We start from the raw sequence: 1,026,217 nt of genomic DNA, 5'->3' as shown, positions 1-1,026,217 counted from the left end.
CCCCAGTGCGGGGCTCATCCACATCCCAAATATAGCCCTACCTGAGCCGAACCACCAGCCTCCCTGGTGGTACCAGAGGCCGCACTTGCTGACTTGTCTTTGCACAGAAACCTTGTAGAATGGCATGTTCCTGCCTCCGGTGGTCTTTGCGTTTTCTCTGGACCACCTGGAATGCTGCCCGGAGGATGGCCTCTTCATTTTCGTTTTTTATTATTGCCCTATATTTGAGGGCACCTGGCCAGTTTTGTGCTCCTTACATGACAAGGCAGTAGCCATTTGGTTCCCCCCATGATTGTCTCAGGCAGGCGTATATACCTACAGACCCTATTCCAGAGCCTTTCTCTTGTAAATTTCTGCGTTGAACTTCAGCAGTGGAGACTAACTGATTTCAACCCGGTGCCTGCTGTTCGGTGCGTTGTTAAAGATGTCTCCGTTACAATCATATGAATAATTTAAATGTCTTTGAAATGATGCAGTTATCAAGAGAAGGTGAACAGGAGAGCTCCCATGCTCTTGTCATCTGGTTCATGCTAACCTGTAACACTTCTTCATTATTTCTCAGAAACGTTTGTTCTTTAACTAACCATCGATTTAGAACTATCCCTGTTGCCCTGCCTAAGCAGGTCTCCCGGGAAGCCCCAAACACATGTCTGTGGATTTGAGAAGTTGATTTCTTTCTCCTCCTAATTTTTGACCAGATGTGCACCATCTGGGGCCGATGTGTGGTCCCTTCCAAGTTCACCGAGCCCTCTTAAGGATCTTTTGGCATGAGACACTTAGGTGTGCAGAGACCAGAGATTCAGGAGTGTTGAGTCAGTCTGGAACAGACTGTCAGCCCAGGTTGTAAATTAAGAGCTATTTCTTTATCTGTGTGCCGTTTCCCCATAATGGCTTTCACAGACACTCATGTTCTATGAGCTATAATAGCAAATTTTTAATGGTCTTTCCTTTTTTCTCCTTTGCAGAGCAGTGATTAGGGCTAAACAGCATGCTGACATTTGCTGGTCTTTAAGAATTTCTTACAGAGAGACTGGGAGGGAGGACTGCAATATTGAGACATTCCTTTTTTCCTTAGGTTTGTAGACATTAATTGGACCATAATGCTCAGTTGGGGAGAGAAGTTCTTGCCATCTTTCCTCTGCTTTGGGAAACACTGCCTCTAGGAATTACATGAACGGAACATAGTGTGTGTCTCAGAACGCCCAGGTCTGTATTTCTATGATTGAGAGTGACCTGGTTTTTATCACCACTGAGACAAAATAGATAGTGGCTCGGTGATGCTCTGCATGTTTGTCCTCTCTTGGGCCCTCGGTATTTTGTATTATGGTTACTTGGAAAGTAGTTGTGATAAATGGGAAATAAACTTAGATACACCACAGCCCTGAGAATGTATTTACTTTGGAGGTTGGCTCTCTTGTTTCTCCCCTCCAAAATCCCCAATTTAGGCTGGGTGAAATAATGGAAACCAGGAGCACTACACATTTATAAGTTAACACAGACATCTAACAAACTACTCATGCCAGACCAGTGACAAAACTCATCCACGTGAACTCATTGCCTTGCACTTTCTATTTTTTCTTGGGTAAGGCCACAAAGCAATTTGTGACTTAGCTGCAAAGCCTAGTATACTTACGTAATATATTTATACAACTATATATACATGTATATATATATTACATATGTATGTATACTTGTTATTGAATTTTCTCATCTTTAAACAGTAAATATAAGGTTAGGGTGGGTGGGCGTCTAGCTCAGTGGTAGGGCGCATGCTTAGCATGCACAAGGTCCTGGGTTCAATCCCCAGTCCCTCAAGTAGAAAAAAAAAAAAAGAGGCTGTCTGTAAGGATGTTTACTTTCAACATCATCGTGTTCAGGATGACCCCAGGACATCTGGCTTCCCAGCACAGCCACAGGAAGCTTCCTCTGTTTAAGGTCTCAACTTTGGGCCGCCCTTCTAGCCTGGAGGGTTAGGATTGCCCGATTAAATACAGGATGCCTATTAAGTTTGAATTTCAGATAAAAAATGAATAATTGTTAGGTATATTAATCTTGCATGGGACATACACATATGTAAAAAAAAAAATTCACTGTTTATCTGAAATTCAAATTCACCTGGGCGGCCTATATTTTTTAGGCCCTGCATGTGGCAACCCCAGCTAGAAACCCTACAGTCCTTCCCGTTCCCCTGAGTGATACTCCTGACCAGTGAGAGGAACAGCCTGACCCAGGTCCTCCTATCATTGGGCCGAATCCACAGCCCTTCTCTGTAATTCAGGAGGAAAAAATTACCTGTAGTCTTTCCCTTATTCTCTTGTCACTGGGTCCCGACTGGGACTTAGTATTTGCTGGCCAGCCCTCCAACCCTCCTCATGAGCTCTGTTAACGCTGCTGAGAGGAGTTAGTAGGGGGAAAAATCCTTAGCTGGAGAAAAGAAGGAGCAATCTGCAGGCACTCAAGAACTAAAATTTTTTTTTTTAAAATTGAAATACCGTCAGTTACAATGTGTCAATTTCTGGTGTACAGCACAATTTCCCAGTCATGCGTATACATACATATATTTGTTTCCATATTTTTTCATTAAGGGTTATTACAAGATATTGAATATAGTTCCCTGTGCTATACAGAAGAAATTTGTCTTTAATCTATTTTTGTATGTAGTGGTTAACATTCGCAAATCTTGAACTCCCAAATTTATCCCTTCCCAACACCTTGCACACCCCCTGTAAGATTGTCTACTATGTCTGTGAGTCTGTTTCTGTTTTGTAGATGCGTTCATTTGTGTTCTCTTTTTCCTTTTTTTTTTTAGATTCCGCATATAAGTGATATATGGTATGCTTCTTTTGAGAAGTAAATGTTCTTGGTGTTATCTCTCCCCTTAGCATCTCAGTGACTTGTCATTGTCATCTTTAGCCAAAGTGATAATTGCAGGAGGGTGGAGTCACCAGAGGAAGAGCCACACGTGCTTGAGTGAGATTAGCAGCTGGGAGGCTGAAGAGCCTAACCCCAGGGGCAGCCTCGGTGCGGCGGCCAGAGACGGGTGCAGCAGTGCAGAGACTGGAGGCCTCAGACCTACCAGTTTGAGACTTTGCCCTCCTGTCTAAGTATGCATCTCCAAAATCTCCAATTCAGAGCTTCTGCTTTTGGAAGTCTGCATCCCATCTACGGTGCCATCCATTTGCTGTGCCCTTAGTACTTACCGGTTTTCCCTGCTATTTGCAACTTCAGGTCCTTGGTCCCTATGTGTTAACCTGTCCTAATCCATCAGCTCCCAGCTGGGGTCCTATTCCAACCTGCTTTCTCGGCCATTCAGTGATATCAGAATCCTTTGACCGTTGGCTCTGTCCACCACATCTGTTCCCAGTTCAGTTTCTCTCTCTTATCTGCCTTTCCCCACTCCTCCCAGGCTGTCAGGAGGAGCTGAGGAAAGTGACAGAAGATACAAAGGTGATGTTATCTGACTTCGCCTGGCCCCCAGTGTTACCGGGCAGTCCTATGACACTCACCTCTTATTAACACCCTCACAGTGTCTACGCAGCTTATTGTTAAGTTTGAGACGGTACCTGGAAACGGGCACTGGCCTCTCAGCAATTTGCAAGAGGGAAATGAATTCTGTTCTAGTGGAAATAACGCCCCAATGTGTGTGTGTTGGGGTGGGGAGCAGACAATAAACGAGTTGGTTAATTAAGATCACTTCAGATGCGAAGTACCGTGAGTGAAATGAAACACAGGTCTGTGATGATAGTGGAACATCTCAGAGGGAGGGAGGTCACGTGAAGTGGGTTGGTTATGAAGATCTATCTGGGGAGGTGATTTTGAACTGAATGACAGGAAGGATCTGGCTTTGCAAGACCGAGAGGAAGGACCGCCCAGTGAAAAGCCTCAGAGAGGAGAACAGGTGTGGTGTGCTCCAGGGACAGGTAGGGAGCCTGCAGGTGGGGGCAGGTGGGAGAAGAGATGTTGGAGAAGCTGAGTCAGGGTGGGCTCATGGAGGGCAGTGGTCAAGAATTTAAGCCCTATTTTAACCACAGTGGGGAGCTGTTGAAGGATGTTAAGCAGGAAAAAGACATGGTCTGATTCCCATTGCCAAAAGATCACTCCAGGGAGACCCGGTTTCAGGGGGCTGGAGGAGAAGCACCCCCACCTCCCTTGTTGGAGGTTATTGCAGTGTTCTCGGGAAGAGAGGACAGTGGACTTGAACTTGGAGTAAGCAGTGGGGATGGTCAGGCATGGAAGATGCGCTGAACCGCAGTCAGCAGGATCCACTGTAGGTTGGGCCTGGGGACACAGGAAGGAGAGGAATGAGCAATTATGCCGGCATTTTGGTTTGAGCTACTAGATAGTAAGACCATGTATGGGGCCAAGGAAGACTAGGGAAGAGAAAGGCTTGGGAGGGGAGTAGCCAAGAGTCCTGTCTGGAGAAGAGCCAGGTCTGTTAGGTCTTCATGTGCAGGTGGCACCTGCCACTTCTGCTTCCTTTACCAGTAATTCATTTCGTGCAACCAGGCTTTCGTCTTCTGCAATTCCTTAAACTCCCCTTCTTGAAGTTTCCTGTGACTGCATGAACCCCAAATCCGATGGCCTTTTTTGAATTGCCATCTACCTGGACTCTAGCCAGTATTTTGATGTTACTCACCTTCCTTGTGGTAACCTTTCTGTCCTTGATGGCTTGACTTCTTCTCTCCCTTAACTTCTGTGTTTCTCTGTGTCGACCCCTTTTTCTTCTTCCTTATGCCTAGGACTCAGGATCTTTGTGCTCTGGGTTCACATGTCTTTCAGCCTCGCACCTCCTGACTTTCCTTCATGGATTTGTGGTTCTAGCCAGAAAGAAATACCATTCTCTGAACAGCCCTTGAACGTCTGTGTTCATTGTGCTTTGCTGCACCTCTGAGCTTCCATGTAGAGCCACTGACCCTCAGTCTGAAAAAAGCCCTCTGGGATTGCTCTGAGTGTGGGTCTGCTGTTGAGAACTCTCAGCATTCGTTCACCCGAAAATGTCCCCATCTGCCTTCATTAGTGTTAAAGGCTGTTTTCTCAAGGGCAGAGAAATTTAAGTTAACAGTTACACTCTTTTCCATCACTTTGGCCGTATCACCGCACCTTCTTTACGCTTCTGCTGTTGCTGTTGTGCAGTGATTCTCTTTTCGGTTTTAGGAACCCCCCAGTTAAACATGTCAGACCTTCTCCGTGTTTTCCCTTTTCTGTCTTCCTTTTGTCTCTAGGACTTTTTGTGGATAGTTCCCTCTGACCAATCTTCCACTTCGTTAATTCTCTCATTCTTCTAAATTTTAAAAACTAGTCTATTGAAGTATATTTTATGTCCAATATAGGGCATATATTTAAAGTGAACAAATTTATGAGTTTTGACACATGTATACACCCCTGAATCCATTACTATGATTAAAATAATAAACATTTCCATCACCTCCAAACATTTCCTCATGCCCTTTTATAATCTGTCCCTCTCTTTACTCCTGTCTTCAGGCAACCACAAACCCACTATCAATCATTATAGATTAGTTTGTATTTTCTAGGGTTTTTTGTATGGAGTCATACAGTCTGTCCCAAAGCTATCATTCCTGTATCTTCCCTATTCTGTCACTGCAGGAAGACCTTTTCCCTTGTTTCATGGTTGGCACCCCTGTTTCCTGAAGGAACTGTTTCCTATTTTTTGTTTTATTCCATTGCTTAATGAAGTAACTCTTCCTTGTGGTTTTTTTGAGAGAACTGGATGCCCTTATCCTATCTTTATATTTGATAGCTAGTTTGATAGGTAGATAGTTTGGCTGGGTATAAAAGTGTAGGTTGTAAACATTTTTTCCTCAGAATTTTGAAGGCATTGCTTTACAATCGTCAGTTCCCAGTATTGCTGGTAATAAGGCTGATTCTGCTTTAATCCCTGAGGCTTTGTCACTCTCTTTTTTCCTCCTTTGGAAATAATGTTTTTATTCCTGGTGTTCTGAAGTTCCATGAGGATGTGCCTTGTCTGAGTCATTAAAGATTTATTGTGCCATGCACTCAGTGAGCTCTTTTACCAAGAAACTTCTGTCTATTGCTTCAGAAAAATTTTTATTTGATCATTTGATAACTTAATTCTGTTGATTTTCTTGGTTTGTTCTTACTGAAACTCAGTTTATTGTTGTGCTGGACCTCTTGAGCTGATTCCTTAGTTTTATTTTTCTTTTTTAAAAATCTCCAGTCTTTCCCTTTTTAGTCTTTGTTGGAGATCTCAACTATATCTACCATTCCTTTTGTTGATTTAAAAAAAAACTGTAATAATATTTTTTGATTTTCCAGAATTCTTTCCTGTTCTCTGATTTTTTTTCTTTAAAATAGTTTCATGGATACAATAGTTCTCTCCTCATGTCTCTGAGGATGTACCTAGTTTTATTCCACTCCCTCACTGTTTTTATTTCTTCCTGGTTATTTATTTCTGTCCCCCCTCCCCCCACAGGGCAGGGGATTCCCTCACAGCTCTGATGATCCTTGGCTGCCTATTCATGGCTGCTTCAAATACATGTTCAAGGCTAGACTTCTGGTGGGCCTATTGGAGAGTTGTCAGGTAAGGTCCCTTTTTCTCTTAGGTGGATTCCTTTTCCCAGAGAAGAATCCTTTCTTCTGCCTGGGGTAGCTAAAAACCCTGCAGAGGAGTGGGCCAGGGATAGCATTTCAGTAACTAGACACTCACAAAGTTTCCATTATTCAGTACAACACCTGGTGTCAGGCTATGCTTTAATATCTAGACTCCAAAGCCTTTTCTACCAGATAATAAACCTCCAATATGGGCAAGGAGGGTGTTGTTGCCTGGCTGGGTAGATTGGGGAGGGAGATCTGGGGTTCTTAACTCTTCTTTATATAGACTATCAACACCCTTGCCCAGCCTCCAATTCCTGAACCACTTCTAGACTCTGCAGCACAAACCAGCCCACTTTCCAGTTGTCTTCCCACACCCCACGGGCATTTAGCTGAGTGGAGAAAGCTGTAGCCGAAGTCATTTCCAAAGGCCCTTCCAGTTTAAACTTTCCAAAATTTTGTTGGCATCTTTTGTCTGATCACGTCTCATCTCCCATTCATTTTGCCCACATGCATCTGTACCTGTTTAACTGCTTTATTATCATTTTATTGGGGTTTTTAGAGGGAGCAAAGACAAATTTCTGTATGTGTTCCATACATTTTATTTTATTTTAAAATCTTTATTTATTGGTCTATTTTTCAAATGGAGGTACTAAGGATCGGACAGGACCCCGTGTTTGCTAAGCATGTGCTCTGCTACTGAGCTGCAGCCTCCCCTGCTCTGTCAGTTTTAATCCAAGTCCCTTTGTACAACATGTTATGGTACTTACCCGTTTGTACCACTTATATTCTGCTAACAATTTTCCGTTATTTACACATTTATTTCCTCTGTTAGACTGTAAGCTCCTGGAGGCACATGTATTTTGTGCTTATATCTCCAACAGCATTGTGTGCTTGCATGTTGTAATGCGTGCTTAAGGCACATGCATGTATTTAACGGTTGCTAAAACTAGGAGAAGAGGAGCTGGAAACCAAAGGTGATGGAGGTGGAGAAGCAGAGAGACATTTTCCTCCACTGAGAGGCAGAGTTAACAGCATTCAGGTTGGAGTGCCAAGGACCTCCAGAGCAGTGCCAAGGAAAGCCCCAAGTCCCTCTGAATTGGGGTAGACCAGCCCTCTCCCGAACATCCCTGATCTCAGGAAGTGCACGGCTCTGCCATTTGGTAGCTGTCCATCTCCCTTCCCCATCCAGTGGGAACCCCAAGAACAGACAAACCAGGGTGGCTCTGTCCCAGAGGGTGGCTGAGTGGGCACCTTCCTGGACCACAAAGTCAGGCCAGGCTTGGAGAAATGGCTCCTTTAAAATTAAGTGCCAACTTGAAAAACCTCTGGATTTTTTGTTAGTTGGTTTTTTGTTTAGCCTTGTTTTTTGGGGGGAGGGGAGGGGACAGGGAATTAGGTTTATTTATTTATTTATTTTTTAATGGAGGCACTGGGGATGGAACTCAGACCTTGTGCATGCTAGGTATGCCCTCTATTACTGAGCTATACCCACCCTGCTGTTTTGTCTTGTTTTAATTTGTTTTCACTTTTTTTCCCCAAATGGTAAGAACTGTATTACGCAACGTGACAAGAAGCCCAAAGCCAGGCAGTTCCAGAAGCAGACAGGTCAGCTGCTCGACTTCATCACCAAGGAGGAAGGTTCCTTCCGTGCAGCCTTCTTCCATTCCTGGGAAACATCTTCTGGATGCCCTTGTGGTGCCTAGACGGCTTCTGAAGATCATTAAAAGAAATGAGTATTTTATCTTACAAAAAACCCGAAAGTCCTTGGAAGGAGGGGACTGAGGAGTTGTTTGTTGAGTATAGAGTTTCAGTCTTGCTGGATGGAAAGGGTTCTGGGTTGCACCGCAGTGCGAATGTGCTTAACACTGCAGGTCTCTACACTGAAAAATGGTTTTGATGGTAAATTGTATGTTATCTATATTGTATCACACTTTTGAAAAGTAAAGAAATATGTATGTGCTGGGAGTCTTGACCTCTTGACTTTGGATGGCTGTTGAATCCAGAGGCCTCACTCCTGATTTCACTGTCTTCCAGGAAGCTGAGCGGTGGGTCAGGTATTGAAAGTTCTGGAACTCAGCAGAGGCCATACTGACGCATAGGGATGGCTTGTGACTTGCATCTCTGAATGAGTTTTCAGCTTGAGGGAAGCACAGCCTCAGTGGTAGACCGTGGCTGGCTGAGGGCTTAGTTCTCCAGTGTTAGAGCTAGAGAGACTTCTAGAAAGTTCCAGCCTCAGTGCTAGTAACGTTTGGTGCTGGATAAGCTTTGCTGTGGGTCTGTCCTATGCCCTGTGGACGGCTTAGTGGCATCCTGGCCTCTACCCACTACATGCCAGCGGTACCACTGCCCAGTTGCGACCACCAAAAACATCTCCAGACATTGCCGAAAGTCCCCTGGGAGACATAGTTGCCTGGGTTAGAGGTGGGCTAGAGGGTGACAGTGCTGTTCACACACCACGAGGATCTCAGTGTTCACTTCTCTTCCCAATGCTGGCTTCTTCTAGTGCAGAAAAAAGAAAAATATTTATACTAACATAGATGGAATATTTACTGTGTGCCAGACACTATACCAACCAACTCATTTCCTCACTGAATCTTTTCAAAAACTCTGGTATAAATATTAGTAGCCTCTTTTGTCTTTCTTTTCTTTTCTTTTCTTTTTTCAGATTCCACATATGTATGATATCATATGGTATTTTTCTTTCTCTTTCTGGTTGACTTCACGTAGAATGATGATCTCCAGATCCATCCCTGTTGCTGCAAATGGCATTATCTTATTCTTTTTTATGGCTGAGTAGTATTCCATTGTATAAATATACCACAACTTCTTTTTCCAGTCATGGACATTTAGGTTGCTTCCATGTCTTGGCTATTGTAAATAGTGCTGCTGTGAACATTGAGGTGCAGGTGTCTTTTGAATTAGTGTTTCCTCCAGATATATGCCTTGGAGTGGGATTGTTGGATCATATGGTAAGTCTACTTCTAGGTTTTTGAGGAATCTCCATACTGTTCTCCACAGGGGCTACACCAAACTGCATTCTTACCAACAGTGTAGGAATTTTCTGCACACCCTCTCCAGTAATTATCGTTTGTGGACTTTTTATTGATGGTCATTCTGACTGGTGTGAGGTGATACCTCATTGTGCTTTTGATTTACATTTCTCTAATAATTAGCAATAGTGAGCATTTTTTCATGTGCCTATGGGCAATTTGTATGTCTTTGTTGGAGAATTGCTTGTTTAGGTCTTTGGCCCATTTTTTGATTGGGTTGTTTGGGGTTTTTTTTGTTATTAAGTTGTGTGAGTTGTTTATATATTCTGGAAATTAAACCTTTGTCAGCTGCATCATTTGCAGATACTTTCTCCCATTCTGTAGGTGGTTGTTTTGTTTTGCTTATGGTTTCCTTTGCTGTGCAAAAGTGTATAAGTTTAATTAGGTCCCATTTGTTTATTTTTGCTTTTATTTCTATTGCTTGGGTAGGCTGCCATAGGAGAACATTGCTAATATTTATGTCTGAAAATGTTTTGCCTATTTTTTTTTCTAGGAGGTTTATAGTGTCTTGTCTTATACTTTAAGTCTTTAAGCCATTTTGAGTTTATTTTTGTATATGGTGTGAGAGTGTGTTCTAACTTCATTGATTTATATGCAGCTGTTTAGTTTTCCCAACACCATTTGCTAAAAAAAAAGAAAGAAAAAAGAAGACACTAATGAAATTGTCTGCAAAACAGAAACAGACTCACAGACATAGTAAACAAACCGATGGTTACCAGGGGAAGGGAGTGGGAAAGGATAAATTGGGAGTTCGAGAATCACTAATATTAACTACTATATACAAAATAGATTAAAATTTTTTCTTCTGTATAGTACAGGGAACTATATTCAATACCTTGCAGTAACCTATAATGAGAAAGAATGTGAAAAGGAATACATGTGTATATGTGTGTGGCTGAAACATTATACTGTGCACCAGAGATTGACACATTGTAACTGACTATACTTCAATAAAAAAACATATTAGTAGCCTCACTTTATAGATAAGAATCCTGGGCTTAGAGAAGTTAACTACTTGTCCCAGCTCACAGAGCTGGTAAATAGCGAAATCAGGATTCTGATGAAGATCTGTCTCCTTTTATGACTGCCTGGTCGTTTATTTGTTTTTTCTCTTTCAGACTAATTTATATGATGATGTTCCAGAGGACTTTTAGCCCTATGTGTGACAGCACCACTTTATTTTATAATTCCCTCGGATACATGGTGTGTAAAGATGCTATCAGTGACCCAAAAAGGCGGGGAATGTTCTTTTGCACACCCAACAGCTCTGACTCCCAGATAAAGTCTCTCTGAATTAGGAGGTTAAGTACATTTCTGCATCCACGTGGGGCAGCTGGTGAAGGGGCCCAACAGCGATCCCCTTCCCAGTTGTAATAATGCTGGAATGTTCCTTGGCCAGCAGAGGGCAGACCTGTGGTCCCAATCAACAGAAATGGGCAAAGAAAACTGTTCTTGAAGGTTTGGAGCAGAGAGGGGGAAGGGTTTCAGGACAATGGCAGCTTCAACACTTTGCTTGTTCAGAGGTGGGGCCGTTTTTATAATCTTGTGGACAAGATATTTAATTGTCCTCTTCTTTTAAAAACGCACAACCTCCTTCTATCACAAAGAGAAACTGAAGTTCGAAGACCACCTTAGCTTTGCTTTCCTGTTCCTGACTTTTCTTTTTTGGGGGGGGAGGGGCGAGGTAATTAGATTCTCTATTTATTGATTTATATTGCTTTATTGTTCTAATGGAGGTACTGGGGATTGAACTCAGCACCTCATGCCTGCTAAGGACACACTTTACCACTGAGTTATACCCTCCCCCCAACCTGACTTTTCATTTTTAGGCTGATCTTGGTCTGTATATGTGAGAGAAGCAAAAACTGTTTCTGCTGTGAAATACTGTTAAGAAGGAGGGGTTTCCTCTGCATCCTCCTTTTGGGTAAGTTCTCAGGGGCTCCGTGTCATGACTGCCACGTGGGGCCATGCGTTCAGGACCCAGCATGACACCAAGGCAGGGTGCTGAATCCAGGAGGTGACGGGCGTATTGGAAGAGGGCAGTCACACCTGTCTTTGTTCACGGAGCAGGGAATCACCCACAGAACCATTAGCCAGAATGCTGTCTGGGCTGAAACTCTGATGCATTTATTAAAATCTTCCCTTTTACACGCATACCTGCGTGAAAATCCCAGGCAGGGCGAACACACGCCAGGGTTTCTCCAAGTTTGTCAAGTTTCCTGGAGAAAGAGGCTTCACCTGCTGCCTGGCCCTTCTGCCAGCTCCTTGTAACGCGTTTGGTGCCTGGTGGAGCCACATCCATCACGATAAGCTATTTATGCAGAGGTTTTTCCTTTCCTGTCCATGTCACCACTAGCATTTCTGTAGAGACCAGCATTTAAAAAAATCTTTTCCAAATTAGAGTGGTGGAGGGTAGGAAGTGTTGGATTATGTTTTAGAGTTGTTGCTAAGGCTAGGACAATGGTCCTGTGGGGGAAATCCAAAGAATGTCATAGATTCTGTTTGTTCGATGAAGAGGAAAGTTCCCACACTGAGCAACGATTTTCCTCCAGGAACAGCCCACCTATTTGATTCGTGAGTTTCATGCAATGTTAGAGCAATTAGTTCCTTGCAAACAATACAAAAGGACAAAAGTTTCGAGGCTTGGAATCGCCATGGCAACGGCTCAGATTCCCCGCCGTGCCCAGGTCTCAGAATGATGGGAACTGGTCATGCCATTCCTCTGAAATTGGCCAAAGCCTCAAGACCCACAGGGTCACCCATTTGGTGCCCAGAATGAATTTTTGCAGCCCCCTGGGCAAAGTCTCCTGTGATCTGGGAATAGTGGCTAGAAGACTGGTCCCCAAAACGATATGTCCAAGTCCTAATCTTTAGAACCTGCGAATGTCACCTTATTGGGAAAAGAGTCTTTGCAGATATAATCAAGGATCTCAGGATGTTTTTATCCTGGATTTAGGGTGGACCCTAAGTCCCATGACAGATGTCCATCTAAGAAGAAGGCAGAGGGAGATTTGAGACAGAGGTAAGGAGTCTGTGTGAACACAGTCAGAGACCAGAGTGATGCTGTCATAAGTCAGTGAGTGCCAGGGGCCACCAGAAGTTGGCAGAGGCCAGGAAGGATCCTTCCCTGGACCTTCAGAGGGAGAGTGGCTCTGCTGACATCCAGATTCAGACTTCTGGCTTCCAGAACTGTGAGAGGATAAATCTCTGTTCTTCTTTTTTTTTCAAGCCGTCCAATTTGTAGCACGTTTTTTGGCAGTCACAGCAAACTAATACCATGGGTGACTTCTGTTCCCCCATCCTGTGCCTTTTCAAGCTTGAGTTATAGCAGAGAGTTCTTTGCCATCGACTGAAGAACACACCGTTTTTTCTTAAGAAAAGAAAACAGAAATGTAAAGCGGTTTTGGATGAGCTGCCCAGCCACCTGGGTCATCAGAATCAACTCTGGGGTCAGCAGGCTCGGCCTGGACCACAGATTCTCATCCTGGGTGTCTTGAGAGTATCGTTCTTCCTAACAGTGGCTCTAGGTGCAGCTCCGTGTTTTTTTTTTCCTGTCCTTCCCTTCACCAGAAGCTTGTCTGAAAGCTAGTTTCATTGCTACTACTCCTCTCTCACTCTGGTCAGAATCCTCTTTTTGTAGCATCGTAAATGGTTTCCATGGAAATGAAAGGTTGAGATAGAATGGTGCCAATGTGCATGTAAACTTCGGAATTAAACAAGGGCTATTGTTTTTGCCTGCCGTGGAGTTTCATTCATTCCGAAGATGGCACAGGGGATTTTGGAATGTGTGCCCCTAGCCTCCTGATTTTCTGCCATCTTCCAGCCCACCTGGCTGAGGAAGGATGGAGTGGCGTGGAAACACCCCAGATCTGTAGATACCTTGTTCCTCAGGCTTTCTTTTAGTTTTGGCACGTGCGTCTAAATGTCAACAGGTGAGGTGAGATTTGCTGTCAATAAGCAGATGGTGCCTCCCAGGGTGGGCTGTGGGTGGGATGAAAATTCTAGCAGGAGATATCAGAAGCAAAGCCTTTACCGGTCTGAACTCATCCTTTGTCAGTGCTCGAGGACCAGCCAGCTGAAGAGGGAGGTGACCCAAGGCTATGTCCTTGTCCTCATGGCCCTGAGGACGGGGCCGGACATTCATGCCTGCATTCATGCACAGTACCAAGGGCACAGCTTTCAACGTGCACAGGCTTCTCCAAGATGGCTTAGTCCTAGGGAGGAGCGTACAGTAACCAGTCCTCTGAGTGGCTCCCAGGAATGAGATGAGCACCTGGTGCAGCAACCCAGGTGGGGATTCTGAGTCACTGCGGCTCCGCACCCTTCCTTCACAGGAGATGCCACCTGGCAGTTCTTACTTCAGTAGGTGGGGTGGAGGTGGGGCGACCGTATTTTCACCCATGCCGGAGCACTTTCCAGAGTGAAAGGAGCCATCGTTAATTATACCAGGACCATAAGCACAAGTTGGACTGTCCCTGGGAAAGAGGGTACCCAGCTTTAGGCCAACCTATACTCAGGTCCACCATACATTTCAGTGCCAAAGTGTCCTCGGACTCTGGGACTGGACACCTTCTTCTTCTTTTTCTAGAGAGCTGAATAGATTTAATAAAAAGTTCCCAAAAATTCTAAGTTCCAGATCAATATGAAATTTTAAGCTTTTGTAATTGGAGTTCTTCTCTCTCTCTCTCTCCCTTTTTTTTATTGAAGTTTAATCAGTTTACAATGTTGTGTTAATTTCTGGTATATAGCATCATGTTTCAGTCATACGTACACATACATATATTCCTTTTCATATTCTTTTTCATTCTAAGTTACTAGAAGATATTGGATATAGCTCCCTGTGTTATACAGTACAGACTTGTTGTTTATCTATGTTATATATAGTAGTCTGTGTCTGCAAATCTCGAACTCCTAATTTATCCCTCCCCACCCTGGTAACCGTAAGTTTGTTTTCTATGTCTGAGAGTCTGTTTCTGTTTTGTAAATGAGTTCGTTTGTGTCTTTTTCTTTAGATTCCACACATGAGTGATCTCATATGGTATTTTTCTTTCTCTTTCTGGCTAACTTCACTCAGAAGGACGATCTCCAGGACCTCTTCTTTTCTAAATCCTCCCTATTGCCTGCACCGGTGCCGTCCAGAGGAATTTTCTGTGATGATGGAAATGTTCTATATCCATGTTGTCCAACACAATAACCACTAGTCACATGTGACTATTGAGTACTTGAAATGTGGCTGATGTGGCTAAGGAAGTAAAATTTAGATGCTATTTAACTTTAATTAGTAAAAAACGTAGGTGGCCATGTGTGGCAAGTATTGGACGCCACAGACGTAGATGTTTTCAGCCAGTGTCATGGCTTTAAATACCATCTGTAGGCCCTGATTCCCAAATTGGTCCAGCCAGCCCAACCTCTCTGCTAAAATCCAGACTGAGGATGTGGAGAAACTGGAGAAACTGGAACCCTTGTGCACTGCCTAGAGGAAGGTAAAATGGCACAGCTGCTGTAGAGAATGGGAGGACGGTTCTCCAAAAACTTAAACAGGATTACTATAAGATCCAGTAATTCTAGTCCTAAATATATATCCCAAAGAAAGAAACAGGGACTCACACGGGTATTTATACACCCAAGTTCATAGCAGCATCATTCACAATAACCAAAAAGTCGAAGCAACCCAAGTGTCCACCACTGGATGAATGGATAAACAAAATGTGGTACAAATCCACAATGGAATATTATGCAACCTTAAAAAGGAAGGAAATGTTGACAAACTACGATGTGGCTGAACCTTGAAGACATTCTGCTAAGTGAAATAAGCTAGTCACAAAAGGACAAATATATGATTCCTCTTCTAGTGAGGTTCCTAGACTAGTCAAATTCATAGAGGCAAAGTAGAATGGTGATTTCTAGGGGCTGAGGGGAATGGGAGGGGGGAAATTTAATGGGTAAAGCGTATCGGTTAGGGAAGATATAAAAGTTCTGGAGATGGATGGTGGTGATGGTTGCACAACAATGAATGAATTAAATGCCACAGAACTGTATACTTTAAAATGGTGAAAATGGGCCAAGAGGAACATGAAAAAATGCTCAATATTGCTAATTATCAGAGACATGCAAATCAAAACTATAAGGAGGTATCACCTCACACTGGTCAGAATGGCCATCATTCAAAAGTCCACAAACAAATGCTAGAGAGGGTGTGGGGAAAAGGGAACCCTCCTACACTGTTGGTGGGAATGTAGTTTGATGCAGCCACTATGGAAACCAGTATGGAGATTCCTTAAAAAACCAAAAATAGACTTACCATATGATCCAACAATCCCACACCTGGAGGGGACTCTAATTTGAAAAGATACATGCACCCCAATGTTCATAGCAGCACTATTTGCAATAGCCAAGACATGGACAGATGACTGGAAAAAGAAGTTGTGGTATATTTATACAATGGAATACTACTCAGTCAAAAAAAGAGAATAAAATAATGCCATTTGCAGCAACAGGATGGACCTGGAGATCATCATTCTAAGTAAAGTAAGCCAGAAAGAGAAAGAAAAATATCATATGATATCATACATATGTGAAATCTAAAAAAATGATACAAATGAATTTATTTAGAAAACAGAAACAGAGTCACATAGAAAACAAACTTATGGTTACTAGGGGGAAAGGGGTTGGGGAGGGATAAATTGAGAAATCAAGATTTGCAGATACACACTACTATTATAAAATAGATAAACAATAAGGACCTACTGAACAGCACAGGGAACGATATTCAATACCTTGCAGTAACCTATAATGAAAAGAATATAAAAAGGAATATACATGTGTGTGTGTGTAACTGAATCACTATGCTGTACACCAGAAACTAACGCAACATTGTAAACTGACTATACTTCAACTGAAAAATATATAGGGGGGTGGGGGTATAGCTCAGTGGTAGAGTATGTGCTTAGCATGCGTAAAGTCCTGGGTTCAATTCCCAGTACCTCCATTAAAAAAAATTACAAAGTAAAAATTTAAAAAATGCATAAAATGGTTAAAATGGACAATGTTGTTATGCACATTTACCACATTAACAACTCCTAATCTTCAGATACTCTCTCCAAGCCCGCTCCTCCCGCAGATTTCCCATCTCAATCAACACCACCTCTATTTTTCCACTTGTTGAAGCCAAAGACTGATTCTTTTTCAGCCCATGTTCAGCACATCAGTAAACCTCCTTGTACCTTCAAGTACCTTCTTGTACCTTCAAGTACATGCATTCAGAAGCTCACCGCATCTCACATCACCCAACATGATGGTCCGCAGACCATGCCTCCATCCCCATCTCCACTGGCTTCTCACATCAGAGTGACAGTGTGTCTTTACCATGACCCACAAGCCCTGCATTACCTGTCCTCCACTGTTACCTCCCTGACTTTATCTCCCATGTCTGTCACCTCCTGTTGCTCAGACACCTCGGGAATGTCCCTGTCTCAGGGCCTTTGCACCTGCTGTTCCCTCTGCCTGCAGTGATCTTCCCCCAAATCTGCATGGCTTGCCCCCAACTTCTAAGGTTTGTACCTGTATCTCAGTGAGCACTTCCCAGGCCACTCTGGAAAATTTCATCATCTCCCCAACTTCCCATCCTCCTTGCCAGCTTCAGTTATTTTTGCACTCATGTGTATCTAATGTACTGCAGTTGACCCTTGAACAGTGTAGGGGTTAGGGGCCCCAACCCTCCATGCAGTCAAAATCCACACATGATTTCTGGTTGCCCCTCCGCTATATGTGGTTCCTCTGTGTCCCTGCATCGGCACCTGCAGATTCAACCGACTGGGATTTGCGTAGTCCCGCAGCATTCACTGTTGGAAAAAACCCCGCATGTGTAAGTGGACCCATGCAGTTTGAACCTGTGTAGCCCCAGGGTCCACTGTATATATTTTATTTATCTTGTTTATGTTCAGTTTTCCCCGCTGAGATACATGACACTTAAGGCAAGGTTTTAAAAAAATCTCTTTGGAGGGAACTGTATTTAATATCTTATAGTAACCTATAAAGAAAAAGAATATGGAAATGAATATATGTATGTGTATGTATGACTGAACTATTATGCTGGACACTAGAAATTGACACAACATTGTAAACTGACTAGACTTCAATTAAGAGAAAATCTCTTTGGTTCTCTGCTTTTCTCACAGTGCCCAGATCAGCGCCTGACAGAGAGTTGGCACTAGGAAATTATTTGTTAAATTAATGAAAGAATCAGACGTTTAGGCTGTTGCTCGGGACCCATCTCTTTCAGGAATCCTTCTTTGATGCATAACCAACCAACCAGCCTCTATAGACCTGTTCAGTCTACTCCAAGTGCCTTTGTAAACTTGGCTTCCATTTCATTTAAGCCAGTGATTCTCAACCAGGGGCAATGTTTCCTGCTCAGGGGACATTTGGCAGGATCTGGAGACAGTTTTAATTTTCACAAGGTGGGGGGGGGTGGTTCTGGCATCTCTAGTCCGTAGACGCCAGAGATCTTGCTAAACAGCTCCAGTATGCAGGACAGCTCCCCATAGTGAAGAATTATCTGGAAAAAAATGTCATTTGTGCCAAGGCTGAGAAACCCTGATTTACTAACTGTACTAGGAGTTACCTAGTCTGCATTTAATGAGAAGGAAGTTCCTCGAGGGCTAGTATGGCTTGAATTTTACTCTAAAAAAGATGTGTTAAAAGTCCTTAACCCTAGTATTTCACAATGGGACCTTCAACGGAAATAGAGTCTTTACCAAGTTCATTGGTGGGCCCTAATCCCATGTGATTGGTGGCCTTATAAAAGGGGGCTATTTGGACGCAGACACAGGGAGACAGCAGCTGTGTGACTGAAGTGATGCAGGTACAAGCCAAGGGACACCAGGGATTGCCCGCAGCCCCTGAAGCTGGAAGAGACAAGGGAGGACCCTGCCCTGGAGTCCTCGGGGAGACCACAGCCCTGGTGACACCTTGATTTCCGAGTTCTAACCTTCAGCTGTGGGCGAATACGTTTCTGTTGTTTTCAAACATCCCATTTTTAGTGCTTTGTTAGGGTCATCCTAGGAAACCACTACAAAGGCGACCCAGTGCTAAATCAAAATTGATGCCAGTGGGGTCTACACCTGGTGACAATCAAATTAGTTTCTTGGGAAAATGAGAGTCTTTGGCCCCGGTAGTGGTTAGATCCGCCTATGGGAGGAGGGACAACCATGTTCAGTCTTTTTGGTATTAGAGAAATCCTGACCAAGGGCACGTGTATCAGAGATGCTCAAACCGACCAGTCACCAAATCCTTTCCTGGGAAAATTACCCTGGCACAAAGTGTTTTTTGCTAACGTTAACTTTGGTTCTATTTCAGATCAATGGAGGCAAAAATCAGGAGATCCCATAAATCCTGCTGAGCTTGTCCTAGCTGCCACATTGTGCCCTGATAAAACTTCTGGTGGCTAATGGTACAGCTGTTCACCTGGAGTGGACGTGGTGGGAGGGCGTTTTCTGCAGTGCATCTGGTCTACCGTGGAGACACTTGACATGGAATGCGATCTGAAGGCTCCTTGGCTCTTTGAAGGGTGAAGCTTTGGATCTGATACGATGATTTCTAAAAAAAAAAAAAAAAAAATATATATATATATATATATATATATATATAAAATAATGGGGATAATTTTTAAATAAACAAAGATCTAGATTTAAACGCTACTTATTGTTCCAGGATCCAAGATTAATGGTGAATGGCAAGTTTTCGTGAAGACCTTCTGTAGCCCGATTAGCCGTGCTGGGATTCCAGAGAGATAATGTCTTCTCACATATAAAAGATCCTATTGATTTCCTGTTAGTATTATCCTGAAAATGTGCAGTGTGTATCTGTGGAGCAGAGACAATTCTCCATCACTTGCTTTATGGGAAGAGAATGGTTACTGTATCTCTTCCCATAAAATATAATCTCTTTTTCTCTCCCCACATCTACCCGTCCCTCTGGGAATTACCAGTTGTAATCTGTGGAAGTGAACTGATTTTTCTTTTCTTTTACACGTGCCAGTTTTTTTTTTTTTTTTTTTTTTTTTTTATATTCGGCTTCTCTGCATTTTCCTCATTGTTCTCTGGAGCCTGGCGCTTCTAGATTGTTATTTGAGCTTGTCTAAAAATTCTTTTCTTGAAAAATCAGTCCCATTGAAACCCACACGTGACGGTGGAAGCCAGGTTCTGTGTGACTTGCTCAGACGGGGAGGGCTCCTTCCTGCTCCTCCTTTGGGGGCTGGTTTTAGTGAGTGCCCCGGAGGGATATGGAGGCCCTGAGAGGTTGCCTAGTGTATCCCAACGGGATAAAAATGCAAAAAGAGAAGGAAGTTCTTTTTCGGCATGAACTCTGGGCCTCTTTTTAGGATCAGTTAAGATGCAAAGGCAAAGTCTGCTGTATTGCAAGATCACACTCTGAGCAGCAGCTTCCTAAACTAATGAATTTGGCCCAGAGGCCCCCAGCAATGCAGTCTTGTCCAGGCTTTACAGACGGAGGGCAGCAAACTGTGGTTCCAGCTGCCCAGCCGGTACTGTGGTTCTGCCTTCATTTTTCACACAGACCCTTCCTCCATTTTCCTGTCCACAACCTACACACCCTTCGAAGTGTGAGCCCCCACGTCTCCCTGCCTCCGCACGGATTTCCCCGTCTGCCCTGAACTCCCTTGCAGAGTATGGATTGGACTGTGACATCCCAGCCTGCATTTAATTACAGCTGCCTTTTCCTCTCCGCTTAATGCACGTGCACTGTTTTACAGCCCTGCAGCCGCCCATGTCTTCAGGCTTCGCTCTTTTCTCACTCTCTCCACTTCTGCACTGTGCCTGGGGCCAACCAATTTATTTTGCACTATTGCCAGATGACTTTTAAAAAGCCCTGAGAATATATATATACATATATACATATATATATCTATAGATATAGATATAGATAGATAGATAAATCTCACTGTTATGGGCTGTAAGGTGTCCCTTCCAAATTCATATGGTGAAGTCCTAACCCCGAGTACCTAAGAATGCAACTGTGTTTGAGACAGGAGTCTTTAAAGAAGTAATTAATCTAAAATGGGTCATTGAGGTGGGCCCTAATCCAATATGACAGATGTCCTTAAGAGGAGATTAGGGAACACACATACTCAGAGGGAAGACCCTGGGAAGACATGGAGAAGACGGCCATCTACAAGCCAGCGAGAGAGGCTTCAGGAGACATCAGCCTGGCAACATCTTCGTCTTGGACTTCTAACTTCCAGAAATGTGGCGAAATAAATTTCTGTGGTCGGAGCCACCCAGTCTGTGGTGCTTCGTTCTGGCAGCCCTAGCCAAGTAACACAGCCAGTCACAGCTCCTCGCTTGATGCTCGAGACCCTCTGGGTGCTTGTCCCATCCAATAGTCCAGTCTGTCTTCTTCCTTTTTGTCCTACCCCCATCCTTCTGTCCACCCTGTCTGGTGGACTCCCAGGTTCCCTCCCACCCCTGCCCCTTGACTTAGTACATTCTCTTCCTGGACCACTCTTCCCTCCTCCTCCACCCATGCAGATCCAAACCAAGGCCAATCCAAGTCCAACCCCTGGTGACATTCTGTTAAGTAGGAAAGAGATGTGGAGGTTTATGGTGGATGGTGCAATGGTTTTCAAACTGTGCTCCCTGGGACCCTCTTTCAAGGTCAGGCTCTCCTCATCATCCATTGAACAGAGCTGCCTGACTTTTTTCTGCGTGATTTCTTTGTTTTTCCATATGTTATCCAAAAAGGGTTCTGTGGGGTGGAAGTGATGCCGGAGAGCTCTGCTCAAAAGCCTATCCAGGATGTAATGGCAACAGAATGCCCCAAAAAAGTCATAGGAAGCTAATGGTCCTTGCTCAGGAAACACTTAAACAGACAAAGCCCATAACACTTTTATCTAGATTTCCTAGAACTGTACTCATTGCGAGGGATAAACTCAATTATCAAAACTCATTGACTCTGAAAATGTAACTTCTATATACTACTGCCCAATCCAGTTCACCCAGACAGGCGGCTGTTACACTGTTAACGTGATCACAGCCTGCCGTGTTGTTAGTCTATTTTCTAAGGACGAAAGGAGGGCAGTTTGGAGTCTGACACCGACGTGGACGTTTGCCAGGTCACATGTGGCCGGGGGTTTGTGGCCCAAAGACTTCATGAAGAAGTCAATTGCTGTTCCCTTCGGCTGAGCTTGGGGCTGTCTTCTCAAGCTTGCTTTTCTCTGTTGTAATATACAAATTAAATTTCAGTCTTTATGATTTATGCAGTGCTATTTCTTTCAGAAGTTAATAGCACATCTTATATGTTAGCGAGGTTCCCAATGAGGCAGGGAGAGGATGGCCTATAATTATTTCTCTCTGAGAATTAAGCTAGGTCCTTCTCCAAAGTTTAGAGCAAATTTCCTCAGACCCTTTTATTGTAGAGACCTGGCCCAGAAGATTTCCCACCCATAGGACTTAATGCTTTCTTGAAGCCGTCTTTCAACAGGAACTGTCAATCTGGGAATCTATAGTAGATTTATCAAATGCCCATGGGATAAGCCAACAAAGTGTGGCTAAATCTTCCCCAGAGAAATACACAAGTTTTCCCCTGTTCCCTGCTGCCTCCCAACCCCCCACCCCCACCTGCCAATAAAGACACAGCTTTGGAGTCTCAGATCCCTGGACTTCTTCAGAGAGAAGGACGATTCCCCTGGAATCAAGGTGAAGTTATTTATTCTGACGCAGATGGATGTTATGCTGATATGTGAGCCCCTTTTTTCTCTCTGAAGGTGTAGCTCTTTTTCTCACAAAATCCCCTAACTGGATTCATGTCAGTATCATCTATTCCGATTACTCTGTTTCATCAGCGATTCCTGTCATAGATTTCCTATGTTTCTGATCAGTTACCATGGATATGGCTTTGGTTATTATCACAGTTCCTGGTAACTACAAGCTTCACCCACTGGAAGAAGTAATCTGTGTAAAGCTCTCAGGCTAAACCTTGTTTGTTTGTTGTTGGTAATTCTTTTTCATGGGAGTGGAAGGATTACAGATCCAGGGGAAACAGTGGGGAGGGGAACGGGAACAAATTTGCCATATGCTTGTTTATTATCAAACATTTGCATCTCATCTTCACTTAGAGCATAAATTTCGAATGTGGTTTAAGCTTCTGAGACACTTCCCTCTGAGGTGGCTGAGTTTTGGGGACCCTTTCAATCATTTCCTTCCTTTCAATCATGCTCATCACATCACAGCATAATTACTTGTTTACCTGTCTGTCTGCTTCTCCCTCCTCTCAACCCGACTGTGATGTCCCTGGGAGGGACCATAGTTCATTACCAATGTCCCCAAAGCCTGGTGGAGTAGCTCCAGGCACAGAAGTCTCAGTATGAGTTGAATGAATAAATGAATGAATAGCTATTTTCTTGTATTTCTTGCCACTTACTTAGCTGAAAAATGCAGTTAAATCTAAGCTCCCTGGGGGGAGGTAATAGCTCAGTGGTAGAGTGTATGCTTAGCATGCACAAGGTCCTGGGTTCAGTCCCCTGTACCTCCACCAAGAAAAAAGAAAAGAAACCAACTAAGATCCCTTGTTTGAGACAGGGCTCCTCTGATTGTAAAAAAAAACAAAGACACTCAGAACGGGACTGGGAGAGGAGAGGGCTGTGCCCAGGGAAGGTATCCAGGAAAAGCTGGGCATGCAGACTCAGGAATTAGAGCGGCAAGGGGGCTGGTCTGATTCAGGGCCGCGCCAGGCCCTCCGGAGCAGGAGTCTGTGGGTCTCCCTCTGGAGTCCGTGCGTCAGTCAGGCTCCTCGGCCTCTCTGTTCCCCTCTCCTGCTTCTCACCTTCACATCAACATCGTTTCTTTCCTCGGTGGCTTCTGCTTATCCATGCTCTCTTCTCCCTCATCGCTTTGGCTGCACAAGACCCACAGTCGGCTCTCTGACTTCTTTCTATGTCGTCATGTTTAAACTTCAACTTTGCACATTAACTGCCCTCTTCTCTCAGTCCTATTAGCTTCTACCTTCAAATGTCCAGAGCAACCATCTGGCCCGATTCATCTTTCTCTACAGGGCAATGTATAGCCAATGGATTGGTGGTCCCCAGGTCAGGGTACCCGCGTCCAATCAGATACAGCTAGAGGTCAATGTCGTACGCTAGAAAACATGGCCGTCCATGGTAGCTTTCACCAAGGGATGTGGGCAGGGTCCCTGCAACAGCGTCCCTGTGGAGCAGCGATGTGGTTCAGGAGCTGGACCTCAGCTGGACTGGGCAGAAGCTGCTAAAACCGATTGAGGTAATTTCACTTCCCCAATCCTTGCCAGTTCTTGGTCAAAGGATCCAAAGTTGGGTCAGCACACGACATCCCTCTCTACAGGGCCTGGTCCAGGGGTGTTCTCATAAATCAACCCGATGTTTCCCAGGGGAGATAAGCAGGGCACTACTGGGGTGGAAACGTCCTTGTTCTCAGGGGAGAGCCTTGGCGGAAGGTGGTCTCTCTTCCTTGGGACATTGTGGTGCACAGCGGGTGGGGCCCAGAGCAGCTGCGGCCAGCTCCAGAGTTTCTGCCTCTGTGGACGACGTCACCGCCTGAGAGGGAAGAATTCAGAGCAAGGTCGGGAAACAGCCTGAGTTGTGGATTAGGGAGGTCCTGAAGCCCACCCTTTCTCTTGCCCCCAGTCACATGATCTAATACATTTCCCTACTGTTTAAGCCAGTTTGCATTGTATGTTTGTAATTTGCAGCTGCAAGCACTGAGGTGGAGGGGTGAGAGGGTGAGGAAGCAGAGGCATGGTGAGGGAGGCCCTGGGAGTGGGAGAAATGGGTTTGTACATATGTTTCAAATGATTGATTCTCAGTCTCAGGGGGAGAAGGACCAGTTTCACAGGCGGCCACCTAGGTGGTCACACAGGGCCCTGGGCTTGCTGGACACCCTGTTGTTGCCATCTTGAGATGCTTACAAATTTGGCATGGGTGGCTGCATTTTCGTTTTGCACCGGCCCCACAGCTGACACACCCAGTCCCTGGCAGGTGATACAGCGTGCGGAAAAGGACTCGTAAACTGAAAAGCACTCAACAAAGCATTGTTTGTTACTTAAAAGCCTTTTGTCCCTCCGCAGGGACAAAAAGATACTGTGTGGCTCTTCCACATCTAGTGTCTTCCTGCCAGGAAACCTCCCATTCACACTCTGGCTGTCAGGGAGACACGGGACCCCCAGTAACCTGCACAGACAGCAGGTCCGCTAAACCCTCGGGGCTCCCGTACGCTTAGGGAGAAGCAGGTGTAGAATTCACTGCTCAAGAAATTCCTTTTCCATCTCCAGGAGTTCGGGGAAGTAGGTGGCCAGAGTTAAACTGGTTGTTTTAACTGTTAAACAAACAAGGAAAGCAAACATACCCATGCGCGCGCACACAGACACGTTCTACTATGTTTGCTGGGCCTGATTTAAATTTACCGCCCTGTCTGCCCTTCAGGGACCTATCTTCGCCCCCACGTCCGGGGCCAAATTGTCCTACTTTCATCCTGTCCGTGTGTGTGTGTGTGTGTGTGTGTGTGTGTGTGTGTGTGTGTGTGTGTGTGTGTGTCTGTCTGTCTTTCTGTCTCAGGTGGGAAGACTGGCGTTTGGTTCAGCCTGTCCTTTCATCCTGCTAATGTTACCGTGTGAGTGTTACTTTGGAGATAATTAATGTGCCCATTTTAGTGCAAAAATATACCTTGTCCCAGGTCACATGACGAATGTAACCATAAAAAGTTTAAAATGCTATTATTTAAAATTTATTTTCTCATAAAAAACAGTTCCTGAAATGATCATAATTTGAATAACTTACTCTACCGTTGTAATGCATGACGCCCTGGCCCGGGGCGCGGGGCCCGGGCCGGTGGTCCCGGCGCCGCGCGCGGTCTGCGTCCGCGTCAGGCCTCCAGCCCCGCAGCCTCCGTGCTGTTAGCACGTTCCTCTCGGGCGGCTCAGTTCTGTGTCTGTTCCAGTTGGCATCAACCCGAAACCCAGGCTGCAGATGCTCCATTTTATATTCTTTCCTCCTTGCCCCTAAAATGGCATTTGTTTGCGAAGTTATGGTGGAGGTAGGGTGCTTTTTAAAAAGAGGACTTAGTTTTTCGCCAAAGGGAAGGGCATGATGCAGCCGGAATCCTCAGGCTAATAATGTCCCGTTTGCGTTTCATCAGTGATTCAGAATCTTCGCTTTGGGGACCTCCCCTTCCCCCAAGCTTGTCTGACTGCAGAGTCATCCGAGGCGCTTGGAAGCATTGAGCCCTTGGTCATCATTTAGTGATGAGCACTGGTCCCAAACCTTCAGTGTTCCTAGCTCAGGTGAGGCTGGGGTTGCCACCTGAAGGAGCTGAAACGCTGCTAATGACGGGGGGAAATCATGTGTGTCCCTGCGGTGCACCCCACTCAGGGTTGCAGCCTAGCAGGTGCAGGCTCTGTGCTGGGAGCTGCACCGGGACCTTGTTTCATTCATCTTTCCAGCCATGCAGTGGGAAAGTGTATTTGTTCCCGGTGACCCCCACATACTTGGTGGCCCCCAAACAACACAAATGTATTCTCTCACCATTCTGGAGGAAATGGGTCATCTGGGGTTAAAATCAAGGCGTGGGAAGGCTCGTGTTCCTTCCGCTCCTTCCAAGGCTCCAGGGGAGAATCCATTTCCTCGGTTTTTCTGGTTTCTAGAGGCTGCGAACATTCCTCAGTGTGTGGCCCCTTCTTCCAGTTTCCAAGCCAAGAGCACAGCATTTTCAAGTCTCCCTCGGGGACCTCTGCTTAGTCCCCACATCTCCGTGTCTGGTTCTGACCCCCCGTTTCCCTCTTATAAAGATGCCTGTGATTAGAATGGACCCATCTGGAGAATCCAGGCTACTCACCTGAATGCAAGATCTTTAATCACTCTTGCAAAGACCCTTTTGCCACATAAAGACAGAGTCTCAGGTTCTGGGGATAAAAATATGTCCTTCTTTGGGGGCCATTCTTCTGTCTGTGATTGAAAGTACCGTCATTAGCCTCACTTTTCAAATAAGGAAATTGAGGCTCAGAATGACTCACCCAAGGCCACACACCGATGTGGAACATCTGAGGCTTGAGCCCCATTTGTCAGTGTTTGGTGTCTCAGACTCCCTGGCTTACCTGTTTGGGCCCATGTGTACCCTTTCTGTGATGACTCGCTTTCCCCTAGTGGTGAGTGGGTGCCTGTACTCCCCCAAAACTCGCAGGGAGTCCTGGGCAGTGCCTGCAATGAGTAAAATTCTCCCACGTGGCAGATTCAAAAGGAAGGACTATCAGCTTCCATGCTGACCTGCATGGCAAGGCCAGGATTCAGAAAATGTTCTCCACCCTCCAAACCAGGAGCTGCCAGGAGCCTCACCCCGACCCCCATCCCCGTTTGCTCTGTATGCCTGGTGGGTCTTCGTTTCGTTCCTGGTCCGTGGACCAGCGGCATCGGCCTTCCTGGGCACTGGTTGGAAATGCAGACTCACTGGCCCCACTCAGACCTGCTGACTCGGAAACTGCCTTTAAAGCAGCTGCCTCGGTGATTCACCCACGCATTAAAGTTTGAGAAGCCCTGCCTGGGGGACTGTACTCCATCTGGGGTGCTTTCTCACCACACCTAGGTCTCCTTCCCTTCCACCCCCTCCGCAGGTGACTGAGGCTCTGACTCCGGCAGCATGGGGGAAACATCGGGGAAATACCTGTGTTGCTCTTTCTGTCTTAGCTTCTGTGACTTGGCAGTGGCAGAGGCACCGCCTGGCAGGGCCCGGCGAGCCCTGCAGCTGGGTGGGGGTGGCGAGGCTGTGGCCAGAGTGCCCGGGTGCCCCTCCAGTTCCTCGTGCTGCTGCCCTTCGCCTGGGCAGCGGCTGGACAGCTGCCTGGGGCAGCGCTGGGCGCCTGGTCCCTCCTCCGTGCACCAGCCTCCGGGAGAGGCAAGGGGAGGTATGAAGTGACTTTGACCTTGCTGTTTAGTCCGACTCCTCTGGCTCTGCGAGTGCTTCAACATGTTGCCTGGTACGTTCTGAGCACTGTGGCATTTTGGCAGAGTGGCTGATAAGTATTTTTAGTTCCTTCCTCCTTAATGTTTGCCAGAAAACCACAGTCATTACTCACGAGCAGGGCAAACTTCCTGCCTCCCAGTCTCCAGGAGACTTGGGCTTGCCCTCAGATGCCCACTGCGGGACCCCTGCCCTGGGTTTCCCAGCCGCCTCTGCGATCCACGCAAAGCTAACACTTACAACAAGGCACAACATGGTGTTTTTAAACAGCATAAGCCATCAGCTTAAAAAAATTAATTTATTTAAAAAATTGTAGTAAAATATGTATAACATAAAATTTACCGTTTGGTAAATGGCAAATTAAAATGGTTTAACCATTGTTTAGTTTTTTGTGATTTTTGGAGGGGGAATTAGGTTTATTTATTTGTTTAATTGATTTGAAATGAGGGTACTGGGGACTAAACCCAGGATCTCGTGCATGCTAAGCACGTGCTCTACCACTGAGCTGTACCCTCTCCCACCCATTTAAACCATTTTTAAGTGAACAATTCAATGGCATTAAATACATTCACATTGTTATGCAACTGTCACCACCATCCATCTCCTGAACTTTATCTTCCCAAACTGAAACTCTGCTCCATTAAACACTAACTCCTCCCTCACTGCCCTCTAGCCCCAGCCCTTGGTCCTACTTACTATCTCTATGTATTTGACTCCACTAGGGATCTCATATGAGGGGAATCCAACAATATCTGTCCTTTTGTGATTGGCACAATGTTTTCAAGATTCATGCGTGTTGTAGCGTCCTGAGGTTTGAAAAAAAAAATCGCTCACCTAATTGATAAAAGTAACAACACACTGAAGCACAACTACATTTTTTTGTCTTAGGCAAGTAATTTCTGATTAGTCCTAGCACACGTCTGCTAAGCGAGGGCAGCATCTGCCTTCCAAAAAGGGATGGCAAACTAGGAGCGTGCCAAACGCAGACCACCCCCGAGCTCCTTCATGGGAGTGATCTGGGGAGAGCTGGCTTGGCACCATCAGCCCAGGAGAGTGAAGTCGACAGGATCAGGGCTTAACACATCTCTCCACAAATGCCAGGACGCCAATTACCTCTGCCAAGGGGAAAGTGCCTGCCTCGTCAGCATCTTCAATTTTGGTTCCCTGTGTGGATCTTATTTTTAATGGCAGTACCTTCCAGACCACAAGGGACAAGGCTCCCTCAGAAAAATCTCGCCATTGGCGGAGGGATAATGGCCCTAAGGATCTAGTTCAGTAAACACAGGATTCTTTTGTGATGCACTTTCCAAATGAAGCTCACACTTTGGGATTAATTAAACTCTTTTCTAGCTGCCTGCCAGGGTAACCTTTCCTTTATGCTTCTTAGGGGGGCACACGATGTAAAAAGTCAAATCTATTATGTTCATGACTTGGAGGGAAAGATCTGGGACAAAATTACCTTACACACCGTGTGAGGTTTTATTTTATTTTATTTTTTTAATTTTCTGAGTACTGGATCAAATTTAGAGCTCTCTGAGCTTTATGTTAGCTAAACAACAGATTCAGCCCAGAAGAAGAGTGATTTGGAATCAAAGATATAAAGACCACTGATGACAGTGTGAACCCTCAATCTCTTGGCACGTTTTTTGGGAGGGAAGTTAGAGATGGATATGAAAGTTGAGGGCTGACTATTTAAGATACAGCCCATGTTCTTGTTCTAATCTTGCTATGATTTTTGAGTGCATGACATTTAATTAATTTTACAGTTAATTTTTTCCACTGTTCCTTTTTTTTTTTTTGACAGGGTCACCCTCTGATCTCTAGCTGGTTGGAAAAACTCTATATCAGTCATTATCCTTGCTGGAACCCAGACAGGGTCATCTGGCCCCAGCAGGAGGCCACGAGGAGCAGCAGCAGGCGTGGAGCAGGGACGAGATTTTAGGGCGAGGACAGTTTCCCGGAAGAAGCTTGGTCCATAAGCTCCAGCTCAGTATCCCATGAGTACTTTTTAAAGCTTCCCTTTCCCTGGCCTCAATCTCCAGGAGCTTTAAACAAATGCTTGCACTTTGAAGAGTTTTTATTTATTTCATTTTCATTTATTTTATTAATTTTTTTTATGGAGGTACTGGGGATTGGACTCAGGACCTTATGCATGCTAAGCATACATTTGACCGTGGAGCTATATCCCCAGCCCAATGAATTTTTTTAAACTTTATGTCAAAGTAACACACACACGGAGTAATAAATAAAAAGCAGAAAAGAGATAATGTTGAAAAGCATCATTCCTACTCCAGCCTGTTCCCCAAAAGTGACTTCAACTGTTCCTGGCTTTAATTCTCCTGGAGCTTCCTCTCCTGTTCTATGATTATTCCTCTATTGTTTGATTTTCAATTTGGGGCACTATCTTTCAACTCCAATGTGGAGAGAGAAGGATGGAACTCATCTACCCCATCCTTTCCTTCCTGTCTTCATTTCTCTTTTATTTTTATAACTGCTTTATTGAGCTAGAATTCACATATCATAAAACTCACCCCGTTAAGTTGTACAGTTCAGTGGTTTTTAGTAGATTCACAAAGTTGTGCAATCATGTCTAAACCCAGTGTGTACCAGTCTCTGAATCCGGAACATCTTCCCCACAGGAAGCCCCACCCACCCTCGCCATCAACCCTCGTTCTACCCTCCCCTCCAACCCTTAGCGACTACCAGTTTCTCCACACCCTACCGATGTGGGTGATTTTCCTGCCTTTTTTCTTACAGCCATTCTGGTTTATGTGGAGTGGTTTCTGATTGTGGTTTTGGCTTGCATTTCCCTAGTTGCTAATGATTTTGAGCATCTTTTCATGAGCTTATTGGTCATTTATAGATCTTCTTTGGAGAAATGTCTATTCGAGTCCTCCGTCTGTTTAAAGTGGATTTCTTGTTCATTGTTGAGGCGTAAGAATTCTTTACATATATTCTGGATGCCAGATCCTTATCGGGTATGTGATTTGCAGGTATTTTTCTCCCACTCTGTGGGCTGTGTTTGCACTTTCTTGATGGTGTCCTTTGAATCACAAAAGGTTTACATTTTGATGAAGTCTAATGAATCAATTTTTGGGGGTCACTTACACTTTTGGTATTGTATCTAGGGAACCATTGCCCAATCCAAGGTCACGAAGGTTGGCTCCTGTTTTTCCTCAGACTTGTATAGTCTTGGCTTTGACATTTAGGTCTCTGATGGGGATTATGTTGAATCTGTGGAGCAATTCTGGGGAGTTGTCTCCTAACAATATTGTTTTCCAGTCCATGAACATGGGTTTCATTTACTTAAGTCTTCTTTAATTTCTTTCGTTTTTTTGTTGTTTTCAGTTTCTCATCTTGTTGTTGTACACGGAATTGTTTTCTTAATTTCATTTTCAGATTGGTCATTGCTAGCATGTAGAGGTGCAATTGATTTTTGTGTATTGATTTTGTATCCTGCAGCCTTGCTGAACTGGTTTATTAGTGCTAATAGTTGTGTGTGCGTGCGTGTGCGTGTGTGTATTCCTTAGGGTTCTCTATATACGAGGTCATGTCATCTCTGGTTAGACTGTTTTGCTTCCTCTATTCCAATATAGATGGCCTTTCCCCTCCTTGGAAAGAACTTCCAGTGCAATGTTGAATAGAAGTGATCAGAATGGCTATTTTTGTCTTATTACCAATCTTAGGGGGAGAATATTCAGTCTTTCACCATTTAAGGATGCTGTTAACTGTGGGCTTTCCATAGATGGCCTTTATCAGGTTGAGGAGGTTCCCTTTTAGCCTTAGCTTAACTGCGATTAATGTGAAAGAGTGCTGTATTTTGTCAGAAGCTTCCTTTGCATCTATGAGATGATTGAGTAGTTTTGGTCATTTGGTCTCATAATACAGTGTATTACATTGATTGATTTTCATATGTTAAACCAACATTGCATTCTTAGGATAAATCCCACTTGGTCATATAATCCTTTTTATATGTTGCTGGATTCGATTTGCTAGTATTTTGTTGAGGATTTTTGCATCTACTACATTCAAAAGGGATATTGGTAAGTGATTTTTTTGTGTGTGTGATGTCTTTACCCATTTTTGGTATCAGTTTTAGTCAGTTTTGGGAATACTGGTCTCATAGAATGAGTTGGGAAGTGTTCTCACCTGCTTTATTTTTCAGGAAGAGTTTGTGAGGGATGGGATGGGTATCAACTCTTCTTTAAACATGTGGCAGAATTCACCAGTGAAGCCATGTAGGCTGGGCTTCCTTGTGTATGCGGAGGGAAAGTTTTGATCACTGCTTCTGTCTCTTTACTTATTATAGGTCTTCATATTTTCTATTTCTTCTTTTTTTAAGTTAATTAATTAATTTTGAGGGGGGCAGATAACTAGGTTTATTTATTTCTTGATGAAGGTACTGGGGATTGAACCCAGGACCTCGTGCATGCTAAGCAGGCGCTCTGCCACTGAGCTCTACCCTACCCTGTATTTCTTCTTAAGTCCCTTCTTGAGTTTTCCTTCTTCTCCTAATGTTTGGTATTTACATTATTATTTCGAATTCTTCTATCAGTCATTTATCTAACTTCAAATAATGGGCTTATCTCTTGATTTCTTGTACATCAGCCATTCACAATTTCATTTCACCCTCTACTGTGTCACATGAGGATATTCATACCCCACCTTTCCTCTCCCCCTTCCTTGTTATAGCATCTTTTCACTACACTTTGACGACATCAGAGTTGGTAACATTTGCCTTCTGTCCTGACAACACAAGCAAGTCTTGGGTGCTATGTCCAGAGTTTGAATTAAAAGTTGAAAACCAATGAATGGCTTTACTTTCTACTGACATCCTCAGGAGGGTTTGTTGCCTTCCTCAAGAGTGAACTCTGTGCCATTTTCCCAAAATATAAAAAAAATTGATTGCTTAAAATGATGACGCATTTTGTTTGTTTCACTTTTGGATCTCTATTTCATCTGTAATTTTTATTGTTTTTCCTAGAAGGTCTAATCGCCTTTCTTTCCTTCCTTCCTTTTTTTTTTTTTTGGCATGACTTGCCTTAATCCTATTTTCCCTTCTTTTTCAAGCTCTCAATTTTTCTATCTCTTCTGACCAGAGTCTGTCCTCCTGGAGCTCTCTCCTTTCCTGGTTTACCTGGACGGTTGCTTGCTGGATTCCCAGCCAATTCCCATTGCTCTCTGCTCCATCACTAACCACCTGGCCCTCAAGCTCTCCTTGGCTGAGCCATCTCAGCTCCTCTGAGCACTGGTTCTTCCCCCCTCCCTTGATGTTCTCTTTCTGAATTATTTCTTCTTCTGTGCCTTCTTTCTATCACCATGGAACTTTGCTCTACCTCCGTTTTCTCATTTCTAAAGGGAAAAGTTTAGATCATTCTGGAATATAACTTCAGCAGAATTAGAAGAAGGAATGAGCTCGTATGGAAATCTGCCTCAAAATGCCCAGGAGAAAGAAGTGACACGAAATCAAGGAATTGATTTCATTGTTAATTTCTTGTGACTTTCCCCTGGTTTTGACTAATTATCCATCCTGCAGGCTAGATTAATTTTTGAATTTAATATCATTGTATAGCATTCAATCAGAAAAAGGGATGATCAAGGTTAAAATGGTTATACAATTAAGTCATAGGTTTCCTTTCCTCCTAAAACAGGAATGTTAAGAATTTACTTCTTTAATGCTAAAACGAATCCAAATATTGATAAGTGTATCAGCAAGTTTTTGAGGAAGATAATTTAATGCCTAATCCCTGCTGAGCACTTAGTAAACAGAAGACAGTCTACTTTAGTGGGCAGAATCTGTGTTTGAATCAGGTACTTCACTGGGAATTTTTTGGCTAAATTCAACACTTTTTTTTTTTAAAAGGGAAGAACAATCAAGATGTGCAAATCTTTGTAAGAAGAGGGAAAAATCATTTTATTATGAGCAGTAAATCAGGAAATCAAGCTTTTGCATCTATAAGCTTTATGGGCAGGCTGAGTGGTTCCTCAGATGCTGACAGATCTCATGGCATCCCTCTTCATATTATGGAGAAAATGGCTGTGATTCAAACTGTTTAATTTGCATGAAAAAATTCAGGCCAGAAATACATAAGGGTAAATTGAAGGATGTCAAAAATCATATAAAAATTCAGATGTCTGGCATCACATGTGACTCTTAGGATTTTTAAGAAGTATTTTTGCCTTCATCAACGCAGACCTTTAGGCAAACCTTAGATCACATGTGCAAGGAACTACGAGAAAAACTGCCAGCTTGTAAAGTGTTTTACTTGTCTGTCATTTCCTCCTGCGGTAAAGAAAGAAGAAAACCTTATCTTTTACCACCTTTCCGGCCAAAATAGTAGTTTAGGCAAGTGGGCTAGTCTCTATTTGGGAAGCAGAGTTAAGCAGATGTCATCCCAAGATCATGCGTGTCACTAAGAACTTGAAATTGACACATCATAGGTTTCCCCCCTTAATTTATAGTGCTATAAAAGTGGTAATACATGTAGGCGCACTCCACCCTTGCAAAGAGTTACCGTTCTTACGATTTTGACAAGTTCACACACCTGGTTTTACCCTCACACTGTCCTGGGCTCAAGTATTTAATACTTAACAATCTGTATTCTATAAATAATAGATGTGCCTGTCTTCACCACTGAAGATCAGCAGCGGATTTTATTGTTGACGAGAGTGATAATGTTCTCTCACCTTCTTAACTTTTTATGTTACTGTTAATTTTCCCTTTGTGGCCGAGAGTTGAGGGAGGGGTTTGGGTCATTCCAGAGAGAAATGGGCTGTAATAACCCAATTGGAACCAAGCTCTAGGGGAAGCTTGGATAATTCCAGACCATTTCAGCAGTTTGAGGTCACAGGCTCATGCAAACGCTGGAGCTGGGAAGCACCCTAGCTATCAGCCACTGCCTTCCTGCTACAGTGGGGCAACTGAAAGCCTTCATCCAGCAAACACAGGGCTCATGTCTACTGAGTGCAAAGATGGCCCTGTAGGAGAGTTGCCGGTGAAGGGATCTGGCCAAGGTCATATGACTGCTATTGGTGGAGGGGATGAAAGGCAACTTAATTTCAATTAACGGTTGGAAACCAGAGTCTTGGTGTTCCAAACGTCTAAATCATGTGATTTCCCCTGCTGAATATCCTACAAATGAACTTCTACTACATGTGTAATAAAATCCAAACTTCTTATCTGGGCCAACAAGTCCCCTTGAGTTCTGGCTCTTTCCTTCCCCATCTGGTGGTCATACCAGCTCCACAGACCAAGCTCATTCCATGCCCAGGGCCATTGTACAGGCTGTTCCCTGTGCCTGATACGCATTTCCCCCAGATATTCCCACAAATCCAGCTGAAACAGCATCCCACCCACCAGCCCAGGTGCCCAGCGAGGAAAGCCCTATCCCATTACTCTGCTTTGCTGACTTCAAAGTATGTTTCACGTAGGACGCCAGCCTATTTATTTATATTCCCTCTTGTTGTCTGTCTGCTCTGTAAGGGCATGGTCTTGTCTCTGTCTTTTCTCACCATATTCCCAGGGCCAAGAACAGAGCCTGAGTGGGTACCCAAATACAAGTATTTGTGGGGTCAGTGAATGAATGAAAAGGAAGGCAACTATTTTGCAAGCAATCTCGATGCTATGGGATGGTTATGCCCATCTGGTCTTCAAGGCCCATCTTGGTCAGCCCTCTCCTGTGAAGCTGCCCCAATGTCTCCCCAGCACTTTTATGACATTTCTTGGAATGTCATATAACTGTGCAGTTATAACTGTGTGGTTACTACGATAGTTAATTTTCTGTGTCAACTTCAGTGGCCGTGGGATGCCCAGATTAAACTATTTCTGAGTGTGCCTGTGAGAGTGTTTCTGAGTGAGATTAGCAATCAAGTCAGTGGACCATTATGAACATTGGGGTGCATATATCTTTTCGAATTAGAGTTTTCTTGGGATATATGCTCAGGAGTGGGGTTGGTGGCTCATATGGTAACTCTATTTTTAGTTTTTAAAGGAGTCTCCATACTGTTTTCCGTAGTGGCTGCACCAAATTACATTTCCAGTATAGGAGGGTTCCCTTTTCTCCACACTTTCTCATTTATTTATTGTTTGCTCCTCATAAATCTTGACAGTATCGTTGGCTCTGGTTTGATGTACCCTTTACCCCAAAATTCATATGTATGAAGCCTGCATTTCCTCCTTGCTTTCAGAACCCAGAATGAAGGTGGCCAAGTTCTATTAGTTTAGTATGATGGCTTAAACGAGCTTTGTGAACACAAACAGGAAATAACATAGAACAAACAAACAAACAAGCAAAATATGGTTTGAAAGTCTCCATTTAAGCCTCCAGGGCTTGCTTTCTTAATTCCTACGACCTCAGACAAAGGTACTGCACTGGAAAATGGAAATGACCAGCCAGATGAGAGAGGGCTGCTGCCGACTTGTAAGTGATAAACAGCAAATAGCAATTGTTATGCCTTCCGTTTTAGCACATTTTGCATTTTCAAGAGAACTTTTATAGGTATTCTGCTATACAGAATGGCTTGTGATATGTCACAGTAGGAATTACACACGTTTTCAGGTGAGGCGCTCAGAGCCCACAGAAGCAGGCAATGACTGGCCACCCGGTTGTGACGGACCTGGGTTCTTGGATTCTTTAATCAATAGAAATTGATCAGAGGCCAGAGAGAAATTTAGGCAAGGCTTTACTGGGGCTGGTGCTTCAGCAGGAGGGCGTGGAGACAAGTAGCAGGTTCCTTTGCTCGCTCCTTGAGGGGAGGAGAGCTGGTCCCTTAAATAGGGGAGGGGGTGGGCCAGTGGGTGGGGCCGGAGGGGTGGCTTAGGTGGTCTGCCCACCCCCTTGGTGGCGCTGTGTGCAGGGATCACGCTCAGTACCCTGCTTTTGCTCCCGGCACCTCAGAAGTGATAGTTGGGTTTTGGCCTTTGTGCATCTTACTGTGCATGATTTGCCCCAGTTGCGCGCGCGCGCAGTTATCTGTAGTCCTTCATAGTGTTTCGGTTTTCTGTTGCTGGAGGAGATGTTTGTCCAGGGGCAAGCCCTGCAGGAAAGGGTCCCGGCCCCAGGACCCAGCCTGGTCTCACAGTGACTCCGGCAGAGGCAGGACAGGACACAGGCACGCCCATCGGTCCAGCACTGATGCTCCGGAATCACAGAGGAATAACAGCGAAGGAAGCGCTGACGCCACGATACTCACAGCCAAATAGGGGCTGGGACGTAAACGGATTCCCTCGGATTCCCTCGGATTCCCTCTCCATTTCCTTTTCCATCTTGCGTATTCACTGCTGACTGAGCGATGGTTTGATGAGGATGCCAGGGGCTCGTTAAATCATCCGCTGCGGCGTTTCACGGTGTCTTTGGGGAGCCTGAGTGTGGACTGTAAGGAGGTGCTTGATCCTGGGGTCGTGCACAGGCTGGGTGGGCACCTCTCCTGCCTCCCCCCAACTCCGGCTCTGACGCTGGGTGCCCACCAAGCCTGCTGCTGCGGGGTGGGACTGCTGGGAGGGAGAGTGCTGTGTGAGTTGAGCATCCTGGGCTCTGGGTGGCTCACTGGCGTTGCCCCTCAGTGTGGGCCAAGTCTTTTTTCCTTTTGTGTTCAGGCCATGCTTCCCCGATCCGATGTCTGGGAGCGGACTGGGTTTATCCGCTGATGAGGGACAGCTCCGACAGGCTTTCCCTCCCCCTTCCCAGAGCCTGTCCTGTGACTCAGGACTATCTCCACACAGAAAAAGTGGCTTCTGAGGAATGGCCTAGAAAATGAGGGAATTCACTCCCTGCCCTTGACTCGGAGTCCCTGTGTGCATGGGGGCGGGCAGTTTCTCTTTCTGATTCAGGGTTTGCATCTCTGGAAGGTGGGAAATAGTCTGGTGACATGTCTCCTCAGACTGGTAAGAAAATATAGGCCAAATCAGTGCTGACTCAGCACCCACTGCTCATATGAAATTCCTGGCATAGCTGTTTTCCTTCAAAGCCCAAGAACGTAACAATGACTGCAAGGCAGTCATGTTAGCTGGATGGGCCACCAGACCATGGGGGCTGTAAGAAGGGACAGATAACTCCACATGGTTCTGAACCCAGATCTGGGATGTTTGGCAGTGTCACATTAAGCATACAGCTGGACTGCTGTAAAGAAATCAAACTTTTTTATTGCAAAAAAAAAAAAGCCTGAATTTTCATGCATTTCAAATTGTAAGGCAGGCTAGCTTAGAAGGGTTTCCCCTATACCCTGTTAGGAAGACTGATATATGAAAAGACGCCACGCCAAAAGAACAGTTGGTTTTATCTCGATCACACAAACATTGAAAAAGTGAGCCTCGTGTTTGACGAGTGTTTAAAACAAAAACAACAACACTTGGCATTTTTACCACTGTTTTCCTTGCAGAGAAACTTTGCAACTGGCACAAGAGGAAAAGGGTTTCCATATTGCCATTCTTATCACGAGGGATCGTGTAAGTTGTCTGGCTCCGTCCCGTTTGCCAGAGTCACTGGACATGTGTGTGTCCTTGGTTGGGTGCCCACAGCAAAATGCTTGGATGTGTCACCCTGCCTCACGTGTGTGCATTTTATTTTTTAATTTTCCCCCTTTTCTTTCTTTTTTCATTGAACCATAGTTAATGTATAATATTGTGTTAGTTTCAGGTCTACAGCAAAGTGATTCAGTTTTTTATATATATGTATTTTTCCAGATTCTTTTCCACTATAGATTAACACATGAATTGAATATAGTTCCCTGTGCTATACACTAACTCCTTGTTTAATCTATTTTATTTTATTTTTTAATAATATATTTTAAAAATTTTACTTTCTATTGAACTGTAGTTGATTTACAATGTTAGTTTCAGGTGTACAGCAAAGCAATTCAGTTATACATATACAGACATATATATATATATATATATATACGTATATTTTTCAGATTCTTTTCCATTATAGTTTATTACAAGAAATTGAAGAGAGTTCTCTGTGCTGTACAGTAGGTCCTTGTTGTTTATCTATTTTATCCGTAATAGTGAGTGCCCGTTAGTGTGCCTTTTAATTCAGCAAAGCCAATCTATAAATTAAGCTCCGGACAGAGCGCCTAGGAGATAAAGGCATAAAGAACAATCCCTTCCAACCATACCCTCCAACTTTCTAATATTAACCCCTCCCAAAGGTGAGCATTTAAAGGTGTGGGGGCTGATGATCTGAAACAGTGCTTCTCAAACTGGAGTTCGCGTCAGAACCACCTGGACGATTTGTGAAGACCCAGAGTGTGGGGCTCCTGTTCCGCAGGAGCTGCTGATTCAGTAGGTCTGGAGAGGGACCGCAGGCTCTGCCTTTCTCACAATTTCCTGGAAAATGCCGCTGCAGCTAATCCTGGGACCCCACTTTGAGAACCACTGATCCAGAGGCACATCCCACCAGAAAAGGGTATAGAGGCACACCCCTGCCCCTCCACTTCTGACACATCTGATTCCACAGTATTCTGAAGTTGGATGAGTATTTACAGAACTGTCCACATTTAACAAAGAAAACCTGAGATCAATCCTTCCCTCCCTCCGGGCACCTAAGCCACACGGATGTGAATTCTCATGGTCGAGAAATGATGCGGCTGTGTTTTGGCTGCATTCTAGTTCTCAAAGAAAAGACACTGGCTAGGAAAGTATTAACATTTTACTCTTAACTCTTCTTAATTAGTAACATTTTGTTCTTAAATTATTGACATTGACAACAGGTTTGTTCTTGACCTACAAGTGGCAGCTTAAATGGAAAGTGAACTCTTGATTATGAACTTTGTGACTGCAAGGTCACATCTCCTGAGTGAAGCTGGAGGAAGGGTGCCCAGGGGTTAGCTTGCCTGGGGTGAGAACTGACCCAGAGGACCGTACAGCCGTCTGACGGTGAGCTTAATCCTCCCCCTAAAACACGCTTCCCCTTCGTGGAATCATTCTTTTTTTTTTTTTAATTGAAGTATGGCTGATTCACAATATTGTGTTAATTTTCAGTGTACAGCAAAGTGATTCAGTTATACATGTATTTATATATATTGTTTTTCAGATTCTTTTCTAAGTTATTACAAGATATTGAATATCGTTCCCTGTGCTATACAATAGGCCCTTGTTGTTGACCTATTTTATATGTAGTAGTGTGTATCTGCTAATCCCAAACTCCTAATTTATCCCTCCCCCTGCCTTTCCCCTTTGGTAACCATAAGTTTGTTTTCTGTGTCTGTGAGTCTGTTTCTGTTTGGTCAATAGGTTCATTTGTGTCACTTTTTTAGATTCCATCACTCTTTTTTTTAAATTTATTTAAAAATTTTTTTGCAGGGGGAGGTAATTAGGCTTATTTACTTATTTACTTGTTGATAGAAGTACTGGGGATTGAGCCCAGGATCTCGATCTTTCTAAGCATGTGCTCTACCACTGAGCTATACCCTCCCCCAGAATCCATCACTCTTATTTATTTATTTATTTAACATTTTTTTACTGAGTTAGTCATTTTACAATGTAGTGTCAATTTCCAGTGTAGAGCACAATTTTTCAGTTATACATGAACATACATATATTCACTGTCACATTTTTTCGCTGTGAGCTACCACAAGATCTTGTATATATTTCCCTGTGCTATACAGTATAATTTTGTTTATCTGTTCTACATATGCCTGTCAGTATCTACAAATTTCAAACTCCCAGTCTGTCCTTTCCCACCTCCCCTCCCCCTTGGCAACCACAAGTTTGTATTCTATCTCTATGAATCTGTTTCTGTTTTGTATTTATGTTTTTTTTTTTTTTAGATTCCACATATGAGTGATCTCATGTGATATTTTTCTCTCTCTTTCTGGCTTACTTCACTTAGAATGACATTCTCCAGGGACATCCATGTTGCTGCAAATGGCATTCTGTTGTCATTTTTATGGCTGAATAGTATTCCATTGTATAAATATACCATATCTTCTTTATCCAGTCATCTGTTGATGAACATTTAGGCTGTTTCCATGTCTTGGCTATTGTAAATAGTGCTGCTATGAACATTGGGGTGCAGGTGTCTTTTTGAAGTAAGGTTCCTTCTGGATATACTTCCAGGAGTGGGATTCCTGGGTCATACAGTAAGTCTATTCCTAGTCTTTTGAGAAATCTCCATATTGTTTTCCACAGTGGCTGTGCCAAACTGCATTCCCACCAGCAGTGTAGGAGGGTTCCCTTTTCTCCACAGCCTCTCCAGCATTTGTCATTTGTGGACTTTTGAATGATGGCCATTCTGACTGGTGTGAAGTGATACCTCATTGTAGTTTTGATTTGCATTTCTCTGATAATTAGTGATACTGAGCATTTTTTCATGTGCCTATTGATCATTTGTATGTCTTCCTTGGAGAATTGCTTTCTTTAGGTCTTTGGCCCATTTTTGATTGGGTTGTTTGTTTTTTTCTTATTAAGTCATATGAGCTGCTTATATATTCTGGAGATCAAGCCTTTGTCGGTTTCATCGTTTGCAAAAATTTTCTTCCGTTCCATAGATTGTCATTTTGTTTTACTTACGGTTTCCTTTGCTGTGCAGAAGCTTGTAAGTTTAATTAAGCCCCATTTGTTTATTCTTGCTTTTATTTCTATTGCTTGGGTAGACTGCCCTAGGAGAACATTTTTGAGATGTATGTGAGATAATGTTTTGCCTATATTTTCTTCTAGGAGGTTTATTGTATCTTGTCTTATATTTAAGTCTTTGATCCATTTTGAGTTTATTTTTGTGTATGGTGTTAGGGAGTGTTCTAGCTTCATTGGTTTACATGCTGCTGTCCAGTTTTCCCAACACCATTTGCTGAAAAGACTGTCTTTATTCCATTATATATTCTTGCTTCCTTTGTCGAAGATTAGTTGACCAAAAGTTTGTGGGTTCATTTCTGGGCTCCCTATTCTGTTCCATTGGTCCATATGTCTGTTTTTGTACCAATACCATGCTGTTTTGATTACTATAGCTCTATAGTATTGTCTGAAGTTTGGGAGATTTATTCCTCCAGCCTCTTTCCTTTTCTTCAGTAATGCTTTGGCAATTCTAGGTCTTTTGTGGTTCCATATAAATTTTATTATGATTTGTTCTAGTTCTGTGAAATATGTCCTGGGTAATTTGATAGGGATTGCATTAAATCTGTAGATTGCCTTGGGCAGTGTGCCTTGGTTAGATTTATTCCTAGGTATTTTGTTACTTTGGGTCAGATTCCATCACTCTTGACTTGCCCCCTTTCTCTCTCCACGTGCAATCCGCCAGCAGATCCCAACTGCTCTGCTTTCAGTGTGGAGCCAGAGCCTGACTCCCTCCTGCCACCCCCCTTGCTCTCACTCTGGCTCATCCCACCACCACTTTCCACCGTGACTGTGCAACTACTTTGTAACTGGTCCCCCTGCTTTTCCCATTGCCACATCTCCTGGCCTCTGAGTGTCTATTCTCCACACTGCGGCCAGATTCCAGTTCCTGTGTCAGATCACGGCACTGCCACCCCCTCTGATGGCTTTCCACTGAACTCAGAACGAAAGCCTCACATGGCTAGCAAAGCCCCACCTCTTCAGATTTGCCCGCTCCTCCTTTAAACTCACACCCCCATTGTGTTCTCCTATGCTCACTCCATTACTGTAGTTTAACCTCCCTGCTCCTCCTCTATCCACAAGGGAAGTACTACTTGCCCCAGGGTCTTTGCTCCGGCATCTCCTCTGCCTGGGATGCATTTCCCCGAGACCCACAAAGCTCCTTCTCACCTGCTCCGATCTTTGCTCAGCTGTCACCTGAGGGCTGCCTTCCCTGACTGCCCTTCTTGAAATTGCAATTCCATCCCTCACTCTTGTTCATCCCCTTTTCCGGCCTTAAATTTTTCCCCATAGCACCTACTACTATCCGACATGTGTACTTAACGTTTAAACTTTACCGTCTATCTCCCACTACAAGAATTTTAAAATCCACAAGGGCAGTTTTGTTGCAGGGTCTGCCACATCGTAGGTGCAATAAATACCTGCTGAGTGAGCTCTGATGTCAAGGGTAAGGGTAGCGGGCTACAGAATGAGAGGAGGATGGAAGGGAAGGTCTGGGAAGGTGGTCGGGCGGGGGTGGGGGGTTGGGCACTGATCAAAGCATTCAGCTTGTTCTCAGAGGGCAAGAAATTGCACAGAACCCAGGAAGCATGAGCTCGTGGTACTGTCCTCTGCGAGCCCCTCTGCCCACCATGTATTTTCTCTTTTCCTCCCCCTCCTCCAGGTGGGTAGCTGGCTCTGCGTCCCAGTGCCTCTGACAAGCTCTGGGACTGGCAGATTGCAGGGGCAGCTGCAAGACTCCAGCTCTTGTTTCCGAGAGCCTAAAGCCTTAAGAAAACGGAAGAACGTTCACAGCAGAGGTGAAAGGAAAGGCAGGTGCAGAGTGGCTTAGAAGAAACAAGTGGGTCCCCTGGGAGGGGGCTTGGGGCGCCTCCCCCTCATGCCTGGAACCTGGGCAGGACTATGGGACCAGAAAGGCCCAGGGATGTCTGAGAATGTGCTCCCCCCGCCTCCCGTAGCTGCCACCCCACCTTCCCCTGCCTCCGCACCACCTGGGGCAGAGTTTCCTTCCTGCTTTCCTTCCGTCACTGTAGCTTGGCTCCTGCCCTTGTGCCTGCATAGAAACTGCTCATCAAAATCTCCAGTAACTTCCAGGTTGGATTCACATCCACCCTCTAACTTGATAGATTTTTTCAATTGTGGTAAAATATACAAAACTTGAAATTTACCATTTTGAAGCATCCATGTCAGTGGTATTAAGCACATTCATATTGTTGTGGGACCATCACCACTGTCCATCTCCAGAATGCTCCATTTTCCCTGATTGAAACTCTGCATCCAGTAAACACTCGCTCCCCACCTTCCCCTCTCCCCACCCTCTGGCAAGCACCATTCTATTCTCCCTCTCTGTGAATTTCACTGCCCTCGGGACCTCCTGTAAGTAGAATCCTACAATATTTGTCCTTTTGTTACAGGCTTATTTGTGACTTAGCGTAACGTCCTCCAGTTTCATCCACATTACCGTAGTGTCAGAATTTCATACCTTTTTACAGTGGTCGAATATTCCATTGTGTGGCTACCATGTTTTGTTTATCTATTCATCCATCGTCGGACACTTGCTTGTACCTCTTGTCTGTTGTGAATAGAGCTGCTGTGAATATGGGTGTTACTTGTTTGAGTCCCTGCTTTCAAAACTTTGGGGTCTGTGCCCAGAAGTGGAATTGCTGGACTGTGTGATCGTTCCACGTCTGATTGTTTGAGGACTCCCCACACTATTTTCCACAGCAGCTGCACTACTTTACACTCCCACCGGCAATCTACAAGGGTTCCAGTTCCTCCACATTCTTGCCAATGTCTGTTATTCTGTTTTTCTCTTTTGATGATAGTCATTCCCGTGGATGTGAAGCGGTTTGAACTTGAATTTTCTGTGGCATTTTTCTCTACGGACACTTCCTTCTCAAAACTCCCTTTCCTCCTTTCCTTCATGTTTTCTGGGTTTTCTTTTCTCCTTCTCTGGTTAGTTTTGTCCCTCAGTCTCCAACCACCTCACAATGTTAGTGTTGTCCATAGTACCCTGACTTCACCTCCTGCTTGGATGGTGTAGATTCTCAAATCCAGATTTTCCTGAGCTCCGGACTTGTATGTCCAACCATCTACTAAAAACAGAAGTTAAAAAAAATTTGAAAATCTAGTATTTGTGTCAGGCACAGGGGTGAGTGGGTGATCAGCACTTTGTCCTTTAAACGTTGTTTTTAATCATTTGACACTTACCAACCCTCTCATTAACCCCAAACGGCCATTTAGGAAACTGAGGCGTAGAGAAGTAACTTCAAGTCACTCTATTTCCAAGTCCATATTTTTCACTGTGGCCCCCATTTGACCATTACTGGCTACTCTAGACTCTTTAGAGCAAACATTTCTCACCCTGAGATACAATCGTGTGTTTTCACCTGTTTCTATGACTGGACTAGAATGTGTAAAGACAGGAACAAAACTTCTTATTTAAAAATTTTATATACGTCTGGATTCCCAGGTCCATAGTGCTTGGTGTCAGAGTATGTGCCCGACTGGTGTTTGTTTAGTATATGAATGAATGAGCGGACAGCATGCACCTTATACTGTATTTAATTCATGATCACCTTACACTGATGTCCCTGATACACATACACGTTATGTAGACCTCCAAAGAAATTAAAATGATTCATCGGGGGAGGGTACAGCTCAGTGGTAGAGCATGTGCTTAGCACGCACAAGGTCCTGGGTTCAATCTCCAGTCCGTCCATTAAATGAATGAATGAATGAATAAATAAATAAATAAACAAATCTAATCACCTCCCCTCTTCCCACCAAAAAAAAAAAAATTCAAGTTTTTTTTTGCTGTTTCAAAGCTATGCTTTTATGGGGGGGAGGGAACAGCTCAGTGGTAGGATGCATGCTTAGCATGCATGAGGTCCTGGGTTCAGTCCTCAGTACCTCCACTAAAATAAATAAATAAATAAATAAATAAATAAATAAATAAATAAATAAACCTAATTACCTCCCTTGCACCAAAAAAACCAAACAAAATGAATCAGAGCTCTACTTTTATGATTAAACGTTACTCCTAGGGAGAATCTCACAGGATGTAAGTTTGGACGCAATTTTCTTTTTCTCGGATGAGGGAAGAAACAGTAGAGAAATAATTCACAGATGCTAAGGAGAGAGGGAATTTAAATGTTTAATTTCACTATTAAGTAACTCAATATACTTAATAATTATTGTCCAGTATTTTGTTTTTCTGCAGGACGTAACTATCATTTGAATAACGATAGTGAATTTGTTTTAAAGGCAGAACTGTTGCTTTTCAAAACAATGCGTTTTAAAAATAGGTAGCGTGTATGTGTTTAAAAAAACACATCAGACCTTGTGGAAGGGTTTACGAGGGCGTGTCTCCTCCCGACTTGTGTCTGGACCCCAGGCCTTTATCTCAGAGGTAGCCCCCTGTTACTGGTTTCCTGGGTATCACTCCAAAGGATGCTCGGGATTCAAGAGCATTTATAAATGCCCGCCCCACTCCCCATCTTTCTTTTTTAAACAAATGGTAGCACCTTGTTCTGCACCTCGATTTTTTCACTTCTTAATGTATCTGGACAATTGTTTCATGTCCATGCACGGAGAGCAGCCTCATATATCTTCACGGGCATCACCAGCATTGTTTAAGCTTTTCTTACGAAAGAACCTGGGATGGCAGAAACACATAGGCTAGAGCAAGGACGCAATTTATTTGAAATCTTCAGTTTTGTTTGCCTTTCCCGTCAATTTTCCGTTCTGCTACCTAGTGCATCTGTGCTTATTTTAATATAAAGATTGTATTTCAAAACAGATGCTCTAGAAAGATGGGTTTGTTTATTTCGAGTTTTATACACCTCTGCAGGCCCACATACCCAGTGTGACATGGAAACATGACACTGAGGGACCATCACAGCGGTATTGTAAGGCAGGCAGGGCAGGAATTACTAAGCGTTTTCTGAAGATGTGGTGACTAGGGGTCAGCAAAGTGTCCCAGGGACCTGCCCCAGCCTCTGAGAACACGTCACACTGCCTCTCAGGACGCAGATGAAAGATGATTGAAAACCAGGATCTTAAAAGACAAAGTGCAGCAGGGTTTACATTGAAAGGAAACTTATGGAACATATTTTCCTGAGTGTGGGATGAAAGACCTGGGCAATGTAGCCTTATTCAGTATGGCAGGAAATGAGACCAGTGCTCTTGGTTTTAAGAAGCACTGAAGCGTTGACTTTTAGTGTGAGACCAGTCCATGTAAGTTATGGGCTGAACTGTGTTCCCCCCACATTCGTACGTTGAAGCACTAACCCTGGGTATTTTAGAATGTGATTGTATTTGGAGATGGGGCCTCAAAAGAGGTCATTATGTTAAAATGAGGTCATTAGGGTGGGCCCTGATTCGATATACCTGGTGTCCTTATCAGAAGTGGAAATTTGGACGTGGAGGGAGACACCGCGAAAGCTTGTATGCAGAGGAAAGAGCGTATGAAGACACTGAGCGAAGACGGCTGTCGATAAACCCCGGAGAAAGGCCTTGGGAGAAACCAAACCTGCCGACAGATTGATCTTGACTTGATCTTGGACTTTAGCCCCCAGAGCTGTGAGAACATACATTTCTGTTGTTTGTGCCATCCTGTCCGTGGTACTTTGTTTTGGTGGCCTGAGCAGATTAATACCGCGTCCATCTCAGGGCCATTTTGAATTTTCGTCTATGTGAATTTCCTGCCCCCGCAACAGTTTGGTCCCTTGGGACAGGACTGTGCTGAATGTTTGCTCACTCATTCATTCAGTATTTATTACACTGTCCTGTGCCGGGTCCACAGTGCTGGGTGCACAGTAGTGACTGTGACAGAGTCCCTGTTATCCATCTGACACCCCACCTCCAAAATGACTTGCTCTCCATTGTCCTTCTCGAGTGAGACACTGCACACAGTTACCAGGGAAAACGGGGGCAAGAAGTGACATTAAAAGTAAATTAAATGATGCAAATCATGATTCATAGATGGCTCCAAATGTTTCTGTTGTTTTTGCCTTTAAATGGAAGCTTTGCTTATAGATTGCCTTGCTGAATGTGGATGTGCAAGGAAAAGTGACTGAGGTAGATTATGATCACGCTTCTCCTCATTATGAAAGTGGTTCAAGGCGCCCAGTGCAGCCAATTTGGAGGCTGGCAGCTCTGACACCGCTCAGATCTATCGATTTCCTTGCGTGTGTTTGTGTGTTTCCGGAGATCACCCAGATCAGCGAAGAGCCTGGATGCTCCCAGCGCTGTTTAGGATCGGTTCCCCTCCTGGCAGGGAAGATGAGGGATGAGATGGAATGGCCAGCCTGTGGTCGGTTTCTCTCCCCATCAGCAGCTCCACCTGCTTCCCGGGCCCTTTATGCTACTGGGCGCCAGAAAGAGCTAGAAAATCTGGCCATGACTCATCTGCCTTCCCAACTTTTGCTCTCAAAATGTGATCTCCGGACTTTTTCAGGCAAGCCTGAGTGGCTCCTTGCAGACACTCATCATTAACGTGCCTTTCACGCTTCTTAATTCCCTCCAGAACTTTAACAATCATCGCCAACATGGGCTGGGTATTCTTTGCAGAGGAAGACATTCATCACCACCATACTCAGCCTCTGTCTCCAGTGCAGGAATTACTTCAATTGCCAATGGGAAGAGGGAGCCAACAGGTATTTTTAAAGAGGCTCTACCCACTGGAGGATCGAAAGGAAAATATCCCCTCTGAGCATTTAGTCACACACATCAGAGGAAACAACAGTTTCAATCTTCATTTGCATCGTACAGGCATTAGATGTGGTCCAGTTACACTGAGCTCCGCTTGAAAAGGCAGAAGTGCCAGTACTTTTCAAGGCTTGACAGAGACAGAGAGAAAATGCAGCCAGGCAAATAATATATCACCCTGCCAAGGCATTTTCCATTTTTAAAAGGACAGAACAATTTTACATTATTTCTGGAGCCTCTTTGCAGCAAATATCCCTTGACATTTGTCCTAGCACCCTGTCCAGCCAGCCTAAAAGCGCTGGCTGGTCCCCGCCTCTGGCGCCTGGGTTCCGGGGACCACGTTCTGCCTTTTGGTCTTGAAGCACCAGACGTGAGACAGGCAAGTGGCCCATTTTTTTTTTTTTTTTTTTTTTTTAGCACAAGCAGACCGAGGTTGGCTCTGCAGAAGGGGCCAATTAAGACGCCACCCTGGTGGAAAGAATATTCCAGGCGTTTCAGGTCACTTGAAGATGCCGGATGGAGAATCAACACTCAGGGCTTCGAGCCAAGGGGATGAAAATGCTAGCGGGGCTTGGGGTTTTTCAGTGAAGTCCCCAGAGGGTTGAAGGGGATTCAGAGATAAAAACAGTAAAGTGTGCTTGCATCTGATGGAGAGGCCTCTAGGGAAAGCAGAAAACGGCCGCTAGTTCTGGAGTAATTAGCACAAATAACTTCTAGTTAGGGTGACAAATGAACACATCTTCCCAGATGTGGAGACTCAGGATTGGGCTTTTTGGTAAAATTGCCCAAACTGTCCTTTCTCAGGTGGTCTACGGTCCACTCCTTGCCAAGTGTGAGGTCTTTTGTTAGAGGGCGAACCGTGGTTTTATTGTTTCTAATCCTCAGCCCTGGCTGGCCTGAAAAATCTCAGGGTGCTGAATGATTAATTCCAACCTGCCCTAGAAAACGTTAGTCAGCTGGCAAAAGGAAATAGCCCAACACGAAGGCAAAAAGAGCAAATTGACTTTATCTGTGAGTGATTATGTTTGACAAGATGAAAAAAAAAAGAAATCTTTTGTCACCGAAGAAAATTGTGCTTTGAGAAATCTTTGCACAAGTCTTAAGGCTCTGCTTTACACAGTTTGAATTAAAATGGAAATAATCCCAACCCCTCTTCCTCTCCAAATAAAGAGCAGAGAAACAAAACTTAATTTTCCCACGTTTACTACAGCAGAGCTGGGAAATCAAATCAGAGTTCCAGGTCTACTCCAGAGCAGTACTTTCATTAACTAGCAAATATTCTCTTTCAAGAAACTTATTTTTGAATTGCTATTTACTACTAAATTTTAATTTTCCTTTAAGTGTTGTCACACACGCAGTCTAATTCCTTGTGGGTGGGGTAACAAGGTAGATGGGTCTCTCCTCCAATAAAAAGGAAAAGCCAATTTTTATTCTGAGAGGGGAAAAGATCAAGACTGTTACAACTATTCTTCTGATTTCACATTTATCTTGTACTCCCAAGCATCAGTCTGCTTAGAATTTGAAAGAATGAGTTGTAGGCAGGAAAACAAATGGTTTTGACGCAATCTATGATTCAAATTTTACTGCTTACATTTTTTTCCTTCACTAATTAAAAACAAAATTAACCTTCTTTCAAAAATTCCAAACTCTTTTTTATATTTTAAGCATTTTTCTTGCCAAAAGCCACATGACTAGCTCCCTGACCTCCTTCAAGTCTTGGCCCAAATATCAATTTCTTAATGACATCGACGTTGATCAAAAAATCGCATCTTCCCCACGTGGGTACTCCTGATCCGCTTCGACCTGCTTCACTTTCTATTTTTTCCAAACTACTTACGGCTTCCTCATACACTACAGAATTTCTTTCTTTCTTACGTTTCTCGTCGCCCACAAGAAGGTAAGCACCATGAGATCAGAGATCTGCGTTTGCTCAGTGATGTAATCTTTTTAAAAACATTTTTTATTGAGTTATAGTCATTTTACAATGTTGTGTCAAATTCCAGTGGAGAGCACAAATTTTCAGTTATACATGAAGGATGCTTACCTGTTAATAGATGCTCAATAAATGCCGAATGACAATGTCAGGAAAAATTGCCTGAGATTTGGAAATAAGCAAGTGTTCTTTCTGCAAAGTGTTGGGCATGGCCTGGCGGAGCCTCTGGGGAGGCTCTGATTTTTCAGGAGTGACCATTTTTTACTGTCTTTCTATGGATTCAGTAGAAGTAGAAAACTGAGAGTAATACAAATGATTCTTGCCCATGGATGCAACTAATTTTTGTCCTCTAGAAAAGATAACCCCGAACATGACACTTTATTGCCCTACAATATTGCCTTTATTGGTTGGATGTGAACCAACGTTGCATCTTTTAGCAGGCACACTTCCTCGTCTATAAATCCACCTCTGTTCTTCAAATTTTGAACTGGTTTAATGCCCTGCTAGTTTCCTCGTTAATTAAAGAGCTAAAGGAAATTCTCAATACATATTCACTTTATGTTTTTATGAGAGTCATGATTTAGGACATTTTTTGAAAATTATGATTGAGTAAATTACACTCCCTTCTGTATGAAACACTATCCGGTCTCAGTTGTAGGTTCCACTGAATGCTGATTATTCTTGTATTTCTATCTCTGTCCACAGCCTCTCTGTGTATCAGATGCACATATCCAGTTGCCTTTGTGGTATCTTCACTTGGATCTCTAATAGACATTTAAGAGTTAATGAGTCCCAAGTGGAATTATTGCCCTCAGCTTGCTCTGCCCCAGTCTTTAAGTGGCAACACTGTTAACTCAATTGCTTAGGCAAAATCCTGAGAGTCGAGCCTTGGCTCAAAGTCTTTCTTTCTTATATACTTAACATCCGATCCATCAGCAAAACCTGAGCAATATCTCTACCTTCAATACAGATTACAAATCCGTGTACCTCTTAAGATCTCTACTTTGGTCTAAAACCTGCTGCCTATTTTTATAAAGTTTTCTTTCTTTTTTTTTTTTTTGGAACATATTGTTTGTGGTTGCACTTGCACTGTGATGGCAGTTGTGATAGAGACTACAGGGTCTGCAAAGCTTAAATATTTGCTATCTGGTCCTTTCCTGAAAAAAAAACTGCCAACCCCAGGTATGGTAGACTGAATAACAGCCCCCAAAGATAACTGGTCATAATCTCAGGAACCCTAAATGGTACCTTATTTGGAGCAAGAGTCTTTGCAGATGTGATTAAGCATCTTGAGATGAGAGAGATTGTCCTGGATTTTCTGGGTGGTCTGTAAGTGCCATCACAAGCGAGAAGCAGAGGAAGCTTCGGAACACAGACACACAGGAGCAGGCAACGTGAAGATGGGACAGAGAGGTACGTGAAGATGCTGATCTTGAAGATGCCTGTGGTGGCCACACGCCAAGGAATGCCGGCAGCTACTAGAAGCCGGAAGAGGCAAGGAACAGGTAGTCCTTGGAGCCTCCAGAGAGAGCACAGTCCGGTCAACACATTGATTTTGGCCCGGTGAAACTGATTTCGGACTTCTGGCCTGTAGAATCGTAAGAGAATGAATTTCCGTTGTTTTAAACCATGGAGGTCATTAGTTATCACAGCCACAGGAAGTGAATGCACCTTAAGGCACCATCAGGTCTTGACGACTTCAAGAGTCTTCTGACACGTGTCTCTGCATCCTCTCTTGCTCCCTCACAGCCTATTCCCCTCATCATGGCAGAGAGACCCTTTTAATCCTTTTAGAACATCACTGAGATAATACTCTCAGCTCAGTAACCCCATCAGCTTCTGTGAAGCCTCAGAATAAAATCCAAAGATTTCATCACGGAATTCAAAGTCCCATATGATCTGGCCTTAGGTTCCTCTTTGTATTCCTGTCCCAGAGATCCTTCGGAATGGTTTCACTGCAGTTCCTACTACACCGGGTGTGCATCTGCCTCAGAGCTTTTGCACGTGCTGTTTCCTCTCCGTCTGCCCAGAAGGCTCTTCCACCCACTACAACTGCATGGTTCCCTCCCACCTCCTTCAGGTCTGAGACCTCACCTTACCTAAGAGGGCACCCTCGTCACTCCACCCTCTTCTCCGATGTTATTTTTCTTCAAGCATTTACCCTTTTCTAACCTGCGATCACACATTTGCTTGTGTATCATCTCACACTTCCATGTCAGCTCCCTGCGGGCAGGGATTTTGTTTGTTCTGTTCACTCTTGTATCCTCAGCACCTGAAACCTGTCTCTGGTACACCAGAGGCATCTAACAAACGTTTATTGGAAGAAGGCACATGGCAAAAAAACTAAACCATATCAAATGAAGTGTATGCCTTACTTTTTTCTGCTCCACCCTCAAAGGTAACTACAGGTAATACATTTCTTGCTGTTCATCTAGAAACGTTTTCTGTATATACAAGAATATCTATACACACGATGAATGTTGTATCTATATATGCAGGAGAATAGTATTCATTATGCTCTGTACCTTCCTTTTTTTCAGTTAAACATTTAAGCTGAAGAATCTTCCATAGCATCACATATTCATTAACTCCCATCTTTTTTTTCAGACAGCCTGCTTTTGAAAAAAAATAGTATGCCTTTTATTTTTTTATTCTTGATTGTATTTGTTTGTTTTAATGGAGATGCTGGAGATTGAACCCAGGACCTCACACACGCTAAGCCCACACGCTATCACTGAGCTGTACCCTCCCGTCCAACCCCCATCTTTTTTAATGGCTGTGTGATACAGCATAGCATAATATGCAAAGAAAAATAAATCTCTCACTTTATTTGGAAAATGGAAAAGCTGATGACAATGAAATGCCTCTGAGTCTTCACCCTCTTTATTTTCTCTGGTTGGTCTCATTCTTCTCAGGCACTGACTCCTCGATGACCGTCAAAGACAATAGTGCTGATAGATCAGCAGCTTTTTCCTTCAGGTGTTTTGACAGGTCATTTTACTTTCAACAACTAAACCAAGTTTCCTTGAAGACTGAGAGTCGACATAAATTACATTGGAAAGTGTTGAGGTAAACAGGTAAGGAAACAGACAAAACAAACCTATGAGCCCCCAGGCACTGAAAAGATGCTCAGCATCAATAATTATCAGAGAAATGTGAATCAAAACTACAATGAGGTATCACCTCATACCAGTCAGAATGGCCATCATCAAAAAGTCTACAAATAATACATGCAGGAGAGGCTGTGGAGAGAAGGGAGCCCTCCTACATTGCTGGTGGGAATGTGCATTGGTGCAGCCACTGTGGAGAACAGTATAAAGGTTCCTTAAAAAATTAAAAATAGATTTACCATATGATCCAGCAATTCCACTCCTGGGCATATATCCAGAAAAGACAAAAACTCTAGTTCAAATAGATACATGCACCCCAATGTTCATAGCAGCACTATTTATAATAGCCAAGACATGGAGGCAACCTAAATGTCCATCAACAGATGATTGGATAAAGAAGATGTGGTGTGGTGTATATGTATATATATATGTGTGTGTGTGTGTGTGTGTGTGTGTGTGTGTGTGTGTGTGTGTTTGGAATATGACTCAGCCATAAAAAAGGACAAAACAATGCCATTTGCAGCAACATGGATAGACCTAGAGATGATCATACTAAGACAAAGACAAATATCTTATGATATTACCTATATGTGGAATCTAAAATATGATACAAATGAATTTATTTACAAAATAGAAATAGACTCACAGACACTGAAAACAAACATGGTTACCAAAGGGGAATCGGGAAGGGATAAATTAGGAGTTTGGGATTAACAGATACACACTACTATATATAAAACAGACCAGCAAGCAGGACCTACTGGAGAGCACAGGGAACTGTATTCAGTATCAGTGGCTGGGGGTGACTTGAGCAGCCTTATCATTCCATCAGCTCCTGGAACCACCCTAAATAAACAGACAATGGATGTGCAAGCTGGGCCTTGCTATGTAAATGCTAAATCCCTTGCCCCCTCCCTCCAGTTACACTGCTGCCCATAAGTCCTCGTTCTATGGAGATTTTGGGGGCTCCACTGACATCTCTTTGGGTCCCAGGAAACAGAGGTGGCATCCTGGTCTCCTAAATCTGTTAACTTTGGAAGTGCCCATCTGAATCAACAAAGTCCTATCTCTTCAACCTCTTCTCTCTCTCTCTCTCTCTATATATATATATATACCCCATTTCTTTGGTCCTGAGTTCACTTGAATAAAAGAAACTATCAGGCTGTAATACCAGAAGGCTCATGAGGGAGGGGAGAGCCTCCAGTCTTAAAGGGAAAGTCTAGAAAAAACCAGGTTGACTCTTTAAATAGGGTATGTAGGTGAGATACATGTAGTCAAAAGCATTTAACTGTAACGCCAAGGAAGGTCCCTGGGGAGCAGGTGCAGTCAGGTACGTTTTATGCATTTGTTGGGCGATGTGGAAAGATTTTATGATTGGAAGTATTGTTTAAACAATATCTTTTGAAACCCTTATCCCGAAGGATAGCGTTCAGTTCTGGGTTTTAACACTAAAAGGAAAACAAAACCGCCAGAGGTGGTGTAGTTGGTCCTTGGACTTCCCGTCCATTCCACCTTGGCTCCCCTTTAGCAAATATGGAACAAGTTGGTGGGAGGGTATAGCTCAAGTGGTAGCGCACGTGCTTAGCATGCACAAGGTCCTGGGTTCAATCCCCAGTACCTCGTCTAAAAGTAAATAAATAAATAAACCTAATTACCTTCCCTGAAATAAAAAAAACTAAAAAAAAAAAAAAAAAGAAAAAGTTAAAAAAAAATTGAACGTGAAACCACTTATTCATTTCAAAATTTCAATAGATTCCTGGTCTGCAAAATCAGGCCTTTTATGTTCAATTATATTTCAAGTGTGCTGAAATTCAGGCCTACTAGGCCCAGATATCTCCTTATATTAGGGGGTGTCAGACAAGTCTTTTCTCTTGCATCCTAATGGTAGACATCCCAAGGTTGCCATGGATGATGTAACGGCTGAACAGAGGTGGGAGAGGAGGATAGATGAAGGCTTGCAGGATAGGGAAACAAGGAATATCAGTGAAAGGTTTGTTCTGAGCAGCTCCCAAGTTTTCATTATGTTTTATTTTGAAAAGGCAAGATGTGGGATCTCTCTGTATTATTTCCTATAACTACATGTGAATGTACAATGATCTCAAAATTACAAAAATTAATTAAAGGAAAGGCAAAGGGAGAAACTTTTCGGAAGCAGGACTTTTGGATATCATTATTTTTAACAGTGAAACCCTTTCCAAGCTAAGGAAAGCAGAAGTAGAATAATTCTGTCAAAAAATCTGAAAATGAATATATGTGTGTATGTACATGACTGGGACATTGTGCTTTACACCAGAAATGGACATATTGTAACTGACTGTACTTCAATTAAAATTTTTTTTTAAAAAAGAATAATTCTTTCTTTCTTGCCCTGTTTTGGGTGGAGTTTCCCTTCTGAAAATCTAAGCTTGCAAAAGGGTTCAGATCCGTCGAGACTTTCCTCTCTCAGTCCAGTAACAAGGAGCTTCAGTAACTTGCAGTTCAGGGAAGTAAGTCTACACACTTTTGTTATTATCATCGGCAGTAATAATAAATAGTCACTTTAATTGCTTCTGAAAGCTGACCAGGAAAGAACACTCTTTGATAAGTACTTTTGAAGTAAAAAATGAACAATTTAATATTCCCAGTATTTACCCAGCTTCATCTGGTCCTTGACAGTAACATTCTTTCCTTAAAGAATGTGAAGGCCAAAATGGGCAAGGACCCAGAGGCTGAGGGGTCCGGCACATCTTCTGACTCTTCTGTTTTCTCACTGGGCTCTTTTAGCAACCCAAGCCCCTTCACTTATTGGAAAGACCCACCTCTTTGTTACCCTCCCAAGCAAAGACAAGCACCAGCTGTTATGGACTGAGTGTTTGTGTACCCCTCTATTCCTGTGTTGAAACCTTACCCTCCCATGTGATGGTATTGGGAGGTGGGGCCTTTGGGAGGTGATTAGGATTAATCTGAGTCATGAGACAGGTCACTTCCCCACTCTGCTCTCTGCCTTGTGAGGATGCACCCTGATCTTTGACTTCTAGCCTCCAGAACCGTGGGAAGTAAATTTCTGTTGCCATAAGCCTCCCAGTCCATGGTACTTTGTTATAACAGCCCAAATGGTCTGACACCAGCCCACCAGTCCTCTCAAACCATCTCATCCTCTAGCCTAGAGCCTTTCAAACTTACTGGTCTCCCGCCCTCTTAAAAACACAGGACTCCAAATAGCTTTTGTTTTGTGATTGGTTTATCAACAGTTTATGTGTTGTATAGAAATTGTACTAGTTCATTAAAAAAAACCCATTACATGTTAACATATATATTTTTATGATCAATAACAACATTTTCCAAAATGGAAAAATTGGTGATAAAAGCAGCATTGTTTTACAGTTTTCCAGGCTGCGCTTGAGGCCCAGGTGATATTCATTACCTTCTCCTGTGTCCCACTGCACTTTGACATGCTGTTGTCTATGTTTGTTAATCCTGCGAGGCTGTGAGCCCCTTGGAGGGAGATAACTTTACTCACCTTTACATCCTCAGGCTCTAATAGCGTCTGGTCTCTAGTATGCACTGGATAAAATTATTTTTAAATTTAATACATATATTAATTTTAAAAGCAGTACAGCTATACTATGGCTGTATTATAGAAAATAGAGACAATAAGAAAAACCACTCATAATCCTCCAAATGTCATTTCCTGGATGTATTAATTAAATCAGTCTTTTTACAAAATGCAGTTTTTTATACTGCAAATCACATCATATATAAGAAATGCAGACTATAATTAAAAAAAAACTTTTCCCCCAACTAGCAACTTTTTTTACTAAACTTTTTTGTTTCTAATGTCTGTGACTACTATAATGTTCCATTGTGTAGATATAGCACAATTTACTTTTAAAATATCCAACATTAGCACATTTAGGATGCTTCCAATTTTTTGTTGTAATAAATACAGTGATCCTGTGAAGAATACCTTCACACATACAGCTCTTTCGGCATTTAGTGTTATTTCCTTAGAATAGATTCCCAGAAGTAAGATTACTGGGCCAAAAGATGCAGACTTTTTTTTATGGCTTTTAATACATACTGTAAAATTGCTTTTCAAAAGGGTTACATTAATTTTCAATGCCACTTGCCCTTTTAGGAGTATGTTTCACCACACAAATCGTCAGCATAGGTGCTATTAAGAATGCTAATTGATAAAATATTGTACCCTAGTTGTCAAAATTTTGCATTTTTGGATCCTCATAAAATTAAACTTTGTTGAAGAACGAGAGTATAATACAAAACATTTTTGGGGGGCATTTTTATTTCTGGAAAACTTAAGATTTTTTCACATGTGAAGACCAGAAAAAGAACACATGTTGTTAGGACTGGCACAAAATCCACTCTGACAATCAGTCTTGATGCCAAAATACTGGAGGACCTTTCGCTGATGCTTCTGGTTGTCATCAACGGCAGCAAAGGACAAAATAAAACCTACAGAAATGAAACGTTCTCACTGCAAACCGTACAAGATCCACACAGAGGGGTTGGAGCGCCGCTTTTCATTCAACTTTTCTTCCTTTTTTTAAATAAACTTTGAGATTACAACCCTCTCCTTTGTTTTCGGTATTACCTGCCCACGTGCACAATTCCGGAATTTCTCTGCGAGGGGGCATTTTCAGCTTTGCCATCTCATCTGGCTTTAGGCTCCTCTGTACAGCGTGTGCTGGTCCACGAGGTGTGGACGGCTTTCCAGAAAAGCTGCAGCGGTGTGTCCGTACCCTACAGGATGGATCCTAACCCGCTTCCAGGCTCCCCGACTGACACCCAGCTGGACTCCCCACCTTGCACGGGGCATGAGTTCAGTGGACGCTGTAAGATTTGTTCGCAAAAGACACGAACGTGAGCCCAGGATTGAAGGAAACTCGGTTCGCCTCGCCCTCCGAGCAGGCTCGCCGAGGCTCAGCGTTTCTCTAAGATTTCGTTCAGCGGCCTCATCCTGGGACAGGCATTTATGAGTCATCGGCTCTGTGGGTCACATGGCCAACGTGACCAAAATAAAGTTTCAGTATTTTAAGCCGCTAGAAAAGGGGACAACGGAGCACACCGGGGGCGGGCAACGGCGGGCACGGGCGGGCCGGGCACCCGCGCGAGGGGCCGCGGCGGCGCGGGCCGAGGGGGCGGGGCGCCGGGGGCAGGGGGGGAGGGGAAGGGGCGGGGCTTGGCGGGAGGCTCGCCCCTCCCCCAATGCCGGCAGCGACGCCCGGACTCCCGGGCCGGCCGGCTCCCGAGCGCGGTGTCCGGCGGACACCAGTCCCGAGGCCCCCCTGTCCCCGCTGAGCCCCAGAAGCGGCAGGCTGCGGGATCCCGGAGATCCTGCCGCTTCCTCCACTGCCACCGGGACCCCACTCTCCGGCAGCGGCTTCCCCGGGAACGTCCTTCAGCCCCGGGAGCACGCGGGAAAAGCCCCAGCGCGCCAATGAGCGAGCGCCTTCCTCATGACGGTCACGCTCGGGGGCGGGGCTTCCCTTCGCCGCTCCCGAGTTCCGGGAACCCCCTTTGATTGGTCTGGACGGCCTGGGAAACACTGCAGTAACGCCCAATCAAAACGCCACGTCTCGGCCTCGAGGAAATATTCCGTGCCGGCCCCTTCCTGATTGGGCAGTTCTTTCGGGCTCTGGCCACTGGGAAGCTTTGTTTAGGTCTGGAAGGCGGGCTTTCCTGGGAGTGGGTGGGGAGGGGGCGTTGATTCTTGACCAATCCTTTCATCCCGTTGGGTGGTGACCAGCCAATGGGCCGGATGGATAGGACGCTCCTCCCGGAGAGTAGTGAGACCCCTGGTGCGGGGCGATTGGTGGCGGGAGCGACGAGTGGCAGCCGCACGACCCAACGGGCGCAGTGCGTGGGCCGCGGGGCGGGGCCAGGGCGGGTGCGCGGCGGCGGCGGGGTGGCTGGGCCGGCGGCGGCGGCGGTACGAGGCGCGCGCTCGGGGTCCCGGTCGCGAGGAGGAGGAGGATGTGGCGCGCGGAGGGGAAATGGCTGCCGAAAACAAGCCGGAAGGTAAGAGCCGGAGCGTGAGGGGCCGGGGGCGGCGTGGCGGGCGGCGGGACCCGGCCCCGCCGGACATCCCGGGCATCGGCGGCGCCGGGCGGGAGCGCGGGGGCGCGGCGGCGGCGGGCGGGCGGGCGCCCCGGGCCGGGGAGGGGGCGGCGGGTGGGGGGGCGGAGCGCGGCCGGGTCCTGAGGTGACTCGCGGGGCGGCGGAGCGCGGCGCCGTACACCCCCACCCGGGGGCGGGCTGGGGCCGGAGGGGCGGGGGGCCGGCGGGCGGGGGCCGGGCCCAGCGAGGAGGAGGAGCCGCGGAGGGAGGGCCGGCGCCTCCCCCACCCGGACCGGGCATCCCCGCCGCTCCCGGGCCCGGCGCGGCCCCCGCCCCCCGCCCCTCGCGCGGGCCCCGGTGGGGGCCACGGGGCGGAAAGTTTATCCACCTCAGGCCTCCTCTGGCCCCGCGCCCCGCTGCCCCGGGCCGGTCCCCGTCGGGGCACGGCCGGCGCTCAGCCTCGCCGTCCCTGGCTCTCGGCGGCGGGGCCAGGCGGACTCTGTCCAGCCTCACCCGCGAGCCCCGTGGGCGCCTCCCAGAGCCGGCAGGGGTCCCCGCGCTTCTCCCCACCAGGGGGACCCACTCCTGCTGAGCGTCCCCGGGCAGAGGGCCTCGTGTGACCCCTCCCCCTTCCCTTCCTGGGAGGGGGCCTACGCAGCATCCCCGCCCCTAGCAGTCGCTCCCATCCTACTCTTGCCCTTGCACCCCTCGCAGCCAGGAGGGTGGGGTCTCCTTTTCTATGGCAAGTGAGGATCTCCATACTCCCTTGCCCTTTACCTTCTGTGACCCTGATCTCCTTTGGCAGAGGGGTCCGTCTCATCCTTTCCTGTTCTGTGGAATCTTGTGGAGCCTCTGCACACCATCTATTGACCCTTTCGCCAGGACAAGGGGACTCGGGCCACCCATATTCTTCTTCCCTCACCCAGTGGATAGTGGGGGCCTGTGCAGCTCTGAAGTCATTTCTAAATAGGAAAGCAGATACTTCTTACAGATTAGGCATACTCTCCGCACACTTTCCTGGGTCATAGTGAGCTCATTTCCTGAATACCCTTTGAGTTGTCCTCTGTTTCTTTGGGAGAAACTGGACATTCCAGTGCTCCTTTCCCCGTGTGTCTATCTGCCTTAACACGTCTCTCTCCTTGGAGTTCCTTGCCCGGGTGACGGTTGTTGCCCCATCCAATGTAGGGCAGGGCTTCCATTGTGCTTAGTACTTGAGCAAGAAGGGGACACCGTAATGACTCCTGTGTCTGAGAGAAACAGAGGTCAGTTTTTTGCTTCCAGTTTCCTCCTGCTCTTCGTGGGGGCATCATTCATCAGTTGACACTACCCCACAGAAAGAGGTTCACGTGCCCTTGTTTTTTAGTGTTCCGGTGACTGTCTTCTGTGCAGTAGGAACCAGACTTTGTACATCCTACATTCAGGAGTCTTTGAACCTTCCCTGGAAATAAACTTCCCATTTCTTTTTTAAGAGAACTCATATCCTCCTTATGGCTTCTGTTTCCCAGTCAGCCATATTTAGTGAGCCTGTTACCTTGACTTTTTCTAATTTTCTTAAATTGTATTCATGTTGGCTGGGTAAGCAGAAGCCATATGCCTTTTCATCCAGAAAAGGGAGTGTAGACACCCATGTCGCCCACGTGCCGTTCGGGAAGAGGTTGCTAGTGTGCTCCTTGTGGTCCTAGAACCTTCCTTTGGCCCCGGTGTTGTGTCTCGTGGGATCCAAACACTTCTTTCGATCTTGTAGGTTTCAGGTGAAGGAGAAATTTGGATGCTTTCTAATTTTTTTTGTTGCTCTGGTTCTCTTTTGGCAAAAAAAATGATGCCATGCATTTGTTTAAATATTTATCTCCATACACACATGTATAGTCATATATTTATAGGTGAAATCACAGCCATTACAGTATATACAGGAAGTTGGAAGAGTTAGACGACTATCTATACATTTTGGGTGTATATGGGGACCTTGGTGTGTAAAACCATCTGTGTATATCACCGTTGTTGGGACACCGTTCTTCAGGCTTAGAAGAATCAAAAGACTCACTGATAAATGGCCAATTCTTACCGCTCTTTCCTTTGTCATTTGTACTGTACTGAACAAACAGGAAGACATCCTGAGTGTTCACCAAGTCCCTGATGCACAAAGTGTGGAGTGCCTGCCGCTGTGCACCAAAACTTAGGCATTCTGAATTTAGGGGTGGTAGTCTCTGCTTGATTCCTCGCAGGGTGAAAAGTTCTCATCTTGACTTCTTTATTGCTGTGTAAAGGAGAGAGATTTCATGTATTTTGGGCAAAGGATAGGAGAGGGTGAGAAGAATATGTGTTTCTGTGACAGAACAGAAATGAATGGCCATAAATATGTCGCTGTTTTATTTTGGCCATTTAAATAATTGAGAGAGGTTGTGCACATTAGGAAGAGGTACCTTTGGGAAAGCCGGTGACACTTTGTGAAAGGGTGGGAGCGATGATGCCCCATGGGTTCTCTGAGTGTCACAGTTTGTGTCTTTGGCTGTTTCCCCTCCTCCGGGACCCCTCCCCTACTCCCCTCCTGGTTACTGGCTACTGTCACCCAGCAGGAAAGTCTTACTTTTGGACGGGCTGAGTGTGGGGCCTCATCCTCCCCAACAAGCTCTGTCAGGACTGCGCTTTGGGACCTTTAAGCGCCTTTCTAGCGAGGAGATTCTCCCACCTGGAGGACTGAGTCGGGAGTGGGCTTGCTCAGCCTTAGTCGCTGACTTCAGAATGTTGCCCCTCAGTCAATGTTGAGTTATCTAGTGGGTGTAATACCCATTGTCTGCAAGTTGCACTTTTGACCTCAGTTTCCTTTTTTTTTTTTTTTGAGTTTTTATTCTGTTCCGATTTTGTCTGTATCTACATTCAGCTTGATGGAATTGTGTATTTTTAGGGCATAGTATTAATGACCCTTGGAAGACAAGCGTTGAACTCTGCTGTTGTGTTGGAGTGCTCCCAGCAGTCACCTCACCTCCAGTGGTGGACGTCTCCTGCCCCTCCCTGTGCCTCCGACAGCCTTTTGGAGTTTCCTCTGCCAGCTGGGGTGCTCCCTACAGCAGGCAGTAGAAGGAGAATGGTAAAGGTTAGAGGAACACACGTGAGGTCAGTGTGCTCAGAAGTAAGGCTCCTTTCTGTGTCACCTGTCCCTGTGGGTTTTTGGAGATCAGCTTTTCCTCTTGCTCTTCCATTGCAGTCAGGCTAGATGGCTTCTGTTTTCCTAGAGTTTTCTTTTTCACATCTTTCTGTTAGAGCATCACTGTTTCCTCCCTTCATCTCTTACCCACCCCCCAGCTTTTTGGGCAAGGTTGGGTGACACATGGGACATCTTTGCCCTAGTCTTTTTGAAGACCTGACTTATCCTGCATCTGGGAAATGTTGAGTTTCTCCATCTCATTGTGAAGTGGATTCAGAATGGTGATGTGTATACAGCAACCTCTACTCAAGGTCAGCCTGGGTCAGGTTTTCCTTTCCAGAAGAGTAGAGTTGCTCTGGCTTGCTCTTTGCGACATATTTATACATCCTACTTATCTGCATTTTTCCATTTATTTAGTTTTTAGGTTTTCTCCCTAAAATAACCTATTCTGTAGAGTCAGGTGGCATTATTTTAGTTCTCGGTTACGCTGGGTGTGGCCCCTGTGCCCAGCTAGGTTCTGTTTCTTTCTGGCTGCTTCTCAGGTAGCCCATCTTGTGGCTTGACATTTTTTTCCCTTCTTCCTTCCCCTGGGCCGCCCTCCGTCCCCGTCTCCTGAGGTTTGGGATGGTACCTGTGTGCAGTTGTACTTCTTCCTGATTTCCTCCTGGAAGAGGCGACAGAAGGTGACTCGTGTTTTCTTCCTTTCCCTGCCTGGTTGTGCCTGTGGCCCCCTCTGTGGGACCTTTGAATTTGGCCTTGAGAGAGAGGTTGTTTTGACATCTGTAGCCCCATCGCAGCGCGTCCATCACCGGGACTCTCCCTGAGCCTGTGTTATGTGTGGAATCTGCGGGCTTCTGTGACTCTGCCTGAGACCAAGGGGTCTTGTTAGCCTTTTAGTTGGAGTGACACTTCAGTGTCTCTTGTGCTTGCCTTTTTATATATTCCTGTAAGGAATTCTTTCCTGAACTTTAATTGTTTGGATTATAATCTTACAAAAAGATACTCTAAAAGTATACCCTCCCATTGAGCTTTCCTGCATCACTGCAGGAGTGGGGGTGGTGGAGAGGGTGGAGGGCGTCCTGGGAGAGGCATGTAACGGCTTTCCTTCAGACTGTGTGTGTAAAAAAAAGTAGTTAACCTTCTTTCTAAATGCCTAGGTATAACTTTTAGGCCATTTAGATCTCTGGTTGGTCGGGATGCGTGGCTGATTTGAATAGCATCATATAGGTATTGTGTAAAGCATAAAATCATATACATCCTTTATAGAAGGAAATGGTAGAAAAATAATTTTTTCTTATAAATAACTGGTATATTTCATATTGTCACATAGTAAGGACTATATGAGCTGCTGTTACATTTTCACTGCAGGAAAGTGTTGTATCTAAATTTAATGCTTAGTTGTGGGGACCATTCTTAGGCTAGGTATCTGGTATAATTATCACTGCTTTAGTTTATTATGTGACTTTTAGTTCTTTACACTTTTTAATGGCACTGTTATTTGTGGAGTTTTTTTGGGTAAATAGCCTCAGGTTATTTTTGGATGTAGGTTTGGTATACATAATGATGACAGTAATAATGAAGAATTCACCTCATAAGCACTTTTTCTTTTCCTCTTATACCGAGTCAGATTTCCCCTCCACTGTGTCGGTAGAAACCAGTTTTCTTAGTATTTCACTCTTAAGAACTCTGGTTTAGGATTGTTGTAGTATGGGGTTTGGCATTGTCCTTTATTCATGTGAATATGTGACTGAATATTTTTTGTGGTGACAGGAGATAATGTGTTTCTTTTGTATTTTCGTTATAACAGATCATTTTCTAAAATGTCTGTATCTTCTAGAATCACTTACCATGCCACCCCTTTTTTTCATATCCTAGATGACTTAAATCCTACCTCTCTTTCTTTCACACATAAAGAGGTTTCTTTATTGCCTTTGTCATCATTATTATAAAAAAGTGTTTGTAGATTGACTGTATTTATAGCCTTTCTGTCATTCAGTGAGGAGGGGTGCCCACCATTCTTTTTGTCCTGTAGTACGAGGCAGTGTCACTTCTTGTTTCCCTAAGGATAGGGAGATGGAGTGGGTGGGATGTAAGCCACAAGGCAACGGGTGATGGCAGTGTTTGTAACTGGAGAGCATCCTAGGTGAAACACTGTGTCCTTCGGGCGACTGGGCCTCCCATGTAGGATTTTGGAAATTTTCTTTGCTGCATTAAGCCAACTTCCTTCTGTCTGTTTGGCTTCATAACAATAAATTTCTTTGGGCAGAGCCAACAGGTATACTGCTTCATTTGGGGCCTTCGTTCACAAGGTAGCGTGAGGTCTTCTGGTGTTACTTTGCCCAATATAGTGCGGTCTTCAGTCTTTGGTGTGTCTAAGGGTTAGAGTAAGACGTGTTCTGGCCTCTAGGTCTCGCCATAGAATGTGAAAAAAGAGTGCATGGTCATTTGCCCTGTGTTCCAGATTATAGTGTGTAATCTGTCATTCTTTTCTTTTTATTTGCTTTTTTTGAATGCCTAATCAGGTTCAGGATAGAAATTGATCAGGCACTGTCAGATCCTTGTATTTTGTGCCATGTCTGGATGTAGTGTCCATCAGTCCTGCAATGAAGTTGAGTTCCCATCCTGTCTTTAGAAAGGGGGACTGGTAAACTTGCAGATGGCCTTCCATCCCATGATATTTGTCATGTATTTTTAAGGAAAGTGTTCCTCTGTATATGCTGACAATGGACAGCAGTCCTCAATTTTTCACATAGTGGGACAAAGTAAAGGTTTTTTCCGCCCATCAGTATGCTGGCTGTGTATTTCTAAGTTTCTGTTGCATCTTTTTGCTTTGAATGCCATTGCTTGTAGAAGGTCATGGGCCTCCTTGTGTAAAGATTGGTAATGCTTCCTAAGCATTTGTTAGCTCATTACCCTGGACTAAAAAAGAAATATTATGTACCCCGCTGCAAAGAGAGGCCAAGTGTCAGCCACATTACTTCCCTTTTCACTGTTTTTTAGAGGGTTGTTCATTTACTTTTTACTGATAAACATATAAGATGGAATGACCAGAGATATTTTTCAAATGGTTCTTCTACAATCACCCCAGTGTTTTGCTCATTCTTGATAGAGTTGCGTGTTCTCTTATACACCAGTCCTTTGCTTATTAGTAAAAGTACAGTCACATTTTAATTTTTCAGATTTAGCCAGACCCTTCAAAACATGTAACGTATCCCTTTCTGAGACTGTAGCAGAGGGTGGCTGCGAGGGAGATGTGCTGGTTTGGGGCTGTAGTCCTCACTGTGCACTCTGCAGTATGGTTTTGTAGTTACAAGTGTACAGAGTGACATGCCTTGAAATAAATGTTTGGAATTGAGTTCTTAACAGTTTTAAACATGTTACTACCTGGAGACTAATTAAGTGACATTACTCTCACCACTGATCTCACTTCCTAATGTCATCCAAACTATCTCTCAAAAAAAAAAATCTGAAAACAACAATCATAACAAAATCCCCCCAAAACAAACCTTGAAGGCCAGCTGTAATGCCTCTGCAGTCCAGCTGCTAGTTTTTACACGTTGTTAATTAGCTCCTTTTTGTATAGACAGTCTTCAGCGGGGTTGGCAGGTGGCACAGTGTTCAGTCATTTCACAGACCACGCCCCGTCTCTTCCGTCTTTCCTTAGCAGTTACCGCAAAGTAAGATTATGTCTTCAGTCACTTAAAAACACTGGAAAGTGGATTATTTTTTGTCCTTTATTCCACCTACCCATTGGAATGAATACTGGAATTTGTCTTCTCATGGTAATAGTGAATTCCTGTGTCCCTACTTTTGTGTTCAACATCTGTGAGAAAATGAGGAGCTCACTCCTCAAGGCAGCAGTGCCACCAGTCAGGACTCAGACTTTCCCTCTGTAGCTTGCATATCACTGCGGAGATGATTTATACTTTCAGCTAAATCTGTGTCTGTAACAACTGGTAAACGAGATATTTAAGTTTATTTAATTTTTTTTTATAATATACGTTTCATAAGCTGTGTCTATGATATGCAGATACAGCATTGCAGGAAGTGATCCTGCAGCCAAAAAAAAAAAAAGTTAAAGAAAGAAGAAAACCCACAAAGGCTTTTTTTTTTCTTCTAGTTTTGAAAAACAGGTATTAGGTTTTTTTCCTTCATTGAGGTTGATTTAGATTGCCAGAAAGCATTTCTGAAGGTATAGTGATACAGTCAAGAATTAGTCTTTTTAAAACTTAGTTTTGGTTTTTAATTCTTATCTGAAAAGTTATTCTTGAGGATGTGTGTGCCCCACTGGTTTTCTGGGGCATGTGGATATCAAGCCATTTGGAAAGCAATAAAAAGCTATTGGTACAAAGTGTGAAATTATCAAATGGAAAGAAAATAGATATGACGGTGAAGAAATTACCCATTTATTGTTAAAAATAACCTCAAAGTGAGCTTTGTAAGTATAAATTCAGGTATGCTAAGGAAGCAGTGTTGGTGTGGTTGCCATGTTGAAATTGGCACCTAGACTTACTGTATAAAGAACAGGCCCCCAAATGGGGATGCTGGAAAGATAAAGAAGATGATGGGCTTGATTATTTTACAATGTTGAGTGTTTTTTTCTCTTTTAAAAAGTAATTGAAATAAAATAACCCTTAGTGAAGAAACTGTAAACTTTAATGGAAGTTCAGCAGAATGAAACATTTAAAAAGTGAAGATTGAAGATAAGGATTTTTTATTGTGAATCCACAAGGGGGTAGTGATGTTCTATCAAAGATATTTGTGGTGAAAATGTGAGATGATCTCTTTTTAACATTTTAGATTTACAGATAAAACCAGTATGTTTGCATTTTAACTTAATAAGATCATCTTTTTAAAATGTTTATTGGCACAATTGTTTATTGCTTAAATTAAAAAAAAATCCATTTTGGGTGAATGCCTGTTTTAATCCATGTGAATGGTAAAGAAGAGAGAATGTCCTTGTAGTGTTCTGGAGAGGCTACCAAGGATCTGAGGGTCACTTATTTCCTAAGAATGTAATAATCTTAAATTTCCTGGGAAACATTAGGGATCTAGGAATCAGTTACTTAAGTGTCTTGAATAGAAGCATTTTAGTAAATTGTGTCTAAACTTCACTGAAGTTTTGTATTACTAGTTGTGTTTTCAGTTATGTCAAGAGATGAAAAATGTGAATAGTCCATACCACTAGCTGCTTTTAATGATTCTAAGTAAATCAAATTTTTATAATCTCTTTTTTTATTAGTTTATATTACATCATTAGATAAAAGCATTTTTTTTCCTCTCACATAAAAATTCCAGTAGCTTGCCTGAGGATTCAGAATTGCTTAAAAATTAGGCATGGTGTGGCAGTGCCAGGTAGTTTTAGTGACAAACTAAAATGTGCTTGAATGTGATGGCCCATGGTGGGAGAAGGATTTAAGGTGGGGATGGGACTGTGTTCTGCTTATTTAGAGACACAGCTAACCATCTTTTAAAAATAGTACTCTTCACAATAATGTGAAACACTTTCATGGTTTAGAAGTTATGATTGTCCATGGTGTATACATTGTGTATTTTTCTATGTTTGGTCTAGGGTAAAGTTGTTAACATTGCTTCTCTCTCTCTTTCTCGCCTCTCCCCTTTTCTCTCTCATTCTCTCTCCTGCTCCCCTCTTTTTTTCCTTCCCTTGTTTTGAGCAAGGCCTATTTCCATCTTACATCCTTTTCTCAATGACTAGTAATTTAACATCCCCAAAGATACACTGTTTCTTCACAGACTACCCTGAGCTCTGCTGGGAGCTGAACTATGACGTCAGTGTTTTCATTCATGAATTTGATGCTTCTAAATCTTGTTTCTTGTTCTGTGTTCCTGAGCTGACTTCTGGCACATGCACAGATCAGTTTACCGTCAGCCCGTAAATCAGTGATAAAAGGTAAAACAAAAGATAAGACACTGGAGTTGTTTCAATAGAGCCATAGTTTCTCATGCTGATTTGCATCAGTGTAGTTTGGACAAGGTTTCTGGCGAAACAGATTGAAACCTAAAAACAGTCAGTTTAATTATCTCATGATTTTGTGGATTGAGCTGTGTTGTGAACATATTGACACTACATTTTTGTTCTCCCATGAAGTTCAGAGTGTTACGCTGTAGCTCCTTTGTTACAAAGTAGCATTTCTGTTGTAATGTGATTAAATCGGAGGATTCTACTTTGTTTCAGAGAGGTTAGGCCTGCACATTAAATTATATTCTATTCAGATTACTTTTGGAATGCATTTGAATTTTTCTTTTTTACATTCTGTTGCTATTGAAATATTTAAAATAGCTATTGTTTGATACTTAGATTCTGAATACGTTGTGACTATTATTATGTAACTAGCATGCTGGCCAGTGTGTTGGAGTTAAGTTTCATCTTCCCAAATCACATATTCCTGTACTGTTGCCTCCAGTTTCTCCTCCAGGGAGGTCACTGCTTGTAATTCAGTACTGTGTGAGAGCAGTTCTTGAAGAAATCTTGCTTGGCGTTTTCCTCTGCAGGGCCACGTTTGAGGCTGAGCCTCTGCCGTGTGGCATCTTTTGAACCTCCTGTAGTTGATGAATAGTGAGCTTTAAAAAAAAGTTCATTTTCTCTGCTTTGTTGGGGGTCTGTCGACTTTCTGGTTATTTAATTGCCAAGAAACATCTAGAAATAAAATGTGTTATATTTAGAAATCATTTTAGCTCCTTTACGATTTATGGTTGGAGGTGATTTGAACTGCAGCCATTTTGATTGATGCCCAGTGTTAGTCCTGAGATGACTGTTTAAACCTCATGACAACTCAGAGATGCTGTCTTCTCCCAGCCTGAGTGAGATGAGAGCTTTGTGTTCTTTTAGGCTGAGCCGAGTTCTCTGACGGGGAACAGAGATTTGTGGTCTGTTATTTAGCTCTCTTTGAGTAGTTGCTTAGTAGTCTGATGGAAAAAAAGAAGAGCAAGTGGACATGAATAAGCATTTGAAGATGACTTAAATGACATTTATTATTTTCACTAAGAACTAAATCATTTTAAAATTATATAAATGTAATTTCCAAGGAGGACTCTAATTGTAAATACTTTGAAGAAAGGAATGTTTAATGGTAGAGGGTTTCCGTAAGCACTCCCTGTCAAACCCGTGCACTCCTTACTGTGTACTGCTGTAGGATTTATGAAGAATTACGGGTTTTGATATCAGATTTCAAAATGCTGGGAAGTCTCGCTGTCGGGTCAGCATTACCATTTTTGTCTCACCCTGAACTGAGCAGTGCTGGGTGTGTCCTCTGGCCATGAAGGCTGAGGTTTCCTGTGTGGCTTTTAGAAGGAGCCCACTGTGATTCCAGTGTGTACTTTTCTCTTTCAATAGCTAGGAACACTGGCGAATGGAACCAAGGACCCCAGCTAGACGTGTGTTTTCTGCTGTCTTTGCTGCCACTTCTGTAGGCCAGGTGCTCGAAACCTCTTTCTCTGGCCTCTGCAGCCTTCTCTTCCTTACCAGGTCCTAAGTCATCAGTCTTGAATCTGGAGCAGTGTCCCCTCCAGCTTTTCCCAGACCTCAGCTCTTGTGCAGTGAGTGAGTTGGTAATCACTTTGAGGGTTCATGTGTTGGGTAGAGGGTTGTCCTAGTGATGACCTCCGAAGTTCCTTCCCATTCTGACTTACGATTATAAGGAAATGAAGCTGGATGTGTGGGATTTCACCTTAATGGCTTGCTTTGCTGGTGCGCGGCTGTCCTAGACAGTGTTCCTTTTAAGGTGCTTGCTCCAGGTCAAGAGTTAACATGTTGGCTCAAGCCGTCTGTGTAGGAGGAACCTGAATTATGGTCACTGAGGTGCCCCCTTTCTGGGGTACAGAGAGGGCTGAATATTTTAGGTCTAACATATGGCAAGTTAAAACCTGTGAAAACTCATTGAAGTTGTTAAAGATGCACAGACAGAAATATTCATGCTGCTTCGTTATTCCCTGTGACACATCTCAAGTCTGTATTCTGATGTGGATGAGAGTTTATAGTTTTGGAAAAATAGACTTAAATAATGTATGATTACAGATGCAAAAGTGTCTGCTAACCTCAGACTTTTTATGTTTAAGGTAGTATTATTTATATTCATTTAGTTTTATTTCCTGAAGTTGATGAATATAACTGTTATTAAGATGTATCGATTGCTAGACTCTTCCTACTAAGAAACTCGTATGGATTGGGGAGTTTCGGTGGGTCCGCTGTCATCGATCATGCAGGATCTTCACTCGGGCATACTCCCAGTGCTGCTGCAGGCCTGGCATTTGGAGAGGCTTTGAACGTAATTTATTTTTTGGAAGTTTCTTTCATATTTAAAGATACTGAGGGTTACATTAAAAGTTCCCGGTGTTCTTGTCAGCATCCTCTGCCTCATCCTTTCTGTCTCTGCTGTTGTGAAATGCGCCGGCTGAATCATTTGCTTTGACAGAGCTTCTGATGGAGGTCTCTTCCTCATTTAATTTTATTGATACAGGCTGTTGTGCTTAAGAAGAAAGCCATAACAAGCAGAAGGAGGTGAGTGGGTACTCAACAGTTTTGAAGTACTTGTTTCTCCTCCTGGGGGTCCTCCAGAAATTGATCATAGATTACTTGACCAAATTCAAGGTCCGAAGGTTTATTCCAGGCATTCTGGGAGGCGAGGAACATCAGTCTTTCTCTCCTGAATCTGATTATTCTACAAATGACCCATTACTGCCCTGACGGGTGTCTTCTGATGCAAATCTGGTGATAGTGGCAACCTTTCTAACTGGGCTGAATATCCTTGACAGCTGTTATCTGTCCTCTCCAGGTATTTTTAGTCTCTAGCCTCTGTGGCCACGTCTGGAGGAACCGAGGATGAATTTAGCTGTGCTGGGGCTGCTCCAAGTTGTTGCGGGTGCGCTCTGGCCCCTCCTTCCCCAGACTCCACAGCACTGGCTCTCCGAAGGTTCTTTGGCCTTGTCATTTGATGAAGGAGCTTAGATGGAAATCATTTGTTTAATAAGAATGAAAGAGTCATGATTTTCAGGATGCTTTGAAAAAATACACAATAGTGAGTGGTGATGGTGCACAGCAGAGTGAATGTACTTAATGCTGCTAAGTTGTAAGCATAGAAAGGGTTAAAATGGTAAATTTTAGGTTATGTGTATTTTACCACAATTTAAAAAAACCTTCCAGATGGATTCAAAACCCAGTGAGAAAAGTAGCTGTAGGGAGCCGAAAGTAACTACATGGCAGTATTTTCATTATTCCTAGTTGACAGGTTGTGCCTTAAATAAAGCATCAAAATTTCTCTCTCTTCCTCTCCCTCCTCAGTTGTGCCTTAAATCATCAAAATTTCTCTCTCTATCATACACATACGCACACACAGACACACACACTAAATGAAGGACGGTAACCAGGCTCTGAGGTTTGTCTGCACAGAATGTGGACACTGGGACGCTTGATGTCAGGGAGGGGCAGCAGGCCCCACTTCAGGTAGAGCAGTTTTTATTGCAGGAAACACAAGCCACTCAAGTCAGGTTCAGTGAGGTGGTTTTTGTGTAAGAGGGACAGAAGCAATCTCACCTCCCAGGACAGACACTGAAGTGCGGCTGGACAGTCTGGAAGCCGGACCTGGGAAGCCTGGAGCAGACCCCTCCTCCAGGGACCCCGGGGCTGAGCTGGGATGACTCTGACGGCCCCCATCTCTGCCGTCCCTCTGGTTCTCCTCGCAGACGAGCTTTCTCACCTCCACGCAGCTTCCTTGCCGCCCCGTAGTCTGCGCGTAGCTGTGGGTGGCTCCTGCCTGTCCTGACTAGTTCCAGCGCCCACTGTCAGCCGACTCTGGTCTTTGTGGCTTGTGTTGAAGGTGTTCAAGGCTGAGAGTCGGAGTGACTCCTGTCAGCCGGTTGCTCTGTTCCCATAGGTCGGGTGCCTGCCCTGGTTTGGTGGATGCTGGAGGAGGGTTGGTCAGGATCCGCTGGCCTGCTGATCGCATAGAGGGGCTGAGGTGAAGGAGATCTTAGGAGGAGGAGGATGTAGCAGGGGGTCCTGACACCTCAACCTCTGTGTCCATTGAACAGTGTAAAAGAAAGAAAGTTGACTCCAAAATGGATTTCTTACGTTCACTTGCTAGGGCGAGTACGCTTTTTGTGGAGAAAATATCCACTGTAGCTACAGACATGAGGCTGATGAGCCTCAGCCAGCCAGTCTGGCTGTGAGTGGCCTGAGGCAGCAGTGGGGGCGGTCACTAACCCAGGGCTTGTGCTTGGAACGGTGGGGAAGCGGGCAGGACCCGCTGGAACCTGACGGGCTGTGCAGTCTGTGCCCTGGTGGTTTGGGAGATGCTAGTGTCTTCTGAGGCTTCCCTTGGTTCAGGTACTTGGCTGGGCTTCCTTGTCTTTCCCTTTGTGGACCGCTAAACCTGAAAGGCCGGAGACGTGCATCCTGAGTAACGGAAGGAGATGGTGCCTCTGAAGGCGGGGCGTGGGGAGGAAACAGGAAACAGCCTCTGTTTTAAGCACGTGTGGCCACCTGTATGCACACTTGTTTGACTTTTCCTTTGTATATCCTTCCAGCGTCTAATCTCAGGTTTTTCTTGATTTCTCATCGCAGAAGGAGGAAACAGAATTATAGTAGACAGGTGGAAGGCTGAAAGAGCGGTAGTTTGGAGGTCTGTGTAAAAGGCTGGAAGCCAGCACACCATTGAAGTCTGTGAATATATAGCTGCTTAGTAATTGATGTTTCATAGTGATGACCTTGAGTATGTTCACAAGAGCGGTACTTAGTATGCTTTGCCTAACAAAAGAGGAGAGTGTATATAATGTTTTAAAGAAACATAATCATCAGAGTGGTTTTAGTAGTTAAAAGGATTTGATTCCTTTTTTAATAACAGCTTTATTGAGGTATAATTCATATACCATAGAACTCACCCTTTAAAAATATACAATTAAGTGGTTTTTAGTATATTTACACAGTTGTAAAAGTATCACCACTATCTAATTCCAGAACATCTCCATCACTCCAAAAAGAAGCCTCTCCCCATTAGTAGCCACTCTCCTTTCCTCCCTCCTCTCTGCTCTAGGCAGTTAGTAATTGTTCTCTGTCTTTATAGATTTGCCTATTCTGGACATTTCATGTAGATGGAATCCCTACAGTATGTGGCCTTTTGTGACTGGCTTTTTTCACTTAGCATAATGTTTTCATCCACATTATAGTATATATCAGAACTTCATTCCTTTTATGGTGGAATAATACTCTATTGTATAAATATATTGGATTTTATTTATCTGTTCACCAGTTGATGGACTTCTGAGTTATTTCCACTTTTTTGGCTACTATGAGTAATGCTGCTGTGAGCATTTGGGTACGTGTTTTTGTGTGGACAGACGTTTTCAGTCCTCTTGGGTGTGTACTGAGGAGTAGAATTGCTGGGTCATGTGGTAATTCTGTGTTTAACTTTTGAGGAACTGCCAGACTGTTTTCCAAAGTGGCCGCATCATATTACAGTCCCACCAGCAATGTTTGATGGTTCCAGTGTCTCCATATCCTTCCCAGCACTTGTTATTATCTGTCTTTTTGGTTATGGCCATTCTTGTGGATGTGAAGTGGTATCTTCTTGTGGTTTTGATTTGCATTCCTAAAGGCTGACAATGTTGAGCATCTCATCACATGCTTATTGGCCATTTGTATGTCTGCTGTGAAGAAATGTCTCTTTTAGGCCTCTGCCCATTTTTGAATGGAGTTGTTTGGTTTTTGGCTTTTAAGTTGTAGGCCTTCTTGATATACTCTGGATATCAGTCCCTTATCAGATGTACAGTTTGCACATATTTTCTCCCATTCTGTGGATTGTCTTTTCACTTTCTTGTTGATGTCCTTTGAAGCACAAAGATTTTGAATTTTGATTGAGTTCAGTTTATCTGTTTTTTTTCTTTTGTAGTTTCTGCTTTGGCTGTCATAATTAAACCATTGCCTAATCCAAGGTCATGAAGAGTTACATGTATGTTTTCTTGTCAGGGTTTTATAGTTTTAGCTTTTACATTTAGGTCTCTGATTCATTTTGAGTTAATTTTTGTGTGTTGTGAGGTAGGTACGCTTCCAACTTCATTCTTTTGCATGTGGATATCCAGTTGTCTCAATACCATTTGTTGAAAAGACCATTCTTTCCCCATTGAAGTATCTTGGCACCCTTGTCAAAAGTCAGTTGACCGTAAATGTGTGGGTTTAATTTTGGAATTTCAGTTCTACTCCATTGGTCTATGTGTCTGTCCTTAGGCCAGTACCACACTGTCTTGATTGCTGTAGCTTTGTAGTTAAATTTTGAAATCAGAAAGTTTTGTCCTCCAACTCTTCTTTTTCAAGATTGTTTTGGCTCTTCCGGGTTCCCTGAATTTCTATATGAATATTAGGATCAGCTTGTCAGTTTCTACAAAAAAGGCAGTTTTGATATTGATAAGGATTATATTAAATCTGTGGGTCAATTTGGGGAGTTTAAATCCTTTTTATGGATTTGCCATTTGGGAACTAGTACTGGGTGACTCAAGTACCCAAGCATCTTGCCTTTAAAATAAAAGATGTTGTTTTAATTTATTAATATAGCAGACTGCCTTGTTGAAGAACTGCAATCCACTGTTAGGCTGGGATTGGACTTTTCAGATTCTGAGAGAGCAAAGTTATTCCTGTTGCCTGTATAGGTCGGCTTCTTGTGGTGTGTTCTTTGGATGTGAAAGTTTGCTGATGTCTTGCATGTTTAGGAAAAAATGTGGTATTCTGATTGACACCCATTCTGATTAATAGAGAATAAACAGATTCCACATATGAATATTTAGTTATTAAAGAATTAGAATATGTTCCAATTATATTATGACTTTAAAATTTATGTAATTGTTATTATTATTATTGGAGGTATTGGAAAATATTTTAGGATCTTGTCATCCTGTCTGGGCCCTGTGACTATCGGTTATTGTTTTACTCGTAAGGCATTTCATTTACTCAACAAATACTAATAAAGTGCCAGGCACAGAGAAGGACAGAGATAGTCCATGTCCTCACATAGCTAATGGGGAAACCAACATTAATCAAGGTGCCATGTGCAGTTACAGCTGATATACCTCACTCACCTTCCTAGCACTGTGTCAGGTGATACTCGATATGATGGCGAGGGTAGTGTATCATAAAGGGATGTGGCTAACCTGCGAGGTTGGAGGAGACTTCTTGAGCTGAACTCTGAAGGAAAATGGGAATTAACTGAGGGAAGAGTGAAGGAAGGAAGTTTTAGGTAATCGGGTGACTGGTTAGTGAGATATGTGGGGATACTCTGGTTATATCTGGCTGTTTATAGCTTTTGAGGAATATCTGAAGACTTGACTCTGGTCTTTACTGCTTAAGTGCCGTGTGACTTTGAGCAAGTAACATCACCTTCCTGAGCTTTTTTACTTATTGTTTTTTTAATCTTATGAGGCGTTGTGTAGCCATTTTTATTTAGAGATACTTATTGAAAACATACAGAAATCTAGGCTTTTGACTGATTGTATTTAAAATAATTATTTTTTTGTGACCTTCTTATGGTTGTTTACTTAGGAGTACAATGCTGGTAAATTGACTGTTTTTCAGAACATTCTTCCTAGTCTTTGAAATTAGGGTTCACTTCTATTCATAACACTCCAGAAACGTCCAGTCTGCAGAGGAGCAGATACAGATGCAATGGAGCCCAGGCAGGCCATACTGTAATCAGGCACTGGGAGGAACTGGGAAGGCTTCTTGGAAGAGGCAGATTTTGACCTGGCATCACTGACAGGGAGACATGATGGTTGGAGGAGAAATCCCAAGCAGAGGAAATAGAGCCAAGGCACAGAGCAAGGCATGTGGGGTAGGCTGGGATTCCTGGTGCATGTGGGTAGGTGAGCCTGGAAAACAGGTAGGGGTCAGGTTGTAGGGGCTTGGAAAGTCAGACTGAGGAGTCTGGCTTTTATTCTTCCTGCTCTGGGAGAGGCTTTTGGAGGGTTGTTTCTGGTTTCCAGCAGAGGAGTAAGATTGATTGGATAAAGCCAGTTCTCCTTTAAGGTTCTAAAAAGGGCCCCCTCTTACTGCTCCAGCTTCCTCTCCACTCTCCAGCCATGTTAGATTCTGATGGTCCCCGGCACCATGCTTCCTCCTGGTTTTAAGCTTTGCACACTGCCATTCCCTTGGCTTAGAAGGTGCACCTTCCTCAAAAACAAATGCATGCACACTCACACAGAGGCTCTGTTTTGCTAACTCTGCTTGACCTCTGGGTTTCTGCTTGAATGACTCTTGTTGGAGAAGCCTTCTTGACCTTGCCTCTCTTTCCAGATTGAATTGTGTGCCCTTCCCTGGTGCACCCATAGCACTCTGATTTTCCTGGTCATAGCACATTTTAACTGTGTTGAAATTGCTTGTTACTTCTCTTTCTCCTTCAAATAGATCTGCATGTCTAGTGGTCAGAGGCTTGAGTACCTGGTGCCTGGGATGGACTTAGTAAATGTTTGTTGGATGAATGAATGAATGAATGAGCAAAGAGGAAGGACTAGAGTTGGGAGAAAATAGCTCCTGGCAAGAATGTCTGCACTTGATCTTAGCCAAAAGGCCGAGAAGCGATTGGCAAGAATGTCTGTAGCAGTGGGTGGATAAAGTGGATAAAGGAGCTGGTGTGACTGAGTTGTGTGCGTACGTGTGAGAGAGACACAATTTTGTGACTGACTGACCTTGGGCCTTGAGGGATGAGAAGAGCTGAAGGTGATGCCTGTCTTTTGAACCTCAACAGCTGGAGTTAGGTGAGGCCATTAACTAAGATGGGGACTACAGGAGGGGCATGTTTGGGGAGACTGGGGGCAAATGTATTGATTCTGTTTTAGGTGTAATTGGGGTAGTGTTAGCATGTATGCATACTGTATGGCATTGGAAATGTGGGTCAGCGACTGGGGAGTCATTCCTATCACCTTGTTTTTTCTTCATCATTGAACTTTCAGAGGGCAGGGGAGCCCTGGTGATGGAGACTTAGAGGTCAGCATCTTTGTCACAGGCAGGATGCAGAAGGGTGGTGAGTGGATCTGGAGGGGCAGATGGAGCCTCTGAGAGAGAATGTAAATTTCTTGGAAGTACAGACCTTGTTTGCCTTGCTCATTGTTACATCTCTGTGCCCAGAACAGTGCCTGTTGGTTGAAAGATTGAATCAGTTCAGATGAATCAGGTGTGGAAATCATAGTAATGGGTGAAATTGTCATGGGAGAAGAGAAAGGACTTGAGGGCAGACATGTGGTGAATACTTCCATGTAAGTGTCACCAGACAGGAGGGGCCCAGTGGAGACTGAGAAGGAATGGTCAGAGAGGAAATAGAACAAGAAGAACGTAAAGTCAGGGATGCTTAAGTGCAGATGGTTGTAAGGAGGTTGGTTATCAGTTGCAATGCTGAGGAGAGTTTGAGTACAATGAAGACTGAGAAAAAGGTATTGATTTTTTTGTCAATTTGATAGGGAGTTGAGAGGATGAGAAAGAGGTAGTGAAAGGGTAGATCATTCTTTCAAGGATTTTGGTGGTAAACGCAGAGTGCTGGTAAAATGGCAGTGAAATGATGATCAAGTCCAAGTTGAGAGAAGAAGTCACTGCACCCTGATGGGTGTCTTAGTTATCTTTGCTGCTGTAACAAATTACCACAAAGTTAGAGGTTTAGAAAAGGATATATGTATTATTTGGTCCTGTGGGTTGGGCATTCAGGCAGAGCTTTGCTAGGTCTGCTGCTTCAGGGCCTCACAAGCCTGCAGTCAAGATGTTGGCTGGGGCTGGGGTCTCATTGGATGGCCCGACTGGGGAAGCATTTTCTTCTAAGCTCATATAACAGTTCTTTGCCATGTGGGCCTCTCCAACATGGTAGCTTTCTTCATCAGAGCCAGGAAAGGAGAGTCTGCTAGCAAGACAGAAGGCATGATGCACATTGCCTAATCATGGAGGTGATGTTCCATTGCCATATTCTGTTGTTAGAAGCGAGTCCCTGGGTTCAGTGCATGCTGAAGGGAAAGAAGTTATTATACAGGGTGTGTGTTGACATTAGGAGGTGGGGGTCGTGGGTGGTCTGCCATGGTGTTTGTCCACCACAGTGGGGAGGGGTGATGGCACTGGAAGGCGTAGGACAGTTCTTCAGAGGCCCTGCAGGGTGCAGATGGTGGGATGGGAACTTTTAGAGAGGGCAGTTTTGGAGGTGAAGTTCCAGGTGAAGGTTCAGATACGTGGTGTTCATGACCCTTCTCAGGAAGCCTTCCCCGCCTTCTCTCCTTGTCCCCTGATGAGGGGGATAGGTGCCTCTTGAAGTGCTCGCTCCTGCTAGATAGATTAACAGCTTGTAGTATAACTGCAGTTGATAAACCCTTCTACCTTGCTAAAGTTGAATTATTTATCAGCAGATTCTTGGCCGATGGTTCTCTCTCTCCTGTTTGCCTTAGGTTGTTGCTGAGGGTCAGATGAGGAGACTCAGGTGGAAGCATTTTATGGAGTGTAAAGTGATTGCAAACAAAAGGTGTCAACTGTACTACTTTCCCCCAGATTCAGTAGAACACATGGGCTGTAGCGTACGTTTACTTGGTAACTTGGGTTCATTATGTTGTACCTGAGCTGTGGACCTGGGCTTTCTTTAATGCTGTGGTATTTTAGGACCTTTGGAGTAGACTGTTTGCTTTTATGAAAAATGACCCCAAACTGCTGCGCCTTTCACTTCCTTGTATCCAGTTTTACTGTTTTTTAAAAATCTGTCCTTGCTGTCCCTTGTCACTCTTGCTTCTCCTTATCTGCCAGTCTCTAGCCATCCTTTCCCCTTCTGATTTGTTGCTTCTGATCTCTGGGCTTGGCAACCTGATAACTAAACTCGTTAGAGCTGGGAGTAGTTCAGTAGTAATCAGGCCAGGACTGCGGGTCCGAGAGCCCTCCCCACAGTGACACATGAGAGCTTTTGTGCGTGGACAAATCCCTTTTGGCCCCAGAACACGTCTTGGCTTCCTTCCTGGTCCTGGCTGTGTCCAGATTTGGTGAGTGCCCCCACCGCCTGTTCCATTCAGGGAAGCGCGGCCGCCGTTGTCTTGGTGGGCGCCTCGTTGCTCTGCTGTGAAGAGACAGTGTCTTCCTCTCCTTTGGTTTTGATGAGGTTTTAGTTTTGGGGCAGTGGCAAGTAGATAGGTGATGGGTTGTCCGTGGTTCATGGGCCAAAAAATGTTTGAGAAGCACAGGAAGTCTTCCCACCAGGCCAGCATCCAGGCTTGTGTGCGGCGTCACATTGCGGGCCTTCCCCGGGGGACGCTGAGCTCCCAGCCCGGATCCCCGCGTGCGCTTCGGAGCTGCTCAGTTCTGCGCGTGCTCTGGCTTCTCTCTCAGGGCAGCTTGTGGACTTTTTCCGCATAAACTTCTGTATTGTTTCTTACTGGAGAAACATTATTACGTTATTAGGGAGAGAACCTGTGTTCCTGGGAAATAGCCCAGGAGTCACGTAGGAAGACCTGCTCTGGGCCTCGCTCTGCTCCCTCCTCGCCTGTGGCCCTTGGCAAGCATCTGTGCCTGAGCCTTGGTGTCTCCTTTCCTAGAGCAGACGTAATGTCTGCTCTGCTGCCCGCTGGAGCCAAAATAAGATTTTATATATGAAAAAGCTTGTTCTGTGTACATAATACCAAATAAAATGCCTTGCTTGTTAGGCTGACACCTTACAGCGCTCTGTTAAAAAAGTTGTCATCCTCAGTGCTAGTAATGAGTACTAGTAAGTGCCACTAAAACAGTGTAATTTTAAATTTTATATAGTTTTTCTGAATGTATTCTACTAGAATCTATTTATACAAATGAGGACATTTAATAAGTGCTCTTTGATTATTGTCAGAATATTGCATATACTGGCTTCCTAGCCAAATTGAATTTATGAAAATTCTAATGATACTGTGATTCATATCTAGAAAGAATGTTTTCTTTCTGAAATCACTTTAGATATGCTTTACATGAATCTCTGGTAATAGTGAATCAATTAATGTGATTTCTCAGGTCATAAATCATATACCGTAGTGTTAGTTCCTGTGTAAGCTTCTTAGACCTTCAACTGTTTTGTGGTCTGTTTTAGCACTTGTTTGCTTTTGAACTCAATTCTAGGTGTTGAACTCAATTTGAGAGCCTCAAATGGTTTGCGCCCCAATTACCTTAGAGGTTCCTGCTTCACTTTCTTGTGGCGCCTGCCCCAGCGGTAGGAAGTCAGCCACCTGTCAGACATTTTTCCTTTTAACTTGAGCACATACTTTAATTTTGTCTCTATCCCATAGGAGTGTTGTGAGGGTTATTACGGTAGCACTTAAAATGGTATATTTTAAACTTCTTGAAAAGAGGTGATACGTGAGCACAAAATATTTTTGTACCATACCACATAATTTTTTCCCCAGTAACCTTTGGTGATTTGTGTTCGGGGTACACGTTGGCTCTCTAGTCTCAGAAGTCATTAGCCCGCTTTCCTGGAGGCCCCCGGGCCTGCTCTTGGACCGACTCTGCTCCTCTTCGTCGCGCAGGCCTGTGCTCTTGCCGCAGGCAGCGGCGCTGGCTCTGCTGGTGTCCGCGGACCCTGTGGAATTTTCACCCCCTTAGTTGTTCTTAGTGGATCGAAAGTAGCTTTTGTCTACTGTTTGATTGTTCAGGGACCAGAAGATGGGTGGCAACTCAGGTGGCCTTAGGAGGGGGAGAGGTTTTTAAAAAGGTGAATGGTCTTCTGTAAATCCCACCATCACCAGGGCAAGAGATGGGACCACTCTTTTTCCTTTCCGTGAACCTCTGGAAATGTCGTTTGTCCACGACTTCAGCAAATACTTGCACTCCTGCTATGTGCCACACATTAAGTATTGGGTACTGGAGATTCAGTGGTGAAAAGTCAGACATCCCTTCGAGGATGCCCTTGATATAGTCTTATTTTGAGTGTGTTAGAAAAATACTTATTGGAGAAGAAAAACTGGTAGGTTGGGTTTAGATGCTGAATGGCCTCAGGGATTAAAGGTGGAGGCTGTAGGTTAACAGAAGACATTTCTGAAAGGAATGACTTTTCTGTAATTTAAAACAAAAGAAAACAAAACAGCTACAAATGGCATTGTGGCAGAGACTGCTAGCTGATCACAAAACCTATCTCCTCTTCCTGGGCAGGTAGCCAGATTGCATTTCCCAACCTCCTTTGCAATTAGGTGTGGCTTTGTGGCCATTTTCTAGCCAATGGAGCGAGAGCAGAGAAGTGTGCCACTTCTAGGGCTGGCCCTTAGAGCCCTCCGGGCATGGTTATCCGTGCCCTTTCCCTCTGCTGGCTGATGCCGGCAAGCCCAGGGACCTAGGGAGGCTCCTGCCATGAGATGGAAGGAGATGTGGTGCCAGAGCCGCTGCTTGGAGAAGAGCCGTCTCCTGATCTACTATTTTGGACTTTACACGAGCAAGAAGTAAATATTTATGGTATTTGAGCCATGATACAGTTTATTCTAAGAGTTAGCCTCCCTAACTAGGCACGATGCCTAGAATGCTAGGCAAAACTGGTGAGTTTAGTAGAGGTGCTGAGGATTTCGGACTCTGCCTTAGTTTTGATTGTTTATATGTCACGTTATATGTAATGATCAGTGAATTTCAAGAATCGGTGTGAAACTATGCGACAAAAGTCTTTTTAATATATCACTTCTAATTGGTACAACTAACTGGTTTATTACATTCAGTGTGGCCTCTCTCAGTCTTTGTTTTAATAAGCTGTGTGGGTCCTCAGTTAGCTTTAAAGGGACTCTGTGGAGACTGAAACATTGTCAGTCCTTATGTCAGAGAACTGGAAATACAGTTTTCATCATGCAGCTTCTCTGTTCAAAAGCTGGTAGTCATTTCTCCTTATTTAGCTTTTTATTTCATTTATTCCATCATCCAAAAACTGTGTATATGTGTGTGTATGTGTGTGAAAATGAATGTGGCTATGTGTAACACTGACCTAGGTTCTGAAGGGAGACAAAATGAGTAAAACTCGGTCCGTGTGGACCTGCAGAGAGGCCGTGCTCGGTGCACAGCTACTGAGCCTCCACACCGCTGTCCTCTCCTCACTTCAGCCCAATAAATCATGTAGTATTTCTTCATTACTTTTTTTTTTTTCAGTATTGTCTCCAATTAGATGTGCTGTTTGAAAGCAGGGAATATATTTTGAAGAGCTTCTGCGTCCTCTCTTGGGCATTTATAGCCGGCACTGAACACCGTGCTTAATTGAGTAACCGTCCCTGTAGTTTCCCTTGCTTTCCTTGCTTGGCTATCCTGGCATAGTTCTGTATGATAGTTTGTGTTAACAGACAGAAGTATTTTCTCAGTCTGTTAGGAATTCATGGAATTGTGCAATCAGGAATGTTGGGACTGGAATGATCTTTTTTAAATTGAATTCCTGATCTTTTAGATCATCTAATTCGTGATACCTGATGTGTGGCCACGAGTCATGGCACGGGCATTACCTGGCCCTGAGCTTCTTAGAGGCACAGGCTCGGGCACAATTCAGACCCACCAGATCCTCAGATGACCCACGTGCACATTAAAGTTGGAGGTGCACTGCTCAAGGTCGGCCTCCCATTCTCCTCTAGAGAACACTGGGAAGGTCAGAGTTGCCAGTCACACGACTGTTTATTTCAGTGGTTCCCATCCTTGGATACGTCTTGGGATCACCTAGGAACCTTTAAAAAATGCTGATGCCTATTTCATCCCCATACATTTGCTGAAATGGTCAGGATTGCAGCCTGTGCATTAGACTTTGGAAAATCTCCCTGGATGGCTCAAGTGCAGACATGCTGAGAGCCACTCCACCTAGTTAATGAGAGAATCCAGGTTTCCTGATGCTCTAATCAAGTCGTCCCTATGCTCCACACAGGGGTAGACTTTCAAAAACAGAGGTCTCCTTCCCTGATTTTTCCTCTTAGAGCACCCCTCTGTCTTAGGCCCTTCACAGCATTTATCCCACTCACCCTCTGCCTCCCCACTGACAGGTGCCCCATGAGTGTAGGACCTTTGACTTGTTCATGGCTGAGTCCCAGCTCCTGGGACAGTGTCTGGCACACGTGAGGTGCCCCTATAATATACCTAGAACAAATGGGAGGAGTTTCGATGAAGAGAAAGCGAGATACAGGCATTCAGACGTACCAGGGGCTGCCCACCTCTGTCAGCAGAGGCTCCGGAGAGACTGAGAAGTGTAAGCCAGACCTGAGGGGCAGCCAGGGAGGTTAGCGTGAGGACTTGAACCCCTATCTGATGTTAGAGCGTGTGCTTTTCCCGCTCCGCACCTTGTCCTGTCGCCAGGAGACTTGGCAGCAGGGGGATGGACTGGGTCCAGGACTGCAGCTTCTCGGACCCTCAGACCAGTGCTTCTCCCTCCACTCAAGAGCCACGTCTGGCTTGTAGCAGTGGATATCAAGGGATCCCAGGAAAGACCCCAGCACAGAGTCTGGCTCCTGGGTAGTTAATACAAGATAGCCATTGCTTACGTGAGTTTTCTGGAGTTTTATCATAAGTGCTTTGAGAACCTGGTGTTTGTGAGTGTAGGATGACATTTGATTTCACTCTCAATTTATGTGAATTTCTTGCCCCTTTAAATTAACTATTCAGACTTTGTTTATTATACTTGTGCTATTGACAAGTCATGGTTAGTTGTTCAAGATATTTCTGTCACATGTATTGTTTTTAGAGTTTAATTCTTTCGATTTGTTATTTGGTATATTTTACCACTGATTTTCCTGTCATCAAACTTTGAGGTCAGGTGTAAAAAGTCCTTTTTTATGAAGTCGTTCATTAATGTGCTCCACTGTACATTAGTGATTTTTAAAACTTTTGATGAGACCATTGTTAAGATGTCTTGATGATGTCTTGATAGGAGGTAAATCTATCTTTTTTTTTTTGGTAATAGGAAGCCAGAAAACATTCAGTCTTGAACATAAAACATTCTTTTTAACGTTGTAAAATTTCTAGTTTCAATTTGGAAACCACGTTGAGATGAGATGTTTTGTGTTACTGTGGTGAGAAGGCTGTTGCTGGTGACTCTGGCGGACGTTACCTGAAGTTGAGCACTGCTGACTTCACATCAGCCACTAGAATTCCACACTCGTGGTCAGGGGAAGAAAGTAATGTTGAATTTTACAAAGGAACATGAATTCTGAGGTTAGTCCATAGTTCACAGGGAAAATTTTGGGGCCCAGATTGCCAATCAGTAGTTACACTATTGACTGAGTCAAGTAGGACAGTTATAAGTCCTGGAACAAGAATTTTCTAGACATAGGAAGTAAATAATTAGGGAACTGATGGTTATCCTGGTAGCTAGGGGTCACCCTGTGGATAAAGACTTATTCTGTGCTGGAGCAGTTATCAGGGATATAAGGGAGAGGAAAGTAAAAAATTCGTAGAAGTAGGTTTAGTCAGATTTCAGCACTTTTTGTGGCACCAAAAAACCCAGGCAGTCATCAGTTTGTTCTCAGAAAATGTGAACATTGTTGAAGATTATCCTTATTAACCAAAGTAACAGTAGCATTCCATATCTGAGTGGTACTTCTGAGTACCTTCGTGTGCATCAACCCATCCAGTCTTCCTAGCAACCCTGAGCTAGGAGAGATAAGTATCATCTCTACCTTTTTTGATGAGATAATACAGAGAGGCTAAGTTACTTTGCCAAGGACAGTTAGGAAGGGAGAGAACTGAGCTTTTTATATTTTAAATATAAAATGTTGAGCGTGATTATTGAACTTGTAAGCTATCTTTGGTTTTCTAGGTATATAAATAAATGGTTTATAATGCTGGAGGAGTAATCTAAAGTTTTATTTAATACTGCAACTGAACAAAAAAGGATATTCTTAGGACCAAAAATAATCGTCTGGCAAGACTCAAAGAAATTTTCTGTCCTTTTTAAAATGTTGCCATTGTGTAGGTTTTTATAAGAAAATTTTAATTTTATCTACATGAAGCAGCCTGAGAGCAGAGACCTGGTCTTCTAACTTCTTCCTGACTTACCCCACCCGCCATATTGTTAGTTGGCACTCTGTAGGTTCTTTTGAATGAGTTGGGTTTTGGGCTTACTGTTGGAAATTGGTTAATAATGTCGTTGAATGTTGACTGAGCTGCAAAATGAAATGTCATTGGTTCTTTTTAGGAATAGTTTACTGTGGGTAAAGCACATAGGCTCCCCGTTAAAAAAATTATACAGGTAATATAGGTTCACCAGCATATATCTTTTTTCACACACGTGTATTTTAAATTTTGGAACACTTTTAAGCCTACAGAAGAATTGCAGGTGTAGAGCACAGTACTGTTTTCCCTTGGACTGTATGAGAGCAAGTTGCCGGTGTGTTTCATCACTCTCAGGTACTTGATTATGTGTTTCCTACAAACGAGAACATTCTCTTCCATCACCACGGTACAAGAATCAGGAAATGAACACCCAGACATTTCTGCCATCGAATCCTCGGAGCTACTCCGGTGGTGCCGGTTGACCCAGTGGTGACCTTGTAGAGAAAGGCCTGGCGGGGATCCTGGGTGGCACTCGGTTGTCTCCTCACCTCCCTTTAACCCACAGCAGTTCTCGGTCCTTTCTGACTTTCATGACCTGATGCTCTTGAAGATTACAGGCCAGTCACTCTGTGGTGTGTTCCTCAGGGTGAATTTGTCTGATATGTCCTCATGATTAGATTCAGGTTTTGCACCTTTGGCAGGAATATCACAGAAGAGCCAGTATTTATCTTTTTCAAAGATTAGTTTTACATTTTATTTTCTGTTTCCTTAGAGCGTTTCCCAAAGTGTATTCTGCGGAACTAGCACCTACTGTGTTCTCAACACCGTGCCACCTATAGAAGGTAGGATTCGAAAGCTTTTGACTTACAGGAAGGGGTGGGCTTGGCAGCGAGAGTAATTCCATCATTCAGTGCAGGAAATAGCCTGTGGTCAGCACCAAGAAGACCTGAGTTCTGCCTTAACTTGCTGTGTGATCTTAGATGAGTTACTTAATCCTTCTGGGGTAGCAAAATAATGCTCCCTTTGTAAAGTTTCTGTGAGGATTAAAAAGGCAAAGAGTTTAATCACATGGAAAATTCAAAGCACTCTGCAAATGTTAAGTATACTGATACAATAATTCCGTATTTCTAGTGTCAAATTCCAGGTGACTTAGAGTAAGGGCCTGTGGCATTGTGGGAAAAACCAGAGGTCATGTTTGAATCCCATTTGAGCCACTTACTAGCTGTAAATCTTGGGCAAATTAATCTTAACCTCAGGTCCTTCATCTGTAAATTGGGGGCAATTATGTCCAGATGGGTTTTGTGAGAATTTAATGAGAGAGTGCAATGTAGAATCCTTTCTGGATGCTTGATCTAGAGTCCCACAAATGTCTGCTCCTTCATAAGTAGTAGAAAATAAATGTACTTGATCACATGTAGCTCAAATTGAAATTGAACGGAATGAAGCAAAGAGCGAATGCCCCCAAACCCAAATCGAAGCAACTGATTGATTGCAAGGCTTCTGGGCCTCCCCCCTTTATCTGCCCCGCCTACATGTTTTTAGACTGAAAGTGTAAGTGCCGATAAATAGAAGTTTATTGAATCTGAGTGTGAGTTCATCTAAACTCGGGTGAGAGATTTAGTAATATGATTGACAGGGAGAGGGTAAATCTGGGTCACCTAAAAACAGAAGGGGTAAGATTTGATGATCACACACTCTAAGAGGAGGAAAGGGGTTGTGAAATAGCAAAACTAGTTACATTTTTCTATTAAATTAAAAAAATTTTTTAGCCTTTAAACATCTTTTGGATAATTACAACTGAGTTTAATTCATTTTGGAGGCTTTCCTTGGGAAAGAATGAGAAGAAATCATACCAATGCTTGGCACATAGTTGATGCTTAATTAATATTTATTTTGGATGAATAGCGATTTGGGGTCTTAGGTTAGTAATGACAGTATTTGGTGCTGTGAGCACTCTGCCGACTTGAATATAACAATATGCGCTTATGTTTTCCTGAATCAGTTCCTATCCTACTAATTAAATCTAAGCACATAATAATTAGAGCTAAACAGAAAATTGTAGAACTTCCTTTTAATTTTACCACTCCAAGTTGTTGATCAAATATATTCCCAGTAAGATTTAGCAACTTCATACACTGTTAGACCAACTTATTTTGAAGTTTGTTCTAGAGGTTGAGAGTTTAATGATAATCATCTTGATTGAATAACAGTGTTTGTAATTACTCACAAAACCAAAATCATTTAATTTTTATTAATTATGAATTGAAATAAAATGAATGCATCATTTTCCAGGGTAGAGTTAACATAGTTATGATTTACCTTGCCAAAGTCAACAGTGTGTTCCAAGGAAAAGGTTGTATACACTTCTTTGGATATAAATAGAGGATTTGGTAATGTGAAATCTCAAATTTATAAATAAAACATGAAAATAAGAATTCTGTTTTTTGCCTAGTTAACTAAGTGAATGAGCATTTTTGTACTTTTGGAAAGTTTTAGTTAAGTTATAGTATGTCTCTGAAATTATTATTTGGAAAATATTTGAAGGTTGACTGGAAAGGATGGCTCATTCTCTAGAATTATAGCTGTCAGCCAAACAAATAATCTGTCAATTTCAAGAGCATCTCTAGTTATTTTTATTGTGAAGTAAGTTAGAAAATTATTTTGTAAAGTCATATATCATACACGCATATTTTGCTAGATAATGATAATGAAATGTTTTACTGTGTTTGGTTGGCACTTCCATTTTGCAGTGTCAGAATTTAACTATTTGGATTAAATACTGAGATGTAATTGAAATCAGTGTATACCTTACTTTGAATATTAACTCAAGATACTGTTAGAATCCTTGTACTGAGAAGGATTTAAAAACTGGTACCTGTTTTGTCTAATTATTATGTCATTTGTAGTTACTCCCAAAACATGAGAAAGCAGTGTTTAATTAAAAAACACAGTTTTATACAGTATATCCATGTGAGCAGTTCTTTTCTAGTGTAAAAGCTGAGTTACTCTTTATCACACTTTAACTAGAGAAACTGAAATATGAACATGTACGTTTTATCATTTTGGCTATTTGAGTTCCTGGTATTCTTTTCCCAGTATTAAAATTGCCATCTTCATAATGCACTGTGGGAAAATTTACCTATTGTTACGTTTCTCAAAAAGACCCAATTTATATTCAGAATGAACCGAAAATTCTGGAAATAGCACAGTTTAAAAACTGATTAAGGGGAACCCATTGGCCTGTCATACTTCTCTTCCTTTTGAACCCATGGCTGCACATCCCCATAAAGTGCTAAATTTAGAAACTTGATTGAGACTGTGCTTACACAGCCATTCTCCTTTTCCTCTTTAAAAGCCTTTGGGCCGATTCACCACTGCCTGATGTGGTATCAGAGTGGAAGACAGACGCCTTTCCTGTAGCGGTTAGTTGTGCTGTCGAGAAGAGTTCGCTTTCTCTCTCCCTCTCTACACACAAGCGCGCGCGCGCTTTGTATGCCCCAGGACAGCTGGGTTCTTCAAGGAGGCTAAAAGGACAGATAATTCATGTAAGGTTGTGATCACAAACATAGAAATAGGAGTTGGGGTTTAATATTCTGTTCGTTGTCAAAAATTATACTTAGTTTTTTCAGAGATATGACTAGTCACATACAATTCAAAGTAAGCCAATTGATTGAGCATCTAGCTTAGTACTGTTTTCATAAAAGGTACCCTGTAATTGATAAATATCAGAATTGAGTATAGATTTTAGAATTTCACCTCTACTTTCAGAATTATACACATCACGGGAGATTTTTTAAAAAGCAGAGTAAAATCACTTAAGCGGAAGAGAGAAGGGAGGTAAAGGCTCATGTGACTTGGTCTTCTGTGCTTTAGAATTTTATGGCCCATGGTACCTCCCTCGGGAGGATGAAGTGCAGGGAGCATGCAAAAGCACATAAAATTACAGAGGTTTTATAGTGTGTCATTAATACAGAACTTCCTGTGAACTTTCTTTCTGTTAAATACTTTCTTTTTTGGTTTCATAGCAAGATTTTTTAAAAAGTTTAATTTTATTTTGCTATTAAAAATTTGAATTCTTAAAAGCAGTCAGTTCTTAAGTTTTTCAAGTTTTTATACTGCTTATAGAAAGAGAAGATAGGTATTATAATTCAATTGGTTGTGTAGTTCATGGACCAAAAAAGATTTAGTACGCTGAAACTCTCTTAAGTTCCTCCCTGTAAAATATTTCCATATGATGTAGTAAATTTTTTTAGACTTCATTTCTATGCCCAATATTTTCTTGTTAAGATTTTTTTTCCCTGAGAAGAAATGTGTTAATCAGATGAAAAATGTTTGGGGAGGATTTTATTATGACTGTAGAAAATATTTTTTATTCTTTTATGTTTTTCACATACTCAGAAAATAGACTCTGCTAAACAGAGTTACAGTAAATGACTGGAAAAATACGCTGCTGTATTTCACTTTCAGCATTCTTAACTAATATCTGTATGCCTATATAAGGTTGTTTAATTCTAAGACATTCAAAATTACTGAATGTGACAATAAATTCTCTAGGGATCTATGCCTGGAGGAGAGGTAGAGATTATCTGCTTCTCCTTGATATGGGAAAACTGAAAATATTAAGTAACTTACCCAAGGTCACACAATTAGAAAGTAGCAGAACTGGGCCAGAACCCGGGACTCTTGACTTGGAGTCAGTGTTTCGTTATACCTTACTCATATCAGAATAAGTTATTTCAGCTGTGACTTCCTGGAACAAATTCAGTCTTCAGTATTTTAATGTGTTGCTCCTTAGTACCCAGTTATGCATTGCACCTGTTAGATATTGAGGCTTCCATTTGGCATTAAAAAAAAATTGGAGTGGGTAATTTGAAACTTTGACCTGAATGTGTCAAAACTGCCAAGAAATTTTGAGCCAGGCAAAGGGATTTTGTTATAGGAATGAAACAAGAAATGATATGTAAGTAAATAAGTGAATGAAATATTACATAAAGGAGATGCTCTCTCTTAGAAAGTATCAGGGAGACTGATTATCAGGCAGTCAGACATACCATTCCAGTCCGAGAGTAATGACCTTTTCTCTCACTAATTTAGAGAAGTTACGTTTTGATGAAATAACATTAATCATATAGGTATGTATATGTAAATCAAGTTAATTAAAATGATATGTTTTTAGATTTAGGCTAGAAAGCCACCTCTGTCTTGCCTAGGTAGCTAACTGCAGGTTTAAATTCCTTATATTTAAAAGATTTGTAATTTTCTTTTGGAAGGGTAAGTCTCATTTGTATTCTAGGGGATGAAGTAGTAATAGTTTATTAATAAAGTAAGTGGTCATATTTTATTATAATTCTTCCCTAAAATTAAAACCTTTTCAACTGGTTAATAGAAGATTTCTGGGTTTTGTGAGGTCAAGTCATTTTGTATTTTTGATGTACTTCCTGGAAACCTGGTGAAAGGACCTTTAAAAGCAGTGTTCTGGTTATGGGCAGCTGCTGGGATAGTCCCTGTTCACTTGCTTGCCATGGAGCAAAAAGCTCAATCTTATTTTAAATCCTCTTGGCCAGATTCCTGCTGCCATCTATCTGATAAGTGTAAATGAGTATTGTTAACCAAGAGGAGTGATGCTCTTGGTCTCACAGTGACTAAACTGAGCTGCTGTTTCTGACCTTGCCAGTATACTTAAAAGGAGATTTTCTCTATTATTTTCTCTGAATTTACTGTTTTCTTCTTTATAGATGATCATGGGAACAGCAATAGTAGTCATGTAAAAATCTTTTTACCGAAAAAGCTGCTTGAATGTCTGCCGAAATGTTCAAGTTTACCCAAAGAGAGGCACCGTTGGAACACTAATGAGGTAGATAAATTTCTATTTTTAGGGGTATAATCTTTTTAAGGGCAAACTTGTTAGGTCATTTTGCAGTGTGGTACTTTATATTAGCTTTAAATTCAAAATATTGAACTAGGAAATGGTAAGTGGGAAGAATGCTCAATCTGGATTTGACAGAAACCAACGTGTTTTTTGAACTCTCTCTCACCTGCTTGGCTTGCGTTGAAAAATATAAAATGTGCACGCTGACTTACAAGGTAGCATGAGTTTCTGTCTTTGTCTTTTCTTACATTTTGGTGTCCTGCATTTGGTGGTTAACTCTGCATCTCAGTTAAACCTTAGTTCTTAACGTTGCCATGAATTAATAAAGACACAGCCTCAATGTTGCACAGAATGTGCGGGGTCCTGACAGTGAAGTTCCTGTAGAACTGGGAAGGGCAGGCTTCTTACCAGCAGAGTAGCTCTTGTCCTCGCTGATGAAGGAGGTTTGCGTGGAGAATCAATCGCTTTACCTTAACGATAGGAAGTTGTGTTAGGAGTGAAGTCTGTATAGTAGGTTGCTTATTTGTCATATGGTGAGAAAGAAGATTGATGAAGTCCAGTGAATCCAAGTGTGTCTTCTTGGGTGATGTTTCCTTTTTTGGTAAATCTTAATCTGAGAGTCTTAGTATTAGGGGTGGAATTGCTTCATCTTACTTTTATTTTGAAATCTGAATATTTCAACTTAGGGTGATACCCATTCAGTGTGGTGGTGAGACTTGGGTCTGTGCCCATCAGGCTGGGAACTACAGTCCCTTAATTCAAACGGCTGGGGTTATTGGTATTGCAAAGTCGGTGTAAATCAATTGATGTTGCTGCTTCAACATTTACTTCCAAGTTAGGTTAAATTTTTAACACCTAACCCTGTCTTGGGCACTCAGTTTTGTTAAGACACAAGAAGAAAATAGTGCTGCCTCTTTATTCTTTTTTTAAAAAATTGTTTTGCTCAAACTCTTAGAATGCTTCTGAGTTATAAGAGGTTATATGGATGAAAGTCCCTTTACTTACCTAGTTTACAGATTTAAATACTCACTAAAAGCTCATAGTTTTGTTACCTTGTCTCTACTGATTTAAATTTTTATAAGGTATGTATATTTTGATTATTTGCATAAATTACATTTCCGCTTCAAACAGAATACTTTTGCTTTGACAAACATTAGGTAGTTTAGAGGCCTGTTGTTTTAAATAGTCATTTGTTAACTGTTTCAGATGTTTTAGACCTGAAAACAAAAAATATGCTGAAAATTAGTCTTAATCATAGATTCTTAAATTTGGTACGTCAGAACTAGGTCATGAAATATTAAAACTCAGTACATTTCTTAGTATTTCCTGAAACATAGATTTGATACCACATTATTATACATTAGTTCCAGTTTATTTATAAGTGTAATTTTTTGAATTTTTTAATATTTTACATAAAATTGACAATTTATTTTGATTATGATTTGAAATTATATTTGAAAACAGCAATTGCTTAGTGAATTAAAATTAGAGGTCTTAAGAGTCATATAATGCTGGAAGTTAACAGTGCCAGAAATTTAGCTGGTAGATTATTTAGACCAGTGCTTTCAAAACTTGCAATTTTTAAGTACAGCCCTTCAGCTTACACATATTTATTCACCTCTAAAACATTTATTTACCATTTTATTAATATTTTAGATAAATTATAAAACACCCAATAAGGAATTTTTACGGAGGCCAGGCTTCATAGGGAGAGAAGTTGTTCTGCGTTTTCTGCTACGGCCCAGTACACAAAGCCCTCGGAGACCCCAGGTTTAGGTCCCGGTGTTGCAGAAGCCTGAGGCCCGAGAGGGGAACCGCATCCCTTTCTGATCCATGCAGTGTGAAGCTGGGGTCTGGGAAATGGGGACTGCCCGTGTTTCACAAGCTGTCACTACTGCTGAAAACTTGGGTAGAAGAACATGTTGCTCCTTTGGGGCTGCAGGCAGCAGGGGCCGCTCAGCCGGCAGAGGGGATGGCATCCGCCCTCTTCCCTTGTGTCGGGGCAGTTCTTTCCAACATTTGTCATCTCAGCACCGACAAAAACTTACGACAAAACTGAATTTAAAGATTGGCCCATATTTCTGTGTAGAGGACTTTGGCTTTTTTTCTTGTTTGTTTTTGGCTTTAGGAAAAATAGGGGAATCTTAGAGCGACAGCAGGAGTTGTTAATTCTTTGGGGTGTTACGTGGTGATGGTTCCCTGTCATCTTTTTTTCTTAAACTGGCATGAATAATAGGAATAAAACAGTTAGCACTCCTGCTCATTGCTTTGCCGGGTGTCGGCCTGTCCCTGTGTCCTTCAGCCTGCCCTCCTTCCTGTTGCCACCAAGACCCGAAGGAAACGTGCTTCGGGAGTGCGTCCCTTGCGGGGGCTCTGTGGCCCCGTGTGAGGCGGCTTCACGCCCAGTGAGAACTGCCGGCGAAATCTCTCGAATCGCTCGTAGAGGTTAGTCCCAGCACCGTTATGCGGTGCCCGACTTCCCTCTGGAATTGGGATAGATCGCTGTGTTTTGGGGGAGGACCACACGAAGCAGTCGGCCTGTATTTTGGAGCTGGGCTGGACAAAAACTACATTTCTGTAGATGCCTCGTTCGGGGATGAGTGCTCTTCCTGGGAGAGGCGTGCGGGCTCGAGAGGGTTGAGAGCACAGCCCATGCGTGTATCCATCTCCCTCCGCACAGCGCATGTTCCAGAAGTAGGCCGGCGCCCAGGTTGCCTGGATGAGACGTCAGCTGTCATCTTCTCTGTCGCCAGTGGTCTCTCCCTCTGCTGGGTGTGTACAGTTGAGTTCGGGGCATAGTCTGACTCCTCAGTACTTTTGAGAAATTCCCTTACTCAACGTGTGTTGTAATGTTTCTGATTTCTTGAGAAAACCCAGCTCTTACCCTGTGTGTGCGTTTGAGGGAGAGTGAGACCGTGTCCCCGCTCAGATGCTGCCCTTCAGTGAGCTCCTCTTCCTCGCTGGTGCCTGGTGCTGTATGTAGTTCTTTCTGAGCCCCACAGAAACATGATGAGATGTGTAAATGTTTCCTCTGACGGATGAGTGAGTGGTGGTAAAAAGTAGTGAAATAATTTGGTCAAGATAGCACCCTGCCTAGGACCTGTCTCTGTCTGAGCTTAATTCCTTTTGTGTTACTTACTAATTCTTAGGAACATCTTTCTGCTGTGTGTTGTCTAGGCTTTTAATGAAAGACCCATAGCCCTGAACCACATTAGTGTACTTGGCAAATCTATTCTGTAATTTAGTTTTAGATTAAAAAGAGTTAATACAGGATTAGGATTGTGGTTTCATATGCAAATTTGGTAAAACTGAAAGTCACTGAAAAGACTATTAGAAGAGAAGAGAGACTTCAGGGCCTATTTAAGCTGCTTTTAACCTTTTCTAACTCATCAGAATAGGTAAAATCTGCTGCCGTTCTTGAATGTTATTTGCAATTGCAAAATGAATGCTGTATCTAAAAACAAATCAATTTTAGATGATGCATTCTCAGCCACAAACACCCTTGTCGTAGGTTCTGAGAATGAGGGAAGGATGAGGACAGCAGTGTTACCAGGGCTGCCATTTGTTGAACATCTGCTGTGTGTTAGGCACTGTGGAGTCCTTTACGTGAAAAATCACTTTTACTCCTTGAATTAATCCTGTGAAGTAGGCTGTGTGATATCCACACGTTGTAGACGAGGGAACGTGAGCCACAGAGATGTTAAAGCCCCTGAAAGTGGTGACCTGGGGAGTCCAGGCCCACGATCTGATTTTGGAGTCCATACTTGCTACAGTTCTGTCCCAGAGAAAAATGTCAAATAGACTTTCCCAAGGTCTTGCACTATTTAGTGACTTCTGATCCTTTTGTTTTATTCATTTGCTTCTTTATTTTGCATTTTCAAGTTTTATACATACTTAATGTATTTTTGTCTGAAGATTTTTTTTTTAAGTAAAAACATTCATTTCTTAGGGAAGTAGTTTTGATTCTTAATAATGAATATTAATATGTCGGCTCTGGATGAGGAAGAAAATACATTAAACATAGAAACTTTGTACCTGTGTGTAGCTCAAGGGTTAGGATTGATTTTTATATCGTGGGCAGGAGAGAAAGAATGTATTAAACACAGCATATTTGTTAAAGAACCAACTCTTATTTCATAATCAGTTTGATATTCGCATCTTCATTAGGTGCACTGTTACAAGGTTTCTGCATTTTAAGTTAATATTTTTAAGGCCCAGAGCCAGAAATAATTATGCTAATGCAGCTTTCTGATTGCACAAATGACTACTTCATAATTACACATATTAGTACTCCATATATGTTGTCCAGACTGAAATTTCTTTTGTTTAGTCATTAATTAGCTGTTTGACTTAAAATGTAACTACTGCAGTCCCCGCTTGCTGGATCTGGGTTTAAAATGGCATTCTTCCAGAGCCAGACTAATGCAGCACCATGAACCTTTTATAATGAAAATGTTCTCCTTAAACACGTTCAAGTCATTTTTGTGTGCTGCCATTTTTGAACTATTAATGCTCTTTCATTTGTTTGTTTTCCCTCTAATACAAAGTTTCTCCAGAGTAAGCAAACAAAGTAGAATTCTGGTTTGTATTGGTCTTAAAGAAAGTTGCATCAAAGGTTTGTAGCTGGTAGTAGCTTTGGAGATTTTCATATTAAATGCATTTTTTAATAGTAAAAATGTCTACATAGGGAGCAGCACACATATAGCCTGATACATTCTCAGCCGTGTTAGCCCGCAGAAGAAAAATCCCGGAGAATAATGCTTTTTATAGGGAGAGAATTACCCTTTTAAATCCTGAAGACTCCCCCCCCCAACTTTTTATATTCAGAGAAGGAAAATGAACTTTAAGATTGTGAAAATTATTAAGTTGTATTTTATTTCAGTTATTTTGTTTTAACAACAAGAAGCCACCTTACTTTGAAAAAATTTTAAATTGTTTCTTGTAGAGGCATGTATTCTTGAGTACTTTTGTATTTTTCATTTTTCTCTATATAACTTACAAAGTCATAGATTCAGAGCTGTAATTTTTTCAATGGTTGGTTTTGCTGGTGTATTTATAGATTAGCTTTTTGAAACATAGACCCACATTTTTTTGGAGTCATTTAAGGCTCTTCAAATTTCCAAAAGGTAAGCTAAACTGAATACTCTGATTATAAAGGTGAGTGAGATATTTTGGCAGCATTTGGTCCCAGATCATTCTCTGAGGCCAGGCAGGGCTTTTCTGGTAAAATCACAAACAGGAGAATGCAGATACGACCAGCAGAGAGCCAGGTTTTGAGAGTGACACCATTTAAGTTTTGAATACAGTATATGGTACCGAATTTGAAATTAAATGTGGTAATTTTGTAGCAGTTGGGTTAACTGTAATTCTTCTGTTTAACTTAGTATGAAATGAGGTAAATGGATACTGAGCACTCGAGCGCATGTCTGCTCAGACAGCCCGCATCGCTCGGGCAGCAGCAGCAGAGGTGGACCAGGTGTGCAGAGTGCTGGGGGCGGAGTGTGCGTCCCAGTTAGGGGAGGCTGGGGAGGAGAGATCAGTACAGATGGGCTTGGCTCTGGGACCTGTCAAAGGAGCAGATCTTCCCTGCAGGGAGAAGAGTAATGTTTATAAAATTCAGATACGATCTTAAAGCAGTTTTTCTTTAAAGGAAGAAGATTCCTGTAGACCCAGATCAGTTTGACCTAAACTATTTTTGTTATATTACTTAGTACTTAGATGATAATTTGGCCCATACCCAGTGTTCAGTAAACATTTGTTTGAATGAATGAAATATGTGAAAACACAAAAAACTCAGCATAAATTTCTTAATTCTTAGAGGTCTTCTGTGAATATAAAACTCAAATAGATATATACATTACATAAAAAGAAACCACAAAACTAATAAAACTTATATTCACAACATCAGTTAAATGGGATGGATGATGTTTTGCCAAAACTAAACTGTCTCTTGCAACATGCATATAATACTGACTGTTCTCAGGCAGGTTCTTTTGAATTTGGCAGGTGGCACTACTGTGTGCCCTGCAGGCATCCCACCCCTCTCCCCCATTGAACTACTCTGAAACTGTGTTTTGCTCAGCAAGCATTTCTCTAAGCCTGTCGTTAAGCCTTGGCACAAATGTATCATTTAGTCTTAAGTTCACTTCTGGTTTTTTTCATTAGTCCAGGAACAACTTAAATGACACTACTGGGTACCCATGAAGCTGTAATTACCAATCACAAACTTAAGCAATGAATCTGGGTGTCAGGATATATTTGTTACAGGTTTTACTTTCTCAGATTATAAATTAAATTAAGATGTGAAATTGAAATTTTGTTAGTGAACCCAAGGATCAGGGGTACTGTGGAAAGGATACGGAACTGGCAGTCAGGAACAGGGATAGCCTTGGCTCTGCCACCAGTCAGCGGAGTATTGAAGTAAGACACCTGCTTAGCCTCTTTTGAGTCTGGTGGTTGTGCTAGGTTGTGCTTTAAGACCTTTGAAGATTTATCTCAAGCCCAGTTAGCCAGTTTTTGAGGGTGGATCACTGTTGCTTTCACGGTTGCTTGGGAATGCCAGCTTAGGGGTTTGCTTTTCTCTTTTTAACTCTTAATCATCCTTTCATTAATTTTTACTTTTGAAGCATACAATTCAGGGGCTTTTAGTATGTACACAAAGTTGTGCAGCCATCACTGCCATGTGATTCCAAGACATTCTCATCGCCAGCAGCTTGGAGGGCTTTCTGTCCCTCTGGCCGTGGTGGAGTGGATCCCCTCGGGGGCAGGCAGCCTCTTTTCAGGGGGCCACATGTTCTTCTTTGGTGTCTTCTTCACTTTTTATACCTGTCTAGCAATGGAGTTGAAATTTGAACAGATTGTGCTTTTGCCGAGGTCTTAACACATAGTGCTGTTTCCTGAGATTGGTTTTTTTTTTAAATGTTCGAGTACAAATTAGGAAGCATTTTGGGCCCACATTTTTCTAAGTTGGACAAGGAGGGCTTGATGCATTAAAACTGTGTACTCTGCAGACTCTTCATCGATGGTCCATAAATGTGGCAGACCTTGGTGGTGGTGACTTCCCACAAGGAGGAGCTGAGCCCTGCTGAAAGGTTAGCTGGGACGGAAAGAAGAATACTTGGAAAGACTGGCATTCCTTAGCTTAGTGGCTTTCAAGCTGAGGTGGCATCGGAATTACCTGGAGGGCTTGTTGAAACCCAGGTGGCTGGGCTCCCCACTCCCAGCATTTCTGCTCCAGAAGGTGGAAGATGGGGCACGTCTAACAGGTTCTAGGTAAACCCACCGAGAGGAGGAATCCCAGCCTCCTAGACCTGTGTTGTTATGAACTTCACTTGACTTTGGTCTCACTTTGCCTCCCCTCAACCACTCAGGTGTGCTTTGGTGTGCTTTGGCTGCATAGGATGCAGTCGCACATTCTAGAGTTTCTTTCTCACGTGTGTCTAGAAGTCAGGGGATGCAAAATTGTTTTTTTGGTACTTACATAAAATAATTGTTACTGACTTGTTATATAGGAGGCCTTTTTAAACTACGGGTGGCAATGGTAGGGGTATGTGGAGGCATATTCTAATTTTTGTGGCTTTTGTTTTGAAGAGGTAGCGTGAAGGAGTCTCCACCCCATACCCCACTCCCCCACCCCCTTCCATCTCCATTTGGCCCAATAGCTGAAAACAGCAGCCCCTAAAGCTGACAGTCAGTATCTACCTACTTACCCACTTACCTACCTGCCCACCTACCAGTCTTTTTAATATGCTTACCAAATGTTTCTAATGATAAATTCTGTTATCTCAGTAATTATGAGGTTCTGTCAGAGATTTTAAAAAAGTTCCTGAAGTATAACCTGTTTTCCAGTTTTAATGCTTTTAGAAGGCTGGGGGAAAAAAAGAAAAAAGGCAAAAAAACCTCCTTTCTAGATCGATGAGAAACCAGAGATGGGCTGGGGTGAATGTGAAGAAAGATAAAATATGTGTTTGGGAAAGTGTTATCTCTGTTAGGGAGAATGTCATGGGCAGGGTGTGTGGATTTCATGTAGCTTCCTCATATGCTTCAGTGCTTGTGTGTTTTCTGGTCTGGTGAAGGGTGTAGAGTTGAGATAAATGTAACATTTAAAAAGCTGCAGTTTACTTTTGGGGAGAAATGAGGAAAGTGGGAGAAGCTGCAACTCTGGGGAGTTCAGGAGGATTCAGCGGGTGGGTGTGTGCCCGCGTCCAGGTGGAACTCTGAGGCAAGCTTGGTTGAGCATTGAATTCACTTTACTGTGATTCCAAAGGAGCTTATGGAAAAAAGGGAAAGGTTCCTGTGTCTACGAAACTAGGAAGCTGAAAAGTAGCTTGACCTGGGCTGGAAAGGAGAGCCACCTGAGCCTGAAGTTAGAGGGAGCAGGTGACTGAAGAGTTGGCTCCAGGTACCGTCACAGCCCAAACACTTGAACCAAGGCCACGCCTTCTGTTTTTTGCTGCTGACTTTTTTTTTTAATTATTATTAAGATGTAAGTTTTAGAGCAGTTTAAGGTTCACAGCAAAATTGAGGGGAAGGTACAGAGAGTTCCCATGCCCCCCCCGCCCCCTCACCTGCTCCACATCTCCACTATCAATATCCCCCACCGAGTGGTCCCTTTTTACAGTCACTGAACTTGCCTCCCTCCTTGCAGCCTCATACAGGTGGGTTTCACTGCCCTAACAGTCCTGTGCTCTGCCTGTTTATCCTTGCAGTCCCTGCTGATGCTTTTATTATCTCCATAGTTCTGCCTTTTCCAGAATGCCAGATAGTTGGAATCATACAGCATGGAGCCTTTTCAGATGGGCTTCTTTCATCTAGTCACATGCACTTCTGGCCCCTCCAGTCTTTTTATGGCTTGGTAACTCATTTCTTTTTAGCGCTCAATAATATTCCATTGTCTGTACACACTGCAGTTTATTTATCCATTCACCTACTGAGGGACATCTTGATTACTTCCAGGTTTTGGCAATTATGAGTAAAACTGATATAAACATTCATGTGCAGGATTTTGCATAGACAGAAGTTTTCAACTCCTTTGGGTAACTACCAACGAGTGCAGTTGCTGGATCGTATGGTAAGACTATGTTTAGTTTTGTAAGAAACTGCCAAACTGTCTTCCAAAGTGGCTGTGCTGTTTTGTATTCCCACCAGCGATGAATGAGAGTTCCTTTTGCCCTGCGTCCTCAACAATGTTTGGTGTTGTCTGTGTTCTGGATTTTGACCATTTTGGTGGGTATATAGTTGGTATCTCATTGTTGTCTTAATTTGCATTTTTTAAATGACATACCATATGAAGCATGTTTTCATATAGTTACTTGCCATCTGTATGTCTTCTTTGATGAGGTGTCTGTCAAGGTCTTTGGCCCATTCGTTTTCTTATTGTTGAGCTTTAAGAGTTCTTTGTATATCTTAGCCAACAGCCTTTATCAGAGGTGTGTTTTGCAAATATTTTCTCCCAGTCTGTGGCTTGTCTTCTCATTTCCTTGAGATTACCTTTCACAGGGTGGGACTTTTTAATTTTAATTAAGTCCAGTTTATCAATTATTTCTTTCATGGATTGTGCTTTGGCATTGTAACACTATACCCAAGATTTTTCTCCTGTGTGATCTCATTAGAAGTTTTGTAGTTGGGCATTTTACACTTAGGTCTGAGTTGATTTTTGTGAAGGACTTAAGGTCTGTAGCTAAATTCATTTTTTTGGCATGTGGATATCCAGCCCAGCGCTATCTGGAAGTGTTGAAAAGACTGTTTTTACTCCATTGTGTACCTTTGCTCCTTTGTCAAAGATAAGTTGATCATATTTACGTGGGTCTATATCTGTGCTTTCTAGTCTGTTTCATCGATCTGTTTGTCCATTCTTTCGACAGTACCACACTGTCTTGATTGTTGTAGCTTTGTAGTAAGTTTGAAGTCAGGTGGTGTCAGTGCTCTGATTTTGTTCCTCCATTCAATATTGACTTAGTTATTCTGGGTTTTTTGCCCTTTCCTTGTAACCTTTAGAATTAGTTTGTTGCTGGGATTTTGATTGGAATTGTGTTGAATCTATAGGTCAAGTTGAGAAGAACTGACAGTATTGAGTCTTCTATCCATGAACATTGGAATGTCTCTCCATTATTTAGTTCTTTGATTTAATTCATCAGAGTTTTGTAGTTTTCCTCATACAAATTTTTTTTTTTTTTTTTTTTAGATTTATACCTTTATTGCTGTGTTTTGTTTTTTTGAGGGGAGGTTTGCTAACGTAAGTAGAATTATGTTTGACATTTCAGATTCCACTTGTTCATTACTGGTATACAGGAAAGTGATAGGCTTTGTATATTCATCTTGAATAGTTGCTTATTAGGGCCAGGAACTTTTCAAAAAGCCAGACTCCCCCAAAAAGACACCATCATTGTATGTGCAGCTCATGCCTGAAGTAGTTCTCTTTTAAAGAGGTCAGTGGGTAGCACTGCAGGGTGAGGTGGGGGTCCCAGCACAGATGGCCAAGGACAGAGTGTTGAGAGGTCACACCCTGTGAGTGCTCTGTGTGGGGGACAGGAGCTACTCAGAGATCTGGCCGAAAGGGAGGCTTTCCCATTGGATCTGGGGGTTCTTAATTAGAAAAGGCTGCTTTTTCACAAAGAGAAGGGGAAAAAACCACTTCAATATATTTACCTTTTTAGAAGTTTAGAAAAAACTGAAAGAAAGGAAAAATGCTGTCTGCTTCCCATTTCTGAGAAAGGATACATTAAAATAGCTTGAAATTAAGCAGGATCTATAAAACTGAGGTCAGAGTGTAGTCATTTCCCATTTTTCCTGACATGTCCTTAAACTGTGTCATGACAGGCTCCCCTTTCCCGGCATCAGAAGACAGTTGTTAATGTGCATGTTAAAATTTTATTTTATTTTTGTTCTGTTGAACAAAATTTAGACTTCCTAACTCTAATCGTTTTATTTAAGAATAATTTTTGTTAAATACTTTAATTATTACCAATCAAAATTTTATATTTAAGCATTTTCCAGTAGTTTTTAACAATTCATTTCTCCAGCAATTCAGAGAACCTGCTGTGTGGTGATTATGTATGTTTTATTTCATAAATGAGGATAGTGAGACATAAGTGTTTTGGAATTAGCATTTATCATCATCTGAGATAGTGCAGAATTGGCTTCTTTTTCTTGTGTCTTGTCTGACTGCCCCTGCTAGACTGTAAGCTCCAGGTAGACAGGAATCCTCATCTGTCCTGTTTACTGATGGGTCCTAGAGCTTAGAATTATGTGTGGCACATAGAGAGTGTCCAGTGACTGTTACTGAATGAATGAACACGTGAAGAATCCAACGGCAGGTACAGGTTAGGTCTGCCGCTCGAGTGCTGCATGCTTCTGGTGCGCGGTCCCTGCGTTAGATAACCCGGCTTAGTGCTGGCAGTCGTGGGTGTCGCCAGACAAATCTGTGGGCGCTGCCCTGAAAACCTGGAGACGTGGAAGACAGGAGCAAAACACGTGCTTCCCGTAGGGAGCGGGGTCCCCGCAGCCCGGGAGGCAGGTTTGAGGCAGCACATTCACTCAGACTCAGCAGTCAGGTCAGCCACTCGGTGGGTAGGGAGGACTTTGCCCATCCTCCAGTTCACACCGTGCAGCACCGATGGAAAGGTGGCCAAATCACCCCAGAGCCTGTCAGAAAGAAACCGTTGACTTTTTAATGTGTGTCTCTTCATTTTCCTGTGCTGATGTGGGCATGTATTTTATTTATCTGTGAACTCAGAATAGGTTTACAGGACATGTAGTTTTGTAGCCTGGCTTTCCCCTTAAGATGTTTTGTCTGTCTTAGGCCTTTTTTGACAGTGATCCACAGCATCGTGTTTTTTGACTGCGTATTAGTTTTCCATTGTGTTTCCTGTCTTGATTTATGCATTCAGCAATAGTTTTGAGGGCTAACATGTGCCAGGCCCTGGTTGAGGGTGCTGAGGATACCAGGCAGACAAGGTTCCTGTTATTATGGAGCTTATAGTTTAGCAGGAAAGGCAGTACATAAGCAGGTAAGTAGAGAAGGATGTCAGAGAGTGCTCAGAAGAAAATAGAACAGAATACTGAAGTGTGAGCCCTTCAGGTGGGTTGGTTATGGAAGGCCTTTCTTACGGGCACTTGAGCTGAGATCTGAATTATAAAAGAGGGCTAGCTGCTGGAGGAGGATTGTTTTAGGCAGAGGGAGTAGCAAGTGCAAATGTCCTGAGGCAGGAATGCATTTGGTTTGAGGAATAATATATACAACATTGTTGCTGGAGCTGAGTGAACTTCTGGAAAATGAGGTAGGCAAGGCAGGCAGGGGCTAGACCTCGAGGAGCCTGTAGGCATAGAGACTTGGAATTATAAGAGTAACAGGAAGTCATTGGTGGATGAACTAACTACCAGGAAGTGAGTGGCCTAATATGGACTTTTTGTTTTCAAAGCCATTCACTGGCTGCTCTGTGGCCAACACGGGAAGCAGAGAGACCAATTAGAGGCTGTTGCAGTAATTGGCAATCTTGGTAAGAGATGATGGAAGCAGTGGAGAGGGTGACAGTGGGACATATTTTGGAGGTAGAGGTGTCAGAACTCATGGGGTTGGATGTGGGGTGAGGGAGAGGAGAAATCAAGAATGATTCCAAGTTTGTGGCCCACTGCTGTCCTGGTGCTGGTGCCCATAACCGAGACAAAGACGGCCAGCGGCAGGGAGGGGGGTGGGTCGTGAGTGCACCTCTGGGATATATTGATTTGGAGATGTCTCTTAGACACTGAAGTGGCTGTGTTGAGTAGGCAGCTGTCTAGAAGTCTGAGAGAGGTCCTGTCTGGAGACGTAAATTGGAGAGCTGTGAGACGGGGTGAGATCACTCTGGGGCAGAAGATGGATGAGGAGGGATGAGCTCAGCCTGCCAGGAGCAGAAGGCGGCGGCCCAGGAGGCTGCGGAGAGCCGAGTGAGGGGATGGCAGCCTTGAGAAGCCGTGCTTCATGAAGGCTGTATCAGCTTTCTGTTTGCTGCTGTAACAAATTACCACAAACTTAGTGGCTTAAGACAGCACGCACTTATTGTTAGAGATATTATTTATTATCAGAGTTCTGTAGGTCAGACAGCTGACTTGGGTCTCCCTGGGCCAAAGGCAAGGTGTATGCAGGGCTGCGTTCCGCAGTGGAGGCTCCAGGGGAGGCTGTCGCCTGGACTGTTGCCTTTTAGAAGCCGCTGTCACTCCTTGGCTTGTGGCCCCCGCCTCCCCCTCCAGAGCCGTCAGCCTGGAGCCTCTTACCCTACTTGCATCGTCACACCTCTTTCTCCGACTCTGACCCTTCCTGCCTCCCTCTTCCAGTTTTAAGGACCCTTACGGTTACATCGGGTCCACCCAGATCACCCAGGATCCTTTCCCTGTTTTAAGGTCAGTTGATTAGCAACCTGGATTCTCCCATATTTACAGGTTCTGGCGATTAGAACGTGGCTGTCTTGGGTGGGGGGCGCTGTTCTTTCCACCACAGAGGGTTTAGTTAAAGGTGACTGAGAAGTCGAGTCAAATGTGGATGGAGATGTCACCACCAGATTTGGGCACCTGGAGGCTCTTTGTCGCCCTGGTGAATGGTTTCAGTAGAATGTGGGTTGAAGAGCTAATGAAGTGAGGACTTGGGGACTGCATGTGTTAAGGATTCCTCCAGGAGCTTTCCTGTGAAGGAGAAAATTGTGCCATGAATTACACAGGAAAAGTGCGAAATAGGAGCCCTAACGTAGCGCCGAGGTTTGGGGCAGCCTCTCTAAGGAAGGGCATGAGCATCGTGTCTCTTGGAATAGGTTTCCTGAATGAAGAACCCAGAGTCAAATCAAGAAGTGGTTTCCAGGGATAGTGGTACCAAAGAAATAATTAATATGGCTATTTTGAAATAGGAAGCAGAGCGCACTGATGACTCTGCTTGCCCCGGGCAGTGGACAGAATCCGTATCAGCAGCTGATACCATACGGCCTCACCAGGCAGAGCTCTCATCGTCCCGAGGGTGGCTGGCCGAGTTTTTGACGTCAGTGTAGGGCTTCTGCCTTTTATTCCTTTGGGACCAGATGTGGTCTAAGCTCGGGGCTGCTGTGGGCGTGTGTCCCACGTGCACCGCAGAGCTGCAGTCCTCTCCTATCCTCTGCTTCCTTACTGTGTCATCGCATTCATACTGAACACTAGGCTCCGGGGAAAACGGGCGAACCCAGCAGATCCCTACTCTGTGGAGGTTGCCTTCTAGAGGGCCCGTCTCAGCCTAATAGGGGCATCCAAAGCTGTCGCCTCCCAGGAGGCGGGGCATTACGTGTGTGAGGTCCTCTCTCTTCTGGAGCTCTTGTGGTCAGCCCCAGCAGGTGTTTCCTGCCACTGGCAGAGCTCATGCTCCTTAACCCAGATGCCCCCAGCTCCCCCCAGCTTCACTGGCTTAATTCCCCAGTTGCTACTCATGCCCTTCCTTAGGGAGCATCTCCCTCCCCCCCTCCCAGCGTCCATTCCGGAGATCACAGTACATTATCACTCCCTTCCTCGTACCTCAGCTTTCCTACCCTCCTTTCCTCCTGTCACATCCAGCTGCACAAATCCCGGTCCTGAATGAGCCCTGTCTCCTGGCTTCTCTGTGCCTTCGCCCAAGCAGCTCAGTGTTGCTGGAGAAAAACAAGATCAAAAATCAGACTTTGTCTCTCTAAATTCTTGATCACCCGCCACGGCCCACATTTTTGAAGGATTCTCTCCAGCTCAGCGTGTTCTCAGTCCCCAAGGCCGCATTGCACCCTCTGCTCCTTCACGCTGAACCACGCCTTTGCCGTGACCACCACACCTGCCTCCAGCTGCTGACCTCACTCACGTCTGGAAAACACAAGTCAGCGACTGCTCAGGATCTTCCACCGCCAAACTGTGACTGTCTTCCCTCCTTCCGTCAGAGGCCAGTCTGTTCTCATGAGCTCCCGACCCCAGCCCCTCTCTCCTCCCGGCAGCTCCAGTCTGGTGTTCATTTTGTGTTCTCCTCCATCTTTAGTCCCTCTGTTTTTACCAGCTCATTCAGACTAATGTGCGAGGTTTTTGGGGTATGCCCATCTTGCAGCAAAAAATCAAGAACCTCCCTCTCCATCAATAGCCCCATTTAAAAAAATCCTCAACATCAAAACTCCCCAAGAAAGTAATCCACATATCTCCTCAGCTTTCTCAGTTTCCAGTTACTCTTCACATATTTCTGCCCCTTCTCTCCCCAAAACCGCTCGTCTTTTCTAGCATACAAATTGCCAAACCCAGTGGACACCGTCCTCACCTTATGCAGCCTCTTAACAGCTTTCAACTAGTTGCCCTTTCCTTCCTCCTGAGATACTTCCGGGTGATAATGCCCTCCTTCCTCTCGGGCCACCCCCCTCGGCCCCACAGTCAGACCTCGTTCTCGGTCCAGTCTTTCAAGCATAAGGTTCTTGGGGCTTCCGCCCTCCACGTCTCTGGTCACAGAGCACGCTGTCTTTAATTTCATCTACTCACGTAGCTCAGAGCACTGTTACATGTTTCGGATTCAGCACCGTCTTTTCCTCAAACATTTACTCAGTTGCCTTACTTGCACCTGAGGCATAATCAGCCCACACTGAACTCTGGGTCCTTCCCCAGATCTGCTGCCCCTACTGCTGTCCTTCTGTTTTATTTCTCTCTCACCCCCAGGGTCCAGGGCAGCACCAGACCTTACCGAGTCGCCCTCCTCTCTCTTGTCACAGGATTTCTTGGGCCCTTTTGCATCCGATTGAAGAAGCCTGTGATATCTTTTCAGAATCAGACTTAAAGCAAACCAGTTGTATCGAAACAGTTATAAAAATGTTAATAAAACACAGAATTTGTGGTACGAAGCTATATATACTTCTTAAACGTTCTTAAATAACAGATCTAGTGGTGGTCTGTAAGTACTATAAATGTGAGGTAACAGTAAACACGGTGATCCGTCATAGTAGTGACGTCGGTAATTGGGATAAGACTCTGAGATTCCTACATCGCAGGTGCTGCCCATGTCGCTGAGTAGTTACCTGTATTCACAATTAAACAGAGGACTATGTTTCACTGGAAGGTTAGTGAAGTAAGGATGTAGTACTTTCTCATCCAAGTTCACGGCCCCTGTTCTGTCTTCACTGTTCATTTTCCACTTCCCTGTGGTCACTGTCACCACTGCTCACCTGCATGGCCCCAGGAACCTCCTTTGTGACTTCCTCGCCTCTGCTCTGGTTTGTTCTCCCTTCAGCAGCCAGGGTTATCTTTTTAAAATAGTAAAATAGTAAAATGCGAATCAAGTCCTGCTTTTTCCCAGCTTTGCCCTCTTCAGTTGTTTTCACTGTTCTCTGGATACAAATTCAAACACGCCAGACTCTAGCCGGCAGAGCCTGCCCTCTCTAGTCTCAACCTCAGGCCCTCCCACCTACCCCTGCCGAGCTCCAGCCACCCCTCTTCCAGCTCCGCACTCCTCCCCACCTCAGGGCCCTGGGACGTGCTATTTCCAGCCTTTGTTGCACACCGTGATCTATTGCGTGACGGCATTGCCGTCAGCGTAGCAGCTTTAAACACCATGTGTTTATTATTGCACAGTTTTTATGGGTCTGGTGTCTAGGCGTGGATTAGTGGGGCCGTCAGCCTTAAGGTCTTAACAAGGCTGCAGCCAGGCTGTCCAGCAGGGCAGATTCTTATCTGAAGGCTTGACTGGAGAAGGATCCTCTTTGTAGCTAGGGGGGTTGTTGGCAGCGTCTCTTTCCAGGGGAGCTGTTGGACTGTGCCCTTCAATTTCTCGCTGATTATCAGCTGAAGGCAGCCCTCAGCTCCACCTTCCTCGTGCCTTCCCAGCATGGCTACTTGGCTCCAAGCCAGCAAGGGAGAGAGAGTCCTAGCAAGAAAGATGCTCTTATGTGATGGAATCACCCACATCCCATCACTTGGTTGTGTTCTGATGGTTAGAGTTGACTCACAGCCCCTCCCCCATTATTCAAGGGGAGGGGTTTACCCAGGAGGCCGGGAGCATGGGTGCTGTCTTACAGCCGGTCAGCCCCTCCCATCCCACACCCCTGTACTTATGTGTCTCCTTAAAAGAAGAAACAAATTTCCACATACCTCTCCGGAGAAATGCATCACAGACAGAACGCCCTGTGGTCAGGTCGCCATGTGCCAGACAGTGCACAGTGTTAACAAATTTGCAGTCCTAGAGACATGGATGGGGAGTTTTCCAAGTGGTAGATTGAAACAGGGGAGGAAATGATTTTCACAGGTTTCTTCTCATTCCTCTTTTTCTTCCTCTCCTTCAGCAGCATTTACACGATTACTGCCACGTGCTAAGTGCTGGGGTTAGAAGCAGGGTGAACACGGCAGGAACCTGCAATTTGGACCTCTGTGTTTCTCAGTTGGATACATGTATTTGTGAACTGGAAGTTCTGGTAGTTTTCAAACTTAAAAATTTTTTTATTTTGCATTTTTGAACCATTTTTTTCAAACATAAACTTGTGGATAACTTAAGTCTATGAAACAGACAAAAGTGGAGATGCTTTGGTTGAAGCTGGAGAGTGGGGCCAACTCTGTCTGTTTGGGCCTCGGGCCTCCTCCAGAGGCAACTACCACAGAGAGCCCTTGACCCTGGGTGTGAGGAAGCAAGGTTAGAACCTGACTGCTGTAGTCCACACCAAGCCTGGAACTCAGGAGGCTGCTACCCAGACAGGCAGAAGACCAAGTTAGTGCAGACCAGACCCTTCCATCCTCTGGACCAGTGGCTCTCAAATGGGGCTGATACTGACCCTTTAGAGGGTATTTAGAAACAGATGGGAGCACTTCTGGGGTGTCATAGTGAGAGTGTGTTTGTGAGTGTTGTGTGATTCTGCGCAAAATGGTAAAAATGCCCTGCTTGGGAAGCTTGGAGAAAACAGTGCCTGGGTTTCCTGCTCCAAGTCTAGTGCTCTCTATGTGGGTGGTTCTTAGTCTGGCTGCGTTTTAGAATCACCTGGACAGCTTTTTAAACGTGCCTGGGCCTGAGCCTCACCCCTGAGCAATTAAACTGAAGTCTCTGAGGAGGGGCCCAGGCTTAGGGTTTTAAAGTCTCCCTGGGAGATTCTAAAGTGCAGTCAGGTTGAGAATCACTGCCTTAAATCTTCTCTTGACTGCTTTCAGAAGAAGTCTTCACTGTAATTAAACAAATTGTGGTTGAAAGTAAGCAAAAGGAAGTCTGGAGGGGAACATTTGTAATAGACAAGTGGGCTTTATTAAATGTACAATTACATTATTAGAACGCAGATCATTGGAACGAACTGAAACTTTGGAATTTGAATTAAAACTCTTAAGCCATGAGTAACATTCGGAGTGTGGTGTCGGTGAGGGCAGAGGTTTTCTGTTTCTGTTTTTTCTGTAGCTTTTTTACCCTATTTTTCCTTTCTGAATGTTTCAGCCTGGTATGATGAAGCACCTGTTTGCAGCAAATCATTTTTTTCTTTTCTTCCCATAGTCTGCCTGCATCATTTAGGTGTTCCTCTCTATCCATATATTAAGGTTCTTTCATGTGTGTTCCATCTCCCACCTAGCCCCAAAACACTGTGACAGCGACCATTTCTGGTAGCATGGCCATCCAGTTTGGAAAGACACCATACTTTACAAGATGATCAGTTTCTGAGAAGCTTCAGTTGTTATAAACCTTTATATTGTTGCCTTAGTCAGGGAAAAGCCCAGAAAAATGATCAAGAGGTTAGCTCAGACCTCATGGAGGGAGCTGTCAGGTAGATGTTGATTACTGATGGTCTCTGATAACTCTCCACTGAGGACAGTCTTATTTTAAGCATCTTCATTGTACATTTCCTTACTTCTTCATTGTACCGTTCCTGTCTGACACTGACATAATCTTACATGGCAGCAAATTTAGTGTGGTTTTAAGAATACTTCACAAATATGTGATGAAGGTTAATCTTACTTTGTTTTCTAATTTTTACCAAAGTAGTTGTTTTCCTCCAAGTCCACTCATTAATTTTTGATTTTCTTAGTGTTTAGGTTTTTTTTGCATTATTCATCAGTACTATTGAATTATCTGCTTGTGATTCTCAGTTAATTGATGCCAGTCTTAATGGCTTAGCCCTCTATCTTTTCACTCTTTTATGAGATTGCACTGGAAATACAATTTAATCTTTAGCCAGGTTGACTTCTTAGAGTTTTGAAATGTGGCATGAAAGTACCCTATGTATGTGAGTAAATGTTATGCGCACGTTGTGTGTATGCGAGTCTATGTTCTGTGTCTGTGGGGGAGGCTGAGGTGTGGCTGTGAGAGCACTGTTAGGAGGAGGGTACGCCCCCACCAGTGAACACGCCTCACTGGGCAGCACTGGGGTAGCTGGAGTCTGTTTGCTGGGTCTGGCAGCCTCCCCTTCTCCTGTTCGGTGCACCTGCAGCACTCTGCCTCTGGGACAATCATTCTTACTTCTTTAGGATGGTGGGGAGGAGTCCATGAGTCCTTGTGCACAACACCTAACGTAATACGTAACAAACGTTAGTTCACCTGCCCACATTGGTAGTAAGTAAATAAGACACCAAAAGCACTAACTTTATATAAAGTAAAAGGAGGACATGTTGGATTACATGAAAAGAACTTCTGTTTATCAAAAGATACTATTAAGTGACTGAGAAGTCAAGTCATAGAGTGAGAGATTGGCCAACAGAGGCTTATAATCAGAATATTTTGAGAAGCCCTGCAAGTTAGTAAGAAAAAAACAGACAAGTCCAATCGAAAAATGAGCGAGAGACTTGAACTGGTACTTCACAGATGGTCAGTAAACACAGGAGAGGGTGCTGAACCTCATCAGTCATCAGGGAAGTACAGAGTAAGACCACAGCAAGATGACATCATACACTCAGGGGACTGAGTTAAAAGAGACAGTCAGTGCTGGCAAGAACAGAGCAGTGGGGGCTTTCATGCACCACTGAGGGTCATCTTCATCAGTGTGGGAAATCTAGAATTGTCTGCACCATGTGTCTCAGCAGTTCCAGTCCTTATGTGTGTTCCCAACAGAAGTATGTGCAAGTATGTACCAAAGACATGTGCAAGAATATTCTCAGGAGTGTAATTTCAGATTCCTCAAAACTGGAAACAGCCTATTCATAGCAGCACTGTTTACAGTAGTCAAGACATGGAAAAAACCTAAATGTCCACCAACAGATGACTGGGTAAAGAAGCTGTGGTGTATTTATACAATGGAATACTACTGACCCATAAAAAGGAATAAAATAATGCCACCTGCAGCAACATGGATGGACCTGGAGATGGTCATTCTAAGTGAAGTAAGCCAGAAAGGAAGAAAAAAACCATATGATATCACTTACACATGGAATCTAAAAAAAAAAAAGACAAATGAACTGATTTACGAAACAGAAACAGACTCACAGACATAGAAAACAAACTTATGGTTACCAATGGGGGAAGCAGGTGGGAAGGGATAAATTGGGAGTCTGAGATTTGCAGATACTAACTAATACATATAAAATAGATAAACAACAAGTTCGTACTGTATAGCACAGGGAACTATATTCAGTATCTTGTAGTAACTTATGGTGAAAAAGAATATGAAAACGAATATATGTATGTTCATGTATGGCTGAAACATTGTGCTGTACACCAGAAATTGACACAACATTGTAAACTGACTATACTTCAGTAAAAAAAAAAAAAAAACCTAGATACAGCCCAAATGCTCACCACCAACAAAATGGAAAAATTAATTATGATATATTAATATACTGTGAACTGGACAACCATGAAAATGAATGAACTGATGGTATGTCCAAGGAACGAATAACTCTCGCAAATATAATGTGGTGTGAAAGAAACCAGACTGTCAAATTTATATGTTATATGATCTGGATACAAGTTCAAAATAGTTCAAAAACAGGAAAAATAATTTATGGTCGAAATCAGGAGTAGTTACCTTAGGGGGAATAGGGAGGGTGTATTAGTGGGGCTTCTGGGGTGCCAGTAACGTCCTATTTCTTGATTGTAGGTGTTGTAGACACACAGGTAATGGTTATGATTTTGTTCTACTGGTATATTACATTTCATTAAAAAGCTCATTAAAAGGGTGTATAGCATAACATAGATCATTGAAGTGCAACAAGTAGTGAGCGAAGACAGCTGCATGCAACAGCATGGAGGAATCGCACCAAATGCAGTGTTTGATTCTGTTTTTATAAAGTTCGGAAAGTCAGTGCTGAGCTTTTGTTTAGGGAAATAGAAGTGGCTGGTGTGTATCAGTCACGATTCAGTCAGGGAAGCAGAACCACTGTGAGCATTGTGGAATAAGGGGTTTATTTATTACAGGAATAGGTCTGTGTACAATCATGGGAGAAGCTGGAAAGATAGAGCCCAGAGGAGGAATTAGAAGGTCAGAAAAGGGTTATGAACCGCCTCCTGAAACACTGGCGGGGTTGGCCCCCTCATCAGCCTGCCGGGGTCTGGAAGGAAGTGTCTGGCAGGCTACCCTTTCATAGGTCTTCCACCCCCCGCCCCCCCCAACCCCCATGGCTTCTAGTGCTGGGTGGAGGGCTGAGGTGGGGAATAAAGCTAATGTCCGAAGAGGAAACATGAAGCCATGCTGGAACTCTGTACCTCAGTTTCTGTCTGTCACCACAGGTCTTCAGAGAGTGGAGGCTGTTCCAGACCACCTTTTAAATACTGGGCAGACTCAGGGAAGGGGATTCTGGGGAATTCCAGGTTAACCACATCTATAGAGATAACTGCCACAGTGGTGGTCGCACAGGTCTGTGACTATCTTAGAAGTACTCTTGATGGTTTGTGAATTATATCTGAATAAAGCTGTTATTTAAACAAAACTGCCACAGGTTGAAAACTAAAGAAAAGCAAGGAAATAATTGGTACAAAAGTTAGGATAGTGGTTACCTTTGGGAAAGAGGAGGGGTTGTGAAAGGAGTTTTGGATGTTAAAGAACTTTCCCCCTTGTTATGGGTGGGTGGGTGGGGGTTCCGCAAGTGTTTGTTTTATTATCATGTAATCTTCTGTGAATACATCTTGGAAGACACAGGAAAGGCCAGTGTGATGGGCAGTGATGTCAGTGCGGTTTATAAGTTACAGGGCACAGTGTGCTGCAGTCTTTGTTTTCTAGCTCTTTGATGATTGGAAGATGTTAACATGGCTGATTCAAGTGCTCCTTCTTGAGATCTGGAAGTTCCAGTAGTCATTGCTCCCTATCAGTTTGTCTCTGTGTCTGTGTCTCTCTTAACTGGAGGATAGGACCTGTAGTCCATTTTTTAACCAGTTCTCCTGATGGGTCTGTGAGCAAGTTTTGAAAATAGGTTAATGGGATATTTCTGTCACTTTTCACTTATATATTTGATTTTAAAATTTGAGCTATGATTTCTTTGTGCTTAAAAGTAGATTTTACAGATTGATTAAAACTTTCATGTCAAATCTGTTTTGATAATCTGAGAAATCAAAACATTCTCATCATCTAAAACTTACTGGAAGTGCCCTCACCTACTCTCCTTTTACATGGAGCCACTTTTCATTTGAATGTTTGTTATGGCTCTTTTATTCTCTTTGTAATGAGGAAGCAATTGCCCAAATAAAGAAAGACATGCAGCTTTCCTGCCTGGGGCTGTAGTTGTACCGTCGTTAGGAAGTGGATGTGAAGGTTTTTTACAAAAGTTCAAAAACAAAGACTGTCTGGTACCATTTATATGCAAAGACTGGAAAACTTTTTGCTGTAGTTATGTAGACTTTTAGCTTCTCTGGGTGTAGAACTACAGATACAAGGCATGTTTTTTTGAATGAGATGATTTAACTCCTTGACTGACGGGAGCCCTTGAATAAGTGATTTCTGCATGGATTAAATTTATAACAGCCTCATTAGTATTACTTACAGTGCTTCTAAACTGTTTGTAGGAGTCCAGAGGTGGGTTTGTTACATAATGAGATTACAATTTGAGTCAAATGTCACTCTTTACAGTTTTCTGTTAAGAAATACATTTTTGATAATTTTTATAAACCAGTTTGTTAATTAAGCATAAAGTCTGTTAATCTTTTTGTTCTGTAACCATTTTGAATGCCTACTTTGTACCCAAGCCCTGAGGTAAGCTTGGCCACTTGTAAGTAAATAAAAGGTGGTTACAGTCATGTAGGGAAGACAGACATAAAAATAGTTGCAATGTGGTATGGTAAGGGGTATAATGTAATTGTGATGTACATATGTACAACATAAGTTTAAGGCATGTAAGTAGTGGGTGTTTTATTTAAAAAAAGACACTAAAGCCCTATTGTGAAGATGACTATGAGTTTGCTGGACAAAGAGAATCAGCAAGAATCTCTCCAGGCTGAAGGAATCACAGGTGCAAAGGAATGGAAGAAGGCAGTAATGTGTCTTGCTTGAGTGACGAGGTCTTGCTGGGTTAGGATTTAAGGAGAGAGAGAGATGAGTTAAGGTTAGTGAGGTAGGCAGCAAACTGCTCACAGAAAGCTTCGTATGCCATTTTGGGTTTACGTTTTTACCTCTTAAGTGATAGAGATTAGTTGAAAGATTCTAATCAGAAAAGTGGAATGATCAGATTTTCGCTTTACACAGTCACTCTGGGCAGTTTAGGGAATAGTTTGGAGGGAAGTTGGAAAGTGGGGGGAATGCACCAGAGATAATTAAGAGCTGTTTTTTTTTTTAAAAACCTTTTTTTCATGTGGGGAGGTAATTAGGTTTATTTATTTATTCTTAGAGGAGGTACCGGCACCTCATGCATGCTAATGTAAGCATGTGCTGTACCAGTTGAGCTATACCCTCCCCCCAATTAAGACCTATTTTTACACCAGTGGTGGTAGAAAAGGATCTGACCAGAGAGCTAGAATCAGTGATTTATCATGACCTCTAAGATGTGGTGGTGGAGAAGAGGAGGAGTTACTGAGATTCTGGCTTGAATGATGGTGATATGCAGGCAATGAAATACAGAAAGAAAAGTAGGTTTGAGGAGACATAGAAGTTAGATTTGTATAATTGAGCTTAGAGACTGCCTGTGGAACATTTGGTAGAGATCTTGGAAGACGATTGGATATGGACCTGGGAACTCAGGAGAGCTGGAAGAAACTGACAGTACAGGTGAAATTTCTCAAGGAGATTAAGAGCTCAATAGACATATATAATAGTATATTAACAATAGTAATAAAGTGAAAATAAATAGAATGATAAAATATGGAGAGAAAAATGGATGGGAAATACATAAAAGATTATGAAAGCCTCTGGATTCAGTGAAAATGTTTAACAGATGTGCAGTTGAAATCCCAGTGGGAAAGGAAGGAGGAATGATGCAGAAGCAGATTTGGAAAGAAAATGGCCGAGAATTGTCTATAACAGATAAGCCTGAAATCACAGATTCAAGAATTACTGTAGACTCCACACTAGGTAGATTCAAATGAAATCTCACTGAAACATAAGAATGCTGATGCTTAAAGATAATGAGAAAATCTTAAATGCTTAGAGAAAAATTACACATTATATTCAAAAGAGAAATAAGACTGACAGCTGATTTCACAGCGCAAGCAGAAGTCAAAAGATAATGGAACAGTATTTTCAGAATGTAAACAAGAAGATAAACTGTCAGACTGGAATTCTGTAGCCAGCAAACATCCTTCAAAAGTGGAGGCAAAATATCATCTTTTTAAATCAACAAAATGGAAAGAATTAATCACATGAGACCTGCACTAAAGGGAAGTAATAATAAAGCTTCGTCTTTGGGCAGAAGGAAAATGATCCTGGATGGCAGTTTTAAGATATATTAAAAAGTGAAGACCAAAGAGAGGGTAAATGCAAATGAATATTGATGTATAAAACAGCAGTGATGATAATGTCTTGTGTGGTTTAAAATGTATATGAAATTTAAAAATATTAAAAAAACCCCAAAATATAATAATAGCACATAAGTTGTGGGAATGTAAATGGGATTAGTATCCTGTGGTCTTTGCATTGTCCTGGAAGTAGTAACATTATTAATTTACTTGAGTCTTTGGTAAGTCAAGGGTGCATGTTGTAATCCCTAGGATATTCATTAAAAGAACAGTGAAAAGAATATGTACCTACCAAACTAACAGAAGGGAAATATAGAGGAAAAGGAGGAGGAATAATAGTTGTAGTAATCAAGGAAAACTTAATTCAAAAGAAAGCTGGAAGACAGAAAAAGGAACATACAGCATGTGGGAAAAATAGGAAGCAAACGGTAAGATGAGAGATTTATACCCAGAGTATCAGTAATTATATTAAATGAAAATGAACTAAAATTTCCAATTAAAAGACAAAGATTGGGAGATTAAAAATATGTGGACCACAACTCTACTGCATACAAGTGTGCATAAAAGTGGAAAATAAAATGGTAGAAAAAGATAAATGACTCAAACACTAAGCAAAAGAAAACTGGCATACCTCTATTAATAAAGTGAAATTTAGGGTAGAAAAGCATTATTAGAGATAGAGACATTTCATAATGATAAAATACTCAATTCAGTAGTTCTGTATCTGTATGAGCCTAAAAACATGGCCTCAAAATACGCAAAAAATTGGAAAAACTAAGAAAGAACAGACAGATCCACAATCATAGTGGGAGGTTGTCATATGCTTTATTAACTGATGGAGTAAAGAAGTGAAGAATCACTAAGGATATAGAAGATCTCAGTAACACACGTAACAAACTTGACCTACTTGAGATCATAAGTGATTTACCTGTGGATGAGATACAGTAGGAGAGAGAACTGGGAGATTGAAAATAATAAATATTGAAAATGAAATAGAGAATAAAATGAAATACGAAATAAATAGGACATTGTACCAAGTAACTATAGGTTATACCTGCATGCTTTTTATATGCATGTGGAACATTGATCAAAGTTGCTGATCTATAAAGCAAGCATTGACAGGTTTCAAAGGATTTAAATTAGAGTATCAGACTTATTACGTTAATTAGTAATAGAAATCACTGAGTTAATAGGGTAAAGCAGAAAAAAACGTGATAATGTCAATAGATGCAGAAGTTGCCTTTGGTAAAATTCAGCATCCATTCAAAATGAAATCCCATAACACATTATGAGTAAAAGGTAACTTCCTTAATTTGATAGAGATTACATAGAAAAATCCTATAGCAAACATCGTGTTTAATGGTGAAGTGCTGGAAGCTTTCCTTCTGAGACTGGGAGTAGAAGTAAGTTATTTTGATTGTTATCATTTCTGTTCATTATTTTACTAGAGGCCCCACTTCAATAAGACAAGGAAAATAAAAGGCAGAAGGATCAGAAAGGGAAGAATGAAACTGATTTGTAGATGACCTGACTGTGTATGCAGGAAACTTTAAAAATCTCCTTGTAACTTATTGTAATTAATAAATGAGGTTGCAAGATTCAAAGTAACTCCTGACACAATGGCAACTTTGTATATCAACAGCAAGTAGAAAGTGAAATATAAATAACATAAACAGTCGGATATTTCAGAGTATGTCTAAAGAAATGTTAAGGCATCTATACAGGAAAAAATAAACATTGAGAGAAGTTAAAGATCTAAATTAATAGATGGATATACCATGTTGATGGGTTAGAAGACTCAGTGTTCTCAGATGTTGATTCCAAATTAATCTATGCCTTCAATATGGTACCAGTCAAAATGCCAGCAGATTTTTTTGATGAAATACGACAAACTGACATTAACATGTACTTAGAAATGTAAACAGCAAGGGATAGTCACAATAATTTTGAAAAACAGCAAACTGAGCAACTTACTCTACTGGATAAAACTTATTTTAAAGCTATACTAATTAAAATGACATGGTTTTAGTAAAAGGCTAGACAAGTAGACCAGTAAAGCAAAACAGTTCAGACACGGATCCACTCTTATCTGGACTCTTGGTTTATCACACAGGAAGCTCTGCAGAGTAGTAGAGAAAGAACAGTCTTCTCAATAAATGTATTAATAAAAGTTAATTAGATATTCACTTGGTGGGGGGAAAAGAAACATGACCCCTTACACCACACACATGTGAATTAATTCCAAATCTGTATTAGTCTGGATCCAATCAAGAGAGAAAAACCAAACAGTAAATTGAGAGAAAAAGTTTAATATGAACATTTTTAACTGTAAGAGGGAACTGAAGTAGTAGGTGAAGAGAACTCTAAAGAACATAAGATGTACAGGATAGTGCATCCTCCTGGGCCGAGACAGAGCCCCCAGGGAAGAGCCCCGCTGTGCCCAGGGCCGACACCCAGCCCTGGTCCTGAGGGCAGGCTGTGGCTTCCCGCAGGGTGTTCCACTGGTGGAACTGGATGGGGACCCGCACTCTGGAACTTGCCATAAGCCACTTTGTGGTGTGCTGGAGGAGGGTTCTTCACCGGAAGTGGGGTTGCTGGGGGAAGCTGCTGGGTGTTGCTGGGCTCTGTGCTCCAGTCTGCAGAGGCCCGGGAAGCTGCATGCATCTCAGGAGCCAGACACCGGGGGACTGCATGAGCTGGAGAGGCCACCTGGCTTGTAGGAGGGGTGCTGTAGAATGGCACACTCAAGTAAGACCCTCTGGAAGGCTCAAGATGTCAGGATGGTAGCAGTGATTTTTTTTCCTCCCTGGGAGTAGGATTATGGTGCCTGCCCCTCTTGTACTCATTTAGGATTTTATTAATAAGTGCTGTTGAACATTTTCTCTGTGCCAGACAACGTATTTGTCACCAGATACATAAGAGTGGACGAAATAGGTGCTGAACTTGCCTTTGCAGAGTCTACGGTCCAGTAGGACAGCCACCCGTTCAGCTGGTCAGTTGAGCTCCTTTTTTCAGGCAGTGTTCCAGCCCCCTGGGGATAACAGTGGTGAGCAAAACAGTTTGCCTTTAAAGGGAAATGGCTGTTAAGCAGGTAATAAAGGTTATGAAGGAAAAATACAGCCTGCTGCAGGAGAGGAGGGTATAATATAGATCAGAGACTGGGCAGAGTCTTAGGAAGTGATATTTTTATGACATGAGGGACAGGGAGGAGTTAGATCACTGATCAGAGAGGTGTTACAGGCAGAGGGAGGCTTGTGGGAAGGCCTTCCAGTGGGGAAGAGCTTGGCGCGGCTGAGGACGTGGGAGGAGCAGGGGTGGCAGGAACAGTGCAGACAGCAGGTTCTGCGCCTTCTCCAAAGGAGCTGGAAGGCCGGAGGCTGGGGTCTGAGTGTAGAGCAGGTACTGGGTTTTGTTTTACAGATCAGGTAGAGCGACCTCTGTTAAGAGGGAGACCACAGAGAGAAGAGAAGACTGTCATTAACTCAACAAATATTCAAGTGTCTCTGTGCCAGACACTTTCCTAAACTCTTAGAATACACAAAACATAAATCCCTGTGTACAGGGAGCTTAAAAATCAAATAAGGTGCCCAAATGCATTATTGAAAAAAGAGTCTATTTATGGGAGATATAGGAGGTGAGGGGTGGGCAGTGGGATATAATTTTAAGTGGTGGTTGGCATTGATGGGTTTGATGCCATTAGAATTCAAGATGCACCAGTGCAGGGATTTTTATTTGCTGCTCTATCCCCAGAGTTTGGAATGGTGCCTGGCACTGGTAGGTGCTTGATAAATAATTGTTGTGTAAATGAATTAATGGCACAGGATCCCAGGGATGGGAAGGAGTGAGTTGTGGAATACCAAGGGTGTTGGGAAAACCCAGCTCTCCTCCTGTGTGTCTCCTCTTCTGACACCACTGCCACACTCACAGTGCTTCACAGATGTGTGGGAACTTTCCCCTACCAAGCAATCCTCTGTGACACCAGCTGGGTATCCTACAACTCAACTCAATTCTGTCACTGTATACCAGCAGTAGTGTCAGATCGCACAGGTTAAGGCCCAGTCCCACCCCACTTCTGTTACCAGTTGCAAGTCCAGGTTGTCACCTGTGCTGACTGATTGGCTATAGATTGGAGGTTCTGTGACCTCGTCCCTCAGATTCCATTCATTTGCCAGAGCCGCTCACAGAGCTCAAGGAAATACTTACTTTGACCACTTTATTGAAGGATCTGATAAAGGGTACAGATGAGCACCCTGACGAAGGGAGACATAGGCTGAGGTTTTGGGAGGGTCCAGAGTGCAGGAACTCTCCCCGTGTGGATGTGTTCACTTTCATAGTGTGGAAGCTTTCTGAATCCTGTACTGTTGGGATTTTATGGAGGCTTCTTCATCATCAATTATTAATCCCATTTCCAGCCTCTCTCCATCTCTGAAGAATGGGGCATGGGCCTGAAACTTCCAAGCTTCCATTGGTGGCTTGGTCTTTGTGGTGACCAGCCTCCATCCAGGAGCCATCCAGGAGCCAACCCAGAGTTGCCTCACTAGAACAAAGATGCTCTTAGTGCTTTTATCACTTAGAGTTTACAAGGGATTCAGGAGCCCTGTGTCAGGGATGAGGTCAAAGACCGAATATTGGAACAAAATATGCTCTTACCGCTTGGGCGATTACAAGAGTTTTAGGAGTTCTCTGCCAGGAACTGGGGCCAGAGACCAGTATATATTTTCTTTTGTCTCTTACTGAGAGACCAAAATGAGATTAGTGGTAGATGAAGACTTATTGTAGGGAGGGTCTGGATATTGTAGGGATATTAATACTGATAACCCCAATTCAAATTGCAATTATATTTGCTTTTAAAATTTAATTATTCAATTATATTTTAGATTCTTTGAGTTAGCTTTGTTTCACGGCATTAGTTTTGTCCACTGTATGTTTCTCAGTTGTGTTAATATAATTTACAGATCTATTTATCTTTCTGGGAATTACCCAATTGAGAGGTGACTGTTTTTAGTAATTTTAAAATCCAATTGGAATTATATATTGATTTATATATTGAAATTCTTTTCCAGCCTGTCTTGCTTTAAGCGTTATACTGCCTTAAAGTGGTGGGATGGGTGTGTGTGTGTGTGTGTGTGTGTGTGTGTGTGCATGTGGCAGGGGTATGGTTGTTTTATGCCAGTTGAACTAGTTTAGCTGGAGTTCAACTGCAGTGGTCAGATATTAGGTTCAAAGTTATACTCTTTGCAGTTACTCTTCTGACTTGTTAATTGGGCTGATCCTATAGAGTGTTTTGTATGGCCTTATCCTACGTTTAGATGATCTTCTTGTTGCTTGAAACCATGTTAACCATTAGAAGGCCAATAACTCCTTCTAATTTAGGCATTCATGAAGAAGATTGTCCTTTATTTGCTGAGTCTTACGCTTTTTATTTGAGGATCTGGTGCCATGTATAATTTTGTCATAGCTCAAGAATATCTAACATCTTCTGACTGCTGAGGACTGCATAGGGCATTCCTTTGTTGAAAAGAATTTGATACAGGTGTTTTAAGGCCATTCAGTCATAGCTGGAAGTTGGCTTATATTGATGGACTTTACCTATTAATGAGGAAAAGGAAGCATGGAAAATTACCTACATCTTTTTCTGTCCCAGGGAGTCTATCCCTTCCCATAGCAATTGCTGTACTATATTTTTATTATAAAACTATACAGACATTTAACTTATAAAAGTAATAAATGGTCATTGGAAAAATGCTAACAACATAGGACAGTAGAGGTTAAATTGGAAACTTTTTCTTAAAATTGTACACCTTAGAAGATAATCATCAACAATTTGACTGAGGTCCTCTGGACTTTAAAAATGCATATGTAAATCTGTGTGAGTTTGTGTGTGTGTGTGTTACTACCCCCACCCCCCCAACACACACACAGCATCACGGACACCTCTTCCCTAACCATTGTGCTTGCTGGTGCATAGATGTGGCTGTGGATGTGCATAACTACAGAGCGTAGATTTTCTATACAAATTTAAACCAGTCCCTTATTGATTATCCCAGTATTTTGCACACTTCTCCAGTTATTTTCTAAGGAGAGAGGCCCACCAACATAACTACTCATGAGAGAGTGTAAACACTTGTCATATGCCCTCCGGAAAGATACCGATCTGTACTCTGAATAGCTGAACGTGAGAACGTTCAGTTCTCTAAACCCTGACCAACGCCAAGGGTTACCAATTTTTAAAATCTTTCTTGGTCCAGTAGGTGAAAAATTATGTCCCCTTTTAGTTTGCATTTCTTTATTTCTGAGATGTTTTGGTCACTTGTGTTACTTTTTTGACTATTCATTCCTTTGCCCTTTTTTTCTAGTAGGTTCTTCATCCTTTTTCTTTCTGATTTCTATGTGTTTTTCTTTTAAAAAAAAGTACTATGATTTTTTTCCTGGCTAGACACCTGTATTTCAGCCTTAATTTTCCCTTTTTTGTCCCTCTGGCGGTCCTGTGAGTCACGCACTCAAACTGGGAACCGTCCTGCCCTTGGTAGCATACCACAGAAAGTCTCTTTTACCCCAGGTGCTAGTATTCTCCCTGGACTTTCATCTTTGTTTTGAATTTTTGTTCTTAGACGTTTAATACACATAGACATTTTGTATATACGGGCAGAGTGAGGTAGAGCCTCTTACTTGTTTTTTTTCCTCCCCAAATAGATGCTTATTATCGAGTCATTGGTCCTTTCCTACTGATTTGAAAGGTTGCCTTTATGTTGTGCTGAATTTCGACAGATACATGGTTTTGTACCTGAAGCTCCCTGTTCATTGATCTGTTTATCTTATGCCTGCATCAGCACCACGTAGTTCTTTCTTTCTTCCTTACACACTGATTTAGTTTTCGTCAGTCTGATATGTTGTGAAGAGAAAATTGTTGCTCCTTTTCCATCCTTAAAGATCTATCAAAAATGGACACCAGGGTTGCGTCCACCTTTGGGTATTGTGAGTAATGTTGCTGTGAGCATGGGTGTATTGAGAACCAGACTTTGTGTGAGAGTTGGTTTTTTCCTCATTTTTTCCACCTCTTATTCAACTAGTCCAGTCTGAATTTAGTTTCCATTGTTGTGCTGAAACCTCTTTCTTAGATCACTAGTGATCTCAAAATTGTTAAAATATAAGGAGCATTTTTCAGTGCTTATTTTATTTGGCTTCTCAAATGTATTCAGGCAGGTCTTTCCCTTTGGCTTCTGGGATGGCAACACCCCCGGTTTTTCTCCCACGTGTTGTGTGTCCTGTCTTGATCTCTTCTGTGCACCAGCTTAAAGGTGAAATTTCCTCGGGGCTTGACACTCAGCCTTCTCTGCGTGACTGGTAAAAGTGGGTATTTGGACCGAGGCCCTTCACCTCTTAATAATCCATTTTTACTCTTAGTGACCCTACCCGCTTCCACAGATTCAGCCTGCCGAGGGCTCCTAACTTTGTGGTTTGAACTCTGCTCTGCCGAGTGCCACCTCAGAGCCACCCACCTGGTGTCTCTGCTGGCAAATCTGAGGGGCTGGTTCTGTTCAGCATGTCTGAAATGAGCTCCTGGTCTTCCTCTGTCTCTCCTGTCTCAATGAAGGGCACCTCTCAGGGGCTCAGGTCAGACCTGGGGGTCAGTTTTAAGATAAACTTTTACATTTACAAAGTTTTGGATTTACAGGGAAGTTGCAAGAATATTACAGAGCGTTCCTGTGCACCCCACACCCAGTCTCCCCTCATAGCAGTAATGTGGCGGTTCGTCCCAACTCATAACCAGTACTGAGGCATTAGCATAAGCCACACGCCACGCGTCAGATTGCCTTAGTTTTCCCCTGATGTCCCCTTCTGTTGCAGGACCCCATCCAGGAGGCCACATGACACTTAGTCATCATGTCTCCTTGGGCTCCTCTGGACTGTGACGGTCTCTCCGACTCTCCTTGTTTTTGTTGACCTTGATAGGTCAGATATTGGTGTGATGCCCTTCGATTTGGGTTTGTCTGCCGTTTTGCTGGTGATCAGGCTGGGTTCTGGGTTTTGGGGGGAAGACCACACAGGTGGAGTGCCCCTCATCTCATCTCATCCAGGGCGCCTGCCAGCAACAGGACCGATCACTAATGACGACGTCAACCCTGGTCCCCCGGCTGGGGCAGAGTTTATCAGGTTTCTCCACTCGAAAGTTACTTCTTAGAATTTTTGACACCTCTTTCATCTTTTACGTATTGAATCCAAACCTACCAGCTCTGTTTCCAAATGAATTTCCATTCTGTCTAAATCACTCTTTACAGCCACCCCTCCAGGCCAGGCCACCATTACCTGTGCCCAGACTGCTTCTAGAGATCTCCAGACCCCCGTCCCTGCTTGGGCTCTTGCCCCCTCCCAACCCAGTCTCCACCCAGATGCCAGAGTGGTTTTTCAAAAATGCTAGTTGGATTATGGTGCCGCTTTTCTCAGCCCTTTGAATACTTTTCCGTCATACTGAAAGTGCCATCCCAGCTTCTCAGCGTGGTCCACAAGGCATGTGTAATCTTGTCTGTCACCCCTCCGGCCTCCTACCAGGCCCCTCTCCCCTTGTTCTCTGTTCCAACCACTGTCTTCTTCCCCGAGTGCCTTCTGCACTCCCAGGGCCTTCTTGCCACATTGCCTTTTTTTTGCATGTCATTTCTTCTGCTTAGAAGATGGTCACTCTCCACCGTGTCATCCTTCAGGTCGCAGCTTCATGTTATTTCCCCAGGGAAGATTGCCTGGCCCCTTGCAGAATTGGTACCGTGTATTTCCGTGGTATCCTGCACTTCATGCTGCTTGAAATGACTTGTTCTGTGTGGGATCCTCACCTCGGTGGCTCAGATAGACAAAACTGAGACTTTTCTCTGCTCTTTACCACGCATCCAGGCACTTAGTAGCCGAGCCTGCTCCATAGCTAGGCGTGCAGTAAATATTTGAATCAAGGAGTGTGTCTTTAAATTATTGAGTAGAACTGCAGAATAGAAAGTAATTACTCCTCCTTTGTTTGCATGCAAATAAGTCCTTGAACTTATTCCTGTGATTCCACTGGTGGAAGTCCCACATGTGTCCTTCTGAATGCCTTGTGTGAGGTGCTGCAGTGGGTACAGATGTGGACATTCACCTGCGCTACTTGAGGCCCTAACCATTCATTCATTGCCTTATTCCCCAAACACGTGTTGGGGACCTCAGTGTGCACAGCGTGCTCGTGTGAGACTGTTAAACACCTTTCATACCTGTCAGGGCTAAGCCGTGGAGTAGGACAGCTCTGGACAGATGGAGGTTGAATTCCAGCTCTGCACTTTAACCTTAGCCCTTCTGAGGAACGGGGATAGCAGTATCCCTATTGTAAACCATGGGAAGAATCAGGTGAGAGAGAGACTGGAAGGTGACCAATGTCTTAATCACAGTAATCACAATGGTTATCGCTTTTTAGGTCCTGAGCACCATGCTACTCAGTTTGTATTACTTACTTTCATTAATTCTCCCAGCAACCCTATGAGGTAGGGATGCTGTATCTTCATGCTATAAGTGAAGAAAGTGGAGCTTAGTTTAAAACGTAAATAATTTGTTTGAGTTCAGAGAAGCAATAAGTGGTAGTGCCTTCCCCGTGTCTTATGTAGCCACCCTATCTATCAGTATAGCTTTATTCTTTGGGGTTTTAAAGACTTTCTAGGCATCAATTGGCATTTAAAAACTTAAGCACTGCCCTAAGGTGTTATCAGCTGGAATTTGTGTCTTACTTTACACTTTGGCAGCTTTGACATCTGTGACTGGGTGCCGGCAGGAGGCAGGTGTGTGTGAGGACTGGAGGGTCTGGTGGACCCACCTGGGCACTTTTTATTAAAATGAGGATTGTGGACTGTTCTAGTGGACTCACCTGGGGGTTTTACTGAAAAATGCAGATTGTTAGCTCCCCTTTTGATGTGCTAAATTATAATCTCTTAGGGGAAGGACTTGGGAAACTGTTTTTGCGAATGACTTGGTTTAAATAGGGGATTCTTATTCAGTCTGAAGTTTGAAAATCAGTGACTACAGGAAATGGGAAATTTAAGAGTCTTAATGGTCCTGACTGTCATGTCGGAAGCCAGTAGGGCAGTTAAAATGGGCACTGGTGTGCAGGTTAGTAAACTTAAAAACAACTCACATAGAAATAAAGTCAACAGTGGACGAACCTGTTTCCTTTTGTTTTATTTCTTATAAATTTGTGTTTGGGGGAATTTGGCATGTATTATTCTTTTTCCCTAGTGGGGATAATACCTGAAAGGAATGTGATAAAGTTGACATAATATAAATGCTAAATCTGAGGAAAAAATTTTAAAATATCTGATGAATTTGCATATCTTGGCAAAGCTAAGAGTATGTCTAAAGTTGATTTTTCAAGTGTCTTAGGGAAACTGTAAGACTGTGTGCTGATTTTCAATTTAGAAACTCTGGTAATTTTGATTTGTGGCTAATATGAAAGTTAGTAATCAATATCAAATGTTTTAAATGTACAGTAGTTATTTATTTACTTTAAACAACAAGGATACTTTTACTCTTTCACCCAAGAAGACCTGCAGCAGATGGTTCCAGATTTGGTGGTTCAGGCTTGGAAGGTGGCTCCTACTGGCTCCGCCATGACTCCTGGCTTTCTCTGCATGGTGGCTGCAGCGTGGCTGCGTGGCTCACTGTGTGCAGGGAGAGGGCGAAGTCCCTGCCTTTGCCCACCTGCCCCTCATTCTTTAAAAAAAATTTTTTTTTAACTAAAAATACTTGATTAATCCAAAAGAAGGCAGAAGAGAAGAATAAAGGAACAAAGAACACACGGAATAAATAGAAAACAAATGACAGGATGATTAACTAAGACCCAGCCATATCTATAATTATATTAACTGTAAATGGACTAAATATCCTGATTAAAAGGTGGAAGTTGATAGACTAGATTGAAGAAAGCAGGACCCTCTCATTCTTCTTGAACTTTGTTCTGGGATGCAGCTAAGTCACTTTTAAACAGTTTGATCCTTTCAGGTCTTGCATTTTATGATTTGTTAGGTGGGTCTGCTGCAGTGCTCAGTCTAAGGCTAATTTCCCCCCACTCTGAGGCCTTCTACACAGTGCTTGAGTACTCTGCCCAGTGCCTGGTGAATTTAGAGGTTTTCAGTCTCCACCTCCCATTCTTAAACAGCTTTTTTGAGGCATAATTGGCGTATAATAAATTGCATGCACTTTTGAGAACTGTGCATGTGCACACACCACTTGGCCATCAGCACTCCACCAGGATGAACACATCCCTCACTCTTAAAAGTTCCCTCCTGCTCATGGCTGTCCCTTCCTTCCACTCTCTTACTCCTTTTGAAGCTATTAGGGAAAAATCACATTGTTGAGGGTAAAGTCCTAGGTAGAAAGGTATTCTAACTTATAGTTTTAGCTTTTGTTTTCTTTTTGAGGATTGTGGTGGAAATAATGTGATGGTTGTAGGTGTAGGTTTCTGTATCATTTATAAAAAATTTTGAGAAACAGGCACATGTTTTAGAACAGACTATCTTTGAGAAGCTTGACAGAGGAAATGTATTTTCAGAAAGGTTGAAAAAATGGTAGAAATGTTGAAGCTGGGAGGTGGGTGGGAGTAGGGAGGTGGGAACGCCTCCTGCTGGCAGGGCTGTGCTGGGCCGCACTTGGAGGAGCCACAGACGTGGATACCAAATGCTTTCATTTTCTTGATTTTTCAAGCAGGCAGTATTTCTAACATGCTGAAAAAACTAACATAAATTCTAACATGAAAGGGTAATAGAAATATAATCCCCACTTAACTGAAGGATATACTTAGCTCAAGTGCATTTTATTCTAGTGAATTGTCTGTTTTATTGAGTGACATTTCAGTGATTTATTTATTTATATTTATAGATTATTTTTTAATGCCCCATCAGTGTGATAAACTTTTGGCTGGACCTTGCTCCTTTTAATCTCCGAATATACTTGCTGAGATTAGATTCTGCTGCAGAAAGCATCATAGTGTTGAGTTAATAGCCATTTTGTAAAAGATTAGTAAAATAGGGCTCTATTTTAATGGATTCTTTCAACTGTCTCCTAGCTTCTCTGACTCTGAATTTTCTCAGCTCATTATTTTTCATTTCTCTCTGGTTCTTATTTTTGTTTTGTTTGCGAGTAATATGCTTGAGGTGAAAACGACAGCCCTTTTGTCGTGATTAACCTTACTAGGAATGACATTCTTTGTTCTGTGTGTGTTTAGTTGAGAAATGAACCCATTCTCTGTGCTTAGAACTGCTGGCTAGTCCTTGGCATCACAACACAACACAACACAACACAACACAACACAACACAACAAAACAAAAAACTCCCCAAAACATAGAGTACAATTGAGTGTGTTGGAAAACATATCCTGCAAAAAGTTGTCCAGACAGTGTAAGAGCTTAACAGGGGTGAGAATTTCCCTGGAAAAGTCTTCTTTGCCAGAACTCTCATGATTTGATGGTCCTTGAAAATGAGACTTGGTGTGTTTCTTCAGTAACGTAGCTTACCAGTGTGGTTGTATAGCTTTCCACTTTCAGGCTGAGGATAATGTGTGGGCTAGTTATGCCCATGAAGTTTTAGGAGTTAGTAGGATTTGGGAGTCTTCCCTGTTTATTCAGTTACTGCTCGTCATCCGGAAGAGGATTCTCCTCCTCTGCCCCTGGACATAAAGATGCTTGTTTCCCCACTTAGGGATTTGTTTTGGGTGGAAGAGACCCCCTGAGTCTGCCTGTCCTAGTGTGTATTGGTTCAGTCTGTTCTCAGTCAGCTAACGCCGGGGCCTTACTGAAGAGAAGAGAGGCTTCTGGAGGAGGAAGGAAGGGGATAACTTTGGTCCTCGAGGCACTCTGTCTGGGGCCCAGGAAGGGGACTTGGAGACTGTTTTGTTTCCAAAATTTCAGCTTGGGCCGGTCCTTTGGCAAAAAATAAAAAGCTACTCGGGCCCACAGCTTCTAGAATGTGGAGCAAAACTATCGCTTCAACAGACTTCAGGTTGAGTGGGCAGGTGTCAGGGGGTTTCTATGGGGAAATGGATGTTTCCAGATCCCAGCTTAGCAGAGGGCTCTGGCCTCGGTTCCTTGGTGTTGGGGCTGAATTGGGTGCCCCCTGGCTGTGCTGGCCCCTTGCTCTTTTTACTTATTAAATTTGATTCCAGGACCCTTAACTGTTAGGGATGTGGGAAACTTCTGGCAGCTTTTACCCCAAATAGCAAACACATTTGAAAAACATTAGCTAAAATCCTTCGTAGATTTTCATAAATCACCTAGAATGTTAGCATTACTGGCACAAATTTACTCAAAGCTACTTGTCAGAATTTCTAAGTGCTTAGGTAGGGAGGGTTCTGTCTGTCTGTGTTTGTTTCTTAGATTGTATTCATTTCCATGGAATTTGTGGGAATGTGGTTGGTTGGTTGTAATGCTTTCAAGTCCTCAAAGAGCAGTTCCTTACTGTTGGGGGTTACATCAAGTTGGAGGAGGCTGAGGTGTGCAACTGCTGGCAGGGGTTACGCTGGGGCTAACACATTTTTCAGAGTTGGCGAGTTTTAGAAATGGTTTAGAAGACTTTTAAAAAGCATCTATAACTACTTTATCCTCTTGTCATGAAGAAATTTTTAAATAAATGTATATATTTTGGTAATGGAGGGGAGCTACACATAGATATTTGATCTGAATATACTTTTTCTCATTTTAAATAGGAAATATTGTAATAAAACAAAACTTGGCTAACGGTGTACTGCTGGCTTCTTGCCTTTTCTCAGGAACGTGCTGAAGTGGCCTGAATAACAGCGCCACCGAAACAACGTGCGCTTTGTTTTGATGGGGGATTGATTCCTTCTGTCGTGTGCAGAATTGTTTACATGCCTCCCAGCAACACGTTACATAGGTGACAGACGTTGCAAGAGATGAGCATCCCAGATAAATGAAATGCTAGTTTACTTTTCAGTAGCTGTGGAACTTAAAAAAAATCATGCTTTTAGAAATGTGGCCTTGAGGCACTAACACGCTTGTATCTAGTGCATGAGACTCTGCAAGATATTTTTAACAAAACCTAATCAGGGGAACAAAATCTTTATGGAGTTTGTTTGTTTATTGATTGCTCTAAGCCACCAGAAAGAATATCCTGTTCCTTTTAATAAAATCCTCTGGGCAGTTGTCTATATTTTAATATTAAGTATTTTTGGAATTTGATTTTAACAAGGGAAACTCAAATGTTAGATATTGTAGGACTGAAGCTAAACCAGGAGACTGGAAGAAGGAACAGGACTGAAAGTTCTTTTCTGCTAGTCATGCTCTCATTTTCCCTCAGAGCTGGGGAGGCATCATTTGCATTGCCTGTTTGAACCTGCCGTCCAGCAAGAAGTAGGGAACTTGGATCCTGCGATCTGAGCATGTAGCCTGCTCAAGTTTAGTTGTAGAGTGGAGACTAAAGATCATGAGAAAGAAAACAGTAGTCATTTTATTTACTAGTGAAAGGACTATGGGAATGATTTACTGTCACCGCTAATTGTTATGCTTGCTTTTGCTGCAGAGTTAAGTATGCCATGGGTTACGTGGTAGCTACATGAGGCAAAACAAAACCTTAGCTGTGTCCTTTTATGGTTTACTAATGTCCTTTTTAGTTTGTTAATGAGGAAGACGAGTAAATAATAACGATAAATTGAGGCCTAACCTGTCATATACTTTTTTTCCATTGTCGAGATAGTCTTTCTGTCAAGTTTCTATTAATTCTGTGTAATTCCAGGAGAAAATAGCAAGTTATTTTGCCTAAAATGTCTTTTTCCCCCGGTGCAGTGAGAGTTGAGTGTGAGAACAGATCTTAATAGATATAGTTGCACAGTTTATTTTATCCTGTATCACTTTATTACTGACTTCTAGAACATTGTTATACTAAGTGTTCCAATAATGGAAATTTTATGCAGCTACTTCAAATGAAACAAATTTGCAAAAACTCAATTTTGGAACTCATTCCTTGAGGAAACGGAAAAAAACTCACCACGCTGTGACCAAATTAGATTTCTGATATGTTGCCAGCTTATCAAACACTGTCAATTCTGGAAGACAGGGTGTGGGGTCCGGTGGAAATGTCAGTCCTTCTCAGACACTTATAATTGGAGGTATTTTGGGGTTTTAATATGATTGAACGGTTAAATCTTCACAAAAATTTTGTTGGTAACAGGTAATTGAAATTTGGTTTTGTGCCTAAATAAAAATGGCTTTACATGGAATCAGGAATGACTGTGTTCAATTACAGGGGAGTCTTCTTTTCAAGAACTTGATTTTAAATTTTCGGAGATATCAGTTTTACTTACTGGAGCTCCTTTGTTTTGCAGAGATCATGATGCAGCCGTCCTTTTGGATTTCTTTTTAATAATGTGTGACCCTTCACCTTTGATCCCCTGACCTGCATTACCTTGGTAACCATTTCATTTTTTAATTTAATTTCATTTTTTAATTTTGCTGTACAAGCTGTAACATTTCATCTCTCAAAGTGTAACACGCTGATTTCTTCAAATAGAGATACCCCTTTGAGCGATAAATTTGCAAAATGCTGTCTTCATTTTCTGTATTAAAATTCATTTCAGTTTTAAAAATAAAGTGTAATCTGTGTTTTCATCCTTAAAAAAATTTAAGTTTAATGAGTGCATTTCCCCATACAGTATATCTCCTTTTTGATTCATGTTTTGCAGTAGCTAAATTAACTTGATGTTCACACGTAGCTCTCTCTCTCTTTCTCTCTTCACACGCACACACACACTCACATGCACACCCATCCCAGACACCTGGGGTCCCACCCCACCCCCATGCCACCGCCCCTTCCCTTCTCTCACACCCCCTCACCATCACCACACACCCCTTCCTTTGCAGATTAACTCATCTTTTTTCCAGAAATAGTGGCAACTTGAATTACTCATCTTAGCTGCCACATTCTACAACCTTAGATTACATTTTATATTCTCAAGTATTGGTGGGAGAAAAGGTTTGACCCTTTAATTCCACATATGGGCTGGAAGATAAGAAAGTTGTCTCCTTTCCAAAATTCACCTTTCCCCCTCCTTCAGTATTTTATTCTTTATCTAAGGTATAAGTTAAGAACAAGCAACATTTTAAACCTGATCAGAAGTGCCCTTTTGTCTCTGCTGAAACCTGATCAGTCCACTGTGATGGTCCATATACCAGATTGCTTTATGCGTATGCTATTTCATGACTGTTTTTCAGACAATGCATTTTTTAATTGTTTTCCACTTTTCAGAGTATTCTCCTTCAAAGCAAAAAAAAAAAACCTACAATCTAAAAACAAAAGTCAGATTTGACTTAATTCTTTGAACTGGCAAGATATTCTTGAGAAATCATGTTCTTTAAAAAAAAATGTGAAATCTCTTAGCTTGGCCTGCTCAAGCACAGATTATTTTTTAAGAGTCTCATTATTTTATTCTCCAACATTTAATGCTGATGCTTTAATTGCACACAGCTGAAGCTGCTAAATGAGCACGGAAATGGATTTAAGTCCTCTCTGAGCTTTGTTGATACCTATAAAAGTTTATGTCATTCATTAGAACCACAAATTAAAATTAGTTGTAGCGAGCTGTTGATTGGAGATTGGAACTCTCACGGACACTTCTGCAGGCTTACTGGCTCGTCTTTGTCTGCTACACTTATATGCCTGGGAAACTGCCTTTAGCCTATTGGGCATCTTTTCACAGAATGGCAAACTGTCAGAGCTGAGAAGTACAAGTAGGTAAAACATCCTGTGATTACAAAGCCAGAAAGCACATGGAACGAGTGTTCCAGTACTTGGGAGCCACTACTTTATCCAGCCTTGCATTTTGAGGTGATTTTTTAAATGATGTTTTCAGAGTTGTGTAGGAATGTTTTCCAGATCCCATCCTGTATCGGTCCCTCTGGTGCTGCATCCTTCCAGCACTGAGGGAGTGGTGCGTAGCTGGGAGTTGACTGAGCAGATAGTCACAGGGCTGAGATGGGCCGTGAGTGGTGTCTGCCCACTCTTGCTTAAGCAGCACTGTACCTGCCTGGCCCCCAAGGGCCAGCTGGCTGGTGATCCTAGAGTCACAAGCTCCCTGTTGACAGAACCGGGGCCTCTTAACACCTGCTTGTATACTGCCGTGTCCTTTAGAGGTAGTCAGTTACTTTATTCATAAGTCTGGTCGGAGCTAAAGAGATGTTAATAGGCACCCAAGAGAAATGTTTTTATTGTGATAATGTTACTTTGCAGTTAGGTCAAAGAGAGCTGGTATATGGACACATTTATTACCTATTTTCAATGAGCATTGCTTATTTATTAGTATTTAGGAATTGTAATAAGTTGTAAAGCACATGGATATAATTTTTATAAGCAAGATTTGGTGAGAAAATCCTAGTCTGAGAGTCAGAAAACCTGCTTTTGACCAGCAGCGTCTCTGGATGTGCTCTTGGTATCTTGTAAGGTAGTGACACAAAAAACTAAAAACCTCACATAGAAAGACTTCAAAAGGCTTTCATGTTGGGGTTGAAAACAGTGAAATCAGTTGTTCGGCTTCACGTTCAGGAGTTTGTAAAACATGTCATTGATTCGATTTGAGTTTTATCGGATGTGAAACGTGGGTATTGTGTGTCTCCTGCTCACTTGTCAGGGTTGTTGGGAGGATAAGTGAAACCGCGTGACGGATACCCTGGGAGCCCAGAAGAAAGGGCACACGCAGCAGCTGCGTCTTCCTGCTGAGAGGCCACGGTGCTGTGTCCTCTGGTGAAGGCGGGGGGCGTGGGCTGGGGTCGGGCTGCCTCGCGTCGAATCCCTCCCCCCCAAGACAGTTACCTCGCTTCTCTGTGCCTCAGCTTCCCTCTCTTTAAAATACCAGTGCCTGCTCCGAGGGGCATGGAGAGTCTGGGGTGAGTTGCTGCATAGGAAGTCCGTACTTAGAGCGGCAGCCGGCGTGCAGTGTGGCCGTGTGCTTCAGGCAGGACCCTGCGCACCAGGAGCAACCCAAGCAGAATGGGGCTTTCTGTGAAATGGAATTCTGAGGGGAACCTTGCAGAAAATTAAACTTTAAAGAGTTTCCCTGTTAGCCTTCCAGCATTGTCTTGGAGACCCAGGCAGGCTTGCTTACAGAGGGAGGAGCCGGATAGTTTATGGCAATTAAGTGCCTCTTAAACAATGCGATGCATCCGGGTTCCTAACTTTTTAGGAAGAAAAGTTTGGGTGCTTAAGAGTTAACTTAACCCTTTGCTGATAGGTTCTGTTGTTTTAGCTGTTTTTGGCTATGGAGCCCCAAGAAAGCCCCGTGGGAGAGGCCCCATCTTTTACTTAGTCAGCGCTTAATGAGTCTTTTAGTATCAGTAAGCTGTCCAGCAAGCTTTCAAGGAGTCAGAAAGCGTTGAACTGTTGGGAGATTTTTACCTTGTGTAAAGAGGCTGCAGTGCCTCGTCTTTGGTAGAAGAAGTGGGAGGGAAGTCACTTGTCGTGTGTCGTGTTTCCCCCGGGGCTTTCCATATCATCATCTGGATTTACCTGTGAGGTCGGTGGTGTTTGCTAACCCTGTGTTACAGCTGAGAACACTGACGCTTGGGTAGGTTAAACCCACTCTCACAGGGTCACACCCCGAGTAAACTGCAGAATTGGGGCTTTAACCCCCTGCTGCCTTCTGTTTGCTGGCAAAGTTGGCCGCACCCCGGCAGGAAGTTCTGCCATTTGGTTGCGGGGGCCTCAGCTGCACTCATTCCTATCCCTCAGCCTCCAGCGATGCCCCGCCACCGTCACCAGGAAGGCCCATCCTTCATGTGGCGCTTTGAGGGGCTCATGGCAGCCCTTCCTTGATCTCGGCTGCACATCAGGATCACTTAAAATAACGGGGCACTGGTCCCATCCCAGACTCGGCTGGCTTTTTTAGCATAGAGCCCCTGATTAGTAGGTGCAGAAATACAGGGCATTTATGTTATAAGCAAGAAAAAAGTATAAATAATGCGTGCACATGGGGACCCATGCTTCCAGAACATGGGCCAGTGCTGTTAATTCTATAGTTAGCTTCACTGTAAGTTAAAGTAGGCCTTTGTGGGCCAGCTTGGTAGTTCACCCACAAGTAACCAGCACCCTTTCTATGGGAGGAGTCCAGCTGTCCTCTCTGTAGAATACAGCCTCTGGGAGTGGGCATTTGACCACCACAAACACCAGGTTTGAGAGTGCTTGTGGGGCAAAATGAGGCAGCAGACAGGCAGCCTCTTCTCTGCTTCACTTTTTCACTTCCTTTTCTCTCCCCCTCTTGTATGCGTTTATTTCTCCGTGCCTCCTTCCCTCTCCTCCCCAACCCCTTCTTCCTCTGTTTCTCTTTTTCTCCATCGTCTACCGCGTGCTTTGGGTGTATCTGTCATCAGACTGTAACATACTCGAGATCCTGCAAGGAACCTGGCACCGTGTCGTGGGTGTCCCCAGCAGTTGACGTGTCTTGATTTGTCTCAGAATCTGTCTTTCAGAGGTGGAGGCACTACCCCAAATCACTCTGAAAATTGCCAGATTTTGTGTGGTCCACAACTCTTAAGTGGAGTGGTTTATCTTGAAAATGTAGCTAATTTGGCGTAACAGTTTGAGACGCCGTCACTGACCAGGACGGGATCTGGGCCATGTGATGGGCTTGGCCGTGCTAGAGGCGCTTGCATCCGGCTTTTAGTGTATCTGCTGCGTAGCTTGTGGAGCTGGGAAGTCTGAAGTCATTTTGGTGATGGCGGAGCCGCTCTTGAGAGGGGCAGGCCCTTTCTGGAGGCCCTCAGCCGGTCCAGACCTGCTACCCGGGGAGGGGCGCAGATCCAGCGCTGGAGCACGTGGATGTCATGGGTGCCTGTGGCCTTGGGAAATGACGGAGAAATAGCCAGTCTCCCCCCTTCTGCATTTCTCCCGTCACCTCCCCTCTCAGTGAACGAATGATGGAAGGTTAGTGTGCTTTGAGGCGGCCAGCAGCTGTGTGTGGCCCCCGCCCAGTGGGTCGAGCGGGCTGGTATTGAGCAGGTCCTGTGGAGGCAGTAAGGAGACTGAGACACAGGGTCTGAGTATGGAAAGAAATTTTTGCCCTTCAGTGACAGCCTGCCCTGGCAGCGGGGGCTGTGCTGAGGCAGACGGCGGCTGCGGGCTAGTGCACAGGATGCACCTGCTGTTTGTTCTCATCTGTGCCTTTCCTGTCGCTGGGAGACCGCCACCCTGGTTACCGTGGCTCCAGGCGACACGCCTCAGAGTCATAGGACTTAGACCAGACTTTCCACGTGTGTCTGTGGGCGGGTTCAGGAAGGGACCACGTGCTAGGCCAACAGCACACGTGCCTGCACAGGACTCGGACTAGTCAGCCTGATACCCAGCCCTCGGTGCTCTTCTTGCTGGTCCTTGAGAGCGTTTTACCCCTTAGCCCTTCATGTTCCCGAGGGAGAAGCCCGAAGGCCTTCTGTATTCTTCTGTAGCGATGGGAAGAGGCCAGGCAGGGCGGGTTGCAGCCTGTGGCGGCTGTTTGACACTGGGTTCCGTGACCTCCTCTGGTGTATGTCCGGTGTCTGTCACAGGTGCTGGCATGTAGGAGACACCCAGCAAACATTCCCTCTCCTTTCAGCTCTCATTAGCACAGGTAATTAAGAACAGGAGCTGATAGACTGCACGTATCTGTGCAGAGATATATCTGTAATTAAAGTTTTAATTAAAGAAACACCAGACCAGGCAGATGGTTCTTATCCCTGCATCCTGTAAACCAAACAGCCATGGCTTTTCGATCTTGCAAACAAGCAAAGCAGAGTAGCAGCCCTCCTAGGAGTGCCCAGAGGGGAGAGGTAGTCTTACTGACCAGCCATAATCTAATTTTGGTAGCACCTTCTGTGATGCCAAATCCAGGGATAATCATTGCAGTTTGAAATGGAAATTCAATACATCAAAGTTATGTCCCAACCAAAGCTTTTAAGCCTCAAGTCAAGGGCATTACCGCAGCCCAGCTGGTGTATCACAAGGCATGTGGTTTTGTGCTAGATCACAAAAGCTGACCAAGGGTTATTTAGGATCGTCGGCTAAATACCGTATTAAGTTAGAGCGCTGTCATCCTGACTTTCAGGTTCTGCCCCTGTGTAGCAGCTCAGGACAGAGGTGGGACGTGTGCTATCCAGCTCATGCGTGTCCTCTGTGCTATGTCACCGTGACCTCAGTGACCAACCAACTGCAGAATTAAAAAACAAAGCAGCCGCTGGGCGGGATGACAGGAAAAGACGAATCTCAGGTCTTAGCACTTCTGCGAAAAACCTCCCCTAGTGAGTCCCTGCCACTTGCCCTGTGGTGTCACTGTCAGCAGGAGCGGGCAGGCAGTTCACTTTGACCTCGTGCGGTTCACCTGCTCCTTGACCCCCAGTTTCTTACCCTTCGTCATGATCGTTTACTTACCCAGGCACATGACTTCCTGGCATTTAGTGCAGGTGGGCACTTACACACCCGCATTCTGTGCTGGTTGATAAAGGTGTGTTTTCACCACCTGTGTCTCACTCATTTATTCTCTGTTTGGTCAAACCAACACTGAAGATGGTCGTTTCGTATTTCACAGTGAAACGTCTTAGTCTAGAGGATCAGGAGAGAAGTTGTCTACTTTGCTTAATGGTGGGGGGACCTTATCGTCCCTGTTTCTTTAAAGGAAGAAGGGTTTCTCACTGGAAGGAGAGCCGTTACACCAGGCCATGTATAAGCATCTTCCCATTAAAGACCAATTCACAGAATGGTGGAACTCAGAGGTGCTCTAAGTCATCTTAATACCATTTATAAATCAAAACTCGGTTGCCTTAGGAGAGTTGTCAAGTCCTTGATCCTTGTGATGGTTGTGAGTGATGAGTATGTGTGACGCGTAGATGGAAGTACTTTTACCACCTTTTTTGCCCGGGAAAGACTTTCATTTGAGGAGATGTTCTTTGTTTTTAGAAGTCAGTTAAACGTAAGCTACGTTGAGTGCGCCGTCTTTCACGCGTGTGTCCAGGAGATACTGTCGGGCCCGTGTGGGACTGCGCTGCTGAGGTATTAAGCTGGCATTTTACACGCAGAGTTTGAACCTGACTATGCAGTCTGCTTCTTCTCTGATCCAGTTAGAGACCTGAACATGTGACCTCTGAGTATACAGCACAGGTCTGAATTGTGGGCGGTTTCTCGTGAAGTGACCCTATTGCTGCTCAGAGGGTGGCGGGTGTGCCTCCTTCAGCGTTCTGCACAGAAGCACCAGCAGACCCCCCTAGAACCGCAGGGTTTTTGTGTCTCTTTCTGTGGTGGGTGTCTGGAAAGCTTTGTGCCCTCCCTGTTATCTGTGTAGTGGTGGGGGTGGTGGAGTGTTCTGTCTTCTCCGAGACTGACATATTCAAACATTTATTCATTTGTTCAGTACATACTTACGGAATGCACTGTCCTAGGTGAGGAGAATAAAGTAGTAAACAAAACAAAGCCATTTCTCACAAAGAGCCTGTCTTCTGGTTGGCGAGAAGGGGCAACAAACAATAAACAGAAAGCAAGTAACACGAATTGAGTGTTCTGTGTGCCAGTTACATTCATTAACTCGCCAGGCCTCAGAACACTGAGGACGGAGGTGCTGTTCGTGTCCTCATTTCACAGATGAGGACACTGAGGTACAGAGGTAAAAATAGCTACTCGGTGCGCGCGGCTGGTCCTGGGGGCTGCCGGCGTTCCAGCCCCGGTCGTCTCCCTCCAGGTGTCATGCCCTCGGACGCCATGCTGTTGTTTCCCTGTTGAAAAAGTGCCGAATCAGTTAATCTCTAACTAAATGAAGAAATAAACATCATATGAGAGTAAGTGTGACGAAGAATAGTGAAGCACGGCAGACCGTTTTAAGGGTTCCTGGGTGTCGCTGTGCCCTGGTTTGGCTCGACTAGCAGGTGTCTCTCCTCAGGTGATTTGGAGGAAGTGACACATGATTCATGTAGATATCTGGGGTAAGAGTATTTCAAGCAGAGGCAACAGCAAAAGCCAAGGCCCCGGGGCGGATGTGGGTTTGGCCATAGCAAAAGAAGTGGGCAGGCCACCGTGGTCGCACTGAGGGGTACGGGGCAGGGGAGGAGCATATGAGGTGGTCAGGAGCAAGAGCCCATACCGCCCTGTAGGTCGAGCTAAGTTCTTTGATTTTACTGAATGAGAAGGGGAGCCCTGCAGGAATTTCTGAGCAGGAAAATGACGTGATTAAAAGGATCACTCTGAATGCAGTGCAGAGAGTAGCCTAGGGCAGGGGTTGGCATACTATGGCCCGAGGGCCAGATCCAGCCTGCTGCCTGTTTTTGTACAGCCAGCTAACTAAGAATGCTTTTTACATTTTAAAATGGTTGGAAAAAGGTAAGATGAATAATAATAGTTTGTGGCACATGAAACTTGCATGAAATTCAGATTTCAGTGTCCGTTTAAGTTCCAGTTTACTGGCACAGAGCCATGCTCATTCGTCTGCGTATTGTCTGAGGCTGCTTTCAAGCTGTAACAGCCAAGTTGAGTAGTTGCAACAGAGACCATCTGGCCCACAGAACCTAAAATATTTACTATCTGGCTCTTTAAGATAAAGTTTGCTGGCCACTGGTTTAGGGGGATAGGGATAGAGACAGGGAGACCGGTGAGGAGACTGTTGCAAGGGCTGGTGTGGCTTGGACCAGGGCAGCAAGTGGACAAATGCTGGATGTGTTTCAAAGGAAGAGCTGATTGGTTGTCTGTAAATATGAGGAGTTGGGGATGAAGCCAGTGTTTTTGCGCTGAGCGACTGGAAGGATGAAATTCCCGTTCACTGATCTCAGACCCGGGGAGCAGCAGGTTGGGGAGATGGTTGAGGAGGGAGCTCTTGGATATGTTAACTTTAATATGCCAAGTGAAGGTGTCAAGTAGGCAGTCACAGTTTAGACCCTTTAGCGTTTTCAGCATATTGAAGGTTCTTGAAGCTCTGGGCTAGATGAAATCCTGTAGGAAGAGTGGATGGAGAGAGAAGTTCAAACATGGAGCACAGGATACCCAGTGATAAGAGGAGGGAGGAGAAGAAAGGGCAGAAGATGAGAAGGAACACCAGGGAAGGAAGCCGGGAGAGCAGGGTGTCTGGGAGGAGTGTTTCAAAGCAGAGAGCGTGATCCTCTGTGTCAAATACTGCTGAGAACTGACCTTGGGTCAGGCAGCACGGAGGTCCCTGGTGACTGATAAGAGCTGGACGAGTGAAAGGGTAAGGATGTCACTGATTCTAGCTGGTTCAAGCAAAAATGGGAGGATAGGGCATTGAGCAGGCACTTTCAAGGAGCTGTGTTTTCTGCTGCCCCAGGGCAGTCCAGGAGAGGGCGGGGAGCTGGATCTAACCCGGGATTGGGATCTTGCCAGGGGAGTGCTACGGAGCTCTAAGCCAGGCAGGGAGCACAAGTGAAGCAGGAGGGAGATGAGGGGCAGCAAGAGGCCCTGGGGTCACTAGATTCAAGGGGTAGGGCCAAGAAATTGTTGGAGTTGGCATAGTCAAAGAGTAGGGTGCTTTTAAAAGTGATGTTATGAAGGGGTGCAGTTGTGGTTAACATCAAGTTCTAGGGCGGTTCGTCCAGTAGAAGTGTAATGTGAGCCCCATGTGTAATTTGTAACGTTCCAGTAGCCATATTTTTAAAAAGTATAAACAAATGAAATTAATTTTACTAACATTTTATTAAGCCTGATGTATCTAAAATGTAATGTGCACATGTAATCAGTGTAAACATTATTGAGATATTTTCCCTTTATTTTGTACTCCACCTTTGAAGTCTGACATGGATTTTATACTTCCAGCACATCTTAATTCAGACTTAGGCACATTTTAGGTGCTCAGTAGCCTCCGGTGGCTTGTGGCTCCCACACTGGACAGCGCAGGTCTTGGGAATGAGCATGGAAGTGCAGTCCAGGGCTGGCGGAGGGGAGTGGGTGAAGGAGCAGAGAGACCAGGGTTTCTGAAGGCTTGTCAGTGTGGATCTGAAACCACTTATGACTTCTGATGAGATGAGCAGGGTTGGAGAGGAAGGAGAGGGAGGCCTGGGCTGCTGCAGGGGCCACTGCTCTGACCTTCCCCCCACCCTGGAGCATTTCCTGCCCCGGGTCCTGTCACATTTCTCAAAGCATCTATGAGGTTCTGGGGGATGGCTCTTGCCTCAAGTCAAATCCAAGTGGTAACTCCTTGAAATTAGGGGTTTGAGGTGAGATTTCTGAGTCACAGTAAAACATCAGAACACAAATCCATAATTTTGACAGATCTTCTAAAAAGGGCAACTTCACTTGGGTTTTTACTTTTATCCTTTAGATTCTTACCTTTATTTGTCATATCTTTAGATTCCTGTCCTTATTTTGGCATGATCTCCAAATTCCTCAGATTCTGTTAGTTGTGCTTAACAATCCTGTGTTTGAATCCCTGCGGAAGCCCACGTTCAGTAGCTTTGAGGCAGTCCCAGGTGATACAGCTTACAGAACACACACACACACACACACACACACACACACACACACCACTGCAATAAATTACATAATGCCATAAAGCGAGTCACATGAATATTTTTGGTTTCCCAGTGCATTTAAAAGTTATGTTTACACTATACTGTTATCTGTTGAGTGTGCAATAGCATTATCTAAAATGTATGTAACTTACAAAACTTAATTAAAAACATACTTTATTGCTAAAAAATGTTAACCATCATGGAGCCTTCAGCAAGTCGTAATCTTTTTGCAATAGTAACATCAGAGATCACTGATCACAGATCATCATAACAAGCAGAATAATAATGAAAAGTGCAAAATACTGCGAGAATTACCAAAATGCAACACAGACACTCAGTAAGCAAATGCTGCTGGGAAAATGGCGCCGATAGACTTGCTGGACACGTGGCTGCCACCGACCTGCAGTTTGTAAAAAATGCAGGATCTGTAAAGCTCAGTAAAGCAAAGTGGTGTGTGTGTGTGTGTGTGTGTGTTGCTTTGCTCCACAATGTGTGTTTAAAGATTAGGAAACATGGATGGTGAGGTCAGAGAGCTGTGTTTCAGCCTTGCAGGCCAGGGAAAGTGAACGTTCTGAAAGGGTCGACGGGAACAGCAGTCCGCGTGCTCTCCTACCCCCTGTACCAGTAAGGAACCCCGGGGGGTGGGGAACAGATCCCCCATTCTGTACCTTTATCAAGTTTAAATTACTTTAGTTTTTTCTCTGTGTTTAAGATTAACCCCCAAATACTCAAAAGTCCTGCCAGCCCCCAAATTATGAGGCGCCCACTTGGAGCCAGGCATTTGTGAACCTTCCGTCCTTGGATGACCTCGTGTTGAAGGCATAACTGCTTGTTGGTTTCGTGTAAACTGAAGTCTCGAGAATTCAGGGTCTGCCGCGTGTTTTCAGCGTCCAGAGCTCAGTAATCCCCTGAACATCAGAGAGAGTCCCCTTGGTCCCTGACTCTGCACTTTTATATTTTATGTTTAGCTTTTAAATATAGAGTCCTTCTCACATGTTGTATTCATTCACACGGAAGAAAAAACTCAGTAAACACAACTTAGTAATGAAAGCTTACCCATTTCATAAGTTTTCTTAAACTCTCTTTATTCTAATTAAAATGTTTCCATCTGATGGGAAAGTTTATGAATGGCAAGAACTAGAAATTTAGCAAGAAATTAAAAGAACATTAACGACTTTATTGGTGTTTGTTTTGAGGTTTTTCTCCCCACTACATGGTGTGTTGCTTAGAAAGTCACTCCTGTGCACGTAAGTCTTTATGACAAATGGACTGGAATGTATCCCAGCAAAAGAAGAGCTGTGTTGTGATGCCACTTGTGAATTATAACACATTATGTAAGAGAACCAAGGGATTAACTTTTTAAAAGTGTTAGCGTAATTACTTAATTTGGTACACACACAATTCTAGTTTCTTTGAAAGTGAAGGTCAGTGTGTCTAGGAGACTAGGAAGTGAGCATTTGGATATTTGCTCATTTAAAAAAAATTAGACCTGGATGGCTAGCATGCTCTTGTTTTAATTCTTGCCTCAAAAAATCTAAAGCATAACATTTAAATTTGTAATTTATTTCTTCAGAGATTTAGTGCTAGAATTTAAACTTTAAGTGACGTAGCCTGTGTAACCTTAACCAAGGCAGCTGTTTGGCCTGTAGTAGGCAAACGCTTCCCTGCCCGCATCCTCAGGGTACCTAGAACCCACGCACGTGCAGCTCTCTGGATGGCTCTGTGTATTGTCACCTGGATTTACCTTTACTAATAAGGCGGACGTTAACCCGACAGTTGCATCTCTGGATGCAGGTGTAGGTGCAGGTAGAGAAGTACCAGCCCCCAGCCCTTCATGAGCAAACTTGGCACATCTCCGCCAGCCACATTCACTACCCCAACACATGTGTGCCCTCTCGCACTTCTGTCCGTTCACACATGCTGTTTCCTTCTCTGCGCCAGCCCTTCCCCCCAGTGCTGCCGATTCTGGCAGGTGCTCCCAGGGACCAGCCTGGGTGTCCCTCCTCATGCACCCTTCCTGCATTGCACAGCCAGCCCGGCTGGTTCCCTGTCATCATGGGCACTGCTTTCCGTACCCCTCTAGGGCCCTGGCACATCTTACTGTTGTTTCTCTCTTTACCGATGTCTTTAAGTCAGTAACCTGTGCACTCTTTGGAGCAGGGGCTGGGCCTCACCTGTTTCTGTTTCTGTTGCACCCAGCCCAGTGTCTGCATGCGGTTGTGGGTGAATGAATGTGGGTGGACGAATGGGGAAGTGATGACTGATGGGTGGGGTTGTGTACCATCAAGGCAAAGCGATAAACGTAGTGACTGTTTGGGGGAAAGAGAATAAATACTGTTTTTGTTTATATAGATCCTAAAGTTTGGTAGCAGAAGGCAAATGTGCTAAGAGCAATGGAAACTAAATCAGAAGCTGTTGCCTGATTTCATGGAGACAGTCACATTTTATGTAAAAAAATATGTATATATAATTTACATTTGATCGCCTTGAAACCTTCCATTTGTTGTTCTGATGTCTTAGTTAATAATTTAATTGAATAATGCCTAAGGAAATAGACTGTAAATGTCATGAGAACTTCCCTTGTAAGAAGCTTTTTTCTTCTTGTAATGTGTCCTTTTTAAAAAGGACTGTCTTCAAGACTTGTGAAATTGGCCTCTGAGCCTTGGACACGTGCCTGAATATGACAGTTCTTTTTTACTAACCTTGCTTCACTGAAATTGAATAGTTAAGCTTATTGTCAGTCAGTTTGAGGTTTGGTTGGAAATCAGCTCCAAATTGGAAAAACAAATTAGACAGCATCACCGCCCCCACCTGCAGCACGGCGTGCTCCCTGCGTACCCTTTAAGACTCGTTAGCACAGCGTTCAGTGTTTTACCCCACGTCACGCACTTTATGGCTTCCCCCTCAGATAGTAGCTAAGCAAGGGGGGTACGTGAGAGGTTAGAGAAGATGGGTCTTCTGAGCTTGCGGCAGCGTCCGTGTGAATTTGGTAGTTTTAAGGGCACCGCAGAGGTCACCCACAGCTTACCATTAGGCTCTTACATAATTAGGAACTCTTAGTCCTTTTCCTTATTCAGTAACGCTTTGAAATACCATATTTTTCTAACCTGTGAAACTGGCCTAGGAAGTAATGATTGGAAATGCTGGGAATTCAATTTAAGAAGTTCACCTTTGTCATCCTGTGCTTCAACTAATAGTCTCTAGCAGGGGAGCCTCTCGAAACATTGTGTTCTGTTCTATCAATATGTACTTAGACGCGTTAATCTGAATTAGAGAGCTGATTGTACATAATGACTCCCCTGGGACGCTGTGTTAGAAAAAACAAAACAAAAACTTAAGTGGTTTACTGAATATGCACAGTCAGTAAAAAATTCTCCTGAATTAGTGTTAATTGAATCTGAACCTTGATCATCTTCCAACCTTTAATTTTTAATTTGATCCTTTAAAAAGTTTTGTGGCCTCTGAAAGACACAACCTACAACCCAGTAAAAGTTACGCTGTATTGATTACAAAAAGATCGATTGTAAAAGAACTGATTTTGAGTTCCCGCAGGGAAGTCAGTCAGATGCGTGGGAATATGTTTGTATGTAGTTGTGCATGCAGTACATACGTGCATGTGTATGCACAGACATATGTATGTGTTCAATATGTACTTTAGTTTGCCTTTATCCAGATGTCTTCTCTCTCTGCCTCTGGAAATGGGGCAAATTTTCTTCAGTTAAAAACGGAAATAGAAGCGATGGTCTTGACCCACTTTACGCTTATTTATTTCAGGCTCTCAGCACACACTTGTTCACGGGCGCAGCAAGAAGAGGGACCCACGGAGCTGCAGCCGTGAGGGCTGACACACCGGAGTGGGAGCTGGCAGGACTCGCAGGGAGAGCTCTGCCGTCCCGCCAGCTCCATATCTGGCGTCAAGACAATTCTATTAGTGAATTAATTGTACTCAGAACCCAAAATTAATTTGAACCGAATGTTACTAAAAATGAAATAGATTAAAGTGACCCAGTCTCGCCTCGTCCAGAGTTATTGTGAAGGAGATCTCCAGCCTGACCTAGCTCGGGGAGAGTGGGTCTCTGTCCGCGTGCCACCCGGTCACAGAGGCCTGTGTGACCATCCAGATGCCACTTCTCAATCCCCTTGACAGGCTGCTCTTTTAGTGGGAGCGATGACCTGCTTGTGGGTTACTGTCCAAATCTGGGAGAATGGCAGCTCCCCGAGGGCAGGGCCTCTGTCTCGTCCACCCTGTGTCTCCAGCACGTAGGGCAGTGGCGGGCACAGCATGGAGCCTAAATAAACATGGCGAATGTGTGGATGGGGCACATGACATCGCATCCTTTCTGAACATTTTCCTTTTAATTTGCCTTTTGTGTATGACTTTTAAAAATGATAAAGCAGTGATATTTGGGGATAAATACAAGAATTTTGTTGTGATTGAAATGACCAGCAACTCAGTAGAGAGTGTTTATAAGAGACCAGAGCATATCAGGTCTTTGAAATTACGAATGATGAAACTTTACTGTGTGTCACGGTACCCATGCTCCTGATGAAGAAGTAGAAGAAATAAATGGAGGAGAAACAAGAGTTATGTCTCTGGAATATTTTAGTATCAAGACATCTAGTGAGAGTCTAGAAAGAAACACTGAAGAATAAAAACCGGGAGGTAGAAAATAGGCAGACATTAAGATTGTTTCTGAATGTTTAATAATTTGAAATAATGAAATTTGGCATCAAGTGAACAAGATAAACCAAAGTATTTCCTAGGTCAAATGGGCATTAGCAAGATAGAAAGGGAACTTGGAGGCAATTATGTAGATGTTAGTAGCTAAGTACTTCGTCCCAGGTCCCCTCAGTGAGCGGCCACTCTCTCCATCCGTGTCCTGTGTGTGGGTGTAGGCTGGGGCACCGATACTCTCCGTGAAGATACTGTTCTTTGAGGAGGTTGTGTGTTTTTTTTTTCCTTTTCTTTTTTTAAATACAAAAAGCAAAAACAAAACCAAGGAGACAGTATCCTCTGATGTAGGCTGTTATCTCAAGGTGAGTTTATTTGTAGCACTAACTTGTGACGAATTGTTTAAAGAGCTGAAACTTTTAAGGTATAGTGTATTTTATTTGTCAGATTTTGTTCATTTCAGTGTAAACTTCAGGTATTTATTGCACACTGAAGGAATCAACTAAAACCAGGAGAAGCAGGCCCAACTGAACTTGAATTTTATTGCATATGGAGAAGTAACCCAACATTTCTGATCAAACAGTAAATGTTTCAGTTCCTTTTAAATTAAGTGTGAAAAGCAAAGATTAGATTTTCATGTACCACAAAGCAAAACAAAAACAAAACCCCTTTCAGGGCATAATGCATTTTCCATTAAACTTATCACTGAACTATTTTGATTATGTAATCTAATCCTCCCATGGAAGTATGAGAAGTGTGAATTCTGGAGTGAAGAAATAATTGCAGAAGGTAGCTAATGAGGCAGAACTCACAAATCTGCATTTGTAGTCTTGTGGACAAATAAATCATCAGAGGAAGATACAAACGAAAAGAAAAATTCTTGATTGCCTCCAAGAAATGCAAGGTTGAACTTTTTACTGAAATAGAATTTTACAGCCTCTCGGAGGGATGTTGTGAGTATTAAATAAGTGTAATGTGCTCAGAATAGCAACCTAGGGCATAATGAGCACTAGTAAATGTTCTATTTATCCTTAAAGGGATTTTAGTACAAAAGATTAAATCATGTTTTAATCATGCATAATAAACTGTTCCATAATTTTATTATGGTAAATGTCCACTTGTAATTCAAAAGAGTGGCTTTTTAAAGCAAAGAAGAAACTGAAATGCTTTTCTTTGTGCTCTTTTGTGTGTACGTGTGAAAGGTGCTGGGACATGTGATCCAGATGACAACCTCAGTGACAAAAGATCCTGGGGCAAATGTATAACTCTTAGTTTTGTTTTGAAATACATTATTTTCATAAATCTGAAGATTTGATTAACTTACCGCTTTTAGCATACGCCACCACTTCATGTGTGTACTGCTAAGTTTTATGGAATTACATTGAAATTTATGGCTACCAAGTGCTTAAAGCCCCTGTCAGATTTATTATTTCATTGATTTGAAGTCTAGTTTTCATTCAACATCCCTGCCATTTAAAATGTGTGACCTAAGATTTTCAAGAGCGATTACATGAGTTAGTGCCCTCTGGTGGCGCACAGAGGACTTCAGGCAAGCAGGGACCGACGTGGAGCCTCTGGGCAGCTCCTCTAAAAGGGAGGAGCCACCTTATAATTGGCTCTTCCTGAGCTTTTCCTTTTGGTGGGTTTTGAAAGGTCGCATGGTGGTTGGTTTAAGCTCACCTGTAATTTACTATCTTTCATGTGTTTGGTGCTTGTCAGTCTCTTACTCCGCGGAGCTATGATCCTGAGTTGACTAGTAACTCAGGGCACAGTCTTACAGGGAGTCTTCTTTGGGAGCGTAGACTGTGAGTGGATTTCCGGGTGAAAGAGTTCTCAATGTGAACAGCAGTAAGATTTTCCATGGGGGACCGGGACATCCGTCTTCAGATGCGTCTCTTAACTTGCCTTTTTGGTGGAGGGGACCACATCACCTCCTGGAGTGACGGCCTGTGGGGGACTCCCTGCTACTGCTTGATGAGCTCGCCCTGTGGGTTAGCATTAGGTGGACATCCCTGTCCCATCTCCATCTTCCCTAGAGCACAGCCGTGCCTTTCCCACATAGGTCCTTTGGCCGGACTTAGTTACACTTTGGGCTCTGGGGTCAGGCAGACCAGGAGCTGGATCCCACCTCCACCTCAGAAGCTGTGGGGCCCTGGGGAAAATCATTCTTTGATGAGTTTCTTTAGCTGTGAGTTATGGCACTGCTGATTCTAACCTATGTCAAGAGATGGTTGTTAGGTTAAGTGAGTTGATATGCGAAACAGTTTTAAATGAAACTGCAGAATGTTATTAAAATACATGTTAGTTTCCTTCTCTTCCTCAAAAGCAAGCTGCTCCCCTCTTTTAAATTTAAAAAGGTTGTTTTAGAGAATGAAATTTTTATTTTGCAGTAATTTCATATTTACAGCAAAGTTGCAAAAAAGGTAGATTCATACCTACTCCTCACCTAGTTTTTCCTGTAAGCTTCACTTTTATTTTAAGCGTCACTTTTATACTGTGGAGTTTTCCTGGTAACTTTTCATGTATAATCCCTATGAACTTTGATCAAATTTAGCTTAAATTGCCAATTTAGTGCTTTGCTGAGACTGAAATGATTGCCTTGAATACCTGAATTTTGCTGTAGCTGTGGCATTTGCTTCCACACCATCTTTCTGTTTTTACCTTGGCCCATGCCTATGACCATTTGACATTAGAATAACCTTCTTTGATTTACCAAGATCTTAACACCTAGATTCCCTGTTTATGCGATTAATGAGCTGTGCAACCAAAGGGAAGACGAAACAGGCAGTTTGTGTCATTATTTCCGCTCGGCGTTTTTACAGTCTCATAGCTCCTTCTCATGGCATCACAATTTAAGTCAAGGTAGAAGCACATGTGTTTTCAATCGCCACCCCCCCCCAAAATCCCCAAACATTTCTAATATCCAGAAATACAGAAAGAAGCTTGCGGGGTTTCCCAATTTAAAGTCCACTGACTAATTTTAATTCACCAACAACCTATAATTAATGCTATTATATAAACCAAAAATAGTAGCAACTCACATTTTATGTGCCTTTACAGTTCAAGAAAATGATTTCACAGACACGTCATTTGGGGTCTTAAGAGCCCTGAGAGATGGGCAAGGAGGGCTTTGTCACACAACCCTCCTACCTTGTGAACTTGGATGAAGAAGGGGAGGCCAGGGAGCGACCTGGTTGAGGCCACAGAGCAACAGTTAGAGCTCAAGCCCCCTGGAGGGGACCTGCAGACACAGAATGAGACTCTAGCCCACGCCTGTCCAGCAGTCCTGCAGTGATGTGGCTGCGAAAATGCCTCCTCTCCCCCACTTATAAATTGGCCAACTTCTACCCCAGTGATCATACCTATGCTTTGAATATGCATACAAATATTCAATACTTAATTGACAATTTATGTATTTTGTTTCAGCCCAGACCCTTACTGAATGTTATGAGATCAGCTTTATTAGGCTGGATTTAACAGAATCCTACCAACCTGTGCCTTCAGGGGAAATCACGGTCTGGGCCGACACGGAGCCCTGCAGGCCCCAGTCTCAAATGCAGCCTCTTCTGAGGCGACATCCTGTGTGTGATCTTTGGGAGGATACTGTGCTGGAGAAACACCTTGACATTAGAGACATGAGTGACATCTTTTCTATAAGAGCCACTGAGATACTGGAATGAGAAGATGATGTGGTTTGAAAAAGTGATAAATGGGCCAGGTTCTTGAAAAGCTACAAGAACATCTTACTCATTTAGATCTAAATAGAAAACAAAAATGAGTCTCAGAAAAATTTTTTTGCACATATGGTGGGGTAGATTCTAATACCTGTTTCTGTGGTATAAAAATATAATGTGTCACATTTGTTTGGTTTGGGTTAGGGCTCCGTTTTTAACAGCCGCTTATTTGACCCTTCTGGAATCATGAGTTCAGAGGAGCCCGCCTGCTGGTGGCCGTAATGCCAGCTTTTCCCAGGCTCTTAAGTTCTCATTGACCACTTTGCTGAGTTTGGTGGGTGGCTTTTCTTTAATCAATGACAGACGAATCTACAAAGGCAAAGTCAAGTGTAAGAATTAAGACACATTTTAATCTTTTGAAGTTCTAGCAGTCTCATTAAGGAACATATTTATTTATTTGTTTGTTTATCCATCTGTCTGTCTATTTATTTGTTTGTTTGTTTGTTTGTTTAGCTGCCAGCACATCCAAGTGTTCTCCCGATTCTAGCCTGGCGGCTCAACATTCTGGAGCAGCATCCAGGGTAAACCCCTGGCGGCCCTTCGAATGCCTCCGGCCAGGGGGTGTGCCGCCCCTTACAGCAGTGTCGGGTGTCACTTAAGAAAACACCTTTGCTGTTGTTGGTGTTTTGGTCGCCCTCTTTAGGTCTGATGCCCTTTTAGGAAGTTACGAAACAGTTGGAACTGACTGGCTGGACCGAGAGGTTGGACAACCATTGATCTGAAATCGTCTCTATTGATATGTTTGTAGAATTTAAAGTGAAGACGTCAGCTCCCCGTGCGCATTGCGGGGGAGATGTGTGTTCTCATAGGACTATGGGAGGGGGAATCCCATGGGACTGATCCCAAGAAGGTCAGGCTAGATGGGGCCATTGGCTTCCTGCTAGTAGACTTCGCGGTGAATCACTTGAGAAGTGTGTTACCCCTTCTTGTCTTTGAGAGTTGAGTCCTGTAATCTGGGTCGCCAGTCTGAGAGGGAGGTATTTTGTGTTCACTTGTAGCTCACTGACACTGACTGGAAAAGAGATTTAAGATTTTAGTTACATAACTTATAAGAATGACCCAAAACATCAAGCCCAGTCCCTGCAAATGATCCAGTTACGCAAATCCTTAGTCACGTTATGCGTCTTTCAGCCATGGACGGGCACTTCTTTCCCTGTCTTTTTCCTTTCTGTTTTCTTTACCCACCAGGTAGAGTCACATTAAAACTGAAACAGGCCCCCGAATTTACATATTGAAAATGAAGATCTGTGTCCAGAGGTGCCTGTGGCGAGCACAGTTAGGTGAGCGGAGAACTGAGGCAGTTGTCTCCTTGCAGGCTGGGTGTGACATGTGAATGCCCACCCGTCTGTCTGGGACGGAAATAACGCATTTGAAGCAGGTTTTGCGTTTTAAGTTCAATTTTGAGCACCAGCCATTCACTGTGAGAGCGAACTTGCTGGGAGGTTAGTTTCAAAGATAATACCACCCTCTCTTTCTGTGAACCCAACAAAAACAGCATGGAATAAAACTTAATTACGCTATGCTGAGTATTTCATGTGGAATTAAGGGGCAAGAGTTGCCTTTAAAAAGCATTAGGTTTGGAAAGAATAAAGGCTTTGTAGGTTCTTTGGAAGATACTATAATTAAAGGTTTGCACAAATGTTTCTTTCCCTTTTTGAAGTGTTTAAAGAAACCCATCCCTCCCTCCCTAAATTGATTACCTCGCAAACCTCAGCTCTGCTTGGCGGTAAATATGGTGAGGCTGTTGCTGTGCTGATTTGACGACTTCTTTCTGTTAAATATAAAATAGGTTTTTAATCTTCTGATTTAGATATTTAACAGAAAGTAAATGTTTGACTTGCTTTGGTTTCTGCTGAACCTGTATTTAAATCCGCACAAACAGTTCGAGTTAAGTGAAAACATCACTGGATTAGCTTATTTTAAACATTCCAGGATGTACGAATGCAAAAATGGGGTTTCCTTTTAAAAATAGACATGGCTGCTTGCATTAACATAATTACCGCTAACCAGCACATTTTAAACGGTGACAAACTTAGTGTAGAAAAATGAACTGTTTTAAAAAGCGCGGTTGAAGGAGCTGAAAGTGCTTTGTGAGCAGCAGTCGCTCTGGAGGGCCTTTGGAGGGCAGGGAAACTGAGTCTCCAGTCGGGAGGGCAGTGGTGCGGGTGGAGGCGGGCAGAGGCCAGTGGCATCTCAGGCAGCTTCCTCTTGGGCTGGACCTCTCCCTTGGACTGGACCTGACTCATCTTTCATTCTGAAGCATGACTGTTAGTTCCGAAATCTGCCTTTCCGTTTTGGAGAGGGTGCAGTGTTCTCTGCCCACGGTTAAAAGTTGTCTGGTGAGGGCTGACGTGCACTGTTGCTGAGAAGAGTGTGGAGAGTATTTGGAACAAGGAATTCAAGGGCTGACAGACAAACTCAGCCCTGCAAGCCAGAAGCTCGAGGCGTCTTTGATTCTGCCTTTTTTTCCCAACTCACACATAGACTCCTTCTCTCAGTTCTCTTGTCCACCTTCCAGGATGGACGGGGTCCATGCTGCTCATCTCCTCTGGTCCCTCCCGAGGCCCGGCGGCCCCCGATCTCACCTTTCTTGGGTGGACTCTGTGTCTCCCTGTGCGGGGGCCAGAGCGGGCTGTTCAGAATGTGACTGGGATGAGGTCACTGGCTTGCTTGCACCCTGCAGTGACTTCCATCTGTTTGGCGTCCAGTCGGCCCATGTGGTCGGGTCCTCGCCGCAGCTCACTTCCCACCCCTGGCTCCTCCGGGTGCCCTCCCTCTCCCGCAGCCCAGCACATCCCACACGCTGCTCTCGCGCTGGCTGTTCCTCTATGTGGATGCTCTCCCCCTTCCCCCTGCTCTGCTGGCTTCTCCAGATCCCACCTCAGACTTCTCCAGATCCCACCTCTCCCCAGAGCTCCCCCGGACTGCCCGATCTAGCATAGTCCCTCCTCACTCTGTCACGTGGCTGGTTTTGTTTGTCTGAATAGCAGTTATTACCCTTGGAAATTTTTCCTTGTCTTCCTTTTTCTTATTTCTCCACTCCTCCCCACCCTACAAGAACGCAAACGCTCTTAGGGCGGGAACCTTGTCTCCTCAGCTGTAGTCCCAGCGGCTAGAAGTGCCTGTAAGTGCACAGATCACCAAGAATAAAGTGACTGCTGGAGAGGAGCCTTGGAGATCGCTGACGTCTGGGGAGCGCTGACCTGACACAACGAGAGGGACAGCCCTGCAGTCCGTGTCCCCAGGTGGCTTGGGGAACCGATTAGGAAACTGCTTAAGCCTTGCCTTTAGGCATCAAAAGTTGACATTTGGGGATTCACACAATGGCTCTCCTTAAACAGAATCAGCCCTTGTCCTGCAAAGGATGTGAACTTGGCCACCACCCCCATGAAAAGTTAGGGTCGCTGGCATTCTCGGCTCATGGTGTTCTTGGCTCACAGTGGGAGCCCACCAGTGGTGGTCTGCCTCCCTGGGGGGGCAGTGGGACAGGCCAGCACAGCCTCCCTGCTGGAGACTGGGTTTGAACTCACTCGCACCCAGCCTCATTTCCTGTAACTTCTGTGGCTTCTTTCTTGCGAGCGCGACAGGGATGCTCTCTGTGTTAGGCATTCATCCTGCAGGTGAGGGGACAGATCTGCTAAGATGCTGAGATTTGTGGGAATCTGAACGCTGTGGGGAAGCTTTTAGCTTCCTTGGTTTATCTTCTGGGGACATCTCATATTTTTCAGAGGAAAATGTGGTAAGTCTGCTGATGCCCAGAAAGTTGGTGACAGTGCTTGGGAGTAGTTAATTAAACCCTTCACGTTCAACTTCCTTAGGGAGAAAAGAATCGTATTTCCAACTCACTGAATCTCAAATATACTGTGCCACTCCCCGCTGTCTGTCGAAGCATTTTCTTTGGTCTCAAGTGTGCCAGTTGGGAACTGGGCTGGAGAACTCCGGAGGCCCGTCTGCTGAGCAGAAGCCCCCTGTGCAGCTTCCCACTCTTGTTGCTACCTGTATCAGCACATCACTACAGTGGGTGCGTTGTGTGAATAAAGCAGTAACTTCTCAGTTAATTTATAGTGAGGTGCTGACTCTTTTAGAACTGAGACCGATGGATAAGGCCCTGTAGCAGAGTTGAGTCAAGTTTCTCTGGGCTGAGCATCAGCTCATTAGACTCAATTTAAGACAATCTCTCCCTTCTGTGTGTGACCGGAACCTGATGCCACCCAAGTCAGGGTGATCGACTGCCTGGTCCCCCCGTGCCCGACTGGAGGACAGGTTCAGGCTGGAGGAGACAAACGGGGTGAGGACAGGCAGAGTGGAGAAAGGGCCTGGCCTTGTGCAGGATTGAGGGCTGTGCAATGAAGGTGGGGAGATAGGGTTGAAAAATGGGTTTTGACTAGTTTATGGAGGGTCTCGCATGTCAGAAGTGGACAGCACAAAGGTGGTGATGAGCTGGGGTGAGTCTGGGGTCAGCTGGTAGCTGGGAGAGCCATTGGTTTCTTGGTCATGGAAAACCCCAGAACTGTCTTTACTGGAGCTGTTTTCCTCTTTAACATGGAGAAATCATGTGCTGCCCATCCCTGAAGTGTCTCACTTCGACCCTTTGGTTGATTGCTTTTGAAGTTAATATGCTGGTTTGTCATCAAGTGTTTACACATGATCCTGCACATTCCTGCCTGCTAGTGGTCAGAAATCCCATTAAGTATCTGAAGGGCAGTGACTTTCCCATGTGGTCTATTAGAAATTAGTGTGTACGGACACTTGACACAGTGTGTTTGACACACATTTGGTATATATGGTCCTTGTTGTTCAGTTATTTGAAAATGAAACAGACAGGGCCCTCCCTTCCAGCCTGGAGAAGTGAGGTTGGCCCTTCAGGGCGGACACCTGGCTGTGTTTCACTGGCCGTGAATGTTAGCACAGGGAGAAGAACGCGTTCACCATCTTCCATCTCTCCTTTCTTAGCCTTACAGGAGCCCACATGATTTCCTGCTCACACACGGCCTGGCTGTCTTTTTCCAGGACGTCCTCTCTTGTCTTAGATATTTACAGAAATGTCTGCTAACCACCGGTCCAGAACTTTCCTTTTCATTGCAGATGCTGGTTGTGTTTAGTGGTATACTCTGAAAAGAAAAACCCCCACAAATTCAAATTGTTGCCTCAGGAAAATTGAGATTCCAGTGGTTTAGTTAATAAAATACAGTTTTATGTTCTTTGTCTTGGTACCATGGTTGGCTCATTAAATGTTTCTTAGAGATGACTGAAAAACTTAAATATTTGTTAAATGTTAGAGTGCCCTGATTTAGGGAAAACTAATTATTACATACGCCTTCCAGGATTTATCTGCTGCCCCTTCCTCGGGCGGTAGTGATGGAAGGAGAGGACCTAAGTTCTGTCTTTCCAGCACATAAGCTAAAGCCCAGGGGACGATGAGAGATGGGCTCGTGATTGGGAACAGTTACTCTGGGTGGAGCTGGCTTGTGAGTGGGCCCCTCAGGATGTCCCGGAAGGTTTCCAGTGGGGAGTTCAGAAAGACGCTGGAAAGAGATTTTCCCGAGTCTCACCTCAAATGGCATCTCCTTTGCTTCGGTTGACCAAGCTTAGCTGGCCCAGCTGGCCCAAGCCCGGAGGGACCACTAGCCTCTTATCACACGGAGGCCTCCTGGTTGACGTGAGCCTCTGGTGGTTTTGTTTGAACTGTTGTTTTTAGCGGAGAAGTGGATGACGTAGACCTTGCCCCGAGGTGCTCCTGCCTCGCATCCCCTTTCTGTGTCAGTGCCACCGCGTGCTCCTGTGAGGTCATCTGTGCCAGGGGGCCGTCCTGGCAGCCTGCTTATCCATCTCAGATGCGCCATGGATGATAAAGGGTAATCACTGCCATGTGGTGGCTGAGAGGCAGGCTCCAGCCAGTGTGCGCTGGGCTGTGGTGTGTTCCTGATGGATGGAGCCTATTCTGGGAAGCAGCTTATTGTCTCACGTGAACAGGCTTTCTGAAATAAATGACTGCTTTCTTAATATTTTGAATCATTTTCTTCAGCACATGTTTTGTAGCCGTGGTTTGAAAGCTGGCCAAATATATGCCTTTGCACAACTCCCTGTAGGGCTGGATATACAACCAGACCAAACCGTGTGATTTAAGGTTGAACATAATTGGGAACTCAGCAATCACTTGCCTTGCATTTGATAGAATGGCAGCGGAGTGCTCTAGAGTTATTTCTCTGTTAAAAAATTATATATAGAACACACACGCAAATGCACACACACATATAGTCTCACTGCCTCATAATAAAGAAGGCACGTCTGAAACTATTGGGTAAAAACACTAGTGTGATAAATAATTACTTGACTTTTGTGATGGAGGCAGTAATTAACTTCAGACAGATGTTAGCAGTTGATACCATAGATGTGACTGAGGACTGTAGTCAAATTATATAAGGTTGCAAGATGGAAAAAAATCAGATGGCGGCAGAAATAAGTTTTAAACCCAGTCCCTTGTCAAGTCTTTGGTCAGTTGATCCATTTCCTTGTTTCTGTATACCTCAGTAATTGAGCCATAAACTTGGTAAACTTGATGCTGCCTCCCTATTAAACCGGGGTCTTTGCATTTCAAGCACTGCTGTGTGTTTGTTATTGTTGGACTGTCAGTTACCTGTAATTGAGACCTTATCATGTGCCTCTTGTGCTGGTGGAAGAAATGCTATTAACAGCCCCACTCCCTGGAGCTCTTTGAAAAGTCACACGTGAAATCCAGAATTTCTTTACCAGCCCCAGAAGGGTCATATTACCAGACTTACAGTAAATATCCGGATAGTAGACGGTGGAGATGCCCTGAGACATCCATTCGTTCCCTGGAACGCTGATGTTCTTCATCCTTGTTTCTAGCACTGACACTGCCCAGGAGAAAGAAGTGATTGTGGAAGAAATGACTTTGAAGCTGTGTGTAAGTTAGCACAGCCACCCAAATTCCCTGATGGCGGTGTCCTGTTGTTTTAAGAGGGTGTTTGTCTAACAAGAGAAGGGAGTAAATCTCAGAGGTAAAAATGTTGCCATCTCAACTTGTGCAATTAAACTGAATTTTCTCCAAGTTTTTTTTTTCCTGAAACTTTGTACACATTCTAATTGTTGAAAAGCACCCATCTTTTGTAGTTTCAGACAAAGTAACTCCAGATATATATATATATATCCGCCACATGAAAGAATGAGTGAATTTAACAAGGCTACAAGATACAAGGTCAATCGTATTTCTATATATTAGGGAAAAAAAGAAATTTAAAAATCAGTCCCAATTACTTCAAAACCATCAAATACTTTAGACTAAAACTAAGTAAATCTGTGTAAGACTTCTACACTGAAAACTATAAAATGTTGCTGAGAGAAAGGAGGGTGATACTGTGGATTGAGAGATTCAATATTGTTAAGATGCCTATTTTCCCTAAATTGATTCATGGATTCTGTGCCATCCTAGACAAAATTCAGACAAGCTGATTGTAGAGTTTTATATGGAAATGCCAAGGACCTAGAAAAACCGAATCTATTTTGAAAAAGAACAAAGCTAGAAGATTGCATTGCCTGATTTTGGAGACTTCCTATAAAGCTACAGTAATCAAGACAGGGTGGTATTGCAAAAGGAGAGACATACATAGATCAATGGGACAGAAGGGACCGTCCAGAAATAGACCCAGCCATACATGGTCAATTGACTTCTGACAGAGGTGTGAAGGCAGTTCAATGGAGAAAGGATAGTCTTCTCAACAAATCGTCAGGGAACAGGTAGACATCATATGCAGAGAACGTGAACCTCGACCCATACCTTGGACCATATACAAAAATTAACTCAAAATGGATTATAGGCCAAAGTTTAGATTCTAAAACTATAAAGCTTCCAGAATTAAAAGGAGAAAGTTTTTTGTAACCTTGAAACAAGCAAAGATTTCTTAGATACCAGAAGCACAATCTGCAAGACAAAAAAAAATGGAGCCCAGACTTCACCGACATTTTAGAATTCTCTTCTTCCAAACATACTGTTCAGACAATGATCAGAGAAGCCACAGACTGGGAGGAAACTTTTGCAAAGCGTATGTCTAATCAAGGACTTATATCCAGGATATATGAAGAACTCTTAAAATTCAGTAATATGGAAACAACCCATTTAAAAATGCGCAGGAGATTTGAATAGACACTTTAAGATATACAGATAGCAATAAAGCACATGAAAGATGTTCAGCCTCATTATCAGGGAGATGGAACTAAAAACCACAATGAGATGCTAGTACACACCTGTTAGAATGCCTTCCAAGCAAAAACAAAACCGGGTAATGCCATACTCTCACACCCTGCTGCTGGGAAGGCAGAGTGGTACGGCCATTTTGGGAAGAAGCTTGAGAGTTTCTTATACATCTACACTTAAAATCTTAAATCTGCACTTAAAATACGACCCAGCAACCTCACTTCTAGGTATTTACCTAAGAGAATGAGAAGTTACCTTCATCCAAAAACTTGAGTGTGAGTGTGTACAGTGACTTTATTCATGATTTCAAAAAGCTGAAAACCCAAATGCTATTCACTCAACTAGTGAATGAATCAGCAGCTTCACCGAATACTACTCTGCAATGAAAAGAAACAAACTGATACAACGTGGCCACATCTCACAGGCGCATTATGTGTAGTGTACAGAAGCCAGACTCACAGATTACATACTGTCTGATTCCATTTTTATGACATCCCGGACAAGGTAAAACTCTCTGGAAAGAAAACAGATCAGTGGTTGCGGGGATCGGAGGTGGAGGTGCGCTGACCGAGAAGGGCACAAGGGAACTTTTGGGAGTGGTAGACATTGTCTACATTTTGGCTGTGGTTGTGGTTAGACAACTGTATCGTTGTCAGAATGAATAGACCCGGGCACTTGGAGCAGGTACTTCACAAAGAAGATACCCGAATGGCCAGCAAACACGTGGAAGGGTGCTCGACATCTCACTCGTCAGGGGATACAAATCGAAACCACCGTGAGACTCCACCTGTTAGAATGGCTCAGATAAGAAAGACCGCCATCGTCAACCATCGGTGCGCTTGTGGAGCAGCTGGTAGGTGCATTGAGTGGTGTGACTTCTCTGGAGACCTGTTGGGCACTTCTTACGAAATTGAACATCTACACTCTGATCCAGCAATTCCGCTCTAAGTGTTTAGAGAGAAGAAAGAGCATGTTCATGAAAGGACTTGTACAAGAATGTCTATATAGAGCCTCCAACTGGAAACAGCCCAAATAGCTACCATCTGAAAAGTGAGTAAATAAATTGTTATCACAATAGAATACCACTGAGCAATAGAAAGAATGAATTACTGATACAACCATATGGATGGATCTAGAAAACAAAAGAAGTACGTACTTTGCGAAACTAATCTATGGTGGTCAAAAGTGGTTACTTGAGGGCGGGGAGGGGAAGTGACTGGAAAGAGCAAGGAAGCTTTCTGGGTGATGGAAATACACTGAATCTCGTTTGGGGCTGTGATTACACGGGGATAGATGGCTGTTAAAACTCATCAAACAGATTAAGGTCTGTACCTTTTATTGTATGTTAACTGTACTTTAATGAAAGTGTCCTAAAGACTCACTTGGGAAACACTTTGTTGAATCCTAACTTGTTTAGCCGTTTATTCTGTTCGGTTATCATTACATGCATTTTGCATAACCCACATTTCTACTCGGTATGTGTGTTGATGTTAGCCAGTATTCTACTGGAGCAAGAGGAAAGGCTCAACTTCTGATTGATTGATTTGACGTGGCTCATAGCTTCTGAATATTGAAGGGTCAGGTGAGTAACCTGTGTTTTTGATTCTGGATCCTATAAGCTCTGCCTTTATTTACCAGCTCACCATTCACAGAACCTCAGTGTTACCCAGAACTTGAAGGCCTCATGTGCCTTAATCATATGGGCAACCCCTTCTAGAAGAAAATGTGGCTGGAAATTCCAGGCTTATGGATGGAGTTGGATGTGGGTGGCGGGGACTGGAAGAGAAGCTCTTGCTCCAGCTCCTTTCAAACACCAGGGTCCTTGCTTTAGTCTTTGTTTTTCCTCTGTGCTCTCCATGAGCAGTGGTCTGTGGGCATGGTTTCAACTATTACCATGAAGATACCCAAATTATCTGCTGTTCATGCTTCTCTTCTGAGCTGAGGCTAGTTTATCTCTAGGTACCTGCTCTGAATCGCCCACTCTCCCCTCTGCTCACAGATGTGCTGTTATTCTCATTTTATGTCAAGTTTCTCAAGCCTTTCCTGCTGCCATTTTATCTCTCCACTTCCCTTCCCATCCTCTCCTTGACCCTCTAAGTCGGGCGTCTGCCTCCCCAGACATTCAATAGAACCTTCTCGTTGTAGGATTCACTGAGGACTCTTCATTACTAAATCCCCAGCTAGTTTCAGCCCTTATCCTTTCTGGCTTCTCTGCAGCATGTGTTGATGCTAATTGTCCTTTTTTTCTTGAAGAAAAATCGTTCTCTCCCTTGGTGCTGGGACATCATTCTCTCTCCTGCTCACTGCGCAGACCCTGCCTTTTCCCTGGCTTCCCTTTGTGCTTGTGGGGCCTTGATTGTGTCCTTGGCCCTCTGTTCTCTTCTAAGAGGGCTCTGGCTTAAAAGAAGCTGTTTCTTTCTGATGGTTTAAATTTCCATTTGTACACTCACGACACCACATCTGTATCTTTAGTCCCTACCTCTCTCCTGAGTTCAAGTCTTTATTTCAGTCGTGTATCGAACATTTCAAACTCACTGTCCAAACCCAACCCATTTCTCCCCTGCTGCTCCTTTCTCAGCTTCAGGGAACCCATCATTTCTCCCCTGCTGCTCCTTTCTTGCGTCCAGGGTGTACCCTGAGCCCAGTGGCCCAGGCTCATCCCCCCTGGTGCCTTCGTGCTCTCTGGAGTCAGCAAATGAACGTCTGGAGGTCTTGCCTGTATTTCTTTGTGTCCCTACCTGCTTCCGTCTTCTCCATCTCTCCCGCCACTGCCCCAGAGTGGGCCCCCATGACTCCCTGACCTGTTCTGGGGTTTCCCTGCCTTGTTCCGCCTTTCTCTATAACCCACTTCTGTTTTCAGTGACCCCCACTCCGCAAGATAAAACCTCAGCTCCTTAGAATGACACTGACACCCTTGGTCCATGCAGGGCCTGTCCCTTCTGCACGTGGGTGATGGGCACACTGAAAGTTTCAGTTAAGTTTTCCCTCCTGTGTTGTCCTCGGCCCTCAGCAGAATGAATTGTTCCTTGCTTTGGGTTTGTGTGGCACTTTCCATATTTCTCTATTAGTAACCTGTGAGTGTGTCTGCCTTACACACGTTGGAGGTGGTACCTGGCGCGCGCTCTCATGTATTCTGGGCCTGACACGGCCTCGTATACAGAGGTGCTTGAAGAAGGGTTATCGAAGTGCATCGCTGGCAGCTGGTGCAGCCTGATGGAAGCGCCTGCCCACCCTCCCTGGAAAGGCTCCTGTGCTCCCTAGGACCCTCCCTGCTCCTCCAGATGCCCCGGGGATGCGGAGCTGGCTCTGCATCTTCTGTTCTGAGTGTCTACGCTCTGGCCATGGGAGCATGAGCCCTCCAAGTCGCCCACCATCTCCTCTGACCTCCCAGAGGGACTCTGATCTGGAAGCTTTCCAGCACCGATGCTAAGAAGAGGGATTGCCTGTTTCATGTCATGTCCAAGTGGTCCTGGCAACATGACTCTGCCAGGCTTCTCTTCCCGGGAAAGGGCAGGAGGGATGGGGAGAAACCCACTGCCTAGAGTCTCTCCACAGGAGGTGGGCATGCTGGTCTCCTAACAAAGGAATGCCTCCCAGGCCGATGCAGGTGCTGTGTCTGGGCTACTGGTGCTAATTAGAGCCAGCAGAGCAGGTCCATGTCGTGTTGGTCCCCGTCCTCACTCTGGGCAGGGCTGTGGGTGGCCACGGTCCATCTTCTGGCATTAGATAAGTGGCACATGGACCAGAGAGGAGGCTCTGTTCTAGAGGTGGTTCTACCCGACTGACACAGCATGCAGGGTGCTGGCAGGTGCCGCAGGTGGGCTGGGCCAGGCCTGGGCACGGCAGTGGTGGAGTGGGCTTTTTTCACTGATGCCTTTGATAATTACTGTGTAAGCAACAGAAGGCAAAGTGAGATTGTTTCAAAGGCAAATCAGTACAGTTCGAGTTTGGAAGTTGGCTCAGAAATCTGTGCCTTCCCTCCCGGCTCTGGGGCTGTTATTTCAACGTATTTTTTATTTAATTTTCCCTCCCCCTCATATTTTGAGTGCAGCAATCTTTTCCCTAAAGGGAGCGAGGGAGGAAGGTGCTTTGTGAAATATTTTTGTAAAGTTATTATTTGCCTGGGGCCAGTGCAGGTTTCTTCAGTGCATCAAAATGCATTTTAATGAAGTTTAAAACCTCAGTGCCCGGAACCACTGTGGGTGACTGAGGCAGAGCGAGGTGACCAGCCAAGAGGAGGGAGCTGGTGGCCTCTGTGTGGCGACATGGCCTTGCTGGGCTCCAGCAGCATCCCTTGGGTTTTAAGAGGAAATGGAGACCTGTCTTCCAGATAGACATCAATTTTTGGCCTTCAATATTTAAATATTTGTGATTTATCTGTTCTAATTGCTTTTCAGTTTGTTTGCTTTTTAAAAATCCGGTGTGCGGTTTCCACGGTGTCCTTGAGTTGGTGAAACAGTGAGAGTTATGGGATGTCCTGGAGCCTGAGCAGCAGCGTCAACATTCACTATTTGCTGAGTCGCCAGACATCTGGGCTCTGGGACGGATAAAGGGACACAGTCCCTGACCTCTGGGAACTCTCGCTGTAAGGAGACGTGACAAACTCACTTGCGGCCTCAGCTGCTGCCCTCCCGGCGGCCTGCCTCCGCCGGTTCCCATATTCCTGGGAGGGGGGGCGGAGGTTTTCAAGGACAAGAGTGAATGCAGCTTAATTCAGGAGCTCTTCCTGGGCAAGGCCTGCTGCTGGGTGAGCTTCAAATAAAGGCAAGTGAGGAGTCCTGGGCTTTGTTCAAACTGCCGCTCCATGACCTTCATAAGCCGTGACATGTTCTGGGGCTCATGTGACTCTTGCCAATAGCGAGCTCGCACTGGTGTCTGGGTTGACAGTCCCTTCCCCTGTGAGACACTGAAAACTCTGGGGGTGGATCAGCAGGTACCCAGCCAGCCTGACGGGGAATACGTACAGGCCACCATCCCAGGGGCTGAAGCCACCCAGCCAGAGGTTGTGGCCCTGACCTCTCAGAGAGCCAGCCAGCTCCTCTGCTCTTGGCTTGGGGCAGGAGCCAGCATGGTCCTTCTCAAACCTAGCTCAGAGCCATCACTTGCCCTAAAATCCAGAGCTCTCCCGTGATCTCCAGGCCGCAGGTGGCCGGCTCCCAGCTGCCCTGTTCTCGAGGCCGCTGCACTTGCTGTTCCTTCTGCCTGGCACCCAGACATTTCTCACCACACCTGCTCCCCTCAGCTCGGCTCAGATGCCCCTATCCCACGGCTTCCCTAGTCACCCCAGCTGGAGAGCATCCCTTACCCTGCGTGCCTGCTGGTTCTCCTCCGGGCGCTTCGGCTGCTCGATGTGCACCATCTCCTTGTCTGTGTCTCACCTGTCCCCCTGGGGGCTAAGGCACGGGAAGTGGGGTTACTGCTGAGTCTGGCGCAGAGTGGTACCCAGCGTCCAGGGAGGGCGCCCCGCTGCTCTCTGCGCTCAGCGGGCTGACGGCCAGGGCTTGTCTTGCTTTCAGGGTGTAGCCCCTCTACCCACAGCTTGTCTGTTTCCTGGCACACTGTTCTCTGCTAAGCTAGAATATTCAAGAAGCAGACATAAAGTTCAGCAATCTTCTCCCCAGATTAGGTTTCTGTGCGAATGGGCAACTTGCTCACCTCCCGATTCTCCCCATAAATTCAAGCCTCTTAGGACAGTGGCCCTGTAACCCCTCTGCAGTCTGTCACGGTCTGTCCGAGTTCATAGTCGTGAACCATGGTCTGCATTCACTTTATTTTCTTGGAGTGGACTTGGAAAGATGGACATACAATTTTAAAAAATACCCTTTGACTCAAGTGTGATAAAATACTACTCATGAGGCACTGTGTACGGTGTTGTGAGACCAAAGTCTGCCGATAGCCAGGAATGGCTGAAGTGTTCCTTGCTTCGCCCCCCTCCCAGCACTGCTTAGTGGGACAGGCTTTGCCAGGCTCCTGAATGTGCAATTTTTCACCAGGAGTTGTTATTGACAAGTGAGTGTGCAATATTAATTTAGCCAGATTCTGGCATCTTCAGAATCACACAGGAGTATTGAGAAATCATTGCTGAAACTGCTCGATCAATTTAAATTTAATTAAAAGGCATCGAATCAAAGAATAACATGGTGAAGTACAATAATAACCACAAGCATCCTGGTCATTTTATATCATAATCCTTTTTCTGTTTTTTCAATGGAGGCAGGTGGGATTCAGCAGGCTGGCTTAGCACATTCTCTCTTACTTTCTAGGAAAATGAGGATTTCCTTTCCTTAAAGAAAAAAAATTTCTTTGTCTGCTTTGATCATCTGAAGTGTTGTATACAGAGTGGAGAATCCTTGGGACTTTTAATCATTTAGATGAAAGTGCGCATGAAGTAAAGTCACCTAATATTCTGTATTTGAATAGAGTATTTCTGAATTAATTCAAAATACACGTGAAAAGTCAGTTTTGCCTCCCTGTTCCAGCTGCATTTGGGGAAAAAAACCTGTTCTTTCTAAGCAAAATCGTAGTTGTTTCATTCTTGGGAACTCCTTAAAATGACACAAAGAAATGTTGCTGGGGATGGGTTGGCAACAGGCTGGAAATTCATAGCCTGGAAGAGCCCTTCTCAGGGCTGCTGGGCCTCAGGGCCTCTCCAGCAGGGGGCGCAGTTCCCGGGGGGATTGGGGTCTCCACCCTGGGGCAGGCTCTAGAGCAGACCCTGAGTAGGTTGACAGGGTTTAGGAGTGGAGCGCACCTGGCGGAGGTGCAGCTGTGTGCGAGAGGGAGCCAGCCCAGGAGGTGGAGAAGGCGCTAGTTGTCCAGGTCGCTGGTGCGGCGGTGGGGCTGTCCGTTTGTGCAGCAGGTGGGGTGGCCCATAGGCGGCGGTCCCATGGCAGGTGAGGCCTGGGTGTACTCCCCGGCCGCCTTGGGCCGGACTCTGATCTTGAGTGTGACCCAGGAAGAACTGAAACGTGTGCACAGTCAGACTTGTATAAACCTCCCCTGAGTGGACTTCCCAGGCCTCGTCTTTCAGGCTCAGCCTTAAGAGGGGACGGTGACTGTTGGATTTCCCTGCTCTGGTGCTACCCCAATGCCAAGGAAGACTTCCTGTACCCCCTGAGGGCGGCTCAGCCTGTATGGTGCTCTGAGCAGCCAACCTTTTCCAGCTCACCGGCCCCCATATCAATGGGCCTCTCTCACAAGGTCCCATCGCGGAGTCTGCAGCCATCCTTCGTTGGCTCTTGGCTTTACCCGCGTATCACCCCGCTGCCGTTGTGGAGCGGATGTGCTGGGGCAGTGCTACCTCTTTTGGGCCCAGGTGGCTGCTCAGTGATCAAAGGGGCACTTTGTGTATCTTCCTTCTTCTGGGTCATAATTAAAGTTCACATTCCAGATGATTCCAAAACTGCCATGGGCTTTACCTGGGAGACCTGCTGGGAAAGAAAGAAGACTTGTAATCTCAAGACACCAATATGGCAGCTTTTCTTCTTTCTTCCCCAGTTGTCTTACAGCTTCTGCGTAAGTAGTCATCTGGGTGGACCTGGACCTGTGTGTGTCTCTTTTGAGCCAGGCCGAAGTGGAACTGTACAGGGTTAAGCCTCTCAAAACGTTTCCGCTGCATTTGAGGCTTACAAAATGAAGCCAGCACATTTTGGGGGTTTGGGGTGGGGGGTGCTGGTCTTGCTTCTTGAAGGGAAAATGCTAAAATGACTTGATGTGAGTGTGTGCTGTTGGGAGACAGCTCTCTGCTTATCCTGTGTCCCTCCACGTCGCGATTTGGGAAGGTCACCCCATCCTCCAGTCCATCTCGTGCCTCCTGTGTTGACAGTGCAGAGAGCAGGGTCAGGGACCCACACTGAAGCTTTATCGGGGAAATATTTAAAAGACAGAAGTATGTTCTTCTGTCACCTGACAGGTCTCCGTGGGAACCCGTGGTTGCTGGGACCAGGGTCTACCGGCCTTTCCAGCTCCAGAACCCCGTCGCTGGGCTTTCAGCAGCTCGGAGCCTTCTGCCGGAGTGCTTTGTTTGTAATTGCTCAACAGTGAGGAAGCGGAAACGGTGGGTGAGGCGCAGACCTAAAGAGAGCTGTGTGTCCCTATGGCTGTCCTCCAGGATGTCATCCTAAACTGCGGCACACCTGCTAATGAGGAGACAAGGCGTTACCTTCCGTTTGGAGCAGCTGCATTAATTACATGCTCTCAGACATCCCCTGTGCCTAACCACTCCTGACCAGCTTCCCTTGCCTTAAATTAACAGACCAAATTAGAGGGAATTGGGTAGGGTGTCCCTGGAGGCTGAACGCCCTCTGCTCCTCGGACGTGGATGATGACTTCTGCTTGGGACCGGGATGCATGTCTGTAAGGCGGTCCGGGAGGGAGTTCAGGCGCCCAGGGGGCTGCTTGTATGAAGGTGGCTCATTTGAGCTGAGAGGGCGCGGCCTGTTGTCATTTCCTCTGGCTCCCTGTGCCCTCGTGTGGGACGAGGGGGAGGAACTGAGCAAGCCTCCTGCCTGTGGGCAATTATCGTCCATCCAGAAAACGAGACATTAGTGGCTCATCTGAAAGCCAGGAAACAAGCCCATCTGCCATGTCTTCCTGTGTCTTTTGTCATCTCTGAATACTCTGCCTGGTAGACTGACAGCAGGGTGGCTCCTCCCTGGCCTGAGGGCGGAGCAGGTCCAGAACCCAGAGCCCTTCCCTGTCCCTCCCTTTAGCACGTCCCTGCCTCCGGCAGCAAGGACCGGCAGCTCGGCCCAGTCTGTGACCTGAGGTGCTGAGGGCACTTAACTTCCCTGGGTTGTCTACATCATCTGAAAAATGGGAACACCGAGACTGCCTCTTGGGTCTGTTGTGAAGCGTAAATCCGCAACACCATTGTTCCTCTCGGCTTCCATGCTTGCCGCCCGCATGCTTCCTGCCCTATGCTCGCTCCTGGCGCATGCTAGGTGCCTGGCGCGTGTTTGCGGAGCAGTGAGTGTGACAAGGATTTGCACGATGGTAGCTGAGGACAGCCCTCCCCTAGTCTTCCTGAATCCCTGCCCTCCACTGTAGCTGTAACTGATGGGTAAGTGTTGAAGGCCCAGATTTTTGGATCCCCTAATTGTGGGATTTTAGGATCCCCTAATTGGTGGGTGACTCTACTGCGACAGGCCTGGAGGGGTGAGCAGTACAAGCCTGGCTTGAGAAGGCTTGGCCTCCTTAGTTTTTCAGCTCAATTGCTTGGCTCTCCTCCGGATTAGCAGGTTTTGAGGAGCCTCCCAGGAAGCCTCGCACTGTTGAGTTCATTGGCTTGGGTAGACACAACCCTGAAGGTCAAGTCCTTTCCGATTGGCTGCTTCAGGATGCTTAGCAGGCCAGCGGGGTAAGCAGCAGTGGCGTCCCCATTTGTTTCTGAATGAGACATTATTCCCAAGAAGTCACCAAGTGTGAAAATGTGTGTTATCTTGCTAATGGGACACTAATGAAATATTAAAGTGCATCTCTCTTCCTGTCAGTCTCCTGGGGGCCACTTTATCCTCTTGATTTTAGTCTACCTTTACATAAAGAGCCCCAGGGAATTAACATTACTTAGTGCTTTTCAGAATAACCTTGGTATGCTGCTGCCGTAGTAGACAAGTTCATCACTTGCACTGTGTGACTGGCTGCGGTGAGGCTCTCTCCCTCTGCCGGGGCGGGGGCGGGGACGAACGTGCCTGGGGAGGACCGCTTTGGTCGGTCTGCCCAGCATCTGTCCTCCAGGCTGACACCTTCTCCCAGCCCCCTTATGATCCACCTCTGCCTCCCTCTCAACGGAAGACGACCCCCACTTCACAGGGGGTGCACTGCCGTAGCTGCTTCGGGCTGAGCCAGGCCCACTGCCAGCCACCGTGCCTGTGTCACAGAATCTTCCCAACCACCCCGCTGGGCGGCCAGGGAGGCGTTTCTGCTCCCACTTGCAGGGAAGGAAGCTTGGGCTCAGTGAGTTTGTGTGACCTGCCCAAAGGCACACTGCTGGTAAGTCACAGAGGCAGATTTGAACCCAGCCCTCGCACCATGACGCCAGCACCCCTGTTCGGCCCCAGGCTTGACCTCCCCAGGCTGCTGACAATGTGCTGTGACCTTGAGTGAGTCACATTATCTGTCTTCGGTTCCCCTCTTCTGTGTGGGAACATTCCTGGGGACAAAGGCCGTGGAGGGCTCAGATTTCTGTGGCCAGTTTCTTCCACTGGGCTCTAGATCTATGCCCTCAACTTTGCTCCGGCTGGGATGCTCGGGGAAGTTGAGTTCTTCTCCCACCCTCATACCTGTGAGTCCCACACGGCTGGGCAGCGGCTCCATCAGGTTGCTCAGTGCTCTGCTGGGGAGCCTGTGGGGACCTCCTAGAGCTACTTGCCTTTGGGGTTCCCTGCTCTTCTGGCATTGTTGGGGTGCATCCCAGTGTCATGCTGTCATGGCAGGGGAAGCATTCTGTCCTTGCTGGCCAGCACCCAGCTTGATCCCTGTGAGCTTTTGGCCAGGTCCTGGCCCCTGCCTAGAATACCTAGCTCTTCCCTTCCCCCACTCAGCCTCCCCCAGCAGGGACTCAGGTCAGCTTCTTCCTGGAAGCTTCCACTAACCATTTCCTGCCCTGAATTCTGTTCTTTCTCTTCCTGGGTGTTCTCCAGTTGCTCTGTGGATGAGTACTTCTGTGTGGTCTCCTCAAACTGTGCTCAGCCACACTCTGCACTCCATGCTGGAGACCGTGCAGGGGAGGGAGATGGTGGGGAGAGGACCAGGAGAGGCTCACAGAGGAGGTGGCATGGATTTGGGTTCTGAAGGCAGAGTAGGATGTTTGAGAGGTAAAGACGGAGCCCTTCCTGGTGTAAGGAACACACGAGTGTGGGCATGGGAGCAGGCAAGGACGGATTTGGAGGCAAATGAATAGTCCATCTTGTCTGGAGCACAGGGTTCATGTCAGCATCCTGAGATGGGGCAGAGAGCCTGCTCTAGAGCAGAGGTCCCTGTTCACATGGTCTCAAACTGCCTTTTGAGGTGCTGAGCATAATTATAGCTGATTATTTCTGAGGGTTCTGGTTGCTACCTGCCTCCCCTAGTTGAATGTACATTGCAAAAAGGACTTTTTTACTCTCTTTTTCACTGTTGTATCTCTGGTGTTAGGACAGCACCTGGTATATTTAACAGGTACTGCATAAGTTCTTAAGGGAATGAATGTGCACGTGAATTAAGGCAAAGCAGATCCACACACACACAGAGCTACGGAGTGCCTAGCTAGTAGCCATCCATGGCCATTTATTGTGGCCTCTGACCAGTGGTACCAGTTGTAGACTGCATGGGCGCTGTCTGCCCTTCCTCAGATCATGGTCCCCGGCAGACCCTTGGGGAGGGTGGCACATGTGCATGGTCGGGTCACAGATTTTCCCTCTTTGAGATGCAGCCAGCCTAGGCCTGGCTTGAGAAAGTCGGGGTTTTTAGTTCATCAGGTCTGAGGAAACGGGAAGGTGCCAGGAGCCACAAACGCGGGGGCACTGTTCTACGGCTTTCTCTCCCCTCCCAGGAACACGTTCTTGTCTCCATCTCACCAGCTTTTTATCTTAATTTACAAGCCTGCTGTAGCACCAATGAAGACATACTGTACTGCCTGAAAAAAACACAGCAGAATTTCTAATTCTGTACGATTCAAAGGCAGGCCTTTGGTTGGAGCTGCTTCAGAAATAAGAAAAGCAGGGGACACAGCCCTGCTCTGGCCTCCTGGACTTGTCAGGGAGCCTCGTCCTGGCTGTCTCCTATTGGCCTTGGGCTTAATTAAGCCTTCTGATTTATTTTTCAATTCATTATTTTTTGAAAAAAGAAAAGCTGATTTAATGGAAGCTTTTAAAATCCAGGCACTTTGGATTCCTCTACTTTGTCAGGTCAAAGTGGATTCATTTAAGTAGTTTTATAAAAAAAATGCATATATTTATGAAGGTTTCAGAAATTAGATTTTTCATTCCTTTTACCGCAGGAACCTAAAAACCAAACTTGGAAAATAATTTTTGTAGTGGGGGATGTGCATTCACTCAACCAAGAAATTCAGCCGTTTTAGGTCTCTGCATTTCCGCGTTTTGTGATTTCTTGGTCCTGCCCTCTTGGGCTTTTGGGCTTGCGTTCTCTTCCCGCCCAGCCTCCTGGTTCGGAGGCGTCAGTGCAGGCTGCAGTTTCACAGGGAGGGTGGAGCAGTCCGGTGGGGAGGGGCTTGGTAGAGCCAGGTGAACATTGCTTTTCAAGATGGGGGATCCCAGTGTGGCCTGGAGGGTGAGGGTGGGCTCGAGGGAAGTGGTCTCCACTGAGAGGCTCGCTGGAGGAGGGTCCCTGGGGCAGAGGGCAGAGCCTGGGGGCAGGAGGAGGTGCTGTGCTGTGGCAGGTGTGGGCTGACCTGGTGATTTGAGTGAGAAGCAGCAGCGGGCCTCTGGCCTCCAGCTCCAGCGGCCACAGCCACTGGCATGGTGGAGATGTTGGTTTGGAGAGGAAGATGGAATTGGTGATGTTCATGACTGCTGAGAAAGGGAGCAGGCGGTCCTGTTGCTGACCAAGCCTGTCCCTTAGGTTGGGGCCTGGAGGTGGTGTGGCCCTCCACACGTCCCCCGCCCCCGCCCCAGCCCCAGCCAAGATTTGGTCCCACCTTCAGGCCACTCCCAGTGGGACCACTCCTCATGCTGCTCTGTGTGATCGGGGGCTTTGCAGGTGCCTGGTTGCTCTCTGGTGGGTCCCTCACGCTGAGTGTGGGCAGTGGAGCCCCCAAATCTACAGGGCACACCTCCCATTGCCAGGCCCAGATGCCCTTCCAGGTGACCACACTGCCAGGGAAGGAATCGAAAAGGTTATCCAGGGCACCAGTGCCTCTGTGTTCTTCTCCGTGCTTTCTCCTGCCACCAGGTGGGAATTCCCAGGACAACACAGATCTGCGGGTGTCCCCCGGCTGGGGCTCCCCCACCTGTCAGCGCAGAGCCAGGCCTTCCCCCAGCATCACAGAGTGGAAAGCTCATCCGTTTTCCAAGAAAGGACGCTGAGAGAGATGGCCAAATTGAGTTAGGAGTGCCAGGAATCCAGATCCACGAGTTCCTGTAAGGCCCGCCCTGCCTCTGAATTAGAGCTGCTTTCCGCGTTTCTGCAGGGAAACCAAGCCGCTCGCCCCGTGGCATTTACAACAGCTTGATTTACAGGCCCGCATGTTTGCTGCACACTTCACATCAATTCTCTCTCCTTCTTTAAACTTTTAAGCCTTTGCCTTATGAGTGAGGCCACTGATTTTCTAGGTTCCCTGGGCTTTTATGTGAGGTTTTTTTCCTTTTTGCTCTCCTAGTTTCTCCGGGAACATGTTCTGAACACCTGCTCTGTGCAGGACCTGTGACAGGCTCCCCAGGGGTCTAGAGATGATCTCATCACAGTTCTGGGCTTCAAGGAGTTTGCATTCCAGGGAGAGGTGGGGAGAAACCCAGCAGGCAGAGAAGGTCTTGACTTGGTGTCCCTGCCAAGCAGCCCTGTAAGGGATGTTATTCTGTGCTGACACCATGTGAAGTCCTTAGGCTGCCCGGATGACGACCAGAACGATATGGACCCTGAGCGCACCCTGCGGGGTGGGGGTGGGGTGTCAGGAGGAAGGAGGGCAGAATTACAGGCCGCTCCTGGAGCCTGTATGGTCTGGGTGGGTGGATCAGGGAAGACTTCTCTGAGTCAGTGCTGTTTAAGCTGAGACCTGGAGGGTGAGCTGGAGTTAGCCAGGCGCAGAGGACTTGGGGGAAGAAATGGCTCCAGGCAGGGTGAGTTGTCCTGTGAAGACGAGGCATCCAGAGAGAGGATAGTGTGTCCAAGAAAGTGCAGGAAGTCCAGAGAGCTGCAGCGTGGGAGCGAGGGTGAGGCTCAGGGTGCTGGAGCTGTCTCAGGTACTGGGGGCAGCCCAGACAGCTGCGCTGGGCAGTCTGTAGGGCACGCCGGGAAGGCACCGGAGGGCCCAGGAGAGGGGCGGCTGATGAGATTTCCTTGCTGGAGGAGAAGGCCAGCATGGGAGACTGCCTGTGAGGAAAACTGATTAGAGACCATGAACTTGCTGTCATTAATCTAAATGACAATTGGACCAGAGAGGGGAGAGAAGTGACTGATTCAAGACCTCGTTAAGGAAGGGAGTCTGAAGGACTTGGTCATCATTCGGGCATGGAGGGTGAGAACCAGAGAGGAGCCAGAACAGCTCCAAGGTTTCTGTCTTGGCCTGCTGGGCTGGAGGAGATCTGTTCACTGCCACGCGGGGCTCGGGGCGTCCAGAGCCTGCATTTGGAGGCCCTAGGAGGTACCGGTGTGCAGTCGGGTCCATAAGTATAAAGCTCAGACTCAGGGAGGGCCTGGGAAATACAGACTCGGGAGTCCACAGCCACTCAAGCCTGGGGTAGGCAGAGCTCCCGAGGGGCGAGGTGGAGTGAGAGGGCAGGAGAGCCTTGGAGCCCCGGAGGCACAGCGCAAAGCAGTACCAGCCGGGTCGTAAGGGGGACGTTTGCACGCCCTCTTTGGTGCAGAACAGTGGTGATGTCTAAGCCAGTGGAGACTCTACGGCCCTGGGAGAAGATGTCAGGTCACTGGACCAGCAGGACCGTGGCAGAGAAGGAGGGAGGCTCCGGGTTTGCCTGGGACCGAGGCCGGTGGGTGGGGCTGCATCAGACCCAGCACCGAGGGGCCCTGAACACCTGAGCCCTCGGGCCTTGCTGGCCGGTCTCTAACCTTCCTGCTGTGGTGAAAGGCCTTCGCAGCTCCTGCTGGCGAAGAATTATGCAATTATGCTTAAGTGGAGCGCACGTCAGCAGCCCCAATGCCGAAAAGAGAAAACACGTTTGAGAGGGAGGAACCTTTCCCCTAGTCCTGAACCGGCTGCTTCTGGAGGAGAAGAATATTTTTTAATCTAAAAGAACTTTACGTTTATGCTTGACTGAAGCACAGACCACATTTGTCCGGGGAGCCAATGGGAAGCCGGGGTTTGGGTAATCTACGCAAGGCCCCTCCGCTGCCCGCATCCATCATCCCAAGTGACAGAATTTACATCATTAATCATTGGCGGTAATAGAAAAGTCATTGGAATAGAATGTTGTCACAGGATAAATGTCTCCCAATTGCATATAAATGTCTCGGCTTTACTGAACTGTTTGTGCTCGAGAAATACTGTGGTGGCTTCTGAATGGTATTTATCTGGCCTCAGGAAGCCATCAACACTAGCTTGTCCTGCTCACAGCCTCTCCTGAGGAGGCCAGGACTCCCCTCCAGGGTCCTCAGCCTGGGGCCACAGCACACCCTCCGAGCCCAGTGATACCCTGGGTCGGCATCCTGTGGCCGGAGGGATCCTCACCCTCCCGCTCCACGGCCACAGACCGCTTGATGCAGGGGAGGAAAGGACGTGAACCCGGCTGGGCTGCCGGGTGCAGTAGCTCCGAAGGGGAACAGAGAAGTCGGGAGACGGGGCAAGCCAGGGCCCAAGAGCCAGACACTTCCAGGCCACTTCCCCATTTTAGAAATCAAGTCCACAGCGTTTTTTGGCTGGCGTCTTTCTGTTCGGTGACCTGAAAACACCCTGTTTTTGGAAAGTGCAGATCTGCTGACACTCTTTTCTGGAGGTCTGAGCGTTTCTCCGTGGCGAGCCGTTCTGCCTCGGCCGGGCCAGATGCTGCCGGAGGAGGCACTGGCCTTAGGAAGCAAGGCATTTTTTGCTGGGGTTTGAAGGGATTTGTTCTGCTTGAGCCTCCAGCTCTCCATCCTTTCAGTGTTCCCGGAGCCCAGCAAGGCCCGGCCGGAGGAGTGGGCACCAGCTGCTGGGTGGGCCTGCTGTGGGAGCGCCGCACACCTGCTTAGGAGTGACTCTGCATGACCAACGAGCTGAATTCACCTGGAACCCAGGTGTCTGAGCTGATAAGCCGGGGCAGGGTTTTGTAGAGTATATTTGGTGGGAGAGGAGGTAGCTCCCCTTTCCTGTCGGGCATTTCATAAATCATGGCCTGTTGGATGTGGATGTGGTCTGAGGCCATCTAACCAGCTGGTTCCCCGAATTTGGATGTTGCCGACCGGTCGAATTTAAAAAACTGTGATTTGACCAAGTGAGGCCATTAAAAGTCAGCTGCCAGCTACTACGGCATTGTTTCATAAAGGAAAGAGCATTCTAAGACTGACAGTACGAGAGAGACAATTCAAGATTAAGAATAGTTCTTCAAACGGAATAAATTTAGCTTTGTGAAGAATTTGTTCCTTTGCACCTGTTTTTGCTTTTTCCCCTTTTCCTCTCATTTTTTTTAAAAGGCTGGCTGAAATCTGTTCCTGGTCCCCAGTCCCCTCATTTGCTGTTTCCTCAGTGAGCAAAAGGTGAGAAGCTGTCTGGCCAGGGCCCCACAGCCGGCAAAGCTTGTGTATTGTTCCAGCCCTTCCTGGCTTCATAACAAATCACCCCCGACTTAGCAAAATCACTCATTATCATCACGTCTCCTGGTTCTGGGGGCTGCCTGGGCCGGGCCAGGCGGCTCGCACTCGGGGTCCCAGTGCTGTTGATGACAGTGCTGAGCTGAGTCATCGGAGGGCCCCTCGCTCCATGTCTGGAAAGACGCAAGCCACTGGGGGCAAAGCGGCGAGGGCTCTTGGGCCCCACTCCTTCTACGTGGTCTCCTTGGTGGCTTCAGGACCCCCGGGTATCTCATGTGGGCTCCGGGAGTGCGTGTGCTGACAGAGAACCAGGGGAAGCCATGGTGCCTTTGTGAAGTCACACAGCACTGCTCCTGTGAGCCTGGACTCAAGGAGCGAGGGATTACCCTCCCTTCTCGATGGGAGGGATGCCAGAGGCTTTGCTGACATGCTCTGAAACCACCACGTGGCTCCCAAGCTCCTCGGAGAGCCAGTTTTAATTGGGGAGCTGAGATTTTGGGCTCCCCCATGCCCTTACCTGTTCCAGGAATGAGTCTGGTGGGGGATAAAGCAGGTGGCTCTCTAGTGATGGGTGGCGGTCTCTGCTTGCTGGTCGTTACTTGCACTTTTATGAAGTAATAAATTTCATGAATAAGGTAGATTCCATCAAATAAGTATCAATTAAGCTCTTTTATGATCATCAGCGAGATGATGAATTAAAGTCAATAGAGTAAGAACGGATAAAGAATGGAGGCTTCAGGAATACAGTGTAGACTGGTAGAATTCCAAGCACTCACTCACCCTTTCTATAAGTAGGCAGCCTTCCGCCCTGGTTGAGCACCTGCTGTGTGCAAGGCACTGGGCTAATACCATGCGGGTGGGGCAGTGGTGTGCAGAGGTGAGGGGGTACAAGCTTGAGCTCCCAAACATCCGTGATCAGATTGGGGGCGTCCCCGTGTCTCTCCATCAGGACCAGAGTGTGGGAAGGGGTGACAGCGGGCCCTTGTGAAATCCGTCTGCTTGGTGTGGGCTAGTGGGCTGCTGGCTTTCAGCTCTCGGAGCCGAGGCGCTCTGCAGTTTCCCGTTCAAGGAGGTTGGTGCAGAGTCTCGGAAAGTTGAGGTGCAATAACGGCCAAGCCCACAGCTACCTGGCAAGCCCTATGGGGATGCCCGTGGCCCAGCCCCCAGCACAGGGCTGGCAGCCGGTTCAAGCCCTGTTGTGTGATGTGGAGGTGGGTGGGTGGGTCAGAAAACAGGTTTCTACCAGCCTTGGGAGGGTCTCATATGGTTGCTTTCCATGGTGATGAGCTGGTCAGAGCGGGTGTTTCAGGGTCAGCTGGGGCAGGAAGAAGAGCAGGGGTACATGTCCATCCTGTCCCCTAGCAACAGGAATCCCAGTGCTCTCCCCTGGGTCTGGCCCAGTGTCCTGCCTCCACGGGGACCTTGGCTCCCTTGAGAGCCTCCTGGAGCCTTCCTGGCCTCTGCCCACGGGCTGCGCCCCTCCTGTGTCTCCCTGCTTGGGTGGCAGACAGCCCAGAGACTTCAGTCCTTTGCAGCCCTGGAGGGGAACCTTCCCGTCCCCTAGTGTGACCATCCCCAGGGGGTCCTGCAGAGCTGGTCCCACCATGTACCTGCCCCTCCTCTGTGGCCCCTGCGAATCCCTGGGAAGACAGTGCAGGAGGCTTTTCCATTCTGTCCTGCCTGCAGCCCCTTCTGAGAACACTCTTCAGAGGTGACTCTGTTGCCAGTGCTGGACGGAGCACAGAGGCCGTGTCCGGATCCTCGGGAAGCTGCCCAGATGCCCACCCGTGGGCCCTCGGAGGTGCCCGTCCATGTGTAGTGATTATGTGCCTGCCGGGCGCCAGGCTTGCTTCCAGGCACCAGAGACAGCAGTGGACAGACACACTTCCCTTCCCCACCGAAGGCCCGGAGGCCACCTTTTTTCTGAATCACTGAGAGCTGCTGGGTTGGTGGGTTGTTTTAGACCATAACTCTTGTCAAAAGGAAGAGGGGAAGCAATTCCCCAAGGCATGGAATTCACCAGAAACAAGGGCTCCCCCCAGGCTATCAGGCAGGCTGGTCTGCAGCTTCCCAAGGGAAGGGATGACCTGGGTGTAAAGATGGAAGTTCACCTGGATGAGAAACAGCCCTGGGAGCCAGGCTGACCCGGCCTGGCCACGCTGTCCCCTCCTTGTTCAGTTCACAGTGTTGACTTACCACATGGCGGGCACCAGTCCAGAAATGGGTGTAGACAGTGAACCCCCAGGGCAGAGTCCCGTTCTGGAGCTTTCCTCCTAGATGGGGAGACAGACAATAGGGTGGCAGAGGCTGCTGGGGACGGGCAGGCTGGGGAAAGCCTGGCTGAGCGCTGAGCTCCCTGACTTTGAGCAGGGCCACAGGAGCCAAGAGGTGGGCCTGGGACCTGGGCTCCTTGGGAGCTGCCCGCTCCCGCCCTGGCCCTCGGAAGTGCAGGGAGGCAACTGGGGGCCTGGCCTCTCCCTCCTTCACCTCCTGGGTGTCGGCTCTGCTCTTCTGATCTGGGTGCCTGGGAGGAGAAATATATATTTAGACTCTTCTGTACTTTCCGTGGTAACAGTTGCTTTATTCTTGGTGAAGAATGAGGAAAATGGGTCAACTGTATTTACTAAGAAGCGTGTTCCAGCTCCTTTTCCGAGGCTATTTATAAACTTTTAAAAATGTGAGCTGAGTTTTCACATCTTCCTGGAAGCCAGAGTGCCTATGATACCCTTCCTATTACTATACTGCGGACTCTGGCGCCGCGGATTTGAAGCGAGTCAAGTAGGGCAGATAGAAACCTTGCAAATAGTGATTTTGATGAACTCTGGCAGCCTGAGTTTGCCTCGTGGTCTGATTTCTCTGGGTGATTCCTTCATGAGGCCTAGTCTAGCTTTCCCGGGTGTGCTGGGGGGATTGCGCGACGGCTCATGTACCGACCCTGAACCCACGGGGCCCTCTGCGGGTGCAGGTCCCGGGGAGGCAGGTGCCCAGAGCCTGGGGACTTGGCGAAGCTATTTTGGAATCGTTCATCCATTGCCCAGTGGAATGGGGCAACAGCCCTCTCCATGGCGCGTCCTGATGGCTCGGCCCATGGGTGACCTTCTCCTGCGTCCTGTCTCTGACGCCCTGACCCGTGTGTTGTGGGGTCACCCATTCACTCACACTGTGCCCCGTGTGTGCGGAGAGAATGTAGCTTCGCTTGTTTATTCTGAGTGGCCTGCTTTACAGAGAGGAGGGCTGGGCTCCTGGGTTTAGGTCCACTCTGGCGAGGTTAGTCGAGTGGCTTAAGGTAACTCTGTCTCCGTCTGGCTTTTAGGTCCCTGTTCAGTCTCTCCGATGCCCATCCCCCACTCCCCTGGCCCCTTGGAGTGTGGGGAGGGGGGTGTCCTCATGACCTGGTGATAGCTGAGGTTGAGGGGTAACTGCTTGCAGAGTTGCTGGGCTGTCAGGCTCCGGGAGCCACAGGCCCATCTAGACTTTGGGGGAGGAGTCCCTGTTCTGTTCTCAGCGATCCGAGGTACCTTCCAAAGAGACCCCTCAGTCCTGACCATCAGAAGTCTCAGCCTTTCTGCCTCCTCCCGCCTCTCACCAAGGCCCTGGGGCCCGCAGCTTGTAGGGCAGTAAGCCCCCTCAGGGGATGTCCACGACGGGGCATTGTGGGGCGGGGTGGGTAAGAAGCAGGTGGTAGACGGCTCCTCCCCCACCAGGTGCACAAACGCAGGGGCCTGACTTCCTCTCTGTGTCCCGCCTCTGGGTATCACTTCGATGACAAAGGTAACAATAATAATAGTAACCACCGTCATCTCACACTGATGGCTTATTCTATGCGAGCGGTGTTTGTTCTGTCCCAGGTAGGGTTGTTGGGGGTGAAACACATCGTTCCAGGTCAGTTGCTCAGGCAGTACCAGGTGGTTCTGAGTGTGAGCTCCAGACATGTCCATCAGCCACGGTGGCTCTCGTGCTCGTCTGTCTGCCTGCCCCAAGTTGGCTGTCCTTGGGCCATTTTCCCCAGAGCAGAAGTTCTCAAACTTTCTTGGTTCTTGGCGCCCAGAGTGACTCAGTGATTTTTTATGGTGTCCCTGGGCCCAGAGAATACTTAACAGTTCCATGTATTAAGCAGTTAGATCCAAACACCTTAATAAATATTTATCCTAACAACTTAATGGCCGCTTGAAAATATCATACTCATAATTTTTTATTTCATTCTTAAATTACCAAATTACTTACTAATGGGATATATGTGCCCATCGGGCGCTGGACAACTTTTCACATCCCGGAGTCAGACTGGGTGCTGCTCCCCTCGTTTCCTGTTCAGTACTGATTCTTCCCAGGTACCCGCTTCTTGTCTCAACAACCACTGGAAACCCAGCTTCACAAGGGCATGACGTCCTCAGAAGGGATGTAGGCTGATCGAGCCAACGGTGAGGCTATAAACTACCCCAAGCCTGTTGTCCCAGTGGCATCTAACAGGGGTCTGACAGACACTTAGAATTGCTTGTTTTCCTCAATAACTTAAAACATCCTGTGGTCTCATCACTTTCCTGAGGCTCTCCAGGATGCCTTGGTGTGCAGATTGGGAACCATGTTCCCGGGACCTTGGCTTCTCCCAGTTACCCTGGAAGCGGATAATTGGCCTTCAGGCTCTCAGACTCCTACGTCCGCATCTGGAGGCGGGGGGTGGTGGTGTGGGAGAGTTGACCAGGATCTCGTGTCCCGCCTCCTTCCTCCCTCTGTCCCTCCATGCTCTTCCTCCCTCTGCATTTCATTCTCCTCCTGCCTGGGCGTCAGCCAGCGGGTGGGGTCGTGGAAAGGCATCTTCTCCACACTCGTAGAAGATGATCTGAACCCTCTGGCGTACGGATCCAGAAAAACTTCCTCCCAACAAAATGCTTCCCAATTTGCAGCCACGCTGCTGATGCTAACAAGTCACACTTGCTGTTCCGAGCTGGGAATTCCCTTCGTTGTTCCGGTGGGTAAGTGTCCTCTCCTCTGCCCTAAGTACTGAAATCCTTTGCATCCACAGGCAGGGAGCTCCCCAAACCATTCAGTTTACAAGACAGGGAGTCTGAAAAGATTTCTAAGATGCTGTGCCCGCTATGGAAGTGTCAGAGGGGGAGCCAGGTGTCTGTACCTTCTTGTTCAGCAGGTGCCTACATCTTAGGTGCAGGTGGACGGTAAACCAGGCGGGCAGGGCTGCATCTTGTTAAACAGGTGCTTCGCCCCAGGGCCTTTGCTCGCATTGTTCTTGCTCTTATAGCACCTCCTCTTTACCTTTACTCCCATCTGCCTTACCCGCCCCAGGGGAGAGCTGATTACCTCCATCTCCCTGGGAAGATGCCCCCGGCTGCCTTTTCCCAGATGCCCTTACCTGTGGTTCCACCGCAGCCTGCGTGGGTTCCAGGGGCTCCCTTGGCTCCTGCTCGCTCGGGACCTTTGCTCTTGCCGTTCCCCTCCCCCTGGCCTCTCTGTCTTCAGCCGCTCCCAGGCTCCCCCAGTTCATGTTCCATGTCTCACTTTCAGTGTTGCTTCCCAAAGAGGTCATCTGTGAGCCCCCACCTAAGAAGGCCCCCGGCCCCTCCGTTCACACATGAGCTTTGCCCAGCCAGAGACGAAGTCTGCACCGTCTGTTTTCTTGGCACCTCGCGCTGTGCCTGGCCCCCGTGGGCCCGAGGAGTGAGCGCTTTCACGGAGCAGGGCATTTGTTTTTAATGGAAGGGACTTACAGGGTCGGCAACTTTTAATTTTGCCAACTAAGGCTTCGAAAAATTCCTGCATCCACATATCATCATGGTTTCATAAAAGAAAAGTTGGAAGGACATGATCTCGGAATAAAGGACAGTTCTTTAAATGGAATACATTTCGCTTTATTGAGGATGTTCTGCATGCACCCTTTTCTCATCTCGAGGAGGAGGATGGATGGAAACCCTCATGGAATAACCCGGTCAGTCAGCGAGCACTTGGGAGCCCCACCTTCTCCCTCCCAAGGCCGTCCTTGTTTTGTTCTCTCGATGCTTGCCCCCTTCACTCGGCTGAAACCCCTGGTGGGGGAGCCACATTTTACACTTAACTTGCCTTTGCTGGGCTTCACATGCCCTTGTTGGTCTCTGGAAGCTTCTAGATCTGCCCAGATGCCCTCTCCTGAGGCTGTGAGCTGACCTCACCTCCCTTTGCTCCTTGGTGACTTGTCATCATCCATCCACACGCCTGTCCCCGTGGGGGAGGCCAGCACCCAGGATAGGATCCAGGGCTCCCTCTGTTCTGTGCCTCCTTGGGCCCCTCACTGCCTCAGTTCCCCAAAGAGGAACCGTGGGCTGGTAGCGACTGAGTAGGTAGCAGGGACCAGCCTCAGGCCACAGCTCAGGGCACATGACCCAGAGCTCTCTGTCTCTCTCTCTTTCGATTACTGAATTTAATTTGGATTTCAATCCTTCCTTCCATCAGGCTGCAGAAACAGTCTCACTTAATTCTGGGGCTTCTCAGTCCATTTAAAGCTTCCCCTGGCCCACCGCGGGGTCTGTTGGTGTGTGAGAAGCAGGGCGAGTGAGGGCTCTGGCTCTCAGTTACTGCCTTTTCCCCAGGTCCCTGGCTGTCACCCCACACAGGTCACTGCTGTTCCCCTCCGTCCCCACACAAGGCCTCTCTGGGGCCAAGTTTTTCTCAGCTGCTTCTACACTTCTCTTGGGGTGGAGGGGTGAGGGACCCTTTGGCTGCCCCTGACCTCCAGCATCCGTCTCTGGGCTCTGGGGTGCTGGGTGGATTCTGTGGGGTCCATGGGAGGAACCAGCCCCTGCTTGGGAGCCTGGGCCTCTGCGGTTCTCACATCACCCATCCCGGGGTGGGAGCAGGTGGGACCACGCCCCACAGGGCTCTGGTGCTTCTATTTTCTGCTCATGTACCAGCTGGCCTGGGACTAGGATGCCCTCCGTCTGGTTAGAATAAAGGCTACCAGGAATGGGGGTCAAGAGAAACCTCTGTTCACACCTCTGACATGTTCACCTGCTGCAGGTAAAGGTTCTGACCTCGGCTTTTGCGGGGAGACTTCCAGGCGATCTGAGGAAAGGGGAGGGAAGGTGCAGGCTGACCACCTGCAGGGAGCTTGTCTACACCCACGCCTGCCTCCCAGCGTGTGGGCCAGTTCTTACTGAAGCGGTTAGGAGCCTTAGATTAATTGTTCTTTTGTGTATTCGTATTAAGTTAAAACTTTCAGTTTAGAAGTAATACATGTTTAATGAGGAAAAGCAAGAAATACAGAAAAACAAATAGAATCAAGAGTCATTTATCTCAGCACCTGGATTTACCTTCCCATCTTAGGAACTATCTTGTCTCCAGACAGTTTGTTGATAAAGGCAGTGATCATTCCAGCACCAACTATGGCTCTCTATTTGAGAGCATCATTTGAATCACAGAGATATTAATTGATTAAATCAGAGTCCCTGTGAGGTGGATTCGACGGTCACCCACGTTTTACAGAGAACGACGTCGAGGCACAAAGTGTTGGTGTAATTTGCCATCAGCTGGGCAGCCTGTCTGTGCACTCACCGCACACCTGCATCCAGGCTGCGAGTTTACTGCCAAGATGTATACAACGACACTCCTCCCCGCCCCCCACTCAGGGTTCTTGTCCTCATTTCTTTGAGGAGAGTAACCAGTGATATCTTCCTCTGTGTCCTCAGGGCTCAGAACACCAATTTACTGAATGAAGGAATGAGTGAATGGACGAACGAGAGGGGATGCTTTGAATTCTGATGCAAGCTTTTCCTCCACTAGTCACGGGCAAATTTCTCTTCCTTCTGTTGATTTTTCTTTCCTTTCCCCGCTCTCAGCACCTGCACATCCTGGAGCCTCCTCACACAGCTCCAGGGGCACCCTTCACTCTGTAGTCTTTACCTAAAAACAGCATTGTTGAGGCATAATTGACATATGGTAAACTGCACATATTTAAAACATACACCTTGGTGGGTTTTGGCATCACCAGCACAGGATCAACAGGACGAAGTGTCCAGCACCCCCAAAGTGTCCTGGAGCCCCTTTCCATTCTCGCTGCAGGCCCGCCCCACCTCCCTCCCAGCCCTGCTGTTCTGCTTTCTGTCCCCATAGTTAGTTTGCATTTTCTAGAATTTTATAGAAATGGAATCAGGCAGTCTGCACTCTTTTTTGGGTTTGCCGTCTTTCACTCCACACACTTACTTGCGGATTGTCCACTTTGCTGGTGTCAGTTTGTCTTTTTATCGATGAGCCGTGTTCCACGTGTGGATAGGAGCCACCTTGTCCACTCACTTGCTGGTGGACCTTCGGCTTGTTTCCAGTTTTTGACTGTGTCAAATAAAGCGGCTGTGAACATTTGTGTGTGGGTCTTTGCATGGTCATATGCTTTCTTTTCTCTTAAGTAAATACCTCGGAGTGGAATGTCCAGGTCATATGGAAACTGCCGAGCTGCCTTCCAAAGGGGCCGCACCATCTTATACTCCCAGGAGGAGGGCGTGAGAGTCCCAGGTCCTCCGCGTCCTCGCCAGCCTTTTGTATGGTCATTGCTTTTAGTTTTTGCCATTCTGATAGGTGATTGGTGGCACTGGTTGTGGTTTTAATTTACATTTCCCTAATAACTGATAGTGTTCATGCTCTTAATTGCCATCCCTATGTCTTCTTGGTGAAATATCTGTTCAAATCTTTTGTCCATTTCAAAAAAAATTGGGTTAGCTATGTTCTTAATGAGACCCCCCCCGTATAAATATGTTAATAAGTACAAAAATTTATTTGACAAACTTCAGGATCCATTCATGATTTAAGAAACTTCCCCAAACTTGAAGTAGAGTGCAACTTTTTTAACCTTACAAAGGCTGTATACGGAAAAGCTATAGCTATCATCATACTTAATGCCAAGAGGCAATTCAGATCTTCAGTATCAGACCTAAGCCTTTTCTAAAATTTAAGTATAGTTGGTTCACAACGTTGTGTTGTTTCTGGTGTACAGCATAGTGATTCAGTTATACGTATGTATATAATCTTTTTCATATTCTTTTTTATCTTGCAGTATTGAATATAGTTCTCTGTGTTATACAGTAGGAACTTGTTGTTTATCTATTTTGTATACAATATTTTGTATCTGCTAATCCCAAACTCCTAATTTATGCCCTCCCTTCCCCCTTTGGTAACTATGTTTATTTTCTGTGTCTGTGAGTCTGTTTCTGTTTTGTACGTAAGTTCGTTTGTACCTTTTTTAGATTCCACGTGTAAGTGGTATCATATGTATTTGTCTTTGTCTGACTTACTACACTTAGTATGATAATCTCTAGGTCCATCCATGTTGCTGCACATGGCATTATTTCATTCTTCTTTATGGCTGAGTAGTAGTCCGTGAGATAAACTTCTTTATGTAGTCATCTGTTGATGGACATTTAGGTTGCTTCCATGTCTTGGCTATTGCATATAGTGCTGCTGTGAACACTCGGGTGCATGTATCTTTTCAGATTAGAGTTTTTTCTGGATATATGACCAAGAGTGAGATTGCTAGGTCATATCTTACTGAGTTTTGAGAGTTCTTTATATACAGTCTAGAGAAAGTCTTTTAGCAGATATAGGCTTTACAAAGATTTTCTTTCAGTCTCTAAATTCTCTTCATTCTCTTAACAGTGTCTTTTGAAGAACAGAAATTAATTGTGATGAAGTCCAATTTATTGATTTTTAAATTTTTATAGCCCATGCTTTTGGTGTTGTATCTAAGTAATCTTTGCCTAACCCAAGGTCACAAATATTTTCTCCTGTATTTCCTTCCCAAAGTTTTATAGATTTCAACATAGGTCTCGAATCCATTTTGAGTTCATTTTTGTATATGGTGTGAGGTAGGGGGTGAGGTTCATTTTTCTTTTTTTTTTTTGCATGCGGATGTTCGGTTATTCCAGCACTATTTGTTGAAAAGTCTCCCTCTTCTCCATTGAGTTGCCTTTTGCTGCTTTATAGAAGATCATACGTCCACATGTATGAGGGTCTATTTCTGATCGCTCTGTTTCAGCCATCTGGTTGTCTATCGTTGTGCCATTAACATGCTGTTTTGACTACCGTAGCCTTATAACGAGTCTTGAAACCCTTTGAATCAAAGCCGTCTTAGCTCTCCAGCTCTGTTCTTCTTTTTCAGATCGTTTTGGCAGCTCCGGGTCCTTTGCACTTCCATATGGATTTTAGAATTGGCTTCTGTTTCTAAAACAAAGCCTGCTGGGATTCTGATTGGGATCGTGCCTCACATTGTCTTCTCTGTGGGTCCTCTCCTCCAGAGTTGTCACCTGGTGCCCCCCGTGTGGGACAGCTCTGGGGTCAGATGAGCAGCTGGGCGGGAGGGTGCCTCAGTCAGTAAAAGGAGAGGGTGTCAATATTTTTAAAGCATTTTTGGAGGACACTTTGCATTGACCTTAGGGTGTCAGGATATACTTTTTTTTTTTTTTTTTTTTTTTTTGCTGAATGGGAGTCCCTGCTGAGGGACAAATTCAAACATGCTTGTGGAAGTTTCCATCACTCATGGTCCTGAGTCAAGGCTTGGCAAGGAAACTGCTCTTCCTTTTGCAAAGTGCGTACGGGGCCCTCCTTCTTTAATCTGCCCAGCTCACCTGCCTCAGGCCTTAGCACTGGTGTGAACGTATGCTGACCTGTGTGCGAGTGGGCACCGGGCAGGGTTTTCCTTCTAGAACATTCCTTTGAGGAGGAGGAGGAGAGAGGAGACTCGGTAATTGCAGCCCTGCTGGGCTGGCCGTGTGTCTGTGTGTTCCCGGCCTTAACATGTGCTGTGGAATCCCTCACCTCCTCCCGGGGTGGTGTGTGGCCGGTGGGAGTCGGCGGAGGCCCCACGGCAGGTACCCTGATTCCTCTGCCTCCCCTGGACAAGCCTTTCAGGGAGGGTGTTCTGCAGGGGACATTGTTGGAGAGGAAGGAAGGAAGGAAGCTGTGAGGTGCCATTTCAGTGGGCTTTGCTGAGGACTGTGCACTAGAGGCCGCCCCTGGGGAAAAAGGGCTGTTAAACTGTCAAAATAAAAAGTCAACCAAACTCCTTAGGCCAATCGAAAGCACTTAACTCAGACGACAGGCAGCAAAGGCAGCAGGTTTCCCTGCAACGTGTCGTGGGGGAGAAAAAGGCTGTGGGGGAACTTAAAGAATGGAGGAAAAGTTTTGAAATATTGGAATCTACCTGGTCAATAATACATTAAATTTGGGGATTCATAAAAAGAAATAGTGGTGAAAATCTCCCCAAATAAGTTTTTATTCTAGAACGTGATGACAGACCTGCCGGAGGCCTGGTTATCCTGTAGATGTGGTGTTCTGAAATACAACCCAGGGCATATATATTGTCAAATAATAAAGTATTATGAAACCAATCAGCTGTGAGCTCCCCACTTGGCAGTTTGGAAGTAAAACCCTTTCTCCTTTACAAGGCCAAGTGACTCTTGATTCCTCCCAGGAGATTTCACGTTAAAATGTGTTCACTGCCAGCTGACAAAAGAGGCGAGTCCAGATTTATTACCCTGGCACCTGCAGCAAAAAAAAAAAAAAAAAAAAGACGGATGATGAAAATATATTTAATTATCATTCTATGCCACGTCTCTGTCTGCTCCAGTCACAGGGCTGCAGCTGTTGGCACACACTTTATTTTAAAGTCAAAGTGCTTATCTGGAGCGAAGGCTGCTTGCTCTGAGTAAATTGACTTGTGGGAGGAAAGGAGGGCGATCTCCTCCAGACCCGGCTGAACAAATGCAGATTTGTATTCCGTGGGCCTGCTTTAATTGTCTAAGCCGCCCCACGTCATATCAGCTCTGGGATTTGGCTTTTGTACAGAAAACATTTGCAAGAAGGAAACTTTTCCATGGCCTTTCTCAGCTGACATGAATGATTTTCCTTCCTGGATTGTAGGTTGCCAGCTGACAGTGGATGCTGGAAATGTGGCAGTGACTGTTGGTCGCATCTCAGATGGAAGGAGCCCTGGAGAGCCCCTGGCTGGACCCACTCTTCACCAGATGGGGACAGAGTCCAGAGGGCTGGTGCAGGGGCAGTGGGGGCAGGAGGTCTGGGTTCTTGTGACTTGTATCTGTGAGAGGTCCAGCCATTTGGGGTGGTGAGCCTGAGCCTTGAGGATGACCCACAGAATTGCCCTCCTATTTGTCTTCTGTTCCAGCCTCCTGGACAGTGAAACCCTGGGCCAGGCAGCAGTGCTCCAACTTGGGTGGAATGTCTCAGATTTTGTGGAATGAAGGCCATGGGGACTCTGGCTTGGCTGTTGGGAGTCTGTGCCATTAGCCCGTGCCTAAGATGAGGTAGTTTTCAACAAAAATAGCCCAGATAATAGGCAGCACACAATGTGGCAATATTCCTTCCAGCTGTATCTCTTATCAGGAGAAGCCACTCAATGTTTTGTGTGTGGTGGGATTTAGTACAAAGTGATGGAATTTCCACTGAAAGTAAAACACAGTAACTGGATTAGCAATTGGGATACAGGGAGAGGTGATGCTGAGTGCCTGGTGGTGCCGGTGGCCGGAGGCGGATGCCTGTGGATGGGGGCAGGAGGGGATGAGGTTTCTGTGCCTGTGAGCTGGCACAGGGAGGGGCTTGTTTCAACCATGCTGTCCTCCCAGGTCTCCTAAGTGGCCTCTGCCACCCCTCACGAGCTGCATGGCCCCGTCTCCAGTGTGTGTTTGTCTTGTTGGTGTCACTTGTTTTTGTTAGCAAGTCGGAGCAGGTGGGTCCGGCTGAGTGGCCGGCAGTCTGACCCCCCCATGTTGGCCGCATGGCTTTCAGGAGGCCTGACCTTTGCATTTCTGGCCTCTTGTGATAGCCGGTGGCTCCCGGGGGCTGGCCCACCAGGAACTCTGGGTTTGATGCTTGACTGTAGTGTAGGCAGAGTGGCCACGCCCAGGCCCTCCAGGCCAGCCACCAAGGGCCCCGTCCCCGTCCAGTTCCAGGAGCAAGGCTGAGCTTGCTCCTGGAACAGGATGTGCGACAGGACTGCAGCCACCAGAGACTGAAGGGTGTCCTGCATACTCTTCTGCTGGATCCACACTCACAGCAGGATCTGGGGGTTTATACCTGCTCCCCACGACCACACAGCTGACTGATTCGAGTCTCTCAGGGAACAGCTTTCAGCAAAGACTAGCTGTGTGTCTGCTGTCTGCCAGGTGTGGGGGACCCAAGGCTCGGGAAAACTCAGGGGGTTGTGATAGCCCACAGGACTATCCCCCACACTCACATTGTCGTTACCGGACCCTGGGGCCATCGGGATTTGAGGCTGCGGCCAGAGGAGCAGGCGTCTCCCACATGGGTTGTCAAAGGTCGAGGAGAGAGGACGCGGTGTGACTAGCTCATCAGGGTAACTACGGACAAGACAATACCGATTTTATTTCCAAGTGAGGCTGATGACTCTCCTTTCTGTATTAGCTTTTATTAAGCCTTTTATGTATCGTTCCATACCACAGAGGATCCAGAGGATGCAGAGACCATTCAGAACACATCATGGGTTGTGCGTTTTGTAATTATCACATGGCCTCAGTCCAGAATATAGAAAAGGAAATAAACATGATTGTTTCCTAATAGAAGGGAATCACCATGGTGATGGCGGGGACAGGCCTTGGAGCCACTGACACCACCCAAGGTCTGGGCTCAGGAGCCAGTGCCGCCCGGTGCCCGGGAAAGCGGTGTCCGCCCAGCCTCCTGGGGCGGCCTCCCGGCCCCTCGTCTCTGCTGCAGGGCTTCTGCTCAGCGCTGTTCCCTCCCCCGGTACCCTTTCCTACTCCGTCGCTGGGCACATCACACAGGTCCTTCTTGCTGCTTGGGCGTGCCCTCCAGAAGCCTTCCTCCCTGCTCAAACCAAGTGACTCAGTCACTCTTCATCACAGCACAGGGGCTGTTTTGATCATGGCACTGATTTGCTCTTGGAGGGTTTTTGCTTAGCGTTTGTCTGCTTGCTGCCATCTGGGCTCCAGGAGATCGGGGGGGACCTGATCTGTCCATCCCAGCCTCTCTAGCACCAAGACCAGCGCACAGCACCTAGTGGGCACGTAACAGCTATTTATTGGATGGATGAATGAATGAATGTGCGTCTCTTCCCCTGGACTGTGAGCGCCTCAAGGGCAGCTCCAGGCTCCCAGGGTCTCCGCCTGCATCTCTAGGGAGACTTGAACAGTCCAGGCAGGAGGCTGGGGCGGAGCCTCTGGTGGGGAACCAGTTCTGGGTTAGGGGCTGTGGATTGTTCAGCGTAGAAAAGAGATTTCTGAGCTCTCTGGGCAGCCAAGAGTTCAAAATGAGTAATAATCTGAGGACCCTGGGGATGGCAGAACCAGGGGTGCGGGGGTGTGACCTGGGGCATAGTAGGGAGGACAGAGAAGGCTGGTGTCCACTCTGCAGGTGTCATCATCACCTTTGTCTCCATCGTGGTCACCGTCATCACCCACTTCTTCCCATGCCAGGGCCAGGCCAGCATGAGCCCGACTTGTTTGTGGCATTTTGGGGCATCCTGAAATGTGGGCGTGGTTAGCCTCTTTTTGCCCAGGAGCCCGCACAGCCAGTGTGCGCGGGGCAGGGACCCTCTCCTTCCTGCGTCTGCCACTGCCTCTCTGGGCACACCCGCAGGAGGTATCTCACAACTGCACGTGGGCTCCCAGCAGCGGCTCTTAAGTCAGCTTCAGTTGTTATCCACAGGCACCAGGCACTGATGTCTTGAAGCCACAGGGCACCATGGGGAGACCCCAAGAGAAGGACACCCAACAGCACCCTGCCATCTTAGATCTCACATGTTCCCACCTTTCCAGCAGCTCTTTCCCGATCCCAGTCCCTCAGAGGTCAGATGCTGGTGTTTGCATTCAATAGCCAGGAAGCCTTGACCTGGAGAGTACAGGGCCTTGTGTCTCCCTGAGAAGGTCACCCTGAGGCACAGATCTGGGGGCTAGTGCCTTGTTTTGGAGGTGACCCAGCAGGAATCAATGAACAGTTAGCACTGTGGGCTCAAGAGATAGCTGGAGCACGCTGCGGAGTGGGGATGATGAAGCTGGGGCCTTTGTCCACCAGCTCCTGTCCCCCATGGGCTGAGGATCACTCCTAGTGGCACAGCACTTCTGGGCAGCCCTCCAGGCCGACTGAGTCTAGCCTGAGAGCACTGGTCGGATGCTCAGAGTGGTCTGGGGTGACCCCTGGACAGGTGGAGGCAGTACAGGTGGACTGGACCACTCTGTAACCTTGCCCAGCCAGGCAGTTCCTGGGTCGAGCAGAAACCAGATGTGGCCTCTCTGGGAAAGGCCACTCCAGGTGTGGCCAGGGCTCTTTCCCAGGACTCTAGGAGAAGAGGTGGGAGGCTTGAGTCATGATAAATTCGGCCCCGAAAGAGTCTGAAGAGGAGGGGAGACATGTGAGTGATGGATGTAGAAGCTGGCCTTGTTGGAGCAGCCTGGCCGGGGGTGCATGTGGGGCTGTGCCACTGTCACCGGGGGAGCCCCGTCCACGGGGTTCAGCGTGGGGACCGTGCCCCTAGTGACTACCCGGCTACACACAAGCCTGCCTCAACTCGGTACACTCATTCCCCCCACCTTTTTTTTTTTTTTTCAAAGAACTCTCGTTTTACAAGTGGCTTTCTGCGTATTACAAGAGCTGTTCTCAGCACTTGCACCCGGTTTCATAATTGGCCCATACAATACACCCTGTTCAGAATTTTTAATCGACTATGGCAAGTTGCCCCAGCAATTTAAATAAAAAGTAGATAGATGAATTTAGTATTTTAATATTACAATGACATTAGCCTTATATATGTACTTAGCAATTTCATACAGTATTACAATTTTGTAAAATATTCCTGTTCATTTGGCTGGTGGATCAACCCTGGAGTTAAAACCAGGGGCTTGTGGTGCAACCAGCAGAGGAGGGAGAGAGCTCAGAAGGCAGAGGGCAGCTTGCGGGCCAGGCCGTCCCCAGACACCCAGCGGCCTGGGGCTGCGCTCCTCCCCCGACGAGTCCAGCCTGCACGGCCAGCTCGGGGCTGCGCTGGGCAGGGCTGTGTGTGCCGGCAGGTGGGACTGCAGCCCGGTGGCCTTCAGCACACCCTGACTCAGTGCTGCCATGGCCAGTGCACACCAGGGCAGCCTGCTGGGTGCTGGGAAGGGCACGAGGCGCTGCCTTGGGGCTGAATGAGAATGTTAAGGTAGGAGGCCTGGCCCTCCCAGCTCCCAGTCATTTCTGAGGGCCTCCTCCAGATTGTGCTGGAGACACTGCTGACCACTTGCAGGTGTGACCCCTCATCAGGGTCACAGTGACCTGCCGGTGGCTGATGCAATGGTCAGGTCTCGTGTCACTTGATTGCCAGCAGCGTTTAACAGGGCTCATTCCTCCTCCTCTCTGGGGTGGTCCACCTGGCATCAGGACCCCAGGGTTTCCTGGTTTCCTCCCTCCTCAGTGGTGGCTGCTTTCGGTCTCTTCTAGAGGCCTCAGGGCTCAGCTCTGGTCCTCTTTCCTCCCACTGACTCCCTTGGGGAGTTGCTGCTCCCAAAATGGAGGGAAAGAAATTTAAGGGGTGTCACATGCTGGTAAACCCCGAGGGCCAGGAGGTGTCAGAGACAGGTGGTGGACGCCACTAAGGACTGCCAGCCTCCCAACTCACCCCCTGCTTGTGCCCTCGCCTCCCCTCTCTCAGCCTCTTCTTGACTTGGCAGCCAGAGTTTTTTGTTTTTTTTTCTTTTAAATTATTTATAATGGTGGTAAAATACTCGTACTGTAAAGTTTACTGTTTTAACCATTTTAAGTGTAGAGTTCAGTAGCATTAAGTCCATTCTATTGTACACCCATCACCACCATCCCTCTCCAAAGCTCTTTTCATCTTGCAAAACTGAAACTCTGTCCCCATTAAACACTGACTCCCCGTGTCCGCCTACCCCAGTTCCTGGCCCCAGTGTCTACTTCTTGTCTCTATGATTCTCACTACTCCAGGTTCCTCATCTAAGTGGAATTGTGTTTGTCCTTCTGTGACAGACTTATTTCACTGAGCATATTGTCTCTAAGTTTCATCCATGTGGTAGCAGATGTCAATTTCCTTCCTTTTTAAGACTGAATAACATTCCATTGTATGGATAGACCACGTTTTGTTTATCCAGTCATCTGTGTGTGGACACTTGGGTTGTTTCCACTGTTCAGCTCTTGTGAATGATGTTCTGTGAACGTGGGTGCACAGATACAGAGTGATTCTTTGAAGCACAAGTCAGACTACTGTATGACTCAGCAGTTCCACTCCTGGTGTATATTCAAAAACACAAAAACACAAATTCAAAAAGACACATGTACCCCAATGTTCACAGCAGCAATTGCAAAGATACAGAAGCAACCTAAGTGCCCGTCAACAGATGAATGGATAAAGAGGATGTGGCATATATATACAACAGAATAATACTCAGCTGTAAAAAAGAACAAAATTTTGCAATTTGCAACAACATGGATGGACTTGAAGGGTATTATGTTAAGTGAAGTAACCCAGACAGAGAAAGACAAATACTATATGATATCACTTATATATGAAATCTAAAAAATACAACAAACTAGTAAATATAACAAAAAAGAAACAGACTCACAAATATAGAGGACAAATTAGTGGTTACCAGTGAGGGGGGCAAGAGTTTATACAAGGTGTTATGTATAAAATAGGTTACGGCGATATATTGTACAATGCAGGAAATATAGCCAATATTTTATAATAACTATAAATGGAGTATAACTGTTAAAAAATGTGAATCACTATACTGTATACCTATAACTTAGATAGTATCGTACATCAACTATACTGCAGTTAAAAAAAGCACAAGTCAGACCATGTGGCCTCCCAGTTCTCCCCGTGGAGAAGCCCATGCCTGCATGACGCCTTCCTACCTCATTCACTCCTATCCTCACTACCCCACCCCCCACCACCCTAGCCACGCGGAGCCCCTGTTCCTCCTCAGACACACGGGCTCACTCCTGCTGGCTGGCTCAGGCACAGTCCCTGCCCTCTGTGCCCTCCGCCTCAACACCCCTCCCTGAGGGCTTGGCTTCCTCCTTCATCTCCCTCAAGTCTTCTTTCCAGCGTTACACCTGATCACCCTAGTTAACCTGGTGTCATACCCTGCTCCTCTGCACTTCAAGTCCTCCTGACCTGGTTCTCCTTCTTAAAATAGCATCCATCACTTTCTAGCATATTGTATAACTTACTTTTGTATTATGTTGATTATCTGTCTCCTACTCGTAGAGGGCAGAAATCTTTTCTGTTTTGTTCACTGATGTATCCTGAGCACCTGGGACAGTGCTTGGTATATAATAGGAATTCAACAAATACTCGTTGAATGAATAGTTGATCCTGTTTTTGTAACAGTTGTATTGTGATGTAATTCATACAGCATATGATTCACCCACTAAAGCGTACAATTCAGTGGGCTTAGTATATTCAGAGAGTTGTACTATCCTCAGCACAGCCAATTGTTGAGCATTTTCATTGTCCTCAAAAGAAACCCTTTAGCTGTCACTTCTCAGTTTCTCTAGCCTTAGACAAACTCTAATCTACTTTCTGTCTCTATTGATTATTCTATTCTGGACATTTCATATAAATGGAATCATATAATAGGTGGTCTTTTATGTCTGGCTTCTTTCCTTGAGCACAGTGTTTCCAAGGTTCATCCATGTCTTAGCACATATCAGTACTTCAGTCCTTCCTACTGCTGGGTAATATTCCATCTTATGGATAAATCATATTCGGTTCACCCATTCATTAGTTGATGGACATTTGGGTTGTTTCCACTTTTTGGCTGTTATGAATAATGCTGCTCTGACCATTCATGCATGATCCCTTTTGTGTGGACACACGTTTTCATTTCTCTTGGGTATGTATCTAAGGGTGGAATCGCTGGGTCATATGGAAACTTTATGTTTAGAAGAACTGCCAGATTGTTTTCCAAAGTGGCTGCCCTATTTCACATTCCTACCAGCTGTATATGAGGGTTCCAGTTTCTCCATGTCCTCACCAACAGTATCATTCTTTTTGATTATAGCCATCCTACTGGGTGTGAGGTGGTATCTGATTATGGTTTTGATTTGCATTTCCCTGATGACTAATGATTCTGAGAACTTTCCATTTGTATATTTTGTATATCTTCCATTTGTTTATCTTTTTTGGAGAAATGTCAGTTCACATTCTTTGCCCATTTTAAAATTATCTGTCTTTTTTTATTGTTGTTGTAAGAGTTTTAAAATGTATTTTAGTTACAACTTCCTTATGATTTGAAACATTTTGTCCTATTCTGTAGGTTCTCTTTTCACTTTCTTGATGGTATTCCTTGAAGCATAAAAGTTTTAAAGTTTGATGAAGTTCAATTTATCTGTTTTTTCTTTCATTGCCTGTGCTTTTGATGTAAGAAATATCGTATATAAGAAAGCACCACCAAGTACAAACTCATAAAATTTTATCTTAAGGGTTTTATAGTTTTAGCTCTTGCATTTAGGTCTTTGACCCATTTTGATTTATTTTTGTATATGGTGTGAGGTAGGGGTCCAACTTCATTCTTTTGTGACTCTCTAGTTGTCCCAGCACTATTTGTTAAAAAGATGGTTCTTTCCTCATTGATTGGTTTTGGCATCCTTGTTGAGAATCAATTGACCATCAATGCTCTGAGGGTTTATTTTTGAACTCTGTTCTATTCCATTGAGCTATATGTCAATCTTTATGTTAGCTCCACATTTGGTTATTATAGCTTTGTAGTAAATTTTGAAACTGGGAAATGTGAAGCCTCCAACTTTGTTCTACTAAAGATTGTTCGGCTGTTCTGGGTCCCTTCTATTTCCCATATGAATTTTAGAATCATCTTGTCAATTTCTGCAAAGAAGCCAGCTGAATAGAGACTGTGTTGAATTTGTAGCTCATTTTGGGGGAATCTTGTCACCTTAACACTATTAAGGCTTCTGATCCATGAGCATGGGACGTCTTTCCATTTGTTTAGATCTTAAATTTCTTTTTAACAAAGTTTTGTAGTTTTCGGAATATAGGTTTTTCCCTCCTTTTGTTAAGCTTATTCCTAAATATTTTATCCTTCTGATGCTATTATGAATGGAACTGTTTTCTTAATTTCATTTTTAGACTTGTTCATTGCAAGTGTACACAAATACAACTGCTTTTTGTGTTTTGATCTTGTATCCTGCAACCTTGCTGAATTTATTAGTTCTAATAGTTTTTTTTTGTGTGCATGTATGGATTCTTTAGAATTTTCTATGTATGAGATCATCTCATCTGTGAATAGGGGTAGTTTTATTTCTTCCTTCCCAATCTGGATAACTTCTTTTTGTTTTATTGCCTAATTTCCTTGGCTAGAACCTCAAGCATTGAATGGAAGGAATAAATGAATTTTAATTAATCCTCACATCATCCCAGAGAAGTAATTATAAATTTTATTCCCATTTGGCCAATAGCCAAGGTGAGGCTTAGAGAGGTTAAGTAAGCTGTCTGAGGATACACAGCTGGCAAGTGGTAGAGCGATGGGGCCAGCCCAGAACAACTACCCACAATTTACTTGTTGACATGCCTTCTCCTCCAGCTGTGCCATCTCTATAAATGGTGGGGACCTGGGGAGAGACCAAGGCCAACCTGGTTGATGGCAGTCATTGGGTTTGATGACAAGCTCAGAAAGTCTCACTTGCAGCGCTAAGCTGCTCTCTGTGTGGCTGGATACCTCCCCTATGTACCCGTGTTGGCACCAGAGTGAAATGGAGTCAGTAACACTGTGTTCTACTGAAGGCTTCCTCTTCTGTATCTTGTTTCACCCTCTCACAACCCTGTCAGATCAGAGGGATGAGTCTCATTGTCCCCATTTTACTGATGAGGGACTGATGCTCAGAAAGGTTTGGTGCCTTGCCCAGCTTCTGGGAAGTGTTGCCATGGCAGGGATAGGGTAGGAGGTGATGTGGACTGAACATCTCCCATGTGCCAGACACTCCACTGGACAATTTACATACAATTCCTACTTAATCCCCATTCAACATCACCATTCCCTTGCTACTGCTCAGAAAATTGATGGTTAGAGGGGCCAAGTGAGTGACTCCGTGCATGCCTGAGGCCCAAGATGATTAAGGAAATTCATTAAAGGGAAACAAACACGGAAATAGAACAATCCCCAGAAGGCCAGCCTTGCCAGGTTCTGCCTCCCTGAGATGTGTCCCCTCACTGTGTCACCCCCAGCTTTGGTTTAGCTGCTGTCAAGAGAGGCTGGATAATCTTTCAGGGAAAAGCAGAAACCTGTTCGCATGAACTCCTGCTTTTTCCGAGAGAAGTCTGGCTAATCCAGTCCCTGTGACTAATCCACTCCTCGACTTTATCCTTAGAACTGATGATTAATTGAAATGAGTTAAGTCGGTCCCATTTCAGCCCCCACACCTGGCTGTTCCCTGGGAGAAGCGGGATTAGGGGAGGAGGGCAATCATGGCCTTGGTGCCTGGGGGTCTTTGAACCACTGGGATCTCAAAGTTTCCAGCAGACAGGCCTGGAGCCAGATCCTACGTGGGAATTGCAGCCTCTCCTGCTGACATCACAGGTGATTGCATTTGGATGCTCAGGGCAGCACCAGATGCCAGGGGGACAGACATAGGCAGGGTGGTCCCCTTTTACAGACCACATGGATGATGCTGCGGGTGAGAATTCTGGGAAGACGACACTGGTCTCTTTGTGATTTTCCCTTCCCATCTTATTCCAAGAGCCAGTATTCTGCTCCAAGATTATAAAACTCCTTGAAGTCAGGGACGCAGCTGACAACACTGTGAAGTCCTGTAGAGAGGCCGCTGGCCAGGAATCCACCCATCCAGCCCGCCCTGCAGACCCTTGCCACCTGGAGACCCGGACTGGAGTAGGTTGGACCTGGATGTTGGAGTCAGGCCCCTGGGCAACTCACTCTCTGTGTGGCCCTGAGCACGTAATTTAGTCTTTTTGATCCTCAGTTTTCTCATTTTAGAGCCACTTAGTCCAAGCTCATGTCTAAGTTCATTTTTCAAAGAAAGGCACTGAATTTTGGAATCATCCTCAAAGCCACGCAACAAGTGACAGAAGGGACTGGCAGTGACTTATATTGCTGGCTCCCGGTGTGCAGGCACACCTGGGTCCGTTGTCTCATCCGGTGCTCACACCCAGCCTTGGAAGTGCTGGCGTTACCCCATTGACAAGAAAGGGGAAGGAGGCTCAGACAGGTGGGTTGCTCTGCCAGGGCCACCCAGCAAAAACCGGGCAGAGCCGGACTGCAGTCCACGTGTACCTGACTCCAGGCCCCATGTGGGTCCCACGACGACCAAGGATGGATGAGTCCTCGGACCTTTCTCTTTGCTGCTGGCTCTCAACTCAGCCATCACCACTGCCTCTTGGATGCTGAGCAGGGGCCTCATCTGGCTGGGGCAGGGAACATGTCACCTGGGTGAGCCTGGGGAGGAGGCGATGAGGAAGGGGATGGCCTTCTCCTGCCCCTAAACCACCCCACGCGCTCTCCCTTGGCACATGAGCCTGGTTGCTAAGGGGAGCCTGGGGCCTGTGGGGGCCGTTGGCTCCTGCAGTGCTTGGCAATATCTTGATGGGGTATTGTACATTATATGTTTAAATTACAGACAGTTGGGGTGTTCCCTTGGCATCCAGGGCTGAGAGTTTGGAAAAGGAACCCAGGTGCCTTTGTGCCGTGCTTTCTCCATGCTGCATGTCAGGAAGGACTGGAAACAGCTGCCCCCAAGCCTCGGTGACTTGAAACAGCGGCATATGATTGCTCACTCCTGCCTCATGTCACTGCAGGTGGCAGGGGCCAGGCTCACTGTGGCCACTCAGGGACCTGGCTGATGGGGCAGCCCCTATCGCAGGCACGTCGGTCACTGTGCCAGAGGGAAAGCGAGAGCCCTGGGGTCTTGACTTGGTTGTAAAATGTTCCAGCCAGAAGTGATGTACTACTTCCCAGGTCATTGGCTGGAACTGGTCCCATCCCCCTGACCCCAACCAGGGTGGGACAGAGGGGCAGTCCTGCCAGATGCTGTGAGGGTGCGACTGGGTCACAGCAGTAATGCCCACCACGGGGGAGCAGGAGGGGGGCAAAGGCTCTGCAAGATGTGGGGGTGCCTCCTGCCATGGGCTGTCCAGCAAGCAGGCTGTCCACTGGGTGTCCCTGAGGCCTGTGCTGGCCTCCTGCAGGGGTCTGCATTGTCTGCTCTGGGAGAGACTGCAAACAGGGGCCCGGCTTTTGTCCTGGAGCAGAAGGAGGAGGCTGCAGAATGAACTCCATTTTGTTTCTCCTTGTAGTGTTGAGCTGGGAGTTGCAGACAAACTTTCTGTAGCTGCTCTGGGGTCAGGGATCCCAATGGTGCCTATGGACAAGGTCCCAGAGGAAGGAAACATGTTTGTTCCCACTTTTCTGTGGGGTCAAGCAATGGTGGGGCTCAGGAGACACAATGAAGACAGAAGTGTGATGGCTGCCTGCTGAGGAGGCCGCAGGACTGGGATCTGGATCAGATGGACTTCATTTATCCATCCATCCATCTCCCCCCTTACCCATCCATGCCCCCATCATCCATTCCCCCCCACCCATCCATCCCCCATCCATCCAGGTCTCTACCCACCCACCCACCCATCCATCCCTCCCTCCATTCCTCCATCCATCCCTCCATCTATCCAATAGTTACTGAATGCTACTTCTGCATCTTACTAGCTGTGTGCTCTCTGAGCCTTAGTGTATCTCTAAAACTGGAAAACTATTCCCTTGGAAGTATTGTGAGGATTAGGTGGGATGTATATGGAAAGGCGCTGGTCTGGGCCTGGCACACAATGAATGCATGGTTTCCAGTTGAAGGAGCAAATGTCATAGTTTTCTTGTCTGTAAAATGGGTATTATAAGAAGCATCTTTACCTCACGGGACTATTGGGAAGACCAAAATGCTGTAAAGCCCCAGCCCAGTACAGGCACCTGGGGGACCTTAGTCTCCTGCTGGTGTTTTGGGTTGGGGGCTCTGGAGGGGACCGTCCTCTCTCCTCCTTTCTAGTCTGGCTAAAGCTCACCACAGCCTTCCTGGGCCCTGCCCTTTCATCCCATGGCTGGAGTAGTGAGAGCCTGGCCCTGTGCTAGAAAATGCCCCTTCCACTGCCGTCAGCCTGGGGTGGTCCCGGGTGAGGGTGCCAACTTCGGTCAGTGCTATGTCATTGCCTGTGCCCCCTCCCCGCACTCTTGTGGCCCCTTGCTTCTCTCTTCAGCCACAGCCCAGCCCCCATCTCCCTCCCATTCTGCCTCTGTCCAGAGGATTCCCCCTTGTCGGCCTGCTGTCTGCGCCCTCTGGTGCCTTCTGTCCACGGTGACAATTGTATAGGAAAGAAAACATAACATTAAGTTCTTCAGATATTTCTGGCATCCAATGGGGATAAATGGGGAACAGTTTCCTTTGGGAAGAAATCTTATTTAAATATTAATTCGTTTTCCCACAACCAATTCCCATTATAGAAACAATTATTCATTACAAGGAATTTGGAAAATACAGAAGAGATTTAAGAGGAAAATGGGGCTCACCCAGGACTCACCACCCTGAGGTCACAGCTTGACCTTGTGGTTGATTTCCTTCCAGCCCCCTTCTGTCAATTTAGGCCTGTGTTCGCTTTGTTTCGTTTCATAAAATCGGGATGGTATTTGGGGAGCTTACTTTCTCATTTAACAACATAATGTGAGCACTTGGCCTCGTCATTAAATATTCTTTGCAAATGTGATTTTTAATGTTTGCCTGCTAGCCCAGCCTGTGGCCATCCCATCATTTTCTTTCTGCATTGCTGTTCTAGCTTCGAAGAATTCAGTGTAGATTCCCCTTGTGGAGTCCCTTCCTGTCTGAGATAGGAAGATTCTGGAAATTGTAGAGTCTGTGCACGCCCCGGCCAGTGTGAGCTGTGCACAGACCAGAACAATGCGGAGGGGCCAGGGTCCATCCCTGTGTTCCTGTACTCCGTGCCTGCAGTCCAGACCCTGCTTTGCTCCCCTCCCCTAGGCATGCCCTCTCCGCCCTGGAGGGGCACCCTCAGCATCACACCCACATTCCTGGAGAGGCTGCGTGCCTTTCCTGGCTCAGGGCTGACTTCCTCATTGAGGACGGGCTTAGGACCTAAGCCTGTGCCCGTGGGGAGCTACCCTGCTCGGAATTTCCCATCTCCCTGACCTTGGAACCCACTTTCCTTACCTCCTTGTTACCTCCTTCTGCCCAGAGTCAGCTTTGATTGAGGAACCTCTCTCATGCAAGATGGAAAAAACCCAAGGGTATGAAAGTCACTGCACTTTATAGCCTTTTAAGGGCCTTTAAAAACAATGTTCATTCAATTTTTTTTCTTTTCTTTTTTTTTTTTTACGAGCTTTTTGGTACACACAGCATATAATCCCACATAAAGTGGCTGAGCACCACACTGGCATAAAAACCCAGTGCCGACATGAAAGTTTGTGAGGTTGTGGGTCCGCTTCTGTGGGAGAAGCCGCAGCTTTTCAGTCCTGCGGGGGTTCTGGGTTCAAGGTGAGGCTGGCCCTCGCTGACCCTGAGGGCAGCACTTGGGTGGTCGAGACCTTGGGGATTGACTGATGTGGCTGGAACCTGGGGGTCAAAGGTCTTGTGTTTGTCCATGTTCTCATCATCTGTGAAGTTTGCCATGCTTTTGTGAGCCAGGCTTGGGAAGCCAATCCCTTGTCGTGGCTTTTGTAATGTTGCCCCTGGATGGTGGCTTCATAGGCTGGTAAGGGGTGACAGCTGTCAGCAGAACTGGGGAGACTGGAGCCAGCTTGGCCACAGATCGTAGACCGCTGTTGTGCGAGGACACTTACACCTGAGGCCCCTAGGCTGACGTGGTGCCAGGGCTGGGTAGCACGCACCTCCTGCTCAAGCCCACATTGGGTGCGGGTGGGGGAGGCTCCAGTTTCATGATTCCTCATAGCCTGACTTTTCTGTTTATCCTCATATACCACAGCACTGTCCTCCCGTCCTGTGAGTTCCAGAGTGGACCTTCCAGATCACCTCTCAAACCCTCCAGTTGCACACAATTATTTTGTCAGATCGTGAGGTCTGAATTTTGCTTTGCAGAGCAGGAAGAAGCCTTCCTGTTCATGGCGTGGCCACCCTGCACCTGCCTCGTATCTGGTGCATGGCAGCCCCAGGGGTGGGGACTCTACCATTGAGACCATAAGAGACTTAGAGAGGTTAAGTCGCTTGCCCAAGGCTGCACAGGGGACAGGTCCTGAGCTCAGAGCAGCCTGGTTCCAAGACCAACCCCCAAGGATCATAAGTCCCTTTGAAAGCCCAGCCAGGTCCTCGGGCAACTGGGTGTTGGAACAGCGCCAGTGGGTGCTTGTTTCTGAGCGGATGGGGCTGGCTTCGACTCTGCAGCTCCTGGGATGCTCCCTCCCTCTCCTGGCCCAGGGCAGATGGCCCCCTGGCTAAGGTGGGCAGGGCAGGAAGCCAGGTGGACTGACACCTGCCAGCCTCCGTCTGGGCTGCAGTCGCCCCCTCTCAGGACCACCCTGACCTTTCTCAGTCTGCACCTGCTTCCAGGTCGCTGTTTCGACTCCTCTTCTCGTCACACTCTTTATTCTCCTCCCTTAGAAGGGCTTCGTGTTTATTGATTCTTGTCTCCGGACCTTCAATTTTTCTCTGCAGCTCCTGCAATCTGAAAATGAGTCTTCTAGCCTCGTTAGCCACTGAAGAGCATCCGACCTTTCCCTAATCAGCTCCAACTAGTCATGGCCAGTGGCTTCGAATAAGCTGGGGAGGAGGGTGGGGGCCGCGGTGCCAGGGGCTGCCTGGAGGTCCCCACGCCACCCCCACCAGGCAGGGGCAAAACGCCTGCTGCCTGCTCACCACCTCTCCCATCACCTCCACTCCTCCTCCCCCCAGGGGTCCAAGGCCCTGGCCCTTAATATGTCGGGGTCTGCAGTGGTTCAGAGTCAGACTCACAGTCTAGGAGGGGCTGCTGCTTGTTGAGAGCCTGAAGATCAGATCCGGAGATGGCACATGGGACGGAGCCAGGGCTGCGGGGTCCGTAGATCTGAGGGGAGGAGGCTCTGCCTTATCTCTCTGTACGTGGGGAGGTAAGAGCCCTGGGGCTGGCACTGCTGAAGGTGGGGGCACTGAGGACTATGATATTGTCGTGGTGGTGGAGGAGGGGGACCTGGTTTCCCCTGAGGGCCCTGCCTGGACCACGTGCATCCCCCGCCCCTTGCTCTGCGTCTGGTTTATGGTTCACTGAGCCTGGCTGCACTCTGGCTGGGGCTTGGGGCCCCCCCATTTTGCTGCCTGTTGGGTAGACGGGGTTAGGATTGGGTGGGAGTTGCTGCGAGGACCTGGGATCTGCCGTCCATCCTGCCCTGTGGCCGGGGGTGGAGGAAGACTTAGCAAAGAGAGATTTCCTCCATTGAGTGTTTCTGTGCAAATAAATAATCCTCGGGCAGAGCTGGGAGGGAAGCGCACGCATCAGAGGAAGCGAGTTCAGGGCCGCTTCTGCGGTGCCCTCAGCGCCTTTGCAGCAGTGTTTTCCAGCACTTTCTGCTTGAGCAGGCGCTGCGGCAGGGCTCATTTTGGAGCCACAGTTCATCTTTCCCTCTGGACAGATACATCTGGAGCGTCTATTGTGTTCCAGGCACACTGCCTGGGGCTCCCCACCCCCGGGTGCAGAACCGTCCGGGTCCTGCCACCTTCTGGCTCTGGCAGCCGGAACGGTGCCCCAGCCCCAAGTAGGAATTTGGGAGGCAGACAGTATGCCGCCTCTCACCTCGGCCAGGTTCCTCCTCAGGTGCACGCCATGTGCTTGAAGTTCACGGCCAAGGTGAGGGGCTGCGGGGCTGCATGGGCTTCCTGGAGAGCTCCGCAGGGTCCCCGTGTCCTCCCTCCCACTGCCCTGCCAGATCCGTGATTTGTTCGTGCTCTCGTCGGCTGGTCCGCCTCACTCTCTTGTTTACCATTCTCCGTTAACAACAGTAATTACAGTATAGTTGTGAGATGAAAACATGACTAAATTATGACACTGCTTGTGTAACAATCTCTTAAAACTGACTCAGAAGGCAACAGCTGCACAATTAGGCAATAAATTCTCTTAAATGAACTTGTCGGTGGCAACGGTACCTGTGTGGCAGTGCTGTGCGGGAGATAACTAGGCTTAATGGGCTTGGAGAGGGAGCACCGAGGATGGCCTCGTAAAGAAGGAAACTTTGTTCTTTGTCATAAACCACTTGTTCTCTTATAAAAACAAAGGGCTCAGTGTTGGCCCATTAACTCCCTCTGTCTGTGAGGGACCATGGTGGCAGAGCCTCCGTTTGACAAGCTGACATCAGGGACCCTCTCCTGCCTTGAGGTGTGGCCATCTTTGAGCCTCACACGGAGGCAGGACCAGCAAGAGGCCTGAGTGGAATTCAGTAATTAGTGAGTGGCAGGGAGCAAGCACGGTCTCCGCGGGGGCCCAGGCGAGCTTCTGTGGTCCTCCAGGCAGACCAGCAAGGCCCGCCGCTCTGCAGGTTAACAACGTACTTAAAGACGTGGCCCTGAGGCAGGTGCTGTGGATGTGGGTCTGGGAGCCACAAGTCTGCGGGGTCCAACGGGGGACGATGGAGGCTTGCTTCCAGTCTGTTATTCGGAAGCCAGCGTTGTACAGCTCAAATCCAAGGTGAAGACCGATAGGCTGGTGAGAATGTTTTGCTCCACCCCACTCTGTCTCCATAGAGCCCCCAGCAGTGCATTCACTGCCTATGGAATCGGTGGCTTAAAACAACACAAATTTGTTGTCTAACAGCTCTGAAGTCAGAAGTCTGACATGGGTTTCATGGGGCTAAAATCAAGGTGTGGGCGGGACAGCTTCTAGGGGCCGCAGGCATACTTTGGCTTATGGCCCTTTCCTCTACCTTCAAGGCCAGCAGAGGCGGGTGGAGTCCTTCTCATGTCATCTCTCTCAGACTCTCTCTTCTGCCTTCTTCTCTCCTGTTCTTCAGGATTCATGTGATTACATTGTACATGGGATAATCTTCCCATCTAGGGATCAGCTGATTAGCAAAGTAATTGCATTACAATCTTAATTTCCTTTTGCCACGTAACATGATATATTTACAGGTTTTGAGGATTATGATGTGGCCATCTTTAGGGGGATGGTATTCTCCTGACCAGAGTTAGCAGGAGAGCAGGGCCTTGGCCAGTTTGACTTCTGTGTCCCCTGAGCTCTGTACAGTCAGGGCTTGGATTTGAGGCAGATATAAATGAGCTGGTCTTGCAGGAAATCAGAGAGAAGGAAATGGGGCTGGATTACAGCATGACCTGTCTGTGCAGGGGAACATCTGTGCTGCACATGTGACTTGCGTTTCCCAGGAACTCCTGGTCAAAGATGCAGTGTGAACTTGCATGAACAAAACCCAGGAGCAGGGTAAGCCACCATGTCACAGACTATGCTGGAATCTTCCTGAATGAAAATCACAAAGTGGGGGGCATCAGTGGCAACCCTTCCCTCCGGGACCACCTCTCTGGAGAAGGTGCAAGTCAGGAAGCTGGCTTTGAAAGATGAAGTTCTGTGTTAACAACTTTCAAAATAAATGAACACACAGAAGCCCCAGACGTGGCGTAGACTCACTGGTGGGAGTCATGGCCATGGGCTTGATAACTCACCTTTCTGGGACCACAGAGCTTTTCACCCATAATCTAGAACCAACAGGCTGCCTCCACTCTCTCCCAGCCCAGCCTGGATAGGAGGCAGCTGGGCTCTCCTCTTGGACAGCTTTCATGATGATTTGTAGGCATCTCTCTGGACCTGTCCACACAACAGATTTCCGGAGCATGTCCTCAGGGACCTCCAGCTCTGGGCCTGTTACTGAAGTCTGTCACCCAGAAAATCTGTTGACGGAACCGTTCTCTCTGAACTGCAAGCAAATTGGGAAATTTGAATGTGATGCAATAAGCCTGCAATAAAACAGAGCCTCCAAGAAGTGCACGAGGCGCATCTCCTCGCAGCCCAAGGCCTGAGCTGCTATAGTTTCCCAAGCTGTCATCCATGAGGGTGGCCACATACAATATTTATGTTTTTTAATTAAGCTGCGTTGTGGTGCGGCCCACCCTCCACAGACGCCTTAGAAAGCCCAGCCTTACAAGTGGCTGAAAGTTTTTTTTAAGCGGATAGTAAAATTAAGCAGTTATTAGTATTCACGAAAAACGCTCGTGGCAGGCATCGCACACGTAATGAGAAGCCACCTGCAGTTCAAAGCAGTACTTGATAATGCTGTAATTAGATTTGAGATGCAAAAAAGCTCATTAAAATTAAATAACATATTTGTCACTGTTTTAAGAGGTACAGATTGCCTAGAACCATGCTGGTCTCTTGACCTTGAGTATTTTGGCAGAGTCCTAGCTGCCAACAACTGGAAAATAACATCAGAGTTCTTCAGAGAGTCCTGAGAACACGTTCATCCTCGGTTCAGTTTGTGCTGGAAAAAAATACAGATATCCAGGGGAAATCACAGATTTGTACACAGTGTGAGCTGGGAGAAAGGGTAACCCAAATCTGCTCTGAACAGGCAGTTCAAATAACACGAAGGGAAGACGAGTGTGTGTAGGTGGGGAGGGTCCCCAGAGGATGGATGAGGTTGGATGAAGCCACTTGCTCAGAGCAGGCCCAGGGATACTGACAATCAGACCATCAGCAATGCAAGTGCCAGGGAGCTGTGTCCCAGACTTCCAGAAGGTCACAGTCTCACTGGGGAGACAAGGCACAAAAAAGTCATGTGTCAGGAAAGTATGTATTATTCACAAAAATAGCTAATGGTGACTGAGTGCGTCCTGCCCACCAGGTGTGAAGCGTGTGGCACATGTTATCTTAGTCCCTCTCCCAGGGACAGGGCGTGGCCCTGATCTTCCTTGGGGGAAGGTTAAGGCACTTGACTGAAGTCACAGAATCCATGTGTAGCTGAGCCAGGATTCAAATCCAGGTTGTTTCTCCTCCAGAACCCCTGCACTGGATCACAAAGTAGCTGGGGTGCTACTTGGGATGGGAGAAAGTACACAGGAACCTACCAGAACTCACTGAGTGCCTGCTCTTGGGCTGATACCCTTCTGGAAACTTCATGTCTATGAATCATTTCATCCCCATAGCAACCCAGTGACTCCATTTTACAGATGTGGAAACTGAGGCATCAGTAGTCAAATAACCAGCCCAAGGTCACCAAGTAGCTGGCTGCAGAGCTGGGAGTAAGCTTTGTCCTTGACCAGTATTCTTTATTTCTTCTCTGGAAATCTGTAAAGCATTCTACGGAGGAAGGATGTAATTTAGAATCTATCACGATGGTTTTCATTCTTGGAGGAAGACAGTGTACGTTGCATTCAAGGGGCAGAGACCAGGTGGGCTTGCCTAGAACAGAGAGCCCTTAGCTGGAGATGAGGGGATGGCCGGGTGGTTGGAAAGCATAGCAGGTGTCAACAGAGGCCTGGCTCAGCCTCCTGGGATAGCCAGGCCTCAGCCGTCCTCAGGGCAGGGAGCCCCTGGGAAGCCGGCCTGCAGCCGATCGCCCCTCCGCCTGGCGGCTGAATTGATTTTCCAAGATGACTCTCTTGGCACCGGGTCCAGATTTAGTTCAGTGGAGAGCTCGTCTTTCAAAGTCCAGCTCAAATGTCACCTCCTCTGCAAAGACTCCCCCAACCCCTGAAGCGAAATTAATCACCCCTCCTCTCTGCTCCCACAGCTCTGTTGATACCTGCAGAATAGTCTTATCACATCGGACTCGGATTTATGTGTTTACCAGTCTCCCTCCAGCTCCCAGGGGCTTCCAGAGGGCAGGTCCCCTGTCACTCGGCTCTTGTGTCCTCATGCCTGGAGCAGTGCTGTGCATGCAGTGGGCACTAAATAAACGATGAGTGGGTAAATGACAGACCGAGAGGTGATTGAATTTGACTTAATTCAACAGACACTTATGCGCAGGTCCTGCCCTGAGCTGTTTACATGGATGAACTTACTAGTCTTTGTGCCAGCTCTGTGAGATCAGTTCTCTCATCATCTCCATTTTACAGGTGAGGAGACTGAGGCCCAGAGAGGTTAAGTAACTTCTCCCTATCATACAGCTAGTGAGTGGAAGTACTGGGATTAAACCCCAGGCAGTCTGGGGTGGATGCTTCTGCTTAAAGCCAAGTTGCAGATAAGCCCATTCTGATTGTGATTCTTTACTAGGGAACTCTCTGGAATTAATCCTTATTTTATTTAAAAAAAATGGGGGAGGGTACAGCTCAGTGGTAGAGTGTGCGCTTAGCATGCATGAGGTCCTGGGTTCAGTCCCCAGTACCTCCAGTGAATAAATAAATAACTTAAACTATGCCCCCCCAAAAGAAAAAAAAGCCTGAATTTAGGAGGGTTTAGGCTGTGATACAGTTGAGGTTCCTTTGTTGTAAGCCACAGAAACCATCTCTAGCTAAATTAAGTAAAAGTGGATTTACTGTAAGGGTCTGGGTAGCTCGCAGAGAGGACATACTAGAAGGAAGGGCTCTGGGAAGGCCAGGCAGACCTCCTAGCAGGAACTGAGGACAGACTTGCTGGGGTGCAGCCGCCCCTCTGCAGTCCGAATATCCCCCCTCCCCCATCCTCATCTGGATTCTTGGCCTGGTGACCCGTCACCGTTGTGCCTACATGGTGAAGCGGCGAGGACCTGAAGTGTTAAGGGTTCTGTTAAGACCATGACCATGGATGGGAGCTGCTTCGTCCTACCCGCCCATGTCCACCCGCTGTGGTCCCGGGGCCCAGGGGCCCGAGTGCCAAAGGCTCACAGTCATGTTTCCTTGGGACATAGTTCTGGAGTTGGGGGGTGGGCAGGGTGATTCTCCCTGAATGGACTATTCACTGGCAGTGACCTTTCTTAGGTTTTTAACATTTTGAGGGGATTGATTGAATTGATCCAAGCCCATTCATTCTCAGCCTCCAAAGGACAGGAGCACCACAGGGCCAGCCAGCTTAGGGGGGTTTGGAAACCGGTACAAACCAGGGTTAGATGGAGTCTCTCCCACTGGGATGGCACCAGCCTCTAAGGCAGGGGAAGGTGGGGTCAGGCTGAGTGTCCCAGGGGCCGTGGTTAGACAGAACAGATGTTTCTCAGAGGTTGTTGCAAGTTGTTGCCCTGGTCCAGGGCGGGTTGTGGGGGACCCATTTCCAGGGGTAGTAGCAGCAGGTGACTGTGAACTACACAGTGCAGGGTCTTCTGGGATGGAATCATCTGTCCTGTTCTGTCAAACCCAAGTCCCCAGGCTCTGCTGTTCCTCCCCACTGCCCCGCTAATGTGCCTCCCTTGATCCTGACCCGGGTGCCGGCTGTGTCTCCTGGGTGTCCACGGTACTGGAGCATCAGCGCCTGCTGGTCTGATGGCCTTCATGCCTCTCCGAGGCGCCTTTATTTAGTCATTGCACAAATAAGCATTTTTTGTCTACTCTGGGTTGGGCACAGAGCACAGTGGGAAGTGGGCAGGTGGGGTCACTGCTCCCAGACAAACAGCCCATTTCCCCACTGTCTGCCTGGCCGAGATGCCCACGCTTCCTCCAGTCTCTCCTCTGATCCTGCCTTGCTTCCGGTCAAAGTCAGCTCGCCCTAGCTGGGAGGTGGGTCTCGGTGAGAGGGCTCGGTCCCAGGCTATGGAGTGGGTGGCCAGGGCGCCCCGCCCCTCCTTGCCTATATGGTCCCGCCCTTCTCCTCCCCTTTTGCCCCATCCTGGTTAGGCCCCTCCCCTTTGGCTTCTTCTCTCCTGCCGTTTGGCTCCTCCCCTCCCTCTCTGGCCCCTTCTCTCTTTTCCTGTATGGTTTTGCCTCTCTGGCCCCGCCCCTCATGGCCTCACCTCTCCAACTCCGGCCTCTCCCACCTCATCTGGCCCCTCCCACCTCGTCTTTGGCCCCTCCCCGTCTGGCCCCTCCCCCTCCTGTCCCCACCCCACCGCCCCCAGGCCTGGCAACTCCCCCACCAGCACCCCCCCGGCAGGAGCCTGCGTGATTTATAAGGCTGTCTAGGTGGTGACCTATAAACCCTTTTCTTCAGAGGGTGCCTGCTCTTGTATTAAATGCCTCTGAAAGGAGCCTCTGCCTCAGAAGTGTCATGTAGAATGTTTCTGCTGATGGAGAAAATGACCTTTAAAACCTCAAGTAAAGGAATCCGAGCTGCAGGAGAAGAATGGGGCGCTCTTGAAGTGGCCTCACCTGCCCATGGGGTCTATGACCCCTCCACCAACCCTGACCAGGTTGAGGGGGGATGCGGTTCCCAGCGGAGTGGAGGGGCCAGGGGCACTGGGGCTTCATTGGGGGATGAGAGGTCGTGACCTTATGCCAGGTCCTGTGAGTGGTCACCAAGCCTGGGGGAAGAGAGTGAATATGAGAGATGTTCCTGATCACCATCTGGGCCCCTGATGGTGTTAGTGGGGAAAGAGGGTCCCTGGGGGATGAGGATGGGGTGGGGACTCCTGCTTATGAAGGCTGGGCGTCCTGCTTCATCACAATGCTATCTGAACTTAGTGGAGACTGCCCAGGGCAGGGGTGCAGTGTCCTGGGAACTCTGGGTGCCTTTCTGCAGTGACACCTGGGACTGGCATAGAGCCTGGGAAAATCACTGTACCTCTGTCCTGCGTGTCACCTGAGATCTTGGGTCTTTGTCACTTGGGTAGAAAATGTGGTGGTGGTGGCTGCTCCCCCCACACCATGGAGTGCATGCACCCTTGACAGTGGCCGCTCCGTGGTCCACATGGCACTTCACACTGAGGGGCTAAGTTTCCTCACTCTCCTGCTCGCATAGGCGGTGGTTGCGTACTGACTCACTCACTCCTTTCTACATTTTTGCAAGAAACCTATGCAGACACTGTTTTGCTTTGGCCCCTGTGCAGGGAGTAGCGGGGTGTCTGGATTCTCCTTTCCACGGGGCCTCTTGATGGAAGCAGTTAGTGTGTCTTGCTTGTGGGATACCACCAGGAATTCTCTGGAAGGAGGACCAGGAGGTTTCTCTGCAAAGATGAGTCAGTCGTGGGCCTTTGTAGCCGAAAGCGGGGGACTGTCTTCCATCATGTCATCTTCTGGAAGGGCTCAGGAGGGAGGCGGGGTCAGCCCGGGAAAGAGCTGGCTCCTGGGGGGGTTGAGGCCCTCCTCCAAGGATCTCAGAGCAGCAGGTGGAGATTTAGTAGCATTCTCACTCAGAGAGGGAGGGTCTTGTCTTGGCAAGCTGCCCGTCCTCTCTTACCTGGACTCTTAGTGCCAGGGTGGGGGTGGGGGGAGACACAGGTTTCTCCGCCAAGGCTCAGAGAGGCAGGGCCCGGCTGGGAGGGCCGGCCAGGCCCTGTCCTGGGGCATGTATGTGACGTATGCGGCTTTGGGAGAAACAGTGTAATCTGTGAGCGTGTGTGTGCATGTGGGCAAACGTGCATGGTGTTTTTATGCTTGTGTGTGTGTTGTGTGCATGTGTGTGCCCTGTGTGTGCGTGCGCGTGAGTGTATATGGCGGGGCCAGGTCCAGCTGGGGGAGCTGAACATTCTGTGGTTATAAATCAGGCTGATTTTCAGATTCCCCATTGACCCGGGAGTGTAACCAGCAGACCGTAGGGAAGGCATTTCAGCCGCCCGTCAGTTGGGGAAGGTAAATGTTGATAAGCCCCTCTGGCTCAGAGGGGCCTGGGCAGTGGCGGCGGCTGAAGCCAGGTGTGTTCCAGATGGAGGGAGGGGACAGGCCGGCGATTGTGAGCCCTGGTTTCTCTAAAGGAAAAAAAAATGCCGTGCCGCCTGTTGGCTAATCAACAGTGAGGAGAAAGTCCTGACAACAAGTAAAGAAAACTTAGCTGGCAATAAAATAAGGGACTTTTTATGGTGGTTTTTATGGGAACATTTTCACTTTGGGAGTTATTAGAGTTAGTGCCGGTTGTGACAAAAGCCGCATTTGCATACCGCCCGTGCTGGAGACTGGATGGAGCCTGAATGCGGCATTAACTGCATATCAGAGACCCTTTCAGAAGCCAAACAGGATGACATTTATTGCAAGCTCGATGCCGCGTGTCTGGCATTAGTTACTGCTTGTCCTGTCCTGTGGAATGTAGATTTTCAGTCTCAGGATCTTCCTGGGAGGGTCGCAGGAGCTTCCTGTTGTCAAGTGCACGTTAGAGCTTTTGGAGGGGAGCCAGGCTGGGGAGAGGGGCAGCCTCTGGACAGGGGAGGGGATGTTACGTTTTGGTAGGCTTCTGTCCGAGGCTGACCTGGGGGCACTGCCATTATAAGGATCAGGTCCCATGCTAGGAGAAACAGGAATTTCTTCCAGATGCTTTTTTTAAAAATTGAGATATCATTCACATACTGAACAACTTTATTTTGTACTATTATTTTTACTTGAAGTTAGTCAGTTTACAATGATGTGTCAATTTCTGGTACACAGCATAATGTTTCAGACATACATATACATACATATATTCCTTTTCCTTTTCTTTTTCATTATTATAGGTTTAGTAACCATTATAGGTTATTAAAAGATATTGAATATAGTTCCCTGTGCTGTACAGAAGAAATTTGTTGTTTATCTATTTTATGTGTAGTAGTTCGTACCTGCAAATCTCAAACTCCTGATTTATCCCTTCCCGCTCCCTTTCCCCCTGGTAATCATAGTGTTTTTTCTATGTCTACATTCACATACTAAACAGTTCACCCATTTAAAGTATAAAATTCAATGGCTTTTAGTATATTCCCAGAATTGTGTAACCATCACCACAATCAATTGTAGGAGGTTTTCATCATCCACAAAAGAAGCCCCTCCCTGCTTGCCATCACCCCCAATCCCCTAATCCCTTCCAGCTCTAAATGACCACTAATCTACCCTCTGTCTCTGTGGAGTTGCCTACTCTGGACATTACTTATTTATAGAATCATGTGGTATGTGATTTTTTTGTGTCTGCCTTCTTTCATTGAGCATCATGTTTCAAGGTTCATCCACATGGTCGCATGCATTAGTGCTTTATTCCTTTTTGTGGCTGAGTAGTATTCCACTGTATGGATGGACCACTTTTTGTTTATGTTTTCATCAGTTGATTTCCCTCGCTTTTAAAACCTATTTCCTTTTTTTTTTTCCAAAAGATACTCATGAAGAAATCATGGCTGAGCTCATTGGAACAAACCTGAGTTTTTCTGATGGAAAGTGGAGTTCTGGATGGAGGGAGAAGCAGAGAATGTGGGAAGGGGCTGGGTGATGGGTTTTTTCTTGAAAAGATGGAGCTGATTCTTTGCCATCTGACTTGGCCCAGGGGCTCACTCAGTGGGAGGCCTGCAGCCTCTGACTCCAGTATTGATGTTGGAGTTCTGGAGGGTTTTGCTGCTGGCCATTCAGAGAGCTTTCTGTGTTGAAGGGGACCCTCAGGCTCTACGTTCAAGGATTCCCTGGGGGAAGTCAGTGTGGAGAGGGCTCTGGAGCAGCTTGGGTTGGGTTGGGGGCCTCATGTTCCTGCCTTGGCCCCCTCCTCCTCACAAACTCCAGCTGTGTGGTGGGTGTGGTGTAGCCACCACTTTGAAGGTCTGGGCTGAGGTGGCTGGAGAGGGGCAACAGTTAGGCATTTCATAGATCGTCCATCTTCTGCTGACATCAGAGGGTGATCACCGGGGAGGCAAAGGGGGTTTCTGCCTGGCACGGAATTAGGGAGGGTCTTAGGGAGGGTCTTAGGTGAAGTCAGAATGTCCTATTTTTTTTCTCTCCCAGAAAAATCAGTGGGATCCCCGGGTGACTCAGCTTTTTATTAATTAATTAATAAAGACTCAGTCTTAATTATGCTTCTGTGTAAATATTTCTGAGGCCTCTTGGTTTTCTCGGTTGGCATTAGATCACTGTTAATAACTAGAGGGCACATTGTGAATATGCAAGCTAATAATAGTGCATTAATCCAGGAACATCGATAGACAGCTTGTTCTCTTGGCTGCCGAGACCACCCCCACACCCTGCATCACGGACCCCAGAATTCCCACGGCTCACCCTGTCCCAGACGGCACCCCCAGGACCAGCCGGCTGCCTCTTCGTGTGCCCTGGGCGCTGCTCATAATGAGGCTCTGGCTGTGTTCTCCAGCCCCAGATCTCTCCTGAGGACAGTGGGCAGGGTGGTGGCCTGGCCTGCCCCCTGCTTCTGTCTGGGCTGGGACGAGAGCAGAAATCAAGGCCGAAGGGGTGGGCCGTGTCCTTCTCCTCGTCCTTGGTTCAGTTGGAAGGGTCATGGCCCCCAGGGTAGACGTTATCTAAGTACCTGTCCCAGCTCCCCTCCTGGGAACGTGGCCTTGGAGAGTCAGGTCAGCTTATTTGTCTGAAATTTATTTATTTATTAAAATTTTTTTTCTTTAAATCTGAAGGCGACATAGTTAGCTTTATTTATGTATTTTTTTTAATGGAGGTACTGGGGACTGAACCCAGGACCTCATGCATGCTAAGCACATGCTCTACCCCCGACCCCCAAATAGAGTAATTTGACAGATATTTACTCGGTACCTCCTGTGTGCCGGGCCTGTGCTGAGCAGTGTATATGGTCCTCGCCGTCTTGGAGCTGACAGTCTGGGGGTGACAGACAAGCACGTGGTCAGCAATGCAGAATGTGATCAGAAGCCTGGGGGGTTCTTGGGGCACTTGTTTAGGGCATATAATCCAGTCATGGCGGGTCAGGGAAGAGTCCCGCAGGAAGTACTGAGGTTGAATTGGAGAGCCTGGCGGAATGAGGTGGATGGATAGAGGGTGGAGATGGTGCTTGGCGTACAGGGAAGAGCATGCTAGGCAGAGGGAACAGAATGTGCAGTGGCTTGGAGGGGAGAATGCAGGGTTTATGTGTGGCTGCAGCATGGAGCGAGTGGGGAGAGGCATGGTGGACAAGGGCCTGTCTCCAAGGGTTGGGGGACATTTGAAGAGTTTGGGTTTTATCCTAAATAAGAGAGTTGCCACTGAGGAGGGCACCTGTCTTGCCTTGGAAAGTTCCTGGATGCTTCTTGCTGAGTGGACCAAAGAGCCAAGGCTGACAGCTGAGATACACTGGGGGTGGGGGTGTGGAATGTGTGTGTGTGGGGTCCTTGCTCAGCCTCCGTGTGTGAGCTAAAATAAACCAGCTGTCTCATCCACTGCCAAGTGCACTGTCCCTTCAGCCCGAGCCGGACTAAACTAGGCAGCTGATGAACAGGACACAGGTTACAGGTCTGAGCTTGGAGTCTGGGCAGGAAGCAAGTGGTGCTGGTGGTCTGTGGAAACGGCAGCGGGATGCCTGTGACCTGAGTGGAGCCAGACTGGGGTGGGGGCAGAAGAGAGGCGGCCAGGTCGGGGACACGCCCGCGGTGCAGGCAGAGCCCTGGACTCAGTCGCTGTGCTGTTTCTTACCTCGTGACGGGGGTGTGGCAGGGGGGCGGTCGGGCTCCTGAAACTGTGCTGAGACTGAATGATGTGCTGATGTAAGTGGTCCCCACAGGAGGTGAACTTTTGGATGCAGCCTGTGGGCAGATGGGACAGGCTTATTCAATCTCTGTGCACATTACCTGCCTCAGTGGGGGACATACCTTTTGGGTTTCTTGGAGGGCTGAGTACAACTGGAAAGTGTGCTCTTGGCCTTTCTGTGTTTACCAGATGAAGGTCGGCTGGGTGTTGACTGGCCTTGAAAGCTAGTGTAGACCCAAGGTTGAGGCTTCATCCGTCCTCCTCTGCATTAGATGTGGACCATAGTTAGATCTACTTCAAAATTTTTTATTTTGAAATCATTATAAAATTGCAGGAAGTTGCCAAGATGGTACGGAGAGACCCAAGTACCCTTCACCCAGGCCCTCCCCCCAGTGGCCGTATCTCACCCAACTGTAGTGCCACGTCACCAGCAGGAGCCTGGCGTGACGCAGCGAGCCTGTATGTCTAGTCACTTCGTGTCACGTGTGTAGATCTGTGTAACCTCCACCACAGTCACCATCCCAAACTGGTCCATCAGCACAAAGATCTCCCGCGACCCTTCATAGTCAACCCACCCTCTGCTCCCCATATCTCTAGCCCCAGTCAACCCCCAGTGCATTCTCCGTATCTGTAAGGTCATTTAAAATAATAAATTTGTTCATTTTTACTATAATAATATATAGTAATAATCTTCCAGAAGTTTAGGAACGTGAAGAGGAAGTACTTCCGTTACTTTGCCCCCCACACAGCTGTCACGGTCACTTCGACGCACATCCATTGTGCCTTCTTTTGTACGTATCCATCTATTTAGCGGATTTGCAATCCTCCTGTAGATAGGATTTTACAGAATGCTTTTTCTGCCTGACATACCATATGCGTTCTCCATCCGTGCTGGGGAGACGCAAACAGCATCCCAGGATGGGGACGCGGATGGCAGGGACCGGGATGCTGCTGGAGAGCGGGGGCGGGGCAGGGACCAGGCATCGGAGGAGAGGCGATGGGGGCCTCCCTCAGCCAAGCCTGGCATCCTCCTGTGGCCCTGAAGCCCCTCTGCCTTCCAGAGTGGCCTGATTCTCCATCACCCAGCTGCTGGTTCGCGGTCAGCCTCGGACCTCTCAAGGAGCAGAAAGCAGGGATGCAGTAAACCTTGAAACTAGTTAACAGAGCAAGCACAAGAAGTTCCTGAAGAAGAAAAGCACATCCCGGGTCCTCACTCTGTCCTCATCCTCCTCACTCTTTATAAGTAATTGCACGTAGGTGTCTGGGAGTGGGAGTATTTAAAGCAACGCCTCTTTTGCTGGAGGGTCGAAACTTCTTCTTTGTGTCACTATGCTTATGAAAAAGTAACCAAATAGCAGAATGTGTAATAGCACTGTGTCATTCTGCTGCAAGTTCAAGTAGGATTACAAATAAACAGAAAATAGAAAACTTGAAATCGTAAGATCTCAGAGAGTTTGTATGCACACCAGCCAGGGGTGGAGTGGTTCCCCTCCACCCTTACCTCGAAGCTCTCAGTTGTCTCTTAAGCTGCATGGTGATGAAAGTGCCTCCTGGGTAGATTCCGAACTGAAGGTCAGATCCACAGGCAGGCTTTTTATGGAGAGGCATTTAATAACTTTAAAATCTTCATTGCATTAGAGCCGATTTGGTGCAGGATAATGGTGTCTGTGGCCAGGATGAAAACACCCGTGACCGTTCCCCTTCGTTATCAGGTTGATGGTGGGGATGGAGTTCCTGCTTTCTGAGGATGGAGGGAAGGAAGAAGAAGATGGGGCTGTGCTGGAGAAGCAGGCAGCCTTGTCTGCTCGGGCCCCTGGGTCCCCTCACGGCATCATCGCTGCCACCCAGGTGTGACTTGGCACACTCTGTGCTTGGCGTGGGCTCTCTGCCCAGCCCCTCAGCCTCCTGGTGGGGCTGCTGGCTGCTCCTGGGAGGGGAGACCTTGTGTGCCCTTGACAGGCTGTGAGCAGGAGGTGGGCGTCTTAGCGCGGTGCCTAAGGGCACGGACAGCTCTGCGCCAGCTTTGCACTTGGCAGTGCTGGGAAGAAGAGCAGGAGGTGCAGACTGAGGGCTCTGGGAGGAGCCCTGGCCTCCTCCCTCCCTCCCGACCTGGGGCGTCTGCACAGAGAAGGTTCGCTAAGGCAGGGTCTCACGCAGAGGAGGTCCTTTCCCCTGGAAGGGAGGGAACTTGGTTTCCAAAATATTGAAAGATTGGAAGTTTCTGTAAATTGCAGGGAAGAATAATAAGCAACTTAAAGAAAGTCCTGTGTGTACTCTTAGTGACACCCTGGCCACTTGTCTTTAATAAAGACCAAAAAGCCTCGTTTAAGACATTTACTTGTGCCTTTGAGTAAATTAATATTGATTTGACATTCGACAAGTGTTTGAATCTTTACTCTTTCTGCATGTAGAGCAAGGCTCCATGTTTAGTAAGCACTTTCTTGTGCCAGTGTCTGCCGTGAACTTGTATTCATTCTGGCTGACTCCATTGAACGCTTGCTGTGTGCCCAGCCGCCATTTCCGGGCATTAGGGTGGCTAACCAGGCAAGCTTGCTGTCTGCCCTCACTGAGCTCATATTCCAAGAAGAGTGCTATCGAGGGGAAGAAGGAGGTCCTATCCAGCTACCTTAGGGGCTGGCGATTGGCCAGGAAAATCTCGGTTAAGGGAACTTTGTCCATTTGCATTATGATAACAAAACGCCATAGACCGGGTGTCTCCTACACAACAGACATTTATTTCTCATGATTCTAAAGGCTGGGAAGTTGCTCTCTGGGGTTGCTTTTATCAGGGCACTAATCCCATTTGTGAAGGCCCCACCATCATGACCTCATCACCTCTCGAAGGCCCCACCCCCAATTCCATCACACTAGTGGCTAGGATTTCATCGTATGAGTTTTTGGGGAAACAGATATTCAGTTTATAGCAGAGACTGAAAGTGGAGGGAAGTCAAGCTGGGGTAGACTATTCTCTGTATCCACACACAGCCTGGTCTATGTATGGACTGTGCCAACTGCTTGTGAGTGTTGGCCGTTTCTGTGGCCGTTGGCATGAATAAAGTAGCCCCCTCCTCTTACCTCCCCTGTGGCTGGAGAGGCTGCTGCCACATCCTGGATGTCTGGCCCGGGGAGGGAGGGACATTTACGTCTCCAAATCTCAAAGCCAACATGGACGTCCCCTATCAGGACCAGCTAGCCTGGGAGGCCCACGGTGAAATGTGATTCCCGAATCCAGCATGAAGCTGTGGCTGATTTGTTGAGGGGTTGTCATTATTTAAAATGTGGCCTTGAATGGCATTCTGGTCTGAAGAAAGACAGAAGCTGGGGCTTATGGAGCATCCCTCCAGCTGCCCCCAGCGCACAGGGCAGCTCAGCCCCTGCGGCTGGGTCTGGGCTGTTCCCACCGGAGCTGGTTTGTCATATATACTGTTCTGGATGCCAGGAGCTACAGCATCTCAGGTGAGGCACCAGGAGTGGGAGGAGAAGGAAGGGAAACAGAGGAGCTGAGAATTCAATTTTTCACACAGTAACACAACAGTACAGTTGCGTATTCCCATAATATCCCTTCAGTTTCTTGGGGTCTGGAGTTGCATCTATTTTTAAAAACACTTGGACCAATAACTCTGCTTTATGCAGACCAACTGGAGGGTCTCTGGCTTGGAGATTTAATGTAAAATAAACTCTAAATGGGGTGGCACACAGCATGGTGGCCTGCAATCATAGGCAAGCCATTTTTCTTAGATAAGCTGGGAGACTGATGGAGAGATGGCTGCTGTGTTGGGTTCTGTCCCAGAGCAAAGGGCTCTCTGTGAATTGGAGAGTTGGGTGGTGGCTGGGGAGATGGAAGGGGAAGCTTGTCCGACGGCCTCCTGCGGGCTCCATCCTCCAGGCCAGCAGATGTCTTGCCCAGGCCCCAGAGGGCAGGGGGGCTCTGAGAGGGAGACTCTGAGGAAGCTGGACTCCTTTCACGTGGCCAGATGTCCTGGAGAATCATCCGGGCCTCAGGGACTGTGGTTTCTTGGCTCTTTGGAACTGGGCAGAGAAGGCTTCATTTTGGCAAGTGAGGGCTGTGATCTGCAGACTGGCTTCAAGCAGGACCGGGGGCAAGCTCTGAGCCGCACCGAATGGGGATATTTTTCTTTGTCCATCTCCCGTGGGTTTACAGCCCTACCTCTGCCGTCTGGAACCTATTAGTTTTGGAAAAAGGTTCTCCCACTGAGATTCCCAGCCACCTGCCTATGCCCTGGCAACTGAAATGAGGTGTCCTTGGGACCCCTGCCAACAGGGACCCCAGCCACAGGCTGTCCTCAGGATTGCCCGAGGTTTCAATGTCATTAATCGGAAAATCATTACTGAGTGACTCACTCTGACTCCAGGCACGTGAGGAGTTGCAGGCTCTTCTTTTTCATTTTCGACAGGGTATCCATGCTCTTCTTTTCCCGGCCCCTTTCTCCCCCTGAATATGCTATCGCCTGTTCAATGTCTACCTGTCCTGGGGTTTGGAAGCCTTCCTGTGATTTTCTTAAGCTTTTCATTTTTTCTTACTTCACCGGGATCCCCCAACCAGCAGGAAATTTGGAGAGACCTCGCTTTCCTCTCTCCCCCCGTTCTCTGGTCACTGCCTCAAAGAATAAAACATCAGTTGTTTCCCAGTCTAGGAATTGTGCTTGGCTGGTGAGGTGGTTATGAATTAATCATCTCTGAGAATCCCCCTAAATGTCAGGTTGGAACTGTTCCAGGATGCTGGGAGTGCAGACAAGGGTACATTTCTTTGCTTGAATCCAGTGAGATCCAGTTCAAGGCCCCATCTGCTATGAGTCGGGGTTGGTCCCACGTCCAGAGTTCTCAGGGTTTGCAGGAGAGTCCAGAGGAGCCCCTCTGTATGTGGCTTGCCCAGCCCTACGGAGGCCAGCAGAGGAAAGCAGAGGACATTGGGGGTGGCCCCTCTGGTGGCCTTGCCACATGGGGTCACCGTGAGCCTTGCTTAGCCGCCTGGTCTCCTCCTACTCCCCCTATTTCTGAGGTCCTGATCACATTTAGGTCCCCGAACCCTGAGACCCTCCACCTGGGTCCTCTCCAAATCATGTACTAGCTGATGCCCCAGGATCAGGCCTCCTATGGGTGGAGCCTCAGCCCCCTTCCATCTCAGGGGTCATCTTAGAGACCTTGGAAGTACGGCGACCTCTGCCCAGGGATAGTCCCCCAGGGCAGCCCAAAAACTTCTGCTTCCAGCCCTGAAACCTTCCCCTTGCGGGTAAATAATAAGAGAAAAACATCATCCATTCATCCAACAAATACCAAGTACTTGCTGGAATGAACAAAATGCTTGCCATCTTCCCTGCAGAAGGGGAGAATATCTTTCATTTCTGATGAGTCTATAAGATACAAGTTAATTTTTCAACAGATTATCTCACCTAATCACCCAGTTACACATGGCTTTTCTCATGAAGGAGGCGCGCCATTGTTTTCTAGGGGGACAGGGCGGGCAGAGAAGTCGACGGAGCTGAAGGCTGACCCCGGGTCTTCGGAAGTCAGTTCTGGGCTCTCTCCACCCGTCAGGAGCAGTGTGCGCTTCGGGGGAGAGGGAGACGCACAGAACATTGTTCTTGTCCTTGGGGGCTCAGGATCTTCTCAGGAGGAACCAGAGAAACCTGGAAAGTTGAGTAAGACTGTTAAGGACCAAGAGAACGGTATGGTGAGTGCCGCGGCACTGTAACCCCCCTTCGGCCTGCTTTTGTGTTTGTTGCTCTTGTTGGTTTGTTTGTCATTAGTCTGTGGGTGCTCTTGAATTCCTGGTGGGTGCACAGTCATCACTGGTCAGATGCATGCGTGAGTGAGTGAGTAAAAGAATGAATGAATGAATGAATGAATGAGTGCATAGGAATTTGAGGAGCTAGGCCTTGAAGGATGGATATTTTTCTCATAGGTTGGATGGAATGACAGATCCCAGTTCAGGCTGCTAGAGGAGTTGGTGGGAGAAAAAGGGGGTAGAGTCTGATAGGGGCATTCACCAATTTAAGATGTACAATTCAGCGGCTTTTAGTATATTCACAGAATTGTGCACTCATCATTACAATCAATTTTATTTTATTTTTTAAGTTGAAGTATTGTTGATTTACAATGTGTTAGTTTCTGGTGTACAGCATAGTGATTCAGATATATATACATTCATTGGCAGATTCTTTTTCATTATAGGCTATTACAAGATATTAACTATAGTTCCCTGTGCTACACAGTAAGACTTTGTTGTTTATCTATTTTATATATAGTAATGTGTATCTACTAATCCCAGACTCCTAATTTATCCCTCTCCCCCATTTCCCCTTTGGTAACCATATGTTTGTTTTCTATGTCTGTGAATCTGTTTCTGTTTTGTAAATAAGTTCATTTATGTCATTTTTTTTAGATTTCACGTATAAGTCATATATGTTATTTGTCTTTCTCTTTCTGACTTCACTTAGCATGACAATCTCTAGGTCCATCTGCAAATGGCATGGTTTATCTTTTTTATGGCGGAGTAGTATTCCATTGAATAAATATACCACAGCTTCTTTACCCAGTCATCTGTCGATGGACAGTTAGGTTGTTTCCATGTTTTGGCTATTGTAAATAGTGCTGCTGTAAATATTGGGGTGCATGTATCTTTTTGAGTTACAGTTTTCTCTGGATATATGCCCAGGAGTGGGACTGCTGGATCATATGGTAAGTCCATACATCTCTCTTTAATTCTGTGAAATTTCTAGGAGGCAGGAGCCAAGCTCTACCCAAAGGATGGATGAGCCATGAACAGGCAGACAGGAGGGAAGGGAATATTCTGGATCTAAGCCAGGCACATAGCAGGAGCAGGGGCACTGAAAGGGAGAGAGGGAATGTGGGTCCAGCCCTAGGCTGGAACCTGCACCCCACAGAGAACCTCAGAGAACCAGCAGGGCAGGCGGCTTGGTGTCAACACAGCCAGTAAACAGCACGCTCTAAGCACTGAGCACCAGGTTAAACTCTTTGTGTTACTCTTGACAACAACCTACAGGGTGTGTTTTATTATTATTACAACTCTACAGATGTGGAAACTAAGATTTAAGAGAAATTAAGTGCTTACCCTCAGTCACATACCTGAAAATTGCAGAACCTGGGTTCTTAAAAAGCTTTCACTTGGGTGTAAACAAAAGGCAGTAACAATGACTGTGTGTTTTAGACTGGATAAATGTAGCAGAAGCTTCTAGAGACAAGATTTCAGTTCAAGGAATACTACTGGAGGGCTAGCACTTGGGATTCGAAGCTGAGAAGGCCACACTGCTGACCCTGGGTGTCCTGGGTGATCAGAGAAAGGACATGCTCACACACATGACCTGCTCACTTCCCTCCACCTCCCAGCTGTGCAGAAAATGCTGTTGAACTAATGCATAAATACGTGGCCCAGGAAGCTCCTGCCTTCTTCCACTTGATGCGTGTATGTCTGAGCAAAGACACAGGGGTAGAAAGCATATGGTGGGACCGCTGGGCAAGGGGTCTGGTGTGGTTGGGGGAAGGCAGCATGAGGGGCACGCATGGGGATGAGCTGGGATGCCTCAGGAAGAAGCAGGTGAGGGGTGAGGGGACCAGCGATAAAGAGCAGCATCTGTGTCCTCTGAGAAGCTTCCTGAACCTTCCTTACCCCTTGCCCGCCAGTCTCAGCACAGTGGGGCTTCGCAGATCACACGCCCACCTGCTCTGTCACCTCCCCAGCCACCTGCTTTGCTCAGGCAGGGCCGTTCTGTTCTGCATGGAGTCGCGAAATGGGTCCCCAGCAGCTGGAGAGAAAGAGATCCATTTAAACTGCGGGTCCTGGGGAGGAGGCTTGGGTGGGGGAGCCCTCACTGATTTCCTGCATTTTGCAGCCTTCTGGAACAGAACAGCTTTTAGAGTTTCAAGCCACAATTTGTATTCAAATGAAGGTCATTTGAAAGGTGTAACATAGTAAACAGCCATTATTTCATTTTGATGGTGGCACTAAAATTATAGTGTTGGTTGAATTATTTTAGTGTAGGACCATTACCATCTCCCTAAAACACTTAGAGGGGTTCTTAGAACGCTGCCACCGTCCTAAAATTAGAAGAAAATTAAAAATCACAAAGCTGTGGTGGTAGTGGTATACTTTGGGGGAGAGGGCCCCTGAGGCGTGGGATACCTTCTCCATCCCTCTCGCATTCACTGTGCTTCCTTTGCACGCTCCAGGTATGGGAAGGCCCGCCGAGCTCACGTGGAGAAGGGGGTTGTGGAGTGCCTCCCCTCCCCCCGTCCTGTCATTCAAGTCCCTAAAATCCCACCTTGGGGCTTGACTCCCTTTGGCTTTTCTTCCAGAGAGGAGCACCCTTGGAGGGAGCCCCTTGGAGAGGCAGCTTGCTGGCTCCCCCCTCCCCACTGCCCCTTACTGGTAATTTGGTGGAAGCACTCCCTGGAGAAGAAGGTCACTGCTTAGGGCTTGCTCATTGGGAGCCTGCAAGTTCAGGGTGGGGTCAAGGGCAGGCTCTGCCTTCCCTGATGGGTGGTTACCATCCTGCTACCACCAGACCACCAGGCATCTGGAAGCTCTCCTCTCCTCCTGCAGGGGTGGGGCTCCTCTGGCCATCCAGGATGCACGGGGCATTAGGTGGGCTGAAGGGATTGGGCCCCCTTTGTGGACTCTTCCCATTGCATCATGATGGCACCAGAAATCACAAGAGTGTGAAAAGGCAGACCCAGGAGAGACTCAAGATCTTCCTCCTTCGTGATGCAAATCCGGAAACTGTGGTCCAGAGGGACATAACTCCTGTAAGATGGCACAAGCTGGTAATAGATGCGAGACTTGGGCTAAAACCTGGGGCTTCCTTTCTGCCACTGGGTCCCTGTCTTAAATGTCTGTTCCCTATCAGGAACGCTTGGGCCAGTTGTTTGCGGAATTCAGAATCCTCTGGATTTTGCTAGAGTCACCAGTGCAAGTGCTGGCATGACCCCAGTGGCTTTTGGAGCAAAGCCCTGTAAGCAAACACACTGATATTTCTGTAGCGAAACTAATGCGTGCTCAGCCTGAGCGGGAGAAGTAAGGGTTAGGACTGTGTCAGTTCAGACGAAGGCGTGCTGCCTTGCGCTGCCCAGTTTAAGAAGAAAACTGGGTTCCCTGAGCTTCTGGGATTTCAGAATTCCCCATAAAGGTTGTGGCCATCCCTGTCTGGTAGTTATACGTGCTCCTTGAGGAAAAAGTATAGAAAGGTTACAAACAAGTACCTTTAGAAGAAGATGGCCATTTGCCCTCAATTTTACCAATATCTTGACTTTTGCCTATGTGCTTGTATCTGGCTGTGTTCTTACTCTGTACAATTTTTACCCTGCTTTTTTCACTTCATTTTTACATAATAGACACTTTTCTATGTTTTTGACCTCTTAAGTCTTCTTGAAGTGTACAGAGTTGGAAGCCGGTGTCTTGACTCTCGCCCGGAGCTTCTCTCCTTCAGCCCCCACTGCTTGTCCACCAGTCAGACTATTACTCACCCAGCACCCCAGCCCAGAGCATCCTCCCAGCTCCCAGGACATTCTCCAGCATCTGGGAGTCCCCTTGGGAACAGCCCTGGCTGAGGCCTCCCGGAGCTTTCGGTGGGATGGGGACAGTCTTCTGGGGCAGAATGTAGGGGCTGTTTCCAGAATGGTGACCTGTCCGTGCTAGCCGCAGGCAGCTGGGAATCCCGTCAGCCTGGACCACGAGGGCAGGTCCTGGAGAGACGGCTCTCTGTTTGTCTGCACCTGTGGGGGGTGGAAGGAGAGGCGGAGTGGGAGGAACAGCCCCTGGAGCAAGTGATTCCTGCCTGCATTTCACACACAAGAGCTCCTTGTTTGTTCCTCAGGGTGCCAAGTACCTCTCCCACCATCCGGGGCCCCTCCTCAAGGTCGCAGTCAGCATGTCCCTGGTGCTGGCTCTCTGTCCCTAGGGAGGTAGCAGAGAGTGGCTCCAGGACCTTGGTCCTCACCAGCAGGCGCTGGCCTGGGAGGGCCGGAGGGGGCGGGGCAAGGGCGACCCCGCCCCCTCACACTCCCCCCGCCCCCCCCAACTCTGGGCTTGATGGGAAGCTGGCCACTGGAGATCCCGGGTCCCAGCCTGCAGGCTTCCTGGAGGTGAGGGCTTCGGACTACACGGCTTTGAAGTCCTTTCTAGGTCGGGGAGACTCGGGGCTGCCCTATTAACACTTTTCTAGATGCTCATCCTCCAAAGCTCTGTCTGGGTCTAGGAAGAGGTACTGGGGCTTATGGAGTGTGCTGAGTGTTTGCGTCCTATCTGCTGTCTTTATCCTGTGTTCCTCTCCCCTGGGACGGGTCGTTGAAATGTGAATTCCAGAAAGAAACCCAGAGTGTGTGTTGGAAAACCTGTGTTCCTGGAAACCCTTCCTAGCTCGATGTTCTTAGGAAATATACCTGCTTTCAGAAAGAGCTAGTTTTCAGGCCCTGTGTTTCCCCCTCAGCCAGATCCCCCCAATTCCCCTCTCCACGTTCCAGCTGTGCTGGCTGCTTTCCGGTTCCCGAGGCACTGATGCTGTTCCGGCCTCAGGTGCCCACTCCCCCTCTTCCTCTTCTTCCTCATTTGCTAACTTTCACTAAGTCTCAGCTTAAATCTCAACCCCCTCCAAACCTACCAGGCAACCATGCCATAATCTGCTATCACACTATGTGCTTTTCCTTCAAAATACTATCACATTATGTCTTTATGCATTTATTTTAGTGTTTTGTTTTATTTCATATTTACCTTCTCTACAAAGCTCCATAGAACCAGGTTCCATAAATAATTTGTTCACTGCTCTAGCCCAGTGCCTGGCATATGGTAGGCACTCAATAAATGGATCTATTGAATGGATGAATGGATGGATGGCTAGATGGCTAGATGGATGGATGACTGGGTAAATGAAGTGGAAGGATAGACCAATAGAATGGATGGATGGGAGGGTGGGTGTATGGGTAGATGGATGGATGTATGGATAGGAGAGTGGATGGATGGGTAGATGGATGGACGTGTGGAAGGGTGGGTGTATGTATGGATAGGAAAGTGGATGGATAGATGGATGGATGGATAGTTGGATGGATGGATGAATGGGTGGGTGGATGGGTGGATGGGTGGATTAGTGGATGAGTGGATAGATGGATGGATAGACAGATGGCAATACCAAGTACTTTTGGGGCATTCCATGAAAATTAAGCTAAGCATCTCAAAATGTCTCTAAACCCATCCTACATTAACCAACTATATTCTAACTCTTTTAGTCACACATTACAGAAAAAAAACTTAAGTCAGCTTGAGAAAAAATGGAACTTATTGTGAGGGTATAGGAATATCTCATGAGGAGAAGAAGGCTGAGGTAGAAACTGGAACAGGGGATTGGAAGGCCATCCAGACTCACCCTCTCCATCTTGGGTCTCTCTGCACGTTGCTTTGTTTTGTCTCTCAGGAGAGAGGCTTGGTTCTGCCCTCAGTTCCATGGAAGGACGTGGATGCTCTCAGTCCTGTGTTTATACATTATCAGGTCAGCCACACAAGGGGACAAATGGCAGGCCCTCGAATCTAAACCCAGATTCCTGGGGAAGAGAGGCTGGAGTCATCTGCTACTGGGGGTGGGGCGAGTCAAACATCTGGACTGCAGGGGTCACTTCCCAGAGAAAGGGATCAGAGGCTGTCCTGTGGATCTGATTTCCAGTTTTGGCTGAAGTTCTTACATCCCATTTGATGCCCGTGGGCTCCCTGCACTAATTGTGAGGCTCTCCCCTTTGGAGCTGGGAGAACAAGGGAAGTGGGGCCGACCTGCAGAGCTGAGAAGGTCTGCCCAGCCAGGCCCAGCCTGGATTTTGGAAGAGCACTGGGCTGAGGCTACAGTGCCCCCCAACCCACCCAGTAAGGTCTTCACGGCTTTGCCGCGGGATGCGTCAGACACCCACCGTGAAACAGGACCGGGACGAGCCGGTGTCCAGGTTCTTCACTCCAGCCCCACCCTCCTCCCCAGTCTAGTTTTGCATCAGGCAATGTGCTGCCATCTCAGAACAGAAACGTTCTCCATGAAAAGAAAGAAACCTCTTTCTGCGCTTTTACAATGCAGAAGCTAATTTAGGTTTCAATAAGGGAAGGGACCATTATATCACCCTACTTCAGTGCTTCTTGTCATTACGTTATATTTTTAAAAATACTTTCATCGGGGGCCCGATATACACTTACAATCTCTCTGCATTTATTTTCTTTTAAGAACACATATAATAAAACTCTAAGTTAATAGCATGAAAATAATTTCTACAATAACAGTTGTAGCCAATCTTCGGATTGCCAGGGTGAAGGCGGCTAGACAGAGTGAGGCAATTACATCTATTATTAGCAGCGCCCAGGAAGGATTGATGTAGTGGGCTGCCTGTAAGCAGAAGCCTTCAGACGTGAACGACATTCTAATAGTGAAATTCTCCTAGATTATAACTCCCTTCATTAACATTTTCACACATCGCTGGCTAACAAATGAGGAGAGAGGCCCCTGGACTCTCGGATTTATCGTGCTCCAGGTCCTCTCTGCACCTCTGTGTGGGCAAGAGCTCCATCTTCTAACCTCTGACTATGGGAGGATTAACTCTTCCTGGGCTGACTCGTTTCCGTCAGGGATGGGAGAACATTCTGGAAACGCAGGCTTCTGAACTCTTAGACGTGTGAGGGGTCGCTCCTGGGTCCAGCCGTCCTGGGACTTTCTCTGCATTTCCCTGTTGGTACCCGTGGGTGGCTATCCGAGGATGGAGGGTCTGAGGGAGCAAGTCAGGACAGGCCTGGGCTCTGCTGCCGCTCGCCACCACACAGGGCGTGCTCCCCCCGAGACAGTCCCTGTGCAGGTGCTTGGGTTGCCAGGTGGAGGTGGGGGTCCTCTCAGGATCAGGGGATGATCTTTTGATGGAAAGTTCTAGATCTCCTCTTAGCAAGAGGAAAGCAGCCTTCTGTCCCCAGCCGAGGCGGGGAGCACAGACCAGAGGTGACATAGGGAGTTTTGGAGAGGGCTTGCTGGGCAGAGCAGGTGGCAGAGAGTGGACTCTAGTCAGGGTCAGGATGGACTGACTGCCCATGTGGACATTCTTGTCTTGGGAAGGGCTCTTCTACAAAGGACTTAGACACCACAGAGATACATAGCACAGTGCCTGCCCCAGAGGGACTTACAGTCTCGAGAATGTGGAGGAAGGGACAGTGTTCCTAGGTCATCTGCCAACAATCAGTCATCAGTGGGTACATACAAACCGCAAGAGGGAGTGCTGGGGCACATCGACATATGGCGTCTACGGTCACTCTGTTAATCAGGGGAGGCTTCCCGGAGGAGTCTGTAAGTGCTGAGTCTCCAGGGAGGTGGTTCCTGGTGTACTGCCTGTACCTGGCACCAAGTGGAATAGAAAAACACTGAGGATGAGAGTTAATGCAGGGAGAACCCTGTGAGCCTTTGGAGCAGTGGATGTGAGGGTTCGGCCCAAACTTCCTGCTGAAGTACCCTTGCCAGTTTCTTTTGGGACATGAACCCTTGCTGACTTGGGGACCAATATTTTATAAACTGGCTCTTGGGCAGATACTGTGATTTGGTTGGGCCTCAAATGGCATATGAGACCCGGGGTCAGTTCACTCCAGCATCCCTTTGTGTGTCTCTGACTTCAGGTGAGTATTTTGACAAACTTTTCAAAGATGATCTGAGCTAGGCCTTCTCAGCACTGTCTGCACGTTCTCATCACTTAGGGGCACTAGTTTCAAAAAAAAAAACTAGTGCCAGGGAACCTCAGGGACTTTGTTTAAAATGGTCTGGGTGGGGCTCAGAGGCTCCAAAGATTCTGATGTCCAGCCCAGGTTGAGGACCCCTCCTGACTATTAAGGCAGGTGAGCTGGTGCGTTTGCTGGAAGAATACAGGTCTGAGTAGAGCAAACAGTCCAGCTGTGGGCAAGCAGGGATGTTTTTAGAGCCACTCGGTCTTCCTTTCTCTCCTTTGACCACCTACAGATACTCGTTGCCATCAGATGCGATGTTGGATGCTCGGGACCAAATCCTGTCAGTGGGTGTGGAAAGGGCCCCCTTGCCTGTGGTCCCAGGAATCCAGGTTTCTCTTCCTCCTCATGGCTCCTTCCTTCCCTCCTCCATTCCTGGCCCAGGCCACGTGGTCCCCACCCCAGCCTCGTGGTCCCTGGGCGAGCATCATCTGCAGCAAGAGCTGGCTTCTGGAATCTTTGATCTCCTCCTGTAACTCTGTGGGGCTCAGCCGGCTCTGTTTGACTCCAGTGCTGAACCATAGGCAGGGGCTGCTCTGCCTCTCATCCCCCCTCCCTGGGAACATTATCCCTTAACTAAAATCAATAGACCTAGGACATGCTTGGAATCTAGAAGCTACTCTTTCACAAGTTCTGTTTTCCTGTCACCGGGCTATGCAGGGCTCGGGGAGTGAGTGCAGAGGTGGGGGCTCAGAGAGGGTCCCTCTGTGGCGGAGGGGTGGCGTGGGGGTGTTGTGCGGGATGGCCCTGCTGGGAAAGGGCCCGGCATGCTCCAAAAGCTGGTGCTGGGCTTCCTTCCTTGCACAGCATCCCTACATCTCGGCACCCCACCCAGCGTTCAGGAGCACAGGAGCCAAAGCTAATGAAAACCCAGTCTCGTTTTGCATAATCAGGTGCTATTGAAATGATCCTTCCAGTGCTGCCTGCTGCAAATTAACAATCTGACTTATATACAATAAAAACCCGAGTATTGTACCAAGTGATACTTCTTAGGTGGTGGATACACAGATGGAAATTCATTTAATGAACTACAAGTCCCTGAATGGATCCTAAACTTCTTGTAATTACCCTGGAAAAAACCCGAGTAGAAACCAAAAAAAGCTTTTTGTATTACCCCACCCTGCTTCACGGCAGCCGGTTTTCTCCATCTTTTAAGATTGCCTTGTCGGAAATGAGCATCTTTATATGAAGAGTTCTTCGGGGCCTGGCCAGCGGGTTGGGTCGGGCCACATGCAAATTAGGCAGCTCCCTCCCCCTCCCCAGAGTCTGAGAATAGAGTGATTTGCAAAGACTTTGGTGCTGAACAGAATGTGACTTAAGTGGTATTGTGAAGAGTTTTACCCATAACCCCGGTGTCAGCCTGCAGATTATCTGGCTGGCTGCCCGGGGGATCAGGGAGACGTGGTTTTTGAAGCGCGGGGCAGACAGAGTCTAGACTGAGCTCATCCTCAGCTGGTGACTCAAGCCTCCTTCTGGTAGTTTTCCTTGAAAGATGATGTTCCAGTGTGGGAGGCCACCAGGCCAGGAGTGGCCTTCCCCCATGATGAGGCAGGAGGAGGGACAGGAAGGATGGAGATGCCTTGGGCAGAGCTGAGCCGAGGACCGCCCCTGGGGTGAGCCACCTCGCGCCTCTTACCGTCAGGGGCCTAATGCCTGGGGAGCTGTCTGGGGCGGACTTCTTCCCCAGGGACAGTTCCATGGGACGAATGTGGCATCCGCCACGATAGCCACACTCGATAAGTATCACAACCTGTTCCATATTTATTATGGGCAACAATTTGACTAACGGAGAATTTAGATTAATAACATTCAGGCCGGAGAAGTAATTTCCTTTGAGAAAGCGATTTACATGCACTCTGCCAGAAAGAGCCGTCACTGCTCTCCTGTCGTGCCGGCTCAAGTAATGAAGTTGAAAATAGCATGGAAGGTTAATAGGTCCGGCTTATCTCCTTAGAACTGAAAAGGAAGATTTACAGTGTGGAGGCTGTTTTGCATATTTCCACTGGGAATGGAAAGGGTTTTTTTTTTCCTTCCCGCAAACAAGATTTATGAGAACCCGTGGTTCAAGGTATCTGCTCTGTTATTGCTCATAAGTGAGGCAGCAAACCTCTTCATTTGGGTGGCGTCCTCAGGTTTCAGAGTCATCGCCCTGGCCAGGCCTGGGTTGGGATACTGGAGCTCCTGTGGGGAGAGTCCTGGGTTGGGATGCTGGTGTTTCCATGGGAAGAGTTTACTTGGAGAGGAGAGCCTTTTGACTCTGGAAGGTCACATCATTTGTTTGCTAATGACTAAAAGAGGTTTAAATAGTTCCACCACCTGTATGGGTTTTTAAAAAAAATTCAAATTGATTGGACCATCTCACATTTCCACCAACAGTGTATTTATTTTGTCATCATCGTTTACTGCCCCTAGAGTTGGTGGGTTGGCCCTGGGCTTGAGGAATACAGGGGAAGAGCTGGACGAGAGCAGAGGAGGGTGCAGGACCAGAGTGGCCACAGGACTTCTGGATTCCAGGCAGGTAGTGAACAGAAGAGTCCATCTACTCTCTGTTGACTTCTTAAGGAGCTTTCCTGGAAGTCCCAGCCACTTCTGGTAACATCTCATTGGCCAACTCCATCTGTGAAGGGAGCCGGGATGGGTCGTCTTTTACTCAGTACCCTCCGCCAGTGATGAGATCGGGATGTGCTGTTTGGGAAGAAGGGGAAAATGCAGATTGGCAGGCCACCAGCGGTCTCTAGCACACATGCTTAGTACATTTATTTTTTATCTTTCTTGTTTTTTGTTAAGTGCATTTAAACAGTAAAATTCCCCTAAATACTGCTTAAGTTGTGTTCCACAATTTTTTTTTTGGTTTTCCCCCCAATGTTCTATTATGAAAAATTTCAAATATAAAGAAAAGATGAAAGAATTGTAGCCAATGTCCTTATAGCCATCTCTTTAACATTTTGCTCTATTTGCTTGGTCACATATCCATTCATGTATCTGTTCATCCATCCATCTCAGCTGTGGATGCATTTCATAGTGAACTGCAGATGACGGTACATGTCACTCCTAAATATTTCAGACTGCATTTTATGAATTGTTTATTTACTTTTTAAAGCTAAAATTTAAATATTGTGAAATGCACAATCTTAATTGTGCCTTTTGATGAGATTTGACAAATGCATACACTCACATAACATGTCTACAGACATTTCTGGCATTCTGAAAATTCCCTTTTGCCTCTTCCCAGTCAGCATGCCCCTCCCATGGGCAACCACTGTTCTGATTGTTTTTTCACCATAGGTTGTTTTTGCCTGTTCTAGAACTCCATATAAATGAATTCATATGATAGGTACTTTTTGGGATAAGTCTTCCTTCACTCAGCATGTTTTTGTGATTCATCTATACTGTTGCAAATATCAGTCGCTTTTTTTTCCCTTTTTAATTGATGAGTAGTAATCTGTTGTATGAATGTACCAGAGTTTGTTTATCCATTTGTTAATGGGCATCTGGTGTGTTTCCAGTTTTTGGCTATTATGAACAAAACTACTGCGAATATTTTGTACAGATCTCTTTTTTGGATTTGTGTTTTTATGTCTCTGGAATGAATGCCCAGGAGAGAATTGTTGGGTGCTATTTTTTCTTTTAAAAGATACTGGCAGACTTTTCCCCTAACGTGATTGGACCATCTCACATTTCCACCAACAGTATATGATGGTTCCAGTTGCTCCACTTGCTTGCCAACATTTAATGTTGTCAGTCTTTTTAATTTTAGCCATTCTGGTGGGTGTATGGTGGATCTCATTATAGTTTCAATTTCCAGCTCCCTGATGACTAACAATATTTTTGATGTTCTTATTGGCCATTCACATATTTTCCTTTATGAAGTGTCTGTTCCAATCTTTTGCCCATTAAATTTTTTGGATTTTCTTTTTATCATTGGCTGGTAGCAGTTCTTTATCTAGTCTGGATACAAGTCCTAAGTAAGCTGTATGTTTTGCAAATATTTCCCCCTAGGATGTGGACTGCTTATTTATTTTTATAATGATGTCTTTTCAGGAGCAGTTTTAAATTTTGCTGAAGTTTAATTTATTATTCTTTTCCCTTTCATGGTTATTGCTTTTCATATCCTCTTGAAGAAATCTTTGCTTGCCTCCTCATTGTGAAGATATTCTCCTATGTTTTCTTCTGGAATCTTTATAGTTTTAGCTTTTACATATAGGCCTATTATCCATCTCAAATTAATTTTTGTGTATGGTGTAAGGTCGGAGACATTTGTTAATTTTTGTACTGATGTCTAGTTGTGTCACCATAATTTGTTGAAAAGACTTTTCTTTCCCCATTGGATTGCTCTGGCACCTAAAATTAGTTGACCACATAAGAGCGGGTCTGTTCTGAGCTCTCTTGTGTTCCACTAATCTATTTGTCTCTCCTGTGTCAGTACCTTGCTATCCTGATGGCTGTACCTTTATAGTAAGTCTTGAAGGCAGGCCTCCAACTCTGGTCTTTATAAAAATAGCTTTGGCTGTTCTACTTCCTTTGCATTTTCCTTTTAAATGTTGGAATTACTTTGTCAATTTATAAAAAAAAATCCTGCAGGTATTTTCAGGGGGGTGGTGTTACATATATAGATCAATTTGGAGACAATTGTCATCTTTAAAATACTGAGTCTTCCAATCAATAAATATGGTATATCTCACCAGGTATTTCGGTCTCCTTTAAATGTCCTCAGTCATGTTTTGTAGTTTTCAGTGTAGAGGTTTTGCACATCATTTGTTAATTTGTTTCTAGGCACTTAATGTGTTTTGGGCAGTGTTGTTAAAAATCTCCAATTAAGACAATGGATTTATCTATTTCTTTCTTTATATCTGTCAATTTTTGCTTCTTGTCTCAAGCCTTATTATCGGGCACATCCAAATTTATGATAGAAATGTCCCCCTGATTAATTACCCCGTTTATCATTATGGAATATCTCTATTTCTGGTAATACTCTTTATCCTGAAGATTATGTAGCCACTCCAGCCTTCTTATGCTTATGGTTTGCATGGTTTATCTGTTTTCATGTATTACTTTCTTTGCTTTTAAAGTATTTTTCTTGTAGACTGTATGGTTGGGTCTTGTTTTTTCATCTGACAATCTCTGCTTTTTAATTGGACTGTTTAGTCTATTTACATATAATGTAATTATTGATATGGTTGGATTTAAGTCTACAATGCTGATAAGAATTTTTTGTTTGTCTCATCTGTTCTTTATTTCTCTTTGGGTTAATTGAATATTTAAAAAAGAGATTCATTTTAATTTCTCTTTTTAGCTATGTTCTTTGCATGTTTTGCATTTTTAGGTGGTTGCACTAGATAATAGAGTACATATTCTTAACTTTTCATAGTCTACTTATAGTTAGCATTCATCCCACTTCATTGTAAGAATATTTCATTGTAAGAATCTTGCAAAAATATAGCTTAATGTTTCTCTACTCCTTCATACTTGTTATATGTATTACATCAATAGTTGCTATAAACCTTGTAATGCACTTTTTTTTTGCTATAAATAGTCATATATATTTTAGCAAAATAAGAGAGCAAAATGGTGTCTTTTATAATTGCTCACATTTCTGAGGATTTTTGTTTCTTCCTGAAATCATAATTCCCGTTTGTGTCACTTCTCTTCAGCCTAAGGAATTTCATTTAACTTTTTTCATAGGGAAGGTTTTATGGTGGTAAATTTTCTTGTATTTTGTTTTTCTGAATATGATATTTTTGTTGTGTATGGAGTTCTTGTTGACAGTTTTTCCTTTTAACACATTAAAGATGATGTTCTCCTCTCTTCTGTCCTCTTTTTCTTGATAAGAAGTTACTCAGCATTTATTTATTCATCTGCTTTATGTGACATGTTGTCTCTGGGTGCCCTCTGGATTTTCTCTTTGTCTTTGATGTTACTCACTTTAACCATGATGTGCTGAAGTATTTTCTGCTTTGATTTGCTTATTTTGTTTGGGGTTTGCTGAGCTTCTTGCACCTCAAAATCTATGTCTTTCAACACATTTGGGACATTTGGTTCATTATTTTCTCAAATTTTTTTTCTGCCCTATTCTCAGTCACTTCTTCTGGGACTTCAATTATATGTATTTTTGACCTTGCATTTTTTTTCACAAATCACTGAGGCTCGTTCACTTTTTAAAAACATTTTTGCTTTCCAGATAGATTAGGATTTATCAACCCCAGGACGATTTGACATCTTGGGCCAGATCATTAGCTGCTGTGTGTGGGAAGGGTTTTCCGGGTACTGTGAGGTGTTAGCAGTGTTCCTGGCCTCTCCGCTAGATGCTGGTAGCATAGCTTCCCACTTGTGACGAACAGAAATGTCTCCAGACTTTTCCAAATATCGCTTGGGGGACAAAATCACCTCCAGTTGAAAATCACTGAAATAATCAACAGACATTGTCCAGTCTTCAAGTTCATTAACTCTTCCTCTGTTATTTCCAATCCAGTGAATGTATATTAGATATTTTCTCTTTTAGCTATAGAATTTTCATTTGGTTCTTTTTTGTAGTCTCTCCTTCTCTAAAGAGATGCCTTATCTGTACATTCATTATGAACGTATTTTCTTTTACTCACTTGAGCGTAGTTGTAATAGTTCCTTTAAAATCTCTGCCTTCTAATTTTAACATTGTTTTAAAATGTAGGTCTCACTATTATTCAGAAATGGTGAGGCCAGCTGATCAGGAGATGATTGCCATTGAAAATACAATTTGTTATTCACAGTTCCCAGGAGGAAGGGGCACAGAATGTCAAACTGTTCATACAGTTGTTCGTCCAGTTCAGATTGGTGGATTTGCATATGAAATGTGCTCTCCTGGGTAAGTTGTTTACGATCTAGGAATTAGCTATCCTTCTGAGGGACAGTCCCTTCCAGTGTCAGCAAGTTCCCAAGATGTCAATGCAGCAGAATAAAAAGACTAGCTTAATACGGACATTTGTGTCATCTCAGAGTCAGTCTTTAGTGGTTGCTTTTTCTCTTAAGTGTGGGTCACATTTTCTTGCTTGTATATAGTATAAATTGGGATTGTATTCTGGACCTTGTGAATGCTAATGTGCAAGGACTTGGGATTCTGTTCTGTTATTCTGAATAGTATTGAGTTTCTATTTTAGCAGACATTTAACTTCGCCAAATTCAAACTCTAATCTATCCCTCTTGAGTTGGGCAGCTGTAGAAATCCCTGCTCAGGTCTGTAGCCTTAGCTGGGGTGCTGAGAGCCTGCTCCATGCATATGTAATTCAGGGATCAGCTAGAGATTTGGGCAGACTTTACCCACAGAATTTGGAACTCTGGCTCTGTGGCTCTCTCCTTTTGGGGATTTCCTCTTTCATTTTCTGGCTGTTGTGGTCACCCACACGTGTCCTCTGTCTGCAACCAGTGAACTGCAGGTTTCTATCTGAGTATTTGTTGCTCCCTGATACTGACTGGGGTCTGCCTCAGGAAAAAGCTATAAAGAAAAAAAAAACACTCAGAAATGCACCCAGTACTATCGCCTTCTTCTGAGTGTCCAAATCTCTTCAGTTTCTGCCTGCTTTTGGTCTCTAGGTATCTTCAGATTAAAAAATACACATTTTGAACTTGGAAGGTTGGTCTAACATTAGCTACTCCTCCATTATTGGAAGAGGAATTTTTGTGTGTCCTATAAATTTTGACATATAGTGATTTTACTAGGTATTCTAAACATATAAAAATTTCCCTTATGATTTTTCCTTTAACAGGGATCAATAGAATGTTTCTTAGTTCCCAGATACATTGGATTTACAAGCAATGCTTTCATAATATTTTTAAAATTTATTATGTTATGGTCTCAAACACGGTTTGTATGATGTTGATTCTCTGGCATTTACTCAATCTTCCTTTATGGCCTAGTGCACATTTAATTTTTGTGAATGCTCTGTATGCACTCAAAAAGGATGTGTAGTCTCTATTAGGTGAAGTCTCCATATATTTAGTAGTTTAAACTTAATAAATCTCTTTATCTTTGTTTTTTGCTTTTTGTGTTTTTAAGCCATCAATTTCCAAGAGGGTGTGTTAGAGTCTCCAGCCAAATCTCTTGATTTATTTCCTTCTTTTTGTAGCTCTGTCAGTTGTTACTCTGATTTTTTTTTTTGAGGCCCAATTCTTAGGTCTCATTTCTTTTCACGATCATTATATCTTCTTGAGTTATTGCTCCTTTCAGAAGCATCTAATGCCTGTCTCTCTCTCTTCTCCATCCTCTGGCACTCTGTGCATCCTTTCAGTGTGAGGTTTTCATATCTCTCTCTCTTTTTTTTGGTGTGTGTGTGTGTGTGTATACACATGTACACACACATATATATATATAATTTTTTTTTACTGAAGTATAGTCAGTTTGCAATGTTGTGTCAATTTCTGATGTACAGCACAATGCTTTAGTTATATAGGAACATACATATATTCATTTTCATATTCTTTTCCACCATAAGCTACTGAATATAGTTCCCTGTGCTATACAGTATGAACCTGGTTTTTAAATCTATTTTATATGTATTAGTTAGTATCTGCAAATCTCGAACTCCCAATTTATCCCTTCCTACCCCCTTCCCCCTCTGGTAACCATAAATTTGTTTTCTGTGTCTGTGAGTCTGTTTCTGTTTTGTAAATAAGTTTGTCTTTTTTTTTTTTTTTTAGATTCCACATACAAATGATATCATGCGGTATTTTTCTTTCTCTTTCTGGCTTACTTCACTTAGAATGACAATCTCCAGGTCCATCCATGTTGCTGCAAATGGCATTATTTTATTATTTTTCATGGCTGAGTAGTACTCCATTATATAAATATACCATAGCTTTTTTATCCAGTCACCTGTCTATTAATATTTAGGTTGTTTCCATGTCTTGGCTATTGTAAATAGTGCTGCTGTGAACATTGGGGTGTATCTTGAATTAAGTTTCCCTCTGGATATATGCCCACAAGTGGGATTGCTGGATCATATGGTAAGTCCATACATCTCTCTTTAATTCTGGGAAATTTCTGATTATTCGTTCTTCATTTATTTCCTTTTCCATTTACACCTCTGTCCTTCTGGGCATCCTACAATATGGATATTGACAGGTCAACATCTGTTCTCCAAATTGCCTTTTACTTATTTATTTAAGAAACACTTTCCATCTCTTTACCTTCTCCTGATGCTTTCTGGGAAAGTTCCCCAATGTGATCTTCTAGCTCACTAAATTATTCTTTGGCTGTTATTGGGTACTTTATTTAGGAATAGAATAGAAGTCTACACCTCTGGCAGCCTTCATCCCCCTCATGTGAGTCCAGAGGGATGCCTGGGACTCTGTATGCTCTTGGCACTGTCCCCACCCCTCCCATGCCTTCTGTGTCCCCTCACTACCACCTGCCCCTCATCATCAGTCACCATAAGAAGCTGGACTCCAAGGACCCCTCCCTAGGGAGACAGTTCCTCTCTGTTCCCTTGGGAACCCACTGCCATCCTCCTTACTTCTCCATCACACCTGTCACCATCCAGTATAGACTGCATTTTATTTCTTTGTCTTGTTTGATTTCTCCTGCCCGAGTTTAAGGGCTAGGAAGGCAGCATTGCTTGTCTACTTCATTCTCGAATCTTTCCCCAACATCAGGAAATATTTGCTGAGTGAATCAGTGCCTGTACTATATTCTTTACTTGTTTCACCTATTATTATTATTTATTTATTCAGTTTTTAGAGCTCCCTTTTCTTGGATAGCTTCTTTGTGGCAGAAACAGTGCTAGGCTATTTATATTCATGGTATTATTTAAATATTAATTAATTAGTTTCTATATATTCTCATTGTGCAAAAATACGAGTAATGTAGAAGTCACTGTTTTAACCCTTTTTTGGCGGACATTTCACTGGCATTGAGCATGTTGTCAAGCAGCTGTCACTACCATCCCCGTTCAGACTTTTCATCTCAAACTGGAACTCCGTCCCCATGAAACAAAGCTCTTTCGTATTTCATACCCAGTGTTTCCAGCTGGTTCTTTATAACTACCTTCTATCCGCAATGATTTTCCTTATCTCTTGGAGGACATTTATTTGCTTAGCTTGGGTCCTCGTTGTGTCTTGTCTGTTAACCCTGCTTCGTGGACGGATGGAGGTACCTCCTGTTTTTCTCTTAGGGTGGCTGTTCTCCATAGAGCTTACTTTTCCCTGGGAGCCCCAGCCACCTGGGATGGCCGTGAGGATGGGGAGAGGTAGTGCCAGCCCCACGCTTGGGCTTTGCCTGGTGAATTTTAGAGAGTGGGCGGGAGCCGGGGGAGCCCTCAGGGTGGAGAACTGGGTGGTGAAGCTGGTCCTGCTCGTTCCCTGATTTCAGGTGCCCTCTGCCTGTACCTGGCCTACCTGGCCCTTTCCTAAAAGCTGCCAGTCTTTGTGACCATCCCCTCGCCTGTGGGGCGGGGCGCTCAGAGGCCCCCCGCTGCCGTTGCCCCTGGTCACAGACTCCCCACCTTCACCGCCCCACCCCCACAGCTGGTCCCAGGTGAGGGGCTGGTGCCTGTTGGCCGCGCCAGCCTAGTGGTGCAATGGGAATGGCCGTCAGGGCAAGGTGGAGTCCAGACCTGGGTCTCTGGAAAGCTCGCTTGCAGCCCTACTCAGCCTGGAGCTGGCTCCTCTCCCACCTCCCAGTCTGGCTAACGCCTGCATGGGACCCAGTGATCCTTCTTTCCCCCAAGAAGCACCCGCAGTTCTACGTCTTGCTCAGGGGTACCTCCAAAGCACGGGAAGCCGCCACCTGCCTCGCTTCTGGTGAGCTGCCTCTGTCTCTGAGGTTGCTTTGTTCTGAAGACGGATGGGGCAGGGAGTGGGTCCCAAATGGCTGAGCTTGGTGGGAGTGGCAGGGGAGAGACAGTGAGGACCTGAGGAGAGCAAGCAGAGGAACCGGCTGGAAGGCCCCCCAAATCCCATGGAGCAGGCCCGGCCTAGGGGCCACAGTCCTGCCAGGGAGCGGAGGGAGCGGAGGGGCTGCGGGCCTTTTCCTGGGCCTCTTCCCCTTGCCGCCTGGGGGTCTGGGTCACGTGCATTCTCTTGGCTGTGACCTTGGTGCTTTTGACCCGATTACTTTCAAACTTGATTTTTCCACTTTCCCACTCTTTTTTGTTAACCTCCCCCAATTCCTACTCCTCTTTTACCTAATGGGCTGTCTGCGAGTCCCAGTTCTCAGCTCACTGTTGTAAAGTGGTCAGTGGTCAGGCTTGTTTCAGGAAGAGGCTTTGTGGGGAGCCACAGACGTGTTTTTATAGAATCCCAGCGTCTTTGGGCAGGAAGGGACTTTGGAGGTGACAGATCTTGTTGATCTCAGATTATCTGGTATTTGACTCACTAATGACTCATTTTAGGACCCCAGATCCCCTGCTGATGGGAAAACCCTCACACTGTTTTCTAGCTGCACACTTGAATGTTTACAGTGATTTGTCGTTTCATCTCTGGTTTCTTTAAGTTTTAAGGACCCGAGTATTGGAGGAGTAGTGCTGGGTGATAATATGGTGGGAAGTTCTTAGTTATCACAAAAGCCCTGCATGTTCACAGCACTGCTCTCCCCCTCATAATCGCCGCCCCTCTGACCTACGGGACAAGAGGATTTCATCTTCTGTTCACTGCTGTCCCCTCCAGCTCCTGAGGCCATGCTTTCAACGCATTACTTGCTGAACGAACCAGTGACGTAGTTTCTAAACTGTCCTCTAAGCCTTTCTCTTTGCTCCATCCTGAGCTTGAACATTGTCAAGGCTGGGGGCCCACCACATGGCACGCTGACCTGCTTGCCATTTCTGAGTGGTACAAACGGTCAGGAAGTCCTTCCGTCTGTCGCGCTTAAATTATTCCCCCTGAATATACATTTGTCCTGCGTCTGTCAAGAGGGTTCCTTGAATCCATCTTGTCCATGACAGCACCTCTGCCTTTGATGACAGCCACCGTGGGCCCCCTAGGGCGTCTCTAATGAACAGTGTCGCTCTTTCTGTCTTCATCCTGGAGCTTGGTGTTGGTGCTCTCCTCGCTCTTAACCAGCCTCCTCTGAGCAAGCTTTTGTTTTCATTTCTGCTTTGAAACGTGGTGACCAAACCAATACCAAACCACCAATGTGGCTGCTCTTCAGAGCAGAGGAGTGGCGTTGCCACCTTCTTTTCCTTGACTTCATCCTCCCATTAACCCAGCCAAGCTAACGCCTTTCAAGTTGATGCTCAACTAAAACCCTTTTCCAAAGGACTCCTTCCCGGTCCTGGACTCCAACCAGGAGAGGTGCAGGCTCTTGGCCCCTCAGCCAGGTGGGGTACAGAATGGACTCTGGGCTGGGGGTCAAGAGACCCACCCCCATTATGGACTGGTGGTGATGATCAAATGAAATAGCCTGGTGAGAAAGTGCTTTGAAAGCCATAAAGACATCCAAGGCTGCCTATTACTGCTGTGGAGCTGGTTTATTCTAGCACAGATCCATCGAGGTCTGTTTGAATTGTGTCCCAGCCTACCAGGATGTCAGCGTCCTTCCCAATGTTATTCTCGATGTTCATGGGGTTTCATCAGAATCCTTTCTCTATGATCATATTCAAGCGTAGATAGAAATGTCCCGCGTGGTAGAGTTGAGGGCAAAGGCTTTCTTCTGGGGTGACTGGGATCCATTACTCCATACTTTGCAAGTCTGGTCATTCAATCAGTGATGCATCTGCCCGCCTGTACCACCATCTAATTTACAAGGTTAACACGAGGGACCTTGCTGGCTGCTGTGCTGAAGTCTGGAGGCACTGAGATGTACAGAATGGGAGCCCTCAGTTGGGGGCTGAGGTGGTCTGTCAGGACGCATTCTGATGATGCTGATCTTCTCCCTGGGGTCACAGTGTCTAAGTGCTCCCCAGACCTGTGATCCCCAGCATTTCATCACAGTGGATGCAACGCACAAGCCTCAGCAACTCCCTGAAGGCACATGGTAAAGACCATGATATGCTGCTGATCTAACTCAAGATCTCTCACCCCAGCACTACCGACATTTTGGGCTGGGTAACTCTGCTGGGCGGGGGGCTGTCCTGTGCATCGCAGGATGTTCAGCAGTGTCCCTGGCCTCTACCCACTAGACACCAGGGGCGCTCACCTCCAGCTGTGTCAACACAAAACGCCTCCAGCAGTGTCAGGTGTCCTTTGGGGAAGGGGGTGGAGAACTGCCCCCGTTGAGAACCATGGGTCTAACTAAAGGAGAGAGAACAGAAGTATTTAGAACAGTGATATCAAGCATGACCACCATGTTTCCTGGACTTTCTTTCAGAACCACACAGGTTTGCTGTCCTCATTGTCTTGGGCAAAGTTCAGTATTGAGAGATTTTGAACGCTTTGATTTTGCTCTGTCTACATCGAGTAATGTGGTCCAGAAGCCTGCTTGGTGACTGGGGTCAGGGTAACGAGCCTGAGATGAATTTCCGGGGCCTCGATGATGGGCTAAGTGGGTGATCCATGTGCCAACAACCAGTCAGACGTGAGTCCTGGAGGAGCTGTTGATGGGATCCCAGATCTCACCAGGGCGTGCCGGAGGCACAGGAGCACCGGGACTTCATTTCTGTGGTCTGAGGCAGCAAAACCCAATAAAGGGGGATCTCCTAAGTTTCTCTGGTTTTAAGCAATCACTCATGCAGGTAGGTTGGTGGTCAGGGGAGGCCACACGGGTACTTTGTTCCAAAGTTATTGTTTCCATTAGAAAGAGTAATGATTTTCATATACCAGCAAGAATAAACCCATGTGATCACGGGCTGAAATCCCCAACTTTACAGAAGTGTCTGGTTTATGCCCCGGGAGGTAATAGCAACTGTGAGAGGCAAGGCCAAGCCTGCCGCTGCCTGCCAGACAAGAGGTTATTCATCGTTATTATTTTTATTTTGAAAATTTACTCCCCAAAGGGGCCAGGCTGTGCTTGGCCTCTCGAAGGGGGACTTCCACTTTAAAATGGAAGCTGTTTTGAGGCGATCTGAGCAGAGGAATGCGTCCGGTTACAGGAAATGATTTCCCTAGCTTTTCTTGAAATAAAAAATGGCCCAGCATGCTTAAGAAATGGGAATTATGGTGGACACTACATTATTTTCTAGATGGATCACCTTACCAACTAAAGTTCCATCGTCCAGTTTAATGGTGAAAAATTGTCTCTTTGAAGAGAGTAATTGCCAAGAAGCAGAGAGGCCAAGTCTGTTTGTTTTTTTTTTCCCTCCCCAAATGGGGGCTTGACATCAATTGCTTTTGGACTTTTGTAGGAGGCAGCTGAAACTTCAGCTGGAGAACTTGGGTGGGAACCCAAAACTGAGCCTGGAGGGGGAGGCAGCTGCCTGGGACCAGCTTCTGGAATCCGACCTGGGGCTCGGTTAGGCAGCTGGGCAGAGCTCAGGCGGTCCCACCCCCTGCCAGAAGGTTCTCATGATCCCACGGAGCCTTCAGAAATATGTATGTTTCGTTTACTTTTTTAAAAAATCGTAAGTCTTTTTTATTGTGACATTAAGCATGTACACAAAAAAGTGTGCTAAGCAGAACTATGCAGATCACTGAAAGTATGAAAAGTGTTTATCTCAAGAGTATAACGTGCCAACAACTCAGAAGCCTGCTCCCCAGTCAGCCCCTCCTTAAAAGACAACCGCTACCCTGATTTCTAACACTATAATTTAGTTTTGTCTGTTTTCTCAATGTTTTGAGCTTGAAACGTTTTACACTTGCAGAGATGTTGTGGGAGGAATATAATGAAGACCTGCCCACCCTGCACCTCAATGGACGGATTATGACCATTTTGCTTTTTCTCATCTGAGAAATTCTTAGATGCCAATCTTGGAGCCAGGCTTCTGGGTCATCTGATTACACTTGGGCCAGTTTCCCAGACATCTGCTGAAGTCTGACCAGTGTCGAGTGTCCATTTGCAGGCTCCTGGTGAAACGGGGAGGTCAGGGGTCCCTTTGAAGCCCCCAGGAGTCCAGGTTCAGTTATCTGGGAAAAATGACCAATCAAGCCAGCAAGGAATTAATTCATTGAATTCTCTCCTCTCACTCTCTTTCTTCTTCCTTGTTCTATCCTTTCTTGTTCCTTCCAGCAGGTACTTCCTGCACACAGTTAGGTGTTCAGGTGCTAAGGTCCAAGATAGGCAAGATGGGTCTGGTCTTTGCCTTCATGGATCTTATCTGCTGGGTGTGCGGGGGGAAGCCTGGTCAAAATACAATAATGGCACTAAGTGGAATACAGTGAGTACAAGTGAGATAGGAAGGGGACCAGCCAGTCCAGGAGGGCCTCAGAGACTCCCTGCAGCCAGGAACCTCAAAACAGAAGGGTGAGGCTGTGCTTTGGAATGAATTGTGTTCCCACAGATTCATACATTGAAGCCCTAACTGCAGGTGTATTTGGAGGTGAGACCTTTGGGGGGTAATTCAGGTGAGATGAGGTTGTGAGGGTGGGGCCTTTATGATGGGATTAGTGCCTTTATAAGAAGAGGAAGAGTCCAGAGTTCCCTGTCTCTCCGCCAGGTGAGGACCCAGTGAGAAGGCAGCGTCTGTAGGATGGGAGCTTCACCAGACACTGAACCCTGCCACACCTTGATCTTGAACTTTCCAGTCTCCAGAAGTGTGATAAAATTAATTTCTGTTGTTTAAGCCACTTGGTCTATGTTGTTCCAGCAGCTGGAGCCGTCTAAGACCGATGGCATCATGCAGGCTGGAAAGGGGAGAAAGTGTTCCCAGCCAGCGCTACTATGAGCCCGATGTATTCAGAGCACTGCAAGCCATTCTGACAGGTGCACCGAGCACTCAGACACACACAGCCATTTGCAGAGTCCACACAACCGGACACAGGGTCTGGAGGAGGCCGCACCCCTGGTGAAGCGGGGGCTGTAAGGGCTGGCTGAGCGGGAGACGGTGCGGAGCAGACAAGGGTAGGGAGTGTGAGGCAGGAAGCGCACAGGAAAGAGCACCTTCCTGGAAGGCCAGTGCACATTAGAGGAGCAGTGACTGAGGCTGGCCTGGAGCACCTAGAAGGATGGAGAAGTGGGTCGGGGTGGGGACATGCCGGCGCTGGGTTCTGGGCTTAGCTAGGCTTGGAGGAAAACTGAGGACTGCTTTTTGGACCCACTCACAGTGTTTGGGTTTGGAAACTTCGCAAATTTAAATCTAGTCTTTCCTTGAGCAGTAGGATGCCTTCTGATTCTCCTAACTCTGTTCTTAAAACCCTGGATAGTAAGATCTGGTGAGCAAAGAGATTTTTAAAAATCAAGTTGACTTCTACCCATCCTAAACTAATATATACTTATTATAGAGAATTCAGAAAGTACAGAAAAGTAGAAAGAAAAAACTAAGTGGCTATATTTTACTGGAGTGTGATATTAGTTCTGGAAATTGTATTGAGTGGAAGATGGCAGGCTTTATTCCTTTATTGCTTATTTGATGGAAAAGAAAACCAAAACCAAAAGCCAAACTCTGTCCTCCTTTCAGAATTACGCTGAGGCCTAGGCGTAGAAAATTAGCTTCATAATTATAAGGACAGTCGTACAGCTGAGAAGAAGCTCCCCCAGTCCTAAGGCAAGTTCAAGAGCACAGCTGTGGGGGACGAGATGTGACGACCTTCTACAAAGCCCGGAGGAGGCGAGCCCCCGGCGGGCTGCCGCTAGCGCCAGGCACTGGCTGCGACTGAGCTCAGATCACGGGTCACGGAGGACAGTCTGCCCCTGGTGTGTCTGAGCTCACCTCTGGCACGGTGAGCAGGGGCCTGTCTCCACCTGAGCAGGAAGATTTCTCTTTCCTTCCCCTCCCACACTCACGTTCTACGATTTCTCCTTCAACCTCTTTATGAAATCAAACATTGGAAATGTTGTATAATTTTTAGGTCTTTTTTTTCCCTCTTCCAGTTGGAGGACTTACTTATTTCCTTCAGTTTACGTCCCATTTGCTTCCGGAAAGATTTGGGATGGCTTGTAATAAAATTCACTTTTCAACAAGCCTGCAGGATAGAAGTAAAAACCCCAAGGGGGAAAGCCCAGTATCCCTAACTGTTGTGATTGGCTTTATGTTTATGTACGAGTGCCCCGGTAGTGGGGGGCAGGAGGGAAAGACGATGGGGTGCATGATTATTTGTTTGGAAGGAAACAGGCCCATCTGAGCAGAGGGCCAGTCTGTCACTAAGTCCTCCAAGGAGGTGACTGCCCAGGATCTCACCTGATGGACACGAACCAGGAGGAAGGTCCACGCTGGGCCTTACGTAGCTTAAGAGTATGTGCGTTTCCTGTAACCACCTCTTGATGAGCAGAGGCCTAACAGAACAGGACTTGGGATGTAAGGGGTCTGAAAACAGGGACCCCCGCTAGGGACACCAGTGTGCTGAGTGTCCACGGCGAGTAGCCGTGAGCAGGAACACTCGGCTGTGCTTATGAAGCTTCCAGTCCAGTGGGGGAGACGGAGCATCACTCTAAGTTCCTTCCTTTGTTCAAGACCCCTGGGGGTGTTTCCCTTCCCACCAGGGGAACTAGTTCAAGTTCCTCAGGATGCCTTTCATAGTCCTGATGGTTGGGACTCAGTTTACCTTCCTGCCTTTAGCTCTAACCTGCCTCCTTCTCACCCCATCCTTCACTCCTGGGGCCAAATAGCCTTGGCAGCTGCTGAGACTGTCCTGCAAATTGCTGTCCCAGGGTCAGCTAGCCCTGAGCAGCTGACAGGTGTCCTCGGGTCCCAGTGATCATCCAGCTGCGGGAAGCCCCTGGAGAGAGACCAGAGGAGACTTTTGGGTGACAGTCTCCTGGCTGGCTTGCCAAAATTTGTTACCAGCCAGAGCTGGAACCTAATTCAGGACAACCGGGGGACTAGCATCCCCCAAATCATCTCTCCTTGCCAGCTTCCTGAATAAAGCATCTTTCTTTTTCCATCAACCCTTGTCTCTGAATGTTGACCTTTGGGCGACCAGCAGCTGAACCTGAGTTTGGTTCCGGCTCTGGCGGGTAACTCTTCAGGCCACCTGCTGCTTCAGTGCTGCTGCCCTGGGATGCCCGGCTCTGCATCCTTCCCAAAGGCCTCTTGGTGGGCCCCCATCCTGCTTCTGCCCTTCCAGCACCAATGCCTGCAGTGCCTCTGTGCTTGTCCGCTTGACCCTCTTACCAGGTTGTAAACTCCACGGGAGAGAGGCCGTGGCTCTTTCCAATTGTTTTCCTTCCCCCAGGCCTTTGCACTTAATAGGCACTTAATGAATTGACCCACAAAGCGCCTAGAGTTGGTAAGACGTGAAAAACAGCATCCCATGTGACTGCGTACACAAAGTCCTAAGTGCGCATGGACACTCAGTGGGCAAGAGGGAGGCCTGGGTGGGCACCCCTTCCTCACTCGGGAGGAGGAAAGGAGGGCTTTGAAAGGGACGACGTGGAACCTTGTCTCCATCTGCATTTTTCTGATAGTGGGATTTGGAAAGCAGGGAGGCGATGGAGGGTCGCCCCGTGCTCAGCGCTGTCTGCGACCCTCAGGGAGTAGGAGGGAGCTGCAAAGTGAGCCACCCTCTTAAGGAACCTGTAATTCCTATCTGGGGCTTCCTATTGACTCCAGTGAGATTCTCCTAGAGCCAACCGTGGGGATCCAAGGTGAGCACCGGGGGAGTGATGCAGAGAGTCGGTGCACAGAAGTGAGTGCAGGCAGAAGGAACCCTGAGCTGGAGCTGTCGGCAGAGGTTTGAAGGGGCCTGAAGGTGGCTGGAGGGTCGTGGGGACGGGCGCACACTGCCCTTTGCACAGAGTGTGTGCTGAGTAAAGCTTCAGCAGCTTGTTGGTTTCTCATTTTGGCATGAACAAGACACCAGTTGGGAGCATCCAAATAGGTCAGAGGTGAGCTTGGCTCTGTGTGAGGTGGGAGACCTGCCTGTGTCAGCTGGAAGTTCCCTGGGGAAGGACCAAGAGGTGGCTCTGAGGACCAGAGGTCACGGTCTAACCCCACACCTATACCAAACCCATAGAATTTGTACAAATTGATGGCTTTGTCTTGATTGTTTCAACTTCCTAAGGCACTGGGACCCCTTACAAGGGGCTCTGGAAGGAATTGGATTGCTAATAAGTGCAAACTGTAAAATATTCCTTTAAGATGGTTATTTCATATTATTGAGTAAGTGCAGAAAGAATTAACTTTCTGCTCATTTATGGTAGAACCCATAACTATCCGAGCTATTTAGTGAATGAAATATTTAACCTAATTTATATGCTTTAAGTGACCTAAAGATAAATGTTATGGCTTAATGCTGGAGATGAGACCAAGGGAAATAAACAGATGCTTCAGGCCTCCTGCCAGCTCTCCTGCGTGAGGAGCCCTTGGGAGGCTCGGCACCTTTCTGCCCCTCACTGGGTCAGCAGGGCCGCTCATCCACTGACCCTTGGCAAGGGAGCCCAGGTCCCACCCCCTTCACCGTGGTTCTGCCTGCTCACCAGTGGTGGGTGTTCACGGTGGGAGGGAGCAAGGAGGCTGGCAGGTCACTTTTGGCAATGTGACCTTGGTGAAGGTCACGTCCCTCACTGAGTTTCAGACTCCCCATTTTCAACCTGGTATGACAATCCTTATTCCTTGGGACTGTGCAGAGAATTGACTGCATAATCTGGACACAGCCCTTGGCCCGCTGACCGCCGTACGGGGGTGCCACCCTCCAAGTTCCCTGCCTGGGTCCTCTGCCCTCAAGGCCGAGTAGGGACAGGGCAATTCTGGGGGAATTCAGAGCTGGGGGAATTTCTGCCGCATCTTTCCTGGCTGGCTTTGCTCCTTTTCCTCTTATTCCCTATTCTTCCTGCTTTTTCCTCCCCCAGTTCAGCACTGGTCCTGCTGGTGGAGGGAGGCGGGGCTTGGCCAGGATGGGGGAGGAGACCTTCCTATTTCCCTACTTGTCTGGGAGCCACTCTGTTGCCTAGGTAGCCCTGGGGTTGGGCCAGGACTGTGTCCCCAGGACCCAGTGGGGTGGCAGGTGTGGGGGTTGGAGGGGGCTGGGGCAGGAGGGCACATGGGAGCTCTGGTGGCCTCTTGAGGGCAGGCTGGTCTGTCTGCAGGGACAGGCCAGAGCTTGCATGTGTGTGTGTGTGTGTGTGTGTGTGTGTGTGTGTGAGAGAGAGAGAGAGAGAGAGAGACAGAGAGAGAGAGAGAGAAGCAAGTAGGTGACAAATGGATCAACTGAAGCTGCCCTCCCTTTCCCTGGGGCCCATGAGCCCCGCCCCTTAGCCGTGGTAACAGCTGGTTGCAGCAGAGTTAGCTGGATGGCCTGAAGAAGTTGCAGATCTGGGGGCCTCACCAGCCCTGTGTGTAGGGCCTGGAGTTAGCAGTGACCTCAGCCCTCTACCCTCGGAGAGCTCGGAGTTGGGAGCACCTCCCGCCCCTCCCCAGGCCTCCGATGGCCCCTCAGTACAGAGCAGCCTGTCCCCAGGCTCCTGGGGCTCCTTGAGCCTCGGTGTGGGGGACTGGGGGTCCGCTCTGGCTCTCAGGGGCCAGCGTGAGGCTATTGCTTTCCTCATCCTCCTTCTTCCGCCGCCCATCAGCGCCTGGAGAGAGGGGCCAGAGGTCAGTCAGGGAACAGGCTCCCCGGTGGCAAGGCTTTGTGAACGGGCAGGCGGTGAACCAGGGGTCCTACTCGGGGCTGTTTGGTTCCAGGAGCAGGGTCCAGCTCAGTGGCCCAAGGGAAAGCCCTGCCTGCCCCCTGTGCTGTGGCATCCTGGTGACGTTGCCCAGAGGCTCCCTGGGGTCCCTTGTCTGTGCCTCCTCCTGCGCTCCAGGCCAACTCTTAGACACCCACTCCCTCTCCTCCAGCCCCAACACTCCTCCTGCCCTCTCTTGGCTGACTACCTTGCTAGTCAGAGATCATAACAAAAAACTTCCTCAGATTCCTGCCAAAACTGCCAGCTCCTGCACCTGCGCCCGCCAGCGGCCTTCCCCGCGGGTACGGGCGGCCCTGGCCCTGTCCTCGCTGCTCTTCTCCATCCTTGTCCTGGTCCTCCCAAGCATCTATTTTTCTCTCTTTCCTGGATCTTCCCATCAGCATACAAACATGCCATGATTCCTCCCATCTTAAAAATATCCCTCTCGATGTGGAGAAATTGGAACCCTTGTGCACGGCTGGCGGGGATGTAAAATGGTGCAGCTGCTACGGAAAACAGTATGACTGTTCCTCGAACAATTAAAAATAGAATTACCATATGATCCTGTAATTCCACTTCTGGGTACAGACCCAAAAGAACTGAAAGCAGAGTCTCAAAGAGATATTTGCACACCCATGTTCATAGCAGCGTTATTCACAATAGCCAAGAGGTGGAAACAGCACAGATGTCCATCAGGGGAAGAACAGAGAACAAAATGTGGTAGATCCACACAGTGGAATAGTATTCAGTCTTGAAAAGGGATGAAATTCCAACACCTGCTAACAACATGAATGAGCCTGGAGGACATGGTGCTCAGTGAAATAACCTGGTCACAGAAGGACCAATCCTGTTTGATTCCTCTTAGCGGAGTTACTGAGACCAGTCAAAATTCACAGAGACCCAAAGTAGAATGGTGACTGCCAGGGGCTGGGGGTAGGAGAATGGGAGTTACTGTTTAATGGGGACAGTTTTGTAAGGCGGAAGGAGTCCTGGGGATGGATGGCGGTGATGGCTGCGCTACAATAGGCACGGACTTGACGCCACTGAACTCTATACTTGAAGTGGCTGAGGTGGTAAAGAGCATGTTACGTGTGCTTATGGCAATTAAGAATTTAAAAAAGTAATATGCAGGCTTGGAAAGTTTAGAGCGTTGTGAAGAAGGAAATAAAAATACACACGCCCCCTCTTGACCCCGCCCCCTCTGGCGACTGCCCATCACTCTCCTTGTGTTTGCAGGTGAGACTCGGGGAGCGGGTTCCCGCACCTGCAGCGCCGGCTCGGCCTGTCCTCCCCGGAGCCCGCCGCCCTCGCCTCCCGCCCTGGCGCGTGGTTGGCCCGCAGCCTGTTCTCTGTCGCCTCCTTCCCACTGCATCGCCGCATCGCTGGGCTCGTCTGGCGCTCCCTTTCCCGCCGCCCAGGCCGCCACAGGGACTTGCTTAGTTTCCGCCCACCTCTTGGGCTCCTCCCCTTTGTTTCCTTTGCCAGCTCCTCCTAGTCTCCCCTCTTGTAAAAGTTGTAGCCCCAGGCTCTGCCCTTGGAGTCCCTGAATTTACCACTCTCACCCCGGCTCCTGCTTCTACACCTGACCCCACAGAGGTGTGTGCCCCGGCTCCCTCCTGAACTCCAGCCTCGCCCGTCCAGCTGCTTTTCTGATGCCTCCACTTGTCAGCATTCCAAAACCCAACTCCCTGATTCCTCCCCAGATCTGCTCTTCTGACTCTCACCTCCCAGCCAATGCCAGCTTCATCCTTCTGGTGTCTCAAGCCAGATGCCTCGGAGACATCTCTCCGTTTCCATCCCACCGGCTCTACCTTCTCCTGCGCCCTTGTCTCACTGCCCTTTGACACGCCCACGTCCCCAGCATCTCTCATGTGGATGCTTGCAGCCGCCTCCTCCCTGCTCCCTTCCGCCTTTGTCCCTCTTCAGTCCCTGCCCCACCCTACACCCCTGAGCCAGAGCAGCTGTGCTAAGGTGACGATCACTCCGTGCTCAGAAGCCCCAGTGGTTCCCATCTCAGCAAGAGTCAGGGACCGAGCCCTTCTACTGACCCCCAGGGCCTTGGGCCCCTCGCTCCCCCACCCGCCTGGCTTACCTTCCCCTCCCGCCCTCTGTTCCAGCTCACTCTTCCTGCATCAGGGTGGCCAAGCCCACCTAAATTTGCATTTGCCATTCTTTTCCTTCTGGAAGGATGTGCCCTTCCCTCCTCTTGCATTGCCAGCTTCCACTTCATTTTAGTTGCTTAACACAAGACCCCGTGTCATTACCTGCAAAATGGGGAAAATGTGACCCGAGAGCCCACGAGACAGCGCGTGGAAGCCTCCTAGGATGGACCTCACTCTGAATAGATACTCTTTCCATGTGAGCTGTTATGTGTCCTCCCCCAAAGTGCCACCTCCCCAGGGAGCCCTTTCCTGGCCACGGTGACAGTTTTCACCCTTCCTCTCAGACACCTGCCATCTCTCCCCGATACTTTTCTCCATCACACGATCGCCGTCTGATGACCCGCACGTGGTGCTTGTGTTCTTGCCTTGTTTGTTTTCTTTCTCCCTGTCAGGATGGGGGCTGTGCCAGCACAGGGACTGTGTCCTTTTTTCCATCACAGGGTCCCCAGCACCTCGATCACTGGCTTACACGTGTCAGGTGTTTGATAAATATTTTAATGAATTTGTTGAACTGATGTGTTTTGGAAGTCCTTCCTCCCCACACCCAGCCCCCGAACCCGGCAGAGTCAGCATCTGAGCAAAGGCACAGAAATAGATAAAAAAAATACACGGTGTGGCGTCTAGCAGTCATTTTGGTGGTTCCTGGAGAGCCCATTTTTGAGGTGAGACTGGAAATAACAGCCTTGAAAAAGGTTGTCTTTTTAAAAAAAAATTGTAGTAAAACATACATAACATGAAATCTGCCATTTTAACCATTTTTAAGTGTGCTGTTCGGTGGCCTTAAGTACATTCATACTGTCGTGCAAATATCACCACCGGAAGTTTTACCTTCCCAGACTGAAGCTCTGTCCCATTAAACACCAGCTCCCCATTCTCCCCTCCCCCCGCCCCTGGCCCCCACCTTCTCCTTGCAGTCTCTATGAATTTGTGTATTCAAGGGGCCTCATACATGTGGAATTACACAATATGTGTCCCTTTTTGTCTGGCCTGTTTCACACTGTCAAAATGTCTTCAAGGTTCAGCCACATTGTGGCATAAATCACAATTTCATTGCTTTTTAAGGCCGAATACTGTGTTGTTGTGTGTATAGACCACCTTTTGTGTAACCATTCATCTGTCAGTGGATGACGATTTGGGTTTGGGCTGTCCATTCCACCTTTTGGCTTTGTGAATGATGCCCCTCTGAACTTTGCTGTGACAGGTATCTGGTTGAGTCCCCGCTTTCAGTCCTTTTGTGTATATACCCAGGAGTGGGGCTGCTGAATCATACGGGAATTCTGTTTAGTATTTTTGAGGAACAGCCAGACTGCTTTCCACAGCCAGCATTTTACATCCCAACAGCACTTCACAAGGGTTCCAACTTCTCCGCGTCCTCGCCAACACTTGCTATTATTTATTTTTTTATTTTATCGTAGCCCCCTTAATGTGTGTGGAGTGGTAACTCGTGGTGGCTTTGACTGGCATTTCCCTAACAGCTAGTGATGCTGGGCGCCTTTTCCTGTGCCTGTTGGCCATTTGTGTGTCTGCTTTGGAGAAAAGTCTGTTCAAGTCCTTGGCTTACTTTTGAGTTGGGTTGTTTGTTTTTCTTGTTGTTGTTGTTGTTAAGTTGGATGAGCTTTTGAATGAGCCCAGTTGCCTACGAGGCCTAAAGTCGTTGCATTTTATCCCAGGGAGCATGGGAGAAACAGAAGGTTTCTGGGCAGAGGAGGGACACACTCACCCAGCTGGCATGGTGCGGGATGGACCAGCCCTTGCCGAGGGGTGAGGCAGGGATGAGTGTCAGGTGATGGGCAGGGATAGCCCCACTGAAGGTATGGAGATGCTGAAGGGAGGACCACAGCTAGGGCCGCACCCTGGACAGCATCACCAGGCCTGCTGGCATGAAGGAGAAAGCCAAGAGGATGTCTTCCTGGAGGCCCCAAGCTCCTCCCACAGTGAAGTGAGCCCAAGGGCGTCACAGCGGAAGACCCATTTCTATGGTAAGTCCTCGGGACTCAAGCTTGGCTGCCTCCTCTCCCTCGTTCACAGTGACCACCCCCACCCCGGGTGGGCCTGGCTGGTCTCACCTCAGGGCTCAGGAGAGCAAGTGTGGCTCAGCAGTGCTCTGCTCCTGGCTGCCGGTGACGGAGGTAGTCTGGTGGAACCAGGAGCTGAGCTTTGGGTGCCTGACTTGCCACCTCCTGGGTGTGGATGGGGCCCTCCACAGCCTGTTGGTTTCCGGTGTGTTCTCGGCGGTGAGAGCAAGGATGCCTTTGCCTTTCTCAGCTTCCAGGGGCTGGTGGAATTTTCCGTCCCATGTTGTCTCTACTCTTCCAGGCCAGAACCACCCCAGAACGCCTCCCTCCTCGAGACTCCTCTCCTTAAGCCCAGACCACAGACAGCCAGCTGAAAGCATCCTCCAAAGTCAAAGACAAGGCCTGGCCGTGCAGCTGCCGCCAGAGGCGAGGCCGTGGTCTTGGAATATAGAAACACGGCGCATTTGCTTGTCCTAAAAATACAGCTCTTAAAATAGACCCGTCCGCATGGGAGGGGGGAGCCTGCCCAGCCTGTAGGCTCTGTGGGGCCGCTGCACCCAGGGGACGGAGCCTGCTGGGTGGCCTGTGAGCTGGGCACCTGGGCCCTGGGAAGGCGCCTGTGGCCGGCTTGGTGAGGGCGAGGCCCAGGTACTGTTCCAGGGGCTCACTTTCTGGGGTGGCCTCGTCCTTGTTCTTGGAACCCCATCAGGAGGCAGTCCCCAATACCTGCTGGATGTGTACACATATGGAAATCTGAACTGAAGTGGATTTCCTTGGGCTAGACCTTGGAAAAGCTGCAAACAACAGTTTGTGTTTTGGGTGTGAGGCTATATATAGCCCAGGAGGCCTGAGGGGGCTGGAGATGCAGTCAGCTGTGAACAGGCTGGAGACAGGCTCCTTTCCTGGGAATCCCAACGCCCTCTAGAACTGTGAGTTCATCTTGGCTCCCTGTGCCAGCCCCCTGCCCCCACCACCGCGGGGACAGAGCCCATGGCGGTGGGGACTGGCCCTTCTGTAACTGACGCCCAAGCCAGCTGCAGGTAGAAATATCCCAGCTCCTGTTTTCATGCAGCAGGACGGCGTGGGAGCACCGTCCCTTGCCTCCCTGCCTCGATTTGCTTCTCGTAACTCAACATCTGACTCAGTTCCGAAAGGAACCGTCTTCCCTCTGGTGCCGTGTCCAGGTTCCATGTCGTCGGTGGGACCGGGCTGGCCCAGGTGAGCTGGAGATTCCACACTCGGTGTGAGATGTGGGATCTGGGGAAGCGTAGGCCTTTCGGGGTTGTGCCTGGGAATCTTAATCTGGGACTTGTAGACAGCCAGCCCCTCCTCGTGTACCCAGAGGCAAGCGTCAGGGAGTTTAGGGCTGTCTGAAAAGCCAGACTCCATTTCTGCGGGTCCTTTTCTGGAGAAAGAGTGTGGAGCTTTTCTTCCTGATTTTTTGAGGCTCCCTGACTCAACAGACACGGATGAAATGAACTGTAAATTTTCTTCCAGCTCTGAGAGCCGCTGGTCCTATTATTCCAAGTCAAGAGATTTTGAAAGTTATACAAGAGAATTCCCTCTCAGAGCAGATGCTAGGCAGTGGGAAGTTTCCACTCCTAGTGCCTCACGGGGTTTTGCTGGACGGACCTGCCCCTTGGGGTTTTCAAAATTTCTGATCTTCAAAGAGGCTCTCATCTCCTGCTTCGGTGAGCTGCGTTGCCCTCCCGGCGCAGTAACCAGAACTGTTTTGTTGGACTGAGTGGAGACAGTTGAATGCCAGCCACCCCCGGTTTCTCCCGCCCTGGCCTGACAGCCCTGCCCCCGCAGCGTGTCTGCCAAGCGGCCCACCCAGCGCCTCCTCTTGGCTTGTCCTCTGGGCCTGGAGTGTTCTGCTCCCTGGGTCCCAGTCCTGCCAAACTTCAGGGTCTGATCAGATGTCTCCCAGCGTGGCCGCAGCTAGACGTGGTCTGCCTCTCCTCTGAGTGCCTATCGTGTTATGCTTTTTCCATTTTTAAAATTGTATTTTAAAATTCTCATCATGTAAAATTGACTTTTTTGGGGGGAGGGTGTGGTTCTGTGAACTTTAACTCCTGTCACTACCACTGCAATCAGTGTGCAGAATAGCCCTGTCACCCCAAACACCCCCTGGTGCCGCTGGACCCTCGGTACCCTGTGCTGCCCCCGTCCAACCCCACAGTCACCGAGCTGCCCTCCACCCCGTCGTCTGATCTCTTTGAGAATGTCACGTGGAGGCTGCCTTCTTCCTCCGCCCAGTGCCTCTGACGTTCACCCCAGTTGTGTGTCTCAGGCGTTGCTGTCTTGGTTGCCGGGTACAAATCCATTCCCACCATACACCTGCACCTTCTCTAGGTGACTCTACCTTCTTTTGTGCATGTCCTGTGTCACCAGAGCCGGGAGGCAGAGTCGGTGTCTCATTCATTTTGACAACTTTCCAAGCGCTGTGCACATAGTAGGGACTTGGCTGTTGAATGGATCAATTAATGAGGCCCAGCAAGTGGCATGAATGTGAAATTCATTTTACAGAACTTTGGTATTTCCTCTGCCTAAAAAAGTCCTCTAATAAACATAACCTTCGATTTCCTGAATTAAAAACAATTACTTTTCCCCTCTGTTCTATTAGCGGGAGAGACAGGAGAAAAGAAATCAAGCTGGCCTAATAACAGGGATGCCTTTCTGCCTGCTTATGCGCCCTTCCATCTCCTTCGTGGGGCGGGCTTCTTCCAGACGGTGTCGCGGGATCTGTAATCTTAGGCCCCACTGTCCATAGTCTTCAGCAACTCAGATATAGAAGGTCGAACTCCTGGAGGGGCCTGAACAGGCCGCAGTCTGAGTCGCTTCACTCCTCTGAACCTCCCAGGGAGGTGGCCCAGCAGCAGGACGAGGGGGGCTCAGCCTGCAAGTCGAGACCCCTGGCTGCGGTCTGGCCCCGCTGTGTGACCTTGCTTAGGTTCTTCCTCACTCTGGTCTCCATCTTCCTTTTCCTTATTTTATACACATCTGTTAAACGATGAAACCGAAACAGATGATTTCTGTGGTCTCCCAAGCTCTGAAAGGATGTAATTTGGGGACGAGATGACTTCCGTGCACACCCTCACGCAGACACAGCCCAGCAGCAACAAGCAGGATTCTCTAACCAAGCGGCTTCGTTCTTTGTGGCGTGTACATTCCCTGCTTGTGGGTGCACACACTCACTCAGCAAGTGTTTATTAGGTCCCTACTATGTGCCAGTTTGAACTTGAGAGTTTAATTTAATTTAATTTTTATTTTCTTAACTTGAGATTTTTAGTGTCTGTAGGATTTGGAAAAACCGTTGTATGTCTTTAGATTTCTTCTTCAAATGAAGAGAGGACAGGAAAATGGTAGGTCTGTGCTGTCGTGGCCCCATCTAATTTTTAAGGACCATTCTCTTTCCTCCTGCCTCCTTTCCTGGGATGACCTGATTCAGGTTGGTGTCCTTCAGATGACCCTCCCAGGGACTGAATGTCCAAGTGCGCCAGAAACGTGGGTTACGGGGGTTGGTGCCTGAGCCCGGCCCGGCTGCTCCCTGGGCATCCTTCACTTCCCCCAGTGGGAGAGCAGGGTGAAGGGCTCCCTGGCAGTTGCTTTTTCTCCAGCAGGGATTCGGTGCAGAAGTGGCCGCACTGGGGTCCTTCATGGGCGTGTCCGGGCTGGCTCCTCCTGGCCTTGATTGCTGAGAGTCCTGGGGGCCTCCTTGGTTGAGGATTCCTACGACGGCATCCTTCCTTTGCTCGCCCTCGGTGGTCTCCCGTCTCTGCACTGACTGCTGCCTGGGCTCGTCCAGGCGATGCTGGCGGTGGGTGGAGCTGTGGGTTAGGACCCATCTCTTGACTCCGACATCAGAAAGTCGCTCCACTGAGCACATTTTTTTCATGGTCTCAAGTGGGTTTACCAAGATGTGGAGGCTGAAGGCGACAGCAGGAGTGTGTTGGATCTGCCTATGGTTAGTCCTGCTCGTGCGGAGGGAGTGCAGCTGTTTTCCGTCCCCTGTGGGCTTGCCCTGAGCTGGGACGACACTTTACTATAATCTTTACCCCAGAAAGAACAGGAAGGGGTGGGATTCACGGAGGACTCTCTTTTCCCCATCTGGAGAACTCTGCGGTAATTTTACAAACATTCCCTCTCTTTCCAACCCTCCTCCCAACTCCCCACCCAAATTTATACTGCCAATTACACTAGACTCGCAAAAGGAAGCTCTCTGAGGGGAAAAAGCCTGCTTTTCTAGGTGTCTTTTCAGTAGCTAACAATGTGGTTTCAGTATCGCGTGCTAGACTCCACCCCTCTTCCAGCCGCGTACTGTGGTGATCGTGGAGGGTGTAGGTGCGAGGGAACATTTCCTGTGGTTGAGGTCGAAGCCATTTTTGGAGTCATTTCTTGGTTTTCCAGCCCACGCTATCCCCTCCCAACCATTAAATCTTCTCATCTCCTCCTGCATCATTTCACCCGGAGAGAAGTGGGCTTGACCCCGGTACCCTGGCTCTGCTTTCTCTGCTCAGCATCAGGGAAGCAGCTGGGGACCCAGCAGAGAGGGAATTGGGGCACAGACACTCCTGGTGTCCGGGTGTCTGTTCCAGCTCTGGCTCCACGACTGCCATCCTGGCCAGAGGGCCGTGGTGGGCAGAGCGGGTGCTGTACCGCTTTCGTGCCTGGCGGAGGTGGACTGGCCTGGGAGCAGGTGGAGGCCCAGGACCTGACGCACCTTGGAACTGCTGATGTTTCTTGGGGTCACGGCTCAGTGCTCCCCTGAACCCGTGGAATTGGGCGGGTTCTCTTGCTGGAATGTTGAGGAGCTGGCTGGCCCCACGTGGGCTGGGCAACCTCCCCAGTGGTCTCTTTATGGTCTAAGCCTCTGTTGTTGGTTTGAACAATTTTTGGGAAGGTGTGTTGGGGACATTTGGAAACAGTTCCCTCTGAACAACAGCCTCCTCGTTGGCTCGCCAGACCTTCCAAAGGAGTTAGCGACGGCTGGGGATGGGCGTCTAGGCCAGGCGTGTAACCGCAACAGGACTCCCGCTGCGAGGAGACACATGGGTTGGGGCAGCTCCGGGCAGCGTGGGACCACAGTGATGAAGCCTGAAGTGAGGAGTGAAGTGGTGCAGGGCAGCCCCTCTTAGGAACCCCCTGGGTCTGGCATCGGATGCCCTCCTGGCTTCCCAGAGGGGACAGTTTCACTGTCAGAAATGCCATAGGTCCATCCAAGTACAAGAAATCAGCAACAGAAGTGATGAGACCACAAGCTGGAGTCTGTTTGTTCTGCTATTGTGTAAACAAGGTAAAAATTTTCATCAGTGTAGAAAACAAGGGTGCAGAACACTGTGAGCCCTCTGCCTTCCACCCTGAAACCCAGTATTTCCTGGAGAAACCCAGGCACCTGTGGCCGGCTCTCCCCTCCCCTGCACCCACCCCATCCCAGCTCCTGTGGAAACACAGTCTCAAAGGTGAATGGCTTCTTTCCTCCCCTTTCCCAATTATGGGCTTTGTGATTCCAGAAATGATTTAGGCTCAAACTCCAGAGTAACAGGCGTTGATGGTTCCTCATCCAGGGACTCCCTGGGGTTTGATGGAAGCCGACATGGGCATGACTGGCTGCCTGCTGTTCTGGAAACGCCAGGGTGGCACGTGCGTGTCACTGTCACCTGCTGGAAGATATCCTGTGTTTTCCAACAGGCAGTTCTGTTCTGAGCCCTGGAGTTTGTGCTGTAATCAGGAGGGTGAATCGGAGTCAATTAGGGCTAAGAGTGTATTCCACAACATGTACAAGCAACAAATAAGAAGGAGCTAAAGAAATAATTTCCTACCACCTGATGCCCAAGGCTTAGGGTCAGGACCCTCCGAGGACTTGTGTGGGATGTGCTCCCTGCTTCTGTCTCAGCGGTGGGGGGCTGAGAGCTTGGGCTGCAAACTGTGGGCCTGGCCTTGAACTGTCACACGGGCAGCAGGAGGGTCAGGGCAGAGGTGGGGGCTGGGACAGGGGTGGGGGCTGACCCAAGGCTGTAGGAAGCAGCCGGGCTGTCCTCCTCTGCTGGGACCTGAGCTCCGGGCTCACTCTCACAGGCTGCTGCATGGAGCTGGGGTGATCTCCTGCTCTGGTCCCTGGGGGCCCTCACCAGCCCTGGATCAGCCTCTCGGATTCCAGGCTCAGGCTACAGTTGTTGCATCCCCTGCAGGGGTGCAGACCACCCTGGGGGGCTGCTCATCCCCTGCTGTTAACCCTTCTCTGTGTTTGGGCTCAGGAGCAAGTCCATGGACCCGCCCAGATGCCAGGGGCTGTCATGGCAGATGCAGACCAGACAAGGGGGTCGGAGATGCTTGGAGAAACCCCCTTTAGGGCAACCAAGCCCTTGCCAGGTGGAATCACTCCGCATTTACATGGGTAGTTTCCGAACGCGGAGGTGATGAATTGTGCGCTAGCAGGGCCTTGACAGTGAAAAATGGGGCCGTGCGATGGGGTGTGACGGCGCGGGGTCCCTGCGGAGGGGGTGCCTCGAGCCTCTGGAAGCCGTGGGTGCCTCCTCCGGCCCTGGAGGGGATGCGGACAGATGTACACGCCTGTCCTCAGCTTCTCTCTTCGCTCTCAGTTCCCTGCACGTACATCATCTTTCTGTGTCTTCCTCTATCTCTCCCCCATCATGGGGCCGTCAACACATTCTCCCGCTTGCTCGCTCCCCCCTTATCTTTCTCCCTTCCCACCTTTTTCTTTCCTTCTTTCTTACTAGATTTTTCTATTATACTCAAACCCCGCCTGCTGGACGGAGTGAGCAGGGGCAGGAGGGAGGGGTGACAAGGACACAAGGGAGATGTGGGGAAGACAATTAAGTTCGCTGTCCTGGCTTGGTGATGGTTTCACAGGTGTGGACACCTGTCAGATCTCATCACTCGGAGCCCTCAAGTATATGCAGCTTATTGTATGTCAGTTTTACTTCGGTTATGCTGTTTTTTAAAATCCTCACCCATTTGGAGTAGGAGAGGCTTTAAAAAATATTTATTTAAATGGAGGTACTGGGGATTGAACCCAGGACCTTTTGCATGCTAAGCATGTGCTCTATCACTGAGCTATACCCTCCCCTCTGGAGTAGGAGAGCCTTGAAGAAATGTTTTTGAATACTTGACTATTCAAAAAGCCTGTATTCTGATTCCCTGCGAATCAGAGGGAGAATGGGACCCAGCCTGGGCTGGGTGCTCTGCCATCAGTATTCACGGCGCCCACAACTCCTGCGTGTGGGTAGAGGTCGCATCTGCACGACAAGTCTGTTGTCAGAGATTCAAGAGGGGAAGTGAAATGACCTGCCCTGAGTCACACAGCAGGTCCATCGCAAAATTCCGTGTCACGCCCAGGTCTCCAGAGTGTGACCTCTCCTCTACCACCAATCATGGGATGAGACAAAAATGCCACTCAGAACCATCAGCAGAGAGAGCACTGGAAATTGCCTGTCCTCTAGCCTTGAGATTAGGCGTGAATCTGCAGAGAAGATGGTCTCTGCTTCTCTTGCTCATGGGCATTGCCCTTTGCCTCTCTCTGTGGTGTCCCCATCCCCAGCGGTGGGCCGTGGTACTCGGGGAGGGGCTCCTTTCATCCCTTTGACCTGGCGTTGTCTGGCTGGCTGTGGAGAGAGGCTCCTGGAAAGGGCACAGGATGGCCCTGACATGAGCTCTGAGTGGAGCCGGTGTTGTGTGGCTGGCTGTGCAGCACGCGAGGAGAGAGATTTTTATCTTGGTTTGGCCTCCCTGATGAGTCTAGGATGACATGAAACAGTCTCTTTTAAAAAAAGTCAAATTTGGTCAGGTCTTGGTTTCCAAGTTTTTGGAATATCCAGGCAGAATTGCCATGGCAACTTCTGAAATCCTAGAGAGGTATGGGGGCCTGAAGTGTTGGGTGGAAGTTTTTTGTCTTTTTGCCATTATCTTTTCTTTGTTGAATTGGATGACATTTATTGGCTACGTGCCTGAGGTATTTGAAGGAGGGCTAGCTATGTCTACGGTTTAGTATGTTCTTGGTGAATGTGAGGCAAGAGCATAATTCCTCAGGGTGGAGGGATTATAGAAGAACTTCCAATCAAGACACAGACCATGCGCATATGGGAATTGCTCCTCTAACTCAAAACCCATAGAAACGTTGGGTTAGATATAATAGCAGCAAAGACATAATTGAATTGAAAGGCGAGAGTGGGAGATTTCCAGGTGTCAGAAACTGAAGATGAAATTCAGAGTTGAAGTTGAGTCGTCCTGCTGGGGTTTTCACAGTAAATCCCTTAAGGGCTGGATTTTCACAGGTCCTGGGAGGTGGAACTAGCTCTCCTAATGAAACTGGGAGCAGGAGGGGGCCTTTCTTTCTGTCAGTAAAAACTAGAAGGGTTCTGCCTGTTGACTCAGGGGCATGGTATGCCCCCGCCCCAACCTGTAGCTGTAAAGAGTATCCTACAAGAAAGGGAAAGCAAGCTTACAGCGTATGCAGATACGAGACCAAATCAATGCACTGTCCCTGCAGGGCAGAAACCCTCAGCTGAGGACTGAACACACAGTTTGGTCCAGGACTAGTGGGGCCCTAGGGCTTTGTCAGCCGTAAGTGTAAAACTGCCCTGTGGAGATGCTTCCTCAACATGGGGAGTCCCATGGGACTCCCGTGGGAAAATGGGAGATTCCCAATGTAGATAAGCTCTTAGACAAAAATTATAAAGCAAACAAAAAAATCTACCAGCATAAGAGATAGTCAGCAGATGCTGAGGAAGGAGGATTGAGTCAGGACCTGTAGAGAACACAGCAGTCCCAGAAGAATATTAGACCTCAGAGGTCTACAATGTTTGCGATGAAACAAGAAATAAAATCTGTGAGACTTGAATAGGAGATAATGGAGCAGTTTTTTTTTAAAGAATCAATTAGTTATTCTAGAAATAAAAAAATATAATATTTGAAATGAAAAAGAAAACCATTCCTAATGGGTGGGGTAAACAGAAGAACAGCCACCTGTGTAGAGGGAGAGCTGGCGAACGGTGAGACAGCCCAGAGGAGGTCGTCCAGGCCGCAGCTCAGGGAAGTGTAGACGGAAAGCATGAATGACAGTGTCCAGCACCTATCTAATGGGAGTCTCAGAAGGAGAAGACAGAGCGAGGGAGAAGACAGAATGCACCAGTGGACAGAATCTTTCTAGTTTCTATCGACAGAAAGGATGGCCCCTGCTTGCTCCCAGTTTCGTGCAGGAGATGTGGCCCCACCTCCCCAGGACCTCTATTTGAAAGAAATAGAGCTGAAGGAATAAAAAAGGCACAAGTCCTCTGACTGAAGTTGGACATGGGTTGATTTTTGTTTTTTGAGCAAAAATCCTTGTGTGGATACATCCTGGGGGAAGGAGTGAACGCCAAAGATATGGAGATAGCTTAAACCCCCCTGGAAAACAACCGCCGGAAGACCATATTAATTTGGACAAATACAAAGTGGGGAAGACGCAGAATAGGGGCTGCATCCTATATGTTAATATGTCTTGTCAGGAAAGTCATAGGACAGTGCGGTACTTTTGGTTCTTCAGTTGGTCTGCACTAGCCATGTAGTGCTGGGCTTTAAAAACAGAAGCATCACGTGTGTCTGTCCTTGGTGCTTTGTGAAGCATGGTTCACCCGACGTGTTGCTGGTGCCGGGTCTGCTCTGTGAAGACCTTTTGGGGATGAACCTTCAAATATGGGCTGTGGGCCTGGGACCCCCCTTGACAGGTGCTGCCAAGAATGAAAATGTGATCTTTCCAGGGTGCTTACCTCCTATTAATAAAAGAAAAAAGCAAACTAAATTAATCTTGGGAAGTAAAGTGCCCTATGAATCAGCTTTCCTCACTCTGAAAATAACTTGCTAAGAATTTATAGATCCCCTAAGTTCTGCTGATTTTTTATATTGTTTACTTTCCTCTCCAAAATATCAAATAATTCACAGGTGGTAGGTAGGGTGGCTATGTGGATAATTTGAAGTGAGAAATGGACAGCAAGAGAAATTTCCTTCTAGGGGGTCAGTGCTAGGGTGACTCCCTAAGACTAATGGTGCTGGATTAATAACCCAGGGCTGCTTCAATATTCATAGCCTGTTCCCTCTGAAGGCTGGGATATTTCCCGCTTTTATGTCCTGCACAAAACTGTAAAGCAAAGATGGTTTCATTGCAGCTATGTGCGTAATGAGATGCGCAGGAGCCGCTTCTGCCCATTAATCAGCGTTTGGGGGAGGCTTCTGGAAGTCTGACCTATTGCCGCGGCAGCTGAGCTGAATGCAATGACTTTCCTCTGTGGGAGTTGATGCCGCAGGACGGGAGGGCTGGCTCTGGAGGCCCGGGGGCCCTGGCCACGCATGTCTGCCTGTTCACACCTCCAGGGGGCTTGGGAGAATAGCTGGGGTCTCTTAAAGGCCTGCGGGATGTTGGAGGGATGGAGGTGGAGTGTAGGGTTTGCCAGCTGTTTCTGGGTCCTTCTGGTCAGTCCCTATGGCCTCAGCCAGGTGGGGGGTGGTCGAGGAGGGTGGGCATGACTGCATTCATCAGGAATTTGCATGCCCCCTGTGCCAGCCTCCGGGCCAGGTGCTGGGGAGACACCTACATAACTAAGACATGGCCTCTGCCTCCAGGAGGCTCCCAGGGGGGCCAGAAAGGCAGAGACCCAAACGATGATTTCAGTGAACCAGACGGGTGAAGTGGTGGGGGTCAGATCATTGCACAGATGACTACTGCTCACCCCCTTTGGAGGTGGAAGAGGGGGCCTGGATTTGGGGAGGCTTCTTGGAGAGGTGGTGTCTGAGTGAAATCTAATTCAGATTTGACCAAGGGCAGGAGAGGAGGGGCATGTGGGCAAAGGCCTGGAAGGGAGACCTGCCATCGCGGCTGCGAGGATGCGGTTGGCGGTGGCGAGAGCCTGAGGCAGATGGAGGTGGGACCAGCAAAGAGCTGGGAGCCGGGCTGCTGCTCAGACCTCGGGATTCCTGGACTTGATCACACTCTTCCTCGGTTTATGTCTAGGCAGGCATGCGTTCACGGGTTCAGGGGAACGAATTTTGGAGGGTGGGAGTCAGGAGGACAAAGGACAGGTACTCAGCATAGCAGTTCCACGTCTTCCGTTGCCTTGTGGCACCTCTTGCCAGAAACTGGGTATAAGCCATAAACCATACAATTGGTTTCAAAAGATTTTAATGACCTTTAATGGGTGGTTTCCTATAACAGGAAAATCGAGGCTGGGTGGGAGGCATTTCTCGGAACTTTGACCCAGAAGTTAAGGGCTAGGCATGTCCACAGCTGTCCATCTCCCTTCCCTGGAGTGCACTGTGCCCTGGTCTTACCTCCTCCTGAGGACTTCCTCTGACGGGTGGCAGAGCCAGGTTTGGGGTGGATCCCTGGTCCTGGGATTCTTTTGAGCTGCGCTTGGCGTCTTCTGGAAGCTTGCGCCTCTGGTGGCTGGAGAAGGGGGTGGAAAACAGCTGAAGCACAGCATTCTCTTCTCACCTTTGGGGGATAAAGTCAAAAGCAAACAAAACCCCACCTGTCCTGCTTGTGTTTGGATACACGTGCCTGCGCGTGCGCGCGCACAGACACACACACAGACGCAGACGCACATCACTCAGCAGCTGCTGAGAGTCACGACAGCATCACGGATATCAGCATTAAAAGGCTGCTTTGAGGATCAATAGCAACACACGTGCTGCATTTAAATATCAGCAATTAAGGTCGAAGCCTGAAAGCGCGACTCTTGGGAGGCCCACTGGACCTGGGGGAGGCAATGACTTGAACCTTAGTTATATATTTCAATGACCTAGAGATCGATATGTGCCAGGTTGCATTTTCTTATCTGTTCTTTAAATCTTGATCCTCCCTCGGGCCCATATTTTTAGTGTCCTAAGTCAGCTTGGTGTTTTTGGTGGCAGATGCAGTGACTCTGTGACTTTTTATTGGTTCCCTTCTGTGGTAAGGCCTGGATGGGCATTTGCTGTCAACCAGAAATATTCTTTAGCATTTTTCTTTCTGACACTTCTCCGCACCCAAGTTTATGGCAGGAACAAAACTGAAGAGGAAACGTGTGTAATGTGGACCAGCAAGCAGTGAGAAGGCCGTCAGCCATTGCACTGTCTTCTAGAGCACAGGAATTTCTGGTTGGTAGAGCTGCTGGTCAGAGTGGACCTACAGCCAGAGATCACAGAATGAGCCAAAGAGAACTGCCAAACACATTCAGCTGCCTGGATCCTCCAAATTAAGTCTGTTTTAGGCACAGCTATCCTCTCCAGGCAGGTCCCCGATTGGTCTTTGAAGCTACAGTTTGATTTCCTACATCTCTTCCTTCTTGCTCCTGCCCATGAATCTAAGTCCTGCTCTCAGGGTTATCCTTTCTCCTGACTTTTGCTGATCATCCTGACCCTTGGCCACCACGCTTGGCTCTGGACTCCCTGCAGAACTTGTCCATCAGCATGCCCATGGGCTTAGAGAGGCCTCTGGTATTGTCATTTGTTGTCGCATGTGTGTGTGTGTTCATGGGTGTGTGCCTTGTCCCTGCAACTGGCTTTGAGGTCCATCTTGTCTGTTTGCTCACCCAGAGCATCACATGGTACTCTGCACATGCTCAGTAAGTGTTCAGACTGTCGGAGGTGAATAAACGTGCACTCTTGTTCTTTCTGACCTGGCTGGCCCTCACAGTATCCTGAAGTTAGTATTTTTTAATTACTTTAAATAACCAAAAACAGATTAAAGACTGAATGCCTAGTTCCTGTCCTAAGATCCAGGGACTGAACACTAATCCGAAGCCAGGGAGTTTCTCCTAAAGCCTGCAGGACCTGGAGCAAGCAAGCATCTGGAGCTTGAGTTCTCTTTCCATAAAACACGAAATTGATCCTTGCCCTTATCCATTGTATGAATATGTGGTCTGTGTAAAGGAAGGCGTATAGAATTTTTTTATTTAAAAAAATTGATGAGGACTAAAACAAATGTCAATGCCACTAGAGCTCTAAGCCCCGCAGATGACAGAGTTGTCTGTTACCATGAAGATTCACTCGTTCACGCATTCAGCAAATATTTACTGGCCAGCTGCTCTGATGCCCCAGGTACTGCTGTAGACCTTGGGATGTCAGAGAGCAGACAAAAATCTCTGCTGACCTCGTGGAGTTATGTTCTAACAGGGCGGAGAGACAATACACAGATGCTGTGTGACATGTCAGGCAGGTGCTAAGAAGGAAAACACAGCTGAGAAAAAAGAGTGTCATGGCGCAGTTTCAGAGAAGTTCCAGCGTGGAAGGTGTCATCGGTTTGGAATCAGACAGAAATGGACTCAGATCCTGCCCCTCATCCTCTAAGGCAACTAATTTAACCTCTCTGAACCTCAGTCTACTTATCCACAATTTATGAATAATACTCGTTTCCCAGGGTTGTTGAGGATGACAAGGATTTCAGTTTGAGGGGCACACAGTAACAGTTTAATACATGGGACCACCACTGTTACTGTTAGTCTAAAGTCAAGGGCCGGCTGTGTTAGCTACCCCATTGAACTGCCTGCGGCTTAGCTGGGAATATCCCAGTGATTTTGCAGATATCAAGAAATACCTCCTTTTTTGCATGACCTGTGACTGAGTAAAACTCAACCTCTTTGGAGCAACAGTTCCCCAACTTTCTGGTTTCAATACCTCTTTACACCCTTAAAACTGATTGGGAACCCCAACGATCTTTATGGGAGATAGCTATAATATTTACTGCATTAGAAATTAAAACTGAGAAATTATTAAAATCTGTACTAATTCATTAGAACTTAACGGTAGTAAACTCATTTCATGTTCACATAAATAGCGTATTATTTAATGAAAAGTAACTGCATTTTCCAAAACAAAATAAAATTTAGTGAGAATAGTAACATGGTCTTACATTTTTATAAATCTCCTTAATGTCTCACTTAATAAAAGACAATTGAATTTTTATATCTGCTTCCGTCTTTAATCTGTTGCAATATTTGAAATAGATGAAGAAATCTAGCCTTACACATACATGTATGCACTTAGAAAAGGAAGTAATATTGTAATTGCCTTTTCAGGGAATTGTGAATATTCTTCTTCGATACCACACCAAACCTTGACAAGTGGTACTTTTCTTAGATGTTAGTTGCAATGTGCAATATGAAATTATATCAATGAATGTTTTGGTACCCCATTATGTTAAAACCCATTGGCCTATCTTTTTTTTTAATTGGGGGAGGTACCTTTTAATACGACTCTTTGAAATAATATTCTACCCAGGCATAGTTTTGTAAAATCATATTGGTCATTTCGAGAATATTGATTTATTCAGTTATGCAGACCTTCCAAATGTTGACATATTTCAGTATACAATACCAAAAAAGTTGTCTCTGTTAGAGATAATTGAGATTCTCTTTTTGTCATTACCAACAGATGTCATCAGAAAAGTTTTTAAGTTTTGCACGCTGTCAAGTTCATGGTGGTGAACACAAGTTTTCCCCAATTCTAATTTTTACTTGAACACCCAGATCTTGTCTTTTGCAGAAAATATGCTCAGCTGAAGTGATAGTCTTACTGTTTATCAAAAAAAATGTCCGCCAAATAGTTGTGTGCTATTATTTTCTGATTTTATTCTGTTGTGGTCAGAGAACATACTTTGTATGACTTGAGTTCTTTAAATTCTTTTAAATTTATCAAGACTTATTTCATGGCTCGAATATGATATATCTTGGTAAATATCATATGCACTTGAAAAGAATGTATATTCTTCTGTTGTTAGTTGGAATGTTCTTTAAGTATCAACTAGGTCAAGTTGGTTGATAGTGTTGTTCACGTGTTCTGCATCTGTACTGTTGTTGGGTCTGCTTCTTTTGTCAATTACTAAGGGAGGAGTGTGGAAATCTCCGACTAGAATTGTGAATTTGTTTATTTCGCCTTGCATTTCTATCAGTTTTTGCTTCATATATGTTGAAGCTCTCTTGTTTGGTGCCAGAACATTTATGACTGTTAGGTATTTTTAATTATATGACTCCTTTATCATTATGAATGATCTTTTTTATCCTTGGTAGTATTTTTTTTGTTATTCTGAAATCTATTTTGTGTGGTATTAATAAAGCCACTCCAGATTTTTTTGATTAGCATTGGTATGCTGTAGTTTCTTCCATTCCTTTACTTTCAACCTACTTTCTATCTTTATATTTAAAGTGGGCTTGAAGACATATGTGGTTGAATGTTGCTTTGTAAGCCAGTTTTATAATCTCTGTCTTTTATTTGAAGTAGTTAGATATGATTTACATTTAATGTGATTATCAATGTGGCTGAGTTTCCATCTGATTTCTATTTTTTCCATTTGCTGTTTTTCCCCTTTTCTTTTTTTCTACCTTCTTTTGGATTAACTGAGAGTTTTTATGATTCCATTTCATCTCCTTTGATGGCTTGTTAGCTATAACTCTTGTTATTTTAGTGGTTATTTTAGAGTTTTTAGTATACACCTTTAAGTTATCACAGTCTACTTGCAGGTGATACTATACCACTTCACATATAGTGCAGGTAAGAACCTTACAGTATTTCTCCCTTCCATCCTTTTTCTGTTCTTTTCATATTTTTTTTTCTGGATATGTTATAAATCCCACAATTCATTGTTACTATTTTTGCTTTAAATAGTTGATCATGTTTTAAAGAGATTTAAATAATGGAAAAGTCTTTATGTTTGCCCACATATTTACCATTTTTGATGCTCTTCATTTCCTTTTGTGGACCCAGATTTCCATCTGGTATCCTTTTCCTTCTACCTGAACGACTTCCCTTAACATTTCATGTACCGCATGTCTGCTGGTCATGGACTCTTTCAGCTTTGGTGTCTCTGATAAAAAATCTTTTATATTTAAAAGGCATTTTCAGTGGGAAAGAATTATGAGTTGGTAGTTTTTCCTTTCAGAACTTTAAAAAAGTTGATCTATGTCTTCTGGCTTGCTTGCATTATTTCTGATGAGAAATCTGATGTTTTTCATATTTTTGTTTCTCTGGATGTGATGTATCCTTTTTTCTGTGATGGCTTTGAAGATTTTCTCTTTATCACTGGTTGTAAGTAAATTGATTATGATGTGCCTTGGTGTAGATTGCCTGCCTGCCTGCCTGCCTTCCCTCTTTTCTTTTCTTTTCTTTTCTTTTCTTTTTTCTTTCTTTCTTTCTTTCTTTCTTTCTTTCTTTCTTTCTTTCTTTCTTTCTTTCTTTCTTTCTTTCTTTCTTTCTTTCTTTCTTGTGCTTGGGGCTCATTGAACTTCTTGGATCTGTGAATTTATAGCTATTATCAACTTTGGAAAGTTTTGGCCATTATTTTTTTCAAAAATTTTTCTGTCTTCTCTTCTTCTTTGGGAACTTTATGTATATATCAGACTGCTTGAAGTTATCACTGTTCTTTTTTCCCTCTGTGTTTCATTTTGGATAGTTTCTATTGCTATGTGTTTACGTTCACTGATACTTTCCTTTTGCAATGTCTGATCTTCTATTAGTCCTACTTAGTGTGTTTTTCATCTCAGATTGCATCTCAGGTTTTCACAGCAGTTTTCTTCTTCAGAATTTTTACTTGTGTCTGTTCAAACTTCCATGTCTCTTCTTAACGTGTTCAATCTTCTTCTCTACTAATATTAGTATCGTATAATTTTTGGTTTGGTTGTGATTGATTTTTCTTCTCATTGTGATTCATACTTCTTTGCATGCCTGGAGCGTTTCTGTTTGATCCCAGATGTTATGAATTTCACCGTGTTGGGTACTGTATACATTTTCTCTTCCTATAAATGTTCTTGAGCTTTGTCCTGGATTGCAGTTACATTATTTAGAATCAGTTTGATCTGCTCAGGTCTTGCTTTTACACTTGTTTAGTAGGTTCACAGCAGCATTAGATCTAGAGCTAATTTTACCCCCAAACTGATGGAATATTCTGTTGAACACTCTACCCTGAGCCCTGTATGTTATGACATTTTGATAGGAACAGACACTTTACAGGCCCAAATGTGAAGGATGGCGATTGTGCTCTTTAATTCTTTCGGTTGATTCATTTCACAGCTTCAGATAGTGTCTTCATTACACACATGAACTGATCCATATTTATTTGAATACTTGAGGGAGACCCTCTGTAGCACTCTGGAGTTCTCTGTGCTGCTTTCTCTGGTACTCTGCCCTGCGACCTCCAGCTAATTGCCTTGACCTCCTTGGACTTCTAGTTCCTTCTCAACTAAGGGAGATTGCTGGGCTCTGCCTGGGTCCCCTTCCTGTGCCACAGCCTGGAATCTTTCTCTAGCAAGAAGCTGGGGCAGTCATAAGTCTCACTTAGTTTATTTCCTGTCTCTCCAGAATTACTGTCCTTCATTGTCCTTCACTACCTGATGTCCAATTTCTAGAAAACCAATGTTTCCTAAATGTTGTCCAGCTTTTAAGTTGTTCCAAGCAGGAACATCCAGCCCCTAGTTATTACTCTGTCTTGGCCAGAAGAAGAAGTCCTGCCAAACAACCAAGTCTGAATAACCCGTTTGTCAGTCACTCTTGGAAAAAGTGGTCAGTGAGCTTGCAGCTCAGTCACACAGCACTCCTCCTCAAGGTGGATGTCATACTTCCGTTTGCAGCAGGAGTGCTTTGTGGATACTTCTACCTTGTCACGCTGAATGTGGAAAGGACATCTAATCAGAGGTTGAGATTTAATAAAGTCAATAATTTGTACTGCTTTATTAAGGAATCCTTGAATAAGACTGGTTTGTGTTTCTATAAGTACATGGTAATTGAGATACATGGCTCCCAGTACAGTCTGTTGCTGCTGCCTTAATTTGTGCTGAGGCCTCGCAGTTTCACCCACTGTTACTTTTGCTCCAGGAGTGCAAACATCAACATGGCAAAAAAGGCAAATGACTTCTTAGTATTTTACAAAAATTGTTTTGACCTCATGGTGCTCTAACAGGGTCTTGGGGATGCTCCAAGGGTCCAAAGACCAAACGTGAGAGTTGCTACCTTCCAGACACTCTTGTATCTGTGCATAGAGATATATACAAGATGTTCTTTGTGGCATTATTTATACAATAATACAAATTTGGAAACCACTAAATGGTCATCAGTTGTAGAATGGATAGATAAATTGTACTATATTCATATGAAGAACAGTATGTAGCAGTTAGAACGGATAAGCTAATGATATCACTTATATGTGGAATCTAAAAAAAATACGAATAATGATACAGTTTATTTACAAAAAAGAAAAAGACTTGCAGACAAAGAAAACAAACTCATGATTTCCAAAGGGGAAAGGGGGAAGGAGGGACAAATTAGGAGTCTGGGATTAGCAGATACAACTACTATATATAAAAGAGCTAAACAACAAAGTCCAACAATAGCAGATACAAACTACTGTCTATAAAATAGGTAAACAACAAATAGACAAATAACCTATAAGGAAAAAGAGTATATGCATAAATATATATGTATAACTGAATCACTGTGCTGTACACCAGAAACTAACACAACATTGTAAATCAGCTATACTTTGACAAAAAAGAATTGATAAGCTAAAGCGAGATCTATCTTTATGTATAGAGATCAAAACAGCTGAGTGGAAAAAAGACAAGTTGCAGCAAGAGATACATTGTCTGGTACCACTTACATAAGCCTAAATGTGAAAAAATGTTGTTTTTGGATACTTGTATATGTAGTGAATAAAACTAAGTGAAAAATAGTGCCTACCTGTAGGAGGAAAGAGAATGAGGTGGACTCGGTAACAGGTTATATCTGTAATTCTTATTTTTTATTTCTAAAAAATAAATCTGTGGAAATCTAGCAGAACAGTAAGACTCGAAAATATGGTTGGCTGGCAGGTGGGCTTTTATCATATTAGTCTCTATTGTTTTTGGAAAGTTTGAAATCCTTCACATTCCTCCTCTCCCTCCTCAGTTAATATACCAAAAAGAGAAAAATGGGTCAACACAAGATCGATCCCCAGGTCCGTGTGAAAAGTGCTCGGCGAGTTCTTGTTGGCAAGTTTACCGTGTGTTATCCTGGTGCCAGCAGCTGCCATGTGTGGAGACGCTGTGATCCGGCAGGGACTCCGCCTAGCTTCACACTCGGCTTTGTGATCATCTGTGAATTGGGAATTATTGACCCAGTTCTGCAGCTGAGACCCTTGCGTTCTCAAGAGCGAAGTACGTAACTTGCCTAAGGTCCCGAAGTGAGTCATTGTGACGTCATTACTGGAACCCAAGCCTTGGGTAGTTTGTTACGTTTCTAAGTGAGCCAGCGGTATCTGTGACGTTGTGTCTGTTCCTACAGCAACAATGAAGCGGTGGTATTTTTAGGTATTATTACTGTTTCATTGTGTTGCACCATTCAGCTAGGCCGAAGCCCTGCTATCTGCAGAGGGCTCTTTCCAGGGGCTGTAGCAGTCTTGTCTTTGAAGCTGATCGCATCCACGCTGTGTTTTGGTGGGATCTTGGAAGTTGGGGGCTGGTACTATTGCCTGCTATGGGAAGACTACTTAATCAGGTTCATAATGGGATCATTTATAATGTTTTAGGTAATGAAACAAAAAAACCTTTTGAGGTTGTTGATAGTAATGTCCCACTGGCACATCAAGCATCATCTAAAGATTTATTTGAATTAATTGAGTCGATGATGGTAAAAGAGGTGATACACATACTCATGCAGTCCTCTTTGCTTGCAGCTGACCGATAAAGCAAAACGGAGGCAGAATACTTGAGATCACATTAATTCATCTAGGAAGATGGGTTGGGGATTTATACAGTTTAAAAATAGAGGTGTGAGAGTTTCGTAGGTATGCTTACCTGCCAGTGTTACTGCTGAACCCGGAGAGCCTACATACCACAGAGAGGCGGTGAGGTGAGCACAGAGAGAACCCCAGATGGAGGCAGAACCGTGGTACCCACTCCCCTGTGCCCTTGCTCTGATTAACAAGGCATCCATCCATGCCTTATGCAGTCTGTGCTTTCTCTGTGTGTTGTGGTCTTCTCATCTGTCTTCATGGTCTCTGGAAATATAGACAGTGTTTTCTATATGTTTTAGATAAACTTGAAAACAGTACAACCCGGGGAAGCAGTGACTCCCCAGCACTGTTGGTGGGAATGTGTACATTGGCTTAATCTTTTTGACCATCGTTTGTAGGCATGATGGAGACGAGCAGCAGCTCTGAAGTCATACGGCCACTTTCTGGCTGTAAGACCCAGGGCGGGTCATTTGATTTCTTTGTGCCTCAGTTTCCTCCACTATAAAATGAGACCACAGGGCACCTACTTATCTGGGTTATTGTGAAGAGCGATAGCCTGTGAGAAATTCTTAACCTGCCCTGGCACAGAGTCAGTAGCCGTTAGCTCTTGTTATTGTGATCTAGCAATAAGAACAATTATATTCTCTTTGAGTCAGCAATTCCACATTTAGGAATGTATCTCATGGAAAAGCTATCCAAAGTATTCAAAGACATATTTACATGGAATTATCATTGTAAAGTAACCTGAGTGTCCATCAGTGAGGGCTCGGTTACGCCTTCGTGGTGCATTCTTGAAATAGAATCTTGTGCAGTCATTTAAAAGAATAAAGAGATTTGTATGTATTGACATGGAAAGAGATCAATGCCATATTATTAAGCTAAAAATTAGGGGTTTTTGCCATTTCAGTTTGAAAATTTAAAATATACAGTAAAGTTGAAATAATTTTGCAGTGGAACCTGGATGCCCACCAACTCACTTCCACCATTAACATTTTATTCTACATTCTTTATCACATACCCATCTGTCCATCCATCTATCCATGTAAGATTTTGATTCATTTCAGAGAAAGTTGCAGACATCAATACACTTCCCCCCAAATACTTCAGCATGCATATATACATTAGAATTCATCACTTGTTTATGGTTCTTCTGAAAAATTAGTTTTATGGCAATACAGGTATTATATGAACCCATTTATGTAAAAAACATGTTTGTATATGTGGGCCTACATGGATCATAGTAAATAAACGGCTTTGGATGGCCATCTGTTAGAAGCAGGGTTATGAGCGATGTGATTTCACTTGGTAAGTAGATAAAGTGTGAGTTGTACCATTTTGGAGCCTGGCATTGTGGCTTCTCCTCCTCCTCCTTCCTCCATCATCATCACAAGCCCAGTTACAGAAAGCTTTGCTTCTGTTGTAAAGATACAAAACACACAGGCATCCCCTGCATTTCATACGAAAAAAGGGACAAAAATGGGGGCAACATTCTGACCGTAGACACTTGTTTTGTCTTTAATTGAGCCAATATCTTTGTATGAGGACCCTGAATTAGAACGAATCTCACTCTGCAAACACCTGCATCATCATGTCAAAACCTGATTTTAACACAACACTGAAAGAAACCAGCGGCGCTAGGTGGAAACCGTGTAGGTATGTGGGGTGATTTATCTCAAGGGGCGTTTTATTCTGTGAAATGCATGAAGCTAATTGGCATGTGTCAGCTTGGCTAATGGGACTCACTTTAAAGTCTGAAACTGAAGTTCTAGAAGGCGGAAGGATGGGGCTCTGAGATGGGTTGCAATTAGGTCTCCAAGTGCTTAAACCCACTTGATAATTTTCTCTTTGTTTCTGTGGGCCGTGGAGTGTGGGAGGAAAAGGGGGGAACCTATAGGGGCGTGGGGGGTGTGAATACAGACCTATATATAATTTACTTTCCTGGAAAGATATAGAGTCAAGTCGTTTCAATCGCTTTTCTTCTGGGGGCGTGTATCCCACAGATCCCGCCTGGAGTTGGGTGGAGTCCATTAGAAGTGGCAAAAATACATCTTTTTGGAGGAATTCAGGAACTTTTAGAGCTTTGCAGTGCATATTTTTTAATATGTTAAGTGCTATCAGAGGGTTTGGATTTCTCAATCTGCTTAAAATAAGTGGATTTTACACTTGCAGGGTGGGGGCTTACTCCTTTTTTGAGTTGCAACTCACAATAGCTCCACCTTTCAAGTGAAATTTTAGGTCCGGTGGGTTCCAAAGCCCTAACTGGGAATTTGTTGGCTTTCAGCATTTTGGAATAGAGCTAAAAGTTTCAGAAGCTGCCAGCAGATTTCAATTTAATCTGCTGCCGCTGTGTTGTCTCTCGTTGGTAGCAGAATGCCAGGGCCACAGAGATGTTTTCACGATGTAAATAATTTGCTTATTATAAGTTGTCCAAACACGGCATGCGTGTGATAGGCTACAATAAAATTGCCTGGATGTGGTTTGACATGACGGCCTGTAATAGTTGCTTCAGTCATTAGGGCGCAGTATGTAAATAATCCGCATTTTAAAATTTTCTTGAATGTGCTGAGGCAATGGATGTGAGCGCCTTCCCCAGATTCATGAATTCCTCATGGAATTTTGCAGTTTGCAGCCCCTGAAGGCTTGGGCTGCTTCCTCTCAAACAGCTTCCGGGACTGTCCCTTCTCCCATCTCACAGGTGTATTTGGGAGCAGGGCTGGGTTCATCATGCAGGGTCACGGACACAGCCAGGAGAGTGCAGGTGGAAATCGGCACCAGGACTTTCTGCCTCTCCTTGTGGTACCTCTCTCTGTGTTTTCTAAAGATGGGGCCAAGTGGGAGCAGAGACACCGAGGGCCTTTGTGTGGTGCCCTGGTGCTCGGAGGAGGAGCTCACTTTCCACTCGTGGCCCTCGCTGGCCTGCGTGCTGGCACCCTGCCCACAGGCTGCCCTCCTCCCTGCATGACGGGTTGGATTAGCCCCGCGAAGGCCTGGCGGTGGCGTGGCTCCGATTTCACCGGCATCTATTGTTTAAGAGGGCCGGTTAAGCTCTCCCTTTGAAACACACACACACACAACATAACGTAAATCAGAGCCAGAATCTTTTAACATTTACAGTTTTAAATGAAATTCCTGTTGAGAGTCTCTTAAGCGAGATTTATATCTGATTTTGCATTGAACTGTGTCGTTATGTAGGGCTGAGAAACTCTTACAAAATTAAGCGTAATGCGAAAACATGCTGAAAAGACAGTTCTGTAGAAATGTGAAACATTATTATGTTATAGAATATTGGAGTGAAGAAATATGCATAGAGGCACAATTACCATGGACATTTTCCTTTTAATGATCCTTGTACAATCCTTGGCAGAAAGGTTTGCTGACGTCTCCTCGCAGATAAAGGGAAATTGAGACTATATTGATATTCTACATCCGTTCTGAGGCTCACAGGATACCAGCAGAGTGACCCAGCCTGTTTTCAAATTCCAAACACCGAGGCCTGGCCTGCCCAAACCGATGCTCGCCGGGGCCTTGGGAGAGCCTGCCCCTTGTGTTGGGGATTTGGCCGAAACATGCACACCATGGGTGGACCAGAATCATTGCCTTCTGGGTGCTCTGGCCTGGAAGATTCTGAATTGAATGACTCTGAGTTGTCAGATCCTTTTCTCTGAAGAGTTTTTAGGATTTACAAGTATCTGTCTAGGATGGTTTGGGGTGGCCTTAGGGACAGGGTGATACACTTAGCTTGGACTAAGCTTTATTGATTTCTGGGGGGCAGGGCTGTGTTTTATATGCCCATTGCTCTCTACCCCACAGGAGACCCTACTCAGCCTTGTTTCCCACGGAAGACCTCACCCCTAGACTCCCACTGACCTGGCTTAGGGCTACAAGGTTATTTGTCACACCCCTGGGGTTTGTCCTTCCTTCTTCCTGCCTGCAAGTCTGCAGCTCCAGTCTCCGAAATGACTCCTAGAGCAAAGCTTCTTTTCTTACCCCCTCACCCCTCACCTGGGCCCCCCTGGCCCCTGGGCCCCCATGGGCTCTGGGCGGAAGCTCTGTTCCCCATCTTGTTCCGCAGACCTTCCTTTGGCTGGGGTTGTGATTCTGGGGTGCAGGGGAGAGCTGTTTCCCTGCCTCCCCGATTCATTTCCGGCCTCTGCCTGCCGGCAAGAGGTCCAGGGAGTCTGGAGGAGAGCTGGCTGGCAGCAGCAAGATCACAAGCCTTCTAGAAAACTGCGCTCCCCCCAGCCTCCACCCTAACCTCCTAGCAGGCTCTGGCAGGGTTGAAGCTTTTCCAAAACCCTCCTGGAGCCAGTGCCCTCTGAGCCTGGCACTGAGACGCCACCAGCTGTTGGGGGAGGGGCACAGAGGCTGCGCCTGCACCCTGGGTTGGAGCTCAGAGGACATTGGCGTTGGTGCAGGGAGCATCATTTGAGAAGCCCCAGGCTGGTCACACTCAGGGTCAGGTGGCAGCCAGCTCATGTCTTAAACGGGGCAGGCGGTAGCATTCATCTCTCACTCCCTTTTCTCCTACTTTTCCTGGAAGCTTTTAAAGGACCTCAGGGCCTTTTGTTACTTAGAGTTGCTTGAAATTAAGCAATTTAAGTAATTCTAATTTGGCCCTGCAATGTCTGGCTCTTGACCACCAGAGGTCACTGTAATAAGGTAGAAAGCAGGTGTTTCAGAGAGACTTAAGTTGGTAGTTAGCTCAAAAAAAAAAAGAAACCAACAAACCCCCTAAATTTCCTGACTGGCCTGGGTGTGCTGCAGTGTATTCTGAGGTGTGGACCTGCAGCCTCTCTTTCTTCTTCTCTGTGGAGGATCTCCTGAGCGGCAAAGCCTGTGGGACCCGGGAGAGTGGCCGCTTAGGGAACATCTGACTCCCAAGGCCCTGAGCAGGCCTGTGCAGCCCCGCTCTCTGGGGCACCAGAGGCCCGCATCCGGCGGGAGGGGCTCTCCTCCTTCCCCACTGAGCACACACCCTGAGCTTTGTCCTCACAACCCATTTCTTGCAGCAATCCTGGGGGCCAGGCTCTCTCAGGAGTGTGTGTGTGCATGCGTGCGTGTGCGTGCTCCCCTCTCTGGAACATGGGCTCGGTGATGGCACTGTCCACCTAGAGCTGTTTGGTGTTGAAAAGAGATAATGTACGATGTAAGGGCTGAAGGGCAGGCTCGGCCCCTAGCTGGTACCTGATGTGTGTTAGTCATGATAACGCTCTCCTAAGGGGAGGAGCGATGGAAGCGTTCCCCCCACCCCCCAGTAGTGGCTTGGACTCTTTCTCGGAGTCAAGAGGCCACCCTCCCTGCCCTCCTTGGTCGTCTTCCTTAAAGGTTGATGCCGTCGGTCAAAGTAAGAAATGCCGCCCTTTACTGGCAGCAGTTCCTAAATGTTTGTTCCAGGGAAGGCGTCATCATCCTTGGCGGGTGGCTGGCAGGAGGACTTGAGGGCTCAGAGGAGGAGGTCAGGGGGCCTGCACTGGGGTCCCCATGGCTGGAGCCTTTGTGAGGCTTCATATGCCCACATTTCTCCTCCAGTTCTAAATGCCCGAGTTGCCTGCGTGCAGTGGGATTAGAGACGCGTGCGAATCTCTGCAAGGAGCCAGGCAGCGTGTGGAGAGGGCGGTTTTGGATGCAGGTGCTCACATCCCTCACCGGGAACATTTGGAGGATATATGGGTCTTGGGGAAGGAGGATGCATTACCTGGGGCCTCTGGAGGGCCGTTTGGGCTGCCAGTGGAGGAGGCCAGGAGCAGTGATCTACAGAACATGCTGCTGCCATCTGCCTTCAGCGGTAATTTCCCCTGGATGTCTCTGCGGAGGTGCCACACACACACACGTACGGAAAATCACCAGGGCTGCTGCAGAGCAGGCACCTGGCACCACTGACCATGGGGCTGCAGCTGCTGGCCTGTGAACTGAAGCCTGCGGACTGGCAGGCGGGGCAGGAGACCAGAGAGACAGAGTGGCACTCCTGGGGACCCTGGTGTTTGCAACGTGCCTTCTGGTGTGATGGGCACGAACTTTGGGGCTTCGGCAGGGTCCAGAAGTCTCCGGCTGGAAAGACACTGGCATGATCAGCAAATGATGTTGGGCCTCGAGCGTGCAGATGCTGTAGAGGGGCTGAGGGAGGAGACCTGCCCTCTGACCTTGAAGACTCGGCATTTAGAGCCTGAAGGAGCCCGAGGCAGGAAGTTCTCGGCCCTCCCCTCTCCGGGTGACCTTCTGAAGCATCCGCTCTTCGCCCTTCGCTTGCTCTGGAGAGGGAGCTTCTCCCTGCATGGCGTCCCCTTTGCATCCTGCCTGGTGTGTCTTTCCTCCTTATCTCCACCCGCCCGCTCCCTCCTCCTCCCTCCTGCGTTTCTCTTTTCTATTCCTATCTGCCAGCCATATCTCCTCTCTCTGTCTCATCCCATCATTTTGACTTGAAACAAAACCCCAAGCCCATATATGTGAGGGGCTTCTATATAAAGTCTGGAGCTCTGGGGAAGCAGCCCTCTTCATAAACCTGATGAATCAATCTCTTCCGTTGGCGATAACTTCCACACAAAGAGACCTGGCAGAGTAGAACCTATCCCCCCAAACTGCACAGATGAGTCCAGCCTGTTTGTAACCAGACACCAAGCAAATGTTTTAGATGCTTATCTTTTTAATCCTCCTAGAATCACCAAGAAGCCGGTGCTAGGGCTGTCCTCATTTTTTAGATACAGAACAGAAGTTCAGGGCATTTAAAAGATAACTTTCCTGAGGTCACCCAGCTGAAAGGTGGCAGAAGCCTGGAGACTGTCCTCTCCACCTCTGACACCTCGCCTCCGGGGCCATGGTCAGCCTCTCCCGGGAAGGTCCTGGCTGTCGCTAACCACACCTGCCTGTCTGACTTCCTTCTGCTGCAGTCGAAAGCATGTTTCCTGCTTATTCTGTCCTCAGCTGAAATAGAAACCAGCTGATCTCCATCCTGCACAAAATCCCCCTTCGTGTACGTCTGACTAGTCATTAAGTTGCCCCCAGGCCAACCTCAAACTCTTTAAACTTTTAAATATATCTACATTTGAAAGATTATTTTTATTCCACTGGAACCATTACGTGCTTATTGTAGATGCCCTTGAGGAAAGAGGGTTTCTGCAAGGGGGGAACCTAGAAAGTGAGTGACGTTACTGCATCCTGGTCCTTTCAATTCAGGATACGGGATTCCGAGCGCACAGTGCTGATGCAGCCAGAGGAAAGCGGCACGAGTGGGTTTCAGGACTTTCCTCTCTGAAGATGTCCTCCGACGTCTGCTCTTGGATCGTGTGGCTGATAAGAGCTTGGTGTTAACACACCTTTACCTGATACCGGGTCTCCCTTTCCATTAAAAAATGTAAATTCAGAGGCCTTGAATGTGCCTGGTTTAGATTTTTTGATCCTGAAAGGCAGTGCTAATCAGCGTGTTCGGCAGCGATGAGAAACTTAAACCTGAGGAAAGGGAAAGAGAAGATTAAGTTAATGGCTTAGGTGCTGCGGTTCCTGCCCAAACTGCTTTTCCAGGTGCCCAGAGCCCAGCTCCTCTGAAAGGGCCTTGGACGCCTCCCGACCGGGCGCCTTGATGCGGAGGAGACCCCTTCGTGGAATCTCTCACTTCCAACCTCTCTTGGCAGAGGTGCACAGAAAGCCCAGTTTCAGAATCACTTCTGCATATTAATAGAAATATTACTTTTAGATGGAAATTTTCATTTTTTCCTGCCTGGTGTGCAAGCAAATAATTGAAACCTAATTTTCTTTATTTAATAAGCTGGCAGCCAATGTGGTTGAGCCCACACTGCGTGGGGGAGGGGTGCTGTTTATCACCCCGCAGATTTTTCTGGCTGGTCTGGATGGGTCTGAGCGTGGTCGGCAGCAGCAGGAGGCCAGGACAGCGGAAATTCAGAACTCCCGCACGGCCTGTCTCCAGGTGCCCGCCCCGCGGGAGCTGTCCAGGGTTCCCGGCGCGCGTGGGGCAGGGCCGCAGCATCCCGCACAGCGGTAGGGCGGAGAGAGCGATGTTCAGTCTAGGAGAGAGAGCGGGGTGGGGCAGGACTGTGCCTGTTTGGCTCGCACGGGACAGCCTTTGGTGCTGCTCTTTTCTTATTAGACAGCCCAACTAGTAAAGATACTTAACTTCTTTCAGGCTTGGTTTCTTCATCTGTAAAAAACGCACATAGTCTTGCTTTTCTTTCAGGCTTGTTAAAAGGATGAACTGTAAAAGCCAACGTGTAACAGCTGTCATGGGGCGGTGGCCATCACGGCCATGGGCCCGGGGCAGACGTGGGCGGTGGCCTCGTGCTGGTCGTCAGTATTTCTGCATTTCCTCCTGGGGGCACATGGCGGGACTGCACCTCCCTATCCCCTCTCCTCTGTGCGGTTATGGGTGGGTGCTTGAGCAGCTTCGGCCAATGCAGCGTGAGCAGTGATGTGGGTCTCTTCTGGGCAGAAGCTTTAAAAGCCAGTGTGTTGTTTGCTACGTGCCCTTCCCTGGACTTAGCGCCTCCATCAGCCTGGATCCCTGGGTGACCACGAGGGGCAGAGTCCCCTCCCTCACATCGTGCATTGGATCTGTGCTCTGAGGAAGAAACACTGTTTTTGTTTTCAGCCACTGAAATTTCTGGGTTGATTATTACTGCAGCCTAACTTGCATATACTGACTATGCTTTCAAGAGGATACGTTTTCTTGCTTGGGTGAGAGGGCGGTGCTCCACAGAGAAGGGTAACTTTGAGCACAGTCTGAAATCAGGATACAGCATTTTGCAGGTGCAAAAGGAGCAAAGTGCACGCCAGGTGGAGGGGCGAGCACTGAGGCCTGGCTGGGTTGTGTGGGGGGCGTCTCGGGCTCCCTCGCAAAGGTCTCTGTTTCTTTTTTGTCTGCCTCTCCCTCCTCTCTTCCATCTACCTTTCTCTTTCTCTCCTCCCCACTCCCGTCTCCTCCCTCTGCTCTGTTCTCTTGCCAGGTGTCCTGAGGCTTGGGTGATCCTGGAAGTTGTCATCTAACTGGCCTGATCCCCAGAGAGTTTATCTCAAAGCTCTTGGCAGCATCATTGTCTCCCGTTCCCTGGGTTTCTTGTTGCTTTCCCGTTTTTCCGAGGTTACGAGGATTAGATAGTGAAGCTGATAGGTGCAAATTCTCTACTGGCTGAAGTGTCAGTCATGCTAGAGATGTGTTTGAAGGGCATCTACCTAAATTTAATGACTCCCCAGGAACACGGCTCTTGTGACTTGGGTAGATTCTGTATAAACCTGGGAATTTCTATTGCCAGGTGACTTTCTGGTTTTCATTGACAAAGAAGAGATTTTAGGACTTCACCCACCTCTACCCTCCAGTTAATTCCACTTAGACAGTTAGTGAATTCCAAGCCAAGCCATCCTGAGATCAGGGGAGTCTGCTGGTCATCATTGTGCAGCCTTCCTGGGGGCCTGGGACACAGAGAGGTTTTTTTGTTTGGGGGAAGGTGGAGTCTATCTGGCCTCGTGAGGTTAAGACTTTCGCTGGATGGCACTCAGAACTGTGCTTTATTAAGATAATCTGAATATAATCACTGTAGGAACAGAACCTATTAATTATTGTGACAAGGAGAAATTTTTGCGTGTGGCAAAAAGGAAGAGAGAGTCACTCCAAGGTAAAATAAACCACTGCAATTGGAAAGTCCAGGTGATTAACGGAGTGAGACAAGCACGAGCTGGAGAGGCACAGTGGGGGTCGTCTGAAAAACAAAATATAATTTAAAGTGTAGCACTTGGTGGAACTAGTAAATCAAGAGTTGCAGGAATGGGTCTTCCTGAGAGAAGGGAGAGCCTGGGGTTTGCTTTGAAATTGCTGTGCGGCGTCCTGTTAAGCTCTGTGAGAAACCCAGTGTTCCTCCCAAGAGTCTTGAGGGGTTCCGTTACCAAACCCTTGCCTTCCTTTCATTCTGAGGTCAGAAGGGGGGCTTCATCTGTCACCGGGGTAGTGGCTCGCGTCTGTGCAGGTGGCTCCGCGGGCGTGTGCCGACGCGATGCCCCAAACCATCTAACCGTCTTTAACCCGTCTCTGTGTCTTCCCCGGCGGGGACCACTGCTGGAGACTGAGCTGTGTGACGCGGCCTTCCCCAGATGCACTTGAAACTGTTCACAGGACTTTCGAGACTTTAAGATGAGCCATAACCTGTGTTGCAAATCTCCTCCAGCTTTAGGCATTAGTTTAAAATGGAAGTTACAGACAGGCCAAATCTCCCTAGTCCCTAGCCGACTGGGGAAAGTACGCTGCGTGGCTTCAGTAACTAGTAGCTCCCCGATATTGTACACAAGGGAGATGGGCTTGTCATGCTCTTTGCCAAGGACAGTTTTCTCTGGTGACCTTGACCCTGTGCCCTTTGTCTATTCTGCCATTCCCCTTTCTCCCTCTGGCGTTGGGAATTTCCTCGACTGCCCTTCTCCGCCCCTTTCCTTCCTTCCTGCTTCTTTCCCACCAGCATCCAGAGAGGCTCCCTTCACGAGAGGTTCCCTCTCCACTCCTTTCCCCTCCAGCTCTGACTCCATTTCCGTTTTCCCCTTTATAACTGACCTCGAAGGAGAAGTTTTGTACTCGCTGTCTCCAGCTTCTCCACCACCTCGAGTTTAGATACACCAGCCTCCTGTCCACCTTCCTGCAGTACATCTCCCTCCTTCTCCCCTGCTGTCTTGTGGTCCATTCTCAGCACAGCTGCCCGAGAGGTCAGCTTGTTAAAACATACTTCTTTGTCACTTCTTTGCTCAGAGCCTTCCTGTGTCCATTCTCACTTGAAGTAGAAGCCAGAGCCCTTGGCACAACCAGCAAGCCCTGATAGGACCTGCCCACGTGCGTCCCTCTGAGCTCACCCTCAATTGTCTCCTTGCTCACTCTACTCCAGGGATGTGGGCCCCTTTGCCATTTCTCATCCCAGGGCCTTTGCACTGGCTAATCTTGCCTCAAGTGCCCGTCCCTCTCACTCCTGCAGACAGAGACTTTGATCGTTTTGCTGTGTCCTCAACTCCTACAACAAGGCCTGGCAAGTGTTTGATGCTCCATATGGATTTGTGGAGTGAATGAATGAATGAATGCTCCCTCCAGGAACACCGAGTCTTCCTGATGAGAGAAGGCTCTTAGCAATGCAATGTCCCAGCAGTCTTCTCCCCTGTCAGCCACCCTGGCTTGGCCTCAGGTTTTGATCTTGCTGCTGCTCTCTGGTCCCTTGGTCCCTCTGAGCCTCTGTTCTCACTCATCTTGGGGACCTGTTCCCTGCTGGCTGTGTGCTCCCATTGCTTTGGCTGCAGTGAGTCCCTGGGGGGTACCGGGGTTTGTTCAGCTCCTCTGGGTGGTCACTGCTGGCACGGGGTCCCCGCAGGCAGGGGCCTTCCGGGGCAGCTCACTTCTTTTCCTGCAGTTCTCACCGCAAGTTTAACACCACAAGCTGTGGGGTGGGGACCAGAGGCTTCCCGCTGGCTCATGGACAGCTCCCCCTTCCCCCAGGAGGAAGGATGGGAGGAGAGGCCAGCTGTCCCGTATCTCTTGGTTCCTATGGCAGAGAGCATGCCTCCTGGGTTTTTCCTGAGTCGGAGGACGGCTGGCAAAACTGATGGACCATTTGGGGGTCTTCCTGCCAGAGCACATTGTATACAACTTCATCTTCTAATTCTTTGTTTCCCTTTCACGTTTGTGTGGTTTGTCAGAAGCAACCAATGAGGCCAAGTGGCGACTCCTCTCCTCTTGAGGAGGGGCTGGGCGGGGCCAGTGGTGGCAGGAGGCAGAGTCAGCCCCCTGTTTTTCCAGGTCTTTCTGAACTGGCCCAGCCAAGTGTAGGTGGTCTGTGCTGATAGTGAGGGAGTTTGCAGGGGGACCCATCCCCACTGGGAGGCCGCCAGGCAGAGCAGATCGCGGTGTGGCCTTCGGGGTCAGGCCAGCCTAAACCTGACTTACAGCCTGGCACTTCCTCCTTCTGAGCACTCGGGAAAGGCAGCCCCTGTGGTCTGCGTTGTCCTCTGCAGGATGGGACTGTGACGGCACCTCACTAGTTGGGGGGTTATGAAATTAAGTGAGAACGTGGGACTAGGGCACAGTAAGCCTTAGCTATTAGCGCTTCTTATTTTAAGCCTTAAATTGAGAAGCAGGGACTTCCCTTTGCGACAGTGTTAAGTATCTGCGTGCAGCTCCTCGAAGCCCTGGGTTGGTTCAGCTCTGCCTCTCGGTGGCTCCCGTGGGACGTAGGGTCCCTGAACCCCCTCCTCTCGCATGAAGAGGGACACAGATGGGAGAGCTCACGGGAACGGACTTTCAACCCTACTGTACAGTTCACCTTTTAGGGACTGTGATCTGTTCATCTTTACTTGCACAGCAAACTGTCATTGTCCCTTTCCGTGTCCGATGCTGTGGGAGGTGGTGGCCCCGAGTACAGAGCCTGTGCAGTGGCTGAAGGACCCCTGGCTCCTTTGCCTGGATGGCCTCGTCCTCACCTGCGGGCTGCGGCCGCTTCCCAGTGGGAGGCCCCAGGCCATTTGCTCAGTCTCTCCCACGAGGGGGCTTACCTGCCGGGGCACGTGGGCTCTCAGAGGCCGTGTTTTTCTCCCTCCACTGCGAGTCCCAACTGGAAGGATTTCAGGGCTAAGCAACCCCAGTGGAGAACAACTTCCGGTCCGAGGTGCCTTCCCGGGGAGCCCTCCAAATTAGGTCACGGCCCCACTCCTCACGCTGCATGAAGAGGGCTGTGTTAGTTCTCACACTCGGTTTCTGTACCTGCTGCTCCTGTCTGCACGATCCCATGGGAGTCCTGCGGCCCCTCCATCGCTTCAGTCAGGGTGGAGGCCGAGTATCAGCACCTAACGAAGCCGAGCTGTCCCCACACCTCCTTAGGCTGGCCCCTCACCTGGAGCCAGCCAGGAAAACGGCACGTCTCAGACGTGCGCGGTTGGCGACCCTTTTGGATATTACCCTGGTGCTTTTGAATATTTAAATTTATGGTTTTGATAATTTATTTTTAACTACTTAAAGAGCTGAACCTGCAATTAGAACCCGCCGCCGCCAGGTGGGAAAGGGGACCATGGTCTGACCTATTTACTTGTGTATGATTATCTGCAAGGTGTTTTGGAGTAATTTTTTTTCTAGTCCTTTTTATTTTAGAAAATTATAAATGTTCCCTGTTAAAACAGAGCCACTGAAAACACTGCTCCAAAAGACCAGACACAGGCACCTGGGGAGGGTGGACAGAGCTGGTGCTTCCTGGGTGCCTTTTAAATCTGAGCCGTCTCTGGTGCCGGGGATGCAGACAGGAGTGTGACTGGACCCCCTGAGGGAGGAGCTCAGAGTCTGCAGGTCCCTGAGCAACACCTGGCAGGTACTGCCAAGGAGGTGTGAGGGGGGGGGCGGAAAAGCCTGGGGAGGCATCTCAGGGGAGTGGCGCCGGGCGGAAGTGCGTCCTTCCACCGGGAGCCGTGAGGTTCTGCAGGGAGCCCCGCCCAAGGGCTGTTTGTTACGCTCCCAGAGCCGGTACACTGGCCCACGCTGTTCTCCTTTCTGTCCGTGTTTTCCTTTCTGGGCCTTGCTTTCCCCTCCTTGGCATCCTCCTGGCCCCGGGCTGGCCCCTTCCTGGGGTGGCAGAGACCCCAGGGGTGGGGGAGGGGTGAAAGCGGGGAGAGACTGGGCCCGGGCCTGGCTCTGGGCTCTTCTTCCGGTCTCTCTGCCATCCGAGGTCCTTCTGGAGTTCGCTTGTTTGAAAGATGAACACAAGCTCCATTCTTGCTTTTGGGCTTCTCAGCTGGAGATGGAACTGCGCTGGGGGCCCCCGGCCCAGCTCCCGGGTCCCTGCGGTGTGTGTTAACCACCCCACGTGCTGGCTGCTGTGGCCAGAGGGGCCCGGGTATCATCTCTGAAAGAGCTTGTACCCCTGCCAGGACAGCGTATTTAAAAAGGCCAACATTGCAGGTATTTCAACGTAGCTTTAAAGTGGATTTTACGACAGGTCTATGCAGCGGGCTCGGTAGATTCTCAGTTGGCCGGATGGCACTGGCTGTACTCAGGTCACGCTCTGCTCAGGCCGTGTCTCCCTTCCTCCCACCCAGAGGAGGGGCCACAATTTCTGGGGCCTCCTTAGGAGCCCGCAAAGGTGTCCGGCTGCCCCGGACTAGTGGGACCTGTGAGGGTGAAATCCATCAGGTTGACTCGTACGTGGGGCCTTTCTTGAAACCACTGGTGCTGGTTGGTCCCAACAGCATCCTGACTGATGTGCAGAGGAGATTTTCATGTGCAGGTCCCTGGCCCCAGGGGAGTCATTGTTTGTCATCCATCCTGTAGGTGGGGCCTCTGAGCCGGAAGCAACTCAGTGACTTCTCAGAGGCAGGGCTAGGATGGAGTTTTCCCGCCTGAGGACACTCCTTCACTGGGCCCCAGATCCTGGAGGCTAAGCCAGGCCAGGCCATTTGGTCACAGATAATCAGGGGGACTAAAGGCGCCTTTCTACTCCAGAGGTAGGGAGGGGACACTTCCCGCAAGACCAGGTTTCCTCGTGGGCGACCCCTGTCCTGCAGGTCAGCATTACCCAGCGTCTGATTCCTTGACCTTGGCTGATGTCATTCCCAGGAGGCGGCCCCAGGCAGGAGTGTGGGGGAGCAGCCCCCCTCCTTCCCCCTCACGCCGGATGGAAATAGCCCTGTGGACATCCAGCTTTGCCTGCTTGGGGCTCTTTAGCCGGGTTCTCCAGCAGGACACCTTGATTGTTTCCAGGACTGGATTCCCCCTGCACTCCAGTATCTGGTGTCTCCACCTTCTTTCCTCTGGGCCTGGAAGAGAAAGTCCCTGGCTTTGCTGATTTGTTTCATGCTCAGCGTGCGTTCCTTAACCAGCAGTGGCTTGGGTTTTCTCATTTCTGTCCTAGGCCTGATCTCTTTGCGGGGAAAAGTCGAGAAAGATATTTAGGCACCTTGTTCACCACTGACCTGTCTGGGGAACCCTCACATAGATTCTTGTGTCTGGGCTGGCAGAAATGACATAAAGTTCTTTGCTGTAGAGGTGGTACTGCTTGAAAGGCTGGGGCCGGCGTTAACGTAGTTCCTCTGTGAAGGTGATGCCTGGCAGGTGTTTCCCGCAGTGAATGAACAAGGAAGGGTGATGAGTGGAGCTCAGCCAGCAGAGAGGTGATCGCACCTCCGAGGGGCCTCGGAGCTCTGGGTGCCACCGAGTCCAAGAAGTTGGCATCTGGACTGATAGACTGCTCCAGGTTCTGGGGTCCAAATACGGCCAGGGCTTAGGAAAATCCCCTCCTCTCCCTAAACTAGCATATTCTAGGTGTCATCCTGGCCCGTGGAAGGATGAAAACCTTCTCTGATAAGTCAGACCACTTCCAATGGCTAAAGCGCACGCACACCCCGCCTCTTTCTTTCCTGTTGTGTGCTCCCAGACCACTTCTGTAAGCTCTGTAGGCTGAATTCTTCTAGGCTCGGGGAAGTGAATTTCCGAGCGGGAGAGTCACACGTGTGGGTCTTCCCTGGGCCTCTGGCAGGTTCCGCATCCAGCATCACTGCCTGGTGCCCGGGCTCTCCTTTCCCCCTGCCCCCTGGGCCTCCCCAGGTTATCCCGCCATCCCTTCCATCTCAGGTCACCACCCCCGTCCCATCCCTAGAGATTTCTGTCTCTCTGGAAAGGCTCGGGAGGAGAACCCCACTGAACTCCCTACCACTTCACGGACTCCAGAGTCTCACTCTGGCTCAGTTTAAGAATGTTGTCGAGTAGAGGGTGGGTTGGACAGGGTGATGGTGGCAGATCTGGAGAAGTTAGGAGAGTTTAAGAAATCTTATGCTCTGATGACCATCCTGGTCCCCTTGTGTTCTCCCTTGTTCCAACGACACCCTCTTTTCCTCCTGTTTTATTCTCAAGGGAACATCCTCCCCGTCCTCACACCGAGGCGATCAGAGTGGAGTCGGGTGTGTTGAGGAGCGATGGGGCACAGAGCATCACGAGTGGGATTCACTGGACTTGCCATTCTGCTGGGTACTTACGTGTAGAACTTTAAAGACATGATTGGAGCTCAGCCTCACAAAAACACTGAGGAGTGGCTACCGATACCTGGAGCCCAGTCCAGAACTCCGGCCCGCGCCGCAGCTGCGGCCGCCCCCGGCCCGGCCCCGGGACCGCGGGGCTTGCTGCTGTGCACCGGCTCCGGCGCCCGCGCGTCTGCTGTGGCTGATCTGTGCGCTGAGAACCTTAAGATGGGTCAGTTCCCCTTCTCAGGGGCTGTATCTGTCTGCCCAGGCCACCGCGACAAAATACCGCAGACGGGAGGCTTCAACCACAGACATTTATTCCCTCACAGTCCTGGAGTGGAGTCCAAGATCAAGGTGCTGGCAGGTCCAGCGCCTCCCGAGGCCTCTCTCCTTGGCTTGCGGGTGGTCTCCTTCTCGCTGTGTCCTCACATGGCCTTTCCTCTGTGCACGCACCCCCGGCGTCCCTCTGCGTGTCCGAACGTCTTCTCGGGGCATCAGTCACACTGGGTTAGGGCCCAGTGACTGTATTTTAACTTAATCACATCATTCAAGGCCCTGACTCCAAATACAGTCACACACTGAGGTCCTGCGGGGTAAGACTTAAGCACATGGCTCTGAGGAGGGGGCACAGGTCAGGCTATAACAAGGACTTTGGCTTCACATTGGAGGGGTCTCCTTGGTGTGTGTTGGGGTCCTTTTTCTACCTGTGCACATGTCTTCAGGCCACCAGGGGCCCGAGTGAGCCCGGAGCTGCAGGTTGAGGATGGGTGGGAGGTGGTCATGGCCACTGTCCCCTCGGCCTCTGACTTTATTTTCCATCCAGAGCAGCGTCCTTTTTCTTCAGACTGTGGACAGTTCTGTGGCATCTTGTACAACACGCAAGAAGCCTTCCGCACTGAAATTGCTCACAAGTCAGGTTCCAGTTTCCCAGGAGCACGTAAAGTGTTGCCAGGAAAGCAGAATTGTTGGAGATTTATGTCGGTTTTTCTGACAGGACGAAGCTCTCCCTTTGTTTCTTGGAACTGACTGGAGCGCGCCCGCCAAAAGGGCGGCCTCAGAAGGAGCGGATTGCTTTCTCTTATTCTTCCTCCTTCTTTTTTTATTCCCTCTCAATTTATTTTCAGGTCAGGGCTTCAGGAGGTCGCTGAAGCTGTGAAATCTGACAGACTCACCATCTGAGCAAACAGACTGTCCAGGAACAGGTTTTATTTGGCTCCCCGAGTCGATGTGACAGTCCGGGAAAATCCCCAGCCTTTCCAGCTTGTCTTTGCCTGAAAGAGTTTGGTTCAGTTGGACAAATATTAATTGAGTGCCTCCCTTGTGCCAGGTACCATGTCAGGTGCCAGAGCTCCGAGGCTGGGGACAGCCCAGTCCCGTACGGAGCGAGGCAGACGTGCAGAGACACAGACACGTGCTTATCCGGGCCCCAGAATGCGTACCTGGAGGGGCTGCTCACCACCTGGGCTCGCAGGCTGTGGACCCATCGAAAAAATGTCAGAACTGCTGATGAGAAGGTGCCTCCCTGAGCTCCTCGAGTGCCCCGGCTGCTCTGGCCCCTGTCCATCCGGAGTCATGCTGTCTGAGCCAGACCAGTTGTTAAATCTTCTGAATGTTACCAGTGTGGAGGGCACATGGATGAGCAGGGTTGGATTGAGTGTCAAGGGTTGGGAAAGACCTTTTGGAGGAGGTCAAGACAAGGCAAAATTCCGAGTGAGAGTTCAGCAGACCAGACCAGGGAAGAGCAGGGGGAAGGCCATTCTAAGGAGCGGATCTGGACTGTGCAAAGGCACTGAGGCAGGAAACAGCATGGTGATTTTGGTGAAGTGGTGACAGAGTGGGGTGGTGGGGAGATGAGAGGAGAGAACACCAGGCCGGTGGGGATGGAGTGGCTGGGCTGAGCCTGGGTGCACAGTGGTAGCCATCTTAGGAGGAGGAACTGGAAAAAGGACAGGACTCAGAGGACACAGGGGTCGGAATGCCAAGCGCCAGGAGGAGGGGCGAGTGAAGGGCTTATTTTGATGACTAGTCCCACAGTATTTTAAAAATGTATACATTTATTTATATACTCCCTGGTTCCAGAAAGGATTTAGGTTCCTGATACACAGCTGAGGCTCAGTAAATAGCTGGGCACTCAGTAGTACATTTACAGTGAATTGTAAAGAGACCTGTAATACAGTCGGTTAAACATTTCTTGGTGCAAAAAATGAGGAGAAGAAATTGAAGATGAGACAAGATTGCAACACAGAATGTGGGGCCTGTCACTGTCCATCAGATGTGGTTGCCTGTTTTGATCATCTTGTGCAGGGAAGAAATCATGGTTGAGGGTCAAGGGAGGTTGTTGAGAAAGGGGAGAGGCTCTTCACCGAGTGGACTCACGGCCTTGGGGCCACAGTCAGTTGAGGGTGCGGTGGCAAGTGTGCAGGCGCTGGAGGGGAAGGGGGCTATGGAGCCCGGGCGTCTTTGCTCCAAGGCTGGCAGGTGTATTAGTTTCCTGTAGCCTCTGTAACAAACCACAAACCGGGCAGCTTCATACAATAGAAACTGATTCTCTCCCGGTGCCCGAGGCTAGAAGTTGGCAGTGGAGGTGCTGGCAGGGCCATCTGAGCCTCTGAGACTGTGAGGAGGACCTTTCCTTGCCTCTTCCTCACATTGGGTGGTGGATGTCCATCCTTGGGGCTCCTGGCATGCAGCCGCGTCCCCCCAGCCTCTGCCTCAAGGGCCTTCTCCCTGTGCATCTGTCCTCACCTGCCAGACACCAGTCACGTGGATGAGGGCCACCCAGGGACCACCCACGTGGGCCCCCCCACCCCTGGGTGACCTCACCTTAACTTGATTACATCTGCGACCGCCCTATTTCCAAACGAGGTCACATTCACAGGTACTGGGGTTAGGACTTCAAAGTACTGGTTCTGCGGAACAGAGTGGAACCCATCACAGCAGGTCACGTCGGGTCCAGAAGTGCCAGTGGAAAGAAATGAAAACGCAGCGCCTCGCAGTCACGTCGATGTGCGGAGCCGCAGCTTCCCCAGAGGGACGCCTCCTGGGCTATCATCCCGCCGACTTGTTGACCCTGGGCACTTTCCGCCCCTCGCCTCCCACCCCTTTATTTTGGGAGAGCTTCTGCGGGGAGCAGCTCTGGGGCCCACGCACCGCGGGGAGCGCTAGCTTAGCTGCATTGCAGGTTGGTGGCAGGGACAGACAGACCTTCCAACTCTTGAAATGAAAGATTTCTTCTTAAGAAATATTGCTGCGTGTCCGTGCCTGCCTCCAACACCCCGCCCTGCCTGGTTTTCTTTTCTTTTTTTGTTTGATTTTAAATCTATTTTGGATCTGAATGATCTTCCCTGGTTCTAATTTGTATTTGCATTCAGATTTCGAGCATTAGACAGTTTTTCTTCTTACAAAACCCGGCAAGTTGTAGAGACGAAGTGGGAACAAGATTGGGAATCACACTTTTGGGGGGCACGTGTCTGAGCATCCTGCCAGATTGGGGGGCACGTGGTGAGCAAGTCCAAGATGCTCTCTGCCTCTTGCGGTTTATCTTCTGGGGCTGGAGAGGGAGAAAGTAGCTGCCAGGAGAGTGGCAATTGCGAAGGATGGAAGGAGCTCTGTGTGTTCTGGGTCTGAGTTCACAGAGGGGTCAGGGGCACCCAGGGCTGGTGGGAGCTGTGGAGGCCCGGGGAGTGACAGAGTGGATTACGGGTTCTTCCTCGAGGACAGCGTCCCGAGCGTGGTCGGGGGGCGGCTGGGCGACTGTGCTAGTTGTCCAGGTGGGACGGGACGGGGCCCAGCCCTGAAAGTGGAGCCAAGAGGACAGCTCTAAAATTTCCCTTAGAGTCAGAACCCAAGAATTTGTAGGTTTTCAACTTGAGCAGCCAGGTGGTCAGCAGAGCAATATGTGGAGAAGGTGAAGCCCGAACCAGAGGAGAAAGAGGTTTACAGAGGCCAAAAAACCCCCAAAATCTATCTTGGATGTATTTTTTTTCCTTTGGAAATTCATTTATTCATTCATCCAACAGACATTTTCTGAGCACCTGTACAATGCAAGACTTCCCAGGTGCCGAGAAGACCAGTGACCGAACCCAACTCTTGCTCTTTTTTTTTTTTTTAATGTTCTACGTGTTTTTATTTCTTCTATATATTTACTCTTTTTTTTAAAATTGAAGTATAGTCAGTTACAATGTTGCATCAATTTCTGGTGCACAGCATAATGTTTCAGTCACATATATACAATTTTCCTTTCATATTCTTTTTCATTGTAGGTTACTTCAAGATATTAAATATAGCTCCCTGTGCTCTACAGTGTAAACTTGTTGTTTATCTATCTTATATATAGTAGTGTGTATTGCAAATCTCGAACTCTCAGTTTATCCCCCCCCCCCCCAGAAAACAAACTTATGGTCACCAGGTGGGGAAGGGGGTGAGAAGGGACAAGCTGGGAGCTCTAGTCTATCTTGGACATGTTTAACGTGAGATGTCTGTCATTTGTCCCCATGGAGAGCGAGGTCGGCAGCTGGATACTGGAGCCAGGAGCTCAGAGGAGTTAAGTGTGGTGTGTCATCAACAAGGAGTCGGTGTGTAAAGTCATGACCCAGGAGAGGACCCCACCATGGGAGAAAGGGCAGAGGGAGGAGTGAGGGGGCCAGGGTGGGGTCCTGCAGTGCTCAGATGGGGGAGGGGGAGGAGATGGTGCTGGAGATGAGGAGGGTCCCGGTGCTGCCCAGAGAAGCAGGTCTGGATGGTTTCACAGAAGCCCAGTGGGGAGGGGTGGGGTAAGGGGCTGCTGACTCTGTGGGAGGCCACTGAGATGAGAGAAAAGGGCACTGGATTTGGTGTCTAGAGGTGGCGCGTGGCCCTGGAGAAGTTTCGTAGTGAGTGTGGAGGGGACCACCGGAGGGAGGGTTGGAGGGAGGACAGGGGAGAAATGAATTCTGATCAATGGACGATGCAGAGGAAAGGAAACCTTAGGAGTGAGGTCCTTGGGAAAGTGAGAGAAGACGGGATATAGCGCAAACTTGAGGGATTCCACTTGCACGGGCAGGGCTGCTTCGCTGCAGCAGGAGGGAAAGTGGAGGAGATGGGGCATCTTCCTGTTGGATTCCACGTCAGCTGATGGGAGGGATCTAGAAAAGGAAGATGGGCTGCTGGTTAGGTGGGAGCCCTAAGTTGCAACGTCTGATTGTAGGAGAGACCAATGAGGGAAATAATCTTTCTTCCAACCTGGTGAAGGATTTTCCTCGTTTCACAGAGCAGGCGGCCCCAGGCATGTTTATCAGTGTCCACCCCCGACTGCATTTGAAAGCGCTGTAGTGTTTAGATTGAGGAAGAGGAGGTAGCAAAGAGCACAGCCCTTGTTTCGCCCCGACTGGGGCATCCACACTCACTGGGGTGGCTCTGCGTCGCGCATCCTGCACCGTGCACAGTGCTCACCAGCACCGAGTGGCTTTCGTGGGAGGGATGGAGCTGAGTTGTGGATCTGCAGTTGCCTGACCTTGACTTCACACTGCTCCTGGCCTAACTATCAGCTTCCTGTCCAGCCCACCTCCTCTGGGCCCCACCCTTGCCTAGGGGTCTTCTCTTTCTTGCCTTTTGGCTGCTCCACAGTCATCTTCCCAGTGGTCCCCTCCTCTCCCAGCGCGGGTGGCAGCCTTACCAGCCGCATCCTTAGCCCCTGTGGCTTCAGCTGGTTGCCCTGCCCAATGCTTAGGGCCCTTCCACCCCCAGAGTCTCATTTTAGGTGGGCTGCCTGTGAGCTACCCTGGCCCTGTGGAGCGTGAAAGGCACATCTGTCTGTGTGTGTGTAATAAACAGTTCGTGTCATTTTTAAAAATCGAGGTAGATTTTTCTGGTCTCTGAACAAACTTTGTCTTAGTTACCTGTAGATCCAAGTGTACTGCTTTCAAGGTAAACCTGCTTACTTTTGGCACACAGCACCAGTAGCCTCTAAAAATGGCATAATTTACTAGCTTTCCATGATCTGATGGATTTGGTAGAACTTGCATCAGAGGACGTGTGTAGGAAGTTGAAGCTGAAGTCTTGATCAGAGGAAGAGCCAGTGGGCTAAGGGTTCATTTGTCTGCTTGAGTAAATGGTAGCCTCCTTTGTTGATGCCGACAACAGCTGTGACATGTGACAGTCAACTTCCCAAATGGCTGCGTTAGCCCTGTCATGTCTCAGGGGAGCATCTGGGCTGGAGTGTACCTGGGTAACAAGAGAAATCAAGAGAAGGAAAGTTTTGCTTTCTTGCTGGACTACTTTTCCTCCGGAAAGTACCATGGGCTCCCAGTTTAGAGGTTGGCATCCTTCCCCTACATTATCTTCTTTGCTCTTTTGACTCCCTGGGACCTGGGATTTGAGGTTTGGATGCTCTCTGTCTCTTGGCTTAATGCCAGCTTTCTTTTCTCTCTCTCTTTCTTTCTCTCTCTCTCTCTCCTTTTCCTTCTCCCTCCCTCCCTCCCTTCCTCCTTTCCTCCCTTCCTTCCTCCCTCCCTCCCTCCCTCCTTCTTCCTTTCACTCAGTAAGTATTTGCATGTCCACTGTAAGCTGGGCACTGGGCTACTTGCACAGGGTACAACAAAGAACAAAACAGACCAGTTCTCTGCTTTTTTTGTTTTTACATTTTACTAGTTTAACACAAAACCTCTTCAGAGAGTATCCGTTTCTCCAGGCAGGGTGACTTTTGATTGTTTGCCCAACAGCAACGCCCCTTCTTTCCTGCCCACAGGTCTCAGGGGCCAGATTCTTCAGGCGCGGCCAGGCCCCTCTGCAGTCCAGGGGAGTAAATCCGGATCAGCCTCAGCCCCTTGTGACACTAGTCAGTTTAGGGGCCGCCTGTGACTCAGTTATTGCCACTGAGCTGTGTAGGAGCTCCTGGAGGAATGCACTGCCTCTTAAAAAGGAATATGAGAGTTGTGTCTTCTGGGCTTTGGAAAACGTGATGGTTGGGAGGGCGCTGTTGTGGTCGCCCTGCAGCCGTAGAGGTCCCGGCCACAGTCAGAGGACCACTGAGCTGCAGGAAGAGCCCTGGTTCCCAGTGACATCATTGATGCCAGCCCTGCCTCCAGGCCTCCTGGGACACGAGATGCTCGCTTGCCTTCTTGTTTAAGGTTTAGGTTGGATTTCTGTAAAGTTTTTTTGCAGTCGGAAGTCTCCGCTGTCACCACAGCCCCTGTTTTAATCCTTATCGAGGCTTCTTGTGTTGAGCCCAGTTTTTGCGCAAGCATATTTTTTCCTAAACTGTCAGGTGCTTAAGGTCATCTTGGCTCCCCTCTTCCATTCCCTCTCTCGGCACAGTGTCTGGCCAGCCTCAAGTCCTGCACGTCGTAGAATATTGATAAACGCTTACTGAGTTGAATGTGAGTTTTTAGGACAGGAGTTTAAATTTAGTGACCACCCATGGGCTTCTGAGAAATTACTGAAAGCCAGTCAGTGGCCTGAAGGGAGGACAGGCTGACTCAGGCCGGTACCACTGGGCCGGGCTGACGGCTGTTTGGGTGAATGGATCCCCCCCAAGGTGCCAGGGAAAATCCATCATGGTGTCCCGAGCTCTGTGTTTTATTGAAAAATCCATTTATAAATAATCTGGACAAATGAAGGAAAAGGCACTTTATTGGGATTGAGAAAAATTCATGGCTGCCGAACATCGGCCCGATCAAGCTCCCCAGCTCCTGGTCAGCTGCCCGCGCCTCTCTCCATCCCGAGGAGCCCTCCTGGCTGCTCCGGGGCTGCCTCGAGCCTGAGTCCTCTCTTGTTTTCTAGCATGCTGGGCATGGACATCTCCTCTCTCTCTCATTTTGCGCACTGGCATTTCGGGGCTGTTTGGCCGAGCGGAGTTATTGATGTGTTTTCGTGCAGATGCACAGAGAGTCCTCTCCATTTTCCTGCGGGAGAACCCCCGGGGCAGCGGGAGGACTGGCCGGAGCTGGACGCAGGCCTGGGCTCTGCAGGGCTGTAAAGCAGGAAAGGCGGGTTCTGGACACCCACTGCCCTCACGGGCCCTCTTTCACCCGTTGACCCTGCTAGGCCCCTGGCGTCTTAGAGATGTTTTCCTGTTTCACGTAACATCTTTATTTTATGGTCGTTCCTGTGACCCACAGGCGACTGGGAACGACTGTCATTAGCCACGCAGGAGCAGCTGTTATATCGTGAGCTCCTGCTTCATGCCACGCTCTCTGCCAGACTTTCCCTGCTTTGTCTCCAGAGATCCTTGGAGGACAAGAAGGAGACTCTGAGAGGCTGAGCGTCTTGCCCAGGGTCACACAGCTTGGAAGCAGTGGAACTGGGATCAGAATCCGCAAGTTCTTTTTTTGGAGCCTCGTCTCCTTCCACTGACACCACAGGATCACATTTTCCAAACCAATGGTTGGATGCAGACTTCCCTGCACAGAGTAAGGAGGCCATAAATAGTTCCTGAAGGAAGCAGCAAGTGAATGGGGCACGGCATAGACAGGATAGATCTTGCGTCAATGGGCTGTTCTGGGCCATGTGGTCTCAGAGGCCACCAGGGCTGTCTTCCCTGTTTGGAGGGCTGGGAGGGGCAGCAGAGGAGAGCCGAGAGTTTTGCTGTTGCTGTGGGACTTGACCCTGGCTCGGGGAGAGGGGTGGGCAGTGGGGCGGCCACGGGCACACACACTTACCAAGGGTGAACTTGGCCAAGCCAGCCAGGTCTGGAGCCGAGACTCAAGACTCACTCTAGGCCCAGCTTGGGAAAATATTACACGGTACAAAATAAAATTAAACAGTATTAACCACAGGCCCAAATTGCATCTATATTTTAAAAAGCATTGTGCAGTTGAGACTTATAAAGCCTGGCCCCAGCACGAGGCTGTCTTGGTTAATGAGAAGCTCGCCGCTTCCTGCTCGTTTCCTTGGCCTCCCCCTGGTCCTGCTTGTCCATCCTCTTCTGATGCTCTTGGTCCTTCGGGTCCAAGCGCAGCTCCTTGGAAGGGTGTGTCCTTTGCTCTCTGGTGGAAGGAGGGCTCTGCTGAGAGGCAGGGCCTGGAAGTGCCTGGAGCTGCTGGCCCCCTGGGTGTGGAGTCTTCGGGGTGCAGGCATCTCTCAGAGCGAAATCAGGGCAGCTCAGTGGAGAGGGGCCATCTCAGGGAGGCTCCCAAGCCTCCTGAAGTCACAGCCAGGAAGGGGCCGGAAAGGGGATGTGTGTGCTGCGCTGGACGTGCTAGGCTTTCAAGCAAGAGCATGGGTATGAGCAGCCACTTCTGGCTTTATTTCAGCTTCATCACTGATTCCTGTTGGGTCCTGAAGTAATCTTTCATTCCGTAGCTTGTTTTCTCTCCCTTGGAAAATGGGCTTGGAATCGGTGCCCCTGGTAGTCACTGCTGGCTCCTGGTTGTTGTAGAGTGAGGCTCTGGGGTCATTCATTTCCCTTTCCAGATTCTGAAGAACCTTGGGCTTTGCAAAACAGAGGCCTTTTGAGAAACCAGCTTTCTCCCTGACATGCCGGTTACGCCTAGTGACCCCTAGAGGTGGCGACCAGGGAGGGGTCAACTCAGACCCAGGCCTGGACTTCATGCTGGCTCTGGTGCCTCCCTGGGCAGTGCCATTCTCTGTTGGTGGCAGGGAGGGGACAGGAAGGAGACTCCTGCCCAGTTGTCTCCACCATCTATTCCTCCATCTCATCAAACTGTCAGTAGCAGGCAATTTTTTCTAAGCATAGAAATCATCTCTCTGTGTGTGTGTTTTAATTCTGGAAGAATCACTTGGGCAGGGTAAAGGCCTGGTGAGTAACTTGCTTTAGTGGGAGGTACTGGATCCAGATGTGCTTGCTCTGGTTCTGAACACCTGGGCGAGGGACACTGCGGAAGGGAGGACTGATCTCGTGCGTGTTTCTGGGCGAGAGGACGTTTAAAGAGGGACCGTGCACGCCGGGTTATCGGCGGGGCTCCCGCAGGCTGCTGCAGGGAGGGGCTCATGCTGGCTGCGCAGGAGCGGGGAGGATGCGTCAGAGCCCACGGGCCCAGGGCTTGCCCCCCTCCCCTCCTCCTCCTTGAACAAGGTCCTAAATGACAGGTGAACAGGAGATGGCGAAGGTGGACCGGGTAGGATTTGGACGTGTTTCTCCTGACCTTGGTGGGGCCCTGTCCCTTCTCTTTGTAATCTTGAGCGGGAACAGCTGACAAAGGGTCTGATAGGAAACAAAAGCAAACAATAGACTCACTTGAAAGATACAGTGAATAGAAGTTAATTGAATTTTTTTTTCGGTGCAGACATTGATTTGACCCTGTAAGATGTATACAGTAAATCATGAGGCGAATTAGTACACAATAAAATGTAGTTTATTATCATGGAACTTTGATGGTGCTTGTAGTTGTGTTTTTAATTATTGCTTTAATGACTTTCTGTATTTCAAATTGTGATAAATCTATTTTATTTTCCTTAAATAAACGAACTGTAGTTTTACAAGGTGAGACGTGGAGCAGAGCTGGTGATGAGGATGGCTCCTGCAGTGATGAGGAGGAGCAGATTACAAAGACTGAAGATGGGCCAATTTACGCACTTTTAAAGAAGCCAATTAATATCTAACCATTAAACACAAATGCTATAGATCAGTCTCACGATTTTATCTAGTCTCTGGGTTCCTGTTGGACTGAGCGGAGACTGACTCTTTAAACCAAATAAGTGAAGGAAGAGCTAAACGTGGAAATGCCTGGGACCAATTAAAACAAAGGATTTGGGCCACAATGTGCTGAAAATACGCTGTGGCATCCTGCCTGGAGGATGGTTACTGAGATGAGTGGAGAGGCCGGAGGGGACTGTCCGCACTGTCTTTGAAGGCTGACGCGGAGACTAGTGGCTCTGTCGGTGGGGTCCAGTAGGGTCAGGCTTTGGGGCTATTTCTGTGGTGGTAAAGATGGACTGTGCTGGCCGATCTGCACTGGGTCTTCTGCGCCTTTCTGAGGTCAAGGGCAAATCCTTCTTACATGCTTGTTGGGGCTTTGTGTGCAGCCTGGTCTACATGGAGACCGGATTCCTGACCACTCTCTCAACACTGGACTCCTCTGAGCTGCACTGCATGATATGTGCTATTGGTGTCATAACCATATATCCTAAATGTCCCAGTGTAAACCTCTTATTTCAAATACTTGGTCCCATTAACCACATGGGGGGACACCCCAGCTTTCCCCCTGGCTTCACGCTTGTTGGATATTTCTGACTTTGCAAGACTGTCAGGCAATACGTCTTGGCAACCAGAGTCAGGAGGGTGTAGATGGGAGGTGTGTGGGCTCTGGAGATGCAAGGTCAAGGCTGAAACCTGCCACCGGAATTTGTTAGCCATGGCCTTGAACAGGTGTACTTGTTTATTTATTCATTCAATAAATATTTATTGAATCTGGGTCAAGCATTGTTCTAGAAGCTGTGATCAAATGGACAAAACCTCTGCCTTCCAGTGGGGCTGGTGGTAAGGAACAGAGACGGACAATAAAAGAATAGGTTAGTGATGTGTGGAGTATATTGCAGGATGTCAGGTGGGGTGTATGCTATGGAGAAAAAAGTCACGTGGGTGCGGGGGACAGGGAGCGTGTAAGAGGTTGTTGCTATTTTCTGCAGTGATTAGGGAAGACCTTACTCCTAAGGAGACATTTGGGCTGAGACCCAAAGCAAGTGAGGATATGAGCCAAATGGGAATCTGAGAGAAGAGGCTCTTCTAGACACTGGGAGATGCAAATGCAAAGGTCCGGGGGCAGGAATATGTTGATCTGTTTGGGGTCCAACAAGGGACTGTGTGGCTGGAGCAAAGTGGTAGGGAATAGATCAGAGGAGTGTGGGGCCCGAGCAGGCAGGGCTGGAGGGCTGCCCAGAGGACCCTGGCTTCTTTGACTTGGAGTGAGGTGGGAGCCACCTTAAAGGATGCCCCTCACTGGTGTGTGCGGAGCAGGAGCGTAAATAGGGAAACCAGATAGGAGGTCATTGTAGTCCTCCAGGTGGGAGGTGCTGGTGGCTTGAACAAAGGGAACAGCAAGGACGGTGGCAGAAGTGTTGGATTTTGCACATATTGAAGGTGGAACAAACAGAATTTGCTCATAAATTCTTGAGAAGTAGAGGGGACAAGAATGGCTCTCAGACGTCCAACCTGAGCCACTGGGGTAGAGGTACTATCGGCTGAGATGGGGAAACTAGAGGAAGAGGGGTGTGTGTGCATGTGTGCGTGCATGTGCGCGCGAGAGTTCACAGGTCATACATGTGAAGTTTGAGGCCTAGCAGGTATCCAGGTGGAATTACTTCCTGGCCATTCAGGGTAGAAGTTCAGGCTGAAAATACACATTTTGAGGTAGTCAGAAGTTTAGAGAGGATGTTTAGAGTTGTGTGTCTCGAGAGGAAGTGCGAGGGGGCAGAGAGGTGGTTCAGGGGCTGAGCTTTGGGGTGATCCAATGTTTAGAGGGAAGAAAGGAGGGTGAGGAGGAGCAGGCCACCACTGAGAGTAGCAGCCAGGGAAGCAGCGGACCAAGAGAGAGCAGGGAGTCTTGGGGGCTGAGGGAAGGTAGTATTTCAACAGAGTGGGGACCGATGTCAAAAGATGCTGATGGGGCAGGTGGGAGGGAGACTGAGAATTTACCACTGGCTTTGGCCACGTGGATACCGTTGGTGACCATGACAAGAGTTGTCCTGATGGAACAGTGGGACTGAAAACCTGGTAAGAGTGGGCTTAAGAGAGGATGAGAGGGGAGAAGCTGGAGGCAGCAGTGGGGATGCTCTTTAAAGGACATGTGCTCTGAAGGGGAGCATCCAGCTGGAATGGTCAAGATATTTACCTTTTTAAATTCTCAGTTTCCTGATCTGTGAAACTGGACAGTGACAAGATCTACATCGTAGAGTTATTGTCAAGGACCAAATGAGGTGTTGTTGGAAACTCAGTGTCTGGCACGTAGTGGGTGCTTACACATGCTCCCCAGTACAATCCTTTGTGGTTGAGATGTTAGCAGGAGGACCCAAGCTGGTGTGTCTGGATCCTGGGTTGTTTAAGGTAAATTCCCCTTTTCCAGGAGTCGTGAAGTGCCGAAGAAAGATCAGAAAGTCAGAAGCGGCACCTTCCTGCTACGTGGATGGCTTATCTGCTTCCTCCTCCTTCCTACATTCAGTTTTATTGCCTGCTTTGCAAAGTGGCACATTTCAAGATGAAAGCCATTTGGGCTTCGAGTTAGTGTCTTTGAAGTCTAGGTTTTTCTTTTCTGGTTATAAAACCACATACTAATTGTAGAGAAAAAAATTGGAAAGTTGAAGAAAAGGTACAAAAGAGAAACTTATCTAGGGCCTCACGCCCAAATCCAGCTGCTGTTAACATTTCAGTAAATTTTCTCCCAGCATTTTTTATGAACTCTTTGAAAACATATTTGAGATTGTTATACTGTTTATATGTTTAAAACATATTTGAAATTGCATACTGTTACATCGCTTTGCTTCTTGGTTTTTTTTCCTCCTCAACACAGTATTATAAGCATTAAATTCTTATGAATGTTTTGAATGACTTTGTAATATGGACTGTGAGTTTGCCACCTAAATTTATATCAAAGTAAAATGATAATAATAGTTAACCCTTATGTAGCATTTACTGAGTTCCAGGCCATGTTTTAAGTACTTTCCATAAATTAACTCATTTAATTCTCATTACCACCTTCTGACACAGGTGCAATCATTATTCCCAGTTTACAGAAAAGCCTTTAATGATGAGTTAAAGCCCTTCTTTGAATGTGAAGACCAAAGGATGAGGGGAACTGACCCTCCCTTAACAGCCAGTGTAGCCTGGATTTGCTACTCAGCCACTTTCCTCTTAAAATCCCTGTAGTGTTGGGAGCAGAGGTTGGAGATATGCTTCCTACTTCAAATTTTCAGAAAAGAGTCCCAACCATTTTGGTAACTGTGTTGTAAAAATAAAAATCTCCCCTCATCTCTCCCTTTATAATCTCTTAATATTTGTGGAGAGTAAAATATTTGTTTCTCTTGATTTTCACCCTATTCTTTCCTGCCACTGCCTCCTAGCTGGAACTTCAGTCAGAATTCCTGGGGACAGGAGTCTTCAGTGTTTGGGGATGGTGGGCCCGTGGGAGGACTTTGTACCTGTATCCTGCAGCAGTGATTATCCAGCCCTTTGTCCTTGCCATCCAGAAATGCATTTCATGTCATGACCCAGAACACATATATATATATATTTATCTGTGGTGAAATATCTGAACAGAAGTTTCAAGAAACAATACTATCTGTAGTGCAGTCTGGCATCTTCCACTCCACTCCATCCCACCCCATCCTTTCCCATCCCATCCCATCCTATTCTTTAAAGAAAAAAATCAATTACAACACTGGATTGATTTCAGGGCTCATTAATAGGTTAATGGGTTACAACAGGCAGTAAGAAATTGCTGCCCTTGAACACAAGGTTGTTTCAGGACCAAGGACAGCCACCCCTTCTCCTTCCCCTGAGGTCACGTTTTGATTTCTTACTCTGACTCCTTCAGCCTGTGTTGACCTATCTCTTCCTGGACTTCCCATGGCCCACTCTGGATCTTAATGGGCTTAGGATCTCGTGTCACTCCTTAATTTTGGTGCCTAGATTTCAAAGATCATAAGCTTCCTGAAGAGAAAGCTAGCTAGATCTTCTCCTTGACTTATATCCCCCATAATGCCTAACCCAGATCCTCAAACAACTAATGGAGCTCAACAAGTGAGGATAAGAGTATTGCATCTAGGCTGCTCTCCTGGGGGTGCAGCTGACTGCAGACTGGGGTTTACTTTGTAGATGGTCATCACATTGGGCAGGGAGGGCCTCCTTTAATTGCAATCTCCTTTTTTCACATGACCAGAAAAAAAAAAAAGGGACCAGTTCAGCCCTCCTACTATTGAGTTGCCCTACTGTGACCCTTTGAAAAGCAAAGTCCCTTTTTATAAAAGTTTTGACGTTACATGCATCATCGTCTCACAGGGTTCTCAGGAAAATAGATTTCGTTGACTGTGTTTTCCACTCTGCAGCACCTGGTGCTCTGCAGATAACACAATGTGATGCTTTTGGGCTCTTCATCTTTCGTATTACCACTTGACATCATCGAGGAGCAAGAAGAGAGGGAGATCTCTTTTTTCCCTTTTAATGGAATTGTAAATTCTGAGGACAGGGCCCACCCGGTCAAAGGAAAACCTGATATAGATTTGGTCAGTTTTTTGATACACCTAGTCTTCATTGTTTTAATTAAGGCCTCACATGGTCCTCCGCTTGTGTCTTTGGGAAAAGGGCGTCTGCACGATTGATCAGTAATATCTGAGGATTGGAGTGTGGTCCTATCCAGCTTTCTCAATGGGATTCCTGCTGAAGCAGCATAGCAGGGGGCCTTTGAGTTGTGTGTCAGCTAGAAAGCCTGTGTTCATGCATATGTTAGGGTCTTCTGAGACCAAACTCAACTGCTCTTCAAAGCAGGGTAGAACAATTACCTCTAGAAAATTCATGAATTCTCCTCCTGTTTACTCTTCAGTTCTAAAAGCTCAAAGCTGAGGTGCTTGCTTGCCATGTGGGATTCATGATCACAGGTGTTGCAAATGGGGCTGGTGACTAAGCTTAACTTCTCCTGTGAAGGCGGGTTATGAAATCCAAACACCATTGAAATCCAAACACCTTTCATCTATTAACGGCCCCCAGTGGCTTATAATCAAGTCACACTCTGTTAGTTACACAATTAACTTGTGTGTTTGAAGTGTGAATTAAGGGTTTGAGGCATTTGCTAATGAATCTTACTCCTGACTTTAGCTGGAATCCCTGTATTTTCTGAATTCAGGCAGTTCTAGAATTTAAGAAGAGATATTTGTTGATTCTCTTTTCTTCCGACATGAAATCAGCCTGTTTTGCTTTTGCACAGATGGGAAGAAGTGGGCTCTCCAGCTTTCCTTCCCCACCGGACTCTTCCTTAATTTTGTTCTCAGTTTCGTAACTTGCGGGAAGTGCCTCTTCATTGCTGCTGTTCTAATGGCTCTCTCAGCTTGAGGGTGGCACCCCTTCTGCGGGAGCAGAGGCGAGCTTCGGAGCCTCCCCCTCTGCCCGCCGCCTTTGGTTCTCTCTTTGTTTGTGGCTCTCCTCTGGAGCAAGTTTCTTTTGTAGATAATAGGATTCCATCATGGGGTATTAGGGCTGCTCCGGAGCTGTCGGCTGTGAAGGAAGATAGGAGGTTTTGATCAATGGTTTCTGCTTGTATCTTGGATGTGTTAATTTTAAGACGGCTTGCTTTGCTTTTATTAGTTTCATTGGGTTTGGGGTTGGGAGGGTTTAGGATGAATGTTGGTGTTTGTTTGGCAAGGAAATTTAGTTGCTCAGACTTAGGTGGCTCTGCTGTGCTTGGATGTAGGAAGGGCCTGGAGCAAGGCAACATGCCCACCTCCACTCCGTCCCCATGGGCACCAGAGCCACCACCTGCTACCTTCACAGCCTTTTCTGATCTCTTTGAATGATTTAAGACCCATTTCCAAAGGGCTCCACTGGCTAATATGTTAGATCAGAGGTAGAGCCTTTGGACGTTGTGGGTGGGGTTATCTATTGATAGGAAGAGACACACACCCCCTGATATAAATTCCTGATTTATTTAGCCAGGATTCAGGGTTTGTCTCAAAGGGAGGTATCTATACAAAGACCAAGTGGATGCGGGCTATTTTTACATAGCTTGTCCCTTGTCCCTAGTTCTTAATCGGAGTTGGCAGCGTGTGGCTGTCAGTGACACTTTCTGTGCAGATAGAATCCTGCCAAGGTTGAAAAAGAAGCCAAAATCTTGCAACACTACTTCTGTTTTATACTCAGGCTTATATCGCTCTTCTGGAAGGACTTACAACAACAATCTGTGCTCTTTTAGGCTCCTCTGATTCTTGAACTGAATCTGTCAGATCAGCAAGTCTACGTCTTCATCCAGGGATAGAGGTGAAGGGTGGGTGTTGTTAAAGCAGTATTCACTCGTCCCTGGACACCACCTCTCCTTCCCACTTTTGTGTTCGAGAAAGCCTGGATCTGCATAGGCTTCATGAAAGCCTCTCTCTGAGGCAACAAAGACACCCTCAGAGTTTTAACCCTTTTGCCTCAGGCTGGCAGTGTCTTTCATCCACAGATTGCTGAGTTCTCAAGGGGTAAAATGAAAATCTAAAGAATCACGGCGAGGCTTTGGCTGCTGTCCACGATGGGGTAGCTGGGACCAGATCTGTCCTCTTGCCATCAACAATGATAAAACTGGACAGAATATGTGAGGTAAATGTGTTCAGATGTTGTACGATAGTCAGAGTAGGACTCTGGTTCCCGAGGGGAGATTGTGAGTTCGACAGTCGCTCTGTTTTTCTGCTTGGAGGCATTTCAAGATTGGTTTCAGGGAGGTACCCCATGCAGAATACAGTCATCTTGCTGAGTTGAGGAGACATATTAGAGTTTGGGGAGCCTGAGATTGGCCAGACATCAGAAGGCAGAATATCAGAGAGGAGAGGGCCTTGCAGAGAAAGTATTCCAGAAATCCGCACAGGCCCCCCGGAAAGTTCTGCTGGATTCTAAACCATTGATGTATAAGGATAAACTCTGCAAAGCTGAGCTAAAAGCACCTAGGCGCTGTAAGGTGAAAAATTTCCGGAAGTCATACAATCTGACCAGCCAGATTGTAGAGTCGCCTTGAATAAATGGGACATTCAGTACAAAAGGAAGAAAATAAAATAAAACTAGGGCTAAAACATTTCTAGAGTAAGAGGTACTGCAGACCCACCTTTGCAAACATTAAAAGTAAGTCTAGAAAGCTTCAGATTGATCCATGAGTAACTCACATGCTGCCCAGAGCAGAGCCTAACAGTCTTTGTTGAAAGATGTGACGCCTGACAGTTTTCCAAACTTGATGAATACTATAAACCCGAAGGTCCAAGAAATTCAACACACCCCAAGCAGGATAAATACAAAGAAAATCACGGCAAGGAACAGCATCATCACACTGCTGCAGATCAGTGACAAAGAGGAAATCCCCAAATCAGCCAGAGTCAGGGCAGGGCAGACAATTTCTGCTGACTCCTCGTCAGAGCCATGTACGCCAGAAAGCAATGGAATGAAATCTCTTAAGCGCTGAAAGGTAAAAACCCTGTCAGCCTAGAATTCTACATTCAGTGAAATTATCCTTAAAAAATGAAAGTAAAGTAAAGATGTTTTTCAACAGACAGGCACACAGACAGACAGACAGACACATTTCAGGGAATTCACTGCTTGGAGACACGCACTGTAGGAAATGTCAAAGAATGACACCTGTCTTCATGTGAAACAGAATGACTCGAAATGAGAACTTAGAGCTCTGAAAAACAAGGAGGAGGGCTGAAAATGGGCAATGCACAGGTAAATTTAAGATATTTTTCTTCATTTTTAATTTCTTTAAAAGATAATGAATTGCTTACATCACTGCATCACGGGACTCGAACAGAGATAGGTGTAAACTGTGACAACAAACAGTAAAGGAATGAAGGCAGGGGCAGAATGGAACACACCGTTGTCCTTATGGTACCCGTCAGTGGAGGAATATTGTTTGAAAGTAGATTCTGTTCAATTAAAGATACATAATGTAAATCCTCGAGCAACCACAAATAAAACAGACGCAAACCCAACAAGCCAACAGTGGAGATGCAATGGAATACTGAAAAAAAATCAGTTAATCCAGCGGAAGTCAAGAGAATGAGGAAAATCAAACAAAGACAAATGGAACGAAGAGACAACAAATCGGAAGCTGGTAAACGCAAACTCAGCCACAACAGTGATGACACGGATGCAAACCGTCTCAACGTTCCAAATAAAAAGCAGAGACCTTGGAGCAGAAGAAAAACAGTGATAAATTGAACTTAACCAAAATTAAAGCTCCTGTTCTTTGAAGTGTATCTGTGGGAAAATGGAAAAGTAAGCCAGAGACTGGAAGAATGTGTTCAGAATGCGTAAACTGGATGAAGGACTCAGATCCAGATTACAAAAAGAAACTTTGTACATAGAAAGACAAACAGCCCAATTAAAAGTTGGGCAGATGTTTCAACAGACTTTACAGAGGAAGGTGGGTAAATGGCCCACAGGCACGTGAACGAGTGTTACGTATTATTAGCTGCTGGGGACAAGCAAAGCGGAGCAGCAATGGGATAACCACACACCCACGACAGTGGCTAAACTTGGAAAGACAGAAGGTGCCGACTGTTGGCAAAGATGTGGGGCAACTTTAACTCCTATACGTTCCTGATGGAGGAGTAAAATGGTGCGACCACTTTGGAAAACAATTCGGCAGTTTCACGTGAAGTGAAACGCCTATTTCCCATATGACTGAGCAAACTTCATGCCTCGGTTTTTACCAGAGAGAAACGAAAACATATGTCCACACCAAGACTGGTAAATGAATGTCAATAATAGTTTATTTATAACACCCCCAAACTGGGGCCAACACAGATGTTCACCAGCACTTGAATGGATCAAGAGGTTATAACATATCCATACAATGGAACAGTAACTCTTCAGTAAAAAAGAATGGCTTACTGTTGATACACACAACAACGTGGATGAATCTCAAAAACATCATCTTCAATGAAAGAAGCCAGAAACAGAGAGAGTACATACTGTACGATTTCATTTATATAATATCTGAGAACGGGCGAAAGTGATCTGCAGTGACAGCAGATCAATGCTTGCTTGAGGCTGCAGATTTGAGGGAGATTAACCGAAAAAGGGTGTGAAGGGAGTTTTCCTGGTGCTGGAAATGTTTTGTATCTTGAATGTCGGGATAGGTACATAATACATTTATTTGTTTGCATTCATTGAACTTTGTACATTTAAAATGAATTGCATATTACTGTCTGTGAATTATACCTCAGTGGAGCTGATTTGAGGCCGTTTTAACCCAGTGTGTCAAGAACCCACGTCTATTACCTCACGTAACACGGCTGTGTTATCCCACACTTCAGGTGAGCGAATGTCAGTGACTGACCCCAGATCATGCAGCCAAAGGGAGACAGAGTAACATTTTTCTACTCTGCAAGAAATGCTTTTTATCTCCCCAAATAGGCAGAGTCAAAACTCTCAAAAATGGAAGTGTAGGACACGCATTGTTCCAATGCCTTTCAAGATACTGCGTGGCTGGCATCTAGGAGACACGGCACGGAATCCTCACTGGGGTGATTTATGTGTTTCTCTCAACGTGTGCTTCTTTTCCTCTACATATCTCTTTGTTCCCCTGCACGTTTCAGTACGCCTTCTAAGACGGGCTAGCAGTGAGATCACAAGGACCCTCGGGGCTGAGGATGGATTCTTGCACCAGTCAGGGTCTAGGCAGCACACAGAAGCCATGTTGGTTATTTGAACGGAGAAAATTTAATATAAAGAATTGCTAACTAGGAAAAGGTGATTGACTACTAATAAGGATAAAAGAGACTTGTAAGGGCGCTGGAAGGCCCAGGTACTTCCAGGACGGCAGCTGCTACCTGCAGGCTGAGGAAGAGATGGCAGCAAACAAACCAAGGATGCGAAGAGTCCCCCCACGCTATAGGCTGACATCCGGACCTCGTCAGACCACGGGGCCACCACAGGGACGTGCTGGCTGCCAAAGGGCTGGTCTGCAGGAGGGGCTCATTGGCGTTTGAGGATGTCGGGTGGGTCAGAGCTGCAGCCTGCCGGCAGAGGGAGGGTGCCCTGAGCGCGCAGCCGGAGCTCACCTGCAGGGCCACTGCACTCCCGCTCTGAATGGTGATGATGATCTGCTAATAACAGTGACCCAGGCAGAAACCAGGGGGATGTCTTGCCACTGTCCTCCTGCAGGGTTATTTCATTACTCTGTTGAGGAAGCTTAATATTCTGCCAAGCCCGCAGGGAAACGTGTTTATAGGGCCTGTCTTCAGTGTCACAAAGCAGGACACATAAGGGTGAGACTGAAGCTAAAAGGTAATAAATCGACAACTGACACAATATTGAAATAGAAGTTGGGACAGTCTGGGGTCCAGATTAATCAGCAGAAGTCACTGTATTAAGAGGCAATGAGTATTCTGGTGAACACATCTATCTCTCTTCTAAAGTCTATTGCTCTAAATGTATTTCTTTCTGAGTAGCCTATAAGGTTCATGGTCCTACCACCCACTCAGCTTCCAACGTCAGGAACATCAGAGTAGGAGCCCCAGATAGGTCCAGGCATGTGTTGTGAGTGAAGACAGCTGGCCAGGTGGGGACAGCGACCATCTGAGAGCTCATTGTCATCCACAGGGCAGCTGTTCCTCAGCTCCAGCCCGTGGATGCTCTCCAGGGGTGTGGGCCCAGAGTGGCCAGAACTTATTTTTCAAGGCCGGAGGCCAGACCTCAGTTTTCATTTTGCAAGTCTTCATCGCCCAATCTTTAAATATTAGCAAATAAACCAAATGGGAACACATGCTGTGCTCACCAAGCAGGCATGTCTCTGGGCACGTTCCGGCCCTGGGCTTCCTCTGCTTTGTAGACGTCCTCGCTGCCTCATTCTCCCTCATTTTCTCCAGCCAGTTACTTTCAAGCCCTACTTACTCAGTCTGGAAAAACTTCAACTTGGTTCCACCGTACACAGCCCCACCGTCGTAGTTCAGGATCTCACCCTCTCCTTCTGGGCTGTAATCATAGCCTGTGGTCAGCCGTCTCTGCCAGGGCACCATCAGAGTGGTTTCTAAAGCACACTCCCCTCCACCCAAAAGCGTCCCAGGGCTCCCCAGGCCCTTGTGGATTAAGCTCTTCTTGCCTGGCGTTCGAGCTCCTGCGCAGTCTGGTGCCCTCCACCCTCCCAGCGCTGGGCTCTGCTGTCCCCGTGCCCTGCCGACTCCACTACTGTATGCGACTCAAAACCTCCCAAACACATTTCCTTGCCCCACTTCCCTGTTTCTGCACCTGCTGTTTCCTTTCCCTAATGCCGTTACCATTTGTCAGCCTGACAACCTCCTACTCCTTCTTCAAGACCCAGTTTGAATGTTGGCTCTTTGGTGAAACCTTCCCTTCTCTTCCCGGCGTGAGCACGGTATTCGTGCCGCTAATTCGCTGCCCCTCGTCTGTTTTGCAGCCAGCACAACAGCCCTGGATCCTGCATCTCTGTCTGTCTTCCCACTTGTCTTGCCTGGGGCCATTACTCATAGGTCTTTGTATCATTAGGGCCCCGCGTAGTGCCTGGCGTATAGTAGGTGCTCAATAATTCATCGAATGATTGAAGCAATGAGTGGATAATGAAATGAAGGGAGGACTGGATGAATTACTTCTTCACTGAATCTTCCTCTGACTGTTTTTATGAGAGCTCGTTGTTTCTGCTCTGACTGGCACTTTGATGGTCATGAGGATGCTTTAGCACGTTTACATAACCGACAGCCGACCGAGCCGGCCCTTCTTCCACAAGTCTGGGCTGTTAGGACCTTCTCCGGAATTGCTGTGTGACGTTTCGTAGAAAGTCCTCCAGACACCCTTGGATCCCCTGAGATCTTAGTTGCCACCACCCTTATAAATTGCCGGGGGCTGTGCCACCCCTTAATAAATAAAAAACATAAACCCTTATTCTCTCTGCTGTTGTTTAGAACGAGAGCTGGTCATTTGGAAGGCATGATTTGGGGTGTTGGTTTTGACCTGAGGGTGGGGACTCAGAACATCCTGCAGAGGGTGTTGGCCTGGCCAGCTGGGCTCTCGGGAAGTACGTCAGTGGACGGAGACAGGATGTATAAAGAGGGGCCATGGTGCTCTTGGACCCAGGGCTGGAATATTCATCATGGGGCAGGAGACCCACCAGCTCCGTACATGGGGTTCCTTGGAGAGAGCCGGTGAGGGACGCGGGAGTAGGGTATGAAATGGCTATTTATTTAAATTAAGGCCAATTATTTTCTGTTAAGTGCAGTGAGTGGTGGGTTCTGGGAAAATTTGCTTCCACTGTAAACATGCGGGTTAGAAGTCATTAATATGACATTCACACATTGCTAATAAAGCACATAACACAGGGATCTGGCACCATTGAAATACCCAGAGGACATTAAGTATGAGTCTTAAAACCAAGAGTATTGGAAACGAGATATTTTTACTTCTCGTTTGGGAGTAATATAATTGCATTTTGCGGCTGTAGCAGATGCTGGGGCCAGCTGCTGGGAGAGCCCTGGCTCTTTATTCCCCGCTCAGCTTCGGTCCCTTACAGATAAAACCCTTGTGCAGAACTCTCATAAAAAACAAACTTTAAAAAATTACCCCTTGGTTGAAAGATCTATTTTGTGTGTGTGTGCAGAATATCTGAGATTATAGACCACAGATATTTTCATTTCTTGGACTCGGGAGAATAAGAAACAAAACATGTCTGTATAGCTTGCTGTTTTTGTTTGTGTGTTTAATTTGTCCCAAGAAGCACTAAAAAACTTGGGTTTGGCCTTTCTGTCTCACTGACATTGGACTCCCAAATCAAGAACGGACTGTCCCAGGGGCAGCCGACGGTAGGCCTGGGAGGGACCTGTCCTTTTTCTGAGGGCCACTTCGGGGGACATTGCTGAGGGGGAAGCCAGTTTCTCCAGGCTGGATGATTCTATGGGGTGTCCTCAGTGGGGGGCTCCTTCTGGAAAGGGAATGGAAGTGACGGTGAGCGTGGGCTGAGAGATGGAGGTGAATTCGGCCCCTCTGAGAGTCCTGTATCCTCTTCCAAATGGGCACAGCTGTCCACACTGCAGAGGCAGGACACAGCTCCGTACCTCGGGGGTGGACCGGTGGGGCAGTGGGCCTGCTTCAAAGGAAGTGTCTGCGGCAGCAACGTCCTCACTCACACATCAGCCCGGTGGATGCAGAGGGCGTGGCTCCCGCAGGCATGTTGTGTTCTGCAGGCTCCTGTGGTGCCTGTATCTGGAGATGCGCTGTCTGCTGTGGCAGCTGCAGGTGGCTGTCCCGCTCCTGAAATACGGCTGCTCAGATTAGGGATGGTCCAGGCACGGAAGATACTCATTAGGGTTTGAAAACTGAGTATGAAAAAGAATGTGAAATAGCTCACGACTGCTTTAAAATTTATTTTATCTTATTATTTTTTTCAATTGAAGTACAGTCAGTTACAATGTGTCAGTTTCTGGTGTACAGCACAGTGTCCCAGTCATGCATGTACATACATATATTTGTTTTCATATTCTTTTTCATTAAAGTGTATTACAAGATATTGAGTATAGTTCCCTGTGCTATACAGAAGAAAATTTTTAAAAATCTGTTTTTTTTTACATTTTTTATTGATTCATAATCATTTTATAGTGTTGTGTCAAATTCCAGTGTTCAGCACAATTTTTCAGTCATTCATGGACATATAAAAATCTGTTTTTATATATAGTGGCTAATGTTTGCAAATCTTAAACTCCCAAACTTATCCCTTCCCACCCCCTTTCCCCCAGAACCATGAGACTGTTTACTATGCTCATGGCTACTTTTTAACAAATTAGTGACATTGTAATCTTTTGGACATATTGGGTTAAAATAGAAAATATATTGGAAAATTTATTATTAAAATTGATTTCTCCTGTTTCTTTCTACTTTTTAAAAAAATACAGCTCCTAGAAATTTGCCCATCACCCCTGTGGCTTGTATTTGTGGCTTATGGTATGTTTCTACTGGACAGCGCTGCCTTGGTGCCAATGGGCTGGCCAGGGGCTGCCTTTCAGAACGTGGAGCATTTAGCAGAACATTTCTGAAGAGCCTCTTCACATGGGGCACTGAGGTTTAATGGCGACTATGCCCGTATATGTCCCCCCTCAACAACCTCCCAGCTTGTAGCAAGAGTTGGCTCAGATGTGGACTCTTTCTGTTTGCATCCTTTAGAAGAGAACTTTGTATTTGTTCACGCAACCTCTACTGTGCCAACAGTCATCTCCGGATACAGAACTGCTCAGGGCTGTACAGGGCTGTAGGAACTGAGACTCAGACCCTCCCCAGACACTGCAAAACTGGGAACGGAGAACCACCATGCACAGAAGCGCTAGCAACAGAAAGCACTGCGTGCTGAAAGTCCAGGAGTGGTGCAACCACTGCTGAGAAGGTTCCGGAAGCTGCAGTTCATGGTGGAGTGAGACAGCAAGGAGGGCTCCTTGGAGGAGGTGGACTGTGAACAAGGCCAGGCAGGTTACATGGGGAGTATCAGGGCATCGGGGCTGAAGTGGGAACAGGTAGGAAGAGCCAGGTTGGTACGAGCATTCCCACCCACCACTCCGGGGGGCAGCCTTCCCAGGATGACCCTGAGCCTCACTGACCCAAACTGGCTCACCACCGAGATGGGCTTTGTGGTCCTCTGTCAGACGCCGTCCGCCTGGGAGCAGACAGGACCAGCCCCACCTGGTAATTGGCTGATGAATGGTTGGCATGACTTTGACGGCAGAGATGCAGGAGGACACAGCGTGGGGGGGGGCAATGATGCTCAACAGCCCTGCCCGCTCTGTCCTTCTAGGTGGGGCTGGGTCAGTGCAGATCCCAAACCCGATGCCAGGCAGATCCAAAGGGCCTGGGGGATTCTCTCACCTTCTGTGCCTTGAGCGCTTGCCACACAGAGACATCCTACCTTGGCGGCAGTTTTTCTGTTTGAACATCCAAAGGGCAAACTGAGCATCTAAAATCTGCAAGCTGGGCAGTCTTTGCTTTGGATCCTGCAGCGAATTCCTTCATCTTGACAGCAGAGTCGCTCCTCTCAGCATCGATGTCGTGTTTGGGATCCAGAAAGAGAGATGCTAAGGGTGCCGGGGAGCTGGGGGAGGCTTGCGGGCACGTGGGGTGGCCCTTTGGGTTTAGGGTCCAACCTTGTAGGAGGGGAAGGCTGGCGTTTCCTTCACCCCAGTGCTGCCCCTAGCTGGAGGTCTACCCTCTCTTCTTGTTCTTTATCATGGGAAATACACATAACATAAAACTTACCATTAGTGGCATTTCATACATTCTCGATGTTGTATAACTGTCACCATGATCCAGTTCCCAGACGTTTTCATCCCTTTGAAAGGAAACTCCATATGCATTAGCAGTCACTCCCCGGGGTCCCCTTCACCAGCCCTGGGCAACAGCAATCCACCTTCTATCTCTATGGATTTATGTGTTCTGGACATTTCACATGAACGGGATCTTATAACGGCCTCGTGTGCCTGGCTTCTCTCACTCAGCATGTTTCCAGGGTTCACCTGTGTTGTAACCTGTGTCAGACCTTCATTCCTTTCCTGCGGCTGAGTAACCGTCTATTGTGTGGAAAGACCACACTCCGTTTGTCCATCTCTCCGTCTGCGGACGAACACTTGGGGCTCTTCCACCTTGTGGCAATGGTGAACAGCGCTGCTGTGAACATTCGTGTCACGTTTTGTTTGAGTCCCAGTTTTCACTTCCCTTCTTGTTTGAGCTCTCTGTGAACTTCCTGGGCCAGACTTGAGTTTGAGAGGCAACAAGCCAGCGAGAAAGATCATCACGCACTGGAGGTCCGGAGTCCCAGGTACCAGCTTGGCTCAGCCGCAAGCCCGCGACCTTGGACAAGTCTCTCACTTTCTCTGTCCCTCAGTTTCCTGCCCTGTGAAACTGAGGTGGCCCCGATCTGTGTTTCCATCTGCCTTCTTCAGAGCCCTAGGTTGGCGGAGCTTCAGGGGAAGAGGTGGGGAGGACAGACAGTTGGACTGAAGATGCTTTTTTCAAAACCTCTTTCCCTCTTCAGCTTGAGCGGCTCTCTCTCTTTCTCCTCCTCTTCTTTTTTTAAAATTGAAGAATATTTGATTTACAATGTTGTGTTAATTTCTGGTGTAGAACACAGTGATTCATTTATACATATATATACTCCTTTTCATATTCTTTTTCTTTATGGATTGCTCTCTCTTTGCTGTTTTGTCTACATTGTAAGACACTTAAAGCAAATGGTTCCTGGGGAGTGGGGGGGTGGTATAGCTCAGTGGTAGAGTGTGTGCCTAGCATGCACAAGGTCCTGGGTTCGATCCCCAGTACCTCCATTAGATAAATAAAGAAATAAATGAAACCTAATTACCTCCCACCCCAAAAGTATGTAGTACTATACATCAACTATATCGCAATAAAACTGGAAGGACAGAAATTAGAAAAAGAAGTCCAAATAAAATAATTAAAAAAATAAAGCAAATGGTTTCTGGATATAATAAATTTTTCCTATCACTGAAGTAGATGACCCCATGAATCATACAAGGGTTCTTGGGTGGAGATGAGCTTGATCCTGCTGGAAGGAGGGACTCCCGCTGACAGATGCTCACTCTGGCTCCTCCTGGTCCCTTGCAGGGAAGCAGGGCAATGCTGGGACTCTGGATCAGGGTCGGGGAGCAGGAGGCTGGTACTGAGTTGGGAAAGCATGGTTGTCCACACGCAGGTTCTCCTTTTCTGCATCTGAGCACATTGTAGCAGTTCTTTAAGAAATTCAGATCCATAGTGGAGAGTGCAGACTCTGTGTGGGTTTGGCTTCTGGTTCTACAGAGATTAGCCATGTGACCTTGGGCAAGCCACTTATCTGCTCTGTGCCTCAGTTCCCCGACCTGTACTGTGGGCGTGGTTCCTACTTCCTAGTTTGTGATGGAGATGAAGTGAGACTATCCCTCATGAAGTCCCAGAGCAGTGACTGGCCTTGGACCTCACTCCACCAACGTTATGACGGTAACGATGACACAGGTGGTGAAGTCCCTCTTCCCCCGTAGCCCAGATGACTCTCCTCCCTCTGAATTTTGGTGGTTCTCACTTTGCGCCACACTGCTTAGCAGCTACCGTGCTATATAGTCCCTTCGGCATGTGTCTAACCATCTCCTCAGCAAGTTCTGAGGCTTTGGGGAGGCAGGGCCTGGCAGGGTCTGACGATGAGACAGACCAAGACCTGCCTAAGGGAGATGGACTGGGCAGCCTGCGAGCATGGGTCTGGAAGTAGACAGGTGCCCCAGACACACCGAGTCCGGCTGGGAGCCAGGCAGCACGGTGGCATTTCTGGGTGGTCCAGTCCAGCTCCGGGGGCCTGGCCAACTCGAACGTGACAAAGGAGGGAGCATTCCATTTCCTTTGCTCAGAAAGCCTGCTCTTAGGTGGGGTGGGCGCTCCAGCAAGGGGGCTGTGCGTTGGAGGCGTCCTCGTTACCTTGAGAGTGGAGAAGGGAGCCGCCAGTGCTCAGTTTCCAAATGAGTGTGGTTTCCTGGGGCCTCTGGTTGCTTGCACGGAGCTCAGTAGGCCCGAGATGACCTGCTGGGTCTGGCTGCAGAGCTGACTGGACAGGTGACCCTGTGATAGGATAGCTTCAACGTTGCACTATTATGGTACCTTGTCTCTGTCCCCTCCTCTGCCTTGTGAAGGGCAGGCTTCCTAGTGGCCTCATTCTCTGACCGGTCATAGTAGGTGCTCAATACATATTTGTAGAGTAAATATTGAATGCAATACATGGTCCAGGGAGTTTTTCTCTTTGAAGGACAGTAGCTGTAGTGGGGGCCCCACGAGGCTGGGGCAAGTGTTGCCTGGGGGATGTTCACGAAGGTCTTCTTTGGGAGTCTGGCTCTTTGGAACACTGTGGTACACACAGAGGTGGCTGGTATGCTCTGCCTCCGTCCTTCTGGGCCATCAGGGTCACTTGGCTGTCAGCATGACCCTGGGCAAGGGCATAGGCGAGGGGTCCCCACTGGCATCGACTGTTCCTCTGGATGACAGGTCTCCTGAAGTTCAGGTAGATGGACTGAGGCACGTAATTAGTGGCAAAGTTAATGTACTTACTGCCTCCAGCCACTGTCTGCACCCAGTGCTTTGTGCAACCAAATGGGCACCGATGGATAAAGGGAGGGACTGACTGCCACTAACCCCGAGGAGTTGCTGTGATCTTATGGTTTGTCGTGGGCAGAGCGGGCGGAGGGTGGGAGTAGACGAAGGCAGGTCCAGCAGTGCCAGCAGGTTCTGAGCTGGACCGTTTGGTACCTGCTGTCTCGTCAGGGGCCTCGCTGCCGGCGGCTCACACCACAGAGACCTTACAGCGGTAGTCACGGTAGCTATGATCATGGTCGTGGCTGTACACCAGTCAGGGTGTTAAGAAGTTTTGTTCCCTGTAACTGCCCGTGAGCTGGTATTTCCTCAGTCTCGTAGGGACTGAGGTCTTGACAGCCCAGCGATGTGCTCAGGGTCAGGCACCTCATGAGTGGCACAGCCAGCACCCCAAGCCAGGTCTGTTTGCTTCCGAAGCAGGTGCTCCCAACTGTGCCACTGTGTCACCTCCCCACAATGACTCAGGGTTGATTAAGTCACTGGTAAAGGTTTATCCAGGAGCTGCTGGGTTTGGCTGATTTTAAGCACTAGCGCTAACTATCTTCAATAATAAACACATACAAACACACAACCCACTCAGGACACACACTCAGACCCCCATACTTATATGTGCTGTTCTCTCTGTAAGGCCCTCCCTTCTACCCACCCACCCATTCATTTGTCTCACAAACATTTATCAGGACACTGTTAGGTCCTGGGGATACATCAGTGATGAGATATTCCTTGCCCTTGAGGAGTACATGGACCAGTGGGGATGCTATCCAAGTAGACAAGCAATTAGGATGCAGAGTGATCAATCCTACACACTTGGAGGAAGGTGCCAGGTGCCATGGGAGCACTGAGGATGGGCGACCAACTCTGCCGTGAATTTTAGGAGGGCCAGCCAGAGGAGGTGGCATCTATCTCCAGTGAGACCTTAGGGGAAACATCTCGGAAGGAGAGGGAAATGGAATGTGTTCTCTCTCGGGGATGTTCCAGTTGATCAGCGTCTTCAGCTGCCACCAACAACAGAAATCCGTACAATGAGGCAGCTCTCTTTTTGCCATAGGTTTCTGCTTCCCAGGTTCTTGGTGAAAGGTCCAGGCTTCCACACTGAGGTGGCTTGGGCTCTGGTTACTAGTCACCGGCTGCCCTGTGGTGGTGGCCGGTTTCCGTGGTTATGTGAGGCCCCCAACCCCCACCTGGACCCGTGGCCTTCATACCATGTGGCCTGGGTGGTGCTTTCTACCCTGACCTGCCCTGCTTACCAGGTTTGGGTGACAGTCCCTTCTTTTTCTTCAAGGCCCAGTTTAGCACCTCTGGTCACAGATGTCCACTCCGTTCTGTCCAAGGCCAGAGGAGGCTAACTGCAAAGGGAGGCTGCGAGGCCTCGAGGGGGCTGGGCTGCTTCAAAACCAGGAGCCTCCAGCGACCCCAGCTGCTGAGGAGGTTGAGCAGGGAGACCCCTTCTCCACGTTTCTCTGGTCGTCAAGGGCTGCAGATCGGTGCTGTATTATTACCAAGATCCAGGGAACCGTGTGCTAGTCCAGCCTTAATTGAACTTAAAATCCCTGCCAATTTCATGTTAGCAGATCCAGTTGGAGCTGGAAGTAATGGGCCGTATCATGCCTCAGAGCTGGAGCAATGACTTACATTGGTGTCACCCGCTGGCTTTTTATGGAAATTATTAATAAATCAGTAATTCTATCTGCAGTGATGTTGTTGTGTTGATAAATATTTAATTTACCTTCAGGTGCCCACATTTCCTCCATCTTTGCCTTAAACTCTGCTGACACTGCTGTTCTTCCTGAAGCTCTGCTCGGCAGTGATCGGTAGTGGGAAAGGTTCACGCTCTCTCCCCCTGTAATAGGCCTTTTTCTTTTCTTTTTAATCTTCGTGCAATTTGGCTCGGGGATTGGGGCTCAAGCTGAGAGAATGCAGCGTTTCTTGGGACGAGGATGAAAGATGAGTGCAGCTTCAGAAGCCCGGCTAAACTTTCCGATCGTGACCTTGCACGAGTGGGCGCTGGTGTTGGCGTGTGTTTCCCCCTCCTCCGAGTTAATGACATTTAGAATCAGAAATGGTGTCTGATGTTTTCTTCCCGCAGAGAAATCCCTTTGTCCTTGCCACTGCCTCATCTTTTGAAACCCAGCACTTTGATGATTATCGTATGGCAGGTTGAATGGCAAGGTCTTAAAAAAAAAAGTCAGAATAGAAACACAGTCCAAGTCAAGCGTTTCTCCACCAGGGATGGGGTTCCAGCCTTGCGAAAGAGGGCAGCAGCTGGGAAACAACGAAAAGACTTTCTGACCTCTCAGGAGCCAACGTGAGCTAATTGTTGCTATTATCTTTCTATTCTTCTGTTTCAGGAAATTGCAGCTTATTTAATAACATTTGAGAAACACGAAGAATGGCTAACCACATCCCCTAAGACCAGGTAATGTCCCAGCTCTCATAGTTTTTCAAATATGTAAATGGATTGATTTTCATTGATGATCTGATTTGGCCAGTCAATTCACCGCCAAGTTCAAAATGCCATGTTGTGCCTGATAGCTTGTGACACTGAGGTCTCACTCACTGACCTACGCCTGTGGTACTGAATGCAATTGGATGGATTAAAAGCAGTGCAGCTGCCATCATGGACCCTGGACATTTCCACCTGCTAGCTCAACGCTGGGTCCTTCAGCGGGGGGCTTGGGAAGGCTTGGGCAAGCAGGCAGGACAGTCAGGGGGAGTTTATTTTGGGAAAGTGCCCACCTGTCACCAGTGTTCTCCAGAAACTTACTTTCTAAATAGGGAAACTACCTAAACTGTCCACTTTCATTGCTGCCTGTTGCCCAAACTGAAAGTAAAGTCGTTATCGACGGTGGTATGAGCTCCCAGATCAGAAGCACTGGCTGAGTCTGCAGTTTGTTATTCAGTAAAAGCCTGTGAGCCAGCCGACCGCCATGGCCTCTGAACTTCTCTCCCCACTGGGAGCGGGGAGACCTGGTGAGGAGTCAGCTGACTTGCGGTCTGCCAGAGCAAGGGATGCTATTTCGTGAAGAATGGTGAAGTTGAGGTTGAACATTTATTTTAAAGGTACCTCTTCTTTCCTCCTCAGCTCTCATTCGTTCGTTTTTGGTTTGTTATATCCTAGAGCTTTGGAAGTACATGGCCTCTGCCTTCCAACTGCCACAGTTTTTCTATTAGCAGTGATGAAGGGGCCAGGTGTTTAATAGTCTGAGCAGCGTTAGCCGGAGTGTGGCTTCCGGGATCACTGGGCTGCGGGTTTGAATTTGAGAGGCAGAAAGCTCCGTCTGTACACTTTGGCCAGAAGCATCAAATTCTCCAAGTTTGTTCACTGAGACCAGGGAAAGGGGTGGGAAGTGTGTCCTCTGCCTCCTTGGCCATCAGTGTGACCTGTTCATCCTTCCTGAGCCATGAAGGAAAGATGTTTACTCGGTCTAGAAGTTTCTTTAAAATATTTCTTTACAAGGCTTAGGTTTTTACTGGTTAGCATTCATTAGATGAGAACAAAAATTTCTATATTGAAAGAAGTCAGAGGATACGGAGGAAAGAAAGATTAGTTCCTGAGATTTGCACCCCCAGGTGGGAGTAGAGTTTGACTCTGATCCTTTTACCTTTCATCCTGAATCCCTCTGTAGGATGTCTTCAACTCCTCGGCCTTCTGGGGCCATGATTTCCTTTGCTGTAAAATCAAATGGTTTGTATCAATCAGCTTTTGATGTGACAATGCTTTGTAAGAAACAATCTCCAAACTAAGTGACTTATAACAAACAATAAGTTCCTGCTCATGGGTCTATGGGTTGGCTGCGGTGTTGAGTTGGGTTCAGGACCACTCGATGTGAATTTCTGTTGTAGGACCTAGGCTGAGAAACCACCCCCCGCCCACTCCCCTTCCCCGTCTGGGGCATCTCATGGCGGATCCTAGAGGTTTAAAGCCCAAGGCACTCCATGCAGGCACAGTGAAGCCCCCTGGATAGGATGCTGGATGTGGCATCATATGTCACACCCGCTCACAAATCCATTAGCCAAAGCAATTCCCCTGGCCAGGCCCGGCGAGAATGAGACCAAGAAGAACATTCTTCACTAGAGTGGGGTCGGAGTGGGGAAGGCGAGAATGAATGGGGTGCAGTGTACTATTTGGCGAGCACAGCTTTGCCCCTTATGATGGAAAGCTTGGCACACCCCTTTCTCCTTTCTTCTGGGGGCATCTTCCAGGGCAGGATCCCCAGACTTGAGCAGGCATCAGAGTCAGCGGGAGGGCTTGTTAAAGTAGTCTGCTGCGCCCCACCCCCGTTTCTGATTCAGTGTGTCTGCTGGGGGACCCGAGCCCCCGTTACTTCCCACCAGTTCCTAGGGGATGGGATGCAGCTGGTCTGGGACCTCACTTTGGGTACCGCTGGCTGCCCTAGTTTCTCTGGGCGGAGGGACTCTGATTTCTGCCTCGGCACCATTTCCTGACTCCCAACAAGCGGTTCTCATCTCAAGCAGCTTCCAGCCTCTCTACACGCCCTTCACTCCTCAGCCAAACACTCCTTGAATATAAGTGGAAAGAAAGAGCTTCTGCTTAGCTGGAGAGTGAGATTCTCTGGAACGCGTCCCAGGCCAGACATCTGATTTCAGATATACAGGCACATGTCCTGCTCCAGCTGCCCTCTGACTGCACGACCCACGGAAGGACATTTCAGGGCGGGGACTCTGCCTTGCGGTTCAGTCTGAATTCAGGTTTCCATCGAGAACTGAATGTCACTCACGGTCATGCCTTCTTGGAGTATAAATAGAGCCAAGAGGCTTCCGTCCCAAGGCACTAGGGGTGCACCTGGCAGAAGAGAAGTCGCGTGGGTTTCCATATTGACAAATTCAGGTCTGAGCCTTGGCCCGTAGCTTTGATACTTAAGCAAGTCATTTTTGCCCCTTTAAAAGCTCCCCTTTGTCTTCTTCATTCATGAATCGGAACCAATGCCCGTCCTGTCCTCACAGGGTCATTCTGGGGATTGAATGAGATAACGTTTGTGATCTCGCTTTGCATGCTCTGAGGGTCTGTGTCCACGCACAGGGATGTCATCGTCCCTCTCGTCTCCTCCTGGGGCTGCAGGAGCCTTCGCCTGCTGGAGGCACCTGCCACAATGTCTCCAAGGCTTCGGAAGGACGAATTTCTTCCTAAAGACAGAGGGTGAAGACAGAACGTTTCCTGTTAGTGTTATAATATCCAACCCGTGTTTACACTTGAAAGCTTCTCGTCCCAGGAGGAGGAAAAGTTGCTGCGGTTGTTCGAGCACCTTCCTAAATTAGTTGTTGAGTTGCATTCGGATCTCTCCCCCTCCCCCTTCCATCTCTTGTATTGGAATTAATTGGTGCGGTTAACTGCTGAGTTCACACAAACCGGCCTCCTGGTATTAAGGAATTAATGACACCAACACTCCGCTGAACGAGAAGGCAATGCAGCTTCTGTTTGCCGCCGCCGCCGCCACTGTTAATTTCATTTTAGAAAATTAATAAAAATGAATTGCACCACTGACATTTATAGCGTTTCCTGATAAAAGGATACATTGTTTGTGTGGAGGAATCCCTGTTAAATTAATCGTTGTAATCAGTTCACATATAGATGTTGGTATAGGAGCTGCAGAGGGACCTACCCTTGGTCTCCGTGGCTTGCTGATGGCTGGGGGTTATAAATAGAGCCCTTGCTCAGATCCTGCCCCAATTACAGAGACGGTCCCGGGAGCCCCGCTCACCTGTCTAATAATGAGGTGTGCTACCCAGAGGCTCCCAGGGTTGGGGGCCCCGGGCGCAGCGCGGCACCACGACAGGGCTGAGGGCTGAATGTTTAAACAGCGCATGTTGTGTTATCAGCAACTGGGACCTTCTGGAAATGGCAGCTTGAAAAATCACCCTTCAGAACGTCTTTATTTGGCACTTGCTGTGTGCTCAGCACTAGAACTGTAACATGTGGAGACCCCGGGGAACTCCCCGCTCCCCACCCCTCCGGGTGAATTTAGAAACTTGGAATTAAGAGCTTCCTCCCTCTGTCTAGAATGTTCTTCCAGCTCCTCCTTCTGGCCTGGATTTGGGTGTCACTTTCTCTGTGGGGCCTTCCCTGAACACACAATTGAAGATCGCACGCCTCCCAGCCAGCCAGACTCCCTTTCCTCTTTTCTTGTTTCCTGTTTCTCTAGAGCGCTTAGCTCCTCCGGACACACGGTGTGCCTCTCCTATTTATTCTGTTTGATTCACTTCTTCATTATCCGACCTCCTCCCCCACGAAGTGGAAGCACCACGAGGAGAGGGAGTTTTGGTCTGTTTGTTCCTGGGGCGTCCCCAGTGCCTGCTGGACGCACAGTAGGTGCTCAGTGTGTATATGTGAAACAAGTCAGCAGTAGAAAACGTGAGTCTGAAGGTTGTGAAGAAAGAGCTCTGGGTTTATTCTACTTTATTTTTGTCTTGTACAGATTGGCCTAGTGCTGGGCTCTGGGACACTTCTGTGGGCCTGGCACTGTGCTTTTCAGTCCTTTCAACAGCACTGCCAGCACTGACATGCAGAGAGGGTGTGTTCTCTGTCCAAGATTGTACAGCCAATGTTCGAACTGGAATTTGAACCCAGAACAGGAAGGTCTTACTACAAAGCACACATTCTTAGCTTTGATACTGTAACTCTCCTGCACATAGCAGGTGTGAGATTTGAAGGTGGCCCCATAGATCGTTCCACTCTGCTTTCCCTCCTCCCATCTCCCTGAATTCTGAGCCACCCGGGAGACCCAGCCTCCTTTTGCTGGTGAGCTTGGCTTGAGTAGGTCAACCGGCTGGGTTCCTTGCTGGCCTCCTGAGCTGGATTTAGCCCCCGAGTTGCAGGCAGTCTGGAGAGCTCCCCCACAGGGCAGAGCTGAGTCCAGCAGAGCATAGGCAGGTGGGCTGCAAAATGTAGTGATTCCAGTAATTTCTCTCTCCTCCCCTGGGAAACGTGCAGCCTTCCTTGGAAGCTGGGAGCAGGGCAATGCTCAGCGGGGAGTTGGGAGCACTTCCTTCCCAGGAGCCCTGTGTGTGCCAGTTACAAGGAGGCAGGAAATGCTGTCAATTATCTAATTAAGTAATTGAATTTATGTAGGTAGCACCTTCAAGCTGAAACACTACAGGTCTAGTGATAGAATTTTCCTGTAATGATCATCAAATGCTTCTTGGTCAGTAAGCAGTAAGAGTCAAGTAGAGGGAGGGTCTGGAAGGAAAGGAGAGGAAAAGCAAGGCCTGAGTTTCAAGGAGACTCAGCGAGAGCCCCACCCTCGCTCTCCGGGCTCTCGGGACCCCACAGGTCCATTGTGTCTTCCATGCTGGGTCCTTCCTACCCTGGTGACCAGACCAGGTCTTGGGTCTTCTGCTCTTTCCTCCAAAGCGCTCCCTCCCAGGACTCCAAGAACTCCAGGGTTTGACTGTTAACTCTCTAGGGACCTTCCCCAAGTCGGAACCTCTCTCCTGGGCACCTGGATGTCATCTTATCTCAAATGCATCACGCTTCCTCGTGCCCCTGCCCCCACGTCTGCTCTGTTCCTGTCCTCTAACTTCCCTGGTTCTCAGAAGAGCCACGTCATTTTAAAGACTCCGAAGCTCACACCTGGCATCCTTCACGACCCCTCTTTCACTTTTGTGCCCTGAAGGGAATTAGTTACTGGTTCTGCCAGTGTTTCCAGCGGTCACTCACATCCTTACTTTCCTGCCCCCCCCCAGCTTTGGCCCTCACTGCCTGCCTCTTGCTTGAGTTACTGAAACAGTTCCGACGGCTTGCCCCCTTCTCCAGCCTGGGCTCCTTTCCTCCTGCTGGTTTCCCTGAAACGCTCCGTTGGTTACCTCATTGTTCCCTTTGAAACGCTCTGAGACTTCCCACGAGATGAAGTCTGGTATTGCGTCCAGGCCCTTGTTCTGACTCAGCACCCCGACTCCTTTCGATCTTTCTCCTTGACTCCCCACTGCGAAGTAGCTTCTACTCTTAGGGGGCGGCTTGCTGCTCTCCAAACACACCTCCCGTGTCCCCGACTTCCTCTTTCACTCGGCCACTGACCTCCCCTTGAATGCCCCCGTCCAGCCCAACCTGCCCGTCTGTTGGATCTCACCTCTTCCTGGGAGCCCCCGAAACAGACCGACTGACAGGGAGCCACCTTCACCGTCGGGTTCCGCAGCCCACGCTCTTTGCCGTCAGTCGTCTGAGATTTAGTGGTCACAGGCATGGCAGGCTCGTGCACAGAGGAGGGGGAGCGCTGGTGGGGGTGCACGGCGGTGTGCGGGCTTGTGGCTGAGCGGCAGATTCACACCTGCACAGCCCAGTGGAGAGGGGCCGGGTGGTGGTGTCGGGGTGTGGGCACGGTGCTCCCCCGAGGAAGCCAACCTCGTCGGGCACCAGCCTGGTCCCAGGGCAGGTCCTCTGTAAGTGGCACACAGGAGGGACCTGCTGACCACCTCCAGGGCGTCTGCTCCTTGGCACAGCTACAGGACTTTGCTAAGGAAGCCGCCGCTCCTGGGGAGCCTGCTGGAGTGGCCAGAAGAGAATGACACACATCCTGTGGAGATCCCATTTGGGGGCTTAAAAAGTTCCCAGAACTAAAAAGGCATGACGTTCTAACACAAGCCACAACACAGGTGAGCTCTGAGGACACTGTGCTCGGTGAAACAAGCCAGTCACAAGAGGATGGATGCTGTGCGGTTGCGTTTATATGAGGCACTGAGAACAGTTAGAGTCTCGGAGGCAGAGAGTGAAGTGGAGGTTGCCAGGGGCTGGAGGGAAAGGGAGAGGAGTGAATGTTTGATGGGACAGAATTTCGATTTGGGAAGATGAAGATGTGCTAGAGATGGATGGGGCTGGTGATGGCTGCGCAGTGATGTGAATTACCAGTGGACAGCACACTAGGAAAAGTTTATATGTCACATATATTTTACAATAATTAAAAAAAAAGATTCCCAGAGCTGTCTCTAGCTATGTGCAGCTGGGCCGAGCGAGGGCAGAGGGGATGCTGTGTGTATGTGTGTGTGTGTGTGTGTGTGTGCGTGTGTGTGCAGGGGGTGCTACTGGGGGGCAGAGTTTGGGAGGGCAGCTTTCTACCAAGATCGTCTCAGGGGCTCTGTTCTTTGGCGCTGCAAAAGAGGAAATAAACCAGGTCAGCAATGATTTCAACGTGGTGACCTCTGCATTATGCTGAATTGGGGACCTGCTATTAAATTAACAAAACGATGTGTCATGTTACATCTATTTCAGCATTTCCGAATGTGTTGAGCAAATTCTTGATGAAGTCCATACTATTATCATTAACCAAAGAGCAAAGGTAGCAGGGGTGGAGGGTGGCTGCTGGCTCAGGGCCCACGAGGATCCCCAGCTTCCCTGGACTCCCCCCACCCTGGAGGACATCTGCCTCGGGGGTCCTGTGGGTGGGATATGTTTCTGGGTGAGGTGGGGAGTTAGCTGTGACCCAGATCCCGATAAAGCGTCTGGTGTCTCGGTGGTGGTGGGGAAATCCCCAGCCTCCGTATCAAAGTGGGTCTGTCCCAGATTCCAGTTCATTTTCCAGAATCAGAGAATGCAGAGTGTCACAGCCGGAGGAGATGGTGGAGGCCACCTCACCAGTTCCCCTCTGTGCGCAGGAAGGCACTGGCTGTCCCTGGTGCCCCTGGGAGCAGACCCGGGCTGTCTTTAGGTCTCGGGCTGCACAGACTGTAAGTGGCTGCCTCTTTTGTGAGTGGGCACGGGGAGACTGTCACACTTGCGGGTTTTGTGTGTCCTCTGCTGCGCTCAGCCGCTTGCTGAAGTGGCTCCGCTGGCCGTGCCAGCTTTCATCACATCCCCCGCACTTCTCTGAGCCAGGAGTGCCGCCGGTCCAGGGCCTCCCTCCTGGGAGGCAGCCAGGGGAGGGCAGTGGATGTTTGTGTCTCGTATCTCACTGGGTTAGGCAGCTGCCGGTTTCTGGCTCCAAGCTCCACTTTCGTTGACTATTTTCATTTTTATCCAAAATATATGTGCACATGATTGAATCAGTCAAATGGTCCTAGAAGGTTTGTAAGAAGAAACAGCAGCCCTCTGCCCTACAGCTCAATTCTGTTTCTCAGGGGTGTCCACTGTCAATTCTTTTAGGTCTGATATTTACCTCCAGACTTCTCAGTATGTTTATTCTGTTATTTCCTGATTTGTCAATTTCAGATGTTATCACTTGATGTCCATCCCTGTGTGCTAAATGAGGCTTTATTCTCTCACTCTGCCATCTCCTCTGCTTCCCTTACCTGGGGGAGGTAGCCAGCATCTGGTTGGGGGAGTCTGAGATTCAGCATCTCTGGATGCTGACGTCTGGAGATGCCATTCGGATTTTCAGAGAAGAGTGTCTAGTGCTGCCTGGTGGTTGGGGCTGGCTTGGCTGCTGGTGGTCGGGAGCCAGGCAGGGAGGGGCTGGAATTTCACCAGTAATTAGTGGGTCCTCCTGGTTTGCATCCGTGTTTCCTGCCTCTTCTCTGCTGTTTCCAAGTTCAGAGTCTTTTGGGGTCTCTTTCTCCAGAGAATAAAAGTGTATCCAGTAGGGGCAGAGGCTGGGTGGTTGCTCAGTGCCTGGAGGTATGTGGGGCCCATGGAGGGTCTGACTGTTCCCTGCACAGACCTGCAGCCTCCCCCTGCCTCCCACCCTTTCCAAACCTCTGCTTCGCTGGTACCTGAGGCTTCCAATTCACAGATCTTCCCAGGGATCTGCCGGCGAATTGGCTTGTTTTCCCTGATGCCCCGTCGAGGACACGTGGGTTTTAGCTGCTTCTACTCTGTCATTTCAGCACGGCGCCTGCCCTCCATCTCTCTACAATGTGCTGACGTCCTTGGCCCTCTCTCATTTCTGTTCCCCTCTGCTCTGTCCTTGTGGGTTTATACCCGTTGTCATCCCTCTACTGTCGCTGGATCGGAGGCCCGGGGCTCAGCGCTTCACGCCAAGCGGCCCTGTCCTCTCGCTGGCCACCGCTGGAGCCAGGCCGCCTGGGACCTCCTCCCCTGTTTTCTCTTCCTCTCTTCTCTTCATAGGCTCACTCTCAATCTTACTTGCCATTTCACTCTCGTGCCTTTTTCTCTTTCTCTTGTTTTCAGTCTGCAGAAAGAAACGCTTCACAACGCAGTTTTGAGGTTTCTAAATGCACAGCAGCTCCAGGCCCAGGATACCCTGTCGCCAGGATGCTGACGCTTCTCGGACGCAGGGACAGGGCCCGAAAGGCGAGCAGCTCTGGTGACACCATGCCCCCAGGCCCCCACCCTCTTCAGTGCAGCACCCCTGGCTCAGAGCTTTATCTGGCATTGGTGCAAGAGGCATGGCTTCTCCCTGGGCAGAATTTTGGGGGTCCTGGGATGCTGCCAGGGCCATCCAGTATGCCAGGCACGTCACCTGACAAGGGTACCTCGATCCCTTTTGTCTCTGCCTGGCCACAAAGGTATGTTCCACGATCGTCCAAGTCTCCTGGCAGGCTGCTTCCCATCAGGGCACCTGCAGTGCGGCCGGGGTACAGGCACGCCGACCAGAGGCTGCTTGCCCGGGGGACGCCTGTTGGCAGCAAAGACTGTTTCTGAGAATGAAACAGCACACTGGCATCGATCGCGCTCACCCAGTAGATGGGCACCTCCCCTGTCAGAGTCCACTGGCTGTAATCTCACTTCCATTCCCCTGCCGACAGGTTTATTCTTAGCATCTTCACTCCCCTCTCCTGAATTTGGAAAATTAGGATCGTCTGGTTCTTCTGTAGCTGGTCTGGATTGGCATCTGTGGTCTTTCCTATGGATCCATTCTGCTCTAATAAATCGGTGCTCGCTGCAGGGCTGCCCGCGTGCCTGGTGGCATCGCGAGGCTCGAAGGCACATTCTCGGAACAGACCGCTTTCTGCAATTCATACTTTTCTGTGAAATGAGTAGTTCTCAAATCAGCTGGAAATTCTGTTCCCCGTCTGGCTCGGAGGCAGTGCTGTGTTTGCTATTCTTAGGTTGTCTAGTCTTCTATTATGGGACTTAAAAAAGTCAAAATAAGCCAAAAACAAAGGAATGAAACCTCTCCTGGTTCTCTAGTTTTGCTGCATTTCTCACTTGCCAGGTGAGCGTTTACTTTGTATGGTGTGTGTTCACACACACACACAGGTACAAGTACGCAACGCACACATGGGCACACGTCCACAGAAGTGCATGTCCACACACAACACACACAAGCACACTCACAGACACGCGTACCATACACACATGACACACACGTACAGATGTACACTTGTGTGCACAGGACTCACACACGTTCAGAAATACACAGTACACTCAAGTACACTTTTACACATATACAGAAGTACACAACAGGTACAAATACATAACACCCCCAACACGTACTATGCCACTTCAGTTATTGTTTCCTTTTCTTCTTCCAGCTTTTTGAGATACAGTTGACACACAGCACCGTGTTGAGCTTAACATGTACGGCAGGATGATTCGATGTCCATACATCACGAAGTGATCATCACGGTCACTTTAGTGGACATCCATCATCTCAAAGAGATACAGAATTAAAGAAATGGAAAAATGTTTTTCTTGTGCTAACTCAGGATTTCCTCTCTGAACAATTTGCGTGTATAACAGGCAGCAGTGTTAACTCTGTCATTTATACACGGCATCCCTAGTACTTATTTACCTGGTGACTGGAAGGTGGTACCTTTGACCGCCTTCATCCAATCCCCTCCACCCTGGCCAAGCCCCCGCTTCTGGTGACCACAAATCTGACCTCGTTTTCTATAAGTTTGTTTCTTTGTTTTCCAAGTGTAATTGACCTACAGCAACGCAGGATTCAGGATTTCTCTCCATTTCAAACTCATCACCACGGTAAGTCCAGTTACTATATGCCTTCATACGAAGACAAATAATTATCAACTATATTGCCCACACACTACATGTCATACCTGTTTTTTAAGAAAAAATTTCTGGGGAAAACTTCCTTCTTTTCAGTCCATGATGTAATAAGGAGGAAGGCTGGGACATTTTAGGTGGAGGAAGAGCTCTCCTGGAAGAGACAAATCCTTCTATACCTGTAGCCCCAACCCCGTCCGGTAGGGGACTTACGGTTGACTGAGCTGTTTTGTTTGAGGTGACTCTGGGGGGCTGGGTGGAGCTGGAGTCTGGGGCCCCGGGAAGCTGCACGCCAGGCAGGGGGAGGGTCCCGGCTGTGCTGAGGGCAGGGGACTCGCCGGGGTGCTTCTGGGCTGGCTGCTTTGTGATTCTCACCACTGCTCTAACAAGGGCTGTAGGAATTGGAGACCAATTTTTTTTTTTGGAGAATTCTTTAGGCACAAGAACTTTCTGTCTGTGATGGCATTGGATTTGTACATAAAAGGGCAGCTGGCACCTGGGCTGAGGTGTCAGGGAGATCAGACCACTGCCAAGTTTAAGGGGCTCGTTGTAAAGGAAGGCGAAGAAATTAGGGAAAGCACAACACAGGTGCAACGATTCAGGCGCGAACGAGGATGAGCCATGTCTGCCTCTCCCCCGGAGCACAGTGTCACCGTGAAATGTGCCATTTCCATATGTTTTCACACACACACAAACCCACGGCTCTCCTGCCCCCCATGTCACAGGCTCACAGTAATTAATTCGCTCCACCGACGTTGGGAGATGCAGCCCCCGAATCTGGGGGTTGGCGGCGCTGTGTGGGGAAGGCGTATTGTCTTCTCCTGGGGGGTGACGTGTGTGTCTTTTCCTCCTGAACCACACTGTCCCTGCCTGTGTTGGTAGTCTGCTTCTGTTGGTCTGTTTATTCAGTGAACACTTGTTGATTGCTCGTGACTTGCCAGGCGCTGTGCTGGGCTTCGTGGATGTCACAGTGAGCAAGACAGAGAATTGACAAGAGTGGCGGTACTGCCGCGGGCTGCGTGGACCCTGCGGTGAGGGCTGTCCCTTCAGCAGGCAGGGCAGGCGGGGCGATCAGGCTGCCTTCCTGAGGGGCTGAGCTTTGGACAGAGACCTGCAGGATTCTGTGTGTGTGTGTGTGTGTGTGTGTGTGTGAGTGAGTGTGTGTGAGTGAGTCTGTGTTGGGGGTGGGATGAGCCAGGCAGGAGGAAAGCACGTGGTTCCCAGCTGTGCTGTGGGAGCCTGTGCAGATCTGAGGCAGGAGGGCGTCAGGAAAGTGTGGGAGCAGACAAAGTCCTGGCAGCCAGAGGCAGTGCAAGTGGGGAGAAGCAGGCAGGGCTGAGGTTAGGGAGGGCCGTGGAGACCACGCCAAGGATTCAGGGATAGTGCTGGATGAGGGGACGCCCACTGGAGGGTTTTGAGGTGGGCAGTTAAATGAGCAGATGCGATGAACAGCCTTGTCCTGGTGGCCCTGGAGGTGGAGAATGAACTGGAAGGACAGAGGAACAGGAGGGCGCACTCGCTGGCCTCTGCAGATACCCACTTCAGTGATGGAAAGACTGAGGCACCATTTGTCTGAAGGTGTCTGCGTGCTGTTACTGCGGGACTGAACTTCTGAGTTTGCAGAGTCTGAGGAACTCACAGTTCCGCTCTGGTGAACTGGGTGCTCTGTGGCTCAGCGCTCAAGGCTTTGGTTCCCCTGAAGGTTAACTGCTCAGCATTTGGCTGATGCCACATGCCACCCACCCCTCTGCCCCCCTGCACTCACTGCTGGCTCCTGCTCTCACGTCTGTGTGCTCAGTCCACCCCTCCACACGGGGTCCTTTGGGAAGGACGTGACCTCCAGGGTGCGGGATCGGCTGGCCGTGATCGCCTCCCATCATGGCCCATCTACGTGTGAGAAAAATGTTGAGGATGCCGGTGATGGGGCTGGATGACAGGGAGGATGCACGAATGAAATATTCTCTTGCCATCATTGCCAAACTTTGAGTTCTTTTTTGGCTGTGGTACAAAATTCCAAGGTGAGAAAAAAAGTCTCCCTTCACTTCATGAGTGAGACAGTGAGACGCTTGGTTCTGCCTCTTGAAGAAAAATGCCACCCTTAACCCCATGTATCCCATCAGCGTGTGTCTGGAATTATCCAGAGTTACACCATTTCTCTGGTGCTTAATTTCCTTTCCCAGCGCCGGAGGGTCTGCAAGGATGCGTAAGAGTTTTGCAGTTTATTAATTTTGCGTTAAATAATTAATAGTAAAGTTAATTGATGAATTATTCAATTTTTCAGGTAAAATGGGATAATAAATATTCATAACTTATTTTATTAAGGGAATTTCCATTTCCTATGTCATTAAATCTAGATTAACGAAGGCTGATTTTAAATGAAGATTGAAAACAATTGTGCTTTGGAATTAATTTACTAAGTTAAGGTCATTGCTTTGTGAGTTTACCCCCTACCAGAAAGTTAGGGCTTCATCATCCGGATAAGTGTCTGAATTCACAGAAGTCACATTGCCATTAGTTTAGGAAGACTGCACGGGAATCTGTAGGGATTTCTCCTACGGCGTTCCTGGTTCCCAGTGGTGCGCTGGGCGTGCAGGAACAGCAGATCTGGGGTCCTTTCACAGCTCGGGCTGTGGCTCCGAGCTGTTTGTTGTTTGTTCAGGATTTAATATCAGCCCACACCAAAGGTGATGAGGGTATCCATCCTGGTAAAAGAATGATCAATGCATGTGCTTCAAAGTCGATTTTAAAATCACTTTGGGTTTTCCCATGGAGTTTTAGGAGATGCTTGATCTCCTGTCTATAAATGATCTCAGCCAAGGGTTAACTGCAGCTTCAATTTTTATTTGTATTTTCTAGCTATCTGATTCCTTTTATGTCATGTTAATTTGTAAATCTGCTTAGAGCGCTGACTCATGAATCGGTACTGAAGGTTTCTTGGTACCTCACAGGCTGTAGGTAACTTGCAAAACCCTTTAAATCTGGGATCTTAATCCTCACAACAGTTCTGCAAAGTGGGCAAAAGTCAGTGGGATACTGAGGCAGAGAGAGAGAGCGAGTTACTAAACAGCCTTTTTTCTCCTGTCCAGCCGTCCAGTCACTTCCCTCCGCTCAAGGGTGAGGAAACTGAGTCTAAGACATTCTACTGCCTGCCCAAGGTCGCTCAGCTAATTAGCCACGGAAGCTGGGACTAGAGCCCAGGTCTTTCTGACTCATGTTTGAGTGCTTTTCCTCACGTCAGTATCTCAGTGCTTTAAAATAATTTTTTAACCGCCCCAAGTAGCGGGGCACTTGGGAGTATTTATAACTCAGTGGAACAGTTTTCTCTGCACCGCCAAGTGTTCATTACAATTTCCCAGGGAAATTTTTTGCTCTGAAGAAGTTGATCCTATGGTAAGCCTTCATTTCAGAGAGCATTTAACGTTGCATCTCATGAACCTGCTCTCCAAAAATTATCCCTAATTGGCTTGGAAAGTGGCTTCCAACAGGCAGCTGGCTTAATATTTCTACTTTCTGAATGTGACGCAGGGAGGCACCAGGGTTTGATCTGGTTTGGGACAGTGGTCTTGTTAACTCGGAGGGCAGGATCCTATCATGCGCAGATTGAAGAGTTGCCTCAGGGGAGGTGGCGTGGAAGCCACCAGGGACGGCCTGTCCCATCACAGATGCTGGGTGGCAGGTGGGGCGAGGAGAGGGGGCGTTGAAATGCAATTCCGTGATGTCTAGCATCCATCCACCAGCCTCTATTGAGTGCCCGCTGCGTGCACGGGTTGTACTAGGCACCGTGCAGGTGCAAAGGCGGTGGAAAACATGGCCCCTAATCCAATCGGAGAGACGAGTCACGAGTATCTGAGATAACTAGGGAGTAATTCCCAGACCGTGTACAGGAGAGCCTGGTGTGTGTGTGTGTGTGTGTGTGTGTGTGTGTGTGTGTGTGTGTAGTGTGCACACCTGTGCTCGCACACACATAGAGCTGTAGGAAGAATGCAAAACGGGGCCAAGATCAATTGGATTCAATTGATTTCATTGGGGAAAACAGCACAGCAGCATTTGTAAGGGTGAATTTCAATCAGAAAACCGTGAACTTTGGTGGGGGATGGTGCACCCTGATGGGGACAGAGGAGACGACGCTGGGACTTTTCCTGTCCTGAAATCAGGGAGGGGCAGTTAATTGGTGGCTTTGGCGTAAATGATGCTAAGGCTCTGGAGGCCACAGGATGCACGAGAAAGGGAGCGTCCTGGAGAGAACAGCGTCGCCCCGAGGACGTCCTCGCCTGTGCGCAGCGCGCGGGGCCAGCAGAGGCTGGATGAGGACGCAGAGCTCCTCCTCACGCTGTCCTCGAGGGCACAGGTGCCCCTCTTTGCTGTGTGTCTGTCTGAGGGGAGACACTCTGTTCCTCTGACTCGCACGGCTCCCGGGACCATGAGCAGAACCATCTACAGGGTCACCCTGATGGGCCACTGGGGCCATGCTGGCTGTTTCCTATACGTGACAGCAGTGGTTCTCAGCAGGGGGTGGTTGTGGCCCCCGCCTCGGGACATTTGACAATGTCCAGAGACATTTGTGATGGTCACAGTGGGAGGAGGCTTGCTACTGGCTATCCGGTGGGTGGAGGTCCCTGACACTGGAGAACAGGCTCCAGTGCACAGGACAGCCCCTCACATCAGAAAATTATCTCGTCCCAAATCCCCAGATGTCACTAGTGCTGAGGCTGAGACACCTGGGGCCACTTAAGAGATTCCACGCTGAGGCGCGTGGTGGTCATGAGCCAGGCTGGATCTGGATCCCAGTTCTGCTGTTTATTAGCAGCCAGTTACCTACTCTCTGTGCCTCAGTTTCCTCATCTGTATAAAAGCAACGATGATAGGGAAACTCCTATTATTGTGAGGAATAAATAAGTGGAGTGTGTTATTGGTGGACTTACTATGATTCTCCCACCAGGAATCCATTCAGATGACCCAGGTGTCCCTGGACTCTGTGCGCACACAGCCCGAGGCTTCCCCACCTCTGTCTCTGCGGTTGTGCAGAGGGGTGGCCTGAGGTCTCATGTCATTCTCAACTACCTAAAAGCATCCTTGGGCTAAACAAGTTCAGAGATGAAACGGGAGAGGAAACTATGGGAGCTCACGTCCCCACAAGCAGCAGAGGAGGGGATTTCAAATAGGAGGTGGTTGTCAAGATAGTCGAACGTTGCACAGGCCAAGCTCAGAGCCCCAAACTCATTAATTTATGCACGCAAAAATGATGTATTGCTCACTGTGTTAGTTATTTGTCACTGTATAACAATTTACTCGTAAACTTAGTGGTTTACAATAACAAGTATTTATCACACCACCATTTCCGTGGGTCGAGAACCCAGGACCGCTCAGCTGGATGCGTCTGCCTCAGCGTCTCTTGCAGACCCCTCTGAAGACCGACTCCCAACCCGACGTGCAGGGCTGTTGGAGGTTTCAGTAACTCCTGGCTGTTGGCCGGAGCTCACCCCGGCCCCTGACCGCACAGGCCTCTTCAGTACGGCAGCCTGCTTCATGAGCGCAGCTTAGCCGGGGAGGACAGGAGTCTTTTTGGAATCTGGTCTCATAAATAATATCCTACTGCTTTTGCTGAAATCTGTCTCTTAAAAGTGAAGCACTAGGTCCAGCCGACACTGAGGGGAGGAGATCACACCAGGGTGTGAATTCCAGGAGGCAGGGGCCACTGGGGGCCTGGAGGCTGCCTGGCACACTCAGGTGTCACGAGGAGACTGGTGAGAGAGGCCAAGTGTAACCGCAGAGCTAATCATGGCATCAACCACCCACTCTCTGTTCGGCCTTGGCAAAGCGCCGTTGCCTCTCTGGGACTCAAGTTTCCTTCTTCTTAAATGGCTGACTTGGATTCCCGGATGCAAAAAAAAAAAAAGAAAAATCCATCAGTGCCCAGGGTAGACGTCACGAATCATGATAGCGCGTTCCTGAGAGCTGGATCCAGCCTCAGAAGCCTTCCTAACACGGTGCTCGTTCCAGGCGGCCACTCCTAGTTGCTTTGACACTTACTTGCTCTCTCTGAGCGATCTCGACAAAGGGACGTTCCGTGGTCATGGCACCCCAGAATCAAGATGTTATGGTAAAGGAGGGGAGGGTACAGCTCAGTGTAGAGTGCCTGCTCAGCATGCACAAGGTCCTGGGTTCAATCCCCAGTACCTCCATTAAAAATAAATAAATAGATCGAATTACCTTTCCCGCCCCGCCATCCCCCCCCGAAAAAACCAAAACAGAAAAAAAAAGATGTTACTGTAAAAAAGGGCAGACGACGGCCCTCCTTTTGGTCAGAGTGAGAAGGCTGACTGCCTCGTGTGTGTGTGTGTGTGTGTGTGTGTGTGTGAATCCCAGCTGGCCCCACCCTGCAGCCCCGCCCTCCCTCCTCGTACGGACCCCAGATAGGGTGATTCAAGGGGCCTCTGGCCGAGCTGCTGTGGGGTCTGAAGCCCACCGTGGGGTTGGCTTGGCCTGGCCTTGTCACTGGTGGGTGGGCTTCTGTCTGATTCCTCATGGGGGCTCCAGGGACTCTCCCGCGTGTGGCCGCCCGGAAACGGAGCCTAGGTCATTCTGAAATGGGCTTGAGGCAGCCCGAGGTGTTCCTGCATCCAGTTTATCTGACTCTCAAGTGATGCATTTCGTTCCTTCCTGGGTCGTGTTCCTGGGCTCCAGGTGTTGGCTTAATTTGCTTCTGAGGTCTTGATACCACGCATTCATTGCTTCCAGGAGCTGCTGGGGCCTTCTGTTAACAAGGAGCAGAGCGCATTTTCTGGACTGAGTAACCCTTTATCCCCACCCATTAGAATTTTCAACACCCCCACCCCGCTTCCTTTTTAAAAGTTTCTTTTCCTGAAGGGCTGGAATATTCAGAGGCAGTTTAATAGACATCGATTTGCAATGATTTTTAGCCACTGTGCTTCAGGAGACTTGAGAAGCCAATAATTAATCCTTTCAACAGCTCATCCCTTTTGTTTTAAAATGACCTAATAGCTGAATTGCTCAAGCAGGCTGGGCCGGCGTGACCCAGTTCAGCATCTTGCCTTCTGCTGCTTCATTCAAATAAGTCCGCTATGAATTATTCAGCCCTGCTGCAGGGGTGAGCGGGTCCTCTTGTAATACCTAGTCAGCAACCTGGGAGGCCATTTTCACAGACAGCTGCTGCTCACCTAGGGCCTGTGAGTGCGCGCTGTTACAAGAAGGCTCAGACTGTGCCTTTTCCAGGAGGTTGGTTTGTCCTCTGACCCCAGAGGGACAGCACTGAGCTTCGGGCTTGTCCATGCTCCCCTTTGGTCAGTCCTCTTCCCATGCCAGCAGAAAGTAACCCCAGGTCCCTCCCAGCCTGGGGCCTCTCGGGAGGCCCCTGTCCCTACCTGCATCCCTACTGCAGTGGTGTCCTGTTGTCTCCGTAACCAATTGCCACAAACGTAGCTTAAGACTACCCACATCCGGTACCTTACAGTCTGCGGGTTAGACACGTGGCGCGGGCTCACCGCGCTAACAGCGAGGTGTCAGCCGGGCTGGCTCCTCCTGCAGGCTCTGGGGAGGAATCCCTTTCCTTGCCCTTTCCAGCCGCTAGGGGCGCCACCCTCCTAGGTTCCCGGTTCCTTCCTTCATCTTAAGAGCCAGCAATGTAGCATCTCCAGGACCCTCTCTCTGTCTCTGCTCTCCTGTCCTGCCTCCCTCTTCCACTTTTAAGGGTCCTTATGATCACACTGGGCCCACCCAGATAACCCACGGTACTATTCTTCCGATAAAGTCAGCCGATTAGCAGCCGTAACTCCCCTTTACCATGTGACATACCGTAGTCACTGGTTCCAGATATCAGGTAGTGGATGTCTTTGGTGGGGCATCTTTCTGCCTCCCACCCCTCCTGTGGCCCTGGCTTCATTGTTGCTGGTTTGGTGGAACTTTTTATTGAGAAGAAGACTTCTGAGAGCTTTCCTGGGCAGGCAGCCTCGTGGATGTTAGAGACGGGCAGACCTGGGCCCGTCTCAGTTCTGTGGCAGCAGATGACCAGTGGGCAAGTCGCTTCATCCCTGAGTCCCACCCCACGCCTCCCCTCAGCCACCACCCCGCTGCTCCGGTAAAACTGACTTACGAGCACCCATCTCCTAGGGCTGCTGCCAAGATTCAGTGGGACACCATGTGGCCGAGCCCTCCAAAGCCAGCAGTGGGTCCTGTGATCTACGATCCTCATGTACCTTCATTTTTGGGCTGAGTGTGTGGGCATCTCTCTGTCGGGAGGTGTTTGTGTCTCATTAACTCGTTAGCTGAGCTCTGTGCAGGGGCTGCTGGGCAGGGTTTCTGGGGGCCTCTGTCTGATTCGGGAACCTGTGCATTTGCTGCAGGATTGCTGGTGCCTCTGGTCACCTCTCACATCTGGCTTCATTCAAACCCGTCCTCTTACTTTCAGGTGCCGGGACTGTGTGCCCTGAGAGGCACAGACTGACCTTTCCCTCTGTCTCTCTCAAGGTGCCTATTGATAATCTTCCTAAGAGTCATTTTTGGTTGGTTCTCTGATCCTTCCAGGAGCAGCTCCACCAGCTTGTGTCTCCTCCTGATGGCTGGTGGAGGCAGAGGCTGTCACTTCCATTTCACAGCTGCCCAAAGCCAGCTGGCTGACCAGCCCTATGCTACCCCCAGATCTTCTGATCAAGGTCAGGTGTTCCTTTGGGTTCTAGTTCCTTCTCTCCTCATATGCCTGCAGATGTCGGCTGCTCTTGATAAGTTTTGGGGGCCCTCCCGCTCCCCCTCTCATTTCTGTCTCCCTCTGTGGCAGGACATTTTGGGGGCCAACAGTCCCCAGTTCACTCTCATTTTTTTTAACTTCCTAGATTACCAGCTTATTGAAAAAAAACACATCTTGGGAGCAGCCAGTTGGAAGAGAAGCACAGGGCAAGACATGGGGAGATAGTGGAGCATCTGTGCCTGCTCCCAGCATGCGTCTCCCCACATCTCCGAGTATCCTCTCCCCAACCCTTTCACTCTTGTCCTTGACACATGAAGAGCAGGGCAGCGAGCACACGGAGCTGAATTGTCCCCTTTGGCCCAGTGTTTCCCAGGGAGGCCACTTCTCCAGGGTCCTTTTCCCCTTGCTGTCTTGGAAAGATCGGGCTGTGGGGCTAGATTGCAGGGGCCATTTGCTTATTTCTCCCACTTCCCAGGACTCACTTCCTGGCAGGGGCAGTGGACCCTGGGTTCGGACCTCTTACCCTCGTGTGGCCACCCTGTTGACGGCATTGGTCCATTTCCCGCGTATTTCTCCCTTTGCCTGCATTCATTGGAAGCCTTTCCAGGGAGCCTCATGCCTTCCCCTTGGGGTACCCTAGCCCTCTCTCTCCTGGGCCTTCCATGGGGCTCCCGGTTCAGGAAAGTGTAGCATCAGCAAGAGAAGCAGCAACCTTCTGAAATGCAATGTGTGCAGATAAATTATTCAGTGAAACTCAGTCTCACTTTATTAAAGCCAGAACCATCCTTTTCCATCAGAAGCCAGAGACGGGGCAGGATGGATGGAGGCCCTGGGGCCCGAGCACTGTGGCTGCCGAGGGCTGAGCACCAGCTTGGGGCTCGGGCTGGGACTCCCACCTGTGCCCTTGGCCTTGGGCTCAAACCAGCCTGCGTGGCCCCTTTAAGCAGACGGGGCTGGCTGGAGAGAGGAGCGTGAGATGCTCCCTCACTCCCTCCCCTCGGGCAGGACCATCCTGACCCAACTCTCTGGGTGTGGAGAAGGGCTGGGGCCCTAGTGGCTTCAGGTCTGAGCACCCCAGAGTGGAGAGAGGAAGGAGGGTCTCCAGCTGACCTCCCACTGCAGCCAGACCAGGGCCTCACATACGTATTCATGGAATTTCACATCCCGATAAAGTTAGGGAGTTTGTGACATTTTAAATGCTTTTCGGATTAATTTATATTCTAACATGGTAATGAGGAAGAAGCTTTTGTCCAAGAGGTGAGATATGCAAAAATAACCTTTAAGTTTCTCATAATTAACCTTTAATGATATTCTCTCGCTTTAGCAATATAGTTTGTGCTTCAAAAATGTAACAGACAAAAAGAGGTGAGTGCTTTCTGCATCCAAATGCCTGGCAAAAGTGAAGTCACTTTGATGCAGTTTCTACATCTCTGTACTCTGGGTCAGAGGCTGTCTGGGAGGGTGAAATAGTGACAGAACCACAGGAGACCTTGGCCCGGTGGCTGCAGGGGCCTTTCTTTTGATCAGTCGTGAGCCTTGCTCCTCCCAGCCCCGCCCAGCATGGCCGGGACCAAGCCAAGTGCCCAGGGTGGGACCTTCCCTCTGCCCTGACTCCCCTGGACCTGTGCAATATTTGACCCCACAGACTGATCGACCCTTTGTCAAGTCCTCTCTCGTTGGTTCCCTGGGGCCCAGCTCTGTGAATAGAGCCCAGGTCTAGTGGGAATTGCAGACACACAGACCATGGTGACAGAGGGGACAAGACAGTGCCATGATGAAGGTGGGAGGGAGGTGGGCGGGGGGCATGGGAGAGGGAGTGGCCATATCCGGAAGCTGTCAGGGAAGGCTTCTCTGCTGTGGCCCAGGGGTCTCCAGAGAAGCAGAACCAGCAGCGTGTGTGTGTGTGTGTGTGTGTGTGTGTGTGTGTGTGTGTGTGTGAATTTATTTATTATAAGGAGTTGGCTCACGTGACTATGGAGGCTGACATGTCCCAAGATCTGCAGTCGGCCAACTGGAGATGCAGGACAGCTGATGGCGTAAGTTCCAGTTGGAAAGCCAGCAGGAAAAGCGAAGCCAGGAAAGAGAGAAGCCAGGAAGCAACTGATGCCCCCGATCAAGGCAGGCAGGCAGATGGGAGGAGTTCCTCCTTACTCGTGGGAGGGTCAGGTTTTCATTCTAGTTATTCATTCTTCGACTGATTGGGTGAGGCCCACCCACACTCTGGGGACCCATCTGCTTTACTTGGTCTGCAATTCAAGTGTTAATCTCATTCCAAAAAAATGCCCTCACAGACAAACTCAGAATGTTTGACCAGATCTCTGGGCTCTCCATGGCCTGATCAAGTTGACACAGAAAAGGAGCCTTCACAGCCTCCTGCTTCCAGAGTCCTCTTCCCTGGTCACACTTGCAGGCTCTTTCTTGCCTCTCACCCCCATCCTTCCTCCACCATGTCCGGTGCTTGACCACTGACTCAGCTGGTTTTAATCAGTTTGTTAAAAAAAAATCACTTAGAGAATCAGGATGGGTGCAGGGCTTAAGAATTTTAACTTAAAACCTATGAATAGGTATTGACTTAGTGTCTTTTGACTTGGGGCCAAGTTTTTTTTTTTTTGGTTTCCCCAAGGGCGGGCCTGCTGTTTGAGGGTGAGTTCCACCTTTTTTCGCAGGTCACCTTATAATACCCTGTCGACTGCTTCCAATTTAGATTTCTTCACAGTGGAGGGGACCCCTCAGGACACTTCTGAAGCAGTCTGAGCACAGGATCTGTCTAGAGTTTTCTGACCAATATTTTAGGGTTGAAGCAATCCCCCAGCTTGGCAGCATTCTTTAAGCAACTCACTTGTATTGGATCTTTCTAAGTACTGGACTTCATTTTCACAGAAGTAACCAGCCTTCCTTTTATACTCATGTTTCATTTTTCTATACATTATTTACTTACAGAATAACAAGAAAAAAATGCAGCCAGCCCAAACAGGTTTGAGAATAAGCATAACTGGGCTCTTGGTCCACACACAGTCACAACTGATGGAAATGCCCTCGTAGGGTCGTTACTACCTGCGGACAGACGAGGTGCTGGTACATCCTCAGTGGGTGGGGGTGGGGCGGAGTTGCCAACTTGCTGCATTTGCCAGTTTCCATGGTGTGAACACTCCCCAGGCTGATTTCAAGTTCCCAACAGTTAAAAAACCCAACCAGCTCAAAAACTTCCTGAAAAAGTGGCAGCTGGCTCTCCTGAGCAGGCGCTAATGGACCCAGGCACACATTGCTGACCGCCCTCCGGTCCTGGGCAGGGGTGGGCCTTAGGCTTTGGGTTTAATACAGGGAGTGGGGGAGGTGCTTCATCCGGCTTCTTGATGAAGGGGGCTTGAACTGCACTGAAAAATCTGCATGTCTCTGCCCTCATTCATCTTCACCTGCTCCTGATCCCAGGCCCTCCCCACTTCTTCACAGCCACGCCTCCTTCCTGTGTCTGTCCTCCAGGCCCTTCACGCTGCCTTTCTGTCCTCATCCCTGCTGGGTGTACCCTTCTCAGGTGGCTCTTTCCTTTTCCTGCTTAGTGTCTCCGTGTCTCCATCTGCATCCCAGCCCCTTAGGGTCTCACTAGGCATTCAGCTAATTTAACCAGCACTTTCAGCCCGGGTGTTACCCTAACAAGCTTCGTGGGCTTCCATGCCTGGACGAGAGCTGACTGGTCCCAGGACGTTGCTCCAAATGCCACATGACCACGATCATCTCTGGATGCATGCAACCATCTCTGATGGCTGAGCCACATGTTCAGGGTCCCTCCTGTCATCTGAGGGTACTGACTGAACCAGGTTCTCCTTGTCCAGGAGTAATGGGTCCAAGTCAGCCTTCAAATTCTTAGCATCCCCCTTTGGTCTTTGATGCTTTTGATTCTAATCCAAATGTGGTTTACTGGAGTCAGAAATGTTGATGACTGTGTTTTCACACACTATTGGATATTTTTCCTTGTGAAAGAAGGCACGTCCCCGTGTGTTAGATAAATGGTGCTTGGTTGGCTTTTGCAAACGTGCACAGAACATCAGAGGTGGGGGATGTGGTTTGGCGGCACCAGGACCATCTGCGTGTCAGGGTCTGAGGCGGGAGACCTTGACGGCAGGAGCTGACATAATGCAGAGCCTGCTATTCAGACTGGGTGAATGCAGACCCATTTGTATAACAAGCCGTGTTTGTTGGAAGGTGAGCTGACTTCAGAAGCTGATTTTCATGCTGGAGAGCAGAGTGTGGCATGTATAATGAACAGTTTATCTTGGTGTGGAATGAGACATAATTTGCTAAGCTAGGAACTTCTGTATTTCCCAGATTCCTGTGCAGTTCCCGCACAGCCTGGGGTCCAGAGCGCAGGAAATCGCCTCACTTCACAGAGCTCTTGAAGGACCCCTGATGTCAGTTCAAATTTCAGAAATTAAAGGATTAAATGCTTACTGTTTTCTCTGAAGACTGGCTAGCACTTGATCTCTTTCATTAAAATGACTCCTTGGATGCAGTGAACCCCCCAAAAAACCAATGAAGGGCCGCAGTGGCACTGCTGAGACCCCTGCCCCTCCCTTTAGGTCCAGCTGTCGTCTGCGCTGAGCGCCAGATGAAATCCAGCGCAGGAGGTGTCGGTGAGATGTCTCAGAAGCACACATGCATGAACTCAAAGCGTTAAACTTGGGCGCCACAAACCGCCAGAACCCTGAGCCTCTCCACTCCTGCTTTCCCATCCAAACCAATGTAATCCTTCAGAAAGCACTGCCGTCGACAGAGGCAACAGCAGCTTATTTTGTTTCTGCCCTGCCAGATTTGAGTCCTAGAGAGTCAGCTGGGAAGAACCCCTGAGCCCAAAACATAGTGAGGAATGCTCATCCTTGGCAGGAGCTGCTGTTGTCATTAACTCGCTCTGAGGTCTGTCTTCTGGGGGTCCTCTGGGCTAATTCGGAGAAAGAGTAGGCAACTGCTTCTGTAGCACAAAAAAGGGGGCTCAGAAGAGGCCCCTTGATTCTAGAACAGACGTTACTGTTCTACCTTTGGAGAGTCAGGGCAGCTGATGTAACACATAACAGTGATGAAAGATATAGCGACCGTTCATCGATACTTACTTGCGGCCTTTCTTACCTGGGGTCCACAAGAGGGTTAAGCTATCCAGAAAGTGCCCTGTGTGGATTTTTCTCAGTTCTTTCAAGGAGGGTACCTAGCTGGTACCATTATGATTCCCAGGAGATAATTTTTTTTCAAATTTTCACCTTAATTCTTCTTTTGTTTGTGTTTTTTATTGAAGAGTAGTCAGTTACAGTGTGTCGATTTCTGGTGCACAGCACAGTGTCCCAGTCAGGCGTACCTGCATGCACATATTCCAGGAGAGCGTTTAATTTCATGCGCTCCCTGGATGCATTAGGCTTGCTCCCTCAGAGAACCCGGAGAACATCTGGCTTAAGGAATTCTAAACCCTTTTGATACGTTCTCCCATGTAATCCTTACAGCCATCCCCTGAGGTAGGTACAATTAGCACCATTTTACAGATGAAGAAACTGAGGCTCACAGGGATTGAGTGACTTGTTTCAGATCACAGATGGTAAATGGTGGACTGAGGACTGGACCCAGACCTGTCTGATGGTGTTAGTTTTCTGCTGCTGCATAAAAAATTGCCACACACCTTGCGGCTTAAGTGAACATATTCATTGGTTTCTATGGGTCAGCAGTTCCGGGCCAGCTTGGGTTCTTCCTCTGTTTCAAGGTCTTTCACTAGGAGCTGCAGTCTCACATGAAGGCTCCGCTGGGGCACGACCTGCGTCCAAGCTCACACATAGTTGTTGGGATTCGATTCCTCACAGGCTGTGGGACGGAGGTGCTCGGCCCCTTGACACTTGGTTCCCTCCCACATCGCTGCTTGTCCATCAAAGCCTGTCAGTCACGAAGGCAACAGAGAGTCTTCTAGCAAGGCAGAGATTCCAAACTTATGTAAATTAATCACAGAAGTGCTGTCCCATCCCCTTTGCCGTATTCTGTTGGTTAGGAGCAAAGCACACGCTCTCCTCCCACTGGAGGGGAGGGGATCCCAGGAGGGTCTGAGCATCAGGCAGTGAGGGTGACTGGGGGTGTCTTAGGATCTGTCCGCCACAGACTCCAAAGGCCAGCCCAGGCCCCACTGCCCCTTTGCGGAGTGGAGGCCAGACCTGGTGACAGTTTGCAGACATCCTTCCCAGGCCCGCAGGTTTACTTGGACAGTCTTTTTTAGCAGATACAGTGTTTTCTACATCTCTGATGTTATCCAGGACAGAATCACAATCTCAGAACCACACTTTTGATTAATATATGAGATGCAATATACACATTCCATAAAATTATCTTTCAAAGAAAGTAAACCTGCTTTCAGGAGAAATGTCAAGGGCATGGGTTGTTTTGTAGAAGCTCAGTCACTTTTGGCAGCTAAGAAAAACCCTCGATTCTGCCGGGTGGTCAGCATCCAGACAGCCTCCTACGGGCCTGGTGCCCACAACTGGAGGAATAAACTGTCTTCCAAGAGTTGAGCATAGTGACTGGAGAATTGAGTAAAGCGGGAAGCAAAGGTCTCCAAGCATTTCTGTGCCACTGAGTCACCCTGGCTCTGCTGGCCCAGGGCTGGGTTTAAATGGAAAAGAACATGATGAGCTATGTGTGTGTGTGTGTGTGTGTGTGTTTGTGTGTGTTGAAAGAGACCCAGTGGGGACCAGTAGGACATCCTGATAGAAACCGTAGGGAGACATAAAACAAAGGCCATGATATCCGACATGTAGTAGGTGGTTAAGGTGGATTAAATAAAGCTGCACGGTGGTCAGGAACGAGATGCTCCTGGTGATGGAGCGTCCTGGTGCCTGGAGGACGCTGTGCATTCCCCCAGGGCAGCAGTCAGTGCTGAGAGAACTAGGATGTCCTTGAGGCCGTGGGTGTCGCTCATGCATAAGAAGGTACATGAAAGCCACAGCCGCTGACGGTGAACTGACTGCCCTCTGCTGCTGCACGGGCACTGGTAGGCAGGCCCTGATCACTGGGCTGCGTCGTTGAAGATTTGAGAAAATGCATTCTCGGGGTATTGGGATGTTGGGTCAACTCCGCCCTGAAGGGGCTGCTGGAAAGAGCAAGACATAATCCTGCTCCTCCTCTCTGCTCGTGGGGTTGGGGTTCCCAGCCTGAGACAGGAGAGTCCGCACACTGGTTCTGGAAGCTCCTTTCCAGGAGGACTCCTTGTACTTGGTTTGTTGGTCTCAGGCATGGTGAGTGACCCCCAGTGGAGGGAAGAGAGCCATGGGGTGGATGCCTGGTGGCCCTTTGGGAGTCAGTCTCTGTCCCTGAGTCTCGCGGGGGGTTGATGGGGTGAGAGGCTCTGTCTAGGGAAGATGCTGCTTTGGTCCTTTGGTCCCCTCACTGATGTTGCTTTCTCCTGGTGACGAGGCTTATTCTGTGGCTTGCCAGGCACTCACCTGCGTCCTCAGGATTGCTCCAGGAAGGACGGGTGGGAATGCAACCAGCGGAGCAGGAAGCTCCAAGGGGCCCTTCGAGGGAAATGCTTTGAAAGAGTGGCTCCACGTGGGCAGTGGATGCAGGCTCCGCCCGCTTCCCCTACAGGAGCTGAATTCCTTGTATCTTCCTCCTCCTCCAGTCTTGCGTCTTGCTCTCTCCTAAGGGCCATATAAACTCTCCCTGTCGTCCCTGCCTGCCCCTTGCTCTCTGCCCTTAGAGTTCACTAGAATGTGCCAGACTATGTGTACCCAGTGATCCACACCCACAGATGAGTCAGACACACGCCCCCCAAGGGGCTCAGGGTGCATGGAATGAAAGCTAACAGACCTCGCGAGGCTGAATGTAAAAAGGGGGTGCATACTTGTAAGGACCAGCCTGGGAGCCAGCAGGTGCTTTTTAGAGAATGCTCAAATGATCCCTGCAGAATCTGTCCAGGCTCCTCGGCGGGTGGTTGAAGGGCACGTGTGGCCAAGGGACAGCACCTGTCAAGGCACAGAGGGGACGGGAGCTGTCTTTCTTCCTCTCCACCTAACACTCCTGCGGAGACACCACTCCCTTCACCATGAGGGGTGCAGAAAGCTCCCACTCGTTTTCTGTCCACATCAGCTCTCAGGAAGGCGTGTGAAGTGAGTGGCTGGTAGGAGCTGTGGGTTTCCTCCCTCGGGGGCTTTTGTGCTGGAGACAGGCAGCTCCGAGGCTGATGCTGAAAGTGACACTGCCCAGCTCGCCCATCCTGAGCTCCACCACCTTCTCTGATGCTAAAGCCAGAGCCTGGCCCATCCCTGAGACCTCTCTCCTACTCTTGTCCCCACTGGACACAGCAGTGGTCCCCTACTGGTCTGCCTTCTGCCCCACCCCAGCCACTGTCCCCACGAAAGCCAGGGCGATTATGTAAAAGCTCAAGTCTGACGGTCACTTTTCTGTCAAGACCCCGTATAGCTTCCAGGTCTCCCCAGGACAGAACTGGAGACCCTGTTGTGGCCAGCAAGCCCTGCATTGCTCGACCCCAGACGGTCCTCCACCCGCTGTGTGGTGAGATAGACACTGAGTTACTTTCTTGGGGCAGTTGAACCAAAGCAGCACAGACTGGGCGGCTTAAACAAGACAGGTTCATTGTCTCGAGGTCTGGCTCCCCCTGAGGGCTATGCAGGAGGAGCTGTTCCTTCTTTCGTAGCTTCTGGGGCCTCAGGACTCCTTGGCTTGCAGGTGGCCACCTTCTCCCTCTAAGAGTGTCTGTCCCATGTCTATCAGGACGCTGGTCATCTTGGATTGGGGCCCACCCTAATGACCTCATCTTTTTTAAAAAAATTTTTTATTGAAGTATAGTTGATTGAAAATGTGTTAGTTTCAGGTGTACAACAAAGTGATTTAATTATACATATACACACACATATATTCTTTTCAGCTTCTTTTCCATTATAGGTTATTACAAGCTATTGAATAGAGTTCCCTGTGCTATACAGTGGAGCCTTGTTGTTTATCTATTTTATATATAGTAGTGTGTATATGTTAATCCCAAACTCCTAATTTATCCTTCCCCCCACCCCTTTCCCCTTTGGTAGCCATGGTTTGTTTCCTATCTGTGAGTCTATTTCCAGTTTGTAAATAAGTTTATTTGTATCATTTTTCTTGTATTCCACATATAGGTGATATCATATATTTGTCTTTCTGCATCTGACTTACCTCACTTAATATGATAATCTCTAAGTGCATCCATGTTGCTGCAAATGGCATGATTTCATTCTTTTTTATGGCTGAGTAATATTCCAGTGTGTATATATGTATACCACATCTTCTTTATCCATTCATCTGTTGATGGACATTTAAGTTGCTTCCATGAATGACCTCATCTTAAAATGATCATCTGCAAAGACTCAGTTTCCAAATAAGACCACATTCACAGGGACTGGGGTTTAGGACGTCAGCACCTTTCAGGCAAAACAATTCAGCCTGCTGAAGATGCCGTGTGTGCTGTGAACTCCCCATTCTCTGCCCACTCGCTCTCTGTTCCTTGGGTGGGCCAAGCTCTTCCCTGTGGCACATGTGCCTTCACACAGGTTCTAGAATCCTCCTCCCTCTTTCTGTGCTCCTTTTCCTCCTCCTGGAATGGACCCCCTCCCTCCAGTCACCTCTGCTCTGCTGCAATCTTCCCTCCACCATGGGGACATGTGACGAGGCCAGCTCCTGCTCCCTCCTGATGGTGCAAGTTCCATGCCTGGAACGTCCTACTCATCCTTTTGGGCTTGACTTGAATGCCCCTCCTCCCTGTGCCTCTTCCACATCCTCAGCGCCATTCAGTCGCTCTTTCTTTTAAGAAAACTTCATGTGGTGTGTGGACGGCACCTGAGCAGCAGTAACTTGTTCAGTGGACATTTATTCTCTAGCTCTCCCTAACTTGACTATAAATTCCTTGAAGGCGGGGATGATGTGTGAGTCAATACTTTATGTGGCAAATGGGGGATTCCCAATAGTTGCTGACTGGTCTTTCAGGCTTTGCCAGCAGTAGTTGTTAAGCAGATCCCCTGCATCTCAGCCTTGAGTCCTTGTCGGGGAGCATGATGATGACTGGAAGGAGTGGCGGGCTCTGCAGGTGTGTGTGGAATGAGTGAGTCTGTATCTGAGAAGATGTAACGTCTGCTTCCCCAGGTTTTGTGCGGTTTAGTGGTGAACTCTGAGAGAACCAAGACCCTCAGGCTCAAAAGAAATGACTTTATTTGTGGAAGCCTAGAGAAGTGGGGTCGACCAGTTGACCAGGGAAAGGGGAGGAGATTTTTGTTTGGGGACGTTTTCCTGGTGCCCTTAAACCTACTCAGGGTGCTGTCTGCACCTTTGTCCTCTTACCCGTGAGCCCTCAGGAGCTCTGAGCCTGGTTCTTCTCATCAGATTGAATATTTGGATTCAGAATGAAAAGCCCCCATCGGTCTTCCATTCTCCACCCCAAGCTGCACCAGCTCCCCTGGGTGGAGTCCCCAGGAAGCAACTCCTCTGCTCCCACACTCCCTCAGGATGGAGGTGTATACCTGTTCAGAAGGTTGAGCCAGGTATGGGAGTTACCCTCTGACCACCTGCAAGGGCCTGCGCCTCCTCCAGGCCTCTCTCCTCCAAGTCAGACTCGGGGACACAAGGAAAGCTGCTGGGTCTAGGGTGCTGACCATTCACCCATCCATCCATCCATCCATCCACCCATCCATCAATCCAATGCTGACTGAGCCCCACCTGTGTCCCAGGCACCATCCTGGGTGTTCCCAGGTAGGACCAGTCCCTGTGACAGGAAAGTTGAGAGTGATGGAGATACAGCCAGACTGATACTGTGTTCAAGGTGAGCACAGAGTCCTGAGTGGCGCATATGGCAACCACTTACCCATCCCAGATGGACACCTTCCTGGAATGATGTTGAAGCTGAAATCTCAACCAGGAGGAGGAATTAGCCAGGCCAATGGGAAGGGGAGGAGGACAAATCACATTTTGGGCTGAAATAGCATTGAGATATCTAGAGACAAGAGAGCTGGCCTGGGGTGATTGGAGGGTGTGGGCTTCAGTAGGACGGGAGGGTAGGGTTGGAGGGGGTTGAGCAGATAGGCTCTAGACAGCCTCATCTGTCACCCAAACTGAGTAATTTTGCCTTCGGCCCCAAGCTGGGTCACATGGCAGAGGCCTCAGGCCCCCGCGCCCTCCCCAAAGCCCAGCCACACACAGAAGCTGGACGAGTGCCTTCCCGTCTTCTGAGGCCACATCAGACTGAGGGCCCTGGTGCAGGTTCCCCACCCACTCCTCCTGCCCCCCTTTCCAGTTTACTCTGCCCTGGCCTCTGTGCAGGCAGCTAATGACACGCTGTGGTGTTTAATTCTGAACTTTGAAACTTGAAAGATTAAATAATGGATTTTGTGATCTGCTGAGCTCTTTCCTGGATAGAATGATAAGATGTCCATTGGAAAAATTTAAATATTGATGAGTTTTAACTTTTGTATTGATTGAGCAGTGACATATTTTGAATAATGATTCACATTAAAAATACAAGGATTCATATTGATCATGAAGTATCTGGCTGTATTAAAATAATTGAGTCATCCTTACACCTCAGTATCCTTTAAAAATTTTGTTTCTCCTAATGGCTGAAGATCCAACCAAACCATAACTTGGAACAAGTTTTTGAAATCCTTACATCTGCCCATCTGCACTCTTTCCTTCTGTTGTCCCTTAGGACTGCTGCTTTTTGGGGGCTTGCCAGTCTGGGGTCTTGGGAGACAGGTGGCTTCCTCGTGTGTGGGAGCCCCTTGCTTGTGGGGTTACCCCAGCAGCTGGATGCTGTGGGCACCCCAGGGGAATTCTTAGATGGTTCAGCTTTTCTTGGGTGCTCGTGGATCTGGGGATAAAAGAAAGGCCAGAGAGGAATGGGGTTGTTTTATTTTTCATTGTGTTGAGCTTGAAATTGTTCCCTTGGGGTCCGAGCTGGTTCATCTTCGCTGTTGAGTCCAGGAGCTCTGCTCCCAGTCCTTGAACTCACCTTCGTCCGTCTTGTTGAGACTTTTGACCATGAGGTCTTAACGTTTCCAGGCTGTCTCTCTGTCCACCAGGTTACAGTTCTGACTTTCTTTGCTCGTGGCTACCCATCTTCCACCCAGATACTCAAGAATCAAGCATTTAAGAGAGAAGAGCTGCCATGTGCTCATGTCCATTACTGACAGCCACTTTGCTAGACTCTTTACGATCATTCATTCTTCATTCATTCATCATATATTAATTAAATGTCAACTGTGTGCCAAGCAGGCACCACACCTGCTCTGATGGGACTTCCAGCCTAGAAGGGAGGCAGACATTAAACAAGTGATTTGCACAAGTAGTTAATGCACGACTCAGTTCATTGCAAGTGTGACAGAAGCTACCCAGAAAACGTTCAAGGGGAGTGTGCCTCGTCTGGGGCGGCGTGCAGGAAAGAGGTCACCAGACGCGCCCTTGGAAAGGCCTGCTGGCAGTGTCAGCCCTTGGCTGCTGTCTGGGAGCTTAACTGGTAAACAGTTCTCTCTTCTGATATTAAACTTCCCCTGAACAGTTAAGACTGACTCATGGTGTCTAAACTGTTTGTGCAAACAGTGTGGTGTGTGCCGACGCTCCTTCTCTGCGTCTGGAATTTTGATGCGTGCCGAGCGGCGGGGGCCTGTGTGAGCAGCTCCCAGTGATAGCCCTGGGTGTGGGGCTCTAATGAGCCGCCCTGGTGAGCAGCGCGTGGACGGGTTGTCACGCCCTGTTCCTGGAGGAGCTGAGTGTGTCCGGTGGGATTCCCAGGGAGAGGACTCTCAGAAGCTCGCACCTCGTTTCCCCTAATCTTCGCCCCATGCACCTTTGCTGATTCTGCTCTGTATCCTTTTGCTGTAATAAATCTCAACCATGAGTATGACCATGTATGTTGTGTCCTGTGAGTCCTTTTTGGGAATCACCCAACCTGGGAATGGTCTTGGAGTCCCCTGACACAGGGAGTCAGGGGAAGCCGCCTTATGAGGTGACATTTAGCCAAGACCTTAAGGAACTGTAGAGAGGAGACAAAGTGTGTTGAAAAGCACTCTAGGCAAACCCAAGAGCCTGTGCAAAGGCCCTAAGGTAGGACCTGAAACAGGTTAGAAAAGATTAGCCCCGTTTTTAAAGAGAAAGAAAATAAAGTCACTTGCCCGGTCTCCAGCCGATATGAGACAGAGCTTGCAGTGAATTTAGGTTGTTGGTTTCTAGAAACCCTGGGTTCTTTCCATCAGATCCTTGGTACAGGAGAGGGCAGGATTGAACGTGCTGATGAGGGAAATGGTGCTGGGGGCATGCCACCTCTCCAGGGCTCACTGCTTTAGAGGAGTGCTGTGTATGGCCACCCCTGGGGGCGCGGAGAGCTGTGAGACGAAGAGTCCTGTGTGAGGCTGATGTGGGCTGGATCCCAGCTGCGTGAGGCTTCTGCCTCAGGCAATGTGTTTCGTTCCTTTTTGCTTCAGTTTCTGTATTTGTAAAATGGGGACAGTAGTGCTCAGTCATTGGGCTTATTCATTTCGAGTTTGAGGTCCATGTAACTGTACATGTTTAACTCTGCACGTCGAAAGCATGCAGTCTGGTTGGGTTTTGACAAGTGTATACACTCATTAAACCATCGTCATAATCAAGATAATGAGGGGAGGGCATAGCTCGGTAGAGCGCATGCTGAGCGTGCACGAGGTCCTTGGTTTGATTCCCAGTGCCTCCATTAAAAAAAAAGAAAAAAAGAAATGAAAATGAAAAAAAATCAAGATAATGAACATATTTATCACTCAGAAAGTTTCCCAGTGCCCTTTTGTAATCCATCTCTTCTGCCCGTTTCCAATTGCGAGGCAAATGTTGATCTGTTTTCTGTCCCTATCCATTGGTTTGTACTTTCTAGAATTTTGTACAAATTGTGTCTTACATATCAATTTACCTCAGTAAAGCTGAAATTTAAAAGAATGGAGTCATACAGTACTTATTCTTTTAGATCTGTCTTTTTATACTCAACATAATTATTTTGAGATTCACCCGTGTTGTTGCATGGGTCAATAATTCATGTCTTTTTAAATTACTGAGTAGCAGTCCATTTTCTAGATATGCCACAGTATTTTTGTATGTGTGAAGTACAGTTGATTTACAATGTTGGGTTAGTTTCTGGTGTACAGTGTAGTGATTCAGCTGTGTGTGTATATATTCTTTTTTATTATAGGTTATTACAAGATATTGAAGGTAGTTCCTTGTGCTATACATTAGGACCTTGTTGTTTACCTTTATTACACATAGTAGTTTGTATCTGCAAATCCCAGACTCCTTATTTAGCCCTCCCTGCCCCCTTTCCTCTTTGGTAACCGTAAGTTTGTTTTCTATGTCTGTGAGTCTCTTGCTGTTTTGTCAATAAGCCCACTTGTATCATTTCTTTTTTTACCTCAGTCATTTTTTTCTATTTATTCACCTGTTGATGCGTGGGCTTGTTTCTAACTCTGGGCTTTTACAAACAATCGCTATAAGCATTCATATACAGTTCTTTGTGTGGACATATGCTTTTGTTTCTTTTGAGTTAAGTAGCTAGAAGTAGAGCAGTTGGATCGTATGGTAGGTGTGTGTTTGACTTTATGGGAAACCACCAAAATGGTTGTATCATTTTGCATCCCACCAGATGTGTGTGAGTTCCAGTTGCTCCACATCCTTGCCAACCCTTGTTATAGTCAGTTTATTTATTTATTTAGACATTTTAAAAGCAAATCTACTGGATGTATATTTGTATCTGTAATGACTAATGATACTGATAATCTTTTAATGTTCCTATTTGCCATCTGTACATCTTCTCTGATGAACTTTATATGCAAATATTTTGCCTATTTAAAATTGGCTAGTGTTCCTATTATTGAGTTGTAAGAGTTTTTTGTGTATTCTAGATACAGATTCTTTGCTGGATTTTCACTTAAAAATATTTTCTTAGTGACTTACCTTTTTATTTTCATAACAGGATCTTTTGAAGATAAAAAGGTTTTGATTTTGATGAAGTCATATTTGTTGACTTTCTTTTATGGTTCATGCTTTTTGTGTCATATTTAAGAAACCTTTGTCAAAATCAAGACCATTAAGATTTTCCCCTATGTTTTTTTCTAGAAGTTTTATAGTTTACCCCTTATATTTAGGTCTATCATCTTTTCCACTTAGTCTTTGTATGTAGTGTGAGATAAGGATCAAGATTCTTTTTTTCCCTCCTAGTACAGTTTCTTAAAATGATGATCATTTTCTCATTGAATTGCCTTGGCCCCTTTGCTGAAAATCAATTGACCATGAATATGTGGGTCATTTTCTAAACTTTCTATCCTGTTCCATTTTTCTATATCTTTGTGTTTGCACCAACACCACACTTTATTAATGTACCTTTGCATGATATCTTCAAATCAAGTAGTGTAAATGCTCCAATTTTGTTCATTTAAAATTTATTTTGGTTTTTCCAAGTCATTTTAATTTCCATACACATTTTAGAATAGGCTTATCAACTTCTACAAAAAGTCTGGTTGGATTTTGATTAAGATTGCACTGAATGTGTAGATAAATTTGGAGAGAATTGGCATCATAACCATACTAAGTATTCTTTTTCATGAACATGGTATTCTCTATTTATGTTTTATTTAATTTCTTTTAGGAATGTTTCACTGTTTTCATTCTACAGGTTTTGTACATATTTTGGTCAAATTTATTCCTGAATATTTAATATTTTTTGATGCAACTGCAAATGGCATTCAATTTTTAACTATTTATTGTTGATTCTAATATACAGAAATATAATTGATTTTTTTGTATATTGACCTTGTAATCCCCAAACTTTCTAAACTCACTTATTAGTTGTAGTTTTAGTTAATTCCACAGGATTTTCTACCTAAGAATCATGCATCCGTGAATAAAGACAGTTTTATTTTTTTCCATTCTAATCTTTATGCTTTTTATTTCTTTTTCTTGCCTTGTTGCATTGGCTAGGCCCTCTAAAACAATATGAAAAAGGAATAGTGAAGCAGAACTCCTTGCCTCTGATATTAGAGGTGAAAGCATTCAGTGTTCTATCATTCAGTGTGATGTTAACTGTATGGTTTTTTTTTTTTAAATAGATGCCTTTTATCAGATTGAGGAAATTCCTTTCTATTTCTAGTTTGCTGAGAGTATTTTTTTGGGAGGAGATTGACTTTGAATCTTGATACAATTATAGACTCCCAAGAAATAAAAATAGTACAAAGAGATTCGTTGTACTCTTTATCTAACTTCCTCCAATGATAACATATTACACAGCTATAGGGCTATAGGATGTTATCAAAACAAGAAAATTGAAATTGGAACAATACTATTAGCTAAACTACAGACCTTGTATTTCCGTTGTGCATTTTTAATCATCAGTGGATGTTGGATTTTGCCAAATGTGGTTTTGGTACCTATTAAGATGATCTTAATGATTTTTCTCTTTTAGTTTGTTAGTATGGCAAATATTTAATTGATTCTCAGATATGAAACCACACTTTTACTTCGCTACAATATATCACTGTTTTTATATACAGCTGGATTTCATTTGTTCATTTTTTTAAGTATCTAGCATATATGTTATGAAGGATATTGGTCATAGTTATCTTTCCTTATAATGTCTTTTTCTGGTATTATTATTGGAGTAATGCTAGATTCCTACAATTGGTTAGGAAATGTTCCCTGTTTTATATTCTGGAAGAATTTATGTTCAGTTAGTAATATTTCTTTTTTAAATTGTTTTGTTGTATTCACCAATGGAGGCATCTGGGCCTGGAATTTTCTTTGTGGGCAAACTTCAAACTACACATTTAATTTCTTTAATAGGTAAAGGTCTATCTATTTCTTTGATACTTTGTGTCTTTTAAGGAATTGTTTATTTCATTCAAGTTATTGAATTCATTGTCATAAAATTGTTATAGTATTCCCTTATTATATGTTTAATGTGTATAATGTCCATGGGACCTGTAGTGGGGTACTCCTTCATATACCTGATGTTGGTAATTTGTGTCTCTTTTCTCCGGATCGGTTTGTCTAGAGGTTTGCCAATTTATTGATCTTCTCAAAAAGCCATTGATTTTTATTCCTTGGCATCACTGTCCTGCACTGTCAGTATCTTAAAAGTGTTGTCTTATACATTACGTCCTTTTAAAAAATTTCTTAAGTTGGGAGGGTAAATGCAGTTCTTGTCACTCCATCATGGCTGACAGCAGAAGTGATCAATAATTTTTAAGGGTATAAAGGAGTTCCGAGGTAAGGAGTCTGGAGAACGGCTGCTCTCACAGGAGTATTGGTTTTTTAGTCTGAGGTCACTCCTCCCCATCTGTGCCTCTCAGTGGATGTTCCCTCCCCCACACTCTTGGTATCGCTGGACCTGGAGGCTGTATAGGTGTCTCCCTTGGTCCTCATTTTCACTCCCAGACCATTGTCATCCTGTCTTCCCCGAAAACACTCCTTCTCCTTTGAAGCTCATGCCTTCAAGGTCTTATCATCCAATATCCTTTCTTCCTGCAGTTATTACAGATTCCCTGAGTGGCTGTCTCTCTCATTCCTTGAAGGTTTTAGCACCTGCTCACTGTCTCTTTCCAATATCCCACTTGTCATAATTCTTGGTGATTTTTAATATCCTCATGGAGATATTCTCAAAACACAGGAGTACTGATTACAATAAGTAATGCTCTCTGCTGTTACCGACAAACCTCAAAATCTCAGTTACTTAACCCAGTAAGTTATTTCTTGCTTATGTCAAGTCCATCACACCTCCCTGGTACTTACCTGAGAAAACCCCATGCCTGGTTAAATACAACTTTGTACCTTCTGAAAACTTGCATCCAAGCAGCCCAAAGAGTCTGGAGAAAAATATATATTGATGCTAATGGTTTCATTTAAAATTTGCAATCTGCCACCCCCCAGGCCCCAGTGCTACCTAGAGATGTGATACACTACTCTGTTCACACCTGTGCAGAACATGTCCCCAGCTTCTCCCCTCTCAAAAGCGTCTCTTCCTCCTCCTTGGTCTCAGCTCCTGGCCTTGCTTCTTATTTCACTAAAAGAACAGAACAAATCAGAAGGGAATTTCGGCAGGCTCCCATCAGCCTGTCCACCTACCTACCTGTATCTACATCCATACGGGCAACCTTCCCTCCTGTTCCTGTGGATGGCCAGCCTGCACTGCCAGCCACAGCCAGCCCTCTGCTTGTGCGCCGATTCCATTCCACTCACCTACTCAGGGACGTTGTTCCTACAACTGTCCCCTCCCTATGGGATCATCCTTATCACCATAAAACAGCCTCTAGTCTCTCCTATCTTAAAAGAAAAAAAGTGCCTCCTTGCAGCTACCACAAGCTTCTGAAACTACTGAAACTTCCCTTGGCTTCACTCTGCAGCAAAACGACTTGGATGGTCGTCTTATTCCTTCTCTCCCAGTTCCTCTCCCCCGGCTCTCCCGGTCTCTTGTCCACTTCACTGGAAAAGCTCTCATTAAGGACACTGAATCCAGCGGTCAAGTTTCTGTCTTCACCTCACTGGCTTCTGACTAGCATTTAACGTAACTGGTCACCTGTTCCTCATGAAACCACCCTTTCCCAGCTCTCTCCTTCTGCTCCTTTTCAGTCTCCCTTGAGTGTCTCCTTATCTCCCCCACGTCTCAGTGCTGGGGGGCCCAGGGCTCCATTATCCCTGTCAGTGCTAGGGTGCCCAGGGCTCCGTTATCACATGCTGCGTGTCTGTGACCAAACACTCCCCGGCGACCTCGTCCAGGTCCTTAGCTCTACACGCCATCTATATGCTGAATGACCCCAAGTTTATAATTCTAGCCCTGACCGTCCCATGAACTTCAGACTTCTCTGTTTGCTTGGATGTCATATAGGCGTTTCACACTTAAAGTGTTTGAAACAAGACTCAATTTATCACCTAAAATGCTCACACCCTGATCTTTCTCATCGCAGGAATTGGCAACTCCAACTTGCCCCAATGCCTGTGAGTCATCTTTGACTCTGTCTTCTCTCTCTTCCTGCATCCAATCCAAGCCAGATTCTGTTGGCTCTACCTTCAGAATTGCTGCCGAATCCATTGACATCTTCAACACCCTCACTACTTTCATTGCCATCTACACCACCCACATCGTTCTCATGTACCACCCCTAGAGCCCTCTTTCAGGGTTTCCTTTTAAAAGGAAATTCAATCATGTCACCCCACTGCTCAAAAGCCCCCAGGGGCTCCTGTCCTACTCAAGGACACAAAGTCCTGCTGGATCTGGCTCTTGCCAGTGTTACACCTCATCTCCTGGTCCCCAGCTCTGCTCCAGCCACGTTGCCTAAATGCACATTCCTGCCTCAGAGCTTTTGCACATTCTGTTCCTCTGCTTGGAATGCACTCTTCCTGGATGGCCTCATGTCCCTCACTTGTCTCAAGTGTCCCCTTCTCAAGGAAGCTCTCCTTGTCCACCCCCATCCCTTCTCTCAGGCTCCTTTCTCTCCTACACCTGGCATTACACTGGTTACTGTCTGTGTCCCCTGCTTGGGCACAAGGGGCAGGCACTCGGACCCCCTTATCCACTGCGCTCCCTGGTGCCTAGACCAGAGTCCAGTCATGATGGAGATTCAGCAGATCTTTTTAAAAGTGAATAAATTTCAATCCAGATCCTAAATTAATAAACATAAAAATCCCATGCCCTCCTTTAATATGAATTTAAATTTCAGAAATTAAATATGATGACCAAAAAGAAATAAAATCACTTAAAACTTGAATGTGCATTTTTATCATTAATAACTATTATAAAAAATTTATGCTAATTTTTAAAGATTCAAACTGTACAGAAATGCATAATAAAAAGTGAAAGATGGCCCCTTTCACATTTTTCTCCCATCTCTCTTTCTCGCCATCACACTTTCCACAGTGGTACACCTCTGCTGACAGTTCTGTGCACAGCATTTCTCTCTATAGATAATACACACTCACACAGCCATTTAAAAAAATGGTATCTTGTTCTGCACTATAGAGTTCACCTTTTTCTTTCTGCTGAAAAATATACCAAAGATATTTTTCTGTGCGGGTGCCTCTGCATCGTTGGTGACTAGTGGGACACCTGGGGACTCGATTTGCTCCTCCCCTCTCCCTCCAGCCTGAATTCTTGACTCAAGGGTGACGTTTCCCCCTTCAGAAGCTCCGGGCACGGTGCCCCGTCATGGTTCTGCTGCCTTCTCTCTGCCTGGAGCGTTGCTACTTCTGTGTCTAATTCATTAGATTACAGATTCCTTGGGGACCAGGAAGTGTGTCTCTTTTGTGGTTTTGTATCTCCCGTAGTTGTGGGATGCTTTTTGGATGGATGGTTGGATGGATGGATAAGGGAAAAAAATGGAAAGACCAACTTATCTTCATTTTTTGAATCCTGACTACGTGATACCTCAAAATGCTTCAGAGCGTCAGCTGTGCAGGTCTGCCGGCCGGGGCAGGAGCTTTCGTCCTCAGCCTGTCAGGTGCAGCTGCTGCCTTGCTCAGCCACGAGCTAGCTTCGGCATTTTTTTTTAACACAAGTAACAACAGAAACAATAACAGCAGTAAAACTTCCGGGGACCATTTGTCTGTGGGGGCCAGTGCTTACGTGCTTTCGTCCGTTGCCTTCTTTAATTTTCCAACAACCTATATGAATCAGATACTATTATTATTTTCACTCTGTAGCAGGGAGGGCAAGGAAGTGCTGGAGAACACACAGCCGGCTCAGGGCAGGGCCGGGCCTCGGAGCCGGCTGCCGATCCACAGCCCAGCTTCGCAAGCCCAACCTTGCACTTCTCTGAGGGGAACCGGTTTTGCGTGGAATTGCTTCTTCTTGTTGGAACTGGTTGCACTTTTTAATTGCAGAAAGCACCCAACTTGTGATGAATGGATCAGTATGGCCAACTTCCCCGCTCCCCAGCCCAGAAACCTTTCATTTGCAAATGAAACTAGTCGTGGAAAGTCTCTCTCTAGAATAACTCTCCTAACACCCTCTCCCCCCCAAAAAGCGAACAAAACAGAACCTTACACGGCTTCGGAGGGTCAGCCCCGGCTCCCTGACTGCTTAATTTCTTTGGCGGCTTCTTGTTCAGCAAAGAGTAGATGAATTCTCACCCAGGAGAATAAACATTTAGGTCCCAAGCGGTTTGTTATGTAAGCAGTAAACGCTTCGGACAGAATCATCAACTGTCTGTCAAACTCCGCGTTCTACAAAGCCTAGTTTAAAAAAAAAAAAGCTGTCTGCGGAGATTTTGTTAAAGTTCCACTTGGTTAGTGTGCTTGCAATGCACACTGTAACAAAGCTTTAATATAATTAAATTTTAAATTCCATGTAGAATCTAGTGGGTAGGCAGATGTACCGGTATGTTAAACTTTATGTCGCTTGAAAATGGTTTTCAAGTACATCAGAGGGAGCCCATCCAGCTGTAAAATTATCTGCTATATGATGCCGCATCACAGCTCTGATCTTTTTCTTTTAATTAAAAATGTACCTTAAAGTTGCACCATCCCCACTCGCTGCTACCTCTTCGCCTCTCTCTTAAAATGTACCGGTAGAAGATGAAGGGCCATGACTGTTCTGTGAGCCTTTGGGATGTTTGTGCAGGAAATCACTCTGCAATTAAATATTAATTTTTGTGGCTCTTCAGCTGGGCTCGGGTCCTCTCCAGGCCAAAGGGCAGCCCCTCAGGTATCTGGGTTGGTCACACCTTCCCAGAAACGGTTCCAGAAATGAAGAGGGTGATGGGACCCTGGGAAGGCAGAGGGACATCACCTGCAGGCTCCTCCTGATCCGGCCCAGGTGTGGCTCAGTTGTCTGCCCTCAGACTGGCACGGACAGGATCCTTTGCTTGTGTTTCCCCCGCCGGATCTTTTTTTTTTAACTGACTTTCTGGTCTCTGATTTTGGGGGGAAGGATCATTAGCCCTTTAATGTAATGTTTCATTCTCTGTTAAAATATAGAGCGCTGGCAGACAGTGGTTCCTCGCCAGTCACTGACCCTTGGCTGAGGCTCAAATCCTCAGGTCCTTTGTGAAAGATCACGAAGACAGGGGATATGGGTGCCCAGGCAGTGGCCTTTGCAGGGAGGAGAGGACAGAGGACAGAGAGGGCAGACTGGGCACTGGGGCCCTCCCCGAGCCTGGCTCTGGCTGGGGCTGATTAACAGCTGTAAACACATTCAGTGTTACTTTTTAAATGAGATCAATCTCAGAACGCATCTATGACAGAGCCTGGCACACGGCACACGCTGAATAAATATTGGTTATTATTGAGATGATGAATATTTTATTGTTCTAATTATAATCAGATCCTGGAAGGCCCTCTTTAGGATCTTTCTGGAAGCTGCCCAAGGGCAGAAGGAAGGGAAACAAGCCATTCCTTACATGGCCCTGAGGACCTGTCGGCCCTCAGATGTGGACGGGAACTGAGGGGACGTCACCCGGCCCCGTGCTTTCAGGACAGGAAACAAGAGCTCTGGGAGGAGAAGGGGCGCCGCCAGTGCACGCAGTGAGCCGCGGTGGGGCAGGGCCCCTGACGTCCCCTGTTCTTCCCTCTGGCTTGCCTGCTTCCCCTTCGCTTCCTTTGTACCAAGAAGAGCCTGGGAAAAGCTGCTCAGTTACTTTGCTGGCATGATGCCTGGGGACCCCTGCTGTCGTGGAGAGCCCTGCGCACTGCCACCCTTCTCCCAGGCTGTGGGCAGGACTGCTGACTGCAGAGGGCTTCTCGAACGGTAAAGAATCTTCCTATTCACAGCAGCCACTCTGCTCTCTCACAGCCCCGCTGGGCGTCCGGTGCCGTCCGCCGCCCCGCCAGGTGGTGCCGCGCCCTTCCCCTGCTCCGGGTGGAACACGGTGCTGATGATGCTCTTTGAAAGCAGTGGTCCAGCCCTCTAGACACCCAGGGTGTTTGCGGGAGGTTCGCTGGAGGTTTGCAGGAGGGGATCAGATGTGGGAGAAAAAGGATTCTGCTCAGAGCTCAGCCTGAAGTGACTTGCTCAGGGGGCCCAGGGGCCCCAGGCGTCCCCTCCCTCCAGGGACTAGCAGATTCATACACATGTATGAATCTAGGGCAGGTGGTGTGAGGCATCGCCTGTAACCCCAGGCCAAATTGTGTTGTGGATGCTTCCAGAAGCAGCCAGGCTTCCTGGAGGAGGTCGAGCCTGAGGTCAGGGTGGGAGGGGCCCAGGAAGGCTGGTGGTGGGTGGGCATGCCCGTTCAGGGTGGTATCCCAGCCTCACGCAGGGCACTGGGAACTGGGAGTGAGGCAGACAGTGATGGAGGAGGAAGATGACAGACGGGCTGTTAATGGACAAGTGATACTGTTTGTGTTTCAGTGACAGGCTCATGTCACTTTGAGTGAGGACCATGCACAATCAGGATGGGACGTGGTGGGGGCAGCCTCCTGGCTCCTCTCATGCTCACTGTCACTTCGGTCAGGGTGCTGTGTTGTTACCCGTGTCAAGAGGGGGCAGAGACCCCCGGTAGGGAGGTGGATGACTTTAGGGAGACAGCATGATGAAGGCCGGCAGTGTGCGGTGATGGGAAGAGGGTCCGGGGCCAGCGCGGCCTGTGATCCCGGGTGGGTGACGTCACCTCCCTGGGCCTCGAGTTCCTTCCCTGACCGGCAGGTTTTCCAGGTGCTTTCAGGCTGCAAGTGTCCATTCTGACCCGGTCTTCATACCTGCTCTGGTCTTGGTTTCCCAGTCTAAGATCCACTTGGTGGACTAGACTCGGACCTCTCCCTGTCAAGGTGACCCCACAGGAAGACAGGCTACTGATCTATGTGCTGACCCTTCCAGGGGCTTCCATGTAGAAAAGGGCCCGGGGTGCTGGCTCTGAGGGTCCACACCTTCCAGGTGGGAGCTGGGCCAAGGCTCAGACCCGCTCCAGGGAGGGGTGTTGGTGGTGGCCGAGCCCCTGGATGGTCAGACATGGTGCCCACGCATCGGTCTCCATTCTAATCGGTTGTTACATATTTTGAATATCCATCCCATCCTCAAGGATTTGTCACCACGAGAAGCATAAACCTTCCTGGAGACATCTCTAAATGTTCCAGAGTTAGCATTGTTCTGAGCCACTTTAGACGTGTGTGAAGCCAAAATTAATTGCATTCAGCACACCTAATCCCGCTCCTCGGTGCCAGCGGCTGGCTTCCTCCTGTCTGTGGAGGGAGCCGGCTTTTCTGGTCTGATTATTTTTCTGGTCAATGTGGGATTTCCTACTGGCGTCTTACGGGGAGCTTTCCTGTTACCACCTATGAAGGGAGGTGTCGGCCCGTTTCCATGGCAACAACCCACATCCACAGCTGACACTGTGGCTTTTCCCAAAGGAAGCAAGATGCTTCCTCCTCACCTTTCCCTAGGAGTCCTCACGGGGCAGTTACTGCACATCCCTAAATGTGGGTGACCCCAGCTGTAAGGCGACACCCCTTGTTCTCATGGCAGAATTAAAAAACGTATTTTTGGTTAACTTGAAATATTGACTTTTAGGGGTTTAGATGAAGTAGTCAGATGTCAACTTACACTACTCATTGTACTAATTTAATTGTACAGACATGCAGAAAGTCAGACGTGTATTAACTAAGTTATTTGTAGAAATGTGGCTTTTTTCTAGTCTGACATTTTGTGAAATAGTTTTTATTTGTATTCTTCTTGTGCACGTTGTCATTGGTGGAACCACTCGGCAAGCTGTTGGACACAGGACATTTTGACCCTCTGTGGTTTGAGATGCACTGTGTTTTGAATCTGGGTACGATGGAGACCGGAAATTGTATCCCACGAGTCTTAGCTCAGGCTGCCATGTGACATACAGTAGACCGCGTGGCTTAAACAACAGAGATTTATTTCTCACAGTTCTGGGAGGGAGCTGGAAGCGTCAGGCTCTGATGAGAGCTCTCTTCCTGGCTTGCAGACAGCTGCCTCCTTGCTGAGTGCTCAATGAGTTCTTGGAAGAAAGATCTCTCTCTCCCTCTTCTTACAAGGCCAAGGACCCTAACCTCACAACCTCATTTAGCTTAATTACCCTAACCTCACAACCTCATTTAGCTCAAAGCCCTGTCTCCACATATACTCACACTGGGGGTTAGAGCTTCAAGATACAAATTTTAGGGGGACACAACTCAGTCTATGGCGTCATGTCACAAGGCTCAATCTATATACCATTAGGCAGGGTTTTAAAATTTGCTTTGTAGGTGTATGTTTGTGATCTCCGTATGGTCAGGACTTACTCCTGTTTCAAGCTCTTTGCAAGGCTTGTGACAGACATCAGAGCTTGCATTGTGAGGCTGGACCACTCAGAGTCATTACTAAAGCTGTGTCAAGTTTATTTGCCTCCTTTTATCAGTTCTGTCGGGTAACCCCTAAAAGCATCCCAAATTAGTACTGATTGAGGTCTCAGCTAATGTGTCTTCGCCATACAGTGTCTTATTATTCAAAGCAGAGCAGTTGAGACTGTCCCCCATGATTGGCACAACTGTAAGAAGTCAGCGACGAGTTGGACATTTGTCCCTCCCAATAAGCCATGTTATTCTCTCATCTCACAGATGCAGAAGGAGATGTGGGCAGGTCGAGTCACCAGCTCACATTTGAACCTGGATGGCTTGTCTTTCTCCCAGAGCTGTCTCTGTTTTTGTCGCATCACTAGGCTCCAGGGACAAGTAACAGGAGGGAAGAGAGGTCCAAGACACGGCCGAGATTTTTCAGCAGAGAGAGTCCTGTGTCCAGGACCTTTCCCACTGCAACTCCTGAAACTCCACATTAACCCCAAGAGCTGGAAGTGCCTCCTCTCTTCCGTGGCCACCCCTTGAGGTCCGGCCTTCCTCCTTCCTGGGCTGGGACAGTGAGGATGCCCCCTCAGCTGCTCCTGGCTTCTGAGGGACTCCAGGTCCCTCTTCATCTCACCTTAAATAAGGGTTTTAGTGGGCTGCCAGCTTATTCATCTATTGTATTTATGGAAACCACTAAAGACTTCAGAAGAGGGTTTAATTCAATGTGAGGTTCTATCTTTGAAGAAATTTGTTTAATAGTGCAGGGAAAATTGGGCTTTTAATACCAGAGGAGCAGAGATGCTCTGTAACTTGAAGAGTAAATGGAAATAGAGATGAGAAGGAGCAGTGAAGCCACTGGACTTGGAGGAGGGGGATTCAGGGACGTGGTGGAGCCGAGCCCTGGTGAAGCCCCCTCAGGCCCATGGTGGTCCTAGGGGAGGAAGGACACAGGAAACGGCAGCTGAGCATCCAGTGGCCCTGGCTCGTGGCCGGACCCGGAGCTTGGGCTGACAGGACGGAGCAGTGTTAACCTACGAGCCTGTGAGCCCCCGGAGGCCAGCACGGTGCAGCCACCGGGCCACCTGAGGTGCCATGGTCTGCGCACAGTCAGCTGCTTAACGGCGGCTTCCTGGCTGGGTGGATGGAGCCTCTGCCTGCGCACGGGGCGAGGCTGCCTTTGAGGGAGATGCAGGGCTGGGGGTTCTTCCAGTGACGAGGAGAGAGCTCTGGACCAGGACAGTCCTGGGCTCAGCCCCCTTCTGCTGTTCACGAGCTGTGTGGCCTCCAGCCCGTTCGCGAATCGCCCTGAATGTCGGTCTTCTCGGCAGAGAGGGTGAGCACCCTCTCTCGGTGCTGCTGCGGGGGTGAGTCATCGCCTCCACCTACCGAGCACTTGCCCGTGCCTGGTGCTGCGGCGAGTGCTTGAACTGGGTCCTCGTCTTCAATGAGACACTGTTTCTAAAGGCCCAGCGGAGATCTTACCTGGGGACCCACAGTCATGGCAGTTCCTTCTTCCCCACCCTTAGACCTGGGCAGCAGGTTACTCCAGAAGTGGTCCAGGGGCCCCGCGTCCCGCCGAGGTGCCTGCCCCACGCGCCAAGGCTTGGCAGGCCCTCAGCGCCCAGCTCTCGCCAGGGCGTCCCTGCCTTGGCCATCTTCACAGGGAGCAAGCACGGGTGAAAGAAGTGGAGAGAGGAACGCGCAGGAAGGTTATCTTTCAATTAAGAAAGGCAGTAATTCTTCCTGTCAGGACTCTTGTCTAGGAATATCATGGCACCGGGCTGACGAGAAGGAACTCCGCTGGACTTCTGCACAGTGTGAGCGCTGCTGCGCCGGGCCCCCCGCCCCGCCCGGCGCTGCTTGCCCTCCACGCGGGAAGCCCGCTGCTTCCTGAAGGCTCCTCCCGGAGCGAGCTCGGAGCAGGTCCCGGAGACCCGTCCCTGCAGGCTGAAGGCTTGTCCTGCCCGGGGCTGCGTCCTCAGGGGGCCGCTGCGGGGAGGGGCGGGGGCAGGGCACGCGGGGGCATCCCTCTCCCCCGCGCGCACAGGTGCGCCTTCTCCTGCTTTGCTGGGCTCCTAGCAGGGACCTGGGGGCTTCCACGTCTCAATCCTGCTTCTTTCCCTACTTGTTGAAAAATTAAGACATCACTATTTTAGAGCAGATTTAGCTTCACTGCAGAAGTAAAGGGAAGGTATAAAGATTCCCATATCCCCTCTGCCCTCGCAAACTCACAGCCTCCTCCATTATCCTCACCCTCACCGGAGTGGGGCCTTTGTTAGAGTTGAGGAACCTACACTGACACCTAATCACCCGAAGCCCATAGTTCACACCAGATTCACTGTCTGTGTTGGGTGTTCTGTGGGTTTGGACACACGTGCAATGATGTGTATCCATCACTGTCGTGTTGTGCCCTAAATATCCTCTCTGCTCGGCCTGTTAGTCCCCCCAGTCCCTGCAACTCCCTAGAAACCACTGATCTTTTCGCTGACTCCATAGTTCTGCCTTTTCTAGAACGTCACATAGTTGAAATCATATAGTACGTAGCCTTATCAGATTGAATTCTTTCACTGAGTAATATGTATTGAAGTTTCCTCCATGTCTTGTCATGGCTTAATAGCGGATTTCTTCTCAGCACTGAATAGTATCCCATTTTTTGGATGTACCACAGTGTATTTATTCATTCACCCACTGAAGGACATCTTGGTTGCTTCCAAATTTTGGCAATTATGAATATTGCTGCTAAAAATACCCATGTGCAAGGTTTTCGTGTGGATGTAAATTTTTAACTCCGTAGAGTAAATACCTAGGACTCTGATTTCTGGATCATATGGTACGAGTATGTCTAGTTTTGTAAAAAAAAATGCCAAACCACCTTCCGGAGTGGCTCTACCATGTTGTGTTCCCACCAGCCATGAATGGGAGTTCCTGCTGCTCCACATCCCACCAGCATTTGGTGTTGTCAGTGGTCTGGATTTTGGCCATTCTCATAGGTGCATGGGGGCATCTCATGGTTGTTTGAGTTTGCATTTCCCTGCTGACTTATGAGTGGAGCATCTTGCGTGCACTTGCTGTCTTCGTGTCTTCTCTAGTGATGTGTTTCCCTGCCTTTTCAGCTCCCCTCCCATAGGCTGGCACCTGCATTCACCACCGGCATCTTTACCCATCAGAGGGTGGAGTGGGTCCAATCCCAGCTTCGCCCATTTCTGGGTATACGACCAGGGTTCTCCTTTTCAAGTTTAGGATGCAGCCAGCCTGCCCATTCAGTCCTGGAGTACCCAGGAGTCCAGTGGTCCCCTACCCACCAGGCTCTAGGTCCTCCCTCCTTTACCTGGGGGCGGCTGGGGCCTCTGAGCATGGCTGCTGCTTTCCAGCGCACTGCGACGGTGGCCCCTGCGCGCGCTGCCCTGTGAGTGCCACCCTCTCGCCTGCCCCACTGTCAGGATGTCTGTTTACTTGCTTCTCTGCCCAGCTTGACTGAGGGTCCCTGTGGTCGGAGCCTGGCTTGCTTGTTCCTAGGCTCCAGCGTCAGCACAGACAAGGGCGCAGAAATGCTGTTGCCTTGTTGGCAGATGCTAGAGGACAAGTGTGCCCGGTGCGGTGGGGCCCTCCCACCCTGCGGGCCCACGTCCGAGGAATAGGGTGGAGGGAAGTGGCCTGGGCTGTCGGGCACTTCAGCCAGTGACCTGGCACCTTCACATGATGCTCTCCCCCCCAGCTGCCCAGAGGCTGGGATGTGGCAGGGGTTGGGGCAGGGGCTCCTCTGGCGACTTGTGGGCGAACCAGGGGTCCCAGATGCCTTCCTTCTGGGCTCGGAAGGGGGCAGGGGGTGCTTCTCCCTGGAGGAGGGGAGCATGTGTCTAAGCACATGACCTTTATTTCTGAGCTGCAGAAGTGTCTCTGACAGGGCAAACAGCGACTCAGTGGCCGGAAGCGGGCAGAACTTGACTGTGGAAACAGCTCCTGAGACCCAGGGGCCTCCCACCTAAGGGAATTCGCTATTTTCTGCCTCTCTATTGTGATTGAATGTAGCAAGAGATGTGCTTTCCCTTCTAGAGCCTTCAGTTGTAGAAATACCAACTTCAGTCCAGGTGATAGTTTGGTTACTTAACTGCTGTGTGGTCTTGGGTCAGTTCCTTAACCTCTCTGAGCCTAGGATAATAACATTCATCTCCTAGGGCTGATCTGAGGATCAAATGAGTTAATGTCTGTGAAGGCAGAGTGTCAGTAATGTGAGTTACTTCTTGTTTGGGTCTGAAAACTGGGCTAGATTTCCTTGCTGGTCCCAGATGCCCACTGAGAACAGGAGACCACACTGGGTGCAGTGTTCTCTGTGGATGGCAGGACAGTGCTCCGCACAGTGTGAAGACACAGGTTCTTTGGGGATCGAATACTGGCGTGTGCAAAAGGGCAGGGCATGGAGCCCTGAGCCGGGGCAGGGCTCATTCCTTCTGGATGCTCTGAGGGAAAGGAAAGGATCTGGGTCCTGTTTGGACATAAAAGTGGGAAGTTTGTTCCTCTCCCAATACGGCGGCTGCCGGCTGGTGCTGCAGGCGGGCTTAGAAAGCATTTCATTTCGCCTGAGCGAAGAAAGCAGGCGTTGTGTGCTGTTCATATATTGATTGACTCATCAAATGATCTGCCTTTGCTGCCGGCGTTTGTTTACAGGGTGAAAATTAATGCCACAGATGTTTACTGTATAATAGGATTTGAAATCTGTTGGGGGGAGGGTGTGGGGGTAGCCACCGTTGAAACCATTGGGCCAAGAATGAGAAAAACACTTTTGCATAAAGGAGGATTTGGTTCACTAAGTAACACATGGTGCTCGCTGTCAAATGCTAACAAGAAACATGGGTCTTCTCTCCCTTCTGGCCAGTGTTCGCTCGCCCGTCTGTCTCCTTGGCTTTCCGCTGCCCTGTGCTTTGATGGGGCACCTTCTAAAGTGTTTTCATTATTGAGAGCAGTTCTTCTGAAAGGAAGCACCCAGTTTAATTATTCATCATTAGCACCGATGCCGGCCTGGGTCCACCTGCTCCCTTCCGTTCATCTCTTTACAGCGGGCAGCCCTGTTGCCTAGGAAGCCTGCCTGGAACTTGGATCGGGGGTGGAGGTCCTCCTGGTGACTCCTGTCTTGACTCTGGCCGTGTCCCTGCTGTCCACTGCTCGGACAGATCTCTGGATGTTACCGTCCTCCAGGATGTAGCTCCTCTTTCTTGCCAGAGCCTCTAAGCCAAGCAACAGAGACAGCCACGGAGGCATAGCCAATTCCTGGCTGTGTCCAGGGCATTTTCTCAGGGGTCAAGACAGACAGGGACCTCCGTGTTTCTCCCTGGCGCCTCCTCCACTTCCTCCTCTGGCTTTAAGCAGGGTCTCCCAGTGGGAAGGGCACAGGCCGCTGGTCCAGTGCCCAGTGACTGCTGAGAGGCCCAGGAGGGGGCTTCCTTTCCGGGATGTTTTCCTCCTGTGGGCTCAGCTGCACACACTTCATTTGTATTTTCGCTTTTCTTATGTTTTTCTCTTCAACCAGCTCTGATTGGATTCACCCCAGATTAACATTTTCCATTATACGTTATAATGTGTTTTTTTTTTAAACCAAATCTCCCTTCACAGATTGCCGTCTTATAATATAGGAATTATTTCTCAGTCACTTTAAAAGTCCTGCTTCATTAGCTTGGTGACTGTTTGGTAATTTGCAAAGTCACTTTCACAAGTTTTTAATACTGCCCGGTTGAGAATCACAGCCGTAAATGTATTAGATCTTAATAGTGTTATGATTCTGTCTGAAGTGAAAAAAAAATTAGAATCAGTAATTAGCTCTGACCTCAACACAAGCCTGCGCTGTGCAGGAGACGATGCCGATTACGGGTTCAAAGCACCTGGCATTTAAAGAACCTTGCGGTGAGGCCTTTGTCTCAGCAGCAATGAGACAGACTGTGGCGCATTTCTTTCTCCAGCACCTTCGTTTTTCCCTTTCTCCCTAGACTGGGCTTAAAGCTCTTCCCTCCATGTAAAGTGTCCGTCTCATGTATAGACACAACCCTCCAGGAAAACACGCAGGGCAGGTGTGACTTCCACCCATTTGCAAACAGACACTTGGAAGCCTCGACTCCAGCAGTATTTTTTGACAGATGATGGTGTTTGCTGGCAGAATGTGTACCCACTTTTTTTTTTTAAATTGAAGTACAGTCAGTTACAATGTGTCAATTTCTGGTGTACAGCACAGTGTCCCAGTCATGCACATATATAACGTACATTCATTTCCATAATCTTTTTCATTAAAGCATGTTCACTTTTCCCCTCTTCCTGTGTTGAGGCCATCCCTGAGTTGTATGGGGGAAAAGGGGAAAATTGAGAAGGGTGGTGATGTCCAGTCCCTGCTCTGAGGTTTCCAAGCCCCTCCTGGGGCTCGAGTCCTCCCCCTGCTCAGTCCCCAGCAGCTCCTCTGCCTCCCCGGGGGCCTCTGGGGGCCGCTTTGAACTGCAAAGCCGGAGACTAGCTCCCTCTCAGGACAGAGGGTGGGTGGGCTCAGAAGAACCCGGGAGCCCCCTCTCTGCTCTGTCATGTTCCAGTCGCCCTGATTAATCTGGCGTCTGGAGGAGCCAGAGGGAGTGGGGCTCTCCCCTAACCTTTCACAGATGTTTCAGGCCAAGGTTTTCTGGCAAAATCGATTTTGACATTTTGATAAGAACTCATTCGCTGTATTCTGTATCTTGAATCTTTGACTCTAAGCTGTTCTGAAAACCAGCTGTGAACCTAAATCTTGTTTGTAAAATCTGCATACTGCATCGGCAGCAGGAACGGCAAGCGCCTCCAGGTCATTTCACAGACACTTGAAGCAAGTTAGGCGGATGCGGGGATACTGCATCGCGGTAGTGCATCAGGCTTCTGCCGTGGGAGGTACCACGAGAGACACATAATGAATGTCTTGAACCTGCTCCTGTCTCTTGCGGTGTTTGGAATGAGAGGAAAAAAAAGGTAGATTTTAATGGAAATATTTTGTATTCATGAAAAAGACAAAATCCCCACTACTTAGGAACCTTGGCTGCAGTGTAAAACCCAGCGTCTATATCGGGGGCCGTGGTCTCTGTCACTTGGTGGAAGGGAAAAAATTCAACACTGAATTGGAAGCCTTTTAGGCCCCTGTTTGAAAGGCACACACCTCAGTTCAACTTGAACTTCCCATTTACAAGCATCATTTTATGGGGAGAGAGGGGAGTGACAGACCCCCAGCCCATCGGGGAGTGAGGCTGTTTTCCCTCCACTGTAGGTGACCCTCTGAAGAAATAACATAAACCAAAGGAAAGGGGCCAAGTGAGTGAAGAGAAAGGTCTTGGACCAGGAAGGGAGGGAAGGGGTAGGAGATGGCGAGGGGTCAGCCTGCCTCCTCTTCCTCCCAGTGCACCATCCACATCAGGTGTGTGGTGGGTGGGGGGACTGGAGCCCCCCCTTAGCCTGCTGGCTCCCTGCACAAGACGGTCCATTCTTGGGCCTGGGCTCCGTGACCCTCTTCCTCTCCCCTCGGCTTGGGGTCCCTCAGGGGAGGGGGAGGCATCCTGGGTGCACTTCATCGATGACACTGCATGTGCCTTTGTAAGGCTGGAGGTAAGTGGTAGCCCCTAAAGTGTGGGGTGGTGATATGGAACAAGCCTGAAGGAACCGGGAGCCCTAGGGTTAGGCTTCTGTCACCATCTTGCCACTGGCTTCCTAGATGATCCTGGACCCAGCAGATCCCTCCTGGGGTTCCAGGTGTCCCAGGTGTACCTGGAGGTGCTGGGCTAGCATTAAGCAGGGTGCTGGGCCTTCTGCCCACCGCGAGCAGCCCTTGTTTCCTCTGCAGCATCGCTACACAGAATTAGGCTGGGCTTCTGGGAGGCACTTTGAAAAGTCCCTGTAGGAGAGAGCAGTGAAAATGCAGAAGATGCCGAAGTGGGTCTGCCCACTAACATAGTGTAGGGGTATCCTTTCCTAAAGCCAGAAGGTAAATGGATTGAACCTGGGGAGTAACCCCTCTACTGAGATTCTCATCTGTAGGAGCTGGGGTTCCACAGCATGGTGGACCCCAGCTCCAGACCACGTGTCTCCCGGGTCATTTTCCCCGCATGTGCCTAGGGGTGGGTGACGCATGTTTCTCCAGCAGTTCCTCCGTTCACTCAGCTCCGCATGTGCCAGGCACATCCTCCAGGTCCAGCTCTGTGCCCCAAAGGAGACATAATGATAAACAAGAGATTGTCTCTGTCTTCAAGCTTAGAGTCTCGTGGAGGAAGCAGACAGGTAAATGGCCGGATATAATGTAATACAGGAGGGATATTGACAGAAATACACATGTGGGAACAGAGGGAAGATGCTGAGCAGGCCTGCGATGGCCAGAGAGGGCATCTCGACAGGGAGGGGACATCTGAGCCGAATTCCCTTCCAAATGAGCTCCCTGGGACCTACACTGACCACTCAGGTGAACCACAGATCTTGCAGGGGACTGACGTTTTTTGCAAGAGTCTGAGCAGGCCCCAGAATGAATATAAAATAGTGTAAGGCTTTTTTTCCCACACACTGCCTACAGCTTTGCTAAGCCTGATTGGGCTTTTTCACACCAAGACCAAGACGATTTCAGAAGTATAGGCACCGACTGTAACGACTGTCCTTTGCACGGTTCCAAGGCCACTGTGTAATTTTATGACAAGCAGATCATTTACAATTTCCGACTATCTGAACCGTGTCACGCTTCCTACACTTTAGACAAGATTTCCTTTATTGCTGGTGCTATTCCTTTACTATGAGACCATCGCCACCATTCGCAAGTTTCTGAGCAGCGGGGACTATAAGAGAGAGGCGTTTAAGGCAAAAATTCTCCATCAGCTCCCTTGTCCCTGAGAAAATCATGAGTCAGAAAGAGTTCCTATGCAGAAAAAAGAGTATTTGATAAAAACCAACGCATATGAATGTAAAAACTCTCGACACGTCACGGATAGAAGGGCCTTTACTTCGTGTGATGAAGGGTAACTATATCAAAACCTACAGGAGAGGAAAACGCAAATTGAGAGCACAGCGAGGTACACAACACACCTAACCAACTGGTTAAAATGTAAACGGACCGAGGACGCCCATATTGGCAAATCATGGGATCGTAGAGGGTTTCACACATTATTGGTGGGGATACAAATGCCATGACCGCCTTGTGGCCGCTTATTAACGCAACTAAATACACATCTACTCTATGACTCAGCAGTTTCACTCTTGGACATTTGCCAAGAGAAATGAAAGTGTAAGTTCATGAGAACGCTTGTACAAGAATGTTCTTGGCAGTTTTATTCATAATAACTAAATACGGAAGGCAGCTCAGGTATCCACCAACAGATGAATGGATAAAGAGAGGTATATTCGTACAGGAGAATACTACTCAGCATTAAAAGGGACACGTTACCGAGCCACACCAAAACACAGGTGAATCTCAAAGACGTTACAGTGGGTGAAAGAAACCAGACGCAAAGAATACATGTCATATGCGTCATTTACATGAACCTTTAGGTTAGGCAAAACTAATCTATGGTGAATAGAAATCGTGACAGTGTTGCCTCTACCGTGGATGACGGTGTCTGCAATTTACTGGGAGGAGACGTGAGGGCATTTTCTTGGATTACTACAATGCCCCACACCTTGACAGATTTGGGGGTTACATAGATACGTGCATTTGTCAAAATTCATCCCATGATATATTCAAGATCCGTGCATTTATTTTAGTCTCTGTAAATTTTACTTAAAAAAAAACAAACCCTGCAAACTGATATTGAACTCTAGTTAATGATACGCCTGCAGAAGTGTAGTAATGTCTGCAATTTACTTTGAAATGCATCAGAAAATAAAAAGGATTGATGTACGCATAGAGGGATGGATCATTACAAGACAGAGCAAATATAGCAAAATGTGAACTGTAGGATCTAGGCGGTGGGAGCAAGGGTTTTCTCTGTGAAATTCTTCTGCTTCTCTGTATGTTTGATAGTTTACGTAATAAAATGTTGGAGAGAAACTAAGCAATATATCTTTCAAGGATTCATATGTATCTGGTAAAACTAGATTAAAAAATCTGAGGGAATTAAAAACTCAAAAATCAGGACGGTGGTGGGGAGGGTGTAGCTCAGTGGTAGAGTGCGTGCTTAGCAGGCGTGAGGTCCTGGGTTCAATCCCCAGTACTTCCATTTAAATAAATAAGTAAATAAATAGATCAATAAATACCTAATTACCACCCCCCAAATAATTAAATAAAATACAATAAAATAATAAGGTTAAAAAAAATCAGGGCTGTGATTCTCTGTTTGGGCTTTTGACCTCAAAGAAAGGCCTACAGAGGCTTTATGTGGAATGTTCTAGTTTCCAAGTTGGGTGGGTTAATGAGTCTTTTATTCAAACTTTGTAATTTACATACACAGAGTATATATCTTTCTATGTGTTAAATATTATGCAGTAAAAATATTAAAGGATTGATAAGGCTCTGAAGATATTTTTTAGAGGCAATAACGAGTCCATTCAGTTTTAAATAGAATTTGCATAGTTTGGGTCTGGGAGGGGCTGCCCCTCATCCCCAGGGGGAGCCAGAGTCCAGGCGGGGAACCAGTGGGGATCCAGCGTGGGGTAAACGTGACGCTCTCATGACTCTGGAAAGTGGCTCTTTAGCTTTTGGCTTTACTTAGTTGCAAAGGTGATGGGTATTTTCCACATGCTTACTTTAAAATGTAAGTAGGAAAACACATAAACCAGTGCAGCTGGAATTCAAACTCTGGCAATGCAAGCCTCAAATCCAGTAACCTTCCCTCTTCGCTCTCAGCAAACAGTCCCGCTCCCTGCTTCTCCGGCCGAGACGAGACGGAAGACAAGAAGCCAGTGTCCTCAGCGAAGCCCCACCCTCAACTTCCTGACTGCCTCCCCTGGGAAATCTAAGAATGGGGGCATCTCCAGCTCCCTGAGCTCTGCACACTCATCTCCCCCTATCACTGCATAAATGGAGGAGTGGCCTCGCCTCACTGTGCCTCCTCCATGGTGGTGTTGTCTAGAGGAGAAATGATCAATATCTCTAAAGTGCTTAGATGGTGCCTGGCACACCATACAAATGCAGCAACTATTCTCTGTTAGCTATGATTCTTAATGACTTGGCTCCGCCCATTATACCTCCTTTCTATATCTTTCTATAAAATGTATGCATAATCTTGCCTCCACTTCTGCCCCTCCCCCAAACGTCTTGCCATCGTCTCACACTGGCTGTCTCCTCCAGCTTATAACCTGGCCCTGGAAGTGCTCTCACCGGCGCCCTCCAGGTCCCTATCAGACCGTTGCTCAGTCCTCATCCCTCTGTGCATCTCAGCAGGTGCTTCTTCCTCAAACAGGCTCCTCTGCGACACCACACCCTCTGTCTTTCCTTCTGACTTCTGGCTTCTTTCTCTCTTGGTGAGCGAGCTCCCACCTCTGTGCTTATTCCTTAAATGTCTGTGACCCGCAGGATGTAGCCTCGGGCTCTGTTTCCTCACATTAAAAACTTCCCTTGGGAAGTGTCATCTGTTTTTATGACTTTCGTTTTAATGATGACGCCCAAGCCTTTATCTACAGCCCAGGTAGCTCTCCAGGTTTCAGAACAGGAATTCAGCTGCTGGACAGCTCTGTTTGGACTCCTCCCTGCCCCGCATGGGCGCTCGCCTGAGTTCTTTTCCGCGGTGCACAGCTCCATCCATCTGAGTTCTCCTGTCTCTCAGCTCCCACACCCAGTCCATCACCCTCCTGTCGACCCTGCCTCCTGAATACCCAGACTGAGACTCCTTCTCTCTGCCCTTACTGCCCCGCCCGAGTTCAGGCTTCCGTCATCTCCTTCCCAGATTGTGCAACAGCCTCTTCCTCGTCTCCCTGTCTCCTCTCCTGCCCACCTTCAATTCATTCTCTCTACTGAGACCAGCATGATTTTTCTAAAGCTCCATTGTAATGATGCCATTCCCTACTTAATATGTCATAGCCCCTGCCCCCTACTCTTTAACAAGATCCAACCTCCTGAACTGGGTTCACGAGGCAGTGCCTGGTCTGGCCCCAGGCCGCCCTTCTCCGACCATCCCGTCCATCTTTCAGGTCCTCTAACCGCTATGCACTCTCTCCCCGCGGGCTCTTACTTCTTGTTCGCACTTCCTGCAACACTCCTCCACCCGACCTCTGGGGTAACTCCCACTCATCCTCAGGTGCTCTGCTGAGCTGTCACCTCCCCTAGGAAGCCTCCTCTGATCTCTTTCCTTCATTCATGCAGCAGTTATTCACTGAGTGCTTCCTCCATCCAGGCGCTGAGGATGGAGTGCCGGAGAAGAGAGGCAAGGTTCTTACTCACAGAGCTGACCTCTGTTGCGGGAAAGACAGTAAGTGAATAAATGATTAATGTGATAGGTTCCAACAGCAACAATAGTTACGAAGAAGACAGAACAAGGTGATGCAATACAGTTCACTGGGTGTGTGTGTCTGTGGTGGAACATCGACCACCCCACGGCTGGTGGCTTTAAACTTCTACCTGAGGGAGCTGAAGAAACCAGCCAAGCAAAGATCAGAAGGAAGGGACATCCCGGGCAGAAGGAACGACTCCAAAGGCCCCAAAGGAGGGCATGCTTGATATGTTTGAGGACTAGAAAGAAGACCAGGGTTTCTGGCGTACAGTAAGCCCTGGGGAGAGTTGTTAGATCTTGGATCCCAGTGGTTGGCTGGGGCAAGACCACACATTTCATTGTGGGTCACAGTGAGGAGTTCTAGGTTTTATTTTTAGTGCAGTGGAAGCCATTGGAAGGTTTTAACCAAGGGAGTGATAAAATCAGATTTAGGTTTTTTTTTTTTAAATATAACAGCTTTATTGAGACAATTCACATACAGTGCATTCACTCATGTAAAGTGCACATTCTAATGATATTTTTAGTGTATTCACAGAGCCGTGCAACCATTACCACAGTCAGTTTTAGAACCACGATCAATTTTCATTACCCTAAAAAGAAACCCTCCTCCCATTAGCAGTCACTCCCCGTTTTCCCACAACCCCCCACCCACCCAGCCCAAGACAACCATGAATCTACTTATTGTTCTGGACATTTCATATAAATGGAATCACCTAACATGTGGTCTCTTGTGGCTTTTTTTTTTATTACTTAGCATGATGTTTTCAAGGTTTACTGATGTGTTGATACTTCATTCTGTTTTATGGCTGAGTAACAGTCCGTTGTATGGATAGACCAGTTTGCTTATCCATTTATCAGTTGATGGACATTTGGGTTGTTGCCACTTTTGGCCTCTGTGAACGTTCCTGTACAAGTGTTTCCATGGACACGTGGTTTCAGTTCTCGTAGGCATAGTGTCGGAGTGGAGTTCCTGGGTCAGATGGAAACTCTACGCTCAGTCTTTTGAGGAACTGCCAGACTGTTTTCCAAAGGGGCTGCTCTATTTTGTTTTCACACCAGAGATTTAATTTTAAACATTTAAAAGTTTTGGTTGTAGAGAATGGAGTTTAGGAGGCAAGAGTAGAAGCAAGAGATGCGCTGGGAGGCTGCTGCAGGACCCCCCGGAGGCGCTGCCGTGCGTGGGGGTCTGCCCCCAGGACGGAGGGAGGTGGACGGGGAGTGGGGCGTCGTGGCGGCAGAGCTGACAGACTTCCCGGGGGACTGGATTACAGTGAGGGAAGGAGAAGTCGGGAAGCCTTCTCCCTGGGGTAGCGCAGCGGGAATGGTGCCATTTGGTGAGGTGGGGAGGGCTGGGACTAAAGCAAGTGCTCTCTCTGGGATAAATTAGTTTCAGATGCCTCCTAGCCCTTCCAAGAAGTGATGGGAAGAAGGCAGTTGATATACAAGTCTATAGGCCAGGGGGCGAGATCCACATTTGGGCTCATCGGCACACACACAGATTTAAAGTCAGAGGATGTTGGTTAACCCACGGAGGGGGTGAAGGCAGAGAGGTGGGTCTAGGATTGTAGCAATGGGGTATTCCCGCACTTAGGGGTTAAGTGGAGAAGAATCCACTAAAGGAGCCCACACATGACCTCTAGCATCACAGAAACAGGAAAGGAAGATGTTTTAAGGAGGAGGGCTCAGGCACCAGTGTCACATGCTACTGAAAGTCATAGTCATTTAAAGGCTAAGTGGCCATACACGTGGCCACATACATGCCAGTTTCAGTGGCATGGAGAGTGTATTGAAATGGCATGAGTGAGTGAAGGACAGAAAGAGGAGTAAGTTGTAACAGTGAAGCGTCTTTGGTCAATTCTGCGGTGAAGGTGAGCAGAGAAATGGGACGGCACCTGGAGTGAGATATGATGTCAAGGAGAGTTTTTTTTTTTTTTTAGTAATATGGAGACCCTAGAGAATCTGTAAATACTGATGGAAAGAACTCACTAGAGAGATGGCACCTGAGAAGTCAGAAGAGAGAGGGCAGTCGGAGAAGAAAAGTCCTTGAGGAGGGGCTGGAGCAGAGCCCAAGAGGACAGCAGCCTCTGAGAGGAGCAGGGATGCTGTTCCTCCTGGGGCAAGAAAGAAGGCCGGGAAGGGCAGGTGATGTGGGCAGGACAGAAGATTAGGGGGCAGGGGGCGCAGTGCTGGGAGCGAGTTCACGATGGAGCACTCCTATTTTCTCGGAGAAATGTCAAATCTAGTCGCATCTGGGCAGTGGCAGACAAAAGTGATGTTGGATGTTTGAGGGGTGAGGACATGTGACATTGTCATCTGAGTGGACTCACAGAGAAAGGAAGGAGGGAGGGTGGTCCTGGATTTTACCTGAAACTCATCGGCAGAGTTGCCTGGACCGTTCGCAGCAAGGCGCCGTTGTCCGGACACGGAGCGGAGTTCCAGTGGTTGGTGTGTTCTTTCTCTCTCCCTCCCTCTTGGCCCCCTCCCTCCCTCCCTTCTTTCCTTCCTTCCTTCATCTCCTCCTCCTTTTTCTTCTTTCTTTCTCTCTCTCCCCTCTGCCTCCCCCCTACTACCCTCCCCCTCCTTTTCTTTCCTCTTCTTCATCCTCTTCTTTTTCTCCTCCTCCTCCTCTTCTCAGTGCAGGGAGAGGGGGAGGGTGGACATGACGTCTGGGAGGAAATTTAACAGCACACCCTAAAATCCAGGTGAGGAGAGCAGTGAAAGTCTGAGGTTAGCGATGGAGAGTGGGGGACCAGTGAGGCTGGAAATCTTCCTTAACCCGGGAATTACTGGGTGTGAGTCCTCGCACTGGTGAACTGGAGGGAAGGAGATGCTGGTCAGAGAAAGAAAGTTTGTGTGGCAGCTTCAGAGATGTTGCCATTATTGGTGTCTGGGTGGCCGGGGTTGGGGTGGAGAAGGAAGTTGAGGAGCTGAGGGGCCGGGGGAGAGAAGGGTCCCCACACGGATGTCCAGCTCACCCCAAATGATGGCGGACACGGAACTGGAGAAGAGGAGAGTGGTCCGGGCGTAACAGACCGGAGTGAGCGGGGTGGCCCGGAGGTCTGCAATGGCAGCAATGAGAAGGGGAGGACCGGCCGGAGCATGCAGTGGCGCCAGCCTTAAAGGAACTGGGGTTTGGGAGAGGAAGCTGGAAAACTGTTTTGGAGCTGGTAACTGGAAACAGGGAGGGCATCGGCTTCATTCACGTGTAAGGTCTGGGATACCTGGGGTACGAGAGAAAGGGTAGCATCTGGGAAGGCCACAGAGGGAGACAGGGTCCTGGGGAGAGAGCACGTTTCCTCTGGGGCCAGACCTGGTGGTGCTGGGACAACCTCCCCTTGGACTGGACTTTCTGTTTTGTAGGGAGCGTGTCTGTATTATTCACGGCCGTATCTCCAGTCTCTAGCACTGGGCTTCGCACCTTGTATGTGCTCAGTAATGCCTGTTGAATGAATGAGAGGTAGTCCAGACTCTTCCTGCGATGCTGTTACTGTGTGCGCAGAGCAGCACTGAGGGGCCCGGACAAGGGGTACCTCAAGTTAGAGCTTTTCCAGTTCCCCACTCCGTGAGTTCCTCCTCATTATGACCCTAGCGTAGAAGTCAAGTCTGTTCTGCGTTTTATCTCAGAATTTTTGGCAAATAACAAGGCCTAAGACACTGACTCGGAGCTCCGAGGATCCCACAGGCCCCAGCTGGCCCCATTACCAGCTATTTGGAAGTTGAGGCAGACAGATTGGATTGGGTTGTGGAAGGAATTTGCCAGTTGGTGGTGGGAATTGAGTTGAATTTATTATCCTTTTCGCCAGTGGTGCTTTGCCAAATATTTATTTAATCTGAGGATTCTAGAGAAGTGCTGGGGCTTTGATGGGCAGGCGGCTGGCTGCCAGCGTGGCCTGTGTCTGAGCTGGCACCTGTCACGCCGCCTAGCGCTTTATTAATTCCAAAACCGTGGGGCCTGCGACGCGTAGCATCCGCTCGGGTCCCGTGCCCAGGACTGGCCCGTCCGGCCACGTGCTGGGTTGGGCTGGAGGTCAGGCCCCATGGGGAGTGCTGAGCTCACATTTGGAAGCCAGAGAGAAATGGAAATGGACAGATTGTTCAAAAATTAAAATTGTTACTTGTTTCTGCAGCATTTTGGCCAGTAAGGTTTATTTCAGCTTTATAAAAGATGATTAATGGAGCTAATAGAAGTTAGCTCCACGGTTTAATTGTGTGAGAGCATTTAGGGCAAAGGGGCCAGTAGCGCCTGTGGCTCCTGGAGCACCAGGAGAAATGACGCGGACGAGCACCCACGCCCTCCTGGTCAGTGGGGAATCACCCGCAACGGTATCGTTCTTTTCAGGACAGTCCCACATTAAACTGGTTGTCCCTTCGTACCTTTTTGGAACCATGACTTGTCTTTATGAAAGAGTATTTGGAAAGCTGCTTAAAGACAACATAATTGAAAAATGTTCAACGTATGACAATAATAGACATTGCTGGCTAAAAAAAAAGATCTAGTTTTTAAAAAGACAACAAAATCAAAGTTGGACAAATCACTTAAAATTGGTTAAGATTACAAAATCACCCCAGGATGGACAAAAGTGGTCAATATATATACTAGTGGCTGGAGATCTTTATTGAAAATGGATTATTGATTACTTCATAAAATGATACCTATGGACAAATATAGAGAATATTATAATTACACCTGTTTACGAAACACCCAGCTTAATCAAGTCTTACTCTTTGCCCCCTTTCATTTGATATTTTTTAAAAGAAATAAAGCATAACGTACACATAGGCATCCTGGTCCTACTCCCCTCCCTCCTGCCCCAGGGAGAGTATTGTTTATTCTGATGCATATTTTTCACTGCAATGTATTTTTTATACTTTTATCACATATTTATGCCATCATTAACAATACATAGCATTGTTTTGCAGATTTAATAACTTGATATAAATGAGACCATCCAATACCCTCATTTTTTAATTGACATATAGTCAGTTACAATATGTTGATTTCTAGTGTACAGCATAATGTCCCAGTTATGCATACATACACATGTATTCATTTTCATATTCCATCCAATACACTCTTGCAACATTTTTCTCGCTTTATCCTTTCCCCTCCTCTCTCTTGCTTACAGACACACACACACACCCCTTAGAGAAACCGTAGCACATATATGCTAACGCAGTGACATTCCATAAAGCAGTTAAGGTAAGTGAACTAGAAACTGTGTGTGTGTGTTTTCAGATGTCCCCACGTTCCTAAAGCTGGAACTGCGTGGTGGTAGACTGCATACATCTTCAACGTGCCAGAGATTGTCCAATTTCTCTCCAAAGTGATGGTACTGACTTTTACTCCAAACTACCAGTGTGAGGGTTCCCATTTCTCTGCTTTCTGATTGCAGACTCCAACATTTTTGCCAACCTGAAGATCATGAAATATCTTCTTATGTCTTAATTTCCATTTCCCACACTACCAGGGAGGTTGGGCTGCTCTGCAAATATTATTGGCCATTTGGGTTTCTTCTTCTGTAAATTGTCCATCCATTTCCTTTGCCCATGTTTTCCCTACTGAACTGTTTGTCTTTTCTTTTTCCTTTTTTTTATCGGAGTATAGATGACATACAATGTTGTTTAGTTTCGAGTGTAAGACACAGTGATGACATTTATGTACATTACAGACTGGTCACTGTGCTAAGCCTAGTAACCGTCTGTCGCTACACAGAGTTATTACAGTCATTGACTGTGTTCCCTGTGTGTGCATTCCATCCCTGTGATTTATTTATTTTATACCTGGAAGTTTGTACTTCTTAATCCCCTTCACCTATTTGGCCCAGCCCGTCACCCCTCCTCCCCTCGGGCAACCACTAATCTGTTCTCTGTATCTGTGAGTCTGTTTCTGCTTTGTTATGTTATTCGTGTGTTTGGCTTTTTAGATCCCACATTATTATAAGTGAGAATTGTTTGTCGTTTAGTGATCGGTTGATTTTTTGAGGATTCTTTATAGTTTCTAGGTACTGACCCTTTGTTAGCTGTATGTGTGGCAAATGTCTCTATTTTGAGACTTAAAGTATTTTTAATGATGTCTTTTGGTGGCTAGAAATTCTCAATTTTGGCCTAGTTTAATTTTGTCAATCTTATTTTGTGGTTACCTCTGTTTTGTTCTTGTTTAATAACTCTTCCCCTATCCCAGACTATAGACATTATCTTCTAAAAGTTTTGTGTTTTTGGCTTTTATACTTTAAGTCCATCTGAAGTTCATTTTGTGTAGGAAAATTCTCATTTTTTTCTGTGTTGAAAACCAGTTGTCCTCATATTTATTGAACGTTCGTTCTTTCCCCGGTGATCTGCATGTATTCAGTTTCCATGTATGACTTCTGTCTTAGATCAAGTAGTCCTATGTGGGTAGCTCTGTCTCTAGACTCCTTATTCCATTCCAGTGGTCAGTTTGTCTATTTCTGTCACAGTACATCATTGTCTTAATTTCTATAGTTTATTAAAGCCTTAAAATGTCTTTTTAAATATACATTTTTACTGAAGTTTAGTCAGTTTACAATGTTGTGCCAATTTCTGGTGTACAGCACAATACTTCAGTCATATAGGAACATGCACATATTCTTTTTCATATTCTTTTTCGCCCTAAGTTACTACAAGATATTGAATATAGTTCCCTGTGCTATACAATATGAACTTGTTGCTTATCTATTTTATACGTAGTAGTTAGTATCTGCAAATCTCCAACTCCCAATTTATCCCTTCCCACCCCCTTGCCCCCGGGTAACCATAAGTTTGTTCTCCATGTCTGTGAGTCTGTTTCTGTTTTGTAATTAAGTTCATTTCTCTCTCTCTCTCTCTTTTTTAGATTCCACATATAAGTGATATCATATGGTATTTTTCTGGCTTACTTCCCTTAGAATGACAATCTCCGGGTCCATCCATGTGGCTGCAAATGGCATTATTTCATTCTTTTTATGGCTGAGTAGTATTCCATTGTATACATATACCACAACTTCTTTATCCAGTCATCTGTCGATGGACATTTAGGTTGTTTCCATGTCTTGGCTATTGTAAATAGTGCTGCTATGAACAGTGGGGTACATGTGTCTTTTTGAATTAAGGTTCCCTCTGGATATATGCCCAGGAGTGGGATTGCTGGATCATACTGAAATGTCTTGATAAGTGTTAGGTCAAGCTCTCCCCCACCTCCTCTGTTACATATTCATCAGCTGTGTCTTGCCTATTCTTGACCTTTGCTGTTTCATGAACATTATGGAAAATAATTTTGTCAAGATCCTCAAATTTCTATGGAGATTCTGACTGGAATTACGTTGAATCTATTTATCAGCCTGGTGATAACTGACCCCTTCATAATACTGAGTTCTCTATCTCAGTAGTATACCTCTCCACGTACGTAAGCCTTCTTTAACAAATTCCCATACGGTTTTATATTTTATGAATACATTTATTCTTAGGAACTTTATATTTTTAATGGCAACTGCAAATGGTATCTTTTAAATTATATTTTTGTTGCTGTTGTGTAGAAATGTAATTTATTTTTGTATGTTGACCTCATATTCAGCCACTTTGATAAAATCTTTTGTTAATTTAGTACTTTGTCTACAGATTCTTTTAGATTCTGTGTGGATATTCACATCATCTGTGAAAACTGAGTATTCCTTCTTACTTTTCAAACCTTGTATCTTTTACTCCTTGTTCTTGCATTACTGGGCAGATTAGGATTTCCAGTACAATGCTGAGCAGAAATGGTAGGAACTCCTGTTCCATGTCTGTGATTCCGCTAATGTTTCATGATTAAGAGTGCCACTTGCCATAGGTTTTGGTTTTGGTGTGATATAAACTCTTTGTGAGGTCAAGGAAGTTGTCTTCTCTTCCTGGTTTGCTAAGAGTTTTGATCACAAATGGATGTTGAATATTACTGAACGCTTTATGCAGCTGTCAAGAATGATCATATAACTTTTCTCCTATAATCTGTGAATATGGTGAGTTACATTTATTTCTTTTATAGTGTTAAGCTAGCTAATCCTAGAACAAATCCAGCTTGTTCATGGCGCGCCCTTGCTGTCTACATTGCTGGATTAGGTTTTCTAAGATTTTGTGTAGCTTTGCGTCGATGCTCATGAATAATGCTGGCCTTTGTGTTTCTTATGATGTTCTTGTCAGGCATGGTGTTAGTCTGAGGCTGTGTTAGTCTGAGATTATGGAATAATTATGCTTTGGGATAATTTGCATAAGATCAGAATTACTTGTTACCTTAATATTTCATAGAACTATTTACATAGTACAACCATCTGAGTCTGATACCCACTGCTTCAATTTTTTTGGTGCTTAAGAATATTCAGATGTCTGTGTCTTCTTAGGGCAGTTTTGATAAGCTTTTTTTTTTCTTTGAATTTGTCCATTTCACTTAAGTTTCCAGTTTATTGTCATATGTCCACTCAATAACTTTAATTTTTTTTTCAGGGGGTAATTAGGTTTATTTATTCATTCATTTATTTAAATGGAGGTGCTGGGGATTGAACCCAGGACCTCATGCATGTTAGGCATGTGCTTTACCACTGAGCTACACCCTCCCCCACCGTTAATGTTTTAATTTTTGATGCTTCTCTGGTTACGCTCTTTTCAGTCCTGATACCATTACCCTTTTTTCATCAGAATTTTGTCAACTGTATTGTTCTCACAGAGCTGCCTTTGGCCTTGTTGTTCATATCTATTCATGTTTGTTTCCTGTTGTATTAATTTCTCTTTTATAGTCATCCCCTACTTCCTTCATCCTTTGAGTTTATCTGCTTTCCTTTCTCTAATGTGTTAAGTTGGAAGCTTGCCACATTGATTTTTAACCTTCCCCCTTTTCCAGATAAGCATTTAAATTTATAAATTCCTCTCTAAATATGTTTTAGCTATGTCCCAGGCTTCTTAATATGTAGTATTTTGATTATCATTTAGTTCTAAATATTTTATAACTTCCGTTCTATTTTTTGAGTTGTTTAAAACTGATTTCTTAATTTCCAAACATATAGTCTTTTGGAAATTTCTATTTCCAAGTCTGGCTACTCGCCACTTGAAAGCCAATACTTGAGAGGCAAGTGTTGGTGGAAAGGCAAGTATGCTTAATCCCAGAGACCAGCAGCTGGGGGAAGAGGGTGAACTCATGTCCAGAGGTCAACCACCCCCGCCAATCAGTGGGCAAGAGCTTTTATAGGGGCATTTCTGGGTATATAGTTGGAGGGAGGGGACTACATGCAGAGCAGTCAGCTCTGACAGTCATCTTGAAGTTAGTCATGTGGTGATCTGATCAGTGTCATCCTGATTACTTTAAGTATAGTTAATCTTCAGTTCTGGGGTCAGTTTGTTTCCATTTCTTTGAGGCCAGTTCTCAGAATTGTGGCAGTTTATGTCATGGCTACAGTCTGGTCATCATGTGGTTAACTTTTTCCACCTGGTGAGGGTTTCAATATCTACACGATGGATCAAAGGACATGGCTCAGAATATTATCTACAGCCCTTCAGGAGGAACCGAAGGTCCTTGACTTTGTTTAGTGACTTAACTATTACTATTTTGTTTTCCTTGACTATTTCCCTTTGTTTCTGTATCTTATTTCTCTGATTAAATTTATTCTCTGCCTAACGGTTTTCTACAGACAAGAGGCAGGTGGAGGACATGCTGGGGCAAGGGGGTGGGCGTCTGTTCTGGGAAGTCCTGGTAGGGTCCTGCTCCATTTCAACAGGGCTTTTTCTAGCATCTTTTTGTTACTGGTTTCTAAGTTAATTTTTGATTTCTAGTTTAATAAATAGTTATTTGGAGAACATGATCTGTATGATGCTAGTCCTTTTGAAATTTTTGAGACCCAATATTGTTTCCAGTACATATGGACTAGGGAATGTGTGTCCTCCATTTGGTGGGTGCGATGTTCTAAATGTGTTCTCTGGGTCAAGCTTGTTAATTGTGTCATTCAAATTTTATTTATCCTTACCAATGTTAGTTTTTATTTGTTCTACAAATGACCGAGGAAGTTGTGCTAAAAAAAGCTCCCATTAATAGTGCCGGGTTTGTCAGCCTCTCCATGCTTTTCTGTCACAGCTTTCCTTCCCTGACTGCTTCACTCCTTGATAAATTTGCTTTTGACCCGTTCTCCTGGAACTGGAGGAAAACACAGCTTGTTCCTGGTTCCGTTTGTCCAGTGGCCAGATCAGGGAAGGCTGGAGTCACATCTATCATTTTCAGCGGCAGTGAGCTGTTAGGAATATGTTCAATTGTGTCAACCTAGAAATGTGGCCACACATTCAAAACTGTGCCTTTGTGCTGTGCGCTCTCCCCGGAATGTCTCTGTCCCCTTTTCTCTGCCCCTTGTTTACCTGGTGAGCTTTTTATCTTCCAAGATCTGCTCAACACTTACCTCCTATCATGATTATTTCTTTCTCCTTCCGCATGCTCCGCTGTCAGCTGCACAGAGCACATGACCAATGAGGACTAGGTGGTCAACAATTATTGACTGCACTGAAACAGTTTCTGCCCTCAAGGACCTCCTTCCTATGAATTATTTCCCCTCAAATCAAACCCTTCTCTTATAAACTTTTAAAAATTGAGGTGAAATTCACATAACCTAAAATTAGCCCTTTTATTTGAAGTGTATAATTCAGAGGCATTTAGTGCATTCACAATATTGTGTAATCATGTCTATCTGTTTCCAAAGCAGTTCCATGACTCCAGAGTAAAACCCTGAGCACTTTAAGGAGTCCCCGCCCCCCAGCCCCTGGAAGACACTCATCTCTTTTCTGTCTCTGTGGATTTGTCTTCTTTGAACAGTTCATATCAGTGGAATCATGACCTTTTCTGTCTGACTTCTTCCACTTACCACCACGTTTTCAAGTCATCTATGTTGTTGCATGTGTCAGAATTCCCTTCCTTTTTAAGACTGAGTGATAGTCCTTTGGTTGGATGGACCACCTTTTGTTTATCTGTTTATCTGCTGATGGACATTTGGGTTGTTTCCCTTCCCATAGTTCTCCCCTCTCACTCTGCCCCTCACCCAACATTTTGTTTTTCACTGTCAGGAGGGAGGTTTGGGTTGAAGCCAGTGGAAATGGAAATCTTCACCCACTGCTTCTTAATCCAGAAGAGCTTCTGGGGAGGCAGGGTACGGGGTGTCCTTCAGTGGCCCATGGGAGGAGGAAGCACTGGACTTGCCTTGTCCCGGTGTCCAGCACAGGCGGCAGGGCATCGAGGGAGTGAGTAAGCACATGGAGTCTGAATTTCTGCACATGTCCCTTCGGTGAGAACCAGCCTCAGGACGGCTCCTTGACTTTTAAGCCACTGTCTCACCAGGCTGCCGCCTCTCCGCCAGGCCTTCCCCTGGGAGGCGCGGGGGAGGAGTGGCGGGGGCGGGGGACAGGGGACACGTACTCAGCAGCAGGAAGGACATTTGCTTCCTGGGACAGCACCCGGAAGCGGCTGGCGTCCCCGGGGCCCCGGGCAGTGAGGCGTGAGGGATGGTGACGCAGACGCTGCGGCTCCTCACCTCGTGCGTCTTTGCAGACTCTCCGCCGGCGAGCCACTCGGTGGGGGACAGCCAAGTGTTTAATGATCTTCTGCACCAGCAATTTGAGTCTCTGCGAGCTAAAATTAGATTCCCTCCCCTGGGCCCAGCTCTGTCCATCCATCCTGTGCCAAAGCGTGGCTGGTGACAGTCTGTGCGGGTGGAGGCTCAGGGGCGAGACTCAGCATCACAGGCTGCTGGACACTGGTCCCCCGAGGTCCCCTCCAGCTCGTGCCGTTTCTCTCAGAGGCTGCAGAAACAGCAGTTTGCTGCCCCCAGCCTCTTGAGGGTCCACATGTCCGCGTTTGAATCCTGGTTCTTCCACTTTCCCTGTCCTGCACGTTTGCCCAAACCAGGAGTTACGTCCCTGCTTCGCGGAGTCGTGAAGATGAAATGAGATGTAGAAGGAGCAGCACCTGCTCAGCACCTGGCAGTTGTAGGTGCTTAATTAATGTTGGGTCCCTTCTTAAATCTTTGTACCAGGGCAGGGAACAAGAGAATGAGTTTTTGAAAGCTTATTGTCTCTAGACATCTTTGTGTGATAACTTGGTTTGGTGGGGGAGGATGTGAGGAGGAAGACAACTGCAGACTTTCCTTCCCACCATGCCCACCAGACCCCAGTGGAGCCTAGCGGAACCCAGTCGGGCCCAACAGAAACCAGTGGGACCCAGTGGAGCCCATCAGGACCCAGGATTTACTGTGGGTTGTCTCATCACTGAGGTTCCCCTACCCCTACCCTCCAAAGTGCCTCTGGAGGCTCTGTCCCGTCCCTTTCCTTGTTCCCATAACTGTCACACCCTGTGTCCCCTGACACTGGAGGCATCCCCTCCCCTCCTGCCCCCGCCAAGCAAGGAGCAGCGCAGAGAAAGCGCCCCAAGCCGTCCGTCCCCTGAACGAGCAGCTCTGCCAGGCAGAGAAAATGGCTGTATTATTCTTCTGCAGGACTTTTTAGATTAAAAACTTAGTGAAACAGCCCCAGCTGCAGCCGCTCTACCAAGTCACTCTCAACAAGGAAAATTTATGCTTTAAAAATAAAAAGAAACCCGTGTGCATTAGTCAGCGCAAGGAAGTGTTCACATGAAAGGTTTGTTCTCCAAGTAAACAGCCACAATGGAATTGTAATCAAATTTCTTAATTATTTCCATAAATCTTGGGTGCATAAAAATACACACAGCCCTTTTTCAAAAAGTTACTGTTTACAAGTGCCTTGGATGAGGGAAGAAGTAGCCCAAAGAGCTCTTGTGTGACTGGAAGTTTCCAGAAGGAGACGGGGCTGAGAACATGCTCCCTCCACCCAGACTGGAGCGTGAGGGGCATGTGCTGCCCACACAGGAGCTGTGAGGACACCTGGCCACCGGCTCCGGTGGCCACTTCCAAGGAGATGCCAAGAAATCTGCCTTAGGGGATGTGGGGGGAAGACCTTGGACCCCACCGCTTACGATTCCCTCTGCTCCCAGCCAGGGGCCAGCAGAGAGAAGTTAGGCCTCAGTGCCTGTTTCTCCGCTGCGTGTCCCACTGACCTGGGAGGCTGGGAGAAGCTGGGGATGCTGGGTGCGAAGCCCTGGGGGAGCAGCTCTGCCCTCCAGGGCCCTTGCGGGAGGAGGTCTTGGGCGGACAGCTTCTTCTCGCCGGGGAGGGGCAGTCCCCAGGGATGGCGGGCAGGCAGTGTCCTCTGTCCGACTCTGGCATCCAGCTTGTCTCTCCCCAGGATTAGTGGGGGGGGGGGGCTTTTCTAAATTCCTTTTGAAAATAATTTAGAAAATTCTAAAGAATATTGAGTTTTCTAACTACGATTAGTTAGAAAAGTAGAAATTTAGGGAAAAAAAACTTTGTAAATTATGAGACAGGCACATGCCTACCCGTTGGCACCTTTCAGGTGTCCAGGTGTCGCCTCTGGTCCCCAGGGACACTCTGGGAAGGACAAAAGACAGGGTCATTGACGTCTGGGTGTGAGGCTTGTGACGGTTTTAATGCGGTGAAATATGTGATGGAGACATTAGGTGCGTGTCAGTAAAACAACGGGACTATTCCTTTCAATGCATAAATGTCTGGCTCTGGAATTACTATTCTTCTGTTTTCTGTTCTCCCATCACCTGCTTTAGCTCTTCAAGAAAGCCAGATAGAGTGTCTTGTTTGAACAGTTGGCCACACGTTCGCATGCTAACCCAATTCCATTAAAATGTTCATGCATTCGGGAGAAAGGCACAAAGCCAAATGGCCTACGTGTCATATTAAGCCGTAATCAGAATTAAAATGCGGAATCCCAACCTTTCCAAAATGTGCTTTCCTTTGCAAGGCTGAATGCGTTGGAGGCGTGGAGGGCAGCAGCTGGGGGAGGGAGGCGTGGATGCCCGCGGCGGGGTGGGGCCGGGCAGCCTGACCTACCCGCGTGGCTGCTCACAGTCCGTCTGCGTGCGAGGTAGGGTGCACTGGGGTGCTGCCCTGCACTTTCTCAGGGCCCACGATGCTGCTCAGAGCCCTGCTGCCCACCTGCGGCCCCCTCCCCTCAAGAGGGAACCCCCTCCCACGCTGCAGTTCCCTTCCTCCTCAGCACCAGTTAGGATTCAGCGCTGGGCCTGTGCGCGCATGCGCGTTTGCAGGGTTCGCCGCTGCAGAATCCTGCCCGCTGCCCTGAATCCCACCCCCCACCATCGCTGGCCCCCTGCTCCTTGACCCCTGGTGCCCTGCCTCCCTGGGTTCCGGCTGGCCTTTGCTGTCTGACCTCTCGTCCTCGATACTTCCTGGTCTGCGTTGTATTCATCTCAGTGTTGGCTTGGGGAGGGTGCTCATCACATCGTAGGCGCTTCATAAATCCTTGTTGGTGGATATAAATGTATGAGGCACTGGTTTGAAACATGAAAAAAGCTGAAGCCTGCCCAGGTGAAGTAGGTTTCTCAAGCTCACACTGGTAAGCGGAGAAGCTGGGCCCGGACCCGCGTTCCCTGGTCAGAGGTGCCCTTGCTGCCAAGTCCGCAGTTTCGGTGTCTGAGGACCCCCAGGGCTCGGCGGCCGCGCCCTGTGCTGCGGGTGTGGCGCCGAGCAAGGGAGGGGCGGAGGCGTGACGCTGGGCCCGGCCCTGTGCCGCCCAGAGGGCTCCTCCTCCTCCTCTTCTTTTCTGTTTTTAAATTTCTTACATAGATTTTATTTATTTTTTTAATTGAAGTATAGTTGATTTACAATGTTGTGTTAGTTTCTGGTGTACAGCATAGTGATTCAGTTATACATTATACATAGATACATATTCTTTTTCATACTCTTCGAGAATTTCTCTTTTTTGCCTGCAAAAGCGACTCCATTGCTAAACTGAAATTTGAAAGTCCCAGCCACCCATGTGGCACCAGAAGTGAGGGATGTGTCCCGGAATCGGGCTGGGCTCAGAGTCGAAATGCAAACCTGTCAGTCACCACCTTTGTGCAGAGCTCGCTCTGGCAGCATCCAGCTGAGGGGAGCAGGCGAGGTCCCCTTGAGTCCCTCTGGCCATTCTGGCCCACATGGTTTCAGAAGACCAGGTGTCAGGGAAAGCTCTTTCCTGCCGACAAACACTGTGATTTCACAGATACGTTATTTCCCTTTTCATGATCTTGTTAGCCCTTCCCCACACCTTGTGTTGGTTTCTCTGCTCCCAGTCATATGGAATTGATGTTCTTTAGGTCAACCCTGAAATGACTTGAGAGGCCACTTCCAGGGCCTTCTGCACTTGGCCCCCTGGGTCCTTGGTTCCTGCCACCTGGCCTTGAGTGCACACCCTCCTTTGTCCGTTCTGACCTCAGATTCCTCCCCACTGGACACAGGAGTGGGGTGGGGACAGCTTTCTATTCTTATTAAAGTCTGGAATCCTTTTGTAATATGGTTAGCCACCCCTGCTGCATTCTGTAAGATGACATTTTTGCAGCATGGATTCTCTTAAAGTGAGATGTCCTGGCCAGGGGGGCAGACGCGTGCTCCTGGATCACCCAGGGGACTTTGGGGTCTGCAAAAGCCCTGAGAAGCTCAGAGGGGGCCTGCTAACACCTGCCACCTGCCTGGAGTCTATTTGAGGGCCCTGTTCCTAGGAGTTGGTGCTCTTGTGTCTGGAAGAGCTAGGGTGGCATCAGGAGACAAAGTGCTCCCTCTGGAATCCTTTGGAAACCTCACACAGTTGTCTAGAGGGTGTCCTCAGGGTCGGGGGCGGACGCATGGTAGAGCCCAAGTACCCTCGTGTCCAGCGTCCTGGGCACCAGCTCCAGCTGTTTCTGACCTGCTAGCTCATTTGTCTTTCTTCCTCTTCCACCTGGGTTGGGGGTGGGGACAAACGGATCCAGAGGCCGACTGTCTGGGATCCCCTGTCTGGGTGTCTGCTCTGGCGTATTAGGCCCAATTGTAGGTTTCTAGACCAGATCATGGTATATACTATTTAGTCAAGAAGTTTTGGAAGAGCAGATGAACTGGAGGCAGCATGTATAATGAAAAAAGTGTGAATTGTAGCGATGGTCAGGCCAACGTGAATCTCCCTGGAGGTCTCCCAGACTTAGCCTCCCCACCTTTAAGGTGAAGATAATAAAAATTCTCACCTGAAATTGACAACAGGAAATCAGTAGAGACAATCAAATAAATCAAAACTTGGTTCTTGAAGAGATCAATAGAATTGATAAACCTTTGTCCAGATTAAGAAAAAATAAGAAAAAATGACTCAAATTACTAATATCAGAAAAGAAAAAGGGGCCATCTCTATTGATTCTATGGACATTAAAAGAATAATAAAGGAATATTATGACCACGAAATTGACAACATAGATGAAATGGACCAGTTCTTTGAAAGACAGTCTGCCAAAATCACATAAGAAGAAAGAAATACTCTGAATAAGCTTTTAGCCATTAAAGACATGGAATCAAATATTAATAACCTTTCAAAACAGAAGGCACCAGGCCCAGATGGGTTCACTGGTGAATTCTACCAAACATTTAAGGAAGAAATTATACCAGTTTTCTACAATACTTCTCAAAAGATAGAAGCCGTCGGACCACTTCCTAACTCATTCCATAAAAGTGTTCACCTCATAGGGTTGCAGGGTTGAGTGAGATTTGTGGGTCCAGTATTTAGCATGAGCCTGATGCCTATGGAGCACTTAGGAAAAACATTTTTGAAATAAACTTTTAGACCAGTTTTAGCTTTATGGAAGAGTTGTGAAGATCATGCATATACCCACTCCATTTCTCACATTATTAACATCTTGCATTAGAATGGTACCTTTGTTACAATTAATGAACCGATATTGACACATTATCATTAACTAAAATCTTTATTCAGATTTCCTTAGGAAAAACTAGAGAAGTACCATTTTTCTGTTCCAAGATCTCATCCAGGACTCCACATGGCATTTAGTCACCATGTTTCCTCAGGCTCCTCTAGGCTGTTACAGTTTCTTAGATTTTCCTTGTTTTTGATGACCTTGACAGTTTTGAGGAGGACTGGTCAGGTGTTTTGTTGACTGTCCCTCAGCTGGAATTTGTCTGCTATTTTGCTCATGATTAGGCTGGGCTCCTGCATCTTGGGGAAGGAAGACTACAGAGGTGTAGCGCCATTCTCTTCTCATCATATCAAGGATAGCTGACGTCCATCTGACTTACTGTTGTGGATGTTGACGAGGTCACCTGGCTGAGGTAGTGTTTTCCAGGTGTCTCCAGGGGTTCCTTTTGTCTCCTGCCCTCCTTCCATACTGTCCTTTTGGAAGGAGGTCACTAGGTAGCCCTCACTTAAAGTCCTGGATCCTCCTGTTGGAAGATTGGAGGATCCATCCCTTCAGGGCAGAGTATCTACATAAATTATCTAGAATTCTTTTGAGTGGGAGATTTGTCCCTTCTCCTCTACTTATTTATTCAGTCATTTATTTATATCCATATGGATTGATGGCTATTTATGCTTAGATACTGAGCTTGCAATGCCACTTTCTTCCTTTCATTGCTAAAATTGCTCTTTCAGATGTTCCCTGAATTTGGGCCATCTTTCAGATGTTCCCTGTGTTCACACTGACATAGCTACATCAATGTGGATTTTTTTTTTTTAGTACTTCTTTACTTTGTGACAGGCCCTAGCTCATCTTGTATATTTCCTGACTCCCTTTTTGGTAGAATTCACCAGTGAACCCTTCAGAGCCTGGTGCTTTTCATTTTGAAAGGTTATTAACTTTTGATTCAATGTCTTTAATAGCTAAAATCCTATTCAGAGTATCTATTTCTTCTTGTGTGATTTTTGGCAGACTGTGCCTTTCAAGCAACTGGTCTGTTTCATCTAGGTTGTCAACTTTGTTGTCATACTATTTCTTTCTTATTTTTATTATTTTTATCTATTATTTTTATTTTTAATACAGGAAAAATATTTAAACAATTTTTGGGGGAGGGGACAACTTTGCCCTTCAAAATCAAATTGAGGAATGCCATATACAGTTAAGAATCTGGAGTTATTCTGAAGCTGGCAAACATCTTCATCTTCCATACTCTGAGGCAGAAATCTGCCTTTTCTCCAAGGAGCCCTGTTTCCTTTTTTTGGAAAATAGTATTAGAAATCGAGACCTGGGTGCACATAGTCTGATTTAACCATCACAGTGGCTGTAATATTTCCACCCCTCTTGGGTGGACTGTTGTTGGGTAGCTGATCCAAGTGGCTTCCACTCTTTCTTAAACTTTTTATAAAGGAAAATTACATTAACGAGTAAATATAGGTAGGCTAACTGTGGTAGCAACCCCCAAATCAGGGGCTTCACATAATAAAAAGATATTGTTTGCTCCTTAGTCCAGAGGTTGACAAATTTTTCTTTAAAAGGCCAGATAGTAAATACGTTCATCACTCTGGGCCCTAAGTTCTCAGCCCTTATAGAGTGAAAGTTGGCCAGACTGTATCTCTGCTGACATGTTTAACAGATTTGTGAACAGTTATCTCTCGTTTGTGTCTCTGCCCTGATTTATGTTTCTAGTGATTATTAATTGCCTACCAAATGAAAGCTCGGCATTTGTAATTAGGCTGGTGAATTTTACATAATATTTTTGACTGTATGTTGGGGCAAGGAGGGAGCTTGTGTTAATGGCACTGAACTAAGCCACACCTCTCCCCCAGCCTGCAGATTAACCCCAAGTTCACTTGGGGCCACCTGGTACTCTGTTAATCAATAAAGTCTAGCTGGCTCCCTTTGCATTTACATCCTGACTTGACTCTTAGCCAAGGAATGCCGACTTTGGTTCCAAAATGCTCAAAGAGGGTGCCTCTCTGCTGGCTCGCTGAGTTGCTGGGAGTGGGTACCATAAAGAGGCAGTGGGGAAAGGGTGCTGTGGAATCACCAGGGTGCAGAGAGCTCCCTGCAGTTGTTCTGGATACAAGATGAAGCCCTTCTCGGTCTGCTCATAAGAAGTCTGCATAATTCAGCTGAACAGAACGTGGTTTTGTGTCAGGAATCCATAACCTTGAGGATTTGCTTGGTTTCTGCTGTGTTAAGTTTTTTAAAAACATGATTGGATTGGAAGCATCTATTCTCAGCAGCAGTGGGTTGCTTGGCTTTGGCTGTGGAGGTGCTTTCTAGGAAGCTGGCTGGGTGGACACATGGGAGTATCCCAGGAGTCATGAATTCTTTCTAGAACAATTGGTGCCCTAAGTGAGCAACACTTGTACCAGAACCACAGGTGTCTATGACCAAGGCAAGGCATCTCTGTGTCCCTCTGTGGCCTCTGCTCCCAGATACATGGAAGGATAAATGGCAGTTTATGGATACTGCCTTGCACATAGAAGTGCTCAGTTAATGCATTTGGAAAAAAGGGGGGCTAGTAACAAACCAAAATAGTTAAAGGACAGTTATGAATAGCTATGTATTAAATAGCATGGGAGCCACCTTTATAAAGCAGAAACTATAAAGAAATGAGGAGACTTAGATAGAAACACACTAATAATTGGCGATTTTAACATACTGCACCCAGTATAAGACAAATCAAGTAGGCAAAAACATAACATTATCAACAAGGTAGATATTATGGATATATATTTAAATACATATGTATACATTTATGTCACAATAATATAGAATCTATTTTCAAGTACACATGGAACATTTATAAAAATGTATCATATATTAGGTCACAGGAAAAACTTCAGTAAGTTCTATAAAGTAGAAATATTATAAACAGTACTCTGATAGCAGTGTACTAAGACTGGACATTATTAATGAAAACAAAAAAACAACAACAAAAGACCTTTTCATCTGGAAATTTAAAGAACCTTCTATTAAACAACTCTTGGATGAAAGGGAGAAAACAAACAAATTAAAAATGAAAAAAAGATAATTAAGTGGAAACACTACCTAACAGAATTTATAGGATACATTTACAGCAGTGATCAGAGCGAAGTACATGTCCCTAAACACTTTTATCAATAATGATAAAAATAAATGTAAAAATAAAAAACAAAAAAATAAAAATAAACAAACTAAATTCCCAGCTCGGCAAGCTAGGAAAGAACCACAAAGTAAACTGAAAGAGCACAAGGAAGAAGGTAGTGAGGGGTAAAGCAGAAAGTAATCAGAGAACAGAGGGGTGATAGATCTAATTAACAACTCTAAGATACAGGTTTTAAAACAGTAACAATATGGCTACAACATTTGCTAATAATAAAAAGTGAAGAGAAAGCACAAATATATAAAATAAGAAATGACGAGGGGAACATAACCATTGAAACAGGTAAAACTGAATAAATCGTAAGAGATATTTTGAGACCTCCATGAAAATAGATACGAAAGCCTAGATGAAATACACGACCGGTATCAGCCGCGTTTGACACAGGAAGCTTAAAGCAACAATTTCCATAAAAGCCCAGAGAAAATCATGAAGGAGCTACTCCACAAAAAGGCATCAGGCCTGGGTAGTTTCACAGGGGAAGTCTATCAGACTTTCAAAGACCAGCTATTCTCCCTTCTTTATTGTTTCAGAGCACTGAAAATAAAGGAGAACATTCTAATTCCTTTTTGGAAGTATAACATTGGTATCTAAATCTCACAAAGCAAGTACAAAAAATGAAATTATAAAACAACATCACTTATAAATATTGAAGCAAAAGTACTAAATAAATTATTCATAAACTGAATCCAATACAACATTAAGAAATCAATGCACCATGGCCAAATGGTGTTTCTCCCCAGGAATGCAAGGTTGGTTCAACATGAGAAAATCCATTAATATAATAATACACTTAAGGGGAAAAAAATCGTATAGTTATCTCCATAGATGCTGAAAGGCCTTTTATAGAATTCAACACCCATGCCTGATTTATCAGTTAAGTAAACAGGAATGGATGGTTACTTCTTAACATGATAAAGTATTTTATATGCCTGAATCCTAAAGTTAGCATCTTACGTGATGGGAAGGCATTTCCACAAGTATCAGGATCAGCACAAGGATGCCCACTGTCACCATTACTATCCCACAATTGTACTAGAGGTATTAGCAATTAGAGAAATCAATTAGAAGCATGAATTCTAGGAAACAAATAATCAAAACTATCTTTATTTGCACATGACATGATAATAAACCAGAACAATAAATAATAAATAATAAATGGAAGACCGTAGAGAACCAATGACAAAAGTAAATCAAACAATAAAAGAAATCATTAAAGTAGCAGGATAAAAATCTGACATATAGATGTCAGTAGCTTTCTTCTACACAAATAAAAGCCAATTAGAAAGCACAATAGCAACAACAAAGAGGAAACACTTAGCAAGATAATAAACTTAGCAAGGAACGGGCAAAGCCTGTCTGAGGAAGACTTCAAAAGATTTCCACAAGATACAAAAGTAGGCTCAAACAAATAGAAAGACGTCCCTTGGAAAAAGCCAGTTTTTCCAAATTTAATTTATGCCTCTAACATGATCCCAGTGAAAATACCAATAAGGTTTTTTGTGGATCTAGACAATGGATGCTTTTGTGCTTATGAAAAATCAAATATGAAACAACCGGGAAAATCCTGAGAAATAAAGTGACTAGGGGGAACAGCCCTGCCAGACTTTAAAATGAAGTATTATATAATTAAACCTCTATAATTAAACTAGTATTGGTGTTGAGGAGCTAGAATAGCAGTGGAATTGAATACACAGTGCAGCAGGAGAGCCAACTACACATGGGACTTAGTATAAGATCAAGGTGGCATCTCGAATCATGGGAGCAGAGATGAGCTTGTCAGTACGAAGTGCTGGGACCCCTGGGGGGCCCTTTGGGAAAAAAAGATAAAATTAGGTGTATATCTTACACCATGCATGAAAATAAACTCCAAATGGGTCTGAGACCTAAAGATGAAAAATGAAATCATAAAAAGACTAGAGGAAAATGTGGGTGAGTTTTCCTATAACATGGGAGTGAGGAGAAGTTTTCTAACTATGGCTCAAAATCCACATGTAGTAAAAGAAAAGATTGATTAATTTGATTACATAAAACTGAACACTTTTACATAAACACTTTTGCCATGGCAAAAAACACAAACAAACAACAAAAACCTCACCACCATTAGCACAATCGAAATGCATAAATAAGTAAACCTAATTACCTCTCCCACCTCCCCACCCCCACAGAAAAATGCAACTGACAGTGAGAAAAAAATATTCGCAAAATATATCAGCTATAAAGGGTTAATTTTTTCTGGTGGGGTGCTATGTTTAAACATTTTTAACCATTTTTTAAATTGAAGTATAGTCAGTTTACAATGTGTCAATTTCTGGTGCACAGCATAATGTTTCAGTCATACATATACATACATATATTCCTTTTCATATTAAATTCTTAATTTATGAAGAACTGTTGAAATTGGAGGAGAGGGGGAACCAGATAGAAAAATATGCAGAAGTCATGAAAAGGTAATCCACATAAAAGATACACAAATGGACTTTAAACATATGAAAAGATGTTCAACTTCACTCATAATTAGAGAAATGCAAATTAAAACGACTCTGAGATATCGTTTTTCACCCGTCCGATTGGCAAAAGTTAAAAAGCTTGATAACTCATCTGTTGGCACGTCTGTGAGGAAACATAAATAAGTGGGGAAGAAAGAAAGGTTTCCCCGTGGTAGACTGCCAATGTGGAAAGAATTTATAAAGTCCCAGCATAACTCCCCACCAAATTCTTAAGATTTCAAGGGGGAAGTTGTAATTCACAGTGGAGACATATGGCCAACTCTACCTTAATCAAGTGACCAAGGGAATATCACTACTAACAGGGCAGTGGCCGTCCGTGCCTCCGGACGCGGGGCACTGAGGAGGGCGCAGCACCAGTTCTGTGGCGTTCCTGCCCAAACGGACAGCCTGAACCTAATTACGAGGAAGCATCAGACAAACCCAAACTGAGGGACTACCACAAAATCATTGGCCTGTACTCTAAGAAAAATGTCAGGGTCACGAAACAAACAAACAAACAAAAAACCCAAAACAACCCAGAGGAACCTTTCCAGATTAAAGGAGACTAAGATGTAAACACTAGACGTGGCTGTGATGCCGGGTGGGCTCCTGGGCCAGGTGAGCCTTGGTTCTTTCCTTTGCTCTGAAGGACATTACAGGACAGTTGATGAAATGTGAAGGTCTATGCATTAGGTAATAGTTTTATGTCAGTGGTAATGATCTGATTTTCAGGGAATACACAATATTTAGAGATGAAGGGGCATTGCGGCTTCATTTCCCTCTCACGTGGTCCAGAAACAACGTGTGTGTGTGTGTGTGTGTGTGTGTGTGTGTGTGTGTGTGTAGAGAAAACACAAATGAGGTCTGTTAACAGTTGGGAAATCTGCATGAAGGATCTACAAGAACTATTTGCACCATTTCTTTATTACAAATTTTCTGGAAGTCCTAAAGTATTTCAAAGTACACATCTATGAGAAAAGGTCAGTGACATGCCTCCCGAGTCGCCCTGGAGGATTCAGTGAGATGGTGCGTACAAGTGCATAGTGCTGGGGTGCAGACACGGGCACCACCGAGGAAACGTTAGCTCTGCTGTCAGTGTGGTGACGCTGCTTACAGGCTGACTTGTCAGACGTCCCTTTGCGGTTGAGAGCTGACAGGTGGCAGCCCCACGTATGGCTCAGCTCTGACCCCACCCGCTGCACGACGATGCAGTCCCCACGCAAGCCATCATTTTTCTGGAGGTGATCATCTTGCTAGACCTACTTAGTATGAGGCTCAGTAACTCACTATTTAATCTATTCACTCATTAAACATCATTTATTGGAAATGAGGTAGCAGGCACTATTCCTTACAATAGACCACTTTTGAGGGAATGAAAAAAGTCGTTTAAGAAAAGAAAAATGCAGAACAGAGAGTGTAGACAAATATACACCTCCTGGTGCATATTCCTGGCCGGTGTATTCACGGTCCCTTGGTGGATATAATCTGGGATCCCCCTGGTGCGGTAATTTGGGATTTTCCTGCTGGGTGTAATTCAGAGTTTTCTGGTGGGTGTCAGGAGTCTCCCTGGGGGCTGCAGCTCAGGAGTCTCCCAGCGGGTGTAAGTCAAGAGTCTCCCTGGAGAGGAGTAATGCTGATGGGTGTGGAGGAGGCGGGAGATGGTCCCCAGTGAGAGAGGGATGTAGGTCAGGGGATGAAGTTATACCAGCAACGGTGTGGGAGAGGGGCTAGAATAGGGTAGGGGGAGCACAGGGTGGGGGCAGGGGGAGTACAGGGCAGGGTGACCAGGGGCAAGGGGAGCATTTGCGGCTTTGAGCTGAGATTGGAAATGTCTCCGGGTTTGCAAGTGACGACTGTGGGCTGGGGGTGGGGGTCCCAAATCCAGGAAACCTAAGGATTGTCATCCTCCAGAGAAGTTTACCCTAATCTCTGGCAAAATGTGTGAAACTGGGGCAGTGAAGCATCTGAGCACTCATGGTGGGAAGGGATGCATTGCCTCTTTTTTGGGAAGGACAGTCTAGTATCTCCAAGTTCATTTTTTAACATAAAATATACCTTGTTTTACTAATAATATTGAAAGCAGATGGCAGGCTGTTTTTTTTTTTTGACATCCTTGCTTAGCAAAATTAAAAGTTGTCAATCTTATATTTGTCTCTCCATTGGATTTTTAAAACCTGGATCACAAAATTGAAACACCTGGGAACCCAGGCATTCTAGACTTCCTGAATAGAATTTCATGGCCGTTTTCAGGTCTTTTTTAATGTTAGTATTGTTAGTATTTATTTAAAAATTAATATTATAAGATATTTTAAACATGCAGAAAATTATAAAGATGAAGAGGAACATTGGTTTGCCTGCCCTCTGGATTTCAGAAAAGCCCACACTCCTTGGTAGGGGCAGGATTATTGGCATTTTTACTGTCATTGATGATTTGGTTACCTGCCCCTCCCTAATGCAACCTGTTAGTGTAACACGTTTGAAAGCAGGGGCCAGATCTTCTGAGACACATAATAATGAATACAGTTCTTTTCCTAGAGCTCTTTGGAAGCTGCTTCTTTGAGGCAGCTATTTGGATGCAGGGACATTTGGGCTGAGCCTACAACAAAGCAAAACATTACATGTTTAAAAAAATTGTGGTGAAATATACATAACATTTGCCATTTTAACCACTTTTGTGTGTACGGTTCAGTGGTGTTAAGTACATTCACGCTGTAGTGCAACCATCACCACCATCCATCTGCAGAACTTTTTCATCTTCCCGAAATGAAGCTCTGTCCCCAGTAAATACTGCTGGGCTACTTCCCCTCCCCCCGCCCCTGCCACCCATCTTGTACGTTCTGTCTCTAGGAATTTGACTATTCCAGGAACCTCACATAAGTGGGATCGTACAGCGTTTGTCCTTTTGTGTCTGATTTATTTAATTTAGCAGAATGTCTTCAAAGTTCCTCCATGCTGTAACATAAGCCAGAAGTTCTTTCCTTTTTAAGGCTGAATAATATTCTGTTATATGCACACACCACATTCTGTTTATCCATTCATCTGTCTACAGACATCTGGGTAGTTTTGGCTATTGTGAATAATGCTGCCATGAAGATGGTTGTACAAATATTTGTTCAAGTGCCTGTTTTTAGTACTCTTGGGTCTATTCCCAGAAGTGGTATTCCTGAATCATATGGTAATTCTAGACTTAATTTTTTGAAGAACCATCATAACTGTTTTCTACAGTGACTGCACCATTTTATATTCCTACTGACAGCAAGAGTTCTAATTCTCCAATTATTTTTTCCCATTTTTAAAAAATAATAGCCAACCTGGTGGGTATAAAGTAGTATCAAGCATTACCCTTTAAGCTCTGTATTTTTATTACCAAGTGATACGCAAACTGGACATCCATCCTCTACCCCTGACTGCCATCCTCTTTTGGCCTTATCTCTCCCCCTCATGGGTCGCTGTGTGTGCAGAATTGTACACAAGAGACTAGTCCTTGCTGCAGGGTGTTTTTTTTTTTTAATAGGGAAATGCTGGAGAAAACCTGAATGCCATCAGTAAAGGAAAGGTTAAATGGTGTGTACCACACGCAGACCATGAATGACCACACAGCAATTAAAAAGAATGAGCTATACCACATGATCCAGCAATTTCACTCCTGGGCATTTATCTACAGGGAACTTTAATTCGAAAAGATGCATGCATCCCCATGTTCATAGCAGCACTGTTTACAATAGCCAAGACATGGAAGCAACCTAAATGTCCATCAACAGATGACTAAAGAAGCTGTGGTATATTTATACAGTGGAACACTACTCAGCCAGAAAAAAGAATAAAATAACGCCATTTGCAGCAACATGGATGGACCTGGAGATCATCATTCTAAGTGAAGTAAGCCAGAAAGAGAAAGAAAAATACCATATGATATCACTTATATATGGAATCTAAAAAAAAAAGACACAAATGAACTTATTTACAAAACAGAAACAGACTCACAGACATAGAAAACAAACTTACGGTTACCGGAGGGAAAGGGAGAGGGAAGGGATAAATTGGGAGTTCGAGATTTGCAGATACTAACTACTTTATATAAAACAGATAAACAACAAGTTTCTACTCTATGGCACGGGAAACTACATTCAATGTCTTGTAGTAACCTGTAGTGGAAAAATACGTGAAAAGGAGTATACGTATGTGTATGTGTGACTGAAACATGATGCTGTGCACTAGAAATTGACACAATAGTGGAAACTGACTAGACTTCAATCAAAAATAAAATTAAATTACAGTAAAAAAAATAAAAAGAATGAGTTATATCTGCAAGTACCGACATAGGATGAGGTCCATAATGTATTGCTAAGTGAAAAGAGAAAGCCAGAGGATAACACAGTAAAACCTACACATGTGAACAGACATGTGTGGAGGTGCACAGGGGTTGTACGTAATGTACAGAGGGATGCACTGCATGTAATGTAGATTACTCCTATATATGTATACGTAACATAGACGACATGTAATATAAACACGTATAGACCTTTTATAGCCACATGCATAGAAAGCTCTGGAAAAAACACGCATGAGGCTGTTGACTGTGACTGTTTCTGAGAAAGACAATAAAGTTAGTGCGAGAGGGGAACTTCAGTATTTACTTGGGATGCTTCCAACTGTTTGAGGGTTTTTTTTTTTGTTTGTTTTACCAGAATGTATCACTTCTGTAAGGTAAACATAGAAACAAAGAAAAAAACAAACACAGGAAACCTGATGCGTCTGTCATGATGCACGGACTTTCCATGCAGCACCACGTGTGCCTCAGATCCGCAGAGCGGTGATGGTTGTGTGGTTCAAGTGCTCTCTGTGAGCCAGGCTCTCTGGTTTAAGCACTTTATTTACTTTTTTATCAAATATTTATTAAAGCTGTTTAATGTACAGCATCTCATTTGGCATTTTGGAAGTCCCTTATTGTAAAAACTATTTTGTCTGATAACAGGCAAACAGAAGAATAGTTGTCAGTGATTATTCTGGACTTTCACATTGAGTAAATTCAGTTTCTTCTTGAGACATGAGTTTCCTTCTGTATTTCTGAGGTAATGTTTTTATGATCTCTGCCATGTCTGGTGAACCCTGACGCATCAGCCGATCTGGCGATTTATTTCAAATGCACTAACTCATTTACCTCCACCAAAGTTCACAATGAAGGAGGTTACCCATGTTTCACCGATAGGAAATAAGCTCAGAGAGGTGACATCACTCACCTAAAGTCACACAGCTTGTGAGGGGTGCATATTTAGTTCTTTAATGACCAGACAACTTCCTTCTCGACAGGTGCACAGGTCATTTTTTTAAAATCTGGATTTTAGCTTCTGATTTATCTTTAAAAAATAATGAGATGCTGCGGATTGTGCTTGCAAGATTCAAGGACCATTAGGGTCTGGCTTGTGGTGGTGGCGGTTGTTTGGCTTCATTTGAAAACAGCTCCGTTTATAAGCGCCCTTGATCAGGGGAAGGGTGCCAGGAATTTGTCCGCAGTCTACATGAGAAACAAAAGTTTTGGTGCTTCTATTTTCAGTAAAAAGAATTAGTAGGTAGGACACCTCAGAGCTTTGTTCTGGAGACTTGACAGATGATTCTAAAGTTACTACCGAAGTCTGCTATTCTGGCTAGAAGCATCTTAGGAATTTTCCTCTGCTGAAGCACCACGGATAAATTGCTCCTAATAGCTTAAGTGCTGGGTATGGGGTCCTCCCACGCACGGTGTTATTGATAATCGTGTGTTTTCGAGAAGCCTTATTCCACCCCACACATCGTCCTTCTTTTTGAAGGAGGATTTCTTGGGTGGCACTGTGCCTTCTGCACCTAAATGAGCAGCATCCACAACAAAGGTTTCCAAGTGCCTCATTTTGTTAAACTCTTAAAACTGTTACATTAATAAAATCAGCTTAACAGAACCCTGATTAGTTTGAAATTGCTTTAAATTTGGTCATTAAGTTTCAGGGAACATGTAATTTTCTCCACATCTGGTACAGCTGCAAGGCACAAGGGATGAGGACAGAAGCAGTGATAACAAATGCAGCGGATGGTGAGGAAGCACTTTGTTACTGACGGTCTCTGCACCACTAGTTTGCAAACCCCCAGGAATAAGCTTCCTGGTGAAACATTAGGCCCTTTGTTATTTCTCCAAGAACGTTCTCTTCCTGCGGTGAGAAGGGTGATAACCAAACAGCTGGGTGTCCAGGCAGCTGGGCTTACTTCCTGAGAAGCCTGGGTACTTGCTGTGTCACCTTGGACACATGCTCCTGCTCCTCTGTGCCTTGACATTCTCATCTGTGAAATGGGTGGATATCCACCACGTCCTGTTCCTTCGGCACGTTTCCAGGGCCGGGGGGGCAATAGTGCCATCTTTTGTTGGGAGCTGTTAGGAAAAGCCGAGGGGTGTTACCTGGATCATCACATGTCAATATGCGTCTGGTGTCTTTGCTTCTAACCTCCTGGCGCTCTCACTTTTCTAGTAGGGTTGCAGGATGAGATCCATAAGACCCTGATGCTGATGTGATGTTGGAAGTGTGTGAGCAGCCAGCCCCTCCACCTGCTTCTCTCCACTTTGAGGCTAAGGTTTGACAAGTCCTGGAAGCTCACTCCTTGCTGTGAGGGTGTCTAACCTGGCCGGGGGCCTTGGCACTTGGCCTTCACCTGGGACATCACCGCTCGATTCACCACAAGTGGCTGCATCCTCCAGGAGCTTGTGTATTTTCTCATCAAGGAACATGCCAGTCCTTTGTGGTCAGATCCCAAAGTGTGAGGGGGCTGAGGTCCGAGAGCCTGGCAGCGGAAATGCAGTCATTGTAGGAAAGAGCCCCTCGGATCTCATATTCGGAATTCTTGAGGTGGAGCTAGAACTGGGGGCCAGAGGTAGCCCAGATGGCCCATCTGCGCTCTTGGCCATTGCTAACCACTGAATGGAGTGCCCTGCACTGGAGCAGTGGTGACTGCGGGAAAGACCAGGTCCAAGTACTTGCTCCGTGCCAGGTGTGGTGCTGGGAGCCCCCTGGTCTTATGGCCTCTAACAACCCTTCCAGGTGAGGTACATGACCCCCGTTCTACAGATGGAGGAGTGAGGCTTAGTGGGGTTACAGCTCTAGTCTTTGCAGGGTTAGGATCTGAACCAAGAGTGGGCAGTAAATGTGGAACCTGCAGAGGGAGAGGGAGCCGAGAGCCTGAGGGTGATCTGTGTTGGGTAAGCACTGGACTGAGATCCTAAATCAGACACTAAAAGCCAAGGCACTTGATTTCATCTTGCAGAGAGCTTGGGTCTCTGGCAGCTCTGGGGAGGGGGTCCACATCACGTGATAGATCCCCACAGGTGCCAAAACTTTTTGAGGAGTCCAGCATCTTCTGCCGGCCCTTTAAAAATAGTCATTTGCTCTCTAGAGAGTATCATTTTTCAAGTCACACATCTGCAACGAAAGCCAAACGCCTTCTGGAATTTATGGCACTTAAGTAGGTTACTGCAGCCCAACTGCATCTGTTTCTCAAAAACTGTTGACGTTTCTGATAATAGGAGATAAGTTCCACTGAAGTTGAGCTGCCGGAGATGGCATATGAGCGAGGGGGTGAAGGACGCGGACCCCCAGGCACAGGATTACACCCGCGGGTGCGGGTGGGTGAGGGAGAGTGGGCATGAGCGCGGGCCCCGGGGCAGAGCGCGCAGGTGAACACCGCATCACTCGTCTGAACGCGGTTGTTGCAGGCAACCTGATTTCTATAAGCAGGTGGTGGAAAAAGAATACGAGGCTTGGAAAATGATTTTCTCTGGGCACTTCTTCAGGTTTTCGGGTAGGTTTTATAGGAGAGGCTCACAGTTTGAAGTTGTCACCAGCTGTCAGATTTCCATTAGCGATTTCCCCAATCTCTGATGCTGAAATGACAGGACCCTTGAAAACAGCAACAGAACAAGTGGGAACCTATATTTCATTCAGAATCTTTCCTGCCCTTAGCATGCTGTCTCATCGATCCGGAGATGGAGACACATGAATGGAAGTATTGTATGCATGCGAGTTCCAATATGAGTGGCCTAAAGGTTTTTTCCAGGGGAGGGGGAGATAATTAGGTTTATTTATTTATTTATTTTTTAATGGAGGTGCTAGGGACTGAACCCAGGACCTCATGCATGCTAGGCATGCACTCTACCACTGAGCTGTACCCTCCCACTTTGGGCGGCCTAAATTTAAAAAATCATTTAAAATACAGAATTGTACCTAATAACGTTAGGCATTTTCAGCTCACGAAATGTGGTCTTTAGAAGCATGACCTGAAAATGAATAAAAATACTTTCACTCAGTTCCTTGCCTTTGCAACCCCGTTCTCTCATCAATATCCAGTCAAACTCCTGCTACTGCTTTCTGGTAAGTTGGTTTTAAGAGCCAGCCCTGTCTTCCAGAAGCGTGGCAGAGTTTCCTGGCTGATGGCTGGTTTGGTTCTGGGGGGGATACTTGTGAGCATTCTTCGAGTTCTCCGCCTTGAGCGCAGTTGGAAGAGATCCGTGCGGACGATGCATTGGGACAGGTATTGAGTATAATAAACTATATTTAAATATTTATAATATGTGGAATTTTTTTTATGGTGCTGTTCTTTAAATCATCGAATAAGGCCCTACCATTTCTCCAAAAGATGCACGAGCCCTGTCTCCCGGCATATAGATCACTTTGCCTTCGGACGGTATCTCAACTTAGAAATGATTTCTGCAGATGATATTTTACATACATTTGTATTGTGGTGAGCATTATATCCTGCTGTTTTACAGGAGGATTTCTTCTGAAAATAGCTCTGTATTTGTGGAAAGCTGAAAGAGGGGAGGGCAGGGAAGGGGAGCTGGATGTGCTTCATCTCCCGGAAGCCCGGTGAGGAGGGCCGGGGACCACACCATCCCCAGCCCGGCCCCGCCTTTCCCGAGCTCTTGTCTAGCAGCTCCGGGCTATGAGAATGAAGTGGTTCTTCTCTTCTGCTGAAGAGCCTGAGAATCCTGTGATTTTTATTTTCCACTTATGCCTCCAAGGCCTCCCTCCCTCCCTCCCTCTTCCTTCTTTGTCAATTTGAAGAGCTCTCTCTCTGTGCCTAGTTGTTATCTAGATAACAACCATTTGTTTTTAAAATTGATTCCTATGAAGAGTACATTAGGGTTCTTAAGGGCTAAAATGTGGCAGACTGTCAGACTTTTTAGAGTAGGAAGGGGCCTGCTGGCCAGGCTGAAGGTTCCTGGTTTTATGGTGAAAACAGACAGACAGACAGACAGGCAGAAAAGGTGGAGGGATTGCCGAGTCTGGTGCACGCGAAGGAAGAGTTGGGTAGTTTGACCGCCGTTAGTGCCGGCCACTTTTTTGGCATATATGGTGAGCTTCCCTTTCCTCGGGGCTTTTGATGTTTGGGGTGATCATGTCACTTGCTTTGGCCAGTGAAATGTGATTGGAAAGGACACGTGTCCCTTCAAGGCACACTTTCTTTTTTGAACAACAATATAACACTGTTTACTGATTTATAATCATTTTACAATGTTGTGTCAAATTCCAGTGTAGAGCACAATTTTTCAGTTATACATGAACATATATATATTCATTGTCACATTGTTTTCTCTGTGAGCTGCCATAAGATCTTGTGTATATTTCCCTGTGCTGTACAGTACAATCTTGTTTATCTATTCTACAATTTTGAAATCCCAGTCTATCCCTTCCCACCCTCTGCCCCCTTGGCAACCACAAGTTTGTATTCTATGTCTATGAGTCTGTTTCTGTTTTGTATTTATGCTTTGTTTTTGTTTTTTTTTTTTTAGATTCCACATATGAGGGATCTCATATGGTATTTTTCTTTCTCTTTTGGGCTTACTTCAGTTAGAATGACATTCTCCAGGAGCATCCATGTTGCTGCAAATGGCGTTATGTTGTCAGTTTTTATGACTGAGTAGTATTCCATTGTATAAATATACCACATCTTCTTTATCCAGTCATCTGTTGATGGACATTTAGGCTGTCTCCATGTCCTGGCTACTGTAAATATTGCTGCTATGAACATTGGGGTGCAGGTTCATCCAGAAGTAGGGTTCCTTCTGGATATATGCCCAGGAGCGGGATTCCTGGGTCATACGGTAAGTCTATCACTAATTATCAGAGAAATGCAAATCAAGGCACATATTTTAAGTGGCCCAGAGCCGTTCACCACATTCATTTTTTGCCATGGCAATTTTGGGAGGACACATGGAGAGGAGCTTCCATCAGCTGGGTTCTCTGGTGAGGACAGTGTGTGACGGAACCCCAGCTAGGCCATAACAGCCACGTGATGTGGGCAGGAAATAGACTTGCTCTGTTACTGCAGTGTGGTCCAACCTTCCCTGACTGACGCAGGTGGACTGAAACACACAACCCCCGCTGGGAGTCCTTCCATCCTAAGTGGTGACTCATCCACGTACTGTAACTGTTCTGGGGTAACTGATTCCATGCAGTAGCTGGCTTGCTGACAGATAGCCAATCATTGTCCACAAGCAGAAGGTAAGAGAGGGTCTGATTAAGTGTGTATGTGCTTAGGGTGTAGTGCGTGTGGTGTGAAGAAAACATAAGTTTCCTTAGAGACCTGCCTACCTGCTTCTGGAGTGTCCCGCCAGTGAGCAGACGTGCCTCTCACAAGGCAGAGGATGTGATGTGTTAAGCGTTGCTGGAGGAGTTCACTGTGACCAGGCATTGGTGCACTAGCAGGTTTCAGAGTGATTTATATGAAAACAATCTAAAGCATTTACTAGCTGGAAGAACTAATTTCCAATAAATCAGACAGGATTCCCTTGGGAACCAGAAATAAATGAGGGCAAAAGAAATTGCTAAGGGTTGTTGAGCAATAAAGAGATGGGTTCTAGATATCTTAAAATGATATTTAAATGGACAAAGTTGATTTAACTGTCTTTTTTCATGTCTAGGAGTAAGATTTAAGTATACAGCATGTCGTTATAACCAGGAATTATTCGCCAGGAGACTTTTAGCATTTCATGCACATCCCACTGAATGGCAATTTTAATATTCCAGTTTCAATCCTAAATTGTAATGAAAAGGCATTAATTGCTTGGTTCCCTGCAAAGTCCATAAAAAAAGTGTTTCTAGAAAAAGTTCAAATTTGGTAGACGAGGCAGAACTTTCATTATCTAATTTTAGTCATTTCTTCCAATTAAAAAATTTAAATGAATATGTATTTTATTACCTCAAGTCCACAAGTACCTATTATTCACATACTGGTAGTCTGGCTTTGTGCCGCCAGCCTTGGAGAATGTGGAAAAAATAGAATATGTATGTGGTTCTTGAACTCCAGAAGTGTAAATTTCACAGGAAGATTAAGCCATGAAACTGAGAACTCAAGCAGCACGTGAACGCCTGCCAAAGGGGAGGGTGTGAGGGCCACGGGGGGCTGGAAGACTCTGACATAGCTTCCGGTAGGAGATGAGGTGTGGGGGCCGGAGGCTCTGGCCAGACTTGGCCGGGGGAAGGGGAGGTAGCTGTGGATGGGTAGAAGGGGTCGGTGGATAGCTGTGGATGGATGCAGGCGGGAACTTTCAGAGCTCCCAAAGACAAGGAGAGGCTCTCCAGGGGCCCAGGCTGGGCTGTTCTGGAGATGTCTGATTCTGTCACACGTGGGCATTTCTCATGCCAAGATTTAGCACCATTTCCTGAGAAACTGTGAGCTTCCGGCTCCTTGGGACTCAGAGGTGACTGGTCTTTCTAGGATGTTTCTGGGAGAGGTGAGGCGAGAGGAGGAGAGGCAGGGACAAAGGACACTCACGGTGTCGTCCAGTCCCTTCTGAGCGCTCTGGGCATGCGCTCCTTATTTTGTTGAATCCTCCCCACCCCAGGGTACTTTTGACTCCCTTTTCACAGGTGAGAAGACATATTCTAGAGGTTGGAAATGTCGCCCCAGGCCACTTAGCAGGAAGGTTACAGAGTGTTGATGTCCAGGCCACGCCCCTTTTCAGGACACGAGAGATCCGGGTTCCCCCGAGCCCAGAAATCCAGCTTCTGCCCTTGCTCTTCTCGGGCATGGAAGGTAGAATTGTTCGACCGTGTGGACTTCCCCCCGAGGGCCCCTGCTTAGCACTCCCGGCCTGGCCAGGACTCTCAGGTGCTGGCAGGTTCCCTCATTGCCTTGTCTTTGCTCCACGGTCCTCCCAGGAGGATGGGGACTCCTGTTGATTTTCTCTGCTTCTCTCCCTAAAGCCTGGGGGTGCCGCATAGCCCATCATAGGCGCCCTCTCCAGCCAGCTGACTGGCCCCTGCTCTCCACAGTGCTGCTCAGAGGGCGGGCAGAGGCGCGTCTCCAGCCTGGGCCTTGGGTTCCAGCCGGTATTCCCCCTTCTGCCCCGTACTGGGTATCCCCCGCCTGGCTCCCCGCTGAGACTGGGAAGCCACCTTCCTCTGCAGCCCCAGACACCCCCAGTCTTGGTGCAGAGCCTTCCCCTCCTCCGTCCTTTGCAGAAGCAGCCAGCTGCTGTCTGGCGAGACGTCTTCCTTTCCACAGGAGAGCGATGTGTGTGTGGTGCTCGCTCTCCTTAGTCTCTTTCTCCAGGGAATCCATCCCCTGTGTGCACTGAGAATTTCTCAGTGCTGTTGAAATATGTCTGAGGGCGAGAGGGAACTGGCTGCTGAATAAAATCCTGCATCATCAGAGGAGCCGGGGAAACTGGATGGAAGGGGAGCTGGGAGAGGTGGACAAAGAAGAGGAGTATTTTAAGGGGGGAGGGTATAGCTCAATGGTGCAGTGTGCCTAGCATGCATGAGGTCCTGGGTTCAATCCCCAGTACCTCCATTAAAGATAGATAAAACCTAATTACCTTCACATCACATTTTTGTTAAATTAAAAATTAATTAATAAAAGAAGAGGAGTATTTTAAATTAAAAAATATTTTTCAGTATTTCAGATATATAAAAATATAAATCATAATGAAATGCATAGCCCTGCACCACCGTGAGCTTGAGGATAAAACACGTTACTGTGATCTGCGCCAGCCTCCCCAGGGCTGGCTAGCCATCATCCTGAGCATTTCTGTACTGTGGCTACATGTATATGCGTCCCTAAACAATGAATAATTTCCATTCATATGTTTTTAAACTTTATATAAATCACTGCATGTACTGCAAACACTTTAAAAAGTTTTCCCCCATTTTTAAAATTGAAGTATAGATGATTTACAATGTTGTGTTAGTTTCTCGTGTACAGCACAGTGATTCAGTGATACGTACATAGATATATATACATATTCTTTTTCATTACTGGTTACTACAAGTCATTGAATATGGTTCTCTGTGCTGTGTAGCAGAACCCTGTTGTTATCTATTCTGTACATAACAGTTTGAGTCTGCCAATCCCAAACTCCCAATTTATCCCTCCCTCCCCTTCCCTCTCCCCGCTGTAACCATAAGGTTGTTTTCTGTGTCTGTGAATCTCTTTCTGTTTGGTAAATACGTTTGTTGGTGTCATTTTTTCAGACTCCACATATAAGTGATATCATCTATTTGTCTTTCTTTGACTGACTGACTTCACTTAGTATGATAATCTCTAGGTCCACCCGTTGCAAACACTTTTTCAATTAAAAAATTTTAAAAACAATTTCCAAATTTTGAAAAAGTACAAATATCATTCACCAAATTTCACAATTGTCACTATTTTACTACATATGCTTAATCATTCTCTCTCTGTCTACACACATGCACACCCTGTGTGCACATATATACATACATATGCTCACACACATGTATGGAATAGTGTACAAATGTAACATTTAAATTTTCTTCTGCAACATTTAAGTTGTAGCCATGATGCTCTGTCACCTACAAACACTTCAGTGCGTGTTTCCTAAGGCCAAGGCTGCTCTTCTGCCTCAGCACAGGACAGCTACCAAATCAGGAAATTAGCTCTGATACAATACTATTATCTAATCCTCAGATCTTATAGAAATTTCAACAATTGTGCCACGAATGTTTGTTATGGCAAAAGCAAGATAAATTGTTGTTGTTGTTGTTGTTGTTGTTGTTTGATTTTGGTTCAGGATCCAATCCAGGATCTTGGGTTGCATTTAATTGTCATGAGTGGCATTTGGTCTCTTCATCTGGAACTGTTCCTCAGTCTTTTTTCTTTCATTTTTGAGTTTGACATGATAGTTTGTAGATGCCCTTTTAGTTCTGGTTTGTCTGATGTTTGCTCACGGTTAGATTCGATTACACCATTCTGTCCAAAATACCACAGAGGTGATGTCGTGTCCTTTTCAGGGCATCTTGCCGGTGCGCGGTGTCTGTCTGTCTCGTTGACGGCAGTGTTACCTAATCACTTGACTAAGGTGATGTCTGCTGGTTTTCCTTTTTGTAATTAGTAAGTATCTCATGAGATAATACTGGAAGACGGTGCGAATATCTTTTCATCAAACTTACAATTACAAAAATTTTAACAACAGCATTATTGTGATATAACTCACACACCATACAAATCACCCATTTCAAGTGTACAATTCAGTGACTTTCAGTATATTCACAGATAGTAATTTTAAACATATTCATCACCTCAGAAGGAAAACCCGTATCATTTAGCTACCAGCCTACTACCTCTCCACCCCCACACCTTACCCCTCAGTCTTTTGTGACCATGAATCTACTTTCGGTCTTTCCCTATCTCTCTTTTGGACTTTTATGTGGATGAAATCACATAGCATGTGGACTTTGACTTAGAGTAATGTTTTCAAAGTTCATTCAAGTTGTAGCAAGGGTCAGTACTTCATTCTTTTTATGGCTGATGGCACTCCCCCATACATTTTGTTTATCCATTCACCTATTGATGGACATTTGAGTTGTTTCCACCTTACGGCTCTTATGAATAACAATCCTCTAAACATTTGCATACAATTTTTGTGCAGACATGTTTTTCATTTCTCTTGGGTGTATACCTAGTAGAGAAACTGCTGGATTATATGGTAACTCTATGTTTAATTGTTTAAGGAACTGTCAGACGCAGACTTTCCCAAAGTGGTAGCACCATTTTACACTCCGAGCAGCAGCAATTTCTCCAGCAACACGCGCTAATAGCTGACTTTTTGACTCTTGATATCATAGTGGATGGGAAGTGGTATCTCATCGTGGTCTTGGTGTGCATTTTCCTGACTACTGTTGTTGTGTAAATTTGTGTATCTTCCATTTGTATAGTTTCCTTGGGGAAATGTCTATTCAGTTCCTTTGCCTATTTTAAAATTAAGCCCCTTGTCTTTTTATTATTAAGTTGTAGGAGTTCTTAATATATCCTAGATACAAGTCACTTACCAGATATGTGGTTTACAAATATTTTTTCCCATTCCATGGGTATGTTTTGGTGTCATGTGAGTCACAAAAGTTTTAAATTTTGATGAAGTCCGATTTAGTTTTTTCTTTAGTTGCTCATGCTTTTGGTGTCATATCTAAGAATGCTTTTCTGAATTCAAGGTTATAAAGATTTACTTCTGTTTTATAGTTTCAGCTCTTACATTTAGGTCTTTGAATCATTCATTTTGAGTTAATTTTTGTATGTGGTGTGAGGTAAGGGTCCAATTTTATTCTTTTGCATGTAGTTATCCAGTTGTCCTAGCACCATTTGATGAAAAGACTGTTCTTCTCTGATTGAATGATCTTGGCACTCTTTTTGAAAATAAATTGACAATAGATGTGTGGATTTATTTCTGGACTCTCAATTCTACTCCATTGATCTGTATGTGTATCCCTGGACTGTTACTACACTGTCTTGATTGTCATTGCTTTGTGGTAAGTTTTTTATTTGGGAGATATGAGTCCTTTTACTTTGTTCTTTTTTTTTTTTTTTAGGATTGTTTTGGCTATTCTGTATCACTTGCAATTCCATATGAATTTTATAAACAGGTTGTCAATATCTACAAAGAAGCAAGGTAGAATTCTGATAGGGATTGTTGAATCTGTACAGAAATTTAGAGAGTAATGCCATCTTAATGTTAAGTTTTCTGACTCACAGACATGAATGTTTTTCCAATTATTTAGGTCTTTAATTTCTTTCAAAGATGTTTTCCAATTTTCATAGTTTTGTATTTCTTGCTAAAATTATTCCTAAGTACTTTATTCTTTTTGATGCTATTGTGAATGGAATTATTTTCTTAATTTTATTATCAGATTGTTGCAAGTATGTACAAATACAATTGATTTTTGTATATTGACTTGTATCCTGCAACTTTGTTAAAGTTGTTCATTAGTTCTATTAAGTTCTTTTAGTGGGTTCTTTAGGATATTCTGTATATAAGATCATCTCCTTTGTAAATAGTGATAGTTTTTTTCACCTCACACCAGTCAGAATGGCCATCATTCAAAAATCCACAAATGATAAATGCGGGAGAGGCTGTGGAGAAAGGGGAGCCCTCCTACACTGCTGGTGGGAATGCAGTTTGGTGCAGCCACTGTGGAAAACAGTATCGAGATTCCTCAAAAGACTAGGAATAGACTTACTGTATGACCCAGGAATCCCGCTCCTGGGCATATATCCAGAAGGAACCTTACTTCAGGATGACACCTGCACCCCAATGTTCATAGCAGCACTATTTACAATAGCCAAGACATGGAGATAGCCTAAATGTCCATCAACGGATGACTGGATAAAGAAGATGTGGTATATTTATACAATGGAATACTACTCAGCCATAAAACCCAACAACATAATGCCATTTGCAGCAACATGGATGCTCCTAGAGAATGTAATTCTAAGTGAAGTAAGCCAGAAGGAGAAAGAAAAATACCGTATGAGATCCCTCATATATGGAATCTAAAAAAAGAAAAACAACACAAACAAAGCATAAATGCAAAACAGAAATAGACTCATAGACATAAAATGCAAACTTGTGGTTGTCAAGGGGGCGGAGGGTGGGAAGGGATAGACTGGGATTTCAAAATTGTAGAATAGATAAACAAGATTATACTGTATAGTTTTTTTGTTCCTTTCCAATCCAGATGCCTTTTGTTTCTTTCCCTTGCCTAGGTGCCCTGGCTAGAGCTTCCAGTTCAGTGTTGAATAGAAGTGATGAGAGTGGATGTCCTTGTTTTGTTTTTGATCTTAGAGGGAAAGTATCCAGTCTTTTACCTTTAAGTATGATGCTAACTGTAGATGTTTTGTAGATGTCCTTTATCAGGTTGAGGAAGTTCCTTTCTAGTTTGTTGAATGTTTTTTTAAATCATGGAAGGGCGTTGGATTTTGTCAAATGCTTTTTCTGTGTATTGAGATGATCATGCGATTTTTGTTTTTTAGTCTATTTATATAATACATTACTTAGTTGATGTATTACTGAGATGCTGAACTGACCTTGAATTCCTGGTGTAAGTTTCACTTGGTCATGGTGTATGATTCTTTTTATATGTTGCTGGATTCAGTTTGCTAATACTTTGTTGCGGATTTTTGCATGCATATTCCGAAGAGGTATTGGTGAGTAGTTTTCTTGTAATGCCTTTGTCTGGTTTTGGTATCAGGGTAATGCTGGTATCATAAAGTGAGTTTGGAAATGTTCTTGCCTCTTACAATTTTTGGAAGAGTTTGTGAAGAATTGTAAAAGATTAATTATTCTGTAAGTGTTTGGAAGAATTCAGTGGTGAAGCCAGCTAGGCCTGGGATTTCCTTTGTGGGTATGTTTTTCATTACTAATTCAATCTCTTTACTTATTATAGGTACATTCAGCTTGCCTATTTCTTCTTGAGTCAGTTTTAGTTAGTAGTTTGTATCTTTCTAAAAATTTGTCCATTTCATCTAAGTTATCTAATTTGTTGGTGTTTTCCTTTATAATCTTTTTTTTTTTAATTTCTGTAAGGTCATGGTAATGTCCCCTCTTTCATTTCTGACTCTAGCAATTTGACTTTTCTCTCTTTTTTCCCTGGGTCAATGAAGCTAATGATTTGTCAATGTTGTTACTCTTTTCAAAAACTAGATTTTTTTCATTTTTTTTCTGTGTTTTTCTGTTCTCTATTTTATTCATTTTCACTTTCTTCTTTATTATATTTTTCATCTGTTTGCTTTAGGGTTACTTTGCTCTTCTTCTTCAAGTCTTAAGGTGGAAGATTAGGTTATTGATTTGAGATTTTTTTTCTTTTATATATTTCCCTCTAAGCACTGCTTTTGCTGTTTCCTGTAAGTTTTGGTATCTTGTTTTCATTTTCACTCATCTCATTGTATTATCTGATTTTCCATGTAAATTATTCTTTAATTCATTGATTATTTAACAGTGTCTTTTATAATTTACACATATTTGTGTGTTTCTCCCCTTTTTTGCTACTTTCTTATAATTTCACTTTATTGTGCTTAGAGAACATACTCTGCATTATTTCTATTCTTTTATATTTACTGAGGTTTGTTTTATGGCCCAGAATATGATGATCTATTCTAGAGACCATTCCGTGTGCCCTTGAGAAGAATATATATCCTGTTGTTGAGTGGAGTGTTCTAAAGATGCCTGTTAGGTTAGTTGGTTTATGGCATTATTCAGGTCTTCCATTTCCTTGTTGATATTTTATCTAGTGTTTCTACCCATTATTGGAAGTAGGATATGAAGTCTCTGAATACTATTGTAGAGTTATTTATTTCTGTGTTATTTCTGTCCATTATTTCCTTCATGTATTTTGGTGCTCTGTTGTTAGGTGCATATGTGTTTATAATTGTTTCCCAATGCATTGACCCTTTTTTCATTATGAAATGTCCCTCTTTATCTTTAGTAGAAGTCTATTTTGTCTGATATTAGTGTAGATTTCCCACTCCAGCTTTCTTGCGGTTGCTCTTTGCATGATACTTTGCCTATCCTTTTCTTTTCAATCTGTTTGTATCTTTGAATCCAAAATGTGTCTCAGGTGCAAAATATTTTTATTTTATATAGTCATATTTATCAATCTTTTACTGCTTATGTATTTTTGAATCAGAGTGATAAAATCTTTACCTACAGTCGGGTTGTAAAGAGATCATCTACATTTCCTTTTAGTACTTGTATGGTTTTAGCCTTTTTATTTATATCTTTGATCCATTTTGAACTTATTCTTGTGTTTGGTGTGAAGTATGGATATAATTTTATCTTCTTCCAAATTGTTAGCTGGTTATCCCAGCAGTGTTTATCAAAAAGTCAGTTTTTGTCCCAGTGATTTGAAAGATCATCTTTACCATATGCAGAATTTCCAAATGCAGCTGCATCTGTATCTGAACTTCTTCTTCTATGCCTCTGTCTATTGATACACCTGTACCACACTGTTTTAGTTATGAGGGCTTTGTAGTATTTTTAATGTCCTGTAGGGCTTATTCTCCCATTGAGGCTTTTCTTTCTCAATGTTTCTCTGGTTGTTCTTGAAAGTTTATTTTTTCCATATGACCTTTAGTATCAATTTGTCTAGCTCCATCAAATGGCATTGACCTTGCAAATTAGCTTTGGAAGAACTTATACCCTAATACTATTGAATCATCCCACCCAAGATCAGCTTACATCTTCCCATTTGTTCAAGTGTTTTAAAATTTTTGTGTTTTGTGTTTTGTGTTTTAAAATTTCCTCAAAGTGATTTTGTCCATCTCTTACTAAGTTGGGAGTTTCTCTCTGGAACTGATTTCTGGATGTTGATTTTGTATTATGCTACTTTATCGAATCCTCCTTTTTGGGGGGATTTGAGTTATAAATGTGGAGTTTTCTAACATATTTTCATGAGATTCATCAATGTGGATGCCTGTAGTTCTAGTTTATTAATTTTAACTACTGTATTGTATTCCATTGTGTGATATACCACAGTATATTTATCTGTTTGTATGTGGATGGTCATTTAGGTTGTTTCCTATTTATCAAAGTTGCCAAGTATATATACTGAAAGTGGTTATATCAGTTCACACTCCCATCTGTAGTTAGGACTCCCTATTGCTTCACAGTTTTGCCAGCATTAGCTACTGTCAATCCTTAAAATTTGTCAGTCTGATAGGTAGCAAATGGTGGAGTAATATGGTTTTAAATGACTGTTCTTAAGTTCTTGGTTCTAAATTCTGCGCCAAGTGATCCCTCCCATAAGGACTGTCTCTGTGGGTTGCACAGCTCCACACCTGCTTCCTGTAAGTGCCCTCTGCTCTCTCAGAAGTGTTTGGCTGCTGATAGGAATTGGAAACTGTGAAGCCTCCTAACCCCTGAGGGGGAAAATCACTTCTATAAAAATTCAATGTATTCTTTATTAGGTGAGGAATGTTCAGCCTCGGGCTGGGCCTCCTAGTGGAATTTCTTTGCTGAGTTACTTGCATCTATAACTGCTATATAATTACCAACAATCAGCATTAACTGACTAACAACTGGTACCTGGCATTTTGCTAGGCTCTTCACAAGATTTAGTGATGAATTAGATCCAGTTCCCACCCTCAAGGGGCTTATAACTTCATTGGGAGAGAAGACATACATTTATATTAGAAGATACTGCGAGATGACACCAATGATACCCTATGAGGATGTTAAGTGCCAGGTCACTGATGCAGACAGAAAAGTCTGCATAAAAATGAATGTAAAAAGAAAAGAGCATATCTCTACCTTCATATCATATTACAAATCCAGAAGGAAAATCTGTCAATGAATTTTTTCTTCTTGTTTTAAACAGGCTAAATTTATCCTAGTGAAAATGTATACACCATCTAAAGCATCTCCTCAGTCTTTCCAATCTGTACAATCACTGGCAACTTAAATCTCACCTCTGAGCCGAGTTTCACCTCTGGTGGGTGAATCTAGGATCAGCCTTATTCTTTTTCATATGTATATATATTTTTATTGGAGTATTATCAGTTTACACTGTTGTGCCAATTTCTGGTGTACAGCACAATGCTTCAGTCATACATGAACATACATATATTCGTTTTCATATTCTTTTTCACCATAAGTTACTACAAGATACTGAATATAGTTCCTTTTGCCTATACAGTATGAACTTGTTGTTTATCTGTTTTGTATATAGTAGTTAGTATCCGTAAATCTTGAACCTTCAGTCTATCCCTTCCCACCCTTTTCCCCCTCATCAGCCTGATTCCGAAGTGGGCAGATTTCAGGATCCTGTGTCATGAGACCTGGTGGCTGGTCCAACTGTGACCTAGCACCAGGGGCTTCGTCCTTGCTTCTGGTCACAGCTGCCTGGCCCTGTGGTTCTCCCCATCATATAGTTTGTACTGAGCTCCTGGTACTTCCAAGGTTGGATGGAGCCCTGCCTCAATCTCTCCAGCCTTCTTGAGAGCAGTGCTCTTTCCTTCCTCTTGGTGTTGCGGGCCCTGCCACTTCTCCTGGGCTTCTCAACGCCATGTGCCCATGCACCTGGAGTCCAGGTATTTCCTCAATTACCAATTCCTTCATTTGCCACCAGCCAAAACCAGGGTTGAGTACGGTTTGGTCATAGCTTAGGGGTAAGGAGTTTCCATGCTCAATAAAATGCCACCTCCTCCACTTTACATAAGGGTGACATGTCCCTTCAGATTTGAAAGCCTCTCTCTCTGTGTCTCTGTCTCCTGGTCCTCTTGTGGCCAACAGCACACCCTCTAGGCAGCTGGGTAGCACTGCAGGTGTGGACGGGGCTTAGGCCAACCAGCGCTCTCAGGGAGGCCACGTGGCTTGTGTAGACATCTTGTCTGCAGCCATGTCCACTGAGGGCTGGAGTGGTTTAGCACTGCTTCAGCTTAAGCTGAGCCCTGAAGGATGGGTAGACTTTAGACGGATTCCAGGGAAAGGCATCACATTTGGGGAGAATAACTTGACTAAGGGCTCAGGATGTGCACAGTGGATTCTAGAGAGAAGGCCAGCTTGACGGTGTGTGTTAGCTGTTTCAGATGTCATATCCCTGGGACCTCCCAGCAGACTAGCACTTCGGACCCTTGTATAGGATGCGGTGTCTGGGGTGGCCAGTGCTGGGAGGAACTGGCTGTGGTTGACCCTCTGCCCTGGGCAGGGCCTGGAGGTGGCATAGCCTAGCCCTGGGATGGCCACGGCACAGAAATAGCCTTCAACCATGAGTCAAGCCTCTCGTTCTTCTCCCGTGTCGCTGCTGTTTGAGCACTTTTATTTTATTTTGTTTTTTGTTGAAGCTGTTTGGTAATTACCCTTGTCCTTAATAATTGCATTAGTTTCCTGGATGAGCAGAGATGCTCTAGAGTCTGTGCTGTTAAAAAGAGGTTAGGATTAAGGTTTTCAACCTGCTGCTGGTGTGAGAAGGATATCTCCATGCCAATTACTGTCTCTTCGACAGGATTAGTCACTGTGTTAATTGCTACTCAGAAAAAACTGCCAAGTGTGTTGTTTTAGGCTTTGGCTTTTAAAATATTGCAGATGTCATCTCAAATGCAAATCGTATTCGGTATTAGAGATAACTGTTGATCTGTTAACGCTTTGCGGTTGATTTGTATCTGAGGCTGCATGAGATAGAGGAGCCTTGCCCTTGGATTATTAACTGCGTCATTGATAGTGGTTCCAGAACTGGGCGGGGGTGGGGGGGTTGGGTGGGCAGCTGCCAGGCCTGTTCCTTGGCACTCTCTCTGAGAGAACTCAGGGCTCTGTCAGCAACAATCTGTTGGAATTGGCCAGAGTAATGGATGAAATAACCCCACTCTTCAACCCTAGAGCATCGCCTATCTGCTCTACAGGCCACCCTGGTTAGTTAGCTTCTGGTTCATGCCTTGAATATGGTGTCTCTTCAGGGTGTGTCGGATGGCCACAGAGGCTCTCATCTTCAGAGCTTTTAGAATCAGTGGCCCCTCACCATTTTGGATCAGGAGAGACTAGTTAGAATTAGAGAATAACCTACATTAGCTAGCATTTTATTTTATAAAACCTTTTAAATTTTGAAATAGTTTAAGAAATTTTAAAAAGTCATAGGAAGAGTACAAAGAAATCCTATATGCCTTTCACCAATATTCTCCAATTGTTAACATGTTATCATTTTGCCTTGTCATTCTCTCTGCACGTGTGTGCATAGGCATTTTTTCTGAACCATTTGAAAGTGAATTTCAGACATGATGCCCCATTACTCCTAAAAACTTCAGTGTGTATTTCTTAAGAACTAGGGCATTCTCTTGTATAACCCAGTACAATGATCAAAGTCAGGAAAATAGCATTGATACAATACTATTATCCAATCTTTAGACTTTTTTTTTCCTGTAATCAGTATGTCCCAATAAAGTCCTTTCTAGCAAAGTATCAGCAGCAGCAGCATCATCAGCATCATCATCACCATCACCACTGTCATCATCACCATCATCATCTGGTGTAAGATCCAATCTAAAATCTCACACATTTAGTTTTCAGTGTCTTTAATCTCTATTAATCCAGGACAGTTCGTCAGTCTTTCTTTGTCTTTCATGACCTTGGTATTGTTTTGAAGAATACAGGCCAGTCATTTTGAAGAATGTCTTTTAATTTGGGTTTGCCTGATGTTTCTTCATAATCAGATTCAGGATATGCATTTTAGGCAGGAAGACCACTGATGTAATATTGGGTCCTTCCAGTGTATCTTATTAAGAGGCACGTGTTACCAGCTGTCCTGTTACTGGAGTTGTTAACTCTGTTGATTAAGATGGTATCTGCTACATTTCTCAGTGTAAAGTTCCTTTTTTTCCCTTTGTAATTAATTAGTATTTTGTAAGGAGATAGTTTAGGTCTATGTAAATATCTTGGTTTTCATTAGACTTTTACCCACTTGTTTTAGCATCCATTGATAATTCTTGTCTGAATTAATTATAATGTTTGCCAGATGGTGTTTTTTTTTCTAAATTTAGTTATTGCTTAGTTCCTTATACTGTATCAAAGAGCTTTTGCTTTCTTACATTTATTTATTTACTCATTTATTTATACCCACACATATTCACGTATTCTGATTTCATTCAGTGGGTTACATTGACTGAGTTACATTCAGTGGGTTATATATTTGTCCAATGGTTTATAATCTAGTTATTCTGATGGTTACATTGTCACAGATTTGGCCAGTGGGAGCATCTTCAGTTTGGCCACTATGTCCTTTTGGCAAATCCCTGTAATATTTCTCACATTTTATTTTGAAAATTTTCAGACATACAGAAAGTTAATAGATTTTTTCAGTGGACATCTGTATACCTATTACCTGGATTCTTTAACATTTTACCATGCTTGCTTATCACATGTCTACTCACCTGTCCATCCAGCAATCCATCTTATTTTTAAATTGCATTTCGAAGTAAATTGTAGACATCAGTCCACTTCATTCTTAAACACTTGGCAGACATGATATTGTCGACAGTTCAGTATTTGTTTACGTTTCTTTCATTAGCTGAAACTTACACGCAGTGTGATGTACAAATAGTAAGGGTACCATTTGATGTGTTTTGATGAATGCATTCACCTACATAAGTCAAACCCTTATCAAGGTATAAAGCATTGCTATCACCCCCAAGAAAGTTTATTCCTGAACCTTTCCAATCAGTCCTTCTCCCCATATTCCTCATGAGCCACCACTGCTCTGATTTTGTTCCTACCAAAGATTAGCTTTGCCTGTTTCAGAATTTCACGTAAATGGAGTTTGTGTAGTATGTATTCTTTTGTGTAAGAGTTATTCTCATCATAATGATTCCGAGATGCATTCATGCCGTTGATGATATCAGTCATTCATTCCTTTCATTTTTTGAGCACTTCCTTATTTCCTGGCACAAGGAAATGTCCCAAGGCTGCCTTGCACATTCCTTGTGCCAGTCCTGGGGTTAGCTGCCTCTTCAAGGAGTCCTGGCTCCTTTCAGTAGAGAATGGTTTCTGGATTCTAGGTGTATTCATTGCTGCTGGTATGTCATTGCTTCTAGGTTCTCTCTCTCTTAATAGAAAGAGTTAAGAAACATCTGTGTGGGTATTCACTCACTCACAAAGACACAAACACACATATACACCTACACCTATTTCTATACATATGCATTCATGCGTGCGTGTGTGTGTGTATGTGTGTAAAACCACGTGTTTGTAATGATACCAATTCTAACCCCCTACTTTGGGTTCATTGTAGCCTTTTATCTTTCCATTTCTGGAGCTGCCTTCTCCAACAAGGAGAAATTTTCCTGAGTATATTTATCTTCTAAATCCTAAAACATACATAAAGTAGTTAAATAAGAGTGAATGCGTTCCACGGCACTAGAGTTCAAAATTTGCTTGTAGCACTTTTGGTCTTTAATCTCAGGGCGTGTAGTTGAAATTCTCTGTTCAAATTTACTTGAGTTAATCTCCCTCCCCACCCTCATTTACTCTGGCTATATTATACTTGGGAATAGAATATTGTCAGGTTCTTTCGGTTTTTTTGTCTGTTTGTTTCTGTTCGAATTTATGGCCCCTTTCTATCCTAGTTGACTTCTTTTCAGTACATAAAACATTCACATGTTGCGTAAGTCAAAACTATGCAAAAAAGGGAGACCCAGAGAAGTGTCCCCTGCTTCCATCCTCCCACCATGAAGGTAAACAATCTCATGATTTTGTCTTTATCTGTCCTGTGTTTCTTTTGCTTATATTTTCTTATTCTCTCCTTTTCTCTTACACAAAAGGGAGATACTCCTTTGCTTATTACTTTATTTTGAGATAATTGTTGATTCACATATAGTTGTGAGAAATAATACAGAATGACCCAAACGCATGTACCCTTTAGACAGTTCCCCCAATGGTAGCATCTTGAAAAGTGTAGTATCTCAACCAGGATGCTGGCACTGACAGTCGAGACACAGAACATTTTATCACCACAAAGATCCTCGCTGGGGCCTTTTTTAGCCACACCCACTTCCTTCCCATTCCTAATCCTTTTAACCCCTGGCCACCATTAACCTAGTCTCCATTTCTGTAGCCTTATTTCAAGAATGTTAAATAAATGGAACCATACAGTAAGTAAGCTTTTGGGACTGGCTATTTTCACTCAGCTTAAGTCCCTGGAGGCTTGCGCAGGTTGTTGTGTGGAGGAAGAATTTGTTCCTTTTCATTGGCACATACTATTCCACGGTGTGGGTGGGCCATGGTTTGCTCAGCCATTTACTTGTTGAAGGACATCTGGGTGTTTCCAGTTATGGGCTATTGTGTATAAAATTGCTATAAACATTTGTGTATAAGTTTTTATGTGACCTTACATTTTTACCTCTCTGGGATAGATGCCTAGGAGTCTAATATCTGGGTGGTATGTAGTTACATGTTTAGTTTTTAAAGAATGTGCGAAAGCATTTTTCGAAGTAGCTATACTTTACATTTCCACAACGTAAATGCACAAGTGATCCAGTTTCTCCATATCCTCACCAGCACTTGGTGTCTTTGCTAATTTTTATTTTAGCCTTCCTGATAGGTGCGTGAAGATATCTCCTTGTGATTTTAATTTGTATGTCTATAATAGTTAATGAAGTTGAACATCTTTTCATGTGTTGGTCTGCCATCTATGTCTTCTCTTTGATGAAGTATCTTGTTTGCGTCCTTTGTCCATTTTCTAGTTAGATTATTTTATTTTATTTTTTACTGGTGAGTTTTGTGAGTTCTTTATATATTCTAGATACTATTCATTTGTCTGGTTGACAAATAATTGCTAATTATTTATATGTTTTATATGTAGTTACATATATATGTGTGTGTGTGTATATATGTGTGTGTGTATGTGTATCCGCAACTAATCCGCACCTTGTCTTTTCATCCTCTTAGCAAAGTCTTTCACAGAACACAGGTTTTTACTTTTGATGAAGTCCAGTTTATTAATTTTTCCTTTTATGGATTGTGCTTTTGGTGTTAATTTTAAGAATTCTTTGCCTAGCCTTAGATACTAAATTTGCCTCTATGTTTTAAGTCCATCATCCATTCTGAGTTAATTTTTGTAGGTTTTAAATGGACTTAGGTTGACTTTCTTTTTTTTCCTTATGGATGTCCCATTGCTCTATCACCAGTTGTTGAAAGGCTATCTTTCCTCCATTGAATTAATTTTGTACCTTTACCAAAAATCAGTTGGACATGATTGTGCAGCTCTACTTTTTAAATTCTGTTCCATTGGTCTGTGTCTCTTCCTCTGTTGACACTGTCACACAGTTTCGATAACTGTAGCTATAGGACTCCTGTTCCAATGCATGTTGTGACCCTTATTTTGTATATTTGTACTTTCTCATTCTTTGAGTATGTTTAGCTAATGGTTATCCCATTTTGTTAATTTCATTGGGAAAATCCAGAGTTTTGATGCATTAATTTGATCCACCTCATTAATTTCTACATCTGATGTTTTCCCTTCCTTGTGCTTTTGCTGTTCTTCATCCTCTCCTAGATTTTTGAGCGAGGCATTTAGAAGATTTTAATTCTTCCATTTTTATTGGAATAAGTGTTTAAAGTTTGAATTTTTATCTGATCACTGCTTTAAACATGTCCCATAAACTCGGATATGTAGTGTTTTAATTATCTTATATATATTTGGAATTTACATATATATTTGTGATCAGGAAATATTCTTTGAAGTCTTTCTGCTTTTTGAGACATACTTATTATTTTCTTTTCTGGTTAAAGTACTATATTTACATCTGGAGTCGTGTGGCTTTAGAAAAGTTGCTTTATTTCCCTGGGCCTCAAATTTTCCTTTGTAAAATGAAAGAGTTGTACCAAACAATCTCTGTTTCCATTTTCTTCCGCATATCTTTGAAACTATGAGACAGACTTATTATTAATTTGTCACCTAACACACGATCAATTTTTGTGGATATTCTATGTGCACTTAATAAGAAGGTGTATTGTCTAGAATCAGATAAATGAATCTCTCCATATGATCTACTTTATTGATTGTATTGTTTAGGACTCTGTATCCTTGCTTTTTGTCTACCTGATCTCTTTTGTGCTGAAAGTGGTTGTTTAAAGTGTCCTATTATTAGCGTGTTACCATCTATCTTTCCTTTCATTTCCTACAGTTTCTACTAATAAAGGTAGTTTTAGGGGTTTCTTGTTTGGTGCATTGATATTCATTTCTATTATGTTTTCATTGTGACATGATTTTTCTCTAGTGCTAGAATGTGTCTGCCACGTTTAGCGCTTTTCTCCTTGAATTCTACCCATTCTACCTGAATGTCAAGGTTGCAATATTTGTTTTGTTATTGTTTCCATTTGCCTGATATATCTTGGACTATCCTTTTATTTTCAGCCTTCTGAACCCCTTTTTAAAAGTGTATTGTAGATGAGTTGGATCTTGTTTTTTAAACCAAATTAAAAAAATCTGTTTCTTCTCATGGGGCTATTCACATTTACTTAGATGTTCAATATTTATATGACTGATATGCTTGGTCTTAACATTTCCACAGTATTTTACGTTATAAATACTATATATTATGTTCTCATCGTGGTACTTCTTTCTCTCCATAACACATTTTCTTTGCTCGATTATTATTTAATTTCTTTTGATATAGAAAAGGTTTTCGTTTTTATTCTAATGGTTACCTTTGTACTTATTACCTTTAAAATATATTTCAGTCCCCTGAAAACTTCTGCTGCTTGGTTTGTCCATTGCTGAAGGAATCCCTTGACTCCCCAGACACCCATCATTATATGCAGCGTATATATTGTATCTAATTTCCTATACAACCAGGACTGAGCTCATTCTGGTTTTGTGTTTCTTTCTTTTGCTGTTTACCATTTTGTAGTTGCCTTATTTTCACTTAGACCAAACATGTAAAATTATTCTTCTACCCTTATTCCCATATTTAATTTAGATCTATAACTAAATATATTAAATGTCCCTGTAAGTCCATTTGCTGAAGAGTCCCCCAGTGTCTCCCAGTTGGGTGAAGTTAATTCTCTAGTAGATTTCTAAGAAGGGCTGGTTCACGGGTACGTTATTTCCTCACTCCTCACGTGGTTGAATCCCTTTTGCTGTACCTTTGATTTTTGAAGATCTGCTTTGCCGGATATAAACTTTTCGATTCGCACCTTCTTTCTTCGAGTTTCATGCAAAGGCTGCTCCACCGCAGCTCCGCTTTGTAGGCTGCTGTCGAGAAGCCTGATGGCAGTCTGAATCCCCTGCCCTTGTAAGTTATTTGATCTTTCGGTGTGCAGGCTGTGAGAGTATTTTCTCAAATGCTTCTTTGAGGTTTTTAATTCCCTTTGCAGTGTTATGTTTCAGGTATTTTTTTTCTCCCGCTTTCTTGTTGTAATCTTTGGAGTAATTTTCATCAGCTGAGGCATTTGGATTCTTCTTTTTGTCCTTCTCCGAGTAGCCCATGTACAGAAGAGGATGCTCCCGCCTCTGTGACTGACTTTTTGAGCGGTTCATGTGATTTTTGGTTCAAGAGCCCCCTCTTCTGTCAGTGTAGCATAGTGCAGGCTTTCAATGGTTGGCTTTTGGTGGGGGGAGGGGGAGGGGAGAAGAGTGTGTCCTTGGATTTATTTTATTAGTTTAGTTCTGCAGATTCGTCAGTGTCAACCTCTTGCTTTCTCCCCCTTTACTATGCGCTTTCTGGATGGTGCCCACCTATCATCTCTCAGCCCTTCTCCCCTGCCCATATCCACCATTAAAACCCTTCCCTCTAGTCAGTCTTCTGGTCTGTCTGCATTTTCTGCCATTTTTGTTTTCTACTTAGGGTGTATTTTCTCTTTCTCCAGGTAATTTTGGCTTATTCCCAAGCCCTCCATCATGTGTTCCTCTCTTAATGTGGCTTTGGGAGCCCTTCCTGCCCCTTTGTTCTCTACAAAGGTTTTGGGTGGGAGTTCAAGAAGTAGCTTCACTGCAACCAGTGTTTATTTTTCCACTTAGAGGTAATTTGACATTTATAGTGTCTCTGTCTTCTAGTTGTGCTAAAGTTGTGGGTTGCGTGTGGTTTTATTTTTCTCTGGTTGCTCTGTGTTGTTTCTGGAGGACAAGGTGGGAGATTTGGATTTCTGTGGCCACCAATGCTGTGGCTGCTGGGAGGACGCCTGAGAGACGTACAGTTACATCAGTTTCAAGTACCAGGTACCTCAAGCCTGGTATCAACAAAGTGTTTTCATGTTAATTGTACACAAATGAATCTTGAGGACATCCTTGAAAACGTGGGTTCTCTTTTTTTTATTGACTGTTTTTTTAATTAAAATATGGTTGCTGTACAATATTATATAAGTTACAAGTGTACAATATAGTGATTCACAATTTTAAAAGTTATACTCCATTGATAGTTGCTGTGAAATATTGGCTACATTCCCTGTGTTGTACAATACATCCTTGTAGCTTATTTTATACATAAGAGTTTCTACCTCTTAAGCCCCTCCCCCCTATTTTGCCCCTTCCCCCTCCCCTCTCCCTCCTGGTAACCACTAGGTTGTTCTCTGCATCTGTGGATCTGCTTCTTTCTTGCTCTGTTGAATAATTTGCTGTATTTTTTAGATTCCACATGTAAGCGACATCATACAGCATTTGTCTTTTTCTGCCTGACTTATTTCTCTTAACATAATGCCCTTCAAGTCCATCCATGTTGTTGCAAATGGCAAAATTTCTTTCTTTTTAATGGCTGAGTAATATTCCATTTTATATATATATATATATATATATAGACACTTAGGTTGCTTCCATATCTTAGCAATTGTAAATAATGCTGCTATGAACATTGGGGTCCATACCTCTTTTTGAATTAGTATTTTTGTCTTTTCTGGATGTCCACCCAGGAGTGGTTTTTCAATAATGAAAAATGTCCCTGGTGGAATCTGGATACTTGACAGTTGGCAAGTACTTTCCTCAAGTGTTACTTGGTAGATGTGGAACAAGTGTGCTCTCTTAAAATGGCTGCGTTTCCCCCCGATGGTCACGTGCACACTCACCATAGCCAGCCCTTTTTCAGACTTCAGGTGGATACTGGAGAGTGGCAACCTCTGCGTTTCTTGGGGAGGGTTGGGCTCGATGAGGCTGTCACTGCATCCTGGTGGGAGCAGCGCTATTCTGTGGCCAGAGTGTGATCTAGTGCCCGTGACATATGCATGTGTGCGGGTTTTTATCAAGAAAGGACTACTCACCAGCCAATCATATTTTCACAGAGTTTTCAGGCAGGGTCCAAAGCTGAAGTTGGATTTCAGCTCTGCATGGCTGGAGAAGCGGCCCGGTGCCTGACCCACTGCGGGAGCTTTAGAGTGTTTGTGGAAGGAGTGAACTGACCATCTTTGTTCCTAAAATAGACCACCTATGAGCTGTTATTGTAGAAAAATCCAGGCCCCTGGAAGGAGAGCGGAAGCTTGCAGAGGATCTGTTTCGGGCCCCGGAGCAGCAGAGAGCGGCAGAGCACATGCGAAAGCTCCGTTTACAAACCCACCTTCCGAAGGGGGTTTCGGCTCTGTTGCGGTTGGGGCTGCCTCACTCTCCTGCGGGCTCATGCGTCCTGGCCCGCCTGTCTTCCCACTGGGTCAGTACCCTCCTTCCTGGCACAGGGAGCGTTCACAGGAGCACACACATCACTGGGGACCCGTTGGTGGGTTTGGTCACTTGGTGTCCTCAAGTTGCTGCCCGTCTTCTCTGTTCCCTGTGGGTTCCAGGGAAAGGGGCCACCCCAGCTCCATGGCTTTGGACCCCTGCAGAGGAGGGCCGGGCGCCTCAGACAGACTCTCCGAAGGGAGCTGCCTTTGCAGCATAAGAGACGATCTGAATCTGAGTTGGGCAGGGTCCCCATGAATCCTGCATGCCAGGTCAGGTTAAGAGCTCGTTCTTCTACCGCGTCCCCTGAAATGCTTGACCCGGAGGGGCAAAGAGATGCTCGGAGCCCCGGCCCTCGGGGAGCTTTGAGGAGCAGCATGGTTCCATGGCTCCTGGGGGACGTACAGTGTGTGTTAGTCTTTGAAGGAGGGAGTCCGCCCGGAATCCAGCCTGTTCAATTTTGAAAAACGGAAAATTTTGCAGATTTCTCTGACCGTGGACTCCCTTCTCCCTTACATGTACTGGGCAGAGCGTGAATACGCTGTGCAACGCCTCTTAGGTCCGATGAACAGGACAACACGGGGTCACAGGCAAGAGCATGGACTTGGGTCCAGACAGATCTGGGTTAGAAGCCCAGCTCTGCTCCTCGCACCTCTGGGACCGGGGCTGCCTGAACCTCACTGGCTTCACTTTTGTCATAAGTAGTTTGGGGATTGTGGTTCCTGCCCCCGTGCGAGGAATGACAGAAGTAAAGGAATTGGCAAGTTTTACCCACGGGCAGGAGGGACGGCGACTGCTGTGTGCTGGGCAGCTCTGCCTCCCCTCAAAGTGTACCAGGCATGCACACAGATGCACACACGCACACACACACACAGCACGGGCTTCCACGGTCTTGGCTTGGAGGCTGCAGTGGCTCTGCCTTCTAGACGTTGTCTGCACTGTCGGCTCCTCGGACTGGGAGGGACTCTGACTCACCGCGCTGGGTTATTCAACTGCTTTCCTGCCAGATGCGATGTGCACGGTTCTTATAATGTCAGTTAGATCTGGGAAATGGACCAAGCGTGGTTTCCAGTTAAATGAAACACTTCAGGGCCATCAGCTAAATAGATGATGCTTTTGAGAAAATCCCTGAGTGTTATGTCAGGTGGAGAGACCCTGGGCGGCAGTCTTCCTCCATCCTCACCCCGGGGGTTTCTGCGTCGCCTGGGCTGGCTCCCTGGGCGCGTCTGGCTCTGAGGACCTGCCCTTCACATCTCAGCGTACCTGCGAGGGCAGTGGAGATCTGATCCGTGTGGAACACTTGACCCTTTCTTCACGCTGATCCCTTTCACCCCTCCCGTTCCCTTTCTGCCTCCTGTTTCCTGACTCTGCCAACTACAGAACATCACTTGGGACAGTCGCGTTGCCTCTCTGGCCACCCGACCCCACCCCCCATCATGACACAGCGGCTGTGCCTGGAGGGAGATGGGCTTGTGTTTCCTTAGGCTGCAGGGGCCACACATCCTGGGCCCTCCCCGGAGAGTCCTGCGTCCTTGCTCTTTGTTCTGGGGAGCGTGGCTGCCATTCTGGCAACTTCTTCTCTGCCCACCGCTGAGGTTCCTACAGATACCGCTTCCTTCCCGGCCCCGTCCCATGCAGGGCCAGGAAGTGCCCTTTGGTCTTCCAGCCACTGGGGACTGCCTGTATGTCATGCAGAGCACACGGTCTCCGGACTTGGCTCCACCCACACGCTGGCTCTGCAGTTGTGCAGGTTTATCTCCAGAACCCAGTTTCCTCCTCACTGTGGGCTGAACTCCTGCTGCACATGGGGTATGAGTGATGCTCATGAGAAGCCCAGCTCCCTACCTGGAACAGAGGAAGCCAGATCTTTCACTTTCCCAAGATCTCAAAGTCATTTCCGTCCAGATCTTTCCCTGCTAATCAACACCCTCACTCCTCCCTGGCCTTGCTGGCCACCACCTCAATACATTTTATCATGGGCCACAACCTAGGCCTTTATCTTGCCTTTTTTCTTTTACCTGTTTATCCATCCATCCACCAACCCACCCACTCATCCATCCATCCATCCACCCACCCACCCATCCATCATCCGTCTACCCACCCACCTCCCCACTCCTCCACCCATCTATTTCTCCATCCATCTATCTATGAATCAATCACTCATTCACTCACCCACCCACCCATTGACCTGTCTATCCCCATCCGTCTGTCCATGCCTAACTTCATTCTTCCAGTGACTTATTAGATGCTTCCTCCATGTAAATGACAGGCTGTGGGAAGCAAAGCAGATTGAGTCTCTGCCTTCACTAAGCTGGCGTCCAGCAGAGGACAGAGACAGTGAAATAGGTGTGTCCATGTGCATGTGCATATGTGGGTGTGTGTTGTGGGTGGATGCTCAACAAGGAGAGTAAGAACTGCTGGGAAGTGCATTGTAGGGTCACCGAACATGGTCCAGCAGGGTCAGGAGGACTTCATGGAGGACGTGCCTCTTACCTCTTTGACTATATACAAGCAACTTGAGGACAGAGGTTGTGCTTCTCAGGGACTGAGAAAAACCAGTGTCATCAGCACACAGTCAGTTGAGTGCCTACTATTTCTATGAGCTTCTAGGGTTACAAAGAAGGATGAAGATGCAAAGTAAATAGTGATGCAAAGTACTGGTTAATAAATGCTTGCTCAATGAATTCATGGATGAATGTGCCTTTGCCAGGCTTATATTTGCAAAGAAATACTCTCGGCACATGTTAAATCTGTGACTCCCCACGAATAAGGAGCTTAGAAGAGCTCATTTGAGTATTCATTTGGTTCATGAATATGCAAGCAAGCTTCCTTTTAATCTCAGATTTTATTTTATTAGATATATTTTAATTTATTTATTAGCTCTCAGTTTTTCACTTGAATCTCCGAGAAGTTTAACAAAGGCATCATTCCATCTTCAGTGTGGTGGGTGGAGGGTAGACAGGTGGTCCAGCAGGTGGTGTCCTGTGTGGAAGATTCCTGAATACCTTGATCAGCCCCACTGACCTGAGAGATGCTGGGCTTCTTATGACCACAGACTAGCCATAATTACGGTCACTAGCGTAAACCATCGTGATGTGTGATTGCACGCGTGGCTCCTTAACTTGTGCAACACCTTCACGTAAAGCCGGAGAGCTCGGAAGCCTTGTACGTCTCCTGGTGGGAGAGAGGCAGGCTCCCCGCAGGTGGGGCCTGAGCTCTCCGGGCCTCATTTTACAGCAGGAAAGCCTGCGGCTGACTAGGAAATGTAATAGCTGCTCAAGGTCAGGCTGTAAGCCGGGGTGGGGCGCTAGGTGACCTTGCCCCTAAATGGCCTGACTGCGCCTGTCTGCAAGACCCGTCCCTTGTGGGCAGGGGCATTGCCGGGGGTGGCTGAGCTTCTGCCCAGCAGGTGGGGGAAACCAGGCGCTGCGGAATCCCCGCGGTGCAGGGCGCCAGTTTTCTAAAACCATTGCCGCTCACTAAAATGAGCGTTGAAGGAAACCTGCTCTGCACTGGTTTCATTGTTAGACAGTATCATCACCTCAGACAGCGGCAGGGAACTCGAGCGCTCTCTGCCCCTCCCCGCTCTGCTCCAGCGGGGTCCCCACGCCTCCCTAAGCAGGATGGAGGCACAGAGGGACAGCTCCTCTGTCTAGGTGTCAGATGACTGTCAAGGGCAAGGCTCCAGGACTGGGGAGGCACCGGCTGAGGCACCCTTGGGGTTCCTGGTGGGGCGTGTTTGGCAGGTGTACCTCTCCTGCTGGCCCAGCTGCCCTGGGCCCTGCGTAACAGCTACCCCGCATCCTCTGGATGGATGGATGGCACCGAGCCCACCAGGCTACCTCTCTGCACAGGCTGCTGCTCTGACAGCTTGATTCACAGGAGCCCCTCCATCAGCCCTTGGCCAACTGCAGGAAGGGCCTCCACCTCCATGACCCACGAGGAGGTTGGAGGAGGGGCTAGAAGTGTCAGGAAGGCGTCAAAGGGTGCCCACTGGACCGAGCGCGCCAGACTGGGGCCGGTTCTCACTGATGGTCAAATCTTGTATTCCCCCACGTAGCCTCCTCCACCCCATCGCCCTCCGATGGCCCCAACAATATCCCGGGAGCTTCTCTGACGGCGGTGGGAATCAGTTTCCAAGACACTGGATTTCTGGAGCTCGGAACTGCTCTTCCTGGGGAGTCAGGCCATGCAGGGGGAGTGGCAAGGCTGGCGCCCCGGTATGATGTGCCAGGTGGCTGATAAAGACCCTTGAAAAACACAGAGCACCCCCGAGACAGTTAACGTGATTTCTGGGGTTCACTTCTCTGCCTGGGTCTCCTCTCTGGAAAAGGCCCCAGTCTCAGACGCACAGGCTTTGAGTGGGCCCTCTAGAGTCCTCTCCAGGACAGGAGTCTGGGGTCCGTCGTCCCCCAAGGAAGTCCACATGTTCCCGGCTTGGGGAGAAACGGGCTCCCTCACCTTTTGGAGTGAGGCCCCACCACTCACCCCTGTACAGCCGTGGCCAGCAATACAACCGGGTCCTCACCCCTGACCGTGGGTCTGTCGTGGGATGGATTGCACAGTATAAGGAGCACGGGGTGCCCCCCGACCCCGAGTCCGGTCCGCGACCCTCTCTCAGTAAACGTGTGCACCTTTCCTCCTCTGACGTCAAAAAAGCTCATTGTCCTGACGTTACCGCTCGGTGGCAACCTTCCTGTGGCCCAAACACCCACCTCTTATGGACCTGATTGCACGGGGTGGGCTTCGCGTGAAAGGGGGGTGACACAGAGCTCACTGCCTCCACCGCAGTGATGGGGTCCTGTCCTCCGTCCTCGCCTGTCCCTGCAGGAATTTCAACCATCTTCATGTTGCTTGTGATTCCACTTGCCTGCGCATCCTTCCGGGCAGAGATGGAGTTGCGTCCATCTCTGTGCCGCTCAGACCGGGCGCGGTTGGAGGGCTCTGTTACCGCCTGCGGTAATCCCTCTCCTTTCGCTTAATTTAGGTGAGCAGTTTCCTCTTATTGCTCACTGGCGAGCGTTGTATGCCCCACGGAAAGGCATAACAAAGCCCCCGCAAGTCCTCTGCTAGCCTGTTCCCCGGGGACAACCAGGCTCGACCTTTTGGAGAAACTCACCCCTTGGCTCCCCCGGGTGCGCGTGTAGACATACAGGTGCTGGGTGCATAAATAGTTTTACATAAATGAGATCCAACCATACGTGTTGTTTTGCAATTTGCTTTTTTTCTTCTTAAACTCGTAGAACTCATTCCATATCAATAAATATAGGTATACACCATCTTTTCTAATAACTGCATACCGTTCCTTTATACCAATATACTGTGATTTACTTGCCAGGGTGGTTCACTGCAGCAGTTTGTAGGTGGTTTCCGCAGTTTCTCCATATAAACTAGGCTGTGGCGAACGTCCCTGTGTGTGTATCTCTGTGCCTCTGTCTGCCCCAGGTGGTATGACCACTCCTCGTCCCTTTATAAGCAGTTGGCATGTGGCCAATTTGCTTCTGGGAACCCATCCTTTTGCAAATGTCAAGTTGCTGGTTTGTGGGCCAGTGTCCCTGGGAACTTCCTTAACTTCCTAAAGTGGGGGTAACCATCTGCTAGGACGGGGGTGGTGGTGAGGACTTCCCTTTGGCTCCACCAAGATGGGCTGCCGCGCGGGCGCAGGAAGTACTGTTTCTTTATGAGCCAAACCCTAACCCTGCCCCTCCCTCACGAGTCCTTGCCGAGTGTCCTGCACACAGTGGACTCTGAGGGTGACTTCTGCCTGCCAGGCAGGTAGGACCCAAGTTAGGAGCCCCCGGCTAGAGTGCTTTGTGTCTTGAGCCTGCCTTAAGGTCATTGCTTCTTACCTTAAGGGCTTCTTACCTCATCCTCTCAGCCACCTACCCCCTCCACACACCCCCTAGCAGTGAAACATCGTTTTCTATCAAATGATGTGTCTGACATTTACCAAATTTTTATGTGACAATTTAGAAGGAACTGGTTGCATTAAACAGCCTTATTAATATTGCAGTAAGATGATTAGGGGAACATCATGGCCGTTAGACCGTGGGGCTCTGATTTATGAGCTCTGGAGGGAGGAGGAGAGAGGTCTCTATTGACCAAAACACCTTCGCACAATTCACGTTGTAATTAAGGAAAGTCAGGGACGCACCTTTCTGACAGTGCAGCCCTGCAACTCGAGGGTGATGCTGAGGGATCTTTGAAGAGCCTGGACGGGGTGTTTCATCTCGGGGAGTGTGCACTGGATGTGGGGAGACTTAGCACTGAGGGTACTTGTGCTATTCGGGTCGGGGACGGGGTGGGCCAGACCCTTTTCTAACGCTCTGATGGTCTGGTGGGCATTTTGAGTCTCCGTGAAAATCGTAACTATCTTCCGAGGGAGACAGCCGAGGACAATGGTCAAAACGTATGCCTGGAGTGGGATCCCCAGAGTACGGGGCCCTGGTATCACCTGAAACTGTCGTGTGGACTTGGGCAGACTGACCTCCATGAGCCTCGGTGCCTGTCTGTGAAGACGGGTGTCAGTATTACCTGCCACACAGGGTCATCGCCTGAATCAAAGGGGTGCACGCACATCACACAGTTCCCAACACTCACTCAGTGCTCGGTACACACTGCCTCCCGTCGGGGTTTGAGGGGTCCTTACAGGTCACCTCTGCTCCCAGCCCCAGTCAGGAACCTATCGGAGATATTTTGGAGAGCTTCCATAGTTAAGATATCACTGAGGCCTATAGAAGACCCCCCCCAAAAAGGATATGGCATTCACCCAAGGGCTCCCAGCCTCCTGGGGAGCAGACACGTGGAAGTAGCTGGAATAAAACAAGGGCCTGTGCAGGGAGGGCCCAGACCCTATGGGAGGGTCGAGGAGCCATATGTAACCCCACGCTGGTGAAGGGAAGGGAGGAAACAGACCCCGAAGAGCCAAACAGGATTTTGGATTTTGGCCAGAGGAGGAAGAAAGGGACTTTGGGTTAAGGCGACACACTGCACAGAGACATGGAGGCCTGAGGGAATGGGTTGTGCTGGTGACCCAGTGGGTCACTGGTACTTAAGGCCATGTGGAAAATGGTGGCAGAGTGGGCTGAGCCCAGCTGGTGGAAGGCTTAGGGCGCCGGGCTAAGGAATGCTGTGTTCCCAGTGGCACTGAGAGTGTGTGAGTCGGGACATGTGTCCCCAAGTGTGTCCCTGAGTGTGTCCCCGATTGTGGGGACTGTACCCTGGAGCAGATGATGTCAGGGCTCTCAGTGCCCAGGAGGAGGGAGTGAGGCAGCTCGTGGGTCTAGGGGAGAAGGGAGACCAATCAGAGGCAGGAGATGCGGGCAGGGAGGCGGGCGCTTGGGGCGGCTGTCTGAGCAGCCCCATCAAAGTGTCACCTCCCTGTCCGTGCCGCCATCACCACCTGAAGGCCTGACACTCGCACGGGAGTACTTTTTTGCAAGTCTGTAGAGACTTGTAAGACACTGGCCCCTGTTCTCAAGGAACTAGACATGTGACACCCTCAAGTGACGAAGGGTGAGCCAGTCTGTCAAGCCCTGAGCGAGGACCAGAGGAGGGGGCTGGGCGAGGAGGAGGAGTGGGGGGCCGGGTCTGGAGGGGAGCAAGCCTCATGTACAGATGGCAGGGAATCAGTGTCCACATCCCTGAGAAGCCAGCTTCTCCATGGCAGAGAACTTCCCCTTTCCTCTTGTAAAATAGTGTATGTTCATCAGAGAAAGTTGGAAGCCAGGTGGGGAAGAGGAAGCAAACGAGACCCCGAGGTCCCAGGAGAAATACTGGCAAAGACGCAGGGCCTGGGCTCTTTCCTTCCTCTCATCCAGGGGTTTCTTTGCGGGTCTTGAAAGCCTGGTTTGAGCCCGAAGAATGGCACTTGGAGACGCTTGTGAAAATTCCCAGGGGTCCTTTAACTTCGGGGACCAAGTGGCAGTGTCAGTGGGAGACATGGTCCCTGGGTCAGGTCAAGGGGACTGAGGTGGAAGACTCTGGAGCTGCTGCTATGAACCAAAAAGGAGGGTTCCAGGCCCCCACCGCCTGCCAAGGGACAGCATCGCCTGGTCCTCTCGTGGCTGCAAAGCTCTGGGTTTGAGGCAGCAGCTTAATGATTCGCAGCTGTACTTTTGGGCTTCGGTTGCAAAGCTCTCCTGGAAAAGTAAACAAGCCCTCGGCAGTGAAAGGGACCTTCCAGGAAGCAGGAATGGAGGATGGAGGCAGGGGATGCGGAGCTGGGGGGAAGAGAAAAGTCTGATGGGACTGGCAGCTCTCAGCTCTGGCCCTGCGCTCTCTGCCCTGTTTCTCTGGCCCCGAGGCTCCCAAGGCCCCTCAGCGCCCCCCGCCTGCCCTGCTTCCCCACCGCCCTCCCCAGGCCGGCCGTTCCTCGTGGAAGACTCCTCCTCTGCCCGTCTCCTGCCATCTGGAACATCCCTCTGCATCTCTCTGCCTCATCACCCCTCCATCTGCACCAAAGGTCATTTCTCTGATCCCGTTACGAATCCTGGCAGTGTTTGCTGGGGTTTGCAGCCTTCTGTTGGGAGAAAATCATTGTTCAGGTCAAGTCAGCGGGGATGGCTGCAAGTCCCGGCCGTGGAGGTGATCACTCAGGCTTTCCTGCCAGGATCCCAAGCCCAAGAGACTGGGGGGAAAGCATCATTTCTCGGCTCAGGTGGAGGGACACAGCCCACAGCCCCTGGGCACCGTGCCAGTTGGGCACAGGGAACCGGTGCCCTGGCTTCCCTAAGAGCTGAGGACCTAGGCCGTCAAGCCTGTCCCACTGTGGGCAGACAGCATGTTTCCTTCTTGAGAGTCCATCCCTCTCCCCAGCTCAGAACAGCTCGGCTCCACACCCACTGCTGGTGGGAGCCTTCAGCAGCCAGAGTAGGAGGGACCTCTGTGTGCCTGGGACCTGGCAGGCAGAACAGGAGCCGTCACTGTGTCCCCAGGCACTTGTGTGCAAAAGGAGGCAGATTTGTTCACATGGCAAGGGGGGCCCCCAACTTGGGGAGTCCTTAGTCTGCACCTCAAATAAGAATGCCTGTGGATGCCTCTCGTGGTGGGCTGGGCAAGTGGTCTCAGCTCAGAGCCCTCAGGATCCTGCCTAGGCAACGTCTTTGCCCTGTGATGGTGGTTTGAAGTCAGGAAGTAGCCAAAAGCCACCTAGGCCATGTCGGGAGAAGGAGGGAGAGGAAGGAGGTGGACAAGCTGGCTGGGTGGGGTGTGCGTCGGGCGGGGAGGGGCCCAGCGCTCGTCAGGTACTCGGCTACGGCACATGTGCTGTGAGATTTTCAATGGAAGCCCATGTGACTCCGAAGTCATGAGATGGGGGTGGGGGAGGCAGGGATCCCTCCCCTCTCCTCCCCATCAGACAGCCAGGGAGCTGAGTTCAGGAGCCCTGTGACTCTGAGTCGCCTGTCACCTCTGAGATGCGTTTCCCACTCTGTGAAATGGGAGCCAACAGCAGCTATCTCACGAGGTGGTGCAGGTTGAAGGAGAAAATCCTTTTGGTGCCAAAAAAACAAGCGGAGTCCCCACCCTCACAAGGCTACGGGAGCAGGGGCAGCTCAGTGGCCAAGTGTCATGATGGGGGATGCACTGGGTGCTGGTGGAGGACGTGGTGGGGTCCAGCACTGAGGGGAGACACCTCCCGCGCGGTGGTGGTCCCGGCAGAGGGAGCAGGGCTGCAGTGCTCCACCCCCGACCCAGAGCCCTGCAGCCCTCTGCACAGCAGGGTGGTCTCCCCGAGCTCCATCGGTGGTGGAGGCCCCCCCGGACCCCCACGGGCCTGGCTGTGTCTTTGTGGACGGCGGGGTGAGCCTGGGCAGGGCTCGTCCTGGGCTTCCCAGGTACTCGAGGCCAGTTCCCATCGGCCAGGAGGGACAGACAGCCACCCTTGGGGCCACTGTTCATCTTGACTCTCCTGTTTGCTTTGGAACCAGAAGCAGGATTTACTCCAGACTGCCCTTCTTCTGCTTTTCACTGAAGATTTAAAGAAAAAAAGTTACTAGACAAAACAGTTCCATTTTAATGCACAGAATTCCTACCTTGGCTTATTTTCTTGATAGCACTTATCTGTTATTAGTTTCTTTATTGACGAACTTCCTCGCTAGACGTTAAGCTCCCCAAGGGCCACGACGTGCCTACCTGTAGGAGCTGCATCCCCAGAGCCCACAGCGGCGCCTGGCGGGGAGGGAGCTGCAGGGAGGATGTGCTGAGCGGATGGGATGGAGAGACCAATGTTTGCAGTGACCTCTCGGGGTCGTCCTGGAAGGTGGTCCTGCCTGCTGTCTACACAGCTCCCCCTTGGCAGTATCTCCTCTCTGCCCATCTTTCTCTTAATAGTTACGGATTATGGAAAAGAAGAACAAAGCGCATTAAGAGGTTCCCCTACATTTGATTTGAGGAAGTTTTCATCAGAACGGCTCCATTTATTGGCCTTTAGTGTATAGCTGTATTCCCTTCTCACAAAATGAATATTGCCTTGTCTCCTTGAGAAAAATTGATTTCAGCCAAGAAGGAGAATAGTGAACTCCGTCCTCCCCCTTCCCCTCTTCTTCTTGTTTTTTCCTCCCACCGAGACAGAATTTATCTCTGAGGTAGGTGTTGGGGGGGGAACAGGAATAATTGGACCAGAAGCTAATTCCCAGAGATTCATTGTCTTGAAAGCTCCCACCAGAATGTGGGAAGCTTGCCTTGAATCGCATGCTAATGATAAATGACAACTCTAACAGACCATCACATTGAGATGTTCAGTCCTTCCTGCTAGGAGGTGACACATTAATTTTCCCTCAGATTTACATTGGATTATTAATAAAATATCGGTGTTGGAATATGACAGTGAGGGTGTACGGAAGTGCTGGGCTCTATTTAGGGCCAAATGAGATGTCGGTGGGGTTGAACGTCACCCAGACGCTCAGTGACATTTGAGAGATGTCTTTCTGGCTCCTCTGGGCTCAGGCTCCTGAACCTGGGCTGCAGCCGGTGGCAGGAATGGAAGGTCTGCTTTCTTCCCAATATTGTTGGGTCCAAAGACAGGTGATGTCCTTTATTCTCACTCACCTTTTTTCTATGCTTCCTCATTGACCAAACACTTTAAATGTAAGTGATGCTTTCTGTCTGTTTGGCTTTCAAGAAAAGTAAGAGGATTTCCTTTGTTCCAGCCACAGAGGTGCTTGATTACTTCCCTCACTTGGTGAGTGTTTATGGAGTGTTTGCTGTTTACAAGTCTTTTATGACAGGGAAGAGGCACGAGGATGAGGCAGTCTGGGTGAGGCAGACCGGCCAGCTCTAAATGGTCACCCCACTTCTCTGCTTTAACACCTTCGGTGGCTTTCCAACCCCGTGAGGGGGAAGCTCAGAATTCTCAGGGGAGGAGGCACAAGCCCCTGCCCCAGCTTAGACGAGACCTGCCTATGATACCCTGTGCTTTTCCTCCCTTGCGTTTACCAGCGTTATATCTAGAGTCCGTTCATGGCGTCTTGTGTTTTGTTATCACCCCTGCATTAAAATCCAGACTCCTCACTTCTCCACTGTGGTTAACACAGTCGTTACCTGCTTCCCCTGTGCCTTTCTCCCACTTAGAACAGAATCCATCCTCACCCGAGACCCCTAAGCAGGCCTGCCCAGCTCTCTGGCCTCATCTTCTGCCTGCATCGCGCCCCTACACTTGCTGTCTGCCCTCCAGCTACACCCCAGGCGTGTTTCTCAGGCCCCGACCTTGATTTTGCTGCTGTCTCTCCAGAAAGCTCTTTCCTGGGGAGCCTTCCCAGTTGTGGCTCTGCCTTCACCCAGGCTTCGGTTCTGATGCTCCATCCTGGGAGAGGTGTCTCCCTGGCTGCCTGTCACCATGTCACCATGTCACCGCCAGCCGTTCTAGGACGGGCTCACGGGTGACTCCCATCCCTCCCCCAAGAGCGTGGGCTCCTGCAGCACCGAGGATTTCCTGCCCCTCCTCTGGTTCCAAGCTCTTCCTCCCTGAGCTTTACAAAGACAGGACTTTGTACCCCTCTGCTCCCGCCAGCACCTAGCGCAGCCTTACATGAATGCCTGGCCCATAATAGCTGCTCAATAAATATTAATTGAATAAATCACCGAATGTCATAATAGAACTTCAAGCTGAGCGCCCTGGGAGCTCTAGTACGGGAGCCACAAATGAGTCCCGGAGGGGTGATTCCTGGTCCTGACCGTCCCCTCAGCCTGGCAGCCTTTTCTTTTCAGTGACCTCCAGCCACAGTTTAAATGACCAGCACGGTGGTTCTAGCCTGCATGTCATCATCCTTGGGAAAGACACACTGGCTTCTGCCTCCGAGTTCTGGAAGCCTGGGCCTTCAGTCCTCCAGCAAGACACGCTGGCCGTGGAGACGAGGGTCTGGGGGCCGCCCGCCGAGGGGTCCCCTTGTGGGGCAGTGGGCAGTGGGCGGGGAGGCCCGCACAAGGCTGACCACACCTGCCCTCGCTGTGGATGGGCTGGTGCCGTCTCTGCGTTGAGCTGGGAAGGCGACAGTGGGTGCCGGGGGGTCCTCACGCTGAGCTCCATGGAGGGCTTCCTGGGGACCTACTCACCGCAGACAGCTTGGGCAGGCCCACGCCGCGTGGCTCGCGGGGGCTTTTAGGCATATGAATCTCCCCAGTCGTTTGTTCCTAGATAAGAAAGGCTCTTTTATGATTTTCAATTTGCCCTTATTCTGATGAAAAGAAGCCAGGGTTGGACCGCCCAAGACGGAGCTTATCAAATAAAGCAAATTGGTGTTACCTTCTCCTCGTCCTTATGAGTCCTGTGGCTCCAGCTGGAATTTATTATGAAAAGCAATTGGTTTCCATATCTGGCAGATTGCAGCCTGGGCCCAGCCTGACAGCCCTTACTTCCCGATTATTCCATAAATAGCCCGGAGTGGCCAGACCCAGGTGGCAGAGGAGAGGGGAGGACACGGAGTGCTCCCCACCCGCTTCCTTGCTCCTTGTCCCCCAAATCATGGAGACCCTCTAAACAAGGCAGAAGAAAACACCAGGTCGCTAGTTAACAAACCAGCCCCTTCCCATGAGATCTGGGCTGTCGCCAGGGCGTTGCAGGGTTCTGTTTGGCGTCCCGACAACCTTGCTGTGCTCTAGCCATCAATTACCACTCTCGCCGGTTTGTGTGTGAGGGAGATAAGCAGGGGAGACATTCCTTCCCCAGATGTCTTTCCTCCCCTTGCAACAAAGGGAAAAACTATCAGAACACTTTAGATCAGGCTCCAGTGATCCTTCCTTTATATGAAGCGTTCTGCCACACGAACGGTTCCCGTGGGCTCTAGAAGTGCCCTGGGCTGTTGCTAGTGAGAGGTGAAGGGTCCCCAGGATGTGCCGGGGATTTCTAGCAAGGCGCCAGGAAGGGGTGCAGTGAGTGGCTTGCAGCTGTGTGATGTTGGGAAAGTGAATTCCCTTCTCTATGCCTCGGACCTTCTTCTCTGTAAAATGAGGGCCCAGTACCCACCCGCTGGCAATGCTGTGGGGTGAGGGTGAGACGAGGGTGTAAGGGGCCCTCCCCTGTGTCTGCCGCGCCGCCGTAAATGCTGGATAAACGGGGCCTCTTGTTGTTGTCATAGTAATTGTTGCCATGCTCATTGTTGACATTTTGAACCAGGCTGTGTACTTGTAATGGTGCATCTAAATCAGGTCGTTTCGTGCTGGAGAAATCAGAGAGAAAGGTGTGGGTACATAAATATGTGAGCTGCAATTAAGGGTGGCACTTCTCATTTCCCAGCTGCCCACTGGAATGGAGATTTAGCGCTGCCTCAGGAGCAGCACCCACAGCTCCAGGATACTGCAGTTTGTGCCTTGTCATCGGGGCCTGTTTCACATTTGGGGTCAGGGCTTGAAGGCCACTGGAACTGCAGGAACAGCATTTTCCTCTCGCTGGGCCCTTCCATGACCCATGGTGGGAGGGAAGGAAAGAGAGGAGCTTGCCTAGGGCTTGGGTTCCAGCTGGAAAAAGGGAAATTCTTTGGAGATGTTCCCTGTTTAGAAGCCTCCCAGACATTGTTCATGGAGTCCTGTTAGAAACGAGGACATCACTGTTCTCCAAGGGAAGCTACAAGGAACAGATCTTATGAACTCAGTGGGCCAATAGCTGGTCCACCAGAACAGAACTTACTGCACAAAGCCCACTGCATCTAGACCAGGACAGAAGGATGGACTGATGGCAGACAGACAACAGACTAGCACCCGAGGAAGTCCAGGGACTGCTGGAGTGGTGGGCGGGATCTCAGTTGTCTGCATGGAATTTGAGGTGGTTGTCAAGGTCCTAGAAGTGACTGGCTAGTGACAGGGAAAGTAGGGGTTCTAGGAGGAAGGACCATGAACCTGAGCTGTTTGGGGTGCACTGATCTAAAGTTAGACACAGGCCCTGGAAAGAGCATCCAGATCATTTCTTTTGTAGGATTAACCTAGTCTTGGATGCATGGATGCAACCCCCAGTGGTGCTGTAAATTCCTATTTAATATCCACACACAAAACCTCTCAACACATCACTCCTCTGATTTTCCATTATTAATCGTCCTCTATCTACCTAATTTGAAAAATACATCTCTCCCTGAAGTGGTGGATGCGTATGCGTGAGCCCAGGGGCTTGGGGGTGGGCTGTCCCGGGGGTGGGTTTTGCAGTTACAACCATTCAATGTGCCATTTCATTACTTCCCAAGAGCTTCCATCATTGTTTCCCCCAGGGAACCCAACAAAAGGGGGGCAAGATTATTATTCTCATGAGAACATGTATTACATGGCAGGCAGCGTGCTGGGCACCTTGCAGACATTGTCTACCGCCTCGGAGAGATCAGGCAGTTTGTTGAAGGTCACACAGCTCATAAGGAGCTGAGCCCAGATTGAAGATGTAACCAAGAGCTCACCCCAAATCCCATCTCATCTTCTGTTTAAAAACTGCTTCTTATGGAAAATTTCAAATATTGACAAATGTAGAAAGGCTAGTATAAGGAACTCCACATACTCACCCTTCACTTTCAGCTGTGGCCAGTTGGCAGCCAGTCTTATATCCACATACACACACTTTATTACACACATTATTTTGAAGTACACCTTAGACTATATAATTTCATTGGTGAATGTTTCAGCATATATCTTATATACGCATTTAACTCAGTCTCTCTCTTTCTATATATATGTATAGGATCACTTTTAAAAAATACTTCTGCACTACAAGTATCTTAAAAATTAATAATTCTAAACATCATTAAATACCCAATCACTGTTCAAAACTCCAACTGTTTCACAAATGCCACATATATATTTTTTTATGCTTCGTTTGACCCAATATCCAAGTAAGGTTTACATGTTGTGACGGGTTGATAGAAATCTTTGTCTCTTTTAATCTATGTATTCCCACTGTTCCCACTCTATTCTGTCCTTTTCATTGAATTTGTTGAAGAATCCAGGTCGTTGGTCCTGCAGAGTTTCCTGCAGTCTGAATTTTGCGGTCTGTGTCCTCATGGTGTCCCTCGTACTGCGTTCTTCCGCCTGTGCGCATCGTATGAAGTGGCAGTTAGAGTAAGTGGTCTGAATGACTTCAGGCTCCCTTGTTTTGTTCCAGCAAAATGTCCTTCCACCAGGGACACATACTCTCTGGTTTTTTGTCTTCTGTGATGTCAGCCACTGTTGATAATCCATTAATTCATTAGGGGTTTCAAAATGCTGATATTTTAATTCTCTCACTTCTTTTATTGGCTGGAATACTTTTATAGAGAAAGTCCTTTCTTCTGTTGTGTGTTAACTCAAAGGACTAGTTTGTACAGGGAATGTAGCATCAATGCCTGATTCTTCCTCCCACCTTGTTTGCTTGTTTGTTTGTTTGTTTCTTTCTTTCTTTCATTTTCAAAATAATGCATTGGGTCACTAGCATCCTCCAACAATAATCAATTAGTTTTTTGTTTGTGTGCTTTATGATCATTTATAAACATGTGGATTTAAACATTTTTAGTGTTTTAAACCACTGCAGTTACTATTCTTATTGATGTTCAAATTGTCCCGTCTTTGGTTAGTGGGAACTTCTTCAAGTTGGTTCCTTTTAAACACATGATGTTTAAGTCTTTGATACAGTTCACCTCATACTCAATGGTGAAACTAAATGTTTTCCCCCAACATGAAGAAAAAGATAAGGATGTTTATTCTTACCACTTCTATTCAACATTGTATTGGAGGTTCTAGCCAGTGCAATAAGGCAAGAAAAAGAAATGAAAGGTGTCTAGAATAGAAACAAAGAAGTAAAACAATATTTATTCACAAGTGATTTGATTATATATGTAGAAGTCCTAAAGAACCTGCAAAAAATTTACTAGAACTCATGAATGAATTTAGCAAGGGCATAGGATACAAGATCAATATACAAAAATCAATTTATTTCTATATAGTGGAAATGAACAATCCAAAAATGAAATTAAGAAAACAGTTTCATTCACAAAAGCATCAAAAAGAATAAAGTACTTAGATAAATGTAATTTACAAAGTGTAAAACCAGTACTACAAAGTCTTACTGAGAGAAATTAAAGATTTACATAAGTGGAGAGACATTCCATGTTCTGTGATCAGAAGCAATTGGAAGATTCAATATCGTTAATATTGTCAATATTGTTTTCTTAGAAAAAAATGCAAGAGCAGATTTTTGCAACCTTGGGTTAGGCAAAAAATTCTTAGATAATGACACTAAAAAGCATGATTCACGAAAGAAAAAAATTGAGAAATTGAACTTTACTAAAATTGAAACCTGTTGCTCTTTAAAAAAACAATTAATAAAAAGAAAAGTCATGGACTGAGAGAAAATATTTGCAAATCGTGTATCTGATAAAGAACTTGTAACCAGATTTTATGTAAATAACTCTTACAACTCAAAAAGAAGAAGATAAACAACTAAATTAAAAATGGGCAAAAGATTCAAATAGACATTTCACCAAAGAAATTACATGAATTGCTAATAAGGACATGAAAAGATGCTCAACATCATTAGTCATTAGGGAAATGCAAATTAAAACCCTACCACACACCCACTAGGATGGCAGTAATCCAAGAGATAGACAATGCCAAATGTTGGGGAGGATGTGGAAACGTTGCAAACCTCAGATATTTCTAGTGGGAATGTAAAATCATGCAACTATTTTGGAAAACAGTCTGGCAGTTTTATTTTTATGTAATCAGATGTACCTATCTTTCACACATTGGTGCTAGATTTTTGATCATGTTTAGGAAAGTTTTCTCCACTTTCCGGTTAGAGAAATTCATATGCATTTTCTTCCAGAGTCATGTATGATTTTATTTATTGCATTTAAATCTCTGGTCCATTTGGAATTTATGCTTCTATAAGATGTGAAGGATAGATTCAGTTTTGTCCTTGTTCCACAGGCCAAAATCATTTATTGAAAAGTCAGTCCCCTACTGACGTGAGATACTGCCTTTATTGTATTGGGAATATTTCTGGATTTCCTGTTCTGTTCCGTGGGCTATCTGTGTGACAGTTCCATACTTTCAAACTACAGAGACTTCACAGAACGTGTTGATAGCTGGTAGGGCTAGCTTCTACTACTTGGTCCTCTTTATTGGAGTTTTTCTGGCTATCCTTGGTGTTTGTATCCCTCTCAATAAATTTTATAATAAATTTTTCTAGGCAGAAAAAATATTCTGTTGGAATTCTTGTTGCCATTACATTTTACATTGATAAATTAGCTTTGGGAAGATGGACGTTTTTATGATCCTGACTCTTCCTGACCAGGACCATGTTATGCTTTTTCATTTATTGAAATCTACTTTGGTGTCTTCTAGATATTTTTCTCCTTGGGTTTTGGGAATTTCTTCTTAAATTTATGCCTAGGTATTTAATTTTCTTTTTCTCTATAGTGAGTGAAGTCTTCCATCATTCCTTCTGTCTGTTTTGTGTGTGTGTGTGTGTGTGTGCACATGTGGGTGTGTGTATATGACACACACACACACACACATAAGCTATTATATAAGGATATATATTTTATTCATTATGTGTTTTAATTTTGTACCTGTTTCTTTACTTTTATAATTTGCAGTACTATTTTCCACTGATCCCATGATCTTTTTTTTACCACATTGCACTGGGCGTTACTGGTTTTGCTAGCTATTAGTTTCTTAGATGAAAAGATGTCTTGGCTAGAAACTTCCCTGGGTAGAATGAAGCCCCTGGTTGTTCACCTTCTTGCCTCGAAGGTTCTCTCACTGCTGCAGTGGAGGTCTCAGATTGTTTTCCTGAGGCTCCTTAGACCATCAGCCTTAGCCTGGCTTCTTTCAGAAGGACAGCCTAAGATGAGGATTTTAGTACAAGAAGTTTATTTGAGAAGTGGTCCCAGGAGACACCAGCAGGGGAGTATGAAAGCAAGAGAGGAAAGGGAGGAGTACAAATAAAGGGTACTTTCCCCCAGCAAGTCACCACTGTGGGCACCTGCACCTTCTGCTCCGGGAGACCGTCTAAAGCACCCAGTTATCCTAACCATGGGGCAAGGCGGTCTGGGATGGCCTCAGTGCTATCCCAGCTGGACTAGGACATAAGGAAGCTAGGAATCTACTCACCAAATCCCCGTCCACTGAGTGAGGGGTGCTTTCAGGGAGTCAAAGTCCACTCAGCCAGTAGAGCAGAAGTGAGATTCAAACCCAAACTGGCCCTGCAGCCTGTGCCTTGGAGGAGGCTCTGAAGTCAGGAGTCAGGCTGAACTCTGCTCACTTTCTGGCTCAGAAGTCTTGATTTCCTTGTCTTTATGTTGGGGATGATAATAATACCTTCCTCCTGGGGTTGCCATGGGGATGAAAAAATTTAGAGGATAGACACAGACAGATAGAGATAGAGATGTCAAGGTAGATGTAGACAAAGATACAGACATAGGTGTAGATGCAGACATAGACACAGATGGAGATAGAGACATAGATGAGACCCAGATGAACATGGAGATGTAGACCAAGATGTAGAGGTAGACATAGACACAGATGTAGACGTAGACACAGATGGAGGTATATAGGTAACATTCATAGAAGTGGACAGAGATGTCGATGTCGATGTAGACACAGGCGTAGACAGACAGAGATGATGCAGACTTAGGCTACACGTGGAGCGCTCCTCCCAGCGCCGGCACTAACTGGGAGTTGGCGACACTGTCACACAGCAGGACTTCGTGCCTCCTCCTTGCAGTCACCGTCACCCTCTGTCCTCAACTCCCTTCCCACTTCTTTGCTCTTCTCAGATGGGTGCTACCTCTTGTGCTGTCGTGAGACCTACTACAGCTCTCCTCTGACTGGCCCCCTCTCTGGGGGTCCAACCCCGCTCTTGTTCTTCCCTGGGCAGTGCTCCAGCACCCCCCCCCCGACCTTCCTCGGAGCCCTCCCACCAGCTCTGCTTGCTCTCAGTTGTATCCTGGGATGGCACTGCAGCCTCCCTTCCTTCGACTGTGGGGCACGTGGGCCCCCCTGCAGCCCATCTGGCTTTCCCTGGGCCACTCTTAGGACCCATGAACCATGGAGAGAGGGACCTTCCACCATCATGCAGAGCAGAGCAAGTCACAAGAAAATCAGAGTAGTGGATTAAACACTACTAGGTTGCTCATTACTGCAAGTTAAAATGGTGACTCCGTGTATTAAAGCCATTTAAGTTGGACACTTCGGGTCCCTGTGGGATTATGTCCTGCTGCAAGTGTCGGATGACAGGGTGTCCCGCACTCCCAGAATGCAGAGGGCGGTCGCCAGAGGAAGACGGGTTTCCTTGGGTGGGTGCAGTTGTGATTCTGACTGTGGACGTGACAGTGTCTGGGGGGGGTCCATTCTCTCTGGGTCACACCAGGTACAATCTGGGGACAGTTGGCCTGACGACACTGCTGGGGTTCGTGGATCCTGTTTAGAAAGGGAAAGAGCAAATCACTGTTCCTGCCTTAGCTCATGAGAAGCAGGGCTGCGTTAATGTTGGGTCCTTTTCACAGATGAGTTTTCTAGGACCGAGGGGGTCCCTGCTACCCTCCCATTGTATCTTCATTCCTGTTTGGAGGAGGCGAGTCAACCAGAGCCCGTCTGCTTGATCGGATGTATTCCTTAGCTTTTTCCTTGGGCAGTGGCTTAAGCACAGCTCTTGGACTTCGGGGCCCTTCTGATAGATCTTTCAGGGAGTGGGAGGGCTCACAGTGCTCTGAAGATCGGGGGCGAGCACCAGGGGCAGAAGTAGAAAGAAGCTGGCACAGCTGGGCCTGTATTCGAGCCTACCTGCCATTCAGAAACGGAAGAGCATGGTGAGGTTTCCAACGCAGACTTGTAAGTGCGAGAGACAGATACCGGCAGGTGACAGGTTGTGACAAGCGCAGGAGCTGTTTCCCGATTGTTTTCGTCACGCAGACTCAGGGAGGAAACCAACACTGACACAAACCAATTGCGTCGTGATCTGCAAACAATGAAGTGTTGGGAGTCGCTGTTGAAAGTCTGTAATTTCCAACGGAAGTGCTGTTTAGTCACCACCTTGCTGCTGAATGACACAGCCCGGCTGGGTGGGGACTACAATTAGCTGCTGTCACCCCGGAGTGATTTTCTTTCCGCTACAGACACTAGAATAGTAAGACATCAATAGCCAGCGACATTCTGTGCCCAGTTGTGAAAAGGCCCGTAGTTCAAAGGGAAGGAAAACAGGATGGAGGCTCCTGCCCCAGCCGCGGGGAAGGCGGGCTGCCTCCTTCCCCAGCTCGGCCTTGCCAGTGTCAGGCGCGGTCCCAGCCGGGCTGGGAGGGCGCGGCGCGCCTGCGGGGGCAGGCCTCGCGGGGCGCAGGCCCCTTGCCGGTCCCGGTCCCGCGCTGAGCCCTCGGGCGCAGAGCGCCGCGGAGCCGGCCTGGCCGGCGAGCCTCGGGCTGGCGCTGCCCCGGAAGGTCTCGCCTGAAGGCCGGGCCGCGCACGCCTCCCGCGGCTTGATCCCGGAAGCAGCCCACCTCAGCGCTCGCCCTCAGCTGCCAGAGGAGTTTAGCTCTTCGCCTGTTTTCTCCAGAGCGAAACGCGTGACCGCCGCAGCCCCCGGGACGAGCGTGAGCCTCCTGCTCGGCGTCTCTGAGGCAGAGCCTAGGCTCTCGTGTTCTTTGCCACGCGGCACAAGGACCGCCACCCCACCTTTAGCATGTAGCAAACAGGCAACTGTTTTCCTAAGGTACGGTGGTCGTGGACCGAATAACCAAGTTTACCTGGCGGTGCCGAGCCCTCTGACAGCAGAGGCCCAGGTGGGAGAGAATCAGGCCCTCAGCTTGCTGGAGAAGAAGGGCCACAGCGGCCCCTCCGTATCCCGCGCTCGTCTAAACGCAGGCAATGAATCAAGAACGTTTGGCCTCAGCGACTAGTTCCTCCATCGGTCTGCTCTTAACATAGTCATCTAGTGTCTGCGTTAAACTTATTTATTTCCTAATGTTGGGTGATGGATTAGAAGATGTGTAGAAAATCTTTCTACAAGAGATAAGATATTGCAGCCTGCCACAACCACCCCCACCCCCACCCCCGGCCCTGCCTCTTTTGCTTTCCTTTCTGTTTTTCCTACTTTTCGGTGTGGAGCTCAGGCCCCCAGTCGTATATCCTGATTAGATGGTGGATATTACTACAGGGATGTTTTTTAAGACTATCATTGACACATTTAATTCATTAGGTACCAAATCCACAAGCAAATTTTGGCTGGCCATAAAACACGGTTAATCCAGGGAGCTGCAATAAAAGGTGAAAAATTATGTTCCAGCAAATGTGGAATATTGCTTTTCTGTAGAGACTTTTACTGGGCTACGCGATCTTTCTTCATAAATTTTTTTCTTCTGCTTGGTTCTCTTGGTAACTTAACCATTTGTTGTTTCCAGACCACAGAATGGCTCAATGATACTCTACAACAGGAAGAAAGTGAAATACAGGAAAGATGGGTATTGCTGGAAAAAGAGGAAAGATGGGAAAACGACCAGAGAGGACCACATGAAACTGAAGGTCCAGGGAGTAGAGGTAAAGAGCAGAAAAGGCGCTCGTGTTCCACAAATGTCGTTTCCGGGCTGCGGAGGATGCAATTGCTTTTGGAGTCATTTGAGGCCAGTCGCCTCTGTCAAAAGTGTTATTGGTTGCCAAGACCCTGTCTGTTGTTTTTCTTTCTTTCTTTCTTCTTTTTTTTTCTTCCTACCGTCTTGTCCTATTGTCTCCATTTATGTTTTCTGTGAGAGTGGGTTGAACTAAAGCGCTCCTGTTTCTTGGGGGTCGTTGGTGTACAGCTGGGATTGGCAGGGTTCCCACAGATCACGCAGTGTTTGTCACAGGGAGCCTCTGGTGCCTTGAGAGTTTGCAGGTGCGAGGGGAGAGGGGGAGCTGTGTAAGGCTTCTTCCTCCTGGGGTGGTCGGGGCTGGTGAGCCCCGACCAGAACCCTCTCCTGACAAACCCTTCCGTTCCCCTCTGGATGCTGCAGCCTCAGGATAACCAGGCGGGTTGTGGGGCTGGGGTGGAGGTGGGCGCTGCACAAAGCATCTCTAGAGGTGGTGCCAACATCAGTTTGGGTCCTGGGGGATGACGGGCTGCAGTCTGGTTTCCTGGCTATTGCTGTGACACCACGTGCTCTCAGCCTTGGGCAGCCATGGAGACATCCCCACACCCTCCCACCCCTCTCCTCTTCCCCTTGCTTGAGGCCCGAGCCGGGTGTCACAGTGGTAGAGAGAGGACTCTGGGTCAGTGAGCACCCACTCGTCTGCTTTTCCGGCTGATCCTTGAAAGGGATCTTCCCCTGGTTGCTGGCAGCCGCTGTCATGGGCCAGGAGCGGAGAAGCTGGCTGTGACCACCTGGTATTTCAGACTGGTCAGAGAGGGGGCTCCTGGAGTTCACTGGTGTGCGGGGTCCTCTAGCAAACATGCCAGGATTGATCACCAGGACCCACTCGAATTCAACGGCTCACCCTCCACGCTGACGTGCTTTGTGACACACTTTGTCATCATGACTTTTTCTGTATTAATCACGTGCTTTTATGGCTGTTAAAAATAGCATCCAATGGCTTTTACTATATTACCCTCCGGAGAGAGCTAACTTGTGTTTTATGCTTTTGCATTTTTTTTAAACACCTAATAACAATGCTTTATGATGATGAACACAGAAAAGCCCAGATCGGAGAAAATCCCAGTTCCCTGCATTCACCTGTGCTCGGTGTTTGCACAGCGCAGTGTGAGCAACCACACAAAACATTAAATGCAGATTCCCCGCAAGTGCTGCTCTGGACCCAACTCTTAGATGGTGACTAGTGATTGTGCAAACAGATTATCCATCGTTACAGGGACCTGAGGGAGGTGTGGTTTGTTCTTACTTCCCTCAATGGAGGAATGGTTCGAAAGTGAGGAGAGGGGAGGGGACACTCACACCAGGACTGCCAGGGTCTGTGGGGAGCCGCACCCAGACCACGGCCCTTGGCCCCTGTGCCGGCGAGCCTCTGGTACATTTCATGTCAGTGCTGTGTAAATCAGGAACTTCTGGTTGTAAGTGACAGCGGGGTGGAATCCTCCCTCGGCGGCAGCCAAAGCCCAGGGGAAAAAGCCGTAGTGCTCATTCTTTCCCCTCGTGTTATAAATTAGAAATGTCACCGGATGGAGTCAGAGTGATTTATGGTGATTTTTAGGCCACATTTAATAGTAATTTGCAGCTCGCTCTCTTGCAGTCTCCTGTGTAGACGCGTGTGCGGGGGCCGCCCGGACCCTCAGACCACCAAGGAGGAGGGTGCGTTAGGTGGTGAGGGGTTTCTGTAACTTTCCAGGCATGAGTGGCACTGGGGCAGTAGGAACGGGAGGCGGGCTCAGAGAAGCCTTGTCGGCAACACAAGGGGTGTGCTTCCAGGTTCTGTGAGAGTGAGCCCCCTCCGCCTCCGGTGGGTGTGAGGTGTGGTGGCCGCTCGCACTGAGCTTAGGGAGTTGTCCCGTAGAGCCAATCAGCAAACGTTGACTGTGGCCCTGCTCTGTGCAGGGCCCTGTGGTGTCTACAGAGAAAATAGGAGCCAAGTTCTCTGCCCCACGGGCTCACCGTTAAACTGAGGAGGTAGCCAGGTTCACATCTGAAAGTCATTAACCGTGCTGCGATGTACAGAAGCCTGAGCTTTTAAGACATGTGCTGGGAGTTCAGAGTGGGCGGGAGTGACCAGAGACGCTTCCTAGCTGAGATGGGCTGCAAGCTAAGCTCTTAGACTTGGGTAGGATCGTGGGTGTCACTGACATGGGACCAGTGGCTGGGGAGTCCAGTGGTCATGCTGGCGACAGTGGGCAGGTTGTCCTTCCCCTCTGGGAAACTGCAAGGTAGATATCCATGGGGTTTTGCATCTCATAGGAGGAGGGGGCTTCCCAGTTTGGACCCTGCTTCCTCCTTCAGCAGATTCAGTCGGGTGGTTCCCACTGACTCGGTGCCGATATGCCGGGCACATGCCAGCAGCCGCGGGGTGAGGCAGGGCGTCCTGCTCAGGGTCTTGGGGCTGTGATTTTCTGCCTCCCACTCCGGTTTCCTCAGTTCAAGGGCACATAAAGATCCGCCGTTTACCATATCACTTGCTGTAAGCCTTCCCTCAGGCCAGGAAGACTTCCAGCCCCGTTCGTGGGACTGCTCGGCGGTCTGGCTTCTTTTGTTCTCAGAGGCTGGGGCCCTTGGTGCACACGGCTTCTCAAAGACACATTGATTTTCTCATCCAGGCACAGGAAGGGGGCAGCCGCTTTTGAAGCTGATGAGCTGTTAGGTCCATGATTAGTTGTCTTGTCTGTAAGCCAAGGAGAAGCCAGCTCGATAAGGTTTCCAGGGATGACAAAGGTTGGCAGAGAGGAAGAGGAAAGTGGTTGTGGTGTCAACATTTCATGAGATGAAATCTCAGCAGGCCTGGAGTGGGTCCTGCCCCCCGGGTAGATTTACGCCTGCTTCCCTGGGGCCTGGATGGGGGAGAGGAGCCCCCGGGGGGTGGGAGAGCAGGCAGGCAGACCTTAAGCTCCCCGTGCCTCGTATCTCCGGGATCGCCGAGCCGCGGGGGGACGAGCCGGGTGAAGTCTGCCTAAGGTGTTCTTTGGGCCGAGCTGGCAGAGTACTTTTCAATTTCTGGTGCTTTTCTCTGGCCCCAGGAACTTGCAGGGCTGTCTTCTGCTGTGTCCACACACGTGCTGGCTCTCCCGGAAGTGCCAGGTGTCTCAGAATCCAGGCTGTCTACCTCCTGACACCTTCGCTGCTGGGTTCCCATAGCAGCAGCCATAGGCTTTCGAATCTCCTATGCACCGTGTACACTGTCTCATCCAATCCTTCTCAGAACATCCATGCCAGGTACACACTGTTGTGCCCATTTCACAGATAAAGAGATGGAGCCTTGAGAGGGTTTCTCTTTCCCCATGTCCCTCCACAAATCAGTGTGGAGCTGGGAAGTGAGCCTAGATTTGCCTGGTTCTGCAGTGTGAGCGCCTGTCCTGGGCGCAAGGCAGGGCTTGCCGTTTTTGAGGTGAGGTCCACCACGCGCCCTTCATTCATCAGCCCGCTCTCAGGGCTTTCTATCCACCAGCCTTGCGAGAGGTGCTGAGGATGCATTGATGCCAAAAAGAACACTCTCTCAATCTTGCAGGGACCAAAAAATCAAGCCGGCAACTCTCATGTGTGGTCATAGGGGCTGGGAGAGAAGCATTACCCGGCCCCGTGTGGATCACATAGGAGGGGTGCCTAAGGCAGACTTGGTCTTCAGAAATGACAAAGGCGCTGAGAACTAGGTACTGATGGGGACTAGACAGTACCTGAGCAGGGATGGGAGCTAGTGAAGGGCAGAGACAGAGGCTGCTGAAAAAGAGCTAACATGATTTAAAGCAGTAGGTGGCCAGAACTGTGACATGTGTGTATCTCTCCCAGCCCTTTGCAGAGCAGATGCTCTCCCTTCTCCCCACCCTCAGCCCCCTGGGGATGAAGCTCTCCCTGCTCTGATCAAAAGGCGTGCCTTGTCGTGGACATCCTGCCTTTGGAACCAATGGGTGGTCATTGCACAGAGGCTGTCAGCTCAGCAGGAGCAAAGGCATCCTTCCGTGCTGTGCCCGTTCCCAGGTGGACGGGCACCTGCTGGCCTGGAACATCTGCCCGGCAGGAATGCCAGCCATCGCCTCTGATTGGAATTTTCAGCAGTGAAGAGAGAGTTTAGTTTTGCTGACCTGTTGGTGCTGCCCAAGAGAATGAAAAGCTGCTTCGACTTTCCCACTAACTGCTGGAACACCTGAAGCCCGTCTTGAACGTGGCAGCAGTGGCGGGCAAGGTTGTGTTTTTGGACTTGGCCTCATTAGAAGTGATGTTCTTTATTTGGACACTTAGGCCACATATTAAGAAGAAGAAGAAAAGCACCTCTTTTAAAAGTAGGAATGATATTGTAGTTACCGCATTAGGAATTAACAGGGCATGAAATAGCTGTCTGCCTCGTGGCGATACCAGATCATTTCAGCTCTGCTTGCAGCCGTAAGATAAATAGGTATCTTGGGTGCAGCCGATGGGAAATATTTAAAATCGCCAGCCCCAAACATGCATGATGCCCAAATCAAGTTTGGAAAACAGCAATGAATAGATAAGGAGGAAGCGAGTCGGCTGATGAAACAGCTGAGGGGCAGAAGGACAGTGAGTGAGTCTGCACGTCGCCACTCTGTGTTTTTCAATAGAATACAGATTTTTTGGTCTTCGTAAACGATGGTGTGGCTTTGGTCTGCGGATGGATTATATCACCCTGTCTCTCTTCAGACTCGCCATGCACCCGCTGGTCTACACCGTATAAGGTGTTCCTTGCTCAGAACCTGTCTTTCCCACGTCTACACCAAGACTGTGTTAGCCTTGTAACTTCTGAGCCTTCCAGGCCATCTCGCCCCATCTTCTGCAGCTTGGAGAAGCTAGCCCCTGTCTTTAAATGCTGTAGCACTCCGTCTGTACCTTTCTTGAGGGAGTGTTCTCTTGGACTTCATAAGAGCTCTCTCCAGTTCAATAAACATAGATTAAGTACCTAGCATTTTCTAGATACTAGAAAGCCTCTGTGTGGCACCCAGATGCTAGGTGACCTGTTAAGCTCAGGATAGAGAGAGGCAAGCAAGACACAGCATCCTGCTTGAGAAACTGACAGGAACGTGAAATTGATCATTTTGATATGGTGGGGTGATTGTCACCACGGAGGAGTGGGGTGTCAGAACAAACTTGTTTCCCTCTCCGAGGACAGAGTCTGGGTCCGTCACCCACGGGAACTTGTTCTGAGCAGTGGGACGTGCTGCAGGAGCACCTGCCTTCACAGGCACCCCCTCATCTGAGCCTCACCCCCACTGCCGTTCGGTCACGGCAGGTATTTTTTATCCCTGCTGGTTGCATGTCTGAGACTTAAACCCAGGTCTTCCATCTCTGATCTTAGCCGCCCCTCCTGTCTGGTGCTGCGTGCTGAGGTCGAGGTGCTCTGGTCTCGCGATGGTCTCCAGGGCAGGGAGCCGGTCTGTTTAGCGGCAGCACAGCGCATCTCCCGGTGCTCTCTTCTGACTTTTAATCATCCGAATTTTTGTGCAGCGATCTGCTGGCACACAAACACGTTAAAACTTAATTTCCTGTTACCTGGATGTGTTTTGGTGGAATCAATTCAGGAATTCAAATCCGTAGTCCTTCCTTAATTTCTAATTACTCAGCATCCCTGGTGACACATCCCTACCCAATTCATGAAATTAAATTTTTAACTAATAAATAACATAAGCTAGCTACGTTTTGAAGTGGCACGAGCCACACTATCTTCTCACCTTCTGCTGGCTTACGGAGATCTGGGCAGGGTTCTGGCCTTGCTTCTCCTTCTTAAGGCTCCCTCCCTGCACCCCCACCCCCACCGCAGCCAACAGGAAAGACGGCATTATTTAGTGAACAGCTGCTGAGTGCCTGGTCCTGTGCCGACCCTCTCCCTACATCATCTCATTCTGAGAAGTGAGTCCTGGGTGCCCATCACTAGGATGGCCAGAAGGAAGACCGTGCCCTTAGATAGAGGCTGCTACCTCGAGGAAGCCAGGCCTCCTGCCAGCGGTGTTTGGAAAGCAGCTTGTTTGCAAGAGAGATGCCGGGAAGGCTCTGAAGGGAAAGTGTTTGCAGTTTCTGCTTTCCTTCTATCTCTGGTAGATTACAGCATGTAAAATATTTTGCAATTGTCCTTTTTAAACTTGATTTGAGCCTTATCGAGCTAGAAACTCCCTGTGAAGGTGCAGCGGCAGAATGCCAACTTGGTATGCTGGGCTTGTGTTTCATTATTATCATAACAGCCCCTTAACATCATTGCAGATTAGCCCACGAGGACATGAATGGAAATTTTAGCGTATTCAATTACAGCGGAAACCGTTGAACACCTCTGTCAAAATTCACCAAGGGCCGTTCTCTGTTTGGGCCTCAACATACAGCAGGCCAGAGCTAGACATTACCAGGCCACCCAGCCTTGATCTTGTGAACGTAATTTATGGCCTGGTCTAGAAGCCAGGGATGCCTTTTAAGAAAGTAAAATATAGCCTGCCCACCACCCCACCTCCGGTAAATGGCCAGATATGGTCGTCTGCATTGGGTAGGGACTATCTCTGGCCTTCGCTTGACTGAATAGTAAATTATTGATCTTTTCCACATCTTTCAATTCCCTAACATTGCTGGGGAAGTTTACTCTTGTCATTGGTGGCTACGGCGTGTCTCCGGGGGGTGTGCTGTCCATGCTCAGAGGGTGTGACTCTCTGGCCTTGTCCCAGAAGAGTCACACCCGGCCCCCTTGAGTGGACACCGACGCAGGGAAGGCGTGTGGCTTGTGGACTAACCAGACCCACATCAGTTTGTCTGTCCGCTTCCCACAGGCCTGCAAAAACCGTGGGAGAAAGGTGAGATGAAGGGCTTTTGTGCTCCCAGGAGGAGCGCAGAGGGCGGTACCACCGCGTCAATGAAAGATGGAGCTATTCATGCAGCTGCTGGGGAGGGGCCGCTTCGATGGCGCCTGGCTCTGGTTGCCTGGCATCCTGTGCGCATCTGTTGGGGTTTCTGGCTGCTGAACTGCCCTCTGCTTGCCCGCCGCTTGCCCGCCGGAACCATGGACAGGAAGCAGGTGATTTCTTGAAAAAGCACTTTCTTGCTTCTTGAGTTTTCCTCCTGGAGAGATGAAACGACCTCACATCTCCTTTTTGCTCATCTTGATTGCAACACTTGTTAATGCTCTGTGCCTTTCAGGCTCTGCCTTTACTTCCTGTTGCAAAACACTCACTTCTCACTCTGGCAAAAGCTGAAACCCACCCGACACGTGTGGTCACATTTCTGCTTGCTCTCTGCCATGTGGTCTGTTGGCCAGCAGTCTCAGCCCACCTGGGAGCCCACTGGAAGGGCACACTCTCAAGTCTCACCCTGGATCTGCCGAATCCAGGTCTGCCTTTTGGTGTGACCGCACCCCCCCGCCCCCTGTGATTCACAGGCACATGCGTTTGGAAAGGACTGACACGCCCCATCCTCTTGCTGCTGGTGGGGTCCTCCCTTGGTGGCTCCGTCCTGGGCAGTTGGTATTTTTTTAATCTTATCTTTAAAAAGTCCAAAGGAAAATTTTACAAAGTTAGTCCAGTAATTCATCACTTGGCTTCTAGCATCTTTTACAAATATCTCACTGAAGTCTCTGATGCTGTGGTTTGAGCCTGTTGTTCCTTGTTCTGCCCTTGGCCGTGGAGGGGAGAGAACAGCAGGCTCCTGGAAGCAGAGTGTGCGGACTGGCTGGCGACGACCGAGCGGCACAAGCAGCCCCACCCTCGCGTTGCTTCGCTGGCCTCAGTGTAGCCCAGCACTTGGCGTGGCCCCTGGTCCACACCTGGGGCCCAATAAACACTTTTTGGATGAATGGATGAAATGATGGATTTCTTCTGTGAAGGGCTGGACAGTACAGGTGTCCCTTTCTTTTCAAAAGTTCGATTTACACCCTGTCGCTTTTACGAAAAAGACTTACGTTAGCACCTGTTTTTGCTAACCGAAAGGAATCCAGACAATTTTCACTTTTATGAAAAAAGGGGAAAATAGCATTTGTATAGTTTGTTTTGCAGCCGTCATGGCAGAGGCAGCAGCACGCCGAGCAGGGAGAGGGACATCACCACGCTCCTTCCCCGGGAGCCACACTCAGCATCGCAGCATCCGGCCCCCAGAGCTGTGACCTGTGTCTGTAGGCCTCTGTGCTTTGTCTCCGTTTATTCTGTGCCTCTGTTAGCAAGATGTGTCTAAGGTGATTGCTCCTTCTCTCTACACCATTTCAACTTAGGAAAGATTTCACAGAAATGCTTTGCTTCTGGGTAGCAGGGAAATCTGTGAATAGTTTCGGTTTTGTGAGTCAGAGGTCTCCATCACAGCTCTTACAGTGCGAAAGCAGCCACAGACTATAGTGAAGGAATGAGTGTGACTGTGTTCCAATAAAACTTTTTTGACAAGGACAAGCTAAGGATTTGGATTTGGACCACGGATGTAGTTTGCTGCCCTGTTTTAGGTTATGGAGCAGGTTCTAGAAGGAACAGGGTATTACGGGCACTGGTGAGAGATTGGTGGGGATGATCAAGGACTTGCCCTCTTACGGACTTTATCTGAGCACCGGTATGTCCTGGAACACGTGTTTACAACCTGATGATGTTTACACTCAGCTTCTAATTCTGCAAGGAATTAACACTTTTCTATACAACATGCTAATGTCACATTAGTGTTGTTAGCTGTGTTTGTATTGGTGAAATTAGAGTCTCTTCTTTTCTTAGATAAATTTTATTTGTTATTGAAGTGTAGTTGATTTTCAATGTTAGTTTCAGGTGCACAGCAAAGCAATTCAGTTATACACATACAAACACATATATTTTTTCAGATTATTTTTCATTATAGGTTATTACAAGAAATTGAATACAGTTCCCTGTGCTATAAATAGGTCCTTGTTGTTTGTCTATTTTATATATAATAGTGTGTATCCGTTAATCTCAAACTCCTCATTTATTCCTCCCCCACCTTTCCCCTGTGGTAATCATAGTTTTTTTCTATGTTCATGAGTTTATTTTTGGTTGGTAAATAAAATCTGTATCATTTTTTTTAGATTCCACATATAAGTGATATCATATGGTATTTGTCTTTCTTTGTCTGACTACTTCACTTAGTATGATCATCTCTAGGTCCAACCATGTTGCAGTTAATGGCATTATTTCATTCTTTCTTACGGCTGAGTAGTATTCCATTGTGTGTGTGTGTGTGTGTGTGTGTGTGTGTGTGTGTATCACAACTTCTTTATCCAGTCATCTGTTGACGGACAGGGTCTCTTCTTTCTCTTGACTTCTAGTGGCGGTACAGGTTATTCCACGTCGTGTAGGGTAATTGTCCTCTGTCTCAAAAAACTAGGCGACGTCTCTTGCAAAGAGAAGCTTTGAAGTAGAAGCTGGGCAGCGACCTGTCTCTCCCACGAGCCCTGGCTCTGCTGAGAGTGCAGGCAAGTCCTGATCGTGTGCCCTGAGCTCCCTTGCCCAGGGCCAGCTGAGCCAAAGGCACGTGGCCTTGCTGAGACCAGGTGGGTTAAAGGATCAGGATCTCATGGAAGAGAGAAAGCAGAACTACGTGCATCTTGAGGCCTGAAGTGCTTTGAAAGCAGCCTGGACGAGTCTGATGTGACAGTGTCCCTCTTGGGCAGAGGCCGTGGGGAGGGTGCGGATGTCCTTCGTTCACGTTTAAGTCTTCCCACGACAGCACGAGAGACCCGGGGACTGTCCCTTCATCTTTGCTGCCACAATTTACGTGCAGTTTTATCTTGAACGCAAAGGGTAGACATTTATTACAAAAGTGCGAGAAATGTTGACTCTTCACGAATTGATTATTTAGAATTTATTTTATTAAATATTCGAGGTGGCATGTGATAAAGTGAACTGCCGCTGGTCTGCAGCCTGATGATTCATGTATCTGCAGCGGTGATAGGGAAATCAGAGACTCGGTTGCCATTTCAGGGGAAGAATACGGATTATTATTAAATACGGAATGGGCCTCTTGAGAAGCCTTCCTTAAGGGAACACACGTATCAATAATTTCTTCTCTGTGCAAGAATCCTAATGTTCCACTTACGGAAACATAAATTCTAAGCAAGCGGCTGTGGCGTCTCCCCTCCCTTTGCCTTCTTACATCCGTTACTTATGGAGGAGCCGCTTTTATCCCTCACTTTGTGTCTGGCGTTCACAGTCCTTTAATCTCCATATCTTTGTTTTCCCATTTCTAATTTTTAATGCTACAAAGCTTGGCGGAGGTCTACGTTATTTCAGCACCTAGGATGCTGGCGGAGACCAGGATAGCATCCCTTTTGCTTGAAATTTTCTAAAAGATTTGTTAAATCTTGGAGGGGATTGTGAATGACTGTTCAGTCTCAGAACTTCAATGGGACATGAGATGTTACCCTGAACCCATTCTTGCAGAAGCCAACAGGCAGCAAAGCTCATCCAGTGAGTTGCATCTGCCTGGAGGGTGGCAGGCAGGACCGCTCTGGGGCTGGGCCCCTTCTCAGGTGACAGAGAGCCAGGAGGGTTAGCAGTTGCTGCTGAAGGCAGCGCAGGTGTGGCTGTCCAGCCCGCCACCGTGGGACAGACACAGCCGGCGGAGCTCCCGGGGGACATGTAGCGAATGACACGTCCGCGTGCCTTATGGTGACATTTCAGAGGTATTAGCATTGTCTGTTAGCTTGAGTTTCAGAATGCTCCGTGACTTCTTCCTCTTTCCGAAATATGAGACAGACGGCTAAATACCGTCATCTTTTCCACAGGAGCCTGTGGGAAACGAACTTGGGAAACCCCAAGACTCCTCTCGTCCCCCCTTCCCTACGCGCCCACGTCCTGCAGGGCAGCCTAGCCCTTCCTCTGGTGTGACACCCAGACTCTCATATTATACTTAACCCTCTCATTTTTTGGGGGGGAGGGAAAAAGAACGATTCAAAATTTATTCTCCAACAGACAGCATCAGCAGGTAAAACTACAGGGTTAACCCCCTCATTTTGTTGTGCCTTTTTCTACATAAAATTAGACCTAATTGTCAGTATGATGCCGTATTAAGTTCAGTTTCCCCAAAGAATCCACACTGAACTGTTCAGCAGTTATTTCTCACAAAGAGGATCTGCTTGGCTTTCCACGGGACTAATCAGTCCAGGAGGAAGTGGGTTTGCTGCCGACCTTTAATTCCTTAATTGCTGTGAAATAGATGAAAGAGCCTTAAATTATAGCCCCGCCTCAGGGTGGCCGTAATGAGGCTCCCCCGGCGCCGTCACGGGGGGCTGGGCTTGGGTCGCTCTGTCCGCAGGGGTGCGCGGCCCCGGACACTGAACTCTCTCCTGCCCTGAAGAGGACGGCGCGGTGGGCGATGCTCCCCTTCCCCTGTTTGCCTTGTCGGCTTCTGTCTCGCCAGCACCCAGCACTGTGGGGACTCCGTTTATATTTCCTGGGCCACGGAAGGAACGTGGGGACAGCGGGCCCACCCGTTTCAGGTGCCCAGTGCGGGCGGCGGTCTCCCCGGTGCCTGAGCTGATGCTGACATTCGCAGGGGGTGGGGGTCAGGTGCGGGTGCTTGAGGAACCCGTCCCACTTGCCTTTTCCTGGGAGGCGGTTATATAAACCCCAGGAAATAGCTTCCCAAATTAATGAACACCTTCAGACGTGATATGAAATGTTTGAAAACGGGACGCAGTGAGGTATTTTGGCCGTATTTTTTTTTTCCTTTTTGCAACACCTGGCAATAAAATGTTCGGGCTAAATACCAGATGAGTGCGTGCCTCATTATGTATAGTAACTTCGTCTATAACTTTTTTAAGCCCTCCAGATGGAAGCGCGGGATAAATGTGGAGAGCTCGAGAAGGGAAATGAAAATAAATGCGCTAAGAAATAAAGAATCTGTTTTTTTTATACTTTCTTTTGCAAATAGTGCTTGCAATGACATATTGTGAATGGACTGAATTATAACAAAAACAGAAATGAAACAGAGCTTGAGGGTAGGGAGAGCAATTGTTACACTTACTTTAACCGATAGAATGCAAAGACACGCTTTTTACACTCAATTAGTTTGCACATTGTGTTGGACACAAACCAGAATGTAGAACATTTTGGGGTTTTGTTTTTACATGATTAAGGGAGATGAGATGAAATAAATTCAGTAAGTTACCCTCCGTCCCTTTTCGATCTGCGATCTTTTTGTTTAGTTTTTCCTCACCCCTGGCGCTGAATGAATGAGGGGGCACAGGCAGTGTGGGGAGCACGGGCCCCCGACCTCTGTTCCCAGACAAGATGGTCCTTCCAAAGATCAACGGCTTTTCCATAGAGTTCCTTCCTCTGCCCTAGGGCCACCTTTTGCCGCATGAACAAGTTTACGAATCAGCGAATCAGCGTGATTTACTTTTGGTATTCGACTGTGTTTTGTGCTTTGAATATCAGAAAAGGCTAGCGATCATAATAGAGGCTAACAGATGTGAGCAAGCATTTAGGCAGCAAAAGTATTTCCAAGGCTGTGTATTTCAAGATCCTTGTTTAATTTATTTTGCTTAATTATCCTTTCTTGTATCTTTAATGCTCTTAATATGATAATATTAAGAATTGCAGTGTGTGATTGTGTCTTGCTCATTTTAATATATGCTAGATGTGAGGGGGCATGGGGGCTTATGACAGGAGCAGATGGAACTGGGGGACCCAGCCCCCTGCCTTCCTGAGGACAGCTCTTTCTCCTTTCGGGAGAAGGGACTGGCTCTTCCCTGAAAATGATGTAGGAAAGTGTCTCTCAAACTTTAATGTGCATACACGTCCCCCAGGGATTCTGATCCGCTGGTCTTGGCGGGTCCTGAGATGCTGCATTCCGAGCAGGTTCCCCGGTGGTGCTGATGCTGCTGGTCATGAATATACTTTTTTAACTGAAGTCTAGTTGGTTTGCAATGTCGTGTTAGTTTCTGGTGTATAGCATAGTGAGTCAGTTATTCACATATATGTATATTCCTTTTCATATTCTTTTTCATTATAGGCTGTTATAAGGTATCAAATATAGTCCCCTGTGCTATACAGTAGGACCTTGTTGTTTATCTTTTTTATATCTAATAGTATCTGCAAATCTCAAACTCCTAATTTATCCGTCCACCCACCCCCCTTACTCCCATAGTTTTGTTTTCTATGTTTGTGAGCCTGTTTCTGTTTTGTAAATAAGATTTTTTAAGATTCCACATATAAGTGACATCCTACGGTATTTGTTTTTCTCTGTCTGACTTACTTCACTTAGTATGATCATCTCCAGGTCCATCCTTGTTGCTGCAAATGGCATTATTTTATTCTTTTTTATGGCCCATTAGTATTCCATTGTGTGTGTGTGTGTGTGTGTACACATATACCACAACTTCTTTATCCAATTATCTGTTGATGGACATTTAGGTTGCTTCCATGTCCTGGCTATTGTAAACAGTGCTGCTGTGAACACTGGGGTGCATATATCTTTTTGAATTAGAGTTCCATCCGGATATATGCCCAGGAGTGGGATTGCTGGATCATTGTGTAGCTCTATTCTTAGTTTTTTGAGGAATCTCCATACAGAGGAATTTTCCATAGTGGCTGCACCAAACTACCTTCCCACCAACAGTGTAGGAGGGTTCCCTTTTCTCCACACCCTCTCCAGCATTTATTGTTTGTGGACTTTTAAAATGATGGCCATTCTGACTGGTGTAGGATGACTCCTCACTGTGGTTTTGATAAATCATACTTTGATGAGTGAAGATGGAAAGACATCAGGGAGTGAAAATGACATGGGCTATATATCCCACCAGCTGCTGATCAACTAGGACCATCTAGGACCATCATAGTTGAAAATAACCGCCCCCTGCTGACTGAGCCATGCCCAGGGCACAGGGCACGTGCAGCCTCCTCCTGGCATAGGGGCTGTGGTCAAGGACCCTGGCCTGATTCCCATCTTTTCAAAAGATCATCCTTAGCCTTATACGTGCAAAAGGAAAGCCACACCTGTGGTGAACTCAGCGATCCCATGTTTTACATTCAAAACCACAAATACTAATAAGAAAACAATGGGAGAAACCTGTTAGGTATAATATCCAATTAGAATTATTTTTACTCCAAAAGGCACGTCAAATAAATAATGCAGTTTCTACTTCTAGAAAATGCAGCAGCGTTAGTTAATTTACATAAATTATACAACTCATTATCTTTGTTTATAAAAAGCCTTAGCAATATTTTCACTTATGGATCTAAAAGGGGGAAGAATTCCCAGATTTCAGTTCAATGTAATTTTCCTTTCCTGCAATGTCACCTTTTTATTTATTTACAGACACAGCGTCTGTTTGACAGATCCCCTTAGGACTACTGCCCTTTCCTCATGATGAATGGAATGCATTAAGTCTGACTTTTGTTTATAAAAAGCCAAATAAACACAAGTGAATTAATCCAAGCATCCGGAGAGAGCCCTGAGCTGCAGATGCGGCTTCCTCTGCGGGCTTTGCTGGCTGCCTGCATGGGTGCCGATCCCCTGCAGGGTGGGGAAGGGGCTCGGGGACCGGCGGCCAGGGTGCAGGGTTTCCAAGCCTCCTTCCTGTCTTCTCCACTGAGAAAGTTCTCAGGCACCTCGGGTTAGGTACCAACATGCCACCTGTGAGCAGTTAGACCCTTCCAGGTATGCTGTCCAAAATAAGAGCCATGTGTTACTCCTGAACACCTGAAATGTGCCTGGTCCCACCTGCAACCTGCTGGAAGCATAAAACACATGCTGCATTTCTGAGACTTAGTATTTAAAAAAAAAAACATGTTAAATAAGCCATTAATATTTCTATTGATTACATGTTGAAGTGGTATTTTTAATCTATTGGCTAAATAAAATATATCATTAAAATTAGTTTCACCACTTTCTTTTTACTGCTTTGCCATTGCTAGTAGGAAGTTTAACACGTGCTCATATTTTACTCCCACTGGGCAGCGCTGGGACGGTGCTGCACTAACCAAGAGGCTGGGACCTCGGCTCCTTTTAAGCACACTCATTGTTTATACTCTGATTCTAATTCTTCTGCAGGCCCTGCATCAGGCTCTGACTCATAGTCAGAAACTTAGGATGCGAGGCAAGAGAAAGGGTAGGTCTTGTTTGATGGCATGGCCGGAGATTTGAGGGGCACACAGAAGAACAACAAGACCTAAGAACACTGAGCTGTTTTCTTTCAGTAGCGCTTGGCTGGTGCTTCCAGCTTAAATCTTAAAGCCTTTGCCTGTGGGTGGAGGAGTCCGACTCCCACACCATTTCATAGTAGAAACTGGTGAGTCATAAATTCTCCTTCCTTGCTTGTGCAGACTCATTAGAATGGCAAGAGAAAGAGCCTGCCCCCCCCCAGACGTCTGTGGAACTGAGGTCCACTTGCCAGGGGAGGAAACATTGTTTCATTCGTGGGGAAACCTGGGCCCTGACAGGCACCAGGAATTTTGGCATCTGTGTGTTCAGAAGGTAATCCAATACTGGCAGGGCTTCTGGCAGAGAGGCCCCCCGGGGTTCACTGTAGGCACAGCTGCGACCCCGAAGCCTTGGTACACCCTGTCAGGTCCAGGTGATGCTCTTTGCCCTCACAGCATTTGGGAGGTTAGAGATAAAGTGATTTCTGTCACTCATCAGTTGTTGTAATCGCATAATTCTTCCACCCATCCATTCATTCAAGAAACATTATTATAAGCCCACCGTGCCAGGCTGTTGACTAAGATTAGGGACACAGTAACGTGGAAAGCAGAGACACCCTGTACCTTCTCAGAGCTCCCAACCTAGGGGGTGGGACAGACACAACAGAGGTAATCAGGAAGAACCTCAGGACCCCCTGAGGAAGGAGTTGGGATGACAAACCAGACACATGCTGGACAGAGGATAATGAAGGACACCAGGCACTGGCCTTTGGTGGTCCAGGGCCCTAACTGAGGCAGGAACATTCAGCCTGTGACTTCAGGCACAAAGGGCCATCGCTGTGAAGAGCTGGGGGCAGGGCTTTCCCTGATAGGACAGCATGACACCCCGAGGCTGGGAGGAGCTTGGTTTTCTCCTGAGAGAAAGGGACCAGTGTGCTCAGAGAGCAGTGGGGCAAGGAGAGGGGGCATGAACCAGGGGGGCCTGGAGCCAGGCTGTGTGGAGGTTCAGCTGTGCTGAGGATTCTGGATTTTTCCCGAAGGGTCCTAAGAAGCCACTCATGGGATTTTAGGAGGGGTCCGGGAGGCAATGGGGAAAGTCCTGGATGGGTAACTTGGTCCTGGGCCGAGTGACACTGGGCATGTCACCTAAGCCCTCTGGATGTTGGTTTCTTCATCTATGAAATGGAAAGTCTGAGGGAGGGGAAGGGAAGTTGGCCAGAACCTCCTCCAAATAGGAAGTTTCCTTCCTACTTAAAGTTGCCGTGATTCAGGGAGATCAGTCTTTCCCCTTCTTGGAGCCAATGAGTGACCTTTGTTCCCCACCAGACTGACTCTGGATGGCTCGCCAGGCACTGACATTTCCGTGAAGTCTTCAGCTTTCATATTCGTGAGTTCTTTGGCTTCATAAGATGCAAGAAGACAGAGTGATCCTTGGCTATGCATCAGAATCTCCATGGGCTGCCCGGGTTCTGATTTGTAGGCTGGGGTGGAACGTGGGCATTTGTCATTATTAAAAGCTTCCCAGGTGCTTGATTCCACATGTTGGCCTGTTTGGAGAGCCCTTGGAGACTGGGTCTCTGTGAGGAGGCAGAGAGAGGCCCTGTAGCCAGGTGCCTGAGACTTAGAGGGTCTCCTGGCCCCCCTCAAGTTCAAATACCTTGAGCTACCATCAGAGCAAGGGCCTTAGTTTAGAAATAATCACATCACTTTGTACAAAGGGAAGCTGATGCAACCTGCAGAATAAACAAATCCATGGGCTGGTGGACTGAGGGCATTTCTGATAGTTTTTTTGTCTCACACTGACAAGTTATTTGCTGAGAAAGCAAAGGAATGGGTTGTCAGGAGTGCTGCTAATGAGAATCTGGGATTTGGGGGTTATGACACAGCCAGTGAGGAGCATTTCTGATGCATCTTCCTGCCCTCATCCACCCTCCCACCATGAGTAAGCCTGTTGAGTGTCTGCAAAAAGCTTAAGAACCTAAGGATGGAGCCAAGTGTCAATCCCATTTCCTGTTGTTCATCTCTGAAAATGCCTAGAAACCTCCAATGGCAGTGACAAAGCCTGGTAGCAAACTTTTCAGTCAGAATCCTGGATGAAACATGTGACGCAACGGTTGTCAAACATCAGATAACAGTGCAGGACTGGGATACCTGAGGGGAGCGGACAGACAAGAGGAGCTCTGGCTTTCTGGCTGGAGCCTTTTCCAGTAGCATGGGGATTGGGGGTGAGCAAGCAGAACATGGAGGTCTAGCTGAGATGAGGAGATGGAGACCAGAGCTTGGGGAGGCCAAGGCAACTGGAATTTGTAGAACATAGTACTGGAAAGAAGGGAGGTAAGCAGAGGAAGAGATCAGAAATCTGCATAGTAGGTCCCCTTGAGTCTTTGGCTTAATATTAAGCTGAGTGTGTATAAGGTGAAACTCCACAAGGTTGGTAAGAAAACCACTGAAAGCTGTAAGCTAAAAATTCTCAGAACTCACAGAGAACTGGGAGATGTTCAATTTGGAAGAGGCTGTGTAAAGAGATGTTATTGAACACCTGGGGCATTCAGTGGAGACCCCAGAAGGTTCACACCTTAATAACAGGGCTAGACTCTCCATGGATTTAAGACACTCTAAACCAACCCTAGCAAAGCACAAAAACAGACTTCAAAATGATCAGGCTGACTTGCAAGTAATTTAGTGTTTTTTAAAGTAAGACAGCAAAATACACACTCAACAAAATATCATTCACAATGCCCTGCATTCAATCAAAAATTATTAAATATGTTAGGAAACAGGAAATTCTGACCCATATCCAGGATAACAGTCAGTCATTGGAAATGCAGCTGCAAATAACACAGATACGGAATTAGAAGACAAAGATTTTTAAATAGTTATAAATATCCTTAATGATTTAAAGGAAAAGAGAGGGGCAGTGTGAGGAGAGAACCATCAGAGGGGAAAAAGAGAACCAAAGAGAACTTTAAGAATTGGAAAATACAGTATCTAAAGTGAAAATTTCACCAGATGAGTGCATGAGTAAAAGACAGATGTGTAAAAAATTACCACAGATGTAGCAGCTTAAAATAACACTCACTTATGATCTCACAGCTTCTGAGGGTCAGGACTACAGAAGTGGTTCAGCTGGGTCCTCTGTTTCAGAGTCTGTCACAGGCTGCAATCAATGTGTCAGTCAGGGCTGAGGTCTCATCTGGAGGCTCAGCTGAGGAGGAGCTATGTAAGAATTCAGTTCCTTGGCAGATGGTGGACTGAGGGCTTCAGTTTCTAGCTGGCTTTTAGCCAGAGGCCACTTCAAATCCTTGCCATGTTGGCCTCTCAAAAATGGCAGCTTGTTTCATCAGAGTATATGAGCCAAAAAGACAATCGAGAGAGTTTACTAGAAAGACAGAATTCACAGTCTCTTGTAACCTGACCACAAGAGTGACATTCCATAAATCTGGATGTATCTTTTTGATTAGCAGCAAGTCACCAATATGCCCACAAAGAAGAGGTGGGGATTATACAAGGGCATGAATAATGGGAGGTTGAGATTCTTGGGGTCCTGTTTACAGTCTAGCTATCACAGTGGGCTTAATAGTAGACTAGATACAGCAGGAAAAAAAAATCAGTGAACTTGAAGATAGAGCCATGGAAACTACTCCAACTAAATCACCCAAAGAAGAAAAACAACAGAAGCACAGCAGACTGTGAAGCAGTATCAAGTGGAGACCCAGGCATGGTGGGGGGAGGGATGGGCTGGCTCAGCAGGAAATATTGGAAGAAACAATGGCTAAGATTTTTCCAAATTTGGTGAAAGCTATAAAAGATCGAAGTTCAGTGAACCTGAATACTAAAGAACGTCAAGAAACACTATAATCAGATTATTGAAAAGCAGCAACAAAGAGAAAATCTTTTAATCAGGCAGAGGAAAAAAAGACACAAAATTAAGAGCTTTTACTGATTTCTCATCATAAACATGGCAAGCTAGAAGACAATAAAACATCTTTATATTGCTGAAAGGAAAAAGACTCAACCGAGAATTCTGTATTCAGTAAACATATTCTTCAAAATTGAAGATGAAATAAAGACCTTTTTAGACAAAAATATAAGATGTATTCAAGAAACTTCCTTAGGCTGAAGGAAAATGGTAACAGATGAAAACCCGTGGCAGCATTATTCATAATAGCCAGTAAGTGGAAACAACTCAAAGGTTGATTGACTGATGAACGGACAAACGAAATGTGGTGTATACATACAAGGAAATTGTTTTTGGTGATAAAAAAGAATGAGGTACCAACACATGCTACAACATGGATGAACTGCTTAAAATTATTCTAAGTGAGAGAGGCCAGCCACAAAAGACCACATATTACATGATACCATTTATATTAAATGCCCAGAATAGGGCAATCTATAGAGACAGAAAGTAGATTAGTAGTTGTCAAGGGCTGGAGGGGTGTGTGTTGGATGGAGAGTGACAGCTAATGGGAATTAGATTCTTCTTGGGGTAATACAAATGTTCCAAAATTAGATTATGGTGACAGTTGCACAAGGCTGTAAATATTCTAAAAATGTTGAGTGTACCCTTTAAATGGGTGAAATTTATGGCATGTAAATTACATACCAAGAAGATTGTCTAAAGCAAAAATAACAATATGTAGAAGCAGAATGTACAACAACAGAAACACAAATGAAAGCATGGGGAAGTGGAATTAGGTTGTTGAAAGAGTCTTACAGTATTGATGAAGTGCTATGATTATTTGACGACGGAATACTATGATTAAATATACATACTGCAAATCCTAGAGCAACCACTGAAAAATAAGAGAAATAGCCAGCTAGCCAATAGTGGAGATAAAGTGGAATACTCAAAAAAATGTGGTCGGAAAAAGAGGAAAATAAAACAAGACAAATAGAGAACAAGTAGTTCGATGATAAAGATAAACCCAATTATATAAATAATTACATCAACCATAAATGGCTAAAATATTCCAATGAAAAACTAGAGATCATCTGACTGGACAAAAATAGCAAAATCCAGGGGAGGGTATAGCTCTGTGGTAGAGTGTTTGCTTTGCATGCTCAAGGTCCTGGGTTCAATCCCCATACCTCTATTAAAAAAATAATAATAATTTTAAAATAAATGAATAAATAAATAAACCTAATTACCACCCCCCAATTTTTTTTAAATGGAAAAAACCAACTATATGCTTTCAATAAGAAACACACTTTAATAATAAAGGCACAGCTAGATTAGAAGTAAAAAGATAGAAAAAGGATATAGTGTGTAAACACTAACCATAAGAAAGTTAAAATGATTATATTATTGAGCAAAGCAGACTTCCAGACAAGGACTATTACTAAAAATAAGGAGAGACATTTCATAATGATAAAAGCCCAGTCCATCTAGAAGACATAACATTACTAAATGTGTGTGCACTTAGTTACATAGCTTCAAAATACATGCCAAAGTGATAGAACTGAAAAGAGGAACAGGTAAATTCACAATCATAGTGGGACAGATCAACATTCCTTTCTCGGGGATGAATAAAATAGACAAGAAATTAGTAAGGACATGGAAAATTTGAACAACGCTACCCACCAACTTGATCTAATTCACATTTTTGAAACAAAATACCCAGCAATAGAAGAATACACCCCCTTTTCAACTGCACATAGAACGCTTGCCAATCTAGACCTCGTGCTATGCTGTAAAACAAGTCTCACTATATCTAAGAGGATCACTGCCTGTTTCTCTGACAGTAACTGAATTAACTTAGAATTTCAGATATAAATTTTATATCTGAAAAATTGCTGAATATTTGAAAATTTAACAATATACCTCTGAGTAAAACTTTAAAAATCACAGAAGAAACTAAAAATATTTTTAAATAAATGAAAATTAAACATAACATAAAATTTGTGTGATGTAGCTAAAGCAAACCATAAAAGGAAATATACAGTTTTAAATGCTTGTAATAATTGCTTATATGATATTTACATTTAAAATCAATAAATGTAATTTATAACAATAAAGGTTTAAAAAAATGATCTAGGCTTTCACATTAAGAACCTGGAAGAAGTAGAGCCAATGAAAACCAAAGTAGAAAAATGTTATGGTATGTGAAATCAATGGAATAGTTAATAGACAATTTATAAATAGACAAACAAAACAAAAGCTAGCTCTCTGCAAAGATCAATAAAATGATAAACCCATAGCTAGTGTCATCAAGAAACAAATGAGAAAAGAGTGGAAAAGGATGCATCACTACAGATACTACACACATGAAAGTTAAAATAAAGAAGTACCGTGAACAACTCTCCAGCAATAAGTTTAGCAACTTAGGTGAAACGGACAAATTTCTTGAAAGACAAAAATTATTAAAATGTACCCAATTAAAAAGTGGAAAATCTGAATGGCTTTATGTTTACTAAATTGAATTTGTAATTTAAAATCTTTCCATAAAGAAAACTCTTTCATAGTGAATGCTATCAAGCATTTAAGGACAAAAATAATGCTAATCTTGCCAAACATTTTCAGAAAATATAGGAAGGTGGGACACTTCTCAGTTACTTTATGAGACGAATATTACTCTGGCACCAAAACTATACAAAAACATTACAGGAAAAGAAAACTACAGACCAGTAGCTCTCATGGACACAGATGTACAAATCTTGACAGAGTATTAGCAAACAGAATGCACTTGTGTGTAAAAAGGACAGTACACCATGATCAATGGGGTTAAATGCTGATATGCAGGCTTGGTTTAACATTTGAAGATCAACCAGTGTTATTCACCGTATTAAAATAACAAAGGATATTAACATATAATCACATACTCAGGATTCCTTCAACAAATATTAAAGGACTGCTATGAGGCAGGATTTTTACCGCTGTCCAATTTTTCTTGAGTTTATTCCTAGAAGTGGAATAGTAATGCTGGATCAAAGGGTGTGTCCACTTACAAATTTGATACATATGACCAGATCGTCCTGTAGAAAGACTGGGTTGGTTTTAAATGTTTTTGAGATCCTGCTGCTTAGCAAACAGGCCCCATCCCGCACGGCTTGGCATAAGGCAGAGCACACAGTCTGTGCCTAATATTATTAACTTACTAACGGGTGAAACCTAATGTGTAGCAAAGCTTATCTGTGGTGCATCACTATGGGTGTTTGTAATGCTTTCAGCTCACACAGGGGAAAGGAAGGGCCCACCTTCAGTGTCTACTCAGTGTTCAGAGCAAGGTTTCCAACCTGCCGTTCGGACATTTAACGTGATAATAACAGCAATAATACAAATAATCATGGAAGCTACCATTGATTATGCTAAGTGCTTTTCATTCCTTATCTTAATCTCACAACAACCCTGCTACGTTTCACAGATGGGAAACTGAGGCTCAGGGAGGTTGAATAATTGCCAAGGTTGCTCAGCTAGTGAGCAGCAGGGTTTAACTCATAAGCGAGATGTCCTGACTCCCACGCGCAGACCCATTCTCTAACTCCAGTCATGGATTTCCAACTTTAACTTGGGTCTTCCTTTCCCTAATAGCCCTGGCTTTGGAGTTCGTCCATCCAGTCATTCATTCCAGAAATACTTACTGAGCACCTTCCAAGGACCAGCAGAGTACATAGTGGGTAAGGTCCCCACCCCCATGGAGCTTCCTGTCTGGTAGAGATACAATTTCATCACCTAATGGTGTGAGAAGAACTATGATTGATGCTGTAAAGGAAAAATGTGGAAACTCTAAGATCTTACGGCAGGAGGATCTGATCTAATCTGAGGAACAGCAAAGGCAGCTCTGAAGAGGTGATGTTTCACTGAGATTGCCAGTGAGTGGGGTGGGGAGGGCAATGAGAAGGGGAAAAGCATTCAGGCAAAGGGGAAGCATATGCAAAGGCCCTGAGGCATGAGGAAGGGTGAGAGCTGGAGGACAAGCTTAAAGGCCAGTTGGTGTACTTGGGGCGCGGAGTATGAACAGGCAGTAATGAGAGGAGAGGCTGGGAACTGAGCCCTGCAGAGGCTCCTGGGCTGTGTTAAGGCATTTAGAATTCAGCGTTGGAGCAACAGGGACCATTGCAAGACTTGCCACAGAAGAGTGGCATCATTTATTCTGTTTGTTTTAACAACATCACTTAGGCTCCTATAAGAGGGGTTGACTAGGAGTAGGATGAGGAGTCAAATAGGAAGGACTCTTCTCATTGTTCAAAACCGGGTGGGGGGTCTGGCTCCTCCTTTCTTTTTTCCTTCTTTCTTCTCTTTCTCCTTTGGTTAGTTTCTTCTCCAGCTTCTGTTTTCCCATTCTGGGCCCCAGCATCAGAAGTGAGAGGCTACAGATGGCTCAGGTCTTAGAGCAGCGAGACCAGGGGACCGGCAGCCCCGAAAGCTGTCATATGTCACACAAGTCATCCTTCCAGAGCCGCAGCTACCTTCCCGGCAGAATGTCAAACAGCTTGGTACGAGGAGCAGCTGCTCCGAGCAGCTCTGAACGTTGTCAGAACACCATAAACAAAACGATCAGGTTTCTGCAGAGATAACCTCCTGCCCTCCACCCCCACTCTTCCCCACCGTGGGCCAGGATTTCTCTTCCAGCATCTGTTTTTTGGTGCTTCCAAAGCCCTCAGTGTGGGGCTCGGGGACGCTGTAGAGCCTGCATGCTAAAATCCCAGCCAAGGTAGGAGCAGGACTCAGGGCATCTGTTCTCAGCAACAAGAGGAAGGCTGAGCCGCAGCCTCCGTCGCTGATGGAGGGTCCTGGCCCAGGGAGAAGGGACTTGCCCAGCGGGGTCCTTATCATCCCAGAGCCCCCACGCAGAAAGGGAGAGCAGGGAGTGCACTTCCCTCCATGGCAGGCGGGCCCAGAGGGGAAGGCGCGCCCTGCATCAGGGGAGGAGGGCCTTGGCTGCTGTGGAGAACTTGCAGCATCTGCAAAGACCACTCAGCCCTCCTTGGATGTGTCTATTCCTGTAACTGTCAGAAAGGCCTGGCCTTAAAAGGAAAGCAAAACCAAACCAGCAACCATGCTCCTCCCAGCTTCAGGCAGAGGCAAACCTCTTGCCCACCTGCGCGCTGGGCCTCGTGCTAATTTCCTCCGCCCTGTCTGGCTGGCTGGCTGCTGGAAGCCCTCTGGTTTTCTGAATGGCCCCACCAGGGGAGAAAACTGAAGGATTCATCAAAATAGCTTCCCCTGGGCTCATTTGAAGGAGTGCAGGAGTGATTCCTAACCCCTCTGCCTATGTGATAAGACCCTCCTGAGGACAGAAGTGCCAGGGTCAGCAAATTCTGTGACTTTAAGAGGGGGTTTCCACAGAAGCAGCCTGGCTCTGGACTCTTGGTGGCAGCACACCTAGTAAGGCTGAGCTCAGAGCACCTGGTGGGCATCGAGAAGAGTGATCAAGGGCAAAGTCTTCTTGGGGAAGCCGCGCTCTAATCGCCGAGTGGCGCAGGTTTGCAGTAACTGTTCAGATAATTGCTTTGTAATTGACTGCATCACCTTCTTCCTGTTTAATAAATAGCACGAAGGAAGCCAACCTGCATGTGGTGGGATTGTAATTCAAATTCCACTGACTGTGGCTGCACACTTCTCATTGAGCATGTAGAGGCAGTTTCTATGTAAATTCTTTCCAAAGGTTCTCCATGGACTAATGACATTAGTGTCTGGATGGATTGAAATTGTCTGAGTAATTGATACAACGGCGTGGTGCATCTTGGAGAAAGAAATTGGCACTGTAACTTGTACACTTTTTTATATTATTATTATTAAAGCCAAATGAGGAGAGAACTGCTGAAAAGCAAAAACAAACATTTCGTAAACAAGAATCCAAATTGCGACACATTTGTTTTGACTTAAAGAGCCAAATCCTTTACAAACACAGAATTAATGATTCCACTGATGAACTTTCCAGTGAAAAATTATTAGCGCTGGCAAACATGGAGACATTCTCTTTTCACTCCTCTGATCACCCGTTTCTCCCCCGAACACAGGTTTTCTCTGTTTCTAGCCCCCTACTGGCAGCAGAAATTATATTAAAGACATTAGTTCAGTTCTTAAAACACAGATTTGTAACTTTTTAATTTATAACTAGGCAGAATATTAATCTTGCAAACCAATTCAGGAATCTCTTTAAAAAATGGCCTTCTGGGCTTCAAGGTTGTACACATATATTTAATAAACTGAAGTGCTTTCCAGTTAACGTGTCAAAGGCCTGGTTGGCCACGCGGAGAAAATAATTGTCAGAGAAACAAGAGTAAGACCTCATTCCCAGGTAAGTAAATGTCCAGGAAAGTTGGAGTCCAGCCCCTTGAGTATGAATCCCTGTGGATTAAATATTCCAGCAAAGAGAAGTCAAAGCAGCCAAGTAGGAAAACAATCACAAACTTGAAAATGAGTGTATTCTTAAGTGAAAGAATTAATCATGCTAAATTAGAAAAAATATTAAAATAGTTTTAGATTAATGCAGACTGTGAATATCAGTATAATTGCAGCAGCTTAATTTGGCATAAAAAGCATCTCATGAAATATTTTAATAACGCTGTCCATTCAGTTTACCAGCTTGAATTTCATGGGGTATTAAGTGGCTTTTAAATTGTCATTGCAAAATCTTCTGAATTCATGTAGTTTCTGTTGTTGTTATGCAAAGAGGAAGAGAGAAATACGTCCGTTTGTGTGTGTGTGTGTGTGTGTGTGTGTGTGCGCGCGTGCGCGTGTTTGATGTATTTAAATCCGAGTTCCTACTCTGTAGAGCAGGTAAGAATCAATCCGTCATTCTTGCCAGTGGTGCCAGGAATCAGCATGTCTCCAAGTAAGGAGCTCTCGGAGGCTTCTTGAGAAGCGCTCAGTTTCACAAGAGGCAGGGCAGTTCCAGAGGGCGAGTCTAGGAGCAGAAAGGCCTTGCAGGCATCCAGGTCAGCCCTGCACTTTGCAATTAGGGCAGACAGTTGCCCCATTATTACAGGAAGGGAGTTTCCAGGAGGCTCATTTCTTGTGAATTCTCTGAGGCAATAAAACACTCAGTGCACTAGAGAGCAACTCCAGATGGTAGTTGTCTAGCATACTTTTCCAAGGATCCTCTGGTCCCAACACCCTTCACCTCCTGACACAGCGTTTTTCTGGCTCTCCAGTCTCTCTGAGGCTGCTCTGTTCTGCACATCCCGTAGCTCCTTCCCCTGTGCCTGAGTCTGTCCTCCTCTCGCCCCCATAAAACCTCCTCCTGGTTCCCCCTGGCTCTTTCCTCCCCGATCCCTTCCCCCAGATCTGGGAGATCAGAGCCGCGGGGCCAGCAGTGACTGGGGATCTCCCCTCCACTCAATGGAAGGCTGTTCATTCCTCGGCTCGGATGAATTCTTTGCAGTTTTTGATAACAACTCTTCCCACCCTTCTTGAAACTCCTTTTTTCTTGGGGTCCTTGACGCAGGGATCTGGGGCTTGGTGACCTCTCTCACCACTCCTTTCTCATACAGATTTTGGCCTGAGAGTGACTGACTTTACTTGAAGGCTAAGTAGAGAAGGAGGTACAGGAAGGGAAGACTCGGCGGTGTTTAGATATCCTGGGGCCCAGAGTGGTTTGGTTTTGTTGCCTTGGGCCATAGGGAACCAGTGAAGTTTTGAGCAGGACAGGAATAAGACCCATGTCCACAAGAATGATGGACAATGGTGTTCATTACAACAGCATTGATAACAGAGGAAATTTGGAAGAAACGAACTTTCTGACAATAGGACCTAGCTCAATAAATCAGGGTGGTCAAGTATTTTTTGAACGGATGATTGTATAGGAGAGCATAAGAAGGACAAAACAGAAAACAAATCATCTCTAATCCCTTCTGACAGCAGAGTGAGCCCTTGGTTCTACAGTGGCTCACGGTTCTACAGACCCTCCAGCCTCATCCTGCATCAAATGCTGCTTCTGTCCCCACACGCCATGTGCTCCTTCTGTTCCTGTGCTCCCCATGTGCCCACCTACCACAGGGCCTTTGCACATGCCATTCTTCTGCCTGGAACACTCCCTCTCCTCTTCCTCTAATTGATGTGCTCTCAGGTCTTGGCTGAACGCCACTTCCTGGCTTTGCTGACTAGGCCACATCTCCATGGTGTTGGGTGCTCCTTCCTAAAGAATCCATGGAACTTGTCCAAGGAGGGATGACTTAGTGGAGTGGAGCCCTCAGCTTTCTAGACCCAGGTGTGGGGGAAAGACAGAGCTCAAGCAGCTCTCTTGGAAACTCACTGTGCCTGCAAAGTTCTCCCAGTGTTCCTGGTAGCCCCTGGTGGTGACTCACCACCCCAAGGCTCCTTCTGGCCAGGTGGCCCACGTGGCCATGAGTACCAGAGAACAGCTGTCCGGCCTGAGTCGGGTGCACCATGAGTGCACCTGACAGATGGAGTTTTTAGGCAGCTCACTTCCGTGTGAGCTCCATCCCCTGTGGGCAGAGCTGATGATGAGAAAATGGACCATGGGGGTCAGCAAGAGCCAATTTCCTATTCTTTGTTTTCTTTTAATGTGAGATAAGACAGACAGACCTTGTCAGATAATTACCTCCCAGAGGGGAGCGTGTCAGGTAACTTTCTGGCCAAGGCTGTGATTCACAGCGTGTTCCGTGGTGGGTTATTCTGATACAGATTCTGTGATGGGCGGGCTGACCCCGGCCCTGCGGGAGTGCCTTAGCTGGTGGTGTTATGACTTGGGACTCAAGGATCGTCCCTGGTTCTCTCCAAGCCATTAGCGGGCAGTCACCAGCGCCTAGCCCACATCACAGCAGCTCTTCCGAACAGACACCCAAAGGCTTGTTTTCTTTCTGAAATACAGACCACACGTACTACGGTTTACGAACAGCTGAGTTATTTCATCTGGTTCAAGACAGCTCTCTAACCTGAAACATCACAGGAAAGGAGCCCAGTGCTCCAGTGAGCTGGCTGCCAGATTGGCCCCATCTCTTTCAACTAAACCAGAGATTCACACAGCCTCCTTCTGGGGTGAAAGTAGGGTCCCCAAAGGCTCCGACAGCCCCACAATGACACTCGGTGACTACAGCACCTGGCAGCTACCACAGCCGTGCATCCCTTGTTCCAGGCCTCACTGGTGGCTGAGATCCATACAATGCAAAACTGGCACCAGCAGGAGACTCATGAAGCAGGTGACCATGCACATTTCTAAAGCTTTTACAAATTCACAGGCCACATGAGTCCTCTTTTCACAGCAGAAAGGCCGGTAACGAGACCTGCTTCTTATCATGTGTTCTCACAAGTGGCTCTTTCTGCTGCCCCCACCACCATGCCGATGGGACCGACTGCATACCGAGTGCCGTCCTGGGCTCTGAGGACCGCGGCCACCTGGTCTGCTCCCTCAGGCGCCTGCAGCCTGAGTGGTAAGGGGGTGATGAGCTTGAAAGGACAACCGAGACCCCCAAGGGAGATCAGCAGTGATTGGAGCTCTGGAGGTGAGGAGTGGGCCAAGCAGAGACAGGCATCAGGCAGAGGTGACAGCCCAGGGGTAGGGACGAGTGTGCCAGAGCGTGCCTCGTGATGGTAGACCTGGGGGCTCTGGGTGGTCCCTGAAGATCATCACAGGGGTCTGCAGCTGTTTGTAGCATTGTAAAAGGTCGAACAGAGGCCTTCTGTAATCGGGTGGCCACGGCCATAGTGTCCAAGCTCTTCTCTGCCTAGAGTTACACCCGTTTGGAGCGGTAACAGCGCTGTCATCCCGAGAAGGGTGGCTGGATGATGAAAGCGATCGTATGTCGTGGTGGCGTTTTGGTAGCCAATGCTTTTCTACATGGGGTGAGGATTTCTGGAACCATCAGACTAGAGACGGGCTCTCAAGTCTCAAAGTATGTGAGGCTCAGAGTGGGAAGGGTCTTAAGTGACCCCGAACATTTCTGACAGGCTACAAGTCAGAGATTCGGGGGGCTCTCGGGGCTGAATGGAAGGAGGATAGGTGGGAGTGAAAACCCCAGGGCCGCGTTTCCAAGCAGCAGTGAGACCGCGGGCAAGGTCACTAGCCTTCCTGAGGCTGGCGGTGGTTTCCTCCTCTGAGCCTGGGGACAGAGGCGCGCTCAGGACCCCAGATGCGTGCGTAGACTTTAGCCTGCTGCTTGGCACTGACTTGGCCCTCAGTCAGAAGAAACTGCTACTCTGTTCTTATTACTCTTAAGCGTCAAGATGGTTGTGAGGATCCCTGTGAGACTCACTCTGTGAGGTTACATCAGCTCCATCAGATTCCACCGGGCTGAGATCCGCCTGCCCTGAGAAACAGTCACTTCGAGAGGGGGCGGGGTGGGGGGGAGATCAGAGAACGGGGGAAAGTAAGTGACTTTCACCACAAAACACTTGGCGAGGAGAACAGGCCTGGGGTGCAGGGAGAGGCGCTCCAGTGGGGGGACTTCAGCAGTCGGGAGCAGCTGCAGCTCAGTGAGCCGCTCGTGGGAGGACGAGGGCACCTGCATGTGGGGGTCCCAGCGCCCCGGCAAGGGCACCTGTGTGTCTGCAGAATGCACGTTGTTGTGAGTAAGTGATGTGATCATTCCTGTTCATTTGTTTTAGGATTCAAATGGGGTCTTACCTTATTGTGATGGCGAGGACTTGGGGCAGGGAGGTCGTCTGGGGGCAGAGACCTCTGGGCAGGCCTGGTCTCATGAGATTTCTGACGTTTGTGCACAGAAGGGGGGTGCGCTCTTCTCACCAAAGTCCCCCTCTTCCTTTATTCCCTCCTTCTTCGTCATCGTCATAGCCAATGTCACATGTTTTATTGGTCAGGATCGCATAGGCCACACACTGGTAACAAATGAACCCTGTAATACAGGAGGCTTAATACGGTTACAACCCTGGTAGAACCTGTGCAGAGTGCTTCTCCCCCAGGCAGTGACTCAGGGATCCCCGATCCCAGTCCGGCCGCTGTACGGCTCCGCCATCCCTGAGTCTTTCCTTCACAGCCCCGGGGACAGGGACGTGAGAAAGCTCAGGCCCGGAGGTGATGTGCGTCACTTGTGCCCTCACTTTACTGGGCAGAACTCAGTCGTGTGGCCCAGCTATGTGCAAGGGAGGCTGGGAAACCTGGTCTTTCCCTGCTCGGGGGAGAAAGTGACGTCAGTGGATGTCTGGCCAGCCCCTCCCATGTGTGCACGGTCTCACTTACTCTCCTAGGGAACCCTGTGGACTGGGTGCTCTTGTTATCCGTGTTTATGGAAGAGGAATTTGAAGGACAGAGAGGCTGTCTGACACTCTGGTAAGCGGTGGAGCCGGGCTTCAGGCGCTCAGGTCCACATGGGAGAAGCCTCCACACAGGGCTTCGCACCTGCATTGCTTTCCGGCAGGAAGGGATTGCTCTTTGTCTGAAACCCCACACAGCACTTCCCCTCTCGTTTGCTTTGCACTGTGGTTATTCAGCTTAGCATCTCTACTAGACGTTAAGTTTCAGAACCAACGTCAGGTATGCACCCCGGCGGCGTCCGTAGCCCAACAGGCACTTAGCGAACGCCAGCTGAATGGAATAACCACGATGTGGGTCATTAAGCCAACAGGGAGTTCGGGGTCATGAGCATGGAAGAGAGAGGCAGGAAAAGAAGAATTCGGATGAAGACCCAGAGGAAGGGCGATGTGCTGGTGCAGGAAGGCCAAGGGCCACCCCAGGCTTGGGAAGGAGGAGTTGGCTCAGAGTGTTACGTACAGCAGAAGCGTGGCGGGGAAGAAAATTGGAAAGAACAGTAACCAAGAGGTCTCTGGTGACCTTGGAAAGCACAGCAAATGATGGACAGAAGCCAGAAGGCCAGGGGCTGAGGGAGGAGTGGGGGGAGGTGAAGCCAGGGAGAGCAGACCGCTCTCGTGGGACGCTGGGTGTTAACGGGAGAGGGGCAAGGCTGAGGGGCCCCTACGTGCGTCTGTGTGGGAGAAAAGGAGTACAAGTGGTGAAGAGTGAAGAGCCAGGGGAGAGGGTTGGTACTGAGAATCAGTCCCAGAGGACGGGGGAAGCGAGAGGCTGAGGTCACAGGTGAAGGGCTGACCTTGCAGAGGAAGGAACACCCTTTCCCCTGAGACAGATGAAAAGGAGGACCACGAGCCCAGTTCTCTCAGGCATAAAACGAGGGGGCCTCTCCCTGTACCTCGAGCCTTCGGGGTTACCACGGGTGCACTGGGGTATATAGCTTCCCCCCAGAGGTATTTCCACTCAGAACCTCTGAAGGTGACCTTGCTTGGAAACAGGGCCTTTGCAGATGTGGTCAGTCAGGTCAAGACAAGGTCACGCTAAATGAGGGCGACACTAACCCAGTGGCTGGTGTCCTAATAAGAGGGCCATTTGGACACAGACACGCAGAGGGAAGCGCGGTGTGAGGACAGGCACAGAGGCTGGCCTTGCCGACACCGTGCCCTTGGACTTCTGGCCTCTGGAGCTGTGAGGGGGCGCATTTCTGTGGTTCGCAGCCACCCAGTTCGCAGTACCTCGTACAGCGGCCCCCCGGGACGCCGACGCAGCGGGGAGAGCACGCGGTGCCTTTGAAAGCAGCCGGAACGGTGTGATTGCCGCGCGCGTGCTGCGCTTTCATCCAAGGCACCACGAAAGGGGCGTCAGGCTCCGCGCTGCGCAGGACGTGGGCCGGGGGAGGCAGGGCGGGATGTGAGGCGCTCAGTTTCCAGCTTTGAAAGAGCTTTCCCTTGGCTTGGAGGTTTCTCCAGCATTATGTGCAGACTCTCCAGATTTAGATGATTTTAAAAAACCATGTTTTTTCCCCTTACTGGTGGCCTGCAGCCTCCATAGAAGCAGTTCATTGGCTTCGGTGTGGGATGGCGAAAGAGCCAGTGTCGGGTGCCCGTTACCCCCTCAGCTGCCCTCCCTCAGCGAGGGTGACTGGGGCGCTGGGCGTCTGTGAGGAAGTTCCAGGCCCCGGGTCTCTGTCGGGCCGTTTTGCATCTCCTGCTGAAGCCACCACCACAGCTCTTGCTGCCTCAATCTCCCAATGCGTGTTGAGATCAGTGTGAAATATTTTCTCCACATTTAAACCGACTGCCGTCTACAGCCCGTCTTTCCTCGAGTCAGTGCAGGTCCTTCTTGCGCACTTCGTATCATCACCGTCATCATCTTCCTCTTCATGATGACGTCAGCGCGGTGGGGCCAGTGGCTGTCACTTGCCCTCCCCGACGGACCTGAGTGGTAGAATCAAACCCCCACTCACTAGAAAACCCCCCGCATTTCCCCAGTTTGTGCTTTTACTGGCATGTGCTCTGAGGCTCCTTGTGACCTTCCTGTTCTGAAATTTCCCGATTTGGAAGCTGCGGCAACAGGCTCACAGGTGGAACGAGCCTCCCAGGCTGGCTCAGCTCTCAATGGCAGGACAGGAAGCGACCCCTGGTTCTCAGGTGCTGAGTGCACGATGCGGGCTCCCATGTCCACGTTCCTGTTCTCAGGCCATGGAAGGTGTTGGAAGGTGCATGGAATGCAGGGTTTGGTGTCTGCACCCACTGAAAGCCCCGGGGGGGCCTTCCCTCCAGGAGCAGCACCCCACGGCTGGGAGACGTGGAGATGAGAAAAGGGAGAGCGATACAGGGACAACTGGGCTGTGGCAGGACCACCCCTCGCCCTGGAACGGGGAGTCTCAGAAGACCTGTGCCTGACAGAATGCCACCCTGCTGGGAGAGCATGGCTGCGGAGCCAGCCTGACCCAACTCTGCCATGAGTAGTTACGCAACAACCGCAGGCCTCTCTGAACCTCGGTTTCCTCATCTAAAGTGGAGTTAACAATGCATGACTCCTAGGAACTGTTGAGAGAAGGTTTTTGTGAGGTGCCTGCTCTCAGTCGGCTGATCGTTCCTCTAAGTGCACCCTCCCCGCCACATCTAGCAGATGGTCTCCTGGTCTTGTGAGCCCGCGTTATTTCCGAGTGATGAATTAGTGGCCGCGGGAAGGATGCTTCCTGGGGCTGTTGCAGCTGCCTGAACAGGTCTAGCCTGCCCTGGGCTTTCTGCTTCGCTCTCCCGTGCTGGCAGAAGTGGAAGAGCAGAGAACTTGATCCAGGAATGGTGACCGGTGGGGGTGGGGCAGCAGCCTGGACGCGTGCCACCAGCGGCATTAGCGTCACACGATTTTGGTTGTCGCCCAAATCCGGCTTCTTCGTTGGAACTGTAGAGGCGCATTTCCAACAACTGTCTAGAAACAGAAAGTGATGCAAGGAAGAAAACCAGATGCCAGCCTCCCCCGCTGTTTTGACCGGGCTCTGTAAATGGAAACATCTGAGAACGCCGTCCAAGGGCGCGCACGCTTGTCTCAAAGCTGGCGTGTGCGTCGCGGGGAGGATGTGTGGTGCAGACACCCTCTGATACTTATATTGAATATTTTAGTTTGCAGAAATTTGAAATTAAATCTACTTTCTACCAACACTAGGAAAAATCCACTTATAGAAACCAAATCAAATTGGAGATCTAAGGACGGGTGGCCAGCAATGAAATATTTTAAGAATAAAATATATGGAGATTGAATTGCTGAAGCGGTGGCGGTTTTGAGGCTTCCTGGGACGTGGGCTGGAGGGCGGCTTCGCTGGACAGAGCCTTCTCCGGGGGTCGGTTCTGAACTGCTCTTACAAACTGGTGGTTTGAAAAGGGGAAAAAGTTATTTGCAAGAAATTATTTAGCAGGCAGACCCAATATTCCGTGTTTTGTGGAAGCCGCCTCGTGTTCTCACTCCAGCGAGCGCGTGTCTCTTTCGGATCTCGATGGGAAGCTTGAATACACTGGGGAGGCTGGGGGGGGTGCCGTTAAGACCCCCCAGCCTCTGCTACCCCAGCCTCGCCATCCGTTCTGAGGACCTGATTATCTTCTGAAAGGTGACACAGACGGGTGCTGCCTTTCTCTTAGGCCTGTCAGCTCGGATGCCAGGTCCCCCGCTCTTCATACTCAGGAGAGAGATGCTCACACTCCCTGATTGATCCCAATTGATCCCTGATTGAATTCCTCCTGAAGAAACTCCTTCCCAGCCCTTAAGAACCCCTGAGGGCTGCGTCCTTTCCTTCTCCTGCCCGGGGCCCCTGCAGCCTGGTGGCCGTTTGCACGCTGAGCTGCTCTACTGACGACCCGGAAAAGCTCAGCCACTTTGCACAAGCAAGTGGCCTATTGCTGTTGTGACCCCAGCTCCCTTCCAGAGGACTCCCAGTTCAAAGCCAAGGGTATTCTGTGGTTTTGCTTCCCCTTTGGGAATTACACAGGAGTTCCTGCAGGGCATTGCCCACCCCAGCCCCATCTCCCATCTCCAAACAGACAGATGTCATGAGTGATCTCTTGAAAAGCCAGTCCTCACCCCATCCTTCTGGGAATCCTGGGGAAGAACCACCCTAAGAAGGAGCAAGCGCTTGGTATGGTGTCCTGCTTCCTACTGGGTGCTGGGAGTTCTCCCATCCAGCTGATTTCTGTGGTAATTTTTCGGCTGCATCCTATCTATTTACTGCTTTCCAGCAGATAGGGAAGGGCCTGGGCTGGAGAAGCTCGGGTGAGGGTGGCAGCTGGTAGAGGATGGAGAACACCGTGACCAGAGACCCGCATCTCCAGAAGCTGCCGCCCGAGGCCCGCTGTGATGGGGATGACGCACTGGCAGGCAGCCGGCCGGAGAGCATCATCCCGGACTGCACCTGGAGGCCGTTCCTGGGCTGGCGTTTCTCTGGCACTCAGCGTGAGCAGAGCCCATTCGGTCGTTTGTCAGACAAGACAGAAGAGTCACGATGAGCCGATTTATAGAGCACACAGAGCGTCATGGGGAGAGGGCCCAGGCTGTTCTGTGATCCATGTGCGCCTTCCTGTTTGGGTGTGTTTGTCATTTGCTTTCTCGCCATCCACCGGGAAATGTATTTATCACTGCAGCTTTCATAATGCGGTGGCCTGCTTTCATCTGTTACAAGGAAGCGCTCCTGTTTCCATGCGACTGAAGGGGAGCAGGGTAGAAATGGATCACACCCCACTCAGGACTCTCAGTGGGGCCCTCCAGGCAGGAGTTGCCCCAGCTTAATGCCGCAAGGCTTGGGGGTTTCCCGGGGGAGGAGAATTTTCATAGCTTGTAATGTCGCTGCAGGGTCCCCAGCTCTTTCAGCCCCCACCTTTCTCCAAAGACTCAGAAACACCCTGGGGGCCTCTTTGGAGCCAGTTGCAGGAGATTTTGTAGTAATGATTGTTTGGCTTTTGTATTTCTTTTTCTGCTCCATGCCAGCAGCCTTGCGCTTCCCACCTGTTAAAGCTTGCGAGGACACCATCAGCAGGTGTTTCCCCAGGGCAAACATATGTTGAGGGCACCAATTAATCCTGGGTGCCCGTTGGAGGAGGCACCAGAGGAGGCCATCCCGGAACAAGCTCTCCCCAGATGTGCAGGTGCCTGGGGTGCTTGGGGAGGCAGGCAGAGGTGAATTCCAGGTGGCTGGGGGCTGTTCGTGGATGGGGCTGTGCTGTTCAGCCAGGTCTGACCTCTCTAGGCGGTTATACTGTTGACCACTTCCTGAAGGTCAGTACTTGGGGCTACACTGAGTTTCTCCCCAGAGCATGCAAGGAGGGAAATGCAACACGTCTGATAATTCATTGTGAAACTGCAGAGATGTGCAGTCATTTTAAAGGACAGTGGTCTCAGGCCCCCAGGACTAGACAGCATCTGATGGAAGCTGTCCACAGGACGAGAGAGAGTGTCAGAGGAACAGGCAGTCTTGGCCAGCAGCCAGCTCAGGCATGATCCGGGATGCAACTAGCCCTGTGGAGAAGGGGCTGCCTTGGCCTCTTCTGCCCCAAGCCTTAAACATAGAAACCACCCACCTGTTCTCCTTCAGCTTCCCAGAGAGAATGTTCTAAATTATACAACTTTCTGGTCCCTGGAGTAGTGATTTCTTGTCAGACACTAATAAACGGGTATTTTCATTTTATCCCTGTGCCGTATGAACTTGATTAAAGGGAAGGTGGTCACTCTCCGTCTCTGCCATCACACTCTGCAGGTGAGGACAGCCCTGCCCGGGTAAAGTCGCTGGGCAGGGCCTGGGGGTCCTTCCCCGATTGGCCTCTGAGTTCAAGGCTTAGGTCACAGGCTTGGCCTCAACTTCCCTTCATACTTGACTCGGACACCAAGGTCATTCTCCTGTCCACTTTCCTTCCCCAACACGGCAAGGGGTCCCAGAAGGAAGACCCCTCCTCCTCCGGGCTGCCTGGCCACGGCTCATGAATGGGCAGAGGCACAGGCCAATCATTGCAAATGGGCGGAGTCGTGGGCCAATCATCGGGTGTGTGCAGGGCACAGACCAATCAGCGGGTGCGGGCGGGGCATGGACCGATTATCGCTTGTGCTTGGGGCAGTCAGACTTTGGGTGTGAAACACCAGCATTTACCCATCGCGTGACCATGAGCAGCTATTTAACCCCTTTCTGCTTTGGTTTTCTATATGTAAAATTGGGATCTTAGTGGCACCAACCTTTCTGGGAGTTGGAGATTTACACAGATGGGGCAGCATGTGTACAACGCGAGGAGCGGCTCATGGCTCACGCACGCGCTCAGTACCATCAGGGAACCCACACATCTCCATGTAAAATCTTTCCGTCAGCGCCCCAGGACTGAAAACTAAATCCCTCTAAGCATTTTTACGAACTGACTTTTTCGTTGCAATCTGATTGTAACTCCTGAGGGGGTGGTTTGCTCTGTGTTTCTTTCCGGACTGCAGCCTGGCGCCTGGCAGAGTCCTAGGCACGTTGCAGGGACCCAGGGAATCCACGCTGGCGCATTGAATGCTTGGTGATACTGTGAATCTGGCTGATATGGATTAAGAAGTCTATTCCAAATTACTTCCAGGTGTTCGTCATTTCAACATCACACAGCCACACGGGAAAAGGCCCACTGTGTGATATTTATTCATCTATTCAGCAAATATTTATTGAGTGCTTGCCATGGCCCAGTTCTAGTTCCTAGAGAATCAGAAGTGAATCATCAGATAAAATCCATGCTCTTGTGTAGCTTACTGGCAGCAGGGGAGACTGACAAGGGACAGATACAATCTAGGAGGTGGTCAGCACCTCAGCGAAGGCAGGGTGTATTAGTTACCTATCTCTTGTAACAAATTACTCCCGAACTTAGTGGCTTACAACAGCCACATTTATTGCCTAACCATGTGTGTGGGCTGGGCATCCAGGCACAAGTTAGCTGGATCCTCTGTCTTAGGATTTCTCCCAAGGCTGCAGTCGGGGTGACGGCCAGGGCTGCGGTCATCTTAAGATCTAACTGGGCCCAGATCTTACAAGTTCACTCACATGATTGTTGGGAGAATTCAGTTTCTCATGAGCTATTGGGCTGAGGGCTTCAGTTCTTCACCGGCTGTTTGCTGGGTGGCAGCTCTGTTCCCTGCCATGTGGGCTTCTGCATAGCACACTCACAACACACAACTTTAAACACAGCAGCCTGCTTCATCAGAGCAAGTGAGAAGGGCCAAAGGGAGTGAGCCTTCTAGGACGCTGGACTCAAAGTCTTTTGTACAGTCTTCCGAGTGAGGTAGGTCCTATTAGGAACTCCGCTTACAGATGGAAAATGAGCCACAGAGAGAGTAAGTATTTTGCCCAAGTTTATGCAACTAGTGAGTGGGGGGGGTGGTGTCAGGCTTTACAGATGCTCGTGCTGTTTGGCTCTAGTCCCTGTACCCCTTACCTACCTCATTATACCATCACTCCACTGTTTAGTCTTCCAGACAAGAGAGATGGCAGTTCACTTACTTTAGCAGCAGTGGAGGTGGTGAGAATTGAGCTGACATGGGATGCATTTTGAAGATGTTGTTGATAGAACACTTTGATAACTTGGTTGCAGGATAACAGGAAAGAAAAACATGAAGATACTTCCCAACTTACAGCCTAAGAAACTGGATGAAACATGGTGCCAATAACTGACATAGAGAATCATAGGAGAGGAGAAGGTTTGCGGGAGAAAATCAAGAGTATGTTTTGGCCACGTAAAATACAACATCCAAGGGTTAATGTTGACAGGTTACTGAATATACAAGTCCAGAGTCAGACTAGAGATACAGAATTTTGCAGGCATCAGCCATGAATGACCACCCATCAAGAGAGTATGAAAAAGAGAAAATGGCCAAAGACTGAAGGCCTATGACACTTGAAACATCCAGCACTCTGAAAAAGGAAAGCCTGCAGAAGAAAAGGAGACTAAGGGACCCATGAGGCAGAGGAGAACCAGGGAAGTGTGGTGACCTGGAGACCAAGTGAAGAGGGACTTCCAAGAAGGAGGGAGCTATGCCAAATGCCTGATGAGAGTGTGACTGGGAGGGGATGGAGGACCGAATGGGAAAAGAGACTGCAAAACTGTATATTCAGAAAGATCCTAATTTTGCAAAAATACAACTCCTCCCCTTGCATAAAAAAAGCTCTTTTAGGTTATGATTATTAAATCCGTAGAACAATTTCAATCCATGAACATGGTATATTCTAGATATAGAATTTATGTTGTAGAGAGTCTGGAATGTATTGTTTTCTGTAAAGCATGTTGATTTTTGTCCTGCCAGGTGACTTGGTTTCACTCGTTTATTAGGGTTGGTGTATTTTGGTTTTGCCTTTTGTTGTAGGCTCTGCCACTTATGCAAGGGCACGGTCCTTACTCTAAAGACCTGGACTTTCTGGAGTCTTAAGTGAATGCTGCAGGTACCCAGTGAGAGTTGGGCCATACCCACATCTAGCTGGGTCGTAATTTGAAGGTCCCCTAGCCCTGCATGGCCTCCAGTATCTCTGTCTAGTTTTCAGTGCTATAGCAACTGGAGTCTTGCCCTGCCTACAGGCAGCTCTGCTTTCAACCTGGTGCCCCCAGGGACCCTCCAAGTAGACTTCTTCAGACTTCCTTCTACACAGCTTCCTTCTCTCCAGGGCCCAGACCTGCAAATTCTATCTGCTTCAGCAGCACCAAACTCTGATTTTTGCCTTGCTTGATCAGGGATGCTGTCATGCCTAGCTTGGACCCCATCTCCCTGCATAATGTTCCAGAAAGCTTAGCAGATGAAGGGCTTACCTTGTGTATTTTCCCTCTTACGGGATCACAGTCCTGAACTGCTTGTTGTCCAGTGCCTGCAGAGAGTAACCTCAGATACTTTCATCTATTTTTATGGTTGTTTCCAGCAGGGGGGCAGGTCTAGCATCAGTCACTTCGTTGTGGCCAGAGGCCGAGGTGCTTTGATTTAATGTTGACCGTTTCTTCCCATCCCCTGCACCAGATCATCAGCTTGTCAGTGACAGTTCTCTATGTGTTTGTAGTGTGATACAGAGCAGTCCTTTTGGTTGAAATAAAATCAAGTCAGACAATTTGTAATCTGAAATAAACAAAGACCATCATAAAGACTGTGGTTGTGTTTTTAGGCTGGTGTCTGCAGGGAACTCCCAGGGAAGGGTTCTCCGGGAAGACTTAATGGGATGTGGTTGGACAGAGAGCTCCAGAGCTGAGGGCTGGGTGGAATTCCTGCAGGAGAAGCGCAGGGCAAGAGCCAGGGAAGCATGGCAGGGTCCTGGGTGCAGCCATGGGAGCTGAGTTCCTCCTCGGCCTTCCCCAGAGACACATGGTTCCCCAGGGTGCTCCCATGCAAGGCAGCTACCCTCTTCCTTATATAAAGGACACTTTCTGCTCCAGAAAGGCCTCTGGCAGGTTCTTCCCGCGGCCTCTGGGGTTGCCAGGAATGGACCTGCAGCGCGAGGGGACAGTAGTTGTCTTTTCTCTGACTGTGAATTGAACGAGAACCCGTAGCTCTCTCTGACCTGCTGCATGTCACCCTCTCTCCTGGGAGTCTGTTTACACAGGTGCATTCCTTCTCTGCAGGCTCAGGATTCCTGTCACTTGCTACAGGAGAAATTTTAGAGCTTTGTGCCCAAATGACCCACCCTGGGTTACCGAGGTCTGTGTGTATTTCATCACTTCTATCTGGGGGATCTTTTATATATTTATCACTACATTCTATAATAGATACTTAACAAATTGTTTATCCAGCAAAATTTTTTAAGCACCTAAGATGTGCTGGGCATTTTGCTAGGTTCTGAAGCTCCCAGATCCCTGACCCAAGGCCTCAGAAATGCACTCAGGGATCATTGCAGAGAGATGGGTGAGTCTGGACTAATGTGCTGAGCTGAGGGACACCAAAGCATTCAAGATGGGCACTCCTGAGTAGTTAGTATTTGGGCCTCCCTTCCCCTCTGCTCCGTTGCCAACCAGGCTCAGGGGTTCTGGATACACTGCTGGCGTAATCCTCCTACAGCAGTGACCGAAGGAGGTCACTGGCTTTAACAAAGGGGCTAATGTCAGAGAGTCAGATGTCTTGAGTTTGCATCTTGCCTCTCCACTGACTTGCTGTGTGACCTTAAGCAAGTACCTTCCCCTCTCTCGTCCTGGTTCATCATCTTCAATATATCTGAAAGTTCTGTTTCAAAATATGAACTGGAGGTGCAGAGACTTGGGTTCTGTACCCAGCCCATTCCGTGTGTTCATGGATTGGTCATTAAGAAAATTCAAGAGTAAAATTGTTCTTTGTAGTAAAACAGTATATGAAACAGTGACTTGATTTCTTTCTATTAAAGGCACTTTTTACATCTAGAAATAGTCTTCAAATCATCTTAGTCTCTGGGCAAGAGCTTCAGTTTTGTTCCCATGACAGCGTCATCAGTGGTCTCCCCACTTATGACAATCCTGCTTGTGACTCAATATGGACTAAGGCAGGGGAGGAGGGTGGGTGGCCTGGCCCGCCGCACTGATCCCCGCTTTCTCTGGAATTCTCCACTTGTTCACAGTCTGGGCACCTTGCCTCTGCTGCTGCATGACTCAGGCTCGGAGAGCCTCCAATTTCACCCTTGCCAGCGGCTCCCCTGACTCAGAAGCTGCCCATGTGTTTCGGGCGCCTGGATCCTTCAGATGAAGCCCTGCATCTCTACTCCTCCCCATTACCTTCAGGCAGCACCACCCCAACCCCACGTGTGCCATCCAGAACATTCTGTGCCAGGGACCTTGAGAGGTCCCAGCCCCACCTGGGGACAGGATTTCCCCCTCCTCTTAGGGGTTTGTTTTGTTTTGCTTTGAAATGTAACTTTATTTCTGATCAGGGACAGTTGCCAATTTTATGGGATCTGAAGCCGATACAATTTGGGGATCCCATATAAATGCAAAATAATGAACACGAAATTAGGCCTGGCATCTTTGAAGGGCTCTGACTGTGCAGCATGGTTTGGGGGGGAGCTGAAGCTTCAATGCTGTGAGCTTCATGGTAAACCTGACTGTGGTTCTCACTCACTTAAGACCTGAGATAACTGCCCCCTGCACCTTCAGTAAATTCTAACTTAGAATAAATCAAGAGAATTGCTTGCTGTATATTTATGTTAGTATCAAGCAGCCATTGCATAATTTAGATCTGAGATAGTATTCTTTTAAAAAATTTTTTTCCTTCACATTAAAGCGACAGATCGAGTGTCCAATGAGTCACAAATGCCTTTCTGAGAACAGCTGCATTAGAGGGACTTGCTCAGAGAATGTTCTTTTCCTTCTTCCGAGGCCACCTTCAGGCCTCTGACATCGCCCTCAGACCCTGGCACAGAGTCAGCCCCCTCCCTTCCTCCCCTGCTGGTGCTGCCGGCTCAACAGACACCTTCCAACGCATCACACCCAATGCCAGAGCTTTTAGCTGCAGTAGTTGTCTAGAAAGCTGTACAGGAACAGACTGAACCGGAAAAGTGAAAGATTGTCCGTCGTCAGCAGACAGTAAGGAGGCACGAATTCGAGTCCTGTTGTCTTGAATCCGATGCCCAAATGTGGGCGACATTTTCCAGTTCTCCCGGTATAAAGTGGTTCCGGAGCAACTTTATTTGAATAGTCTGTGTTGCACTCAAAGTAAATATTAATTCCATTATGCCATAAACTTTTATTTATCATGACAGCAAGTCATAAAGTTCTCTTACTAGAATATAGCTTCTAAATTGCGTATCATAGATGAGCTACAGTGCTCACACTGGATGCGAGCAGCAATTACCCGCCATCCTTTATGCAAGTCGGTATTAAATGTGCCTTCTAAGTATGAGGCACAGTCTGAGCTTATGCAGAAAATCTTCCGTGGCCATTATCCAAGGGCCCAGAAATACGAGGAGAAGGTGACAGAGCAGTCGCAGCTGGCAGGGGCCAGACACAAGGATCAAAGTGCAGCTCGTCGCCGGCAGTAATTCACTGAGGCGTTCTTTGCATATTATGGGTCTGACTTTTAAAATTACATAAATTGCTCATTAGAAGTGCCTTGTAATTGCCTTACTCTGTGGTATTGTGTGAAGTGTAGGTTTTAATTATTCTTTTTTGATTTGTAGTGTGGTTTGACTTGTTCAGGGTGATGGTTGAAAAATATGGATCTGCCTTAATTGTTGTACTAAGTGAAAATAGATGACTCTGTTTATCAAATTCCTTGACTTGGTGTTTGGGGAGTACGAGGCGGGTCTTCTGGTTTCTCAGCCCTTGTTGGTAACTGTAGGGGGTTCACCAGGTGGGGTCTGGGGAGAGTCCCTCTCAGCCTGGACAGACAGCAGGCTGGGCTCTGCCTGACCCTCGGGTGACCTGAGAGGAGCCTGGCAGTGTGGAGCCCACGGATGGATTGATCTAATGGCATCTGCCTGGAAGAACCCTCACCTCTTCCCCACAGTGTAGATAGGAACGGAAAAGCCAGAACTTTGTATCATCTTTGGAGAGCAGGGCAGGGATGGCGGGCGCTGGGGGCGGGGAGGGGTGCTCCTGGGATGTCTGCTGCAAAGCCACCACTCCGTCTGGACCCTTTTACTGAGAACAGCCGGGCACCACTGCCGCCGGGCCAGCTCTCATCTCCTGCGACATCAGGCCTCCACCATCCCCACCCCATTGGAGCTGAGCTGTTCTGAGCTCTACCTTGGGCTGCAGGCTTTCCGAGCCCCTGGGCCCGGCCCTGTGTCATCCAATGCCTGGAATTGATGAGTTGTGAGATGGGGGCCGTGGCTTCGGGGGTGAACTTCCAGGACTCGCTTTGACTCATCCGCAGCCACTGATGAATAAAAACTCAATTAGGACGCTGGTCCTTGAAAGGCAGCTATTTTAGGACTCACTTTTGGAAAGGCATGGGATTTCTCTGTCCAAGATAAAATTATGCATTTGTCAATACAGCAACAGCATTGGCTGCTTCCTCTGGGGTCTCACACCTTAATTATTCTCAGAAATCAGAAAGCTTTTCTCTTTGAAGCCGGCTGGCAGTGGGCTTCCATGCAATAGACTGATGGAGAGAAGATTCTGACCCCCTCTGCTTCTGCCCTTCCGTCTCCTTTTTGGAGCAGCTCACCTCCCACTGACAGCAGAGGGGGCAGCCTTTGTGGGTCTGGGAACGTTTTTGTCACAACGCCTCTAGCCCATTTCCCCCTCTTTCCATCACCTGTTTTATGCATGTGGCATTCTGTTCCAGGCCAGATTTTTGTGACATGAAAAATACACTAAATATGGGCTGCCACAGTGACTGTCATTAACCAACCACTAGTTGTGCCTTTATAAATTTTTACACACCGCTAAATTATAAATACGCAATGCTGAGAGCGATGAAGTATGCACCTATAATGTCTGCAGTTGTAAGATTTGTAGTTCCGTATGCACATGCCGTAAACTGGGGGGAGTAGGGGGACTTCAGCTATTTCCTGGAGTCCGTGTTGGGCTTCTCCCCCGGGAGTCCTTCCTCAGGGTCTTTCCCCCTCTCAGGTGCTGGGCTGCCCTGGCTGGGGCCCTTTCCTTTGTTTGTCGTTCACATGGATTCAGTAAACATAGGTTTAATTGCACCTGCCGTGTTTCCGAGCGGCAATCGGCTGGAAATCCACGGTTGAGTTAGTCTTTGAAAACTTGCGTTGTCTGTTCGGGGAGACAGACAAATTATTAAGTAGTGGCGGTGCAGGGTGGTGATGCCCAGAGAGAAGGGGACCCAGGGGCTGGTGGGTGGGGGGAGCTGGGATGAATCTGAACAAACTCTGTGTCTCATTTTCCTCATCTGTGAATGGGGCATATCCCCGCCTCCCTTTTGGTGCTGTTGGGGGTAATTCTATGAGCGCCTGTATATAAAAGCATTTATTTAGAGCCGGGCTTGGCACAAATTAAGCACGCAGTAAATGTTAACTATTATAACCACACTCATTATTACTTGATTTCTTGCTGCCTTACGCCCCAAATTAATGGCTGAGATCATGGTGAGAGCACTTTCTTCCTTGGTGGAAGAGCATGGCCTTCAGCACTGCAAGGTTTGAATGAAAGAGACCTTGTATTTTCTCCAACGTGAAAATATTCTCATTGTCTTGATTTTGATGTGACAAATAATCTATTGTAAAAATGCAAGCAGTATCAAATGTATAGATAGTAAAGAGTCCTCCTTAATCCAGTGAACACACACACACCGTTTCAGACACACTCAAAAAAAAGGATCATTTTAAACGAGTCCTATACCTTCAACTTTATTTAAATCAACACAAATAAATACATTTTAACAGCTATACAGGTTTGTTGCAGGGACTTAATGGACTATTGGATAGTCACGTTGTTTCCAGAATTTTTTCTATCCACACGTCTGTGATTATCCTTGAACATGTTTGTATGTACTTAGGATACTAAGTTCTCAGGATGGTGGTGTGGGTTTGAGGACGTTCATATTTTTAACATTGTTATGGATTTTTAAACTATAAATCACGCAAACTTTGGAGGAATAATACATGACACAAGAATGGAAAAGGTGAAAAACTACCCAGTAGAAGATGGGTAACCCCCCCATCCCACCCCGCCCTCCATCAGCTCCTCAGGGACCCACGTGTTAACCAGTTTTCATGGATCCTCCCGGTAAAGGATATTTTTTCTTTTCTCTCCTCTTGCTCAAATGTAGCCTACTTCACACACCGTTGTCCTGCTTGTCCAGTGTCCCACTACAACCTGCAGACTGGTTTCTGTTAGTACATAAAGAGCCGCCTTATTCGTAGTAAGCAGTGCTGTGAGCACCTACTGTGTGCCTAGCGTTGTTCCGGGTGCCGACGGCGGAGTAGCCCTTTTGACACAGCCTGGGGAGGAGAGACAGACAGTAAATTATGGAAGAATATCTATAGTTGTGTCAGATGGTGGTGTGCGTCATTAAGAAAAATAAAGCAGAAAAAAGTCATAGGAAGGTGGGTGCAAGTTTAAAATGGGAGACTAGGAAAGACCCACTGAGAAGGTGACACAAGAACAAAGTGCTGACAGAGCCGGGGTCCCCGCGGAACTGCAGGGGAGAAGACTTCCTTTACGTCAGCACGGAGACGGCCTTGAGCTGGGAGCTGGTATCCCACAGAATGCAAGGACCGCGCTTGATGTAATCACCACTCTGCCGACGGATAGATGCTGACTTAAATCACATTCCAAGCAATATCATATGAGAGGGTTTGTTTCCTTACGGTCTTACCAAGACATCGTGCTCACTGTTTCATTTGTGTGTTTCTGGCGTGTACAAGTCGTTATCTTACAGCTTTCCTTTGTATTTCTCTTATTACTAAGAAAGTTGAGCATTCTTTCCTTTTCTGTGGACCATGAATTCACAGATGAAATTCTGTATTAGACTGTTGGTCTTTTTCTTATTGGTGAGGAGAAGTTCTCTACATATTACAGAAATTAGTCCTTTTTCTGTAATAGAAATAAGTCCATTTTTTTCTTAATTTCTAAGTTTATATTGGATTAAAAACTTTTTTTCCTACCTGTTCAAAAAAAATTTAAGTCGTCCAATTTATTAGTCTTTTCTTTGATGGCTTCCAGAAGTGCGTGGCAGAGTGAAAAAACATTTTCTCACTCCAAAATTACCAAAAAAACCCCACCCCAAATGTATTCTAGTACTTTAATGGTTTTATCTTGTTCTTAATATAAATCTTTGATTTGAAATTTATTATGGTAGAATGAGCGAGGTCAGTATACAGTTTTTCCTCCCCTAGAGAGAGATACTCGTGTCCCCAAACTATTTACTGGATTAATCCAGTTTTTAAATCTGCTGGTGGGCATGTGCTGTCTCTGTCATAGATGAAATTCCAATTGTATTTGGATCTATTTTTGGATGCTCTATACTTTTTCAACCATTTGTCTGTTTACTCATGTGCTATAGTTATATTCCTAATTATTGTATTTGTACGATACATTTCCACGTTCATGGGACAAGTCCACCTTTATTACTCACCTCTTTCAAAATGTTCTTGGCAACTCTTGCTTGCTTAGTTTTCTAATAAACTTTAGAATGAGCATCCAGACCTAAAAGCAAACCCTGACTGGTATTTTCATTGGAGTCACACCTTTACCTCACCCTGAAACCCTGTCTTATAGATGGAATTATACAGGATGGAACTTTTGAGACTGGCTTCTTTCATTCTGCCTAATGCCCTATGAGTCATCCAAGCCATTATGCTCAGTAGAATTCCACTGTGTGGATGTATCCCTGCTGTTTACCCATTCACTGAATAAACTCATTTTTGGTGATTATGAACAAAGCTGCCACAAACTTTTGTGTGTAGGTTTTTTGTGTGAACATAAGTTTTTATTTCTCTAGGGTAAATAGCCAGGAGTGAGATTGTTGTGTGATACGATAAATGTTTGGTTAACCTTACAAGAAACAGAGAAATCATTTTTCTTTTTTTTTTTTCAGTTCTTCTACTAGATGTATGTTGGTACTTCACTGTAGTTTTAATTTGCCCTTCTCTAACGGCTAATGATGTTGAACAGCTTTTCAAATGGTATTTTCCATTTCTATAGCCTCTTTAGTGAGGCTTCTGTTCAAGATTTTTGCCCATTTTTAATTGTGTTTTCTGAATCAGAAATGTGATTTGCCAGTATTTTTTTTAACCAGCCTGTAGCTTGACTTTGCATTACCTTAAGAATGCCTTTCACTGGACAAAAGTTTTTAAATTTCAATGAAATTCAATTTATCATTTTTAAAGTGCATCTTACTTTTCGGTGTTTTGTCTAGGAAATCTTTGCCTAGCCCTAGGTCATGATTACTTCCCTCTATGTTCCTTTCTTAAAATTATATGATTTTATATATTTCATCTAGATTTAGGATCCAGTTTGAGTTAATTTTTGTATAAAGGTTTAGGTCAAGACACTTTTTTTTTTTTCACATGGATTACCAGTTGTTACAAAACCACTTGTTGAAAAAACTATTCTTTCTCCATTGAATTGCCTTTGCACCATTGTCAAAAATCAATTAGGATCTATTTCTGGACTTAATATTCTGCCCATTGATTCATATGTCTATCATTTCACCAATACCACACTATCTTGATTACTGTAGGTTTAAATGAGTTTTTAAATTGTATAATGAAATTTCTCCAATGTGATTTTTCTTTTCCAGACTTGTTTTGTCTATTCTAGCTCTTTGCCTTTGATAAAAGTTTATGAATCAGTTTGTCTATAGCTATGAAAATTCCTGCTGGGTTTTGATTGATATTTCATTCAATCTCTACGTCCTTTTGGGGAGAATTGAAATCTTTACTATGTTGACTCTTCTAATCCGTGACTATGAGGTACATCTTCATTTATTTAAGTCTGCTTTGATTTCCTTTTTTAAATTAATGAAAAAAAATTTTTAATTGGAGGGCGGTATTTAGGTTTATTTATTTATCTTTAATGGAGCTACTGGGGATTGAGCCCAGAACCTCGTGCATGCTAGGCATACACTCTGCCACTGAGCTATACCCTCCCCTGCTTTGATTTCTTTCACCAATATTTTGTAGTTTTCAACATACAGATCCTATAAAAATTTGTTAGATTTATACCTAAGTATTTCAAATGTTTGGAACTATTGTAAACGATATTGAAAATTGTGTTTTGGTTTCCAATTGTTCATTGCTAGTGTATAGGAATACAGTTGATTTTTGTGTGTTGACCTTGTACCTGTGACCTTGTTTAGCTCAGTTGAGCTCCAAAAGTGTTAATTTTGGGGGTATTTTTCTGAGATTTTCTATGTGACAATTAGGTTGTTTGAAAATAGTGACAGTTTTACTTCTTCCTTTCTGATTTATATGACTCTTTTTCTTGCCTTATTGCACTGGCTAGGACTTTCCCATAATACTGAATAGGTGTTGTAAGAGTTGTGAGAATCCTTGTGTTGTTCCCAGTCTTAGAGGGAAAGCTTTCAGTTTTTCACCATTAAGTATGATGTTAGTTGTAGGTTTTTATAAATGCCCTTCATTGAGGAGAGGAAGTTCCTTTCTATTCCTGTTTTGCTGAGACTTTTTCTCAGCAATGTGAATGCATGTTAAATTTTGTCAAATGTTATTTCTGCATCAATTGATATAATCATGTGGCTTTTCTTCTTTAAACTGTTAATATAGTGGATTACATTGATTTATGGGTATAGAACCAGCTTTATATTCCCAGGATAAAATTCATCTGGTCATGTTATATTATCCTTTTTACACATTGCTGAATTTGATTTGCTAATATTCTATTGAGGGTTTTTGCATCTGTGTTCCTAAGGGACATTGATGTGAAGTTTCCTTTCTTGTACTACCTTTGTCTGGTTTTGTTATCAAGGTAGTGCTGTGCTGGTCTTATAAAATGAGTTGAGGAGTGGTCTCTCCTATTTTATTTTCAAGAGGAGATTGTGTAGAATCAACATTATTTCATGTTTAAATGTATGGTAGAATTTGCCGGTGAAACCATCTAGGCCTAGGGAGTTCTTTTTCAGAGGTTTTAAACTACCAATTCAATTTATTTAGTAGATATAGAATTATTCAAGTTATCTATTTCTTATTTCATTCCTGATATAGGTAATTTTTATCTTCCTTCTTTGTCAAGTTTGCAAGAGGTTTATTACTTTTATTTATCTTTTAATAAACCAGCTTTTGCTTTAGTTGATTTTCTCTATTGTTTTCCTGTTTTTAATTTCATTTGTAATTCGTGCTCATATTTATTATCTCCCTTTTTTGGCCTACTTTGGTTTAATTTGCTCTGACTTTTCTCGTTTCTTAAGGTAGAAGCTTGTATTATTGATTTGAGAGCTTTCTTTTTTTCTACTATAAACATTTATTTAATGCTGTTTATTTCTCTTTAATACTGCTTTAGCGGCATCCTGCAGATTTTGATATGCTATATTTTAATCATTTATTTAACTGAAAATATTTTCTGATTCCTCTTGAGACTTTCCCTTTACCTGTGGATTGTTTAGAGGAGTTTTCTTTTTAACTCCCAAGTATTTGGAGATGTTCCTGTTACGGTTTTCTTATTGACTTCTGGCTTAAATTCCTTACCATCAGGGATCATACTTCGTTTTATTTCAGTTCTTTTACTTTTTAAGGTTTGTCTTATGACCCAGCATGCAGTTGCTGTTGGTGAGTATTCCCTGTACCCTGTACACCTGCACAGAATGTGTGTTCTGATGTTGTCGGGTGGAATGCCCTCTAAATATCAATTAGATTCAGTTGGCTGATGTGTTATTCAGTTTTTATTAATGTTCTTGTTGATTTTCTGTCTTCTCATTCTGTTCATTAGTGAGAGAAAAGTATTGAAGTCTCCCACTGGAGTTGTCTATTTGCCTATTTCCCCCGTCAGTTCTTCCAGATTTTGCTTCATGTATTTCGACATTCTGTTGTTAGGTGCATACACATTGGGGGTTTTTATGTCTTCTTGGTGAATTGATCCTTTATCATAGTCTTTCTCTTTATCCCTGATAATTCTCTTTGCTGTGAAGTCTATGTTTTCTGATATAATACAGTCACTCAAACTTTCTTCTGCTTAGTGTTTATACGGTGTATCTTCGTCCATCCTTTAACTTTTAATCTGCCCATTCGTTACAGCTGAAGTGAGTTTTTTGTAAACAACATATTGGTGGGTCATATTTTTTATTATCTATTCTGACAATGTCCATTTTTTAATTTGTCCATTTTAACAGTTTATATTTAATATAATTATTGATGTGTTTTATTATTATTTTTGTTTGTCTCATGATTTTGCCCTTTTGTTTCCCTTTTCCTGCCTTCTTTTGTGTCATTTGAATTTTTTGTGTATTGTTTTATCTGGTTTTTTTTTTTTGACTGTGTCTCTTTGTATAGTTTTTTAGTGGTTGCTCTGTGGATCACAATATACATTTTTAACCTTTTTTAGAAGCAATCTACTTGTAATCAATATTTTACCATTTCAAGTAGACTATAGAAATCCTACCACCATATAGGTCCTTCTCTTCTCTCTTTATATTTTAATTTTTTAACATACTACATCTACATACATTGAAAACCCCACTAGAGAGTATTATAATTTTTGCTTTCAACCATCAAAAGATTTTTAAGGAACTCAAGAGGAAAATGGTCTTTTATATTTACCCAGATGTTTACCATAACTGTTACTCTTCCTTCAATACTGAAGTTTCAACTTTCCTCCTGGTATATAATTTCCCTTCTATCTGAGGAACTTTTTTTTTTTAAGCAGTTTTTTTTTTTAAAGCAGATCTGCTGGCAGCTAATTGTCTTCAACTAGTTTTCCTTCATCTGATATTGAATTTATTTCTCCTTCATCCCTGAAGGGTGTTTTTTGCTATAAATAGAATATTGGGATGCTAGGTCTTTATTTGATTACCTAAAGCATGTTATTTCACTTAGGTCTTCATGATTTCTGATAAGAAATCTGGAATCATTCAAATTTCTGTTTCCTATGACAGGGGTCAGCAATTTTTTTTCTGCGAAGGGCCAGATATTAAATTTTTTTGGCTTTGCTGACCATATGGCTTATAGCACAAGTACTTAAGTCTGCCATTGTAACACTAAAGCAGTTATAGACAATACATAAAGGGCTAGTTACGGTTATGTTTCAATAAAACTTTATTTACCAAAACACACAGTGAGCCAGATTTTGCTGACCCCTGCCCTATAAGTAATTTGTCATTTTTATTTGGCCACTTTCAATATCTTTTACTTTGTCTTTATTTGTCAACAGTTTGATTATGATGTGTCTGATTATAAATTTCTTGGATTTATCCTGTTTGTAGTTAATTCAGCTTCTCAAATCTGTACATTTATAGATTTTGCCAAATTTGGAGAATTTTCAGCCATTATTTACTAAAATGCATATATTATGCACCACAATCTTTCTCATTTCGCTCCAAGACTTCAGTGACACAAAAGGTAGACCTTTAGTATTTCCTACAGTTCCCTTAGATTATGTTTATTTTCAGTGTTTTTCCTTTCTGTCATTCAGATTAGATAATTCCAGTTCTTCTATCTTCAAGATCACTGACTCTTTTTTTCTGTAACCTCTGTTTTGCTATTTAACCCACCCAATGAGTTTTCTGTTCTGGTTTATGTTACTTTTCAGTTCTAAAATTTCAATTTAGTTCTTCATATTCTCTATTTATTTTCTGGTATTTTCTATGCTTCTATTTATTTTAATAGCATTTACCCTTACTTCTAGGAATAATTTTATAATAACTTCTTTTAAGTCTTCGTCAGGTAATTTCATCATCTATGTAACTTTTCCCATGAAAATTGAGATTTTTCTAGTTCTTATACCAGTCAATTTTGGATTATATTTTGTACATTTCCACTATTATGGTATAAGACTCTGGATCTTGTTTAAATCCCAAGGGGAATGTTGTATATTTTTGCTTTATCAGGCAATCAACCCAGCTGGGTTCAGGCTGTAAGTTCCAAACACTTTTTGTGAACTGACTTTGTTTCCTATCAGGAGCCACCCTGTGTGTTACTGTCCAGTGGTCAGTGTGGGACAGTCTACCTAGTAGTTCAGTTCTCAAAGTCTTTGGCATGCTTTGGATGAGATCCATGTGTACAGAGCTTGAGGGTGAGTCTAGGAATTCATGAACAACTTGATGGGATTCTCCATCTCCACCATCTCCCTGGGCCAGAAACCTGGGGCCTTCCTAACCTTGCTCTGTTGTGCAGCTCTGATGACCATCCACATCAAAGGCTGCAGCCATAGGTCAGAGAGAGAGAGAAAAAAAGCACCAAGGGTTTGCCTCACCCTCATGGGACCACAGATCTTCCCACTGGTGATAAAGTTTATCTTCTCTCATGGTTTCAGGCACCTATGGGCCCTGCCTTTGCTGCCATCACTACCACAGTATTGCCTAGGGGCTGGGGTATAAGGGAACAGAAAACAGAAAAGTGGGGGCATTTCCTTTACTCTCTCTGAGTATCAGAGGCTCCCTTTGCTTCCTTCTTGAGCTCCAATTAGATAGGCTTTCCTGAGCTCTCTCTTTCCATGTGGTAGTGCCCCATTCCTAGTTTCAGGCTGCCTCGAGTCCAGGCTCAAGCGTGAGGAAAGATGGGTAGGTCCTGGCTGCTTCTGTAGTACTTCTAATTCTGGTTCTTCCTCCCCAATCTGTCTGCTACTGTTCCCTTTTCTGAGTCCTTGAATTGCTGTCCGGCATCTGTCTGGGTTTTATAGCTTCCTTGTGTGATCATTCCATCTTGCCCAGAACCAGAACTAATTCCATTCGCTTTTGCTCACTTTCCAGAGGCCATCCTTTTTATGCTTTACTGTCTTTTCAGCAGGTTTGCTCTCCTTTGGTCTGCTTCCAATACAACTTCATGTCTTTAGTGGCTTTATCTTGTTTTTCTACTTCTTTCCTGAGCTCTGCCTACTCCTGATTTATTCCTGTTTGATGCCATGCTGTACCTTCCCTGAGCTTTTGTATCTCTTCTTCGAGTTTTTGTTTTAAAGAGGCATTTGTCTTATTAATTTTTTTGAGCTCATGGTAATGTTTTCAACAATTTTTAGTGGCTTCATGACAGTTTTCTGGTGAGTGTTCTGAACTCATTTATTTCTATTTTGCTCCTACTTAAAAAAATATTTATACTTGTTTGAGTTTGGTCCCTTTCTTGTTATTCCGTGTCTTTCTTTGAAGACATTTTCTAAGGGAGAATGGTCCAGGGCAGTGTTTGTTTCTGGCTAGAAGGAATTTTCCTTGAATCACAGTCAAGGTTCTTATCACACAGAGTTGAATGTTTCTGTGAACCTTTACTTCTCCCAGCCAAAAGAAATAAGCAGCTGCAGGGATGCTACCAATTCAATCTCTTCTAGCCTCTTCTTTGACCCTCTCCCACATCTAATTCTCTGGACCAGCCTTGAATGCTGGCAGTTCTCTGCTACCAGTCTGTGTATGTATCTTGTTTCCATTGTCCCAACACAAGTGTGTTGGTTTTGTACCTGAGGGCATATGCTCTCTGCTGTGATGAACTGAGCTCTGCAGGCTTTGCCTGATCTGCCGTTGCATAATCCTCTTTAAGCATCTTCCCATAACCCTGTTGGACCTTATTGCATTTGGCAGCCCTTCTTGAGACATTGTTATAGGAGAGTAGAGATACTTTCTGGATATCAAGCTTAGAGTTTGTATTTCTCTTATTCTCCTTAGTGTTTGGGGATGATTTCCTAGAAAAGAAGGAGATGACGTCATATTTACTCCGCCTGATTATAACTAGAGTTTGAGTAGGCTCATTTGGGTATATATTATCAAAATATGTATCACATTTTGATACATATTGTCAAATTGCCCTCAAGATTCTTAGGTGTCCTTACAATTTTATTTATAAATTTAACCTGATGTACTAGGGAAGAAATGTGTGGGGAGAGAGTAAGTATGAAAGAGCAGGAAGGCAAGCTGGGAAAGTTTGCTGCTTAGCTGTAGCTGTCTGTCATCCTTGGGTGGGCAGTTAGGAAGCCAGGCACCGTGTCATATGAGGGCAGAGAGAGCTGTCGGAGGCATCCAAGGATCACTTAATTAAACTATTCTGTGTTCTGAAGGCATTTTTGGGTCAGGAATCTGAACTCCCACTCAGGGCAGGCTGGGCAACTAACCCCAATACTCCTGAGAGGGGATTATTGTAAGGACGGAAATTTTGTTCCCTTGGGAGGGATCCATCCCCAGGGCTGGACAGTGGGGTTCCTAGCAAGGTCTCACACAGACCTGGTATCTACCTTCTAGTTGTAGTTCCTTCTAGTTCCCTGGTGCTGTTCTGTAGTTGGGAGCCCCATGAATCTTTCTCTCCACGTGCATGGCAGCTGTTCCTGTACTAGAAGCCAGAATGTTTCAATAGAAGGCATTCCCAACAGTAACTCCTTACGTGCCAGCTCTGGAGAGGGTGGCGGATGCTGGTGCTGCTTGGACAGAACCCTGTCTGGGTCAAAGATTACGGTTCCCAGTACGAGACAGGGAACTGGGCAGTTGGCCTATGCAGAGGGTACTGTGCGCTGTCCATGGTCCTCAAGCACAGTTTGTGGCGCTGTACATGGTTCTCAACCACAGTTTCCAGATAGGGCACTGTTGTTTCTTTTAATCATGGAACCCAGGTGTCTTTTAGGTGTTAGCCCCCCAAAATTCTTCACCAAATGAACGAATAGGCTGTGAGGGGAGTAAAAAGGGAACAGTGAGAAAGAGAGTTGTTCTTTTACATTATCATAGAATAAATGAATTTGTGACAGGTTTCACAATTTAGGTAACTGATTCCATGTGTTATGGACAAATCGTTCACATTTCTGACAGTTACAAATTTCTACTTGTGCGGTATAACTAATTCTACCCACTCCCAATTCTAAATTTATGGGGATGAGGTTCAGGTGCACCCCCAGTACTTTGCTGTACTTCTGAGATCTGATAGTATCAGCCTCTGACCCCCAGGGAATCTAACCCTTCTTCCAGGTCCCACAGAGAATCTCTAAGTTTTAATCATCTTGGGCCTCTCTCTAGCTGAAGGGCAAACACGCCTTTGAGGCATCTATGACAGGAATGATTAGATTCAGAGAAAGAGAGGCCGGGGTGAGGATGTTGAAGGGGTTTTGGACCTGTAGGTCAGTGATGGGTGTCATTGAGCACAAGGAGTGAATGAGAAGATGCTTAAAAGTTCAGTGTCATTGCTTCTCCTGGAAAGCCATTGGCAGCTGTTGCCTTACAGAGCATCTTGGGGCCAAGGTTCATGTTGGGTCTACCCCCACATCCTAGGACTCTGAGCCACCCAAGAGGGGGACGTCCAGGACGTGGAGCTGCAGTCATCTTATCTCTGTTGTCAGCTCAGGACTCTTGTCCAGGTATGGTGCTTGAAGATTAAATGAGATAACACCGAGAAGTATTTAGCGTAAGACCTAACACGCAGGGAGTACTCAGTAAGTGGCATCTATTGTTGTTACCTTGGTCTTTTATAGAGCCCTTTCTAGGTGGCTTCACTATTACATCTAAATATTAATAACAATTCTGTTTATTCATTCAGTTGCAGACATTTACATGCCAGACATTCCACTGGGCTGGGGATGCAGAGCTGAAAGGCATGGCCTCTTGTTCTCAAGGAGCGCACAGTTAGAGAAGAGGCAGGCACATAACTGATAATGCTGTAACAGGATAACTGCAGGGAGGAAGGGAGGACGTGGGGGGAAGCTGCTCTCAGGCCTCCTGGGGGACCAGGAAAATTCTCAGAGGAGGTGGCTTCTCAGATGAGACTCAAGGAAGAGTAAGGGTTACCCCAAAACACCTGAGGGAGTAGCAGCATGTGAAAGAACTGGGAGGAGGGAAAGAACATTGCTTGTTCACTTGCCTGCTGTGTGGGGCCCAACTCTGTGACAGATTCTGTGCCATCACTGAGGGTGAGAGAGGTGGTAGAAAAACCAATGACCAAGATGTAGGCTACATTCCTGGAACTGAACGTACATCCTTCCACGGGGAGCATGGTCCTCTTCCCCAACCCCACTGCCAGGAACTGATCCTGGGAGAAGGGAAGGACCCCTTTGCCCTGAGGACACAGTGAAGAAAAGTCTATGATGGGGAAAGGACAACAACAGGCCTGTGAGAGGAGGAAAGGAGCCAAGGTGGGTTCTGAGGGGGTGTTGGGCCTACGAAAGCTGACCTCAGAGTGGCCATTCACTCTGCTGTCCCCATCTCTTAGCCTGGGGCCTAGAACCTTAGAGATGCCAGGTTACCTGTTGACTGTGCCTGTTGAAAGGGTGAATAACCTCAGATTGGTCTGTGTGAATTTGAGGAAGTTGCTTAGCCTCTCTGTAGCAGCCTGTCCTCATCTGCAAAATGGGATGACAGCAGCATCACTGACGGTTGAATGAATTAATTCATGTAAGCACTTAGAATGTATCTGACACATAGTAAACTGGTACAGGTTTGTTCACGTTGCTGTCTACCATACTGCCCAATCAGAGGGTTTTTTTAATCAGCTGGAAACAACTCTTCGATGGTGTGTCTTTGTCATGCTTGGATGCTTTCAAACACGGGAGGAGGAGGAGACGGCAAAGGCCTGGAAGCAGTTGAGCTGAATGACATCCATAGGGCGTACCCGTGCTCATGCTCTTGGCTAATGGATGGTCGGCTAGGAGCCTCTCCTGGGTGGTTGACTGGTGTGCCCTGAAGGGAGCACAACACTGGGTGACTGAACAGGGAGGCAGGGGCAGATGGGTTCACAACCCTTTGGGGGGTATTTTAAAGAGATGCTTACTTTGCTTAAAGGAGAAGATAATGTGACCAGAGCTAAGCATCACTGATTTTTCTCTGTCTTTGCCTGCTTTGGGCATATTCCTTGATCCTTTTAGAGCACTGGGAAGAGCTTTGCTCATAGAGGCCCTTCCTACCACCAAGGTCCTGCTGACTAATGCACCACATGCCTGCCATAATGTGGGAGGAAGCCTTGGGGAAATGGGAAGGTGTGTGGGGCTAGCGTGGTTGAAAGGAAAAAGAATAAGATCTATTGCAAAGTCAATGTCAGAGCCCAGTGCTCCCAGGCAGTGCCAGGGAGTGCCTTCCCTGCTCAGAATTTACTGCTGCTCAAAGACAGGCTGTGTTCCCCCCAATGAGGCAGAAATTGCACTGCAGCAACACAGGGAAGCACAGTGCTGCACCAGGTGGCCCCGTAGTTTCCTGGCTTTGTCGTGTTGAGTGCGTCAGGCAAGTCTTCACTGAGGGATGTGAACTTGGTCCGTGACAACTTGGCTGGGAGCCTCTCCTGAGGGGTCTTTGGCATAGCCTGAATGAAACACAACATTGGGCAAACTTAATGGGGAAGGGGAGAGCGGTGAGTTTCACTACCATTTTGGGGAGATATTTATGAGAGGCACTTACCTTGGTTAAGGAAAAATGTAATGTGACCGGAGATAAGTATTATTGATTTTTCTCCTCCATTTTGGCATTAAATGAATCACAGTGCGAGCTCTGACTGTATTAATGGGGTTTCCTTCCATGACTACTCAGCCGAGAGAGCCACCAAATTGGAATTCCATGGGAGAGGATTATTGGGTGTGACAAATAGGAGAGGAGGAATGTTTTTCCTGAGCTATTTTGGGGGGTTACACAAAATGTTGTAAAAAGGGAGGACCCTTCTCTTCTGTAGCCAAGGTCTTTCCTACTGTGCAGTGGCCCCACCTGCTAACAGCCCTCAGGTATGGTAGGTCTTCTTTCCTGCTGCATCCCTAGATCCTGGCACAGAGCCTGGCACGTGCAGCTGTCTCAGAATACACTTGTTGAATGAATGAATGAACAGTGACTGGCGAGGATGCACCTGGTAGGGAAAACTAGGGAAAGGTGGAGGCAGCATGAAGTCACGTGTGCTGGATGAGTGGAAAGGGACCATTAAAGAGCCTCAAAGACCTCATTGAATTGCAGGCGATGTTGATTCATTAAATTAGTTAAAGAATATTTGGAGGGCAACCTCTTATACCAGGTACATTTCCTGTCCCCATGGAATCTACATTTTAGTGCAGAAGATAGACATTGAGCACTTATACAATTAATTACTGAAGTGCAATTGTGGTGGAAAGTTCAAAAGAGAAGTCATGAAAACATGGGGACCTAATGTGGTACAGGAATGATAGAAGGGTTATCTGAGGAAGTGACATTTGCACAAAGATCTAGAGGAATGATGAGTACTGTATAGTAACGAGGGAAAATTTAATGTGGATACATATGTATTTGTTCATTCATTCATTCAGCAAGTAATTATTGAGCACCCATTATGTCCCAGGCATATTCCAAGTGCTGGGGAAATTCAATAGTAAGCAAACTACGGTCCTTGCCCTCAATGATCTTAACACAAAATAAAAAGGTTTTTTTGCATCTTTTGTTAGATTTATTCCTAGGGAGTGGATATTCTTGATGCTACACTAAATCTTATCTTTCAAAATTTATGTTTTGTATTTTACAGCTGCTCATGTAGAGAAGTACATTTCATTTATGTGTGTTGATTCTGTATCCAGCATCTTTGCTAAATTCTTTTATTCAGTCTAATAGCTAATCTGAAATCTTTGTATTTCTACATACATAGTCATGTCATCTGCAAATAATGAATGTTTTATTCCTTTCTTTATAATCTTTACACCTTTGGTTTCTTTTTCTTGCCTTGTTACACTGGGTAGGGCCTCCAGTGCAATATTAAATAGGAATGGTGATTGTAGGCATCTATGTCTTGCTCCTGATACCAGAGGGAAGATTTTCAATAAGTCATCTAATTATAATATTTGCTCTGAGGTTTGTATTTTTTAAATCAAATTAAGGGAGTGTCTTCTATTCCCAGTTTGCTTGGTTTCTGATTGTTGTCAGTGAATATTGTTATGTGTTCCACGTGAATGAAAACTTTTTCTGATCTTTCAGGCTGAGGTAGAATAGAACACAGTCATCAAATAGATCACCTATGACATGTATCTGAGGATGTAGAAGTCTGCTTTAGGAAAGGCATCTGGCATGGTAGCTGTGGAGTGCTGAGGCTGCCACTCAGATGAGTTTGCAGCAGTCTACAGTCGTCCTTCAGGATCCATCTGTTTTCTGCATGATCTATACTGCTGAATTGAGTGACAACATAGTGGGGGCCACCACCCCTGCTTCCTTTAGATCCTTAAAGATGCACTCATCTCTGCCTCCCCTGGGAAGCGACATTGTTCTCAGTGTTCCATCTTAGCATGGGGAAGGGAGTAATTTCAGAGATTTCCACTTGGTCTTCCCTCATTTTACCACATAGATCAAGGACCCAATATGGGGCTGTGACAACAGCCACAGTTGTGAATTAACCTACTAATTATACATTTGAGGATGGGGAAAACAATCATCAGATGGAACCACAGATCCAGCCAACCCACTGTAAATAGACTTTGGCAGAATTCCGTTTATTACCAGGCCTCCATTGTAACAGGGGTATGTTTGTGACACTCAGGAAACTCTGAATCTCAAGTCATCTCTGTGTCTAACAGTCCTCAGAATTTCTGGGTATACACAGTATGTGCACAGATACTTAAATAAATGGCAGTAGGAAGAGCTTGGAGAATCATCCCAGCATATACACTTGCTGTGGATTCATAGAGTCCTTTCTCTCGGGCACCTGGCCATCTCTTCTTCCTGTGAGTTCCAAGCATAAAAATTGGCTCAGGTCCAGAAATTGGGTAAGGGATTGTGACTGTTTATTGGGGTAACTGCTCTACCCACAGCTTCCCAGGCGTCCATCCTTGACTTCTTCTGCTGAGCAGGCTTGCCAGCTGCCCCTCTCTCTTGCCCTGTGTTCTAATGACCTTCTCTGTAACTCTCTGCAGTCCTTGGCTGCCACTCTGGCTTTGCTGCTTGTTTCAGTAATTGTGACCCCTGCTTCTGGTGGTTAAGCGTTATCACCTCTACTGTCTTGGCATCCTATCATCAAGCCAGGTTCTCCATCAGCCTGTCCTTCTGTCAGCCTTCCAGCCCTGGCTACAGCGGAGCCATGGCCACCACTGAACCTTGCAATGATGCTGGCCCCTTTTCACTGGCACATTCCTTGTGACCTCAGAGAACAGCGTGTCCTCCGGTCCTTCGCACAGAGCATCCTTACCAGCAGGTGTTCTGGCCGTAGTCTGCTGCTTTCCCTGGCCCTTCCATCCCTTCCTCTGCCACCGCCAGGGCATTCCTGGCACTTAAACTTCTCTTTTTGCATATTTCTAGGAGTCACCCCAGGAGACAGTTTCCACCAGCTCCTCAGGTCAGGACCAGAGTGTTAGATCTCAACAGAGAGCCCCTCTGCTCCGTGACATTGTTTACTGTTTAGTTCTATGTCAGGTTCCCTTGATCAAGCACCCTCAGAATCCATCCCACAAATCTCTCCTCCGTCCTGCTGGTACCTTTGCCCGGGACGTGCAGCTCCTTTGGGGTGCAGCCTCTTTCCTTTCTTGTCAGGCCAGCACATGTCCCCTGGGTCATGCTGTTAGTTAAACCGATATTTAGTAGGGGAAGTGGGGATGAATGTTTCCTGAGTTGAGGCCTCTGCAGTCGTTTCCAGCACAAGGGAGGTGCTGGCTATTCCCTAGCTAGTGGGCAGGGGGAAGGGAGGAGGGGGCACTTCTGCAGGCTTGGAAGGTTTCGAGTTGTCTTGGGGAACCAAAATCTTTGGGGGCATCTGGATACCTCCATTCCATTTGTCAGGGTTTCCAACTTTTCCTGCTTGGTCCCTGGCCCTGGTAGCAAGAGCGAGCATTGCTGGGCACATAACCTGCTCTGCAGTTTCATCTCTTTTAGATCCTAGGCTCAGTCTGCCCTGCAACTGAAAGGCTCTCTGGCTTTCATATCTGGCTTTCAATCACGTATTGCTTGCCCTCAGTTTTTCATTACCTTTCTGTAAAGCAGAGGTCAGAAAACTTTCACTTAAAGGGACACATAGTAAATATTTTAAGCCTACAGGCCACACAGTCAGTCTCTGTTGCAGCTCAACTCTCCCTTTGTGAAAGCAGCCATAGATGTGAGCAAGTGAATGGGTATGGCTGTGTGCCAATAAAACTTTGTTCACAAATGCAGGAGGCTGCCTGCGGGCAGTTGTTTGTCCCAGCTGCAGAGCATCAGGGGCAACAGCCATGCCAGCCCATCATCCCAACTGGACCACTCGCATACGGCTGGGGGAATATAAATGGTAGAGCCCCGTTCTGTTTCTTTTTGAGTCACACTTCGTTATTTGTATTTTTCTAGTGATTCGTCCATTCCACCTGAGTTCAAACTAGGTGGCATAAAAGTGTTTATAACATTCTCCTATCTCTTTAATCCTTGTTTCATCTGCGCTTTTTTGCCTTTTTTGCTCCTAATATTGCTTAAATGTATTCCCTCCTTTTCTCTTGATAAAAATTGCCAGAGGTTTGTCAATATTAGATTTTTCAAAGAATCAACTTTCGGCTTCATTGATCCTCTGTACTGTGTGCTTATTTTCCACTTCCTAAATTTCAGTTCTAGTCTGTATTTTTTCTTTCTTTGTGATGATTCATTTTTTCTCTTTGTTTTTACTTTTTAATTTTTCTCTGTTAATTAGCTTATTATTTTCCAGCCCTTCTTCAATTTTTTTAAAAAACAGCCCTTGAGGTCTATGATTTTTTTTCTTTAAGTGCTATTTTAGGTGCACCCGTAGGTTTTACTCAGAAGCATTTCCACTGCCACTTAGTTCAGCGTATTGTTTGATTTTCACTTTTATTTCTTCTGTAAAATTCATGGCTTGTCTGAAGTATCTTAAGTTTCCGAATATATGAGGAGGGTGAAGGCTTCCATAATAGAAATCCTAGAAAATTCTTACTCCAGATATCCACATGGTTCGCTCCTTCAGAGATTTGCCCCAAGTTCACCTTCTCAGGAACTGATTCTTCCTCTTGAATTGAATATTTTATCAATATGTAGTGATCCTCTTTATCTCTAGTAATTCTTTGGCCTTAAAGTCTATTTTTTATATTTTCTTGATTAGCACTTGGTGTATCTCTTTCCATCTTTTTGCCTTCAGCAGTTTATTTCCTTATGTTTTAGCGATGCGAGGTTTAAAGAGCATATAGCAAGACTGTATTTTTAACCCAGGCTTACCACCTCTTCTTTAACTTATGAACTGAGTCTATTTATATTGGCTGTGATTATCGATCAGTTTGAATTGATTTTTACCGTCTAATACTGTCCATTTGTTCTGGGGTTTTGTGTGTGATTCTTTTGTTTTTTTCTTTTCTTGCCATGTTTTCAATTGCTTGAGCTCTGTGTTTTCCCCTTTTCCATTTAAAATTTTTTTTCTATGGTTTGGAAGTTGTCTCCCTTATTTCTATTTTTTATGGTTACTTTAGAAGTTTTGACATAGACGTTTAACTTAACAGAGTCTAAAGGTAATCACTAGTTTGACCGTCACCTTAAACAATACAAGGGACAACACAAGGAACTTGAACATGACCAATCCCCACCCAGACCCTCCCCATCTGACTAATAGGTGCTTGCTGTGAAGATGTTGATTGTGTCTTGATTTTTTATAGCCTACAAAACAGATATCATTGTCCTGATCATTTTCACAGTTAGTAGTTTCATTCTTTCCTTCCACAGGTATTTATTTACTATGATGTGCCAGGTGCTGTGGTAGGCACTTGGGATACACCATGAGTGGGACAGACAAAGGTCTCTACCCTCGTGGACTTTGTATTCTGCTGGAGGGGTGACAGGTTCTAAACAAGAAACATAATCCGTGAGTAAATTTTGTCAGATGTTGGAAAGGGATGACCACTATGAGAAAATAGTAGAACAGGATAAGGGAGGCTGAGGGAGCAAGTTGCAATTTTCTGTGGGTGAGGGCTAGAGGGAGTGGGGAGGGGGCCACTTCCACCTGGCGGGAACATGGAGGCGGGATGGCCGTGCAGAATGTTAAGGTGGGCACATGCGTGGCATGTTCAAAGACAGCACAGAGGCCAGTGTGGCTGGGGCAGACTGAGTGAGGGAATGAGAGCAGAGAGGAGGCAGAGGCCAGGCTGCAAAGGGCCTGCAGGCTGTGTCTAGTGAGGGCTTCGGCTTCCACCCTGAGAGTGGTGGCGAGTGCTGGAGGGCTTTGTGCGTAACAGCAATGGGATCTGCCTTATATTTTTAGTCTCCCTCTCACCGCTGTGTTGAGAACAGACCACAGGTGGAGGAAGAAGACTCAATATAGGGTGTCTTCGTTAGTAGAGCTGCTATAACAAAAGACCATGGACTGACTGGATTTTAAACAACAAACGTTTCTTTCTTGCCGTTCTGGAGGCTGGAAGTTCAAGATTAGGGTATCATCATGGTTGGGTTCTGTGGGACTCCTCTTCCAGGCTGCACACTGCTGACTTCTTGTTGTATCATCACAAGGTGGAAACAGAGTGAGAGAGATCTCTGGGGTCCCTTTACCAGTCCCGTTCCCGAGGGATCCACCTTCATGACCTAATCGCCTCCCACAGGCCCTGCCTCCTAACACCATCACACTGGGGCTTAGGGTTTCAGTATATGAATTTGCAGGGGTTGGGGACATAAACATCCATCCCATCGCATGGGGCGACAAGTTAGGAAGCTGATATAGTAATCTAGGCAAGGTGTGATGCTGACTTGGGTCCAGGTGTAGCCAGGTAGGTAGATGGTGATAAGGAGCCCAATGCTGGGTGTAGTCTGAAGGTGGCACAAATGATTTCCTCAAGGATCAGGTATTCTGTAGAATCAGGCATGTTCCTGAGTGTTCTTGTCCTGAGCAACTGGAAGAATGGAGTGACCATCAACTGAGGTGGGGAAGCTGGAGGAGGAGAAGGTCTGGGGGGAAGAATGGTAGTTCTGTTTCAGGCACACTGAATTTGAGTTGTGTCAAAATTCAGATAGGCAGTTGGATACCCAAGTCTGGAGTTTCAAAGGTAGACCTAGGTTTTGTGGACTTGAAGCTTATACAATTTTAAGAGCCTTCTTTAAAGAAGAAAATGCAAGATTACATAAGAATTGCAGAACAAGAGAGGCCTAGAGAGCTGCCTTTGGGAGGGCTGGGGGAAAATTCCATGCCAGAAATATAAATGTGTGTGTCATCAGCACAGAGGTGGCATTTCTTGCCATGAGATTGTACGCATTCAAGTCCTAACCCCAGCATCTATGAACGTGTCCTTATTTGAAAATAGAGCCTTTTCAGATGTAATCAAATTAAGATGAGGTCATATTGAATTAGGGTGGGCCCTAAAGCCAATATGATTGTTGTCCTTATAAGAGAAGAAAAATTGGATATGGACACATAGGGGAGAAGGGCATGACATGATGCGACAAAGCTTGGAATGATGCAGCTTCAAGCAAAGGTACATCTAGAATTGCCAGAAACTGAGACGCAATAAGGAAGGATTCTCCCTCAAGTCTTCAGAGAGAGCATGGCCCTGCCAACACCTTGAATTCAGACTTGTAGGCTCCAGAACCATGCAACCAGCCTAGGAAACTAACTCAATGAGGGAGAGAATGAGAAAGAACACCAGGATCATCCCCGAGGCTCATCAGGGAAGACGAGCTATAGGAGAGCAGGAGGAGAAGACCACACAGTGGGGAGGGACCTAGAGGAGGGTGGGGTTCTGATGGCAAGAAACTAAGAGTATCAAGGAGGAAGGGGTGAAATGCCACTTCCAGGTCACATTCCAGAGGACTGAGCATTGACCACTGGGTTCAGCTCTGAGGAGGTCATTGTCAAGAATAGCTTTGGTGGGATGTTGGGGGAGAAATGCTATTTGGAGTTGATCGAAGAGAGACTAGGAGGGGAGAAACAGGAGGCAGGGAGTGAAGGTGGCTGTTTTTAGGGATAACTTCAAAGGAAAGCAAAAGAATGAGGTCGTAGCTGTTGGAGACATGGGGACAAGATTTTTTTTAATGGAAGAAATAACAGCATGTTTGGATACAAATGGGAATGATCTGGTAGACACTGAAATATTGCTAACATGGGGGGTGGGGCTATAGCTCAGTGGTAGAGCATGTGCTTGGCATGTTTGAAGTCCTAGGTTCAATCCCCAGTGCCTCTGTTAAGGGAAAAGATAAAAACAAAATTTTAATTTAAAAACACCCAAAGAAATGAAATATTGATAACATGGGGGACAGAGGAGGAGAACTGCTGAAGGAAGGTCCCTGAGTAGGTGAGAGGGAGCAGGGCTTGTTTACGGGAGGAGGGACCCCCTGTATTTACCCTCAATTTTACCACCTCCTTTCTCACTGCTCAGTCTTGAGTCTTACGCTTTCCTTTTGGGATCATTTCCCTCTTCCTGAAGTACATCCTTGAGAAGCTTCCTAAGGCAGCCTTATTGGTAGGGAACGCTCAGGTTTTGTTTTTGCTCCATTGCTGAAAATATCTTCATTGCATCCTCCTTCTTGGAAGATTGTTCTGTTGGATACGCGATCTTCAGTTGACAGTTATTTTCTCTCAGCACATGAAAACCTCAGCCAGCGTCTCCTGGGACTTATTGTTGCAGTTGAGAAATCCGCTGTCACTCTAATTGTCATTTCACTTCTGACTGCAGTTGAGGTGGCTTCTTTATCTCTGCGTTCTGCGTTTTCACTGCAGTGGACCAGGCAAGGGCTTGTTTTTGCTTCCTCTGATAGGGATTCATTGGACTTCTTGAATCTGTAGATGGCTTGATGCCTTTCAGAACTTCCAAGTTCTAAAAAAAAGTGCAAACTCAGAAAAATGGAGTTATCCCTGCAGGCTTATCCTCCTCTCTCACTCTTGAACTCAAGACCATGTGTAGTGCTGCCGACTCTCTCCATCTTTACCTCTAGTTCATCTTTTCCAGCATTTTCCCTGACTATTGGCCTTGTTAGCAATATCAAGCATCGCTCTGTGACTGTCTAATATTTCCTTTACGTAGAGTTTTAAAATTTTAATTACTGTATTTTTATTTTAAGAAGTTCTGTTTTCCTTTATCTTCAAATTCACCTAGTCAGTTTTGAGATTCTCTTGTTTCCTCCTCCTACTTTTCTTCCTTCTCTTTTCTTTCTTTAAACAAATTAAACAAACTAATTTTAGATTCCATTTCTGATCATCACAATATCTGAGTCTTTGCAGTTCTGATTCTTAACTTTTTTGGTCTGTGCTGGTTCTTGCTGATAGAAGACTGTTTCCTCTTGTGCTTGGTGATGTTTTCTTATGACCTTGTGCTCCAAAAGCTGCACCAGAGATAAAATCAAAGTGCCCTTAACTCCACTTAAGGCATCTCCAGCCTTTCCGAATATGCCCTTAAAATCCAGGCAGTGTGATTATCTTCCCTATAATCTAGGCTGCAGAGGTATTAAGTCCAACACGCTCAAGTAACATCTTGAAAAAAATCTCAAACTCTAAATTAATAACTTAATGTAATTTCTAATTGTATTGGGGTTTTAAAATCTTCTTCCCTAGGTGAACATAAACTGTTACTAAATGTCTAAATAATTAAATCTAATATTTTTAATAATTAGGACATTGCAGTTGCATTCATAATTAATTATTTTTCCCTTTCATGTAAGACCTGTTTCCATTTATGGAAAGAACTTTGAAAATTTTAAACTAAATTTAGAACCAAGAGATTCTCAGATTGCCTTTAAAAATTTTTTTTTCCACTTTATGCCAAGTTGTTCCACCTTTGAGCAATAAAGTTTTGCTCTCAGGCTTTAATTTTCTCAGTTGGAAAGCACCTTTAATGGTTCTTCCTTGGCTAATCTCTCTAGAATCATAAACCTGAGAGATGAAGGGGCTGAGACGTCCATCTTGCCCTGAAAGCTGACAACCAAAATCCAGGAAAAGTCTTTCTAACAAATACACCGTATGTGTGGGGTGGTACTGGGATGCGGGGTTGGGGGGCTTTGATTACAGAAGTGATGCACCATCTCTTCTATGTGCAACCCCAAATTCATTGCTCCTGAAGTTCTATAAGGCAAAGACTTGCAAAAATATCCCTTTAATAGACAATGATGGTGGGGAGGATACAGCTCAGTGGTAGAGCGTGTGCTTAGCATGCATGGGGTCCTGGGTTCAATCCCCAGTACCTCTTCTAAAAATAAACAAATAAACAAACAAACAAATAACCTCCCCCACAAAAAGATTTTTTTAAATAGACAATGAAATGAAATCTCATTTAATGATGATTATTGCAATATGAAGATGAGTTTTCCTTTCTATTATTGTGAAACTACACACACCCCTGATGAAAATACAGGTAGTACAAAAGGATGTGTGATCATTTTCCGAGGTGACAGTCATGACAAATGGTTTTAGGCTGTTGATGGGGGGTGTCCCAGCCCCGCCCTCCCCTCCCCGCTATGCTTTCTCTTCCAGCTTCCAGGCAGGGGGCAGGCAGGGAGGTAGGACTAGAGGTCATGAGGGTCAGCCTTGAGCCATTACTGCCGGGAGGGAAGGAGAGGGACGCCTGTGGACTGAGTGCCAAGTGTTTGTCAGGTGCGAGGCTGAGGCTGCTCGTGAGATCTCCTCTCCTCCTCAGAGCAGCCCCCAGAGGTAGGTGTCTCATCCCCGTTTTATAGTGAAGTGACTGAGGACCTCAGACACCAGGTGGCCGGCTCACAGCCACATGGCTGGTGGTAGTAGGAACACCCATGCCGGCAGGAGGAGGCCCGTGGTGCAGCTGCCTGTGCAGAAGAGGCAGGTCCCCCCGCCCCAAGCTCCCTTGGTCCCTTGGCATCCTCCGCCTGGGCTGGGGGGTGAGGTGTGTACTCTCATCTGAGGGCCCCCTGGTCCCAGACATGAGTTGACACCTGAGGTGCAACCAGTAGTGCCTGCATGTGACCCCAACAGGAGATGGGCATTTTGCCTCATTGAATCAGGTCTTTCCTTGCAAATTTAAGATGACCCCGATCTCGCGCATCTGAATTCTAACAAAGACGTCACTCAGGACAAGTGAATATGCAGTAGAAAGTGCAAAGCAATGATTCAATCACATTTACTTGGACTAATTGGCTGTTAAGCTAAAAGAGAAAAATATTAAATAGCAAGAGGCTTTGTTATGTTTATTCTCTCTCTTTGATGTAAGGACTTGGCCGTACAGACCGTACAGCCCCTGGCCAGGCAGGGGCTGTGTTTGTCCCCTTGGCCAGAGGCTGAGGGAAGAGGCCAGGGTGGTCACGCAAACAAGCACCTGCCAAAGGCAGGTTTGGGTTTGGCAGGCAGCGCATGTTTGGCTCATGAGGTCAGAGGTAGAATTCCGCGAGGCCCCCCCCCCCATACTAGCCAAGCTGGTTCAGCCGGTGCCCCCTGACAACAGCAGTGGTCCTCAAAGAGCTCCCTCTTTTTTGTTGTTGTTGAGTTATAGTCAGTTTACAATGTTGTGTCAATTTCTGGTGCACAGCACAATTTTTCAGTCATACATGAATATACATGTATTCATTTTCATTTTCTTTTTCACCATGAGCTACTACAAGATCTCGAATATACTTCCCTGTGCTATACAGTATAAACTTGCTTATCTATACTATATATACCTGTCAGTATCTACAAATCTCGAACTCCCAGTCTGTCCCTTCCCAGGCCCTACCCCCTGGCAATCACAAGTTTGTATTCTATGTCTGTGAGTCTGTTTCTGTTTTATATTTAAGTTCATTTGTCTTTTTTTTTTTTAGATTCCACGTATGAGTGATATCATATAGTATTTTTCTTTCTCTTTCTGGCTAACTTCACTTAGAATAACATTCTCCAAGGACATCCATGTTGCTGCAAATGGCATTGTGTTGTCATTTTATGGCTTAATAGTATTCCACTGTATAAATACACCACATCTTCTTTATCCAGTCATCTGCTGATGGACATTTAAGTTGTTTCCATATCTTGGCTATTGTAAATAGTGCTGCTATGAACATTGGGGTGCAGGTGTCTTTTTGAATTAAGGTTCCTTCTGGGTATATGCCCAGGTGTGGAATTGCTGGGTCATATGGTAAGTCTATTTTTAGTCTTTTGAGGAATCTCCATACTGTTTTCCACAATGGTTGCACCAAACTGCATTCCCACCAGCAGTGTAGGAGGGTTCCCTTTTCTCCATACCCTCTCCAGCATTTATCATTCGTGGACTTTTGAATGACGGTCATTCTGACTGGTGTGAGCTGATACCTCATTGTAGTTTTGATTTGCGTTTCTCTGATAATTAGTGATACTGAGCATGTTTTCATGTGCCTATTGGTCATTTGTATGTCTTCCCTGGAGAACTGCTTGTTTAGGTCTTCTGCCCATTTTTGGACTGGGTTATCTGTTTTTTTCCTATTGTTGTATGAGCTGTTCATATATTCTGGAGATCAAGCCTTTGTCAGTTTCATCTTCTGCAAATATTTTCTCCCATTCTGTAGGTTGTTGTTTTGTTTTGCTTATGGTTTCCTTTGCTGTGCAAAAGCTTGTAAGTTTAATTAGGCCCCATTTGTTTATTTTTGCTTTTATTTCTATTTCTTGGGTAGACTGCCCTAGGAGACCATTGCTGAGATGTATGTCAGATAATGTTTTGCCTATGTTTTCTTCTGGGAGGTTTATTGTGTCTTGTCTTATGTTTAAGTCTTTAATCCATTTTGAGTTTATTTTTGTGTATGCTGTGAGGGAGTGTTCTAGCTTTATTGATTTATATGCAGCTCTCTAGTTTTCCCAATAGTATTTACTGAAGAGACTGTCTTTATTCCATTATAAATTCTTGCCTCCTTTGTCAAAGATTAATTGACCAAAAGTTTGTGGGTTCATTTCTGGGCTCTCTATTCTGATCCATTGATCTGTATGTCACTCTTAGAACTCAGCGAGGATCTCGGGGAGCTTTAGATTATGGGGGTTACTTCTATCAATATTCACTGTCTTTGAGTTAAAACTGGAGGAATTTTAAAATAGAAGGGTCCAGAGCATTGTCCGTCCCATGAGCTGTCAGAGCACCTCATCACTGTGTCATGCAGCCTCTGGAAAACGCTGCTGCCACTGGAGGTGAATCTTGCCTCAGGGGGATTGTGAGGACAGTGTGGGAGCCCGGACCATGCTTCGGGAACCTCTGCTAAGCGCACCCTTGGAGAACCGGCCAGAGGGAGCTGACCGTGTGCCCGGCAAGACCAGAGGTGACCTCACGTGGCAGTCTGCAGTCCCTCCCAGCCTCCTCACTCTTTGGTCCTCTCACCTGCAACAGATTGGGCAGGTGGCTGTCCAGCTTCACACGAGCAGCTTCCCACCCCCAGCCCTTCCTTCCCTTGTCCGCGTGGCTCCACAGGGAGCTTTCGGAGGTCTCCATTCTCAGCAAGAAGCACATCGCGAGCTATCTGGGATTCATGATGTAGATGCCTCTCCCCTACTCATCTGTGCAGAAAGCCTGGCTTTCCCTATGTTGTAAATGTCCCTTCCGAAACCCCGTAACTCCATCCTTACTACATGATTCAAGGAAGATGCTGGAATGGTGCTTTGTGGTTGCTGTTTGGACGACAAATGGAAAGGCAGCGAGACAGCCTGGGGTGGGAGCTGCTGGTCTCGGGTCTCGGGGCGGGGGGCCCACTCTGCCCATCATTCCTAGTTCACTGTCAGGAGGCGCTCATAAAGAAGCCCGGCCAGGACTGGGAACACATGTTTATTTTATGAATGACTTCAGGGAAAGAGGAAAAAAAATCACCCAGAATGCCATCCAGGAGGCTGTGTTCTTTTTATTATGTTTTGTCGGTAAACAAAAAAAATTGCCACATTTAATACTTACACCAGTCCTGTGGGATTTCTCTGACTAATGTAAAATGACAGTTGTCGCAACATTCTATATAAATACAAGTCTGTTTGCGGGAGCCTGTTCTATTTTTAATGTAAACCACACCTAACTTGCTCTGAAGAATGGCACCCTTGGAATTTAGAGTCCTGTCTTTTGTCTGTTCTTGGTGCTGTATGGTCTTAGGAGCAGCCCGGAAGAGACGAAAGGCTTCCCAAACTTTTTAGTTTAATGTGAGAATTATTCACCTAATTTCCCCACAGCGATGGTGTTACTTAATTTATTGTTGTGCGGAGCTGCGAGATGATGTAGCTAATGAGTGACACAGTGTACTTGGTGCGCCAATCTATAATTTAGGAGGCCGCTGATGATCTTCGTGCTGTCTGCAGTCTGAGCAAGGCAGGCAGTAAAAGTAAAGAATATGCTCACAGATTATATAAATAGGCACAAATCCGTAGATATACAACACGCACCCCGTTAGCAGCTTGTCGCCCCCTTGACGGCACGAAACGTGGACTTACCCTTCCACGATGAACTGGGGAAGCTGGCGCGGTGTTTGTAAGTTTCCAGTGGACTCCACGTGGCCCTTGCGGGAGAGTTGGAGGGGACCAGGCGATCCCATGAGAGGAGGCGAGTGTGGCGACCTCGACAGCCTGCCCCTTTCGTTTCTCAGCCTCTCCTCCCTGGGCTCGTTCGAAATGGTATTGGCAGCAGGACCCCACTTCATCCCAGCGGTGGGGCACCCAATGGCTAATTGGCTTTCTGGAGCTGAACCGATGGGAGACTCCAGGGTGGCCCCCTTCGCAGTTTTCAGACTGGGAGGCAGCTGCGTGTCAGAATCCCACTCAACGGGATGACGAGCTTCACGGAGGAGCCTGGGCTCCCGGCAGTTACCACTGAGCCGTGGAAACTGGCACCCGCCGACTCCACTTGCCCGTCCTGCAGACGGAGCAGACCTGTGGGTGGCCCTCGTCCATCACAGAGGCGCACCTTCGTCCAAGGTCACACCTGGAAAAAAGGCACTCCGAGTGGATGCAGATAGAACACGCTATTCTCTCTGCTCTGAAACCCCCTTTTCACGGAGGTTTCCAGGCAGAGGGCCCATATTTTGTCAGTGAGAAATGTCTTGAGGCCCTTGCCGCATGCAGCCCTGAGCATCAGATTCTTTGTGTCTGATTCAGACAGGCCGACTGCAAAGGGAAAAGGCCAGGCCTGCATCTCTGCAGGGGTTCTTGACAGCCCCCCAACAGCATGGTGCAGATTTTCCGATAAATACGTAGATTCTCTGTGTACCTCTCAGGGACAGGGCACACAGCGTATTTACATACTATGTACTAGGTTTAAAAATCAACTTTAGATTTGCTTTGCCTTTTGCAGTCTCTTGAATAAAGCATTTTTGTAGCCTACTCAAAATCCTCTCTCTGAGTTTACATTTTAATGGGCATTCCAGTGAAATGGAGGATTTTTTTTATAACTTACATTTATCAGGAGAGAAGCTGCGGATGGAAACAGCCAAACAGTGGGGCTGCCTTCTCTTCAGACCACCAGCTTCTGTCTTCATCAGTGGGCTACAGCCTGATGTGAGAGAAATGTGCAATTTAGCTGGACAAGCAGAAGGAGGGGAAAAGCCACTTTATTTTGGTTTAAAATAAACATCCCTGAGAGTTGGCAAAGTTTTAAAACAGTACTTTAGATCTCAAAGATTGCTGAAAGAAGTGAACATGCTTCAGAATATTAAATCTCAGTATGTGTGTGATATATATGACGGGGACACGGCGCTGTACACCAGAAATCGACACATTGTAGCTGGCCATGCTTCAGTTGAAAAAAAAAAGAATATGAAATCTTATTGGCCAATGTGGAAAGTAAAACCTGTTTCAGTTAATGAGGTCCCATTTAAGACTGTCTTCACCAAAAAGGGGGAAAAACAACCTCCCTGGCAGGGCAGAGAAGCCTGCTGACTGGTTCCTTGTAGCAAATGGTCTTGGCAAGAGTCTGAAGTGACCTCAGCTGCTTGGGGGGCATTTGAGGGACAGATCTGGTTTCTGCAACTGCATAAGGGAAACCCCTCTTGGATCTTGGTGCGCAGAAGCCACTTTCCGGAGGCCATGGGGTTTTGGGTGCGGAAACAGAATTTCCGCTTCTCCCAGCGTCGAGCCAATGTGAAGACCCTCTTGTGCAAAGGGCTCCCTATCACAGTGGATCACACAGGCGAGTGATGTCGGGCGAAGGCCGTTTCCAGGCTTTGCATCAGTGAAAGTGGCGAGGTCTTAATCTTCCCCTGGGGGTGTCTTTCTTTTTCCTCCCCTGACATTCCCGGGAGACCCCTAATTAAAGCTACAGATAGGGTTTAAAAGTACACTCACCAGATGTTAGTTGAAAATGACCTATAACTGGCAGCAGAGATGGGAGAGGCTAACCGCGTGCGAGGCCCCCCGCAGCTTTCTCCTCCGCTGTCATTCGGTATGCAAATGAAGCCCGGCAGAATCTCCAAGCCATAAAACCAACTGCTTTGAAAGCAATGCATCAGTAATTCTTATCACCTGGCATCTGGAGTGCAGGAGGCTCACTCCTAACTGGAACATGTCATAGCGTGGCTTAGGAGGAAGCTCTGATTTTTGCACTCCGCAGACAGTTTAGACTGATGAATCTGCTCGCTGACGCACGTCCAGCTCCCTTTAGGACACACCGTTTAAAAAAAAACAAAAAATGGAATCCAGGCTCTGAGATGCACCTGCCATGATGTGACTGGACCTGAACACGGTGGACGAGAAGGATTGTCAGGTGCCTGCAACACAAGAGACCCACAGGGAGGCTGGGGCAAGTCAGACCCACGGCCACCCTTCTGGGGTTTTGTTTTGATTTTTCTCTGTGGAAGTTTCTAGTCAGTTCTAAGTGAGTGAGATCTCACGCTCCTAGTGCAGTCTGGTTTGCCCTGCAGAGCTGAGGGAGAAGGAATGCGGTGCTAGGAATTCGTACCGTTGGTAAGGGAAGGACTCTCTTTTCCAGAGGACTGAAATTTATAGGCAGCACGTTCCTATCGGCGTATTTATCAAAGTAAACATGTAGGTTAAGTCACAGTTTACCCAGCAGCCACCTGTCAGTTCCCCGGGATGCTGACGGTCCCCGAGACGCCCATCAGCACAGCTGAGCATTTTCAGCTCCGCTCATCACCAGCCCGATGCCCCTGAGCTGGGCTCCAGCTTGAGGCTTCCTGGTGCTTTGGATAAAAAGATGACCCTGCACCTGAGAGTCATAAACACCTCGCTCTGGGGAGCAAACCAAGGCCTGGCTTTCACACAGAGGCAGAGAGAGGCCAGGGTTTGGATTCAGAAGGGATGGCAGCTCACGATGCGTGTCCTCCCGGGGAGGGCAGCAGTGGGGCGGTGGGGGCGCGCTGCCTGCTGGACTCGCAGCGCAGGAGTTCTGCCAATCGGTGCGAGCAGGTGTGGTCGGAGCTAACGTGGAAGGCAAGACCTCTGCAGCCTGGTAGCTGAGATGCAGACCCGGGTTTGCGTCATAAGTAAAATGTGGTTAAATAAGATTAATCTCTGTGTGGTGGAGAAAAGAGCCTGTAAGGCAGACTGGGTGTCTCAAGGCATAATTATTTATCAAATTAATTAAAACGTAACCACTGGCTCACTGACTCTGATAACGGGGCTTTCTTGCCCTCGAAGCAGCCCTCTGGTGAGTGCTTGTGATGTCTCTTCATTGGTTCTCCCAAGGGATCCCACAACACAATGGCCCAGACTGGTTGCCTGCAGTGGCCGCTCCCACCATCGCCTGGCCATTGCCCACCCGGACTGGGTGTTGGGCTGGAATTCTTGGGATGATCTGGTTCACAGGAAGGGGGTGAGCCCTGTTGGCCCTACCTCCATGAAGCCCCAAGCGGGGCTGAGAAGCTCCGCCGACTGGCAGCTCAGGACTGTGAACAGGAGTGTGTGTGTGTGTGTGTGTGTGTGTGTGTGTGTGTGTGTGTGTGTCAGGGCCCAGAGGCGTGGGCCATCCACACAGCCCGGAGCTGCCTGGGGGGCTCTGGCTTGGATTCCTGACATGGGGGAGCCAGCCTTGTTAGAATGAGCACAGAACGTAGAAGAGGCTAGTTCATTCAAAGGCACAGGGCTCGTGACATAAACCACTTGGGAACAGTGAAGAGGTCCCGTTGACAAGTGACCAGCAGAGAGACTGAGATCAACACGGCCAGAGCTGGGCACCTGATGGGTGGCCTTGGTGGATCACGTTTCCACGTTGCGTGTCCTGAGGAAGGCAGGGAGGCTGGGGACGTCCGTCCAGGCTCAGCACTGGGCCTGGTTCACGAAGCGCCCAGAGCTAAGTGCAGGCGTCAGCCGGATCCTCCTGCCTTCCATCCTCCTGAGTCCTCACGTGTGTCCCGGGGACACAGAAGCCTCCTTTCACAGCTTGCTTCGAGTGATAGCTCCTGGGACTCATCCAGGAAGAGAGGAGACAGCAGTAACAGGGCCCAGAAGCCGTGTTTCTGTTTGGTTTATGTTCTTGAGGCCGTGGAAGCAACAGCCAATGAATAACTCGAATGTAATTTCTAAGGGTTTGACCTCTGAGCAGCTGCCTAGGTGGATGATGACAGATTCTTGAGCAGAATGTTGGCGAGCCCACAGTCACCTGGCGGCTCCAGGACGCCTGGCCTACGGCGGCTGACCGGCGCCTGTGGCCTGTAACGGGGTGGGCACCACGGCCCTGTGTCCTCTCTGCGCCTTTACCAGGTGTCCACCCAGGCTGCACATTGCCCTCTTCCTTGGCAAGGGGCTGTTTTTACCCCTTGTTTGCAAGGGGGTGTTTATTTGAGGACTTGCGCGTGGGGACAGGGCGTGTGGCGTTGAGATCGTGCTGGTTAATTTTGTGTGTCAACCCGGCTGGGCTGTGGTGCCCGGGTTTGGGTCGCACACCGGTTGCTGTGAAGGTATTTTGCAGATGTGACAAACGTTGACATCAGGAGACTTTGAGGAAAGTAGCTCCCTTCCATAGCGTGGGGGGTCCTCATCTAGTCAGTTGAGGGTTTTAGAAGAAAGACTGAGGTTTCCTGGAGAAGAAGGAATTCTGCCTCCACACGGCAACATGCAAACCCTGCCGAGCTTCCAGCCTGCTGCCCTGAAGGATTCAGACTCAAGACCTCAACAGCAACTCTTACCTGAATCTCTAGCCTTCTGGCCTGCCCTACAAATTTCGGACTTGTCAGCCCCCACTCCTTAAAAGAAATCTCTCTCTCTATATATACCATCCTGGTTCTGTTTCTCTGCAGAACCCTGGCTAATACAGAGATGACAGTGACATGTCTCCTCCGGAGTCTGGGGGGTTCTGCTCCTGACCCTCCTGCTCTGAGACCCAGCCAGCCCCCAGCCAGCCCCCAGCCCTCTGTCAGGGCCCAGAAGGAAGGACCCAGAAGACCTACAGAGCACACCCCATCCTGTGGAAACAATTGTGTGTAAGTGACCACACTCCTTATCCGTTCACACTGGGTGACAAGTGAGGAAGGCTGCTCGCAGGGGCCAAGGACACCGCACAAAGGCACTGGTGTAAGTCTGGCGGGTCTGGAACCTGCTGCCTTTACATGAGTGTGGACTGTGCCCAGGCACCTCCCTAAGCCTTGACATAAAGTACGCTGTGCGTACAGTAGCGTGCTCAGCTGACCCATTATTCGTGCACTAGAATCTCTGTTGAGCACCTGCCATATTCCTAATGCTCTTCCAACAAGACCCAGTCCCATCCTCATGGGGTTTACCTAGCAAAGACAATAAACAATGAAACATAAGCAATGATGTATTTGGGGGTAGATGTAAGTGCCATGAGGAAAAAATAAATAAAGTTGGACAAAACGTGCTGTGGTGGTGATGGTTCACACAACATGGCTGTACTTAATACCACTGGACGGCACATTTAAACTGGAGAAGGCGGCACATTTGATGGCAGGTGCATTCTACTACAATTTAAAAAATCATTTTAAAGTGTTCTAAAGTGTTGGTTGCACAAGGCTATGAATAAACCAAAACCACTGAATTTTGTGTTTTAAATGGATGAGTTGAATGGTATGTGAACTGTATTTCAATAAAACTGTTTTTTTTAATTGAAGTATAGTTGGTTACAATGTTGTGTTAGTTTCTAGTGTATAGCATAGTGATTCAGTTATATATATATACACATATATTCTTTTTTATATTCTTTTTCATGATAGGTTATTACAAGATACTGAATATAGTTCCCTGTGCTATACAGTAAGATTTTGATGTTTATTTTATATACAGTAGGTTGTATCTGCTAGTCCCAAACTCCCAATTTATCCTTGCCTCCTTTCCCTCCGGTAACCAGAAGTTTGTTTTCAATGTCTGTGAGTCTCTGTTTTGTAAATAAGTTTGTTTGTGTCATTTTCTTAGATTCCACATATAATATCATATGATATTTGTCTTTCTCTGTCTGACTTACTTCACTTCGTATGATCATCTCCAGATCCATCCATGTTGCTGCAAATGGCATTGTTTTATTCTTTTTTATGGCTGAGTAGTATTCCATTGCATACATATACCACAACTTCTTCATCCAGTCATCTGTCGATGGACATTTAGACTGTTTCCATGTCTTGGCTATTGTGTATAGTGCTGCTGTGAACACTGGGGTGCACGTATCTTTTCAAATTATAGTTTTCTCTGGATATATGCCCAGGAGTGGGATTGCTGGATCATATGGTAACTCTATTTTTATTTTTTTAAGGAACCTCCATACCGCTTTCCCATAGTGGCTGCACCAAATTACATTCCCACCAGCAGTGTAGGAGGGTTCCCTTTTCTCCACACCCTCTCCAGCATTTATCATTTTAATGATGGCCATTCTGACCAGTGTGAGGTGACACCTCATTGTAGTTTTTATTTGCATTTCTCTGATAATTAGCAATATTGAGCATTTTTCATGTGCCTATTGGCCATCTGTATATCTTTTCTGGAGGAATGTCTATTTAGGTCTTCTGCTCATTTTTGGATTGGGTTGTTTGTTTCAATAAAGTTGTTTTGAAAGAGTGTTAGAGCCAGGTGAGAGTGGACTATTCTAGAATAGCGAGCAGGGAAGACCTGTCCGTGAAGGTGGCCTTTGGTGGGAATTGCTGTCATCATCTTGCGGAGTGGCTTCATCCTGCCCACAGTGACAGGTCTGAGACACAAGCCTTGGCCTGATGCCTCCTGAGCCCAGCCGGCTCTGTTTGCCTGTTCCAAGTTTTGTTTTGTTTTCCCCCTTCACAGAGCACTTTCATACTGATCATCTCACTGTGTTCTGTTCCAGGCATTCGTATTTTATGTCTTTTTCCAGCAGACATTGTGAGAAGCAGATGTTCAGGGCCTGACCCAGGTCCCAAAGCCAGTGCTAGGGCCCCAAACAATGCTCTGCTCTGGGAATCAGCACACTTGCTCTGCAGAGGGCCAGGTAGTAAATATTTCAGACTCTGCGGGCTGGGTGGGCTCTGTTACAACTCGTCAGCTTTGCTGTTACGGCACAAAAGCAGAATTGCAAACACATGGCAGTGGCTGTGTTCCAATAAAACTTTATTTACAATAGCAGGCAGAAGGCTGGATTTGGCCCAGGGACCACAGTTTGCCAACTCTTGCTCTAGCTTGTCCTTTTCTTTTCTCTGGAAAGACTCCCCCCCCCTTTTTTTTTCCTTTTTAATTGAAGTACAGTCAGTTACAATGTGTTGATTTCTGGTGTATGGCACAATGTCCCAGTCATGTGTATACATACATATATTCGTTTTCATATTCTTTTTCATTAAAGGTTATTACAAGATATTGAATACAGTTCCCTGTGCTATATAGAAGAAATTTGGTTTTTTCAATCTATTTTTATATATAGTGGCTAACATTTGCAAATCTCAAACTCCCAAATTTATCCCTTCCCACACCCTCTCCCCCACCAGTAACCATGATTGTTTACTATGTCTGTGAGTCTGTGTCTGTTTTGTAGATGAGTTCATTAGTGTCCTCTTGTTTTCTTCTGTTTGATTCCATGTATGAATGAAGTCATATGGTATTTTTCTTTCTTTCTGGCTCACTTCACTTACAGTGATGATCTCTCGGTCCCTCCATGTTGCTGCAAATCCCTTTGAAAGAGGATGAGATTGGAGGGAGGCTTGGTGTCCCCTGTCTCTCCCTTAAACGGTGTCCAGGAGAAGGCACGAGAAGTGCTCCAACCAGCTTGATTCCCCTGGGCAACAGGATGAAGCAGGACCTGCCAGACACAAGACGTAGCTCTGTGGAGAGGCCAAGGCAAAGGAGAGACCTTGGAAGTAGCCCTTTATGGACGGTTACTTTCTTCCATAGGCAGCCAGTGAGCTGTCATCCACCCATCACCCGTCCATCCATCCATCTGTCCATCCATCCATCATCCATGCATCCATCTATACATACATATGTGTAAACATACATGCAGTCTCCCATCCCTCCATTCTTCCATCACCTATCCATCCATCCATCATCCATCCATCATCCATCCATCCATCCATCATCCATGAATCCAACTACACATACATACATACAAACATACATGCAGTCTCCCATCCCTCCATTCATCCATCACCCGTCCACTCATCCATCATCCATCCATCCATCCATCATCCATCATCCATGCATCCATCCATCCATCATCCATCCGCCCATGCATCCATCTATACATACATACGTGTAAACATACATGCAGTCTCCCATCCATCCATCCATCCGTGCACTGCCTCATTCACAAACATTCTCAGGTCCTACTTTGCACCAGGCCATGAATTAGCCACAGGGCTTCGGTGGGGAACAGTCCACAGCCCCTGCTCTCAAGGAGCTCCTGCCATGAACAATCCCACACACAGTCTATAAACTAGGGAGTGTATGCTGTGGTGAAGATATGGCAGGAGTGGGCTGGGCCATCGGCCAGGGTCCTTGTCACCCTGGAAGCCCTTCCTTCTTAGGCCAAGCCAGGTCTCACCCTTGTCAGCTGTCCATCACGCTCTCTCAGGAGACCAGCCCCTGGAGCTCAAAGGGTCTCTGAGGTGGAACTTTTCCCATCGGGCTCCGGGCCAGCCTGCACCCTTAGCTCTGGGTCCCAGTCCCAGGCAAGTGGAGGCCTGCCTTTCAGCTGTGCAAGGCCCTTCACAGCCCTGTGGTTTGGGGTGGAAAGGAGAGGAAGAAAAGCCAAATCACCTCTCCTCCCGCCCACAGAGCAGGTGACCAGCCTGGGTATGCCGACCAGAGCAGGACACCCTCCAGGATGTGGGGAGCCGCCGTCCTCATGTCCAGCGAGTTGAAAATATTTGCTTTCTCTTTGTTACCTGGGAGCAAACAAAGCAGGTTGGGGATCGATATGGGTCATGAAGATAAGGCTGAGCTCTCTTAGAGGGGCCACGGCTCCCTCCGAATTGAGCTGTTGCCCAGTTTGGAGCTGGCTCCCCTGCAAATGATGACGAAAGTGTTTACCAGCCTGGGGTTCCTGCGGCTGCCACCAGCCTGACGTCTGCGTGATTGTTCCTCCGTGAACATCATCTGTGTGTGCGTTCTCTTCAGACTGGCTGGGCGGCAGCTTGACCAGGGTCCAGCGCTTTCTCTCTCCCCGGAACTCAAGAGTCATGACTGTCTCGTCTCCATTGCAGACATGAAATGCAGTGTGCCCACCCCAGGTGGGAGGCAGAATTAAATTTCCAAAGGTGCTCCGGAGCTGGCCTCCCAGGGGGCTATAAGGGGGAGAGGGGGTGGCCAGCCTGGACGTCATCTGCGCTCCCTCCAGCCCATGGTGCCATCGTGCTGGAGAGCGGGTCACAGGAGGGGTGATGCTGCGTGTTACTGGGAAGCCCTCGCTGCCCGCGTGCTGCTCAGTCCTGGGAGCCACGTTCCCGCAACATCCCGTTTCATCTTCACATTCACTAACCCTAGGAGACAGACCACCATCAACTCTGTTTTATGAAGGAGGAAACTGAGGCACACAGCAGTTCCTTCATCAGGAAAATGGTCAGGGAATATCCTACATCTGCCCACCGGGCGCTTTTTGAGCCACACTGGGGCTGTCGCTGGAGTGGCTGCACGTCTCAGATGGCCTAGAGGGCAGGGCGGGCCGCCCTCAAGTGACCTCAGAAGTCATCCAGGCTCCGCAGCCGGTCCAGAGGCAGGGAGCTGGATCCAGAGCCCAGGAGGCCACGTGGGCTTCCTGGGGTGGGAGGCAGGCCCCCTCCACTCTCCCAGCACCAACCCACTGGCTACTCCCCTTGCAGTTCTGGGGTTCCTAGTGAGCCTCCCCGGGGCCAGGGCAGCAGGATTTGAGTTCTTTCTCTGCTAACTGGTGACCTGCCTGTGTGGAAACTGACTCGTCACCTGCTCAGCTCGTGCCCAGGGAAGAGGTGGGGCTGGAGGGCGCTGAGGTGCGGGTTGGGAAGAAATGACCCCCCAACCCCTGGTGCTCACAGCAGGTGTTCATGGTAAGCCTGGGAGGATGTCCCCCACTTCTTAAAGTCCTGCATTCCTTGGAATCCTAGAAGGTAGGGCTGGAGCCACTTTAGGAAACACACAATTTGACGTCTGTATTGGACATAGGAGGCGATTCGGGAGGAAGGAAAGGGAAGGGAAGATGCTGTCTCAGTCCTGCCGCAGGTCCCTGCACAGCCTGGACTGGGAGCTCCAGCGGCTGAACACAGAGCCGTCTTGGGCCAGAGCGAGCGCCCCCGGGTCTAGCTGGCCAGGGGCCCGACTGTCCACCTTCCTGACGGTTTCCCGCCAGCCCACGCCTGTCCTGTGAGATGTGTTTCCTGGGATCATCCATCAGACTCAGTCTCCTTGCTCCTGTGAAGGCCTGAGGCCCCCGCGCTCCGCGGCGCCGGCCCCTCCGCCACTCCTTCTCCCTGACCCCCGCCCGCTGCTGAAATACTGTCCTGCCGAGAGGAAATGAAAAGGGTGCAACCTTATTTCTTCCAAGATTGCCCAATCTAGCCCAGAGGTATAATAAAACCCCAAACTCTCCTTCCAGGAGCCATCTTTTATAAGTCCTATCTTTCTGCGTCAAGTGGGAGGCACGCAATTGTGAAATAAAGCACGAGGCCCGGTGGTTCCGTGTGGCTCGGGGTGTGCGAGGGAAGACTGCCTCCCCTGGTGGCGTGTTTCCTGCGCCCCAGCCTGACTGCGGGGCGACTGATGACACATCATGTTCTACTGTCTAAAGCTGCAAGCTTCTGCCTGGGTCATGCTGGCCATCCCCCTGCGGTCGTGGGCCACTAGAGCCTTGGTTCTCTGTCCAGCGAGGAGTTTGCTTTTAAAACAGACAGGGAATCAGAGTCACTGGATTGGTGATGATCTTTAGTTCACGACCTACTGTGTTGTTTAGTTTAGAGGGTTGTTTCAACCATTGTGACAGCTAATGCACCTCCCTTTGTGCTCCACAGGGGATGCTCCGTCCCTCCTCCTCCTTGCCATCTCCCAGAGATCATCACAATCCTGAATGCATGCTTGTATTTCCTGACCTGTTGTTTCAGTCATCACTTATATGTGTATCCCTCAGTAATACATCATTTGGTTTTGCCTGTTTTTGAACTTCATGTCATTGAGACCCATTTATGTTGGTGTGTAGCCATGGTCCACTCATGTTCAGAGCTGTGTACTATTCCACTGTGTGTAGCACTCTGCCACAGTTCAGTTAACTCTTCTCCTGCCTGTGGGCATTTAGTTGTTGCTAGTTTTTTGCTTTTGTGAACAGCATTGCCCAGAGTTGCCATGTGTGTCTGTGTGTCTCCTGGTGTAGTTAGATGGGAGTTTCTCCTGGGAGTGGGCCTTCTGGGGACCTGGTCATCTTCCGCTATGACACATGCCACCCCATCTTGTGGTTCTGCTCCCAGGGCTCACAGGGGATGGCTGGAGTGGTTGGGGCCAGAACATTGGGGCCAGCCTGGTGCTGCTTCTCCCAGACCTCTCCATGTGGTCTTTATACCTCGCCCTTCCCAGCACGGCAACTCAGGGCTCCCAGAGCGAGTCTTCCTAATGGCCAGTGGAAGCTGCAGGCTTCTTAAAGTCAGCCCCACAGTCTCAGAACGTCACTCCCAGCACATTCTGTTATGAAGCTGGTCACTAGGGGCAGACCAGATTCAAGGGCGGAGGGACTGGATTTCATCTCTCAGCGGAGTAGCAAAAGCAGTTATCTTCAGTACATCCCATAAGGTGATGATTGCATCAGCTTTACAAGTCAGCCCACCTTGTCTTCCAAAGCGATCGCATCACCGACAGCCCCCTAGCAATACACAAGCGACTCCCAAGTTCTCTGCCCTCTGCAGACCCTGTCAGATTCTTAGCTGGTGTCAGTGGAGTGGGCGTCAGCTGGGGTCTGTTTATGGTCTTACTTGCATTTCCTTGAACATGCGGAGGTGGGGCACCTCCTCATACAGTGATCAGACCCATGTTTTCCCTCTTTCCCATTCCAGTCTTTTGTCCATTTTTCTATTTGGTTGTCTCTTATTGTAAGAATTTTATAAATATTTTATTAATACAACCCTTTGTCGCTTTTATATATTGCAAATATCTTTTACTTTCTAGTTTGTAGCTTTCCACTTTCCTTAAGATGTCTTTTGATGAACAGAAGTTCTTACTTTTAATATAGGCAAATTTATCAATATCTTATTTTACATTTAGCACTTTTTAATCTTCTTTAAGAAATCCTTCCCTGTCTCATAGTCAGAAGGAGGCTCATCACAATTTTTTTTAAAGTTTGATGTTAACAGTTTAATTCTGAATCTGTCTGGAGTTTATTTCCTTTCTATTTTTTTCCGCTTTGGGGATGACCCGTGTTTCTAACTCCTTTCCCACGATCTGCCATGCTGTTTCTGAGATGTTGACGACGTTGGGCACATCCTGAAAGTCCTTTCATTGTGCCTAGAAGCTTTTAAGAGTGATTTGGGTAAGACCAAGCCATAGCCATGGGAACGCTGTTTTTAAACCCCAAGACTCACTTTCTGCGTCTCGCTCGATCTGTGGTCAGCCAGCTGGGCAGGGCACGCCATGAGGTCTCCCAGTCCGACGGCTTGGCTCAAGCCCATGCCCGGTGTGAGTGAGCTGCGTGCCCCACTGTCCCCGACTGTGAAGATTAAATCTAGTTCATTATGTCCAGGGCCTGGCCTGTGATAAATGCTTAATGCCCGGGATGGGTCCTCTCTAGGCTGACTTTTAAAGCATGGGCTACAGTCATTCTGGCTAAAATATTGTAACCGACCTACCTGCCATCTGCTTCCAAACATATACAAAGAATCCCAGCACATCTGTGGAAAGACAGAGGGTAGAGTGGGAAACTCCAGGACTGCTGGACCCTGAGCAGATGTTTCAGGTGTGCGGAGAGGTTCCCTGCTGGGGCCTTCCTTTCGTGGTCAGCCACGGTGCATCCCTCAATGCCAGAGAAGTCCAGGGACCAGCCCAGCTGGCAGCTGCAATTGGGAGTCAAGCTGAAGAAGGGCTACTTGCAGTGGTAACGCAGGGCTGGCTTTGAGCTTAACGGTGTTAGGGTTTGAAAGCCCCTGGGGTGAGTTAGTCCATCTCTTATCCAAGAGTCAGGCTATATTTCCTTGGAGACTGGGGATTGAGAAGACAAACAGGCCCCAAAGTCCTGGGTCTGGTCCCACTTCCACCTGTGCTTGCTGTGTGACCCTGGACAGGTCACGCTCCCTCTCTGATCCTCAGGCTACTTTTCTTTAGAATGGAGAGCGGTAAGTGGCCTAGACAGTCTCGCAGCGCCCTCTTCTTGCTGATAATCTCTGGATCTATGGCATTTGATGATGCCGACCTGCCTTCTGCTGAGGAATTGAAACTGGAATAAGAAAAGCCCAAGATTTAGCTTTAAATGTAAGCAGCTGGGAGCTTGCTTCTTAATTGGGGAAACTTCAAAAGATAATGGCATACCTCCATACAGTTTAAAATCACCGGGCTGGGGGTGGGCTGATGTGAACACATGGGCTCAGCCAATAAGATGTCCTCCTTAGAAATCAGAACACTCATCTTCTATTATTTTGAAAATCTGGGGTGCTTTGTTTTGGGTTGTTTTTTATTTTTTATTTCTTCCCAGCTTTATTGAGGTATCAGTTACAAATCAATATGGTATCTATTTACAGGATACAACATGATTTGATATATGTATATATTATTGTGGCATGATTACCACAATCAATTTAATTAACGCATCCAACAACTCACATAATTATCACTTTTTTAAGATGAGAAGACTACAGATCTACTCTTAGCAAATTTCAAGCATACGATACATCATTATTAACCATAGTGACCATGCGGTACATTCCCGGAACTTTCATCTCATAACTGAAAGTTTGTACCCTTTGACCAGCATCTCCCCATTTCCCCCACCCCAATTTATTTTCAAATGAACTGGTGAAGAAGAGAGTGGAAAGTTAAGCTGGAGCCTCTGAAACGGAGGTGGGCTCCCTTCCAGGGGAAGGTTCTGTTACTGAGTCCAGACTCGTTCTGCTCGCCGCACGACAGGCCAGTAAATTGGGAGATGAGGTGTTGGGGCAAGGAATAAAGACTTTATTCAGAAAGCCAGCAGACTGAGAAGATGGGGGACTAATATCCCAGAGAACCATCTTCTCCAAGTCAGAATTTAGGCTCCTTTTATACTAAAGGGGCAGGGGTGGGGGGAGTGGTTAGTTGTTGCAAACTTCTTGGATTTGGAATCCTTTGTTCTTGGAGCTGTCAGCGTAGGTCAGGTCATGATATTCCTGAAGAACTCCAAGATAAATATTGTTTTCTATTCTGCAACTTTTTTAAAAACATTTTTATTGATTTATAATCATTTTACAATGTGTCAAATTCCAGTGTAGAGCACAATTTTTCAGTTATACATGAACATATATATATTCATTGTCACATTTGTTTTCTCTGTGAGCTGCCGTAAGATCTTGTATATATTTCCCTGTGCTATACAGTATAATCTTGCTCTGCAACTTTTTTATCTCTATACGAATGGGAAAATTTTATGTCCTTAAAGGGTAGATCCTTGAGAATAGTCTCTCCTGTGTATCTCAGGCTGGAGGCAACGTTCTTTTACAAAAGCTGCAGCACCAGCAGGACTGAGCCCAGGACACAGAGCCCAGGGTTAGAGCCAGAGGAGCAGACCTAACGTGGAGCCAGGTTTGTTCTTCCCTGTTGCAGCTCCTCCTCCCAGCCCCGGGGCCGGGCAGGAGGCAGCTTCTCAGAGCTCTGACGTCTGAAGAGGGTTGATAATTTGCCTGAAGGCGTGAGGCACCTCTGGCAGGTCCCCAGACCCCTTCACCTGAGGAGGCCAGACTCCTGCCCCCTAGGTTTTCTTGGGAGCCCCGTGAGGCCGAGTGGAACCGCTGAGAGCCTGTGTCCCGATTCCACCCACTGACCGTCATGCACTAAAGCACAGAGTGAATCAGGCAGACAGCATCGATGCGTTTGTCCTCCAGCTCTGCAGGGTGACCTGTCCTGTGCAGCTCAGCTGTTTGGGGACAGCCTCTGAAAGATCCCACACGCTCCTCTCCAACTGCGTGATGCTAAAGAGGTTCCAAACTATTTAGGGCAGGAAGTATTCAGCCACCGCATCCTCCTGCTGTGCGAGTAACGGTCCTTGGAGAGGAGAGTGGCCAACGGCTCTGAGAAACAGTTCAGGATTTGTCCCCTAATCAGTGACCTGTCCCCATTCTGCCTTTTCCATGGAAATCTACAGTGAAGCCCGAGCCCCACTGAGGGGACTGGCTCACCCAAGGTCACCACCGCCCTCTGCGGTCACACCAAGTCCCGGGGCATGGCTTTGGTTATTATTTTTTTTTTAATGTTCTCCTTTTGGTTGCAAGGAGCTAGGACTTGCTCAGACAACTTGTATTATTTTCCATAACAAATTTCCACAAACTGGGTGATTTAAAACAATAGAAATGTATTCATTTGAAGTTCAGGAGGCCAGAAGGGTTGGTTTCCTTCCAGAGGCTCTGAAGGAGAATCTGTCCCTGGCTTATGGTGGCTGCCAGCAATGGCTGGTGTTCCTTGGCTTGTATGTGCATCACCCCAATCTCTGCCTCCATCGTCACTTGGCTTCTCTGCGTCTTCATGTGCCCTTTTCTGACCCTCAGTAGGACCTTCTCATTGGATCAGGGACCATCCTCGTCCAGTATGATGCCATCTTGACCCCTTATGACATCTGCAAAGACCCTATTTCCAAATAAGGTCACAGTCACGGGTTTTGAGAGTCAGGACATGGATGGATCTTTTTCAACCCACACGACCACCTGAGGAGGAGTGCGGTTTGGCAAACAGGATGGAGGGCTGGACTTCACGGCCAGACCAGGGGACAGGCAGCTCCAGGGATGGGGAGGGCTGGCTCACTCAGCCCGTCTCATGGCCAGCTCTGTGCCTCTGCCTGGCAGGCCTGCTTCTCTGTCTTTTCACTGCCTCTGCTTTCTCCCCCAGTTTTCTCTCGTGACGTCTGCCTCCTTGTCCTCATGTCTTGTCTTGATTCCTCATGGTCCCACTTCAGCTTTTCTGACAACATCTCTGCCCCAGTGTCGGCTGCTAATTGCCTGATTCTTGTGATGTCTCCAGGCTGGTTCCTAAGGGAGGAAATTCTATTGGCCACACCCATCTTTTCATAGCCGCACAGATGACCCCTCCCAGGCCAGCATGCTAATTGGATGTCATGGGGTTGTGTGTCCACTCATAGGCCGATGTAGGGTGGGGCTGTGGTACCAAGTGTGCATTTCCACCTGCCCCTTGGAGGGGACGGGAAGGTAGCAGGCATGTGCTGGAGGGTAGGACCCCTCCCCCTACAAGTACAGGGTGACCATGTGCTCCACGCAGGAGAACTCCAAGGGACCAGGATCCAACCGAGTGGAATTGTCAAATTGTCAGCTAACTGAAATATTTTCAGTTTTATTCCAGTTTGAGAGGAGAGAGAGAAAGATAATAGGAACCTGGGAAAAAGCAAACTCGGGGAAGTGTTCTAACATCATTCCACGTCTCCCTGAGGTTCAGAGCAGCGACTTTCGGGGATGCCGTGATCCTTTAAGCATCAGAGAAAGATGGAGCCACGTTCACTGTATCATGACCCTTGTTAGGCAGGAAGGGATATCTGTGACTGTGGGAAGATTCTCCAGCAACACCCCCGGGTGACCATCGAAGTTCCTCACGCCTCATTTCCCGACGTCCTTGGTCTCCTATGGGTTTTCCTGGACTCCTCTGTTATCATGATGCCATCTGCAGTTCGGCCAGTGAGTCACTTCTTCCCACCTGGTTGTACAGTCCTATCGTTTGTCCGTAGGAGATTCTGTCCTAGGGAATATCGTGTCCCTGGACTGTAGGCTTAAGATGGCAAATCTGCGCTGCGATCTAAACGTAGAAATCATTACCATTCTCCTCGAGTACATGTTAATGACACCACGGAATGGTGATAATTAGATGAGGCATCATTTCACACCATCACCAGTGGGCTTTACATTTATTTATTGCCATTTCTTTCTCCAAAGTCAGCAATATGGAGACTTGTACAGTATCCCAAAGCGCCCGACGAGGGAGCATCCTGTGCCTGTTAATTGTACAGTATCCCAAAGCGCCCGACGAGGGAGCATCCTGCGACTGTTGATTGCCGCCTCTTGGGCTTGTCATCCCCACTTCCACCTCCAGCCGCTTTCTGGGGTCCTCCTGTCTGTCTTCTCTGTCCCCCTCCATCCCAGGACCCCAGTGGCTCTGGCAGGTGCCCTCTGCTCAGTCACCAGAGGTGGCTGCATTTGTCTGCTCGGGCTGCCCTAACAAAGCACCATGGCCTCGGTGGCTTCAACACAGAAATTTATCTTCTCACTGTTCTGGACACAGTATATCCGAGGCATCGTGAGGCCTCTCTCCTTGGTTTGCAGATGGCCGTCTACACCCTGTCTCCTTCCATGGCTGTCTCTGTCTGTGTCTGTATCCTAAGCTCCCCTTCTTAGAAAGACACCTGTCATATTGGGAGAGAGCCCACTCCAATGACCTCGCCTTAGCTGCCTCTTTAAAGGCCCTCTCTCCAGACACAGCCATGCTCTGTGGCACTTGGGGTTAGGACTTCCACATACACATTTGGGAGGGAGACAGTTCAGCCCATAACACACACCAAGTTCCCCTGAGCCCGGTAGCAGCCCTTTCTGAGCGACTGAGATTCTCCGTGGAGCCACCGTTGTCTGTATTGGGTGCCTCCATCTTGTTGATCACCCCTTTCATGTCAGAAGTACTCTGGTTTGGATAATACATCACGTGGTCCTTCTTTTGGGTGGAGTTTGGAGAGACTCAGATGGCCTGTAGGTGACTTTTCCAACCCTCAGGGGCACTGCAGTGGCCAAGCCACTGGGGTTTGGGAGGCTGTCGAGTGTCCACACTTCATGTCAGGCACTGGCCGGGCACAGTAGATTTCTTTCTTAATCTGAAAAACTGGCCCCCTGTGATGTGCCAGGCACTGTGCTACCATTTATGTACGCGTTCTTGCACGACCCAGAGGGTGGCCCCGTGTCCATTACTGTTCTTTCCGAAGTAGAAACATGAGTTCAGTGGGGTTGAGGAACTCGCTTAAGGTCACACAGGCTGGCTGTGGCGTAGTGGGATCTGAACCCAGATTTTTTCAGTTCCAAAAGCGCATGACATTCGTCACTGACCCCTAAGTAACCTGAGACAAAGCCACTATCCTGTCCAGGCCGCCTGGGCTTCCCTTCCCGTAAACCAAACCAAGGTGACAGAGTCAGGCCAGGCACTTGTAATGCTGGTTCTTTTAGTCCCCTGGGGCTGCCGTAACCAAGCACCATGACTTGGGCGGCTTAAACAACAGGAATTTATTGTCTCCCTGCCCTGGAGGCCGGAAGTCTGAATCAGAGTGGTGGTGGGATTGGCTCCTTCCGCGGGCTGTCCCTCCCGCCTCTGGTGCCTCAGACGCTCCCTGGCTGCAGAGGGTGCTCTCCTGGTGTCCTCACGTTGTGTTTCCTACGCGTGTCTTTCTGTGTCCAAATTCCCCCTTTTTGTAAGGCTTCCGGCCATGCTGGATTAAGGCCCGCCCTACTGATGCCACCTTAACTGGGTCGTCGGCAAGGACCTTATTCCCAAATAAGGTCGCATTCACAGACGCTGGAAGTTAGGCCTTCAGCATGTCTTGGAGGGATAAAAGTCACCACGCAACAGCACCTGGACCTCATCTGAAAAGCCAACTGTGATAAGTCATGTCCCTTCCCAGGTCTTCCGGCCTCAGTGCCACAGCATCGCTCCTGTGAAGGCAGGTGGACCTTCTGGTCGAGGGGAAGTCGGTAAGGTCTCAGCGGGGCTTGCCCTAGGGTCTGACTCAGGGGCCGGGGAGACACCTTTCCAAGTGCCTCACCTGTGGATCCTTCAGAAGCTCCCCCCACCCCCCGGCTGCACACAGGTGCCTTGGCAAGGCCCCCTCCAGCTCCCGGGCAGGGGAGCTCTCTCCCAGGTGCTCCCTGCCGCCCTCTGTCCTGGTGCCCAGCCTCCTCCCCCGACCTCTCTCCCCAGAATGAGTGCGACCTGGCCTCAGGAGCTGTGGGTGCCCTGCTCGGCCTGCATCCTGCAGCCCAGGCAAGGGACCCGAGGGGTGTTAATGGACAGTGCTCTTTCACACCCTGTCCTCCTGACCCTCCTGGGTCCCAAGTCCCTCCAGCTGCCCAAGCCCACACTCCCAGTCTTGGGGGACACCTGAAATGTTACCTTTATGTTGGTCCTCTCACCCTCTCCCGTTCCGGGGGGGCGGGGGCTGGAGGCGGGCGCAGTGCAGTCGGCTCTGTGGCGTCACCCAGGGAAGCCGGCGGTTTGGCCTTTGGAAACCTCCTGTAATGAGATGCCCGTGACCCCTCGCCCACTGCGCCTGCGCCTGTGTGGGGCGCGGCAGCTGTCAGACGCTCTCATTTCTGTTCTTTATACTGAGCCCAAATCCACCTCCCAGGACTTCTGCCTGCATATTAAACTGCTGGTGTAGAAGCGCATCGTAGAGGGGTTTATACAAACCAATCCTAGTGCTGTGTCAGTGCGCACGTGTGAACGTGTGGGTGCACGTGCGTCTGCAACACACACGCACGTTGTACAAGACAGAGTGCTTCTTGGAACTGGGCTCTGTCCCACCGAGTCCTGCCAGGCGCCTGACTTTTCTCTCGGTGATGGGGAGGGAGCCACAGCCACTTGAAGATGTGAGTCTGTTTGCTGTGTCGTTTGTGCCCTCTGCCCAAGCCGCTGGCTGGGTCCTCCAGGTCCCCCTGAGGGCAGGGCTCCCCACCGTGGTCCCCCGCGGTCCCTCTGAGCACTTTGGCAGTGCGGACCTCACCGTCTCAGACACCCCAGACTCATGGGGCTGGGCAACGTGACCTCAGGACTGGACACAGACAGGGCCACCTGCCAAAGTGAGCATTTTCTCAGAGAGAGAATCCAAGTGGCCTCGCGCTTTTCCCAGGCACGACCCTGATGGCTGAAGAATTACTTTCACTTGGGGAAGGCGCAGAGCTGCTGAAGCGTGCTGCCTTCTAATCTTAGCGCAGCGCCAGGCGCGCGGGCAGCTGGAAACAGCCAGGTAGGAGCTTCTGGCAGGATGAAGGCCAGAAACGCCTCCAGGCTCCCGCCCCGGCCGAAGTGCACATGCATCGATGAGACTGCTCTGGTGGAAAGGGCCACAGCACCTCCCCACAATCAGAGGTCTGGCCAGAAAGGGAGCAAGTCCTGCCACCCAGGAGAGGCACATCACCGTGGCCTCTGCCTGGTCTACATACAGGTCAGTGGTTCGGCCCCGTGGCTGTGCCCTGAGCCCGGCTTCCGGGGGAGGCAGGCCAGGGAGGGAAGCAAATTCAGAAACTGAGACCAGGGAGGGTTCCATCTTCTGTCCAGGGCTGAAGAAGGAATCTCTGCTAACCTGCCCGGTCAGGGTGTGCCGGTCAGAGGGACTTCAAGGAGCGAGAGTCATCTGGGAAGCCTTTTAACTGCGTGTGAAGCTGTGCCCGAGCCCCCGAGTTGCAGGATAAGATGCGAGGGCAGTTTATTATTTGGTTGACATTTATGGCAAGTGTAAACAGAGCGTTATTACTACCGGATCATGAGCCTCCGAGCTCGGCGAAGGCAGAGCGTGGAGGGTACACAAGTCAGAGAGGAGTTTTTATACAAAAGAGAACAAAGTGATGTGCTCCTGCTGTTAACACTCCCCCATAAAGCAGGCAAGCGGGGAGCAGAAAATTGAAACCGTTAGGAAAGTGTCAGGTCCAGGGCAGCCGAGACACAAGGCGAAGCTGATGGAACTGAGGCTGGTGCCCTCTCCGAGGATCAGGATCGCGGGGTTCTGGGAGAGGGGGAGGCAGAGGGGAGAAGGGAGACGAGGACCAAAGGGACAGGAAGCAGGAAGAGCAAGAAGGAGGAGAGAGAAAGATGGAAAAACTCAGAAGAGGCCAAAGCAGAGGAGAGGGCGGACAGAGAAAAGGGTTTCCGTGGTCACGGCTCTCGGTGTTGATTTTTCTATCCAGTTACTGCCGACCTGGGCTGCCTGGTTCGTTGCTTCCGCAGGAGGGGACATTACTTTTGTCATCTAGGAGTCTCGATGGAGTGTGTGCCCTGATGTCTCCTAAAAAGGATGAGTGAGAAGTTTCCTCAGGCTGTGGACTCCAAGAAACAGATGGGCCCTGGTGTCTTCACAAAAGCCCCTGGGATGTCAGCATCTTGCTGGGTCATTAATGGGGACAGAGTGGCCAAGGTGGTGACTATTTCGGGCTCCAGGAGTCGTGTGTGGTGTTGGTATTGGAAGACATCTGTACTCCCTGATTTTCTGTCCTTGGGACATTGGCCAGGGAGCCCTTCCCAGGAAAGTTATTTGTAAAGTAACCTGTAACAAGCTTCATGCTTTCTGGGCCTCTTGGCCCCAGGTCCGGCAGGCCAGCTCCTGTGCGGGCCCTGGGAGGCCAGTGGACCTTCTGGTTTGAGGGAAGTGCTGTGGGGTCTCAGTGAGGGACTGCACAGAGGTCCAGCATGGGGGAGGGGAGCACCCTTCCAATTGCCTCACCTTGGATCCTTCAAAAGCTCCCCCTCCTCCCCTGCTGGACCTGTGATTCTTGGCAAGACCCAATCTTGAGCCAGGAAACTGGTGTGAAAATCTCTTCCCCTCTAAGCAAGCCATCCCACCAAGGCACAGAGAGAGAGGGCCAGAGGGACCCCGTCCACCCCTAGGGGTCGATGCAGGAGGCCAAGATGAGCACCGATGTGGATGGAGCATCTGTCAGTTCCAGGCACTGTGTGAGACCCTCAGAGGTCACCATCTTTGACCACCTGGTGACATTGAGAACTCAGTGGTCAGGAACCTGGGTGGTCAGCCTGGGACATGATGTGACCTTGGTCAAGTTACCGAACCTTTCAAAGCCGCAGTTTCATCATCTGGTCACCACTGTTAACATGGTGCCTGACCCAAATTAGGCACTAAATGCTCTCTCTATGCCCATAATCCCCCAATTAATTTCTCTAACTCTGACTTGTCTCCCGAACCCCAGACTCCTGTACCTACTCAGAGTCTCCTCCTGGGTGTCTAACAGGCCTCTCAAACCTAATACAACCAAAATGGAGCGCTTCCTAAATGTCTAGCAAGCTCGTTCCTCCCATGTCTTCCTCATCCACCCACCTATCCCTTTTTTCTAAAAGCCAAGGATTAAATTTCTGTCTTTCCCTCTCTCCTTCGTTTAATCACTCAGCCAGCCCTGACAACTCTGTCCCCGAAATGCAGCTCAAGGCCATCGCCTTCTTTCCACCTCAGTGGCAGAGCCCCTCTACTGAGTCTCCCACAACTTATTTTCCACTCAGTAGCCAATATGTGGACCAAATCATATTTTCCTCCTTAAAATACTCCAGTGGGTCCTACTGTGACTAGAATGAAATCCAAACTCCCCTACACCATGGTCTTCTCACCCATCCCTGGTCAGGCCTGCCATCCAGCCTTGTCTCACACCAGACTCCCCCTTGCTGGCCCTCTGGGTTGTCATACCTGACCACACCCCAGGGCCTTTGCACGTGCTCTCCCCACTGCCTAGAACACTCTTATTCCAGATTAAGCACAGCTGACTCCACTCATCCAGGGCTAGGCCCAAATGTCCTCTCCTCTTCCCCAGGAGGATTTGGGGGTGGCATCACTGTGCATGGCACAGGGACAGAAAACTTCACCCCCTACCCAGAAGGCTGGAGAGAGCTGAAGCAGGGACCATGGAAATAAAGGAGACTCCACGTCAGGGCTGCTGTTGGCAGGATCCTCTGCCAGGTTGAGGACCTGAGGGGCACCTGACTTCAGCAGACTTTTTCTTTTTGGTTGAGGTGTTCTCACGGGGCTAGGGGATGCCCAGAGCCCCCAGTTCCCCGGCTTCCCTACCCTGGGTAGACATGCCTCCGAGGAGGTGGGTGCACCCTCCAGGCAGTTCCTGGAGCCTCTGTAGAGTCTTTGGGCAGGGGTACGTGTGCCCCACACCCGAGCCCTCACGCGCTGCGACATTTTCCAGGCTTTTGCTGAGGCTATATTGGCTCCATCCTAAGGCAGCCACACTAAGAGATCTTGAGTGAGACCTGCCTCTTGAAACATGCGTTCCCAGAGTCTCCGAGCCTCTTCTGCCTCGAGATGCACGTGGAACCTACGGTTGGTTGGAGGGGATTTGGAAAAGTGCAGGAGTGACTTCTCCCTCCTCCTCTGCCAATCGCTCAATCTAGGTGAAGTGGGAGCTCTAAACCGGGGGGGCTACCAGCAGGCTGCTTGTCCATGGGGGTCCCTGCAGCGTGCCCGGGCCCCGCTCTGCATTTATTCAGGCCAGCCTACTCCCAGTGGCTGCTTTTACAGGGAAACACAATACTGGTTGAGAACGTGGCTTTTGGAGTAACATAGACCCAGCTGCGAATCCTGCCTCTTCCATCTACTGACTGTGTGACTGAGAACAAGTTACTTAACTTCTCAGACCCTCGGTCTCCTCCTCTGTGATCGGGGCAAAGCAGTGCCTGCCCCCCGGGGCTGGGCTGAGGACGTGGTGGGGCCCCAAGCTCACGGCAGCTGCTGCTGTGATCACCCACGGTCTCTGACAGTCCTCCCTGCTCCCGTCCCCGCACGGGCCTGCAGTCAGCTCACAGTTGACACAGAGGCTCCCTGAAGTCCATCTGTTCTAGCATGTACTGGGTCCAGGGAAGGATGTGGCTCTGGGCAGACCCTATTGGTGCTGTGGGGGGTTTTCTGGATCACAGGGGGCTTGTGACGTTGTCCTGTGTCATGGAACATCCAGTAAGGGGGGGGGAACACATCCATGGATTCGCCCCCACTGTTCCTTCCTTCCCTAAGGCTGCAGGTTCCCAGGAACCCAAGATGGAAGCCCCCTTCTTAAGCCTTGTTCATTTGGTTCATGAGGGCCCATCCAGGGCTCCTGGCAAGGAGGGAGTGATCTAGTGGAGGGGCAGCTGTGAGGAAGAGGGACTAAGCTGCCTAGATGCTAGGATCTCAAGCCCTGACATTACCCCTCTCAGCTGGGCAACCTTCAGCCAGTAGCTTAACCTCTCTGGGCCTGTTTCCTTGTTGATAAAGCAGGGAGAATGATTCCCATCTCAGAGCTGTTCAGTCATTCATTGATCTAACAAGTGTGGGGGGATAGTGATGTGGCTCAAAGGCATGGGTTTGTGCAGGGTCGTCCACGTAGTCCTAAAGACTTCATCCTTTATCTAAAGGGCTCAGGAAAGCCATAGAAGGGTTTTGGGTTGGTTTGTTTGTTTGCATTATTTTTAAATAGGCGACTATCATTAATTGGTGTTTTTAAAAGACGGCGCTGACCCCAGGTGAGGAGGAAGTTGAAATTTGTGAGGATGAAGTGAGATGCATGGACGGCAGGCAGCTCCATGCCTGGCGGACAGGAGGTGCTCAGGACCACTAGCTCTTCCCGTTACATCCGCCATGGCGATGGTGGTTGGGCAAGCAGCCATTCTTCGAAATGAGAGCTGTGCGCACCTGCTCAGGAAACCCTGCTCCAGAGGACGTGGGCTCAGTAGGGAGGGTGTAGCTCAGTGGTAGAGTGCACGGTTAGCATGCATGAGGTCCTGGGTTCAATCCCCAGTACCTCCATTAAATAAATTAATTAACCTAATTACATTCCCTGCCAAAAAAAAAGGGCAAAAAGAAGATAAAGAAAGTCATGTTAAAAAAAAAAAAGATTAGATGCATGAGTTCTTCAAAACAAAACAAGGCATGATTTAAAATAAAAGGACATGGGCTGATGTTTGCAGTGACATGAATGGACCTGGATGGAGATCGTCATTCTAAGTGAAGTCAGCCAGAAGGAGAAAGACAAATACCATATGCTGTCACTTATACATGGAATCTAGAAAATAATGCAAATGAACTCATTTACAACCCAGAAGCAGACTCACAGACACAGAAAACAAACTTACGGCTACCAAAGGGAAAAGAGAAGGAGGGACAAATAAGGAGCTTAGAATTAGCAGATACAAACTGCTCTATATAAAATAAACAAACAACGAGGACCTACTGTAGAGCACATGGAACTGCATTCAATACCTTGTAATAACCTATAAAGAAAGAGAATCTGAAAACGAATATGTATATAAAATATACAAGACTGAATCACTTTGCTGTACACCAGAACCTAACACAACATTGCAAATCAACTGCACTTCAATGAAAAGTTGTTTGTTTTGGGGAAAAAAAAAAGGACATAGACTGAATCTTCCATAGTAGGTCCTTGGGCCACCTCTATCTAGCGGACTGAGGTCCAGTGATGTATCATGGAACAGTGCCCGGTTGAGTGGAGGGGAATGTGGGGCTGCTCTGAGGTTGGAGACCATGTGTGCCCGGCAGCGGGCGGACAAGCATCCTGGGGCAATCCTGGCCTGAAAGCTGCTCGGAGGCCTTGATTCACCAGAGGGTAGGAAAGCCTGCCTCGGGGCTCAGAAAATAAAATCAATCCTTGGCACTTTCATTGAATTTAGATACAGTAGGTTACAGTTTTAGTTTAACGCAATCAATCTTAGAGCATTTTGAAGTCACAGGAAGGGAATTTGAAATGTATTAGATTCATTTCTTAGCTCATTGCTTCTGAACTTTGAAGAAAAGTTGTTTTTGGTGCAAGTCATCATTCTCCCATTTGTGTTATCTCCTCCTGTCCGTCCATCTTCTGCTACTTCCTGACCTGCTTTCTTTTCTTTTCTGTCTTTTTAAAACATCATTCTCTCCCTCCTTCCTCCCTTTCCTCTTCGTTTCTTACTTTGTTTTGTCCCTCCCTCTCTCCATCTCTCCATCCCTCGCTCCCTCCCTGAAACAGCTCAGGCACGATGCGCAGGTTAGACCCACCTGAATGCCAGCTCTGCAACCTGTTAGCTCAGTGACTTTGGGCCCGTCACTGTTAAGTAACCTGCACCCCTCGCTTTCCACACCCGGAAAATGGTGACAATGAGGGAATTTGCCTCTGGACTTGGCATGAGGATCCACTGTCAAACGTCTGGCACCTGGCGCTTGCTCAGGGGAGGTAGATGTTGCTGTTTAGAAGTAGCTTCCTGGAGCGGGGAGGGTCTCTATCCCACCTCTGTTGGTGGCTTCACTTGGTGGCCAAACTGCGACTCGTGCTTCGTTTTGGATGACACTGTGCTGCCGCCTGGGAGCTGGTGAGCTCTCGCTCCTGGGCCTTTCTGTGTGGTGGCTCCCTCTGATTTGGGGAAGCCCCTGGATAGGCTTCCACTTAGTCTGAACAGGTGTCCTGGCATGCCTCACCCCCCACCCCGGCCCCCTCCCCACCTTGGAATGAGTTGGGAAATCATGGTCTTCCCTGGAAGGCTGCGCTCACCTCGGCGACCCTTTGGGTGGCTGCAAACAGAGCCCAGGGGGTCTGGGCTGTGCTGAGGCTGTCTGTGTGCTGGCGGGGGAAGGGGGTCTGGGCTCATTTTCAAAAGGAAGGTTAAGCCCAGATGTTTGAAGGACTAATAGACACAGAAGATGTCCCCCCTTCCAGGCTCCTCTGAGTTCCTCTCTTTGTCAGTAAAGCAGAGACGGGAAGGCTGTGGTCAGTGGTCTCAGGGACCAAGAAACGACAAGCCCGGTGGTCTTGTCCTCTGGCGGAGGAGGTGGGATCGTCCAGTTACTTCTCTGAATCTGTGGCTAAAAACCTTGACTTGATAAATGAGGTGTGACCTTGAAGTAAATTTGCCTATTATCTGGGAGTCATGGAAGCAGAGATTAAAAGTGGACTTCATTTATTTTACGAGGAGTCGGAGCATGTCAAGCTCCTCATAATTAGTAATAAGCTCATCTCCGCTTGATGACTTTTTACACTGTTTGTATTTTTTATTGATGTCGTCACGCTCAGGTGGCCATCGCTTCCGGCCAGCGGTTTACGGCACGGGGTTTTACTTTTCCTCCTGGGGACCTGGGGGGTGTCTCTGCACCCCAGGGCCGCCCTCCTGCCCTTTGCCTCTGCTGCTCCTCCGCCTCCCCGCTCAGACTCACCTCTCCAGACTTGGCCCCCTCAGGCAGAACTAAATCTTAGGTGCTGAATGTAGATGTACTTTCCTTCGTCCTCCTACGAGAGGAAGCGATGTGCAGTCCCTTCTTGGGTTAGCCAGCACCGCGCAGACCACGGCAGGCGCACGGTCAGGGGAAGGGCTGCTGTTTCCAGACCAAATGAGGCCTCGGGGCCTTGTTGACGGGGCTCCTCGCCGTGCAGCGCCTTGTTTGTGGACAGCCAGGTCGCCCGTCTTTGTCCCCTCGGCCCCATGGCGAGAGCTCGTGTCTCTGATTGGCAGCACTGACAGTCAGGAAAGAGAGGGGGGCGCGGCACACCCTCCGGGCCCGGAGCCCAGCGGCTTTCACTGTCAAGTCTTGCCCTTCCCCAGCCCAGAAGGCACATGGGGAAGTGGAAACCTCTCTTCTAGAAGGCTCTGGGAGACGTGCCCCGCTGCAGGGCCTGGGGTGGAGTGGGCTCACCATGGGCCTGAGGGGAGCTTGCTGAGAGCGTCTTGGCTCCGTCTGTTCGGCCCTGTTGTCTGTCGGTGGTGGGGGTCAGATGACCGCTTTCCAACGAGACGCTGGGGCTCAGAGAGCGGCCAGCCTCTCCTCATTCCTGCGATATGTGTGCGGGGGCCCGGGGGGTCTAGGAGGGCACCCCGGGTTGGGGCCACGGTGGGTCTTGTGCTTCACAGAGGACTAGGCAGCTGACGGCCCTGCTCCCAGGGCAGGGAAGACCATGGCTGGCCTCACCCAACTGTGCTCTGGAAGAGGCCGGGGAGCCCCCTCCCCCTCGGTGCTCCCTGCAGTCGGTCCCTCCCACCAGGGGGAGGAGGACTCAGGCAGCCCGTCCTCCGACCCCGTGAGTGTCAGAACCGTCCTCACCCTTCAGCTCGAAGTTCCTCTCTTCTTGAAGACTTTACTTCGAATTCGTTTCTCTTTCATGCTGTCCTTTGGCAGTTAGTTTTAGCTCATTGATGGAAGAAACATTTTGACCACTGTAACGTGCAGAGATGAAGTGGTCTGCAGATGGACCACCGGGCCATCTTTAGAGCTGGTGCAGGGGCTCTGGCTGTGTTCTTGGAGCACGAACTCTGAAGCGGGAGAGAGCAGGGCGTGCGCTGAGGTAAGCAGGGAAGAGAAAACACCTGCTTTCTTCTGAACCAGGGTCTGGGCGGAGTGGTTCAGAGCTAGCGTACTAGCTGACCAGGGCTGTGCCAGTACCGCAGCCTGGGCGCTTAAACAGCAGACCTCTGTCCTCTCCCAGTTCCAGAGTCTTAAGTCCATGATCAAGATACTGGCAGGGTTTGTTCCTTCCAGAGTCTTTGAGGGGGAACCTGGCCCGTGACTCTCTCCTGGCTTCTGGGGCTTTGCTGATGATCCTCAGCGGCCCTTGGCCTGTAGATCCATCCTCCCCACATCTGCCTTCATCTTTGCTGGGCGTTCTCCCCGCGTGCATGTCTGTGTCCAAATCTCACTGTTTTTCTAAGGATACCAGTCATATTAAGTGAGGACCCACCCTAATGACTTCAGTTTAACTTGACCACCTCTGAAAAGATCCTCTCTCCAAAAAAGATCACATTCTGTGATACTGGGGGTTGGGGCCCTAACACATGGATTTTTAGATGGGGTACAACTTAACTGATGCCCGATCAGAAAGGAGAGGTGCAGCCTAGTGACGTCGAAGTTGGAATTCACCGAAGAGGCGGGTTCAGGAGGTGACTCCCACTAAGGCCGTGTCTGACAGGACGTGGCCCCGGCACTGAGGTGGTGGAGAGTGGGGCTGAGAAGACAGGCTGCCTAGCCCTCGGTTCCAACCTCAGGTCTACTGTTTACCAGCGAGTGACCTCTGTCCAATGACTTCACTTCTCCAAAGCTCAGTTTCCTATTTGTAAATGGTACCACACTCACCTTGGAAGGCGGAACTGGGGTCCAGTGAAATAACTGGTGAAAAGTGTCCGCGCACTGACCCTGTGCTGGGGACATGCTAAATGCTCGTGGGCTTTGTGTATTTCCGTCCACCTTCGCCATGTCCTAGCCCGGCCTGGTCGGTCAGGGTTGGCCGATGCAGACGCGGGGATTTGCAGCAAGGAAGAAGGTCAGAGGCCACCCACCTCCTGCCACGTCTGCCACCTTCTCTCCACCAGATCTGTCTGCAGCCACTTGGCAGTCAGGGCACAGCACGGCTTGGCTGAAGGGAGTTTACTGCTGAACTTAATAGGGTGATTTTCTGCAGCACATAAATCTGTCCGCGCTTGGCTGAGGTCTCCCGTGCTGCTGCCTCAGCCGTTGTTAATGGGACTTGCCCCTGGAAAGCGGGGCTGTGGGTGTTAGGGTGTTGTTCTGGATGCTTCTTCCTAGGGAAGGGGTACAGCTCATGGGGAGATTCAGTAATCGAAGCTCAGCTTGGCTTTTTAGGCACTGCCTGCCAGCCTGGCCAAGGGGTCGCCTTCGACAAAAAATAGGAGGAAGGCCATGTTTGTTTGGAATAGTGGTCCCTCATCATATCAAGCTGCCCAGCACAGGGCTGATGGAAACCAGCTGGGCCTCTGGTTCTCTCCAAATGTACGATCGTTCGTGTGTTCAACGCGTGTCTGCTGAGCTCCTCGCTGGGGACGAGCCCATCACCGGTAGTGGGGATACAAGGGGAACGGGGCAGATTTGGTCCCCAGCTTCATGGGACTTGAAGTCAAGCAGAGAACTTTTGGGTTGGGGTCAGGGGAGCAGTCAGAAAGGCTTCCCTGGCGAGGTGGCCTTCTGGCTGACACTTGATAGGTGAGTCAGAGCTGGCCAGGCCAGAAAGGGAGGCCACAGAGCCTGGGACCCCTGAGGAAACGCATCCTCCTTCTTCAAGGACTTCTGTAATTCTTCTTGTTTGCTGCATAGAAGGAACCAGAATATTCAGGTCCTATGTATCCAGTCACCCAAGTGACTTTTCCACAGCTTGACTTTTTAAAAAGTCAAGGTGAATCTCATTTCATGCAATAAATATTAACCTGGAAGGCTGGGGTACATTAAACTTTTATACATCACAATCAATTTCTTATGCAAGAGAGGACTTGCCACTAGTTAAAGGAGTTTGGGGTGAAAACTCTTTTGGCGAGAGTCATCTTCCTCATTCCTCTGGGCAGGGCCCATGCATATGGACCATCTTTCATTCTCCATTGCCTCCGCTCCCTGTCTGCACCTCTGCCTTGATTCCCAGTGGCCTGGGCTGCTCTCTGCCTTGGCTCCTCTTTGAGGAAGAGTCCTTGAGATCCACCCTCTAGGGGTTGAACATTCCTAAAATGAATAGACCATAATCCATCTATCTTAGAAAATCAACTGTGAAACATTTCTCTGTATTTGAGCAGGGCCAAGTGGCCCACTTGCAAATAGTCACAGCTATTCCCAAATGACTCAGCATACTCACAAAGCCAGAGCACCTGTCCCCGACCTGCTTTACAACCTAGACACCTGATTTTGGAACTAAGACATTTATTCTGTTTTGGTCTTTTTCTTATAGTTTGTGGGCTTGGGTAGAGTTGGTGGATGTGGGCGAAGTTGGTCGACTTGAGTAGAGTTGGTGGGTGTGGGTAGAGTTGGTGTGTGTGGGTAGAGTTGGGGGGTGTGAGTAGAGTTGGGGGGTGTGGGTAGAGTTGGTGTGTGTGGGTAGAGTTGGTGTGTGTGGGTAGAGTTGGTGTGTGTGAGTAGAGTTGGGGGGTGTGAGTAGAGTTGGGGGGTGTGGGTAGAGTTGGTGTGTGTGAATAGAGTTGGTGGGTGTGGGTAGAGTTGGTGTGTGTGGGTAGAGTTGGGGGGTGTGAGTAGAGTTGGGGGGTGTGGGTAGAGTTGGTGTGTGTGGGTAGAGTTGGTGTGTGTGGGTAGAGTTGGTGTGTGTGAGTAGAGTTGGGGGGTGTGAGTAGAGTTGGGGGGTGTGGGTAGAGTTGGTGTGTGTGAATAGAGTTGGGGGGTGTGAGTACAGTTGGTGTGTGTGGGTAGAGTTGGTGTGTGTGAATAGAGTTGGGGGGTGTGAGTACAGTTGGGGGGTGTGGGTAGAGTTGGGGGGTGTGAGTAGAGTTGGGGGATGTGGGTAGAGTTGGTGTGTGTGAGTAGAGTTGGGGGGTGTGGGTAGAGTTGGGGGGTGTGAGTAGAGTTGGGGGGTGTGGGTAGAGTTGGGGGGTGTGGGTAGAGTTGGGGGGTGTGGGTAGAGTTGGTGTGTGTGAATAGAGTTGGGGGGTGTGAGTAGAGTTGGGGGGTGTGGGTAGAGTTGGGGGGTGTGGGTAGAGTTGGTGTGTGTGAGTAGAGTTGGGGGGTGTGGGTAGAGTTGGGGTGTGAGGGTAGAGTTGGTGTGTGTGGGTAGAGTTGGGGGGTGTGAGTAGAGTTGGGGGGTGTGGGTAGAGTTGGTGTGTGTGAATAGAGTTGGTGTGTGTGAGTAGAGTTGGTGTGTGTGGGTAGAGTTGGGGGGTGTGAGTAGAGTTGGTGGGCTTGGGTAGAGTTGGGTGTGAGTAGAGTTGGTGGGTGTGAGTAGAGTTGGTGGGTGTGAGTAGAGTTGGGGGTGTGAGTAGAGTTGGGGGGTGTGGGTAGAGTTGGGGGGTGTGGGTAGAGTTGGGGGGTGTGGATAGAGTTGGTGTGTGTGGGTAGAGTTGGGGGGTGTGAGTAGAGTTGGGGGGTGTGGGTAGAGTTGGTGTGTGTGGGTAGAGTTGGGGGGTGTGGGTAGAGTTGGGGGGTGTGGGTAGAGTTGGTGTGTGTGGGTAGAGTTGGGGGGTGTGAGTAGAGTTGGTGGGCTTGGGTAGAGTTGGGTGTGAGTAGAGTTGGTGGGTGTGAGTAGAGTTGGGGGTGTGAGTAGAGTTGGGGGGTGTGAGTAGAGTTGATGGGTGTGGGCAGAGTTGGTGGGCTTGGGTAGTTTTGGTGAACTGGGGGACCTGGGGGCAAAGACCCCTGATAGAACATGACTAGAAGAACATGACTATTTTTCCAACCCACTCAGATGAGAGAGGCTCTCTATAGAAGTGGAATTTTGGGGGGAAACTTTAATGCAGACACATGCCAAGTGGAAAATGTGTCAGCTGTAAGTAGGAGGCACCGCACCCTTGTCTGACCCGTGTCAGATCAACACGGACGTGGTGCTCAGTCATTGTATCTCACGTGTACGTAGGCTAGGCTGTTTTCTTACCTCCATCTCACTTGGTGATTAATACCTTTTTTAATGTTCAGCTGCAGTGAATTCTTAATAAATTATTTTGTAGCACGTTGAAATCACTTTGTAAGCTTTCTGTTAACACCTTTAAGAGGCCTCCAGCTGTAAAATATTACTTTATCATCTTCCCCACACTGGACATTTGATGTAATGCTCACGTCTTGGGGCTTGTTAATAAATAATGAATGGAGGGATGATCTGGGGGGTGACCTTTTGTAGAACATCATCCGTCAGCCAAACTTCACGTAATCCTTTCTTTTACGCCAACTCCGGCTTGCAGGCTATGCAGTTTGCAGTTTGCTTCCTGCCGGTGAGTGGTATTTCCACAGGATGGGGGCCACTGGACATTGTATTTTTCTGGGACCTTAGGAGGATTTAGGCCCTGTGAGAGCAGGTCTATTTGGGGTCCACCCAGAGTCGGGGGAGGAGGTCTCTTGTCTGTCTCCCCAAGTTGGTAATGAGACCCCCACTGACCCCAGCAGGTGCTCTCTGTGTCTGGAGCGTGGTAGCCATGCGGCCAGCCAGCTGGGCGGGGGCGTCTCTCTGCTAAGCTTTGCACCTTGTTAGGCCCCCTCCAAGGCAAAGCAAGCCAGAGCATCACAAGGACCCTGACACCTGCGGCCAGAGCTCAGAGGAGAGTCACGAACTGTGAAGTCACTGAAGTTTAAAATCAGAAAGAAAGGGGGAAAAAAAAAAGATGTTTTTCTGGTCCAGCCCCATCAGTTTGCAGAGAGGAACCAGTTCAGAAAAGCCCAGGGCCTTTCCCAAGTTTGCACATGGGGTCAAGCGGACTTTCCACTTGGATCTTGAACTCTGGCCTTAGTTTCTGTGCTCTCCATTATGGGACAGCTCCAGATTCACTTCTTTTGTTCATAAACCAGTGTTTATCGAGCACTGACCAGATGCAGGAGCTACATAGCATCCTGGGGACCCTGCAGAGAGCAAGGCAGATATGGGTCCCTGCCCTCCAGGACGATGCCTGTTAGACCAAAGAATATTTGGTGACCATCCCCACTCTGATATGTGCTATGAAGGGGGAGGGGAGGGCACTCAGGCAGCTATGGGAGAGGGGCAGTGAGGGGAGGCTCTCCTGAGGGCAGCATGTTGGAAGTGAGACCTCAAACAAGATTAGGATGCTCTGGGGGCCACGAGACAAGGGCATCACTGTGGGTCATGCGCTGAGGCGACAGATGAGGTCCCCTATCTGTGGATAAGCCCAGCGGAAACATTGCCCCTGGAGCTTGTAGCACAAAGCAGAGGCTCAGTGCGCGTCTGTGGGATGAGTGAATGAGTGAGCCAACCATGGCTTCTCCAATCAGGCGGGTCAGGGCTGGTGGTGGCGGTGGTAGGCTCTAGGGTGGAGGGCCTCTGGTCTCGGTGGCTGATGACGAAAGACTGGGGGTCAGCCCACAGAGTGACCTCCTCAAGGAGCAGCTGTGATGTCTAGCCGGCCTCACACTTGGCCTCGAGGCCCCATGAGGACTAACCCCAGGGTCGTGGTCCCCAGAGGTCTCGGGGAAGGAGGCTCAGGGTGACGCTGCTCTGTGAAGAGGCCTTTCTAGCATCACGCACTTGGTGTCCCTCCCCCAGGGAGGCTTAATGACCCGAACCGGTAACACCAAGTCAGGCATCTGAAAATCACTCTAAAAATTATCTTTCGAGTTTTATTTCTTCAAACCCTGAGTCGATCACATTTTATTGTTGAATACTGAAATCTCATTACTTTAGGAAGTGCTATTACCAAGCTATTACTTGAAAGGAATTTCTCTCTCCTGTTCTGATTAAAACCTCCTGTTCATATTTAAAAAAATAATTTCAGATCTTTCTTCCTTCTTTTTTTATGGTCCTGAAATTGTAAACGTGCATGAAGCCTCTCTGCCTGGGCCTCGTGCTGGTGTGCGGCCTCAGCACCATGGGCTGGTAGAGAGAGCACCCTGCCTGGGCTGGGATGGGATGGCGGGCCTCCTTCCAGGACGCCTGCTTGTTGAAGATGGTCCCCGTTCCTGCGTCTGGTTTGTTGCTTCATAAGACTGTATAATCATATGCTAAGATTCGATTCATATGCTAAATTCTCGCTGTAGTTCTGGCCCAAATGATAGCTCCCCTAGCCACTTGGTTTGAGCCAGCTCTGGGGTAATTTGCCAGCAAGGCAATTCTGGGAAAGCTGGCTGTACAGTCCAGAGTTTGGCCTTTCCACTGACTGATGAGCCCAGAAGAGCTCGCTCGGCCTCCCGGAGGGAGGTCAGGCCCTGGGGCCAGAGGAGGGTGGAAAGTGCAGCTCTTGGGAAGATTCCTTCTCCTCTCCATCCATTGCTCCCACCTCTACAAAGCTGTCCTGCTTCCTGGGTCTGACTCTCCAACCTGGGAGATGGTCCAGGCCCTACAGGGCGCAAGAGCCTCCATCACCTGCTTACCTCCCAGCATCCTTTCTCCTCTGGCCTCTGCTTGCTCGCTGTGAGCCTGGTGGATGCGACACCATTGCTGGCACGTGGTGCTCAGAAAATGTTTGTCTGACCGAGAGCAGAATTAACATCAGCATCCAGAAAGCCGAGTGGGTTTGGGGAGGGAAGTGGCCTCAGGACTCCTGACAGGCAGAGGTGATTTTTTTTGTACGTTGGGTCCCCCCGGCCAAGGACATCCTGCTCAGTCAGTTCCTTCCTTCATTGCTCCCATTTGTTTTGGGCTAGCTCCACTGATCTAAGCCTTGATGTGTGTTTCCACGTGGGTACAAAGTCCTAGCAATGCAGCTTGGGGCAGAGACGCCCTGGCCGGGATTGCGCTCAAGAAAGGATCTGCTTGACCCTGGCTGGGGGGAGCCAGGGAGGAGGAGGGAGAAGCGGCTCCTTACTGTCCAGGGGCTGCCCCGCCAAGGCCGCGGTCTGCCTTGGAGAGAACTCAGAACAGCTCTGCGGCCCCACATGGGCACTGGCTGGGTGCGCACGCAGCGAGAATTCTTTTCTGGACTCTCAGCAGATGGAATTATTTACAACCGCCAAGGCCAAGATTTCCTGGCTCTGCAGACAACGTGCAGCAGGTGAAGGAGAGACTCTCCTCCTGCTGAGAGCTAACGATAACATTCTGCAATCCCTCCCCACCGATGTGTCTTCAGTGGCGTGGCCGAGGATATTTTTATTTCCCTGTGTGAGTTGGCACCTGAGCACCCGCATCTACAATGAAGGCTCTCGGACCACGGGCTGGAGGCACCAGTGCCAGTCTCCTGTGTGGATACAAGACTGCAGTGACCCACCAGCTGGGCTGCCTGAGCTCCCTCTGCAGCCTCCCTCCCTGGGATGGAGAAGGGGCAGCCCCCTATTTCTGACACAGCCCATCTGTCTGGGTCGCTAGTCTCAGAGTTAATTTTGGATGGAACTCCACCGACGTCTCCCTTCTGGTGATGCAAAACCTGACCTTTGGCTCCATCTCTGGGTCCTTTCCCTTCTCCTCACCCCACGCCGCCTGCTGCCTTCATCTCTGCTCTATTCTTTCCTCTTAGAAAAAAATCCTGCTGACAGGAGCTTTCTTCCTTGTCATTTTGGAGATCATCAACAAATTCTATAGAGAGGTGACCTCCATTATGAGAAAGAAACGGGTTGTTGGCCAGGACCCAAGCTGAGGAGTTGGAACTCTTTTGACTGGCAAGGTGACATTGTGTCATATCAGCATTCACGGCCAGCGCTCTTCTCCTAGGAGAGTAATTATTTCTTTCAGAGCGAAAGGTCCAATTTGCTGTAAAGAACAGAGCCCCAGGTAAAGCGGAAGAGCTGGCTGCAAGCTCCCTTGACATAAAGGAGACCCGACTGCCCCATCCCCAGCTTCCCTTCAGACTCTCCATCATAACGACCATCCCGCCAGATTTATTATGTTTATTTGTACTTCCTGCCTGTCATAACACATTAGGGCGGCTTCACATTCCTTTGGCAAGGCCGGGCTTGGCAGATTGAGCTGAATGCCCCGCCGCCGACACCACCTCTGCATCCTCGGCTCCGGGTGGGGGCTGGGAGGCCCCTTTGGAGGAACACGGTGAAGTCTGGTGCACCCCGCTCCCAGCTGCCATCTCCCCGTCTCCCGGGCCATTACAAGGAGGGCAGGTGGACCGAGTGTACAGCCTTGGACCTAACACTGCAGTGGACTGTTCACTGAGCGCTAACTCTGACCCAGACCCGGAGCAGGTGCTTGGCTCCCATTGTCTCACTGGGTCCAGACACCAGGGCCCCTAGGCAGCCCTGTGTGCTCATTTTATGGATAAGCAAAGTGAGGTTATGGGTGAAGCCTTCCCCAACCCCTCCCTCCACCAGGACAGGGGCTCCGTCTGCCCCTGGGGTAGCGCTTGTCACCTGTACATCTGTCCTCCTTTCCCCACCTGCCCTCCTCACTAGCTGCAGCTCTGTTTCTTCTCGAATGCTGCTGGAGCCCCGCGCCCGCCGCCGCACCTAGCCCGTGGCAGGCGCTCCACGTGCTCCTGTTCGATGATTGAACGGAGATGCAGTGAGATGAATTCCTACCCGCGGGGGCCCAGCGGGATTTGAGCCCCGCTGTCCCACGGCAAAGCGTAGGCCCCGCTGCGTTCCCTCGCTTCCCCTCCCGCCATGACTGTCACCCTGCATTTCCACCCGCTGTGCCTTGCCTCCTCGCCCTCTGCCTCTGGTTTGGGGAGTTTGGTCCACCCTGTCTTGTTTCCCAAGACTAGAGGGGAGAACGTTTGGAGGCACAGGTGCCCGAGGAGGTTTGGCCAGGTCCCAGGTTGGGTGAGTTGCTTCCTGCCCCTCCTCCACCCCCATCGCCGGGACTTGGAGGAGGTAGGGAGGTATGTCCTTCATTAGAGGGGTCTGAACTGGACTCTTAACCCAGGGTGCAGGAACAGAGGGGGCTCCTGTTTGTCATGCTGGCCTGGGTAGGAAGCTGGGATGGTACTCAGTTGCGGCTGATCTGAGCCCTGGGTGTACAGTTACCTAACTGGGTAGGGCTGGGACATAGTTGAGACTTGAACTTGAGACTTCCAATTAGTGCTCGCCACTTCCCAGTTTCCATGTGTGAGAGTTAAGGGAGCCTCCCCAAGACCACCATCACCTCCAACACCAACTGCACACTCTCCCTTCTCCTATGTAACAGCCCTTCTCTTTTCTGGGCTCCTGGCAGTGACAGCTCCCCGCCCATCCTGTGCCCTGTAAGTGGCTCTGAAACCCACTCAGCCCCCGCTGTGGGCGTAGGGGCTTGGTCTACACAGGAACGGCATCGCCCTCCTCACCTCTGGCTGCGGCAACAACTTTATTTGGTTTGATGTATATGAAAGAAATAAAACTCAGAAGCCCATTGACTTAAACATGGAGCCAGGCAGCTTGGTTATTACGGTGTACGCTAAATTTTAATGGCATTTAGAAAGCGTTTTGTGGGGTAGAAAATAGAAGCAAACCCATCAAACCTCAACTATGCTCTATGTTTTATCGCGCAGAACGTTTTTCTGCTACAACCCAAAGACTTTAAAATGTAATAAGGTACATTTGAACCCAAGGGTTTTAAAATATACCTAAGAAACACGCATATCCCGAAATGGAGTAAAATAATCCATTATGATCCAGGTCGGATTCGAGGAAAGACACACATTACTGGAAATGCTTTCAACATTTCCCGGCCCACATACGGTCCTTTATTGACACGTGTTACTGCGCCCGGATTAATGCGCCGCCAAGCGAGGGGGGGCAGGGGGTCCCCCTCAGCCTTGCTGAGCTTCTTGCTGTTTATTAATGTGTTTCTCGTGTGTTTTCAGTCACATGCCGCATAAATTAACTTATCAGTTGAGAAATGAGACCGGTTTTCCATTCATTTCATCGAGAACGTGTTCCAGTGCTCTCATGTGTCTCCCCTCCACCTCCACCAGCTCGTGGTCCTCACCACCTCACTGGGTTTTCTTTGCTCTGAGTCCCGGGGTACCATGCTCTGTACCACTTCGTATTTTCCACTGCGCTGGCTTTTCATGTCGCTGGTCATCCTCACTCAATCTGCTCATGGCTTCTGCAGCTGCAAATGGCCCAAGAATTCTCAAGGAACCAGCCCTGCTTCTGTTGGCCGTAAAGCAGTTACCTGCAGAAATCGGCTCACGTCATCGAAATGCATTTGAAAAGTGGATCTGTTTTCATGATCTTCAAATTTGAGGGCTGCAGAAATCCTATGGAGTAACTAGTTCAGTGGTTCTCCATTGAGGGGTGGGGGGCAGGGGATTTTACCCACCTAGGGACACTTAGCCGTGTCCCAGCATTCCTGGTTGTCGCACCTGGGGTGGGGGGAGGGGTTCCTGGCATCTGGTGGCATCTAAGATCCAGGAAGGTTTCATGTCTTTTGCAATCACACAACCAGCTAGTGGTGGAGGCAAACAAGAACCTCCTGGAGTCTACTGGGTTGTTTTCATACTCGACCAGACCTGAGCTGCCAATCTGGGGACATCCTGAGCTGACCATGAAACTCTCTTCTTTCTGGGAGCCCCAAGTTTCTGCTGCTGGTGATGCGGTTTGGCCGCGCAGCTCTCTGCTACCTTATATGCCTCCCAGCAGCTCTGTATTCCTAAGCACCCGCAGGGCCAGCTTCTGCTGGGTGCTGGCCTCTCCCTGCGTCCGTCCCTGCTCTCCCTTCCGGTATCCGCGCGGCCACTGTAGGCTCTGTAGGGGGATGTGCTGACCCGCTCTATGCCCATAAACACACAGCCAGGTAAAATCAAAACCTCATTCTAGGGCTGAAAATGATGGTTTGGAAATGAATATTCCTATTGGTGTGCTTATGGCATTTTATTTTATTTATTTAACTGGGATTTAATTTCTTTTTCCAAAAACGAACATCCAGAAGTCTACCCCTGGCCCACCATCTAGGGGTGGGGTGCACATCCTTCCTGGGCCGGGTCTCCTGCAGGCTTACGGCAGAGCAGTTGCAGACGTAATGGGAACATGATTTGGCGTCTCATTTTCCTACTTAGCCTTAAACATGAACTCATCTGTGTGTTTCTCAATCAACTTCCTCATCATCAATGTTAATAATTATAACGGCCCTATCTACAGTTACTGGGCGCCTCCACGCGCCTCTGCTAAGCCCTTTGTGGGTAGGAGCCAATTCACTGCCTGCAGCTGCTCTGGAAGGCAGGTGTGTGCGTGTCACCCCTACTGCGTGGGGATGGAGCTCAGGGGGATGAAACAGGTGACGTTAGGTCACAGAGCCAGTCGGCTGCCAGGCCAGGATCTGAACCAGAGCAGCCGTCCAGAGCCGGGCCTCTCAGCCACCACCCTTCCTGGCTTCTGATTTTCAGTGGCGGCACCGCGTATCCAGGAGGCCAGATGCCACTGAAGTGGCCCTGGGCCAGCGTGGTGGTTCCTCTGCAGTGCCTTGGTGGCCCCAGGGTTTCATAACCAACCTAACATCCTAGGCGGACACTCTGAGGGTCCTTGCTGGCTCCCTGCATGTGATCAGCAGGAGGAAACACAACGGGGACTTTTAGTTTAGACTTTCTCGACCTAGGCACACACAACCTTTTGGGCAGGATAGTTCTTTGTATTGGAGGCTGTCTGTGTGTTGAAGGATGTTCATCCTCTTGCCTGGCTCCACTGACTGGAGTGTTTCTACCCAGTAACAACTCCCCTCCCCCCACGTCCTGACAACCAGAAGTCTCTAGACTTTGCCAGAACTTCTTGGGGGGCAAAATTGCTGGGATTGAGGACCATCTTGCAGGAGACAGGGGCAGGATTTGATTGCTGTGGATTTTGTTCTCGCCCCAGATCCCCGAGTCGGCCACAGTAGGATGAAGTGAGGCCCAGCGTGGACATGGTGCGCAGGCAGGCAGGCGGGAGTGCTCCGCCTCCATCCGCCCCGCTCCCCCGGGCCACACGCCTCCCCTCTGCACCGTGGGTGGGGAGCCTTGCGTTCAGACTCCTTCCAAGCCCAGTAGGGCCCAGGAGCCGAGACAGCAGGAAACCCAAAAAAACGATCGCCTGCTTCCAGACAACTTTGCTTTTCTGCCTTGTGGGGAAACTTATAAATTATTTGGAGAGCAATATTAGTCTTTTTGCTTCTGAAAAGGGTTCTGCATCTTTAATAGAGCCTGGTTTTGAAACATAACTCACAGAGTTGTACAAATAGCCCATCAGTAGTGCGGTGGCTCATTTCATTGTCCTCAGCGCATGGAATCTTCATTATTTGCACTGTTGATAAAAGGCAGCATCTTCAGCAGATCCGCACTACTCCATTTAGCTGAGAACAATGATTTATTCCTCCCTCACTGTTGGACATCCTCAATTTCCTTGGGTAATAAAGAATGCTCCCACAGATGGGATGAACAGGGGTGACTGGCTGCTCTGAGCCTGGCAAAGTCAAGAGGAGAGGAAAGGGGTCCCGACCGGTGGCCCCTGCAAGGGAGACAGCCCAAGCCTGCCCTGGCCCACGCCGGCAACCACGGCCTCCGGTGGCAGCCCGGAGCTAGCACGTGGCATTGACAAATTGCCCAGGAAGCAGCCGGGTCCCTGATGGAAAACCGCCCATCTCAGCACAGACAGCAAGTGCGCACCCGTCCAAACTGCTCGCTCCTGCTAGGAGATGCAGTTCCAACAGAGCCTCTGTTCAGTACCACCACCGGGGCTGGGCCAGGCTGTGCGTGTGTGTGTTTGTGCCAGCGCCTTGTTTTCTTCCTATTAGAAAATTCATGGACTGCTGAGAGAGGGGCAATCGGAATCATAGCCTCAAACTGGAAATGGTAGAATTTTCACATTCAACATAGAAGGGAATTGTTGCAGTCCTGGGGCAGAGCGGGAAGGAGGCTCTGCTCAGCAGAGGCTGCGGGGATGGAGGGAGATGGAGGGGCCGTGGACGACAACGGGGAAGCCCTGGATGCCTGCTTCTCCCGAACGCAGGAGTAATTTGCTCCATCTCGGCCTCGCTCAGGCGGAGCGGGCAATGTTCCAGAAGTCTTTGGGCATTTCTGGGACAGAGGCTTTGTGCATATGGGTGTAATGACTCCAAGGTTAACCTTTAGAAGGAGCTGACCAGCAGGGGAGGGAGTGTGTGTGGGCCCCTGAGCCGTGCATCTGCGTGTTCCCTCGATGCCAGGCGACCGAGGGTTCTTGGAGGGCAAGGGTGCTCTCTGGGCCCAGCCGCTCGCCCACGTTCATGCTGAGTAACTGGCAGGTAGCCGCCAGCCCAGCTGCGAGGACCAGAGACATGAAGCTATTTCCTTTCCTTCTTGCTTCCTTGCGTTTTCCACATGGTGCTTTCAGGGAGGGGCCTCCTTGGTGGAGTTGTGCGGGACTGGAAGTTTCTGGAAGCAGAGAACTAGTGAGTTTGTGGCCTGGGTCATTTTCACTGGGGGCGCTGAGAGAGCCAAGATGACCTGTGAGAAGGAGGACTTTGGGGCACATTCAGAGAGGACATCAGGGCCAGCAGGGCCATGATCCTCGGTCTCCAGCCAGCTAACAAGGAGCCACTCAGCGTGGTCCTGGGCCCCCCACAGCCCTCCACTCACCGTTGACCACACCCCGCGGACTCCAGCTGGGCACTGGGGCGCCTCACCCAAAGGAGGCAAAATCCCCTTTCTGAGAGGAGCTGTTGCTATGGCAACCTGGCTCTGGGCACTCCCTGGTTGCCACTGGGGGTCTGAGGCAGACGGACCCAACAAGTGTGCCGGTGGAGAAGGGAAGCGCATGCCGGGGAGGACAGGCGAGCTGTTCAGCCGTCACCGTGCCTCTCCCCTCCCCGAGCCAGTGTGTCCAGGCCCTTTCCCCACTCGGGCCAGGCCCTGGTTCACAGCTCCGGTTCCTCCGGGTAGGGAGCCCCTGTCCCCATGGTCACCATACCTGCACTGGAGGATGGTGATGAATACTGGGGCCCCAGTTCCAGGCAACAGACATGAGACTTGGGTTTGTGAATTTGCGACTCAAACATTTCCCATCCTTATGGCCTTTCAATTGTTTAATGCAAATAGAAAAGCTTTATAGGGCCAGCTTCCTCTAAGCCCTGCTTTGTCAGCAAAGACTGAGTGGAGGCAAAGGTAGGAGGGGAGGGACCGAGGGCAGGGACCACCTTCTGTTGTCCCAAGTGGGCCCCTCCTGTGGGGGCAGCCCTACCACCCCTTGCCTGCCTTGGACCAAGATCCCATGAGCCCTCAGCTTTTAAAACCCTTATGGGGAGACTGAATAAATATTTCAAGGTCATCCAAGGGCTCCTGTGGGTCTTGTTTATTCACAGTACGCTGGCCACCTCAGTGTAGAAATGTTTCAAATTGCAGACCTATGAATGGCAAGAACATAGCCCTTTATTTATTTCTTTGATTGTGAATTTATTTATTTTTGCGGCTTCCGTCACCCAGCTGGGTCTGGGCATCACCGACAGCAAGTGTCTCTGCTCTGGCCAGTCCTGTGTGCTTGTCCGGCCTTGACAGTGCCTGCCTGCTTGGGGAGCTTTGCATTCCGTCTTCACCCGTGAGAACCAAACTAGCTGGTCCAGGGGCTGAGGGGGAGCGTGTGCTGTGACCAGCCCTGTGCGCGAGGCGGGGTGTGCCATCCACTGGGCAGCCCTGGCCCAGTACCTGGAACCAGTCCGCCAAACGGGGCACAGGTGCTGACCAACAGAGGGAGGCAGGCAGCATGCTGGGGCGCCCTGGCCCTCCCGTGCCAGTGAGCTCACGGGAACACGGGGTGAACGGGGGCTGTGCTTCAGTCTACCCCCCACCCCCACCACCTCTGCTCTTGGTGATACGACCCCCTTCCAAGATGTAGGAATGAACAGATCCACTTTATACTACGGGCGAGAAGAGGAGAAGACTGTAGCCCCGTGGAGCTAGGATTGGACCCAGGTCCATTTGACTGCCGGTATCCTCTGCTGTCCAGACCTGGTCCTGTTTTTGCCCTGGAGATGGAAGCCAATGCACTGTCCGCCCAGGTTTAGTTACCACCTGCCCACTTGAAAGAAGCCACCTCACAGACGGGTGCTGCTCCCTGGGGCTGCTTGATCCTGAGCCCGAGTCTGACGGTTCTTGTGAATGCGGTCACAGGTTGGATCACAGGTTGGTATCAATCTGGAGATGCCGAGCCCTGCTGCACATCCATCCTGAAAGGGCTCTGCTGACGGCTCCAGCAGCCCCCGCCCCCAGTCCCAGCACATGGAGAGCACCAACCTGGCGGGTTCACAGGGGAATGTGAGCTATTCTGGCTCATTTACCTTCCCCCCCCCGTCACCCTCTAACCCAGTCTCTAAGCATTCATTCATTCAGCAAAGTTTTGCTAAGCATTTAGAAAGTACTAGGTGTTGGGAATGTAGCAATTAAGAAAATTCTCATAATAGGAAGACAGACACATAATAAATGTGTAAGAGCAATACTATGTTAGGCAGTGAAAGTCCTTCAGGCATGGCTTGATCAAGACTCTGGTCCTGCTGTCTGTTATCCTCTCAATGCTTCCTTCTTCCTTGGGTTTTCTGTATCCTCGGCTGGCTTCCCTCACATTAGTAAAATGGCTGTGGGCATTTCAGGTCTTACAAACACTCATTCCACTGTCCAAAAGAAGAGCAAACCATTGAGCAAAAAGTCCTGGGCTTCACACTGATTGGATCAGTGTAGGTCACCTGATCACCTGCAACCAATCCCTGTGGCTGAGAGGATGCAACTGGTTTAGACTAAGGGTTGACAAACCATGGCCCATGGACCAAATCCAGCCTGCCTCTGTTTTTGTAAATAAAGTTTTATTGAACACAGCCATGTCCGTTTGTTGACATATTATATATGACTGCAGAATCAGGAAGGTAAACAGAGACTGTACTGCCCACAAAACTCAGAATATGTACTATCTTAGCTTTTACCAATCCCTGGCTTGAATACATCTGAGGCTATCCTGGAAGACCATATTATGAAATCCCCCCAACTCTTACGATTGTGACACAGTGGGGCAGGGGGTGTCATAAACGCTGGGAAGGAGGTCACCCTCTATTTATTTATTCAGCAAATGAAATTTGGTCGACTTATATGGAACTAACTCCCTTTGCTCTGCCAGAGAGAGCTGGATTTGGAGAGAGAAAAAAGCTGCATTAAATAACTGAAATAGCCTAAAAGCGGAAGCAACCAAACATCCCTCACCTGAAGAAGGGATAAATAAGTGGGATCCGTCCATACGATGGAATATTATTCACTCACACAAGGGAGTGGGGTACTGACATGTGCTCCAACGTGGATGAGCCTCAAACACACGATGCTGACTCAAGAAGCCAGACACAAAAGGTCATATGGTCCCACTTCTATGAAGTATCCGATATAGGGACATTCACAGACAGAAGGCAGACTGGTGCCTGCCAGGGGCTGGGGGAGGGGCATGGGGAGCATGCACTGAATAGACAGTTCCGGGGTTCCCTTTGTGGGTGATGGAACCATTTTGGAACTAGACAGTGCTAATGGTTTCACACCATTACCAGTGTGTTTAATGCCAGTGAATCACACACTTCAAAATAGTGAATTTTATGCTATGTGAATTTGATCTCAATTGAAAAAATGAAATCAGAATCCGAGGTAGTACTGAATTGGTGGGAAGGCTTGTGGTTCCGTAGGTGTTCAGAGGAGGAGCCCCGGGGCCAAGACCTGGCTTCCTGGCTGGACTCCATTCCCACTTTCCCTGAGCTCACGTCTCACATGGGCTCCTGGCCAGCGTCCCTGGTGCCCGGGCAGCCCTGGCCTCCGACCCGTAGAGGTGCTCTGCTCACGGTTTACAGCCCCGGGTGTCACCACAGGCGTCCTCCTCGCCTGGCCGTCTTTAGCACCCTGGTGGTGAAATGCCACCATGCATGGCGGGGTCTGTAAATTTGCCTTCAGGTTTGGCATTTATGTTTGCCATCCTTGTAAAAATATTTCCCATTGCTCCCTAGTTTTTATAATGTCAGTATACTAAGATCTCCCTCTCAGTGTTACATTTGATGCACAATGCCGCTTTCTTTATACCCTAGAGCACACGTGTTTTTCTAATTTGGCTTTCAAAAATAGTTGGTTTTCAAAGAGATGTCACAGGAGACTTGCTGTTGGCAGTGAAATAAGTTGTTGTTGTTTTATTGTGGTCTGCAAAACATGTGATGGGATCCTTAATTGAAATTCACCTTTAACATTCAAGTTATATTTTTATGACAGTTTGAAGTCCATTGTAAGGGACCATTATCTACAGAGATTCATTTCCTTTGGGAAGTTTCTTCCTTGGTGATGCAATGTAAATTCAGGAGCCGCGGACAAACGGTGGTGTCTCGTATTTCGAGCTGGTGGCAGAAGAGGCTGCAGGTGTCAGTGCCCGGGACCCTGTAAAACAAAGCACTTCCTCTGTCTGTGGTCCTCTTCCCGCTGGGCTCTGTCACAGCGCTCTGGAGCGCTTCTGAACCTCTCAACCGGCAGAATCCCCTGGAAGGCGGGGCAGGGGCCGTCTGCACTCGCAGGCAGGACTGAAAGGGACCGAGCTTCTTACTTTTTCTGTTTCTGAGTCTTCACTTTGATCTTCAGTTTTTCCGCTTGCCTCTCCTCACCTCTTCTCCACGGGAAATCTTTCCTCATGTTTTCACTGTTCAAGCCGTGTAGCATCTGGGAGCCGAGAGAGTCTATCCTCGTCTGTCTGTCTTGTGTTCTCTCGCAGAGACTTGATGAGGCTGTGGCCAGGCTGAAAAAGAGCCATCAAAGTGGGCAGGGGGGAGAGGGTGACTCTTGATCAGCCATCACCACTTCAGGAAATAAAAAGGCAATTTAATTAATCGCCCGGTGCTGGTGCTGAGGACTGGGTCTGCAGAAGCTTCTCTACAATTTGAGGAAATTATTATAGAGTGTACATTTCAACTCTTAGTATAAATACCAAAATCCAGACATCATATGTTCTGACATGTGTATTATTTATATGCAAATCTGGCTTTTGCAAAAGGGTTTCCCAAGACACCATTGGGTTAGTTTTCCTGCAGATTCAAAAGTAACTGTCCATCTGCCTGGCATGTCCCTCTCCTTGGATGTCCTTAAAATATTACCCAGTTAGGTCAGATTTCACCACTCCTGGCCACACTTCCACTGGGGCTGCTGAGCTGAAAAATCCTCCCTCTTTACAGCCTAATTCCATCATGCCTAAGTCAGACTCTGGCATAAGGTCATGACTGATGCGGAGTGTTTGAAGACTCTTTCTGGAGCTGAAATGATACTCCTCCGTTCAGATGCCAGGCAGCGGTGAGCACTTTGGGCTTAAGGACCACTGTCCTGCCTGCCCGCGTAGCTGGTGCGGGCACTCTGGATTGCTAAGCAAAGCTGTCGGGGGACGTGTTTGTAAATATCAGCAGCAGTAGCCACAGAGGAATGAGAATAGTGGCCAGTTAGCATTTATCGGGCTCTCACTCTGAGCCAGACACTGTGCCAAAGGTTTGTCATAATGTCCCAGGGTTTGGCAGGGTGATGAAGATAAGCTGCTTTCTAAAGAAAGTGGTTCTGAAAATGTGCTCTGGAGTCAGACAGACCACATTAGACAGGATAAGTTCAGCCGCAAGTGACCAAAACCCCAATACAGCAGTGGCTTAAATAGAATAGTTTGATTTCCCTGCCTTGGAAAAGATTGGTTAGGGAATCCAGAGCCAGCATGGCAGCTGGTGGCTGATCAGAGTCTCAGCTTCCCATAACCCAGCATCCCCATTCTAATACACGGCTCTAATACAGACCCAAGGTGGCTGCTTGAGCTCAAGCCATAGTGTCTGCATTCCAGCAGCAAGAAAGAAGCTGGGCGTGCAGAATCATCATCGTTTCCAGGACCAGCACAGCCCCCGGCTCCTCAGTCTGAGGCCAGGCTCCGTCTCTAGGGAGGAGACTTGGTAAACCGTGTAACTTGTTTTACCCTTTGTAGTTTACACAGCGTGTCTACACACCTGGCCGCATATGAATTCCATAATAACCCAGTGTGTTAGTGTTCTTGCCCCTACAGTAGAGAGGCTGGGTCAAGAACTCAAAGACCTCCCTCTGATGTCCAATCCAGTGCTCCCTTCATTTCTCCTACACTGATGCCCCTTCATGCTCACAGGGAGAGTAAAAGGGAAATGACATTTCACGTAAGACATTAAGCATATGCCACTTTGTTGCAGTGATTTATTAGCCAAGACACACATACACACAGACACACGCACACACACGGACGCGAGGACAGACACGTGGACATAGGAATGACCCTATCTCGAAAGGTTGAGTGTGAGAAATTAGAGTTAAATCTTCTCTTTTGGCTGTTAGTTTGTCTATTTATACAACCTGCTTCTATTTACCGAGCACCTCCGACATGGCCGGCACTGTGCTGAGCACGGGGGATACAGCGATGAACACACAGACCATCTCTATGCTCGTATGAGCTTGGCGTTTCCTTTGGGGCAAAGAAGCAAGGTCATCACATCATCACAAAACAAGGACATGCTGACTTATAAATGGCATGGCAGAAAGAGCACGGTGCCCCAAGAGTATAGGTCCCAACCTTACATCACTGACAAACTGAGACCCTTGCCACTGCAAAGGAAAAAGAAGGACCAAGAAGGACATTTTTTGCCAAATATAAACAGTGAGAAAAGCATCCTGTATTCCCTAAGGCTCCTTGGCCTCCACTGAACATTCCCCCATGCACTTACATGCCTACATATTCATTTAATCTTTCTCACCCATTTAACGCAGTGTAGTATAGTGACCTAGGACATGAACCCTTGAGACAAATGCAAACTGGTTAAAATCCTGGTTCTGTCTCTTACTAACCCAGTCACTAATCCTGTACAACTTGGGCTAACTTCTTTGTGCTTCAGTCTTCCCATCTGTAAAATGGGGGTAAATAATAGTTCATCTACTTCATAGGGTTGTTGAGAGCATTAAAGTAAGTTACTATATATAAAGCACTAAAAATAACATATGGCACAGAGTAAGCTCCGTGTTAGTGCTGGTTCAGGATGATGGAGATGCTGCTGATGATAAAATTGATGAGGAGGAAGAGGATAAGAATGATGATGATGAGGGTGATGGTGGTGATGATGACACTGAGGAAGGGGAGGAAGATGGTGGTGCTGACACTGATGAGGAGGAGGAGGAGAATGGTGATGCTGATGGATATAGAGGATTACTGAGTCTCCACCATGAGCCAGCCACCATCCTAGCTGCTGGGGGTGCAGAGAGAAGCAGAGAGAATCTCTGTCTCCATTCTCCCAGTATAGCAGGGAGTGAACACATCCGAGGGTGACACAGGGCATTGTAAGTGCAGTGGATTAGCATAAGGGGTCTGGGCTGGTCTGCTCCCCCACACCCCACATGGGGCCTGGAAAGGAAGAAGAGGCATGGGAAGCTGTGGTCTCCCTTTCTGGAAACCTCCATGGGAAGGTGTCTATGCAAGGTGTGTGGGCACAGGGGACAATGTATTGAAAGGCAGGCAGGCTCCATTCAGCAGTCTAGAAGCCCACCTGCAACACAGTGGGAACTCATTGCTTCTCATGGAGCTTTGAAAGTGGCCAGGGTCCTCTGGTGCTGAGACCCTACCTGCTGCCCATCCCGAGTGCCCAGGTCTGGTTCTTCCGCACCGTGGCGCAGCCCCCACAACCCCGGCCCCCAGCCCTGTGCAGGTGTGAGCCGTGGGAGGCCTTGCCTGACCCAGTGTTAATTTTTAGCAAACAATTTGCTCAAATACCTGATAGTTCTCTTTATTTCATTCAAAGTTAAAAGGAGTTTGTGCCCATTTAAGCAGCAAAGGCACATATTCGATAAATCAGCAGATCTTTGCCATTTTGTCACTCTTAATTTTTTGTTAATTTAATTAGGATAGAGACAGTCGCGTCTAGGTGTGCTAAATCACAGCCCGGAAAACTCCGTAAATCACTTCAGCGTGGAGCGGGTGTGCGGCGCGGTTCACCGGGCGGGGCGGGGCTGCGGCTTCGGGGACCAGCTGCTGGCAGGGATGCCGAGTCTCTGTCCTCCAGTTCCCAGCCGCCCCCAGCAGACACACACCTGCCTCCCCTCCCCGACCTCAGCCTCCTCTGAGGAGGTCTGCTGTCCGTGCTCCAAGGAGCGCCCCCTGCTGTCTTGTGGCGATGTCCCCTTCTCAAAGCCGTTCTGACTCGAGGGGATCTGAGGCCAAGCAGCCTTTGTGTTGGAGGGGAGCTTCCTCCCCAGTGGGGGGTCTCACCCTCCAGGACCCCCACCTGCCTCTCCTCCCTTAGAAGCTGCTGCCTTGCTTTCCAGCTCAGGGCCTGATGGGCTGCCCCAGGCCCTGAGTGTGAGGCAGGCTGGCCAGAAGACCAGTCCATAGGCTGTCAGGACAGGGCGGCCCCTGGGATGTTTGCCAGTCCAGCTCCAGCTACAGAAAATTCTTGGTCCAAGAAGAAGGGGCTGGTGCTGGGCACGCCCACAGCACGCACGCAGCCCTGCGATGGGAGCCCTTCCAGCCTGCCCGCCCCTAGCCTTCTCCACACCCTCCTCGGAGTCCTGAACCTGTCCCTGGACTCTTAAAGTTGCATCTCAAGGGGCTGAATAGAGCAGGTGGGGCCGGGATCTTTTACGACCAGACATGAGTGGCAAGAGGTAAAAAGACTCCAGGGATACGCCTGACCGCCTCCCAGGCCATGGCAGGGTCTGCCTCCCGCCACCAACCGGGGTCTCTGTCTGGGGATGGCTTGCAGGTCTGGGGGGGATGCACCCAGGACCCCCAGCCATGAGCCCCGGCTGCAGGAGGCTGTGTGCCACCCAGCGTCAGGGCCTCCCAGCGTCAGAGGGCACAAGTGCCTCCCTGACTGTGAGGCCTTGCCCTCCATCCCCTTACTGTCCTTCTGTCCCTCTTGTCTGTTTGTTATTAACAGGACACTTGATTTTAGCTGGACAGCAGCGAGCAGCATCTCCAGAACAAATAAAGCTGTGTAGACGTTTGCTCCAGGCGTTTTACATTTCAGCTTGAATATGTTTATTTCAGCCTTGCTGTTTGACTCTCGTCTCTGCGGGGATGTCTGGGATGTTTAAGTTTCCTGCCCACATGCCAGTACTTTCAGTGAGGGGAACCAGACAGGCTGAGGACGCTCCTGAACCTGTCCCTCTGCACTCCTGAGTGAGCCAGGGAGGCGAGTCAGCCCTACGGGGGGTACAGCAGACACCAGAGGGCAGGGGCTGGTGAGGCCGTGCCAGCTCCTGGAGGTGTCCCCCCAGGGCGCTCAGCCTGGCAGTGACTTGGACATGTGCGGGGCTGACGCCGCATGCCTCCTGTGGAGTCAGTGCTGCCCAGTTTCCAAAACGAGCCCAGAGCTCAGCACAGGCTCCACCCTGCCCTCCACTCCCACCCACACCCGGCCCTCCTGGCTCCAGGTGCTTTCCAAGCATCTGACTGGAAACCCAGCGCTTAGCTGGCAGTTCTGCCCCATCCCATGCAGTTTGAGCATCTTTCCCCATGCACAAGCCGCATTCACTCCAAGGTTCTGGGCCACTCCTGACTCCAGGCACCCCAGTTCCCTCTGAAGAGCCCCTCAGAAGCCTGTCCCCACTCCCCAAGGCTCCTGCACACCGCGTTCTAGTTAAAGGCAGGCCCCTTGGGGAAGCTAGTTTCACGGTGACCGTTGTCAAGCAGAGACGCTGCTGCCGGCCCCAGGGTGGGCTGGGGCACACTGCACGCTGGAAGAGGCTCTGTTGCCACAGAAGCTGATTTTGAGCCCATCTTTCCAGCCGGGGCAAGTCTGCCCTGATCCGCCCACATGATTTTGAGTTGACTTCACGGGCCCAAGATGCAGAACCCTTGAACTCAGGAACCTCAGCCACCACCCGGCTGAGCTGCCTCGCACGAGAGAGGGATGCAGTATCCAAAGACTGGGAGGCTGCAGCCTCTAAGTCACCCCTGATGCCTGCCTTGCTCTGGGCCCAGCCCTGCTGTGTGGTTTTCCCCTGTGGTTGGGTCCTCAGCCCTGCTCCCCGGGCCCCTGCTCATCTCTTCCCTGGACTCCATTCTCCCTAGCCTCCGGCTCAGTGACGGCCCCTCTCCTGCTTGCAAGGAGCGTGCATGTTGGCACGGGAGAGACGGGTTTGGAGGCCCAGCCCCACCCTTGCCAGCTGTGCCGCCCGCAGCGGGTAACCATCTCAGCCAGCCTCCACCAAGGCCCCAGTAAAACAAGTGAAACAGGACAGAGTGTTCCCTGTTGCATCAGGTGGAGAAATTGATGAGCTAATGTGTGAAAACCCTGCTTCCACTAATGTGGCTCCTTCCTCCCTCTCCAAACCCACACAGGCCACTGAAGGTGCTCTGATAAGTCCTTCCTGCCACTCCCAGTGGCTTTTCAGTCCTCGCCAGATGTTTGCTGGTGCTGCGCACTTCTGCCTAGAGCTCTCGTTGCCATGGTTTCCGTGATGCTACTTCTCGGGTCCCTCTTAACTTGCTACCCTTTTGGTTCCCAGTCTCCTTTGCTGGTTTCTCTGGAATCTCCTGGACATCCAAGTCCCCTAGGGCCCTGCCCTTGGTCTCCTTCCTTCCCAGCATCTCTATGTCCTGCCTCCAGGGGGACCTTACCCAGTGTCATGACTTCCGTCCCCCAGCCACCGGTGTGTGCTGCAGGCCCTCTCATTGAGCATGCTCAGACTAGAGCCTCTTACCTCTCATCCCCGAGCCCCACCACTAACACCACCAAATGAAAGACTTCTCTTTCTCCCACAGTTACAGTAACACAGCAATCCACACAGCACCGAACCAGGAGACCTCACAATCCTAATTTCTCCTTGCTCTCCATGTCCCAAGTCTAATCCTTTATTACGAACCCCCACTTCTGCTCTCCCATCTGGTCCCTGTTTCCCCCTGAGCCAGGCCATGAGGTCTCTGGGTTCCATGACTGCAGCGCCCCCTGCCAGCAGGCAGTGTCCCAGCGCCCCTGACCCTAGACCCCTGTCGCCGTCCAGCCCAGGTTCCCCCTCCTGCTTCCAGGGTCCTTCTGTGCTTCTTGGCTCCTCTTAAAGCTAGAGGTGGCGTCCTTCACCCAGCGCACACAGAGAGAAAGCTGCAAAGTAGATTTTAAAATGTGCATGGTATAAAAATGATAGCAGAAGATTGGACACAGATGGGTAGGAGGTTACGACGGAAAAGAATTTTGCTTAATCTTGGAATGAAAAATACCCTGATCCTGGCAGAGTCCAGTCAGAAGGAATTTCCAGCGAGCTCTGTCTTCCTGCCACATAGTCTTCAACACAATTGATCTTTGCTTTTATTGCTTTTCTCCTCCCTTCCCCTCGCTTGGCTTTTTTTGCAGATAATGCACGGAAAGCCGTTTTCTGTTGTTGCGAGGGAGGCCTTCAGCGTCCCCGCCGTCTCCTCCCCCAGTGCTGACCCCTCTGTCCCCTGCGGGCTGGGGGCACCTGCCGGCCTTGGTCTGTGACCGGCTGACCTTGAAGGGCCTGGGTTCAGCCCCTAGCCCCACTGCTGGCCTTGGACAAGTTGCCGTTGTGGGGATCAGGTCCTCACATCTGGAAAATGAGGATCTAATCCCTTTCCCATGAGGTTGTTGTGAGAATTCGGTAGAATGACTGCGGGAAACGTGTAGCTCTAGAAGGTGCTGGATCTCACGTTGCTGCTTCTCCTGTCGTCAGTGTCACCACGAACGTGAGTCACCGAGCCGAGGGTTCGGCGACTCTGGGTCCATGCTGTCGGGGGCCGCCCTGGGCTCACCCGGCCCCGTCACTGTGGTGATGTCGGGGGAGGAGGCAGAGAACATCTCCGTCCTTGGGGAGCCAGTGGGAGGGGGCGTCTCCTGGCGTCAGTCTGAGCAGCCCTCCGGCCCTCAGCCTTCGGGCGCACCAGGCTGGCGGGGATGGATGCACACATCCGACTCCCTCTTCTCAAAATTCGAGCGTTCGCGGAATCAGATGGGAAGTGTTAACAGCCTCCCTCTTCCTGGAAGGAATGTCCCGGGAGGGCTGCTGCTGGGAAGCTGGCAGGGGCCCAGCCGAGGAGCCTGCCACTTGTTGGAGGCACCGCCCTGGGGACCCTGCCGCGTGTCCCAGCCCTGGGCTTCTGGGTGGAGCGGGCTCGGCCCCCAGCCTGCATCCCCCGCTGCCGTGGGCTCAGGCGGGCACCTGGCTCCCCGCGAGGATGTGTCCGCTGGGAGCACTCCTGCAGCTGCAACTGGGAGTCTAGTGGGGCCATTTTTTCTCTTGTTTTTTCTTTATTGAAGCGTAGCTGATGTACAATGTTGTGCTAGTTTCTGGTCTACAGCAAAGTGATTCATATACAGATTCTTTTTCAGATTCTTTTCTATTGTAGGTTATTACGAGATACTGAATACAGTTCCCTGTGCTGTACAGTAGGACCGTGTTGTTTATCTGTTTTATATATACTAGTTAGTATTTGCAAATCTCAAAGTCCTAATTTATCCCTTCCCACCCCCTCTCCCACTTGGTAACCATAAAATTGTTTTCTACATCTGTAAGTCTGTTACTGTTTTGTAAATAAGTTCATTTGTATCATATTTTAGATTCCACGTGTAAGCGATGTCATATGGCATTTGTCTTTCTCTGTCTGACTTACATCACTTAGTGTGATCATCTCAGGGGTTCAGCCAGTGGCGCCTTTAGTTGCTTCTGTTGGCAGCTCCACTTTCCTACCCAGAGAGGCCTGTCCCTCGGCTGGACCGGACACGTGGACCAGGGCTGGAGGGCCTCGAGTGTCCGCACCCCACTCCAGCCAGATCGGGGCTCCTGCCCTGCCTCTTCCTTGGTCGGGCGGCCTGCCCTCGACACGTGCTGTTCTGTCTGCCTGGGCCTGTCTCCCCACTGGAGAAGTGTGGCCAGGGCAGGGCCCAGTGCCGGGCACAGAGCCGCGTGGTGCTGGACAGGTGCTCCCTGGGTGAAAGGAGGGGAGGGCAGACAGCATGGAGGCAGGACCCGATGCGGGGGCAGGAAGGTGGGACTCTGTGTGGATGCTTGACCCTTGTTGCCCGGCTCGGTCTCTCAGAGTTTCCCTGGCGTCTACTCTGTTATGAGATGGTCCCTCAGATGCCCAAAGAAGGTGCTCTCCCAGCCCCAAGTGGTCTCTCCTCTGACCTGTCGCTCCTCAGCTCCCCTCTTTCTAACCTATCCCTTTGGGGTCATTTCCTTTGCTTCTGGGTTCTGCCCCTGTTCCCTCTTGCAGCCCCAGGTCTCTTTGGCCACCGGAGGGGTTGGGTATCCAGACCATTGCTCCAGCATATCCAATGTGTTCCCTTGGCACCTCTTGTAAGCAGCCGGCTTCCTGACCAGACTGGGGAGAAGGGCAGAAAGGAGTGGCTTCCAGACGCCACCTGTCCCAGGCTGAGCAGGAAGGCAGGTGGGCGGCTCCACCTGAGCGCCTCTGGCTGGGCACAGTCCTGGCTTCTCTGATTTGCCCTTGACTGGTCTCTTAGACAGATTGGCAGTCACAAGGCTGAATGATGCTCCAGTGAGATACATGCGGGCGGCTTGTGGGCGGGTAATTTATCTGAGTTAGCACGGGGCGGGGGTGCGAGACCCAGGGTGAGAAAGCCTGTTCTCTGGGAGTTGACGGAAGCCCCTCACAGTGGTCTAGGCAGGGAAGGGTAGAATCTAAGCCTAGGGTCCCCAGGGGAGTAGGGTGAGGCCAAGAGAAGGGAGGATGCAGACAGGAGAGACTTGGGGGCTTCCTAGGCCTTGGAGGAGAAGACAGGATGCTTGGCCCAGACGCGAGTGGTCAGGGCAGGGCCAGCCCAGGCTGCAGCTGCGGGCCCCTCGGCTGCAGGGAGCTTTGCTTTCCAAGTCTGAGGAGCTGATTTAGCCCACGGGCACTATTTGTCACCACCTGCTATTTTTGCGTCGGCATAACTTTTGTAGACCTACCTGTTGCCTGGCCTGCAGCCCTGAATTAGTGGCTCACCTTTACCTGCCTTTACCTGCGGTGCAGCTCTGGGTGCAGGAGAGGAGGCAGAGCAGAGCCAAGAGCCCGAGGACAGTGCAGGGCTGGTCCCTTCCTGCTTCTGTCCGGCCACATCCCCGCGCACACTCTGAGGGCCCTGGAGAAACTTGGCTAGGGCCTGGGCCTCTGGAAGCTACTGGTCTTCCATGTCTTAAGAACAGGAGGTCAGGGTTCACTGGGTCAGAGTGGGAGAGTGACAGAAGCTGCCACGGGTGTCTGCTTCCTCTGAGCATCTGGCACCACACAGGGACCCTGCAGTTGGGCACCCAAGCTCCACGCTCCAGAGCAGCCCCCTCTGGGAACCCACCTGGACCCACGTGGCGGGGGCACAGCTCGTATGACGCACACTGTGGCTGCTCATGGGGGTAGCTGCCAGTGCCAGTACCAGCTTTGGGAAGCAGACAGACCGAGGCTCCAAGAATGACCCTGCTGTTTACCAGCCCTGAGACCCTGCCATGGAGTTCTTCTCCCCAGGCCTCAGTCTCCCCTGGTGTAAAATGGGGGTAGTGAGAATGCCGGTGTCGGTAGGTTATTTTTCAGACTCTGTTTGAACGTGTCCCCTGGATCTTTTCGAATCAGGCACGGCAGTCACGCAGACATGGAAACGATGTCACAGAGAAGCTCATCCCCGCAGACCCCTGGAATCAGGATGCTGGGCAGGGCCATGTGGGGAAGCACCAGGGCTGGTCAGGAGGAAGGGCAAGAAACTTTATTGTGGTTTCCACAAGAAGGAATCAGCAAGGCAGCGGAAGCAACTGTAGGACTGGCCAGTTTAAAATCATTTCAGAGGACTCTGGGATGTAGGAACTGTCCAGGCTTTCTGGCTCTGGCCCTGGGATGATTAGGGCAGAGGAATATTGCTTCCTGGAACCAGATGGAGGAGGCGGTTCTAAGTGTGGGCTCTGGATTGGGTGGTTTGCACATGAGAGGTGCACTCCTGGCTAAGTCTTATGCTGTCTACGAGTTAGCTAGCCCTGAGGGGAAGGTCCCTCTCGGGTCATATCAGCAAGGCCACAGGTGTGAGAGCCTCAAGAACATGGAAAATGAGAGAGCGTGATTATTATAAACACCCGTCCATGCCGAGTCCTGGCAGGAGCCCCACGCTAGCGTGAGCACTCAGCACCAGAGAAAGAATGAGGGATGCCAGTGAGCACCTCACCCCAATTCTATGAAGAAAAAGAGCAGATCTGCCTCATGGGCTTCTACAAGGAACGAGTGGCCTGCAGCCTGTAGCATCACTCACTGCACGTGAGAACCTCTGCCTGGACCTGGGCCGGGCATCTCGCCGCTGCCCGGGCGCCCGCACAGGGTGGCCATTGCTCTCAAGATGGTCATTTCTGTGCTCACTCTTGGGAACCAGCTGGGTGGCATGTCTGGCTGGTTCCCCAGTGCTGGGGACAGTTTCCTGCATCCAAGCATCTGGGTGTTCCGTGTGACCCTTCACACGGAGCACAGGCACACCTTCAGCTGATCCTTGGCAGATCCTAAGGTTTTTTTTTTACTATCCCCTTTTTACAAATAGGGAAATTGCTGCTCAGAGAGGCTGGAGTCACCTGCCCCTGGTCACGTGGCCGAGAAGTGCTTGGTCTCCAGGACTTCTCGAGGAACAATGAACATACAGTAAAGTCCAGCCCCTCTTCCGCGTCCAGTCCTGAGAGCTTTGGCAAATGTATGCAGTTGTAGCATCACCACCACGGTCAAGACAAAGGGCTTTTTCACCAGCTCAGAAATGTCCCTGTACCTCTTTGCAGTCCAGCTCTCCCCACATCCCAGCCCCTGATCTGTTTCCAGTCTCCATAGCTCTGCCTTTTCCAGAGCATCATGGAACCACCCAGTGCGTAGCCTTTAGGGTCCGGCTTCTTTCACTGAGCATAAAGGCTGTGCATTCATGCACGTGGTTGCACGTACCAGCAGCTGGTTGCTTTTACTGTGAGCAGCGTTCCGTGGCACGCAGCACATCTGCCTGTTGGAAGACATCTAGGCTGTCCCCAGTTTGGGGCTATAACAGGTAAAGGACTATAGACATCCACATTCAGGTTTCTGTGTAAACGTAAGTGTTTCTTTCTCTTGGGCAAATTTCTAGGAGGGAGATTGCTGGGTCATCTGGTAAGTTTGTTCAACTTTATAAGAAACAGCCCACTGTTTTCCAAAAAGGCCACCATTTCACGTTTCCATCAGCAGCATATCAGAGTTCCGGTTGCTCCGTATCCTTGCCAGCATTTGGTTCTGTCATTTTTTAAGATATTCTGATAGGCATTTAGTAGTATTTCACTGCGATGTTAATTTGCATGTCCGTCCTGAGTGGTGATGTTGGACATTTTTTCTTGTGTTTATTGGCCACACATGTACCTACTTTGGGGGGGCGGCTGTTCAAATTTTTATCACCTATTTTTCACTGGGTTGTTTGTTTTCTTGTTATTTCTAACTATTGAGTTTTGAGAGTTCTTTGTATTTTCTAGATACACCTTGCTTATCATATATGTGATCTGCAAATATTTTCCCGCAGCCTGTGGCTGCCATTTTGTTCTTTAAACAGTGTCTTTCAAAGAACAGATGTTCGTTCTTATTTTTGATGAAGTCAGACTTATCAGTTTGTTCCTTTATGAGTCATGCTTTTGAAATCTTTTCTAAGCAGTCTTTGCCTAACTCAAGATCACAAGGATTTTCTATGGTTTTTCTACTTTGAGATTTTACATTTATGTCTATGATTTATTTTGCGTTAAAATATGTATATGGTACAAGTTATGGATCAGAGTTCCTTTTTTGTTTGTTTATAGGTATCCAATTTTTCCAGCCCCATTTATTGAAATGATTATCCTTTCCCCACCGAATTGCAGCTGCACTCTTGTTGGTTGAACATCAGTTAACCGCACAGGGATGGTTCTATTTCTGGACTCTATTTATTGATATCTGTACTTTTGCCAGTTAAATGCTGTCTTGATTCCTGTAGCTTTATAGTCAGTCTTGAAATCAGGTAGTGTCTTCCAACTTTGTTCTTTTTCAAAATTGTTTCAGCGACTCCACCTCTTTTGCCTTTCCATAGCAGTTTTAGCATTAGTTTGTTGATTTCTCCAAAATAAAAATCCTCCTGGGATCTTGATGGACACTGTGTTGAATCTATAAATTCGTTTGGGGAGAATTAACATCTTAAACACTATTGCGTCTTCCAATTCATCAACATGGACTATGTCTTTATTTATTTAGATCTTTTTTTATTTCGTTCACCAGCGTTGTGTAGTTCTCAGCACACAGATGTTACACACTATGTTGTTAGATTTATTGCTGACTTTTTTGGTATTTTTTGTTGCTATCATACTTGATACTGTTTAGGGTTTTTTTCCATTTCCCATTGTGCATTGTGGTCACAGAAGTGTGACTGACATCTGGTTGTTGTGCACTGAGCTGAGTTTGGGTCTTTTTGGCTCAATGTGCAGCCCTCCCCGCCTCGCCCCAGGCTGTCTCCTTGTCTCCTTGGCACGAGGAGCAGGGTCTGAGAACTGGGTTACTGGGTTCTCATTCAGGTGCCTGACTCTGAGTCACCAGCCTCTGGCTGTCATTTCCCTCTCCCTAAAACCAGGATTAAGCCCCCTGCTCTCCCATCGCCCCCAGAAACGGTAAAGATGAGTGACTAAGGCAGCAGGGGCCTCAGCGCTCGGGCATAAGGGGTCTGAGATTCAGTCATTTTTATTTTTGTCTCCAATCCAGGTGGTATCATTCACATCTTGGGGAGAACGGGTGTGGGTGGGTGGACCGTGGCATCAGGAGACAGCTCGTCTTCCTCCGCACGGCTCCCAGAGCCTCCCACCCCCGCCTCACACGGGCTCAGCAGGCCTCGGGGACTTCGCTTGTTTGTGCCCCGCCCCTCACCTGAGAGCACCCTCTCCCCTCACTTTCTCTCCTGGGAGACCCTGGGGAGCCTTCCCTCCTCACCCTCTGCCGCAGCACACCGTCACCTGGCACCTGTCATCCTCCCTGCGGCGGTGACCACTGGTACTCCATCCTCACTGGGGTTGGCCATTGTCCCATTCTCCAAACCATGGTATTAGGAGGGGTCAAATTCCCTTCTGAGGCTGGTCACAGGCCCACCAGATGCCCAGTCGACGGGGAGGGCTCACCCGTGCTGAGTGATTCCTTGCCTCTCTCAGGGTCCCCAGCTCCTCCCTCTTCTCCTTTCTTTGAGGTTTGCAGTCGGTTTGGGAGGCACTTTGGTCAGGTGGGCAGTGAGCACCAGTGGGTAAAGCCTGCAGGGAGGTGGGAAGCAGGAACTGGGGGAGTTGGGGTACCACACTGGAGGTCACTGTTGAAACTGGAAGAGAAAAAGTCCAGAATACACCATACCAGCCTCGTGAGTGGTCCCTCACTCAGACAGCACCCTTGCGCAGATCCTGTCAGTAGGAGCTGTTCTCAAAGTATTGTCCACCAGGGGGATGGAGCAGGCGAATGGGTACCCATTCATGATTCTTCCATTCACAAAATAGTCCCCGGTACAGAGCAAGTGCTTCAAGAACATTTGTTGAATAAATGAATGAATGACTATGTGTTATGTGCCCAGTGCTATGCGAGGCATTTGGGATACTAAGATGGATGGGAAATAGTATTAACCCTCCAGAAGCTCCCAACCTAGTGAGAGAGGCAGATGAAAAAATAAAAATAACAATGTGGATAAGTCAAATGATAGACATCTCTCTAGGAGGATAGGAGAGAGGAAAGTATCTGGGAAGGCTTCCTGGAGGAGGTGACATTATTAGGCCCTTAAGGATGAGTAGGAGCTGATCATGACCCCATAGCGCTAAGTCATCTGGCCAGACCCTTATGCTCACAGAGAGAAGGCCTCTGCATGAGGACGACTGTCCATAGTCACATGCAGCCTGTGACCTCTCAATCACATAAGGGCAGTGGGGCCAGGGCTCCTTGTCATGATGTTTTGTCAGAGCTGCCACCTGGGCCACATATCAGCCCTGAGGATGATTGTGTTTATTGGTCTGGTTTCCTGGAAGTCCGTGAGGCTCTTCCCCCCTCCTCCCCATGGCCAGGGCGCTTTGGCATCCCTCCCCAGCCCTGGGCCCTTCCACTGCTGATCCCTTCACCTGGGCCTGTTGCCATCCTGCCCTAACCATGGACTTGACTCCAGACACTGTGCTGACCAGGACTGCGCCCCATCCCTCCTGGGGTCCCAGCCTCCCTGGAAGGGCTGGTCACATTGAGTGACTCTCCCACTGCAGCTTTTCCAATGAGAGTCTGGCCAGGACCATCCCCCTGGGCACCTTCTGGGCCCAGCCAGGCTGTCAGTCACTTACTCTATCCTGTCCCTGGTTGTCAACAGGCCCTCCAGGCAGACTTTTAAAAGCTGTTTGCTGAACAAAGCACCATTTCTAACTCTGCAGAAACAAACTTGCCTCCCCATTAAGTCTGGTCCCACTTGCCCAGTGGCCCGAGGGTTTGAGAGCAGTCAGTAAGACCAGGTTGTTTCCTGGGACTAGGGCAGCTCCTAGCAGGGGTATCGACCCCTCCCTCTCAACCTGTCCCCACGTCCTAGGGTGGACCCGTGTTGGGCCTTTCTGGATGGTGAGGTGAGGACATGCCAGTGGGCTGTGCACTTACTCAGCCTTGACCCAGGGACCTCTTACCATCAGCAACGTCCGAGCCAGACCAGCAGGACAAACCCCACAATGTCTTCTTGATGTTTTCAATGTAACTTAAAAAAAGATAATTGTATTAGTTCCTTTTTTTCTTTTTATATATATATATATTTTTATTGAAGTATAGTCAGTTTACGATGCTGTGTCCATTTCTGGTGCACAGCACAATGCTTTAGTCATACATGAGCATACATATATTCATTTTCATATTCTTTTTCACCATAAGTTTCTATAAGATATTGAATATAGTTCCCTGTGCTATACAGTATGAACTTGTTGTTTATCTATTTTATATATATATATTAGTTAGTATCTGCAAATCTCAAACTCCCAGTTTATCCCTTCCCACCGCCTTTCCCCACTGGTAACCGTAAGTTTGTTTTCTATGTCTGTGAGTCTACTTCTGTTTTGTAAATAAGTTCGCTTGTTTTTTTTTCCTTAGATTACACATATAAGTGATATCATATGGCATCTTTCTTTCTCTTTCTGGCTACTGCACTTAGAATGACAATCTCCAAGTCCATCCATGTTGCTGCAAATGGCATTATTGTGTTCTTTTTTGTGACTGAGTAGTATTCCATTGAATAAACATACCATAGCTTCTTTATCCAGTCATCTGTCGGTGGACATTTAGGTTGTTTCCATGTCCTGGCTATTGTGAATAGTGCTGCTGTGAACATTGTGTATATATTAGTTTCTTATTGCTGCTGTAACAAATTACCAAAAATGGAGTGGTTTACAACCACCTACAGTTATTACCCCAAAGTTCTGGAGGTCAGCTGTCTGACAAGGGTCTGATGGGCTAAGAGCCAGGTGTCGGCAGGGCTGCATTCCGTCTGGAGGCTCTAGGAGAGAATCTGTTGCCTTACCTTTTCCAGCTTCTAGAGGCATGGATTCCGGGGCTGGTAGCTCCGTCCTGCAGCTTCAAAGCCAACAGTGTTACGTCTCCTCTGTAGTTGCCGCTCCCTCTCACCACAGCCAGGTAAAGGTGCATGAGGTTACTCACGTGCGGCCCACCTGGATAATCTGGGATAATCTTTCCACTTCCAGGCCTTTAACTCTAATCACATCTGCAAAGTCCCTTCTGCCAGGAAGGCAACGAAGTCGCAGGGTCAGGGGATTAGGACACGGGCGTTTGGGGATGGTCATTGTTCCGCCCACCACATTAAATGTATTCACATGGTTCAAAGTTCAAAATGGTATTTTATAAAAAGACAGAGGTTGCGTTCTTGCACGTTGTGCTGTCCCAGTGTTTCTGGGTGCGACTGCCCGGGCTTGTTCTTACTTCCCCCCTTTCTCCCACTTCTTACCTATTTGTTTGGTCACAATTACAAACCTCTGCTTTGTCATTTAATGGTACATCCCAGAAAACGTTCTCCATCGTGCATAGAGAACTTCCTTGTTCTTTGTCCCCCTTTCATTCTTTCTAATGCCGCATAATACTCTACTGTGTACGTGTCCCATACTTTGGTATTGTTTCTAACATTTTGCTGCAACAAACACTGTTGTGGGGAATAACCTCCTGCGTGCGTCGCTCTGTGCTTGTGTGAGTATGTCTGTGGGATAAATTCCAGAAACGGGCTTGCTGGGTCGGGGGTGATTGTGCCTTTGTAATTTTTCTATTCAGCACTTACGACCTATCTTGTTTAGGTCTTCTATATCCTTACCTGTTTCCGGCTCCTTTACCTATCTTGGCCTGCGAAGGGGAGTTACCGCCTTCTGTCTTTCGCATGCTTCTACTTTTCTGCTCATCTTCTTTAGTTTATGCTTTGTTAAGGAGGCTGTTTTTTCATCTGGTCTCTAACAGTTGTATCTTCACTGGGAACTGCACCCTTTAACATCGTGGAGTGTCTTCTCGGCCTCATTTCTTGCTTGGTGACCCGACGTCTGCCCTACGCGACGTCGCAGCTCTGACCTCTGTTGCGTCTTACCTCTCCCCGCACCCCCCGCGCCCTTACCCTGCCTGTGGCCTCGCTGGCCGTGAGCACATTCTGGTCCCACTTCGGAGCCCGTCCTTGGGTTGCTTTCTGTCCCCAGAAGTCCCTTCTCTTACTTTTGCCCTGTGGATCTCACCCTTGCACGTGTGCCTCTCCAAACCCCCCTGCAGCGCCCGCACTGCACTTCGAACAACCCCACGTGGAATGAGAGACTGGCTTCCAACGTCCCCTGGTGTTGATGACACCCGGGTTTCCCCAAGAGTATGGTGGCCACCCTGAAGCAGCACCAGGTCAGCCTGTAGCTGAGCATGGAGCTGATCGAGAACGTGAATTCTTGGGTCAGAGGGACGGCAGCACCCTCTGTGTGGTCTGGTTGGGGAGACGTCTGTGTCGCAGGATTTCTAGGGACCCCATCCTTAGCCTGAGGGCGCCAGCTCCCCACTGGGTCTCCCAGGAATCTTGCGAAGGATTCCCCACCAGAAGCCACGCTCTGAGACATCGAGGGCCACCCTCAGCTGCTGGCCCCTTCCTACACAGGCCTCCCTTCTTTTGAATGGGCAGCTGGAAAACAATTTAAAACACATTTCGAGAAAGTCAGTCCCTGCAGAACAAGGAGATTGATACACGCAATTTCAGGTCTCTCTGTAACCAGGCTGGAGTGTGAGGCCTCCCTAGTTAATGAGCAGCATAAAATAAAGGTCTTTTCAGTGTAACAATAAGTTATCCGTTAATTTTACAGTTGAGCTCAGGTAAAAACATCCTGAAGATGGAGCGGCACTGACCTTGTACCTGTCAGACCTGGTGCTCACTGCGGCTGAGGGGAGAATTGCTGTTGGGGGCCGGTCTTTGTGGGAGAAGGAGTCCCTGGGTCCTCCTCTCCTCTCACCTCCTGCAGTGCCCTCCTTCTGCATCAGTGAGCACCATCTCCCGACCCCACAGTGGAGTCAGTTGTCCCCAGAACAGTACCAGACTTGGGGTCCACAAGATGAGCCTCGGAGCCTGGTGCCTCCCTTACAACGAGCTCTGACCTGGGAGGCGTGACTTATTTTTGCTGAGCCCCCATTTCCTAGTCTGTAAATGGGGATAACACCACACTCAGTACATGCGGGGCTTCCTTGAACCACAGGGCAGCACGAGCCTGGAGCCGGGGCCCCGAGGCATAACAAGCGTGACTCGGGGTGGATGCGAGCCGGGGTGCTGGCTGGGACGGCACCTCCCAGCTGTGGGGGCTGGGAGGGAGCATCGTTCTGTACGCAGCTCCCTGCTGTTGGGGATGCTTTGCGGTTGATGGTGATCTCTGCCACCTGCCCTCCTCACCCCGGCCCCAGAACTGCGGTGGGAGGTTTGGAGAGCAACCAGGACGGAGGCGCAACCCTAGGGTCAGAGTCTTGCCTGAGGGTGGAGCTGGGCCTTCTGCAGGCGCCTGGGCTCGGTGGTGCCACTGCCTCCCATGAAGAGTAAAACCTGTCCTGTCTCCAGATTCCTTTGGACCAGGAGGATGGGAAGAGGGACCCCAGGGAGGGGTCCGTGCAGAGACCTGGGGCGTGACGAGAGTGGCTCCAGGAGCCTGGCCCAGCATCCACGGCATCCGGGAACCAGGTTCCCCAAACTCCCAAACCCCTGAGTGTGTGGAGCCAGTCTGCCCAGCAGCAAACTAGCCCCGAGTGTTCCCAAGAGACGGCTGGTGAGGCCAGGCACCATCACGCAGGGCGACTCTCCAGGTCCGAGGCAGGCACCCAGGAGCAGGGAGAGTTCGGAAAGACTCTTTAAAATGGGCCCTTGGCAGGTGCCCTTGAGTCCCAGCAGTGCCTTTGGCTCTGCGTCTCCTCTGCACCTTCAGGTGCTCGCCGGTGCGGCCGCACGCTCAGACCTGCACGGGGGCAGCTGGATATCCGCGTTGCCTGGTGACGGATGCAGGTCTTTGGGCTTTTCATGCAACCTCACTTGAGTTTCTGAGTTATTCGTGCAGAAACTACCCCCTAGGCAGGTGCGCCGGCCCGAGATTGGGGAAGTTTGGGCTGTGTCACGTGGGAGGGCAGCCCTTGTCAGTTCCGCATCTCAGACCCCAGCCAGGCACTCCTGGGACGGGGACATGGTCACACTTTAAAGCAAGAGCCCCGGCCCAGCTGGGCCTGCAGTGGTGCTTAGTGAGTCAGTTTTTATATGGTTGCCAAACACCGTTTGGTAACTAAAGACAGGCTGGTCGAGCAAATCCTTCTGAAACGGATTTTGGTGACTTTGCTGTGCAGTCAGTCCCGCGCGTGGGTTTTCAATGATGAACTCTGCCTAGTTCCCTTCGGGCACCTGTCAGTGGCGGGGCTGCGGGGGCAGTAACTCTGGGAGAGGGAGCGGATGCTGTCAGAGCTGGACTCTGGGGCCGCAGGGAGTCTGATGCAGGTGCGGATCTGGGCCATCAGAGCCCTTGTAGGGAGGCCACTGGGGACAGGGGCCGGCACCCACAGGAGGGAGGGAGCCAGGGCTGTCTTGGTCCATATCCCATTTTGTCTTGGGCTCCCGCTGCATTCAGGACAGATGGCCCCAACTCCTAGGGGAGGACTTGTCTTATCCACTGGGGACCACATTGTTCCTAACAAATTGTGACACCAGCCAGAAGTGGGCCAAAGATCCTGGGGGATTCTGCCTCCAGGGCAGAGAGCCGTCAGCCCAAGATATCTGGAGATGCCTGGCCTCCCCATCCTTCCTCGGGAAAGACTGCCGGCCCTAACCCTGCAGCCAGCACCCCCTAGTTCCTTAGCCCCACAGGCTTGGGGAGGAACCCCAGGCTTCCCTGGAAGGAAGGGACTGGCATGAGGACCCCATCCGCTGAGGCCCTCCCCCGCAGGGTTCCAGGCACCTCAAGGCCACAGTAATGCTGAAGGCTGACGCCGCGTGCCCGCCGCCTGTGCCAGGTAGCGTGCTCGGCGCTCGGCACGGCAGCACCGGCCCTCCCAGCCGTCCTGTCGGGGACAGTGATTACCGCCTCTGTGGGAAGAAACGGGCTCCCCAGGGTCATGCGCTAGTGTGTAAAGCTAGCAGTTATAGCTTTATATAGCAGGAACAGGAGACCGGGACACCTCATTTAGCTTCAAATGGAAGATACATTTGTTTTCTTAGAGGGAAGACACCCAACGCCCCCTGCCCAGGTTTCCCTCCAGAGCACCTGGGGAGGGGCCCCCCAGCCTTTCGGTATCAGACACATCACTGCCTGGCATTCTAAGCTCAGGGAGGCATCCCTGTGGATCCGGGGCTGAGGCCTGGGCCCGGCTGCGGGAAACAGCATGGGTGGGCTCCTGTGCTGGAAAGAGCCACCGCCCGCCGTGGGAGCGCAGCCGCTGCCTTGGGACAAGGAGCTTTGAAGGGGACAGTGACTAGAAGCTTTGTGTCTCAACAAAGGACAGAGGCTGTGGCTGGAGCTTTTTATCTCACTGCTTTCTCCTCCTTGAAGGAGAGTAGAAAAGATACATTTCAATTGATTTTCAAGTGAGCAGGAAACACAGTCAGCTTCCTCCGTCAGGCAGCGCCGGGCAAGGACAGGACAGCGCTGGGGTTCTTTTTCCAGCACAGACTGGACGGGAGAACACAGAGCCCCCGGAAGTGGCCCCTGGAAGACCCCGGGGGCGTGTGGCCAGCGGAGGCGGCCTCTGACAGCCGCTGAGCAAGGGTTGTGGCACAGCCCCCTGGCTCCAGCCTCTGGATGGCCAGGAGTCCACGTGGGGTGTGGAGTGACCCTTTGAGGCAGTCAGATGGCTTTGCGTTGGAGCAGTCAAACCACAGTCCCCGACTCAGCACTGTCTTCAGACATTTGAGAACCATAACAACTCTCTGCAAAGGGAAAGAAGACAGAGGAAAAGGGGAAGGGGAAGAGGAAGAGACCCCGGTGGAAGACTGTCGTACAATAAAGCCAGCTTTTTACTGCGGTTTAGGAAACCGAGTCTGAAGACCTAGGGCCTTCCTCGCGCCCCTCCCTGACCCAGCGCCGTTTGTCGTTTCTCAGCCGTCTTGGAGTCTGACACAGTCCACTGCCCCCATCTCTTGTCTCACTGCCCTGACTTGGTCTCCAGGACACCGCCCTCTCCTGGCCTTGCTCCCGCCTCTCCGGCTGCTCTCTTTCAGGAGTTTTTCTCCCCACTCTTGATGGCGGGATGCCCAGAGACCACTTCCTGGCCGTAAAAGACTTCTGGTTCCATCGACACTCACTTCCTGGGGGTCTCCTCCCGCCCCAGGACTCGAAACGCCACCACCGTGTTGTTGTCTCCCAAGTTTTGAATCCCTCGCTCCGATCTCTTTCCCGAATGTCCCATTTGATCATCCAGCTGTTCGCTCCACAGCTGCACCTGGCCGTCTAGTAAACGTCTCAGGTGTCTGTAGGTCCTCCTCCCCTCCTCCACACCTGCTCAGCCTCAGCCTTTCCATCTCGGTCAGCAGCGGCTCCATCCTCCCAGACTCTCAGGCCAAGCACCTTGGCGCCATCCTTGACTCCCCTCCTCTGCCGCCCTCTTCCCCTGTGTCAGCGAATCCTGTCTGCTCTTCACCTCCACTGGTACCTGGGTCTGAGACACCGTCCTCTGCCCCTCCCATCAATTCTCAACACCGCAGCCAGACTGATCTTCAAATGTCGGTCGGATCAGGTCGCTGCTGTGCTCGAAGCCCTGTGGTGGCTCCCCTGTCACGGTCCCCAGTGGCCTTCCCAATCCCACACTCAGCACTCAGTCCACAGCCCTCATCTCACACCACCTGCAGCATCACACCACACGACCCATCACGTCCTCGTCCTTGAAATGCCGTCTTCACTTGGCTCCCTGACTCCGTGGTGTCCGGACTGTCCTCCCACCCTGCTGGTCACCCCTTCTAGGTCTTGTTGGCTTGTTTCACCGAATTGTTCTTGATTCATAAACATTCGACCCCCAGGGCTCCCTTCCCGGACCTCCTCTCCATCTGCACACGCTCCCTGGGACAGCTCACTTAGTCTCCTGGGTTTAAACGTCACATGTAAGCTGATGACCCCCAAGCCTATACGCAGGGCTGAGATCCACCCCTGAAGTCTAGACTCAGAAACCTGGGTGCATTCTCAGCCTTCCCGCTGCACACTCATGTATCAAACCTAACGTAGCGCTCCCTGAACCCCCAGCTCCCTGCCCACCGCAGTCTTCCCTGAATCAGGAAATGATCACTGTAATCATCCAGCTGTTTGACCAAACACACAGGTACCATCCTTCATACCCGCTCTTCCTCTCCACGCCACCTCCAATCCATCTGCAAATCTGGTGCTTCTTCAAAGAGTCTCACCACTTCTCATCACCTCCATGACTTTTTTCACCCTGGAACCCCCTACTGTCTGGTTTCTCTGGACCCTCACAGCAGCTCCAGTGTCCACCACTGGCCCCCACGGTCTGTTGTAATACAACAGCCAACAGAGATGGCAGCTCAGAACACTGGCCCAGACCTTCACCGCGGCTGCGGGGCCCTCCACCGTCCAGCCCACCTGCTGCCTTCAGTCTGGTCTTCTCTGCGAACTGCCCAGGCGCACCCCTCCTGGGGGCTTCCACATTTGCTACTCTGTCTGTCTGGAGTTCCGGGCCTGCTCTTCCCCCATCCTCTTCCTTCCTGGGCCTGCTCAGATAGCCCCTCAGTGGAGAGACCTTCCTGCCTCTGGGCCAGACCAGCGCCCCACCCGCCCATCCGTGCTTCCCACCCCTGCCCTGGCTCAGTCTTCTCCACGGCGTTCGTTGCCATCTGGAGTATTCTGCGCCTGCTTGCCTGTTTACTGCCTGCCTCTTCTCTGACGTGGAGCTGCATGGGGCTGGAGGTGGGCACTCATCCATCAGTAGGGGTCCCCCACCCTCACCTAAACCTAACCAGCTCCCGAAGGCCCCACCTCCTAATACCACACATCCAGGGCTGGGGCTTCGACGGGAATTCCGGAAAGTCCACAGCTGCCTCTAAGGACAGAAGGAAGGACGCTTCCACCTGCAGGAGCACCGTGGCAAAGGGGGCCGACAGCGCAGCCAGCTGACCTCCTCTGCACGTGGGCGGTGCTGCTCCTCCCCGCAGGCAGGCAGGGCGCAGTGGCCATGATGCAGATACGTCTTTTAGACAATGAACAAAAAATACTAAAAAATTTAAAAACAAGTGTTTTACAAATTTCTTCTGTATGGCACAGGGACCTATATTAAATATCTTGTAGTAACCTATAATGAAAATGAATATAAAAACAAATATACGTATTTCTATGCATGACTGGGACACTGTGCTGTACACCAGAAATGGATGCATTGTAACTGACTCTAGTTCAATTAAAAACAAGAAAATAAGTGTTTTAATATCCCCCTTTTATAGGTAAGGAAAGCCGGGGCTGGAGAGGGGAAGGTTGAGACCAGGCTGTCAGCACTGCCTGTAGCCCCCACAGCCGCCCACGTTGACCCTGCCAGGCCAGGGCCGCTGAGTCCACAGCGCCAAGCTGGGGGCAGACGTTCCCTGGGGCTCTCAGAGGCAGGCCAGCGGGTGTGAGTGGCCCTCTGCAAGCTTTTCATGGATTTGCATCTGAAACTGCAATTAACCCTCTCCACAGGTTGCCCCACAAGATTCATTTTCAGAACACAGATGAATGGAAGTACACGTTTAAGTGTTTTAGAAATATTTTCTCTATTAATCTCGATCGGAAGCTGATGGCCACCAGTAAGGCTACTGACAGAGTGTGAGTTAGGCAGAGTCTCGGGCAGAAGGAGCCTCAGGATCGCACCTGGCCAGGGACCAAGCCTCTCTAAGAGGTTTAGAGCCAGAGCAAGGAGAGTGCCGGCCACATACACCCACCTTCTCCCGGCTGGTGTGCTGTGTGGAAATCACCTGGAAGTGTAGCAAGGTGAATAGAAACACCCACAGTTGCCCTCCAGGAGCTCGCCCGTCTACCATTGCCATCTTGGGCTATTTTCCTCATTTGGTGCCCGTTATTCTTTTTGTGAGATGACACTGCGTATTCAGTTTTCATCCCGCTTTTGTCAGTGAACGCGGATTCCACAGTGATCGAAGTCTTTTAATCTCTCTGCCTCGATTTCCTTATCAATGAAACGAGCGGCTACCTTCTTTGCCTACTTCATAGGGCTAAGACTTGAGTCAGCTGTGATGATGGCGTTGGGAGCTTTATTTAGCCAGGTGTTTTATGCCTTCAGGATTTTGTTTGTGCCCTTTTTTTCATTCATGCACGTATTGGGCAAATCAATATATAACATGTCAGGTGGAGAAAAGAATTTCGGATAAAAATAGAGTAGGTGTGTGGGGAGAAAGTAATGAGGGTAGGAAAGGAAGGAATTCTGGATGCATTTCATCTTTATCCACCAAGTGAACTCCTGTTCATCCTTCAAGACCTTGTTCCCCATCCTTGATGGACCTTGAGGGCATTATACTAAGTGAAAAAAATCAGAGAAAGACAAATATAAGATCTCACTTACACGTGGAATCTAAAAAACTAAACAAAACAAGATCATAGATACAGAGAACAGACTGGTGGCTGCCAGAGGTGGGGGTGGAGGCAGGTGAAATATGTTGAAGGGGATCAAAAAGTACAAACTTTCCAGTTATAAACTAAGTAAGTCCTGGGGATGTAATGTACAACACGGTGACTCTAGTTAACAGTATTGCATTGTGTATTTGAAAGTTGCTAAGAGAGTAAATCTTAAAAGTTCTCATTACGTGAAAAAAAAAAGTTGCGGCTATATGTGGTGATGGACATTAACTACATTTATTGTGGTGATCATTTTGCAATATATACAAATACTGGATCATTATGCTGTACACCTGAAAATAATGTTATATGTCAACTATACCTCAGTAAGAAAAGATGTTTTATGCAAAAAACTATAAATGTGTAGAAATTGTAAAATATTCTCCTAAAGCAATTATTGGTCAAAGAGGAAGTTAAAAATATAATTACACACTCTGTAGGAAATAACAAAAGTGAAAATATCTCAAAAATTATAATGTAACTACAATCTGTATTGCAAGGTAAATTTATAATCCCAAATACTTCCAGCAAATGTAGACATTTAATACAGTCAACAAGTGGTCTTGGAACAATGGTTAACTATTGAGAGAAGGTTACTCTAAATCTTTACCACATACCAAAATAAATTCTGGATGGACTGACGAGTTCATTAAAAATTAAACCATAGAGTATATGTATATTCATGTATGACTGAAGCATTGTGCTGTACACCAGAAATTGACACAACATTGTAAACTGACCATACTTCAATTAAAAAATAATTTTAAAAATTAAACCATAAAATTTTTTTAAAAATATAAAAGTAGGTGTTTCTCGAATTTCTGATGGAGCAGCTTACAAAGAATGGAAGTGAACTGTATTGATGGATTTGACTACTTAGAAGTCATAAAATGTATATTTATCAAAAAACATTCAAATGAAAAGTTAAAGGAAAATAACACAGGGTATGAATTCTGTTAAAATACTATATAAAATGCTTTACAAATGGACAGGAAAGATTAAAGACAGGAGACAAATAGGTAAAGGAAAATGATTTGTTCTTTTAAAAGGAGAATAAGGGGTTGGTTAACAATTGTATGAAAAGATCCAACTTCACTTATAATCAATAAAAGGTAAATTCAAACATTGAGCAAATAGCGTTTTCTCCCCTAGCATCACTTTAAAAAAGACAGAAAAATGAAATGAATTGAAAACCCTGTGCTGGGGATTGTGATGAAGAGATTTGGTGTACGCGATGCTGTTGGGTTAGCACATCTGCCCCGGCACAGGGCTGTGCCTTTCTGCCCTCCTCACCTCTGCAACCGCACTGGGGTTTGGGGTTTGGGGTTTTGGTTGGCTCTTGGAGGGACCTCTTCTCAGCAGTGGTGGCCACCCTCCCTTGGGTGTCCGCTTCCTCCCTATGGTGCAGGGAGGTGGAGGGGACAACCCCTCGGAGACAACTGTCCGTGCATAGGCAGCTTCTCTCTGGCATCAATAAGAGACTTTAAAAATTTTTTATTTTTTAATTGTTTTTATTGAAGTATAGGTGATTTACAATGTTTCAGGTGTACAGCAAAGTGATTCAGTTATACATTATATATATTCTTTTTCAGATTATTTTTCATTATAGGTTATTACAAGGTATTGAATATAGTTCCCTGTGCTGTACAGTAGGTCCCTGTTGTAAGAAGAAACTTTTAGCAGTCATTTATCATGTAAGCGTTAATAGAAATCTTACGAAGGAAACAAGAAGAAAAGCTCTCCCTCCCTCATTTCCCCTGCTCTGTAGATTAAACTGCTTTGATTTTTCTTATTCTCTTTGCCAGATCTTGAAAGCATACTTTTTGTATGGTGGGTCATGGTGAGGAGTCTTCCACGAAGCAACGTCCTGCTTCTGCATGGGCTGGGAGGATGTGGGGAGGGCAGACAGGTGGGGCTCCCCTGGCCTGAGGGGGCGCTGCGTGATCGCACAGCCCACAGCACCGGGGCTGGGCGGCCTTGTCCTTGTCCTGGCCTGAAGCTGGGCCTCTAGGTGCAGCGGACGAGTTGGGGGTGAGATAACAGACCCCATCGGCATTGCTGGGGTGCTGTGAAGACTTTCTCATGGGCTAAATTCTCTGGCGTCATGGTCCAGGCTCCTGGTAGGTGTGAGGTGGCTTCAGGGACTGAGGGATCATGGCCTGAGGCATCAGGTTGCAGCTGGGTGGTGAAGCAGGATGGCCACATGATCAGCTCCTAACTGTCGGGGACTTGCCATGGGAAGCCATGAACTGCTCTTCCCTGCTTTTCCCTGAAATGAACAGAGCAATGTGTCAGTCTGCATGTGGCCGTAGCATCTTCCCCAGGATGCTGTGTTCCAGCTGGGGGGTGGGCGGGGGTAAAGAAGAAGGGCTGTTCCCGCACAGGGGTGGGGGACAGAGTGGAGCCTATTTCAGAGTCACTTCCAAGAGAGCTTGAGAATCAGATCTCAGCCCTGAGACTTTAGTGTGTGTTTACATCCGGGAGAACTTGAATGTATCTGAAAACTAAGCTGAAGCCGTAAACCTGGTCCCCAGGGAAAAAGAAATGCACACCAGCCCAGCACAAACGTGTTTGCAGGGCTTCAGAAACTAAGCACAAAATGATCCTTCGGAATATCTCATGGAGAAGGCTTTCCACTTGGAGAGGAAACTCCAGGAAATCAGAAGGAAGTGCTACTTTACTCAAAGAGGGAGGTACAGTCTGGAAGCAGGAACCCACCCAGCCATCCAGTCCTCCAGCCCACTTTTGCTGAACAGACTTCTGTGCGCCCAGCCAGTCCCTAGAGATGGCAGCAGACAAGAATGGGGCCTCGAGGGGTGCAGACCTGTAGCTCTGGCCACCAGAGGGATTTGCCAGAGGCTCCGCTCACTCGCCAGGTGGCACATCTGCTGGGTCTTCCAAGGAGCCTTAAGGAGGGACTGCACGGTCTCTGAGGGGCCTGAGAAGGGCCCTCGGCATTGTTGTTAGAATGCAGAGGTGGCGTCTTGACCACAGGGAAAGAGTCTATGGCCTTCCTTGACCTTGAGTCACTCGTCTCTGTGAATCCTAGTGGTGGGTGGAAGGACAGATTTCTGAGGGGCTTTTCTGGTGTGGACACCACACAGCCAGGGGCCTTGGGAGCCACCCCAGTGGCTGCATCTTGGTGAAAAGGGAGCAGCCCTTTGATTCTTGAAGATCTCGGGAGAGCCGGGAGTGGGCAGAAGCTGCCAGGGGCCTATGGGTCGGGTATCAAAGGAGCAGAGGCTTGAAAGGACAGAGCGGGGCTGAGAGCTCATCCTGCCGCCACCCTCCTCCGCGCTCCAAGACGCTCCCATGTGCCCAAGGGCCTCCCTGGGGCTGGCAGTCCCTGCCCACTTCACTCTGCTGGAGGGTCGGGGGCAGGCAGGGTCCTATCCAGCCTGCTCGCCTCCTGGGTGAGGGCACCAGGCCCCCCTGCCCTCTGTGGCCCCCAGCACTTTGCACTTTGGTCTCACTCTACAGTGAGAGGTACCACAGTGTGTCCGCAGGTTCCCCATCTTCTCTCTGCACCCCCACCCCAGGTAGCCTCTGGGCAGAGCAGGCAACTTCGGGCACTCACGGGGAGCCCAGGTTTGTGCTTCTGCTTCAGGTCATTCAACAAGGATTTGTGTCCTGAGTGCCCTCTGGCTGGGCACAGTGGCAGGTGTAGGGAGGGAGGCTGTGGTGAATATAAGTCCCTCATGTCCTCAGGAGCGTGGGCAAGCTGTGGCTCTGGGGAAACACGGCAGAGAAAGGGGGCTCTTGGCATCTGGAAAGTACTTCTTTCTCCCGCCAGCCCCGCATCCCCCTGCCCCATCCCTAAGCACCTACAGGTGGATCACCTTTCTAGACTGACATTTAAAAGTTGAAAAAGATGAAGGCATCTCCTGTAGGCCTTGCCCTTTAACTGATTCCCGGTGCCCAGGGGCCCGAGAGATTTGCACAGCCCAAAGCTTGGGCATCCTCAGCTCCCTTGCTCTGTCCGCTCAGAGGTTCCTTGGGTACCTCGCCTGGTGGGGGCAGGGGGCCAGGAAGGGGCAGGTTGGCTGGAGCCCACATGGACCCCTGTCTTCATGCTAATGCACGATGAGCAGGAGCCGTCTTCCCCAAGAACTGCCGGCCTGGGGTTTCCAGCCTGCAGCCCATTATCTGCTAAATAACTACATTGATTCGATTGATACTGTTTGTTAGATAAAGCAGAGGGCCCTGGATGGGGCTGAGCAAGGCCTGATCTGCATGAGATCATTTAAAAGATTAACTTTAGTGAAAGCGTCAAGGTTTGGCAAATCCATAATTAATCAGCCTGGCTCAGGGCTCCTGTAATTGGGGACTGGTGACAAGTCTGCAAAAAAGAAGTGGGTGGCGGTGAAAAGGGTAGAAAAAACTCCTTCACTCACCACATGTTGGGAGGAGGGTTCTGAGATTCAGAGAAGTGGGAGTTCTGTGTCGGATCATTTTGTGCTGAATTCGCTTCTGCGTAACTTAAAAATAAGGGCTATCATGAAACTGCAAAACCAGAAAGACCTGGGAGTTGTCCTCCCTGGAGGCAGGTTGAGATGAAATTTATTCCTTGAATCTGGCCTGTGTTTTTGGTAATTTATCAGGGCACCTCTAAGGCCTTTTTGCTCAGCGGTGGCATTTAGGATCGTGTTTTCCTTACTCAACATTCTTGGTTGTCGTCCCCTCATAAGCTGCTCTGGATGAATCTTCCAGAAGCAGAGCAGTGATTTAGAGGTTTGAGGAGGTGGCATCCGCATCCCTAGGGACAAGGAGGACACCAGCACATGGGGGACAGAAGGTGTCTGAGCCAAGAAGGCTGTTTATTAAAATCCAGAAAATGAGCTTGGCCATCTTTGATAAAAAATTAATACCAGGACAACGTCGACCTTTTGGCTGCTTCTGAAGTGGCCCACAAATGTCAGAAAAGCCCCATTCCCACTCGTGCACATTTAGTCACTAAACTTAAGAGATGGGTGCTCACCTGTTTGGGTTTGGGAAACATGAATGCAATACTTATAAGCTGATTGTGAGTGATCCAAACTCAGTATTTCTACAGCAGTGGGTTAAGGAAGACCTCTCAAGCCCTCACTGGTTGTGGTGCTGCCCGCATGCAATGTAGCCCGCATAGCTGAGCTCCAGGAAGGTCTGCAGAGTCTAAATTAGAATGTGAATATTGAGCGCCGGGCTACACAATCATTTGCTTTAAGCTGTATAAATAGTGTTTTATTTGGGAATTCATTGAAAGGAAGTTTTGAAGGTCAAACCCTTCCCAACATTGAGTGCATATGTATTTAATGTTCAATCTTGGGTCTCTTTTGTAATCCTGAGTGGCTTGCCTTCAGATATATTTTTAGCAATGGGAAATTGAATGTCAATTTGAGAAAGCCTTCCCCCAGGATGGCCCCTCCTGCCCTCTGCACACATTCCTCAGCCCAGAGAAGAGTTCTAATCCCAGCAGATCCTCTGGGAGAGGGTGAGCTACTGCTGGCCAGTCAGCCCCTCCTACACTGCACATCTGCTAAGATCAGCCCTTAGCTGACTTTAGCTCTGGGCTCCTGACTATTCTCCAGGCTCTCTGCTGTCCATCCCTTTCTTCTGGGGCTACCTTCCTCAGGCATTATGGAGATGAGCTGGGGCCTAGAGAAAGGACCCAAAGCAGAGCGTGGGAGGGGGTCATGCTGCACCCCACCCCCAATCACAGACAGCTTCCCTTTCCAACTTGCCATCGTCCTGAGACAGTCAACATCAGAGTTGTGTCTGTGGAAAATATCACGTCTCTGAAAAGTTCTGACTAGCACACAGGTGTGCTACCTGGGGAAAGGGTGGGACAGTGGAGCCATCAGATGCTGGGGAGTTGTGGAGACATCAGTGCTACTGGGAAGGACGACTGGGAGCAGGGCCTTGGTCGGGGGATCAGGGCAGCCTGGCCCTGGAATGTTGTCCCCTTGCACTGGGGGCGCAGGGGTTGGGGGAGATGGTCCCTGGAGGCAGAACCTCGTCTGGCTTATTCACCCTTCCAACTTCAGCACCTCGGACAGCGCCCAGTGCGGCACAGGGATGCAGCATCTGATCTGTTAGCCGGTTCTTTATAGAGTGGGACTCAGAGACAGGGGAGGAGGCAGAAGCGTGCTTAAGGCATAGTTTGCTGCCGCTGGGACTTTGCTAAGGGCAGATCACCAAAAACCAAAGAATGGGGGGCTCTCATGACCCTGCTCAGTCACCATGGGTGATTCTCACACCCCTCCCCATATAGCACAGGTCAGGGCTCTCTGCAGTGGATCCCCAGACTCGCTTCCCCCCAGGGTCTCCACCTCATCCTTTTCTGAAGGCTCTCAGAGCTCTTGACTAGTCCTCTGCTTTTCCACACTGAGATGACGTCTCCCTTTTCCATATTCACCTGGTAAAATTGTATCGGTCCTTCAAAACCATGTTCACGTGCCTCCTTTTTCATAACAGCTGCCCCACTCTCCTCCCCCTTGTGCTGAATCAGAGTGATCCTCTTCGTCTGTGTCTGTGGTGCATGGCCTTTGCATTTTGACTCAGAGCTGGTTGTCTCTGTGTGTCTGATTTCCCCAGCTAGCCCCAGTGCCTGGCATATGGCAAGAACTCATGGGTGTTTACTAGATGGACTTTCCTCTGGTAGCCAATAGTGATGGCATGAGTCACCTCAGCCCGTAGTTTATATACACCCAGCACAGAGGCCTCTGGAGGAGAAGATTCCTCCTCGTCCTGAGACTGACTGGACTGCTTTCAGCTTTCATGCAAGGCTCTTCCATTTTAGAAGACGTTGGAGCCAGAATGACCTAGGTTCCAATTTGACCTCCACCACCTACAGGTGTATGAGCTTGAGTCAGTTCTAAACCTCTTTGAACACTAGTTTCCACATTTGGTAAACATGAGAGTAGCTCATGTGGTTGTTGTGAGGTTGAAGTGTGGTCATTTATGTAAGGCCCTTAGCATAGTGCATGGCACATTATAAGCATTCAACAGATTGGAACTATTAGCATGGTGATGATGGTGGTGATAGCGGTGATGAGGCCGGTTGTCATGGTGACTGATGATGGTGATGGTGATGGTAATGATGTTGGTGGGGATTGAGATGGGGATGATGGGGATGGGGATGATAATGATGGAGTTGTTGGTGATTTTGATAAGAATGGTGGAAATTATGCAGATGAAGAGGAGGAAGGGGATGGTGATGATGATGGTGATGGGGACGGGGATGTTGGGGATGGGGGTGGTGGTGATACTTCTGTCATTTTGAGGCTCAGTAAGGCTGTATGTCTTCAGGTCTTTGTAAGCCTGTCTGATATTTGATCAGTGCCAGGTCCTGATCAGGCACATGGAACACCCTGTCTTCTCCCCTCCCAACCTCTGTGCATTTACCCACAGGAAAAGCTGCTCTAAAAACCTCTATTTCTGGCCTGTGGGTCAGTAAATCACCAGGTAAAATCTTTGCTAAACCCTGCACTTCCAGAGCCCATCAGCTGTTTCCTATTAGAGTTTCATGCATCCCTTTGACATATTTTTATTGTCAGGTTAGAAGAAAATATTCCACTCGTTTGCAACATTCTCATTATGTTCCCTTTATAACAATTTCTAAAACAGAATAAATATAAAATATTTCTCTGTATTGTGGTAATATTTCAGCCTGACTTTAATATGCTGCATGGTTTTCCAACTCACAATTCTTCTAACCTTGTGATGACAGTTAAGAAATCTTCAGGCCTGGGAAAACACATGGATCAATGAGTTAGTGGAAGCACAGGACACTTTATGGGAATTCGGGGAGAGCAGCTTTCTGCCAACTCAGAGGTACCATCTCAGCCGGTGAGAGGGAACCATTCCAATAACCTGAGGTCTCCTTCCCCTGGGCCATTTCTGAGAACTCACAGACGTCTCCTTCAGGACCAATCAGTAGCCAAGTCCCCAAAGAGGAGCCTGGTCAGGAAGTTTGATCCAGAGCGGGTATGTGGGAGCCCTTGGCCATGGCCTCTAATGGAGCCTGGCTGTCCCCTGGTGGCCATCACAGCCGATCCCAGAGGGCCCAGTCACTTGGGCATACAGAGTTCCAGTTTCTACCTGGAGTCAAGTTACCACGGTGCTCCAGCCCCAGGCACATGGAAGACCTAGATCCTCGCCTGTCCCTGAAGTGGACTCGGCACCCTGCTGGGCAGCCCCACTGGGAAAATGGAGGAAGGGCCATTCCCGAGTGCTCTTGCTGGACAGATGGCCACTTTGGGGCGGATGCTAGGCGGTCAGGCCTGTTGGTGGCCTCTACTTCCCCCCGCCATGGTACCTCTCAAGATGGCCCCAGCCCATCAGCAGACCAGGACTCCTTGTGAGTTCCCACCCCTGCACCCCTGGTCAGGGCTCCCTCTTGCCCAAAATGCCCTTCCCTCCCCCCCGGACAGCGCTGGCCCCTCCTGATCTGTGAGGCCCAACTTTGTGAGCTTTTCCTGATAGCTGAGCTCCTGGAGACACCCTTGCCTCGCCCACCCCCACCCCCTACCCCCCACCCCAAAGCCCTGAGTCTTCTGCGCAGGGCCCCTCAGCACACGTTCTTCATCCCACCAGACTCTGAGACCCCAGTGGGCAGTGCCTGTGTGTCGGTTGCCCATCTCCCTCCAATGGCAGGATGGACGGTAGAAAGTACCCAGCATGCAGTGGGCATTCAGGCAATTTGCAGGTGGTGGTGCCAGGGAAATACCTGAGCCCTGAGCCAGGCAAAGGCACCCCTAGCCCTCAGAGGCCTGCAGTCGGTTCTGGAGAACAAGACGCAAACCTGGGGAAATGATGGAATAGCCGTCATTACCAGACCAGAAGGAAGGCTGACCAGTGGGGAGATGAAGGGACCCCGGGCAAAGCTGGACCATGAAATGACTATTGGATGAGCATGTGCCAGGCCCCAGAAGGGTCTCCTCTCTCTTTCCACCCTCACCTTTACCTTGTGAGCTCAGCTTAACATCCACAGTTGTGAAACAGGCCCAGAGAGGGAAAGAGACCTCCCCAAGGTCACACAGCCAGGAGCATGGAAGCCAAGATTTGGACCCTGACTGCAAATTGGATTCCCAGGGAGTTCAGATTGGGCAGTTCTGTGGTTGTGTCTAACATGACCTGGAGGACCAGCAGAGATGGAAGGAACAAGTCCCAGGAATGGTGGAGGAGATAGGGCACACAGATCACTCCCAGCAGGGAAGGTCAGCCAAGGGCTCTCACCTGGGTGAGGAAGGCTCCTGGTGGGGCCGCCACTGGGCAAGGATAGTGGGGGCTGGGGCCACGGCTCTGCCTCCATCTAGGACAAGGCTGCAGGGTCAAGAGCAGGGCTAGCCCTTTGGTGCCGTGACAGCCCCTCCTGAGCACAGCCCTGGGAGGGGCAGCTGGCTCCTCTCCATAAAGCAGCCAACTTCTGTTGTCTGAGTTCCAAGCAGTCAAACAAAATTTGCTGTCCCCCTTGTGGCCCTGCATCTCCTGTTATCTCTATCCAGGGCCCTTCTGTCTTCCAGCTTCACCGGGAGAGAATTATTTATGGCCTTGTTTATTTCACTCTCCGCAGGAAATGTCCAGGCCGGCCCCACGGGGAGACAGGTAGCAGTGGGGCGGGCAGGCGGCCCAACCAGGCCTGCCACGTGTTGTTTAAGGGTCCTGCACCAGGGCCAGCCCCAGAAGATCTCCAGACCCAACAGGCCCCCAGCCTAGGGGAAATCAGCCCCCTAGAAAGGAGCAGGAAGCCCCTCCAATGGCTGAGCCGGCCGTGTACTAGCCCTCAGCTCCCATGCTCCCAGAGACCCCATGCTGCCTCCTCCTGCCTTCAAACTCCTAGAAAGAGGAACTCCCCAGGACACGGGCTAGCCTGAAGCTTGTAGCTGCCCCAGCAGGCTGGGGGTTTGTGTCAGAAAAGGAGGAAGGGGTGGGAGGAAGGCCCCCCATCCCCTCCTCCTTCCACTTCATCCAAGCCTTCCTTCTGGCCACTTGAGCAAGACCCCTTCATCCTCCTTATTAACATGGTTGGAATGACAAAATTGTAGAAAAGTAGAACAAATCAGTGGCTGGCTGCAGTTAAGAAGCAGGCGGGGCGGGGGGAGGGGTTGGCTAAAGAAGGCACCAGGATGGATCCTTGTGGGGATGGGAGCGTTCTGCGTCTTGACTATGTCAAGGTCACTGTCTGGGTTATGAAGCAAAGGGAGGCTCTGGTCCCAGGTCAGCAGGCAGCCCTCCTCGCAGCGAAGGCCCCGGCAGAAGGGGACGCAGGAGTCTGTGGACTGGCCCCTCCCTGCCCCTCCCCCAGTGTCCCTGACCCTTAGCTTGCTTGCTCTCCTTTCCTTTACAAACTTGCTCTCAAAACAGAGAAGCCTGCCCTGCAGGCTCTGAGCATCTGCAGAGCTCTGTGCTCTTGCCCCAGAGACTGGCTCACGGTGGCAGCTGTGACCTTGTCTCCCTTCAAAGGACAGGAGGGACGCAGGAGCCATGGGAGCACAGCTAAGCCCAGACACATGGCGTGGACATCTGCCTTCTCTGCCTCGGCCGGGCAGATCCACGTGTGGGGACCGCTCTCCCCGGGGGGTGCTGGGAGGAAGGTACCATTCACCTGTTCATCCATGCGGCTAATGCCCCCTGGACCCCACTGTGTTCTAGGACCCTCCCTAGGCACTGGGGGTCTAAGTGAGTCTGACATCAGCTTGCCTGCCCAAGAAACTCAGAGTCTAGTGGAGAGACCAGGCCCTAGGCCTCCTCTGTCAGGCACCAGCTCAGGCCAGGATCCCGCACATCTAAGGCTCAGAATCCCAAAGTTCCAGAATCCCCAGATTTGGGGCTGCAGTGCCTCTCCCCACAGGATCCCTCCCTGACTCCCAGCTGGACCTGTGCCCTGCAGCCATTCATGGTTTGAAGCATAAGTTTATGGTTTTCCAAGAGTGGAGCCCTCATCACTGGGAAAGCAGCCAGCAGTGGACTGAACGCCCGCAGCACACCCAGCCTGGTGAACGCAGGGGCCGCTGACTGCTGTCCCTCCCGCAGGGCGCATGCTCAGACTGGCCTGGGGACGGACCTGTGGTGGGTGGAGGTGGGCCACGCGGGAGCCCTCCCAGGTGACCTCCCTCAGGGGCTGCACCCCTCCTCCCGCCTCCATGGCTCCTGGAAGGAACCATGCTCACAGTGGTCAGTTGGGGTCCTGGCTGTGCTAGACCCCACAAAGGCAACAAGGAGCTGCGGGGGTGGGTGGGGAGGGCCCCGCAGTGGAGCCCGCAGCAGACTGGCGGGTTTGCAGGCAGGAGAGGGCGGCTCGGGGTTCTGAGCCCATTATTTATCGAGCAGATTCTTGGCTTTGTAGCAGCTCAGGATGCAGCCCGGTATGAATACTGATTGGAGGAATGCCCTCCCTTCGTCCCCCAGGCCCAGGCCTGCAGGGAGCCCTCCAAGCAGCTAGAGAGGTGAGGGGGCCAGACAGGGGAGAAGATGCCTTGGAGAGGAGGGTGCTTGGGGCTGAGGTACCCAGGCAGTCCTGTCCTCAGGGCCAGATGACATGATGGCCTGGAGGCTGATTTCTAGTGCACAGTTGTGAGGACCCCTCTCTGGGGCCCACCTGCAGGAACCCTCCCAGGATCCCACAGTGTCCTGAAGAAGCCTTGAAGTTCCGTCTCATGGGCCCAGTGGAGGCCTGGGCTGCACATACTTGCTGTCAGGCAGCAGGCTGGTGTCTTCCTGGCCTCCCTCACCTGCAGGACACAGGGCCCTCCCGGCCGGGCCTGGTCCCATATCCCCAGCTCCACACCCTCCAATGTCCAGGCAGCTTAGTGCCAATTGCTGGGGTTTGTCCTTCTGCACACAGGCCTGCAACGTTGTAAAGACTTAACTCCAGGGCAGACAGCCCAGTTTCAATGCTGATTCTTATTAATTGCCAGCCCCCATCTTCAGACCTGGGAAGGCACTGGGGCTGGGTCCCTGTGGGCAGACACGCGGTGTGGGATGCAGAGTGTGGCAGGTAGCCGAGGGTCTTGGTGGGAACATAGAGAGGCCACAGAAGCTGGACAAGGTGGAGGCTGGAGGCCCCACATGCCAGCCTCAGGGCAGGGTGCATGCTACCGGCCTGGGAAGCCTGCCTCCTGGCAGGGAAGTGACAGGACAGATGGCATTGAGAACCATCTCTCTGGATCCCAATCTCAGCCCCTCTGGGGCACAGGTGGCAGCTTGCCCAGGTGGGGCCACAAACAGAAAGGGGAAGCAGGCAGTTACGGGTGAGCAGGGGAGGCTGCCTGGGCAGAGGGGGCCCTTCGCAAGCCACGGGTCTGCAGCCTCCAGACACCATCTATCCATGTAAAGGGACATATCAGTCAGCTTGGACTGCCTGACAAAGCACCACAGAGGAGGGGGCCTTGAACAGCAGAGTGACCTCTCACAGCTCTGGAGGCTGGAAGTCCAAGATCAAGGTGTTGGCAGGACTGGTTCCTTCTGAGACCTGAGGGGAAATCTGTTGCAGGCTTCTCCCCAGCTTCTGGAGTTTTGCTGGAGACTTTGGTCTAGAAGTATCTTGGCTTCTAGAAGTATCACCCCAACCTCTGCCTTCACCTTCACGTGGCCTTCTCCCTGTGTGTGTGTGTGTCTGTGTCCACATCTCCCCTTTTTGTGAGGACACCAGTCACGCTGCATTCGAGCCCACCTTCATGACAACTCAACCAGTGACATCTGCTATGACCCTACTTCCAAATACGGTCACATTCTGAGGTCCTAGAGGTTGGGGCTTCAACCTAAGAATTTTGGAAGGGCACAATTCCACCCATAAGAGGGCACCTCTGACCTTTGGGCAAACAAATAGACCCTTCCCCTCGGAGATCTCAGTCTCTGGTTGTGGCTGTAGGTGGTTTCAGGGCCCTGACAGGGGGCTCTGCATCCCCAGGGACCCCTGTACAGTAAGTCAGGGGGCCAGCAGGCTTCATTCACTTATCCACTCTTTCATTCATTCACTCAACAAGTATTCATTGGCTCCTACCCCCAGAGGGCGCTGTCCTTATCCTTGGCACACAGCAGGGAGTGAGACAGGCAAGGTTCTGCCCCAGGGCCTTACTTTCTAGGTGGAGTCAGACCCAAAAAAGAATCAACAAATATGAAAAATAATCCCAAGTGGGCATAAGAGCTTTGAATGAAATAAAATGGTGAGATGACAGAAAATGCCGGAGGGCCTTGCTGAGAGCGGGATGTCTGAGCTGAAGTCCAAGTGAGGAGTTTGAAGAAAGAACCATGGGAAGAGAGTCACAGGCCCCTGAGGTGATAGAGGCCCAGGCGGGAGCCGACGCCCTGGAGGGACGTCAGGGCAGAGGGTGCGAGGGGACAGGAAGGAGGCGCCAGCTCACCGCCTGGCAGGTCAGCGGCCTCCAGCTCTGGGCGAGGGGCAGCCCTGGACACTCTGTGGCAGTGAGACACTGTCCAAGGGGCGTGTTTGGACGATGGAGTCATAGTGGAGCAGGACTTTTTTCCTGGGAAAAGCCTGCTAGAGCTTTCCTTGAAGTCTTTCAAATACATCTGGAAAGAAGCAGAGGCGATGAGCCAGCAGGGTGACCGGGGAATGTGGAGCTGGGAGACCTGTGACAGGAGATTGTCTTGGTCCCTCTGGGCCACCATGACTGGGGAGGCAGAAGGAGTGCCCCTAGGGCCTGGGATCATGAGTCCCCAATCTTGCTCCAATGACCAAAGCCTGGTCAACCCGGACCCAGTGTCCCCAGCTGGCCCCTGTGTCCCAGGAGCCTGTGGGGAGACTGTCGGGGAGGCGGCCAGGCACCCCCCTTCAGGTCTTCTCAATGCCTGGCCTGCAGCTTCCTCTGACTCACCCCCAAGGAAGGTAGGGGACAGGCAGAAGCAAGGAGAGTGGGCTCCATCCCTGGCACTTGGCCGCCACCCTGAGTCCCACAGCTTTTAAAACTGAGAGGGCCCCAGATGTCCTGGTGGGGCCGAAAGAACGTGGACTTTGGAGTCATTCCTATCACGGACCAGGGTCTGATGCTCGGACAAGTCCTGGCCTTCTCTCTGCCTCAACTTCCTCATCTGGAAAATGCAGAGATGGCCTCAGTGTTTTCCTCTGGATCCAGTGGGAACCTCAGCTCAGTGCCCGCACAGAGCAAGTGTCACAGAAGTCCCCTCTGCATCATGCTGAGGGCTGGTGCACAGGCCCGGCCAGCCCCAGGGGCACAGGCCCATTCAGCCATCTCGCAGAGCCCCCTGAATCCAGAGGCCCGTTCCTGGGCTAGGTGCCCGAGTCCAGGCCCTCACCTGAGCCGCTCCCTGGCCTGGTTTTCAGCTAGAACTGCCCGTACCATGAGTACGGGCAGGAACATGAATGGGGAGGCTTCCAGGTTGCAGAGGCCTTGACCCCCACCGATAGGTGTGGGTGAGCCAGGTGAAGGAAGGGAGAGCCCTGAGCACCCAGACTGACGGGGCAAAGGCTGGGGGTCTTGGGTCTCCGAGGTACCAAGCAGCTGACATGTGCATTGCCTTGTCCACGTGGGCAAATCACTTCCCCTCTTGGGCCTTGGTTTCCCTATTTGTAAAACAAGGAGGCTTGAATGAACTCCGAAGTCCCTTGGCCGAATCATCTCTAGTACCCCGTGACCCTTTGTGGGGGCCCAGCAGGCGGGTCTCAGTGGCAAGGGAGGGAGGCAGCGCCTGGGAAAGCAGGTGGGCACCCGCACTGGGCCTCCGCATGTGCAGCACGGACCCCGAGCATCAGCCCAGCCCAGGAGTCACTGCTCCCGATGCACAGGCGAGAACTGGGCTCTGGACCCCTTGCGGGACATCTCAGACTCTCTGAGCCCCCGTCCTGGCAGAGACAGGCTTTCAGCTCGAGGCCTGGGAGCCGCTGCGGCCCCCCGCCTTGTCGGGGTGGGGAGCAGGATGCGGTTCGATCCTGACAGTCGCAGCTGCTCCAGACGAGTGAGCAAAGGGAGTCCCGGTCCCTGTTGTCACTGGAGCCTGGGAGGCCGGGTGCAAAGGTCTGGCGAGGGGTGGACAGAGCCAAGGTGACCCCAGCAGGAAGGAGGCCTGGCCAGGCTGGACTTCATCCAGGAAGGAGCCATATGTTGCCAGGAAGGCCCAGAGCATGGAGCGAATCTGCATCTTGAGGCTTTGATTGATTGTGCCGTTCAGAGTGGATATATTTTTTAATAATCTGTTTCTAAAATTAGCCTTTCTCTGTACAGCAGTGATCACATACAGCACAGGATGCATCTTTCTTTTTACCTGGCAGTGGTAGATGTTTGTTTTCCTTTGAGAGAGAGGCTGATGAGGGGGCCAGTCCCTGGGTCCCAGTGCCCAGGAAGCTGGGGGCATCTGCCCCCAACCTTGGAGCTCCCTAGCCAGGTGGGATTCAGGGGACCCAGCCTGCCCGACCCTGGGCCCCCTCAGGTCCCGTCTCCCCAGGCGTGGGGGCCGGTGACATCATCTCTCTGCACCCCGGGTTCCTCAGCTGTAAAACGGCAGTGGTTATAATTATTTCATGCAGCTCTGTGGGGGTTAAAATAGGTAATAGAGTTCGAACACGTAGATACTCAGTGAACGTTCAGATGCCCTCCCGGCGGCTTTGGAAACTGATTGTCTCAGTTTCACTGGTTCTGTTGGCGCCAGGTTTCCAAGCCTTTTTAACTCATGTCCCTTTTGGATGAACATAATAAGCTCCCCCCCAGGGGCCCCAGCCATGAGCTCCTGAGTTTCTCTACCCGTCAAGATTTTCTGTTGTTGAGTTTTCTGTTTCTATTGTTTGTGATTCAAAACAATAGGTTCTTTCTGCACGTCCGCAGACCATACCTGGCGTGGTGTTGCATGTTGGTTAGGGCCACGCCCTGCATCTTGATCTGCGTCCCCACGGCCGTGTGCCCTGACTCCTTATCGAAAATCCACCTGTGCCTGTAAAAGCTGCTGGTGTTCCGTGAAGTGCCTGCCGTGTGCCCTGCCCCGAGCTGGGCCAGCAGAGGGTTGATGAGCAAGGTCAGGGCCGCCTTAGCCCTGTCTCGGGGGGAGGCGATAAACGACAAAGGCCAGGGTGCAGCAGAGACGGCATACCCACTGATGCGGGCGGGCCGTGGGCCAGGAGCCGCAGGAGCTTGAAAGAGGGAAGAGGTAGGTCGACTCAGCACCCCGGAGGGCGGGATCCCGAGGTGAGCGCAGCGAGACGGCAGGATCAGGGTTGGCTAGAGGAAGGGGCAGCCTCGCAGGTGGAGTTGCACCGCAACCGAGGCCTTGAGGTGGGGGCGAGCTTGGCTGAGGGGCGGCCGGTAGGAAGGAGCCCACGCTGGTGCTCGTCTTGTTCATCTGCTGGCCATTAAGTCCATGAGGTGCTGCGGTGTGGCCAGCAGGACCCCCCTGCCCCAGGCGTGGTGGCCCGGCTGTGCCTGCTTCCCCAGCTTCTGCCGGCACCGCCCACCCATGCCTGTCTTCCAGCCAAAGGGAAGAGCAGACTCTGAGCAGAATCAGAGCGTGGGGGACCGCGATTCCAGAAATTTCAGGGGCTGCTTCACGCCCGCGTCAGCCAGCAGTCCTCTCTCAAGAGCCCCCCGCCCCTGGCTTCTGGGGACCCCCTGGACTTCCCCAGAGCTGCCTTCACCCCTTGTGTTTCCACGGAGGAGTTTCACTCTCCCATCTCCTTCTGGAATTCATCTCCATCAAAGCGAGATCCCTTCTGTTCGGCACTCAACAAGGCTGGGGTGATTAAGCACTTAAATTGATTAATCAAATTTCCTGTGATGAGAACTACTGTCATTCATTAATCTGAGCGGGATTATAAATAAGAGACGGCAGATACAGGAGGCAACGTGTTGACAGATCGATGCGACGGCCTGAATCACAAGTAGGCGCCTGCCCCTGAGGAGCCGTAGGCAGCCTGGAGAGACAGCTTCCCTGAAGACAAAATTAGACTGAGATTAAAGAATCCCTATTTTAATAAAGAAATACGCATAGATGAGCAGGCAGCCTGGGGAGGGGAAGGGTGCCGGTCTGCATACCAATGTCCGGGCTGAGTTCCCGGAGGTGGGGGCAGCAGCTCCCAGAGGGAAGTGACTGGACGTCGAAACTGTACACAGTTGAAAATACGGGTTTTGGAGTCAGTCCAGCCCTGGGTTCAATTCCTGCCTCTGTGCCTCACACACTAGGTCCTCGGCTAAGATGCTCGCCTCTCGAGCCTCCATCCCCCCTGGTGAGACATGGATGTTAGTGCCACCTTCCTCGTTAGAGGGTCATTAAGATTAGATGAGGTGATGTCTGTGAGGCACTTTTTATCCACTCTTTAAATACTTATTGAGCACCTACTGTATGCCAGCACCACGCTGGTATTTAGAAATTTGCGAGGAATCAGGCGAGTGTGGTCTCTGCCCCTCAGTGGAGAACAGACATTAAACACGGGTCCTCCTTGATGGCTGGATCCCGGTGCTGGAGGGGGCTGCAAGGAAGCACAGGGTCTGGGAGAGCGCGTAGTAGCCAAGGAGCCTGACCTCCAGGGGCAGGGAGACTTCCTGGAAGAAGGGACATTTGGTTTGAGCTCTTAGGAAAGCCTGGGGCTGACTCGGTGTAAGGAGGTGGGGCAGCGGGGGGAGGCTGAAGGACTGATCCAGAAGGAGAGAGGAGCATGGATGAGGCCCTGAAAGAGTAAGGAACAGGGCGTGGAGGGCCGGACACAAGCAAGCCTGGAGGACGGCAGCCCCAGGCAAGGCTGGGAGGTGTCAGCAGCCAGGTTCCTCGGGGCTTCTGGCCACGCTGAGGAGCTGGGTTTTAAGAATCAGCACTGCCTAGGTGGGAGCTTTGATTGTGAGTGTCTCAGGAATGGGGAGAATGTCCCCACTGAGGCACGGAAGGGAGCATCCTGCCAGCCCAGGCCTGCCCACCACCCCATCCTCCCCAGGTGCCACGTTCCCTGATGACCTTCTGGACCCAGACACATGATGTCTGTTCAGTCCTTGGTCTTGAAGCGCTTCTTCCTGTCTGTGGTTCCTGCCTCCACCCCACCCCATACTCCCCCTGACTTCTGGCCTCCTTGACGCCAAGAGAACGTCAGCTTCCAGCTCAAGTGTACTGCTTCCCCACCCAGGTCAAAGCCTTCTCCCCACTCCTCGCCCACCCCCACCATGACGGCCCCACAGAGCACTGCAGCCTCTTGTTCATAACCCACCTGCCAATGCAGCTTGCCCTCGATATGCGCGTGATGGTCTGCCTGATGCCTGTTTCCCGCTCACATGGGAGGTAGCCCCAGGAGGCAGGGACCAGGTCTCTTCTGGTCCCCAGTGCATCCTCAGACCCCAAGTTGGGCCTGGCACGTGACAAGCCTCAGCAAATACTTGTTGAGTTCATGGATGCTGAGTAGAGAAGGCTCGGAAGCATCACAGAGATGGTGGTAGCTGTGCAGGGAAGGAACAGGCAGGGCAGAGAGGCCCCAGCTCCGGGCATCCAGATCCCCATCCTCTGGGTATTGGGACCAAGCTCCTGCTTGGCACATGGCTGTGCTAGGATACTGGAACCTGCTCTTGCCTTCTGGCGGCTTCCAGTGGGACAGGGGAGATGAGCGAATGAGGAGATCATTGCAATGCACTGAGGTCAGTGCTGGGCAGAGGGAAGCTCAGAGGAGGGGTCGGGGAACTTTCTGGATAAGCCATTGCAGGGCTGGATTTTTACGAGATGTGGGAGTTGGGAAAGAAGGGGTCTGGAGTTCCAGACAGAGGGATGGGCACATAAAACTGCCCCTGCCTCTCAAGTCCCTGCCCCCTTTCTGTCTACTTTCATCTCTGGACATCTTGTTCAGGGTCTCAAGGCAGCCTCTGCAGGGGCCCCTGTACCCAGGCCAGAAGGAGGAGGCCCGGCCTCTCACCTGCACCTCTGCCTGGACCCAAGGACCAGGAAACGTCATTCTTGGTCTGGCTGGACTCATGCATGGCAATCAGTTGGTGAACCACTCAGCCCTCCCTCCTTCAGGCCTCCGCAAACAGACTGCAAGAGTTTGTTGCCGGGGTGGGGGGGCGGAGGTGGAGCGGGGAGAAGCCAGATTCCCTCACTTGGAGGGAAACCCACTGGTGCTCAGGGAGATTAAAACTATCACTCCTTGCTGAATTGGCCTCTTCCACTGTTTTGCTAAATAATTAAAGGCCCCTTATTAAAAGCGCTACCATCTTAAAGATGTCAGCTTTTCATCTGTCATGTCCTTCCTCTGGAGTGCGGCCCTGGGGCCACGTCCAAGCACCCAGCCAAGGATAATGTTGGCCTCAGGACCCAAGGTCATCCTAAGAAATTTTTGAGGACTCCCTGTGGGCCCCGCAATGGAGGGGCATAGACATCTGATGGCTCTTTCCTGCTATGGCGGTTTCTGCCAGTGACAGGCCCCCGCCAGCCTGAGCTGGTGTGAGGAAACACAGAGCGGAGGGGCAGGGTGGGCTGCAGTCTGTTTTCCAGGCAGTGTTGCTTCCCTCCTCCCCAGGCACCGGGCTGGACGGGGCAGGTAGGCTAAGGAGCCCAGTTTCTGCTGCTGAGAAGCTCCCCGCTGGGGAGGAGGGAGACGGGGCTGGAGGTTAGGGGTAGACCACGGAGATGCAGTTAGGTCTCTGCCCCACGGTGATGGCCGGTGAGCGCAGGGGTGGGGGAGTGCCCAGGAAGGACCACCTCGCTCTGCCTGGGAGTCCGAGCTGGATCAGAGGAGTGGGTATTTGCATGGCACCCTGAAGAACAAATACAAGTTCATGGAGCCTAGAAACAGGGCTTTCCCCAACCCTTCAAAAGCAAAGCAAAGCAGATACGAAGACACAGAGGGCTGGAAGTACACAGCACATTCAGAGATTCCACCAACAAACAAATGAGCGCCTACTGTATGCTAGAAACCATGCCAGCCCCTGAGAATACACAGACTAGAAATAAAATCTGCTCTAATAAAAGCATGTTCTGGCAAACTCTGTAGCACAAAATAAGGAGCGATCACTTCTGTGCATCAGTGGAAGTGGGAAGGACGCCTTCCTGGAGGTAGGAACATCTGAGCAGGTTTTGAGGGATATGCCTGAATTCACTCAGAATGTGGAGTAGCTTGGTCTGACCTAAACAGATGCGGCGTGGAGGGGAATGTCGCTGAATGAATCCAGGGAAAGGGCTGAGGAGTGGAGGGGAAAAGAGGGAGCCTTCTGGAATGATCCATGCAGGGAGGGCTGCTGCTCTGAAAAGAGATGGCCAGAAATGAGATGGTGGCAGAGTTGATGGAAGGAAGCTGGCGGGAGTTGGGGCTGGAGCCCAGTCTGAAGGGCTGAGCAGCCAGAGTGGTACCCATCACCCATGGTGGAGCTGGAGGCTGGCCCAGGTGGCCTGCAGGCTATGGGTGTCCAGACAAAGCAAACTGCCCAGGTGACCCTGGACCCAGGAAAGGCTCTGCTTGGAGTCAGGGCTTTGACCCAAGGCCTGAGACCCCACATGGTGGAAGGATTTAGTTGTTCTCTGGACTGTGAGTCCGAGTCTGCCTGACGCTGGTGGAGCCAGGGCAATGGTGGGGTGCTCAGGACCCGGCAAGGACTTGGCTTTAGCAAAGGCCCAGCCTTTGGTCACATCAACCTTGTGTTAGAAGAGTCTGGCACTTGGTTGAGTTTTTCAAGTCTTCTGAAGAGATCTGAAGTTACCTCATAGTGACCAATATTTCAAATTGCTGCTGCTACAATGATGGCCAGGGGTGGAGGGACCAAGGTGGAAGGTGTGACCTGACATCAGCCCCCCAGGATTGATTTGAGCAAACACTCAGGAATCAAGATTGTGTCATGAATGGGGCTCCTGGCATCCTGGGCTCCAAAGAACTGGGTTCCCATCTGGCTGTGGCCTGGGATGAGGCTGTGGCCACTGGAGGCCACATCTGGAAAATGACCGAGCCGGGCTAGTGAGTCAACAATCCCCACAGTCCTTTCAGCTCCAGACGTTTTCCAGCTCGATGCATCTTCCACCCGCTCACCTTGCTGTCGGCGAGAGTTTTAATGAGGAAAGAATTTCTCTCTGGAATATCGAGTATAATTAAAACTCTGCCATGAAAAAAAAATCCCAGCAAACATGGAGAGTACTAGAGAAAGTGAAAATGTTAAAAGACAACCCCCATTTTCCTCTCCCTATGACATGGGTTATTAAGTCAGATTCGAAAAAGTTCCTATTAAATATTTAAATATCATATTAAATATTCATCATCTCAAAAATTGCTTCCTAACAGATCCTTAGGTAAATAGAACAATATTTGATCACAAAAGCTGCATGGCCTGACAGAGGCTCAGAAAGGGTGAGAATCTCTCTGGGGCTCGGTTCCCACGGGCCCAGGGAATCCTGCTCGCGGGGAGGAGACTGGGGGAGCGGGACAGATGCAGGAGCCTCGCTGCAGGGAGGGGCCTGGGTGACGCAGGCTTGCTGGGGGGGGGGTGCACGAGCCCGAGAGAGATGAAGTGACATACGGGTCCCACACCTTGTAGGGTTAGTGGTCCGGGGGGGCTCTGTGCCTACGTTGGTGGGGCTCTCCTCTAGGGGGCGCCTTTGCAGGCTCCAAAGAAACTCTCCCACAGAAGGGTCTGCCTTCAGCAATGGGATCCCAGCGTGAGCCACTGTGGGAGGTGCTGTAAAAGGAACACTTTGTCAGGCCAGTGGCTGGGCTGGAAAACCCTTTGGGTCCCTTCTGGGGGCTGTGGGGGGGGCATGTCTCCAGGGCTCCCCCAGCTGTGCACATGGCCCCGCCATTCCTTGTAAGGGCATCTGGTCTACCCAAGTCGGATATAAACAGCTCTCTGTGGGCAGCACCTGATTTTCAGCCTCCCAGGCACAGTGCTGTCTGCAGGGGGGTCTATCATAGGGTCATCTTTGTAGTGGGGGCCCCCCAAGCACTGCAGCGTGTGTAGCAGCTTCCCTGGTCTCCACCTACAAGCAGCACCCCCCACCCGCCATGCCCACCTAAAATGGCCCTAGACGTCTTCCAATGTCCCTGAGGGCGCAAAGCGCCCCCTGTGGAGAATCTTGCTCTGCAAAGCGGGCACTGAGTGAATGCGAGCTGCGTGAGGATGGATGGCTGGTTGCTGGCCGGAGGGAGCGGTGGAGGCGGGAGGGAAATCACGCCAGTCGTGGTGTGGGGCGGGTCTTTGAATGGGGGTGTGTGCTCACGGTTCCGCACACAGCACCTTCCTGCAGGCCTTGGGGCCAGGGGCCTCCACCCCCTCCCTTCCCCGCTCTGGACGTCCCCTCGCCTCGGCCCCAACCTCACCGCCACGGGGCCCCGACTGCTCGCCAGCACCTCCAGTGCCCCCGCTCAAAGCCCACGTTGAGCCTCCCTCTGCTCCCAGGCTCCCCAGCCTCCCGGCAGCCCCTCCCCAGCCCTGGGCTCCCCCCAGCTCCCTTCCCAGACTCATGAGACAGTGGGCCGGGCGCCAGGCTAAGGGCTGGAGGCCTGGAGGCCTGGACTCTGCTCACCTCCACCAGGCGCGCTAGGAACACAGGCCGGGTCCTTCCCCACCCTGGGTCTCACTCCTCAGCTGAACAGCGAGGACCCTCCCACCTGGCAGGTGCCAAGGGCCCGCTCGCCTCCAGGTTCTCTCGGCCGCCTGAGTGGTTTGGGGTCCATGAAGCCTCTCTGACCTGAAAGAAGCAATTGGAGGGCAGGGGTCTGCCATCTCCTGCCTCCCGGGTCGAAGGCTGGTGCTGATACAGGACCCCAGTGCTAGTCTTGAGGGATGGCCGTCTGACGCCAGGCCAGCGAGCAGCGCTGTGCCAGGTAGAAGCAACCCCTCTCCCTGACTCTCGACACAGACACTCGGGCTCAGAGAAGCTAAGCTATTGTCCCAAGGCCACAGGAACAGTGAATCCAGGTTCACACTCAGGCCAGTCTGACTCCAGAGCCCGTGCTCTCAGTAGATGCGCCACCAACTTCCTGGGTCACCAAGTCCCCCAGCAGGTGAGCAGACCTCCACCTGTGCCACCCGCCTTCTCCTCCCTCCCTTGCTCACATGGGCGTGTGCAGAGTGGGGTCTGCATGGAGTCTAGGCCGCCCCCTCCTCCCCCAATCCTTCCCTGGGCAAACTCAGGGTGAGGAGGAGGCCGCAAGGACTGAAGGGCCTTTCTCACCAGCGGCTGGCGTGGGGATCAGGGCTGGGCCCCCCTGTGCAGAATGCTGATACAGGACTCCTGCTGTGAGCACCCCATCTCCAGCTCCTGCCACCTACAGACAGGAAGGTGTAAGAGCTGATGCTTCAGTGGGTCTGGAACGTTCTTGAGTCTCCATGTCCTGGAGGGAGGACCATATGCTGGGAGGGAGCCTGACTTTCAGGGGCTGGGGGACAGGCCCACAGCTGAGGTCCCCTGCAGAGGAAGTGGGCTCTGTGTCCCACGTGGGGACAGGGCATTTGCAGGCCTTCGCTCGCCCTGCTTGCTCTCCCATCTGGGATGCTTTGCACGCATGGGTGGAAAATGGCTCTAAGGTAGAGATTCAAAAGATTTCCCAAAGCAAACAGTAACCCACCGTGAACAACGCTGACCTCAGCGCGGCCTGTCTGGGGGTGGGTGGCAGTGGGGGGGCTCGGCTGGAGGCTCAGGACAGCTGCTGGAAGCCACTGAAGAGCAGGGAAGATGTCTGGCGGGCTGGTTCTTAAGGAATAACAGTGAAGAAGGTCACCCCAGGGATATGGGGGGTCTCTGGACAAGCCACAGGGCCGATGAAATGGTGGGATACACACCTGGATCCCTCGTCAGGGTGGGGCCCGGGTTTCATAACCTGAAACTGTACCCCAGCCGGTGTGCGTGGGGACCCACTGGCATTTCCCCGACAGGAGGCCCCTGGCCGTCAGCGGGGAGGTCGGACCGCCCAGGAGCACCCGGAGGGGCAGGCTGGCGACCCGAGGTGAGCAGGGATGCAGCCAGAGCACTCCTGGGACAGGCAAGGCCCCCACTCAGCGCTGGGATCCTGAGCCTGTCCCTTTACTGTGAGGCCTCAGTTTCGTCTCCTAGAAAACAGGCCTGGGTAAAGCTGGGCTCCTCTCTCAAAGCAGCTCCCAGCCGAGAAAGGCCGCCAGCACCGCACTTTGAAATGGAGGAGGTCTTGAGGGTAAGATGGAGCAGTGGTCCAAGTTCTGGCCTTGCCATCATGTTACCCTTAAGGCCGGGGTCCTGCCTGGGGAGACAGGGCTAAGGGTGACATCCTGCCATCCCGTGCAGGGGGCATACGGCCCGCCCAGGGGCCACAGACCCCAGCTTTGAAGCTACCCAGTACGCCCGGGTCCGAATCCCTGAGGAACCTGACAAGTCCTGGCCTCTCTGAAGCCTGGGCTGTCCTTTGAATGGGATGCTAAGTCCCTCCTGGAGGGGCCGTTGTGAGCACAGGGGAGGCTGGGGGCCAGGCAGCTAGCAGGCAGGGACACTTTCTCTGGCAACAGGAGCCAGAGACACAAAAGGCCAGGGAGATGACCCCAGAACCCAGCTGAACACAGAACCCAGAAAGCGTGACGTCACATAAGAGATTTCTGTTGGCCGCAGCAGCAAGAGGGGAAGCGGGGCCCCCAGGCCTCAGCCCCGCTCTGGTGTGGAGGAGTGAGGATGGGGTGGGGGGTGGAGCTGCCGCAGCTCCCTGGCCTCCTACGCGGCGCAGGTGCAGACCTGGGGACAGGTGGGATTGAATCATCCACAGGTGCCCGGGGCTGCGAGCCCACCCCTCCCCACCTCCCCCTGCCCAGCTCTGCCTGCAGGATTCAATACCGCCCCACGCGGGTCAGCAGAATATTGGATTCCGAAGAGTCATATTTTAACGCTGCCGAATAGTTGCAGGCGACAGAAAACCTGCTCCTTTCCCATTTTATACATCCAGGAAATCTGTACCACATGCAGCCTGCATGTCATTACACACTTTAAAATATTGCATTCTCTCTTTCTAGAACCTGCAGCCCCATCACAAGGCAGGTAAGATGCACGGCCAGGGGGACGAGACCCCCTCTGTGGGGCCCAGAGGAAGCAGTTAAATGTAGGGTGTCTGCGTCTCACCACGAGGAATCCAGCCCGCCGCCCCCACCCCTAGGGAGGCTCCCCTCCTGCAGGCTGCGGGACAGTCTTATTTCCCCAGGGAGGCTGAGGTGACGGCTCCCACTCGCCCGGGAGAGGCAGGTGTAATTACAGAGGCCCAGGCAGGGCACTGCTTTAATGGATGTAGGATTCGCGGCTAGACATACATACACACTGCAGAGCCCCCAGGCCTCCCCCACCCATCGCTATGCTCAGGCTCGTGGTCCGGGGAGGCCACCCCTCCTGCCTCGGCCCGTGGAGCCAGCCAGCCACCGCCCTCCCCCTGCCCGCCTCCAGTGCAGAGCCACCGATGGAATTTTCTCTTCTGCAGATTGTACCTGTCTAAGGGGTGGGTTTGGGAGGGCAGATCCAGAGCTCCAGGGCACAGTGTGTGCAGCAGCGGCAGCTGCCCAGACACCTGAGAGCTGCTCAGCCCTGGACTCCGCCCTGCCCTGCCTCCTTGCCCACTGGCACGAGCTGGCCGCCATCCGCACCGCAGCGCTGCCCATCAGGGTCTGGACTCTGCCCTGGGGATGCAGACACCAGTAAGCCTCTCCAGGCTCAGAAGCTCAGGCTCCGTCTCTCCTGAGTGACATTTCCTCCTTTGGTCCTTGGCCCCAGCAGCTTTTCTAGAACATTTGGTACTTGGATTGGAAGGCGTAGAGGAATGTGGGACCAAACCTCCTCGAGAAGCTGTTGGAAGGCCTCCTGTCCTTCCTTCTCTGTGCAGGTTCCTGGCAAGGCCTGGCCTAGACGGTTGAGTCTGGGCAGACCGTCTGCCCGCAGAGCCCCAGCGGCACCGAGCCTGCCTGCCCACCGGAACGGCCCGCAGCCCCTCCCCCGGCACCCCTGGTCTCCTCCCAGCAGGGTCCCAGCAGTGAGCCGTTCCAAGTAGCTCCTCTGTGCCAGGCCTGTGCAGACACTGGGGGAGAGGGGTCAGCAGAGGGGAAGTGGGAGGTCAAGGCCACACCCAGGAGGAGGGGACAGCCTCACTGAGAAGATAAGCCCCTTGGAAACAGGTGGAGAAGGGCAGCCGGGAGGCAGGACAGCTCCAGCTTCAGGGCTGAGATCTGGACAGCGGGCGCGGGGCAGGGAACCAGGGAAGGAGGGCGGGCCGGCTCTGGGCGGGCCAGCTCCCACCCCTAGACGTGAGCCCCAGAGGCTGGGTCAGCCTTGCCCGGTCCCCCAGGGAACTCCCAGCACCTTATAAAAAGAGCCCAGCACGCATAGGTGCTGAGCTCCTGTGTTGACTGAACAGGTGGTTGCACAGGTGGACCTGTTTTCCCTCCATCCTCCGAGGTCCCAGAGCTGAGGCAGCTGCCCCGGGGACTGGGTGCAGCCAGTGCCTGTGCCTCATCTGTGCCTGGGTCATGGTTTTGGTTTGTTTCTTTAATTGAGGTGAAGTCCATGTAACATAGAATTAACCATTTTAAGGTGAACAGGTCAAAGTTACCTAGTATATTCACAGTGTCATACAGCCAGCACCTCTGTCTAGTTCCAAAACATCTTCATCGGCCCCCAAGGAGACCCCCTACCTACTGACAGGTTTAGCAGTCACTCCCGGTTCCGCTCTCCCCAGCCCCTGGGAAACACCCGTCTGCTTTCTGGCTCCATGGATTTGCCTACTCTGGACATTTCATATAAAAGGAATCGTACGATATGTGACCTTTGGGGTCTGGTCTCTTTCACTCAGAGCTCTGTTTTCAGGTTCATCCAAGTCATAACATGTATGAGCGTGTCATTCCATGGGTGGCTGGGCCCCACTGTGCTCTTCTGTTGGTTCGTTGAGGGCCATGTGGCTGCTCCCATCTGCTGTGAAGAGGGTCGCCATGAACGTGAATGCACGTGTGCTCTTTTGAGTCCCTTTTCAATTCTTTGTATCTGTGAGTGGAGTTCCTGGGTCACATGTAATTCTGTTTAAGGTTTTGAGGAACGGCACACAGTTTCCCTGCCAGGTTCGAGAGAGATGTTTGAATAGCCTTCTGATTGGCCAGCACTGCCGGGTTCTGAGGAAAGAGAGGGCACTTGCCGATTGAGGAGCCAAAGTGGGGCGGGGGTGCTCTGTCCTGGGGACGAGACAGAGCAAGCGGGAGCCAGGCCACAGCGGGCAGGGAGTTGGCACTTTATCCTGGCGCAAGGCTGGGGAAGGGGTGAGGTCAGACTCCTGTCTGCGAAACGCTGTCCTTGCTGTTGAGTGGGAACGCCAGGGCCAGGGGGCCGTGAAGCCAACCAGGTGAAGAGAGGAGGGCAGACCGAGCAGAGGGGCTGATCCGAGGATGCTCGCAGGCTCTTAGGGTAGGGTGATGAGTGAGGAGGTTTCGGGGGGGCCGTTTCCAGGTATGTCCTGGGGGCTCGCTGGCCCTGCACTGCCTCTTCCCCGCAGGTGGTCCAGGATTTGCAGGCAGGGATCTGACCGGCAGTCTGGACCCAGCTGCCTTCCCTCCTCTCTCTAGAGTAGGAGGCGATGCCTGCAGGGCAGACCCCATGCAGAAGAGAGGGGCTGACGGTGGCAGATAGAAGCCCCCCACCTTGCAAGAGGGACGGAGAGGGGACAGGAGCTTTCCCTCACCCGGGGGCTGCCACGGGGCCTTTGCTCCTACAGGCCTCCACCCGACCCTGCAACCTGCCCACACAGCCAGGCCGGGGCCAGCAAACGCGTCCTGACGTGAGGTTTGTTCAATCAAGATCAGTCCGGCCGGTCCAGAGGAAAGCTGGGAACTTCAAGGGAAACCGGGACAGAATCCGGGAGGGTCTGACTTTTTCCCCGACAGGAGGGTCCCTGAGCGCATTCCACGGGCGGGAGGACTTCCGGCTCCAGGTCGGAGCAGGGGTTCCTGACTCTCCCTTCCCTCTTCCGTCTCTGTTCTGTGGGGTTCCAGGCGGCCCAGCAGCTGCTGCTTGTTTTTACTTGAAGACGAGCCCTGGATACTTGAGGAAGCTGCCGAGAAAGGGTGGGGGTGGCGCCACATACACAGCCCAAGCCAGGGCCAGATGGGCAGCTGTACCGAGCTGTCAGGGGCAGCTGAAGGGAAACCGTCATGATCACAGGGATGGGGCCAGGTGGGATCGTGTCCCTGTGGAATAGCATCCTGAGACTCCAGGAGGAGGGTGTGTCTGGGGCTCTGAGGAAGCCTGTGTTTACAGAAGGCTTCCTATATGCCAGTCCCGAAAACACATTGTCAGTTTATCCACATTTAGTCCAACAACCCCGCAGGGCTGGGGCCATGGTCCATCTGCCTCATCCTGACTAGGACGCTGAGACTCAAAGACATCGAGTCCACCCACCCCATCCCGGAGTCTTCGTGCTCTGACTCCAGATGTGCAGGCTGGTTTCCATCCCAGGTCCGGCTCCAATGCCCACGCCCTCTCCCGGGCCACCAGGCCCTCTGCCCTAGAAAGACAGTATCAGATCGGAAAACCGAGACTCAGGGAGACTCAGTGACTCACTCAAGCTTCATGTGGCTATAAATACCACAAGGGCGGGGAGGACCGGTGGTGCTCAGGCCCCAGGAGGCACGGAGGCAGGACGTCCACTGTGTCAGCACACCTGTCTTCAGGGGCTGGGGCGAGGCTGAGCGCACACCGCTTGGTCCATCCCTCGGCTTCCCAGGGCAGCGGGCTTGCTGCCCACCCTGACGTCCCTCTCGGGCCGAAGCCGGCGTGATTCCATTTGTGTGTGTTTGTGACACAGCCCTCCGATCGATCACTGACGCCGGGCGCTCCTTTCACAGGCTGGCTCTGCCCCACTACCCTCTCTCTTTTGTAAGGATGTTTCATGAACTTGAGAAAAAACCGGGAAAAAGCCGATTCCCTCTGTCCAGCCCATTAATTCTGCATGCTCAGGCCCAAATTAACCTTGGCAAGGCTTTGAGAGGAGAGAGTAATTCTAACCTTAAAAATCTGCTGATTAAAGCTGGTTTCAGGAATTCGATTCCACTTAATGTCTTGGCCGGGAGCCCAGCCTTGCATTAACATAGCCACAGACTCGGGTCCCGGCGTTTCCCTCCAGCTTCTTAATAAACAAAACCCAACGTCTGTTTTACGCAAGAATTCTTTTCCTGGTCTCCCTTGCTGCTCGCAGCTGCATGAGTTGAGGAGTGCCGTGGGCACCTGCATGGTGTCACAGGTGCCTGGATGGGGCGGCGCTGGGAGCTGGGTCCTAACCGGCTCTGGAGCAAAGCAATAATTACAGGCAGAAATGCCGGCCCCGCGTGTGCTGAGCAGGGCAGCCGTCAGAGAGCCAGCCAGCTTCTGGGCAGCACTTGCCCTCCGTGCCATCAGAATGGCCTTTGGGGACTTTGGGCTGGGTTCCCGGAATCTTCCACATCTCCAAGTCCCTGCTCCCTTCTGGGAACGGGGGACCGAGGCACAGAGGATGAGAAGGGCAAGGCCGCTACCTGGGAACATACACCAAAAACTCCTAGCCCCAAGGGTGCAGCCCCTAGCCCCCTACAGAGGCTCAGTGTCCCCCCTGTTAGTCACCACTTAGGCTAAACTGTGCGAGGCCCTGTTACGGCGCATCAGCCTAAACAGGCCACTTGGCAAGGGGAGCACCAACCACACAGATCAAAGGCACCTGTGGGGGTCCGCTTTCCTCCTCAGAACCCTCGGTGCAGGGGGCCGGGGAGCACGCGGGGGCTCTGAAATCGCTGGTGGAAGGAAGGGGGAAGGGAGGGGGGTGACAGAGCAGGAGAGGGAGGCCACGATCGGAACAAACCACTTTCAAAATCAGTTCCAGCCACTTGGCAGGACTCCAGGAAACAGGTCTCAGCCACACACTTTGATGAGAGAAAGGAAATTTCACTTTATTTATTTATTATTTATGCCCAGTACTTTTAGGAAGTATCTGGGATATAAACAGCCCAGACACACTGAAATAGGCTAAAAGAACAGGAACCTGAGTAGGGAGGCAAGTGAACCAGAGCATATACAGAGAGCGAGGGCGGGGAGCGGGGTGAGGGGAGCTCCTGCTGCCTTTGGCGGGGCGCGCGAGGCTGGGCTGAGCTGCCTGCACACAGGGCAGAGAGGAGGAGAGGTGAATAAGCGCCCTCACGGGGCCCAAGGGGCCGGGTCCCGGGACAGATTTCTGAGGCTCAGAAATGACCCAGCATCCTGGTTCCCCGAAGCAGTTTGGTAAATGCTGGGGTCGGGGGAGGAGAGAGGCCCACATAGACCTGGCTGAGGGTCCCGAGGTGACGGGAAAGTGGGCAGGCGAGGGCGGCCAGGGACCTGGACTGGACCCCCAGCAGCAGCTCCTCCCCGAGGTCACGGAGCCGGAGTGGATGGACACGGCCGCGGGGAGCGAGCACAGAGGGTTAAACCCGCCGCCCCTCCCGCCGGCCCTGGTCTCCTCTGGCTTGAGATTCATGACTCGGATCAGCGCCGTCTCTAAATCTAAATTTACCTTATTATCAGTTTTTAGCTATTATTCCGTTTTATGCCTGCTAATTTATTAATCCTGGAACCCCCCAAAAACAATAAAGCTGAAGCTCCAGGGATTTTATTTATATCTTTAAACATGATTTTTATGCCTTTTTATCTAAAAATTCATTTAATCTTTATGGCCCTCCTCACTCACGTCGTGGTTAGGCTACAGCGGCCCTACCTTAGATGTGCTGCTTCTGCACATGCGCAGCCTCCCCCTGGGGAAGAGGCCAGGTGAGCGGAGGCAGGTGGGGGCCCCGGGGGCATCCGCTTAGGGCTGAGGCCCAGGTGGGTTTAATGCTGTGCGGTGGCCCTGGGGCAGGACTGTCACCTCCCCGGTCCCTGGACAGAGCTGGCAGGGAGGGGGCTTCTCCGAGTTCACACTGTCCCCGTGACCCTTACCTCTGCCCCTCATTCCCTCTCTAGGTCCCTTTCAAGCTATTGAAAGGGAATGTGCTCTGAAGATGGCCTTGAATTTTCCATAGAGATGTTGGGGGAACCTCCAGTCTAAGAACTGAGAGTATCCGTCTCCAAGATCCACCCCGCAGTGTTTCTTACCACTCCTCACCCAGACCAGGGGCCATGAAGCCTGGTGGAGTGCAGGGACAGTGCCTCCTCCTCCTTTCCCCGCCAACACAGCCCCCACCTGGAGGGTCTCCCCGGCCCTTTCTGCTTTCCCAAGGTGCCACTCCCTATGCCTAGGTGCCCCCCTCTGAGCTCCTGCCAATGTAGGTGCTGAGGCGGGGGCATCTCTGCTGTCTCCAGGGGCTAGTGACCCACAGCTACTCCCTGCAAGACAGTGTTGGGGGCACACCTGTGTCCCGGGCCTGCCGGCCCTACCCTGTTCTCCTGACTCTCCCCCTTGCACGCTGCCCATCTGGGACGGGTGGAAGTTTGCTGCCCCCACGTTGGTTTCTCTCTGCCCCTCAGTCCTTCCAGCTCTGAGGACACGTCCCTGTGACCTGGGACAAGGTATTGACATCTCTGATCCCTGCTCCCATATCTGCAGACAAGGGTTCACGCTCTGGGAGATACAGTCCATGACTGTCTCAGGAGAGAGGTGGGGCTGGAGGCCCGGTCACTGAAGATCTAATATTCCAGATCTCACCTGTCACCCAACCCCGGAGGCCGAATCAGACTGCAACCCACTTGGCTCAAACTAATTTTAAAGCAATTCACTGTTTAACAAGTTCTGGGCCCCAGTGCTTTTGCAGGCAGCACACGAGTGGAATCATTGGTCTAATCTTAGATTATTACGAACCAAATCCTTCATCGAGGACAGTCCTGGAAGCAGCCTAGGACTCTATCCCTCTGTCTCTGATGAAGGCGGGCCCTGCAGATGGCCTGAGCTTGGCCGTTGGTGTGGACGCCAGAGTAAGGGGCGTGGCATGCCAGGGCAGAGGGAGCCAGGGCTTTGAGCCAGAGAAGGATGGGCATGAGTCCTCCTCTGCCTCTTCCTAGCCATGTGACCTTGGATAGACTGCTAGGCTGTTCAGCCTTGGCCTCGCCCGTGGTTGCCTCTGTGCCGGGAGAGTGAAGAGCTAGACGGGAGAGGCAAGAGGAACTCCGTGCCCCACCCCCACACGTCCCTGCGTGAGATCTTCTCAGGGCCTGTGAGATCTGCTCCGGCTTTCAGGTGCCTGGGGCGCCGCAGGGCTGCTTGGACCTACTTCTGCCCCTTGCAGCGGCTGCCACTGGTTTGGGGGTATCTAGAAGGTGCTGGAGAGTTTCCACGTCCCCCTGAACCTGCTTCTCCAGGGGATGGCAAACCTTGGCAGGAAGGAACCGTGCTTCACCCCAGTGGGGGAGCCCTGCAGCCCTGCCCCACTGAGGGTCCCCGGGCTGGATTCGCAGCCCAAGTGGGTGAGGGTCCCTCCCTGGTGTTGTCACCACAAAGCTGAAAGGGAGGGGCCTTGTTGCTTCTTGGGTCACAGCTGGAATGTTGGGGCACTACAGAGCTGAAAGGGAGGGGCTCCTGCTTCCTGCCACGGAGAGACAGCTTGACTGTGGTGAGAGGGAAGAAACACAGGGAGGACCTACAGAAATGGGAGATGGAGACAGAGATGGGGACAGAGGGAGGGAGGCAGGGAGGGAGGCGGGAAAGCTGTGGGGTCGGATCTGAGTTCTAATCCCGCATCTGCACTTGTTCCTTGAACCCTCAGAGCTTCCCACAGTCCTCCTAGGAAATCTGCTTCAATGTGCAGGGTCTGGGCTGGTGGGAAGGGAGAACCATGAAAACCAAGGGCCTTTGCTTCCAGTGCAAAGCCGTCTGCTGGCCACGCCTCAGCGGGGCCCGTCGGGGGTTTGATAGAACGTTTGGTGGATTCATGGACGCGGCCCTCCGTGTCATCCTACGGGGAGATTTGGATGGGAAAGAGGATGAAGCTGGGAAGGGCTGACATCCTTGCCCAGGCTGATCGCTCTGCTTAAAACCCCTTTCTGGTCCCCTGGCCTGGCCTTTTCCATCTGTTGACCCCTGGCCAACTCCTGCCCACCCTTGTGGACTCATCACAAACGTCACTTCCTCTTAGGTGACTTTGCCGACCTTCAGATGAAAAGGGGGACTCTTCTCTTCTTGCGGCTGCATTGCACCCCCTCCTGGGGCACCTTGCACCCAGCCCAACCCAGGGTGCCCTATCTGGGAGAGGGTGGCTGTCTCCCCATCTGACCCTGGCACTAGCTCTCACCTGCCCCGCCTGGAATATTCGGAATAAATGGCCCCCACCCCTCCATCACTTCAGAGCAGGATTAAATCGTCATCTCGGTGGATTTTCCCTTCCCTTCTGTTATCTCTTTTTCTCGTCACCTTTATACCATGACACATTTTAAAACCTCTTCATCTTTACCATGTGTGCAGCAGATTCAAGTGTGTGAGATAAACCAGGCACCTAAAAAAAAATCTATTTTCACCCTGATTGCCTTTGTGCAGAGTCACCTCCCCAGGGGGAGAGAGATGAGGCCAGTGGAGGAGCCAGGGCCAGGCCACTGAGGGAGCATGCGGGCCACCACCCAGCTCTCGGTCTTTGCTGGTGGCCTGGCTCCGGGGGCTGGTGCAGGTCTGTTTGCAGAGGACGTAGCAGAGGGACCCTCGTAAAGAGGATTATGGATGGAGATTTGCTGTAAACACCTAGTCTGAGGATAGAGCAGGTCTTATCCCCGCATTAGAGGAGGATCTGGTGGGGAGAAGGGGGGAGTTGAGCACAGGGGACTTGGGGAGAATGACTCAAGCAGGCCCAGGCAGAATGACAGGTACCAACCTTCAGACATTCTAACTGCCCCCAGTGGAGCCACCACCCAAAAGTCCAGCCTCCACTTCTTCCCCCAAACCCTAGCTTCCCCAAATCTTGGGCGCTGGGGTCTCAAGTTCTGAGAGGCCCAGCTGAATATCTCTGAACTGGGCCCCCACTCTTGTTCTCCGGTGTCATAGTGTCCAGTAGAATTTTCCGTGATGATGGGTTGGTCCACACTATGCAACAGGGTAGCCACTGACCCATGAGGCTGTTGAGCCCTTGAAATGATCCTGCTGCGACCGAGGACCTGGAATTTCTGTTTTATTTCATTCTACATAATTTGAATTATGTGAGTTTGAATCTGAGCAGCCTCCTGTGGCTCGTGGTTGCCAGTCACTCCTCTAGAGAGGCCGGTCCCGCAATGCTCGGGTTGTGCGTTCCCACAGTCCATGGACTGAGACGCTAGGCTCACGCTTTCCCGAGAAGGAGGGCACCGGCAGACCTTGGCTTTGGGGGCTCCCGGCCTCCTGTGGGAGGTGGCTCCAGAAACCAGAATGGCAAGGTCTTACCTAGAGAAGAAACTTCACGGGCGACCAGGGACATGGGATGTTAAGCGACTTCACAGCCCCAGCCCTGCACCCAAGGCTGCTGTCCGCGGCCCTGACCTTGTCTCACCGAATTCCACTTACTTAATAAAATGAGGTGCTTGGCAAGAGGAAGCTGAGCACCTGCTACGTGCCAGGAGGTCCTCCAGCCCAAGGATGGGGCCCGAGTGTCCGCTAATCTCACACAAGGCATTTAGGAAGGTGCACGTCACACTCAGGCCCAGAAAACAAACATTAACCACTAAGTCCAATTCGAACAACAGCCAAGTCCTCCGAAAGCTGCCGTGGATGGTGGTGGGATGTCGTGTGCTCAGTGCTCACTCGTACGTGTTTTCGTTAACTGCGCGGCTACTGTTTCGCGTGTGCGTCAGCCTTGGCCGCTCCCTCCTTGCCCTGGTAGGTATTCACACCATGTGGGAATCAACCAGCGCTTACTGAGCACCTGCCACGTGGAAATCGCTGTGGGAAATGTTACAAAGGGCTCTACAGTTTCCATTCCTCCCAATCCAGTGGGTCAGGGTTAGCAAACTCTGGCCCACGGGCTGGATCCGGCTCACCGCCTGTTTTTGAGCTAAGCTTGTGAGCTCAAAATGGTTTTTACCTTTTTTTCGATGGTGAGGGGGAAAGAAAATCAAAAGAAGAAAAATATCTGTGATAGGTGAAAACCAGGCAAAATTCAAATTACATCGTCCATGAATGAATTCTTACTGGGGTACAGCCACCCACGCCCACTTGTCACCTGGCCTCGAAGCTGCTTTTGCCCCACAAAGGCAGAGCTGAGCAGTTACAGCAGAGACCATCTGACCCACAGGGCCCCAAACTCCTACCACCTGGCCCTTTACAGAAAGTCTGCCGGCCCCTGTGACAGGTGGGGCAAGACCGCGGATGTGGAAGTAAATGACACAGACGGTGTGCATGACACCCCGAGGCGGAGTCCACCTCCCGTGCTGGCCCGCGGCCCCCCGGACGGGTCATTTCCAGGGACTCCTTCTACTGGCCGGACCAGGACAGGTTCTTGGAGGAGGAAGGACCTGTGATGGACTCAGGCTGGTGGGGGGATGTGCACCAGAGAGGACGGGAGCCCACCCTGGGGAGGGGACACCATGAGGAAAATCGTGGATGTGCAAAGCACCCGGCCTGCCTGGGGACAGTGAGGCAGCCTTGTCTAGAGCAGAAGCCAAGAGTGGAAGGGACGATAGGAGGGCTGAGCTCATGCCAGAGAGAAACAGAGGGACAGAGAGACTGAGCTGGAGAAGCAGCTGCATCCCACGGAGCATCTGAGAGCTGGACAGAGAGGAGACCCCCCCCCACTGAGTCCCAACATCCCACCAATGAGCTGCCATCCCCACCCGAGGTGCCCCCTTCTTGGCCCCCCTCGAGGCCATCGGATGTCAAGCCCTGATGGGCCCTCTGGCACCTGGGGGACCCCAGCAGCCGAGTCTGTTGGGAAGAAATCCATTTGAGGAGGTTTGAGGCCGAGGCTTTCTTCAGAAACATCCCTTTCTTCATAGGAAGCAGATATTTTGAACTGAAGGGAGCTCTTGTTTGCTATTGGTTCCCCATGTAATTTTATCTTTCCTCTTTATTTAAGAAAAAAAAAAGCCCCATAGTGTCATAAACGCAATTTTGAGTATTTAAGAAAAAAAAACTTCCTTGCTCAACCGGCACATTACAGGGAAACTGTCAGGCCTTGATGTTCCGAATACAACTAATCTGCACGTTGCTTTCATCCGCAGGGGAAGTTCTCCTCAGTTTCCTATAAATAGCTGGTTGCTTTCTTCTTTCCTTTCTTTGTTTTATGTGATACACAGAAACAAGGGACCCACGGTGTGCTTTGCCTTGCACACCCCCTACACGGGCGTGCACGCACACCTCGCGCTTACACATGTGCACACAGAGCTGTATCTGCCAGCCCGGGGGTGTGACGCTTCCTTGCAGCACATCACGGCCCCCATATGCAAAGCTCAACCCAGAGACCCCCCAGGGGACCCCCAGAGACTGATCAAAAAGCACCAGGAGTTTGTACAACACAGATCACTACAGACAAACTTGATTGCTTTTTTGATTAGTGGGTAAAGGGAATGGATTTGATATGCTGCATCGTGAAATCGTGTGCAATGAATCCCCAGTTGGCTGGGTGTTGACATTGTCTGTTGTATGGCCTGTAAATGGGCGGAAGGGCTGCAGAGTGAGGACGGTGGTGACAAAGGGAACTGGCCAGAGAGCCTGGCATCAGGACAGGGCCGTGGGGTGGTTTGGGGTTGCATGGTATATGGAAGGGGAGGGCTGGGGTGGGGTACATGGTGAGGCAGACTGGGCACCCCACGTGCCTGCTGCTCGGAGCACCGGCAAGTTCACTCCTCACCTGCTCTGTCCACCTGAGAGGCGTGGCTCCCTGTGGCTGGAACCAGTCTGAGTAGATGGACCCCACTCCCTCTCCGCTAGCCTCCAGTGCCACCCCTCTGCTGGGACGTGGCGACTCCTAATGCCAGCCCAGACTGAGCACCAGATCCGGCAGCTTACTGTGCTCTGCGTGTCTCCACGTGGAGGTCCTGTAAGTGCCTCAGAGTTACCAATAGAAACCTGAAATCAGCCCACCAGCCCGCTGCACCCCCAGGGTTTCCTGTGGATGGGGCCACCGTGTACCTGTCCATGCAGCCAGAAAGGGGGCGTCATCCTTATACCTGGCCACACAGCCATTTCTCTGCACCCTCACTGCTGCTGCCACCGTCCGATCCCAGTGGGCCTCCTGGACTCACAGGACTGGTCCCGGTGCCCCCAGCCCGCTTCCGCCCTGCTCCCTGGCCACACCGCTGCCGCTGCAGTGAGCTTCGGAATGCAGATCTGGTCATGACTTCCCTTTGCTCTCCGCCACCCCAGGGTGAAGCCACGCTCCTTGCTGTCACGCCCATGGCCTTTTGTGATCTAACCCTCTTTGTCTCCCTGAAGCTTGTCTCTCCCCATGCCGCTGTGCACTTGACACCCCAGTCCATCCCAGCGTCCTTACACTTCCTCAAGCCCCGCCCCTCCTGTCTCACCGCCCGTCTCTGCCTGTATTTCCTGCTGCTGGAAATACTCTCCTTCACCCTTCCCTTGGCCGACTCCCCTTTATGCCCCCGTAGCCTCCTCTAACCCCTCTCTCACTAGCCCAGCACAGTTCCTGACCCTGACAGCCACCCAGAAGACAGAAAACGGTGCCCATTTTGCACCAGGCAGGACAAGGGCCTTCTCACCCCACGCAGGATCTATCGCTCAGAAATCCCACCCGCCCCTGCCCCCTGCTGCCTCCAGCTTGCCTGGAGGGGATAGCAGAGTCCTCTTCCCAGAAGAGGAAAACCAGCTCCCATCAACTGCCAGTTTTCTTTGAAACTGAAATTTAACCCTTTAAGTGCTAAATGTGGAGCTGTTTTTCAGTGTGGTTTCCCAGTCTGTTTTATGAAGAGCCTTCAGAGTTCCACAAGCAGACATTAAACATGCGCTGTATCCAGTCCTTCCCTGCACCAGCCTGTAGGGACCAGTGTCCTGGGGATACTGAGTTGGGGGACTGTGGGCCATCTTCATTCTAAGGTCCTGCCTTGTAGGAGCCCCTGTCCAGGGAATAGAGATGGACAAATGAGCCCCAAGGTGACCGGTGTTCTGGGCAAGGCAACACCGGGAGGGCCCCATGCCCTCGGGCTTCTCGAGTCCTTGGGGTTCCCTGGGGAGCCTCCTCCCCTGACGCTGCTTGATGTGGCTCATTCTTGTTGGGCCTCCCTCTCCCCACCTTCTGAGGATCATGGTTCTCATCTGCAGAGATCAGAGACATCAGCTCACCAGGGTGGTCAGAGTCATATCTAAAAATAGAGTATCCAGGTTCTGAGCGAGGCCCCGAGGGTTCCTCTGATTAAAATGCATGAGCCTTGATGTAGAAACAGCCAGTTTTCTTTTTTAACATCATTCTGTTTATTGGATGGTTCTGGACAGTTCTGGGGAGGGAGGGGTGCTCAAAAGAGGGGTGCTGGGATGGCTCAGGGGAGAGCTGGCCGTGCTGTCCTCTTGGGTGCTCACGGAGGGGACACACAGTAGGTGTTCGGAAAATTCTCGGTGATTCCTTAGCACGTGGTTCAAGGACGCTGCAGTCCCACCCAGACAGACAAGCGTGGGTGGAGGAGGGGAAAAGGTGCTGCAAGTCAACCACATTCTTCTCAAGTTCAGGAAAAGCAGCGGTGAGAGAAAGAGACGGGTGGGGGGGGTCATTGCAAACCCTCAAGAGGGATGAACAGTGGGAAAGGAAGTGCAGGTAGAAGCCTTTCATTTCCGAGGGAGACTCCTTAACAGTTTACGTCTCCTGCACTGGGCTCACTGCACAAGTGAACGCAATGAAGCTGCCCATGGGAACATGCAAATTCCAAAGGAAAGGGGCTGGTGTACGTTGCAGGTGGGTTGCCCATCCACTGCAACCAAACACTCACAGAAAACGTCCGAACACCAGTCTCCTTCGGCAGGAGGGACTACACTATCAAAGATTCAAAAAAGAAAGAAAGATAGGCAGACACAGTGTATTGAAAACCAGAAAAGTCAGGGTAGAATATTGCCTTCTTAATAATAAATACATTTCGCGGGCAAGAATTGCAAGGGAACCGTTTAAATTAATTTCCGCTTTGTTTGTTTGGTTTGTACAGGGCTTAAGTCCCAGCTGACAGCAATCTGTAAAAGTTCTAACATATCGGAAATCTGATTTTCTTGCAGCCAGAATCCCATAGTCCAAAATGATTTCTCTTTCAACGCTGCTAATCAGACAGGCAGGGCTCAAATGGACTCCTAGTCGAACCAAATTGCACTTGGTCTTTTCGGGGGTGTAAACAATGAAAGCTGTAAACACAGTGCTGCTGGCCATTTCTCTCTGCAGAACTGGTGTCGGGTTGGGGGACTAGTGTGAAGGGAAGGGAGACCTCGCCTGTCCTTCATCCTCTGAGGCTCTGCGGCTCTGCCTTCTCTTTCTGCCCCACCCCTTCTGGAACGCTTGCTTTGGGAAGCTGGGGACCCTGAAGGAAATAGAGAGAGCTCATTCTAATTTGGAATTGGAGGCTCCAAAAGAAAAGGCAACATTTCCTGCCACTCAGACTTTCAGAATTTAATCTCAAGAGGGGCCTGACAGTTCTCATCAGCTCCCTTTCTCCACCTCTGCCGGTGCTGTGTGCAGCACCCCAGAAGCACAACGTGCCGCCCTGACTTGGCCCCCACCCCCGTCAGCTCCGCCCACCTGGGTCTAAGTGACAAGCTCCACCAGAGCTTTCCCGCCCGTGTCCACTCCACATCCTGTTCCTGAACTTGAATCCCCACCCACCTTGTTCTCCAACTGGGCTCTGGCTGTTTTCTAAAACCAAATCCATCGGCCAAAGGTGCAGGTTTATACTTGGAACAAACACATATATGAATAGAAAACTGTAACTGAGGACCAGGAAGTGGGGGTGTCCCCACGGGGTCCCAGGCTCTGGAGGTCAGTACTAGGAAGAGGTGTCCCTCCCCGGCCCCCCAGCCTTGGAGCTCCTAACAGCCAGGGCCGCTGCAGACAACTCTCCTTGGCCAAGAAAGGTCTGGAGTTGTATGTGTGCTTGAATCAATTCTGTAACTGTCAGTTCCTCCCCGGACACCAAGGGGCCCTAACCCAGGTTCCATGAATGAACTGCAGGGTAATTCCCAGCCCCTAAAATTATAGGCAAAATGTATCCACGTGTACATTCCCGTGGTCCCTGGCTTTTCTGGGTTCCCACATGCCCCCGTGGCCCCACAGGAGTGGGCACCCCGGCTGTCTATCTGTGGTTGCCCACTGGCGTTTCCCAACTGTGCTTCTCAGGTGTGTCCCAGACCCTAGCCCTGGTCCTGGAGCCAGGCGCAGAGGCAGCTGCCCCTCTGTCTCCCGGGGTGGTGGCAGTGTCCGTGGCCCTTTCTTGCTCCTTCTCTGTTGCGCCGTCTTCCTCCCTTCCTTCCCTCTTTCCAACTGAATTCTCGTTTTTCCTCTCTCCCTAGTGCTTGTACGGCTGCTATGTCCATTCCTCCATCATCCCCACCTTCCACCGGAGGTGCTACTGGCTCCTTCAGGTAGGTGGCTGGAACTGGATTCTTCTTCCGTCTCCGGTGCTGGGGAAGGGTCTGTGGAGGGTGCTGAGCGGGGTGGGGCTCCTGCGTGCGGCAGCCTCAGGCCAAGGCGCCCTGGCCAGCTTTCCTAGGGATGTCGGCGTGTGGCACTGAGACCAGCTGTGCGGCTGGCCAGGTGCGATGTCAGGTGCCAGGGAGGGGAGAAAGCCTGGCGGTGGGAGTCCTTGCTGAGGATAAGCTCCCGCCAGGTGCTTCCAGGGTGCCTCAGTTTCCTCTGAGTGAGGATGGAAAAAAGCCTGGGCACTCTGCCCCTGACTGAGAAAAGCCTTTTGGCTAAAAACCACACATTTGCTTTCTTGCGCGGTTGGTGTTGGCACGTGTGGAAAGTTGGCTTCTGGAATCATGCCACTTGCAGTCGGATGACTTGGGATGTTTGCTGGGAGAGCGGGAGCCCCTGGCTCCTGGAAAGGAGCTCTGTAATCGATTTGTGATGTCTGCTGTGGATGACATATAGGATGGAGAAAGGAGTGGGGGAGCCACCCAGCTGCCAAAGCTCCCAGGGAGGCCTGGCTCCTGGATCTCTGTCCATGGTGCTGGTGCTCTGCCCGGAGGCCGCTCAGCCTCTTGCCGATTGGTGGTTATTGGTGGTCCGCTTGCCTAGTGGAACGTGTTGCTGTGTGAGTGGGGAGGTCTGGGGGATCTGCCCAGTCAGCCTGGACCTGGGTCCTTCCCAAAGTTCGTCCTCTGATTTGCAGCCACTCTCTGTAGAACCTGTACCTGGTAGGCCCAGCGGCATCACCCCAACTTCTTCCTACTGCCTCTGCCCAGCAATTGCTGCCTCTGGCCTTTCCCACCATAAATCCCACTTTCTGCATCCACTGTTGTTCAAGTTAGCCTGGGCTCCAGGGGTTTGGGATCTCCCTGACCTGGGGGGTGTGGTTGGGAGGGGCCCAGCCGATGGGAAAGCAAGCCACCCCAGTGCCCATGGCACGAGTTCTGAGAGAACAGAGCTGTGCCCACCATGTTTTGCAGAAGGGCCAGTGGTCCCAGGAAGGGTGCCTGGAAGGTGCCTGCTGAGCACAGAGCTGCCTCTGCGTCCACACCTGGACCAGGCCCTCTGTCCATTAGCTCTGCCCTCCTCCCTGCACCTCCAAGACCTTTGCATTTTCCCTTAGTTCCCTGAACTAATTGTCTGTGGTTCAGCATGTTTATCAGCGGTGGGGTCTGAGACTGTCTGAGGAGGTGCTGATTTGCAAAGATGTGGCTTCTCCCTGCTCCCCAACCCCCCGCCCATTGTCAGTCTCCCAGGGTCTGTCCCCCTCAGAGGCTGGCATGGTAGCACCTGGCTTTCTAGTTGCTCGGCCCTGTGTCCTTGTGAAAGGGACCTTCAGTGTGGTTCTGGAGTGATACTTTCCAGGCTTTGGTAATAAGAATGGATCCAAGGAATTTTGCCATTTGGTGAAGGACCTTCTCTCCATGTGGCTGCAGGAGGCGGGGGTGGGCTCCTCCTTGACAGCAGAGATGCCATGGAGTTAGAGCATGTCCCTGTGTCCCCAGGGTTGCTCTCTGGCTGCCACTTTCACCCCACCTAGCCCTTGTGACCTCCTTCCTGGGCCTCCAGCCCCCCAGGTCCGGTGTTGGAGTTTTTCACCTTTCATGCCCCATCAGGACACCTCTTCCCTCTGCTGACTCTGCCCAGCCCAGCCGCTGCCTCCCTGGTGGAGCAGCGCCCCAGGAGCCGGCCTCCTGCCAGTCAGCCTCCCCACAGCCCTAGCTGTCTGCCGTTCAAGGCTGCTCCTTCTCCTCCAGGCCCGCTCTGCTGCACCCACGCCTCCACCTGCCTCTTCTCATTCCCTCGTGCTCCCCTGGCTTTTTAATTTCATTAGATCTCCTTCCCTGGACTCAGACACCACCGGGCAGCTTTGGAGTCTGAGCCAGTTGCTCTCCAAACTGGATGCCACGCACTCGGGCCCCTTGAGCCAGGTCCCACTTATCCTGGCCACCTTGTTTCTGAGGCCACACAAGGAGTGGGAGAGGCCCTGCCCCTCTGCCCCTGCCCTCCCCTCCCTGGTGCTGTGATCCTGGCCACTGTGTGCTGGAGACATAACTGGGGTGACTCATGTGCGTCTGGGTTTGTTACCTGCCAGCTGGTGGGGAGCCTGAATCTCCCCAAAGGCCGGGATCACAGGATCTGGCTTCTTGGGGGCTGAACTGAGTCTTCATTTCCTCCCTTGGTCCCTCCACACCCCCTCCCCTGTGTCCTCCAGTTTTCTTGTTTCTCTGAGCAGAAGACAAAGCAGGATTGTACATCGGTGCGGGAGTTCTTGCTCTCTGGTCAGTGCTGGGCAGTGAGAGGGTAAGGAGCGAAGGCCAAAGCAATTAGCTCAGCTCACGTCCCACGCAGAGCCCCAGAGCAAGCCCAGCAACTGCCCCGCTTGGGGCAATTTGTTCTGGTGCTAATTACAACACCAGTATAGTGACAGCGTGGCCAGGTTTAATTTCTCTGTTAGTAAATAGGAAGGAAGTCATGAGATACTGGCCCAGATGGGAATTGGCCCAAGTTTGTCTCTGACACCAATTACTGAGACAAAAAGATGGGGTGGGAGGGAAGGTGTCAGGGGCAGTGACAGCGGTGAGAGCTCAGAAGGGAGGCATCTCAGGTGCAAGCGTGGCTCTAAAGAAGCCAGCCGGTCCCCTAAATGTGACATACTGCTAGCAGGGGGTGCAGTGGGTGGCCATGCCCCTCACACCTCACTGTCCTGTGAGCAGACTGGATGGGATGGGGCAGGAGGAGCCACCCTAGAAAGTAAGGGGGCTTGGAGGAAGAAGGAGGGAAGGAGCGAGGGGTTCTGTCCCAGCTGAGTGGCTGTGTCCTGCCAGCCGGCAAGCTCACTCCTGCCTCTGAGATCCTCAAACTGAACCCAAGGCCGCTGAGCACAGCCAGAACCCCTGCCCATACAGGCCTGGTTTTCCTCTCTAACCAGACTGTAATCTCCCTGAGGGAGCATCCTGCACCCTTTGATCTTCCCCAAGACCCAGCTTGGAGCCTCAGGAAGACAGGGAGGGGCCAGCACTTCTCCTGATCCTGTTCTGCTGCCCAGGATATGTCAGACCCAGCACAGGGGTGGCCGCTGTGCTGAAGCAGAGGGCCAGGGAGGAGGGGGAGGGCAGGAGCTGGCGTGGCACTTGGAGTTTACGAGTGATCTGGCTTCAGCAGAGGGTGCTAACCCCCCCACCCCCCCTTTCTCTGTCTCCACTGCAAATAAATATTTTACTAGGATGTAAGCAGAGACAAATGAGGAACCAGAACCTTCCCCTCAAGTGGAGCGGACCGCAGCCTGCTTAGGCCATGGTACATAAGATCATTGTCATGTCCCAGGCACCATGTGGTCACTTGCACAGGGCAGCATCTCGAGACCCCAGATGGCCCGAGTTTATCTGCCCTGGGACCTTGAGAAGCCACCGCTGCTGGCCGGCACACACACCTCCTCTCATCACGCCATCAGCACCGCGGAGAGCTCCATGCGTCCTAGCAGGCGGGGCCCTTAGAGGTTCCACCCAGCTCAGCGGCTGCATTTCCTCCTTAGATGCTGAGGCCCAGAGAGGGCAGGGCCGTACCCCTGGTCACCCAGCTGGTCTGCAGTGGAGCAGGGCTGGGATCAGGCCTCCTGTCTCCTTCTGGCCTCTGCTTCCTGCTGCCTGAGCACCTGCAGGCACCCAGGCCCTGGGTCTTGCTGGGGCTGGAGGAGGTGCGGCCCCTCCTGCCGGCTGGACTGCTCCAAGGCGGGGCCGGACGGCAAGGGTCATTGGCCTCCATCCGTGGTCTCTCCTATTTGGGATTTTCTAATGCTTTGGCTCAGGCCTTCCTGCCTCCTTCTGCGTCCCCTTCCTGGGCCTCCCTTTCCCACTTTTGTGCACCCCTCCCCCTGCCCACTCCCTGAGGACAGGCCCCCACATCAGCCTAGACTTACCAGCAGATTCTGTCTGGCTCATTTGGAAACTGTTTCTGCTTCTAATGAGTGTTTTTCTTCGTGCCCTTGTCCTCGAAAATGCTTAATGAATGTTTTCCGTGCTCAAGGGAAGCAGGCGGTGTGTTGCTGTGTGTCTGCCACTGCCGTTCTTTCAGGGCTGTTCGGCTGCTGAGAGGCTCACAGGGCGGAGGTGGCAGGGGGCTCCTGCCCAGCCCACCAGGGCTGCTCACTCAGAGGCCTGCAGGCCCATGAGCGCCGCTGTGCAAACACGGGGACCCCGGGGGTTTGGGGGGACCCCGGGACTGGGGGCTCCTGGAGCACTGACAGTGGCAGACACTTGGATTCTGAGTTCTGGGATATTTGGGTTACGAGGAGCTGGGCTCTAGCTTTGCCCCCACGACCATGAGCATTGGAAGCCGTAAGCACACAGCCAGCCACCACAGGTACCGACTCCCAGCCGGGCAGTGTGCCGGACCATCACCACGGGCCCCTGTTTCACCCTGAAGACCAGGCTCCCAAGGTGCCCATCTTTGTCTCCCCAGGGAGCCATCATCACTCTCCTTATAGGGAGGGGCTGGAGACAGCCAGCAGTGAGCACTTGATCCCAGGCCATGCGGCCAGAGAGGCGCCACCTACCCTTTGCCCCCACGCTTTCTGCTTCCTGATTGACCTTGAACTTGGCCAGCTCTGCCCCCTAGAAGTAGTGGGTGCAGGGGCCTCATCTCCACCAAATGCCACAGCAGGGAGGCGGCCCAGAGGAGTGCAGGGGTGGGGTGGTGGTGCCGGCTCACCAAGGGGGCTCACTCCAGGCTGTTCTGGCCCCCAAGGGCCCCCCACTCTGGACTGGAGGGAGGCCTCAGCCACAGACTGAGTGCCTTGCAGGACAGGAGGGAGACCCCGTTCCTGCTGGTGCAGCACCAAGGCTCCCCTGACGAGGGCCCAGGGGAACCCAGCTTCCCCACCTGCCTGGTGAGGCCTGGAGGTCGAGCTGAGGCTCTAAATCTCTTTGCTGGATTGTGAGCCCCCCAAGGGCATTTCACCCTCAGCATGGTCAACTCCTGCCCACCCCGTCCTGAGAGCAGGCTTCTCTGAGGCAGAAATGACAGGACTCCGGGGGATCCCTGAGTGGGGCCTCTGGGAAGGGGGCGTTTCTTGTGCCAGAAGAAGGGGGCTTAAATGGCACCGCTGAGAAGGGGCGTGGCCCGCGGCCTCCCAGGTGAGCCCGGGCTCTGGACATTCTCAGACAGGGCCCCTGAGAAGCCCCTCTGCTCACCTCTGAGGATGCCGCAGTGAAAGGCACAGTTTCAACTTCTGCACCAGACACAGGCCTCAACCCCAGCAGGTCCCAAGGGAGCCCTGCCTGCAGGGGCCCACTCCTGCGCAGGCCCTCGGGACCACCTCACCTCTGACAAGGCGGTCAAGCTGCAGGCACCCGCAGCGGGCAGGGAGGGAGCAGCCTGGTACCCCAGGGGGTCTGGGACGTGTCCGACACCACGCCCACAGGGCCTCAGTATATACATCTGCCCACCAACACCAGACCTGTCTGCGGAATGTGAGGGTCTCTCTCTGAGCTGACTGCCTCCGGCTCTCCAAGAGGGGTCCTCTGAGCTCATCCGTGGTGCATGGGGGGCTCAGGCGGAGGGAACGCCTGCCCTGGCCCTCTGCACATGGCCCAGGGGCTGCCCTTCTAGTGCCCACCTGGAGAGCTGAGTGGGTGGATGTTTGGCATGGTGTCTATTTTAGTCTCTTAAAATTGTGGGCTTGGGGAGGGGGTCCCCCAGGGAAACCGTCGTTAGTGACTCTGGACAGTTTATCTAATTTCTGAGTCTCAATTTCCTCCTCAGTAAAATGGGGTGATGAGGGCATTGACTGCTCAGGGCTGCTGCGAGAATTCCCTAGAGATGAAACGCAGAGCACGTGAAATGGTAGGCCAGCTCCTGGCCCGTGGCAAGCACTCCACAGATGATGGACAGACGGTGGCCAGCACCAGGCTGGACCTGTAAGGGGCATCCCGGTGCCCCAGGAAGCTCTGTGATTCCCTCACCTCCCATCTACCCTGCATCTCTCACAGCACCCCTCAAAGTACGGGCTGTTCAGGACAAGCTGGCCAGGGTGCCCTTCCTCCCTTCCCGCCTCCCTCCTCTGCAGTGGGGGCACTGTCACAGCCTAGACTCCCTTCCTCCAACCTCCCCCCAAAAAGTGACTTGAAATCTATCTGGGAAATGATCAGTTCTTTTGAAACCCAAATGCCTCCCCCAAACCCCTGTCATTCTCCTCCGCTACCTGGGAGCGTGGCCTGCCCTGGAACCTGCAGCCCTCAGGGCAGCTAGGTCACAGGTGGGGCCAGAATCCCCCACGGGGCAGCTGGAAGAGGGCATATGCGCTCACCCTTGGTCCCCAGGCTCATCCTAACAGTGGGGATGTCTCCGCTCAGGCTGAGCTGGGCTCCACCAGCAGGTCCCCTGAGGTGCAGGAGACAGGCCCGCAGAAGAGAGGCCCCCCTCCCTCCACCCCTTCCTCCTTTCTTCCCTTCCTTCCCCTTCTTCTTCCTGTTTCTTCTTTTTTTTTGTTAATGGAAGATATTATAGCTTCATAAAACGTACTCAAGGGTTCCTGCTCTGTAACCATTTTTATGTTTCATTCGGGTGAATCGAAGTGGCCAGGAAATAAAGCATCCCAGAGCCCGCTCTGTCCGTGGGCCTTGAACCACACCACAGGCTCGTGCCACACGGGGCTCGGGTGGGGCTCTGTGGGGCTTCGTGTAACAGGAGGTGCTGCCTTCAGGCTGATTCTGCCCCCAAGGGGCTTTCGGACCCCCTTGGTTCAGGGAAGAGAAGTGAGTTGGTGCCTAAGGTCGGTGGGAGGGGAAGGCAGCCCAGGGAAGCCCCTCTGTGCTCCATCCTGCAGACGCCCCCACGGAGAAGCAACAGCTTGGCCCCGCCCCAGTGTTGGACCCTCAGCCACGGGGAGGGAAGGGCGTGGCAGGTGCTATGTGTGGGCTGGGCTGGGGCAGAGAGAGCATGGCTCAGAGAAACCACAGCCCTGGTACTGGGTGGCCCTCAGCACGGGTCCAGCTCTTTGGGTTCTCACAGCTGCCCTGGGAGGGAGTCAGGGCTGGGTGAATTTGCCTTGATTTTCACAGAAGAAGAAAACAAGGGTCTAGGAGAATAAGGGACCCGCCAAGACTAGGGCAAGCAGGGCTTGGTCCAGACCTTTTAAAGGCACAGGGTCCCAGCCTCCAGAGCCCACAGGCCATGGTGGCCAGGCCGAGGGCATGGGAGTGGCAGTGAGCAGAGATGAGAAGGGAGTGTGGCTCACAGGTCTTGACATACCGACCTCCAGGGATTGGGTCTCAGTGCAAGAAGCGCAGGAGAGTCTGCTGCCATGTCTCTGTTCCACGCCCTTGGCTGACATACTCCAGCTGACCATGACCCCTCTCCAGTCCTCCAGGGGCTGGGCAGTGTGGGGAAGGGAGCGGCTGGGCCCCAACATTTGGGGAGAACACCTGTGTGGAGAGGCAGGTGAAGGACCCTGCAGCATCAAAGTCACTTCTGACCCTGAATTTATGTGCGTGGTAGGTGTGAATGTGATGAGTCCAGAGATGGGGATGCAGAGTGGGCTGGTGGTCAGGGAAGACTTCCTGGAGGAGAAGGTGAGCTCAAGGATAGAAGAACAGGGTGGGGAATATTCTTCCATGCTCTTTCTGACACAGGCCAGGCCTGGGCCATGGAGTCCATGACTGGGGGATGAATAAGGATGTGTGGGGTCCCAGATCCGTGGGCCCCAGTTCCACAGACCAGGCACAGTTCTGTCAGGAGAAGCTGTCAGGAGAGGTGTCCTAGGCCCAGGTGCCAGTCAAGGGACATGGAGGGAGCGTCGAGGGGAGAACGTGCCCCCATCTCTGCCTGGGCCCAGGAGAAAGAGAGCAGGAGAGAGGGGCCTGGCCCACCAGAGGTTGCGCATTCAATGCTGCTGTGAAAGCCTCTCTAAGCTGAAGTGGAGCAATGGCCTTTTATCATCATCATGATTATTATCAGTAATAGTACAATAACCATCCTCGTCGGGGCTTGCGCCCCAGGTGCTATGAAGCACTGCGCACGCCTCGTGAGCCCAGGACTTTGTTATCACCACGCGGAACAGAGGCTCGGGCACTTAGGGAACGTGCCTTAGGTCAGCGGGTCCCCATCCGGTCAGCAGCCCGTGACATGACACCGCCTCTGACCTCAGGGCACTTACAGTCAAGCAGGAAAGAGGTGCTTCCAATAAACCGTTGTGTCGTAAGTTAAAAACGAATATATGTGTGTATATGCGTGACTGGGACACTGTGCTGTATGCCAGAAATTGACACATTGTAACTGACTGTACTTCAATTTAAAAAAAATAATGTTAATTACGGAGATAGTCAGGTCTGGAAAAATGTATAAGGGGCTGGGGGTCTGAGGATGGGGTCTGGGAGTGGCAGGAGCTAGGTGGAGCTGAGGTTGGGGAGGAGAGGGGAGTGCGGCCCCCCGCAGGGGAGAGACCTGGGCAAGTGGAGGAAGGCTGCGGGACAGGTAATTAGACCCAAGCCCCGATGCATAAGCCATCGACCGGGAGGGTTCTGAGCCAGGAGACAGGAGCAGCCCGGCAGTAAGCAGGGAAGGCCCTTGGCCGCCGGGGAAGGTGCAGGTGTCGGCAGAGAGCTGGGGAATGAATTGCGGTATCAGACGGATCATTCTGGAGCTGCCTTCTTGTTCCAGTTTTATTCTGACAAGTGGCTTCCACTTCTTTCTCCATTTAATGTGCCTTGAATAACGTGATGAGAAGATAAGGTAGACACGAGGAATTTACGGTGCTATGCAAAAAACTGCTCAATTCCATTAAGATTTCAGGATCTGTGCCAAGGCTGCACGGCAGAGCCGACATCATTTCCTTCTTAGACATCTTTGCTTGATTGCAATTTACGATGCCAAGGCCTCTGCTGTACCACCTAAAGCCTCTGGGAAAATATGGCCGTCCTCCCAAAGCAGCCATTATCCTCTCTAAGGAAAGTCGCAGGGAATTTCCAGAAGATTCCCTCATCCTGGTTCCCTTCTCTGGGGACAGGGGCGCTCCCAGGTGGCTGGTGTTTTTACCTGGTCACCTAGCCGGGGGAGAAACCCAGAGACATTCCTGTGATCAAGTCTCAGCTGCTTGAACTTCACCTTGCAAATCGCAGCTGCCCGTGTTCCTGGAGTCCCCAGGGGAAGCAGGACCCCCTGCCCCGACCTGGTGGACAAGGAGGGTACTGAGTATAGAATTGGGGGAGACCTTGAGGCAGCCGGACGCCTGCTGGGACCTTTGGGTCCATGGTCCTTCCAGGCCCCATGATTTGAATTTGAATACTAGCCACGTGACTCTGGCAAGTGCATTAACCTCTTTGAATCGTGTGTCTTTGTACAATAGGCATAAAAGACCTCCCTCGGGGGGGGGGGAGGTCACTGGGAGGATGAATTGAGGCAGCTCCCGTGGAGGTCTTGTGTCAGGCGTGGTAATACACGGTGACCCCAGGCAGGGGTGGCCAGCTCATCCCTTTGCTGTGACTATTTCCGGCTGTTTGTGCTTCAGGGGACTGGGTGGGTGGGTGTAGTTGGAGAGGCAGGGTCCCCTGAGAAGGTCCCATTCAGACCACCTTTCAAATGGCAAAATACCCGCCTATCAGATGCGACTGTGGGATGGCAAGCCCACTTCGCTAATTTAGTCTGTAGCCTCTGCTCGGTGAGTGAGTGAACCTCCACGTTCCAGCATCTGTCTGCTGCAGCCCCTCTCCTGGGGCGCCCTCGGCTCACTGCCCCGCTGGGACCGGGCGCCATCCATCCTGGCCTGTCCTGCAAAGCCTCCTCTGTCCTTTCCTTAGAGGACGGAGCTGTCCCGGGCCAGACAGGGAGGAAGAATGAAGCTGCCAGAGCTGCAGTTCCTTAGAGATGGAAATTATTAATTAGTCTTATTATCCAAGACTTGTCAGTCTCTTAATCCTTCCGTCTGCAGAGGGTTTTATGCCTCCGTGGTGTGTGTTGTCAGCTCGGCTAAGCGATTGCTTTTAATACAAAGGCAGAACAATGGGCGATACAGTTTGGTTACTGTCTGTATTTATCAAGCCAAACAATTCCTGCTCCCCTTCAACAGAACATCCCTCAAAGATGGGGAGAAGGCAAAAGCGGCTTAACTTCCCTTCTAGATGGCTTATAATGTGGGCTTTTGTTTAATTATCCTTTTCATGTAATCTTCAGCTGACATCCTGTCCCTAATATCCTAATCTTCTTTGGAGCAAAGGGGAAAGTGTGGTTTCCAAAGCAAAAGACGAAAGTTTGCCTCAAGGAAACACTTTCTATTTTGCCTCTGAAAGAGCTCAAAGGGCCAAGAGTGAGATTCAGATGTAATTTGATGGAGTGACACAGAGAAGGAGTCTGGGGATGAGCTCCCTGAGTGAACGTGGTTGTGCGCTCAGGCCGCCGGCGGCACCCGGCTCGGGAAGCTGTCTGCCTGGGGCGAGCCCTCCACACGGTGCCATGACTGCTTTCCCACCGTTAACATCCCCGTGGCTCCAGGCCGGGGGTGGTCCCATGTGAGACACTTCACTCCCCCCAGACTCACAGCAAATGCTTTTAGCTGGACAGGCATGCAGAGATGCGCACAGACAAACACAGGGGCGCGCAGGTACACACAGGTGAGCACGCTGACGTGAAAGGCACAGCCTGAAAGCTGAGAATTCTGTTTTATCCGGTGGCCTTTCTGTGGGCTCGAGCCCGAGGACTTGAGCCCGGGAGGCAGCCTCTCAGATCGCCTAAGTGACTGTTCCATCCAGGCAAGGGAGGAGCCAGGATATATAGGAGGGTTTTTTGGTAACAAAGACCAGGTAGTCATAACATCAAAAGATCACTGAATTAAAGGAAACCAAGTATCTCAGGTTAAGGACTTTGGTGCTTTTCTGTGTCTGGGAAGGTGCAAAGGTCTGGGCTCACTGAAATCATTCCCTTGGTGTGCACCTCGCTGTCCAGGGTCAGCATCCTGTCCTTTCCCATCCTGAGTCCCCTCGGGGGGGCGCGGTTCGGGGTGGCTGCTGAGGGGGCTGCCTGCTTGTCTGTAACCTGAGTGCCCTCCGCTCACTGCTGGGGCGAAGGGAGGGGTTGGTGGTACCAGCTGATGACTTGATGGCCACAGCATTCTTTATATACTGATATGGCTGGCAAGATGTTTCATTCACAAGGGATACACAGGTATGCACAGGTGTGCATAGGTACACACAGGCACACAAATTATACAGAAGTGAATACAGGTAAACACAGGTACACACAGGTGTGCGCAGGTGAGCACAGGTGCACACAGACATCGCTCCCTCTCTCAGCCTCTCAGTTCTCCAGCTCTCTTCCCAGGAAAGGGCTCTGGGTCCCGAAGAAGACTTTTTGCCTCCCCTGTCTCCACCCCCCACTATGGGCAGGACTTCCTGGGAGCCTCTCCTCGCCTTTCCGGACACACCAGGCTCCTCCTCAGACACGCATCTGGTTGTCTTCATCCCTTTACACCCCCCCTTCTTTCCTCACCCTCCAGATTTCCTTCTCCTCCGCCACGATGGGGCCATCTGGATCTCACCAGTGACCTCCGCATTGCAATAACCCAAAGGTCACTTCACTGCCATCCTCGTTTCTCCTGACCGCCCCCACCAGTGGCATTTCCCAAGGTTGGCCTTTCCCTCTTTCTAGAATGTTCTCTTCTCCTGCTGCTGTCTCTCTTCCCACTGCCAGTTCTCTGCAGACCCCACCCCTTTTCCTCGAGCTCTAGACCTTGGAAGGTCCCTGAGTTCCCTAGACCTTCCCTCTCTGTCCACGTTGCCCCTGGGTCCTCTCACCCAGTTCCCTGGCTTCACATGCCAGTCTCATGCTAATGACACCATGTTCCTACCTGTACCCTGACCCGGCCAGTCAGCACCATGTGCTTAAATCCAGCCGTCTGTACAGCGTCCCCCCTGAACCCGCGATCAGCCCCTCAGGTTTCTCTTGGCCAAAGCAGAAGTCTTGATTCCCTCTGTGAGCGCATCCCAGGTGAGGCCTTCCAGATGCCCCATCCAGTTTGCCCTCACTCTCTGGCAAACCACTCTGCCCATCCCCAACAAACATTTTATTACAAAGTGTCTAAGATATATAGACAATTGAAAGAATTTTGCGAGCCCCCTATCCCCGCCACCCAGACTCTACCATTAGCATCTTGCTGTATTGTTTCACTACTTCCGTGTCAAGCTCTCCAGCACCCGCCTTACTTATTATTTCAAATTAAGTTGCAGACAACTGTGCTCCTCCCCACCCAATTCCTGGAGCACCCATTTCAGTAACCAGAGTTCAATATTTACATACAATTCTCTTTTTGCTTTGGAGTAAAACTTACACACCCCGTGGAACAACTGAATGCACAAATGTTGATGTACTAGCTGATGACTTTCAATTGATAAATGCACTAACAGAACCCAAGGCCACATTGAGATCCGGAATATTACCATCATCCCAGAAAGTCCCCTCCTGCCCTTCCCAGTCGGTCTCCATATCCACGTCCTAGAGGTTCCCACTGTTCTGGTTTTTCCACTGTGGATTAGTTCTTCCTGTTCTAGAACTTGATAGGAATGCTGTCACACAGCGTGGACTCTTGGGTGAGGACTCTCACTCAGCAAAACCTCTGTGCTTCGTCCACGTTGTTGCAGCAATGGTCTAGCCTTCCGCCCACCCCCTCCTTCAGAAGTAAGCTTCCTCCCCAAGGGCAGGGGCATCGTGTTGTGTTTGGTGCCTAGCACCAACCATGCCTGGCGTGTGGGTCTGTACTTGCCAGGTGGGCGCAAATAGTGTTTCTCTGCATCCGGAAGGCAGGCTTCCTGAGGGCAGGGCTGGGTCCCCACTTCCTGGGGATGCTCCCAGGCTCTCCTCTGGCTGTGCCCAGGCCCCAGCTGCACCCCGCAAGTGTGAGCATCAGAAGTGGGTAAGGACATGAAGTGGGCTCTTCCTACAGCACGCCCCTCAGCCCTCCTCCCCCCATCCCTCCAGGAGAGAGAGGAGGTTCGCTCTTCATAATGGTCTTAATTTGAAGAGGAGGCTGCACAGGGTCTCTGGCTTGCGCAGGAAGGTTACCCTGGGGACACAAGGCTTGAGAATTCTCCGTGACGTTCGCCTGGAGGTCTGAGAGGGAAATCCAGGGTCGAAAGTTTTGCTGGTCCCGTACCCCTGAAAGATTTCATAAGTTGGAGACGAAGTTCTTAGAAAAACGCTGTCAGTTGCAAAGAAATGCTCATTTGCCCTCTCGGTGCTGATTCTCTGCTGCACGGGGTGAGGGCTTCAGAAGGTCTCTGTGGGGTCCAGCTCAGGCCCCTGGTTCAGGTTAAAGCCTGAAGGCAAGTGGCAGGATGCAGCTACTCTGGGAGCTGCTCTGTCACCTGCGTGATTTGATCGGAAAAATAAGGGGCCCCACCTCCAGCCATCCTAGGGGGGAAGATGGGCACGGAGGCCCTGCTGGCCATCAGGGGGCCTCGGACAGCCTGAGAGGGCTTCTCTGTTTTGAGGTTGAGCCAACCCCACGGCAGCTGCAAGATGTCACCACGCCTATCCGGGGAGTCACTCAGATAGAGAGGCTGGGGTGGAGGTGGGGCAGGGAGCCCCGTCTCACCTCCCGATAGGCCTGATCCAGCACCTCATGGGTGGTGAGTGCCTACTCCTGGGCTGAAACATCTCAGATGTGATGCAGGCACAAGAGGGAAAGCCCAGCCCCCCAAGACCCCGAGCCCGGTGTGCCAGGGCCACCCCCTGCTCATCTGAGAGGCGGTGCAGGGTCCCCAGTCCCGCACCAGGCCCTGTGTGAGAGGGAGGGCGAGTGCCACGGGAAAATGTGGGGCGAGAGGAGCACCGTGTCCCAGGTCTCAGCTGAGTCCCTGGGATGCGCCCCGCCAAGTGAGAGTCCCTGACTTCGCATAGGGAAGAATTCAAGATGAGCCACAGTTGAGCAAAAGTAGATTGATTCAGAGATACACACCCCGGAGAGTGCGGACCGTCTTAGAAGGCCAGAGAGGCCACGAGGTGCATGTTACTGATTTTTATGAGCTTGGTAGCTTCACATGCTAACAAGTGGGAGGATTATTCCAACCACTTTGGGGAAGGGGCGAGGATTCCCAGGAAGCAGGCCGTCACCCACTTTTTGACCTTTTATGGTCAGCCTTCAAACTGTCATGGCGCCTGCGGGAGTGCCTTTTAGCGTGCTATTGGATTTCAGTGAGTGTGTATTGAAGTTCAAGGTCCACTAGGAATTGAATCTTCTGCCATCTTGGTACTAATTGCTGTGTCATTCTTTTAATGGTTGTGGGGAAGCCCTGGAGAGGCCCTTCCCACAGGGGGACCCCAGTCACCAGGCTCACTGGAGCCAGCCCACAGCCCCAGGAGGCCAAGCCTCTGCCCCAGGGAGGCCTGAAAGGGGCTGTCTGCCAGTTGCCCGGCTCTGAAGCAGCTCTAAAGGCCGGGGGCTTGGTGGTCCTGCTGCCCTGGGTTCTACCCGTTTCTGAAGCCACATGGAGCTGTGTCACCTTGGGCCAATGACCCCAGAACCTGGGGCTCAGTTTCTACACCCAGAGCGAGGCTGTGCTGTCGTAAAGATTCAGAGATTCTAAAGCGCTTTGTACCAGGTCCATCACAGGCCAGCACTCCGAGAATGGTGGCCACTGTTACCCAGACCATTCCGCTGTTACAAGCCCAGCACTCGCCTGGCAGAGGCCCCCTCCCCCAGCTGGGCCCCACAGAGTCCTGGGCTTGGGTCCTTGCCTCCCTGACCGTCACCAGAGTTTCACCCTCTGCTTCTGACATTAACAGCTGAAGCCCTTGGCTGGCCCAGTCGGTTGCAGCAAAGTCCCCAGAGCTGCCTGCTCCTAGATTCAGAGCCTTCTGTTGCCTCTAGGAGGCTAGGATTCAGGAGTCCTGCCCCCTGCAGCTCGGCACCACCCTCTGCTGGCCAGTTCTTCCCTGCATCCCCTGACCCAGGAACCCAACCCCCAGGCCATGTGTGCATGCATCCGGCAGGTGCAGTCTGCTGTGTGTCACCTGTGTCTCCGCCACACTCCCTCTCTCCAGGGTGTGTCAGAGCCATCAGCTCCACTGCCCCAGGGGAGAGGGGGAAGGAGGCCCGCCTCCTGACAGGCATCACGGTGCTGACAGCCCCAGAGATGCTCCCTGACACACCGCCACTCCCTGCTTCCTGGGAGCAGCTGCCTTGAGCAGCGGCTGGGTTGGTGAGAGGGTTGGAGCCAGGCCTGGGAATGCAGGGCGCCTCATTAGCCAATCCCTGCTCCTGAAAGGAGGAGCAGCAGGGGCAGGGGGCAGAGAACAGCAGCAGAGGGAGGGGCCTGGGAACTGGGGGCCGGGCCGGCTCCGAGGGCTCTGGCCAGCATCCTGGCGGGATCCAGCGTTCCTTGGACCCTGCGAGGCTCTGGGTGGCCAGCTGGAGAGGGGTCCAGGGGAGTAGCCTTAATTCTGTGGGAGAGGTTCCTCGGCACAAGCCAGTTACTCCCCTGGCACCAGGCCAGGCCCCCCGGACCTGGGAGCTTTCAGCTTCATTGGCAGCCGAGCCGGAGGGCCTCAGAGACCAGCTGGCCCAACCCCTTGTTTGCTCAGGAAAGCGGTTTCCCAGGGAGGTTGGGGGACTAGCTTGGGGCACCCCAAATTAGAGGAGGAGCTGGGCCGGAACCCCGCATCCCACCGGTGAGGCCAGGCCTCTTTAACATTCCAGGCTGGCCTCCCAGGCCGCCCCAGCACGCGATTCCGCCGCTGGTGCCTGCTCAGAGGAGGCCGCTCACAGCGGCAGGCCAAGTCGGGCTTAATTAGATCAAAGACATGCTATTGCCAGAAACAGATCGTGTTTTCAGACCCAGAAATGATGCTGGAACATAACCACTGTTTGGCACGACGAGTGCCTCTTTTGGGAGGAGACATGCAAAAGCCCCTCACTTGGTGTGGCCCACTGAGAGACGGTCAGGCTTCGGCGGGTGTGGAGAGTTTGTCCATAGGGCGGCGGTGTGCTGGTAAACGGCTGGCAGCCGGCTCTCTGGGGCTGGAGGGGACGACAGACGCCTGATGGGTAACATTTGCCAGTTTCCATGGTGTAAATACTCCCCCCAGAGCTGATTTCAGGATTCCAGTTTGATGCCCACTGGTTGTAGCATTCTTGAAAACCGAACAAGCAGCTCTCACAAGCCATCTCCCTGGCCCCTGCCCTGTCCCTCAGCGCAGCAGGCGCGGAGACAGGAGCCCACCTCCCACGCCCCAGGGCTTGTTTGCCCCCAGCCCTTCCCGGCTCCTGTGGAACGAAGGCAGGGGCTCCCGCTTGCGTCCCCACGGGGACAAGTAAGATGCCACCACAGAGATTTCTGAGGCCGAGTGAGGTCTACTTCAGGCATCTGAGACCGGCCTCCAGGTGGTCTCTGTCCCCTTTGTGTTTGTCACAGCTCCCCAGACCTTCCAAAGGAATGCCAACCCCAGACTCCAGGCCACCCTGTCCCCAGCCCCCTGTCTCCCATACCTGGAAGGTACTTTTCATCAGAGTCAAGGCAATGCCACCTTTGGGTTCCACTCTGATGGTCAAAGTTCCATCCTCCCCAAGGCCCCCCCTCCCCGGGGCTCCCCTCCCCAGGCGTCGTCCTGCTCTCAAGATCCCTTTGCTTCTCTCAGCCGAGGCGGGAGCAGGGGCTTCTCTGCCTGGCTCTGTGTTCAAATCCCAGCCCTGCCCTTACTCCCCTGGGAGCTAGCCTAGCCTCTCCATGCCTCGGTCTCCTCACCTGCACAACAGAGATGATAACAGTACCCACTTCAGGAGGTTGTTGGGGGGAAGAAAAGCCCCAACATGTGTGAAGTGCTCAGCAGATGCGTGGCACATAGAACGTTCTCGGTATAGACACCTGCGCCTCCTGCCCTCCCCACGTCCTGTAGCAAATGCACGAGGGCCCCTCAGCAATTACTGGCTCTGTAATCTCCTGGGTCAACCCACAGAGCAAAGCGCTTGTGGCCGCCAAGAGGAGCTAGGAGGCCAGCACTTGGTGTAATAAGCCTTCACTCGGGGTGAAGCCACCGCCGCCCAGCTTGGGGGCCATGCTAAGCCATATCCAGGCTTTAAGGCAAAAGGAGAAATCAATGATGCTCATCCTGTCTTTATTTAAAATTTTGGAATTCAGTGCATCGAGGATTTTCACATTAATTTTGATTTTTTTTTTGAAAAATTGCATTAAAATAGCATTTGAGTGTTTGGGGAGCCTCCTTACATTTCAACCTGAGGCGCTGCTCCGACCATGGCCTCACCCTAGTCCCAGCCCTGTGGGGGGCGCCCACTGAGGACTGCCTGTGAGCGCAAGCATTCCTAAGGGGTGATTCCGGGAAACTCGCAAAGGAACTGCATTCAGACACCAGCCATAGAGTGGCCCAGAGGATAGGGCAGGTGTCCAAGCCCTGGCTGAGGATCAAGGAGCGAAGGGCTTTGGAGTGTCCCAAGGCTGTGCTTTCTGGGACACTCGGAGCCACCCCCCGGGAGGGGACGCTGGCCCCTGGCCTGTGCTAGCCCTGTTACTCCTGCTCCCCTCCCATCAGGGTTCTTTGCTGAGATTCAGCTGGGCTCTTCTCAGCTGCCCACACACCACAGTTCCGCAGACCCGTCTCTGACCTATTTCCCAGAGCCCTGGTCACTTTCTGCCACCTCCCCCGACTTCCTCCACGGAGGTCACGCTATGACAACCTGCCTTTTCTTCTGGGATCCGCCCATCCACCGGCTGACTCTCTAGACGCCCACGGTTCAACCTGGCCCAGGTGACCAGAGCCTTTCCGCAGGCGGATCTGGAGATCTGCAGCCCTCTGGAGACTGGCCCAGGTGCTGGGTGAGCAGCTGCCAGGCTAGGGTGGAGGGGCAGCTGGGGAGAGTGCAGACCCTGGTCTCCAGCACCCCCTCCAGAGAGCTCCAATCACACCCAGCTTCGCTCTGCAAGCCTCGGGGACCAAAGGGAGCAGGAAGGGGGTGGAACCAGAAACTGCAACTCAGCCTTGTCCACCCAGCCTTTCTGGCCATCTCATCACACAGATACACACACTCTGATACACAGATACACGCATACATACATACACGTGCACATACAGACACATACACAGATACACTCACACATATACACACACAAGGACACGCACAGATATACAGACACACAGATACGCACACACACACACACAGATGCACACACATACACAGATACACTCACACGCACACACGCCCAGAGGAGCTTCTCCTCCTGCGAAGCACTGGCTGCAGGCGCATCGCCCTGACCTCATCTCTGCTGATCCGCGGAACGAGGGTTTTCTCCCTGAGGTTTTTGTACATCATTTTTTAACACTTGGGCTACATTTCTCTCAGAAACTGGCTCGAAAGGCTAGTACAGGTGGGGGGTGCAGGTTGTTAGGTGGGCCGTGGCCGTGGCTCCATATGAACCTGACCCCGCCGGGTTCTCCGTGGGAACCCGAGTTGACAGCGGGCTGCGCTCTGCTCCGTGGGAGACAGACGTGGCTGCGAGCACAAAGGACACACCGCGTGCTCCCGCCACCTGAGTGGTGGAGGCAGATTCACCAGCCGCAGGTGCAGATGCAGGGAAAGTGCTCTGAAGGGTTGAAAGCCCACCCAGCTTTGCAAAATCAGACTGAGGGGTGGGGTGTGGCCAGCAGACAATCGGTGTGGGGGCCCCGGGGAGGAAGAGGCCAGGCGGTGTGGGCCTCCCCAGGGCTGCAGAGGGTCCTCGGGGGCATCACGCCGGCACCTAGCCCGGCTCCCGGCTCAGCGCTCTCCCTGGGGCTGGTGAAGGACGCGGCCAGTGGGGAGTGTCCGGCTTGGGCTCCTTGCCTGCCCCCTGGATCATCTGTGGGCGTCTCACGGAGGAGCCACAGAGCCTGCCGAGTTGTTGCGGGGGAGCCTGGGAGAAGCAATGACACCCGCCTTTTCTCCTTCCTGCCCCTCAAAGAGCAGGAATGCCCTCTGAGGGGTGGAAACCAGGGGCTCAGAGAGGCTGGACCCGCCCAGCGTCCTACAGCTCCTCCCCACGGCCAGACAAAGTCGAGACCCAAGTGCCTGCCTGGCAGTCTGGTGCCCAGTCCCCTGGACCAGCCCCCTTGGCCAGGTCGTGTGAAGTCCTGAGCCTCGTCTCAGGAAGAGGTCAGGAAAAGAAAAATCAGCCAGGATCCCCGCTGGGCCTGCCTGGGGCGTCTGCCCGGGTCCAGGCTGCTTTTGTTTTCCTAAGCAGCCTTCTGCTCCGTCCTGCCATAAACCCCTCCAATCCGTCTCCTGCCGAAGCCGCGGCAAAAACCAGAGGACGTTCCCCAGTTGAGCGTGAGTTCTCCAGTCCATACACCAAAGGGCTCCATGTGCTTGTCAAGGCTGCGTCCCCAAGCATGGCCGCTCTCAAGGGCTACACTCACAGCCTAAAGCCAGAGGCCTTGGGGTTAGAAATCACGGTCCAGAATAGACCCCACCAGCCCAGACCCCGGGCGGGGGCCTCCTAGGGCCCTGCGGTGCTGCTGTCCCCTTCCTGACACTCACCCAGCACTGCGTGTGCGGCTTCGTAAGCGGCTAAAGGGCCCCCAGGAATGTTGGTCTGGAGAGTCCATCACACACGAGGCCCGCTCTCCTCACCCCTGTGGTTGCTGGGAATCAGGCCCAAGTGCACACTTTGGACTTATTAATTGTCCTGGAAATCCCCTGTATTCGCAGCCCTGGACTTGAGGAGTCAGGTCAGGCCAGCAGCAAAGGCCCAGAAGGTGCCCGAGCTTTCCCGAGGCTCCAGCTGGAAACCTGCCTCATTCATTCATTCATTCATTCATTCACTCATTCACGCCTTCACTCACGTGGAAACACTTCACACCTGCCCGCGTTTTGCCTGCCGGTGCTGGTCTGCCTGCCCCACGTGCCCCCGGAGCGCACAGGATGGAGGGCTCCCCCTGCCGGCGTGGCGTGGAGCTGGCCGAGGAGCTGCGTCTTTCCCTGGTACCGGGAGACGCAGGAGCAGGTGGGGGCGTGGCTGTCTGTGCCGAGCCACGTGGGGGCTCCCAGCCTTGCTCACCATCACTGCTGTTTCTCCCTGGTCACCCAGCCATGCGGCCTGGGGCACATTTCTGATCTCTTGGGCCTTTGGCTTCTGTGTCTATAAGCGGTGTTAGGGCGCTTGCTTTGTGGGGACCTTATAAAAATGTCATGAAATCGCCTACGTGAAGCTTGGCAATAGTACGTATTGGGTCCTTCCGTGTGGTCTTGTGCAGGCCCCCTCCTTTCTGTGGGACCCCCCTCAGCGGCGGATCTGGCCTGGGTGGGGACAATGGCACCCTGCCATTCCTCCAGCTGGGCTCCTATCTGTCCTATTCAGCTCTCCAGATGATGCATGATCCATTACCTTCCAGAAGGGCTCGGACAAACTCACAGCCACGAGGTCTTTCATAGGTCTTTGTGGGGGAAGGGCGGAGCTGTCAGGGCCTGGTAGGGCTGTATCTGGAGAATCTGCAGGTCAGCTCCGCGCAGGGTCACTAAGATGCCCGCTGGGCTCTGGGATCTTGTTTTAAATGCACCAGAGACTCTCGCTCTTCAGGCCTCAGTGCCTTGTGCCAGGTGCTGGGGACACAGGGATGACCAGACAGACGTTGCCCTGCCTTCGGATGCTCACAGCCCAGCACAGATCACACAACGCTCTCAGGAGCCCGGGGGGAGTCCATTGGCAAAGACCCGCCCTCGATGTGTGCGTTTCACTGACATGGCCTTTCATGTATGGAGACTCTCCGAAGCAGAACGCATCCCCTGAGGCTGGTGTGTCTGCGGGGCGGTCCCCTGCCCTACCCGCTCGGTTCTCCACTCCAGGCACAGCCACATAGGGCAGCTTCCACGCCGAGGACCCTTACTGGGTATCTGTGACCTAGAAGAGACGAGGACAGGTCCCTGCACACTCCTCCGTGCCTGGCCCCCGAGCAGGGGGGAAGATGGTACTGGTGACATCAGCTGGTTTCTGGCTGCTCAGCATGCAGGGTGACTTTCAGTGGCTGGGGGAGGGCACTGGGGTCCCGGGGGAAGTGTTCACGTGTTCCGTGCTGGACCTCACGGGCCAGCCCCACAGGCCTCTCCACCCAGGGGGCTGCTTTCTCCTCTGCAAGGGACCTGGCGTTCTGGTTAATGTCGTAGAGTGTTGTGGTGGTAAACAGCTCTTCTCCCAGACCCAGAGTCAGACTCTCCTCCTAAATCTGACGTCAGGCATCCCCCACTGGGCTTCCCGGGCTGCTGTGAGAGCTTACTTCCGTAAGAGATGCAGCTAACAGTGGGCAGTCACTCTTTCAGGCATCGATCCTCCGAGAAGCACAACACTTGGCCTCAGTGAAGCCAAGACTGTAATTACCAAGAGCAGGATTAAAAGCTGCCCCTCCACCTGGTGAGGGGCCAGCGGGACTGTAGGCGTTGGCACCAAAGTGCATCCATCTCCTGTTGGAGTCTGTGCTGCGAGGCGCTGCTTCCCCAGGGGCCTTCCCGTCTGGTTGTGAGGACAGAGTATCCAGAGCCAGGTCCTTGGAGAGGGGCACAGCCTGCTAGGGCACCGCCCAGGTGGGACGCTTCTCTGGGGAGACCTTGAGCCCCTCCGGGCGAGGACGTGACCCAGAGCAGGTCAAGACTTCCTGTTTTAGTAGCAAAGATACTTCCTCCTGTGCATGTGTCTCTTGACTCAAACAGGAGAGAACCCATCAACTCAGATCCGTGTCACAACCCAGCCTTTCCTCTGTGACTGTCATTTGCTTTGAACTTCTGTGTGTTTTGCTTGTTTGTTTGCAAATAACCTCACGGAAGCTCCTTTTTTTTTTTTTTCAAAAACAAAAAGGAGACCATAGCCCATGTTCCACTCACACATCTGAAATCCTCCAAGTTTTTTTTTTTAATGACATTTCCATCAGCACAGCATCCTGAGAGGTCGCCCTGTCCAGCCCCTGCCTTGGCTTGAGTCGTCCCACACCCGACCCACCCCAGGCAGAGGCAGCCTGGCTCCATCCGCCATCCCTCCCATTCACGCGGACTCCTCAGGGAGCCTTCCCCGGTGCTCGCTCACCTTCAGGGCACAGGTGAGCGCCGACTCTAACCTGGTGCTTTCACAAACAAACAAGAGGTGAAGGCTTTTTCTAGCACTTTCCGGGAATGGCCAAAAATAGCCCCAGTTCCCCCACGTTCGGGCTTGAATGGCCCATGACAGGTTCAGTTGTTGAAACCAGGACCTGGGCGTGTGTTCTTTGGTCATTAGTTAACACATGTGGGTGGGGAGAAAGGGAGAGAGCTAAATAATTACAAGCACTTCAGTGATTTTTTTTCTACTGACTAAGGTTAAAATGAATAGTGTTGATCCGTTGCCCAGGCAGTAGGCTTGTTAAAGGAAATGGTATTTAAAATGATTTTTGAGCCAAAGCAATTTGGCTGCTCCAAGGCGTCCTTTATCTTTTGCTTTCAAGAGGATAATAATGTTTAAAAACGAAGTCACTCATACCATTCCCTGTCGGGAAGCCAGCTCTGTGATGGGCAGCTCTTCCTCGGGGTTTGTTTACTGGTTCCACGATGGAAAATGCAGCTTAACGTGCGCCCTGCTGCGAGCGCTCAGTGCTTCCACCCAACAGACGGACGCTGTGGTCGAACCCGTGTCTTCAGCGAAGTCTCTGTCGACTTTGCTGGGGTTGGACTTTCCCCAGCTTGGTTTGAGCTTCTGAACTAGAGGCAACCAGCTGGTTGCAGAGGACTCTGTCTGGTGGGGAGGGTGCTCTCCCACTTGGCTGGTGCGTTGCCATGTTAGGAAGGTGCAAAGCTCCCTCCCGGGTGGGGATGTTTCCTGCCATCTAAGCGAGTAGAGCTGGAGAAACTGACTCCCTTTTTAGAGTGAAAGAGGCAGACAAGCCAACTGTCCAGGGAACAGGAATGAAGGGAAGGTTCCAGAAGCTCTGCCTCGACCTGGGCCAGGCAGGGCTTACGTGGGTAGCGGGCGTGAGGCTCAGGAGAGCTGGGTCAGCCTTTTGCGGTCCGGAGATCCTCAGTTCAGACGCGCGTCTGAGCCGGGAGTGGTCCACCCACCTGCCTCCCACTCACAGACGCCCAACGCAGGGCAGGAGGAAGCCAAGCGGGTTTGGAAAGGACATTCCACCATAGTAAAACAGAGATGAAGTGGCCTCCTCCTCGGCGCTGCTGGTGCCCAGCGCACGGCAGGACCCGCACGTGTTAGGTCCTCCTCTGACCTGCCTTTATTACCCACCCCCAGGGAGCAGGTCGGGGGCCACTTCCTGACCTAAGTCTGGCGGCAGGAGGGGCTCGTAAAATGTAGGGATGTGAAATGAGGACATTTTGGGGGAGTCTGTGGTCTTGCTGAATGTGTTCATCACTCAGCTTCGGGGTCACCTGGCACCCACAGGGTGGGTGCTGCTGGGCCCTCCACGGGGCAGGGAGGCCCTGTTTCCACCTCCCAGGCCGCGCAGCGCCTCCCGGCCTCTCTCGTCCCATCTCGTAGGGGGGGCTCCAGCCCCTCCATCCGCAGGCTGAGCGGGGGTAATTTAGGATGCCTGCTGCTCCCTTGGTGCATTTTAAACACACTTCCAAACTCTGTTCATTTTGCCTTTGATGGGGAGGTGGCCTTCTGGGTTTTTCTTTCAAGAGATGCAGATTTAATGGACTGTGATTTTTCTCCAGATCTGCTGTTTAAAAAAAAAAAAAACGCAGCATTAAAAAAGCAACTCAGAATTTCTATTTGCTCAGGGAAAAAAAAAATCTGCTTGCTATTCAGGCCCTAGATTTTCCTGGGAGATTAGTGTACTTGCCTGCCAAGATGTTAGCTAAAGGAAAACACATTTGCTATAGATCAGAAATATTTATCCTTTTCTGGGCAGAAGATCCAAAGAAGAACTTCATCTGAATGTATAGCACCTGGAAATAAGAATGCATTCAATCTCTCGAGCTGCAGGCATCTGCCAGGAAGACTAAGTCATTGGTTGAGGGGCAGGGAGGGGGCGGGGGAACACGCTCAGGAGGTCTCTGGGGAATTGAAACCACAAAGGGGGTCAAGTGAGGCTGCTGGGGTCTACGGATGTACCGGCCAGGGGTCTAGGGGCCCTGGAGCCAGGGAGTCAGGAACCACAAAGGACAACAGTGAGGGTCCCAGGGCCCGGGAGCCTTGACCATCGAGCTTACTTAGTCCTGGGACGCAGGACGTTGACCCTGTCCTGCTTTGCATGGCCTTGGAGCCAGGTCGGGGGGCCAAGGATGGTGGGTGACGGGCCAGCCCTACTCCTGCTTCTTGACCAGAGAGAAGGAACCCCAGCTTCTGCTGAGCTGCACGCTGTCACTCCAGAAGGGCTCCCCACCTGCCATCCCTCTTTTAAACTTGTCAGACTCTAGTCTGGTTGCTGCAGAGGAGAAAGAGACACAAGCGCGTAAATAATTAAAAATCTAATAGTTGTTTCCACCCAGACGGCAAGCCCGCACCCTAGGGAGAGGCGGGGGACAGGGGAGAGCTGCAGTGCTTACAAACTGCTACTCAGCCGCTCTTCCTCACGCGGCTCTGTTACCCCTCAGTCCTCATTGTTAGGACTCCCTAGATTCCTGCAGCTGTGCTCGGGGTTCTTTCCAGGGAGGATCCAGTCTGGGACATGGGTGGGGAGAGGAGGCGAGAGGGAGCAATGAATTCCTCGGACGTCGGAGCCCCTCCTAAGATCACTTGTCTTGGGACCCAGTTTCCCCCTCAGGGAACTGGTTTGCTTTGACAACCAGCTAGCGTCCACCCTGCCTGGGCAAGGAGGGCCCGAGTCCAAGGCTGTCTGGCCCTTGACAGCCAGCCTCTCGTTCCGAGGGCCAGCGAGCAAAGTAGGATCCACTCTGGAGTCTCCATGAGCCCCCAGCAGGTGTGAGGCGAAGGCTCGAGTGTCTGTCGGGGAAGTTTCTGCTAACACGGCTGCTGTTAACCTGAGGACCACACTCTTGCACGAGGAACCCCCTAGATCTCTTTCAAACAGAATTACTCCCAGAGCTTCTCAAGGAGAAGCCAGCCCAGGAAAGATCGCAAATTCTGGGGATTTACAGTCGGGCTGCTTGTTTCCAGTTATCTATTTTGGTCTGGTTCAGAAGTGCCTGCTGGCTATAATTTCATCTCAGGTAGATGAAAGCTCCTTTCTTCCTCCTCAGAACTGGGGAGCCACTTTCTCTCTCCCCTGGGCCGGGGCCAGTTCTCTGAGCTTCCCCCGGGAACGGCGGGGAGCATCCCGAGCAGAACTCTCTGGACCCGGAGGGACAGCTCAGAGCAACGCAATGACCTCGTCTTTGCACGAGGTCGGCCTCAGACGGGCTGCCTGAATAGGCTGGGGCTTCTCTGTACTTGAAAAGCAGCCCACATGTGGGAAGGCACACAGGAGAGAGAAGGGGGCATGTGAGCCGGCACCGGCTCCGTCTGGGATGGAACTGTACGTGGAACATGCGTGACTTTCCGGGTGTGGGGTGGCGGGCAGACAGGGACTCCGGCACGTGGGTGGGGATGTGTCAGCCCCACAGAGTGCAGGGTGGCGGGGGGAGGAGTGGGGGTGGCGTGCGCAGGGACCGTGACCACGAACCCATCACAGCCTGCAAGTTCCGGTGTGTTTGATTACATGTATGTGTTTGTGTCCGTCTGTGTCCCTGCACAGCAGGCAGGGAGTTGCGCCTCACTGATGGCAGCATCTGCTTGACACCCTGGTGATGGCCACCGTGCCGAAATGTCACGGCCACTGCAACACTTCCCTGGGAACTGATCAACTTATAAGTCAGGACTTGCCTGCCTGGTGTGGGCTGTGATTACAACGTGGGTGCCTAAGGAAACGAAGGCGGAGGGAGCATGGCATCCTGGCTAGAGGCAGGCACTTGAAAGGTCATGCCACCCGTCCTTCTGCCTCCCAGAAGGCTGCGGTCCAGCCTTCCTCCCAGCGCGCTGGCCCTGAGCACAGCCGGAAGGAGGCCCCTCCCGCCTCGACCCCTCCCCCGTCATCCGTCTTCCACGTGGTCGGCTGCTCAGCCCAGAGGTCTGCAGAAACACAGACAGGCTCGCTCCCTGGGCTCAGCCTGGGGAGAAAGTATGAGAAGTCAAGCCGCCCGCAGGGGAGGCGGGGCCAGGACCAAGAGCCAAGCCCACCAAGGCCACTGTCCTCTCAGGTTCACCGAACGTGAGATCCATCACCCAAGACACACAGAAAAAAGGGTGCTCTGGCACCCCTGCCCCCCTAAAGATGGAGCCTCCATCAGGCCCACTCCCCACCCCTCCAGCCACGATGCTGGGCACTGCCTGTCCCCAAGGAGGCCTGGAGCTAGAAGCCTCCCTGCCTGTCAACGGCTCACATGGGGACCAGAGCCCAGGCTGGTCCCACCCCGATCCTCTGAGCCACCCACTGCTCCATCCTCACTCACAGCCCATCTGGAGAACAAGAATGACAACCCGGCCCTGTGTTAACTTCCACACTAGCTGGCACACGGCACGGTGCCCACAGATCCCCCTTGCCTGTTATCCCGCGTGTTCTCGGTGTGGTGCCAGCCCAGCACTCGGCCACATGGTGCCAGCCTGCCATCTGTATTTCTAATACTTCCATGAATTTCAGCTCCTTCATTTTTCCCAAATGTACCTTATCTCAAGGGACTTAGCTATTTGGGAAGATCGCCATACAAAATCAGAAGAGAATTTTAAGAGAGCCCATCCATGAGAGCAGAAGATAGCCAGGAATACACCTTAATGGGGAGGAGGGGTCATTTTAATTCTAGAGCATTCCATAGAATGGGTCAGCCCTCAGGTACCCAGACAAGACGCTGAGGCAGAGACGGATGAAAGCAGCCCACCCCCACCCCCGGCGGGCACACCAGCTGGCGGATGTGGGTTGGTCCCCTGGGTGGGCGTCCCGGGCCCTGGCCTCCATCCGCAGCAGCCGTGGCAGCAGCCCCTCCTGGTCCTTCCTTCATGCTCGTGATAGCTCAGCCTCGGAGTCAGAGCGGCTCCGCTGAAGACCAGGGGCTCCTGTTGGCTTCCCTTCCCCTTGGGGTTTGCAGTGAGCGTCAGAGAGAAGGAAGCAGGTACCTGTTTTCTTTGTCACTTTACAGCAGCCATTCTGGGTGGTGCTGCTGCCCAGCGGAGATTCCGGGGTCTTTGCCGACCCCAGGATGAATCAGGGCTCCCAACTCCACTGGTCAGACTTAGCTGACAAGAGGAGTCCCAGGTGGAGATTCTGGAAACCGATAGCCCAGACCCAGAGCCATCCCAGAGCCATCCCAGGGGTGCCAGCAGGACTGCCTCACCCAGGCCTCCCAGGAAAGTGAACACTGCTGGAGGAAGCTGGGTATCACCCACCTGTGACATGCACCGCGTTTGCCTTTGATGCTGGTGTGCTGGACCTGTAGCCAAGGGAGAGGCAACTGAGTTAGCAGACTCCAGAGTATCCTCCCGAGACCCTCCAGAGAGGATTTCCCTGAAAACCCCTTAGTACCAGAGTCAGGCATTAGTCTGAGAAAGAGCCTGTCAGAAGGCCTGGTGGGGACACAGATTGTCTTCTGAGATAAATTACAGGTGTGGACCTCGGCTCTGAAGGGAGAGGCCTGGGAACAGTGATTCATCCCCAGACCAGAGGTGCCCTCCCAGCTCGCCGGAGAGAGAGGGCTCGCTGAAGATATCCCTTTTTGGCCTTGTGCTTGGTGGGGTGTGGGTTTTGGTGGGACAAGGAAATGGAGATTGTGCAGTCAACCCTGGAGGCTGGTGTGTAGGGTGGCCAGATTTAGCAAATATAAGTTTGAATTTTGGACACAACCAATTTTTTTAAATTAGTATAAGTATATCCCACACAATGTTTGGGATATACTTATGCTAAAATGTGTTCATCGTCTGCCTGAAGTTCAGCTTTAACTGGCGTTCTCTATCTTGGCTGTCCACCCCTCTGTGGGGGCTTTTCTCTTTGCCTCTCCCTGCTTACCCATCCGTTTCAGCACTGCATAGAGTTCCATGATTGTAAGATGAATGGACGCCCACAGGTACCCAAATTCCTCTGCCACCTGTGTCTCCATGGGGGTCTTCATGTTCCGCGGGATCTTCCCAGAGCCCCGAGGGCCTCCAGTTAAGGGCATCTGGACCCCTGTGCTGGCAGCGAGCCTGTACCTCTGGAGGCCGCAGAGAGGGCTGGGAGGAGGACGAGGGTGATCCCCAGCCCCCCGGCAGAAGAGCAGCAGCAGGAGGCGGGTGGGTCTCACTCTGGGCTGGGATGTGCGGTGCGGCCGTGAGCAGGCTGCGGGTGGCCAGGACAGGTCCAAGGTCCACGGAAGCCTACAGTGTGGGCTGGTTGGATCCGGCGTGGTCTCTACCCCACCCGTTGCCAGGTGGACAGGGAAAGCCCAGCCCTCTGGAGCCCTGGTTCTCAGGCTCCCCCCAGGCCCTGGCCAAGGACAACCCCAAACCCGGCCTCTGTGCAGAAAAAAAAAAAAAAAGAAGCCTTTGAGAAAGTGTGTCCTCTGCCCTGGGAAGAAACATTTGCAGTCGAGTCTGTGCGTGGAATTTTTATTCCTCTAACACAGCCTCGGCAGGATTTAGTACACAAGTTCTCCAGAGGAAATGCATTCAATAAAAATTTGATGGGCTCCGGCAGCTCGGCAGAGTCTCCTTACGAATTCCAAGCATTTGCTCAGTCCCAGCCTTGGGCAGGAGCCCAGCTCAGTCTGCAAATGGCCTCTTTAGCCAGAGGTCCTTGGAGCAGGGACTGGCCCACAGCCCCTGGCTTCTCCAGGAGGTGCAGGCATGCTTCTGAGTAGGCAGCATGTGGGGAGCCTCTCCTAGGAGGAGCTAAGCCCCAGGCCCTGGGAGCTCAGGGAGCCGGGGCCCTCAGAACGAGATGAGGACCCAGGACACTCCATGGGGACCCGATGTGTAAGGTCTGAAAGGCAGGGAAGGAACAGAAATGAATTTACTGTGGATCGTGGGGAAGTGTAATAAATTACTGTTTTTTATCTTTGGACACTTCTTGGTGCTCAGCACTCAAAAAAGCAGTTCCAGGAATGCAGAGAGGCTTATGGTCCCTGCTCGGCCTCCTGTGGGTCACACTGGGCGTGGATGAGCTTGGAGGGGAAGTCATGCTGGAAGCTGAGCTGCTGGAAGGCGAGGCAGCCTTCCACTCACCCCTCTATTCTCGGCTCTTAGCTGAAGCCTGGTGAGGCCAGTGAGTGTCAGAGGAAGAGGGGAGGGAGGGCCACCCGTGGGCCCCACAGGTTTGGGGAGCTGGCTGATCACCCCCTGGCTCATTAGGAAACCCCATGCCAAATCCCCATAGCCCCGGCCTTCATTCTGATAAAGGGATGCCCAGTCATCGGAAAATGCCCCCGACCTCTGGTGGGCAGCAGGGCGGGACTGGGACCACGAGAAAAGTCTGCAGCGTGGAGGGCCCTCCTGCCTGGGCCTCTGCTGCAGAAAACGTAGAAGATGTCGCTGGAGACGGGGCATAGGAAGGGAGGGCGTGCCCACCAAACAGCTCCCAGGCCCCGGGGCACCGACCGCTTCCCTGCGGAGCCCAGCCTGCGCATCCTGGAGAAGCACCGCCGGCCCAGCAGAGGCCTGGGGGGTGGTCTGGGTCTCCCTCTGGCCTGGCCGCTGGCGGATGCCTAACTGCATGGGAGGGAACGGTCGCCACCCTCACCCACTGCTCCCAGCGGGCAGATCTTGAGGATGACCAGTGGTGAGGTTGCAGAAATGGGTTACAGTCTCAGATCCGGCGTCCACTGGGCAGCCCACAGCAAGAAACTAACTTTCCGTGGCCCATTTACCCGTCTGAGAACATTCCGTGGGATCGCGCTCATAAAGACGTACCCGGGGCATGGCACACGGCACAGCTCCTGTGCCTGCTGGTTGTGGTCTGTGAGCTGTGCTGGGCGGGAGGCCAAACCCAAAGCTGTAGGTCCTCTGAGGCTTCTCTGTGGGCTCCGAGGAACCGTCCCAACTTTCTCTCGTGGTGCTTTCCCCGTTCCAAGAGAAGGCTCCCAGCCCTCAGAAGCGGGGGAGGCCATCCCGTCTGCAGTTCACCCTGGTTAACCACAGGTGAGCATCACACAAGATGCTCGCTGCGGTCCTGGCAACACCTCCTGTTCGCGTTCCCCGCAGGTGTGACCCACCTGGAGCTTTTCATGTCCCTTGCACCTCTGCCTGCGCCCCCTTGTGTCTGTGGGGACAGAATTGTGACAGGAGCGGGTCAGGGTCACGATCTGGGGAAAGGGGCTGGGAGGAGGCAGGGGCTGGGGAGCCAGGAAGGAGATGACCAGGTGATGGTGATGTGACAGGAGCTGCCTGACCCCGGAGGGCTCGAGGACTCCCAGGCATGGCCAGAGGGGACCTTCTGGGCAAGACAGAGCTGCTCCCCCCAACCCACATCCGGCCAGTACTGCCATCCAGCAAGCTAGGGAAATAGCCCCACCCCAGGACTTTCGGTGGCAAAACACATGGTCGCCGGGGACCCAACCACAGAGAGACCAGCACAGGCTGCCTGAGGGGCCCAGGCCGTCAGCCTCTGGGGTCCACACGAGGCTCCGCTGCACAGGACCCTGGAGCCACAGTCGGTCTTGGCTGAGAGAAACCACCAGGGGTGGTTCCTGGAGCCCAGGTGTCCTGCACCCTTGTCAGCTGGGCTTGGCGTGGGGTTCACAGGTGCACGGGGCCCTGCCTTCCCCCGGCATCCCCAGACTCAGCCAGATAGGCGCGCGTCAGGGAGGGAGGGGCCGAGACAGGACTGCTCAGCCGCGGTCAGACAGCCTGGGCCCCGCAGTTTCAGTTTCCTTTAGAAATTCACCTGGTCTGTCCAAGATACAGGCCCTGGGCTCCCAGCTCTTCACAGAGTTGTGTGAGGCTGGCCCCACCCACCCGCTCAACCTGCAGGAGGGAGAAGTGGGCATGCACTGGAGGACGGTCCACATTGCTGCAGTAGACGGTAAGCACCACCAAGAACACTCCAGAGCACTGGTCCTTCATCTCTTTCCTGCAGTAGCGCATAGAATGAAGGGGATCTTTGGCAGCAGGAACAGCCAGACTGGTCGCTTCGGGGAACAGGCTGGACTCTCCTAGGGGACATGCACATTTCAAAAAGTGCTCCCCAGGGACATGGACAGCCTTTCTCACCTGCCCCCACACCCAGAATCAGAATCCCCAGGGCAGGGGGTCAGTGTTGTTCGCAGCCTCCGTCACAGGTGCACACCTGTGGGCACCTTGTGGTGCAATAACATGCACTTGGAGAGCAGATACACACGTGGGGACACACTCAGTGCACACACACTCACGCAGCAACCACACACGACTCCTGCACTGACGGATGCTCACACCTGCCTCTGCCCTCCCCTGCAGCAGAAGCCCAGCCTCTCCTGTCATCCTGGTCCACCTGGGGCTGCTGGAGCTCAGGGCCTGCTGGTGGGAGGAGAGGGAGCCCTGGGTGGTCCAGGGTCCTTTGGCTCACAGGCCGCCCTAGCAGAGGTAGGGGCACCGTCTGGCCTCGGAAGGCTGCTGGGAATACTGTGGTCCCTGAGTTCCCTGACGAGCAGCAAACCAGGGTGGTTTGTCACCCCCAGGACAGGCCAAGGTAACACTCTGGAGGAGGGGTGATGGATGAGTGGACCCCTTTCCATGTCCCCAGCCCCAAAGCTGCCTGATAAAGGAAGTAGTAAAGAAAGGGGCATTTCCCAGGCGTTGCCATTGCCAGGAGGGAACCAGGCAAGCCTGTCATTGCCCACCGCCCATCATCGTGGGCTGTATCTGCTCTGGACCAGCTGTGCCCGGGGGCCAGGCTGCTGTGGTGCAGCCACGATGCCCTGGCGAGGGAGGGCTGGACCAAAAGACAGCCCACCTGGAGCTAAAATAAGGCAGCACATTCAGGAGAAAGCTGACAGACAACCTTGGAATGTCCTTGGGGGACCCGAGGGGGACGCCACAGCCTGCTGAGTAGGGCCCAGCTAGTCCTCCTTCTCGGTCTGGGGATGGCTCTGTCTACCAGCCCCCACACCTGTTTCCGGGGGCGAAAACAGACTGGAGGCATATCTCAGCAGCATCCTGAACCGGGGATCCAGCCCCAGGGCCCCGTGGGCGGCAGGAGGCAGGGCGTAAGGATGGTGACGGCTGGGAGGACAGGACCAAACGCAGGCTGAGGTCCCAGCGGACGCTCTGGACCTCGTGGGCGCCTCACCGGCACAACTTCGCCTGAGCCAGGAAGGGCGCTTCTTAGCCTGGTTCTCAGATGACCTGTGAGCTGAGATTTAGAGGGTCTGCCAGGGGCCTGGCCGGCCTCTGTGCTCCAGCCAACAGAGGAGGAGGCTGGCCAGTCATGTCCATGTCAGTGGGAGGAAAAGAGATCACACAGGAGGGAGGGAGGGGGAGCAATTCCCAGAAGAGGAAGCTGAGGGAGGCTCGTCTGTGTGCTGCGGACTCCCTGGACCCACCAGGCTTCAGCTTCAAGATCTGGGGCAGGAATGTCCCCAAACCAAAGAATGTTCCAGGTGCTTCCAGGGAGAGTGGGGCTGGGGTGAGTCCAGGTGAATGAGGGTCCTGAGCTAACAACCCGAGGAGGGCAGGGAAGCCTCCCAGCTCCACCTTGAGAGGCCAAGCCAGGCCTCCAGGGGTGAGGCCAGAGGTCTGGGCCTCATCAGCAGAGACCCGCCTCTCTCTGCACACGCTCGACCACGCTCCCAACCCCACACACACACCCACCTGCCCAGGTCACACGCAGACTTGCACATACACTCACACCCCCGTCATCCCCAGCTCTCGGGGGCCCCCTGCTCTGGCCCCAGGGCTCCGGCTCTGTCACACCCCTCTGGCCCCTCCACTTTTGGGGAGCCGGTCCCTGCGTGAGGGTGGGGGTGACTGCAGCTTGCAGGGTACAAACCCAGCCCCAGGGTCTATCGGAGCCATTGGCTCCTCCAAGAAGCACTTAGCTCCACTTCCTTTTTCTCTCTCCTTTGGCTCCTGGAAAACCCCAAACATTCCCAGGAGCGAAAACAGGCCTGTGATTACCTCGTGGGCTCAGAGCATGGCACTGCAGTAATTGAAAGTGGCTTGGCTCAAATTGCATTTTCCTAGGAGCTGAGAGAGCCCGGCTCCTAGGAAGGAGGGGGGTGGGTGTGCCGCGAGGCCCAGCACCGAGTCGGCGCGGAGTTCCCGGCTGCAGAGGCAGAGGCCCGGGCCCCAGAAGGCTCCCGGGGGCGGCTGCACCCAGACAAGTTCAGAACGTTGATGTACACTCTACAAAGAGCCCCCGAGCCCTGACCAGCAGGTGTGCCCCCTCCTCTCAAGCTCCACCCACCCATCCCCCCCAGGAAGGGCTGTTATTGTCTCCCTGCTGTTCACATGGTGGCGCCTTCACCAGCTCATAGCAGCCATTCAACATGGGTGTGTTGACTGAATGCTGGACCCTGCCTCAGGGCCTTTGCTCACACAGTTCCCGCTCTCATTTGTTCCTTCAACAAATTGTTCCAGTAGCAGCAAGGTTTACTGAGCACTCTCTGTGTTCCAGACAGGGAGCCCAGACAGGGAGCCGGCCCTTTGCTTGTTATCCCGTAAAACCTGCCAACACCCTTACCAGGTAGAGTACGGCTGGGAGACCTGGGGCGCAGAGGAGTGAGGCCCCCGACTCATCTAAGAGGTGGGGAAACTGGCTTTGACCTGGTCTCTGACTCAGCCCGTGCTCTGCAGCAGTGCAGGGCCCGCCGTGTGGCCCACACCGTGTTAGGCCCATGGCTTCCCTCCCCTGTCACCAGCTATGCAGACCCTGTCCTGGCCATGGTGACCCTTGTGAATGCCAGTGGCCAAGAGAGGGAACTACTTCTCCAGCAGGAGGGGCAGTTAGGAGTCCTCTGGAAGCTGGATGTGGGGCTGGTGTGCTTTGAAAAAGCCTCCCCGAAGTGTTGGTGGCTTTGTTTGTTGTTAGTCGTAACAGTCACTTTGAAATTCCACGTAGTGGTGAAGAAGAACAGAGCACGGGGGCATGGATGAAGATGTGTGGGGACCTGCTTTAGCCTGGGTTCACTAACAAGGTGACTCCCCACCAAACTTCGGTTCCCCGAGTCCTCTGTGCATCCTCAGAACCCAGCGCTGAGCCCAGCTCACGGCAAATGTCCAGAAAATATTTGTTGAATGGAATGAACGAATGAAGATGGAAGAAAGAGTGGAAGGAGGGATAGGGTCCCAGGACCAGGGAGCGAGTCTCCAAGGATGTCCAGACCTAGCCCTTGAAGAGAGAGGAGGAAGTTGCTACTCCGGTTGCCTCCAGGGCCCTTGTCTCCATCCTGGTTTATGCTACACACTCAGCTACGGAGTAAGAAAGTCAGGGTCATCAGAGGGCTGGAAAACACGTGAAAAGATGGCCGTGGCCCGAGACCCGGAGCTAAATGCTATGGGTGGGGACTGAGCCTGGCTGCCCGTGCCTGGCCCATCACAGGTGCCCCAAGCCCTGCCTGCCACGCAGGGAGGACAGGCTGGGCCTCCCACCCTCGTCCGCTGCTGCCGATCCCTCCCAGGCAGGCGGGCAGGAGAGCGGCCCCTGGGAAGGAAGGTTGTCTCTGGGGCAGCAAAGCCAAGATCTGGGGGCGGCAAGCCGCGTGGGCACAGCTGCCTCTGCCCCCTTTAGGGATAAATTGTGTCTCCAATGAGTAGACGTTTTGCCCCCTTCACCCCGTTTGGAGCCTTCTTACAAACGCATCTGTCCCATCAAAGCTGGTCGGGCCCCTCTCTTCCCTCTTTCACGTTCTCCAGTCCTCACCCTAAGAACACAGCTGGTAGATGAACGGAGTGGCATCTGGCCAGATGGTGGGGCTGCACGTCTCCACCAGGTCCCCGGCGGGGGTGGGTAGGGGACACCAGAGCTCAGGGTAGAGACCAGAGCCTGTTACGCCGGCTTGATTTCTGATTGTCAGCCTCAGCAGACTTCATAGTCCATGGACACTGGCACCGTTTTTCCTCCTCCTGGTTTACTCTTTTTCTGGATTATTGTCTGTAAGTTTCAGAATGGCCTGGGGTCCCTGAGTGGGGTATGAATTAGGGCTGTGTTCCGCGCACACCCGGTAGTGCTGCGGTATCTTAGGTGGTGTCAGATTTTCCATTATAAACCCCATTTCTCAGAGGTTTATAACTTGGCCATAAAAAATGCACTGAGGCTCGAGGCCAGGACTGGACCACACAAAGCTGCCTGGATCCCCTCCTGGTCTCTGGGCCGCCAGTGGGGAAAAGGCTCCCCTCTCACCACTGAGTCTCCCGGCCCACAGTCTCTGTCATTCTTAAGTCATTTCACTCCAGGCAATATAGGTCCCTTTGGCCAAGCACACGGGCCCAGGGACCAGAAACACCTTTCCAACCGATTCTCACGCTAGAAAGCGTTGCCACACTTGGCACAACAGGACTTTAAATTACGCTCCTTGTTTTCATTAAAGCGCCGGTCAGAGTCACCTTTTTGGAAAGTGGAAAAGTGAAGACCGGCAGTCCTCAGGCCAGGGAGCCTATAAAAGAAATGACAGTTGCTGGCACCCATCCCAGCTTAACAACCAAAAGTTATGGTCGCCCAGTTCTGGAGGCTGGAAGACCAAGACCAAGGTGATGGCAGGGTTGGTTCCAACTGGGGCTGAGGGAGGACCTGGTCCAGGTGTCTCTCCCAGCTGCTGCTGGTTTGCTGATAATCCTGGGGTTCCAGGGCTTGTGACGATCACCCCCACCTCTGCCTTCCTCTTCACGTCCCATCCCTCTCTGTGCGTCTGTGTCCAAATTTCCCCTTTTCACAAGGACACCAGTCATGTTGGAGCAGGGGCCACCCTACTCCAGTGTGACCTCATCTTAACCCATTACATCTGCAGTGACCCTGTTTCCAAGTAAGGTTATTCCATGGACTGAATGATTGGTCCCTCCCCCCACCCCAAAAATATCTTAAAGCCCTAGCTCCCAGTGGGGCCTCTGCCAGTGATTCGAGTTAGATGAGGTCATGAGAGTGGCCCCCAGGATGGGATGTGACCTCATAAGAAGAGGAGGAGACATGAAATTTGTCACTGCCATGGGAGACGTGGCATCTGCAACCCAGGAAGAGGGCCCTCACCAGGAGCCAAGTCCTCCGGCACCTTGATCGCGGACTTCCAGCCTCCAGACTCTGAGAAGTGAACGTCTGTTGTCTCAGCCGCCCAGCCTGCCATATTTTGTCTTAGCAGCCCAAGCCGACCAAGACAGTCACGTTCCCCGAGGTACCCAGGAACGGCAGGGGGAGGGGAGCCATCCTCCCGCGGGGACACCTTGGGCACAGATCCAACAGCTGTGATCCTGGGGCACTGAGGCTGTTCCACGCGGAACCCCTGGGGCTCCCTCTTTATTAGCTGAAGAGCCCGCCAGCGGAGGTGTATGACTGAGATTCAAGACAGACCTGGAGGAAAACCAGGAAAACAGAAAGGACAAGGTGTCTGTGGCTTTCTGCTTGGCCTCGAGAGCCCAGAGGGGTCCGTGAAGTCTTCCTCCACCTGAGATTGTGACCCCTTGTCAGCGTCACTCCCTCAGGGCGATTTTCATCTGGCTCTGGCATTTCCTTGCTCTTGCAACCTTGGGAGGGTTCCTTAAGAAGTTAGAAAGAAAGGAACCATAAAGAGAAGCATCTAAATCACAGACTATGGCGCCAGAAGGCCTGGTTCTCATCTAGGCACTGGTGCTTTCCTGCTGGGTGACTTTGGGTGAGTCACTTAACCTCTCTGTGCCCCATTTTCTCCTGGGGTTACGTATGTGCGTACTGAGCACAGAGCTATCTCAAGGGCTGGATCGAAAGTGGTCTTGCAACCTGGGGTTGTCATCCTCCAGTTTGAACCCTGTCCAGGGCTCTTGCTGAGGGGCCAGGCTGTCCCTTGGCAGGGTGGCTTCTCCCCTGTGCCCCAGCTTATCTGGAGGTGAGAGGCACCAGAGGGCAGGAGGGGAGTCCAGGCTCCAATGGTCTCCCAGGCAACTATTCCTTCAGCCCCTGCTCAGCAGACACCTTGCATAAGCCTCAGACACCAGAGTTCACTTTGCTGGATGGGCGGGTCTGCTAGATGACCCCAGGTTCTTGCTCCTCCTTGAATTTTAACAGGTGAGGAGGGCGACAGGTCAGAGGGCACAGGCCCCAGTAAGACAGTCTGCCTGGTGCCGAGGGACTGTGGCGCCTGGTGGCCCAGACCCAGGCGCTCAGGCTGCTGATGGCCCCCAAGGCTTCATGACATGGGCCCCCACCCTGTGTCACGCTCTCCCCAGCACAGCTTTCCAAGTTAGAGAGGGCCAGCCCTGCACCAGGCTCCCGGGGACCAGCCCCTGGCACCCCCGCCTCCCTGCACACCGGGAAATGCACGTTGCTTCTGTAGTCTCTGCCGCTGAGCACGGAGTTACAGGCTCCACCACAGAGGGGTTTTGTTGGGAACTTAAAACACTTGCTCAAATTAATGACCAAAAATGTCAGATGTGTCCACAGCTAATTATTCATTAGATGCTTAATTAGTGTGGGATGATCATGACATTTTAATGTTATTAATTTTTATACTGTAATAGGAATTAAATTGTTCTGCTGTCCTGTTGGAGTCATGCTGTGGAATGGGGGCTGGGAAGAGGCAGGGGGCATAGGGGCGGCCAGTGGCAGCCAGGCAGCTTGCTGGCCAGGGTCCAGAGCCCACAGGGCCCTCCTCTGGCCTGGGAGAAGCTTCCTCCAGGCTGCAATGCAGCCTCTGCAGAGCTGGACCATCCAAAACGGCCAGGCTAAAGGTAGGGGCAGCTGGAGTGGGGGTGAGGGGTAGACCAGAAGGCTCCCCGAGGCTCCCTCCTGCTCAGATGTTTCAGGATTTTGTGTTTCTCATTCTTTAACCCCAAGATGGGAGGGAGAACCCCACATGGAAAGGGAGGAGGGACCAAGGCTGGGAAGACCTTGATCCCTCCATGGTGTGGCAGAAAACCACCTGACTGTCACAGACCTGCTCCCTCCTCAGGGTCCACAGGAAGGGGCCCTGAGGGAGAGATCACATATTTTTAGACGAATGAAAGGAAGTCTTCTCTGCGGTGAAGGGAGTCCGTGCTCGGGGCCTTTAGTGAGCTCTTCTTTGTGAAACGGACACCGCTCTATTATTCCTTTTTGATTATGAAAATCACTCGTGCCCATGTTTTAAAATCCAATACAGAAAAGTAAAAAGCTAATAGAAATCACATGAAATCCCGCCCTCCAGATACGATAACTCTTTATATTTTTAGTGTATGAACTTTCAGGCTATTTTTAGGCACATAACTAGGTGGACTTTTATCTTTAAATATACTCATATAATTTCCTGCTCTCTTGTAAACTGCTTTGTTTTTTCTTTTTCACTACATAACATCTCGTGAGCATCTTTCCGGGCTGAGGGATGTAGATTGCACGATCTCTTTCAGGAGCCACATTATACTCCCTTCTACAAATACTCCATGGTTTACGTAACCAGCCTCCGGTAGCTGGCCATTTGATTATTTATAATTCTTCACAGCTAATTATCAGCACTCTTCTGAACACACTTTTTATGTCTGGTTATACCCGCCGGGTAGATTCCTGGAGGTGGGATTCTTGGGTCCCAGGGGGACTTCGTAGGAGGAGGAGCTTTGAGTCCAGTTTCGCCTGTGACTTGGCCAAGTGTCTTGGTTTCCCTGAAGCCATTCCCCACCTGTGAAATGGGTATAGTAATACTGCTCTTCTGCGATGTGGGGAGGGCGGCAGAACCTGGCGCAGAGGCTGGCGCTTCAGGGGCGCTGCTAAAACTCACCTCCTTTTCTGCAGTTGTCTGTGCTAACGCTCAGCTTACAAAGCTCTTTGGTGCATATTAGCTCTTCTTTTTTTGGTGGGGGTGGAGGTAACATATTATCTTCTCTAATCATATTATTCCAAAGGGAAAAATAAGTAAAAAGGACACGCAGGCTTCAGAAGGGCTTGTAAATTCCTGGGTGGGCAACCCCAGTTGAGCTGGTAGGGAGATGGGGGTGATATATGGGGTTTGTCCTTGAACCTTCAAGGTCAGAGGTGCCTAGGGCAACCAACCCCTGTTCCCATACACCCTCTCGACCCCACTTCCTGCCTGCAGAGAGAGAAGTACGGTGTCTTTTCTGTCCTGGGACCTTCTTTCTGATGATGAGATCCATCCCGAAACAGATAAGGGGGCCAAACAAAGTCCAAGCCGAGGTCCCGTAAAAAGAAGTCCTGTCGTGGTAGGTGGCGGTCCCCCGAGGCGGCCTGGAGGACCCCTTCTGCACCCAGCTCTGAGCGCCTGTGACTCTGGCCTGACCCAGGAGCCGTTTCTGAGGTCAAGCCTCTTGCTTATGAAGCTTGAGCAACCAACAGAACCATCAGACATTCCTGATTTTTCTGGCCTGGAGAAGAGGGCTGAGGCCACAGAGAAGCTTTTCGGAGGCGGGGGGTGGGGGGGGGGTGGGAAGGCATTCGGGCAGCCTCAGGGCGGCGGGGCGTGTTTAGGAAGAACCTGTCTGGGGCGGGGACCTTAGCAGCGATTCCCAGGTCTGGCTGCAGACTTTCTTATGCAATTTGAAAGAAACACCTGGTAAGTCAGAGCTGGCAGTTAGAGCCCCAGACCTCTAGAAGCCTCCTCCAGAGGCGGGGCTGGACCTCCTAGAGGCTGAGCCACCCCCGCTCCTTACATGCCTCTTCTCCCGTCTCCGTGGGCCCCTCCATCCTGGGCCCCTCCATCCTGGGCCAGACCCTCATCTGTGCCTGCGCCAGTTCATCAGCAGCCCGAGTGACAGCCCCAGTGCTGGGTGACAGGATGCGAGAGGTGAGGGGTCCGTGCAGGTGACGCACCCCCCGCCTGCCCTTTAGAGAAGTCAGCCAAGCGAACAGAGCGTAAGGCTGGCCAGCCTGGTGGGCAGGGAGCCTGGGCCCCTTGCTGGCCCTGGAGGAGATGGGCCCTTTGCCCACCCACAGCTGGTTCTGGAGAAGGAGCCAGGGTCTCCCTGCTGGGTGAGGACGGCGAGCCTCACCCTCCTCTTAGCCAGCTCTTCCGCAAACGTGGTGTGCCCGCCACTCTGCTGCCTGCTCTCCAGAAGCCAAATGTAACAAAACCTCACGGCTACCCTTGGACACAACAAAAATACACATCCCGTGGGCAGAGGGAGCCTGGTGAATACCAGTCTCCTTTCTGAGGTCACAGTTGGCAACACCCTTGTTAAGTTCTCTGGAAAAAAACTGCCTGGGATGTCCGCTTGCCTGCCAGCCACTGCGAGAGGATGGCGGCCCAGGCGCTGAGGGGAGGGGCGGGGGCAGAGCCCCCTCCCCCTGCCGCCAAAGGAAGACAGTCCCCAAGGACGTCTCCTGGCCTTCCTCCCTGCCCACCCGCCACCACAGCCACCCTGCTCCAGATGAAAAGGAGAAGGAAGGAAAATGCTAATATGCACCTGAAGTTGAGATCATAAACAGATGCTCTAATTAGAAGTCTTTTCGAATCATCAACAGCTCATTTGCAGGGTGAGGTATCAGAGTTGTGCGGGTGCCACGTGGAGCTCCGTGCTGGCTGGCGAGGAGTCTGGGGGAGGACCCACCTGTCTCCTTGCGGCCTCGGCAGGTGGGCAGGAGCTGGGAGAGGCAGGAGGGGCAGGTAAGGTCTTCAGTCAGGTCGGGAAGGCGCCTCCCTGGGGCTCCTGTAGAGGGAATCCCACACACCCGGAGCCCTCGTGTGCAGGGCAGCCCAGAAGCCCCATCGAGCAGTCCAGGGATCTTTGCAGCTGGAGACAGGCTTCTTCCCAGCTCTGTCTCTCTTGAATGTTCCTCAGCCAGGACCTTCCTTGTCCCTGCCTCACTGCATATTGACCTGAGCCACTGGACCACCCCCAGGACCTGGGCCAATGATGCCCACACCTCCATCTCCAGCCTCCAGCCACCATCACTCTGCAGACCTGCATATCTAGCACCTGTTGGACACGCCCCTCGGGCAGCCCTGACCCTCCACTCGGTGAGGGCGACGCTGAGCTCGGTATCCATGTCCTCCCCTCCCACCTGCCTCTCCTCTGTGCTGCTTTCACCCCAACCTGGACAACTCACACCTGTCAGTTCCACCCTAAACATTCCCCAGTCCGTCCCGCCTCTGTGAGACCATGCCCTCCCCGCTTTGCCACCTCTGCCCTCAGCTGTTGTCCTCATGTCCTGCTTGTCTCAGGGACATCAGTGTCCTTTGTCCTTCTCTGCTCCACGGTCCACAGTGGTGATCTTTCCAACACGTCCCACTCCATGCCCTTCCCCACCCAGAAGCCCGCAAAGGCCCCTCATCTGTCCTGTGAGGGTTTGCAACTCCTGCACAGAGCCCCCTGCGCTCTGGGGATTCCCACTGCCCTGCGCGGGCACTCTGGCTCTGTCTCCAGGAACACGGGGCTCTGGGCTCACAGACCCACCTTGTGGTTCCCCGACAGCCCCAGGCTGCCTGTCAGCTGCAGCCCCTGACCTGGACTGCCCACCTCCTCCTCTTCCCTTTTTTTTTTTTCAAAAATCACCTCGAAACTGAGAGTCTACTCTGGGAAGGAGCCCTGAACCCACCCCTCCCAGCCTCCCGTGGGGCCCATGGACCGTTGCATCAGAAGCACTCGGGACCTTATTAGAGACGCCGAGTCCTGGGCCCACCTTGGTTCTGTGGGGTCAGCCTTTCAAACACTTCCCACATTCAAGTTCAGAAAGCTCTGTCCTAAGCTGTAGCTGGATGTTCATCAACTACAGATTTCTCTGGGGCCCGCAGGCCGCCTCGGCTTCTCGGTGTCCCAGCCTCTGATGCAGGGGGTGTGTGTGTGTGTGTTTAAACTTCTCTGAGGGCTTCTTCTCTCATGCATTGTGTTAAACTCTTTGCCTGCGTGAAATCATGTCACTCTGGAAACCACCCTAGAGGGTCGTGCTATTCCTCTCTCTGTGTCGAGGTTCAGGAAACTGAGGCACTGAGAAGTTGAGTGACGTGTGTAAATTCACACCTAGTAGCTGGTGGAGCTGGGATTCGAACCCAAGCGGTGTAGTTCCAACTCTGAGCTCTTAACTATTCCGATGGATTCCTCCCAGGCCCTGGGATGTAGTAGACGATGGATGAATGGACATATGGATACCTGGATGGATGGATGGATGGATGAATTCATGGCAAGGCCACTTGCTTGGATAGAGGAACACATGTTTGCATTTAGGAAACATGCCCAGCTCCAGTTCTGGGTCTGGGGGTCTGGGGCTCCGGGCCAAACACATCACCCCCTCCACGATGGCTGTTTTAACAGGGGCGTGTGGAAGCAGGCCCCTTGCTGGTTGGCCACCTCAGTCCCCACCACCGTCCTCCGCTTTCCCGTCACCCCACCTGAGGATGGCGAGATGTGGGCCTCTCTGGTCACTTCAGCCCCTATGGTGCCCCTCCACCACACAACAGTCCACTCAGGGAAAGTTCCGGCAAAGGCATGCTCTGTGTTCAAAGGGAGCGTGGCCGGCCTGTGCGGCTGGTGTCTGCCCACACGCCTCGAGCAGACGCAGGCTGACAGTGGCCTCCACCAGGGACTTACTTTCCTCTACGCAGGTCTGCTTACATGAAGTGCCTGGAGCTGGCTGGGCGAAATCTAATTCCTGACCAAATGGAATCAGTTGAAGCTGAGAGTTATTCAATTAGTGGCCAGGCACCAGGGTGAGGCCCTTCTCAGAAGTGCTGAGTGGGAGCTTCTCGGCTGGGAGGTGGGCCAAGCGGGGCACCCCCTGGGATCCCAGTCTCATCGAGCCATCAATCACGGGTGTCAGGGGGTGACCTGTCCCCAAGAGGGTCCAGCTGAAAGGGATGCCTCCCCCTGCGGCAGGAGAGAAGCCGTGGAGACCCATGATCTGCCCGCCGGCCTGGCTGGGGCAGCCCCCCAAGAGGACAGCAGGGGCATCTCACCGGGCACCGTGTCGGGCTGCTCTGGCTGCTGAGGGTGGTCCCAGCCGTCCTGGGCTCCCAGCCGTCTGGGCTCCCACACTGAGGACCCAAAGGTCCACGCAGCCTCTGTATCTTGCTGCAGAATGTGGAAGAGGACATTCCTGTCTCATGCCTCCAGTCTAAGAAAAGCCCCGGCACCTTCCTCACTCCTGACCCCCAGGTGCCTTCTAGAGCATCCTGGCCTGTATCCATATCAGCCTATCCTGTGAACAGCCGGAGCCTGCAAATCCCCTCCAGGCAAATGCACACACACACACTCACCACCTTCCCACGAATAACACCTGACAAGCCAGCACTTAATATTAGTGGCTCCCAAACGCTTGTCTTCAATCCTTTCTAGCTTAGGATCAAGTTCTCTTCAGTCCTTGGAGAAATGAGAGAAATACGAAAAATGTGGTGAGCTTTTCATAAGCTAAATGTTCCTTTTTAAAGGAGCGTCTTTTGTTCTGAGACTGTGACCTTCCTGCTTCTTTTTTTATGCTTAAAATGCCCTTTCTCTTATGAAAATGCAGTGACAGCAGCAGTAGATGGGGTAATTATTTTTTAATGACTTATTTGGCACAATTAAAAGGCAACATCCCTGGCAGCCCTCTCATCTTTAATTGAAAAATTTTTACTGAGATCATTGTAGATTCACACGCAGTTGTAAGGAGGAGCACAGAGATCCCATTTACCCTTTAGCTAGTTTCCTCCGATGGTATTGTTTTGCAAGATGCTGCTGCAACATCGCAAGGAGAACAGTAACACCGGGGCGATCAGCCATCCTGCGCAGCTCTCTCCACTTTCACTTGCTCTTATTTGCACGTCCACGCGTGTGTTTATTTCCGTCCAGTTTTATTATGTGTACATTTGCGTATCGACCGCCGCAATCAAGACGTTGACTGGAAGTTCATTCACGCTGTTGCATGCATCAATAGCTTGCTCTTTCCAGTGGCTGAGTAATACTCCATGGTGTGGAGGTACCACTGTTGCTTAACCATTCACCCAGTGAGAGACCTCTGGGGTTTCCGTTTTGTGGCTGCAGGTAAAGCTGTTGTGAACATCACGTGCAGGTATTTTGTGAATTAAGTCTTATTTCTCTGTGATAAGTGCCCGAGCACGATTGCTGGCTGAGAGGTAGCTGCGTGCTTAGCTTTGTGAGAAACTGTTCTCCGGAGGGGCTGTGCCATTTGACCTTCCCACCAGCACGGCGAGAGGGCTTCCCTCTCCCACCTCCTCAGAGGAGGTGGTCACCACCTTTAATCTGAGCCATTCTGATAGGTGTGCTGTAATGTCTCATTACGGTTTTAATTTACATTTCTTTGAAAGCTAATGATGGCAAACATGTTTTTATGTGCTTACTTACCATCTGCGTGTCAGCTTCGCGAAACGTCTTCACGGCTTTTGCCCATTTTCTGATCGGATTGCTTGCTGGCTTTTACTGTTGCACTTTGAAAGTTTCTTTATGCATCCTCAGTGCTAGTCCGCTGTTGAACGCGTGGTTCGCAGACCTTGCCTCCTAAACTGTAGCTTGCCTTTCCGCCCCCTTCAAAGGGCTTTTACAGATTACTTTAATCTCATTGTGATGAGTCCGCTGCCTCTGTCTTTCCCTTCTTGGGCCAGGCTTTCCGTGTCCCGTCTGGGAGCTCTGCCCGGCCCTGGGTCCTGAGTATGTTCTCCTATGTTTTTTCCTAAAAGTTTTGTAGTTTTACTTTTTACATTTAAATCTGTGCAGTTACTTTTTGTATAAGATGTGAGATTTAGGTCCAGGTTATTATTATTATTTTTTTTTGCCTCTGATGTCCAATGACTCTAGCACCGTTTGTGGAAAAGAGTGTTCTTCTTCCACTGAATTGTTTGTGTAACTCGGTCAAAAATAATTTGAGTTTATTTGTCTGGAGCTATGTCTGGATTACACATTATGTTCTATCAGTCTACGTGTCTGTGTTTCCAACTGTCCTGATTGCCGTGTGTGTGTGTGTGTGTGTGTGTGTGTAGCTAGTCCCCAATATGAGATAAAGTGGTTTCTCCTACTTTATTTTAATTTGTCAGTGTTGTTTAGTGATTCTACAGCCCGTGTCTTTCCCTATAGAATATAGAATACATTTGTCTATGACTATCAAAAATATTACTGTGATTTGAATAGAAATTGCCTTAAATGTATCGATCAATTTGGAGACAACTGACCTCTTCACTATGTTGGGTCTTACAGTCCATGAACAAAGTATAGACGTGTCTCACGTATTGGGTCTTCTTTGGTTTCGTCCATCAACATTTTGTAATTTTCAGCATATGGATCATGTGTGAACTGTATGCTTAAAATTTTAATTTTCTTTGGAGTTATTGTAAATAGTGCTTTTAATTTCAGTTTCCACGTGCTCGTGATTCGTACATAGAAATGCAGTAGCTCCTTCTGTGTCGATCTTGCAGCCTGTGACTTGAACGCACTCACTTATTAGCTCTACTTTATTTTTTGCAGATTTTTTAGGTTCCTTGGGATTCTCTATGTAGACAATCATGGCATCTGCAAATAGGGACAGTTTTATTTCCTTCGGCCAATCCGTAAGCCTTTTTTTCTTGCCTTATTATGATTGTGATTGAATTCACTGCACTACGTTGCAGAAGAGTTGAGAAAGCAAGCGTCCTGTTTTGGGGGAAAAGCATTCGGTCTCACCGTTAAATGTGATGTTAGCTGTAGGCTTTTTGTAGGTGCTTTTTATCGAGATGAGATCATTTCTCTCTGTCTCTAACTTGCCAGAGCCGCTCTCATTTGTTAAACTCTGCTGTGCGTACAGTCTGAAACTTCGGGAATCACCAGTTTGTCCCGTCCCCAGGGCTGCGTTCCACAGTGGCGGGTGAGGCGTCCAGGGCCCTCAGCTCAGGTTTCTGACTCTAAATCCTATCTTCTCTCCCATCCATCCTGCTCTCCTCTGCTGAGGCCCCTCTTTTGTGTCACACTCCCAGCAACAGCCAGGGAAAGGGGCTCTGGCGAACCAGTGCGGGCCACCCCCTCTTTCACGTATTGACCCATTCGTTCATTCACTCATTCAGCGAGCCCTGATCCCCTCAGGCCGGGCCCTGGGTACCACTCCACCAGGAAGCATGTTTTACAAAGAACCTCCCAGAGCCCACCCTCTCCTGGCTGCCCTCCAGCTGGACCTCGGCCCCTGTTTTACCACCACCTCCCATACCAGAGCCTGCAGCCCATGGCAAGCCCAGGACCACCGACCTCCTCACGCCCTCCCAGTCCCAGGCCTGACACCAGAGCCGTGAACTGCTGCGCTCCCCGTAGCCACAGCCGCAGCCGCAGGATGAAATGCTGCTGATGTTCTTGTTCTTCTTCTTTTTTTTTTTAATCAAGGGAACAATTTCTCTAGATGCAAATTTCTTCAATAATAATAATATTATTATCAGTGTGGCCTCAGGCAAAGCCTGGCTAAATTGGAGGAGGCTGAGTTCATGGTTTTCAGCATCACAGTCCTGCGCATCTCACCGGCTCCTGGGAGCAGAGGGAGGCTCATTGTCCCTTGAACAGCCCCAGCCGGGAGGATGAGAGCAGATACCCAGAGATACCTGGCTAGCACCCTCCCCTGCTCCCGCACTGCCCCTCCTCCCGCTCAGGCCGCAGTCAAGCTTGGAGGGCCCTGACAAGCAGGCAGGCCAGACGGAGCCAGGCCCTCCCCACTGGAGAACTTATGGAGCACCCACTGCCTGCAGGCCAGTTACTGCCCAGGCCAGGGAGATGCGGGGGCTGCCACAGTCTGAGAGGGGAGGCAGGCAGGCTAGTGCAGGACATATGGCCCATCCCACCACCCCACCACCCCACCAGCCCAGGGCCTGTGGGAGCACCCCTCCCAAATTTGAGTGAGGAAAGTCACGCACTTGCCCCTCCTTGGGCACAAGATTTAAGGGGTGCAGAAAACCTCAGTGATCAAGCCAAGTGATATGGTAAAACAGTATTTTTTTAAATCAAAATCAAGGCAGAAAACCCAGGATGAACCACATATCAGGAGTTTATGTACAGACAGAACCCTGTGGGGAGGCTCCCCAGAGAAGAGATGTTCTCTCCTGAAAACGGAAGAAGGACAAACAGGAGAGAAAAGACACCAGGAAGGGGCTTCGGGTGCAGCGGGAAGCGCCGGGCCCTCTGATGGGCAGGCGCGTGTCCCGTCTGGGCCTGTGAGGACCAGGTTCCCTGGCAGAGGAGGCCCAGGGTGACTGGGGTGAAACCCTGGGAGGCTGGCCTGGAGCAGAGGGGACAGCAGAGGATCTGGGGAGTGGGGAGGACAGGGGCCAGCCTTGCCTTGTTCCTCACCCTGCCAGGGCTCCCGGCCACCAGGGGAGACCAGTGTCACACGAGGCAGAGGAGGAGAAAGGGACAAGCAGGCAGCCCCGGGAGACCCCTTTCTGACCCAATGGCCTGAAATAGCCAGTGCCTGAGTTTGCATCCAAGAAATGGCCCTGCGGGAACTAGCCCCCACCCTCTTCCACTTCCCTGGCCAGCCCTACTCCGCACCCTGAAGCCCCGTGAGGGAGCAGTCCCAAGACCCCACGCCCCAGGAGGGGCCTGCCCTGCATCGGAAGGACCTGTTTATGGTTCATTCTCCTGATGTCTGTGCTGAGGAGGAGGAAGAGGGGGGGTTGAGAACATAGAGGTCAGTGTGGCTTTGTTCAGACTGAATGTGGCCCAAGGCACAGTCAGAATGTAGGAAGGACTGGTCGGGGTGGGGATGCTCTGGAGAGAGACCGGAATCCACCCCACCCCTATCAGCGATGGCCATAACCCCTGCTGTTCCAGCCTGGACTAGCATCAGCCACACCTCGTTTTTTTCCTAGGATTTGTGAAATTCCGAGCTCCTGCGTGCCCCTAGGGCAGTGTGGGTCAGGTCTGGGCCCTTCAGGGAGTGAGGGTAAAGCAGAGTCTGGGAGGAACCCCCTCCTACACTGGGGAACTCCTTGCCCCCAGGTCCTGCTCCGTCCAACAGGCTCCATCCACGGAGGGATCTAATGCCTGGTGAGATGTCCTGTTATGTGTACAGCAGTCCCTTAGTGGAGGCGGGGCGGGGGAGGGTGTCACTAGGCCCATGTTACCGAGGGAGAAATTAGAGGGAAGGGCCTTGCCCTGGGTCACCCAGCGGGTGTGTGTACAATCGAGATTCAAGCCAGGTCTGCCTGACCCCAGACACAAGATGCCCTGGACTGTGTGGTCTCCTGCTGCTTGGCCAGTTGCCAAAGGAATTTGGAGAGCCAGGCGGCAGGGAAGCCCTCAAGCCATTAGCTGAGGCACTAGGCTCTCCTGCTCTCCCCTGGAGCCTGAGGGCCATTCAGCTGGAGACGGAGCTGGCCGGCCAGCACAGGCCCCCTGCGCCAGGGCACGGCTTTCTATGCCTGGTCACACCTTACCCGCGTCTTATTCACTCTTCTTATGGGAGCCATGTCATGGAAGTCCAGAGGCCACCATAGCACACAGGGCTCCGTCTACAGGCTTGAGAAGGAACAAGAGTGACAGCCACCTGTGACCCCAGGCTCCGGTTCAGCCCCCCGCCAGCTGCCCAGAGATGGGAGGGTGGCTCTGGATGGATGTCCCCGACCCCCGGCAGGTTCTGGGTCCTCCGCCTCTGCCGTCCCAGCCCTCCTGTCCCTGAGCCCCAGGAGGGCACCTGGCCCTCAGTGGGCACTTGAATGCTTGAAAAACGAGTCCCTGTGTGTCCTCCGTGTAGGTGAGCAGGGCCTCTTTTGGTACCGGGTCTGCACAAAGCCAAATTTGATACACAAGACCGTGCGGGACCCAGTGGCGGGGGGGATTAGAAAAGGCGTGGCTCCCTGAGCCCGGCCTGCAGCGCTTCCCAGCTGCCTGACCCGAGCAAGCCCCTCAGCGTCTCTCACACGCCTTTGCTCATCTGGTGAATGGAGCGGATGACGCCTGTTCCCAGGTCCTGGCAAGGCCGCCTGCGATTCTTCATGAAGGTGCCTGGGCAGGGCCGGCAGGTGCATTTCACAAGGGTGGTGCATGTGCTGGACACCCCTCTTCCGTTATCCCCTCCTCCCGCCCCAACTCCAGTCCCGGGTCACAGAGATGGGGACGTCCGTGGTTTGAGTGCCTATGTCTGTGTGACTCTGACTCAAGACATTCACGCATCAGCAGCGGCTGAAAGTGTCGTCAGAATAGCCCACAGTGACAGTAAGACTAAAACCTCCAGATTCCTCAGCCTCCTGAGACGTGATGCCTGCAAGGAAAGTGCCCGTGTGAGTTTCCTGTGGCTGTTGTAACGAACTGCCATGGATTCTGTGAGTTAAAAACCACACCTGTGTTATCTCACAGCTCTGGAGGCCGGAAGTCCCGAATCAGCCTGGGCAAGGTGAGGGCAGGGCCACGTTCCTCCCGGAGGTTCTAGGGAGAATCTGCTTCTTGGCCTTTTCCAGCCTCTAGAGAGAGACCGCTCACAGTCCTTGGCTTGTGGCTTCACCTCACTCCAACCTCTGCATCTGCTGTCGTATCACCTTCTCCACTCCTGACCCTCCTGCTGCCTCTGGTGCAGACCCTCGTGACTCCAAGGGGCCCCTCCCCCAGGGTAGTCTGGGATCAACTCCCATCTCAAGGTCCTTAACGTAATCCCATCTGCATTGTCCCCTTTACTATGTGAGGTGCCATCCTCAGTGTTAAGGTTGGGATGGAGACAAATAATGCCCCCCCACTCCACCCCAGATCCGAGTCATCACCTCCCTGACTCTTCTAACCAAGGAGCTAGCACCTGGGCCAGGTGTCCCGGGAGCCCCAGCCAATTGTGGGGATTCTCGAATAAAGAGCCTTCTCCCCTTAACTGATTAGGATACAAAAGTGGAGTGGGAGCCTCAGTGCCCTGGCTCTGAGTGGAGATAACTTCTTCTAGTGGCTTCCAAGAGGAAGCCCCTGGACTGGACAAGATACGATAACTGAGGCAGGACAGGGCCAGCACATGACCGCTGGGGGGCCCTTTCCACCTGGGCTGGCTCGCTGGGTGCAATTTGCAGCAGTAAGGACTACACGCTTCCTGGCCTGGCAGGACAGGATCGGCCACTCATTGTAAAGAGCAGCCTGGGTTCTGGAAGTGGACCATCTGGGCATCCTCGGGCCCAGCTCAAATGGGGGCTCTGGCTCTCCTGGCTCTGCACTCCAACAGTAGGCGAGGCCGGGCTCCAGCCTCGCTGGAGCCTCAGCCAGCCGCCTCCAGGAGCTTTGTTTGAATGATCGACTCTTTTTGCATCACTGGGCATCAAATCACTTTCCACCTCACACAGCTGCTGGGGCCTCTGTTTCCCAGAAACCAGCCTTTCAAACAGGGACTTTGAGTGCCAGGAAAGTTTGTCTTCTCCCCGGACTATCGTCAGGCTCCGGCAGGCCTGTCTCCTCCTGCCCCTGGCCAGCCAGCCCTTCCCTCCGGCGAGGAGTGGGGTGCCAGGCCTGCCCTGACCCTGCGTCACTGATTCCAGCCACCGCGTCAGCTCAGTAGATGATGGTCTCGTGTTAGTCTCACAGCAACACTGTGAAGACGGTATGTCTGTTTTCAGAGAAGGCAGCTGAGGCTCAGAAAGTTGACCTAACTTGCCAGTTAAGGAGGTGTCAACATCTTAATGGAACCAAGAGCCATCATCCCCTAAACAGTACATCCTTGGGCTGCAAGATGGGCCCCAGATCAACCTCTGGCCTCGCAACACAGAGAAGCTTGCCTGCTGGGGGCACTGAGATACCTAAACTCTGGGGACAGGGGAGCCACACAGTGTGCTGGGACCAGAGTCAAGGGCACCACACAGAGCCTGGAGCATGACCTTGGAGAGACGCCCTGGACAGGGGAGGGAGGGAGAGGCGAACAGTATGGTTGACTTGGGGCCATGCTTTCTTGGGCAGAAAAGAAGTCAGAACGCTCATCTGGTCCAGCCCAGGCACTCCTCATAGAAATCACTAGAATACGGTGTCTTGGCCCAGAACCAAGGAGCTGAGGGTCCAGGTCTGAGCTTCATGCCCCAGTCAGCTGAGGGGAGAGGGCCCTTTACTTGAGAGCCCCACGACTGACTGGGCTTCTCAGCCCCGCAGATTTGTGCTTGTTTATCTCACCCACTCCCCTCCAGACCCCTTTCTTTCTGAAAATGGCCGGAGATTGGGGCAAATAGCAACACTATTACCCTAGATACGGCCCCCAGAGGGTGGGGGGCCGTGGGGGTGGGCCGGGCACATGCCCACCGCCTGCTGCAGCGCCACCCACGCACCCCACACCCTAGATACGCGGCCCGCGTCTCCGCCCCTCCTGGAACCCTTGCTCTGTGGCTGCCGAGTTTCGAGTTTCGCGGGAGCTGTCCAGCCCTCTGCACGGCTGGGCGCAGAGCAAGCCCCTGAGCTTCCCGGAGCCAAGGGCGACTCTTCCAGCTCCAGAGAAAACCTGGCCTAGGTCTCCCTGCCCTCCCTTGGCCTCCCCCTGGGGCGGAGGATGGTAGGTAGGACACAGTTGCACCCTAACCTCCCAGTTGCTGGCACCACGACGCAGCGGGGATGGTCCTGACCTGGAAGGAGGGAGGAATCCAGGACTCCGCCTTGGATTTACACAGGAGACTGGCCTGGTTCCTAAGGATTTCCGCATGGTTCTCCTTCCTTGTTGGCCATCACAAAGCAGAAATCTAGGGCTTCGCCCCCGAGGGAAATGGCCAGGAGATATTTCACACCCTGAGTTATATCTTCCATGACAGTGGTAACCCATGCTCGTTGCTGAAAACTCAGAAACTACACCTAGAGCAGGCAGAACTAAGTTTAAATTGCAGTAGTCTCAAAGCTTGACGCTCAAAGGTAATCACAGTTACTATTTCAGGAAAAATTCTTCTTCCTAAAGAAAAGTCCGAGGAAGGGTCTCCCTTGGGGCCCCAGGGACCTTGCTTCCTTTCCAAGAGCCCCGTTGCTCAGCTCTGAGTCTGATCTGTATCTGACGTCTTGCCGTCGAGCGCCTGCGTGTCTGGACAAGGAGCTTTTGCGTGGGATGTGGCCGGTGCCCTCATAGTGGTCCCAGAAAGTGGGCCTCCCACTGACAGAGGAGGACGCTGAGGCTTGGAAACTTGCACCAGGTTCGTGAGCAGGTCGGAAGTCAGACCTAAGAAACCAGGTGGCTGAGGAACGAATGGGTGAATGAATGGAGACCGACTGCACCACACGTCACCCTATACACCTCACAGTGCTTGTGGGAACATGTCCCATGCTTCCCGCCCCCAGTGCAGGATAGGAGGAGAACAAGGCTGGTCCCCACTGCACCTGTAACCTGCAGGGAGGCCAGCTCGAAGCCTCAGCTTCCTCCCCGCTGCGCGTCTGCGCCAGGTCCTGCCCGCCCTGGGGTTGTTGTGGGCACAGAATGTGTAGAGCCTCCACCAAGCCTTCTGGAACTCGGGGCGGAGAGGACCAGGCAGGCCGGAGCCAGCCTGGTGGAGATGTGGGGGGCTGGGATAAGCATGGATGGTCCTGCCCAAGGTACCTGTGACCTTGGACATGCCTCTACCTGCTCCCCTGTGTGGGGGGCCCTGCCTGATCCCTCCTCCCTCACCTGCGTGTGCCGAGGTCCAGCAGCCGTCCCCTCCGTCTCCTTGGGAAGCCATGAGACAGAAAGCGTGTCCATGACACACATTCTGGACGGGCTGTGACAGCTCATCCTGGCCTCGCGCCTGTCCGGTTAGATCTGTCCGCACACTCCGTCCACACAGCACTCTTTGAGGCAGGTGCTGCCACTGTCACCCCCGTTTTACAGATGAGGCACTTAGAGCACAGAGCACTTACGTCACATACCTGACATCACACAGTGAGTACATGGAAGATCTGGCATTGGAGCCGTATGGCTGGGCTCAGGGTCCATGATCTCCCTGCTCTGAGTACTTCCTCTGCGCGAAGGTGACAGATGTTCACGTGTGGGTCCTGCCAGCCTGGGTGTAAATCTCAGATCAGCCACTTATGAGCTATAGGCCTAAGACGAGGAACCTTAATTTCTGTCTCTGTAAGCCGGGGAAGCAATGCCTTCATGAAGATGCTGTTAGAGGTTTGCGTGGAGTGGCGCAACATGGAGCCCAGTGCACAGTGGGTGTTTGATAAATGGCAGCTATGATCAGGACCCACCCCAGAGGTGAGGTGGACTCTCCTGGGCTGGGGGGCTCAGCAGCTCCGCCCGGCCCCCTGCCCGCCCGCAGCCACCACCCACCCGCAGAGAGATCCGGGCGCGGCCCCCCGGGCTGCAGCGGGCCCCTCTTGTCCTCCTCCCGCCCCGTTACACACCGAACCAGAGCTTCATGAAGGAACCAAGGCTAATAATTTAAGAAGTAATTTGTTATTAGTGTGGCACTGATGCGGTGAGCTGACCGAAGTGCCTTTCAGCGGATTATTATTAAATATTAAGTCTATTGATTTGCTGTGGAGCCACGTGCCGGACAGTCCCTAGCAGCTAGGGATGTGCGTGCGTTTCCCGGATTTATGGAAACCGAGCCCGCTCCAGGGAGCTCTGTGGTCTCACGGATGTCACTGTCCCCAGGTACCCTCCCAGCAGTGCCGGGGGCATGTTATAGATGAACATTTGAGAGTCGGAGAAGTTAAGGACATTGCCCAGGGCCGTACGGATGGTAAGCTGCAAAACCAGGATTCAAACTCAGGTCCACTGGAGTCAAGTCTTTGAAGCTGTGTGCCGGGCACGCAGTAGACTCGTCAAATGTGCATTATCATTTCCTCCCAAATGTAAGCTCTGTATCCATGAGAACAAAACGTGGGTTTGGGTTTTGTTCTGTTTTGTTAATTCACTAACTCATCTCTAGCAGAATCTGCAGTCTTAATGTGCTCAGTAAGTATTTAGATGGAAGGATGGAATGAATGAAAGGAAGGAAGGAAGGGAGGGAGGGAGGGAGGGAGGGAGGGAGAGATGACCTTCTTGTCAAAGGACCCAGCAAAGAACAGTGTGATACAAGGGAGTCATCACTTTTCTGTCTTTTTTTTTAACTGAAGTACAGTCAGTTACAACGTGTCGGTTTCTGGGGTACAGCACCGTGTCCCAGTCATGCATATACATACATATATTCGTTTTCATAATCTTTTTCATTAAAGGTTATTACAAGATATTGAACATAGTTCCCTGTGCTGTACAGAAGAAACTTTTTAAATCTATTTTTATATATAGCAGCTAACATTTGTAAATCTCAAACTCCCAAATGTATCCCTTCCCACCCCCTTCCCTGGCAACCATAGATTGTTTACTATGTCTGCGAGTCTCTGTCTGTTTTGTAGATGAGGTCATAGTGTCCTTTTTTTTTAGAGTCCACATATAAGTGATATCACATGGTATTTTTCTTTCTCTTTCTGGCTTACTTCACTTAGAGTGACAATCTCTAGGTCCATCCATGTTGCCGCAAATGGCATTTTATTCTTTTTTATGGCTGAGTGGTATTCCATTGTATAAATCTACCACATCTTCTTTATCTACTTTTATGACTTGATGCTACTGTGTGTCTTCCAAAGTCTCGAAGTCTCTGTGCTCTTCAACCTCCCCATGCCTCACACTCCCCATCCTTGAAACGGGATGAGGCACTGTAGCGCCCACCTCACAGGGCCGCTGGGAGGACTCCGTATGCCAATCCATGCAGACGTGCTCCGGGTGGGGCCAGGGGAGAGAGCCCTCGATCGTGGCAGCCCTCATCACTGTGCTGCAAGTCCGCACAGAGGATCACAGTCCAGGGACCCTGGGGGAGGAACCACAGGTCCAGGCAGGGGATGAGCAATGGCCACTAGGGCTCCAGACCAGAAGCAGGTGTGGCAGAGGCATGTCTGGGTCCCCAGAGCTGGTCTCAGAAGGGGTCCCAGGACACAGACTCTGATGCTAGCACCCTCTGCCTCCCTCTGTGTTCCTGAAAGTTCTGGAGCTGAGCTGCTTCTGAGAGCGAAGGGCTCCTTGGAGCAGCATCGCAGAATAAGCACGGCGCTTCCGCGCCGAGCCTGTGGTCCCTGACGGGGTGGGTCCCCTGGGAGCCGATCAGCCGTCCCTGCTCCTTCTTTCTGAGTGTCCCTCCAGGGCAGTCACAAAATGTTGAACTGGATGCTAGCTTCAGGATGGATGGAAATTTTTTTTAATCTACTACAAAATGCCCCAAACTGCTGGTGTTCGTGTGGCTTCAAATGATGCTACTCTCTTAGATGCCTGGTGCCATGAAAGACATGAAAGCAACTAGAGGAAATGGCATGAGTGGAGGAAAAGGGGTCACATGACAGCAGAGTGCAGGTTCAGGGGCCCTCACTGAAGTGCTGGAGTGTGGCTGGCGGGGACCCCACTCCAGCCCTAGGCTGCATCCCAGGGGGCCTCCCTCTGGCTCCATGCAGGGGCAGCAAGGCAGCCCCCTCCTTCCCATGGGGCTTCAGAATCTTGGTGGAGGGGTCTCCTGACCACTTGTGCCCCCCGAACCAAAGTGCCCATCTTCTTAGCTTCTTTCTCAATCCACTGCACAGTTGGCGGGATTTACCAGTCGGGTAACAAAGCCTGGACGCAAACCTAGGGCTTGGTGGCCTCCATCTCTCCTGGAGCCTGAGAGCAGCACGCTCTGCACAGCCAGCCCAGCACAGGCGGAGCAGGTGGTGCGCGCTCGCTAACTGGAGGATGGTGAGGAAGGGATGACGTGGAGAAGGAAGGACAGGATGACGGAAGGAGGAGGGAGCTGTGGGGTGGTGGTGCAGAGGGGGCAGGGTGAAGCCAACCTAAGACCCCAGAGTGTTCAGGGGCCGGGATGCACAGCTTCTTAGGAAAGGAGAGGTTTTGTGTGGGACTCAAGAGTGTAGGCTCACGTGGGAGGCAGAGGATGAAGAGTTCTCCGTCCCCTCCGCTGGGCTCTAAACTGACTGAGAAACAGAAGAGGAAGGCAGACGGAGATGAAGACCCGGCTTTACTCCTGACAGAGCTGTGGTGCTGGATGTGGGGCAGCAGTGGGGACAGGCCAGGAGGCAGGGCAGCTGTAGGCTTCCAACCCAGACCCCCAGAATCAGTGAAGGACTTCCCTGGGCTGCCCCGGATCCCTTCCGAGCCTTCCTCCAGGACAGGCCCCGCGCCCGGCTCCAGGCAGGGTCGAAGGCAGGACGGCCGAGCCCTCTGCGGGGGTGGGGCGGGGGGTGACCTGAGTGCACCTGCACTCCTCTCCGACTACAGAGTCAGGGGACTCCCTCCTGAGGCCTGAGGGTCCCTTTCATCCTCTATAGCTTCCTCATCAAGAAAGGAAGCACAAGGAGGTAGCCAGGGCCCCCCAAAAGGAGTGCAGAGGTGGCAGGAACAGCCTGAGACCAGCCTTCTGCCTGTGGGTGAGGCCAGAGAGATGGGGAGGGTGTGAAGGGATGGGAGCATTGCCTCGGGCTCCTGGGCTTTTCCAAGGGGCTGAGGACTTGGAAAACATTCAGACCCTCTTCGGTCTGAAGCCAGGGGAGGGGCCTCTAGCGGAGCTGGGCCAAAGCCTGTGCCCACCCCCGCGCCTCTCCCTCCCGTGCTCACCTGGGCTCCCCTCGGAGCCCCCGGGACCCCCCAGCCACACAGCGGCTGAGGACCCCTCCCCACCACCCATCACCCCACACCCCGCCCTCCCGCAGCCTCCTATCTGCCAATACAAAGCCATACATCTCGGTGTGTGACAAATCACTTTTTAATTGCCTCAAGGAAGAAATCCATTAGTCTTTCCTTTACGTGAGAATCATCATAATCTCGGGCAAAGCCCTGCTGGCTGGAGGCCGAGGCTGGGGGCTGCGGGGCTATTTTTAGTCTGCACCAACATCCTGCTCCCAACATTCCTTTTCGAGAGGGAAGAATTAAATCTTCCCTGACACCCCAGTGCCTTCTCTGCCCACATCAGGAGAGCTTGCTGCAGACCCCGGAGGCGGAGGCCGCCCAGGAAGAGAAGCAGCTTAACATGGTGTATTAATTGTCCAAATAAATTTGTGTCACGTTTCACGCAGAATCCATTTCCTCTTCACAAGTTCCAGGCACCAGCTCCCCAAGCAGCTAAGCCCACCTCTGGCACAGCCCCGTGGGGTGCTGCTGCCTGCTCCCCACCCTCTCAGCACCCACCCCTCGCCCCACGGGCACCCTCGGCCCCTCCCCGAGCTGACCTGGGGATGCCCGGCTTCCAGCTCTGGCTGCAAAATGCCAGCAGCCGGCCAGTAACAGCAGAGAGGAGCCGAGGTCCCGGGGGCCTCCTCCCCCAACCTCCCTAAGACTCTGAGATGCCACAGGTCACCGAGCTGGGGCCTTGGGGGTCCCGCCTGGGGCTCCCACAGTCTTCAGCTTTAGAGAGAGGTCAGCGGAAAGTATTACTTACAGCCCATCCTGGTAGTGGCCTCAGGGACACATAAAGCTGACTTGCCCTTGCCCGTTACAAACTGCTCTGTCTCGGTTTAGGAAAAGATGAGGGAAGAACGTGAGGAGGAGACAGCGAGAGGGAGGGAGAGAGGGAGAGAGAGAATAAAAGAAGGAAGGGAGGAGGCAGGAGAGGAAATCCTACCCAAAGGGGGGAGTCGAGTGACAGGGTGGTGGCTGGGACCACAGGCCAGCCCGCTCAGGCCTCAAAGACACCTAGGCCTCCAGGCCACGCCAGGACCCGGGGCAGGGTCCGAAGGAGGAGCTCCCTGAACTCAATGAACAAGTGAATGGATGACCAGGGTGGCAGTGGGCTCTAGCTGGCTGGCACTGTCTTCTGGCAGGAGCCAGCCCCCACCTCTCGCCCCCAACCCACTGCTGTCCTTGCTGGTTTGCAACAGCAGGCTGACTTTTACATCCAGGAGCGTGCGGGCTCAGGGCCTCTGAGATGTTATCCTAAAGTTAGGAGCTGAGGGGCTCTGGGGATGGCTCGGTCACCCACGAGAGGCGGGCAGCACTGCTGCCTGGGGTACAGCGAGCCTCTGTTTGCAGGCTCCCCTCGGGATGTGTCGTGGATGCAAACAAGCGTGGGCCTGACCAGAGACAGAGCCTGGGGACACTGACCCTGCAGGTTAGACACGGCCACCTCCCTCTGGCCGCAGCCCTGGGCTCAGGACCTGGTGCCCCCCAGCACCGCCCCAGCCACTGGTCCTTTGAGACTCAGGGGCATCATTCAAAGAGGCGCTGCCCCCCTGGGAACCCGGGCAAAGCCTGGAGACGTGCGAACACCACCCCCTGGCAAGGCCAGCCCCCAGCCTGCTCTGGTCATTTTTTTTTTTAATCAGAGCAAAATGCGCCGCACGCTGATTTCTGCACATGCTACTCAGGGGTGCCGAGTTTAGGTTCCACCTGATGCTAATAACCTTAATCGTAAATCCTTTATTTTTAGACTTGGCCCCGAACAACCTCCGCCCGGTATGAAAGTAAACGCTGACGAAGGCAGAGGTGGGCTGAGCATCCCTGGCGGCCCTGGAGCTCAGCCTCCAGCCCCCAACAATTATATCTGTGTGTTCAGTGCTGAGCTCGGGACTCGTAAAACCCCATGGCTCCGTCCACGGGGAGCCCGGCTCCCAGGGGTCAGATCGTTGGAGATTCTCATGCAAAATAAATTGCGCTGCCTTTTCTTTAAAAAGAACTGCATCTGACTCAGCACTTTGAGGGGGGAGGGGCTTTGTGGCACGATCAAAGGAGAGGGAAGAGGTCTAGGTTCCTGAGCCCCTTTGCTCCGATGCCCGCTGGCCTGGCCTTCGCTCCAGCTCTGGTTCCTCTGCTTTCTCGTTCACTCTCCGTCAGAGGCTATCCGGTTCCAGAGAAATGCAGCTGGAGATGCCAGAATTAGGATCTGCTTTTTCTGGGGTTGGGCAGGCCCGGAGAGGGACTCTGGCCTGACGTTCCCCGAGGGCAGGGCTGCTGGGGTTGGGGGGCTGGGCTGGATGCAGGCTCCTGGTCCCCCCTGTCTTGCTTTCCTCCAGCCGCATGTGCGACGGGGTCTGTACGGGACAGCAGGGCAGGTGTGGGGTGTCAGGGTGGTGCTCACACCAGGTGCGGATTTGTGGGCCTCAGCCCACATGTTCTTTCTAAATAGCAGGTCCACCCAAGGCCTTCAACCCCCAGGTGCTGCCCCTCGGCCTGCAGCTTGAAGCCCTAACTCCCTAAAGGTCCCCGGAGCTACTCCCAGTGACCCCCACATGTCAGGGTCTTGTTCACGCCAGGCCTCGACCCCATGCCCACCCCAGTGCTCTTCTCACCCCTCCTCTGCCTGCCGGGTTCCTCTGGTTCCCTCTGTCATCTCAGACACCACCTCCTCCAGGGAGCTCCCCAGGACCACACCTGGGTCGGGGCCCTCGGCCCCTCACCTCCCTCCCTGAAGGCTCTCAGCTTGGGCAGAGGGTCCTCGTCCAGCAGGATAGCAGATGCCCATCAGGTGCCCAGGAACAGGCAGGGGGTGACATCCAGCATCAGCTGCAGGCTGCAGTGGCCGTCGCCTCCCCCACGCCACCCCCCGGCTGAGAAATGCAGCATTCGGAGCGCAGAGGCACGTGGCCTAACCAGGAGGGGCACGCTGCCCATGGTTTGTGGGGCGGAACGTGATGAAATTGGGGGGCCTGGGGCCCTCTTCGAGAGGACACTCTTCCTGTGACCCTTTGCTGGTGGGGCAGCAGGCCGGGGCCAGCAGAGCCCCCACCCCAGCAGCCAGTGAACTGCTTCCCACCACCCCGTGGACGGGTGCTTTGAAGCCTAACCCCTCGGCCTCGGCTTCCGAGGGTCAGACGTGGTCAGAGGGCCCCTCCTGGCGGCGAGCAGCGAGCCCCGGCCGCAGCAATGCCAGCAAGCCTTTTCCCGAAGGCGCCTGTGCAGGCAGCGTGGCGTCCCGACTCCTTAGTCCAAGATCGGCTTCCACCAGCTGGCGTGGGTCAGGGGCTGAGGGCGGAGGGCTGAGCCCACAAGACTGGCTCCCAGGAGCCAGGCCGGGGACACGGTCGGGACGTGCTGGCCTCCAGCCTGGCTTCCCAGGAGGGCCCTCTCTCTGCTGAAAGGCGTAAGCGCTCGGGAGTCCAGTAGCATTTTCCCCAGAAGCTTCGCAGCCTGTCCCCATGATGAATCTCTTCCCTTAAAACGAATAAATCCTTTAGTCCCAGACAAATAGACACACTCTCCAGCCCCTTGAAAGAAAAGAGATTTTAATTTGGGATGCTTTTATTCAGCCAATGCCCCAAACCATGTACTTTTCAAAGGGAAACTCCAGGTTCAGTGGAGCACTTGGGGAATTGAAAAAAGACTTTTTCTCCTTCTCTCTGTTTTCTCCCCACCCAGCTCAGACTGAGAAGGGAAAAACCTCTTCCTCTCAGAAGACTCTTTTCCAATTTCCTTCTTTTGTGGGAAGAAGGCCTTCCTCCTTTCTAGGTGTCACGGCTCTGTTTCTTTTCCCCACCTCTGTTCCTTCAGTGGATTCCTGCCTGACAAATATATGTTGATCAGAGGCAGATTTCCATGGAGCTAATGAGGCCTGCGCTGCAGGGGTCCTGATTCGGACGTGCAGTGGTGTGCTGGTAAATGGTTAACCATCGGCTCCCGTGGGTGGGGGAGCCCGATTTGTGACATTTGCCAGTTGCCGTGGTGTAAACACTCCCATCGCGACCAGTTTCGAGCTCCCACCGTGAAGTCACTGGAAGCAGAGCTGGGAAGAGCTCTTTGTAATCAGCTTCTGTGCGTCTGTCCAAGCCGACACTGGCCCTCCACAGTTACAGGTGCCCCCAGGACCTGTATTTTGCATCCTAAATTATGTGCTCTTTTTCTTAACAAAGGTCCCTCCAGTTGTGTAGGCCTCAGACCCCCAACACAGAGTCTGTCGCTGGTCGCAATGTAGAGTTGAGGTTCCTTAACGAGGTGATGTGTGACGCCCTGGCTCCAGGTGGGGCTCAGACCAGGCAACGTGGAGCTGTCAGTGCAGGTGAACCCCAGCTTTCTTCTCTACTTGGGGAGAACGGGGTTCCCAGGCCTCTAGTCTTTTGAAACTCCCCCAAATATACCAAAGCTCTGAACTGCTACCCCTTCCGAGCAAGTCCCTGTTAGAGGAGCCTGAATCTTGGGTCCCAGCCCGCCTTAGGCCCCCGCCCTCCCCCACCCCCGCCCACTGCTCAGACCTCCTCTGGGGGATCACAGCCTCCTAACCCGCAGAGCCGGCACCTGCCTGGGGCCAGGGTCCCCAGCGTGTTCAGCCGACACAGCATTTTAGAAAGACTTGAGCCAACGTAAAAGTATCTGTAAATTTCAGACAAAAATTCAGGTTTCTGACTTTTCTTGAGAAACCAGAAGACCTAGCCTCCTTGGCCTAAATCCCCGCTGGCAACTCCATTCAGGAGTTGCTGAATGGCCACGGCTCCACGAGACAGGACAGAGACAGGACTGGGATCATCAGCCCCCAGGCCACGGCCCTCCGTGGGGTCTCCCCCGAGGCCGGGGCCGAGGAGCCCTTGTCACCACTCACGGAGCCGGCGCTGTGGCTTTTCTTAGAGAAATAGTTCCTCTACCCCAGGTTTCTTTCACAAGTGGGGAACGGCAGCCAGGGCAAGCGGGCCGTGTGTTTCAGATACACGTGACAGGGTATTTCTTTGTGGGCGTGAAGGGCACTCCTCTTGGGGCTGCTGTGCTGCACCATTTGCAGGGACACGTCCCCATCGCAGCTTGTGGGAGTGGCGCCTCCTGGAGTTGTGCCCTGCACAGTCTACACAGCCTGATTCTTGGGTGCTTAATGTGCAAAGTGAAACAGTGTTGAAGTAATTCTGCAGACAATGCTATTGTTCGCTCGCATCGTGGGCCGATTTCCCTCATGCGTGTGTCTGAGTGGCTGAGCAGACCCTCCGAGGCCTCAGGGAAGTTCTGACAAGGCATGATGAGGGCGGACATGGGAAGGCAGAGCCCAGAGACCGACGGCCCCAGTGTGGGAGATCCCTGCACAGACACGTGGGAAGGACCTGGTAGACAAGACCCGTGTTGGAGGACTCCTAGGAGGCTGGCAGAAGGGTGACCTTGGAGCCAAGATTCTGGGCAGGGAACCAAGCAGCCGCCTGTGCTGGGCGCACCCTTACCATGACCTGCGCTGCCTGGCAAGCGCCTGTGCCGCCTACAGAACCCGGCTAGGCTGCCGCCTCCTCCAGGAGGTTTTACCTTCCAGAGAGCTTTAGCCATGCCCTTCTCTGGGCTCCTCTGGGCACGCCCACTGAGCATCATACATGTCACTCTGGGCACTGTGATTGTGTTAACATGGTCTGGCCCACTGTGTGTTTCATGTCCTGGGTTCATGATTATGTTCCCAGCACCTAGGACACTGCCTGGTGCATCGTCCAGACTCAGTGAATAATTATAATTAAATGAATAAGTGGATGGGTGGATAGATAGATGGCTAGATGGATGTAGGGAGGACATACAGGAATTCCAGCCCTTGAGGCTCAGGCTGGGGCCCAGCATTAGAACTGGAGGGCAGGCCAGGCTTCATGGGGCTGAGTTCACTTCTGGAGCCAGATTTCACTGTAAGAGCAGAACTGACCCCTAGTCTTGCCGCTAAATCTCTGAGCTCCTGACTGAGAGTTTCTTGTTTCCACCACTGGAGGGACCAGCAGCTGGAAGGGTACCAGTCCTGCCTCCCGAGCACCTGCTCTGCCCCCTGGTCCCCCGGCTGTGAGTTCGGCAGATTTCCACTCCTCGGGGGCGTGTGTAATTGATACAGGAAATACTGTGCATCCTCGTCATCGCAGGGCAGCTGGACTAGCCCCTCTCTCCTGCCTCTGTTTCTCACAGTCGCCAACCTGGATACAGGGGTCTAATTGCTGGCCCTTCTTAGTGTGTGCGTGGGAACCACGGGCCAGTTGAGGATGAAAAATGCAGTAAGTTAAAGGCTTCTGAGGGATAGTTATACAGTCAAAAATAGGTCAAGAAAACTGTTGCTAAGAACCAAACTCAAAGTGCAACTCTGGTCCTTGATTAATCGACTAAATCATAGAGGCTTTGACCTACCTCTCTGAAGTTTAATGAATTAGTTGATTAGTTGCAGTAAGTTGCTTAGCCACCACAAGGAGGGAGGAGGTCATTGGTCTTTAGCTAATGACATGCCCCAGCGGGCCTCTTCCAACCGCGCCGGCGCATCGACCTGGAGAGCTGCGGGGTGCAGGGTCCCCCCGCCAAGTGACCGTCACCTGGAAAGGACGCGGGGCTGAGCTGAAGGACAAGGTGAACCTCCTTGCTGCCCAGCTGCATGTGGTCCAGATTTCCTGTTCTTTCTTCTCCCGCTCTTTCTTCTGTTCTTTCTCTCACCTCCCTCCCTGCCTCCCTCCCTCGTTTTCTTGCTCCTTCCTTTCCGCATCGTCACATCTTGACAGTTCAGAATGTACTTTCTGACCCTTGGCCTCGCTGCGTGGGCAAGCCCCCTGCCTGTCCCTCCCCAGCTGGGAGAAGGTTGCACAGGAAAGTGAAACCTCTGGGTAGACCTCGCTGATGCTCCCTGGGCACTGGAGGAAAGGACCTCCACCTTTGTCACAATTATTGATGCGAACTGGGTTCGCTGAGTTAGAGGATGGAAGAAAGGTGGGCATTATGGGCACCAGACGTGATTTGGTCAATAAAGCAAATTGGTTTCAGTGAAAATAAAGCAGCATTCGCAGGTATACGCGGAGAATAAAGTGCCTGCTGTCCAAGGTACAAAGAATGTAAATCTCTGTTTGCTTGAAATTATTACAATGTGGTATTGATTACTTAGAACCTGCCATAGCTTTTAAAGTTATAGTTTATTAAAGGGAAACGTGCTAAGCAAACACCTTCCCCGACGTGCACTATTGAAACACACAGGAGTCCCGGGGGGCCCGTGGGCACGTGCCTGCCCCTCCAGGCTCTGCGTGCGGGGACGCCCACCGGGGTCCTGCTCCCCTCCGGGTCGTCCTGGGTCCCGAGCAGAGGTGTGTGGAAGGCCTGGGAGTGCTTTTTTAGTTTACTCTTTTTCCTCGCCAACAAGATGACAAGCTCGTGCGTAGAGTGAGACACAGTCTGTGTTTCTCCTGTTTCCTCTGTTTTTTTAGAATCAAGCATCCTGCATGGCCAGAGATGTTCTGTAATTATTGGTTAAATGTGAATGAATGGCCTTTTATTATTTTACTTTTATCTTTATTAAAATTTTTTAATTATGAAGCAAACAAATGAGCATATTATTTTTAAATAATTAAAAATCTTTTTCTAATTATAAAAATTAGATATACTCAGGGTAGAACACTTCTAAGATGTGAGAAGGTATTAAAAAGATAATAAAAATCGCCTGTGGGCTCATCACCCAGAGAGAACCCCTGTTTACGTGTGGGTCTATTTCTTGCCAGTTTTCTTGCTATACTCAAGTATGTAATTTTTTTTTACAGAATTGGTAATATGACATACATGCAGTTTAATGTTTTGTATTTTTCACTTGCCGTTATAGTAACTTCATTTTCTCCTGTCATTCAATATTCTTCAAAACATAGTTTTTAATGCCTGCATAATATTCCATCTTATAAATACACTGTGATTTATTTGATCATTCCCTGTTGCTGGACATTTATGCTGCTGCTGGTGTTCAGCATTAGAAACAATACTCGTGAACATCCTTATTCACAAATCTTTCATCTCATTGCCAAGCCTTACAGAAGAGCAAGTTCTTTGAGCAACGGCCAGTGATTGCAGGGGCCAATTCAAGTGTGTAACCTATGCAGCCACATGGGGCCCACGCTGGTTCCAGGCTCTGCTGTTACACTCTTTATTTTCTTCATACTTTTTAAAACATTCATAATAATGTTTTAACAAAGACCCCACAAATTATGTAGCCAATCAAGGTTATGGAACACTCTTCCCTGCTGGCATGGAAGAGCCAAGGCCAGCTCTGACTGTTTCATTCCCGGGAAAACATGCCCAGCTCTGCTAAGACCAAGGATGGCCATACAAAGAGAGATTTCCACCGAGCTGAAGTGTACCTTTGAAACACCAAAATGTACATCTTATTGTGGTCATCTGTGTTTCATTTTATCTTGCTTTTTATTTGAACCATAAGTTGCTTATGGGATATTTTGATTGTGTCTTTTGGAATTTCTAAATTATCTTTAAAAAAAAAAGTTGGAAACAATCACCAGCTACCTAAAAAGTTGTAAGTACAGTCGTAAGAAACTTTTTCTGAACCACTTGAAAGTCACCAACCTGATGCCCCTTTACCCTGAAATACTTTTTTGTGTGTTTCATTTAAATCAGAATATTTTCCTACGTAACCATCATAGAACTCTCAGAATCAGGCAACTGACACTGAGATATGATCACCACCTAATCCTCGATAAGTTTTACCGATTGCCCCGATCACGTTGGCCTCATGTGGCACCTTTCATGGTCATGTACTTCAGTGTGGGGCAGTTCTTGGCTCTGTCTTGACTTCTGTGATCTTCCCACTTTTGAAAAGTACAGTCCAGTTATTTCGCATACTTCCCTCACTTTGGATTTGTCTGATGTTTTCACAAGGTTAGATTCAGGTTATGTGTCTTTGGCAGAAATCTCGCGGCCGGGATGCTGAGATCTGTCGGGTGGTGCAGAATTTCAGTTCTGGTGATGTTCACTTGGATTGCTTGATTAGGGTGGTTTCTACAAGGCTTCTCCACTGAAAAGTTACTCTTTTTTCCTTTTGCAGTTAATAAGTATTTTGTGGGGAGATATGTTAAGACTATATAAATATACTACTCGTCATCAAACATTCAGAATTTTCACTTATTTATTTATCACTTAATGAACTCATTATTTCCTTATTCAGTGGGCCACAGTCCTTTGCTATCATTATTTTGACATGCAGATGGTCTCAGATTTGGTTGGTGAATGTCCATTCAAGCTGGCTTCTGTGTCGTTTCATCAAGGTCATCATTCTTTTTTCTGATTGAAGTGTAGTTGATGTACAACATCGTGTAAGGCCCATCAATCTTCGAACACTCCCTTGTTTCCTGAATAAGGTGTTCCAGGCACGTCCTGTACCTTCCTGGAATCAACCATCTCTCCAGAGAAGCTTGGCTCCTCTTAGTGGAGGATGGTATTTAGAAGCCACGATCTGGGTGTGAGTGTGCTCACTGTTACTGCGATGTCACTGCTCCCAAGCCCCCCCAGTGGGTAGAGCTGGGGAATGTATGTATCACGTGTCAGAGCGTGTGTGTGTATGGACAGACAGAGATACACATTTACATCTTGTTTCTAACTAGAGAGGTAGATATTTTGAAAGCCATTAGTTCACTCCAATATAGCCAATACCAGTACACCTGCAGAGAACTCATTCTTACTTTCTCCCTTTCCACATGTGTAACTGTCCCCTCCAAGAGAAACCTGTCTCCCATTATCCTTAAATATGATTACACACTTGATCAGTCTCCCTGTATATAACCAATCGCACATTTCTGCCACCATCCCCTCCCCCATGTGGGTACCATCTTCACCCATCAATATGCCCTGAATACTGTTGCAAGAAGGACTCTGAAGCTCATGGGGGAGTCTCCAGGATCAGAGGAAAGAGAAATGTGATTGGTTAGCAGTGTCTTCCATGGAGAGCGTTACAGGAAGTGTGGGACAACCTGCCACGTATATGCTCCCCCTGAGTCAGGATAATCAGTAGGATCATCTATACTGATCAGATGGCCATATAACTTAGAGAGAAAAATAATAATTAACAATGACAATGAATAAAAAGTGATAATTACACTGGGACAACAGACACTAGCCAGGTCATCTGGTCATCCTCTGTAGGCCACTGGGGGAGCACAGTTCTGGATCTGCTCTTGTGATCTTGGTCCTTCTTCATCAGGGTCACACTCATAGCTCTATAGAGGGTCACACTGTGGCTCCATCACCAGTTTCTTCCTGGCCTGCCACCCCACTGGTGTAGACTGGGGAAGTCCCTCACAAGGCTCCTTAAGAATGAAGGTGCTATGACTTCTGCTCAGGGTTCATGGGTCCTTTTTTATTTCCTTCTGAGTTGATCCTGGGTGGCAACAGGAAGCTGACAGTATTTGACCATCTCCTGCCACCACAAAGAGCCCTCATGCCTACCTCCCTTGTCCTAATTCCCCAGGTTGCTGTCCTCAGAACCTGAGCCCTACACATGGTGGTCAGCAAATGCATCAGAAAACAAAAAATAAATAACTCTAGCATGTCAAGAAATGATGTGTGCTGTGGAGAGAAGCCTCAGCTGACTCAGAGAAAGGACCACCCCATCTTGGGGCACAGCTTCTAGACTAGGGGGAGATAGACAAGAACAAGACAGACACAGAGCTCAGAAGAGCAGGAGTTCCTTCTAGCTAGAGGGCTCTCGGAGGAAACTGAAGGTGGGAAAGAGAGTGTGGGAAGGAGAAGGAGAATCAGGGAGAGATGGTGCTGGTCAACAAGCAGAGGATAAGCTTCCAGAGGGGGCTGAGGGGAGGCTGAGGGTGCCTGGAGGCCGGGGAGGAGAACTGAGCCTACCGCTGACTTTGAATTCACAGATCCAGAGTGGCAGGAAGAGAAGCCAGAGGCAAAGGGTTCACAGGGGAGGATTTTAGTGCAGATCCTTCTGAGGAGACCCAGGGCTGTGAGCAGAGGAAGTGGTCCTGGGACTCCTGGTGAGGGAGGGTTAGCCCCAAGATCCTCCTTCATTCTTCTCACCTTAAGAGCATGGCCCTGCCCTAGAACACTCAGTGGGGATTCTCAGTGCCTCCCACCTGGTCCCCTCCCTCCTGGTCCCCTCCCACCTGACCCCCTCCCACCTGACCCTCTCCCACCTGGCCTTTCCTCCTTCCTCCCTGGGTTAAGCCCCAGGAAAGGGAAAGGGTGCTTCCCAGAAATCACTGGGCAAAGTGCCAGGACCCCCGGTCAGGGGGGCTCCAGGGAGAGAATCTCACCTGCAATCAAGAGCTGAGCATGGGATTCAGAGAGGGGAGGGCACTGTTATGGGTGAGGGACAGTCAGGTCTGAACCAGTGCCACTGAGGCAGGGCTGAACCTAGACATGACCTGTGTGAGCCCCGAGACCAGCATGACTCACCTGGTGCTCTGTCTGGGGTAGGGGTGCATCCTCGGGGCCCCCCTCCACTGCCAGGTGCACAGTGGTGGGTTCCACGCTCTCACACCCTGGTATGTGCTCTGTCTTCAGACACTGCAGGGAGGAGGAAAAGGGGGAAATGTGGGGGATGCCCTGGGGCTGGAAGCCAAAAATTACCTTAAGAGAAGGAAGGGCCAGAAGTCGTACCTCTCCATCTCATCCCACAGAAGGACACCGCGTCTTTGCCTAGATGGTGTCTCCCTTGCTGGCCCGGGGCTCAGAAATCCCTCAGAGGGGTCTACCCGCCCCCCGTCCACCCTGCGTCACTCACCCTCTCAGCCAGGGATGTGACAGCCATTTGTGGAGACCTGTTATGTGCCAGACACTGTTCCAGGTGCTGCTAATACCGCTGTGAACAGGACAGACAGCCTGCCCTCAGGGAGCCCCTAGTCACAAAGGTGAGAGGATACTCTGAAGAAGAAACTCAGAGCCCAATAGTTTCTCCAAGTAGTTTCTGTCACTTCAGCCCCACATTCCAGGTGCCACCTGGAAAGAATGCTCTAGAAGTTGACATGGCTCTTCCTCATCTTAGTTCTAAACCACTTGCCTTAAACTCAGGGATGACAAATCTAGCAGCTGTTGCCTTCTCCTGCCGAGCCCAGGGCAGACATTACTAATGGATCACAGCACTGTTTGCTGTTCAACTTGCATGCAACCTGGCCCTGCAGCTGCCAGGCCAGCCAGCAACATGGAAGAGATTGACCCTCCCTGCTCCCACTTGCTCTGGTCACCCTCTCCAGCCTGCTAGCCTCTGGCCCTTTGCCCTTTCTCCCATTTTCAGCCTCACACAAAGGCCGAGCACATCCCTCCTGACACCTCGTTGGCAGCCCCCTTTGACCACAAGTTGGGGTCTTCCTCCTCCCCCAGGACTTAAACTTCCATGACCTTCCAGAGTTACCCCAGCTCCTGGGACCCCTCTCCTTGGCTTGCTCCGTCCCCCAAAGCAGAATCCAAACCCAGCTGACTTCCCAAGCCAGATGGCAGGGCCTACATCTGAGAGCTGAATTTTTCAGGTTTTTTTTTGTGCCAGCAATCTGCTAATGGAGGCGAGAAGGAGGCGCGCAGAGTTATCAGCTGCCTCTGTCAACATTGGGTAATGAGGTGCGAAAGCTGGCACCTCACAGTAAACTGCGAGCCTCCAGACAGTCCCGAGCACCTGCAGCCCTGCCGGCTCCAGCAAAGGGGGCTGTGCCCCTGCAGCCCCTCACCCCAGCCTGCGAGGCCCACAGCGGGGCGGGGTCTGTTCTGGGGGCTGGGTTGGCAGGCGGCTTTGGAAATCTATTTATGGGACCCACGAAGCTTTCCCTTACTTAGAAGCCGAGGAAACTGACAGCTTCGATTGACAGACACTTCCCCCCAAAGCAAACAGCATTTGTTTCCATTTTTGAAGTGGGGCATGCTTCTTGGGAGTCACATGGGCTGGACCCAGGAGGGCAGCTGGGACCAGAACCCAGCCGAGCCTCCATCCCGTCCGCTCCACAGGCTCATCGGGGCCCCCTGGCCTCTGTCTGCCTGCGGCCCTTCTGCTCTTTCCTTTCTGAGACCCAGGCTGCACCCTCCTGCAGGCTCACTGCCTCCTCGTTTCCTCAGGGGATCAGAGCTGGGGCCCCAGCACATCAGCCAAGCACCTGGCAAGTGTCCCCCAAAACCAGGCCACCCCCTCCTTTACTGCCCATCAGCCGCTCACAGCCCGGTCTGTCCGTCTTGTCTCCTAAACAGCTCAAATCCAGCACCCTCGCCTGCACACTGCCAGCTCCAGCCGAAGCCACTGAGATCCTTCCAATTCAAAATGTAGGTTTTATCACTTGGCAGGAGTGGTGAGGCCAACAGATCAGGAGAGGATTGCCATGGTAAAGGTAGTCTGTTACTCACAGTTCCCCAGCCAGGGGACAGGCATGGCGCACAGGGACACTGGGAGGTACCGCGGCCATTCAGGAGGCAGAGGGCAGGGGGTGGGCTGAGGGGAAGACGGACAAGAGCCTTTGTTGAGGTTCCTTGGGAAGGACGAGCCCTGGCAGAGTGAGCAGGCTTAGGGCCGGCTAGCTGGGAAGACCTCACCGGGTTCCGGGGCGTCGGGGCTGTTCCTGGTCGCCTGGTACCTGCCCTGGGTGATTAGTGGCTGGAGTGTGAGAGCCTGACAGAGGAGGCATGCGTGGGGGCTCGGCGGTGGTTGGTTTGCACAGGAAGGGTGTGCTCCAGGCCGGACTCCTACCATCTCCAGGAACTGGCTGGCCCTGCGAGGAGTTCTCTCTCCAGGGTCCGCGAGGCCCCAGATGTCAAAGCATCAGAAATACGGAAAATAAAAAAGCATGATTAATACACCTTCCTCCAGACCCTTGCTAAACTCTGGCCCTTCTGAACTCTTCTCCACACAATGGCCAACAATGGGGGGAGAAAAACGCTAATCTGATCATTTGATACAGGAATACACACAGACAACCTCCTTGATGACAAAAAAGCTTTCATCTTTTCTAAGGCTGAAGACCATGGGCCCTCCCTGGTCTCAGCCTCATCTGGGCCCACGCACCCCCTCCCTGCTCTCCAGACAGCCTGGCCTCCTGCAGGTTCTCAAATGTGCTCTGAGAGGTGCACATCCAGATGTGCTTCATGGAAATACACTGCACCCGCCTGGCCACCAGCTCAGCCTTCCAGTCTCTGCAGAAGGATGCTCCCCAGATCCTGAGCGTCTCCCCCCAGACTACACTCACCAGGGGACCTCCAGCATCTATAACAGGGCACGGCTCACAGCAGACACTCTGTAAAGGTTTGGAAAAGGGTTTCTAAACCTCTTGACAACCATAAGAGCTCCGTATTCTTGCATATCCCCATTCTTCAGACGAACAGATGAAGTCTGGAGCGTTTCAGTGGCTTCCAGTTCACACAGTTAGAAAGGGACAGAGCCAGTGCTCCCAGTGAGGCTGGTGCTGCTCCAAAGGCCTGCACCTCTCTAGGTTAGTTGCTCCCTGCTGCTCCCACCCCTAGAAGTCATCCTTCCGGGGGACAATCAAGGCCCAGCCCCCAGGAGACTTAGCTGGCACTGAGCCCACCTCCCGGGCTCCTGTACTCTATTTTGGGCAAGAGAACCAACGTTGGCGAGCTGGGGGGTGGTGAGTGGGGTCTAGGGGGTGAGGCTTTCCCGCTGCAACGCTGGCTGAAGGGTGTGTTAGTATCTTCTCGCTGTTGTAACAAAGTTCCGTGAACTGAGTGGCTAAAACCACAGAAATGGATTGTCTCCCAGTCTGGAGGCTAAAAGTTCTCAAGCAAGGGAAGCAGGGCCCTGCTGCCTCCAAAGACTCCACGGCAGGTGTTTCGCTGTGTCTTGCAGCCTCTGGCAGCTACAGGAATTCCTTGGCTTGTAGACACGTCACTTTCGTCGCTGCCTCTGTCGGCATGTGGCTGCCTCCGTGTGTGTGTCTGTGTTCGTGTCCGAATTTCCTTCTTCTTACAAGGACACCTTACAAGAAGAATTCCTACCGAATTTAGGGCCCACCCTGATTCACTATCACTTCATCTCAGTTTAACCAATCAGACCTGCAAAGATCTTATTTCCAAATAAAGTCACATTCTGAGGTGGGCATGAATTTTGGGGGGACACAATTCCAGCCAATGCAGGGAGTTTCTCTTCCTTATGTCCTGTCTTCTGAATGTGCCTAAGACCCAGGACCCTGAATGGTCTTGACGCGGCCCCATCAGATCCCACCATGTGCGAAACAGGAAAGTAAGATCATGTGAATGGCCTGGAGGGGCCCGGAGCCCTGGTAAGATGCAGGGCCAGCTCTCTCCCTGCTCCCTGAGCTTCCACTTCCTCAGTGAACAGTGAAGACTGGACCACGTGCTTTCCCAGCTGTGATGTTGTAGGATCCAGAATAGCCTCTTTCTTTATAGGTCTTTACTTTTTAATGGAAAAGCAAATGAAAGCTGTAATTGTCATTGCTCCTTAAAATTATCAGGGCAGTAATACACATTCTGGAAAGATGGTAGAACTCAGCGGGGAGACTCGGTCCATTTCTCACTGTGGCTGCTCAGTCAGAGTCTTGCCACACATCTCTTGAGCACCTACTACATGCTGGACTCTGTCCTAGACGTGGAAGAATGGGGGGGGATGAGATGGACACCGCCCCTGCCCTAGGGGGCTGGCAGCTACAGACCCTGACATCATTACGGAGGGAAGAGGTAGTCTGGGGTGCCAGCAAGGGCCTTCTCTATCTGTGAAAGTCTGAAAGGAGGAGACAGAACCGTCTGGGGCTGCAGTGCGGGGCGGGGGGTGCGGACCTGATCAGCATCCCCACGAGTGTTTCTCCCCAGCAGAGCCGCAGTGTCAATGGGGTGTCCAGCTCTCAGACTCTCCATCCTCCTCCCTGTCTATAGGGGGATTCCTGGGGCAAAGTGATAACCAGGATTCCTCCGTGCTGGGCTCCCTGCATTCCCCCAGCCACCTTCCTGCAGCTCGGACCTGCTCCAGCGGGCTCCAGCAGCCTCTTATCTCTGGCTTCCCGGAGCCCTGCTGGCCCAGCCTCACCCTGCTTCCCCCGGGGGCCGCGTGGGGCCTGTGCTGGGCTGGTCTCTGTCCCTGGGCACTGCCTGATGCTTCTGTCCCAGCCAGAGCTGGGGTCACTGCTGGAATGGCCGGCACTTCCCTTAGGACATGGCAGGAAGGGGGCACCGAGGCCCCGGGGGTTAAGAGGGGGACAGGCAGGAGCGCCTGTATGGGGCTGTCCCCAGGGAAGCCCGGGAGGCCCAGGAGGGAGCCCTCCAGCCCCGTCCATCCACCCAGAGCAGGAGACCCCGCTGCGTCTGGGCAGCTGCTCCCTGGCCCAGAACAGCGTGGGGGGACCCTGCTCCTTCCTGGGGGAGAGTTACCAACACGTATTCAGGGGCCCACGGTTGCTCCCTCCAAAGCTGCCCGCATGGCCTTACGTGCTCCAGGCTGAGCGGCAGCGAACACAGCCCCTGAGGTGGGGAGGGACGCCCCAGCCCCCGTCCACGCCCCTCTGTGGGGGCCCGGAGGGGAAGCAGGGGCCCTGGGACCGCCCGGCCCCCCTGCACCTGCAGGCCAGCTGCTCTCCCGGGAAGAGCCCTTCCCGCCACCGTGGCAGGAGGCTGTCAGGAAGAAGGGCGCCAGCAGCTGCAGTCGTTAAGATAAAAGTCGCTGTAATGACTCGAGCGTTATTTAGTTCTGATATCTTAATTTAATTGGATTTTTTTTAATTAAGAAAAAGACCCGTAATCCTCTAAGCACTGGGCTGCTGCTGCCTTTTCAGAAGTTAACCTTTATGGGCTGAGCCCCAGAACCCCCATCCCTCCTGCCTGAGGCCAGGGTCACTTTGGGAAGAGGGTCACCGGGGGCCCAGGATCTGGGAAGGGAGCTGGGAGACCGCTCGGAGAGAAGGGCCGAGGTTCCTGGCGCCTCTGCAGCTCAGAAACGAGGAGGCAGCTATGCTGATGGCACCTTCTGCCCCGGGAGGCCGGACGTGGGCACTGCCACCACCCCACCGCCAGTGGCCCTGAGCGCCAGATCTTGAGGGCCGTGGGCCATTCTCCACCCCCGGGCACAGCCCCTTGCCTCCCTCCTATGGCCCAGCAGCCCTGTCCTTCCCAAGGTCACACCAGCTCTGGAGCCGGAGGCTGCGCCCAGGAGCGGGGACTTGCGGGGCATCCCTCCTGCCTCCCGGCCCTCAGTGGCTGTCTGTCCCCCGCCCCCGCTGCCCTCCCCTGCCACGCTCCCGAAGCCAGAGGCTGCTTGGTGACGGTGATTGATGGTTTACCAATACGAGTGGAATGAAGTTTTAATAGTCTCAGATTAAAGGATCAGAGAGCAGAGGGAGTTAGGGAGCCCGGCTGCTGGCATTCATATTTTTGCAGGGAGCAAAGCCTGGAGCTACACAGAAGGGCCTGTTAAAGCCACAGACCAGCGCAGGGAGACCGGGGGTCTGGGCTGGGGTGCTCCTGAGGTGTCAGGGGGCGAGCCTGCCTCTTCCCACTTGTGGGTGTAGGAGCACCCCCGGCCCTCTGGGGGTCCAGAGCAGGGGTCCGCGGGCTCGGGGCCCTGGCCAGAGGGTAAGCACCCTGCCCTGGGTCTAGGCTGAGCCTCCAGCCCCCAGGAGGTCAAGGGACAGACAGGGGCTGGGGTCCTGGCTGAAAGAGAGTTCTAGAAGGAAGCACAAATCAGACTCCAGTGAGGTTTGGAATACGCTGGGGGTCTTGGGTGAGAGATCAGTTCTCTGCTCTTCTCAGGCAAGCATGATTTTTCTGTCCTTGGGGGGATTCGTTGTAAGATAAACGCACACTCCCTTCAACGTCACCAGTGACGCTGGGGGTCCGAGGCCCAGGCCGAGGGTGCTCCGAGTAAGGGTTTGATGTCCGGCTGCAGGGGGCGGTTCTTCCTCGCTGTCTATGGGGTTACGGCCCGCACAGCCCTGCCTCCTGGCACTGAGCCCGGGGATGGGGGGAAGGCCTGCAGGTCACCATGGTGATGTGGGCAGGGAGCCCCCGAAAACAGCTATTAGGTCTCTCTGGACGCACAGGGCTAGCTGGACCAAGGTGCGCAAGCAGGAGTGTGACTTGATGGATCGTGTTTGAAGGTCACCGGGGCAGACACGCATTTCAGCTGGTTGAAGATCCAGTGACAACCGCATGGTAACCGTCAGCTCGCTCACAAAACGAACTCGGATTGCTTCATCCGATCAGCCTCTCAGGGCCCGCAGCCAGAGGTCAGGAGAGAGTGGGACCCAGGATGGGCAGTTTGCTGGGAAGAGAGGACAGGGGAGTCTGGGGTCCGGGGCCTGGAGAAGAGAGCCGGGCGGGGCTGGAAGTGGCTGGAAGGAAAGCTGGGGTGTTGACCGCACCAGCGCTACCCAAGAGGCCCCGGGGGCAGGACTGTGGCTAATGGAAGCTGTGAGAGGCAGAACTGGCATTGAAAATCCTACCCTCCACTTTCGGGGTGTGACTGGGCAAGGCGTTTCGTATTTCAGCAGGATCCTCATCTCTGTACCTTCCAGGCACAGCCAGGTACTGGTCTAGAGGGGCCAGGTGGGTGGGTGGGTGGGTGAAGGGCCTCCCTCCCCCATGCCCCCACCCCAGGCAGGAGGAGCCCAGCCCGCTCTCACCAGCAGCTTCTGATTAGTGATCCACTCGGGCCCCTCTGCTTTCTGCTCAGCCACGGGGGCTGTCAGAGGAGCCTCCAGAGGCCCTTTGGAGTGATGGAGGGACAGAGGGGCGGGCAGCGAGGCCGGCAGGCAGCAGGCCAGATGGGCAGGAGGCCTCCTCTTGGGAGTCACTTGGCACCAGAGGGCGCTGGGGTCCCGGTCCCTGCCAGGCACACACCAATGGCAGGACCTCACTGGGCATTTGGAAGGCGAAGCAAAGCCCCTCCCTCAGGCCCAGGGAGGGGATGATTCATGGGCACTGAGACAGCAAGCCCACGGGCACAGAATGTTCTAGAAAGCAGAGCTACCGCCACGGGGCGTTGGCTCGGCGCGCAGGGCCCCACAGATGTCACTGCCCGTCAAAGACCACCTGCCCCCTTCCCAGGAGCCCCAGGCCCCAGTCCCGGGACGACTCCTCACCGCTTCCCGGGGCAGAAATGGCTGCGGGTCAGAGGGAATAAACCCAAGCCCTGCCCGCCCCGCCTGGCAGAGGGCTCCCCGCCGGTGAACCTGTCGTCAGCCTCCCACCTCCCTAGGTTCCGTGGCTTCTCCGTCCCGTCTGTGCTGTGTACGGACGGCAGAGAGTCTCTGGAGATGGCCCCTGGGAAGGGCTATTTAGATTTCCCCCATCAAAGGGTCGTGGCCAAGACGGTGACTCGGAAATGGGGCTCAGAGGAAGCTTTTGTGCCCCAGGAAAGGCCGCCGGAGGTCACCTTGCCCGCCACACGCCGGCCTGCCTCCAGCCTCGCTGTCCAAGCTAAGATGAGCAGGTCTTAGGCCTTAGGTCCTTTGGAGGGCTTTCGGCCCCTCCAAAACCTGCTATTATAACAAAAACAAAAAGAAAAAAACCTTTAAAGAATGTGCATTAGACAACTGTTACTCAGCATATTTTATGGTGTTTTGCCTCAGTTTGAATATGTAAGAGCGCTAAGCTGTTTAATTCAGCGCTTTCCTGCACAGTTTGGCGGCATAACTCAGTTTGATACCAGCGGCTCCAAGCAGCAGCCTGGAAGGGCCGAGGCAGTTTGGGTAATTTAAGCTTCGTTCGCCACCGACGCGGAACTTCTGCCTTCCTCTCTGAGCGCATCCCCCTGGGCTGAATCGCTCTGATGGCCTCCTCTGCTCCGGGCCCCTCCTACCCCACTTCCCAGCTACCTGGGCCCCCTGACAGGTTGTCGTGACTCCGCTGTCAGGCTCCCCGCGCTTCCCAGAAGTGCTATCTCCTCTTTTTCAGAGATGTCACCCAGTGCCGTTTGAAAAGATACCCGACTTGTCGCACGACGTTGCTCAGATGGCTTATCTGGCTCAGGCTGGCACCCGGCCCCTCGTGCGGAGAAGGGGCAGGTGTTTTCTACATCTGCCGTTAACTCTCTCCAGGCCAGCCAGTTGCCCGCCTGGTTCTTGACTTCTGTCCCCCTGCGTGTCTGAGCGAGGCAGTGGCTGGTCCTTCCTTCCACTTACCTGAAGGCTTGAACATCCACCTCCCAAATCTCCCGGGGGCCTCTGGGTCCCCGCTTAGCCAGAGCTCAGGGACCACCCACCCTGCTGGGACTCAGATCCTGATTCTGAGGCTGTCAGGCCATCGCAGGAACATTTTCTGAGTGCCCCCCCACAGTCCTGCTGTGACCTTTGAATGCGCCCTGTCTCCCCCCAACCCCTGACGCAGCCCAGCGTGACCCCAGCCCCCAGCTGGAGTGTCTCTGTCACCTCCCAGGAGTGTTGCCGCCCCACCCAGCCGGGCACACGCAGCCGCTGTCCCTCTTGGACGTCTCCTCGCTCGTGGGGGCTGGGAAGGTGCGCCGACGGCCACTGAGCCCGGCAGGACCCAGCAGGCTGCTGAGTCCGTGCAAAACGGCCTGTCATGGGGCCTTCCCCTGAGCTGCTAGAAACAAACCCATTCCAGCCTCTCTTTACCAAGGCTCAGGGGAGGGGGCTGGTTCAGGGGGCCGGGCTCTTCCCGCAGAAGCCTGTTCTAAGCAACGATCAGGACTGAAGCCGGCAGGGTGGCAGGACCCAGGAGATCAGCCGAGCTCAAGTGCCTTCTCCCTCTGCCTTGTGTCCCCACTCCGGCCCCGTGAGAGCTTGCTGTCCGGACCCAGGGCCAGGCAGCCTCCTCACACAGGGAGGCGCCCAGCCCTGATGGTTGCAGCAGGTTATGTCTTCCCTGCAGAGGATGTCAAAGCTGCTGGCCTGGGTTTATCTCAGAGTCCATCCTGAGAGTGGACAGCAGCCAGGGCACCGCCACCCCAAGTCACCTGAGTTTACGGGGTGGCCGTGCCACTCCCACGTGGCGAGACCACGGCACCCTGGGACCACACACCTCATCATGCCCACCAGGGAAACAGGCGCAGAGAGATTCCGGGACCCGCCGAACGCCATGGCTCTGAAAGATGCGGGCTCACTCACTCACTCGGCAAATATTTAGTGTTTGACACTGAGAAGAAAGCAGACCCAAACCCCTGCCCCACGGAGCTGACATTCCAGAGAAGGAGACTCAAGTAGCGGTGAGCGCCCGGGGACAAGGAGGCGGGAGGGCAGGCAGCGGGTGAGGAGGGAGGCGCTGGGCCACGTGACTGACCCGCACGGTCCCTTTCAGTTTTTAGAATTCAAATGAGGAAAACCAGAAAGAAGTTAGGTCCTACTCTGCAGGAATGTCTTCTATCTGTGGGCGGCAGCTGGCCCCAGAGGCTTCTCAGGGTGGCCTGGCCCCGTCTTCCCTGCGGGGTGCGTTCCTCCCCTCTGGTCCTCCGGGCCCTCCTGGAGAGGGGAGCCCGGGGGCTGGGCAGGGTCCTCCTTCATCACTCGCCCTGCCAGGCCAGCTTCCGAGGCCAGAGAGGCTAGCTCAGTTCTAATCGTCCCCTTCCCAGTGACAGCACGCTGCGGGGATTTGTAGGGGCACCTAGAGGCCAGGGGAGGGACAGCTGCCTCCGGTTTTGGGGTTTTCCATTCCACGATTGACCGTGAACTCCAGGAAAGTAATTAGAGAGGGTGCCGCCTTCACCGGGCAGGCAGTGGTGAGCTTGTTTATTCAGACGCTCTTTAGACGCCCAGCCAAGCTGAGGAGCGTCCTTCTTTGCCTGTTTCCTGGGAGGGTCCCTTGCACCAAACGTGAGATGGAGCAGATACACGAGTCATGGGGGTGTTCGCACATGCGTGTGTGCGCGCACACAGCTGCCTGTGTGTGTGGTCTCCGTGCCCAGCCAGCTCTCCAGACCCTCTGCCCTTCGTGTCTCCTGTGGAGGGAGAGCTTAGGGACGGGGCCACGATAACGGAATCTCAGAAGGTCCGCGGAGCCGAGAAGGAGGTGGGGGAAGGAAAGAGAGGCCGAGGCAGTAAGAAGGAGAATTGGGAGAGGGAGCAAGCAGGAGACAAGGAGCAAAGAAACATGATGTGAACAAGGACAGAGACAGGGGTTAAAACAAGGGGAGAGGAAAATGGAGGAAGAGGAGGGCCGGGAAGGATGGGGCTGTGGGCACCTGTGGAGCACAGGGGGCCAGGGTCTCAGGGAGGGCGAATCTCTGAGCAGGGTGACCCCGTGCTGCCGGGATGGAGGCGTCGACTGAAAAAAATGCACAAGGTGAGAGTTGTAGTTAAGTTTTATTTGGGACAAAATGAGGACTAGCCCAGGAGACAGGCTCTCGGATGGCTCGGAGGAGCTGCTCTGAAGAGGTGACGGGGCAGGGGTGGGAGGCGAGGTCAGTACATATGTGATTTTAGTGAACAGGGCGCACGCACACGTTTTGGCAGGGGGTCGCTGCTAGTCACGAGGAGCAGGCATCTCCGTTAAGGACTCTAGCGCTTTTCTAGGTATGAGAAGATGCAAGAAACTGGCTTCATCAATTTTCTCCTGAGAATTTCTAACTCTCCGGAGGCCTGTCCTGCCAGTTTATGCCAGAGCACAGAGCGCCTCACTCCTGATCTCCGCCCTGAACTCCTTTCAGGGTGTGTTGAAGGTCAGTGACTGCAGTGGCCAGTGAACTCATTCCCAAAGAACCAGATGACAAGTGACAGTTTTTAGTTGGCAGGGGCCTGCCCCCCTCCCCTGACTAGTAGGGACATCACTGGGGCACAAGGAGGAGACATCCTTCTGTCTGTCCTCACCCACCACACAGAGCCCTGCAGGGTGGAGTGAAGACACTTTGGGACAGTGCGTCACTTTGGGAGTGAGGCTCTGGTCTGGGGGTGGGGGCTATTGGGGGCCAAGGGGAGCCTGCCTCAGACAGCCTGCTTCCCAGACCATCTGGCAGAGCATCACGAGGCCAGGAGCAGAGGGCCGGGCTGGGTGTCATCATCGGGGCACTGGAGCTGCCCCAGCAGGTGCCCGGACTTGCGCAGAAACCGCCATCGTGGTAGGGACCAGGCAGGCCGGCAGAGCAGGGGACTCAGCTTCTCCCTCAAATGTTCTTTGGACCCTCCGGGCTGAGACCCAGGAAAGCAGCGTCCTGTGGCCACAGGGACGGCTGCGGGGGCCTCAGCCACAGTGTGAAGCTCCTCCCGTAAAGGAACTCCTGGGTATTTTCTAGGCCTTTCTTTGCCCTTGAAATCATTGTTACAAGAAAGACGGAGGTTTTCCTGTATCCTGTGCTCCCTCAAGGCTGGATCAGGGGCTCTGGGGCAAAACTGGCTGGGCCCCTGTGTGACCTCAGGCATTCGCTGTCCCTCTCTGGGTCTTTCTTTCCATTTATAAACCAAGAAGAGTCAATCCTGCCTCCAGAGGATGTTGGGAGAGTAATCAAGTTTATTTCCAAGTATGTAAAGTGGTCTTTGGAGACAAGCCTAGTGTAAATAAGGTTGGTTTTATTATTAAGAGTAAAATTTTCTAAGCAGCCACCAAGTTCCAGGCGCCACTCAGAGCACCGGAGACCCGTGCCTGGCTCCCGCCAAACTTCCCACCAGCCCCCGTGTTACCACCCTCCCTCCCCATGCAGAGGTCAAGGCCTGCACAGCAACCAGGCAGGCCCAGCTCCGGGAAGAGCTCATGGTCACGGCTCTGCACACCTGGTCAAACCGGCATGACCCCCAGACCTCGGCCTAGCCCGGCCTCAGAGCCGTCCACAGGAGCCCCAGGCCCCCGGCTGCGTCACACTTAGTCAGTCTCTTCCCCTCTCTTGGCCTGTCCTCCGACCTACACACTTGTCCTTCCATGTCCAGCGGGCTCTGCTCTAGGTTGGGGGGCACGTGAGATCAGTCTAAGCCCCAGATCTGCATGGTTGCTATGGGGAACACTTCACATGCCCAGACATCCCCCAGACAGAGTTTCTAGGGCCCCTCTTGCTCACAGCAACCTGGTACTGGGGATGTCAAAATGGGCTTGTCTTTGTGGATCTCACGTGTGGCAGGAAAGACTGAAAACCATCAAGTGACCCCCATATCCATCCGGTTCCAGGACAGGGTCTAAAACAGAAGAGGCACCGAGCAGATAGCTGTTAGCAAATAAATGAGGTCGGCCTAGTGACCGTTTGCTGGGGACCATGAGGGCACTGGATAAGCAGGAGGTGGAGGCCCCTTCTGGTAGTGTGGTCACAGAAGGCCCTCTGAGGAGTTGACATTCCAGGTGACCTGATGGAGGAAAAGGAGCCAGCCAGCACTGACTGGGAAAGGGCATGCACGCTGGAAGCACCAAGGGACAGGCTCTAAGGTCGGGAAGCTGGAACCTTCCAGAAACTGCATGGCGATGGCCACAGGGGACGTGGCTGGAATGAGATTGGAGGCAGCAGGCCCAGCTCCCAGGGGGAACCTGCAGGACTGTGGGCAGTGTGAGAAGGACAAGGGGGGGGTCACCTAACTAGATGGGCAATTTCAAAAGCTCATGCTGGCTGCTGAGTGCCAGGCAGAAGCTGTGACAGGGGACTGGAGCTGAGAGCTCCCCGCAGAGCTGGGCACAGCGGGGGTGGATGAGAGGGAAGGAGAGGGTGGATGGGAGACGGGCTGTGAAGATATACTGATAGCCCCCCTGCCCCCACACCTCCCCACTAGATGTCCCGGTGGGTTGTTGGCACCCATGGTTCCCCACCAGGGTTGTGAGCTGGCTGCATCAGAATCACTCAAGGAATTAATGAAAAATGCACATCCCCAGCCCCATCCCCAGAGAGACTGGTCGGTGCCTTGGAAACTGTATTCTCACAAGCTGTTTGGGTGATTCCCGTGGGCAGTCAGGTCTGTGAGCCTCAAGTCTGGGCCGTGCATTTTCCCTGACTCACTCATCACCCATTGAAAGGTGACGAGGAGGAATCCAGTCCCAAACAAACCATCTGGGATCATAGCCAATCTCTGTCACCCTTCCCTAGGTAGCCTCAGGTACAACTGCTAACCTCTCAGTGTCTGTTTCCACATCTGTAAAATGGGAACATACTATTATCGCCCTAATAGTGTTGTTGTGAGGATGAAGTGAATTAATATATGAAAAGTTCTTAGAGTATGGCCTGTCAGATAAAAGGTGATCAGTAAATGCTGATCATCAGCAGCAGCAGCATCCTCACTGCCATCAACACTGCCATCACCACTACCACTGTCATCACCATCATCAGCACAGCCATTATCATCTTCATCATCACCATCATCACCATCATCACCATCAGCATCACTATCACCACCACCACCATCTTCACCATCATCACCACCATCATCGTCACCACCACCACCACCATCATCACCATTGTGCCTTCCAGGTGCAGACAATGTGCCCCAGATCCCAGTGCCTGCAGCCACCACGACCAGGTCCCCTCAGTCAGGAAACACTCAGAAGTGAGCTCTACCACTCAGCTAACTGCCCAGCCTAATCTTAACTCAGTGGAAAAGTCTCTAAAATTATGTGGCTATTTCTCTACCTTATTAAAAGCAGTATATCAATTAAAAATGGCTTTTGCTTTGGTAACTAGAGATCCTGGGAGGCCTCAGGGCCGCCTTGCTTAATCCTGTTGAGCCCTTGGATGGGAGAACAGGGTTCCGCTAGGGAGCACCACGTGGATTCTGAGGCTCCCTGCAGGACTAGATGCTCCTCACTCTGGCTCCTTCTTCTGACTCAGTCCTAAAATCCATCCAGGAGAGCTTCCTTCCCTCAGCTTCTGGTTTTGATCCTTGGTGAGCTGTAACCCTCCTTAACAGTGCTTCCACATTCCACTGCAGGTCATTTACACTGTAGTAAGAGTTAGGGCCCTTTTGGAGAGTGTTGGAAGAACTTAGTACTTAGGGGCTGGGAGGGTGAAGAAGGGCAGCACAGAGAAGGGGAAGCTGGGGGCAAACTTGCCAGTCCGCACACGTGCTGAGGGCTGGCCCGGAATGCTGGCAGTCACCAGCAGTGGTGGGAGCCTGGCTGCAAGGGGCCTCAGCCAGGGCCCTGGAAACCGTTTCGATATCAGTTATTAGTTAAGGAGATTTGTTTAGTACCATTAAACTTTGTCCTGAGCATGAAAGGCGGGGGTCCTTTGATGATAGGTTAATCCAGTCTGTCCTCTGAGCCTGGCACTGCCCCACTCACCAATGCCAAGTCAGGGTCAGTGCAGACGCTGCCTGGGACTGCACATCCCCAGGCACAGTCGTCATCGGGTTTGATGGCCGTGCCTGTGTTCTCACCAACCCCTGCTGGGAAGGGAAATCAACGTTGTTGTGATGGGGAGGCCACAGGGTACAGAGAGCGGAGAGAGCTTGGGAGACAGAAAAGAGGGTTCAGCCCCAGCCCCCCATGAACTTAGGGAGGCCCCTACCCTTCGCTGGAGCCTCACTTTCCTCAGCTGCAGAGCAGGACAGCCCCCCCAACCACACTGGATGTGTCTCAGTCCTCGCAGACTGCCGCGACAACATACCATGGAGCGGGCGGCTTAAACCACAAAATTTTATTTTTTCACATTTCTGGAGGCTGGCAGTCCCTGCAGGGGTGGTTTCTTCTGTTTAAAACAACAAAAACTCGTTGTTTCACAGTTCGGGAGTCCAGAAGCCTGAAATCGAGTTGTCGCCAGGGTCGGTTCCTTCCGGAGGCTCCGAGGGGGAGTCCCTCCCAGGCCTGTCCCGGCCTCCTGTGGCGCCGGGCGTTGCTCGGCGTGACGTGGCTTGTCGGTGCCTCTGTCTCAGCTCGGCCCCAGTCTTCACAAGGCCCCCTCCCCGTGTGTCTCCCCTCTTCTTACACGTTCGCCAGTCGTTGGATCCAGGACTCGCTCTAATCCAGAATGACCTCACCTTAAGTACTTTGGCAAAGACCCTATTTCCAAAAAACCGTCGCGTCCTGAGGTTCCAGGTGGACGTGAGTCTTGTGGGGACGCTGTTCAACCTGCCCCTGCAGCTAACATTGGCTTCCCGCTGCGGAGAGACCAGGGAATGAGGAAGGCTGAAGAGTACTGGCCCGGAGAGGGAACTTGGCCCTAAAAGGCTGGTGCTGCCTGAGGATGGGAAACCACGTAATTCCAAGTGACTTCAGTGGATGAGCCACTGGTGTGGTCTCCACACCCATCCCCGTGGTCTGCGAGCCCCTCCGGGAAGCCTGGGAGCCCACCCAGGCCAGGGCCCAGAGAGGGCTCGGGGGGCCCGTGCGCGTGTCCACCCGGGAGGCAGGAGCGGGCCATGCAGGTGATGACAGGACAGGAGGCAATGCTGCTGGCGGGCTTTGAGCCGCCGGCTGGGGGCTGAGAGCTGGTCCCATGATCCTGTGAACGGAGCCTTCAAAGCAGATGTTTCCAGTGTGGTTCATTACAGCAGAATCAGTGCTGTGTCTGAACAGAACCGGAAGGGAGCGGCAGCCCCCTCCCCACTGGGGCTCCTGGTGCATGAGCCATGGTGCCGGGGACACGTGGGCCTCCTGTGTGCAGCCCAGGATGTGCGTGGGGTGCTCCCCGGCCAGCTGAGTGGAAAAATAAATCGCCTGAGGGGTTGACTCAAGCCAGTCATTTTGCCAATGAAGCTCTGATAACTTGGGCTGGGCATGGCCCCGGTCGATACTTGCCTCTATTTTTAACTCTGTGATCAGCAGGGTCATTTTCCAGAAAGGGAGGGCTGTTTACTCAGCTCCCTCTCCCTGCGGATGAGCCTCCCCGACCAGCTCTGCCCCTCTCCCTGAGCCACCCCACCCACCTCGGCCTCTCCACCTTCCTGGGAATGGTCGTCAGACTCTCGGGGGTCAGCAGAGAGAGCTCCGGGTCAGCTTGGCTGAAGTGGGGCAAGAGTTCCAGGCTCCCCAACGCCAACCAACTTGGTGTCCGGCTGCCAGTGTCATTTCGCAAACGCAGACTCACCAGCTCTTGACTCACCCTGAGGCCTGGGCTTTGGGGCCGCTGAGAGGGATGTAAGTGCAGACCCAGCTCTTAATAATAGCACCAGCAGCCCCCAGGTGCTTCTTGCTGGCTGCTGCTCCATGGACATCCCCTGCCTCTCTCACCCAGCAAGATTCTGCTCTCTGTGTGCCTCCACATTCTCATCTGTAAAATGGGCTCACATTGCTGTCTCAGGGGGCAGGGAGGAACACAGGAATCACTTGCCTGCAGGGTTTGGCGTTCTCAGGGGCAGGAGCTCAGGAATTGCCAGCTCGCTTTCGGTTATTCTTTGCGCAGCTTCACAACCTCGGAAGCTGAGAGTCAGGCCCAAGGTGGCCTGACTCTCAGGAGCTGGGCTGTGCTTCTGCACTTGGCTCCTCCATCCCACGCTGCCCCCAACAACGTCCCTAGTCCTAGTGCATTCAAGTTGCACCCACCAAGCAGACGGGGAGGGAGGTGAGGCGGGTCTCCTCCCAGGCGCACGGGCTCCGTACTGGGCTAAGTACCTCCTGCTGGTCTGAAGCAGGATCCAGTTTACAGAACGTGGATCTAGAGTTTGCCGATGGCCTGTCGTGTGTAGAGCGCTGGGCCAGGAGGAGGGAACGGAGAGGTCTGAGCCTGGCCCTGCCTCAAATGGCCGTGTGATCCCGGGCCAGTCACCTCCCCTCCTAGAGCCTCATTCTTCCACCCTTGTCAGCAAAATGATGACAAAGAGGATTCATCACGTTGGATAACATTTGTCAAGGGAGAGTCTGAGTTCTGGCTCAGAAGAAAAGAGTACTGTGTTCAATTAACAATGTCCGGCACAGTTGTAGGCAAGGGAAGATGAGACGCACTTGTCAAGTATTTGTCGTGACCATTCTCCACGATTGCTAAGGGCCCTTCCAGCTCCTGCCTCCCTGAATACTTCAGGGTGGTAGGTGGCAGAGGAGAAATATCAAGGCAGTGGAGCAAGGAGATGGGGCCAACTTCAGGGAGGCTCAGCATTGGGGTCCAGTGGTACATTACACACCTTATGGTGCAGAATGGGGCTGTATTATGGAGAGTACTCAAAGCAGGCACTGCGGTTTAGAGGAGCTGCACTGGGGAGCCAGCGATAGTCCTTGAGAAGGAGCATGGCACCTTGAGAGTCACATTGTAGAGTTGGTCTGGCAGGGGTGTGTGGGCAGGTAAGCTCCCATCAGAGCATAGAGGTAGGTAGATGCAAGATTATCAGTGCAAATATTGGACACTTGCTGATCAGGGTCTGGAGTGGAGGCTGGGGCTGAATTTAAGGAGCACCAAGAATGCAGCAGCTCCGGGACCGATCAACATGAAAGATCAACAGGGCCATCCATCCCCTGTGTCCTTGGCAGTGAGCTTAGAGGCCTGGAGGAGATGGCCCTCTGGCCGACCAGGACCGTGGCCTCCCTAGGTGTCCCAGAGCACACTGGTATATAGAGTGAGGTGTGCCCAAAGGCTCCCAGGTGCCCTCAGGGGTGTTTGTTATTTATTTGTAGATTTATGAACTTTGAGGAGAAGCCTCAGCCTCACCCAGCCTGTGCTCAGCTTGACCAGCCTCCCCTAGAGGGACACCAGCAAGCACAGCCATTACGTCCCAGAACCTTGTCACCGACACAGACCAGGGCGCCCCCTAATGGTCGGCTGTGGCACAGCAGGATGGCTGCTCCGGCCAGGTCTCAGTGTCGGCCCCAGGATTTTGTTTGGAGTATGCTTTTTTTTTTTTTAAACATCTGATTTCCTTCCTAGCTGGAGATGCTTCTGGTGATATAAAAATAGGTTGATACTCTTTATACTCACACCAGCCTCATTTCTTTAAAATACTCTCATAAGGCCTTGGTATAAAGCAAAGGTCAGCAAGGTTTTCCATAAAGGATCAGATAGTAAGTATTTTCTGCCGCGTGATCTCCGTCACAACCACTCCACCCTACGCTGCAGCGGGAAAGCCGGCTGTAGACACCTATGTGGATGGGCTGGCTGCATTCCAACAAAACTTTATTTAGAAAAGCAGGTGGTGGGCTGGATTTGGCCTGGAGGCTGTAGTTCGCCAACCCCTGGTCCAGACCATCATTTCCAACCGTTGTGTTTCAAGGTCGCTGTTGTTTGCTGTCCCACAAAAACAGGGTTCCATGATCAGGTGACTTGGGGAAACACTGGATAAAACAAAATATGACAGATTTTCCTATAAATGTGTTAACATCACGTTGAGAATCTCAAAGGCAAGTAATAGGCATGCTTCCCAAACTCACTTGACTGTGGAACCCTTGTTTCCAAAAAGGCCTGGTAACTTTTTTTCATCTCCCTACACACACACCTGCAACATCTCTCTTGAAACAGGTGAGGAGACATCACTAGCAGGTTCTAGGTGGCCACACACAGATGCTGTCCAGCCCCAGTCCTGTAGGAGGGGGTGACAAGGGGCCTGCAGCGTGGCCTGCTGCAGAGCTGTGTGTGTCGGCGATCCCGTGACTCCCTCTCTCACAGAGAAAACCAAGGCCCTGGGTCCTCCAAGGAGCCGGGCGCACCAGGAACTGCGCCCAGCATGCCTGCCTCCCGGCGTCCCCCGCCCCAGGCCCTCCCAGTGGCCTGTCTCAGGGAGGCTCCTTGGCCCACGCCCTGGGGTCCCACAGCCACTGCTGGGAAAGGCCGTCCACGTGTCCTCCACCATCACTGACAAGGCACCCAGTGCACAGACTCAGGGACTCAAGTTGCTCCCGTTTCCATGGCAACAGGTGGCCACGCCCCCAGGGAATGGGGCTGAGGTGTTCAGACCAGCTCCACGGTGCGGGCTCGCCCACCACCACCCCTGCCCTTGTAGCGCAGCCAGCAGGTTTAGCCCAACCTCCCCGCTTCTGTGAACTCTCAGTCTTCGTTTCCTGAAAGAAGTGACAGGGAGAAAGGGCTGTCCTCTGCCATCGAAGGGCCAGCTTGAGACCTGGTGCCGCATGGAGGGGAGGGCAGGGCCTGGGGCAAGACTTGAGAGGGGACTTTCCCTGGGGTAGCTGAGCATGTGCTGGGGGCACCCGGGCTGACCGTCAGTCCTCCAGGTCCGCAGGACAGGGACGAGGCAGCTGGCCCAAGTCTTTGGGCCCTCAGACCCGTGACGTGGTTGAGATCCTCTCCTCACCTGGAGAAGTCAGCCTGGCTTCCAGAAGGGACGAGGATCATGCCAGCACCACACAATGGTAATTGTGGTGGTGGCATCAAGGGGACCCTGGATGTCCCGGCGTGCATTCACGTGGCCTCACGACAGCCCCGGAGGAGGCGTGGTTACTCCCTGCCATTGTGCACCAGGGGAATGAGGACGGAGGGTCCAGGAATTTTCCAAGCCTTCAGCACTCACAGTAGCGGAGCTAAGACCTCAGTTCTAGCTGGTTTAACTACAAAGTCCATTGTCTTACATTTCTGGACAGAGCCCTGGAAAAATATGGCTTCTCTTTTGTTACTGGCTGTAGTGCAGTTTAGGGGGTCTGGGCGGTGACCCCAAGGACTGGCATTTACTGTGAGAAGCTGCAGCTCCACAAGCTTTGGGTTGCTTAGCTAAATCCGACCTGTGTCCAGTCAGCTCATGTCCGAGCCAGGCACAGGGCTGGGAGCCAGGAGAGACTGTCCCTGCCCTCAGGGGGCTCACAGTCCGAGAGAGGAAACTGTGGGATCCGAGACAGCAGGAGGATTTCCAGCAGAAGTGTGTCTGTTCCAGCTGGACGGGGATGTTTCCCCCAGGGGCTGCCTGGGGAAGTGTGAGCCAGGAGGTGACCTTGGGCTAGACCTTGGGAGCTTTGGAGGTGGGTTGCGTGGGGAAGAGGGAGGAGCCTTCCAGATGGAGAGCCCCGGGAACGGAGGAGGGGGCGAGGCAGCAAAGGGGCTGATGGCAGCGGATTTATCAGTGTGGGGAGCCCAGTGGGGTCCCATGGGAAGTGTGGCCCATCTTGGACAGGGCAGATGCCACGAGGGCCACGGAGACACATGGCTCTTTTCCTGTGGGCCAGGTGGCAGACAGGACACCCACACGTGGAGCCGCCCACGAGGGTCACACAGCCTGGCCGGCTGGTGAGAGAAGCCTTTGGGAGTCACACGGGCTCCCAGTGGACCTCAGAAGGCCCAGGCTGGGGGATATGCAGGGATGGGACAGTGTGAGCAGAGATGGGAGTGAGGAGAGAAGGGGTTCAAGGGAGGGGAAGGGAGAGATGGGGGCCCAGGCCACAGGGGAAGCCAGGTGCCAGGCCGAGGGATCTGGGCTTCGTCTCTTGACCCTGCTTTCTGCCCCATTCATCATGGACCCAGCAGCCTCCAAAGTGCCCTTAACACACGTTGTGCTGATGCTGGGTCTGGCGGGGGCGGGAGGCAGCCTCACACCAGCTTTAGGACAGTCGTGTCGGGGACTGATGCTGTCACTCATTCTCCGTGACACAAAGTCTACATGGCCGGCAGGTCCGAGGTCCCCCGCACCCAGGCCTGAGGACTCACTCTGCCAGGCACGGGGCAAAGCCCCCCTTGCGCTTTGTGTCCCTGGGTTAGGCAGCTGGTCAGAGGCAAACTTGGGGTTTGGCTTTGGGAGGGCCCAGGTATCCCCTCCCCAAACAAGATCTCCCCAACCCCGTGCCCTTCGCGTGGAGCCTCATGCATGGAGACGCTCAGTGAGATGCAGTGGGAAGTCCTGTGTCCTGGCCATGTGGCCCCAGGACAGCCGCGTAACCTTGTGGAGCCTCAGTTTCTTCACTTATAAAATGGGGATGATAATGGAAGCTATCTCAAAAGGTCGTGGAGCAAATGGGATGCTATGCAGTGCTTGTACAACCACACAGAATGTGGTTCTCAGTGCCTCTGTGCCCAGGGTACTGGGGAGCCATGGGAGGTGTGGGAGCAGATGGAGGCAGTTTGCTGTGTTTCCCTGTGCAGGACTGAGGATGGAAGCACTCTCCATGTCGGGACTGGGCTGGACTGGGGTTTCTGGGTCCCAGAAGGGCAGGCGCTCCCTTCTCTCTCTGGGGCACCCTGGTGGCGCAGAAGGTTCAGAGGGGCCTCACTGGGTGGTGTTGGTGCTGCTGGCCCAGTGGGGACTCGGGGTCAGCCTCGCCTGCCTGCAGCTGGGGGCTCTGCCTTCACCCCGCTGGGTGCTGTGAAGCCAGAGGATGGGTATGAAGGGGTTTCTCCCGGAAGCAGCCTGTATCCTTGGCTCCAACTGGCTTCAGTGCTGAGAATGGTAAGTTTGGTTGTTCTAAGATGACTCAAACCCCAGCAACTTTTGTAGCGTTCTCGGCTGCCTCGGAGAGAGCCGGCAGTAATGTTCTTTGAATTGCTAAGCAACGCGGCCAGCTCTCTCACATGGAGAAAATTGAAACATTGATTTATCTATTTGTTTTGCAACCAGCACTAGCGGCTTCATTACTCTGTTCCCCAGGGACACCCTCCCACACACTCCAATTGAAAATTCACTCTTTTTACCTAGGAAAGGGGCAGCGATGGTTTTTTAATTTGGAGAAAGTACAGAAAACAATGGCCGGGCCAGACGCCAGAAAACATTAGGCAAGGCTGATGCTGGGATGGCCGCAGAAAGGGTCCCATGTCCTCGGCCAGGCCAGGGGCCAGCCCCTTGGGGACAGGACAGGCAAGCATGGCCCCAAGTCCCGAAGGGATAGGCTTCCCACCGCCCTGCGCCCCAGGCACGGCTCCCACCCTCGCTGGACCGCGTGCTGCTCGGGACTCCGTCGGCACCCTGACAAGCACACCTGCTGGCAGGCGTCCTCTCAGCCGCCTTGGCTCCCAGTGACTGCCGCCTTTCCGGCCATGCTTTCCCCTGGAGGACCCAGGGCAGCCTCTGTTGCTCCTGTGACTCTCAGCGTTGGGAGGGGCTGGCTGTGATTCCCTGCAAAATCGGAGCCCCTACTCAAGGAGTCTGTCTCCAAAGAGAGCGGAGGCCTCCTTTACAAGGAACTGGCGACTCCCATAATTGACAGCCCACACGGCAGCTGCTCAGCCGGAGAAGGAACTGCCTCCCGTGGGTCTGTCAGAAGCTCTCTGTCCTTCCGATAATTCAGTGCTCTAACTGGAGTCCTGATCTCCTGAATCCTCTCCCCAGCCCACGCCTGAGGGCCTCACCACTCTGACCTTCTCGAGCCCCTGGTCCTACACCTTTGGGTGTGGCCATGAGTGAGTCTTCCGTGATTACCTCCAGCAGAAAGATCTGCCTGGGCTCTGGATTCAGCTGGAGGGACAGAAAACCTAAACTAACAGAGGCTCAGAGTATAAAGGCTGATCTTTCTGTAAATAGAGGTGGTTGAGGGCTAGTGTGGTAGCTCCACAATTCCATGGGACCCAGGCTCCTTCTATCCTGTTGCTCTGCCATTCACTCCAGCAGCTCCTGGTCCAGTATGGCTGCTCTAACTCCAGCCATCGTGTCTGCATTCCAGCTGCCAGGAAGGAAAGAGGCACAGCTCTTCCTGGAATTTGTACCCACCCCTTTCACTTATATCCCATTGGCCAGAGCTTAGTCACCTGGCCTGGAAACACCAAGAACATCAGCCTCCCTATGTGTATTGAAATGAGGGAGCCTGGGGGTGCCGGAAACACAGAGGTGTGCCAGGGGCATTGGGCTGGGGCTCTGAGCTCTAGAGAGTGGGGTGGGACCAAAAGGTGGAGCTACCAGATTTCAGCTCGATGGAAGGAAGGTGTTTTTAACTGTTAGAGCTGTCCTCTGGTAGACTAAGCTGCCACCTGTGGGGATGAGCGCCCTGCCCCTGGGAGTAAGCAAGCAGAGATGTGTAAGCAAGCATCACTGGAAGAGATGTGTGTGGGACCTAGCACCTTTTCCCACCTCCTGTAATCTTTCCTGAGCACGTTTTATTGGGGCAAAAATAAAAAAACAAGGCTTAACAAAGACCTCCATCCCAGACCCTCACTCCCCACTCAGCATGTCCATGATCACACTCAGGGTCATCCGAAGGCTCCGTCCCTTCATAAGTCAGCCCCTGTCTACAAGGCCCGTCCACGCACCCAGACCTGTGTCAGGTGCACAAGAAGATAAGGGAAGTTCAACTCCATGAGGTGAATGAGTGTGTAGTCATTTGTAAGGCTTCATTTCCTGAGAAGTGGGCAAGGGTCGTTGTCCCCACTCTAGAAAGGGGCAGGCTGAGGTCAGCGACGTCCAGACTTCCTGGTGGCACAGGGGTCAGATGAGGGAGCTGGGTGGCTGCCCAGGGCCCCACACCCTTCAGGGTATTAATGCCTCCCTGGAGATGAGTCGGGATGGAGGGCAGGGTGTGTGCACTGATCTCTGCCTGAGGAGGGGGACATTTGAAGGGCATTCTGATAAACCCATGGGATGAGGACCCCAGGAGCCCACTGGGAGGACCACAGAATCCTTTATTCCTTTATGCAACAATTATTTATTAAGGGCCAGCTGTGCAATAGACGTCACTCCAGGTGCTATGGATACAGCAGAGAACAGAACAGGTATAATCTCCACCCCTGTGGAATTTACATTCCAAGCAAGTAAACAAATCAGTAGAGAGAGGTCTGAAATCCCTCACTTGAAAATCCAAGGGCCAGCTGCACTTTGGCCAGTGGTCCTTGACTGGGGGCGATGTGGCAACTTCTAGAGACGTTCGTGGTGGTCACAGCTCTGGGAGGGGAGGGATGCGCTGGCATCCGGTGGCTGGAGGCCGGGGTGCCACTCAGCACCCTACACTGAGCAGGACAGCCCCGACAGCAAAACATCATCAGGGACAGGATGCCAACAGCGCCGAGGTTTAGAAGCCTGGCTTGGGCGTTCAGACTTTGCATTTGAGAAACATGATATGGTGCATAGACCATATATTATGTAACGTCCCCAGTGGGGTGTGGAGTAACTCCCCATAATCAAAAGTATTAATATTTCTGCAGCAAAATATATGAATATTCACACTAAGAGAGGTGAACCATGACCATAAATAGCCTCATGTCAGTTCAGATCACGTTTTGCCACCAAATGAACTATGAACAAGCTTTTGGTTTTCAGAGCTTTATGGATTTTGGGATTCGATTGTGGGCCTGTAATATAGTTTCAGATCGTGATAAATTCTGTGATGAAAACAAAGGAGGGTAAAGAAGAAGAACAGGGTTTTAAAGAGAGTGGCCAAGATGGGGCCTCGGTGGAAGTGACATGTGAGCGGGGATGTGCGTGAAGCAGAGAAATGGACCCTGAGTCCCAGCAGACAGAAGAGCATGTGCAAAGGCCCTGTGGTGGGAGTGAGCTTGCAGTGTTTGAGAACAGCCAGGAGGCCCGTGTGCCTCCATCAGACATTCAAGGAGAAGACAAGCAGGCCGTGGGGCTGCAGAGGTGGACGGCCTGAGCCTGCAGCCCTTGAAGGACACAAAGTTCTGCTGTAAGCAAGGAGGGAGGCCAGTGGAGGGGTGTGAACGTGGGGTCATGCTGGCTGTGGGTGGAGACTGGGCTGTAGGAAGGCAAGAGCAGGTGCCCTCCAAGGACAAAGCAGGGATCGCCAGAACTGTGGGGGCCCCGGTTCATTAATCCTGGTGTGGGGCTCACACTGGGAGGGAGAGGGAAGCAGATCGGTGTTGAACCTCAGACAAGCCAGGAGCCCCAGTTCCCGGGGCTCTCATCAGCAGTGGCCTCCTGCCTCCAGGCCCAAGCTCAGGGCAGCCCCCATCTAACCCCCACATTCTCCCCCCTCTCCCCCTCCCTCACCCCCTCCCCCGCAGGCCTACCTGTGTGAGCAGTTCCCCAGCTGGGCTGCAGCTGCCTGGCAAGCTGAGCTGAGCTTTAATCCTGTATCTCCCAGTGCCCCAGCCATTGCTCCTCAGAAGTGCTCACATGGACAGGATGGAGTTCATGCCAAGAAAACCTCTAGATGCTTGGAAAAGGCAGGGGTGGTCAGGCAGTTCCCAGGGAGACAGCGGGGCCCAGAACGAAGGAGCCGCTTGAGGACCGAGGTGTCTGGAAGGTGAAGGGGGGATGTTCAGGAGGGGGCGCCCACATCCCTTGCCCCCCCCCCCGCCAGCATGGACAGCTCTTTCCTGTAGCTGCGTCCCAGGCCCGAGCAGCAGGTGTCAGCTGCTTGTGTTCAAACAGAGCAGGTGGGGCCTGTGACATGCTCTGCAGATAAAACCCCAGAAACTAGGGAAGCGCGCTTTGTTCAGACTCCAGGTCCTCCGCTTTGCTGTAAAAGGAGCTTTATCTGGACTTTCGGGGCCTGAGAAGAGGCCCGCCCTGCCCTGCAGGCCAGGGGCTCTGCGCGGCCTCCAGGCTGGAGCTCTGAACTTGGGGCCACGGTGACCCCCCCACCCCGGGAGTTTTCAGCCCTGCAGGCAGTCCTGCTGTGCCGGGCAGAGCCCTGGGGCTCAGGGGAGCCCCGCCCTGCTCCCCGCTTCTGGAAAGGGTGGCTCTTCCCTCCCTCAAGCGCTCTGCTCTGGGATCCATCTCAATCCAGTTGCTCCAAGCGCGGGGCGCGTCTGCCGGGGAGGCGGCCTCCCACCCTCGACTCTAACCGCCTGTGATTTCAGAGCTGAATATCTTTCAGAGTTATTTAAGAGGTTCTTCCCTTTTTCTCCCATTTTGATGATATGTTTCTAAATTATACATTAAACTTATCAGGGTGAGTAATACCGCACAGCTTCCCCGTGTCAGACCTAATGTGACTTCCTCGTCTGCCGCTCCGTGTTTACATGGTTGAGGGGGAAATGCTTCTCTCAGCTCCATTCATCTTCACATTAAGTGTTTAGAGATGAGAACCTCAGACAGGTTCCAAGACACCTGGGCACCCCAAGCCCTCGGCTTCTGCAGGTGTGGCCAGGGTCACATCCCAGGCTGGCTGGGACCTGGAGATGCCCCCTCCCCAGGGAAGGGTTGTGGGGAGCAGAGTCCCCCAGACAGAGCAGAGCCGGGAGGTCAGGCTCAGAAATTTAAAATGTTTACTGTTTCTGGAAAGAACATAAAATGCACCAGCCCCTCCCACAGCACCCATCCTCCCTCAGCCCCGGGATCTGTAGCTCCAGGGGTAACAGATCCACGGTGCTAGGTTGGCCTAGATCAGCCTGCCAGTAGCCAAGGATGCTGCCCTGAGCCCTGGGGCATCGGGAGTAGCCCCTGGGGCTGGGATCCCCTAGAAGGGCGCAGCCTCAGCCCATTTGGGGCTCTGTTGTTGGCAAGGGAGCCTTGTCCTCTGAGCCAGGAGAAACCTCACCCCAGACAAGCCCCAAATCAAGCCACAGGCTAGGAGGCCGAGCAAGGAGGGACCAGCCTGGCAGCCCCACCCCAGCTCTGCTGCCCTCAGCAAGCCCAGCTGGCCGGGTCCTGCGGGTGGACCCAGGCTCTGCCAGGTTTGGGGACAGGAGCCTCTGTCAGGTTTGAGCCCTCTGCTCTGTGGTTCAGAAGGAGGAGAAACGGCTGCCAGCCAAGGAGGGCTGACGGCTTCATAATCCTTCTGGCTTCCAGAATGCTGAGCTACATGAGCGGCTCTGCACTGGCATTTTATATAACCCTCCCCACCACCTCCTCTACTTGCACTTTACAGTTGAGGGCATTAAAGGGTTGTTGTGCCCAAGGTCATATATCAGAGCACAGGGTGGGGCCAGGGTCTGAGCCCAGGCACACAGCCAGGGAGGTCTGAGCCCGCCCTGATCAAAGCTGTGCTTTACTCCCCCTCGGGGAGCCCCTGGCCTCTGCTGCTGTGACCTGGGCACCCCCCGGGCTGGCCACTGGATGCTGCCCCAGAGCCAGGCCGACAGCCTCTATGCGGGAGATTCACCCAAAGGGAAGTGACGGGCCAATTTATCATCTAAATAAACTCGCTTAAGGCACACTCTGTCTCCCCGTAATGAAATGGGGATGCGATGCCCCCATGTTATTGGGCACCAGGGCAACTCCGCATCAGACGCTTATTATTTTCTGCCACTATCAGGGAAGACTGATCGTGCTTGGATAAGTGCAGCTTAAAATTGAAAACCAAGCAATTTACCTTCAATCGCTGCTCAGAATTTCGTGCAGCCAGAGACAGTTAAGGAGAAATAGACTCCCTTTCCATTTTAAGTGCTTCCCATTAACATTTGTTTCCTGCCTGAGACTGGGGTTTGGCTCCGGGAGGAAGGTGTTGGCGGTGATGGTATCTTGTTCCCGTCTCCCTGGACAAAGAAGACCTGCCTCCAGGTGCCACTTTTTTGAGGGCTGCTAAGGTTAAGAGTGTCCGGGTCACCTCCCTTCCTCCTGGCAAAGCTGCCACCTGCGTCATTTCTGTTCATCCCTGGGTCACCGGCTTTGTCAGACAGTCGGGCACTGGGCTGAGCACTGTGCCTGCAGAGGTGGGGACCCAGCCCTGCCCTCAGATGTAGCAGGGAGAGGGTACCCAGGCTTTGCACCTCCCATCAGCTCGCAGGGCTCCCTGCGACCCCCCACGTTTGTTCAGGCTTTGAGGGGCAGGGATTCTCCAGCACAGGGACTTTTCTGATTCACTTCCTGTGGAGGAAGAGAGGTTGACTTGGGGATGCTTGGGGACCAGGAGAAGGCAGGGACCTTGACGGGTGCAGAGTCAGTGCTCATGGGTTTGACAAAGAGGAGCTGCCTGGGACACGTTCTGTCTGTCATCGGGGGGCCAGGCTCGTGGGCAGGCCCCTGGTGCCCTGGTGCTGGTGCTGGCTCTCTCTGCCCAGCTCCCAGACACCCTGCCAGCTCCGCTGCTTAGTACCAACCGGGTTAGTCCCGCCATGATTGCTCAGAATTCTAGGAAAGAAATCTCTGCTCTGGTGGTGTTGACAATGGGGAAGCAGGCGAGGCCTCAGGACAGACCCCAAAGCCCTGGCCTGGCCTCTGCTTTTATCCCAGTGATGGTAAGTGGAGGAGAGTGGCTGCTGAGATGTAAATGGTTCTCTGCTTTAAATTTAACAGTTACCTCCCAAGGCCCCTCCATCAGTCAATGCAGCAAGATAAACTGTTGTGATAGTCTCAGAGCCCGGGGCTCCAGCGTGTGGTTTCAGCCCTGGCCTCATCTTGTTTGATCTGCCTCCCCCGTCCCCGGCTGTGTGCAGATGGGATTTGCCAGCCCTCCGCACACCTCACTGGGCGGGGTAGCGCCGTGCCTGCCCTGGAGACAGCAACTGAGTTTGGACTCTGGTCCTGGAGGTCTCCACCCAGAACCCTGAGATCCCCATGTGCCCGTGTAAGGGCTCCCACTTCCCTGGGGAGCAGGGACAAGGGGGAGGTTCTCTGCAACAGAAGCCACCACTGCTGCTCTGGGAACTGAGGTGCCTCTGGGCGGGCTCACGCACAGCCGTCCCTGTGGGTGCCTGGCCAGGGCCCATCCTGAGCCCCTTACATGGGAGCAGTGAGTTAAGAGAAAGGAAAATTCCAGGCAGAAAGAACAGCATATTCCACGGACAGAGCAGGGGCTGGAGCACAGGCAGGAGGCAGCTTGGATGCATGCTGGGACCCCTGCCACTGGTCCCCCAGTATAACCCTATTTCTGGAGAATTAAGGGCCAGGGAGCCCAGGACCCCTGCAGCAGCCCCCAGAGCTGATGTCTCTGCACACAGGACCGTGATCTGGGACAGTCTGGCCTTGGAGGTGGATTTATGAGGGCTGTGGCTAGAGGTGACCCCACACACTGGCCACCCTTAGGGTGGGCAGCTGACAGATAGCCGCGGAGCATCCCCCCTGCCCTCCCCTCAACCATCTGGGGAGAATTTTGGAGAGGACCCAGAGGAGTCTTGAAACACAGCTCTGCTTACCTTATGGTCCTGCTTTGGAAGCGGCCGGCATCTTTACCCACCCCGAGTGAGTGGGCGCTGGGGTCAGGCTCTGGCACGCTGGGGAAGCGGCCAGAGAGGGGCGTTCACGGTGCTGAGCGCTCAGCGCACACGCCAGGGCTCCCCCAGAAGCTGTCTGGGAATCGGGGCGTGGATGCGGACTCGAAGCCTTTTCATATTTTCACTTCTGCGTTTGCTTTTGTTTTTACTGCCATGCTTACTGTACACACAGAAAACCGCAGGAAACAAAAGCGAACCACTGGATCAATAATCGGAGAGCACGTGACCAGAACCCAGGACACGAGAGAGAACATACACACGGCTGGTTCTCTGAGCCTGGCCCCTTCCCCACAGCAGGAAGCGCCCCCGGGACTAGGGCTCCCCCAAGGCTGCAGCAGACCTGGGCGGTCCCGGGGCCCTGCGGCAAACCCTGCTCTCCCTGTCGGTTCCTCACCCCCTTCCTGGTCTCTGAGAGAAGGTTCCACTCCAGAGATGACAAGATTCAAGAGAGATTAATTTGTTATTTCAGACCTTTAGAAAGTGCAGCTGCACAGAAACGGAGTCCCTGGGTCGTCAGGAAGTTCAGATCAATTAAAACAATTTACTTTGCTGCTAATGATTTCAGACCATTGTAATTTATTGGTAAGTAAATGACTTCAAAAGCGCATTCCTTTGGCGGTAGCGCAGAGGGAATTTTAACAAGTTCTTGGATAAATTAAGTCTGGAATTTGTTAACAGACCGTTAGTGTAAAACATTTAAAGTAGGCCTTTCACACAGCTCCAAGGCCTCAAAGTTTCCAGAAGCAATTAAAACTTCTAATCAGTTCTTCATTGTTTAAGGCAGTCACATGGCAGGAAAGGGCTGCTGACAATAGGGGGGGATCCCGGGGCCCAGCTATGATGTCCGAGGGGCCAGTGGCCACTGGAACCCCTCCTGTGAATTCTGCTCATGGGGAAAAATCCAAATTACTACTCTGGCCACAATTCGCCCCACACGCTGGACTTCCACCAGCCCCTCTGTTGCTTCTCTGCCTTTGGTCCCCGAGCTCCAGCGCCGCTGACTCCGGCCTGCAGGCCCAGCTGCAGCTCTAGCCTTCCTTAGTCAGCCCTCTCTTGCCCATGGACCCCCCGCGGCACATCCCCTGGGCACCCGGTACCTTACAGTGCACAAGGGCGTGCCCACTTCCTAACAGGAACGTGAATGTTTGATGAGTGATTGCATTGGTAAAGGCTCCAGGCAGGAGACAAGGGTAGTGTCCCATTGGAATGGGCCAGACCCCCTCCTGGGGTGGGGGGTCGCCCCTGGTGCCCAGGGCAGGGACTCTTAAGGACACAGGACCCACCAGGTGAGAGGTCTGGCTGTCCTGCGGGCCGCCATCCGGTGCTGGATGGGCAGTGGGCATCCCGGCGTTGCAGGGCAGACTGCCTTTGGGGGCTTTGAGTCCGGTCAGAAGGGTTCTTGTCTGTGCCTCTTCTGTAGGGCCCAGAGAGCCCTCCCTGAGGTCAGCCAGCATCTCCTGGGGCCTTTTCCTTGGAGGATGAGGGTTCTCCATGAGTTCTCTCCCAATCCTGAACACCTCAGTCTCTGGTTAATAGTAACAGTGAGATAATAGTCAACCGTCGTGAAGCACTGGGCAGAGCACCAGGAAATGTAGTATTGCCTTTAGATCTCAATAGGCCATGAGGTAGGGACCGCGGGGCTCAGGCGCAGACTGACGCTCAGTGGATAAGGAACTTGTCTGAATCAGGCGGCACCTAAGTGGTGAGGTTAGGCTGTGGTGCTGCATCCCAGAATCCATCCTGCTGTCCCACAGTCCGCCCCTTCTAACGGCTCCCTAATGCCACTCGGCCTCTGAGCCAGCGGCGTCTGACCCACGCCTGCTCCAGCAGCAGCTCAGCGAAGGCCTGGGTCCTGGGTCCCCGGTCCCACCAGGAGGCGGAGAAGCGGTGGGCATCCAGCACACAGAGGGTGGGCAGCGGGTGGCTCGGCACAGCTCCTCCCTGTCATGGGTTCACTCCTCAGGACGAGTGCGGTGCCCGGGGGTTGGGGTTGGAGTTCTGGGGTCCCTGCTCCCACGGAGCCGGGGAAACAGCAGAGACAGTGAGCAAGTGAACAAGGAAGTCTGGACCTTAGTGTGTAAGGTCTGGTCTCGCTGAGCAGGGTCAGGAAAGGACTCTGAGGAGGTGGCGCCTGGGCTGTGACAGAAGGACCTAGGCAGAGGGAGCAGCCAGTCAGTGCACAGGCACCTGGGCTGAGAGGAGGGGAAAGAAAGAATCGGGGGGCAGGGAGAAAGAAGGGCCCAGAGGAAGGGTGGAGAGTGGATTTCACTCAACTGCCGCGAAGCCCTTGAAGCCTTTCAGGCAGGGTGTTGACAAGGCCGGAAGGGCCTGGCCGGGTCCAGGCGCGGGGGTGGCGAGGCGAGGCAGAGCAGCAGCGGTGGGGACGGGAGGAGAGGGGAGGGGAGAAGGGCAGAGGTCTGCGGGCCATTTGGAGGTGAGGTCGACAAAACATGCCAATGGTTTGGATGTGAGGTTTGAGGCACAGAGGAACTGGACGGCGGATGGACTCAGGGCTGGAAGAGCTGAGTGGGTGGTGGTGCTGTGGACTCAGGAGAGAAGACCGGCGGGGACCCCAAGGGCCACTTTGGCCGTATTGCAATCAAGGAGGCTGTGGACACCTGCTAGGCATGCTGTCGGGCTGCGACCACAGAGGACCGCAGATCGGGCGGCTGACACAACAGACATTTCTTTCTCCCAGTTCTGGAGACTAGAACTCCAGGATCAAGTCTCCAGGAGATTTGATGTCTGCTGAGGACCTGCTTCCTAGTTCCGAGGGCTGTCTTCTCCCTGTGTCCTCCAGCGGCAGAGAGAGCGCTCTGGTCTCATCATCTTCCTCTAAGGACACTAATGCCATCATTAGGGGGCCCCACCCGCATGACCTCATCTAAACCTAATCACCCCCAAAGACCTCGCCTCCAATACCATCACGCTGGGGATTGGGGCTTTAACACATGGACTTCGGGGAGACACAAGCATTCAGTCCATAGCACATTTCAAATAGGCAGAGGATGCTGTGGGTTTGGAATTGGGTGGAGGAGTCAGAACCTGAGCCAGGCATTAGGAAAGAGAGTCAAGGGTCAGGCTGTGGCAGGCAATCCAGGAAAAAAAAGCGGGGCCGGAGACTGAGGCTGGGGACGCCCCGACATTTGGAGGTCACAGGAGAGAACTGTTTGGTGTGAGTTCCATCAGCCAAGAAGTGAGCCTTTCAGGAAGGGGGCCCCAGGGTCCAGGGCAGGTCTCTAAATAAGGACGCGCTTCTGTGAGGCTCCCGGATCATCACATTGAGCAAAACGAGTGCCTGTGTTTCAGATCAAGTGGGGTCGGATTTTAGATTATTTGAAGCCAGTTGGCAAACTCCTTTAGAGCCGTCCGAAGCAGACTGCATTTTAGTAATTTTCATAGTATTTTTGGCAGCTCTAGAGATGCCAAGGCAAGGCAGAGAATCTTTTAATGAAGCATTGAAAAGCAGTTTTTAAAAATACCTTTTAGAAAGCTATTTAAATTCTCCCGTCTGTAGCAAAATTAATGTATAAATGTAGTGCCTTAATTTGGCTCATCTTTAAACAACATCAAAAAAAAGGTGGGAAGCTGTTTCCTCCCTCGGTTCTGCTGAATCGAGAGGCTGGTTCTCGAGGTTTGGCACCATGGAGCCTGGACATTTCCAGGGATGCCCTGTGCAGGTGCAGCTGCCAACACTTCACATCATTAAGTCATTTCATCTTCACAACATCCCCATGAGGGGAAACCAGTGTTGCATGTGTCCCCATTTTAGAGATGGGGAAACTGAGGCCCAGACTGATTAATAAGAAGATAAGTAGGTTCTTTAGAGATGAGGAAAAGGAAGGAAGCTTAGGGCTGGGAGGCATCAGTGGGACCTGTTGTACCCTGAAAGCTTGTGCTTCTATTCCCCCAAGGAGACCCCAGGCTCTGATTTCACACTCACTCAGAGTGGGGCCTGATGTGCAGTCAGGTTTGGACGCATCGCAGGAGCCTCACTGCACTGATGCTCAGACGGGTTAGGGTCAGTATCTCGGGGTGCCTGGTAAGCATGCCATTAAGCTAACTGGGGTTTAGGGGAGCAGATCCTTGGGGCACTCCCTGGGTGATTCTGACACTCAGTAGAGTTTGAGACGCCCTGCCACCCTGCCCCTCCACACGTGCCATCACTGGGTTTCAGAGCCATGTTGTCCCAGCCCCTCTCTCCTCCCTCTGTCCCTAGAGATGGGCGGGAAGTCTGTGACAGGCCACTGTAATAAGCGATAAGGCCTGGAGGCCTGCAGGTGGGGATGGAAGGGACGGAGCTGCGCGGCTGGTGCAGGTGGGGCTGACGGCACTCAGGAGCCACTGGGCAGGGAAGCAGGAGGGCGAGCTGAGTCCACGGAGGCTGGTGGCCCCCGTCCCACCACCACCACCACCACCCGAGACGGCCTGGAGCTGCTGGCTGCTGCGTCAACCCAGCATGGAGGGGCTGGCCTGCCCTGTCACAGCCAAGCCTGTGACCAGAGTCTGGATGTCCATGAAGGAGGGTTCAGAGAGGGTGGGGCCATGCCAGGTGGCCAGATCTGTCAAGCCCCAGGCCACTGCTTTGACAGGTTCTTCTGGCTTTATTGCCTCTCTCGGGCAGCAAGGGGCATCCAGGGACAGCCAGCTGCTGGACAGTCCCTCAAGATGCCACAGCTTTTGAGATTTCATTTCCCCCCGCCTGCTCCCCATGCAGGTCTGTCTCTGCAGGAGAGAGTGACGTGGAGACAGCCCTCAGCAACTCCGAGCAGAGCTGATGCCCTGGGGCAGGTCGTGCTCCCCCGCGACCCAGGAGCCCCACATGTCTTTCTTTGCTGCCATCTCCCTCTTCATGGCCCCGGGATGCTGGCCTGCTCCTTCATTACACCACCAACCCCAACAAATACCGTTGCCAGGACCCATCGCACAGGCCAGGGCCTTGGACAAAGTGGGGTCCGAGTCTGGGCTCCCGCTACCGGCTGCGCTGGGCCTCGGGCAAGATGCTTGACCTCTCTGAGCTTCCGTTTCTTCTGCTCCCAGATGGGAGCGATGGTGGGTCCTGCCTCCTAGATTAGTGGGAGGACACGCAGTGGTGGGCGTGGCGGGTTAGCGCTGGGTCGAGCACAGAACAAGTGCTCAGCGAATAGCAGGAAGCACCGCGATTTTTCTCTTCCTATTGACCGGCTGACTGATTGCTAACTCCGGTCCCAAGAGCTGCAAGGGGAAGAAGAAAGATCATGGCCTGAGCTTCTGATGGAGTCAGTGGGGTAGAGTATGAGTTTCCTCCTGGGTGGGTGGGTCCTCCGAAGAAACAATATATGTACGGAGAGAGAGAGAGAAGATTTATCTTATGAAATGAGTTCGCACGATTATGGGGCTGGCGAGTCTGACTTCTGCAGGGCAGACCAGCAGGCTGCAGGCTTAGGGAAGAGCTGACGCTGCTGTCTTAAGTCTGAAGGCAGATTTCTTCTTCCTTTTCCTGGGGAGCCTGCGACTTTTCCTCATAAGGTCTTTAACTGATTGGATGAGGCCTCCCACTCACATTATGGAGGTAATCTGCTTACCCAAAGGATCTAAAAAATACATTCCCGGTTATATCTAGGCTGGTATTTGGCCAAATATCTAGGTCCCGTGACCTCGACAAGTTGATGGGTGAAATTAACCATCAGCGGGAAACAGCCAAGTGCCCTTGGCCGTCCTCTGCCGACACCACGGTCTCTCACGCATGGTAGCCCTGGTGGCCCCTGCCTGGTCTGCAACTCTCCCACCCCTGACTTCCTGTCCTCAGGGTAGCTTGTTCAAGGGCTTCCGGAAAGGACAGGCACCACGTCAGAAGCCCTGTGCCCTCGGAGCCATGCAATCAGGCAAGGCCCTTGGGCAGAGAGTAAGGAGGCTTCCCTGGCTGGTCTGGGAGAGGAGAGGCCAGCGCTGTCAGTGGAGCAGGGGACAGCCCCCCCAACACGCTTGATCCTGAAGCAAGATCTCATTTAGGTCCAGACCCCCAGCCCCTCCAGCCAGGCTGAGGCTGACTGGCGCCTCTGTGGGGCCCTTAGGAAGCAGCAAAAAGGATGCCACAGGTCAAAGTCTATGGCGCCCTCTCCCGAGGAATGCTGGGGAAGGGTCTGAGACCCGACAGCTGCTGCCCAAGACACATCACAGGCCAGGAAATGGTTCCTTTAAGACAGAAGTTGGGTGCCAGCAGTGCCCGACACTTCCACAATAGAAACTCAGATCAATTCTCTTGCTTTTATCTTTTCTTGAGGCTCAACATGATGAAAAGTGGCCTGTATCTATGGCTGATAAATAACCAGAAACTTGCTGTAGCTGCTTTCATTTGATTTTCTTGAACAATTACCACCAGCGTGCCTTACATTCAGAGGCTGAGATTTTAAGTGGCTGAAAGAACTTTCCAATTGAGCCCGCCAGGGACTCATCTGAAATGTTCTTTGGTGCATCGGAAAGCAACCAGACGTGATCTATGAAGGAGTCTGGAAGAGAGTGTCATGTTAATGGCATAAACATTTCCTCCTCTCCTGGGGATGAGAATGTGCAAGGGTGGGTTCTACCCCTACACTCAAACCATCAGACTCTGCCCAGCCAGACCCTCTGAGCTGCAGAGCCACTCCCTGGACTCAGACCTGGACTGCCCGCAATGAGTGGGAGAGAACTGGGTCTAATCCAGACAAGGCCCCACACAATTCTGGGTGTTGGACTTGAAGAGTATTGTGTCTAGACCGGGAGTCACAAGAGAAGGTTGATCAGGGTGAGGAGGTGTCTGAAGTCCTCAAAATGATTGGGGGAGGAAACTGGAAATGTTGAGCTACAGAAGCCTTAAATGCTGGTTTTTTTCGTCTATTCAGGCACTCAGATGTCTGATTCTGCCTCAGCACCAGGACAGTAAGCTCCATGAGGCCTGAGACTGCATCTTTCAATATCCAGAGTGGTATCAGCATGTCCTCAACGCATGTTAAATGGAAGAAAGAATGGATGTGTGGATGGACAAGTGGATGGATGAATAGATGGGTGGATGGAAGAAGGGTGGGTGAGTCAGTAGATGGTGAGGTGTATGGATGGATGGATAGGTGAGTGGATGGGTGAGTAGGTGAGTGGATGGTGGGTGGGTATGTTGGTGGATGGATGGATGGATGGATGGATGGATGAGTAGGCAGATGGGTGGACAGATGAATTCCTGGCAGGGTAGTAGGTAAATGTGTAGATGGATAGGTGAGTGGATGGGGGGTGGGGGATGCATGTGTCAATGGATGAGTCACATGAATCTTCTTCAAATCTTTGAAGGATCATCATATTCTCAGGAGTGGTATTCCTATTCTCTGTGGTTCCAGAAGACAAAAATCATTCCAGATTCCCTAGGGCAGCCGAGTTGGTCTCAGGTTAAGAAAGAACTTCATGAAGACTCAGACTGCTTTTGGTGGAGTAGGTGGCGTGGAGAGGGAGAAAGCTCTGCCCCTGGAGGTGCTGAAGAAGGAGCCTGTCGGGGGAGGAGAAGGTGGCTTTGTGCCGGTGGGAGGCAGGGAGGGATGACCTCCGAGGGCCTTTCCGGCTCCGAGCTGCTATGACTCCTCTTTAACCCGACTTCTATCTGGATCAAAGAGCCGATTTTTCTGGCTCAGGCTGTGGCCCTTGCAGGGGCCTGTACTTTGCCTTTGCTGCTGCTGCCCCACAGCAGGGGCGCTGTCTCCCGGCTGCAGTGCCGGCGCTCCTGCCTGCTCCTCTCACACCAGCAGTTCCCCAGATGCTGCACCTGGTGCTTGCCTCAGCGGGCCTGGTCAAAGGGGGTCCACAGAGAGAAGAGAAAGCATGGTGTTTCCAGTGACTAGGTTCTTATCCCATCGCAGAAAGAATTCAGAGACAAGATGCAGAGGTTAAGTAAAGTGGGGATTTACAAAGTGATAGACCATACACTCTCAAGGGGAGAGCGGGCAGACTCAGGTGAGCAGCTGCCGTGAATTCCTTTGGCAAGTTGGTTATATAGGGTGTAAAAATCAATGGGTGGAATATTCACTGGGGAGGGAAGGGTTTGGGGTCGTATTTCCTGATTTTCATCCCAACTCCATCTTCCTGAAGGGAGGAGGAATTTCTGTCCTTATTTAGTCTGGATTGGAAGTGATGTGGCATCAGTGCATGATGGAGACTTCTAATCTGCAAGGCTAATTTTATTGAATGAGGGCATAATGAGCATAAGGTTACATTTCAACATTGGAGCTTCCTGCGTTTTCCCACCTTTCTTTGTCAGCCTTTAGGCCACTTGTCACCCCAAAATGTGTGACCACTTATCAGCCCAGAGGTTCCTGCTTTTCTGTCTCTGCCCAGGGACCCCTGTTGTTTACATGATGTATGTTTCCCTCCGTTTCGTCTGTGCCCCTCCTTTTTGCTCAGTTCCTGCCCTTTGGCCTGCATCCCCCTTTCTCTGCTTAGATCTAGTTATCTGCCTGCTCTAACAATGGAATGGTCAGGCAGGCCTGGTCCTGAGACAGGTGAGGTACAGCAGATGGAGGGGAGAAAGGAGGAGGCTGCCGGAGGCCCCTGCAAAGATGGCGGGAGGAATGGGCTGAGGGCAGCATCTCCTGGACCTGCTTCCTGGGGAATTCTCAGTGTCCAGGGGTCCTTCTTCCAGAGGCAGGTACATGTTCCCCTTCCCCTCATAAAATGCAGGGTAAAGGAGCAGGAGATGAGAGGGCTTGAGAGAGCAGCTGGGGACACGACCGGAAGGCAGGGTGGGCAGAGGGCAGAGGGTTCCAGGAGAGGCTGGCGGTGGGGAAGGGAGCCAGCAGATCCCCTTGGCCTGTGTTGGTCTCCCCAGCGTCTCTTTCACTTTAGAAAACCTAATTGCCTGTAGCTTCCACTCCGACCATCAATTTGATCTGCGCTCAAGGGTGCAGCTGAGGTTCACCTTGTTCTGCTTAAATAATGCAGGTAGTGAGGCTATTGACAACCTGTCATCTGGTAGAAAGTGGCTCCGACACGGCCAGATGCCTGGGAGGCCCCCAGGGCCTCGGCCAGCTCCGGTCCAGCCAGGTGGCTGAGCGGCCTTCAAGCAGAGGCCGGGCCTGGGGCCTGGTCCAAGGTGGACGGGGTGAGGAGCTGAGGTCTCCCTGGCCTTTTCCAGAGGGACAGTCTGTTGGGAATCCTAAGAGAAAGTAAGGGCAGGAGCTGCGTGACCGAGAAGCCTGCCTTTTGTCTTGGAGAGGAGGCCCCGCGGGGCTGGGGGCCTGGCTGAGTCACTTCCTATTGGAGGACGTCGGGGGCCCTCCCCAGCCCTGCCCGCACCCCCTTCTCCTGGCCTGGGCGGCGACAGGCGACAGACGAGAGCTTTCTGATGAGTCTGCTGCTCTTCCCTGAGCCTGGCTCGGATTTTTCTTTTTTAATGTTTAAACATTCCCAACAGCATGGCAGGTGCCCGGCTGCCAGGTCACCCCATCGGCTGTTCTGTCATCAGACCTCATGTTTACCCGTCAGACGCTGTTTTCCTGACACTCAACACTCAAAATAATGATCCCGTCGGAGCACCTTCATGAATGATTCATGAGGCTCCACTCAACTTTTGGTGTTAACAGCGAATCAAAGCCCTTCAGCACGGGAGCCGGGTGGCGGCAGGAAGGGCACCCTGGCTCTGGCCTCCAGGCCCCTCAGGGATGCCCAGGGACCCTCTGGCCTACCCTCAGAACTCCTCTCCCCCAGCCCCCGCCCAGCTCTGCAGGAGCCAGCTGGCCACCCAGCAGGCCATGGCACCAGCAGGGAAACGAGCAGGGTTCTAGGAGTGGGGTCTGGGATTGGGACCCCGCTGTCACCCTGTGCCCAGTAACCTTATGGAGAATGTCAGAGCTGAAGCTCCGAGTTCCTGCCAGACCTCCACCACCAACAGCCTCTGTGACCTTGAGCAGGTCACTTGCTTCTCCAAGCCTCGCTCTCCTGTCCATGAAGCCAGGTGGAGCTGGCTTCCGCATAGGGCAGCAGTGAACTTGAGTGAACTCCTGGGGATGGGGTTCCTGGCATGTGCGAATTCAAAACATGGTGGCTATTGTTTTTTTAATTGAAGTACAGTTGATTTACAATGTTGTGTTAGTTTCTGGTGCACAGCATAGTGATTCAGTTATACATTCATATATATATATATATATATATATATATATATATATATATATATATATTCCTTTCCATATTCTTTTTCAATATAGGTTATTGAATATAGTTCCATGTGGCACACAGTATGACCTTATTGTTAATCTGTTTTGTATGGTGGTTTGTATCTGCTAATCCCAGGCTCCTAATTTATCCCTTCCCCCAGCCCATCCCCTCTGGGAACCATAAGTTTGTTTTCTGTATCTGTAAGTCTGCGTTTATTTTATAAATAAGTTCATTTGTGTCATTTTTCTAGATTCCATATGTAAGTGATATCCTATGGTATTTTTCTTTCTCTTTCTGGATTACTTCACTTAGAATGATGATCTCTAGGTCCATCCATGTTGCTGCACGTGGCATTATTTCATTCTTTTTTATGGCTGAGTAGTATTCCATTGTATACATATACCACAGCTTCTTTATCCAGTCCTCTGTAAATGGACACTTAGGTTGCTATGGTAGTGGTTATTATTCACTACATTTACCTCGCCTCTCCTGCCTTTCTTCTCTTAGCTATAAAATGAGAGACTTGAGCTAGGTGGTCCCGACGCCCCCTTGCCCCCCCCAGTATGACACAGGTCTGTGCTTGTTCTGTGAGTGAGTTACAGAAGGGAAGAGGGTGGCCTCACTCTGCTAAGCAGATTCTCAGGGACATTTCTTAACAAACACCATAATGGAGAGCCTAGAGGTCGGGGTGGAAGCACAGACCCAGCCCCACCCTCCCAGAGTGCACAGCCGGGAGAACAGTTGTGTATACACACACAGCGCGCGTGCACACACACACACACGCACACGCACACACACAGCATCCACAGGCAGCAGGAGGGCTTCCCCGATGCCCACAGAGCTAGTTCAGCACAGAGAACTTAAAAGGCAGGAGCTCCGAGGAGGAGCTGGTTCTCTTCTGTCCCCGCCCTATCTGCCCTTCCCCATGGAGGGCTCCCTCAGGAAGAGGGGTTCAGCCACTCGTGAACACCTGGTTCCAGACGCCAAATTCATGCTTAATAAATATTGGTCAAACAAATGGAATTTACAGCTATGTATTGAGTTCCAGGGATACAACCGTGAACAGACTGCTCTGGCACAATTAGCTGAGACCCCCCACCCAGCCTTGGTTTCTCCTGTAGACTGAAGGGCTGTACACCAGCTGATTAGTTCTTGAATGCGGCCAGCATTCTGTTTTCTGCTGTTCAAAAGTGATGCGGAGCGCCCCCGCCCCGCCCAGGGAGCCTGGCAGCAGTGGTCACAGGGAGCAGAAGGACAGACCCAGACCTCGAGGAGGGGAGGCGCTCGGAGCCACAGCCCCTGCTCGGACAAGAACTGGCCTCTGCTCCTGGAAGCAGGATTCAGGCCCAGTGGGGAAAGCCTGCGGGTTTTTACTTTCTCCCTAAGCGACGTGGGAGTGGGATGCCAAAAGTGTGCTTTGGTCCCCTTGTGGACCCAGGTGTCCAGGGGACCAGGAAGACCGCCCAGCCCAGGGGCCTGAGCCTGTCCAGGGTGAGTGTGGGCAAGCAGGAGGCTGGCTGTGCCTGGCAGTGGAACGTGACAGGCGGCCCAGGGGCAGCCCGGCCGCAGATGTGTTCAGCTCACAAACGAGAGCCTGACAGGAGCCGTGTGTGCCTAAAGGCTGGCTCCAGCCTCACCTGTCAGGCGCCTTTCCTTCCCTGCTGCACCGGGCGCCGGGGCAGGGCCAGGGGGACTATCACCTCGGGGTGCCCCTTGCCCCTGCCTCTCCCCACGCTGGCCCTGGCGTGTCCGCCTGGTCCTCACGGCTCTGCCTTAGCCTGTGGCCACGCTGACCCGCACCGCTCAGAGCTCGCTGGGGGCTCGTGGAGGGCTGCCTGCCAGGCACGGCCATTCTGACATTTCTGGAGACCATGGACCATGTGGAGGCTGGACTCCGAGCCAGGCCAGCACTAGAAGGGCTGGAGCCATCCTGCTGGGACCCTTGGGGGATAAGACCATCCTTTGTGGCTTAAGGCGTTTCAAAGTCAAGGTTCAGGAGGAGTGGAAGGCGGTGGGAATAATATCTGGGCCTGCCGAAGCAGAGATTCCCAGCGCCTTGTCCCCGGACTGCTCTGTTCCCCCAAACAGCCCATAATTTTTGTTGATCATTCCACAAGCACCAGCCTTGTCTCCCCACTCCAAGTGTGTGTTTCCTGAAGAAGGGGGCCCCAGCTGAGAAATCTTTATGTCCCCCTCCCCGCCATGGCGTCAGCAGGTGCCCACCCAGACTCATGACCTAGGAGAGAAGGGGCATGAAGACACTGGGCAACTGTGTCTAATCCATGGATAACCTGGGGCTGGGTGTGGACTCTGGTGTCTAGCCATGCAGCCAGCTTTTCCCCTTGGAACTGGAAAACAGCCCAGCCCCAGAGTCCTAGCTATGCCCTGCTAAAGTCTTGTTACTCTGCTCATTTAGCCAAGACCCTCTGTGTGCACAGCACTGTGCTGGGATGGACAGACCGGAAGGCAGAAGGGCCCCGAGCAGTGGGTGTGGGCTGAAAGACAGTCAGCCCTGGCTGGTCCCAGAGCACACAGGAGGGGCCCCAGCCCAGCCCAGGGTGACCCCTGGAGCTGGTCCAGCCAGAGTGGCGATTTAGAGAACTGGAAGTTTGTATGATATGGTCCTTGCCCAGAAAGAGGTGGTGACAAATTGGGGACAAGTTAAATAGAACAAGAGTGAAGCTCCGTTGCCAAGCAGTAAATGGGAGCCCCAGCACCAGAAAGCACGTGATTAAGTGCCCGATGAATCATACCCAGCGCACTGGCTTTCAGTTGGCAGGGGAGCAGTAGATGGCAGGGGCAGGCTGGACCTGGAGGTGGGCGAACAGAAAGGCCACATTAGCAGGAGAAATGGCCACAGAAGCAAAAGCCCGAGGCCAGAAGGTTCAGGCCACGTGGGCGAGCAATCTGGCTGGAAGGGATGAGCTGAGGGGTGGAAGCGCCTTTCCAGCCCTGAGCTGGCCCATCTGCCCCCTCCAGTCCTCCCAGAGGGCCTTGGGGGCTCATCCTGCTTCCCCAACCCCTCCCTTCACAGCTCTGCCGTGAGCACCCCCTTCTAGCCGCGGTCACCTATTCATGCCCGTCTTCTCCTGCTCACACAAAACCAGACCCCAGAGACAAACAGGGAGACATAAAAAGGAGAAAAGATGAAGATTCATTGACGCCAGAACCAACTCCATTCTGGAAAATTGAAATATTTTGCACGTAATGACAATGGAGGCACAGCACGACCTTCCCGGAGTAACTTCCCAGATATATGACAGCGACAACAGCCGCCCATTGGCGCTGACACATCAAAGGCTCCCCAAAGCCACCACTTAAAAAATGCCTCCCGTGTTATTAACATTCCTCACTTGGAGATGTTTATGGCTCATCACTGTTATCAACGGTAACAAATTTCCAGAACTATAAATGACACCACCCCCAGAGACAGCCCCGGAGCAATCTGCCATCAACCTGCCCGGCCCCGGCTAGACCGTGACCATCACATCAGGCTTATCTGATGGGCCCCACTGCCACCCGATCTCACACCCTCCTCACTCACCTTGAACCCTGGAAGCCTGGGCCCGGCTGCATTTGCTTCCCCTGGGCCGTCAGGTGCTATTGACGCTGCTGGAGGATGGGGGGGGAGGAGGGGAGGCAGTGGGTCTTCCATTTAGGATGAGGGCTCTGAGCCAGCGCAGGTGTCACACTTCCTGACTGCTACTGTCTTTCCACTGCATAGCCCCACTCTGCACACCTGCAAAGATCAGACCCTCTTCCTCATTCATTCACTCATTCACTCATCCACCCATGCAGCAACTTGTTTTCTGAAATGATTGCAATGCTGCATGTCTGACCATGCCATGCCCAGGATGTGGTCCAGTGACTTCCCATCCTGAAGGATGTGAGCAATGCCAGGCAGAGAGGCAGCCTCAGGACCTGGGATGTCAGAGCCCACAGCGTTCCAGTCCCCACTCCAGGAGCAGCTTGTGGGAGTCAAAGAAGCTGGCCTCTCCCAGGAATGGCAAAGCAGGCCTTCTATGCCACCAAAGTCCTCCCAGTGGCTGGTGCTATAAACTGCCCCCAGAGACAAACAGGGAGCGTATGGTGTGAAGACGGTGAGCTCAGGCTTTGGAACAGTCTGCCTGGGTGTGGATATGACCAAACATTGACTAGCCACAATCTTCTGAACATCAGTTTTCTTAGCTGTGCAATGGGACTAAAAACATTCTCAGAGTTGTTAATGAGGTCAGATGAAATAATGCCTGTCAAGGATGCAGTACATTTCTTGGCTCAAAGTAAATTCTCAGTAGACGAAGATAATCACTAATTTTAGGGATTTTTCTCCATCTGCATTTGGACTTTAGTCTTCCTAAAAAGGCAGAAGCCCCTGTGAGGGGTTGGAGTGGCATCACCATTTGGAGAGACTGTGCTTGACGAGAGAAGAGATGAAAGGTCACTTTGGAGAGGAGAGAGACACAGGGAGGAAGCAGCCTGCTCAAAGGGGTGGGTGGCATTGCCGCCTCCCAGCCATGGCCAGCCCTGCCCAGTTTGGCCACCAGGCAGTAATCTCAGGCCAGTCATTTGCACATCCTCAGCCTTGGTTTCTCCATTTTGCCAAGCAGGCCCCCTCGGTTTGTCCCTCCCCTCTGGCACCTACAAGAGCTATTTGTGGGACGGGATTTGATAGCTATTGGAACAGGATTGCTGGGAAAATATCTAGCAAAATAATGAATGTGAGAGGGCTTTGAAAATACCCAGTGTTTTGTAAATGTAGGAGATTATTATTCCCATTTACCATCCTTTTAAAGGGATGTTTTCCTTCAATTCAGCCAAATTTAACTTGGATAATGAAGAGCCAAGCCCGGGCATCCCCAGCTATAATTTTCCTGCTTCCTTGTGCCTCTGAATATTAAAACACAAAGGCTCCCATTGCCGCGAGAAACCCAAACAGCAGCACATGAGAGGCGCGCCTGCACAAGCGGAATTCAAAGTGATATTTCAAGAGGGGCGTTCTGTTTATATAAACCTGGAGAGCACTAGGATGTCAGCAGAACTTTGAAATTAAAATTGCTCCTTTTTTCATACACTTCTCACTCTGTTATTGAGCCTGTGTCTTCAGGTAATAGGAGATTAGAAACCATTTGGGGTTTACATTATAATGTTAGAAATGCTAAGAGATGAGGCAGGGAGGTGTCTCAAATGGTTGCATAAGGGGTCAGCCCAGTTCCAGGATGTTAAATGGGGGCGCTGTCCGTAGTGCTGAAAATGAAGGCATGGCCCCAGGCTGTGATGGGAGGGAGTCCTTCTCCGGAGGCAAGTCGTTGTTGCTCCTTAGAATCCTGGAGGAAGGGAGGGGTGGCCCTGGGGAGGCCAAACCCCTTAAGCTGGTGGGGGTGGGGCACTAGCTGGCAGGGGGAGAAGCATGAAGGGGAGGGGAGACGGGGCCACCAGAGTGACAGCTGCAGTAGAAATAAGAAGAGGGAGGTGAGCGCAGAATCTGGAGGAACTGGAAAATAAAGTAATAAAATAGAGAGATATACCTGGTGACAGCAGGGAGATAAATGGAGCAAGTTATACGAAGGGTTCATTTTTGTGCAAATATTTGGGGCTCTATAAAATGAGGCTGTTTATTATAAATCTGTCTCTCGAATAAGTCTTGCCATCCCACAGGTGTCAGCAGCAGTGAAGTTTTCCCTCTAAGGCACAGAGGATTGAGCTCTCAGGGTAAATGTGGCTGCAACTGCTCTTTCTGTTTTATAAATAGTCCTTCCCACGGGGAAGTGTGGCTGTTAGGAGCCAGGAGGAGGGGCAGGCATGAGGCCCGGGCTTCTTGCGGGCTCAGCTGCGGGCTGCTTTGGTGGCCTTGACCTCTGTTTCCAGCCAGAAGGCTGATGGGTCTGTGTGGTGACCTGGAATCCAGGCGACTGAGAACATGGGTCATGGAGGGCCCGCCTTGGTGGCGGAGTCTCTAGATTCTGTCTTTAAATATCCAGAAGGGGTGTCTACTTGGACCCTCTCCGCCTCCGATGGGTGACAACACAAAAGTGTGGCAGCAGTCGGCTGATGCAAGAGGAAAACTTCAAGGGGTTATCAACCTCCTCTTTATAGACTTTTGAAAGTATAGGCATCCTTCTGCCTGATGGGGATCAAGGCAATCCTTTCTGGAACCTCGGGAAGGGTGGGGAGACATCAGGAGCTTGGGGAAATTCCTGGGAGGACCTGAGTCCACCCTCAGGTCCTCAGGCCAGCATATCAGCTGAGCAAGTAAGGCCTCAAAGCTGACTGGTTGTCAGATCTTGGGGTGGCACCTTCCCCTGCTGATCAGGCACTCAGAGACCCAGGAAGACACAGGCAGGGGTGATGACTTCCCCTGATAGTGTTCATCCTGAAAATGTCAGTCAGTACATGCGCGCGCACGCACACACACACTATTTACGATATCTAAGGCACTTATTTCCAAAGAACCAAGATCTATGTTCCTCAGAGAAATTTACTCTTAGGTCTGAAGTCTTCTTAATTGTGAAATAGTCCAACAAGAGGAGAGCCAAAAGTTTCCACCATTCGCCCACCCAGCGTAGGAGCCCAGCTGGTCAGAGCGAAACGAGGCTGCTCTGAGTTCAAGGTCTTGTATCTCTAACATGAAACTGTGACCAGAAGCAGGTTGCCTCGGTTCCCTGAGCCCATCTCCTCAGCTTTGAAGTGAAGTTCAGTGCAGGAAGGCATATGAAGCCTGCAGCCCAGAGCCTGGCCCAGATAAACATTCGCTCTCACTAGCACTGGCCAGGCAAGAACTCAGCCCTACCCCATGCTCCAGAATGGGTGTTCCTGAATTGTTCAGATGGACTTGAGGCTGCTTGCAAGATGTGGGGCTCCCCGAGCATCAAGGCATTGTTCCATTGTAGCACCAACGGGATCAGCACCATCATCCCTCACTGTCTTCTCAGCTAACCTTCATCTTATCAGACTGTAGAGTTGACATATCATCCGTCTGCCCCACTGGACCCTGTGGGGCACAGGGACTCTCTTTTCTATCTCAACACTTCCAGCACCTGGCACATAGTAACTCAAGAAAGCATTAGCTGAGCAGTAAATAGGAAGATGGCATCTCAGCCCAAGTTGCCTCTCAGTCCTAAGCAGCTCCCCCCGCCAGAGAGGACCATTTCTGGTGGTGGGGGTAGCCCTCTCCTCCCAGTTCCGCGGCCCCCTCTCATCCCGCTCTGTGTGTGGCTCCAGACTCGGAGCTCCGTGCCTTTGGAAGTGACATCCGGCTTTCTCTCTGCCCTGGGACCTGGCTTTATGCTGTTCGTGTTTCCCTCATTTTCAAGGCTTTGGCTGGGAATTTGGCTCCTCATGGTTGATCCCAGTTGGTCCCGATGATATTTTATAGCGCCTTCCTAATTTACTGCCTTTTTATGGCCATAGTAAAAGGCCACACGTCAGGGAACGCCATCAAACAGGAAGAAGCGTCTCCTCTCCTTGTCAGCTCAAGTTGGGCATCATAATTTACAGGGAAACCTTGTGGCTTAGGGTGTTTACCTCCCACGGAACCAGTTTCTTCTCCCATTATGAGAATGAGATAATTAAAATACTTCCCTCTACCTTTGATACTGAATTAGATTTGCTCAGCCCAATTGCAAATGTCGGTTCAAAAGCTATTATGTTATTTGGGCACCAATTTAGAGCCATCCATTTCTTCTAGAAAGGGTTTTATTTTCCTGTCTCTTCACCTGATCCTGGAAGAGAAACAAGGTATTCAGTCAAATTTGCTTAGGAAATTTGCATCTCAAGCTGATGCAGATAGTGGTTGCGGATTTTAGGGGGGCTGGAGCTGAGGGAGCAACTGAGGCTGTGTGCTGCAACCCTCCCCAGCCCCCCAAAGCAGCGGGCTTCACAGCATGAAGAGGTGGGCTGTGAGAGCTGGTTCTCTAGGAGGAAAGCCACAATTCAGCCTCTCCCCTCCGCCCAGCCTTCTATCATCTCTACCAAATGATGCCACAGCAAGATATTCCCGCCCCAGGGATATTGCCCCAGCACAGACTGGCTTGAGGAATCTGCCAGCAATAAGGAATTTGATGTCACCTACAAGGAAGGTCAGAGAGAGTGTGGGCTTAGGGTTAGCTTCGTGCTCCTGCTGAGAGCAGGATGACTGCAGCAAGTTCAAGTTCACGTCTACCCACAAATGTGCTGGAAAGGAAAAAAGGATGGGGTCTCCTGCAGCAGCTGCCGGTGAGAAACCCTCTCCTGGAAACTCTCACACTTCTCTTGCCTTGTTAGCTGGAACTGGGTCATATACTCATTCATAACAATCCGCATTGAGGGGAGTAGGAAAACACTTGGCTGGCAGGGCCCATCCTGCCCCCACTTTTGCCCCTCCCCCAGGCTCATGGCTGCTGGCTATGCTGGAGCGGAATGGATTTTGGTGGGGAATAAATGCCAGTCGATATCCACCATAAAGCTCCTTAACACTCATTAACCATTAAACACAAGGAAATGTACGTGTAAGAAACCAAAAGTAACACTCAAACAAACCCCAGAACAGACCAGAACTAGCCCTAGCACTGCTAAGTTCCCTCTAAGGAAGTCTGACTCTCCCGCATCCCTTTTGGAGTCTTGAAAGTTGAACAACGTGGCACCTGGAGAGCAGGCTGGACCTGGGGTCACTGTGTAGCCCAGGGACTCTCAGTCGGGGCCAGTTTTGCTCTCCAGGGGACATTTGGCAATGTCTGGAGACATTTTTGGTTGTCACCATTCTGAGATGCTCCTGACTTGAGTCTTAGAGGCCAGGGATGCTGCTAAAATATTTTCCAGTGCACAGGACAGCTCTCCATAACAAAGAATTCTCCAGTCCCCGATGTCTCCACTTGTGAGGTTGAGAAACTGTATTTAAATGCGGCTTGCATCCAGGATATTCCCATGCTGCTTTGCTCCCTGGGGGAAGGGAGAAAGGAGGATGGCTTCCCAACTAGACATGACAGGAAGCTGGGAAACAGAACCAGTCATCACCCTCTCTTTCCCCTTCTCCCACAGACCTTTCTCTTGCCTCTGGCAAAAAAAAAAAAAAAAGAATATATTTCACTCAGCCTTGTTTCACATGAGTATCTCCCCGGGAGACTATAAACATTTGGAGAGCAGGGCCCTGTTTAGCCTCCCTGTAGCCATGCCCAGCCCTCACCTGGTAGGTACTCCATAAATGTGGGTTGGAAGGAGAGAGGTAAAAGCGAGGAGAGAGGGGGTGGGAGGGAAGGTCTGGGACTGAGAAGAGAAGATGATTTAGAGCCTGAGGCCCTCCAGGCAAACCTTGGCTGGGGCTGAGATCAGCTCATTCTCGGCCAGGGAACAAAGACATTCAAGAGCTGGTCAGAGAGATTCAAAGGTTTTGCTTGAGAAATTGAACCTGACCGTACAGACCAAGCCAAAGTGTCCCTGGACAAGAGAAGGTGGGAAGGAGAGATGCGGAGGTGGGAAGGTCAGAGGAGGCAGCCCTGAGGACAGACGCAAGATGAATGGGGCTGGAGAAGGTGGAGCGGGAGGGGAGTGAAGCAGCCAGGGAAAGGTCAGAGTCAGAAATGGATTCTGTCAAGTTCCGTCTCATGACGGGAAGAGCAGGACCAGTGGAGGAAGCAAAAATCCACAAGAGGCAGCGGAGCCCTGACTCGGGCTGGAGGACCGACGGGGCAGGGCAGGGGCCAACCAAGGAAACGAGGCTCTCTCCCGGGGGCGGCCAGAGGGAGGTGGCCATGAGGAGAGGGGCTGCCGGTCCAAGAGCAGCCAAGGGCTCTGCGAGGACCACCACAGCGGGCCCTGGAGAGCCCCAGGGCCCTTTCATTTCCGAGTGGCAGACCACAGCCAGGATCTCTTGTCACTGTCACCTGTCAGCATCAGAATCTTCGTCGGGGGCCGCGGCCTTCGGTGCCAGGAAGTTTTCAGTCGCTCCAGAGACACTCGCTGAGCCAGGTGGCAGCTTGAGAAGGTGGCGAGAGAGATGGTGCATCAGGCCTTGGGGCCAATCTCCTGTATTAAAATTGCTAGAAGCCCCGGTCAACCTCGTGGCAACACTGCTGTGTACAGATGTTCTCCTCAAAGTGGATAAGAAACTAAGAGATTAATTTCCTGTCAGGTGCCTCTGCCCAGTAGTGACAGCTCCACACCCTCCATCCACAGGAATGTATTTAACAAGGGGAGGGGGGTGGGGTGGGGGTGCCACGTGCTGTGCTGGCCCTTCTGGAAGTCTCCTGGAAAAGGGAGGGGATGTCTGTGCCATTAAGTGACAAGGGGAGCGGGCAGGAAGCTGGCCATGGATGGGATCGTCGCTTCTGAGAAGGTCCCTTTGATTTCTCACTTGGCCGCGGTTTGTTGCAAAATTCCAGGCACCAGTTGAGCTCTGCCACATCTTGGCGCCTCTGCGCCTCTAGAGGGAATATGCTAAGGACAAAGCAAGGCATCTTCTGCGGGGTGACTTCGTGTGACACTGGAGTCACGTAAAGCTTTGGTTTTACAGAAGCAGCTGTCAAATAGGAAGTTATTTGCCTCTGAAGACGCACTGCAAAGACCTGCCTCTTTCAGTTCATGACCCTGGAGGTGTGGGAGGCAGAGGGGCGGAGACTGGTTTCCTCATGATTGGTTCGTCAGTGACCGAGTGGCTTCTACTTGCTGGGAGCTGAGTTGTTGTTTTCTCGTTGGATTCCCACCACGACCCTGTCAGGAAGGCGGGGTGATTGCTGTTTTGCAGGTGAGGGATGTGAGGCTGAGAGAGGTTAAGTAACTTGCCCAAGATCACACAGCATTTAAAGTGGCCCAGGTGGGGTTTGAGCCAAGATCTGATTCCAAATCCAAGTTCTTTCTATCATCTGGCTGACGGCAAGATAACAGATTGCACTTTTTCTATCTTACTTTAACTCCAAAATTAATACCTGCTACTGAAACCAGCTGACTTAATTATAACCCATCCTTTATGTCTTCAGTCAACAAATAGCCAACAAAACAAAATTTTTTTCAGAACAATACTTGAGCAGGGTAAACTTTGGTAACTTTCTTACTAATGGGGAAAATGGTATGGTCACCCGTGCTGAGTCTTGGCTGCCGGTATAAGCCTTTCCAGGTAATTTGATCTCAAAATGTGAAGGTTTTTCTTTCACTGAGAGACTGAATCTTGAGTTCAAGGTGGAGGCTCATTCAGCATTAGGATGCTCCTGGACTGTGTTGCTTACTCAGCAGATATTAGCCAAGCCCAGCTCGGGGCCAGGCACCGGCTGGACCCCGGGGGAGCAGACAGACCCAGAGCCACCCTCGTGGAAGGTGGCCCTCCCCGGGTCCAACACTCTGCTCTCAGGCTGAACTTCCATCTCATCTTTTAGAGGCTTTCTTCCTGACTGCTCCCCGAGGGCCTGAGCTGCCCTAGGCTCTTCCTTCCACACCTCCCTGTGCCTAAATCCTTGCTTCCCCAGACCTTCTGATGGCTGGATCCTCAGCATTTCTGGCCCAGCCCCAGGTCAGCTCCTCAGAGGGAGTTTCCTGGCCAAACTCCCCAGCCATCCTCACCCATCCACCAGCCACCCTCACGCGTCACTGGGTCTTTTTTTATGAGCATAGCACCCGGCACTCTTCAAAGGCACCGGTCCTTTCTTCGAGTATTTCTAGTTTGTCTTTCCCATGCTTTTTGAGAGCAAGACACTTAGTCTTGTCTCCCGTGGACTCCGAACCAGGACCAGCTCCGGGCAGGTCATGACTCTTGTTAGACATGTGTTGAAGGAGTGAGTAAATGAAGGCGTGAACACACTGAAGTGAGCACTGAGGTCACCCCATTCTGTAGAGAGAGAAGCTGTTCCTCTCGGGATGGAACTCCCCTGGGGCGCCCAGCTTTGGACTAGGGGAGCTGGGGCCTCCTCCTCTCACAGTAACTGGAGAGGAGCCGTGTCTTCTGTGGGCTCCAAGGACGTGCATCCTTTGCCCTAGACAGCAAGGAAGCCTGAAGAAACTGCTAAGAAAGGCAACTTGCTCCTGTAAGTCGGAAACCCTGGATCAGAAGAGGCACTTTTTCAGCTTTTGCCTTGTGGCCTCCCCCTTCCGGCAGCTTTCTCCGTAAGGAGCCACTGGCTCGGCTTACTTGCAACCACCAGAATTAATTGCCGTCCCTGGGCAGCTAACGCCTCTTAATGGCTCCACAGCAACGGTGTTCACGGACGCCAGCCGGTGTTTTTCTAAAGGGACTCCATCCCTCACGCAAAATAGAACATTTTGAGTGAAATTTAAACACAGTTTTTGAACCGCGCTGTTCTGATTTCTTCACACTTCACAAACGCTTTCTTTGCAAACATGGGCGTCCCAGTCTCCCTGGGCGGGTGCCAGGTTCCTCAGCCCAGCGTCTGTCTTCTCAGCTTCAAGGAAGCCGTGAGTCCTAAAAACAAACGAGGAGAGGGAGCCGCGGGCCTCACAACTGACTCTGTGTGTGTGTGTGTGTGTGGTATGTGATATGTGTGTGTAGTGTGTGTATATATGTGTGATGTGGGGGGGTGTGCGGGTGGGGGTGTATGTAGTGTGTGGTGTGTATGGGGGTGTGTGTGCACCCCCAGAGGTGATGGCCTTGTTTGTCCATTGGCAATGGTGACCCAGAACTCTGCTTCGAGATTTCTGGGACCCCCTGAGCTGATAGGGAAAGGGTGACCACAGTTTAGCGTGACAGTCCAAGGGCCAAGGTGGGGCGGGGGGTTGTGTAGAGGTGGGCACAAGTCGGCAGGTGTGGCTCCACTTTCAGGTTGAAAGGAAGAGGCAAATCCACTCACGTGCAGAAGTAGCCAGAAGGCCGGCATCTGCCCTGGCAATGGCAGGAGAGATGAGGGACAGGGTGGCGGCGGCGGTGGGTGCCTGAGCCACACCACTGACGTGCTCGCTCTGCCCCGAGGGCGCAGCCGGCCCCAGCACACGGGGCTCTCCCGCCCCCAACCAGCCCAGGCTGCGCACCCCCACCCGCCACCACTCCAGGGGCAGATGTGGTCAACCAGCCGTTGAGTCAGTCAACACCTGTTGGCCACCCACCAGGGGCCTACTTTCCTTCCGTCTCAGACTCTGCTTTCAGGAAGCCTGGTGTTTATTTGCTTTAAACTGAGGTATAGTTGATTTATAATATTATATAAGTTTCAGGTGTACAACATAGTAATTCACAATTTTTAAAGATTATATTCCATTTATAGTTATTGTAAAATACTGGTGTATTCCCTGTGCTGAACAATATATCCTTGTAACTTATTTATTTTTATCATAGTAGTTGGTACCTCTTAATCCCCTCCCCCTATTTTGCCCCACTCCTCCCCCCACCAATAACCACTAGCTTGTCCTCTGTATCTGTGAGTCTGGTGCTTTTTTGGTATAGTCACTAGTTTGTTGATGTTTTAGGTTTCACGTACAAGTGAGAACATGCAGTATTTGTCTTTCTCCATCTGACTTATTTCACTGAGCAGAATGCCCTCCAAGTCCATGCATGTTGGTGCAGATAAGCCTGGTGTCCAGAGTGTAGACTCAGCCTGAAGGTCAGAGAGAGGGGGCAGGACCAGCTGCAAGAGGCAGAGGGCCGTGGGGAGGGTGTAGCTCCAGTGGCAGAGTGCATGCTCAGCATGCATGAGGTCCTGGGTTCAATTCCCGGTACCTCCTCCAAACATAAATAAATAAAATAAACCTAGTTACCTCCTCCTCCCCCAAAAAGGAGGTAGAGGGCTGCTCTGGGAGTCCAGAGTTATTTTTGGTTGGGAGGTTTAGGGGGAGCTTCAAGGACAGTGTGGAGTCAGTGCAGGGTCACCAGTGGGTGGAGCGGGAACTTGCTGAGATGGGCGGGGACCCCGGTCCTCAGGAGCAGAGTGGGCAGAGCGGGCCCAAGGACTGACCCAGAGGATGTGAGGATGGTACTCGGGAGATCTGGCCGATGGTGGAGGCCTTGTTGTCCGGAGTGAGTTGAATTCACAGGAAGTGAGGAGCCAATGCAGCTTAGCAGCGGACGGCGCCATCAGAGCTGGGTTTTGGGGAAATGGCTCTGAGAGTCAGATGGGAGGGACTGGCTCTGAGGCACGGAGACAGCTGGAAGGCTTTGCCAGTTTGCATGGGTCAGGCGATGAGGACCAGAGCAGGGCAGGAGTCTCAGGGGCAGAGAGAAAAGCCTCGCCCTGCCTACGTTTCTGCCTTCCCTCTGCTCCGCCAGCATTAGCGGTGCCTCAGACTGGAGCACCCTGGGAGCCGTGGACCTGCCGTCATGCTCATGTTTCCCAGGTCTGTGGCTCCATTCTGCCCCCACTGACAGATGTGCGTCCTGGTCTCTAAGGACGATGTGTAGGGATGCCCAGAGGAAGCTGGAGGGCCCCAGGACTCTCTGTCAAGCCATCCAAAGAGGGGCAGGGGTCCTCAGCACCCTGTGGGCCACAGCCCTCTGCCTCAAGGTGCCTTTAGCATCTGCCAGGAGAGGGGACGATTCCAGGAGCTGTGGAGGGGATGCACTTACCTTCCTGTGCTGTGTGCCAAGGGCCAGCACCGTTGGTCAGGCCCGCCGCCTGGCTGCCGCCGGTGGTCTCAGGACGCGGCTGCAGAGATCAGGTCCTAATGGATGCTGAGATTCAGGGTGCCGGGGCCCTGCGGGTTTGGGGGACAAGTTGGCGTCGCTTGCAAGGGACAAGTTGGCGTCTCTGGAGAGCGGGGTGCCCCGCCGCAGCAGCTCTGCAGAGAAGGTGGCCGCAGTTCGCCTCTGTCCTTAATACGGCAGGTCCAGTTATCACCCCAGGAGGCTCACAGGTTATCAGCGAGCTCCAGGAGCCACTGGAGAAAGAAGGAAGATAAAGAGGGCTCTAAAAAGAAAATAACAAAAAGAAAAACTGTAATTTCTAATCCAAACCTCGCCCTGCCGTGGCTTTGTTAACCCCCAGTCACTCTTTCAAGACATAAACTGTTGAGTGCCACAATTACTTCAGCGATTACACTTTATCTTGTCCCACCAAGGTATTAAAGAGGAACTGGGGAACATTAAAAAAAACATACGGCCCAATTTAATCATGGTTCCCTCTAAAACAACTGCCCGAATCTCCCCGTCACAGTTGCCGGGGCATGAAAAGCCCATAGATGCTGGAAGGGCCGGGCGGCAGTCGTCCCCCACTGCCACCACGGCGGCCCGTGCATCAGTCAAGGGAAAGCTTTGGGGTTTACTTCTTTACCAGGATTTAGTGGAGGGGCTCCCCAGAGGCTCCCGCACAACGGGGAGGGTGGCCCAGGTCCCAGCGGCCTGGACTTCCCTGCATAGAGCACTTGCCCTGCCCCCACTACCACCAGGAAGACGCTGAATGAGCCCACTGAGATCTCGGGGGCCTAGTCACTTCGAGGTTGCAAAGGAGGACAGTGGCCGGAAGCCGGCCTGACTGTGAGGGCCGCGCTGGCGAACAGCAGCCCGCTCTGCCCCTCTGCACATCCTCTCTGCACAGCAAGGGAAGGATGACTGTTTGCTTCAGGAGCATCTGAACCCCTGGAAGTGGGCAGAGCTGGGATGCCGCAGAGGTGGGGAGTGGGGCTCCCTGACCTCACTTTTTCCCTGTCCCCTGGGAGACACTAGACAAGCTATGGCCTCTTTTGGCTCAGTTCTCCCAGTTGGAAATGGAAGTAGGTGGATAAGTTGGCCGGGATGACCCCCAGGTTCCCCTGACCTCTATCATCCCCTGTTCTAAGAGGACTACGCCGGCAAGCTCAGGAGGCCTATGATTTGCAGGATCCTTGAGGATCTTTCCTGCACAGATTAAAATACGTACAGCATCCAGATGAGGAGGTGAGCGGTGATTATTAGGGAAGAGTTTGAGAGGCCCGGGGCTCCCCAAGGACCTGCCAGTCACCTGACACCTGTACCATGCACCTGAGGACTAGACGTGACCCCGGTGGTCCAGGCGAATCCCACACAGTCCAGCGATGTGGCAGGATGGGGCTGGGGCAGATATCTCTTTGAATTCATGGACACTTACACGACAAAATATTTGTCGAGAGGTGTGGTTTTGTTTCCTTCCAGCACTTGGAAGATAGGCGAGAATTGTCTCAGAGATCTGGACAAGAATGACTAGGGTTCGCACATCCAAACCCCACCGATGGCTTGAGTTTGTAAAGATGCTTCTTCAATGTTTGAAAAGAATTCCTTAACTTTGCCTTGATGGGCTCCCAGCAAAAATTATACTTCCCAAATAAGCAATGTCTGAATTAATTTGATTTTGTCCCAAGTTCTGTGAGATCTTAGAGAAACTTTATCTGTAGCAACGTTGTGAGACAAAGTAACGTTGGTTTGAGAGGTCAGTCGTGAGTAAACCTGGCAGGTCTGAAGGTTTACTATGTGCCGGGCACTGTTCAAACGCCTTATCTCATTCAGTCTTCACAAGAGCTTCCTCGGGTGGGTATTATTCTTCTCTCCATTTTACAGATGAGAAAACTGAGGCACAGAGGTGTGCTTGCCTGCGGCTCGCAGCTGGGAAGCAGTGGAACCCAGACTCAAGCCCAGATGGCTGAATCCAGAGCACAGCTCTGGACCACCCTGCTCCCCATCACTTTCCGCATCAGACAGACCTAGGCTCAGGAGGGGGCTGTGCGGGCTGCTTAATTCTCACTTTATGTTCCTTATGTGGGAAGCAGAGATGATGACAACCAGTCCCACCTCGTGGGGGTCAAATGTGCTGAGGTCTGTGAAGCACTCAGCACCCAGCACCAGAACACACAGGTGCTGAATAGATGGTAGCTCTCAGTAACCATGGTGATAGTGGTTGTTGTGGTAACCAGAGGACAGTCTGAACCATGTCGTGGAGACAGTACTGGCTTAGCAAAAGGAAGACAGATGGTCCGTTTAGGAGTTAGGGCTCTTGGTTGATGCAACAGAAAATTCAACTTGAACTGGCTTCAGGATACGAGGAGATTTGGGGGTTCGAGTTACTGAAAAGTCTCGACGTGTCTGGCTTCAGGCGTGTCTGGATCCAGGGGTTCAACCAATGGTGTGGAGGCTTATGGCTTCCTTCCCTCAGCTCTGCCTCCTCCTTGTGGCTCCCTTGCTGGGCTCCATGTGCTGGCAAGAGGTGGCTTCCAAGAGCTCTAGGCTTCACCATCCCAGATTCAGGTCCAGCAGGAAACAGCGCCCGTGCCCCTCAGGGTCTCCAGCCAAGTCCAGGGATTAACTCTGATTGCCTCTGGTTGGGGCTCGTAGCCAATCACCATAGCCCAGAGAACGGAGGGCCCTGATTGGCCAGCCTGAGTCACATGCTCCGTCTTTGGACCTAGTTGAGGAGGACTGGTTTGTTCCCTAAAGAACATTTGGATCCTCTTACCATTAGAGCACCAAATGCACTGGAGTCACATGCAGCTCTGCCTCCTGTTAATCGGGTGGCAGAGAGCAGATCACATGGCACCTCAGTCAGAGGCGGCTCGTGTGGCCGGTGGGGGTGCTGGTCCAGCTTCCTCCAGAGCTGTTGTGAGGAGCAGATGGACAGGAAAGGCTCCAGAGCACGTCAGTCACTCTGGAGACGCCTGGATGACTGTTTGGGGCCATTGGCATCTGATAGGGCTGACTCACTGCCTAATGGGGCAGGGCTCTGAGCAGGCACAGCCGCCCGGGAGCAAGACGAAGGAGCCCGTCCTTGGAGAGGGAGGGGCAGGGACGGGAGGGCAGCGGCTTGGCCTCCAGCCTCCCAGGAGGACATGGCCAGTCTAAGCCACAGGCAGGGCCTCTCTGAGGCTGGTGAGAGGGCGTGGTGTGGCCCGTGGATTTGGCTCCTGGGAGAGGAGAGGAGGATGGGGAGTGGGGCTGCAGCCCTCTGACAGCTAATCACCGGGTGCCTTGCCGCCAGCCCTAGCTGCCTCCCCGCCATCCTGCGGGGCCAGGGCTGTAACACCCCCAGCACAGTTCGTTCCATCCCCTGAGCGCTGCGTCCCAGCAGAAGGTCCAAGGCTTCTCATCCCAGGGCTGTTTGGAGCACTCTTGCTGTGATTTCTAACGTCAAAAATGAGTTCAAGGTGAGAGCAGACGACAAACTGGAGACGAACCAGCCATCTCATCCCTGCTCAGGCTCCGCCAATAGCAGGGCGACAGCCCCCTATATCCCTGGCAAGTGCCTGGCAAGCAGGTAACAGCAGGCAATGAACCCCACGTCGACACTCCCAGCCTGGAGCTGGCCCAGTAGGGGCGCTGAGATTCATGGTCCCTCCTGGGTCTGGGTACCAGAGAGAGATGGCCCCCGACACCCTGACCTCCTTCCGTAACTCCTTACACATCAGCCATCCGGGAACTAATGTCGCCCATTTAAAGAAACGATTTCTATTTTTCAGCACATGTCTCCCTGGGGATAATGAGTCTCATATGTTAACGGCCTGCTGTGCAGAGTTTGTGCTAAAATTACTTCCCTGAGCTCCAGGTGGGGACCCACAGTCTCAATATTCGGGGATCTGGAGAGAAAAAAAACATCCATTCACCTTCTACTTTTTCTGACTTGAAAGACTTGAATCACGTTTCTTCCCAGCTTTGTCTTTCTGGCCAGAAAAATCCTTATCACACTTTCCCCCAGGGCTACCCACCCGTCCTCCTAGGATCCCAGCCTCGCCCTGGCACTCACTAGGCCAGATCAAGATTTGTGATGAAGAGCCCCCCGCCGTCCCCACCCTGCAGTGCACCTCCACCTCCCGGCAGTGCGCCCCATCTCCAGGCACGGTGCTTCCTGGCCCCAGCAACGACTTTGGACAGTGGCTTCCGGGAACCCCAAGGGGCTCCCTGAGTTAACCAGGGGCGACTGAAGCCCGCCAGCCTCCACGAGCGACTTGTTTTACTTTTCCCGAGTGCCTTGCTCTGCGCCTCACCCACCCTGGGCTCCATCTGTCACTCTGCACCCACTAAATACGACCTCACGAGATCCTCTTGAGACTGATCACAAATGACTTGGCGCTTCGTCACCCATGGAAGTTTAGTGTCCTCTGCAAACCTGGAGATTTTATTGTGCATTTCTTCCCCCAGATCATTCATAACAGTTTTAAGTAAGGCAAGGCCTGGCCCTGAGCCTGCGTGAATCTCATGGCTTCCACGTGTCCATCCAGAAGCATGTCTGTACACCTGCCCCACAGGTGCGCTGGGGCCACAGGGTCTTGCTGCAGGATTAAACACTCTCCCCAGCGGCATCCATCCGGGATGGCCCAGCCTGCCAGGGGCCTTTGGGGAGAGTGTGCTCGGAGGCTTCTAGAGAGTCTGGACGAAGGGCATCCTTGGTGTCTCTGAGCACAGGCATCTTTCTCTGCTCGGAAAGAGTAGTAAATTCTCCACCACTTCAGCAGTCCCCAGGTGACCAGCACTGTGCCTGGCATGATTCCCTGCAATTAGTATGTTTTCCTTTCATCACCCGTAGGCCAAAGAGGGCCGAGCAGGCCAGCCCCGAAGCCGGCGGGGTTCCCGGAGGTTCCCGGAAGCCCACACCAGGTGGAAATTGTTTAACTCTATTCCCATGATGGGGAAATTCTGGTAATTATGTAACAGCAGCAGCACTCAGCAGGTACCCGGGCTTTTTCATCTTCACACCACTTTACCCACATTAACTAATTAAGTCTCCCAGCTGCCCTCGGGCCGCTGCTGGCTTAACGAGGGCCCCCAGCTGAAGGGGCCGTGGGAGCTCCCCCAGGGCTGCCGGCCTCTGCTCACCTTGGAGCAGGAGGGGAGTACCCACGTGGGCCCCCCAAGCCTTTCCCTGGTATCACCCCAGTTTCCCTGCCCTGCTGAGCACTGGCAAGGGAGCAGGGAGATTGTCTGGTCCCCTGCCCCCAGGACTGCAGCGGGCGTCCGGTGCCCAGCCTGTGATGCAGGGCCTGGTGGCCGGGAAGCTTGCAGCTGACAGCTGGCTTTGCCTGATTCTGGGGGCCGCAGGGCCCCTTGTTCAGCTCCTACTCTCCCTCCTTTCTCTCTCTTCTTGCTTCTTTAACGGCCCTTGGGGACCTGGGTCCATCCCCTGCCCGCATCGCCAGGTGCTCAGCTCTCAGCTGCCCCACCCCCCACCCCCAGCTCCGCCTGATCACTGAGGGAGTCCTGACCACCGCAGACCCTAGATGTGGGGACAGGGACATCACAGGCCAGCCCCATCCCTCTTCCCATCAGCTCCTGCACCCCACATGACCCGGCCAGTCTCCCTAGACCCGTTTTCCTTCTGGCACAGATGCTCTGGGCCCCTACTGCCCAGAGCACCGAGACTGGGCACACAGCCCTCCATCTGCCGTTGGACCCCAGGGCCCCAGTGGAGGGGAGGCGTGGTGACACAGGCTTAGTGCACAGGGCTGGGTTGAACCGTGGCGCCCTGAGCAGTGAGTCTGCATCCCGCGGACGCGTAACAGTAGCACCTGTGTCTGTGGGTTGTTGAAGGGAGTAAATAAGGAAACCTTCATGGGGCGTGAAGCTGGGGCCCACACACAGCTGATGCTCAGAGAGCGACCTCTGCAAACAGAGGGCCCACTGGAAGGTGCGTGCTGGGGATACAGGCACTGTCCTGCCCCCGCCCCAGGAGCCCCAGCACACACCCAGACATGGTGGCAAAACGCAGCAGTTGGTCATGGGAGCACCTGAGTTCCCCCTTCCTGTCTGTGGTGGGGAAGAGCAAACCAGGAGGCGGGCGGCAGCCTGCAGGGTGCCTTTACCCAAGGCAACAGACAGGTGCCAGGCCGCCCAGGGCAGCTGGAGCTCACGCGAGAGGATTTTTCTCGGCCTTGCAGTGTGGTGACACCCCCGGCCCTGAGCTGCCTGGCTTCATCATTTATTCATTCCCTAATATATCCCGCCCTTCTTTCTGCCGGCCTTGCACTCCTGTTTTAGGGGTGCCTACCCTCGTTTATTAAGCACCCAGGTACAGGGACGGCTCTGCCTCCGAAGCTCAGGCTTGTGGGGCTTTCAGGATCAGCATCAACGGTGCTAATATGACAAATGCAATCACAGAATGGGCCTGTGGCTCGAACAATGCCGATTTCCACTCGGTCTCCCTCCCCCGGGCCGGTGGTGCGCAGGACTGCCCCCGGGCCCTGCAGCGGCAAGCGGGGAGGTGTGTGGCACTATTACATGCTATTATGACTTTCTGGGTAATGTACACATTTTCACTATCACACAGCCTCTCTCCTTCATTTTTCATGAGAACTGGCATGAGATTAATGACTGAGCCACAGAAGAAACGGAGCGGCATGCCACTCTGATTTATTGAACACTTAGCGTTGATGAAGCTGCAAACAAGAGTCAAACAGATGTTGCAGCTGCATTTTTCTTTATCAAAACCAACAGCTTTTTGCATCTTTAACCACTTCTGGGGGCACTGTCCTGCTTACTCTACAGGAAAGGGGGCCGCCTCCTCCTTCCCCATGGAGGGATGAAGCTGGGGCCGGGGCGGTGGGGCCCCCTGGCATCCAGCTGCCTGGCACCCGGTGCTGGCAGTGGCCAAGAGGACACGGGGTCCCAGGGCTCTTGCTCCGGGCCGCTTGGGCCTCTGGTGACACTGCCGCACCTTCTGCAGACAAACCTTGGAGTGGAATTGACTCGCGGGAGGTGCGGGCTCGGCTCCCCTCTGCAGGCTGGGCTGCCTCCCTGCCTCCATCTCAAACCAGAAACAAATTACTGAAGACCCATTCAATTTGGCAATGTCGGTGGCCCTGCTCATGGGCGCGGGCCATGGGTCAGGCCCCTCCCGAGCCCCTTACCTGCCTCGTCTCCCTCCCAACAAGGTTAAGGCCGTTTGCTCTCGTCTCCCCATCCTAAAGGCGCTAAGGCTCAGCCAGATCAGGTGTTTGCCCACAGTGAGCTCCCCTGTACCCCAGCCCTCAGCTCTCAGAGCCCAAAGCCACAGGGCCTGCAGGCGTCTCCTCAGGCTGGAAGTCAGAGCCCCCTGGGGGCAATCTTGGCACCGCTGCTCCCCAGTCTCTGCACCACCCCCACCCACCCTTGGGCTTCCCACGTCTCTCTGCTGAGCCCCTTGGTCTGTTTCTCTCCCTCCTCCTGCTCTTCCTCCACCTCTCTGCCTGCCCTGGCCCTGCGCTGAGGCCCAGCCGTCCAGGCCCAGCTTCTAACCCCCCAGAGAGCTGAGATCGGTTCTCCCACGCAGCGGCCGCCTCCTCTGCTGCCTTCACAGCCACTGACGCTGCACAGTCACCACCGCTGGGCGGAGGAGCAGAACGAGGGTGCTTCTTGTTCAAAGCAGTCCCCACTCCTGAGATCCCTGTCACTGTCATTAAGAAGATTAAACCCACCTACAGCCAGCATAGTTCTCAACGGTGAGAAACTCAAAAGCTTCCCACTAAAATCTGGGACAAGACAAGGATGCCCACTATCACCACTCCTATTCAACATAGTCCTGGAAGTCCTAGCCACAGCAATCAGGCAAGAGAAAGAAATAAAAGGGATCCAAATTGGAAAAGAAGAGGTAAAAGTGTCATTATATGCTGACGACATGTTACTATATATAGAAAACCCTAAAAGGTCCACACAAAAGCTACTAGAGCTGATCGAAGAATTCAGCAAGGTAGCAGGTTACAAAATTAACGTTCAAAAATCAGTTGCATTTCTTTACACTAACGATAAATCAACAGAAAAAGAAAGTAAAGAAACAATCCCCTTTAAAATAGCACCCAAAGTAATAAAATATCTGGGAATAAATCTAACCAAGGAGGTGAAAGAATTATACACAGAAAACTATAAACCATTGATGAAGGAAATTAAAGAAGACTTTAAAAAATGGAAAGATATTCCATGCTTTTGGATTGGAAGAATCAATATTGTTAAAATGGTCACACTGCCCAAGGCAATCTACAGATTTAATGCAATCCCTATCCAATTACCCAGGACATATTTCACAGAACTAGAACAAATCATAATAAAATTTATATGGAACCATCAAAGACCTAGAATTGCCAAAGCATTACTGAAGAGAAAGAAAGAGGCTGGAGGAATAACTCTCCCAGACTTCAGACAATACTATAGAGCTACAGTCATCAAGACAGCATGGTATTGGTACCAAAACAGACATATAGACCAATGGAACAGAATAGAGAGCCCAGAAATGAACCCACAAACTTTTGGTCAACTAATCTTCAACAAAGGAGGCAAGAATATACAATGGAATAAAGACAGTCTCTTCAGCAAATGGTGTTGGGAAAACTGGACAGCAGCATGTAATGAAGCTAATGTAATGAAGCTAGAACACACCCTTACACCTTATACAAAAATCAGCTCAAAATGGATTAAAGACTTAAACATAAGACAAGATACAATAAACTTCCTAGAGGAAAACATAGGCAAAACATTATCTGACATACATTTCAAAAATTTTCTCCTAGAAGAAATAAAAGCAAGAATAAACAAATGGGACCTAATGAAACTTACAAGCTTCTGCAGAGCAAAGGAAACCAGAAATAAAACAAGAAGAAAACCTATGGAATGGGAGAAAATTTTTGCAAGTGAAACCGACAAAGGCTTGATCTCCAAAATATATAAGCAGCTCATATGACACAATAAGGAAAAAATAAACAACCCAATCCAAAAATGGGCAGAAGACCTAAACAAGCAATTCTCCAAGGAAGACATACAAATGATCAAAAAGCACATGAAAAAATGCTCAATATCACTAATTATCAGAGAAATGCAAATCAAAACTACAATGAGGTATCACCTCACACCAGTCAGAATGGCCGTCATTCAAAAATCCAAAAATGACAAATGCTGGAGAGGCTGTGGAGAAAGGGGAACCCTCCTACACTGCTGGTAGGAATGCAGTTTGGTGCAGCCACTATGGAAAACAGTGTGGAGATTCCTCAAAAGACTAGGAATAGACTTACCATATGACCCAGGAATCCCACTCCTGGGCTTGTATCCAGAAGGAAATCTACTTCAGGATGACACCTGCACTCCAATGTTCATAGCAGCACTATTTACAATAGCCAAAACATGGAAACAGCCTAAATGTCCATCAATAGGTGACTGGATAAAGAAGAGGTGGTATATTTATACAATGGAATACTACTCAGCCATAAAAACCGACAACATAAAGCCATTTGCAGCAACATGGATGGAACTGGAGAATGTCATTCTAAGTGAAGTAAGCCAGAAAGAGAAAGAAAAATACCATATGAGATCGCTCATATGTGGAATCTAAAGACTCATGGACAGAGAATACAGACTTGTGGTTACCAGGGGGGTAGAGGGTGGGAAGGGATAGACTGGGGTTTCAAAATTGTAGAATAGATAAACAAGATTACACTGTATAGCACAGGGAAATATACACAAAATGTTATGATAAATCACAGAGAAAAAAAAATTAATAAACAGATAAAAAAAAAAAAAGATTAAACCCGCTGCCCTCCCCCCAGCGCCAGCGCTCGTGCCCGCCTGCCTCTCCCCCACCGTCACGAGCTCAGTCCCAGAACCGGGAAGCTGCCCGGGGCCCAGGCCTTCCCCCGGGGGCCCCGGCAGCGTGGGGTACCCGGTCAGGAGGGACAGCCCACAGCGGAAGGGGAGACAGAGTCCCCCACCCTGGCCTCTCGCCTCAGCCCCAGTCTTTCCTCAGGGAAGACCCCCCACCAACCCCTGGATGGGTCACAGGGCTAGGAGAGGGAAACTCGGTGGGGGGCCCTGGGGGCCGGGGATCTGATCAACGCAGGGGTTTCTGTACAGATCTGGTCACTGTAAACAGCTCTACGTCCAGTGGGCCTCAGGCCAGGCCAGGGATGGTCCCCAGGGGGAAGGGACACAGTTCCTGGGCACCAGGAGCCCCGCTGCCCCAGAGCCCCAGGAGCTCTGGGGGCCCTCGTCCTCCAGCAGCTGCGGGAGGTGGTTTCCCTTGGCTCTATCAGTGGTTCCCAAACTGTGTTCCAGGGAATACTGAGGTCCCAGGAGGTGCTCAGACTCACTGTCAGGTAAGCACTGAGAGGCCCTCCTACGGGGCACCGCCACGCCTGCCGAGCCCTGCAGCCGGGCGGCCAGTCTCACTCCAGCCCGGCGCTCTCTCTGTGAGCATTCTCAGCCCCTCCTGTGCTGCTGGACGTAAAGCTCCCCCATTTGCTCCCCAGGATCCTGTTTGTCCCTGAGGCTCTGGTGAAAAGCACTGACTAGAAAAGGTGTCTCAGGAGACAGGTTCTAACTCAGGCTCCGGGAGACGCCCTCCCGCCATCTCCGGCCCGCAGTCCTCTGCCCGGCAGGCCCAGCGGCCTGAAACTAGGTGGGCAAATATAACCTCACATTGCCAGGTGAGACCTGAGGACGAGCTGGGTTAGGGAACAGCTGAGCCTCCCACAAAGGGACCGAGGGCTCCTGGGCCCTCTTTCTGAGGGGGCGGACACTTCCTCCTCCCCCAGGCCACTGGTCTTCTCCTCTCAAGTCCCTCTGTCCCTCAGGAAGGACACCTGGGGATGGGGAGGGGGGTTCTCCAGAGAGGAGACAGCTGCCCCAACCACCTCCCCAGCAGGGCCAGTGCCCCAGGGAGGCTCGTTGGCCCGTGCCCTGGGGGCAGCTCCGCTGTCACCACCCTCAGCACTCAGCAGATGGGCAGAGCCAGCCCCAAACAAGACAGAACCCGGTCACTGGAGCTCTCAGTCCTGGGCGGGCAAACAGGCCAAATCTAGCAACTGCTCAGAAGTGAGAACTGGGGGTGAGTGCTTGCTATAAATAAAATAAAGGATGGAAAGGCAGTAGGGCCTGGGCAGGGGGGCAGGGAGGCACCATGTCTGAGGGGTCTCTCAACACCCAGTCTGTGAGGGGGTGGCATTAAGTCTCACACCGACAGGTGGCACAGAGCACAACGGCTCAGGAGAGAATGCACACGGCAGATCTGGGAAACGGGGGTGGCTGGAGCTGGGTGAGCCAAGGGGAGCGTGAGTGACTGGAGGGAAACAGATGGCAGGTCCCTGCAGCCACATCAGGAGTGTGGGTTTCACCCTGCAGGCCAGGGAGCCGTTGCTGGAACCATGGGGTCACTTCTGCTGGTGTTGGGAGATGGACAGGGAGGGAGGGAAGACAGGAAGTAAGGAGACCCAGGCGAGGGTCCACAGGGCAGGGGGCGGGGCGCAGGCTGGGTGGTCTGGGGCGGGCGGGGGAGGGGTGGCCAGCTTACTTGGTGGGGAGATCTGATGGAGCTTGATGATGGGTGGATTGGAGGGAGACAGAGAGAGAAGAAAGGCTTTGACCTAGATTGCTGCAGGAGGTGGTGCCTTTTGTCATTGGGGGAAAGCCTGCAGTGGGCCAGGTGGAGGGGTGGTCATCGGGGGGGGGGACATCAATCTTGGCCATGTGAGCAGGGGGGCATTTCGTGACCCCAGTGAGAGCTGTCAGAGGGCAGTGGGACCGTTGAGCTGGGAGCAGAGTGGAGAGGCGGGGTTGGAGAGAGAAATCGAGGAATCCTTGGACCATGGTGGGCTGACGGCCTCGAGGCTGAATGAGGCCCTAAGAGGGTGGGGGACCAAGACCCAGCCACGAAGTTTGTAGAGGAAGGGGTACCTTCGGCAGTAAGAAGAAAATCAGGACAGACAGGGCCGTCAGCGGAAAAAGCGTGTGTTTTCAGTGGGTAAACTGCCCGCTAGACGCTAACTCTGGCCACTCTGTCCGGAAAAACACGAGGCTTTTGTCTGGTGTGGGCTTTGGTGGCAGCTGGTAGTTAGAAGAGGACTCTGTGCGCATAGGACTTTGCACCTCCCAAAGGCCCCGTCGTGGCCCCTGTGGCAGCCTGGTGAGGAGGGCGGGGGCTCTGTGTCCATCTGTAGATGAAGAGCTAAAAGCAGCAAAAGGAAAGGAGGGGGTCTCCTAGTTCATGGCTCTTTCTAGAAAGTTCTGGAACTTCTCTGAGGCATTTATCTATCCTCAGCTTCCCCTCCACAGCCACCCCATGAGGTTCCCCCAGGCCTCCCGGACACTAGGCAGGCTTCCTGGACACTCGGGGAGGGGGAGTGGTCATGTCAAAAGTCATGCTTTCTTCGAGGGGGTGGCCTCTAGCGTCCTCATGGAAATTCTGGGTGAGACCCCCACAGCCCGCAAGGTCTGACCTGGGTGGGAAACCAGGGAAACATCAGAGGATGTCAGCCCAGGGTCACGAAGGCAGGCTGGCTCCAGACAACGTCCAGAACAGCATGTCCTCGGTGGAGTGCCCTGGAGCCGGCGGCCCCACCCGGCCAGCAGCCCAGCGCTCCCTGAGGATCTGACATTGATCTGAGTGCTCCATGAAACTGGTACACTGGGACTCTCCGGCTAATATATTTTTCTGCCAGAAACACCCAATAAAATGTACAACAAATGAATAAAACTGCAACGTTGCCAAGAAGTGATGGGTTCCCCCAATTGCCAAAAATGCCTCAATCACTCTGTGTCTTAAAACCAGCCGCAAGCCAGGAAATTGTTCCTTAAAATTCAACTCAGGGGTTTCAGCTGCAGGAACTCCAAGCCCTGGGATGGAATCTGCATTACAGATATAAACCATGGTGCAGCCTGCTTCTGCACTCCCTAACCCCAAGCCCAGCCTCCCGGAGGCCACCAGGGACTGGGGCTTTCTCCTAATCGTAACAAGACCGCCAAAAACACGAGGCCTGGGACAGAGGCTCCCGGGAAGGGGACATACGTGTCGGGCACGTTCCCTGAGTTGAAGGGGGCAGCGGTAGATCTCGAATCCCTATGTCAGCGGCTGCAGATGTGTGCTGGGTCTGTGAAGTCCTGAAATGCAGCGTTGATGTGCCTTGGGGCATCTGGGGGGCTTGGAGTGGAGAAGTCACAGCCTTCATCAAATTCTCAGAGGCCTTAGACCCAGAAAAGGTTAAGAAACTGCCTTGCCTCTTAGCCTCGTAGGAACACCCCATGATCCAAGAAGCTGCCCTGCCCGTCAAAGGCACGGAAAGCAGAGACCAGCTGTCAGGTCAGCACAAGTCTGGGAAGAGTAAGGACAGGAGATCCAAAGTCCACCTAATTCAGTTCTACAGACAAGGAATGAGCAGCAGGCATTGCCAGACACTGTGATAGCTCCAGGGCTCTGTCCCCCATGGATGAGCAGATAAAGGAGGCGTACTATTAAGACACAAACCCAATCTCCACCCTGCTGTGGTGGAGGTATGGAGGGTGAGGTATCCAGAAAGGCTTCCTGGAGGAGGAGGCGAGCCTTGTGCCTGTCTTCTTGCCTGTCCTGAAAGAGTAGGTGGAGGCTGGTTATGCAGAAATGGAGCTGGACCCTGAAGGAAGGGATGGGGCTTCCTGAGACCGGACAGTCCGGATGCTGTGGTGCAGGAACTCAGGTTCTGGAGGTTTTGGTACGTGGTGAGGGCTGCCCTCTGCTCCCCAGGTCCCCACCTGCCCTCGCACTGCCCTGGCCTCCCACAGCTTTCCCAGGCACCCAGGCTGCGCTCTGTGGGACAGTAGGGCCGGATGTGGAAGACCTTTCATCTCCCAGACAGCTGACATCCTGGCTCCCTCCCACAGGGCCAGGCTCCAGCTTCTGGGGCTGGGATCAGAGGAAGCCCTGGGTGGCCCGCTGGTCCCTGCATGCCTTTGATTCTTACTCTGTCTTGCTCAGTGGCTGGCACTGCCACAGGCTCAGGCAGGAGCTCCCGCTCAGGGAGGCCAGTGTGCCTGTCGCTAAGAAGGAACACAAGGCTGGGAATCGGGTGTACGTACCCACCTCTCCTGGGCTACCCCATCCAGGCAATGAGCATAGTACATCTACCCAACCCACCTGCCTCTTGGGTATCTCGCAAGGAGGAAGTGAAATATGAGATGGGAAAGCACTTAGACCGAACAAAAAGAGGCCACCAGATGTCTTGGCAGGACCTAAAAGCAGAGTCAGAACCCTGGCTTCTGGCCCCAGCTCTGGGCCTCGCCAGGCACCTGGCTTTGGGCACGTCACAACTTCACTGTGCCTCGTTGTCAGAGAAGGGTGTCCTGCCCGGCCCGGCCCGCCTCCCCGGCTCGCGTGGGCGCCACGTGAGATAACGGCTAGAAAGTGCTTGGGGAAGAATAAGGTGCCGCCGCCGTCAGGGATTACCATTATTATTAAGGAGCGTGATTACCGCAATCCGGAAAAGCTGCCATTAACGAGAAGGCTCCCGTTCGTGTTGATTTAATTTCCTGGTTAACTAAGCGTTGGTGAGAAAAAAACTCTGTTTCCACCCTTATTGAAAATCTTTTAAAATGATGCCAGTGTTCTTTCTTGCACTGTTCGTGGTTTAGCCTGGAGTCTTTCTTTATGAATGCATTGATTGAGTCGCACATTCATTTATTACTCTCGCTCTGACCTCGTGCAGAGAGGTGATCGCAGACCCAGTGCCTCCGCCTCCGCCTCCGTGCCCAGGCTCCTCCCGGCCACCCAGGACTTGGGGTCGGCCCCAAGTAGGAAAAGCCAAGGGGACGGGCCTGGGAAATCGCCCGGGATGGGACCTTCCGGGTGGTTTTCCCGCAGTCTCCTGCAGCACCTTGCTGTGTCACCATATGTTTCCTTATGGTTCAGAAGTAACTTCTGACTAGGGGAGAAGGCTTTTCGGGGATTCCTCAGGTACATTATAAAGTGACATGGTTGCTTTTTCTGAAAAACAAATTTGCCAGGCCTGACACGACCCAGTAAACAGTCTCTCGCCCTCCAGGGCTCACAGCCCTCAAGCCACGGGAGGGCCTGGGCTCTTTGCAGGGAGGCTGCTACCCCGGGCGCGTCGCTCTCAGAGCTGGTGGTGGGCGGAGAGTGACAGAGGGCATTTGGAGTGGAATCTGATGGGAGGAGGCTGGCTCAGTTCAATAAAACCGTCTGGGGCCAAGCTGTGCCTTCAACGTCTTCAAGCAGAGAGTCCTTTCCATCCTTGAGCTCCAAAGAGATTTCTAGGGAGGCGTTTCCAGAGGTTCCGAGTGGCAGCTGCCTCCTGGGTAATGCTTAGAGCGTACTGAAGGGGCTGCCTGTGTGGGAGGAAGACCACCAGCCGAAGGGCAGGGGGTGTCCAGCCCTTAGCAGCGGGTGCCTCAAACTCTGGGAATTTTGTGTCCCCTTGGGAAGAGGGTGGCAGTGGCGCCTGTGTGGGGACGTCCAACCAGCTGCAATGGGGAAATGCGTGTAAAGCAGGGAGCAGGGGCTGGTGCTCCTGGGCAGCTGTGGGTGCAGGGCCGGGATGTGGGGATACAGATATGTTTGACCTGTTGCGTGGTCCTTGGTGACACAAGAATCAGTCCATGTGTACAGCAGTGGGTCTCAGCTGGGGGCAACGTGGTCCCCTGGGGGAGAATGAGCAAAGTCAGGAGACATGTCTGGTTGTCCCAGTGGGGAGGGGCGGGGACTAATGGCACCTAGCAGGTGGAGGCCGGAGACGCGGCTGAGCATCCCGCCGTGCACAGGGCCCCCACCACTGACAAGTACCTGGTTCCCGGGGTCGGTGGTGACGAGGCTGAGAAAGCCCGGCGTGGGGACAGCAGCCCGTGTGTACTGCTGGGGCGACCTTGGGCGGGCCCCGTGCTGGCCTCACGCTGCCAGTGTCTGTGCTCTCCCCCCAGAACCCCGACATCGTCCTGGTGCACTACCTGAACGTCCCCGCCATCGAGGACTGCGGCAAGCCCTGCGGCCCCATCCTCTGCTCCATCAACACCGACAAGAAGGAGTGGGCCAAATGGACGAAGGAGGAGCTCATCGGGCAGCTGAAGCCCATGTGTGAGTAGGCTCGGCCGGCCGGCCCAGGTCCTCCGGCCTGGGGACCCGGGTAGGGAGCCCCTTCCCGCTCGGATGACAGTGAACTTAGCTCTTACAAGGACCCCGTCCACCCGGTCCTCACGCGCTCCCTACACACCAGCCGGGACCTGGATGTCAGCCCACGTTACAGATGAGAAAAGTGGGTTCAGAGGCACAAAACACGTCAATAAGGAGCAGACCCAGGAGTGCTTGTGGGTGTAGGCAGGAGCCCGGTGGCAGTCCAGGGGGGGAGGCGGTGGGAGAGCACAGGCTGGCTGGAGCTGGCCTCCTCCTGCCCTCGGCCCATCTGCTCCTGGACACGGGGCCTGCCTCCGCTCCCAGCCGGGGCGGCCCACAGATGATGGCAGTTGAGCTGGATTGCATTTTGTCAGCAAAGCGACTCTTTCCAAAGCATCTGTCAGGTGCAGACCACTGAATACAAAACACCGAGCGAGTCCAGAACGCTGCGGGCATGGCTGGTGCCTGGTTTCCATGGGCGGCCGCTGGAGGGGACTCTCCATGGCCTCTCCTGCAGCCTGGGCGGCTGGGCTCAGGGAGGACAGGCCTGAGAAGAGCCACCCAGGGCACAGGGCCCGGAGCGCTGATCTCTGAGGCTCAGAGCAAAGATCTGATGTCTTACAGGGCCTCAGAGAGCCGGTCAGCGGGTCCCTCAGACTCTGTGTCACCCTAGGAAGCAGGGCTTTGGGGGGACGAGCTGGGCACCACAGACGGGGAGCAGCTGAGTGTCCTTTCCTGGAGGTGGCAGGGGACAGCGGCGGTGCGGTCACTGAGTGTCCAAGCTGAGGCCGGGGGGACACCTGCAGTGACCAGCTAGTCCTCAGTGCTCAGATTAGAGGGTTCCTCCCCCCAGCCACAAGGTTGGAGAGGGGTCAGGAGGGCCAGGCTTCTGTGCAGGGAGGTAGAGCCCCCCACTAGGCCAATGGTCCAGCCTGCCCAGGGGCGGGACCCCAAGGCTGAGGTCGCCACTGCCCCATGCACATGGGTGTGTGCCCGCGGGGAGGCTCTGGCCAGCTTGGCCTTGCTGCCTGCCAGTCCAGGCTCAGGCTGCGTCCAGTCGAATCCTCCTTAGCCACGTCCTCCTGCTGAAGCCACCCAGGGCCCTCAGGATGGAGCACGAGCCCCTGGGTGTGCCTGCAGGGCCTCCATGCTTGGGCCCCAGGCCGCTGCCCCTGCCCCCGGGGCTCCACGCTGTGTAGTCCCCCAGCTGGAGCCGCCGTCTCTCTTTCCTCTGCCTGCCTCTCTCCCCAACCCTCATCTGCTCACCCACCTCACCCTTCCCCTCTCGGCCGAAATAGCGCCTCTTCTGCTGGCCCTCCCAGACCACCCAGCCGGGACGTCACACCCCCAGCCCCCAGGCCTCTCAAGACCCCCAGGGAGACATCAGACTGAAGTCAGCCTCCCACACTTAACCAGAAGGGATCACACAAACCTCTTCAAAACTCCACAGAGCACCGGAGGCTGGGAGGCGTCACAGCTAGTTCCCGTCAGTCCTTCCCGCCTGCCAGGCCGCGGGCCCCGCCCGGTGCTGGGCTCTGGGAGGGCTCTTTGTAAATACCCGAGGCACGGCTGAGTGGAGAGTGCCCAGGCCCCGCTCTGACCCACTGCCCACAGGGGCCTGAGCCCCTGACAAAGGCCCCCAGTTTCCAGGCCCTGGGAGCCGGAGCTGCCCAGTGCCCCCCACACCAAGGCCAGGCCTGGGGACCAGGGAGCGGGGCAAAGGTGCCAGAGGTCCTGCTCTCAGTCCCGCCTGCCCACCCCTTCCATCCAGTGGTGTCTAAACATGCAGGGTTTGTACGTGACCTTGGGTTCCCTCCCCCAGGACTGCCCACACTTCCTCTCTGGCAGAGCCTTGGCTGGGCTGGAGCAATGGCCCCGATATAACCATGGGCACTGACGCCACCTGGCCAGGCCAGTCGAGCCAGATCTGGGGAGCCAAGAGGTGGGCACACGTCCTGACTCTGTGATTGCTCCACTGTGTGACCTCAGGCTGATCACCCACCCTCTCTGCACCCCAGTTCCTTTTCTGTAAAGCAAGAGAAAGAATCATGCTGTCTTTGCTCTGATATCAGAAGCATCCAGCCAGCTCCGCGGGGCCCGGCTTGGCTCCCAGGCCTCTGCCGACCCAGGTCGAAGGTGCCGAGGCCACTGTTTCATCCCATTTCCTGGAAGGTTCCAGAGACCCAGATAGCCAGAGATTAGCCAAGGGGATGTTCCCGAGGGAAGAGATACCCTTCAGGGCGGCCACCGTGGCCAGAGGCCTCAGGCCTGGGCCCTCGCAACGCCTCTCACACACACAGACGGCCCTTTTCCCGCAAGCCGCCCTGTGGCCATCTTCGGGTACCTTCCCCATTCTTTGATTTGAGCCCGTTACCTTTCCTCTCCTCATTGCCTCCACCTCCTCACCACACCCCCATCCTCACAAGGGGCCCCCGCCCTGGAAAAGTCACCCTTCCCTACAGGGGCCTGTCAGAGTCAGCCAGGAGTGTCACCTCCCAACGGCCACCAAGGTGATGAAGCTTCACGAGCTCCAGGGGGTGGAAAGCAGACCTGGGTCAGCCTCAGATGCTTAACCAGAGGGAACTGTGAATGCCTGTTCCAAAGTCTGCAGCGCATCAAGAACATTATGTAAAACTACACCAAACTCCCCATAAATCTAATCACATTTGGCTCTCTGGTGTCTGGGGGCGGGAGCAGAGCCGTGCAGTTGCTCAGAGTGTGCATGTGTGTGCAGGGTTCCGGTTACAGACGCACAGGCTGGAAACACAGCCCGGGAAATATGGCTCCAATAAAAGCTTTCAATGCCGATCAGGCTTGGAACACACGCCGGGCACCAGCTCACCGTGTTCGGGGAAAGCGGGGATGCGCTGGGAGCCAGGAAGGCATCAGATGTGGTTCCAGCATCAGGCATGCCACCCAGGGCTGGAGCCAAACACATTAGCTTCATCACATTTTCACATAAATCACATTCCTTCAAAGACTTCACAGTTTGATTTCCTGATGTTTCCAAATTCCTCTGCCCTGCAGCAGAGTTGTCAGTGGTTTAATCAAAATGTTGTGCTTATCGGTGGTGAAGTGAAACTCTGCTCCTCAGCCTTCGCCTCACCTGTTGAAGATGGGGGGAGGGCGGGGGAGGGCGGAGGGCAGGGAGCTCGTTGTTCGGAGCCTTAGGAATCTCACAGACCCCGGCTTCTGTGCCAAACCGACTGCAAGAACACCAGCTTGATTCTTGCAGTTGTGCCCTTTAGTCCCATGGGGTCTTCCCACAACCTGCAAACTGAGGGAGGCCTCCTCCAGATTAAAACAAAACAAAACAAAACAAAACAAAACAAAACAAAACAAAACAAAACACCAAGGGGAAAAAATTAAGATGTTTGTTAGGAATTCCCAGTATGTTTCCCACGATGCTTCGCGACTTTTGCAATCCCTTCTGTGGTATTTAGAATATGGGTCCTACTGCTGTAACACGAAAGAAACGGTGACTTAACGTTTCTTTCTCTTTCACGTAGCAATACAGGGTTGAAAGGGCAGCCTCAGAGTGTCAGGGATTGGATCAGCCACCCAGGTGCTTCCCAGCTGGCTGCTCTGCCATTCCTAGGGCATTGTCCTCTTTTATGTGGGCCAAGATGGCTGCTCCAGCTCCTGCCATCGTAACTGCATTCCAACCAGTGGGAAAGGGAGAAGAGGAAATGGAGGACAAGCTTCTTCCCTTTAAGGACAGGGCCCAGAAGTTGCACACAATACTTCCACTCATATGTCATTGGCCAGAATTTGGTCATAGGGTCACCCCTCATTGCAAGGGAGTCTGGGAAGTGTAGTCTTTTGCTAAGCACTACCATCCTAACTTTTACTCTGGGGAATAGGGTTCTTCAAGTGAGGCCTACTCAAGGCTGAGTAGAGCTGAGCTCTCAGCCTGGGGGCCTCCAGGAAGGCCTCAGCTGAGAATTGCTCAGCTCAGCTCAGCTCAAGGCCTGAAGGTGATTGCCTAGGTCCCAGCTGTCAGAAGGTTGGAGTTTATAGAGCTCAAGAGAACATGATCTAAAGATCAGCGTGTCTCATCCTGGAAACTCTGGGGTCTGTTCCAATGCAGCTGATCTGAGAGAGCACAGCTTTGGACCCGGCAAACCACCACGGTGTCTGCAGGGGCTGGCGGGGGGGTCTGCTCCTCCCGGGTCAGCCTTGAGTGGGACGAATGAAGGGTCAGATGAGCCCTGAGCCTTGGTCCTGCCAACCTGGCGGGAAGACTGCTCAGTGATCCTTGGCCGCACAGAACCACAGTGGCCCAGACTATCCGCCCTTGGGGAGCCAGATGGAGCCAGTTCCCTGGGACTGGATCACAAACTCAGAGCACTGTGGCTTTCTGCCCTGTGGCAGCCCGGGAGGGGACAGGTGTGCCAGCCACTTCCCAGCTAGCAGTCGGTGAGGTTGTTCCACCCAGAGTGAGGGATGAGGGAGTGAGCTTTAAGCTGTGTTCATAGCCTTTCCCCCAGGGGTCCCCAGCTGGGCACAAGCAGCAGTGAGGGCGAGGAGGATGTGCAGAAGGACTTCCAGGAGCTGCTGGGAACGTTGGTGAGGGAGGCACAGACGTGGGGGGAGCCCGGCTCCTCCTCTGACCAGCTGGTGGTTCCAGAGCCAGGAAGTCAGTCCTCTTTCCCAGGTTGGAGCGCTCAGCCCCTGCCAAGCACTGGGCTAAGGGTGGTCAGCCAAGGCCAGCTGGATGGTCCTTTGGGGACTCTGGACCAGCAACACTGGACCAGAACACACTCCTAGAGCCCTGGGGAGGTTGCACGGTGGGCAAAACCACAGGCCCTGCCCTCAGGAAGACACACCAAAGGGGCCGTAGCAGCTGAGGAGGCCAGGCAGAAGGCCTGAGAGTACCCTGGACTGGACCAATGTGTGGGACTTGGAAACAGGCAGAAGGCAGAGAGGTGCTCCCAGGCAGGCTGGGTGGGGCAGCGCGGAGGAGGAAGCAGGCAGAAGCCAGCACAGGTGTGGCCCAGAGGTGGTGTCACGTCTGAGGCTTAAAAGCCACGTTGAATACGAAGTGATGGAGTCGGTGAGGAGCGTGAGGTGGCAACGGTCATGTGAGTCCGAGGGCGCCGAGCCCTGCGAAGAGTGAGGACAGAGGCCACGCTGAGTATGAAGTAATAAAGGTCACGTTGATGCGGAAGAGGCAGAAGTCATGCTGAGTGGAAGGGAGTGGAGGCTGTGTCAACGAAGCCATGTTGAGTGTGAGGGAGGAAGTTACGCCAAGTATGAAGTAATCAAGTCCACGTTGATGGTGGGATGGAGGCCCTGTTGAGCATGGAGGCGGGTGGAGGCTGTGCTGACAGTGAGGGTAGAGGCCGTCCATATTCTGTATGAGAATGGAGGCCCTGTTGAGTGTAGGTGGGGCGGGCAGAGGCCATGTTAGGCTTGAGATGATGAAGACCATGTTGATAGTGGGGTGGACCACGTGGCTTCAAGGGTGGACTCAAGGGTGCTCTCCTAGCTCCCAGCAATCCTCCGTTACCCCAGTCACCTGTGGTCCCTGGACACCTGCAGCCCGCTGGTGTTCCCAGGAGCAAGGACCTCCGCCCCTCGCCACGTGCTGTCTGGACAAGCATGCTCCTAGCCTCTGAGCAATGGCCAGGACGGGCCTGCAAGGCACCCGGGACCCGGCAAAGACAGGGTGGCTGGAGACAGGAGCCCCGTGTTGGCTGAGACGAGGCTGATGCGGCAGAGACTGGAAGGAAGGAGGCTGGGTCACAGGTGCCTCCACCAGGAGCTCCTTGCCCCACATGTTAGGCCAGCAGAGCCTTCAGTCTCCAGAGCACCCCCCGCCACCTGCCTGGCACGACCTCCCTGTTGCAACACTCAAGCCTTGGGGTGTGTAAGGCAGTGCGTCTGTTGTTTTCGCATGATTTTCCAGACAAAGACCAAAGAGCCAGTAAGAGGGGCGGTGTTTATTTGTTTTTCTTTTTTGCTTAGATTGTAATCCTGGTGATTATAGAACATCAAGAAGTAAAATCAACAAAGGCCTTCCTTTCCGGGCCCTGCAAGAACTCGTTCCTGGTCCATTAGCGCCACCCTGTGGCCCACAGCAGCAGAGCGGCTCCGACACGCGAGCCCTGCGGGGAGCCCCACTCCCCAGCCTGGGGCGACCCCGCAGGGAGCACGTCCAGCCCCTGCCTGAGGACCTGGTGCCTGAGACCTGCTCTGTGATTCTGGAGCGGTGGGGGTTGGCGTGGGGCTGGAAGAGACAGAAGGGGGCCCTCAGGAGCCTCCTCTCGCCCTGGGTCTACCTGGTCCGACAGCACCTGGCCAGCGCAGGTGGAGGGGCTGGCAGCCTCACCCTGCTGTTACAAAGGGCCAGAGGGTTTCTTTTTGGCCAGAAATGTTTGATTGGCAGCATTTTCCATTGTCCTCATCTCTGAAGTTAGACTCTCAGGACAGGATGAGGGACCAGGAGTCAGGAATGAGCTTGCACACATCCCGGCCGCCCACCACTGGGGCTCGGGGGAGGCAGAGAAGCTGCAGTTCCTCCCCCTCCCCACCCCCAGGCCCCCCGCCAGTCCTCCAAGGCCCACAGAGCCTGGGCACAGACGTCGGCTCGGTGCCGGAAGCTGCGGTCCACGTCGGAACCTCCGGCGCAGGTTGATACCAGGCAGGCTCCTGTCTCCGGCCCCACCCTGCCCCTCAAGACGTCGTGATTCCACAGGTCTGGAGTGGGCCCTGGGAAACTGAATTTTTTATCAAGCAAGATTCTTGTGCTTTTTGAGAGATCCCAGCTTAACGCAGTTTCCAGCAAGAGGCCGGCCAAGGAGCCCTGTCGTGGAGATCAGGATTGGCCCTTTTGGGGGGCCACAGGCCTCTTTGGGCATCAGCTGATTCTCAGATCTGAGAAGGGAGGCAGGTTGCAGAGGCAGCGCTGATCTCAAGCATGCACAAAAAATCGGGACATCATTTCTGGGTGTTTCAGGGCCCCATGAATTCTTCCCATAGACTCTGGGCTGAGACACACTACCCTAGAAGTTTCCTTGGGTTGAAAGTTCGATGTTAGTGCCAGACACAGAATGGGGTCTTCCAGACACTTATTGACTTGAAGTCATGAGAAACCCTGGGGCGCAAAAAAATGGAAGCACATCTGTGTCCCCAGGACCACAGCTCTGTCCCTAAGTGCAGAGGGACTCATCAGTGGACGGAGCCTGCCAAGCCCAGAGGTCCTGTCCCGCTCCCTGCCTGTGTCAGCTGGATTTGGAGTCACTGGGGAGGTGGTTCAGTGTAGACAGGCCTGGAGAGGAATTCCCTGCCCATCTTGCTTGTCCCTTTGGTGAGGAACTGCTGAGATGAGGAGCGGCCAGGCTGGGTCTCCTCATGTCCCCACTCCTGCCAGAGTGCCCCGCCGGCGCCTCCCAGCCCTGCGGGATCTCCCAGCAAAGGCAAGAGAGAGGCAAGTCTGATGTGAAATCCAGGCTTACTTCCTTCCCTGCTCTGCTGGGAGGATCCAGGCTGGTTTTGTAAGTGTGCCTTTCTCCCTCAGGCTGAACCTTATTTAGCGAGTTTGGCCCCCAAATAGGAGAACTAACAGAGAAATACTTTTTTTGATTTCCTGTCTCTCCCTGGCTACTTGCCACTCAGGGCTGCAGTCACAGAATCCCCTGCTCTGTCCGGGAGCTTTGACAGAGCGCCCCTCTGCTGGTGTTGCCGGCAGGGCAGCCCCGCCAACCACAGCCTGTGCCCGACTGCCTCCCAGGGCTGACACAGCCCTGCTCATGCTGGGGAGTGGTTTGCTTGAACTTAGAATGTGTTGTTGACATTTTAATCTCCAAATTTGCAGCTTTTCTTTGAAAATCAAAGGTTCTGGCCCACATAGTTGGGAGCCAAGAGGCATCTACCCCTTTCAAGGGCACCTGCCTCCCTGCAGTCACCACCTGGAGGGGCTGCCTGGACCGGAGGTCACTCCTGCCACCCCTGCCCCTGGGCGGAGCCTGAGAGCAAAGGCTGCCATCGAGCCCCAAAGAGAAGAGGATTTCAGAGCCGACATGATTCCTTGGATGTGGGATAATGGCTGAAGCTTCTTCTCTCCCTGCCAAATTGGGCTTCAGACATTACTAGACAATCAGAGAACTTCAAGCACGTTCACGCTCTTACTACAGCGCGGAGAATTCCCGGCCTCGGTAACAATGCCACTTACCAAATCAGGAGGAGATTCTGAGAGCCTCGGAATGGCTCCACAATGCCACGTCCTTGGCCCAGTTAGCAGAGCCAGAGAGGAAACACTCATCCAAGGCCACTTCTTATGTCACAGGGCCCCTAGGAGATGCCTGTGAGGCCAAGCGCGGAGGAGCGGGGAGCACCATCCCCACACGGCCTGGATTTCCTGCCCTGGCAGCTGTGCTGGCCTGAGCGGCTCAAATCAGCTCCTGCCTGGGAAGCCCCGCTCCCTGCTGCTCACCTCCGAGGTGCTAGGTGCCCCCCTCCTGGAAGAAGTCCTCAGGTCCTTTGCCTTTTCCTGGGCTGGTTCATGGATGGAATGAAGCCTGTGCCTCCTGGTAGCAGATGGAAAGGGGGGTCTTGGGCCCCACATCACCAGACATCCTGAAGCAGGAATGACAGGCCCACTCGGGACAGCCTGTGTGTCCCCACACACGCGCACCACCCTGTCCCCACCCAGCCTCTGTGCACCTCAAAATGAGATTTCTGAGTACGTTGTCCTCAGGACCAGCAGGAGAACGCGAGCCGAGGGTGAGATGGGGAGATTGAATAGTCTGTGGGTGTCTGGATAGGAGAAGTTAAACCTAATGAAAATTCTACCCAGCTGAACCAAGAAACCAGAAGCAGGCCCTTTATTCCTGTCAACAAGAATACAGCGAAAATTAAACCAACGCAGCTGCCATTTCCCATTGACCTTGTTGCCATGGAGACAGCCTTCGAGGGTCTGCTAGTGGGAAGACGCCAAATGGGCTCATTCAGGCCCTGCGAGGCGCATGGCAACCCCTCTCCCGCCCGCCTCTGTCATGTGGCTCCTGGGTAGGGTGACCACACTTCAGGGTTACCTAGGAGGGTCTGGGTGACCCCATTGTCCAGACAAACCACCGCAGCGCTATCTTGGTCTCCAAGGTGACCTGTCGGGACAGCAGTTAAACAGTCACCTCTGTCTGGGTCTTCACAGAGAGCTGAGTCCCTGAGTGGGAGCCCTGGATGAGCCGAGGCTGACGGGGTCCAAGAGAAAGCGCCCCCTGCCCCCTGCCACAGACCTCTGCTGGGAGGTGGGGGAGATTTTCTTTGTTACCAACAAGCCACGTGTCACCTGCTCACCACAGCGTCAAGACATCTCTTCCTCTGCAAAGAACGTCAAACATCCATCCCAGCAGCGCCACCTGTGCTGTGACCCTAGCTCCAGCCAGAGGTGCCCTGTCATCTTTCCAGAAGTCACTGCCCCACCGAGCAAAGAAGGGTCAGCCACTTGCTCTCACCAGCAACCAGGGCCACTGCAGGGTGAGGGGCCTTCCAGATCATACCCTTCTGACTGTTTAATTCCTTGCCAAAGTGTTCCAGGAATGATGCTTCAGAACAGAAAGGGTCATCTCCCCTGGGGCCCTGGACCCCGTCTGGCCTCAGATCTCCTGTGGATGCCACCGAATCAGAGTTCTGGGTGTAGGACCCACATGTATCTTTCTAGTCCCTTGAGGAAGAGTGACGTGTAGTCAGATGAATCAGTGGGAGGCACCCATTTTACAGGTGAGGAAACTGAGGCCAAGAGGAATCAAAGATCTTCCCAAGGTCACACGTGTGCAAGGAAAAGAGCTGCGGCCACCGGGGCCGTGACCCCCAGCCAGCGTGGACCTGCCAGTCTGTCTCCCACAGACTCTGGACGTTTCTGAATCCCAGCCCCTCCTTCCTGTGGAGCTGGCTCCGGCATTGAGCTCAGAGGTTCTCCCTACCTTTTGGGAAAGTTCCACCGTGGCCTCAAGCAGCCACATCGGGAACAAACATTTGTGGCTTCTGCAGACAACCACGAAGGTTGCCTCTGGGCCCCTCCCACCCTGCACCTCTGCCTGTGAATAAGTGGGTCCTGGCCCCACCCCACTGCACTCCCAGTGACTAGCAACCTAGGCGAGGAGCCAGATGCTGCTCCCACAAATCCCACGTTCTCTGGGAAGAGTCTTTCTTCGGGTTCCCTGTCTTTTATGGAAATTTCCCCTAACCTCACCCCAGTTGGCCATGATGAAGGAGGCCAGCACCCCTCCAGGAACCCCAGCAGCCCAGGTGAGATGCTGAGACTCCTTGCAGGGACCTTCCTCCCTCTCTCACTCCTGGTCTTCCAAGAGCAGGTCCACAACAGACCCGGCCCCCCACTTCCTGCCCTGCCCCTGGGAGGCCCAAGACGGGTGTCCTGGCTGCCCACCTGGCCTGGCCCCAGCTGAGGAAGGTCATGAGGGAGAGTCCGGGGCCTTTAGAACTTCTGCCCCCTCCCCCGCCCCAGCCCACCTGGCCCTTCTGAGGCAGCCGGCAGCCCCCATCCTCAGAGAGGGCAGGAGACAGTGGCGGCACTGCAGGCCAGGGGAACAGCACCTGGGCCAGCCCTGGGGGAGAGGGGGTCTGGGCTTCCTGCCCAGCCACCCGCCCCCCAGGAAATCGGAATCCCCCTCTTGAGAAAGCAAAGTGAACAGAAGGAGTCTAGCTCCTGGTGGGGTAGCTCTCCCTCTTCCGCCCTAATGAACAGTCGAGCCATTGATCAGCCTGGGAGGGATAGAGGCTGGGGAGACCGAGAGGCAGGTGGCTTAGTGGAAACGGCCACCCCTCCCCACCCCCACTTCCCTGCCATGTGACCTTGGGCAAGTCACGGGACTTTCCTGAGTCTTGGTCCTCGGGTGAATAAAACGGGACAGAAATTCTGCCTCAAAGGATCACTGAGAGATGAGAGATGGAATCTCTAGGTCCTTGGGTCTCAAATCTGAGCTAGCATCAAATCCCCTGGAGGGTAGGGCACAGATCTGAGCCCACCCCCGAGCTTCTGATTCACCCCGGGCCAGGTGGGGCCTGGGGATGTGCATTTCTAGCATACTTGAGGGTGATTACACTGCAGCTGGAACCACACTTTGAGAGCCACTGCCCAGGGCCCCTCCACAGTGGGCGCCCAACCAGGGCTGGAGGGGGTTGTGATTTATTTCTTTTTATAAGGGAGTCAACATGTAGAGAACCTAGCACAGTGCCTGGCTCGCAGTGCAAGGGCAGTAAATGTTATTTTTGCTATTATTACTGAGACTGGAGCTCTGCTCACAGCTCACTGGGGAAAATCATGAATGGATGAAACAGAAAGAGAGCGGTGCTGGAGAGGGTGTGATGCCTGAGAAACTGCCCGTTCATTTACTCCCTCCAGCAGTCCTGACTGAGCATCCGCTGGGAGCCAGGCAGCACTGTAAGCACGGGGGCAGAGCTCAGGGACCCCCTCCCCAACATCCTGTCCTTGTGATTCAGACTGTGGCTCCAGTGGGGACGAGAGCTGGGGTAATCAGGAAGGCTTCCCAGGGGAAGAGAGGCTCCATGTTGTGTGCTGGATGGAAGGGTGAGATTTAAAGCAGCAGGAGAGGCAGGCATTCTGGAAAGATCTCAGGGCCCCTCAAACACACACACATGTGCAGTGCCAAGGGCAGAGGGGGTCTCTCCCAGGGGCTCACAGGGCTCCAGCCAGGCAGCCTGGGGAGGGGGAGGCCTGACACTGTTGGCAGCCATATTAATTAGTCAGCGGGGGCTGCCACAACAGAGTACACAGACCGGGCGGCTTAAACCATAGGGGTTGATTTCTCACAGTTCTGGAGGCTGAAGTCCAAGATCAAGCTGTGGGCAGGGCTGGTTTCCGGGGAGGCCTCTCCTCCTGGCTTGCAGACGACTACCTTCTCCCTGTGTCTGCACACGGCCCTTCTCTGTGTGCCCACTCCTGGTGTCTCCTTCTCATCTTTAAAGGACACCAGTCCTGTTGGTTTAGGACCCACCCTTATGACCTCACTTAACCTTAATTACCTCCTGAGAGGCCCCACCTCCAAATAGACTTACATTGGAGGCTAGGGCTTCAACCTCAGAATTTAGGGGGGCGGGGGCCACAGTTCTGTCCATAACAGGGTGATAGGGCAGCCTGACCTGGGGTAGAGCTAAGCCTGCCGGGCCCAAGCTCTCTGCCTCCCCTGCAAGGCTGGGATGGAGCAGCCATAACCGAAGAGGCGCTCGGCTGGCAGCCGGCCCCTGGGGGTGCTCCCCCCACACCTTCCCTGGCCCCCTCCCCCGGATCTCAATTACTCCCTTCCCAGCAGTTGGCTGCCTCTTGGGTGAATTGTTCATCAGAAGATGCTCTGGCCCCATGCTGTTGTCACTGATTTCGTTTTGATTATTCAGATTAGTGGCAGCGCGGCCGCCCGACTGCAGGAGGTCATTAGGGTGAGCGTCGCGTACAGGCCAGGTCAGCGCCAGAGCGGGCGGCTGGGGTCCTGCAGCACCACCCGGGCCTCGGCTCCACAGACCAGTCCTCCCACAGGGCCAGTGTCCAGCCCAGGAGTGGGGGTTATTTGGGGGGGTGAAATTCACTTTTGTCTTCCTGTGCCCCACCCCAGGTCATGACCCTGCGTTTCATCAAGTGTACTTTTCATGCCATTTCCTTTTTGCTGCTTTTACGAAGAGGGCGGGGCAGGGGAGCGGGGAGGCCAGTGCGTGTTTATGAGCCTTCCTTTCACGAAGCGCTCTTTTCCCCATAGAAATCTCCTTTCCCGCTGATTCATTACGTGTCGAGAAGCAGAGCGTGACGTGTTAAAAGCCGTCTTGATAGTATTTGATATTCAGTACTAACAGCTCACCACCTCGGAGGAGGGGGCTTCTCTCCCGCCCCCTCCAGAGGGGGAGGGAGACACTCTGCATACGGGATGTGCTAAGACAGTAGGTAATTTGCATTAAGCATCCAGAAATTCTCTGCTTGCAATCTGTCACCCTTCGCTGGGTTTTTATTTTATAACCTTCACGGCGTAAGCTGAGGAGCAAGAGGCAGAAAGAACGCAGTGGCCACACCCCCGATGGGGGCTGGAGGAAACTGGCTGGGGGGCAGCGGTGAGCACAGGGGGTCCCTGGTCAGAAACGCCGGAATGCTCTGGCAGAGGTGACTGCCTGTCCAGGCATTAGCAACCCTGCCCGGTCTCATGAGCCCAGACCTCTGAGCGGGGTGTGGCCAAGTGGCCAGAGGTGGGGCTGCCTGAGCCCAGCTCACCTGTCCAGAGACCCACGTCCAGACTCAGTGGGGTCTTCCCTGAGAACGTCTGGTCTGGTTTTGCAGTGAGCCCTGGAGGTGCTTCTGCTCCCGGACGTGCAGTACCTGCGACTGTGGGCTCAGGACGAGCTGCGTGTGTACCATCCTGACTGCGTATGAGGAACTTCTGCGGGGCTGTTTTTAAAACATGCGCTCCTCCCTATCAAGGACATCGGAACCTCTGAGGGACTGCCGGCTGGGACAGGCCATCTGTGTGTACAGCAGCTTCAGAGAAGGGGTCCTGGAGCCCTGCTCTCGGCCCCGCCCCCCAGCCTCCGTTTTCTCATCTCTGAAATGAAGAATTTGGGGAAGGTCCCCAGCCAAGGGGGGCCCGGGTGTGAGGACAGGGCCTGACCCCGACTCCTGCCTGGGCCGGGTCTCTCCTGCTATCCGTCTTCGCTGTTGGATTTCCAGGTAGAAGCCCTCCGGGGCTTGGTGAGGCCTGCAGACCCCTGGCCTGAGCCCTCCCTTCTAGCTGCCGGGCAGGTGGGAGGCTCGAGCCAGCCAGAGCGCAGGCCTCCGGGGGCTGCCGGCGAAGTTCCTGGTATCTCAAGGTGGCGCTGTCCGCTGGTGGAAAGGGGGGCTGTAAACCCCGCCCACACCCCCAACCCCGCACATGCCCGTCACCTCTGCCCCAAACAGGCCCCCATGGCTTCAGATCAGGCAGCTGAGCTAGTCTGGGGCAGAAGTCACTCAGCTGCCATCCCATCTCAATGACCCGCCAGAATTCAGGACCCACCGGGAGCAGGGCCATGGCCCTGGCGTTGCCCAAGGCACAGGAGGCAGAGCTGGGAAGACCTCCAGAGGAGCTGAAGCCTCATCAGAATAGAGTGGAGGGCGAGGATGGTGGATGAACACCTGGGGCAGGGGCACCGAGAGGAGAAGCGGCAGCCTCGAGGGATTCCCAGCAGATTGTAACCCTCGCCGGGGTTTTCTTGGGAAAACCACCGAAGTTCTCCACGAAGGTGCTGACAAGGAACAGCGGTGTGAGACAGATGGTGCCACAGAATGCTCCAAGGCTGACCCCATCCGTGGATTTCACAGCAAGAAGCCCCGTTCTCCAAGCCCTGTTCCCATAGCATCAGCCAAGCTGCAGGGCAAGGCCAGCATCGCATGCCGTGTGCCGCCACCATCGCCGTCACTGCTGTCATCACCATCGTCACCATTAGCGGTTATGACCACCACTACGCTCACTTGGCTCAGCACAAAGTGCCAGACAGGAGACCGGGTCCCTCCTGGCCACTGTGAGGCACTTGTTGTTATCTTCCCATTTTGCAGATGAGAACACTGAGGCTCAGAGAGGCTTAGCGATTTGCCCAAATTCACACAAGTAAAGATGAAAACCTGGACTCCAATCTAGGTCTGAGTCCAACCCCCCTCCTACCTGCTGTGTAGACTCTCCTTGTGTGTCCTCGTGTGCCCCTCACAGAGTGAAGGCAGGCCCTGAGGGTTTGACAGCTCTTCCCCTGGAGTCCACGCCAGATGAGCTCAGCCAAAGGGGAAAGGGAATTCTTGCATTTGCAAAGCGTCCGGCCTCTCCCTAACCCAACCCTGTGCCCTGCCCTCCTTCCAGACCACCAGCTCCCACTGGCCCCCGTTCACAGGGACCTGGGTTCCTCCTGGAGCCCCGGGCACCAGCTCCAGCCCCGGGGCTGTGGACACACTGCCTCTGGACCCAGCCCCACCAGAGCCACCAGAAAGAGCTGGGCTGTGCCAGGCGCCTGACAGGCCAGCCCAAGCTTGGCCACCTTTCGGCCAGGTCTGCTCCAGCTGAGAAAAGACAGCAGGGTGAGAGGCCTAAAACTCAGTCAGTCTACACCCTCAGCCAGGCAAGTCGTTTATTTTAGACTTCCAGCCCCATCCTGCCAGGCAGGCAAGGAGCCCACCCTCAGCAATTCTGGGGCCCCCCACTCCAATACCAGGAAGAGCCAAGGCCCAGGGTCAAGGAGGCTCAAGCCAGAGCCCCAGCGCAGCTGTGCAGGTGGCCGGTCATCAGGGGGCACCCGCTGTCCAGGCCACATGGGCCCTTTAGTCTGTCCCCTTCTCCTCCGGCCTAACCTGCAACCCCTTGAGGCCAAGAAGTCTCATGAGAGCAGGGAGCGGAATCGTTCCCGCCCCGCCCTTTCCCACCCAGGCTTGGGCATCCATCCTGCTCGGAGCCGACCCCTTCCCCCTTCTCCTTCTCTTCTCCAAGTCTCCATGACTGCGGTCTGGGGAGGCCCCTCGGCATCCAGCGCCTCTCCTTCCCTGTCCTCACTCTCTTTCCATTCCACTCCAGAACCCCTCGAAGCACCGCCCAATGCACTTGGACTTTGGGAAAATAAAAGCAAGTCTCTGGGCGGCCCCTCCCCATGCTGTGCTATAGAAAAGGAGGACAAGAGGCAGAGGGGGAGCGCAGAGGTCCCCCGAGGAGCGGGGTCTGGTGGGACAGCTTGGGCCTCCTTCCTCGCCCCTCTTTTCTTCTTCCTCCCCTCCTTACAGGCATCACTTTGTGGATGCAGAGAGGGGGCTGTGCTCTGGGAGGGCCCAGGTCCCACCCCTCCCAGGATCTCCCCCTACTCCTGTGGCCCCTAACCGCCACCTACCTCTCTCCCCGCAGTCCACGGCATCAAGTGGACGTGCAGCAACGGGAACAGCAGCTCGGGCTTCTCGGTGGAGCAGCTGGTGCAGCAGATACTCGACAGCCACCAGACCAAGCCACAGCCTCGGACCCACAACTGCCTCTGCACCGGCAGCCTGGGTGAGCGGGGTCCCCGGCGGGCATGCGGGCAGAGAGGGCTCTGCCAGGCAGCAGGGGTGATGTCAGTGAGGGGAGGGGGTCGGCCAGGAGCCAGGGCGACTCTCCCTGGTCCTGCCCCATGGGGCTGGCGAGGCTGGCGGGGCTGGTGGGGCAGCCCAGTTTGGGCAGGAAAGAGTGGTTTCCAGAGAGGCAGGCAGGCAGGCTCCCTCTAGGAATTTGGGCAGCACAGCTGGGAGGCGGCCTCCAGGGCACACATCCACATCCACCCACAGCGGTGCCCTCCAGGCCCCGGGATCCTGGGCATCGTCAGCCGGAGCCCAGATCCCCAGGCGCTGGGCGGACACGGGCTTTTCCAGGAGATGAGCCCTGAGTCAATGGGACCACTCAAGCTAAACCTCTTGCTTTAACCTCTGTCTCCTCCAAGAATGTAACATGCCCCACACCCTCTGTCCTGATGTGTCTACACTTCTGATAATGGTATTTGCTCTTTGAAATGTGGTTCTTCACTCCTTCCGCTGCCTTAATTAGATATTTCCATTAGAGGGTCATGTCACTTGTCTGCAAAGTCTTCATGCATAGAGGAATCTCGGTGAGGCTGTAAAAGGATCTGGGGAGAATTCACCCTTTTATCAAAAGCAGAAGTCACCCTTATCAGATGGAATGAAAATTACTTCGGAGCGGAGGCCTGGAGGCAGGGCCCTGAGCGAGACTTGCTCAGAAACTCAGCCTGAGGCTCTTTCTTCTCTGCCACTGAGCTGGGGGTTAGGGCTCTGTGTTTGCTCAGCTCCTTGCCCAGCCAAGGACAGGCTGGGCCTAGCTAAACACGGGGTGGGGACCCCAAGTACCTTTCCGCAAAGGAAATGTCTAGAACCCCCTTTGGTCCTGGGGCCTAAGAGCTAATCCAGAGAGATGCACTGTTCTCCACCCACACACACACACCCCAAACTCAACTTCCACCCCACCGTCAGCTTCTGCCAGGAGCTGTTTTTCTTTTTTAATGGAAGTACTGAGGCGTGAACCCAGGACCTCATGCACGCTAAGCACGCGCTCTGCCACTGAGCTGTACCTGCCCCTCAACTGTCAGCTTTCGACTTCCAGTCCTAAAGGGCCTTCTTGAAAGGGTACGGCTATGGCCTGAGCAGGTGTGGAAAGTTTCATGGGAGGGGAGAGGGCTCTGGCCACCATCCCAGGCTGAGCCCCTCTGGCCTGCGAGAGCCATTGCAGTGAGTGGTGTCTGCCTCCCGAGGTGGGAAGGATTTTCCTGAAGGATGGCATTCTCCTCATCCTCTCCTTCCCCACCTCCTGTGCACTGGGACATGCCCATCACTGTTTGGAGAGGGCCTCAGGGGAAAAGCCCCGGGGGACACATGAGAACTCGGAGTGGGATAAGTGGACCTGAGACCCTGAGTGTCTGTCCCACGCCAGCCCCGGTGGGCAGGTGCCTGCCTGGACTCCCAGGCTGGGCTTTGCCAGACCCCAGCGCACAGGGACAGGGTCCACCGCAGTCCCAGCTCTGACTCTCTGCGTGTGTGCGTGCGCGCGTGTGTGCACGTGTGGCGTGTGTGTGCGCGGGTGCGTGTTGGGCTTCCGATCTCCGCAGGAGCGGGCAGCAGTGTGCACCACAAGTGTAACAGTGCCAAACACCGGATCATCTCGCCGAAGGTGGAGCCGCGGACCGGGGGGTACGGGGGCCACTCGGAGGTGCAGCACAACGACGTGTCTGAGGGCAAACACGAGCACAGCCACAGCAAGGGCTCGAGCCGCGAGAAGAGGAATGGCAAGGTGGCCAAGCCCGTGCTCCTGCACCAGAACAGCACCGAGGTCTCCTCCACCAACCAGGTGGAGGTCCCCGACACCACCCAGAGCTCCCCCGTGTCCATCAGCAGCGGGCTCAACAGCGACCCGGACATGGTGGACAGCCCCGTGGTCACAGGCGTATCCAGCATGGCGGTGGCCTCTGTGATGGGGAGCTTGTCCCAGAGCGCCACGGTGTTCATGTCCGAGGTCACCAACGAGGCCGTGTACACCATGTCCCCCACCGCCGGCCCCAACCCCCACCTCCTCTCCCCCGACGCCTCTCAGAGCCTCGTCCTGGCCGTGAGCTCCGACGGCCACAAGTTCGCCTTCCCCACCTCGGGCAGCTCGGAAAGCCTGGCGATGCTGCCCACCAACGTGTCCGAAGAGCTGGTCCTCTCCACCACCCTCGACGGGGGCCGGAAGATTCCAGAAACCACCATGAACTTTGACCCCGACTGTTTCCTCAACAACCCAAAGCAGGGCCAGACGTACGGGGGCGGGGGCCTGAAAGCCGAGATGGTCAGCACCAACGTCCGGCACTCGCCACCAGTGGAGAGGGGCTTCAGCTTCGCCACCGTCCTGACCAAGGAGATCAAGACTGAGGACACCTCCTTCGAGCAGCAGATGGCCAAAGACGCGTACTCCTCCTCCGCAGCGGCCGCGGCATCCAGCTCCCTCACGCTGACCGCAGGCTCCAGCCTCCTGCCGTCGGGCGGCGGCCTGAGCCCCAGCACCACCCTGGAGCAGATGGACTTCAGTGCAATAGACTCCAACAAGGACTACACGTCCAGCTTCAGCCAGACGGGCCGCAGCCCCCACGTCCACCAGACCCCTTCCCCGAGCTTCTTCCTGCAGGACGCCAGCAAGCCCCTCCCCATCGAGCAGAATGCCCACAGCAGCCTGAGTGACTCTGGGGGCAGCTTTGTGATGCCCACGGTGAAAACGGAGGCTTCATCCCAAACCAGCTCCTGCAGCGGCCACGTGGAGACGCGGATAGAGTCCACTTCCTCCCTCCACCTCATGCAGTTCCAGGCCAATTTCCAGGCCATGGCAGCGGAAGGGGAGGTCACCATGGAGACCTCACAGGTGGCCGAAGGGGGCGAGGGCCTGATCAAGTCTGGGGAGCTGCAGGCCTGTAGCTCCGAGCACTACCTGCAACCCGAGCCCACCGGGGTCATCCGCAGCGCCAGCGGTGTCCCCATCCTCCCGGGCAATGTGGTGCAGGGACTCTACCCCGTGGCCCAGCCCAGCCTCGGCAACGCCTCCAACATGGAGCTCAGCCTGGACCACTTTGACATCTCCTTCAGCAACCAGTTCTCCGACCTGATCAACGACTTCATCTCCGTGGAGGGGGGCAGCGGCACCATCTACGGGCACCAGCTGGTGTCGGGGGACAGCGCGGCGCTCTCACAGTCGGAAGACGGGGCCCGCGCCCCCTTCACCCAGGCGGAGATGTGCATCCCCTGCTGCAGCCCCCAGCAGGGGAGCCTGCAGCTGAGCAGTGCCGAGGCCGGGGCCAGCACCATGGCCTACATGCACGTCGCCGAGGTGGTCTCGGCCGCCTCGGGCCCGGGCACCCTGGGCATGCTGCAGCAGAGCGGACGGGTGTTCATGGTGACCGACTACTCCCCGGAGTGGTCTTACCCGGAGGTAAGACCATCGCCTCCCCTGCCCGCCTCACCTGCCCACCACCAGCCAGCGCATAGCCAGGGGAAGCTCGTTTGCATGGCTCTGCCCTTTCTGGGAAGCTCTGGGCCAGGGAGACCAAGCCGTCCCCTCCCTCTGTCCCCAAGGTGCTCAGATTACCCCGTCCTCTCTCAAGCTGTGTACTGTCCTCACTGGAGCAAGTAGATTTAAAGTCAGGGGTCTCCCTTGGAGGCCAGGGCCCCTCCAAGCTCTGCCAGAACAGTGCTTGCTGTCACCTGGCTTATGTGTTAAGATTCCACTCATATTTTGCTTTGCTTCTCTTTTTTTGAGGGAAGGAGGATCCTAAGGCTGCTGAAAAAAATTTCAAAAATCACCACCAGAGACCATCTGGATCCATTACCCTTGATTTATTTTACAAAACAAAACAAAAACAAATAATTCCCATCAAATTGAGAGGGAGGGTACAGCTTCCGAATAGTGATCTGTGAGATTCGGGGGGTATATCCAACCTCTTTAAAAGCAAAGGCATGTTATATGACCCAGGATCTTACACGATCCCACCTGTGGCCTCCTCCCCCGTGAGCCCCCATCGGCCTCAGTTCCCGGGGGGCTGAGATCTGAAGTTGAGACTCAGAGCTCCAAAGCCCAGGACCGCAGGAAAACCCAGGTCTTGCCAAGGTGGCACAAGTGTTTAAGGAAGGAAGCTTTCCTTTTCCTCCGAAATAGAGTGGCGTGAGGAGGGGACAGCATGGCCTGAGCTTCCCCTAATCCCAGGTTGCCCACTAGGACAGGCTCCCTGACCCCTCCCAGCCCACCTGCCAGGTGCTCAGGGAGAGAACATTCACCGCCGGGCCCAGATCGGCACTCTCTCCCCAGGAGCTGGCTGCCCACGGCTCCCTTGCTCCCACTGGAACTGCCACCTTCCCTGGACACTAGGGCAGGGGCTGATACCCAGGACACCAAGGGAGGGGTGCTCCTGAAAGACCTGGAAGCTCATGGGGTACTTTCTTTAAGTGTGGGCGGTGCAGGGATGCTTGCAGAAACCCGTGCACATTCCAGACCCAGGCGCTAGCAGGCGCTCCCAGGACAGTGCCTGAGTCAGGACGTGGTTATGGGGTTCTGTGAGAAGTGAAGCATTTCTGAGAGCCCGTCTCCGCTTCAGAGTCTCCCCCGGGCCCTGGTGAAGGGGACAGCGAGGCCCAGGGTGAAGGGCATGTCTCGGGGGGCACTCCTGGGCGTCAAGTGTGGCTGTGCCGTGACTTCACCTGCCTGTGACACCAGCACCCGCCTCCGCGCGAGGTGTGGTGCCAGGAGTGCTTGTAAAGTCTTTGGCCCATAGTAAGTAATCAATAGTTTATGAATATATCATTGGTTACTATTCTGTGAGCATCACAGCTCGTGGCCCACTGTTCTCCTTTTTGTGTCCCCCTGCCGTGGCCGTGGCAAAGAGGCTGCTCACTGGTTGATCGTGGTGGCCTCAGAGGGGTCACCTATACTGGGCATCTCAGCATCCCAGTCTTGACCGGGAAGCTCACACCTCCCTTGCCTCCTTCCGTTACGGCAAGGCTGAGATACAGTCTGCACACAAATGCCCCCCGGCTCTCAGCCCAGGAAGCAGCCCCGCCCTCACACAGGAGCGTCCTAGAGCTACGGCAGGTGTCAGGAGGGCAGCTCCGCCCGCGCGCTGCGTGAGTGCCTGCGGGCGGCGCGCTCGTCAAAGCCTCGGGTGTCCACGGGCGGCTGCCCCACGCGGTAAGGAGCACGGGGCTGGGACTGGACAATCCGGATTCAAGCCCTGGCCCCACGCTGACTAGCCAGTGACTTTGGGCGGGGTCGCTGCCCTCCTGCCTGCATCTAAGGTCTCAGGGCGATGATTTCCTCACGGGGCTGCTGTGAGGGCTGAGCGAAGTGTCTGCCTCTTCCGTCCACCTCCAAGGGTCCCCCGCCCCCACGGCCCCCCAAGACTCCAGAAGATTCTGACTCAGTTTGCTCTTGGTGTGGCTTGGCGGGACCCTGTCCCCCTGGGGTGAAAGGTCAGCTCAGCTCAGCAGCTTAACCCCCATGGGGCTTAAGAAAGCAATTCAGAGGGGTCTGAAGGGAGGCCTGGGACTCGGGTGCAGGGAGGTCAGAGCTGGGGGTTGGGGCGCTGCCTCTCTGGCCAGGCTCTGAGACCTGCCTCTCTGGACCTCGGTTTCCTGATCTGTACGTGGCTGAGAGGGGTGGCCTCAAGGCCCGCCAAGTCCTCGGACCTTGGAGATTGTGTCCCCGGGATGCTCTGAGGCTCCCTGGACCCCGAGTCCTGTGGGAAGAGGAGTTTCTTTCTCCTGGGCTCAGCCTTGAGCTGTGACTGCCCATCCCTGGGCCGGTCCAGGCCCTCACTCCAGCCCCTGGGACCTACGGGCTCCAGTCAGGGGCCCTGAGCAGTCCTGGACCTCTCGGTCCTGTACCCAAGGAGTGGCTGTCGGGTCCCTAACCTGAACCTCGGAGAAAGTCAGTTCAGCAGCTGGCCACGCGAGGGCGGCACGGGAACGGGAAAGGAATGGGAGGGAGCGCAGGGAGCGGACAGCCCGGCTTTTCCAGAAGCTCCCCATGCTTCCAGCTACCCAGAAACAAGAGCAGGTCAAATTCAGTTTGATTTGGAAAATGCTGGCCTGGGGCCCAACGTGGCTGCTCGGTGAGGCCTCTGCCCGCCACTTGCTCCCCACCGTCCTCCCCTACCCGGCCACTGTTCCCAGTCCAGCAGCAGGGGCCACCCCACTCCCAGTTCTGCAGGAGAGGGCATCTCTCCCCCGCCCCGCCCCTCCCCTCACAGCCCCTAGGCGGGCGTGGTGCCCCCTCACCCTCTCCCCTTCTCTGCCAAGAAGAAGCCTGCTTGCTGCCTATGACAGGAGCCCGGTTCCAGCCAGGCTCTGCCAAGCTGGTGGAGGGCTCTGCAGCAAGACACACAGGCCCCGGGGGCTCTTCCTAGTCTGAAAATATGGGGTCGGTCGCCCAGCGCCCCCACCCAGCTCTAAAATTCGATGGTGCCCCAGCACCCACTTCGCAGGAATGCTAAGGTCTTGCTGTCTCTTCTTGGAGCATCCCTCCCTCCCACAGGACACTCCCATGTCTCCTTAGTTCTGTCCACCTCTTCACCTCCAGCTGCAGCTGGTCACCAACACACAAACACACACACACACACACACACACACACACACACACACACACACAGGAGGTGTCCCTGGGCCAGGGCCGCCCTAGGTGCATCAGAAGTCCGGGTCCTTTATCTCAGGGCTCGCAGGGCACAGAGACCTCAGACAGCTCAGATCTCCTCCCCCAAGCCTTCTGCGTCATCTCCCTCCACTGAACTGCCACACCAGGCCCGGGAGGCTGCAATTAGAGCTGTCAGGTGCCCGCGGCACAGTGGTTCAGCCCAGTCAGGCCGGTGTTGCCATGGAGACCATCGCCTGAACTGATGGATGCCCAGCCCCTCCCACAGCAGTTTCCATGGAGAAGGTCCTGATGTGCTCCAGTAACTTCCGCAGCCCTTTGTTCCTCACAGCAGCTCCAGCGTCATGCCAGCTGCTCTTGATTGGGGTTATTTATTTTTCTTTCCTTCTCACATGGTGACTGTCTGTGGCCTTTTGAAGCCACTGCTCTTTCACTGCCCAGGATCCAGGGATGATCTTGCCCTGAACTGGCTTCTGGTGCTCCCAGGAATCCCAAAGTCAGGTTCCACGTGTGCACACCTCCCAACCAGGCCTCCACTCCCAGCCCGTGGGCCCAAAGTTGCTGGCCCCAGTCCCGCCATGCAGGCAGAACTCCAAATCTCTCTATGTAGCTGTATATCTGAATTGAAGGATGTTGAGGCCAGGTGGGCTCTAGGGTTCATATGCCACCCAGAGAGGTTGGGCCACTTGCCTGAGGACACACAGCTTCTAAGGGGCAGACTTCCTGCTTTGGCTCCTGGTCCCGAGCTCTCTCCAGTGCCTTCCAAACTCTGATTGTCTAGCAGCAAAGTGACTTCTCCAGGCACTGCAGCCAGAGGAAGGTAGGCCCATCCAAGGGCACAGGGGCTGTGCCTTCCCGTCCGGGAGAGCCCCTTCCGTGGTGGAACCTCTCTTCTGTGCTGGGCTCTGGGGGGCCCACCTCCACCTCATCCCTGGAAACGCACCCTCCTGCTGCTGATGCCCAAGGCCAGCCCTGGGCCAGGCCAGGCTGCCAGGAACACTGTGGGGAGCCTCAGGAGCAAGTCCCGGGTTGAGGCTGGGGTCCCTCCGGGTCATGGATGGGCCAGTGCCCAGGATGGGTCACCCAAGAATGAGCGTCTTCCTGGCATTAGGCCACAATGCGAGGGCTGGGGTCTGGTCTCCTGGCCTGGAGAGGTGGAGGAAGGAAGGTCTCAGGCCGCACTCCGCACCCTCTGTCACCCCAGCCTCCAGCAGGTGCACCTCTCGACCCCCTCCCGCCTGGACACTAGGTGGCGCTCTCCACCCGGTCCTGGGCCGTTCTTGGCCCCTTGCTGGGAAAGGTGAGTGGAACCTGAGGTCAGCCCACCCCAGGAGAGCCAGAGGCCAGCAACCCTACCCCCCGCATTCCCAGAGCAGACTCCCCCACAACTCGGCAATCCAGCCTTCCCCTCGCTGTCTGAGCCCTGAGCAGCACCTACACATCATTGCCCACATCAGGCAAGACAGGGTGCTGTTCATCACCAAGCGGGCACAGTGACCTGAGAGCAGGACTGCCCGGGGCACTGAGACATAAGGCCACCTCTTTGCTCTGTGGCTGCCCTGGCTGGTTCCAGCGGGAGTTCGGGGAGTGCCCATCCTTTTCCTGTGCTCCACTGCTTCTGGGCAGGATCTCCTGGGATCCTTGGGGGCAGGGCCCTCTCCCCTCCAGCTAAGCAAGTTCATCTGAGCCCCTCTCCTCCATCCCCTCCCTCCACCCCAACTCCGCCGCCGATGGGAGCAGCTGCCCCGCACAGCCAGGCTGCAAGCATGTCAGTGGACCGTGTGTGCAGAGCGAGGGGGCTAGCAGGCTGTGTGGGCAGTGGCACACACAGTTGCCCTCTGTGGCTCGGCACAGAGTCCAGGAGCTGATGTTCAGCCCCACCCCATCCCCAGCGCCCAGCAGGGAGCCCCTCTCCAACCCAGGCAACCTCCAAGCCCCTCCAGCTCTGAGCCGGCCTTCCAATTTTCTGTTCTGCTGTCTTTTTCTCGCCTTCTTCATCCATGTCCTGGCTTCATCCATGTCCTGGCTGTCCTCACCACCCCCTTGGGATCCTGGGTCTCCCCTCATCTCCTCACCAGGACTTCCAGTCCCTGGGGGACCACCAAGATGCTCAGGCCTGTTTCCACAGCTCAGAGTTCCCACAATCTGTCCACCAGCCAATGACAGAGAAAGCCCCCTCCCCCACTCATTTCCTTCCAGGGGTCCCACCGGCCAGTTTGCAGGGGCATCATGGGCTGAAGGGTTTGGAAAGCTCTGTGCTCCCTGCTGCTTGGAACTTGATGTTCCGATTCCATAAGGGGGTCAGGGGTCAGGACTGCTAGCCCTGTGTTGGATGCCAGCTGAGGAAGGCAAGGAGCATCTGGGGGGGGTCCTCCCCCACCAGGGACTTGGGGACAGGGGTGGCAGCTAGGGTCCCTATTCCTGCTGCAGTCCTGAAACAGCGGTTCTCAAAAGTCAGGACGTACTGCAGTTGGGAATCTGCACGAGGGCTGGGAGTGCAGACAACTGTCCGAGCGGTGCAGCCACAGAGGGCGTGTCTCTCCACCCTCCCTGTGTGACTGAGCCCCTCTGCTCGCCTCTGTTCCCTCCAGGGAGGAGTGAAGGTTCTCATCACAGGCCCGTGGCAAGAAGCCAGCAATAACTACAGCTGCCTGTTCGACCAGATCTCAGTGCCTGCGTCCTTGATTCAGCCCGGGGTGCTGCGCTGCTACTGCCCAGGTGAGAAGGCTGTGTCCCAGCAGAGGCGTGGGGCCCCAGAGCACCGGATGCCAGTCACCCTGGGGGAGGGGGTGACCCTGGGAAGTTGGGTCATTACTCTGGGCCTCGGTGTCCCCTGACATGAGGGATTCGCTATTATGATGCCATCTGTTCTGGGCTGGTGGACCCCTTTATCAGGCGGGACACAGGTGTGCTCAGCTGGGATTTTGCAGAGAACCTGATGGGGGACTGTTCAGGTATCCAGTGAGCCAGGTTGACACACCCAAGACGGGCCACAGCAGGAAGCTCTGACCACCCTCCGCCTGAAGATGACCAGAGCTGATGAGAGCCAGGCGGGCGGAGGGCTGCCAGCTGGGCCTGGCGTCGGGGCCAGGAGGCCTCCCTCTCTCCGCTGGCCCGTGCCTCCCACGGCCCAAGCCAAGCAGAAGCCACAAGAACAAGAGAGCTCACGGGACCAGTCCCCCGGGGCACAGAGCAGGTCAGAGGGGGATGGAGAAGTTCTGGAGGAGAAGGGGTGTCAAATTGAGAATATCTGCACAACCTCCTTTGAGAATTTGGTGAAGCCGTCCACCCCGTGGCCAGAAAAAGGCACCAGCTCCTTGTCCGCTTCCACTTTCAGGGACAGGGGCCCCCGAGGGCTGCCCTGTGGCTCTGGCCTTCTCCCTCTCACTGAGACTCATCATCGTCATCCATGTAGCTTCACGTCCTTATCTGGTCAACTTGTCCTTGACCTCTGGCCATTACCACCTGCCAGTGGCATGTTGGCTCCATGAGGACAGGGACTGTGTCTTTCTCGGTCCCAGGGCTCAGAAAGTGCCTGGCTAGATAAACAACAAGGACCTCCTGTACAGCACAGGGAACTGTATTCAGTAGCTTGTAATAACCTATAACGAAAAAGAATATATGAATATATATGTATGACTGAATCACTATGCTGTACCCCAGAAACACATTGTAAACCCATTACAGTTTAAAAGCGCCTGGCATGTCACAAGAAGGGAGAGCATATCTGTGAAGGAGTCTGTTTCTAGGGCACATGTTTTCTGTTTCTGGGGCTGGGGCTGGGGAGGCCCCCTGACTGACCTCTCATGGGCACCGTCAGCTCCAGGCTTGGCCCGTCCAGCTTGCCCAGGCGGTGAGCGGAGAGGCAGGCGAGGAGGCAGGTGGCAGAGGGCCCCAGTCCATGCTATCTGAAGCTAGGGCATCTACAAACGGTGAGAAAGAGAGCCCCCTGTGGAGGGCCAAGGGTAGGGAGGAGAAGTGGGGGCAGGGGTCGTGGGGCAAGAGTAGAGCCAGTCAGTGCCAGGGGCCTGGTTCCACCCAGGGTGATCCAGCTTGAACCCAGGGCTGCCCCCGCTCTCTGCGTCCCCCCAGCCCAGGGCTCCTGAGCTGACATGGAACATTCTCTCTCTCCCTCCATCTCCCCACGCAGCCCACCGGAGCAGAATGCCTCTGCTCCAGGGCTGGGCTCACCTGCTTGGCCTCCACTTCATCCCAGTAGCCACGTCCCCACAAACAGCCCAGGGAGCCAGGGCTGCTGGCCCTGCCCCCACTGGCCGCCTGGCTGGCTGCACCGGACCCACTCAGCACCCCCCGCTCCCTGGCTCCCAGCAGCCCTCCTGGGCCTGGACCACAGCCACCCCGGATGGATGACAGCCAGGCTGGGCCAGCCTATCCCAGCTCAGGGCTGTGTGTGGCTAATGCAGCCCCCCGCCCACCTCTGCGGGTGAGCTGGGGGAGAGGGCAACGTGCTATTAAAGTGTCCGCTTATCACCTGCTGCTGGAACAGGACCCGCCTTGCCTATAAATAGATGCACTTCCTGTACCTGGTTCTGGCCTGGCTGAGGACCCAGACCTTGCCTGTCCTGAGTTATCTGAACCCTCAAAAAAAAAAAAAAAAAAAAAGACCGGCCTTTGCGTGCCCTCTGGATGGTGTCCCAGGCCAGGACCTGGCAGATCCTGGGGGCTGGATCAGTCACACCACGCCCATCCCACATCAGCCGGTTACCATCTGGCAACTTGGGCCTGGTGGATGACCTCTCTGGGCTTCCGTTTCTACATCTTTCAAAACCACCTGCCAGATGGGCAAGAGGCTGAGAAGAGGAAGGTCCAGGAAGCTCCTGGCTCGCAGGCTCAATTCTTGAATCTACTGTGCATGTAGGGCCTTGCCCTCCTGTCCTGGAGGGGAGCCGGAAGAGGGGCCCTGGGCTGTTCAGGTCTCAGCAGGTGGGTCTCCTGGTCCCAGAGCATCTCTGGGTCCCCAGAGCTGGCAGGAGAGTCTGCCCAGGTCACTGTATCTCCCAGCCCTTCAGGCTCCCCTAACATCCTGCATTTTGGACCCAGGGAGGCTCAGCAGGTTGAGAACCAGGGCTCTGCTCTGTTCTACCACTAACTGCAAATGGGGGTCCCTTTTGGACATCCCTGTTTTGACGCCCTGACTGAAACATGTCATTCTGTCAGAGGGCACTGGGTGGAACAGGCAAGCACTCATTCATTTCTTCATTCAGCTAATGGTTTGCCAGGCACCTGGAATGGAGCTGCATCCCAGCCCCCCTAACACTGACCTTGACCCCAGGGAGTTTTCAGTCCGGGAAGGAGTTGGTCATGCACATGAGCAACATCCTAGGGGGTGAGGCTGGCTGCTCAAGGACACCTCCCCTGGGTTTCCCAAAGGCTCAGGGAAACTGGAGCTGATCTAAAAGAAAGAATACTTGAAGCCAGAACCAAACAAGCGGTGCCAAAAAGGAGGCCTTGGAGGTCTGTGAGCACAGGGCAGGACACCTTAGGAGCTAGAATGACATGGGAGGGGGCACAGAGGGTGCAAATGGCCACCGCCCACCGGCCTGGTGCACCTGCCCAGGCAAAACGGATGGGGAGACTTGACTCTGGCCAAGTAGATGGTGCTTCTGGGCAGCTCCCCCTCTGTCGCTGGCCACAGAGGACACAGAGTCATGGAATCTGCCTCCTGCAAGATTCCAGAAGTGCTGCAAGATCAGGAGGGGGACAGCCACGCCAGACCACTGAGCTTGGGCGGCGCAGCAGTGGAGGACTTTGGACTTAGGAAAGGCAACCTGAGCTCAGAAGAAGTTGGAAGAATTCCCCCAATGGGAAGATTTTGCTAGAAGCAGCCCCACGCTGGATCCCTTGAGGCCCCCCATGCAAATGATGAAATTCAAAATGAGATGAGCTGGTGTGCTGTGTTTTGAATCAATTTGCTCAACAAACAGGGATTGAGAGGCCATAACAGGCCGGGGATTGATCTTGGTACTGGGCATGAAGAGGTGACCAGGACAGACCGGCTCCCCGCTCTCACAGAGCTTACCTTCTACTGCAGGAGGCAAGAAACAAACAAGGAAAGAAAAAGATAACCACGATAACTGGGGGGAACCACGTCGAGACACTAGAATATGGTGATGTGATAAACTCACTTGGGAAAAGGGAGGTTCCTGTGGACAGACTGATGAGGGAAAGCCTCTGGCAGGCTGGGGTATTAGGCTGGAACCTGAATGATGAAATGGAGCTAGTCATGGGAAGAGTGGGAGGAATGCCTCCAGGCAGAGGGCAAAGGAAGTGCAAAGGCCCTGAGGCAGGAACAGGTTTGGTAAGTTGGAGAAATATGAAGGTAGTGGGGAGGGGAACGTGGCTAGGTTGGAGAAGACAGCAGGGACCAAATCGTGTGCACCCTTCTAAGTCTTAAGAAAGAGTTTGATTTGGTTTTACTTGCTATGGAAGCCATTCGTTTTAAGTGGGGAGTGACTTGATCTAAATTATGTCTCTAGAAGACGATTCTGGGTGTGTGGGAGAATGGATTGTAGGAGGGAAGAACAAAGCAGGGAAACCGTAGGAAGGGGCTGAGCGGTGATCTTTCCCGACTCAAGGAGAAGGGCTCCCTTGGGCAACACACTCCCACGGGTTTCATGGGGTGTGGCCCTTCTGACCCATCCCAGCAGGAACAGGTAGGTCTCAGGTGTGCTGGGGTGGCCCTCAGCAGGAGGCTAGTGCAGGAGTCCAGGCATCTAGGCTAGAAATGATGGCAGTTTGGGCCAGAGTGTTGGTCATTGGGATGGAGAGAGGGACATGGATCTGGACTCGCTGATCGATTAAACACGGGGAGGAAAAGAGATTGCAGGAAACTTCCTGGGCCTGCATGCCCCAAGCTGCTGGGCTGGGACCCAGTAGACTGTGACAGGTCCTCTCTGCTCCGTCGCCTGGGGAAGGATGAGATGGCTTTGCATCTGCCACCATTCCAGCATCACCGCCAGTTACGCGCATGCCAGGAGGTGACACAAGATGAGCAGCAGGTAAGGAGGACCCTCCAGCTGGAACATCTGGTACGGAGAAGCCTTGAGCGCCCCAGGGGCCAGTGAGAGGCAGAGGCTTGCTCAGAGGCGCAGAGCAGAGCGGGCTCAGACAGGGCACACGCTGATGCCCTTCCTTCCTGTTGGTAAACCAGGCAAGTCTCCAGGGAAAGCAAGTGACCGCGAGCTTGGAGATCTGCCCAGGGATGCTGTCAGAGCCCAGGGAGGTCTGGACTTGGCTGGGGCTCCCTGCCCAGAGAGGCGCTGCTGGAATTCCCATGGGACCCACCCACCACGGAGCCAGCTTGTGATCTGGTGCTGAGGGACCCCACTGGGGGGGAAGCACAGGGCAAAAAACCACAGGTCATCCTGGGACAATAACCTCCTGCTCTGGGGACAATGGCATAACCCATCCACCTGGGATGGACAGAGGCCATGAGCCAATGAGTCGGTTTTCCCATCAGACGTCCTCAGAGGGAAGCCAGAGTTTTCCTCGGCCCCGGGGAGCAGCTGACTTGGACCGCTTCCTCGAGGCTAAGCTGCTGAAAATCAAGAGCCCAAGCAGTAACAGGATCCTGTGTGTGTCCTCCCTGGAAATCTGTCCTGGGGAGGCCCTGGGCACTGGTGTCTGGTGTTCCAGAAAAGCAGGGCAGAGAGCACATAACCCTGACGTCTGCGGGGGCCGAGGCCGGGCAGGGCAGAGCAGCCTGCCCAACCCCACCAGCCCCCAAGACTTCAACATCCGCCTCAAGCTCAGAAGTGAGCGGGTCCCCGCCAGGGGCGGGCTGCCCTCTTGCTGACAGTGAGGATGCCCTATTCGTTTATTCAACCAATACTTTTCGCTGAGCCCCACACTGCGGGCCAGAGCAGCTCATGAGGCCCACAAGGGTTTGTCTTCCTGAAGCTTCGCATTCAAGCATTGGAGGGAGGAGCAGGTTTCATGCCAGCCCCCAGCCCAGCACCACTGGGCTCAGAGTCGCAGGCACAGCCAAAGCTCTTGCCCTCACCAGGGAGGCAGAAGAGCTTCTAAAAATACACAGAGAGCCGTGCTAAGAGTCAGGATAGGCTTGTAGGAAAAGGTGAAACAGAAATGAGCGCAAAGGGGTCCAGCGCAAATGCTGTGCCTGAACCCTGGCTCTGATGAACTGGAGGGCAAGGAGCCAGCCAGCCACAGGGCAGGGTGGCGGACCAGCCTCCCATCCATTCATTCGGCCAATCAACACAGGGCTCCCAGTCCCTGTCCTCACCATAGAGCAGAGGAGCCAACCCCGAAAGGCCGTGGGGAGAGGCCAGTGTACTCCAGGCTGTTGGGTGGTACCCAAGCTAAAGGGTGCCCCCCACCCCTACCTTGACCTCTCTTCCTTTTGCTTTCAGCTCATGACACTGGTCTTGTGACCCTGCAAGTTGCCTTCAACAACCAGATCATCTCCAACTCAGTGGTGTTTGAGTACAAAGCTCGGGCCCTGCCCACGCTCCCCTCCTCCCAGCACGACTGGCTGTCACTGGACGGTAAGAACAGCGCTCGGGTCACCTTACCAGGCCGTACGCGAGAGGGACACTTGGGAATCCAATGCACAAGGTGTGAAAAAGGACACATCCAGGTCTCCTAACTTGCACTCCAGGCACAAGTCTCCACCTCAGGGGGACAGACTAGGTCCCCATCCTTCATCTCTGTCTCTCCCTGGGACAGAGTGAGTATGTGAGCTTGGGTCCAGGGCCTGCTGGGGGGCTCTGAGCGGCCAGGCAAGCCCCCAAGTTGCTGAGAGGACCCGCTCTCTCGATAGACCTGGAGGAGCAGGGTCCAAGCATCCTCAGCTGCCTGCCCCCCCCCCAGGGGGGCTCAGCTTCTCAAAGCAGAAGGACTTCCCAGAGGCCATGACCAAGCCCTGCGCCCCTGGGGCAGGGGAGGGGGTGGGGGAGTGGAGAAGGGCAGGGTGGGCTTCTTTCAGATTCCAAGACCTGGACTTTGTGTTGAGGGCTCCTGCCAGTTAGGGACAATAAGTCAGATCTTCTCTCGGAAGCTGTCCAACAGCCGCCAGCCTCTGCTTCTAGGCTGCTTTTCCTTTGGCCTCTGCCCTATAGAGCGTCTGACACAAGCGCAGGCTCGTGATCGTGGCTGAGGGTGGAGGGCCAAGGAGTCCCTGTAGGCTCCAAGGGAGGAGGCAGGACGTACCAGCCAAGGATGCATCCCTGAGAGCCACCGGCCTCGTCCATGGGGTTCTGAGTGCTGGCTGCTCCCCTTGGGGAACCAGAGGCTCTACAAAGAAAAGCTGCCAAAGACAGGTGGGGGGTGCCATGGTCCAAGGCTGCCCTTGCAGGCCTGGGCATGCCTAAGGGGAGCCCTGGACTTGGCCTGGAGGGGAAGGGTGCTGAGCTATCAGTCTGCTCTCTGCACTGGGCCAGAGTGGGAGGGGTGGCTACACACGGCCTTAGCATCAGGGCAGCTGCAGAGGCGCCTCTCTGTGGGACACCTCGCTGGAGAGCTTGTCAGCCTGAGGCGTTGGGTCTTGGCTAAGCTGACCCTGGGCCCTCTGTGGGGCTCACTTACTTAAGCTCCCCTCCCTCATCCACAGCAGCCCTTTGCCTTCCCACCTCTCAGCTTTCCCCTGGCTGCTGGCTGCCGGGCCATTTCTGGGCTTGGGTACATGCCCTGGGCAGCTTTCCTGAACCACCCAGGGTGCAAACGTCGGTCTTGTCCCAGCCCCGGCCCCAGCCATGACAGGGTGCCTGGCAGCCACCTTGGCCACTAAACCCTCTGAGCTATTCCCAGAAGTGGCTTTGGCTCAACAGGCATCCGCACCCTGGCAGTTGTTGCCTGGGAGCACCAGGCTGGTCTTGGCAGCCACCTCAACCATGGCTGAAGCCAGCCAGAGCTGTAACGATGACCTACAGGATGCAACAGACAAGGGCAGGGTGACCAGGGGCTCCCGTTCAGGAAATCCTGTTTCCGTTTTGCAGAACAAATAGGAAAGGAAACAGGGAACTCTGCAGAGCCCCGGCTCTCCCTGAGTGACCAGGTCACCTCCGCAGGGTGGACTGAAGGATGCTGAGACCAGTCAGTGTAGGACCTGCTGGGGAGATGCAGCCTTTCAGATAGCCAAGTCCAGCCCCGCAGTGCCTGGGAGCGCAGGAAACGTCAGCCGGCCCCCAGGAAGCCTGGAGAGCCGGCTGTACCGGGAGGTGGTGGCCGGCAGGGGAGGATGCTGTGATGGAGATCACGGGGAAGGCAAGCCACCTAACTGCTTCATGACAAGCACATCCCCAAGTCCATGGCCACATGAGGCCCTTCGGGCAGTGGGCCTGCTGCCAGGCAGGACACTTGCTCTGCAGCAGCCTCCTCTGCAGGGACTGGGAGCTCTGACCTCCACAGGCCTCCCCCTGAAATAAGCTTCCCCCCCATCCGCCCCGCAGCCCCTGGCAGAAGACACCAGAGAGATGACAGGAGTTGGGGAGAGGAGGCAGGGCTACCCCTACAGAGAGCAGATGGGGGCTGGGAAGGACCCCAGACATCTCTTTCCCTAGGGGCTTGACCAGATGTCCTTTCAAGTAGTGGGAGGGAAAGGGGGGGCCAGGGCGGAGGAACTGTGAGGCCCCACCCTGCCAGGGTAGAGGGGAAACTTCCCTCTCCTAGTTCTCGCCCCTCACCGCGCCCCCATCCTGAACCGAATACAAGTGACTTATTCACCCAAGGATCCTTTTCGCAGCATTTCACCAGCCTGATAAATAATAGCGGTGGGGGGAGGGGAGCAGGACTGCAGCCGCAGCGCCAGGAGCATAGTCCTCCCGGTGCAGAGGGGGCAGCTGGGACAGCCCGGGGCGGGGGGTCCCCCGGGCTCTGGCCGTCCCTGTGGTCTGAGTGAAGAAGTGTGTCAGAGAAGATGCTGCAGTGGCCAGGCTGTCAGAAGCCCTCCTTTCCTCTCCGCTCCTCTCCCCTCGCGTCTCCGCAGCTCCTCACCTCCGCCCCTCCCGCCCCCACGGTTACCGGGCAAATTCTCAATTCGAGCTGCGGGGAGGTGGAGGGGCGGCGGTGGAACGGGAGGGGGCGAGGGGACTGCGGCGCCGAGCAAACTGGGGCGCGGCGGCCCGGCGGCGCGCGTGCACAGACACACCCGGGCACGGACACACACGCCTGCACACACGCACGCTTGCACGCCGGGCGCAGCTGCAATGCAGGGAGCCCCGCGCGGGGCGGCGGGCAGGCTGCGCCCGCGTCCGCCGGGATGGGCTGCGGCAGGGCTCCGCGCACCGAAGGCCGGCCCCCGGCAGCCCCGGGGGGCAGGACGGGGACGCGCAGCCGGGGCTGCGCGCTCGCGTGCCGGCGGCCGACTCCCGCTGTGCGCGGTTCCTGCGCCTCCACCCGTCGCCCAGTTCGCAGTCTTAGGGGCGTTCCTTGCCCCGCCCCCATCCCAGAGCGGGAGAAATGTTTGGGGAGAAATTCTCTGCTTTCATTTTTTTTTTTAAATGGATTTGTTTGCGAAACTACAGGCTGGGGGGGATGCGGGCATCGAATCCGCGCGCGCGCGCGCAGCAGCAGCAGCAGAGGTGGAGCGGCCTTTGTCCTGGGCGCCGCCTTTGTCTGAGCAGCCCCGCCGGGTGGGAGGCGATCGTCCCCGCGGAGAGACATCGGCGGCGCAGGCGCCCCACGTCCCCTAAATCTCAGCTGGACACAGCCATCCGGGCGGAGATGCAGCATGAAAATGGGGGGAAGGAGGGAGAGCAGAGAAGAGGGGGCGCTGCGGCCACCGTCTACCCACTCCGGCCGACTTCGGGGAGCGCAGCCCTCTGGGTCTCTGGAGCTGCAGCGCTTCCCCCAGACCTAGGGGGCACCCCTCGCCAACCCCACCCTATTGTGAAGTCTTGGGGTCACAGGCCCTGTCTGCTTGGATCCCCACTGCCTAGAGCAAGCTGGCAGGTTGCTGGTCACTGTACCTATTTGTCTTATGAATGATTGCATGAATGAATGAATAAATTCTCACGGGACACATCAAGAGAGCTTAATTCAGCCCACTGTTCAGGAAGGCTTCCTGGAGGAGGTGACCCCCTCTGCTGAGACTCCAGCCTGGGCAGGCAACAGCCAGGCTAAGAGGGATGAGAAGTAGCCCAGGGAGAGGCAGCAGCAGGGGCGCCAGGTGGTGGAACTGCGTGGGCCTTTGGCCAGGGCACTCTGGGAACTCCCATTTTCACCGTTTCTGCCCCCTCAAAGTCCCAGGTTCAAAACATATTTCCCCAGGCTGTTTGCACAAGGACCCCCGAGTGGTCTGGGGCAGGCCAGCTGTGCGTTTGGGGTGCAATGGGACCTCTTCCAGGCAAGAGGCATCAAAGCAGACAGTTTACCCCAGAGACCGTTTTCTGAGGGCCTCTGGGGTATGTCACTTCTGCCTGCTCTGAGTCCCTGGATACAAACAGCCAGGGCTGTGCTGAGCATGGAGAGGATGTGCTGTGTTTAGCCAGTCTGGCCCGGGCCTGCGTTTGCAGAGAATAAACCTAGGCCATTTGACACTGTGGCAGCCCACAGGGTGGGGCTCACATCTGGGCAAGGGCACTGGGACACCTTTAAATGACCCCTGTCCCTGGAAGAGAAGAGGAGTGGAACTTCCAGGTGGCCCGTTCTGTTCTTTCTCTTGAAGCCATCTGATGCTCCCCTGGCCCCTGGCCCCACCCCACCCGCTGCCCCCTCTCCGAACCCCGCTAAGCCGCTTATTCTTAGACTATTTTGAATTGCCTCTCAGGCAGCTGAGCCTCCTGCCTGGGTGAGAGGATTGGAGGGACAGTGGATGCAGCTTTCTTGGGCTCAGCCAGCTAGCCACCTGGGTGGGGGAGAGACCTCGTCATTGCAGGCATAAGTGGGGAGCCAGGACTGGAGCTCCCCTCATCACGTAGGTGACTACTTCGGTGTAGGAAGCCTCAGGGCAGGTCGGACACCCCTGGCAGCCTACCCTCTGGGTCACCAGAGCCAGAGGAGGGTATCTGGTAAGCCAACCTCTGGGGCAGCCTGGCCCCAGGTTAGAGGTGTCGGAAAACTGAGACCCTTGCTCCCCTCTAAGGGGGTGGAGAGAAGGAAATGCAAGATTTGGCCTCCAGCTTGACCTTCTGCTCTGACCAAACCCTCTGTGCTCACAGACGGAAGCCCTGAAGCTGGGATGGTCCCAGCTCTGTCCCCCTCCCCCCACCTCCATGCTGCCTGTTCCTGGTATGTGGCCATGCTCCTGCCAGCCTCTCCCCTGCTGGCTGGTTTTTAATAGCAGCCTCCAACCACCAGGAGTGAGAGACCACACACTGACCCAGAGGCCACGTGTGCAGCCCCGTGGCCGTGGCCGCAGGAGAGGCCATTCCAGCTGTGAGGCTGGCCCCGCCCCTGGGAAGCTTCTGGATGGTCTCTCCCACCCACGGTGGCAGTCTGGGGCATTCTGATGAGTGTACCTTGCTGGCTTCTCCTGGCCTGACTCCCTCCCTCCCGCAGACCCCCTCCTCCCAGCCCGCCTTCCAGTCACCCTCCTCTGGGCCTACTGTGTGGCAAACTGTCCACAGGGGAGAACGTGCACAGAGCCAGACAGAAAGTGGGAACAACCAACAGCATCACTTTTACCAAATGATGTGGGGGGAGGAGCAATGGTTAAGTAATTTTACTGTATGTCATTTTAAACGTCACTGTTTTGCTGAAACAGTTTGGTTTGTTTTATGGCATAGACTACAGAATTCACGAGTTTTTTCAGATCGGACAGACAGCATCAGTGAATTGTCTTGACTTTGGAGAGCTGCCTTGAATGACAGGCATCGTCAGTGCCCGGGGCCCACACCCTCCTGCCTCTGGGGGCACTTTGGAGGAGCTTCAGAAGCTCTGACACGGGGGTTTGCCTTGTAAGTAAAAGGGGGCACGGCCAAGAACCTTCTGGCCTTCACCTCAAGTGGGGTCTGGGGCACACCGAAGCCAGCTAGCTCACAGGTCTCTGGGTATTTCTTTGCATAGCGGGGACCTGGGAGATAAGGTGGCAGCAGCAGAAGCTGGCTTGAGCCGGTCTTACACTCGGGACTTGAAGCTGAGTGGCAGGAAGGGCCTTCTCTCCGCGCCGCAGCTGTCCAGCTAGAGCCTTGCCCCAAAGCACAGGCTTCCCGGGCGTCATCAGCATCTCTGTTCTCTGCAGGGTCCGCATCGTTACCGACTGGGGTGAGTGTCTGTCCTTAGCCCTCCTTAGGCAGAAACCAAGGGACCTGGTCCTCAGATGCCTCCCGTGGACGTGATCTCCTGCTTTTAGCAGCTGGGGCCACACCAAATGGATGTGTGTGGAGTGCTCTGGCTGGCAGGATTGGGTCACCTTGGGGCTGGCCTCACCCGCCTCCCTGCAGCAGTGACAAATGGGGCCCTGCAGAGAAACGGCAAGCCCAGCGCCCGCAGAGGCCGAGGAGGCAGCCTCCGCGTCCTTGTCCTGGCCGTCGGGGCAGGAAGCAAAGTAAAACCCAAGGGTGGAGCCCCGGAGCGCCAGGCAGCATGGCTGTTCCTGCAGGGTCAGCTTCCCGGCCACCTGGGGGCAGGCGGCTCAGCTGGAGACAGGACGAGGGGAGGCTCAGACCCTCCGATGGTCCATGTCAACCGACTTGCCCTTGACCGTGCCTCAGTCTCCTCGGCTACCATACAAGTGACCACAGACTCCGGGGCTTGAAACAGAAATGTCTCCTCTCCCAGGTCTAGAGGCGGGAAATTCACAATCAGGGTGTAGGCAGGGCCATGCTCCCTCCGGAGGCTCTTGGGGAGAATCCTTCCCACCTCTCCCAGCTTGTGATCCTTGGCATTCCTTGGCTGGTGGCAACATAACTCCAGCCTCTGCCTCTGTCATGATGCAGGGAAGACGATGTGGAGTCTTGCCTCTGTGTGTGTCTCTGTACCTGTCTCTTCTCTTCTTACCAGGACGCCATTCGTTGGATTAGGGCCCACCCGAACCCATGAACTTGTCTTAACTAGTTAGGTCTGTAATTCACTAATTACAAAGACCCTATTTCCTAATAAGGTCACATCCATCATCACCAGCCTCGTCAGAGCCGCCATCACCTCTTGTCTGCAAGTCATGCAAGAGCATTCAGGGTGGTCCCCCTGCAGGCGGAGACACGATTCATTCTCCATACTGCAGCTGGGGGTCTTGGAAACATAACTGAACCTGTCACCACGACTGCTTAAAACCCTCCCACTGTTCCCGGGATAAAATCCAGTGCCCTGCCTTGGCTGACGGGCCCCCTGTTACTGGCCCCCTGCCGCCCGGCCCCTCCTCATGCCACTGCACCGTCCCTTATTCTGCTCGCCAGATAAGGCAGAAGGAGAAGAGAGTGGCCCAGGAGAAAGCAGGTTACAGGGACGTTAACAGAACATTCCAGAAGGAGAAGCCAGTGATGGAGACAGAGAAGGAGCACTTGGGGAGTCGGAGGGACACAGAAGACGGGGGTCCTCAGAGCCTAGAGTCAGAGGACTCCCCGAGGAGAAGGGTGTGGCTGGCGAGGTCAGAGGGGCTGAAAGTCCTCACGTGGATTAAGGACCAGACAGGCCACGGGTGCTCTCTCCTGGGCCCCTCCCTCCCCCCTCCACCGCCCACTCTCCCTGAGGGCTCAGCCCCACCCAGGACTCTCTTTACTGGTCACAAAGGTAAAAGTGCACTGATGTGTCCTCCTTTGTACCTCTTCTCGGATCCAGATCCAGAACCATCCATCTAGCTGCCCTGAGGACAGCTCTGCTCCGATTTTCCTGGGCAAGTCAACGTGTCCCAAATGCTACTCACGACTATTCTTTTGACCCACTCCTTCCCCACCCTAGGTCTCCTACAACCTCAGCGGGCAGTCCGCCCCAGGAAACCGGAAGTCCTCCCTGAGACCTCCTGCCCCCCCCACCCCCCAGCCCATCGCCGTCCTGGCGGCTTCCACTCCCTCGCTGCTCTCCCTTCTCTCGGTCCGCTCCACCACCACCTGAACTCAGCCCTACTGTTCTCACACATCCTAGCCAGGCGTCTGGCCTCTAATCTTGCCTCCTTCCACAAGGGTCATTCTTTCTTCCCTCACCAGACGCTGCTCTAGGCTCTGGGGAGCCTTTGTTTTCGCGGTGTTTATATTCTCGTGGGGGAGAAAGTCGGTGGACAGGTCACAAGGGAACTGTCAGGGCCCTTACAACAGGCGGCCAGGCAGAGGGTGCCTGAGTGGCTGCTTTAGGTTGGGGGTCAGTGGGGTCCTCCAAGGGAAGGTGACAGGACGGCAGGGAACCAGCCAAGCTAGGGTCCTGGGAAGCACATTCCAGACAGCGCGATCACAGGAGCAAAGTCCCCCGGGACAGAGCAAGCCCAGTGTGTCGGGGGATCGAGGAGGCCACGGCAGCAAGCAGCGGCATAGGAAAGGGCCGGGCCACGGGGGTGCCCAGCAGCCAAGGCTGGGAGCTGGATCTCATTCCGAGGGCAGCGGGAGGGTTTCAAGCAGCTGAAGTGACACACTCCGCTATGTTTCCATGAGCCCGCTCCCCGCCGCTGGTGCATGGGGCATGCAGTGTGTCCTCACCTGCAGGAGGACCACCCAGAGCGATGCTGCATCAGTGCGGGCAAGAGATGGTGGTGACTCCGACAAGGCTGGTGCTGATGAATCCCAAGAGACACAGTTTGGGAACGTTTGGGGGGAGAGTCAAGGGTCCTACTGATGGTCTGAAGATCAAGGATGAGAGAGAGAATGCTGGGTAATGCCCAGACGTGGGTCTTGAGCAACTCGGGGGACAGGGGACCTTCCTGAGATGGAGGAGTCGGAGGAAGCAGCAAGGTGGGAGAGAGGGGAATCTAGCATTGGTTTTGATCCCATTATGGTGGGCAGCCATCTTAGAGTCATCGAGTAGACCACTGGGTTGAAAGTTTGCAGGCCAAGGAGAGGTCCAGAATGGAGGTAAAATGTTGGTGTCATCAGCACATTGACAGACTTTAAAGTCGTGGGTCTAGATGCAGCTGCTCTCTGAAAGAGTGTAGGTGAAGGACAGGCGAGGGCACAGGGTCAGCCCAGGGCTCTCCCAGGGTTTTGCATGTCAAGCGGAAAAGCCCCTGGCACAGAGATGAGTGCCCAGCGAGAGGAGGAAGGCAGAGAGGAGGTGATCACAGAGAGGCCAGGAGAAAAGGGTAACTCAAGAAAAAGGATGTGGCAGCCGTGTCAACACCCGGAGGAGGGGAGCAGAGCATTCTAGGCAGAGGAAGCCACGTGTAGGAAGACCCAAAGCCAAGACAGAGCTCTGTGAATTTAAAGGACCCAGGGACGTGGCTGAAACTCCAGCAGCCTGTCTCTGAGCTCAGAGCCCTGACCTTCCCCTGTCTGGGACAAAAAGGAAGGTCCAGAAGGCTCTCAGATGCACCTGGCCCAGGAGATCTGCACCTCCATCCTTCCATGTGCAGCAGGAGTAAAGGACCCAGCCCTGCTTTTCCTGCCTTGCCCTTGGATGTTGGTCCAGCAAACCATCTGAAGGGTCTGCAGGTCCCAGGGAGGCGGCTTCCCCGTCCCTGGGCTCTGGGGGAGAGCCTGCACCTGCTCTGATCCCAGGGACAGGCTCCCTCCCAGTTGTCCCCCACTGGGGTGCAGGGTCTGGAGGTGAGCCCCAAAACAGGCACAAACTGCGACTCACCCCTGCACATGGCGCGTGGTTGTCAGACCCTGTGAACGGCTCTCACACCTAGTGCTGGCTGTGGCTGGAACGCAGGATCCTGCAGATAGACCCGACGGCTCCTAAAGCAATGACATCGGACTCCCGTGACCCTGCCACGTCATCTGGACGTGGGTCAGCTGCGCTCCAGGGGGCATGGCCTCGAAGAAAGGCCTCTTGACAAGGCTGGGACCCAGAAAGATCAGCAGGCCTGGGGGTACCTTGGCCTTTCCTAGGACCCTCCAGAATGCACGTCCCTGGAAAAGAATGGAGGTGCTGCTCTGTTGCCCAGCCGTGAGAACAATGGTCCTGCGGCTGTGGGACTCAGGACATCACCAGCGAGGAGGAGGGCTGGGGGCGGAGTGGGGGCTGGTGTGGCCTCCAGGAGGAAGCGACGTCCTGCAGGTCCCCAAGCTAGGGGAGAGGGGGCCTCCACCTCCCCCACCAACAATCCAGCGCCTCACAGGACACGGATGGAAAACAGCCTCTGGCTGGGGCCAAGCCCAAGGCCTCTCCTTTTAAAAACTCCTAAAAATACACATGTGTCTGAGCCCTTCCAAGCAGCCTGGCGACCTTGTCTCTTGCCTCTGTGACAACAAGACATTCGAAACAGTCAGGCTGAAGAGCAGCTCCCTCCACGTGGTAGCCTGCTGACACATTCCACTTGTGAACCCCGAGTCCTTTGAGGGAAAAAAAAAGTGACAGGCAGGTGTGTGTCAGAGGCTCTACACTTAACAATGGGAGGCGTTTGAACACATCAGTGGCAGAGTGGAAACAGTCAAAACAGTCAACAGTCAGAGGGTCTCAGAGGGTTAGGACTTGAAGGAAACTCAGTTGTCCCGTCATCCAACCTTCTTGTCCTTGTGGGACGAAGCTGGGTCCCCAGAAGAGCAGCGACCTCTCTCCAAACCACTGCTGGAGCAAGACAGAGCCTCTCGCGCCCTCAGCGTGCCCTCCTCTCTCCACCCGCCTCCCCTTCACCATCCCACAGCCAGACTCACGGGCTCTGGAAGCCAGGACGCAGGGCGGGTGAGAAACTGGGCAACGTGGGGCACCGTGGTTTCCTCACCGAGGCTGATGTTCGCCCCAGGTGTCCTGGAGGGATGAGCAGGCGACCCTTCCCAGCATCCCCACTGGCAAGAGAGGGAGCAGCCTCTGGCTCACGCTGCGCTCCAGGCCCCTGGTGCTGAGGGACTGGTTCCGACACCAGCAGATGGGGAGGTCCCCCAAGTGTCCTTTCTCCTGTCCAAGTCCAAGATGTGCTGGGATGTGAACAGGGAATCTATGCCAGACCTGACCCCATTCGGCGACACCCACTTTTAGAAGAGCTGCTGTTGCCTTGTGTCACCCCAGTGGCACCAAAGCTGCATCCCTTGGTCTTGAGAACTAGGGAGAGCTGGCAGACCTCTGAGCCACCGTCATCATCTCTTTCTGCATAACCTGCCTCCTGGCACAGAGCTCTCCACCCAGGGGTTACAGCAGCCGACATCCACTTGCTCGCCGCCTGCCAGGCTCTGTTCGTGAAGCGTTTACATATATTGACTCACTCAAACTTCCCAATGACCCACAAGGTCCCCTTTCTACAGACGAGGACACCCAGACACAGCAGTGAGCAGGTGACGCAGAGAGCGTCATTCACAGGTGGTCTGACCCCATTGCCCACTTTTGACCTCCACATGGTGAGAGTCTCCCTCTGAGCCTCGTTTCTCTGCCGTGCTTGGGCTGCATCTGACAGAGGCTTCAGAGCTAGAAGTAGCCTTCGTCCCTGCTTCTCCCTTCCCCAGCATCCTCTCCCCACGGCCAAGCAGTTTGCAAATTAGGACCTTCAAAACCCACAGGGCTTCCTCCTCCGGATCCTCTGCCATTCTCCCATCTCCCATCTCAGGCCTTTAGCATCAGGTGCCGGGGCTGGAGCCTCCTAACTGGCCTTCCCGCTGCCACTTCCTTTCCCTCCCGTCCACTCCGTGTATCACAGGTGCCTTCAGAGAGGGCTGACAGAGCACGCACTGGGTGCCAGGCTCTGCACAGGGTGCCGTCCAGCGGAGAGGCAGACCAGAAGAGCAGCAACTGTAACCCAGTGCAGGACTGTGTGTTAGAGAGGGAGGCGGGGCTGCCTGCCAGGAGCGCTTGCTGGGAGGGGTCGCCTGTCCCTTGGGAAGGTCAGGATCAACTCCGACTCTGCAGCGTGGAAATGAATACAAGACCCTTCACAAGCTGACCTCAGTCTGCCTGTCTCAGCTCACCTGCAGCCCTCTCTCTGCCCCTGCACAATGCTTCACCCTCTACTCTACCACAATATCCAGATTTCCCCAAACGCCCTGTATTGTTTCTCACCTCTGAGCCTTCCACATGCCCCTTGGGTTTTTTCTCTGTGGTCAGTTTAGAGAACTCCTGCTGTATTGAAAATTTCTACTCTAAGGCCCCTCTGCGTAAAAGCTGACTTCCCACCCCGTCCCATTCCCACACACACACACAGGATACTTCCTTTTTTTTTTTTTTGGCTTTCCCATCATGCTTTGTAAATTCCTCCGTTAGCTGTTCTTTCTTTGTAATCTTTTATTCACTAACTGGTAATGGAGCCCCTTTCGGTGCCAGGCAACGGGCGCAGTGCTAGAGCCAGAAGAAACGGACAAGTAAAACCAGCTGCGGTCCCTAGGCTCACCCAGCTTTCCCCCCAGTAGAGGGAACGTCAAGCCTGACCACCAAGCCTTTGCACAAACAAGTGTTGGGGAGCTTGTAATGAAAGGGAGGAGGTCTGGGAGGGATTTCTTGAAGAAGTGGCCCTTGAGCTGAGATCTGAAGGAGGAGCAGAAGTTAACTCCATGGAGAGGGGAAGGAGCAGCACGGGGAACAGCATGCACAGAAAGCCCCATGGTGGGAGGGAGCCTCGTGAATATAAGGGAGCATGTGAAGGCGGGGGAGGTGGAGAGGGAAGTGGGGATCAGACCGGACAGGACAGAGGGGCACCCAGGCACAGGCCAGGCTGAGGAGTGCTGGCTTTCTCCCCGAGGACAGGAAAGCTACTGAGGGTTTGAGAGGCGGTGACATGACCAGGTTCGCATTTTGAGATGTGCTCTTGGCTGCTGCAACGAGGACGGGTTGAACGGGGGCCAGAGAGGGTCAGGGAAGACCAGTTACTCCTCCAGGCTCAAGCTGATGCTCGGCTCGGTGGTTCTGAAAAGAAGGGGACAGTCAAGACATTATAAGGAGGTAGCATCAAAGAACTTGTAGACAGATTAAGCGTGGAGGGCTCCGTGTCATTCACCCTGGAGGAGGACTGGACACGAATTGGGCTGAATTTGTAGGGCCTTTGGGACATCCATGTGAAAAGTTAAAAGCGAGTGAATAGAATTAGGCTCCAGAGCTCATGAAGAGAGAGAAGAGAGAAGTCTGTGACATGCCTGCATGCAGGTGGCATTGGAAGAAATGGGTCAAGAGGTGTGGGCGAAATTGACAAAGGTGAGAATATATATAGCTGAGTCCTGAGGCCAAGGACTTTTGTCTTAATTATCATCATGCTCCAAGAGCCAGGAATACATTAGGTGCTGAATAAATATTTCTTCAAGAGATAGATGAATGGACGGATGGATTGATGGATGGAGGGATGGGCAGTGGTGTCTTTGTGATCATCATCCTCGCTGCTGACAGACCCTAGCTTTAGGCTGCAGATCCCCGTTGTCCAGTGTACCCAGCCCCTACCCTAAACCCTATTGTAGGACATCTAGTGACTCAGGCGAACTAAGCCACTCCCATCAGGCATGACATTCCAAGGGCTTAGCGATCACCTCCCAGGAGGCAAGGACAAAGGCCAGACCTCTCATTGGGTTAAATTCTCTACTCTGCAGAACTGTACCTGCCCTCCTCCGCTCCCACCTGCCCTGCCCTGTCTCCCCGACCCCTCACCCCAGCAGACCGATTTCTTTTTGCTGTTCTTGCTGAGGGAGGAAACGGTGAGTGTCTGATGTGGTTTTTGCTGTTGGCATCTCTGTTGTTTTTAACGTGTCGCCCCTACACAGACGTGCAGTGCTCAGCAGTTCTTTGGGGCCAGAGAACATATTTTATTATGAAAAATGATTTGGGCGACTCCTTTGTCTTCTGCAGAGATTACCGTACAAAGCTCAAGATTTCCTGGGCAGGGATGTGAAATTAACTAGATTACAGATCGGTCCACCTAAATGTGAAATCAAATGAGAAATTCTCAGAGCCTTTGACAGCGAAGGGTTATTATTCTAACATATTATTGCAATTACCCTTTTAAATTACTCACCTGTGCCACAGCCCATGATGCTCTATAAATGAACCTGCATCTCGTTTGCATCCCGCAGACAGCACCCCTGGCTCCCGCAGTGTTCTTTCCTCACTAAAATGTTCTCCTGATGGCTCCATTTGCTGCTGAAGGGTTATGAGCAGCTCCGTTTGGAGCTGCCTCTCAGCCTCCTCCCTCCCACCCTCTCTTCCCAGTCTCCCTCTCCACTGCTGGGGGCTGGGCACCTAGAGGAAGCCCCAGCACCCATGCCCCCTCCTCCTACGGTGCTCCTCTGCCTTCCCCCCACATGGATGGGAAGGGAGCCGACCTTGCACATGGTGATCCGCTGGGTGCAGATGGGACTCTCAGAGACAGGCTGGGGGCCTGGGCAAAGAGCATCCCTGCTCATAATCCACCTTTAAGAGAAAGGGGAGACACAGACGCAGCACTCTGCCGTCCTCGACGATGTGAACAATGCGGTGTGATTCTAAGACATAAAAAATGCATCAATGCTCTAATTTTATAAGCTCCAATGATGTTTCTTATGACATCAGAAGGCCTGGCCAGGCCCCCCCCACCCCGGGAACAGCTAAAGCCAGGAGAGGCTCCAGTGCGTAACTCCGGACAAGGCCTGCCCAGAAGTGCTGCAAGTGTGGCCCCACGAGGTTGGGCCTGATGCACTGGAAGCCCTCGGTGCTCTGGAACCTGGAGATGACTGATGCATTTGTCACGGGTCTGCGTGCCCGCTCCTGGGAAAGCAGCAGGGAAAAACGAGCTCTGAGCGGAGAGCAGTCGTGCAGCGGGACGCATGAACCGCTAGGTCCCCGGACTGCACTTCCAGCCATCATTCTACCCCTGGCGTTCTGGGTTCTAATTCCCAGTAAGAAAGTGGGCAGAGGCTTATTTTATACTTGGTGAAGGGCCCTGGCTTTGTTTTAAGGGAACTGAAAGTGAGTTAAAGCCCAGAGGATGCTGGAGTGGGGCTGCGTTTCTTGTGAGAGCATCCCTGGGAATTTCACCTTAAACTGGATGGTGCTCCCAGGCCCGAGGCAAGGGGCTGACTCGGCTTCACTGGTCCAGAACCCGTGAGCTGCAGGCCTGGATGGGGACGAGGCTGCACTGATAGGGGCCACTGTGGATACAAGACCTAGGGTGTCAAAGTGAGACCAGCGGGGGGTGGGGGTTCACGTGTGTGCGTAACACATCCAAGCTTTTCCTTGGCCACTGTTTAGTTTTTCTCAGTAACGGCGTTTAGAACCTAAGGTGTCTCCCTGAACTAAATATGTCAGCTCAGCTTCTCCAAGGCACACGAGATGGTTGTAGTTTAAAATGCACCGGCCTCTAATTGTTCCTTCCCTTTGGATCGCTTTATTTTTCCTTTCAGTAGCACAGAGCAAGAGTCAACAGGCCAGCACAGCCCTCCCCTCGTGACCACGCGGTGATCATTCCCAGGAAGCTGCTGGCTGCTTCCCTGAAAGGGCCAGTTTCCACACTTGTTTCCACCGGTGCTCAAGCTTCAGGCTGTGGACACAGCAACAGTCAGGACGGTGACGTCAAAGTGGTCTTCTGGCCTCTGGTCACCTTCCAGGGAGTAGACCCATTTCTCTTTAATCAGATTCCCAAGAAAGAAAAAACTGAATGGTATCTACTTGGTCAGAAAGCACCCCGCGGCAGGCGTAGTAAGTGCATTTTGAGTGTGCCTTTTGGGTAAACACGCTTGCTTGTCCTTAATCGTGACCCCCCTGGGCCACAGGGCGCACGGCAGCCTGTCTGAAGGCTCACTGGGTTTTCCCGCCTCGTGGAGAGGCCAACAGGGGCCCAGCAGGCACCTGTGATGCCCTCTCAGATGCCAAGACCGGAGCTTCCTGAGATCCCTTCTGGAACGATGCACAGGGAAGTTGGGCTCGGATTTGGCAAGAGTGGCCCTGAACAATGAGCCATCAGGCTCCGCCCTTGGAGGTGTGAGCCCTCAGCTGGGTAAAGAGCTGCCTGCAGGTATGGGGACCCAGGCTTAGACGCTCGGGCCACCATGACAAAGTCCACACACCGGGCGGCTGAAACAGCAGACATTTATGTCCTCCCAGTTCCGCAGGCTAGCGGTTTGGCTCGAGACCACGGCGTGGGCAGGTCTGGTTTCTCCCGAGGCCTCTCCCCGTGCCCTGCAGCCGGCGCCTCTCCTCCGGGTGCGGGCACAGTCTCTGTGTGTCTCTGTGAGTCCGAGTTTCCTCCTCATATAAAGACACCAGTCAGACTGGGTCGGGGGCCACCCCAACAGCCTCATTTTACTTTAACCTCTTCTCTAAAGGCCCTGATTCCAAATACAGCCACATGCTGATGTAGTGAGGGTTACGGCTTCAATATATCAGTTTGCTGTCAGCCCGTAACAGACCATTCTCCCAAAATGAGGCGTCCTGTATGAAGGGGACTTCCTCACTGTCCAGAGGGCTTTGCCAAGACCCCAGACCTGCCCTCTGAGGCCCCAGGGAGGGCCTGCAACTCAGACCCCCAGACTAGGGGCTTCAGCTGGAGTTGTGCTGGTCTGTGTCTGAGTTTTCTGGTGATCTTGGCCAAGGTGTGGACCAGTCACCTTGCCTTACTGTTTAGCTAAGACGAGGGGCTAACACCTTTTGGGCAGCAGGCTTCACAAACATCTCACTGAGCCTTTGTGATGACCCTGTGATGCACGCCTCTTGTACAGATAAGTACACTGAGACCCAGAGAACAGGGCCTTTCCAAGGTGTCAGAGCTGGAAACAGTCCCCAGGCCCTCGACGCCTGAGCAGGGTGCTTCCCACTTGGCTACTCTGCCTTCTAGGGGTTTCAGGCTTTTGATTCAAAGGAAGCCCAGGCACAGACTAGCTTGGCTAGCCCAGATTAGAGGGGCGCCAGGCCAGACATGACCCTGTCTCCTTGAGTCGTCTGCAGTCTGCCACCCAGACTCCTGGTACCAAAGGGTGGCCTTGCATTCATTAACAGGCACAGCTTCAGGAAGAATGCTGGGGGAGGAAGGGGCAGTGGCCCTGCCAGCCAAGCTGCCAGGCCTGTCCTTTGGCCAAGGAGGGGCCCTTCACCTGGTTGTACCATCACTGAAGCTGTGTTTCTCTAGCTCCCACATGAGGCCGAGCAAAGCAGCTAAGAGCCCCAGCTCTGGCGTGTGGGATAGCGGCGGTCTGCTACTCCCCAGTGCAGAGTCCAGGGCAAGGGACTTAACCTGCTTTGCCTCAGTCTCCTCCTCTGTAAAACCACAGTAATAGGAATACCCACTGCACAAGCTTGGTGGGAGGATGGAAAAAATGAACATGTGTAAAGAATATAGTTAGTACTCAGCAAATATTATCTCAATGATGATGGTGATGATTATGGTAATGATGATGATGATGATGGCGATGATGGAGATGATGGAGATGATGGTGATGATGATGGTGATGCTGGTGATGATGGGGATGATGGTGGTGGTGAGGATGGTGATGATGAAGATGATGGTGATGATCATGGTGATAGTGGTGGTGGTGTTGGTGATGATGATGATGATAGTGGTGGTGATGGTGATGATGATGATGATGGCAGCTCCACCCTCAGAGGAAGAACCAGGTCTCTCCCTCTCCAGGTGGCATCTACTTATTGAGCTGTCTTCACCCTTCTGTCCATGGAGGCTGCACCTCCTTGTCCATGAGGACCATTTTTCCCAGAGACCTAGAGCAGAGGGGACCCAGTGAAGTGGAAAGACACATAGACTGGGGCAGGCCTGGGTGGGACCATAAGCTACACTGACATGTACTCAGGGCTCTGGGTCCTCTTGCTCCTGTTTCTCCCAAATTACTAGAATATAGTGTTCGGTTGGAGGACCCTCTCCTCCATCTGTGTGTGATTCCTGGCCGTGCCTAAGGCACCCAGACCAGCCCCCTCACACAGTGACCGTGCATTCGGGGATGGCCAGCTCATTTTAATAGCAGAGAAAGTTAACTGTGGCGGGAGAGAAACTGCCACAACAAAAGGCCTTGGAGACTACAATGAAGACCATCCTAGCCCTCGTCCTTGCCTTGGTCCTGATCCCCACACCAGGTCCCAAGCTCCCACCTTACATTTGTTATCCAATTTCATCCTCTCCCTGCTTCCAGGAAATGCTTCCATCCCCCTTTTACTGACAAGGAAGCCGAATCTCATCAGGGGACTTGTCCTGTGTCACACAGCTCTGGGCTGTCGGACCCTAAAGCCCCCTGGGTGTTTTATCAACTTACATTACCACTTCCTAAGTGTATTTTGGATTATCTCAACTTTGACTCTAATAGGTGACTAGCCATGTATTTTATCAGCTGGCATGCGTATAATCCTGGGGGTGGGCAGAGGGAAAGGCTGGGCCTATGTAAGCCACCAGAGGGAGTGAGTGAAGATGGTTTCTTTCACCCAATTTCTTTGGATTCTCTTTCCGCATTATGGTCCTTAAGAGACACCCCCAAGTTCTCAGGCTGATGGCTAATGTATCTCTTCCTCCTCCGCATTAGAGCTGACAGCCTTCCTGGGCTGATATCAGTTGTTGCAGCTCAGTTTGCCCTGGTAGCAAACGCCTTTTCTCCTACACCACTGTCCCCTACAGTTACCTATTGCTGTGTAACAAACCCCCCAAAGCTTAATGGCTCAAAACACCAAGCATGCGTCAGTTCTCTTGAGGTGGTGGGTTGCCTGGGCTCACCCATGCAGCTTGCATTCACGGGGCCGATCCTTTCAAGTCCAGGGTCCCTGCAGCCAAAGCACAGGGATGGTTGCTCTGTCAGGTCACACTGGACCTGCATCAGGACCACATCGACATGGCCCGAGACCTCATTTTGCAGAAGAGGAATCTCAGGCACAGGAAGAGAAAGGAGCTCGGCACACAGGTAGTTAGCGGTGGAGCTGGAACTGGATGGAATAGGGCTGCTGAGCCCAGGCCCCACCCCTGCACCTCCTGCATGCGGAAGGCTCAGGGCACGATCAGGATATCAGCAGCTCAGCTGAGGTGGCTGAGGCACTCTGCAAAGCTCACCCTCACCTCTGAATCAGCCAACCACGTGATGGAGAACCCCAGCCTATCAGGGAGCTCTCCAAGGGGAAGCCCAAGTTCAGGACGCTGTTCTCTCCAGGATCCCTGGCTGTCAAGGAGGTGATCACAGCAAGGATGGATTGTCAGACTCCCCCCTGGCCCTTTCACAGTCCTCCAGAAGCACAATTAGAAATGAGCCCTCTTCTGACCTCGTGCGCAGGGGCTCAGCATCACCAGGTTCGGCGCCTGCCCCCACCCCCGCGTCTGTCTTGTCTCCTTATTGAGCCGTCACCTGGCAGGGCCTGTCTATCCATATTCTTCACCGGCTGCCACCATGTCCCACGCGAGGCGGGGGCTCCATGAGCGAGCGTGGGTGGGCCCACAGGCCCAGGCCCAGCCGTCAGACCCTCCTGACCTTGGCTTTCCTTTTCCTACCACTCGGGCTTCTTTTCTGAACTAAAGCCATTGATTCCTTTGAGGCTTCGTTCTTTTTGTCTTCCTCTCATTGCATGTGTTTTACAACTCTATGAAGATACAATTGACATACCATGGATTTCATCCATTTAAAGTGTACAATTCAAAGTTTTTAGTATATTCACAGGGTTGTGCAGTCATTACCACAACTCAATTTTTGAAAATTTTCATTCCTTGAAAAAAAAAATTCCTCCCTTTACCCAGTAACAGTCGTGTCCTCTTTGTCCCAGGCTCCCTCCCCAGAGCCCAAGGCGACAGTTCATCTACTTTCAGTCTCTATAAATCTGCCTATCCTGGAATCTTACCATCTGTGGTCTTTCTGACTGGCTTCTCTCGCTCGCCATAACGTCTTCAAGGTCCATCCATGGGGTAGCAGGTGTCAGTCGTTTGTCCCTTTTTATTGCCAAACAAATGTCCATATGTATGGACATATGTTTTCATTTCTCTTGGGTATATAGCTGGGAGTGGAATTGTGGGGTCTTGTGGTAACTCTGTGATTAACCTTACGGGGCACTTCCAGACTCTCTTCTAAAGTGGCTGCACCATTTTCCATTCCCACCAGCAGGGTATGAGGGTTTCAGTTTCTCCACACCCTCACCAGCACTTGTTATTGTCCATCTTTTTGATTTCAGACATCCCAGTGGGTGTGACGTGGTACCTTGCTGTGGTTTTGATTTGCACTTCCCGGTGGTTAATAATGCTGGGCATCTTTTCGCTTGCTTTTCATGGGCTATGGGCCATTTGTTTATCTTCTTTGGAGAAAGATCTCTTCAGATCCTTTGCCCATTTTTTTTTAAAATTAGGTTGTCTTTTCATTCTTGAGTTGTAAGAATTCTTTTTATATTTTAGACACAAGTTCCTTATCACATATATGATTTACAAATATTTTTCCCACTCAGTGAATTGTCTTTTTCACTTTCTTGATGGTGTCCTTTGAAGCACAAGTGTTTTTAATTTTGATGAAGCCCGGTGTATCTTTTTTTTTTTTGATTGCTTAAGCTTTCGATGCCATATCTAAGAAACCATTGCCAAATCCAAGGACATGAAGATTTACCTCTATGTTTTTCTTCTAAGAGTTTTGTCATTTGGCCCTTACATTTAAGTCTTTGATCCATTTTGAGTTAATTGTTGCATATGGTGTGAGGTAGGGGCCCAGCTTCACTCTTTTACATGGTGTTATTCAGTTGCCCCAGTCCTATTTGTTGAAAAGACTATTGATTCTCCATTGAATTATATTGTCACTCTTACCTGTGGTTTCTAAAAGCACGTTTACTTCCTAACGCCTTAAAGATACACTGAATATGCATCTTGCACTTATTTTTAACTTGCCATTCAGTTGGAGAGGACTTTTATTTGATTATTGTTTTGTTAGAAGTTGATAAATGCAGAAACATAATTGATTTCTTATGAGATAGGAGAGGTGAGGCTATGCTGCTGTAACAAACAACCCAGTATCAATGATTTCTTTCTTTCTCCCACTCAAGTCCAATGCCAGCTGATAGGGAGGTCCCTACTCATCACAGCCACTCAGGGACCTGACCTGCTGGAGTCTACATCTCTCCATAAACAAGATTTTTGCAGTGGCTGGGGCTGAGGAAAAGAATATGGTGGACAAGTCCTGGTTCTTAAAAATTTCCCAGCTTGCTTTCTTTAACAATTGAAATCTAAGTGATGGTAAGAGTTTGTAGGCACTTGGAGAACCATTCTAGGGGCAGATTGAGGTTGGGAACTTGAAACCCAGAGCAGCCACTTCCCATCTCATTTTTTCCTCTCTATGATATCCAGCTTGCAGGAGAGACAGCAGCAGTGTATGTGAGTGTTGAGCACAGCAGCAGGCAGATGTCAGGTACCCAACAAACCGCTGCACCCCCTTGGCTTGTCCTGAGGCCCTCAGCCAGGGGTCAGGGCTGCGATAAGGACTCACTTTAAGTGCAACAGTTGCACTTGGTCTGGGGGCTGCCAAGTGGGCGCATCACTGAGCAAATTTTCTTCTTTGCTATTTTAAAACATGACCCAGGTAGACTCAAAGCCCCATAAAAACCCAGTGGAAGGATTTGCTTGAAGCACATGCCTGCCTTACCTTGTCGTTTCCTAACCCGGAAGAGCGGAACACAAATACCCGCGAAGAAAGACAACCTGGGCTTACGTGGTTCCAGCGTGCCGCCCGAGCTCGGCGCTGGCTTCAGAAGCATCCAGGTCACCCCACCCCGACTCCGTCTGACTTTCCATGCATGGGCTCCCGGAGGGCCCTTGCTCTCGTGGCCTCTACCCCAAGACAAATGTGCAGTGGGGAATGAGAGTGGCAGGTCTTCCGGGAGGGGAAGGGCCCCAGCTGAGGACCAGTAAGAGGACTTTCCTACTGCAGAAATGTCACCTGAGGAAGCCTGAAAGGAGAGTGCCAGGCTGTTGACCCCAATTCTGCCACTAGGGTACAGCCAGTGTGCCGAAGGGTTGTGAGTTCCCCTGAGAACCCTCCCCAGGCAGCTGGGATGGCCAGGTCTGAACCCAAGACTAAACTGCCTTTTTAAAGCAAATCCAAGAAATAAAAACCCGAACATCCCCCATGTGAAAGAGAGAAAAAAACTGGAGGCTCCGTCTCTTTAGCTGGAGTCCAGGTGGTTGACTGTGGGCCCAGTCACCCTGAGTTCCTAGCAGTTCGGAGTCTAAAGGCAGGCATTGCCCCTCGTGATACCCATCTCCCCAGCTGGTCTCTGCTGCTCACAATCCACTCAGAGCAATTCAACAACCATTAGCCAGGAACCTCCGGTGCTCCCAGCATTGTGCAAGGTGACAGGATAAATTAAGACTCCGTAGCTGTTCTCGAGGAGATTAGAGGTGTCTCCGTCTTAGCTAGTAACAACTAACTTTTTAAAGACACTTCTTATTAACGTGCAATATACATATGGAAATTGCATGTATCAGAAGTATGTGAAACTCAGCCCAGTGAGTTTTCACAAAGTAAAACCAGTGTCCAGGTCAAGAACAGAACATTACCAGAAACCCAGAACCATCCCCCTTTCCAGTCACTAGCCACCACCCAAGATACCCTGATTCTAGTAACAGTGGGAGCTAACTTGTGTTGAGCGTACCTTATGCCGCAGGCACTGGTATAAGCAGCTTTTATCTATTGGTTCATTTCATTCTCACCCATAGATATGAAGGGACAGCGACCGGGGCACATAGCTAACAAGTGGGAGAATCTAACACTGTCCCCGAGTGCAACCCTTACATTGTTTCCCTTGGAAACAAATAGAACCTGTTCCCTGTGTGCTATAATGGTAACGTATAATGATGCTCCCAGGTCTGCTCTGCCGAGAGCAGCCTGGGGATTTGAGCCAGGCTTTAATGAATGGATGAAAGTGCCCCTAGCAGATAAAGGGGAGACAGTGCTTAAGCAGAGTGGGGACCTGCGGGGGTCCAGGGTGGTGAAAACAGGGTAGAGGCAAGGTGTGGGGGTGGGAGTAGGAAGGACTTGCTGGAGCAGGATTGTGTGTTGAGTGCCCGGCTTTGCCCAGGCAGGTAAGGGACTTGCTGAGGTATAGAATCATTGGTCAGCCCCCAGGACTGGGACTATACTCGACTTGCTTGCTTTCCTGGCTCAGAGGTGGCACAGGATGGGACCCAGTCTCGCCAGGGACGTCCTTGGCTTCTTGGCCTCTACACAACGATTCACTTTTGGTCGTACAGTCTTAAGGTCTGTGCAGAATTCTGTGCTTGTGTTTGTGTTTTGGTAAAAATAGACTCTGCCCCCATCTTTTGAGACTCTTAAACCCAGATGGCAGAAAGGAGACTTGACCAATTGTTAAAATAACTGACAATATGAAGGAAAAGGAGAAGCTGGGTTCATCACAGGTCTGAGTGGCTCAAGCACTCTCCATGTGCAAGGCCATGGGGATGGGGGGCAACTGAAGAACCACAGGACTATGGAAGTTTACAGGGAAGGGAGACGGGGTGTAGGTGTCCATTTGGGATGCCTGGGAAAGATGCTTGGAGACACGAGTCTTGATGGAGAGGTGTGACCTGCGCTTGAGGCAGGAGGCAGAGGATATTATGCAGAAGTATCCAAGTGAGAAAGGCCAAGCCAGAACTTTCGGAACACCAGGGCTGGACCCGAGGAATGGGCGGAGGCCTTTGCATTCCAGCTAAGGAGGTCGGGCCCTGCGCCGCCGGAATGGTCGGCTTGGATGCTCCCGAACTCCCACGGGAGCCGGCATTCACCGTCCCTTCCCAGACATCCTGGGCTCCGCCCTGGCCGACACCCCAGACCCCTCGGCACTCCGGTCCCGGGACCCGCACAGGGCTCTGGCGCCCTCCTGGGCGCTGGCCCCGTCCGCAGCCGTCGGCCGGCTCGCCGCGCCCCGCGCCCCTCCTTCCCGCCCAGCCCTCCGCGCTCCCCAGCTCGCGGCGCGGCGCAGCGCAGCGCCGGCTCCTCCCGCGGCTGCATTGCAGACGCCGCCGCCGCAGGGTGCGCCGGGGCTGCGCCGGGAGCCCGGGCTGGGGTACGTGGGGCCCCGGGGTGTGGGACTCCCGGGCGGACCCGACGGCGCCGCGGGGCCGGGAGTCGGCGGCAGGTCGGGAGCGGGGCGGCTCCGCCGGAGGGGAACACGAGGCCGGAGCGCCCCAGCCGCGGGCCCCCGAGGAGGTCGCCTGGGGCTGTGGGCCCGGGGGAGCGGGCGCGGCCGTCGGGCTCGGAGTCGTCCCTGCCCTCGGGTGGACCGCGGCCACCGGACTGGCAGGCCCCTCAGAATCTGGGCGGGGGGCGGGCGGCGGCGTCGCGAGGGGCCGTGGCGCGCCGGGGGCCGCGGGGCCGCGCTCCGCCCGCACCCTCCGGGCCGGGCCCGCCGCCGTCCAGCGCGGCGCCGCGCGGCTCGGGCGCAGTTCCGGCGCAGTCCCCGCGCCGAGCGGCTCCGCGCCCCACACCTGCCTCTGCCCAGCTCCGGGTGACGTAGCGCCCTCCGATTGGCCCGCGCGGCCCTGAGGGCGGGGCCAAAGCCGGTGAGCTCACCGCCGCGCCCCGCCATTGGCCCGGGCAGCGCACTCGGGCTGTGGCGGGGAGACAGCGGTACCCGGAGCCCGAGTCGTTCCAGCTGCGGCGTGTGGAGCTGAGCGGGTCGGGGCAGGGCTGGGCTGTCGGGGCCGGGCCGGGCCGGGCGGGGCCGCGCGGGAGGAGGAAGACAGAGGCGGCTCGGCGCCAGCCCGACCGAGCGGTGGCCGTGCTCACCAAGGCCGAGTGAGTATGCGTGCGGCCGAGTGGAGAGTCGGCCGGGCGCGTGCGGGGCGAGGGCGGCGGCCGGCGGGGGCGCGCGGGGCGACCGGGCGCGCGGGGGCGGGGCCGGGGGCGAGCGCGCGCTGCGGCCGGGGCGTGGGGAGCACGCGTGCTCGTGGCGCGGGGCGCGGCGGGGGCGCGCGTGTTTACTCGAGGGGGGAGGGGTATGTTGGAGGAGCGGGCGCGAGGACGCGCTCGTTTGCAGGGGGGCGAGTGGGAGGGGGCAGACATGTTCACGCGAGGGAGCGAGGAGTGTGTTTGGACACGCGAGCGCGCGTGGGGCCCGGTGCGTGTTTACGGGGCGAGCGTGAGGGAGGGGGTGTTTGGATGAGTGTGCGGGGCGCGTGTCGATGGAACGAGGGCGGGGGCGTGTTCATGTTTGAGGAGCGGGGGTGCGAACACGAGTGTTTACGGAGCGAGTGGGCGAGGGAGGGGGCGCGCGTGCTGATGGAGAGAGCGAAGGGGAACGGAGAGTGTTTTGACGCGTGAGTGTGCGTGGAGCCCAGTGTCTGTTTACCGAGCGAGTGTTTCGGGGTGGGACCACGCGTGTTCGTGGAGCCAGTGGGGGGGCAGGAGCCGGAGGATCGGCGCCGGAGCGCGCGTGCGTGTTGCTGCAGGGCGGTGAGGGTGAGAACACGCGTGTGTGCGCGAGGGAGTGGGAGTGTTTGGGTGAGTGGCGGTCGGAGGACGCGCGTGCGGGGAGTGGCCGCGGCGGGGCGGGCGCGGGGGGCGGCGGGGCGCGAGCGGCGCGGGCGCCCGTGCAGCCGCTGGCTGGTTTTTGTTTGCGAGGCGCGTCTCGGCGGCGGGCTTTTCAGATTGAGCGCTCGCTCTCGCTCTCGAGGCCGGGCGCCGGGAGAGGGACAGGTGCCCCCTCGCTGGGGCGCGGGCAGAGGGGCGGGCACAGGTGCTCGGTCGGCGGGGAGGAGGGAGAGGGTCTTGCCCCGCTCCGTGGGAAGAGAGGCAGGGATGGCCTGGCGCTGGGCCGCAGGCGCCTCTGCGGGGCAAGGCGGTTGGAGGCAGCCTTTTCCTCGCAGGCCAATGGAGTGAATGAACGTTTTATTAATCCGTGCGTAGAACGCGGCGGGGAAAGTTGGGTGAGTTCAGACTAAAGGTTTGGAAAGAACTTCTGAGAGCTTTGCTCACCTGCAGACCAGGGGCTGAAGAGGCACCCTGACCCTTGCTTCCCCAGCCAGGCTCACATGGGCTGGAAGAGATGCTCTGCGTGGCCTTCTTGCATTTATGAGATCTCTCCTGCTTTGATTTCCTAGATACTGCACAACGTCTGAGGCGGCCCTGATGGTGTTCACGTGTTTGAGACTATTTTTTCAATCTCCGTAGACATCTGCAGGCATCAAAACAAATTTTTGAGAATATAATACTCCTGCAATTTATTTTCGTAATCAGTTGCTTCCACAGGGAATGATGACAGCTTTAAAGCCCGTTGTATATTTTGTCCACTATTGCTTGATAAGATTTCTGCTAGTTGACATGAAGGATCTAATTGGCAACAGTACAGTACAGTGAACATGAGCGGTGCTTTCAGATAATTACCAAATGCCTCGTGTATTTGTTTGAATGATTTGTATTTCTTCCATCAGTGCGGCCAAAACCTGAAATTTAAAAATTGTGCTCTCCTAAAGTTTTGTCACATATGGTAAAATGGCTGGCTGTATATGAAGAAGTCCTTTTCTTTCTGCTTAAAGGAATTGTTCAGAGAGTTTCCCTACAAAATCTGTGTCCTCTAAAGAAACTTGTCTGGGAACCTGATAAAGAGAAACACATTAAGCAGTAGCTCTTTTCATGGTGTATGTTTATAGAAAAATATTTATTCTTTTAAGATCAGAATTAGGACATAGCAAAAAAGTTTGTGTTTCTGTCTCTCTCTCTTTTTGTATTAGATTTAGGGAGTAATAATGTTTAAAGAAAATAGCATTTAGTGACAGGATATGTTTCCCAAATAAATTCAGCTTAGTGGGGAAAACCAGCAGAGGACAGCCTCGAAATCCTAAGGGACCTCGATCCAGGCATCCTAATTAATTATATTTCAAATAAGCTAAGTGGAAACACAGTTTTTAATGCAGTAGTTAATAACATTGTATTCTTTAAGGATTCTTGTTAACTCTTCTGCTCTCCTGATAAACACACACAGACACGTTATTTTCTTCAGTCCTCTATTTGGGGCTCCACTGGGCCTCCCTGTAGGTTCCAGCAGCAGGCCCTGCTGCAGTGTCTTCCTGTTGGACTGTCCTGGAGAACGTGGCAGTCAGGTGGAACTGAGAGGTTTTTACTTCATGTGGGAAAGATAGTGTAGTTAGAGAATCAGTTGACCTTGAAAGTTTCCCGAGTGAAAGGACTGGAGCCCTTACTGAGGACAGAGAGCTCAAGACCCTTTGCCTTCTGACAGCTCAGGGAATGGACAGCTTGGTAAGCTAGAATTTCCTTTGGGAACCGTCATGATTCTTCTGATGTTTTTGCTCCTTGCTGTTGTGAACTTCCGAAGTTGCAGTACTGTGCTTGTAGGCTGCCTTTTTTAAATGTTTAAGGAAAACTTTATTTCTGTTTTATTTTTACATTTATACATTTATTTAAAACTCAACTTCAGCAAAAACCGTTCTGTTAAACTGGCACCGTTCTTTAGCCGGTGCAGTGGTGCCTGGAGGCCCTTTGTTCTCTCTTAGCAGCGCGTGCTTCCCCACGCCTGCTTGTTTTTGTGTGCCTGCTGGATCCTCTCACATTTAAAGGGCTTAGCTCTCTCTGACTTAAAGTGGTTTAATATTTGTATTCCATCGATCTGTTCCAAAGAAGACTCTCTGAGTGGTGCCAAGTCTTCATTGTTAAATATCAGCTGTGGCATCCTGTCACAGTACATAAGCCGAATATTTGGGAGTTTATTTCAGTGATGTATTTCTTTGCCAAAAAGCATTTGGCATCTGCACATGACATGGCTTATTCGTGTACACCTCACCTTTTTTTTTTTTTTTACGAAAGTGATTTAAGGGAGCTTCCAGAGATACACAGGACACAGTGAAGCACGATTAAAAAAAAAAAAAAGGTGAAAAAGAGAGGGAAGAGGCAAAAGGAAAGAGAAGGTACAGGAAGGTGAGATGGGGGTTCTGACAAAGTTAGCAAACGACATTCATTCTGTGAAGTCATGCACTTTCTAGAGGCAGGATGTAAATGGCATTCTAGGCTTTCTGGCAACTGTAGAGAGGTGATACAGGGTGAATTCTGCCTTTCTTACACCTCACATGCACTGCATTTTTTATATTCAATGCAAATTCTGATAGCCATCGAAGAACTTGGAGCGATGACGGGAGAAGTCTAGGTGAGATGCACTGAATTACATGAAAGTCTGCATGTTAATATTAGTCACCGTTAACATTTAGAAGGTGCTTAGGAACCTGCTGGGTGACACCTTGCGTAAGGATGTTGGAGCCTGGGACCATTAGGATTACCCTTAAGACCATGGTCTTAATCCTTCCTGAGCAAACTGCCCTGAAGTCAAATGACCAACTTTTCTTTGCTCTAACTTCCTCCCAATATATTAAAGTAACATTTATCAACTACCAAAATTAACCAGTCCCTCTTTTTTTTTTTTCACTTTTCTTCTCCTTCTGACTTCCCCCGCCCTCTAAATCAGACCTCACTCCGTGAGCCAGCCTCCCCCGACCCCAGCATCCACCCAGCATGAACCCTCTATGGCAGGCGGGTTGCTCTTCCCCGCTCCTCACACTCCATTTAAAATCCTGCCTCCTTATTCTCAAGCCTAGGTCAAGTCTCATCTCATTAATGAACCCCCTCTCCTCCTCTCCCAGATTAGACTAGCGGCTCTTTGCAGGGCAAGGTGGCCCTGAGGCTAGACCGTCCCCTTCTGCATCTGATGTAGTGACAGCTGGGAAATGGAGTTTCTTAAATACTGTTAGTTGACCAAAAAAATTAAATGCGTGCCGTGACTCCTCGGATAGAGTGATAAGCCTGTAACAAGAGTGTGTTTCTTCAAGCCCAAAAGAAACCTGACTCTGATTGGATTTCCTGCATTCAGTTCTGTCTTGCCTGTTGGTAATTCAGGCACATGGTCCACTCACAGACCCTCCCACTCAGATCAGTTCCAGGTCCCCGGTGGATGTGGGTTTCCATTTAAGCGGTCTTGAAGTGGCTCTCAAAGTCGTGGCCTGTACCGGTGAGAACTAGGTGCGTCTAACACCTGAGGCATCTTTTGGGATTTCTTAAGACTGGCCAGAAGTGTACTGTCTAAGAGTGCAGTGGACAGCTGTTTTAATGGAATATAGGAGGATGAGCACTTGGTTCTGTTTTAGCTCCGCCTGTAAGTAAATGAGAAATCTCAGAGAGGTTACCTTCCATCTCTGGATCAGTGCCTGCCCTGTTTTCTAAACCTGTTCTTAGCAGTTCAGGAAATGAATTCAGCGGCCAGCGTCATCAGTTTTTTAAATCAGAATGCATTGTCCATAGTGCAGGTAAGTATCCACTTGGGAAGTTTCTGTTTCAGTGGTGTGTGTGTGTGTGCTGGGTTCTGTTTTTTTCTGTGGGCCACAGTCAAAACCCTTTGAAAGCCCCTGGACCAGATAATTCTTAAGTTCTCTTTAAATCTGAGCGTTCTGTGGTGCGTCTCTTCTGTGGGATGTGTCTATTGTTACTACGATCAGCTTGGCAGTAACGTAAGGCCTGAGTAAGCTCAGATATTTCCATCGGTGCGTAATTCAACAACAGAAAGTCGCCAGCTAGGAGGGAGCTCAGGGTACCTGTCCCTGTTTTCCTGATTTATTCGAGTAATCAAAATGATTCAAGTGAGCATGACAGCTTATTTCTGCTGTATCTGTCCCATGTTTTGTAGATAACCTCGAATGGTTCTTATGTACTGCCTCTAAGGTATATTGAATGATTTTATTTTATTTTATTTTTTTAATTTGTAAGTAAAAGCAGATCTTTCCCAGGATTTATTTAGTGAAAGGCTCCACATTTCAGTTGATAGATTCACCTTCGGCCCCTCTTTTAGCTTTAGATAACAGAACTCCAACTCCAACTGGCTTCTGTGAAAAAGGGAATTTATTGATACTTACGAAGTCCAGGTTTGGAGTTGTCTTCAGGTATAGCTGGTTCCAGATGCTCAAAGTGGCATCACTAGGAAACTCTCTCCCTCTCTTGGCTCTGCTCTCCTCTGTGCTGATTTTATTCTCAGGCAGAGGGTTCCAAAGTGGTAGTGAGATGGCCCACTCAAAGCTCCAGGCTTATCTTTTGCCAGTTTAGCAAACATCTCTGGGAGGACAAGACTTCTTTCCCCAGAGTTCCAGGAAATGTTCTGTTCTTCCTGGCTCCGCTTGGCTCGTGTGTCTGCTCTCTTGAATAAGGAGAGGTAGCACACTCACTAGCAAGGCCCAGCCCACCCACCCCTGCAGACAGGAATCGAGATTCAAACTACCTGAGCTGAGCACAGGGCAGGAGTAGCTCCCGAAGGAGAAGCGGTGCCGCAGCCAGGGACGGGGAGGGGCCGCTAGCAAACCTGCTCTGCAGAGCTCCACCCGTGGCTGTCGTACTCCCAGAGAAAGCACCATTTGTTCTGAAATTCTCTTCTGAGCAGGCACTCACAACAAGGCTCGCCCCATGATTTTATTTTCATGGTCCCATTTTAACGGAAGAGACAGCAGAATCATCCCCTTTCAGTAGACCTTCAGATAGGTGCTGACTAACAATTCCTAGGACCATTTTCAGAACATATGATTCAAGTCCTTAATAGCACACTCTGTGGTTTGGATTCATGCACAGAGAATTTATTTAAATACCCTTTTGTCTTTTCTAGTGAAAGAGACCATTCATCCCATTCTAGCCAGAATCAATGCCCCTGGCATTTGTGTGTGTGTGTGTGAAAGATGTTTTACCTAATAATGTAAAAAAACAGGAAGTGCCCAGCCTAAAACCAATGATGTTCTGAAAGCTTTTAAGTCAGTAGAAGAATATTTCCCAACTAAGCAGTGCAACAAATGGTGGGTAGATTCCCAGGCGAGACGGAACAAAAACCTTTTGAATCCATAATAGATACCCTGAATTTACAGGAGAAACATAATTAAAATAATGTGTCTGCATGCATATAGCACATAGATACCGTAAAACATTGAACGACCTACCTACATTAATATACAGATACACAGCTTACACTTACATGTTCCAAAGCAAATGGAAAAAGTGAACTTCACATTTGAATATCAAGTGATGCTGCTTGAATAAATAAATGTACATATAAAATAACTTCAGTCGGTGAAACTTGTTGGTGAAGGTTCTGAATTTATAGGGTAGAACTCAAAATGATTCTCTGAAATTACAAAGTCTCTACCTAGACTTTGTAGAAGAAGAGTGAACCTAGAGAGAGCAGAAACTTTCGGTTTCCTGATAATGTAACCCTGCCATTATTATTATCACTTATGATTACAATCATATTTTTATTCTAAAGTTGAACAAAGAAAGGAGAATGAGAGAAACCGTTCTGAGGTGTTGTGAAGAGCTAAAACAATGGGAAGGGAAGGAAAGTGCAGGTTAAAGAGGGGGTTGCACATGTCAGAGTTTGTCTGAAATGGACTTGGCTGAACCATGAGCAGCAAGAGGAGGAGTTTCCCGCGAGGAAGAAAGAAGCCGGTCAGAAGGGACGTGGGCTGGGACGGCTCCCGTACTAGTCCCTAGGCGACATTCACTACGAACCACACAGCCTTGCTGGGGTCTGTGGTATACAGAAGCGGACCAGGAACTCCCCAACTCCGAGACTGAAATCAGGGTTTCCTTTAGGACCCATTTTAGTTCCTAAACTCTTCTGTGGGAGTTAGTTACAGAACTTGCTTATAAGAAGCTCCCCCAACCAAAAAAAAAGAGATCAGGTAAGTTTAGGAAACTCGCCTACCATTAGCTCTCCGCCAGCAATTTGTGGTGCACATTAGCATAATAGGGTCTAGAAGAGTCGTACATTAAAGAAATGCACGTGGATTTGGTTGTGTTGAACCTAGTGTTTCCAAAACACCTTTGACCCAACAGTTTGCTTCTGTGGTCTGCTGAGAGATTGCTCCACGAACGGTCCTGAATCCCGGGATTCACGAACGCCCTGTGCATCTGAGTCCCCTGAAATTAAATGCAGGATTTTAAGATTTTTTTTTTTTAATGGAGGTACTGGGGATTGAACCTGGGACCTCATCATGCATGCTAAGCACACGCTTTACCACTGAGCTCTACCCCTCCCTCCCTATAGGGTGTATTTCTCTGGGAAAGCATTTGTAGCTTTCATCACTGTCACAAGAGCCCTCGGACACAAAGGGTAAGTGCTTGTTATGGGTTCTTTTCTAACAAGGAAAGTCCAAGTCCGGTTTCTCTTAAATCTCCCTCATCTGTTTGTTTTGTTTCAGTGGAGGGACAGGCTGTCACTCGGGAATGCTCAGAGACACGGGCGGGGCCATGCTGTAAACAGAGCACTGACTGGCCACTTGATTATTATGTTTTTTATCAATAGATTAAAACATTGATGACTTCTCTCTTTCCATCTAGAATTGTGGAAAGAAATTACCTATACAGGACACTCCAGATGTATTTATTCCCAAACAAAGAAGAAGAAAACATTATTTCATTGCAGCAAAGAGACTTGTTAAAAGTTAAGGGCCTGCGGAAGAGAACTCCATTGAGTGACTTAATGATAAACAGCTAAGAACCAACTAAATGGAGAAAGTGTTCCCTTCAAGAAATGTAAAACGTTCAACTCACCTACTTTTAGATTTAAAAACCAGGGTCATGAAATACTGTTCAATAAAGAGTAAGCAGTCAAGAACAGATATACATTCCTCTGAATAGTCTAATTTGCCCTTGACTTAAATCATCAGAGGGTAAGACTCTGGACCACATTGGACCTTGGTTGCCTTGCTAGTAGAAAATGGTGCTTTGGCGTTCTCTGATCCTACATAGTTACAAACAGTCTTTTGAAACCCAGTATTGCCTGTATCCCGAGGATGCTGAAGTCCATTACATCACAGCCTTATTAGCATCTGTGGGAGAAACTGCTTTCAGATCTTAGTACCTGGAAGAGTCATGCTACCCCAGCAGCTGACAGTGCTCTTGAAACTGCTTGCCTCCCTTTTTGCTTTGTTTCCTAAGTGCAGCCAAAGCTGGAGCTCACAGTTAACCATTTCGGAGGACTTAGTGTGTATTCTCTGCATGACAGCGTTACCTGAGCTTTATCTTACTCCTTTTGTGAATCTCCATCTCACCCGATCCCTTACCAATCCTAAATGTTTTTATCGGCCGCCTCAAACAGATACTGGATCCAGGGTTGGTAGCAGCTAAATAAATGAAGGCAGGGAGTGAAGCAGAGGGGTTGACGGGGACTGGATTGGGGCTGGGAAGGGAAATGGAGGGAAGTGAGGAAGAGGCGAGAAAGGGACGTGGGGCTGTGTCAGGGATTTGCGGTGGACGCTTCCCGGGGTTAGTGCCCGCTGCGGTTTGAGTTGGTTATTGACCTTTCATTCCATCGTTTAATGGCCCCCTGAACCTTTAGACCAACTACACTCCAGGTGGGATGATTAAAGAAGCCCAGTTTGGAGACTTCCGTGAAGATAGCAAGACAGGACAGCCGCACAGCTGTATGAGATCAGGCCACATCCCCATGGAGTGAAAAGCACCGAAGCTTTTTCACTTCATCCAGTGGACGTGTGAATAGCAGCCTCACTAATACATTCATTCAGGCCTCAGTGATTTGGAATTTGCAAGAATTTGAAGATTACTCTGATCCTGGGGTAGAGTGCTAATGGTAGATGCAGGACCAAGTTACAGCCTCCCAAACTCACAGTGTGGGAGTGAGTGGCCTGCAGGCACAGGAGGGCAGCCCTTGATGTGACGTCTGGAACCGGGACACTAAATCGTCCTCACAGGATTCATGACGCTACTGAAAAGGAGCTTAAGGGTTAAAATTTTTCTAAATTCTGGTAATTCCCTTGGAGAAGTATTTTATTTCTGAAAAAAGTGGTTAAAGTAGTATAACTTAGATTTTTTTAAAAGAATATTTGTCTGTAATTTGTCAGGAAGGCTTATGACAAATTGTAAAATAGTATCTTTAAATCACTTTATCAGTTTTGATCTACTTTATAATACGTCCAGTATTTGGAAGTCATACCACTATTTCTTGGAAAAGATACACGTTGCAGTCTGGTGAGTCAGAAAGGATTTCTTCACCCGTATTTATTCCAGGTTTTTTCAGAATCTCATGGCACTGTGAGAAATGGTGGTGTAGTTAGTAAACATTTGCGTTCTATGTGGAGTGCAGTGTTTACAAAATACACGTTCGTGGATCATCTTGGACTTAAACTCTCACAAGGTAGCAGGAGGGCCAGGAGCGCCTGCGCAGACGCGCCCCGACACCTCGCCCTGGGAGAGCAGCGCGGCCAGCGGCAGGCCTCTCGGTCACGTGCGGAGGGTGAGCCAGAAACAGCCGGAGAAGCGCTCTCTGAACTAGCATCCCGAACACACGGCTTCCCAGCAGATGCTGAAAACCACTGGGAGCTCAGGGCCAGTAACGTAACTGTGATTAGAAGTGTTTGCTGGAAGCGGCCAGGATTTGTTTGTTTGGACACCTTTGCCCCCCGTAGCTTGGAACACATCTTACCAGCAGAATTTTTCATCGTGTGTTTGATTTTTCTCCTCATTGTCTCTGCCCAAACTTCGTGGAGTCCAGCTTCTAAGGTCAAAGGGTCATCACGCACCAGTCACAATTGGTTGTTTTCAAACTGGTCCTGGTCCGTCCCCCACCCCCACCCGCCCTCATCCATTTGATGGGATTAAGAGAGTGGCCTGGCGAGAAGGGAAGGGAATGGCCTTTAATAGCTTGGCTGGAGGGCATCATAGAAATGACTAATGGAAATGAGTGTTCTGTCCTATGCAGTCTCCTCTACCCTGTCCTCCTTGACATCCACATTTTTTGTTTTGAACAGATCAAACCCCTTGTTGAGTAAGTATTGAGGCCCTACTAAGAGCCAGGCCTCAGGAAGGTAGCGGTGAGCGGAGTGAAGACATGCTTGCCCCATGGAGCTAAGACCTCTCACCTTTACTGACATTAGGCTGAGGTCTTGGAACCTTCCCTTCTCTGGGTCTCGTGTCCCCGGCGGCTCCCTCCATGGCGTGAGCTGTCATGTTCCCCGTCCGTCCCTGGAGCCCCAGGCAGCACTGTCCCAGCAGTGGGCATGCAGTTCATGGTCGCAGAACGAGTCTGTTCTGGCCCCAATTCTCCCTCGTTCCTCCCCGAGGGCTCGCAGTGGTTTTTTCGGGACGGCTGGGCGGTTAATTAACGCGTTCCTGCCTCTAGACAATTTCCACGTAGTTCTGAAAGTCGGGGTTTTCGTTTTCCCTCTCCTCTGGGCCAGGCGTTTAAACTTCCTCCCATCGTCCCATGCTCATGTTCAGGTTAGACAGTCGGTTCACCTCCCCTTTTCCCCTTCAGAGACCCCTCCGGTCCCAGGGGTAGGATGCTTTCCTTGCTGGACTTCGTTCACTTCACTGCTGCGACTCTGGGGCAGCTCACTCCGTCTAACAGAATTTCTCATTCTCACTGGTTTCTGAGGCTTGTCTTCCAAAGCTGTTGCTTTTTGAAAAGTTGTCAGACTTAAAACAGGCTCCTCTTTTGCAGACGAGATGAAGGTAGGTGTCGCATCCGTGTCGGCGTTCCTCATTTCCTTTGCTCTCAGAATAATTAGCTGCACTTTAACTCGCTGTAACTGCAGTTACTTTGTGACCACTTTCTTGACAGTGAAGCGGGCGCCTGCATAATCTGGGGTGCTCAATGCCGGGTTATGACACACCGTCCAACTCCTTGGGCTCCCCTCAGCCTCTGTGTTCTCGGAGAAGAGGTGGGACACTTTTGCCCCCACGTGCCTCAAGCTCTAGCATGGGAAGATTTCACGTGAGAAATCAGTGTAGGTTTGCTTTGCAGCCCTGGTAACAATTTGTCCCCCCCCCATCACAGTTCAACCGCTTAAATGTTTTTTCCTAACCTGCCTAAGACTCATTTGTGAATAGCGTGCAAGACAGACCGAGAAGAAACACGAATCCAGAATCCTTGCCAGTGAAGAAATTCTCAGAAAGCACTACTCCTGGCCATTTCTAGCGTTTTGGTCCACGGAGTGGGGGAGTTTTTAAAAAGTGGAGTGGGGCAGTTTTTCTGAAGGCTAAATTTAGCCATTGCTTTGGAAAATCAGGGTGGCACAGCTTGTGACTTATCTCCGGCCGGCCCTGGCCTCTCCTCGGCACTTGGACATCTTCAGCGGCCGGCAGCTAAGTGCGCTCTGGCGGCCCCGTTTATTCCGGGAAGGAATTAAGTGACTTCATTTTCCCTGTCTTTCTGGGCTTCCTGAAAAATTCAGGAGACTTCCTGGGTACCAGTTCCAGTGTTCTACAGAAATAGTTCGAGTCATGCCTCCTTTTGCCTCATCAGCTCTTCCTGCCGGGGCGGCCAAGGGCTGTAAATGGAGCAAGAGCTGGCCTCTCGTCCCCCATCCAAATAGCAACAGGAGTGCACATGTGCACTCGAGCCACAAATAACACGTTTTAAAATAGCAGATGGTATTTGACGACTGCTCCTTCATTCATTTACCTGCCAGGGCAGAACCGTTTCTTCTGCTCTGGCAGCAAGGCCGAGGTGGCTCAAGTCGAGTGATTGTAACCACAAGCGCCCGGGTTTGCAGACAATGATTCCTTGGCCAGTTTTCTGGCCGTTCACATCCAGGCACATTTTCGGAGGCTGCTCGGGAACATGTTTTCTTGTGTCTAGTGCCACAAAAATGTCGCGTTTCCACAGCAGCTTAGCCTGGCTGACTCATTAAGCACTTTTTGTTTACTTGCTTATTTTATTGTTTAAGTTCTTTTAGTGGGGAGAGAAGGTAATTAGGTTTATTTATATTTTTAAATGGAGGTACTGGGGATTGAACCCAGGACCTCATGCATGCTAAGCACACGCTCTACCGCTGAGCTCACCCCTTCCCCATGTTAAGCACTTTTGTGACTGGTTACAGGCACTCCTTTACTTAAAGGTGTGCCACCAGCCCCTGGGTTCCAAATACCCCATTTCACCAGGGGAAGGTGGGAATCTTTAAAAGAGAAGGTTCCAGATTTTTAATACAAAGCTCAGTGGATGAAGGAAAGTGATGTTGCAGTGAAATTCCAGCTCCTGTCTCTGAAGAAGTCAGATCTCCCTCAGCCCTCCTGCCAGAGTCTCGCACCAGTACCTGGTAGGTCCATCATCTTCTTACCTGAGCCCAGAGGAAAAGGCAGCTGGCCAGGTAAACTCCTGGAGCTTTCTCACATGCTTTCAATTCGGCTCCCCTGGGTCCTGATCACATGGACCACTCTTCTCTCTTTGGCAAGTAAGTGATGAAACGGGCTAAATGGTGTGGAGCCGTGTGGAGCCCACAGTGGAGAGCAGAGGTCACTCAGAGCCCTTGCCCCAGCTTCTGGATGACGCCATCAATCCAGTGAATAATAATAAATAAAAAATAAATTGGCTTCGGAAGACGCTTGAATTAGAAAACAATGTTCCTTTTCATCGACTGAGCACCCGCTGTGTCCTTACGGGGAACATAAGACAGGGTCCCTGCTTTCCGAAATCTCACTCTGGTAGAAACGACACGTGGAAGAGAACGACTCTGCATGCGTTTGCTTAGTGCTGTTAGGACCCAGAGCAAGACGTGAAGGTTTGCCAGGTGCACCGGAGTCGAACCTGGGCTCAAACCCCCGTCCCAGTACCTGGGACCTCAGGTAAGTCGCACGTTTTCGGAGCCTCAGCTTCCTCGTCTGGAAAAGGAAGAGGAAAATCAGAGTTGTTTTCAGGATTAGAAATAAAAGCCGTGAAACGTCTCGCCTGCTTGGAGGCTCAGCACAGCTGCGAGTAATAATACTGTGCGAGCCACACTGACGAGAAGAAGGTGGACACGGGGAAAGGCTGGCCTGACCCGAGGCCCAAAGGCACATCAAACTCCTGGTGGCTTTGGAGAGCAGCAGATGGGAGAGGACCCCCCAAAAGGAGCCCGAGGCTGTTGGCTAAAGCGCTCCAGGCCACAGCAAACACTTTATACTTTTTATTTTGTAGGTCATGGGGGAGAGATTCAAGGGTTTTTGAAACTAGGTTATCTGATACAATGTCAGGAACTGCTTCACGTCGTATTGCTCACTACGGCCATGAAAATCTGGTTCCAAGATAAAGCGAGTTGTACGTCACGTAGAGGAGACGCTGGATGCAGCAGGACCCCGGGGGCCTGCGACGCCTGGCTGGTCACTGGTTCCTGACACACACACCTTTCATCAGATGCCCAAACACTTGGGATTCTCTCCTGTTTCACAGCAGCAAATCCCAGACCTGCCTAGAACATGCCGTGGGCGTCTGACTTCATGAAATCTTCTCCGAGTTTAAAACCTTGGTGTTGCTCAGGAATTAGAGAGAAATATTAATTTGGGACATTTTCTTTGAATTAGTCCCTCTGGGGCTTAGGAATCCCTGTCAGAGAGAGGTGCAGAGATGACTCTGGACTGCCGCTGTGCTGTGTGACAGCCCTAGGGGGAAGCTTGGGCATGGGGAGCCCAGCAAGAGAAGGGGGGACGTGAGCCCCAGCCAGGTTCGTTGACTCTTCCGCCAGCGACGGCTGGACGTGTTTTTCATCTTCTGGATCTCCGCAGTGCTCAGGGCTGTTCTGGGGCTCCAAGTGTTATTTTCTGTATGTTTTCTAATATTGTTGGAAAACTCTAGAACTGGAGTATTTCAGGGTGGTTGGATATACATGGTGTCTCCTCCACCTGTACTTTTGAGATAGAGAAACTAGGCTTCTCTTTTTGTACTTTAATACATCAGTAAGATGTCTTTTCAGCATTTAATATATCAGTTTATTATATCCAGGTAACACAGTTACTTTCACCATTTTATCTGTGTTTAAAATGCCTCCTAGATGCGGGTGGGTATAGCTCAAGCAGTAGGGCGTGTGCTTAGCACGCACAAGGTCCTGGGTTCAATCCCCAGTACCTCCTTTAAAAGTAAATAAGTAAACCTAATTCCCCGCCCCTCCCCCCAAAAGCAAAAAATTGAATAAATAAAATGCCCCCTAGAAGGGCAGGGTGGACACTGCAGTGCTGGGTTTGAGTTGGAGACATCCGTGTGAACTCATGTTTATATTAACCTAGAGAATTCAAATGATAGACACGTGTGCACTCCTGGGTGGTTGCACTTGGGACTGGGACCCAGCTCTGCGCACTGCGGGGCCTGGGAGCAGTGACCCTCTGGCAGCCGCGAGCACAGCCAGCACCCGGTCTGGGTTTCCAGATGCCATCCTCCTGTAAATGAAGCCGGGGCTCCCTAGAGAAGTTGCTGCCTCTAGGTCTGGGACCGGGGAGGTGCAAGCTGAGCCTGGAGCATCCTGTAATGCCAGAAGTAAGGAAGTGCTTGAAAAAGAAGGCAAGAGGCTGAGAGTGTGTCCAAGGGACACAGGCTCCAGCTTAAAAGAGCTCCCAGGAACCAAGCTGGGCCAGTTGGAGCAATTAACGGAGTATCGGAGTATGACCAAAGTGTAAAATAAATATACATGAGTTCCTACTGATATAAATAAGTGATTGATCAAGTAAATAAACAAGAAGGACAAATCTTCCTTGCAGGTTAACTTCAAATAATAAATGTGGGTATTCCTACATCCATGAGGTAGAGCTTAGCTCTCTTCCCCTCGGTGGGCCAGACCTAGTGACTCTCTTCGAGAGAAGAGACTATGAAAACAGGAAAGTAGTAACTTGTCCTCGAGCAGTCTAGATTTATGAAGCAGATGGTCAGGGTCCCCGTCAGCAGCACCTCACAGCTGACCCCCAGTTGTGCACTGGGCAGGGCACGGCACCTCTGTGATACTTGTCCTAGAAGCTCACAGCCCCAGGCTAATCCTTACAAAACACATCAGACAAACTTAAATGCAGGGGCATCGGCAAGTGCCTGGCCAGTGTTCTTCAGAACTGCTCAAGCTGTGAAAAATAAGGGGGTACTGAAAACTCACACTTCAGAGGAGAGAAAGGAGATTTAATAGCTAAATGCAACATGGGTTTCTTGGTTGGATCCTGGAACCGAGACAAAGCACATTAATTCTAATTCACTTCTAATCTAACTCAGGTCTGCTATTTAGTGACTGGTAGTGATATACCAATGTTAGTTTCTGAGTTTTGAGAAATGCACCCTAATTATGTGAGATGTTAATATTAGAGGAAACTGGGTGGTGGGTATGTGGGAACTCTACTATCGTGGCAACTCATCTGTCAATCTAAATTATTTAAAATTTACTCTTAAAAAGATGCCCCCGTAGGTATGACTGGGTGGAAGGTCCCAGTCCAATAGTAGTTCAGACTTAAGAGAGTCTTACCACTTTAAAAAATGTCACATATTAGTTTATTTCATCCTCACAGGCAACAATAAGGTAGAGGGTGATATTCCCATTTTACAGATGAGAAAACTGAGGTGCAAAGTGGTTGTTATCTTTCCAGAGTCGGGGTTAAACGTGGAGCTTTTTCCTCAACTCTGGTGTTCTTTCCACTGTTTCTTCACTGCCCAGTCTCGAAATGCTGCTTCTGAAAGGGGTGTGAGTAAGGCAGGCTTGGAATGGTTAATCGCTGTCACTGCAAAGCCACCAGCATCCTTTACCTTATGTCTGGGGTCAAGTACATGTGTGCACGTGTCTTCAGTGTTGTGGGAGGGAATTGCTGCGTGATAGTTGAAAGATCTCTTTCCCTGAAATCGTGCAGGTAAATAAACTGCTTTAGACAAAAACAGGAGGCAAAGACAGACACCTGGAAAGACATTCCCAGTTAGAGAAGAAGAAAGCGAAAGGGGTAAGACCTGGTGGGAACGAGAGAGTAGTGTCTGGTGAGTTGTGGAGAGCCCTGCGAGGAGGTGGGTTTTAAATAGCTTCTGACTATCATCAGGTCTGAATTGGTCATGTGCTTGAGAGGATGTGCAGCCCGTGTTGTTGGCAGGGCCAGTGTCGGGGGGCCTGGCATGATTCACAGGAGGTAACGTCTCGGGTGTCCACGTCTGGTAGGAGCCTCTGCGTCATTGTTTAACAAGCACTGGGGTGGAGAGAGCGCTCCCTCTTGTGGAAGGAGGCTGGGGCCTTAGAGCAGTGGTTCTTTAAATGTGGCCCCGGACCAGAAGCGTCAGCATCACCTGAGGACTTACTCGAAATGCAACTTGTGGGCTTACTCAAGCCTCCCGAAAACAGAACCAAAGAACCCTGGGCATCGAGCCCGCCGGTGTGGTTTAAGATGCCCCCAGGTGATTCTGATGCCCACCAGCACCTGAGAACCCCTGGGACGCGCAGACGCCTCCGCCCCGGGTGGCATGGGGCCCGCAGCAGGCACGAGCACTCGGGGGGAGCACGCAGACACCGCCACGGGAGAGAACCCCAGTGCGCGCCCAGGTTCTGCTCCAGAAGGAAGCAGCGCTCGGACCTCACTGTGCCTCGGTCTTTAGAGCCAGGGGTTATAATGTGACTTATCCAGGGGCCGTTAAGGGTTGGAGAGCCTTTCTGCACAAGCAGTAACTTGTTCTCTCCGTGAGCCGGATGGAGCCAAGCGCTTCCAGACAAGGACTAGGGGCTCGGAACCCCCAGGAGGGAGCGAGAGCGGAGCAGCCGGCTTCCTCTGCTGGGAGCCTGCAGGTGCACGTGCTTGTGGAAACGTGTCCTCTGGGCTGGCTTTCTGGGCAGCCGGGTTCTCACGAGGGAGCAGTCCATCTCTTCACTCAAACCGTCCTAAGGACAGGGACTTGCTGTCCCTCAAAGCTGAATCACTGTTGGCTCTGTCTGAACATCATGGGTGAGACTGGAGCCAAATTCATCAGCCCCTTCTATCTGTATCTGCATTTTCTCTCTCCAACCCCCCTCCCCATGTCTAACAACCCAGGTTCATTCAGGCTGCGGAAATTAATTTGTTGGCCAACAGATGAGGACGGGGATCTTTTCACTGTGTTCAGGGAACCCCTCCCTGCCCGCCCCCTACTCTGTGCTGGTACACAGTAGGTGCTCAATAAATACTTGTGCATGAATAAATGAATGTTTAAGTGTACTTTTTTCACTCTGATCAGAAATAAGGTTTATTGTTTTAATTGATGTGTAGTTGATTTACAGTGTTATTTCCAAGTGTACAGCAGAGTGATTCTATTATACACATACATATACATATGTATATATTTTAAGGTTCTTTTCCATGATCTTATATATAAAATCACACATTACTATATTTAAAATAGATAAACAACAAGGACCTCTACCTGTACTATCTAGCACAGGGAACTATATTCAGCTTCTTGTAAAAACAGAAAAAAAGGTTTTTGCTTCCAAGTAATTATATTCTCTTTAACTGTAATCACCACAATATACAATTAAGGTGACAGAGCTCTGAATTTGCCAAGTATCTGATGGTAATGTTTTAATTATCCCAATAAAGCTGGAAAGCCAAAACAAGCATAAAGTTGCTTTTGACATGCCAGTCGTGGTGACGTGAAGATGGTGGTCTCACCCGTCTGAGTAGCCCCGGAGAGGAAAGGAAGGCTGAGCAGGATGGCTCCGATCCGTGGTCCCCATGGTACCAACCGCAGACCTGACTCTCTGGGACGCCAGCTCAGTCATTCCCACCTGAGACCATTCCTCATTTGAATCATCTCTCTCTCCTCCCTCTGTGGGGGAGGCTCAGAGATGCCACTGTGCAGGATATAATTTTCTTAAGAGGCAAATAACTGCTTCTGAGTGTCTTCATAAAGTGCTCCTCCAGGCAGCTGAATGTGGTGCAGGAGCTGATTGCACGTTCAAGCTGTGTTCACACAGCCTGGAAACGGAAGCCGGGACCTGGGTGGCAGACCCAGAGTCACGGGGCCTTAGTGTCAACGTGGAGATGCCGTGCGCGGGGCTGGGCTCTGTGATGTCAGGGTGGGGCTGTCTGCAGTGTCCACACTCGGCAGGGGACCGGGCGGGGACGAGACGGCCATGGTGCTCTCAGTGCCCACCTGCACCCTGGGTTCACCGGGCACCTTCGTCTTGGCCACTGCTCTCCGCACAAGTGCAAACCGGCTCCAAGACAAGTGAACCGGATTACAGATGCTCCCTGAGTAGATGCAAGATCTATAGGCTTGCAGAGGAAGTCATCAGTCTGTGGCCACAGAGGCTTAAGCTGTTTGAGTACGATGCGCGAGGATCTCTGGGTGGGTTCAGAGATGAGTGGCCGTCTGGCTGGCGTGGTGAGGAGTGAACGGAGGAGAGTTTATAAAAGCACCAGAAATGACTGCCATTCTCCTTGGGGTCGCACTCCAACTGGAAGGTAACATTCTTAGCCTTCAGTTGGCTCCACATGGAGGAGTCTTGCGTCCTGCAAAACTTCCATTTTCTGCTGGAGAGGGCATGGAGCAGCAGTTCTCAAACACCTCCCGTGTCGTTCTGTTTGGATGCCTGCGGCCACGTCCAGTGTGTCACAGGCAGGTTCATTCAGGGTTGCTCCCACGTCGGTGACTGTGCCGTGCTTAGCAAGGTCCCCAGACTTTGTCAGGTCTGTGGATAAAATTGGAGCAGGGATGTTACCTCTCCCTTTTAAAGAGGAAGGCTTCTTCCTTTAGTGTTGTTCCTGGAAATAGCTTACTGAGAAAATAATACCACAATTCTTGAAAAGCAGTCTTCCTCCTCTTGCTTTTGTGGTTTCGCAAAATGAAATCAGACATTCAGTATTGAAAATGTCCCCGTGAAACAGATATTTACTATCAATTTTTACTTGGAGGAAGAAAGTTCTATTCCCATAGGTAGGACTGTCTAATTCTTGTGTATCTTCTCCTCTCGTAACTTTTCCTTTCGGTTGTTATCACATGGTGGCTGAGCTCCGGGTCCCGGAGCCAGATGCTTTAGTTACCTTCTCGTGCCTCAGTTTTCTCATCTGTAAAATGAGGACAGCCACAGCACCTACCTCACATGATGACTGTGAGAGTCAATGAGTTAATATCTGTAAAGTTATGAAAACAGTGACTGCACATAGGGATCGTTCTGTCTGTGATAGCTCTGCCCATGGTTTTCTCTCACATAGAACTGACACACTTGATTCGCTAGTGTCAGGATTTACCATTTTACAGGATGGCAAGGAACGCTGATGAAACATTTCTTTTCCGGGTTGTTCTTTCTCATGATCAGGATGGCTGTATTTTGAAAGTAGTTACGCCATTGGCAATTTGAGGGAGAAATATGTTGTCACAGCGGTTTGATCAATTTCCAAAGACATTTCATTCATCTGCCTCAAGAGGATGATGTAGGTGGCTTGCACGCTTACTTGCAACTTACATGTTCTGAGCATTTACAAACATTAATTCACTACATCCTCTCAACAGCCCCCTGAGGCAAGCACAACTATCATCCCCATTTAAGAGTTGAGACGCCAAGATTTCATTCAAAGTTCCACGACTATTTTGAGGCACTGCCAGGGGGCTTCACTGTGTGCTGTCTGGTCCTCGCTCACCTCTCCAACTCCATCTTCTTCTCTCCTCTCTGCTGTGGTCCAGTCACATGGCTTCTGCTCCTGAATGTTCTGCCTCAGGGCCTTTGCACTTGCTCCTACCTCACCCCACCTCTAATATATGTATGTGCGTGTGGCTAGAACCTGGATCAGAAAATAAAATCATTTTATTTTTTTTCAGTGTTTGGGTAAAACAGATACTACTTAAAAAAAAAATCTATGTCTCTTTGTGTGTGTGCATTTTTCTTTGCCACAACGATTGCTTTCTTCCACTGATTTAAATTGTATTCGTTTCATTTATTTACTCTAGGGGCCTGTCAATCAGATCTCCCTTCAAAGTTCCCACTGGGGAATTTGACAGAGATGGGCTCCAGGAACCTGAAACCAGGACTTTGACAAAGAGGTTTTCTGTTGCTTTAGCTGAGAACTTGGGGCTGCCCCGGAGGCTGCCGTCTTGTGTGAGGTGTCAGTGTTAGTACCACACTGGAGAAATCCAGCCTGGACAAACCTCTGTGGTCTGGTTAAGTCGGTGACTGTCTTTTGGACCCCCGTCCTGCAGGCCTGACTGGGCCACATGTTAATTGCTCATCTTGCAATTGACCTAACACAGCATCGCTCTTCCTTGTTCTGCCTTAGATAACCAGTTCAGGATGTCCATCCTAGAGCGACTGGAGCAGATGGAAAGGAGGATGGCTGAGATGACGGGGTCCCAGCAGCACAAACCGGGCAGCGGAGGAGGCAGCAGTGGCGGGGGCGCCGGGAGTGGGAGCGGAGGAAGTCAAGCTCAGGTACGGGTCTGGGCTGACCGTTGCACGTTTCGTGGATCCCTCGCTGCTGCTGCTAGTGCCATTCCTGGATGGGGCAAAAGGCGGAGGGCGTGTGTCGTGGTTCCTGTGTTTCTGAGGATTGAAATCTGTGAGAGACGGAAGGAGCCTTGGCTTCTCCGGCTTCTCCAGTGCTCACCTCCTTAAGCCAGAAGTCACAGTTGCTGATCTCAGAGTGCACTACAGTTACCTGCCAGTGGGAGGGAGGGCATCCGGTGAAAACACAGAGGCCAAGTGATGACTCAGATGTGCTGGGCTCAGAGTTCAGTTAGAATCTCTTTTGTATTTTGCATTCTATTTCTGTTTTAAGTATAAATAGAAAACATAATTGAATTCAGTCATTCATGAGCTTTTTATAAACTCAAGAGGATCAATATGACAGGAGCCCAGAGAAGCAGTTTCTGTGGTTTTTCAGTGGAGGACAGTATTGTACATCCTGCCATCATCACAGATGCTTTTTCATCAGTTCTGTGAAGAATGCAGTATTATTGTCAAGTGCGGGGACATTACCAAATGTTGTTTTAGCGTGCCATTAGTTTTGAAGGCTTTATATAAATTTCACTTAGGAGCCTCATTTTGGGAAAGTCTTCTAGGCAGAAATTATTTTTCAGGAGGCTCTAGAATAAATTTAAAGGGACTAAAGGTAGAGTGCATGCTTAGCATGCATGAGGTCCTGGGTTCAATTCCAGTACCTTCATATATGTGTGTATATATATATGTATAAAACCTAATTACCTCCCCCACCAAAAATTATAATTAAAATGTAAAAAAAATTTTAAAGGGACTGTTAGTGTTCCTTACTTCCACTACTGAGTTACCTAAAAACCTCAAATAGTTCCCCCCTTTCTCTTCAAGATGAATGATGATTCTTCGAACAATTACATTCTTAAGTGAACATTTGGAGTTTTATGATTCCTGTAAATATCAAGTGTTAGTAATATTTTTAATAATAGACGAAAGCAAAGAATTGTATATACCACACCCCCAAAACTCCCCTCCTTTTTTGGCGAATTTTCTCCTTATTTCTCACCTGTCTTCAGAAATCAGTGGAAAAAGAAAGACGTGACACACAGTGAAATATCACTGAGGCCAAGACAGTCTTCCTGTCCACCTGACACTACTGTATTTTATAAGAGGAAGCGAACGTTACTTACTGTATCTCACGGCTGAAATAAGAGACTCCCATGAAATCCTTTTCCTTTCACCAACAAGGTTTGCATGGAGAGAGTGGAGTAGAATGTCATTTTGTAGCTCGACCACTTGGCAACTGGTGTGTTATCATCTGGTCCCCTATTAACTGCTACTGAATACTCTTAACCAGTTTAAGTTGGTTTCAATAAATATCTGTGTCTGCCTCATGGGATTGAGATGTGCTTGTTTTTGTCAATGTAAGAAAAAAATTCCCTCTTTGTTCGCTACCCGGTGATTCCCATGTGCCCCTGAACATGTCTGGGGTGACGGAGCGGCTCTCCTGGGCCTCCTGAGTCAAGGTCATGCCGCTGCAGGCCGGGAATGTCCAACGGTGCTCCTTTCAGGTGTTAGGACAGTTCTAGTGAGGATGACATTGTATCCATCATCTGCCTTTTTATTTTTTGCAGACATTTTTCTTTCTAAATTTAAAAGCAAACAACAACAACAAAAAAATGAGGAGCAGCAGAATTTCTGTTGTAATTGAATTTCATGGGGTTTGTTGCTGAACAAAATACTTTTACAATAACACCAGAGATGAGAATGAGACTAGAAGGGCCATTTATTTGGGGAGAATATTAAATACAAAACTGTCATCACAGAGACTCAGATGAGCTGAGGAGGTTACTAACTTTGATTTCATTTTTCTTCCTTTACAACCTCCTTACAACAAAGGAAAGAAAGCCATGTGGTTAAAATCTGTGAATTTCTCTTTCCTGTATGCCTCTGTTGTTAGAAATAACACTTCATTTCAAGATCTCCAGTGCTTTCCCCAGTATCCTTTTTGCTTTGTTTTTGGATTATCGCTGGATTTTTTTTAATTTATTTTTTTCAATTGAGATGTAATTGACATACAACATTACATTAGTTTCAGATGTACAACATGATTTGATACTTGTACACATTGTGAAATGATCACCACGGTAAGTCTGGTTAACATCCATCTTCACACGGAGTTACAATTTTTTTTTCCGTGTGGTGACAACTTCTAAGATCCGCTGTGTTAACCCCTTTCCAATACACAATGCAACACAGGTAACTGCAGTCACCATGCTGTGTATTACACCCATGGGACTTATTTTATAACTGAAAGTTTGTGCCTTTTGTCCCCTTTCACCCATTTTTCCCACCTCCTGCCCCTTGCCCCTGGCAACCACCAGTCTGTTCTCTGCATCTATGAATACAGGGTTTTGTGTGTGTGTGTTTTGTTTTGGGTTTTGTTTAAGATTCTCTGTCTGACTTACATCACTTAACATAATGCCCTCAGAATCCATCCATGTGCGGCAGATGTGTTACTGGATATTTTTAAGTGCTTCTTAAGGGAGAAAAACCCCCACTGAAGCGACTTAATTCTTCAGAAGGAGCAGGGGCATCAGTGGTCCAGGCGGCCCCTGGTGGAAGCCGCAGGAAAAGTTACCCAGCTTTGCTCCCTGCTCACACTTTTCTACCCACAGTGCTCACTTCAGCTGGGAGGCTGGGGCCACTTTTTTTTTCTTTAAAGCAGTGTACACTTTCCCCGAGATGGACCAGCATGAAGTCCACCATCGGAGTGTCAGCTGTAATAGACAGATGGGCATTTTCTTGGCGTGATGGAACGAGACCTTGCGCCCGGCTGCCGACGCGCATTGCTGAGCTGAACACGGCACGTGGTCTTCGTTTCAGGATGTCTCCTGATGTCCAGTTTCGTGTTTTCCGTTCTGAGCTGCTAATCATAAGCCTTTGTCCCCCGTCCCGACTTCCGAAGGCTGACCTGGCCCTCCGGGCGGTAACGTGTGCCGTTTCGTCCTAGTGTGCGTCCAGCCCCGGGACACTGGGGAGCTGCTTTGAGAGCCGCGTGGTTGTCGTGTGTGAGAAGATGATGAGCAGGGCCTGCTGGGCAAAGTCCAAGCATCTGATCCACTCCAAGACTTTCCGTGGAATGACCCTCCTCCACCTGGCCGCAGCCCAGGGTTACGCCACCCTCATCCAGACCCTCATCAAATGGCGGTAAGGCTGCGGCACATGCAGGTGGCTGGTGGGCTCCCTCACACCCCAACAGGGACCCCCCGCGAGCCTGTCCACTAGTGCAGAGAAAGCTGGCCATTCCGGGAGTGTGGTGGCCTGAAAGCAGAGGGCTTTCTCGGAGGATGGGTCTAAGGAGTTCCGTGAACTTCTGCTCAAGAAGTGCTGAGTGAGATGCTCACCTAATGTTGGACTTTCTGTTTCCTCCTGACTCCTGGCAGAACGGAGAATCCAGTCCACCCTGTGAGATCTGGGCCTCCATTTCTTCACATCAGGGATGTTAGATGCCCAGTGTGGTTTCATCTTTGTGGGTTTTATAATGTTCTGGTGTTTTGTTTTATTTTTTTTTAACATTGATTAATTGTGCAGTAATTTCTGGTGCTGTCCCTTCCAGCACAAAGCATGCAGATAGCATTGACTTGGAACTGGAGGTCGACCCCTTGAATGTGGACCACTTCTCCTGCACTCCGCTGGTAAGAAATGGGTTCACGTATCCCTCGTACTGGTTTTCGAGGTTGGCCTCAGGGTCTGCCTGCTTCCCTTTGTATTATCCCTCCTTGATGTACGACATTTACCCGAGCGACCTTGTAACAGTAATGTTTTATAGCCCCATTGAGATCGCTGTCAAGGACTAATTTGTCCACTGGCAGCAATGGCAAAAGTGAAAAACAAAAACAAAAACAAAAACAAAATATATATATATATAAAAACACAATAATATTGAGAAAGCTTGCTTTGTCTCTCTGTCTCTTAGATGTGGGCATGCGCTCTGGGACACTTAGAAGCCGCTGTCGTGCTGTACAAGTGGGACCGTCGGGCCATCTCGATTCCTGACTCTCTAGGAAGGCTGCCTTTGGGAATTGCCAGGTCACGGGGTCACGTGAAATTAGCAGAGTGTCTGGAGCATCTGCAGAGGGATGAGCAGGCTCAGCTTGGACAGAACCCCAGAATCCACTGTCCTCCGAGCGAAGAGCCTGGTACAGAGAGCTGGATGACCCAGTGGCACAGCGAAGCCATCAGCTCCCCAGAAATACCCAAAGGAGTCACCGTTATCGCAAGTACCAACCCAGGTAAAAATCCAAAGTTACTACGTCTCGGAGCTTGGCAGATTTCCCATTTGCTTTCGTGCAGCTGTCCTCAGAAAAGTCCGTAGGATGTTCACATATGTTTAAGGGTTTGGTTTTTTTTTTTTTAATGTTTCTTATTTTCCTTTTAGCTGTTAGAATGCCTAGTGCTTCCCCCACCCCCATCCCGCCCCCAAAACTGCAGGAAGTAGTGAAAAATATATATCTGTGTTCGTGCAAGAGAGAACTGCAAATTTTGGAGGAGGATAATCTGAATACAATATATGCTGCCGGGGAATATTTAAATGTTAGGGACGCGTCTTGAGTTCTGGCTTTGCACTTCGTGTCTCTCAGGCATAGAGCAAGTGTTAATTCTTTAGGGTTCCTAATCTTACCGCCTTTCCTGACTCTCCTTTCTACTGTACTTTTCAGAGCTGAGAAGACCTCGGTCTGAACCCTCTAATTACTACAGCAGTGAGAGCCACAAAGATTATCCAGCTCCCAAAAAGCATAAATTGAACCCTGAGCACTTCCAGGCAAGGCAGGAGAAGCTGCTTTCCACTGCACTGAGTCTGGAACAGCCAAATATCAGGAAGCAGAGCCCTAGTTCTAAGCAGTGTGTCCCCGAGACAATCAGCCCCAGTGAAGGCGTGAGGGGCTACAGCCCGGACACCTCCCCTCCCGCTCCAGAGACTGCAGGATTCCAAGCCTCTGGATCTCAGCCTGTAGTAAAGTGGAATTCCAAAGATCTTTACATTGGTGTGTCTACAGTACAGGTGACGGGAAACCCGAAGGGGACCAGTATAGGAAAGGAGACAGCACTTTCACAGGTGCGTCCACGGGAGCCAATGAGTGTCCTGATGATGGCTAACAGAGAGGTGGTGAATACAGAGCTGGGGTCCTTCCGGGACAGTGCAGAAAGTGAGGAGTGCTCGCAATCCATGGATGACATACAGGTAAGCTCGGAGGAGGTAAGCCCGCAGAGGCTGCTACGTCCGCCGCAGCTCCCTGGATCTTTCCCATCAATTTCCAGAGGCCAAGCAATTCTCTCACCAGCGGAGGGTTAGAAGTCTGGACTAGGGGACTGCGGGGAGAGCTCAGTGGTAGAGCGTGTGCTTAGCACGCATGAGGTCATGGGTTCGATCCCCAGCACCTCCGTTAAAATAATGATAATAATAAATAAGTAAACCTAATTATCTCCCCCCACAAGGAAAGAAAATATTTAAAAGAAAAGAAGTCTGGGCTGATGTATAAGGGTGTCAGGCTGTCCTCTTTCCTTGGGCCACGTTTGCATTCATAAGTCCGGCACTGGTGACAGGCCTGAGCCCCAGGGACCCAGGTCTCAGCAGAGCCTTCTGTCCTGCACCAGCTCCTCAGAACCGCGAGGGAGACTGCTCCCTCCTCCTTGCATCCAGGGGGCCTGAGCGCGCCGTTCGCAGTACTGGCAATGATAGAGTCACAGGCAGGTAACAGTGAAAACGGGAGGCCTGCGGGTAGACTTCATACGATCTAAGTGATTTGATCAGCGCAACTGTCACCAGGTCATTGTAAAGGGTGTGAGGCTCTCATGAGGTGCAGTGAGATATTCCTAAAGGTGATACGTGACTGCTCTTAAATCTAGAAAATTCAGGATCGTTTTAGTGCAGTGAACTTGTTATAGATCAGGAGAATGCGTACTGAAGTAAACGAGGTTAGGCTATTAAACCAGCACATTCCATTAGTTACAGCAGACTCTACGGGAAGGACCAGGTGAGCATCCTCAGAACACGTGTTTGACTGCCTCTCTCTCCACCTTCCCACTGATAGAACCCAAAACAAATACAAAAGGATAAAACTCCTGCAAGCAGTTGAGTAGGCCTGTAGAAAGGATGGAGCTCTCGTGTCCCGGACGGCCTTCCTAGGGAGTGGTCTGATTGCAAAAGCACTCCTGTCCGTTGCGCTCCAGGGTACCCTTCCTAGCAGCCCCCTCGCCTCCTAGGGCAGCGTGAGAACCATGCCTGCTTACCAGTGTGCTTCCCGCCTTGTGGGCAGTGGGGGATTCCACCACTGATCTACCGACCTCTGCAGTTGTGGGGAGGCCTGCCCAGGAAATCGAATAATACTTGAGATGAGAGGTTGGCAAATTTTTTCTGTAAAGGGCCAAATAGTAAGTATTTTAGGCTTTGGGGGCATCATCGTGACTGTTCAGTCTGCCTTTCAAGCACAAAAGCAGCCTTAGACAGTATTAAACGGACGGGTGCCAGTAACACTTGATTTACACAAGCAGGTCACTGGCTGGATTTGGCCCTCCATAGTTTGTGAAACCCTGTTTTAAGCAATTTCTGATGGAACCCATACTAGATACGAATACTAAGCCATCTGGAATAATATTTATAAGTATAAACGTATAATAATAAAGCACTAGACTATGAAAATCAGCTCAAAAGAGGGGAACCAAGTTGAGCATCTAGAATAGTGCTGTCCACTAGAACATCCTGCAGTGATGGAAATGTTGTGTGTCTGCGCTGCCCAGCATGGTAGCTGGTGGCCACATGTGGTGCTGAGCACTGGAAATGTATCTGGTGTCACTCAGGAACTGAATTTCTAATTTTATTTAAGTTTAAATAACCATTGGGTAGCACAGCTTTAGAACAGCTGGCCCTTACTCGGAGCTGATGCAGGAAATAGAAAATAACCTGAAAAAAAAATCTACTTTATATTTTCACTGAGCCTTTGGAAAATAAATATTTTGCTAAATTAAGAGCACACACATATGAAAAAAGCAGCAGTCTAAAGAAATATTTTAGCCAAATGAGAAAATAACAGTTAAAATTAATGAAAGAGTTCAGGAAATGGAAAGGCGGAGTTCATGGAGGAATGAACAGTCACACCGGTAATACTGGTATCTCTGTGGAGTTATTGATAGTGTGGTTACATGTTAAGCAGTTCTTTAAACAGAAGAGGAATAATGTTTCAAAAATAACGTAGAACTAAGAGTCTTAATTGTTTTAACAAACTCAGGAAGGTAGTGGATTGAAGGTAAAGGTGTACTAAAGCAGTACTTCTGTTCAGGGAAAATCAGTTTGTTCCAATCATGGTATTGATGGATAGGTAGAGGTGAAATATGCTTGTTAGAAATATCAGTAGGTAGCATAAAAACAGACTACAGAATTTCTAAGTCCTTTGAAGGGGAAAGAGAAAACTTGGCCCATGTGGGAAGAGTTCAGGAATGGTAACAGAGGAAAAAGCAACAGCAGAAATAATATGCAGTGACATAACATTATAGAAATATTTTCAAACACGACTCACGCGCACGTCGGTAACTGGTAATTCTATTGAAAGATTCTCAGATTGGGTAGCAAAGGAAGCAAAATACACCATTTACTGCTTGTAAAAGGCAAAATTAAAATGAAATGAGAAGGAAGTCATGGGTAAGGGTAGATTGGACAAATGAATATAAAAAGAAAAGAGATAAAAAGTACAGTTCAAAACAAATTGTGTGTGTGTGTGTGTGTGTGTAAAATTTATCAAGAAGACATGATTGTAATGAACCACTGTGCACCTAACAACATAGCTTCTAAATAGTATAGCAAGTAAATACAAAGAAATGTGGAACCATAACCATAATCATAGTGTGAGAGTAACAACAGCTATCTAAGAATCTGCCAGCTCAAGTGGATATGAAAAGGATATGGGCAAACTGACAGTACAGTTAGAAAGTTTGACTTAGTATATGCATTTAATATACGCTATACTTGTATATAACTATGCAGATGTATGAATACTCATAGGAAACATCCATGTCCGTATTCTTTTTAGATATCCAAGCACATTTATGAAAACTGCCCATATACTAGGACTCAAAGAGAATCTGAATAAAAACCCAGCATCATTTAAATAAAAAACCAAGGGGGTGGTGTGGGTCAGTGTAGCTCAGCGGCCGAGCGTGTGCTTAGCATGCACGAGGTCCTGGGTTCCATCCCCAGAACCTCCATGAAGTAAATGAATAAATATCCAAAAGTCATTTTAATTTCATTGCTTTCTGTAGCTATCACAGTAAAAAATTGTGATTTTTCCCCCTAAATGTTTTCATTTTCATTCCTATTACAATAATAATTCTTGTTCTTTGTTGAAAATTTAGAAAATTACCCAAGATAGGGGTTTTTAACAGTTTTATTGAGGTGTAATTTACATACATCAATTCACTCATTTTAAGTGTTCAGTGCAATGAACTTTTGTTAATTTATCCAGCTGTGCCATCATCACAGTCCAATTTAGAACACTTCCGTCGCTCCTCAAAAGTTCCCTGTGCCCGTTTCCACTCAGTCTCTGTTCCCATCCCAGCCCTAGGCAACCAGTAACTGATCTGATTTCTCTCCCCCAGAGTTTTGCTTTTTCTAGAAATTTTATATAAATGGAATCATAAACTGTCATATTCTCTGTCTGGCTTCTTTCACTTAGCATAATGTTTTTGAGGTTCATGTTTATTGTAAGATAAGCATTTTGTCATTTTTGAATAGATTCTTTCAGAACATTTTCAATTCACTTAAAAACATAAATAGCTATATTTCAACTTCTATTTTCAAGAGATGTGGAAGAAAAATTTTAAGAACAGGATCATACCTCTGATTCTGATAAAATGTATCTACCCTAGACTAGTTTTGAGGATTCCTAAATGTATCCACTAGGAGTGTACTTTGGGTGCAAGTATCCTCAATCTAGCGACAGTGGTTTAATGAGAACATGATTCATTTTTCTTGTAGAAGTCCAAAAGGCCAGTTGCTCAGTAATGCCATCAGGGACCCAGATTTTTCCTGCATTTTCTATTCCTTTGGCTTTCCTCTTTGTGTTGGTTGCTTTATGGTCGTAATGTGGTTTCTTGAGCTTGTCTGTAGTCAAAGCAGGAACAAGAGGAGAAAGGGCCAGGTGCATTGATACCTTTCATCAGGAAAGCAAAAGCCTTGCCCCAGGCCCTCCCAGCAGACTTCTGTATAGTCTCATTGTCCAGAAGTGGGTCACAGATCCTCCGCTCAGTACACGGGAAGGTGAGACACCAAGAAGAGGATTATGACAGTTGGCTTCTATCAGTCATGGGCTGCCCCAGGGGTTCGGCTCATTGCTGCTCTCTACAAAACTGGGGTTCTCTAGGCAAGGCAAAATGGGGTGGGGGTAACCAGCAGTGTCACTGCATTAGTAAGACACCATACAGTGGAACTGCCCAGTCCTTGTATCATTAATTGGTTGATCCTAGCTGAGAGTGGAAAGTAGGCACAAACCAGACATTATCAAAGACTTAAGGTTTGGGACTGAACTATGGCTTGGAGATAATCAGGCCTGGGATCTTCGCATCTTCAGGTGATGGTGTAAAACCTTATGATACTGTAGTGCGCGGGATTGAGGTGTCAGCCCACCCTCTCTACTTTCTTTCTTTCTAAGGTTGGTGGTAGGGGAGGGGGTGTGGAAGTGACAACTTTCCAAGGTTCCGTTCTAACCTGAGTGTTCTGGGAACTCCGGGTTCCAGGTGAACATGATGACCTTGGCAGAACACATCATTGAAGCCACCCCTGACCGAATCAAGCAGGAGAATTTTGTGCCCATGGAGTCCCCAGCTTTGGAAAGGACAGATGCTGCCACCATCAGCAGCACAATGAGCTGGCTGGCCGGTTACCTAGCTGACGTAGACCACCTGCCAAATGCTGCCCAGATCAGGTCAGTGAAGTCTGTGGGCCACCACCCAGGGTAAGTCCCTGGATTTCCCTGGAGGCACGGGAGGCTCATTGGATCTGAGGAGTTCTGTGCAATGGAAGACCTTATCCCGGAAGGAAGGAAGCATTAGGACGAGTTCCACAGCCAACCTCCAGGTCCTCCTGTGTCCTCACCTCTCTGTGATTTTTCTCCCCATATCAGAGCATGTGAGGTAACCTATCAGAATGTCTTCCCTCAGATTCAATTGAAGGGAGGATAGTGTACTTCATGGGTTTAGTATGTCAACTGGAATAAAATGCATGACCTAAAAGTCAAGAGCGATGTTTTATTCAGCGGATTTCCTTGGGACTCGAGCCTGGGACGCAGCATCTCAGATCACTCTAAGAGGCTGTCCCAAAGTGGCGAGGTAGAAGCCAGGATATGTGAATTTTTGCAACAAAGACCAGATAGTGGGAACATCAAAAGAGTATTATTAATTTAAGAAAACCAGATATCTCAAGTTAAGGAATTTAGCTCTTTTCTAGGTATGAGAAAGTACACAGCTCTGGGCTCACTGAGTCATTGCTTTGATGTGCACCTAGCTAGCATCCTGTTCCTTCCCATCTGAGTTCCCTCAGGGAGCATAGCGAGGGGTGGCTCCAGGGGCCAGGCTGCCTGCTTGTCTGCATCCTGAGTTCCCTCTGCTCACTGTCTGGGTGGGGGGGGTGGTGGCCGTAGCAACTGACGACTCGATGGCCACAGCATCCTTTGTTTACTGACATGGCTGGCAGTGTTTTTCATCCACAAGCACTTAGCGTAGTACTGTGCTCAGTATGAAGTTCCAAACCAGAGGACCTAGGGAGGCTGCTTAGCACCTCACCTGACTGAGTGAAGGCATATTCTTCACGGTCCACAGTGGCTTCTGGTGGATACCGCCGTGTGTCATTGATCAGTGTGTGGTGGATCATGCGAATCGATCACCAGTCTCTCTCCCTGTGTCTCCTCTTGTTTCAGAAGTGCATATAACGAGCCTCTCACCCCTTCTTCTAATACCAGCTTGAGCCCTGTAGGCTCACCAGTCAGTGAAATAGCTTTCGAGAAACCCAGCCTTCCCTCTGCAGCAGACTGGTCTGAATTCCTGAGCGCGTCCACCAGTGAGAAGGTAGAGAATGAATTTGCTCAGCTCACCCTGTCCGATCACGAACAGAGAGAGCTCTATGAAGCTGCCAGACTTGTTCAGACAGCTTTCCGGAAATACAAGGTACAGTCGAACAGAGCCCTGAGGTCGTGACGCGCGTACGATCCGGGAAAAGCCGGAGTCATTCTGGCTAAAGACGTGCACCATTTCTTTCTTTTTTTTTTTTTTCCTCTGAGTTGATAGCATTTTTATTTGAAATGATTAATTGTGTCACATGAAATGATTAAGAACTGTCAGAAGCTTTAGTGAAATAAAACAAGCAGTGCACTGGTCATCACCATCGGAACTTACTGTTGGTGATAATGATGGGTATTTATTGTTTAGTTAACATGAAGTAGCTGCAAGGGATTGGGGACCTGGAGCAAGGGTTTCTAGCTGGAGGCCTGGGGACTGACTGTAGGCAGCCCATGGACTCCCAAAATTTTATAGTAAAACGTCTGTATGTGTGTCTTTGGTGGGAGAGGCTCCATGGCCTTGCACACTTTCTCCGAGGAGTCTTGACCTCCCTGAAGAGTGTTAAAAGCTGTTAATCATTGATCCGAAAGTAGAGGACTTGGGGTTTCCCAAGAAAGACAGTGGAGAGTGGCAACTTATAGGGACAAATAGTACCATACCTAATTCTTTAAATTCTTTGAAAATGAAGGTCTTTTTAGGTCTCCTAACATCCAAATGTGATGGTTCTGTGTAGAAGCAAGAATAGTCAGAGACTGATTTCGTAGATTCACTTTTCTTGTTTATGCTGATATTAGCTATCACTGTGTTTTGATAGACGTCAGGGCTCAGTTCTGAGAAAGTTAATGAAACGAGTAATGGTTTCCTTTAAGTCCTGGGAAAGCGACCTTTCTTACACTGGATTGCTTTTCCTTTCCTTTCCTCACTTTCCCATCAAGGGCCGACCCTTGCGGGAACAGCAGGAAGTGGCTGCGGCCGTCATTCAGCGTTGCTACAGGAAATATAAACAGGTGAGCCAGGCTCTGGGTCGCCATGGGAACGCGCCTCATTCACTCAGCGTCCAGGCAGGCCCCGCTGCCGAGAACTCCCGGGTGGGGTTTGGGCAAAGAGCACAGCACCCCACACCTGATTCAAAGACTGACTTGGAGTCGCCTTGATTAAAAACCGGAGGGAAGTGTTCCAGAGCAGGAGGGAAGCAAAACAAAACAAAACAATGCCATCTGCAACTAAACATACGCCACAAAATAATGCTTGTGCACAACCTTGGCCTCTGTGTGGCATCCCCAGCCTCTCGGTCTGGCACAGAGGAACTTACTCGTGTTTGGAGTGAGGATCGATGTGTCAGCAGTTTCACCTGCAAACTCAATAGCAATGAAAGAACGTCTAGGTGGTTGGTTGCGGTGATCGGAGAGACTGATGCGGTGACAGGGCTGGCTGGCGTCTTTGCCCTCGAGGTACATAAGTCACACAGTCGGCAGCCAGTTTTCCTTTCAGCTTCTTCTCCAATTTAAAATGAAGAATTGTGAAAATCTTCGAAACTCTAGAGAAGCCCAGAGCATCTTAAAGCGTTTTGCTCTCCTTAGTTAAGAGCTTCAAGCCGGGGGGTGGGGGGTACCTGAGAACTCCTCCACGCGGTGCTACTGCTTCCCAGACGACCGGAGGGTCGCGTGGCTTCCATCAGGCAGGACGGGGAACTGTTGGGGAGCACCTGGCATGTCCTGCATCTTCTAGGCACACCATCTCATTCCTCCTTAGCAGATACTTGAAGTGAACAGTTCCAGTTCCATTTTACAGATGAAGAAGCTGAGGCTCAGAGAGAGTCAGTAAACACCAGACCTTTTCTGACCACCCCGGTGGTGTGTTTGGCGAATGTTAAAAATTGTGGATCTGAGTTTTGACTGATTGTACGATCCTATGATAACCTGTCAGTAGATTCTTGAACCTTTTATTAGATGGTACTTTCAGTAGGTCTTAAATTTTTACTAAAGGAATAATAAATGCTGAGATGTATAATAGCCACTTAGAAATTCAGGGTTCTGCCCTGTTCTGAGCTAGGGCTCGCTTTGATTTCTGATACGGGTTGCCATTTTCTCAAGTTTCTCTAGGATTAAGCCCTACTGATGAGGGTGGTGGGGGTTGGGAGGGTGGCTTCAGCTTGTAGCCAGTTGAGTTCATGATCCCAGAAAATGAAGGTTTACTGTGTAAACGCTGACACCATGGTCCCTGTAGCCCCACGGCAGGGAACCGTCCCGGGCTCTGTTTGGAGAGCAGGCTTCTTGTTAGCACAGCAATGTTCAGAATCAAAGTTTCAAGTCTGTGGTTATAACAGGTATTTATTCCAAAATGTGAGTTTGATTTTTTGGGGTTTTTTTTTTAAACCCCCTCCCAAAGAAGTGTCTACAACCAGGAAGATGGAAGGCTTTTTTTTTTTTTTAAATACTGACAAATATAAGATAAATATTTTGGAAGATGGAAGGCATGAAGATAGCCAGGTTGCCTTTTTTTTTCCTTTTGGTTTTTGGTTTTTTTGGCTGGGAGTTTTATTGGTTCTGGTTCTGGCTTTTCGTTTCATTATATTCAGCAATCTAACATTAATCTTGTATTTTCTGTTTCTCCCCCAAGCTGACATGGATAGCCTTGAAGGTAATGGTGCACCCAAGTCCTCTCACAAACCATTCCACCAGAGTCACAAACTTCACACCCATCGCCAGCTGCAAGAAGGGGCCATTAAGATGGCACAGTCATTCAGTAGGCATACCCCCTCGCCAGGCCACCTAACCACAGCACATCTCTCCTCTGGGGACCGTGTGGTTATGCCGTTGGAGTGGGTTTTGGCAGTAACAGTCATTGGACATTTTCTTGGCCAGGGTCAACCTAAACAACCCATCCAGGACAATTACCGTGAACCTGGGAGCCACTAAATGAATTTACCTTTTTCCCAATATGCTTCACTGTGGCCCAGTGGGTTCTGAATGTACAGAGGGCACAGACCGATGTAGTAATAACCACAGAAGCACTGTAGGATGCAGCATGCTTGTCTCAGAAGACTTTGGGACAGATGAAAACGTTATGCGGGGCAGATAAGATTAAAGAGGATTCTTGCAAATGTCCCCGTGTCTTGAACCTTCCGAGAAGTCAGTTCCCTTCCCTCACTCTGCTTTGTAGAAGCAGAGGGATACTTAGGTCCAGGGCTCTAAGGAATACTTGTCCCCGTGATGGTAAGTTCCCTTCTTGTAAGCCAAGTGCTTCATTGTGACATCTTGTCCCCAGAGTCATATTCTATTTCATGAGCAATCTGGACCTAGCATTTTTAAAAATCTGGAGAGCGCTGCATTTTTTGTGCCTGGAGACTGATAGGGAAGAGAACGCATCCTGCCCGACCCCCCATGCCCTGCGCCTCATACCTCACCCCCCAGCTCTGCGGTGGGCTGGGCGGGGGTGCCGTTCCTGCCTGCCAGCGGTCCCGGCTCTGCGACCGCTTCCCAAGTTTCATGGCTTCCCCCTTGTGTCGATCTGATGAGTGTTAATCTTCTGCAGGTTAAAGTGGCTTAAAGGTGTCAGCGTTTCACGATAAGCCTTGTATTTGGGACCTTGCAACTCAGAAATGTGTCACGTGGAAGGAAAGTTAGAAATCAGATGCTGACTGCAGAGTAGACATGTTTGGCAGGGACTGGGAGGCGTGGAAAAGGTTGATTCAGAATGTTTCCAAATTGGATAGGAAATATGAATCTTAAACATTTAAAATCTTACTTCCTAAGCACTTTTTTTTAGTCTTAGTGCCTCCCTTGATGGGTTTTAAAATCTTTTCTTCAAGAAGGGCAAAAGAGTTTGATTGTTTTTTGATGGGGAGGGGAAATCACATTGAAAGCAATACTTTGTCTGAAGGGGACCCGTAAAGTAACCTTTTGCATTCTGGAAAGGTAGGTGAACAGATGCTGAGAAAATGACATAAAGGGAAAAAGCGGTTGGCCTCCTTCCCCTCCCGGCCCGTAGGCTCAGGGCTCGCGCCGGCCGCCGGGCTCCATCGTTACTGCCTTGCCTCTTCCTGTCTCCCCTGCAGTATGCACTTTATAAAAAGATGACACAGGCTGCCATCCTTATCCAGAGCAAATTCCGAAGTTACTATGAACAAAAGAAGTTTCAGCAGAGCCGGCGGGCTGCTGTGCTGATCCAGAAGTACTACCGGAGTTATAAGAAGTGCGGCAAGAGACGGCAGGCGCGCCGGACGGCTGTCATCGTCCAGCAGAAACTCAGGTGGGTTGGGACGCTGTGGCGGTCCCGAGAGCCCCAGCTTCGCTGAGAAAGCTGCCCTGTGCCGGCAGGGGGTCTGCACAGGGACTGGAGCACTTGGGAGCTACCGTCTTCCCAGACCGCTCTAGACGCCGGGCTTCGTGTGGTCGCACCTGCGCTCGCTGCCGGCCTTTGTCTCCTTGGCTCCCGCCTGTCCCCCCCCAACCCCCACGCAATTATTTGGCTGTCACCACCCAGTTTCAGCTTGTATCAGAATTTGGCAGGACCACAGTTTCTGCTAAAAAATGTGGCACTCTCATGGAGTCGTTGAAATCGCAACACACAAGACCCCGAAAGAGGAAGCAGAAACCAGCCGGCTCCATTCTGGGGAGTGTCATAAAAACTTTTCACACGGTAAAACGCACTGACAAAAGACGTGTAGCAAACAACAGCCCAGACTGAGCAGCAGACCTAGGCGAATCGACTTCAAAACTGAGAAAGCCTGTCTACTGCCAGAGTGCCTTTTTCAGCAAAATGAGCTTGGTGGCAGCCGGGGGAGGGCGTGGCTCAGTGGCAGAGTGCACGCCCAGCATGCAGGAGGCCCTGGGCTCGACCCGCAGTCCCTCCATTAAATAGAAAAGTAAATAAACAAGTGAACCTAATTACCCTCAAGATTAAAATAAATACGTGATAAAAAAGAAAGCACCTCTGCATCAAATTTTCTTAAAAAGGAAAAAATTAATTTAAGAAATAAATTCTTAAAAAAAAAAAGACATGGAAGAACAGTTCCGGGACGTGTTATTTTCGGTCTTTATGTTGTCGCCCTTCAGGCGAGGTGAAACTGCTTATGTGCCCTGTTCTTCCCTGTCCCCCCGCGACGCCCGGACTCAGTACCATGAGACGCATACGCTTTTGCCTTTGGGTTTGCCGGCTGAACTGTTGAGCTGAAAGTCCTCTGTCACCGCAGAGCTGCTTTCAGCTTGTGCACATTAAGCTTCACAGCGCCCTTCTTGTGACGATAATTCATATTCCTGCTTTTCCAGGAGCAGTTTGCTAACCAAAAAGCAGGACCAGGCTGCTCGAAAAATAATGAGGTTTCTACGCCGCTGTCGCCACAGGTACATTAACCCTCTCTCTACACTTTACTCATCCAGAGGAAGAAAACCACCCTCGTCTCCTTAACCTCTCCTGAGTTCCTAGGTGAAGCTAACACCCCCCGAATAATCAGGGTAAGCGTCCCCAGGGACACTAGCCTCACAGAACTCTTTAACTAGGGACTGTGACAGTCCTGGTGTCTGTCCCAGATTACACTGTACATGTGTTGAATCATGGGGACTCAGGCCAGTGAATTTGTTTTAATTCGGGTGCAAAGACAGTTTAGTTGGACTAGCTCTTAATCCCAGATTTCTCTTTAACCTGTTATTGACATGCCACATTGCAATATATTCCTCGCTCTGCACCGTCACTGTGCTACTGTGTGTCCAAACAGAAGAGAAACAAGTTACTATTCCAAAGGAAAGGACAGAAAACCGCTCAGCCCGCCCAAGTTTTCCACTAAGTAGCTGACGCCCTCTGCTGGCCACGCGCTAGCCAGCACACCCCGTCAGAGCACCCGTTGCTGCTGGTATGAGGCCAGCCGTGAGGACCAGGAGAGAGAATCGGGTCGAAACCGTGCAGGGAAGGAAGGGCCTCTGCGATTGTAGGGGCATTGGCAGCCAGAAGTGGGCTCCGGTGACCCCCGCATCTTCCCTGGAGCTAATCCAGAGGAGTTTCTCTTTGTTACCTCAATGTTTGAGATGTCTTTGTGAAGACGAGGTCCTCTACTTAGATTTGGGGGGCTGGTGAGCAGCATTTGGTTTTTTTTACTTGGGTTAATATTCCAGCCTGACCTTTGTGACAGTGGCCATCTGAGCTGTGTTTAGGTGACTTTCCATGTGGCTTTGTTGTGCAGCAGGAGATGTGCAGTTCACAGAGCCGAACTTAAAAGCAAGCTCTCTAACGTCTTATGTTTAATTGTGCCCAATTGAAGCCCGAGGGTCCAGATGCAGTTGGATTCCTCGGAGGTTTCACTTTAGTTTTTCTTCTTCCTCAAATTGCCTGCTTGCTAACTTTGAAAGTGTTTTGACTTCATAGGCTTTAGCTGGCTACTTGTGTGTACTTTTACTTAAATTAACAAAATAATTCATTTACATGACAGTGGAAGAGAACGTGGAGAGAGCCACTCGGGCACAGAGATAAAAGCTTTGAAAGGAATCTTCCGTATATACGGTGTTCTCTGGCTAAAATGTACCCCTTACCGTATTTCTCAGAAACTCATCTGCTCTCCACCACGCAGGGATCAGAGCTCTCCCCTGGATTAGTTAACCAACAAGGTTCCAACACCAACACTCTGAAATAGGAAGTCTCGTTAGGAAATGCACACCAAAATGCCGGGCATGGCTGTGACCTAATGAAATTGAGCCTCTTACCAAAGTCAGTCTCTATTCTTATGCGGTCACACCTCTGACTTAGCATTAGGGGACCTGCGACCCAAGAGAGTAGCTGATTTTTCCCCATTTTGACCAAAAGATCCGGGACTTACCTGGGCCCTTTTCCGCACGTCCTCACATGGGCTCACACCCCTTCCCCCTTTTCCTCTTCCACCTGCAAAATGTAAACCCCAGGAGGACCCTGCCCAGCACGGCTGAGCTGTGGTTAACACTTACCAACAGATTTATTCTCAAGGAAATTGCCTTAACGCTGCTGTTCTTGGGCCACTTCGAACAAACCAGAATGTTCACAAGTCAAGTCTTCCTTGGTTCTTCTGGTCTTATTCTCAAACTCCGAGCACACGTATAGATCCTGATGCCTTGGGGATTATGAGCAAACCTGTATCAGTCCCTATGCTCGTTTCCTTTGGGGGGAGGCGGTGAGGCCAAAGCCCTACCCTGCTGACACTGGATTAATTGAGAGGGTGAGGTATTTCAACAAAAAATAGATGCATAGAAGGCTGCTCCCCCAGGAAGCTGAACAAAGGAGTCATCTCACTCGTGCTTTTAGAGTTGTCCCGTCGTAAACTGGTGCAGAAGAATTTCATGAAGACCGTGCCTTCCTTAGGTCTACATTTTCACAAGCATTAACCTCAGAAGGCTAACCAGGAGGTTCGCTAGGAAGAGAGCGTCAGATGATGGAGTCTGAAGTTCTGCTCGTTACTTGGGATTAAACAACGACCCCTATTGGCTTTTTTTCTGTATTTGCCCTTTTATGTTCCAAATGTTAGAAAACCATGCAGGCAGACTTTAATAACCTTTGTCTGCCAACTGCGTGAGATCCCTGTTCGCTTCCGCTCCTGTATATTCAGTTAAGAAACTTGAAGAAGGCCTGACAGTCTATCCTGGAAGTGTGAACTCATTTCCCCTAGGATGAGGGTAAACCTGTTGCCATCCTGGGTTGTTGAATATCCTTTTAAGGGAAACTGTCATTTGTATGCTCTCAGAAGCAGAGAGAAAAATAGAAAACCTCATAGGACACCCTCTCAGAAAAGGTAGGTAGGTAGTGGCTTCAGGAATCAATACAAAGGGTCCCATTTCTTAAGGATTTTGCTGAGTCATGTGACCCCAGCTTAAAAATAAGCTGGTGAGTTTTCTACCTGCTCATTTCACATCCCTACCACCACCCTCCCTTTCTTTGCAAAGAAAAGAAAAGAAACCACTTGATCTTTTTTCTTTTTGGTTGAAATAAAGCTATTTATAAGATTTCTGTTGTGACCCTCACATGCTAATAGCTCTTTGGTGTTGTTTTACTGTCTAAAGCCCCCTGGTGGACCATAGGCTGTACAAAAGGGTGAGTTTAGCTGCCTGCTAGCCAGTTTATCTTTATCTTCCGTTTTCAATATTTTGCTTTTTGCTTGCTTGCATGGGGCTGCAGTCTAGGTATGCCAGTAAGTTTCACATCCATTTTGAATGAAATGAGAGAAAATAAAAACTAACCCGAATTACTAACACTGCTACTTTATAAGAGAGGTGAAAACAGTCACATTCAACAGCCGACCTGTTAGTGCATGAGAAAGTGAAAGGGAGGCCCTTTGACACCGCCACAGGGCATGCTTAGAACTTGGTGGGAGACGCCTTCGGCGTTAAAAAAAAAAAAAGGCTGGTGGTGCAAGTTTAAATCTAAACGAGGCTGCACTAAAACAAAACACGAAGCAAGGGGTTATTTGCAATGGAAATAATTTGCCACCCGAAAGTCTCTCAACGGTTGCTGTGTCAAAACTTCTAAAGCAAGAAGGCTCACTGGGTGATGCTGACTTTTTTTTTAATTAACATATGTCTTGCTTAGAATTACGTGGTTTCATTTTCTAAATCTCCCTTCCCCCCAGTGCTTTGAGGTAAGTCAGTACCCAGAGCTGCCCTTTCAGAACCAGCCCAGGACATTCATTTTCAAATAGTGGGCAAGCCTGATCTCGAAGCATTGAATGACAGCGCCAGATAAGGAAAGTGTGGTGCAGAGTGTCTTAAGTCTGTATATGCTATTTCGCAGTTAAGAGTGGATGTTCCCAGTAGTTTGTATTTTAAAGAAATGGTAATGAATGGGTGTTCCATGGACACTGTTAATGTTTGTGAGATTTTAGAATATGATGCTGATTTGTAACTATGCAGACACGATGATCACATGTCTTAAGTTATGAAATTTATAATATATAATAAAGGATTTAATATATACTAAAAGATGTAATATGTAGTACAGGATTGGATATATAATAAAATATTTAATATATAGTAAAGGATTTAGTAGCAGAAAGCTGTTTGTTTTTTTTTTTTTAAGCCAGGAATAGAATTCACTAAAATCAGACTTGAATTTAGATGAACTGGACAACTTCTGTCTTATAGGTAGCCTTAAGGGAAGCTGCGTTCACGATACAGCATGGCAGCAGCCTGTGTCAGTGCGCCCACCAACCTCCGTCCCTAACCTTACACTCACACTGGATCCAGCCATTTGCAGGATTGCTGGGGAAGGACCATACTTGAAAAAATCTAGAACTTCTAATGTCCCTGGCGGTGTTATCTCCCATCCTAACTACGTTTGTGTTGATGTTAATATTTATTCACTCTATTTCAAGCCAAGGGTCCACAAACGTTTTCTTAAAAGGCCAGATCGTAAGTGTCTTAGACTTTGTGGGCCATGCGGTCTCTGTTGCAATTTCTCCTGTATCTACGGGGGATACATTCCGAGACCCCCAGTGGGTGCTTGAAACTGTGGATTGTAACGAACCCTATATATACGTATATACCAGATTTTCTCCTATATAGACAGGCAGGTAGCACGCACAGCATGGATGCTGCGCTGGGCAAAGATGAAACCTCCGGGGCAGGGCAAAGTGGGACAGGGTGAGATTTCATCATGCTACTCAGAATAGCGCACTGTGTAAAACTTATGAATTGTTTATTTCTGGAATTTTTCAGTTAATATTTTCAGACCTCAGTTCATTGTGGGTAGCCGAAATCCTGGAAAGCAAAACCACGGATAAGAGGGGACCACCGTACTTAGTTCTGCCATCCTAGCTTGAAAACAGCCAGAGGCAATCCGTGAACGAATGGTTGCGGCTGTGTTCTAATAAAACTTTATTTACACAGAAATGCATCATGCTGGGTTTGGTCCATGGGCTGTAGTTTGTCAACCTAGTGTGATAGGAGAATTGAGTTTTTCTAAGTTCTTCCTAAATCAAGACCTTATCCCTCTAAAGATTTAAAGTCTCACCGATTTAAAACTGAGTAGTCACTGAAGGACAGATTTGCTTAAAAAAATAATAATGCAGCTACACTCCTTTGTAAATTTAACTAGTTAGACCTCTCTAGAATTAGGCAGTTGTTTACAACTGAAATATTTCAGGTCCCATGTGGTAGAGCTGGCTCAGAGATGTCTGCTTTTGAAATGCAAGAGAAAAAGAGAACTATAAATAGAAAAAGAGGAAAGTGGGACTCCCTATTCCCTCTCACTCTCTGCATACGTAGATTTTTTTTTCCATTAAAACCAGAAGCCTCTGAGAGAACAGATGCATGCCTCAGTATTCAGTTTAATCTTAAGTTGCAGTGTCTTGGCATGTTATATGCAATTTATATAGTCTGCTGCAAGGAACCAACGTTTTAGTAAAAGTGGTTGCTTATGCACTTGTCAAGCTTGTCAGTTTCTGGTATGTTAATGATCATTTCCAGGAGTACATTTTCTAAAAGTGCTTTTCAATGCCAATCAGAGTCCCTAGCTTAGTTTCTTGAGTGCCTGCTGCATTCTGCTATGAGTTCCTGAGACTTCTCATGGTTGGAATTTCATAACATCTCTTATGCCTCTCAGTCTTAGGGAGTTTGAAAGGTAGGAACTGAGCAGCTTTCAGGTTCCTTCCAGGATGATCATGTTTCTCTAACATATGAATTGAAGAATAGTTTATCTGTGTCTTGTCGAATTCCCAGGAAGATCTCTCTTCCTCTTCGTCCATCGGGGAAGTCACGGTGGCACTCCCACTAATAGTCCCCAAGTTGAAGTGACTCTTGGGAGGCAGAGCATCCTCTGAGGAGGGTTTACATCCCTGGAATTTATGTCCAAGATGATAATATACTTATTTTATTAGTGTATAAAGTGTACCATATTTAAGGTTTACACTTCCAAAGATATTTGAAAACTCAAAGAATTAAGTTTTATGGTACAGTGTGTGGAAAACACAATTTGACCCCAACTCCTAGGTTAAAGAAGCAGAGGGTTATTTAGGTAGATGGTGTCTGTCATCAGAATCAGGACACAGTAGACCAATTCCAGCAGCACAGCAATCGGAAAATAACAATTGTGTCTTCAGATTTTTAGTCTTCACTTGGGGAAAGGTTAAGAAAAGGCACCAAGTAATCTTCACTGAATCCACCTGATTTTCACTCACTCTTGCCTCCAGACTTCGCCCCTAATTTATCCAGTAACTCAAAACAGTTATCCGATTCCTAATGCTGTCCGAGGGATTTGTTTTGTCTTGGACACAATAACTGCCTATTTAAAACATTGTACACAGAGAGAGACCGTTTTTCTTAGTTACACTACTTTAGCAAGTGACTGAAGGGTTTCTAAGGTTAAAGAAACTTTTCAAGTGCACGGGCTGGACATACTACTTTCCAGTTGGATTTTGAGTATCGCGAACGGGACATTAGTTCAGTCTTACAGCAGAAAACCAAGATGCCTCAGATGGTCAGTAATTACCCAACAAATTTATCCTCAAGATATGGAGACTAATGCGTTAGACAAATTCCTTCTTTCCCTAATGATCTCAGATTTTTGCGAGAGGGCTTTATAACCTGTAACAGTCACTGCAGGTATTGTAAGCAGTGGGAATTCTGCCACGGAAATTATCTATTTCTTGTAAACTGCTGGCCTAGTTACCCCTGTTCGATAGAGGTGGGTGAAGCCATCCAACTGAGATAAAAGAGCCCTGATGGGAGGAAGAAAACACTTTTTGGTCACAGATTTTTAAACAACGAATTTTGTCTGTATTTGACAACTGGGTTTCCAAACACTTAACCTTGGTCAGATGCTGCCGGTTATCTGGGTAAGTAGCAATGACAGCGCTGATTCTTGGGAGCAGCCCTGCAAAATATTTTAGGGGGTCGCTAGCAAAGTCTGCAAGTCACAGTTAGACTTTCTGCATCGTTCTGTGTGCTTCCACCCAAGGGACAGTTCTCTAACAATGCCTGCAAGTGCCCTGTTTAACTGGGAGGAGTAACCGTGCACTGTCAGCCACCGGGACGTCACACTTCTTTAGCTGACCTGAGGTCTAGTTTCCAAGTGGCCCCGTATGCTCAGTGAGGAGTGAGAAATGAATGTGGGGTGTGTCATCGTGGATGTGATTTAAATCTCCAAAGTAACTCTGTCTTACTTGCCTCTTTTAGGAAATGAATATTTTTGGAACACAGTGGTGTGTGTTAAATTGCAGACAACATGCTCTGTGTCATTCTTATTGGGCCTCTCTGTCTTTTTTGTTTTGCAACCCAAATGAGATTTCTGGAAAATGGCAAGACCTCTCTTTTCCTAAATCCCCCCACGAGCTGTTGCAGCTCTCAGAGCAACAGGTAACTAATCAGAAAGCCGCGTCTGGCTGCCCTGTACATTTCTGACGTCCAGCATCGCGAGACTATACCTGCTGAAACCCACCGACTCATGACACATTTCTCTGGCTGAGCATTACTGAGTAGATGTAATGGAGCAGCTTTGCCTAATGCTTTTCCCATGGAGCCATTGTTCGCTACGAGTTTCGGAAGCAGGCCTCCTTCATGTATTCATAAGTTACCATGGGACGTCTGACAGAAATAAACCCCGTGGGCTTTTGCTGGCTTTCAGTGCTGTTGCTTACTACATCACTTCAGTACATTCTGATGCAACATGTTTTTGTTTTGGGTTTTGGTTCAGACTGCAGTGGTACCCCAGAGTGGTGATTGTTTTCAGCCTAGAATGCTTAGGGGGCGGAAATCCTGGGATTGTCTTTAATGTCAACAGTCGGATGGTCACAGGTCAAAGTCTTACTGTTCCAATTCCCGTAACTCCAAGCCAGTAACACAGGTGCTGGTCTCCAGGGTACTGATGCGAGGTTCAGAACGGTCCTTGCAGCGTTCCTCACGGTGGCCCTCGCCTGGTACCCACGGAAGCTCTAGTTCCTATCTTGTATTAATGGTCTTTATAATCTCAAGGAGAATGGCTACGCCTGTCTTCTGGGTGATGAAATTCAAGAGGAAGTGTAATTACCGTGGGATTTGTTTATAGATAACCTGGACATTTTTAAGAGTCAGTCTTAGCCCTAAACGAGTCTGATACTTACAATTCCTTAGGAGAACCAAAACCTCACTAACCCTTAGCTGAGTATGTCTATAACGTCACAAAAGTTGATTGGACATCTGTATTCTAAGTTCCGTAGATAAGGTGAGTGACAGGTACTGAATTTTCAAGGATAATTCCGATTTCAAAAATTCTGCTCTACATTTAGCAGGTTTTCATGCTGAAAATATATGCTGACAATACAGGTAGTATCACTGAAACGAGTTCAGTCAGCTGAGTTTGGTTTTGAATTTTTTTTTCCTCCACTGCCTTTTGTCAGTGTGTGTATATGTCATGTGAATACCACATTTGTGAGACACAGTAGCAGTAACAGATGAATAGAAAAACATAAACTTTTTAAAAGAATGACAAGCAGAAATGATTATTATGTAAGAAGCACATATTCGTACTAGTCCATTTTGGAAATACAAATAAGCAAGGAAAGTCACCCGGAGATCACAGCAGAATTTTGTTGTGTCTGTTTCTCAGGGCAGAGGTGTTTTTAGTTACCCTGTGCCTTGTAGTGATCGTTCATGTCTTGAGTGGCTGAGACAAGGCAGCAACAACTTTCCGTGTCTGTTTGAAGCGTTTACCTCTTAAAATTTATTAACAAAATTTCTAGTATCAGATGTCATTCTAGTTCGCATCAATGAATATAGTTAATTGTTTTCTTTCTCTTTGGAGGCAGTATAACAATCAAACATTTTATCCAGCTGACATGATTTAAAACAAAACAAAAAATTAGGCACCTCTATCTTATCCTAACACTCTGCCCTCGAGTAACACACGACTCCATGTGTGATTTTAGCAGAGCCGACGGTAAAAGTCTCTCAATTCCACCCAAACTTTGCGAGGTAAGTTAACATCAACATGGCCTGAAAATTGGAGAATGAGGCTAAACGTCTTCTGTTGCCTTGATTCTCAGACACTCTCTCTTCACACGTTTCAGATCTGTTTCAGTCCTAAAAATCATTAAGCACATTTTATGTGGAGGTATTTTTTTTCTCCAAAACATTGTAACAAAATCAACATTGGGTCTTATAAAGAATGACATCTTAGAACGGAGAAAATACAGTCGTGGTCATCAGTTTTCGACAACATACTCATCTCATGCCATGAACACTTTCCAAACGCATATTTTCTCTACAGTCTTTGCGAAAAGCCAATAAAATAAGAATTGAGTTTAAAAAAATTGTAGTTGGTGTTGTCTTGAGATGACAGGCAGCAGAGGCAGCAGAGTGTAGTGAAGTCAGACACACCTGGCTTTAAATCCCTGCTCTGCTGTTTGTTAACTCTATAACTTGGGGTAGGTTGCTCAATTCCTGTGAATCTCAGGTCCACATTTACAAACTGGAGATGATGGTGATCTTGTGAGGACTAAGTAAGGTAACACACCCTAAGTCACCTGTCTAGCTATTGAAATATGTGTTCGCTTCCTTTTTCCCCCTAATTTCTCTTTTAACAACTTTCTGTAAAAAGAAAGAAAGAAAGAAAGCCAGCCTGTGCCATTTGATTCATTCCAATATTATGTATTTATCAAAACTGTGCTATAATGTTAAGAGACTGAAAACTTCGTCATTAGACCTAAGAGCTAAATTCTTGAGCTCAGGAGTTATGAAAGGCCTAGGAAAGGTATCTGAGTATTGGAATGTCTCATTTTTCCCCGTGTAGACAGACAGTCGTGGTCATTCTGTGTGTGAACACGCATCTCTCCTAATGGTGTGTGAGGCTCTCACTAGTTTTACAGCAGAGTATTTACACGGGAACTTTAAACCTTATGAAAATTTAGTTGACTTTTTAATCAGTTCAGAAAGAAACTTCAAAAAACTGTAGGAACAAATGTGACCATTTTAACAACAACAACAACAAAAAAACCCCAGACAACTTTAAGTTATATTCACCGTGACCAGCTGATTGCAGATTCTTTGGTACAAAACCATACAAAACATTTCTGGTTCATAATTCCTGCTCCTTTTTATTTCATCCCAATGATGAACTTAATTTTTTTTTAAAGCATTCCTGTTCACTCTAGAAAAATCGTGAATGGATATCTTTGTGTTTACGGTGTCAGATTTTGAGTTCAGAATTCCTCAGAGTCTAGCAGTCTCATCAGCAATGGAGTCTCTGTTGCACATCTGTGAATGAGGCCTGTACTAGGGCAGAAATCAAGTGCCGTACCTGACGTAGCATGCACACTTTGCAGTAATTCAGCACCTAGGTCTGCACAAGCACAGATATGTTGCATGCCCAGAGGTAAAGGTGGCATCAGTGCATGCCTTGCATTCTTCCAGCCAGAGGGCTGTTAGTATAGATATTGCATGTTTAAAAATTGAACACAGAATATAGCATGTTTCAATTTTTAAAAAGCCATTTATTTATCAAGTATGCATGTCCAAAACTAGAGATCTATAATGATGCACAATTCTGTACTGTAATATGATCCAAATTACCCCCCAATTTAATAGTCCATAGTATACTTAACTATAGAGTTTAAATAATAACCTAGATCTAGTTATGGATATAGCAATGTATTCTGAATGTACCTGATCAGAAAGAAGGATCTAATAGTTTCGAAGATAACACTGTTTGATCACGATGGGCTTGGTATGTTTAGTAAATAAATCAGACAAATGAGAACGTTTTCAAACATGACCATTCTTCTTAGTATTAATGATGATAAAATGATAAAGCTTTTTTTTTTCTGGAAGAGAGCATCTTCTCTTTGAAGAGATTGTGTCAACTTTGCAGAATACTCAGAAATGATTCTGCTCCGAGGTGGTAAATATAACTTTCTTAAATTGCTATTACAGCGTATACGCCGTTGCATTGAATGCTAGCTGAGGTGCTACGGCAATGACTTATTCCTGGTTTTTCAAAATGTTTTCTTTCTGCCTGAGTGTTATCTAGCAAGTAAACTAGCATTTTTGCTTTAAAATAAAATTTTAATTTACTGGTGTAACTTAAGATAACAGGAGAGGCCCTGCTCTCAGAGAATCAGAAAACTGTATTTGGGGATTATTGCCCTCTGTATAGGCCCTTGTTAGGAAAACAAGTCAGATTTTTTTTTTTTTTTGTCATGCTCTCGAGGTAGAGTATATGCCCCCTGAGAAACTGGCACTTCTTTTGGCTAACGTCATTGTCACACAGCCACTTTTAGTAAATGAATGTTATCACATGGTATGTGGTACTTCCAAATTGTGACTTACACACCACACATGACTTCAGAAGTTAGACCCTAAAGTCGCACTTACATTTGATCATTCTGATCATTAGGCAAGCTCTGAATTACTTGTCAAGAAAGAGAAATATTCTTATAGCTTGCACCTTCTTCCCTGGTACCCCATGGTGACATTCAAAATCCAAGGCCAATTTTTACAAAAAACACAGACTGAAAGTGATCATTAACAAAGAATTTGCTGACATGAAATTTCCCTGACTCTGTAACAGTTGCATTTAAATCTCTTTACTACAACATGTTTGAGTCTGAGAACAAAGTACCTTCTTGGTATTGCACCCCGGCTCCTGTCTATCCAGGAGCACTGGGGGGATGACCTGAGCATCTTTTAAAGCCACAGTGTGGAATGGGGAGGAAAGTAAGCAATTAGGAAAGTCAAGAAGACCGCACGATACATGAGTAAAATCAGAGTTGTGCAGACTGTCTGAGCAGATTCAAGATGGCTCATCCCCATCTTGAGTCTATTAGCAAAGCAATAATTCACTCCCTAGGTGTATCAAAAGCTGAATAAATGTGTGTGCAGTTTCCCTAACTTGCATCATATGGAATTACAGGGCATTAGTGGTGGTCCACCAGGCTGAAAAAGAAAGTTACTTGAGCAGTTAACGTTTTCTAAGATGAGCATATTACTGCCACACTGGATTTCAGGCGGTCACCTTTGGTTTTGCCTCGTGTTCAGAGCTCTTGACGGAGAGCAGTTTCAGGGAGGCTTGGGTCTCTGTCTTCAAATATTTTCCCCAGCGGTTCTGCAGGATTTTCCTTTGCCATCAGTCCTCAGAAGGGCCTCTGTCTTGGTCTTTCCCTCCAGGGGGAATGGCAGTGCCCTGCCCTTTGTCTGGTGACAGTTTCACTGTAATATAGTTATCACCTGGTGTTCTGTTTTGTTTTTCTTCCAGAGTGAAAGAATTGAGAAAGGCCAAGGAACTTGAAGACATACAGCAGCACCCCTTAGCAATGTGACACTGCTTTTCAGACTGTTTTCATTTCTGTTTTTAGCAGAGACATGCAACAATAACAACACACACGCACGCACGCACATGCACACACACACACACACACACACATAATCCCTCTGCAGTTTTGGGGAGATCAGCTGCAGGATTTTAACAGGAATGTTTTGGTCATTGCATTTGCACTTTCATGGACAACTTTTAATTTGATCAACAAGACATCTTGGAACTCAATCTTCTGTTGGATCATGGGAAAACAAGACACCACGAGGATTTGAAAGAGGCTTCCTCTTCTTAGGAAGAAGCCGTCTTCCTTCTCATATAGGGCTGTATTCAAACATCGTGTGGAACTGTACAAATATTTATACCAAAAATATAGATAAGAAAAGGTGCGGATGCACTAGCGACAAAGAGAATGCTGTTCCTGCACCTGTCAGTTATTTCCAAGAAGCTGAATCTTTGGGATTGATTCTCAGTGGAGGGCTTAGACCATACAAATCTTTATTGGGTCCGTGTGTTCTCATTTCCTTCACTGTTTTTCTTTTATCTTAATGTGTTTGTTTGTTTTTGTTTCGACCTCTACAGCACACTTAATGCAACTTTTAAAATCTGCAGGTTTTTAATGCCTTGTGGAAATTTGCAGAGGGGCGGGTGCGTGGTAAACGGGTAATGCATGGGAAATGATGAGGAACGGCGTACAGAGTTTAAATTTATTTTCTTGTCCCCACCACCTCCCAAGCACCTGCGAGGATAGTAATCATCTTGTCCCTTTTCTCATGTTCAGCACTTTAATTTTTTGGCCTTACTTTCACGTGCAATGAGAATTACTTAGAGAATTGGTAAAGCATGTAGCTTTTTTTAGTAACCTTGGAAACTGTAGTCATTCTAAGGAATCATAAACCTTGCCTGGACACTTGCCACCTAAAACATCAGTGTGGTGCTGCGTTCTGGCCAGTATATTCCATATTTTTGGCTATATCACCCAAACTGAGCAGTTTCTGTGTAAATATAGAAGGTAGAAATGGAAAGTGAGAAAATATTTGAAAGGGATTATATTAATGCTAAATATTTTATTCACAAAGGTCAATAACATGGCGAGATAAAATTATTTGTATAGTTTTGTCTGAATGAGCGAGAAAAATGTGGATGTATTGTTTGTATATATTGTATATAGTAAAACAAAGATGTGCATGATTCAAGAAAAAAAGAAATGAACAAAGCAAAGCATTCGTGGCTATGGTCTGTAAAATGAAACAAAAAAAACTTTATTTCACTATAAGAGTACTTTATTTTAAATGTTCTTTAGAAGAACATTTTGCTAAAGCATGACTAAACAGCAAAAAAAAAAAAAGAGCTACTGTATTAAGACTTAGGAAAAAAAAAGGCAGAGTAACATTACTTAAAAAAAAAAGGATATGTTTACATTTAATTTTGGCTACCAGGAGTTTATTTTATTTTATTTAAAAAAATTTTTTTGCCAATGGTGCCAAGTAATGTGAATGCTGATAATTGCTTAAGAAAATTAAGTTACTTTTGCTAAGCAGATAATCATAAGGTGAATCCGTATAATAGCTTAACACCATCCACTCACGCCAACAAAGATCACTTAGAACGATCAAAACCTGACAAAAGAAATGGTATGCAAAGCAGAACCATGTCTCACGTTTTCATATCTCCTGCTGGAAATCAGAACATGTAATGAAAATTGCACAGAAAAATAACTAAAAATTATAAAGGATGCAAACTGGTCTTGTAGGGATGTCATGGTCTTACTATTTCCACATAATGAGGAGCCAAAGAAATCTGATGCTTTTAAACAATTAAAAAACTACAGATGTTAAATTGAGAGAATAAAATTTGCATTTGCTGATGCCAGTTTAAAATTCCCAGGTGATGTTTCAGGATCAGTTGGTGTAAAGCTGAGATAATTTTTTTTTTCTTTTCCCTTGGTTCTGGCTGCCAACTGTAAGTTAAAACTCAAGGCTTGTTGTGAAGCCTAAAAATACTCACAAAGCTTTTAAACTGGCGTCTTAGAAGGAAGGCAGATACAGAGAGATTGTGGTAACAACCGGGGTCGGGGCTCTTGGTGCCTTTTCTATAATCGTACTTGTTTTTTAATTACGTCCTTTCACTGCCAACCTCGAATTACTGTACAGTATATGTCTTACTGCTTGTGATCAGCTTCGACAACAATGGCAGCCCCACAACTAGTAGCCACCTGTACATTTGTAAACGGACCTGACTCAGTTTTGTTTTTAAATGTGTGGGTTTACGTTGCAGCTGTTGCCGTCCCCCAGATACCTATTACTTTACACAGTTTGACCTAGAGGAGGACACTGAGTAATTTACACACACACTCAATTGCATTCATAAACGGGAAGAGAATGTGAAAGCCAGCTCTTTCAGAGTATCCTATATTAATGCCGAATTTAGATATTTTTGTTCCATCTCTTGTGGTACAAATAACCGATCTCTTGACAAGAGTAAATGACCTCAGTGGATTTGCTTTAACCTTCACTATTTTTTTAAATTTGTATTTTTTATGTTTCACATGCTACATTATTAGCTGAGGAAGTTAGAGAATCTGGAAGATAAAGACTGATGTAGAGGAAGGAACGTTCTTACAGAGGGAATAGGAAGTAGGTTCAAAACCTATGGGTGTAACCTACCAGTACAACTGTGAATCCTGGGGGGGGGGTACGGACGAAACATTTCTGACCGCTTTTTCTTGGTTGTGAATCTTCCTTTTGAATATAAGATGATAGGTAAGCGCAGCTTTCTTGGATAATCTGAATTCCCAAGTGCCAGGAGTAGGATTTCATTATAAAATTAATAGCTAATCTTATTCTGTCTCCTGAAGATTTAATTGCTATTCTTGTTACCCATTTGAAATCAGCTGTACTGTGTGAACGAAATAAAGACAATAATTCGAACCCCTCTCTGGCTGCACGGTCGCTTATGGCAGTTCCACACAGTAGTTGGCGCCCAATGGGGGGTCCCTGAGACTTGCATGTAAAACTAGTCTAGATGTCTTCTTTTTTGTAAGTTTTATTTTTGTAATTGTGCATGTAAAGCATCATTGAATCAATGGATCTGTTGAAGAACTCAGCTGCTGGAAACCATGCAAAATGTTTTGAATTGCCCTTAAAATATGGAAAATGTTTTCTGAATGCTTTATATTCTTTCTGCTGTAAATTAAAAATGAAGAAAATTTCCCCATACTATGTGTGTTTTGCTTTAACTTTAGCTGATATTGAAATTCAAGGTGATCAGCATGTTTCAAACCCTGTGAAATCATTTCAGATACTTCCTCCTATCCAGATACAGTGTTTTGACATCAATCGTTATATAGTTTCAGATCTGTCCAGGAAAGAAAAACATTTCATAGTAGAGCCACTGTTGGTAGAACACTTGCTTGTCAGTTACCTTCTCAGGCGCCTCTCAATCTATTAATCATCTAAATGCAGTTATTGGAAAGAGAAAGACACTGATCTAAATCTACCTTTTCGGTTGAAATCCTCTGCAATTTTTTAAAAGGTATTTTTCAGCTGGCTACTACTGGCAGCCTTCCCTTCTGAGAACTCGGGCATCACCCTCATTCCCTTCCACTGCAGAGCCTCATCTTGTCTCCCTGGTGGGCCCTCTTCCATCTGATCCATCCCAGCACTGCTGCTAACCAAGTTTTCCGTGATAGACCTCCCAAGTCCATGAGGCCTCTGGTTTCTAGTGCCTCCTGCATTTAAACGACATTTTCCTTTCTTGTTTATCTTCACTCTTTATTCAGTTTTATTTTCACCATGCCCCAACCTGCGCCTTCTGGTTGGTCTGTGCAAACCATGTCCGTTTCTACTGTTTCTTTGTTCATGATGTTTGCACCTCCCATGCCTAGAAAGCTCTCTTTTTAGCTATTTTACGCAACTCAAATCCCATCTCCTCTGTGACACCCTCTTGTCTATTCTAACATACACTAACACTTCCCTTTTCAAATTATTCTACTTGGATCTGGAAAAGACAGTTTGGTGTTCATTTTTTTTCATTTCTCATCTAATCTGCCAGTTGACCTGCTGAAGTTCTGTGGTATTTTGTCTTTTGTTGGAGTTGCCTTTGTTGGTAGGAATACTTTCAGCATCAAATACCTCGCAGAGCAACTCACTCATTCAGATTTGTGCCTTGGCCTCAACCCAAAATCAAAAGTTGAGGACCCACTCTGTGCTAGGGCCTGGAAATACAGGAACATATAAAGTACAGTTCCAGTATGGTCTGTGCAATAACAAATATTTGGGTCACGAATACACGAAGAGAGGGACCCTAACCCCTTCACTGCCTGTGACAAATATTCCAAACGAACATCCCCCCTTATTTTAGCAAGTTTCTTTACAAAATGTGGTGTCTCCAGGACCACTGGGTTAATGTGGCACGTTAACCCATGGGCTGTCTCCAATATTGTCAGAACCAGAGAAACGATCCACGGGCCTAGAATAACGTAAAACGCCCCCACCCTCATTTACCTGCAGTCCCTTGCCAGTGCCTAACGCACCACGTCGCCCGGCGTCAGCACCGGCGGCGGTGGGGAGGCGGAGCTCACGCCCCTGACCCGCCCCAGCGCTGTCGAGTGGCCTCGCCCCCGAAACGCCCCGCCCCTTTCCGGCGCGCCCCGCCTACTCCGTCGGCCCTTGCTGGTGACGTGATCGACCCCGCGCCGCCGCCGCCCCGCCCAGGTCCCCGGACTCGGGTCCCGCTGCGCCGCTGCGCCGAATCCTCGCCCGCTGCCGCCGCCGCCAAAATGTGAGTGACACGACGCGACGCGGAGCCGCGTTGGGCCCCGGGGGCACACCCTGCGGCTAGGACCCCCGCCCGACCCGGCTACCGTCCACCGCCTCTCAGACGCGGGCCGGAGCCTCGCGGCTGGGTCCGGGGGCTCCTGAGGCCTGGGGGTGGGCGGCAGCCCCGGGGGTGCAGGCAGCAGACGGGCCAAGTCGGCGCCGAGGCGCGGCCGGCCGCCCTGGAGGGCCCGGCAGCCGTCGGGCGAAAGCGGAAGGGGCGAGGGCGGGGCGGCCGGGGTTTCCCAGAGGTGAGGAGAGCCCCCCACCGTGTCCCCGCCTCTCTTCCCCTTTCTCCTGCTCCTTCCCCCTGGAGTCTCGAGTTAACTGAGAGGACCTGGGACCACTGCCCTCGTCCTGGAGAGTCTGCTCGCTGCCTGGTGTTGGGCTGGGCTCCGGAAGTTGCAAGGGAAAGGACTCGGCCCTGTCTGCTGGCACCTGCGGTCAGAGTAGACCCGCACACACAGTTGTGGGCCGTCTCTCTTTTTAAGCAGAAGCATTTATGCGATGGCCCTTGAAAACGTGGAGTTTGTCTTGGTAACATTCAGAGAAAGCTAAGTGTCAAGAATCACAAGGACCCTCTTGTCTCCCCTCCAGCCTGCTCATTGCTCATCTACAGAGGAGAAAGGAATGGGTGCTTTCCCTGGGTTCCTCCTAGGAACTGGGGACGCCACCTTGGAGTGTTCCTGCTTGAGACTGCTCCGCTGGTAGATATCAGTGGTCAAAGTTTAGATCCGTAGAATTATACAGAACCTGGTCTAAACAGTCTCCACTGCAATAATGTGATGTTGACTTTCTAAGCCTTGCTTTACTCATCTATAAAATGAGGCTAATAGTAGTGTCCCCGTCAAAGAGTTATGAGGAATAAGTGAAAAAGTGCTTGGAAAAATCGCACAGTGTATGGCCCTTCGCTATTATGTATCAGGCAATAAATAAACTCTCTGCGGGCAGGGATGGGATCTGCTGCAGCTCTGGTCTTTGATACATAGTAGGTATAAAGTAACTGTTGAATCAACGTTTCTGTGGCTGCTGTATGCAAGACAGACGCTTATGTTAACCACTATATATAAAAATAGATTAAAAAACAAATTTCTTCTGTATAGCACAGGAAACTATATTCAGTATCTTGTAATAATCTTTACTGAAAAGAATATGAAAATGAATATATGTATATATATGCATGAGTGGGACATTATGCTGTACACCAGAAATTGACATTATAACTGACTATACTCCAATAATATAATAATAATAATAATAGTAATAATAATAGACACATGCTCAGTGCTGTCTTGGATACAAGGACAAGACCTCTAAGACACAGGTGTCTGTGATCTATTAGAGAAGACAAGGCTGTGTGTGTGAGTGTGGGTGTGTGTGGGGGTGTGTGTGTGTGTGTGTATGTATGTGTATAATATGAAAAATCAAAGCATTGCCAACCACGTAACAGAAACAATTACAGAACTTCAGACCCTGGGGGAAAATAAAGCATTTAATGAGGATTTTAAAAGAAGTATCTTTTAAGAGAGGAAGAAGCATTGTTTCATCTTACCTTTATGACTCACACTGCCCCCTTCCCTGCATCTTGTTCCTGGTGTTCTCTAAGCTCAATATGTTTCTTTCTTCATACTGGAAAAAGGGCGTTCTATAATTGTTCATAACTATGAAGACAATTCTTGCCGCAGGGAAAAGGTCAAAAGAGTATTGAGTGCCTTTAAGTAGATTTTTGCCTTAAAACAAAAAATGGGAAAGTAGAGTTTACCTATCTTAGGATCAGGTGCTTCATTGATACAGAATAGGTCCTGTTAAACCTTCACTTTAGACCCTGATCACTTCTAACATGTGGGTGAATCTTTGAAATTATAGAGGAATTAGAAGAAATGTCATGAGAACCTTTGTTCATTACTGCAGGGAGGATTGTCTTTTTCTGCTTTGGTTCTGAAATTCCTGACCCTGAGGGCCCTGGAATACGTCCTTATACTTACAGAAATGTATTTGGAGGCATAATTTACTCATGCTTGTGCTTTTACATGTTTCAGGTCTGCAAGTGCGCCTGCAGGTTCAAGCGCTGCCTCTAGCAGTAACAGGAGACTTCAGCAGACGCAAAATCAAGTGGATGAGGTATTACTCTGAAATGAAGAAAACGTGAATTTTAAGCCAACATGGGAACACTCTGGAAATAGTCCTGTGTAGAAAAAGTATTATTAAAGTGTGAATGTAAAGTAAACTTCAGCCATCATAAATGTAACAAAAATGTGTTCCCTGCTGTTTTGAAAGCCCTTATCTAAGCCTCTGAGAAGTCACATTCTTCTGGTTTCAAGTTGTTTTCCTGTGGCCAAATCACATACCTAATGTGTAGACTCTTCCTCCCTCAGAACACTCCTCCAAGAATCACTTTATAATGTATATTTTGCCACAGTAAACGAAAAAGCAGAAAAGAAAAAAGAACCATTTTATAAAATAAGGTGGTAATGTTTTAAGGATTAGGCCTATAGCTCAGTCAAGCCAGGACCAATCCTTCTGACCGGATTTTTCATCACAATGCTTTTTCCAGTCGCCCAGCTTACTAGTTACCCAGCCTGGCAAGTCTGTAGAATTCAGCTCCAGTTGTTGACGGTTGATGTACAAAAGGCAGATGCTGGCAAACTGCTGTAGCCCAGCACACCTGTATTTGTGGAATTCTTGAGTTAGAAGACCCTCAGCATCTTTTGTTCTGCCCTATATATGCAGACCTACAACAGAAGGTTGTTTGAGAAATTCAGACTAGTATTTCCATAGTCTTATTAAAAACCGTCACTGATGAACAAGGATATCTTGGTTTTTCTGCTTTGGCTGCCTTAAAAAGCAGAGTTCAGCTAACGTTTGCTTCAGCTGTTAAATCATATGGTAATATTTTGGTCTGATGGGTCTCTTTTTGAACTTAATTCTGGAATTCTTATATTTTCATACTAAGAGTCCCATTCTAATTCCATCCTCCATGAAACTTCTGTTTACTTACAAAGTCAAATTGGATCCTTTTCTTAACCAAAGGAGTTTTCAGGAGAGTGTTGTTTTTTTTTTTTAATTGAGCTGAAATTCACATAACATACAATTAACCATCTTAAAATGTACAAGTCAGTGGTGTTTGGTGTATTCACACTGTTGTACAACTATTACCTCTGTCTGGTTTCAGTTTTTTCACCACCCCTGAGGAACAGCCTCATGCATTCAGTAATCACTCCCCATCGCCCTTTCTCCCATTCCCTGGTAACCTCTAATTGTCTCTGTTTCTGTGGTTTTGCCTTTTCTGTATGTGTCCTAGAAAAGGGGTCATACAGTATGTGGGCTTTTGTGTCTGGCTTCTTTCACTTAGCATCATGTGTTCGACATTCATCTAAGTCGTAGTGTCTGTAAGTACCTCATTCCTTTTTATGGCTGAGTTGTATTCAGTCGCATATGTATACCTTAACTTGTTTATCCATTCATCTGTACATGGAGTTTTTGAGTTGTTTCCACCCTTTGACTATTATGAATAGTGATGCTGTGAACATTAGCATACAGGCTTCTCTGTGGACATCTGTTTCCGTTTCTCCTGATTATGCATCTAGGAGTAGAATTGCTGGATCACACGGTAATTCTGTGTTTAACCTTTTGAGGAACTGCCAGACTTTTCCACAGTGGCTGCATCATTTTACATTCTACTCACAATGTCCAAGTTTTTCCACACCCTCACTAACACTGGTTATTTTCCCTTCTTTTTTTTTTTTCAGTTATAGCCATCCTAATGAGTATGTATTAGTATCATTGTGGTTTTGATTTGCATTTCCTTAATGACCAATGATGCTGAATATCTTTTTATGTGCTTGTTGGCCATTTGTATATGTTCTTTGTAGAAATGTCTACTTAAGTCCATTGCCCATTTTTTAAATTGAGTGCTCTTCATTTCTTGTGGTGATTGATATGCATTCTTTATATATTCCAGATCTTAAATCCTTGTTGGATATGTGACTTGCAAATATTTTCTTCCATTTTGTGGATTGTCTTTTCACATCCATCGTAATGTCTTTTGATGCAAAAAGGTTTTAATTTTTATGAAATCCAATTTATTTTTTCTCTTGTTGCTCTTTTGGTGTCAAATCCATGGCCAGATCTGAAGTTATAAAGGTTTATTCTTATGTTTACTTCTAAGAGTTTTATACTTTTAGCTCTTATTCTTGGGTCATTGATCCATTTTGAGTTAATTTTTGTATAAGGGGTAAGGTAAGGGTCCAGCCTCGTTCTTTTGCATGTGGTTATCCAGTTGTCCCAGCACCATTTGTTGAAGAGATTATTCTTTCCCCCACAGGATGATCTTGGCAATCTTGCCAAAAATCAGTTGGCTATAGATGTTCAGGTTGGTTTCTGGACTCTCAGTTCTATTCCGTTGGTCTGTGTGTCTGTCCTTAGGCCGGAACCGCACTATTCTGGTTACTGCAGCTTTGTGAAAAGTTTTGAAATTGGAAAGTGTGGCTCCTCCAGTCTTGTTTTCCTTTTTCAATATTGTTTTGGGTATTCCGGGCCCCTTGGAATCCCATATGAATTTGAGTTTTGCCTTTTCCATTTCTACGATGACAAACAAAACAGGCCCTTGGAATTTAGAAAGAGACTATGTTGAATCTGTAGATACGTGCGTCATTTTGAGTACTGCCATGCTGGCAGATCCTGACCGTGCTGAGCCTTTCAGTGTATGCGCTTGAGATGTCTTCCCATTCTGTTGGTCTTTAACTCCTTTCAGCAGGGATTTGTAGTTGTCGTTGTGCAAGTCTCCGGCCTCCTTGGTTTACTTTGTTCCTGGGTGTTTTATTCTTTCGGATGCTACTGTATGGAATTCTTTTCTTCATTTCCGTTTCACTGCTAGTGTGTGGAAACACACTGACTTACGGGTGCTGATCTTGTACCTTAAAACTACTGAGTTTGTTTGCGAACTCTAGTAGGATTTTTTGATGGATTCTTTGGGATTTTCTGTATATGGAATCATCTGCAAACAGAGATCATTTTACTTCTTTTCCAATTTGGATGCCTTTTATTTCTTTTTCTTACCTAATTCCTCTGGCCAGAACTTCAAGTGCAGTGTTGCACAGCAGTAGTGAAGGCGGGCCTCCTTGTCTTTTATCACTGAGCATGGATGTTAGTCATGGGTTTTTCCATAGATGTCCTTCAGCATGTTAAGGACGTTCCCATCTATTCCTAGTTTGCTGACTGTTTTTATCATGAAAGGGTGAGTTTTTTTTTTTTAATGAAGGCTTGGCTCAAAGTAGTAAAGTGCTAACCTGAAAAAAAAAATGTGCCAGTATTTCATTGGGAAGTTTTGTTCTTTTGTTCCTTTGTGTGTAACTTAGTATGATCACATTCATCAGGTGGTGGACATCATGAGAGTCAACGTGGATAAGGTGCTGGAGAGAGATCAGAAGCTCTCTGAGTTGGACGACCGTGCAGACGCACTGCAGGCTGGAGCCTCCCAATTTGAAACGAGTGCTGCCAAGTTGAAGAGAAAATACTGGTGGAGGAATTGCAAGGTAATGCTCTTTTAACCATCTTTACAGGAGGTCACCCTCTGTATTCTCAGCAGACAGACAAAGGCTGCAAATATTGGACTTTCATGAATCTTGGAGGTGAGTTTAACTTCCCACCCGTGGGAATTTGGATTGACTGAATCCAGTACCCTACTGCATACCCTTTTCCTGTCTCCACAACCAGAAATTCTCCATGTTCTGTGGCTGACCTTAAGAAGCGTGTAGAGCAGGAGTGTCCAAAATCGATCACGGTCCCTTCCAGCCCTCCAGAGTCCTGAACACAGACTGACAGGCGGGGGCTGAAACTGGTAGTCGGTTTGCATGTGGCTGTGAATGGCTCCAGCAGCCAAGGAAAGAGCCACTGGAAAGCCACAGTGTGCTCCATAGAGAGCAGGAAGCAGCCGCAGGAGCACGGCCCAAGGCAGATGTCTGTAGCTCCCAGAGAGAAGTGCTGCCTTCAGATCCCAGCTGCGTCCCGCCCCTTCCTGGGCTGGAAGTGGCACTTTCTCGTATGTGGGACAGGCTGAGTAGCCCCTCCTTATGTGGAAAATGTGTATACAAAGACACATGCCTTTCTAGAGACCACAGGTCATTTGTACATGTTTGAAAAAGCAGATAAGTAATCTTCAGGCCCTCACTGAGAACATTAAATTTAGGCTTTAAAAATTACGAGTATTTCAGTTTGTAGTGCACCTTAATTTCTCTCTCTGTGACTAGAATGGTATTATGTGATGCTCTTCAGCAAGCACGTTAATCTCTGTTTCTGAGGTGTGAGGTGGGGCTCTGTGTCATTGCAGATGTGGGCCATAGGGATTGCCATTGTGGTCATCATCGTCATCATCATCATCGGTGAGTCCTCCTGCTCCACACTCATGGGAAGGTCTTCTCTGTCCGCTCGCACTTGATTTCATACACGAGAACGCAGAAAAAAAATTCCCTCAGAGGTGTTAGTTTATGCCAAACATTTTTGTTTTAGTATTTTAAATACGTGGGTATTGTATGAATAAAGTATAAGATTTTTGGTGTAAACATTAATCCTTTGAAATGAGAGAAACTTTATTCATTTCCACTGACCTGTAAGTTTTCTCTCAATATATTTTCATCAGATACTTCCTTTTATGAGAAATCGTATAGTCTAGTGATTAAAAGTGGACCACCTGTGATCCACCCAGCTCCGCCGTCCAGCTGTGTGGCTCTGGGCAAGTCATTTAACACCGCTGAACCTCAGTCTCCCCATTTATGAAATGGGGGTAATAACAATACCTACCTCCTGTGTTTGTTACGAGGACAAAACTGGTTAATGTATAAAAAGTGTTTAGGATGGTGCCTGGCATTTTATAATAATCATGACATGAATAAGTATGTGTGCACACACAACTATTGTTACTGTCATTACTATCTTAGCATCTATGTGTATATTATTATGTGTAACCCTGGAATGACCCAGTGCCATTTTTAGCCCAGTACATGAATATTTGAAGAAACACGTCTTGGATCCTCTTTTCCAATAGCCCCCTGTAGCCATCCACAAAACATAGAGAAGCCGCTAATAGGGAATTGGCCAGAAGTTGAATTTCTGTTCACAGTTAGGCTGCAGTGTTTAGTGTCAGTTCTGTCTTTGCACTGAAAGACTAAACCGCTGTTTCCCCGCTTTTTCTCGTCCCCCTGCTCCCTAGTGTGGAGTGTTTCCTCCTGAAGAGCCTGAGACCCCAGCCTGCTGTTCGAGAAACCTCTTCAACACTCTTGACTTAGAACCTGCTATATTCAAGCTCACCTACTGTTATGTCTAAAATGATTATTTTCTGTTAGTTAATGTAAAGTTTGATTTCTAGGAAATGTGCCTTTGTTGTTTAATATGCACTCCAAACTGGAAGTGCAGCCAGCTCGGCCCCCGCTTTGCACGGTGCCTCCCCAGGTTTGCACGTGGGCTGGTGCGGGGGGCTTCTGGACTTCCAGGCTGTTAGAACCTGGACGCAACATTCTCTGATTAATCGCCATTGATTCCAGCTAAGGACGTTTGTTCCAAGGTAGCTATCCTCGTCATACGACGTTACGCTTATTTAAGCCTTTGGGTAATCAGATTCCAGCGTGTGCCTTCCAGAACAAACACTACTGCCTGCCCCAAATCTGACTAAAACCGACTGTGCCTTGTTTCGCTATTTTTCTGATTTCCCCGTAAGAGGACTCTCTCCTGGTCGTAAACACTACTGACGCTCCCGCTGTGTGTAAAATAAGATGCTGGGAAGAGGTTTTGCTCTTACATTAGCTATGAAGGTGTTTACTTTCTTGTTACTGTTATGTATCACTTTCTAAAAATACTGTTTTAATCAGAAATAATAATTTCTTTAAAACATTTTTATAGAACTGTGGCTATGACCAAAGTTTCTGTTTTGCCAAAAAGTTAAATCCGAGTCAAATGTCAAGTCTGTTCCTATCAGATAAATTCAAAAAAGTGACCAGTAGAACTCAAGGTGCCCTTCAGAATTAAAATTGTAACAGTGTGTGTGAACATCCCAACAGGCCTTTCTTGCCCTTGAAATGCTATAGGTCTTGTGACTCTCCTTCCAATTCCGTGTTTTTCCTGGGGGCTAGAGAACGTCTGAGCTACACTCTGACCGTCTCATCCTTTGCAGAGTTTCACCCAGCAGTTTGCAGATTATCAGCTGTAGATGCCAGGATGCTTCTAATAATTACGTGAACAACAATTTTGTAGCCTTCAAGTGAGACCATCTGTGAACTGGTCATTTTCTGGCCCAGGCCCCTGGACTATAGCTTTTTGGAATTTGTTTCCTATTTTTGTCCGTATTCCACATCCTAAATCTGTCTTCTCACTTACGCTTTCAATTAGGCATTGGTCGGGTGGTTGACTCTTTTCACAGAGGATGGCTAACCAGAGCCACCGTCTTTCTTTGATGTCACAGTCTGCATAAGACGCTGGGAATAGCTGTTGTCATCTGAGAGGCTTTGGTTGTGTACGTGAGACATTCAACACCAGGGTGTGTGAGTTAAGGGCAGGAATTCAGGTAGGAGTGAAACAGGCAAGGAGGCACTGAGGGAGATAGAAGTTATACTAACGCTCTTGTTCACATGCTAGTTTATGGCTTACAAAGCAACAGCAGTTAGGTGCACCACGACACGGTTCCCTGTCTGTAGTGTCTGTTCCCCGGACGTGAGTGAAGTGATGGAAAGTTGGAGACATGCCTCACAGTGTGCCCGGCCCAGACAGGAGCAGCGTCCGCGTCGGGACGCTGGCCCACCCCGGCTCGGGTCCCCAGCCGGGTCTGACTGTAACCTTGGTGCTCTCCCCTCGGCCTCGATGCTCCGTCCCATGTAACCCCCTGGTGCCTGCATTAACCCAGGAATACTCTGCTTGTATCTGTGCATTTAGTTGGGAACTTGCCCACTATAATGAACTGAATAAAGTGTTTGTAAACGTAACTCTGGTACCTGTGTCGCGTGTAGAGGAATGGCTGTACCTGGTCCTAGTCCTCAAGCAGCCTTCCTTGCTACTTCCCCCCCTTATAAACCCCCAAACTCCTCCCTCTCTTCTGCTTTCTCACTGGTCCCTCCCTGAGTACTCCGATGTCCTCGCACACCCTACTGAGCAGAAGCACGCCGCTCCCCGCGTGGAAAGTGCTTTTTCAGTAGAGGAGGTGAGTGGGGAACTGGCTTGCTTGTGATTACCAAAATGTTCCGGATGTGGCGTGTGAGTTTCTTAAATACATGGTCTTTCAAAAGAGTTGAGTGGAGCCGGCCCCTCCGTGGTAGAACAGATGGCTGCCCATGCGGGGCCTGGGGAAGCTGACTTGGGCGGGGGAGGGACACCTCCAGACACGTGGCTCTTGTTTCGAGTCTGCATCCCTTTCCCCTGGGATGTACCTCTCCTCTTACTCCACGACCCCGGGGGAGCAGTATGAAATGGGCGGAAGCAGACTTGCTTGTGTTTACAGTGAAATGCCAGTTAATAGAATCCTGGTGGGAGAAAGAGCTTGACCTTTTTCCATTGCCTCAAATAGACGGTCACTGCTTCTCATGTCCGACAGATGACCGTGCCCTGGACGAGCACTAACTAGAATTGTGCCTTTCGTTCAGGACCTTCATAGAATGAAATACATATGAATTTTTGGTGCCATTTCCAAGATTTTAGATGAAAATTACCATAAACAGGCTCCTCTTTCTTCCCTTAAATGTCAGGATTCCTCAGGGCTGCGTCCCCCCCTGACTTCTCTTTCCCCAGGCAGTCTGATCCATTCCCGTGATATCTCTATTCATGAATCCACTGATAACTCCTGGCCTGTTGGACAGAAGCCTCTCAAACTCCGCGTTCACCAAACAGAATGAAACAGTCTCCCTCTGCCCTCCCTCTCATAAACAGCGTCTGTTCAGAGAACGGCAGCCTCATCCCCCAGGGACCACGCTAGGCACTAGACAAGTGCACGGACTTGCTGGCGCTTGTCCTCACCGCAAGCATCGCTCGGGATATGCTGGAGGGACGCTGCATACCGAGCACCCCCCAGTCTCAGTGGCTTCAAGTCCGCCCTGGCTCTTGCGCTGTCAGTCAGCAGGGAGGCTCTATCGTCAGTCCCTCTGGGAGGAGCTTCCCGTAAACATCTCTCTCAGGCTATGGCTGCAGAAGGAAAGGAAGGTCAGGAGTTGTGCGCTGGCCTCCAAGCGTCCACCTCGACGTGGGGCCAGCAGCTCTGCTCACATCTCATCAGCCAGAGCAAGTTAGGTGACTGTGGCTAACCTCAGAGGTGGAAGGGGATCCTGTCCGTCACCCAAAGGAGAAATGAAATGTTAGTGAATACCTTCCTTTACATCAGCAACTTTAGTCAAAGAAGGGAGGCAGATTCCCCTTGTCTTGTAAGTTTTTCCTAGTAAGTTGTGTTTCTTATAACTTACTATTATTATTGTGTGATACTTTTTTATTTGCATCACTAACTTTTTAAAAGTATGGTAATTTTTTTATTGCTTTTGAATGAAGATTAATGATTTGCTTTCAAATTGACCAGACTGCTTAGTGCATTTAAAAGGAAGCATCCTTATATTTACAGCTAAGCTGCTTTTCATACTACCAGCAAACTCAATCTGTAAAACTAGAATTTACTAAATAAGCCAAATATAGCATACTTACTAGAAAATAATTTTTTTCTCATCCTTTAAATAGCAAGCTAAGTGCATGTAAAAATCTACTTGTCTTTATCCTGCCAAGACTGCAGACGGTCCCCTGCTGGCAGAAGCACCTGCCTCTGGCCAAGGCTCTGGGTCCCCAGCCTGACAAAGGGCTTCTCTCCGCACCTGCCTCTCATCTGCAGCTCCTCCCTCCTGCATCATTCACTTCTCCCTTCTTATTGGATCACCTAGTCCCTTAATAGTGATGCCCACATCCCTCCCTTCAGCTAACAAATACTTGTCTTTAGCCCTTCACAGAAAAATTCCTCCCTCCGGGTCCCTGCAGTCACTGCCTCACGTCCACTTTTTCTTCAGTCCATGACACTGAGACGTCGTTAAACAAAGTCACCAAGGACCAACCAAGGTCACCATCTTGGTGCAGACCAACAGGAAATCCTCCGCCACAGTTTCTCTCTGCTTGTCACCAGCGTTTGATACAGTTGCCAGCGCTCTCCCTGAAATAACCTCATGATCTAGCTTCCTGAACCACACTCCTCTGGCTTCCCTTCAGCCTCATCTACTGCTCCTTACTCGTCGCTTGCTTCTCTGCCTGACCTCCGAATCTCCGTGTGCCCCAAATCTTGGCCTCTGGCCCTTTTTCTCCATCTGCACTCTCACTGACACCATTTCCCCCATCACTGCAAACTCCGTGGAGACTCTGACAACTCCCAGATGTAAGCTGTATCTCCACCCCTGGCTTCTCCCCTAAGTTCCCAGCCGGCAAATCCAGTTGCCTACTTGGATGTGTAATGCACTTCTTAAACATAACATTGCAGAAAACCACTCTCTATTCTCTCTTCACCAAAACCTGCCACCCCCAGACTTGCCTGTCTAAGTGCCCGTCCCCTCGTACGCAGCTCTGCTTAAACCAGTGCCCCCAGGAGTCCCCCTGGGTCACACTCTTCTTCTCACACCTTATTTTGAATTCATCCCCCACGCTCTGTGCCCCCAAATGTATTCCAAGTTCAGTCTCTTCTCTCACCATCTTTATTGGCATCACTCTGGACTAAGCTATCCTCAGCTCTCTTCTTGTAATTAGCAGCCTCCTGACTTACCTGTTTCCTGTGCAGCAATCTGACAGGTACAGATCACTTTCTTGCTGAAAACCCTCCTCTTTCAACTACCATTAGGAAAAAATCCAAATCGCTTTCCCCAATTACAAGGCCCACTGTGACCTGTGACCGGGTCCTTCCGAACTTCCTGACCTCATCTCACCTTCCTCCTCCCACCTTTCTGTTTCTCATCAATAAAGCTGCCCTGCTTCAGGGCCTCTGCAGGTGCTGCTCCCTCCATGGGTGCGCTTCCCCAGCCCCCCTCACCCGAGTTTCAACTTCACCTTTTCAGAGAGAACTTCCCTGGCCACCAAGAGGCCATGCGCCTCTTGCCTCCTTCACCCTCCACGTTAGGGTGTTTCACGTTCCACACGGTTCTTTCTCCTTTCTGAACTTTACGGAGACGTTCGTGTTTTACCCCTTAATCAAATGTAGACTCCCTGAGTGGCAGGGGGCTTTTGCCACTATTCTGTCACCAGGGACCACAATCGTCCCTGCCCAGATAGGCACTCAATAAATATCTGTTGAATGAATGCAGTCTAACAAAACAGAGCTTCAGAGGATAGTAAGATCTCATTTGGAAAAATAAGGTGCTGTATCCAATATGTAATATGAACAGTTGCCACACTTCAGCCCCCCTCCCCCTTTTATTTACAATTCTTTTTATTCATAAAACTAATGGCGAAGATATCTGATGTACCCGTCACTGGACAGGGGCGGAGTTCTGCATGGTACCTTCCATTTCGGATGAGTGAAAATACAATTTTTAGACAGCCTCCAGACTGGTGTTTTTTTTAAGGGCTTCTCTACACCTTCCTTTACCGAAATAGTGTCTTTTACAAACACTTGTCTTCCTCCAGTTACACATGACTCTTTAACTCTGGGAGGACCAGGGACATGTTTAAGTTCCCCGTCAGAATTCCGCTTCTGAAAGCCAGGTTTGATTTTTACAGCGCTGTTATACTGCCCGGGGCCTCCGAGCCCCTCACCTGAATCCGCGGGAGTGAGAGCAAGAAGGTCGTTAAGAAAGATGGAAATGACAGGAACCCGAGAACACGCAGAGAAAGCGCTCGGATCTCCAGCACCTTCCTCCTGCTGCCCAGCGGGACCCCGACCTGAGTCCCCCGCCCGCCGCTTGCCACGGCTCTGCCCAACTCGTGCGGGGCAGCGGAGGGTACCCGCGCGGCTCTCCCGGGAGCAGCTGCCTCTCACGTGGAGGCCGCGCCAGCCCCGCCCGCTCGGGCCCCGCCCACCCTGCCAAGATCCCGCCTCCTCATGACTGGCGGCTCCAGCGCCCTATCACTGCCCCGCTGGCTCCAGTGGCTCCCGGGGCCCATCCCCACGGCACCGTGACAGGCGCGGGCCCTTGACTCTGGCGGCTGGCGCCGGAGCCTCCTCAGGGCTCCTCCGCCCCTTGCTTACTCGCCAGCCTGCCGGGATTGGCCAGGCGCCGTCCTGCGGCCGACCCCCGCCAGCGTTACGTAACGTGCTCCGAAGCCTACGCCCCAGCGCACTCGCCTTCACTTACGTAGCCCTATCGCCCTGGCACGAGCCCCGCCCCCGAGCCAATGGGGCCCGCAGAGCCTACGGCGGCAACCAATCGCGCAGCCCGGGGGCGGGGCCTCGACACCCGGCGTGCTGGGGGCGCGGCGCCGGCGGCCGCCCGGCCCGCCGCGAGCGTCCAGATTGCAGGGGCGGGGACGGCTGGGCGAGCGGCCGCTCGCGGGTCCGCGGGTTGCGGCGGCAGGTGTGTACTCCGCTCCGGCGGGGAGGCCATGGAGCCCGCCGGCTGCGATCGCCCCGAGCCTGCCCTGCGCTGTGGGGCCGGGAACCCGGGGTTCCTGGAACCTTGCGCTGCAAGTTGCCCCTTGCCCGGTCCGGTTTCTGGGTGCGCGCCGAGCGGCGGGCGGGCGGGTTGGGGGTCCGAGCCTGGCTTTGCGACGACTGGGGCGGGGTGCCCCCCCCAGGGCTGGGTCTCCGGCGTAAAATCGTGCTTCTCTTGACACTAGTCACCTTTGTATCCACCCTCCCCTCTATCTAGGGTGGACCCTCTGGGAGCGGAGAAATCTAAGACTGTATGGAAATACCGGGGAGAAAAGTGCCTCCGGATGAGCAGGGATCAGGAATTGCTGGCTCGTGAGGACTGATAGTTTTCTCTAATGCGATGGCATGGACCAAAATGAGAAATAAATTTCCGTCACTGATTGCAAAGTAAAAAAGAAGCAGGCAAGAGACGGAGGGCTGCCAGGTGAAAGATGGAACCTTGTGAAGATCTGGAAATGTCCCGTGGTGAATCTCAGGACTCCAGAAGGAACCAGCGTTATGAACTGTAAGGACCCCAGGCCAGCGGAACCGAGGCCCTGGAGAAAGAATCTGCCGAGATGTGGAGCCAGAAATCCCAACTGCAGAGCAAACACAAGGGGAGCAGCAACAGGTGATATAATCTGGTTCTTTGCTGGAGCAGCAGAAGGGAAAGGAGGGCTTAAATCATTTTATGTTTTGTTGGTACGCCTAGGAAAGAGTTGAGGGAGAGACTCAGACAACTTAGACTGAAACACATTGCAGAAACTGAAAAAATTTCTCGAGTACGGAAAGTAGATAAAAAGTGGTGGAGGGCTTTAGCTGACTCCGGGCTGAAGTGGGAGCGAGAAAGTGGCAGATGTTTGCTGTTGACCAATTTCTGTGCCTGGGATTCCCGCCTGTAAAGCAGGGATAATAAATCTATGAATTAAATGGGCAAATTCACAAGCAGGCAGAAAGCTCGAAAGCACTGTTCAGTGAAAGTTAACTTATTACAGTTGCAAGCAAGTGGGAATGTGTAGTTTTTTATCTTGCAGGAAACAGCAGGATCCAGAGTTTCTGAAGAACTTATAACAGTTGTCCAAGAAATGAAAAAATATTTCTGGTCAGAGAGATGCTGTCAAAGTAAACCGAGCACTCTGGATGCCCTCAACTGCGCCCTTCCTTGTGTACACAGCGTGCAAGGTAAACGACCTGGAGAGAGAATCCAGCCCTGCTTGGACAGCACCGCCCATAAACCCCAGCCAGGCCAGAGGTGTCCGCGTGGTTTTAGTTTCAGACAAGCTTTGAGTTTTTTATGCTGCTTTATGTAAAGTGAGCAGAACTGCACTGATGCCATTAGCATCTTAGTTTTGCAAATAAGCGCTCAGAGAGTCTTTATTGGTGTGATGGTGTGACAGTTTAGTAACTGCAGGATTTTGCTGGTTTGTTTCAGGAGTGTAGAATTTGGCATAAGCCCATTTTGAAGATTCACTTTTTGAAGGTATATTGTCTTTTATGACTATTAGGGGAAAAATACATTTATCTTTCCCTGTCACAGTTGTACTTCTAAAATGCGGTCATGATGTATCAGGAATTTACCAAATTAAAACACTTTCTTAAGAAATTTTTGACTTCTTCTCGAGGAATTTTAAAATTGCACATTCTCTAGCACAAACCTTTCTGGCTTCATATATGATATTTAGTTCCTGAATACTGGAGCCCTTTGTCTGCCATAAAAATTTCCTGCGTAAAGGGGAGGATATAGTTCAGTGGTAGAGCACGTGCTTCACATGCACGAGGCCCTAGGTTCAATCCCCGGTACTTTCCTTAAAAAATAAATAAATAAAAATAAATATAACTATTTACCTTCCCCCTCCCAAAAATTTTTTTTAAAAATTTAAAGTATATATATACAGATAAATAAACCTAATTACTCTCCCCATCAAAAAAAATTTTCCTGTGTGTGTGTATTTGGAATTTTGTTTTGTTTCAGTACCTTAAATGTATCTTATTCTTGTGATCTAGAACACCCAGAATTCATAAAATTCGAAATCTTAAGTTGTACAACTCTCAGTATTTTAGGTGAAAGAAGAAAATGATCTGGTTTTAATGGAGACGTGCTGAGGTGTCCTCATCCTAAGAAAGAAGCCAACGTGAATAGTGATAAAAATTATTTCCTAAAGATATTGTTGTCACCAATGTATTTTCCTATGTTTCTTAGCCAACAGTGAGCTTTTCCAGATTCTCAGTCAGAATGGAGCACCTCAGGCAGATGTGAGCAGGTTCAGTCTTGAGGAGCTGGCCGCTATTGCTTGAGAACACACTTCCAAAAACTCAGTAAGATTTCACAAGTTTTGCTGTATCAACCTGGTGACTTTTCCTAACGACCTTATCGAGACATGCATTTTTTTAAAGTTAATCACTGAGTGTTTCAGTAACCATTATTTGAGGTAACCGATAGGGGGAAACTGCTCACAAGGCGTTGTGGGGGTTCTCCTGCCCTTGCCCAAGAAGATGTCGAAAAACAGGAAGCAACACATCAGTAGCAGTTTGCTTTGCTTTAGTACCAGTTGGCTTTGCTTCCGTCGTGGAGTGCCTCGTCTCCTTAGCATCCCTGAGTTCTCCCAAACTAAGGAAAGAAAATGACACTGCAGAGTCATTTCCTGCATCTGATTCTAATCTCCAAATTGTTCATCTTGATTTATATCATTCTTAGTTCCAGTACCCACAACTTCAAGTTGTGACAACTGGATTTTATAGAACAGGTGAGTTGAGATGCTGCCGTTTTTTTTGTAAAATTTTGGAAGAGACGTTTAGTGTATCTTTTTCAAATCTTCATGTTGACGGAATATTGAAGCCGCATGTATTGCTGAGGTGATGGAGATGACTTCCTTTATGTTCAGACCTCGACGTAATTGTAAATTACAGATTTTGTAACGAGCTGTCCCTAATGTTTCAGCACTTACTATACTAAAGGCTGTGTTCATGGTCCTGCAGCAGCTGCTCTGGAGGTTTAAGAAAACGTTTTCCCTGTACGATCTTCAAAATAAAGCTAGAGAGGAAAACAGGCCAATGGTAGCAGGTACAAACAATGGCTGATTATGAATCAGTTATGTTTGTTTCTAATGGAACAAATTAGAGGACCAATTCTTACGTAACGAGGTCTGTCAAAGAACATCTTGAAGTAGGTGAATCCTAAACTTGGTCTTGCACCCTAGGTGATGCACTAGTGAAGAGAAGACAGGCCTTCTGGGTGAAGGGCACAGTTTGCAAAGGAGAAAGTATCCCAAGTGTGTGTTTAGTGGGTATGGAATGGGCTGGTATATTTATTGGCATAGAACTTAAACCTTCAGGAGGAAAAATAGTTTTACAGTGATAACTAGGAAGTATGTTGGAGAGTTTTGTTGCCTTTGCAAGGATGTGTGTGTGTGTATGAGCGAGTGTGTGTATGTGTGTGTGTGTGTGTGTGTGTTTTAAGCTATTGATCGTGGTAGAAGTCTAGAGGAAATTTATTCAGGGAACGTTGCCAGTAAGTATCTTAATATTTGCATTTATTGTAAGTGTTTTTCATAGGATACCTTAGTGGCAGTTTTTTCATTTCTGTCTGGACGGTTAGTGCGCACGTCTGAACAGCCTCCTGCGGTCCTGAACTGTAAGAGGCTTTCTTGGAGTCCTGTCGCTTTGTGGAACTGCTTGCCCCTCAAGATGTGAAGGTGTTCGACACACACACTGCCCACGCTCAGCTCCCTTTCTGGAACAACTGGACCCAAAGAGGTAATGGGACCAATATTCAGCTGTTTATCTTGCCTGGTAAAGATTGGTTTCATTCTTCCAGAAATAGTGCCAAAAATTAATGCATTATTAAGAACGTGCAGCTGATATGATTTGTCTTATTTATTTAAAAAGACAGACTGAGAAAATAGCATTTTAAGGGCTTCTAGTAACATAAAGATCCAACAAATTTGCTTTCATTCAGTCAAGTTAATGCTGCAGATTTTACATATGTGATCTACGTATGTAAATGTGGTTTGATTACAGCATGCTGCGCAGCAGTTAATTGCTCCAAAGGCTGTTTCTTTCAAGTTAATAAAATTAAGATGTTTTTTCTCTTACACTGTCTTTGTTATTTCTCTGCTTTGCTCTGGAGGTAAACTTCTCTAGGTTAGATCCCTTTTCCAGTTTTTCTTCTCCCTGAAAGTTTTGAATCTCATTGCTTTGTTTTCCTTCTGAACTGCTGTGTGGATGTGGTGAAGGGCTCACGTCTCCCACTGGGGCACAGGCGGGCTCCCTGAGTTCCAGGCCCCCCGGTGACTGCCGTGGAGTTCAGGTGCCTGGTGTAATGTAAAAGCGGTGTGAGCAAGTTCCCCTTACAGTCGAGTTGTGGTATTGTTTTCATGCTGAGTTTAAGCTAGTAGGCTGAAAGTCTGCGTTTTCCATTGAATTCTGGCCCTTCACGAACCTTGGAGGCCACTTAGCTTCTCACTGTAAAGCAAGAGCCATCGTTTCTGACGCCCCTGTTCACACAGGGTCACCGCAGCGCTGCGGGCGAGGAGAGCACTGGAGACACTCGGAGGCTCCTCTTAACTGGTATCTTCTACTGGCTGGTCACTGTTTGCCAGGGACCCTTCTTAATGCCTCAGTGGATTAACAAAGTTAATCTTCACGAAAAGCTTGTGAGCAGTAGATAGTGTCGTTATCTCCAGCGGACAGATACAGAAACTGTTAGTGGGGGAGTGCTGCGATGCAGGCGCCAAGATGGGGTTAGCTCCCGAGAGACTTACTGGGAGCGGGTGGTGAGGGGAGCTCCCAGTGCTGGTCTGGCTGGAAGGAGCGAGGATGGTGAAGGGCAGGGGTCTCGGCCTGCAGCGCAGCTCAGAGAGCACCTGGGCCGGGCAGCCGGAGGGGAGTCCCGGCCCCACCACGTGCTGGGGGAGCCCAGTATCTCTGCGGAATGGCCCTGCCTCGGGACCCACTCTGTGCACAGTCAGGTCCCCCGAAGCCTGGGGCTGTGCCCTGTCTTAGCTGCCAGTCACAGAGGCGCCGGGCTAAGTGATTTGCCCAAGGTGACACTGCCAGGAAGTGGCAGTGGGAATGCAGAGCCCCTCTGACTGCACGGCTGCTGGGGCTGTAACTTAAAGCAGGAGAGCTGTCATCAGACCAAGGCATGCCTTTGAAAGTGGCACCAGGATCCAGTTCCCGTCTGCAGAAATCATCTCAGAAAATCAAGGGTGTTTTTGAAACATCCTTATCTTGCCTTAATTCCTCCGTGAATTTATCTAAGCCTTTCCTGAAACAGTTTCTGTGTTAAGACTTGAGCATGTCTTAGAGTAATTTATTTCTTAAGCTTACTTTATCAAGTTCCATCCTTTATTTCTTGCAGACTTCCGTAAGGACTTCTGGTTTCAGCATTCTGGGGCGGTGACCTTCATAGTTTTATAATTATGAGAGTTTGAACTGGAGACGTTTCTTTCACTTCACTTTTAGACTGGAGGGGTTTCTTTTTACATCACGTACATTTTTCTTGATCGTTCAAAAGCACATTGTCTGATTCTTCCTGTGATCCTGTCCTTGGGAGTACAGACCTGGACCGCATTCAGTGTTTTGGTTCTTTAGAATTCCTGTTGTTTATGCTTCTTCAGTGTATCTTCTAAAAACATCTTCTTGACTTTAAACATTTCCTGGGTTTCCATAACTGAGGACTTTTCACTCCAGGGAGCAAGTGCCCAAAAGATACATATTCCGGGAGCTCTACCGGGAGATAAAAGGAGTCAGCAAAGATGTGGGGTTGGTTCCGTCTCCTGGTTTCCCTTAAGATGGGCAAATGTAAACATTTCTGAATTACCACCTCCCAGATCAATAAAATAAATGCAAAAGTCAACAAACCTGAAGCAAACTATTGGCAGAGAGGCTTTGTGAGAAAGTGTTACCCGTGACACCATGAACCGGTGCGATCTCCTGGAGATTAATTTGCCAAGATGTGATGAGTGTCAGGAGGCGATCGTATTATCTAATCTAGAAATACAACTTTGGGGAATTTATCCAGGGAAAGAAAAAGCAATGAAGAAATGTAAATGTCCTGTGCCCCAAAGTTCTCAAGTAGTCTGATTCCCAATTTTTAAGGCACGCCCAGACTGCTGCGGTGGAATAGAAAATCAGCACCGAAAGAATTGTGTCGCAGGGTTATCACACTGACATCTGCAGTAGTGAGTACGGGCAGGTGTGGAAGTACTGAAAGGATGGTGGGAGGTCGTCGGGAAAGCCCCGAGTCAGATGAGGGTTGTTGCTGGGACAGGAAAGCCCTTGGGAGACACTGGATGCGACTGAATCTCAGAGTGAGGGCAAGAGTCCGACTTCGATCGCGAGTAGCTCCCTCTGAAAAGAGTCGGCCATGGGGGCGATGGTGGACGCTGTTTGCGGGACGCTGGGCGGTGCAGGACACTGACGCCTGTCTTTGTTTCCAGCAGCGTCACAGTCCGAGTTCGCTCCAGTGAAATCCTTTTTCTGAAGAATCCGGTGAGTTTGGAGGCTCACGAAAGCCAGACATGGTGGATGAGGCTCTAGTTTTATTTAGCACTTGTTTTGATTCTTTTGTATTCAGCTAGATCTGGGGAGGACATGAAAGACAAGACTTGGTTCTTGCTAAAACAAAAGTTTGTACTTTGATGGAGGAGAGGATACCTGTTCTCATGAGAAAAGAAGGTAACCGTGCACTAGGAGAAGAGACCAGAAGGATCTTTCTTAACCCAGGGGCATGTTAGAGTCACTGGACGCTAAGTATACTTTCAGATGACCGTTGTCTTTGGCTCTTTCGTTTTTGTTTTTCAGTCACGTTTAAAGTTAATTTCTGAAATTTCGAACAACCTCAAAGAAAGCAGCAAGATAGGTATATTTGTGAGAAGGACTGAAAAGGTCCAGAGATAGAGAAATAGAAGAAAAGAGATCAAAATTTTAATAGTAGTTGGTTTCTGGTAGATTTATTAGTGTTTTTTTTTTTCTCTTCTAAAGTTTACTGTGATACGTTAATGTTACTTTCACAGTAAATAGAAAAACATTTTTTAAATGCCGTGATGGCCAACATCAGTATTGGAGTTACTAAATGCCCGCGGTATTCGGGGGAGAGAAAGCCTTGTAACGGACTGTTCAGGCATCCCGTGGGACCGTGGGGCTTGAGCTCACAGTATGTAAGTGCCTGGGGAAGAAGCCTATGCAGAGAGGTGGGCGGGGCGGGTGGGAGGCGTGTTGCTTTTTTCAGTCATTCGAAGATGAGCTGTTGTTTACTGAAGCAGTGCCTGCCGTGTGGTAAGCGCTGTGTGTGTTTGTTACGTTAGTAAATGTTTTGGGGTACCTTTCTAGGTGCTATTATAGGTGCTGGGATCAAAACAAAGTTCTGCCCTCATGGACCTTATGTGCAGTGGGGGAGACCAGTAATAAACAGCTATCTAAATATACGCGGGGTAGCTGGCGCTGCGTTCTGGGTAAAGCAGTAAAGCAGAGTAAGCGAGTTCTGGGCGGTGGAGAGATTGCTGGTAAATTCAGGGTGGCCAAGGAACTCTTCTCTAATTAGAAGCCTAATTAGGACCAAAGCTCTGAAGGAGGCGAGGGAATAAGCCACACACATGCCTATCTGAGAGAAGAGTGGCTCCAGGCAGGTGCAAAGGCCCTGGGGCAGAGCCTGCCTGGCCCGTGGGAGGAAGGCGAGGGGAGGGTGGAAGAAGATGAGGAAGCAGGGCCCAAACCACAGGGAGCTTAGACTTCTGATGAAATGTTCTGTTCAGGTTAACCGCTTAATTATTTTTAAGACTTTGCTTTGGAGATTTTTCAAAATAGTGTAAAAGTAGAGAAGACAGTACAGTAAACTGATATGTAGTGATCATTCCGCATTGATAACTCTCATCTGTGGCCAGTCTTGTACCGTCTGCACCACCACCTACTCCTCGCCCACCCCCCATCCCCCGTTATTTTGAAACAAATCTCAGATCTCCGTCACAATTTCAGGATGTCATCCTAAAGATAAGGTTCTCGGTGTGCCCCGTGATGCTCCAGCCATCCCTCTTTGGCCAGCAGGAGCTACTGGTTAACTAGGTTAACTAGCTAACTAGGTTAGCTCCCGTCCTCTCCAGTGAGAGCACCCCGGGGTGCTTTCAGACTTGCTGCCCCAGGCTCAGCCCCGACGTTTCCTACCCACGACCGGTCAGTCCTTCCTTCGCGGCTCCCTCGCTCCTGGTGCTGGGAAACAGCGCTGCGCATCCGGAGGCCGAATCCGGGCTGTTGGGTGGTGGTTGCTGTGGAAAGTTTCAGGGGATAGAGATAGGGCATTTTTTTCATTTTTCAGAAGGAGAAATCACTGACATGATCAAAGGCTCGTGTTGGGTGCTGTGCTGAGGGTCCTGCAGAAGGAGGGGAAGGAAGCAGGGAGACGGGTTCTGCAGGACAGTGGGGAGGTGACCAGGCCTGGACCAGGCCGAGTGGTGGACAGGGGACATTCTGGATACTCTGCATATTTTTGTAAGGGACGGTTACCAGGATATGTTCATGGGTTAGTATGGGCTGTGAAGTAGGAAGAGGGTCGGGTGACAGGCAAATCTTTGCCTTTTATTGGGGTGCAGGAGATTATAGAGGAGCCGCGGCCTGGAGTGCGGAGGAAAGGCCACGCTGCTTAGTCTTAGGTGAGGCAGGTGTGCAGCGTCGATTAGAAATCCACAGCGTGGCGTTGATGGGGCGCTGGTGCGGAGCCTAGGGTTCAGGGGAGAAGTCCGGGCTAGAGCCAGGAATTCAGGCCACGGGGAGTGGGAACGAGAGTGGCCATGGGCCCTCAGCGTGCAGGAGTTTAAACGATGCTGGGAGAGGAAGGGCGTGGCTGGCAAGGTGGGGGGATATGATTGTTAAGGGAATAACCCGCACACCTGAGCAGAACCGCCCTCCGGGCAGCCGGGGGTATCGCACAGGATGGAGACCTGAAGCCGTGGGACTGAGTCAGTCCTTTGAAAGAGGGTGGAGGAAGGGCTGACGGAGAGCTGGCTTTGGGAGCACAGTCACAGGGGACCCTGTTTTCTGTCACTTGGTGCTTGGCTTAGATGCACGGGACAAGACAGGTAGTGTCCATGCCTCTACGCAGTAGAAGCAGAAGGTCGCCTGGGAATTTGGGTGACCTGTTCCGTCTTCCATTCAGTGGTGAGCCGGTTTTGCAGAAAACCTCCCTCTCGTTGAATAACAAACGAGTATAATTGCCCTTGGGTATTGAAAACATAAACCAACGTTTCCTTTCTTTTAAGAGTCAATATGTTTAAACATTTTGGACTTGGATACGCCTCCCTTGGAAATCAGCGATAAAACACTTTTCCAGGCCTTGCTTCATGGTGGACCCAGTGAGCGCATCACATCAGGACTGATGGTGTCTGTGCTCTGCCAGTGGAGCTGAAGCCAGGGGGCGCGGGCAGCCTTCCCGCCCCTTCCGGATTTTCTCCTGTTTGAGTCACGTGCTCAGCCCCGCCTGCCCCGAGGCCGAGCCCTGCTGTCTGGTCTGGTGGAGGAGATTCATTCTGGTTATGAAGGTGAGTCAGGACATCTGCTTTTAGATGGAGGGTCACATGTCAGCCCATCAGAAAGGGACCCGAGAAAGCCCGTTTACTGCAGGGGCAGGACCAGAAAAGGATGCTCGAGTCCAGCTTGGCCCTGAGCTGGTTTCCCTGACATCTCCGTCTGCTGAGCTTGACTTCTTGTGCAGTGGCCTCCTTCAGGGACAACACAGCCTCGGGGTCTGAGCACAGGCTGGGCCGCAGACACCCGGTCTTCCCGTCCTTTCTCTACCGGTGACCATCCTTTGGCCTTTGCTTCTGCCTCGTGTGACGTAAGAGCATTGACGCTGTTGCACAGAGGTCACAAGGATGAATTTTTGTTTCTAAAGTGTTTTGAGAGCCCCTGAGTAAGAAGTATAGTTTCCATCTTCCGTATGGAAGCCGCTTCCATTTATTATTTGAAATTACAGTCAGTTCTGCTGTAATGTGACAAGTACTTTCCTAAAAACTACCATCCAATGCAAAAAAATTCGCACAATGAAAACCACAGGAAGCTTCAATTGCGTAAATAGTTTTGGTAACCGCTCCTCACAAGCTTTCTCCAAAGATCTGAATAGAGCACAGAAGCACAGACACTAACTGTATTTTCCTATCTCTTATGGACAAAATTATTTCTCATTGTTAATTTCATTGTTTCTAAAAAAATTAGATATATTTTTAACAAATGGCTGATCTTGTCCTTTAGATAATGGGTCTATTAAAATCAAAATAATTGATTCACATTTAACCCCGTGGTGGGGAAAGATCCTAAAAAACAATTTCATTATATGTTTTTCATAAGGTATTTTATACTGACTATTGAAAAATTAGAATATTTAGCTCTTTTGATTTTCTATACTTAATTCAAATTTAAAAGTAATTTTATCTTTGAAAATAACTCTCACTTTTCTTCTCTATGTCATCATTTTGTATCATCTTTTTCCAGAATGTTTCAAACAAAAAAGTATATAATAATAGCCTAAAATTGAAAAAAAAAATACGTTTTACAAATTATATCACCAGTATCCCCACATTGCTGAGAAAATAGATATTAAACAGTTATTTTATTAGAAATTTTAAAAACAATGCTTTCCTTCTTTCGATTTTGTATCTCATCTTTTTGTACAGTTGAATAAAATAATGTATTATGAAATCCCAGTTCAGTAACACTTTCTGTCAGAACCTCATCCTAAAAATAAATCCAGATGATTCAAGTGAAAAAAAAAAAAGAACCACAGGGCTCATGGGAAAAATGAGTTTAGGGAAACAGCACTCAAGTAACCATATGCTAATAGTAAGACAGGAATCTGACAGAAATGATAACACAGTTTCACACATTAAAGGGTTCATAGATGCACAAAAGATAGCAAGAAATAACAGCTCCGGTCCGTGGAAGGGGCTGCAGTTTGCTGTGGCCGTGGGCGCTGGGAGGGCCGCAGAGGTGAGCTGTGGTGGGAGGGAAAGGAAGGTTGGCCGGGCGTGGCTCAGAAAGCGCAGTGGTGCATTGAGGTGGCAGGTCCCTGCTGCAGGAGTGGGCGTGCTTCTCCAGTCTCATAAATGGCCCCATCAACTCGATGCTATTTTTGCATTCATCTTATGCCTCTTGCAAATGAGATCATGCATGAGCAAGTGCGAAGTTAGCATCGCGCTCACATGGTCCCAACTGTGTTCATCACTGCATTTTCAAGCAAGCTGCCCCAGCACTGACCATCCCAGTTTTACTGCACAGATTAAAAATGCCCATATCCTACTGACATCTCAGATCCTGTTTGCATAGTTACATACGGCCGCTAGATAGAGCAGGCGTTTTTGCCCTGAACTCTGAATCACTCCAGCTTTGACTGTTGGATTATTTGTGGTGAGTAAGCTCTTCAGCGTAGACAGACGTTCTCTTTTGGTTTAAAGTTATCTTTAGTAGGTATCACATTTTTGACCTAATTAAAATGTAGTTAATAATGAAAATTACTAACAAAGGCCAGGCCCCAAGCGAGATTTCTGTCATTTCATATAGAGAGTTTGTTCCCTTTTTGATAATGATCAGCGGTTAGTTAAGTGGCTGATTAATTAGATATTTACCTTTAAGCAGGTCTTTGTTTTCCATAGCTCCTCAAATCCTAGTGGATAAAATAATTTTTACCACAACACACACACCCAGGTGTGTTTTTCTTGAGGTAGGTGAAAGATAAGTACTTCTTTAAAAGAAATTTGTTTCTGAAATAAATAAAAATATTGAACGGTTTAATACTTCCACATTATATAACTGACATCGACCCATTCGCCCATTTGATTTTTGTTGGTTTGAAATTTATTTGAGTTGTCTGTATTTTTAATATAAATATCTTGCATGTTATACTTCTAAGATTTACAAGTTGTCATATTTGATTTCACAACTTTAGGTAAGTCAGGAATTGTTCCATTTTGCGCAGGAGGACAGTGGGCCACAAAGTATGTGAATGTGGTTAGCATGAAGCCGAGACTAGGTGGGCTGAGGTCAGTGACACTGGGCCTCTCCTCCAGCTGCCATACCGCCTGTGACTAAAGCGGCCCCTCTGTCCTGCAGCCGGTCCACGTGGGTGCTTCCAGTGGCTGCGGACGTCTGGGGAGCAGCGGGTCCCAGGAGCGCCGGTCAGCGTGGCCTCTTCCATGAGGCCTGGAGGAAGGGCAGAGGTCCCCGGCAAGCGGGTGGGCTTCTGTGCACCTGCTGTGGTCCGTGTGTGTCGCTGCTGGTTCTGTCTCCCAGCACGTGTGGCTTCTCAGTATCTTGTCTTGACTGAAGACCCGATCTGGTCACTCATCTGTGTTAGTTTGGGGAAATGTCTGGAAAAAGAGAATATCACCTCTAGAACAGGACATTTGGGCTAATTGTGTTCTTTCTGGAGATTAGCATGCTGTAAACAGGTAGGCGTGAAGCATCGTCCGTGCCCGGGTGCTGCAGGGCAGCGGGAGCCCAAGTCAGTGCTGTGCTGTCAGTCCTTGTGTCTTCAGGGAACCGGAAGTCACATATGTTGTTTGGGTATCTTGTAATGTACACTCTCACAATTTTTGAAACATGTTTTATCATTCTTTTCCCTAAGTTGACTTTGCAGCAGGTCTGTGCCAGTGTAAACAAAATCAGAATCTCAGTCAGCAGCTCTACATCGAGTCAAGGACCAAATCACCAGACAGGCATGTGACGGAGACCCTCACTGGACAGCCTGGGGGTGAGTCGGCAGGGCAGCCCTGCCCTCTCGCAGGTGCAGCCTTCTTCTGCCTGTGTGAGCACGGAGCCCTGAGCCTGGGCCACTGCCCTGCAGGTTAACGTGTCTGATGATCAAAGTAATAGTAATAATAACAATCATGGTCACCGGGCCTTTGTGTCTTCCGTTCTCCCATACACTGTGAGTGTCACAGTGGCAAAGAGAGTGTCTGCTCTGTCTCCAACTTCATTCTCAGGGTCGAGCACAATGCCTGACTCAGTAGGTAATCCAGAAATACTTAAGGATGAAAGGAAAAAAAAAATCACAAAATAAAAACACCACACACTTGGGCATATCGTATTCAAACTAAAATAAAACCAGAGAGAATATCTTGAAGAGAGCCAGAGGTAAAAAATACAGATTACAAACAGAGAGACAAAGATAAGAATAAGAATTACAAGAGACGTTTCTTCAGAAACCATGAACATTAGAAGACAGTAAAGTAATATATTCAAATAAAAAAACTGTCAATGCAGAATTATACACGTAGGGGGAAATACCTTTCAGAAATAAAGGAGATGAAAAGATTTTAACAAAAACTGTAGGAATTTATTGCCAGCAGTTGTGTTCTATCAGAATCCTAAAGGAATTTGTAAAGGTAGAACGAGTATGATGCCAGACATAAAACTTGTATCTATACAAAGAAATGAGGAACACTGGAAATGGGATATATGAAGATAAAATAATTTTTTTTGCTTATTTTTATCACTCTAAAAGATAACTGTCTAAAGCAAAAGTAGTATTCTGCATTTATAACATATGTAAAAATACTGCAAAAATGGGAGCGAGGTATTCGGAAAATACTGCTGTAAATTCCTTACATGATTCTTGAAGCAATATTTTATTTGGATATAGAAATTAATTCCATAAATATGTGTATTGTAAAAAAAAGGTATATTATTGTAAACTTTAGGATAATTACTAGAGAAAGTTTTTAAAGAAATATGAGTAATGTCAGTAGAGGCGATAAACTGTAATTTAAAACACTTAACCCAAAATGAGGCAGGAAAGGAGGAAAAAAAGAAACAAACAAAAAACCCAGATGGAACAAATGGAAAACAGCTAGCAAGGTATATTTTAATCCAACAATATCAGTCACATTAAATGTGAATGATCTCAGTATACCAGTTAAAAGACTCAAGTTGTCCAACTGGATGGAAAAACAAGATGTAGCTACGTATTATCTATAAAAACCCACTTTGAAAATGAAAACATAGGTTAAAAGTAAAAGGTTGGAAAAGATATGCCATGCTAACAGGAATCAAAAGAAAGCTGGAAATATTAAGATCAGACACAGTAGACTTTAGAACAAGGACATTATCAGCATTTCAGAGGTATATTGCATAAAGAACAGAGGGTTGATTCTCTGAGAACATGTAATAATCCTAAACATTTATGCATCTGACATCGGAGCTTCAAAATATATGAAGCAAAAACTGATAAAAACTTTAACGAGAAATAAACAAATCCACAGGGATAGCTGGAGACTGCAGCACACCTCTTTCTATAATTGATAAAACAAGTGGACAGAAAATTAGTAGAGATAGAGAAGACCTAAACAAAGCTATCATCATTAACATTCATGGAACATTCCAACCAATAACAACATAGTATGTGTGTTTTGTTTTCAAGGGCACATGGAACATCCATCAAGATAGACCATGTTCTGGGCCATAATACAACCTTGAAATTTTTAAAGGATGGAAATTACAAAGTATATTCTCTAACCTAACGGGTTAAACTAGAAATCAACAACAGAAAGGGATCTGGAAAGTCCCCAGACGTTTGGAAATTAAATAACACACCTGTAAATAACCCACAGATCAAAGAGGAACTCTCAAGGAAAGTAAAAACATTTTGAATCAAATGAACTGAAAAGACAACATAAAATTTGTGGGATGCAGATAAAGCAGTGCTTAAAGGGAAGTGTAGAGCATTCAGTGTTTATATAGGAAAAAGAAAAAAAAAAGGGTCTCAAATCAGTCATCTGAACTTCCCCCTTAAGAATCTAGAGAAAGAAGAGAAAATAAAATCCAAAGTAAGCAGAAGGAAAGAAATAATAAAGATCAGATATCAGTGGAATTTGAAAAAGGGAGAAAATAGAGAAAACTTAATGAAATCAAGAGCTAATAAAATTAACAAACCTTTAGTTATACTGAATAAAAAAGGGAACAAAAATTGCCAGTATTGGGAATGGAAGATAGACCCCAACAGATGTTAAAGGGACTACAAACAACTATGTGACCGTAAGTTTGACAACTTGGAAGAAATAAAGCAATCACTTGAAAGAAAAAAACTATCAGAACTCAATGAAGAAAAAATAGACAACTAGAATGGACTTATATTTATCATAAAAACTGAATTTGAAGTTAAAAACCTGCCAAAAAGAAAACTCCAGGCTCAGAGGGTTTCACTAGAGAATTCTTTCAAACATTTAAGAAGTAATAATGCCAGTTCTACATAATCTTTTTGCAGAAAATTGAAGAGGAAAGGAAACTTTCAAACTCATTTTATGAGCTCATTATTACCCTAATACTGAAACAAGGTAAGTATACATTTTAAAGAAACAAGTTTGGCAAATCCTCAATTGTATACTAACAAATTGAATCCAGCCATGTATAAGAAGGACGAATATATCACAACCAGGTACGATTTATCATAGGAATGCAAGGCTGGTTTGATATTTGAAAATCACTTCTATTCACACTTCAAGTGCTTAGTTGCTCTGTGTGATGTTAGTGGCTACCCTGTTGGCAGCACAGAGAAAGAACAATTCTGTTGTCATAGAAACTTCTCTTGGACACCAGTTCAACACAAGCAGTGCTGTGCACTTCCCATCACAACACGTAAGAAGCAGTGTTCTGGTCCCCCTTTTAGTGATGCCAGAAGCCACCAATTGTACAGGTAGTGTCAGTGTGACATTCCCCATCAACCTTTCACCTGATGGTTTTATTCCTTGATAATCTTTGCCTGAAACATTTGTTCCACTCCGTTGTTAGAAAAATACACATGTAATTATTCATGTAATTGCTCTATGTGATCTTTCTCTTTCAAATGTATCAGTGCATTTAGATCTGAGTTCATTTTTAGTAGCTACCTAATACTGAATGTATATATCCTAAAGTGCCATGATTTAATTCTGCTGAATAAGTACATGCTCTCAAGTGTATGATATTTTAAATTACATGTCCTTTCATTCTCTTTCAGGTGAGCAGAAGGCTTTCTCTTCCTTCCAGACACTGAAAAATAATAGCATATACACTGAGTCTTGAGAGGATTTGAGAAAAGATCAGCCCAGCCCATCCTGTCAGCAGATAAACTGTATCGATAGCATTCTCAGGTATGAGACATGAGTTTTGATAACATGTTAGCTTTTCCAAATGCGTACTTTGTCACCATGGAGCCTTTATATCATTTTAAAATAGCTGTTGTCTTGATTTTTCACTATAAATCAGTCGGCATCTACTATATACAATTCATAATAAACTGAACAGTTTTGGGGGACGTAAAAGTTAGAAGATGCATCCTTTCTTTGAAGGAGTTATGGTGTAGTTGACAAGACGAGACCTGTGCTCGTAAACATTAAGATTTGAAGATCAGTTCAAGGCCATAGTGAGGGACATGTAACAGCCCTGTGATGAAGGCTGGGAGGATCAGGGAAGACCTCCCCTAGGGAGAAAGTGAAGCATCCCGAAGAGCCGTGGCTCGAGAAAAGCAGAAAGGTGGGGCTGGCACGAGCTCCCAGGGCCATTCCTGTCCCCGCCGCGGGGTTGGGGGGGGGTCCAGCGTGCACGGCCCCGGTGCCCTCGCTCTCCTCCCCGCCGCCCGCCTCTGGCCTGTCGCTCCGGGCCGGGCCCCGCGTCTCGTTCCAGCCCCTCCCGACGGTGCCCCCTCTGGGGAGGGAAGGTGCCACCTCAGTCACCGCTCTGCAGGGTCCGCCTGAGCCGCCTGCGTCCAGTGGCTTGCAGTCTTTCCCAGCCCTCCCTTCTGCTTACGGAGACACTTTGGTGAACATTTTCCTGCACGACCCCATCATCTGTCCTCTCTTGTCACCATCATTCTCCCCATGTCTGTTCTGGGGAGTGACAGCCTCTCCTGAAATAGCACCCCCCCGGGATCAGTGATGACTCCCACCCTGGAACCACCGTCTTCAGTCACCAACCACAGGGAAGGAGAGGTGAAGGGGGAGACGCAGAGTGAGGACCACCTGTTCATTAACTCAAGGAGCAGCTCTCCACTGCTGCTAAGCTTGAGGCCGGAAGACGTGCCCTGTGCTGTGACTCCTCGGAGCAGATGAGAAGGGGTCTCTGCCCAGAAGCCGAGTATGTAAGTGATGCTGACTTTCAACATACAGGTGGGAAAATAAATAGGCATCTTTTTGTTAAAATTACGGTTTTTGCACTGGGGCTCAGCACTGATGGCCTCGGTGGGCAATCTGCATTACGGCTGAGTTGAGACTTTGTTCTCCAGAAACATGCACCATATCCTCTTGACTCCACTTAAAAAGCTGGAGTGAAAGAATCTGCTATGTCCCGAGTTCTTAGATACTTTGTAACGTTTTCCCAAAGCGTGAACGGGGTCTCCCCACTGCTTTGAAATGTGATATCCAGGTATGAAACTTGCCTGTGAAATGCATTCTCTTACTTACAGCTGGGGTCATGGTCTAGTTGGTCAGGAACAAGCCATACTGACAGGACATGAATCTGGCAGTTTTACTTTTTCGGGCGCAGTGGCAGGACAGCAGAGACGTATGCACGGGGTAGGAGTCGCTCTCTGTCATTACTAACCAGTAAAGTAGGCGGTGTGTAGATTTGCACTTACACGTGTCATTTTTTAAAATGAAAAATGTTTGATCACTTTCCTTTAACTTTCCGTGTCTTTACCTTAAAAGGCATTCTCAGATTTGTTTGTCAGGTTAAACTTTGGGATAAAACTTTCCCATATTTAGGTACAGGATCCAAGACATGGGTGAATATTTACAGAGTTTCTCTTCAGTCTTCCCTTCAAAGTATAATACCCATTTTTAACCAGTGTTCAAAGTGTGATGACCCAGATCAAGAAAATATGCTCAGTTTTGAAAGCTTGATGTTAGTACGCTTGCTCAAAACCTAATACGAAGCCTGGGCCATGGAATCAGGCCTGGCTTCCAGGCCCGGCTCTGTGCCCTGTTAGGTGGGTTAGTGTAGACGAGTTACATGCCTACTTTGCCTTTGTGTCCTTATTTGAAGAATGAAAAGGTTAATACCTCGTAGCTTTCTCTGCGGATTAATTTACGCAGTATTTACACAGTCCTCCCCATGCAGGGTTAGCTCCGGGCAGCTGGGACGTTGTTTTGTTCAGTATTATGTTACTAGTGTTTTGAACAGTGCTGGGAATGTTCCATATATGTATTTTGAGTGACAGAAAGTAATGATAAGGCAGGTACTGCTGATTCTTGGAATGTAGTGGGTGTTCGAAAAGCAGTAGTGTCTTCAATGTTATGGACAAAGGAGCTTTGACCGCTTGTTGGGGACAGGCTAAAAATGTTTTTATTTCATTTCTGTTTTATTTTTTTGGCGAGGGTTGGAAGGTAATTAGGTCTATTTCCGGAGGACGTACGGGGGCTTGAACCCAGGACCCCTGCATGCTAAGTGTGCGCTCTGCCGCTTGAGCCATCCCCTCTCACTTGAAGATGTTTTCCTTCTTAGTTATATACGTGCTTTTTTTTTTTTTCCCTGTTTAATGTGTGAATTTGAAGAGCTGCCAGTGATTTTGTAACATGATGCTTGAGATGTTCAACTCTTGTCTCGGGTCCTGACTTCCTCGCCGTGTGTTCGAGGCAACAGTGGGAATAAGAACAATCATTTTATTGCCAGCGAACTGACCACAGTGTCACCTCACTGGGCGTCTCCACCTGGGACTGGTTCTGCACCAACAGTTAGTGGCTCGAAATGACAGAGCCTTCAAACCCTGTTGTCAGGAGATCGGGCACAGCGGGCTGTCTGGCTTGGGCACTGGTGTGGAAGTAAAGTGTTTCTTCCTTCTTGTAAGCTCTATTCGGGTATGTTTGCATACAATAAATTCACCAAATTTAGGTGTAAAAACAAGAATTCTGACAAACGTATACATCAGCATAACTGCCACCACAGCCACCACGTAGAACATTTCTGTCACCCAGAAGCGCTCTTCCGTGACCCTTTGCCGTCAGTCTTTGCCCCGGTCCTCACTCCCGGCAGGCGCTGAGCTGCTGGCTGTCACTTTACTGCTGCTCTGTCTATAATTTCATAGAAATTAATCACCCAGCATTTTGAGGAGCAAATGTTTTTACATTTTGATGAAGTTCAGTTTATCAATTTTTTTCTTTTATAGGTTGTACTTTTCAAAGAAATAATTGCCTAACTAGAAGTCGCTAAGATGGTCTCCCATTTTCTCTTAGAAATTTTAGAGGTTAAGCTTTTCTAGCTAAGTCCGTGATCCACTTTTAGTTAATTTTTATATATGGTGTGAACTCACCTCCTTTCACGGGCACACCAGAATTACAGCTGTTTACAGACAGAATGTCTATTGGTGAAAAAGGCCAGAAACGACCACAAAAGATCTTCTACAACCAAAGACAACAAAGAAGGAATCATGAGACCAGTAGGAGGGGCAGAGTCCACAGTGTAGCCACCACCCGCACCCCCGGGTGGGTGACCCACAAATGGGAGAAGAGCCACCCAGCAGTGGGCCAGCCCTGACCCCGGGCCCCCAGGTTCTGCAGCCAGCCACCTTGTGATGCACCCTGCCACGCGGCAGCCTGCAGCCTCCACAAAAGGCAGGCCTGACAACCAGCCAGACTAGGGGTCCTGCCAGGCCTATCAGACCTCCCACGTGGTCAGTCTGCCGCAGCAGGGGGACCCCACAGCCCACGTGGGGCGCCCCCGGAGCATGCAGCCTTAGTGACCAGAAGGGAGCGTGCTCTTGCAAAGGCAGCCACTTCTCCAGGGTTAGGAAATGCCACCAACCTACCAGGTACATAGAAATAAAAACAGCAAGTTAGGCAAAATTAGGGGATAGAGGAAGATGTTCCCAATGAAGGAACAAGATTAAACCCCAGAAGAACTGAATGACGTGGAGGTAGGCAATCTACCCAAAAAAGAGTTCAAGGTAATGATCATAAAGATGATCAAAGAACTTGGGAGAATATTGGATGAACAGGGATAGAGGTTAAAATATTTTTAAAAGAGTTAGAAAATATAAAGTTCAACCAAACAGACGAGGCATACAATAACTGGAATGAAATATGCACGACGAGTCAGCAGTGGACTCAGTGATACAGAGGAATGGGCCAGTGAGCTGGAAGATGGAGTCTAAAAATCACTGGAGAAGAACAGAAAAAGGAGTAAAAGATGTGAAGACAGTTTGAGACAGCTGGGACAATATCAAGCATACTAACGTTTGCATTATAGGGGTCCCAGAAAATGAAGGGAGAGAGAAAGGGGCAGAGAACATATTTGAAGATATAACAGCTGAAAATACCCCTAACCTGGGAAAGGAAACATATCCAAGTCCAGGAAAAACAGAGTCCCAAACAGGATCAATCCAAAGAGGACCACGCCAAGGCACATTGCAGTTAAAGTGGCAAAGATTAAAGGTAAAGAGAGAATATAAAGAAATAATAGCTAAGAAGTTCTCAAAGGATTTGGATATACAAGTTCATGAAACTAAGAGAACACTTAATTACCTTAAGGCAAAAAGGCCTTCTCCAAGTCACACTATATTAAATCTGTCAAGAGTAAATGACAAAGAATTTTAACAACAGCCAGGGGAAAAAGGATGGTAACCTACAAAGAAATCCTCATTATGCTACCCATAGATGCCTCAGCAGGAACTCTACAGACAAGGAAAGAGTGGGATGACATTCTCAAAATACTCAAAGATAAAAACTGTCAGCCAGAAATACTCTATCCAGTAAAATTATCATTGAGAAATGAAGGAGAAATAAAGGCTTTCTTGGACAAACAAAAGCTGAGGGAGTTCATCAACACTAGACCTGTCTTAACAAGAAATGTTGGAAGGAGCTCTTCTACCAGAAACAAAAAGGCAGAAGTACACAAGACTTTGAATTGGTTGTGACAGACAGAATCAGAGAATCACAACTCAATCAGAATAGGTTTGTAAACACATTATTACAGCATAGACATTGAAGGGAAGGAAAGCAGTAGATTAACAATAGCTACTTCAATTCAGTAGCAAACTCACAACATAAACTGAGATAATTTGAGGCAAAACAAAAGGTGGGGGGAGAGGAAGAGAACAGAACTTGCATAGGTAAGTGAAGATAAGATGCTATCATCATAAAAGAACGATTTTATCTATGAGATACTTTATATAAACTCATGGGAACCACCAAACATTAATCTAGAGCAGAGACATGAAATACAAAAAAAAAAAAAAAAAAAGAGGAAACTTGAGAAAACATCATAGAAAACCACCAAACCAAAATGGCAGACAGAAACACAAGGAAAAAGAAACAGTGGAGAAATAGAGCAACCAGAAAACAAAAGACAAAAAGGCAGTATTAAGTCCTCATTTGCCAATGATCACCCTAAGTATAAATGAATTCACTGATTGGCAGAAGACGCAGAGTGGCTGGCTGGATTACAAAATAAGACCCAGCTCCATGCTGCCTCCAGGAGACTCAGCTCAGCTCAATAGACGTAGGCTCAGAGAAAGGACTGAAGATGATGCTCTAAGCAAGTGGTAACCAGAAAGAGTGGTATAGCCATGCTTGTATCAGACAAAATGGACTTCAAGCCAAATAAGGTAACAAGAGACAAAAATGGACATTATATAATGATAAAGGGGGACAAGACATTAGGGAGACATAATAGTTATTAATATGTATTCACCTAGCAGAGGAGAACTAAAATACATAAAGCAATTATTAACAGACCTAAGAAGAGAAATTTGTGGCAACACAATGATAGTAGGGGACTTTAAAACTTCACTTACATCAGTGAATAGATCATCCAGACAGTCAGCAAGGAAACAGTGGCCTTAAATGAAATGTTAGACCAGATGGATTGATAGATTTGTACACAACAGTCTATTCAGATGCAGCAGAATAGACATTCTCAAGTTCATATAGAACTGTCTCAGGAATAGATCACATGTTGGGGCACAAAACAAGCCTCAGTGCATTTAAGAAAACGGAAATCATATCATGCATTTTTTTCTGATCACAGTGATGCGAAACTAGAAATCAACTATGGGAAGAAAACCAACTATGGAAAACTCACAAATATGTGGAGACTGAACAACATGCTACTGAACAAATACTGAGTCAATGAAGAAATCGGAAAAATTAAAAAATACCTGAAGACAAATGAAAATGAAAATATGACATCAGAATCTATGGGATGCAGAAAAACAGTAAGGGGAACGATTGTAGCAGTCAAGGCCTACCTCAAGAAACAAGAAAAATGTGAGTCTAATTTTACACCTGCAGGAGCTAGGAAAGGAAGAACAAAAGAATCCCAAAGTCAGTTGAAAGGAGGATGTAAGAGAGATCAGAGTGGGAGTAAAGGAAATAGAGGCTAATAAGACAGTAGATAACATCAATGAAACTAAGAGCTGGTTCTTAGAAAAGTTGAACAAAATTGACAGACCTTCAGCGAGACTCATTGAGTAAGAAGGAGACAGAGCTCTGATAAATAAAACCAGGAACAAAATTGGGGAAATAACATGATACCACAGAAACACAAAGAATTAGAATATTATGAACAGCCATATGCCAGCTACCTGGACAACCTAGAAGAAGTGGACAGATTCTTAGAATCATACACAGCCTACTAAGACTGAATCATGAAGAAATAGAAAATCTGATTAGACCAGTCACTAGTAGAGAGAATGAAGCAGTAATCAAAACCTTCCCCAGAACGAAAGTCCAGGACACACAGCTTCACAGGTGAATTCTACCAAACATTCGAAGAAGGTTTAATACCTATACTTTTCAAACTCTTCCAAAAACCTGAATGGGGGAAACACTTTCCAACTCATTTTACAAGGCCATCATTACCCTGATGCGAAAATCAGACAAGGTTAACAAAAAAAGAAAGAAAAAAAAATGACTGGCCAATATCTCTGGTGAACATAAGTGCAAAAATTCTCAAAAAATAATAACAAATACCTTTAAAGGGTCATACATCATGATCAAGTGGGGTTTATTGCAGTGATACAAGGATGGCTCAACATCCACAGATCAATCAGTGTGAAACAATCCACAAATCTATGTGAAACAATGTTAACAGAATGAAGGGGAAAGATCATATGATCATCTCAATAGATGCAGATAAAGTGTTTGACAAGATTCAACATCTTTTTATGGTAAAAACTCTATTAAATGAGGATAGAAGGAACATACCTCAGATGATTAAAAAAGTGGGCAGAGGAGCTGAATAGACCATTTTTCAAAGAAGGTATATGGTTGGCCAACAAACACATGAAAAAATATTTAACATCACTAATTAATGGGAACTGCAAATCAAAACCACCATGAGATTATCGCTTCATACCTGTTAGAATGGCTGTTATCAAAAAGGCAAGAAATAGCAAATATTCACAAGAATGTGGAGAAAAGAAGACCTTCATATGCCGTTGGTGGGAATGTAAATTGGTGTTGCCACTGTGGAAAATGTGGAGATTCCTCAAAAAATTAGTAGAACTGCCGTATGGTCCAGCTATTTCACTTCTGAGTGTTTATCCAAAGAAAATGAAAACATTAATTCAGAAAGATACATACGTCCCTCTGTTCATCACAGCATTATTTATAGTGAGCAAGATACGGACACAACCTAAGTGCCCATCAGCAGGTGGATGGATGCAGAGGATGTGTACATAGTAAACACGTGTCTGCGTGCACGCATTGGAATACATACTCAGCCATGAAAAAGACGAAGTCTTGCCATTTGCAACAAGGTGGATGGACCTTGACGGTATTATCCTAGGTGAAATAAGGCAGATGGAGAAAGACAAATAATGTATGATTTCATCCATATGTGGAGCATAAAAAACAAAGAGATAAAAACATGAAAATAAAACCAAAACACTCTGAAGATAATCAGAGAATAGAGTAGCGGCTACCAGAGGGAAGGGCAGTGGTGCTAAATGCATAAAGGAGCTCAAGTGTATGGTAACAGAAACTAAATTTTTGGTGGTGAGAGTGCTGTATTGTATACAGAAGTGGAAATACAATGTACACATGAAACTTATACATGTTATAAACCAGTGTTAGCTCAATAAAAAAAAGATTTAAAAATAAGTAAATTGTAGAATCAGTTTTTCAATTTCTGCAAAAAAAGCCTGCTGGGACTTTGATTGACATCATGTTGAATCTATAGTCCAAGTTGGGAAGAAATATTATCCTAACAGTACCGTCTTCTGATGCAGGCGTGTAGTATGTTTCTCTGTATATGGAGGTCTTAATTTTTCTCAGCAATGTTTTGTCGCTTTCAGTATACAGATCTTATACTTACTTTGCTAAATTTATCACTAAGGGTTTCATATTTTTGATGCTGTTGTAAACGGCCTTTTAAAATTTGTTTCCAGTGGTGTGTTATTAGCATGCAGAAAGCCAATCTGATTTTGTAATTTGAACTTGTATTCTGAAATCTTGCTAAGCTCATTTATTAGTTTTAGTAACTCTTTCATAGACTCTAGGACTTTCTACATAGACAGTCTTGTTGGCTGTGAATATAGTTTTACTTCTTCCTTCCTCCCTTTATTTGTCTTGCCTTGTTGGACTGGCTAGGACCCCCAATGCAGTATTGAATAGAAATGGTTAGACAGACATCCTTTGGTGATGGTGAATTTACCATAGAACCAATGGATCCTGTTATATCTGCCTCTCTCTCTGACTTTGGCTACTTGGGTTTAGATAAGAATGGAGTTGCTAAGTGGCTTTGTCTGAGTTGACATTTTGACAATTGAACAATTAATTAGAGGGAAAAAGAAGTCTCGGGTGGTGCAGAGTGGGCCCTGAGCAGAGCTGCTGAGGCTCTGTTCCTGACTTGCAGTTGGAGCAGTTGAACAAACAGACAAGAAAGGGAGGCTGAGATGTTGGTGGTCTTGGAGATGGAGCTGAGATGGAGCAGTTCTGGGTGGCCACGAGGTGTGGCCTTGAGGGGCAGGTAGCTCAGGGGGATTGAGAAGGAGATTTGGGGAAGGTGAAGGACCTGGGATGCGGGTACCTGGGGTGACGGCTGGGCTGGGCGGTGAAGGAGACTCGGCTCATTGCCAAAGCCTCTGAAGAACGAGGGCCAGTTTAGCCATATACTTTGCTAGCAGTGATCATTCTTCTGAAATCCCCCAAAATGGGCAGCAGTCTCAGGATGTGTGGAAAAAAAGAAGCATTTCCCAGCTCAGCTGGAGAGTCCATCTGGAAGATGACAGAGCAGACGGCCGAGCGCGTTCTCATGACGTATCGGGTGCCTGAGAGGTGAGACGGCACTGGGGAGACCCACTTCCATGTGCGTTCTTATGGTTTCTTACGTGTACTTTTAAATACAAAGTGATTTTTTAATATCTTTATACATATCCTTAGAGAAATGTATTTTCAGATTCATTCATTTGAAGTCACGAGTTTCTTAAAACAATGGTTGTGGCGGTAGTAACTACACAGATACGTCATGTGTCACGAAACAAGGGAACAAAGACAGGCCGTGCTTTCCAAGACGGCCCACAGGGACAAGATGTTCTAGAGTCTGGACTTTTTTTTTTGTCTCATTCTAAAAGAATAAAAGAATTAAAGGAAATCTGCTTTTTCCATATGCCTCATTAAAACTCTATCCAGATATGTCCCATCAGGAAAAGGAGGCGTAGCTTTACCAACTTAACAAAGAAATGAGTTGGTTTTGTTTAATGTGTATGTCCTATATTAGCAAGAGCCATAAAGTGTATTACAAACCCAAGAGAAGTGCTGTTCTTAGTAGACATGGTAAGAACCCTGTGCCTTATTCGGGCTGGTAAGGTCTTTGTTTGTTTTCAGGGATAAACAAATTGTACTGAAAGAAGACCTCGCAAAGCTTGAAAGCACGAGGTGGCGGCAGCCACAGTTTTCTCAGGCACAAAGGGAGGCGCTGGCCAACGTGCCTTCTTGGATTCAGAGCCAGACTGTCCCTGAAGAAGTAGACGTCCGAGTACGCACAGTGCTTACTGTGCTGTCATGGATCGATGTTTTTGGTGCCACGTAGTGTTCTAGGTGCTTAGTATACAGTCGTCCCTCTGCGGGGGGTTAGTTCCAGGACGCCTCGCGGATGCCAGAATCACGGATGCTCAAGTCCCTTGCGTGAAATGGAGTAGTATTTGCATATTACCTGTGCACCCCTGCCCGTGCACCTTAAATCATCTCCAGTGTAAATGCCGTTTAAATAGTTGTCATTTCAGCGTCCATGCTATGTCAGTAGTTGCTGGTGCATGGCAAACTCAGTTTTGCATTTTAGAACTTTCTGGAATGGTTCTTCCCCAAATACTTTTGATCTGTGGTTGGTTGACTCTGTGGAGGTGGAACCTGCAGACACCGAGGACCAACTGTGCTTTGCACGATCCCACTGAAGTTTCACCCTCACAGCTGCTTCCGGGGTAGGTGTTACTATCCCTGCCTCGCCGACACATGACAAAGGAAGGCACGCAGATACTGAATACTTTGTGCGGTCAGCCCTCCATACCGCGGATCAGATGTCAGCCTGTGGTTGATTGGCTCTAAGGCTGCACGGCCCCCAGCTACGGAAGGGTGACTGTACCAGGTCTTTTTACATGAGGGACTTGAGCACCCATAGATTTGGGTGTCCTCGGGATTCTGGAACCTATCCCCCTGCCGACACTGAGGGACAGCTGTGTAAGTTTGCACAGTTCATCAGATCGGACCTGAATACAGGACTTTTTGATGCTAAATGTTTTTTTTTTTCTTCTACCAGTTGGAATATTATGGGGCAGTTTAGGAGTAGAGAGATCTGCTTTGATGTATGATTGGCTGGGAGGAGAGGTATAAGGGTTGCATTGTAAATACACACGCACGCTTGAAAAGTGTCAAAACTCAGTGTGTAAAGTTCACACCAGAGGTGGGATTCGTGCTGAGCAGGGGTTCTGTGGGAAGAGCACGTGAAGCAGGAGCCCCGAACAGCACACGCAAAGGTGTTTGAACAGGTGCCGTCGCTTACCTTCCGGTCATCGGGAGCGGACTGTCGGCGGGTATTCTCAGACGTGAATGAACGGGGCAGTTGGTTACTTGGCCAGCGTTTTACTGAGCTCAGATCTTTTCAGATGGCTTTACCTTAAATAACCTGCCTGAGCTTGTTCCTTTTCAGAGGGCTGTGTCACTTGTGGAAACAAAGATGCGGTTGGTGATGCTGCCGGACGCTGTGGTCAGGGTCCAGCAGGAGACAGACAGCAGGTGAGTGGCTCCGAAGAGGAACGGGCCCCCCCATCCCCGTCCACACCTGCGGGCGGCTGGGCCTCTCTGTGCTTGTCTAAACCCCCGAGTCTTAATTGGCCGTGACGTTCTCATTGAATGTTAAGGCTTTCCCTCCTTGGTTTTTTAATAGCCATCACTTTTCTGAAGCAGACATTGTACTTCTTTTTCTGCCCGATGTATTGAAACTGGCAAATAGACTTCTTTTTTCTAGTTTAACCGTCTTCTGATGCGTTTGGATGCGCTCTGACAAGGTATGCGTGCAGTAACTTCATTTCAGGTGTCACCCAAAATAAATTGTAGTTACAAGTATAGCTAGAAAAAGCCCCAAACCTTGGCCTCGTCTGTTTTGTTCTGCTGTTACAGAACGTGTTTCCCCCACTAGGTTCTTGAAGAAGCCCCACCTGCGGGCCACGTGCTTTTCCTAACGGCCTCCCTAAACGCAGCGCCCTCACCTCGTCTTTGCACAGAGACACGTCCCTCCACGGTTAAGGTCCACGTTCCAATTTTGTCACAACACAAGTCACTTTGGTGTTACCAGTATGAAAAAAGAATGCCCATGGGCATACTGGAAATTACTAGTTTTTCGGGTTGAATTTTGACCTTTATTCTTCTTAAGGTGCTTTTCCTTTTGATTTTCTGCCTTCCGCTGAAATTCTGAACATCTTAGCTTACAAATCAGTCAGCTTACAATGAGCTTGTTCTCTGCAGGGTTTAAATTAGCTTTTGCATGTGTGATATTAAAACAAAGGAACTTCGGGTGAGGGTATATATATAGCTTAGCAGTAGAGCACGTGCTTAGCATTCGCAAGGTCCTGGGTTCAATCCCCAGTACCTCCAGTAAAAAAATAAAAATAAAATATTAATTTAAAAATACATAAAGAAACCTAATTACCTCCCTCCAAAAAACAAAAGAGCTTCTAGCTCAACCATCTTCTGACTCATCTCTTTAAATTTTCAAATAATGATTGTGAAAAGTTTTAAAAGTTATGTAAAAATTAATATTCTTATATAGGTATGTGTTTAAATGCCATCTTACCAAAGCTGACAGTTAACTCTTTCTTTCCACCCAATTGACATAAAAGAAGGTCTCTTCGTGCCTGCTGGAGGTCTGATTGGCACTGCCTTCTATTTGCCCTTAAGTGGGGGTAAGCGTTGCCAAGGGGCTGGGGAACGGGTCCCTGGGAGGCCCCTAGCCCAGGGGGATCCAGAACCTGCTGTTAATCAGGGCTTCCTAAGCCTGTGACAGCTGTGTCTTTTAAGAAGTGAGTGGGTTAAAAATAAAAGTGAGCGGGTTGTTGACGTGGTGCGTGAGCGCCCTCTCCGTGAGGAGGGCCAATTCCTCCTCAGACTTGGAAGGAGGCGCAGTGCAGATCAGGACAGGGAAGGGGAGGAGCTGCGGGCTGCGGGAGCCCTTCCTCTTTCACGTAACGTGCAGCGAACTGGCTGACTTTTCTTTTATTGTTGTCGTCGTCGTGTTTTTCTGGGTTTCGTTCCAGGAAAACACTTCTTCCTTTCAAGTTTTATAGCTTTTTATCAAATGCATCCTGAACATAATAAGGGCAACCGACCTTCTTAACCCACGATGCTGCCGGACCCTGATTCTCAAGCCCTGTGGCTTAGATTTACTTTCTGAAGTAGAACAGTCGGCGCTCGGTGTCCACAGGGGATTGGTTCCAGGGCCCCCCGCAGTTACAGAAACCCCCGGCGCTCAGGTCTCTTACACAAAACGGTGGTCGAGTCAGTCCTCTACCTGCAGCTTCTACATCCTCGGATTTTACTCACCACCATTGTGGAGGGCCGACTGTGGTTTCCTGAAAGGTGATTCCTTGTTGAGGTGTCAGAACCATTTCCACGTGCTGTCCGTGACATTCCCTGGGACTTCTAGTATGAAGCGTTCCGTGCACACGTTCCTGGCTTAAGAGCAGAGAACTCTCCCCTTCTGCTCCATCTCGATTGTTCAGTGATCTCTGAAGTCTTCGTTGTGTTGGTCAAGCTGGGTGGTATTTTTGCCATTGGTGAAAAAGCAAATGAAAAAAAAATGAACCAGCCTGGATATTGTGCATTGAGGTATTGGTTGTGACCTTCTGTAGCGATAACATCTTTAATTTGCGTGAATCAGAAATGACACAGAGCCGTCAGAGCATCGTTGCACTTGTGTCCGCATGTTGTAAACCTGTCTTCTCCGACATAAGCCCCCTTTCCATCCTTTATGGATATTTGTTTCAGAGACTTTTGCTTATTTCTTTGCCTTACCACACTCTTAGGTTTGATTTAAAACCGGTGCTTGTTGCGAGCCCGTCTGTAAGCTCATGTATAGTTTTTTTGTTCTGGCAAGTGGCCGAGCTGGTGATTTTAGAGGTTGGACGGTGATGCTTCCACCGCCGAGGGCGGACGGAGGTGGCTTAGCAGTGACGCCCTCTGCCCCCCAGGGGGCTCTACGCAATTGTAAACTGTTGTTCAAGTTTATCAACTTTGTATTGATGACTATAGAAGTTGATAATAAAAATGTATATTATTGGCTTCAGTGTTGAAATAAATGTTGCCCTAAAAGGCTGTATTTTCTTGGATGAGAGGTCAGGGTTTATGAACAGTGCCGTGTGGATGGAACCGTTTTACAACCAAGTGCAACTTCATTATAACTCACAAGGGAAATTTAATCCCAGCGGAAATTTTTGTTTCAACTGAATTGATAATTAACTGTGTGAAGGTACTTGTTTTTAATGTTATTACTATTTTAATCTGGTATCTGTTTTTAAGCAAAAACAATAAACAGTGTACATGTAAAACTTGAGAAATTTTCTTGCAGTGAGTCAACAAACCTTTGCCCTGAATGCATATTTTATACCATTTAGAAATATTTGCTGAGATTGACATACACAGAAAGGTGCTCAGGTTAGAGTCACTCTGCGTTGTCACTGTGCCCAAGCTCCTGCTGAGGACACGGCCTTTCCAGCTTCCCTCCCTGGTGGCGTCCTCCCTCAGCACTGGCTAGGGGTGGGTGGCTTATGGGTTCTGAACATACATAGGTATTTTTTAATACGATTTTTAATGCCTAACTTATGAAATTGAGTTATGAGAGTTTCAGATTCTGTAGTGTGCACCTACAAGAGACGCTCAGAATGAAAGCACGGAATGGGGTCCTGAAGCCAGCAGGACCGGTTCAGCATTACACCTGCCACACCGTCGGCACTTCCTGGGACAAAACCACAGCACGGGAAGGGAGGACAGCTGAGTGTCAACTGAGGGTGGACCCCTCCAGCAGGGACTGTCCGGTGCCGCCGTCTCCTTCAGTGTTAGCTCACAGTCACCCACGAAGTGAGCAGTGGCACTGCTCGCATTTTATGGAGAAGGACACGGGGCTGGAGGGGGTCGAATGGCCTGGCCAAGGGCTCAGCTGTGCGAGAGCAGGGAGTGGACACGGTGACCTGACCCCAGAACCCCGTCCATACGAGCAGTTGCCCAATGTCAGTAAAACGAGGGCAGGATTGGGACGGTACTGCGTAGGAACCCCACCTTAACCCTTTCCGCTGTCGTGTGTGGTGCCAGAGTTCCCGTCGGAGACCTGGTATCAGTTTAACTTCCGCAGCGAGACATGCCGCAGCATCCTCTTAGCTCGTGTGCTGTCAGCCTGTTCCCGAGATGACGCATCTGTGCTTCAAGGTTTTTTTTTGAGGGGTTAAGATAATTAGGTTTTATTATTTTTTTCTCTTAGCAGAGGTGCTGAGGATGGAACCCAGGCCCTCGTGCCTGCTAAGCACACACCCTGGCGCTGAGCTACACCCTCCCCTCCAGATTTGTTCTTGACGTCTTAGATAAGGGAAGGGAAAGATGCACCTAACCTGTGCTCTAAAGAGATTTTGGATGTCTGTTGATAAGATCAGTTCCAATCCTGTGGCTGTTTGGTGCAGATCTGACACTTTGTTCCTCCAGAGAGGCGAGGCGGAGTGCTTGGCGGTGGAGCTAAGAAGGGGAGCTAAGAAGGGAAGTTGGGGTTTCTCGTTGGAAGCACAGCTCTCCTGCGTGCGTGGTCCATGCTGGAAGCCGCGCAGAGCTCCGGGGACCTCGGGCCCCACGCTCCGTGACGGCTAAGCTGCGGTGACGTGGACATACGTGTAGAAGCCTGTATGTGCACACACACGTGGTTTTCAAAAATGAGCAAACCAGGCTGTTTCTTCCGTTCCACAATCTTAAATGCCACCTCAGCTTTCTTCTCTGAGATTAGGAAGGTGGTTTTCTAGTATTGTGATCCTAGAGTTCACGGAACCTGAGATCAAACAAGTGTCAGCGTTAAGAGATTAAAGTTTTCAAGCTGAGGGGGAGGGGACCTGAGTGTGTGAACCTCCTCCGTCAGACACTAAGGATCCAGGCTGTCCCACCCTCCTCCTAAGGCATCTTTCACTTTAGACATTTTTCCAAGCTAAGATACTGATTTTTTTGAAAGGAATAACTCAGATAACATAGTCGAAATGATTTGTGCTGTAACTATTTTAACCAAACCTCACTTGATGACTTTTTCTCCTTTGTATCTGCTTTTGTTTATTTATTAGGTTTACTTTTAAACTTTCAGATAATTCTTTAAGGGTAAATTGATGGAAAGAAAATGTATAGATTTTCAGGATATGTTTGTAAATAAAATAACCACTCATGATATTTGCAAAACATAGAGGATTTATTTTCCAAGTAATAATGAACAGGGTAGAGTTTGCCTGGTTTTTCGTCTATACTGCTTTCAAATCAAGCATCTTTGTTTAAAATTTTCTACGGTGGTGGCTTTTGAGTTGACCAGTAGATGTTCATTTCGCTTCAGACACAGTATTTCCAGAAGCATTCAGAGGGAGGCCCACGCTTCTTATGTTGTTTCCTGATTCTGGCCAGAAGGTGACCCAGTAAATCGGTAGGATCTTGTCCAGAGAAAGCCTGAAATTAAAACAATCCAAACAAACAAACAAAAAAAACCAAGTTATCAATGAATTGAGTCCTACATACACAAGAAAAGAACCTAAGCTGTTAAGATGTAGGACCTTTAAAAAGTGTTCACTTGCTGTTCTGCGGGATAGAACTGCAGTGAGAGCCCGGCGTGCGGGCTCTGTAAGGGCTCCTTGTGCCTGACCCACAGTCCGCCCAGGCTCTTCGCCCTCTGCCGTGAATTTTCCCAGACCCTCCTTGACCTATTTCTATTCAAGTAATCCGTACATTTGCTGTCTCCTGTGTAAAGCAGTCTTTTTATTTGTCTTGAAAGTAACTCCCTTAGGTGTGGACCCTTAGTTTTCTTTTTATTCTAGGATTTCATGAGCCAGTCCTACTAATCACCTGTATGATTTTAGTCTTTCACTGTAACCTTTCTATTCAGAAGACTATAAGCATCTGAATGGTAACTTTTAATGCAGAAGCTACCCCATCCCCTTCTGGTGGTTTATCCCACGTGGGGCCTCAGGCGGTGCCTGGCATCTTCAGGACTGAGGATTTCCAGGGCATGTTTTTACAGAACTCTGAATGGGCGCTACACCAGAAAAAAAAGATGTCCATGGTCAAAATATTTGGGAAATGCTTGGTTAAAATTAAGTATGTTTGTCTCATTTCCTGGAGGCTTTAAGGTGCTAACAACGTACACAAAGAATTGCCAGGGCGGGAGAGGGGCCAGAACACGTGCGGCACTGCGGGCTGGCTCGTGAGACTGGTCCACCCAGAAAAGCCTTAGGAAACACTGACTTGGAGTTTGAGATGCTGATGATGATCATGCAGATTTTTCTTTCAGCATGTAAGGTCCTCCACTAACTCTGCACCGTTTCTCACCATTCAGAATTGTCATTCATCACCCCTATCACGGTCTATCCAAGATGATTGTCTTCAAAGTCTGCCCTCTCCCGCACATCCTCCGTCTGTGTTCTGACCGTGTCTTTCTTCCACTGGGCGTTACACTCCAGCGCTTGTCAGACTTTACTGTGCGTACGAATCACCAGGGGAATCTTGTGAAGATGCAGATTCTGACTCAGTAGGTGCTGAGGGTAGGGTGTGAGGGGGGTCTGAGATTCTGCATTTCTCACAAGCTTCCAAGTGATGCCAGTACTGCTGGTCCGTGGACCACGAGAAGGCGAGAGATGAGACAGCATGAGGGGATGACAGACTTGAGAGCAGGGACCTTATCTATTTTTCACTCTCTCCAGCTCATTACAATAATTTATCCAAAATGGGCACTGGCTAAGTTCTTGTTGTATCCAGATTTTATATGAATCAAAATTTGGAAAAAACTAATGCTTTGAAATAATACTGACCGACCCATTATTTTAAGGTTTGATACCTACCAAGAATGCTTGTCTGGTTCACAAATTTAGGCTCCTCTAAAATCAAGGCATAGACCAAATGAAAGCATGCATTTTTGGCTTGTTTGTTTTATGAGGAGGAGGTAATTAGGTTCCTTCATTGATTTCTGCTTGGAGGAGGTACTGGGGATTGAACCCAGGGCCCCGTGGGTGCTGAGCATGCGCTCTACCACTTGAGCTATACCCTCCCCCTGAAATCAAGGCATAGAATGTTCACCTTTTTAAACCTAATTTTCACCATGAAACTACTTACCTTTCTCACACTTCCTCTTGGGTAAAAAATGTTGGTACTGGCATCTGGAAAACAGTATTTTGAAACCATTCATCATCAGATCTATTGCTTTCATTTTACGCTTTCCTAATTTAAAGCACACGAAATAGAATATTACTAAACCATGTCTAGCTCCTGGCTGTCCGTTTTTCGCACTGCAGTGAGGTTTACTTGAAGGAAGGTGGGCAGGCACCCTGGCGCTTTCTTGCTGATGGAATTCACAAAAGGGCACTGCATTTTCCTCAGTGAGCTAGCAGTTCACAAGTTTATCACAAATGTTTTGTGACAGATGAACTTATTTATGTTTATTAAAAGACTCCAGTTTGTTTCTAGACTGTTCTGAGCATTTGTATGAGTGCTGGGAGGAATACAGTCACGGAAGGCATAGTAAAAGCTGACGTTTTATTGATGACTTTGTGTGTGACTGTGCTGAACATTTTACTTGCAGTTTCTCATTGACTCTTCACATAACCCCAAGAGTTGGCATTTTTATCATTTCTGGTCACTGGTTTAAGAAACTGGGGGTACAGATCAATTAAGTAGTTTGCTTAAGACTTGAGGAAAGCAGGATTTTAAATTGCGCTTATTGAAAACTGGGATAATGCCCTCCTTCCCCCCAAAATGACAGTCCATACAGAGAGAGAATATGTCAAGGTGCCAAGAAGAGCAGGATGCTTGCAAGGAGCTGCTGAGAAAAAGGTAACAAGACTGCAGAGGAAGCCTGGACTCTGGGAGAGGAGTGTCAGGGAATTAATGTACTCATTTTATACGGCTGATCTTTATAGTCCAATACAGGGTTTTACCTCACCCAATTGATGGGACTAGAGAGTAAATCCAGTGGTAATAAAATCAGACAGCCTGTCAACACAAGAGTCATTTTACCTGCTTTCCTAAGACTGTCTCCCGTCTCCACACCGGACATCTCTGGCAGCGCCTGCAGAAGGGACACTCTCTCCAGCTCATCCAAGGCTGATCTGACATCTTCTGGTGCTGCACAGGGGAGGAACAGGTATCAGTGACCCAGTTCATTCCTCACTTCTCTTCTCTGTTGTCTTTGGGGGGTGGGTACCAGGGACGGGGGATAATACTAGAAAAACTTCAAATACTAAGTTCGCAATTTGTCCTTAGTGATATTTTAACAGCGAAGGGGAAACGCCGCAGTCGTTCGCCAGCCAGCAGAACAGAACCTCGCTGACTCCCCTCGCTGCCCGTGTGACTGCCTGGACTCACTGCCTCAAATATGAATAACCGGGTAGGGCTGAGCCACCGGAGCGGATGGGAGAGGTTTCCCCTTGCAAAGTCATCCTTCCTCATTTCTATCCCCTACTGCCTTTTGCCTTTTGCCTTTTGCTTTGAGCTATTTGGGAGATGAAACTGGAGCGAGAGGAAAAATAAAGGAGTGGTTTTCTGAAAGACAGGATTGTTTATGTTCTTCCTATAAAGAGCAAACAGCATGACATCGCCTCTTCTCTTTCTGGCCTCCAAGATTTAGGTACAGTTGTTAGAAAAGACCTTTAAAATACTCTTTAAAGAGCATTTGCAATGTGAAGTTTGGTCAGCTTAGTGGCAGGTAGGGTGTATGGGAAGTGGGTTTGAGGTGTGCAGAAAGCGGCTGGACCCCCAGAGAGCACGCGTGGCCGGTGGGGTGGGGGGCTGCTGTGCCGAGATCGGAGACTCTGGGGGCCCTGTCGGTCCGCGTGTTCAGGGCTGCCGCCTACTCAGAGACCCCCTTGACTGGAAAACAGTGAGCAAGCCCTTGAAAAGGCTTCAGGGCACATTCACGGTACTTCTGAAGAATATTAATGAAAATCTATAAGGTCAGGCCACATATAAATATTTATGTCCTGAAAGATCATCTATGGAGAAACAAATAAGTGGGGAAAAAATTCAGGCAAAAACGCAAAGCCAAGCTGCCACCTGTTAAGAATTTGAGTGAGATGCTACACTCATCTAAGGTTTAAAAAAATACTAATGATCTGTAAAGTTCTGAAGATGACAGTAGTATCTGAATAGTCGTTCCTGGTTTCATCTTATGCTTTTCACTGTTATTTTTTTAAATAGCAGCGATTCAATAAAGTTAATGCCCGTTTTTGACCAATAAGGTGACCAGCACGTATGAGCTCAGGGAGTCTCGAACCTGGCTGTCAGCACGTGAATGACTAAAGTGCTTGGCTTGGGAGGAACGTTAGAGCCTAGAAATTAGAAAATCAATGGCTTAGAAGAGTGTTTTTTTCTTTACATTAAAAAAAAATGCCTGAAAGTACCCAAAAATTAAAGACAAGATAAAATCCAGTTGAAATGTGCATGGACCCAATATTCAAGCCTTAACTTTTTATTTCTTAAACTACTTTAAGAGCTAACAGCACAGTAAGTATCTGCTTGACGGATACACTTTTTAAAATTCAACTTAGACTTGAGTTGAATGACAAATGTCCTTGGAAATCTGTGCTCCAGCTGATCACTTTCTGATTTTTTTAATAAACATTTTTGTTTCTTATAACACATGTCAGATGATTACTTTTTAACTTAATAGAAAATAAAAATATTTTAAATCTATAATGGGAACAACCAAATTCTACATTCGACCGGTTCATTTAAAATAAGAACTAAACACAATGATGTTTTAAATTTACTGTCACTTTCAAAATTGAAAAGAGCTGACCAAGGTGACTTAGAATTGTAGAAGTGCCATTAAAGAAACAATGCTACTTTACATTCGAGAAAGGAAAGAAAAATTGCATGCATGACTGGCTCTGGGATGTGCTGTGGATCCCCTCGCATTCTTTTCACAGCCAGGACTATTCATTAACAAGCCTCCTTTAAGAAAGAATTTTCATTTTTATCTCCAGCATTGCATTTAAGACCCTCGAAGACTCTTTCAAAAGACTAACAATAAGGGGAAAAAATCATCTTACCTGAGAGCTGCAGGGACTCTTCCGTGGAGTCAAGGACAGGAAGAGAGAAGAGAGGGCTGAGGCATCCTATGAAAAGCAAACAGCAGGAGGCCAGCTTATACATGGCTGGCAAGAGACGGAAGTCTTCCTCGGCTTCTGTCTGTCAGAACTTGCAACTTGCTCCCTCTCGTTCTGTGATCAACGATTATATATATTATCCTATGACCTCATCTCATCCCCTACCAAAAATAAAAAAATACATTCATTGGCTATCACTTTGCATTGCAGATCACTTTGCATTGATGTAATTTTTCAAAGTAGCAACTCATAGGTAATAAATTTACTGTCTTAATTGCCTAGTGTACAAAATAGGTGTTACATAAGGAAAGAACAGTTACGTTGATAAATCTGGCGAGGAGTAACTGAGAGCAGTAAATCCTGAGTTAAAGGATCAGACACGAGTTGAAGTGGCCTAGGCAGACGTGAATTTATGAGCCCTACCTAACAGAGGTGTTGTGGCTTCCGTTTTTCAATTTTTTGTGAGTGAGTAGGTGAATCATCACGCTGTCTGTGGGGCTGCTGTGCTCAAAGAATGACAGTGTGTGGATCAAAACTTAAAACCAGTTATTTACTTTTTTAAAAGTGAAGAAAAGTTAAATGCACAGCAAATATTCAGGCTCAAGGCAAGTTCTGTGCATACACTTGGCCTCGTATAAAACTATGAGCACGGGGTCTTCAGAGACAGGAGACAGCTTTCCCTAAAGTCAGATGTTATTCTTCAAGGAAGAACAAAGAACAAGCCCGAAAACCTCTCCAGTAAGCATTTCCAGAATTTCACTGCTCTGCCCCACCCCGACTCTGCCCAGCTGGTCCCAGCCTGGATCTCTGCAGTAGACTCCTTGTCCTCAAGGCTGGGTTCTACCAATCAGTCTAATCTCAAAAATGAGCACGGAGATGTTACAAGCACATGCAGTAGGTCATATCAGCTCTTTGCTGAAAACCCTGTGTTGATCTGAACATAAAAGTTAAAACTAAAGAATTAGTGAAGAAAATGAACACCTTCATAACTTGCAGGTGGGCAAATATTTCGTAGACACAACACAAATCATAAAAGAAAAAAAAAGGATAAACCAGACTTCACTGAAATTAGAAACACCTGCTCTTTGAAAGATGCTGTTAAGAAAATGAAAACGCCAGCCACGACTGTGAGAAAATACATACAAAACCTGCGTCAGACAAAAGGCTTCCCCAAGACACGTGTGAAGAACCCCAACTCAGTAAGCCAACAGCTCAATTAAAAGAATGAGCAAAAGGCTCAAGCAAATTCTTCACAGGAGAAGGTATACGAGCAGCTAATAAGGACGTGAAGAAATACTCCACATCATTGTTCATCAGGGAAATGCAAATTAAAATCACAATGAGGTGAAACTACCTACCACATCGGCTGCAGTTGGAAAGACCGACAATTCCAAGTGCTGGCAAAGGTGCATAGCACCTGGGCCACGCAGAAGAGGGGCGGGAATGTAAAATGGTACAACCTTTCTGGAAAACAGCTTGAAACTTTCTTGTAAAATTAAACATACAGTAGATTATGCAACCCCGAAAGCCCTCGCCCTGGTACATACCCAGGTGAAATGAAAATATACATCCAACAAACACTTGTACGTGAATGTCTATTGCTGTAAATAACTATAAATAACCCCTATGTCCATCAACAGGTGACTGGATAAATAAGCTGTGCCACATCGTGCAATGGAATTCTACTCAGCAAAGCAAAGGAAAACTGATACACAATGCGGACAGATCTCAAAACCTTCGCACTGAGTCAAATAAGCCAGACACAGAAAAGCACATGTCAAAAAGCAGTTTGGTGGGAGATGGATGGCTGATGGCAGGAAGGCAAGGGAACTTTTGGAGAAAATGAAAATGTTCTATATCTTGATCAAGGCAGTGGTTACACGGATATATACGTTGATCAAAACTCATCAAATTACACTTAAAGTGGGTGCGTTTTATCTTACGTAAATGATGCCTACGTAAAGTTGATGGTTTTCAAATCTCCACTGGCTCCTGATTTCAATTCTCACTTCTACCAGTGCTGGTCTACCCTGACAACTCCACTCTGTTCTGCTTCTGTACCACCCCCTGAACACATCCCTGCCTTGGGGCATTTGCAATGCCCGGGATGCCCTTTCCCCAGATGTGTGCCTGGCTCTCTTCCTCACCTCCTTCAAGTGTTTCCTAATGTATCACCTCCTACATGAGGCATCCCCCAACTCTGCTATTTAAAAGTTACAACCTACCCCACCCCCAGCATTACTCATCACTCCTGCCTTGCTCTGTTTTTCCACAGCACTGAGCGCCCGCTGGCACATTACATATTTTATATGGTTATTATACCTAGTAAGCACTCAGTAAATATTTGTGCAATCAGTGAATGAGGCACCAACCACGTGTCAGGATTTGATTAGGGTAAAGAGTGAGGAACAAAAAGAGAAGTTTCTATGCTTGTGACCTTCCCTAACTGAAGGAGACAGACAGCGCAATAAACATATAATGCGATAACGTTTTATTGCCATGAAGTGGAATAGAACACAGGGCGATGGGTGGTTGGGGACAGTTGCTTCAGTCAGGGCATGCAGGACATGCAGAAGGTACCTAGGAAGCAGACATTTGAGCAGAGACCCTAAAGAATGTGGGAGCGGTAAGTTTGGAGGATGCTGTGGAGGAGGGGTGATCAGGCAAGCAGGAAGAGCACTGAAAGAGGAGTCCCAGCACTGGCAGAGGGGAGGGGTGGCTGTGCTGCTGATAGGCTAGGACACTGTCCAGCGTGGGCCCCTGGGAAGGGCAGCACAGGGGTCACTGGCGCCTCTACCGGGAAACGACAGGGCAGGTTCACACACGTGTCTGGTGGGCTGGAAGGCGATCTTACTCCAAACCCGTCCATGCATTCCGCAGACACTTAGCCCCTGCCACGTGCCAGTGCTGCCAGGTGCGGACACAGGCCTGGGCCAAAAGGAAAGAGAGTGGCCCTCAAGATCTTGACAGCTGGAATGGGGCCAACAGAAACTACCTAGACCCAACTTAAGAAAACAAAGTGTTTTGGAAAGACAGGGGATAGCTTCCAAGATCTGAGAGCTATGCAGTCACGGGAACCAGAACCCCACAGGGGTTCTGCTGGAAAAAAAAGAAAGCAAGCTGGGCCTTTGCTGAACTCCCTTGCAGGAGAGTATGCAGGGAAGCTATTTACAAAAGAGAGGATTGCAGCCTTAACAGACATCCCAAATGGATGTACATTATGGCAAGTGCCAGAATATATTTCTGCCCATTAAACTTGCTTTCAGAAATATACCCTAGAAATAATACAACAGAAGCAAAAAATTACCAGAAGGCATCATCTGAAGCCTTATGGAGAGTGGGAAAGACATTAAATCAAAGGATGCAAAGTCAAGTGCGTATAGGAACAAAGAGGTGAGGATGTCAGTGAGGCAGGCTTGGTGAATCACAATAGGGAGTGGTGGGGCCTGTAGCAAAGTGGAAAACACATGCTGTCTCTGAAGGAGGTCTACAGCTACTAAGCTGCCAAGCTTAACGTTATAAATCTGAATTTTAAGGGTTAACCATGAGTTCCCTTGGCAACTAATTCAAACTAAAAACAGCAACAACAACAACCAAGTCCCGTGCTTACACTGCGGGTTTCCAGTTAAACACCTCTACAGCATAATTCAACCTACATGTGCCCAATTCTGGCCCCAATGCCCAACGTAAGCGACTGAGTTAGATTATAGAGGTTATCAATGTGTCATTTTAGTCATCATAAAAATAGTAACTAAATGATTATAGAAACTTGGGCAATAGAATAATGTTAAAGAATTAAAATATAATGTGATTGAGACTACGTAAAAAGGATGAGCCTGGACAAGAACTGTTACGTAATACAAAATTGAAAGTAGTTGTGTGAATGTAGAGGTTTGTCTTCTTTTCTTAGAATGCTTTTAAGGACTTTTTCCTTAAAAATTTGCACGTGTATGTAAAAATACATGTGTAAAGGTATACATATTATAGCTAATATATATGTATCATGTGTGCACGTGCGTGCATGCTTGTGTATGTACGTGGAAGCACCCAGGAAGTAAAGTTCTGCTGAGAGGTGGGGAAGCAGGCAGGCTGAGATTCGGGGGTTGTGGGTGCCCCTTGAAGACTTCCAGGGAGGCGGGGTGAAGTCCAGACTGCTCCTGTCCCCTGGGGAAGAGGCCGTCCGCCAAGCTTTGTCATTCTCTGGTGACTCAGGGGTACTTCTGACCGTTATTAGTAATGATTTTACAGCATGGCCTAATTAAGTTACTATGAAAGCTTTAAGCTTAAAAGAAAATTAGCTTCTTTCCTTCAACAGGCTGTCAATGCCAATGTCACCCTGTCCCAGAAATGTCCTGAGCACGTCACTCAGTCCTAATGGTCCTTGTGTTCGGTACTGCGACTTCAGGTTTATGAGCACATGTGAATGATGACTGCCTTTCATAAGCGGAGGAATTCCTTTAGTTAGTTGCAAAGTGCCTTTTTTAACCAAGGGGGTGTTTCTGTGTGAGTCACATAGAAGCAAATAGTTAACAAGCCAAGTTTTGGGTGGCGTGCGCTCGGAGCAGCAGCGTCTGCTGGGCAAGCACAAAAGCCACAAAGCTCGTTTCAGGCTTTGTTTTGTCGTTGTTGTTGTTTGGGCTTCATTTTGAAACTGATCAAAATTCACCTTCTCTGCCGCCATCTTTACCCTTTTATAGTGCGGTCATAACTTCTGAATATAGTGTTGATATTGGTTGTCCCTAGTTGTCAGGGCTCCGTGAGGAGAAGTTGATGGGAAGTGACTTTGCCAAGTGTTTAAAGCCTGTTCAGTACCTTCTTGGTGATGGATGACTCTCATAATTCAGGATGAGCCATCACGAATGTGTTCGTGCCCTTCAAACACTATAACATCAGGCCATTTTTTAGGCAGTTGCCTGCTCTGTGGACATTTAGAATCTCTGAAAGCAGCGCAGCTCACATTCAGCTGGAGTTGAGGCTGTTTCAGATGTCAAAGGGGTCCTCTCTTATTTCTATTCATGTAAAAATCATAGGTTATAGGCTCTCAGGTATAGATTTAATTTATAGTAATTTAAATTGAGCCTTATCTATATTAGTTATAGGTTTAATTTGTATTAATTTATAGCTCAGGTAACCATTCCATACAAATGGTTACTGAACGCCTCCCTTGCCCGTTGCGCTACAGCAATAAGCTGAGGGAATCAAAGGCTTCCTGGGAGAGCTTTGCAGGAGAGGCGAACAAGGAACAGATGAGGGAACAGCCTGAACCAAGGCCGAGAGGACATGCCCAGCAAATTTGCAAAAGGCTGGACACAGCTGGCGGACACTAGAGAGATTAGAGGGACTGGACCACATCACTAAGCCAAGGAACTTGGATTGTCCTTTAATAGCCATGAGGAGACAATGAAGGGTTTAATTAAACAAGGAAGTCACGTCATCCACTTCGTCATTCAGCAGTATTTATTGAGCCCCTGGTACTGGTCAAGAGACTGATGATACAACTGTAAACAAACAGAGCTTCAGACTTTACGTTTAATGCATCAGATGGTGCTGAGTCCCGTGAAGAACTGAGTGGCCTAGAAGGGTGATGGGTTGGAGGCACTATTCTATGTAGGGGGTCAGCATAAAAGGAAATGGGGAGCATGCCATGTGGCCCACTGAGGAAAAGAGCGATCCTGGCAGTGAGGAAAGCGAGTGCAAAGGCCCTGGGGTAGGACGGGACTATGCCTCTTTGAGCAACACCCAGGAGGGCAGCGTGGCTCGAGCAGAGTGACCAAGGGGGAGAAAGTGGGAGTCGAAGACAGAATGATGGTACAGGGACAGACCTAGGTTCTGCAGTTTAAAGCGAGTAGGATAGGAAGCCCACTTGGAGCGAAGCGATGGCACAATGTGAATTAGGTTTTAAAAGGCTCACTCTGGCCACTGTGTGGGGAGGAGACTGCAAGGGGGACAGGGTGAAAGTGAAGAGACCACCCTCTGGGGACAGGAGGCAGGAACTAGGGGTGGTGAGAAGGGACAGATTCTGCAACTATTTTGAAGGAAGAGCCAGCAGGAGTTGCCAGTGAATTGGGAGTGAGAGAAAGATATGCATCGAGGATGACCCTGGAGAACCTGGAAGGGTGGCGTCACCTGCAACTGAAATGCAAGTGATTATGCATAGAGCAGGTCTGCAGGAGGTGTCAGGAGTGGTTTGGGCATGTTCGTTTTGGGGTGCCTGAGAGACACCCAGGGGACAGGTCAAGAGGGCAGCTGGAGACATGCAGGGACCCAGGAGGAAGACCTGGGCTGCAGCTACAGCTTGGGAGTCATCAGATGGTATCTAAGGGCAGGTGGCTACATGAATCACCAAGGAAGTAAAAGTAGAGTCCAAACACCGTCACATCCTAAGGTATGGGGTTTAGGACCTCAACACATAAATGTGGGGGACACAATTCAGCCCATAACAAGTGGGGAGAGAAACCCCACTTCTTGGTGGAGGAACTGTTGCGATTCACCCTCTTATCCAATTGGCCTCCATCCACTTGCCCAAGGTAGCAAGAAGTCTGCCTCCTGGGCCTCTTCTCAGCCCAGAGTAGACAGGAAGTCAGCCCCGGGGCTGGTTTGGAAGTATTTCTATTCCACTCCTCTGTGGGGACTTCACATCAGCATGGAGCAACCAAACAAAATCAGGAAGCCAGATGCTCATGGCCCTCAGGAGAAAGTCCTTTCCACAACCCCTTGTAAAGGAGGCTCCAGCCCCTCTCCTAAGCTGCTTTCACCCCAGCTTTCAGGATCACCTCCCACAGCGCCAGCCATTCAGGACCGGCCCCTGGCTGGACACCTGTCCTGGGCCTCTGTAGTTTCTTCTTTGCTCAAGATGCTCTTTGCGTTGTAGAGATCAACCGCATCCCTAAGACCCAGCCTGAAGGCACCCTTGTGCTTGCTCCCTCCTCAGGGAGCCCATGGGAAGGAGACTTACTGAGTGGTGCACCTGCCTGTCTCCCCCACTGCTGTGGACTGAGTGCTTGTGTTCCCCCAGATTCATATGTTGAATCCCTAACCCCCAAGGTCATGGTGCTGGGAGGTGGGTTACCTCCTTTGTGGGAGGTAGTTAAGTCATGAGGGTGGAGCCCTCCTGAATGCAATCAGCGCCCTCATAGGAAGAAACGTGAAAGAGATCATGTCTCTCTTTACCGTGTAGGACACAGTGAGAAGGTGGCCACCTGCAAACTAGGAAGAGGGTCCCACACCCGAACCTGACCATGCTGGCACCCTGATCGTAGGCTTCCAGCCTCCAGAACTGTGAGAAGTGAGCACCTGTTGTTTACACAGCCCTGTCCAGGGTATTCTAGACATTCATGGAAGGCAGTGGCCAACCACACCAGGCACCCTGCCAGAGTTTTCACATGTCATCCCATCCAATCCCACAAATTACTTTTCATTCCGAGGGCTGAACACAGCACCAGGCACGGAACTGGGGCTCTGTCAACGATTATTAGATCAAGTTCAAAACACATTATCAATTCCTGTTGGGGAAAAAAGGGAGACCCTCAAAAGATGAATAACATTACACAATTAGATGTTGGTTGATTAGAGGAAAGATGTATTACACCCAACCAAGAAAAAAATAAAAAAATATATTTAGAAGAGAAATTAGCACAATATAACCCAACTGTTCAAAATTTCACTTCATCCCAGCACAATGGCTTCTACAACCTGAAAACAAGTGCATGGTTCTGCCAGTAGATCTCCCAGGAGAGGTCTTCCCTGTGTTCTTCCGTGCTCCAGCAAGTCTTTTAACGAAGGCATCTTCCGGATCGAGCATCTTCTAAACTGTACCATCTCTGCTTTGACAGCAGTATGTTAATACCCTCCATTGATTTACTGCAAATGGGGCGCTGGCTCTCCCTCGTGGACACACATTCTATCAGGCTGGTGGATGAAGCCCCAACCAGTTACAGGAGGTTATCTTGAGCTTTTTAGTTCTACTTTCCCTTCAGACTCAGAGGAGGCGATTCTCAGGTCCTTCCACCCTTCCACCGGCATCTGTTAAGGCAGCATGTGAGTGCCTGGCCCCATCGTTTGGGTAGTTTGGACATTGCCCTGAGTGAGGGGGCTGGGTGAGTGGGGCGGTGGGGGACCAGCCAGCCCAGCAGCGTCCACAAGCTCGTGTCCCCCAGAGAGAGCCGGCAAGCCCGCGCGTCTGCGGACAGCCGAGGGCGGCTCAGCACTTTCTCTGTAAGTGGAATAATGATAATGACGCCAAGGCTTACGCAGGGGTCCCGGGCTCTGTGGACTGCGGGCAGCACGTGCCCAAGCCTCCAGGCGGGAGGTACAGCGCGACGGTGACAGCCCTGCTTTTCGGATGTTGGAAGTGAGGCTGCCCAAGTCCCCACGGCTGGCAGCCCTGGGCCTGGCTGGGCTGTTCCACTTTGTTTGACATCCCTTGAATGCCTCATCCTTGACATTGTTGGAGAGGGGGTGGTATGTGGCCAATCCCTTCCAAGGAGAACGCTGGATGTTCAGGGCTCCCCTCCACCGCAGGCGGCCCGAGAAGACTGGCTTGTGGGACTGGACCAGTGTGGCTCGCCCACCCTTTCCCTCAAACGGGGATGGCTGCGTGAGAAAATGGCTACATTCCGAGTGATAAGAGCACTATTCACCGGGCCCAGATTGTTTAGAAAGCACTTTGAGAAACAAGTCCGCACGTTTGCCTTGAAGGTGCTGCGTTTCTGTGGGGCCTCGTGGGCAGCGCGACTGGCGGGCTGAGGCTTCCCTTTCAGGTATCGTTGTTCTAGCAGAGATGTCCGTCTCCCTCCTTGTGACCTAGAAAACTATTTCTCAAAGAAGGATGAGCTGCCAAAGTAATGACGCTCAGGGTCTGGATTCCATCCACCAGGGGATGCGTCACGCCCGTGGGTGATGGCGGGAGAGGAAGGGTGACGGGCAAATATGCCCTCTATTTATTGATTTGATTCATCCAATTACACAGGAAGCTCATTTAGAAGAAGTTCAAGGGAATGACTCAAATGTCACCTGAATGATGCCCAAAGGGCTTCGGCCAGCATTTTGGTCATATTTCTGATATGAGAGGAGACTTTCAGCCAGAGAACGTTAATTGTGACTGAGAGCTGGGGGTGAAGTTAAATGGAAATGTAAAGTTTAGAAACAGTGGTGCCACAGGTGATGGATGGGTCTACGCGGAGAATCGGTGCTGAGAGGGACAGCCAACTGGGCGATTTTATTTAATGGCTACTATTTCTGCTTTCCATCTTTAACTCTATACGTAATGGAAGGCAGGCTACACCCTTGATACTTTCACTGTATTTCAAATCTAATCGTCAAAACCGGATTCTGCACGTGCATCAGAGTCCCTGATTTGCAGAGGTACTGGCCTTTTCAGGAGAGAAAACGCTCCTGTCCCCTGGAACATTCATTAGGTTTTATTTCCAAAGTTCTCCTGAAGTTTCCCGTAGGCCTGTCCTAAGATCAGAATTCAGTTTACCTGAGTCCTCCTGTGTAAAGACAGCAGGACAGGATCTCTCCTCAAGTTTTATGAAACACAGTATATCGAACGATTGTTTCTGTTCTACTCATCTAATTTTTATTACTTCTTTATTGTCAGTGTCTTCTTGCCAACAACCAAGAACACACCTGCAGCCAGAAGACGCTGGGGTTTTGATTCATTTCACAGAACCCTACACCATGAGAACCGTGGGGGACTGGAAAGGACTTTAAGGATTTGAGCTGGGTGACGGAGGTGGAGGGGTGTCCGAGGAAGCAGGGCTTTGCTCTGGATTGGATGCTGTCAGGAAGCAGGGATCACTCAGTGCTTGGCCATCTCACTCATTCTTATCCAGAAGGTCAGAAGAGCCGAGGGAGGTTAAACCCATAACTAGGAAAAAAAGAAAAACCAGCTGTCTATCATATTAACCAGGATAGGAGATGCTGGATCATTTTTGCAGTTTGAACAATGTTCTTGCTTTTGTCTGAGCAGACGTGACTTCCAGGTGCTCTGGTTTTTGTGTTGGTCCAGCATAGACACAGGATGCCCTCACCTGATTGTGTTCCGTGAAATCATCCATGTTCAACAGAACCCCAAGGCCCAGCTGTGAGCGTCAGGCCAGCCCCACTGTCACCATCTGCTTTCCCCTTGCCATTCATCCGTGGACTCATTTCTCAAACATATGATACGATCTGCTGTCTCTGTGACAGAGACACAGTGATTAACAAGCAGGAACTCACTTTATCAAATGCTGCCTTAGGACCCTCCCTCACCCCCCATGCCCCTCACCCGGCTATAGCTCTTCTCCACCGCCCTCTGACACGCTGTAGGTTCATTTACCTATAGTTTATTTGGTGTCTGTAAGCTCCATAAGGGCTGTCAGGGCTCTCTATTTTGTCCATTGCTGTATCCTCATTGCCTGGAACACAGTAGGTGCTCGGTAAACATTTGTTGACAATGTTGACCATTAATTAAATAACATGCCTGTATGATAAATACATGCCTGGCCAAATCACACCTGGCTTTTTCTAGTAGAATGTTCCAAAGTCCTAATCCCTGGAGCCAGTCTTCAAGACTATTAGTATTTCCATCCACTCACCCACCACCCATCCAGCCAGCCACACATCTAAACACATACCCACTCTTCATCTATCCATCCATCCATCATCCATCCATCTAACCATCCACCCACCCATCCACCCATCCATCCATCCATCCATCCACCCACCCATCACCCATCCATCCACATGTCTATCCATCTGTCCACTCACTTACTCATCCAACACTCCAACTATATACTATCCTTCATTCATCCACCATCCATCCACCATCCATCTATCCACTCACCAGTCAACAATCCATCTATCCACCCACCCACCATCCATTCATTCATTTACCCACTCACTTTCCACCCACCCATGCACCAATCCACTCACCCATCCATCCACCTACCCATCCATCCATCCACCATCCATTCATCCATCTGTTCCCCCATCCATCTGTGAAAATAAGAGAAATCTCATGTAAGTTGGAGTCAGGAAGTCCTGAATAGGGAGCTCTCACAGAGTTACACACGTGGCAAACTACATAACTAGCAGGAAAAGGAAGATGAGAATTATTGTGACAAAGAAGGACATTTTTTCACATAAGAATTTCATCTGCTTTTAAGCAAAGGAAGGGAGATCTCTCCCTGCTCCAGCCCAATTGTAGCAAGTGAGAAACTGCCACAAGCTCGAACTCTTGTTTATCACCAATGAACTTTTGTTCAAAGCAACCCTCCACTATTTCCCCTTAGAACCTAATAAAAGCTAATCTTCCCTTTGTCTCTCTGGACTGGCCTATGGCTCACCATAGCTTGTTTGTTCAGGTTGTAATTCCCCCGCTATTCCCGAATTAACTCAACTCTGCTTCTATAATTCGTCAATTATTTTACTTAAGGTTGACACATCCACCCATCCATCCATTCACCGGCAACTTTTCTGGATTTGCACATCACTCTTATTCAGAAAGTGAACATCTTTGGAAAGTTTCCCAAAGCTAAGTTTTTCTTTCTTGTTTCTTCTTTGTCCGTGTGTCCGCGTCCTCGGCGGTCCGTGTGTCCATAGAGCCGCTCTGTCAGCCTGACATCTGGGTTGGGAGGTGGGTCTGGGAAGCAGACACGGACGGCCCGACACTGGGTTTCACTCCGGCCTCGCTGAGTGCAAGGTCCTGCCACCCTGGAGGCGCAGGAGAAGGCCTGGCATAGGATGACCTTGGGGACAGAGTGGGTAGGAGCGACTTGGAGCCTGCATGGGCGCCACCTCCTGGCCACCCGCCACCGCGGGTTTTCCTAGGTGACAGTAGGGGCGGGGCCTGTGGTGGGCGTGTCCAGGGGGGCCTGTCGAGGCGGGTGGGCGTGGCGGAGCCTGGCGAGGCGCAGCCCAGTCTAGGTGACATTGGGAGTGGTGGGAAGCAGACAGCAGAAACGGGGTGGGGCCAAGGCTAGGCTGGGTCGATTAGTGGTGGTGTGGCGTGGCGAGAGGGCGTGGCCTGTGTGGAAGAGGCGGGGCCAAAGCAGGGACAATGGGCTGGTTAGGGGCGTGGCCTTGGTGGGCGGGGTGGAGCTAGGCACGCCCAGACCAGGCAGGACAAAGCCTCCCCGGACTGTGCCGGCGGAGCCTGACCTGTGGGATGGGGAAGTCAGGCGTCGTGGCCAGGCAAGGACGGGCTAGTCTGGCCAGAGCCCCGGGGCGATGGGGGGGGGGGGGGTTGAAGCCCCTGACGATTGGGGCTGGGCTGGCCCCTGTTTCTTGCTCCATCCTTGAGATCAAGGGATCTAGTCTCTTTAGCCCATGAGGAGTCACCTGCACCGCATGTGTTTCCGGGTATAAGCTATCCCAGGTACACAGGAGCAAGTTCTCCCCCCACCGACCCCGCTCCACCCCGCGCAGGTCTGACAGGAAGTGCTTCTTGTTCATCTCGAGTCTCCTGGACCGTCCCTTTCCTCCCACTACTATCACTCGCTCCAGACCCATCTCTGGCCAGGGGAACAGATGATGATTTACCCCAAGTGACGCAAAAGACTAATATTTACCAAATTTGAGCGAAGTATTTTTCCATTCCTTTCCAACTCAGACGGGGATGCTCAAGATAGTTTCAGGCTAGTATTAAATTTAAATAAATGTAACAGAAATTATTTTCAGTGTTAATTCATAGGATGCAGACCCACGCTGGCTCAGTCAATGCTAGGATCAGATCTTGAGCTGTGAAATGACCTGCCGTATACCAGGATACCCAAAACAAAAGAAATGGGTTCTAATAGGATTTCCTTACATCAGATTTTAAGCAAAAGTTTAAATACATTTTTTAAAAGGAATTAAATCAATATTATTTAGGAAACTAATTCTGAAGCCCATTTCTGCATTTTATAATAGAAGGTAAGAATTGTCATAATTGTACTCTATGACTCCTATAATCGAAGATAAACAAAAATAGATCAATTTAACAGAATTACAGGGGGGTGTACTTTTACCTTATTAAAGAATTTTTATTGATATTTAGTTGTATTTTTGCACCTAATTAAGATCTTTTGAGTCACCACATGGGAACGAAAATTCTTTTTGAAAAATTGCTAAAGAAAACTGTATGGTTTTACTTTTTTGGTAAAGGGCATTGTTATAACGTAACTTAAAAATATACAGTACTTAAAAAAATTCCCATTTACAGACATTGGTTCTTAACGTTCTATGCCATTCAATGGACTTATGTCTTCACTCACAGTTGGACACAGCTGCAGGCCAATTAATGGTCATCCCTGCTGGGAAGCCTTATATACACAATGCTCCCCTGAATAAAGGTACATCCATCTAACCTACAATTTCCAGAACAAAATGATGATCTACCAACAACGTGACATTCAAAGAAAAAACTAAAATATGCTTTGATGTGATTGTCATCGCCTACTGAAGATGGAGTTGTCTGACAATATGGAAATCTTATTTCTGCATATGACCTCCGTTTTACTCTTTATATTTTTATTTCAGGCACAGGGAATGAATGTAGGGATTTCAGTAGGCCTCCTGGAATAAACCAAAATTAGGGAGAATAATCCAAAGATGGGAGCATTCTGGAGGAAGAAATTGGTTATGCATGTAATATGGGAAGCCTAATGCCACTTACTGGGCTCACCAATATTTTTCTTCAGAAGGGAAATTCTTCCTGCTTAAAAAAACATCCACTGAGAGTGGATTTCTATGCTATTATTTTAATAACATGAAACAGCATGTTCATTTCTCTTTTTATTCTATTTTATCAGAATAAAGCAGCAACCAAAGCAAAATTCCTCTCGTGTCCTCGTTGATTTAGAACTTTTACTCTGCAATCTTACCATTTTTGAACTGGACTGATAGTTCAGATTGGACTCAGATGAATGTGGATTTCTTTATTTGAAACTTTTTTCATCTATCTAATTTGAAATTAACATGCAGTGAAATGTACACTTTTGCTAAATAGGTCTGAGCTTTGACAAGTCAATAGTTGTGTAACCACCACCACAATCAAGATCCAGAATAGTTCAATCCTCATCCCCCCAAATTCCTTCCTGCTGAACCTTTGTGTCAGTGCTTCTCCCCACCCACATTCTTGACATCGTTTCTCCATCCCTAAAATTTGCCTTTGCCTGAGTATCATATAAAACGAATTATATTGTACATAACCTTTTGAGCCTGGCTTCTTTCACTCAGCATAATGTACTTGGGAGTCATTTGAATTAATATTTCAGTTCTTGTTTTTACTTTGTAGTGTTCCGTTTCCTGGTGTGCCAAAATTTGTTAATTCATTCACCATTTGAAGGGCAATCTCTGGCAATTATGAGTAATACCACTATAAATGCCAACCTGCAGATTTTTTGTCAATCTAAATTTTGTTTTTTTTAACTTGGGAGTAGGATTATATTTTTGGTGCTATTAGAAATGGCCCTGTCTATGTAATTCCTATTTCTAATTGTTCACTGCTAGTATATCAAAATGAATTTGCTTTTTTTATACTGCTTCATATTCTGTGACCTGACAATTTACTTGTGAGTTCTGAGAACTGTCTTGTAGATAACTTCTAAGCACTGCTCTCGCTGGAATCCACAAATTTTGATACGTTATGTATTTTTTCATTCAGTTGAAAATGTTTTCAGATTTTCCTTGTGAATTTTTCTTGGACTCATACGTTATTTAGAAGTATATTTTTTATTTCAAAATATTTTTTGGTATTTTCCAGATATCTTTCTATAATTAATTACTAATTTAATTTCATTATGTGCAGAAACGTACTTTGCATAATTTTAATTATTTTAAGTTTGTTAATGTCTGTTTAATGACCCAAAATATGATCTATTTTGATTAATGTTCCATGTGCATTTGAAAAGAATATGCATTCTATTGTTTCGGGGTGGAATATTTTATAAATCTCAATTAGACCAAGTTGATTGATAGTGTTCAAGCTTTGTAGATTTTACTGATTTTATGCATTTTTCTGTTATTGATTATTGAGGGAGGAGTGTTGAAACCTGCAGGAATAATTGTGAATTTGTCTTTTTACTTCTATCATGTTTTGCCTCATGTATTTTGAAGCTCTTTTGCTATGCATGTACATTGAGGAATGGGGTGTCTTCTTGGTAAATTGACCCTTTTATTATTATGCAATGTCCTTTTTCATCTTTGGTTCTATTTCTTGTTCTGAAATCTATTTTGTCTGTGTTAATATCACTACTCCAGTTTTTTTTAACTAGCATTTTCATCCTGCTTTTAACCTATCTCTGTCATGTTTAAACTGGGTTTCTTTAAATATAACATACATTTGGGTCTTGTATTTTTAACCAAATCTGACAATCTCTTCTAACTTGTGTGTTTTTACTGTTTACATTTAATGTAGTTATTGATATTGTTACTGGGAAATGGGAAATAAGAATTACCTCAGTTCTTAGTCACCCCAAAAAAAAGAATTTTTAACAAGAGACAGAAAGCGTGGTAAAAGCAAGATTTTTATTAGTGAAGTAAAAAGGTAGGAAAAGATGGTACACTCCTGAGAACTGGGAGCCGGCCAATCCAAGAGAGGAAGGATGGCGCTGCTCCTTTGTTTTTCTGTTTTATATCCTGGCTTAGGGGCGTGTTTGTGATTGATTAACGGCTCAGGGTCTTTGAGTGAGCAGGCTGATGGACAGCTCAGGCTCCTTGTGCTCTGGCACGCCCACCCCCTTTGGGCAGGTTCTTACCCACGAAGCACACAGAGAACCTACAGGAAGCGCCTCACACTGCAATGTTAATTACATTATAATGAGCCTTGGGTCAAGTAACGCTGGGCCCTTCTCTTAGACGCAGCTGCAGCATTTTGGTTTCAGCTGGCTTCTTTTGCCGGCCCTCACTTAGAGAAAGTAAAACTTTCTGGAGTCCCTTATCCTGAGTGCAGACATACTATTATTTTCTGGGTTGCTCCTTCCCCTTCCTCTCCCCCTGCCCAGCGCTCATTTCTATCCGACTGCCTAACAACGTGGTTGGATTTAGGCACCCCCATTTTATAATTTGTTTTTCGCTTGTTCCTACTGTTTTTCGTTTCTCTGCTCTCCCTTTCCAACATCCTTTTGGGTTATTTGAATGTTTTTATACTTTATTTTAATTTATCTATTGATTTTTGGCCTGTATTTCTTAGTATTAATTTTCAGTAGTTGCTCTAGCGATCGTAACACACATACCTCACTTGTCACAGTCTGCTCAGATCTAATGTTTTACCAAGTCAAGCAAAAGGTACAAACTTTATAAAGATATAATCAGGTATTGTATTTTTAGTTCAAAGTTCCCATTTGGTTCTCATTTCATTTTTTTATAATTTCTACTTTTTTGCTGAGAAACCTATATCTTTCCATTCATTTGGAGTACATTACTTTTACCTTGTGAAGCATAGTTATAATATCCAAATTAAAGCCTTTGTTAATTCCAGTATCTGGACCAGCTCAGGGTTGGTATCTGCTGGTTTTCTTTTCCCCTGAGAATTGTTCACATTTTCCTGGTTCTTTGTGCTGAACACTTTTTGACATTTTGATGATGTTTTTATGAGACTCTGTCTCCTGTTAAAATCCTCCAAGGAATGTTAATTTGTTGTTGTCGTTTTGTTTAGCAGGCAATCGCCTGGTAAAGTTCATACTACAAATTCTATTTTTCCTTCTATAAAAGGTGGTTCCAGTGTTACTTCAGTTTTCAAAATCTTTGCTGTATTCCTTTGAGTCTGTCCCACGCATGTACCATCCAAAGCTTAGCCTGAGATGCGGGCATTGGTTTATGTTTGTAGCTCAGTTCTCAAAGCCTTTGCTACATTGCTCTAGGTCTTTCCTGCACACACAGTTCAAGGGCAAGCTGAGGACTTGAGCACATTCACACAGAGAATGAGGAGCTCCCCTCTCCAGCTCTCTCCTCTCTGTGATGATTCTTTGAACATTCTATGGCTCCCGTGGGCCCCTTTCCCAGTCCTCTGGCCAGAAATCCACAATTTCTCTCCAAGTTGTAGCTGCTTTACTTGTAGATCTGCACCTGGGGGTGCTCTTAAGGGAGGACCTGGAGAGAAAAAAAAAAAGAGAGAAAAGAAAGGAAAAACAAACAATGATTCTCCACACTTTCTGGTTTGTGGGGCTCCCGTCTTTTCCTGTTCTCTGGCCCTCAGAAAAGAGCTGCACTGTTTGATGATGGGGGCTTCCCTCAGGCCAAAGCCAGGAAAGAAAAGAAGAAAAACAACTGGCACTTGCCCATCCCTCCTTCAAGTTTGACTTCCCTACCAGTCCAACTACTATCATTTATTATTTTCTTAAATTGAAGTACAGTCAGTTACAATGTGTCAATTTTTGGTGTACAGCACAGTGTCCCAGTCATGCATGTACATACATATTCTTTTTCATTAAAAGTTATGGCAAGATATTGACTGTAGTTCCCTGTGCTATACAGAAGAAATTTGCTGTTGTTTTTTTTTTAATATAAAAATAGACTTATCATAAGATCCAGCAATCCCACTCCTGGGCATATATCTGGAGAAAACTTGAACATGAAAAGATACATGGACCCCAATATTCATAGCAGCACTATTTACAATAGCCAAGACATGGAAACAACCTAAATGTCCATCCATAGATGCCTAGATAAGGAAATTGTGGCATATTTATACAATGGAATGCTACTCAGCCATAAAAAAGAATAAAATAATGCCATTTGCAGCAACATGGATGGACCTAGAGATTGCCATTCTAAGTGAAGTAAGCCAGAAAGAGAAAGCAAAATACCATATGATATCACTCATGTGTGGAATCCAAAAAAAGAAGAAAAGAGGACACTAATGAACTCATCTACAAAAGAGAAACAGACTCTCAGACATAGTAAATAATCTGATGGCTACTGGTGGGGAAGGGGGTGGGAAGGGATACTTTTGGGAGTTTGAGATCTGCAAATGTGAGCCACTATTTCATTTACTTTTGAGTCTCACACAGTTGCTCTTTGATGTTGATTTCTTCCCTTCAAGGTGGGCTGTTTGTTAAGAGGGCATCACAATCACTGGGGTTGAGACTCTAAATAACAGGCTGAACACTGATCTTTTTCCCCCCTTTTCTTCATAGATGCCTCAATGTCACATTGTGTGCAAATCCTCAAATAGTAACATTTGCATTCAGAACACAAATGAGTACACCACACATGTCCTTAACCTCTTTTGTCCAATGTGTAGACCAGATTCAGCCCCTGAGTAGGGTGCTCAAGGAAACACTTTCCTTACGTGAACAACTGGGGTTTTTGTTGTTGTTGTTGTTGTTTGTTTGTTTAACAATTAAGCCTGGAGAAAGAATTTGTTGCTCTTTTGACCTTCGCAAGATCAATCTCACGTTAATTCTGCATCTTATACCTCCTCATTTCGTTGGCCAAAATATATGAGGCAGTATAACTTAATCGATGTGAATTGAATTGCATTTTAGAGAATAGCGTTTTGCCGGCAGTAGCATGTAATTACATTACAATGGGAGATTCCATTTTCATTAAATACAGCTCCTGCTATTATGTGAGAGCTGTATTAACGTCTTTCCAGTGTGAGTGGTAGGGTTGGAGGCCAACTTTTGTAACGGGGAAAACAGTCACTGGTTTGAAAATGAGAAATGTCAGATTGTAGCTGAGGGAATTTGATGGTTTCTTTTCTACTCATTGAGCCTGTATGTTTCTCAGTGTAAGTAGGTCTTACCAGTCAATCAAAGAATGTCTCCCAAACTGATCTCCAGCTGAATTTTTGTACAAACATTTTACCTAAGATGAGCTAAACCTGTTATGAAAAATGACTCTATTGTGCTTTATTCTCTTCTGTCCTCTTCTTTACCACTTACTAGTATGGCCCATATTAATAAAATATCATTTACATTATCTCTTTAAGCACTATCTCTTTCTAAGTATCTTGACTGTTAGAACTTATTTTGTTTGGATTGAACATACAGAATTCAATATAGAACTGTGATAGAAGCTCAGGTTCTGGGGTCTGATGAGTGTTGTGAGTGGGTAGGTGTCCCTTTCACTACCTAGGTAATATGGACAATTTCTTAATCTCCCTGTGCCAGTTTCCTCATTGCAGGCATCCTTGTCACGGTAAGGATTAAGAAAGATGATGTGGAAGCGTGCTTAGCATCGTGTGTAGCAGGTGGCGAGCACCAGGCAAATGTTAGCTCTTAGTGTTGTCCCCTAGATGTGCAGACCTTCACCATCATCACTGTCTATGGACAGGCAGTGCTCTGGCATCAGCAGGCAGAATAAGACACAATCCCCGCAGCACATCCTGATGGGGAAGCCAGACGCATGGACAGAGCTCCACATGCAGGGTAGTGCGTGCCTTAAGAGACAGGCACATCTGGGAGTTACAGGCGGCAGTGGAGAGTTACATGTCTCCGTCCAAAGGCAGGACTTACTGATGGACTTGGGAGCAGGTCCTGCCAGGGGCAGAGGAACTGATGTTTCACAAAGGAGCTACTCGCAGCTGCCAAAAACTGAATTAAGACTTCAAGACTTTGGCACTAACCCTAGAGCATCATTTTTCTGGCTCTTCAGTCCTTCTCTCACTTTGGGCTTCAGTTCCATACATCAATACAGCCATCCCATTATACAGTAACCCTTCTGCGGCTTTAAAGTTCAAGTGTGGCCATTCTTGTAGGCTGACAACCTGTATTTCTTTCTCTCTGTGCTATTCCTGTTCTTTTCTGCCGAGAAGCAGGTGGGAGGATTCTGTCAACAGGATCGAGGCAATATCACAAAAATCGTCAGGCTGGTTTTTTCCAGTTCTTGAGAGATTCCAGTATGGCATTAAGGGGCTGGAGTGGCCTTTTCCATTTGAGGTACACTGCAGTGGCCCTTCAGGCAGGCAACACCCCACAGTGTGTCTCTCTCCAAAGCACAGGGTCTCACACAGCACGGTGTCCATGTCCAGAGGGACCCCTACATTACATTTGGACTTGGGGACATATTTATAATCTGGAGGCTACAGCAGAGATTAAGAAAGCAGAAGAATGAAATTCTTCTTCCTAACAATGAATGTGATCTCACATAGCATCATTTAAGCATTAAATTTATCTGCAGCAATAAATGCATTATTTTTTTAAAAATTGCAGTATAGTCAATTTACAACGTTGTGTTAATTTTTGGTGTACAGAATACTGATTCAGTTATATATACATACATATTCCTTTTCATACTCTTTTCAATGTAGGTTGTTACAAGACACTGACTACAAGTCCCTGTGCCCTACAGTAGGACCTTGTTATTTATCTATTTTATGTATAGTAGTTAGTATCTACAAATCTTGAACTCCCAATTTATCCCTCCCCACCCCTTTCCTTTTCTCTTTGGTAACCATAAGTTTGTTTTCTATGTCTATGCGTCTGTTTCTGTTTTGTAAATAAGTTCATTTGTCATTTTTTAAGGTTCCACATGTGAGTGATATCATATGATATTTGTCTTTCTCTATCTACTTACTTTACTTACTGTGATGATCTCTGGGTCCATTCATGTTGCTGCAAATGGCATTAGGGCATCACTTTTTATGGCTGAGTAGTATTCCATTGTATAACTATACCACAACTTCTTTATCCAGTCATCTGTGGATGGACATTTAGGTTGCTTCCATGTCTTGGCTATTGTAAATAGTGGCTGCTGTGAACCTTGGGGTGCAGGTGTCTTTTCATGTTAAAGGTTTCTCCAGATAGATATATGCCCAGGAGTGGGACTGCTGGATCATATAATATGTCTATTTTTAGTTTTGTAAGGAATCTCCATACTGCTCTCCATAGGACCTGCACCAGTTTTCATTCTCACCAACAGTGTAAGCGAATTTCCTTTCCTCCAACATTTATTGTTTGTGGGCTTCTCAATGATGCCATTCTGACTAGTGTGAGGTGGTACCTCATTGTAGTTTGGGTTTATAAATGCATTATTTATAAAATACCTGAAATTTAAAACAGATTATAAGTGACATTGGCATAGTCATCAGTGATCGTTATTTTAAAATGAAGTCACTTTGATGTTTTATATGGTTGACGTTCAGTTAAGGCCAAAGGCAGAAATGACCTTCCACAGGAGCCCCCTAAAGTGGGTGTGGAGAAGATGCTAAGACTTCTGGCCCTGGCTCGAGCACAATAATGGCCTGGGATTTTAGGGCCTCAACAAGGAAATAGCAGATTTAAGGGCTTCCAATGTTAAACACTTGCTTCTCTCCATCAAGTGAAGAGACCAAAACAGCGCCGTCCTGGAGTCACTCACTGCTGTGACAGACTAGAAGTTTAACTCCTCTGTGTTTATGATCCACATCTGTCTCATTAATCCCTTGCCGCACCTGAGCTGTGTTTCCAGCCCACGGCTCCTTTCCGCACAGGCGGCAATTTCCCCTGAAGGGCAGCAATTTGCAGAAGAGCACTCAGCACTTTCAGCTCTCTCCTCCCAACCCCTCGGGCGGCTCGGCCTCAGGGCCCTCACCCCGGCCCCACCCCGACCCAGAGGGGCCAGCCTCGACCTGTGATGCGTCCTCTGTGAGTCACTGCTCTTCTTCAGAGCCAGCATCCATTTGTCACCAGGAAAAGAGAAATAAGAATTACCTCAGTTCTTAGTCACCCCCAAAAAAAGAATTTTTAACAAGAGACAGAAAGCGTGGTAAAAGCAAGATTTTTATTAGTGAAGTAAAAAGGTAGGAAAAGATGGTACACTCCTGAGAACTGGGAGCCGGCCAATCCAAGAGAGGAAGGATGGCGCTGCTCCTTTGTTTTTCTGTTTTATATCCTGGCTTAGGGGCGTGTTTGTGATTGATTAACGGCTCAGGGTCTTTGAGTGAGCAGGCTGATGGACAGCTCAGGCTCCTTGTGCTCTGGCACGCCCACCCCCTTTGGGCAGGTTCTTACCCACGAAGCACACAGAGAACCTACGGGAGGCGGCTCACACTGCAATGGTAATTACATTACAATGAGCCTTGGGTCAAGTAACGCTGGGTCCTTCTCTTAGACGCAGCTGCAGCATTTCGGTTTCAGCTGGCTTCTTTTGCCGGCCCTCACTTGGAGAAAGTAAAACTTTCTGGAGTCCCTTATCCTGAGTGCAGACGTGCTGTTACTTTCTGGGTTGCTCCTTCCCCTTCCTCTCCCCCTGCCCAGTGCTCATTTCTATCCGACTGCCTAACACATTCAATAACAAGGATGAGGCAGCTCTTCCCGAAAAACGTCTGTACTCTCCTCTTCAGTCCTTCTCCCTTTTCAGAGCTGTGTCCACTCCAAGGACTCCATCGGCTGCAGGGCCCAAACAGAGGGCCTGGCTGCTGAAAATCCCCTGGCCATCGCCTCCAAGACATGATGTCTAAAACAAAGGAGGTTAAAGTGCTGAGCTCCTGCCTCATCTACCATGCATGAAGGGTGAGGTTTAGGCATGAATTTTGACAAATGGAATTGTGTCCAGATGATGGCTGGGTGTCTGGAAACCACTTCTTGGACTGAGGAATAATTGAGATGACAGTTGGCTGTGGGAAGGTTGAAGGGACATAGGGCTATTTACTAACAGCCTGAGTTTAATCCATGAGGCACGGGGCAGACTTCTGGGGTGGGAATCCTGCCCTGGCTCTGGCCACATTACTTCCTTCTGCTTCTGTGTTCCTTCATGCGCAGGCTGGTGATGAGAACCATGCTCACATCTAGGGCTGGTGTGGGGATTCAAGGTGCTAATACAGTGAAGGGCCCAACAAGTGACAGCTGTGATGGTGGTGGTGGCGGCGATGGGCTTTTTGATTATAAAGAGGATCCAGAGATCCTAACACAAATGGTCCAATGAGTGGAAGGCATAAGAAAGCAGGTTTCAATTCAATATATGAAAGATCCTCCATTAAATACAGCCTTTAAACATAGAGCCCCTCTCCCCAACCTCCCCCCACTGCACTTATTAAGAGCGCAAGAAAAGAGATAAAACCAACCACAAGAAAATTTTTTTAAGTACCCTCAAATTGCTCCCCAAGAGGGTGTGGAGAAAGAGGAAGCCTCCTACACCGTTGGTGGGAATGTAACTTGGTGCAGCCACTGTGGAGAACAGTATGGAGGTTCCTTAAAAACTAAAAATAGGGTTACCATATGATCCAGGCATCCCACTCCTGGGCATATATCTGAAGGAAACTCTAATTTGAAAAGATACATGCACCCCAATGTTCACAGAAGCACTATTTACAATAGCCAAGACATGGAAGCAACCTAAATGTCCATCAACAGATGACTGGATAAAGAAGTTGTGATATAGTGTTTGTGTGTGTGTGTGTGTGTGTACTGTGTAATATATATATATATAATGGAATACTACTCAGCCATAAAAAAGAATGAAATAATGCCATTTGCAGCAACGTGAATGGACCTGGAGATTGTCATTCTAGGTGAAGTAAGTCAGAAAGAGAAAGAAAAATATCATATGATACCACTTATATATGGAATCAAAAATGATACAATGAACTTATTTACAAAACAGAAACAGACTCACAGACATAGAAAACAAACTTATGGTTACCTGGGGGGGAAGGAGGGAGTGTAGGGATAAACTGGGAGTTCAGGATTTGCAGATACACACTACTATATATAAAACAGATAAACAGCAAGGTCTCACTGTATCACGCTTGGAACTATATTCAATACCTTGTTATAGCCTATAATTACAAAGAATATGAAAAGGAATATATATACATATAAAAATGTAAATAACTGAATCACTGTGCTGTACCTGAGAAATTAACACAACAGTGTAAACTGGCCATAACTAAATAAAAAATTAAACATTAAAAAATTAAAAATAAATGACACTCTGAGTTTCTGTCATCCAGACAAGACAAGAGGTGGAAAGTGGGGCGTGGAGGCCATTGTCCTAATTTCAGTCCATTCTGAACACACCTTCCAAGGGAAGTATCCCGAGCGCCGAGTGGAATCTTCGTCTCAGCTTTATTTGAACTTCAACGTGTTAATTAAGCCCCCCAACCGTGTTTGCACTTCACCTGTAATTAGATACTTGAGTTTTCAAAAGTGACCTTGCAGATAAGTGGGGAAGGATTGGTTAACCATGTAAGAGAAAAAAATGAAATGGAATCCTTACCTCACACCAAACAGAAGTCAGTTCTAGATGAACTGATTGAAACAGAGGTAAAAACTTCGTCACAGTAGACCCTAAATCCAGCTGGCTGTGCTGGTATAACACTGTCGTAGTAGTCTCTTATACAACCCAGTTCCATAGAATTTGGAATCCATCCATATTACAGTCACACTTTGGATTTACTGCGGGTTCAGTTCCAGATCACTGCAATAAAGTAATCATCCAAATAAAATTAGTCTCACAAATATCTTTGTCTCCCAGTGCATATAAAAGTCATGTTTACACTATACTGCAGTCTATCAAGTGTGGAATAGCATTATGTCTAAAATAAATAATGCACATTCTTTAATTTAAGAAATACTTTCTTGCTAGAAAGTGCTAACCATCATCTGAGCCTTCAGCAAGTCATAATCTTTTCACAATAGCAACATCCAAGACCACTCATCACAGATCACCACAACAAATACAACATAAACAATAATAATAAAAGTTTGAAATATTGCAAGAATTACCAAAATGTGATACAAAGACACGAAGTGCACAAATGCTTTTGGGAAAAATAAGTCTGACTGACTTGCTTGAGGCAGGGTTACGACCAACCCTCTATTTGTAAAAACCAGTTTCAGCAAAGCGCAATAATGTAAAGCACAATAAAACGGGGTGTGCCTGCATCTGACCAAGTCACACAGATTACTCTAGATGTCGCGTGGACCACGGATGAGGGGCAGGCTGTTGGGAAGCTGTGGCAACGATCCAAGGGGAAAAAAAAAAAAAGAAGGTATGAATTAGGATAGTGGTTGTCGGGACTGAAAGAAGGGACTGGATTCCGGAACACACGCTGGGATTTGCTGATCAGTTAAAGCAGATGCAGAAAGAGACATCAAGTCTAGGGCTGATCGGCTCTTCCCTCCCTCGAGAGAGGAAGCGAGAGGAGCTGCTCCGGGAGGAAGACACTGTCACTTGCTGTGAAGGCTGCCATTCGTTGTGGGATAGTCTGTGGGTCAGGCACTGTGCTACATGATATAGATAGAAAATCTCATTTAACCCTCACAAAAAACCTGGAATGTAGGTGTTACTGTCTTCGTTTTACAAGTGAGGAAGCAGAGCCAGAGAGGTGCGGTGACCATTCAGCCATCCTAGCGGAAGAACCAGGGTCAAGGCAGGGCTGTCAAACTCAAAGCAAGAACACGTGGCGAGTTTGGAATGTCTTGGGTGTGAGATGTCTGTGAGGACCTATGCGGATGCATCCCGCAGATTATTTGATTGTACGAGGCTGAGCTTGGGGGTGAGGTCTCGGGGAAGGCATTCCAGGCAGAAGGAACAGCAAATTCAAGTGCCCTAAAGCAGGAAAGAGTTTAGTGGGTTCAAGGAATAGAAAGCCAGTTATATCAGAGCAGAGTGGATGAGAAGGAGAGGTGAGATGGGAGAGACAGCAGGTGGGATGGGGTGGAGCGATCAAGGCCATGGGTGGCTCTGCACTCCAGGTAGAGAGCACTGCAGGTGGCAGTGGCCGGGATCAGCCTGGGAGATTTTGTGCCTCAGACTCGCTGCTCCCTCCACATGCATTTGTTAAGACTTGACTCCTTTAAGTAGAGTTCTGTCCTGATAGAACCAGTATGTGCCTCCACCCTAGTCCCACCAGTGTTTTACAAATGAAAGTTAAACACTATCTTCCGGGCTCCAGGCAGGATGCCCGTCTCCTCAAGGGGTCCAGCCAGCTAATAGGGAAGGGACTGTCCTCTAGGGTTAGGGGTAAGTCAGGGTGAGTCCCAACAATTTTACCACTTTGGTAAAGACCCTGGAGAATCATTTACATTAACATTATGTCATATGTGCCCTAAAAATGACCTTGGTTCGTTGCTTTTCCCCTATTCTTATTTCCTGCCCATAAGCATGTATTTTCTCTCTTCTAGTGAGTTGTACATTATCTTTAGACTGAATTATTGAGGAAGGGCATCCTTAATAAGTTACCTTCTATTTCATTCTTTCATTTGGGGACATGGTAGCCTTTAAGGATAACAGAATCTGGCAACTGGCCCCAGGATGTCAGACAAGTTGATGAACCTCTTCCCAACCATAGAAGGAGAGGCAAGTATTCAGTAATCTCATGGTTCCTTCCCTACCCCTTGCTTTCTCTTTGATCACGTGCCAGATGTCTGCAAGGGGGTGGTAATTACTGCCCTCTGGTGGTAGAGGGTTTTTGTTCTTTCCAGTTTACTGTCTGACTTAAAAGTTTCTAATGAAATCTAAAAGACGAAGTTTCGCAAGAGTAAACACCCGCACATGTGTTAGTGTATTTATATTGGAGTGACATGCTTAGTGTAGTCAGAGCAAAGGGCGAAGGGAGGGAGAGAAAAGGCAGGAGAGAGGGAGAAAGAAAAGAGAAGGAGGAAAGAAAGAGGGAGGGAGGAAGGGAGGCAGAAAGAGCCAACAAGCCTTATAGACTCTGAGCAGGTTTAATCTCTGATTCAAAAAAATCTGCACATGGATACCTTGTTCTCCTGAACTAGTACCCCAAATTCGGATTTGAAAAGTGAACTTCATGTGTTTTGTCACCTCTTTGATATACTTCTCACACAGGGATTAGGTAAGAGAAATTAGTCGCCCACAACTGCTGCAGTTAGAATTTTAGGGTTTTGTGATTTTTAGGAGCCTGGGTCTGATTGAGGCCTGATGCACAGGCCATGGAGCGTAAGGGTCTGAGGAAGAGCTAAGACAGGAGGTGAAGGAGAATGCCATTTTCCTCTGGACTTGAACACTTATGACACCAGATCTGTAGGATGTTTCCCCCACACACACACCAGCCAATCCTCTAGCCCCCTAAACACCATCTGAGGTCCTACAATTCAGTTCTGTCTGCCAGCAACTTTCTGGGGTTAGTAAGTTCTGCAGGCGAAGGGCTCAGTCCTACAAGACTGCCCCATCTTCAGATGCCCGTCACAGGTCCAGGCCTCCAGCACTTCCGACTGACGGGCTAGAAGTTGAGGGGGTCCCTGTGACCCTCGCAGGTTCAACAATTTGCTATACAACCTCATAGAACTCAGGGAAACAGTTTACTTAATGTTACCACACCCCCAGGCAGGTGACCGACACGCGGGAGGCTGATCATAACTGCAGAGGTGCTTCCCAAGGAGTGAGGGGCCTGAGCCCCACACTGAGCTCCCCAGCCTGGGGGTCCTGCCCCGGGAAGCTGAGCCCCCACAACATCTGGCTTTGAAGGCCAAAGCAGGCTTGCACGCAGGAGAGCCTCCTTAGAGGGTGTGTGCGAAGTCTCATGCACTCCAGTCCCAGTGCAGAGGCAGTAATTTGGAAGGAGACTGGGCCAGACCCACTTGCTGACCTTGGAGAGCGTCCAGAGAGGCAGGAGATAACTGGGACACCCCGCCACCACCACCACCCCGGGGACACAGACACTGGTGGCAGCTGTTTTTTGGAACTCATTCTACCACGTGGACAATGATTCTGGCAAATGTCATTTTGTGGTCCTCCTTCTAGCCTCTTAGTGCCAGGGCCTTATCTGCCCACCAGCAGGCCAGCACCAGCCCTGAGTCTTCCCAAACCCTGCAGCTAGCTACCCCTGGATATGGCCACAGCCACCAGTGGACCGGCAGCTACTGCATGAGGCAGGGCCTAGCTGCCAGTCAGCCTGCGGGCCAGCCCCACATACCAGCACGCCCACAGTTGTTGACTCCACTACAACAGAAGGGCCCACACAACCACATAGGGGCCCCCCTGGAGCATGTAGCTCTGGTGACCAGATAGGAGTGTGCTGCTGGGCCCCATAGCTTGTCTCCTACATGAAGCCACTTACCCAAGACAGGGAAATGTAAACAACCTACCTAAAACATAGAAATAAACACAGACAATTAGGCAAAATGAAAGAGTCATGGGAATATGTTCCAAATACAGGAACAAGACAAAAACCCAGAAGAAGAACTGAGCAAAGTGGAGATAAGCAATCTACCTGATAAAGAGTTCAAGATAATGATCATAAAGATGCTCAATGAACTTGGGAGAGGTGTGGATGAACACAGGGAGAAGTTTAACAAAGGGTTAGAAAATATAAAGAAGAACCAAACAGAGCTGAAGACTATAATAACTGAAATAAAAAATACACTAGAAGGAATCAACAGTAGATTAGATGATACAGAGGAACAGATCAACAAACTGGAAGACAGAGCGGTGGAAATCACTCCAGCTGAACAGAAAAAAGAATTTTTAAAAATGAGGACGGTTTAAGGGACCTCTGGGACAACATCAAGCATAGTAACAGTCGCATTACAGGGCTTCTAGAAAAAGAAGAGAGAAAAGGGCAAAGAACTTACCTGAAGAAATAATAGCTGAAAACTTCCCTAACCTGGGAAAGAAAACAGACATCCAGGTCCAGAAAACACAGAGTCCCAAACAAACATGACGAACCCAAAGAGGTCCACACCAAGACACATTATAATTAAAATGTCAAAAATGAAAGATGAAGGAAGAATCTTAAAAGCAGCAAGAGAAAAGCAACTAGTTACATACAAGGGAAGAAACTGCAGGCAAGAGGAAAGTGCCACGATATATTCAAAGTGATGAAAGGGAAAAACTTACAACCAAGAATACTCTGCTCAGCAAGACTGCCATCCAGATTTGAAGAGGAGATAAAGAGATTAACAGACAAGCAAAATCTAAAAAAGCTCAGCACCACTAAACTGGCTTTACAAGAAATGTTAGAGGGACTCCTCTAAGTGGAAAACCACAACTAGAAATATGAAAACTATGAAAGGAAAAAAATCTCATTGGTAAGGGCAGACATATAGTAAAGATCAACAACTTATGCAGCTAGTAGGAAAATTAAAAGATAAAAGTAGTAAAAATCACCTATATCTGCAATAAGTAGTTAAGGATATACAAAACAAAAAACGTAAAATACTCTGTCAAAAACATTAAATGTGAAAAGTGAAGTAAATACGGGGTTGTGTTCAAACTTGAGATCATCAACTTAAAATAATTTTATATATATATATATATATATATATATGAATATATAAATATAAAATAATTATATATATGGATTCATGGTAACTACAGGCCAAAACTCGATAATAAATACACAAACACAAATGAGAAAGGAATCCAAACATAACACTAATGACAGTCATCAAATCACAAGGGAAGGAAGCAAAAGAAGAAAGGAAAAAAAAGAATTACAAAGACAATTAATAAAATGGCAAGAAGAACAAACCTATCAATAATTATTTTGAATGTGAATGAAATAAATGCTCCAATCAAAAGATACAGAATGGATGAATGGATAAAAAAATCTAAACCCATATATATGCTGCCTCAAGAGTCTTACTTCAGATCTAAAGACACATACAGACTTAAAGTGAGGGGATGGAAAAACATATTCCATACAATGGAAGCAAAAAGAAAGCTGGGGTAGCAATACTTCTATCAGACAAAATAGACTTTCAAACAAAGATTGTAACAAAAGATAATGCAGAACATTACATAATGATCAAGGGATCAATTCAAGAGGAAGACATAACAATTGTAAATATATATGCACCCAACATAGAAACACCCAAAAACATAAAGCAAATGTTAACAGACATAAAGGGAGAGACTGACAGTAACACAACAACAGTAAGGGACTTACCACCCCACTTACATCAATGACAGATCGTCCAGACAGAAAATGAATAAAGAAACACTGGCCTGAAATGACACATGAGACCAGATACACTTCATGGATATAATACACAGAATATTCCATGCAAAAGCAGCAGGATTCACTTTGTTTTTCAAGTGCACATGGAACATTCTCCAGGCTAAACCACATGTAGGTCACAAAACAAATCTCAGTAAATGTAATAGCGTTGAAATCACATCAAGCATCTTTTCCAACCTCAACGGTATGAGACCAGGAATCAACTATAAGAGAACAGCTGCAAAAAACACAAATACATGGAGGCTAAACAATATGCTATTAAATGACCAGTGGGTCTCTGAGGAAATCAAAAAGTGCCTTGAGAAAAATGAGAACAGAAACACAACCATCCAGAATCTATGGGACACAGCAAAAGCAGTGCTAAGAGAGAAGTTCATAACGATACAGATCCACTTCAGGAAACAAGAAAAAGCTCAAGCAATCTACCATTAGGCCTAAGGGAACTAGAATAAGAAGAAAACACAAAACTCCAAATTAATAGAAGGAAAAAGATAATGACCAGAGCAGATAAATAAAATAGAGATAAGAAATGAAAAAGATTAATGAAACTAAGAGCTGGTATTCTTTACAATACAAACAACATTGATAAACTCTTAGTCAGACTCATCAAAAAGAGAGAGAGGGAGATAAGGCCCAAATAAATAAAATCAGAAACAAAAGAGGAGATGTTATAGTTATACCACAGAAATACAAAGAATCATTAAGAGATTACTATTATACACCAGTAAAATGAACAACCTGGAGAAACGGGCAAATTCCTAGAAATGTGCGATATCCAAAGACTGAATCAGGAAGAAATAGACCTGAAACCATAAAACTCCTAGAAGAAAACATGGGCAGAACACTCTTTGACGTCAGTCTCTTCTTAACAATTTTTTTTGGCTATGTCTCTCAGGCAAGGGAAACAAAAGCAAGTATAAACAAATGAGACTGCATCAAACTAGAAAGACTTTGCACAGCAAAGGAAACTATCAACAAAAGGAAAAGGCAGCTTATTGAACCGGAGAAGATATTTGCAAACAGTATATCCGATAAGGGGTTAATACCCAAAATATACAAGGAACTCATACAACTCAACGTCAAAACTAACAACAAAAACCCAACTTAAAAGGATCCGAATAGACTTTTTTTTTCCCCAAAGCAGACATACAGATGTCCAACAGACACATGAAAAGATGATCAACATCATTATTATCAGGGAGACGCAAATCAAAACCACAATGAAATATCACTTTACACCTGTCAGAATGGGTATCATCAACAAGACAACGAATAACAAGTCTTGGCAAGTATGTGGAGAAAAGGGCTCCCTTGTGCCCTGTTGGTAGAAAGGTGCATTGGTGCAGCCACTGTGGAAAACAGTATGGAAGTTTCTCAAAAAATTAAAAATAGAACTACCATATGACCCAGCAAATCCACTCTTGCATATATATCCAAAAAACCCCAAAAATATTAATTTGAAAAGATGTAAGCACCCTCAATGTTCATTGCAGCATAATTGCCAAGATACGGAAGCAACCCGAGTGTTCTTCAACAAATGAAAGAACAATGAATATGTGGTAAATATATATATATACATGTGTATATATATATACACATACATACATACATACATACATACACACAGTGGAATACTATTCAGCCATAAAAAAGAATAAAATGTTGCCATTTGCAACAACATGGATGAATCCAGAGGGTACTATGCTAAGTTAAATAAGTCAGACAGAGAAAGACAAATACCATATGATCTCACTTATATGTGGAATCTGAAACAACAAAACAAAACAAAAACAGACTCACAGATACAGAGAACAAATGGGTGGTTGCCAGAAGGGAGAGGGGTAGGGGTGCAAAATAGGTGAAGAGGATTAAGAGGTACAAACCTTTCTGATTGTCATATAATAAAGCAACAGGGGTGTAACATACAACATAAGGAGTATGCTCGGTAATACTGTAATAACTTTGTATGGGGACAGATGGTTACTAGACATCTTGTGGTGATCGTTTCATAATGTATGCAAATGTCAAATCATTATGGAGTGCACCTGAAACTAACATAATATTGTATGTCAACTATATTTCAATTGAAAAAAAGAATATTACTGAATTATAGAATACTGTATTATAAACTCGTCATTAGAAAACTTTAGGGGAAAAAAATTCACTGTTGCATAACCATCATGACTATTTCCAGAACCTTTTTATTATCCTTCCCCTCAGCTTCTGTCAAAGGACAATTTTGCAACACCTATAAATATTTTAAATTCACATACCCTGCGGTCCAGCAGTTTCACCTCCAGGGCTCTATAAAATTATTCATAAGTAAGAAAGAAGAAACTCATTGCTGTATTAATATTCAATTTAAAAATTAATAGTGTGTATAGAAGTGTGGTATGGCCTAATTTTAAAATATCATTGCAAATACATCATTGAAAACATTGTTTATTAATTACCTATAGTAATATAAGTATATAAATTCTAAAAAATTCTAACAAAGCATAATTTTTCCATGGTATTCTTTATGAACATTTACATTTATTTATTTTAAGAATGCCACATATTTGAGATCTCTAGACCAGAGAAGAATTCTATTTAAAAAAAAGATGTTCTTCAAACTGTGCTTCTGTGGCACAGAAATAAGCATGGTATAGTGTAATTTCATGTGCCAAACATATTTACTTGTTAACATTACACAAGCCATGCAGGAATTTGTCTTGTACAATAAGGGAACACTGTTTCACTGTCAATCATATATGCAGAATTCAGTTGTAAAGTTTAATACATGGAATGTTTTACATTAAGAGGAAGCTCATGCTATTTAAACTTCCTGTATTTTCTCGGTGAAGTTAGGAAGAATTGAAACACACGATGGTTATCAGACAGCAAAGTTCCACCATAGGTGAGTGCGCATCCTCACATCGCGCAGCTTTGCTAGGACTGATTTATTGGGGCCTCTTAGAACCAGACTAGCCAGGGTCTATAATTTGGAGACACAATTGCAAGATGGGTGATTATACTCACAGTGGGTTATCGGGATTTGCTGCAATCAGAATGTTTAATTGCTTAATAGAGTGTTACAGCACCGAGCACGGCCAAACGTGCTTTTCATGCTTGTTTAATAAAAAATGATAAGATTGTTTCTTGAGTGCTTGGTTTGGGAGGGGCGCGGTGCCAGATGCCTTACTTATGCCATCTTTGCTATGGCCTGTGTCATTCTACAAAGGGGAAACCAAGGCTTCAAGGATTATGTAAACTCAGCCACAAGAGGTGGTGACAGTAATCAAACCTCAAACTGGTTGAGTCCAACGCCCATGAACCTAACCCAAATACCATATGGCCTCAGACTGTCTTATTAGGTATATCAGATGGACATGTTCTCAACGGATTCTGGCTTGTGATATGCATTTTAAAATTATTATTATTGAAGTATGGTCAGTTTACAATGTTGTGTCAATTTCTGGTGTACAGCATCATGTTTTACTCATACCCATACATACATATATTCCTTTTCATATTCTTTTTCATTATAGGTGACTACAAGATATTGAATATAGTTCCCTGTGCTATACAGTAGAAGCTTGTTGGCTATCTATTTTATATGTAGTAGTGTGTATCTGCAAATCTCAAACTCCTGATTTATCCCTTTCCCCCCTGGTAACCATAAGTTTGTTTTCTATGTCTATGAGTCTGTTTCTATTTTGTAGATAAGTTCATTAGGGCCTTTTTTTTTTTAAGATTACACATATAAGTGATATATGGTATTCTTCTTTTTTTTTTTTTACATTTTTATTGATTCATAATCATTTTACAGTGTTGTGTCAAATTCCAGTGTTCAGTACAATTTTTCAGTCATACATGGACATATACACACTCATTGTCACATTTTTTTCTCTGTGATTTATCATAACATTTTGTGTATATTTCCCTGTGCTATACAGTGTAATCTTGTTTATCTGTTCTACAATTTTGAAATCCCAGTCTATCCCTTCCCACCCTCTACCCCGCCTCCCCCCCGGTAACCACAAGTCTGTATTCTCTGTCCATGAGTCCATTTCTGTCCTGTATTTATGCTTTGTTTTTGTTTGTTTGTTTGTTTTTGTTTTTTAGATTCCACATATGAGTGATCTCATATGGTATTCTTCTTTCTCTTTCTGGCTTACTTCACTTGGAATGACCATCTCCAGGTCCATCCATGTTGCTGCATATGGCACTATTTCATTCCTTTTTATGGCTGAGTAGTATTCCATTGTATAAATGTACCATAACTTCTTTATCCAGTCATCTGCCAGTGGACATTTAGTTTGCTTCCATGTCTTGGCTATTGTAATTAGTGCTGCTGTGAACATTGGGGTGCGTTTATCTTTTCAAATTACAGTTTCCTCCGAATATACGCCCAGGAGTGGGACTGCTGGATCATATTTTTTTATATGCTTTTAATAAAAAAAAAGTAGCAAAAAGAAATCTTGAAAAAGTACAATCCAGAATTTCTTAAGTATGCCATCATGTACTGGTTAATACCACCTTATCTTACTCTCTCTGTCTGACAAGTTAAATTGTCTTTTCCACACTGGGGCAAATTGTTCATGTCACAGGATACTGCCAACACCAAGAGCAGAAACTGAAATTCCATTCAAATTTCAGATCCTATAAACAGAAGCACAGTACAAATGCAAAGGGACTGAGGTGCTTCCCAAACTGAAGTAAAATCTTTAACTCCCCCCCACCCCAAGTACACCCAGAGAAGAGAAGAGGCTTATATGCTGCTCTGCCTTCTTTCAAGTCTGTCTCCCTGGAGTGACCAGCAATCATGATCAAAGCTGGGAGAAAATCAGCCACTATCAATCTTAGAACTCCCAGCAACCATAGCGAGCAGTTCACCAGCCTCTGTCTTCACTGGGAAAAGGGTAGAAAAGAACTTGGTAGGATCTTATGACAATAAGAGAAAAGAGTTGGTGTTGCAGGAATGTTCATTTGCCAAGTCCGCTGCAAGTGGATGGCGTGCAGTGTGCCTCCTTGATCTCATTCATTCACTCGCTCGTTCAACCCCCAGTCACTGGCACTTTCCAGGTGTCATAGCAGGTGTCAGTGGTCGGCAGACAATAAAGGAGAAAGAAGCATACAACGTGATGTCAGGTTGGGATGAGGATGCCTGGATACGGGGAGCTGTCTCCAGGACACAGGGTATACATCAGTCTGTCACTGTCAAGGCCATTTTCGGGAATCAAAGGCTCTGAGCTCTTCTCGTCCCAAGGAAGGGTGGATGGGTCGGGGATGGAGGCTAATATCACCCCGTGAGTTTAAGTGTTTTTGGTAACCTGTCTTCAGAAAGAATGAATGGTGTCATATAAGGGCCTTTATAATAAGTACATGGTTAATGAGTAAAATCTGTACTTGGGTTGTTTTTTTTTTTTGGTTTTTTTGCCATTATCCTGACAGTGCCTTCAGCTTCCTTCTCCCACTGACTTCTGTCACTTCCTCCTGGAAAACCCCGGCTGCGGGGCAGTCCTCTCTGCGTCCTCGGAGCCCTTGCAGGAACCTCCACCCTGGTGGACCTGGACCGCCGCCCCTGCAGGGTGAAGCTCTTACCTGAATGAGTTCTCCAAGCCTCCAATTAAATGAATTCTTTAGCCCCCATCCTCCACATCCCCCACGCAGGCAGAGGACCCCAGAGAACCTTCTGGCAGGCACACCCCGGCCCCTCCCTCCATCAAGCCCGGGAACCAACCAGCATCTGCATTCATCTGGCCTCACTGGATACTTCCGTCCTCATTCCCTGCACTGCGGCCCCGTCCTGTCCCCGCCCCAGGCACTGACCGCCCCCCCGCCCCGTGATTCCCACTCTGGACTCTCTCTTTAACATCTGCGTCTCACCCTGCTCAAGTCTCTCCAAACAAAGAGAAGGAAATACTCCTCCTTACCTAGGTTTGCCAAATTTAGCAAATAAAAATATAGGACGCCCAGGTAAATTTGAATTTCAGATAGATGACAGACAATTTTTTAGTAAAAGCATGTCACAAATATTGCATGGGACCTATTTATACTGAGAAATTATTCATTGTTTATCTGAGGTTCAAATTTAACGTGACATCCCATGTTTTATCCTACTACCTGACCCCAAGCCCCCGGTGTGTCCCCAGATCCCACGCCACCTCCTTTCGTTCACTGTCTAACTTTTGGAGGGTTTGCGCTCCCCTGCTGTCACTCACCCTGCATTCCCAGGTTCCCACGGTCTGGCTTTCAGGGTTATCCCTCCCCTGAAAGGGCCTCCATTAAGGTCAATGTCTTGTTGCTAAACCTGGTGTATGTTTTATTGTCACTTCTGCTGGCATCTTGGTGGCCTTGGATGATTCTCACTTTACTCTCATCTGTTGGATTCTGGAGACCTAGCCCTGGGCTTCTGGGATGCCACGGCCCCCCGTCCCCCTCCCCTGCACCATGGGGCCCCTCCATTCGGGGAGACTGACACTGGATCTACCCCTTCTTCCTCCAGGGTTTCTTGGCTCTGCTTGACCGTACCTCTGTCTTCCCAACTGCCTTAAGCCAGGAACCAGCGCCTCAGGCCCCATCCCCAAATCAGTTTCCCTCCTGGAGGGGCCCTCAATCTCTTTAATCCATTTTTCTCACTGGAGTCAGTGAGATCTTTCTAAAATGCAGATCACATCAAATCCCTTACCTGGCTCTCTAGTCAATGTCCACTGTTCAAAATCCGAGCTTCTTGGGTAGAATCAATACAAGGAATAAGAAAGCAAGGCACCTAACAGGCAATATAAATGAACAGAACATGTGAACCATATCTTATTAATTTTAAGATGCACCATTGTGTTATGCACCACTGAGGCAGGGGAAACTCTGCTAATTACAATTATCTCATAAATTGTAAGATATCTCCTAATCTCAAAATGTTAAGGTGAAAAGTAAAAAGTCAGTTTTACAATCAATAAAATATGATGAATGACAAAGCATTTTTTTAAAAAATCTGACCCTTTTAACTTAGCTTATAAAATCTGGCTATCTGATCCCTGTGACCCTGCAGTTCCCTTTATCTCCCCTTCATCCCCTGACCCCAACCCTTCCTCCCGTTTGCCTGGGCCCCTTGCTCCTTCTGGAAAACACACAGTCTGAGTAGAGATCAGCTACTCATCCCACTCGTCCTCACCATCCCCAGGGAGCCCTCCCTCCGCCCCTGTTGGTGTGTGTTTTTCCACCATCCCCACCAAGCACACAGGCTCCATAATGCACAGCTGTCTCTTTACCAGCCTCGAGCTCTCTTGCCTCCAAGTTGACCGTCTGCTCCTGGCGCACAGCAGGTCCTGGTAACATTGTGTCTCTTCTCAGGTTGCACTTGCCGGTCCTCTGGACTCAAAACCCTCAAATGAGAGGTGGTCCCTTGTCCTGATCGACGCACTGGAAGTCCAGTGAAGAGGTTACTGTATTTCAGAGTCTCCTTCAATAGGTTTGTCAGAATCAGCCTCTTCAATGAAATTTGTAAAAGATGCGTTGTTCGAAAGGCTTCAATGACTTAATTTGAAATATAGCTATCTGAATCAATCTTGATATAAACAATAGCATTCATTTTTATATGTAACTAAAAAGTCAGTTGGGAACAAAAGAAATCCCAAGCTCTAAATCGCATGTCTTGGCACTAAAATCTGTTTCGTTGTTTACCAAGAATAGCACGTTATTTCCTTATTAGCCTTTATGATCTGACATTGCTATAGTCACAGATCTTAAAAAAAATAAGCTATCTTTTTCCTTAACTGTTCTTTTTTCCCTGTGAAAATGATAGACGTGCGTTTTATTATAGCGTTCCTTTTAAAAACTAGGTAACGATCGCCCTGCTAACCCCACCACACACAGACCACACATAACTCATGCAAGCTGTAGTCTGTGGGCACATCCCACCCACAGTGGAAACATCTGCTCTGCAGAGGAGGGAGATGCCCACTGTGGCGGCCGTATGCCCCTCGTACCAAAAGTTTCCATCAGTGATATATTCCACCAGAGAAGAAAGTCAAACTTTGTTTGGGGAGTAGCCGAAGCTTGCTTTGAAGCATTTAGAAAACTGTTTCCAGTTTTCACATCCCTGCATGTGTTCATTGATTTTGATCGTAGAAATTTACATTTATTTTGATTAAACTTAATTCTTGGAGTCCCTAAATTCATCCCCAAAGGGGATCATTTAATTTTGTCTTGATTTTCATTCTTCGTTAACTGCCATCTAGGGGGAAAGATGACTCATACCCCAAGTTCCTGTGTTTTTCATTTATAACGTTGACACATCATACCAAAATATACAACAATAAAAGTACGGTACAGTCTGTGTAAGAAACAGCCTGTGTCAGATAAGCAGGCTAACCTGTGGATTTTCTGTGTTTATCACCTGGGACAAGTGAGCTCAGTTGAGTTATCTTGGGTGGCCCAAGCCTGCGGAGTATGACCGGTCCCTTTGTGTTTGTGAGTAATGGACAACAGAGAATTAAACACCAGTGGCCAAAGTCAAGAGTGAAAGCCATTTTGGAATTCAGGGTTGTGATTCGGAAGAGGGAAAGAAGTTGCACGGGGCTCTGTTCTGAAGCAGCACTGACTGGTAAACTTCCTCAGCTCTGCTGGGCTTCCTATTTTAAACGGACGGCACCACCCCTGATTCTTCTCTTAGTCTTGCCAGCATACCGGCTTAACAGGATTCTTGCCTAAAGCCTCCTCGTCAGGCTCTTAGCCGGCTGCGCCCAGAGACCATGCATGAGCCACTCAGAGCAGGTCAGCGTGCTCAAATCAGTTCTCAGGTGTTCCTGATCTGGAAGAGTAATCATGCCCATTCTTACTCCCAACACGAGTGTTTTCATGCATTTGGTGAGATTTCTTAGAAAGTTTAAAAAAAAAAATCCTCCATAAATATTATCTTCATCTTTTCCTGTAAATAATAAACTCTGATCAAAATAGTAAAGAGCCAAATGAAAGTACTTCATCTATTTAAATTAGAACAACAAATGTTTTCTGAACATCGTATTGTTATACACCAAAGCATCCTTTAAGGGCAGGGGGAGGAATACCTACTATTATACCTGTGATTGCATTAAATTTCTTTCAGGGAGTAATTTACTTGGAATGTGGCTGAAGTTTAAATCCAAATCAATGTGATAGAACCGTCGGCTGAGTCGTCTGCAATCAAATGCTTTGTTTTTCTTTCAGAAAAAGGTCACTTGATATAATTCAACACCTTTTCATGATGACAAAATGAAGACTAGCTGTCTTCACAAACCAGGGAAAGAAGGTAACTTCCTTAACTTGAGCAAGTATATTCACAAAAATAACCCCGAAAGAATCCTCTATAAATAAGATTAAAAACAGACTATCACATTGTCCTGGAGGTCTTGGCAATAAGTCAAGCAGTACACCAAGAAAAAGAGATAAAAGACAAAGGACTAGAAATGAAAAAAAAAAAAACACCATTATTATCACAAATAACGTGGTTGTCTGTATGGAAAATCCAAAAGAATCTACATACATACTATTAGAAATAATAGGAAAGTTTAGGGGAAAGGTGGGCTATAAAGTAATAAAAGCAAATCAACTACATTTCTGTACTCCAACAATGAAGAAAACCATTTAAGGAGCAAAACAACACACGTGGAAATAAATCTAACAAAAGATGTACAATGTCTGGAGAAACTTCATTGAAGGACATTAAAGAATTGTCCGATCAGATATCAAGAGCTATGATTAAGCGGCTGTAACAAAGACAGTGTGTCTTGGCACAAGGACAGACAATTGAACAATGGAACAGGATAGAAAGCCCAGAAACCACCCATGGATATATGGAAATCTGGTAAATGACAGCAGTGTATTGAAGATCTGTAGGGAAAAGATGGACCATTGAATAAATGGTACTGAAATTAGTGGTGATCCATATTCAAAACCTAGAATTGGATCATTACCTTACAACATACACAAAAAATACTCTTGGTAGACTAGAATTAAATACAAAAGACAAAACTTAAAACTTTTAGAAAAAAATGTGAGGAACTATCTTTATGATATTGGAGCAGGGACAGATCTCTTTAACTAGGAAACCAAAAAAATGTTAACCATATAAGAAAAGAGTTGTAAATTTAACCAAATTACATTAAAAGCTTTTCCTCTTACAACAAAGACAAAGAAAGGCACAATTAAAAAGAGAAAAATCAAACTGCAAACAAAGCAGACATTTATAACACATACACGTAACCAAAGATTATCATCTAGGCTATATAAAGAATGACCCTATAAGTCTATGACTTATAGACTAAGACTATAACTATGACTCACTAAGAAAAAGACAACCAAGTTTTAAAAAATGAGCAAAAAGCATGAGCAAACATTTCTCAAAAAAAAAACACAAATGGTACAAAAACGTGACAAGATGCCCATTAGTAATCACAGAAATGAAAAGTAAGATTACGGCGAGATGCCATCTTAAAACCACTCGATTGGCAAAATTAAGTGTGAAAATACCCAACGATAGCAAGGATGGGACTTCGTGGGACACTTATACACAGCTGACAGGCGTATAAAATAGAACAACCACTTTGAAAAACAGTTCAGCCCAGTGGTAGACTTCTCATTGTTCAGAGATATTTGTGGCCCCTCCCTGTGTGACAGTTAGACTGTCTGCCTTACGGATGCTCAGCTTGGCTACGTGACTTTTTCCAAAAATTAGAATCTAACCAACTACAAGCAAAGTGACCTGTATGTAGTCCTTTGCAACAAGATGACCAAGTAGGAGCTGCTCCCTTCGCCCAAATCCCAGTGTGGAGTAACACAGGGCAGAGCCACAGCCAGCCTGCAGTGGGCACGCAGTGACAGCCAGAAATGCACCTCTGTTGTTTTGTTGTCATCCATTAAGATTCAGGGTGAGGCGGGGTGTCATTTGTTTTCCGCATAATTTAATATATCCTTACTGATACGGGGACTAGCTCATAAATTTGAGCATTCACATACCCTAAGACCTAGAAGTTTCACTCTAAAGAAGTTTCCTTAGAAACACTCTTAAATGAGAAACATATGAAAAAAAGAACATTCATAGCAACATTGCCCATAATTGCAAAGCACTTGGAAGCAACTGAAATGTCCTCTGCTTCCGAATGGACTGATAAGTGATGGCATGTTTTGAAATAGATAAGCAAGGTCCTACTGCAGAGCACAGGGCACTGTATTCAATATCTTGTAATAACCTATAATGAAAAAGAATTTGAGAAAGAATGTATACATACACATGGAGAGCTGAATCACTATGTTGTGCACCGGAAACTAACACAACATTGTAAATCAACTATACTTTAATAAAAAAAATAGTATATTTGTAAAACTATACAGCAGTCAAAATGAATGCATTCTAGCTACACACAATAACATAAATGAGTCTTATAAATATACTTTTGAGCGATTAAAGCACAGTAAGTCTCCACAGGCACAGAACCGTTTTCATAAATCTCAGAAACAAACAAAACTAATAAAATAGTTTTTTGTGGCATACATATCTATAGGATAAATGATTTTTTTTTTTTTAAAGCAAGGGACTGATAGACTCAACATTCCTGAGAATCATTGTCTGGGCTTGGGGTGGGGAGATAGGCAGGAGATGTGGGAGGGAAGCAGTGCACAGACGGCTGCTCTGACCCTGACTTTGACTCCGTAAAGGGTCAGTTACTAAATATTCTAGACTTTGTGGGCCACATAGTCTGTCCCAGATGCTCAACTCTACTGTTGTAATGCCAAGGCCGGCCTGAGGGTGGCTGTGTGCTCCAAAAAAACTATTTATAGATGCTAAAATTTGAGTTTCATAGAATTTTTCGTGTCATGAGATACTATTCTTATTTCGATTTATTTTTAACTATTTAAAATGCGTAAAAACCATTCTGAGCTCATCAGCCACACAAAGGCAGCTCAGACTTGACCCGTGGGAGTTTGGCGACTCCTGCTCTAAGTGCTCCGGTTAGGCTCTGAGTTTGTGGATCTTCATTCCTGTTTCACTTATTAATTTATGTGTATCAGATGTTATTGTTAAAGTTTTTAAGAATAAAAAAGCATGCCCTGGCTCGGAGGGGAGGAGGACAAAGGCAAAAGATGTGGGAGTGGAGAGGACCACAGAATATGGGGGACATGTGACTCTTTTTTTCCCAAAACTCTTCTTCAAGGTCTGAGATTTTTGTTCATTTGTTTTGTTTTGTTTTTGTTGTTTTTTTTTTTTTGTTTTTTGCTCTTGACCCCAAACCTGGACAATGATAACTGTCCTCATTGTCCCCTGACAGTGTGAGGGTGTCATTGTGCTGAATGACTGAACCCATGGAAAATTCGGTTGGGGATATTCCCTGCATCTATGGCTCACTGTCCTATATCATATTAGCACCCCCCCAAAAATAGAATTGGCTTTGACTGTAATTTTAGCTGCATCATTGGCCTGCGTGATTAAATTTAAAATAAATTTTTCTTTGGATTTCAAAAAACTAGTGCAAACCTCTTAAGCAGTATCCAGAAAATGCACCTTTTACCACCAGTTCTGTCCCATTCTTCTGTTCTGTTAAAAGTGGTCCATTTTTAAAGGCCAACTCATGAGCAGTTAGAAGAAACCTGTTGAGGTAATCTCGGGTATTATCTGTGATGACTTTTTTGAATTTAGAAAGATATGATAGTGGGAGCCCTTGTATTTCTCCTGTGACTTTTCTCAGGAGAGTGCCAACCCCTCCTTGGGTTTCCACTTCATAGTTCACATTCTCCTTCTTCTTCTTCTGGAAATCGGCAACTGCAGGCATCTTCCTCTTGGGCTGTTTGTACTGGCCTCATAAACGCTAAAAAGTAATTAGAAGACAGTTATCTTTTGTTGTCTGATTTACTCATTTAGCAATCACTTTCCATAAGTCACATTTGCAGAACATCTCTAATATTCTCAACTTTAATTTCGACAAACTCATCAGCATGAGAGGTAACAGCAAGTATAAAAATTTTTTTTCAGGATTATTTAAGGGTTTTTTTTGCTTTTTACCAAATACTTTTTTGTTGGTCCTGAAAAACTAGTTTCTTGATCTTCTCCAAAGGCTGAGAACAATCTTGAGCATGAATCACTACAGCATAAAATTAGTCATGTGCCAAACGTAACTGTAGTTTCAATCCACCAGCATGTGTTCTAGTCTTGAGGATTACTTAGATTACATTTAAGATGGTTTCTTTTGAATGAAATGCGTAAGGCACTGAGATGTTAAAGATACTCCCACTACTTCCATCAATTAGTGAGTAAAGAACTAACAATTAGTAAGGACGGCACCAGCTCCTGGGGTTTTGTTTACATGTTATTGTAAAGTATTTGCGTTACTGCTGAGAGAATTTCAATCCTAAAAAGTGTATTAAATGATACATATATATACACACACAGGTATCCAAGCCCACCAGTAAATATGTATATATCCTAATCAGATATATTTTATAGCCTGAGAAAGAAAAAATCCCTACCCCAATTCTACATGCTTGTTACTATAAAAAATAAAAAATAACCAAAACCCAAGAAGCATACCATCTCCAAGAACTTATGAAAAAGTGGCAAGACATTCAGAACTACTGATGAGATGTCTTTTCTCTTTTGAAATAGCATCAAAGTTTAATTTTAAAATGTAAATCTACTTCAAGAAAGATAGAGTAGTCACGTTTTTTCCTGTTCTTCCTGATAAGTGTTGCTGAAAACTTTCAATATTGTATATGTAACAAACGTAAGAAGAATCTGAAAGGTGGCAAGAAAGCAGACCAGCTAAGGATCTTGGAACCCAAGGGAAAACATGGCCATGCATTCCCTGAGTATTCTTTCTGCTTTCTATGCCTCAGACTGGGAACTGGAGAAGTCAGCAACCTAGAAATACCAATGGGGTGTAGACTAATTTTAAAAAGTGCCCTAAGAAACCCCTGCTTTCTCTAGCTGTGAAAACAGGAAAGGATCAGTAACAAGACTGAAGACGTTCAGATAATCATCACTCTAGTCTAGCAAAACACCACAGAAAAAATTGTGGCCTCACACTCAAGCCCACCACTAAAGATGAGGTAGAGAGCCTAGACTTGTACCCTTAAGCTCTGTCAAGGTGCATCTCTCCATCCTCACCAGGGTAGTCAGAGGAGGCCTAGTGGAAAGCTAGGACTTCACCACCACTCAGCAGTAATAGGACCACCCTCATCCCGCCCCTAGTCGATGTCAGTGGAAACCATGTGGAGAGCAGTAACAAAGTACATTTCCTCAACCCAGCCAGGGTAGTATCAATGGAGGCTTAGTGGGGAGCCTGAAATTCGACACATGTCTAGCAATAACAGGAGCCCCTCACCCCCAGGGGGTCTACTGCAGAACCTGGACTTCCACCCTCATCTGGCAGCATCCTCCCTCCTTTCCTGGAGTGGTGTTAGGGGGAGCCTGAACAAATACAAGCTGTCAATTATATCCAAAGTCTGATAATATCATATCCAAAATGTTTAGGTTTCGATCAAAAATCATTTGTCATTCTAAGAATCAGGAAGATCTCAATGTGACTATGAAAAGACAGCAGATCCTGGCATCTAGATGATACAAATGTTGTAATGATGTGGCAAGGACTTTAACGCAGCCACCATAAAGATGGTTAACTAAGCAACTGGGAACGTATTTGAAACAAACGAGAAATAAATAGATTAAAAAACAAAGGAATCAGGTTGCAATTTTAGAACTGAAAAAGTTTAAAAATAAGTGAATGGGCTCAGCATAAGAATGGAGAGGACAAAGGAAAGACTTCTTACCCAATCTGGACAACAGAGAGAAAATACTGGGGAAAAAAATGAACAAAACCGCAGGCACATGTGGGCTTACAGCAAAATACCTAATATTCATGTCATTGGAGTCTGCAAAGAAGAGGAGAAAAAGAGTAGGGCTGAAAAAGTATTTGACGAAATAATGGCTGAAAATTTCCCAAATTTGGAAAAAGGCATAAACCTAGAGATTCATGAAGCTGAGTAAATCCTAAACAGGATACTCCTACGAAATCCACATCAAGACACACTATAGTACAAAAAAAAAAAAAGACACACCTTAGTTAAAGTTCTGAAAATAAAAGACAAGAAAGAAAGAAAGGAAGGAAGGAGAGAAGGAAGGAAGGAAGGAAGAAAGGAAAGAAAGAAAGAAAAAAAAAGAGAAAGAAATGAAGGAAGGAAAGAAAGAAAGAAAGAAAGGAAGGAAGAAGGAAAGAGAGAGAGAGAGAGAGAGAAATCTTGAAGGCAGCCAGAGAGAAGCAACATATTACTTTAGGGAAAAAACAAAGTGAATGACAGGGAATTTCTTATCAGAAGAAGTAGGCTAGAAGAAGTGGCACAACATGTTTCAAGTGCTGAAAGAAAACAACTCTCAACCCCAAATTCTACATCCAGTGAAAATATCTTCTAGGAATGAGGGGAAATTAAGAAATTCTCAGACAAAAGAAAACTAAGAGAGTTTGTCACCATAAAATCTACCCTAAAAGAATGACTAAAGGAAGTTCTCTAAACGGAAGATAAATGATTAAAGAAGGAATCTTGAACCATCAAGAAAGAAGAAAGAACAATAGAATGAGCAAATAGATGGGTAAATACAATGGACTTTCCTTCTTTTGCATTTTTAAAATATGTCTGATGGTCAAAGCAAAAATTATAACACTGTCTAACATGATTCTCAAAATATGTAGTGAAAATATTTAAAATAAGTATAGTATAAATTTGAGGAGGTTAAAAGTATATAAAGGGAGGTAAAATTTCTATACTTCATTCAAATCATTAAAACGTTGATACCAGTAGACTTGATAAGTTATGTGTAATACCAATACCAACCACTACGAGAGCTATACAAAGAGATACACTAAAAAAAAAATAGATAAATAAAAATGAAATTTTAAAAAAGGTTCAAGTAATCCACAGGAACACAGGAAAAAGAAAACAGAGAAATAAAAGCCAGAGAAAACAAACAGAAAACAAAAAATAAAATAACATCTTAAGCCCTAACATACAAATAGTTACATTAAATATACCAATTAAAAGACAGAGATTAGTAGTGTGACCACTATATGTTGTCTATAAGAAATTCAATTCAAATATAAAAATGTAGCAAGGTTGAAAGTAAAAGGATGCAAAAAGATATACCACATAAATATTAATTTAAAAAAAGCAAGAGTGGCTACATTACTATCAAATAAACTTCAGAGCAAAAGAAATTACCTGTCACAGAGAGGGACATAATTATAAAAGAGTCAAGTCAAGTCATCTAGAATACATGGAAATACTAAATATGTATACAACAAACAACAGAGTTGCAAAATAGGTGAAGCAAAAACTGATAAAACTGAAAAGGGAAATATATAAAGCCACAATTATATCTGAAGAATTAAATGGCCATCTCCCAAGACTAGATAGAACAACTTGACTGGAAATCAGCAAAGATTTAGAAGAACTCAACAACACCATCAATCAACAGGATCAAATCAATATTTATAGAACACTCCACCCATCAGAAGAATACACGTTCTTTTCAAGTGTCTATAGAACATAGACCAAGATAGATCATAACTTGGACCATGAACTAAACCTCAACCAATTTAAAAGAACTGAAATCATACATAGTGTGTCCTCTTACTATACTGGAATTAAAATAGACATCTTTGGTGCAGGCATTACGGGAAATAGTACGGGGATTCCTCAAAAAACTAAAAATAGACTTACCATATGATTCAGCAATTCTTCTCCTGGGCATATATCCAAAGGAAACTCTATTTGAAAAGATACATGCACCCCAATGTTCACAGCAGCACTATTTACAATAGCCAAGACATAGAAGTAACCTAAATGTCCATCCACAGATGACTGGATACAGAAATTGTGATGTATTTATATAACAGAATACTACTCAGCCATAAAAAAGAATAAAATAATCCCATTTGCAGCAACATGGATGGACCTAGAGATCATCATTCTAAGTGAAGTAAGCCAGAAAGAAAAAGAAAAATACCATTTATCACTCATATGTGAAATCTAAATAAGAAAGAAAAAAAGGACACTAATGAACTCATCTACAAAACAGAAAGAGTTGCAGACATAGTAAACAATCTTATGGATACCAGGGGAAAGGGGGTGGGAAGGGATACATTTGGGAGTTTGAGATTAGCAAATGTTAGCCACTATATATAAAAATAGATTTTTTTAAAGAAGTTTCTTCTGTATAGCACAGGGAACCATATTCAGTATCTTGTAATAACCTTAAATGAAATAAAATATGAAAACAAATATATGTATATATACCCATAACTGGGACATTGTGCTGCACGCTAGAAATTGGCACATTGTAACTGACTGTACTTCAATTAAATTAAAAAATAAAATAAAATAAAATAGATGTCAACAACAGAAAGAAAACAGGAAAATCAAATATTGGAAACCAAATACTTAAAAACTTAAAAAACTAAACTAAAACTAAAAAAAAGTCTTTTAAATAATCAATGGTTTAAAGAGGAAGTCTCAAGGGAAATACAAAAAACATACATTGAACTGAATGAAAATGGAAAAACAACATATCAAAATATGTGGACACATTCAGTATTGAGAAGGAAATTTATAATGTGAAATTCTTACATTAGAAAAAGGAAAAGTCTCAAGCCAATAACATAAGCTTCCACTAGAATAGAAAAAGAACAAAATAAATCCAAAGCAAGTAGAAGAAAGGAAATAATAAAGGTAAAAGCAGAAATTACTGAAATCAAAAACAGAAAAACAATAGAGAAAATTAGTGAAACAATGAGCTGGTTCTTTGAAAAGATCAATAAAATTGACAAATCTCTACCAAGACTGATCCAGAAAAAAAGAGAGAGAAGACACACATTACCAATATCAGTAGATGACATCACTACAGACCTACATACAACAAAAGGCATAAAAGGATACTAAGGGAATAGTATAAATAAAAACACATATATGTGACAACTTAGATAAAATGGACCAAGTCCTCAAAAAATGTGAACTACCACAGTTCACTCAATATGGATCAAATAACTTGAATATTCCTGTAATTAATAAGGAAATTGAATTTGTGATTAAAGAGCTCCAAAAACAAATCTCCAGGCCCAGATAATTTCACTAGATCATTCTATAAGCTATTTAAAGGAGAATTAACACCAATTCTACACAATCTTCTCCAGAAAATAGAAGACAGAACATGTCCCCGCTCACTTGAGGGATTCAATATTACCCTGATACCAAAACCAAAGACAGTACTAAAAAAGGAACCCACAGACTAACATCCCTCATGATTAGAGTTGCAAAAATTCTTAATAAGATACTAGCAGAGAGAACTGAGCAAGATATAAAAATAATTGCATACTATGACCAAGTGGAGTTTAGTCCAGGGATGCAAGACGAGTTTGACATTCAGAAATGAATCTATATAATTTGCCATCTTACCAGGCTAAAGAAGAAGAATCACAGAATCAAATGAATTGCTGTGGAAAAAGCATCTGACAAAATGTAACACTCATTCGTGTTAAAAAAATCTTTAGAACACTAGAAGTAGAGGAACTTTCTCAAGCTGATAAAGAATATCTGCTAAAATCTCCAGCTCACATCACATTACTAGTGAAAGAGTGAATGCTTTCCCTCTAGGATCAGAAGCAAGGCAAAGATATCACTCCCACCACTCGTATTCAACATAGTACTGGACATTCTAGCCAGCACGATAAGACAAGAAAAAGAAATAAAAGGCATACAGATTGGAAAGGAAAAAATAAAATTGTCCCTATTTGCAGATGACCCTATGGTCTATGTAGAAAAGTCCAAGGAATCTACAAAATACCCCAGAACTAGTAAATGAGTTCAGAAAAATCACAGGATATACAAAATCAATCTATAAAAGCCAATTGTATTTCTATACATTAGCAATGAACATGCTGAAACCAAAGTTTAAGATACAATATTACTTGCAATTGTTAAATTTAAATACTAAGGCCTAAATTTAATAAAACATGTGCAGGACTTGAATGCTGAAAACTACAAAATGCTGATGAAATAAATCAAAGAAAATACACAGAAATGCAGAGACATACTGTATTCATGGAGTAGAAATCATGGATTAGAATACTTAACATAGTAAAGATGTTAATGCTCCCCAAATTGATATATAGATTTAACACAGTTTCTATCAGAATCCCAGCTGACTTTTTACAGATAGAGATAAAATTATCCAAAAATTTATATGGAAATACAAAGGAACTATAATAGCTAAAACAGTTTTGAAAAAAACTAAAGTGGAAGGAAACACAATATCCTCTACCCAATTTCAAGACTTGTTTTACAGCTGCAATAACCAAGACTGTGTGGTATTGGCAGAAGGAAAAACATACCGATCAGTGGAACAGAAGAGAGAAACCAAAAATAGCTCTCATGCAAGTATGACCAACTGATTTTTGACAAAAGTGCAAAAGCAATTCAATGGAGGAAGGATCATCTTTTCGATATTATGATGGTGAAGCCATTGGACACTCATAAGCCAAAAAAAAAAAAAAACTTGATCTAAACCTCTTACATCTTATACAAAACTTAACTAAAAATGAAGCGTAGATAAAGGTAAAACATTTAGAAGATAACGTAGGAGAAAGCCTAAATCTTTGGGACCTAGGACTTGGCGAAGCTTTCTTAGATATGATTCCATAGATTTTTTTAAATTGGCCAATTGGGCTTCATTAAAATTACAGGCTTTTTCTCTGCAGAAGACCATGTGAAGAGGATGAAAAGGCAAGCTACAGACTGGGAGAAAATACTTACAAACTTCATATCTGACAAAGGGCTCGTGTCTAGGAGATAAAAAGAATAATCTAATGTGAGCAGTAAAACAAAGCATTCAATCAGAAAATGGGCAAAAGACGTGAAGTAACATTTCACTGATGAAGGTATGCACATAGAAAATGAGATCACAAAAAGATGTTCAACCTTTAGGGAAAGGCAACTTAAGACACAATGAGATATCACCACACAACTGTTAGAACAGCTGAAACTTAAAATTGGGACAATACAAAATGCTGGTAAGGATGAGGAGAAACTGGATTTCTCATACATTGCTGGTGAAATGTTAGCTCCTCTGGAAAACAGTTTAGCAGTTTCTTAAAAAAAAACAAACTAAACATATATTTACAACCCAGTATCTGCCTTCCTGGGCATTTATCATAGAGCTACAAAAACTTATGTCCACCCAAGACCTGTACAGGATTATTCATAGCAGCTCTAATGTCATGGTCAAAAACAGGAAACAACCAAAACGTCTCTCAGTAGGTGAATGGTCAAGCGAAATGTGGTACGGCCACACCACAAAATACTAGTTAATGATTAAAAAAAAAAAAAAAGGTGAACTATTGAAACAACAACTACTCAGATGGATCTCAGTGGCATTAAGCTAAGCAAAAAAGCCAGTCTTCAAAGGTTGCACGTTTATCATCCCAAACAGATCCATAGTTACCAGGGGTTGGGAATGGTGAGGAAGAGGGACTGTATGAGAATCTAAAGGACTAGCAGAAGGGAGATCTTTGAGGTGATGGAATAGTTCTGTATTTTGACTGTGTTGGTGCTTATATCAATTTACTCATGTGACAAAATGACATATAATTAAATACACACAATGTGCCAATGTCAATAGCCCGATTTTGATACTGTACTGCAGTTGTACAAAATAGAACCTCATGAATGGCACATGAGAATTTTCTGTACTGTCTTTACAACTTCCTGTGAGTCTACAATTACTTCAAAATAGAAAGTATTGAAAAATAACCTAAAATTTTTAAAATGGACTTTAGTTCCATTGAAACTCACTAATTACTCATAAATGCCTTTGTAAATCATCTTATAAAGACCTTTATTGTAGTGCGGGGTGAAGCCAGGAGGTTAGCTGTTGAACTCAGAGGTTTTAGTGAGAGCTTAGAGGTTTAAATCACAGGTTTAGACCTCAAAAAGAGAATCAAAGAACAAACCACAGAGTGGGAAAATACATTTGCAGCACATAAAGAGTAGACTAAAAAATTCCTATAGATTAATAAGGAAAGGACAAACAACCCAATGGGAAAATGCTCAAAAGATCAGGCACTTTGCAAAAGAAGAAATCCAAATGACCAGTAGAACATGAAAAGATGTCTAATCTCACCAGTGATCGGGGACATGCAAATTAAAACCATGAGATACTACTTACACATCCACCAAACAGATAGAAAATTAAGTCTTATACTTAGTGTCAGCAGCGATTGGAGCAAAAAGAACTCTAATCTGCTGCTGGGAAAGGGTAAACGGGGTCCTACCATTCTGGAAGACAGTTTGGTGTATCTAGTACTAAGAACCAAGATACACATTCCTCATATTCCAGCAATTTTATTCCTAGGTAACAAAGAAAAGAAGAGAAGAAAAGAGAGGAGGGGAGGGGAGGAAAAGAAAAGACGTGCTTATGTGTACTGAGATACACAGACAAAAATATTCAAATATCCTTGTTTATAACAGCCCCAAACTGGAAACAACCTAAGTGTCTGTGAATATTAGAATGGATAAACAAACCTATGATATAGTCATTCAACAGAAGAATATCCAACACAAGATAAACGCAACATGTGGGTAAATCACAAAGATCAAATGCTGAGTGAAAAAGGGAGGGAAAATGCAGAATAGACACAGAGTGATTCCACTTGCATGAAGTTCACAGGCAGCCAAATTAAACCATGTTCTTAGGCAGCAAAACTATAAATAAGAGCAAGGAAGTGAACACCATTAAAATCTAGATGTGGTTAGCACGAGTGGGGAGGGAGGTTTTCATCTGGAAGGAGCACAAGAAGGGCTTCCGGGGGGGCAGACACTGTTCTATTTCTTGACCTGGGTAGAGTTACACAGGTGTTCACTGTAAGATCTGTTACACTTGACATGTATACGTTTTTTTTTTCTGTATGTTTTATTTCACAATGTTAAAAGATACTGTTTTCAAAAAGAGCCTTTCTACCAGTTAGTGTATTGCATCCGTAGACAAGACTTAACTAATCCTTTACTACATCTTCATATAGTTTTAAAAGCCCAACAGGAGACACTCTCCAGCCTTCCTACGGTGTTTTAGGTTATATCACAGACCGCTCAGAGTGCCCCTCCTATATATGAACCCCTCTAAGTAAGCTGAGTTGTTATCTTACGGTTCTGACTTCCATGAAGACATAATGCAGGTTGTCCCCATCTAAGCCTTTTCGAATAAATATTAATAGCCTTTGCTTAATGAGTGTTGACTCTGTGCCAGGCACTTGCAGCGTTCCTTATAGAAATAGTATCTTGTTTAATGAATGGAATCCATCACTGAAATTTCTCATTTAATCCAGATCTGTGTCAGAATAATCCATCTCATTAAATCGCCTCGAGCTCCCGCCAAGTTCTCTAGGTCTCCTTGTGTGTGTGGGTCTAGCTCAGGTTAAGGCTGCTCCTTAGCCAGAGGCGTAGTGCTAGATGGGGCAGACGTGATCTTCTGGTTCCTCTTTGTCAATATCCTGTATCCACAACTGACTGGTCACACCCCCACCACACACACACACAGTCCGAGGCTGCAGCGCACTTAAATGGCCATTTTTCTGGAACCCTTGGATTATGTCCTGCTGTCACCAGGCTTTCCCTCCTTCGGCACTACTGACATTTGGGGCTGGATAACTCCTTGTTGAGGGGGCTTTCCTGTGCATTATAGGATATTTCGCAGCATCGCTGGCCTCCACTCACTAGATGCCAGGAGCACTCCCTCCGCATCCCTTAGACAGTGACCACCAGAACTGTCTCCAGACATTGCCAGATGTCCCCTTGGGAGCAAAACTGTCCCTCTTGATAACCACCATGTGACTTAGCTTCTGTAACTTAAAAAAAAAATCATCTTTTCCTTTCTGCTGTAAAAAGCCTAGCCTCAAAAAGCTCACATCTAAAATGTTTATGTTTGTCTTACGTTGTTTGAATATATACAGGAGTTTCTTTCTGCCTTGTTTAACAGCCGAGAAACGGAGCATCAGAAAGGACACCAGGAACAGCAATGCAGCTGATGTCAGTGCGAGAAAGAAGATGATGACCTGGGAGGTGTGACCTTAAAAAAAGAAAAAAAAAGAGCAAAAGGAGAAATTCAGGCAAAAATCCATTTTTGCAAATGTTTGTATATTTGCATTTGTAAGCTCGTAACCATGAGAAGAGGCGCCTTGGGCATCTCCAGTTAGCTCACTTTGTAAACTTGGCTGCTTGTTAAGAAAACCCTTTTTAAAGACCTTAAGAATTTTCCTAGGGGCCTCCAAAAACTAAGTGGTTTGGCCTTTCTAGCATATAGAAACAGGACTCTATAATTGCCTTTACTTGGCATAATCAAAGATGCAGTGTCTGTTTGGATCAAGTCCCACCTTGCTCTGCTTGCTCCTGTGGAACTCAGACTGAAAAACAAACACCCGGGGAAATGGATGGGTCCCTTGAAGCCAGCGTAAAATGAGGAAGGAGTGTTGAAGGTGACTGTTGTAGGCAGAGATGCAAAACATCATGATACTGGAGTGATTTAGGTACCAATCAGAACAGCCTTGATACATTCACTTTGATTTAACAGCAACAAACCAGCTACCTGGCTCTCTCCCAAGGGCAGGCACGGTGGTGGAGGGGGTACCTGGAGAGAAGTCAGCTGATGTTGGGCCACACACTACATCACTTTCCTTCGTCCCGTTCACAAGTACCGACTTCCCATCCAAAGAGCAGCTTAGACAGTTCAATGAAAAGAGTTCAAATAATTAATTCAGGTACACATCATTCTCATTAAAAAGACTGACATTCTCCACCCAGTAAAGCAGCCTAGAGACAAAGGTGTGTGCATTTGAGTTCATAGGCAAAGCAAAGGTACTCTGAAAAACTTCCACTTGACTGGCTGGCTTTCTCCAGTGTTCACTTGGCTCTCACGGCGCTCCACAATTCTTCCTCCACTACCTAGCTACCTGGACTCTTCTCTCTTCCCAGGCTGGGAGCCCTGTCCCATCACAGCTTATTTCACTAGGCTGTTGCCTGGTTAGTCTCCCAGTAACCTAGGGAATTCCTGACCTTATCATGTGTTGGCATTAAACAGACCAGGGTTTGAGCCCTGGGTCTGTCCCTTTGCAGAATGACCTTGGGCAAGTAAGGAAACCTCTCTAAGCCTCCGTTTTCTCACCTGAAAAGCAAGATATACAAGTCCCAGGACTGTCGTGAGGAGATATGACCCTCCGTGCTTGGATTCACTCCCAAAAAACAGGGTAGCCGTCATCGTTGTCCTAGGCCTTGCCCCTTGCCCCTTGCCCCTTGCCCTAACCCAAACACAGCCCTTCTCTAGAGCCCAGCTCAAGACCACTTTCCACGCAGACTCACTTCGCTGCTCTGCACGATTTGTGTTGAAAGCCTTGAAAACAAAAACTTTCCAATCCGTTATGAACTAATACTTTGTAAACCATAATAAGAATGTGGGTGTAAAATAGTAGTAAAAATGAGTTTCTAGGGGGAGGGTACAGCTCAGGGGTGGAGCGCGTGCCTAGTGTGCACGAGGTCCCGGGTTCAATCCCCAGCACCTCTGTCAAAATCAGCAAGTACACCTAACTACCCCTTCCCCCTGTAGATTTAAAAAAAAAAAGTGATTTTCTAGTAAGAACATCAAATGAAAACCGAACAAAGGCGTACAAAACGCGCTGTTGGCTGTTTCAGTGCCTCTGGTGGCCGTGTTCATCCACGTACATGGCGTCATTTCTGAAGGAGGGAAACATTTTATCCTTCCTCTGTGTCACAGTCAGTGCCGGCCCTGAGCACGGAAGGCGAGCAGGAGCTCGGTGGCCGCCTGGGGCAGACAGTCACCAAGTTCCACTGGCAAAGCGGAGCTCGTTGTTTGGGGCATTATTTCTGGAGAGAAGGCTCCCTTTGGGTATCCAGTCACAACTGCCTCATACCGTTTCCATACTGCCTAGAAGCATATTATTCTACGCCTACACCTGCTAGGTGTAAAACAGTACCAATGATAACATTCTTTGCCCTTAAAAAAGTTAACCCTTTGTGAGCGGAAAGAAATTATACATACTCAGTCCAAGGTTGACAGGCGCCGTGTTTCTGATCATTAAATGTCCCGAAAGAACAATCTTTACAACCTTTTGTAAGAATGAAAGGAATAATAAAAAGGAAGCATTTTTATAGTTTTGTAACTTTCCCCGTGATGTACACGATCACATAATAATAAAGTCATTAAGGTAATACAATCTATACACTTGTTCAACAATGCCTTGTGAACTTTATTAGTGATGAACAATTCTGGAATATTATGTGATAAACATAATCACATAACTAAGTCATTAGCTTAATACAATCTACGCAGATTGGTCAACAGTTTTTCTTGAAATGCAACCCTAATATGACTAAAGGTTTTATTCTAATTGTAGTGTTGTATAGGATGTATGAAAACGCATGGTTCTGGTGAATAACAAATGCTGGGATTTCTAATTATTTCCACTGAGTGAACAATAATTTTGTAAATATCATATAATTGACTCAGTGGTTCATTACTTATTACTTTAAGGTTGTACAATGTTGTGTTAGTTTCTGGTGTACAGCATAGTGATTCAGTTATACATATATATTCTTTTTCATTATAGGCTATTACAAGATATTGAATATAGTTCCATGTGCTATACAGTAAGGCCTTGTTGCTTATCTATTTTATATATAGCGGTTTGTATCTGCTAATCCCAAACTCCTAATTTATCCCTCCCCTACCATGTGGTATTTTCTATTCGAAGGACCAAGACCTAAGCTAATGACGTATGTTTAGATAACAAATTTGCACTAGATTGAAGGAGAGCAAACCTACCCTCTTCTGTTAATTCTTGACCTTGAATACAGTCCTCTTCACACATGGTGCACCCTGCCCCCTGGCAGTGGAATCCTGACACACACTCACACTCGGCATTGCTGGTGGGGGAACACGCCTTCTTCGTCCTGAAAATACCTACAAAGTCCCCCAGGGTTACATTACACTTGACCCCCAAATCCAGGAAGCAAATTTATATTCTGTAATAAAGACCATTCTCACTCTACTTCTACCGGTCCTAATGACCTCACAGTATAAAGTTTACTGCAAAATAACTACAGAAGACAGTTTTGTATTTTGCTACTTAAAAAATTCTCTCTTGTCAAATGAATGTTTCCTCTAATATTTACAAAGCTCAATCCACAACTGATTGCTGTTACAATAAATTATTTTACTGGACCTGCTTATTGACAGAGGAATCAGCATCTGTGACACATAAGACTCTCAGGAGAGACCAGCATACTAGGGAATAAAAGCTTATCTTCCCGACACATCTGGATGAAGAACACATCTTTTAAATCTTACCTTCGCACTTCCTGCATATGTCACAGCCCTTTTGTCCACTTGTGCTGGAGAAACTATTTGAAGGGCAAGGAATGCAGGGCTCCTGCTTCGTCTTCCCGCAGAAGGTGCCTAAGAAGGATAGGCAAGGCCTTTACATGCTTGACGATGGACAGTCATTACCCACAGCACTTGAAACAAAGATCTGTTTTCTAGGTGCCCCAGCGGTAGACGTTATTTTGTTCACTGACCGTTTAAAATTACCTTCACAAGGTTTCCCTAAGCATAATCACAGAACTAAAAATAACAAAATATAGATATTGCAACAAATAAATCAACAGAGAGAAAATAGTTTCCTTTATCCATTGAAGAAAACAGAATGATTTCTCTTGATTGATCTGGGAGATGAATGTGACTGGATTCGGGATTTCGATGTCCTTTACTGGCACACGAAAATTTAAGTGAGCTTACCTTTTCTCACTCTGTTAAGCCTCCTGTCACCTGCTTAGTCCCTGCTGGTTCTTACATACAAAGCTAATGTTTCCTGAGGTCTTTCCCTGTGCTGTGCACTGTTCTAAGCCCATCCATCATGTGATTCTCCCAGCAATCCTATGAGATAGGTTCTTATATCATCCCCAGATGATGAAGCTGGGGCACAAGAGTGTAAGTGTCAAGGCTGTGCTCACACAGCTAAGATGCAGCATCCAAGAAGTCTTTGTAAATGAATGAATAAAAGATCAGTAAAACAGAGCTCATGGCCCCGGCTGCTAGAATGACTGGACCATGTTTTCAACAGAACAGGTCCTTACCCGCTGAACAGTTACTACAGAAATCCTGCGTTGATCTTGTCCTCTCAAAATTCAGCACCAACAGCACAGTAGCCACTATGTTGTAGTAACCACTTCCCATGATAAAATCTTGCATAGATATATTAGCCACGCAGACTCCAAAAGAATTTTAATGTAAATAGCTGGTTTCACAAATACCACTCTGTAAAAGATGAAACGTTTCCAACAGTCAGGTGATTTCTCCCTTCAGAATCATCTACATTACAGCCACTACCTGCACCGTTTCACAAGACCATACTTAGGGTTTTTCAGAAACAATTAATGATGAAATGCCATGGAAAAGGTAGCAAATTCACGGAAACCTCTATGATCAGACAAGCAGGACTAAACACATAGCTTTGGGCAGACGTGCCAAAGTCTAAGAGTGCACTTTCCAACATGTTTTGCCAAAATGCAGAGACAACAATAGCAAGAACTTTTGGGGACTTTCATAGATGTTTAGCATTAGCCTTCAGATTTCAGCAACGCCAGTTGCTTGCTGCCTGGAAATACAGTCCTTAAAAAGAGACTCCATCCATGGCATCCAACAGTTCAGCTCAGTGAGAAGGCACCTCATCACTACTGCTCCCCTTTTGTCTGAACAGCAGGTGGAATTTCAGCACCTAATTGCCCAGATGTTGAAACACCTCTCTATTCAACTCATTTGCACATTTCCTTAAAAGACACATATTTGCCTATTTTATTTGAAGCTCCTGTAGTAACAGAACTAAGGAATCAATCTCTCTAGACCAAGTCCTTGATCTTTATTTAATGGGCTATAGAATTAAAGTTATTAGAAATTAGAGGGGGAAAAATCTAGAAATGGACCAAAGGTTCCATCCTCATTCCTATTCAGTCCCTCCCCCACCCCCAATCTTGTCTGCCCCAAATGGACAAACCTTGAGATCTCAGGGCTGGTGGAGAACTTTCCTCTCCTTGATCTTCAGAGCAGTGAGGTTCTGCAGCTGAAGGAGAGCTGCAGGTCAAAGACTCAAAGAGGGGAGCGTGGTGACTCAGCCGGGGGCGGGGCCTCGTGGGAAATCCCCAGAGACAGCGCTGTGAGGTAGCTCACTTGGTATTTGCTGACCTTAAAGTCCCCCAGAGCTTCTGTCGACGACGCTTGATAACGCACTTCAAACGAAAAGCAGCCTTCTGCTGTTAAGACATTGTTCAGATGACTTTGGCAAACAAGTTTTGTCACTTAAAGTAGTTTCTCCATGTCAAAGCTTTCAACGCACCCTTAAAATATTTGGGATTTGAGGGATGAAACCCCCTTCTAAAGAAGGATCAGCACTCTTGCCACACACGACCCCTTAACCCTATCACAGTAGTGATGCGCTCGCTGTAATTTATTGAGGGCAGCTGGGGTACTAGGCATCAGATAAGCACTTTAGTGAATCCTAGCCTCAAAAGAACCCCAGGAGTTGATATGACAATGATGATGATGATGATGATGATGACGATGATGATGATGAAGACGTTATGCAAATAAGAATACTGAGCTATGAGTCTAGCCAGATTATCAGCAGGACCGGGAGCCGGGATTAGAACCAGCTGTGACCTGGCGCCTTCTGACTGTGCTCCATGCTGAGGAGGTGAGAGGTGGGGAGGAGGAGGAAGATGTGGAGGGAAGTGGAGACAAAGGAAGCACAGACTGTATATGGCAGGGTGACGCCGTTGGGTAAAGTTGAGATCTCTGAGGGCATTTTAGAAAACCGTTGTTTCCAATTAAAAAAAAAGAAAGAAAAGAAGAAACAGGAGGAGGAGAGAGAAGAGGAAGAGGAGGAGGAATCTTTCAAGACGCTAAGAACGCGTCCTGCATTGAGTGGCTAAAGGCCCCTGAAGAAGACAACCAGGGCTGCTAAGAGCAAAGGGATTTTGAATAAAACAGATGGTTTCCCATTAAGATCCAAACAGAAAAAAGTTATTTTTCCAAGGGCGGCTTGGTCTTGATTTGGGGGATGAAGAATGGGGAGGAGGGAGGTACTGTTTATTAAACACTTGCTATGTGCTAAGCCTGTTACATGTCTCCGTGACTCTGCTGTGCCTCCATCCTCCTTAGAAACTTTCAGGGGCTCCTTGCTGTCCACCAAAGAAAGCCGGGACCCTAGAGTCCAGTATTCAAGGACCTCCTGGATCTGACCTGAAATTGCCTTAAAAAAAAAAAAGGTAGAGTTCACATAAAGGTCATAATTTTAAAGTGTACATTTCACTGGATTTTAGTATATTCACCGTGTTGTGCAATCCCCACCAGTATATAATTGCAGAATATTTTCATCGATCCATAAAGAATCCCCAGACCTGTTAGCGTCACTCTCCAATCCTCGCCCCCCTCTCCAAGCCCCTGGTGACCATTAATCTGCTCTCTGTCTTGATGAATTTGCCAGTTCTGGACATTTCAGATACACAGAGCCACACAACATCTGGCCTTTTGTATTGGGCTTCTTTGACTTACTATAATATTCTCAAGGTTCTTCCACGATGTAGCATGTATCCATACCTCATTCCTTTTTTGTGACTGAATGATATTCCATTGTGTACATTTACCCCATTGTGTTTATCCATTCGTCAGTTGACGGACATTTGAGTTGTTTCCACTTTTTGACTATTACAATGATATGGCTATGAAGACTCGTGTGCAAGTTTTTGTACAAACACATGTTTTCAGTTCTGTCCAGTGTCCACCTAGGAGTGGAAATGCTCTGCTGTGGGGTCACTTGGTCCCTCTTCTTGAGGGATCACCAAACTGTTTTCCACAGTAGCTCACAGCATTTTACATTCCCACCAGCCGTGTAAGGGTTTCAGTTTCTCCACATCCTGGCTACCACTTCTTAGTTTTCTGTGGTTTTTTTTTTTCAACTACAACAAAAATGTTTATTATAGCCATTCTAGTAGGTGTGAAGTATCTCGTCGTGGCTTGGATTTGCTCCCATGTCTGATTTTATCAACCCCAATGGGGATAGGAGAGTACAGCACGTGGTTAAGAGCCCCAGCTTTGCTCCCAGGCTGATTTAGATCCCTAGGTTTGATCTAAAGCTACTCTGCCACTGATGGTCGTGCAACCTTGGGAAAATTTCTTTTTTTTTTTAACATTTTTTATTGATTTATAATCATTTTACAATGTTGTGTCAAATTCCAGTGTTCAGCACAATTTTTCAGTCATTCATGGACATATACACACTCATTGTCACATTTTTTTCTCTGAGTTATCATAATATTTTGTGTATATTTCCCTGTGCTATACAGTGTAATCTTGTTTATCTATTCTACAATTTTGGAATCCCAGTCTATCCCTTCCCACCCTCCACCCCCCGGGAAAATTTCTTAACCTCCTTGAGGCTCCACTTTTCCAACCATACTTTACAGGTACAGTAACACTATTCCTTATGCTCACTTAGTGAGGGTTAAATGAAACAATGACTGTGAAGTATTCATTTCAACACTTGGCACGTAGTTCTCAAGAAAATAGTAACTGTTATCATGAGACTTACTGTTTCAAAAATTTCCCTCTCACCTTGGTGGTACAGTGGTGAGCATAGCTGCCTTCCAAAAATGTCCTTCCTTAGCTTCCCGCACTGATCATCAGTAAAGCCACCGGGGAAGTAGCAACACAGAAGGAGAAAAAAGCATGGGCTATCTATAGAATTTATTCCAAATTCTGAAATTCATCTGAGTGTCATTTTACCTGTGACAATTGTGGGATCCCCTCCACCGACTTCAGCAGAGCTGGCTGAGTGGAGGAGTACCATGAAAACTGCCCTGCGGCTGATAACCTCCTAACGTTCTCAAAGTCACAATCTAACCGAGTGGCTTCCTCATTTACATGTGGTGCTCCGGGTGTGACATGACAGCATGACATTTAACTGGGCTAAATTTTCATTTAACTAAATGCTACTTGCTATCTACGTTCTGGATATTCAGTGGGCGGAGCTATAACCTCCCCTGAAAGCGACGTGTGTGGTTTCCTAGCACCACAATTAGCTCACTCTTTGAAGTGGGGTCAGTGACATAAAAGTCTTGACTGAGCTCAAAGATTCTCAAGATTAGTCTGAGCAGCCTACAGTGAAGCAAAATCGGCCACTTCAGATTATGCTACTGACGGCTATGCACAGCTTCATTCAGCTGTGGAAAGAGTTTTATAGCATTCATGTGACTGCATCCTTGTTTGATAAAATCATCCTAGGAAGCTAAGGTAAATGCTACTGTTCACTAGATGCACATAGCACTTAAGCTAGCCAAAGGCATAACACTCTCTTAGTACAACTGTCATTTGCTTTAAAATACATATCACATCTTGGGAACACTGGCTGGCTCTTCGGGGAAAAAAATGAAGTTCGATCTTTACTTCAAAGTGTAATCCAAAATAAATTCCAACTAAATTAAATATCCAAAATGAAAAAGTAGAAGAACTGGCCAGTCTTTGGGTAGGGAAAGCCACTGTAAACAGAACAACAAAGGTGGAAAATATTGTTTAAAAAGATTAATAAAGATTCACAGTTGAAATGTTAAAAAAAATAAAATACGTATCACATTGCTTTCTCCAATTTAGCCTTCGAATCATTCAGAGGCAAGAAAAAAAATCATCTCTTCCAAAAAAGTCTTCCCAAACGAAGTCAGAGATGACCCCCCACGAAACAACAGCACTTTAACAGTACCGGTAACAATATGTCTTTCATCCCATTCTAAACATCCCATTCTAAGCCAAGGAAGAGATTTCGTTGTCATTTGATTGGCAGTGGCTCTCAGGTGGGATATCTCGAGTGGGTATACTTTGAGGTTAAACAGCATGAAGGTTCAATTACTCTAAATAAGAGAAGGATGGTACTTAGGAAGATAAACAGCTCCTCAAAATGAGCTTCCTCTACAACATGCTCCTGTCCTGCCAGCACACATCGTAGAGGCCACCTCATCTGGGCAATATTCACTGTCAAAACGTCATTTCCACAACGATGGATTCTTTCAAGATTCAGCGTCCCCACTCGCTACTCCAAGCATCTATCCAGCCCAGGCAAGCAGACACTGTTGGAGATAGCCGATTGTGATGTTAACGTGAGTTCTGACACATGGGAAGGAGTAAGGTAAAAAGGAATTGGGAAAAAAGAAAATGGGTGGGGAATCAGAGAAGAGGAAAAAGGTGGAGTTGGGGAAAGAAGGAAGCATAGATCGTAAGGAAAAGTGGAATGTTAGCAGCTGTCCAATTCACTCCCTTTTCCTCCCAGTTCACACTTTCTCTGTGTGACAGCCATGTCTGTGTTAATGACTCATAAATGTGTACCTCCAATGTCAGACCTCCTCCAACACTGTGCAGTGCCCGGGGCACGAGTACAAATGAAGGCCAGCGTGGCAGATGCCAGATATTCAGAAGTTACACACCAAGCTAGACACACTGTTGAATAAAATACGTTCTGTCCAGGGAAGGGCCCCACAAAATCACAAACACACACAATTAACACATGGTGGCTCTGTGACTGGGAACCTAGCATTTCATGCTGGCACAGAGAATGCATAGCTCTGCCATCAGCGGAGCTGACACTGTCAATCCCCAGGTAAACACCTCCTTGCAGCTCTTCCTACATCCTGAATCACAAGGTGACAGGGTCTCTGTGCTGTGCTAGCGCCTCAGAGCACAGGGAGTGAGAGCCACAGAAGTACTGGGGCTGGGAAAAGGCGAATCAATTAGTCAAATCCTTCTCAGAGACCTAGGATACAATAGATTCTTGCACAACCTGTTATTTTGCAAGAATATTATGGAAAGCATAGCTTCCCAAAAGTGCCAAGTGTGTATTATCTTGATCCTATTGATGTTCCTGTTAGTGGTTCTGGAAGTTCTTGTGAAATTACTATGGAATTCAAAAACAGTTGCCCAAGAAGTCTGAGGAATGCTTTGCAATGACAAACAATTCATTTCACTCTGAAATCTGCCTATAGTAGTAAGTGGCGTAGGAACTGTAACACTGGTTCTTTACCGGAATTAACTAGAAGGACATTTACCCCCAGAATGGCGAAGTTTTAATTTTTATAAAAATATTTAATAAAATTTAATTAAATATCACAAAAATAAAGTCAGATATATTTAAATCATTCTAGATATCTGGTATTTATCAAGTATAGTATTTTAATTTTAATAGATAATTTTGAAACTTTTGGAAGAAAAATGGCTTTAAAACAAACATGAAAAACTTTTGAATTTAAAAATTCTCCATACATACATTTATATTTTCAGTTACATACATAAAAATTCTGTATACTTTGAGTACAATTATACTCCATTTTTTAATCCTTTAAGTCAGTACTGTCAACAAAACACAAATGATGTGAAATTCTCAATTATAATAAAGTGAAGGCAAGAAAAATAAATTTTAAGCAGCAAGTATACACAAATTTATGAATTTTGTGACTTCACCACCCATTCAGACATCTCCAGGCCATCAAAGAACATTCAAACATCTTTAATAATTAAATTTAGTCATCTTTGATATTTTCCTAACTTTGTCACATAAAAACAATAATTTTTAAAATTTTGTTACTTGGAAGATTTCTCTGTTGAAATAGGAGAACAGAACACATGCTTTCGCTGGTTTTGCCACTTTTCAATATTTAGACATGCAGTGTGTGAGCGCCATTCCTACACTTGCCCCAGGCCCACAAGTGTCACTGAACGTGCTGAGAGGCAGTGGTAGGCATCCAAAAACCTTTATTGAATGGATGAATGAATGAATGAATGAATGAATGACTCGCACTCAATCTGCCTACTTTTTCACCACCCAGTGCTTTACTTCTTTCCCACTTGCTTGGGAGTTCATTCTGGTGTGTAAACTCCAACCTAAGCTGTACCGTTTTCCTTTCTTCCATAAGATGCTTTTCCGCAAATGGCTAACATTTACTGAGGGTTTACCACCTGTAAGGCACAATTCTCCGTTTACACAGTGTCATCAGTGATACTTCACAAGCCTTCATCCCTGGAGCGCAGGAAGCTCGGCAGCCTACCCGGAGCCCCCTGGCTGGAAAGGAGCCGAGGAAGTGTTCCGACTCTGCTGTCTGGCCAGAGCCCAAATGCCTTCCCAAAGACTCTAAACCTTTCTGTGCCCGGGACCCTTGACCCTTCCATCTTGTAAACTTGACGCTTATGGGGCCCCACAAAATGATGTTCTTGAGTTTCTAAATATAATAAATACAAAGGATTATGATAGAAACTGATTGTATTGAAATATACTTACCAAATATTTAAAAATTGACTTGTGGTGGGATAATACATGCACTGCTTCGTTGTTACAGACCTGTCACAACTGCAAATTAATCTGGAGCATAAATGGTACTTGGGGATCTCTGCAAGGACTGGAATGGGGCATAACTATCACTGATTCCATCGGTGCAACACCGCAGGTTCTGTTCCTTTGGCTATGCTTTGTGAAATTTTAAATTCAAAATTGAAGGAAAGGCTAGACTTCTGTTAGAGATCAGTGAAAACAAAAGGTGTAATTTTCCCCATTCAAACTGAACTTTATCTGTGCCCCTTGGGCATCTGTGGACTCTAGAATCACAACCCCTGTACCAAGTCTCTTGGGGACTTTCACGCAGAGATAAATGTGTTGGTTTGAGGCAGGTACTCAGCGCTTGGATAGTTTCAGTCCCAGGAATTTGCTCTTACTCCAAGAAGAGTGCCTTTCACTTTATTACTTTTTTTTTCACATCCTTACATAAGACCCTGTCACTGTACCTTAAGGCAAATATTACATGTAAAATTTCTACCTCTCGTCATCTTCACCAAGATGGTACATCTCTGTGGTATATCACTTTCTATGTTCTTTCCTATGGACTGTACTCCATCACTGAGTTTAAACAGATTGCAACTATTGATAAATCAATGTTTTCTAAATCATAATAATAGCAGTAGTTTTGGGTTGCTTCCTGCAGTGCAAGATGCTGTGCTTCAGCACACTAAATATTTTATAGTCTCTCACCAGTTCTACGAGGTAAGAACTATTGTTCCTCTTCTAACACTAAAGAAACAGAAGCTGACAGAGTTCAGTTAACAATCAAGCATTAACGGCAGACAAACAATAAATGCTGGAGAGGGTGTGGTGAAAAGGGACTCCTCTTACACTGCTGGTGGGAATGTAGTTTGGTGCAGCCACTATGGAAAAGAGTATGGAGATTCCTCAAAAAACAAATAATAGACTTACCATATGATCCAGCAATCCCCACTCCTAAGCATATATCTGGAAGGGACTCTAATTCAAAAAGACACATGCACCCCAATGTTCATAGCAGCACTATTCACAATAGCCAAGACATGGCTATGTCCTAAATGTCCATTGACAGATGACTGGATAAAGAAGCCGTGGTATATTTATACAATGGAATACTATTCAGCCATAAAAAGAATGAAATAATGCCATGTGCAGCAACATGGATGGACCTGCAGATAGTCATTCTAATTAAGAGAAAGAAAGAGAAAGAAAAATACCATATGGTACCACTCATATGTGGAATCAAAAAAAAAGGCACAAATGAACTTATTTACAAAACAGAAACAGACTCACAGACATAGAAAATAAACTCATGGTAACCAGGGGGTAAAGCAGGTGGGAAGGGATAAATGGGGAGTTTGAGATTTGCAGATACTAACTACTCTGTATAAAATAGATGAACAACAAGGTCCTACTGTATCACACAGGGAACTATATTTAATATCTTGTAGTAACCTGTAATGAAAAAGAATATGAAAAGGAAGATATGTATGTATGTGTATGACTGAAGCATTATGCTGTACACCAGAAATTGACACAACATTGCAAACTGACTATACTTCAATAATAATTTTTAAAACGTATTAATGGCAGCATTTGAGTATTTACTATAGGCCAGTGTTCTAGCTTTGTCTCTATTAAGTCCTTTAATCCACACAAGGACCCTCAGAAGTCACCCTGTTTTATAGATGGGGAACCTAAGACATGAAGGATAAGTGATTTGCTAAGGACCACTGAGCTAGCTTGGGGCAGACCTGGGCTATAGTCAGAGCAAATACTTTCCTACCACACACACTGCCACACTTAAGGAAAGAAGAAGCCAGGGATGGAACCCAGGTCTTGTTCCGAGGCTACGTTAACATTTGGCTACCCGTTGTGACTAATTCAGGAGCTACTCATTTCTGTGAATGAATAAAAAGATGTGTTGACTCAGCAACCAAGAGTGAGACTGTCAACTCAGTGGTTTGCGAGCTGAGTTAAAAACCACAATCAATCTCATCTACGTGAATGATTGCCAAGAAACTGACATTCATTTAAACTTTGAGAAATGTTACGAAGAGCAAAATCAATAGCCTATAGGAGCCACTTTTGGGAGGGAGCCAAACTAACTTTAAAAATAATAATAATAAAATTTAAAAATTAAAAAAATTAAGAGCTTGTAACCAAAAACGATTAAGCAAACAAGTGTTTTGTATTTTTTAAATCTGCTGGCGAGAGGTAAGTTGCCATGAGCCACTAGGGAGAAAAATCTTCTTTGGTCCACAAGTGATGACTGTTACCACAGCGACATCACTCCAACAAGCAACGTTACCTTGAAGCTTATGACTCTGTGCTGAAGGCCAAGATCTGCCTACAGGGTACTAGCTCCTCACCCCTCACATTAACTTTAGCTTTGGGGAAGGTAGGGGTTTTAAAATTTATCTGATTATTTCATAAACTCAACTTTGGTCAGCTAACATTCACGTATGTTTCCTGCAGGTGAAAGGCAAGACAACATCAGGAGATGTGTTCTGTTCCCTTCTGAACTTTTAGTAATTGGTATTATATACCAAACAATTCCACTCACTGGAATGGCCTCAATCCACTTCCTCCATGAAATCTGCCTCCTAGTCCTCTGGGTTTCCATTAGAATGGAAGATCACTGCATAAAGCACTGGTTTTCATTAAGATTTTTTTCAATCAAATGTTGCCACACTAAATAAGAGTTCCAACGAGCAAGTTGTGAAAACTTTATCTATGCCTCCTGGGTCTATCCCGCTCGAACCATGTCCAAGTTTCATTGTCACTAGCTTCATTCTCCATCCCTTATCAAGTCAATTAATTCAACAAGCATTTATTGACTGTCCAATGCAAGTGCGTCCACAGCCTGACCCACACCTTATGCACTGCGTCCTCCACTCCCCTCTGGCCTGACTCCCTTACTGTCTTTTTAATATGCCAAACACATCACTGTTGGGGGAAGGTAAAGCTCAGTCAGTGTAGAGCACATGCTTAGCACACACGAGGTCCTGGATTCAATCGCCAGTACCTCTATTAAAAAACAAATAAATAAACCTAATTACTTCCCCCTCAAAAAAGCAGTAAACACACCCCTGTTTCAGGGCCTTTACTTTGCTGCTCCCTCATCTAAAATCTCTCCCTCTGCTCTCTACATGACTGGTTTTGTTTCTGAGTCCAACCTCATCCTGCTCGCCGCACAACAGGCCAATAACTTGGGAGACAAGGTGTTGGGGCAAGAAATAGCAATTTTATTCGGAAAGCCAGCAGACTGAGAAGATGGCAGACTACTGTCCTGGAGAACCATACTCCTCAAGTCAGAATTTAGGCTTGTTTTATACTAAAAAGGGGAGGGGGTGTGGTTGGTCGTCGTAAAATTCTTGGTGTAGGAATTCTTTGTTCTTGCAGCTGTCCACTTGGGTCAGGTCATGGTATCCCTGTAAAAACTCCAACAAAACAAATGTTATTTTCTATTCTGTTATCTTTATGTAAGTGCAAAAGTGTTAATATCCTTAAAGGTCAGAGCCTTGAGAATAGGTTCTCCTGTATATTTCAGGCTAAAGACAATGTTCTTTTACAAAAGGTGTAGAGCCAGTAAGACTAAGCCTAGAAAACAGGGAACAGGGTTAAAGCCAAAGAAACAGATCTAATATGGAGTCAGATTTGTTTTTTTCTATTACAGTTCCCTCATCTTATTCAGGTTTCCTCCTCAGAAAAAAGCCTTCCTTGACCACTCTCTAAAAGGGCCCCTCCTCCCCACAGTCTTTCATCTCCTTTTCCGCCTTCATTTTCCTTCATAGGACCTATTACTACTTGGCACAGAGAGCTCTTTGTGGCTGTGTTTCCAGTTTGTTTTCTCCCCACTAGAACATAACTCTGTGAAAGAGAACACTGTCTTTCCATTGCTGCATCCATGGCACCCTGGCTGGGTAGAGCAGGGCACATGCCAGGCACTCAATAAATGCTTCTTGAATGCATTTCGCTGTTTTGGTGAGTTGCATACAGATAAGGCACTATCCCAACAGCATTCGCAACCTAAAGAGTAACGAAGATGTTTATAGGCATCATTAACTAAGGCTACACAGCTTACAGAGTCTAAATTAGGAGGACAGATTACTATGGGAACATACAGAAAGTTTCCTGGCACTGTGGTTGGGTTTTGATTGATGGATAATACATTGAAAGTGTGGCACGGAAGCAGAGGGGCATTCCAGTTAAAGGGAACTGCTATGTCCAAGTAGGAAGAAGGCAAAATATCGGGTATGTTCAAGGAACAGAGAAAATGAGTGAAGGAGATTAAGAGGTAAGAATGTGGACGATAAGGAAGAAAAGATGTTTGAACCACAGTGTGAAGGGATTCCAAGGTCCTCCGCAAAACCCTATTGATTTTAATCCCCTACATGGCAGTGCACTGCCAAAGTCAGCAGATCCTCAGAACTATGCAGACGTGCAAACGGTCCCCCAAGTGTTCTGTTTGCAACCTAGTGCAGCCACAGCGTAACAATCTGCGGAGTAAGCGGGTCTCAAGTAAAGAAGGGGATAGAAGATGCTGGCAATGGGTAAGGGCAGGGAGTCAGGAAGTCGGCTAGATTCAAATGTGTACTGCTGGGTGGAATACTGATTACTTTGCGCCCTGAGAGAAACATTGGTGTGGCTCCTGGATTATTTTAAAACATCACTGAAGCAGAATCAGAATAGAGAAACATAGTAGGAAATGCCGAGGAGGGACTCAACGTTTTAACTCCTTTGAGCCTTAGTGTTTTAGGTAAGAGAGATCCTCTTACCTAGGTCCTCGCCAAGCTCTGGAGAGGCATCACTATTCACATTTTACAAACGAAAATGGTTTTTTAAAGCTTGTGATAACCCCGGATTGAAACCCTAATCAGGTATTAACTCTACTTCCAGAAGTAAGATGCCAGGAACAGCAGAGACCGGCAGCAGCTGTTTTTTGAGAGAAGTAAGAAACAAAAAACGGTGCCCGGGGCACAGCCTTGTTTCCCTCCCTGCAGGGCTCTGCCGGTTTTCCAGTAAGCCATCAAAAGATTAGCACGCTGCATGCAGCAGAGCCTGAATTTTGAGTCTTCAAAACACCCATGGCTCCTGGGACCGGGGACAGCTTCGACGTGGATTTCCTGCCTCCCCCTCCCAGGCCGCAACCTTCTCCGGAAGCCCGCGGGGTCGCTAAGGGGCAAGGACCCCATGGGAGCGGCCACCCCAACGTGACTGGCCGGGTCGTTCAAATGCTTCTCGCCGTCCACAAGGAAGTGGCCCCGGGGCCTGGCGGACGCCGCCCCCAGCTGCGGGGACGGAGACAGAGGCCGAGAACCCAGGGCCCCCGACCGCGCGCGGGCGGTGGAGAACACGCGGCGCCCCGCCCCCTCGCGCGCCGCGCCGCGCCGCCCCGCCCACTGCGGTGCGCCTGGACCAATCCGGGCCCCGCGCGTCTGGGTCAACGGAAGTGGGTCTTTCGTCACTGCGGGTCGGCCGGCCCGCTTCCGGCGCCCGGCCGGTCGTGGGAGTTGTGCTGGGTGGCCCACGCTCGGGGGGCTTTTCACACGGGTGGGAGTAGAGGAGAAGCCGTGCTCCGGGCCCCTCGTAGACCTCGCTGTCAGAATTTCCCCCCTTGCACCAGCGCCGCCTCAAATGTCAGGGCTCGCCCACTCTTCTCCGGTCTCGTCAACCTAACCTTTTGGGGGCTCGGAGGGGAAATTCGCCGTTTCTGCCGGACCTCTGTAGGGCGTGCCCTGAGCTCAGCCTTTAATGGATGTTGAGAAATAGCATTTATTTAATACCCCAAATGGCTTCCTCATGCCCAGTAACTGAAATTAGAACCCCGCTCCCCGGCTCTTGCACCTTTCAGTGAATAGAAAACAGATGAAAATGAAATTTCCCATTCACTGTCCTGATGAAATGAATTTGACTTGGGAAATAAGATTGAAATAGGAATAAGCAGTTAATTGAACACACATCGTAAACTGATGTTCCACAGATGTTAAAGTATTGATCTGTAGCCATAATCGAAGAAAGGAATGTTTTATAGGATGAAATTAGGATAACACTTAGTAGGTGTTTATTGGACACCTGCTATGTGCCAGGAGCTGCGATAGATACTAGGGATTCAGCAGTGACCAAATCAAGAAGGACCCTTCTTGGCGTTCCCAGGATTAAGGGGAGACAGACAATAAGTGCTATCAATGAAATAAAATGTACTCAGAAAATAAGTGTTATTAAGTAAGACGGTTCCAAGATACAAATGACTCATGAAAAAATAATAACCTGAGAACAGTTTCTTTGCTATTTACTGGCATCAGGCTAATTCTAGGGAGTTTCTTTTTAGAACCAGAATCAGAAGGGCCATGGCTGGCTGTTGCTACTGTTGGGTAGGCAAAAACTACTTTCTTAAGGTCTCTGGCTGGACCTGAGAATTAAACTGGCATAAGACGTAACAGGAGAAAAAGCATACAAATTTATTTACTATAAACTTTACCACGACCTTGAAGCCTTCGTAAAGAATTGAAGACCCAAAGAAGAGGCAACACTTAAACGCATATATGCCGGGTTGAGCAAAAAGTGGGAATTGTGGGAAAGTAAAATAGAGAAGTTAAAGATAGTAAGAGTTATTTTAACAAGGTGTCTTTGTGCAAATTCTACGAGACTCAACTCCCTCTCTGGTGATAAAAATGGTTTTTTTCCTCGTGTTATAGGGAGGGCAGTTCCCACATAAAGAGTATCCTCTGCTTTCAGGAAGAAAAAATGGGAATGAGTGCCTTTCTGTCTCCCATTGTTTTCCATATACCTTTAACTCAAAATAATCAATATGCTAAAGTGGCATATTTGGAGGTGACACGTCTTGAAGTCCTTCCCTAACATTAGCAACACCATTTCTCCGTTGTTGGATTGTGAGCTTCATAAGGCAAGTCAATATTTCTTAAGTAAATGTTACAACTGTTGCAAAAAAGGGACAGTTTTGAAAACAGTCTTTTAGTTTGAACTTGCCACTTGCGTAAAGACTTGTCAAACGTTGAATAAAAAATGTAGTGGATGGAGTGGCGTTGTTCTACCTGGAAATAAGGGACTGAATTAGGGGGTGTCTTCATTTCCAGTACTAGAGCAATGCTTTTTAGTAAATGGCTTAAGTTTTTGGCCTTTGTTTTGTAAATGTGTGATGAGAAATAGGTATGAATTCCAGGGTTGAAAGAGTGTCACGAATGTTGCTGACTTATTAATAAGTAATATTAATAGAGGCTATGGTGGGCAGAGTGTGAAATCTGACATCAGAATATGTGAATCTGACCACTCCACAGGACCTTATACAGTCATTTCACCCCTCTGGACCTCAGCCTCTGCATCTGTGAAATGAAAACTGTGTTAATACCCTCCAGGAAGTCAATATATAGTGTCTGTAAGCAATACATGAGAAATAACAGTATTACCCATATTGTTTTAAAATAGAGGTAATTAACAGAAGAAATAATATAAAGGGCTGAAAATATTTGCCTCTGGAGAACAGGGCTGAGACGTATGAAGGGCTGAGTTAGAAGGCTGGTATTTTTTATGAGGAGCCTTTAAGGCTGTATCAGGGAGCTATTGCTGTGTAACAAAATATGGGTACTACATTCAGTTCTCTGGGGAAAAGTTCTTCCTATGGCAATGCAAAATTACAAGAGAGCAAGACTAATCAACAGGTCACTGCTTTTCAAGGCTTTGATCAGGTCATGTCTGTTAACATTCTGTTAGCCAAAACAAGGGCAAACCCAAAGTCAAGGGGCTGCAGGTGGAAGAGGAAAGAGTAAATATTTCTGAAAAATCATCCGATCTACCCTAAGCAATAAACTGTATGTTAAATACTCATTTGATAACAATTCATGCTGACTCAGGTCCATTTCAGATCCTGATGGGGACAGGGATGTCCCAGGAGCATTAACTCAGATTCTTTCTCTCTCTCTCACTGAACCATCGTCTTGTTATTTTTATTCTGTCGTGTTTGTTTCATGCTGCAGCAGGCCTCCAGCAAAGTTGTCTCCTTATAAGAGTTCACTATGGGCACCAGAGCACCACAGCCTGTCTTGGCTTTCCTTCCATGTACCTAAATCCTTCCTTGGTTCTTGAAGCATGTCTGACTGCTTGCCTCCTCTCCCTCACTGTCTCTTCTATTTCCCATACCCCTTCAAATTAAAAGGGGGTGACTTTTGCTTGCTTTCTTTGCATATAGCCAAAGATGAAGTCATTCCAGTGAGGTGGGAAGCCCCATGAAAAAGACCGGCAGGACCCTGCAGGCAGGACCACTACTCTTCTGCCAGCACCATCTAGTTTCCTGGCCCAGTGGCATTATCTCGCTTTTTGCCTCTGAAATGGCTTACTTCTAAGAAAGTGGAACTTACCCCTAAAATTCTATTGGTTCCCTGGACTAACTCCTGATTGGTCCATTTGTAGCACTTCATTTGCATGGAGTTCTCTCCTCATCGGTCCATTTCCCTCACTCCTAATTGGCCCATTTCCCTCACTCCTGATTGGTCCATTTCTCTCACTCCTGATTGGTCCATTTCTACAAAGCTTGTTCCTAATTAGTCACCTTTGATATGCCTTATTTGCATATGATATTACAAAATGTTGCAAAGTCTAGACTGGTAGCCTATAAAAGCCTGTGTAAAGCTACAGATGGGGTCCAGAGCTTGGAGTGTTAACTCCTCTGGGGCTGCTGGTGTAATAAACCTGAGCTCTCCAACCCTCTGAGTGCTGCTTGATCTCTCACCTGGATCCAGGTTGCTGTCACCACTGAGCTGTAACACGCTTTGCTGCAACATTTATGGAGGCCCTAGTGAGAATCCAACCACTCCGGCCCCTTGAGCCGGCGGGTCTGTGGAGCAACCGCCTGGAGGTCGGGAACTCCAAAAGCGAATGAGGAGGCACACCACTTGACGGTATTCCGAGTCCTCCTTCGTGGCTGATTCAGTCCTCTGGGCGGCTGTGCCCCAACCGGACTCAGTGGAGGGATGGATCAATTCACCAAGCAACTCGGCCGCACAAGGTAGGAACCCAGGGAAGCGTCCATATTTTTGTTAGGGTATTCAGAGTCTGTCCAAGTGGACAGAAGAGGAGACTGATCACCTCCAGGCTCCCCGCCTGACAGTATTCCAGATGGGGAGATCAAGTTAGATTAGGTTGGATTAGGGATGCCCCAGTGATATGAAGGAGAATGTGCAAATAATCTGTGTGTGTGTGTCCGGAAAAGCATGCGATCAGGTTTGAGTTTGTAGCTCTGTGGCATTCTGCTATGGAGGTCGAGTGAGTCCCAACCTGTGGTTCCATGGTGACCTCATACAGCTCATGGCGGTGTCAGCCCTTTGGGGTATTGATCGGAGTCAGCGGCTTATACTCACCTCCTAAAGCTAAGAGGCACCTTCGTCCCAGTGAGGGAATGGCCAGGTGGACGCAGTGAAAACCCTCCCTTTGTCTCGTTTGTGACACCGGCACAGGGTAGCTATACAGGGAGGAAAAGGAACATAGAACAGACTATAAGTAAAAGACCCCCGTGCCCTTGGGGACTAAAATGAGACTACTTTAAAAAGTTTCAGACGCGACCTTGTCATCAGTCCCCCAGAATATCCTGTTGTGATTAATAAACCAGCCTCAATGCTACCCCTCTGTCTAAAATTAAAACTGCAAGACCTGAGCCAGAGGGAGCCACCCCAGGACTGGCTGGAACCCTCTTCTGAGGTCCCGTTTTGGTCCATTTATTCTGCCACTGGCCGGCCATCCCGGCCTCATATTTTGTCAGTTCAGGCTATAAAAAGACTCTATGCAGGGACCCCTAGAGCTTGTCCAGGCCTGGAGGAGCATCAGGGACACCTGCCTGACATAAAACCATAACTCACTGGAAGCCCTTGCAGCTAAACAGATAGATATTAGGCCCATGAGGCAGCAGGGTTTTTGAGAACACCACTGTTTTGAGGAGTGGAGAACCACAGACACTGGGGTCACAGTCTGCGGTGCCAGAAGCAGACCCACACCTATAGGCCATAAAATCTGTCAACTAATAATAATGGGAGCATCACAATCAAAGCTGACAGTTCTGGACTGCATGATTAAACATCTCAAAAAGTGTTTCTCAGGAAACTATGGGATTAAGTTGCCAGAAAAATTGTGCACATTGTGTGAGTTAGAGTGGCCCACCTTTGGAGTGGGATGGCCCCCAGAAGGCACACTCAACCTGTCAGCTGTCAGGGCCATACACTGGATAATCACCACAACCCAAGGGCACCGCGACCAATTCCCATATATTGACTCTTGGCTAACGATCGCCCAAAACTTGCCTCCATGGGTCCAGGTCTACACAAATGGTCAGGGACAATATAAGATCCTCATGGTCCCAACACTGAAGGTAGAAAAGATGCAACAAGGCCAGTCCTTCGGGGGAACCCTGAAGAACTGCCCATGGTTCCCCTGCCATGTGTTCCTCCTGCTTCTGTAACTCCACCACAGCTGCCTCTACTGGACTGTCCACTGCCGCCTCTACCGCCACGGTGGCCCTGGGCTCTGGGCCGGGAGCCCAAGGGGAGGAAATTCCATTCAGCCCTGCAGGCCGCCCAGCCAGCAGCCACCCTCCGGATGCCTCTCTGGGAGACCCAAGAACCCCAAGATGTTAATAGCCAGGAGCCCATGGGGAGGAAACTCCATTCAGCCCTGCAGGCCGCCCAGCCAGCGGCCACCCTCCGGATGCCTCTCCGGAAGACCCAAAGGCCCCAACAAGTTAACGATGATGGCTTCGTACAGCCTGGCCACTCCATCCTGTACTACCAGCCTCTCAGTACAGTGGACCTCCTGAACTGGTGACACCACACTCCACCATATTCAGAAAAACCCCAGGCCATGATTGACCTCCTAGAGTCCACCTTCCAGACCCACCAGCCGACCTGGGACAACATTCGACAGCTGCTCCTGCCACTCTTCAATGCTGAAGAAAGAAAGCAGATCATAACAGAAACTAGAAAATGGCTGTAAGAGCAGGCCCTAGAGGGAACCGTGGATGCGGAGGAGTGGGCCCAGAATGCAGCCCCAGACGCAAGACCAGAATGGAACTCTATCTCACAAGCTGAACGGGAGGCTCTGCAGACACATCGGAGAGCCCTCCTACATGGGTTACAAGCCAGGGCAAAGAAACCAACCAACATGTCTAAGACCACCATGATCCAAAAGCCGGATAAATTCCCCATGGACTTCTATGAGAGGCAATTTGGGAGCCCACAGAGATGTCAATCATCCACTGCAAGGTACACCAGAAGGGAGATGACCCTGTAAGCAAAGGAAACCGACTGGCAGATCAGGCTGCGCAAAAGGCAGCAAGTCAGTTGGGCCACGCCAGAGATCCTGGGACCATTGCAAAAGTTCTGCTAGCACCCGAACTGCCAACACCTCCAGAATACAGCTGAGAGGAAAACTTATGGGCCAAAACTGAAGGGGGACCAAAGAAAAGGAAGGATGATGGGTGATGCCTGACAAACGGATATACATACCTGAACAATTAGCCCATCACGTGGTCCTTCAGCGGCAGGAGCTCACTCACTTGGGAAAAACTGCCTTACAGACCCTGCTGGATTGATACTTTCTGATCGCTGGACTTCCATCCCTCTGTGCCTCAGTCTCACAGTGCTGCCTTCTATGTGCCCAGAACAATGCAAAACAAGGGCCAACTGGACCAAAGGGAATTCAGCGCTGTGGCCAGGCTCCTTTTGAAGATATGGAAGTAGACTTCACAGAAATAGGGCCTAGCAGAGGACACAAGTACTTACTGTTTTTTATCTGCACCTTTTCAGCATGGGTGGAAGCATATCCAACACGGACTGAGAAGGCAAGAGAAGTAACAGAGGCCTTACTCAGAGACATTATTCCCAGATCCGGGATGCCATTAGCCATAGGATCAGAAAACGGACCTGCATTTGTGGCAGAAATAATACAATAAGTGGCAAAAGCACTAAACATCCACTAGAATTTACATGCGGCCGACAGGCCCCAGAGCTCAGGGAAAGCAGAGCGCATAAACCAAAGCCTAAAGCAGGTTATGGCAAAGCTCAGTCAACAAACTCAACTACTTTGGACTGACATTTTACCCCTGGCTCTTTGGCAAGTACACTGTGCCCCTCGGTCCAAGATAGGATTCTCCCCTTTTGAAATCCTGTATGGGAGACCCCCCTCCTTTAATTAGACTGGAAAAATATTTTTAAAAGTGGGAAGCTTAGGACTTTACAAGCAAGTACAGGACCTCGAAAAGACTATGCAAAAAGTCCGTAGGTGGGTAACTGGCAGGATCTTGGTCTCATTGGGAATAGTGTTACACCCATATGAGCCTCAAGATCAAGTCTAGGTAAAGAATTGGGAAAAGGAGCCCCTTGAACCCACTTGGAGGGGCCCCTACAGTTATATTAACCATCCCAACAGCTCTTAAAGTTGCAAGTGTCACCCCGTGGATTCATCACACCAGAGTAAAGGGAGAAGCGCCACCGCGAGATGACGACGTCTGGAGAATCAACCAGGACCTCGAGGAACCACTAAAAATCAGGATCCAGAAACGCCCACCTCACCTGCCAGAGAGCACCAAGCCTTGCTCTAGCCACACTCGGAAGCTGGCTAGTCAACGCATGGCGGAAGCCTGAGGAACCACCGATCAGGACATAAATGAACTTTCTGTACCATCCCTACTTTTTTTTTTTTTAATCAGTATTGTTGCTGTATTGCTAGCTGTAGGACTGACAGCCACTGCCCCCCAAGATTGGAACATAGGCCAGGAACTAATACTAGCTGTACTCTATCCCTCTACAATGGGAAACCTAATGGTCAGTCAGCGTCTGCTGTAGTAACCATAACGCCCTGTTAACAAAAAATGAAATCCCAAACCCTTCTGCTGCTTGTAAAAGTAATTGCTGACATATCTCTCTCAGTGATGGGGGTTCCAATGGGACCCATTCACTGATTTGCATTTGGCAAGGACTGTCTTCCCAGGAACCCCACCCCCACCCCAACCCCAGCCCGCATGCTCAGGGCTCTTCTATAGACCTGGTAAGGACTGGGGGGAAAAATAGACCTAGACCCATGCCCATGCCTTATAACTGGGACCCCCAATCCCTTATTAAGCAAGGTCCATCACCTTCTTAATGCTACTAACCCACAACTAGCAAGTGATTGCTGGCTTTGCCTGTGTCCCAGCCCCCTCCAGCATGTAGACAGCCCGATAGGTCTCTCAGATCTAACCAAGTTTAATGGCCTCCCTGGGTGGTCCCTGGACTCCACAGATGTAAGCTCCAAGTCAGTTAATGTACATTTGGCCCATAGAGCTCCTGACTGTATCTACAACCTGGGGACAAAACATTCTATGGGAAATCTAGCCATTGCCCAGGGTGCCCAAACCCATAACTGCACAACTGTTTATGATTGTATGCCTGTCAAACCCTGGTGCACACCAAGCCCAGGAACCTTTTTTGTATTGAGGTGGGAAGCCCCATAAAAAGATCAGCAGGACCCCCAGGCAGGGCCATTACTTTCCTGCCAGCACCATCCGGTTTCCTGGCCCAGAGGCTCTATCTCACTTTTTGCCTCTGAAACGGCTTACTTACCCCTAAAATTTTATTGGTTCCCTGAGCTCACCCCTGATTGGTTATTTCCTTTACTCCTGATTGGCTCATTTCCTAACTTCTGATTGGTCCATTTGTAGTACTTCATTTGCATGGAGCTCACTCCCGATTGGTTATTTCTCTCCCTCCTGATTGCTCCATTTCTACAAAGCTTGTTCCTAATTAGTCAACTTGCGTTATACCTCATTTGCATATGATGTTGCAAAGTGTAAACTGGCAGCCTATAAAAGTTGGTGTAAACCTACAGCTGGGGTCCAGAGCTTGGAATGTTAACTCCTTTGGGCTCGCTGGCATAATCAACCTGAGTTCTCCAACCCTCCGAGTGCTGCTTGGTCTCTCACCTGGATCCAGGTTGCTGTCACAACTGGGCTGTAACACTGAGCTGTAATACACTTTGCTGCAGCACCAGAGCTCCCCAAAAGGTTTCCTTCTTAAAATGCGTGGCGATTGAAGATATTTACATTTTTTTGCATGAGTGCAGAGTGTTGCATTAATGTTACATGTTACATTAATCTATTTACCATTTTAAAAATTCAATAAAACCACTCTCACCACTATTCTATCACTGAATTATATGAAAGTGCTTTGCAAACCAGCAAAGAAAAGTAACATGTGATTTGAAAATAAACGTGCTTTTGATATCTAAATTGAAACTTTAAATACTGCCATTGAAATATACTCTTTCTTATATATTACTGTTGAGAATGCTAACTTATATGGGGCTGCTCAAATGTATTTCCCATTTGTGGGAATTTACCCTCCAGTTATCCGTCCACAAGTGGGGCATATAAATACATTCAATGCAGTGCTGTTGGCAGAAAACGACTGGAAATAACCTAAGTGTTAACAGTAGGGCACCAGTAAGTCATCTATAGAACATGCCCATGATGGCACACTATCTGAGAAAAAAAAATGAGTAACTTATTTTTGACATGGAATGTCTCCAGGATATTCTTAATAAGGTGATGGCAGCCAGAGGGGAAGTACAGAACAAGGTATAGAGTCAGCTACATTTTTACGAGAAAGAAGGAAAATAATAGTATATATTTGTATTTGCTTGTGCACATGTAAAGAAATACTGGATGCCTGCCCAAGAAACTAATAAGGTGTTTACTTAGGAGAGGGGAATAGAACTGGATGGGGTCAGGGATAGGAGCCTTCTGTTCAATGCAACCATTATCATTATGGCTTTTGAAACTAGTTAAAAGTATCACTAATCAAAGATTTTAGAAATAAAATTTGAGATTATTGACCTTAAAAAATAACAAGATCTTTAGCTAGCTGAGATGAGTTTATTTGGAATAGCAAAGGAGCTGCAATTCAGGACAAGCCAACTATATAGCGAGCCACAGGCAAGTCCAAGGAGACAAAGGGAAGGTCAGCTTGTATCAGATTTTAGAAGGAAATTGGAGAGGGCTAGGTGGTTTTTTTAATTGACCACAATTGTGGGCAGCTTGTTTGTTGCCGTGTCAGGAAGAAATCTTTCTTCCTCCATGGTCTGTAAGCTGTGGTGATGTATGTGTTAGAGCCCTCCCTTCATGGCTTCCCTGCTCCATTTTGATTTAGGTTTCCTTTGTGCCTCTTTGAAAGATAATCATTTCAATAAATGAATTAACTAAGTATAGACACACCTCGTTTTATTGTACTTCACTTTATTGTGTTTCACACTTCTTGCGATTGAAGGTTTGTGGTAACTCTGCGTCAAGCAAATCTACTGGCGCCATTCTTCCAACGGCATTTGCTCACAGAATTAGAAGCGGAGCCCGAAGATGTGACTCAGTTGCTGCCATCTCATGATAAAATTTTATCATGACACGAGGAGGAGTCACTTATGGATGAGCAACAAAGTAAGTGGTTTCTTGAGGTGGAAGCTAATCCTTGTGAAGATGCTGTGAAATTGTTGAAATGACATCAGAGATTTAGAATATGGCATAAACTTAGCTGACAAAGCAGCAGCAGCTGGGTTTGAGAAGAATGACTCCAATTTTTTAAAGTTCTACTGTAGGTAAAATGCTAAAACAGCATCGCATGCTTGATTGAAGAAAATTTCATTGTTTTAGTAAATTGCCACGGGGTTGGGGGTGGTAATAGCTCAGTGGTAGAGTGTGCTTACCATGCACAAGGTCCTGGGTTCTATCCCCAGTGCCTCCATTTAAAAAGAGAGAGAGCATCAGAAATTGCAGCAGCCACCCCAACCTTCAGCATCCCAGGCTCCACCAGCAAAACCCTTTCATCAACAAAAAATGTATGACTTGTTGAAGGCTCAGGTGATGGCTAGCATTTTTTAAGAATAAAGTATTTTTAAAAATAAAGTATCTACTTTTTTAGACGTAATACTATTGCACACTAAATAGACTACAGTAGAGTGTAATTATAACTTTTATATGCGCTGGAAAACCAAAAATTCATGTGTCTCTTTTCACTGCCTAGCCACTTCAATGCAATTGTCTGGAACCAAATCTGCAGAATCTCGGAGGTCTGCCTGTAGGTGTCTGCTTATATGTTCGGGTATCTCGCTAAGCCTGTGGATGTAAAAACAGCATTGGAAACTTAAAAAAAAATTAAAAAAACTTTTCAGACTCTAATATATATGAAACTGGCCACGGGAACTAAATTAGTCACTGGGGAGACTTCGAAGGCTGAGGCGACGCAGGAAGGCGCTCAAGGAAACAGGAACAATGAAAAGGAGGCCTGAGTGCACAGAGGAAACGTGAAGGAACAATTCTATTTTGTGAAGATGCGTGTTTAAAGCAAGCCTCCGGGGCTCTTCAGACGAGACTTGCACGGCTGGGCTCTGGCAAAGAGCGGGTTAAATTCAGAGCGCGCCGCGGGCAGGCCGGACCAAATCTTGGGTGGGGCGCTTGCAGGAGAATGTGTGAGTCCGCAGGATTCTCCCGGTGCTGGCTGTTCCAAATACAATCGTTCGAGATGCACAATCGCGATACGGTAGGGCAGGCCGGCCCCCGGTTCTACGAGATGGTTTGGCCGGACGTGACGTAACGTGATGCGAACGACGTGCGTCTGCGCAGTCCGGTGCTGAGCGCCAGGGTCCTGACAGCGCGCGTCTGCGCAGTGCGGGGCTGAGCGCCTGGGGCCGAGCAGCGCGCGTCTGCGCAGTGCGGAGCGATGAGACGCCAGACGGCGCGCGTCTGCGCAGTGCGGCGCTGAGGACGGAGCCTGGCGGCGCGCGTGCGTCCTGGCGAGCGTCCCCGTTTAGTCAGGTTCTGGCCCTGTCGTCCCGGGCGCTGAAGTGTCGCTGAACGATCCGAGGCGCCGCGTCCGTGGGAGGAGAGGCGAGGTTCAGGTCGGGGCCCTGGGGAGCGCGGCGGTGGCGCCGCGGGCGGCGAGGGGGCGCGGGGCCGCGCGCTGGACAGTCGCGAGGCTCGGAGGGAGCGCCCTCAGAGGGGTCCCCCAACCCGCGCGGACCCGGCCGGCGTCTCGCCGCGTCTGAGGAGCGCGCCCTCCCTGTTTAAGCGGATGGCGCCTTTCGGCCGCCAAGCGTAGTTGCAGCGCCGAAGCTTCCAGAATTTGTGTACATAGTTTCCCACCAGTTTGGAGCCACCAACTCTGTGTTTGTCGACATCGTTTTGTTAAAATCTATGTTGCACGGAGAACCAAACTCTCCGGAAGGAGAATAGGCTCAAAACTCAAGGCCCTGGCTTAGCATCCGTCCTTTACAACGAGAGAGCCAAGTGCAAAGAGAGATTCTAGCTGGATTGAGTAAGGGGAAATTCCCATCTGTCTCCGACATTAAAAAAAAAAAAGTGTCTTCAAATAGTTAACACTGTTAACCTCCCCCACCCTGAATTTTTAGTGCAGTTATTGGAACTAGAAAAAAAATTCCCTCCAAAAATCTCAGGGGCTACTTGCTAAAGACTGTGTATTTCGTGGGTTTTTTACCCATGAAGTTAAATTTAGTCGTTTCTCTGCGAAATAGTTCTTCAAGAAAAGAAGACCTTTTATCTCCCCAAATTGTGTGAAATGCAAGACCCACGTACTTGTGTCTTGGAAAATTTCATTTGCAATTTATTACTAGAAATTGGATTTTAAAAAACATAAAAATCTAAACGAAACTAACGTGTTGGCAACTTTACTGGGTTTTCATCTCAAAAAGAACAGCAACTGAAATTCTACTAAGTAAACCCATGTTAACCTAGAATGCTTTTTTCATGTTCAGTTATGTTTGTCTTATCAAAACCTTTTCCCTAGGAGGCACGTAGTTACTCTGCTTAAAAATGTTACTAAATTTAAAATTTGGGGCTTTTCCAGGGTTGCAGTGAAAGTGTTTTGAATTTTTTTTTTTTTTTTTAGTTAAGTCTTTAAAAAATACAACATAAAAATGGCTTCAAAAAGAGCTCTGGTCATCCTGGCTAAAGGAGCAGAAGAGATGGAGACGGTCATCCCTGTAGATGTCATGAGACGAGCTGGAGTAAGTCCCACAAGGTTTTTTAGCCCTCCTCCCTTTTGAAACATTTTTGAATTTTTCTAAATTTTGAATAAAGTCGTATCCAGTATCCTTTATGAAACATTTCAAGCATACACAGCAGTACAGGCACGATATAATAATAATTACCTGTTTATCCGCTGTCCACATTTAATACTTGTGAATGTTTTGCCATATTTCTTTCAGATCTGTTTCTTGGAGAACAAATGCTTTAAAAGAATAAAACATGGCAAAGCCGCCTTTGTAAATTTCCCAAATCTATGCCCTTTCTGGCCCCAGAGATAACTGCTCCCCTCACATGGATGTATATCCAGCCCATGCATGTCTCTAAAGTAACATTAGATTGTAGTTTTCATTCTGCATATCTGTATTATAAATCTGTATGTGTCTATATAACCATCATGAATACCTACATAGCATTTACTGAGGGCTAGGTGTCATTCTCAGCACTTATGTAAACCTTTTTATGTGTTACAACAACCCACTGAGTTGTTGCCATTCTCATTTTGCTGTTGAAGAAACTGAGGTGCAGAGACAATCGATCAATCAAAATATTTAAGTAAATAAATAAAGTGCACATATTGTAGTAAAGATAAAGATCCAGTTTATTTAAAACTGCTGCTTTGTGTTGCACTATAGGAATATGCCCTGTCTACCCGTTCTTCTGTTGCCTTGTTTCACAGCATTATAATACTGTAATATTCTCGTACGGGTTTCCTTGCTCAAAGATGGGGAAGTTTCTCTAGGCTCTGTGCCTGAAGGAATAGCTGGTTGCGTGGTCGATGTTACTAGATGTTGTCAAATGACTTTCCAAAGTACTAAGATGTGGGCCACCAGCAGCAAGGAAAATTCCTGTTTTCCCAGCACTAGCTCTCAGTATTGCCAACTTTGTAAGTTTTTGCAAGGTGAAGTAGTATTTTGTTATTTTGATTTGTTATTAATGAAATATCATGAGGTTTAAATGGCAGCAGTAACTTTGCGAGAATGATTATTGATAGGATGGTCGTATGGCTTATCCCCCAAACCGGAACCCTTGTGGGAGGAAGAACACTCAGCAGGCAGCATGCTGGGACAGCATCTTTAATTCACACTGTCCTGGGCAAACTGGGACAGACCTAGTGATAAAATACAGCTAGCCAGCTTAATGAGCCTAAAGTCAGCATGGTTTTGTTGCGGTATTTCCTGCCAAGTTATTTTAAAACACAGGACAGCTGTGAAAATGTTACTCTAAATTTATGTTTCAGTGTTCTTAAATATCATGATGACGTCTTTCTCTTAGATTAAGGTCACCGTCGCAGGTCTGGCTGGAAAGGACCCGGTACAGTGTAGCCGAGACGTTGTCATTTGTCCTGATGCCAGTCTGGAAGATGCAAAAAAAGAGGTTTGTTGTCCAGACTTGGAATTACTCCTTTCTGCGACTTCTTTATCAATTGCTTGAGCTGTGTTTGGAGTACATGTGAGGCTGTTGTTAGCACAAACTTATTTCAGGAAAATCACTTTGCTTGGTTGTCTTTGCCACTAAATTAAGCGCTGGGAAGTGGGGGACTTTTGCTTTGCTCTGCTCTGTATCTGTACCCCTGGAGCCTGGCAGGTCCATGACCCTGCACGTGCTCAGCGTGGGTGAATGGATGGGACACTTGGACCAGTATCCTGGCTCATCCAGGCAGCCTTGCCTCTTGTTACAATTCTGTTACTTGATATCAGAGAATCAGTCCTGTATTTCCTAGTCATTTCTTACTCTTTATTCAAAAACTACTTACTACCTTTCCTCTTTCAATGACACAGACGTGGTTGTGTGATTCATTTTACGTGGAACAACTCATGCTTCATTCGTGGTTGGATTAAGGAAGGAGCAAGAGTTCTACTTAAATTGTGTCACTTTTTCAGTATCTTTAGCATTGTGGTTCTTATTTTTGAGGGGGACCAACACTTTTGGGAATCTGTCAAGAGCTATAGTCCCTTTCTTCAGAAGCAAGCCTGCCCACACAGGCTCAGACTCTTGCAGACACTCTCACAGTGCTCAGGCTGAAGGGGCCAGCATGACAGGGGTGTGGGCAGCACCCTCTGGGAGCAGAGACGTGGCAGAGAAGGACACAGAGCCAGCTCATGGATGGCCACCTGAGCCCTGCTGTGGAACCTGGGAGCGTGATTCCCTGTGCTTAGCTGTCCTCAAGTGCATAGAAAAACTTTACTCCTTTTTCATAAATTCAAGTATTTCAGTGCTAGATTGTGGAGTGTAAGAATACTGGTATTTACATATAAATTGTTGAAACTTTATAAATAGCAGGTTAAAAATGAGAGAGGATAAGTAAATATTTCTTCCCTGATCTTTTTTGTCCTGTGGTGTTTGGGTTTTTTTAAAACAGTAGTTACATTTTGTGTTCATTTATTGTTTAGTTCCATATCTAAAAGAAGTGAAAGAAAGTCTATACGTCACAAATTTTGTTTTTAGTTTTGTTTCATTTTAAAACAACATAGGAGATTTATAGTCTTTAAAGGTAATTCTAAATTGCATATGACGCACTAAATATGTACAGAATTCTCATTTGATAATTTGCTGAATGACTAAATTTTTAAAACTTTCTTAACATTTTAAAGTATTGTTAAACCTTCTATTTTGTAGTTTCAGCAAGTTTGAAACCATTAGATTTCTAGGATGTTTTGATGTCTGGGATACTAAAATTTTGCATTATTTTTATCCCCCAAGTTCCATTTTTCATAAGGTTAAATTTTTTTCTGCGTTTTAACATTTTTCTTTTAATTATGTATTACTTCGTGCATTCCTGCTGAAAAACAACTCATGCAGTATAGATCAACACAACGTCAGATGTTAAACGTCCTTTTTCATTCCCCCTCTCCCCTCATCCCATATCAGTTGGCCCACTCCTTTGTCTGTGAGTATCTGTATACTGTCCATGTGAGCGTGTGTGTGTTAAGTGTGTATACAGACACATCTGCATGCACATGCATGTGTATATATTTTGTACAAGAATGAGATTGTGCTACCCTTGCAATTCTGCAACAAGGACATCCTTTCATTTTATTATATACAGATGTTCTCTATTTTTTACTAGTTACAGCAGTATTCCATCGTAGAGAAACATCTTGCTCTATTTAAGTGTTCTTCTGTGAACAGTGTTTTGCTTATGACCCACACTTAAAATGTGAAAGTGTTTATTGTTTAATGCACATTTCAGATGAAACATTCTTGCTTTTTTTTTTTTTTTAACTGTTACAGGGACCTTATGACGTAGTGGTTCTACCAGGAGGTAACCTGGGCGCACAGAATTTATCTGAGGTAAAAAGTGGGTAAAGAAGAAAAAAAAAATGGGTATAAGTGCTACTTCAACATCTCCTGATAAGAGTCTGTTGATTTTGTTATAATATTTCAGGAGGGAGGCTGTGAATAAAATAGGAAAAGATGAGATTAACAAAATGGTCTAGCTTAAGGGTTTTTCTTTTTTAGCTTTTTTTGGGAGGAGGGTAGTTAGGTCTACTTATTTATTTTTAATGGAGGTGCTGGGGATTGAACCCAGGACCTCATGCAGGCTAAACATGCGCTCTGCCACTGAGCTATACTCTCCCCCCATAACTTAAATTTTCAAAAGCATTCCTAATAGCATTCACGATAGAAGTAAGCAGAATTGGTGGGACAGTTAAGACAGAGGCTGTGGGTCCTGTCCAGATGTGAGACTGCTTATTTTCTTCCCTCGGCAGCAGCAGCACGATCTCCTTTGGGGCCTAGGACAGCTCAGGCACAGGAAGCTGAGAGACTGGCTGTCTCCTCAACGCGGGGCTTCGGTGGGTGCAGAGGGCGCCAGCTGCCAGCTGGAATGAGAAATGGCCAAATGGGGGCCACTGCTTCCTTCTTCATTTTGTCTTGTGTGAGGAGTCAGCCTGCAGCAAGGAGACAGCAGTAGGAGAGGCCGGCAGACAGGAGCTCGTGAAGCAGGTTGAATCAGCTACTGGGGACTGCGGGGCCCTGTTCCCGACTCTGCTGCCTGAAAACACCCCCAGAACCGTGTTTCCTCCCTGCCGTGTCTCTCCCTGGAGTACAGCACGGCGAGGGTTCGCGTGCCCAGGGGAACTTGCTTTTCTCATCTCAGCTTTAAACGTCTTAAGAAAAGGGTGCCTTTTTCATATAATAAATGCCGTGCTTGGGTTTAAGAATGTAGAAGCATTACAGATTTGGTCATTTTTATATTGATGATTTAGCAATATTGTTGAAAAGTAGTCAGATTGAAGATCTTGTGGTTTAAGCTAAAATCAGATTTTAGCCAGAGACTGGCTGTGGCTTGATCATAACTTGATGTGTTTTTGCTTTTCTTTGAATAGTCCGCTGCTGTGAAAGAGGTTCTGAAAGAACAAGAGAAGAGCAAGGGCCTCATTGCTGCCATCTGTGCAGGTGACGTGTAACATGTGGAAGCTGCAGAACCCACACACCGGGGTGGTCTGTAATTATAAGATTTGGTTCCAAAGACTTCTTCCCCTTCATAAAGCAGGAAAGGCGTCTGTATTGGTGTGTTCAATTTGGTGGCATGAAGTTAGTGTCATTTCAGAAATGACTACAGCCGTTCCGCTCTCTGCCTCTCCGTGCCTTTGGTCTACATTCTGTGAAACTTCGTGTTTTCTGTGCTTGGTGGACCTCAGAGGAAAATCTGGCCCCTCTGGAATTCAGCAAACAGCTGGTTGCAGCAAGTCCTGGTGCCAGAAGGTCTTTGTGCCAGCGCACTGTCAGCAAGAACCGGGCAGACGAAACAGGACGGCTCTGCCCTGGGCTTGCCCCATAGTGCCCTCTGCCGACATCGGTGCTCAGTGCTGCGTCTCGGGCACTGTGCTGCCTCCAAGTGCTTCAGAGGCAGGTTTTTGGGGCTTTATGGATGTCCTCACATCTTTGAAACCTAGTAATACTTTGTTTTCTGATAGTGCTTTAAAAATCCATTCTTTTTGCTCTACTATCAGATGATATTCTGAGTAATTTTGGCAGGTGCCTTTCTTGTTTATAGGCCTTTATTAAACGTCTGTCAAAAGAGCGAGTATATAAATTAGTGGATGTATGGACGGTTAGATAAAATGACACTTTATTTTGTTCAATACAGTAGACTTTTTAAAAGAATCCATAGGCTAGGGCCCTGGGCATTTTGCATTAGAGCAGGACTGCAGAGGCAACCGCCTGGTGGGCCCTGTCCTTGACCCCTGGTCGACATTGACCTCTGACTTGCCCTCAGGGCCCAAGGATTTGTCTCTGCTGAAGGACACTGCGGCGCAGGCAGCTGCACCCGTCTTTGAGGAGGCGGACGTAGGGCCTATTAGGTGTATAAGGACCTAGTCCAGCCCATCCCCTCCCCACTCTGCTCACCCCTCACGTCTGCCTTGCCCTTAGGTGCTTTAACCAAAGGAAGAATGGAAGGGTCTGGGCTGGCTTTGTCCTCTTAGGACTCTGCTGAAAGTCAAAACCATGTGTCCGTTTTTGTTCTGTGTCATTGTTGGCCCATCTGGCTCACTGTTTTGGGCTCAGGCAGGCCTGGGTACCACGCTCCTTAGGAACGCAGACCTGATAATCATTTAAATGGACTTCATAAGGTACACAGCGCTAATGATCTGTCTGCGATGAATCTCCTGCCCTGCTCTTCTGGGGCTGCAAAAAACGGGAAGGCGCGTGCCCGTGTGTCATGGAGACTGCGGTAGTTTGAGTGTGAAAGAGTGGCTAGTGTGAACCGTGGAAGAGATTCTGAGGTTTTAAATCGGCGGATGGAAACAAGAAGATTGCTAAGCGTTGCAGTCAGGAACTGGGAGCTGTTTATTGAACAGAAGGAACATTAACCTAACCCCTAATACTGAGTGAATGCGAGAGACAGAAATTGGAAGGGAGACTGTCTTGAGAAGAAAATAAAAGGAGATTCACTCTGCGCGGTGGGGTGGGGAAGGAATCCTCCAGGGGAAGGAGCCAGCACTTGGCCCACACGCGGCTCCAAGTACTGCCCAGGCTCAGGGGCACCTGGAGGGGCCAGGAGGTGGCCGTGGTGCTCTCTGTGTAAGTCACCACACGGTGGCACTGTTGGCCGGATCCTCTGGGCCTCCCAAGGCAACTCAGTCCACTGTACCCTCTGCTTCATGCTCAGGGCTGGATCCCTGGTGCGGACTCGGCCACACTTCATCCATCAAAAGCGCAAGTAATAGAAGTAGCTAGATATCGCCTCTAATTTTCCAAATAGGATCCTAAAGCCCCAGAAAGCAGTAATTATGAGTTTACAGCACGTTTGTTAACGTTACTGTAAGCAGTAATTTTATCACCTGGAGGGAGCAGTCTGTAAAGTCCCAGCTCACCGTGTGACCACTCTCCTCACTGTGGGTCAGTCATCGCTTGAGGTTTGCTTTACAAGAAAATGCAGCAAATTATTTACTTAAAATCTTACAAAATAAGCATTAAAGGTAATTCATGAATCCATTCAAATAAAAATTGAGTGATAATCCCTCAGTTTTTACAGACATTTGCAATTTGCTGCCACACATGGTTCTCTCGCGGGTAGAATACAAGTGAGGAGGAGGGAGACGTCAAGTGTATTTAAAAGGCTTTTGACCTAAGGTGTAAGTGAGGATTGGTCTGAAACCGACACCTCCGTTGGGCAGAAAGCTTATGTAATTGCGTGTTGCTTGTTTGCGCTTCCTGTTAGTAGCAGCTGAGGTCTGAGAAGCCTGTGGGTCTGTTACATAAGAACTTTTTTCTTGGAACCGTGTTGAAAAATGAAAGGGCTGTAAGAAAGTGCTTGGGTTTGCTGAAGCTGAAGTGTACAGGTTCTGACCTGAGATCTTATCCACTGTGGCCTGACCATTTAGAAGGTCATGGTGCTCTTTTAAAGTTTCTCTAGGTGTGACATGAGGCCTTAGAAAGTTTCTGTTTGTTTTTGTTATTTTTTGGTGGCTTAGACAAAAAAAAATAGAATAACTACTTTCTTTAAAGTTTTAAGGTAAGATAACAAACATTCCCCTACTTGGGGAATGTTACCTGCGAAATATGCTTATGATTATCAGTTTTCAGTGAATACATTTGGATAAAAATCTCAACTCAGCACCTGCATATTTTTTTAAAACTCTATTTTAAGAGGGAAGGCCCAGAGGATCACAGTTGGCATTTGTGCAAGGTTCTTCTTAGTGCGTAGCTGTAAGAAAGAAAGGCCTTTATGTCTCAGACACAGAGGTGTCTCCTTTGGGGCTGGGACAGTGTTGTGTTCATTTTAATCATTCTTATCACCTGATATATTTGGATAGGCAGATAGATGAGCGCTAATTTTTCATTTTCAATTAAAAAAAATTTAGTCCGTAAAATAGCAGTTAAGCCCAGAGGTTCAAAAGGTACCAGCTGCCTTTAATGTGTAACTGAACCTTTCATTTGCAAAAGAGTAAGGCAAGGTGAGTCGCCCCTGGGGTCTCCCTCTCCTCTGTGCCCCTATTACACTTGCAGCCTGTCCCTCCTGGGGGCACGGTCTTTTACCTGTTTGCTCCTCAGGTGTCAGGGTACGTCTTTTTGATGAAATGGTTATCTTGAGTTTGTACGCTTTTGCCATATGTGCTTAGCTCAGGTGGTTTATTATAAACATACTTCAGCTCTCATACTGAGAGGCGTTTAATTTCAGAATCGTAAGTATATTTTTAGGTAAGAGCCTCCTGATTTTGAAGAATTCCTGCTGCAGTTTTTAAAGTATGGGTCTTTCTATATCTCCACTTACATCTTTTTATTTATCTTTTTAGGCCCTACGGCTCTGTTGGCTCACGAAATAGGTTTTGGAAGCAAAGTTACAACGCACCCACTTGCTAAAGACAAAATGATGAATGGAAGTAAGTGTATGCTTGTATTTTAACGTACAAAAAGACCTTCTCAAAAGCGGCCATGTGGCATTGTCTCCCACAGGTCTACATAGTTGACACATAGGGGTTCCCGGTGGGGGTTGAGGTTTGACATGTCCCTTACTTTCTTTGCAAGTGTTTTAATGCGAGAGGCGGGCTAACCTTACGAGTCTCTGTATATCCTGGAGGCGTGGGAGCTAAGCCAAAGGCCAGTGTCACAGACTGAAGTGGTTGCAAAATGCCAGTTTAATTAGTATTTTTACCAAATACTTTGCCAGCAATCTGAAGGTAAATTTTAAACCTCGATAGCAGTTTCAGAATGTGCCCTTTTGCCCACAGTCCAATGTGAAGTACACATTGCTCCGCCATCCTTCTGAGGAGGCCTGGGTCCAAGCCTGTTCCTCGGCTGACAGATTTCTTTTATAAATATCAAGTAGATATTTAACTTTTGTTAACTTATTTTTATAAAAATAATTTCTATTCATGTTTTAAAAAATGCAAACAGCACAGAAAGGGATGAAGTAGAAAGAGATGTTCCTTTCCTCACTGACTTCCCCACCCCTTTCTCTAATAATTTTCAGAGGTAATTTCTGTTAAAAGTTTCTTGTGTAACCCTAGAATTGTCTCTGTACACCCCCCCTTATCCTTTGTGGTTTAATATTTTTACTCCAGTGAAATCTCGTAAATACATCCTGCAGCTTGCTTTTTTAACGTAACGTTACACTTTTTCTTCATAATGTATCAAAAAATTTTAAATTCTCTTATATTGCTTGTTATTTGGAGATTATTTTAAAAAAAAAAGGATGTTGTTATCTCTTAACAGCTTGCAGAGACGTGTGTATCAAGTTTTAAAATGCGAGCCATATATGATTATCCTAGCTCCTGAACGTGCAGCTGTGCCAGGGGGCCGCCGCTCCCCCAGTACCAGCCGCTGCTGCTCAGTGTGGCTTTCAGGGCACCAAGCAGTAGTGTCTTCTGTCAGACAGGAAGGGTCTTCCTCTGCCACCTGTCCCTGCAGTGCATGTCACGGGGAGGCAGGGGCCTTGGAACATGCAGAGAGAGAGGACAAATGCAAGAGAATCAGAATTCCCAGTTAGAAGCCAAGGTGATCCGACTGGCATTCAACCAGGGGGGAGACTGAGTGACACCAGCCAACCAAAACACGGTGGCTAAATGAAAAGACTGATAACATCAAAGGCGGGTTTGAAGATGGCTGTGCAGCTGATACATTTTCCGCCTGTCAGTCCTGCCCTGGGCTTACTGTGAACTAAAAGGGCGGTTAGCATCATTTCTTATAGTCCCTTTTCATAGAAAAGTAAAGTGATGCAGTTTTCATTTTATTGCCTTTGTTTTTTTAAATTAATAGACCTTATTTTTCAGAAGAGTGTTAAGTTCACAGCAAAATGAAGCAGAAAGTACAGAGTTCCCGTGAACCCCCGTCCGCCCATGCACAGCCCCCCTCCCCACCAGGCGGTGAGCCTACCCCGCCTCGTCGCCGTCACCCAGCACCCGTGGTTTACGTTAGGGTTCACTCTTGGTGTTGGACATTCTGCACGTTTTTAAATTTCATCTAGAGTAGTATTTTCTTAAAACCTATAATTTTATTTTAGTTGATAGAAAGACAGTAAGTAAGTTGTCATTAAAACCCTCTGTTTGAAAGTTGATTTTTTTTTAAGGCTCTGGCTTCTGGGCATTTTTTAATGTAGGGATTTAACTTACTTTGAACCAGTGGGGGGATTTTGGAGGGTCAGAAAGAACAGAATCAGGCTTCGTTTAGTAGTTGCAACACATGAGAAGGAGGGCTCGAATCAGACAGTCTCCGTTATCTGAAGGTGCATCCTTTCTGTCTCCTTCCTTGTGAGACCTCAAGACCTGAGGCCCATCAGACGTAGAAGATTAGGCTGTTAACTCTTGGACATTTCCAGGCACACTCGCAGCCCCCGGGGCCAGGCGGGCCGGCCGGCATTGGCCTCACAGGCGAGGAAACAGGCTGGGGGGGGGCGAGGCCACGTGGCCCGGCCTCTGTCCCTGTGAGGTTCCCACGCACGTTTGTTACCAGGCACTGGGTTTAGTCAGTTCCATTGCAAGAAAAAAACGTTTGCAATTTCTGCACTTTAAGAACATTCTGAGAAGTGGAGCTACAGGCACTTCCTGGGCGTCTCCTGCAGTGAGGCCCTCCTGCTTGTCCTCATCGCAACCTCGCCATTCGGGTCGGTATGAAATGTTTTACTCAAATGGGCACTCCAGTCTGAAGGACAGAGTCTGCTTCTCAGCTTTGAAGTGAAGGTGCGGCCTTGCCGTTTGCTTGCCCGTTGTTGCAGTGAGCATCTGAAGGCCTGGCCCAGGGCTGAGCGCTGGGAGCAGAGCCGGGAACAGGCTGGGGTAACTGTGCCGCCTCCTGCTGGCCTTTGGTTCGACTGGATTCCCACGGTAGTCCTGTTAGCTCGGTATCACCCCCATTCTACAGAAGAGGAAAGGGAGGCCCAGGGAGGTCAGGCAGCTCCTAAACCGCAGAGCCAGGACTGGAACCCAGGGCTGCTGTGCGCAGGGGCCAGCGGCTTTTCCTTGAAGGGCCGGTAGTAAATATTTCCGGCTCTCTGGGACTTCACGTCCGAGGCCCTGAGACCACCTGGGTGAGGTGTCGCCTGTAAAAGCAGCCATCAGTTGCTGACCGCCTCGCCCCCAGCCGCCCCAGTTGCTTTATGTCTGGGCTTTGAGAGAGGCTTTGGGGTGTTTGCTTAAAGTTGAAAAGAAATGAGTGCCTTGTGCCAGACTGAGCGTGTGGTGTCCTGTGCCCGTGGGCTGGTGCGCCCGCGCCCGTGCAGGCGAGGGCCGGGCGTGCTGTGCTTCTGCGTGCTCGCCGCTAGGTGGGGCTAGTGGACAAGCAGACCTGTGCTCCTCCTGGTTGAGGTTTTGAGAACCATGGAACCTTTAAACATCTTTAACCAGTTTAAGCTGTATTTGTAGTATTTTACCCACAAAGAGATTGTTGAGTGAAGCGTGTAGAATCGTGCTTCCCGCTGCCCCATCTAGGGAGCCATCTTGGCTCTGGGAGGCTCGGTCCAGCCAGTTTCCTAGTTGAGCATTTAAAGTGAGCTTGGCCTGGCTTAACCACCAGTCATTGAGGTCGCATTATGAAAACGCCTCTTCCTCAAAGTAGGGCCCCTCTTTTCATGTGCTGTGGTCAGGTACTTCAGCGGTGACTTAATTTGTAACGAGCCCAGGAAGACAGGAGTTACTGCAGGTGTCGTTAACCCACTCTGAAGGGACCTGAGTCAGTACCTTGTTTCTAAAGCTCATAATACAGCAAGAGCATCTTTTTAGGCGAGCTTTTTTCTGTATGTGTTCATTGAACAAGTACTTCCTGAGCTCTTCCTCAGGCTCTGGAAACAGAAAAAGGAACAAAGTGAAGTCGGGTCCTCAGGTGTTCTCGGGTGGGTGGGAGATGGGTCCGCACTGGCTGGGGCCGGGGGTAAGGTGGTCAGAGGTGGAGTGTGTGCTGCATGCCTGGCTCTGCCTGCAGGGACAGCGTGTGGCAGGATTTCACAGAGGACCTTCGTGGGCTGTTAATCCCTGCCCTGAATCTTGTGTCCTTTGGGTTCCATGCTGCTGAGTGGCACCACCACCTGCCCAGTTGCCGGGACAGACGGCTAGGAATCATTCTGGGTGCCTCCCCAAGTCCGGTCCTTCACCAGGTTCCGGGCATGTTATCTGCAGAATACACCTTAGACCTTTGTTTCCTCTCCGTTGCCGCTGTCCCCACCCAGGTCACCACTGGCTCCCACCTGGACACAGGTTCTTTTCTGTCTCTGTCCTGGCTCCTTCTGGTCCAGTCTCTGCACGCAGACCAGGCCTGAGGGCTTGTGCACTGTGATGTGGAGTTCAGGGTCACCTCTAGGTGCTGGAGAAAGTTGGGGAAGACTTGTCGTAGGGGAGAGAAGTGGGTGTGCTCTGACTTGCACTTTGGAAAGAGCATCTTCTTGGGGTGCTGAGCGTGGAGGGAGGACAGTGTGGGGAGGGCTGTCCACAGAGGGGAGGTGGGGAATGTTCATTCATTCTTCTGTTCACTGGTACTTGGGGTGCCTCCTTGGGGCCGTTCATATCAAGGCTGGGTGGGGACAGGTGAGCGCTCAGTCGTTTTCAGAATAGACCACGAGCAAGGAAACAGGTTGTTCCCAGGGTCCGGCAGTGCTGAGTGGGTGCTCTGATGGGTCCCAGGGACCCGGTGTGGAGAGGTGGCCCCCCTGAGGGGCCGATGCTGAACCTGGGAGGGGGAGGAGGTGGGAGCTCTCTGGGCAGAGTGGGCAGCCCGGCAGCTCTTCCCGGGGCCAGGGAGTGTAGGGTGCTCGGTGACAGCTCCAGGTGGGAGAGTGGGCGATGGGACGAGTTGGGGGGGGGCAGTGGGGCCAGGCCACAGGGGTGCTGCTGCACCTGGGGAGTTGGAGCCTGGCTCTGTGCAGTGCGAGGCTTTGCTGACGGCTGGTGTGGAGGGCGAGAGCTTGGCGAGCCGGTGCCAGGAAGCCCAGGGTTGTGGCCTGGGACTTGCCCAGAGGTACTTCATGCAAATATAGAAGCACGTTTCTAGTTATTACATTTGCGAAAATATAGCCAGTTAGGGACGCAGAAGAAAAGGAGCCCCTGACAAGAGAGGGTGGCTTCTTCCTCCATCTCTCCCGACTCCCGATATGTTGTGTATCGTTTTTGCGTGTTTGTCTTGAGGCAGCAGAGAATGTGTGCAAAGCGCAGGTAGTCGGTGTGATGGGGGTTCTGCCTTCAACACGGCTTCACTCTCACCCCCTTCCTGCCAGAGGTTTGTAGGGAAGGAAAAATAATTTTCCCTCCACCCTTCTGAGTTCTTGGCTGAGACCCCTGTAATAGAAAACAGATTAGCAAGAGAAAAACAAAAAAGCTTGTTAACCTGTACGCATGGGAGATACCCAGGGAAAAATGAGTAGCTCCCTGAGATGGCTGAGAAATCTGGCTTAAATGCCGTGTGTGTGTGTGTGTGTGTGTGTGTGCGCAATTAGGTTTACTTATTATTAGAGGAGGTGCTGGGGATTGAACCCAGGACCTCGTGCATGCTATGCGCTGTGCCACTTGAGCTATACCCTCCCCCCTTTAAATGCTGTGCCACTTGAGCTATACCCTCCCCCCTTTAAATGCCATCTTAATAGGGAAAGGGGAGGGGGAGATCGGCCTCCTAGGGGAGAGTCATTGGCTTTTAAAAAGGAAAGGTGGAGGGTCTTTAGAAGAGTAGATGGGAGGAGTGACCGCTTGTGACAGAGTCTGGGTGCGGTGTCAGCCTCCAGTTTTCTCTCCTGGTTGTTGAAACTCCCGGAAGGGGATTGGTGACAGCTGAGTTCCTTTTGGATGCTCTGTCTTCAGGCAGAAAAGGGGAGTTTAGAGAAAGCCTCTCGTGGCATGTGCTGTTATTCAGGTGCCTACAGCTCAAAACAGTATTCCAAAGCGGTGTATTTTGGGCTGGCAGATTCTCTGCCCTCCAGGTTATGAAATTGACACTTGAGCACTTGTTGTATACCAGAAAGTGAGCAATCAGCATTCACTCCAACATCTCACATTTACAAGGTCTCACGCGGCTGCGCTGAGCATACGTGTATTTGTATGTTTCATTTCAACAGTTGTCGGTGGCCCCCTCTTTGCTCTACAGGCCCCTTTAATATCCTCACGGTGTGCTTGGAAGGCCTCCAAGAGCCAAGTGCATTTTTGAATGACCCGCTGCAGAGTCGGCGGGGGTTGAGGGGAGCGGTTTGCTTGTTGGTTGGTTTTTAATTTGCGAGAGACCAGCCGCCGGCTGTCACGGAACGGTGTTGCTAGGTGGAGTCCGTGGCTGTCCAGCAGAGCCCATTAGGATGTGATGGTTTTCTGTGTTTGTTTCCAAGATCATTACAGCTACTCGGAGAGTCGAGTGGAAAGGGACGGGCTGATCCT

General features: G+C 48.7%; 6 protein-coding genes, 5 long non-coding RNA genes and 2 other non-coding genes across 15 annotated transcripts in view; 6 read left to right on the top strand and 7 right to left on the bottom strand.

Annotated features, from left to right (window-relative positions):
• Nucleotides 1–57,187: 57,187 nt before the first annotated feature.
• LOC140700996 (uncharacterized) lies at nucleotides 57,188–58,033 on the bottom strand. The gene is made up of 2 exons (XR_012079768.1): nucleotides 57,517–58,033; nucleotides 57,188–57,377 (listed from the first exon to the last, which is right to left on the bottom strand). It is a non-coding gene; the product is annotated as an uncharacterized lncRNA (long non-coding RNA).
• Nucleotides 58,034–58,743: 710 nt separating this feature from the next.
• CAMTA1 (calmodulin binding transcription activator 1) lies at nucleotides 58,744–878,157 on the top strand. Its single transcript, XM_072975888.1, has 23 exons — nucleotides 58,744–58,943; nucleotides 85,866–85,935; nucleotides 90,829–90,947; nucleotides 318,884–318,951; nucleotides 451,416–451,551; nucleotides 632,934–633,005; nucleotides 770,775–770,928; nucleotides 786,837–786,977; nucleotides 788,578–790,424; nucleotides 794,881–794,931; nucleotides 796,223–796,349; nucleotides 802,022–802,156; nucleotides 846,452–846,603; nucleotides 849,617–849,813; nucleotides 850,223–850,301; nucleotides 850,583–850,898; nucleotides 851,325–851,848; nucleotides 856,393–856,580; nucleotides 857,571–857,817; nucleotides 858,645–858,716; nucleotides 861,767–861,960; nucleotides 862,980–863,054; nucleotides 874,885–878,157. The coding sequence occupies exons 1-23, from the start codon at nucleotides 58,899–58,901 to the stop codon at nucleotides 874,946–874,948; spliced, it is 5,073 nt and encodes a 1,690-aa protein (XP_072831989.1). The 5' UTR covers nucleotides 58,744–58,898; the 3' UTR covers nucleotides 874,949–878,157.
• Nucleotides 271,428–298,375, top strand: LOC140700815 (uncharacterized). Its single transcript, XR_012079531.1, has 2 exons — nucleotides 271,428–271,614; nucleotides 298,227–298,375. It is a non-coding gene; the product is annotated as an uncharacterized lncRNA (long non-coding RNA).
• TRNAA-AGC (transfer RNA alanine (anticodon AGC)) lies at nucleotides 314,663–314,734 on the top strand. The gene has a single exon. It is a non-coding gene; the product is annotated as a tRNA-Ala (tRNA).
• TRNAV-AAC (transfer RNA valine (anticodon AAC)) lies at nucleotides 384,264–384,336 on the bottom strand. Its single transcript has one exon. It is a non-coding gene; the product is annotated as a tRNA-Val (tRNA).
• Nucleotides 449,163–450,294, bottom strand: LOC140700814 (uncharacterized). Its single transcript, XR_012079530.1, has 2 exons — nucleotides 449,806–450,294; nucleotides 449,163–449,442 (listed from the first exon to the last, which is right to left on the bottom strand). It is a non-coding gene; the product is annotated as an uncharacterized lncRNA (long non-coding RNA).
• Nucleotides 496,102–498,010, bottom strand: LOC140700995 (uncharacterized). Its single transcript, XR_012079767.1, has 3 exons — nucleotides 497,848–498,010; nucleotides 497,089–497,306; nucleotides 496,102–496,711 (listed from the first exon to the last, which is right to left on the bottom strand). It is a non-coding gene; the product is annotated as an uncharacterized lncRNA (long non-coding RNA).
• A 1,442-nt stretch (nucleotides 878,158–879,599) lies between the features above and the next one.
• VAMP3 (vesicle associated membrane protein 3) lies at nucleotides 879,600–888,727 on the top strand. Its single transcript, XM_072975484.1, has 5 exons — nucleotides 879,600–879,723; nucleotides 881,798–881,879; nucleotides 885,134–885,292; nucleotides 886,087–886,138; nucleotides 886,966–888,727. Coding segments are annotated over exons 1-5 (315 nt in total). The 5' UTR covers nucleotides 879,600–879,721; the 3' UTR covers nucleotides 886,986–888,727.
• A 4,424-nt stretch (nucleotides 888,728–893,151) lies between these two features.
• On the top strand, nucleotides 893,152–928,101 carry PER3 (period circadian regulator 3). Its single transcript, XM_072975887.1, is given in 20 exon segments — nucleotides 893,152–893,260; nucleotides 893,555–893,947; nucleotides 894,351–894,796; nucleotides 895,517–895,632; nucleotides 896,869–897,069; nucleotides 899,416–899,498; nucleotides 899,760–899,808; nucleotides 902,568–902,846; nucleotides 905,410–905,478; nucleotides 905,924–905,960; nucleotides 905,963–906,018; nucleotides 908,561–908,630; nucleotides 909,293–909,425; nucleotides 909,729–910,195; nucleotides 910,198–910,353; nucleotides 910,356–910,407; nucleotides 918,356–918,440; nucleotides 918,442–918,542; nucleotides 919,092–920,495; nucleotides 927,893–928,101. Coding segments are annotated over 12 exon segments (1,437 nt in total). The 5' UTR covers nucleotides 893,152–893,260; nucleotides 893,555–893,947; nucleotides 894,351–894,796; nucleotides 895,517–895,632; nucleotides 896,869–897,069; nucleotides 899,416–899,498; nucleotides 899,760–899,808; nucleotides 902,568–902,840; the 3' UTR covers nucleotides 919,297–920,495; nucleotides 927,893–928,101.
• Nucleotides 924,822–930,125, bottom strand: UTS2 (urotensin 2). The gene is made up of 4 exons (XM_072975483.1): nucleotides 930,023–930,125; nucleotides 927,990–928,097; nucleotides 927,090–927,133; nucleotides 924,822–925,433 (listed from the first exon to the last, which is right to left on the bottom strand). Exons 1-4 carry the CDS (start codon nucleotides 930,123–930,125, stop codon nucleotides 925,320–925,322), a joined length of 369 nt encoding a protein of 122 aa, XP_072831584.1. The 3' UTR covers nucleotides 924,822–925,319.
• Nucleotides 930,126–940,174: 10,049 nt separating this feature from the next.
• Nucleotides 940,175–941,860, bottom strand: LOC140700994 (uncharacterized). The gene is made up of 3 exons (XR_012079766.1): nucleotides 941,410–941,860; nucleotides 940,401–940,479; nucleotides 940,175–940,261 (listed from the first exon to the last, which is right to left on the bottom strand). It is a non-coding gene; the product is annotated as an uncharacterized lncRNA (long non-coding RNA).
• A 30,525-nt stretch (nucleotides 941,861–972,385) lies between these two features.
• On the bottom strand, nucleotides 972,386–988,044 carry TNFRSF9 (TNF receptor superfamily member 9). The gene is made up of 8 exons (XM_072975482.1): nucleotides 988,007–988,044; nucleotides 987,090–987,270; nucleotides 986,305–986,412; nucleotides 985,780–985,917; nucleotides 984,997–985,063; nucleotides 983,530–983,660; nucleotides 982,879–983,013; nucleotides 972,386–972,718 (listed from the first exon to the last, which is right to left on the bottom strand). The coding sequence occupies exons 2-8, from the start codon at nucleotides 987,202–987,204 to the stop codon at nucleotides 972,630–972,632; spliced, it is 783 nt and encodes a 260-aa protein (XP_072831583.1). The 5' UTR covers nucleotides 987,205–987,270; nucleotides 988,007–988,044; the 3' UTR covers nucleotides 972,386–972,629.
• A 23,072-nt stretch (nucleotides 988,045–1,011,116) lies between these two features.
• Nucleotides 1,011,117–1,026,217, top strand: part of PARK7 (Parkinsonism associated deglycase) — a 15,617-nt gene continuing 516 nt past the window's right edge. Inside the window, exons 1-8 of one of the 3 annotated variants that reach the window (XM_072975480.1) lie at nucleotides 1,011,117–1,011,277; nucleotides 1,012,291–1,012,408; nucleotides 1,013,703–1,013,804; nucleotides 1,015,662–1,015,721; nucleotides 1,016,141–1,016,224; nucleotides 1,016,759–1,016,828; nucleotides 1,020,173–1,020,259; nucleotides 1,026,169–1,026,217. The exon at nucleotides 1,026,169–1,026,217 is cut by the window's right edge and continues 516 nt beyond it. In XM_072975480.1, coding sequence (XP_072831581.1) covers nucleotides 1,012,319–1,012,408; nucleotides 1,013,703–1,013,804; nucleotides 1,015,662–1,015,721; nucleotides 1,016,141–1,016,224; nucleotides 1,016,759–1,016,828; nucleotides 1,020,173–1,020,259; nucleotides 1,026,169–1,026,217 — 542 coding nt within the window. In that variant the 5' untranslated portion in view covers nucleotides 1,011,117–1,011,277; nucleotides 1,012,291–1,012,318. Of the gene's footprint in view, nucleotides 1,011,284–1,012,290; nucleotides 1,012,409–1,013,702; nucleotides 1,013,805–1,015,661; nucleotides 1,015,722–1,016,140; nucleotides 1,016,225–1,016,758; nucleotides 1,016,829–1,020,172; nucleotides 1,020,260–1,026,168 lie in introns of all 3 variants that reach the window. The other 2 variants (XM_072975479.1, XM_072975481.1) reach the window with 2 other exon arrangements.

The sequence above is a fragment of the Vicugna pacos genome, chromosome 13 (assembly GCF_048564905.1).
Source record: "Vicugna pacos chromosome 13, VicPac4, whole genome shotgun sequence".
Classification (NCBI taxonomy): domain Eukaryota; kingdom Metazoa; phylum Chordata; class Mammalia; order Artiodactyla; family Camelidae; genus Vicugna; species Vicugna pacos.
Note: the sequence above shows the minus strand (reverse complement) of the source record. Positions and strands in the feature narration are given on the sequence as shown.

Bases quoted from the DNA above. Each gene is read 5' to 3' on its own strand.
- CAMTA1 (XM_072975888.1), top strand. From the start codon at position 58,899: ATGTGGCGCGCGGAGGGGAAATGGCTGCCGAAAACAAGCCGGAAG. The intron at 58,944-85,865 runs GTAAGAGCCGGA...CTGTTTCCTTAG, and splicing joins TGCCGAAAACAAGCCGGAAG to AGCGTTTCCCAAAGTGTATT. The intron at 846,604-849,616 runs GTACGGGTCTGG...GTTTCGTCCTAG, and splicing joins GCGGAGGAAGTCAAGCTCAG to TGTGCGTCCAGCCCCGGGAC.
- VAMP3 (XM_072975484.1), top strand. The intron at 881,880-885,133 runs GTATTACTCTGA...CACATTCATCAG, and splicing joins CGCAAAATCAAGTGGATGAG to GTGGTGGACATCATGAGAGT. The intron at 885,293-886,086 runs GTAATGCTCTTT...GTGTCATTGCAG, and splicing joins ACTGGTGGAGGAATTGCAAG to ATGTGGGCCATAGGGATTGC.
- UTS2 (XM_072975483.1), bottom strand. From the start codon at position 930,125: ATGTATAAGCTGGCCTCCTGCTGTTTGCTTTTCATAGGATGCCTCAGC. The intron at 928,098-930,022 runs GTAAGATGATTT...TCCCCTGTGCAG, and splicing joins AGAGTCCCTGCAGCTCTCAG to CACCAGAAGATGTCAGATCA. The intron at 925,434-927,089 runs GTAAGTAGTTTC...TTTTAATTTCAG, and splicing joins CAAGAGGAAGTGTGAGAAAG to GCTTTCTCTGGACAAGATCC.
- TNFRSF9 (XM_072975482.1), bottom strand. From the start codon at position 987,204: ATGCAAGATTTTATCATGGGAAGTGGTTACTACAACATAGTGGCTACT. The intron at 986,413-987,089 runs GTAAGGACCTGT...TATCCTTCTTAG, and splicing joins CTGTAGTAACTGTTCAGCGG to GCACCTTCTGCGGGAAGACG. The intron at 985,918-986,304 runs GTAAGATTTAAA...GGGACTTTGTAG, and splicing joins CATATGCAGGAAGTGCGAAG to GTATTTTCAGGACGAAGAAG.